The sequence below is a fragment of the Coturnix japonica genome, chromosome 3 (assembly GCF_054131305.1).
Source record: "Coturnix japonica strain WE chromosome 3, WE-NBRP24, whole genome shotgun sequence".
Lineage (NCBI taxonomy): Eukaryota > Metazoa > Chordata > Aves > Galliformes > Phasianidae > Coturnix > Coturnix japonica.
The window spans coordinates 15,223,084-16,101,396 of record NC_140665.1 but is presented as its reverse complement, the minus strand read 5'-3'; the positions used below and the strand labels follow the sequence as shown (position 1 = coordinate 16,101,396).

The 878,313-nt window shown below is 40.7% G+C and overlaps 5 protein-coding genes and 3 long non-coding RNA genes across 19 annotated transcripts; 4 read left to right on the top strand and 4 right to left on the bottom strand.

Moving 5' to 3' along the window:
• The first annotated feature begins 16,160 nt into the window (after window positions 1-16,160).
• Window positions 16,161-21,046, top strand: BMP2 (bone morphogenetic protein 2). Its single transcript, XM_015857128.3, has 3 exons — window positions 16,161-16,298; window positions 16,953-17,293; window positions 19,318-21,046. The coding sequence occupies exons 2-3, from the start codon at window positions 16,960-16,962 to the stop codon at window positions 20,160-20,162; spliced, it is 1,179 nt and encodes a 392-aa protein (XP_015712614.2). The 5' UTR covers window positions 16,161-16,298; window positions 16,953-16,959; the 3' UTR covers window positions 20,163-21,046.
• Window positions 21,047-63,479: 42,433 nt separating this feature from the next.
• LOC107310980 (uncharacterized) lies at window positions 63,480-397,484 on the bottom strand. Of its 3 annotated transcripts, XM_085541101.1 has the most exons (17): window positions 388,248-397,484; window positions 374,807-374,882; window positions 219,910-220,084; window positions 138,137-138,220; window positions 113,045-113,118; window positions 108,276-108,320; window positions 103,937-104,021; window positions 96,615-96,787; window positions 90,958-91,143; window positions 89,684-89,756; window positions 80,956-81,119; window positions 72,486-80,046; window positions 71,715-71,926; window positions 69,236-69,322; window positions 68,288-68,418; window positions 66,039-66,068; window positions 63,480-65,233 (listed from the first exon to the last, which is right to left on the bottom strand). In XM_085541101.1, exons 13-17 carry the CDS (start codon window positions 71,723-71,725, stop codon window positions 65,190-65,192), a joined length of 303 nt encoding a protein of 100 aa, XP_085397227.1. In that variant the 5' UTR covers window positions 71,726-71,926; window positions 72,486-80,046; window positions 80,956-81,119; window positions 89,684-89,756; window positions 90,958-91,143; window positions 96,615-96,787; window positions 103,937-104,021; window positions 108,276-108,320; window positions 113,045-113,118; window positions 138,137-138,220; window positions 219,910-220,084; window positions 374,807-374,882; window positions 388,248-397,484; the 3' UTR covers window positions 63,480-65,189. The 3 variants fall into 3 exon arrangements, 1 of the variants encoding a protein (XP_085397227.1); XR_014943801.1 differs by lacking the exons at window positions 219,910-220,084; window positions 374,807-374,882; window positions 388,248-397,484 and adding an exon at window positions 170,766-170,990 and having other exon boundaries at window positions 63,480-67,335; window positions 69,236-71,926; XR_014943802.1 differs by lacking the exons at window positions 113,045-113,118; window positions 138,137-138,220; window positions 219,910-220,084; window positions 374,807-374,882; window positions 388,248-397,484 and adding an exon at window positions 109,461-109,565 and having other exon boundaries at window positions 63,480-67,335; window positions 69,236-71,926.
• Window positions 106,745-113,873, top strand: LOC146761293 (uncharacterized). The gene is made up of 3 exons (XR_014943803.1): window positions 106,745-106,854; window positions 109,409-110,792; window positions 112,673-113,873. It is a non-coding gene; the product is annotated as an uncharacterized LOC146761293 (long non-coding RNA).
• Window positions 397,485-398,205: 721 nt separating the features above from the next.
• Window positions 398,206-423,974, bottom strand: HAO1 (hydroxyacid oxidase 1). 4 transcript variants are annotated; one of them, XM_032443261.2, is made up of 10 exons: window positions 423,757-423,974; window positions 423,497-423,577; window positions 422,767-422,940; window positions 416,039-416,190; window positions 406,952-407,207; window positions 403,982-404,157; window positions 402,885-402,976; window positions 400,344-400,502; window positions 400,023-400,092; window positions 398,206-399,415 (listed from the first exon to the last, which is right to left on the bottom strand). In XM_032443261.2, exons 3-10 carry the CDS (start codon window positions 422,817-422,819, stop codon window positions 399,345-399,347), a joined length of 1,029 nt encoding a protein of 342 aa, XP_032299152.2. In that variant the 5' UTR covers window positions 422,820-422,940; window positions 423,497-423,577; window positions 423,757-423,974; the 3' UTR covers window positions 398,206-399,344. The 4 variants fall into 4 exon arrangements, with proteins under 4 accessions (XP_032299152.2, XP_085397226.1, XP_085397225.1 ...); XM_085541100.1 differs by lacking the exon at window positions 423,497-423,577; XM_085541099.1 differs by lacking the exon at window positions 423,757-423,974 and having other exon boundaries at window positions 422,767-423,677.
• Window positions 423,975-428,163: 4,189 nt separating this feature from the next.
• TMX4 (thioredoxin related transmembrane protein 4) lies at window positions 428,164-453,964 on the bottom strand. The gene is made up of 8 exons (XM_015857093.3): window positions 453,774-453,964; window positions 445,014-445,129; window positions 440,540-440,585; window positions 439,276-439,404; window positions 438,327-438,372; window positions 436,523-436,624; window positions 433,700-433,763; window positions 428,164-432,186 (listed from the first exon to the last, which is right to left on the bottom strand). The coding sequence occupies exons 1-8, from the start codon at window positions 453,944-453,946 to the stop codon at window positions 431,891-431,893; spliced, it is 972 nt and encodes a 323-aa protein (XP_015712579.2). The 5' UTR covers window positions 453,947-453,964; the 3' UTR covers window positions 428,164-431,890.
• A 3-nt stretch (window positions 453,965-453,967) lies between these two features.
• On the top strand, window positions 453,968-497,158 carry LOC146761291 (uncharacterized). The gene is made up of 4 exons (XR_014943804.1): window positions 453,968-454,158; window positions 454,620-454,746; window positions 468,840-468,905; window positions 495,491-497,158. It is a non-coding gene; the product is annotated as an uncharacterized LOC146761291 (long non-coding RNA).
• LOC146761292 (uncharacterized) lies at window positions 480,755-495,543 on the bottom strand. Its single transcript, XR_014943805.1, has 2 exons — window positions 494,049-495,543; window positions 480,755-493,360 (listed from the first exon to the last, which is right to left on the bottom strand). It is a non-coding gene; the product is annotated as an uncharacterized LOC146761292 (long non-coding RNA).
• A 295-nt stretch (window positions 497,159-497,453) lies between the features above and the next one.
• On the top strand, window positions 497,454-844,127 carry PLCB1 (phospholipase C beta 1). Of its 7 annotated transcripts, none has more exons than XM_085541096.1 (34): window positions 497,454-497,837; window positions 507,053-507,130; window positions 589,654-589,722; window positions 692,413-692,553; window positions 698,994-699,073; window positions 703,546-703,599; window positions 704,171-704,246; window positions 709,054-709,154; window positions 710,553-710,719; window positions 729,270-729,416; window positions 736,191-736,348; window positions 740,565-740,647; window positions 747,405-747,489; window positions 747,971-748,148; window positions 753,828-753,898; window positions 754,510-754,606; window positions 758,662-758,746; window positions 759,817-759,941; window positions 760,937-761,091; window positions 762,836-763,000; window positions 764,671-764,770; window positions 767,386-767,490; window positions 767,854-767,963; window positions 772,057-772,189; window positions 772,613-772,666; window positions 773,942-774,161; window positions 777,767-777,947; window positions 779,446-779,522; window positions 779,614-779,703; window positions 782,482-782,539; window positions 783,495-783,581; window positions 817,585-817,603; window positions 820,169-820,233; window positions 840,825-844,127. In XM_085541096.1, exons 1-34 carry the CDS (start codon window positions 497,739-497,741, stop codon window positions 841,047-841,049), a joined length of 3,738 nt encoding a protein of 1,245 aa, XP_085397222.1. In that variant the 5' UTR covers window positions 497,454-497,738; the 3' UTR covers window positions 841,050-844,127. The 7 variants fall into 7 exon arrangements, 6 of the variants coding, with proteins under 6 accessions (XP_085397222.1, XP_085397221.1, XP_085397224.1 ...); XM_085541095.1 differs by having other exon boundaries at window positions 840,819-844,127; XR_014943800.1 differs by lacking the exons at window positions 817,585-817,603; window positions 820,169-820,233 and adding an exon at window positions 784,058-784,172 and having other exon boundaries at window positions 840,819-840,900.
• Window positions 844,128-878,313: the final 34,186 nt, after the last annotated feature.

Here is an 878,313-nt window from a genome sequence, read left to right as displayed (position 1 = left end):
GCTTGCAATATTCAGTAGTAGTGTTTTACTTGAAGGCTGCTGTGCTTTTCAGCTGCTTAACTTAAGCCAAAGGATAAGTGTGATGAATGTTTGGTGCTTTCCAGCTGTCCATTGGCATAATATTTTTTGCAGTCTAGCAGCCCCTAGGGTCCCTTAAGGATTCTAGGGCTTTGTGATACTGAGCACTGTATGAAGAGCAGAGATAATAGAATCATAGAATTGTAGAACTGTTTGGGCCGGAAGGGACCTCGAAGCCCACTCAGTTCCATCCCCCAGCCATGGGCAGGGCTGCCTCCCACCAGCTCAGGCTGCCCAGGGCCCATCCAACCTGGCCTTGAGCCCCTCCAGGGATGATGCACCACAGCTCTCATCGCTACAAGGAAGGAGAAAAAAGGTGTAGAGGCTTCTGAGGTCTCCTCAGTTCAGCCACTAGAACAGCCTCAAGTGGGCTCTTCCAGCTGCTTCTAAAATAAAGCTACCATAAGCTGTCTCTAGCTGACACAGAGAGCCATGCTCCAGCTGTGGCCTGCTGGAGCTGCTGCTGGGCCAAAGCTTGAGAGGAGCAGGGAGCAGTGAGCATTGCCCAATGCCTTCGGTACACTCATGGCATCAGTGTGCTGCAAGCTGCATCTGCCAAGCAGGGAAGTGGAGATATTTGCTGACATTCTATATTATGTTTCAGTGGCACTCCTTTTTTTGTTTGGGATAAAAGCTGCGATTAAAAGTAAGCTAATTAGTAGTTAGTTATTCACATCTAGTTGCTTTTTAATTGCAATGGGCAGATGTGATCAGTTTTCACAGGTGCAAAGAACCAGTGTCCTGCTAAGAGCTGTAACGTGCTTTAAGCTGCAGCTCTGCAGCTTTCTGAATGGAGAGAGAGGCCTGTTGGAGTTTGGGATTTGTTATTAGAGATGGATGATTAAAATAGAAAAGAAATGGAAAGCTGCTTTGGAGCCAGTTAGGAAAAAGACTTGAGGAATAGGCTGTTCTGCTTTCTTCACTGTCCTTCTAGAAATGTTATTGTCTGGGATTGATGGGGTTGCTCCAGAGGCTTCAGGGCACATTAAAGGGTAATAAGGAGGGCATGGGGTGAGAAAAAGGTTCTTGCTGGGTTAAAGAGAGACACATGATAGCTCATCTGGGAGCAGAGAGTCAGGTTTAATAATGTCCTTCCTAAACGCGGTTAATAATTGAGGTCAGGGCCCTGGGTGAGGGTAATAAGGGGATAGGCTCCTGAGTGCGGAGTGATGGGTAAGGACGAGCTGTTCGCAGCTCAAGTGATGCTGATAGGAGCGCTCAGCAGGCTGGGCTGGCTCACTGGGGACTGTGATGGCCGCAGGTAGTTCACTGGGCACTTGGTTTTGGTTCTTTTTCCCTGTTTTGTCATTTAAAATGTTTGGTAATCGCATGACTTGCAGAATGGAGGGGCAGCACAGAAGCAAGCAGGCTGGCTTAGTGCAGTCAGAATGCCAGCTAATCAGCTGGCGGAGATCTGGTTAAGACAACAGGCTTATCTTGCTCCATCTTGCTGATGCAGTAATGTACAGCTGGAAGGAGAAGCTGAAGGGCTCTAGGTTTCCCTCAGAAGGATTGCATTTAGGTAGCTGCATGCTGTACATTGGAGTCCCTCCCAAATCCCACTGTGGTCATCCTCACAGTGCTGTGCTGAAGGCAGCATTGCCTTCTCGTTGTGCACATGAGGAATAAGACTCTCAAACAGCCAAGAGACTTGGTTCAAGTCAGGCTGGGAATCTCTGCTGAAGCAGAGTTACTGAACAGACCTTTAGGTTTTTGCTCTGATGTGATTCTGAGCACTGTCCATACAGCATTCACATTTACATAGCTGGTGTTGCCACAGACCTGAGCGTATTCTCACAAATAAGCCGGGAGAGTGGTTTATACTTGCTACAGGGGCTGACATTCAGGGCAATTGTGTTCAAAGTATCAATTCCTGGGTTGCAAATGAAAGCTGCTCTTATGTGTCCTCACTCGGAGAAGCCCCATGTCAAGGAGAGAGCGAAGAATAACCTTCAACTGAAGAATCCAAAGTGGAGAAATGTAATGCTTGCTTTGTGTGCTGCACTTCCTGGCCCTGCTTTTGCCACTGGGTGCAGGTGAGATGATGCTGCCTGGTGCTGGGGGCCCATGGGTTGCTCCCCATGGCTGTCTCTGCACCAGGTCTGAGCTGCAGCTTGCTGGGAGCAGGCATGCATTCTGTCTGGCATAGCAAGGGGAAGCGAAAGCAGCCCATCAGCTTCTTCCACCTTGTGGCAAAATTGGAGGGAGGATGGGAAAAAAAACACACTCTTTGATTACAACCCATGTATGTGCTTTGGCAGAGAGAACACAGTGTAATTGTGGGCCAGAATTTTGCGATTAAGCAGTAAATCCTTGAAAAGTGTAGTTCTGCAGGATTTAGGTGAGGGAAAAGCATGTGTCTCAGGTTTGCTCTTAGGGCTAGGGGGGAAGGTAACGTGGTGGCTGGTCAGAGGCACTGTGGTGCTGTGTGGGTCTGGGTTCAGCTCCAGACACTTGTGCAGTCCCTGTTGCAGATTCCCCCAGCAGACACTATGTCATCCTAACCTTTGTTGGCCTTCCTGTTTATTAGGATGGGGGGGAAAACCACCCCTGCCCTGGTAAAAGGTTTGGGAAGAGGGCAGCCCTGTGCTGGTCATTGCTTTGCCCAGCCACATTGCCTCATGTAGAGAAGGTGACCCGCAGGGACTCTGTGCCAGCAATTAATAATAAGTCACAAATATCACCCAGGTTCTCTGACAGACCCTTCCTTCCTTCCACAGGCTTGCACTCAAGGTATGGGGTAAGAAAAACAAAAAAGGAAAGAAATAGCTTACTGCGTGGCCAGATTACATTAGTTTGGCAGCGTTTGCCTGAAAAAGGCCTGGTAGCACATGAAAAATTAATCAGTATGGGAAGGACTGGAACGTTAGCACGAGATCTAGCAGGCTGATGAAGGACTGAAAACACGGCATGAATAAGTCATTCATAGCTTATCAACCCAGTAATCATTTCCTCGGTGATAACCACTTTTTAGAAAGTATTAAACTGAACATGGCATGGACTTAAAATGTAAGATAAATCCGGGTTGCGCTTTGCCGGGTGGTGCGGCTGAATGATGGAGGGGGCCGGCAGGAACCCAGCGCTTTCTTTGGGCTCTTTGTGCAGGGCCGTGTGACAGGCACGTCGCTGGGGATGGCAGCACCCAAAGGGACACACCTCTGCAGGGATGCGGCAGCATACAGATCCTCTCACATCACGGTGCTCCTGGGTCAGCAGAATAGCTGGCATAGTTTGTGGCTACCCAGACCTTTCGTGCTGCCCTCTCCGAGCTTGGGTCCTGTACATGAAACCAGCATGCTGTCTGCAGAAAAATATTCTACTGTGAGACATAAGTTAGTCTTAATTGTTGCATTTCCTCACTTTTTGGCCCAGCTTTGTCACTGCTGTGATGTTCTCTTAATGCCGTTGTTCTTACATTAAGTGTTCTACAGATGATGGATGGTCAGGGCTCTCTGATGTTTCCTTGCAACAGCTCAAGTATGCATGCTGCTAAAATATTGGCCAAAGGAGATGATTAAGAGCATGTGATAGAATTGGGGCTTCTGATCCTCTGTCTGGGTGCCATCCTCACAGGTATTTTCAGCCAACATTATGCTGTTGTACCCCTGCTGTGCCTTCATCTGCGTTACTCCACAGGGTAGAGAATCCATCCCTGCTGGTGGTGACGGGTGCTCCCAAAGTCACAGAGTCCCAATTGTCTTCTCTGTGCGATTCATTTGCCACATGTTTAAAAATGAATGTAGCTATGTGAATAAGAGGAAAAGTTCAGGCAGAGGAATAATTTATAATTCCCAATAATATTGCTTCTAGCTACTGTTCTATAGTGCCAATTCCTGCCCGCTGTGGTTTGAGCAGCTAACAGCTATAAAAGTTTGTTGACCCGAGAGGCTTAGTATCAACCATAGGTACAGTCAAAGTCAATATGGAGGCTGAAAATCTAGTGCTAACAGAAAAATAGAAGTCAATATTTAGGATGTGAGTCAGGAACTTAAAATAGGAAAGTGAAACAGATGAGGGCTGTAGCTGCAAGAGTGTTGGAGGTGAAATGTTTAGATCCGAGGACCACTGCTGATTACTATCTTCCCCTCTAACAAGGTTGCTCAGTCTGCTTCAGAAATTCATTTCCAGTGGCCAGGCCACCTCCCTGACCTATATTCCTCAGACTGCCATTACGTCAGAGCCTGCCTATTTGGGGCTATAAGTGAAATCCTCTGTCTTCTAGGTGAAATCCACAGGTAATTATACATGGGGCAAATATGGGCTGGGGCACAGAGAGGCCAGCAGAAGAGTTTGGCTTAGGTCTGTTTATACTGGAAAATCCCCTTCTAAGGCTGTACTGTTAATTCTTCAAGGGGAGGGGAGGGGTCATGGGGAAACTCCCCTCGTTGGAAGCAGTAGCTGACGGGAACAGTGATTTCACAGTGAGGCTTTTCCAACTAAGCATCAGGTGGAAAAGTAACCAGCCTTAAGTGGGGGTTTTCAGACTGGACAGGGGCACGATGAACTGAGAGCTTTTACCCACAAATGAAAATGATGTGGCCTTATTTACACAATGAGGTATGGGGAGCAATGCCCGAGCACGCTGATGATGAATTTATATGCCCTTCAGTGAGATGATATTTTAATTTATGCAACTTTCCTCAGTTTGGCTGCATTGGACCAGACCTCCAGGAGATGTGAATCTGTCCAACCCCATTAAAGTGGAGCCCACTTACTCCAGCTAAGGTTCAAGCCCACATCTACTGGGATTTAAAGAAATTGGCCCTCAACCGTGTTCTCCCATAGCAGTAGCTTGGGAGCTCAGAAGGCTTCTTGGGAGTCACCCTGACATTATTTTGCTTCTGCAAGAGAACTCCCTGGCATCCTCCTCTGACACATGTGATGACATTCCTTTGTTTTGGCTTTGATATCACAACATTGTTTTCACAGACTTGCCCTGATCTTATTGTGACAAGGTCAAGTCCCGTTCAATTCATGAGGAAAGTATTTATACTGAGGTGAAAAACCCCTGGTATTAATTAAGCTCTGAGTAGTAACTTCAGGCATATGCCACAGTCCTTATTTGTTGCATGTAAAATACTTCAGCCAACACAATGGGTCCATGCTAATGGTCCATACAGTGCTAATTTTAACTAAAAAAAAAAAAGGGGGAGGAGAGGAGGGAACTGAATGAAAGAAAACCAAACAGATGCAAAATCTGAACCGAGCTCAAAAGTAAGGCCAGAAGTAGAAGGGAAAGATGTCCTATATATAACTGCTATACAACGCAGTTGAATGGAGGAATCTGTTGCTGAAAGTATATTTTTTGGTGAAAAGTGAGATTTTAACTCATCTATATGTAAATTTGAACTTTTTATTCTGAAACCCAGATTTCAAGTATTTCAGCTGAAACACGGTTTGATTGTAATATGGTTCCTGTTTCTTGGAACCCCATCAGACTATCATGGATCTTGCCAGCTTTTAATGTAACGTAATTGCTGACTTGCACAACTTGCTGGTGTTATTACAGTATCAAACAATTGGTATTTTTTCTGACACAGTACTCAGGCAGCAGGGATAGTGAGAGCATCCTGAAGTATATACATGGGGATGCATGGTGCCTAGTAGCTATCTCCCCTACTATTCGGTATACGAACTGAGGTACAGGGTGAGGAATGACGTGCCTATGGTCCTAAATGAAGCCTGCTGTACAGTTGGTGTGTACCAGGATTCCAGGCTGATGGGGTGTTTCCCTGAGCTGGAGAATCTCGGGTCATCTCATGGTCTCATTTACTGCAGCCTTCTTTTTCCCTGAGGAAGAAGTAAACCAATCTCTGTCTCAGCTGGGGGACTAATATTAAAATGGGTGCCACACCTTTCATCCATAGACTGGAGAGTTCTCAGAGATAAGGTATCCAGAGACATTATCTGTCTGTAAGGGTATATGTAACAGGTTCTCAAGGCTGGCAGAAATCCAGAGTTTCTGGTTGTCAAGAAACCAGAGGAAACTATTTTTTCTTTCCTTTTTTTAGTGTCAGGCAAAGCAGCAGCTCTGGGATCCAGCAACTGCTCTGTATCCCTTCTGCTGCATTTCTGCTAAGGCCCGTTCTTTCATGCCTTGCTGAATCTAGTGGCAAAGTGGACATACCCCTGGTCCTCCAGATCTTTCTGTAGTGAGCGTCTCAGCTGGGAGCACTTATCATCGTACCTCTGAGCTGACCCTGTGACTTCAGAAAGGCAAACTGTGATTTAGTTTGAAGCAAAACTGCTAAAAAAGGACTAAACAACACCGTTATTTAAAGTGCTGGATATGTGTCAAATGCTTTGAAGGCTTTGTTTTAAATATGGTAGGTATCGTAAAATGTTTTTGTTACTTGCTGCTATCAGATGCAGCAGTACAGATTTTAGAGGCACTGAATGTCCTAAATTGACCTAAAATTGTTTTACTCTGCATAAACATGTCATGATTTTTAAAGAACTTGGGCTCTTTCATGGACAGAAACTTGGAATTTCTTCCCTCAAACAGTACAAAGCTTTCTATTGTGGGCTCTGACACGTCAGGAAATATTGGATCTCAGACTTACCATTCTTCAAGAATGAATATTGTGTATTCTCTTGCTAGTTTTACAGAGATGTGTCCACTAAGGAAGAAAGTGTGAATCGCTGTCACTTGGGCACATGTCTAAAATATGTCTTCGTGGAGGTCTAAAGGAGGAATATTGAAATCTGTTTCCTTACTCTGTTTGCCATAAGGAGGATGAAAAATACCTTGACGTGTGGACATGGAGAACTTTGCAATGCAAAACAATGAGCTTCAAGACGAAGCAACAACTCCTTTAGTGAACCACTGCCGTCGCCAAAGAGCAGAAGACAAAATTGAGAGGTACAAAACCCTCAGAGCATTGTATGCTTCTGGGTGAGACTGGGAAATACCTGCAGGCTTCTGGGCTATAGCCTGCTGCAGGTACGCTTGACCCTTTTGCCTAAGATGTATTTCATTAGTATATTTCAAGGAGCATGGGCTGTTAAATAATTCAAGCTGGATAAGATTTGCTGCAATGGAGAACTTGTGTGCCTCTATACCTCTCTAGTTGAAAAACCATTAGCAAAAAGAGAGCAGCACAACATGGTTGCAAACTGGACTGTAAACCTAAGAGGAGAAAATACAGGTGGATCTGAAACTACATTTTAATTTGCCAGGCTTTTAAATAATTCATTGTGCATCTCACAATATATTGAAATTAAAACCTGAAGTATGACATACAGTAAATAATTCAGCAAGGCTCTTTCATCGAGTGTGAGCTAGGTTATCAATACTTCATTTTAGTTAGATAGACAGCAATGTCGGCTCCTGCAGGGATCTCTCAGCTGATGGGTTTTGCTGGAGTTGGTACTGGTGAATTGTTCGTAGGCCTCAGCCCATGTGCATGCTCAGCAGAAGGCTGCAGGGCAAGTTGTGACCTAGACTGTGCTGACATGCAGCACTGTGCCTCTGGCAGAGGGCAGGCACTTGTGTGTGGCACTACACCTCAGCTCATCCCTGCAGCTTTGGGATGTGGCTGCCTGAAGAAGATGGGGCCATGCTTGGAAGTGTCCAGAGCAGTGCTTCAGGTGGCTGTGTGTCCTGCCTTGAAGCAGGGGCTAGTCCCAGAAATGCCAAGGTCTTGTAACAACTGTATTTAGGATGGTCTTCAGCTGCTTTGAGTCAGCGTAGTTCCAGCTGAGCTCTGTAGGTTCTCCAGACTGACTTCCTGTTTCTCTCCAAGACTTAAAACAGAAGCTCTGAAGTGTTGTCAGTGGAAGCGGTACTAAAACAGAAAGCGCTCTGTATTGATGCATGATCAGACCTGAAAGAAGCTCTGTGTTGCCATAGAAAAATCTAGGTCTTTATCTACGATCTGATTGCAATTATTAGCAAACTGCACTCACATTAAACCATCCATACAGGAAAGTTTGCAGACCTTCAGGTGGGCACGGGAAATTGAGCTTCTAATATGGTGACACCTGGGCAACAAAAAGGAGAAATGAAAGTCTTGAAATCTGAAACAGTCCATCTTCCTTCCCTCACTCAGAACTCCTTGGTGACTGTTGGGTTTTAATGGGAGATAGAGTGCTGAAGACAAACGTGTGGTGAGAGCCAGGTAATAAAGGGGATGATGACGCCACATCCAGCGAAGTGCCTGCGTGAGGTCTGTGTGTGGCTGATGCTCACGGAGTGTGGAAGTACTGTCTTACCCCATCCTTTACTTTCTGCATCTGTATGTCCATGAGTTGAAGGTGTTTCTCGCAGCACAGGAAGCAGTGGCTTCAGACCCCCCTCATATGTTGGGAAATTGTTTCAGGGTGTTTCAAGTCATTCTGATTAATGCTTCTCTTGGCAGGGAGGGCTGGAAACTGTTTTAAGACACATCTACTGGTTCTGTCGTCCTGGTGTGAGGGACTGCCTGGGGTAAGGGTTGTTTTGGCATGGGAATGTGAGCATGTTTCTTCTGATCATGCCTGTGCTTCGTCTTAACTAACTATGCATTTTGTTCAGCATGGGAGGGAACTGTGAGTGATCCTGTGCCATGATCCCTAGCACAAGCCGGATTCCTGTAGCTTAAGTGTTGCCCAAATCTCCATTGAATCATAGAATCACCGAGGTTGGAATTGACCTCTCAGATCGTTCAGTCCACCTACCACTCCCAGTAAACCATGTCTCTCAGTACAGCATCTAAACACTTCTTGAACACCTCCACAGATGGTGACTCCACCACCTCCCATTCCAGAGCCTGACTGCTCTCTCAGAGAACCATTTCCTATTGTCCAACCTGAACTACCCCTCGTGCAACTTGAGGCCATGATGTTCAGGGTCTCCTCTGGGGGACTTCACATGGGTGCTATGGTCCATGAAGATGTAGCCTGGCAGCATGCAATGAGAGTGTCATGGCTCTGGGTGTAACAGGTTTTATGAGGTTGGGTAGGGAATCTGGTCTGGAGGAGGCCACTGAACCTGTGTGTCCACAGCAATGCCCATCAGGTCACTAGTGCAGGAGAGATCCTCAGACTTGTGCTTTATAGGCTTTTCTCTGCTTTGCTTACTTGAATGGTGCTGTTGCTGCTGCAGCAGTTGGTGCAGATCTCACAGGCAGCACTTGCAGGGAGACTGAGGCATCCAGTGAGAAACATCAGCTTGGGGAAGCCACTCCTGTCCACCCATCTTTGGTTCTCCTCCCCCATCCTCCCTTGAGCATGTTGCTCTCACTTTAAAATAAAAAAGGGGGGTGGGAGGAGGGGAAAGCTTTGAAGGCTTAAATCTCAGATGTGAGCTTACTTGAGCTTTTATTGCCTTTTTTCATCCCAAAAAGCTCATGTTCACTCAAAATGGCAATTACTTGAATCTAATTGGAACCATTTTCTGTAGCTCCAGACTCATTGCTTGATCTCAATAATAAATGAACTTACAAAATATTTTTGTTACTAAAGGAATTGTAGTTGGGCAGGCCAGATCATCAATCATGATTTCTTTTTGTAGGCTTAATATGAACCTCATTTGATTTTGAACAAAACAGCGTTAGCTAAAATGTTAGTTACTGTACCTTCCACTGTGGCGGGGAAGGGATTGTTGTGGCTCTTCCAGATCTGGGAATTTGTTTACAAGTAAAGGATTTGAACTGAGATTTTAATTACTAAGAGAATTTACATTTAATTCAAATATAAATGCAAAGAATTTGTTTGTAATGTGGCAGTTCCAACCAAAATCAGGCTGCTGTTACCCAAAGTGCTGTCTGTGTGCACACCCTGAGAAGGGATTTCTGCTCAGCCAAACCTGCTGTGGGAACCCGCTCACTGCAGGAGCATTGGTTTTGGCAGAGGAGCTGCAGTGAGGTGCTGGAGCCCAGGAGGAAAAGGAGAGAAAAGTCCTTCATTTCTTGAGCAGATTGGCCACTGGAAATGCAAAGCCTGCATCTAGGCAAGGTGTTATTGAGCTGCAGCAGGGATGGGGGAAGTGCTTCACCTGGGTCATGCAGAAGCCCCAGGAACAGTGATTAAAGCAGTGATTAAGCAAAGATCACTGATAGCTCAGTTTGCCACTGCCGAGCTCCATAGGCTTTGGCAAAGCTATGCAAAATTTGTGGCACCGCTTTAAATATTCTCTTCTCTTGAACAGTCTCCAGGCACAGTTGGTTCGAGCAGTTGTGGGACCTGATTTTATTCCATCATTTAGACTGAAGGAATGGCATTAAAAATGCCTTTGTCAGTAGCAGGGCAGTAATCACACTGCTCTTGAGGGACACTGGAAAACCCAAATTCTCTGAACACAATGGGGATTTTCCTACTGATATTCTATGACTCTGCTTAGAAGTGTTCAATGCAGATGATCACCATGTTGCAGTTGAGGTGTCTTCCTGTTGTGCTCTGGGAAGGCCACAGAGCAAATCAGAGGTCAGAGAGATTGGGTTAGACCTTTAAGCTGTCTGCTGCAATAGCTGACATCTGTTGTATTGGGACCAACAACACAACAGTATCAGCTTGAGTTACTCAGGCACCCTGCATACGTAATTTCCCTTCAGGATGCAGAATTCATACCGTGACAGGTATCTTCATTGTCCCAGCTGAGGTTGTAAAACACACTCTCCCCAGCACAGGTGGTCTCACAGTGTCAGAGTTTTTCTCTGTTGCTGAATGAGGTGATTTTATTCCTGCTAGGATTTATGGTTTTCAGTACAAACTACAAACAGGGCACGACAAGAATTTGTCAGGAAACTGTAGCATAGGTTTGGTATTGGGTTTTTCAGCAATGTCCATATAAAACAACTGCTTACATCCCTCTGAAATTTTAGGAATTTGTGTCTCTCACCTGATTACGCATCCTCCAAAATCTTAGTGTGATCTATACAGCTCTTTGGGCTTCTGTATTCCTCTTAAAAAACAGTCTGTCACTGAAACTGCTTTTCACCCTTCTGTAAAACATGGGGGATGGTTGATCTTCCTCCTTTTGGAGAACAGTGGGAAGAAAAAGTACTGTGACGTCCACGCTGCAGGTGTGCCAGGGATAGACACAGAGCAGTTCTGCATGTGCTGCTAATTATTAGTTTCTGCAGTTTGGAGTGTTCTTTCAGGATGGCTGCAAAGGGAGCAATGCGGCATCAGAGCAGACAAGAACCTGGGGACAATCCAAGGATGTTCTCCAAAGATCTTCCATTGGTAACTCCTGTAACACACAATCCAACTGAATACAAGTTAAGGGGTGATGTCTGAATGGAGACCTGTTGCTGTCAGAGCTTCTCTGGAAACTGGGCAGAGCTGGAAACAAGGGAAGCGATTGAAAGCAACTTGCAAATAGCTTTACTCCCAGCGTGAAGCAGGTGCAGCAGCTGATCGCTTGTGCCGAGCACATGCCACGGGGCAGGCACAAAGCTTTACTATTGCTTTCCGTAGTTCTGTCTAGTTCTAAGAGGATATTGAAAAATTGGAATGATAATGACCTGAGAAAACATGACTTTAGACCAGAAAATAAAATTGCAAGCATTCATTATCAAAAGCATACTGGCAAAGAAGTGTTAGAGAACAAGAATGCCTGATGATGCAATGTTTTTCATCCTGCGACTGAGCACAGAAAACCTTTTCATATGCCCTAAATCTGCAGCTACAATAAAGCCTTCATACAGACAATCTGCTTAAACAGAACGTCACGCTTGCCTTTATTTTATTTTAATTGCAAAACATTATCCAATTTCACTGCTCAAGTATGCACTTCTTAAGGCAATATGCGTAGCTTTATATTATCCTTCATTTTACTTGACGTCAATATCTGTTCGGTGATGAAATCATAAGCTCCTGCAGTGTCCCATTTGTGACGCAGCCATTTCTCTTTTATGTGGTGGAACGCCCTCACCTCCTTTTCTTCCTAACAGGACTTATGTAATTTAAAAAGCCCTCTTTGCTCTGAGTCTTCTGGCTGGAATAGTCAGCATCGTGGTCTCTTCGAACGTGTGAACCAGTTACCAAGAGAAATTTCACCACTAGGTGAGATGGAGCCATGGGGTTCTCGATGTTTCAGGTTACTTATTGGCATTTACCCACTATTTAGCCCTAAACAATATCAGTGCCCAAGCTTTAGCCCTTTTCCTAGCAGGGATTGTGGTGACCTTTAAGAGGGGGTCTGCAGAATCATCCCCATTTCAAAGGAAGGAAAAGTGAGGCAGGAAGGGGAGGAAAGGGGTACTCGGTGCTGAGACAAGGACTGAGGTGTCCTGAATCCTTGTCAGTTCACTGCCTACTGCCACCTCCTCGGACTGACGGAGCATATACTGCGTGTAATTAAACACATACAAATCATAGAACCATAGAATGGCCTGGGCTGAAAAGGGCCACAATGATCATCCAGTTTCAACCCCCTGCTATGTGCAGGGTTGCCATCCACCACACCAGGCTGCCCAGAGCCACATCCAGCCCGGCCCTGAATGCCTGCAGGGATGGGGCATCCACAGCCTCCTTGGGCAACCTGTTCCAGTGCGTCACCACCCTCTGTGTGAAAATCTTCCTTGTAATCTCTAACCTAAACCTCTCTTGTCTCAGTTTAAGACCATTCCCCCTTGTTCTATCACTATAAATGATGACAGTGCCCAGGAATCTCTCAGGTGACGGCTCAGTTATTCTCCAGGCTGTCCAGAGGTGTTACAGCATCCTTCCACTTCTTCATGATAAAAGCTACAGTTGAAATAGTGGAGCATCTGTAGCATAAAAAGGAAAATGGGGGGGAAAAAAGGTTTTTCTCTTTGCCTCTTCCCCCAGCAATGGTATGAGTTACAAACTGTAGGCATTGATTTTGCAGTACGGAAGTTACACAGTTACGTGGGAGCTCTAACAGTGTTTGGAGCAACTGTTATCATTCATTAACGCTGGAAATGTCTTTGAAGTGTAGAAAACACTGGCTCTGCACTGTAGTTCCTGATAAGTTCCAATTTTCTTGCTACTATGATGGAAAGAGAGCCAAGATTTGATGAATGAAATTGAGACTCGCCGTGAAACAGAGCAACAGCTTTGATGAGCTGCCAGATTCCAATAAAGGTGAATAAGAAAGAAAAAGGCATTTCTGAATAAGATGCCTTTCCCCTCTTCAGAAACAAATCATCATCTTATAAATTACCTTCTCGAGTGAGAATCCATCCACGGAACAGGAGACGGGCTGCAGAGCAGAGACAACCGATGGATGTTAAAGACAAACTACCAAAAGACAAACACATCTTCAGAAAACAGCATGAAGTGTTTTCAAGAATGAGCACACATCATATTCGCACAGATGCCAATGGGGAGCCCAGCTGAGAAACAGAAAAGCTTTCAGCTAATCTCTATCAAAGCCTCAACATCACTAACACACCTTAACTCGTTTTCAGCAGCCACCCCCCTCACGTTTGATGCTGCATCATGTAGATTTTTTATGCTTCAGCATAGGCTTCTCTGAAGAGGTTTAGTTGCTGCAGTGCACCAAATACATGGATCACCCTCGGTACTGTTAGTGTATCATGTCAAAAGCTCACTATGTCTGAGGGAAATTGGCCTAAGAGGGGAATTTTAGAAGTGCTTGGTGTTGGTCTAACAGGTCTGCTGAAGTCAGTGGTAGAAGTGTTGACCAGCAGTGTGCACAGAGCTCTATGTGTGCTGCTGCAGACCTGTCCAACAACTAGACCAGGATCTGGAGTGTTTTGTTAGTGACTGTGAGTCCCAGCTCGAGGTCCCGGCTGCATTTTTCATTGAGGTCTTCCAGCTGAAGGCTTCTGCCTGCTGCAACGTTGGCAGTGCTCACAATTAAACCAGGACAGAAGAAAGACACTACCTGGTGGCACTACAGAAACACAATTGGATGTAGTAGGAAGAACAGAGCTGTGGGGAAGACTTTCTTCTTGCCTTCCTGTGCTTGAAAAACAGTTCTTACTGGGTTGTAAAACCTATCTGTCTGTGGGTGCTTTATTTCACTAAGAAAACCCAACAGTGCATAAAGTTGAGATCTACCAGCTGCAATTGGGCACCTGCAGAGGAGCACCTGGATCTGAAACCCAAGAAGCAGGTGCCCTTAGCTGAATGCTCACTGGCTCAGATAAAGCCCATAGCAAACCACAGCACTGTGAAGCAAGAGAAAAAGAAAAGGAAGAAAAAAAAGAGAGTAGATGTGCAGAAAAGGTAAATAGAAATGGATCAGTCCAGTCAACCATACAGAGTTGAGGAGTATGGAAATGAAGCTTCACAAAGGTGACACATCTGTGCGGTCCAGCTTCCTACAACCCAATGTCCATATCAGATCTCTTCAGCACCAGTGCTGGTTTCTCTGTCAGGAGAGGAGCTGATGCACCAGCTCTGTGTGAAGGGGAGCTCTGTGGGGGAGTGCTGCTGTGGGACACCTGGGGGAGGTGAACCTTCTGCACATGTGCTGCTTTGCCACCTGGCTTCTTCCTGGCATGACCCACCACAGACTGAACTGGGATGGCAATTAGAAGTTCTCATTTAATGCCAGTGATGTGTAAACGACACTGCCATTGTTATTTTAGTGCTGATTTACATAATGGGCACAGCATCACACTGCTTTCACCTTGGTCGTGAAGAGGACTCGCAGGGAGTCATAAAACTAAACTTTATTTGTACTGAAACGCAACAGAAAAGTTAGAGAACTTTTGAGGGCCTTCACACGAGGGTCAGGCGAGGGAGCGTGGGGAGCAGCTGGGTGCACAGTGCTGGTTAGTCCCTGCTGGGCGCTGTCCCAGGGCACAGCTGCAGCTCACAAGGCGGCAGGAGAAGGGACCTGCCCCAGTGCAGATGCTGCGTCGTGCCCTAAGTCAAGATGGAGAGAGAAGGCCACTCCCAAAGGAGGAGCTGGGAACGGAGGTGTCAAGGTTGTTATTGCTTTAGATTCTCATCCGCAGTGTTTTACATTTGGCTGTAGCTTTGCAGATGAAGTCCCCGAGGGGCGTTTGTGACCCCTCCGGAGGGGCCGCGTCCCACGCAGGCGAACGAAAGCCGGGGTAGCGGCCAACCCCGACCCCGAGCGCGGAGCCGCGTCGAGGCGCAGAGCGGCACAGGGGAGCGGGCAGGTGCGGAGCGGGGCCGCGGGCGGGGAGCGCCGCTCCGCCGCCACTGGGGGGCAGCCACGGCTCAGGAACGCGAGCGGCCGCGCGGGTCGGGCCGGGGCCGGGGCACGGGGCAGCGTCCCGGGTGATCCCGGAGCGCCCCGACGGCGGCTGAGCGGGGAGAGCGGCTCCCAACCCGCGGCCGGGCACGGCGGCGGGACGGCGGTACGGTGCGGGACGGGGCGGGAGCCGCTCGGCAAGTCGGGAGCGACGCCGGGGTCTCGGGGTCCGGTCCCATCGCGCGACCCGGCGCTCGGTCACTGTGCGGGGAGCGGCGGGACGGTCCCGTGCGGACGGACGGACGGACACACAGACTGGCCAGAGCCCGGCGCGGTGCGTCCGGGCGAGGCAGGGAACGGGCGAAGGAGGAGGAGGGAGAGAAGCGGCGAGGGAGGGAGAGACGGAGGGAGGCGGCGTCTCCTTTAAAAGCCGTGCGGGGCCGCGGCCCGCTCCCACAGGGCGGCTGTGATTGGCGCGGGCCCGCGAGCCTCCGGGGTCGTGACATCGGAGCGCAACAAAAAGCCGCGGCCGCGTTCGGCCGCCCCCGTGCATGGTGCGGCGCGGGCGGGACGGGTGCGCGCTCGCAGCGCTGTTCCCTGCGCTCACTCACACCCTCCGGAGGGGTTTTGTTGGTGGATATTTTTTGTAATGTAGCTTTTTATTTCGTTCTCCTCCTCGGTTGGGTTTTTCCTTTTTTTTTTTTTTTTTTTTTCTTTTAAAGGCGCGGAGCAAAGCGAAGCCCAGCTCCCATCTCCATGTCGCTGCGGGATTCCCGGTAAATAGCCGCCCGTGCGCTGCGGGTGATGCGCAGGACGCTCGCGGAAGGCGCCGTTCCGCTCCGTAACGCGTAGCACCCACTCGCGGGCGGGCAGCGCGCACCGAGAGGAGAACGGAAAGGAAACACCGACTTTGCGACCGGCGCTTTGCGAAAGGAGAAGCGCGGACTTTCCTCCTGCCTCCCGCCCGCCCGCCCGAGGCATGTTCCCGAGGCGCTCCGCACCGCGGGCAGCTCCCGTTTTCCGCCCGGCAGCCGCAGAGGAGCAGCAGCAGCGCGGTTCGGAGTAACTCCAAGTGATGCGGGGACCACAGCCCGAGAGCAGCACGCGCTCCCGCAGACGCCAGCCCCGCCGCACTCAGGTACGGCCCCGCGGCCGCTGATCGCCGTCTCCGCAGGATGACTCCGTGCAACACCGGGGGGACGGGACGGAGAGCGGGTAGCGAGCCTTAACCCCGCGCCGAGTTTGGCGGGGGAGAAGAGCGTCCCGCGGCTCCTGCTCGAGCGCGAGCGGCTTTTATTTTTTTTTTCCTTTTTTTTACTTTTTTTTTTCATCTTTTTCTTTTTTTTCCCTCCTCATTCCACGCCGGGATAGCGGGGCCCTCCTCCCTGTGACCGGGGAAGCCGCGGCTGGAATAGCCTGCCCCGGGCACGGCCGGGAGGTCCCTCTCCCACCGCCCCGTCCCTCTCCGCCCCCCGTTCCCTCTGCGGGAGGCCGTGGCCGCACGCACCTGCGCCCGCCGAGGGCGGCTCTCCGGCCACCCGCGCCCCTTCCCCTCGCCCCCCACCCCCGCTGCCCGGCCCGCCCGGCTCCCTTTGATCCCCCGCCGCGGGGATTTGGTGCCGCCGCGCACCTGAGCCCCGACGGGGCCCCCCCGTCCGCGCCGTCCCGCTGTCCGCTCGCCATGGGCCGGCAGCCACCTGCGGAGCGGCCCCGGCCGCCCCCCGCTTCGCGGCGCGCTCCCCCGGCGCGGTGCCCGCGCTGACCGCCTCCCATCGCCTCCTCCTCCGCGCAGGTCGACCATGGTTGCCGCCACCCGCTCCCTCCTGGCGCTGCTGCTCTGCCGGGTGCTGCTGGGCGGCGCGGCCGGCCTCATGCCGGAGGTGGGACGGCGGCGCTTCAGCGAACCGGGCCGCTCCGCCTCGGCCGCGCAGCGCCCCGAGGACCTCCTGGGAGAGTTCGAGCTGCGCCTGCTTCACATGTTTGGGCTGAAGCGGCGGCCCAGCCCCGGCAAGGACGTCGTCATCCCCCCCTACATGCTGGACCTCTACCGTCTGCACGCCGGCCAGCAGCTGGGCTACCCGCTGGAGAGGGCCGCCAGCCGCGCCAACACCGTGCGCAGCTTCCACCACGAAGGTAGGGGCCGAGGGACGGGCGGAGGGGAGCGGGAGGAGTGCGAGGGAGGGACGGAGGAGGGGCGGCGGGGCGGGCTCCGAGCTTCGGAGGGGGTCGCGGCTGCGTTTCCAGAGCCCACCGCGGGCTCCGGGGCCGCCGGTGTGAGGCTCTCGCCGCGCTCTGCCGGCCGCGAACGGAGCTTTCTTTGGGCGAGGCGGAACGCGAAGGAAAGCTTCCCCCGAGCCGCGGCGAAGGTTCCTAATCCCTTATCTAAATCCCCGTGGGAGATAGGCGAAGCGGGCCGGAGCGGCCTTCCCCCGGCCGCCGTCGAGCCGGAGGAGTCGCGAAGCTCGGAGCCGTGCCGCCCGGCTGGAGGTAGCGCTCCGGGCTGGAGGTAGCGCTCCGGGCTGGGGCTCCGGCTGCTGGCTGCCCGTCCGGGGGCCGTACCCAGCGAGCGGCTCACACGGCCGAGATCGCAGCCGCGTGGTCCCGCAGAGCCGTCGGTGCTTGCCGCTGCCCCGCTCTGCAGGAAGCTTTATCCCGGGATGGAACCTGCCCTGGCCGTAGTCTCTGGCGCTGGCACACGGCGGCTCTGCTTTAAAGGGAATAGAAAAGCGGTCGCCCCGCGCTCTTCAGGTGGAACAGCTGAGAAAAGAAACGCGCTTAGATTTAATGGTTCTGCTGGACGGAGGTGGCCCCGGTGCCGTTTAGTGGGAAGTGAGATCAGTGGTGAAATGTCACTCTCTCTGTAGCGGGGAAGTAAACAGCAGCAGCGCGTGGCTCGTTCCTTTTAAGCCCGTACGTGGCAGGCGAGGTGCTGAGCAGGACAGGAGCCGAGGGGCACGGAGTGTAACTTGTAGGCAGACAGAGCAGCGTTGGAAGCGGTGGTGTTGCAACAAAGTCTTTGACATGGAAGGCTGTCCTCCGGTTTTCACAAACTTGAGACGAAAATCAACGTGACTCCGTTTTTCCATTGAGTTCTCACTGTTGGTTCGTGACTTCATGAGAGCAGGAGGCTGTGCCGGGAGCGCTCGCACATCTGCATATTTACAAACGCCGGGCTGGTCCCGAAGCGCTGCAGAGCTGAGCCCTGCCTGATGCGGGAAGTCGGGCTGGAGCCAGCAGGGAATGGCACGGGGCTGAGAACTGCTCACGTCAGTGCCAGCTTCCCTTCAGAAAGTGCACGGATCCCCGGGATGCTGAGTAGCAAAAAGAAAACCCAGGATTTCAGAGGGATTATTGTGGGCAAACGCTATTTCTTCCGTGTCTGCAGCAGAAACTTACAGTGTAGCAGCCCTAGATACATAGTACTCCCCCTGAAGTTCCATTCCAGTGTCTGTTGGCTGAAAGGGAAAGGTGGCACGGGGCTCAGGGGCTGGTTTGGTTGCTAAAAACATTTCCTTATCCCTTTAGCATCCACCCATTCTAGCAGCTAGACCCGTTCTCACAGTCCTTTGGACTTCATACTGGGGTGTGCTTGTAAAGTGGCCTTACAGATGTTGAGGTCACTGCCTCTAGTTAACATATGCAAATCTATACATTAAGATTGAGTAAGTTACTGAAGATGTGGAGCACTGTATTTCAGAATGGAACTTAAGAGAGAGGTGCTCCAGCCATATTCTTGAAAAATGCAGAAATGCATCAATTGCCCTTAAATCCTCAGTTGGTTTCAATGATTCTCATCAGACCTCTGCTAACTGTAGTGCTCGAGTTTTCTCACTGATGTCTTTGAATTCCAACGTGATGCTTCATGTTTCTCGGCACTGGTAATGACTACCTGGAATGCAAAGAGCACCGGTATTCCATCAAAGTGCATGACAATGAATGAGGCGTTCTTAACTTTGTGCTATACATGCTTGTGTAAATAAACAGAAGGATGAGGGAGGCTGTGCTTTCTGCCTGGAAGTCTTTCAGGTCTTGTTTGTCGCATGCCAGCAGCACGTATCTGAGGGGTTTGGTTGCTCGTCTCAGTTCCTAACTGTTTTTTCTTTCTCTCCCTCTGCTCCCTGCCCCCCTCCCCTTCCCTTCTCGTTTAATCAAATTAGAAGTTTTGGAAGAACTGCCAGAAACAAGTGGGAAAACAGCACGACGTTTCTTCTTTAATTTAACTTCCATCCCTAATGAGGAGTCTATCACCTCAGCTGAACTCCAGATCTTTCGGGAGCAGGTGCACGAAGCCTTTGAGAGCAACAGCAGCTACCATCACCGTATTAATATTTATGAAATTATAAAACCAGCCACAGCCACCTCTAAGGACCCCGTCACGAGACTTTTGGACACCAGGTTGGTGCATCATAATGCAAGTAAATGGGAAAGTTTTGATGTAACGCCGGCCGTTTTGAGGTGGATTGCACACGGACAACCTAATCATGGGTTTGTAGTGGAGGTGGTTCACTTGGACAAAGAGAACAGTGCCTCCAAGAGGCACGTTAGGATTAGCAGGTCTTTACACCAGGATGAAGATAGCTGGTCTCAGCTCAGGCCGTTGTTAGTGACGTTTGGGCACGATGGCAAGGGACACCCGCTTCACAAAAGAGAAAAGCGTCAAGTGAAACACAAACAGCGCAAACGCCACAAATACAGTTGCAAAAGGCATCCGTTGTATGTGGACTTCAATGATGTGGGGTGGAATGACTGGATTGTTGCCCCGCCGGGGTATAGTGCCTTTTACTGCCACGGGGAATGTCCTTTCCCGCTGGCAGATCACCTCAACTCAACGAACCATGCCATTGTTCAGACTTTGGTCAATTCAGTGAATTCCAAAATCCCCAAAGCTTGCTGCGTGCCGACAGAACTGAGCGCTATTTCAATGCTCTACCTGGACGAGAATGAGAAAGTTGTGCTAAAGAACTATCAAGATATGGTTGTGGAGGGTTGTGGGTGCCGCTGACACGGCGAATATATCGGACAAATGCAAAAGAAAAAATAGAGAAAAGCTGACACTTTAATATTTCCCAATGAAGACTTTATTTATGTAATGAAAATGGAAAGAAAAAGAAAAAAAAAACACAATTATTTTGAAAAATATATTTATGTCTACGGAAAGGTTGGGAAAACAAATATTTTAATCAGAGAAATATTCCTTTAAAGATTTTTAAATGTATTTTAGTTGTACATTTTATATGGGTTTAACCCCCCCAGCACATGAAGTATAATGGTCAGATTCTTATTTTGTATTTATTTCCTATTATAACCACTTTTTAGAAGAATAGCTAATTTGTATTTATGTGTAATCAAAAAAAGAGAAAATGACAAAAAAAAAAAAAAGAAAAAAAAAAAGAAAATATAGGGTTTTGTACATAATTTTCCCAAATTGTAGCTGTTTCAATCGCGTGTATTTAAGTTGAAGAGAAGACGCGGAAGGTTACTATGGCAAAGTGCATGGCGCATTTGCTTTCTGCAGTGCTACTGTTAAGGTCACAAGTTCAAGTCCAGAAAGAAAGTGGATAATCCACTCTGCTGACTTTCAAGATTATTATATTGTACAATGCTCAGGAATGCCGCAGGGTGGGCTGTCCAATCCATGAGAACTGGCATCCTCCTTAGGTGGAACGTTTGGATAAGAAGCAGACGTTGCTGATCTAGTAGCAATACTATTCCTGACCGAGTGAATATAAGGAGGGCCAATAGGAATCCCTGGGGAGGTGGGGGTGGGGGAAAAAGACCAAAAAATCCTTTCTAGACCTACAGAAAAGCGAATGTTTGATGTTTCTTTTAAAAGTCCTTCCTTTAAAAGTCCTGGCCAAATATAAAATAATAAAAACTCAAATGTCATCCTTTTTTTTTTTTTTTTTTTTTTTTTTTGTGATTAAGCATGGTGAAGAGGAATAATATCTTATCCATACTGGCCCCTAACCTCAGTTGGGAGCTCACTTCTGTGCAGTGTAACAGTGAAACTGTCAATGTTTCACGCTTCCTACAGCAAGTTGTTACCGTGAGCAGCCTCCCATCTAACCCTGGATGGTGGTTTTGCAGTTTTACACATTAGCTTCTCTTCCTTCATGAGGTTTTGTGTTTGAAAGCTTTTTCTTTCCTTTCCCAAGATGTTTGGATCTCCTTTGGGTAACAAATGACAGAACTCTGCTGTTTCTCTCTGAAAAATCCAGCCTGTAAGAAAACACTGTTCACTTGGTCCAGCCATCACAGGAGCAACCTGTGCTTACATCATAAAGCTTTCTAAATGTATTGCGTAAAGGACAAGAGCGTGACTTGCAGTTGGTAATCTCAGCGTTACAGCTAATGCTTCTCGTGCTGTTGTACATTAAAAGACTGGTGTGGCAGTCAGCATGTGGGTTGTGGAACATGAGGTGAGTGTGCGGAGGCTGGACTCCTTGTTACATGAAAGCTATGCTGAAAGAGTATGGCAGGAAAGTAGCTTCAGATGGCTTCTTGGTGATCTGCTGCAAAGCTAGGAGTGAAGGTATGTTAGACTGCCTGTGGTCTTAGGAGCTCTCTGCTGTGTTTGGTGAGCATGGAGTGGCTCTGTGCTGATGCTTTGGAGGTGCCTGAGCCCCCTTGCGTTCCTTTGTGCCCTGTTGAATGGAACAATTTGGAGAAGTGAGGCAGTGTGTCTTCAAGTTGTGCGTACAGTTACCTTGTTAAAGACCTCCCCAGGTCAGCTCAGTTGCTAGTATAACGCATAACTAGCAACAGTCTTCTGTTTTGCTTGGCCTTCCCCAAACTCCTGCTTGTTGCCAGTATTTTCTAGGTTACAGCTGCTCAGGGAAACTGACCTAATGATATCTTACAGGTAGTCTTACAGAGAAGTACGTCTCTGTGCTTATTGTAAAGAGCAATGGGGGGAGAGGATGGGAGAGAAAACTAATGTAACTTCTTGTTGGCTGTTTCCATTTTCATCTTGGGAGCTTAGAAATGCATCAGGCAAGCTGTAAGCTTCTGTGGTGAGATTAAAACCTTGGTATGTTCTTTGTACCATTGATATTCTTAATAACCAGTAGAGAATGATCTATTGCTCTGCAGTTCGTTTCTGTTACTTTTGCATTACTGGTCCTGCTGATATTACATAGCAGCCTACAGATTTGCTGGGCGGACAATGCCTCATTTCTCTTCTCAAGAGACGGGTGCTGTTTTGTTGGCCTTTTTCTCGTCTTTTGAGGCCGGGAGTCTTTGCAGAATCGTGGTTGGCCTTTCCCCTGTTCGGAAAGGCATTACTGTTTTACTGAGAGGTGACGGTGGTTGTTTTGGAAAGGTTATCAGTCAGCATGTGCCACAGTGCTGCAAGAACTCAGCAATCATTTGGGATGGATGGCGGTGCCAGTTAGGTCACGGTAGCACTAATGTGCTCTGTAACTTAGGTTTGCAAAAGCTGGACACAAAGTGCTGAAAAATGGATTGCACCATTTCTATGAGCAGGAAAGATGATCCCAAACCTGCTGCAATCAGAGAAGACCCTATGGCACATCTAACCAGATCCTAAGCTCCAGCATTGCCAGGCTTAAGTTTCACAGCTCCTAGCCCATCGTGTGTAACTAGATTTAGGGAGGCTTTTTCCAGACTGGTGACTGTTATAGAATCTCCTCTAAGGCACAAGAACACGTAGATGCTGATTCTGTGTGTTTTTTTCCCTTAATAAAATAAAAAATTGGCCATGGTTCTTGTCTGTGCATGAGCAGTTAGTGGCAAGGCGCTGCATTCCTTGTGAAGGCAAACTTCTAGTTGCCCGACAAAGAATTGCATAGTTAGTCAACTTCACAGTCAGGCCAGGGTGTAGTTGTAAGAGTTTCTTTGCCTGCTTGGTGTTAGTTGCAGAACTTCCTTACTGCTTCTGAGGAGAAAATCTGCATGCATCAAGTCAATGCATTTCTCCAGAGCTGCTTTCATAGTGTGTCTTTTTAAGTTCTTGACCTTAAACTCTCTGGGTTGGATACGTGTGAGTGCTGTCCTCAGTGATTTGTTTAGGATTTTTATAAAGAAGGAAACAAAACAGAGACTGTCCTACGTGAGTAGTAGAAAAATCTCTTACAGAACAGTTGTGTTCCTAAACTCTTAAGTGTTGGTGATCAGACTGCCCTTCTGAAGTATGGGGGTTTTCTGATGGCTTCTCAGTCTGGTAATGACTGCTAAATAATCCTAAATAGTGAAAGTATGCTGTTACTGCCATATTTTAGTACTTATTGTAGTTGATCAGTACAAATTAGTACTAGAGTGCTCTACAAGAAGAAACTAGCTTCCACCCACCCCCCCACTTAAGAGGAGAAAAAGCAGAAGATCTAGAAGGAAGATTTCCCTCTGTCACCCTGTAGCCTGTTTCCCCTCAACATAATGCTTCTAGGTGTTTGTTTATGATCTATATAGGTGGAGATTGTGATAGATAACGTCACCCTTAGTGCATTTCAGATAAGCATCTCTCTAAGCACAAATGTAGTCAGCATCTCTTTGTGCTTTTGGTTGGACTTCATGGTCAACAACATGTAAAAACGTTGTGGGAAGGCCTTCTGTTGAGGTAAGCTCTCCTGAGAGCATCGGCTGTTTTCACCCAGCGGGATCTGTTCTGCTGTGCCCACCGCCTGGGTTCATTGTGATCAGACACTGAGACTTGTCTTTTCCTACCTGTGAGGTTTGGGTGTCCACAGGCTGTCACCTTGCTGGGCAGTGAGGGGTCTTCTGTTGGTGCAGTTGGTGATGAGGCATAGAGATGAACGCTGCTCGCTGTACTTGTAGCTTTGAAGATGGTGTTCATCTGGACGGTGTTTATAGTATACCCACTTTGCTGCCCTATTCGAAGAGGGTAATTATTGAACTATTTTATTATATAGCTATTCCCCAATTGTTGGTTTCATTTTTTTTTTTTTATTGATTTCAGGAGGTAGCTAATTGCCATATGGCAGCTTGATGTTAATGTTTTATGAAGATCAGGAAACAAAAGTTTATGAAAAGCTTTTGTATGGTAACTGCAGAGTTTCAAGAACTGTTTTATACTTCCTGACAGTGCAGGTCTGGCTTAATGGTTTGTTTTTATTGCTTAAGAGTGTAAACTTTTCTTTAGCCAATGTGTGGAAATTATATCCTCATCCCGCATTACACATTTCTCATTACTCATTCCCTGCTTTCATTTCTGCCATCTGTAATCAGAGCTTTACTGTTTCAACTGCATGCAAAATGCTCCTATCCTGTGCACAGTAAGTGACTTTCCTTAACTCGCACCCACCCCTCCAAAAGAAGGGAAAAAAAAAAAGTGGAGGAAAGGCCTACTTGGTCTATATTGTTTTTCTCTGTTTTGGGTGGAGTCTGTCTTAGATTCTGGTTGCTAGATGGTTTCTGTAGTAACCAGCAGAGTGAAAAAAAAAAAAAACAAGACTGAAAAAGCACTTTTAAAAATGCCATATCTTGCCTGGAATATTATTTATCTCAATATAGGCATGGAATAGTTTTCTTCTCCTTTATGTTAAGGCTTCCTTGCCCTCCTTGGTAGGTTGCACTGCTGCCATAGAGAACTTAATTTCTTGTGTACTTACCATACGAGAATGTGAGGACCACAAGTCCTATTCCCAGTTGATTTAAGCTCCTCAAAATAAGGATGAGAATCCAAAGGCATTAGAAAAGTATTTTAAATGCTATAAATAATTGTTAATGGCACAAGCCACTTTATTCTTTAGTTTCATGGGGGGCGGGGGAGGTGTGGAAAAGAGAGCAGCCAGGTTCGGAAGGACCCTTTATGTGATTGCTGAGGAGGGTGTTTGGTAGGAATGGTGTTTTTGTTTTGCCAACCTATTGTGTAGAAAGAAAAAAACACAGCTCCTTCAGAATATATTCTTACTCTGCTCTACTTCAAAGGTGGCTTTTTTTTCCTGTTGTTTAGATTTTACAGGTGTATGAGAAAGTAACTGTTTGCATCCACTACGTTGGACTTGCTTGGGCACAAAAAGGATGCAAAACATTACTGTGAGATTGGATCTTTCCTGTCTCAGCAGCACTAGTCCTTCATCAGCCCTTCTGCTGACAGCTTTGTCACAGCAACCGGTCATGGTTACCTGAGGTGGACTTTCTCTTCTCTTTGGGATCCGGTCTCCTGTCAGTGCCCTTTGGAGTCTAGCAACATCCAGGCCACGAGCCTTGTGCCAGGGCTGCCCAGCAAAGTGGGTACGCTGGTTTTTGTCCCGTTTCCATGTTCTTTGCAGCAGCAGATTTGTCCCTGCCTTCAGCAAGAATCCTAGTTCAGGAAATCTTCAGGTTCACACCTGTTATGTGCAGCAGGAGACACCTTGGAGCGTTGGGGATCATGCTTGTGACTTGCCAGAAGTCTGAGGGCCAAAGGCCATTTGCATCTGTATTTACATAGTGCTCTGAAGGCACGCAGCTCTGATGCCTGCCCAGGCTTGCATTTCCCTCAGTAGGTGAATGGAGGAGGCTGAGAGCTGTTGGACTTCTGTTCTCCAGAGGGATGGGGCTTGCAGTGGGTCAACTGGGTTCTCAGCTCATCACGCAGGGTACTGACAAGCAAGCTGTAGTTCTGCTCTTCATATTTCATATTCTGCATATTTGGCTGCTGGTGCAGAAACCAGACTAGGTTAGGGCAGCAGTTGGCTTAACTCCAGGAAAGAGCAGATTTCTGGCTTTTTAGTTTGCAAAAAGGCAAAGATTTTTCTGGAAAGTAGCGATAAGCAGCAGGAGTGGGAAAGGACCTACAGATTTTTGTGAAGCTGAAAGTGTTTTTAAGCTTCTGAAACCACTTCAGGTAGAGAGATTGGTGCAGTGAAATGATAACATTCTGAAAGTTCAGGTTCCCACAACAACTGGACTGTGGCAGACTTACAGTTTAATGAGGCTGATAATCCCATCAGAGATTAAATTAAGAAGGTCTTTTTGGGAGATCACCAAGGAAATGATGAATACTGCACTGTAGCTTGGGTTGCGGTGCCAAGTGATGGAGAGCTGACATGTACTTCTTGCACTGCAAGGTACTGTTTTGTCCGGCGTGTCTCATTAAAACAAAGCGTTCAATTCCAGCACTACAAACAGAGGCAAATGTATTATTACTGTTACTAGCATCATCCTGGAAATAACATGCAGATTAAAAGATGGAAATATCAACCAGATCTGCACATCAGCAAAGCTCTGCTGAGTTCATTCTCAGACAATCCAGCCCTTTTTATTAAAGCAGAGTCTCAGAAGACAGGGACAGCACGTATGAAAAAGAATGTATTTCAGGTAACTATTGTCATTAGCTTGGAACTTCCACAAAAGCAATTTTTTCTAGCATCCTGCACACTCCAGTGATGGGAAAGTGTTGTATGGAATAATGACTCTGTAACCACAGACTTCAAAAGTATAGAATGTCTGCGGCGTGATGGAAATAGCTGTTTCCACATCAATAATATACACATGGAGTACTGAAGCTTAATTGCGAGGCCGGTGGTGATGGGAGGGGGAAGGAGAGAGGATATCTGACTGTGACCGCACCAAACATGTGGGTTGTGCAGAATGCCTCTGCTTCGCAGCCAGAAACAATGATTCATTTCATTATAATCTTGACTTTTGCATTTTTCTCATGACTTATTGATAACTTGGTATGGGACTTAATGGAGTTATTGAGTCCTTAGGAATTAGGAAGAGACACGGGGTGTATGTCGTTTCTTACAAACATCACTCACGGGTGGTGGTTTTACATTTGTATTTTCTCTCTTTTGTTGAATGAAAAGATCTTGTGCTTAAAAGCAAGCTGGCATTTTTGATAGCCCATCTTCATCATTTTCACAAACAGTCCTGATCCTCTAGTTGAGATCGTAGTATTGACATGAAGGTAGTTCTGATGTCATGAACTGCTGCCTAATGCACACGAAGGCCATTTGCCCAGCCCTGGCACTGTAAATTAAAGGTACACCCAAAAGCTTTAAGTTTAAGATGTGCAGCTTTTGCTCTGCAAAGCATTATTGGCATTACTGATACTCTTGTATACCTACTGTTAAAGACCCAGATACTGCAATGACAGACGTCATTTTTTCTTAGGTACCTCTTTCACTGTCCAGGCTACTGGTATCTTGCAGGCTTACTTTAAAACTTCCAGTGCTTGAGTCTCAGGTACACCATGAAACTTGGGATCCTCCAAAAGAAAATTTCCTCACAGCCTGGGGGGAAAAAGCTTCAAAATGTCACCTTGAGACTTAACAATCAGAAGGAAATGGAATTGGTGCCTTCCCTCTCTTTGAACCACTGGTATTTTTAAGATACATCAACATTTTTTATTACTTAAGATAAGCAATGACGTGTGTTCTAGATGGTGTCCTCTAACTCATTCATTCTTCTGCTTCTAACTGATTCATTTTTCCTATTCTGATGACTTCTTTTTATTCTTTAAGGAAATAGTTACTTACTAACTACTTTTTGACAGGTTGAGTAAAGAATCGTCCTAGGTTTGCAGGTGAGAAGGTTTTCATCTTTGCAAATATAACCTAAATGTACCCTAGAGGGCAGAGTCATTTAGAAAGAGATCCCACATACCTGCTGGACTATTGATTTGTGCCATGCCCACTGCAGAGCTCCTTGGTGTAAAGGACCAACACCTGGGAAAGCAAAGTTGGGAGCATGGGTGGAGCCTTCTGGCCTTTGTCAGCAGTAAAAGGTTGGGAATGTGGTCTGTGACTCTCCTGTGTGCAGGTTCTGACAAAAAAACAACAGCGAAATCCTTATTGAAAGCAATCATGAGCCCAGTAGACTGTATAACCCAGCAGGTCATTCTGCTGGCAGGGAGCTCTTGCAGTTCTCACCTGCTGGAGATTCTTAGCCTGTTCTGAGGGGTAGTTTTGTTTTTTCAAATAGAAGCAAGACAAACTTACGTTTTTTAGCAGTGAAATTAAACCAGGTGCAGCCCTTTCCAAGAACCTCCTCCTCTTCAGGCCTGAGCCATGCAGTGGGTTACTGCCAGTGTTTCTGTCTAACTGGTGAGGAAAGTCAAAGCTCTGTAAGCCTGAGTGTCCGGGAAGGATCTGGAATGTCTTTTCAGCTCCTTTTGTATGTGAGTACATCCTTCAAGGTTTTAGGCTCCAGTCATCCCCGTCTCATCTCCCTCCCCCTTCTTTTCTTCTTATACCCCATTCATCTAAGAGGGAGGGGGGAAAAAAGGGTCGGATGCTGGGACACTTTGAAGAATGTGCCTTTACCAAGCTTTGGTTTTTCTCTCTTCCTGGAACTCTCATTATATGATCCTGGTTTTCTGAGCCAATTGTTAGCCCAAGGCCAAATCCTTAACCTTGGGCTAGATAACAAAAGCACAGCTGAGGTGATCTTGACTACTTTAAAAAGGCTGTCTACTCTTTGATGCACTCAGAATGAGACGCATAATTCATTTTAGTTCCAAAGGTTGTTCTTAGCATGGGAAATTAGCAACCTCCACGATAAAGAGTCAGCATGTTAAGTGTGTGTGTTTTATGTTGGTCTCTGTATTGCATTGCATTCTACGTTCTGCAGGGTGTTGGTGTGTCTGAGGAGAACTCAGGGCTGAGTCCTACCTGGGAAGCTTTGCCTTACGTGATTGCGTTGACTCGTACTAAAGCCCGAACACTTCATGCCAATGATAGAAATTGGTATTTGGTAAGCGTGGCTTTGTGGTTTGCAGCTCTGAGCGAGAGGAATGCATAAGCAGAGTGTACACCCAGGAGAAATTAAGCTGAGATCAAGTTTATTAGTGGATATCAAAACTAGCTTACTAAGTACAACCTCCTTCTGTGTGAAGGCTGCAGTGATGGGGGGAAGGCTGGTAAGAGTTATATGGTCTTAACATCTGATAGTGCTGCATGCTGATGTTCTGTCTGTGCAGTGTGAAGGCTCTGATGGGTCCTTTCTGAGCTTCTCCTGTGGGAGAAGTGTCTTCCAGTGTATTATTTGCTGCCAAAGTCTTGGTTCTGAGCTGAACATCTCAGAGGGTTTATTTTGTGCTGTAGTCTAGCACACCTGATGGTAAGTAGCATGACATCACTGTTGGCTGTTGTGTCAAGTGGGTGTAATAAAAGCTAGTGGAATAAAAGCTGAGCTGATACCAACAGGACTGGCTTTGGCAGCCAAACCTTTTGAAAGGAAATGCTCCTAGTGAGATAAAAAGGGGCAGTGTTAGCAGCAGGGCCGTCAGGCTGAGTACTGGAGAGAAGACCTCAAACCTTACTCTGCTGTGGAATAGGACTGGAAGAGTTCCTTGCTGTCTTTCTCTGCTAATCTTCAACTATCTTTTTCTCACCTCGTGTTTTCTAATGCTGTGTACCTTAAAGAATTTAGAGATGCCCAAATGTACTGCTGTTTATCCTGTAGGCTAGAGGTAGATAGCTACATTAAATGGCATAATGACAGGTTTTGTTCACTGGTGACCAGTTTGCATGTGGACCAAGTCTGGCCAGTATTAAATTGGAAAGCAAAGATGGCTTTGTCATTAATGTGCTGGAGAGGGACGCTGGATACCTGGGTTCAAGTTGTGGGTCAGCCATAAACTCCCTGTGTGACCTTGAGCAATATAATTATTCTGAGACTTCAAAGGTATTTAAACAATTTGGACACCCATTTTTGAGTCATTTTAATTAACCAGGATGCTTTGAAATGCTTAGCTTTAATCTCTCTGTGCCTAGAATTCTCATTTGTGAAACCAGGATAAAGTATTTCCTTGCTCATGAAGAGGATATGCATGATAATGATTGGGAAGCGTGCAGCTGGTCCAAGTGCAGCAGATATGGAGCTTGCAGAGAGCTCAGCAAAGAGCAAACGTGTTACGTTTTGCAGGCGTGGGGCTGAAAAATGTACGGATGCTTGGTACAGGGCAAGCAGCCTATTTCAGTGAGAGTTGTTTACACATAGGCATAAACTGGGGGATAGTTGCTTCCCATGATATATTACCATCATATTGGGTTCACAGGGAGATAAATACAGCTGCAAATAAACTCCAACCAAAATATTTACTGGGGGGAACAGCTCATTTATTCAATATTTCATTTAGCTCCATAACATCTTGCCATTTCTTTTAGTATCTCGCCATTCTATAATTGTGAGTACTAAACATGTACAAGATAGAATGACTAGTTATTAACACTTTCCTTTCTGTAGCTTTTAGTTCAGAACAAGCCATACTTACATTACCACTGGTTCTGTCCCTTTGCCTGGTGTTATGTGACTTAATAATGAAAACCCTGTAATGCACAGGCAGAGGGAAGGGTTAAAAGAGCCAAGGGAGTATGTAATTCCTTTTGTGGGTTTAATACACAATCTTAACATTCCATTAATAACTGTTTTCTGGTTTTTTTTTGTTTTTGTTTTTTTTCTTTTGCACTTAAAAGCTTAAAGGTTCCTTCAGATTTTTTTCTTCTTTCCCCCTTTTTTCCTCTTTTTGTTTCTTTTTCTTCCCTACTCTCTTTGGTCGTGGTAGTTCTGTGTGCTGGACAGGCAGGAAGTGAAAAGTTCAGTAACCACCACTGATGCTACTTGCAGGGCTAAGCAGTGGATATCCTGGAGACATCTGCCCACAGGGTTTGCTTTTCCCAGAGAGATACCAGGGTAGAGAAATGTTTGGAAGAGCCAACAGTCTGGGTTCTTCATGGGCCCCGGAGATGACTGTTGCCTCTCCCCTTATTAGTAAAGTGCTTTGCAAGCTACATGCAAAATGCTGTGCGGTATGTGCTGTCAGAAGATCTGATCCTACTTGTTACAATATTTATTGATAGGTAAGTGGTAAGTATCAATACAAATGAGGTTTTACTACTTAAATATGAAGATATTGATACCCCGGAAGCTGTTTTCATTGTTCAGTTCCCTGATGCTATGTTCCAGCACTTAACAGCTTGCTGCATGGTGTTGTGTTATGGGATACTGATAAAACTGGGACAGTTGGTGACTTCGGTATGAAATTAGAATCCTTTTCATTGCTTCGTGTATTGGCATATTATGATAACTGCTCTTTAGACAAGACAATCTGACTCTCTCCCTTCTTGTTATTTGAGTAACAATATGCTAGGATGGAAGTAGAATGGTGAGGCCCTGGCACTGCTGCCCAGAGAAGATGTGGTGCCCCATCCCTGGAGGTGCTCCAGGCCAGGCTGGATGGGGCCGGGGGCAGCCCTGCCCGCAGCTGGGGGTTGGGGCTGGGTGGGTTTTAAGGTCCCTTCCAACCCAAACAGTTCCATGATTCTCTAATTGTATGTTTATCAGAATTACAGGATGAATTTGGGGCGGCAGCTGTTGTTATCTAAGACTTTTCTGTCTAGGTGATACCATAAGTTAAAGTGACCCTGGATGAATGAGGCTGCCTGTGTGCTTTTCAGGAAAAACAAAACAAAACCATGCAATGAATTAACTGAAAAAGATAAAGCTAGTAATGAAATACAACAATAATGTGGGGTTATTTAGTTTATTTGTTCAATGGTTTTTTTCTTATTAGCTATTTTGTAGGCTAAGCCCATGAAAAAACTTTTGGACAGAACTTAATTTAGTCTGTTGTTACAAACTCTGATATCTGCCCAACTTTATCCAAGTTCATGAACCTTTTGAACAACAGCCCCCTCGTGCCCCTGGGGTTCTGGAGAGGGATTTATGGTTTCATGTGCAAAACAGTGTGAAACTTGGCACTTCTGCTTTGCTTGAAACCTTACAAATCCAGAGCGCTGAGCAAATCCAGGGTTGAGCTCACCCAGCTCCAAGGCAAAGTAAAGGTTTATTGAATCTCTCATGAACTTGAGCTAAATTCTATTCATAAAAAATATCTGTACCTTTAGTGTCCTGTGGTTACTTTATCATGGGGGAAGTCTGTCCTGCAGAGCTGTTGTGGAGATAAATGTAGCAAAAATTGGGATGCTCAAATAAGGATGGTGGCAGCAGTGGTGTTGGGTGTGTGTAGATTCAGGGACTGCTGATACGTAGGAAGGAGGCTTATGACCATGACATGTGAATGTCTTAATAGCCAGTGTATGGATAATACAAGTTCCTCTGAATTCATACCTGCCAAGGAGTCAGGACAGATCACACATTAGAGTTGTCTGACAGGGTAAATGAGTCACAGTCAAATCAGACGCTTGTTTACATCACTGGGCTTTTTCAGAGTTTGCACAAACTGCAAATTCCAGATCAAACCAAAGGCCAAGTTTGCCTTTCACTTACTCTGTGTTCAGTAGCATTGAAAGGTTTAGAGTCAAAGTTTGGCTGAAAGTCCAGGGAGCAACCTACTGCCCGATTAGTAACTAGCAGAGATGCTACCTGCAGCCAGGAGCTGAGTCCAGAGGGTCTGACTCCTAGTGTTTCTCAACTGAAATTCTGCAGATCCTGCATTTTTGGGAAGAAATGAAGTCTCTGAAAGTCATTGACAAGGAGGATTGGTTTAGGCTCACAGCGTATGGAAATATTTCTTCATTTTTCTGGCCTTGCCCTCTGAACAGCTGCAATGGGTAGACTGTCTGGCTTGGAATCTTCCATTGTGCTTCTTCTTACCAGGTTCTGAAACAAACTGGTGTTGTTCACCCACAGGCCCAAGTTGGCTACAGATGAATGGTAAAGGAATTAGCTGTTTCATTGCTTCTACTTCTGTGCTGTATAAAGAACTTCAGGGATCCTCTGCAAGTGAGAGTGTGTATAGATTTGTCTGAGTGGACCTCTTTCAAAGATGCTTGTAACTATGGCATTCAGTTTATACAGATATTAGTTGGGATCCTACAAGGTAGGATATCCTACAGGGTATAATATCTTGACTTAGAAAGTCACAATAGAACTATTCTGCTTTTAAGACAAGCAAAATTCTGTTATCAGGAAGTGGATTCGTTTCTCTGACGCTAAGCAAAGCTGCTCTGATCTGTTACCTTCCCACCACCTGCTGGAGATGTTATGGGGCACAAGCAATTCAGGAGACTTATGGAGTGAGTACATCAGGGGCAGCTTTTTGATTCTGATGTTGGATGAGCTGACTGATGGAGGGACTGTGCTAGATCTGCTGCCCATGAATAAGGAAGAACTGTTTGAGGATGAGGTTTGAAGATGACTTGGCTGCAGAATCATAGGATGGTGGCTTAAGAATCTGAGGGAAGTGGGAAAGGCAAGTACTATAGTAATCACTCAAAACTTCAAAAGTGTGGACTTTGGCTTTTTCAAGGAACTGGTAAGCAGAATCTCCTGGGATTCTGCCTGGAGGGTGTAGAGAGACCGTGGAAGTTGCATAATCTTTAAGGGCAGCCTCCTCAAAGCACGATAACAGTCCATCCTGATGTGCAGGAAGCTGAGCAGGTATTGCAGGAGGCCATGTTGGCTGAATGGAGAACTCCTGACTGATTTCAAATGCAAAAAGATAGAGTATGGAGGTGTATACAGGGACAAGCTACCAAAAAGGAACATACAAGCATTGCCTGTGCATGTAGGATCAAAATTAGAAATGTAATAGCTTAGCTGGAGTTGGAACTGATAGAGCTTGTGTAGGGTAAGCAGATCATTTCTACAGTGTGCTCCTAACAAGAGGGAGACCATGGAAGTTGTGGGCTTTCTGCTGAATGTAGCAGGTGCTAAAAGGAGTGGGAAAGGGGTGGAAGTATTCAATGTATTGTCAAAGTCTTTACTGTCAAGATTTGCTTTCAGGCTTCTGTGCTCAGAGGCAGAATTGGAGGGAGAGATGGTACCTGTCTTAGAGAAGAATTAAAGATCACTATGATAGTGCTTACAAGCCCCCAGGACTGGACAGGGTATGTCTGAGGGTGCTGAGGGACTGCTGCCAGTGTTTAACATGACTTGAAGCTGGCCCTGCTGTGTATGAGCAAAACATTGGTCAGAGCGGTCTCCAGAGCTGCTATCAAGCCTATTTTTCTTGTAGTAGAGAAAAAACAGTGAGAAGAGCAATGGATAGATCAATATGGACCTAGCGAGTATATTTGGTGTTATTTCTGATGTATACATATGTGACATATAGCTTTTGTTTCATTTAAGCAGCAGAGAGAAAATATCCTTTGTTTTTTTTTCTGCCTGAATAATCAAAAAGGTGTATGTAGGAGATCTGCTGCAGTACACAGGGGCATCCTCAACTGATTAGAATAAAATATAGAAGAAAAAGATAGCAAGCTGTTGGCAGCTACTGGCACCTGTTAGAATGTAATTCTGTGCTGGTATATTGAGGTTGTGCTGAAATATGTACCTGGTGTAGTTTTTGTTATAAAGATGACTTCCTTTCCTGGTATTTGCAGGTGCATTGTACTGAAGTGAACACAATCATTTTGTTAATTGCAGTTCAAGCTCATTAGGGAACTATAAAGGCAGAAGAATGAATGTAACCGTGCATTAAATGGTAAATGATTTTGGGGTGGGAAGCAGTCAGGTGTGTTGCCCTAGGCTATGATTTTCCCCAAATTAACATACATAGCAAAGTAAGAAAGAATGAGGCGGGTGGGAAGAAGGAAAGGCCACAGGTCACCAAAGCAAACCTCCCAGCTTTCAGTGACGCTGAAGGGAAACCATCGCTGCTGAAGTGTTGAGAATCTAGCTGGAGCTGGCTCGTGCTGGGTAACTTTTGAATTGGTTTAGGTTCATTCAGGCCAAATATAGTGAAATCCAAACCAACTCGACATTGTTCATTTAGTCAATGTGTAACTAAGCAGATTTTGGGGAGGTTGCGCTGCAACCTGCAAGACCTCTCAAATGTGCAATGTTAATGGCGTTTGTTATAAAAGCATCTTGAAGCATTGTATGCTTGAGCAGACAGCCAAATGCTTCCCTTCAGAGTTTTGATGGAAGGTCTGTAATCTTGAAAACTTGTTCTCGCAAAGGTTGGTTGCTTTCACTTCCCTCCGGGACTCTCAAGCCAGCTAGAAACTGTGTTTCCAGACCTGGCTGTACCAGCATGTTTTGCTGCCTCAGAGTAGTAATCATCCAGTGAAATAAAAATCTTGACCAGCGCTTCAGATCTGAATGGCAATACCAAATGTCTTAATTTTGGGGTGTCTAGGTGGAGGTGGTTCAAAGGGTAACGATGTCTTGGGACTGCTGACTGACTGCTGTGATTTGGACGTTCTGGAAAATCAGGCTCCTTTTTGTTGTCTGTTTTCCACTTTACCTTTGGTTGAAGCAGAAATACTTGTTTAGAGGAAGAAGGAAGACGATAGGAGAACTGAATGGAAAATCTCCGCTGGAATTTTTGTATTGGGTTCTTTGTTCTTTAGCTGCATCCCAAAGAGCAGAGTAGACATCTGTATACAGTGTTCTCTCAGAGCTGAAACATAATTATGAAAAGCAATTAGTCTGAATTAACAAAAATATGAGTATTAGTTGTGAATTTCATTGGGGAAAAGAATTACACTCATACGGATATCACAGCCCTAAATGTGTAATAAAAAGGAAACTTCTTTTCTCCTCCCACGTATCTGGTGCCACAGGGGGGTCAGGGAAGATGTTTTGGGTGGACTTTGTTGAATCTTCTGCAGATCCTCAGTTCTTTGAAGGATCTTCAAAGAAAGATCTTCAGCTTTGGCAGCTGCTGCCAAGTTGACTGTCCAACGAGAGACCAGTAGAACCAGATCTTGCTGGTAGGCCCAGTCTCCAAGAGGGCTTCCTTTTGTTGTACCAAATATGGGCAGTTAATTGGCTTTTGGATGTATATTATACTTAACCAAATTGGTATTTGTTCCTAGCAGTTTAAGTGTAAAGGTGCACACCCCTGTCTATGGTGCTTTTCTTATTGCCCCTTCATCTGCTTGCAGGTTATTCTGCCAGGTGGTTTGTCTGCCTCTGATACTTAGGAGGGAAGTGTAAGGGGGGGGGAAGCTCTCGCCTGATTGTTTAAAAAAAAACAAGAACTGTGGCCAGGCTGGTACAGAAGCCTTCCTTATTGGAGGCACGTGGGCAAACTCAGTGGAAATTCATTTTAAAATCGTACAGGAAGGAGTTTCAGTCATTGTGGGGTGTTCTGTAATTGTGGTGGATGGATCAGAATTACAGAAGTTCCCAGAAGTTTGCAGATAATCAGAACAAACCCACCTCTTCCCTTAACAACATAGAAATGCCAGTGACAGCACTGCTCTGTGTGTGTGTTTATGCACATAAGCATCCACAACATGTGGATTGATGTAGGAATGATGTTGACAGCTTTTTTTTTTTTTTTTTTTTTTTTTTCTTGGGGGGGAGAGAGAGGAGGGGAGGAAAAAGCACTTTGGTTTGCCTTGAAATGTTAAGATATCCATCCTATTTGAGCAGCTCTAGCACCACCGTGCTGTTGAGATTTGGCAGGAGAGTGACTTTCACTTAATTTTCCTGCCAAACTCAGCTGCTTGGTGAACATTTCAAACCTCTTAGCTTGCATAAGTCCTGCTGATGTTCAAGTGGAACGTACCAATCATGCAGAGCCTGTGTGGGCTTCCCTCTACAGTGTGGGATCTGCTCTCCTGCAGCCTCAACCTGTGGCGGGTGCATCCTTGGTGGAGGTAGAGGGGAGCGGGAGAGAAGACAATTGCTCATTAATCGAAGTTCTGTTCCTAAGATAAGAGTAATGTTGGTGGGAACTTTTCTAGTGGAGCATCTCCCACTGCATACTCACAGGAAAGAGTTTGGTGTTTGCAGTGAGCTCCTATGTCCCCACTGGTGAATAGGTGCATAAGGAATAGAGTAGAAAAGAGTGCAGAATTCTCTTCCCAGGCCCGCTCCCATCTTCTGCGTTGTGATACAGTCTTTAATTAGCCCACTACAATTACAGACCTGCTCAGGGAATGAATCAGGCTTGTGCAGTAATAGATGCTGTTGTCCAAGAATTGCTGCCCCGTTTAGGTAGGAGTGGGAAGATGAGCAGTGGAGGTTTGTGGAAAGATGAACAAATGTTTGAGGCTGCTCAGCTGTACAGTAGAAGCAAGAGGTTTCAGTGCTCCTGCCAGGGTGATTCCAAGCAACTTACTTAACACTAAACCCACTGTGGGTGGTCGCCAATGAAGTGTTCCTCATGTTCTGGCTATCTAACTTGAGACACAGGGGTCTGACCTGCAGTGGTGAGCAGTCAGAGTTGCAGTAGAGACTCAGCAGAGCTGGAGCATGGCAAATACCTCAGCTCTCTGGAAGATGAGATTTTTTTGACAGTCACCAGTTGCACCATCACCCACAGTCATGGCTCCTTTGGTTCTGTTTTCCCCTCTTGCTTTCCAACCTGCAGAACTGGGGTAAAATTGATCCCCCAGTACATTTAAATTTGTAATAGCATCAAAAGCACTGTAGGAAAACGTGAGCATGTTACTAATTCTGCTGCTGTAGCTGGGTTTGTGTCATGTGCAGCAAAGCTGGCCTGGAAGTACACAGCATGCACTGAGGTTCACATGGGTTATTGGACAGCTGTGCAGGGTCAGGCAGCACCTTCCTCACCTTGGCCAATGCCAGGACGTGTGGCCTGTGGTGAAAATAGGAGTGTGCTTATCTCTGTACAGAATGCGTGGTCGTACGTATGCACAGAGGGGATATAAAGCTGCTCCATTACCATAGTGCTGGCTTTTCCTCACTTCTGAGTGCTCAAATGCAAGAACGTGGTCTGTATTTATCTGGTCAGTGAGGAACAAACATCCTTATCAGTCCCCCAGCAAAGCAATGTTTTCCTAATGGAACTTAAAGACAGAACACGCTATGTCAGTGGCTTGTTATTAGGAAGAAAACTTGGAGACGCAAATGTTGATCTTCTACTCCACAGCAGTTTATGGCTGGATAAAAGGTTTCTGAAAATAGGTTTGATTTAAATAAAACAACCATCTCCACTTTAATTTTTCATGTGTGAACGCTTCAGACAGTGCCTGTGTAAACTTCATTACAACGCATGCCATTGCGTGCCAAATTATAACGTTCAGGATCTTTGAAATTAGGCATCTGTTATCTCTCGCCTGGGGTTTACTTAAGGAAAACAGGAATTCAAAACATGAATGCACACAATCTTTACAGAAATACTGATGTTTACAGTCTGACCTTTACTTTCTAGTGTTTACCTAAAGACTAAGTATTTGGAATTATGCTTTGACTTATAAATGTTTACCATCTACAAGGAATGATATCAGAGTTCTTATAAAAATAAAGGTTCCCCAGAATAACTTGACCAAAAAATAACCACAGTGAAGGGAAGGAAGGCAGAAACAACAGCAAAAAGCACGATAGAAGGGATTAGGACTTCCTGGCATTGCAGTGGCTTTGGTTGAGATCAGTTGCCCCAGGGCAAGTGTCCCTGCTGGACCAGCCCACTCTTTTGGAGTGGTGAGGGGACTGGTAGTGCCAAGGGCCTGCAGGGGCACCCTTGATGCTGGCAGCTGTGCTCCAGCTTGGGAGGACAGGGAAAGTGTAAAGTTGAGCTGAGGACTGGCAAAGCTGCAGGCAGCTGTGGCCTTGAGGAGTTGCTGTAGATGGAGCATGGGGAGCTGTGTGAGGTGCAAGGCTTGGCCCAAAGAGGTGCAAAAGCACTAAGGGTGAAGGTGTAAGCTTGTCCTATGCCACAAGCCTTTTGTTAGTTGTTTGGTAATAGTGGGGCTGTCCTGCAGCTACTGCGTGTTTTAGGAAAGCATCCACTGCTTTCTTTTGCTGCTGACTTTTGTTCTTTCTTTTTTTCTACACAATTATGTGGAAGACTGTGGACTATCTCTCATCCTAGGACTGAAACAGGTAGAATTTCTGACTGGTGCTTTTGAGGAGGATGGACAATGAGGTGATAGTGTGCAGGGGAGTGAGGATGGAGCCAGGTGTGATGTAGGAAGGAAGCATATGGGAACATGCTATTTCCTGGGCACCTCAAGTTGCTTCAGGTGGTGGCCTGAGACTTAACTGCACAGCTCCAGTCAGGGAGAAAAGTAGTTTAAGGAGATGCCACTCCAGGGGGGAGGAGAATGGCAAAGCTGAGCTACAGAGAGCTCTGAGTCAGTGGGAGCACCCACAGTGAAAGTACATGGATGCCAGATGATGGAGATGTTGGGGATGAAAAGTTGAGGTAAGAGCAGAGATGAGGCTCTGCCTTCCCTTCTGTACCACTTGGGGATGTTTCTCCTTCAACCTACCTCATCCCTCCCTCCAGTTTCTCTGTGTGGTTTACTTGCCCAGTTGGAGTAACTGGGTGGCTGTCAGACCTCTGCTTCACAGGGATCAAAACCTGATCACTGCCCATGGGAACAACACTTGCCAAAGGAGCAGCCCAGGGTCTCCATGCTTTCTGGTGACACCAGGGCATCTCTTGGTGATGGTCTCAGGGGTGAACCTGCAAGAGCAAACTTTGAGGTGAGGTCACTGGGGATTTGTGGAAAAAACTCTTGTTAAGCTTCTGCAGACCTGGCTGAGTACAGATTTCTTAAACCTTGGACCTTTGCATGTACTGTTTTTTTTTTTTTTTTTTTTTTTTTTTTCCCTCTCCTGAATTTATGGCAAGAGAACAGAATGAGAAGCAGGTCGGCAGGTTTTCTGCCAAGGCCTCTGGCATTAGCTATGATTCATTAGCCCAGCCCTGAAGAGATGTTCAGAGGTCCAATAAAACCTATTCAATATCTTGTTTTGAAAGCTGTGCAGGACTAGGGAGCAAGAGGTTCTTTACAATGTAACGCCTTCCCTTTCTCTTCAGGAACAGGGTTGATTAATTCTGTTTCCTGCCTGCCTTTGAAGCTAGGTTTTAATGTATATTAAATCGTGCTTAGCCACGTATTTTGACGTGGATGGGCTTGCAGGACTGGCGCCTCCGTCCTGTCCTCCTCCCACAGTAAAGAGAAAAGTGAAGTATGTGCAAAATACAACTTTTCAGATTGCAATTTTTACATTGTTCCCAGAGCATGTATGATAAAGAGCCACTGCAATTGAGGTAGAGGGAAAAAAAAGTACTAGGAATAGTGTTTTAAAGTATGTCTCAGTGTAATGTTACAGCCTCTGCTGGGAAACAAAACCGTGTTTAGGCATAAAGTCAGACTTGTCATTTTGATCCAACAGATGCAGAATAGGTAGAAATACAGGCCTATTTCTTTAGGCTACAGGCTGCTCAGTTTTACAAGAGCAAAGCCACTTGTTAGCTCACACTAAGTGTTGAGTCACAGAAAAAAATCTTAAGCGGTATCAAGTTAGATTCTAATCTCACTTACAAGAGATGCAACTCCACTGGCTTCAGTATAGCTGTTCCTCATGGATACCGATCAATTAGGACAGAATGAGGCCTATCCTGTTTTACAAGTATTCAGTCCTGGGTCATATGTATTAGCAGATGGTGGCAATGCTAATTTGGTCTGAGTGCTTGAGGCAGCGTGTGGATGCTCCTGGAGTCATTTGTCCACAGGAGAACCTTCAGTTTTGGGACAGACCTGCATGCAGGCGGTTACATGGGACTTGTGTGTTTATCCTAGAAGTTATTGTCTGTACATTGCATGAGAACTCTTAGCTCTGTTTGGAGCAATTTCTCACCCAGATTGGTGGCCAGAATTTGGGTTCAGGGATTGCTAGAAGAAATGCTTGATGGTATCTGTCTCACTTTGTCCCTTGCCTTCGGGAATATTTCAGCTATTTCTCCTCTGCTTTCAACGCTGTGGTTTCTAAATGCCTCCTCCCTTCAGTGGCTGGTGGCAGATGATTTCCTTTCTCTCTTTGGAACCAATCGACTGAGCAAAGTCAAGGTGAAGTCACTGCTGTACTACTGCAGTCAAAGCGACGTATCATCTGTTGGGAAAGCTATCCAAGTCAAAGTGGCATTTATGTGCAGTAGTTGAATTTAGTAGCTTAGCATCTGAAAAGTGGCTTTTTCTTTTGTGTGTGTGTGTGTGTGTGTGTGTGTGTGCAAGCATTCTAGTACTTCTTCCCAGTTTACTCTCTTGTCCAAACAGGCCATTGTCTGGTGTTATCTCTGAAAACCACTGCTAGATAAGACTAGACAGTGTGCTAGTACAGTACAGACATTGGCCAGTTAATTATCAACTCCTCTATCAGCACAATTTTAACAAGGGAACTTGTCATAATGGGCTGCCTGGTTAGGAAGTTGGTTTGTTTCCTCATTCTATAAATGTTGTTACCTGTGTTGGATCACAGACTGCGTGTTTTGGTCCAGAGTCTGAGCCCAGCATAATTCTGCACTGACTTCACTGCAGTTCTCTTGTGCTGTGCTTCAGTTTTCTTGTGCTATGCTTTATGAAACTCCAAAACACACGTGCTCAAACAAAACTTCCTTACGAACCTATTCCCTTGAAGTACTGCATTTGTATGTTGTTCCAGTGTCCAATACAGGGCCAACCTTTCCTTTCCAGCTCTGTGCTGGGAAAAGCAAACGCCTGAAGGGCAGCATTCGGGCTCTGCCATTCATGGTCAAGGCTCTATGGCTTGTGCCAAGGTACACGGTAAAGTTCTGACCACCAAACTCTCAGTGCCTGTTTGACACATGCTTTCAGTGAAACTCGTGTTCTCTGTAATCTCTTACAACACTCTGCTAGGTTTGCTACTGGCAGAAGTCCAGAAGTACCAAACCTGCCTCTTGGTAATTCAACTCTCCTGGTGTGAGAGGAATCATCAGTCTGGGCACCCTTTGAGGCTGAGGGGATTTCAAAGGCTTCTTGTCTGTAGGGGACTGACTGGAGACAAAAATCAGTGATATATCAGCTCAGAAACTGCTGTCCTTTTCAGGGAACCTTCGCAATCCTGTGTCATAGAATCATTTGAATTGGAAGAGACCTTTAAAGGTCCCCTGGTCCAACCCTCCTGCAGCAAACAGGGTCCCGATCTTTTAAGGATACCTCCAGAGTGTGACAGTTGGAGCTCCACTTACTTAGAATGCCTCTGACTTTCTTGTGCTGGGCCGCCAAGCCGGACTGCCCCTGCTCCATCACTGCTAGCCAAGAGATGGATGCTGCTTTGCCTGGTGGAGAGACCGTGCTGTCTGTCAGCACATTTCCTGCTGCTGAGGATTAAAAAGGCTGCTTGCTCTGGGAGCAGATGGCCACCTCTCCACCCATCCTCTCAGGTATGGGGAGGCAGCCAAAAACTAGCTTAAAAGAGCAAAGCATAACCTGTTCAAAGAAGAACTGAAAGGAACATTTTTCAAACAGCTTAATGAAGCACTTGTTAAGGACTGCCAGGGACAGATTTCCATTCTACACAGGATATTCATTAGAAAAGTAAACACCCTCCAGCACCATTTGTAGGAACAAAGCAGCTTGCATTTTGTAACGAGGTGTTAATTTAATGAAGGAAAGGACTGGCAGAGGAGCAGGAGGCCAATAACCAAATGACAGACACCTCCTCCTGGGAGAACAGGACAGCAGTGCCCTCCTGCTCTCTGTGTGGCACAGGGCTGGGGTCTCTGCAGAGCACAGTGGTGTCCTGGGACAGGGATCTTGAGATGTGGTGTTGTGGACTGATGTGCGAAGTTAGTGAGGCCCTCCTGTGCTGAGATGAAGGTCCAGACCCCTCAAAGTTATGTATAGTTTCAGGATAACCTGCTCCAGCTGGGCCCCTCCCAGGACCCCTCTGGGGTCATTCACAAGGAGAGAGGTGGAGGATGTTGCCTGCTTTGGGGTGAGGTGAGAGACAGTAGAGATGCTTTGTGTGCCAGTGTTGGTGGATGGAGGTGATCTGTGTGCTTCCAGGATTAGCTGGGTGTCACTAAGTATGAGCTGGGAGGTGAGGGTGAGTTTTTCTGCATCTCCTGCCAGGACTTCAGCTTCCAGCCTACCCCTTATTTCCTTATGTGTGTTTCCCACCAGGGAGTTTCTTACACGGTTGCTCCCTGCGGGGACAGGGCCATAGCTCCCCTACCCTCCCAGCTCCAGGGAATGGGAGCGGTGCTTGGCAAGGGAGGAGGCTCATGGGTCGGAGGGAAAGCACAGGACACGAAGCCAAGACTTATTTAACGATGCTATCCTGTTTTTCCTCAGAGCATACATCACGCTGGAGAGAAGAGCAAAAATAAGGCCCTGGAAGAAATTCTGGCCATGAACCTATATAATCAGCATGAACACTGGCACAAATGAGGTCATTTCTTATGTTTATATTTTTACGTGCATTGTATGCTCCCTGTTCTGCTCCTTGTGTCACTGTGATGTGAAGGGAATTTCCTGTGCACACATGGTATTGTTGCAGGGCTTTGTGAACGTGAGCCACCTCGGGTGGCAAGGAGAAATAATGCTCGGTGCTGGCAGTACATACAAGCACTTAGGAAAACTCCCACTCCCTCAGATCATTTTCTTCTTGGTTGCGTGCTGAATATTTTGTTAAAAGATTAGGAGAAGTGGCTGCATTTAGCAGTTGCTGACACATTTCAGCACTCTCACTATGCAGAGGTCAGTTCTCAAGTGCTGTAAATCAGCCTGGCTGCAGCCCAGTTATGCCATGGCAACTGGAAAGGGGCTCATGGAGACTATTGGAGCCCTCCTCTTGGAGTATGTTGTTAATCAGACATCAGGTCTACAGTAAATACCTGATTTAAGTGGTGAGTTTTGTCCTTGCGATCTCTCATCTTTGAGTATGTGCTGATCAGGATGGTGGGACAAGTTGAAAACAGATGTCCCTTTTCGCTTCTGGTTCCCATGAAATGGAAATACAAATCCTGGTTAGAGCTGTGCATTGAGGGTGGCAGGGTCTGCAGCTGGCACACAGGTACACTCGCCATTGTCAGTGGGCCATATTCAGAGTGATGCAAAGTGGCTGCAGTACTGCAACAGAGTCAGAATTAAAAGGGGAACCCCTTTCATTCCTGCCCCTCAAGGTTGCCTTAGCTGCAGAGCTGTTGCTTCAGCTACAGAGCCTTCCTGCTGGTGGCATGCCAAAAAAGCCATCCTGAGGGCACAGTGTGCCTTTAACACCAGGGCTGTGGAGGCACAGTTTAGGCTGGAGGAGAAAGAGCAGCCCCCAGGCTGCTGCAGTGGGCAAATCGTGATTGGGGGCAGCAGGCACACAAGTGCCCTGGTCTGGCTGGGGGAGCTGAGTGAAGTGTTGGTATCCCAGACACAACTGCCATATGCCTTGTCTGAAATTACACTTGGAATAGTCTTCAGATTGCAAAAAAAAACCCCAAAAACAACCACACAAAGCCTACCCTCATGTAAATCTCAGGGCTGGAGGAATAAAAGCTCCAGAAAACATTTATATTGCTCTCCCCTGATACCAACACCGATGAAACGGGTCCCTGTGCTTCCTTGCAAACTGCAGGCTGTAAAGTGGATTCCAAATCCCATCCCCACTTTAATTTAAGGGCCTCCCAATTAGACTGTTGGATGCCTTTCAAAGCTTTGTATAAATTGGAGATTATGCCTCTCGCAGCAGAGGCTTGTCTCCTTGCTGCAGCAGTCAGCGGCCATCGCTTGCAGTCTCCAGCAGGGAAGTTTGGGGGCTGAGTGCAGCTCTGGCCCCTTTGCCCCCTGGCTGGCTCCCCTCAGCAGTGTGTGCTGGGGGACATCTCTGATGCCAGGAGCTGGGGGAGCACGATTCCTCTGATGCTTTGAGCAGAGTGGAAAGATCTCAGTGGGAGTGAAGTCCTTTCAGGTTGATTCAAAGTGGTTTTGCTCATCTTCCTCCTCTGTCCTTCCCCAAGCAGGCCATCAAATAAAGCCCCAAAAAGCTAAGCTCATCATGGAATGTGGCATAAATTCAGATAGTATTGGTCGGGCTGCATTTTTCACAGTTAATTTTAAAGATCTCCCTTGCTGTTGTTTTCCAGATCAGGGATTCTCCTCTGTTTTCCTAAGAAGTCTCCTGGTATTAAGTGGTGGAAGCTTCTCTTGGGAGGAGGGAGCAGGGAAGTTTCATTCCTGTGTGAAACTCAGGTGTTTGCTCTATCCCCCCTCGCTTCCCTCCAGGGCTGCACCCACACCTCGGGGGCTGATGGGCCATTAGCGCTGGTTGCCCCAGGACTGACCATCGGATGCAGGGTGAGGAAACACAGGCCTCAGGGTACTGGAGGGAAGATAGGATGGACTTATGTAGCAAAAAGACTCTGGAGGTGACTGCAAAAGGCTGCTTTAAAGACCCCGGGGTGTTGGGTTCTTCCTGGTGCTTGTTGGCCCTGTCATTTCCCACCCATGCTCACAGTCCACTGGGTCCTGAGCAGAGGGTGGACCCATCCTGCTCTGCTCCACACGAGGAGCTGCCACCCAGCATTGCTCTGGGGTTAAAGAAGTTAACCCAAAAAGCTGGAGGTGGTTAGTTTTGTTAAGCCGTGCGCTGATGGAAATGAGGCAGTTGTTCTTAACTTAAACCTTGCCTGTCATGCTTCTGAGCCCAAACTCAGGGTGAACTGGCATTAACTGTCTGCAATGAGCCAAATAATATACTAATTAATAATTAAGTGAACACGATGACAAGGGGGTGGAAATCACTTACTCAGGCATATGAGTCTGAAGTTCCCAAAGAGCTGTGGGGAGTCTGGGCTCTGGCTCTGCCATCAAGGACCAGTTCCTCACTGTTTGGATCGATCGATAGATCCCATACACAGGCTTTGATTGCAGCTTTGGTGTGGGTTGTTTTTATTTTTTTCTCCCCCAGCTCTTCAGTAATTTCTCATGGCCGAATGCCCTATTTGGCATGGTTCAAATTAGGACAACCTCTTTTGCTTCTGGCACGGGAGCAAAGCACTTAAAGGATGGCTAATTTGATGCTACCACTAATGCCAACTGCGTTAAACTACTGGGTCTCGAGGGAGGGAGGGAGGACAGGGCTGAGCTGTAATGCCTTTTTGCTCTTATGCACACAACCATCCCATTTTTGCCAGTCTTCCCTTGAAACATAAGACTTTTTAAAAGAGAACAACAGCCAGGAAAAAGAAAATCATAAAACCCAAAGGATATATTTGTGTCTCGTTTAATGCGAGAACCACAACGTCACCATTAAACTGTCAAATTATCCTACATTTAATTTCAATGTGAATTATAAAGCTTTCTGCAGACAGCCGATAAACCTCAAGGTGATGGGACTTGTTTCTGCTCCCATTGAAGTTGGTGGCAAGCCTCCCATTCACTGTAGTGTGTAGGATCAAACCCCGGCACATAAATAATCAGCACTGAAGGTGCTCTCTGATTCTTCTGTCCATACCTCTCCCTTCCTGTCAGAAAGCTTATGAGGTCGGGCCCAACACTGATCTCACAAGCAGGCTGGGAGCATCTTTCTTTCTCTCTTTCTTCCCCCCCCCTCCCAACTTTTCTTTGTGGGTTTTGATCTCTCCCTTTGAAATGGAAGCAAATTCCCTGCAGGGTGCTCTGTGATCACTTGCTGGGTGTAGTCGCATGCTTTCACTTCTTGCTGTAGGTGAAATGGCTCATGTGCAAGATATTAACTCTCTACTCGGCAGCCCTATGCAGCAGGAACAGCACGTCGCATTCCTTTTCTGCTCCGAGGTGCTTAGCGGAGTAAGCAGCTTTCCCCCCATAAAACCTCAGTAAGCAACACTGCACATAGTGGAGTAGAGCAGCACTTACAGCACATGACATACACAAGAGGCAATGTTTCAGGGAGAGAGAGGTATCAGACAGACCTGGCTATATAGTTAGCCTGGTTTAGTTGGTCTGAATGAAAGATATGACCTCTTCCTGCAGAGCAGTGTGTGAGCCGACAGTTTGTAGTCAGTTAGGATCTACTTGCCATAGAAGAAAATGTCATTTCCCTTTGGTTTCACTGGAATGAAGCAGTTGGAGAGAGTTATTGAAGAAGGAAATTACAGTGATGGGATAAGTGTTGGGGGGAAAAAAAAGAAGGCTGTTTTAACAGGAGAGCTATGGTTAGGCCCAGCCCAGAGAAGTATGTAAGAATGTGCTTGTGATTTGCTTCCAACAAAATTTTTAAGCCTATACTTAACTATAAGCATGAGTATCTCATTGCTTAAGGTTAAGCACGTGCTGAAATACTCATCTGGAGGTAAGCCCCAGCTGGCAAGGCTGAATGAAACAGAGATCACATAATCAACTTCCAAAGCAAGAGCCTAATCCTACCCAGGCAGCTATTCTGGGGGAGTTTCCAGGAAGGCAAAGAAGTTGCAAAAGGTGGATCTGAGTCTCTGATCTTACAAATTTCCTGGCAGGTGCAGAAGCGACGGCTCTGAACAATACCAGAGGTGTTTGCAGGATTGGCCCGAAGGCTTTGTCTGCAGCAGAAAAGGAGGTTAGCAGGCTATTGAAAACAAACAAACAGCCCCACCTCCCTCCAAAAAATTCACAAAGATGGCTTCTGTGGAGGTGGTGTAGCTTTAAAAAGATTTAAGCCGTGCTGCTCTGAAACCATTGGTGTAGCTCTAGACAACCTGAGCCTTTAGAAAAATGCTCCACTGAATTGGTTGTGCAAATCCACACCCTAACATCACATTGGTATCAGGGAGTCAGTCTGTGCATTGCATCTCCATGCACTGGACTTTCTTGTTTGAAGAAAAATGCCAAGCGACATTAAGCTCTTCTTCTTTAAACAATGTTTGCTCATTTAGTTGGAATTTTAACTGGAAATTTTCCAAATAATTAAGCTTAAAGAATTTGTATGTGTACACACGCGCATGCCTGAAATGGGGTAAGCTATGCTCTTTATTCATAAAGACACACAAGAATGGTGAAGAAAGAGAAAGGAAAAACAATTGCTTGTGGATATGAAATACAACTGTGAAAACTAGTTACATTTGAAGCCTTTGGAGAACATTACAATGTGAGTCAAAGCCATTTCTCACTACCTGTAGAATATAGATTTGCAGCACGCAGAAAGAAGCAAATGCAAAAGGAGACAAAATGAGAGCAGCATGGGTCTGCTGCATGCTGCCATCGTGGCGAAGGTCCACCTGGGGCAGCTAATGAGACTGGAAAAAGAGCTTTGGATGTTCCACACTTCATCTCCGTCAAAACTAGGTTCAAGGTCCTGTTTTCATTTTGAAGGCTTCTGGCAGAGGTGGAGCTGATGAAGCCACTGGATTTTTTTCTATCTAGCGGAGATGTGAGGGAAGTGACTGAAGTGCTTCCAGGTGTTTTGACTTCAGGAGAGTCTTCAGCTCACTGGTGGTTTGTGCTCCAGGTTCAGGGTTTGCCCACAGTCGCTGCCCTCCCGGGCTGCTCGGTGGCTGCTGAGTCTGTTGGCAGCCTGCAGACACCCCGTGAGAGCCAATAGAGCCTGGCCGTCCCACAGAGACGGTTGGATCAGTGTAACCACTCCAGGCTTTGGTGCCAAAGTGCATGACAGCTCCAAGAATGACCTCTGAAGAGGTAGTTTCAACCTTTGGTTTATCTGTAATAGCACTGGAAACTAAGCCAGATATGCTGACCTCTCATTTTCACATCCCCAGCTGTGAATTTGTGAGGCAGGCTGTGTATGTCTCAATATTAAATAATGAGATGGAGTAACACAAGCGATCATCATACGGTGTTAATGTGTCTGTAATGCACAAAGTCAGAGACGGGTCCAACAGAGTGCTTCAGAAAAGGCCTCGCCTTTGGATTTTTGTGGAGATGTTGATCTACAGAAAAGGTAATGTGCTCCAAACAATGGGAGTTATCTGCAGTGTGTGCAGGAAGGCCTGGGGCTTTCAGATGCAAATACAGAAATATATTTAACATCTTGACTTCTATTCTTTTGTCATAATACAAAGTGAAAAGACAATGTTTAGTAAATGTTTACATCTTACAAAGGGGAGTTTTGCAAATTGCATTGTAGCTCTTTGGGAGGAACCAGGAAAGAGGGCAGGATGTTAACAACATAAAAAAGAATGGCAATAAAACCCACCCCTAATATTAATTGTCTAAGAGGAAATGCATATATCTCTCATCAGGACATCTCAGACTCTGCTTTGCATTGCTGGAAGCCTGAGAACGCTAATCGTTTTTTGGCATAGAGAACCAACCTCTTGCATACTTGAAACATAACTCATTTACAGTTGTTTTGATGGATGCTTATAAGCAATATGGAGAAACTGCCAAGTCCTTTCAGCTTGCTGAGCATCAGAGCTCAGAACGGGCCTGAGCCACAGAGGTCAGACGTAGAGCTGGCTGAGATCCTGACATGGGAACTGGTGGAGACTGCTCTGATTTAACATCTCTGTTCATTTCTGGCCCCGAGGTTGGCTGTTACACAATGAAAACCTATCAGCAGGATTCCTCATAAATTACCAGTGCACCTGAAAAGATTCTCAGAGAATCATTTCCACCAGCCTGTGGCACGCAGCCATCAAAATAGTTCCTCAGTGAGGTGGCAACAACAGCTCACACCCCCAGGGATCCAGGCACCGGGTGCTGCAAGGGTTGACCTAGAGCTGGGCAGCCAAATGAAGAGAGGTGCATCACCACCACAGGGCTGTCTTGGGAAGCAGGCACAGCTCCAAGGGCTTCAGCCTGATGCTCTTCCTCCTTGAAACAGCAGCTGAGAGCTGCCATGTGCTGGGATCAGCTTAAAAGCTGGGCAGGTGATGTAATGGGACATGGGTGACCGGGGAAAGCATGAGCTGATTGTAGAACACAGCCACTGAACTCTGTGCATATTTGTTTGTGTGTGTGTGTGTATGGAGGGAAGTGGAACAACAGGTTTGTGACTGTGGTGAGATCCTTCATCACTGGCCAATGCCAGGCATCATGTAAAAGCCTCAGCCTTAGACATAAGGCTTTGCCCCTGTTTCAGTTTCTCCCACAGACTGCTATTCAAAGGTCAGTTTAAAGAAACAGAATAGAAATATGTTGTTTGCTCTGGTGGAGAATAGTTTATTTCCCAGTTCCAGTACATTTCTCGTGGTGCCCACAGAACAAAACCCATAGCAAGGTGCTCTTTGTGGGCAGTGTGTCTTGGTGACAGAAACTCATTTCTGCCACATGGTTTTCATGTTGTGCTCTGTATCCATGGGGATACAGAGGAGCTGATGTCAAATGTTTCCGAGCCAATTTTTGTTTGGTTTAGATTTTTAGTTATTATTACTTTTATATCCTCCGTAGGCTATGTTCATATGCACATTTCTCCTTCCAGGTGAACCACAGACCCAGCCTTCTTTTCCTTTGTAGTGTTGCTCTCATGATGTTTCTGTACTTATTCCCATTCATCACATACCAGCCCTAATAAAACCCTGTGGAAGCCTGTTCCAGTAGCTAGCCAATACCTTACATTTGAAACCTTTATATTCCTCTTGGTGTCTCTTTCTTACTCTTGCTTCCATTCCTTCCCTTTCTTTCTCATTCCTTTCAGCTGCCTTCCTCCCAGCATTGCAGCTGCCCGGCTGTCATTCATTGTGCTGCACATCTCTGACAGCAGCTGGCAGGAGGGCCGCAGGAGTCTCTTCCCGCTCCACCCTCACAGGAGGTTTTGGAGCCCTGCAGGGAGCTGCAGACTTGTTGCTTGCTGACTTGCACAGGCAGGTGGAGTGCTCTAAGCTTCACCTAGCAGCAGGGAGGATTGAGGAGTTGCTCTGCCAAGAGGTGTCACAGAAGATAGGTCTGGAGGGAAGGAAACCTTAGAGCAGCTGGGGCTGTAGGGAAGGCTCTGGCTGTAATCCCTGGGCACTGCCAGGTTGGTTGTACATTTGTTTGAAGTTATTGGTGTTCTTGCACTCTAATCAGACCAAATGTCTGCAGCATAAAAAGGAAACAACTACCCCAAATTGAAAGGACCATATAAAGGTTGCCACCTGCCTTTGTCTCATTCTCATATTCACTGTGTGTTAATCTTAGCAGAAGCTTTCAGCTCATGTCAACCCATGAGGAGCAGCTATGGGAACTGGGATTGTTCAGTCTGGAGAAGATAAGACACAGGGAAGACCTTACTGCTCTCTACAGCTGCCTGAATGGAGGTTGTGGCCAGGTGGAGGTCAGCCTCTTCTTCCAGGTAACAGTGATTAGGGCGAGGGGAAATGGCCTCAAGTTGTGCCAGGGGAGGTTTGTGATGGATATTAGGAAAGATTTCTTCTCAGAAAGAACAGTGAGGCACTGGCACTGCTGCCCAGGGAGGTGGTTAAATCACTGTTCCTGGAGGCATTCAAGAGCTGTGGAGATGTGGCACTGAGGGATGTGGTCAGTGGGCATGGTGGGGATGGCTGGACATGATGATCTTAGAGGTCTTTTCCAACCTTAATGATTCTGTGATTCTTTGCATGGGTGAACATCAGCTAAGATGCTCATAATTCTATAAGACCTCCGCTGGGATCTGTCATGAACACAGGTGGGCAAGAGGAAATTCTCCAGATGCACACTTGTTTTCAGGCCCCTGTTGTTACTGTTTGTCAGGCAGGGGTACCTCAGGAAATCTGAGCACCAGAAGAAGCTTCAAACACAGCCTGAGCTTCAGCTCTCAGCAGACATTACTAACAACTGCCCAGCCTTCACCAGGGCAGATGTCCTGTGTGACAATTGAACAGGAGTGTTACAAAGCCGCCTCCAAGAGGCAAGGGAGCCCACGCCAACATTCAGTGTAAAGTTCTGCTCAGTGCTGATGGTTTATGGCTGATAATGAATTTAGCAAGCTCCCCATTAGGCTTTGATGCTAATTATTTTAAGTATCATAGGGTCTGATTCACAAGGCAGTAATCACAGGTCATTATTTCTGACATTATTAGGTTAAGTTAAAAATTAGCTTTTAGGCTTCAAGTGCCGTGCACTAATGTGCTCTGAAATGGAACACCTGTGTGATGCTGTAACAGACAATTGAAGGAAATTAGCCCCTTTAATTAAATGAACTGCAACCGCACATCGTTTGTTGTTATACTGACAAAAAGTGGTATTTGTGCCTTTAGATAGAAATTTTCTATAGCTTAAATGGGTCACTGGTTGGGAAAAATGAGCCCTGGCTTCTCAATCAGCAGTGACTTCCCTTTGATATATTGCGGTCACTGCCCCGTTCCAGAAGTAAGTTGAACCCAAAGCAGTTTTGTGGGCTGGATTCTTAAATGGTCTGAAATGGAATCAACAGAGCTGCATCCACGTTTTTGTTTGCTAGATCTGCACGTGCACAAACCCACTTTTCTGACATGGCTTCAGCGATGGCAGACAAAAAGCAGAATTTTTCCTCACTGAGACCTTCACGGGGTTTCTCCAGCCCCAGCCTCCATGTCCAGCCACAGCAGCAGGGAAGCAGCTTTAACAGGATTAGCTTCTACTGCTGAGAGGGTCGCCATGGCTGTGCTTGCATCCTTTGCCCTGGGAATGGCCACCTCAGGCATCTCAGGGACAGGTTGCAGCCCTGCTGCTCCTTGGCACTCAGAGGCACTTCCCTCTGGCTTGGTGTCACACAGGTGCCTTGCAATCAGCAGTTCCTTTCCAGGTGGAATTAAAGGTATTAGTTCTAATGGACAAAGTTTTGAATAGGATTGTTATTTCCATAGAGACTGTTCTACTTCCTTCAGCTTAAGTTATCCAGTGTATATGAACAAGTACCTTGCTTAATTGGGAAGAGCCTGATATTTGCATTTCAATGGGACCTTCCAGCTATAGAATCCAGTGAAAAGCCTCTTCAAGCCTGTTGTGTGGGATTTTGATCCCTTTGCATCTCACAAAGAATTGACAGGTACTTCATTCCAAGGAGGAAGGAAGTATGCTGATTTCCTCATCTCCAAATGTAAAGTTTCTATACAGGGAAGTATATAGAATTTAAGTAATCTGCCCAACAGCATCGCCCGAAGTAGGACACAGATACCAACCTCTAATCCTTACCTGTGGCCATAAGATCATCTTTCTTCTCTTGATGATAAGGAAAACACAGAAGCTGCTCACGCTGCTGTGCAGGAAGCCAGGATGGGGTGCTCCTCCATGGGCACAGATTAGGGTTATGAGGGGCAGCACCTGGCATGCGGGGGCCAGGGAAAAGCAAATGATGCTGTCACCAAACCGGTCTGCCTGCTGCAGCCCAAAGGAAACACGATCCTCCCTGCCAGCATCTGGCATGGGGAGCAGAGGGGGCTCTCACTGGTGGGGCACTGGGAGCACTTCACAGTCACCTCTTCCTTTCAGACCTTGGCTCTTGGGGTCGCCCATGGTGCCTTCTTGCAGATTGCTGTTGAGATCGCTGTGACGCTGGGGTGTGGAGCTGCTTAGGAAGTGTCTGTGGTGTTCTCCCCATGCCTGATGCACCCAGCAGCTCACGGTCATCCTGGCTTTATTCTTAGTGGCTTTGGTGCTTCTTCCCTTCTGCTTTTGTTTGTCTATTGCTGTCTGCAGTGCCTCCCACCAAACAAAATGAGCACTAGTTCTACAGCGCACGTTTTGGTACACAACAGCTTTTGGAAACATCTCATTTTTCTCCTCCATCCCTTTAAAAGAGGGTAGCAGATGGCTTTCATTTTGTATTGAGCCTCAAAAGGACAAATGAATGCAGATCCCTCCCCCCCACCAACCCCAAACCAGCTGAAAAGTTATCTTCCAAATCTTCCATCACTAATATTCATTTACAGAACCAGTCTGGATTGTTCTGATGTATCTCTTGAAGATAACCAGGACAAAACAAGGGGGCTATTCAAATAAAATGGTAACAAGGAAACACACGAGGACACATAGAATATGAAACACCAGAACTGCAAAACTGAGCTCAAGGGTTGGTGTTTGGGTTTTGTGTCTGGCAATATCGGCAGATCCTGGTTTATTAAGTTCTGAAAAGAAAAATAATAAGTGGATTCAGGCTTTCAGTTATTGGTCTCAGAGCACTCCATGAACGTGCTAAGTAGGCAGTCACTTTTTTGGTGTTGTTTTTTGTTTTAGTTCTTTTTTCTTTCATTTGAAAGGCGATGTTGGGAAACTACAGTCTTTAGAAAATGGTGGAATTTTCATCATTCAAGCGGAAATTTTACCTAGAAGTAGTTTGGTTTTGGCAGGTAGTTTGGAGGGACAGTCTTAAATCAAATATAGAATGATAGAGGAGAAGAAAAGAAGGGATAAATAGACTGACAGACCCAAGCAGATGCACGCACCTTTTCTCATCCCCATTCTACTGTGGAGGAATAGGCACAAGCCTGGTGTCTGACACCAGCTGAGGTGGGAGTTCAGGGTCTGAGTGATGACCATGCTTGGCTGAAATCAGTGACCTGGCCTTGGGTTTTCACTTCTCCAGGTCAGTGTCCTCCCTGTGGGAGAAGGGGATCCTTGATCTCCCAAAATCCATAGCAAAACTCATGCTGCACTCTTAGAAGTCCTCCCAGCTGGCTTTCTGCTTTTCCAGCTGATGCTATTTATATCAACCTTTCCCTTCAGTTTTAACCAGGATAAGGTCCTGGAGCAGAGATCTGTCATTACACAGGCTATACATTCTGTATTTCTACCTCAGATTTTGATTCAGTTTGGGAATTGTGTGGAATTCATCTAAAGCCAAGTGGTTTAGGATGTCAAGACCATAAAACAATTTTCCTGTTTCGTGTGATGCGAGTGTATAATAACACATTTGGCCTTGCCCCTTGGCTACCTAACCACAGGCTGTGATTCACCTCAGAGGTGCAGCTGCCCTTTTACTGGACACTGTGCTCAGTTTCAACTTTTGTAATGAATGTAAAGCACCATCAGTTCTTCTTTCTTTCAGGTTCCACCATGAGCACTTCCAGCATCTCTGCTAGTTAATATTAAATTGTACTTCCTGCCAATACAGCAGTAATGATCTGTACTTCAAGGGAAGCTTTGATGTGATGATCTCAAAGCAAATCAATTAAGGGTTATCCTACACCCTTGCTATGGATGGAAACATTGAATATATGGAGAACTGAATCCCCACATCACTGACAAATGGGATTCCTGTTCTGAAGAAAGTCAGTGTTTGTTTTCTTCCCCACAAGCCCAGAATTTTGCTGCAGTGGATGTGGTTCTGGAACTGAATATGTAGAAGAAACAACTACTCCCACAATGCCTAGTTGTGGTGATGGAGGGACAGAGAATCCACATGGTACGTGGTGTCACAGCACCTTTGGCAAATGCTCCTCAATGCTACAGTGAGTCAGATATTACAGCTGCTGCACACCTGTGCCTCCCAGGGGGCTGGAGCTGCTCACAGCAGCAGGCAGCAGTGGGAGCCTTTTGCTGGTAGCAGGTGGCCCACAGCTCATTAGGAGAAGGCACAACATGGTCAGGTTTGGACCCTCCACATTGCAGTTGTTTCTGGCTGGGGTGGCACATGTAAAAACTATTTCTGATTACACTGCATGTTCTTGTCCTCTTCTGCATGCCACAGGGACAAACAAGAAGGGTGAGGGCTGTTGTTAGAACGAGGTATGCTGCCTTGGACAAGGTCAGCACTAGATTTTTGGTGTGGCATCCTGGATGATTAAACAAAGAAAAGATTTTCCTCCCATGTTATGCTTTGTCCTGAGAGCCCATGGTAGTGGGACCGAGAGCCCCAAACATATTTGGAAGCATTTAAATGTGCAGCTGCGACAGCAGAATGGGGAAATGGCCTCTCTTCAAATGCTCGAGGCAAGGATTACTTTTCCACAACCCGCCATAGGATGGATGTTTCTTTAAAGCTCAAGTCTCCTTAAAAACATAAGGGACAAATTTCCCTCTACATTAATAGTTGTCCTTTCTTGCAGTGCAGGTCGTGGACTGGAAAGTGTAGGCAGTTTAATGGAAACACTCCCTAAAGCTGGACAGGTTCTCCAATTAGTCCTGTTGGGCAAACATCTGTATGTGAACGGAGGCTTGTGCTTTAATCTTCACCCTCTGTGTCTTGCATTTCCAGGTTATCCTTTTATGTGAATCATAGTTTTTATCTATACAAAGAGAAGCTTAAGCTGCCTCAAGTGAGGCGTATTTCCAGAACTTCAGCACTAATTAATCATTAAAGCACCAGCTTCAAAGAGCGGGGGACTTCAGTGCCGGTGTTCCTGTGATGACGCTGTGGCCAATTGCTCTCAGAAATGCAGGTATTTTATGAGTTTCAAATCAAATGAACAATGATTTGGCAACAGGGTGGTGGGCTCCTTGTGTCCCTCAGAAGTAAAGGAAGCTCCACAAGGAGAAGGCCAGCTGTTACTGCCAACATATGAGCAACCAGCAGTGCCAGGGATTTAGGCATGGAAGCTACAACCCAACCTCACAGAGAGGCCGCAGTCCCTGCCTTGGAGCTCTGGTGGCTCAACCAGACAAGAAGTGAAATGGCTGGAGCCATTTCAAGGGTAACTTCAAGCAGTTAAGGGTGTAAATCTCACTGTAAGCCACTAAGACTTTCCATTTAAATGCTTAAGTTACTTCTGAAAGTGAAGCTTTAAAAATTATGCCGCCACATTTGAGAAGCGTAGCCTGAGGACATGACTGCAGTGAAGCATTAACCCCAGTCTGAAATGGCTGGGGCTGTTGTCTGCTCACCTGAAAGGCCAGCACTTGTGTTTAATGGCACTTTCAACTGCAGGTGTGGCATAGGCACGGGCAGGGCTCTGGGCTTCACAGATACTGATAACTGCACCCTGTACTCCTGCTGGGCTACTAGCAGCTGTCCTGCAGCCCTAAACCTCACTTTCCCTTTCCGGTGTGTTTCACAGGTAGAAAGTCTGCAGCATCCAGATATCTGGCATCTGACAAAAGAGCTGTCATGCCTGTAGCTTATTAAAAAGGGCAGAGAGAAGAGCATATGGAGCGCAAATGGTCTCATTGACCACCCATGGATGGGAAAATGTGAGCCTAACTGCTGCAGAGGAGCTTGGGGCTTTGTTCTGGTAGGGAGTGGGCAGACCATAGTGCTGGGTCTCCTGTCTGTCTGCTGGCAGTTGGAGGCAGTGGGACCTGCAGGAGAGGCAGCCCAAAGTGAAGCTGGGGCTCATGGAGAGGCAGGGCAAGGAGAGCACCAGCTGGCAACACTAGTAATGAAGCATCCATCAAATCAACAGCTAACAGTGGGTGTACTAGAAACAGGTGGGCAGGAGGAATAGAGCATCTGAAATGCCCTTTTATTTTTAGAAGGTGGTCTGTTTGATTACTAATCCTCCTAAAAATAAATAAATACATTTTCTTTTCTTTTTTCTTTCTTTTATTTTTTGCATTCTTTTTCTTGTGAGAAGCCTGGGACTTGATCGTGTGGACTCCTGGCCAGCATTTCTTCTGACCTAGATTTTGATCTCTGTTTTTTTTCCCCTACTGTCTGTTTAGCTGGCTACTACTCTCTTAAAGACGTGCATAGAATCTATACAACATTTGTGTTTCCCATTAGTTTTACTTTCTATTTTCAGGAGATTCCTAAGACTATAACAAAGAGATTTGAATTACCCTGACCATAAACACTTTGGGCTGCTAGGGTGATCAGAATAACTGTAATCAGCGATGGAACTTGCTAAGCCATTTAGTAAAGAGATCAGAATGGTGATATTAAAATACAAGAAAACAATAACAAATGCTGTAGACTAATGAAAATTAATTGTCTCTCAGTGGATGGCAGCAATTTGCAATTGCTCATCTGGCAGCTCTGTAGTACTGCTGCACCTGAAGGAAACCTCTGGCACCAAGTAATTACTATTTCAGTGAGGACTCAAGACTTGAGCATGGTTTGGGATCTTTTGCACTAAGCAATGTGCACTTGTATATAAAGACAATAGCGCTCCTGAAGAGTTTAAAGCATAAAAAAAAAACATGGAGAAGAAAGGAGATGATCCCTGTTTTCCAGCTGATGACTGGAAACAACAGGAGTCTCTGGTTTACATCACTTGTGAATCTGGCCCCATTCCTCAGCCTCCTCTTTCCTCCTGGCTCTCTATCCCTGATGACACCTTGTTTCTGCTGGCTTAATTTCCACGGGCCTATCAGAAATACTGATCTAAAAGAAATCTCCTCTGCCATTTCCAACAGGAGCTCCCAACTATAACCTATGTGGTGTTATAAAATGCATTTTGCATGGAAAATATTTATTCTTTTGCTCAGGTGTTTGGGAACCGTTAGGTCACAGCCTGAACCAGTGATTGAGCACCTGGTGAAGGGGCAGGGCCAGCCCTGGGAGCACAGGTGTGAGCAATTCACTTGTGTGACTGAAAGGGGTGAACCCTGAATCTACCCCTCCTGAGCCTCATTTAAGGGCTGGCAGCTGCAAGGGAAGCAGTTCTATTTGGAGATTGCCTCCTTTGGAGTGTTTGGTGAGTCCCTGGTCCTTGGAAAGGGGTGTAATTCCTGTTTTTTATTACCAAATTGTGACTGTTATCTTTCTTGGGTGCTCTGAAACTGGTTTAAAATAGTTGTATCTGCTGCTGTCTATCTTTACAACAGGTTTGTGCAAAGCTTTGTTTTTGCAACTCGTTAAGTGGCAGTAGGATAAGAAGTGAAAACAAAAAGAAGAAAAAGCTGCTACCTTGAGAACACTGGTAATGGTAAGTGAGGCAGCCTTGCCTGCCTGGGTCATTAGAAGAGCAGAAATTGATAAAATGCTGTGCAAGATGAAGTGTGCAAGTTCTTGATGATCTGTGTGCTTTATTGATGGGTTAAAGAAAATAGGTAGGAGGAGCACCTATCTGGTAAGGAGCTGGGAATGCCAGTTCTCATAGGAGGAAGAGCTACTTGTTCCTTGTTGAAGGCTTGTAACTGGTGGGTTGTTATGTCAGTAGTACTGAGGAGGTAAAGGCCTCCAGTTTTAAGCTTCCTGGAGCATGTGGTTCTGGCACGTCTTCAGCTAAGTAAGGCTCTTTGGGTGCATGTTGTTGGGGATTTCTAGGTGTGTGTACCCTGCTTGTAGCAAGGCTGGACTAGTACTGGCTAAGCTTTTGCCAGAGGTGAGACTCCAAATATGCACCAAGGTGTAACACTGTAGTTCAGCCCTTGGCATCTGGCGCTTTGGTTATTTTCTTCTGTTCTTTCCTCTCCAAATATCAAATTGGTAACCAACAAGTCACATACACACTTGCAGATGCACAGCTTGCTGCAATTCCTCGTTAGTGCTGGAGCAGAGGGTGTGTGTGCAGTTCTAGCAGCTGTCTCCTTCAGGTGTGCTGCACCGTGGAGTGTAATTCATACACTAATCCTGTTTGATGATCCAGAAAGAATGTTTCAAGTATGTTTCCCTCAGTAATTTTCTTAACCTCCCCTGGCAGAGAGGGAAAAAAAAAGGGGGGGGAGGGTGGGGGGAGGTAATGAAGTGGCATTTTCAAAGAGCATAAAACCTAGGCAGAGTTTTTTTCCTTCCTTTGGGAAGACTTGGTAGGCACATGAAGGACTTCTCTGCATGGCTCTGCACTTCATCTGTGATTTGGAGGGAGGAAAAAACCAAACACAACAAAAAAACAAAACCACCCTAGTGGGATACTAATTCAGTCCTTGGTTTCTTTCTTGTATCAAGTACTGCCAACTGTGCCTTAAATTTGGACCAGATGCATGATGGTTTTATGAAGTGATACTGTTAGGAAGTCTGGGTTGAATATAACTGAGGCACTGCTAATGGGGCTGCTCCTTGAGGGCAGAGGTACAGTACTGGCTTGGGATGCTTGAGTTATTTACTCTGCCTCTGTGGAAGTATATCTTCATCAGGAATTAATGCCTGGATTTACCAGGGTGGATGACGGGGCTGATTGGATCTGCTAGTGTGGTGCACAGCATATTGTGATGCGTTGGGTTTAGAATCATAAAATGGCTTGTGTTGCAAGTGAACCCAAGATTCATCAAGTTCCAAATTCCCTACCACAGGCAGGGCCACCAGCCTCTAGATCTGGTACTAGACTGGGTTGCCCAGTGCCCCAATCCAACCTGATCCTGAGCAACTCCAGGGATGGAGCATCCAGAGCCTCTCTGGGCAGCCTGTTCCAACACTTTACCACTCTCTCAGTAAAGAACTTCCCCCTGACATCTGACCTAAAACTTGCCTCCTTGAGCTTAAAACCCTTGTCTTATCTCTATCTGAGTAAAAAGTTGATCCCCTTCTTATTATAATCTCCTTTTAGATACTGGAAGGCTCCGATGAGGTCTCCCCAGAACTTTCTCTTCTCCAGGCTGAACAAACCCAGCTTCTTCAGCCTGTCTTCACAGCGGAGGTGCTTCAACCCTCTGAGCACCTTTTGAGGTCCTTCTCTGGACCCTCTCTAATAACTCCGCATCTTTCCCATATTGGGTGCCCCAGACCTGGACACAGTACTCCAGCTGGGGCCTTGTGAGGGTGGAGTCCTTCTACTCCACTGACAACTCTCAACTTCTTCTCCCAGTCTGTATACGTATCTGGGATTACTCTGACCCAGGAGCAACACCTTACACTTTGATGTATTGAAGGTCACTCTGGAGGGTGTCCCTTCCTTCTACTGTGTCAGCCACACCACTCAACTTGGTGTCATCAGCAAACATGCTGAGGGTACACTCTAGCCTGTCATTGATGAAGATGTTGAAGAGCACCAGTCCCAAGACTGACCCACTGGGGACACCACTCATTACTGGTCTCCGCCTGGACTTGTAGTGCCATTCACCACAACCCTCTGTCTATGGCCTTCCAACTAATTCCTTATCCACTGAGTAGACCACCCCTCAAATCTGTATCTTGCCAACTTAGAGAAAAGGATGTAGTGGAGGACCATGTCAAAGGCCTTGCAACAAGTTCAGGTAGTTGACTTTGTCACCTTCGCTTTGTCCACCAATGCTGTTATTCCATCACAGAAGGCCACCAGACTGGCCAGGAATGACCTTCTCCTGGTAAAGCCTTGCTGGCTGTCTTGGATCTCCTGCTCATCCTTCATGTGCCTTAACATGTCTTCTAGAAGGATCTGTTTCATGATTTTCCCAGACAAAAAGGTGAGGTTCTCCAGGCCCTGATCATATGAGATCACATCATGTCCCTAGGACTTTGTGGAGAATCAATCAAATCTCCTGTTTTCTGTTTACTAAGCGCAGTCAAGTGATATAGAAACCTGAGGTGTTTTTTTCCTGCCAACATGGATTCACAATGATTAAATAACTCCATTGTAGGGGATTAATTTTCATTGACAGATATTAATAATCGCTTAATATGCTCAGCAATCTTAGCAAAATATCTGGTAGTATTTACAGCTACATTAATAGCATAAATTGGAATAATTCCTTTGGATTTCAGCTCTGTAACTCAATATCATTTCATCAATTTGTCTTCTCCTAGTAATCCAGTATCTGTCTTCCTGTTGCAGTGAGAGGCCGAAGTGCTTTGTTGTTTTCTGTTTTTAAAGCTGCTTATTGATTATTATTATTTTGTTGATTGGAACATTGCCTAGGTACGAAGGCAGGGCCCTTGGTCTAGAAGACAAAGGCGCATGTGTATATATCTGTACTTTTTCCAAAACAAGTATTCTTTCAGTGCATTAAGCATATCATACAGTGGGTTTCCTCTCACTATGAAACTTTGCATGGAGATGAAGCACTCACTTTTACTGTGAGGGAGCCTGTGGACAGTGGGGACAGAGTGGGGAGTCTGACACCAAATTCCTTCATTTTACCTGTGTGGAGCCCAGCACGGAAATGAGAGGTGTTTTCCTTCCATGACAATGGTGCAAATGTTTATCTGCCTTGGTGGCATTTGGTGGCTTCATCTCTTAGCTGCTCCTTAGTAGATGGATGCTGCATGTGAGTGTGACAAGAGTCAAGGGATAGGAATGCATTCCATTTTATAAAGAAGGTACTAAGGTCTTGAATGCACAGATTCGTTTCTGAAGAAACAGTCCAGAAAATGAACTTGCACCCGCTGCAGAGATCCGAATGTTTCTCTGGCCTCCCTGTGTCCCAGAAGGGATATGGGTTCACTTTTTTCTGTCCCTGCACCTCCCTGTCACTGGAGGTACAAGTTGGGGTTACAGCTGCAATGAGCCTGATCCCTCACTTGTGGAGCTTTGGTCCTCTTGCTCTGTCAGTCTGAACACCAAGGATATACTCCACTATAAAGAAAACCTGGTCTGAGGTAAGTTGTATTGTATTATGTGTACAAGTCTATGGGGCTGGATGACATTCATCCCAGCATCCTGAAGGGACTGGTGCAGTTGGCATGGTAGAAGAAAGGGATGCTATACAGAGGGACCCCGATTAACTTAAAATGTGGGCCCATGTGAACCTAATGAGGTTCAATGAAGCAAAATGAGAAGTTTTACTTGGATTGGGGTAATCCTAAGAAAGCATTGAGAGCATTCCTACAGGGAAGGGTTTAGGGGAACTGGTAGATGAAAAACTTATTGTGAGCCAGCAGTGTTTGCTTGCAGCCTAGAAGGTCGACAGTATCCTGGGCTGCATCAAAAGAGGGGTGGGGGGGGAGGATGGCTCTAAGCTAAAATGGGAAATTAAGGTTAGATATTACAGGGGAAATTCTTCATTCAGAGGGTGGTGAGGCCCTGGCACAGCTGCCCAGAGAAGCTGTGGTGCCCCATCCCTGGAGGCACTCAAGGCCAGGTTGGACAGAACCCTGGGCTGCCTGAGCTGGTGGGGGCAGCCCTGCCCATGGCTGGGGGTTGGGGCTGAATGGTCTTTAGGGTTCCTTCCAATCCAACCCATTTTGTAATTTCATGATTCTATACCAGGAGAAGTGTTTTCCCTTGGTAAGTGTGACTAAGCTGGAAGAATGGTACTGGAAGCTATGACAGCTAAAGTTCTTAATGTTTTCATTACCTTCATTTTTAAACTTCCTAAGTCCAGTAACATGCTCCCAGCTGGGCAGTGCTGTGCAGAGCTGGTGTGGTACAGGCTGAATGCTGGCCATGGCAGCCAGTGGTGCTGCAGGGATCACGCTGGAGAGCTGTGAATAGACTGGGTCAGAGTGTCAGGTTGACTTGAGGCCAAGATAAGAGTGGGAGTTGTGGGCTGGGGCCATAGAGCGCAATACAGCCGTACCAGCAGGGGCTTGTGTGAGGCTCTGCCCTGCAAATGTTTATCCTGTAGCAGATATATGAGGTACTGTGTGGATGCTTTCCAAAGCGTGGGATAGGAAGACATGGAAAAGCTGTATTATCGTTTTCCTGACTGTTGCAGGTGCAAAGAATTTGGTAACAATATTTGCTCTGGAGCCAAATTGCTCTCAGACTCCCTCCTATGTTTGTTCAGTTGAAGAGAATTAACCAGCATCTCTGCTTCTCAACAACTGCAGGGTAAGAATTCCCAGACAGAGTATTTTCTTTTATTTCCTTCTGAAATATGTGACAAGTGACAGGCAAAAATCAATTTCTTTGGTTGCATATTTGAAAGGTACCTGACTATTTCCTCTCTGCATCCATTGCCCTGAGCGTATTCAGCCTGCCTTGGTTCCTGGTAATTGGGCTGAGGGCCTCTGGAGAGCTTCTTGTAAACTTTTCCTCTGCTCCAGGTTTGGAAAAGTTCAGGGATCTCCCAACCACAGGGCTTTTCTAGGTGCTTTGCATTTTGGGTTTCAGGTTCCATCTCAAACCAAGAAGTACAAGGAAGTATCATATTCACTGTGTTGTTGTTGTTTGTTTGTTTGTTGTTTAAATAATTACAATAATAGTAACATAAAAAGACACCTCCAAACCTTAACATAACAGAAAAATGTCCTTTATTTAAGCTAAAAATGTACAGAAGTGACTTGATTTAAATACAGTTCAAGAAAGGGGAAAAAGTGTTTCTTGAGTTTCTTGAGCTCTGAGGGAGCCACAGTTTAATGGCAGTAGCACACTTGTGTGATGGCTGTGGTGTGTAGCACTGCTGATACAGCCCTGGGATGGGGGTCTCAAAGGGTGCTGTGCCATTATGGACCACGGTCCTGGCTGATGGGGCTGTTTGCCAATCTGAATGAATGCAACCAGTCTAATCCATTTGATTGCAACTAACTCCTTGCTGCTAAGGGCTGATTGAGGGGAAGGACGACATTCAGCTCCATGGTAGCAGTGGAATATTATAATTTCCATTCAAATTTTAAAATGACAAATATTTATTTGGTTTGATAAATCCCCCAAGTCCTCTCCATCTCTGTTTCTATTTTAATGCAAAAATAGAAGCACTCTTGTTCCTATCTTGTTTTCATGTTGGCAGAAGCAGCTGTCTTGGTTGGTAGTGTTATCATACATTTGACTGTGATGTAGCTCTGTTTGTCTTTAGTTTACTACTTGTTTCTTTCTCCCCAAGTGCACTGAATACTGAGAACTGGTTCTGCAGCTGGTATCAGCTGGCAAAGTCTGGCTCTTCTGGAGAAGGGGGCCCAGTCCCATAGCTCATGCAGGTCACCGCAGAGCTGGGTATTGTTACTAAGAAAACAGTTGGTAATGAGCCATGCACTTAAAGCTGCTTGGGGAGGAAGAAGACTTTGGTGTACTGTAATCACAGGGTGACTTTGAGCCACAACTATGCTGTAGCCATGAAAAGGGAAATGCAGTCTTAAGGGACAAATGAGACAGGGACACTGCAGCAGGCACAGATGAGAGTTCAGCTGCAAAGTTGTGCACTTCTTTGCTCACTGAGAAACAAAGTAATGCAGGTAAACACAAAGAAATGAAATGGCTTTGGGTAAATCAGAGGGGACAAGTTGCTATGTATGTTTGCCTACATTCCATTCTAATTTCCAGGTTAGCACCGGATGGCTCAGAAAGGGTATTCCTTAGAGAGGTGAAGGTGTGAAGGGCAACTAAGTGCCTGGTGCTGTAAAGTCCTTTCTTGTGTGTAAATGTAAGCTGTGCACCCCCCAAAATGTGTTCCTGCCAGGCCTGATTTCACAACGGCTGCGTTTAATGGGACAAGTGAGTAGAGACTGAAAATAGCTCAGAAGAGGGAAGAAAAGACAGAAACGTGCCCTGTATAACTATGGGGAGGTACCTGTGCAACTGCTCGGCCTCAGAACCACCCCTCTGGATGAGCAGATGGGTCACACATGCATTGCTGTAGCAAGGAGCAGGTGCATGTCCCATGCAAGGATAAGCAGCTGGCTGGCAGCACTGACCACTGAGTAGCCATCTTTTGCTCCACACAAAGCTGGTCAGCATGGAGAAACTGGGTGATGTCAGGAATGAAAGGCTTCAGGTCAATAATCCTTAGCAAGGAGTGAGCATTTAAACAAAGGAGCCATTGTGGAACCTACAGACAAATGCCAGTTGTAAAATGGATGGCATCCTACTCAAGAATGCAATGGCCACTTCCAGACTTGTGAATTTCCACCAAGTTTTAGAGGCTAAGTGCTAAAGAAGATAAATGTCAATCAGTGGTAGGATTTTTGTCTGTCCCAGGAGTTTCCATTGGATGGAGGCCTTAGCCCATGTTCAGTACACCTTGCTTGGCTTTCTTCCCTTCTCAGATGACTGTCCTGTAACGGATGAAGGGAACACATAGCATCAGGATGGAAAACCAAGCTGGCCTGTCTGAGAGTCCTTTGCACATCCACTATTTCTCGCCCCATTAGCGCATATGATTGCCCTTTCTTTGCAACTGTACACAAAAATAATGGCTCTGTGCACAGCACATACACAAAATGAAGGGATCCAGCAGTTTCTACTGCAGTACAGGAATGCTGCTAGAGTTGATGGGAAGTCACCTCTTTCCTCCACACTCCCCCAAAAATCAGTTATGTCTTAGATCTTTGGCAGAAGAGCAATAATTTCAATGTGCTTTGCAGTGTTACAAGCAATGGTACTGCTCAGAATGAAATGCTGCAGCTGTGAATTTTGCTTCATGTTAAACAGGACTCACTTCTGTTTGCTACACAGGATAATGGGATTTCAGATTGCTCAGGTAACATAATCACCATCCGTGTTATTTGTGCAGACATAAAATAGCAGAGCAAAAAAACCAACTAAACATACAAGAAATCTGTGGTATAACTTTAAATATGGGTGCAAGGATTTCCATGCTTCCCACTATCCTGTGTAGGCGTTTTGTGATTCCTACTAATTATCTAACCATATGTTTCTCTCTCTCTTTTGTTTTTAATTAAATACTTCAACACTTTTCTTTGTGACATTTTATTTGATGCCATCATTCCCCCTGATTCAGGATTAGGCTCCCAGCAAATCAGCCCATGCTACGTGTAGAAATAGCCACCCCTGTAAATACGGTCCATCCATGCTGTGGACATACTGAACTTAATTAGTAAAGAAATATTTTTCCATTACCTGAATATATACAGGAATGTAGGAAAAGCTCTGAAATATGGAAGAGGGAATAAAAACAAATTCAGACTTTGCAGTTTAATTAAGGTAAGTATAGCACAATCAGCACAGTTTCAAAATATATTATTGTTGCAGTTCTTCTTTAGAAACAGTTTTGGACCAAACATGCTGATTACCATTAGCTCTGCTTCCCATTGTGTTCTCTCTAAGTACCAGACTCCCACAGCTGTGATACAGTTTCCTACAATGGGTTTCCAGGAGCAAAATGGTTTGCAGAACAGCCCTAGAGGGGTGACAGCCAGCAGCGTGGTACCTTCATGTGACAGGTCTGTCTGCACAGCTGCACCGGGGAAGGGCCCTTAGTTGCCCTGTGTCACAGAGCAGATGCACAGCTCTCAAGGATGAGGCACAAGTTTGGCCCTTCCTGCTATGCCACTCAGCTGACTGACAGAGGAGTGAGAATGATCCAGGACAACAGAGAAGCAGCAGCATTTTGTGAAATGAGGAAGTGGCTTGCTAACGTTAACTGGTTTCACGCTGCTGTGAGAGTTCATTCTCCAGGAGAAATGCATCTATACTGGGGTAAGGTGAAGAGGAAAAAAGTCTCTCTTCAACTGAGCTGTGCAAGCAGAGCAGGGTGAGTGGCTTCTCAGAGATGCAAAACCACCAACTATTTTAGGTACATATGACTGTCCTTGCAGATATAAAGAAAAGCAAGTTCAGAGATAAAAGGGACTTAATTCCCTACAATTCAGTAGTGCAAGTCTTTTATTCCTACATCCAAAGCCTTGCACTGAGCACCACATTCAGCTTGTACTCACTCGTACTGGACAATACACAATCTGCATTAGCTTTACTTCTGTTAGAAAATCTGCAGAATGATTTTGAATTTACTTTGTTGGCAAAGTGTGTGGTGGTATTTTTGTTTAGGAAACAATGGTGATAGATAAGGCTTTATTTCTACTGGATTAAAAAAAAAAACAAAAAAAAAAAACCACACAACAACTTCCTATAATATATGTGCATTACACACAGAGAAATTCTCCAGAATGTGAAACTTCGCCTTAAGCTGCTCAACTCATTGGCAGTAACGTCCAGGGAGAGGCCACTTAGGCCAGTGATGAAAACTACGTGCATCAAGACACCACGATAAGAGACAAGAAAAGAAAAACAATTTAACTTGTTATTACGCTGGGAAAGCTGTCCTTCCAGACATTGGGTATAAAGGTCTGTTCACAATGGTGGGAAGCTGCTGCTGGGTCCTCTCACTGCTTTGTGCTAAGACATCTGCCACATCTGCCTCCAAGAGGAGAGTTTTTGTGCTTACTTAGAACTGAGCCTGTCAAAATACTAATTAGACAGCATTCAGACATATTCACAAATTGTATACATGGTATAAAGGATGAGTAGTGAGATGAGAAATTTTGCAGATGATGCAAATTATTTAGCATTGTAAAACTAAATCTGGGCACAAAGCACTGCTGCAAGAGTTCATGATACTGAGTGGGCAATAAAATGAATGATGTAGTGCACTGTCAACAAAAGCAGAGCACGTGCAGAAGCTCACTCTATCTATACTTCAGCATCAATGAGTCCTTCTCTAGTGGAGAGAGTATGGAGTCCTCTGTGAATACTAGTTAAAGCCCATCAAAGAGGCAACTAAAATCTTCAGAATTACCTGGAAAAGCAGCAGGAGCAAAATACAAATCCACTGCTCTAACAATCATCAATGAAACTGCGTCATGATAATAGTTGGTTTACCAGCCTCAGGAAGGGCTGAGCTGAAAAGCACCCAGGATGAGGAGAGGTGGGATACAGCTTCCATTAAGGTGAGAAATGAAGGAGATTAGTTTCCAGGGTAGAAAGGGACGACAAAAGTAGGAGATACACTCAACATCAGTTTGATCATGAATGTCATGTAGAAAAAAAGGAAATAGGAAATAGTTGTTGGTGGCTTCTCATAAGAATAAAAGGGGACCCAACAAAACATTCACGCAAGAGGATTTAAACCAAGGCAAGGAAGTACTTTTTCCATGCAAAGCATAATTAAATTGTGGCACTCGTTGCCACAGGATGTTGCGGAGGCCAGAAGTTATAAATGGCTTGAGAAAAGGATCAAAAAAATTCAAGGAGGATAGATCCATGGGTGGCTATTAAAACACAGTGGTCTGGGGGCAGCCTCTGCTTTGGGAAGTCCATAAACCATGGATTGCCTGGAGCAAGTGGGGTACTGAGCAAGGATCATGGCATACCTCCTCTTTGAATTTCCTCCTTCCACATCTCCTTCTGGCTATGCCAGGGGATAGGGCACTGCTTCACACAGCTGTTAGATGTGACACCAGGTCCACTGGTTCTGTCTGGGGCTTGTCTCCACTTAACTCCCCTTGAATTCAAAGAAAAAAAATAAAGCAGAAGAGGGGGGAAGAAACAATCCCAGCCTTCCACACACTGCTAGTAGGCAGCCTGGTAGTTGTTTTATTTTCTTTAGAATGGACCTTGTGTTGCAAGTGGCAGGAAGCCATGAACCACAAAAATAAAATAATTCTAACCCTAGTGCTAAGTAAGGAAAACAAAGATGGCTCAGCAATTAGCAGCATTATATATGTTACTACTAAGTAACAACAGATGTCAGGACTTGAGCCCTTTTGCATTCCTTGCAATCCTTTGGAAACCAAAGCCTTTTGACGTTGCTATACATTATTACAGTTATTTTGGGTCTCGGAGAACAGCAAAAGTTCTTTGAATGCTGAAATATGTATGCTACTAGGACTGGCTGGGTCTTACCTGTGTCTATCTCACCATCCTGCATACTTCTGCTGACTTAACAGGCGAGTGTGTGCTGTAAAAGCCTGCTCTGTAAAGACATGCGCTGGCCATGAGTCATTAGCAAGCATGCGAAGCTAATTGGCAAAATACTCATAAAAGATTTTGAAGGTGGGTTAATTACAATTCATTACACTGTAAACTGTCCCCAGGCTATTGTTAAAAAATGCAGGAGTTTCAAGGTCCAGTATTTTATGATTCATTTTGCCATGCAGCAAAAAACAGACTCTATATCAAACTACATTCATTATAGTTAAGACCACAAAATCTTTATTGGTTTTCCCAACATTCCCTCCTTGTTATATGAATTCATATGGACTGCACATTTCTAACAATTGGCAAGAAAGCTTGAAATAAAATTTATGATATTTTCTTACCTTATACTCAGTGCAGCCTTAAAAACTGCCCGCTCCAATTGCTTCACCTCCTCCCACCTTGATTCACTTGAGCTGATAGGATAAGAGCTGGAAAATAAACAGAGAGGTGAATGAGAACAACTTCCCCACGCTGAAGCTTTGGTCGTGTGGTGAACCAGGCTGCTGCATGTCTGCACAGGAAATTCAGCTCCACAAGAATACTGATAACAAAATTGTAATAAATAAGAATTTCCCCTTGCAGTACTGTATGTAACAGCTTCCAATTCAGTTGACACATATTTACCAGATACTTCTATATCCATATGGAGGCTCTCATTGCTGAGCACAGGACGTACCACCAGAGACCTGGGTTTCATTTTTGCCTCTGCTTAGACAAAACTTGCAGACTTGTTCATCAATTGCATGAACAATACAACCCCAAATGCTTTGCAGGATGAGGACCTTGGCATACTTAAAGCCAAATTCTCAAGCTTTATAATAGAACTGTGCCTTTGACTGTTCTTGCTTATGCCTGGGATATCAAATACTGATATCTTCTAATGAAAGGTCTGTGGGAGGGAGGCATCACTATTGAGTAGCTTGGCATAATTCTCAATAACACTGTGTTGAGGAAAAGTTAACACAGAGACTCAGCTGCGACCTTTGTGGGAGCCAAGCCAAGTGCTGTGCATCAGTGCCACCTTTGTACCCTTTTCCATGGGTGCTCCTTAGCTCTTGGTGCTGGCTGGCACTTGGGCTCTCTGAGTAGTAAATGGTACCATTCAGCTGGACTTTGCTTCACCCCAGTATGCTTAGCTACATTCAGTTTTGCACAGACAGCAGGCTTTCTCCTGTGCTGGCCCTGCCTGCATCTGACTGCACTGCATCTTTATCAGCTCATTCTCTTTCTAATGCTATAATGTGAAGTACAGCAATAACAGCAAAGTGGCACAATCCTAGGCTGCAGCAAATGAGAACAAGCTCAAATGTAGCTGCCATGGTCACAGAACAGGAAGAAAAACTGCTTACCTTTGGAAGGCCTCCAGTAGACAGGTTTCGCTAGCAAGACTTCCTTACCTCCACCGCCAACCCTTAAAGGAGGCCTGGGAAGGAATGGATCGTGGCTCCTCCCCTTCCAGTCACTCAAGAGCATTGTATGCATGGAAGTAACTAGGGTCTGCTTCTCACCCCTATGAAAACTGTTGATGACATGGATGTATTTTGTTGCTTCAGTTCATATGCTACTTCTGTAGTGTTTTGAGGTGATGGGTAAGTAGAATACTGAAGAAAATACTTACTCAAAATAATTCTGCTGCTGCTCTTTTTTCCTTCTGAAAACTCTAAACATTTCAATGAAACTGATCATTTCTGAATGCAAAATATTTTAATCCATTGAAGAATGCCTTCTCTTCCACCAAAATGTATCAGTGGAAAAAATCCTCACAAAGACTACCAGATATTAGGCAGGCAGGAATATCAGTTAATTCCAGTAAAACTCAGCAATAGATTTACTATAAAGAACACTGTTTTTGTTTGCATTAATTTAGTAAAAACTGATAAATATCTTGGGTTGGCTCTTTTGTCTCAAGTTTCCTCTGAGAAACTGGATTTTCTTCATGTGATAGCACCAAAGCTTTTATATGTGTTGGGACCAAGACACTGTTTAGCTCAGTTTCTAACAGAGGTACTCAAGAAAGAGTACAGTTTAACCTGACCCTTTATTATACCTGTACTGGCTGCCACACCAGCCTCCACAGCTGCTCTGTAACCTTTAACATGGATCCTCCTCTACTGCAGTGACCAGAGGCTGACAACAGAAATGAATAATGATACACAATGGGAGCTTTTTCCCCACCAGGTGATCCACTGTGTAGGATGTGCCTCTTGCTTCCCCTCCTGAAATGCACACCCTATTGCACTGGCAGGGACCCCCAGCCGTTGTGCCAGGCATGGAGCAAAACCCAAAAGGAGTTTACAGCCCAGTGGCCAAAGCACAGCAGGGTTTTCACAGCCGGTGGGCATTTGGAGTGAAGGGTTTGGATATCAGATTTCAATGACAGTGATATTTATGGATGCTCTGACTAATCTCTGCGCCTGGGACATAACAACTATATCCAAAAACATTGGCAAATACTTCTTTTGTTTTGTTAAATATTACAACTAACTACTCCCATCTCACCTGGAACTAGTACATGAGCAAAGTTCATTGTGACATTTCAGCAGCATCAACGCTGTTATTGGACAGCCCCACCAGTGAGCAAAATGGAAGCAAAAGAGGAAAAAATGAGTGATCAAAATTTTCCAAACTCTCACAAATGCTTGTTTCAAGCAGTGGAGAGATTTTGCAAGTTGCAAGTGTCAGTATTAAGTACTGAATTCTCCTTTTTCCCTTTGGTGTCATTATAAATAGGGATATTTGTTTTTAAAATAGACATTTTTCATCACTTCTTTTTAGGGTCGTGCCTCTGTAAGGCTCACAGATGCTGAATTTGGACAGTACCTTTTAACCATAATATATGAAGCTTCAAAATTTCAGAGGCTCCATTAAGAAGATCATGCAGAAAGTGGGATTTCTGCCATTGGTTTGATTGGCTCCAAGATTACATCCTCGCTGTTCCTTGGAAGTCATCTTCGATTTGGAAATCATCTTGAAAAATGTTGTGATACATTGCTCTCTGAGGAGATTCCTGCTACTTCATGGTTTTGACGAGGCTGTAAATAACAAAAAGCCATACTCATCAAGAGCTCCTCCAGTCCCTGCTGAAATCAGAATAGTCAGAAATGGGCAACAGCAAAACGTTAATCAAATTCCTTCGAATCTCAAAAGAAATGTTGAGTAGAGCTTCTCTGAGACTGCAGAAAACTGCCTGTGGAAAACTGTCAACATTTCTCTTTAAGGTATTGTGTCAACATTTGGTATCTATGAATCAGTTGTTGAAGTGGTTGGAAAAAACAGAAAAACACATTTTTATAGAAGTTGGGAATAGATATCTATGATGAGAGTATAAAATATATGCATCTTGCTATTTAAATATATATACAATACCTATATACAAAGCTCTGTATATAGAATTATTTATGTATATTTATGTACAAGAACACAAAAACTTTCAGTCAGTGCCAGTTTTGCACCAGTCACTTTGAAGGCAGGTTTGTTTGTTTGTTTAGGAAAACCTGCTCTGATGAGTGACCTCACCCAGCTATGGATTGGATGCCCTGTAAAAAATCCTGGGTGGGCAGTGTGATGAAATATCATTGTGTAGGGACTTACAGATTTGTTACCATCCACTGGGGTACAGTCTTCCACTCCAGCAGATGCCAAGTCCCATTGACCATGTGCTAGAAAACAAGGGAAAGATGTGCAAGCATTTGGAGGGGAGGTTGGCCCCATGGCTGTCTAGAAAAAATCCCATTGACTCCAACAAACCAGGAATTCACCCACAGTCCTTGGAAGATTTTTACAGAAGCGCAAATAACGTGCTGTGCGTAAGGTAGAATGATACAAAGATTGTAACAAAGATGGTAACAGATATTCAAAAGGTTATTTATGAGAAAAAAACTCACCAATATGGATGCCTTTGCTGGGAAATACTGAGGCAATCTCCATCAGGGAGCAATCTCCAAGAGATCCTGCCTTAGTGGTGGTCAGCCCTTAAATGAGGTCTAAAGGAGGTGGAGTCAAGCTCCACCCCTTCTGTGAGCACAGCTGAATTACTCTCACCTGTGCTCCCACAGCTGACCCGACACTTGCTTCAGCTGATTAATCAGAGGTTCAGGCTGTGATTACCAATTTCCCATACACCATGTAAATCCTATAATCAAAGCCTTCCCTATTGGTTTTATTTACTTTTGCATTGTGTATGATATGAAAATTGAGCTCTTTAAATTCCTGTGCTTATCTCAAGCCCCATGGAAGTACTACTTATTTCATCTGTTTTTATTAAAGCTCATGGGTGCTCCTACGTCAAGGTTGGTGGAAGTACCTTACTGAAAGCTTCTCATGCAGATTTTTTCCTACAGTAATTCAAAGGGATAAGACATCTTACAACTGGCTTTTATAACCCTGCAAGAAAAAAAAAAATAGTCTGGCTCAAAAGCTGCTTTTTCTCTAGCAGAGAGCTGAGCTGCTAAGAGATCTGTAGTATTCCCCCTCAGTGAGCCAAATCCTGCAGCTCAAAGCAGGGAAAAGAGTCGTAAATCTTTGCCAACGAGAGGCACCACTAGCTGAGAGCTCAGCCATCGCTTCTGGAGTCGAACAACTCAACAGCAAAGGTGGCATAATCGCCAGCTGTCATGAAGGCAACATGGAACCCTACAATGAATTCAGGTCCCCTGTATGACCTTGGACAAGGTGTGTACAGCCCTTTCCTTTGCTTCCCCATCGAGAAGATGGAGCTAGTAACACTTGATTTGCTCATCATGTTTATTTAAGTTATAAACACCTCCAGGCAGAGGCAATCCCTTACAACGTGTCTATACAATGTCTAATAGAAGGCCCTTGTCTCAGCTTAAAATCTAGATACTACATGGAGGCAAAGAATAGTACCTGGCAGAGTGCAGATTTCAAACTAGAAATCTAATATCACATAGTTCTCATTCTTTCCTGCTTTTGGCACATGGCCCTTTTCAGGATGACAGATCCCGAGGGCCCTCTGTTGCCGTCTCCCATTAAAGTTTACATTACACTCACTGTCAGTTTGTCTTAGAAGTGTCCCAGTATTTCCCCTTTAGATTTTTAAGAGGCCATACAGTAAAAAGATTGAGTGGACTACAGCTGGTCCTGGAGTTGCAGCTGTAACCAGAAGCTTTATGATGAAATTCAGGTAGAAGAACAAATAGGAGGAGGGGGAAAAAAAAAAAGAAAAAAAAGAAAGGAAACAAGGGAATGCCATCAAAGTCTTTGCAAGACAAATTCATTTTACCTTTGTCAATGACTGTGGTTTTCAAGGATAAAGATCAAAGCAATGACCGTGGGCAGAGCTATGACAAATGCCGAGATCAGTCTGTTAAACCCTAGCATTAGCGTTACAGTTAGACTGGTGTCTAGACTAGCAGTGGGTACTCATGCCAGGTTTGGCAAGCACAGCAGCTCAGCGCTTGCATCAGAGCTGTAACAAGAAAAATGAGGCATCCAAATTGCAGAGGGGAGGGAGCGATCGGACTCCAGCAGAGTGGAACTTGAGGAAAGGAAGTCTGGTAAAAAGAACAACAAAAACAACAACAGCAAAGCAAAACAAAATAAATCAATCCACAGCCATGTTATTGCCTGTGCCCAGGGAAAGTCAGCTGTATCCCCCCTGATGGTTTGTACTTTGTGATTAATGTACACAGAAAGCTTAGATAACTGGGGGAAAGTAATGCCAAATTCTTATCAATACAGATGAGCTGGCTTCATATTCCTCCATCCCTTTCATGTGGAAATGAGACTTCATTTGATGAGGCCAAGCCCACATTTGAAATAGCTCAGCTGGGATGTCTGTGTGGTGAGGGTTCAGGTGCCTGCATGAAAAACTGATATGGCTGAATGGACTCCGCTCCTCTGGTCTTCCTCTTCTTTGTGGAGTGAGCAGAGAGCTCTTGTTTGTGGGGTGGAGATGTGCTGAGGTCTGAGTGATGGACTGGACAAGGAAGCACAATATTGCTGGCTGATGAGGGGCCATGGCCCCTCATAAAGTGTTTCTGCTTTCCTCCAGGCAATTATTGCATGGACCTTTCATGAGCCCTTAAATATAACTCACTGCCACGACCCATGTTAGCATGCTGGGGCCAGGCTTGCTCTCACACTGCTGCCCAGAGGCACACGGTCAGTGTGGGGCTGCAGGCTCTCTCAGCCAGAGGAGAGGAGCAATGGCATCGCTCTGCCTGCAGCCCATGCCTGGCAGCGTCTGGGGCTTTCCTGGCCCGAGAGTGCCACACAGGGTTGGTAGAGGGATAAACACCAGAAAAATCTGCTTGCTGCTGGCTTGGAGCTCCCACCTGCGTGGCAAAGCCTGCATGCAGTAGAAGATCTGAAAACTGCAGATACTTCCAAACAACTACTTATCATCATAGTTACAATGGCTTCCACCAGTCATTAAGAGTTCAAAAGAAGCTGCATACTAACATGGACAAATGCAATCTTCAGTGGGTGGAGACAGACAGGAGGGAGTATTTTCCAAAACCCATCTGGTTTCAGCTGTGCTCATACAGGGTCTTACACAGTCCGTTGTCTGTAGCACAGTGTAGTACTTGCTAGAAACAATTAGCTAAGACTTAGACTGGTCTTAGCTAACTGTGCTATTCTCAGCTCTGCTACTGATTCACCTGCACTGCCTCAGGCGAGTTGCTTGCATATTTGTGCCTTAGTTTACCCACTGGTAAGACCAGAGATAGTAACAGTCTCACCGAGCGGTGCAAGGATTAATTAACTAATATTGGGAAAGCAGTTTGTGTCTTGACGCCTTTGTGCCTTTGTTTACCCATCAGTAATGTCAGAGATAAAACTGTCTCATGGAGAGGTACAAGGATTAATTAATTATTTGAAAACTAGTTTGAGATCCCTGGATGAAAGATTCTGAGTAAAACATATCATTAAAAACATCTCCCGGTCCTCTGTGAAGTTCAAATAAAGCTGGAACTTCTTAGTCATTCAAATAATTAAACCATAAATACTGTTTATTTTAATCTCGCCTTTAACAAAATAATCTAATCTAGGCAGTGATACCAGCCAAAGAATGGAAAATGTTTCAAATTCAGGAGACCTATCAATTTGAAGAGCTTGATTCTTAATTGCTTTTTGATTTCTATCAATGGAAAGTGAGAGCAATTGTATTTACAAATGCCTGCGAAAGCACAGGGCAGCTGGGAGGACGCCTGCAGTTCCTCTCTAGGGTTCCAGCCTTACATATGCACATGGGTACAGCAGCTATCTACAGTGCTTACACAGTTTTTCACACTATCCAAGCCGAGGACAAATGTGAGGTCCTCTCAATCACTTCCATTGGGAACTGTTGTATCTAGGGGGATAAAATGTATGCAATTGGCTCTCTTTTAGTCACTTTCTCCCTCTCTTGTTTTTCCACATCTTTTTCCTTTTACAAACTACATATGCAAAGAAGTTGTTTGCAGAATCGAGGATGTGATTTTTAATTGAACAGGCCCTCTTTTAAGGTGTAGCTACTGCTGGGAACCAGCTTGCACAGCAACCTGCTGTACTGAGCACCCGAACCTCTACACTGCATGAGTTTCTCTTTGGCTCAGAGAGACTCATCTCAGCCTTTTTATGGCTTTCCACTTCTCTCTGCTTGCAGAAAATTTTGCAGCAATCTCTGCTGTGTGGGAATATAGGGAGGAAGAAAGGATGCTGTTGGTTTCTTGAGCTACAGCACTTTCATTAGTTAAATACCTTGCCATCTTTTTCACGCTAGCCCACCTTCGACTGAATTTTCAGCAGACTGAAAGAAGCCTTTAGGGCCATTTGAAAGTAACCACCAGATAAAAGCGATTGTCATCCTCCCTATGTGGCAGGCAAGGAAGCAGACACAGGTAGACTGGTCACACAGGAAGGTGAGGAGGGACCTGATGACTCAGAGCTTTTGACTCGCAGCTGTCAGCTTTAGACGCCACTCCAGCCAGCTATAAAAGCACATGGTTATCTCTGACCTCATGAATAATCCCACTGATTTAAGCCATAAACTTAAGCATCAGGGCCTTAACCACCTCACTGTGCTTGCCAAGAGTTGATAAACAAGAGTGCAGGTCTGGATAGGCCCAAGTAATTGACGTAGAGGAATAGTAACAAATGGTAGTTTCTCTGGTGCAGGTTTCCTAGTAGCTTTTCTGTCAAGGAAGGGCACCTATATGGATAAACAAGTGGTTTGGTCACTGAGATGAGGGCCCTTTGAGAACTGAAGTAGCTCCTGCAGAAATTGCCCTGCCAGACCCAGGGGCCTCCACACTCCTCATACACCTTGTCCTCCAGACCCTTTTCCATCTTTGCATACCTCCCTCTCTAATAGTGTTTTACATCCGTTTTGTGCTGTGGCACTCAGACTGTACCCAATGCAGGTGAGGCCGCACAGCACAGAGCAGAGGGGACAGCCCCTCCCCCTGCCTGATGGCAGAGCTGGGCCTGGTGCCCCCCCACGGTGTGGTTGGCCCTCCTGGTGCCAGGGCACACTGCTGGCTCCCATACAACTTGCTATCAGCCAGAGCCCTCATCCCTTTCAGAAGAGCTGCTGTCCAGCATCTCACTCCCAGCCTGTACGTACAGCCAGGGCTGCTCCTCCCCTGGTGCAGAATCTGGCACTGCTCTTGTGATGATGTAATAATCCCTGTCCTCAGGTTTTTCTGCAGGAGAACGAGGGTCTCCTAGGAAGGGAAGGTGTAATCTATAGATCCAGAGATAAGAATAGTCCTTTCCTGGCAGGGATTTACTGTGTGCTTGATCCCTTTTCACTTTGTTTCTAGTTGGTGACATGGGATTTCAGCGAGATGCCTGTTGTTCCAACCTTCTCCAGAGGTGAAAGGTGTCAGCTCTGTTTACAGGATGGAGCAGAAAGATTTGTGAACTCACCCAGAATTGGTGCAGTAATTTATAACTGCAGCGTTTGGATTTTGCAGACTGAGACAGGAAGTGGTGATTTAAAAATGCAAGTTTAATAAACCCAGACAAAGCCCATTTTGCCACTTCAGCTTCTCACCTATGAGAAGCTCTCAGAATGGTCCTTAGTAGCTGCAGACACTGACACGTTATCTCACAGAGTAATGGTGGGAGTGCATGAGCTAGAGGAACTAAACATCACTGCCTAATATGTCCAAATATTCTTCCTGCTCTGCATCCATCTGCTTTCTTATGACATAATGGCATGCTGACACGAAAACTGAAGAGGTGAACAGAAAGCTACTCCATGGGGTTTAACTATGACAGTTCAGATACTGTTGTGATGCCTCCAGAAGCCTGAAGCTCAGTGTGTGCTGAAGCAGCACTGGGCCAGACTTCTGGGGCTGAGGCATCGCAGGGATCCTCTCTGCACTCAGCCCTGGTGAGGCTGCACCTTGAGTAATTTCTTCAGTTTTGAACCTTTCACAACAAGAAGGATGCTGAAGCCCTGGAGTGTGTTCAGAGAAGGGCAATGAAGCTGTGAGGGGTCTGAAGCACAATTCTTATGAGGAGTGGCTGAGGGAGCTGGGATTGTTCAGTCTGAAGATGAGGAGGCGCAGGAGTGACCTTATTGCTCTCTACAGCTGCCTGAAAGGAGGTTATGGCCCAGTGGGAGTTGGCTTCTCCTTTGTAACAGTGATAGGATGAGAGGAATGGCCTCAAGTTGAGCTGGGGAGCTTCAGATTGGATGTTAGGGACTAATTCTTCTCCAAGAGAGTGGTCAGGTGCTGCAATGGGCGACCCAGGTTGGTGGTGGAATCACCATCTCTGGAGGTGTTCAAGAAACGTTTAGAAGTCATCCTGAGGGACATGGTTTAGTGGGAAACATTGATGATAAGTGGACGGTTGAACTGGATGACCTTAGAGGTCTTTTCCAACCTTGGCGACCCTGTGATCCTCTTGCCCTACACTAGCTCTCCGGAAGCCCTCCCAGACTTGAGCTTGTTTGCAGCACAGACATACACATTTTAAGGATGGGAATGAAAGTATTTTCTCTGCTACACAACTGCATTGCATTTCACACAATACTCCCAGTCCATGAACAGAGTTCCTCAGCATAACATTAATGCCTCCCAAGAGCATGTGCAGGAGAGAAAAATTCTCATGTAAGCCTTGCTAGATTGATGTGATTCTCAGTGATTGTGCAAACATGCCAATGGGTGGGATGCATAGGCTTCATTTTACTGATAATGGCATGGATCTGCACATCAAAACTAGCCACTCCTGGCTTTGGTTTGTGCATTACATGATCCTCCAAAGGCTTCTAAAAGCATATCACTTGGATCTCATTCCCATGTATCATTTCTGTCTACCCTGATCTTGGGTGCAGTTTTCACTGAAGTAGTGCAAGATATAAAATTATCAGCTTCCTTTATGAGCCTCCATTTTTGATAACTGAAATCCAGTTCATGAAGTCCCAGGAACAGTGGTGACCTTTGTTCTCACTTAGAGCTGTGGGTTATCAGATCTTAGGCTGATTTCTGAAGCAGTTTACTCTGTAGTAAGAGGTACTTAAGAATCAGTAGCTGATACATCTAGACCAGTCACCTTTCACTTGGCTACAGAATCCCCTCACACAGATGCTGGAGCCCACAGTCTCAATTTAATTCTCCCCTCTTTCATTCTTCTCTAGAAATGCAAGGGGAAACAAAACTAAGAAAGGATGGAAGGGATGAAGGATTTGACAATCTGACTCTTACTCTGAGCCCTGCCTTCAGACTACTGCCTGACCTTAGGCGAACTGCATCATAGGTTCCCTCAAGTATAGTAAAATACAGCATTCTTTCCATACAAATGTACAGGTGGAAAAAGTTACCTAGGATCATTTATCGTATTGCTTTTTAAGATATATATTCCAAAAAACCAAAGTATAAGAAAATAAAGGGTTACATAACAAAGAATAAAAAAACACCAACAAATATTGTCTCAAACCTTCCCTTTCAAGCAACACACAAAAAGCAACTGAGACTAAAATGGACAAATCCTCCTCTGACAGCAGGCCGATCTGACATAGAGCCATCCTGTGAATCCCAGCCTATTTCATGCCATGCAAAATCACTGCAGGAAAAGACTGACAATGTTCAGACAGCTCATAGCACTGTACCTTTGCTCATGGCAGCAATGCCAGCCAATTGCTAGCGTCTTGGTGTCTGGCCAAAGCAGATGGCAGACAACTGTCTGAAGCTGGGACCTGGGAAAATGGGGATAACATCAGGAAAAAAACAAAAACATCTTACATACCTACTACTCCCACCTCATCCTGCTCTGGGGACATGCCTGCTCACTGTGGACTGAGTCAGTGGCTGGTGTTGTGGCCCTTTGGTATTCTGCATAGTTGCTGCATACTTGCAGACATGGAGCAGTTAGCACGTCATCTCCTATCTTTCATGCACAAGGACTTTCCAGCTAATACCATAGACCAGTGCCTCCTTGGTGGGTCAGATACGAGATGAAGATACAGTACCCACTTGGGAAAGTTTGCTGGCTCTGAAAACCTTCCTGAACTTTTGTTGGATCTTAGGTTACCATGATATATCTGCCTGGATCTGGGTTTTGATTCTCCATAGCTTTATCCCAGGCTGGCTGGGGTAGCACTCCCTCAGAAAAGACCTCAATTAAATGCTCCATTCCCAGGGAGAGGAATGGGGCAGTGGTTGTATTTCGAAGGTGAGGAGATGGAAAGGATGTTTGAGGTCACTTTTTGCACAGGGGAGCGACAGGGCTGGTGATGATGATCAGGAATCATATTGTTTCTTCTCTCCCAGTTTCTATCTCCATGCAGATATTTGCAGCTCTCCCCACCCAGCTGTGCCACCTCTCTACTTCGACCTTCCCAGCACTCCCCAGGCAGGTCCTAGCCCTTCACTGTGGTGTGGCAGAATTCAGTCTTGCCTACGCAGATGAGAAACTTTGGCTCTTTGTAATAATACCAGCTTGCCTGCAGGGAGTAAGGTGGAAGTCGGACCACGTCAAGGCCTTTTATATCCTGCAAAGGTATGTTTGCAAGACACTTGTGGAGAGCACTATGCAGATGACTGACAGTAGGAGAGGTAGGACCAGCTCCCCAGCACAGGGAAAATGGGATAAATCAAATAGTTACCCAGATTTCCATCAGCTGTAGGGTTGGTGTGGTGACAGGCAGGATTGCCATGTTGCACACAGGTACGCTCTGCCAGCCGTAATAAACATGTCCACTTGATGTCAAAAGAACTGGGCTAAATGTCCACTTCCTCTCCCGCTTCAATGGTGCGAGCATCCCCATCTCTGCAAAGTAAGCACATGAAGAGAGGATGAAATTGCTGAGTGGGAATACCATTTGAATTTGTGCTGAGAGCTTTCCAAGGGAGAAAACATCAATCTCAAAAGGTTTTTCAGGATTCAGACTTTTGTCTTCATCTTTTGCTATGTTCAAACACAAACTCTAGTCTTTAAAAGTCAGTGTTATCATGGGTATAAAGTTCATTGGAGCATGTGGGACAAAAAGGTTAGTTTGAAACCATGACTTAAAGAGAAATCTACAGCCCAAAAGTGAGTATTGTGGGGTTCCTTTCTCTCTTACTGTGCTAACAAATTCTGGCCAGAAAATTAGAAAGTGAAATGCTCTTAAAAGTAGTAATTATCCACCCCCAAATTAAAGCTAAACTGAGGAACTTCTAAGTTCCTCAGCTGTGCAAGTTTTGTTATGGTGTAGAGATATTACTACTCTGAGCTTTGAATGTTTTCATTACTAGCAGGCCACAAATGAATTAGGCGGATGATGAAAAAATGACTGTCAATAAAATTTTTACACTGATGCTTCATTCTGTGTGAAACATCTTTTATATGTATGCATATATGTATATACTATAAATAATAGAAAAAATTTTATACTAGGGATGTAAACACTGGTCCCAAAAGCAGTGGCAAATGAACCACTCATATTTTCTGATTGCATAATTTGCCTAAAGGATGGATACGTAATTACACTATAATTAAGTATAATAAACAGAGAAAACGATTTGAGAAGGAAAAATTATCACAGCCTCAACCACATCAGCCAGAAGCTCTCTTCTAATTAAGTTATTTTATTAAACAAAATGTTTTTAAGGTGGGTCCCCTTTGAAAATGTACATTATAGCCCGTGTAATGTAATTTACTTTATAAGTAAAACATGGCTTGTGTATGGACAGATGGTATCTGACAGGACTCATGAAATATGCAGCCACAAGGTCCAGTCCAGCCAGGTGCTGTGTACCCCCACACCCCTGTCCTCAATCCAAGGAACAGACCCTAAACACAGCTCTGGGAAATCTCAGCAGCTCATAGAGCAGCCTTTCATCTGCACTCACTGATGGACTCTTTTTATGTTTGTATTTTTTTTTTTTCTAATTTAAAGGAAGAAATGCTTGTAGGTAACTCTGATGTTGTCATCACGTAATGAGCTGGTAGAGGAAAGGAGGCCAAAAGAAAAAAGAAAAGCTGCCTTAAGTAACTCAAGCTATTTGGTTTTGGATTCAAGAGTCTCTACATGCTGTTCCTTCTCAAAAGACTTCTACCAGTATTAATTCTGCTCAAAGCTCAGCAAGATGCAACGATGGAGTCTTTTATATTACTGTGGCTGAAGAAATCCAAAACACAAACTGATTCACTAACTCAGGAAGACCACATAATCTGTTACTTCATGCGGAAAAGGCTATTGACCGCCCTCCAGTTGCTTCCTCTTTGAACTACAACTTATATTTTTCAATATCTGCCCCCATCTGTTTGGGGACTACAGGACCTATTAAAGAAGCCTTGGAGCATCACTCTGAAGTTAGTTAATACTCCTTCTTGCCAGCCCTCCACCCCACAAAAAAGTAACAAATGTTCAGCTTAAGTTTTAGCTATAAAATTTCTGCATATATCTGCTTCATTCCCACAATTCTCTTCCTCTTACGAGCACTTAGAAATTGTGATCAAGCCATCCCTTAGCCCCTTCTCTGTAAGCTCACTAGATCAAGGCACGTAATATAAATTTCTGCCAGCTCTTTAAGGCTCATACAACCTTGCAGTGTTTTTTGGGAGGATCTCTGTGCATCTGTAACCTGTCACTCTCTTTTTCAGTTCCCAACTCATCCGTAAGGCTTATTTGCAGTGATTTAGGTGTTCTTCCAGGTCATTGCATAAAATAGCAAAACCTCAGTAACACATACATTTGGGATCTGCTAGTGATGAGATCTAAGAATGGACTTATACTCAGTATGTAAGAAAACATTCCTGGTCAAGGAAGTCCCAAGGAAAGGAGAAAATGTGTCCTAAAAATCACTTTTTCACAACATAATGTTGTACATTATAATGTGAGAACATCTCTAAATCCCTAAACTAGCTTTTGACTGTGTCCACTGCATACACGGCTTATTATACAAGGGAGAAAGCAATATGGCATTCAGGAGTAATCTTCTCATGTTTAGAGTTTTCCACTCGTAAATGTTTGCAGACCTTTGAACCACAAAATGTTGTAGGTTATTGATGAGATTACTGATGTGTGGTTAGGTCTTGCAGAGTGCCTTGGGCGGGACACTTAGGTCATCATGGATCTGTACAGTCCTGATGACTACCACAGTTTCTCTCTTAATCCCATGCACTTTTTGTTGTGTAGTGACCTGATTTAAACTAGGAGCTTCCATGAGAAATCATACGGCATTCACAGGTGTAAAGTCAAGCCAAAGAGTCATTTTCAATTGCTTAGCAATTGCTAGACCACAGAAACTCAATGTGTTGTAAGATTCCACTTGGACCCATCATCATGGGTGGGAAAAAGGAGGCGGATTATCCATAGACCTCAAAGTGTTTTACGAAGAGAGGCAAATGCTGCTATTCCCATTTACTGGATAGGGCAACAGCAAGTTGAGACTTGCACAAAGTCACACAATTAATCAGACAGAAAACTGCCACTGAAAACCATACTCTGGTCTAAACAAGTTCTCAGACTGCCCTCATCATGGTAATATCTGAGTACCCTCCAGTAGGATGTTAGAAGAATTTGGGTGTGTCTACACTTGCCGATGCAAACAGCTGCATGTCAATCCAGTCCCCTTCTCCGCCAACTGGACAAAAGCCATCTCCAGGCTGAGGCTGTACAGCCATGTTAACACCACTTGGAGCCCGAGCCCAGGCATACGAATGCCTGCAAGTTCTTTAGGGAAGGCTCATATCCAGCATCACCCTAAAGCATCACTGTGGCTTCTGGGCTGCAGCTTGCTTGTGGCTGGGTGGGCATGGACAAAGCAGATGTGAGACTGTCTCTGAGAGCAGACTGACTTTCCTTCGTTCTGAATCCAGTTTCATCATTTGCAGTTCTTCTTAGAAGATCTACTTATGCTTTAGTTCTCAGAGCCACAAAGTCAGGGCACAGATGTCTTAGTTGTCTGGTTATAGCCTTTTGGCTCCGAGGACAGATCTGGAAGAAGACAGTTTGAACAGGGAAATTTGGATACACTGCCATAAAGGATGAAAACCTGCAAAATGTATTTAGTCATGAAAAACGAAAGAGGAGAAAAACATCTCTTTAAACTCAGAATCTACTTGTCATGAGCAAGAGTACAAAAAAAATATTGTAACTTAATGACCTGAAGGAAAAAGTAGCTGTTATTACAGGGCATTGTGCTGGCAAAGTTCCTATACATCACAGCAATAATTCTCTCCAGACTTCCCTTCCAAGGCATGAGGAAACACCAGTGTGTTTAGCCTCAACTCCCTGGCAGGCAGCATCACTTCCTTGTGAGAGGCAGGGAGCTGACACAGCGATGGGAAGGCTCTCCTTTGTACCAGCAACAAAAGCCCTGTGTGACCCAGAGGGTCTGATGCAGAACTGCTGAGTCCCGCTCCAAGGAAGCTAAAAGTTCCCAAGGTGCCCTGAGAGCTTATCCTGGACAACTCATGCTCCCAGGTTTAGAAATCCTTTGAGGGTTGCTAACTTCATACAAACCACTCATTGCTCTGGAAGTCCCCACACCTTGGTGTGGCTAGAGGCTGGAAAGGTGCAGTATGGATGTATCCAGCTCTGCTCACCCTGCTTTTGCTTTCCTCCCTGGGCACGCACTTCCATCAGCTACCAAGGATGGGCCATCAGATGAGGTGGGCTTTGATCTGGAGCAGCACAGTTCCTCTGAAGCTCTTGCCTGCTTCTGGATCTGAGTCCCTGAATGCCCTGAATGGTGAATGTGTGCTTCATGCATATGCAGAAAAGGCATGGAAGCTGCTTGAAAAAAAAATGGACCTGGTTAATTTGGCTATGATCATCCAGGAAGTTTGTTGCAGAGCTTCAAATAAAATACAGACATTTTGTCTTTTGGGCCTGTGTCTTCACAACAACAATATTCTTCCTCTGAGCATCTGTGCTTGTTGTCTTATCAGGATATGTTGCTTAGTGTGTTTCCTTAAAGGGAAAGAGAACTGAGAAAGTCACGCTTTAATTCTTTAGAGAAAATCACAACAGCTCCATAGAAAAACCCAATAGCTTTCTGCAATTATTGCAATGCTTGTATATCTTTCCTTCCCTTTGTGATCTTTACCACTTCCTTACCATATGTAGAAGGTCTGATCCTGATGAAAATAGTCATGGTTCCATAAATGCCACTCACACAATGTTGATTTATCTCTGAAAAGGATGTGGCCCAGTGCTCTTGGCTGGATTTTTCTTAAAGCAGCCAGGCACTTCTCTCTCTCTACTATACAGAAAGTTGTGAGAAGTCCAGTGACAATAACCTTGCTGGAATTCACCTGGTCCGCCCAGGGAATAGCTATTTCTAGACATGGAAAACACAGCATGGAAAACAAGACATGGAAAACCCAAGCCTTGTCCCTTTAATCTAACATCTCTTGCATGTTGCTGAGCCTAATGTTTAATTTGAAAAAAAAAACAACCTGAAAATAGCATTAAAGGAAGCAGAGGATTTAAACATCACTATATTATTTAGACAGCCTTTCTGGAAAACACTATATTTTAAAAATGACCCTTTTACCATGAGGTTTCTAAAACTATAGAGCTGTCCCCAGCTTCCTGTGAGATAAGGCTTGTAATTTGGAACGGAGTAATGGAGTACAAACAACACAATTTGTATTGTGCTTTGTATTAAGAGGCAATGTGGAACCAACTGGTAGTGTCATATTTCTCCTACTCCAGAGCAGTTTGGGGCTGTTTGTGCTGGAGAGTTAAGTGTAAGAGCAACAAGATGTTGAAAGTAGCTCATCTTCCATGCTTGACAGAAATATGGTGTCAGGGTGCAAATCTCCCATCCTTTTGGTGAAAAGAACTACTGAGCATTTGTGGTCCCCCTCTCTCACACTTGCAGTTGATTTAAGCTGTAAGCCTGTGACTTGAAATGTTTGGAAGGGCTGCTGGTGAGTTGTGGCAGGCAGAGATGGATGCTGCAACCACCTCTTAACTTAAGTGATACAAACCCAAGATGATTTTAACCAGAAGACCTCATTCCTTCATATTCACTTCACATATTTGTATTACAGGGATGGCAAGAGCAGAGAGAAAGAGGAGTTCTGGTGGTGGTTTTACACCAAGCATCAATACCTGTGTGGGAGCTTTTCAGAGCTGATTGCACTCCCAGAGCAAGGTCTAGATCTGGCCTGGGGTTTTTAATTTTCTTCCAATTTGTTGGCGTGAAATCTGACAGCCAGGCAGATGTGTCTGCCTTGAACTTCAGTGTGGATCTCCTTTTGCACTCTACTCTGTTTTTCCAATCCTCAATAGGGGAATGCAAAATTACTGTCCAGAAACATTAATCACAGCATCACAGATCTGTACATTTTCATGAGTTTTCTCCTGGAGGACTGGAAGGCTTTGACCCATTTTCAAAAGTGGGTGTAAAACATATATACATAAGGAAAGCATACAGACTTGGAGCATCTGCAAAAACATATGGTAGTTTCACAACCCACTAACCAGTTTCCTGGACTGAATATGAGTAAGGGCAGGCCTTTCAGAACTAGCTGTTTTTGAATGCTGAGTTTCTGTCTCTCATCCCTTAGTTGCAGTTCTTCGACTTTGTGAAAGATACCGTTTCGCTCTTAGTTTGACAAGTCATTGCACAAAGCCTTTCTGGATACTTGTTCTGCTTTTTATTTTTACAGCTGAAGCCACTCCCAGGCTTCCCTGACAATCTCATTACCTGTCTTTCCATTTCATACAGAGGCAATGTGTTACCTCTTCTTAATCCCAAGTGGCAAAAACCAATCATCTCCTGTATTGGCAATTGCAATTCAGATGTCTGAGGATTTTTCTGTGCTGCTAATCTGTAGAGTTCATTACAAATTTTTCCATCTAAATATTTTGTTTAATGAAAGAATATAGTTTGCTAAAGGATCTACTTTCCTGAAATGTATATATTTTTAAGCAGAACATCAAAAACCTTTGGCTGTTATTTCTGACAACAATATCATTTTCTTTGCCTTATCAACCTTTTCTGTGCAAACATACCCACCTACCAGAACGTTTCCTATTTTAGCAACCAAACTTCAGACCAACATAACACTGGTGTCAAACCAACATACTCTGAAGAATGAGCTTATCCAAACTCATGTTGATATGGAGAAATCCTTCTGCACCTCTCTGCCTATTGTAATTTTAACTCATGAAAGTTCCCAGTGATGGAGATCCCAACAGCTCCCTGGCCCATCAGCTCTATTGTTTCCCTTTCCTTGGATAGAGCTTTCTTAAACTCTTACCTCTTCCATTTTGCTGCAAATAAAGCTGATTAGATCTTCTCCTTCACCATGCAAATATATCCAGTGACCACCATATCCCTTTATACTCCTTTCAGCTACTGTCCACACACATGAAGTCTCTCATAACTATCCTTAGCCTTTTCTAGACTAAACAAACCTAACAGAAAAACAATTCCTCATACATCATGATGTTTTGAATCAGTTCTGCTATTCTCCAGACTTCCTCCCATGTTTACGTCTTTACTTGAAATACAGAGTACAAATCTGTGCGCTGGGCTTCTGCAGAGATAGAATGATCTCCACACGAAAAGTGCTATCACTATCATCTCTCCTAATAGCAAATGTATTTCTGGCCACAGCATCACATCGTAGACTTGGAACTTGTCCAGTTCTCTTAGCCTACTGTCAGTACCATGACCAGGTTCCTATGTACATTTTGGTTAAGCACTTTCTTTTTCATGGAGGAAAAGTTTATTTAAAGCACTTAAAATGCCTTCCCTACTCATAGTTGGGACCTTCCTGTCTATGTTGTTGTTTTAACCCACTGTAAGAGCCCTGTCTGCTCCACCACCCAAACTGTTAACAGACATATTTAAATGAACTGTGACCAACAGACTTCTGTTGATGCATCCTCAGCTTGACTGTGAATCACTTGTATCTAATCTTCCATCATGTTATTTCAACCAACAGCTGAAAAATAGCAATTATTTATGTCACACACACACACACACACATATATATATATATGTATATATATATCATTTCAACAGTTGTCCAAAGGGGACCTGAAGCCAAGACTGATACCAGAGAATAGTGGGCAAATACCTACTTAACACCTGTACTGAGAAACAGGATAGAGTACCAAGCTCCAAAACTACATTCAGTCCCTTATTTTCTTATAAAAAGATGGCACTGAAGCCGGATTATTCCTAGCTCTGAAAGCAGGATGGGCACCAAAGTATACCTCTAAAGCCAAGATGATGAGCTAATCAACTTTGTATTGTTAGAAGAGTCCCCACCTACGCTTTCACACAAAGGACTGATTAGCTCACAGGTATGCAAAACTCTGGGAGGATGCCATCTTTCATCACTACTAGAAGATGTTTAATATATCTTAGGTTGCCAACAATTAAGTGTTTGTATGTGTGTACACAATACACACAGCCACTTGCTCAGCCCCAAAGCTGCACACCACATATGCAACTAATCCACCATGCCTGGGCAGAGCCCTGTGTTGGGCACAGCTCTGCTGCTGCTCAGCTATGTCAATAGGGATCTGCACTGCTGTGTGACAGGACTGCATCAGCCACAGCCTTGCAGCCCGGAGGAAGTGAATGTTAACTGTTTGCCCTGCTTCTGATGGTAGAAGCTGTGACAGAAGCAGTCACAGGTTCAATGTGTCTGCACAGGGAGTGAGGCCATAAGCCTATAGTGCATGACGCACTTCTGCTGTTCTTGCCATATGCTGATGTAAGAAAGCTAAAAGCACTCTGTCCTCCAAGCCGCCGATGGAAATACTGAGCAGTGTCTGAATGCTCTAAAACGCCTTCTTCCCATGTGCAAATGTCCTCCATATAGAAAGGTTCAATAAGGAGCACAGCTGTGAGTGCACTTAATATGACAGCTGAGGCTGGTCAGTGTGATTCCCATTCCAAACCAGGAGCAGTGATATGAAATACTGGCTTGATGTCTGGAGGTGCTCAGCACCTCCTCCTCATCCCTACCTGATGGTCTACACATGGGCTCAGCACTTCTCCCAATAAATGCTGTTTCACATTGTCTCCAATGTTACCTCTATGAAAAAAGCTGTGTGTCTCTAAAGGAAAACAAGCAGGGTGGAGGAATTGGGAAGAACAGTTCTCTGAAGCAATGCATTTCTTCAGTGGTGAAGCTCTATTGTTTGGAGGAATATGTACTTCAAAGCTGCACCCAGTTCATCATTTTGAACAACTGGTATGTATTTGTCCCCCTTTCACTTTCCCTCAGCAGTTCTCAAAAGGCAACACGTTAGAATGATATCTTTACATGTCAGATTAATGTCAGAGGGAAAAGGATAATTTGGGAAAGAAACTCTCTACTCTGGGGAAGAAGAAAGAAACAATATTTGATATCTGTTCTAATGGTCTCACCTTGTATCTCTAGGAAGCAACGTCTTCAGGGCAGCTTTTCTTGCGTGATTCCTCCTTGATTCTTGCTGAAGATCTGCAGGACATCAGGAATGCCAACAAACCACGTTCCCAATTATAAAAAGAATGTGACCAAAAAAGACTCACATTGAAATGTGCATGTGACAAATATGTAATGATACAGATGTTTCCCAAATTCTTTTTTCACTAGCGTGTGAACAGGAGGAGACATGGAAGGGCATCACAAAATTGTATACTTGCAAATAGAATAGCTTTCTTTTCCCGCTCTGATAAGGGAAATATCATCCACCTGCCTTCTAAAGAGCAGAGATGATGAGTCTGTGCTATCTGCATCTCCTCTTCCCATGCATATGTGTGAGGAAAGCTAGTTTGAGTTTGGTAATACAAACTCATAAGGAAATGAAGATGGAGTTAAGCTTGTGGGGAGAAACTATCCTGGAATAACTTTGTCTCCTGCAGACAAAAAATTAATGTCTAAATCCTAAATGATTACATCTCTGTACCTATGGCTTCAGAGGAGTGGTCTCGGTTACACCAGCTGGGCTCCAGTACAGCCCCTTTGCCTGCTGGGAGCTCTCAACCCCAGCCCAACCACTACTGCTTCTTCAAACCACAACCTCTACATTGCCAGATGCTGCTGACAGCACAGCACATTAAGCAAGGCGAAGAAGGAGTTTGTGGAGGCAAACAGCTCCCCTTACTTCCCTCTTGCCTGTGCTTGTACTTAAAGCAGAGAGTTTTTACTTTATAGAAGCCTACATGAAATGACTGTCCTAATCACTGCACTACCTCGATTATCGCCTGCACAAACATTCCCTTCAGATCTACATACTGGCTGGGACAGAAATCACACAATTGATGTTTTGGTTTCCACTACCTTATCTAAATCCAGTTAGTGCTCAAAATGAGACTAAGTCAACAGTCTTAATTGAATGAAAGGGCTGTGAGACAACCTGGAGATTTGCGGCTGTGTATGTCCGTGCATGAGCTAATCACTATGCAAACACTTCACAACAAACAGTACTGGGCTGAGCAGGCTTGGTTTTTCTGTGGTCTGGAAGCTCCTGACATGCTGGGTTTGTGTGAAGCATTGTTGGGGCTGGCAGGAGGATTTAAACAACTTCACAAACAATGTACTGTTAGGGAAAAAAACTGGGGATGGACAATGGAGCAGGCCATGAACAAACACTTCTCCTGGCTGCCTAGATGAGGAGATAGAAGAGACCCTCTAGTAGCGGCAAAAAGTAATTGCTCACTTGTGCCGTTGCTTTCTAGGTATGTGAAATAGCTCTGGTGGCACCCAGCAGCTGGGAGCAGGGAGTTGCTTGATGTCCTCAGCTCATTCCTGGGGAGGCTGCTGCCAAACTGCCGATGCCTCCAGCTTCTAGCCCTTGCAGACATTATAGGTTTTCCAGGCTGCAGTCATGTCATTCCTCCCGGCTCTGCAGCGAAAGAGAGAAAAGTGTATGTTAAATATTTGGGAAGCACCACATTGTGTTCACCTCACCTCTCTTCTTGTCTTTAGTGGAGGCCACGATGAAACTCCTAGGAAAGATCAGTAAAAGCAGTATTACTGCACTGCCTAGGGCCAGGATCAAGTTCCTATTGTGACAGTACTGCACAGTTTCTCCAGAACTGAAGGTCTAAAAAGAGAAAGCCTTACTCTGCAGCTTCAACTTGCCCTGGCAGAACTGCGTCTCTCCTTTTTCTGCCGCCTGCTTAGAGTCTCAGCCTTGGTACCTGATGCAGCTGCTGTTTGGGGAGGCCAGAGGGAAAATGCTCAGGATTGTGCCAGTGGTTTGTCTTAGCCATTACAAGAAGAGAAGCTGAAGCTACAAACTTCCTAAAATAGTCTTTAAATATCTTCTGAAGTGAGATGACTCATTTACTTTCCTGGCTGATAGAACTCTGTAAGGTTATGGAGAACCTGAATCAGGTCACTTGCCAGTGACAGTCCTATGAATATCTAAAGGTGACTTTGCCATGAGTAGTACAAAGACAGCCTCACCATTTTAACTCAGGACTGAACATGATTTTCACTGGAAAGTCTCAGCCCATACTACAGACTGACACCACACCCTGCAAAGGCCACCCACTTGTCACCGTGCTCTTGCTTGGGGCCAGGACATCTGGTTGTAAAAATGCAACTGGTGGTGCCGTCCCCTAAACAAAGGAAGATACTGGACACAGCTAGATCCTTCCTCCCTAAGGGAGGCCATGGGCTGCTGGCTGTTACATTTGTGACCCATTTGACAGTTCTCACCCTTTGGCATGCAGTGCAAGCCAACAGGGCAACTTACCTAACACAGCTAGGAAAGACAGCAAGGATGATTAGCTTTGTGATCAGGTGCTGTGTGGCCAGAGCCAAAAGAAAACTGCTGCTGAGTGCCCAGGTTTCAGGATACAGTAATAACACACAGTGCTATATTTCATTTCTTTAACAAGTGCTGAATATGCAAAGGCTCTTTTCCCAGCTTCTGTCTCCGTCTTGGAAGTGAGGGAAGAGCTGCGTGTATAATTATTTTCAGATGCCATCCACTTTATTGATTATTTGTGTGGGATGCACAAATAATGGCAGCTAATGCCAGGAGCAGAGATAGAATAAAACTCGTTCCCTTTTGGGAAAAGCTGAAATAAAACCATCATATGAATGGGTCATTGAGAACAGGCTGGAATATATTCCCTATAGCCCTTCCGAAAGTTCAAGGGCAGGGGAAAAGAAAAAAAAAAAAAACAACAGAAGAAACTGTCTCTGTGTTCACTAAACTTCTAATATCTGAAAGTGCTTAAAAAAACACGCACGCACTTTCTTTTTTTCATACGATCATGGAAAAACACACTAAGCTTTTGACTCAGTGGTTTTGTTTTTCCAGCGAGTCCTTTCCAGGTTCCACGCGCCATCTCACAGTCACGTCTGCTGGGTGAGCTTGGAGCTAACAAACTTCAGAAGAGCTCTTTGCGATTTTGCCGCATTGAGTTTCAAGTATCGGCTTGCTGGAAGCGCAGCGGAGAGGGAAAAGGGAGGGAAGCGGTGTGAGCTTTGCCAACACACCTGCACAAGCTTTGGGCTCTCCTGGACACTCTGTGCACTAATGATGTATAACCTGTAGAGCCTGGCAACACGCTTTTTGAAGACTAAAACAGACAGACTGTGCGTGCCTCTGATTCCTAATTTCTTAAAACAAGTAATAGCCCCTCCTTCTCCAACCCTGTGCTGTAGGTAAATGCTTGGGATGGAAACTGAGATGTACTCAGCTGGTGAGAACTTCTACCAAGGTAAGGAACGAATGACATTTTAATTATGGTATTCTTAGTCTATGTATTTCCTCTTCTGAAGCAAAAAGGGGGTGGGTGGAGGGGAGAAAATAAAAGAAAGAGTTCATTTCAGCTCCAATGTTCTGCTAATTTGTCTTTTGACTATTAGAGATGCAGCTGGATTCCATTTCTAATCCGCTTTCAAATTTGCTTGAATTAAAATCCCAGATCACTGCTGTGTTTTCAAGTTGAAGTGTGCATAGTAGCCAAAGTTTATATTGCAATTTCTGGAGTTATGGAATGATGAGCTCCAGTAGAGGAAAGTGTGTTGTGTGCCTGAGTCCCGGGGGATAAAAAAAAAGTTGGCATCAGTGTTATTTGGAATTAGAGCTCACTTGTAGAATAAATAGCCTTGAAGTTAATACGCTGGCTACATTTTATATTCAGTTCCACCCACTGGAACCAGCGGGTACAGAAGAGCAAAGGTTGTTGTAGTGGAAAGGTAGGAACTGGAAGTGCTATATGATTATAAAGCCTGGATGTTTCTGAACTTTAATCTGAAATTTTGCAGTTTCTCCTTCAGAGTGGGGCTTAATTTAATAAGAAATTAACTTCCTGACTGAAACAGGACAGCAGTACTGCCCTTGTGTCAAAATACCTGTGCTTTCGCTACATCTATCTGAATCCCAGTCTAAAAGCTGACATTTCTCCTCTGGCATCCTGTTTATATCTAAATTTAATACCATAGTCTTGTTAGACTTTGTCACCTGGGAAACACCATAACTCACATGAAGTTATGAATCCTCATATTCTCTGGGTTTTTATATCTGCCATGACAATTCCCAGCCACTGCCAGGTGAAGCCAGCCAGTATTTATGGAAAATGAACGGACTAATCATTTCCTATAGCAGGACTTGATTATGATATAATTGCAGCTCTTTATGTTGACATCCAAGTGGACAAATACAAGCCAAAAACTGCAGTAAGGGATCCACCCATCTACCACCCAAACGTAAACAAGCCAGTATGGTTAAAAAGAGGACTGGAAGGCAGGAAAATTCATCCAGCTGTACTGTGACCCTTACCTCACACAGAAAGTTCAGCGGTGTTTTTCAATGCCAGCTCTTTTTAAAACAGGGCAAGATGTGTGTTGTTATCAGGAAGAATGGGAGATTATGTTTTGGGTGCTGGTTGTTGTAGGGTCACAACTCGGACTTTCTATGTACTTAAAACCCAGTTCAGCGTGAGCCAAGATTGGCACCACTGTAGTGTGTGCACACCATGATCAGTGTGAATTCCTTTGCTCACACTAGCAGTCATGTGCATGCAAAGGGGAAGGAAGTCTATATGAATACAGCTGGAGATCAGCTGCATAAGAACTGATACAATGGAGAGTCTTCAATTAGAATAAATCAGTATAGAAGTCCCAGCGCTGAGCATACTTTGCTAGTTTACACAGCCTTTGTGAACTACATAGCCCATTCAGAGCAGAGTTTCTTCTGGGTTACAAAGGTTTTTCCTTCAGTAATACTAGTCAATCTCACTCCACAATGAGGATTTCCCTTGCTGACAAAGAGAGAAGGAGAAAAGCTATCTGTGTTTGTTGGGTCTGTCCTGTGACATCACTTGACATCACTGTGATAATTTTCTTTTTCATCTCTGTCCAAGATGGCATAAATTAAACTAAACCATTCCCAAAACTGCATTACCAATAAATGAACAAGCCTGAATGAGACAGCTTCTAGTTTTTGCTGATGCACCTCTGTACGCAGCAATCAATCTGTTCCTCCTTGAGCTGCCACCAAGAGAAAATGGCTGCTGCTGCTCAGCTACAAGTTCTCACTCCTGTTTGGAGGTTTATGAGACCGGCTTGGCCTGAATATAGCCTGTAAGTGCACCTCTGGATATCACAAACCTCCTCAAATGCGTTGGCCAGATGGAGGAAGCTCTCCTGGAGGCTGGAGCAGTTTATACTAGTAGAGGATCTGGCCTGCAAACACCTGCATCTGTGGTATGAGGACAAATAAAGGCCCATACTCCAAACATGGTGCGCTCCTAGGCTCCTAAGCTGTACAAAATCCCATTTCCTTTCTACTTGTGCTAAATGTAAAAACAGAAACAAAGGCACACACCTAAATAAACAGAAAAGCACAGACAACAGAAGAGGAGAGAGGCCCTAGTGCAAGCCCAAAGCCAGCTAGTACAAAGAGATGCTTTCTATTTGCAGTCCTTTGTGTGAGACCTTGCCATATCACGTGGATGAGAATGTGAGTGGGAGACTTGCTGGACAACACTGGTTTTATAAATGTGTCACAACTGCAGAAACACCTGCTTTACATTATTTTTCTTATTGGTCCACAACAAAAACCCTCTCTGGTGAACAGTCCTCAGCAGGCCTTGTTCCTTCCTTCTCTATGGACAGCTCAAGTCAATGGTCTGGAACATCTCAGGATCACACCGGAACCTCACTGAGGAGGAGGTGGAAGTCAGAAGGGAGAAGGGCACTTCTGCATGAAATCATACCAAAATGTTGGCTAGAGGACCAAAACCGCAAGAGACTGCTTCCCATTAGGTGGGGGAGGAGGGGCAGGAAGGTTTCCCAGGGCCAAATGGACAGGTCTTGAAGATCCGTTTTCACCATGAAAACCTTACAGCCCACACCTATGCAACACAAACCACTCCAGTCACCACAAGTTATTACCCTTGGTCTCCACCACTTCCTGAGAAGCTGTAATGGTCTGATACAGTGTCCAATGAAACCAAAGGGATCCTTTCCATTAACTCAATGGACTCTGGATCAGGCCCAACATCTGCTTGGCCCTCTCTGTGCACAGTGCAGCCAATTTATTCTTTATCCATTCCTGGGCCTCTCTCCTTCTTATGGCTGTCATTAGCCACATTAAGCACCACCCCCAGGAAGAATCCATGATTCACGTTGCAGAGACTATGATGGTACCAGGCATGGCTCTTGCCTAGGTCACAAACTAACAGCAATGGGCCAGAAGACACCAGCCATTCACACAGCAATGCACAATGTTCATTTCTTCAGGAATTCATTTCTTCAGGACTTTGCTGAGCCCTTCAATTGCAGCATCCTTTTGTCACCTGTCACACGTGGATTCTCACGCTGTGAAATGCAAGTCATTGCTAAGCAGAGTAATTAGCCTCATAAAGCCAAGCAGCTTCACACAGCAAAAAAGTAGTTATCCGATGTCAAATCTATAGGTGCTTCTGGACAGAGATGCAGATTTGTTTTCGGCTCTACCATTGTGTAATTGAGAACCCCATGCAAAAATCTGCCTCCACAATGTACCCCAAAATCACATGGGTGTGAAAACGTGAGCGTGATGCCTAAGGCCAGATGTGTGGACTGGCAGACTGTTGGCACTGCGCATAGGTACATCTGCATGTCAGGTACTTACTCATCCCTGCATACTTCCCTGATAAAATCTGGATTGCCTAAAGCCTGTATTTTCACTCCAGTTTCCTTATCAAGGTATTTACCATCTCCTGTCTGTGCCTTGCAGACTGAGGGTGTTAAATGCTGCCTTACTGTCAGTGAGCTCAGGCATGCAGGAGCTGCCATACAGGATGGGATTTCTAAGCCCACCAGAGCACGCAGTGGGTGGCTGCTGGCTTAAGCTCAGTAGTATCTCACCTTGTTTGTACCTGGGACATTTCTCTTTTGATCCTGTTGCTGGCTTTCTGCAGTTGGCGGGCTCCTTCTTGTGTTTTGTGTTGTTTATTGTGGTGTTCTCTGGTAGACCCCGACTGCTTTTACAAGCTGCTGTCTCCCATGGAGCATCCTATCACAATGCAGTCATTGTGTGGCTGTACAAAGAGGAGAGTTTTGGATGAAGTCATCTCAGGAGTAACAGAAGTTTATATGGGAAAACCTCTATCTATACACAAATTATTATTATTATTATTATTATTATTATTATTATTATTATTATTATTATTATTATTATTATTACGAAGAAAGTATTTCTTTGTTGCTTTAGATAATAATTCTAAATCCACTACCACAAACGCAAGTATTTTTGGGGCCTCATCAGCTAGGGCATTGGAGGAGGACATGGTTTATTTTGGGACACTGATTCTACAAACAATTCCATGAATAACAACCATGAGCAGAACATTCTAGGAATATTGCTTGGTTTCAATCAGACTTAAAAGGAAACTTCTGGGGCTAAATTAAAACAGAACAAAATGAAACATAATTTGATTTATAAAATGCCACCAAGCTCTATTAGCTCAAAAATGACAGTATAGTTTATAGGACCACATATAAAGAGATTTCTTCTGAAATTTCTGTTCTAGTTGGATGTGTAGAAAAAAGAAGTCAGAACTAACACATGGGGAAAATCACTCAATGACTTGAAATTTCTGTCTTGACACAGGCTGGCTGAATGAAAGGAGTGAACTTCACAACTGCATTTCCTATGGTGAAAAGCAGCTTCCCAGCTGTTACCGTGCTGAGCAAACTTGCTTAGGCCCCACTGCTACACCCCTGCCTATGCTCATTGGATGTGGGATGACACATAATGGGACCCAGGAAAATGACATTCATATTAGATTATTTTGCCTCTTGTGGTTTTTCTGGTGAAAGAGGTTAGACTTGGACCTAAGGCTGTTAGGACGTGCCCTAAAGAGAGTGCTCTGAACCCCACCAGCCAGGGAAAAGGAGCCTTGTCTAACAGCAGCATTTGCAGTGCTGAAGGAAAACTGGGCAGAGTTCAAGGTGCTGTTTTTCCCATTGCTTTGGTTTTAGGAAAAGCCAGCATGGAAATCAGAGAGGGGAGTTCATATCTGAGGTGGTGTTAATTAGGTGTCATGTATAAAGAAGATATGATAGCATGAGTTTCAATGGGAACTGGCTGCCTGGTATCATATCATGCATTCAGCCTTATCCTGTTCTCCATCCTCCCCCCTGATGGTCTGAAGACTGGATAGGCTAAAATCACTTTGGGATACACCTGCTCTTGCTGTGATTTCTACTTGGACCATGCTGTGATTTTTTGGACATGTGCACCTGCCACAAGGCCTGCCTGCATGCCTGGGTGCTGAGTGCCCAGAGCCTGGGGACAAGCAGCTCTGAGAGGCCTCAAGCAAGAAACACAGGAAGGCAGATGCTTTGCAGAGTGCTGAGAATAAAACCTGGGGAACCATGTAGTGTGAGAGAGAAACTAAAAAATTACTCCTGTAGTGAAGAAACCACATAATATATTCAAGATGTCAGAGGTTAGCCGTGGTACATGTGAATCATGCTGCAAATAGCTCACCTTTAACTTTACCGTCGTAATTAGATTACAAAGTTTTTATTATGGCTTTAAATTCTGCTTTTATAGGTTGCTGCCCAGCTGCGCACTTAAATCTGGTTTTATCACACTTTCTGAGCTCATCACATTTAATTCTGCCTCTACAATGCTGGATTAACTTTAAGGGTCGCTGAAGTCAGAAGTCACTCACCCTTGCCCTGCTAATGGATTCACACCACCCCTACGTGGTCCCAAAGAGTGATGTGTACAGTAAACTATATTTATTGGTGCGTTAGAGGGGAAGGGGTGTTGGGTTTGTTTGCTTATTTACTCCACCACTGCACTTAGCTATCAGGATATTTGCACAGATTACTGCATCCACAGGATGATGTTTACCTCCATGTAATAGGCTGATGCAATGAAATCTTCTCAGCAAAGCCAATCTGAGAGCTAAAGAGGAAAATACTGAGGTCTGCCTGTGAGGAGCAGATGGCTGGATAATGAAGTACATAGATTTGTATCATCTGAGGAACTGATCAATTGTCTCCATTCACAAATCCAGAAATCACACCTTGCCGTCACACTCACTCCTGCCAGAAAGCCCAGACCTGGTATTTTATGGATCCTGACTCTGATATTTCAGGAAGCCCCAAGAGGAATAAAAACCCATTCTTTTTCTAAGGATGACTTCTTTGTTTCTAACACCAAGAATGCGTGGCAAGGCACAGATGAAACTCTTCATCTCCACAACATTCATCCTCGGATTTTACCTTGTTCTGTTTTTCTTCTTTGACCAGCATAGATCAGATGGTTTGGTGTTAGATACTACCCAAACAAGATGATTCACTGTCCTGAAAAATTCATCATGTAAATGAGCAAATAAAGGGGAAATCATATTCTTTCCATTAAAAAACAGAGAAATCAGGTGCTGAACATCCAGGTGATTTACATGAAGTCACAACAGGGAGTTTGAAAGGGATCTGGGAAATAAAACTAGCTTCAGTGGAAAGGTCATTTCTCTCTTTCTTGCAGGGGAATACTTTGAATAGAATTAGAATGGACCTGAGCCAGAATTGGACAGCAGGGACTTTAAGGAAAATCAGAGGGCAAAATTCATCACTGAGTAATGCCATGACAATTTGTAACCTTTGCCATTCAGTGACTAGACACAACATCTTGGAAGTGAGGTTAATAATTTTCGGCAATATACAGCCTTCTCCCAAGGAATGTGTGGTGATTACAGCAAAGAATTTCACATGGTCACAAAATATCTATCTTAGAGTCCTGGGCTTATAAAATACTCTATTTCCTCCATTAATTGTGTCCACGTGGAGCTGTAACTAAGTAGCTGAAACAAATAAAACCAAAGTAATATTGTTTCCTTTTAAAATATTTCACTTAATTTGTGGAAGAGGTTTGGGCTCATTAAAAATAGACCATCTCCCACGAGGGCTTTTTTCTTTTCTTCTCCAAGACTCTCCACCAGTCCTTAGTAATGTGTATAGCAGCACATTTCTCTTCAGCACAGCCTGACTGGAGCTGCTCTTCTGTTAGACTCAGCAGCTCCCGTTGTGATCTGCACCGTGGTCAGGCAGCAGTCATTTGACTAAGCAAAAGGAGGCCTTAACATCCTCTGATGCATCACTGCTTTTAGATGACCACTCAGTGTCTCTGACTAAAATTTCCTCCATCTCCAGCTCATTAGGAAATACCATGCCTTTTTCCCTTGTATAGATTTAGCTATCATGAGCTATGCTTTTCGCATGGAAATGACAGTATGTTCCCTGCAACTGATGGTGCAAATAATGCCTAGGCTTCAGCTAGCATCTATGGAGTGGAAGTTATTGAGGCACTTGGCTTCTTCTGGTGAATCTTAGTCTGTTCCCTAATCATTGCAAGCAAGTTATGGGTCAATTACTGGTGAAGTCACACACCTCTGTGTCATCTGTGATAGTTCCATTCCCCAGGCTGATGTCAATCACAAACCACAAAACAAAGCATGTAAAACAGGTAAAGAGCAGCATGGACCAAGGGTGTAAGGCTGCAAGAACAATGTGCAGAGGAGATCAAATGACTCCAGAGTTTCCTTTTGTGCTAAATATCATTTTCCCACCGTCTTCAAGATATCTTTTCCTATTAAGTCCACTCCTAAAGAAAGGTTACTCTAACCAGGGCTCTCTTTAAACAAAAAAGGGTGAAGATCTGGTGATTCCACAAAGTCCCATGTGAACTGTCCCATTGCTGCTGAGCTCTGACCAGGAAAGTGCTCACACTGCAGTGTAATAGGGGCAATGCTGAGACCCAACACAGATGGCTGATGGATCTGATCAAGTTGGGCTAAGTATTCACTGAAGTTACAGTAAAGGGCAGAAGTTTAGACTGTGACCTTCTCTACATTGGCATGTTTCATCAGGTAGCAATGCTTTGCTGGAACCCCAAATCCTCACCATCACCCACAATACTAATGGAACCTTGAATGCTCATTGGATACTTGGATCATATTTCATGGTATGTGCACTTCAGCCTGGTTACATAGAGATATTTCTATAAAATCAGTCCTATTATCCCTCTCTGATTTTATCCCTCTCCATTGTGGTCCCAGTCACATTGCAGAATCATTTATCCTGATGCTACCAGGCAACAGCCAGAACTATTTCTGGTGGCATCTCAGACAAAAGATGTAGAGCTGTTCAGAGGCTGGGTCACTCCAGTTCTTCTCACTGGTTTTGTTCTCCTTCTAGGGGGGGAAAGCCACATCTGGAAAATTACTGGTGTCCTGCTGTTCCCCATGGTCACCACTGGGAACTGGCATATGGTCTTGTAAAACTGTGATTAGATCTACAAAGTAAACTTTCATTATGACCTCTCTCAAGGTCTTTAAAAACACATTTTCCTAACTGCTATGATTATATTCAAATTCTTTCATTTTAGTAATAACATTATTGCCCACATTTTCCTCTATTCCTCATTTTCTGATGATAATCATCTGGGGCACAATAGATTAATCAGATCACAATTCTTTCCTCCCTGTGGTCTCCAGCTCTTGGCATTAACACCCTCCTCCCATCAGGAAGACAATACAAATACAAACAGTTATGGATGAGCTGAAACTGCAGTGAGGAGCTTTTCTGGAGCATATTAAATGGTAACTATCACTAGTCAGTCATTGATATTATCCTAATTATTATTATTGCTTGCTTTAGAATCCCCCATCAAGATGATAGCTGAGATCAAGGACTGATGATAGTGCAGATGCTCTGCTGGCAAAGTGTGAATGCGGTCCTGACCCTATCAGCCTGGAATAGAACTAGACCAATGCTGCACGAAACAAAGTGGACGGCATCGTGTGAAACACTTTGTCAGTGTGAGAACCAGAGCCCAGTTGAATTAATTCTGTGTCACCACCACTCCTCTGGATGTCTCTCAGCATAATTTGAATTCTTTCTTATGCATCCTTTAGTGATCATGAACACAGCTGTAGCAAGTGCTTCTTTTTAATACAAGGCACAAACCCCCAAATTGCCATTACTCAGCTCCAGGAAACAAGCTCCCAGCAACTGGGTTTTGCCCAATATCTTGCCCCCACTGTAAGAACCGTGGGAGAACTCGAGTAGGATGAAGATTTCTGCCCCAAGTATATTCATTTCAGAATATATTATCATGCTCCAGGCAGGCACGCAAATGTCCTGGGAAACTTCAAAAGATTTAATTCAGGATCATCTCTCAACCTCTAAGAGCCAAGAGGGACAGCTGGACCTGCTGACTCTGCAGGGACCAGTTTAGGGACTTCAGCACCTGGGAAAAGGCATTTGACCACAGTGAGGTATTAGTGGCTCATCCAGGTTGTTCTGGTGTTCTCTGAGGGACAACGTGCAAAACCTACATACTGAACAAAGAGTTGTGTATTGCTTATACCAAATCTGTAATAACTATGCAATATTACTAAATATTTTACATTTTCTGGCTGTAACAGAAAAGCCTGCTCAGGTGTACCATGGGAACTAAAGAGGTGTACATGTCCAGCAGCAGTTTGCTTCACAGTGGAGACTGCATGCAGGTCACATTTCCCTCTGTGGTCGTCTTCTGTATTGCATTTATGTGTGTCAAAAATGAAGACACAGACATAAGAACATAAGAGCACTTAACATTGTCTTTTTTTTTTTCCATCTAGATAAAAAGGGAATTGATTGACATCTCATATTTCTGGGGTTTAGTGAGATCATAACGACACTTTAATTGGTTTAATTACCAGAATATAGTATTACAGGTACGTAATGTAGACCTGTAATATAGCTATACAGTGTATGATACGTGTTGTATATAATAAAATACAACAGGTCATATAACACAGTTTTCGTAACAATTATTAGTAGGATTATCAGTAATGAATGTTCAATGACATGAATAGAAATTTCCCATGAGTAATGTGTTCCGGATTCAGCTCTTCTTACCTAAGCTTCTAAGAAGAACATATATAAAAGAAAACATAAAGGTTATGAAATATGTAAATATTTGGAGGCTGAGGTTGAATTTGGCTTCAGTAAGCTAGAGGTCTAAGTTCCTCCAAAATGCTTATGCACCCAACTGCCACTTCACATTTCCACATTTGCTTCAGAAATACATTTTTTTTCTTTATTGTTTTCCCTGCCTGGCTCAATACTCACAGCGGTTTTCATAATACATCTGTTGTCTGCGTTTTGGAAATTGCTATTAACAGTCACGCAGTGTTTTCCAAACATAATTGTTTAGATCTCTCTGGTGACACAGTTAGCATTTGGGAGAAACACAGTAGTGTGCAATTGTGTCTGTAATTATCTTTCCATTGTGAGAAGGGCTGGTACGTGCCAAGGCATTTATTATACCTGACAAGGACAATGTATTTACAATGGGTGTTTATACACCAGTTCTTTATAAAAATACCTTGACAGAAAGTGCTCCACCTGCCCTCATGTTCTCTATCGCAATTGCTAATTAATATTATTGTGCTGAAAATGATCCTATCTATTAAAGCTTCTGTCATAACTGCTGCTCCCTGCCTATCCATGCCTAATTAACCTGCCACTGACTCACATGCTGGGAAGGATGTTTGTTAGGCAGATGTAGCCTCGCTGATCTGATTTCCACTGCTCCATTTGATTTCACATAGAGCCCTCCATTCAGCTAAGTATGTGCCTCACCTGAAGTATGTCCAGTTGGTTTGCATCTCCTCTCAGCACTTCTTGTACTGAGCTACTGCTGCTGGTTAAGGTTTAGTGCTATATTCTAGTACTTGGCAATGCTCCCATTGATATTGCTGGTAACAGGGCTGACCATAAGCATATATTTAAAGCCAAGTACCATCTGATTCACTCTGCCACTTACACTGGTTAAGACAAAGTGAGTGCACAAAATTATTCTGAAAAATACTGCACAAAAAGATTGCAGCTGTTCTGAACTTCCTGTGTATATGTCAAGCTAAAAAGATGTTTATATTACTTGCAGAAGTACTGGTTGATTCTTCAAAGTGAAATAGAATGCAATTTTTGTAGATCTAGTCTCTGGGAATTATGACAAGGACTGGAAGGAGAGTAGTGAGAGCCTTGCCATCGCTCCCTGAGGAGCCAGGTTCAAAGAATGACTGCTGTCTATAAGATGCTTTGGGCTTTATTTTGGGCTCGTATCTAGGTACATAAGGATACAAACAGAAGTCTAATGGGATTGTCAAAAGAACATTACTCACCCCTCGGGAGGCCTCTTCTTCTGCCAAAGAGCTCCTGCCTGGCTCAGCTCAAATTGCAAAATCTCCGTGCTCTTCTGTTTCCCATCTGTTACAAGAGAGATAATTACAGAGGTGCTAAGAGGATAAACACGGTAATGTCTGGGAGGTGCTCAAAAAAGGAGTATGTAGGATAGATAAAGCACATGTAGTTACTCTTGTCTCAAGGCATGCCTGAGCTCTGCAGTGACAGAGATGGGGTTTCTAGCTGACCACAAACTCTACTGTGATGTGGTCCAACAGGGCTTGGTAAGAACTCTAAGGTTATGCAGTTGTCCTCTCCAGGTTTGCTTCAGATTAGCTGCCAAGAAGCATTAGACACTGAAGATATCTTAGGCTTTTTCAATGACTGAGAAATCAAGATGATATTCCCGGAGGAGAAACTTACATCAGATTTCTGGTATCCTTCTGTGCCATGGGAGATACTGCCAGTTACGATGAATCACATGCAGGGAACAAAACCCGATCTCTTCTTCTTCCCTTCTCCAAGAAAGTCTAACTTAAAATATGGAGGAGCACTCCTGCTGGAAACCACTTCTCCTTCATCCATCCCAGACTGCTGGGGTGGTCTTGGCAATAAAGCTGTTTGCCACATGTTTCTCAGTGGCACTACAGCAGTTAAGACAAACCAGTGTGGCAAAGGGGGGAACCCACCTTGCCAATCTGGCAGGTAGGGGCCATGCAGAAGAAAATGGTATCTTAAGAGAAAGGATGTCATGTAGTGATCACAGAATCACAGAATGACCCAGGTTGGAAGGGACCTCAAGGATCATGTAGTTGAGGATCATGTAGTGATGTAGTGAGCCACTGTCTCTTTTCCTTGGGACCAGCAGTGTGTTGCAGATAAAGTTTCAGGCAAATGCAATGAAATCTTCTGGAGGGATGGCAAAGTGATGAAAGCCATGCACATGTGCAGTCTATTAGATAAGGCATTCAAACTTTTTTCTTGAACTAATCAGTAGCAGCTAAAATAAACAAAAAAGGGAAACAAAGCTTAAAAAGTGAGTCTATCTTGCAGCATAAAAAATTAGTCAGTGAATCAGAAGAAAGAAAAAGAGATGTGGAAAAATGAAGTTTTCCCCCTCTCTCGTGAAACCATGGAGTTCTTGTAAATAGAGAAAGGGAAAGGAAATATTTATTCACAGAGAAATGCAGCAGTGCCACTGTGCAATGAAACAGGTGGTAGGCACATTCATGTCTGCACATCTTCAGCACTAACTACGATTAAGGCATGGCAGAAGATGTTCTACCTAAGCCTGCTTCCAAAGAACCCCAGGGTCCCCTACCCATGAGGAACACTTTGCTCCCAAACATCTCCTTCTCTGACAATCCTGACCTTTCTCCTGCTCTTGGAGAAGACCTGGAAGGTGGGTAGAACTGACCATACTGCTAGTACATTGTGGAAGAATAACCTTTATGAGAATATTGTTCATCAGTGACTCCTGCAGGAGCTGAAGGTATGAGGCTCCTCACCAGATCATCATGTGCTATTATTAATAATAATGATAATAATAATAGAGGGCAGGGGAAGAAACAATATTGCAACTTCCTTTCAACCTGGAGATCTGTGTGTGCTGGGAGAGAGTGGATTCCACAGGGCACTTGACTCTGCCTTCTTTGAAGCAGCAGTGAATAGAAATGTTTGGAAAAACTTAGTAAGAGCCATATAAAAGCACCATATCCATATGTGGTTATGTAGGGTACATATAAGGAATATACAAGTATTTCTGTGAAACAGGGAGTCCCACCAGCAGATCCCTTTATGACTACACTTAGCTTTGAAAGGAAAACATCCAAAGGAAAATGAAAAATGTCAAGAGCACTGCAATTGTTCCACTTCAGAATTTAGAGCATGAAGCATTTGGCTTTTTTACCCTAAAGTTTTCACGTAGAACATTATGCAAGACTGTGAAAAGCAGGAGTAGAGGCATCAGATTTAGGCTCAATTTTTAGGAGGGAAGGAAGAAGATAATTCTTTTTTCCTGGGGCAATTCCTAATCTCTGAAGTGAAATGTCAAAATTCTTTCTTGCTGTGGGATTCAAGCTCACACATCATTTCGAGTACTGCTTATATTCCTGCCTATATCACCATCATCACCATAGCAGCTGAACACTGTGTCTCCTGGTTTAACAATCCTCCAGAACCAATGGACCACAGCTTTGGAAATTGAGGCAGGGAACAAGTATGTGAATTCTTTGCTTCATCTAGAGCTTTGCTGACAGCACTAGGTGACAGTCTGGTTCTTGTGAGACTGTGATCCACAGCTCTGTCAAAAAAATCTTCTCTGCTCTGTTTTGAATAAGTCTGGGTACTGACAAGGAGGCTTTTGTTGTTGAAGAGTTGGCTGTTGGTCTGAGCTCTAGCACTCTTGTTAGGGAGGCCACGAGGGGAGAGCAGAGTGCCGATCCCAGCAGGAACACATGTCCTAGGTTGGTCTGTCTGCAAAATAATTCTTCTGCATGTCATCTAGGCTGAGAGCCGAGCCTGGGATCCGCTATATGGCTAAGTTCCCTCCCCACGGCAGCCAGAGCAAGCGTGGTGACAGTTCTGGGGAAGGAAATTGAAATGTTTTGGGAAGTTATGGCATGGGGAGTGACATCTGTGGCAATGGGCTCATTAAGTGAAGGATTTGGTGTAATACATATTGTAACGAGGACATATTCACAGAAAACTAGAACTTGCCAACAAAACAAACTAAATCAGTCAGGCTAATGATTCGGTTTGCTTCCAAACTCATCTTTAATCTAAATTCTTTTCAAGGTCATCACAAATGGGCTTGCATGAATCTTGGGGCCTAATCCTCATCTGGTACAAACTGGAGTGAGTCCATTAAACTCAAGGGAATCTAGCCAGTTTACATCAAATCGTGGTTATTTTTAAGGTAGGTCATTTAGAAACACGTAAGTACTTAAACCCGGTTATATTTTTTTAATAAAGCAATAAATAAGAAACCCACCAAGATACAGACCATCCAATAGTTTTTTTTTTTTTTTTTTTCCTAAGTCATAGGACAAGTGTCCTGTATATTACAGAGCCACAGAACTGCAGGATTTAGAGGGGACCTCAAGATCCCTGAGTTCAACCCCCTGCTAAATCAGTTACCCTACAATATGTCACATAGGTAGATGTCCAGCTGGGTCTTGAATATCTCTATAGGAGACTCCACAACCTCTCTGGGCAACCTGTTTCAGTGCTCCAACAGTCTTACCATAAAGAAGTCCACATGTTTGTATAGAACTTCCTGTGTTCAAGTTTTATGACATTGATCCTTCTCCTGTCACTACACACCACTGGGAAGAGTCCACCCTCATCCATTTGCCTTTCTCTTCCCTTGAAGTATTTACAAACATAAATCAGATACCCTCTCAGTCTTTTCCCTGTGCTGAACAGATCCAGGTTACTCAGCCTTTCCTCATAAGGGAGATGCTTCAGACACATTGAGTCACTTGTACTGTCATGTGGGAAACCTGAAAGTAGAAAGGGCACTGAGGCCTCTAAGGAGTATTTCCCAGCCCATCTTCTGCCAAGAAGGGACACCCAGAAATGTGTGGGGCTGATCACAGTGCTCAACAGTGGTGGCAGCCAAATGTGCCACCAGGAGAGAAACTGGAGAAGAAACCAGGGGAGAAGAGAGTAGACACCTCTCACTTGCAGTGCCCAAGACTCCTGTGCCCCAGCCCTGCTGCATCTCCTTCAGCATCTGTGTGCATCTCACCAGCTTCTCACAGGCTCACCTCACTAAACTAAAGAGGTGCACCTCCCTTCAAAGAAATGCATCCCTCTCAGATTACATTAGATGTGCATTTGTTTAGCTGTGAGATCAAACAAACCCAGGTCAGATGGCCCTGAGAAAGCACTTAGATGAAAGATGCGTCTAGAAGTAAAAAAGATCTGTGCAAACCCTGGCCTTATTTCAGCTTTCAAAACAGATCAGCATCCAGAACCCTAAATACTGCATTCCAAATTGAATTTTGAATCTTTAAGAAGGAAGACAAACCATAACAGGACTCTATCAAGGTATGACAGGCTGGCATGGGTTGGCTCTGAATAGCCCCCTCATGGGGATGAGGGGCAGATGAACTTTGTGAATTACTTTTGGTTTTCTGTATTAGAGAACAGTAATTCCTCTTGCTGCAACCCAGTTTCTAACCACAGTGAATTGCTCTGACCTCAGTCCCAGAGATTCCTATTCACAGGAACAATCCCCATCTTCAGAAGGAGTAAGATGGGAATGAATGAATAAATTCCCTCAGGAAGGAGAGCCTAATGGGAAGCTTAAGAATGAATAAAAAGGATGGTTACCTGGATTGGAAGTGGTTCAGAAGATCAGAAGCAGCAGCAGCAGCACTGGAAAAAGGAAACAAACCCAGTCACATCTCTTTTAAAGAGAGAAAAGGTTAAAAGGATGATCCAGGGAACAGCAGCATTTTTGCTTTGGACCATCACCTCTAAAGAACCGAGTACAGTGGTCTGAAAAAGATGGAGGTATTTAGGTATCGAGTACAGAGAGTATGCGTAATGTCACCTAATAAAGGACTGAGTTGGAGAAACACCTATTTTGATCTGATTGTGGTTGTTTGTTTGTTTGTTTTTAACTTGTGCACTTCAGTAATTGTCTCCCTTAAAAAAAAAAAAAAAAGGTGTACATAATATATGGCAGGGGCAAAAGAATAAAGCAGTAATTACTTCTACTTAACAATTAGTAGTACTATTTGAGGATGTTTTGAATGAGGTTCACTGCATGGTTGCTCTTTTTAAATTTACAATTATCAGCTTAGCTCTGATTATTTTTCCACCAGAAATTAACCATAATTTAGAGCACTTTTTGGGGGAGGGCTGTGGGTCTGAAGAGTGGGATACAAAAACAGGAAAAACCATGTAGGAAGGATAAATTTTTCTGTGTGTGTAAGCAATGTTTAAATGGAATAATTAAATTTGCCATAATCAATAAAACGTGTGAGTCAAGTTTATTGAAGTGGCTATTTCCCATTGCATAATTTCCCCGGGGAACTTTCATTTTTAATTCAAAAATAATAATAAAAAATAATAATAATAAAAAAAAAACACCCAAGCCCCTGAGCACTTACTGTAAATATGCCAGCATATGTGTGAGGTTAAGAAAAGCACGAGCCTACACCCAGGAATCAAAGAGGGGCTTACCACTGCTTTGACACTAATTGTAAAAGCTGAACATTCTCTAGGACCATAATCAAATATTAACTGCCATGGGGGACTCATTCGGCAGTTCACAATAATTCTAATAAGATACAGAGCCTTTCACCTTTAGGTCACCAGTTCAAACCCACTTTGGGCTGGTTAGTAAACAGAAGGTAAATCCCAAATCCAGTGGAGGGTCAGAGCAGGGTATACGCCAGTGCATCTGTCAGGAAGAAGTAATAAAGTGTGTTCCTTTTGTTCTCTTCTTTGCATCCCAGGTCATCCATGATTCCCCTCTATCTGATGAGACCATCTTCTCTGTGGACTCACCACATATTCCTTGGCCTCAGATCCTCCCTTCTGGAAACGGGATGGGAAAATCCTCTTCTTGCTGCCCTTTCTCAGTGGCAACTGTTACTGGTGGGAAACAGCCTGCTGTGAGACGAGATCAGTTTATAAATACATCCAATTCAAGTGATCACGATGCCACGGTCGCATCCAAGCAGTGCTGCTGATCCATTACACAGTGCGCTATAAACAGCATCTGTTGCTGTCTTGCAGGATCTATCATCAAGGTGGGATCCAAGATCAACCCACAGTCAGGTTCAACATCCCAAGAAGCACATTTCTTTATTTATCAGTGAAACCTGAGTCTTGGGTGCTCCTCTGGGAGCAGGATGCAGGCTAGATGAGTTCTAGCTTGCTTCTGCTTGCTGTCTTTCCTGGGCACTCCACAGTTTCTTGCTTCTCCCTAGCCAGGCTCCATACACACAGTGAATATGATAGTTTAAGGCATCAAAATAACCAGTTTACTGTGTACATACAGAAGTAATGTCCTGCACATGCCCTGATGGTCTGTTCATGTGATGGGGAAGGGCTAGAATGGAACAACCCCTTCCTATGGCTAGACGGAAGCTAGACAAGGAAAACTTTGACTAATTAGGAAACCCAGAGCTCAGAGGGGATGGCTTGGGGGCTGTTCTATGGCATTTAGTTATAGCATGCAATCCCATCTTTCTGGCTATCATGATATATATACTTCCACGTATGTGTGTGAACAGACATAATAGTCTGAAGCCTTAACTGTGTCTCACATTAATGCAGATGATAAGTTGAGGAGCTGCAAGGAACAATTCTTTCATTGTCCTCTACACATCTGGGTTAATGTTTCGTCCTTGAATTAGTCCTCACCAGAGTGTTCCCTCTCTGCTCACCACAGGCTAGCAGTGCCAATTTCCCTCCATGGCAGCTCCAGTGACAGCTGTTTACTTGGAAGCTCATGGATTTGATATATGGGTGCTAGCCACAAATTAATGGAATACTTTCCAGATGCAAAGTCTTTAAACATTCAAACAATAAGCCAAAAACACTAAGCTGTTTTGGCCATTTTTTCTCTTCACTCTGGATGTCACTTGGAGATGATGTAAACACAATTACTTGGGACAACGAACAGAACACTTAATTGGTTTTGGATTAACAGCATGGGTTGCTGGATGGCAGTCAGTTGATGGTGCCATTTGTCACCTTAAGCCAAGACCTGAAATCGCCAAGAAGGACAACAGAGTAAAGAAGAAAAAAGAAGTACTGAAGCTAACTGCTAGCAGGTGGCCTTCCCAGCCTAGTCAGAGAGCTGTGCGTGCTGGCCCAGCCTCCCAGGTTCAGGTAAGACTCTAAAGAACAGTTCTCTGTCTCTGGAGGCTCTCTGGAGCATTTCAGAGCAACAACAAAAGTGTGCAGAGGATGATTACAGTGAACAGGGATCACTAAAACTCCTCAAACCTTTCCTCGCCAGGTGCTGTCCAGAAATCAGTCTGGAGCAGAGGAGTCAGCACCTAGCTCAGAAATGGAGACCCACATCAGTCCCAGTCATGCCTCTCTTCCACACTAGACCTTCAGCAGATTTCAGTTTGCATTACATGCACCCTAATTCTGAGGACTGGGACAAGTCCTCCTGACAGCATTCGAGAGCAAAAATCAGTGTACGAAAGTGGGCTAAATTTCTTTGGGGCTGTGTGTAAGTTTAACCATTAGTACCTTTGCTCAAAGATAACAACAGGTCAAATTGAAAACTTGTGTGAAGTAGAATGGCTGCACTGAAGCCGGACGGTAATGATTTATACCACCTCAGAACCTGGGCCAAGAAGTGTAACTGATTTCTTGGCCAACTTACATCACTTTTTTTCTTATCCCTTTGCATTTTCTTTGGCATTTTCTTCTTTGCATTTTCTCATTTTCTTCCCCCTAAATTTAATGTGATCTGGACAGTTGAGCTACCAGGACATCAATTTTCTATCCAGTCATTAGGGGGAGGAACCTTCTTACACACTTTTATCTACATACAAATGCCAGCAAACATGAGCTGTGTGCCCTTGTATTAGATGAGGGTAAGACAGAGCTCCAAGCAGCCCTGTCTGAACTTGAAATGAGTTCAAGCCTGAAATACTGCCCGCTTGAAGGTTTCTTCTTTATTCTTTCCAATGTTGTGATTAATTAGAGAATTAATACATATTAAAGTTATCATCATCTTTACTGGATGGAAAAATTTGAATTCATTATCTAATGGGAGGAAAATAAGCATCATTTTACAAGGGCTTTAGAGCAACAGTGGTAATAACAAACCACCACTCTAGTCCACAGGCAGCACAGACATCTGCTAGAAAAATATGATGATTCCCCCACCCACCACCCTCAAATTTAGGGATTTGTGGAATACAGGCCTTGCCTGAAGTTGTTTGGCAGGAATCCTCATGCGAAGTTCTTATTTAATGAAATCATGTGGTAGTAAATCAAACACAGAACCAGGAATAAGTAAATCCACCACATCCTTTGAAAAAGTATGGTTTGATTCCGTCAACTCAAGTTGCCTGGGCAATGAATTATCTATTTTTGTCAACTAAAAAGCCATCACCCAACAATCACCCATCTTTATGGTACAATTTTATAATCCTCAGTCTCAAAGCTGAGCTGAGAGCCAGCACAGTATGGACAGGTTAGTCACACAAAGAGCTCCTAAGACTAGTGCTAAGCTGTTGTATCTTTGCAAAGTCTGTGCAAATGGCTCAAAAGGCAAAACTTGTGGCCTCTTACAAAGTGTCAAAAGAAAGGTGGCAAATTAGTGTCATGAACAACATGAGAGAAAGCAGGTAGAAAAGTGAACAGAGCAACATTAACATTATGATACAAAAAATCAGAGGTTGGCATTATGGACTTGGTAGTGTCATGCTGGTGGTTCGTGTTGGTTATCTGAAGGGTCCTTCCCAACCACAATGATTCTATCTAATACCTACTGATGTCAGAAGGAGCCTTAACACCGATCCACTTTACATGGCTTTTTCTATGCCCACGGAGGTTCAGAGCCATGGAAAGGTGCTGAGTCTGATAAATTCATTACAATTAGGTCACAATTATTACAGTTAGGATCTCTCACATAACTTCTTTCTTCTGACACTTCCCACAGAAATGATGCCTATTGAATCAGCAATACCTGCTTACAATGTTTGATGTTTTTTAAAGTGATTCAATTTTATTTTTTTTTTTTTTAGGGAAACCTGAATTTTCTGCAGAAAACCACAACAGAAACAACCACTTCTTGTCAACATTTCCCTTAGGAGTAATTAAATGTGATTTTCATACACTAGTACGCCTAAGAAAGCAAGCAGAAGAGAGAACATCCGTGTTTTTATAAACAAGATTTACAAAGAGAGAGATTTTGTGAGGAAGCAGTTGGAAGAGGCATTGTATCAGGTGTGTCCATATTAACCATGAGCCACCTGCTGAGATTGCTGTGCTACTTGTAGTTGCTGCTTGAAATTAATTCAATAACTCAATTACACAAAAACTCCCTTAGCTCTTCTCTCTTTAATTGAATGAGAAAAACTACAAACTTTTTATAATTTTTATAACTGAGTACTTACAAGTATTGAGACGGTGGTTTTACTCTTGCTGGTCTGTCTTGTATTTGTTGTTGTTTCAGCTTTGTGATTCATCACTGTGAAATCAAAATGAAATAGCTCTTCAGAAATCTTGGGATTTCCTAGAATCCCCATCTGAATGACATTTAAGAAGATTTGGCTTTGTAATTAACCATTTCTCAGGGAGTTAAAAAATATAAACAACTCAAATGTGGCATTTTTACAACCTTAATAAAACCAAATGCAACATTTACTAGGTACACACTTTAACGAAAAGGGTTGCCATAGAAAAACAGCAATCCTAGTAATTTTAAGTGAAACTGATGGTAATTGTAGAACAGCAAGGTGCATGATATTGGCCTAAGAAAAATTTTGTCTTTGTACCTGAATAGCAAAACTTGATAAAAACAAGAAGGAAATCACCATGTAGAAACAGTTTGAAGTACTCAGCAAAAACCCAAAGTAACTTCCCCACTGCATAGCAAAACTCATACCAAAAATGCCCCCCACTAGACATGATCTTAGTTCTCCTGAATGCCCGTGACTTTCCTAGAATTGCTACGGACTCAAAGACATCATAGAACTAATTCATGGATACACCCAACATGTGTTTCCTCAAGCAAAACGCACTGCTGTAGGGCTGCATCCCAACCAGGCTAAACATTGCTATGGGAGGGAAGCGGTGGTGGCTGCTATGCCATACCCAGAAATGACCTGTGTGCTCTCAGAGATTCATTACAATCCAGTTTACAGAGGTAAAGTATTGGAAGGTACTGCAACTGGGTGGTGTTATTTGAACTTCTTTAGTTTTGTTAAAAAAATGAAATAAAACAATTCTGGATGAGCGAAAATTTTCTTCTGCCAATTTTGTAGCCCAGTTACAAAAAAAGTAGCATGAATTCTAAAATTAGGAAATGTTTTCATTCTTATACTTCCTTCTCTTTCACTAAAAGAAAGCCACATTCCAGAGTGCTCCATCTGGGGCTGGATTCATGTTTTTTATTGTATTCCCCCCCCCACCCCCCCCCCCTTTCTTTCATTAACAGGGAAAATAAAACAGCAGAAAATTACTGACTCCAACACTAACCTCCTACAGAAGGTGCCTTGCTGTTACAAGTAGATACTGCCTGTGTAGATATACCCGCGTGTTACCATGGCTGGTTAGATAAAGTGCTCTGAGATTAGGATCCAGGCATCACATGCTCCGTTTATTCCTTTCACAGTAAGGTAGAGATGAATTTGGAATAAGCCTTCCAAGATGACTTCAGTCTTCTTCCTTTCCTAGCAGAAATTGGTGCAGCCATCAGAGGCTGCAAGTGAATGCCATGTAACATTACCCATGTCAAGCTTTAGATTGCTGCACAAAAAGAGCATTACGTTTTATGGCTCCTGCAGAATACTAGGGGATACTAATTTTACAGGTGCATTCTAGCAAACTGCAGTCCTTAATATCAGAACGTCATTAAAAATAATGCACTCCTTATGCCCGGGCAGTTAATTTAATATTAAATCAATAAAACATTTACTAGGACTGGTGAGAGGCCTGGTTGCTGACAGGAGACTCAACTCACAGCAACAAATGTCTCCTCACCCTTTGCATACAGCTGCTGCTTTATTGTAGAAGACGTTTTTCGTCCTGACAAATCACCTCCCTAAGCCCTAATGAGTGCAGAAATTCAGAACATTTGTGGGACTTTTATTACCAAGAAAATACACCGGCCTTTTGGGAGATTTGGATCGACAGCAACAATCAGCTATGAGCCAAGTTCAGTCAAGCAGGGAACACAAAATGATTCTCTTGGCCACACTGAAAGAGAATGCAGCTCTTCCCAACTGGTTTCACCTCTGGGTATGGAGGATGGGGTGGGAGCTCTTCCCTCCACTGACTTTCCACTGGTGGAGCCGTTTCAGCCTCTTTCAGGTTCCAGACAAAATCCTGAATTGACAGCTTTCTGGGATAGTACCCATCACAAACCTTCTGCTGATGAGCACAGCAAATCCCCTGGCACAGCCACCTCTTCTGCCCCAAGGTTACCTCCTGTTTTACAAGAGTCATCCTGAAAGCAATGCCTCCTATTTATTTCCATGGAAACTACAACAGATAAAAGAGCACAGTAGCAGTATTTAACAGGGAAACTTCTCAGCTACAAATCACTATTTCTGAATGCGGTCATCACCATTAGCTATGCATTTTCACCAATGATGAGCAAGAGTTTGCATGTTGAACTCATATCAATCTGCACCAGCAGAGGTGACCCACTGCCACTGCTGAAACGCACCACCCACTGCCTCACTGCACTCACTGCACTCACATCCACTATTTGGTCTCCATAGGCACTCAGCAATGTGGACACATTTTTTTTCCACAAGGAGGAATTCAGTTTTCCCCCTTTAATCCACGTGCACTTTCATGTCAAATGCGACTGTGCCAGCCTGCCCCTCTGCTGCCATCTGTCATACAAAAACAAAATGTGATGGATATTGGTGGGAAGGTTCAGCCTCTACTGCTACACCACCAATACCTGCCTCTGACACTGTGGGACAACATCATAAAATGGGATACATTTCTTTCGGAGTGACCCTCATACTTGAGCACAAAATACCAGTCAGCCTGATGGGTGATGTTCTACAGTGACATTAAGGGGATGACTGAGGAACACTGACTTCCATGAACAGAAGCATTCTGAGGATGGTTCACTCAGAAATGCTCCCAGCAGAGTCTTCTCCTCCCAGCTGCTTCCAGGAGCAAAGACGTGGGTACCTATAAGGCTGGTAGCAGAGTCTGGTCCTTGCCTGATGTATCTGCCTGGATGACAAGGTGCTTCCCCCTGTATCTTTCCTAAGCCCTGAGTACTTGGGACAAGTCAGGGCCTGAGCAGCAATGACTTCTCCTGACACTGCTGGTGTTATTTGTGTGATGAGCCTCTGCAATGCACTTACAGGAACACTTTAGCTGTGACCCACAAAGCCAAGCCCAGACACATTTAATATTGAACTCGTTCCCTGGTAGCTTCCCTTAGACATCAGCATTCCAGCACATGTAATATGATGAAAACAAATTCCGTGCCATGAAAGCAAAAATATGGGTAAGGTCTGGGAGCATATTTAGGATGTGGTTTTCATAAGCACTGAGCGCTGGTTTAACTCTGCTCCTATTACAGTCAAGGGTAAGTAAACTCCATTGACTTCACTAGGAGCGGAATTAGGCCAGCACGGGGTGGTTTTGAAAATCCCATCCTTAGCTTTTATATAACGTAGAAAATAAGAATCACATGCAAACCTTCAGAGGGTAATTGGCCCATTAAAGTGCATGTTGTTATTTATCTTAGCCACCATCTTCAAGCTGAAGATCTGCAGCTCTGATAGATGTGGGCTGGTGACTGCTGGGGAACGCCCTCAGACCTGGGGGAAGTCACAGGGCCAGCTGAAAGCAATACCTTGACACTGCTAGCAGTAAATAACAACAAGGATTTTCTAAAATAAAACCACACATGCCTGTAGAGCTGTCTGCATTGAAGGGATAGAAGAGCTTTCGATTGGAAGAACTAAAATCTTTATGTTCCACGTCTATGTTCCTTTGATCATCCTGATTTACGACAAAAATATCTCTGTGATGGGAAAACATACCAACCCCTTCATTTACCACCTGTCTTTTCAGTGAGCTCGATAACAGCCATACAGAAAAACGTGGATGAAAGCTTTTTTCACCAGCAGCTTTTGATGAGGAGGTGCTGATGTCCTGGCCAGCTGCCGCAGTTCTGCCAGGATGAGAGGCACAAGAGGATGGACTCACACACCAACCTGGAACACGTTCACCTGCCCCATGATTTAGGAGAAGATGAAGAGGAGGAAAAAAACACTCTTTACGGGGCTGTTCCCTGAATCACAGCTTTGGAGTGTGTCACTGTTTGCCACAGGAAGTCTCCATAGTAGGCAGAGAGTGAGGTGGCCCTGGAGGGGTTGTGCAGAGGCAACCACCTCTGCTTGTTCCCCAGGTGTGCGGGACCCTGCACAGCAGTGAGTCAGGAGTGACTCACAAAGATGACAGACTTGTTCTCAGGCACCCAGGAAGCTCAAACACAGGGGCACCAGAACAGGAAGGCATCTTTGTTGTGCAAGAGGTTGTGCTAGGTTTGTTCATGAGAACTAGCAGAAAAAAAGATGAAGGGAATTTAGTATTTCATCAGAGCTTTGACATCACCAGCGGTGACAGAAGGATATGGCCACCATGTTGCTTTCTGACCCCAAGTGCCCCAGCTCCAGCTGAACCTGGTAACTCCCCACATGGCTTGAATGGAAAGTGCTGTCAGGTTAATCCTGATGCTGTCAGCAGAGCATTTATCAAGCCAACATATCAGGTAGGGATAAAAACAACACGTGTCCTTCAGAGCAATGTAGTCAGTGCTCCCATTGCACCCAAATCACTATTCACCCCTCTCTGCCCTGCTCTGGGCCTAGGCATGTTGATTACAAGCACTTTGCTGCTACTTTGGCATCTGTTGGCTGACTGCTGTTCGCTCCTGTTGTCGGGGCACAAGCACCCCACCAGTAAGACCTGACACATTCCGATCATGTCAAGTCCTTGCTGCTGCAGGGCTCCGTGGCTCAGGCTCAGCTGCTCAAGCTCTGACCACAGCACTGGGAGTGCTCTGCAGAGACCCTGAGGCTCCCTGAGATGGGAACAGGGGCAGCCTTTGCTCCAGGAACAGTGCAGGCAAGAAAAAAGCCACTGTGCACAAGCAGTAAGCAGTGCTGTGAGCAGGGACTGGAGTCCTGGGGTTGGTGTTACCACTCTATCTGGGTTTGGGCTCCTAGCTTACCCCAGAAAAATGCCATGGAGGTTTCTCAGCTATTCCTGAAACTGTACTCTCTCTGGGGAGAGCAGGGTACCCAGCTACGGCCCCCAGCAGCCGTAACCCTCGCAGGTTCTTCATCTAGCACATGAGAAGTGACCCCTGGAGACTTTGGGCTATTGAGGGAAAAGATGCTTTTATCATACATTTTTGCCATAGCAGACACGTGGGGCTCTTTGCCAAGTTCCTTCGTTCTTTCCCCTGCTTTATTTGCACAGATGTTTTTGCCAAGGCTTGTCATCAACTTGGGGAGGGGGCAGTTGAAAAAAAAAATATAAAAATAATAAAAAAAAAATAATAAAAATGACCGAACAAGTTGAAGAAATTGCAAACAGTAAATCTGGCACTCGCTAGGCCAAGCCCAATAAGTTGCTGAGGTTGTACTTTTCAGATTTGGCTTTAGTCTCTTGTAAATTTTCAGTTATTTTTAACCCACCTCTCCGAGAGAGCCTAGGAATGAGAAAGTAATCGTTTCATCAACTCAGGCTATATAAATCTCCTTGGGGTTTATTATTTGCTGTTTCATTTTACTGGCACAAGTGCTCCTATGAAAGTACAATAACCTCCTCGTTGATTTACAGCTTGGAAGAAGGCACACGCTGAAAAACCCAGCGTGCAGCACCTGAGGAAAAGTGCACCAAGTTAATTGAAAAGCTTCAGGAAACTGGAATTCCTCGCAGTGATACTGTCACATGCGTCAGTTGCCAGATGTAACTCCAATTTTCTGCTTTCGTAATAAGAATTCAATTGATATCCCCAGAAATAAAAATCTGCAGCCAGAATAACAGCACATTTATCATCGGCAGGTTTAAGCCTTAGAACAGAGCTGCGTGCAGCTCTTAGCTGAAGGGCTAGTAAGTACTGTGGGTACTTTATTTTCTTTTTTTATGCGTGTGTGGTTTTGTGCATATACCTATGCATGTATATTCCCACAGACATATGCATACATATATCTCCTGAGGAAGCCCGAGATTAGAAAGAGGATGTTGTCTCAGGAGAGCTACTCCCATAGTCTGAGTTCACATCAGTGCCCTCACGCCTTTTTTCACTCGTTTTTTTCTTCCTCTGAGCCCATGTCTCTGCCTTTGCCTCTCTCACACAGATTTTCCTTCAGGCTTCCCACACACCTGAGCCATGCGATCAGTTGCCAGATACAGGGGATATTCTCCAACAAGCCCTTGATTAGAAACACAGATGCTGTCAACTGCCTCCTCCTTTATGACCATACCTACATACATCCCAGTGATGACATTTTTGCTGTCTTTTGGATATCTACAGGTTGCAATCCTGCTCTGAAGATGTGGCACCAAGGAGCGGCAGGGAAAACTAGGCAATAGGCAGCATTAACACATCTCTCTGCTTTCTGGAGGTTGTTGCAAGAGACGTACTCTATATGTGACCACAGACAGACAGACACTGTTGAATGGCATTATTTTTATCCAAATTCAGAGGTTTCCTGGTTGGCAGGTGTCCCATGCTACTGAGTGAGGCTTTTATTTTATTGGGGTTGGATTCACTGTGCATTGCTAAATACAGTACAAAACCCCTACCTTCATGTTCCACGCTCACAGTTTGCCTTGGAATGCAACATATAGCATCCCTAAACACAAGGCCACTTTGATTTCTGTATATAAGAAACAGGCTCTGCGTCACACTTCAGTGGGACCTTATCTCTGTCTACAGGCTCACTGGTATATGAAGTCCCCAGTGGGGATTTAGGTCTCCCTGTAAAGATAGCAGACATTTGTCTAATGTGAACATTCCCATGCAGATTTCTACCAGATTCCTGGGCTTGCAGACCCTCAAAGTCCTCAACTGAGCACTGGTTGCAGGAACAGCAGTAGGCTCACACCATGGCTATGTGGGAGACGTTTGTGACTCCAGCACCTTCCAAAACAAACCACGTTGTTCTGCTGTTAATGTAAACCTCTCAGCATTTGCTCTCAGTCTGCACAAAGCTAAGTTTAATATCAACAACAAAAAAGGTGAAAATTTATAGCAACTTAATGTTGTCAGCTAAATATTGCCTTATCACCATGCTAGACAGTTTAATCTCAGTTACTAGCACACATATTGTGCTTAGAAGTAAAACAACTCAAGTATGAAAGGACAAATTACTTCTCAGATTTATTAGACCTCTGATATGCACTGACTTCCCCAGGTAAACAAAACCCTTATGGGTAGCACAACCAGCACAAAAAGCCCGTCTGGAAACTGGTCCCCTCTCAGTACAGTCAGAAGATACCACAAGGCTGCAAACCTCCCTCTGTCCGCAAGTTCTTGTTGAGAAATATCACTCCCCTGCTGATTATCAGGAGGCTTCTCCCAGCCTACAGATGCAGAAGAATGGCATCTAAGCTTGCTTTGCCATACAGATAAGTAGCATTTAAGTATTTTCTACACAGTACACCTCTCACACCTGAAATCCTCTTTCTTCTTTAATCATTTGCCCAGATCACACTGGTGCCTGATTTTCATGAGGTCAGGCAGGTGAAATGCTGAAGGACATATCTCACAGGAACGACAGGCCTCCAGGAACAGACTGATGACATAATCCTGTGGAGAGTGCCTGTAGTGCTCTGCACTCTGTGAGAAAAGCTAAGTCAACGAGTCAGTCCAAACTACTCTTCATATTAACCTGCCTCTAAAGTTTAGGTAAACTTCCTGATCACTTAGACGTTCAATTTATTTTTAGGGAACTATTTCTAGTAAGTGGTTCAAGATGGATTATAGTTTAACTGGAAGCTTGGAAATAAAAAGATGGTCACAGGAAAGCTGGCTTCAATTCTTGCCTCTGCCACAGACCTCCTGTATAAATCTGGATGCATTGCACCAGGGGGGTATTACACCCATATAACTCAAAACATCTAATTTCAATGCCAATACTAAGAGCTCAGGCTTCCATTACAGTCAGTTGAAAGAGCTAGGCTGGGCTGATTCAAAGGACTCTCAGGAGCGCTGCACTTAGCAGCTGCATAGGAGTGGAGGCTTCTAATTTGAGAGCATAAGGCAAACTCCGAAATCCCCTCTGCCCTTCTGGCATCCTTGGAGCTCAGCCCCTCACCTTGAAATCTGTTTTGGATTACTGACATGAAGAAAGTGATTCCCAAAGTGTGCCTAAGCATCAGTCCCCCGGTGCAGCAGACAGGAGAGATGCACCAGAAGAGTGAATTTCTAATCTCATTTTTTTTCCCTCCAATTTATCTGCTTTCTGTGTTTTGTTTAATAGATAAAAAAGCACATTTCAAATGCATTTATGTTAATCTGATTTTTTTTCTCCCCCCCCTCCCCCCTTTTCTTCTTCTTTTCTTTTGGTCTTCCCTGATTGCTCCCTTTAGGTTCTTGAGGATGCAGCAAGACTGCAGAAGTTCTGGCAACATTCGTGATAATACTTTCATCATTGCTGAGCTTTGAATGCTGAGCCCACAGAATGAAACATCCTTTCCATTGGTGCCCTTAGAAATGAAACAAGTAGCTTATGTATCCTACTGAGGCAAATGCTTTGAGTATTCTTCCCCAGACACAGTCTGTGGGGTTTTTCCGCCTTTAACTCTGAACGGCTGAGAGTATTGTTCTCACATTGCTAGACTGAAATTCTCTGAGAACATAGTTTGAAATGCCTAAGAGAGTAAAAACATGGACAGCCATTCAATATTTTGCAAGGAATTTTGAAACATGAGTCTGGACATTGTTGGGGCTTTTTCTTTTTGTTCCCTTTTTTGGAGGACTATAAACTTCCCCTTCACAAAACATCCCATTTTGGTTTGATGCTATATGAGAATCTGAAGATTGTGCTACTCAGAATCATGGGGTGATAAATTAAAACAGGAAATGGACCATTTCTACTATCAGGGTCACTGTTGTCAACTCCTAACAGGGCAATTGACTTGTCAAGCTGTCTCTGAAAGCCAGAGCTCAGATTTCATTGCCTTTCACATTTCTTTTTTTTTCCAGAAGAATCTCATACAAGGGTCTCTGAGTCCGTCTTTCAGCTAGTTGGGAAATTCCAGAGATGAATCCTGCACAGATACTGAAGAGCAAATGATGAGACTCTCATTGAAGCTACTGTGCGGAAATGTTAAGTACAAGTGCTAGAGATGGGCATGCAAACAGATGAGGATCTGCTTGTGTGTCATTATCAGACACGGATAAATCTTAAATAGTGAGAGATCATCTGGAAAAAGCTCAGGATACCTCTAGCATCAAGAAAGAAGAAAACTCTGATGCTCCAAGGACAACAATCAAATCCACCAAGAACCAATAAAAGAACTGTAAGCAGACCAAAACTCCTCCTAACTGTGTTTTTGTATTTGTATGTAATATGCATACACATACATATATACTTGTACACATATGCACACATGCAAAGCAGCTACAGACCAAAGGGAGATCGGTATTGCTTAAGAACATTTTCTCAGCAGAAGAGAGATCCCCTGCTTTAATCAGCTTCCAGGCCAGAAGATACCAGGCAAGGCAGAAAAGCAACTTGTTTGGATATCACGTCACAGGGTAATGCCAGAGAGGAGAAGCCATTTCAAGAGCATCACGGTATACTTGGGTCATGCTGCTACCCAAATTAGAGTTGCACTTTTCCCAAATGCTTTGGAGCAGTGCAGAAACTCAAGTGATCATAAAGGGAAATGCCACAATTACAAAAATGCGCTTGTTCCAAAACCAGAATTGCTCAGTGGTCAGCGAATAGATTTTTACTGTTAAATATTTCTTCTGCTGGTGCTGCTGCAGCAATTAAATTGAAAGTTTTATGACATTGATGTTCTTGGTTTTGTTACCGATTAAACTATTTTTTCCTCTCCAGACAAAGCTGCATTCACTTTCCATAGAACACCTGAGTTTCAGTGCAAATAATTTCTGGATGAAAAAGATTCTGTTGGAAAACACTGACCAACTCTCATAATCATGGTTCAAAACCCAAACACACCCAGATGTGCTGTATGCTCATGTTATCTTTGGAGTAGTTTAAGCCTTTGTGGTGTTCTCATGTGATGACTCTTCAAATGGAGAAAGGTGAAATAAGAATGTGTAGAGCTTCTCTGCCCGGCCCTGCAGGAATGCCTCCTCTTCCCTCCACCCCTAAAACGGCAACTTTTCCTCCTACTTCCATGCTCCCTACCATCTCACCCTCAGTTTACCCTCTTGTCATTTCCTCTTGCCCTCTTCCCGCCATATCATGTTTCCAGTTCAGAATCTGTAGATCCACAATTGTTTAAAAAGCAGCTCAAACTTCCAACTTATAAACATTGCTTCCTCTGTCTCCTGAATTTATTTTAATAGCTGATATTTGAGCCCATGGGATTGTTTTAACTAACACTGTATAGTCAGAAGGAATCACTTTCCTCCAGGCTAGCCCTAGGTCAATAGCATAAGGCAAGACCCCCTCACATTTCATTACCCAGGGATCAGATCCCCTTTCCCAATCCATCACTCTGAAGCTCGTTCCTCCTGTTCCTCTCAGATTTGCCTGCATGATTCATGCGGTGCCAAATCAACAGTATATTTGCTTTTTTCTCAGTTCATTGTTTTTATTTGCTTACATGTTCCCTGTCATAGTTCAACTCATAAATCAACGCTGGTTTATTTTCTACAAACCCGTTGAAAGTTTGAGCCAGTTTCCACTGTTATGAAAGACTCCCAATACTACACGTCCTTTAACAGGTGGAAAATGTCTTAAGAGGCTGTTTGGATGAGAATGATTTTCTAAGACAAAGCAGTATTTATTTATGACTTAATCAAATTCCAAAACAAAGTAACAGTTCCCTGCACTGAATTATCTCCTTATGATACTATCCCACTAACATATGGGTTTATTACTTAGATCGAAAATGTAATATTGAAACCATTTCTAGCTATTAAACTTGAGTAACTGATTACAGTAAAACAACATTCCTGAGATACTTTAACAGAAAATTTTCCCCTAAGAAGACCGCTGAATACCTATCCAAGCTAACTTCTGAATTAGAAAAGCAAGTAAAGAAACAAAAATCAAGTCCCCAAAACTCTTTACTAAACCCTTATTTTGTTGGTTCAGAAGAGCTGTTGATTACCGGATTACCAGTGGAACAAAACCATCCCTTCTCTGGCAGTCTAGATTTGGAGAAGGCATTGCAAAGAGAAATCCCCAAACCTAAGTTTTGTGTGCATTACCCAGGTAAAAGCCTGGCTCAGCAGGCCAAGCCCAAACAGTTCCTACCAGCAACCAGGCTCACTTATGCTACCTGGCAAGGTATAAAGCACAACAGAGAGGAGGCCTGACTTTGCAGCTGTATCTCACTTCTGTCTGTATGGAACAGTGTCTCATTGAGATCATATTGTTATTCTGAAGGTGGGTCTCCCCATGTCCTGATGAGTGGACAGGATGGTTCTCCTCCTCTCCACATTCCACACTGCAGTAGGGATGCAGTTCCTAAGGCCATTTGGTGCCACTTTCTCTCACTGGCTGCAAGTCAGAAACTTTGGGAAAATTACTCCCATTTTTAAGAAAGGGGGAAAGGAAGACCCAGGGAACTACAGGCTGGTGCCCCTCACTTCTGTGCCTGGGAAGATCATGGAGCAGTTCCTTCTAGAATTATGCTAAGATAAAGAGGTGATTTGAGACAGCCAGAATGGTTTCACCAAGGGCAGATCTTGCCTGACCAATCTGGTGGCCTTCTATGATGGAGTGATGTCTTCAGTGGATGGGGAAAGGGCAATGGATGTCATACAACAGGACCTCTGCAAAGCTTTTGACATGGTCCCTCACCACATCATTCTCTCTAAATTGGAGAGGTGTGGATTTGAAGGGTGGATTGTTCAATGGATTAGGAATTAATTGGTTGGCTGGACACAGACAAAGGGCTGTGATTAATGGTTCTGTGTAGGGTGGAGGCCGGTCAAAAGCCATGTCCCTCAGGGGTTGGTCTCGGGACCAATGCTCTTCAACACCTTCATCACTAACACAGACGATGGCATTAAGTGCACCCTCATCAAGTTTGCAGATGACAGCAATGTCCCAAATCTTCCTTTGACAGTTCTGAGGGTTTTTACCTTGTTTTCTATTCAGACAAAAAATTTATTGAAAGTGACCCTTTCTTTAAGGCATTTCAGATTTGACATATCAACATTTTCCAACCAGAGTACATTTGCTTAGAAAAAAATCTCAACCACTTTGGACAGTTGTAATGAACTTGAGCTCTTTGCCTGTTCACTAATAGCTCTGAGATCACTAGACACAAATCCAGAGTTGGATTTCCACGCATCAAGAACCCCCTTGTCCTTCACACAAGCAGCCATCTCACAGCAAATCCTCTATAGTTTTTTGCTTGGTGGAGTTATTAACACAGATCTGTCATCCAAATTCCTTAACAAAAACACCTGAACTGATCTGCTTTAAAGTCTATAGAATTGGTTTCTTCTTTCTAATTACTAGAATTAGTGACTAGAATGTTTTCTATCCAAGTTAGCTCTGCATTCAAATCAGGTATCTGCAAAGTCACAAGTTCACCCACACTATTCAATAAACAGGACAGTAGATACAACTGAAAATTAAGAAAGCACAAGAAAGTAACATGCTCATGGGCTCCGTTCTCATTTACTTATATACTAACCTTTGTCATTGAGATGAATGGGAAGCAGTGTGTAAAAGCAAGATCAGATTCTTTCAGATGAAGGCAAAGGTATCTAGCAATGTGAGCAGAGAGCCAACAGCCCTGGCTTCACTATCTTTACCTGATGGATTCCCGAGACCTGATGCAAGATCAAGGTTAGTACATCCAATTAATATGCCATAGCCAAATGCACTGCTACAACACCTAATGAAACTCTGTAGGCCAAAACTGATAGACTGTTCAGATAGATATTTCCCAATGTCTTAAAGCATATTATTTACTTCTGCTTTCTGTTTGCCAGAGAATGAAACTAACTCTCCCTACCAATTCTAATTAAACTAGTTAGAACAGCTGGAAAAAATAATCACATTTTCAGGCACACAGGCCTTCTCTGTGTAGGTCTGTATGCCCAAAAGCTGTTCCAGCTGTAGGAGCTGACCTAACAAATAAGATTACCTTTACCTGCGAGCCTTGTCTGCCTTATGTCTGTAGACAGTCCAAACTACCGCAGCAGCACTGCCTTAACTGTGTATTTAGACATTCCTGGCACAGCGAGACTTTAAGCTTAATTCTTACCTCTGGAAGTAACAACATACTGGAGGGCAATTAAGAACACACCAAAAAGGATTCTTTCCTTCTATTTGTCCCTTTCAGAACCTCCCCCACTGGAACCAAAATTTCATAAATCCAATTAGGAGGGGAGCTAGAAAGGTTTGGATTTCATACACTCACCTTAAAAGACTGGATTATTTGCTGCAGCCCAAGTGACACACCACGGGATGCCACTGGTGGACATGGACCTGGGTCTGAGAATTCCTGTTCGCTGCCATGAAAACGAGAGGCTTGTTGCAATGTGCACAGACCCATTATTATTAATTTCCTCCAGCTTCTGAGCAATTTTTGAATTGTTCGTCATTCTTTTTCACAGTGATTTATGGGTTATAGGGAGAGAAAGAAGCAGGGGTTTTGTAAATACTCCCTCCCTTTCATTCCATTTCAGCACATTAATTGCTCATTGTCTGTAATTGGAAACATAAAGTGCATTCCTACTCGAATCACATGCAGACAGCTGCCCTGATGTGACTCTTAATATACAATAAACTTCCAGTGTGGTACCATGGACTTGCTTGTTTTAATAGAGCTAAATGTACATGGACTTTGCAATACACAGGAGTATGTCCAACATGTGCTTTCAGATGAAGAAAGATTATTTAAGTTTTCACTTCAAGAACATTCTTCCTCTCTGGACACGAATGTTTTAAGGAAATGGCCTGAGTTTAGATAAGTAACCCCATGATCTCTGCCTTCCAGTTTAAAGTCAAACTTTAGGGTAGTTTTTTTGGCTTTCCTTCATCAAGCCAGGTCCTGGAACTCCCTCAGAAAAGGGAGAAGGAAAGAAAAATAAAGAAACATAAATGGCTGTTACTCAAATGCAGAGAGTTTTCCACTTAACCAGGCTTATCTTTGTTTCTAAGCCCATTTAAGTGTAAAGAGGTCTAATGCAACCACATGATTTTATTGGCTTGACAGCCAATTTCCCAGACTATAACTTGCCTTTAGGAAACATGGCTAAGATAGCCAGGAATAGGCCAATAACTTCCACACTGCTGTGAGCAAACAGCAAATGGACGGTTCCCGCACACAGAAGGTAAGAGGAACAATTCTGTACTCCATACCTGAGTTTAGTATTAAAGAGACTCCTATTCAGTTAAGAATCTTGCTCTTGACTTTACAGTGGGAACTATTTATAAAGACCACAGCTAAATGAAACTCTTCCATTAGTTTCAGAGGAAGTCAAATGAAAACAAGTTATTTTCAGTCGACCTTTATTGAGAGCACTAAGTAAAGAGAAGTCTTCAAGAGGAATATTAAAGACTGGAAATTGAATCCCTAGAAGAACTGAGGGCATGCATTGGAAGACTCTTTGTGCCAGAAGATGCATCTGAGGGCTCACAAATCACTTTGTCTGCCATGCAAGGTAAGCTTGGAGATTTTACCTGAAGCAGCATAGGAAAAACACAGCTAATTTCTTCTACTAGCAGATTCACAGGATTGGAAACCTCCAGCTATGAGTGGGAACAAGCAATTGGAGTGAGAAGCCTTTGTCCCAAGCAGCACAGCTATTTGCAAAATGAATGCCTGCCTGCAGTGCAGATTCCTCCTTTAGAATACACAGATCTCCCCGTTGCTCCCTAGAAAGATCAGCACACCAAAACCAGCTTAAATTTTACCAATGAGTCAATGAGTTCAGAAGAAGGAAGAAGTGCTCAAAAGGGTGTTGTCACCTGAGTGCAGCAGAAGATAGAGAAGATGCTGAAATCCTGGCTCTGGACCACCCATTGCCAGATAAAGCATGCCAATGATCTGAGGGAATCTGAAAGAGTTAAAACATCCAGGGGGAGTTGTATTTATTTCAAAGCTCACAGAAGCCCTTCAAATGAAGAAATAAAGTTCTTCATCTCTGACTGCATGTAGATCTGAAAGAAAATGTTTTCAGGAACCTGTTATTAAAATAGAGGCCACACAGTAAAGGCTGAAACAAGGAGGATCTTTTCCTTGCCAATGCTAAATTCATGATCAATACTTCTGTTATTTGCAATATACTGCTCCTGTGATGCGCTGTACAGATAGGCAGCAGAATGCAGCCCCTCTGGTCTGCTCAGTCTCTGCAGCTAATACAGAAATGCACACACTAAATGTCCACTTAGACCTCCGTCCTACCATTATTATTATTTTTTTAGACAAAAAATATTAGCTTATGCAAGTGCCCTGTCCTGGTTATTTTAGACTTAGACTTTTATTCGTTTTCATTTGTTGAATAGTAAACAAAAACTGGCATGCTGTGAGAAAAATGATTGCCTCAATAGAAAAATGCCCATTTATGTCATCCCACAATTATTTCAAGCACTGTAGTTGAGGTTAGTCCCTCCAAGGCATGTACAAATTGCAAATACACACAAATAATAATGCTCCTACTTTTGGAAAATGTGAAGCCCTTTGTTTTGGAAAGGTTGTTCCTATTATTTGTGGCTTGCAACTGTCATCATTATTCAAGCTTTGTCTTCTTTCATGATTGTTCTGCAGCTACTGGGTGCTTGAGAACTTCCCAAAAATTAATATACTTCAAAGAACCAGACATTTTGTATATAGCTTAATTACAGCCTATATAATTAAGTTTTAAAATGATAAAAACTCTTCTGTGCCATAAGTGTACTCAGGCTTCAGCTCACAGGCAAGCTACTACATATCATCCGATGGAGCGAAGGGCCAAGAAATTCCATTTCATTAATTGTTTCCTCCAAATCTCAAATGTAATTACATATTTTCCAGGGACCTTTGACATTTTCACACTGTGGCTTGGAATCTGATCATACCCTGAAGTAAATTGTCTGGTTGGTCAGACTTACAAATAAGGTCTCTAGCGAGGTAGACTTGGCCTTTTTCAGACTCCAGAAAAAAAACAAGAAGAGAGGTCTGGGACAGATTTTGATATCAGAGCCTTGAAAGGAACCAGAAAGGGATGAAGAGCTGAACTCTTATCTCATGTAATTGCTCTTACAGGAATCAGAAAAGGCACCAGAATAAAGAAAAGTCTTTTTTCACATCACTCAAGGCTGCTTTGTGTAGGAACTAAAGGGATTTTTGAACCTTGTTCCTAACTAATCTCCCCGGATTTTGTGCTCAGGTTTCTGGATTCTGTTTTTTGAGCACAAGGACAAGCCAGGGTGAGCACACAAATGTGACCCACAGAGACATAACATTCATGCCCCAGACTCTTCCAAGAAACATCCAAAAGGATGGTACTGCCAGGAGTGGGCACCAGGGGCTTGATGCCATCATACTCATTCAGAAAAGGCACATCCATGCTCTACCAGAAGCAACAGTGATTTTATTAATGAGCTACTCTTCCTAATAAGTAAACCACGAATGAACTCACTGCTTGAGAATCCACTGATTCACATTAGTGGGTCTGGCCCACCATTTAGGTTATTCTGGAGAGTCTGATGTGCACACATGCAAAAATACGATATGCATGTCCATCATGTACACGTTAGCAAACAGCTTATTTACTGTCTTGCAAACCGTATACTAGGAAACAATGCAATCAATCTGGTACTTCTGCAAATGCAAAACTCACATGAAAATACAGTTTTTAGTGTAGTACCACATGCCTTTTTTTTTTCCCCCACCTCAAAACACTTTTCCTGCATTGCTTTGGATGACAAACCTCCTAGACAAAACATCTTTCTTCGAAATTTTGCTCTAGCTTCCTTTACCTCTGTGAACAGGATAGCAGCACCTTATTAGAGACAAAATTGATGAGCCTCCATGAATCATTACTTGGAGCATGGAGAGGAAAAAAGAAATTTGGCAAGCCTTTAGTTGGTAATATGCGCTTCTAAAACCTACACTTTGAAAGGGCCAAGTTACTGCACTGTGAAAAGTAGTTACTCAGCACGTGCTGTAACTTTTCATAGGGATTTTTAGGCCAAATTTAAAGAGTGCTAATGATTTTGAATGGCAAACTTGAGACCCTACAACAGGATGAGGTTTTTAACAAAATTTGAACAACTGCCCTCCCTGCCCCCAGGCTATGCCTCCTTCGGAGATTTGGATTTTTGGTGCCTTAAAATTAAAGCACTTCACATCTGCACTCATGGAAAATCTTGGCCTTCACATTCTCTTCAGCGCGTTGAGAGTAAAATCCCACTGAAGGGAGTGGGAAAGCTGCTGTCATTCACCACAATATGTTGGCCTACCAGGAACATCATTCATGACTAAAAACAGGGAAAAACCACAAGTGCAAGTGCCTTGTTCTGCAGTCTGAGAGCATGCTGTGATGGGGCACAGCATTTCACTGCAGACTGCCTCGTTCACATACTGGCAGTGATCTGGCCATGGCAGCTCAGAGCTAATTTATTCTGCTTCCGTTTTACCTCATCTAAGTCAGCTATCAGCAAAGGGAAGCCTGCTGAGAGGTTCTCTGACAACAGTTTATAGCAAATGCTTTAGAAGATGTCATAACCTGAGGGTGATGTGTGGCAAAGGCCAGCACCCTACTCTCTTATTCCTCTTATTCATTTGTGATTTTAATAAATAACTAAAAGTACTTCAAGGCAGACTAGAGATAACATTAATTAAGTAGTAGAACTTAATTCCCACAGCTTGCCAAGTATCATAAACAGGTGCTGTTACAGGGAGAGCATGGAAGTTGAACCTGATTCCTCCACTTCCAGTACTCCAGCTTGCTACAAGCCTGTAAAGCTGAGCCCAACAGCAAAGCAGGCGAGCCAGAAATCCTGACTTCAGGAACGTAAGGCCATCAGTTCCAAGGCCTTGCATTGCCTCCTTGTCCCCCATTGGCCATCTGGCTCCCCAGCAATGCAGCTTCACTGCAATTTGAGCCCATCTTTAACATTTCCTAAAGAAATGAGAGATGAAAACAAAAGGATCGTTTACTTCCTCTAATTGAGAAACAAGATAGGAAGACAGATAAGCCAAGGAAAATTGGCACAACTCCACAGACTTCAACTGATCTTAGAGACGGGGTGATGAGTGTGGCATAAAGAATATGAGCATGCTACTATTACTGCTTTGTGACAGCAATACCAGCCTGTTATTTGATGCTCTCTATCTCTGGATACAGAAACACTTTACAAGAGAGGACAATATCACAGAAATGAAATTGCATCAGCCTACCCAGAAGGAGGGTCCCCAGCCTTTTTTTTCCTTGTCATTCACAATACGATTTTTTTTCCCTTGCTAAGACAAAAATAATATAGTGGTAGTTGTTGCCAAATAGCCACTTTTGAAACTTTGGCCCAGTCATTTTTAGCTAAGCAAACTTGGCACAAGATGAGTGTTGCCTATGGACGGAGTTTACAAAGCGGGAGGTTTGCCAGGATTCTACTGCAGCTCACTTTGAGGTCTGGTGCCTCACCTTCTCACCCTGCAATGAAGATTAAATGGTCTTCTAGCACAGGAAAAAAAAAATAGCCAAAAAAGCCCCTATGCTATTTTTTCCTTTTCCCTCCTTTGGATTCTAGGAATTACAGTCCACAGGAGATGAACTTTGATAGTACCATGAACAAAAATGTAGCTTTATCTGAAGCCAGAAGTATTTCCCTAGGCTACGATTATCTACGTACAGACACTTAAATGCACACGCACACACACATCCATCCTTTACAGGAGCCTGGGAGGAGAGTTCTCCTCTCACTGTTTTTTTAAGGGCACAAAGAAAAAAGCTGCTGTTAAACACAAGACAAAACAGCAAAAGACAAATCAATACTGTGAAATAATACACAGCCATGGGGACTGTGCTTTTTAAATGTCTGCCGAAGCCCTGGGTTTAACAATGGCTGCTGCATAATGACTCCAAGGAGGGACCCTAGTATACACTAGAACATGTATGCTACCCAAGTGGGGCCCAGTGGGGTCTCTCCCCTCTAAAGCTATTCCCCAGAGAACAGACATGCTGTGCATAGCAGAATCCAAGGAGCCAGAGAGGCTGAAGTCACTCCTCTGTGCACTTCATGCTCCACTTTGGATCTTCTTACTGATAAGAGAGAGAAGTGGAAGCCATGGCACTGCCTTCCCCAGTCCCTTCTTGCCTGCAGTCTGTGCATTCACTGCTTTCCTCTCAAGGCACAAAAAACCACATCATGCCCCCAGAGAGGAGCTACCTCTCTGCTTGAGCCCATGTGCAGCTCCCATCTCAGCAACCCTCATTAGGTACCTAGCATTTCCTAGGTGTGTTGCAGGAACAGAGCAGGATGGGGACCAATTCTACTCCTTTGCCTCTCTAAAAGAATCGCTGAAATGAAAGGGGAGGGTGTGGGTGGGAGGAACCATGGAAAGATTGATGTAAATTCATTTTTAAAAGCCAAACAGATGAAAATAATTTTCACAGCCCCACAGCTGTTCTATGTATTTTTATTTTATTTTATTATTTTAATTTATTTTATTTTATTTTATTTTATTTTATTTTATTTTATTTTATTTTATGTTATTTTATTTTATTTTATGTATTTATTTATTTATTTTGGACCAAATCTGAGTGAAACATGGTGCAGATAATAACCCTAACTTTGGGGAGATAAGCCCCACACAACCAAATTGTCAGCATATTCCCAGCTTCTTTCCTTCCTGGCAGTCTGTGAGATTAGTGAAAGATGAACATCATATCCACCCCTTCTCAGGGCCCTTGTCTCCCTCCAGTATGGTTTGTCAGGGACAAGATACTATCTTCAGCACGTTGCCATTTGCCCACTACTCTCCAGGTCCCAGCTGAGGTCCAGGTGAGCTGGAGAGGATGGGCAGCACTGCTCTGGTCTTTTCCTTACTCTCTCCCTGCATCTTTTAACATGAAACAGAGGCGACAAAACACTGGTAGTGAACAGACAGAAGTCTCAAAGCCATGGTCTCTGAGGTGACCCTGTCAAGCTCCAGACCACAGAAAGAGATGGACAGTTGCACTTATCCTTGGTTATTTTCCTATGAACCAGCACTGCCAGCAGCCAGTCAGTGCTTTCTGAAGCTCCCATGGCACTTTGTGGAGCAAGACCTTAGGCTGGCTTTGAAAAGCTACAAAATTCTCTGTTTTGGAGCCAGACAACACATGTCCAGGAACTCACTGTAGTGCTCTGGTGTGCACTGCAGTGCTTGGTAGGAGGCTGAGCTGTCTTTTGCACAGGATGGCCCTGGCACCCAACGGGCATCCTCAGCGGATGGTGGAAACAGGAGCTGCTATCAGGTAACAGTGTTGCTTTGGGTTGATCCTGAGTGATTCTGTCCCTGAAGTGAGCCCTATCCCTTGTTCTTACCAGGCTCTGAAACAGGCCTCCAAAAGAAATTACAGGGAACATAAAAGCTACAATACTTTCAAGAGTCCAAGCTGGCATTTTCTCCGGCCAGAGGTTCCTAAATGGCTTTGAAAGCCTTGCTCTAAATGTTTTCTCTAGGACCATTTCATTAAATTGAAGGGTTTAAAATGGATTTTATAAAAATTGCTGACGGATGCATTTACAAAAAATGCTGCAAGTGAAGCATTCGAAAAACAACCACAAAAGGTGACACCAAATGGAGTCAGTTGTGTACTTCAGAGAAGGTTTAGGGCACCTGGGCTCAGCAACTTCCACTCCTCATTATATTCAGCCTCAAGCCCCTCCTGAGGCCCCATGACTGAGGAAGAAGAGGTCTGGGGGTGCTCCCTCCCACATAGCCCCCTCAGTACTGGGTTATCACACTGTATCCCTTTTTTTAACTATGCAGCAGCACAATATAAAATCCATTTAGAAACTGGGCTTGCTTGCTGCTATTAAAGAATCCATCGGTGAATTTCATTTTTTATTGGTTCAGTTACAAAACTCACAGCAGTGGTGTTGTGTTTGTTTTTCCAGAGCACCAATAAAAATCTTTTTGATTAAAAAAATTGAGAGAGAAAAAGAGAAAGAATGAAAAAAAGAAAGAAATTAAAAGCTGACCTGGTATAACCCATGTGAGCGCTGAACCTCAGCGGTGTTATATAAAAAGAACAGAGAGGCAGCAAAGCCAATAGCTGAGCAAATGCTTGACTGCGGCTGCAACCAGCAATGATCAAAACTTGTTTATGACTGCATAAAAATAAACCCGATCAAGCTCTGCTGTATTAAACTAGTTTTGGTTATGGATTGATCACTGGAAAAGGTATGGCAGATGTAGAGCCCCAGGAAGTAAACAAAAGCTCTTTCTCTGCTTTTCCGTGGTTCCACTCTTGCCACACACAACTAAAGCAGTTGGATCCAGGTATTCTGGATGATACAATGCCATATTACTTCACAGCTGTCAAACAACCTACAAGTGCTGTCTCTTTACAGACTTCCCCTACAAACAAACACCTCAAAATGTATTACCTTTGTGACTCTGAGCTCCATCTGACCTGCACCCAGTCTTGAAACCAAGAAGAAAATTGTGACCATTGACACTATGAAGACAAATATCCCAAAGACGATAGCCACCTCACTTCACGTGCTACACAGAAAAATTATGGATACATCCTAAGCCAGGGACATTGCTTTCTGCAGGAATATACAGAGCAAAGTGTAGGAATATACACAGCCCAGTTGCACTGTGGTTGGGACCACATTTCCAAAACGATCCCTATGAAGAGCACATCTAAGAAGCCTGGTTTTCATTTGGGCTGATTGCAGTTCTGTGCAAATCAGAATACATTGCAATTGCATTATTATGATAGAGCTGCAACAGGCAATCAGTTTTTTTTCCCTTCAGAGAGAAAACAAACATTAACACATAGGGTTGATACTACAAAGTCTAGGGAATTAGAGTTAGGAGATCAGCTTTTTTAACAAACGATTTTTTCCTGCTCTTTTTGTAAATTATAACTCAAAATATAATTTAGAGGTATAGAAGTATATAATTTAGAAGTATAGTAAAATATATTTAATATATTATTAAATATAATTTAGAGGTATATATGCTCAGCTTTGGTGATCATTAAGAGCTGCTGAATCTTGTCTGGCCCATGACAGCACAGGCGCTGGTGTGAAGGCATGGCTTTTGGTATGAATTTTACAGACATTCATATAAACCAGGAACATCCTCACGGGCAAGAAATGGGAACAAAGTTAGGTTGACTAAAACAGCTGTTCAAAACTGGAATTAATATTTGCAATCACTCTGTCAACTTTGCTATCTTAAGAAGTGATCTTCAGGAGACCACGAATCCTGCAAAGAATCTGATGGCATATGTGTTGCTAAGCCTCTCTGACACTTTCAAACATCTTTGCTCTAGAGCTTGTCTAACTCTGAGAAGAAATTAAGGCCAGCTGCCTTTCAATATATACTTATCAATGTCTGCATGGGTGGATACTGATAGTGCCTTTACCAAGTCCAGCTTAATCCACTTGGGAAATAAGCCATTAAATAATCCCTAGGAGAGAGCTGAGCAGGAGCCTCCACTCTGAGCATTACTGTGCTTTGCAGTCGTGTTCCAGCTTAGTCTGTATATGCAAGTGCTTGGACTTCAGATAAGGAGGTGTTAACTGAGTGGGAAGTTTGTCGCAGTCAAAAATCTCCCAATGCCTGGGAAAAGACACCATGCAAAAGAGCAAAAACCCACGTTCTTTTTCTGTCTTCTTGTGGGTGGGAAACAAATAGCCTGAGCAAATGGCACGCAGCAGGAAATCTTTGGGGATTAAAACATGATATGCTGTATTTCAAGCAGGGATTTAGATAGGCTTCATGGAAGAAGGAATGTCTCCCTCACAGCCTCTATATTATCCTGGTGCTTTTCTTGCTTTCTTCTTTCACCAGGACTTCTCTCCAAATGAAAGTTCTCTTGCCACTGGGATGCACATACAGAAAACAGCAAAATCAAACTGCTATTTTTTAAGGGGCCTTTTTCCACCCTGTCGGCAGAACAGATCTCATATGGACACAAGAAAACTATTATGCTAAGACTGTTCCCAGAACAGGAAAAGTCCTCTCCCATCCTCATTAACATTGTAAAAAGCATTTCAGGCTTGCAAGTGCTATAGGAAAGGTTTGACAGACATGACTGTTGACTCAAAATATTAGCAGGGATTGGAAAACAACTGGCTGAAGCTTTCTGAACATCAGCGTGACTGCCAAAGAAAGCATCAGCACCCGTTACTTCATGAACCAACATGTGATTTGCAGAAACACTTATATAGCTTAAAAAGTCTAAATCCCACTTTCAGAGGGGGCTTAGTCATCACAAAGTGATTCGAGCATCTCAGTACATTTGAGATTCTGACTACTGAAAGTGCAACTTTCAGTGGAAATGAACAGTTGACCATAAATTTCCAAGTAGGAGATTCCTACTACACAGGCTGTTGGGGGAGATCAAAGCCCTTGTGAAATACATTTCCTCCAGCACTACCTCTACACCTGCACCAAGGCCAGAAAAAGCTACAACAGCAGTATCTTATGTCTGCTAAGACAGGCTGAGGTGGTGCACACGGAGATATCCATCTGGCAGCAACATCAGAGGCAGTGTTGCTGGGACAGAGCTATGCTTCTAGGAAGTGGGCAACTTCCCACATGAAGTTGCTAAAACACAAACTTCTCACCCGTAAAAACACAACAGACCTTCTGAGTTTGCACACAAAATTCTTAAAAAAAAAACCAAACAACAACACAAAAACAGCACAGCAAAGAAGGACATTTACATAATACAGAAACATTTTTGATTCAGCAAGCAAATAGAGAATGAGAAGCTTTGGTTCACATTGGCTGGATAGGACTGCAGTTCTCTTTCATTTTGTTATAGCCGTCCAACAAGGACATACTGTATCAGGCCTAGTCTAGGAGACTGATTCTTTAACATGGAATCTGCACTTGCTTGAAACAATCATCTTCTAACTTTTTGCCATCATAATCTCAAACCACCGAAACCATCTGCTGTGAATGTGCGAAGCTGCTATGTCAACATTTTAACAAAGGCACAACAGGACTTGTACTCTGGCAGAGATTATAATAAAAATCACTGCAAAAAATAATAATTGGTAGCGAAATTTGTGTCCTTACAGCATAGGAACTGGTGTTAAGAACTAGTTTGGCACATGCACAGGTAGAAAAACTGACCTGGAAATTTGACCTAGGGACTCTGGAGGGCAGAATAGAGGGGGACAATCACATCCCTCTCCTTTCTGGCCACTGTTCTTTTGATGCAGTTGGTCCAGGATACTTGTGGGTTTCTGGGCCACAAGTGCATAGAGCTAGCTCATGTCCAGCTTTTCATCCACCTACAAGTCCTCCTTTGCACAGCTGTTCTCAATGAGTTCTTCTCCCAGTCTGTAGGCATATCTAGGATTGCCCCAATCATACACAACACCCTGCACTTGGCCTTGTTGAAACTCATTAGGTTCCCATGAGCTCACATCCATGTCCATCTGAATGGCATCCCTTCCTTCTATTGTGTCAACTGCACCACACAGTTTGGAGTCATCAGCAAACCTGCAGAGGATGCACTCAATCCCACTGCCTATGTCATAAATAAAGATGATGAAAAGCACATGTTCCAAGACAGACCCCTGAAGGACACTACTCATCACCAGCCTCCAACTGGACAAAGATTAGTTGACCACAATCTTTTAGCTGCAGCCATCCAGCCAGTTCCTTAAGCACTGAACAGGCAACCCTTCAAGACCATATCTTTCCAATTTTTGTGATAAATTAAGTCATAATATTCACATATCAAGCTTCAGGCTAAACATTTTGCTATTTAGAAGCCTTAGATCGGCAGATGAAGTGGTATTATTTGTGTTTAATGGGCACACAGTAAAGTGCTGTTTAATTAACCAGCACCAAACCTAACAGGAGTGCTTCAAAATACACTCAAAGTTCAAGAATTCTCTCTATGATCATTTCCATTTTATTAACTAAAAAAAATAAAAGAACAACACTGAAAATTCCCCACAGAAAAAAAAAACCTTAAACAAAACATTTAATTTTTAATCAGCTCTGTGTGAATGGAACACCTCCCAAAAAGGAAAGTTTATTTATGATGATATATTTACCCGATATAAACTGAAATTCCAAATACTAAAACCTCATTATTTTAAGGAGTTAGGCCCTTTGCTTGGACTACACAAGATGAAGTACAGAAATCCTCCTACCTCAGTCCATTTGGAAGATGTCTGGAGGCACACGACTCTTTCCTTATCACGGCCTCGTGTTATCACTCACATGTGCATAAGCCTCTGCAGAAACAAGAAGAAACAAAACTGAAGGGACTGTAAAGAAACCTTGACAGAGTAATAGACTGTGTGACAACTAGAATAGCTGGAGACTATATATATATATATATATATATATATATTTTAAAATAATAAAATAAAATAAATATATATATATATTTTAAATCTCTCTTGCAATATAGATGAGGCATCTGACAACTAGCTGAGATCACACTGATGGTCTTCTTAAGGAGAGCTATGGCACAATTAGGGAAACTATGCAAATGATTTGCTAAGCATCACCATCACGACTTCCAAACTCATGGAAAAGTACTGTTCCAAAACGTCAAAGCATTGTTTTCATCTATAATGCCAGCTGAGCAGGCCAGTGAATTCATTCCTGCTTACCAATAAACTTTTATTTAGTTTTCCACTGTGAGATTAGATCATGCAGGAAAAGTTCAAAATAATACCGTAAAAAGAGATGAACTCACACAAGATTTTCATTGGTCATTGGAAAAAAAATAAAAAAATCTGTCAAACTACTGAAAATGAATTAACTTTGGATACTTGAATACATAAACATTTCTGCAAAAATGCTTCAGGACGAAAAAATTTATTTACCGTGCCCTCCAGGGAAATGTACCTCATCAATCCCTTGTCACTAAATCACTTGCTAACAGTTATGGTGTGAGGTAAAGTGCTGTTTAGCCCTGATGAGTTTAAAGACCTTAATGCCTAATGAATTCTCCTATTCATACTGGAGGTTACATCTGTACTAGGCTCTTTTAACAACCTGGTGCTGAAAAGATCTGATGTAATTTTATTATTTACTAAACAGGTGTCAGTAATCATATCCAATGATGTCAGGCAGCTTGATGGGAATTTGCTTTTAAGATGACTATCAGAGACGGTGTTCCATAACCATATAAAGGCTCTCCTCTAGGTAGCAAGAGCCTCACAGCACATTCACCTGGCTGACTGAGTGAGGGCTAGTTAGTGTGGTCATGAGCAAGAGCAATTACTGAGGGTCGTTCATAGTGACAGAGTTCTGAAAACCTCATTAACAAAGTTGAGATCTGCTGAGCTCTTAGGGTTTGCTTCACAGAGAACTCTTTGCTCACTCAACTGAGCACCTCAGCAGGCACATAACCCTGGGTCCTTCCCTCTGCCAAAACACACCTGTGGCTATCCTCCCTTGTGCTCAGCAGAGCTGCACCATTTCAATAGAGCAAATGGGCACATCTCATTCACCCTGGTTACAGAGGGTGAGAACAAAGTTTTTTTTTGTTTTTTTTTTTTTTTTCTACATTAGGAGATAACAAAAGGGCTGTCAGTGCTTCACTGCTATAAGCTATCCTGTAGGCTCCTACACTGTTTCTGAGCTACTTCTTGAGTAACCCCATGGCCGCCCATTCTGGGTAGAACAAATCAAAGCACAGGGCTGGAATCAAAATTGCTTTATGTTCAGTAACTTGCGCAGCACTGATGTGGAGTGCGTTTGCAAAAGATTTTGGCTTTGCATCATTATTCCCTTGGCAAGAGAGAAATCTGTGGCAAAAGGCAGAAACGCCGTCTTCTGGATGACTTATACCTGGGCCAGTTGCAAGATGAGGCTCCTCAACTTGTAGAACTTATTTTCCACCTAACATAAACTTTATCTAGGCTATTAAATATTTCTACCGGATTTGCTCTTCAGGCAGAAAACATCTGTGGAAGCTAATTGAGACTTTTCACAGAAAGCAAACAAACAAAAAAATTCTACAACAGAAGGAAGATTTTGGCTGAAAAACTTCCTTGTTTCAGCCTCACACTGAAAACTTTCCAGGTTAGACTAAAAATGTTTAGTCTTTAGTGACAATGTTAAATTTTCCATGGAAAAAAGAAATGTTTCCCAGAGATGTTAATAAGCTACAAGCTGTATTCCTCATTGCTGGAAATGTGTTTGTTTGACTATATAGTTTCAGGCACTAATTTGGCATTCATATGCCTAAAGGTTTCACAGGAGATGGATAATTTTCATTAGAGCAGTAAAACAGCATCAAAACTCTGCACAGGCTTTCCTTGCAGATATATAGTCGTCCGAATTTGTTCATCTTGACACATAAATTAAAGGCAATGTAAAGTGGCATTTGAATTCACAGCAAACTTGCTAGTTATTCGATCTGCACATGGTCAGTCTACTTTGGCTCTACTAGATGTTGTTAGTTTGCTCTAACACACTTTCCAAAACGTGTTATATTAAATCACACACTTCTTCAGATCTGAAGAGTAGATCATAAGCCTGGAAGTTTGTCTACTTTTTCCAGCTCCATCAGTTGCATCTAATAAAACATGTTACCGAGTTCTTGTCTTGTTTACATCCCACAAAGGCAGTCTTAGTGTAGAAAATGAACATTGACTCAACGGAATTGAATGGGCTTTGTCAAACTAGGATCCTGACAGGTTGTTTTTTTTTGCATCCAGCAATACATGACACCAGTAAATTTCAGTATTTTTGTTAGCTTAAATAGAAAAGTCTCTACTCCATAAGAAATAATTTTCCAGCTCCGAGACTATGTGTTTTTTTAGATTTTTTTTTTTTCCCCCATTCAATTCTGTTACTAGTTAGTTAGTTCTTCCTTCCTTAATGGCTATTTAATAAGACCCAGCTGATGCTCAATGAAGTGACCAAGCAGCACCTGAAAGAGATGGGATGTAACATTCATATAAAGCGCCTGAGTACAATCGCTGTTATTAAAAGGATAACCAAATGAATTCGTAATGATGGGACACTCATTTCAAAGTGTTTCCATAGCTGTTACACATCAGGAAAAATAGGGAAGTTACCTCATTTTCTCCAATCCTAAATAACCTTATAAACTCACCAAAGAAATTAATTAGCCAATATTTCTTGAAAATTCATAACAAAGTTTCCATTTTTCCGTCAGATAATTCCTTAGTGCATTCTGGTTTTTAACTTCCTTCATGTCTGGATCATTTTGATGTGTGAACAGACATTTTGTGTTTCCATGGGTTATTTCCACAGGTTCAAATATCTTATGTAATTGACATTTTCCTGCTTACAAAAGCTGTCAAACTTAAAAGTAGCAGTTGATTGATAAAACATGGTTTTTTTCTGTAACTTAACTTCATTGTTGGGGCTCTATTCCTCAAGCTCTGAATAACTCCTCTCTTCAAAGTGACATGCATTCAATTTTTTAAAATTTTTTTAAAAATTTTTTAAGTATCTATGCTTTAAAGCTTAAAAGCAGCAATTGCTTTTCCTTTTTTTTTTTTCTTACAGGTAGATCTCTACAGTTTGCTTCCCTTTACAATTGCTACTTTTTAGATAAGGACTGCAGCTTGACCTTAAGGACTTCCAAACTCAGTATAACACTCATTCAGAAACATTTAATCTTTCCAATCCTGACAATTATAAATAAGAAAACAAAAAGAGCGCTTACATCTATGGCATCTACAGAGGACTACAGCTATATGGGTCATAAAGCAAATGACACAGACCATTTTTAATAACAGAACAAAAATCAACAGTTATGAAAAGAACACCTCTTGTAGCTATGATGACACATGCAGCGCAGTGTGATCCAGAGCCTTGCTGCCATTTTTTTTGTTGGCTTGCTGGGCTTTGAGTCTTGCTTTTGGATGAGGATGTGAGCAAGCCGGTACAACTGAAACAGACATAGTGATAGTGCAGAAGAATGTGTGGAGATGACTATTGCCTTTGTCTTTGTGCAACCCATCATCATTGTGGTGTTTCATGACAAGCAACCATCTGTGTTTTCCACCTGAACATCACTGATTCACATTGCAAACACTCAGAAGTGTCTTAACAGCACCTTGCTGTTACTGCCCTTTATGCTCAGGTAGCCAAGATAGGGGCCACACAACCCCTTCACTGCCCATGAACTTCTCAGTAGTACTGCATCCTGATTTCCTTCATACAGGGCAGAAAACTGGGAGGCAGAAGGCAGGTAACATCTGATTCAATAAAAATGCTGACTGCAGCAGCTGCAAAGGCTCTGCTTTGCCCCCCCACAAGGCTCTCCCATGGTGATGGCCTCCTCCTCCTCCTTTCCTCCTCGAGCCTGCTCCGCACAGAGAAAGCTTTAATTCCGCACCATTGTAGGCAGCACAGTCTCAGAATTGAATTCAATTGTCCTGAGCAGGGCTGGATTGAAGCAAGCACCAATTTTTATTTTTATAATTATTATTATTTTGAATCAAGGCTCAGATACAGTAGTTTCAGATGCCTTTGGCAGAAAAATGTTATTGCTTTCTGAAGCAGTTGTTTTTTCAATGACATGACTTCCTGCAGGGGCGTTTTAATTATTGTTGGTGTATCACCTAACTTAGCTATGTATCACTTTGAAGTTTTTCTTTGCATCTGATAGTAAGAGGATAGCAAATAAACATGACTGTGTTTACTCGCTTCCCCTTGCCCTGCATAGGCTTGGTGCAGCTTCTTTGGATTACACAAGCACAGGGCAGATGGAAAAGGAGGTCCAAAGGCAAAATGCATGTACTGACACCTTTACACTAGCAAGTGCTTTCTCTTAAGCTGTCCATATTAACAGTCAAAGGGAAGTCACACGCACAAACTTCAAAATGCCAGGTCAAACCCTGAAGACAGAAAATTGCTCAAGACTGAGAGGGTTCACAAATGTGTTAAAGGACCATTCCCAGGTGAGGAAAAAAATAAAATCACAGATTTTGAATCAAATATATTGCAGCAAGAGCCACTGCACTGTGTCACAGAAGCAAGATTTACAAGTATGTGTTTGTATATAACTGCATGAAGTGATAGCCCAGCTACCCACAGAACAGACGCAAGGAAATCTTCCTTGTTGTACTGCCAAGGTACGATGGAAGGGCTTGATGCTAGCCAGATGGCAGCAGAGTATGCACAACCTACAGTGAGCTGCTGAAATACATCCCAGCTCAAGTCTCTTATTACTTCAATGCCTCTAACATATTTATGTACCAAGGGCTGGGTGATGACACCTCAGTGCACTCAACTTGGAGTCTTCACTTTGAATGATTTACCTCTTCCCATTCCAGGTAACACTTAAGTATTTTGAAGTTCATTTACTTGTTCCTAAGTTAAACACCAAAAAGTTGTTTTCTATTTAATAACAGCAACAAAGCAATTCAGAAAAAAGCTGGTTCCTGAAAGGCAGCTTGCCAGCAGGCAGATAAAAAACCTTTTAAAGCACTGAATGCAGAGTACATGCATGCACTATGAAACTGTGAGCTGGGCCACTCATTCTGGGGAAACCCTCTCTTGTCTTGTAAGAATCTGAAAAATGTTTATAGTCAGATGGGAGAGATTTTCTGTGATCACTGAACTTTCTCCCTTCCTACCAAAGGCAGCAAGAGAAGGTACCATGAGAACAGCTTTTAGCAGAAGAAGTTATTATTAATGGTTTCTTCATTAACAGAGCAATTTCAGACCCTTTCTGCCTCTCCCATTGAGTATGGAAGTTCTCATCTTTCAAAAGCAATCTGAGCAAGCCATATGAGGATTTCACCATTTGTGGCTTGGGAAAGTAGAGATGAAAGACTTCTAAGACCTTTTGCTTGGATTTGTTTTCTGCTCTGTGATGATTATGACATTACTCACCACATGTGCCATCCTCTCATCCCAGGAGACAGTTCTGGGGAGACCCAGTGGACAATATAACTCATTTCTTACTTGTGGGCTTGCAGTTTCCGTCTGGTTTTTGCCACCACGGCTGAGGTCCCAACTAGAGGGTTGAGAAGCTGAATAACTACAGTGCTATTTACATTGGGAACATCTCAAAGGAAGGTCACAATCCTGCTTCAGGGCTACACGGAGCCATAAAGCCTCATGTTTCTATAACAAACTGTTTTTAAAGGCTTTATTTTTTTGCATTGAATGTCGTGCCATACCAAGGAAATGCCTTAAAGATGCATCCACACAGCCTCTTGTGAGAGCTCTGCAACTGCGCTCACTACTCATGGGAAGCAAAAGTCCAAATAAACAGAAAGAAATCCTCCAGCTGGCTCTCCATTCCCACTTCCAACCCTGTACACCTGGTGTTTAACTTTTACAAAGAGTATATAACGTGAAAAATGTGGAGTATAGAAGCAAAGCTGAGCAGAATATGAACCTGGAGACCCTCTGTGCTTTCAGGTCTTTCCTCCCTCTTTGGTGAGGCTTGTTTTCAAATCCAAAGCCTTTCTGCCAGCCCCTAATGAATAAACCTCATTTAATAAAAGGACAAGAGTCAACATTCGGCTCATATGCCACAGTCACACAGCCTGCCCACACTTGTGGCCACAGCATCAAATAACGTTCTGAAACTCTATTGCTTCAGACCCACAACAATCTTTGAACCTACACAGATGTCCAAAGATGAAAGAGGAAGCGAAGCTGCTGAGTTCCTTTCCTGCCATGACAGAAGAGTACACGCCAGTCAACTACTTCCTATAGTCAGCCCCACCCTCTGAAATTCTGAGAAAAAAGGGGAAAAAAAGCTCAGCTAATGAGAATTGCAGCACTGTTCACAGTAGTTAAGGTTGTATTCATTATAAATCCCCTTTTCAAGGTTTCTGTCATTCAGCCATAAAAATCATTCTAGGTTGAAATCTAGCATCCAAGCTTTCTGCCCAAGGACAATATTTTTGACAGAATTTGGAAACAATTGGTTTGGCAAAGTGCATCTCAAGTTTTAAGTAGCGCAAAAAAGAATGGTGGCTAGTGGTGTCAAATGCTATTACTTTATGCTCTTATAACTTAAAAACAACTAATTTAGTTTCTGTGGTTGTTATTACTCCATAATTTCCGCTGAAATATTTGGCCCATTGCTAATAACAAACTCCTATAAATTGCTAGCACCGCTCTAAATAGAAATATAATAGCATTCCTGGGCCAAATCTTCAGCTGCTATAAAATAGCTTAGTGTCATTGCTGCCCACATTCAGCAGCTGAGGTGTTGGCTCCAGGTGTTCAGCAAAACTCATTTTGGTGTGAGCATGTTTCTGGCTGGCTCCATTAGTCCTCTGCTGGGCAGTTCCCAGGAATTTAGAAAGCAGATGGTTAGGTAATGCCTTGAGGATCTGACAGAAGCGGTCCTGCTCTCATCAAAGCCTGTTGCTAAACATCACTTGACTTCATGCGCTGAAGTCAACACCTCCACCTACAACATGCAAAGTTTTCCTGGGAAGCACTGTCGCACCAGGAAGTTAGGCTGGCTGCATCCAAACCCAAAAGTCAGGCTCCCTCAATGCAATGAATCACACACACACACTTAGCTTCTCTTGTTTTATCCTTGGAGCAGCTGCTACCTGAGAAGCAGCTGTTTAATTCAACCTGGTTGTATTTCATGCAAGGCCACATATTTCAGGTACACTGCATCCCAAGGCACAGTAATTGAACTATGTTAATGGTAACAAGTTGGTTCTTTTGTGCCACAGAGAAGTCCAGTGCTTGCTTCTGTTTGAACTCATGCAGCAGGTTTTTTTGAGTGGAATCTTGAACAATATGGGTGAGGATTTGGGTGTTTTCAGAAAAGCTGATCACAACAGCTCCTTTCTCCCCTTCTTACATTCACATAATGTAAGAAAATATAAGATATTTTTCTTACGAAAAACTGGAGTTTGGATAAATGAGTACTTGGGAAATTTCTAGCTAAGTTCTGAATAACTTCATAGTTTTTCTCCCATGTGAGCAGATCTTCAGAGTAAAACCCAAACTCATTGTACGTATCAATATAACGTTTCAAATCAGTACTTCTGCCTACTAAAAGCCTTCTGCAGATCTAACCAGAAGTCACTGTGAAACAACAATGCAGCCAGAGATGGGTGGATTCTCTCTCCATGTAAGTGAGAGCTATTATGTGATCCCACATCTATTAATTTTTCAGCAGCCATAACAGCATCCTAGGTCTAAAACGTTGTGAGTTTGTGAATCAGCTTTCCCTCAAGGATTGCTAATCCAAATAGATAGAAAAAAGAGAGACAAACAAGGAGGCTCCAAACAATGACTTCTTTCCAGAAGTAACAGCAACTGGCCCCAAAAATACTGGGGTGTGGGGCAGCTCAAACTATTACTTTCAGAATAATATTTGTTGATTCCTTACTTCCCTCTGCAGTACCATCACATTTAATCATGAAAGCCAGGGTAAGATTTTACTTGGCATCTATATCTATTGTAGTGTAGAGAATAGAAATTTGGGGCCTCTAACAGCTGCAGAGAAGGGCCTTGAATATTACATCATTTATCAGCAGCGCTTCCAGAAAAAAAAGGAATCATTCCATGAAAAGATAATTTACTTGTCTTAATAATGTAAGCAGAAATTAAAGCGGAGAAATCCCTTCTGGCAATATTTTTGACAGTTACCTTCATTTTCATCATTGCTGACCACACATATCTACTTTGAAAATGAATACGGTTTCCACTTCAAAAGGGAAAAGGTACACAGGAAAGGAGTGTGAGAAGGACCTTATAAGGTAGAAATTCATTGACTACAATATTTTTGGGGAAGTTTACCTGCTCTGAAGTTCAGATTTTCTATCTTTGAGATTATTAGGGAAATGTTTACATCACATTCACCAGAAGAACATGCCAGGGTTTTGGCTTAACCCCATCAAAACTTTTAACTAAATGTGCATTTAGGCAAAAATAAATAAATAAATAAATAAAATCTATGTTTGAAGATGTACAGGATATATATTCATGACTTCTTCCTAGTCAGAATAATAGGAATAATTCAGGAAAAGAACCACCGAGAAGGCAACTCCCAGCTTCCAAGTTGCATTTACTCTGCCATTAATGTCAGGTTCTAGGTTCTTCTGTTACAATTAGAAGTCCTCTGTGCTTGGCCCTTTATAAAATCAGAAAGCTAGTGTCATAGCCTCAAACACTCTACTGTGGGTACAGATGAATAACACCAGGTCTAGGAGGTCCTGTCTTATACTGGGATAAACAAAAGCCAGGGAGGCCAACAGCTCAGGCCTGAGCAAATTGCCTTTTAGGGAACTCAGCCTTTGATAATAGATGAAAAACAGCACAGGAAGCCAATGACAGAAGAAGGAATAGAGACCAGACTTCATTTTCCTAACTATGGCAAACTGTCCCACAGGTGGGACATACACATGATGTCAAACCACACCATGATCTTCAGTGAGATATTTCCAATGAATTTATGCTCTCCCTAGAGTTGCATTAACCCAGCCCTATTACAGCCCAGCCAACCCAATAGAAGATGTCTCCAGGTTCACTGTAGGGACCTTGGACTCTTTGTATGCAAACTAACTGTGTGTGGAAGTCATCTGACTGCTGGGTGGACAGCCTTGGTACCACCACCAGTAGTGTCAAGTAGCAGTAAGATCCTATGAGTGCACACTGTGGCTAAGGGCTGCCTGATTAAACTTCTGTGCAGAAATCAGCGCTGAGCCAAACTTGATTCTCTTGTCTAACAAAGACTTAATTACTGCAGAGAAAATACCCTAAAGGGGTTGGGATGAAACAGATTCTCGGTCAAGTATAACTTCACTCAGTATGAGTTACTCCTTAATTCTTGCAGAAATGACAACAAAGCAGATCCCAGTTGACACTAGCACTAATTACCGTTACTTAGGCTCCTTCTTCAATTTGAGCCTGTAGCAGTTGCAGAAGAGGATGATCTTAGTAACGGATCTTACAGCAGGTTTCAAAGAAACCAGCCAGTCTCAACAATTTCCATGAAAATCATGGTACCTACATGGTTCCAAATTAATAAATACATGGCCATTTCCAACATCATTTAGAATTCAAGGGTTACATGCACAACTTCTACCATGTAAACTAACTCCTACATGAGTGCAATTCAAGAGGACAGAAAAATATCTATTTATCAGGATACTTTGATTATTTCAGATGCTGAGCTTGGCTTCCTCTGGCACTGCCAAGCTCTGAAACAATTTTCTGACAGCTGCTTGGAGGAGCTGGAAGGGGAGCATGATTCTGGCCCCAGCCCAGCAAGACCGTACTATCTCTAACACACACAAACACAAATAGAAAGTGAGATGCCCAGAGGAGAGTGAAGGCAGAGAGCAGTGTGACAAGGACATGGGGAACCTCACCCTGCATACAGCTATCAGGCAAGCAGGAAGCTATGCTTTCCTTATTTTTATTCCTCCCTCAAAGTGAGTTACAGAATATTGGAAGACCAATGGAACAACTACATTCCCTAGATTCACCTCCAGCACCAGATATTAAGCCCAGAAAGCACCAGATGCACTGCAGCCCAATGAGCTGCTGGCAGACGGTGGCTACTTCCAGAAGTGCAAAGCTGAGACCAGCTCCCTGCACAGCCACAGAGCTGCAGCAATACAAACACCTGCCCCAGTCCAACTGGCTCTCCCCACTTGAGCAGCCTCACCAGCAGCCCAGTAAGCCCCCGCACAGTCAGAAGCCCCAGCACCACTTTGTTCCTCCTGCAGAGAGGCCAGAGTGAAACCCCACAGCCTCCTCCCACAAGCTTCAGCTCAGGAAGGGGCATCCAGCCCCAAGTATTTAAACGTGTGTGTAATACCCCACACAGAGGCCCTTTATATGAAATCACTGAACCACTGGATGTTTTAAATCTCAAAATACAGGAGAGTTTTGATTGCGGTTTGAAAAGAAAACTGAAAGGAAACCTTTGGAAGGAGAGCAGATCTCACCTAGCGAGATCCCTGTGAGTGTTGGGGATTAACACACACTCGCAATTCCTCCTGAATACAAACAGCTTTGTTACACTGCCTGCAACAGGCCTAAGAAGCTTTGATGTTTCAGTGCACGGCTTCAAACTCCAGTAACTTCTCAAGCTCCCGAAAATATAAAAGGCCAGTGTGAAACAACCCATCTGACCTGGCTTCAAGAATTGTCTGACGCTGTGCCAGAAGGAGCAATGTGAGGAAATAGCTAGTTCTCCATTGGTCCTACTCTTTGGTGCTCAGCATTCTCTCTAGATAGCAATGTGGCTTTACACTACCTGAAGAACCTCTCTCAGATTGCTCCCGTCCCCCTCTACCTCCTCCCAGTCCTTGATTTGTAGCAAATCACAGCTCTCAGCCCCCTTCCTTTCCCAAGAGGCCAGGATCCAGCTAGAAGCTGGTCCAAGCTGGACCACTGGGAAAGAAAGCAAGACAAGAGTAAACTGGAAGAGTAATCCCTTGGCAGTCTGTGCTTCTCACTAATTCACAGCACCACTCAGCTTCCAACATGATTGCTGCCCTGGAGCCTGCCAGTGCACCTTGCAAGGGCACATCCATGCCCAGCCAGGGAATGCTGCAGCAGTAAAGAAGATTCTGATGGACCTCGGTTAACAAAGTGATGGCTTGTTTGTATGCACTGCTGTGCAAAGCCTCTTCTGACAGCTTTGCTATCTACAACACAAAATACCACAAACAAAAAAGGACTAACTGTTCCCGGAAGAGCTGAGATTTCACTCTAGGTATTTACACTGTTCTTAGCCATAGATGAAGAATTATGATAAGAATTCAAGTGATTGTGTTAAAAAAAACCAGGAGGTTTACAAACTTAAGAGGTTCCTCAGGAAGGAGTTTGGGGGGGAAATAAAAGGCAGCTTTGATGTTTTACAAGAAGGGACAGGGACTTCAGATCCAGGTTGTTGCTCCCCTGGTTGCTGGCATGACTGGATGGCTGCAGCTCTCACTTCTGTGAGAAAGAAATGAGAAAATAAAGAATGGTGGTATAAGAAATACTTTCATCAGCACAAAAGCCTCAAAGAATTAAGACAAGGACATTTTGCAGGATGAATTTCAGGCTGATATTTGGTACAGGTTCTGGGAAAATACCATCACAGACAACCCACAAGAATCACAGTGGTGTTTTTTTTCTACCATTGGACTTGGGGGAATGGCCATGTTTTTAGGTTGCCTATGTGGGAAAAATGTGAGGACACCAAGTGCCCTCAGTCCCACACTTTCAGGGATGCCTCACCACACGCACCCTGCCCTGGAGGGCATCAGCTTCCTTGCTGTGATGTTCTCAGGGATCCCTGAAAGACCTGAGATCTGACAGCTACCGTAGATGGATTTAGGAGACCCTGAGGGTCTGCTCCTTCTAAAACAAAACAACAACAAAACAAAAAGCATCCAAAATCTAAGGGTTCGGTCTGCTAGCAGAAAATTTCATACCAGAGTACATTTTGAAAGTCCTCCTCTTTTTACCTTGGATAGTAATGCAAAGCTACATAAACAACTAAATGAAAACTGGGCAGCATTTCAAGTAGGTCGGAGATGCCAAACTCCATCAGCTGCAGCCAGGCCAGGGAGGAGCCCTGGAGCTTTCCCACACCTCCTGGCTGATGTCCATGAGGACTGCGGGGAGCCATCTGCTCCACAGAAAGGTGTGGGGCACATAATGCTCTCCTCTGCTCTGGGGAGGGAGCGGAGAAGTAATTTTGCTCCCAAGGGCTTGTCTGATCTTTAGGAGCTGCTAATTTTAATATCACATTCCTCCCTTCATACCTTCCTTCTCTTTCCAGGCCTTCCCCGTTCTTTTCACAGCGGAGATAGATAGCATCAGCTCCACTGATCCCTTGTGGCAAGTACAGAGATAGCATGTGCTCCCTGTCCTTTCTGCCTTTTGTGATGAGACAGCTGGGTGATGTCTGGAACAATGGTATCTAGCTTTTGGTTTGAGCATCTGTGAGCAGCTCTTACAAGAATTACAATGCCTCTCAAGAAATTAGAAAGAGTTTGATCTAGCATAGCTGCCCATCAGCACTGACAAACTGCTTCAGTTGCATTCTGATTTGAAGACACTCAGCACTGCACAGGTACAAAACACCCAGCTCGAAATCAAACAGCTCAGTTTGGACTTGAAGGAGGGCTGAGACTTCAAGCCTAACCTTCCTGATCCAAGTGCTCTGCAGTGAACAGTAAAGAGCAAAGTCTCTTGCTTTTACTGCTTGTGCAGAGAAAGCTCTACTTTTCAGGATTTTGTTCAAGCCCGAGTGGAACAGATTTCTCTTTTTTTTTCCTTCTCTCCTTTTCACTGGCAATGGCATTCTTTTGGAAGACATCTAATTGCATAATTCAATGACCTTCCCCACCAAGAGCCCCATTTGCAAGTGTCAGCCCCAACTTGGAGTTCAACCCTCAGTCAGAAGAGCAGTAAAGCTGGCAGGCTTAAGTACTACAGGAATGCTAACATTACAGATCTGAGAGAGTTAATTTGGTCAGAATGCACTCTAGTAATGTTTATGTTTTAGATAAAGTGCCTACAATGTTGCAGCTTGCCCTTCTGACCCCATTTCCTCGTTAGTGTGCAGCTCAGAGAAAGTGATACTTAATTCCAAATCTTTGCTTTTATTAGCTCCCAGAGAGGGATAGGATTTCATCCCAGCCTTATCTCTGTTATAAACATCCTGTTACCATTCATATCACAGGGATATCTTTGGGAAAATGATTAAATACGTTCCACCAGACACAAACGGAGTCCCCTGATCGGTTTTGCACCATATGCAGTGACTTTGTGCTTGTGCGTGTTGTCAAACAGCATGAGCCTAATCACTGCTAAAGGGATGGAAATTTTACATACAAGTGCGAAAACATGTGGGGGCTCTTCTACTATGAACAGCTATCATCTGTGCATTTAAGAGATCGTGCCCAAGTGCTGTATGCAGTCCTAGCATCACATATGTAGCTGGTATCTGTGAATTAACCAGCATATACTATTAAAGAGAGGAAAAAAGTACCTGGTGTTGCATTAAAATTGGCGCATGGCAAAATTGGAGACAGATGCACAGAAGTGCCGGAATGGGATTCTCTGCTGGTAAAGAATTTGCATTTCCCAGATTCATTGGGAACCAGTGCTTCCTGTAGATGCACAGGGGAACGAAAAGCTTTGCGCAGGACAAGCACGCATACTGAGGCTCACTTTGCTGTGGCTGAACCAAATGCTGATGCACCAACTAATTCAACATCTTGAGAAATTCTTTTCTAGTTCTACCTTCTGCACTAAGGAAGGGCATTCTTTGGTTTCTTTATTATGGCTGACCTTGGCCAAGGTCACAACAAACTTCATGTCCAAACTTATAAACCTTTGAATTCAGTCATTTTCTAACATAATTCCAGTGTCTCAAAGGGCAGGCAGGCAACCAGTTCTCCACGACTTTCCATCTCAACTGGGTGCCAAACTATGAATGCTTTTGATCTATGAAACAAGTATCTTAAGAGAACCCCTGGATTTCCAAGCTTGCTCAGTAGGCAGCAGGACTCCCCAGTTTGGAGCTACAGCTCCAACCCAGGTCCCTATCAAAATGCATCCAAAAACTCAAAGTTTAATCCCAAATCTAAATGTCTTTCATAGCTTGAACATGTCAGATGGATTCCTGTATTAACAGACACATGGAATCCAGGGCAAAAAAGCAAAAACTTTCCAGTCCAATAGCTAGGACATCACTATCTTCAGATCACGGCTGTTTCACGTGGAAGTTAAAAAGCATGTAAATACATATCCACCCTCTCAACCTCTTTTGGGAGTACTTTTCCAGTGAGTTATTGACAATAGCAAAAACAAACAAACAAAAAGCCAAAAATGCCACACAGAAAGCCATTTTCTGCCATGTTCTGTAACCAGCTTCCAATTCCTGTTTGGAGCATTGACTTAAAGCAATAGTCTTGAGAGGTTAACAAAAGCAAAACTCTCAAAGTGAAAATTTTAAACGTGAACTGAATTTCACGCATAAAGTTAATATCAGCTTTTCTTTTGTTCCTGTCCCACCAAGGACTGAAAGATTAAAAACATTTGAGATTTCCCCTCATATTTGCTGGAGGCCATTATACATCAAGTAGCTTTCCAATTTAATCTTTTGATTTCAACAGCCTTTGTATCTAAATTAAATGATACACCCTCCAGGGGACAAGAAGAAAGAATGGCCCCTCTGTTCTCCAACCATTTCAACTTTTCCTTCTCTTTGCTAAAGCAGGAATAGGATGCTGCATGCATTACAGAATGATAGTGACCAGGGAAAGGTTTGACTTCATGCAGACCTGGAAACATTTTCCCAGCAGTTGTTGGCTCTGGCACAGGGGTGCTGAAGCACTGTGGGGCTGTGATAGCACCAGTTGACACAGGAGCTCTGTCTTATGGCACAACATGGCCTGCTGTTTTCTGGAACACCTGGAAAGAGTCACACTCAAGCAGTCAAATAAACCATTGGACTATTTGACCTTGAGCAACTCTTTCTAAGGCACATCTTTGTTAGAGAAAGTGGCCTCAAATAGCAATGCAAAACCATGCCCTTTGGGATTGTCTTCTTCAGCTCTGGCCCTTGGGAGGAGAGGAGGTGGCAATGTGGATTCAGAAAGGAATTGCATGCTCAGGAGGGGTGCAGGGAGTACATGCTTATCTCCCCAACAGCCACTCCTCCCATCCACAAATGGGGTTAAGCTCCTCCAGCAAACTCTTGTTCATCTCCCTGCTTGGCATGCAGCCAGAAGCTTTTGCCTTCCAGTCATGTGAACTTTTCAATTTGTGATTCCTACAAGCTGAGCTTACATGAAACTGTTTCCTGAAATGAACTGTTTTCATTCCCCCTCCATCCCTCTCTCTACCTCACCATTTCTGCTAGAGCAAAACCAAGCCTGTTTATCAATCAACCAATAAACAAATACCTTGGAAGCCCAAGGAATCCTTTAAAAACCTACAGTGACATAGTCTCCTATCAGATTTGCTTAGTTTAACTACACTTCCCTCAAACATTACATCCCTTAATGTGTATTTAAACAAGTCTTGGCCTCTTGGGTACATTTTCTAATGACCTTTGTTTTAACCCTGTGTAAATGAAATGCTCTGAGTCATGAGTTTTGCTGAAGCGGGTACTGGATCACCAATTCCAATTAAAAAAACAACACCACATCAGATCTGAACAGAATCTGAAAAGGAATGTTTGCTGTTTTTACCATAGCTGAACATAAGGAGCTAAGGAACATTATGCCCTGGGATATAGCTTGCAGCATGCATCATTGACAAGAGCAGAAAAAACTACAGCACGCAATTGTTTCATTCACTCAGAACCAAGACACACTGTTAAGTAGCAGGACTTTTTAAAGGAAGATGAATGGGTACAGGATAGGAGATCTGCTGCCAGTTCAAGGCAGATATAGCACACTAGGTGGACTGAAGTGACTCACACATAGGGGAGTCAAAATCAGCAGGAGCAAGGAATCCCTGCCTACAGCAAAAGCAGCATGCTTGCTCAGCAGCAAGAAGGGATGGAAAAAAAAAAATGCAATGAGAAAGTGAGGTCCAGACAGTAAAGTAACAGATTTTATTATTTCACAGGCAGATGCTAGAATCTCATCTGGAATAACATGTCAGCGTCTGCTTGTTTTTCCTGAAGGTGAAGTAGATTTAGAAAGAATAAAAGATGTTGAGAGCCACAAAATGAAGAAGCAAAAACTCAAAGAATACATTCAAGAGCAGTAGATAATCATATTGGCATTAAAAAAAAAATTCACATAAAAAACAACACTAAAAGAAAGAAAAAAGCCAAACCCAACCAAACCCCCACAAAAACCCACCACCACAGAACACCCCAGAACCACCCCACCCCCCCAAAAAAAACACCAATACACAACACACACTTTCCCAAGAGATGCTTCTTCCTTACTATCATTTTTATATCACTTTCATTTAGAAACTGCTGTCTTACTGAGCTCTTCAGTGCGACCTTAACCCTGACATTCTGAATCCATGCTGGGTCTTGAAAGCATATACTTAAGTTTCCATTGATGCAACTAGGATTTTAACATGCATTGAAGACTGAAGTTTTCCAGGATTTGGGCAACTAAATCTCTTTGGCCTTACAAGAGAGCCGAGCAAATCATTATGTACCAGCCACTTGCTTCAAGAAATGCACAGCCAGATGACAGGAAGCACCAATGGCTGGAATTCTGAGAGACGTACAGCACTGTTGGCTGGGTGCGGAAAACCCCAAGAGACAGAGGAAAATAGACAGCACTTCTCAATAAATCCATTGAGAAAAGATAAAACTCTAGAGCACTCCAAAGAATATGTAGGACCTCACAGTACAGGAGCACGCCATGGTACCTAGCACAAGAATGCAGCAGAAAATACTTGAGGATCTTCTGCTATCTGCCGAGCCCTAGGGTCTCATCTGGCCAGCTGATGTACAGTTGGACTTATTCAAATTACAGAAGGATTAATGGAGGTCGCTCCACCTTAGCACAAAAGCCTGAGCCCAGCTTTCTTCACAGCAAACTTCCTTCCTTCAGAGACGTGCTGATTACAATCAAGAATGCACAAGGATTTCTACAGATAGAAAAAGAAAAGCTTATGCTCTTTTTTGTGAAAGCTTTTCTTGTGCGCGAATGTTTTTCCAATTTAATATTTGTTTTCTGATCTACCTCTTCCCTGTATTTTTTCAATAAGCAGTTCTGGTATTCAACCCAAGGAACTGTCAGGCTGGGTTGGAAATGCTGAGACTTGACATTTCTAGATTAAATGTCAACCAGATGTTTGTGCACTTCCCTTACAAGCCTTTCAAGAAGCTTCTCAATTTAGTATTGTGTTTCACTATTAGGGGAAACCCAAGTTTGTACGTTACTAGTTTGGGCTGAAAGAGATTGAAAGCCTCAGGGAGGAAAAGGAATCATAGGTACCTGAGCAATAGGAAATACGATTCCAAATTGCGATCTGCAATAGTTTTTTTTTTTCTTCGCAACACATTTGAAGTCCAACTGAAATAAATTAGCTTCAAATCCAGAAACTATTTTTATATAACACTAACATTTTCCCTCAACCACTGAGGCAAGGGAAACACAGAATGGGATGAGGCCCTTCCCTTAATCCTCTCAGCCACAGTGCCAGAGGTGGCACCGCTTCTGACAATGGAGTGTAGGATACAAGGGAAAAACTGAAAGAGAGATTTATTAATGAAAGGAGACAAGAGGAGGGAGAGTAAGAAGTACTGCAGCTGTAACAGTCTCTAAAGGACCCTACCTGGTAGGAATCAGAGCACCCTGGGTTTTCTACTGCCCTCTCATCTCTGTGTACAACCTTGGAAACAGAAAGCCTCAGTTCCTGTTCTGTAAAGTTAGGATTTATAGGGGGATTTCTTTTGTGCATGTGCTGCATTTTGTATGGTCCTCTGCCCTGAAGACTTACTATGTTTCTCCCATGTACTGCAACAGGGCCTCAGGCAGAGATGGGGAACTCTAGGTGCCAATGTATTCAATAAATAAGGACATAAATAATGCAGTTACAACATGTGGCTGAGAACTGGCTCTCATCCCAGAAATTCAGAGTGAACTTTCCTGTTTTTGTTGGTTTGGTTTGATTCTAGTTTCTTGGTCAAAGTAACAACATTTTAAACTGAATTTTCAATAAGAAATCCACAAGTAGACCTGGATGACAACAGTACAAATGAGCCACCAATGAACATCAGAGCAGTGAGAAAAGAATCAGCTAATTACAGTTCATGGGGTAAGAAGGATCAACACTCCTAATCCAAGCCATACCTTTAGCTTTACAGCTGCATCCAAATCCCAGTATCCAAGATCTTTTGGATCAAGCCTCTTCATAGGAATAATAGTAATTAAAAATAATAATTAAAGGAAGTTATACAGGCAACACTCTCTGCTAAAGTTAAGGTCAATTCTTATTCTCTGCATGTAACAGGTTACAAAAGAAGTTGTTAGAAATAAAAACACCAGTCCTACTTGGATAAGTGTTCTGCAAGAAACAAACACCTCACCAGTCTGAGTCCGCACTCCCTGTGTGCACTGGGAGCCATGCTCATCAGCCAAGAGCTTCCTTTCATGGTTCCTACCCATGAAAATGCAGGCAAGGTTTCCCACTGAATTTCATTACTGAGAAAAAGGAGCGATTCCACTGGACTGAGTAAATGGCTTCCAGACTGTGGCGTGGCGCAACCAGCTGAGAGACTGACCTCGCACACTTGTGCAGCAGGAGGCTGGGAAATATACTGGGTGGAATCCTGGCTCTGTTGAAGTCCGTGGCAAAACTCCCACAGACTTCAGGCAGGTCTGGGATTTCACCCGTTACATTTTTGTATGTGAGGGCAGCAACCCAATACCGGATCCTATTCCGCCCTCCCAGGTCTGTTCAGAGCCACTTGTCAGAGATCAATGATCTCTATGGAGCTGCAACGCTTTCCCTCACAACCAGCTGGTGAGCCCAGGGGAGACAAACAGGTTGAAGGGCTCTATAAACGCATCACTCAAAACTAAGTAGAAAGAAAGGAGTCTGAACAACTCCCATGTCACTAGGACCTGGATTATGCTGCTTGCTTGGGGGGTTGGGGGGGAAACAGAGATTTACAGAAGACTTTCTGAAAACAAATATGGTTAATCACTACAAGAGCTGGGTGACTCACTGTCCTGTGGAAAGTCTCTTTTGACAACACATGGCATCTGAAAAGGATAGAAGAGATGCTCAGAACAAAGAGATATCAAAGAGAATAGCAAAAGGAAGTGAAACCAGGGCAATTAATCTACCCACAGTGTTACAGAACAGTTCCGTATTGCTGTCTTTGCATGAATTCGAGAAAGTGCTAAAATGAGTTCATAAACTCATTTAAATTACACAAACAAAAAAACACCAAAAAAGCCCAACACCTCCCCCATGGTCTCTATCCATCACCTGCTGAAGTGAATGAGAACTAGCTCAGCAAGGCAACCGGAGCATGTAATTTTGACATATTGTTCTGCTATTTGTTTAAAATAGAAAAAAACAAAAAAAACCAAAACAGAACTACTTTCTCTCAAGTAAGTGGTTAAGTCATAACCATATCCACTGCTGAGGATACGTAGGGAAGCATTCATTCAGGAACAGCCTCAGGTGAGAGCTGTTCTCTGGGAAGAGCTGCTATCTGCTCCTCCACTGTGGAGCAGCACAGATAGAGTTCAATGTAGTTTACAGAGGCAGAAGAAGTGGCAGCCTAGCATGTAGTTTCTTTGGGGTTTGCTGAACGTGGTATTCTTCAGGGCAACCCAGGTCCAAATATGGCAGCACGGCACAGAAAACACCCAAGTCATTGTGATTGTGTTTGAGTATTTGAAATGAAAAGGCAAACAATCAGTTTTGGTTGAATGTGAGTAGCATCGACAGAAAACATATGTAATCCAGCGTATAAATCACAAGAGTAAGTCAGTGTTTTCATCACAGGAATGGAGAACATCCAATTTAGACAAGATAGCAGCAAATCTCAAATAAGACAACAGCTGGTCTCTTGCTGAAGAATCTGGATGTTGTTTGATTCAAGAAAACATGATTTCCAGTTATCAAAGTCAAAGCTAAATATCACCAACTGCGCAGCCACGGACAAATCTCTTTTACTTGGTGCATACTTGAACAGAGGTGTTGCCTGGTTTTGTTTACAAATAATTAGAAGCCCCACCTGTAAAATCTGCCCTGGTAAGCTTACATTGCTCAAATGATATTCTCCAAACCTGACTTCTTTTTGTAGTGTTGAGGCCTTAAGTCAAAAAAAAGCTCGGTGTGTTTATAATCAACAACTCCTAAGACCAGCTTTATGTATAATCACCTTAGCCAAACACACACAGGTAAGAACATGCAGAATCAGAGTTCATCTCGCAAGACAGGAGGTGCTGGAATGCTCATACATAGAACCAGAAAACACGTTCCTGTGCACTGAAATAGTTTCACTGTTCAGGGACATTCTCATGCTCTTCAGAACTAAGCTTAATTAAAATCTGATAAGAGAAAGGTTGCTGAATTGCACTGGTAACAGTTTATCAGTCTCCAACCTAGTAAACTGCTGACAAGAAATACACCACAGTTCCTTTTACACCTGGACTGAACCAAATGGCAGCGATGCTCCTAAACATTGCACACTATCGAAGCCTCATGTCCAAGCTTTTTCTTCACATCTTGTGTTAAGAAAAAAACAAAAAACCAGAAAAGCGAGTCTCAAATTACGTGCATCAATACTGTCCAAACACAAAGATAAAGGCTCCCAGCTAAGTGCTGTTAACACAGGAAACACAAATGGCATGCCTGAACACCCAGTTTCACCTGTAGGTTGTGGCCTAAAGAGATCACAGTAAAAGCTCTGTGCAATTGCAAGTCATGCTTGGCATGGAGGTTGTTCTCAGGGAAGCCAAAAGCCAAATGCATTCAGTAACAAAACATACATGCTTTGGAGTGACAACTGCAAAACTTTTCACTTGTGTAACATATTTCTGTTCAGATTCCAGTTATCCACTCCTGTTGAGCCATTTTCCAAGTCTGTTTTTTCTAAATGGATAAAAGAAACAACAACATGTCAACGTTCCTACAAGTTACGTGTTTTTCCAGCCTTTCCAAAGGAACTTAAGACAGCAGTGATTCCCAGTGAACGATGCATAGACTTGCTGTTTGCAGCTAGTACAGTTACTTAACCCCCTCCCCCGCCCCCCCCTTGTCTGAGTGCCTGGCATGGTACCATAGAGCAAACACTGAGTAACAAATGACCTTAAGATCTCGCCACCTAAGCAGACAAGAGGAAAAAAAAAAAACACTCAGAAACGCATCATAGATGTCATCTTAGTAACAGAGTAAAACTTGCTTGATGGCAAAGAGGGAACAGCAGGTGCAAAGCATAGCAAGCCTGAGCCCTTTTAAGTCCCATTACATCACATTCACTGCAGAAGACAAGGTGTTACAGGATAGAGAAACAACTCAGAGCTCAGACTTGTGTCCTTAGAAAACCCACTTCTTATATTACTTGCATAAGCACAGTGGGGTACATCCCTTAGACAGGCAAACCAGGTCTGTATTGGTGTATTACATGCACATGCAGCACATAACTCTATTACACCCCAGGAATGCCATGAACCCTGTGTTTAGCTGCACAAGCCTCCCCATTGCTCAACACTGCAAGAAAGTTTATAGCTAAGCACTGCAGGCCACACTTTTAGAGCCTACGCCACCTGCACTGGATTTCCCTATACTCCTTATGGAAGCTGAAATAAAGCTCATGGTGAGCACAGCCAAAAATCCCTTTCTATTACTGTTTTGTCACCAAGTTACCACCTGTTCTAAAACTTAGATGTTACAAAGATGTGTGCCAAGATTGTACCATATTGCATGGTACAATCCTACCCTACACCAAGCCTCAGCTAGAGCATCCATACAGCACCTCACACAACGCCCCCAAGTATCCCTGCACCTGGGCAATAACTCAAACATCACCATCAGCTCCACACAGGAGGCTTAACAGCAAAATGGAGCTTCGCTCCACCTTTAAAATACAAAGGGCTTCTCTCACAGGTGGTCTAATCAGTGGCACAAACTCCCAGTATTTCTACTGACCATCAGCCTTGAGCTGTGCCACCTGTAGATGCAGTTTACCCTGCACATGGTGATTTCTCAACTACTCTGAGATCAGCTGCTGGATAAACTACAAATCTAGTTAGCCACATTTGTTCTATTGGGATAAGCCCCAGACATTGGTCCAAAAGGCACAGCACTATAGCCTGTTGCTATGGCTTTTGCCTAAGTGCTGTTTAGTGTGGAGGTGAGTACCCTGCACCTGTGGTGTGTGTGTGGGGGTGCATAGGTGGCTCTTTACACAGCAAGTGCAGCTGTTCCTAATGAGAGCTGAGAGTGAGCCAGGGCACTGTAGGAGACCTCCTGCCTGCCCCGTCTGCTTTCCTAGGTATGAAACAGGATTTAGTGCTCATTTTAAAAAGAAAGATACACCATTGTTTTATATATTTGACCCAAGTTGTTATTTTCAACCAATTAAAAAGTGACAGCTCTAGAACTATCTCCTTTAAAAACGTTGATGATTTTTTCCTTAATTTTTGCAGAAATAAAACTCCTTTTCCTTCCAAATTAGTTAGAGATGAACCTAGGTGACATAGTAAAATACATGTATATGAAAGCACGCAACAAAATTCAGCAGTCCCTTCTTAGCTCCAGTGATCCTGTAAGGTGCTATTGTCCACCCACTGACCTTTCAGAATGGAAAGTGCCCTCATACCCTCTAATGCTATCTGCACAGGAGATGGCTGCATATTAGCATTTCTAGATACACTATGTCAATCCACCCTCTGCTTGTTTGGAGTAGAGAACAAGCAAAGTTAGATGGCTTAGGCAGACACTAACATGTCCTGAACTAGGCTTAAAATCTTTGGACAGTAAAACATGCTTTATTTATAGTGTAGTGCTTCTTTCACAGTTCAGGCATAGTTCAGTCCCAGTCATATAAATAATACTGCAACTATTTTAATAGAAAAAAAAAAAAAAGAGTATAGTCCTACTTATTACACCAAGGATGATAAGCCCTTTAAGGCCAAAGTAATTTATTGACCTAACTGGAACATTTATGGGGTAATTTGCCAGTGCTACATTGATAATGGATTTTATGGACACTGAAGAAAGTATGTAGATGAGCTGCCTGGCAAAACATTTAATGGCCCCCAGCTTTGAAGGCCATTCATCTAGTACTGGAACAATGCAGCTGCAAAGCTGGGGCATTGCTCTCCATGGCTGGGGTTTTGCAGGCAGGCAAGCAGCACAAAGCAATGTCTGGCCCTGTGCTTAGATGGACATAAGGCAGATCCTGCTGCTGGTCTCAGCCAGGAACAGCAACTTTCCTTGCAGGCAGGAAAGTAAGCAAAGGTAGCAGGAAACCTGCGTGGCTTGCACAGAACTTCTGTCAAATCTAAGACTTGTAAGGAAATGTACAGAAGGTGCAAGGAAAACTAGATGACCTACAAAGGAATACAGAGAGTCACCACACACTGGAGCAGGTTGCCTACAGAGGTTGTGGAGTCTCCAGCCATGCAAGAGCCAAAAACCCAACTGGACATGGCCATGCTCTGAGCAGGGCAGGTGGATACAATGATCTCCAGGGATCCTTCTAGCACTGGTGAGTCTGTGGTTTTAGTCAACAGAAACTACTGAGGGCAGAGATGCATGTAAACAGACACACTGCTGGCATGCTGAAGGTATCTGAGTCAGAGCAGCTGGGGAAACAGCTGAAGCTGTTTCCATCCACTTCAGACCCTCTCAGAAGGTCAGTGTTTACAGCTCATTTTCTCCCTAACATAAACAGGCACTGATGGTGTCTTTTGTACAACAGTCAGAGGTCTCAGCTGCAAGGAGGGAGCTCTCCCAGGACTGCTTTCATATTTCATGATAAATAGTCTTGGAATAAAACAAAGCACAAAAAAAAATAAATAATGTGAGTAGTTTAGATCAGAACCCAGGAAGCCTACCTGCTTGCTGGGTGCTCTCTCTTCCTACCTTGGTACTGCAAAAATGCATTCAGTGCTACACTGCTGCTCTGTCTCCATCAGAGGGGTAAGAGTGCAAGAGCAGTGAGAAATGCTCACCTTCCCTTCCTATCCTCCTCCCCAGGGTATTTTCCTTCTGAGACAAAATGGAGATCTTTCTCTTCCTAGGCCCAGGCTATGACCTCAAGGCCATGAAACAGCAGGTGACAGACATGACTAGGCTACTTCTGAAAGAGAACAGCTAAAACAGCCAGGACTATGCTTAACTCAGCAGTATAAGAGCCCTTCAAATGTCTCAGCTGAGCCAAATCCTTCAAAAAAATCCCAAAAAAATGTTCCAACACTATACTCAGCTCTCAGCCATAAACAGGACTACTAAAGGACTCAGCAATATATACATCAAATCTCCTGTTGTTTTCTTCCTCTATTTGCTTGCAATGTCATATATCACATTTCAGAGAGAAAGCAAACAGCAGGGAGATCTCTCTTGCTGCTGCTCCTGTGCTGTTATCGTGGGGTGGAAGGTCTGGCTTTGCAGCTGTACATCACATGTCACACCTCAGCCTATTGATTTAGCAAGAGCCTCCACTGAATTATGGGCATAACTGAGATTAGAAGTGGTTCCTGATCAAAAACTATAGGATGAAATGTAGCACAGTCAGTAGAAATTAACTTAAAGTCCCTAAATGCCACCAGGAATAGTCTTGTGCTTCTGAGTATTGCTTTCATCTGTAAGGTGGAATAATACAAAAGACAGTAATAATACAAGAAGGATGGTGATAGATACCCAAAAGGTTATATAGAGGAAAAACTCACCAATATGGATGCCTTCAGTCTGGCTGGAAAATGCTGAGGCTGGCTCTCCAATCTCCACAGAGGAGCAATCTCAAAGAGATGCTGCTTTTGGGGTGGTCAGCCCTTAAATGAAGTCTAGGAGAGATGGAGTCAAGCTCCACCCCTTCTGGGAGCACAGCTGAATTACCCTCACCTGTGCTTCCACAGCTGACACTTGCCTCAGCTGATTAATCAGAGGTTCAGGCTGTGATTACCAGTTTCCTATACATCATCTCATTGTGTTTTCCAGTAAAAAATAAATTAAAAAAGAAGATGGAAAACAGGAGAACTATAAATGAAATAACTGGAACCTGGAAATGCAGCTAAACCATGGCAGTGCCATGAATGAATAAGGAAGATGAAATGCACTGGTTTGTAGAAACCAAAATATATAAATCTTTCATTGTAATGTTTCATTTTTAAAAGAAAAAAAACAAAAAACTTCTACTATTTCCTCTTCAGTCTGACTGCAGATGAAAACTCCTGCTGTACTAATCCCTTCCTAGACTAGGCATGCCTTCTGCAAAGGAGAAGTGTATGGAAATGTGCTATAAATGGCCTAACATTAATTGTAATTTCCCCATAGCTAAAAAACGGGTGTTGCAGAACCTTTTATTCCCCTAAATTCTCTTCATCCTTTTCTTTAAATAGCTGAAGTGTGAATGTCACTTGACATTTCTTATTCTTTGGGGTGCATTTATACCACCCATGACCCTTGGCTGCGTCTCCCAGAAGCGGCAGTCATTTTCAGTTAAGGGTAATTGGCAGCAGAATACACTTTGTTCTGTATAGTGTTAAAAATGGGCTACTTTGTTTTGCCAACCTTCCTGAACTTCCTTTCAGTTCAATGAAGGAGTGCAACATTTGTGTAAGAAAGAAATATTGTCTTCAATGGGAAATGTATTCCATGTGTGTTATAATTTATATTATGACATGTCTTTCTTAGCTTACAATATTGTTATTCACCGTCTGGAAAGAAACTTTATCAACTCCTTTCTTTCTTCTCTTTTTTCTTTTTCTTTTTTTTAAAAATGTGTTCTTTGAGGCAACCATAATTTTTATTTGCGGAAATATGTGATAAATTTGAATAATAAATTTATATTAAAACTCCCATTTGTATTCAATATCCTTCATAAATCTGGGTAAGATGTCAGCTGAGCAGTTCATATATAAAATATTAGAACAAACATTGCCTGTCTAATTGAAAAATCTGTCTTCATCAAGGACCTGGAGCTGAGCTTAAGAATGAAAGATGGAGGCTTTATTTAATGCAGTTCTTCCCTGACTGTCATGAATGCTGTCTTGTTCTTCCCCTTCACCACCTCAACATAAATAGCAAAGCTCTATTCCCCAACTGATCTTAAAGGGAGAAATACAATGATATGCAGAGAAAGGAATGGTCACTGCTGTCTGTAGAGTGGTTTAACGTACTTATGTTGCCGAGCGTTAATCCTCCTGCACTTAAAGGATGGGAGTTGCAATCCCTACTGTATTGGCTGGCCTGGGTTCAAAATTTGCAGCTAATGTAATAATCTTCCAAGGTCACCCCAGGGGGTCACTTCTGCTATCATCAGAAGACGTAACTACAACAGCCATGAGATAAAGGTGAAAGCAGAAAGGGAAATGGAAAAAAGGAGACTGGGAGGCTTTTGCAGACCAAGGGAGAAAAGAAAAAAAAGAAAAGAAAGGACAGGAAAAGAAAAAAGTGCATGTGTGTTTTCAGAAACACGAGGATTTTCCTTGCTGATTTAAAGCTCTGAAAGTGAATGTGAAAACCTGCCAAATCCACTAGTGTCCCCTGATCCAGCCAGGCTTTCACAAGTGCAAGTACAAAGCCGGTCATGGTTTGAGGCAGAGATAGGAGAATAAAGTGGTCCCTGGAGCAGATGAGTGCTGTAGTGGGAGCACACAGAGCAGCACCCAGCTGGGGCACAGGGAAGGACAAGGAACCTGATGGGAGGGTGCCTTCTATGCTTGCAGGGTGCAGAGCTTCACCCTGCTGAGTCCCATGGTGGGACCTTACTTTGTTGTATCAGTAAGAAGGTGCCCAAGTGACTGGCCTGACACTCAATAATTTGAGGAGGTCCCTGAAGCTATTTCAAAGTTCACATGATAAATATGTATTTGAGGCTTTTCTTTGCTGAACTCAGGAAGCTCAGAGGTGAATGAATGAAAAAGCACTGTTTTTTACAGAGCAGTCAACACCCTCCTGTTCTACAGCATGATTCTCCCCAGGACCTAACAACCACATGAGTTCAAGGAGGGTGGGGACCACAATGGTACAAACAGAAAGGAGCAGAATTCAGATGTGGAGTAAGCTGGCAGCTGACAGATCTGTGCCACAACTGGAGCTGGGTCAGATCAAAGATGCGGCCCTGGCATGTCTTGCAGGTGTGAGTTACTTCTTCCTGTGGTGATCCTGATGCTACAAACACAAAGTCGAGGAACTTTGCATTGACCTTGGTGCTGCTTTGTGCCCATTCCTAAGCAAAGGAGTTGGCAAGAGGCATCTGGAGGAAGAGGTTTTTGGTTGTTTTGTTTTGTTTTGGAAATTGGATTCACCTTCAGTAATACAAAGGAATCCAAGCAAGAGGAAGAACAACCAACACAGAGATCTATGAAGATGCAGCATCCACAAAAAGCAAAAACTCCATGTAAGTGGTGAGCATGAGACTATTCTGATGAACACTAAAAACAGACATAATATCGTTACATTAATTGTTGTCACAGATGACGGTGACACTTAGAAAAAAATCTGGATTTGAGGCTCTTTCAAGAATCTCACCAACACCTTTGCGAAGAGAGGAGGCATGCTCCATGGAATTCCCAGTAAAGCATTAGAAACACAGGAACAGAGCAGTACCTTGTTTCAACACCAATTACACAACCAGGGTAAAAGAAAACCACAAACTTAACCAATCTGTCAGAATACTATCAGTCCATCAAAAGCGAATGTACTTTATTCTCACAGCTCTCCCAGAAGTGAAGCCAATTTCAGACTAAGCTCTTGAAGTACTGAAGAATATGTCTCTCCTCGTGGTAGCTGGTAATTCATCCAAGGCATAAAGCAGACTTATTTGTCTCCCATCATAGGTTCGTGGCCCTAATGATTTTTCATGTGGGCAGCACTGCTGCGGTGGAATTATAGCCCAGCAATGCCTTTCACCTTTCAGGGAAAAACTGAAAGGGAGGGAAAGGGTGACTTTCTGTGGAAATACTTTTTCTTCAGCCAAAAAGATAAGTTAAAAAAAAAAACAAAATACACCACACAAACAAAACATTAATCGTAGCACAGATTTTCAGCATTAACCTTGGAAAACTGGAATGAACGTTATTCAACTCCTTAACAACATTGCAAATTACATTGTCTCATTTTCTTGTTTTGATGAAAAACAGAAGCACTCTGAGGAAAGTAGAAAAATTCTGTGATGTGCTTGCTTTGGCAGAATTAAAATAGCTTTTGATAATAATTTTTATGAACACTATTTTTGCCGGCCTTTGCTCTCACTATCTCTTTATTAAAAACTAGGGAAGCCTCTTATTAAAACATGTGTAAAGAAACAATCTAAAAGCAATCATCCATCCTTATTTGCACAAGACATTAAAGGATAATGGGGAAGTTAAATTGGTGGGTTCCAACCAGAGATGTAAGAAAACTCCCTGTGTCACCTGAGGCAAAATTCTGTGAGCAGTAAAGGTTTCAGCAGCAGCTGATTTGGAGCCTTGTGGGAGAGACTGGGATTACTTCCTTGGTATGGAAGTCCAGCTGGGGACAGAGCCCACAATGTGAGCTTCTCATGTCCCTGTTGTGTAGTTCATTCTCAACGGGGAGAAATTCCTGCTAAGGTATATTCTGGGGGCATAAGCCATGAATTGTGTTTCAAGCACACCATTGTAGGGTGAGAGCTGAAATGGCTATCAACTGTTCTGCTTCACCCATTAGCATCCAATGTGTGAATGGTTCAATGTGCAATTCCAGAGCTCATCAACAGGTTGTTTCCTTCCCAGGTCTTCTAGCTAAAGTGCATAAACTTTATTTGGGTGAAAGGGATGGAAGAGGTTAACGCTGGCTCTGGAGGTTACTGACTGTGGAAGATACAGTTGCTGATGAGAACAGTGCTAGCAGTTCACCATTTCAATACGATACTGTAATTTATGTAGTGACCTGCCTATTAACCTTGCCCCACTCGCACTGCATCGGCAGCAATTCAGGTTGGGCTGAATAGCCTCCATCATTGTCCCAGCCTACCATGAGGTTTCTCAGCTCAATGCCACACTTGAATGACACTCTGTCATTATGCTATATTTAGGTAATGAAAGGTGTAATTAGCTTTGTTCTGCTGCAAGCTGATCCGACCCTGTATGCATTATAAAAGGTAATAAAATAGGTGCACAGATATAAAAACCTGAATAAGCATATTATTCAGTGTAATTTCATGAGCCAAAAACTGATGAAAGAATTGGGGTAGGTGAGCCTCAGCTTCTTCAGTGCCCAACCTGACTTGTCATGAGAAGCCATGCAAAAAGTGCTGCCAAGGTATGTTGAAGCATCAATCGGGGCATATTGAATCAGTTCCCCAGTGGTGCAGCTTTTATATAATTGATGGCATTTTGTGATGATTGCTTTTCTATTACAGTACTGTATCTTATCTCTCCATTGTGAGGGGAGCAGTTTTATGCAATTGTCAGCAGCCCTGCATAGCCAGCATTATCCGAGGCCCATGCCCTTTGTGAGGCTGTTGGCTTGTCATTAATTGTTCTGCCTGGCCTTTGTCTGGGACTTCAGCCATCTGCTTTATCACACTCCATCAGCCTTCTGTAGGAATGAATGGAACTGATAATATAAAAGTTCTGGCAGAAGAGATACTGGGCTAGGAGCTCGGGATGCCAAATTAGTCAGTCCTTGGGACATCACACATTTTCTTAGCATGAGTAATACTAGCTGGGGAAAGAAGTTTTGCAGTATTTGCAAAAAAGTGCTGATGTGTTTGATATGGATGTTATTTTTTCCAGCACATCTTCCGTGATTTACACCAGGTGAATAGCACACCCAGTTCTGGTTAGTGCCTTAGTTCTTCATGGAAGATCTTCAAGGCTTTGTTGGTCTCTAAGACAGTGAAAAATCATGCACTGGTTCAGGCACTCTCCTGCACCCAAGCCTTTCTGTTGAAGATGAGTTACTTTTCTGTCCATTTTTCCAGCTGGACCAAGGCTATGCATCAGATACACTAGCAAAAAAATCCCCTGCTCTACTAGAGGCTGGCCTGGTACTTGTGGGTGGTGGGAGCATAAGAGAGGCTTGAGTAAAGGATATGAAGCCAAGAAAATACATGCACTCATGCCACTGACTCCTGGCAGGGTGGGCAGCACCCCCAGCTTGCATACACCTGCACAGACCCACAGGCTCCTGGGCAATCCTGGCTTGAATGTGGCGCCTCCAAGGAGAATGAGGGGTGACAGTGCAGCCACACCACTGTCACAGCCCTACCAAAAAGAGCATAGCTTCAAATCCAGCAAGACAAGGAGCTCCAGGATTTTGAAACATCTCTCACGCACTTGGGACTACGCCATGGCTTTGGCAAACATAGAATACATAGGTTCAACCACTTGTGGCCATCTCAGATGTTGCTTAATGGATGTGGTTGCTCATGGATGTCTCATGGCATGTTCACCTCATATGATGGAGGAGCTGGGAGTGGCTGGCCAGTGTACATAGAAAACAGACCTTGGAGGAGCTAACTCAATGGTTCTACACTGTTTTCACATAGTGCCAACGATCAAAAGGCTGCTGGAGACATGGGAAAGAAAGGTACATCTCTCCCATGGACTTCAGTGGGCTTTAAAGCAGGGCTTGTGATCAGCAGCATATGAAGTCTCCTTACAGAAGTCTCCCACAATAAAGATGTTCCACCAGATGCAGATGCTTGTAAAACATTTCTCAAGCAATTATAAACAGGTAATGCTTAAATTGCGTGGGAATATATGTACATAAAGTGAAACAGTTCTGCTTTTTTTCACTGATGAACAGGAATACGGGTGTTTGCTTGCGGTGGGAAGAAGGAATTTCTCAGACATATTTCCTAGGTGAGGCAGGAGCTGCTGGTGAATTTAACTAAAGTACAAAAGGCAAATATTCCAGTCATTGCTGTCTGGAATGGCTGTGACCACCAAACAATTCTTTCAAACCCATCCTTTCCACCCTGCTACACCACCACCTGGGGTGTCTTTAACCTCTCTTTTGTTTGCTGTGTACAAAGGAATAAATATATATTTTTAAATAGCACGAAACTAGTTCTCTCATGAAAAACTGACTCTCAAAGAAGCACATAGACAGTACTAAAGACTTGTAAGCATATTGCCCTATGGCATGGGTGTCCAAACTTCTGGCTTGCCTGGTCTGCACTGAGTGAAGAGAAACTCTCCTAGGCCACATATAAAATATACAATACAGTTAATATATATAAGTAACAAAACTTCTTTACTATTGGCTTATTAAGTTGCTTACAAAATAACACAAGTTCAGGTTGAGTAATTAAATCAGAAAACATACAGAAAACATATCTGTCTGATTAATAAGAAAAAACGCGTGTTTTCGCAGGCACACACACACACACGCACACACACAGAGGCTGATCTATTAGTACGGGCAATCTCTGCACTTTGCTCACCATGCAGCACAAGCACCCCTAACATGTTATATGCACACAGTTCAATTTGACAGTGTGCATGAGGCAGAGTTACCACCTCCCTGCTCCCTCCTTCTACAGCATCTGTTGTCACCCATGCAGTCCACACTTGTGCTAAACACAACTGACTCATAAAAATATCACCAAAAACCACATTATAATGTTATAAGTTTATGATCAAGTTTTTCTACACACGTGCCCAGTTCCTACATTCCAGGACATAGGAAGTTCAGGAAGGAGCAGGGGGACAAAAACCAAAGGCACCACTGCCATCAAACACAGCCCAGGAACTACAGGGAATAAAGCCCCGTGTTTCTTGGGAGGCCAGAATAGATTTCCTAATGATTCTCTCAAATCTTTTGAATTAGCCCATCTGGGCTTTAAGCTGCTACCCAACAACATCAGCAGACTGGTTGCAAGAAGTTGTAGCACTGATTTTTATTTGTTTTTTCCCTTCCTTTTTTGCCCTGAAGAACCAGACAAAGCCACAGCAATATCCTTCACATCTACAAGCCCAAACCTGCTGCGGGCCCAGCTGGACACAGCCTGGGAGCAGCCCACAGCAAACAGCTCCCCGGAGCTGCGGTGTGACATTGCTGCCGCCCACACTTTCACTCAGGAATGCCTCTGGTCTCGGGAGATGACGGATATTTTCTCCTGATGCTACCCCGTGGAAAAACAAACACATAAACCTTCTGACAGCCCCATAACCTGCCTGCTACCAGGAGGTGGGAAGACACACCCTGCAAGCCAAAAATTACCCCTGGGTTAGGGCAGGCGCGGGGTGCACCAGGTACCTGCTCTCATGCATCGCTCCGCCACAAACTTCCTCCTCAAGCTTGGGAAAGTCACTTACTGCCATCATGTAGGTAGTAAACAATTTTCCATTTGCTGTTGGTAACATAGGGTGGTGCCAGGGTCCTGCCCTCCAGGGGGGCATGAGGAAAATGCACTGAAGGTGGTGACGCGGTCGGAGTGCCGGGTTGGGGGCCACACACATTCCTGAAATAGATTTCCTTGGGGTCAAGTTTCTCCCGAGGTGGTGTTTCGAAAGCTAAATATAAAGTGGTGGTGCGTTACCTCTTGGGATAAATCTGGTTCTTAGCTATTCATAGCTTAGATATGTCTGGTAATGTTTTTATCAGGGCCAGCTCCTGTGCTTATTAAAAATGCTAGTAATGTCCTGTTTGACTGGGTTTCTTTGGCCTTAAGTGATATTGCTTGTGGAATACAATGAAAATGTGACATTTCAAAATAAATGTGTTCTTTCCAAGGAAATCTGGCTCGGCTGCCTGATAAATTCTGCCATTCAGTCAGTTTCTGGAATTTAAAGAATCCCTCCCCATCCTTCAGCTGGTATTTTCTTAAAAGTAACTATCAGGAATTATCAAATGTGGGGAATTCCCAAAGGCACTAACATCCCAGCTGGATCAAAGCGTGGCAGTGATAAGATCAGTGACTGCATACATCCCTATTCTGTGGAAGGTAGGTGGGCGGAAGAATAAATACAGTAGAGGCCATGCCAGAAGCTAATGCAACACAAACACTCAGCTACCCCAGATGCATTTTCATCAGGCTTTGTCTGTGACAGACCGTCTTCCCACCTGTGGAGAGAGAAGCAGTTCAGTTGGAGTTAATCTGGCACCGTGTCACACTCAGCATCTCCACTCCTCTGCCAACTCTTTGGCTGAGCTAAGGGCTGCTTCCCAAGCTCCTTCTCCCTTCCCCTTTCTGAGCCAGACAAGTGGGGCAAGAACCATCAGAAATACTGTGCATACTGATGGGCACAAGCTTGATGCTGAAAAAGATGGCATGGGACTGAAGAAGATGCACTGAATGTGGTTTTCCACAGTTCCTGCAGAGTTTACATTCCTTTGCAGATCCCACAAAGCTGAAGTTCCTTTATAGTCCTTTAAAAGATATCGTGTCTCTGATGACTTCCTGCCAAAAGGTAGCCTAGACTTCACATTTCATCCTACATCAAAATAGTTTCGGTGATTTCACACTTCTGCAGCAGATGTTGGTATCTGTCATAGAAATGTGCTTTAGGAGAACAAGAATCATCTTTACAATCAAAGGGGTTTGGGTAACCTTTGCAAACATCAAAATATGCATATTCAGATTCATGCATTTATTTAGAATAGTAGAATCTTTAGAGTTAGAAGGGTCCTTCAAAGGTCATATAGAACAACTCCTCCTCTGTGCCCCATCCCTTCTTTTGCAAAAGCTAGTTTTGCTGCAAAATGGTTTGCAATAACAATGCACATACCACATACTTGAGCACTAGCAGATGTACTACAAGCATTCTATGTTCAGCAGCCCAGAACATGCAGGCTTTACAGACATTCTGAGGGCCATGCAATTAGTCTTGGCTGCAGCAATTTGACTCCCTGGGGTACACTGAAAAGAGAGTTGCCAGCAGGTCAAGGGAGGTTATCCTCCCCCTTAATTCTGCCCTGGTGGGGCCACATCCAGTTCCGGGCTCTCTGGTTCAGGAAAGACAGGGAACTTCTGGAGGGAGTTGAGCAGAGGTCTACAGAGATATATAGAGGCATTTCCTTTCTGAGGAAGACTGAAAGACCTTGAGCTCCAGGTCTTAGGCACCTCCAGGGATGGGGCACCCACAGCTGTCTGGGCAGATTGTGTCAGGACCTCACTACCCCATGTAAAGGTTTTCTGTGTAATATCTTACCTAAATCTCCTCTCTTCGTTTAAAGCTATTCCCCCTTGCCTTATCACTACCTGCCTGTGTAAAAAGTATCCCTCCTGTTCATTAGCTCCCTTTAGAGATTCCCTGAAGCCTTCTCTTCTTCAGACTGAACAAGCTCAGCTCTCTCAGAATGTCTGCACGGGAGAGGTGCTCCAGCCCTCTGAGCATCCTCATGGCCTCTTCCAGACCCACTGCAAAAGTTGCATATCCTTTAGATACACAGGTTGCGATCTAAAATGATGAAAGATTGCGATCAGGTCATCTCACAGCCTTCTCTTCTCCAGGCTGAGCAAGCCCAGCTCTCTCAGCCCATCCTTGTAGTAGAGGTGATCCATCCCTTGGATCATTTTTGTGGCCCTCCTCTGGATGTGCTCCAACTGGTCCACATCTCTTCTGTACCAAGGACCCCACATCTGGATGCAGTGCTCCAAGTGAGGTCTCACAGCTCAGAGCAGAGGGGCAGGATCACCTCCCTCTCCCTGCCTGGCCACACGGCAGGCATGTCAACCACACCGCGCAGCTAAACTTGCTGAGGGTACACTCAATCCCATTGATGGTGTCACTGATGAAGATTTTCATACTCTTTGGGGTCACTCACAATGTTGGCTCTGTTAGTGTTGCTTATCCATTTAGCTGTTAGGATGCTAATGTGATGAATTAGTATTATTTAAAATGTGCTCCGTGCTTCACAGGCAAGATACACGTCATCTCATAAATGTGACAAACATCAAAGGAAAATGACAGCATGTAATGATATTATCACACGGAAAGTTTGGGTGAAAAGGCGTTAAAAATTCCCCCTGATCAGAAAAGTGTTCTGTTATTTTTTGACATTCCATGTTGTGCAGAAAACAAGAAAGCACTAGTGTTCAAAGACAAATTTCATTTTTCCAACATCTTGTGTCAGGCTGCAGTTCTCTGCAAAATGCTGTTCAGAGGAGGAATGTGCGTGGAAACAGCAGTGATAGACAGGTAACTATTAAAGATGACAGAAACAGGATGTGGTGCCAGGAAGTATTTCAAAGACACAAACAGCAAAATAAGAGTCTGGCAGCTTTAAGGCAAATTTGCATGCATGCTCTAAAGGTAAGCATATGTCTAAATAGTGGGCTGAATAAGAACAGACTTATGCACATATTCAAGTTCTTTGATGAACAGTTTCTTATTAGTGTGTTTAATTTTACACAGCTGAAAGTGCCGGAGCAAGTTACTAGGGTGTTAATAGAGAGCGTAGTTGCTGACCACGTTCAGCCAGTGGCTGGAAAGCCTTGTGGAATGGTGCTAAAGAGCATACCAGGGCAAAATTAGCTCTGCTGTGTATTATATATATTTCAAAACTCAGCCAAACTGTTAATAATATGATGAGACATCAAGGAACACATCAAGGATAACAAGTTAATCATTAAGTTATTCCTGTCTGTTTGTATTGTTAGACAAAGTAGCAGTCAAAACACTCAGAATGTTGCCTCAGTGCTATAAAATCCACAGGGAAAATACCTTTTTGGCACTTAAAATAACAATTTTCATGCTACTGAGTCACCAAAATTAGTTCTGTGTTGTTAAACTTTAAAGGAATTCTACTGATAAATGAGCCAATGTAGTGACTATGAGAAGTACAGAATATTCAATGCCAGTTGTGCTATGAAAACAATTTATGATGGAAAATAAAACCCCCTTGCTATTGCTTTTAGTACTTTCTTGACTTCCCTAACATCAAACGCTACTGCTTGTGTGCTTGACTAAAGGATATTTAACAGACGAACAAAATGAGAAGGATCTACTTAATACCTGCACTGTTTCAGAAAACAGATTAGACCTGCCTCCCTGTCTCAGCCCTTGGCATGGACATTTTTCCCCTTGTTAGGATCAATGGTATCTCAATCAATGCCGTGGGATTGCCAGAAAAGGTCAGAAATTATGGGGAGAGTATCATTAACTTTTATGGGGAGAGTATCACTAACTTTCTCAAGATTAACCTTCTCATTTCTAGTAATGTGGCTGACAGGTCAGAAAACAACCTATCCTGGTGAGCCTATAGTTAGCACTGAAAGCTGTAGAGGTAGAAAGAGAACAAAGGGAAACTATGGATGTCTGCCCTCTGGTGACTGAGCAAAACCACTGGAAAAGAAGTGCCCATGGAAAGCGGATTCCCAGTTTGGTCATAGCTGCCTTGCTGACTGAGAAGAGCTATGGGAATTAGGAAAGTCCTTATGAAAAGGAAGATATGAGTCTAGAGCAATTTTCTGTGTTTCCTGATGGGAACACTGCAAATAACACCTACTGTGTTACTCCCACTTCACATGAGCATAATGTCCCTGACGAAAAGATCTAACGTGTTTGGGCAAAACACTGCAAATTATTTTTATCAGTCAATGTCCTCATTTCCTCCATAAAACACTCTCCTAATGAGTTCCTTAAGATACTCCCCTGTTATTTGCTCCATGAATACTGGATGATCCAATTTCGCTTTTTATCTTATACCTGGTAAAGCAGCACAGCTGGCTGTGAGACACAGATGTCTAACCTTCTACGATGTCATGGCATTTCAGAAGCCCAAGTGGCATGCTGCACTATCACAGATGACAAACACAGATCTGAATGCAATCACCTTTCCTGGGAAGCTCTATCGTGTGTCAGATATCCCCGGCCAAATTGCTGTAGACGTGATCATTTGTAACTACAGCTTTTAAGCCTACCAGCAAAAAGTACCTCGGAACCTAATGTGGTAGAAACAGCTTAGACTCTGACCTCAAAGATGCAGAGAAGTGCACGTAGCACTTTGTCAGCCCCTTGGGTCAACATGTGAATTTTCATGAGAGGGTCATTGGCAGTGTGAGCAACATGAGCACGCCTCAGCCTATGCACTCCCGCAGCTCCTGCACAAAGGCATTTCTTCATCTTGCAGACTCCGCATTACCTCCCTGCAGGGCCATGTTTCTGCATGCAGGGTGGTGGTTCCCCTTCACCCTCGTGCAGGGCTGCAGAATGCGGATGAGATAACTGGTCCCAGGCAGCCTCAGGCATCCACACAGGTATTAAGCCCTCAGCCTGCAGTTTTTCAAGCACCGAGAGCAGGTTTGTGATTATCAGCAATTACCTCACTGGGTTGGGTATTTCCACTCCTACCCCTCTCTTGTTTGGTCACAAGATGTTTAATTAGAGAGATGAAGAGAGTTTCATTATATCCTCATTGCTGCCTTTCAAGGGAGAAGAATTGCAGAAATGCAACAAGCCCAATTTCCTTGCAGTCAAGATTAATTTGAAAGCTGTCCAGTGAAAGTAGACTTCTTCTAAACTGAAACATACTTGCAGCTACTGGGATAGTGGAGGCTGTAAAAGTTCTGGGAGGTAAAAGACAGAACAGACAAAGTTTATTTCTCTCAAGTAGGAGCGCTTTCAAGGAAGCTTTCAAAACAGTTAGCTGCAGGATACAGTCATTGTCAGTACTACATACTTCAGTAGATTCCTTGATGATTACGCTTATTTCTCAGTAAAGAAAAAACATATATTATTTGGTGTGTTCGTCCATTGGGCATTTCGGAGTAATCGCTGTGACAAAACAACCAGTTTGTTGTTTTACTGGATAAAATAAGACGTTTGCAGTGAAGGGAAGAGCAATGAAGTTCTTTGGTTTTTTCAGAGCCATGTGGATCCGTACATTACAGGAGGAAAGAAATCTGGACATTACTACAGAAAACAAACACAATTTGAAGAAGAATGAATTTGGAACAAATTTTCCAGTAGAATTATAAAAGAAGGTTTGGCAAAGCCAGTGTTGGAAATAATCAGTTTATTTTGAGTTATTTTCTAGAAAGGTTATTTTGAGCACCTCTAAAACTGTCACAGAACAGGAGTTTAAACAAGATTGAGAAGATAATTCCTGACCTTTGAATATCATGTGCATTTACTTCAGTCAAGAATGATTCACAGCAACTACAGGAACCTGCAAACAGGATCCATGTGTAATCACATGCACAGCGAATACCTCAGCAAACCCACTGGTGCACAGCTTCCTATGATAATATACCGCATTTCACTACATTCCACATAACAGTATGCACAGCATGGCCCAGTGAATAGTGCCCGTTTTGAAGCAACTTTAATCACCAGACTCTAAATCTGTGAGTTCACTGCCATGGCAAAACAATCCAGTGGTCTAGAAAGGGATCCACACAACATGAACATGAACAAACAACTGCAGAGCTTCAGAGCCCAAAGTCAATGAGATACAATAGACATCTGATATTGTCATTGCCATTGAAATCAGTAGTAGTGGAGTGTGCAAGTACCCATGTGTCCACAAGCAGCCAGGAGTAACCAGAGGAAAGGACCAGAGCCAGATGTCATGTCAAGCACATAAACTTTATGGCTATATTCTTTTTCAGGTGATATTTTTTCCCTTCCCAGTGCTGCATCACTATCCCTCCTCCCATGAAACTGTAGCTGAAAGTACATCATTTAATCAGAAATAATTTGAGGGGCAATAGTGCTGTCAAAGCGTAATGCAGGTGTCCTAAGGCGAGCTCAGGGAGGCCAGAAACCTCCCGTGGAGCAGAAGAGCAAAAGCTCGCTTGATCTTGATTTTCAGTACGAATACAGACCGTGAAAGCGGGGCCTCATGACCCTTCCGACTTAGTGCTGTATTGCCATTTCCTACGGAAAATACTCAAATTCACTTGTACTGATCCTAACTGCAGCTAATGCAGCAGTTAATACTCATGTCATTAACGCAAAACATAGCATCAAGTACTTTTGTGCGTAACCCCAAACTTCACAATTGTTTCAGTAGTAGTTGGAGAGCTTAAATATTTGTTATCATTGTTTTTTTGCAGTCTCACAGGAACCAGGGCCCAAAAGAGCTGGGTGGTGGATGGGGCTCATTGAGAAGACAACAGTACTAAGACCAGATAACCATTTCTGAAACAGAAGGAAGAAGTGCTATTAGGTGCCTTGAGGAATCAGACCTCATTTTATCTCCATCTTCTGAGCTGTTATGGATAAGTGATCACAACTTTTATAGTTCACTTTATGAGGGCTGCTCTGAAAGTAGTGCCTCCTGTTTTATGATGTTGGCCGACAATGTCAGAGGCTGATGTTGGTGGTATGGCAGTAGAGGTTGAACCTTCCCACAAATATCCCATTACATTTTGTTGCTGTGTGACAGCTGGCAGCAGAAGGGTAGTCTGACAAAATGGTGTCTGACATGGAAGCATGTATGAAGCAAAGGTGTGGAACTGAATTCCTCTAGATGGAAAAAATTGCATACAGACATTCATTGACACTTGCTGAATATTTATGGATGGATGCTGGCACAATGAGGCAGTGGGTGCTGCATTTCAGTAGTGGTGGCAGTGACATGAAAAACAAGCTATGCTCTGGTCAGCCACACACAGCTGTCCCACCACAAAATGAAGAGTGTCTCAATCAGCTCATCTCCTCCAGTCAGCAGATTATGACCAGGGAACTGTGTGTGGAGCTGAATATCAACTTCCATGCTTTGGAAACAATGGTAAGAACACTGGAATATTGCTATGTTTGTGCCAGCTAGGCCCTACAAGTGCTCATACAGGAACAGAAAGAACACTGTCAGGATCTATTGAACAAATATGAGGCTGAAGGTGACAGTTTGCTTGATCTCATTATTACTGGTGACTAGACATAGTGTCACCATTATGAGCTGGAGTCAGAAAGAAGGTCTATGGAGCAGCGAATGATGTGAATTCCTCATTGAAGAATAAGTTCAAGACAAAGCCCTCAGTGAATAAAGTGGTGCACTGTCACTAGGGGTAGGAAAGAGGTGGTCCTTCTGGATTTCCTGGAATCCAGACAAACTATCAGCTCTGATCACTACACAATGATTCTGATTAAGCTGAAAGTTTGAGCTTCCAGAGTAAGGCCAGAAAAGAAGACAATCTTTCTCTTGCAAGACTATAATACTAGGTCCTGTATTATTTCAAAGACTATGGAACACATTGCCAATCTTGGCTGGACTGTCCTATAACAGCACCACCATATAGCATGTATTTGGTGCCTCCTTAATTCCATCTGCTTGTGTCAATGAAAAATGTTTTTCATGAGCAACGTTCTCCTAGCAATGACATTATCATAGCAGATGTGAACGAGTGGGTCACCTCTGCTGGTACTCATTTTTACAAGCATAGCATGCTCTTGCTCATCACTGGTGAAAATGCATAGTGATGACTGTGTTGAAGAACAGTGTTCTGTAGCCAAGAATTTGTTCTATCAAATAGTGTTATTGTGCTCTGTATCTGCTGTAGTTTCCATAGACTAGATAGGAAGCAGTACTTCTAGAGGATATGTGCTCCTACACATAGGAGAAACTGTAAGATATTGCATTCCTAGGCTGGCACAAACAAGCAGACAGATGTTCCATTCAAAGACCTACTGATAAACCAAATGCTCTTACAGCCCTAGAGGATTACCCAGAGGACATTTCCCCGCTCTCCTTAGTGTAGTTAGTGTTTATCAGCACTGACTTCTCTCAGTACGCAAGTACTTGTGGGTGATAGAATCCTAGTCTTTCGCAGCAGAAGAAGACATTGCCTTTTCCACTCAATCCATGGGATTTCATGTTCCAAGGGCTGCAGGAACCAATGGCATCCTGAGTGGGAGCAAAATCCCTGGTTTTGCCATTCTTCACTTTTGATGAGATGAGACCTGACAAAGCTGATTCCTGATTTCCGGCTTTGCTGAAAAGCCTTCCCAGCCCACCACAGGGATGAAGACAGTGCCCTGCTCACCTTCTTCCCCACATCACTCTACACAAACTCAGACACATGGGAATTATACATTATAAGTGGAAACACCTTGCAAGCTGGTTTCCCGCAGAGGTTATTTACTCACTTGAAATGTCAGCTGGGCTATTTCGCTCCCCCTCCCTTACTCTCCTCCTCCCTGATCCTCATCTAACAAAGCAGATGAAATGCCAGGAAGAAATGTCACTCCAGCAAGCAAGTTCGCTTTGGGGCATAAGTTGCACTTTGATAATGGTATTTGTTCTGTGGGTGGTCAAATTCCCCTCCAACTCCCCTGTTTGGTCCCAACCATTATCTCATGCAAAGATAAGGTTCATTAGTAGCTCGTCTAAGCTGTGGACATTGCAGAGCTCATGACGAAGCACGTTCATTGGCGATAGTGCTAATTAATGATTGCTGCTTTTGTGCACCTTTTAGATTTATTTTGCTGTGTTCTCTGCATGGAAAGTCTTAAAAACTTTCAGAAATGGGTACATCTCTCAAGAATGTGTATGTGTGCAACACACGCACACACATATGCATACATATGTTTATTATTATAGTAAAAGCTAACGAAGCACTGTGTATCCAAGTACAAACATAGGTTTACTAAAAACATCTATTTCTAAAACCTAACCTTAACTCAAATACATTTATACTGTTTATATTTTCCCAAGTTTGGCTTTAAATTCATAAATCTCACTTCATTGCAGCCTAATCAATAGCACTGTACTGTAGATCTGGTAGCAGAAATAGATACTCCTGTTTTCATTGGTTAGAAGGTGGCTTCTCAGTTCTGAAGCTAATGGAAATAACACCAAGAAAATCTGAAGTGATTTGCTATAATTTCTCTTAGAACTGATTCACGCTTTAGACCTTCACTCCTAAAAATGTTTACTGGCTTTATACTGGCATAACTTATCCCATATGGAGGAAAAAAAGAGATCCTGGAATGCATCCTGCCTCTACTCTAGGAGTAAAGAGTAACTTTTAAAATATCAGCCCTGTCCAATGCCTGAAACTTTCTAGGTAGGGCCCATACGAAAAAAAAAATAAAGAAGATGAAAAGTAGGATTTAATATATGCAGATAAAATAAGGAGCAGTGCAGGGAAAGTAGGCTGGGACACCTATTTATTCTTTTTTTTTTTTTTTTTTCTTTTTTTTTTCCTAGAGCACGAACAACAAATTTTCGACATGAAAGGAATACTTTTCCACATAAAACAAATCTAGATAGCGCTACTCTTCACCACAAGATTACACTGCCATCATTAATGCAGAGAAAATAAATTTTAAAAATAGTGTCTATAGGAAAATAAACAATACAATAGGTACAAAGGGGAATATTACAGAAATATAATAGCTACAAATGTTAAGTATTTAACAAGTAAACAAGAGCTTTTGAAAGCATGAAACCTTAATATCTTCCATTTTGAAATGGGATCAAATTTTGTTCTCAAGTTGATTTCATTTACTTTGCTAGAGGTAGTTGCAAGGACAGACATGGACAGCATTTGTTCTTTGTGAGAAGCTTAACTTACTAGCCAGACTCTGGAAATTTCTGTTATCTCAACATTAATTTTGACTCTGATCAAGGAGAAAATACACATTTAGTGTCTTTTCTGATGCTTAAATTATGAGGCCATATAGCAGTGGGATCCAAGCACCATCTCCTCTTATCCTCTTATCTGTTTACACAGTGAGTAAAGTCTCTTGGATGAAGAGCAGGTTCCAATTTGCCTGGAAGTTGAATCTTTCAAAAGCAATCAATCTGGTGGTAAAACTTCAATATGTAGCAAAGCCTCTGAGGATCAATATATGAATTATGCACATATGAATACTCAAATGCAAACATATGCATGTTTATCATGGGCTTGGCTATCCAGGCTTTATACAGTGATGTTGGAAATAGGGGAATCGAGTGAAAAGGGACAGCTGGCAAAATTTGTAACTTACTCTTTGCCTACACATATGTGTAAAGCTTTTTTGCTTTAAATGTCCTCCCCTCTCCTCTTTTTTTACAACCAGCAGCAATGTTGCCCTATCTTATGGAAACAATCCATCCTCTAAAAAGTGAATCTGAGATAATCAGCAATAAAGCTGACTTATCTCCAGGAGGTGACAAACACCAGCTTCTCCATATGTTCATGTGGAGCATTGGCTTTCTGGAGTATGGTCACAGAAGACAAAAGGTGGAGGTCCTTCCAAGCCAACCAGGCACCTCCTTCCTGTAAATCAGAGTGGGATGGGTGTCTAAATACCCTGATGACCTACATCGTTGAGTCATCACAGAGATCCAGTTTTTTGGGTGCTAGGAATACAGAGATCTGGCTGAGAAAGGGTCATGACTGATTCATGTCACACGTATATACATACACACACACACATATATATCCCTTTTCCATACAGGATTGAAGAAAAGTAGAGGAGAGCACAATACATGCAGAGCTGTCACTGATACCCAGATTGCAGATGCTGACACATACTTCTGTGTTGTAAAAGTGCTCTAACGCAAATGCAATGGATTTGGCTGTGGAAAGGCTCTGTGAGGCAAGTTCTCATGGAAAGAAAAACAACAACAAAAGATTAAATAAGAGCAAGATAACTATACAAAACATGAGTGCATGCAGTTTTAAATCCATAGTGTCTATGTTTTCAGTGTGCAGGCAGATATGGTTAATTCCTTTGCTTCTCACAGAGACAGAATCAGTGTCACGGCAATTCTTGGAAAAAGTAATCACAAGTTGAGGTTTATTCACAAGATTTGTTTGCTACAGTGATCACTCAACTGCCTGGGGTGTGAACAGCCTGGCTCAGCAGCCTCCAACACAGCAACATTGCAAGCCCAGCAGCACCTTGCTCTGTGCAGAGAGGTAGCAACCAGCCAAGCTGTGCTGCCCCAGCCCCAGTGCAGACAGCAGTGATGACCTGACAGCCAAGCTGCAACTCGTTGGCCCTGAGGGTGGTGGCAGGGTGGTTTCATTGTGTGGGGCTACAGAGTACAGCTTTCTTTGTATAGCTGTGCTCAGGCAAGGAGTGTTTTACTATTATAGCATGTATATATATACACACACACACATATAGCTTCTATTCTAGATGTGACCTTGGTCATTGGTATTATTTTTACCATGTGCATCTGCATGGGTTGGCAAAAGAGGGAGGGAGAAGATAATGGGAAACCCAGCTGAGCAAAACATTGGAGTTTCTTTAGTCCTTCCCACACCACACCTCATAGACCCCCATCAGAACATCCCATCTAAACGTGAAAGCAATAGATACACAAATGGTCATTTTAATGGAGATTCAAAATGATTGTTTATATGGTTCAGGAGTAATCACTTAACACGTTTTATTCTTTGCAAGTATTGCACGCACTAAGAGTTTGAAAAGAAGTTTGCAGTCATATCACCATCTGCAGGGACAGAAAATATTTCACCAAGTCTCATGAATTTTCACCGTTGTCTGCTCCACAAGGAACATAAGACTGAAAGCTTTACAGAAGCATTCCTTTTCCTGCATCCCTTTGGAGAAATTTCTATGAGATAGTTCAGTCCTTCAGATAGGGACACCAAATACGAATAGACACATGCAGGTCCCTCAAGTGTTGCACACACGTCTGAGCCAACAGCCTTTCAACTTGGAGCCAAAAAGTATCACTTGGGAGACTTAACTTGCCACGTGTTTTAAGCAATCAAGTAAAAGGGTGGCAGTGTCCTTGGATGCAATAAAGATTAAAAAAGTGAAAAATTCTGTTTGGCTGACCATAAAATGTTGCACTGCTAGAAGCTCATGGACAATGCTTTTGAACATTTTTACAGGCTTTGGGGTTAGTTATGAGCTCACCAGTTCATGAACTCTTTGTTGGCCAGGTCCCAGAGCTGACACCAGCTGGGCACTTTTCAGTCTTTATAAAGTAAATTATACTTCAGAAGGCTGTCACTTTTTGCACAAATAAGGAAAACCTGAGATCAAGCCATACCACAAAATAACGTGCCAAAGCAGAGTCATTGAGGCAAACCCTGCAGTACTCATCTCCCAGCCTTGGAAGACAGATGCCTGGGTGCTGCTCATGGACACAGGCAACACACACAGTGATGAAACAGACTGAAAGCACAGGGCTTGCTGGTGAAACTGGTGTTGCTGTATCTGTTAGCAAGCAGTGCTTAGTCTGCAGGCTTCAATTTGAGGACAACCTCTGGTCTGCACTGTAAAGCAATCTGAATCGAAGCTGCTGGCTATAAAGTGGGTACAAGATGAGTATAACTCTTATTTCCAAGGAGCTGCAGGTGACAAATTCATCTGGACATTTGAAATCAGCTTTCAGCAGCTTTTGTCACAAAAGGATGAGTACACTCTTATGGTGGGTGCAGAGGTCAGTACTTGAGAGATCTGGTCTCTGTCCCATTACAAGAAGGCACGTGACCTGTAGCGCTAGTCTTGACATACCAGGGCTTAGTTCCCCCAGCTCTCAATGGAAAATAAAATACACCTAAACCCTTTCATTTTATTACCCTGATAAGTCACTCTTGCACTCTATTACTCTATTGTGTAGATTATATCGAGTATTCTATCCTCCTTCCCTGAGGAAGGTGAAAATTGTGTTCTCAATTGCTATTTTATGAAAAGGGATATTCATTATCTCCTGATTTGCCAATGAAAAAGAGAAAGTGAGTTCAGTGCAATAAATACAGCAAAGAACTGAATTTGAGAAGCAATCTCTCAGTACTTTGTGGGCTGTCTGACCTTCAGCTGAAACCACTACATTTCTCATAGTCCAACCAACACTTTTGTAAGAAAAAAAAGCAATGTAAGGTACCACAATTGGATTTGCCATGCAAAAATGATGTAACTGAGGACATCAGGAGGTTTGTTGCCACTTCTGTTAGTTATAACAATGACTTGCATTTAGCAAGCATTGTAGTATTCAAAAGTCAGGAGCAGACACTACAACTTATCCTCAGTGCTGCAGTGCTACTGTACAGCTCCATATAGGTCACTTTTGTTCTATTTAGGGTTATTATAGCCCATTATGCAGCACAGCCCTAGTACTATAAAGGATTCTTGCTCAGAACAGACTTCCCCATTAAGTTTGTATATTTTCACACAGAAATGGGTCAACACCAGAATGGCAGAATTTGCAGATGGAGCTAATGACTTTATATCATTAACACCAATGAAGGCTTCAGGGAAACTGAGAATAATCTGGGACAAGCAGATGAATGGGAAAACAAAAATCACTAATGACAAGTGTAGGCAATGCCTACTACAAAGTACAATGGAAGATTACTCATACTTGCATTTGGTGTATACATTACCTGTCATTGCCCGTGGCCAGGGAGAACTTTAGCTTAAATAGGTGCAAGAATCTCCATAGCTGGTACAGGGAGCCAAATAAGTAAATAGAGTATTAACAAGTATGAAGAATGTGACAGAAAACCAGACTGAACATATTCCACTAATAGAGTTTTTTTAATGTGAAAGGAACCAACAACTGCTTTCAACTGTGTCTACAGCAAATATCAGCTCTGCAAAAGCTCATGGGTGTTATATATCACCTTTTTGTGTGTGAAAGGAGAAAGTCATTTATGCAGTAAGGTAGCTGGAAACAATGGGAGCCACTGTCCGTGCCAAGGTCCAATCCAGAGGCAAATGTTTGGGCAGAGGTGACTGCAACTGAATGGGTGTGAACACTGCTTGGCAATGTGTGTGTGTGTGTTGCGGCAGAGCAAGGAGAAAACCCAAGAGATGACAGGCTGAAGAGCCACAGAGCTCCCTGCGGCTTAGAAATGATTGGCAGAACAGACACAGAGGTTGCAAACAACAGGACTTTCCACTGTGTGCTCCTGTTGTGTTCATGGCTTGAAGAGTCATGAGCATTCTTTGCAAATAAACAGGTTATGTCAATGCACGTATCTGGCTTATGTCATCCATTTCTCCTCCTAAAAGAAAAAATCCCACAAGGCCTTAAATAATGATTTACCTCGCAGACCAAAGGGGAAAATGTTTACTATACTTGCTAACACACTATTAAATGTGATTGAAGAAGAAGAGTTAAGTAATAGATACAGAAGAGGGTATGTGGTTCAGGAAGGAGAAATGGAATGATAAGCAGCTGATAAGTTTTTGTAGAGAGTCTGGAAAGTGTAGGGGTGTTTTTCCTGTGCAAGTATGGCAAATAAGCAGAGATGGGACAGGAACAATCCCTCTAGACAGTGGAAGGGGATGGGGAACATCTCATATATACTTCGTACTCCTTAACACAAAGGCAGAAGAACATTGAGCAAAATAAAACAAAAGAAAACAAAAAAGAAAAAATGAAAACTAATGACATGCGCCTACATATATAACTAATCTGGAAGAAAAGCATGGTGACTAAATGCTGAGAGACCACTGAAATGGGATTAAACTGCCATAAGAATAAGGACACAGAGATGATTTTCTAGGAGGATAGAAGGTCCTATATTTCCGTACATAAACAAAACATAGGCTGGTAGAAAACTATCCACAATTATGTACAAGTTGGATATTTTTGGTACTATGCTGAAAACATCCAGAACTGCTCAGTAGCTCAACAGATTAAAGAAGATACTTGTCAGAAGTACTACATGAGAATACATTTTGAGGCACACAAACTAGCCTATGATTTTCATTAAAATAGTAGAAAATCTATAAACATGGGCAACTTAAGGTGCAGGGATAGAACTAAGGCACAGGGAGAGCAAGCGCCTCTAGTTATACTGCACAACCTCCTATGCCGTTTTGTAACATGGTTACAGTTAGGAACCACTCCTGGAGGCTTCCTGACTTTCTGTGGTGCATTCACCAGGTCCCAGTTCAAGAGATGTCTCTTGGAGAACAATACTTAGCATGAGCAAAAGTGGCAGAAGCAGATTCAAAGAACAAGGAGAAAAAATGCAGCAAGGGGTTTCCACTTTATGTACATTCAACTGTGTGGTATGTCTCTCAAAGATCTGCTTGACTTTGGTTTATTGTTCCAGACCCATACACCAGGGCTCTGGAAACATGCAAGCTGCAAACAACAGCTGAGAAATAGAAGCTGATGTAAAAGTAGCAGCTAAACTTAACATGCCTTGCTTCTGTCTGCAAGGAAAACCTGCACAGGAAATCTACTGGGCTATGGAATGAAGTCCCACTGGCTATGAAGATCTACATTGTACTGGCTATTCTGGCTAGGAAGTCCTTTGGGTACTCTCCTCTGTTCAGACAGCATGAGAGCACAGAGATCTTGACAGCAACATGTACATCAAGCTGCAGAAGAACATTCCAATGAATCACAGAATCATTCAGTCAACCATCCACCCATCACCAATAGTTCTCACTAAACCACGTCCTTCAACGCAACATCCAAATGTTCCTTGAACATCTCCAAGGTAGGTGACTCCACCACCTCCCTGGGCAGCCCATTCCACTGCCTGACCACTCTTTCAGAGAAGTAGTATTTCCTAACATCCAGCCTGAACCTCCCCTGGTGCAGCTTGAAACCATTCCCTCTGGTCCTATCACCAGTTACACAAGAGAAGAGGCCGACCCTCAGCTCACTAAAACCTCCCTTCAGGAAATAATAGAGAGCAATAAGGTCTCCCCTGAGCCTCTGCTTCAATCCCAGCTCCCGCAGCTGCTCCCCACCAGACTTGTGTTCCAGACCCATCTCAGCTTCATCGCCCTTCTCTCAACATCCTCCAGGGTCTCAGTATCTTTCTTGCAGTGAAGGGTCCAAAACTGAACACAGTACTCGAGGTGCGGCCTCACCAGAGCTGAGTACAGAGGTACAATTACACTATTTCTGATACAGGTCAGGATGCCACTGGTCTTCTTGGTCATCACAAGAAAGCATCTTTCCTCATCCAGAGTGGAGCCCACCACAAGGAGTTCTTTATGGGAAGGGTGAATTGCCTTCAGGTGATGCACTACCTTGGGCAAAATGCTCTCACCCCTCACTGCAACACCCCCATCCAGCAGTTTCAGACAGTGCCAATCATTCCCCACAGCCCCAAAAATACACACGAGGAAGAAGCCCTTGTGCTGGGCTTGGAGATCAGCATAGCTCCTGGTGTGACGTACCAATGGGTTTGTACCTGTCAGGAGTGGCTCCCCAGTAAGACTTGCTCTGAAAGTAGGGCTGACCTGCAGAGCAAACTGCCAGCTAAGTCTCATCCAGCAGAGAACTAATTTAGTCTCTTGTACAGTTGATGAATGAAGAATTTCCTCTTGGGACTAAATTACAGGCCTCGTCAGGGTTGCTCTTTCATGATCTGTTATTTAGATATAATTTTCCAACGGGGCTGGAACACATAGCCATGAGCGAGAATAGTATTTGCTGTGAACAGCTGCCACACACCGTCCTTCAAATCCCACACCCTTTCCACCCTCCTTGGCATCCCCCCTTCTTCCCTCCCTCCCTCTCCTCCATATACACATGTAAGAACCACTAGGCACAACTCACACTGCGTTTGTTAGATCCTCACTGAGGTCCTTAATTAGACCACAAGAATGGCATTTGCCCACCTTCCCTGCGCCCCTGTTGTACAAAGAGTAGTGTCTTGTTTGAACATGCTTAAAAACAGATGAGAAGGCTTTTTTCAGACACCAGTGATTACAGCCCTGTGTCAATCTTTTTCCCCTTTGGCTTGAAGATAGACTTGTGATCCTGCTTTGGCTTTTTGAACTGTTGGAAGCTGTGTAAACACACAGCACGTTAGTAAAGCTCTGTTGACCTAATGGCTGCAGAGCGCAAAGCGATTATGTTAAAACTCCCATATCTCACAAAGCTGCAGTCTCACCTGTTTTGAGGTCATTAACAATGAGGTCTGAAACTGAAGGGAGGAACATTCTAGCTAGTCATTACCTAACGAAGAAATGGCTGGGTAGGACTATTTAAAGGAGTTTTATAACAGTCCAATAATTGTTTCAGGCTTTAATCCCAGGATGCTATCTCCAATTAAGAGGGTGACTATTTTAATGCAGAGCAGTAAATCTGAATGCTGAGGGAACACATTACATTGCAGTCCATAGACGCATTTGGCAGTCACTCTGATAGACATGCATCATAAATCCACAGGGCATGGAAGTAATCCAAAATGCAGGGCTCTATTCTATCAACTTGCACACAGTTATGCCTTTCCTCTACACAAACTGGGACATGTGCTTAGAAGAAGCAAGCTGTATAGCCTGCCTAATTGAAAGTCCTGTGGGTGAAGAGCTGGGATCTACATTGTATAAGTGACAATGACCATATAGTCATAAGTATGCAATGCTAGTGTGGAACCTACACAAATCAAGGAGCTGCTGACAGAACATCATATAGTTTTAGAATAGCATAAAGTAGCTCACAGAAGAAAATGCTGAAGGATGATTTCTGAGCCCATTTGCACACATGAGTAGAGAAAGGGCCTTATTTTACAGGTTCGCTGATGACATTTGGTGCTGTGACACTGTCTAAATGTAAGACCTGTGTGATGGCTTTGACACCAGCAAGGTGGATGTGCGCAGGGCCATGAGCCTGGCTCAGTACACATCTTTGTCATGGCATGGCAAGGACAGGGCCCTAAGTGTAAGTGCAAGGCAGATGCTGACCCCCTGGGACCTGCAGGCTTCCTGGTATCCAGTGGTCTTTCCTCTGCATAGCAGTCCTGCACAGTGTGGCTGGATGAGCACAGAGAAGGGTTGGCATATTTCTCCTGCCAGCATGAAGCCTTCATTCCCCTACTTTAGCCACAAGGCCATGCTGTGCACCAGATGGAAACCATGGAGCTCTCAGTTGACATCAACAAAAGCAAGATCAGTCTGCAGAAGAAGGGTGAGGATGACAGACCAGGCATATGGATGCTCTCTAGAGGCACATAACTACATGGCCCATGGGCACTGCACTCTGGGAAAGGGGATTTCTATTTGTACTTAGCCTCTAGGCTTCCTGACTCCAGCTGCCCTCACCACAGGTACTTGAAATGCTGCTTCCTGGAGAAGTACCATTTCCTCCCTCCTAATACTCAGCTTTATAGGCAGCTCTAGAAAAGCAATGTGTTGTTCTTTTTGGACTGGCAATAGAAATAGTGCCATCTACTGACAAGTAGGAATATGTAGCTGTAGAGTGTCAATGAGGTTATTGTGACTGTGACATGTTAAAATGCCATCACAACCCACCTTTTCATATTCTGGGATGTGAGGGTGGGAGCATAAATGTTACGGTGCATTTACACCCACTCTTGACTCTGAACAGCATGTGTTGGTGTGGCAAAATCCCTGAAAGAGAGCACCAGGATCTTACCTGCAAACCTATTCCTGTTCTTTTTCCATGCATCAAACTTCCACCAGCAGACTGTCATTTTCTTAGATGTGTTTGTGATTTGAAAATACCTTCACAGTCTTGATGCATTGGCTCACTGAAACATATACCAACCCCCAACACAAACTGATGTTCTGCTTTCCTAAACAGCTGTATGAGCAACACAATAAAAAAGACAGATCCAGATCCTGAAGTCCACCTGTATGAGCAGACCTTTTAACAATGTGCAGGTGTAATAGCTCAGTGTTACAAAATTCATTTGAATGTTTTTCTTCCAGGTTCCACAACTCCCTGTGAGACAGCTCTACCTTTTCTATATACTAAAAAACATCCTTGGCCCACAAAGAACCAAGCAGGAGACCTTTCATACCTCTTGAGCTCTCATGGCTTTTTGTGTTGCCTGACACACTCTGACCTGCTTAGTAGGATATCGACAGCAGCTCCTGCACACACCCAGAAGAGGATCAAAACACAGGCTGGATGCATTGCTCAGAGTGCTGGCATTCACAAAGCCCAGGTCATGCAGCCACCTACAGTGCCTCAGTTAGGAACAAGACTTGTCTTAGCACTGCCTCCTACAGAACTTCCTTTTTCTCAGCCCCTGGGAGTGTACCTGCTTACCAGCAGGAATGGCTGTTGGCTCTCCTTGAAAATAAATGCTCCATGTGATGAAGGGTCTTCATCTACCACCAATTTCCAAGTGTTGGCTACAGTTGGGCTTTTTGTACACAGGTACCAAAATAGTTGGTGAGCTGGCTGCTCACACCCAGTTAAGAGAAGGGATGTCTACAAATGCTGATGGTTATACCCTGAATGCAAATGAAAAGAGGACCAAACTCACTTTTCATGTAGTTTCATTACTAGCAATTATCCCCAAACTACATTCCCGCAAACTTGGGGGAAATGAGGCTCCCCCAGGTCACAATATGAAAGGATGGTAGAGAGGTGAGGAAAAAGCATTTTGCAAGTGCTGCTTGGTCCTCATTTCTTCTCTGCTTCATACACATGGTGCAGGCACACAGCTGCTTGCACCTTGGACAAAGCTGCCTTAGAACTCCTCGGCAATGTTTCCAACAGCAGCTTCTGGTGGGCCAGCCACAAGGATTCTTATACCCCAAAGCCGACAGAAGGCACAATACCTGTCATGATGCCAAAAGCAATGTCAGGATTTAACCATCCTGCAAAGCAATCAGCGAACATATCACGAGAGACCACTGCATCAGTAAAAAGGAAAAAAAAATGACTTGGATTGTTTTCTATCCTCTTGCCACACAGCCCAATCTCTTTCCTAAATAAGAGAGCTTTTGACCAAGGTGAGAACGTTCTCTGCATCTCTTCCCTGCCTGCAGCCTGCCTGTGTTGCGCTGCTCTGTACTGCCTCCTCTGACACCATGAAGAGGAACAGCACACATCCCTGCCATGCAGAGGCACCATGTGATTGATGCCCAGCCTGTGAGTAGCACCAAGGAACTGCAAAAGCCTTTGTTTCTTGGAGTGGAAAGAAAGGTAGGCCGTATTTTTCCTCAGCAGTGTCCCCAGATCTCATACTACATTATGCGAGGAATTTCATAAAGGGGGTGGTGTTTTCCTGCAAAACCAAAGGATTATGCCCTTCAGAATACTGCTTTTTCTCATGCTCACTTTTTCACCCCCTGAAGTCTTCAGGTGATTTGAAGGTTGTTCAACATAAACTCAGTGAGAAACACCCTCAGATATATGATTTTTTGTTTAATCCCACCACTTTTAAGGCAGTCTCAGTCTCTTTACATGCCTGTTAAAGAATTGGCAATCCCACTTGGAGCATCCTAGAGCAGCTTTGATTCTTCCCATTAATGGCCTCTTAAGAACTACACCCTGCAGCTGCCACATTTTTTTCAGGCATAAACCCTGACATTTAGCATTTAGCACTGCCTTGTTGAAGAGGGGCTTGTTCTTGCTTTTCCCCATCACACTCAGTTAATAACTCTGTGGTGATTTTATCTCCTTTTATTTTAATCTGTTGCAAACCTCTGGGTGCTTTGCTTGCTGCATTTCCCCAGCTAGCAGCAATGCTATCAACGCCAAATCTTTCAAGCTGTCAGGATATCACTGAACCAAAATTCCTTGAAGCCTCAGTAGTCTAAAGGTGAAGGGTTTACCTGCACTGCATCGGGGTTAACAACCCTGATGGCCACTGCGTGAGCCTGTTGGTAATGGCCAGATGGCCGTGTGAGGACAGTGTTTGCATGGTCCCTCCTTGAGCAGCTCCACCTTCCAGCTCCTGACAGGGAACAGGAGCCAACGGAACTTGCTGCCTTGCTCTGGATTTCTCTGGATTTTCCTGAAAGTGTGATCTGTGTTGCGTTTTTTCATGCCTCTCACTCAGTCCCTAGTAGGAGAAGGGGTGGGGTCAGGTCTGTTTTTAGCATATTTTTCCTTTGGTTTTAAAGTTTATTTAAACTGACTCACATTTAATTGTCTTAAGGTAAACAGATGAATCACCCAGGGGGGAATACACCTCCAAAGGTCAGGGTTCAGAGTAAGTTTTTTTTTCTTTCTTTCTTTTCCTTGGGTTTAAATAAGGAAAACTGGGTTGGTTGGAAAATAAAACTATTTTATTTGGGACTTTAGCAGACAGTGACTCAGATTTTTGAGTTTCCTGAACTTTTTACTTTTATATAAGTAAGTCTCTTGATAAACAGGTATTGGGCCCACACCTGCCATGGAAAGAGCAGCAGGAGTTCAGTGCAGCGCGTTAACAGAAGCTCTCTTGTTCTGCCACTGAAATTAGCTGCTTGGCTACAGGGAGGTTCTTGATAACTCCTAATTCAAGCCCTTCCAACCAAGCACGCTGCTGGGCCCCTTTTTTCCTATTTTGGAAAGATCATAATCAATCAATGAGAAAACACTATTAAAAAAATAAAGCAAGTAAAAAGCCACAAGTTAATTTTGCTACTGGAAAGTTAGCTGTGATCCCCTGAAATCCCTTGATAATCTGCTACTCTAATTTTTCTCTGCCATTAAAATCCTTTCACAGTAACGGGTTGCTATTTCCAATCTTGCTTGTCTGTGCAGGACGTGTCTCCACATCCCACATGTGTTGATAGTGTCGGAGAGAGAGGTGCTAGCTGGTGTGGTGTGAGGTTGCCAGAAAACAGGCTGTATATTTGTATTTCCTAGCATTTAAACTTTGATCTGGTTTGGGGGCTCAGAGCTTGCTGGAGTCTATCTCAGGTCATGCTAACAGCACCTGCATTCCTGCAAGAAACACCTTGCTCATTTGCTCAATGGTGGCAGCCAGATTTAAGACCTTCTGGCTCATCAGATCTTTTCCCCACTGAGCTCGTTAGGGTTAGGACCATCCTATAATCTATCAGCTTTGTAAGTGAAAGGATAAGCTGAGGTTTCTGGAGCCCTTGTCCCATCTAGCTCTAGGACAACTGACAAGACTCTTTGGATGTGCTGTTTAGACTACGATCTGAAAATCTGGGAGACATCTTCCTCCCTCTTGTGCTTCACCAACAGGGAGGTCCTCAGAGTGTCTCTCCTGTCAGCAAATGAGACGTATCATTCTGTCAGCGTGACAGTCCATTGGATATGGCAGGCTTCCCCCACAAGTTCCTGATTTGCACGGTTGTGAGTGCACACCTCTCTCTGTAAAATCAGGAGGGGCAAAAACACTTCCACTGTCATCCCTCTGAGACATTCAACTACCATGGCTGTGGTTTGATGAGATACATTTCTCTGTACAAAAATAAGGTTATAGTCTTTTTTCCCACTGCATTTCTCTTGAACCCTCTTTTTGAGGGTTCAGGACAGTGGATATAAAAGAGTCCATCTTTCTAAATCATTCAGGGTGTTAGCAGAAATGGAAATACTCTCACCAAATGTTTGCATAACCAAAAATGCATTTTGTAAATTTATTTTGCTTTTTTAATTGCCACATTCATTTTATCCAGACTGCTAGGAATATTTAAGCGTGCACAAGTAGCTGAGTTACTTGGTGAGAAATAAAGCATTTATGACAGAAGTGACGCTAGGGGCAAATGCTGCTACATTTTGCTAACACTCAGGGAAAGAAAGATTAAGCATTTCACCACACAGTTACTTTGGGAGGACTCACTTCTGCTTCTAGTTATCATTTTCATTGTTGTGCAGTACTTCAGCGATGTGTTTACAGGATCTGATTGGACTTCTTGCTTGATCTTGGATAAGTATTTTATAGCCGGACTCATCCATCCCATACGTTCTTAGGGATTCACCTCAGAGACATCCATGTTGCTCTTGGCACTCTTTGAAGGTTCCCAAGTCCCTGGAGCATGCAGGATTGCATAGTCCATCTGTGACTAAAATCACTCCAGGGGTGAAAATCCAAGAAAAAGATGAAGAACATTATTTCAGTGTGCAGTTTTAGATGGGACGTATGGGGCTGGTTTCATTACTTGTACCTGATCCATCAGTGTACACTGAGGAAAACTCCTCATTTCTTTCCCTTGCTTCATTTCTCTCTTAGACTACCAACTCTGCATGCAAAGCACAACAGATCTCAGGCTAAGTCTTTTGAACTCAGCTGGCCAAAAGCAGACATCACCAGCAACTAGCTTTACAAAAGTAAATCCATAGGGAAGATGTATGGAGATTCTTAAGGAGTTTCCAGCTGCTCAAAACACATCAGGATTTGGACAATTCTTCATCTAGAATCAGTTGAAAGGCTTTAAGAGTACCTAAACAATATATGCTTGCCAAATCTCTGAACATCCACAAACAGCCCCTGATGGAAACAGAAGACTGATCCTTTGCTATAACCCAATATGACCATTCCTACACTCTTGTCCCTCTTTGCTCACACTAAATGCCTGAGCGACAAAGCACTTTTGACAATCAACCTAGAATGGAAGATTGTAAAATTAATTTTGTAAATGTAGAGGTTAGGAATCCAGTTTAAAGGTAGAAAACTTGGAAACACAGTCCCCAAATCTTCGAGAATTTGTCTGCCTACTGCCTTTGGGTTTGAGCAGCCCCAGGTAGACACCTGGGGCTACAGGTACTGAAAGAAATGGAAGTCACAGCCACAGTTGGTTTAGTATGTTCTGCAATAGTAAGCATTATTTATTACTGAGTTCAAAAACCTCCTTCTGACTATACATGAAGCCCAGGTACTCTTTCCATGTGAAAAAAAAAACACCTAACAACTTACTTATTTCATCCCCTAGCCCTGTTAAGCTGCTCAAAGCAATCTCTGAAACCACTGTATCTTACACCTGAAAAGAACCATTTGATTCCAGACCTACTGAACTTCATTCACATGATGTGTTTATATTTGTTTTTAACTTGTTTGCTGTTTCAAATGATTTTAACTAAAACCTAGGGAGGACCCCATTGTTTTCCCTTCCTTATGCAGAAAGCTTTGGTATTTGCAGAAACACCTTAGTCCTTTTGCAGTGCCTTTTCTCCTGGAGAAAGCAAAAGCCAAAAGCCAAGATGTTTCAACATTTTGGAAATCTAAGGGAACACATAGCAACATGGGGTCTGTTTGTATTTATGCTGTAGTTACCAGAGCTTCCTTCAGGCCTTTTCCCCATGCACTCTCCTTCTTGTTCTCGCTCTTTTCTTTCAAACGGTGAATGTGTATTTGGTAAGGCTGGAACTGTTCTGTATGTTTCTTTAGTTCTGCCTCTATTAGTAACTTCCGTCCGCTCTTCCAGCCCCAAGACCTGGCAGTGAAGAGATCAAACAAACACAGCTGCTCCTGTGTCCCTCCCGCTGCCAGCAGGCTCGCCGCTTGCCCAGTCCTTGAGCCCACGGCAGCCAGGGTGCAGGTGGAAGCGGATGACTTTGAGGTTGAGGTGTAAATACCCATAATTAGACATGAATTACGTTTAATGCCCATGACAGGGTCTGGTGGGAAACAGGTGGGGCAGAAAGCTGAAAGATGCACACTGGAAAAAATTCTCCTTACTCAACTTGATTTCAAGCCTGCGGAAGCACATGGAAAGAATCCCCCAGAGTTATGATGGGCTACGGACCAGGGTTTTGTGCAAAAGCAAAGGGGAATGCAGTAGGAAAAGCTGTATATACAATATGGATTGGCAATTTTAGCAGCCTTCTCCTTGGCAGGGAGAGTTAAAGGAAAAGGGGTTGAGGGGAAGATATTAAAAACAAAAAGAACAAAGAAAAGAAAAAAAGACTGGAGGGCAGGGGGGATAGCAGAGGGATGGCAATGTACATCTTCACTTCAAGGCCACTCACAAGCTTTATGTTGACACACCTTGCAGAAAGTAACAAAACAACCTGGGTTGCCATAAATAAATAAATGTTACAGCTCTCATGTTCCGAGTTCATCTCTTCTCATTTTTCCACAGAGCTATTTCAGATATTTCTTACAATTTGACCCTTGAGCTGCTTGGAAGATTTACTGAGTGCCTCAAATGCAGTCATTTCTGCAAAACTGATGTGTTAGCTATAGGAGAGTATTCCAGTGACGTGCAAATAGGCTAAGGAAAAAAAAAAAAAAAAAGAACCAGTAAGGTAACCAAGCAGGAATGCAAACTGAATGGAGTCTTTTATGCAAAGGTGAAAGGTTCAATTTTTTCCAGAATTATAAAATATTGAAAAGCTTGTGTCAGAGCTCCCCTGTGCAAAACCTTTTGATAAGTAGAGATGTTTTTAAAGCTACCCAGGCTTTAGCGAGTTTGTCCTTACAGCTCTGAAAATGTTGCTCTTGGAAACTCATCTGTAAGTACAAATGCTTGGTTGGAAAATGTAACTTTATTGTAGCACAAAATCTACAGTAAATCTTGAGTAATTTATGTGTGACATTGTTTCAGGATTGACAATGTTATCTGTTACCACTTCTACCTGATTCCTCCTTTTCTCTCCTTCTTTATGACCAGAGCGCCATTTTTTTAATTTTTTTATTTTTATTTTTTTTTTCACTTGGTCAGTCAGGCAAATCCTTCCTGAAAGTTTGTGTTCATATTTTAAATCCCTTTGATTTCTTCTATGCTGACACTTGAAGTTTTAGCAGTTCAGTCAAGAAACAGAGGTGGCACTCAATGATCCAAACAACTGAAAACACACCACCAGCACCAGAGTCAAAAGAAGCAAAAAGGGACGGATAGATGGAGTAAGTTGCTACTTTTCTCATTTTAAAGGATTTGATAATTTTTAGCTAATGCCAAATATTGAAAAGTGAAAATCAATTCAGAAATATTTTTGAAATATTGACTGGCTTGATAAAAGTATATGTGTTTTGTTTCTCCTTATGGAAAAACACCAAAGTGAAAACAAGGTAAAGACACATCATGCCCAACTACAAGTCCCTCTTCTGTTCAATGGATACCTGTCTCCAGTCACAAGGAAAAACCCTCTTGTACTCCACTAGGTACCATGCACTGAAAACATGCAATTCCTATTAAGAAAAAGGCAGATTTTGCCATAGATAATTTAACAAGACTAACTGTGCTTATGATAAATTCATTTTTTTTCCTACTGAACATTGACTTTTTTTTTTTTTTTTTTTTTTTTTTTAAAGGGCTCTGCCAAAGTCTTTACAGGTTCTTTAAAATATTTCCACCCATTTATGGTGGACCCTGTGGTGCCTACATCTAATATGTAGTTTGCAAGGAGCCAACATCTGCTTAAGTAAAAACATGGCTAACCTGAACCTACCCTGTGAGACTGCAGCATGTAGGCATCGCTAGAGGCTGACGGGCACTCTCTGTCTAGAGATGGTCTCTCTTGAGACAGCTGTAGGCTGATGCCCGCTGGAGAAGTAGCACTGGGTTTCTGCACCACTGAGATGCTTGTCTTAAAGGAAACTTGCCTGGTGACTGACATAAGCAAAAATAAAAAGACACTGAAATACTCCAGCATTTCATTAACACCAAAGAGTCAAAAATTTTCATGACTAGCCTTCTCATGGCTTTTAGTCATACTTTAAACCAGAGAATAGAAATGCATGTGATAATTAAAGAAAAAAGATTTTTTTTGAACATTAAAAGATTCGAGTTTGACTGAATTTGAATTTTAGACAAAAGTTCACATGGGTTTTTATTTCACCCAAGCCAGTTTATCCGCCCTTCCTTTTCAGACAGGCTTAGATTTTAATTCTCAATACCCATGAAGTTATTTATGCTAGTCCATTTGTTTGTTTGTTTCCAACTAACTTTTAATTCATTTTGGGGTCTGAGAAGGATATTTATTTTTTTAAGTGTTGGGTGTAGTCATTTATATAAACAAATCTGCCTAATTTATTCTTTTCCATTGCCTTTTGATGTTGAATCTGTTGATTTCCATTACGTTTAGCACCATGTGTGATGAAGGACTCTTCTACATGATTTCCCCCTGATATCCCCACTCTTAAATACCCATCAATCAGCTGATCTATTCAACAAACTATTAATTGATCAGAGCACATGGAAACAGAAGTGATGAATGACAGCCAGGACATTTAGCGTTAGAGGCAGCTAGTAGTTAAGTCATGTTTAGATTAAAGAAGTCTTTTTAAGTAGTTGAATACTTCTGCAGAACATGTCTGGTTTCATCAATCTGTCTGTTTAATTTAAATCTGAAAACAAAACTCACAATTTCAGCTCAAGTAGACAATTCAGTCCAGCTTTCTAGAAGAGAGTAAGAGAGTATATTTTTCACTATATTTTTGACTCACAACCAGCCTTTACTGTAGCAAATTTAGGAACAGACTGTGGCCACTTCCAGAAGACCCCCCAAAAAAGCTGTGTGTAACACCCCTGTCTACAAGGATAAAATGAGCAGGAAAATGTACCCAGTCCTACTGTAACCTCAAATGTCTCCATTTGCCACCTCCATCCCTCTAGGAAGCTGTGCCTAAATGATACAATTGAGATCAATTTATTTAGAGGATAAAATTGTATACAAGGGGTACAAATCAATTTGAGATTCAAGCACACATGGAAGCCAGCAGAGATGAATTATTCCTTGGGTCTCCAATGCACTTTACAAATGCAATGCACCACATACACTAATTGTCATTATTTCTCTCTACTTGCCTACTAGCAGGCTTTTACATACCAGCTGATAGCCAAACTATTGTAAAGAAACTAATAAAGTTTATATACTAGAAATACAGACATGTTTTCAGCTATCCAGGGACCTCTTTTCTATCACAGTCTGTCTCAGGCTGGAGCAGAGCTGAATTGTTAATTCAGGTTCAGCCTTTTCTTCAGCTGAACGATGACTCACTCCATCTGCCAGCAAATATATGGAGTCTAAAGGCAAAAGGTAGCCATCATCAGCCACTACAGCTGATTTGTCCAGTGCTGCTGTGATACCGATGAAGTAGCTCAGACACCAGGAAATGAAGCTTTAAGGTAGACTAGGCAGAAGTGACACTGAGTCACTGAAAACTTTCTGCTTCTGAATGCTAGAGTGACATGAGTATCATTCTTCAAAGGATGCTGACACAGAGAAGGAAGAAGGCTCCATATAGATGTCACAGTAAAATAGCTCACTTTAGGTTTTTTGGTTAAGACACTCAAAACCAGGCTTAGTCCTCCTATGAAAAAAAATAGCAGTAAGGCTAAGCAGAGCATGTACAAAACTCCCAGTTCTCCTTGAGAACTGTTGAGATCTTCCATATTCATGAACAAAATAACAACATTTTGTGATACTTCATGGTTCCTTGCAGAAACAGGTCTCAGCTTTGTCCTTGCTGTTTTAGTCTGAAGGGACAGCACTGTGCCATAGGCATGAAGGGATTGGTTTATTTGCTAGGACAGGATGTGTATTAATACCTATTGCCTTGATTACACACACTAATGCCTTTTCCTTTTCTTCTGGCAGTCAAGAGGGGACAGCAAATTGATACCAGCACAATTTACAACTACTCCACAGCCCTGGGAAAGGGAATGAGATCCACAGATTTCAACGTCCTCAAATCCTTAAGCTTTAAAAGGAAAACAGTTCCAGCTTGTGGTGTTTAAGGTTTTCAGGAGTTGTGGTGAAGAAGGTAGGTATGTAATAGGTCTGTTTGTTTGTTCTTTGGCCACTTGAATGGTTCTGCTATTTTCCCAAGAGTTGAAAGGCCGATACTATCATAAAGATGACTATGAAGGCATACGAATCTCATATGTGCTGGTGAATGAAAAATTCCCTTCGAAACATTGGGTGTGTTCCTAAACTCTCCACACCTCCCAGATGCGGTCAGGAAACCTCATAAGAGCTGACTACACTGTAAATGGTCTGAATCCAGTTGGGCCACAAACATCATGAGAAGAAAGTTTCTCATGCCATGACAAACAATTTTTCCCATGTAGACTAGGCCTTAATTAATCTTTAAAGTGTTCCAGTTTTAATTTTAGGTCACAGTTGGGGCTGGTTCTTACCATGGCTCTCATCCAGCAAAACTCTTAAGCACATGCCTAATTCTAGGCATTTAAAGTAGTCTTGTTGACTCTTTACAGGATTGCTCACATGCTCAAAACTATGCAGATGTTTAAACTTCTGCTGGGTAAGGGCCTGCCTCTGAACTTGACTGTCCTCTTCCAGTCACAACAACAAGGCAATGGAAGAGAAACTGCTCCTAAACCAACCTTCAAAGTTTTGTCTGAAGGCATACTGGAAGGGCCAGACAGCTGGGAGGCTTTGCATTAGTTTTTTTTCACCACAGTATAAATTACCTCCGATTTGCTTAATGACTGTTTGGAATCAGGATGTCTCAGCCCCAATAATACAATGCCCCATAGGCAAAAATCCTCTTTTTAGAAGAGTCATAGTCAAAGTACATTTTCAGCAGAATAAATCACTTCACACAACTCTGGGTGAACTATGTGCTGTGTAAGTACCCTGGCCCCGGTGAAGAGTGCAACAGCATATTGGTATGTGCTCGCTTTATGTGCTTGTTTTTCAAGAGCGTGGTTTATTTCTTGCTAAAAATAGCATTTCTTAATGAGGATATATTGGCCAAAACATTGATTAAATGTGGATTTTAACAGCTTACTCAAGAAGGTATGAATTTAATAAGCCCTCATCAAAGTGGGAAGAATTAGTGTGAAGCTGTTTTATAACTCAGTTCTCCTGGCTGGGGGACAAAATGAAAGAAATCATTTTTTAAAGAGAATGATTGGAAAGGTGATTAAGTGATTCTGTCATGTTTGCTTATGTTCCAAATATACATTTCATTTTATAAAAACAGAAATACAGAAAAAGCAGTTGTTGAAATGCTGAAGGCCTCAATTTGTCATGTTGGGGATGCTGTAAGCCCCGATTCTCCCACTTGCACTACATTAAAAAGCATCACAAAGCAACACAACCAGTTAATGTGAATGCAAAGTTCAAACAGAAGGTATCCTATTTATTTGTTTAGAGGTCTGCCAAATGATGTTCAAAAGATGCAAACTAGCTGACTTCAAAAAAACGCTTTTTCTCACCTAGACAAATCTTTCTTTCATATTGCTATTGCACATGCAACAAAATAACACACATTCCACCCTGTGAAACATTAACACCAGTAAAAATGAAATCAAAACCTGAAATCTAAATGAGACTTATTTTTTTTCATTAGTATTGCTCCTTGAAAAACTCTTGGAATTTTTAATCATTTTGGCATCATATTTTTAAAGATGTATTGAAGGAGCTGATTGTCCTTATGGAAGCTGACAGAAGTTACCGTCGCCCTTGTCTTATTGAGCAGTTCCTGCTAGTTGCTTTCATTGCCAGCTCTGATACTGAGGTAGGAGCTGACCCACCTCCTATGTAAGCCTCTCTGAATGCCACTTCAGAAGCATCTTCTACCAAAGGTGAAGCCAGGTGATGCTCCCTGTGTGCTACCAGGGCTGCATGGTACCAGCAGACCTTTCTCTGATGACTCACAACTTGCCCAAACACCGTACATAAAGAGATCCAACTGCACATACGTCGGGACTTCAAAATCTAACCTGTGATGTTTTTGCTGGTTGGGAACAACTTGGTTCTTCTTCATGTTGGCCTCTTTAGCCTTGGATCAATGTCACTAATTTAAAAAATAAGTAAATCACAATGACAGAAAAGTTGCTGAAGAGGGGATATAAACAAAAAGAACCTACTAAAACAAAGTGGGCTGCAAAAAGCCTTTAGCAACAAGCGGGAGGGAAAAAACAAGAGGTGTAGAAACACACTAAAATACTGCAGTTAAAAAGGGTGAGGATCTGGAGTCTAAGGTTGCACAGAGAAGGGACAATAACCTGAAGTATTTCTGGCTTCTAGAACCAAAGTGCTTCCACTTTCAGGGCCCCCCAGGGCTGGTGGAACATGCTCACACTGAACTGAGCAAAACCTGGAGACTTTTAGGACAACCGTGGCTTTTTTTGGTTGATGTATAAGATAGGCTGAACTCTGCAGAAGTAATTGAAAGCAGTAACATACCAAGGGGGCAGATTCCGTTTTGAAATGATTTACTGTTATTATTCAAGATATACACCTAATTGAGAAAGCTACATGATCTTAGATGAAGGACTGCTTCTAGCCCTGGAGATCTTACCATGGCAAAAAATCCACCTCTGTGATTTATTTAATCCTCCTTATCCACAATGAAATATAAATACGGTGACTTCCAAGAACACAGGCAATCCAGCTTGGAAGAACAATAAATGTAAACAGTCTGATGGTTTATCAGGATTCACCAGGTGGTTCTGATGTATAATTGGCCCCTTCCAAGTTCTCCAGCCCCAGGAACAGGACAGGGAAGCTGTAACTGAAAACTACACACTCTCCTCCCAGAAACACAAAGAAATGAAAAAGACCTCGGTGAGCAAACACCCTGCTGCTCATGTAGAGTCCACATTGTGAAATGGGAGGCTGAGGAGCATCAGTGTGAAAAAAGAGGCAATGAAATTACACAGGATAGGTCTGACACAAAAATCTGTACCATTGCACCAGTGCTAATTATTCCTAATTAGGGTAGGCATTGAGTCAAAGTGTAGCACTTTTGGAAGGAAGGTAATAGTCCCGTGCAGGTCCACATGCTGTCAGGTAAATCTTACTTCCGCAGCCACTTATGTAAAAAAACTCAACAGATACAAACTCTATAAGAAGAGTCAACCAACATCCTCTTGCTGGTTTCAGGTGCAAGTAAGCTAGGGGAACTCTTTTACAGGTGGCTACGTCTTTGATTAGTTGTATAAAGGCACACTGTCTTTACTAAATGATCAACATGGAAAAAAGGAGGATGCATATCAAAAACTCAAATCAACATCTGCAAACTAAAAACCACAATTCTGCCACTAGTCTGAGGACTCTTACAGTCTATAAAGTCACCAGACACCGTAGGAATTACAGCCCCATAATTCAACACTTACCTAGTTTTACTCTGCGAATGTAATCAATATTTTTGTATTAAATACAGATCAACATTTTGGAGCTATGCCTTGCACTCCCTGCAGCTGCTTCAAGCTATGACTACATCAGCTATTGCCTTCATGAGGGCTGCTACCTCACCCTATTCTTCTGGGAGCAATGGAAATGTGTCCCCTGCGTAACACCTACTCCCTGCTCCAGCCTCTTTCCAACCTGCTCATGTGCTGTTTCTCAACCTTGTTCCCCTGCTGGGTACGGTACTCCTGTTTACCTCAGACCAAGAGATGTCAGAGCAGTGAACTGCTGTCCTGGATACATCTGCACAGTTTATCTCTTTTCAAATGCAAATATTCATGAGGTAATTCCTCATGGAAGCTGCTGATAAATATCCCTTTCCCTCGATGCAAGAACTGAACAGATGGTGTTCTCCCTGCAGCCTTTCAGCCCAAGTATTCGAAGGCTAATCTGTCCCCATAGGGTCATGAACACAAGGCAACACCCACAGCCGAATAAGAACATTCCGTAAGATCTGCAGCATTGGTTGTTATTGGAACGGATAGCTGAAGAAATTATTTATAACACACAACAGCACACTTACCAGCTGCTTTTATGTATATGTATAGTTACATATATATGTTTGCAGATATACATATTTACATACATATATATACATAGCAAACAAAATCATATTAGTCAGCTGAATCTACTTGTCTGTTCATTGCAATATTAAAGTGTCAGCCATAATGTATTAAAACTTGTAGCCAGTTGAGTTACTCCCATCACTATTTTTTACAGGATAGAAATTTGTAGTGTCTACCTCCAGTTTTCTCCCTCCATAATAACCATCCATTGCCTCAGAGGCTCCGATCTCTGTGTGTTTTCATCTGTGTTTTTGATGGCTGAAAACTGGTCCACTGTAGCTGAATTTTAAATTTTAATCTAGATTCCCAGTAGTAAAAAGACATGTTTGGATTTTGTACCAGAAAAACTTCTAGAATCGTAAGTCTGAAAAGCTTTTGTTTTCTTTATAAATAAGCCATATTCTTCTACTGAAAATAGAAATTTCACATGAATAAATAATGTGGCTGATGTCTTTTAACTAATGTATTGTAACAGTAGGGTTAATTTCTAGGGGAAAATGCTCCACACTCCAAACAAATAAGACATGGTTCGAACACTGGCCTTTCAAACAAAAAAGGAGTTTCAAAAGTACAAGTCTTGTTAACCATGTCAGCACAGCTCTTTCATAAATATGCTCTGTACTGTGTGTGTCTTTTCTGACCATGCATGTCCAGCAACCCACGTTCCTCAGATCTGCTGCTCACTCAAGGACAAATACCACATTATCCAAGCTATCACCTATTGGGAGTGTGGTCTCAGGACATGGGAATACTGGTGAACAGTGTGACAAGCTTGCTTTCCCAAATCTACCCTGCATCTTGACTTTCTGACAATGAGGAATTGCATTTTTCAGTGACCAAATAGAGAACAATCTGGAGGTCATTGTTGCTGGGAAGGGTCCAAAGGCAAAAATAAAGAGTCATACAGTGACATAAGAAGGAAGAGAGAAGGATTTACAGGAATGAGATTCAGAGAGGCAAGAGGGAATTTTTAGTCTAATAAGCATGTAGTTTTGTACTGATGAACAGAAAGCAAGCAATACAATTTACAAAGCAGCAACCAGCAAACTGATTAAATGAATGAGAAATCTGTGTTTAAGCTCACTGCTTGTCTTTGAAAAGCAGCCCTCAATAATTATGTTATTATATGCACTTACAAATGAATGTTCTGGGAAGCAGATCAACACGAAAAATAAACACTATGCTATCTGCTGTTACTATCTAGCTCAGTACCTACCTCAAATTGTTCTAATATCTGGCCTATATTAATGTAATATCCACACACCATTGCTTGTTTATGCGTACACGTTCCTCAGTTCACACAAACCTCTGCTAAAGACTCTCATATTAATCCCTTCTATTATACTGAGTAAGGATCTATAAAAATGAATTAAAAGACTCATTTTTCTCCCCTTAAGAAGAAGAATTCTTCCTATCATTTTGCCATCAAGGTTATAATTAAAGACACTGGATGCTGTGGCCTGTATACATAATTGCAATATATGATCAAGCATCATGAGCACTAGGATAAATGCATTATCACATTAATTATCGCGTTATCTGACCAGTGGGAAGCTGTTTTATCTCTACCTAGAGATGAAGGACATATCTGACAGACACCAGGACTTTGCTTTGATGTCAGATTTGTGTACAAGAGAATCAAAGACTCAAACCCTTTCCAAAATGGTTTCCAATGTGGTTTAATCCTGCCAGACGATTCCCTGCCTCCCTGCCAGACCCTGCTTTGAAGTGGTGTTGCACAGCGCATGCTGCTGGTGCATATTCCCAAAAGCTGAAGCGCTGGGTGTAGCCCCACATGCCGAGCAGAAGGCCATGCCCTCCATCTCACACTGCTGCTCCCTCATTTACATGATCACAGGGCAGAGAGGGCATGCTATGCAGATGGCAGGCAGGGACAGCTAAGGGGCACTGGTTAAAGTGCCATCCCTAGGATGCTCCTGCGGCATGTGGCCAGTGGCTTCCTGCTTCTGGCCTAGCTTTCTACAGGAGCACAACCATCCTGGGCTCATCATGCCACCATTGCTATCACACCAGTGAGAGCATGTCTGATATCACCTCCACCACAGGGACCACCATATTCCTAACGATAGGTCACACTGTCTGTTCTGCCAGTCCTCAGCAGAGTGCTTTGCTACTTGCTCCTGCTCATCTCCCCAGTGACCTGCTGCCACTGCACTTCAGATTGTCACGTAGCTCAAGCCCAGGCAATGGCACAAAGGTCATCCTTTGCACATGCACTACGATATAATCCCTAACTACACGATCCCTTTAAGTGGGTTTACCCTGGGTTTTCTCAATGCATTTTCAGCCCACAGCACTAAAAACAAATGTGCATCCCCACACATCAGCAAAGCCTCCAAGATTCCCATGTCAACAAATCATTTCAGAAATAGTTTTCATCATTTGACCAACTGCACGATTATGATGAGATAATGAAGTAGATTTGTACAATTTCCATCTTTTTCATGCAAAAAAGAAACCATGCCAGGAAGCTGGAAATAGTTTGTTTCTACAGTATAGGAATGAACAAACAGTTTTGTTGTCAGGGGTTTTGTTTCTTAATTCTGTGAGTTTCATCCTCCTTAGCACATTCTTTACACACCCTTTGGCCGCATATCAGTCAGAAGAGGTGGATGAATCCTGTGGAGTCCAGAAACATCTCAAGTCTGGAGCACCTAACTTGGCAATGAAATATTTTTCCAGCATGAGCTTTTTTCACGTTTAAACTTTCAGGGTTTTAAGTGCAAAATGAACTAACTTTTCTTGACCCATCCCAAAAATCTCACAATTTCTCTGTTTATGTTCAATTTTCTACCTTCCTTGGTAAAATCAGATAGGCCACTGCAGTAAAAGAGAATAAGAAATCCTTTTACAAATACATCAGTGGTAAGAGAAGAACCAAAGAAAATGTCCATCCTTAACTTGATGAAGCAGGGAATGTTACCACTGGGGATAAGTAGAAGGCTGAGTTCCTCAATGCCTTCTTTTCATTTGCCTTTAATAGAGAGATCAGTTATCCTCAGGGCACTTTATGCCCTGATCTGGAAGTCTGGGCTGCTACACAGAATACACCCCTGGTGATTCAGGTGGAGGCAGTTAAAGAGCTCCTCCTTCATCTGGACTACCACAAGTCCATGGGACCAGACAGGCTCCACCCTCAGGTGCAGGGGGAGCTGATGTGGGTGATTTACTGGAAGTAAAAGGGGCAGCAATCAATAAATTTTATGTATTTATATATGTAAATATAAATGTATACAAACCCACTAGCATACATGAAAAGGTTAATCATGCCATAAATCTGCATTGTCTTTACTGTTATTTGATCTGCCAATGTGTTTGCTTTATGCTATCATTCATCACCACCTACTTATTTTTGAAGGTTTTGTTTGCAAAGCGATAGGAATCTTCTTAGTATCTTGTCCATTCATATACTTTCACATGCATTAGAAGTATTTTAATCCATTAAGAAATTCTCTGATTTCAGCTCAAATATTTGCAGAATGAAATATTACTTGCTAAGTATAAGGGTGTCAAAACCTTAGACTCCACAGTTATTGCAAGAAGTGCACAACATTTTCTTATTGAAATTCTTCTTTAATAAAGAAATATAAAGAAATGGCTTTTCTATGTGAGTACTTGAATACATAGGTCTGTTTGAATGAGTATTTTGATTTCTGAAAAAAGCAAGCAAAAATGTTCAGTTTTTAAGAAAAAAAGAAAAAAGAAAAAAGAAAAGCCATCAAAATCCAAGACATTATTTACTTCTTGGAGAGAAAACACTTCTACTCAGTTTGGAATCAGCCACTTACTCTCTTCAACTGAGAGGCAGAAAATGTATTAGGTCAAATGTTTGTACCTATTGCTAAGCAAGTACAAACAAGACAGTGTTATCTGAATAAATCAACTATCACTTCACGTTAAGCATTCCCAATGTATTCAATCAGCATCAAATACTACAGAAATCTTTATATATCATTATCTGTGTGAGCTACAAAGGTTATGTACTGCTGAAGAAATGCATTCTCCACCTTTACATTTTACCTGACTAGCAGTGCAGAAAAGGAGTTAAAAATATTTAGGTAATGAAGTAGGGTGACCACAGGATTTCTTTGTCAGAGGAATCCTAACTCTTTATTTAAATGCTTTAAATAAGAGAAGGGTTCATGAGTGACATCTAGAGGTAATTCCTTAAGATTACTGGGGCAACTGCCTCCTGAGATTCAGGATTATACCCTAAGAGCTGATGTCTTGCCAGCAGAGGTAGTGCTGATACATACTAGGAGAGCTCAACTGAACACAGCAACAGACTTTTACAGAGAAGATCAGGCCAGAAAATTTTCTGATAAATTATTGTCTGTAGAACCTCCCACCCAGTGTTGCAAAAGAAAAATGAAATAGCTTAAATGAAATCTTTCCACTTGAGTCAAGAATGAGATCACTCTTCCCTGCAGAGCAATTGAAGTTCAGGTGTCTCGTTCCTCACACCCTTCTGCAGGTCTGATATGTCTGGCCAGACCTCATCTCCTGAACTACCACATCTGCCTCTCTTTCTCACAGAATATAGAAGAAAAGCCAGATAAATAAGGAATAAGAAGGAAGATTGAAACACCTGGGCTAACACTCACAAAGGTCATGAGAAGTCTTAGAGGAATACAGTATAATATAAAAAGACCTAAATCTAAACACAAATGCCATCTTTCACTTTTCTGTTAGTGAAAAATGATGCTAAAAAATGCTAACCCACACTGAGTTTGAAATTGTCAGGATCTTCTCTTGTGGCTTTTAAGTTCCCAGCAGTGCAGGCAGGGTTTCAAGGCAGCTCCCCTGCCCATGCTGCCCACCCATGGGGGAAAAATGAACCTTCTCCTTATGAAAGTAAGAGCTTCTCCAGGTGCCACTGCTGGATCATCCCACAGTGACACTCAGACCACGCCATTCAAAAATGAAGCAGCTGCCTCTCCTGGCTTATCTATCCTGCTTCAAGATTCCCCCCTGCTGAGTTCACCATCCCTCAGCTGCCTTCATCTCCATACATCACAGCATTTTGGAGGTCTTATGCATGCACAGATTTTGGTATCAACTGGAAGGCCAGCATCTCCTGACTTCTTGTCATCATTTCGGATGAGAAAAAACATTGATATAACTGAACTTCATGCAGGACAGATATTTTCAGTGATCTATAGTGAAAGGCAAGCTACAATTATACATTCAGCCAGGGATAACTAGACAAACTGATACCAGAATAAATAACAGGACAAATAATTGTGCTTGAGCTCTAGCTATTTTGAATATTTCCAACAAGAAAGGTTGAAAAAGTTTGATACAAAAGAAATGAATGAGAAATCAAGGGATATCAATGAAAAACAAACACCTTGTGCAATGTCATATATGTAAGCTGCTCTGCACAGGAAAGAAGAGCCAAACAGATAATGGAGTCCCTGCCTGAAGTCTTGTGGATATGCTGCTGAGCATTACAGTATCAGCCTGGGTGTGCCTGATAGTTGAAATGCTCTGGAGAGCAGGTGGCTCTTCAGCAGTTAATCTTTCTTTTTCATCATCTGCATTTGCTTGGCATGTTTGGACACATGCATCTCATTTCTGTGCCATCAGGGAGCTCAACTGTAGTTCACCTATATCACATACCAGGAAAATGGTGGGTCTCTTTTCATTTGCTCAGTTTGGAAATATTTGAGGTACCTACAGAAAGCCTTTAATCTGTCAGTTAAAATCTCATTGTGATTTAATTCTTAAGGAATAATGTTATTTTCATAGTGTGCCAAGAGCACTATTGGCAGCAGTGAGGCAATTATTTATGTGGGTTATCAGTTCACAGAAGTGATTAAGTAACCCGAAATGTGATGATAATGGCTTCCAGTAATGGCTCCATATCAAAAGGATAATAAATATTATTTGCTGCTCTTTCTTATGAGAAATAAGATATATTTCAGCCCTGTTGAAATAAAAGCAAAACTCCTATTGTTCTTTGGAAAAGTCTCCCAATAGCTCTAATTTTACATGATGTCTACTTCAATATGCTTATTTTTCTGTGTAAAATTATGAATGATATATTGAATATTACAGATACATCTGGGTAACTGATGTTAAATCCCAGCCCGCTTTCAGAGAACCAGAGCGACCTTTCCATGGTAGTGACTCAGTTTTTATTCCACTGTAAGGTACAGAGAACCAGCTGTATCCCTTTTGCTGAGCCTTATCCACATAGCATCACACCCCGACTCTTAGATACATTTTAGAAATACTCAAAAAATTATTTCCTGCTGTGTTTTACCAAAGGAAACTAGATCTACATTTTCTTACCATGGGGTTTGGTAAACTGGAGTTATTTAAATAAAGCAGCCTTGCCACAACATTTCTTATGATGATTTGTGGTTTTCTCCATTGTGAAGTTGCTCTGACCTATCTTAAACCCACAGACTGTCCACTTATGAAAGCCTTGCGAGGGACATTCATCAACAGTGGTTTTTCTCACTCATTTAATTATGGCATGAATAATGCATAGCCTATTCACAATTGCCTCTGATGTGCAGGTTTGGATCACTTGCCAATGGCTTGATTGTTTCAGTATTAGATCATAACAAGGAAGAAATACAAATCTGGATTAATGTGGAGCTACAGGTATAAAGCAATCTATTTATTTTAGGACTTATTTTAGAATGGTTTACAAAGACAGATTGGAAAACTTTTTCAAAAATATCCAATCAGGGAAAATGAACATATAGGAAAGTACTCTAGAGGGAGAGATGTTGCAATCGCTGCAGAGCTCTTCTGCTCCTAGGGTTACTAAATGGGCGTTAGGTGGTTTGAATGAGAGCCTGCAGGCTTTTATTAACATTTCAGCTTATATATATACATACATATATAACGTACTTATGTAATCCCCACAGATTAAAATACAGTTTAAAAAAAAAATAGGCTACTTTGACTGCTGTAGAAAGTGTTTGATTTTCAGTAATTTAAAAGAGCAGGATTTCAATGAAGTCACAGTATTAGAAACCAGGTTATTTGGTTACAATAAAAATATCCTTTGCAGAGACAAAAGAGTACTATATTGCCCAGAACTGTAGGCAACAGTATTTGTTTACTTAGCTTAAAGACCTGTTGTGAAAATTTTAATTAAAAAGAATACTGTTCCTAACATTTTTAATGGTAAAACCCTTGCTACTAGTTTTTCACACATCTCCCGGCAGCTTGGATGCCAGTCCTTGTTTCTTAGTGCTTAACTGGGGAGAGCTGGGGAGAACTGGGGCCCAGTATCTGATGTTTAATGGAGAATACTGAATGGGATATCATCTGGATACAAAGAACACAAAGATAGTGATGGTTGAAAACACTGGACAAACTTTTAACTCATATTAATGAGCAAAAACAGAATAGGGAAAATGAAACTACATCTACCAATGTTTTATCTGCAAGGTGTGCTACTTCCAAGGTCAAGTGCAAGGTTGTAAAAGTACTTCAATGCAAAGTACTTCAGTATTTTCTCTGTAATGCCTTTTTTTGACTGAAACCGAAAATTCATTTTTATAGAAAGCTTGTGATTTTTATTGAGCTTTTGAAAAGTCTTAAGTGCTTAATGTTAAGGTTGTATGGATGTATTTTGGAACCCAATTCAACACTCAAATCAGTGGGAAGTTGATTCAGAATTTGAGCCTAAATATGGTGTTGAATATGGACAGTGTTAGCCATTTAATTACTTAAAATTTTAATTATTCTTGTTATATATGGATTTTCCACTTCAGTATGTAGAAATGTGAAACTACTCTAAGAAATCGTATCAGACATGACGGAAAAGTTTACAAGTGCTACCAAAAGCAAGAAGCAATCACTATGCAGTTCTCCTCCAAAAGATATACAGTAGGCGTAAGAAAGCACATCACAATGTTTCTAAGTTATCTACACTTTAAATATTACACATCTATTCATTACTAATACTGACCTGTGTGAAAGAATACTCTGCTTTGATTTAACCATATCTCACCAATCACATAAAGAGGGTGAAGCATTCAAAGAGCCCATAAAACTACATGCCAGATTGTAGGAAGGATGCCTCTGCCCTTCCTGAGTACATCAAATGAGACTGCATGTCTGTGTAAAAAATTCATAGCTCTTGGCTCTGGATTTGTACTCCATCATTGTAAACGCAAGGTATTACCTACTCGTGGTGGGACGGCTTATCAGCACAGGGTTGGACAAAATGAAGTTGTCAGCCATTTTTCTGAGACAGCCTGTACCGAGATAATCACTCTATATTTTATACTTCTGTTCAGTGCCTGTGTTGCTGTCAGTAGCTGCATTGAAAGCAAAACAATTCCCACACACCCCCATGGACAGGTAATACAGACACTTGAACTAAAGCTTGAACTAAGCAAGGGCGAGCAAAGATGAGCTTGGAGGCATAATTGCAAACACACGACTAGATCCATGCTCAGTTCTAGACTTCTTCTAATCCATTGTCTGTGGTGGTATTAGCTGTTTTATCACATAAGGGATTGTTGTCAGAGTGTCTGTGTGGCTGGATTAATGAAGTGTGTCACAACCAGCTATGTGACAATACAGTACAACTGCAAAATAGGTTTAAAACATCCAATCCTGTGAATCCGACACTGGGAAGCTACAATACAGACTGCATTTCATTGGAAATCTCTGCATGATCTGCCAGGAAAGCCAAGACTACATGGAGTTTGTGGAGGTAAAATACAGGGTATGCTTTCTATGCTATTTAGCTGTGCTTAAAAATAAGCTCTGATAAACCTTTGTGAATACTACCAACATTTATGGTTACATAGTTGAGTTTCATTCAGGTAGTTTAAACTATGAACATCAGAAGCCACAGGTGACTGCCAAAGAAGGCTGCACTTTAGAGACCAGGGAAATAGGAGTGGAACAGATGGGTGGCCTTTTCCAACCTTCAAGCACTTCTTATCAATGAAACTCTGCTGATAACCATCTGCTAAGCTACTCTCAATTGATGCTTGCCCAAACAATTTCTTAATTGGGGTCCTGATCTTTATCCTCCAGATACCGACATTTGCATTTAGCTTAAAACAAAAACACCAAGGCATGTTCTCTGGGTTCACTGATCACCATCCACCTCAACTTCTCCCATCTCTTGTCTTCATTAGCATGTATCCACACTGCTCCCAACTCACTTCCAGGCCTGTAATTCAGTGATTCATCTGTCGCCTCTGGGAAGGGCACCTGACTTCATTGCTTAACTGCTGTTACAAGTTGCTGCACAAATCACCTGGCAATGCAGGATCAGGCTGCCAACAACTTTCTAATACAGCTACAGAGAGCAGGTTTGCAATGCCAACATTCTTAAGACAATCTTCTTTCATTTGATTAAGGGGTTATTCTGATAGTATTGCAGTGTTGTCCAAAATGCCACCTTTGGTACTGCTGCACCACCAGCAAATTTCCATTTCTGATTATACACAGATGAATCTGGGTAGCTAGCAGAAAGCACAGGAAACTTCTTTATTTGGTCTTCTGACAGAAAAAAAAAGGCTTTCTATCCATGTTATTTTTCAGCTTAATTTCTGGTTATTTAAAACTATGTTTTAATTAGAAATCTCTTTATAATATTGAGTCAAGTTAATGCCAGCACAGCAATCCCTTAGAATAAGTCCACATAGCACACAGTATTAGGCACAAGCTGGCAGATGGCAAATCAAGCCAGTTTTGTGAAGAGCTTCCCCTCTAAGATTTGTGTCACACAGTCCCTTGTTTCTTTGCTAAGACTGTTAGCTGATGTGGTGATTTTTGAGCCCAAAACATTCATATAATCTCCCACATCAGCTTTTACTCACTGCCATCACTGTACGACTTCTGCTGCCTTCTTCCCTCCCATGTCACTCAATATTTTACCTTCAGAGAAGGGACAGAGAAGTCAAGTGGCCAATTCATATATCATATGGAATTTCCTTTCCTACTCTCCTTATTCTGACATGGCTGCAAAGAAGCAAAATCTGCACTGTACTGCATGCTGCCAGAGAATGATTGCCCAGGAGAAGGTGGAAAAAGAAGGTCCAGCTCTCTCATAGCCCATTCTACCTCAAATTAAACATGCTGGACCTTACATAGGCATCCCAAATCCTGTTTCAGGCACAGACAATACAGAAGTTACAGGGTCACAGAAGAAAGAAAAAACATCTTTGAAAAATTAGTTAATCTATGACAAATACCAATGCAGAATGAATAATACCAAAGTGTAAGCCGTCACTTCAGCTCAGACCCAAAGGTGGAATGAACAGCTCTGGCAGCTGAGAAACGATTGATTGCTAGAAAAATAGTAGGCAGACTCAGATGTCCTTTTTCACAATGAACAGATCCATGCTGGACTGTGGCACCCTATGTTTTATAAGAGCAAAAGCCTTGTCCTGATATAAATCACGCTGTTGCAAATCTAGCCCTACTGCAACTGTCCAGAAATAGCTGTATACTGAAGGACGTTTGTTTCAGAGACAATCCTTATCTCATTTACTACAGGATCCCACTTTGTTTTAATCATTCTGACAGGGTTGGCTTGTAAAGCCATTCTCTTGTTTATCTGTATGTAAGTAAAATACATGTGAACATCCACCCCCAAGGACCCAAAGCTGCAAATGCACATAAATAACTTCAGCTGAATGATTGGTCTCATTGAGTAAACACCGGGGAGGAAGATGAGGTACTTAAAATATTGACACAAGAACAAACTGGTAGAAACCATCCATGACTAACCTGAGGCTGAAAATGAAGCAAGAGTTTTTAACTAGCAACTGAACAAGGTGATGGAAAAAATTGCCAGCATAAGGGATGGCAGGCAAAAACTCAGGAAGCTTTAGAATAAAGCTTGGCCAGTTTATGAGAAGCACTATATGACTTGCAGTCATACCACAGGACTGGAATTAGTGACCCGTAAGACCTTTTTCGTCCCAACATTTGTACGTGACTGAAGTTACTCAGAAGCATAAATGTTTATAGGATGAGCCTGGAGCTTGCGTCAGCGCAGCTGGCAGGCTTTCCTGGGTGTTTCATTCAACCCACTGAAATCACAGAAACACTGAAGGACATATTCCTAGTAAAAACGCACACACACTCACACACGCACACACTACATACATATATGTATACACACAGTTTTGCATGACAGCTTAAAAATGCAAGGAAATTACTAGCTACACGTCTTTTAATGCATACTGTAAACATTAATCTATATTTCTGGTGCAAATTATATACACATTTATTCACACATGCTAACAAGCAAGCAAAATAACTTTCGCTGAACTCTAACGTGGATTATATTAACATTCTTGTTAAAAGAAATTGAAGAAATGCACAGAACAGATTATTTCTTCAGATGCCCAAAGGGTATTTGGGAACATTTAAAGGTATTATCTGAGCATAATCTGGGCACTGTGCCCCACAATTTGCAACAGGGATTAAGCACCAGAGCATTAAGGATACAGGTTGTTACAGTTTAAGTCACAGAGAAGAGCGATAGGATTTAGCCCTAAGGTAGCTTCTACTCCATTGGTCCCCACATGACTCAGGGCCCTTGACAGTGTTACTGGTAGCACATGCTGAATCAATAGTTTAAAAGAACACCTGAAAGCATAAAGCTGAATAACCAGAAATGAGAAGGTTGCAAAATTAAGTCTGAGCTGGTAATCTGACCATTATACTCATACACGGAACTTCATCCTGAAATTTCAACAGTCTTCAGAACGCTGTACTAACTTCTAAGTCTGCAATTTAGCACTTGAGAGAAGATCTTCCCTTTCTTCAAGGAATGTTTCAAACAAAACATTCTCTTAGTTGTATAAGAAAACATGTTTGCAGGGGATAATAATGAAAAAGATACTGTACGTCTAAGACAAACCTTGAAGACAACACGGTTGATTTCCAACAGGACAGAAGCTTTCCTGGAAACCATGTAAGATGAAATACTTAAGAAAATACAACTAATTTTACCATATATAAGAACTGCACTTAGAGTAAAAGAAGTCGAGTCGAATGGAAAAATTATATGCTAACAGTTTTCAGGAGAATGAGATAGGGTTGATAATTTTGAATGGAGGGGGATTTCCCCAACCATCATCATTTCTAAACACAAAGATTTATTCACTTGTTTACTTTTATTCACCTTTGTGTCTGTTTTTTGATCAGTGGAAATGCTAGGGATGTAGCCGGGAGAGTCTGCAAGTAAGAAAACTATTTACCAGGTCTCTTTCTTATGTTAGAGATTCCCTGAATGAAAAGTGAGTTGCTCCCAGAGAACTAGTGTGGATGGAGGCCTTTTGGCTTGGGTGGTTTCTGTAGATGAGGATTTCTGACTTCTGTTGTAGGTGAAACTCCTACTCGTCCTGCCCCAAGGGTATAAGAAACTGCCAGGGAACTTACAGAAATAAAACTCCAAGTCCCTCTCAAGTTCCAACCATGACAATGAGTTATTATTTCCCTAGGACTCCAGAGACCTCAAGGCAGTTAAAATGTACTGCTTTTTCTACAGCTGACCCAATCCATAACAGCAAGGATCAAGCAGAAGAGCATCCTTTACCAAAGCCAGGGTTGGAAACTGTGGGAGCCTGGTGAGGCCACAGCATAGGCAGCTCAGAAGGCTCCTCTGCCCCATCTGGAGGCCGGTGGTCCCCAGTGCAGTGCTTGCCCATCAAGGCATAGACTTTACCATTAGGTCAGATGCAGGCAAATTAGAAAAACTAAACAAAACAAAAAAACAACAACGAAGCATGGAAACATACTCTCTGAGACGTTGAGACACATCTGCACCACATTTTTCCTTGTGCTCTGATGACAGCAATGCCTTAAATATAATAAAGGTCATTTTTCCTTTACCTTTTTTGTTTTTTTCCGGCATTTATAAAGTTTTCATTTAGGTGCTTCATGCAAAAACCCACATTTGAAGACAAAAACTATGTTAATTTGAAGCTGATCCTTTGCCTCACCAGATGTCTGCATAGCAGCAGTAAGGTCATGCTCATGTATTTGTAAAGTAACAGCAACACTAGACTGAGCAGTCAAACAGACAAATCTTTCTGCAAGAGCTTACACAGATAGACACACACAATGACCTCAGAAAAGCTCTGCCTCCCCACTGCCATTCAGTCTCAGTGAGAGCAGGATTTTTTCCACTCTCCTGAGAATTCATCGACTCTACCAACCTGCCTTCAAATAAACAGAAACACTTACAACTACTGAAGGAAAGCCTGAGCAAACCTCTCTGTAACCACTTAAGATTCAAATATGCCAGAGGTTCCTAAGTCATCTGATACTAATTTCTGAAGCATTCAAACAGAACTTGCAGTATTTTATATGCCAGAAACCATAAATACAATGGTTTCTCTTATCAATATCTTCTCTTGCTTAAGGTAGCTTGATAACATTAGTTCAACACTTGCAGTATTCCTCCTTCCTTCCTACAACAGTGTTCAACAGTGATGGGACTTTTCTGCTGTTTAAAGCTCAAGGCGAAACTGCCGTACTAGAAATTGCTCCAGTTGGGAACTATAAGCCAGGTCACACAGGTTTTAAGGGAAGAAATCACGGAAGGCAAACACACGAGAAAACCTGGAACAGGGATAAATTAGTAAATGGCAGAGTTCACCAGAAGGTAAGACTCGTGTGCTGGTCTTTGTGTTTACACTCTTGCTTGTATGGATGCACATCTACTCTGATGTGCTTCTGGGGAGAGAGTAGCTGGGATTCTCAGTTCACACAGTCAGAACTAGTCTGAATATGGGTATTTCAAGTAATGAAGGAAATAGAGAGAATTTAGAGTCACAAAACTGTTCAAATATGCTGATGGATGAAATAGGTGACGCCTAAAGCTGAATTTTAGCTTTGGAAAAGAATGCAAGGTTCAGTACTGTAAGTTTGAGAAATGCATTAAAGATTCTCATTTTAAGCTAAAACCTAGAAGTCCACTGAATTATTAAATTATACAGCTAGATCCAACAGGTATTTAAACACTTCTCTTTGTATCAGACTGGAATCTACAGAGCACTTTGCCTCCCATGAGGCTACACAGGGACGTTTAGTCTGCAGTGAGGTGTCAGGAGAATCAGCTGAGTGTACATGCACAGGGGAAAGACCAGCCAGTGAACCAGGCTCATAGGAAAGACTGAGTCAGTCAGACTCACCAACTGCCTTAAAACATTTCAAGCCCCTAAATTCATATGGCTAATTACAGCTGAGCGATCACAGGATTGAAAACGAATCCCTTTGCAGTCTTATCAAAAAACAAATCCGGGATATTTGATTTAAAGAATGTATTTGCCATCTATTCCAAGAACAGACTTTCAGCTAAAGAAATTCACAGAATTCCAGTTTTGCTGAATGCTGAACTACTCAATTTTAATTTGAGATAGGGATATAAAATAGAAGTTGTTCATTTTTCTCAGCTAGAAAAGGGTTTCTTTATAGAATCTGAAGAATTCAACACAAACTAGTGGTTGTGTTGTCCACTACAGTAAATTAAAATAACATGTATTGAAGCTTTCTTCTATAAGAAACTGGAGCAAATACTTGCATAAATGGGAAAATACTGCTGTGCTGTCCCTGGGTGAAGCAGATTTCAGGGATTCTGTTGTTAAACCAAAAAGCCAAACTTTCCTTTCAGAAAGTTCTAAAATAAATTCACATTCATTCTCGGCCTCAATTGCCCTGTCTAGTTTCCTTTCATCTTAACTTTTCTGAAAATCCCTTTCAAATTTAGGTTGCTTTTCAGATAATAATTTCATAACAAATGATTATGTATTATCTTCATCAGAAATGATGGCATCTGGAGAGCTCAGATGAAGAAATCCAGGTGCATTTCACTCTGTCTGGCAAAAAGGGGCAGCAGCAGGTTCATCAAAACACAACGCAAACCCAGAAATGTCTGGGTCACTGCAATGCAGGCAAGCACAGTTTAGGACAGAACAGAAAAGAAGTATAGTGGCAAGAAGAGCTTCCACCTCCAACTGTGTCCCAAGAAGTCCAACATGGTAGCAAGCAGCCCTGTTGCAGTATTCTGCATCCCCATCTGGTGTCATTTAATGGTTTTAATGAAAGCTCTTGCACATGGTTTTTAAAACAACCCATCTGTTTGCTGGGGTGAATTAAAAGATGTAAATGCAGTGTAATATGCCAAAGAATATAACAGTCTCAACACAAGATCTTACTGTGTCAACCAGCAACAGGTTCCAGCTGGGGCAGCCTCATGGAACAAAGACAGCCCTGGGCTTAATACAAGTATATGCTTCTGAAGTCCCAAACCAAGCAAAAGAGAAATAAAGCTCAAGACCTTGACCAGATGTGCAATACCCAGCCAATGGTGCAGTAAGCATGCTTCCACAGCAACCTAACTAACAACATCGACAGTCCCGATACAAGCAGACATCTGTTTCAGATGGCTAGTATAGGGAATGTAGTCTACAATCACAGATAATGCTTCAGCAGAGCTGATGCTTTGAACCGCCTTTTCCCTCTCTGCTGGTGCTGGCCACAACTTGAATTAGCTCATGTTCTATTTTAGATGAACACGGGCAGAGGCACAGCAACTCAGCTCTGAATTCTGCAACTTAGGAAGGGCCGTATTTCTTGACATGCTCCAGTATAACACCAATATGGACAAGGCTGCAAAGCTCATAGAACACCTGCCGTATTTATCTTTCTGACAATTTCCCACAAAATTAAACAAACAGATGAAAAATAACTAAATCTACAGATTAATAGTTATCGTACTAGGGCCTGCAATGAGAATATGTCAGATTAAAGTATTTAGTACACATTGTCAAGTGCAGAATTAAGACAGACAATAATCATCACCTCTTGACCTAATGACCACTATATATTACTCAAGACACCTAAATACACAACTATACATACATTCTCCATGTCTCCTAATTCACAGAAAAAGCCTAGAATTATCTCGTTTTTCAAAGCTTCCATTTGCCTTCAAAGATGAGGGCAACTGCACATCTCATGAACTTATGTAATCATAGAACAAATAACCACATGCACAAAACGATCTAGATAAGACACCACCCTTTTGGAATGTTTGTTTGTTTTTGGTTGATTATTATTGTTGTTTTTGTGTTTTTTTTTTATAAAAGGGCTTGCTTTTTGTTTTCATTTCTTATTTATCACAGCAAATTCCTGACTTGTGGCTAGAGCTTGCAAGGTGTTACCATCACACAAATTATAGAACGCTCTCTAAATATGGACTAAATCAGACATACCAGAGGCTCTCTTGCGATGATTTTCCCTCGAAGGTCGATTGAGGTGACAGAAATCTTGGAGGCGATTACTCCCATCTTCCTATTACAGACTCAGTGCTCTGATAAAGATTATAAAACTGCAACCATTAAATCTCTGGTCCCCGAATTCCCCTTGAGTATTTTCCTTTGAGATCACCTAAAAGAGATAAACAGAGATATGAAGAGCATGAGATGGAACTGTTCCAACATCAATATTGATAATTATACTTGGCTTTGCATTTATGCTAATATCATTTAAACTTCATTAATAATTGATATAATTACTTGCAAAGTAATCCATAATATAAGCTTTCACTTTACACTTTAGAAAAAAACAGAGTTTTTGCAGCATATGTTCTGTATTACCATGCTGGGAGATGCAGCCTTTGAGAGACTTTTGTCAGACAAATTAAAGTAGAAATGGAAGAAAATGCTCTATATTCACTCATACATTTATATTTCTGTACACTGGTCAGAAACTTCATGGAGCTTAAGTTGTACGTCTTGAGCAGTGACCAACTCTAAATCTGCACGGGGTAGTTACGGAAGTGTTTCTACCCCTTAACTTCAACTAAACAGCACTCATGCTAAATTCAACAGCTACTGCTAGCTTTTGTCTTTTGTTTATCTGTAGAAAGTTTGCCATTTTACTGTAATTCCTTCAAGTGTTTTTCAGTCTGAAACTGCTGGGCCAGCATCCTTACAATAATATTCTCAAAATAAAGTTGCTTCCTTTCTGCAGCTAAAAACAACCCTTTCTAGCAAATAGCATCTACTTCTCCCTCTACTACATGCATGCTTTTTACCTTCCATTGGACATCACAGTTTACCTTCCCTTCTACTAAATTTGTCAAGGAACTACTTTGATCTAATGTGATCCACATGACAAACAGAATAGATCAATAGAAACAGCTGAGAGCCAGTGATAAGTTAACCCTGCCAGGAGTTTTCTTTTGTAGAGTAGTTGCCATTTACTAAATACTGAAATTGAGTACTCATATAACTCATGGTTACATTCACCTCAACAGTATATGATACAGATAACAATATGGTACAGTCTATTTTAAACTTCTTTAGCTCCCATAAGCTTTGTGTGAGTACCTCAGAGGTTGGCCCACAGAGGTGCTAAAATCCTCACATAATATGAAACACGGAGAAGATGAATGACTTCTCCATGATATGCCAGAAAATCTGTAGCAGAGTAGGGACCTGAAAGACATTTTAGAATCATCTGTCCAGTCTGACCTTGAAGGGCTTCCACATCTCTGCACAACCTATGCCAGCCAGTTCCTCACACCCTTACTGTAAAACACTTATTCCTTACATCCAGCCTAAATCTCCCCTCTTTTAGTGTGAAACCATTTACCCTTGTCCTATCACCCTAATCACCTGAATATGAAAAAATCCAAAGTATTCCAAGATTTTAGATTACAGCCCTGCTGGATATTCATATTCTTTTGCTTGTCCCAAAAGCACACTAAGACACACCAGCCTGGTATAACTAAAATGTAGATACTTGGAGTTTTTACTGCTCTGCTTCTTAGAGGGCATAAATTTGTCTCAGCTGTAACATTTTCGCACACTACTTTTCAGGCATAGCTTTATTTTATCACGCATTTTCTGTATTTTGAGCAGAGAGTACACAGAAAACACTGAGACCTGTTATCCTCCCAAGTGCTCCTGGTTCACCTGAAATCAGCCTTCCCAGCTCACCTTAATTGTGTCCTCGTGACTTTGCATTAACTTCAAAGAACACTGTGAAGACCACACAGCTCTTGCTGCAAACAAGCTAGCAGGACAAGTACAACCCCTCCAAATATTGTCAAAGATGCTAGACCACACAGAAGATTCCTGCAGTGCCCTTTGGGCTTAAACATGTAGGGGGTCTGAACAACCTGTTGCTTAGACCAATTCACAGCTGCTCCAAGAATCCCCTGTGTAAGGCATGCGGGGAGTTTCATGCCTGTATGATGAGTGTAGAGCTATAGATCTTACCTGTTGATCAGATAGCCTCATTAATTTTGCCCCAGCTTGCAATGTACCCTCCTCAAAGTTTAACGTAGCAGAGAGAGAGGTTCACACCTGAGTACCTGACAGTTTTCCAGCTAAGGAACTCTCTCAGCTACTATGGAAGTCTCAGGTCCCGGGAGCAGGACCTGCAAGATTGGAAGTTTCAGCCCTATTCATTCCCCATGGCAAGAAACTGCAGCACCATTTGCTTGCTTGAACATAGCAAGACACACAAAGCATAATGACATCCATCTTCGGAAGATTCTGAAGAGAGGGAGGGAGGAAGGCAAGGATGTGAAAATGTCTGGTTTAGAAGCTCCAAAGTTTTCAGCACAGTCAGTGTAGTACAGTACAGTCAAGATTTAGGGAACTGGGTAATGATAAACTATGGAATTCGTGGAGTAACGGAAAAAACACTGATGCAAATGACAAGCATCCAAAGAGGTCTGACAGTGGTATATAAGTGTCAATTTTTTTGCTCTTGGCTCTTCAGGTCAGCAAGTTGCTGCTTCTGTAAAGGCTCCAGATTTGGTTTGCAAAGACATGACTGATGTGCTGTTTGGTTTGGGCTGAAGTAATGAAGAGTGCCATTCATCATTATTCTCTTTATAAATTGTCAACAGGGGTCTCACAGTTGTCTTCAAATGAGTAATCACTAATTAAGTTGTTGTGATTGGTAATAACTATAAGTAGTAATTGTCTGAGCATTCACCACAGCCAGTACATCTGCAGGAATGTTCCAGCTGCCTGAACTCAGCTCTCTGAGATGGCAGTACATTGAAAACTAAATCAGGGGGGAGGGGGAAATAGAACAAGAAGAAAGAAAGAAACTTCTGCTCAAACAGAAGTTTGTATTCCAACTCCTTTGCTACAGAATTTTCTCCTTGGCACAGAAGCCAAACAGAGCAGACCCTGAACCAGATCCCTGCCAAAACTCTGATTAAAGACTCTCTCTGCACCTGCCTGTTATTTCACAGCTACACACCTGCAGACAGGTTTCAAGAGCCTCATTATTGCTCACTTGTCCCCAGCCTCATTCTGACAAACTTCACAGACAAAATACCACACATCCCTTCTCATGACCATCCCAATCTAAACAGACTCTAATAATTTCTCCTTTTTTCCCTGCTCTCTGCTCACCAAATATGTAATATGTAATAATGAACAAAGTTATGGTAAACTGTAATTAGAGTTAATGCAGTTCCTAGAAATAAAATAAAATAAAATAAAATAAAATAAAATAAAATAAAAATCCATGACAGTAGGTAAAAAAACAACAGAAAAAAAAAAAAACCAAACAACAAGGGTATAAATGAACATAGTTGACCTTTTCACAATCCCAGAGCTTCTGTCTAGAAATTCCTGAATGTTTCTGCACCTGGAGAGGCCTCCTCTGCAACCTTCAGCTTTACACAGCCCTTACATTGTGTTTCAGCCCCAAATTTCTGTTCAGAGTTAGAGAGAAATATGAAGGGATCTAGCACTGACTGTATTCACTGCTGCTGCTCCTGCCACTGGCCAGACTGGAACCCTTGCCAGAGCCAGGCAGGGAATAAACTGCTGAAAATCACTGATTTCTTTCAGCTCTGGCCCTCCCTGTAAGCTCTCCTTGCCCTTAGGGGGAAAATAATAAATAAATAAAATCTATTTCTCTTTTACTTGGACCTGTGGTATCTGGGGCAGAAGACAGCACCTGTTTGCATGCACAAGTGGCCAGCGCTCTCCAGAGGGCTTTGATTCGTACTCCAGTTTGTTCTTCACTCAAGGAAATGTAAATATGAATAGTTCTTGAAGGTTGTGTCAAGAACTGAATGGCATAATTGACAGACAACAAGTGGCCACAGCAAAAATCCCTGCCTCAATCTAATGTGCCCAAAGAAGCACTTCCGCACCAAGAACTTGAATATTTTATTTCCTATGGTGTCACTTATGCTTGTAAAAATGCTCATTCCAGTATCAGCTTCACAGTGCTGCTAAAGCATGGGTGGGCATGAATGAGAAAGCAGCGGGTGTTTTAAACAGAAATCACTATGAAACTGTAACAAGGAAATGAAATACTGATGCCTTTGTTTTGTTCTGTTTTGTTAGAAAGTTGTTCTTTAATCCTCCAGACAGAGGGCACTCGAAGATATTGTTCAACGTGCACTACCAAAGGGAATCACAGAGGAAATACTACCAAGTTCTCAGTGGTTACTTAGCCTAAGGGTAGCAAATCTCCAGAAGAAAGGTCTGTGTGCAGCTGTGGCACACACAAGTGACAATTCAGTTAGAGGTGCTGAACCAGACTGAAGAGAAGGGTTCTGATTTGTCTATCAAAAGCTCTAGAGTCATTAGTACAAGATTCTGTGCTATAAGCCAGGACCAAAATGGGAGAGGAAAAAAGCAGACCTTGGATCTGTACCATCAAAGAGAGAATCAAGTTTGCCCTGTGAGTCACAAGTCACAAACCAGTGTGTATTAATCTTTGCCCTGATACATTTCTTCCACCAATCAGACCTAGCACTGTGCTGGTCTAACAGCAAGGATACATCATGTCATTCATGACACATGATGATTCCCAGATGTTCGGAGAGCTGTATTGCCCAGTGGAACAAATGGGTGTTTACAGTAAAGTAAGTACCAAATTTAGCCAAATTGAGGACCGAGTTACAAGTTAGTTATCACTAGAGAACAAAAAAAGAATGGTATATATGGGAGTTCGTATTTCTTGAGTAGGTCCAGAAAGGGGCTCCAGTACTTGTAAATACAGTCACACAGAACAGCTACCAAGACTAATTTGGTGATGCTTCAGTGATACTGGAGTGAGAGCTGCAGTAGGCAAGAAAAACTAACTGAAACTCACATCAGAGAGACAAAGTCCACACTAATGTAATGTAAGGAGCAGAGAATGATAAACTCTCAAACCAGACGCTGCTAAACCCCGGTGAGAAAGTGAGTAACTCCCTGTTGAAGGCTGTCCACCTAGAATTTTTAATGTTCTCAAGGGTCGTTATGACTCTCCGGATCTTCTCTTAATGCATCCTTATTCACAGACATTTAAGCTGGTACTGAATGGAACCATGCAAACCTTAAGCCCATAAGCCCACCCCATTCTTGAGAACTCCATGTCAAAACCAGGAGGCTTGAGCAGCCTATGGAGCAGACAGCACAGCCCCGCAGTGGGGATCTTGATGACCCAGAAAGACTTGCAGCAGCCAGAGTTCACACAACTGCAAAGGGCTGGACATCAGCACTGGCCCTGGATACTTCCATTATGCTGTGCTAGAGCAACAAATTCCTTTTCCATGAAGCACAAACTAGGCCAATTTTTAATCTGGATTGCAGTGCTGAAAACAACCTGCAAAAAACAGGTGGCAGTCTCCTTCACACAAGCCAAAAAAGAGATAAAAATAGAGTTGAATTGCCATTGAAAATATGGTAAAATAATCCTTTTCCATCTGCTAAAGCAAACCTCGTGAATAAGTGAATTAACAGATCTGCACTATCAAACCAAGTGAGCTGGGCAATGTTGGTCATTAATTAATATTAACATGACAGCACTGGATTGCTTGCATCTCTTTCACACATTAATCAAGCCAGAAGCTGAGTTGCACCTTGTGTATCACTCACAAACCCTGCTGGCACACTGCCCATTTCCTTCCTAAAGGTTTACAGCAGAGTCTGCTTGATGAAGATCCTCTGCATTGTGAACACACTGTATTAAAGTCCTTTCCTCTCTGGCTGTTTCAACAGCCACACGTGTTCCCTGTTCAGGCTGTGCCCAGCACATGATATTACTAAATGCATAATGCCATCTCCTCTTTGAAATCAGCCACAAATGACAAATTCAAGATACAAAACTCACGTCATTTACAGAATGAGTTTTTAGAAAGAAAAAAAAAAAAAAAAAGAAAGAAAAAAAAGAAAAAGAAAAAAAAAGATGTTCTTCCAGAAAGATTAGATGTATAGGCCATAATTAATAGCGTGTCCCTGCTGCTGCTATGACAGCATAGCAATGATCACTTGTGCTGGCTTTCAGCTAGCTAGCATGAGCCTGAAGGAAGGATCCTCAGCACCATCTAATTACCCCAGCCTTCAGCCTATTGCTCAAGAGAGCTGCTTATGTGGGTAGACTGTTATAAATACCCCAAGTACTCAGTCATGGAAATGCAGACTGTCCCTCAATCCAAATACAACCAGTTTAATCAAGTCTGAATGTGACCTGTCCCATCCGAAGGAAGAGAGAGTAGCTCTGTTTAAAAAGGGGGAAAAAACAGATATAGGCCAAATCCTTGTCTCTTTTATGCTAATGTAAATATGGAATAACTGAATGAGCATAACTGGAGTGAAAGCTTTTATAAGCAGATATAAATTAGATCAGAAACATCTCAAATTTATGCAGAAGACTATTTGGCATGTTTTAATCAACAGTTACTGGTTAGATGTTTTGTCAGCCCAAACCCAGTGTTTAAGATATCAATTATTTATGTGACTATTCACCAAACAGAGCAGTCACCAAGCTGGACACATCTAACTCACATTCACACAATACTAAGTAGATGGGTGGGCTGAAATGCTGGCAGAAATTTGAATGTGTCTATCTTTGGGACAGTGGTGCAATAAAACACCTGTGATGTTGAATAGAGCTGATCACCATTTCCTCCTCAGGAAATTATGATTGCTATGTCAAATCAATATTAAATGCCCAAAGGGTTTTCCCCACAGAATTAGGTTCAGAACATTTCTGTAGTCTGAAATGTTGAAAGATTTTGACTGAAAACAAACATTTTGACATTTCCAAGTCAGAATGTATACATACGGTTTGTCAACAAAATGACGTTAGAAATCACAAAGGAAGAGGTTTTCATGTGAGATTTATCTTGTACTTCCTGCCTTTTGAAGAAATGTCACAATCGTGTCCAGGCCAAAAAGTTAAGAGGTGCTCAGAAAGCACTAATAATGAATTGCCTCTCCTTTAATCTCACATCAGTTTTGATCTCCATTTGGATTATCCATGATTTTATTCATGCTAATTCCTCTCCTTTTCCAGCCACATGTCCAGATACAGAGATCTGGGCCAGTGAAGACTTTTATTCATGATCCAGTATTAGAAATGTAGGAAAACACAGAATACTACATCACCTTTGAGAATGCTTACTTGGACAAGAGGTTGTATTTTGCACCTCCTAAGGGTGAACACTGGATCCCATTTCAGATTTCTAGCCTGTATTTAGCCCAGTTGGATGGAGCTGATGGATTTCAACATCAAAAATGTTTTAGAGCTATGTGAATTCCTTCCAGCTATTACTTTTCTTGCATGTAAAATGATTCCGCACTCACAGAGCACCTGAATGACAATCCTACTACCAGAGCAGCTAGGATAGCAAAGGACCTGAATGAGTAACCACTGCCAGATCAATTCTTTTAAGACTTTTCTTTTTTTTCCAGCTGCAATGCAGAGAACAGCTGCTTTCTGCAGACTGGGCCATAAGCATTCAGGCAACAGCATATACTAAATCTGTGTGTTAATCTTGAAACTGAACTGCATGGTCAGAAGACTTAAATTTGTCATGCTTTTATTCCAAATTCCTGTATCTATTCACCATGTTGACTCTGGCAAGAAGCTGAATTGCCCAAAGTAATTCTCTTTTCTCAGTATTTCTGGCTTGCTTTCAAGCAAAGAAACTGGAAAGACCAGAATCAAAGAAGTCATTTCCATCTATTCTTCTGTCTTATCAGCAAAAGCATATAGAGTTATCTAGATTGCTGGTGTTTGTGCAACAAATGTTGATTTAAAAAACATAGTATTTATTTTGTGGCTTTGGAAAAATTGACTCAGAGAACATTCTGATGTACATTTGAATACAAAAGTGCATGTATGTATATGCATGTATACTATATAATATACGAAGACTTATGTTTTCTCTGTTACACATCTATCTCTAGCAATGTAATATCTCTTTGGCAATGTATTCTTTTTTTTTTTTTTTTTTTTTAATAATTCAATGGTCCCTTGGAAACAATACATTATCTCAGATACTGACACATTGAAAACAAAAATAAATAAATAAATAAGGATAAAAGTATCTGCCATATGTAGATTGCTAGAGAAATGACCTGAAAAATATGTTGGAATAAATCCTGAAGTTATAATATGCATAATTAAAAAGATACATTTGATTAAATACATATTTAGTTTGGGTGGTGTTTCCAAACTTCAGTTTCAGATCTGAAAGTCAACTCTGTTTATTTCATACTGATTTCTTTTAAACTCATTGCTCAGTCTAGAAATTATTCCGACAGCTGAACATGTCTATGCCTGTGTTTTTTAAAAGCAAACAAGCAAAATGACCGGAACTCCATTACTGGAGTTCAATGTTGCTAACATTTTCAGTGACTGAGAAATAATTTCTAAAGCTGTATTAAGAATATAATACTTCCTGCAAGAGTTGCCTTTCTGATGACCTCCCATGCCTTCTAGCCCACATGACACCATATTTATCCATTGATGTTTCTCATTAATTCATCAGAGGAGCTGACTTTACCAAACACAAGGTAAATCAGACTCCTCATGCTCAGACTCCTTCTCAGCACATCAGGTTAAGGTAGTTTGATTTGGAGAATCTTAAATTTTTGCCTCCGTGTCAGTCCTGAAAAGTACAGGTAGTCTGAAGAAAGGATAACATAACAAACATTCTACAAAATATGCATTATTATATATATATGACATTCCTGATTAAAAAACCTAAGTGTATTTTAAAAAAGGTAAATGAAATGGACATAAATAGGAATGTTTTCACTGGAAAAAAGAAGTTACCATACATTTGTAAGTATTAAAACATACAGATATGTAACTTTATTTCATGAGACTAGAAATGGTACTACTGACATGAGGGTTAACTTTCAGATAACCGTAGATGTGCTTGTTGATTTCAGCCCACAACAAAAGAGTATCTCCCTTAGAGAGAAATCTATTTCCTCCATTAGTAAGCACAGTGCTCTAATTTTAAGAGGTAAAGAGCATTCCTAGTGTTAATTGTTGTGCTGCTCTGTGTATCCTAAGATGTTCTGAATCTTAGGCACCAGCTCCTACAGAGTGGCACCTACTACACAGCATTTTATGATTTTGTGGGAATAAGATGAACAGGTCTTGCTAGTGGTCTGTTTTCTGTAGATCTAAGATACATTCTGCTAGGGAGCCACCGAGCAGGAGACACCTTCATCTTCAAGAGCTTGTGGCTTGTGCAGGAGTGGGACTGTCAATGTACCTCCTGCAACATCACACATCAGAAGCAGGAATGCAAAGCGGACTGGAACTGTGGGTCCTTGTATTAGGTTCAGATTATCCTACCATGTGAAACCTGCATCATTACTACAAGATGCATCCCATCTTGTCTCTGCCTCCTCAAGTCAACTGCACACTAATGAGGAAGGAAAGGAAGCCCTCTCCTTCAATGAGAGAGCTGGTGTAGAGCAAGAGCAAGAAGATTCAGGAGTTGGATCTTCTCGTTTCCCAGCTGTGCAGTCTTCAGAAGCTCACAGTGGCAGGCAGGGCCATGAATCTGAAAACTGGATCATTGGAATCATTCTGAGTTCAACCTACCATCCCATATCATCATCCCTATTGGAAGTACCCTGACTACATTTTCCCACAGACAGGAGAAACAAAGTTTTACATCATATAAAGCTAGGAGCCTTTCACTAAGTAGACTGAGAGCCAACTTCCTGGCCTCTTAGGTAAGCAATATAGGAAATTTCACTGTACTTCAGAAAAGTTTGAAATACAATGGCTTTTGGCAATGCTTAGGCTTGGTCTAGTATCAGAGCAGTTTGTGAACTTTAGAGTATCAAACTGTGGCCAATTAGTAGAAAAAAATAGATGAGACTTAGTCAGCTGCTCTGGGATTTTCTTCTAATGTTTTCTCTTTGAACTTTCCCTAGCCTATATCATCTTGTAATGCTACTGCCTGTTATTTGCAATTGTTGTTAGAGCAGAGCTGGCCCCACTGCTATTGTTAAAGCTCAGTCAGTATTTCCACTATAAATGTTTTTTTACTGCAGATTCCATGCAAGTGTGTGATTTTAACTTACTCTAGACAGAAAGACAGTTTTTCTTAACCTGGAAATGGATGTGTTTTTTAAACCTGTATGGTCATTTTGTTATTAATGCAAGGCACCGTAAAACAGGAGATATCTAACCCACACTATTACATAAAGATTTTGAGGGTAGATAACCCCAATTGAATAACAGATTCCTTCATAGCAACAGGCAGTGATTTCCAGACTTAGTCCCAAAGCAGTATTGGCAGCTCCCTGCATGCTATCCAAGAAACTGTTGCTATCAAGCCTTATTATTCAATAGTGGGTGGATCACTTCTGAAAAATGAAAATCTGAAGGGAAGGTATAATTAACTGCAACAATTTCAGTTTGAAAAAAAAAACAACCAACCCTCATATTTCAAAATGTGCTGTGCACACAACCAGTGTGCAAGAGACAGTGCAGTCCCCAGGGCAGATTATGAAAACGATTTCTGACATTGGGCAGGAAACAAAACACAATGAAATCAAAATCCTGCACATCTGAACTTCTCTACAAATTAAGTACTCTGTGGGATATCTCTAAGGCAACTGAATGCCCCTTACAATGAATAATCACCAAGGAATTATTTGTAAAGTCCCCTCATTATACACCCACACACATCTTCTTTCCCAATGAAGGAATAACTCTCTGCTGTCTATCTTTTGCCTCCCTCTATTGGAAAGAAGCCTCCTCCGCAGGTAGGAGAAGCAAAGTGCCATGCTGGTGCCTAAGTTCTAACTATTCTGCAGGTGGGACACACTCAGCCTTGTAAGATCTCCTCTTGCAAGAACTAGGGTCAGGGAGACCCCTTTCCCCCCATAGAAAACAGCTGCAATCAAAGAGGAGGAGACCAAGCAGAAAATACAGACCACATATATTTCACAGAATGAATGCTTGTGAGCTACCATGCTTATGAATTTGAAAATGTCTTTGCATTACATACAATAATAATAAAAAAACAACAACCAGCAATAATTTTTAAGAGGAAAAATCAAAATATCTCCTGATTGCTTATGGTTTAACTGTCAGATAATAACTGGGTGGATATGAACCAATTTGTGAAGTTTCACTCCAAATAATTCAAAAGCAAAATTCTTTTTCAACAGCTATTTGCCCATCCCTATTTCCAGCTTTAAGACTCAACACACGCACAACACATGCACATACATTTGCTCATACACACACCCGCACACCTGGTACTCCATTAGGACTGACTTGGCAAGGCCCCAGGAACAGTGGATTTTAGAGCCAACACCCATTTCTCATACACAGGACAATCCCACACCTATGGCTATGCTTTCAACCTACCTAAACACATGAGGTATCTGCAGAGTGATTTCCTTGAATTGTAGGTAGTATGACCATGGTGATAATGTACACAAGTAAGACCGGGACAAGTTCAGATGATTGCCATCTGCCAGAATCAAGCAAAATAGCCGTGTCTTCCCATCATCATTAATTGGTGTTTTACAGGTCTGATACCAAAGAGACTTCCCATGCTTTCCATTTTGAAAAATACTCTCATATTATTTAATTTACCAAAAAAAACATTACTCCTGGAGGTAAACCCTCCTTAAGGTGGGAACATTTCATCCTGGCTTCTCCAGTTCGTACTTTTACCTCTCTCAATAGGATGAATAGCCCTCTCTCTCTGAAGCTGTTATATACATGGTAGGAAAATCCTCTAAACCATCCTAACAGAACAAGCTTAAACAGAGCCAACAGGATTTTAGTATTGGCTTTATCAGCAGGTTAATTCTATTGCGTAATTCAAATGACTGACAATCAGCTATAGAAGAACAAAAGATGTGTATAACAAAAGAGAGGAACTTTTCAAGTCCTATGACATGATTCTCTGTTGTTTTTGGCTCAAACTTTTAGTGCCATAACAACACAGAAAAAAAGACAGGGAATGTCCATGAGCTAAGGTAGCGTAACTGCCTTGATGGAGCAGAAACCTTTCTGTCCAACAGCTGTATGACTGATGTCACCTACCCTTTTGCTTTCTTGTCCACATGCTAACAGTCTGACACTATTCTAATGCTTCTCATTTCGTATTTCCTCTCAAAATGCAATAGATCATGCTTTCATTCACTCAATTTTATTTTATTTTGCAGATGGAATCTATCTGGAAATAAATCATTAAAAAGAGAAAACACCAAGTTGTGGAATGACTGCAAGTGCTTGGAAGGAATAGACTCAAAGAGCATATGCTATTTATCTCGTATTACTCCACTTTTTTCCAAATGTGTTTTTATATAACATGACAGGTTATCACTTCTTGCCTTTGGCTACAGATGGGTAGGACTGCAAACAATCAAATGCAAATCAAGAATAGTCTACAGCAGACGCACTATTGTATTGTCATGGCATCACTCCTACTCACGCCGATTAATCAAAGCACTCCCTTTGGTTTGGTTATTTGGATGGAACAGCTGGGTGGAGGAGCGTGTGGGTGGATGGCTGGTTTCCAGCAAAGCAAATGCTCTCCTTGGGAGACGTCCCTTACGACAAGGAATTCCTCATGACATCATGGTCTGCTTGACACTGGAGTGATGTGCTTGAGCTGGAACTGTTCTTGCTGTGTTTTATAACAGCCAAAATAGGATGAACAAATCCTACAAGAATAATCAATACAGAGGCGTGTCTGTACTTATTCCTTCCTTTCTCAATAGTAAGCTGTGCTTCAGTAAAAGCAGCCTCCAACCCCACAGAAAGTGTAAAAACCAGATACACATATTGACCATGATTAACAGAGCTTCTAAGAACAAAATACTAAGTCCAAAATTTTTTTTTTCTTTAGCCACATCAATTAAAAGAAATCACCTTCATACAACCTCATGACATAGCTACTTGTCTTTAAGAAATAATTAAGTAGTTTTAAAATCAAGTCAAACACGATGTGGATTTGAAGATACCATCAGTGACCTTGACGAGGGGGTAGTGGCCACCGTCAGAAAGTTTGCTGATGATATAAAGTTGGGAGGACTGACTGACATGCCTGAAGGCTGTGCTGCCATTCAGTGAGACCTGGACAGGCTGGAGAGTTGGGCGGTAAGAAACCGGATGAGGTTTAGCAAAAGCAAGTGTAGAGTCTTGCACCTAGGGAGGAAGAATTGCATGCACCAGTACAGGCTGGGGGAAGACCTGCTGGAGAGGAGCTCTGCTGAGAGGAACCTGGGTGTCCTGGTGGACAACAGATTGGCCATGAGCCAGCAGTGTGCCCTAGTGGCCAAAAAGGCCAATGGCATACTGGGGTGCATTAAAAAGAGCGTGGCCAGCAGATAGAGGGAGGTGATCCTCCCTCTCTACTTTGCCCTGGTAAGGCCTTACCTGGAGTACTGTGTCCAGTTCTGGGCTCCCCAGTACAAAAAAGACAGGGATCTCTTGGAAAGAGTCCAGCGGAGGGCCACAAATATGGTGAAGAGCCTGGGACATCTCCCCTGACAAGTCACACTAAGTTGTGAACACATGACCTCTAACTCCTGGGTAGAGCTATAGGCAGGAGCTTTCATTCCAACTTTCCGTGGTTCATGTGGTTTAGGATAACTGTCATGAGTGACTCCCACATACTCTGGTCATTTCAGTTAAAGCATTTGTGAAAGAACAGGTGGATACAGCTACACACACCATACCTGGAGCTATGAAAAAATATTATGGGATGATATTATGAGAAGAGCTGAAATGACATGATGGAGAAAAAAAAAAAAAAAGCAACCTTGAGTCAGAATGTTAAAGCTTCTGTTCTCTGGAAAGGACAAAATTAAGGCAGAGCACACAAAACTTTGCTGACACGCCATAACCTGTGATTAACAAAATCAAATTTCCACGCAAAATGTTATGTACTAATAAAAATTGTGTATAAAAGTTTTCTGTAAATGAGAGCATTATGGGAGCCTGTGCTGTGACCAAGCCTCTTTCTAGGATCTGTGCAAAATGAGTTTGGAGAAACAGATGAAATTTGGCTACTGGTAAGAAGACTTCCTTATTCTGCACTTCAGAACAGGCTGTAAGCCCAAACACCAAGTCACAATACAACAGTATCACATGATAAGCAAAATTACAACACATAATGACTTCTATCACTCAATGGCTGTGTAAAATGAGCTGAAGTATTTTCTTTTTCTGAAAGTTTCTGTTAGGATAATAATTTCAAAATGAAACACTCTGCCCCAAACCTAAAGCAACTAGAAACAGTTCCTTTTAATCAAGCTATTTATTTCACATCATACACGATAGATTTGATCAAAATTTGCAGGAAGAAGCAAAATACATCTAAACTTTTATCTGTGTAATTCACCTTTCTCCTTGCCCAGGCTGTATTGTACAACTCTTCAGCACTGTGCTACACAAGCACACCTCCAAAGTCCAACACACCTTTCAGATTATGGTTTGAAATGAAAAACACACTCACAGTCTTACAAACATAGACAAGAGCCTAAAAAGTCCCAGAGGAGATATGGATCCTGTGTCATGTGGGAGGAACACAGACAGTCAGCTCAAAAAGGAACTTGGTCTGAGCAAGACTTGTTGGATGAGCGGCAAGCCAGAGGAATCTCTTTGCATCTTAGAAGTACATACTCGAGAGGTGCACCCACTGCTAATGCCTTCCCTAGCGGTTCCCAGGTGTGCCCAGTTTAGCTATTTAGCAGCTCCAGAAGATGAAAACAAACTCTGGCATGGGAAAGAGGTAACACCACAACACTAAATTCCTTTCTTAATCCCTGATATTTAAGGGATCGTTTTAATCCCTGAAGCATAAGATTCTTGATTCATGACAGCACACTCTCTATATTTGGGCTATTTGTATTATTCTATCCATGCACAGAGTTATATTCTCCCCAGTAGGAGCTCTATGAGCAACAAAAGCAGCGCGGGTGATGGGCAATTTGAAGCAATGCTTCCTCCTACCATTCCCATCTCTCCTTCTAATTTAATCAGCTTATTTCCCCGCCATTTTCTCAGCCTGCTATATCATGCTCTACTCTCCAAGACACGCTATGGCTAAGACTCACCTACATGCTCTCACGGGCACCTTAAATCACGCTCTGGCTCCGGGGCGTGATAGGAGTACCGGCATGTACCAACTGCCCCCATCAAACCCGGCAGCACTGTGCACAGAGGTTGTGCAACCCCATTGTTTCTGCTCCGTGATCTCAGGCATCCCTATAATCTTATTATATGACTCCTGGGTGGTTTGCGTGCGTATTTTCACTTGAGTTTTCTGCGCTGTAGGTTGAAAGAAGTGTGTAAAAAAACTATTACTTGGTACTGGGAGGGGATTAAAAATAAATACAAAGAGATGCGATGAGCGCCAGAGTGCAGGACCCACACTGGAGCATACGTTTCTTAAGGGAAGTTATTTGCAACCAGTTCCTAGGAAAATCATTGTGGTTTTGCTTGTTTTTGAAAGGAGCGCTGCCTATGAAAAGCTTCAGGTGAAGTACGGGTTCTTATATTTCAAGTTTGATACAAACTGAAGCAAAACTTTGCACAGAGAATTACTGGGACCACTCAGAGGAGAAGGAGTTCACTGGGTGGCTGCACTCAGCTGACATCAGCTGCTCTGTGTCCAGGCTAAGACTGGTGACCAAGTGGTGTCCCTCAGGGGGTCTGTCCTGGGACCTGTGATTCTTCAACACCTTCATCAGTGACATGGACAGTGGGATTGAGTGCACCTTCAGTAGGTTTGCTGATGACACCAAGCTGAGTGGTGCAGTTGATAAATTAGATGGAAGAGAAGCCCAGAATGTGGACAAGAACTTAATGAGGTTTAACAAGGCTAAGTACAGGGAGCTGCATTTGGGTCAGGGCAATCCCAAATATGAGAACTGAGTGGGAACTCACTGAGACCAGCCCTGTGGAGAAGGACTTGGGGGCTCTTGTGGGCAGAAAGCCATACATGAGCCAGCAGTGAGTGCTTGCTGCTTGGAACACCAACCATACCACAGGCTGCATCAGCTGGCCTGTAGGGAGAAGAAGGGGATCACCCCCTCTAGTCTGCCCCTCATTGGGCCTCATCTTGTACTGGGACTCTCAGCACAAGAAATATGTGGAGCTGTAGAAGATGCTCAGTGGGCTGGAGCACCTCTCTTACAAAGATGGGCTGAAGGAGCTGGGCTTGTAGATTCTAGAGAAGGTTCTAGGGGACCTCACTGCAATCTTCCAGTACTTAAAGGAGGCCTGCAAGAAAACTGGAGAGGGCTCTTTACTATGGCATATAACAATAGAACAAGGGGCAATAGTTTTAAACTAAAAGAGGGGAGATTTAAGTTAGATATGAGGAGGAAATTCTTTACACAGAGGTGGTAAGGTTTTGGCACTGCTGCCCAGAGAGCTGTGGGTGCCCCATCCCTGAAGTGCTCAAGGCCAGGTTGGATGGAGTCCTGGGCAACCTGATTTGGTGAGTGGCAGCCCTGCCCATGACAAGAGATTGGGAAGAGGGGGGCTTCAAGTTTCCTTCTGACCTGAACCATTCTACACTTCTACAAGTAATTGCACATGAAGAGACTTGGCAGAAAGAGAGAAAGGGAAAACAATAAAGAAGTCGATTGTGTCAGTTTCCGCATATCAACAATACAGGGACTACTCCATGTTTTGATAATTTGCATAACGTGTCTGGAATAATGCATACCAGCAAGCTTTGTAAGATTACAAGGAACCCTGCCTGCTAGTGACTCCCATAAAAATGCTTTTGTCAACTGAATATAGTTGCGAGCAAGATAAAGGATTTAAAGGCATCCTGACCTGAGGAGAAAGAGCGCACTCAATTTCCAGACCTTAAAATTGTGCTGAGTTAAGCTATTGGCAACAGAAGTGTTAACAACTGGTTAAGACATTAGCAGCAACAACAAGGTACAGGATTTAGATTCTCAGCATTATTAGTCACCATCCTTCTTTAGAGAATGTGGCTATGGCATCTTTGAGGTTTCATAGCATGGCTAAATTTACTTATGCCTTCCTCTAGTTTTCCCTGCTTAACCTGAAATAAAATGTATATGCCTCAGCACTGGTGTAGGAGTAGGAGACCCAGAGCTCTTCCCCTTTATTCTTCTTATAACTCACCTATATTATTTATATGTGCTTTCATTTATACAAATGTATTTACATTTCTTTTTCTACATGCCTTTTTAATATAACACACAGAGATCTAATGGGACATGTGGGAGAAGAGCCCAGAAATCCCAGGCTATTTCTGTACTCCAGGACCTTATTCACCCCAGCTCTTGGCTTCTCTGTGAGGACCTCCAACAGAGGCAACAGCTGAAGACAAGTGCAGTAATTTTCTTTGGAATACAAAAAGGCCTGTGAGGAATTCAGCAGACACCAATGCTAGAGGGATTCTGGACAGCAGATTATACATCTGCCTGGAAAATCTAGCAATTTAGGAAGGCGACTTCTGCTGTGTTTTTTTCCTTCATTCCTCCACTTATTCTAAAAAGAAAAGCAGTTCATCAGATAAGGTCATCAGAGCAAAGGAATAGTTAAGTCAGGCAAGAGTTACTGTGCATCAGTAGCATAGTGGACTGTAGTAGTGAAACACCTACCAGCAGACTTAGTGTCAGCTCTGGGAAGCAGGACAACCCCCTCCATGCTCCCATCCCTCTCAAGCACAGACTACACGGCTTCTTTCCTGACCCCCTTTCGCTTCCCTTTTCTGAAAACACTGGAGAAGTAAAGAGCAGCAGCAGCCATAAAATTGATCCTTTTTGTGGTTTTATGTCAAAGTGTGTGATCTCAAGCAAATTAAAAATACACCATTTTTGGTCACAAGTTGGCAGGTACAGCTTAAATGAGGCTGTTGCAGTGGAAGTGAAATAGACAGTCTAAAAGGGATGGCTGGCACAAATGACTTAAACAGAAAGCCTTGTGTTTACTTGTCCAGGATCAAGCAAACCTTGTCGGCATAGACACTCTCCTATATATATTAACCTACTTCATTACACAGAGTCCTTGACCGTAGTAAGTGAAACATTACCAATGGGAAATCCATACAAGTTGGAAGTCATGAAGTGGAATGCCTTGATTTATTTTTGCCTCTCTCCTCCCTGGAGCCAATTAAAGAGTAAACAGTATTTTACCTTTACTGAAATTAATTATTTGTAAGATTTCCGCCTTCAGGCTTCCCACTCAGTGCAGAATAACATACCTACCCTCACGAAAAAAGAATCCTTAAATTCCAGAGAAAACACTTTAGCACCTTTTGCCTGGCCCAAAGAAAATAGTTCATAACCCAGAAAATCATTATTAAGAATAATGGGAAAGGAAATGGTTAGAAAAGTAGTTTCTGAAAATCCAACAGCAGAACCAAACAGGAAAATGTCTGGGTTTTGCATCTGTATCCTACAAACGGTCACTTTCTAGTCAGCTGTCTGCTTTCTTGACATGTGAATTTCAGGCTTTATTTCTTCACACGGATTAAGCCTTTTGGGTTTTGGGGGCTGTTTTCAGAAAGAAAAACATGGAGATTGTTTACAGATAGAGAACTACGACAAGAGTTCCCTAAGTTAGTATAGAGGTTCGAAATAAAATCACTACTGAGGGAAACAACAACTTGTTCATTAGTTCCAGAGACTTTGGAATTCTTGACTTTTTTTTCTACATCATTAAAACTTAAGCACATTATATATTTTCACCAGCATTTATGCATTATTATGTTTAGTTAAAAAAAAAAATCATACTTTTTTTTTTTTTTAAAAAAAAAAAAGCCAAGTCTAATAAGAAGTCAAAGAGCAACAGTGATTTTTGTTTTGTTTTCTTTCCTGAACCATTAATGTTCATTAAGAAAAGATTATTTCCTAAGAAACCTGTCAATCGTTTCCTTTTGTATTCCATAAAATCTAGATCAGAGAAGATAAATGCTGTTAGAGGGATGTGTAATCTAGCAGGCAGGACAAGCAGAGCTCCAGATTAGAAGCTGAAGCTCATCTCATTCAAGTAGGAAATACTTTTTGTTTTGTTTGTTTAAACAAATGAGAATAACTTCTCCTGGGTCTTGTAATTCTATCATCACTTGGAATCTGAAATCAAGATTGGATGCCTTTCTAAAATATGCACTCATTGCTCAATTGCAGATTAATGTCACTGATATTTCGTGTACTTGGTAGGAAAAAATATATATTAAAATAGCAAGGTCAAATTCTTTGGCTTCTTTTACACCACAGGTCAAAGCAGACAACCATATTAGTCCCTGAGGAATTTTGAATTCATTGCCATCATCAACAACAGTAACAATTAATTAACACGCATCTGTATTCTTGGATTTAAATCCTGTTTGCAATCAGTGAAGGGGATATGAATCGCATGAAAACCATCAAGACAACAAATTGTTTGAATCTTTGCACAAACCATATTTTAACAATTCTCCCAGCGCTGATTCCTTACCCTGGTACAAAGTAATTGCCATCATTACCATCAATTATTTTCTCTTTAGATAGATAACATATATCTACCACATGTTTTGCACACAGTAGAAGAGAGGTTCTTTCAGCGGTATCTGCCAGATTAGGTTCATATATTCAGAAGTCGTTGGAATGAAGACCATCCATCAAACAACTCATAAGGGTAGGGACACTGGAGACGGCACAAAAATTAAACTTCCACAGGTAAAGTTTTCCAACAACATATAATCTGGGCCAGGTTGCCACTGTTCAGTAAAGCCCCATCTAAGGTGTACAAGCAGTAAGCTTAAGGAATGTAATTAAATCATGGTGATCCCAAGAGTGGGCTTGTTAATCGTGTTGATAGAGCTATAAACTTGTGCTGCAGAAACAGAGCTCATGATGTTGTTCCAGGTAGATGAATCATCTCCACAGATGTTGGCTTGGGAATAACAACACTTACAGGCTTGCTTTAACCTCTGAGTGAGCTTGTTTAGTACTAGGTTGAGTCAGGTATTTTGAGTAAGGTATTGGTTGTGATTTATTGATAACGTCCTCCAGAGAGAATGAAGATTAACAGAATCACAGACATTAAAGTTGGAAAAGACCACTAAGATCATTGTGTCCAACCATCAACCCAACCCCACCATGCCCACTAACCATGTCCCTCAGTGCCATATCTCAATATTTCTTGAACACCTCCAGGAACAGTGACTCCACCACCTCCCTGGGCAGCCTGCACCAATACCAATACCTCACCACTGTCTGAGAAGAAATTCTTCCTAATATCCAACCTGAACCTCTCCCAGCACAACTTCAGACCATCACCTCCCATCCTAGCACTGGTAAGTGGCAGAAGAGGCCAACACCCACCTTGCTGCAACCTCCTTTCAGGCAGCTGTAGAGAGTGATGAGATCTCCCATGAGTCTCTTCCAGACCAAACAATCCCAGCTCCCTCAGCCACCCCTCTTAAAGAGTGGGCAGACAAGTGGGGTGAGAGGTGCTGAACCTTGTATCTTTTCTTAGATTTCATTTTTCCCCTACTTGAATGGACAAACGGAGTCAAACACAAAGATACCATGGAGCCAGTGTTTTAGTCCAGCATCAGGTAAGTTAGCACATCACTCACCTCTGCTGTAGCAGTGGCATTGTCAGGCAGGATGAATAGCTGGAATAACACTAAAACTGCATTCTAAATCATGCCTATCATGCAGATTTCTTCAAAAGCAGATTGAGGAGACAGCTAAGAGCTTTGCAATATCAGATCCTCTTATCACACAACATCGCTAGCACTAGCGGAATTGCCCAGAATTCCCTGATGTTAATTTTCTAACCAGATCAACTGTCTCCTATATCCATACCAGTTTTTGAGCCTCTTAACTTCAGGACTAAATTTGCAAGGAGTTCCATAGTAGTAAATCCTTTTGGTTCTGAAGCAACCACTGCACTGCATACATTTTTGGCAACATAAAAATTGCTGTAATGGCCAGCTGCACCTCTGAGTCTGCCATTTGAGAGGAGGATAAAGACTTGGGTGTTGTTTAGTCTGGAGGAGAGGAAACTGAGGAATGAATGTGACAAGAGTCTTCCAATATGCAGGGACTTCTAAGAAGAGCAGAATGATTGATTGATCTTCATAGTCAGCGGAAGAGGAAAGAGGAGGGATCAGCATAATCTCTAGCAAAGACAACTTAGATCAGATATTAGAAAAACATTTCTGCTTCAGTGGTGAAATACTGGAACAAGCAACCTAGGAGTGTGGAATCTCCTTCACTGAAATTATGCAGACAAAGTTTAGATAAATACCACTTGAACAGGCAACCTAGAAATGTGGAATTTCCTTTGCCAGAGTTTTAAAGAAAATGTTAAGACAAATGTTTGGTGGGTACGGTTTAACTACATCTGATCCTTTTTCATCCAGCTCAAAGACCTCCAAGAATCCTCCCAGCTCTCAATTTCTATGACTCTGATTTATAGGACAGCGGTTAACACTTGTGCAATGCCTGCGCCCACACCCCACTGCATGAAGCACTGAATGCACTCATCACGAGGGTGCCCCAAGCTAAATGAACATGGTTATTAAGAAAACAAATGGAAAACAAAAATGAAGGCTTGACCAAGTCTTTGCCTATACGCCTAACTAGCAGCAGAAAGACAAGTATCTCTTGGATCATGGAACTCACAGACCAGTCACCTCAACAGTGGGTCATTTCCCATCAGCCAGCAGCACCTGTAGTAGGCTCACACCACAAACTTTATTAGAGCTTTGTTACATTCTTCCTCCCATTTTCCCTTTATGTAACAGAAGAAAGAACAGGTAGGAGACAGCTGGGGAGCAATCAATTGCATCTTTCCCAGCATGGCCAAAGTTACATATTTGCATTTCAGTTTTTTGCTTTTTTCCTATTACAGACCTCCCTGCACTACCATAAAAAACACAGGTTCTAATCCCCTATTAACTGTATTTAGCAAACCTCAAGTGTTTCCTCCATTCACAATCTGGCTGTGCTTCAGCCCTGAAGCAAATTTCAGGTGGCTGTGGTCTAAACATTAACTCTGGTCTGGAGCGATTTGAATTACAAACCAAACAGGCTGTAAATGGAATCCTAAAGTGCAGTCAGAACTCAAGTCTGGGAACCTGGCTTTGTTCTCCTGAGCCTGCAAACCTACTCTTGCACTGCTCCTCAGGCAGTCAAAAAATGGGTCGTTATTCACAGAGAGGAAGCACAGGTGTTACATTAAAGGACTGCAAAGGGAGCCATTTGGTACCAACAATATAGATTTATTACTCATAAATTTTTAAAATTTCCTTGTGTTTTGTGATTAAAAACACATCATACTTTGATTTCCTAACCACCTCCTGTGTTTTGCTTCCAAATTTTTGACAGCCAGTTAATTATGAAGTTTTGAACTTGTTTGCCAGCGTCTGCTGCACACGCATTTTCTGTGTTGCAGCTCAGAAAAAGTATTCAGCCACAAGTACAACCCTTTTATAAAGCTGCAAAGTCTAAGACTTGATGTGTGCTTTAATTACTCATGCTCTTGAACAATGCAGAAGCATCATCTGTTACACAGGAGACATTAGTATGCCCTCATCCTCGTGAAAAAGCAAGGACCAAAATTTAGCTCCTCTTAGTACTTTGCTTACACTGAGAAGTTAGAAGAAACATAAAGGGAGTGGAAAAAGAATGTGACTCTATGCAAACATTCGGCACTGCATTTGCTTTTAATAGGATACAAGAGGAGATCGGATTAGGCACTTAAGTTACTAGACATAAGAAAAGTTTTAAATAAGAAAAGAGCTACAATTTTAGGCAACAAACCAGCTATTATTTCTCAAGAAGGAAGCTGCTTATATGATAAAATACAGTTGGACACAAATTATCAGTCACTGAAGGTACTGAACTCCGGAACGTTTCGTAATCATGATGACAGTAACTACCTTTATATTGCAGGTTGAAGTCAATGACACTTCTCAGGTACTGGAAATCAGGCATGTGCTTCAACAGCCTCCCAGATGTCAGAAAAGGATAAAGCACGTGCTGATGTAAACTGCTGAACAATGTCCTCCACTACTGCTGTGGCCATGGGGTAGCATGAATTTACTAGCAGACCTAAGTTGTCCCTGAAGCACTCATTCTATTCTGGGTTTATGTTACATACTAGTCATTCTGTCTTTTTATAGCACAGGAAATATTTTCTGCAGAAAATAGGGAAGAACACAATGATCCCCTTTGAAGGATCCTCCTCTCTTTCCATCTCAGCTCTAATATTATACCATACGCTGACTGCTGTTGGACAATCAGTTGTTTTCTTCAAAGTCATCCTCCCACATTTAAGTAACTCTGTGTCTGAAGTTTGCTAACCTTGAAGGATTTTCCACAGTTGCACAAGCCATGACTGAATGAGGTTGCTCTCCAGATACTGCTTGTGGCCAAAGTCAACACAGAATAGTTTGATTTCTTTCAAGATACAACAGAGGTAAAATGAAGCCTGCATTCTCAAGCAATCCACACTGTAGGCACATCTAATAAATAAATAAATCTTCTGTGAACTACTTTGTTTGATTAGCTTCCTCATACAAAGAACATGTAGCAACTGACTTGTAGCCATGGGTTTGAGACAAGAGTTTTGATTCAAAGCTTGGCTCCAGTGCAGGGAAAGGACAATGTAAACAGGACCAGACATAGTACTGGAGGAATGTAACCATTCATGAACATTTGTGTTCTAAGCACTTGTTTCTCTCAATGGGCCTAAAGGCCTTTTTTGCTTGCTGTGTGCTAGGATTAGTCCTTAGGATGTTTTATATGTGGGGACACATACAAAACACCTGATTTCACATCCATATCATAGAACATCCCAAGTTGCGAGGGACCCATAAGGATCATCAAGTCCAATTCCTATGCAGCTACAGAAAAGATATGCTTACATAAAACAATTATCTTATTTACTGTTCCCTGATCCTTCTGCATCAGGTGCTTAAATTAGATGTTGCATAGATGGAAATACTACCCCACTATAAAATTGGAAAACATATTATGTACTGTGTATTACACAGTGAATCACAGGAGATGCCTTGTCTCTCCAAACAGGTGAGCTACAGGGTGGAAAAGAGCCCCCTGCCTCCCAGCCCAGCATGCTCAGCAACAGACACACTTCACACCTCTCCAGCCTGGGCTGTCACTTAACTACATTAAAATCCACATGTGGCTTCTTATTTGCTTGAGAGAACAATCTGAAACGAAGCAGTTTGTTCACTACATCCATTCAACTGCATTAACTACCTCTGGTAAGAACTGTCAAAAGGCTGTAGTCCGAGAGGGGTTTACATTTTCATGGACAAAAGCAGAGAAAATGAAGTAAAATAAAATGATGCAAACAAACTAAACTAAACCAAAACATTCTTTACCCTTGTTGGTGAAGGTTTGCTTAGACAGACAAGCTGAAAGCCCTCGCGCTCTACATTGTAAAGCAGCTGAGCCTGGGTGTGAATGGGCCATGCAAAGAACATCAGACCTCCCTGCAAAATCCCACTGGTCTCCTATAGAGCTGTTCAATGCAGCACCATGGAAAACATGAGGTGGGAGGGTATTTCTGCAGCTGTGCCCTACAACAAAAAGGCTGGGCATAGCAGCTTGGTACCTACACAGAGACCTTGGCATCTCTGACCTCCTCTAAGAGGCTGGAGCTTTTCTGGCCTGTGGTCTGTGAACAAAAAATGTCTTGGAGGAAGACAACGTAACTAAAAGTGATGCTGTAAAGATGGTAATCATAGAATGGCTGGATTGGAAAGGAAAAAAAGCCCACTCAGCTCCAACCCCCAGCAGTGGGCAGGGCTGCCCCCACCCAGCTCAGGCTGTCCAGGGCCCCGAATCAACCTGGCCTGGGGCATCTCCAGGGATGGAGCATCACAGCTCTGAGCAGCAGTGCCAGGGCCTCACTGCCCTCTGATGGTGACTCTCAGTGATGGTGACCTTTTTCCTCCTAACAATTACCCTAATTACCCCTTCTTTTAGTTTAAAACTGTTCCTTCTAGTCATATCACTATCAGTCTCTACTAAAAGTTAGTCTCTCTCCTGTTAATAAGCCCCACCCAGTTGAGTAAAGCCCAGGTGCCATCTACATTAGTGAACAGCAAACTAATAGTGGGAAACCTGATTAATATCTCCTTATGCTGATTACATCTCTTTCCACAACCCTGCTCCATAGCTCTGTGGTTACTGCTAACAGCACAGTCACCTCTTTTATTCTGAATCTCTGCATGGTGCCCAGCGGTTCTGTTTCAGAATAACCTTCCTGTTGTATAATCAATGGGTACAGTGATATTCAGAGCATAACACTGCTTTTTCCCCTCTCCCCATGGCTTCTGTGTTACAATTAATCTAATTTACAGTGACCGGGCAAGAGAACACTTTCCACATAAATTGGCAATGAATTGTTGATGCAAAGCATTAGTTTCTACATGCTAAGAACTGGATTTTCTCAGCTTGGTCCAGGTGCTAACAACAGGATGCAATATGACCACCAACACCAAAGACTTAGCGTATTTATAAAGCATGAGAATAACAAGTTAAAGTAGAATTTTCATTCTAGATTATTCCAGTTGTTTGAGGTCTTGGCACGGCAGCTAATCTCCAGACCCATGCTGATTTTGCTGTAGCTCAGAATGTTTTATAATTATTTCATAATTCATTATCCAGGTTCAATTATTTTTAGCTTTGCTTTGGATGGAGATGAGGACACCTTTCAGTGAGAGACCCCAACTGCACCTGGAGATTCAGGGTACCAAGGGCTGGGTGACACCAGTTCAGGACTTGGGGAAACAGCCTCTCCACCCTCAACATTGTATTTCTAAAACATTGTAACCTTATTGTTGGCATTCAAATTGAAATGTAACCACAGCCCAGACCTTAATTTACTTTCACTTGCTTGATGAATTAAGGAATAAATAATATTTGCTGGGAACTCATTCCCTAAATGCCTAATCCTTCATTCTCAGGACATACACTTGAAAGCTTATGCTTTATGCTCATGTCTGAACATAATAGACTCCAAAATGGATTTCTTTCTGCAGCTGTGCAAAGCTTAGGGATTTCAGGTCACAGCGGGATGTAAAAATATTTTCTTCAGTTTCAGTCCACAGTGCTTTTGAATCCACAAACTCTCTTCACATTCCAAACAAATACTGAAGCTAATAAAAAGCTCTCAGTCGTACAGAAGTGAAACTAGCCAAGCTCAAGTGCATAATTTACCTTCACCATCACTAAAAGAAAGCTCCAGGCTACATAAGCATCTCCAGGAACCTTAACTAAGCAGGCAGCATATTTGAACTCTTTAATGTTCGGGACAAACATGAGTATTTAGGCAGGTTTTACATAGCTTAGATTCCACTATAATCATTTTCACAAAATTCTTACTTTATTTTCTCATTAAACTTGAAGAACTTCTGTATGTCTGAGATATTTTTTCTGAGAAACCTATAGACTTTTTTTTTCTCATCTAGAAACATCAGTGTTCACGTACTCTGAACCAGGGGAGATAAGGAGACTCCTACATATGGCCCACTGGGGAGAAGCAAGAAAAGGGAAGGCAGATGGAGAGGCAATTTCAGGGCAGCTTTCCTCATACACACTTGTCTCTTCTGCTCCCCCATAAGCCACAACAGCAGAGCTGACACAAACTGTCAGTTGATGGCAATGGTGTTAAGACCTGCTTTTGACGTGCTTCACAGCTAAATCAGACTGTGCAGGGCCCCATCCAACCTGGCCTTAAACACCTTCAGGGATGGGGCACCCACAACCTCTCTGGGCAACCTGTGCCAGCACCTCTCCATTCTCTCTGTAAAAAATTTCGCCTTGAGATCTAATCTAACAGAAGGCAAATACAAAGTCAAAACGATGCTATAGCTGGTTTATTTCAGGTTGTAACCTCTTACATTTAATCAGCATCCCTATACTAATATAGTTGTGTCTGCATATGGACACAACTTTATTAGCAAAGTTCCCCTTTCCCTCACATGAAACACACACTTATTTCCCTCACAGGTATTTCTGCAAAAGCGCTTTCAAATTGAATAAATGGTCATTTTAACCTTTTCTTTCTCTCTCTCTCTCTCTCTCTCTTTTTTTTTTTTAGGATTGCTGACAATACCAGTCATTCAGCTACAGACTATAAATTGTTTTGCAGAAGTGAAGTCGGCAGGTTCTACAGGATGTTGCCATCTGGGCAACAGACCCAGGGCTTCGTATGTTTACCACGCTACAAAGAATTAAGATCTGCCTTGGTGTTGAAGCCATCCTGATGCAGAATCTGAAAACATGAGCTGTGTGGTGGGAAGGGTGTGTGAGAGAAAAGTGGGGCTTCAGATTTAAAAGGTTCTGGCACCACTTTCAAGGTCTGTGACAAATTCATAAGGAATTGTTTTATTAACCACATTAGCAGTGCTGCTGAGTGAAGTACTGATTTATTTATGTCCTCTCCAACAAATTTTCAAAGGTAAGTTCAGTTATGAAATACAATAAAACCTCAACAAGTAAATTACTTGTGTCAGAAACAGGAGGAGGGAGAAGGGAAGCTGTCATGGAACAGGTGCTGATGTTAAAAAAATATGATTAATTCCGATACAACATTACCAAATAGAAACTTTATCAGGAAGGTGGGCACACAAAACCTTGTGGAAACAACACCTTGATCTAATAACTGAAATGGTTATAATAATACTTATGATTCCAGGTGAACAACTATAGACTACGATGCAATAACTACAGCTTAGGGACTCTTAAAGCTCTTTGCGCAGTACCAAATGGGTGGTAAACACTTTGCATATCTGGCTCAAGAAAAGGGCTTCACAATTAAACTACACTCATCGAAAAATGAATATCCTTTGCATCACTTTTTCTACAGCACATACATTCTAGGAGCAATGAGACTTGTGCTCAACAAACAAACAAGACAAACTCCAGTAGTTTGGAAAACTCACACTTCCAACTATTTTCATATTGCACCCATGTTTTCTTATGCATAAGAATATCAACCAAACTTGACCATGGAAGCCGATGGCTCCTTCCCCACTGAGACTGTTGCTCTCCCACTCGCCACATGTACACAGTCCTTCCCCATGTGGTTTCACCAATACTAAGCCACTCCATCATAAGTGGCTGCCAACACATCCATGTGTTGGTCTGCTCTATGATGAGCCCTGGCTGATGGCACTTTGCAGTCTTCTGATTAATTCAGCTCTCCCAGAGCTCTGCATAAAAGTCAGAACCAATTTATGCACTCACAATGTTGTGTCTCTCTACCCTGCTTTCAGCATGGGAAGACTTCAAACTGAAGTTCTATGTGGCTGACTGCTGGAATTCCCCTCCCCACACCCCTTCCCCACTGATGCTTTCTGGGTTGACAGCAGAAGAGCCAATATCAAGTGGCTGCACACATCAAGCCTGTGGTGTGGTCTGTTTGCACTTTTCAGACTTCTTAGATGAAAATCTTGCCCTACTTCAATCCACAGAAGCTTTGCCTTCACCTACACTGGCCCCAGGGTTTTACTTCTCCCATTTTTCCCCCTAGATTACATATTTTAATTCTTCCAGGAATCAAAGGAAAAAGCAAATCCACAACAACAGTAGAACAGCATTAGCCACAAAAAACTTAGACATTACACAACCTGTGCAGAGGTGTCTGGCAGTAATAACTGGTGTTAACAGCAGGGTTGCAGAGGGGCTACTTAACAGGAACTACTTAGCCTGGCACTTCATCCACTCAGTTATTTCTGCCACAGACATTGGAAAAACATTTTTGCCAATTAAAATAATCCAAGCAGGTCTTCAATACCTGAATAGAGAAGCAAAACTAAGGAAAAGAGCATCTGACATTTTACACATAAGAAGCACAGAACCAAAAAAGTTTTCCTGATATCTGGGGTAAAATTCTCACCTTGCTGAAATCAACACCAAAGTGCCCATTGAGTTGAAGAGGGCCAAGATTTCACTTTCTGATTCCCCAGCTAGTCTTAGACTCCTTTGGCTCTGGATGAAGGACTGGGACTGCCAAGTAGGCAGCACAATCCATTCCTGAATAAGAATAGGCCAAATACAACAATACTGTGAGCCCTACAAGACTTGCTTACATCAGGCCTGGACAAAACCCAACATCTTGCCTTGCTCCATAGCACTGAGCAACATCTGCTCTTAGATTTGTGATCGTCATTCATAGTGGTGCTGTGGCTGAACCTGACAGGAAGCACAAACTTCCTAGATGGCAGTTATTCTGGGGGCACAGTCCACCATGGGGATGCCAAATCATGTGGACATTTTAGAGCTGAAGACAAAAGAACAGATCAGAAATCCTGCACTATAGGAAACTCTTAATCGAGATATTATTTTCCCATAAATGACTGCCAGGAGTTTTTCAGTGGAAGCCGTGTTTCCTCAGGGGAACAGAAAATATTGCCTCTGCTGTCATCATTCTCTAGTGATTTACTTAATGAGGTGCTTTTGTAGATGACATCTCAAAGCACACTGTTCCCATGGTGCCGAACCACCGTCTGGTTCATTGATTCCCAGGATGCTGACTCACTTCCTTTGCCACTGTCATCCTGCATGCTATCGCACTGGGTCATGTGAATACCAAAATACTTTAACATCAGTCTCTGCTGGTATATGTCTGATACCACTCAGTAGCCCAAGCAGCCAAGAATGCTCACCATAGACCCAGTCATTTCTTCTTCCCGGTGTATCAAACCCCACTGCAGGAATCAAATACCAGTAGAGGGTCAAAACAAAGTATCATTTGAGGTAGATTTCATGCAATTCTGCCAACACAGTGAGATCCACAGACTACAGAGGCCTCTCCAGGAACTCCACAACAGTATTACAACTGCAGTCATAGTCTCCTGGTCAGAATCTGCTCAACTCAGCGTGCTGCTGGCCTATTTCCTCATAGTCTAAGGGGCTGTGTGGCTATGGTTGGGATTAGATTCCTGCTCCACCTCCATAACTCAGCTATAACTGGAATGGAAATGGTCTTGGCCATAGCAGAGATCAAACACTAGCCAGATGCCATAAAACCAATAATTCAGAATGACGGTTACAGCTAAATTTACTACAGATTAAGAAAAGATTGGTGAAAAAAATGTTAGACAAAGTAGTGTATGAAATGACCAGGAAAACTTTCTAAATTCTCATTCTTGGAAAAGAACTAATATTCAAATTTTTGAATTAAAGTTATTCTGTAGAGTAGTATGCAGAAATAATGGGATCGGTAAAAAGAAGCAGAAACTTCTTGGTTATGTTTAAACAGCATAATATTCCTGAAATATTTCTCTCATATTAGTAGAAAACTTTCTAGCTGTAGTGGCACTATTTTAACCCACACCACACAAACAAATTGTATTCAAGATTTATTCTACTGTGAGATAAAAACAAAAAGGAGAAGAATACCTGAGTTCTGGCTTTTTCTGTCTTTTCACTAGGGAACCACCAAAGTTATTTGTGGACAAAGAGATGGCATCACTGCCGCTTAATACATTGATCATTTCTATAATAGTTGAAACGTCAACAGAAAGGTCAGTCTTGTGAAATGTGAGCAATCCCCAGTTCTATGGACACATCTCTGCGCTAGACATGGACTGTATTCAGCTCTGCTCCCATCCCCTCTATACAATCTATTTTGATCGCATGCTTGTGAAGCGGGTCTGGACATCACTGAAAGTATACAATGGAATCCACATTTTCAGACACAACCTCTGACTTCTGCTGGAAAGTGAGTCATAATGATCACAAACAGTAAGCATCAAAGGAAAACATGAGAGCCATCTCAAATTCCCAAGCATTTGGCAACAAGAGTTCAGCTTCATTTATAAAACCCAAGTCTGCAATATTTGTTCTTTGCTACTTGAAATGTTTGCTGCTTGAGAGCAGCAACACAGGTGTTATAGTCAGGTTTACATCACTGAAAAGAGCTCTTAGGATTAAGCATCTCTCCAAAATTATCTCTAATGCATAGTTCTGGGCTGTTCCTTAGCTTGGCCAAAGCAGGGGGTACAAGCAGACTGAAGTGAGCTACTGGTGTTGTGGCAGTGTAACATTATGATGCCTTAGCCCTACACAGTTCACATTCTGGCCACTGCTAGGGATGGAGAGGAAGGGCAAGGAAACCCCTTCCCTCCCTTAAATTACCACCCTTAGCTGCAGTCCTTTTTCTATGACATACAATTAAGGAGACCCATTCCTGTCCCTTCAGCCCTGTTACCTGGTCTAGCTCAACAATGCAGCTAGTAGATTTGATTTTGTGGTCTTTGACAGCAAGCCACACCACAAAGACCCACATCAAAGATGCCTTGCTCCAACCATGCTCCACAAAGCCTTCCCAAAAGGCATCCTGCCACAGCCAGGAGGTCTGCAGAGCCCTACCCAAGGGTACAAGCCAAATGACAAGCAGAAGGCTCTGCCTGGGAGCCTCCCAACTGGCTCTGGGGGTTTTGCTATGCTTCAGATAAGCATTCAGTCATTATGATACTTTGAATCATTAGAACTGAATCTCCTAAACCTTTATGAGGTTCAGCCACCTCTATGCATAGCCATGTAATAAACAGTGCCTAGAAACCTGCCAATGATAGCAGTGATTGTGCAGGACTTAACTTGCTGCAAATGCTGGTTAATGCTTCCTTTCCAAGCTGCCGAAGAAACCCGCAGAGACGGGTATTCAGGAAAAGACCTCCTCTTTGCAATTAATTTACACAGTTTGGTAAATTGTTGTTTAGGTTCCAATAACACCTTCTGCATTTTATCTTAATCAACAATTAAAATATAAAAACCAGCTACTGTAACTACAAATAGAGGAGTACTAAAAGTCAATATTTTCACTTTCTTTGCCAATCAGGAGAATTGTCTTCGCTGCTATTGCTGATTTTAGCAAGAAATCCAAGTGGTAGCTTTAAAAACACATTATGTTTAATTTCAATTATGTTTAATTTCAAACTGCACTGTTTGTTAAACATGTACAATTTTGTTTCTGCCAACTGTACTATTATAAGGATAATCTACACATGCATTTCTGGTTATCCTGGAAAAAACACACAGAACAGTCCTGGATCTGTAGGTAGTTTCTCACCAGTGCAGGAGAGATGTCAGTGCTCACAGGCACAGGAACGGCTGCCCACTTGCAAGTGTGCTGGGTTCTGTTTTTCCAGCCTTGGCCTTTGGGTCTGAGCGTTAGCAAGGATTTTCCATCCTTACTTTCCATTCCAATAAAGTCCAGATGGTACCACTCAGAGTCATTGCTATCTGAAGACTTCTCAGTGACCGGTAGAGCTAACTGGACAATATGATATCCTGTAAGATAGAAGCTCACCACACTGCCCCCATGTCAAACTGATACCAAATAGCTGGGCCAGAGAACACATTTAAAAATACATCCTATCTTGACTTTACTAAAGATCATTAGTACAGCTGAAATGAACTGGTTCAGATGAAAGGATTCAGTAAATTAATCTTGCCTTGACTCACACCAATACTAAAAGACTGGCTCTCCCACTCAGCCTTGCAGGGGACAGTCACAGCCTCTCTTGTCATGTCCCTGAGGTTCAAATGGAGTGGAAAGGCTGGGAAAAGCTCTCCCTCATACCATGAGGCACTCAAAATAAACTGATGAATAATACGGTGAAGCTGTTTCCACCCCTTAAGGTTGAAGCCACAAATAATCTCAGCTTCTCCAAGCAGGTGTGTTTGAATTCTGTGATTTTGATTTTCCTCACTTCTGTTACATTGTTGTTGTGTTGCTAAGCTTTTCAGTTTCTGTCCTCCTAGGATTTTTCCTTTAACAATTCAAAACATTTATTCTGGTTTTAAAGCACTTTAAATTGCTTCTATTATTTTTTTCCTTTCTTTCTTCCTTTCTTCTTTTCTTACTTCTAACAACATAAAGGAAGCAGCAGTCATCCTACAATAAGAAAAGATAAAGTGAGGGTGACTGGACCTTCAGCCTGACTCTACCAGAAGCATCTGCACAGAAGAGCATTAGCAGAGCCATGAGAACAAGATACTGTTGGTGCTGTCCTGACAGCAGGTTCTATAGGCAACTCAGGATCGAGACACAGAGCTTTACTTTAGAGGAAAGCACTGGAGATTACATGTAGCTCAACAGAGTTGTCATGTCATGATGGACCTGCACACAAGATTACCTAACAGTGCATTTTACTTTTTAATTACAAATGCAAGTTGTACAATAACATACTGATACACAGCTTGTTCCACTGAGAGCAAGCTCCAAACACCTTCATCTTCTATACAGATGTGAGGAGTAATCAGTTTCCTAAATAAAGATCATTATCTAGACACTTCTTTCCCAGGCCCCAGTCAAGCTTATATCACTCTGTGCCCCAACTGCATTTCCAATAATAATCCAAGTGCATTGAAAGCAGGGACACCAAAGAGGCTGATTACTGGTAGCCAGGGCATCTCTCCAGAGATATCAGCTCTCTGCCTGGCCATGGGACCACACTTTGTATGATGAGAAACCACAGATTCTTCAGTATGAGCAACTCAGTAGCTCACATGTCTTCTCACTACAGGTTCCATCAAATGCCTTTTATATACACTTAAGCCCCTTGTGAAACCCTTTACTCCACTGCTGTTGTGCTCTTATAACCAACACTGAGCTGCAGGCAGAGACATGGCCAGACTTAGCAGTGTGTAGCGTAGAAAGACATGAGGCTGGAAGGCAGCAAAATGCAGGAGTGTACATCCTGGTAAGACCAGGCTTATCTGATTTGATCTTTCCTTGGGTCATATATTGACTTTTGTTGCATCTGCCATTTGTTGAACTCATGAGTAACCCTTAGGATTTAACTGGACTCACTGAAGTTAAGACAACACTTAAGCACAACGTAATTGATTCTGAAGGAATCACCATCCACAGTGGAAATGCCACAGGCAGAAAGCCAATCCTTGTGGCTACAGCTCTGAGAACCAGCTGAGTCAGCAGTTCTCTGTCACTACTAAAGACTTCCCCTACCTTCAGGCACTAATTTGTCTGAAGACTTCTTTAAGGCTCTTGCTAAAGAGAACCAGAAAGACTATGAAAACGTGCTTTACTAGTAACGCTTTCCATCTGTTCTCTCTGAGACAACAGGCAGGGAATGGTGTATTTGGAAATACCTCAAATCAAGAGCTGGGGCTATCAGGTCTGCCCAGGTCTTCACAGCTGCCAGTGACTTCACTGGGTGCTGAACTCAACCCTTTCTGCCTCTCAGAAAATGTACTTTTTTTTTTTTTTGCTCTTTACTCTGCATCCAGATTTCAGGGGTTCCAGCAGGAGTCGCCACGGAAGATTCCTGTGCTGTGTGCGTGAGCAGCACTGGAGGTACCATTTCCCCACTTGCTGCATGGAGGAGTATCACACAGACTGCTAGAGAGTAAAACTACATTGCTTTCTGTTGCAACAATACGTTTGCATCTCCCCTCATTTGGAACCTACTCACATCAGCATGTTTAAACACATTTTCTACAATCTACAATGGCCAGCAAAAAAAGTCAAAGCTATACCACATCTCGCAGTAGCTGTATCTGAAGTTAATGCCATTAGTGCACCATACTATGCTTGAGATGTGACAGTTTCAAAGATAATTTCTTTCTCTCTACTGTTTTGGTCAATTTGCATTAGTCAGAAATCATGGGAGGAATTGGCTTTAGCCAAGCTATGTTTTTAGCAGCCAAATCTCCAGCTGTTACACCAGCTGAAGACAGTCACTGTGCTTCACAACATTAGGCTAGTTCTGTTTGATGTTTGGTATAGATATGACCTCACCAACTAAGATAAACTGGTAAAGCAGCAGTCACTGGTTCTTTTTCTCACCTGTAACTGAAGCACTGAGGAAGTCTTTAATATCACAAAAAACAAGAAATCACAAAGAAAAGGGGTAGTTGATCTTGGAAGAGAAAGATTTGAAGAAAGTCGATGTGGTCTGTGATAATGCTCAGCACAAATTTAAGTTTCTAAAACACTTGTTCAAAAATATATTAGAATGGGCTTTTTAACTGGACTTATAGAATTATTAGGCGAAAGGAGCAAAAGACTGGAGAGGGAGACCTGCTGCTGATGTACCACCCTGCAATCAAACAGGGACTTCAGAGGAATTCCCAAAATATTTGTCTCCCATGCCAGAAGCCATAGGAACCCCCTGGTATTCTGGAGAGAAATCTGAGGAAAAGGACAGCACCTATGACTACATACATGTATGAATGCATATGACAAGTGATGCATGTTGCTTGTCAGGCACTGACTGATGCCCAGTTAGGCCCCCAGGAGGAGGAAGAACGATACATAGAAACAGACCCTGGATAAACACAGAGATAGACAGACACAAGACTACCTTCCTTGCAGTACTTCATGACAGCTTAGTCTTATTATTACCTGTGGATTATTCCCACTGCCAGAATTGCCTGGTTGTCATACTTGGCTTTCAACAAGCAATGCTCCTCTGGTAGAGGAGAACCAGGTGCGTCCAAATCAGTTACTTCTCACATTGACACTGAATGACTGGTCACTGCTTTTATTTCAAGTCTCCTCTCTTTTTTCCTCTCTCCTTGGCATGACCAGGCTGCTCTGACCTCTGCAACTAGACTGAACACTTTAGGTAATCCACAGCTATGACATGCAGTCATTTTTCTCTTATTTCTGTTATCCTCTTACACTTTTATTTATCCCCCCCATTTATCCTCCTCCCTTTTCCCCCTCGCCCAGTTTGTTTATTTTTGGAGCAATGGAAAAACAGAAAGAGATGGAAAAACAGAAGGGTAGGGTCAGCAAATTCAGGTTCAGCTGTGGCGCTCTGCCTACTAACTAGATGCTTTTCCCTCCACTGCTGAGCTGGTGGCTCAGGTTCCAAAGGCTGCACTGTGCCACTGTCACACCACCAATGCTTTCTTCACCAGGCCAGTCCTCATTAATGAAGCCCATCTGGGCTTCAATGACCCTGTACCAGGTACCCCAGGGCTGGCAGCAGCTCCTTGTTAGGCACTGCCTTTGTGCAATCCACTGAAGGGTGAACACAGCAACAGAGAGCCAAGTCCAGCATGCACAGGCTGCTGAGGCAGCAAAGAAAAGGCAGAGATGCACAACGGATGCCGGTGGCACAATTTCCTGCATGTCACTCTTGTTCTGCATGGTTTCCTCAAGCATTTGCACAGAAATAGAGTTACAGGCACCTGCAGCTGATGATTCAGCCTCAATAGCGGAAGCTGATACAGTTTTGAAGTAGTGAAGGAAACTAATCACGCTGGCTCTAGGAATACAAATAAGCACTGAATAGGTGCCAAACATGACTTGGCGCTGCCAGTCACCTTGCAGTTCATTTCCAGTGCAAGTTGGGAGGCAAATGAAAAACTTCTTTTCCCTGTTTTGCTCATGTCACCTTGCAGAGAGGTCTTGAAAACTGTCCAACAACAACAACAAAAAGGAAAACAGCAGATGAAGCAGCACAGAGCAAGGAGACAAACACATCGTCCCTAGCAATCCTCCAAAGAAGGTAGACCCAGAGCCACTTCTCTGGGCACCAAAACCAGCGCTGCCCCAGCAGATGCCAACTATTCCCAGCCCCAGGTGTAGCGGCCACGCAGAGGGGGGTGAGCAGGGAGCAGGTGTACACCCAAACTTGTGCTGCCTGCAGGAAGCCCTTGCTGCCAAAGCTGCCTTCAAGTGTTAACGCTTTAGTTAATAATGCTCTGGAGGTTCACTCAGGGAAAGTAATACAAACGGTGAAAAGCTCGTTGTTTAACAGTAGAACAATACCAGAAAGGGGCTGCCGGGTTAAATTCAGTTGACTTTGAATTAAAGTAAATAAACAGGAACATACGAGCTGCACTAATGATGGCAGATCTGCAATACAAATTACGATGGGTACAACGTTGATCTTATGTTCTTTTTTTTTTTTTTTTTTTTTTTTTTTTTTTTTTTTTTAAATCTGCTGTGGAGGACATACATACCACCTACTGCCTCTCCACCAGACCAAGGACCGAAGCTATTTTTTGGCATTCGTTATGGTCCAGGTGGCCCATCTGGCCTGATTCACTTGGCCAGTTTTCCTTTCCATCTGGGAATTTTGACCCTCCTGCTTTCCAACTAATTGTATCACATTATCTCCTTTTTGTTCCCCACTTCCCTCGCTGCAAAAGGTTGCAAAAATCTCATGCGCTGCGTTAGAAAGTCTCAATTAACCTCTAACCCCGCTTCAGTGCATGCGGCTTGGGTTACTTCTCACACCCAACCGCGGGCCCATTAACACGTTGTCGTAAAACAAAAACTGTTTTGACGGGCTGTAATTGCTGCTAAGTGCTGCCGAACAAAGGCTCGCTTGTCCCAGGGCGGCCGGGCCGAGCCCCGCTCTGCGGAGGGGAGCCCCGCATCCCAAAGCGGGCAGTGCCGAGCATCCACCCCCGGATGGCCGCAGGAAGCCGGGATCCCCCCCACCCCCCTCCCGCAACAAATATAATTAGTTTATGTTAACTGGAAAGGGTCGCGGCTGACCAAAGGGCAGGGCCCTTTTTGTTTTTAGGCAAGATAGTGGAATAATTGCTTGACGCTCGGATCTGCAGGTGCTTTATGAAGCTCATTTAGTGCTGGCAGCCTGCAGCGAGAGCTGATTTCCCTGGAAAAGCCCGGATTCCATATGACAGGTCTGATTTGCTGCGACAGGAGTGATCACCATTCATGCCATTCACAATTTCGCTACCTGTTCACCAGTACTCACCTCTAGCCCTCACCTTCCTGCTCCCCACAGGTGGATCTGCTGCTGAGGTGGGACCGAGCTGCGCTCCTGTTGGAACAGCGGAGCCTCTTGTGTAGGTGGGGCTTTTGCCTGATAACTTCCCTGCCCAGGGTGCTGAGGAAACCTTCTCAAGCATCTCCTTCAGACCAAAGGAGGATTTTGACAGAAATTTCAGTTTCATGCCCATTCACATTCATGTTTCAGAGCAAATACATCCATAAGATAGACCCACCTGTTTGAAACGGTGTATGCTACTTAACCAAAAGACAAAGAGCAAAGAGCCTCCAGTTCTTGCTGACTGGCCTGCCCCATACTCCATAATCACCCCCTTGTACAAGCAAAAATCAACAGCAAGCACCCAACAGCAATACAAATTTCTGGGACTTGTGGTGCCTTCCAGTGGTACCTTGCATAAACCTTCAGTTAGCAAAGGGTCAGGCTGGATAAGACTCTGCCCCAGAGGGTGGTGGGCACAGAACAGGCTGCCCAGTGCAGTGGGCATGGCCCCAGTGCCAGAACTCAGGGAGCGTTCGGTCTCCACTCTCAGACATCAGGTTTGGGTGGTGCCATGCAAAGCCAGGAGATGGACTTGATCCTTATGAGTCCTTTATCCAACTTGGATATTCTGATTCTACTCCTAGACCCTTAAATGCAGCAGCTGCCCAGGACACCACAATGGCCACACAGGTTCTCTGCAATTCACTTGCCCTCAGAAGCATGTCTCCTCATCCCCATGGACACCAAGGGCAGGGCAGCCTCTCCTGCAGGCATCTGCTGGGGTTGTCCAGAAGGACTGGGATAGATGTAACTGGTGTCTCGGTTTCAGCTGGGACAGTGCACTGCTCTCAACACCAGGAAGTTCCTCCTGCTGTTCAGCCCAACCCCTTCAATGCAATTTAATTTTCATCCCCATAGGGATTACAGCTTTTCCCTTTCTGCAGCAGTCCGTATGTGTTAGTAGACCCTCATTGCTCAGTATCAACAACTGGTATCAATAGAGATCACAACCAGAAATTCTTTGCCATGTCATCTTGTCCCTTCACATGAGGCAGTGATGCTCAGTCACCCTTGGTAAATAAGTAAAACCCATATGATTTATTATTATTATTATTCCAAGTATCACTCCCATTCCTTCAAGTTTCTAGTTATCTTTGTTCCTGTAAGCAAGAGCTAAACACCTCAAGCATTGCATTTCAAAGTGGTCTGCACTTGGAAACACAACAAAATGGCTATTCTAGACTATTTGAAATGGCTGTTTTCATTAACTTCCAGACACAGACAAACCTGAAGATCTGACCTCCTGATGCTGACCCCAGATCCCATCACTAACCTTCTGTGCCTGGAGGTACCACCTGGCCTTTAGGAAATGAAACTCTACCACAGCCAACAATTACATCTCAGATGTTTCCACATCAATATGTGTTTCTGGCCTATTGCTCTAATCACTGGTTTATATCTTCATTAGCAATTTATCTTCTAGCTGAAGAACATTATCCAAGCCCTGATTAATAATGCACAGATATTTCCTAACCAGTGTAGACTGGCACTTCTCCATCGATTTGCACAGAGCTACTTTAATTTATATCAGGTGAGGATCTAGCATGCTTAAAAGTGTATTAAAAGAAGACAAAGCCTGAATACATTTTATCTTCAGTGATAAACGTTGCATTATACAGAACATGTAGAAAATACCTTCTCGGAAATATGATCCTGGCTGTAGCATGTACTGGGCACAAGAGCTGGAAAAGTATGGATGTTTTCAAGGAGGGGTGGTTAGAGGTTGCCAAGAGCTATCACTGCAGGCCTGAATTTAGGCAGCTTGATACTGCCTTGAAGAACAAGTGCCCAGATCTGGCTGAATGGTTAAAGGAGTCAAAGTCAGATTTCTGGATCAATTTTGCTGTCAGGGGAAGAAGCCTTTGAGGGAGACTTACCACGGTGAAGGCTGGGCACCTTGGAGCACTGTGGAGCTACAAACACTACTGCTAGCCAAGGAAAGACCCGTGCACAAAAATCAGAAAGCACCACTTCTGTGCCTGTTCTGGTACTGTATTACATACTCAGAGAAGAATAAGACCTGAAAAGCAGGCACAAAAGAAATCACAGTGCCAGGCAGATGCGCAGCCCCAGAAACATCTGTGTTCTGAACCAGTCAGTAAAGTTCAGCACCCAAAGTCACAAATATCTCACTATTCGGGTGTTACAGTGCCTGCCATCATCATTTCACTCCTGAGCCCTAAATCCTGCCAGAGGAAAGTGGGCAATTGCACCACTCCTCCTCCTACAGATCAGGATTTATATCACTATAATTCCATGTTATTTCATTTGCTGGCCCTGTTGGGCAGTCTTGAGTAGATCTTTTTCGTTTCTGTTCCTTTTATTTTCTCAGAGTTTACTGTTTTCCGAGTGGAAAAGTTCTGCTCTAATACAGATGGTTGATGGTAACTGAAACTATATGAAAAGTAGCAGTCACTTCTTCAAGACCTAGTGCTGTGCATTGAATACAGCTATCAACAGTACCATGCATGCCATCAGTATTGTTATGAAGGCTGTTCTGTGACTAAGGCTAAAGAAATAACTTACAGCATTCAAACAGACAAATCAGAATAGCAGTTTAGCAATGTGGCAATAAAATCCCAAAGCAAACATAAGAATAAATCATTTGTATCTTGAACTTGTTTTATATGTTGAAAAGTTCACCACAGAGACATAGGATATACAATTCATTTTTTAACAAGGTCCATGTTACAGATATTTCTGCAATTAGGCTGTGCTGTTTGTATACACAGTGAAGGGAAGCTATGCGTTAAATGCATTTTTAATCCCTGAGGAAGGTCACACTAAATTCTTCACAGGGAATCACAGATTAGTGATAGTATGATCATGGAGAAAAGTTAAGAGAGGTATTTGACTGTCATACCCCAACCTTTTCCTACATGTCTGCAGAATTCTCCTCTGCCCCTTTCACCCACGATGTTCCACTGAACTGCTAAAGTAAAGCTTATAATTACATTATTATGTTTAAAAGAAGAGTCTAATTGTAGGACAACTAAAGCCAAGTACACAGATTACTTGAGTATTGTGAGCATATGATGATACCTTCCAACACGCACTTCTTTGCACTCGTGGCAAACTCAAACTGCAGTTTCAGGTAGGTCTGAACCATTGACAGCTTCATGAAATGACATCTGGAAGTAGATTATGTCACTTACTGGAAAGGAACAATAAATTAGCCACAAGAACAACGTGATTTTCCCATGAGTGAAGGGGGAAAAAAAAAAATCACAACAAAAGAAGGATCCAGCTGTATACAAAGATTTCCAGTCCAGAGGTAAAACATGAGAACCAATAGCAGAGGGAGAAGAACAACTGTGATACCAACGATGTGAGGAGTTTACTTAAACTAACAGCTGCAGGAAGACGAAACAACTGTCAGGCGGATAGTTTTGTTGTGGCCCTCCTATTCCCCAGAGCAATGATCACCGGTTAGTTGACACAGATTTCAATTAATTTGCCTCAAATGTATCAGAGAAGCTTCCTATGGATTGTGCAAGATCTGAGTTAACAAAAATAATGCCCAGGCTCTTACAAAGAAAGGCTCGAGACCCTGAAGCCCAATTCTTCAGAATATCAACTGATGATCCAGGGCATTCATGCAACACGATCACCAACATGATCATTGATATTCCTCTCTTTAATCCACACACCTCATAATTCATACATGGAAAGCAGTGGTCTTGTCCTCCTTTTCTATTAAGATTTAAGACTGCTTTGAGGAGGTTTCACGTTACTAAAAGTTTAAAAGTACTACAAAACACTCTCATGAACATTTACTCCTGCACATGAAGGATGAAGAGAAATCATCACAAAGTCTACTCACACAATAATGGACAGAGCCCATGGGTTTCACTCATTTCTTCAGCTGTTAATATGAATGATCAAAATGCTGTTTAATTTTGTTTTTCCTATCCCATCTAAGCAAGCTTAGTTAATAATAGGCATCATCTCATCGTGAAAGGGAGATCCAACTAATTGCTAACGTCTCCTCCAAAATCTGAAAGGCCTCAAGAAAATTCCTTCTAGATTTTCTTCACTGCAAAATTAGCTCATGCTGTAACTCAAGTCCCACCTCAAACAAAAGTGGAATTTGTAATTCAAATGGGTGGGCTCCTTAGCTTACATTGGCTGGCCCTGAAACAGCCACTTGAATTGTGACCAGATGAATACTGTTAATTCTCCAGTGTTTTCCCATAACTCCTTCTGGGAAGCCGGAAGGACAACAAAGTTTTCCCGGATCCAATAAAAAAACCCACCAACAACAACCAAAAAAACCCAGCTTTTAGAGCAGCCCAGTATATCTGTCTTGAAAACTGGGAGCCTATGAATTAATTCTTTCACTGGGATTTTCAGGAGAACAGTTGCATCATTTCTGGGCCTAAGAGAAGTTCTGTCTTAGCCCTCATGGGTTGTCTACCCAAGCCAAACAAGTTCATATCCCTTTCCTCCTCAAAGGGAGAAGCTCTTGCACAATCTTTTCCCTATTACTCATTTTTTCACGTCCCCAGCACAGCAAACCACAGAGCTGGGGACCACATCCAGAGTCTGCAGCAGTCCTGGGGTAGATCCTTCTTAAGTCAAACAGAGGAAAACCTGCCAGAACCTTTATACTATATCTGTCACTATATTAAGTAGAAACTCTCACCAGCTTCATGCATGAGTTCCTCCCACCACCCCCACTCTCCCCCTCCTCTTCTGTCCCCCCCCCCCCCCCAAAAAAAAAACAAACCAAAAAAACAACAAACCACAATCCAAAGAATTCAGAACTCATTTGGGTACAAGAGAGATTCTGCCTATTTCTGCCAGCACTTCCACCGAGTTACCAAAACCTAATGAAATTAAACTTTCCTGCCATGTTCAGCAATAACATCTGCTCTACTGGCTGCCCTCACTTAGCTCCACTAAGCTTTAGCTTACGACTTCTTGCTTAAAAAACAATCAAGAAAAACTTCAGGGCCCTCTTTAATGATGAAAATAAAAAACTGGAAGTAAACTGTAAACACTTTTCTAACATCACGCTAGTATTATGCATTGCAGAACATTATAAGGCTGAAATTTGGCCCTGAGGCCAAGTGCCTCAGCTGCTTAGTGGAGTCGAACCAGTTAAGGCTACTTCGTTCTTAGTTTCTTCTCTCGTTACTGTTGACAGAAGCCATTTAGAGTCAAATAGCAACTTCACCATCATTTTATGTATGTGACTTCCCAAAACACTGATGATATCGAAATTTCGAGACTAAGGATCCCAAAATGTTCTTGCTGTCAGCATCTGCTTGCTTAGAAAGATCCTTCTCCTAAGGCTCTACCCGTTGCCACAAGCATCGGCCTGATTTTCCTTTCTAAGCTTATCCATCACGGATGTCATAAAAGCAGTTTGATAACTTAAGCAAGTTTTGTTCCAGTCCCCTGCATAACCTTTTAATGGAGTCAAGCAAAGGGATTACTCCCCTCTAGAGCATGTTTATTGCTCTGACTCTTGTAGATGAAAATATTTAAAATGAAAGCTAAACAGATAAAGGAAAGGCAACACAAAAGCTCAGAACTTGCTTTTGTTTCCTTGTTCTCAAGTGTTGAAGGCTTTCATTTTAGGGGGTGTATGGGGGGAAAAGGGGAGCAATGAGCATTTTTTATTAGCAATCTAAAAGATGATTCATAGAAACATCTCATTTGTCAGAGAGCTGTTTAACTTAAAAGAACTTCCTGAGTTAAATAAATAAATAAATAATAATAATGTGTATTGTGTTATCTCCTTATGCAGCTCTTATCATCAAAATTCATCATTTGTTGAGGCCAGAGTGGATTTTATCCTGAATCATGGCAAAGGTCATCTTGTTGCTGCTGTCACCCCTCAACCCTCATTGAGTTGCCCATGGAGAAACTTGTCTGATCAGGGTAAGGCAGTTCCTCCTTATTACCCTCTCCTGAAAAGCAGGCAAGATTTTGACACAGCTGAAGAACCATTCAGAAGACAAACCCTGTGATGAGCTTTGCTGTTGGGCAGAGGACTGACTTCTAGCTTGCTTCTTTTGCCTTCTGTTCAGATCTGACTGTGCTCAGAGATGTACTGAGTGCAAATTCCTGAGAGCTGAGACTGTCCAAATAGCAGTGGCATCAAAGGGGCCAGCACCTTCATCACAACATCTTCATGCCACACTGCATAGGAAAGAGTTGCATGAGCACTCATCAAGACTGACTACAAGCAGTTTGCAAGGTGCAAAGCAGGGATGGTTTTTTAACTTTGAGGCATCTGCCACATATTCATCAATAATTGGTTCAGGAGTCATCTGTAGATTAATCACTCTATTAATCATTCCTCCATTGTCAGCCTAACTAACCTCCCTAATCCTACTCCCTTGAAGTAAAGCTTGGAGATACTTGAGTTGTGAATACTGCCCCAGACTGTGAGCAAGGGACCGAGTTCACCAAGCTGGCAGAAATAGAGCCACACTCAGGGCTGAGCTGGGTGATGTTTGGAGAACTCACATTCATGCTGATGGTGTGGGAGGGAGGATATTCCATCGGCCTTCCTGACATTTACTAAAATAATAAAACAAACCACCCCTTGTATTAACAGACACCTCCCTTAGAGGTTATCGCAATTGTAGAACTCTACAGCTCATCTCCTTGCAATCTGGCTCAGAAAATGAATTCTGTCTGGGCTTCATCTGCTTATCTAAAGGTAACTTGCACTTCTTTGCAGCCCAGCTCTGCCTCTGGCCACTGCAAAGGAGCAGCTACAAGTCTCTGATTCACAAGGATCAACCTTACACAAATGTCTTTTGTTCAGAAAGTGCTTTTGATAGCAGAGCAACAGATCCAGTGTGTTTAGGCAAGCCATGCTTTCTTTAAGACTACCACCAAGAAAAAGGAAAAACCCACAGTCACTAAAGATATCCATGTCTACCTCTCCTCTTGTTGAGTTGGTGTTCTGGGGAAGAAGGCCTACATTTTATTTTCTCAGCTTATATGAAAACTATTACTCCTGAGAGCATTGCGTATACACACAGATAAACAAATAAATCACTAAGCTCTGAATTTCACAAATTAATGTGGGCTTAATCTTGTCTATCATAAGCTGAGAGCAAGTTTTCAGGTTAAGCCATCACATTTTTAGTCCAACAAAAAGCAGAAACTTTAATGCTTACACTGTAATTCTGTATAACAGAGATTAAAGCCCAAAACATTCTCAGTGTTAAATAGTGTTTATATATATATATATATATATATATATAAGTTCTCTATTTTCCTTGGGAAATTAAGTTTGCACACCTACCGAGAACATCACTTGCTTCCCTTTTTCAGTACCTCTAAATAGATTTAGATGCCTTTCTTTACTGTGCTTCTAAATTTATCCTCATGTAAACATTTGCTTGTTTAAAATGACTTAATGTAGTGGCTCAAAACCACCAGGGCAACTTTTTCAACTTTACTTTCCCAAGAATGTATGTCCTTAAACTGGAGTTATCAGCAAGATCATGTTTATATTAAGTTTAAATTGTCACAGATCTAATAATGGGCTGCACAAAAAATACCTGCCTTTAGCTACATCCTTTACTTTCCTCCTAGTTAATAAAACAGCGATGTCTGCAGTGGATGTTGTAAGAATTGAGTTAATTATCTGGGATAATCTGTACGCATTAGCCAATAGTGTCCCACTAGGTCAATACAGAAATTAATTGTGGGATTCTTGTCAAATCCACATTGTTTCCTGGCACAGTTGCAGGCCACTCAATTAGACACCTTTCAAGGCTTTTTGCTGGTCTAAATGTAGCTAATTGCTCTGGATATGAATGATTCATCTCCCAGATGTCTCAGACCTTTCCACAGCTCTGCTCAGCTAATATCAATACATACATCCAGTGGACAGGACATTCTTGTGAACAGGATATTTTTACTCATGTGTCCCTTTTATATAATTCATCCCAAACAAGGAAGGCTTCCTGAATCAAGCTCTTGACACAGCAGCTCCTTTACATCTGCAGGCTTCCCACACACAAGGGAGCGGGCATGAATGCAGCCTTTTTGTCAGCACTCCCCAGGTGCAGCACTATTCACACTTGGGCTTGACAGCGTAACATAACAGTTTTTATTTGCCACTCTCTCCTCTGTCAAGTATTCTTTTCTCTTCTGCTGCTTCCTCATTTGTCCGTATATCTGTGGCAGGGCTGGCTAAATTGAAAATGAATGGAACACAAAGACAGACTGTAGTTTTCACAGTGACAGTCTATGGGAAAGCAGTGTGTGGTTTGTTTTTTGTTATGGAGTCCTCAAAGGTCATCAGTAGCACTTGTAACTGCAAGTCCCCAGAGGAAAAGATGAAAGCATCTTGTCCACTGCTTAGCAGCTTTCTAGAAGAAATCCTCAAGAATCTGTTGCTTAAGAGCTATGGATGAAAAAGCAGGGAATGTAAAAGAATACCACAGGCTTTAAACCCTTTCCCAGCCTTCTTTGTACAAGAGTAGATTCATGAGTACAGGAATGAGGGAGAGAGAAGCAGCTGGTAACTCAGCCCCTGCAGTGCTGGATGCAGCACTGTACATGGGTGGCACATGTCTCCAGCCCTGCTGGCTGGCTGCAACATGAAACTTTAACAAGATCTAGCACAGCAGCTTTGGCTATATAAAGCCTCAGCAAGGCTTCCCTTGAGAGGAACACACACTCACCTGCCATTAACACAACCAGCCACCGGATGTCTTCATTGCTCCATGCCAATAGCCATGGAAAAGCATTTCCCCAAGAGCAAAAGATCGGGTCTCTTCAGGTTGGCCATATACATAATGCAAACTGGAATGTAACAGCCCAGCTCACTCAAGAATCTCATCTGCACTTCTGTAGGAAGCAACGTGCAGTTGTAAGGATGCTAGCACAAGGAACAGGTTTTGTTCAACACAGCACTGACTTTCCCTATGACCTTCACGTGTTCAATACATTAACACAATTTCTCCATCAGCAGACTGGAAAACCAAACATCCCTTGCTTGTGCATCAACAGAAGCACACAACATTCCAAGAACATTTTGCAGTTCCTACTCAAGAACAACAAAGCAGTAATGATCATCATGCTTGCACCTTTCTCCCCTTTTCCCATTTGAACACACAGCCCTGCTGTCCCTACAGAGAAGCAGCACCTTGAGAGCTGATGGTCATCCACATGACAATTTCAGTAAAAACATTTTTGAGATCTCACAGGGCCTCAAGCCGAATATTATGAGACATCTTTTCTTACAAAAAAATAAAAATAAAAAAAAATTACATGCATTTAACAACATGCATGTTTAAGTACTTGCATATATCTGAGTCCATGACTGATACAGCAGCAATTCAAGGTCCTGCTGAGTAAACCAAACGCTTCTCAATGACTCCATTTCTCTTGGACCAATCTGATTTGTCCTGCAACATTCAGAACAGAATCTACTTTACCGCTGTCATTGCCCCCCTTGGTATCGGTATGAATGGAGTTAGGATAACACCAACAGAAAGTTGATACCAGTATTTCTTATAATTCCCACACTACTTTATGTAAGTCACCATGATTTTCTTTTCTTTGTGCAGAATCATCATGCAACTCTGGCACCTTCCTGCAGTGAGTGCCGTAATCACTTCTTGCACTTGCAGTGAAGCAGCAAGCCTGGCACTAGCTAGCAGGTGCCCTGTTTCTATTCCTAAAAAGGCTCAGGCCCGGGAGACAGCAGACACCATTCTCAGTACATCTTCTGACAGAAATACAAAGAACCTCCTAAAACTTCTCTTCCAAAAGTGAGAAAAAGCCCGATGTTAATCCCACAAACATGTTATTTAGCACATTATAAGTTGCTAAATAGTTATCAAACAGTGAGCAAAAGAAACTTCAGTGTGATACTCCTTAACATCATCTGAACCACTCTTACTAGTAAAATGGATAATATTGCTTAGCTCCATCTTTGTCTCAGTATCTTTTTCCTTATTTATTTCACTAGTTCTAAGTTACGCTTCTCTCTTTGCTTCCAGTATCTCACTGTCAGGCTGGTTTCTATTTCAGATTGAATGTCTTATGCTTTTCCTTTTTTAAACCACCCCAGAAAATGAAGTAATAGTCATGTCCTTTGTTCTGCTTTGCAAGGAGTGAAGCTAATGAAAACTAGGTCAAGCTGAACCCTGTGTTTCCAAGCATTATTCTTGAAATCTGTTAGCACCTTGTATCTCTATTCTTCTCTTAGCATCACAGTGTTTACAAGCTCTCTAAGCATGTATCCACATACCAATTATTCCAAATCGACCACTTCAGATATGAGCAATGAATCAGAGTATAAGCAAGTAGCTCTTTTGGGAAGCTGGTTTTAAAAAAAAAAAAAAAAAAAAAAAAAAAAAAAAAAAAAAAAAGAGTCACCCAGATTAATTTATTTTTGTCTTATTTCCAGGCTGTGTCTTAAACAATGAATAGGGACTAACGCAAAAAACATACGCAGGACTCTATTATTCTACTGCAGCTCAGAGAATTTAGTGCCAGAGAGAGCAACGCAATTTGTGTAAGAGGACAATAGCCCCTTACAACATTTTGAAATTTAAGATGAAAAAAGGTGTTTTGCAGTGTTCACAACTGTAATCCTTATTCCAGCAGGCATTGCTACAAATCCTTTCCCATTACCAGCACAAGAGCCATGCCCAGGTGCACTGCTGCATGATTCTGCACCTGCATGCAGCTTGTCCATAAGCAGGGAGCTGGTCAATATGATCACTGGTCTCAGCTGCACCCTTGCTAAGTGCAGAACCCTCATACAACCAGTAAGAGCCCCACCCTTCTACTACAGCATCCCTACAATCTCATATGAAGCACAGCTTGTTCAAAAGCACTTGAAATAAGTAGATACTGCAAGAGACCTTACTGTAAGTATTTAATAGATGGGAAACTGAGGCACAGAGCAAGTAAATAAGAGGACATAGAGATCTGTGGTACTGTGTTAGCAGAGACTTTTTACTTTTATTTCTTTCAATACTGCTTTTCTTAAACTGGTATTGCTTGCCCTACATGAGGAAACTTTCCATTTAGTAATTTTGGTTTTAGGATGCAAGATTTAGCAGATAGATCCATATTTTTCAGTCAGAATCTTCCAGCAAGAGATGACATAAGGGACTTCATAGAGTTAGCACTGCTCAGGAAAGGCATAGCTGCTGCTTGTTTCTCAAAACTGCTTGTGAATTTTGCCTAAAGAGTAAAGCAAGAAAGCAAGACTGCAAAAGTGAGATAGGGTGGATTTCAACAAGAGGCTGCGCAGTCATTCCTTACAAAACAAAGTCTGTTTAGCTACGCAGCTGGCTACAGCCTGCATTACTTTTCCACTGTAGGTCACTGATCTGAATCCAACTCAGGTAATGGGGACAGAACTGTGGCCATGTGGCAGCCAATGAGTACTCATGTGAAGTGAGCTACAACTAGCAGCCCAGAGTATAGAAGACAGGTACAAACACCCAGAAATCCCAGTTACCAACAGCAATTCCACCTCTGCTGTGCATAATGCTGGACTGAGAGCAGGGTGCTTTTCCCAAGTCCAGATGAAGGTACACTGGGACAGAGGTGCACAGAGGAAGTTCCAAATTGTGGACCACATAAAAATTAAAATCTTTGATCACCACCGTAGAAAAAGATCAAACTTATGGATTTTAATAGAAGTCAATGAGGCCCTCAAGTAGCAAAACTACAGTAAGAGCTATCATGTAATTGATATTAGTATGGTTATTACTCAGCCTCTTAGAATATTTTCTTTATTCATGCTCACAGATTTTTTTTTATTGCATTCTGTTATAATTACATTTCATAGAAGAAAAGAGAATTACATTTCCACAAACGTCATGTCTACAGAGGAAGCATGCCAGAAAGCTATTAGAATAGCACTTGTCTTGCTGCTGTGCCAGATGCTAGATGCACTGATTTTCTAAAGACCATGAGGTGTCTCATTTTGCTCAGCTCTCTCCATCCCCCAGAAAGCACACATGTAGACATCAACACAGTCAGTTTATAGAGGTGTCAGTTCATAAGATCACCATGTTTAGTTTGCTTCCACCTATGTTATTAGGCACTGCTAGAGCATAGTATTAAAATAACAAGAACTACCATTTCTATAGCAGCTGACTCAGACCTGTTGTAATCATCTGAAAGTCAGGGCTGCACGAGTATTAGAATACACAGTACATTTTCTCATTCCTGGATTCTTGTGGAACAGATCTGGAATTCTGCCTTTCCTTTTTCATTTTAATGTTTTCACTATCTTCTACCACCTGCCACATTAGTAAGCTACCAAAAAAGAAAGTCAAGTCATTTTAGGGGAAACTTTGGTACTCTTCATTAATGCTCTATAAATCAGCCTTGTTATAAATCAGGGAATGCTCATTAATCAATTCACAAAAAAAATATTTTATTTGGCTAAGAGTGTCAAATTGTGAAAGTAACAAAGAAAAAATTAAAACCATGTGCTAGGAATGGGTTCATGACTGCATGATTGCATCAACAAAGACTCATAACTGCACAAACAATTGCCATATATCATATTAAGTCTCATTAAATAAAACCATGCTGAAAACCAGTAGTACAATCCTGATAGGACACACATGTTATCGAATACAATTATGACTGCAGGACTGCATGCTACACTCAGTCAGCTACAAACTTGGGTTGCATACCTGTAACTGGGGACAGAATTTTTCCTCTCATCCTTCTATACGCAGCCCCATTAAAAGATGCTGTCTGAAATCCCCACCTCTGCTAGTTAACCTGCAGACAAAGCATTACTACCCTTCTCTTAAGACAAGCTATCTTCCAGAGTAAGAAAAACAGAAGGCTAAAGATCAGGGATACCCAGACTTGTTCCTTATCTTGTTACTGCCTGGTCATTTAATCTTTAATAAGCCATTTAGGAAAAAATATTTAAACCTCACCAAGACTAGATCACACAGGTAGCATGAATAGATGTGTTCACTGACTGAGAACGTAGTCTCTTAACTCTATACTACCTGGAATTAGCTGGGGTCTTGTTTTCTTAATAGAAAGTTAAGCACTACTGTCTACATTTAAGAGAAGTCAGTAACAAAAAGCTGCGCCAATAATAAGCTGCAAGCGAATCCTCCTAGAGAAAAAACAACATTAACTGATGGAACAGCATATAATTTCCCTACACAAAATATTAGGGCCAGTGAGATCATGATTTAGTTGGTGCCACTGCCCATGTAAGACTTTCCTAGACCACTCAAAACTGAAGAAGAAACACAGCTGTCACATGCAATAGTCTTAAGCAGATCTGACTCAGGAGTTGGGACAACAGAAGAACACAGTCACTTCCCTAGATGACAGCAAACCACATAAGCTTAAAACTCCAGTCTGGGACCATTTGTAGGTCAATTCTCCATCTTTTCCTTTTTTTCTTTTTCTTTTAAATGATACCTTTATTACAGTAGCTGTTAGAGTTACTGAGTGACAGCATGCTACTAATGAATGAGACATCATAACAAATAAATCCAGCAAAATAAAATTCACTGAGAGAAAAGACAGCTGACAATGAAAGCAGGCAAGACAGAGGGAGAGATCCATATAATGTTCATGTACTCATAAAGAGACCAATTTAACTAGCCCTCTCTCATCACACGCTTAAACCAGTGAAAATACATACCTGGAAAGAAAGTACAGATACAGAGCTATGTAACTAACATTACAACACGAAGAAAAAGATAGCAATAGTAGCAAAGTAGCACAATCCTTGGCTACAGTAAGTGAGAACAAGCCCAAATGCAGCAGCTGCAAACACAGAAGCAAAGGAAGAAAAACTACTCATCTTTAGAAGGCCTCCAGTAGACAGGGTTCTCCAGCAAAATTACCACCACTGCCAACCATTGAATGAGGTCTGGGAAGGAGTGGATCCTGGTTCCAGCCCTTCTGGTCACTCAGGAAGATTGCATGCACTTGAGCTCCCTTGTGTTGGCCCTGCCTTCCCACCAGGTGCTCAATCACTTGTTCAAGCTGTGATGCAGCATTTCTGCTACATTAATAATAAAAACATAGTTGGAATCTAGGTAACAAAGGCCAGACAAGAGATTTACTTGTGGATCATCCATTGGATGATTGCAAACTGGGCTGTTATCACTGGTCCCTGAGGTGTGTGCAGCCTGTCCATGTGGTAGTGCAAATCTTTGCACTGTTGTTCTTGTAAGACAGTCTTTTCAGGACTCATCCCTCTCAACACTGCTAGGTGCTGATCCACTGTACTGGAATGTCTGAGGCCTAACTCTGTAAGAAAAAGCAAAACTCTTTGCCAAAATGCAAGGCACGGATTTACATGGATCACCTGAGCCTACGCACTGGTTTTGCAAGCTCTGCTTCCCTAAGGTTCCACATGGTAACGGTTAACAAATGGGTAGCTGCTTATTTTGTAAAGGAAAGTCTACACTGTGGAGCTGGTAGTTACATTACTTTAGACAAACATCATCTACAAACTCTAAAATGCTGCATTCCCCAAGGCTTTTATGAAAAACTCATTTACATTCAGATCTCTAGGAAAAATAAACAGAATGGAGGATAATTTAAGCATTGTGATAGCGTTTTATCTCTGAACTTCAGAGCCTGAAGCTTATTAATCAGTTGTGGCCTGTCAACATCAGAGTCAAAAACTCTTCTACCAGAACTTTCACTGGAGATAAGCACTAATTGCGTCTATAGAATAATTCTGATTTGCTGCCCAAAATTCAGGGTGTGCAGAAGCCTCTCTTGATCTGCAGAAAGATGGCCTATTCAGCACTGGTGTGAGTTTGAAAGCCCCTGGTGTGCAGGGAAAACAAATGCCTGTCTCTTACGGGCCTATTGCACATAGCACCTATTTGCTGATGAGTTGCATTGATTCTGTGAAGTGTCCCATGAAATATGCCTTCAGAGCAGCAAAAAACAAACAACAACAACAAGAAAAAAAACAGCCTGAAAGGGAACAACTACTGCAAAAGCTACAGAACTTCCTTTGTGTGAGAAGAGCGCAACCTTCTCTTGCTTCTTCCCTTTGAAGTGAGATCTAAGCTGGAGGAAAACCATGGCTTTTACTAGATCTCATGATCAGTTTCCTTCTTAACCTGTCTATTTATCTGTATTCTGAAATTTCAAAGCCAACGTTGCACCTTTAAATCACCTGAAACTTTACAGCTCATCAGACAGACTATTACAGCAGCATACTGGATTAACAGAGCTATAGGTGGGCAATGTATGTAACTGCATGGCAGAGGCGTCTTACTGAAAGTTTCAAGATAAAATATGGAGTTGTTTCAAAATGTCTGTGGTTCAAAAATAATTAAGCTTTCTTTGGACTTCACCTCCCTGTTTGTTTGGTTTTTTTTCCCCACGTTTTTTCTAAGTTATCTAAATAGAGGTAAAAAAGGAAAGGGGGGAAATTCCACAGTAAAAGGAAGAAAAAGCTAAAAAATAATATCTCCAAGGGATGTTAAAAAGCAGCCCATGCATATGCAGCATACAAGCATTTTGACCTTTCTAGCTGTCTCCACTTTCTCATTCGCAGTACTGCCATCTGTGCAATTTTCTCCATGCACTTCAAGCACATACTGGCTCTATAGATGTTGAACTTGACTTTTCTTTTCCCCCCAGTGGAAAATTGGATTTTTAATTAGAAGAAAATGTCTATTTTCCTTGAAAATAGTAATTACACTTTTTCCCCTTGTCACAAAGCTCATTTGGGAAAGCTTTACCTGAATGCCTTTTTTTTTCTTTTTTTTTTTCCCCCAATGTGTGTGAGGACAAGTGAGAATAATTCTACATGCATGTTTTGAGTGAAGAGCTGGATTTCCTGAAAAGGTTGAGATAAAGACAGCAGTAAAATCTGAAAAATTAAATTGAATATTCAAGTATGTTTGTATTTGGTGAACGTTTTCCTCCCTGTGGAAGGGACAAGCCAGTCCTCCTGTGCTGTTCACCTCTGGCTGTTCCACCTGCTCCACACTCAGAGTCTGATGCTACCTCAGATCACTTTTTGTTTCACTTTTAATATGATCAGCAATAAAAACCACTCCACCAACTTCCAGCAGTGAAAAGAAATCCTGAAGAAATTCCTATTCTTTCCCAATTGAAAAACTCCTTTACTGTAAGATGCCCTGTGTGTGCTGTTGGGCTCGTTTTGCTTCTCCTGGAACTCAAAGACAATTATCCAGGTGACTCAAACAAGACAATTTCTGCACTGAGTGTCTAGACAGTATCTAATAGAGACCTTCATCCATTTTGCATTTATCCACATGATCCTTCCTAAAGATAGCCTGAATCATGGGCCAAACCTCCACTCCAAAACCAAGATCAATATGTGTGCAAGTATCCCAGTTAAGTTCCACTATAGGAAATAGAAACCATCTCACATAATTCAATAACAGCAAAACCAATCCTTCGAGTGCCTTCCTCCTACCAGGAGTGCATATTGATTGTTGTATATATGACAGACAGAAGTAAGTGCTCCAGACTAAACCGTTTAAATCTCAGAATTAGTCCGAATCTCCTGCTTAAGTGTGGCTTCCTACAACTACAGTAACAACAAAAGGGTCTTCTTTCTGAAAGCACAAGGTGAGCTAAACACAGGGAAAGCTTCACCATAAAGCAGGACTGGTGAAGATTTGCAAGCCACAAAGGCAATTTTCAGCTATCACTGTATTCTTGAGGGGAGCCTGTCCATTGGCAATCATTTGATGTTCTGAGGTTCCGATCTTGAGTCTGGGACTTAGCTCTGTTCACAAATTAATTATATTTATGTTCAATATATAGTTCTACTAGTAGGTTTTTTTAATTAATGTTTTTCTTACATAGCTCCGGAAACTTTGTGAATGTGTTCAACTACAGTTAATGAATGAGTTATTGGAAAGAGATACTGCAGATACAATCAGGACATAATGAGCTGTAAGAGGTGAAAAGAGAGCTTGTGATTAAGAGAAAGGAAGAGGGGGAATTCAAACAATTCAGGACCTCAGCCAAAGACTCATTGAATCCATCAGGCTGTAGATAAAACTTGTGCTAGGTTAGAAACACGTCTTCGTACATTGCAAAAGGAAATGGGCAGAACTGATCTTCATACGGAGAGGAGAGAGGACACAGGAAAAACAGGACAAACTGTGAGAAAATGTAAATGGAAAAGCCCTTGAGTGGCATTTGAGGGATGGAGTCATGATGGGACAAAGAAAAATAGCACAGTCCTGCAAGAATATAAATAGTGCAAGCAGCTTGGCTGGAATGGCTAAGGAGCGGGGACTCAGCACCCAGAGCCAGCCATCGATATGGGGGAAAAGATGTTTCCTTCAATACCTAGGCCCTTTTCTGGAGCAGTCTGACAAGCAGCACTGCTGGTGGAGATGGAGCTGCCCTGAAAAGTGCTCTCTAAGTCATTCTACCCACTGTGTGCTCTGCATGGCTGGGAGCACAGGGCTGAGTTGACTTGCCAGCATCCCGACTCAAACTCCAGGGAGAAAGGAAACAGATTGGTCTCTTTTTAGCTATATGTCTGCCAGTAGATACAGGAAATAACCTCAAGTTGTACCAGAAAAGATTTAGACTAGACATAAGAAGGAACTTTTTCTCTCAGAGAGTGGTCAGGCACTGGAATGGCTGCCCAGGGAGGTGGTGGAGTCACTATCCCTGGCAGTGTTTAAGAGGTGTCTGGATAGGGAGCTAGGAGATATGGGTTAGTGGTTTGCTGTAGGTATGGTAAAGGGAGGACGGTTGGACTAGATGATTTTGTAGGTCCCTTCCAACCTTGTGATTCTATGATCCTATGATTTAAATATTTTGTTGTTAGCTTCAGTATCAGTTCAATAAAACCTGCCCTGACCTTACAGCAATTTTTGTTCATCTCTCACTATTAAAAAGAGAGAAGAATTCAACTGGAAAGAAAGCTTAAAGAAGACTTAAAAACATTCAGCCTAGGACTGCTTAGGAAACATTCCTCTCCCTGCCCACAGGAAACACTTTTATAGGAATAGCCATTGTCAGCATTTCACGTTTCAACAAAAACAAAAAAAGTTCATATTAACATAGAGGGGTGTGAAAGTTTTTCAATAAACTGCACCTAATTTTAAAGTGAAAAAAGTAGCCACACTATAGAGGAAAAATGCCCTCCACATTAAAAAACAATACGTAGTCCAGGCAGAAAAAGCTCTCATAAATGCAGTGGGTTACATCCAACCTATTTCACCACTCATACTACTAAATCTTGCCTACCCTATTTCCACCTGCACATAGGGTTTGCTTCCACTTTCACACTTGCCTCTCAGATGTGGAAATAATAAAGGAGAAATAAAACTCAGCAATTGTTTTCTAAACCGCACCGGCTTCTTCTGAATTTATTGTCAAGATCTATTTTTTGGCAGGACTAGCAAGAAAGGTCAAACTGGAACAGAGCTGCAGGTGTGCAACTTCAATCCGCTCAACTCTGTGTGGAGATAAATGAAAGCATGAGTTTTTTCAAACTCTGCCTAACAATCCAGAGACTCTTTCATCTCTCCTTGAGGGACACTGAAGGGGAACCACTCAGCAGCTGAGCTTTCAGATACATTTTGTCGTGCTGACTTTAGGGCTGTGAAGCTTTATATTACATTTGATCTTTAAAGCCGGTCTTTTCTCCTTTAGCTTTCATACATCTCTGCATATTTTTGGAAAAGCAAATAAGAAAGAATTAATTTGAAATGAAAACCAAGTCAGTACTGAAAAGGGAGTAGAATAAGGTTTTGATAATTTCATTATTAGAAGAATACAGAGAAGTTCAGCAACAAAAACAGTGCAAATGCTGTGGGGTATGCGGAAATACTGATGCTTTCAGTAACAAATGACAATGATTTAGTTAGAAAAATCAGTTGTTCTTGTGTCTGCCTCAAATAAAATGCAGCCAATGGCACATCCTTACTGTTGGTGCAGACATCACTGAGATGGTTCTGCCAATGTCCAAACGAGAAATTCTAGCAAGATCAGAGCAGTCATTTTGCAGAAGGGGCAGCAGCCGCATGGTGGAACTTGGACAAGCAATATGACTTTTCCACTAACCTAGAGCTGATAAATGCTTATAGTTTGTCACCTAATTAATTGACCATTGAGGCAACATCAAAGTGCTTTCTTTAATCACTTAAGTGATTGGGTCCAGCTTAAGAAGCTTATAACCCCTAACTAGCTTGGTGGCTCAACACTTCTTGGGGATTGAGGACCCCAAGTAACTTCACACATCTTACCCAGAAACTAGACTTCAAGCCCCACTCTGGAAAATACTATCATTTAATCAAAACCACAGCCTACAGTTATTTCAGATAGATTTACTTCAAAGTTCTTTACAGAAAAGTCAACCTGTAAGCACAAATAGGCCAGCTTTACCTCAACTACCATTGCCTCTATTGTCTCCACTATTACAGTTACTTCAGCACAATCACAAGTAGTACTATCCAAAAATAGATACTATATATATATAAATGCACGTTCCTTTGGTAGAAGTCCTAAGAACACAACAACACTGTGAGTGTAAGCAACATGCTGCTAAGACATGCCTCTAATTTCCAGTACTCATGACTATGGTCTAAGCACAAATTTAATCTCTTAGTTACTTAAATAACTACTTGTTCCTGAAGTACGAATGTCCACACAAGCTAACACACTTTTTTTTGGGGGGGGAGGGAAACTAAAGCTCAGACTTGTGAATCGTCCAAGGCTATTAAAAAAAACACAAATAGAGGAAATTTATGTCATGGTCAACATCTGGTGTAAATTATTTACAAATAAGTTGACTATAAAAAAAAATAATAGTTTTTAAGTTTGTTTACAAAGTTGATGCACATTGTTTCCACTATTTTATTAAGAGCACATGGAGCTATGCTTCCAAACAGCAGCATTAAAAATAGACTAGGATTCATGGTGGACAAAATTCAAGCTTTAGTTTTGATAAGTATCCAGAAGTCAGGCTTAGCCAAACTTCTTTGGTCAGCCAAGAATTTATAGTAAGACATTTATAATGGAAAGCTAAAGTACGAGAAACCTGAACAGAAGTGAACCGTGGTCTTTCAGCCAAATCTGTCTACCATGCAAAGGACTGCCAAGGCTCAACATTCAGGACACCTTACAGGGGTGACAGCAGCACTGGAGCTGGAATGAAGCATAGCATCTGGGTCGTCATAAAGGGAAACAGATGGTTTCCTTTGGGAAACTGTCCTTGGTGGCACTCCATGGATTACCATCAGGCCTTGGTCAGTCAGGGTCAAACTGTAGTGACTTCACACTGGGTAAAGTCTTGGCTGTGCTGAAATTGGCACAGACACTGCTTACAGCTTCACATCATCCATAACATCATCTTTTCTGACACAGTACAGTGTGTTACTGATATTTTGCCACTAAGAAGCAGAAAGAATGAAAATGCCTAAGAAGTTTTATCTGAAGACTTCAAAAAAGGTCAAATGCGCCTTATTACAGACCAGTTGTTTGTAGCAAAACCAGCTTTCCTGACCCAGGACCTACAGCTGGTAATGACACCTCCTGACGATGGGTGGAACAGAGTGTTTTCTAGCAGCCCCTAGAACGGACTGAATGAGAATATCCTAGAACTGGCAAAAATGCACTGTCCTAAATTGAAACAAAACCATGAGCTTAAGTAAAGGGATGTGGTTAGCGGCTGGCTGCTTACCCTCCCTTTGCTGGCTCATCTTAGCTTATAGGATATTATAAAGAAAAGTCCCTCTTTTCTCCTGTACCCATGAGCATGGTGGCAGACGCTGGAAGACTTCGAGAAGTAGCTGCTGGCTTTTCCCAACAGTGGCAGACTCTATATATCTCAGTCATGGTGCCTGAATGCACAAGGACACCAGCTAGGGCAGAGGAGGGTTACGATACACTGCTCAGATAAGAGTTTGTCTTTTATGCTAATACAATTTTTCCCCGTGATACCTCATAGCATGTGGACATAACAGAAGAGAGCACATTCAGTACTTAAGAATTCAGCAGAAACAGATTAGAAGAATGAGAGTGCACCAAAAAATACAGCTCCAGCCATATGATATCTGCCAACATCTGGAGTCATTCTGTATGGAAGGAGATCACAGCTGGAGAGTTTTTCTGAGTATGAGTGGGAGACCTTTGCCCACTTGTATGGACAGGCTGATTGTACTTCCATTTTCCATTTGATTTACAAACAGAGAGCAAGTGTCAGATGAGTGAATACTGACTTAGAAGGCAGGTAAAACATGGCTTACCCGAAACCTTGCTGCATACGCTTTCTACAGAAGACTGTAACCACCCCTCTGCACATCTGTAAGAAACGTTATCACTTGCCTTGGATACACAACTCTCTGTTCATAAGCTTGGTACTAAGGCAGATTGAAGTCGCTTGCTGTTTTTTCAGGACTCTGTTTAATGTTTAATCCTGCCAGGCTCCTGCGGACCTGGAAATGGCCAGACCTGTTTCTGTTACATGCAGGAAGGATTATTGCAATTCTTCCTCCCAGATCTTACTGTTCTTACAGAAATTTCATTTTGCCCTGAACAGAGATGAAGGCTTTACTGTGAGCTCAATGTTTGGCACTGTAAAGAACAAGAGGCAGTTTCGCCTGCTCTATCAAAACTCTAGACTCCATATTCCAGCCGGATGCTGCTCTGAAGTGGCTTACGAACAGGGAAGGAAACTCTGTCTTCTTCCCTGGTTACTCTGTATCCTCAGATGAATTCAGGAAGGCAGTATTTGAATCAATACCCATGTTAAAAACTACTGAGATTTTCTGCACCTGGCCCCAGCCACTCCTGCACCTTTTCTCCCCTCATTGATCTATTCTCCCCCATTGCCACCAATCACATAGTGAAAATCTTGCACCTTCCACCTACTGTACAGGTTCTTAGCAGCCTCACATCCTGCTCTCCTATGCCATGGCCAAACCTATACCAGCTTGTGTGTCATGCAACAAAAGTGGTGTAAACCAGCACTGTCTGGAAGAGCTGGGGGTGATTACATTTACTGAAGCTGAGGCAATTTGCAAAAGGGGCTTACTGGCAAAACAGGGCCAGGCGTTGAGTTGCATGTTACAGAAAGCATTAACTTCTTAAACAATAGTGTAATTTAATTCCCTCCCTTAGATGATCTGTGATCACATGAGCAGGCATATCTGTTCAGTACAGCAGGGATAAGGGCAAATGATTTTTCCTTCACCTGCTCTTATGCCTCACCACAAATGTACAGATGTCTCCGTCATTCTCAATGCTACAGAATGAAATCAAAGAAGAAGGAAAGTTAAAGCTCTGTTTATGAGGAGTTTAAATTTGTTATAAAAGCAGGATCTGTCCACCTGGCATCATTTAGGCAAACAGGTGAATGTCACTCATTGAAAAATAATGGCCTTGAATCTCCACTCAACTATGATGGATTTACACTGTCATAACTCTGAGCAGCCCTGCAGGATGTTTATGCTTTACAAATAAACAGAAGCTTTTCTTTCAGCAAAATACAATCTGTTTTACCCTTATGATCGATGTTCTCACTACTGAAAGGAATCCTAGTCCTACTTGGCTAACCCCAGTATTAGTCAATAATGACTAACATTCAGCCAATATTTTGGGAAAAACAATGTTACATATGTTTTCTGCCAGTACAAAAATATCAGACCAGCTGACACAAGTTAGCATAGATCCATTGATATCAGTTGCATAAACTACAAGTTTTGCAACAGAACAAAAACCTTAAACTATAGCACCACTTGTGAGAGAGAATACTTAAAATTCATTTAGTGTGTTATCGTAAGGCTTTAGTAACAACAGTTGGAATGCTTCTACTTTTTTCCATCACATTTAAGAATGCATAAACTCCCATGGCTACCCTGTTCTAATCTCTGAAATAGTAGCCCCCGTCCTTTGCATGTAATACACATACGGGGGAAAAAATAAAGTGAAAGGCTACTTGTACGGTTTTTAATCAGAGTGGAATTTTGGAGAGGTACATGAGATTCTCAGCTTTTGATACATTTCCTGAATATCACAACAGTGATGTTACTGAAGGCAGACAAGGCTCTCCGGGACACAGCTTATTCAATTCTAAGATAACTATAGCATTACATTTTTCTTTTAAGGCAGGTGTAGAAGAGAGGTCTGTTTACAGAATACGGTGCCACCTAATACAATAGCACAGAGAACTTCTTTAACTCACAAGGCTTCCATTCAGAGGAGCGTTTAAGCACAAATGCAGAGTTTTATGGTACCTGTGGCATTCCACAGATTATTTTGTAAATATTTAAGTGTTTTAATTGAATTCAAACCTTAACATGTGGTTATCTCAATTGTTCTTAATGTTTGTTCCATACTTCAGCACCTCCTGAGGAAAACTTAAGACTTACTATGAATTCTACATCTCTTCAACAAAATCTAACATCAGCATGTTACAATAGACGAGAATGTTGAAGATCATGAGATGGCTTTGGTTGAAAGAGACATTAAAGCTCACCTAGTTCCAACCCACTTCTGTAGGCAAGGCTGTCCCCACCAGCTCAGGCTGCCCAGAGCCCCATCCAACCTGGCCAGTAGCTCCTCTAGGGATGGGACACCACATCTTTTCTGGGCAACATCTAACCTAAGTCTCCCCTCTTTTAGTTTAAAGCTATTCCCCCTTGTCCTGTCACTATCAGGTCACATAAAAAGTCAGTCTTCCTCCTCTTTATAAGCTCCTGTCAAGTACTAGAAGGCAACAGTGAAGTCTTCCCAGAGCCTTCTCTTCTCCAGGCTAAACAATCTCAACTCCCTCAATCTTTCTTCATAGAAGAGGTGCTTCAGCCTTCTGATCAACTTTGCGACTCTCCTTTAGACTCTATCCAAAAGCTCAACTTCATTCCTAAGATGGAGCCCCCAGACTTGTGTGCAGCACTCCATGAAGGGGCCTCATCTCCTCCCTCTCCTTGCCCCACCTCTGTTGATGCAGCCCAGAAAACAGTCTTCCAGGCTACAAGCACACACTGCTGGCTCATGTCCAGCTTTTAGTTCATCAGGACCCCCAAGTACTTCTCTGCAGGGCTGCTCTCAACAGACTCCCAGTCTGTTCTTGTATCTGAGATTACCCCAGCCTAAGTACAACAGCCTATACTTGGCCTTGTTGAACCCCATTTTGTTCAAGTGGACCCAATTTTCAAGACTGTCCAGGCCTCTTTGGATAGTATCCCTCCTTTTTTTCATACCAACTGTACCACTCAGCTTGGTGCAATCAGTAAACTTGCTGTGGGTGCACTCAATACCCCTGTCTATGTCATTGATTAAAACATTCAGAAGCCCTGTGTGAACAAATATGGCTTGTTGCTGCACCGCTTGCAGGAGTGAACCTCAGAGTTCATAATCTGGCACTAGGAGATAACAGTGCTGAGTAAACTCAGTTCATCTCCAAAAGCACTCAGCTGAGATGTCCAGTACCAGTCTAGAAATTTATTGTATATGACTCCCATTGAATTCATTTGTTTTCCTTTTTCTCTTCTACTTTTTCCTACTGTTTCTTTTTCAATTTTGATGGTTAAAAAAACAGGAAGAAATGCCCATGGGCAGAAAAAAATACAGCTGAAGGAAGAAAAAAATACAAAAAAAAAAAAAAAAAAAAAAAAAAGGAAGAAAAATTCACTTTTCATACATCAATTCAAAAAGAAATCCTCTTTCTCAAAAAAAAATCTCCAATCTAGAAAAAAAAAAAACACCATTTTTTTTTCCCCCCCAAAGCACAGCCTGCATAAAGCCAGCCGCTTTTCTTCATTTCTAAAAATGAGGTCGTGACTCAGTGTGGTCTCATTTCAATCTTTCAATTACAGAAACTCTCATTTGGGGTGACTGCAGGACTGACAGCCATCTACCCAGCTGAGATCAAATCAAATTCTTCTGCTGAAAGAAGTTTGGCAGATATAAGGATAAAGCTTTTGGGGGCAAATATCCACCTGGAGCAAATGGATTTATCTGCACTGCAGAACCGAACTGATCTCAACCAGCTGATGATCTGACCCTTTGTGATTCCAGCTATTGTTATAACTCAGCCCAGTCAGTTCATGCCCCAGCTTGCTCTGACACCCCATAAACTTGAGCATTTCAAAGGAGCAATGCACAATGACCCTACCAGCTTGTCTACTGTCTCTGATTACACAGTGCTAATCCACAGCTGTTCCTCATCAAAAAAGTAAAATAAACCCAACTAACCACAACCTGAAATTCTAACAGGAATGTTTTACTGTCTACTTTGCATATTTGAATGCTGATTTGCTCATCACCCAAGCAGCGCTAATTATAACGTTCCTAGCCTCTCAATGAACTTCACTCATATCATGGCGTGACTCCTTTACCTGCTGACATGCAAAGGCATGAGGAATACTGAATATAGCATGTTGTACATTCAGCATATGAAACATTATGACTGGGATGTATTCTCCTTCACTTCTCCACAATTTCTCATCAGCTGAAGAAGTCATACTTACAGTCAGAAAACTACTAGACTTGAGTTTTAATGCAACAGTTTCATAACAACTATATTTACATGCCTGCTCACCTTGTTTATTGAAACAAAGCTTAGGTGAAAAATGAATAGATGATGTTCTGCCAATACTGAAAACTTGCACACCAATTATTTTCCCTATTTAAGAGCACATCAGAGCAGTTGGTGATCCTTTTCTGACTTCCGACACGAAAACACCTAATTTGCTGTAAATACACACAAAAAAGTAAGCACTGCAGATACAATTAATTTGGCAAAAGAACTTCTTCACTGCAGGATTGATCAGCTGGCAGATGGGATGCCTCTTGGAGAGCACTCAGTTCTGCACAAACGCCATCACTGCTGCTGGCAACAAGCACCTGTTTTGTTTTGGGAAGGGAAGGAAAACAAAACAGCCTTCCTGAAGGACAAGTCTGATACAAATTTTATTGTATTTAGCAGAAATGCTTCCTGTTAAATTCAGTGAGCTTAGGATCAATTTCTGTGTTTGGCAGCTGAACTGCTGCTTGCGCTCTGGAGGTATGAGAAGCTGCAAATACATCCTGCACCTAAAAAGGATGTCCTCCACTTGCACAGAGACTAGTGTCACAAGTATTGTTGAGAAAGTTTTTGTTTTGTGTCTCTGCTATTTCTCCTTATTCATAGTAATACTTTTAGTAATGCACTCTTTGAGTGTACTTAAAAAAAATCATAGCTGATCTCAGTTTGCCCACCAAAAGCCACAAAGAGAGAGAACAAGTCCAGGCAAGCAAATTACTAGGAACTGCTGGTCACTGTAGTACTTGTGGAGTATTTCCTACTGTCAAAGTCTTTGATTCTGTACAAACATATGGCGCCTGTTGGCTGAATGTCTGGCATTTATGGGCATCTAGGTACAGAGTAATGCCTTATTATCTCTCTACGCCTCCAACTATCACTAGTACAAATGGTAACAGCTAAGGAAGACCTACACTTCAAACTTGGATTTGCTCATGATGGTAAAATAATTTGTACTCAGACACCACTGACTAGGATGTTGCTAGAGCTACTGATTTGTATGTAAAGTAATCAAATACTGCCATGAAATAAAGCAATATAAAAGCAAAAAGTATTGCATCTTCTCTGAATTCTTGTATAATTCAACTAGGTAGTAGATTTATATGTAAGAATATATTACTTACATAAGTATAAAACATGCATCTCACTTATGTAAAAATATACCTTTCACACTAGTTCAATTCTATTTTCAAAGTGGGAGGAAATACAGTGTCTCTACTTTGATTGCACAGATGCAGGCATCTTTCTTGCAGCAGAAGAAAAGTGGAAGATAAGTTCAAACTTAACAGCTAAAATACTATATACATACATACATATACATTAAAGGCATAATTGGTTCAAGAGAAAGTAAAATAGATATAGAAAACAGATATAGTCATGAGTATCCTTCTCACTATAAAGTACAAGTAGGCAGAAGTGCAAAAGTAGGAGTCTACAGAATACAGATATCAGTATATAGGCACAGGGACATACAATTAAATGATCATTGCAGGTGTATGAATCCAAAGAAGAGGGCAACAACTGGATCCAGCTCCTAGAGCAAATCCTTCACACACACACACACTTTTCTGATGCTAAAGGACTGGTCTACTCCCGTTTTCAGAGTCATTTCAAGGAAGGTTATTTCTCCCACAGCAAACAAAAATCGTTTTCAACTTGTTTAAAGAAATGCACTGTTAAAAACGAAATGCAACTTGCTAGAAATATGTCAGCGTATTAGAAATACAGCAAGCAGTCATCAGGCATTACTGGCAAAGGTATTAGCTGACATCACTGACAACCAACCCAAGTGCTTTGCTGGTCTCCCACATTCCTAAGCTATTCCATAATCAGCCAGAGTACGCTACACCTATGCTCCTCCTCCCTCCCTGGCCTCTTCCACAAGGCCATAGAGAAAGCTTGTGGCACACATCATGAGTGCAGGAAGAGCAACAGGATGGCTGTCCACCTGGACATAAACACATTCTTTCTGAAAACTCTGGTTAAAATAAACTGATTGATGATCTCGCTGGTAGAAGTGACGCAACTTCAAGTTCAGACACTTGTTTCAGCTGATTGAATAATGTATGTGCCTGTGTGCTTTTGTTGCATGTGGGGGGAAACCTTAATAATGTAATAAAGGTCTGTAATGAGACTTTGCTGGAAGGTAAAAAAATGCAAAATTTCCTGTTTATTTTTGTAAACGAATGAACAGAAAAAATTACACTGGTTGGCCCGTCACATGCTGAACTTTTGCAAACCTTTGAAGAGAACACTGACAATTTGTATTTCAAATTTTTTCAACGGGGGAAGGAGCAGAGTTAATGATTTCTCCAAATCTTCTGCAAAATGGTTTCTTTGTGTGCTTTTTCTCTTAGTTCTGAAATGTTTCTTTTCAATCCTATGCTTTCGTTTCTTAAGGGGTGTTCCAAAAATTTTCCTTTTAAAAAGCTGATTTATCAAGAGCTACTGATGGGCTGCAGAGTCTGGCAGATTAGTAAGGCTGCTCAGCAGTGAATTCAGATCTTTGTCCAGTATGTGAGCATATGTGTGTGTATAAAGTTTTCATACACTGGTATTTTAGTTAAAAGTCACACGTTTTTAGTGACTTACATGTAGAGTCTACAATCTTAGGCTGATGATGCAACTATGCTTCCTATAACAATGTGGATATACAAAGAAGAATGTAGGAATCAGAAGACCTATGAAAACCTTCCACCAAGGAGTAAATAGAAAATTCTTTTAGCACCACTACGAAGACTCCTACCAATCTTGGAGTGACCAGTAGGAGACAGGACATATCATACATTACACATCATGCCTTGATGCACTGCCTGTCTCACAAATGCAGAATGCAACAAAGGAAGATGCAGATGTCCCATTTCCGAAGACACACAAAGCCAGTTTGGATGGGACTTTGCTTTTCTTTACCCAAAGGAAGTAGTCTTTTTTGGTGGTTTTTTTTGTTTTGTTTTGTTTTGTTTTTTTTCCAGACAAGTTCCTTTTCATGTTTAAAATTTGATTTTACAAAAATTAATCACTGAGATTTCTATTCAGGTAAAACTAGCTTAGATGGTTCACATTTCTAAAAATACAGAGTGCTGAGGCACTGACACAGTTCCAAAATCTCTTCCATCCACACAGTACTTGTAAGCCAAAAATTATTTACCAGTTTGTCTCAGCATCATAGAGAATACATCTATTTCATGAAATCTGCCATGAAGTAGTTGCTTTGTTCAACACATTTCAACTGACAAACTTGACAAGATCCAGAACCATTGGGCAGCCATTTCCAGCTCAAGAGGATTGGGTGCTCAGCCTACCTTAGGGCTCCAGTGCCTCCTCAGCCCAGCTGCCAGATAGGGTAATCAGCAGGCAGGGCCTGAAGGAATGTACAACGGAAGGTAGAAAATTAAAAGAAAAGTCTTATTTTAGAATCAGACTTGTGTTGGGCAAATACAGATGGGGAAACCTCAAATACCACAAAACAGTCAGGAAGTGATGGCAGTGGTCATCACAGCTCAGCTTTTATCTTGTTTGGACTAGAACTTCACTTTTTGCACCACAGCTTTATGGGCAAAAATAGATGGTAGTACAACAAAGCACAAACATTTAGGATCCTCAAACACAGACATCTACAAGCTATTTATCTCAACTGCTCCTACAAACACAGCAAAGAAAAATATACACTCTGAAGTCACATTTCACATCGAAAGCAGACAATTAAAACAGGTCAGATTAATTGTGCTCAGGAAGTCTCTGTAATCCCCTAGTAATGATAAACAGAAGTCAGAGGACCGTATCAGCTGTAGATACTGTCATTGACAATGGTTGAAGGTAGGCAAACTGAATTCAATGATAAAAACAAAACAAAACATAAAACTCCAAACCCTAGCAGTGCTTGCACATACTACAATTTATCCCACATTGTTGGCAAAGCCTTCTCCCTTCAGGAAAATGACAAGAGAATTCACTATGGTGCTCCACTGAGCATTCACAGACACTCTTCAAATTGGTCCATTCGTGGTTCCTCAGATCCCAATTATATAATGACAGGCCATTGTACAAAACCTGTAGAAACTGTGTAGTAGGTGCCATAAAGCACCTAAAGCAAACAGGGAAGAATATCTTCACATATAAACTCAGAGTGTATCCTACAAAACAAGGTTTTCTTGACCCAGGATTTGGTTGATCTGGCCTCCAAAGCAGTAATGTATCAAAAGCAGAGGAACTTAAAAAGGCAGTTGGACACAGTTAGAACAGATTTCTCTTTTTCCACTTAGCTGTAAATTCCAAAGCAGAGCGTACAATTTAAACAGCGCCTTCCAATTCCTGGAGAGTTTAAGCTGGGTATTTGCTGTGTCCATGGTAACGCCAGGAAAAGGGATCTCAAGTGAGATTTCCACATTCTACCACTCATTTTATTGAAGGTTTTCTCAACACATGGGTTGCTATTGAGTTTGCCTGTGAACAAAGACACTGTCTCAATCCCACCTGCAAGCCAAGTCCTGCAAACAGCCTCTCTTCATTATCATGCTCCAACCACACCTTGGAGTCTCACGTGGGGATAATAAATATTCCTGGATTAACAACCAAGAGAGAGGTGGGTTGAAGGAAGTGTGAACACCTTACCTGAGACTGAGCTGACACAATCCATGCCTGAGATGGCTTTGTTATAGCAGTCAACAGGGCAGTTGGAAGACATAATAGAAGAAACAGCTTATTTAATACAGTCCACGGGCAGCATGTGGTGCAACTTTCCCTCTGTTTCCCCCTCCCCAACAAGAATTCCTTGTATCAAACTGGTGTGGTGTTAAGTGCACATATCTAGGAGGCATTTCTCTCCAAAATTTGGATCCAAATACATATCAAAAATAACAGTTCATCCGTCACGGTTGGGAAGCATGTATGACAAGAAAATATTTGCTTTGCTCTGGTTTTGTGTTTGGTTTGCTGACCGCTTATATCAAAAAGCTAGAACAGCTTTTTCATCTTGGTGTAGTTTAGAAACATTTATAGGACAGATGGTCTAAATTTGTGGGTTTTATAAAGTTAATGAGAATGTTGGAAAAAAAAAAAAGCGCATATGGGTGCAATATTTTCTTGGGGCTTCTTTGAGCTGGCCAAGAAGTAGCCCACTGCAGAGTGGAGTAACAATTCACATTGGGAACTCATTCAAAGGTTTACAAATGACTGAGCAGAAGGACTGCCACAGGCTTTCTTCACCTCAGCAGCAGTTTCACTTGCGCTGTGTGGTATAGAAAAAACATACATTTATTCTTCCCAGCAAGAAACTGTTTCTCTAAGCTTTGCTTTTACATAATTGTCGAATAGCTGGCTGCAACAACACACCAAAAGGCATAAATACTGTTCCACTTTCTATCCTGCAGACTTGCTCTTAGGGCTTCCTGCAGGGCCCCATAGAGAAATCAATGGCTAAATGTCTTTAAGATGATTATTATTATAGTCCTTCATGCAGCTCTCTTTTCGTGCATACAACCCCATTTAAACAGTGCAATGACAATGCAATCTGAACTTGAGGTCAGGCTACAGCACATGGACTTGGGAGGTCTGTATGGAGGCCCTGGCCATGCTCCAGACTTCTGGTGGTCATATAGGAGTGAGACTGAACGTGGCATTTGTCCTGAAGTGGGGCTCGAAATAGACCATTGTGATCATAGCAAGTAAGAAGGAAAGTCTCCTCTTTGGGGGTGAACCATGTAAGACCAGCAGCCTGTCTTAGGGTAGCCAAATGAAAAAGATTTCCAGTGAAAATGTGAGTGACATGCTGTCTTCTGTTATAATGCTTCCATGGAATGTTCTCCTAAACACACACACACACAAACACACACAAATAACTGTTCAGAGGTGTCACCCATTGCATTCACCAGACCTTGGTGCAATTTTCTTCTTTAACTTGTCCAGTGTCTTTCTGAATCCATATGAATTTACGTCAACAATGTGTCACAGGTCAATGTATACTGTTGTGTCACAGTTCAGTGTATTTTGTTGTGCAAAGAGCCATTTCCTTCAACTTGAGTTGAACCCACTGTCCTTGTGTTTCATCTGCCATTTTGCATGGGCAATGCCAAGGAACAATCATTCTTTCTCTATTTTCTCCAGGCTCTTTCTCCATGGTCCGGTGTATGAAAGGCTGTCTCAAAGCAAATACATCAGCACACATGAGAGTAAAAATCAGTCTGTAAGGTAACCTGAGAGTCTCGCCTCCTCACTACAAAACAATGACCAACACCATTTTCTCAGGGTTTTTATACTTCTCAGTCTCTCAGCTGAAAAGGAGAATCTCAGCTGAAACAATTGCAAGCTGAAATAAAGTAGTCTGAAGCTGTTTTGATGATATATCATCTATCGTGTAATATAGATAGTAAGAATCTAATCCTAGGCAAAAGTCCTCCCTCATCCATTTCCCTAGTCTGAAAAAAATTAAGTCAAAAATCAGTTTCCAGTCCTCCTTCATGTTAACTATTAAAATACAAACAAAACACAACTAATCAGAACAGGCTCCATTAACATACAATCTCAATTTTCACCTTGAAGAGTCCTTTTCCAACAAAACACACTAGGATGTTTGAATCTCAAATTATTTTTAGCAGAACGTTTAAGAGCACTGGATTCCACCTTTAGGTTTCTGAGTAAACATAGCATAAAGAATAGACAGCAATTCACTCAGAATTATTGTTTAAGGCCCTTTGAAATATCAGGCACATACCCTTTCATTTTACACCAGCTCCTGCTTCCAAGATTTGCTTTGGGATTCTGATTTTTTTTATTTATTTTAATATGACAGGCAGCTCAGACTATAGTCAGGTGTGAAATTCCTGCCATAGGAGCTGTGCAGGACTTTGATTATGAGGAAATATCGAACAAATCCTTTCACCCCCTGCTTTCATCGGGAATTTAAATGAGTACAGAATGCAGACATGCATGTTTGGGCCTTCTTTTACCTCGCTAGATTTCAGCCTCTCCATAGTCCAGCAGCAAAGTTAGAATGTGTTGGAATTTTACTTAAAGTAGAGCAAGAGAAGCAAAGAGCAATATTATTCCCCAGTTCCTTTTGCAACTTCTTTGTGTTTCATCAGTTAGAAGCAGAATTTCTGTATATACTAAGGTGGTTATTCCCTATGACATGTGTCTAAACATGATTCGTAAGAAGTTAGCTATTCTGGGGTAGAGAGAAAGGTGTAATTATACAAATCACCTTTTCATGCAAGGAAGAAGCAAGTCTGACTATCTGCCCCCAGCCTCCTACACATGTACCTCTACTAATAACCAAAGCACTCACCAAATGTTCAGCAAACATTTGGACAAACAGCCAAGGACCTCTTGAACATCAAATGATTATTAAATCTTAAACGGTACTTTCCAAAAATAATTTTCTGCTGCTGTTGTTTGTTTGTTTGAAAGCAGGGTAGTAAAATCCACAGATGTGTACAGCCATAAACCTTTAGATGAGACTCAATTTCCTTGATGTCCAACGATAAAATCCACTAATAAATGTGTACAGATGCAAAAAGCCTATTTGTTGTCCTGTCAAGCCAGGCCATGTGGAACAAAAAACCTAAAAGCAACCAGGAGAAAAACTAATGATGTAGGCTGGTCTCTGCCAAGATGCACTTACTGCAGTTCCTGTAATGTTTAAAGAACATAATGATGCGACATTCCTTTTTAACTTTTTTGTTGTGTGAAAAGTGAGTTTTTGCAGCTGAATATCACGTTCCCAAGATAGTCAATTAGGTTATGCAGATTTACACACACTCTGTGATCTCCTTTGTGCAACATGACTAGTTTCTTTGCTAACAATTGCTCACAATTGATGACAAAATTGGGGCTGGTGTCAATATCTCCCATATAGAGTGTGATGTTTTTTAAAAGTGCTTTCCATGAAAAGCTCTTCAGATCTCATGGTGCATCAAGACAGCAGGTTTTGTTGTTTTTTTTTTTCCAAATCTTCAGATAATTATTTCTGAATGTGCAAATATAGTTTTCAAGGGGAAAAAACCCACTCTTTGGAGTAACCAAACACCAGATTTCCGCAGTATGAAAGCCATTTTAAGGCACTGTGGTGTGCTTCGTGGTTAGCCCTGCTTCTACTTAATTAAGGACCTGAGTTATAAGTCCACAGCTGCAGGAGAGCAGTAAATAGCTATTGCTGACTTCCTTATTGCCAATATGTACATCATGATTGTAGGGTGAAGAGCAGGATCTTTTCATAAACATTGCTTTGTGTGGCAACAGGACTTTGATGTCATAAAAATGCTGTTACATATTTTAAAGTCTTAATTGTGGTCCACTGCGGTGCTGTCAGCTTCCTGGTGAAACACTAAACCTTTCTGTGATTTCTCGGGTACACAGAGCTCTTCTTTTATTTGTAGATTGCATAATTAGGTCTATATGTGCTATATCCTCAGCTTTTGTAACACAGCCTATCTTCACTGCTTTCAATTCACCAAGCTATGTCCACAGGCCCTCATACAGAAGATGATATGATATACATGCGGCGGCGGAGGGGGGGGGGAGGGAAGAGAGAGGAAAAGAAAGGAGAAAGAAAACCCACCAGTATGAAGGATACTTCCCTCCTCCATATTGTTCTGATTAGCAGCATCCGCGTGCTTACTGTTATGAACCCTACCTCACTAAACACCCTGGCTAGAAATCCCTTAATTCAGTACCTCTGACACAGTGTTCCCACACCAGTGTTTCTAGATAACCCCATGTCTTGAGCTGGTCCTTGCTTCAGTCTCTGGATAAACCCAGCACATTTTGGCTTTATGGATGAACTCCACAGCCACTCTTCCAGCTGCATTCTCATGACTTCAGGTTATGCCAGATTGAATGCCATTAGATTTCTTACAAAATATTATTCTGTTACTTTGTCTTGCTTACATGGCCGGTGTCGCCATCTCAATGATACTTTTTCCAAGCAGTTCTTAGTCTCTTTTTGAGCCTCCCCATGGCAGGTAAATACTTACTGCTACCTTATGAATAGCAAAATCTGGCTGATAATGACACTAATTCAAACAAATGAGACTTACAGGTCCAAAGACTCATGTCAGGTTCGTCTATACAGAATTATTCTGGCCCACAGCTCAGCGCACAGCTCTTCCTCTAGCCAACAGGCAGATTCCTCAGGATGATGGCAAAGAAATTGCACCCACCGGTCTTCCTGACATACAGGGGCACTTTGCATCAGTCCTGGGTCTAGTGACACAGCCACCTGATACTGAGCACTGCTTTCCTTGTCCATTGGAGTCACAGGACCCAATCCTATGCTCTGTCCTTTGCTGGTTGTCTACATGACCAGAGAAGGTCCTTCAAAGCATGTATTTTTCTGCAGATATCAGTATACCAACACTGGAGAATCCAGTCTTAAAAGAAAGCTTTAGTAAGTCAAGAATCCACTGAAAGAAGAATTCCAATTCCGGTTTCTGAATCTCTGCTATTACCTTGGCAAACACAAGGATGACTTTTTGCTCTTTTCCACACCTCTGTCTTGCCATTTCCACAAAGGTTCCAAGATCCATCAAAATGGGTTCCTCTCAGTATGAGTATTTGGCAGGTGTGGTGGGTAACACATAGAGAGTGGTGCATGCAAACTCACATTCTACTTAAGCTGACTAAATAAAAGCAATCCATTCTCACTTAGACTGAAGAGCCTGTCAGGAAAAAGGTTTCAGATTCTGAACAGCTCACTCAGGGATCAAAACTAAACACCTCCTGCAAACAGGCTGTTGACCTCAGATGGTCTTTCTAGACATCCTTATAACAGAAATAAAGAGCAATAATAGAAACCACAGTGGGAGTATTTGCATTTAAACAGACAGGGTTTGTGCAGTATCCCTGCCGAACACCAGCATTTTAGAACTTGTCTTGATGAATGGGTCTGTCTGAAGGCGACACAATGGGGACTGATGATGAAACAATGACAAATGGATTTCCTCCCTGGCAGGAGATGGCTATTGTTTGCCATCTGCACAGTATGTCTCACGGAGGCATATTTTGCAACACGGTCACTGAGTTCATGCAAAAATCTCAGCCTGACAAAGGCAGCTTCCAGAGCAAGAAACAACTGGAATAAAGATTCAGAAGAGGACAAGAGATGTTTCTGAGAGTCCTCAGCACCAAAGAATATCTTGGGGATGAAGAGGACATCTTCTAGTTTATACAGCATTTGGAGTCAGCCTCAACATCTCAGTCTTTGGATAAAGGAGGAAGTCACCAAAACACAAGAACACTAGAAGGGTAGCTATCCAGAATAACGGAACTGAGTTAACACAAACTTAATTGATTTGGCTGTAAGAAGCAACAGGGGGAAAGAGATTTGAGTAAGCCATTATAAATTTGCAAGGAGGGTAGGGGAAAATAGCCAAATTAGTCACAGAAGAGAGGAAGGAATTCTTGGCATTGGTACCTACAGGAGCTTCAGCGGCAGAGTCTGTGGCTATCCAGAGGGCTGAAAGCTCAATATCTCTGCAAGAATCAACACTTTTCCCACTCCAAATATAGAGTCCAAACTTCTGATCACAAAGAGTATGCAAAGAAGGAGTGAATAAAATAGAGCAACCATACAAGTACATCTTCCTTCGATCTTTACTGTCTCAAAGAGATCAAAAAAGGCAAGAACACACTGGGTTAAGTTAGAGACTGGAGAGACAAATCTTAAAAAAACAGTTAGTCATTCAGTAAACAAAGCAGAATCCAGAGCTTTATATCACTCTCCTGAAGAGATCTCAAAGGATAACATTGATAATAGAAAGGTGCTCAAATGCTTAGCAATGAGCACAGTGCAATGCAACAAGCCAGTAAATGAAGCAAAGGTCTAAGGACCAGGTATTCTGTAGGCTGCTTAGGTATTTTAAAAAGAAAGTTTCTACTTGGCTAACTTGTTTTTTTGTTTGCATATCCAACATGACTGGATATATGTACTACAAGGCTCTTCCTGGCACTGATTGCTCTTGTTGGCCTATTAGAAATTCACCATAATGTATCAAAATTTAGTCTCAGTACAAGAAGCATGAAACCAGTGACGGTATTCAAGTAAACTGTTGAGTTTCACCTCACTTCTAATATTAGCTCCTACTTCTACCACATTTGTTTCTGTGTCACTTGCTGTCTAGTTGCTTAATTCCTATTCTAAGACTTCTATGTATTAATAAAATTGAGCTAATAGTATTTTCCAACATATTGTCTGCCTGCCATGTCTGCTGACTGTATAAAGCTCTTTAGTCCAGAAATCACTATCTGTTTTGGCAACAAGCTTCCCAATTTAGCCAGGAGAGCTTTAAACTAGTCACTGGGGGAGGGGAATCCTCAACCTATCCCACTTCAAGGTTGATGAAGGCAATGGATGTCCTGCACCTGGAGCTGAATCACAGTCCAGGAAGATGGTGCATAAAGTGCAGGATAAGGCAATACCAATTGATAAATCAGTCTCAATGGGAGCCCAACTCAAATGCCTGTAAACTAACACATGGAGCATTGGCAACAAATAAGAAGAGTTACAGATGTGCACGTGCTTACAGGGCTATTATATTATTGGCATTTTTTCAAGAAGGGAAAAAAAGACCCAGGGAATTTCAGGCCAGTCAGTCTCACCTCTATGTCTGGCAAGATCATGGAGCCAATCCCCCTGAAGACCCTACAAGGGCACATGGAAAATAAAGATGAGTAACTGGTGATAACCAAGATGATTTCACCAATGGCAAATCACATCTGACAAACTCGGTGGCCTTTTATGATGGAGTTACGGTGTCAGTGAATAAAGGAAGAGCAACTGATGTCATCTACCTGGACTTCTGCAAAGTGTTTGACACTGTCCTGCATGACATCCTGGACATCAAAGTGGAAAAAAAAATGGATGTGATAGATGGATCACTTGCTGGATAAGGAATTGGCTGGATGATTGCCAAGTTGTGGTCAATGGTTGTGGTCAGAGAGTTGTGGTCAGTGGCTTAATGTCCAAGAGGAGAAGTGTTCCTCAGGGATCAGTGCTGCAACGTGTGCTATTTAACACCTTTGTAGGCATCCTGGACAGTGGGATTGAGTGCACCCTCAGCAAGTCTGCAAATGACACTAAGCTGAGTGGTGCAGTTGACATGCTAAAGGGAAGGGATGCCATTGAGAGGGGCCTGGACAGGTTTGAGAGACGGGCTCAGGCCAAGCTCAGGTAGTAAAACAAGGCCAAGTGAAAGGTCCTGCACCTGGGTAGATTTAAAACAGATATCAGGAAGAAATTCTTTACTGTGAGGGTGGTGAGACACCGGCACAGGTTGCCCAGTGGCTGTGGATGCCCCTCCCTGAAGGCGTTTAAGGCCAGGCTGGATGAGGCTGTGAGCAACCTGGTCTAGAGGGAGGTGTCCTGCCTATAGCGGGGGGAACTAGATGATCTTAGAAGTCCCTTCCAACTCAAACCATTCTATGATTCATCAGCATTAAATACCATACCAGCTGGAGTATGCAGTAATAAATAACACTTAAAAACAAACAAACCCAAACTCCCTCATCTATGGTATGTGTTTTAAAACACAAGCAGCAATAAAACAGATGTGGCAACCAGCAGCAGGAGTGGCAGCATATCTTCCTCATTTACAAAGCCACACTGAAAGACACATCCCTTCTGCTGTAATTTCTTCTGAGAAGTAACAAAGCTTCAAAAATATACAACAGCCAGCAATGTAATTTGGTGCTACAATCTGCATGACATTTTGATGAATTATGTTGGTGAAGGAATGTGAAATAATTGTAAAACCATTATTATAACTCTGATTATGAAACTGCAAGTTAGTGAAATTCTCTCCATTCGTGGAAAAGAACAACTGGGGGACTGTTTTTAGCATAACTAAAGGCCTGCTGAAGCAACATCAACTCCTGAGCTCCTAAAGGATTACTGCACAGCAGTTCATGCAAAGGTTAATCGGCCAGTGGTATTTACACTAGGTGTGAGTGGGTACTTATATACCCACCTACAGGCACAGGCTTGTGGATACCCCCAAATTACTAACTGACTGACTGACTCAGGAGGTAACATTTCTGGAAATAATGATTCAGTGCAGTGGGGTGACTGGACAAATTTGTTCCCTCCGACCAAACCCAACACAGAGACACCCATAACCTCAGGTCTGTGGTATTTCTCTCTTTGGAAGTGTTCAAAAAAGTTGGGAGTGTTCAAATATCTTTAAACTCTGTAGCAGATCTTATCTGTTGTGCTGCATGCAGCACTAAATGCTGGCAGGTTACCTGAAAATACCATTCCCTTGGATTCAAAATCCACTCCCCAGAAAAATTAGTAGCATATTGTGTTATTGTTTTTTTCCCTCCCAAAATTCACTCGAGGTCTACAGGTTTTCATTAGTTTAAATGCAAAAACATTAAAGTAGCTTGAGTGCTGCTTAAACAGACCATGTGAATTTAGTCTCTCGAAGGACATGGATTTCTAAAACATATTTATGATCCAAGTGAATTTTTCCTGCATTGATGTGTTTTCTTTCACCTTGCATAGTACAGAAGACATAACAGGTTGAATTCCCATTTATGATCTAGGTTTCTGGCATGTCCACAGTACAATGTCTACTTTTCAAAGAACATGACATTTAGATTTATGTTTTTATGTACTTACTATGCCATTTAAACCTCAGCAAGTGCAACTAGAAGTCACTAGAATTATTGGAACATAAGGAAAAAAAAAAAACAAAGAAAAAAGCTCAACTCCTTGAAGCAAACACACCTCAAAACCTATTATTTTAGGAAGAATACAGTAAAACCTGTCCAATGCTAGTAAGATTTAGGATAAGTATTTGTAGTTTAGAAAACAAAGAAAGAGTTGCAGTTACACCTGGGATGAATTTGGTTCAGCAGCCTACTTATCTGTGTGTATAAGTTAAATGACTCCCCTTAAACAGCAGGTTATCGAGCAGAAATCAGCAACATCTGTTGTATTTGTAAAATAACAATAACAAGCTGAGATGCTGTTCATTTACAGTAAGAAGAATGCCAACTTTGCCAAGATTTGTTTTGGCTGCTGGAAAATGTATGTCTAACAGGCAAGTGATGCATTTCATGGAAAACAAGCTGCACCTGGATTTGAGTCATACCTTGTCCCCTTGAAAACCTGTCATATCCTCCCACTTGAATGTCTCTGATACAATAAACACATGAGCATAAACAAGGCCCCAACTCCTTTGCCCTGTCTCTCTCTTCATTCCAGACAGGAAACATAAAACAGCTAACAGCCCAAGATGCATGAAATCTTTTCTAAAGCTACTTTGGGCCATTTGTTTAATGTCATCCAGGATCCCTTTCGTGGACCGGACAATTTTCCTACCATGTGTTCACTTATTATATTACCTGCTGGTGCATTTCCACACAGAAATAATCATAGCCATAGCCAGTGTTTCTCTTTGCTGAAGGTGCCCGATTCTGTACCACTGTGGTAAAGAGGAGCTTTAAAAACAATAGATAGTGCAGGTGGACTCATAAAATGTAGGTAGGTTAATATTGTTGCAGTGAAACAGAACTATGTGAAAAATGTGAAAACATTTGCACATGGACAAGGATGTACATTATTTGGGAAATGCTACTCTCTGTTATTACTAGCCATGACTTGCAAACTGTGAACTGTAATACTAAATAATACTCATGACTGGTCCTTTACACAAAGTTATGAGAAACACAGGCAAAAACACATGCAAAGAATATATGCCAAAGAATCTTACATCTTTACTTCAGCAGCATTCAGAGGGCCCAGCACGCATGTCACAAACACAGAAGCAAGCGGGTGGCATTAGCAGCTTCAGAGAGGTCTTAATTAGGCAGCATGCAGTGAATTGTGAGTGATCAATGGGCCTAGAGCAAGCCAGCCCCATGACCATCCTGGACAGACAGGGCATAGGAGAGCAACAAATAGTGACAGGGAGGTGGCTCAGCTGGTCACAGTGTCAGAAACTTCTGACACCTACAGACACCTGCTTCCATGATCTTGGACAAACTGCTTTTCCAGATTTTTTTGCACATCATTTGGCAACAGAAAAAATGAAGCACTAGTGCTTCCAAACCAAAATACCTGAAGAAGAATGTAAGTAGTACTGTCAAGAGCTTCTCTACTAGAGTAATAGAGGTCATGCACGTATTAAAAATGCAGAAAACCCTCTTCAAAAAGCCTCTCCTATTAGCTCTCATAACCCCTGGCAGTTAGCAAACTCCTGTGGTACAGGGATTGTTGATACATAAAAATTCTCACCGCTATTTTAGGTCTCAACTGTTTTATTGGCATCACTCTGCCAATTTTCCTCTTTGCCTGTCACACGTCACACTACAAAGCAGGTGCAAGACTTCCAGAATTTCAGACTTCCACATTTACCATATTTTTCCCTTCATTTATACACCAACTTTTCCATATAGGATCTACACATGCTGACACACCTGAAAATGAGTAACTAGACCCCTTTTCCACATTTAACGAGTGCTTCCCTCATTATTCCCCTTCCTGTAAGGCCACACAGGTAGACATAAAAGGGAAAATTAAAATGAGTCAAAGTCACTTTAGTAATCCCCAGACCACCCATGTCATTAGCACTAGTCTTCTAGCAAATGCCCCGTTTGAAAGGGTTCTATGTCATTCGCAATAATTTAGGTGCAAGACAGACTATAAAGTCTCCTAGACCTACTAGCAGACATACTTTGTGGTGGTAATGGTTCACAGCAACACTAACAAATAATCACAAACACCAGTTAACACTGAACTATAGTTTTCCTAAAGCTGCATGCAGACTGTTTTGAGTTCTAACATTCCCCACCAAACATCCCCATTATTTTCCTTCAGCTTGCAAGCTCATTTATTCCTCAGTTCAGTTTTCCTTCTCAGACTCTTCAGTCTCTCCCAGCGATGCATATAAATAGAAACAACTATCAGACAAAAAAGGTTATAGCATAGTTCAGAGAAGAGGTTGCATGGATAGGGATATGTGTGTATAACTGACTGCTGAAGTAGTTAGTGTAACCAGGGAGAACAGGGTGACCTGGAAAAAGGCCTGGAAAGGGAATGTGGATAGTGATAACAAGATTGTAGAAGAGACAGGGAAAAAGGAGGGCTGATTTGCTGATGGCTGCATATTCGCACAGGCAGTTTGGAGAACTCAAAGAACTGGAAGTATTAGTAACCACAATCATAGGTTAATTGGCATAACAGATATAAGGAAATAAGTCACATGGCAGGAATATCAATAAAGAAGATGCATTATTCAGGAAAGACAAGTGGAGGAAAAGAGTCTATCCAGAATCATAAGAAAGCTAAATTGCTGAAAGAGTTGATAGAACAGTAAGAAAAATGGTAAGAATCTTAGATGCAGTTTGAGAATTACTAGAGGTTGAAGACTATGTTAAAGAGGTGGGTTTTTTTTTTTTTTCTCCTGAAAAATATACTAGTTGCAGAAGATTAACCAAAGGGAAACTTAAGGTATACTGATTTCTCTTGTAACATCTGTTGCACTGCTACCTTTTCAAAAGCATAGTGTACAGGGAAGGCAACAAGGGCAAGCAGAGGGAGCTTAATTTTGAGTACTGAGAAGAAACCCAGAAAAAAATAAAAGAAAAGGCAGTTTTAGTGATTATAAGGTGTTAGGAAAAATTCTACTGCAATAAGCTTGCTCTATCATCTTTACTCTGAAAAGAGACAGAGGAGAGTCTTCAGCTTTCTTTTCTTAAATAAAGGGAGAATCCACAGGGGCACACCCCTGTGGGGCATCTCAAACTATTTGAGGATACAGTCCCTCTTTTATCCTTGTACCCCAACACTAGCAAGCCTTTCCCCCTTTATTGGCTGAGGTATTCGGGGTTCACATATTTCTCTGTTCGCCCATCACAGCACATCCCCCAAGTACGTACCCTCCCTTCATTTCCTTTGTTTATAAATACTTTTGTAAACTGGACTCAGAGTGTGTTGCTTTGCCCAGCTACAACTATCTTTGTATCCTGTAAAGTCTATCACTCTTTGTTCTGCTCAGCAAACAAGATTTACACATGAGTGCTAAGTTTGTTTAACCAGATCCTTGTGACTAACTCTTCTTCTCAGATTTTTATTTATCTTGTTTTGCAGGGACCCTCATCCTTCCTTTGTTCTTCCCAAATTTTATTTTGCAAGGACACTTTATCCTTGTTTTTCCTTTACAAGGCGTGACAAAGAAATCGGAGCAAAAAGAGAGAGACCACAGACTGTTAAAATCACCAAACTTATGCTCAGGCTGCTACGATTCACACTGGAATGGCCATGTGTGTGTGAAGGTACACACACAGCAATGCTCCAGCTGATTTCAGAAGCACAGGGCAGAGTCCCAGAGGGGCTATGATCCAGGTGAAGCTGTTGTGTTCAGCTATTACCTACTCTACATTTTTCTGATGTCATAATGGGAAAATGAAAAGTCACATCATTAAATTTTGTTCCTCGAATTAATTCTAAGAGGGTAGATTGTGACTTCTATCTAAATAATATCTAAAAGGCATCCAAAACTGTCTGCATTTGATAGACCTTTTCCAACAATGACCCCTCTCTGTCGCATTTGGTTGCTTATAGCTGAGATTCACTTACATTACCATGGTCATGCCTTGAAGACAAGACGCTGATGTAGACACTCCTTTTGAAACTATGTCTGCTTGCTGTCATTGTAAACAATACCAATTTTAAATTCCCAGAGGATGTCTCAGAGGGTTGCTCAAATGATCTCTAGGACCTTTCTCCTCTGCAAGAATCCTACTAGAAACTGCAATTATTTGTGTCCACTAAGTCCCTTTTCTAAGACAAGATGCAGAAAATAATCAAGAAACCTAGTATTTCTCTGCAGATTATACTTCAGCAAGACCAGGAAGGGGATTAATTTAGTGTTACAGCATGTTCATAGGTTGTATTTGTAACATTACTGAATTCCTAGAGCAGATCCCGTAACACAAGTGTTAGGATATATCTGCCACTTAATCCATTTATAGCAGACACAAAAGAGATGGTGCAAGGTGTTTGACAGAGCAGAAAGCAAGCCAAGATCCTTAAGAAGGTAAATCACTAAGTGATTTGATCTGAGCTACCTCACCTCTTCTTCCTTCTACAATAAGACTGCTGAATTCCTGGACACTAGTTGAAGATTTTCAGAACACACATGCAGTAGATGCATCTATACACATCTTGGAACTGCTCTCACACTATCTACATCAAGTCACAAATGCAGAGAACTATGCTTGGACTTGTGTCCATCTAACCATTCTGACACTATTTGGCCCTTTCCTCCATTTATTTATCAGCATTTCCATATTACTGTTTACTCACTACAAAACTCCTAGTACAGACCTCCATTATTTTTACAAATCTCAAATTGCCTGTACACAGTTTTCATCAGATGCTTTACTGGGCATGCTGGTTTCTGTTACTATCACCGTTCAAAAGCTACACAACCCCGGATACTTTACCTGTCTCAAAATATGTACCTTTCCTTTCTCGATCACTGGTGTAATAAAAAAATACCATCAGCTAAGAACATTTTGTCTCAGTCTTATAACTGTGGCAATAGAATATTTCCACCTCAAGTCACTGTACACCTGCAGCAAATATCTCTTTGCTGAGGATAACAAGGAAGAGTTGGTGATTTATCATGACTGTAGAGCATTTTCTCATGTTACCAGGGTCACAGGCTTCCTCAGCACTTTTATCTTATATATAAAACTTTTACCAGTTTCACAATGGTTCTATACTACAAAAAGGAAACTTGAAAGTAAAAGCAAGAGTCTTTGCAGTCTGATCTTCTACCATGCCAGAAGTGATTGCCCCTTTCTCATGGGATGATGTCACAGTGCAGGCAGAGGTGCACAGAAATCACTTGGACAGTCTCAGACAGCACTTCTGCCTTTGTATTGTTGTGAGCAAGTGTGGAAGGGTAACGCTTCATTAACTGGTGCAGCAGATCAGTCAGAGGATGAAATGCTGTTGCTTTGTTAGGTAAAACTCAATAATAACTGACCATCTTCCAAAAGGAGAATCTTCATGACACACTTTTTTTGTTAGGGTGCATTGAGAATAGCTTTAACCCTTTAACCTTGTCTTGGGATTTACATAGACCACAATTATCAATGGGCATTTATATAGCCCAAAATTATCAATGGCATGAACACAACTTATCACCAAAGTTTTGAAAAATTAGTGTTCTTCCCTTGTATGTTGGGACAGATGCAACTACTTACATCTCTTGACAACAGAAACTCACACTTAGAGGAGTGCAGGCTATTTGACAGTGAAATGCACACAAAACAGTATACCAGAGCAGTGCATATATACACAGTTTCTGCCCTTTTGGCTCACTCTTAAATGTAGAGCAGTAAGTAAACTAGGCAAGTCAATACCATGTTTTCTGTAGGCTCTATCAGGGCTTGTATGAGTGAGCCCTCTCTACAAAACCTGCCAGCTCCTCTGCAAGTATCTGTTTCCCTCTTTGAGATAGGTGATACCCATCAGCAGACCTTAGGCCAGGTGCTGAGCATACTGCTGCATGATCAAAGAATCCAAAATTCTTGTGTTTGCACCAGCCTCTCAGCCATTTTTTTTATAAGGTGGGTTTTCCTGGTTGTCTCTGTGTCCTTCCCTATCACTGCAGGAATAAAGGCAAATACTACTTGTATGCCTGCTCAATTAACTAACCTTCCCATTCCCCTAAAATCATGATGCACACCCTTTTAAAGATTTTCCTTGCCTGTAGCATACATCTCGATCCTCTAACAGCTGATTAAATGGTCAAAAAAAGGAGAGACTGATTTTTGTGATCTTCAGCAGAGCTGGTTGGAAAGTGTTTTATTTTTCCTGGGCAAAACTTCAATGAAAATAATAAATAGTTTTCAACTTGATTTTTTCAAAGGAAAAATTTCAATGTTTTGGCTGAAACTCAAATACCAAAATATTTCAACCAAAACCCAAAATATTTCCATTAGGAAATGCTGCTGCATGGTGCCCTGGGATACGGAATTCCAAATCTTATACTCTCATTTCCCTTTATGCCCCATGATACAGCTGATTTCCCCTTTTCCAGACAAGAGCTGCTGCATCATCAAAGTTGTATTTCCTAATTCCTGATGGGGGACACACACTAGATAAATGAATGGGAATCTGTCTCAGCAAGACACCAACAAATCACCACATGAGATGGAAACATTTTGGATTTCAAGAAACAGGTTACAAGAAAAAAGGGTTCCTTGAAAAGCAAGTGTTTTTTCAAGGTAAACTTAATTGAGAACCCATTATTTTTGTAATCAGGCAGTTTCAAGACAGCTATTTTCTTTCAATTGCTTGAAAAGATCCTTCTGCTGAGCATTATTCCAGTTTTCCATAAAGTCTGAGTGCAGTCAGATACATCAATAAGACTTCCAAAGCATTCTAGAAGATGTGGTTTCTCCATCTACACAAGTTTTGAAAGGACCATCCAGGTCCTGATAGTCACTGACTATCTCAATCTATACATACTTTTGCAACTGCTGTGATTTTCTTCAGGCTTTGTCAGCAGCTGAGTCGGAGTCATGCCAAAGGAAGGCCATAAAATTTAGCCTGGTCATTGGCATCTCATAAGGCATCAAGTGCAGTGCCTCTGAGTATTAGTGAAAATAATGCTTTCCAATTTATATAGGTCCTAGTCTTGCTTTATGCGGCACGCATTGTTCCTACTAGAACCCAGAGCTCCTCCTGGTCCTTAAGGGAGCTTTCAGATGTAGAGGAAGATGAACACCTAACTCCACAGCAAGCTTAAACAGGTTTGCTTCCCAGAGGAAGGAGAGAAACAGAGCACTTACAGAGCAGAAGGAAAGCAAGCCAGTATAACCCTGGAGATCCAAAAGTCCCAAGGGCTCTCAGAGAGCAAAGCATGCCTACACTGTGAACTGTTAAGTGCTAGTGCTGGAAACTTCACATGGGGACTTACAAGCTAAGTCCAGCCTGGACCTCTTCCTAGGGACAGAGGTGAGAGGCCTCAGTGACATCTTAGTGAACTCATGGTTGAGTTGAATTTGAGCATCTACCCCTGAAGCCCTGACTACAACCGAGACTTTTGTCAATAGGCTTAGGTAACTCCTCTATAGACGCATACCATAGGGTCTTCGGTGCTTTACCCTTCTAATCAAAATGCCATATGATGGCTCTGCATCATTTCTTTTGCATCAGTTGGTATTTCCCCCCCCCCCAAATCTGGTAATCAAATCAGTTTGACCAGCCAGTCATCTGCAAAAAGAGGATTTTATGTACCACGTCCAAGCACTGGCCTACCGCCACTGTCATGTCTCCAGCTGCAAAAAATCTGGTGCCTCAGAGGAAAGCAAACAATAAATCTTTCCCAAGTCCTGTAGGCTGAAGCCCTGAAACATGAGCTTTGGTTACAGTTTTGCATTTTGACAGGGTTAGGAACACACTGAAACCAGTATAGATCTCCCTGTTCTCCCTAAGAAGGAAATGAGTACTAACTCATACCAGATAATTTTTCTCTGTAGTTGGATTAAATCGCTGGTATCCTTTAAATATGTATGTAGGGTTTGCTCCCATTACCTGCATGGCGATACTTAGATCAGCTTTGGATGCTGGGGAGTTTATCATCTGCTTGTTCCTCCAGAAAGGCCTACATTCTAATGAGCCCTTGCTGAGTCCACAAGCTTCTGCTCAGACTAAGAGCTTACATGTAAAGTGTCTTTGGAGACATCTTGTCTGTAGAAAACTCAATCAAGTCTCTAATTTTCACTCTGAGGATCTTAAGTACTGATGAAACAATATTTCCCACACCCCCTCCTCCCCCCAACTCTTAATTTGTTCCAGGGCTTGGTTACATCACTGTTAGGAAATTTCACCTTCACTCCAGGCTGAAAAAATCTAACTTTGACCAGCCATTAGCTCTGATGCCACATGTCAGCAAACTGGAACCATCCCACTGTCTTCTCAGATGTAAGCATCTACACTCCACTCAAAGCATCTTCCTTCAGCTCCAAAAGCTAAATAAATTGAAGTCTCAAAGCCGTATAGTTAATTTTAGATTCATTTTTGAGGCTGTCTTTGAAAAACTTTACTGCACAGTCTAATACACTTTCAAACCCCTCACTTGTGCCACAGGACTGAATTGAGACTGGAGGTTGAAAGATTCATCAAGTTTGTATCCTCCTTTAGGGAAACTACAACTAAGTGAAGAGTGACACACATGATACCTACAACAACAACAACAAAGAATTTCAGCAGATCACACTTTCCCCACCTCCAACAGGTGATATCCTTTTTTGATAAAGAATCCATTGGAGATTGAAGTTTTTCTTTTTAGACTAATTTGGAGTTGACTGGGTGGCACAAAGTGAGTAAAGACAAAGAAAGGAACAAGTTCCTGGGGCCACACAAATTTCAACAATGCCTGCAGCTAGAATATGAAGTATATACTGATAGTATCAATGGCTCTTCCAATTACCGTGTACTTCTGAATGTCTGTTTCTACCTATTGCCTTTATGTACTTCAACTACATCAGATTTCTTCCTTTAAAAGAGCAATTTTTATCCTTGGTTGGCATTATTCACTGACAAAGCAGTTCCTTATGCATCAGTTTTTGATACTGCGGCAAGCAATCAGGAAGAGCATTTATATATCCAAATGATCTTAGTACACAACACAGAAATCAAATTCATCTGCTAATGCAACTTGTGATGTGGTTCTGCAATTTATTGATATCTTTAGCTTTGGATATCTTACAAATCTGCAGTTTATCATGCACCAGGGACTGCCTTGTCTGATTGTGATCACTTGACTGCCTCTCCTGGGATCAATTTCTTGAAGTACAGTCTAGTTCAATACACTATTAAGAACAGGATAATATCTTATTACCTACTTCATCTATGCTTCTGGAGAGTCAGTCAGGATAGCCTTAAGCCAGGAAAACAAGCTTTTTTGCATGGATTTCCCTTCTATAGAGCAGGTTTCTCAAGCTCAACAGACCTTGGGGCCAAACTTCTCTTCCTACCGAGGAATAAATCCTCACTCAGCTTGGACAGGTGGAGGCTCTTGAGGGCCTCAGTTCAAGGTGATATGCAAGTCTTTGCATAATAATAAACACGTGTATATATCAACAGTACCATACACATGTTGAAACACTACGTGCATATTCAAATACCTTGCTGAACTGGGGCCACAGTAAATGCATTCTTTTCATAGAAACACTTTTCCATGGACCCAATCCAAAGACCACTGAGGTCAACAAGAGTCTTTCACTTCAATAGGCTTTGGATCAGACCCCATGAGCATTTCCAACTAAAACCAGCACTGGAATTTTTGCATGCCCATGCATTGAAACAATTTAAGTCTAGTTCACTATAAACCCTAAACTCAAATACTTCTCAGCTCTGGGAAAGCCAGGAACACAAGCTGGGTCTTTACTTTGCCCAGGTCCCTCTTTCAAAGACCAATTACAAAAAAAAAAAAGAGAAAGATTTAACTCCAACGAGAAAAGTCGTTCATACTTAAATCAGGGTCTGAACTTAAAAACAGCTGGAATGTCTCTCTGAGGAAAAGAGTTTCATTAGATCATTCATATAACACTTCAGGTTAAGAAATGTAAAACAGTAATTAAAGAACAGTTGAAAAGACATCATCTGCTGAAGTATACATTTTAAGTATTTCTATAAAGATAAGAGTGCTATTTCCTAACAGTTGTATAAATCCATAAAGACTTATCTATAATTTCACTGATAGATCACCAATGGAAAAAGAGAGACAGAGAGAGAGAGAGAGAGAGAAAGAGGGAAAGAAGAGAAAAACCATAAAAGCATTCCACCTGTATTGCTGGCAGATGGCTTATAAATGTCACACAGACTTAGACCTACTACTGGCCCATACAAGAGGTATTAAATAAACTGCTGAACATCTGCTGGTAAATACACAGCAAACAAGAATGCAACTCAGAGCCAAACATCTGGCAAGTGCGGGCCACATCTCTGCTCATAAACTAAGCAATGTTTTCTGCTAATCATTAACAGAGTTATTGATTTTAGAAGTGTATCACACAGCTATAATTTTGTCAGAGAGTAGACCACATAAGTTGTTCTTTTTCTGGTTGTTTCATTTTGTCTTATTCCAAAAGTCTGTAAATTGACGAGCGGGACAAAAATTATAATTGACATCATCTGTGGGAAATATTTCATAAAACAACAGGCCCAGATGTAGGATTAAAGCCATGTGGTAGTAAAATACCACACTGAAAAAAGTTCAGGTTCCATGATTTCTTACGAAAACAGATGTGCTATTACTCCACTCTACTTGTTTTTCAATGCTTTTTACTCCAAATAATTCTTTCTTCCCCCCCCCCCCCCTTTTTTTTTTCTTTCCACAATTGCACTAGGGAGAGATCATAAATTGATTGCAGATGGCAGCTTGTACTTCAAAATCCTAACTGTCACAATCTTTGAAATAAAAATAAATGAAACATTTTGTGAAATTATATTGAGCTGTGTTAAAAGTAATGAAGATTATACAAACACAGGTCTATTTGTCATTTATACAGCACCTTCAGGCATGACAACCAAATCTATCAGACAATACTACTCTCCCTGGAAACCAGTTATTTTGTAAGTTCAGGATGTACTGTAACGTAGAAGGTAATGGATAGTCTGAGTGAGGCTGTATCCAAGCCTCAAGATGGTTTGAACCTCCTGCAACACAGAACCAGGCATGCATGTACTTGATTCTCCTGCATACAAAGAGGCAACATGGAAACAAGATAGAACAGTCTGTGCATCCTGCCTTGCACATCTTTTTATATTGGTACATTCTTGACAAACATATTGTATGAGAGATGTATGAAAGACAGAGGCTTGTATGGTTTGAATTTTAATTTGTCATAGTACAGTGCAGAATGGCAAACAACTGCATTTCTAACTAAATGACTTACTAACATATGGAGATCATTACAATGCCACTAATTACAACTCATTAAGTTCTAAATTTATGCAGTTTCACAATGGACTTGCAGAGATTCCCCATTTCAGTTATCGGAGGTTTTGTAAGACCTTATAAAATAAAGGACAAAACAGGCTTCCATCCTGTGTCACTTTAACTCCTTCAGACAATATCTGCCTCCAGTGGAGCTGATGGGCTTTGACACTAACAGAAAAGGTTCTGACCAGGTGTCTCTTTCAGGTCTTTCCTGAAGACAGAAAGATTGAAAAACCCATAGGTACTCATTTGAGAAAAGGAGATATTTGGCACTATACTTTAGGGGAGGTTGTGAAGCAAGTAGGAGTATGAAACTATTCAAGTCTAGCCACTCTTTTGTAAATTTAAAGGAAGAATTATCCAAGAGTAGTGAGCGATTGAAGGTACAAGAATGGAGAATTTTCAGGACCACAGAAATCATTAGAAAACTAGAGGAGTCAGTGCCCACAATAAGATGCAGGAGCAAACTGAGAAATAGCATTGCTTCTTCTATTACATCTTAAAATCTTTATATTGAAGAAAGTTACTAGAGAACCTCCTCTATATTCTCTCTTTTAGGCAAACATTTCAGAGACAAGCAGTCCTTGCCATCTGGCTCAGAAGACTTCATAGCCTTGCTGTGAAATCCTTGCTAATGATGAAGCTGCACTTACAGTATCCCTTCTTCAGTAGCAGAAAACTACTCTTCACACACCAGTCAAGAATCCCTCCTGCTAGAAATGCCACGAGTAACCAGACTCAGTTCAAGACATTAGATAAAATACAGTACATTAGTCACAATAGACAGGAAAGTTGTCAGAAACTGAAGTGGTGTTTGAGGGAGAAGGGGTGGAACTGAACTGTTGCTCAGTTGGCTAGAAAAAAGGTTTTCGAGCAATAAGGGGAAGACTTGGAGGAAGTTCAAACTGGGGTCATTTGCCTTTTGTAACAGATGAATCTGAAATCCCATGAAGACTGGTACTCTGAAGCACAGAAATTCACAGCTCTACTAAAGCCTCTGCAGGAGGACAACAGTTTAACACCACATCTTTCTCCCTGAAAGAGATCTGGTTCAAATTCTCATTTGAGAAACTGCTTTGCATTATACCGCCTAGTATTTTGGTCTGTAGGTTTAAGCATTTTACATGGGAGCTAAAGGCAAAACAGCAAAAATAGAAGCTCGTGGAGAAAGACAGCAAGGGTTTTGAAGGCCGGGTGAAGGAAAGGACTGCAGTGATAGCTACATAGGCATACATACATACTTACACATATTTCCGTGCCATCTGTGGCTCCATCCATATTCTTCCTCATCTCCCAGTTTATTGGGAAATGACATTCCAGATTACAAAGAGGGTAACACAGCCTTCAAATAAGGAAAGAGGGATTGTTCTGAATGTCTCTGAAAACCTTGCTTTAATCCACTGTTGCACTGGTAAACTTTTTTTCTGTATATTATTTCTCCACCCATTTCTCTCCAAGGAGGCTTTACATAATTCAACTGACGGTAAAAATTACTTTGACCAAAACATTTTCTGATTATATTAAGCTGTAGAACAACCAAGGAATACTGAAAATTGCTATTTTTCATGTAAATACTTTCCAATTAAAAACAGACAGCTCATTCTTACTTAATTTGCAATTGTTTCAAACAAAGGTTGCTGTCTGCCATCAAATTCAGAAGTCACTTCCTCATTTAAAATCTACTTTCCAAGAGGAAAAAGAAAAGCATTGAAGAAAGTACACACTTATGCACTGTTTCACCCAGAATGAACAACAGGAAGGAGATATTTTTGTAAGTAGATTTAAAGATCAAACTCCCATTAAGGCTGACACTTGACAAGCTTACAGAAATAGTCAAAGAGAATTTATCTTGCCTAATTTTCAGAAAGTTTCCCCCTTCAACAGTATTTGCATGAAATCTGAACCTGGGGCATCATACTGTTAAAATCAGGAAATGAAGAGTAGCTCTTTTTTGTTATTGTTTTATATTTGTTTCAATTCCAGAAGTAGTAACTTGTGCCCTTCCTCAGTTCCTGGCATGTTTTGGCAGTCATACTCTCAGTTTTTTTTCTTGTTCTTCCTGTGATAACACTTTAGTGTCACCTGAAAGCCTGCACATTATGTTGGGTCAGCAGAGTCCAGCACAGCAGCTAAAGAAAGAAAACCAGAAAGTAGATCAGAAGCTCTATAAGAAGACAACAAATTCAGGAGACATGGGTAACAGCAGGCAGAAAATGATCCACACGAACATGCCAGAGCAGAGGAAAAGACTAAAATAAGGTATTTGTCAGCTGACTCCTAGCCCATTTTTTTTCTACAAGACCACTCCAAGAACTATCTCATGTTTTCCCATGACAGTTCAGAGGCTGAAAACATTGCCCAGATGAAGGCCATGTAGTAAGTGCTGTGCGCAGAGCCAGACCCAGTACAGAGGAATGTCACATTTACTGATTTAGCTGAGTACTTAGTTGAGTACTCAGTGACTAACTGACTGTTCTGGCCTTCTTTGTCACAGGACTTCTGGTCTTTCAAAATCCTCCGTTGTTTCTAAAATGGCCGGCAACTTTCCCCAGCATTCCAATTATTGCTTTTACACATTGGAAAAAGAGAGAACATGTTTGAGAGAGACTGAATAGATCAGAGAAACATAAGAACAGTTAAAAGAAAAAAGAAAAAAAAGTAAAAAGTTCCTAAATCAAGATGTGACCTTTAATTGAAAAAGGCTGCACTGGAAAGTTTCCATTCATTTTCAGGTTTTCTTTGTATCACATGAAAAGCCTAAAAATGCACTTAATTTTCAAGCAAAAGTTTGGGAGCTATTTCTGAGCTCACATTAGACGAATCAATGAGATCAATGGGCTACTCCTACAACTAGAATTTAAGATCTTTCTTCATAGCTGCTATCTCATTCCACCTCTAGCAGTGAAGAAGGAGCAGAAATGGGGGAATCCATCGGGTACTGTAAGCTTTTGTTTCATCATTAATATCCCCGCTGGTACTCCCGACACAAGACAAAACTGCCCCACTATGCTGACTGAAAAAGGGGTGGTTGGTGCTAGAAGATGGTTTCAAACATTTGTGATGGATGAAAGGAAGCCCACAGCCATTAGCACTGTTGGAGACACAATTGTTATTATTAACACCATCTGCAACATGGACATTTTGGTCTTTGAAGAAGGAAATATGGAACTGCAGACCACCAGCAGCAGCCTGGAGTGGGTGGAGCAGGGAGGAAACATACCACAGTAGTAGCAGCCACAGGATTTGTGATCAATAGGTAGGAGGATGGATCTGAACAGGATGTTGTTCTGTTAGCAGCCATACGTGCTCTTGGGCATTTGAAGCACTACACACTTTACTATGAACAAGGGGAAACAACAACTCTTTGAGACATATTTCTGCTCTGAATCACTTCCAGCCATTGTAACAAATCATACAGAGATTTGTGTCTATCAGCAGCTGGTCAGAAGTCTCAACAGCAATCAGCAAGAGAAAGTGACATTAGCAAAATCTGCAGCAAGACTAGGCTCTGTCGCTGAAAAAATGGCAACATTTGATTCCATTTATGTGCCCCGAACACTCAGATACCACTAGTGAAGGAAGAAGACTAAAACAAGACAGAACAACACACATGCAATTCACACCAAGGATAGAGGTATAAAGGAGCATACAAATAACATAGTTCATGTTTCAGGCATTGAGAACTCTCCCTTGCAACACAGAAGCTTCTGAACAGCTAAGGGAAGAACATGTCTGGCTCAATTACATGATCTAATATAGGCAAGACAGGCAGCACAATCATCAACATCAGTAGTGCTGCAAAACAGTCCTCCCATTTTCTACTCCTTCCAGTAGCAGCATTAAAAACATTACCTCCTGGAAAGGTGTAATCATGGTTGGCCCCATCTTTTCCATGCTCATGTTGGCTTTAGTAACAGCCACAAGAAGACAGCACTGCCAGTGACAAAGACATCAACCACAACCTCCCAAAAGCTGCATTTCAAACCACAGCAAATATTAGCCCATAGTGCTTGTGGTAAAGTATATGACCTGAGTGATGAGGCAGCTGATAACATTGCATCAGCATGCTGGTGTATGTTTTCTGGCTGCGTTTGGGCCCAGAAAGGCCACCTTCTTACTTTCCACCAAAAGAGAAAGACCTTTGTAATTTTACTGCAAGACCAAAGGGAATTAGGAGTAAGAGTCTGCATCAGTTGCTGTTCCTTTGTCCACCAATGCTGTTACCCCATCACAGAACGTCGCCAGATCAGTCAGGCATGATCTGCCTTTGAGGAAGTCAAGCTGGCTGTCTCTCATCCCCTCCACAACTTATATGTGCCTTAACATCTCCTTCATTGGCCTATAGTTCCACAGGTCTTCCTTTCTCCCTTTCTTTAATATGGGAATGTTGTTTCCCTTCTTTTCCAGTCACCGGGGACTTTGGCTGACAGCCAAGACTTTACAAATATAGAGAGCAGCTTGGCAACCACATCAGGCAGTTCCTTCAGAACCCTGGGACGCATGTCATCTGGCCCCATAGACTTGTACATATTAAGCCTTATGAAGTACTCTCAGACATGCTCCACTCCTAAGCTGGGAGGGATTTTACTTTCCCAGCCCCCTCTTGGAAGCCTGACTGGCTGCGAAGACTGAGACAAAGAAATCATTGAGTACCCCAGCCTTCTCCAAGTCTGGGGAGGCCAGCTGTCCCTTTTCATTTATCAGAGGGGATACACCCCTCCTTTGCCTGCCTCTTCCACCTGAATTGGTGAGCACCAGGTCCAGCAGCACTTCACCTCTGATGGTTCTTCCAATACCCAAATCAGAAAGTTGTCAATAGATTCAAGGAATCTCCTGGACTGCTTGCTATGTATTTTTCCCCAGCAGGAACACGAGCCTGAGAGCATGCCTCTTGAGGCTGAAGTAGGAAGGTCTTATCAACAGTCAACAACTTGATCAGGTGGCCTGTAATAGATCCTGACCACCAGATGCCCTGCATTGGTCCAGTCCCTAATTTTAGCCCACAAGTTCTCAACCTGCTAGTGACTGTTTGCAGGACTAGCTCTTTCTTAACCCATTTCTTAACATAGAGAACAACTCCCCCACTTCTCTTACCTTGCCAGTCCCTTCTAAAAATGTCATAGCCATCAATCATGGAATTCCAGTTATGTGAGTCACCCTACCATGTTTCCATCATAGAAGTAAGATAGTAGTTTTCCAGTTGCACCATGGATTCCATTTCCTACTGCTTATTTCCCATGCTGTGTACATTGGTGTAGAAGCACTTCATCTGGGCTTTTGGCACTCCCAAAAACCTCTAGGACAAATCTTAAGTTTTCCCCTGCTGCTTCCTGAAGTAACAGTGTTCTCTGACTCTTCTCTGTTCCTCAGCAGTACGTTCCCTTCCCCTGTCAAAGCTAATTTAAAGTGCAATCAATGAGCCCAGGCTGTACTGGGCCAGAATTCTTTTTCCCTTATGACATAGACCCTATCAAGTAGCCATCAGGCCAGGCACTGAGTAAATTGCTCAATAGTTGGACAAGCCAAAATTCCTGTGGTGACACCAGCCTCTCAGCCACGTATTTATCAGATGTGTTTTCCTGTTTCTCTGAGCATTCCCCTCTGCTACTGAAGACGTAGAGGAAAACACCACCTGTACTCCCTGTACCATCCACTAAATGCCCTGGTTCCCTTAAATTCCTTCTGATAGTCCACAGGCTTCTCTCAGCAATCTTTTTTTATTCATCACTAGTTCCTCAGGGAAGGAAAAAAACTTGTTTGGAATAGACTGCAGGACAGGAATATATAACCCAAGATTCACCCATCAATTGACTGGTAAGTTTTCTAGGTTTTGCTATTCTTTACAAAAGAAACAGTGGACAGGTGTGTTTTTCTCTTTTTCAGTGTGGCTTCCAGGTTATGGAAGTCAGTAGCACAGGAGTCAGAAGTCTGCCTCTGATTGGTCTCTGTTCATACCCAATGGTCCTAACCTACATAAATACGCCAATTTGGTTGTGGTCTTTTGCTGATGATGTTTTTCTTCAGTACTTCTGGACAGAAACATTTTCTAGCAATGAATTTAGTCATTTGGACACATACCATTCCAGGAGAATTCATCCTGAATTCAATAATCATTGTTCTAACTGGTTTACAGGACCTCACTGTTGATGTCTAATATTGCTGCACCCTGTGAAATTAAGATTATTCTTCCAATGTGTATCACTCAATTATTCTGGCATTTAGTCAGCCACTGTCATGAGACCTTCCAACAGCTAATTTCTCTGACAGCTTTAGTTGTCTGCATAACTTACATCAGAGACTTCTCTCACTTTGATATTTTCTCTTACATCTGTTACCTTCTTCCTTTCCTTCTTCCTGCCCCACAACGCAACAAAGACAGCAGCAGCATATCAACAGTTCTAACAGAAATTAAGTACCAATACAGCTATTTAGTGCGACACTCTCATCAGTCCCCAAAGGTAGCTGCAGTACAGACTTCAGAGTCCACAGACTAATAATGTCCCTCCATCATAATTTTTCACAAAGAGGCAAAGGTAAACAAAAATAAGGTCTTATTTTAGCTACCCAGTTTTCCATGGCCTTCCATATCAAAGCTCAGAGCTAGAAATGGCCACATAGCACAGAAAATCAGGAAAAAAGTTACATATATCTGAGAAAATTTACAAGTGTCTCAGTTTTGACATAGGAAAAGGATCCACATCACTTGCCAAAAAGCAATTTGTCTTCTTTTGTAATAACAACTGCTAATGGGAAACACACTCATTAGTCCATCACTGCTGGCCACCAGAAGTGGACTGACATACAACCACCAACATCCCCAGTTCCATTTAGAGCCAAATCACCTAGGTTGAGCCCTCACTGTTTCATTACTCAACTGAAAATCCTTTCTTATTTCTGAACAGAGGACTAACATTTACAATTTTGGTTTCTGACAAATCAAATTCAACTAAGTGACAGAGGCCTTGGGGCTGTTCCTAGGCTCATTTGTTTCATTAGCTTTTGAAAATACAAAAGCCCATGGAGTTGTGCACTGGATGTCCTGCCAAGAGTCCCTTGGTTTTGAAGACCTCAGGGCACTTAGAGGAAAACTCCCATCAGTCTCATTGCCCAAGTTGCCAGTTGAATCTATCACGACACTTTATAATTTAGATACCACCAACAAAGTTTAATCAAAGTTAATTCACATTTTCTTGGTACAGAAAGAACCACGGGGAGCCAAGCAAAGTGTGTAGTTTCTTGGAATTAACTTGAAGAAATCATTTTTCACACACTGGGGTCCAAGGCACAGCCAACCATTAGCAAGGGTCCAGTAATTCAGCTGTCTAAATGCTTAGGAAAGGAGCCAGAGATTTTCTGAAGTTTACATTTCCCCATTATCTACTACTAAGCAGCACCTAGTATATCTGTAGCAGCTACGTGGAATCTGCCAACCTACCGTAAATTTCCTTTTAAGCAGCAGCATATATTTCATCACTAATAGGATGTAAGGCAATAGGAAATGTTCATTTGTTAATGGTATACCCTGTCCTTTCCAAGTTTTATCAATTCTATTAGTTTTCATTTCCTTCCAGAATATGGTTCAGTGTAAAAATTCACATGGTCAAGCCTAGTCAGCCTAACTCATCTCAAGAATGCCTTGTTAAACATACTAAAACTACATATTCTTCCATATAGAGATTCAAGCATTTACACTGTCTGCATCCAGTCAGTATTGAAGATCAGAAAGGAGAAACAGAAGGAAATTCTCTTACAAACAAATAATACCTTCCAGCTGATGAAGAGCTGTAGAGAAAAGCAGTAGAACAGTGACTCTTCACTAATTCCTTGCTTATGAGCAAAGATACTAGCCATGCCAGAGCAACTCATCTTTCAGATACAATAAGAGAAGTGAATTATAGAACCCACACACCAGAAATAAGACTCTGTGGCTGTGATCTCCAGGTAAGTTCTGCCCTCATAATCTTGCAAACCATGTTGGTTTGTTTTTTTTCTCTATAATCCACTCATGTCCAACTTGCAGCCTGTGGGCTGCACACAGCCTAGAGCAGCTCACTATGGGGCCCATTCCCTCCTCATGATTTAAATGAGGTGGCTCTTCCCCTGGCACAGGCCTGAGCACACACCCATTACTCTGCAACAACCAAACTGTCAGTGCACTGTTAAGTGTTGACTGAAAGCAGGGCATGGGGAGGGCAGTGTTGTGCAGCACTGACTCAAGTGAAGGCAAATAATTCTATGTGTTTTGATACACTGGCTAAGCACAAGACTCTGAACAGCAGAGAATATACAGCTGCACTTTCCATTTTGATAAAACAATTTGAAAATAGAATAATAGAAACCTTAGAATTGAAAAGGAACCTTTACAGTCCAAGTCCCTTGCAATGAAAAGGGACATCTGTAGCTTGGTCAGGTTGCTCAGAGCCCCCTCCAGCCTGGCCTCAAATGTCTCCAGAGACAAGTCATCCACCGCATCTTTGTACAGCTTGTTCCAGTGCCTCACCATCTTTACTGTAAAAGACTTTTGGAGCAACCTAACCATATGTGGCCCAAGAAAATTTCTGTTCATTAAATGTGCCCCAGGCAAGCCAAAAGTTTGGACACCCATGGCATAAATCATGCTACTATGGAGTTTGCTCTTGCAAAGTATACAGCCCTTCCACTCTGTATGAAGCCACAAGTCTGGCAAAAGCTCAGTGAATCAGAAGTGCTATCTACAGAGACCAGAACTAGCTTTCCAGCCTCCCTGAATTTGCAAAGTTATTTACTCCACTCAAGAAACAGCCAAGGCTAGGAAAGAGCAAAAATAGTTGAAGACTTGTCCAGTGTTGGCCCAATGCAACTTCATATTTGCATGTAGGATTCTGCCTGTATTACATTTCTCTTCTCTGCTAAGTAAACTGCAAAAAAGTATCAGTTCTAAACATTACTTAGAGCTTCTATGCGCCACCGAAGATATGAACACGGCACTGCATAAGGCTCGGGATTTGTTTCCCCTCTAAAATTATAGTCTTTTTTTTATAGTAGTCAACCTGACTGGCACATATATTTATTATCCATCTGATAGATTATAGTTTTTTAATCCAACAATGCTTATTAACTGCAAAAAATCAGAAGGAATAGTGATACATTTGCATTATATCATATAGTTAAATTCACATTTCTAAGTCTGTCTATTTACAATTTACTATTTACGATTAAAGTATTAACAAAAATAACTCTGCAGCATTATGCATAAAGCTGTATAGGAGTTTCAGTGAATAATCAGTGATAATAACAATTAATTTTACAAACAATGTACTTAACTGGAGCAAGCTTCAGTCTTCCATTACTTGCCAACTCCTGAGGTCACTGGAAAGTGATCTCTCTTACTTTGACCTGTAAACATCTGCATATTCAAGAGCACTTTGTAAGCATTCAGCAGGGCACTAAGATCTCATCAGGATAAGAGAATGCTAATTTCTTTCAAGAAAGAGTTTGTTGCTGGTTACTTCTGTGAAGGCTCAATCAAGTCAGCTACTACAACATCTCAGACCACGTGTGTTGTGATGTAGATCACATCCACTGACATTCCAGCAACATGCTTGGTTGAAACATCTCAGTAACGCTATAATGCAGCACATATCTCGAGTTGTCAAGCACAAATTCATGTTAAAAAAAGACATCTCTTAATCTCTCTTCATCACAACTAATACCTGGGCTGAATCCATTCTCTCCTGAGGTTCTTGCTTGATACAAGTGTCAGAGTAGCCAAGCTGCATAAGACCCTGCTGTGGGAACTAGCAGAGGCATGTTCACCTTGCCACTCTCCCAACTCAATCAAATGAGGAAACAGACTAAGAATAGCATCCAGGGCAACATGGGTGAGTTGTATGCACTATATTCCTCTATGTTTTGCCAAGACAGCAGCACTCAGAATTAAAGATTCTGCTAATCTGGAAGGAAGTTTCCTGAAAGCGTGCATCCAGACAGAAGACTAAGCTTTTACACATACCGAGTTCCAAGCTGCAGAACTTCCTCCCTCATCGTAGCTGTTTAATAATGTTTTTTTGTCCTGCTTGGGACAGAAAGGTTTTGTGGTTTTCTTGGGTTTTCTTTATTTAAAAAGCAAAACTACTCACTGTTGATTTTTTACTTATATTACCTATTGCTCTCATATGCCAGGGCCCCCATTAGCTGAGTGAATTTTCTAGAGTTTTATAGTGGCAGCTGTCCCATCGTTCTGCAAAATCTTTGACAATGGGAATATGTCAGAAACATATCAAGTCATTTTTAAGTATCAGTTCCTACTTTGAATTTCTTTTAAAGCTTTTGAAGGAGAGTAATGTTGAAGCACAGATGGCATCATTAAAAGTAAACATTGGCCAGGATACAGTATAAATACCTTACTGTGGCATCCGTTCTAAATATATGGCTAAATATAGGATATACCACAGTCAAGCCAATTGCATGCTATGATATTGGTTTACCTTTTAATGAGATTCACAGTCTTAGTTTTAAGAAAAAAGGGAGAGAACTACAGCATACGATATTCTAAATTTGCCAAAGGCACTGATGTTTGAATGCTACTTGTTTGGATTAGGCTTAAAATTGCCATTGAGGGAGAGCCTGAATGTGTGATTCTCTAAGCCACAGCCCTTCCAAGCCTCAAGGGAGACAGTATTATTCAATTTATTAAGCTGGTGAAAGCTCCTCAAGAAGCTGATCTGAACTAGCACACGGCACAGCACGCAGCTCCCCATGAGAGGAGTCCCAAGCCAGTGTCGATGTCTACTTCCTCTTCTGTCCCAAGGTAACTGTGGCAGCAGTATAAAGCACAGTAGTATTACTTCCACTCACAGGCTGATGATGAGAATTTTAAGTGATCTAGAAATGTTAGTGCTGAGGAGGAGGGAGCTGGAACACACTAAATCTTACAATTTTAATGTATTCCTAAAATGTAATCCCATTCTACCATCCTGCCAATCTTTTCAGTGTAAACATTTCATAATTGACTTGTGAGGAGATAGAAAGCAGGTATTTTTTCTTCTTGTTTAAAACTCTCAGTTTGACTTCTGGCTGTGTGTGAAATTTTGCTGCTCTACAGACAGATATCAGTGCAAAACAGAAAGACTACAGAGAAATTGCTATTCATGGCAGAACAGAAGTTGCCACCTAAGACTTTCAGTTTAACTAAACAGCCGGTCCATTATTTTCTTCTTCATAACTATTCCTTATGCATTTCAACTGCTATGCTATATGACTCTTTGGGGATCCAGGAGTAATGTTTCATTTTTCACTGATCCTTAACAAAATACTGCAGAGGTTTCTAAAGTATAACAGAAGGGATGCTGTAATTGTTCCAAGCATATTATATTTTAGACTAGCTGAATAACCTTCAGGGAATCAGAATGCTGAATCATAGATAAAACATTACATACTCTTAGCCATTAAGCCATGTTTATGCAGAAATTCATTCCCTGTTTTGGAATGTGGTTTTTTTTTGTTTTTTTGTTTTTTTTTTAATCTGTAGAGGAAGGGATTTTATTCTCAGCTGAGGGATAAGGTCAGCTAAAAATCTCATAATATTTTCTTCATGTAAAACAATTATTTTCATTCTTCCCTTCCCATTGGCGTTACAGACTCATTTGGTCTCATCATAAAAGTTCGGTGATGAAACACTACTGCAGCAGCAGAGAGAAGAAGGGAAAAATACTAAAAACTAGCCCATACTTCAGATCACCATCTCCCCTCCTTGATCTGGTTGACAATGGGACAATGGAGGTCACGTAACCTTTATTTTCCCACTGGCCACAGCCAGGCTGCTGTAGCTTATGTCACTTGCCTAGATTGCTCTGCTTCAACAGTGAAACAACAAGCAGTTGTCTCAGGTTCAAGGTCTCCTTGCAGCAGGTCCTGCAATGAACTGAGCAGTGAGGAAGTAAGGAAGGGCAAGAGACTTCATTAGCAACTCCATGCTTCTTAGTACCGCTAAAACTACAGCAGTGTCAGATCAGAGAGGACAGCAAGATCCCCCATACCTAAATGTTTCTGAATGGCACAAGCATATTCATCCTCTTAACCATAACAGCCTGAATGTTGTTCTTGGAAGCAGGGAAATGAAATGTTACTTAAGACAGAATCCAGATCTTATCCTGACAATACATACAACTCTGTAAACATCATTTGTTTTTGTGATAGGGTGAAGTATTTGAGAAATATCTTCAGGTACATCTCAATTACCTTCCAAGAAGATGTCAGGAAATCACACAAACACAGGGTTTGGACGGAACTTCCGTAGATAAAATAGTCCAACAAACCTGCTAAAAAAAGTTCCCTGAACTAAATTACACAGGAAAGTGCCCATATGTGTCTTGAATTTCTTCAGAGAAGGAGACTCCACAATATCTATGGTTGTTCCAGTATTCTGTCACCCTCAAATTAAAAGTTTTTTCCTCATGTTCATATGGAACTTCCTACTTTTCAGTGTGTGCCCATTGCCCCTTGTTCTGTTGCTGGGCACTGCTAAAGCCTGGCTCCATCTACGTGACTCCTGCCCATTAGATATTTATAAGCATTGATAAGATCACCCAACAACCTTCTTCTCTCCAGGCTGAACAGTCCCAGGTCTCACATTTTATTTACCAAAAACTATTAAAACAATTTTAGTTGCTGCATCATATGTCTTCTATTAGCTAGCAGGTTTTTGCAAATATTTAAATAGGAACACCCATTCAATCATTAGGTTGTTGATCTTTTGAAGATCTAGTATGAACTCCAGCAAGTCACTTAGTATCTAATTATCAGTGGTGTTTTAAACATCATTGTTAAGGGAACCAAAGATGTTTTCTGCAAAAATTTGGGTTCTGCCTACAGATTTGTTTCATCACAAGCAAGCAGAGCATGTAAAGATCTCCACAAAGAAAAAAACAGATGGTGAAAAATCAGGAAGTCACATAACAAGCTGCAGAACATTAGAAAACACTTAAAGATATTGAGTTAAAGGCTCGAGTAATTATCTAGCAAAAACTTTTACATCATTTGTGTCATCTAAAGTAAACAATTACAAGAAAAATCTGAAGGGCCAGTAACACGTGAAACATAGAAGTGTTCGCTAGAATACTGGAGCCCTGATAAACAGAGAAGAGCATAAGTATCCCAGGCAAGGCAAATTATAGCAGCAGAGGAAGTTGGAGTAATGTATTCAGACCTTACTGCATATATAAAATGAGCAGAGCTGTACAGACTCCCTCTCCTGTGCCACCAGTGATCACCCCATTCATTTCAAACTGAATGTGAATTCTCCAAAGGAACAAAAAAGGGAAACTTTAACATTTGCCTTGTACTGTGATACAGATATTTGTATTTCACAAATGCAAGACTAATTCCCACTCCTTTAATGCATTTCATAATCCTGACTCCTGAAGATGTCAATAATGCTGCAGTGAAAGTTAAGATGGGAGTTCTACCATTGGTTTCAGCAGCAAGGATCAAGTCCTTTGAATTACTGCAGGGTTTGAAGCTGTCCATGTCCTTAACTGCTTGGGTAAATGACAGCCACCTCTAATTACACCGAACAGTTTCATTCAATAGAAACCACCCACCCATGAGCAGCAAGGCCAACATATCCCCTCTGTCTCAATCCACACCTTTTATGTGGCACAGACTAAGTATCCACACTCTGCTCAGGGGAAGATTCCATCCTCTCAATTGGTTTGGAGCTGGCTGGTGGTGAAAGCTCCAATCCCTGAGATGTATACATGGCAGAGAATCACTACATCATTCCGCTGTCTGTGTCAGGCTCGGCTGTCTCATCATGAAATCCCCATGTGTGGGATCTTTCCGCTCCTTTCAATAGTAACATGAAGGATAAAAGAAACAAAGGCCAACATATGTTTCAGAACAGTCTCCTCAAACCATGCATAGGTGGGTTTAATTCTGGAGAAATGACTTAGAAATTCCACAGCTATTGTTGTGTAAATGTTAAGTATCACCTCAAAAATGCTCTCATGTTTAAAAAAAACGAGAATGCAGCAATTTGACCCCAGCTGTGGTTACTCAGTTGCTTTTTACTCCACAGCCAGATTCAGCACTGATAAGCAGGAACGACTGCCTCTGGTTGTTTCAGTTATGAAAGCTGCGGTAGAAATGCCCATTCTCTATTTTCAAGAAAAAGTGTTCATCTGTCTCACAACTGAGGAAAAAACTGTATCTGCTCAAATCTATTCAAACGTCAAAACTTCAATAGATGTTTTCCAGGGTTTGACAAAGCCTAAATCATCAGGGAAACAACTCTTGCTAGATGTGAGAAACAACTGAGTAAGAGCCCTTCTACTGGAAGACAGATAGTGAACTTGAATCTATCAGGGCTGCTGAGTAGTGCTTAGCTGCAGATTTCTTCCCTAAAGGTAAAAATTACTTCCTTTATGCAGCTCTAATTAGCAGGAAGATGCCCAGTTCTCTGCTCAGTGAGAGCAGTCTCTCCCCACATCTGCCTCTTAACCCCCCACCCCACTACCACACACAGAAAAAGAGGGGAAAAAAGGAAAAATAGGACCAGTTTATTAAATAAAACAAAACCAAAGCTGTACAACTGCTGTTTTTAGCCCCATTGGAGAAGTCTTTGTCTAGTTTTACAGGGCCTAACATGTGTCTGATCAAGTTCAATTTCTGAGGAGATCTAGATGGAAAACAATCAGGTGTTATCAACAGTATCACTGGAGCAACATCAAAGCCCTGCCTTAGTGCATGAGCCTTGATGCTCCCCAGCTGCTGCACACAGAATCCAAGGAGAAACTCCAGGATCTGACAGAGGTTGCAAGACACCTTGTAAAGATGGAGAAAATTAACCAAGCAGGTGTCTAGCATGGCTTGTTTCTAGAAAATCCTGCCTCAGTTTTATACTGGGGGGAGGGGGAAGAAAAGCATGTGCTCAGTAACAAATGATTTTTAAAAACCAAAATAGCCACAAACAAGTGTTTGGGAGAGGGCTTGTCCCACAGCTGTTCATCAGAAACTGTAATACACAAATCCTGGTACTAGCCACAGCTGGACACAAGATTATGCCCATGGCTCCATTATAGGAGGAATGTGAACTTCCTTTGATGACTCAGAAGAAACTAGTACATACTGTAACTGCTTATGAATTAGGACTTCGTGCAGAGGTCATATGCCCTGCTAATTAGATACAGCCACAATTAACTTGCCTCTGGCAGCTGTCAAATCTCAGAACAGTTTGATAGTAGGGCTCTCTATTACAATCCTGTCTCTGACTCACTGTTGCCTGGCCAATTCATAACAATTTTACCTTGAGTTTCAGGCAAATAGGCAGGAATGGTGAGCTGAACATAGGAGCAGGCAGGTCTATTTGCTGGCCAGCTGCTGAAAGGTGGGCAACCTTCACTTCCTATGCTTTTCCTTGGGCAGTGAAGGTTAAGTGTGATTTGACATATAGCCAGTAGCCCAGAGTATCCATCCCTTATTATAGTAGGAGACTTCACCAGTGCAAAAGGCCCATTTCACTACCAAGAGCAGATCCTTGTGTACTAAGCAACACATCTTCCTCTCTTCCATATGTCTCCCATCTGAACAGCATACACAGCAGACATAATCAGCTCCAGCTGGGACACTTCCTGTTTCCGCCCACAAGCTTCATTAACTCTTTCTTTCTTTCTCCTACTAAGAGGAACTTAGAGCACAGACACTTCTCCCAACCATCACAGCACATCCAATAAACATCATTGCCTCTCTTTCCTACAATTTCAACACTCTATAATCACAGGGAGCAGCACAAACATATCCTTATATAGTACCTTATATAAGTAGGTATTGCAGAAATATTTGATCCATGACTAAGTATGCTAAAAATGTGCCTCTCCTACAAATCACTTCACTGTTACATATCTTTTAGAGATGGCCTCCTTCTTCTGGATTGATATCCAAGTAGGTTAAACCAGGTGATGTTCTCTGAAGTAATGTGTGTTTGCTTTTCTCAAAAATGAATAGCTAATAAGAGCTATCTAGCCAAAGAGGCCATCCTTAATCAAAAGCTCTATCTTTCACAGACATCTGCTAGATGTTTCTAGGGCTCAGTACTCCAACAAATTTATAAGACAGCCCACCTGTGATGTAGGCATACACTTCCTGTGATAAGCAGACAAAAAACAGAGTGGCAAAATTATCCAACCATGTACAGGACTTGCATTAAAGCAAGAAAGCCGGGACCTTTATGAAATAGGTCTAGCCTAATCTCAAAGTGAATTCATAGGATAGGCATCCAAACAGAGTTGTGCATCACCTTCCCAAATTCAATATATCTTGTGAGTCCATCTGGCTTTAGGTCTAACAGTAACAAGCTGTGCCACTCACTCTGACCTCTCTATGACCACTAATTCCTTCCTATTCTCACTATCTTCTCTTCCCAACATGCATTTGCCAGATTTTCCCTAAGCCGACAGGATATACTGAAGTGGTAATCAACTCCAGCTGAGGTGCCTCCTGCTTCCTAATGCCTGCCTTGGCTACTCTGGTATTTGTCACAGGGTTTATACACATACCAATGTAGCACAAACTCCCCTGACGCATACCAACATCTCCAGCAACTCAGCAGCCAAGCCGACTATCTGAGAACCTAGGAAGTACCACATTTTAAAATAAACACAAGTTTGCTTACACTGTATCTTGATCTTTCACCAAGGCCTTGGGCTCTGCCCAGGAAGCAGACAGAAAGACCAAGCTGAGCAGAAGGATGGGCTTGTGGTTAAGGCACTGGTCTGGGAGTTGACACAGCTGGGATTGGACCCTGCTCACTTACCATATTTCTCCAAGACCTTGAACAAGTTGCTAACTCCTCAGGACCTTAGTTCTCTAATCTTCAAAATGGGATGCAGCTTTCTTACTGCATCTTCACTATAGAGATTGGCCAAGAGTTTAGGTAAAAATGGGATTTTTAAATTGCATTTCAACCACTTTCCTAACATTTGGGAAGGTATTATGGCAAATAGAAATGGTAACATCACTTAATGCACACAATGAACTGAGAGCTTCACCTTGAAACCCAAATGTTTCAACATGGAATAGTTCAGAAAAATCTTGTATCTTTGATGTATAATGTTTCAGAGTAATATTGGTTGCTGTGGTGTCCAGGCTGTTCTCCACTATCCCATCTCCACCATGCCCACGCCCAGAACCACCTGCCCCAAGGAGATCCAGTGTACAGACTCACAGTCAATGTGCTTGATGGCCACTTTGAGCAGGTTCTAAGTTACACATAAACTTACACGAATGATCTTGAAGCAAAGGAGGACCTGCCTTGGAGGACAAGACTGGAATTCCAAATAACATTAATAAATTACATGTTGAAAACTATGCCAGTAAGTGTAATATCGCTACAGTAAAGTAGAAATACTTAACCATGGATAGAAGATGTGATGACTGTACAGAACTGCTTTACAGTTGCCTTCCAACTCTAAGGATTCTGTAATTCTACGTTTCTATGAACTCAGCTGAATAATTATGCCCTGATTTGTATCATTTCATAAAATTCCAGCAAAGAGTCACAGGAATGATCTGAAGTTCAGAAATCATGAACTGCCAAACAAAGACTACGAAACTGGGATTTCTTAAGGAGAAGAGAAACAAACTGCTGAAAAGGAAAGAATTAATCAATGGTGGTTAAAACAAGTAGAAATATGATTAAGCTATACATATTAAGGAAAACACTGGGAGTAAAGGAATAGCGAAGCATTGGAATATTTTTCTTGGACAAAACATTCACCATTAGGAGAATTAAGGACAAGTAGAAAGAAAATCTCTAAGGGGTGACTGACTGATTCAATCCTGCCATGAGCCAGATGATGTCCTAGAAGACCTGCATTCCCTTCAGATAGATTTTTTTGACTGGGTAAGTAAAGAGCCCATATCATGGAAATATTCATGAAGTGAATCCACCTGAAAATTCTCAGGGATCATGTTTTCTCTAGATTTACTTCCAGACTCCTACTTTTGAGGAAAAGTCACAATAAGAATGTGTCAAGGTGAATGTTTCATTGCTAGATTGTTTGCTCATAAGCATTTAGAAGCATTTGGAAGGTGAACTGCTTAACTTTTATGCAAGATAAAAATGCAACCTCTCAATTTTCCCCAGTCACTAGAGGTGAATATCCAGCAAAATGCCACATCCCTGTGAGGAGGTATTAGGTCTTCAAGTCATATACCAAGAGGAAACAATTGCAGCCCTCTTCCTCAGCCTCTCAGCTGAGCTCCACAGGCTTAAGTTTCATTCAGAACTGGCTGATGAACTTATAGGATGATAAGAATGCAAATAATTTACAGGTTAATTTAGAGTGCTAAGTCTGAAAAAAAATAAAAATAAAAAGAAGCGCTTGAAAGTTTACAAAGGTACACATTTCTATATGATCATATAAAAACTTGTAAGTTTTAGAACCTAGTGCATCACCTATGTGTAAATTTTGAAAGATGAATTTTCAACCATCAAGCTCAACAACTGCTCACATTCAGTGAATGACCCAAAATGTCACAATTTAATTATACACTGCTGAACGATAAGTCTAGAGTTATAAAATAGAATTAACCTTTCAGGAGAGGTATGCGAAGGAGTTAGAGAGTTGTCTCTGTATATGCTTGATGCAGGTATTTTTATAAAGATAAAAAACACTAGTGCCACATACCTATGTGTCTGTTAACATAACCACAGATAACCATTCTACGATCTGTGCTGAACTGGAATTAGTGGGCTGCAAATCTGGATATTGCTTATATGGAATTGGAGTTATCTTACATACCACCTACTAAAGATCCGGCTATGTCTCTCATATTTAGACATGCCACATATTTAGGAAGTTCCTGGGGATATGGTTAGATTATGCTAGAACATAAGTAAACACTGAGTGAGTCCTGCGAAGGCAATGGCCTTTCAAGCAAAAGAAAAGGTGGTGTGATGAACAAGCAAGAAATAAGAATGTCTGTGGAACACTTCCACCTAAAATACAAATCTTGTACACAGATTCACAGGAGTGAACTGCTATTTCAGTGTTAATGCTCACATTTGTATTGTTAAGCACAATCTTGCTGTTCTTTCATCATCACACTTCCATATTCTTCCCATTCTTGTTCTTATACTCTAGGCTTGCCCTCAGTTCTTACACTCCTCACATAAGAAGACAGACCTTCTGCAAGGCCTATCAGCAGCAATGAAAGCAGTTATCTGTTCCTGCCTATTGAACATGCACTGCAGCCCCACTCACCTTATTGCATCAGCTCTCCCTCGGCATATCAAGAGTTCAGCTCACAGAAACAGAACACATTTACAGTTTGATTTCCACTCAGTTTTCTCATCAGTTTGATGACACTGAAGTGTGCACTGGGCTTCTATTAATACTAGAGAACTAAGAAGGCATTTTGACTACTATTTTTAAGTTGAAGGAGGGAAGATTTAGGTTGGATGTTAGGGGAAAGTTCTTTACTAGAAGAGTGGTGAGGTCCTGGAACAGGCTGCCCAGTGAGGTTGTGGATGCCCCGTCCTTGGAGGTGTTCAAGGCCAGGTTGGACGGGGCCCTGGGCAACCTGATCTAGTAAAGGTGTATGTTTGGTGGCCCTGCTAGGCAGGGGGGTTGGAACTACATGATCCTTGAGGTCCCTTCCAACCCGGGTAATTCTGTGATTCTGTGACTACATTATTTATGCCACTGGGAAGATGTCATAGAGAAGAATTCAGAACTGAACCACAGTCACAGCTAAACACTGATGCAGCCATACAACTGTAGTTAAATTATGTAATAATTATGTAATTTCTGTAGAGTCTCAGCAAGATAATTTCTAGACACAGAAAAGAGAAGACCTTTCAGATTTCAGTAGAATATAATATGCATATCTGGGAAACAAACAAAGCCAGAAATATATTGAAAGAGCCAGAAGTCCCAGAGTAAATTAAAGAATAAGGAGCAACCCTATTCTTTCTCAATGGATCATAAATAACCATTCCTCTGTCCTGCCACCATATCTTCCTGACAGGAAAAAAAATAATAATAAAATAAAGCCATGCCAAATTTATGGCACAGACTGACCTTACAGTTAGAGACAGGTCCATAATGCAGAGTTGCATGAGGACTTCTCCATTTAAAATTCAAGCTCAGACAAATCCAAACATTTGGGAATCGTCCCTATTATTGTGTTTTTGCATAGCTCATGTCTCAGATCTCTGGAAGGTGAAGAGCATGGCAGTTGGTTCTGGTTCTGACCAACAAAACTATATGACTCAGTTGTCAGAAAAACAGAAGAAAACTTCCCAGAAAGGCCAGTGTAGGGTTATGTCTGCTCAGCTGTAGCTCTAAAATGGCTCCAGCTATTCACATGGGTTATACACAAATATTTACTGGGCTTCCAATCAAAAACAAATATTTACTACTCTAATTGCAGCAGCACTTGGCAAATGCACTGGTCTGCAAATAGAGAGCATCTTCCTAAGGAAAAATGTACACCAATGTAATGAACACAAAAGAAAACTGCTCTTTCCATTAGTAGAAAGACATTTCTTTTAGCTTGCTTAACGTTCTGCTAGTTACATAAAGCCATCACTGTTTTTAGATCCCATCATATCACTGAGTCATTTACCAGCTTGCTATACCTTACTGAAGTCTTGTGATCCTTTTTCAAGACAATCTGGGTGGCCTCAAATCTATATTTGTTCCTGCACCAACCCACTCCAACTGATTAGTGCTTCATCTGTAAAAGGTAACAAGTCTTTCCTGCTGCAAAAAGAAATTTTCTTTTGTATGCCCAAAGGAAACATATGATACCTGAAAGGCTGTCAGATTCTGAAAAACTGTAAGAAAGGTCACCATCAGTCACACCTCACTGTCTCAAGTTGGAGAAGACAGATCGGAGTCTGACTCAGAGCACTGGACGCTACTTGTAAAGGGTCCACAGATAACATTCAGTATTCATTATAGAGTGAGACTTGCAACAGCTAAGCAGGAAGGACTGCCCCATAAATACAGTCAGCTTCACACTAAAGCCAGACTGAAATGTGAGTAACGTGCTTATTCCATGAGGAAGCTTAACAGTGCCAGAGAAGTCGCAGCTTTAAAATCAGGTCATCACTATAGGTCATCACAGCTTTCATAGAATCACAGAATGGCCTGGGTTGAAAAGATAGCCTAGTTTAAATCCTCCTGATACAGCCTGTATCTTGCCCTCCTAGTACCTTCAAAACATCTGTATTACTTCCCCTGAGTCTTTGAGGTTCCAGGACCACCAGAAGGAATAAATATCCTCAAAGTGCTCCAGTGTTGCTGCCACATCATGTGCAACACCCAGTGATGACCTACATGGAACTGATAAAACATAAATAAACTTGCACCTCATGATCACATGCCTCCAGTAACACCATCAAGCGCTGGCCTATAGAAGAACACAAACCTTCAACAATCACTGCTCATCTTAAATTGTGTCAACATACATCATGATGGGAAACTGTATAAGCATCGTGATGTGTCAGATCTCTGTAATAAGAAAAGCTTACCATTTAGTTAACCTAATCATTGGTCCATGCCATGAAGGGGTGGAGTGTGTAGGAACTGTTGATCATGGCCTAAACCTCTGATTGACCATCTGAGGCAAGCAAGGACTCAGCTGCAGGAACACAGGTGAAGGTAATTCAGCTGTGGTACCAGAAGGGGTGGAGCCTGGCTGCACCTCTCCTAGACACCATTTAAGGGATGACTGCCACTAAGGAAGCCTTCAACACTGGTGAGCATTCTCATTTATTATTGTTTTTCCATCATCTGTATAAGTCCAGCCTCTGTAGACTTACTGATTGTACAAGCTAATATTTTTATATTTTAAAAACTTAAGTCTTTAATTATAACGTCTAACAATGACTTTCATTTATTAACAATGAAACTACTCTGGAATACTTTATAAAAGCATCTTCAAATAGTCAATAAACAACAAAAATTAGTATGAACAGTTCCACATTAGTTACAGAGCACAAAATGGAAGATTCTAAGAGTTTAACTTTGAAAACTGTTTCAGTCATGCAATTGATGATAAAGTAGTTAGAAATTATACATAAATAACAGTTACATTTTTGGATGGCCATCCAATTGCTCCAGTCATCATACTTTGGAACACTACGATATTTTCATGCTTTGAAATCCTCCATCAAGGGACTGACGTGTCTCAAGTGTGCCTGAGATAAACCTGAGTGAAGGTGTTCATCAACCTAACCCATATATTTTTGTGGTTAACATGCCCACAGCACACTATCCATCACCAGTGATGGAACTCTACTTTAGAGGTTTTAGGTTAGACCATCATTAATTCCTTTGTTCTTTCTATCTCACAATAGAAGTTAAATTAAATTTTAAAGAAACCAAACCAGGGAGAGAATTGCTCACTTTGAGTCATTTGTTACCATAAACTTGATTACTTACAGATTCCAGTTTTGGATGAGCATGTCATGAGACCTGCTGAAAAAGAGGTCTGTTTCAAATAATAGATATGGTGTCACACCCATCTGAATGGTCCTTCTGGTTTTGTCTTCACTTTGGGTTTGGTTTGGCTCTCCTGGAATGTGCTATTTCACATTTAAAAAAAAAAACAATCTGCCAAATGTGGACAGTGGGTGTGTATTGTTGATGTCTTCCAGTCCACATGAAATGGCCATTTTGCTGATTGCCAGAGCAATATAATTAAGATCCTAAAATCTAGGGAGATTTTAACCAGTTACATTAGTTAAACAGCAGTAGTTATTTGTTGAAGAGCCAGAATTTTAAGCTTCTTTTCGACATTCAAGTATGACCACCTCAACAACTCATCATCAGCACAACCTCTTAATCCCCAACTGTATGATTTGTCTTGGTTCTTTTTCACCAATGATCATTAGGCACAACTACAACCTGCTATTACTTCACAGAGAAATAACAGCAGTCAAAATGAGCCAAATCTGGGGTTCTTCTAGTCCACTATGCTGTTTCCAGCCATGTCCAGGAAACAGCTGTTTAGGAACAAAAACAACAAAAGAGAATTAGACTTTCTGTGGTATACTCTTCCAGCAATCAGCAGCTTAGAGAAATACTTCCTGATTTCTAGAACCAAACTGTTCCCACAAGATTACATGCGTCCAATGCTTGGTGGTACATAAAAGCCAAATCTCAGAGGTTTAAACTCCAATTGGTCAACCCTACAACACTGCAGATTATGGCAAATTCTCTGCCATTAAAGACCTGTGACATTTCAGCAGATCAAAAGCAGTTAATGTTATAAGTACTTTGGACTTCAGTATTAAAATGAAGCATGCTAGGGTCCAGCTCTCATTTACGTGGAGGTTATTATAAATCATAGCAGCAGTAAGGAAGAAATTAGGAGCAATCGTGAATTCTATTTGCCATGTGAAAAATATAAAAATTAAATAAGTCTGTTTTAACTAACCACTTGCATAGCTAAAATGATTTACAGCAGCCAAGAATTCAGTCAAACATTGATATGACAAGCAGCACATAGACAGTAAGATTATATTTTGTAACGTAACACAAGTAGAACCTTTTCAAAGAACACTCTGGTGTGAATAATTTCAACAAATCAGAAAATCCCTACCAATATTATATAACATATCACACATGACACAATAAGTACTAAAGTATAGGATAATCTTATTAAAGTTACAGAATAATTTAAGCAGGAAGGGAACTCTGGAAGTCATCTACTCCAATCCTCAATTCAGAGCCGGTGTCATTAAATCAAGTTGCTCATGGGCTTGTCTGATTGAGTCTTGGAAACCTCTAAGGGCAGAAACTCAAGAAATTTAGGCCATAAGGTTAGAAAAATCATTGTTTTTATGCTACAAATGTCAGATGTTATTCCTCCTCTACAGACTGCAGTTATTACTCATCACGTCTGATTCTTATGGCCCTCCTGCTGAGACTCAGAAAAAATATTTGATCAAGAAGTCCTTTGCAGAGGTCTCCCCTATTCCTTCAGATTCTGGAGCTGATGACATGGAAAAAAGGACAGGTTTCTATCACATCATTCATTGTTTCAGTCAATACATTGTCTAAAAAAATGTAACGCATACAGTTGAAATAATGCAAGAATAGTTATAAATAGATAGCCAGAGGTTACCTATAGGAAAAACTCACCAACTCTGAGGCCTTCAGTCAAGATGGAAAACGTTGAGGTTTGTCACCAGAACTCCACAAAGGAGCAATCTCCAAAAAGAGATCCTACCTTAATGGTGGTCAGCCCTTGAGTGAAATCTAGGAGAGGTGGAGTCAAGCTCCACCCCTTCTGGGGGCACAGCAGAATTACCTTCACCTGTGCTCCCACAGCTGACCTGACGCTTGCCTCAGATGGTTAATCAGAGGTTCAGACTGTAATTAACAGTTTGCCATACATAACGCAAGACAGCATATGTGCATATATTTTCAAGGAACGAGTCAGACATTCATAATGAGTGACTGGTCTTGGGATACAGCATCTCCAATCCATAGGGACACAGCAAGAATCAGGCAATAGCCTTACCAAGGTAACCTGACAAAGACATTTGGAAAGCTGCATAAGAGTTTCATGCAAACTTTGCATATTTCTGTGGAACGGCAACTCACTTGCCAGCATCCTGAACGTGATGATGACAAGCCATGGTTTATGCTCCATGAGTTAAATGTGTTTTATCTAGTTGTAACAAAAACTAAATGAAATTTTACATCATAGGATAAAAGATTTCAAGCCGTCCCTGCCAGCCAATAGTAGGCATATATATTAGTAAGTCTTTATTCTTCAAAGTGCAAAAGAAATGGAAGCCAGACATCAACAACTTATAAGCTCATCTGGGCAAATAAATGTCTGCAGATTACTGTGAACCTTCTTGCAAAGCATGTCTATAAGTGATCTCATCCTTTTTCTGAACCGGTAATACTACTAACACTGTAATACTGCTAGACTATTTTGCTTATAATTACACTTTCTATTTGACCTCCTGGTGAGAGCCAGAAAGCACCATTCAACTAATTGTGAGCGCATGCATTTCTGCAGATAAAAGGATAAATACATAAATCAGTGGGTTAAGAAACTATATTGATATACAGTGTGAAGATCAGTTTAGTCCAGACAAGTCTACATTCATTCCTACTGCAGAGATAGAAGAACACATCAGAAAAGCTACTTGTGGTAGCAGAAGTGTCTTCATTTTTGGAGGCAAATTGTCATTTCAGAACTGTATTGTCTGTATTTTCAGCAAACTCTGTTCTCTGCTGAAATCTACAGTTTTTCTGCTTTGATCAAGGCCAGGGCAAGTGTTCATATATGTATATATATAAAGCACCGTGAATAAATGGATACTGCCTACAACACTGACAGTGTACACAGTATGCTGCATATGGCACATTTTTCTATGCTTTCTCTGTTTAATTTTCAAACTGGTCTTACGTGAGACTTGCTTTACCCAGTCTCTTCCTTAAAGCTGATAGATTCACAATCCCCAGTTAACAGTTTCTGTACTGTGGGTGGCCTCAGACTAATTAAGAAATCTCACATGCTGCCATGCTGCCAACATTTTCCAGTTGTCAGCCAGGAAGAAGAATCCCTCTTGCCTCCCATACGTTGTCTTGCTGCAGAGAATAAAGAATTAACATTTCAGAGGGGACCTGTCTATTACAACATGACCCACTATTGATTATAACAATGGAACCCCAACCACAGCAGGAGCTTTTAATAAAAATAAATTAGTGCTGCTGTCATAAAAACAAATACATAATAACAACTCCAGGAAAATTCAATCAACACAGATAATGGGCAGGGCTGTCATAGTACTTTGTATGCTAGGGGTCAAGATTTTTTCTTTTACCCCTTACTTTCTAGAAAATCATGTTACATAAACCTCCATGAAGGACACTTTCTGTGGAAAAAGCTGAGAATCCTCCAGAGAACTGAAAGTGAGATATAAGCACTGTCAGTGGTGAAGGAGTCAATTCAAACCCATGATTCAAACAACAGTACTTTAAGAGCTTATAATGTTTATATTGGCTTTCAGTCTGCAACGCTATTTTGAGAATGGTCAGCCTAAGGCATTTTTCCCATTTCCAAACTGAAAGGTATTTTAGTGGAGCAATGCATGCAACAGTTTAGTTCCTGCATTGGGCTCCTCGCTGAGGTTTCCACCTGTCTGTCTCAAGGCAGAACTTTCCAACTGCTCTGCATGTATCATTATCCAGACTTTAAAGAGTTCTGCAGCAGTGGCGAACTGCATGGTATTGAATACCACACCCACCTTCTGTCCCAAGGCTGAGAAAAATCAGAGCTAGACAGAGCTGGGGAGGAATAAGAAAAAGCAGTGTTTAGACAGTAAACTTTCCAAGCATTCAGGATAGAATGGCTTGCAGATGTTTAAGTGACATTTACATTCCTATTGTTTCCTTTAACTTAGTACTCATCTTATTCTGGACTTCTGGTGAAAATAACAATACAGCTGAGAGCTATGTTCTTTTAGGTGAGAAAGAACACCCTTCCCTCTCAGTGAGACCGATTTATTTATTTATTTACTTACTTTAAGTACCATTTTGGAATTACGCGTGTATGGGGAAGGTCTCCATTAGCTGCATGAGCTTAGTCTCTTGGAACCTTTTTAGATCCAAGAGTAAGCAAAGGACTTCATACACACAGCACAAGGGCCCAGATCAGATGCAGTGGAACATATATCATATGTTATATATATATCATGTTATATCAGATACTCCAAGGGTCCAAATAGAAGGAGAAAAAAGGAAAAGGACAGCTTGATGTAATTTTCAGATCCATTCTTCCCCTTGGCAAAGACGGATAACTGAACCAAACCTTTAGATATTTATTTTATAAAATGTGAGTCAGGCAGACAAATATCTTTCTTGGCTCAGTAATCATGAGATACTTCGCTCAGTTCGCAGATGTGTCTGATCCTTCTCAGGTAACACCACTTCTCTGCATGTGAAGTCCTCTTAAACCATCAAAATCACGCTTCAATATTCAAGTTATCTCACGTACCTCCACACTGAAAATGAGTGTGAATGGAGCAGGAGGTTTGGAGTACATACTCTTGTGATCTTCATAGATATTACTAGCTACTCACTTCACGAAGGTGATTCTCATTCAGTCTGCTTCTCATGGTGACAAGTTCAAATAATAGCACTTACATTATACAAATTCAGAAGTACTGGTTGTTACACATCAGTGTAAGGTTATGCATTCATGTCACAGGTAAAACAAAATATGATAATAACCTGTATAGTCAGTCATGACTAAGATGCTTGATCTACCTTTTTATTACACTAATTCAAAGTCAGTGTCACAGCATGTAGACTTTACTTATGCAGTGTCAGTGAGGGAAGAATAGTTCCCTCTGAACCCAGCAAACTAACTGTGTCTCTTCAGGACTGCATTCTTTATGTGGTTTTGTTCAGAAACCATTGCATATACTTCCTGAAGAAAAGAATGTATGCGAAAATATTCAGAGAAAGAAATAATTTGCTAGGAACCAAGTGTGTTAAACCATTCTTATAAAGAATTTAGATAGTTATGAAAATAACAAGCATCTGAAGCTAAGGATTAAACTGAATTCAGTGTAGACCGTTTCTGAACAGGAGTGAACTGCTAAAAAGCAACAGAATCCAGATGATTTTATTTAATCATATTATTTTTACAAATAACAAATGCTTTTCTTCACCAAATCTTTTCTTTTTCTTCTTCTTCTTTTTTTTTTTTTTTTTTTTTTTTTTAAACCGTCATTCAGTACTGGTCTGAATGGAAAAGATCAAACTGAAGTCACAAAAAGAATTCTGCACATACTAGATTGGATTCTACTGGAATAGTTTGAAGCAAATATTTATATACACTTCCACTATGTTTGTTTTCTGAGAGTGAATGAAAATAATAATGTCTCAGAGCAAGGCACGCAGAAAATCAGCCTTCCACAGAAACCACAACTGTGAAGAATTTGATAAAAATACCAAATAAAGATTATTATGGTAGTAGAAAGTTTGATGGAAGACATGTCTTTCTTCAGAAATTGCCTGCACCTTAAGTATTTAAACCTGGTTACCTTCATTCAAGTGTTTTGAAATTCTGATTTCAACAGAGGATACACAGAAATCAGCTCTAAGCAAACTTAGGAAGAAGTCTAAGTAATCGATTTCCAATGCCTCAAAATAAAACAGATCGGCCAGTTTTTTTCCACTTTCCCTTCATGCATGTATGAAATTAGAAGAATCACCCAATCAGTTTTCTAATGTACATAACCACTATCTAAATATGTTAAATATGAAGCAGCCAAGACTACAGAAATACCAAAATACAGAAAGCTGAAGACAAGAATGCCGATTATCTCCAGCAACTTGCCCAGAACTACTTATTTCATCATCTTCATACAAAGAACAGGAAGGTATGAAGTGATGTTAAATAATGAGGAGTAAAGGGCAGTTTAAAGGTTTAAAAAATGCAGCTTAACACATAGAAGTTTCAGTGTTCTTTCCTAAACAAATCACCCTTCTGCACCCTTTCTCAGTTCTTAACATCAGTCCACATACACATGGACACACATAATTCAGATTAGAAACCGGTTGATAATTTTAAAAAATACTGCTATTTTCTTCTATTGAAGAATTTCTAGCATTTTGGTGCTCCTTCACTGTGACAGGAGTAAAGAGACTACTCTATTTATCCACCAACTTGAGATATCTGAAGTGAGATGTCAGCAGGGCAAAGAGTAGTTGGGATGATATGGATTGGTCAAAGACCAAGGATCAGCTTCAGAGGGAGGATTTGAGAAATGAAAATGTCATTGAAATCCGTTTATTTTCTTTTCAAGAAATTGAATTTATTTGAGATAAGACTGTTGGACAATTAGGCAAATTCCTTTTCTTCTCCAAAAAAACTCTGAATCCTGCTCTTTCAAATTCTCTTCAAGAAGAAAATGCAAAAGGCCTATGTGTCCAGTCATTCCTGAACTTCACTTTTTCATTCAGTTCTTACTGAGAGGATGCACAGTGTCTAGAGAAATGAACTCTAGATATAGATAGCACCTGCAAGTGTGACTGCAACCCAAATAATAATAAATTAGAAGAAAATGAGTTATTTGTGCCATTGAAAAATAAGCAGTAAGCTGTCTTATTATAGTACAGGAAAGGGTTGATTTCCACAGAATTGTCAGAAAAAAATAAATAAAAATCACCCCCAAACATTCATTTTGAAGACAGCATCCATTTTGGTGAATGAATGAACACTCAGCATGGCTGAAGGTGAGTTGTTCTGGGTATCTTGTGGAATCTGCATCTCTAAAAGGACTGGTTTTGCCCACTTCATCATTCATAAAGCAACACAATGTTAGAGCAAATTCTGTAGTGTAACTCTGATGTTATTCAAGTCCTGGGGAAGATAATTAAACAAGAGAGTCTTGGAACTATGTGTCCCATGAGACACAACCACAAACCAGATACAGAGATTTATTTCTCTCTTAACTAAATCCCATTTCTGATAGGGACATATTCAGTCTAAACTGGACTTGGTGACCTCATTTACTGTTCAAGTACAAAGCTACAGACGGAATAGCATTCATCTGTTTTACAACATCAGAAGGCAAAGCCAAAGCACTCTCAGTGTGGTTTTACTCCCTGCGTTCAAGAATACTTGAACGTGTGGAGAAAACTCCGCTATACTGAAAGAAAGATCAACTTGACAGGATAAATGTCCTGAGGTAAGTTGCTCAGCATTTTTGGCCAGTTGCCATGAAAGATAAGTCACTGTGTGCCAAGGCTGTTTGAAACATGAAAATAACCAAAGGTGCCTTGGCTGAGATCAGCTTGCTCATTGTTCAGTTGTATTCCTAGCCTTCAGTGTATTCACTTGCCCTAACTCTGTATTAACTTTGTATGTGGTAGACCAGCCAGACCCTCATCTCTAGGAAACAAAAAGTGATTTGGTAAGATATGAGTTCCCTTGTTGTCTCTCTCACCACTTCTATCTCTAGTGCAGATACATTTTCAGCATCATTTCAGTCAAGGCTCTCAGTCCTTCTGTGCTGTGAGTCTGGAAAATGTCCACAATTCCTACAACTTTCTAAACTTATATAATGCTCTGCAAATGACTATAATGTCAAGTTTTCTTACAGATATTCTCCAGTACCATCTTCTTGGTGTTACTGAAATGTGTAAGTGTAGCAATATGAGTACTAATGCTCGATCAGCAGAACATCTATAGCTTTCCATTCCCCATAAGATGCAAAGGGTTTAGTACTTGCAATTCCTTACTCTCTCTCAGATTATACTTCACTCTAAAAGCATGAATTTTCTTCTACATCCAGTTTTTGCAAGACCATGTTCTCTAGTGCAGTGCAAGTCTATGCAGTGTTCATAAGTGAGCACAGACCTGTTGTTGCCATCTATAAGCATTATGTAATCAATAAAATCCATCCAGTTCACTGACTGTTTAATTCTGTCACAGATCAGGTCTGTTTGCAAGGACCCATTTTTCTGGTCTGCAAAAACCTTTCCATTTTCTTTCCTGTTTTCAGGATTTTGTTATCTCACTCTCATGAGCCAAAATATTCAGTGATACTTTCATAATTTTGCATTGCTTACATAAAGAAAGAATACTTTTCAGAACGGTCATGCCTTTCCATCTAGCCCTACACAATGACTACTGACATGTGTGCTCAACTAAGGGGCAGTGATAAAAAAACTGCACAAAACTAGGATTCCTGTTGCTGGTGCTCACATTGCAGTTGGAAATACTGATGTATTGGGCAGCATCCAGTTCTACCAACAATTGTCTCTGAATTTTCACGTTATTAATGCCACAAAGTGAACTGTCCCACTGCCTACCCCTCCAGGACATTTCTAAAAGAAAAATACTCTGATCATCTTTTCTAGCTCCACCACAGTCATAGGCACAGAGACAAAACTTCAAAGCAGAACTCACTGCAGAGGCAACTTGCAATAGATGCCCTCTCTACACCAACATATAAAATCATCCCAGACATCCTGGCATATTTATATTCTTCACAATCATCACATTCCTAGATCCAGATTTAGGCTGCATCTACTCCTTGCTAGTCCCTACTGGCCTTCCCTTTTCCACTCCAATGAGGGGCTGGCAGGGGGCAGCTGATCAGGTAGGCTCAAGGCTACTGCTTCCTGCACTAGCACAGAAGGCATAAGCCCACCAGTCCCCAAAGAGCCTGACACAATCAAACACAGTGACACTGTCTGCAAATGAAAAATCTTCACATTCCCTCCCCAACTTCCTCTGGCTTCTCTCAGGGCAATCCAGATGCTGTCACAGCCATTGTACAGCTCCCCATGAGCCAGTTATCATCTCAACATGGTGCTTTCACACTAAATCCCCAACCTATGCCAAGACTGCATGAGTAGATTGTTCCACAAGCATGAGCTCTGAAACCCACACTCCACTATGACATTTCAGCTTCAACCACAGCCAGAGGTCACAAGCCATTATACACAACCAGCTTCCCCAGGGATCCATCTTTTTCCAGGAATCATTGTCAGGGCATCTCCTCGGTTAGGTCAAGCCAGTTCAGTATGGCCAGCTTGAACAGGAGAGCATAATGTCTTGCAGATTAGAGCAAAGAAAAAGAGATGCATCAGGAGCTAGTTGGTCCTTCTCGTGACTGTTTGGCATTCGGCCAGGCTGCAAAATCATGTCACAGCTACATGACCAGGGTTTTGTCAGCTCCCGGCTGGGCCCCACACAAGTAACAGAAAGTCACCAGCTCATCAGAAGACCATTTAAGTGCTGTCACCATTTGCTCAGAGAGTACAAAGGATAGTCCTAATAAACTATATCTTTAAAAGAATGCTAACCCACTTGCTAACGCTTCTGCTAGGCTGTCGAACGTCCTCGCCACCTATTACATACATCAGGGCAACTATCTACAAAATAATCAGTCTGTGCCCTAAGAGCTGTGACCAACCAAATAAATTCCTCTCTAAACAGGTTGGCAGAACTGTTTCTAATGTTGTCAGAATGCAACACAGATAACATAAACCTATCTGAAGTACCTGGAGTACTGTGTCCAAGCATGGAGTCCTTGGTATAGGAGAGGTATGGGTCTGTTGGTATGCATCCGGTGGAGGGACACAAATATTAACCATGGGATGGAACACTTGCCCTACAAGGACAGGCTGAGGAATCTGGGGCTGTTCACCCTGGAGAAAAGAAGGCTTTAGGGAGACCTGGTAGAGTCTTTTCAGTATCTAAAAGGGGCCTATAAGAAAGAAGGTCTCTTTAGCAAGGTCTGTTGTGATAGGACAAGAGGAAATGGTTTCAAAATAAAAGAGGGAGATTTAAACTGGATATAAGGAAGAAGTGTTTTACAGAGAGGGTAGTGAAGCAATGGAACAGATTGCCCAGAGGTAGTGGATGCCTTATCCCTGGAAATAAAACAAGGTCAGGCTGGATGGAGCTCTAAGTGACCTGATCAAGCTATAGGTTTTCCTGTTCATTGCAGGAGAGCTGGACAAGATGACCTTTAAAGGTCTCTTTCAAATTGAGCAATTCTGTGATTCCATCAACATACCTCTTGATTTCTACCTCCTTTGGATGCTATGAATAAAAATAAGAATTTCTTCCCCTTTGCCTAAATCATCCCGTCTGTAAAAATGGAATAACAATGACAGTAAGATACAACTTCTTGATATTGGTACATGACTTCAATTTCTCTATTTACTTTTGCATAGATTTGAATGAATAAATGATTTCTTTTGGATACATAATATTTAAGGCTGACTTTTGCACCTTTTGTTTTAACTGGATTTTGCATCTCTAATAGTCATTTAGCATTGGAAAAAGAAATATTTTTTCATTTAAACAATGCCCATAGTGTAACTTTGTAACTTATTGTTGTTTTTTATCAAAACTGAGTGTGGAAATCAGAAACTGATTAAAAATTGACTTTTATCTTGGAATTGGCTCTGGCTTGGAAAAAAAAAAATCACCATTTCCAAAGGATAATATTTTCCACAAAAAAAAACATCCTGCCTGGTTCTTTTATGAACTGAATAATCTTTTTTTTTTTTTTTCCCACAGAATCTCAAAATGATTAAGATTAGAAGGGATCTCTGGAGGCCATCTGGTTTAATCCCTCCATACAAACAGTGATAGCCGGAGCATGTTGCCCAGGACCATGTTCAAAATGATGAAAAATCTTTCTGATTTTTTATCATCACAGGGATTATAAGTATTAAGAAAACAGTCTTCAGTACTCTCTCCTTTATGCCAGCCTACAGTATGCTGATCATAATGCCAATAGAAGGCTACCTGCCTGAAAGGTAATCAGCATCACCTGACACAATACATTTTATGTGCCAACAATACGCTGTGATAGTAAAGGAGTCTGAACATTAAGAGTTTTTCAAAGACATTTGAACCTTATGTGATGTACTGGTTAGATGTGAAGGAACTCCATTTAAAACGGTAGATGTACACCATGCTCTATGATAACGTAGCTGAAAAGAGAAGCTTTTATTGTTACTGTGCCAATTACAATAAACTTTTTTCTTTTCCTAATTACGTTGCTGCCAGTTGATGCCATTTCAGCAGAACATAAATATCAAAGTAAGTCATTGTCCTGACAGTGGGGTAAGAAGCCATATTCAAAACAATCAGTGTTTGATCCTCTGTGTTCTCATTTCAGCAAAAATCTGAGTGACTTTAATGATATTTTCACTTGAATAAGCTAAAGCCTAGCATTATTTTTGTGTGGAATTTTCCCCATATTTTTTTGTTTGCTTTAAAACAGTTGTTACACATGTAAAGCATCTGTTTGATTAAAATTTACTTCCCAAAAGCAAATATTTTTTAAAATCTTGTTCTCATAACCCTGTTTACTAGCTGAAAAATAAGATGGAAAAAAAATAAATCTTGTGAAGGCCAAGGCACAAATGGAATGGGATATAAAAGTCCATTAACACGTTAAAGATGTACCAAAGAATGTGATAGAATGTATCTGTGGTCACTGAAGATGCTTTGAGGGGAGACAATTTCCATGAATTATTATGTGATAACTTTCCTGATCACAGTACACAAAACTCAAAGTTAGGATTCAGAATATTTTTTTACTGCACAGGCAGAACATTTACCTGGCAATTAAATTACATTTGACCTTGTCAAAGAGTATCAAGAGCATAATAACAGTGGCACAATCTAAGACACGCCAGGCAGAATCACTTTAACTATGATCCTAGTGTGATAAATCTCAGGCACTATTCCCTCCTTCTGGCCCCTGTCTGCTCTACCCAGTGGCTGCAGAGACCTGACTTGTACAGTGCTTCAAAGAAATGAAAGAAGTAAGGAAAATCATTCTGTTGTTAACAATATCAGGTGAGTATTCTTGGGAGGAGGTAACTCCAGATAATCATTTATACTTTAGTGAAGCCCAGTAATCTTTCCTGGGTGGGATGGGCTCCTTAAGCATCTTGTTAACTGCCACAGCTGACACTATGCTGGGAAGTGTAGGAGCAGGGAATGTTTCCTTATTTAGGATAAAATACTTAAACATACACCTCCAATCTTAAATATTCACACATCACAATTTAAAATTCATGTCTTTCAAAATCCGTTGTCAGATGTCAGATAATTCTGTAGGTTTATAAAATTTTGTTAGCAGCTTCTCTACACACCTAAATGTTTGTCACAATGGCGAATAGTCAATCATCTTGTTCTCAACTGCCACTGGGACATGTAGTGAGCTGTGTTATTTCTTCTTGCAAAATGCAAACAGAGGCCTCTAATAGCTACATCTGAAACATGAATCTTAAAAATAAATAAATAAATAAATAAATAAAAGGGATCTAAACTGGAAGAAGACTGGAAAGACTAAATATATTCTCCTAATTTAATGGATTCTCCTAATTTAATATATTAACTCATTATTCATATCATCAGAGCTTCCTCCCGCAGTAAGACTATGAAATATTGTCCAACATCAAGCATTTACTGGTTTAAAGATTCTGTGATTTTCCTGTCTTCTAATTTCCCCTTCTCAACATGAGGATCTTCCTTCATGTCAACAGATGTACATGAAAAGAGCTGGAAGGAAAGGAAACTTAAGATGGTTCCCTTCAGTTGACCAGTTTGTGCAGCAAATCTGCACCTGCAAATTACTGTCTCACAGCAGCTATAGGTCTCGTTCACGCTGCTTCTCCCACTCCTATTACTGACTGAATCGGAAATGACATAGCAGGTATCACAGGCAGGTATACATCAGAAACGTTCAAGAAAGGGCTTCTGCTCTAGAACAGTTTCTGTCATTTTGTGGCCATATCATCATAAAGAAAAGTCACAAGGTCAGATGCTTGCTCACTTGAAATCAATGGATTAGCATGGTTGTTGCAGGGGGGAAATATGACTCAGGATCTCCCCAAGAAATAGCTACATCTCAATAAGAATGAACATCTGCTAGTTTGCCCTTTGGTCTCAATTTTATTGCCAAGCATATAAAAATAAATGTTCCAATATTTTATTCATTCTTTCCCACAGCAGCTGACTCAAGTAACTTCCTTCCACCATCATCTATTTTTTGTTAGATACCCTATAAAGCTCTACATGGTTAATAGTCCCATCTACAAAGTGGCAGAATTGCCCATTAGTTTTGCAGATATCTGAAGAACAGGCTATCTAATACAGTAATCCCAGATTTAGTGTATTACATTTTCATAGGAAGAGCTAGGAACAAAGTAGACAATGCGAGACAACAGCTGCACTAATGAAATCTTTAGCTACAACAGATGTAGCCTGTGAAATGTAAAGGAGAGACACACTTGCATCTTCTGTTCTTTTCTTTGTTATCTGTACTCTGTTTTTTATTGTTTAAATGAAACTTCTGAATCATCGGGAGATTTCTGTGGTCATATAATGGCTGCAGCCCATTCCTACCACCCTTGAATTACACTGCAGGCATCTGGCATGAGCAGCAGAAATCTTCTTGGTTTAAGACCACCAAAGAGAAACAATTATAGTTTGAAGAGAGTGAAAAGGAAAAAAAAATACAAAAAACTTGGTGGATATTTGTCAACTCTTTTTTTTCTTTTTTTTTTTTTCTTCTCTATATGTAAACCAATTTCAAAGTAATTTAAGTAAAGGAGGTTGCAAAATTCAGTTTCATTAAAAACATCTTTTCCCTGTTTCTGTTTATGAGAGACAGAAACACTGAGAAAAGTCCCATGTACAGCCTGGGCAGTGTGTTGTTTAAGTGATAACAGTCTTTTCACAGTCAGCAAGGATAACTCCCATTAACTCTTTGCAAAAAATGCCCTGAGATGAGCATAAACAGCCAGTAAGGAAGAAGAAGCAATGGAGTTTTGTTTTCTTTTTCTGCAAGTCCTCATAAACCTTGTCATAATTTTAACTCTCCAGACCACAGCTTTACTGCTAAGGCTGTGAGACCTGGGCACAGCCTCACTGACATCTCTGTAGCTCATCTGCATTGATGCTGATGAAATTCAGAGCACAGACTGGACCACGGGGATTCTTTCACCAAAGTCTTTCACCACGTGCAGTAATTTATACTTTTGTGGTTTTTAGCTGGTTTCTGAAGGAAATGAGACGTATGCGAGCAAGTTGTGTTTGTGGGTGTTTCATCCTGACTAGGAACTTCTGAACCCACTATGGCCAATTTTAATTGAATTGGACTCATGGTAATCATCTGATAGGAGGTAAGTTGCCACAGATTTAGATAGACAGGTTTCATTATACAGACTTCCTTGCTGACAATGAAGAAAGGCTTAAGTGGAAAGAGAAAACAGGAGGAGTATATCAACACAGGAATGGTTACAATAGGAGTATTTTAGAGAACAAATCAGCCAGAAGAAAGTGCAAATCAGAATAAGATGGTTCAAAAATGTTTGTGAAACATTTATAGGTGATCAGAATATTTTTGAGAATATTTCTGCATAAAAGTAAACAGTTCCATTAAAACATTCCATGGAAAGGGACTTTTACAATAATGTTTCTAACATGCAAGAAGACTTTCTAGTCATTTTTTAGGGAAAAAAAAAAAATAGTTCTCAGAACTATCAGAACCCTTAGTTTTTTTCTATTTGAAGCAGTAGTTGTTGTGAAAGTATGTAAAAGAGCCATTGTTTTGGGTAGAATTAATTCCAGTCCAGAATAAAGAGAAATTTCAGATGCCTGGAAGTTTTCATGAGATGAAAATGACACTGCTGAGACAAAACTTTTGAGAGCACATTTACTACAGTACCCAGCTATACCCCCACACAGAGGAGTCATATGGAAGCAAACTACTTCTCATCCTGCTTTACAGTGCAGTGGTCACTGGGAAAGCAGTGCTTCTCACTTTGTGTAGTCATTTGTAAATGTAGAAGCTGAATTCCGCATGCCCTGATAAAATACAAAAACTCCTGAAGCCTTCACTCATTTCTGTTTCTGCTGATGTAGCCTGAAGGCCAAAGAACAGTACCTCAAACATACATACATAATAAGCTGCAACAAAACTGAAAGACAATAAGTAATAATACTCGGTAGAAAGTTTTCTCCCAACAAAAAAACAAAACAAAACAAAAAAAACACCTCATTTTCAGAAAAAAGAAGATGAAAAGTAAGCATATACAGGCATAGGAGTGGCGATGCTGCTAAGAATGGTAATATTGCTCATGTTGTTTCAGTGTAGCTGGACATTTGGGCCCAGAAAAGGTTATAGGTGAAATGCTCAAAGGCCAGTAAAACCCAACAGGACAATATGGGGATTTTCATGGGCTTCTCTGATGCTTCCAAGTTTACATCTATACTAAAAAATAGTGCACCAAATCCATCTCATATGCTTAATAGCACATTAAAATAGATAGAGAAGTGTAATGGGTGAATTATTCCTCTGCAGGAAACCTGAGTGAAAATTAAAAAAATTAAGTGCAAAATCTTTAAAAAAAAAAAAGGAAAGTAATCTCAAATAGATTTTTTTAGAAGTATTCAAATGAAAACCATCTTGATAAGTAGCATGCTGGTACAAACACTCTGTCTAACTTCTTCTGTGCCATTAAAGACTGCTGAAAAGCAAACTTCTGCCTTGCAAAAGACAGATAATTTAGACCATGCTTCAGCATCCAGATTTTGGAATGTTTGGCTTCTCCAGCATGAATGTGAATAAGAAACAGCAGCTGCAGAGGCAATGAGGAAGGTAGTTGTACTGGTGGATTACTGGCCATGAGGAGGCACACTGAGTTCTCCACCTCTCTTACTTATAGCCCTTTGACCCAAAGGAAGAATGCAAAAATTCCTCTGAGGCCTGACTATGAATACGATCTGACTATTTTCAAATACTGTTTTCAAACACTTGTTTCAAACCATTTAGTTTCTAAATTTACATGGGACAGTGCTGGACCTCAGATCCAGTCCTCTCATTGTCAGCACTTTGATTAGAAGAATGTCCTGCACCAAAATGCAGAGTTCAGAGAGTACTAGCCATTTAAACTTTACACACCTTTGTAGTTTACTTAAGGGTAATGTAAGCACCACCCCTCCTAAACATTTAAATATTTTGTTTCTGATAATAAAGTGTGTCTTCACACAATTTCCTTTATTGGGAGCTATACATTGTTAGACAGAGAAGAATCCTACAAAAACAATAGACCTGTCAAGGCCTAAAATCATATACACATATGAGGAAATGGGAAGCTGGAAAAATAACATAAAAAAACAAAGTTTATTGAATACATGCAAAGAAAAGATCATCCTATGTGTGTGGCATATATTTGTGCTAAGTCTCACATATTTTTCTGTGATATATATTTTTTACAAGGTTCTAAGCTTTTTTTATGAGGTGAATAAAACACACAAGAGCAAAGTCTCCAGCAGCTAAAGGGCAGTAGTAGATGTCTCTGCTGTGCATTTGCTTCTAATAGAATTCCCATTCACTTTCCTTGAACAAATCAAGACTGTTGTTGGAAAAGGTTCTTTAGAGACCAATGACCCAAATTAGCCTTTCCCAAAGGAAGGAAAGAAGCATTAAATGTTTGGAAACTTGCCCCCAAATATAAATGCACAAAATGCACTGTTGAGCAAATGTAGTGCACAGTAGTTCCTGATGAAATCCTGCATGACTTTGGGCTCTAGCTGAGAGACTTCAAAGGACCTCCTGCAAAAACATGTTCAAAATTCCACAATGTCCTGCACTTTCCCATACAAATGTGATCAATTTATCTTGGAGGTGCAATGCTCTCTCACTGGAATTCAGCTAAATGGTTTAATGTCTTGTTGTCCATTTTGGAATCAAATGTTACTCCACATTAGTGAAAGGTCTAACGCTCACTTAGCTCTCTTTTCATATCATTCATCATCTCTAATTTGAATCATGTTCAATTATATTCTCCAATCCAAGTCTTCTTTTTCTGTTCATTTTTTGGGTGTTCTTGTTGTCTACCATTTATCAAGAGCAACTTTTAGTAATGCACAGTGATTACATTCTTCTAAGGATGTGGAAAGTGCAACAGGCTTTGCTTACTTCTTGAAGGACCTGGAAACCTGTCAGTGGTGAGGGAAGGATGCTGGTTTCCAGTGTGTGGGAGAAAGGACTAAAATGAAGCACATGACAAAAATTAGCAAAAGAAAAAAGGAAGCTTGAACACATGGAAAGAATTTTGGTGGAACAAATAAGATTTGCTGGACCCTTCTCATATGATTCAACGATTCTGTTGTTGCACTGCAAGCTGCAGTAATGGAAAACAGAACAACATTTAGAGGGTGGGAGGTAAACTGAAAACAAAACAATATGTTACCTTACAGAGCAGAAGAGGTGAGGGTTACATGTTTATGGAGCATTAAAATGCATCACTCAGTTGTCGAGTGAAAATCCCTGCTAAAATGCCTTCATTCATTTTGTTTCTTTACATTTTATGTATTAGCAAAAGTTCTGTGTTCCACAAAATAATCCAAGATCGTCTCAAAAGAAAGGACTACTGCCCCTCTTTGTGCAATAATCAGATTTACAGTCTGAGCAGCAGTTTATCTCTGAAAATATCTATGCCAGGTTCGGAAGCATGTTGCTTTACAACTCTGCTAACTCATAGAGAGCATGTCACCACATTTCCTCACATGAGAGTCTTGGTTATGAATGCCACTTCTAATTTTCTATAGTAGTGTTCATTAGCTTTCACCACCCATTTTTACACTTGCACCGCTTTTCATTAAACGTATCTGTAATGTTAACATTCCTCACTAGTGTGTGAGGAGCATTTACGACTATCACTGAAAAGATTTGCCTCAGCCCATCAGAGATACTAAACTGCAATCAATTTTTACTTTAAAAACATAGATTTCTAGTCATGATAGATATCAGGAAGGATTCAAAGACTCGTTGGTGACCAAAGAAAAAGGCATTCAGGCAGTGGGGAAAGCTAGCTGTTACTTCTAATAGGAGTCTAAGAGAATTCAGTTCCAAAAGGGTTAGAACATCATTTAGTCACTTTCAAGTGCAAGAGATCAGAAGGCAAGTAAGAAGAATTCAATGTTACTATAGTGGGGTTTCATGCATATATGCATATATATGTTATTTCTTAGTATTTAAGCCATTATTACTGGAGTTGTATGCTTTTGTTTCAGGAGGTATTCAATAATTAAGCATAGAAGAGCTGGGCATTACTACGTATAGGTTTGCATTTACGGTGCTGTGTTTACACCTACATTTCATGTACAAGAAGAGAAAAAAGAGATCTTAGCCTCAGATTTCTGGCAATCACTGTGCAAAACAGTTAATTGGAGAGGCATGTCTGAAACCACAATCCTTGCCTGAGGTTGTGTACTTAATGTATAGGTAGAGTGATGCTCCTCTATAGGACTGGAGGGTTAGAATGAAGTTCTAATACTCATAAGACTGCAAGGACTGTAATTGTTTAACCACAATCAATTATTCTATAATAAATAAATAAATAAATACAAATAAATAAAAACTAAGACAAAACAGAGATGAGAATTCTCATTCTTAGCAAAGGACATCAAACACCCTCCTACCTGATTTCAAATTCTATTAGTTTTACAGTGTTTAGCTTCAGAACAAAGAAAATGGTTGTAGAAAACAAACAAACAAACAAAAAAACACCAAAAACTAAAGATGAAGCAGTAGAACCACCATAACTTCCTGCATTTAGTGTAGAAGCATGGCCTCAGCCCACTAAAGTTGTACAAGAAGCACAGAGATCCAAGGAAGCTTCGCCTCCTCTTCAGTATCTCAAGTCTTTAAGAACTTCAGAGTGCTCTGAGTGTTTCAAATGCCCATGCACCTCGATGAAGCCTCTACAGCACTTTCTGGAATGGAAGCTCTTCTGTCCATTTAAGACTAGAAAAACATACAATGTCTGCTTAAGTCTGCTCTGATGCCCATTGAAGCCTACAAAAAGATTTCCCACTGGCTTTACAAGAAGCTGTATGGGTCTATACAAAAAGTCTCAATGTAGGAAATAAAATGTTTTGCTATTATTATACTTTGTTTATTGGATAGATAAATACCAGACGTGGTGGGTGAGTCTGAATTTCCACCACAGCCACCCAAAATGAACTGTAGGAGATTTTCTTTTATTCTCCCTCTCCTTGACCAGTACCACAGCCACCTGTAGGAGGACAAACCCTAAAATCACACAGAGTTATATAAACCAACATTCCAGTTAACAGTTGCTTTGGAAACACCCAACCTATGAGCTGTCCTGCAATCCAGAAATTGCGGATTCCAGACGTGAGCTAAATCTCAAACCGCTGCCCAAGGCGTCCTTGCAAACATTTCTTGCGTCATCATTTCAGAAACAAAGCTTGTAGTATTTTAACCTCATGACCACAAGAGCTTCTCTATTGTAACATGCAAAGTTGATACAGTGAGTAAGGAAAGAACTTCAGCTTCCGCCCCGCTTTGGCTCACTGACTAATCTATAGTCCATCAGGAATACTGGGAAAAGAGGGCCACAGTGGAACAGCTATTAGCTTATCTACAGCAGTTATGATAAATATCGAGGTGATAGTAGAGACACCCTGGCAATATTATCTGCCCATCCTAGTCAGGGAGACTCAGGGAAGAGGATATGCCCAGACAGGAGGAGGCTTAAGTTCTTTGTTCTGCTCAGTCTCGTTTTTGATCATGTACTCCTACTTTGTAGCCAGGACTAACTCCTTTCCTTTTTGTAGCCACTTTCCTGTGAAATGAAGGGTATTAAACTCTCTGGGCTTTCAGACAGCTGAGCATAAGAATCTGCACAGACTGGAAAGGAGGACACTGAGTCCTGGTCTGCATTTTCTGAGCTTTTTAAACTAACCTTAAAACTCAAGGGGTCACAACTGTCCAAGCTTAGTAGAGAAACACACATTCCAGTGAGATATCACAGACAGCTAAGGAAAAGGCTGTTACAAAGAGCATCATTTAGCTTTTCACCACTGTCCTCAAATCCACCCTTCATGCTCCTGTAATTCACTTATATCTTTGCAGGTTACTTCTTTCGCCTGTTTTTATTTGTTTGGGTGTTTATTTTTCTGACATGCTTCACAGCTAACTCCCTAAACTGTGAGTTCTGAGAAGTAAGGAAAGAATGGCATTCTGCACAGTCATCTGAAATCTAACAGCGTGGCACGCACAGGTGAAATTATCACTTTAATATTTCTGGGAATCCCTACTTTGATTCAGGAAAATCCAGAACCTTCAGGAGTAAAGGCATCAAGGAAAAAAAAAGGGGAGCAGCAGAATGGAAGAAATGCACCTCAGAACAATTACTTTGTTCTAGAGTGACTTACAGTGAACTATTCTGAAGCAATAGGATACAAATAAAATTTTCTCACATTCATCTCCATGGCAGAATGCAGATATCTGAAAAAAGTAAAAATTCTCAAGTAGTTCAGCCTGCAGAGATTCCAGGAAAGTGAAGAGATTGACTGATTCAGGATAACACAAACTAACAACTTCCCAAAGTTTTAGGATTCAGAGTGAATTCCAAATGTTGCTTGATCAGCTAAAACAATTTAGGCATTAAGTTTCTCCAGCTTTGTTGCCAGAACTCCAGTAAAGAACTTCATGTCAATTTTAAGTAAAGGTATAGCTCTAGCTGGAAGTTAGTTTTGTCAGTTTCCTGTTTACAGGTTACAGGGAAGCTTGCTTACAATGTTTTTTTTCTACAGAATAATACTCTCGACATATGCTTTACATGCTTACACGTTGTGTTTCAAAGGATTCTTCTGATATTTTGGCATGTCTTATTGTAGTACTTGTGCCTATGAATGAAAATCCCACGTATTTAGAAGAGATGGACACTCTTGTTTCACCCTGTTAACCAGATCAGTTTAGTCATCATGAGTTAATCAAAAGGCTGAACACCAACCACACAGTGCAACCGAAGCTATGTAGGTTTACATTTCTAACAATTTTGTGTGGTGCAGAGGGAAGAGCCCTATGCAAGTAATGTCCTTGTTAAAATGCATCATAAATTAAGAAAATAGATTTTAGTGACAAAAATCTTTCTGAGAAAGTTTTTGCTAACTATGCACATAGTCACTTTGGGATGGATGTGGCTGACCAGCAAGCTCAGTCCAGTCTCTGACAATTGACCGTGGTAGGAACCCGCAGCTATTCAATTCTTCTTCTAAAAAATGACAAAAATGCTTTAAGGCTGGAGACTGGAAAAATAAAACCATGGAGGCTTCTACAGAGAAAATGTGTTTGGAGGGAATACTTTGATATGCTTTGTTTATTGTTGTAAGTATCTGTAAATCTCAGCCTATTTTTGCTGTTGCTCTGATCTGAGTTCCACATCTGGCTGTTGGTGTTACTGTCAGCTTGGTGGGAGATTTCTCCAGAGATCTTTGCATGATAAATACCTGTTTTCTGCAGCATGGTGCACAGATATGGAATTTCTTTCTAACTTCATACTGAAGACTCATAAGTAAAGCACAGTGACTCATTAACAGTATTCAAGGTTTCCAGTCAGGCCCAAAGTACCCTAGTACGCAAAACCTTCAGAAAAATGAACGTTTTGGTCTTCGTTGACCACTCTGATGAAAGCCTTATTTGTTTACACATGTCCAATAAAATAACACATTTTAGTGGTCAGCCTTACTGCTGTCTCCCCCACAGGTCCTGTGGAAATGTCTGAAGCATGAAGGCAGTTGGACTGTCTGAAGATTAGCAAGTCTTATGCCTTATCTTGACAGTAACCATGGAAGTAGCAGAGAGTAGAGCTACTGAGAAGTGACCTGCTCTGCAGCACCAAGAAACCACTTTACATCTCTGCTGTGCTGCTAGAGACAAAATAAGGGAAAACCAAAAGTTTTCCTGAGAGAGCTCTTACGAAAGTCTAAGAATATTTTACTCCCACAGCTTCTTCACTGGGCTTAGGCATCTCCTCTAACTACTTGTTCATATAATTACAACACTTCAGGCCTCAGCAGATTGTCCTGCCCTGAAAAGCAAAACTCACTCAAAACAGCACAAAGAACCTACATCCTTGAAACATCATTAAGGAATAAAATCTGAGTCCACAGTTGAGAAACTCAAAACCTTAAGAAACTTTTAGTGAAGCTTGCAAACATGGATATTACCTTTAAATTTCAGATTGCTCAAGATTTGCTGAGCTCTCTGCAGAGGTCCATGAAGGCTGGTTTCCTACTACCCACATCCAGGTCTGCATGCTGCAAGTACAGTACCACTCATGGAAACTCCCAACATGCTGAAAACAAAGATGCTGAGTTCTAAGGAGATCGTTGTTGGTTTTGAAATCTGGGCTATTACATTCCTGTTTAACATGTGGATTTGGAAAACAGAATTAGACCAAAAATGTATTTTTAATGAGCTTCACTTAGTTTTGCAACTCCCTGCAAACCACACAATCTGTAATCTTATTTTCTGAGGAATCCTTTACACAAAATTTAGCCAGATGATCACTGAGACATAATACTTCGTGCACTGTGTATGTACAAATGAGCCATAAGTAGCCCCTTCCTTTCTTGGGAAGGAGAGTTGTACCAGTGTTTGATATATAATGGAATTTTCTTCTGCGAGTATTTTTAACTCGTAGACTTTTGAAACTAATTTAGGACAATATTCTGAAAGTAAAAATAACATGAAATTACTTATGATATGTGCAATAAACAAACAAATAAATAAATAAATAAATAAAAACAATCAAATGTGACTGCAATGTGAAAAAATCTAAACAACTTATCTTGAAATAAAACCATAAAGGTGACAGAGGACAATGCCGACACCAATGCCAGTATGCAGTATGTCCTAGAAAGTCTTAAATTCCATCTCATCAAGACCAAAGTTGAAAGCAGTATTTAGAACCATCAGTATTTATAATTATAATTCTTAGTCCATTTGATTAGGCAGGATCTTAATTTTAGAATTCTGAAACATTTATGAAACAATGCTCATGCAACATATCCCCAGTAAACTGTTTGACATTTGCGTACTTTGGGAGATTTGGAAAAACAAGCTTTAGAGAAGCTGCTATATGGAAGGACAGAATTCAGCAATCCTCCTGTGTCTGGATCATTAAAGAGCACAGTTCATCAGAACCAACTGACTTTTCCAAGCCTGTACAAAGTAGTATGTTTATCCACCTCTGACACTTGAACCCTAGAAAAATCATGTATTTCTATATTCTACTCCTGGCGGACTCCGTTTCTAAACTCTTAAAGTTAGGAGGAATACAAAGAGCACTTCTATAGTCACATGGAGAGTTCAGACTTTAAAAGTCCTTGCTTTTCCATGCTAAAGACATTTTTTTTTCTAAGCAAAAGACATTTTTTTCCTTATTGCTTGTAAAGGGAATACATTTCTTCCTTTCTACTGTTCCTTGAAATATCAGCACTCCATTGCTTTAAGGAGCATCTCTTCCCAGTGCCTGTTCCTTGGCCATACATATTATATAAATATTACTTTCCTTCCAGACTGTCTCTCTTGGAGTCACCTGATGAATTCCTTCTAAAACAAATCCAGGTATGTCTCTGGCTACAGTTCACTTCACAGAATGCTGTCAAGAAACACAGTCAATGAGATTCAACCACCCTTGTTCCTGTCTTCCCTATGTAGGACTCCACTAATACAGAAAGTTGTCTATGTTTGGACACACATGTACCAGTTCTTGTCACAACTTCATGTTTCAAAAATTTCACTCTTAGGCTGCAGCACAGCCTCTACATATATTTTTAAGACATTTTGAGCTGTAAAAATTCTAGCAAGTTTTAGGCCAAGAGATACAATATGGAGCTCAGGATCACATGTTATGTGATGTAAATATGCACTTAGCCCAGAGCAATATGCTCCAGAGATTGAACCTAAGGAAGTTACCCCCTGAGATACATTTATACAGATGGTATGGTATATATTTGACATATCAAGTATATCACATATTTAATAACGTGTTCAACAGGGTACATATAATCTCTGTTATCCTTTGGAAATTCTTGTAGATGTGGTTGGAATTTGTTAAAGCAGCTTAATTTTCAGATTAGACATTGCTGTGCTGAAGGACACATCAGTGTCTAGCAGTCTTGAAAACACTCATTAATTAAAGACAAGATGAAGTAAAGTGCAAGTAATGGTATTATCCACAACTGATGATACACTTACTTGTAAAAGTGAAAGTGAGGAAATAGAGACATTCTATTTAATCAACTGATAACTAGATTAAATCAAGAGTTTTTTCTACCCTGACCTGCTAATGCAGGTGACAAGAGAAGAAAGTTGAACAGATGCACACCATGTAAGCTGCTTAATTCCTTTATTATATCAGATGAGTTTCCCAAAAATCAGAGAATAACAGAATTGTAAGGGCTAAAAAGGGCTTCTGGAGTGTTACATTCAAAGTGTTATTTAAAGACTGATGTTACCTTCTAGTCCAACATCTGCGTTTAGTTTTTACCACAGTCTGACAGCTTGTATTAGACACAAGTGATTTTTTTATGCAGAATATCAGGCTAAATACAATTCTTATTGTGAAAGAAAAATGCAATAGATAAAACTGAAAGAAAAATGCAATAGGTAAAGGGAATTCCACACAGTCCCATTGCATGGCTCCCTCAATAGACAGATTTTTTTTCCTTTATAATTAAGGAACTTTGAATGAGTAACATTTTATGTTCTCAAAAAGTAATCAAAAGTTAGTTCATGATAGATGAAAAAATAATTGAGAAATAATTTTCAATCTCAATTATTCGCCCATTAAAAAAGCAGAACATATTTCTACCAAATGACAACTTCAGTTAAAGACTGGTAAGCCTCTTTCTCCCCCCTCACAGATAGTTGTTGAAATCAAATGACTTCTGCCTACTCTAACAAAACTGTAAAAAAATAAAACAATAAAAATCCCTTACGCTTGTCAACATCTTGTCTACAAACAAGTTAGATACCTTCAGCAGCTCTGACAAAGACCTTCCATCTATGTTCTATTCTCTTTGTCAGTGATACTGAAAAGATTTTTTAAAAAGCATAACATCAAAGACTCAAAGCTATTGGAAGTGCACTTCTTCTGCATAAGGAACATTCATACATGGAACTTGAAATAGTTGGAAAGGAGTACAACTTCTTTAGAATTTTCAGATGAAAAACAAACAAAAAGCAAACAAACAAACAAACAAAAAAGATAAATCAAGCTTAGAAATTGTATTTAGAAAAAAATAAATGGAAAGCTGAAAAATATATGCAAGTGACAAGGAACACTTAACAGTGGCAAGAGGATATCTGTCAAGACAAGATGAGCATACAATAGTGGTAAAGCATCTTCATTTAACATTATTTAAATGCAAAGTGACTCATTGTAGCCCCTTGACCTTCATGGTTCTGTAACATCCTGTCCAAAATCAGACTGATTGCTGCAGAGAAGTAATACTAAGTAGAAATCACTGTATTCACTTTGGCACCAAAGCCAAAGAGTTCATTTTGCCCAGGTAATATGCTGCTTTGCAAAAAACTTTGCATAAACAAGCATGAAATGACAAAAGGAAAATGAAGGGAGATACAAATAATGAACATTTTGTGGAATACTGCAAATTTCAATTTTACTTATAACATCACAGCTACTTCAGCAAAATTTTAGCCAAGAAAACAGAAATTATTTTCCCCTTCCAGCTTTGTTTTACCACCATAAAATGATATTTTTGCAACGGAAGGATGAAATAGAATGCAAGCAAAAGTGTAACAGTGACACTGTCAAGATTAGTAAATTTCAATGAATCCTGTAGATTTGTCTGATCCAGTTCAAGCTTATACATGGTCAAGGCTTCACAAATTTTGTGGGCTGTCTGCAGGCCTAGGACAATGTATGTCTTCAGTATTGTATCAGATCTTTAAGACCTATTTTCATGAAAATAAAAAATGTAGAACATTTCTGCTTAGCATAACTTTTTTTCTTATATCACATTCTATCAATATGCAAAAAAAATCTTTTGCTATCATCTTCTCACACTTCCTTTCATAGTTCTGCAATGCATTTTTAATGTTTTCTGCCTTTTCCTGATCTCCTTTCAGCAGAGGAGCTGTGAATAAAGTCCTTTCAGGGTGCAGTAAGAAGTGACCTCAACCTTTATCCAAACCACAAGCCAAAATGCTTGTGGTTTGACAAAGTTTGGTTAACATTTTTTTCCAGGTTTTGGCTCACATTGGAACTAAAAGTGACAAAAACTCTACTGAGAGAGGTCCATTATTGTTAGATTTCCTTTCTGATTTAGCACAGGTGTGAGTTTCAGATAGTCTGGCTATCCAGTGCACACCAGTGACTGGGTAAAAGGGAAAAGGTAACAGGATGTCTTGTTTCTATTGCATTCTTAAGTAGTCCCAAAGGGGTGGAAAAAAATTATATATATATATATATATATATATATATATAAAAATTATAAAGTATGCACTTTTTCACTTTGTATGCATTACTCAGTACATGCTCATACTCAAATTCTTAAAAATTCCTCCTCAACAGAGCAGCAGTGATATCTGTCATGTACTAAACTCCAGTCAGAATGGAGTCTATGTTTTCATTTTCTAGGCATATCAGCTATTTTCCTACTAAGTTCTCTGCTTTGATGTTTTGCTTTTGCTTGTAAGCTCAATAATTTTGATTAAAGGAACAGTGCTAGAAAAGTCCAAGGAAGCACAGATAGGCTAAACAAGTCAGTATTTATTGGCATAAGGGTGCCACCTATTGTCATGACAATTGATGTGAGAAAATCTTCAACAGATTTCTTCCAAAAAGACAGCCCTATTCATTCCTTTTTTAGATCATTTTGATGAGATCACGTTTTTGTGTAACATAAACAGAATGCACACATATCTGTTACTTCTTCCACTATGTCCCAATGCTGCAGAGCACGATAATAATAGCATTTGTCATTACAGATATCTTTTCAGACATGACTCTCAAAGTTGGTCTGCTATTCTTATTACTAGGATAACAAATAAAGTCCCAGGTATACCTGTATGCATCAATATAAGTCCAAACACACTATCTGTATTTATCCAAGCAAATAAATATAGAATTAGCCATTTTTCATTAGTATAAGCCCACATTTTCAACTGAAATATATCTAATACTCCCCAGTTTTATGATTACTGAAATTTTAAAATCTATAAACTGCTTGAGTAATTACTATTAGGTACCTAATTTGCTGGAGATTGAAAGCAGAGAGGGAATAGCAAGAGGGAATAGCAAGCTAGCAAGTTCCTGTGAAAAAAAAACCACCGCTACTTCACTTCTCTATTTAAAAGTACTTTCCAATATTATTGTCCTGCTTCTCTGACTGGCTACCCAAGCAAACTTTGTAGGCACACATAACAGTTTTCAGCTAGGAAAGTACTGGCTGTCATCCTTTAGTGCTGACCTAATAACAACAATATATCAGCTCTTTTTTGCTCTTTGCTTCAAACTTGAAGACCAGGTTTCAGTGACATTACAACATCTCAAAATATTAAATTCTTAACAATTTTCTGTTTTCACAGTGTATAACATAGACCAGATTTGCTTGAAACTCTCTCCTAGGATATAAAATGAAGTACGTTATTTCAACTCTTGAAAAAACTATAGCAAACCATTTAGGTAGTTGTTTCCATAATACAAGAAGAACAAAAGTGGAAAACAGAATACAGATATGTGTTCTTGAAGGAATTAGGGATACAGAACTAATTCACTGTGTCTTATTATATATGGAGACTACTAATAACTATGCAGAGAGGATAAAAAATACACAAATGAGTATATTTTTATTTAAGGAAGTGCAACCTCCAATATTCCACTTCTGCGGACGCTCACCTTTATAGAGTAGTCTTCAATAATGGATAACAAATGTTGAGCAGTCAGACCACCCAGCTGCTGCTAAGACCAAAGAAACATCTATTTCCAGGCCTACTGTTTTGGGAGACTTTTATGTTGACAAAACACTGACAGAATAAACACACTGTGCTGTGACAGATTAGTATCTGTGGTATTTTTAAAACATCAGCCTTACTTTAAGCAAATCTATGGGAAGTGAACAGGCACGAAGACACCATGGAGCTGGCCAATCTTATTAAAACCTAGCAAGATACAACAGACTCACTGGCTTGCTATATGTAAGATACTCAGCACTTCTGTACCACTTTTCAGAGATATCAGGATACATATGAATACTTCTCTCAGAGTTGGTTTGGTATAGACTTATGCGAGACCTGAACTTGCACCTTTTAAGTTGGTTTTGTTTTTGCTATCTCTAAGAAAACTCACTAAATATGCTGTGATGCAGAGCTCTCTTTTCCTGAGCATATAGCTACAACAGATAGAGAAAAATACAGTCTACTTGGAAGATAAAAATGGCATCAATGTTAACCCTCTTGTTGAAGATCATTTGAGCAAACGTGACCCTCAAAGCACGTGGCTGTGAGTCTGAAAAGCTGAAGCTGTTACTGCGGTAATCACGTTTACCTCCAAACCTGAATCTCAGATGCCAGTATGAATTTGGTAAGTAAAATCAGTATAAGTACATTTGTTGTGATGAAACTGAACCCACTCTGCTGAACTAGGAATTACAGCACTGAAACTAGAATGGTATATGCAGAAAACACTGTAAAGTTGGCTTCAGTGGTAAAGCTATACATAATGTCCCAGCAACATGAGGCACTTGCTCAGATAGACCAGGAATGCTTTAAAATCTTTGCTTTAGGACACTTCACCTCTGTAGAATGCCCAGTTTCTTTATACCCACCATCCAGAAAACCACGCATCTTTTCAACAAATCAAATATTCCTGATGTCACAGCTTATAATTAACAAAAACACTGAGGGAAGAAGAAAGAAACAACACACAAAAATAAATAAATCTAACCAGTGGTGCTTGGTTAGACCTTGATATTTACTTAGCATTCCCTTTGTTGGCAGTTAAATATATGTTTATACAAGACTGTCAATGTTTTTTCCTTTATCAATTCAGCCAGCTTTTTCTTTCCCCATTTTCACCCACTCCAAATTCAATTTTCCTCTTGGAAATAGGAAAAAAACCAACACAAAAACAAACAGCTACATGTCAAGAAAGCAAACTTGGACTCTGACTCTCATACGACTTTTCCATTCCTTGAAATTCATTGTGCATTTGTATATGACTGGGTTTCCTTTTGCACTTCTTGGCAAAAGAGAGTTTAGAACTGGCTAGTGAAAAATCTACCCTTTGCTGTACTTTGCCCACAACACTGCCTTCAAAAGCCAAAAATCACAATCTGATATACAAAGGGAACACTCAGTGGCTTAGAAACTTGCCTCCTCCACTTACTTACGCAGTATATATTCCCTTGAGTCTAAGCATGTACATCAATTCCCCTCCTTGTCTAGTCTTTCTGCTCTACTGACACTGCAGCATGATTGACACTGTCCATTGTCCACATCAGAATGAACAAACATGAAACAACACCAGAAAGATGCCTCTGTCCAATATTTCTAACTAGAGAGAGGAGAAGAATGGTCTTATTCTTGCCCTAATTCCTGACAGAAAATATGACCACAACAAGTCTGAAAATACACCACAGCTTGTCTCTAATAACAGTGTCACTTGAGAGCTGAAAGCCACCTGGCAAAGACCTTTTACAACTAAACAGCTAGAAATCAATGTAAAAACTAAAGACTATGATAATAATCAATGGAACTGTTTGGTGTATGAGTGGGTAAAAATTTTAATTAAAAAGAAACAAACCATCTATATCCAGCTTCTCCATTTTTGTATGCAATAGCCACGTTCTGTGCTACTTCTATGTTTGCAGTCAGAAATCTGAGGCAAGAAAAAATGGGCTCAGTTTCACTTTTGTTGGACTTGCTCCATGTCTTGAAAAGAAGAACATGGCCTATACGTCATGTTTTTAGAGCAGGGACAAGGGAGCATGAGTAGGAAAGGAGCCAGTGGATGCCTTGATATGGATGACCAGAGGACAAAACATACACATCCAATGAGACTTCTGAAACAAGTTGATCCTCCTACTGACCATCAGCACAGAGCATCTGTATATTATTATAAAACTGTTCAATCTTACAGGGTAAGTTGTGCCCTTCACAGACTGACACCAGGTTCTATGAGAAAGGATTGGAGGAAGAGCTGCATGACAGCATCTACCCTCATTTCAGTAAAGTCTTTGTTGATACTCCACAACGAACTTAGGGATATCCTTCAAAGCTACTGGAGACAATAGCAGCCTTTCTTGAGATGCCCAGGTATTCACTTGGGCTCTAAACTCACAAAATATCAAATAAAAATACACACACTAGGTGTGATTTCTGCTGCTCCAAAATCCAATCATTAAAATGGACTAAACTGGAGGTACAGGAATCCCACCTGGTAAAATCCCCTTTGTGTCCCATCATGTATATTGTAAACTTACAAGATATTATAAATTTGCTTCACATAAGCAGTGAATAATCTGCTTAGCAGTAGAGGCAGAAATGCAAATACATCTTTAGCCAAGGGCAGACTAATACTACATTGGCAAACTCACACTCCCCACCTTAGTTTGGGAATGGTTAAAGCAGTATAAAAGTGTAACACCAGTGGATAAAGCCTGTAGCATGCTGTACAGCCAAAAAGCAATATTTGAATTCATGTGGGGAAACATTTTGTGTGCAGCAGAAACCAAAACTCAGCTTTGAAGCCCCCTGGGAGAGCTGATCTGGAAATGCTGTATAATTCTGTCTTAGTTGCCTCATGAAGCTGGAGTACAAACAGGTGACGTATTGTGTATTCTGGACTTCTCTTTGGAAAACTGGGCTCTAAACCACAAATATTTGTACACAGTCTCACCCTCACACCAGGGCCATCATCTGTTAAAAAAAAAAAAAAAAAGAAGAAGAAGAAGTGCAGGAAATTCAGTGCAACAAGAGGACTGTCAGTCACAATTTTGCTTCTTATTCTGATACTGAGAGGGCTTTTTGTGAGAAGAGAAAAGAAGAAAAATAAAAAGAAGAGAAAGCTCCATCTCTTGAAATCTTGAGAATTTCAGCATTCTTTTCTATTTGGTTTTACTTCACTGAATTACAGAGAAAAAAAATAATGAAAACATGAGCCCTATAATATTTTTAAGCAAAAAAATAAATTATTTTAAAACTGTCTTTACTTTTAAGTCTTGGTCATAATATTGCAGGTATTGCCTTGTGATTGAAAAAACCATTAGAAATAACAAGATTGTAGATCAGCCCTCCTGCATATTCCATAGGTTGCAATACAAACCACTAGAATTATCTAATTCACACGTTATTTATTATTCAGTATTTTTCCTGCCTGGAAAGAGTTTCCATTTTTTTATCTGTGAAACTTCTTGCTTGCTTTAAATAAGACTGCTTTTCAAGACAAACTTAATTCTCTTGGGGAATTCCCTGTTTGCTATTGTACTTCATACACTCACACCAGCCAATTCAAACTGGCTTTAATATAGATAGCTGCAGTAGCAAGTACTGTGGGTATAATTCAAGCTGATGGACAGGCTGCTCAGTTTTCACCTAGTTTGTTTTTTTTTCATGACCATCTGCCTTATGTGAATTGCAAGCCATACTCAGTAGGAAGAGTAGTTTAAAGTAGAAAAATTATTCAGATTTTTAAGATCCCTTTTGGCACAGCAAACAAAATGACTCTGTGCTGATATTCTGGTATCCTCTTATATTTTGCGGCTTGTATGATGTGTGCTGCATCATTCTCCAGAAATCACCAAACTAATGACCTTTTCTATTCATTCCTGCCAAGTAGCAGCTGGCAACTGTGGAGCACACTTCAGAGAGCAATGCCTTTTACTAATGACATCTTTAGCGTTCATCTACATTCTTGTTACTGTAATTGACCAAAACAAAACAATATTGGAACAAGAACTTGCAAGTTTCACCATATTGTTACAGTAAATGGGAAGCTGAACATGCAGATCCAAGTGCTATTAGAAATAAAAGCTGGATCTGGAGAATCTCACCTCATCTGTAAAGATCTACTTCACTTAGCTTTAACCTCGCAGAGCAACTTAACAACAGAATACAAGTTTGAAATACCAAGAACTGCAAGTGTCTCCCCAGGTTACGGGTCACTGGTAAAGCTTTATTGAGCAAACAGCTTCAGGTGCTATGAGATTTCACTGTTCATAAGTCTTCCTTCATGTCCCTTCACCAGGGATTACTGACTTCTCCAAGAGCTGTGAGCAAGAATATTGCTATTTATCTCTTTCACATTGTCTGGGCTAAAATCCATCTTCTGTGTAGGTCAGAGTCTGATTTAAACTTGGTCACGCCAGTTTTAACAAACTCTACCACTTACTGACAGTCTCATGGCAATTGATTCACTTTTTTCTCTACAAATCTCCCAGCAATTGAGAAAAATGGGTATTTGATCACTATTTCATTTTTAATCTCCACCTTGAAATTCACAGTGTAGTTGGATGAGGGAAAAATTTCATGCTAATTTAAAACTGACCTGTTTCCTATATGTGCTTGTCCTCAGTAGTGTACCATTGCCTGGAATGAGAGAACTGCCTGAAATGAGCAGGCTAGAGTCAAGGGGAGCAAGTTGAGGCCTGCTTCAAACTGTTTGCAGGATCAGGGCTTTCAATGCCTGGAATGCATCACTGTAGTAGAGCACAGTTTTCAAATACGGCATCTGTATTCAAACACTGAAACTCATTGGAGGCTCTTAAACACTCCTTTTGTGTAACTGAAGGTCAGACGGAACCTCCAAATGCAAAATTTCTGACATCCAATTGAGTAGCCCACATTAAAAACTGGACCAGTATTTAATAACGTCTGGAGAATACATGAGTTCAGCTGAGACAATTCACATTCACCTCATGTGTTTTTCAGCATTCTTGATGGTGAAACCAAATAAATATTCTTTTGCTCCACAGATGCAGTGGATCAAGGTTTAGCTTGTTACACATAAAAAATAAATCAGTTCATATTTCCTTGACTTCATTTTTCCAGCTTTGTCATTCTGTCTAAAAGCATACTGCACGGTCAAGCCAGGCATGGCTGTGCATGTTAATAACCTTTGGAAAACTCTGGATACTTCCATGCAAAATCCTTTTTTATTTTTTCCAAAAAATCGTCAAAGCACACCTGGTGAAATACACTTTTCTCCCTTTTTCTTTTTCTTTTTTTTTCTTTTTTTAATTAAAAACTATGTTTCAAAAAGGAGTTAAAATTGAAAAAAGAAAAAACACGACCTTAAGTAGAACCACAACTGTAGTGCTGGTTTTCAAATCAAAAAGACAGCACAGTCTTCACAGGATATGGCTTCCAGCCAGTTGTTTAATGCTTGTAGGTCAATATACAACCAACCCAGCTTCTGCTGCCTAATTGACAAACCACATACCGGGCACAGGAAGGTTAACAACTGTTCTTTCTTTCACCTAAAAGTCTGCGTTGAGTCCTTGGGCCCTCAGCCCCTTTTTATTTTATCATTCACAAATATCTACTGTGAGCTCCCTCCAGGCACAACAGACTAACTGCATGCCTGAAAGAAATGAGACCCCTGGTAAGCATTGGGTGTCTGGTCAGTCAGGAGCCAAGCTAGCTGTTCATCATGCTCCTTGATTTCAGTCTGCCAAAGAGGTTTAGACCCACTGCTCCAAGCGTAAATTATTTGTGGATGAATGAACCACGAAGAATTTCCTCCAAAAATATTTTTGATTAATGGAGTCATGACACCAAACGTCACCAAGCAGGTAAATATCTTTTTTCAAAAATGAATGTTAAATACACAAAACTGTTCCACAAAACACCAACAGAGAAGCAGCCTTTCTTTTATTATGTTTCTTTTTTTTTTTTTTTTTTTTTTGGTTTTTGTTTCTCTTTAGTTTGGTTTTCTGGTATTCCTAGCTGTTTAAAGGCAGAAAGCTCAATGCATAACTAGATTCCTGGAGGAGAGCACGTGAGCAAAGACTGGCAAGGGAAAAAAAATATTTACAAGACCCAGATATATCTGTTTTAAGTGATTATAAAATCACTTTCCATGCGTACTAAACGCATTACCCCTCTTCTCTCTACAGCACAGCAATCAAATATGAAGGAAAGATATGGACATTAACAGACCTCTACGGCATGCTGAATTAGTATAAATGGGGTATGATTCACTCTAGATATTCCACTATATTAAGGGACAAGAGAAGCTACTAATATTATTCCAGACAATATAATCATACACATTCCTGGAGATACCGCCCCTTTTGTACAATGCCATGCATTTCACTCTGATGAAGTGGCAACAAACTCCAGCAACGCAAGCATGGAGGTTTCAACTCTGTGACCACAAGACACTGCATAGTGTGTGTGTGCTCCTTCCATTAATACAGAATGGGCAGATTTCATCGGAAGAGAAATAACCTAAACTCTTACATTTATCAGGTATCCTATTTGAAGGAGACAATGAGTACTTTCATTAGCACAGATGAGACAAGAGAAACAGGGTTTTCAGCATTTTCTGACCTTTGCTGTTTGAAGGTTCAGAACTTGAAGTGTGAGGACTGTGAGCCTCAAACTGACAGAACTACCTTTCCAATCTAGCACAAAAAGGAGATAGGGAAAGTTTGGTAAAAATGCTGTGTTTGGAATTTAATTATCCTCAGTGAAATAACCTTACACATATTGACTATGGACAGTAGATCCCTCTAAGGGGCCCTTTCTTGCTCCTAGTGTTTGCACTACTGGAAGAAGAGAGATGAAAATCTCTGTATCATCCTTCTTACCATCAATGTTTGAGGCATCAATTTCATATCTTCAAAGTTTTTTCAAGTACAACATTTAGAAGATATTGGCATTCAGCACGGACCTCCTCACATATTTAGCAATAATAAATATGAGCATTTAAGCATTCTGCACTAGCTAGCAGCTTGCAGAACACAAAAGACAACAGAAGCCAGTTTTTGTGTTTAAGATGCTCAATTAACCTTGACAAACTCTACCCTGCTTGATATCTCTCTCCTTCCCCCTCCAATTCTGGTTCCTCCTATACACATATAAAGGTATTGTTAAAAAGGTCAGTACTGTGCAAGGGACACAAATCCAGATGGTTCTAACTTAATTCACACTGATTTCTGTCAGGAAAATTATTTCAGCTTAAGCTTATATCTTCAAAGCTTTGAGGGGCAGTTACTGTTTCTGCATGTTTGTTTCTTTTCCTTACATGACACTGAGAAATGCAATTCCTCCTGTAAAGGAGAGAAAATTCCAGTATCCATCATATTGAAGGATTACAGACATCGCCATTAACCTGCAAATGCAGCTCAAGTCTAAATTACATTTTCTCTTAGGGTATTCTGAATGTGAAACTGAGCATAAGACTTGAAATTAAACCAGATAGGGAACAAAAAGCCTGTGAACATCTTCCCTTTCCAGAAAGTAGTTGAAGTAATTTTACATTGCATACAGCATTGAATAATACATTTTCATCAGCTCAGAAGGTAAAGCTCAATTTGTCTGAGTAACTTGGAGAAACGAAATTTTTATGGTATAAAATGTTCAGTAAAAAATTAATATTACTTTATTGCTCACACAACAGTTTTCACTTCTACTAGTTTAATTTTTCAGGCTTTCTGATCAATTTAATTCACACAAACCTAAGTCTGTTTGCTTTGGAATTAAGTAGAATATGAATGGCAGACTGTTATTCCCATCTTTGACATTATTCACTTAACTGAGATTAAAAATCCAAAGTTTGATTTTTAAAATAAAATGCAAATAATCTGGCTGTCAAAAGTGCCTTTGCATTTCTGCTCCCACTGAAATCTACACTAAGAAATTCCATCTTCCTTTCTTGTGTTAACAAGAAAAATAACACACTAAAGCATAGTCTGCTGTGTTGTTATCTTCTCTATTCTGTAGATAGCTTCAAACAATATCTGAGGGATGTGAACTCCTGCCTTTTTCATTCTAGTAGAGAAGATCTAAATCCGAAAGATGACTGTTTCTGAATGTTTACTCTTCCACTGCTGAAGATGACAGCAGAAATAATCACCTGAACTTCTGCAATCTACCCTTTTTTCACCACCATAAGAAAAATCTGAAACTCTGCCATGAGTCCAGCATCCGCCCGTACAACTTGTCTGAAACAGTACAGTAGTTCAAAAACCTATTAGCAGAATTAGAACCAACACCATGAGGGGCAGAGAGCAACAGACCTCATCTCTTGAACACCTCTACAACAGCATCTCCTTCCAGCTTCTATTTCCAAACAGAAGTTCTCCTTGCTGACACCGTAACCCAACCTGACACGTGGGCAATGCAAAACCCACTTTCTCCTACAGGAGAATGAGCACTTTGTGGGACCACAGAAAATTAATTCCCTACCAAAATCAAAGTCTCTAACCAGGCAGCAAGTAAAAATAACTGAACAATCACTTATTCAAAGCTGAGCAAGATTTCTCAGGCTTCTGGATCTTCTTCGAAAATAATGTAGCTGCCTGAGGGACTATGTAAGGTGATGGCACTATCCTCATATGTACTCTCCCTTGGATTTCAGAAGTTCACGGGCTATAAACATAATTACATCAGTGTACTTCTTCCTCTATTCAGAAATAAAATTTTGTATTGCTCAACTGCCTTGTTCTCAGGTTTCTCAGTTGACTCTTATGCCACTCTCACAGCCTCTTATTCAGCTGACATGGTGCCACAGTGGTAGCATTAGGAATATTTCTGCTGTCTTCCTAAAAATCATTTCACAGCTCCAGTCCAGGCAGATTTACTAGCAGTTAACAGTCAGATAATTTCAGCGGATCACATGTTCAGTAGAATCCTGGAAACAATTTATTTGTTTTCATTTTTTCCTCATTTGTTCCTCATTTTCTTCTATCATTTATTCTCATCAAAAATTCTGCTGAAATGTAAAGCCAGTCTGTGTTATGTAACGTTATAGCTTTTTCAAACCAGAGCAAATATTTACAGATATTCTGTGTTTTAATTAACTGGCTACAGTCCCCTCAAAGTGTGTACATAGCGTTGGTCTATTTGCAGAAGAACTCCACTAAGGAATGTGTCTGTTTGTTTATTCTCCTTTGTGTATGTAATATTTGCCATTACCTGGTATATCAGATTAGGAGTGTTATACGAATACACTGATTCTGGCAGTGAAGTTTGGAAGTAACTGTGTAGATCCTGTTCGTCATGTTTCTATGGTTATTCATAAATATTATGGCCAACCTCAGTCAATACATGTCATTTGCAAATGAAATACATGTATTATTTTTTTCAAATTACTAAAAGCTCTTTTCTTTCAAAACTCATGTCTGAAAACTCCAGTCAACTTTTTGTTAATATAATTTAAAGGATGCCCAATGCAAACACAGTTACTCGGTGCCAATGCCTTCATGTTTGGACCAGTACACTGCTTTTATGATTGTTTACCTCAGTGCTTGAGTTGGTGGGAAGGAGAAATGGGAGAAGGGGGAAAGCTACACATTTTAAATTTTTTTTTAAAGAAGTTCTTGGGCAATTTCTTTATTCCCTGACAAACCAACGCACTGCCTGGAAAATTAAAATAAATCTGATCTGTAGCTCCAGTGGAAACCACTTGTCATCTATTGTCCAGATATAAGAAATGTTACTTTTCCCCTTCCATACACCCCGAAAGAAGAAATACAGCTGAATGCTTTGCAGGGACTAGCAGGCCTCTAGAGACCAAATGTAATCATCCACTGGCTTTCTGGATGACACAAGCCATGGAATTTCACCCAGTAATTCCTGCATCAAGCCTATAACTCCTGCTACAGCAACAAGCACAGTCATCAGAAAGACATCCATTCTTGATTTAAAGACTTTCAGTCCATGTTCCCGGACAAATTTTTCCTAAGTTGTTAAATGCCCTCATTGTTACAAATGCAGCCTTATCCCTGATCTCAATGGATCCTCCTTTTTCTAGTGGCTGGCTCTTGTTACACCTTCATCTGCCAAGCAGACAAAACTGCACAGTGAGCCCTTTTGACAGCATAGAAAACTGTATGCCTTGACCAAGCCCTTCTCAATTAAGTGAAGAGCCTGAACAGCAACTATCTTTTGATCTAAAGGAGAAGTATTTATTTACTCTACCTTATCTTGCCTTTTAAATAGTCAGCAAATTAAAATAGTCTGTGTACAAAGAATATGTCATGACTTACTGCAAAAATTGTTGATACCTGGTTTAATCTCTCCAGTATTTAGAATTATCATCACTGTTAACATTTTTTTAAGAGTTAAGAACCCCTCCATATACTTTCACCTCCATTCCTAGCACTTGCCAGGGTAACTGGAGCAGATAAAATACCAAAATGAGCAGTCAACATATAAGTCTCATTGTTACCAAAAAACCTCCATGGACTTGTAAACATTTGATCCTACCTCACAGAGACATTGCCCTGAGACAGAGTATCCACAAGCAACTCATTGCTATGTATGTCCCTGTTTATAAATTAAAACTGGAAAAGCAAGAAGTGACTGTTAACTTTCCCAACTTTTTGGACAGGAATAGAGCTGAACAACAAAGTAATTTGCTCAGAAAATCTCTATTTCTTTTCTTTTGTTTGTGAGTAGCTTGAGATTCCCAGATTCTTTTGAGAGGACTAGTGAGCTTTGATACTAATGAGAAGTTTTTGTTAAAATTTTACTACTTAATTTAGTACACTACATTGTTTTTGTTGTCATCAAAAACCAGTCACTACTATTTCTATCCAGGGATTAGATACCTAGACCAAAGCTACAAAGGTTGAATTAAGAACATTACACAAAAACAGTAAGTGTTTCAGTCTGTGCTTGAGCACTCACGCATAAAATATTCTTTTTATGAATGTTACAGGAAGTACCAAAAAGAAGATATCAGAATGCAGGAGGCAAGTTTTGATGTGAGACTTACCCCAGGATGAGAAGAGACATGCAATAGAGATGTATACGTGGCTGATACACAAATGAAATCCTGTTTCTACCAGCAATTCTTGGTTGCTGCATGGTACGTTATTAATTGTACTATAATTATTCACGCTGCTTGATGCACGTTCAAGAAATATGGCTACATAGGTATTATGAACAGGTCTGAATTGAAAGTCAGCTTTCTACCACCTGCTTAGGAGTAGAGAACAGGGTCAGGATGTGGACAGCCAGCTGGCTCATACTAGAGTAGCATTTAGACTGACTTCAGATTTATTTGGAAACACTTTGATAACTGGCATCTCTGAAACCACGGGAGCAGAGCCATGAATTACAGACACATGCTTCTCATTCTGATGAATTTGTAAATGGAGGATATCACTCTGTATTTCCTATATAAAAGTACCCTTTTAAAAAGTAGCTTTCTTTCTACATTTAGAGCTTACCCTGGAACTCTCTGAGCTAGTGTCTGAATACAGTTCAAATACAGTCCAATTGCTGACATTTGCGCATCCTTCTCTTCAGTGTTTTCTCAGGCAAAACTCCATTGGCTTTGAGAAAGATTTTGCTTGAGCAAGAACATCAGATTTGACCTTTCAATTGCACAGTGACAACTAATAGCAGTTCAAAACAGATTTCTTTTTTTTTTTTTAAATACAATTCAAAAGAGCTCCAGCCTATTACAGTATGTTTGCTGCCACTGAAGCTCTCTTCTCCCAAAAATAACAGAAATAAGCTGTTTTTTCCAAAGCTACTTCAACATCCCTTGAAGAGCCTCAACAGAGTTCAAAAGTTATTAAATCAGCACCTTTGAGAGCCCATGCTTGCATCAAATTCAGCAGCACAGTCTAAAGTACCTTTTTGCCATAAAAGTAAAGGCAAATAGCTACATAGGCAATTATTTCTGTGGAAGAGGAAGACTGTCAACTCAGCTCCTGTCCAGTCCTGTATCTGTTAGTAAATGTTTTTTTTCCCCCTCCAACCTCAAGACAAATAAGGGAGACTGTGTGGTTTAGTGTCCAATCTAATCTCTTTCCTGTGTAAATCTTGTGAATTACTATCTAAACAACTGTTCTATAGAGCAAGATCTTTGACTGGCTGCACATGTCATAGGGCCAGGTCAGAAAGGTATCTTTTCACTTATCCCATGAATGTGAGAGGGAGGCTAGTAAAAATTTCACGTTAAATTTATGCTTCCTTAATTAAACTATTAACAACATGTAACAACAAAACCTGCCAGTGAAAGGGGAAGGGTGACATTACACTAAAGGAGACCACATGAATAATTGCAAGTTTATGAACTAGTTCATTATTTCATTCATCCATTCACACTTTATTTTAGGACATTTAAGTCATAATTCCACTTTCCAAAACAGTCTGAAGCTCTTTCATCTTTCCAGTGGCTGATGAAGAAACTCTAAAGTATGCCTGGCTTACCATGCCCTCAAAGCTGAACAGGAGGCACTCTACTTTCCCTTTCAGTCTTAACTGTTGTTGAAGACTGAGTAAAATCTTGCCCTTTTGCAAGACAATAGCAACATTCCCACTCATTTCATTAGAACCAAAGTTTCCCTCCTCATATGTCCTAGTTAAGTCTAGGTAACTTAGAAAAACAGCAATTCTGAGTTGTTTTTTTTCTTTCTAAAGTCCAGTAAGATAGTGTAACTATCATCACATAGAGGAATTATAAGTCATAATTTTGGAGCCTGCTCTTTTACCAAAAATATTGCCTGGAAGGCTGGAAGCTGTATCCTAACAAGGAACAGTAAGTCATGAATTTAAATCAACTACACCAGTCATCACTTGTGGCTTAGGGTGAAAAGAGTTGTCCAAATGCTGCTTAAGTCAGTACTAGAGCTGTGTTGCATTGTGAATTAATAAGGGAGAACAATGCTGCATGGAAGGGCAGATCTTTTCCAGTTTGCTTGTATTGAGTGCTCTTTTCACCTTGTATTTCACCAGAAATTCTCATGTTTTAACATTTCTATTAGCTCTAGCACAGCGCTTGCACAAGCATAACATATCTGTGCTGGCTTGCTTTGCCCACTCTCAATCTGCCTTGTTAGTATTTTCTTTCAAGTATAAAGAACTCTATCCATGTCTGTATCCATTTCTTTCAGATTGTTATTACGTAACTCAGGAAAGAAAACTGGACTTGCAGACAATGAGCGGCCCCCACACCTCAAGAACTACTGATGAAAACTGATTCTTTGGTACTTCATCTTATTTACTTGATCTTTCTATTTTATGGCACCATACTTCAGTAGCACATGAGGACATTGATGCATGGAAATTACAGAAAATTGAGAACACTCACAGTGCCCATAGAAAATTCTGTTTCTACCCACCTCGTCTTTGGAAATAAGAATTCTGCTTTGGTGTTGTTTCTTATCAAGTGCACTGATTCACAGTTTTCAGGTCAACTTATTTCACAGCTTTTTATTCTTATTTGGTATGATGCAAACTGGGTTTCATGGGATTGGAGAGTCTCAAGATAGAAGGACACCATCAGTACTGAAATGATCAATAAAGAGGAAGATTTCATAGTGTTTACCAGCAATGGTCAGACTCTTTGTTATCTCTGGAAGACCTTATACTGTCAAATCCTTTCCACAGAATCACAGAATTATAGGGATTGAAAGCAGCCCCTGGGATTCACCAACTCCAACTCCCCCATCAAAGGAAGTTCCCTGTAGCAGTTTGCAGAGGAAAGCATACAGATGAGTCTAGAATTTCCTCAGAGATGGAGACCCCAAACCTCTCAGGGCAGCACATTCCAGAGCTCTGTCAACCTCACAGTAAGTTCTCCCTCATATTTGTATGGAAATTCCTGTGCTGCAATTTTTTGCCTGTTATCCATTTTTGAAAAGAATAGTTTATTTTCAAGTTTCTCCCCCCACATAGTTTCTCAGGAACACAGATGTCATTTTCCTTGCCATCTTCAAACTGACCTCTGTGTGTTCATGAGTAAAGCCAGAGATAGTTGTTTCCTTTTTTGATTAGTGTCACTTACAGTAGCCACCAAAAAATACAGACCATTTCTTTGTGCTCTGCAAGTTTGTACAACACCTGGTACAGAGGAGCTTCATACATCACACATTCTAGTTACTTCTGTAAGAATTACTTCTGTGAGATTTTTCAAATCTGACAAATTTAATTTGGCAATCTCTCTCTTCTCCAGTAATTGTTTTAAAACATGCTGCATTACAGCAGCTAGTTGACAGTAGGAGGTTTTAACTCTAACTAGGCTTACTAGACAGACAGCTATAGAAAACACAGAGTAACTAAAATACTGCCAAATCAACAACCAATCAGAAATTTGTTTCTGTAGTCTTCTAATTCCCTTTCTAGATTATGTTCATCTTCATGTTTGCAGTTATACTACCCTTTAGTCTTTTAGCTGCTCACTATAAATCTTAAAATCATCATAATGGAACTGAACCATACTAAGGCATACATTTGACAGGACTGAAAGCTGTAAAACAGGAAGTCTTTAAGATAAGTCCATAGCTCAGAAAGCATCACACAGAGGCTCTAACAACTACTGAGCTGTAGATTTGCCAGCTTTGCCAAAGCCAACAGATTTCTTTTTGAACTCGATGCAATTGCTTCCACACAAATCACATATGACAACAAGTCATAGGGATTACGTTATCTATGCCTCCTCTGTTTTCTCCTTGTGTAGATTCCCATATTTTGACACTAATTCTCCTCCCCTATAAATGACCTTGTATATTAAATTTATAGCTATACAGTAAGGGTTAGATAAGCAGTATTTGTTCTAGTTTGGAATATGAAATAGGAAGCAGTGTTCTTTAATGGTTTAGGACAGACATTACTGTTTAGGAATGGAAACAGCCTCCACCAATCAGTATAACAACAAATTGGGAATTGGGAATCCCATATTTTGTCTTGGCTGTCTGAGTGAAGTAATCAAGAAATCTTTCAGTGGCTCCAGTTCAACCATCAGTAAAGAGGAAATCTGATCATTCCTGTCTCATTCAGAGGAAACCAATCTGCATTAAGCACTTACATATTAACATAGAAATTACTATAAATGCACAAATCTCTGTCTCAGTAGTAACTTGTAGAAGTTAAATCAGCTCACTGTTCAGGAGAATGTTGTTACCCAAGCAGTAGTTGCCAGAAGTACCTTTGTAAGTGGCGGGCACTTAGCTTTATTGCCATAGGCATAGTACGCTCTACCCATTATCTACAGTGAACACAAAGAATACTGTGGATGCCACAGCACTGTCCACTGTCAGAAGCAGAAAAAGAGTTCTAATAAAAGGTTATTGCAACCACTGTGTATGTATCAGTGTGTAAAGGCTCCAGGAGAATGGACAGAACATTTCTACAACCCCTCTTGAAAAGTCAATCTACTTCGCTTTAAATTTCCATCACTTTACCACTTAACAAAGCACAAGATTCTGAATTTGTCTAGTTCAACAGATTCTTATTGGAAAATATATACAACTCATCACTGGAAAGTTACAAAACAATCAAAAGAAGCATCATGATTATGCAGAGAGAAATGATGAAATAGAGGGAGAATTTGCAGTTAGGACTCACTAATAAATTTGAGTGAACAGTAAAATTCAATAAACAAACACTGCACAGGCCATTTTTTCTCTTCATAGAGATAAATCATGATTATGGCAGATACGTATGCCCCTGCCTCTTTCCCATCCATTACCCACACAGATGACTGCAGCATTTCAGCATCTATTTTCTTGCTAAAGAAGGCAAAGTTAAGTAAGCAGGACACAGGACCAAGAGTCAATGCACCTGGGCTTTTCTTCTCTTGGCTATGCTATTGATCTACTGCTTAACCTTTTCCGTCACCCTGTGGAAACAAATAACACCTTTAGGTATCTTTATATCTGTTCCTACACTTCACACGTTGTATGAGCAGAACTATCCCTACATGCGCAGATTGTAACACATAACAAATCCCCTGTTGTGGTCAGGGTATTGACACCCTCAAATTCTGAAATAAAACAAATAATGATTAAAAAATGTCCAAACAGTGCTCCCTCAGAGAGGAAAATTTGTTGGCAGAGAAACCTGTAAAGAAACATCACTTTTTCCATTTTCACTTCCTCTTGCTAGTTCAACATTCAACTTTATATATTAATCCTATGAATAAAAAACTAAGAGCCACTTAGTGTTCCTTTTTCAGACCTGATACTGGTTCAATTCTCACCTGGGCAGTGTACCTACTTCTTAAATTAAAGCTGATTTTCTGAAGGCTCAATCATGGTCAATGATAATGCAGTTAATAGATCATGCAGTTTGAACGAAAAAGCAGTAAAGGACAAAAAGCAAACAGAAAACAGCCTGTTACCTTAGAGTTGTTTACTTAATCCTCTCCTGCAATTCTCTATTATGCTTCTTTGAATTTTGCCTTCAATTTCTGGTAACTAAAATATAAAATAAAATAAAATTAGAACAAATAATTAAAAAAAAAAGAAAGAAAGAAAGAAACAATTAGAATATCACATGATTCATTGGAAAAGTAAGTGGCACAAGGGCTATACTGCAAAGCTAAAATCTCTCTCTAGTACATACTCTGCAATACGATGGGACTTCCAGACTGTCTCTACAGCATTAAGGTGTTCATCCTGCACTCTGAGCCAATGACAGTTTGGGGAAAAACAGGTGGATAAATGAAGTTTCTGTTGCCCTTATGGTTTGGTTTTTTTTCCCATTAAATTGAGATTTAGACAAGTCACAAATTACCAGGAGGAAAGCAATAGCAAAATGCACTTAAAACATTAAATACTTGTATGAGATGCTGATTATCCATACCTCTCTGCAGCTTCCTCACAGCCAATATAAATCATACATTTGTGAATGCTTATGTTTTTGAGAGAGGAAGATACTTTCTACAATAAAAGGGACTGTGATCTAGATAGGAAAAGTATTTGCATATTTGCGTGTATATATATATATATACACACATATATACATACATAGGTATAGGCTGCTCCAAAACCATCTTCTATTTATTTCTGCATAAACTACAACAGATTCAAAGAGCACAGTAATGCAATTTGATAGAGCAAACTCTCAGCTACAAAACACTATTTTCCCACATAGCCACTACCATTAAGCTATACATTTTCACAGGAGTCTGTGTACTGGCGCTCGTAAAAATCTGCAGTAGTGAAGGTGAACTGCTGTCACTGTTGCCAGTACTAAAATGCACCACCCACCATCTCACTGTGCTCACATCCACTGTTTGGTCTCTATGAACATTCAAAAACTGTCAGTCACAGAGTGTGATATTTTCCACATGGAGGAATTCAATTACACACCTCCACGTCAGACGCCATTTTGTCACATTACCCTTCTGCCGCCATCTGCTGCAAAGCAGCAGAATGTGAGAAAACATTGGATACTGATGGGAAGATTCACCCTCAACTGCCATTCCATCAACATCCACCTCTGATGCTGTGACCCAACATAATAAAATAAGAGGCATTACTTTTGGAGCAGCTTCTGTATATACACAGCATCGTACATACATATATATACATATAGGATTATATATATGCAAATATTATTTATGTTTGAAAATGTCGAATAAAAACAGTATTTTTTCCAAAATTACCATTTAAAGACACTGTTTTTTCCTTCCATATAAAATGATGATACAACCCAACCTTTAACTCCAAATGAGCAGGTGTGAGTTCTTTAGCATCAAGTACGGTGTAGCACACTAAACTCCTGATTCTCAGACTATGCTTTAGAGTTCACTCTTGTCTAAAACCTCATCAGAAACAAAAAGGGTGAATCTAACTGAAAACACACTGTTCCTATGCAGCAAGATAATATCTTAAATTCAGTCATCTAGACAGTAAATTGTATAACAGGAAAATCCAAGTTGAAATATTCAATCTGCCAAAGATTATAAATTCATTGTTTTGCTTTGGAAACAAATGCACAGCAGAGACCAGAGTCATAAAGCTAGAAAAAACATAACAAAGGCTTTGTTTGTAAGGGGATGGAACCACTGCTCTCTGGTCAGAGATGAGGTTGGCTGATGTGTTTTCCATAATAGTCAATTGAACAATTTCAGCACTCAATCCTGGCCAAATACTAATCTACTGAATTTATTACATTTGGTTTTCTAAATTAAAAGTACCATCTGTAACTTATGTGTGATAAACAGCACTGAACGCATGAGAAGAAAAGTAGCTTGTGAAAAGCTGGGCAAATTACGATGTTTGAGGAACTCAGAGAACTGCAAAACTGCACACTGAATAGTTTCTTCCTGAGAAAAAAAGCGTAACAGTTTAATGAGGTTATTTGTTAAAAACCCCTCCGTTCACCTCAGTAATGGTCTGTGCAGCCCAGGTCTGGAAATGTCGTTGGCTTGACCAAAGCGATACTATCATCTAACTAAGCCAAATTTAATAGGAACAATTCCATGGTAGCCAGAAATAATACACATACATGCATACAAAAGAAAATCCCAGCTTAGAATTTCTGCTGTTTTGTTTATTTGTTTTTAAGATTTTCACTCTCACAATCATAAATATTCTCAAAACAAAAGCTGATACAGCACTGTAGCTACATGGGCTGAGATTGGTGAAATCCCAGACCACTGAACACAAGGCATTTGCAGTTCTGCAGCCACAACGCGTCATTCAGCATCTCTGGTCAATAAAGTTTCTGGTAGTCACTGTATGACCTAATTCCTGTTTTTTCACTGAAACGTTTTCCTCTTTCACCATGTGCTCTCTTCAGAAAAGCAGTCCTGAAAACAGCAAGTCTGTTCATGCCTACTTGAATAAAAGCAAATGCCAATTGGTTGCCCATTTCACGCTTTCACTTCAATTTGTGCCAAACCATTTTTTGACAGGATTTCTACGCAGAAATGGAAACAGGTCTGGGCTTAGTTGAAACACGTCACACTGTACATACACCCTAAAAGTGTTGCAAATTACCCATTTCCAGTGATGGGTTGGTTTTTTTGGGGTTAAATAAAGACTACATGTACTCTCAGTGGTGACAGGTGCATTCAAATGACAACTCATCCCATTCATGGGATGGGATAAGATGTCTCTTTAGATATCCATCTCTGTTTGTTCTCTGGAAAGTAACTTAAAAAAAAAAAAAAAAAACAACAAAAAACCAGTTCACTGTTTTACTGGTGACTACTATTGGATAAGAAAAAAAACAAGTCCAAGGGTAATAACAACAAAAACCAAAACTTCTTATCCTCTACTTGCCAGTAAAGACAAATGAGGCTAAAAATAGAATCACTTGCTCAGGGTCACATAAAAGGTTTATCAGAAGGCTGGGAGTTAAAACCCAGGGGGTTTTTTTGGGTCAGCTCTTCCCTACTCATGGTGAAACAGTGAAAAAGTTCTCAGTGCTTTCCAGCAAAAAGGGGAAGAAATACACAATAGATTTCACACTTTGTGCTTCCTATCCACTTTCCTGTGAAATGAACAGTACCCTGCTGTTTTCTTTCTTTCTGACTTAAGACAGAAATGTACTCCACATTTTCTTTTTCCTTGGCATTTATTCTTAGATACGTTGTTTATGTTGTTAATCTCACTAAGGCCTTGAACTGACATCAGTGCAAGACTTGCAACCAACTTAATGAATTATGTGTAAGGTCTTAGAGCTATTTTAATGTAGAAAGCAGAAATCAGATCTGAATTTTCAAGGAGCAGGTTGCTAAAGTTCCATTCAAACACGATGTGAACATCAACTTTCACACGACTTTTTTCCAGTGAAACCAGATTCACAAATCCCACATCTGATAGAGCTCTGCTCTTTCCAGATCTGAGATAAATAGAATTAGGAATCTGCCTGTATTTTCTTCTATATGACTTTTATCATTCTATCTGTTCGGCTGAGATATCAGCACAGAGAAAGCAGTAGAAGTGCCTGTGCAGAAAATTCTCTGAGCAAGCATTTGGCTCACTATCACCAGAAAAGTTATTTAATGTTGAATTATTACAAATAAAATGGTAGGAAAAAAACCACCACACAATGAAAATCAATTCTTCAAAGACTTAAAATGATATATAAAGCAAGACTGAAACTCATTATCCAATAGCTTGTTTGTATCAGGACATCATTACTGATGACATTTAAAAACAGAAAGTTCTTCTCAGTTCCCCAGAGGAAAAGACTCATATGCAGGCTCCCCAGAAAGAACCATCTGGACAAAATGCAGTTTGATCCTGGTCTACACCTGTCCTTTTCTCACTCTACCCCTGGGGCTGTTTGACCACCTGTACTTCAGCCACTTCTCTTTTACCTCTGATGACCTACTCTCCCTCGGTTATCACACTGCTTCTAACATCACCCTTAAAACAATCACTCCCAGTTTTCAAGAAACTCTCAATGGAAGTCAGAGAAATTATTTTCATAGCCTCTACAAATGTTTCATTTTGAAGATGAGTGGTGCACGGCGTTCAGCGAGGAAGAACATGGCAGTGAGGCTATTACTTGGATTTCGCTCCTAGAAGGTTATGCGGAGCAGAGAGAGTTAAAAAAATTAAATAAAAATGACATTTGTGTTTTTAAGTTGACATTAACATAATGGAAACAGTGTGCAACTCCCATCTCCCCAGCCATCAAGGGTCTATCAGCCTTAGTCAGTGTCCCAACGCCCTCTCACTCATCCTCCTTAAAGTAAATGAGTCGTTATGAGCCTGACATTTCTTCCAGAGGCAAGCACAGCAGGGTCCTCCTTTCCTCTAACTTGTCATCATCCAGAGTTTTATGTTTTAGTAACTTGAAACACCCTGTAAAATCTATCAGGATTAGTTTCCAGTATAGAAGCACTTGTACTCCATCCAAGCTAATCAAATGTTCTTTAGATACTAAGCCCAAGGGTTTAGGTGAGCACACCCAACCTATTAGGCAAAAACGACCTTAGTGTGGCTATTATATCCTCCTCTTTGACCCCTTTTGACACAAATTTGGCTGAGATAAGACAAAGTTAAAGCCATTGTGAATAGGCCAAAAATAATACAGTAAGTGTGTCTCTGATGTCACTGGAATGTTATAAGATGAAAAAAGCTCGTTTTTTCTTAGATGAAATTAGACATTTTTTAAATACTAGTCAAATGAGCTTTCCAATAATTTAACATTTTGTTTTTAAACTTATATTTCAGTCTTTCCCAAAGGAATTAGTATCTAAATTAAGGGTTTTAGAAGCTCATCTTATGATCAAACTCAGGTCTGAACTTACAAGTCACATGTGACCTGGCAGTCAAGAGGTTATGGTGAGTAACAAGGTAGACCACAGAAAACCAAAGAACAGGAAACTTTTGGTCTAGTGTTGATGGAAACGTTTTGGATTAGACGGATGCAGTACTGAATAACTTATTTCATGCAAACAGCTCTCACAAAACTTTCTGACCCTTTTATAGAGGAAACACTGAAGATGTATGATGTAAGACTTCAGAGGTGCACAAGGTAAGCAGCAAAGTCCTCTTTTGAGTTATATACAGCGGGATCTGTGTTTACACAGCTATACGGAGCAAATTCCCCTTCTTCCATTCACAGACTCCACTGACTGACTGACTTCCTTGATTTCAAATAACAATATTTATTATTCCATGGATGTTGCTATAATACTGAGCATGTCTAAATGCCTAGACAATTCTACAGAATTTCTGGAAGGCCCTGAAGGTAGAATGTTAGACAGTCCTGCTCAGAGTTCTATTAAAATCAGTCTGCACAGCCATAGAAACAGCCCTTTTCCACTACTATTCTAGCAACATCCAGGAGCTGGCAATCTAAAAAGGCAAAGAATTTCAGTCACATTAAAATTAATCCAATGCAATCCAACACTTTCCATATTCTTGATGGGGGAAGGAAAAAAGGGAGAAGACTTGTTAAAATTGGAACTTCACATATAAGAGCAAGATTCTATCTCTGATAGATACTAAGAGACGAGAAATAAAATGGCTTAGAAATGCGCTTTCCCAAAGCCAGTTCTAAGACTGTATGAGGTTGTGTTGCCTTAACTCAGTATAAGCCTGGATTCTGATGAACAGGAGGTTAATTTTTTCTGCCAACTAAAAAGCGACACAATTTGTCAATGAGGCTAGGCTCATTGACTGCTAGGCTATTAAGACAAGCTGAATTCCTTGAGTGAACTTAGGCTTGATTAAATTTCTGAAAATATATTCTAACATTAATAGCAAATTTAAACTCTGACCAAGGTTAGCTCTTTCGTTTCCACTGGAATAAAAGCAAACGTGTCTCCAGAGTGCAATGAACAAAATAAAAAGTATTTTTAAATTGGTCAAACAGTCCAATTCTCACTAGGGAGGCTGTACATACAGTTCCATTCATATTAATTGTAGGCATCAGTCTAAGAAAACATGTGTGATCGGTTGCTACAACTCAGCTGATGACTGGTAACTTGATGATGTGCTTGAAGCCAAAATCTATCTAAGGGCAGGCTCCTGTGCTGGCTCAGAGAGTTGGCTGATGTTTAAAAGGATATTAATTTAAATTAATACTGAAGGTGTTTGGATTAAAGAAAAACAGTGAAAAAATGAAAGCTGATAAACTCAAAATATATAAATTCCAGGGAGGATTGTCCTCCTCACTCTTTCTATTTTAGGTAAATCTTTCTGGTATTTTAGGTAAATTCTTTCTGGTACCTTTTCTGGTACATTTTCTTCACGTAACAATTCCAGGTGTTAACAAACAAACATTCCAGGTATTAACAAATCTGGAGACATGGAGTTTAGGGAAATGCTTACACAAAGGTTTGACTGTGTCAATACCATTACTTTACTTCCACACTCTTAATAAAACTCATCCAAAAAGACCAAACCACCACTAAATGGACAGATTCTCTCCTGGTGTGAATCAGTATAGCTTAAACATATGTATCAGCAGTACACTTGCTAAAATAACAATAACTCTGGTACAAGGCATATAAGAACCAACTCCTTTCCTCCCCCCCCCCTCCAATCAAATAAAGCAGGAAATGATTTTCCAGGCAAGCATTAGATCCATATTGCTAATGCTTAAAACAATATTTTGTAATATAAAAAATTATCACAAGATTTTGGCATGGAGAGGAAAGGAAAAAAAAGAGAAAATAACTTCTTGTAGAACCCCCATGCTATTTTTCTCATTATAACTTCATGGTTTTATGACATGAGACTTATTCCTAGAAGTCAGATGTTAAGAAATAACAGATCACATTACAAAGTGAATTATCTTTATCTTCCTTCCAGATCTAGATCATCAGATCTTAGCCACAATTGCTCATGCTAATATAGCGTTCTATCATAAAGGTCAGTAATTGCTGAATCTGTTAAGTTCTGCCATACTCAGACTACATTACTTGCCTTTAAATTCCAAGAAAATGCACACTCTGTTTGGAAACATCCAGAAATGGCGTGCTTGGTATAATTTATCTGAAGGTAATTTAGAGATTAATTTTGATATTATGGCATTTTTCATTTTAAAAATCCTTCTTTGTAAGATCTGAGCAGCAGCGTAGGTAGGCATGGGAAGGGAAGTCTGTGGGATCGACACCATGGACCATTCATTTTTCTGCTACTGAGCTACAGGGAAAAACACATGGCTGCTGTTTGGAGGAGGGAAAGTTTAGTGCTGGAAAAGGACTAGAGGGTGTTTTGGAATAGAGATCAGTGTCAATGGGGAATCCTGCTGTGAGGGATTTAATGATCCCTCTGTTTTTTTACTATTTATAATTATTATAAATAAATGAGAATAATTTTTAAAGCTTTCCTTTCATAACAAAATCCCAAGGTCATGAGAATTAACACCACACGATGAAGAGAAAGATCCAAAAGCCTTCAACTACTGGGGGTCCTGTCAGCTCTGGATCCCTCCCATTCCTTCTCGCCCGCTCCTTAACATACAAATATACTGACAGAGAAACCAGCATATCAGAACACAAGTCTTGTGCTTCCCTGTGAGATCCTTTCAGGTTACTCCAGACATTCATTTGACCTCTGCTTGCTCCATTGATGCTAATATAGCTGTGATTGCCATGGGGCACCTTGTGATCAGTAGCAGCTGGGATTAGAGCCCAGTTCAGAGAGTGCATTCTGAGCAGGAGCTGTGCCAGGAAGAGCACTTCCATGGTGACCCTAGTTTTCAAGAGAAAAGACCCTCATTTTCTTGAGAAGAAACAGTACGCTGGGGGACAAAGCCACACCTACTTTGAGAGGCAGCAAGGAGTCAGATAGGCATGATTATGACAGTCTGAGTTCCCTGACAGGACGGCTTTTTCCTTACCTCTCACCTTTCAGCCTCTTTTTTTCCAGTAGAACTCAATCTTTACATCTTTCAGCATTTGTACTCCAACACTTCCCAATTCAGCCAGATCAACCTATGAGACATTTTTTCCTGCTCTGTACTGCATGCCAGTATCTTATATTACTTTCACATCCACTGGAGCTCACCTTTCTCTTTCTATGCTGAAAGAAGATTCAAAAGCTGCTCAAACTACCCAGATCCTGTAAAGTTTGAAGAGCTGTGTCTTTATCAGTACTTCAGTGTAAAGAAATGATTCCGCTGGAAGTTTGGGAATCATCTGAGAGTGAGTGAAAGCCTGCATACTTCCTTCAAAACAGGACAAGTAGAGAATGCAGGTCATCATAACTCTTCTCACTCCCTGGGTGTCTCACTGCAGTACTAATCCCTGGCTGGGATAACACATCACTTGCCATGAGTAAGCACTACAGCTCACTGAAAAGTTTCCTTATGTTCCTTTGTCAATGACTAACCAGGATATAAGTCCAGGTATTTTTTCAACCTTTCTGGAAAGCAGGCAGTACACATGATTATAATACAGTGGAAAAATTACTCCAGCAGCTACCATTACCATTAACTGCATGTATTGCTCCTTTCTACCTATTTCTTCTGAGCAAACATGTACTAGCAGGTGCCATGGATCACCTTGTACTTGCAGCTGAGTTGGACCTACCCCTGAATCAATGACAGACAAAATTATGTTCTCAACCTTTGTTCCCTACTGCTGTATTAGGAAAAATGGTTATTCTTACTGGTCTGCCTTTCAAATGTTTCTGTGTGCACGAATCAGGACATTGGCTTGCATGTCCCAAAAAAATCATCACCTTTCAACTCCCACCATCCTGGATAACAATGAAATACACAAACAACAAAAAAAACAGCAAAACCAACAAATTAGTAATCCTCTCTCATTCATAAAGAGAACCACATGATATCTTCAATGTATTCCCAGACTATTGCTTTTGATCTGGCTGCCTGAAAGTAGCAAGAAGATTTTTCTTGAATGTGTAAATAATTCCATGTTTCACAACTGCTGCATTTGATTTCACCTATAAAACACACAGGGGAAAGCACAAGGTTTATATCCAGTGAGCAGCAAATATTCAATGAGGAATATGACAGAAGTCAAGAAGGTGGCTATGTCTATAAGAAAGAGCAGAACAGTATTATCCCAGATATTTCTTTTTGTTATCACTTAATAGCACAAATGATGTATTGAGGAACTGCAGGTCAGCTCCTCCAGTTTAAGCAGACTGCTGCTAAACAGGGTTTTCAGGGGTCTCTAGGAAGGCTAAGGACCTAACTGCCATTGATGGTAAGGCAGACGCTTAGCAGCAGTAAGGCTACGAAAGCATTTGGAAATACATATATCTTTTCCTGAAACTGTTAAATTTATCACTTCATAATCCCATATCATAATTCGATGTAGCAAAATAAACAATGTAGACACAATTTGTACAGGAACCACAAACCTTCTGTAGTCTTGACAGGCAATGAAGCTCAAGCTTTTGCATTATAAAAGTATCCTGCCGTCTCTCAAACAAGAGGAATACCCTGAACTAACTGCAACCTGGGAAATGCAAAAGGTGCTGCTTGTTCCTTCATTATAACAGGGAATCTGAGTTTGTTTTTATGGAAACAAGGATTTTTTGTTCCTCTGGTTACAATAAAGTATTTTAAATGTGAACTGAGCTCAGAAGAGGTTTTCCTTTTGTCAGGACTCCAAATTTTGCTGTTTAATTTCATGTTCTAGGTCCTGATGTAGCTAAAGAGTGGTGCATTTTACTATCTGTGGGAACAGAAGGCACAGTGGGATCCTGGTTTCAGCTGGAATTTCTATTGCAATACAACCCTTTACAGTTTTCTTTTGTAAAAGGAGTTGGTTTTTCAGCTGAAGCAATCCAGAGGCTAATTCCCTTTCACTACGGAGAACAGAAGACCTTCCTGTCCAGTTCCCAAAATCTTAGTAGTGACCTTGTTTTCTTTTCATGTCAGCCAAGAAGCAACCCGTCCCTGTTACCACACAAGGGCACTTGTTTAATGTTGACGGAGAAGGAAATGTACCACCTACTGAGTCACCAATGCCACATCCTAAACACCTGGCTTTTGCCTGGCTGGGCTTCCATTTAAGTACAAATCTAGAACAAGTAGAGCTGTAGAAAATGTCTATAATAAAACCTCAAACCACACAACACCTTCCTGGATGGGAGGTATATTGTGATCTAAGTTTGTGGATTTCCAGAAGGAAACTGAAATCCCTTCCAACGCAGACCTCCAGACGTGAGTTATCCTTTCTGGTTTTGTCCAGTTTCAGGGATAATGACTGCAAGGCACAGCCCAACACAAAAAATTAAGTTAGTTTCCTTGAAGTCAAAAATAAAATTAGAGCTAAAAAACATGTTTACAGCAACTGCACAAAATTATGGCCAAGTCTACCATGGCTTTAGATGCCTCCCTCTCGTCCTAACTACCTTTGTGAGCATTGGCCTAACTTCCTTCTATTCTCAAAAGACTTCTGAAAAATGAAACCAAACAACAACAAACAGATTTCTTAAAGCCAAATTAAAAACATGTCTTACATGTGAAATTTCTGTCTCTTAAACAACAAATAATTTGCCGTTCACAGCACATCCCACGGTTGATAAACAAAGCAGCATTTTACCACTCTATTGCAAAATACAGTACAACATGTTTTGGGAAATGATTCTTCATTAAAAAACATCATCTAGAGCAATACAATGCAACAGGAATCACATGAACGTGCTACATCCTGTGACTGGCTCTGAGGGAAATGTGGATACAGTCACAAAACACCGTGGGGCAGGAGGAAGCTCAACTTTTTTGTTGGACACCAGCTCACAGCCAGGTCTGCTCACCTCTGGCTTGCCCTGACTCACTCACCACTCCCTTTATCCCCCACGCTGGGAAGCTCAACCTATTGGCAGAAATCCCACAAGCAGGAGCACCTAACCAACACTTTGAAGACACTTTCTGCAGTGTGCTGCCACAAGGCAGCCTATGGTTTCCACTAAAAAAAGAATGTTTATCTACCTATAAAGCTTCACTTCCTTCCAGATGTGCTACCTTAAGATAGCTCTGTGCTCAAGCTCACAGTCCAAAAGCATGAAGATGGGGTTTGAAGAAAGAACGAGGAAAGGGTAGGGAAGGGTTTAATGACACAGAGCGACACTTCCGTAACTCACATTCTTAATGCTTATAAATTTCCTTGCCTCTTTTAAACTAATGCTTGCAACCTATAATTTTCAAAAACCATGTATGTTGCGGAAGGTGTTTGCTACAGCTGCTCTGTTTATATAAATATACGGCACCACAATACGTCATTCCAGACAAGCATGTGATTGCCTGCAACAGTGAGAAACCAAGTCCCCATGGACCATCCCAGGACCAAGATCACCTCAGCACACACCAACAATAACTTCCCAGTACAGACTGGGACAGCAAACCTACTTTTGAACAAGAACACAGACTTGAGACGTTGATGATAGCAACAGTGAGTTTTCTTTTCTTGGTGCACATCCTCTTACCATGAACAACTGACAGCATTGTATTCATGCTATAACAGGCCCCTGCTCAGTGAGCAGCAGGACTGGAACAGAGAAAGGAAAATGCATTTATAAAAGATGTTACATAAATTCTTTAAAATTTCAACTCGAAGGCAAAAAGTCCAATCCTTTTTTCTTTCCTCCTCACATTTTCTCAAAACAATCTTCAGCTTTCTGGGAGACTTACAGAATTTCTCATAACTATCCACTTTTTATGGAATCATTATTTTTATTGTCCCTCATCAGCAGCCTGAAGTCATGTTCTGAAATCTGGAAGTGACAGCTGAAATAAATTATCTGTTCTCTGCTCAGAGCTCATCTCTCCATCCCTTGCTCAAGCGGAGCCCCTGCAAAGATCCATCTTTTCCTTGTCTGAGTCAAAGCCTCTCAGACTCCTTAGAGAAGAGGCACGGACAGCCATGATGGAGAAAGGCAGTTTACAATCCTTACCCTGAAGAAGGAGCACCAGCACCAACTTTCCACACCAAGATAAAACCCCAAACTGCAGTATAAAACAAATTCAAGAGGGACAAAGGAAAGCTTGGCAAGGAGAAAAGATGAGGATACTTCCCTAAGCCACGGAAGCCTGCAGTACAGCTGCAAGCCCTGACACAAGGCTGCTTCACCTCTACAGCATCCTCTTGCAATCCTGTGGGAAACATACTTTCTACCTGCTAAATCAAAGCACAAAGACTACAACAAAGACTTCTAGATCACATTTCTAATAGGTTCCATCTTATCTGAATTACAGATTAACTTCCAACTCCAGATTCTTTGGATGCAAAGTCAAAGGAACCTGGCTTCAGAAGCATTAGTTCACATCTCAACCTGACACTTCACACTTAAGTGAAGATGCAGTGGAGAGTTTATCATGCCAGTGTTCTTGCTTAATGCTTTGAGTCACATGTTGCCTTAGCCAGAAGAACACAAAGTAATTGCCTTTCAATCACTTTTCTCTCACTAAAATAAACAAATTCTCCGAGGGGGCAGGGTTTATTTTATTTTATTTTATTTTATTTTTTATTGAGAAAAATAACAACCTCTAGGGGCCTTCTCGTGTGCAACCTCCATGCTGAAATAAGTCAAGTTAGGGAGCAGCCTGGCTTCGCCTCTGTCCTCAGCTCACACTGGTGCAGTTCTGTGCCAGAGGGATCAGAAAAGAGGCTGTGCGCTCCAGAAGTGTTGATGCTCTTCTCTTCCACCACTGTGATATTAAGCCATCCAAAAAAACAGGGTAGGAAGAGGGGGGGGGGAAGAAGTTCAATTTACACAGAATGCCCCAAGCGCCTATAAGTGGGACATGCCAGTACTCCCAGCACATCCCTTGCTTTTCAAATCATTTTTCAACTTTACAGCTCAGCGGTATAACAAAAACAGCTGCACAGCGCTGCCGGGTCCCTCCCTAAGCACATCTCGCTGCCGCCCGCCCGCCTGCAGCTCCTTGGTGGTACGATCAGCCTGAGAGAAGCCAGGCCCTGGGCTGGTAGGCAGGGACAGCCTCACACATATAAAAAAAAAGCAAACATTTTGAGGATTTTCCACCAGGAAGGAAAAAAAACCACATCAGATCCATGCTGCTACCAGCTAACATCACCATGTTTTACAGTGTTCCCCCACACACCCTGCTCACAGCACGTGAGGGTGTTTCTGTATCTCACTGTGGGCTCTTCTTCCTCAGCTGCTCCTTTTTTGGGTGTTCTTACAGTTTTTGGTGCAGACAGGAGGTGGAAACCACAGCAGGGCAGCCCCAGCTGCAAGACAGAGTGGAATCTCCACAAAGCACCAGAAGGTTCCAGAAGGTTCTAGAGGGGCAGTGGGCTGGGCTGGCAGCAAGGCTGCAGAGATGGGCACCAAACCATCATTTATCGCATAGTCTTTAATTATATTATCGAGGAAAAACTGCCCTCACTCAGTACACTCAACACTACAGTCAGGACTCACCTCCACTCCAAGCCTTGTGCACAAACCCGCCGGGAGCAACAGCACCGGGATGGAGGCGAGCTGGGCTTTAGGCTGCCCTTCCCGAGGGGCACATCCACATTTAAAGTGCCACAGCTGCGGCCCGGGGAGCGCGAGCAGCACCGCGTGCATCACCTCGTGCCTCCGGGACGTGCTGCGATACTCGGCGTCCTGCAGCACCACCTGCCGGTGCATCTCCCAGCAATGCAGTTGGTTCAACTTTGAGAAGCACCCGGGGACTCCGAAGCGACTGGTCCATCCCGGGAGATAATCTTAGTATAAACATGAAGAAATACATTGCTTTCAAATAACGTTCTATCTGACACGGAAGGGCATTAATGATCTTTTCTTCCTTAAAATGCAGGTGCCATGCTTACTAACCCATTAATTCCTGCATGTAATACTATTCTTCAGTACTATTTCTCACTGTGCTGAGAAAAACAGTATGACTTTCGTTTTAACCCAACATTTATTGCCTGCAGCCGTTAAACGCAACACAATATATGTGCTGTTCCTAATTTTAGCACAGTGTAAAGGAACACATAACTGTTTTTTGGTATCTCCCAGCTCCGTGCTCAGATCATTCGTCTTCTGTTTCTTCTTTTCAAATGCTGCTCAGCAACTTGCAGGATGGAGTTCCTGCTTCATGTAGATTCCTGGTGAGGGAGATGAGCCTGCAGACACCAACAAACAGCTGAACACAGACAAAAGATACAGGTCTGTTCAATGACATCTCTAAATTAACTCTTTTTGTACCTACTATCTTAGCTGGATTTGGAGCAGTACCCCCTCAATACCCCCATACCACCCTGCATCACTTTGTATTCTGTCTGACCCCCTCTTATCCTGCTTACGCTTAGTCCCACCACCAATGTAGGAATGACTAAACAAAGGAAATCTCTCTAACTCTATAGCGTGTTTGATTTGTGGAAGAAAAGCTTCCATTTATAGGGCCCAACAAACCTCTAAGGTTCAAACAAAGTACAAGGTGCTAACGAACAGAGTCTTGACAAACATTGTTTTCCTGTGCAGGGGCTCCGTACATAATGATTTCATTCAGCATCTACTGTTCAAGCATGGAAAGTGTTGGTAAAGAAATCCCACAGAGTTCAAACGACCATTTTCCTAACTTAAGCTTCTCTCTCTGTTCCTCCCCCCATTGGACTCTAGGGCCTCTGCCAGGCATAACATAAATATTCATCAGCTGATATTTGCAGTAGCTGCAAAGTTATGAATGAGGCCAAACGCCTTTCCCTCCTGCCCCATCTGCAAAATGGCAGCTTCTGGTCTTAGCTCATGGCCAAACAACACTTTCCAAAATCCCCAAAGTGCACTAGCAGGCTTTTCAAATTCAGTCGGGTTTTTAATGCACAAAGCAGAAATACTGTCTACCTAATATTTACCCAGGGATTACAGAGGAATATATATATATTACTTCACTATACTTTTAACTTTGCGATGCCTTGACGTAATAGACAGAAGTGTTGGCAGCTCAAAATGTTGGTTGGTTTATTTCAGGGGACATGACTGCTGCAGGTTTCCTTTCTGAATCAAATACCAGACATTTGAACCATTTGTTGTGTAGAAAAGAGAAACAGCTTTTATTCTTAATGCTGGTTTCTGAACCACCTGGGTGCTGTCAGAAGGAGCCATATGCACTGGAAAACACTTTTAATAAGACTCCTATAAGCCTGTCTTGAACTCTGGATCCTGAAAAATGGAATCCCCACTGCCTGTCACATGCTTTCCCTTTGCAGATTAGCAAGGGGCTGCTGCTTTACAAATGTTCCCTTGTCACAAAGCCTGGAATTATGCTCTCAGACCTACTGAGGGTCAGTATGACAGTGGGTATCTGACACGCTCACACTAGCAAAGTCAAAAGCAGAAATGTCAGAGAAGCAAAGAAACAGTGCAGATATTTTTTGAGTCTAATTGAGCAAGGTACAAATCCAGCCACAATAAGTTATACCAATAGACCCAGAAGATCTTATCCAAAGCAGCACTAGATCTTAGCAGCTTTAAAATCCTAAATCTCTACTGTAATAGCATAATTCTGATAATGAGGCTTTGTAGCTTAGGTCAAACCAATGATGCACATTTATCTCTCTTGCCTGTTACATACTGATTTTTCCAAAAATAAGACACACAAACAAACACAAAGAAGCAATAATAAAATAAGAAGGAAAGTGAAAGTCTTGGCAGGTTTTAGAGGTTTGTGATTGTCTAATTTGATTTCTACCATGAAAAACCCAGAACATTTCATCCAACAAGTCTCCAACAGTTTGTGGCCAAGCCAGAGCATATCTTCTAGAAACACATTTATTTATTTTTCATTTAAATACTACAAGAGATGGACAATTTACCACAACCCTTGGGAACGTTCCAACACTAATAACCCTCACTGCTAAAAAAATAATAATCCCACACATTGTTTTTAATCCTTCCAGCTTTGAGTATGTATGTCTTTGCTTTGAGATGAAACATGCTCAACATTATTTCTTTGCTGCCTCCTAAGCAATATGCAGCCCTCTCTCAGTCTCCTTAATGATCAGCCACATACACATCTATTTGCATGCAAATGTATCAGAAATTTTTTACTTTTGACATTAAGTGCTCCATTAAAGCTCTTTTCTTGCAGCAAATTACTGTATCTGAAAATCCAGAGTCCTTACTAGGTTGACGACTTCATTGCTATGAGCTATTGCTGTAGCTGATAGCCATTGCTACCATACTGCTTAGGAGCATATTGCTGGGATAACTACGGTGTCTGCGATTGCATAACTGAACAGTAATTATTTGACTACATATCAAAATAGAGATGAGCTGCTTCTGGCATTTACTATGGTGCTGCACCAGAAGACATCCTACCTATTGCCAGCACTGAAAACAAAAACTAAGAAAATAACAATAAATAAAATTAATCAGAGCAACATCTCTCTACAAATGACAAGGAAGTGGTGAAGAGAGTATTCACCAACTCGAAGAGGAAGAGGAAGAGGAAAAGGAAAAGGAAGAGGAAAAGGAAGAGGAAGAGGAAAAGGAAAAGGAAAAGGAAAAGGAAAAGGAAAAGGAAAAGGAAAAGGAAAAGGAAAAGGAAAAGGAAAAGGAAAAGGAAAAGGAAAAGGAAAAGAAACTTCTCCTGTAGTCATTTTCTCAAGGCAGTAGGAAGGTGAGACTGGAAAAAAGCCAGCTGTGGAGAAAAGAATACAACTTACAAGAGCTGTCATCTGAATTAAAACAAACAAACAGCAACAAAACCCAAAACAAATTTACCTCGATGCTATGTGAGGACCCACAAGAGAGCATGTTTCCAGATACATATGACTCTTCTTGTACTCATAGCTAAGAGGCTTCTGACAGGAGCAATAAAAATTCTCCAAGGTAGATTGTTCAATACATTACAGGGAAGATTCCAACAGAATGAAGGCTTTTTTCACGAGTCTGCATGGAGAGCGAATGCACTCTTGGCTTAGAGAATTTATAGTTTATAATTTGGCCTTAGCAGCCAAAATTATTATAGGACCAAAGATTTTCAATTGCACCAGTAAGAAGTAACACAAGCTAATACAGAATTGTGGGCTGGATGTACTCTACAGTTCCTTGTTCTTTGTAGATACTCTGTATCTGTTGTAATAACTGATGAGTTCCATACATACTGGAGTAAGAATGGAAAAAGGACTGAAAATCAAAAAGAATAGTTTTTATCTTTATGGTAAAGGAGTTTTTCTGTGATAGGCCAAAAGCATGCATTTATGTAGAGAGAATGACAATGGCCAAGAACAACAAGCTTCAAACTAATAAAAAGTAGAATATGCAGATGGTGAAATTTTCTGGATTTACTGTCCATTAGCATGCAAGCAAATTGTTTAGGTTATGTGTGATTTTGTAGTCCACTATGCAGCAGTTACAAATCTATGCATAACTATGTAGGTTGATCTGAAGGTAACGCCTTCAATTTATTTCTGTAGAAACAGCTTTTCAACACTGTCACTACCATTAGCTATGAATTTTTACTAGCAATGAACAAGAGTCTGCATACTGCACTCATAACAATCTGCACAAGCAGAAGTGACCTACTGTTTCACATCTGCTATGATGGTATCATTGCTAGGAAAATGTTGCCTATGCAGTCCATCTTTCATCAGCCTGAACAGATGAGAGACAGGAGTTGCTAAATCCAGACTATGTTATGGGTGTGGTAGAACAGTCCAGCCAAGTCTGGCAATATGCTCCTCAATATTCAAACTGCTATAGAATCTCACGTTATCATGTTACAAGAGAAAGGTCATTGTCTTCTCTGGCCTGACTCTGGTCATTTGAGCCTTCAGCTTCATCATCATCATGATGCAGTGGTCAGACCTGATGGTCTGTCTGGGTTCCAGGAAATCCAGAAGGATCATTCCCTTCCTATCCCCAAATATATTACCTGCTGAGGGCTGTGTCTTGACCTTTTTTTTTTTTTTCCTGGGGAATGTACAGGTTGCCATTCCATGGACTGCCATTTTGACTCTAGTTCATAGTGGCGACACTATCTTGTCACCAGTAATGATGCAGTACAGGAGATTGTCACCTTCAGCCTCATATTGGTTCAATAGGTCCTGACAAAACTGCATACAAACTCTGTTCCTGCGTGAACATTCACGGGATCCACCTGGCACAACACAGTGATATTCCACTCTTGACACCACATTTCCAGAGCACTGAAGCCAATATTCAGAACTGTACGCAGTTTCCAAGTAATTCTCCACAGATGAGCTGATCAATATGCTCTTCATTTTGTGGTGTGACAACTACACATTGCCATCTGAACATCTTGTCTTTCACCACCCACCACCTCACTCTGCTCTCGTCCTCTGTTTCGCCTCCATAAACATTCAGGAAGTGTTGACAAATGTCAATGGGTGTCATTTTTTCCACATGGCAGAATTCAATGACACACCTTTGCTTCATATACACTTCCATGTTAACTAACATTTTGTCAGACTGTCCCTCCAAGTCCATCTGTCTCACAGCAACAAAACAGAGTATTGGCAGGAAGGTTCAACTTCAGCTGCCTTACCACCATCTTGGCCTCAGAACCGAACTTGCTGCTTTCCTCCAGCCGTCTCAGAATTCCTGATAAAAGGTGACAATTAGGCACCTTGTATGATAACTTCAAGTATCTGATATTATGGACCTAAAGCTATATGTAACAAACTTTCAATTAAACCAATGAAAACTCATGCTTCTTTGGAGGACAGGGAAGAGAAGCCTGTAGGTTCAGATTCTCAGCTGTCAGAGACCAGAAGAACTCTGCAGATCATGGCAGAACTACACTAGTTCAAGATTCAGCCCTAAACTTTTAGACATTTAAATAGATTAAGTGGAATAAATGTTGTAATGGTGGTGGGCTTCTTTATTTACCCAAATACATGACCCTTGCAGCGAAACTTCCAAACAGCAGTCCTCATCTTCCCTGGCCACAGGATAATATTACTTATAACATGATGTAGGCAACAATACTTCAAGGTCTTTGCTGGCCTCGTGCTTAACATCTTCAGGTTGTATGTAGCCTGGGAACCAGTGACTGGGATCCTTTGTCAAGATGTGCTTTGTCTACTTATGCAAAGTGTTGCTGAAGCACCACATGCAACCTATAGCTCATGCCAAATTCCTATCTATGTAGATTCCTTTGTCCTGTCTGACAACTCACTTCAACTTTAATCCTAGGCAAGGGACTCTTGAAAACTGAAAAGATCTCTTAGCTTCTGGCCAAATGCCATTCACCACCACCCACACATATTCACGCCTCATTTGGAAGTATATGTAAATGGCAAAGACTCTACCCAAAAGTCCTAAGCATCTTTTTTATTACTGCTTCCTTGCAAGATGAAAACCAAGGACTCTGCAGCAAAGTGCAGACATGGCAGCATTGGGCAGGACACAAAAAGATGTTAAAGTCACAATGCAGAGCTGAAACCCTTGAACTTTGAAAAGTTACAGCCATCAAGCAGGAAGGAAAAGAGGTGAGTTACTACCATTCGTCATTTGCAGATATCCTTATTACCAGATATATTGTGTCACTGTGTCATTTTAAAACTGTGTCCAAGCTCTCTTTTCACAATATAAACTTCTTCCTTTGTAACTCTATGACATTATCAGTGGAGTTTCTTGTACGAACTGCACTTAAAAATTTTTTTTGCAGGTTTCTGGTTGAAAATGTATGTTTGTCGAAAGGCTTTGACCATACCAAATTCAGTATTTTTGCTATTTTAATCATCTGATGGCTGTAGATGTATAGCTCTGGAGTCAGCAATAACTTAGACTCCACTTACACCACAGATTCTGAGGAGAGCTTGGGTATGTGAAATGATGCTGCTGGTCACATACCCATTCCAAAGATACTGTTCAGATCTTACCTGTTATGAAGATTATCTTATATCCATGCCAGAATTCTGAGTCCAGTAAATACATGCTGAATTCATTTGCTAGTGCTACCAAATAGAAAAGTACACATACTCTGAATTGGTACAAAAGTTTACTTTCTACCACATTGGCTTGTTGTAGGATTCTTGCACCTCTCCTTCTAGACTTCGTGGCTTCCTCAAAAACAGGACAAATCTCATGTAAAATTAGCTTAGCCACAAATAGCTCGTCTGTGGAACCCTCGTAATGAGCAAAACATGTTTTACATCCATTGTGATTCTTCCTAACAGGAAACTTCAACGTGCAGTACACAGAACTAAAGGTGTAGGCATACTCAGGGGCCAGGGGAGAATCTGTGAAAATCACAGTGTTCAATTGATTTATAGATAACAAGGAAGAAATATTAAGTCTACTGCAAAGCCACCACTTCCAGAGTTTGTCTGGCTAACCGGCAGAATATTAGATACTGTCCCACTTGCATCAGGAGTCTTTCTCTCACAATGAAAAGCGCAGAGGTTAAGAGCTCTTCCATGACCCACGTCTATTCACTGCTCCAGAGTACATCTTTGTGGACCTTTGACATGGTTGCTGGGTATTTGCAATATGTCATGTTCACCTCAGAGTCATCTGCCTTAGGGAGAAAGGCATGGTTTATAATTAAGGCAGTGAAAATGGCATTAAAGGAACTTGGTTCTATCCTGTGACCCAGTGTTGGTGAAATTGGTTAGTCACTTTATAAAATAGAAATAAAAGCATTATTTTTCTATGTCTGTTAATTCACACTTCAGACTCTGTTGTGCAGAGACTGCTGATGGCATAAAATCATTTTGCAGTGCACAGTAAGACCTTGACCTTGACTAGAACTTACAGCTGCTGTTATAATGAAATAATAACAAATATTAATCATTGTCAAGATTATATATTTTCCCCTTTCCTGAACAAACTATCTTTATGTATCTACCAGCCTTGCATACCATAAAGGTGCAAGTACAATGGATTACTTAATAAAATTAACCCTGTGAACACCCAACAGAATTGTTACAGAGATTTATTGACGGTCTCACTCTGCTCATCCGCAATAATGACTTTGGAACTGAAAACCGCTAAGAGGAAATCAGATCTTTGAGGTTTGGCTGGGACAGCCTCTCGGTGCCCCTTCAAGAACTCCAGAGCCTTAGAGAAACATGAGGCTGACTTCTCAGGGCAGTCTTATACTGACACATAAACAACATACCTATCCAAATGAAGAAGCTGATTGACTACACAAAAGCATTTTGCATCTGGAGGACATGTTCTCAAAACAGCAAAACATCTTTCTTACGAATGTAACATATGTGGTACTCTCCCTCTGTTTGGCAAGAGATAAGAAAAACAGAAGCAAGGCTAAATTAAAACAAAATGGAGCATATAGGCATCGTGAAACAATTACAGTACTGTGTCTCATTAGTATCTAAATTTGGGATTGGCAGTGTTGTTTTAAAAACAGTTTTCTTCAACACTCAGTGATAGGATTTAAAAGCTGACATATCTTGCTATATTGTAGGCCACAGTCACAGCTGGTGTAAATCAGTGTGAGCTAATGAAGTCAATGGAGCTTCTCTGATTTACACTAGCTGAGGTTATGGCTCAATAACATTAGACTTGCTTTCTAGGAGTGTTCAAGGAAGCCAACTTCTGTGTGTCCTGTGATGAAGTGGTTATTTATAATGGTCTTCAGTGTGGTTTGAAGCCAAATTTCCACATCAAAAGTAGCTTTATAAGAGATATCCTTACAGTGAGGTTCAGTGCAAAATCATGACTTAAGAAGGCAGCTTTCCTCATGCTCTCAGTATTTGATTTCAGCCTGAAAACCACTCGAGAAGCCAAGAAAAGCACAGCCATTCCTGCCTACTTCCCCAGCTCTGCTTCATCTTTGAGTCGCCTGCACATCCAACAGGCCCTGACCTACACTGCTCGTTTATCAAACCAAGTTACTCTAAGTATCTGTCTGTTTATGCTCAAAAATTCTCAGTAAGACAGACAAGTTTCATCCTTCACCTGAAAAACTGGGGATGGAGGTGTTCTTACCAGACCCAGAGCTATTTGTTTGACTTGGCCATAAGTAAAAAGCAAAATACAATAATGTGTCCCAGAGTTACAGCAAGAGGCGGAGGTCACAAGAAAACAGATCATGTCTGTCACAGCTCTTCAGCTCAAGTGAACTGAATTATGACTCCTATTATTTACTTAGTGGATTCCCCACCCTGCGCGCAGGCTCCGAATGTTCAAAAAGCAGCAGGTCTCTACTTCAAAGAACTGACAGGCTAAGTGAGGGTGTAAGACCCATTCCAAAGCTACACTAATCTCCTTCCCTTTAGATCTGAAAGGTGAAATGGTCTCACAGTCCTCAGCTGCCTTCTGCCATCTTCTCTGCCACATTTTGTGCCTCAGTCCTGAACTTCTATGCTTCAGCACTCTCCTCTGCTATACATAACTGCCCATCTCTCACGGCAAATAAGTTCCCAATACAGCCAAATCTTTCCTCCAAATATGCACCTACCTGTTTATTGCAACCCGTGATCTTCTGCAGAAGCATGCTGGGTTTTTTTCCCCTCTTACGAAGGCCCTGCACCTTGCATGTCTTGTTTTGATATGCTCTACCAGGTGTTCAGACTGCGTCACAGGCTCTTTCACTGACCTTGCCACTTCAACACAGGCTGTCTTTGATAGTACATGCTGCTAGGAATGGGTCTCTGGAGTCCAGACCAGAGCTGAAGTCTCTCTGCATCTTCACACATATTCTCAACCTCCAGAAAGTTCTGCCACCACTATATAATGCACGGTGTGCTTTCTTCTCAGCTCTAGGTGAAGGTACTGTGAGCTCGAGTTTTACTTAGGTTGAGCACTGTTCAGAACGGCTGAGTCTCAGTTATCTTCCCCAAATTCTATCACAACATAAATAACTAAAACAAACAAAAAAACTAACATTTCAAGAAGTGACTGTATTTGGTTGTCTCCAAATCTAGTAAAATACTCTTGACTGTGAAATATATACACTTTTAAACAGGAACTAATTTCATTTCTGTCAACTTTGTCCCACAGCCTTTCAGTATTTGACTCTGTTTTTGTTTTTCAATGCACGTATATTCTTACTAGGGTTGAAATGGAAGACAGGCAGTTCTCAGATGATGAGGAAAGAACAAATATAAACCCATTTGCCCAAAGCAACTAGAAATAGTTAATTATGCACAAATAACAAAATCAGTTTCTTCACCAGCAGAATTTATCCTGGACCACAGAGTTACAGAACTTTCCTTCAATTTTGTTGGGGCTAAGACAGGAAACTGCATCTTCTAAACTTTAGAAATGGATCTTAAACATGTAAACATAAGATATTATCCCCTATCTTTTAAGTAACATTTATATTATCTAAAATAAACAGTCTTCCTGAAGTTAGTCTGTAATTGACATCTGACACAGTTCACATTGCAACAGATATGATAAGTGCAGTAAACAGCAGAAATTATGCTTCTCTATGCTCTGAGAAACATTCATATTTCCTTACACAGATAAACTTTATTTTGTTGCTATGCAACCCTCACACAACACACTACAATCCACAGTAAATAAGAGTACAGATTTTACAACTGAAGGGCAAGCATGTGGCCTTTTGGGTTTTCTCCCCGTTTTGAGTTCCAGCCCCTGCTTTAGTTCATATTGTACTATTCCATCATTTATGACAAAACTGCCTCTAAAACTCAATACGGCGTATTTCAAGTAGAGCAAAAAGGGAGAATTAGAATGCACAAGTTCTCCTGACACTTGATGGGAAACAAATGGTACAGTGATATCAGTGACAGTGGAACAGTGTAATGGTGGCTTTAAAAAAAATTCCAGAACAAGATTTTCAAAACCTTTCTGCAATACTGATGCAGGATGCTGCAGATTTATCCAGTAATCTAAAAAAACTGTAAACAACTGAGTCCAGTTTAAAAACATGACTTAGGGATCCAGCTGGGTATAGTCAGTGCGGTTTGGTGAAGGCAATAGAACTACCCTGATTTGCACAAGCCGAAGATCTGATGTGTGCCTGATCACAAGCACAATTGTGACTGCGAAGGGCTTTGAGTCACTTCTCCAACTTCACTTTGTAGTTCAGTTCTTTAGAAATCTGAGCCTCTACAAACTACATGATATAAGTCCACATACTTAGAAAGGAATAGCACATCATTATTAGGGAGAAGAAATTATATTCATAAGAAAGCAAGATTTAATTTCTGATCTACAGTGTAGTTTCTCTAACCAGTGAGAAAAGTGCTTTTACATTTTAAATTTCTACGTTTTGATGGCTGTTTGCCATCAGAACATTTTCTTTTATGGTTTCATTTTAGAACTATATTTACTTACAGATTAGCAAGCTAATATCAGCATTTATTGCAAAACACCTTCAAGTTTCTGTGTTGGTCTTGTATAAAGACTCATCTGTAATCACAACTAACAGCATAGCAGCTTTCCATAAGTGCTTAGCAGAATAGGCTATAAAACTTGAAGCAATTAACTTCTTCAACAAGCGGTTGCTCACAGAACACTCCTCAGTCAGGATTGCAGCATGAGGCCCAAAGAGCAAATAGCGATGCTTTGTATCTAGCATACTTTCTGTTCAACAGGCAACAGGAGAGGGGATCATCTTCAGACCTAAATCTTGGAAAGCTGTACTCCATGTCTTCGTATCAGTGTTTTGCCAATCTCTTTTACAGTCCGGCATCCTACAGAACAAGTTACAAAGAATCATAGAATTATAGAATCTTCAGAGTTGGAAGGGACCTTTAAAAGTCATCTAGTCCAACTGGCTTGCAACAAACAGGGACATGCACAGCTCCATTGGTTGCTAAGAGCACCATCCAGCCTGGCCTTGAATGCTACCAGGGATGGAGCTTCCACCACATCTCTGAACAACCTGTTCCAGTGCCACACCACCTTCAGTGTAAAAGTCTTTTCCCTTATATCAGTCAAAATTTCCAGCTGCCTACCCCATACTAAGCTGCTTTATTTTCTTTTCCATAGAAAGCTATACTCAGTCAGATGTAATCCATCCATTAGTGACTGAGGATTTGCCTTCACTCTTCTATAGATTTATAGCTCTTCTTGCCTAATATCTTTTTTCATCTTTTACTTACTCTTTCTGTCTACATATATAGATATCCTATATAAGAGTTGGGGTTAACATCAGTTTCTATTTTCATCTCTCTGCAGCTTAACCTGTTTATAATGCAAATATTTGTCTTCTTTCTATAGATTACTACAGTAAATGAGAGCTATGACAAAATGTGAGGCAGAGATGGCTGTTACTAAGAGGCAACACTGATGTCTCACCTGTCAGTGCCATTGCCAGTTGAAATTCTTCCTTTAGCATCCGGAGAACTTCTTTTGCTCCTTCTTCACCCTAAGCAATTAGAATGCAATGTGCATTGTTATGTATACTTGTATCTATAGGCAAGCTACAAATCCATAACAAGAAAGTTTCATGGACAACTCTGACTCCTAAGTATTTGATAGCAAATTTTAGATTATTATATGATCTGGATACACACGTAAGAGATTCACTCTCTCACGCTGACATGTGAATGTACAAAGCATAAAAAGTTAATATAGGCATAAAAGAACATATTTTTCAGAATTTTTTCTTTTACTTACGTCATAAGCCAAGCCCCAGATGAGAGGCCTGCCGATGAATACAGCTTTGGCACCCAGAGCTAATGCTTTGAGTATGTCTGTGCCTTTTCTAATGCCACCATCTAGGAATACCTCCACCTTCCCCTCCACAGCTTCAACAATTTCAGGCAACATATCAATCTAGAAGAGTGAAATCAGAAATACAGTTTCTGTAACCTTGTTTATTTTTCTGAATGAATGTACAGGATTCAAGCTAAAAAAAAAAAAAAAAAAAGCTATGCAAGCAATTACTTGCCTAATTGTGTGCATAAATACAGCTTTGTGTTCAAAAACTGAAGTGACTTGGCATGTTAGCAGATATATATACACAGGTCAAATTTATTTGGACAGCCACTTAAATAAAATGAGAATCAGCAGGGTCACATAAAATGTCCATCTAATCTCATGATGTGCATCCAACACGAGCCTGTACAAGCTATTAGGAAGAATATAAGAAATAGCAGGCACAGAGGAGACCCTATTCCTTGATATTATTCCCCTAACAGTCAGTGTTCAGTAGTTTGGGAATGAAACTCAATCACTGACTTCTTGAACAGCCATCTTCACTTTCTTGCTTAAATTCACCATTCATTAATAAAAAGGACTGGCTAGCATTAAAGAGCACAAAGGTAGGCATTGTATCTGAAGATACTGAGTAAGAGATCTGTCATGAGGAACTTGCTCTCAGAGTTGACAGAAAAATAAAAGAACATTTTTTTTCATTCGAAAACACATCTTAAGCTCAGGAACAGTTGCACAGGGAACTTATTTATCTAAGAAAAATTCAGCATTCTCTGAGTTTTCAACAAGGAGAAAAACATTTTCTTCTTCTGAACGCATATGCTGCTCTCACTGACTTCCACTTACTCCCTGCACAAGTGGTAAGAGCAAAGACAAATGGACATTTGATGTTCCCAAGGTACAGGAGAGTAACTAGGGAATTAGCTGAAATGTCAACACCATGCAAGAAGTCTCAAGAAGAGATGAGCCTCCTGAATTCAAAGCTCAGGCATTAATTGCATAGCAACTGTTCCTACAACATGCATACAGTTCCTATTCATGAATATCAGGAAAGACACAAGACTAGAAGCCAAGTACTAAGGAGTGTGTGGTAGTGAAACAAAAGGCACACCAATTCAAGTCTTTCAAACACGGATGCAATTCATTTCCTCTCTAATGGATAAAAAGTGACTGGGAGATTGGGGAAAAAACTTGAAAGCACACTTTGTTTTTAGATTTGGATTAAAATTTTCTTCAAGTTTGGCACTGGCTGTGATTTTTTCCCTTCCCTTTGGTTTTGCTCTCTTGCCAAACATATTTTGGATCTATTTCCATATACAGAGACTACTTTCTACATCCTGACAAACTGTATCAACATTAAAGTGCCATAATAACTAAGGTATGATGCAAGACATAATTAAAACATAGATTTCCTTAATGTGTAACTAGACACTAGAAATATTAACCAGCTTGAGTTCAGCTCATGTTCTGAAAAGCCATGAAATTATGCTTCAAAACCAGAAATGCTTTACATGATTCAATACAGATATTCTCATGGAAACTGCATTCTGAAATACAGTTTTGTCTGTAAGATGAAATTCAGTGAACACGCTGGCTTTGACAGTGTTGTCCTCTCTATACAGTGGCGCCACAAAGAAAAATAACTCAAAAAAGTAGTTCACAGGTTTAATTTCAGTTCTAATTCAGTAGAAAATAATAATTGCTAGTTTTGGGGTTCTCATTTTTCAAATTAGCAAGTGAGTGGAATTGACTGGGGAAACCCTCAGTTGTCCCTGAGGAAAGAATTAGAGAGCAGAAGAGCTCTACAGGAAGGGCTGACACAGCAGTGGGCCTGCTGAGCTGACTGCAGACTGAGATGAGTTGCTAAATCTTTGCATATGCAAAACATCCTGCAGTGGAAAAGGGCTTACCTGCCTCCTTCCCAGTCCAGACAATTCTCATGGAAAACCAGAGGTTTTTCAACAACAGTGAATTAAGGATATTGAAACAGTCACAACTGGGCTTTGATTCTCCTCCCATTCATTCCTTTTCCTTGTACACTTCTATTATTCCAAATGAAGGATGAGTGATGACTTGAGTCTGGGGGGCTTTACTTCAGTCTGAACACGTACTTTTTCATTTGCCTTTCCTTCTTTTCTTTTTTTCCCCACCAGTTGAGAACTTCTCAAATCCCTTTCCACCTTTGGAAAGGCACAGGGCAGCATGACAAGGAAAAGGAAAAAATTCTAATTTAATCACTCTGAACCTTTTCCAAAACTGAAAAGGTTTAAAAGGAGAAAAAGGGAGAATTTCCTTCTGCCTTTAGTTACTATGTAACTCCAATTTTTCAGAAGTCTCTGGAGAATATTAAAAGTGAAAACAACTGCAGTAAAAGAGATTGCTTCTCATGGATTAGGCACACAACATGTATTTACAGGTTTTCCCTCTAGCTACCATGTATGCAGTGGAAGGAAGCAGGAAGCCAAAGGCAGAAGCTTGGTATTTATTGGCACCACTACTTACAGTTGCAGGAACTCCATCAAGCTGACGTGCTCCATGATTTGACACCAGTATACCATCCAACCCAAGCTTTACAGCTTCTTTAGCATCATCAGCTGAAAATACATTAAAAAGAATTTCTTTCCAGAAGTAGGATCTGAAGATCATGATGAGGGAAATTATGACATCGGTTAAGAAAAAATAAAATAATAGAAAACAATCACTGCAAGCTACTGGGAAGCCACTTATGGCTTCATCCTTCCAAAGACTCATCTCAACCCAGATCAACAGTTCTATCTTGAAGCAATAAGACTAGGAACGTCACTTGAAGTGTTGGAACAGAACATTTTTTCACCTTGGACTAACAGCAACTTGCATGGCTAACCTTCCCCCCGCCACCATCCTGCAACACCATGCTAAATTCTTTTGCTGATTTTTTCCTCCTCAATGCCAGTTAACAATAAGGTTGTAGTAATAAACCAAAGTTAATGAAAACACTTTGCTATGCAAAGCATACAGACTACAGGACACGAACCCCTGCCTACTGAACTGAAAGTACATCCAGGCCTGATAAACCACAAACCTTGACCTGCACCTTTGACTGTCAAAATACAACTCCCCCCCCCCCCCCCTTTTTTTTTTCCCATATATATATATATATATATATATACACACACACACACATATAATATATATAATATATATTATATTGTTCATTTTCTGCTGGAAGAATAGCTTGTCTGATTCAGACTGCCTTCCATAAGGAAAAGCTCAGATACAGAGGCAACACAATAATCACCCTCACCAGTTCACATTGCACTGAACCTAACCAAAACAAATGTACATTTGGTGATGTCTGAGATCTTCCACATGCTAATCATGCACAAGGAAGATGACTTTTTCCTTTATTTTGAAATCTAAAAATCTTCCCTGCTTAACACAGCATACGAATATGAATGTACAACCCATCATATTTCATGTAAGCAAAACAGATGCTTGCCATTGAAATGTAGTGAAATTCTACAGAAAACTCAGCAGCACAAGCACTTCCGCCCCCCTCCCATTCCCTCTGAAGAAAGAGATGCCTTGCCCTCTCTATGGAAAGCAGTATAGCCACACACCTCTTAGGATTCCTTTTGCAACAATGGGCAGCGATGTCAGCCCCCGAAGCCACCTGATGTCCTCCCAGTTGATACTTGCATCAATTTCCTTGGCTACATAGACAGCCAGTCCGCTGTTTTCCCCAAAGTCTTTCCCTGATGAGAAGGCCAAGTTGTTGCTTGAAAAATTTTTTAATCTAAAAAGACAAAAAGCATATAACATAGCCTGTGAAATATTTATTGGAGCCATTAAGTATCAGCTCCTATTATCAGCATTCAACACATCCGCGCTGAACATGCGTTGTATATACAGGGCAGAAGCAAAAAAGCCTACCCAGTATTTTATTTCTGAACCCTTTTAAATCAAAATCTCCTCCTTGAGAAATATTTGATAACTCTGTTGCAACTTCCTCGGGCCCAAGGCAACCCTCCTAATGCTTTCAAAGGAAATAAAGTCAAAAATCTAAAGGTTCAGCATCAAATCTACAGCCAAAAGGAAAAAGCCAAAGGAGAAACTTAGGGTTTGGGTTCAATTATTCACCCTGCCACAGACATCCTCTGTGACTTTGGGCAGAACATCTGGTCACTCCTTTTGCCTGTTTACCATCATAAAATAGGAACAACCACATTTTCAGGAGCACTGTGAGGATAAACACAGCAGATGCTGTGGGCCATTCATACCCTTGAGGAGCAGAGGATGTGTGTGCTGAAGAAATATCAGTCTTTCATAACATAATTCACATCCCACTGAAGTCAAAAGGTGCACCTCTACTATCCACTATCTATAGCAAAAACACCCTTGGCTTTCTTGCAGCACATATTTCCCTTGCTTTTGTTTTTCATGTAGGGAGTTAATTTATTGTAGTAAATAGGGGACTATCTAGATGGGAGAGGAAGAGAGGGAAATCTTTTTAAAGCTCTATTAATGAGATGGGTCTGCATGAACTCTTGCAAAGAAACCAGAATTTTCATCTTACTGACAAGACCAACATCCAGGCAATAGTTCTTATGTACAGCTCATCTTTTTGGTACATTTGCCTACGAAACATACAGGAAAATGTTTGTATGAAAACAGTCACTATTATTTGTTTATTATAACCAAATCAATCTCACAAGTTCTCGGAACTGAGTGGCAAACACCAGCCCCTGAATTAGAGTTCAGTATACAAAGGGAGAAATGAGGGCATACAGAAAAACTGAGGCTGCATTTATATTAGAAACAGAAGCAACCCAAGTGCTCTCAAGCCCCAGATTGGCATGGGTGACACCAGCACGATCCAGGACACCAATGTCCTACACTGTGTTGATCACTCTGTACTTCGGAAATTGTGTATCCATTCATGTTGTGCTATTTTATGCTCATACTCCACATTTTGGGAACACACAGTATTTTTGCACAGAGACTGGCTAGTTTCGCTGCTGATTTCATGCCTGTAACAAGCAACATTTCACTTGGTTTTTCTGTTCAGCTCCAAGCAAAGAAGAAAATGAGAAAGGAGCAGGCTCTCAGCAAGATCCAGCTTTTCAGCTGTTGGTTTGTGGAGGGTGGGGTACCCAGAGAAAAACAGAACCATGGATAAGATTATATAAATAACCGTTGTTTTTCTTGGACTGCGAAATGCAGGTCAACACTTGAATGAATGTTGCCTTACATACGTTTTGGAGCACAATGGCACCTTGTTGTTGCTTTGAAACTTTGTTGAAAATCTGAAGCCAAGAAAAAGTTATCAAGTAACTGAGCGGAGAGCCCCACACTACCCAGCTTCACCACTGACTCTGCAACAAAACAGAGTGTCATTCTGAAATCTGAAGGAATTTGAACCTTAAAAGATCACTCCAACTTTATATTATTCCATATGGTTCACTCAAACAAAACCTTGTTACTGTTAGGTCAAGTGGGGTCAAAGTGTTTCAGAAATGCACTACTGCTTCTCTCAAATATTTTTGTGTTATTTGACTCTCATCCAGAAACTGTATAACCCCGGGTCTTAAAATGACACTGTTCCTAAAATAAAAATAAAAATAAATAAATCTAAAAAATAAAAATAAAAAAGCAATTTAAAGCAATTCTCCTGGGGAGAAATGACAATGTGAATCAAAAATGCTTTGTTAGTAACACATCTATAGCAGGACTAATATATGGGACGTATGCAAACCAGTGTACTACTTTTTAATACCAGGTTTGTCAAGGATTCTTTGTATTCTGGTGCTTTCCTCACAAGATGGTCCTTTTATGCAGAAACCATTGACAGAACACCCTCAACTCCGCATATCTTCACCATTTCGTTCATTTGCTACAAGTACTGGCATATGGAGCAGGACACCTGACACCCCGAGGTGGTTCAGTTCCATGGTTCACCTTTTTAATGAAAATTATGAAAATGAAGAAACTTAAGGTTTGGCTTCCTATTTCTCGCTACATTTTAGAAATATATTTTGTATTTCTTGCTATATTTCATGTAGGTATGGTATGTATCCAGCATATTGAAGTTGTGAGAGACACTCGAAGGACACGAGCCTGGGGGAAAGGTAATGGGATTAGGGGTGAGATGAGAGGCTCAGCTGAAGTGCATCTACACCAATGCACACAGCATGGGCAACAAACAAGAAGAGCTGGAAGCCATTGTGCATCAGGCAAACTATGACCTAACTGCCATGATGGGACCGTTCCCATGGCAGGAGTGCTGTGCAATGGATGGCTATAAACTCTTCAGGAAGGATAGGCAAGGAAGGAGGGGTGGCGGTGTGGCTCTCTACGTTAGAGAGTGCTTTGATGTTACTGAGCTTGTGGCTGGGGATGTTAAGGTTAAATCCCTGTGGGTAAAGATCAGGGGAAGGGCAAAACATCTAAGACAGCTTACTTCTGCCCCCAAGCCACAGCAAAGTACTCAAGTTCAGTACCCAGTAATAACACCCAGTGTGGTGTCTGTCATCAGGAAGACAGGTTGCACTGCAGCATGCTCACCCTACATCCCCCCCAGAGGCACCTACCTGAGGTGGGGGGGAAGCTGGAACTTGTTGCGCACATCATCAATACGCCTACCGAGGAATGGTGTGTCCACAGTCACAAAGATTCCTTTGTAACCTGCCCTCTCTGCACGCTTCACCAGGGACTTGGTGACTTCTCGATCCTTGTACACATAAAGCTGCAGCCAGCGAAGGCCACCAGGAGCTGCTTCAGCAACTTCTTCAATGGAAGATGTGGCCCAGGAGCTCAGCATCATTCCTGTCCCCATTGCCTGGCATGCTGGAGGAACACAAGGTCACACTCAAGACCATCCAAAACACAAGTGTAGGTGCATGTAATTTCACACTGCCTTTCTTCAATTTTCATGTGTTTTCAGCCCTCCAGTAAATATTACGTTCATAGCTCCTGACAGTGGGCTGCCTGGGAGCTCTCTGGTTTATTTTCTGTTTATAGGCCAATTAATGTACCTCAGTCCTCCTCATTGTTGCCACATACACTCCCTCAAGCACTTGCTGCTTTGGTAAGTATAACTTTTTCCACTTCCAGAACATTCACTTGCACTAAGCACGTTTTTACTGAAGGTCTCTCCCACCACTTCTCTGAGCAAGTGCCTGCTTTTATCCCTACAGATCATTTCAGAGCATAAAAGAGAGAAAAGGAACACAATCCAACAGGCAACCTTATCACATAGCTATGATTCCCATTACACCTAGGATCTCTCATCTAACTAATGTTGCTCTTTTTACAGCTCTTAGTGATTATAAAAAGGTAGTTACTGGCTTCAAGGTCAAGGGCTTCTCATTCTCCACAAAGGAACTTCCCACACATGTAAGCCAAAAGAACAGGTTTAAGTTATTGCCCCTCTGACTTAATACTGAGCTGAAAGGATGGTCATGCTTACAAAGGAACAATTTCATTTCTCCTATATACACCAGAAAGAATTTTATTCCCCTCCCCCCCCCCCCCCCCCGCCCTTGTATTTTTAGATTGTCTTCCAAAATTGAATTATGTTAAAACATCATTCTGTTGTTCATTTACCATTTTATAACATGAGAAAAAGAACAACTCCTGAATTACTTGCTTGTAAAAGTAATAGTACAAGTTAAACATGTCTGTGTAGTTACACAGTGCAAATGGTAGTAATCTTAAATAAGAGTGTGGTAGTACAGCTTAGCGGAGAAAACATTAAGTAGCTAATGGCATTTTCTCCAACTGAAAAACTGAAAGATGAGTTGGTTCCCCCTAAACATTAACAACATTCCCATTCAGATCCAAATCTTCCCAAGAGTGGAGATAAACTTAGGAATACAAAGCTGATGTTATGAAAACTGCCATCCACAGGCTGGCATTTAATATCAATGTATATACAGGCTCAATGGGGACTGTCTGTATGAGGAGCTACAAGATATTGTTTAGTGGCTTGTGGTAGCAATAGTAATGGGAGAACAGTTAGACCAGATGATCTTGTAGGTCCTTTCCAACCTCGTGATTCTATGATTCTGATGAAAGACTTGATTGGGAGCCTCCATCATTCTTTCTTTTGATAACTCTGCCTCATCACCTGAAAGAGGGGAACCCCACATCCATCATGTGACCCCACACATAAAGCTTCACTCTCTTTACAGTCTCCACCCAGCAGTTCCTAAAAGAGAATACTCCAGCTAAGTAGTCTCCAAAAAGCTTCATTAAGGCCAAAAGGATGAGAGTTCACATTGAATGTTGGGCTCTCCTCCTCCTCTTCCTTCAAAAGCATTGTGGTGAAATCCATCATAAGGAGTGGGCAGCCAAAGGTTAAACATCACCAAACAATCCCAGATGGGATCAAGCAGCCCAAGATTCTGTCCTGGCTACCTCAATGAGGCTGATTTCCAACCTGGGCTGAATGACAAACCAGCTAACCTCATACAACTATATTTTTGAGAATATATTATTGCTTCTTCAAGGAGTAATGTATTACTTGATGTAAAGGAAAACACTGTAAAACTCAAATATTACATAAAGCCTTATTATTCTTGGTCTGCTACAGTACACATATTTTTAATGTAAATAGACTTCTGTTTCAAAACCTCATCTCCAGCCTGTGGGAGGCATTCAGAAGCTGTCTTTATGACAGCATTTTATTAGATAAGAATTACAAATATCAGAATGGAAATTCACAAAGAACTTGCCCAGTCAAATTGGATACATCCTCCTACAGCCACAAGGCTGCCCAATCAATGCAAACAGCCATGCTTCTTGTCTTGCAGATTTTGCTACCCCATGAAAAACTTCAGAACCAACAGACCTTAAAGAGTAGCCTAAAGAGACATCTTAAAGGCTTCAGGAAGTGTTGCCCACTTACATTTACCTTCTGCTTCCAAAAAACAGCATACATCACAAAAGACAAAATACAATACAATAAAGGCAGGCTCAGGTAAACAGATGTGTGTAAAAGATTAAAGGTAGGTGAACTGAATTACGCTGCAGCCATCCACTTCAATCACTGCAATTTTAAATTCAGTTTCAGTTATTCCTGCTGCTGTTGTTCTTGCTTGACTACAATACATAGGAACAAGAATCTGGGCTGAAATAAGATATAAATATTAATTGACTCAAAATATTATTCAGCGGAGGAAAAGAAATGACTCCATTCATCTTATTAAAATCCCAGGCTGGCCTCATACTAGTAGCTAATCAAAAGAGCCCCTCTGAGGTACACAGAAGGATGTGCTGGAGAAAACAAGATTTGAGTGGTGGAACAAGCATGGACCTAGCAAAGAACCAAGACCCTCTACATCATAATTCTTTGATCAGTCCCTTTAAAATTACTAGAAACAGTTCATTCTCAGAGAGGTACCCAGAAATAAATTTCTTCTAAAAACCAAAAAACGTATATTGAATGGGATGTCACAACTCCAATTCAAAATGATTTGCTCAATCAAGTCCATTATGTGATGCTAAGAAACGAAGGATCAACATTCTTGTTGCTCCATCAAATGTGAGTTCACGAATGAGAGAGAGGGTTATTAATCCAACCATTGCAAAACCCTCAGATCAGATAAGGGAAAAAAAATGTAAATGTTATGGTTCAATCTGTTTTTAAGTATCCATTTATCTATAATCTTTTATTCTCCGTGCAACATATACGGCCTTAAGGACATGAGAATTGTTGCTAAAGCAGAAAACAATCACAAAATTCTTCCCTTGTCTGACCTATGAAGTTAACCACCCTCTGCTAAAGCAGCAGCTCAACACGCGTATTTTGGATTTTCATGGTAAAATTCTAAGTCTCTGCACAAAAAAAAGCCTTGAAGTTTTAAAGATCCCAGGTTGACCTGTGCATCACATCGATCCCTTGAAGCTCATTTTGACTGTTCTGTAGACTTTCAAAAAGATGATGCACAGCCTCCAAGTATTGACAGGTTTTTTCCTACCTCAAATCAGGATTAGTTAAAAGTATACTCCTCTTTCTCACATGTTTAACAGCAATTGAAGAAAATAGAAACAATTCATTCCTTTAACAACTATATTCTACATTTCAGATCTGGGGGACCGCAAATATTCCTATTTATTCTTACAAGTCAGTACAGGATCCACATTCTCATGGCAAACTCTTTCAGCAACATCCAACATTTGCCAGAGCTTAAATACCATATATTTTTAATTATTATTATTATTTATTTTTTTAAAACCAGCCTTTTTTCATGTCAAGCCAGATAGTCACTTCTCTTTAAAAAAGGAACATGGTAAATTTTGCTCATTTTCTCTTGAGCAAATTCCCCTTGTGTTCCTTTCAGGGGCATCTCACGGCAGTCAAAATGCCCCACTGTTGTCACTTCTCCCTTTACCCACCGTCCCCTGAATTAGAGGGCAAAGGACACATTTGGGATCAAGATGGTGTCCTTTTGTCTCAGTGGTATTTCTCAGAAGTAGCTATGTTCTTTGAGCCGCATCTCCTAAGAAACAGAGTTGTTTAAATTACTTAACATTACTCTCTTAATGAAACACACTTGGCTGAGAGATCTCCTGCCCAGCTTTACCTCACTTACCCCTTTCAAAACTTTCTGTGCAAGCTGGGCCTGCAGTTTGTTGACACAACATTTTGTCAGCTGTGCAGGAAAGCTGGAGGCAGCAGGGCCAAAATGGATCTAGCCAGTCTGGAAGGTCTATCACACCAGACAGCCTGTGTATAGTTATACCAGAAAGCCCCCCAGCCATACCAAGCTATAGTATATACCAAAGTCCTACTGTAGTCACTGTGGCTGAGCACAAAGAGCGACAGACAGCAAAATCCCTCACTCACTGTCACGTATGGGCACAAGGAACATGAATTCAGATGACCAGCAGAATTAAAGCAAATGAAAAACATTTCATAAGTCTGTTAAAGCCAAAGGAATAAGGTATTGCTCCCAGCCTAGGTGAAAATGATAGAGCTGACAGTAACTAAATAGAGTTGGAAAAAGCATTTCAGTCAATATTCCTATTCTCCATTTGGCAAAGTAGGCTGTGCAGATGCATCTCAGGTGGTGGTGAAATACTCCTTGAGTCAGAAGTAACTCAGAAAGCTGTTTGAGAGCAATTGCAGAGAGTAAATAAAATCATCAGATCTGAAAAACATTCTAAGTTTTCAAAAGATCTGGCCAAGAAAAGTCAAGCTGGTCAGTCTGATTTTAAGCAAGTTTAAGAGAAGTCAGACACTGCAGTACTGCTTCTGAGTAGAAACAACAGGATACTAGGAAACTGGTCAGTAAGAATTAAGCCAGGATTATGTAAGTAGCATCAGTATACAACAGAGTAGAAGTCTTGATATAATAATTGACTTACCTGTTCACAATGAATTGAGTTGTCAAGAAACTGCTATTTCTTGTCAAGAAATAAAATCTTAAGCAGCACCCAGCTTAGGCATACAGGAAGGTGGGTCCCATTTACAGGACCATGAGTGCTACTCTACTTCAGGGGAGTACTAACTGGAGACTACATGGAAATCACATCGGTTTGTGAACGCAGTATGAAGCTGGGGGGTAAATTAACGTCTTTGCACGAAGGAATAGTGAACATATTTTGGACAGGCAGAAAATCACTGTGTGAAATTAGAAAATTTCTGCTGAAAGGTGCTTAGAGAAAAGCCTTTTGCTCTTTAACGGTGGCTAAAATTATTCATCAAATTTGGCAAATATTTTTAGTTAACTGAGTTGAAATGTGAGTGAGAAGGACAAGAAAAAAAAATCACCTTAAGTCAAAATGTCACTCGTTGATATTTTCAAAATGGAAATGCTTTTTTTTTTTCTTTCTTTTTTTCCCCAAGCTAACACTCCTGTTTCAAAAGTAAGCTACGGTTAAAAGCATTGGCTAGTAGGAAAATCCAATGAAACATTGTCTTTTAGATCAAATTAAACATTTCAATTAATCCAAAACCATTTTCCACCCAATTTTTCAGTTTCTCCTGAAAAGAAAATCCATTATTTGCAATATTTCCATATACACCGATTAACTGTAACTAAAATCCAGGAGATATAATCAAAGAAAGCCCTGAAAAAAAAATAGATTAATGTCTGCCAAGACCCATGGAATTCTTTAAAGGACAAGAATGCATTCTCTATAAGGAAGACCTCCAAGTCCATTTAGACATATCAAGGAAAGCTAAGGAGGAAACACACTGCTGCCTATGTATTTATACCTACATAGTCTTGTTATATTTCAGTTAACTATCTACTCTCTAAAATTTGAAATCATACAAGTTCTGGCCATACTTACAGAATACAGTTAAATTTCAGAGTGATTTACAAACGTGTTCAGTCTTATCATCAGGAACTTTTAATATTATGATTCAACTTTTTTTTTTTCCCCTAAAGAAATAACCTTTACTAAGGAAACAGGATTGTTGGTGAAGGTGTGTTTAAGGGAATCAGCCTGACTTAGACCTATTTCAGATCAGATACGTGCTCTTTCCCACCAGCCTGGTTACTTGTGTGGGAGCGTCACTTGAGCAGCAGCACTTCTCAAAAACCCAACAAGCCCTGAAGCAAAGGGTCTGCAAGGAAAGGGAGTTTTATCTAATGAAAGAACATGACATAGATGCCCTTCTCTGTGGATGAAGGCAGTGAAAGAGTACAGCATTTCAAAGCAAAATGTTGTTGCTTAATAGAAATAGCTGAGAGGACTAAACGTTGCTATTGAAGCATGGAAAAAGTTTGTTATTTCTACCTGCACCACCCTGTTCTGCAGGTGAAAATAATGTGAATCTGAGACCATCTCGTGAGGTTTAATCTCAACCAGGCAGCTCTGTTGTTTGTGGCACCTGCTGTACACTGCCTGAACACATGCACATGTGCACTGTAGATGCTACACAGGGCAGCTGCCACACTCCTGAGTGTGAGTCAAGGTTCACTGTGCCTGCTCCTGCAGCCACTCAGACCAAGAGGGGACAAGACTCAGACCACACCATGCTTTTCAAGGGCCATCACAACAGCAGAGGCACCACTGCATGAGTTGCTTCCTACATACCTGAGACAAAATTTAAGCACACAAGTACATGGGGCTTTCCAAAAGCCACAAGGCTATGATCAAACATCCGTGGCTTGCATGAACTGTGGTGCAGCTAAAGCAAAACCAATTTAAAGCAACCAACAATCTGGCCACTTCATTTCTGAAGTACTGCTAAGTTAAAGAGAATTTGGATGTAGCAAAATCCTTGATCCCAAATGTCCCAATTCTAAGGAAAGCTTTAAGCCAAACATGTACTTTACAGCTAACTCCTGTCATCTTATAAGGTCAAGCCAAAAACTTGGCACCGAGTGCCCTGCTCCACCTTTAAAAGAGCCAAAAACCAAGGAGTTTTTTCTACAAGAAATGCTAATGCAATACAGAGGGTGTGATTTTAATTGCATTCTCCTTTGAAAGTGATGAAAATTTTACCAACTCCAAGGATATGTTTATTTGGCCACATATTCAAACCACTGCCAGTGCACCAAGCTCTATGGGCTTGAAGATCCAAGAATGTTAAATGCAATAATCATATGTTAAAGTTTGAAACTAAATGCAAAAGAGTCAGGAAATTCCAAAATTAAGTTATCTACCACAACCATAACTCAACCCTGGTAGTTTGCCTTATTTTATCACTTGATTGTATATGCAGTAACAGATTTATGACTTAAGATGTGGCCAGGCAACAAAGCCAGTGGGAGGTTTTGCTAAGGAACATCCTGGGTTTTGTGCATTTCTAATCTCGCTCTTAACACAGCATTAATGTGTTTGCACTTAACAGCACCGTGCTTCAGGGTTTTCTTTCAGCATAACCTGGGCCAGAAATAATCTACGAGTGTTGCCAAAGGACAGGACAGCACTAACACAGCTGACAGAACACGGCTTCTCAAACCAGTTCAAGGTACTCGAGCTCCATCGTGTGGAGTGTACCTGTACATACAACCTGACTTTCTAATACATCTCTTAAAAAATAAATAAATAGAGAAGCACGCTCAAATACGCTACAAATCAAAGAAACCTTTGACAGAAAGTAAGGCTCACACTGCTCCTTGCTGATGAGCGAAGTGTAAACCTCGTGACAGGGCTGTGTTTGCTGGAGCCCTGGGACAGCAACACAGAAGGGCTGCAGGTCATCTCAGGGCACATCCCAGCCATGCTGGTTGTTAACAAGGATCAAGACCAGCTCACTGCAAGGTTTACAATTAGACTCGCTTCAGGCTGGCATTTGCTGTGTTGATAGTGGAAATGCTGTTAAATTAATAGCTCACAGGACTATACGTTTTGTAACCTTTTTCATTCTGCTAGCACTGGAGCATAGAAATGCACACCCTGCCACTCCGTGCCTGCTGCATACAAACAGCGTGACCTCTTTTGAAAGTCATTTTGCAGCTTGAGTTAAATGAGTGAGAAAGTTTCACATCTTATTATACCCCATTTCTCACATCCTTTTAGGCTGTAGGCTCCACTTTGAAAGCATCTTTGTGTCAAATTTAGCCCAGAGGACCCTTACCTGGCTGGTTCCCTGGGATGTGCACAAAGTGATAAACACAAAGTAAAAAACAAAACAAAACAAAACAAAAAACATTAAGAAAAGTCATTCTGAGATGGGCAAAAGCTTCTGCATTTCTGGAAGCAAAGACAGGGATGGTCACTGGGGTTCATAAAAGGCTTTGTGACAGGAAGCATTTCTTGTCATGGCAACACACATACACTTATATTTATAGAATGGATATAAAACACCTAGCTGTTGTTTTCATTTTTTAAATTACAAATGGATTCCTACAGGCCAGTGCAATGCACTTTGTTACAGAAGAGCAGCATAGCTGTCATGGTGCAAAGAGGGCAAAGAAGACACCAAGGAGAGATTTCTGACACCAGGCAACACTTCAGCCAAGCAAGAAGCGTCCAAAGCTGCCAAGACGGAGACTTCAGCCAGAAATCAGACAATTTTTATGTTTTAATTGCTACTTCTGGTGACTTTTCTCTACCACTCAATTCCCAGAACAAAACCAAGGGACTACCCACAAAGGCCAAAGCAGTGCAAAAATAACCCATCAACAGCTGTTATTACGCAGTTGTATTAGGTGAGTACTGTAGCCTCTTCTGGTCCTACAAACAATTAGGGAATCTGTTTAACTGTATTACAGAAGATTTCAGAAATCTCTTGGCCAGTTCTCCAAAATGACACCACTCTTTAATCTGAAGGCCTTTACTAGAGACAATGTTTGAAAGGAGGACTCCTATGGTTACGACAGCCCCAGAGCACCAATACAGGGATGTTGCACTCACTGCGCTCTGTCTCCCCCAAGCCCAGATCCCCACGTAGCAGCATTTATTTGTTGGGTGACTGGGCTTAAACTGGACAGCACTTTTTTCCCCCTCCCTTTTCACTTCTGAAAATCAAGAGCTACTATGCCGACATGTTAGCAGACTGCAAACACAACTGAGGATGTATGGGAAAAAACCACATGCCTTAGATCTGGGACGCAGATAGATCACCTCTTTTTCTGATGTCCTGAGTATCTTTCTTCTCCATTGAAGACACTGAGAAAAAAAAGAAAGCACTCGCCTATCCCCCTTCCCACCAAGGCTTAACTTTGTATTCAGAGATAGGAACAAGAGGACTGCAGGGACTCTGCACAGTTTACCTTTAGCGGTTGCTGTCTCTCCATCAGGGTGAGCCAAGCGCTGCATAGCAGTCGCTGCAACGCAGACCGGCATGCTGATTTTCTGCCCTAAGACTGAGGTTGACAGGTCCATTACAGACACGTCCCTGAGCACCCGGGGGTACAGCTTCCATCTGACACAGAGAAACAGAATAAAATATCTGCATCATTGAGGTTATAGTTCCGAATGTCCAAGAGCAGATTTTCCTGTTAGTGGGAGAAAAAATGGTGAGAGCTGGAGGGGACGAAGCAGCAGAAAGTACCAGGCGGCAGGGTGTTGGACCTAGAGCAGAGCTTCACTGCATGACCCAGACATGTAAAGGAAGCTGTAAAATGCACAAAGCCAAGAAGAAACAGGCTAGAAGGGATCAAAAAGAGACCCAAAACAATGGAAGGTGAAAGGAAACAGAGATCCTTTGAAAAGCACTGGCTGGTATCACTTGAAATAAAAGACAGCAGCAAAACAATGTTTACAGTGAATCGTAGCTTCTCTGAAAGCCCTGTGGCAGAACCAGATTACAGAGGATGTGCAGGACCCAGGTTAGATACAAGGAAAAACTTATTCTCAGAAAGAGTGATAATGCAATGAAACAGGCTCCCAGGGAGGTGGAGACGTCACTGTCCCTGAAGGTGTTCAAGAACCATGGAGATGTGGCACTGAAAGAGAAGGGTTAGTAGGCATGGTGGTGATGGTTGGACATGGTGATCTTAAGAGGTCCTTTCCAGCCTTAATGACTATGTGATTCTGTAACAGAAGTCACCAGTTCCCCCCATTACCTATGCCATTCCCTTAATGGACCAGGGAGACAAAGGATACAGAATTTTTGGATAAAACCAGCCTGACCAGTGCACTTACACCTCCTTGTCCCTATACTATGGGTGTCTGCATTGAAAGCACACAGAAACGATTTACTACGCCTCTTCCTGCAGAAAACAGACGGGCAGGAGCATGCTTTAGCTCTTTTCTGATGAGATAGTTGAGGAAATCGGCTGCGCTGCATCTCTGTTGGCACCTTTTGCAACCCAGTAGCCCCCAGGAGGCCCCATCCCTTAGCAGTCACAAGCTGCTGTGTGACACATGCTTCATTGAAAAGTAACTGCAGGTCCAAGGACAGCCCACAAGGAACTGAGACTTCCAGGAAAAGACCAAATGCAGCCACTATAATTTGTTACAGAAAAAGACTGCGTAGCACAATTGCTTTCCCAAGAGAGCAAATTATAATCTACTCCTTGAATGACTTGGCTCAGAACCCACCCAACTGTTCCAGACCTCGCTTTGCTTTCAGTGTACCCACCATAAAAAACACCAGCCTGGAGCCATGACCATAATCTCCACTGGGGTCTTCAGCTGAGCTACAGGCAGAAGCTGACTCCAAATAAGACCTAAAAAACACCCTCCTGAAATTGCAATTAGGCAGAACCATCACATGCTTAGACACAAAAATTTACATGTGCCTTCTGCCACCAACTGGAGCACAACAGGTCAACAGTCCCTCTCAGAGCATCAGCGAGACAGCACTTCAGTATCCAAAACCATCTCAGTAAGGATGCATTCATGTGGGGTAGCCATGAAATCAGACCTTCTCTTGGCCATGAGGTAACACTGCAACAAAGGCATTTTAGTATAGTCCACAAGAAGCTGTGCATCAGCAGGCACTGGCTCTCAGAGGAGTGCTCTGTGCAAGGTGCAAGCAGCAATAAGCTCACCCCTCTCCATGTCTCAATGATGCAGAGAGAACTCTGAAAGGACTGCGAATGTAGATCACGGCTATCGAGCTTCGAGCTTTAATTAAAGAAAATAATTAAAAGCTTAGTCACTAGTACTACTGAACCTGACTACCTGATCGGCACTAAAATGCCTGAGGGAAGCCGACTACTGTCATTAGCAAGAAGATGGCAACCAGAGCCTTCATTATCCTTAGACTATGCTCTGTGAGTAGCAGTCAGCTTGAGCTTGCATACTAAACAGACCGGTTGGGGTTGGGGGAGAGAGGAAAATAGAAAATATTTCCATTTTATTGGAAGAAGAAGAGAGATTTCCATAAGGAACCTGGGACGGAGTTAGGATGAGACCCAAATTTCTTAAGCCGTGGAGCACCAGGCCATGCCAGTTCTCCAGAAAGCACTCCCCAGGGAGAAGAAAGATGGTTATGATGCTTGGAAGGGATGTAGTTGTGGGATTCAGCTGTAATATTTGATGCCAAGACACACACTGTAAGTATGTCTCCTTGGACTCGTTTTCATACTATTGTGTCAGACTGTTATTTTTCAAGGGAAGATGAGCTGAGGGTGGGACAAAGAAAACATGACTTTTATCCCCCTTCTTTCTAATCCTCATTCCAAAGGCTTTCTCCCAGCTCTGAGACATCTTTCCTGAGCAAATACAATGAAAATACAAATCCTTTCACAATCTTGCTCATATTTACAGGCAAGCTTAGAAGCATAAGGATGCAGAATGCCTTCTTCTGCAGTCACCTAGTTCTCAGCTGTTCCTGACACACAGAATTTTCACCTGGTGCAAATGACTGCCACTTCCAAGCACACATTTGAGTATCAGTCCTGAAGCAGCAAAATTCCTTCAGTGCTTCTAGCTCAGAGAAGCAGAAAGAGCCAAATTCTTCCATCTCCCCCCAGCAGAATAGACAAGAATAACAATGCTGTAAGAAGCAGCAAACACCCTCCTTTCCCACTCACTCTTATGTGCCATCAAATAAGTGTCCACAAGCTTTTTGGCATCAGATTTCTTAGCCTCAGTATTTAAACGAATTTCTCTTCTGATCCCTTAAAAAAAACAAACAACACAAAAACAACACAGCTTTTCTCCTTGCATCTCACTAGGTTGTATTGCATTATAACTTTGCGTTATAGTCTTTGACAGAGGCAGCACTGGATTTTACTTAATGTGGATTTTTTTCAGCTGCAAGTTTAGCAGGCACCCAGAATGACCTATTTTCTAGACAAGCCATAGGGATGTTCCCTTAACTAAGTGAGTAAAACCCAAGCACAGTATTTCCCAGAAATCAGTGCAGGGATTCATTAGACTGCACACAAAAGCTGCTTCCTCCTATTCTTTCAGCAAAAGTGTTTCCAGCACTTTTGTTAAGGCCTCGTGTACTTTTCATTCATCATCTTCTTGTCACCCACAACTTCTCCAAGCCAAACTGACACTCCTGTGCTATAATCAGCAACTGCAAGTTACTGTATCTTTCTTCCCAGCCAGTAGCTGGGGAGCGCTCCTGATCCACACAGCTTCATCTAAAAGCTGTTTTGAAAGAAGGATGAAGGTGAAGGAGTATTTGTGGGCTTTCCCCATTTTCTCCCCTGTTCAGAAATACCAGGATGTAAATTACCTTGCAGTCGGACAAGACAGAGGAGCACTCGCTTCTCACACTCATTCCTTACTGGGAACAACCACTGAAATTTTCAATACACATTTTCAAGCAGCATCTCTCACTTCTCCAAATTCATACTAAATCCCTTCACCAGCAGCATGCTTAGGGAAGGACACGCTGCTCAGGCTAAGGCCCCATCACAGCCCCTGCCTGCTTTGATAACCTTTAACCTCTCCTCCAGCTCCTACTTCCCAACTTCCCATCATAGCAGGCACATGCTATTGCTGCACAGGGCCAAGTCATAAACTGTTGCTTTCGCTCAAGGAAAAGATTTTATCTCCTCAAGTCTCATCATCCATATGGCAACTCTTTTCAGGACACTCTGAGGTGGAAGACATAGCAGAAACATAACCAACTTGCTTTTAAAAGCATTCATTTGTTCTCTTCTCCCAGTGACCTGACATGCCTGCTTGATCCTAGTCAGATTTGCAGCCTTTTTACTTTTTTAAAGGCCCGTGCCCAGTCATTTTAATGCCCTTAACACCCAACCACACAATGACACATTTGCTAACAATATGCATCAATGTTATCACTGATAAACAAGAAGCAATGTTCCGTGTACATGACAACAAAATGCATCTTCTTCAAATGCCACTGGGAAGTCAGTGGCAGAACCTGTCACAGCAGATTATTGGAAATGTATTCCTAAACACGCACACTTATTTTCATTAAAATGCTGAGAGATTTCAGATTGATTTCTTGAATACCATCAAGCCAAAGGCAACTCACCCTTGTCTCAAAACGTACTCTTTATTCGGGCCCATTGGTTTCTTGACAACTTGAGAGTGAATTTAATCATCAGACAGAGCAGTGTTGGAAGGACGTGTGGTGTTTTGGAACACACAACAAACGCAAGGTGAATAAAGTCAGATGCCATAGGGAAAAATGTATGCTCTCACCCACATCCTAAATAATTGTTACTGGCCTTAATGCCTCATTTATGCAACTGCCGTCTTCACTTCATTTGAAAACTGAAAGAAAAACTGATCTGGCTTTAGCAGAAAAATGCTGATGTTGAGATGCAAGCACTGGTTCTTCACATCAACATCAATCTCAGATAAACTGGAAGCCAGAGGAGAGTAGCTGTAATTATCATCAGTCTCATCTTAAGCCTTGGTCTTTTGGGGGCACTTTATACCACAGTATCTGATTAAGGGTTCAAAGCACTTTAAGCTCCCGTGCTGTCAAGAGGACGGGACATTTGATTTTATCAGCAAATGGATATGACCTGCACTGTTCCAAAAATCACATGAGCCATTCCAAAGGCATTGTATTATCTATCCACGCAACCGTTCATCTGCTACATCGCTCCAGAATGATAATCTATTTCCATTGTAAGTGCAACCATTACGTTGCCAAAAAATTAAGAGCTCAAATTTAACAGATAATTTTTCTAGATATGCCAGCCAACTCAATAACCTTGCAGTGCACACCACAAATGCCTGGGCTACAGAATTCACACTCTAGGTTCTATTTCATTCCTTTTTCTTTTCTATTTAAATACAAACACTTATAAATATTTAAGGACATTGCAAACATCTTTAATCAGGGTGAACCCTAAGTCCTGAAACAGCACACGATTAAGCTTTTGACTGGAGAAATCAATGAGAGCTCTCTGATAGTTGCTAGCAAAGCTCCATGTACACACTTCTTTCACAAAGTTGTCTGACTTTGTGATCGTTGTGGGTGTAAAGTCCATCTTACTTAATACTTACCCATCAGCTGCATTTGGAAATGGGGAGATAATGAGTAATGTATAAAAAACACAAAGACTGAGATTCAAGGGCTAGCCCCATAACAGTAGTCCTGCATTCTTGCCCCTCTCAACAGCATCATAATAAAAATAAAGGTGTTTTGAAGTTGCTTGTGCCAAAGTTTAGTCCCATAACAAGAAAACTCACAAATCCATATATGAGGTTTGCATTTCTAGATGTGCTGCCAGGAAGCCATCTGACACACAGATGTTGCACTCAATAGTTTTAGACCCAAGGGCTAACAAATGAAAATCCCACCACCACAGGAGGTGCCTCAGCAGCTACAAGTGGGGACCACTTAAGAATCAAGATCCAGGCCCTGGAAACATGTGCTCAAATGATTCTGAAGTTCAACATCCCATTGGAATAGGTGGGAGGGTTCGCCTTTGCAAAGGGGAAGGACGATCTAGCACACAACCTCCGTTACAAGGCTGTTTCTAGCTCTAGCTCTGTGCTAGCGCTGTAAGTGTCAGAAAGCAGGGGACAGCATATCTTATGCCAGGGATTGGGTTTTGGACTCTGATCCCAGCTCTCCCACTGCTTTATTGGGTGACCTTCAACAGCTCTGGCTGCCCTCATTCCATCCAGCCATGCTTGAACTGATGCTCTGGTAGCAGAGAAGCAGATTCAGGGAATGGGGAACCAGCGTAACACAAAGTAATTTGGTATCAGTTTTGATACACTTCCACCAAAAGTTGCTTTACTTCATGTTGAACCCAACATTTACAGAAGAAAGGAACTGAGGGAGTTTGGGTTTTGACAACAAGAGAGGGAACAAAGTTACAGCCTGCAAGCCAAAACCAGTTTTATATTTCCCATCATTTACAATATGTCATGGTTAAGTGCTGACCATGTCTGCAATATGAACACAGCTCAGGCACACAGTACTGAGCACTGGCCTTCACATCTTGCTCCTGAGCGCACTGCTAGGACACATAGCTCCAACTCAGTACTGCACAGACACTTAGTAGGGGAGGCCACAAAAGTAATGGAACAGTTCAGTCAAAAGCGACTTAGGACCTAAAAGGTACAATAAAAGAAGAAATCTTTGTCTGGACGAGAACTTAAAATACAGAAACAACAGCAATTTCATCAAATTATTACATAGTTGTTCCACCCCAAAATTTTGCTTCCCCAGAGAAAACAAACAAAATGCAGGTAAAGCTAAAAGCATGTTAATGAGTCTTAGGGACTGCTCTGATAGAGAATTTTAGCTGGGGCAAAGAAAGGTAGGAACTGATGTTCTGAGAAGGATTTTCTTGAGGTTTTTTCCTAGAATTTATTGAAGTTTCAGAAAACTTAAGTTTTATCAGCACAAAATCTAACATTGTACCACATCTACTAACAAAGCAAATAGATACACACAAACACCTTAAACCATCCTCCTACCTTGAAAATGCTGCTACATTATCTGCTAATGTTTCTTCGTCATCTGCTCCAGATCGGTAATAATCATACACTGATTTGGGGAGAAATGTTTTAGCATAATGTTCAAAATCAGCAACACAAATCGGCTTTCCAGACATGTCTGCAGGTCTTACAGGATACGTTTATTCCAACTTACCTCTCTTTTAAACTCTGCATTTCTGTCTGTAAATCATTAATGTGGGATCTCATCAGGATTTGACTTTCTTATCTATGCACAAAAAATATACGCCAACTTCTTGTGCCACACTGGACTTCAACACCATGTTTCATTTCACGTGGCCAAAGCAAATGCAGAATACATTGGAGTAGGCTATGATGAAAAAAATATAAATGAATTAAATGAATAATCAACGAAATATATGGGTGTGATACGTATGACTCAGACCTCAAGTAGGGAATGTACCATCCCAATTTTCCATCAAAAATACCCTGGTGATGGAGAAAAAAAGGTATCATATACATCCAAAAGCAAAATTCTACTTTAGTTGGCTTATGAAAGCAGGTCCAGGCCTGGGCTGGCATTTATAACCGTTAAGACTGTCTCCAGGCTTTTTTACATTAAAAGCTGTGGATTGGGAATCAAGTTGCAGGGACACAGCTGCCAACCAGCTAGGATGGCTACTGCATCCTCATGCAAATGACTGCTGCTTTTTAATGTAATTCCACCTCCAAAGCCCAGATAGCTGTAGTTATTCTTAGAACATTATGAAGTCAGACACACTTACCAGCTCAAGATAAAGTTATCTTACCACATGAGCTTATGCTCATCCAAAATGTAACAGATTAAGATTTCTTGATTTAACAAATAAGCAGACATACTTCATTTGCAACAAGTATACAGCATTTGTTTGACAGGGAAATCTTACAGTTGGTCATGTGTACATACAATGCACCTTTGCACTCTTCAGTCATTAATATCTCTTTTTTCTTTAGGTGGAGAACAGGTTCTGGAAAGAACAGACAAACCAATCTCTTAAAATGCAAACACTCTTCAGTGCACAGCATAAGATGCGACATCACTTTGCAGTGTGCACTGCAGTCAGCACAGCCCAGCACACACCTCTTGTCACCACACACAGTGCAAACAAAGCATGGGGCTGCCATTTGTTTCTTATTAGTTACTTACAGTGCAACACAACAAAGAAATGCAGTGCCACAGAAGTACATCTGCAGCTTACTTCCTCCAACAACACGTGGCTTTAAGTGACTTGATGTTAGCAGAATTCTTTAGTCTTGCTGATGGCATCTAGTTAAACATAGATAAACCTCCGCTAAACCGCAACCATCACCTCTGCTGCTGGTTCATAAATAGCAGCTAGGAACACAATATTCTGCAAAGAGAGAGAAAAGTGCTTAAGATTCAAATGAGACTGCCAAGCATCTTTGGGGGAATATTTCAGGGACTGAAGCTGGAACTATGGTGCCAGCTGGAAGGTCAGGCTCAAGAGCTGTCTAAAGAAAATGAGGTTATCACCTAAGAAATTTGCAGCTACTTCAAAGTGCTTTTGTAGATCTCAGGGCATCTTGGCTTAAAACATTCAGGGCATGTAAGGGGTTCTTCTTCTTAGCTTGTTACAATATTCATGGAAGGAATTACTGGGAACGATTATCAATATGCATAGTTACATCATCAGGCATTCATCACACACCCACAATGAATAGAATTTAAACACAAGCTGGCTTACATTGGCATTTCTCTGCACTCCCAGCACAAAACCAGGGGATATATCTGCCTTTCTAACAGTTTGCATTATCTGTGCTGAAAACCATTTGTTCTGGAGCATAGAACAGCACCACACAACAGTTAAATGTATTAATATATTGCTGAATACAGTTGCACAAAAATTACTGACAAAGACCATTTTGCTGTTGATCTTCCCCTTACACTTTTAAATCTATATCCACTTCAAAACAAGTGAAGCTCTTCATAACACTTTCCACGTCAATCTTTCTCTCAATTTACATCGATATGCCACATTCACATGACAAAAGCCTGCCATGCCTTTACTGGTCATTACTTATAAATCATGCTAAAAGTTCCTCTTCCCTCCCTTATCACTAAGTTGTTCACATATCAAGCCTTATGGATCCCCCAAGAAAATGCCAAGCATGCTAAAGCACAATGACTTCTTGCTACAGCCCACACAGCACACCCTGGGAAGCTGCAGCCTTCGGCACACCAGGAACCTGGTATGCTTCTGCTCCAATAGACAGCTCTTCCTATTACTGGCCAGTTTATGAGTCGAAGTGTGGAGGAAATTGCTAATATCACTACAAAAGAAAAACTACGCTCAAAACTTAATCTGCTGCTAAATCGCAACCACAGCCTCTTTCCGGCAGCATGAGCATAATCTGTTAAGACAGCACTGCAAATGTCTCCCCAGCACATCTGATGGCAACGTACAGACCAGCTTTGACACAGCTTCCTTTCAAGCAATTGATTCCTTATTTAATGCATCTATCCGGCTTACTGCCTCTTAAAATGAGGAATGTCCTCTGCCTGTTTAATGAGACATCAGCTGTCTTCATTTGAACCTTGGAGCAAAAGAGCATCTTTCGTAACTGCAAGGAGTTTGCCCAGGTAATCAAGGCAAACATCCCTGGCAAAAACCAACATGCAAGTGAAATGTTCAGATGTGATTTTATTTCCCCTCTGACCTGGTCACCACCAGCATGGCTGTAACAGCCTCTCCTATGTCTACAGTTTTCTCATTTGATATATCCATCTATCACAAACCCAGGAAGGAAAGCCCACAGAGGGTTGCAAAAGACAGGGATAGGACTTAGAAGCCAAAAGTGCTTTACTAAATACCACTACACATTAGTGTTTATGTATGTTATTTGACAAACAAACAGAGAGAAGAACAGAATAGCATGACATCTTAGACAGAATTGCTGTGTTGCTATTGTAGGACTGGAGAAACAATGTTGGTTATCTCTTGTGAAGCAGCAAAAACTCCACCAAGAAAGAATGAATCAACTGGGATTTTCTCTCTTCACAAAAGTTTAACTGGAAAAGTCAACTGCAGTATATAATTAAGCTATTTCAAGGTACCAGTGACTACTGAAGCGTTTCTCAAGAGCTCTGTGGAAAGCTGTTCTACCAAGTAACTTACATAAGTAAAAGGCTGTTTTGACTTTCAAATTCCCCGTGAACATTCCTGAATTTGCTCCAAACAAAAGCAGAAAGCATGTCTTGATGGACTTTGATCATGCAACATGAACCGTGTTTGGTATCTCCTCAATCAGAGCTAAAGGAACTGATCTTGGCCCCCTCCAAATCACTCACAAGATTCAACAGAAAATATTTTTCTCCAGCAATTGGTGACTTCAGCAGGAGACTGAATCAAAGGCAGTGGATTTATTGCATGAATGAGGACAGTTTCTTGCCACTTGGCATAGCAGCAGGTAAGTGGGCCTAGAGAGCACCAAGGAACACATGTTTTGCAAAGTCACTCAGGAAGTCTAGGATTGCTGGGGTGGAAGGAGCTTGAACCATTAATTACACAAACAGTTCTCCTTGGAGGAACCATAAAACCGGGTAATAAAGAAACAATCCAGGGGAGATCTACAAAAAGGTGTGCAGCTCCATTTTTGGCCTTACGGCTGCACAGCAAAACCCACGGTCCTAAGAAACCCTTACAGGGCTAGAAGGGGTGGTTTTCAACAACGATCTTATATAAAACTCACAGGCTTGACCAAAGAATCACAAAACTGTAGGGGCTGGAAGGGACCTCAAGAGATCATGTAAATCCAACCCCCATGCCAAAACAGGCTCCCCTGTTCAACGGCTGAACATCCCCAGAGAAGGAGAATCCACAACCTCCCTGGACAATCTGTTCCTGTGCTCCATCACCCCCACAGGGAAGAAGTTCTTACGCATATTGGTGCCGAACTTCATATGCTTCAGTTTGCAGCCACTTCTCCTGGCACAGAGCTCATGTTCTATGCAATATAGGGAGGGACAAATCTAAACCTTGAATTAGGCACCAGTATTATTAGACATCAGTAAAACAGAGACTTGACCTCCCATCACTTTGATTTCCATTGTGCACCTTGTACAGCAAAGCTTGGTACAGGCTTTAAAGACCTCCTTTCAGCTGGAAACTCAGTACACCAACACAACAGTTATTTACTACCCAGGAAAAGAATCAGGGACCAAACTTCATTTTCATCTTACATTTCCAAATCAAATAAAAGGCAGCTTATTCCTGAGAAGAGTTTCAAGAGCATCACAAAGGACACACCACTTCTTCTTGGGCAGCTCTTTACAGCCAAATGTGCTGGCGTTCTATGCATGCGTATGCTTTGTGTGTGGGGGTATTTAATGCTTGAGAAAGGGAGGAAACCCATTTCCTTCCCACTAGCATTCTGCAGCCAAGAGACCACCTGCAAAGATGTTGGCTGCAGCCATTCAGCCTTTCATTCTGAATGCGCACTCAGACCCTCAGAAGAAAAATGTACTACCCAGCATCACTACTTCCAGACCTGGGAGCCACCCAATTCAGTGTTGTTCACTGGCTGCAAAGAGCTGGGGGCTGACAAATCAAGTACAAAAATCAAGACAGTCACAGTTGCACTGTAAGGAAGTTAGTGTCATGTTTCCTCTATAAAAAAAAAAAAGCTTAAAAGTAATTTTCAGAACTTGATTGGATTTTCTCCTGTAGTATTCCACCTGTTCATTTTCATAGGAATAATTTCAAACTCTCACATAATGAGACAGGAGCAGCTACTATGTTCTAAGTAGTAGAACATAAAACAAACTAAGGCTTTGTTTGATACCACTCTCCCTTGGAATTACATCAAGAAATTGATGCAGTGGCAAATAAAAACCAACCTGCAGATCACCCAATCTGAGCTGCAGTTCTACTCCATGCCAAAAAGCAGTTCAGGAAACTCACGTTTTGAGAATGAGTGTGTACTGGATCCTGTAGTTGTTCACATTGTCCACATACACTGACGCAATGGTTCCTGGTAGTCACAAAACGCCACTTCAGCCTCCAGCACACCTGGCCTTGAGGCCTATTTCTTCAGCAATGACTGCTCCCTGTGTGCTCTGAGAAACCATTTAGACTTGTTAGCTTCTTCACCACGTTAGCAGGGACACATCAACAAGTTCCAGAGAGAGCCAGTACACTGTTTGACTGTTAGAAGACTGGATTACTCAACAGGGGCAAAACCTGATGCAGAGGCAACAGTCACCAATGGTTCAAAGCTACACTGTTTTGCTCAGCAGCCTACATTGACCCAGCTGCATTTTGTACTTACACAGGTTCACTGCTCAGCTCACAGTTACTACCACGAAAAGATCAATCCAGGTGCTTCTCCAAACAGAGAATGTAAAGGTCCATTTTCTCAAGAGTTTGAGAAGTCTTCACAAGCAAGCTGCAAGCTTTTACTAATACTGATCTCCCGACTAAAAATGAGTTGTTAATCAAACAAATAAGCCATCTACACACTGAAAAAACTGAGAACTGCAGTAGGATCAGAAATATAAATTCATATGAAATTTCAGTAAAAAATATCCATAGAATAAATCTGCAAAACTTTAATATAAAAGATTCTGTATGACATTTCAGTGAAGACAGCCCACAGAGCAAGTGTTGCCCAGAACAGGCGCAGCATATACAGCATTCCAAGACTTGTACACACATTTCACACAAATCTCGAGGACAGCAGTTGTGAAAGGCTGCATTTCTAGCCTCTTTAAAAAGGAACCCACTGGATTTTTTTGAGTGACTTGACTTCATGAATTCATATTCAGACCCATCAAGGACTGGTTTTTAAAGTGGCACATCCAAAATTTACATTGGCTCTCAAAAATCTTCAGTCATGTTTTACATATAGCTCTAGCTTTCAAGCCTCACGTTTAACAGTTTTATCCTTAACCAAAATGTTCTGAACAGCGCTCAGAGCAGCTTCTCCATGGACATTTTATCTATACTGAGATTGCAGGAACTTCCATTAAAAAAAACACACATCAATCTTAACATAGGACAGATGACAGAACACTCATCTTGCACAAGATGTTCATACCGACTTTAAAGGCAACATAATGATCAAATACTACAGTAATATCTACTACGTACCGTATCTGTATGATTCAGCTGAAATGCATCTTAGTGGAGAGCAACTGACTCTAGAACATACACTGACACTGCACGCTTACTGTACAGAGTGGCTATACTTTGGCTTAACAGAAAGACCTTTACAGAGCATGCTACTTCTTAGTAGTCTGCCAGACACAATATTACAATTCAGCAATGGTCTATAATACCACGCTACAACATTTTCTCGCAAACGTTAAGTCAAGCTGAAGATTAGAGTTTAGAATAGCAACCATTTAAGCATAACTTGCTGAACTCTGGAATAAGATAGTGCTATACATGTCAAATACAGTCAAACCAAGTTAGCATACTTCCTACTTTATTCATAAAAAACATAGGACCAATGACATGCAGGTTATATTGTTTGAGAAGCCTTAGAAGCTTCCAATTAGTGACACCCAGATTCACAAGGAAGACCTACAAAGAGATGTACTGCTGTCACTTGCTGCTTGCTTACTTAATCTCTTCACATCGGAGTGATCTGGTAGTCTGGCTCATTATGATGGAAAATACAAACTTCATTTCAAATAATCCATACATAACAGAGATACGCAAAAACAAGAACTGTAAATAAAGACTCCAGACATTCGAACAACAGCTTCTGATCTTTTTGACATCATCTCAGAAACCATGCACCTGCTCGGACAAGGTGTCACTTCTGTGGGGTTTTTGTTCTTAAAAAGAAAAAAAAAATACCAAAGACAGCACAATGGAATACAACACTTGTGAGAACACCTCATTCATATCAACATTCAAAAAGCCCAAATACCTGATCCTGAGCATACACAGGACGTAACACTTAATACTTCTTTAATATATCATATTCTCAGCAGTGTAAGACAAAGCCACTGGGAGGAATAAGGATGTTCCGTATTTTTCAAAGTTTGGAGCATCTCTAAACAGACAGAGAGAAATTCAGATGACTGGCTCTACATTATTAAAGAAGTAGAAAGAAACTGAATGAAGTTTAATACTTACATATTCTTTCTGACACATTACAAATGTCACAATGCCCTACACAGTTTAAAAAGTTCTCTTCTGTACACAAAGGCATTGCTGTCATCAGCCTATGTTGGATGCGGTTCGTCCATATTCCTCAGCATGCAGAAGCTTTGGACCCATGATTGAAAGGATACATCAGTTCTTATCTTAGACAAGCCCAAGTAACACCAGTCCCCAGTCATCTAACAAAATACGCTCAAGTCTCATTTGCATTTTAGATAATGAAAAAAGCAAATATGTCCTAGAAATGACAAAACTGTGCTCTGTGCTCTTACACGCAAAGTTTTTCCCTCTACAGCAGCTACAAATATTTAAGTTTTGCAAATACGTGCTTAGTTTGACCTTTAAAAAAAAAATAATTAAATCTATCTGAACTGACATGGAGTCCTGCAGCCTGTGAGATTCTACAGCTTCTTAGTTACATGGAAGAATACACAGATAACACAAAACAACTGCTCACTTTATAGTGCAACTGTATTGCCTCCACATATGCGAAAGCATATTTACATATCTCCACTACTGGAGAATGAGATTCAAGTCCAACTCAGCACACTCCATAAAAAATTGTATTTAATATATGCAGAGTAATATTATCTGTTACAGTTGTATAAAGAAAATTTTAAACTTTCTACTATATGGTTCCAAGACACAATATGCAACAGTTAAGCTCAGCTTTCTTTGTAAAGTTGAGTAAATATGCTCTCTTATGAGCATTAAAAGTCAAATTTCAAGACAAATTGGCCCTAATAATATCAGTCTCAAAGGAAACTAGATTTTTGCACTTGCAACTTCTCTTCTAGTAAGAGAAATGATTTCATCTGATTACTCTTTATTCTAGATGAAATTCATGCACATTAGCAAGTTTTATGCAATATAAAAAAAAGTTAATCTTAAGATACATCTTATGCACATGAGATTATACATCAAATTAGGAACATTCACGATCTCACTGTAAATGTTCTTTACCTAAAAAGCCATTAACCAAGTCAACCAAAGGAGGAAAATACAGATACCATTAATTACTTAGTTTGCTAATCATATCTAATGTTGTCTACCCGGCAAGCCATTTTCACTTTATATAGTTTGATATACATTTACCTTGATGAAAGTAGCAAAACCAAAAGCTTCTCCTTGCTTTTCATCCCTGACCCCCCCTTTTCCTAATGTGCTGAATCTAGTAACAAAGTAGAAAAGTGACAAAGGTGAACCCTTAAGAGCCCCCTCAATTAATACCACCACCACAGCACTTTGAGCTCTGCCAAAGCCACTCTGAGGTGGAAACAGCAGAAATGCACTGCATGTGCCAAGCCTGTGTTGGGGAGGAAATACACAATTCTATGGCTGCAAAAAGAGCACTTCTTGCTACAGTCTCCAAAGAAGAGTCATGCTTTGGCAGAAGTTTTCCCTGACCAAACTAATTTCTTTTAAATCTCTTTTACAAATATATTTAAGCATCTAGCTGTCATTCTTCATGGGCCTGAAGCTTTTGATTATTCAAACTCCTTGGGTCAGAAAAAAACAACCCAACAAAAAACAACAGCTGACAAGCCTAAGCTGTGCAGCAAGCCTCTGAATTACCACAGTCTGAAAAAAAATCTGGGGCTACACAAACCAGGGCACAAAGCAAAGGACACTGCATGATATACTTTCAAAATAAATGCTAAAGAAAGATAGAAAGGTGCTTCAGTTGAAAGCAATAAAAATAAATCAATTTTATACAATGTCTTTAAACAGAAGACTAGTAAAAGAATCTCCTTCCACTGCTCTATTGCTGATCCAGTGCTTGTGTGGCTTTAGGAAAAAATTAACATTCAGACAGATAAGTCACAGGCCTTCCAAGCTACTTAAGAATTCAAAGTCCTTGCCTTGTTTAGGTTAGTGCTGAGACTCCATCACCCCCTTTTCCCTTACAAGTCTACAAAAACATAATAACGCTCACTTTGATTGTCATGGCTGAAGTTATACAATACACAGCATATACACCTATAAAAAAACCTCAGTGAATAATTACTAGTTTAAAAGAAAAAGAAAAGCCTGCTAAAAGAGCAGAGGTTTTCCGTAAACACAAGTGATAAATCAAGTGTAAGCTTCAGCTTCAGACCCAGGGTCTGATACTTCTTTGGTCCAAGTGTATAAAATACGCCCCAGAAACTACAGTCCATGATCAGCCACCTGATTTCGACGCTGTCTTACTGAGCTTTCAGTCTCTGAATCAGCCAAAGGCTGCTCGTTCAAGTCTTCCATTTCTTCTTCTTCACCTGATTCTTTTCCAAGTGCCAAGTCCTCTTCAGAGTCATCAACACTTGAATTTGGTGCATCTTCTCCTTCTGAGAGATCTTTTACCTCTGCAGCCTCTTCTGCATCATCTGCAGAAAGCTCTGTGGCCTCCTCTGGTTCTTCCAACACTGCATTCTCTGCATTCTCCATATTCTCCTTTGTAATTACCTCTAAACAAAAGAGTTTCAAATGAAGTTAGACTGATATTCAGAACACTGTATTTTAAAGGTACAATATTACACATGCGAAATACATCAGGTACATCACAATGTATTACAACTCGAAAATATTCACAAACTTCACTGAAAACTTTTGTATAGAACTGTTTTTTTCCCCTTATTTTCCAGTTCTTTCAAATAAACCTTCCGTAGTCTTTCTCTTCCATTATCATTTGTTTTACTTGCTTATCAGGCCGAAAGCTTTCAAACGGTTCCACAGGGTTACAAACTAAAGACAGGACAGGTTGCTTGGCTCCATGAGAGCCATCAGACATCATTACTAAACAGATCAGTGACAAAATGACAGCAGTCAGCTCTGTCAGGTAACACCAGCTGCTGGGTCAGTAAACCAACTGAATAGCAGACTGTAGCAGTACACTTAATATGCAGTAATTTTGCATATTAAAGAATCCTAAATCTGTCTAAAGTCTTACTGGCAAGTGTCACAGATGCATCCTCTTACACAGCAAACACAGATGTACATAACTACAAAATAAACTTTTAATTACAGTTCCATTTTGACACCATCTGATAGCGCAACTGTGCCACAAGGAGTTCTAGAACTTCACAGACATCTTGACAGCAGGCTCAGTTCTGTGTGCAAGCTTTTGCCTCCCACTCCCTGGGGAGCAGAATGCTGCTCTGAAGCCCCTCTCAGTGGGCATCAGCAAGATGCACCTCTTCTTTTTATTTGAAGGAGATGCAGCACCCCACACCACATATTATTTCCTTTAAGATTAGTGAGTAACATTCAAATTTCAGTGGGAAATTTAGTTTCATATGTGGTGAGGGAGGGGTTAAAAAAAAAGACAACACCTAATCACCAGAAGCCTAACTTTCCTACCTTCCCCCATGCACTAAGAAACAGCCTTGTGTACAAATCTTTACCCATATGAAGCTCATACAGGGAGTCTCAAAGACTCAATACTGCAACAAAGTCTGATCTGCGGCTAATGATAAATTGCAGTCTGAGTTCCTCGATTGTTAGTTTATTATTCTTGCAGTATCAAGTTTGATTTGATTCTCTTTCCTTCTTTACCCTTCTTTCCACAATACAGATAGAGAATTGTATAGATCCAGAATATTCCCAAGGCAACAGAGAGTATATAACAGGACACAGAAGTATCCTACCAAAGCAAATCACTTTTACATTTAAGCAACAGATCTAACAAAGATGTAGCTACACAAAATAAACAAAACCCGGTATATTTATTTAAGAACCTGACATTTTGAAAGCCTTTAGCCACTTGACAGCTGTGTAAGAAAGAAACAATGCTGTTTTTTGGTGGTGTTGGGTTTCTTTGTTGTTATTCCCTAGACTTTCCTCCAAGCAGATGTTCTTATTGATATTTCAGACATATGAATTCTTATCACTGAGTGATTAAAGTGCATACTTGGATTTACTGACTGAGACTTAAGGGCCTGACAACATATCGCCCTCCCTCCTACAAGTACACATTCTTACCAGATGTTTCGTTTCTGTAATTCGACTTCGATGGACAAAGGCAGTCTGAAATCAAAACCAGCATCTGGGTAAAGGGTGGAGAAAAAAAGCCTCAGTTAACAAACACACACTTCATTCCAGCAGCCCCTACACTGTTTTGTTTGTACCTGATGTAAAAATATAATCGGCAAGCTGGTGATAAGAAGAAATAGCGTGACTTGGGATACATCGTTACTCATCTTCCATCACCTTATTACTGCACTGGTTCTGGGTTCATTTATTTTCTCTACTTCAGAGACTTTCAATATACTTTCACTTCAGACTATCTTCACTGGCAGAAGCTCTTAAAAAGGGAACTTGACAGAAAAGATTAGTGTGCTATAATTTGAATAGCAAAGTATTCTTAACAGCATGTAATTTTAGATACTCAGATGAACAAAGATGAGTTCTTTTCCATAACTTGAAACGTGCTAAAACCTGCTGAACAGCAAGATGTTGCTGAGAGAACAAGTGATAAATGATGGGCCTTTCCACCATCACAGATACGATAATTCACTCACCAAGTCTGGATTTTTTTCTTTATGCTAAAAAAAGTCAATTGAATTTGACAGGATCTCAAGAACAACTTCAGAAGAAAAATGCAACATACATCCATCCCTTGCTCGGTCTACATTGAGAGCTTTAACACTTTATACAATAAATATTAACTGCTTTGTAGCTTTGGCTTTTAAAATTGAAAGTAACATTACTGTCTCATTCAACTTCAAGTTCCAACTGCAAGAACACCAATAGATCTTTCTGAAAGTGTCATGGGAAACAAAGAAATTCAGTGGTAAGAAAGCCCTTGACAAATACTATGTCTAAATATTTTTCTAGTCGTCTTCATAGCTTTAACGAAGAAATTCCTATTTTATTACTCATCCTTTTAGATAAAGTCTAGAAAGTTGTATTATCTGGCTCAAGGCAAGAGCCGTCTGGAGGAGCTTAATTAATAATCTGAGGGAAAAAGTGCAAGCTCTGTATCTGAACGAATATTGTTTCCCACTCCATAGTTCCTGCCTCCTATCTCCTTGAATTTATTCAGAAATGAAATGCTTAGCATCTTCAGAAGAGATTCTCAGAACCAGTTGAGGATATTCATTGTATTTCATACTCCAGAAATCTTCATGGCCAAGATTTTCTACACCTTGGCATGTTATGCAGATCTGACTCACTGTCTCCCCAACATACATAAAGTACTTTAATCTTCTACATTCGATTCTGTCTTATGGTTTTGGCTCTTTGCTAGAGCAGCCTACATACAATCAAAACATAAAGAAAGACCTTTCTCTCATTGCTATACTCTAAGAATAGTACAAATGAAATAGAAGAAACAAATGATACAGTGTTAGAACTATATTTACATCACAAAAAGTGTTAGAAGAGGTTGCAATATTGACTTTTTTTTTCCCCAACTTTTTTCCAGTCTGGGAGAGTTAGGTCATTGTTTGCTTGGTTTATTTTACAGTATGGGTTTTTTTTTTTTGTGGAGTGGGAGCCTTTCTTGTGTTTTTGTTTGGGTTTTAGGTAAGCGGGAAAACAATTAAAAGAACTCAACACAGCCATTTGCTTCTAGTTACCTTGATTTGTGTTCATTTGTTGATGAATTAAAATCTAGAAAGATGCAGCTGTTTTAATTGTACAATAAAACATACATCAGTACTGCATATATTACATATAATAAAGTGTCTTTGCCTAAAGACACAAACACTGTATTGAAATAACAGTTTATAAACGTTCGTTACACAACTTCTGTTTATTTCATCAGTATTTGGGCTGAAGGGCAACAATCCAAGTGCCCAAAACAACTGCATGGAATAGCAATTTAGCAGCTAGTTAAGAACAGTTAGGCTCATGGCTGGTTTAACAAGTTTGGCAGTTGCAGTATATGCACCAGACAACTAATTTGTACAAAATTCATGTTCTTATATCTCCTTTTCCAGCTCGCTTTCTCTTTTAATGTTTAGATTAGAGAGTCCCTGCGTTCAAGTATTCCAAAAGAAAGTCATTTCAACTACACAGGTAAAGCAACTTTGAGTTTCTTCCCCACTAACATAACCCCCAGGGTTCAGGATACAGCTCTGAACTTTAACATAGAGCTTTCGTTGAAAAACCTTTCCGATGCTTTGAAGATTCATATTAATGCATTAGTTCTGGCTAATAAGATGTTAGATTTTTCCAATTCCTGACAAAGACTTAAAGAAAAAGATCACAGAAGGAAGCCTGTTTACTGAAGAGTGATCTGTAACCACAACATTAGCGTCCTGAAAATAGAGTAAGTCAATTAAAACCCCCTAAATCCTCAAAGCCTTTCAGATTTTTGTCCTTTCATTTTGAGTAGCAGTACAGCACCATACTTGCATTGCTAACTCCCACTAATAGACTCCCATTTCAGCTAATAAAAAAATCCCTCCATAAAAGCCTGTTTTAAGGAGCTGGAGTCTCTACATCTTTCTGACCACACACATGCAACCCTGAAGTCTTTAACAAGAAAGAACAATGTAAGTACACTGGTTTGTTGTATGGACTAAGCGAACATAAACTGAAGAATAAGTTTAACAAATAGGCCAAATTACCTGAGTGAACAGCCCTAACCTCTACCAGAAGTAGGCAATAACACTAGCCAGTCAATCTGCAGTACTGAATACTTCAGGATTTCAATTGTATACAAATTAAAAAGCAATTTAGAACCAGGTACTGCATTATAACTTATTAGCAAAGTTTTTGGTACCGTTGCCCTTCTCCACACCCCCCTCCAGGTTACTAATATTTCTAGGTAACTAAGAAATTAATACACTTCCTTACCAAACCCAGGAACAGGCCAATCAGTAAGGTAGCCAAGATGAAGACTGCGTAAGACATCCAAACATGAAATCCAAGAGTGTCAGTGAGGTAGTTATGAATTTGCTGAAAATGAGAAGGTATTTATTAACTTCATACCAAGCAACACATGTGATTTTTATTCTGCTGAGACCATTACATAAATCAGCACCTAATTAAGACCCTACACAACAGTATTCATATATACACACACCAAAATCTTTTCACACAAGCCCTAGCCATCCTTTAAAAATAAAGTTCAGTGTGACAACTAAGTATACAATTAAATCTTCCTTTTGCTTGACTGAATTTTTCATGTTAATTGTGCTGCAGGTAAGCACATGGAATCTTGCTACATGTAGATGCAGGAGAAATACTCAGAGCATAGAATGTATTACAGCATTCTAGAGCTCTGTATTTTTCTGGAAGTACTTAAGTGAGATTAACAGGTCAGATGTACCCATGGCATAAACCTGTACACCTGACTGTCACAGAACACCAATGAAGGCATTTTAAACAAAGATGCTTTCGAAGTTCCCAACATTCCCAAACCAAAAAAGCAACAATTCAAAGCAGTTGTTATTTTATATCCACTGCACAAGCCCATCACCAAGCAAAAGACTCCATACAGAGCTTTGTCCTCATAATTACACCTGGGAAACAGAGTGGCAGACACCACTGTACAAAGATCAAAACACACTTAAACTTGGGAATTCATTCATTAAGTAAAACAGAGCAATTTCTTTCTTATTCAAACTCTTAAGAGCTGAAGAGTCACCTATACTATACAGATACTAAGGAAGTTGTTTCTTTTATTCCAGAGAAAAATCAGACTGCAACATCAAGATTTCTTCGAAAGTTTGAATAGGAGGGTTCAATTTCATATTCATCTGCTTGAACTAAGCATCATATCAAATAGAACAGTCCAATAGGAAGTCAATTATAACATCACATCTCTTTCAAGAGTACATCCATTAGAAAAGAAACCACAAACATTTACAGAAGCTTTAATATTCCCAAGTCCAAGATTCATCTCTCTCTCCTCTCCTTAATATCAGAAGCACATCCAACATTTACTGAAGCATATGCAAGGATAGCACAGCAAAAAGAGTAAGGAAATGGACGGTTGAAATATCCATCTGAGTATAAAGCAAATTAGAGAAAGTTCCTTCTCAGAGTATTTAATCTTTCAGGAAGGAAACTAGACAAGGACAACATTACACATAAGAGAAATAACAGATGGCTATAAAGTAGCAAGTATTACAATAGCAAGACTTTAGCTACAGATAGTCTTTCAATCTAAGCTACAGTTGATGATTGTGAGAAAGAGCATGTTTCCTGGCCAGAATCAGAAAGGACTGAAACTCTTCAGTATTTGTGTACTGCAGGGAAAAATATCATCCAAATGAAGCATCTCAAAATAAGTTTTATAAATTCAAAACACACTCCAGTGTATGTTAAGTGTTTCTCTCTCGATCATTTTCTACTGTCCAATCTTTCTCTAACATAATTTTGTTGGTAGTTTGAAATACAGATGCAGAATAAACACTTTCAGTATCGATGATAATCTTTATTATCAAACCACCACCTTTTGGTTCAGAGCCTGTTGGTACTGCAGAACTTCTAACACAAAAATACTACACATCAACTGTATTTTAAATATAAGGAAAATTTAAGTCTCATAAAAAGATACAAAAAACATTCAACTACATTTTGACTTCTAAACATAGTATTATTTTAAGCGTGAAGGTGTGGGTGGTACGGAATATATTACCATGTAGTTACTTACCCTGATACACCCAGAGAGATGAAATAGTCCTGCCATACCATGCATCCTAAAACACGATGAAAAGGGAAAAAAAAGGTTCTAGGATAAATAAGATTTAAGATATACAAAAAACTGCACAGAAACCAAGAAAAAATATTCTTCCTATAGACTTCTGATAACTTCTGAAGGAAGCTAACACAAATTATGTTTTCCCTACATTACATTCATTTAAGCTGGCTCAGTACAAAGCACTGGAACAATGATTTGAGAAAGCATTCAAATTTAATCACAGAAGTTCCCACAGTTCAGGTTTGAGCATCTTTCCCACACCTCACAGCAGTATGCAGCTCTGTAGCTCCTTACCCTATTACTAAATATTGTATAACCACTGGATTTTTCATTTGAGTTTAGACAATAGGTTCAGTCAAAATGAAATGCAGGGCACGCATACCTTTGTTTCATCTTTTACAACATGCAAGCAGTCTACACAATTTCAAAGGAAATCAAATACCCCAGAAATAATGGATACTATGTAAGTATTATGCTATCTCCTATTCCAAAGAAAGACACAAAATTTCTTTCAAACAAATAAATAAGAAAGTGTTGCAGCTAAATGCTTCTGCCACGAGCAGACAGAAATCAAATAATCATTTGTATAAATGTGCATTTGCTTTCAGTACTTAGGAGATAGAACTGGCACTTACGTAATGCTCAGTGGCTGTACTTTCTTCCCCCTTTTATACATTTTCAGAGACAGTGTATACAAACCTCAGCAGGCATGAACAAAATCAAATGCACAAAAGAAACCTTCTTCTGAAGGTGAGAAAATGCAAAAGGAGGCTGTTGATACAGACTGCTTCTGCAAAGCCTATTTGCCTAGGGTATAAAGGCTTTTTGTCTTTCAACAGTCAACATAGCACCCTTAATGAATACTAAGTTTTAACACTTGTTAATAAAAACAAATAATTACATTATAGAAGATGGAGACTTCCATCCTGCTACGGGCTCCACAGCTTCCCATTTTTTCTCCAAAATGTAACTTTGAAGATCTTCCAATGTCCGTGAGCCTCGGTATCTGCGAAATACTCCATCATTCGCACTAAAAATCATAAATACAAATTAACATAAACAGCGCTTTAGCTCTATGGTAAAAATACAATCTATTTCTAAGTTCCCCTTCCCCACCCCCTACCCCCTCTTCCCAAAAAAACAACAACAAAACAAAACCAAAATTGACATACAGCAATTTGACATGGCCAGAAAGCTGAACACCTACATAATTTCAGTGTTTCAAAACTTACCTGATAGCTAGTTGCAGTTTTCCCACCAGAATTAGTTTCTGCTGTTTATTAAAATTGCTTTCATATTCACTCCACAGTGAATACAAAACATATGAAGTAATAAACCCATTTTTACATACCTTTTTGTATTAGAAAAATCTATCTATACACTCACACAAATACATACGTACATGTAAGGCTAGTATCGTGTCTTAAAGGGTTCTCTATTTATAAGATGTAACCCTTTACTGAAGAGACACAGACACAGCTTTTGGGATTTGTTTCCAGCAGTATTGGTAACAATGGAACATAGTAAAGCCACGTATGTTAAAGAAGTCCTCTGATGAGAACTTCGTTATTGTAATTAAAGCTGTAAGCAACAACGGGAACTGACACTGAAAGACAATATTCCTTCATTGTCATCTATTTTCCAGCATTACAGTGTAAAACAAGTGGGCAGAAGGATACAACTGCAACATACTGGGACCAAGTCATCAGATTAAGAATTCAGTAGTAACAGAAGCAGTACTACACAATTAGTAAAAAGCTTCTGTACTATTTTAAATGAGGCCTGGACAGTCAATTATTAAAATGAGAAACTGCAGTGATTCACTTCCATAAGGTCAAGTATTTCTGCTTACAGATAACCAGGTTTCTAGATGTCAATAAATGCCAACTAGCATCAGCTCTTATAAGTTATTAAACAACATTTTCTGACTGAAAAGTCATTGCTTATTTAGGTAAAAAATCGTTTGCAGGAAAAACCTTCCACCATAAGTTAAAAATACATATTTTATGTCCAGTAAACGCACTGAGAGCATGAGAAATGTTTTTTAATAAAACCTCAAAATTCTCTAATTTAGTCAGTCATTACACCTTCCATACCACTGTACAAATGGGACAGAAAAGAGACTGTGCATAGAAACAGACAGTTTTTTCCTGTATGATACTTACTGGTAGATTGTAGGAAGTGTTGTGACAAAGAAACGACCACTCAATCCTACAAATGAAGAAGAAACACAGTTATGTGAAACTGAAAATTTCCCAGCATTCTGACTTACCTATAAATACCTACAGATCTGTATTTGCACACTAGAAAGCAGACAGCACAGCTTTTACCACTGCTTTGTATAAACAAGTTTACAGTTGAATCTTCAGAACTGCTACAAACTAACACATACAAAAAACTGTTGCCAAATCAAGTAAAAATATTTACCTCGAAGAAAAACATTTGCTAGATTTTCCTACACAGAATCCACTCATGAATATTTGCACACTGCTGAATGTTTTGACCAGGCAGACCAGTAACGCAGGCTTCCAATCAAAAGGAAAAAGAGCCACTAAAAATATGCACCTCTATTTCAGGATCCCAAGTGCTTATGTGTGTGTCCAGTCTGATCCAGATGACCACTAGAAAGTTGAACTGCTAATGACTGTAACAATGAGAACAGTGCCCTAATAACTCTGGCCCCAATTTCATTTCATTTCATCCTCTAGTTATTTTAAATGATTTAGAGCTGCACATTTAAGACTGCCTGTGCTTAAGTCATTAAATAAAGTAATCTCATTTGCTTGTTTGTTTCTTCCAAATAATCCTCATACACTGCACAACCGATTTGTTCTGGTATCCGTAGGAAGACGATTTATCTCACAAACACGACTGTAGCAAGACAGTATTTTTGATGTTTCTAGGTTCTTATCCATCCTTCCCATACGTTATTCCTACCTACATAAATAGAAGTGCTATGCTAACATACTGATAATAAAGCTTGGGATGTCTCATCATTCTATTCCGTAAAATATTAGATGTTTCTTCCATGAGAGTAATTTTTCATATCATCCAGAAGGGTGGCTCACATCAGCATTTTGGGTAAACATAAGAGATGGCAGAACAGGCAAAAAAAAAAAAGGGTTGAAGCAGGGATTCATAAGGGCAGGGATTCATAAGGCTGGCTAGAAGCAATACCTACACTGAGATCAGGTGTTGCACTAATTTACGAGTACCACACTTAACAGTCACAACATAACAAAACTTAGAGGTCAAATTCTCCAAATGATCAAGATAAATCTCCAAATCACCAAAAATCAGCTGTGAGGAGAAAAATGTTCAGAGTTTTTTGACTTTGTGCTCAGTAATGCTACAGAGTAACAGGTGCAAGTACACCCAGAATCACTGCAGTGTTTGGTACGCCAATGGAGATCTCCCAGTCCATAGACTCACCTCAAGAGTCAGCTGTGAGATAGAAAGCTCCCAAACATCTGATAAGCAGGTTGTCTGTAACACTCAACTAAGGACAGTTGTCAAGTGAAGATATCACTCTCTCCCTGCTTCCATGATGGACAAGTGTCAGGGCTACTTGACACTACCACTCCCTGACAATTAGGAAAGCCCGCAAGATGGAAGAAGTTGCCTCAAAAACTGCAATATTCAACACAACCAACTTAAAGACTGCAGAGCAAGAAATGGAATATATGATGCAATCTATTTTGGAAAAAATAGACTTCAGAGGTTATCAATCCCTAGGTATACAGTTTAACTCTTTTAGTAAGAGCTGAATGCCTCCATATAAAGTTCCAACATAAGGAAGACAGGACAAATCACTTATTTAACTTCCCCTTTTGTAAAGCTCTGGACTATTTTCCAAGGAACTGAGTCACTAGTTAGTTTTCTGCACCAGGAAGTTGGTAGCAGCAAGGTATTTCAGTGAGAATATCTGTCTATAGAAACAAAGGGAACCAGACTGAACTAAGTCAGGTATTATTAAAATTTCAGTACTAATTATTCCTCTACTGTAAACCCCCCTATAGAACAACAACAACAAAAAAAATCCCCTAATTTTTAAAAATCAAACCAAGCACAAACTTCTTTAACATTCCAAGAAGGCATCTTCATCTCAATTTTTCTGCATTCATCTTTTATTGCTGTGGGGGGCAGGATGGTGGGAAATCTTATAAAACAGTTTCAAGCTGTGGCAGCAAAAAGAAAGATAAAGTAAACAAAAAATGCAAGCATAACAGTAGAATTAATCAAGCAGAAAGCAGAGCAGCACAAGAAAAAACTAAGTGGAAAGCCATGAAGACCATAACAAGCTTAAGAGCAGAGAAAGTTAAGGGAATACTGAAAAACTCCAATATTCTAATGAGGGATAGTCAGGCAAATGAAATAGCCAGCTTAAATCCCTCTTATCTGTAACCTATCCCTGAGCAAGCATCAGTGGTCTTACAAAGAACAATTAAGTATATAAGCCAAAGTCTGTTGGCAAGATGTACTGAAGCATCCTAAAACTACACTTGGAAGGTTTTTTTGCATATTTAATACACTGCCTTAAATTAGCAATATCAGATGCGAGTCGCTTCAGTGAGCTACAAATGACACTGCAAATTGCTTTGGCACATGCCTAATACAAACTTTAACTGGCTAATAGTTTTAACCGGAAGTTAGACATGTATTTACAAATCTAAATCCAGCATATGCCATTATATTGTCAGCAGAAAAGTAAGAACAGGAAAAAAAAAAAAACCTAACAGCTTTGGTACTCGTCACCCCCCAAAAATACACAGAGTATGCAGAAGCTATCTGAAAATACCACTGCTTTCAATGAACAAGTATTCCAAGAAGATTAGGTATTGGAGATCCAAGAAATCTTGTTTTAGAAAGTGGTGGTAAACACTGAGACTGAGAATTTAAAGGCACTGCAGATACAGAGAACTCTGAAATCCAGGAGCATCTCCATTACTTGCTCTTAAAATAATGAATGTTTCAATAGAAGTGACAAGGAAAGTACTTAAGTACTTTGAGATCGGTGTGTCAAGTGACTGAAACATGTTGTAAATCCATCAAGCATTGCTTCATTGTGTAGCAAATGTAATTAAGCACCATGAATGGTTACTTTGCCCTACAGAGTTCTGAAGTGTTACTTAAAGCAAACCCACATACAGGTAGTGTTTTTTCCCTTATTTTATGTATCTCCAACTACTTTCTTCCGGCAAGTGAAAAACAGGAGATAGGGCACTTAAAGCACAAGAACTGAAAGAAAGACCGAAGCACAAGGCTATAGTAAAAAAACCTCAGTTACTTCAGAGAAATACCAAAGGAACCTGCATACCTCCAAAACTACATCAACACAAAAAGGTCAAATCTGTAATAAGTCTTTGTTTTTCAATTTAAGAATCTACAGCCTTCCTACTCTGTGCCGAACAGGACATAGCAGGTATATTATGCACACACTGGCATGAATGCATCATTTTGGCCAGTTCTTTAACTCACAGAAATCAAACACCTTCAGAGGACAAGACTCTGAGCACTATTTAAAATTCAAATATTTGAGGAACTTTTAATTAGAAGTCACACCTAAAACCTTCAGTACTCCACATCACTCAAAAGTCAGATAAATTCAGACCCAAAGCAAACTTCAAATACACAGGCCCTCCAGTTCAAAACATAATCATTCCAGTTCTTTACTGGGAAGAATAATGTCTTCAAATCACAAATATTTTATTGTCAAAGCCTCATTTTGGGACTGCATTTCTAAGCTGATCACAGTGAAACTCCATAACCAAGACTGAAATCCCAAACTTGAGTAACACCTAAGCAAAGAACCTCTAATTGGGAGATAATTTGAAGATGAGATTTGGGATTATAATGGATCCTCACTCACAGTCTTAACTCCAGAGTAAGCACTGCTTTGTTAATGTGAAGAAGCAGAAATAGGCTATAAATTTTATTTATGTAAAAACTGTTCATATCCAAACTCACCTTTATTGACCCATTATTAATTTTATACACACTACAGGCAAGCCCAACAGCAAGAGGTCAGTGTGTCAGTACACAGTTTACACAAACACATTCAAAACTTTGAAAGGAATCACTATGGCAGGAACAAGATTGTATTTATGCTTCAGTGAACTGGTAGGAAATTGCCATTATAAACATTTGCATGCATGCATCAAAACAGGAAAAAACACTGCACTTTAAAATCACTAATACAATTGAACAAAACAAACAAACAGCATCATAATGCTAATCATTACAAGCTTATTCAAGCCAGCTCGCACTGTGGTAGTGGTACTGTGCTCTGGAACACAGAAACTGGAAGCTACAGAATTGGATTCCTCTGAAGAGAGTTTGGAGAGGAATGAGATGGGCAACAGCTTCCAATGAAGAAGATTAAAATAGGGAGTAAGCCTCTTTTAGTACAATATGAAGCCTGACCACTGCCCCAGTTTTAATTTCTTCAAATCAACCATATAAACACTTAGCCTCACATACATGAGCTATGGGGAGATGCAAAATGGGGATAATGTTATTTTGGTTTAGAAGCCTCTATTCCTTACTCATCTGCTAACCCAGGTACTCTATTAAAATAAAATGTGCATTCAGATACTGATACTTAATCCTCTTATTAAAAAAAAAGTCTAGATACCATACCTGGCTCTTGAGTAACATCCACCTTTCCCACGGTGATATCCAACTTCTCACTTTCTTTGGCAAAGCTCTCCCATATCAATTCAATCTGTTGACAAGCTGGACACCAAGGAGCATAGCTGGAGAGGGAAGGGAAAAAGGTTACAATATTAGAATACTTTCATATGTATACATTCAAATTGATTTACCATACAAAGAAAATACAAACAGATCAATCACAGGAAAAAAATATAGATTTTCATAATGAAGTCTATTGAATAAGGTAATCAAGTAGTTTTGCATCAAACAATGCACTTCTTAATATCACTAGAGCAAACAATTTTTCTCATACTCAGGGAAATTTATATCAGACATTACTTATTCTATTTGCATAGAAAAATAAATCTATTTTCATGGCAGCACTCTGAATTATTAAAACCAGGCTGCCCTCTGAAATGGTATCATTCAATTTAGCATTCCGTATTGATTTCCCACACCTCTGTACCTCTAGAAATTGCATTTGCCTCAGCCTGCTACTCCATACATCAGAGCATGCCCTTTTTGATAGTGCTCTTTAGAGATTTAAAGAAAGTTCACATTAAATGCCTACCGTTCGCACTGTTTTGCCTTTCCTCAGGATTAATTTAAAGTAAGATAAGAACACGTTTGAGCAGTTGAGTTTTCTACACTATTACAGCATTAAAACCATTAAAATCAAGTTTGACACTGACTGATACTATCAATACAGAGATAGAACAGCTGATTTTAAAGTCTAAGTCAGAAAACATTTACATTTTGATAGAAACCCATTTGCCATCTTCATGTACTTTGCCTTAACAAGACTGATAAATCACATGTCAAGCTTCTGCAGTTTGCAATGTTTAGTTATATAGGCATATTAAGCATATATATATGTGCTATGCCTAGTTTTTCTGTGAGCCACAGCTAACTTTAATTGACTAGGGGCCAGAATGTATATGTTTCTAATATTTTAAAAGGTAAGGAAGCAAAATCAGTTCACCTAGAGATACTATTTGTTACAGTACTCAATACATATTGTTGCAAGTTAACAACACGACACAGGGTTCTCACGTCAGGAAGATTTCGTTATCGCTGTGATGACCATAATGTTGTGTATCTCTACTTATTCTTCTAAGAAAGCATTTTTATATTCTAACATACAAGTTCAGTACATTTCCACCAACAATGCATTGGCTAGAACGCAAGCAAATTCCCTAACAGAGAGCTTATCTTATGACTAGGTACAAAACACCCCTTTTCATTCAGATCTTTGTCTCCTTTCCAGAGCCTCATTATCATCAGCAAGTCAACATTCCACGAGGCTGAGCTGACCTCTCCATCTCCTACAACACAACCACATTTCTCATTCACTCTATAAAGAGGAAATTTCTTCATGGGCTGAGTTCAATACCTGTAATAGCCCACATACCCAAATGTACTCTCTACCAGGGACTGCCTCACCCCTTTGGTCTGACTGCCAGAGCTGCTGTCCAGCTCAAATAGATGCACCTCTTCTTGCCTCGTGGTCTTCTAACCACACAGAATCACAGAATGACCTGGGTTGGAAGGGACCTCAAGGATCATGTAGTTCCAACCCCCCTGCCTGGCAGGGCCACCAAACTTCCACATTTACTAGATCAGGTTGCCCAGGGCCCCGTCCAACCTGGCCTTGAACACCTCCAAGGACGGGGCATCCACAACCTCCCTGGGCAGCCTGTTCCAGGGCCTGACCACTCTCCTAGTAAAGAACTTCCCCCTAACATCCAACCTAAATCTTCCCTCTTTTAACTTAAAACCACTTCCCCATGTTCTTCCAGGACACCAGGAACACTTACTCTCTGAAGCCAAAAATGTTTCACATGAATAAAAAACCCTGAAATGATTTCTCATGGCTGAGACAGAATCAAGCTTCCTCAGCAATTATTAGTATTAAATCTAGTATTGTAGTGTTTGTGAAACAGCATTTTTTAGGAGTACATCTAAAAAAGTACACATATCTAATTGTGCCAAGAAACAGCTTGTCACTATTGTTGAAAGGGATGCTGGAAGAAATCTCAACACATGGAGCTGCTGCCCTGTGGAGAGCTTTTACCAATAGTTTGACAGATACCATACTTTAAAAACAGGCTACATTTTATTACAATAGTTTGAGTGACAGGTAAGAAACCACATGTCAGATAATGCTACCGATGTTGCTCTTAAATTAAAGACAGAAGTTGGAATGTTTTCTGAATACAGATTCTCTGGATGAATCAAATTCATGCCAAGAGATTTTCAAGATATATTGATCTTCAGCCTGCTTAAGGTATACTCCAAATACATACTTTTGTATATATATACACACACACAGTCTCTCTATATGTATGTATGTATATGTATAGCAGTAGGAAAGCAGATCCATGCATGTGCTAAGTAGTCATTATTATGGTCTATCCATTCATATGACCCAAGAACATGTCATTTACAAAAGCAGATTCAACCTGAATTTCTCCAGTTATACTCCACAAACAAACAAGGACCATTAGCACTTCTGTACAACCAATGTTTGGGCTGTTGCTCCTCTAGCTCTCCCTTCTGCACTAGTGGGTACGTTTAACTCTTAATATGTTGTTTGCACTGTGTCCTGTGGCCATGGTGGTGTTCCAAGAAAACAGCACTCAGGTCTTCTCAGCTTAAATCAAAGTCTACTGGAATTAAAGCCAAGACCTGGACTCTTGGTTGACAAAGGAAGTTGCCTGTAGTTTGCTGCATATTACAAAGCAATTTAAAATAAATCTGACTGAAAACACTCCACATCTATCAATTACAAATTGCCAAGTTTGTTATCATAAGCAAATGCATATCCATGATACCTCACCTGTGGCCTTACTAGGCCTCTTATGCAGCATAGAGCTTTACAGTTTAAACATCCTCACCCATCACCTCACTGCTGTAAATAAGGCAAATGCCTATCTAATGCTCTGGGCCATTGCAACAGCAATAGATGTAAGTTGATTAAAATCACTGTTTCAAAGAAGCCAGGTGTCTTCCCAACCCAATCCCTTACAGCACTAGAATTTTTCTACAGAGAGCATAAGAAAATCTGGAAGCAAAATATTAAGCTCTTGAAGTCAAGAAAAGCAAAGCCTATTTCCATCTGATCTACAGCTGCATTAGCTCACGCAGCAATTCACGCATTACACAGGCAGATATGAACAAGTCTTGGCTTTCAAATATCAGCAACTGCACTGATGGCTGCAACAACAACAACAACAAACTTGAGGTAAAAACTGTTTGAATAAGCACGCCATTCAGTCGTATCGCTAGAGGTAATTAGTAAACACAGAACAATCTGACCTAGATTTTCTGACACACAATGTGACAGACCACACCAATAGTCTTTTCCACTCTTAAGTGCTTGGCTAGGGAATTGACCAACTCACCCACCTTCAGACGTAAGAAAACGATTCGCTACCTGCCTGTTTAGTATCATTATTAGTGACTATGGACACTGAACAGATGCAACCCTGAATGCTGTTCTTTGCTTCGCTGTGATGCTTTCAGGAAGTTGCAAGAATCTACAAAGAAAGATAAAACAGCTTACAGCAATGGGCAGAGAGAAAAACAGCAAAGATGGAGATCTCCTGTTCAGTCAAGCCTATCTCCTCTCAAAACACAACTTATCTGTTCCTTCCATGAAAGGCATCGCTTAAAACAAACTAAGCAATCAGCCTGATTTCAGATCAGAAGTACTATAAGAACTAGAGGCGCAATTGTCGAGACAGCTCCTCATAGAACAGTACTAATGACAACACAAAAGATATTGTTTTTATTTTGTCAAGTAGTTTTCTCACTTGCCTAACAAAAATTCTGAGCACTAAAACAAACCAATATTTAGAAAAAGTAGAGACTGTGTAACATTGAAACACAAGAATTTAATAAGTGCTCAGACATCCACATCAGTCATAAAACCATGCAGCTGACTGACAATTCAGACATCCAATAAGAAAATACTATAAAGCAATAAAACAGTTGAAAGTGGAAGTCCAAGCTTCTCTCAGACCTTAAACAGGTGAGTAAAGCAGACAGCTAATTAGTCCAATGGCAAGACTTCATTTAAACTAACTTAAGTGTAAGCACCCTGGAAGCATGTAAAACAGTAGCTCTTAGACCTTTTCCATTGAAGTACTTGCCCAAAAAAGGCTGAAAATTTACATCTGTTTTTAAGATAAGGAGTACTATGAAGTGAAACTGCAGTACTTAAGGATTGCTTTCTCCTTTGAACTGGGTTTCTACAGCCTTCACACTTGAAAATCCTATCATGAAATGCTGCAGCCTAAGACATCTTTCTTACTAGGGTCTAACATTAAAAGAAAAGAAAAACAAAGAAGGAAGTGAGGAAGGAAGGTACTCAACTATGCTGTAAGTCAATCAATCAATATTTCCTCAAGAAACTAAAGGGAGTACACTACCTGCAAGTGAGTAAGAGGAAAGAACTCCTGTAGATATTGCAGACTGCCAATATAGGGGAAAGCAGCAGAACTACTGTTCTTCTCAATGACATGCATTTTTTTTCCCTTCAAATTAAACACAGAAACGTGCCAAAGGTTTAATGAGTATAGAAACAACACATTTAGGCCAGCTATTCCTCCTTCACATCTTGAATTCCTCACCTTTATATTCTGTGCACTCTCCTCATTTCCATTATTTTCATCTAACTGTGTTAATATGTGGTATTCCACTTTTATTATTGACAACTCTAATTGAAATCATAGCAATGCTCCTCTTCTCATCTGCAGGAAGGGCTACTAAGTGCTATGCAGTGCAGTGAATTTCCTGTCCTCAGAGTCCCAAAACAAATGCTTCACAATAGTTAAGTTAGTCTGTGCAAACTGCTAAAGCCCCAGCAAACATGCTTGCAGCATTCATTACAACATTTGAGAGGAACCCAATATCTCACATTCTTTCTATAACCCAATTTCTGAGGACCAACAGCATTTCTTAGGGTATGGCTGTGCTATGTTTGAACTTGAATAAGAGCTCACAAAAGCTTAAGAGATTATTTCAGAGCCACAAGCAGCGTATCTGGACTATTTCATGCAGCCCAAGCCAAGGGCTAAGCTGAAGCCAGACACTACTGCTGACTGACCAGAATGGCAATGCACTAAGATGTTGTTCTGGGAACTTTGTTTCAGAGCTAGAGCTCAACCTTACAAGCTCCTGTTGTAATCAAGGGAGCTCCCCTCCTAATCAAGGGGAAAAGCAACTGCTGGCCATTAAGCCAATGAAATTGGGTTCTCTAGGATAACATTTGAAGTGCCACCCACCGCTCATTCTACAGACTAACGAAGCATACTTTAACCTTTCAAGAACAAGATGGGAGCAAGGCCATATATATTGTAATTATTTAGCTTTCTAGCTTCAAGAATAAGTGAAATGTAAGAGTGCCATCTGCAAACCAAAAGAATACACAAATGTTCCATTCAGAAGGTTTTATTTTATTTTTCAAAGGGACAGAGCATTCATTTTGAAAACAGAATGTCAAACAATCCCCGAAAAAAATGATGCAAAATCTTCAAGTATTTCAGCAAACTAAGTTCCATCATTCAGTATGGTTTTGTCCTTCTGACAATAGTAAAGCATCTGCTACCAAGGATATTTCAGATTCACATTTTATCAGTTTCTATTCAGCCACTGTCTGGCAAAGGGTGAGCCAATGTTCAGTTATTAAACAAGAATTCACTCGTCGTTTGGTTGCTTCCTCTCAACTCAGTCAGGTGGTCTGCAGAAGAAGCTTCATCACCAAACAGAAGCTCTAGTATTTGGCGTGGGCTGTTTTGGTTTTTCTTTCTAATTATTAATTATCTAATTATTGTGTTCAATAAATGTTTGGATGTAGTGTTGATGGATATGATTTAACTGGGAAGTATTGGTGATGGTTGGACTGGATGATCTTCTAGGTCTTTTCCAACCTTGGTAATTCTGCGATTCTGTGATTCTATTAGGACAAAGAGAAGTCTAGAAAGACAAAATACAGGACTACACTCTTACAAGTGACAGAAAGTTCCCCAATCTTACTGAGCTCTGAATCTAAGTTAATTGTTCAATAATTTATTGAATTCTAAAGTTCTTACAGTCTTTTTGCCATGCAAATGGCAACATATTCATCTAGACTTACGGCATACTCACTTAGAAGCGTAGTTTCCATAGGAGTCCATTGTTATAACTTCACCTACTAAGCAGTGGGACAATACTTTATCTACAAACTATAAGGAAATAAGTAACAGGCCTACGCTGTATGCTACACAATAAGCTAGATTTGAAAACATGATTATTGCTTATTTGTTACTACTATGGTTATCTTTACTTTTTTCCCCCTCTGAAAGCCTAAGAATTAAAACTGAAAACTGTAACCCCCATTTTCAGGCTCATGTAGCACCAGTACTTCACTGAAGGTTCCACTGAAGGGAATCAAAGTGTTTTACGTCCTGCGTGGGAACTGAAGGAGAGATATTCCCAGTGGCAAAAACCTGGAGTGCTGTAGGATCAACAGGAGTTAATTTGTAGTCAGAGGCATAAAGACTACTAACATTTATCTACTTCAGGAAGAAGAGGAAGTTAAACTGAGATCAATCAAGTGTAGAATGAGCTAAGTTTACAAATGCAAAATGCACGAGGCTGAAACACACTCAAGGACAGAGACCAGGAATTAGTATTCTATATATCCCCAGCAGACACAATATTAAAGACAAAAAGCTCCTCATGGTTGTGAGACATTATCATGCAGCTGCAAACTAGAAATAACGAAGCTTTTTGCAACGGTTTATTCCAGCATCAGACTTTCAGCACTTCAACAAAGGTCTGCATGCTGTGATAGTAACAGCAAGCAAGAAGTGCTGTGATGTCTATTACAGACACAAAGTTATCCAGAACATTATCATCAAAATGCAGCAGTGCTGCAGTTTTGTCAGCTACAAATAACTGATTATTTTTAAGTAGTCAGTCAAGTACGTACACTTCAGCTAGGAGGGATGAAGGAAGAAAAATCCTATTACTCCTACGAATCCTGCATACAAGTTATTTCTGGCTTAAGACACTCCATTTGTGCACCCAGGAACAAATAACAAAGATAGTGGCAACACATGGTCGTTAGCCTACGCTACATCCACAGATGAAAAAAACCCAACTTTTCTTTCCTGACAGCTTTTGCATTAAAGAAGTCTTATGAAGAAAGAGCAGGTTCTCTGATCGAATGAAGTTTGATGAACAGCGCTGCAGCCTTGCCAACCCCACACAGTACAGAAGTGAATCAGTGAAGCACAGGACTCCTGTCTACACCACCAGATCCAAGCCACATAAAAATCAGCAGAAGGCAAATCTGCTGATATGAGAACACCTGTAAGAATCATAAGAAACTAATTCTGAATCTCAAACTACTGTTCAGACACAACCAAGAATCTCAAACTTCATTCAGAAACAGCAGCATTAAGTTGGCAACCTCGTGAGATGCAAGGATTCCTTCTCAGAAGTAGGAAGTATTAGAAGCATGTCGCAGAAAGCAGCACGGAGGACCAAGTTTCTTTCCCACATGAAGCACAGTACACAAAAGACACAACCAACCTAAAGGTAATTTAGCCAATGGAGCAGCATTTCAAGCGGAGTAAAGACATACAAAGCAATTTGAACGGCTCATCATCCCAACCGCTTCTGATTTCAGTCAGTTCCTGTTTTCTTCCTTCCCCAGGGGCACGCACCAGTAGTTACTTTCTCAGAAATACAAGAAAGCTTGAGTCACCTTAAGTAGTCTATTTCCTCCCTAAGATTCACTGAGCTATATATGAACAGGCAAGTTCATAGAACTTCCACCTAGGGCCAGAACATTAGACCAGAGAGATAAATAAATACTGGATCAAAAAATAAAAATAAGACGACTCAAAATTAAACCAGCAAACCCCTGTCCCCTGCTGTCACAGTGAGTATCCCTGGGCCTCTGATCAGCCATTTCAGGATCACCTCCATCCATTCATTGATAACATGAGGTCTCCAGTGAGATCCAGAGAACCAAAGCCCATGGGGAAGTGACATTCCCACCCTCTAAACTTAAACAGTTTAAACTATTCCTCCCTTTTTTTTCCCTTCTAAATACAAAAAGGCGTGCTTCCCTCCAAGCACAAAACATCACATGCTCTTCAGCAACTTTTACACCACTAGCAAAGTCAGGACATCACTGAAGTTATCCAGTAGCACTTAAAGCTCCGGCCACATCCAGCAAACCTCTCCAGCTGTCAACAGAATAAAGCATCAGCAGCGTTGAAAAATTAATGAAGCATAATGCACAACCCTTAAAGAGCAAGAACACCAGAGCCACAACACACCGCATTATTTACATAACACCACTCCTGCTAAGCACTGCCTGCCCAATTCAGCCTTCCAAGCTCACACAAATCTCAGCGAAAGCCCGCCCCAAACAAGCAGCACAACGTGTACTGCCTAATATTGCAAACCTAGAGGAAAAACACCCTCACCAGCACCCAGCACCTGGGCACAACGCGTAAATCAGTTCGAGGCCACCAAGTGGACTTAGCAGAGGGCACAGCAGGTGAGGGGCAAGGGGGACCCCCGGGCCCAGCCTTAGGCCGCGGTTGCCTGCAGAAGGGCAGAGGCCTCCCCGGGCAGCACAGCACAGGGCCGAGGTGAGGCTGGATCCTGCGGCCGTCCCTCAAGGATCGAACCTCCTCACCCCACCCCACCCCACCCCCAGACGGGAGAGCGGCCGTTACTCACAACTCCACCATCCACTGGCCCTGCAGCACCAGGCTCCAGTTGGAGCCGCTCAGCACCTGCACGCGGCTCCGCGGCTCGCCGGGGCTGCCCACGGGCGACGAGGAGAAAAACGAAGCGGCGAGAGGACCGAAAGCGACCACCAAAAGCAGAACCACACCGCCACTAGCCGCCATGTTGCCCCCGCCCGGACCAGGAAGTGAGGGCGGCCCCCGCCCAACAGCCGCCGCGGGGCGGGGCTGTGGAGGGAGCGCGAAGGGCCGCGGTTGTCGGCCGGATCGAGGGCGCTTCAATGCTTGGTCTCCCTCCTGCCTGATACGGATTGCGGAGCTTCCTAAAATGTTGGCTGAAGTCTGACTGTCTTGGCTTGTGAGGAACTCCCTAAGAGGTTCTCTAGAAGTTAACTAGCTGCGTTGAGAAAACGTTTACATATGTCAGTCAGTGTGTTTAGTTTTTTCCGTGCTTCAGGAAACGCTAGGACTTAATACCTCTAGCTGTTCCTCTAATGAGGCTCTTAAACATTATTCCTCTCCCTAGGAATCAAACCTTCTTGATCAAACCACTCCTTAGAGCCCCACTGTAGGTCTGGCTAGTATTTGTTGAAGCTTGAGTGAACTCAGCATTAGCATTCAAACACAGAAACATAGGACAGCCCATAATCAGAAGGAGAAGCAGCTTTGGGTTTTCACAGTCCCCACAAAACTATCTGTGTAGGGAGATGGGCCCACCTGTAGTACTACACACACTATGCAGGAGTAAAACAACAGCAGTTTTCCTCATCTGTTTCTGCACAAGGATAGGCCACATCTCCCATTGACTCACTGGTGACTTACATTCTCTATTCGATAGGTTTTCAGAAAGCACCTGCTATTACCAAGGAAGATTTTCTGTCGATCGCTTCCCAGCGTTGTTGAGATCCCTGGCTATCTGAGCTTTGAGCTTCCTGCCACTGGGACTAACGCCAGCTGAGAATGAAGTAAGTCTCATGCGGCACATACTTTCTGCTCTTTCCTATGCAATACACAGAGACCGAACTTGGGCTCTATCTTCTTCTTCTTTTTTTTCTTTTTTCTTTTTTTCTTTGTTTTCCCCTAATCATTTGGCTATTTTGTGTGGTTTGTAAAAGAAAACATTCATCATAATTCATCAGTCCCCTTTCTACTCGAATAAGTAAACTGAATATTGAATGTGGCATTTTAGCAATATTTAGACCTCAAAATATTTAGGCCTGAATTATGCAGTGAAGAGAAAAAAAATACAGCAGTAGAAACTGATTAAGACATATACTTAGCTACAGCTCTTTTGTGAGGAGGTAGTAAGAAGGGACTTTACATTGCTACTCAGTAAGAACTAGGGAAGCCTGAGGGAAATACACTAGTTTTTTAGAGATTCTCTGAGAGAAAGGAAAGGACAAGAAAAGGAAAAAAGAAAAAGGAAAGTGAAGGTAAGAAAGAAAGAAGAAATGATTGGCCAAAACCAAAAGAAGTTTTATAAATGGTGGAAGAGTTCACCTGCTGGAACCAAATTAGGTAAACTTATGTGACAAATAACTGATGTGTGGAAGGAAGGGCTAAGGAATGTTTTATTATATTGTATCGGCTCTTCAATGTTGGTTCTCAAAGAGAATGAAAAAGATGGCAAAACAAGTCTCCATGAAGCAGCTCCAAATATATGAGGAGGTATATGTGAAGGTATTTTCATGACCAGTCAGTCCATAATCTAATCAGGAGGAACACCAACAGTTTCCCAGTCCTCCCCAACAGTAATTTCTGAGTTTCTTTTGATGGTCACTAGAAAGTTTGTGCTTTGTGCTTCTCAAATATTTTGCTTCTGTATAATTTTTACTTATGTTCACTGAACTGTGATTTAGAACCTTCTGGTTTTAGAGGGGCTTTCCTCTAAAAGAAGAAGGGAATTTAAAACTCTTTGGTCTTAGGTGTGCAGTATAACAGACTCTCCTTGTAGAAGACTTTTCCTTGTAAATTTGTTTCTGTTAGCTTTATGTTCTACTTTATTGAATGCCGTCCAATTATTAACTCAGGTGGGTGTCTTTTCGAAGGAATGTATTCTAGAATTGTTGATGTGCTTTCATCTAATGTGTGCCACAATAGGCTCATGACACTGCCTAAAGCACAATAAATTATTATTACATTCATCTTTCCCAAAATATGTCCCATTTTAATATCCACATAATTTTTTTCTGTTCCATATTAAAGTTCTATGACTATGTTTCTGAACTCTTAGGATTTGCTTTTGAAAGATGTTTGTTAAGCAGTGAAATATGAAGTTATTATCATACAAGCAACAGCAATTGGTACTTCCAGTTTTATCATAATCAGTCCCCGTGCATAATGAAATAATAGCTGCAGTAAATTTTTCACTATCTGAATAGTAAAAGAGTTTGAAACTTTTTTCCCAATTTAAGGCAACTAATTTAACAGAGATTAAAAAGTACACAGCCAGAAATATGCATGTTTTAAGAGGAATTCCTTAACCCTAAGGCATATCGTGTTGATGGAGAAAGTTTTAGTTTGAAATAGGTAGATCAGCAAATATAGCACGTCACCACAATTAACTAACTCTTGGAAACTCACGGGGGCTCCGCTTCTGTTATCCATTTAAAATGATTCAAAGCTTTTATATCAGTTTGACTTTTTGACCAGAAATGTCCACATCTATCCTTCATAAACCACACTACAAAATTCCCTGAAATATTAAAACATATATAAAGAATTTTCTTCATTTTGCGAGTCAAGTCTGACAGAACCTTATCTAATGCCTCCCACCAGAAGGTAAGTACACAATGAGAGCATGAAATCATGTTTTGCACCTCCTTAGAGAAAGCCAGGGAAGATAGTGAAACCATAATGCTTCCAGTTAAATGTAGCTTCCAAGAACATTTTGGACTGACTTTGAGGCTTGCTGTCCTGCATAAGTGTGAAGAACTGAACTTTAAAGCACTCTGGTTCAAAGACAGGTTATTGAAGGTATTCAGCAATGAAAATGTTCTCTTATTACAAATAAATAAATAAATATATATATATATATACAAACAAACAAAGAAACCTGACCACTCATTTGTTGTTCATGTTTATTTGTTGTTTCAGTCTTTGACTGAAACTGCACCAGAGTACTATAGCGTTTGGTATACCTCCCCTAGCTAGATACATCCATAGCCCCCATCAAGAAGAGATGCCAGAGAGAAAGTGGTTTAGCAAGCATATGATGCCTACGTGGGAACTAGAGAAACTGCTGTCTTGCTGACTTAGGAAAGACAACTGCCCAGAGGGGGGGAACTGGACCAACAGAATGAGATCTAGAACTGAAGGGCAGCCTGTTTCTTGTGAAATGTCTCTTTTTGTACCTTCATCTATACAACAAGGTACAAAATGGATAGACAGGAAGTCCTTTACAAGCCTTATGTAATATCCAGTTCTACAAAGAGTTGCATACTGGGGTATTGCTCTACCCACATAGCACTCCACTATGCATTTATGCCTCCACATCCTTATCTTTGCATAACTCAAGCTCAGACCTCCTACAAGATCATCTCCCACCTCTAATATGCATCTGTTCTTTATCTGCTTGTCAAGGACTTTCAGAATTTAAAAGAAGTTGCAAGAGACAGGAGAGAAAGCTTTCAAGTTTGTGTGCATCAGATCAAGGCAGATCTGATAAGAAGTGTGATTTTTTATTGCCTGGCTTCTTTTTCTTTCTTTTTTATTCTTCTAAAACTGAATTCTGCTGAATAAGGAACTGTTTCTTGCAATATGTTGTTCTTCAGCAATCAAAAATCTCCAAGGCAGAAGAACAGTTCTCCTTTTAGATCTGACAGCTCCAAAGGCTGATATATGTGGCTGAGTGAGCAAGATGAAAAGGAATTATTATGCTTTTATTAGGTTGTGATGCAAGCTCAAGCTAGCAAGGCTCATCGGACAGTACAGCTAGTGCAAACATCTATGTCCATTCTCATACATGTTGCTGTTTGACCACAGTCAGTATTCCCTTCTAGCAGTTGTCAGAATGTCACAGGTCTACATAGAACAAGATCTGAAACATGCTTAAATTGTACATCTTTTTCTCCAAAAGTAATGCCTCCTATTTATTTATATGGAAACTACAATCAATACAAAGAGCACAGTAATGCTATTTCATAGAGCAAATTCTCAGCTACATAGCTATTTTTCAATACAGTCACCACCATTAGTTATGCATTTTCATCAGCACTGTACAAGAGCCTGCATACTGTGCTCATAAAAAACTGCATGGCTATTGGGAGCATGTTTTGTCTTTCATGTCACTGTCACCACTGCTGAAACGCACCAAATACCACCTCACTGTGCTAACATCCACTGCTTGGCTTCCACAAATGCTCAGCAAGTGTCAGTGAGAGCAAATTTTTCTTCATAGAGGAATTCAATGACACACCTTTACTCTATAAGCATTTCCATGTCAGACACTCTTGTGTCAGACTGCCCCTTTGCTGCCATCTGTCACTCAGCAACACAGTTTAATTGAATACTGTCAGAAAGGTTCGACCTCTGCTGCCATACCACCAACATCCACCTCTGACATCATGGCCCAGTGCAATAAAATAGGAGCCAGTGCTTTCAGAGCAGCCCCCATAAACAGTTACTGATGTGGAATTATTGTGATTGTACTACTGAATTAAATCAGAAATAATTATAGGAAAGGCAAAAAAGCTGTTCTTCTTTACACAATCCAGGAATCCAAAATTCAGGCCTTCATCTGGCAATATTTGTTGGATATAGCTTTTTACCATCAGTGACTTCTTATTTCAAATATAGCCCTTCTTCTGTTCCTTTATGGTGGCTAAGTGTTGTGTTAAAAGAATGAATCAAACTGTGTTAAAGTCAGATAGATATGGACATCATCCATTGACTTAAGCAGGGACCACACAAGAATTGAGTATTCTAAAGCTACACTGGGTACTCCAAGCACTGGAAGTACTTATTCTATTCCAGTGATGGTCTCGCTAATAGTAGGCAGCCCTCTTTGCAGTACATCATACTCATTTTAAACCTGCCCTGAATGCTGCAGAAATGAAGTATTGAAGCAGGCTGCCCAAAGGCACAGACCTAAGCTTAGGCTAAGCTTACAGATATTCCACAGTGGCATATCTTCCATGTGCCATAAACATTTATGATGCTTTTTTAAAGGTCACAATACCTTCAAATCTCTGAGCAAAAAGAATAAAACTCACCTGACAAGGTGGTGTGTTTGGGAAATGAAAAGCTGAGTTCTTGCTTGCAGTCAGTTTTTGGATGAGGATGAGAGTTGCAGCAGAGCAAAAATGCAGATATTATTGCACACAGTTCTAAAGGCAAATGGCCACCAATTTCGACTTTTGTGACAATCTGTAAATATTAATGTGAATTCAGAGCTAGAGATAAGTAATTTCTAATGGAAACAGGAAAAAACAGGGTAAATAGGAGAAAACTGATAAATATTTTCTAAAGTGCTGCTATATCCACACTACCTTTTAAGACGTAATCAGTCTCTCACAGTAAGAAAATATGTCTTCATTGAAATGCAATGAAAAATGATCTACCCCCCAGCTGCATGGTTATTTGGTAGGTAGGCTTATATGTGTGCCAATATTTTATTCCAGAAGTTCTCTAATCATTTCCAAATTTTAGGAAAGTAATATTAATCTCTTCTTCAATATGATAAAATAAGTATCAAACACTTATACTGGACCTTTTATTTGGCTGGCAAATGCTTGCATCTCTGGGCGTATTTCCCTCCTCTCCCTCCCACTGACTTGTGCGCTATATAGATGAAGGAAAACGGACAAGTAATGCTGTCACCCCCCCACTGCACTCCCCAGTAAACCTTCAGAGAATGTAAATGACAGCAAAGACAATGTGAGGCACTAGAAAAACTGCCCATGCAGAGAAACTTACTGAAGTGAAGAAAGAATGTGAGAAATGTATCTGCGTAACCCTCAATATTCATAGCCATAGCTTTGCCGGTGTTATTCTCCTGGTAATTCTACCTTCTTTCTAAGTTAAAATAAGTCACTTGAAAGAAGAATTACATTGCAATATTATCTGAGTTTATCTCACCATTCATCTTGTATCACTAGTGTCCAATAGGCATTTTGAGTCATTTATCTTTTAGAAAATGACCTCAAATTGTTTCTGGAGTATTGGGAACAAGATCAGATGCTTTCAGTCACAGTCATAAAATCACTCCATTGATTCTGGAGAGGTTTCTTGTGTGAAATCTGGATTTGATGAAAAAAAGTTTTCTGTATTGAAATGTAAAGCAGGCTGAGTTCAAAATCACTGGTTCCGACAATGTCTTTCTAATAAACAAAGCACAGATGAATGAAGAGCCTACCAAAGCAAGGGGATTTTATTGTGATAGATGGGCTGGATCACCTCTTCAGAACTGCTGCAAAGTGGAATGACAAGGTTGCTTATGTTTCATTATAATTTATGTGGCCATAAAAATATTTCTCTCTGCTGCTCAGAGGCAGATTATAGATCAGTGGGCCTCTGCAAGGATGTATTTATGAATGTGACTCTACTGGTGGTGACTAAATGCTTTTCTGGGTGCCAGAGAATGTGGTCCACCCAGATAACTGCTTTCAGGGTAAGTTTCCATTCAGCACAGAGCAACTCTGGAGCTCACACTGCAGCTGCTTGAATGTGACGCTTGCCGGAGAGCTATATGCTGCCGCTGGTGAAAGTCTCTGCTAGTCAATTTGTCATCTGAATGTTACAACTACCTCTCGTTTACCTGAGACAGTGAGCTGTCCGCTGTAGAAGTCCCTATTTAGAATAAAGACTGTTAGTAGAAGTTCTGCTTGAAGAGTTACTGCTGGATTAGACTAAGAATTATTAGATTGAGAAATTGTATTTTGTTACTGGGATTTATGAAAGCAAATGTCTATTTATATGCAAATGTTTGGAGAGAGAAAGACTATAATCAAGCTTCCAGGAAGCTGAAGTCCTACTCTTTTATTTGCCAAGGACACAAAAATCTTCAAATATACGATCAGTGACTAATTATCATACCATGATTAAAAGCAACATCCAATGTGCCCATAAATATTTGAGCCTATTGCAACTTTCAGACATGTCATTTGACAGTGAAGGTGACCAATATAAAGGAAATTGATTTTTCTGTGAGGGTATCCCGTGCAGAACATCTGTGAGATCTAGTCCTAGAATACAAGGGTATCAAGCAGACAAAGCCAGGTTAATATTTTGCTTTTGACAGAAAGAAGAATAAGTAAAGGAGGTATGCACTTGTCTGAAGTGTGGGCTAATGACAGGGCTTATTTTAATCTTTCTTCCAGAGCCACTCTTGCCAAAGGCTGCATTAGCAGATATCTGGAAATAGCATGCTTTGTAAGGAATATGGATGTTAAAGTTGGTAAGTGCTCAGAGCCTCATTTGCCAATTAAGAGCTGCTCAGCTCCACAAGTAGAAAAGAAGCGCGTTACAAAAGTAGAATCCAAAGGACGTTTAAAGGTATAGGTACATTGTCTTAAATGACTCATTCCACCTTCACTGTTGATTTCGAAAATATTCCTACTTTCCAGCTTTCTGTGAGGCAATGTCTTCCTGGAAAGCATTTTATTCTTTCATCTTCATCCATATGATTTTAAACCAGACTTCCTGAATGCTTTCTGTGCACTTGCAAAGGTTTACATATCTCCAAATATCTTCTCGTTTTCCATCCATACCAGCTGATTAAGAAATAAAAACTATCTTGCCCTGTGAGTGGCACACAGTATATTATATCAATGTTACTGAAGACTGATTTTCAGGGATCCTGACCTGACCCTACAATGAACTGCTTTTGGCATACTCTTAAGAACAGATAAATAAGGCAGTAAGCAAAGTAAAGAACTGCAAAGCAGCGGCTGCCAAAGCAAGCCCTCTTTGGCTTCAGACCCTCTCTCACCAACAGGACTTTATATCAAAGTACTTCATTCCAGTCCTGTAACGCTGGTCACTCCTGAAACAAATATACCATTTGGCAGGCTTGACCCTAAACAGTTTATGTCACAACTCTCTTATCCAGTGGGAATGCAACTGTCTCACTGCTCAAAACACAGTGAAAGGGTAGAATTTGTATTTCTGTGCCTCACCCAGCAGAACAGTTCCTGATTCAAGTGCTTCTGTAGCACAAATGATGGAAATTTTGTAAGCTGGTGTTTTACATTTTGTTCTATTATTTTCTGTGAACTTCTCCACAAAAAATGAAAAGCTGAAGAGGGAAAGTGTAAGATAATGATGGTCTCCTAATACAACTTCTTGATTTATAGCTAAAACCTGACAGACAGGCATTTTGCTACTATCTCAGTCAGAGATATATAGATGTAAGCACAAGGAAGGTGTGGAGCCATGAGAGCAGGTTCAGTGAAGGGCTACAAAGAGATCAGAGGGCTGGAGCATGTATTCTACATAGAAAGGCTAAAGGAGATGGAGCTGGGGTTGCTCAGCCTGGAGAAGTCTCTGAGGAGACCTCATTGCGACCTTCCAGTATTTGAAAGGAGCTAATAATCAGGAGGGAGACCATCTCTTTACATGGGCAGATAGTTATAGGACAAGAGAGAATGATTTTAAATGAGGTTAGATGTTATTTGGAAATTTTTTACTCAGAGGGTGGTGAGGCACTGGAACAGGTTGTCCAGAACAGTTGTGGATGCCCCATCCTGGAGGCATTCAAAGACAGGTTGGATGGAATTCTGGGCAGCCTGATTCACTGGGTGGCAACGCTGCCTATGGCAGGGAGGTTGAACTGGCTGTTGTTCATGGTCCCTTCCAGTCTGAGCCAATCTATGCTATAATATCATGATATTTCTCCCCACTGGCAAATGGATCCCATGTATGTAATGAGCTCTGGTTTGATCTTTATTGCAGGATTGTTGGTTTTCAGCTATGTCTTACAGGCATGCTTGATGCATATATAACAGCACTATTTTCTGTCTGGATGGCTATGGTACCTGGTTCAATACCTTGCTGTGCCTGGGGCTGTTGATGGATCTTGTTATCTGCGCCTTGTACTGCCTTCCCTGTTCAGATTCTGTAGAAAAATGTCCGGGTTAGTGGGACATGTGTGCCCCGGTGGCGCAAGTGGTAGCAATGCCGCGTTGCAACACCGGAGGCCCTGGGTTCGAATCCCCCCTGTGGCGCAAGTGGTAGAAGTGCCGCTCGGCTACACAGGAAGGCCCGAATCCCGGGGGGTCAGACTCGATGATCTCTAAGGTCCCTTCCAACCTGCACGAGACTATGATACTATGACACTATGACTGGTCCACAGTGGAATCACCCTGCAATCCTGGCTTGGCTTTTTACTTATGGGCCAGCCCTGCTTTTGCTTCTCCCTGATACATGAAGTGGGAAAACATGTAGACTAGGGCTGGAAAGAAAGTGCTGAGGGCAAACATCAGTACTATTCTTAAAAGTTAAGGTTATATTCTTCTGGGATTTTACTAACAATGAGAAATGTGTAGTCTTTCTCTGAAAAATTCTAGAAATGGGCAATTCTGTATTTTCCTCATTAAAAAAATTAATCTTTAATTGGCCTAAGCAAGGAAAGAAAATAGTACTTCTCAGATGGTACATGCTGTACGATGTTTTGTTATAACAGGATATATGCTTGTCACAAACTCCTGTCTGCCAATGGAACCAATAGGATTACAGAAGTAGGATTTGCTTCTGTACTTCAGAACAGGCTGTTTAGAGAAACAGATTACTCGCTGCTAAGCTAATCTTCTGGAAGAACCTACTTAATTTCAACCTGAAGATGAATGGAAACTGCTGTCTGTTGAGAGACCAATCTATAGCCAGAGCTTTTTGTATGTACGCTTGACCAGAGTGTATAATGTTTTGATTTAATACTTGTTTACAAAGTATTGAGTTTTCATGAATGGCAAGCAGAACCTTGGAGAAATCAGATAATAAATGTATACGTACTGCTATACCTTGGCCAGATTAAGTTAAAGCTTTTGAAAGTTTCAGTTTCAGCACTCACTGAATTGGATTAACCCGGCTTCTTATGGCTGGATTCTAATTAGAATCACTGTATTTTTCTGCAGGGTAGCATAGCAAATCTGGCATGCTTGATAATGTTTCCATGCTGATTTCACAGCTTTAACTGTCAACTTACTTTCATTCTGAAGAAATGCAATGGCTTTTTGTTAAAATAAAATCTGTTAGAAGTTAGAAATGTTGGACTTCTGAGCTTTCCTGGGGCCTGAGGAAACAGTCACATACAAATTCTTAGGGAAGGAGTACAGCTCAGACTGCGTATGCAATCTTCTCAATCTTGGAAATACCTGGTACTTAATACTTCAAAACATTTCTGGAAGAGAAGCTTTTTGTCTTGTTTTTTGTTTAATTTAATCATCAGTAATGGACTTCTGTGTATTTGTTTATCTCCTCTTTGAACCTGTTCATAGCTCTTAGGTCCTGTAGCAGAGAAGTCTGGTCATGTTTCATTTTGCAAAAATTGTTTATTTATTTAAGACCTGTGGCTTCACAACCAATGGGTTGCCTCTTAGTACTGTAAGAAGCAGAGAGCAATAATTTGCTGCCCTATCCTTTTTATAATTCCTTACACTGTTAGTCCACTGGCAGCAGCAGAATGTGGGCTGTTGATTTATGAAGGGAAAGCAAATGCCTACTGTTGATGCAAATTCTGCTCACATCTACCTCTCTCCCAGCTACTTGGCATTGTAGCATGCTAATGACAGCTTGGGGCAGGTGTGATTTCCATTTCTGTGATAAACCAGTTGTGTACTTATCCTGTGAAAATGTGATGACAGATCAGGAATGATTCCAGCTAGACAACCCATGTCTTCTTCAGCACTTGCTGTGTTGGTGGTTGCTGTGCTCAGTCAATTAACGGTTTGTCAGCAGTGGATTATACGACATAAAAATTAAGATAGCACCTCCTGCTAAGTAGATTTTTGCTTCTCTTAGAATATTGGCACCTTGGTAATAACGTTAAGTTTCCAGGCTGAGCTTAGTTTCCTTTCCAGTTCTGCTGCCCTCTGTTGCTGCACTGAGCTGCAATGTTTAGAGCAGTTTTGTTGTACTTTCTGAGGTTTTATCAGTTTTTTTTTTCATGATATCAGGGAAGTAACTGCCCCTGACATTTCTTAGCAGCAAGTCAACCCTTCTGTTGCTGTAAGACAGGGTGGAAAAATGTTCTGTTTCACAAAAGGTGAAATGGCTATTTTCATCTTGACTAAAGTTTCTTGAGTGGTATGGGTTTATACATGAGTGGCGTACCTGCTTTCCCTTTAGCACAACTGTAGTTTTGAGTACTTCTACTTCCTCTGGATGTCATCTCCACCATAACTCTGCTATCTTCAAGATGCACTTGAGACATGTCTATATCAGCGAGAGGAATGACTGGCTTTTTCTCGCTCAGTCATGAATCTGTTTCAAAATATCCAATATATAAATATCCTTTAATTTTCCATTATCTTCTGTTTTGCACACAATGTATGTTTAGTAAAGTCTGCTGCCTCTACAGAAGAAATGAAGTTGTTTCACCTTGCGACTTTGTACACATTATAAATGATTCTCCCAATTATAAATAAAGCTAATAACACACTAAACAAATTATCTGTTTGCATCTTTAGCAACATTTTCTCTTATTTTTTTAAAACAAGGAAGATAAATTGAATATGGCACAATGGGATATGTCTAGATTTCACGACTCTCAGCTTCTGCCACCCTATTTTCTCTGCCCTGGAGAAAATACAGCTGCACATAAAGATAAGAAATAAAATTACTTCTTGCAGGCCTTGGTATTAAAAGTCCATGTTGGTTGAGATCTAGCAGAACACTCACGTGCTTTCTCAACTTTTTAATGGGAAACAACGCATGCCTTTATGCCACATGAAAAATGAGTTTTCTTTCTGGAATCATCTCAGTTAATTACCAGGCAAAAGCTCATGTTTCCTAGTAAAATGAATTTAGATTTTGCTGATAAGTTTATAAAGAACAGTTTTATAGTGTTATCTTTGATTTTCTTGTCAAAACATCACTTCTTAGTGCATTACTTTATTACAATAAATTGAGGGGAAAAAAAAAAAACACAAATAAAAGCAATTTTGAAATTATGCAAGCCATTGGGAATGATTGAGACTTGGATTATTGTGCATTCTTATAAGGACTGAAAATGCACCTTCACTCTCCACCACCGGCTTCTTGCACAATATGCACGGAAGTATTGTATGAAGTAAATCTATTTCTTTTCCCTTGACAGAAGCAGAAAGGTAGCAGTAATAGGCAGACCTTCAACTTCCACTCCCATTCTCTGTCCTAAGAGTGGGTGAACAACCAGGAAGCTCTTATGGGTGAGCAGTTTTTGAAAAGCTCACTGAATACTGAGCACTTTGCATCCTGCATCTTATTAAAAGGCAATGGAAATTAGGCTCTTTGCCAGGTCTAAAGAGGCTGAGCATTAGAAATGTTTTCATGCGAGAACTTGGATTCTTCTTTTTTTTGCCATGTCTTTGGAAATCACATTTGACTCTTTAATGCTACTCAAGGACAAAAGGGGCAAGAAGAGCTAAAAAACTACTGAGGAATGCAGTAGGGCAGGCATGCTCAACCCATAGCCCAAGGGCCATATGCAGCCTGGCACAGCTTGCACTGTGGCAACCCCCTGCCCACTACCACCATCATACAGTGGCTCTGACTGGTAACCAAGCAGCAGTGTGCCATTAACCCTATCTGAGCTGAAACCAGGGCACTGGGACGGCACTTTGAAGTACTAACTCAGGTCATGGCAAATAATTTTAGGTGTTTTATTATACTGCCTGAACACAATCCGGTGAACAGCAAAAAATATGCAGCTGTGCTTTCCATTTTGATAAGAAATTTGAGAACTGATTTCAAGATCACAAGAAAAAAAAACAAAATATCAGCTTTTCAATTTATTTGTAACTCCATTTACAGTCAACATAAATACATTGCTTGTGAAATTTTAGATTGAATGTATAGTGTTGCAGTCAAAAATTTGACCACGTCTTTTCACCAGATCTTTATAAGCCCTGTCTATCCAGAGAGAAATATCTCTCACTCTGCAGTTGCACTATATTCACATCATTGCTTCCTGGCAGAGCATACATTTATGAACAACTGTTTACAAGGGGGAAGCATAGGAATAGCAAAATCTCATCAAAAGTCTCTGCAGAACACCTGAGACCTCATCAAGAATTGCAACCACTGACACTGAACCTGAATGATGCATTAGTGTTGCAAAAATAGTTAAATATCCCATTGGTTTTATGTTTTTGTTGCTCTTTTTAGATTTGTTTCAGTAAACAATATTAAAAAATAAGTTTTATTATTCAAATATATTAACTATATTGTATACTTTATCAAAGCTGCTCCAAAGGTAATCCCTCCTATTTTATTTTATTGTCCCACAACATTAGAGGCAGATGTCTGAGGGGTGGCAGTAGAGCATGAACCTTCCCACCAATACTCCGTTCCATTTTGTTCCTGTCTGACACAATGGCATCTGTCATGGAAGAGCATATGGAGCAAAGGGTTGGAATTAAATTCCTCTATGTGGAAAAAATGACACTCACAGGCATTCACCAAAGCTTGCTGAGTGTTTGAGAACACCAAACAGTGGATGTGAGCACAGTGATGCAGTGGGTTGTGTATTTCAACAGTGGTAACAGTGACGGCAATTATCTCTGCTAGTGCAGTTTGTTAGGAGCACAGCATGCAGGCTCTTGTTCATTACTGGTGAAAATACATACCTAATGGTGGTAACTGTTGAAAAAAAGTGTTTTGTAGCTGGGAATTTGCTCTATTAAATGTGTTATTGTGTTCTTTGTATTGATTGTAGCATTACTCTCAGAGCAACCTTTGTAGCTGCAGCCCTAGGCAGCTCCTCCTTGCCCAGCATGGCCCAGGCAAGCCAAAATGTTGGATGCTCATGCAGTAGAATCTGAACTGAAAAACATCTGCAGACTACTTGTGAGGCGTGTTCCAGGTGTAAAATAGATGTTACTAAGAATATGTGAACATCACTATATAGTTTAGTCAGATTTGAGTGGCAGATCACACAATAGAACCTATTTTAAAACAATAGTATATAAGCTAAAAAAAGAGAACTGATAAATTTACCCCATTTCCACTGTGAGATGTGTTGAACAGATTCTCACTTTGAGCCTGCATTGCCTGAAGTGTGGAGCAGGGGATCAAGCCCCTGTTGGTATGAGAAGAATGGGTTCAGGACCCTTCTCTGCCACTCAGTGCAATTGGCCCCAACTCTAGGTGTATTTGTTTCCCTGGCTGCAAATGGTCTGAGGATCACAGATTAAAAGCTCTTTGTAAAAATGCATAGAAAAATGATGCACTCCAGAGGGTTTCACTGCCATTGTATTTAAATAAAATATTCATTTAAGAGTTAGTTTAGTTAACTAGCAATGATGAAGTCACTAAGAATTTTCAAAGTAGGTGGACAATATATTCTTTAAGCAAGTAGTGTGATCATCTGTGGGCAGCATCCCAGTTTAACTTTGATTAATCTCAAAATACCCTCACAAGAAACTCGCTGAAAAAGCCTCAGTACAGAGTAACTACATTTACATCCCAAGAAACCTATATATTCTGTTTGTTATTAACATACAAACACTTGATGTATCCTTCAGAAATTCATCATTTCTTAAACCATTTCCTGTACAAACTGCATGCTTTTTGGATCAGTGTAAAAATACATTTGCTCAATAACAACGTGCTCAGCCCTTCGTTTTCTGAAAAATGTCAAAGAACGCTTTGTAAGAAGTAGGGAGTTTCAGCTGCTTCTATCCTGGAAAGGAAAAGCTCAATTCATCCCCTTTCACCCCATGCTATCTGATTTCCATTGTTATTAAGTGAAGACAAATAATAACAAGTTTCTTAGTTCACATTCTCACATGAGCAATGTGGGGCTGATAGTCAAAACAAACTGACTGCAACTATTTGCTCTACTAAAACACTGTATGCAGATGTTGAAATGAGAGGCATGCTGAAAATGCTAATCTTTTCCTTTTGATCTGTTTCCTTGCAGATTTACTGTTATCAGTTCTACTCATTTTGCTGATGTACACAAGTTCCTGTATGACACATTTGAGAGGTACTTAGAAATGAATAAGGGGCGGAAAGGGGAGGGGTATTGCCTTTGAACATCTGAAGAGAAATGAAAGTCAGCAATGAAAATCTGTCCTGTCATAGGCCTTCCTGCAGAAACAATAGTTGCTTAATAGATGACATGTTCTTTGGAGTTTCTCTTCTAACTTTTATTAATTTATGTGCTCAAAGCATTATTTTCCCATAAAAATGGGAATATCAAGGTATTAACCATTGTCAAACTGAAGTGAATGGATACTCTGGCAAGGCTCAACAGCATGGGCTGGCTGCTCTGCAAGAAAAGAAGCCAAGAGTGGAGCATGAGAGTAAAGCAGGCAAGAGCGGTGACCATGAGTTAGGGCCAGAGACCAGTGATCATCGGCAGGGATGAGACAAATCTGAGTCTGAGCCCAGAAGCCCAGGCAGTGCCCAGTTCACAGAGATGTGAGCCTGGGTGCAGATGTGCAACTGTATGAGCACAGAAGCGGGAGCTGGCAGCAAAGCCTCAGCTTAAAATCAATTACCAAGGAAAGGAGGCGCTTTCTTTAAAGGAGGTCTTATCAGTTAAAGAACTGACCTTGGATTCAACCAGCTGAACTACCCAGTCCCCCGGAGATAACAGCCTTAGATGGGGAATGCAACCCTAGGCTCTAACAATTGGATTTTTTAAGTCTAAAACAAGTTTATGAACCATGAAACTGTTCCATGTGCTTTGCCACAAGCCCCAAATATAGATAATCAAAGTAGAAATAGATTAACACACTTAGCATTTTGCTTACTGCCTTCTGCCTATATTTTCAGTTTACTTTGCTTTGAAGTGTACTCAAGATCCAGTTCAGAGATGATTGAAACCAGTGGAAACAACAAATTTCCATCAGACTCCTCAACTTTGGATGAATACTGTAGGCAAGATGACATTCAAAGTTCAGAACATTATTTTTTATGAACAAAAGATATTCTGTCTTTTATTCCTGCTTCTGTTTCTATGACCAAAGAAAGAAAGAAAGAAATTAAAAAGAAAAGGATTCTGGTTAATATGTAACTGTGCTAAGCTTGTCTGAGCGAGTTTCTTAATGTTTTTTGTTGGTGGAGAGATGATTAATTCTTTTTTTTTAAGTTTAAAAAATAACTCCATAGAAAATGTGAAAGGCAATATAGTGATTTAAATCAGTGCTTGGATGGTAAGAAAATTAGGACTATCTTCACAAGTGAGGTTGAGGTTTGATAGAAGCTTTTAATCCCTAAACAATATACTTCAACTGCAAATTGTCATCAAAGTGCTTCTAAATCATTTCTCTCTGATCTTTCATATATTTGAATCTGAGTGGTATTATTTCCTCTTGTGTATCCATTTTGGTCCACTATTTACCATGTTTCAGGCATCCGGTGTTTATTCAGAAACTGACGTTTCTGTCAAAAAAAAGTCTATGAAAGATTTTAAAGGTCTGGCTTTCCCTTCAAAAATTAACCTTCTGATAAATTTTCTGCCAGCTCGTGAGTCATAGCAGATCTATTCCTTCTGAACAGCAAGACTATTTAATGCTGTATGTTTTTATGATATAATGTGGATTTTTTAACTCCTTAAGCCACTACAGCTGCAGTCCTAGTGCAGGAATGTCTTACCAGGAATAGGAGAGGTTTGATTCAATGTATGTGATTAACAGCCAGGAAGTACTTCTTCCAGTGTTTCCTATGCTTCACGTAGGTTACTTTTTCAGATACACAAGGAAAAATACACTACAGAATTAAATCTAAATGCATAAAAAGCTCATATTGAAGATAGTGGTGACAAGATTGTTTTGTGCACGTTAAAAGCAGAAGAAGGGCCTCTGCACAATGTCTTCTAGTGGGGGAAACTCCACAGGTAAAAGCTATTGGAATTGTTCTGTATGTAGCACCTCCAAAGGACAATGACTGGTTCAGTCAGGCCAAGGAAAAGACAAAGTGGAAGCAAACTGGCAGAGTAGTGGAATAGTCAGTACATGAAAACTTTATTTGGCATTCATGCAGTCTCCAGTTCCACAGAAGAACTGCACTGTTCCCCTGGGAGATTATTTTAAGATCCCAAGGAATGTATGCGATGCTTTGTAGCACTGTACAATTTCATCATGTACCCATCCAGCCTGTTTTGTTGTTTTTTAAATTCAGTACTAACAAGTGCAGGGTCACTAATGTACAGTTACTGCTCTTCTCCAGGGAAAGAGGGAAATAGAAATGGTATTCTGATTTCCTGTTCCTCAGTAGCTACTGGTCCCTCCAGATCCCTTTTCCAGTGCACTACAGCCCTTGCTTCTCTCACTTACGTTAGTCAGGAATTATCTGCCACTACAAAGGCAATCAAAATGAATTTTTCTGTAATATCATTTATGTCAAATTATTTTAGCTGCTAAATACAAACAATTTTATAATTAATTCAAACTAATGTTCAATTTCAGTATATTTGACTGAAAATTGACTTCTCCATGTAAGACAGTGGATGCATTTTCAACGTTATTGATGTTGTAAGTGAATAGCTTTTCTTCTCCTTTCATCTACATTCATCATATATATATATGCATAAGAGCCTAGTCCTGAAAGAAACAAGTGCCTGGATCATAGGCTGTGGCTTTCTGCAGTGGGCTGGAATAATTAAAGTCGTGCTCAGAAGAGGCTTCAAAAATTGTTTTTCAAGTTTTGTAGATCATAAAATAGGTGATAATGAAGCTGGATAACAGACAGGGTTATCCATAGTCTTTTGAAGAAATGAGGTCCATGCAAGCTACCTGTGATATTGTGGGGTGAAACCATAGAGCAAGCACAATCAAGGTATAACACTTAAAAATATGCAGCATCAAGTAAATAGTTGTCTTGCTAATGAACATTGACTGAGCTTATTGTCTGAGTAGAGTAACTGAATTATAAGCAAGAGACAGTAACTGACAAAAGATTCTGAGAAGAGAAAGTATTAAAGAAAGTCACTGACTGTGTACATAGGGGAGAAATCTTGGTTTGGGGTTATTTCTGGATCTGCCTTTCTCCAGCTCCAGACACAGTAGTACATTCTTAGTCTGCTGCAGTCCAGGAAAGGGATCGTTCCCTTATTCATTCATCACTATGATGGACAAAGCCATTCTGTACTGCAGAAGATGATTCTGGAAGAGCTCAGCATTCCTTTATTTCCCTTACCTTCTAATCTTTTATTGGAGTTTTGGAAAAACAAGGTGCATGGCAGTAATGGGCAAGAGTGTACAGTGAATTTCTCTGCATGATGTAAGGGGAGGATGCTCTAACTAGGTGAGCCTGGCAGTTGAGAACATGCTGGAGAGAGCAGTGTAAAGGGATTGAATGGTTTCTTCCAGAAACTATGCAAGACTACCGGAACTGATTAAAACTGGAGTGAGCAAACTTCTTTCCTAGATCAACTTCAGGGCCATGACTGACACCAAACGTCAAAGCCTATGCCAGCTTTGGAAGCAAAGTACTTGGTCTGTACAGCACTGTACCTGTATTAACACTGAACCCCAGCAGGCCCTACACAGAGCCAAATCCTATGTCTGCAGCAGAGCAGACGTGCAATAGGTGGCACTGTTAGTTTACAACTCAAGTGGGAGTTGATGGTAGTTGCAGTCCAAAAATAAATGTGTGTGCTGGGCTGAATAGCAAGTGAAAACTGCCACTGCTGTTCAGAGGACTGATTGACAAGTATGTTGGTATGTTTAGCTTCTTGTGAAAGTTAAATGACACATGCAGAAGCAAGCATCGAGTGATTATCTGAACCATGGATTCTGTGAACTCAGTTCTATCTTCAAATATACCTATGATTCCCAAAGCTCACTGTGTGATGTAGTACAGAATTTCAGGTTTGTCTTTTTGCCTTTTAAGTTCAGCCCTACCAAATGTTCACAGTTCGCTCTTTCTCCTTAGTGTTTTCTCCTGCGACTTTAATACCTTCTTCTACCCCCTGTCCTTCCCTCCAGAAAGATACATTTTTGAATTATACTGTGATCCTATTTCTAAGTGACCATATTCTAAATTTTCCACTGCTGTGATTGACATAGACAACTTAGGCGAAGGAACTGCGTTGCTCCAAGTATCCACTATACTTACCAAATACTGTGTTTAATTGAAACAAGCAGATAGTATGATTTCAGGAGAGCTTTGCTAAGTCCTGTGAGCTGAATAAACGTCACACTTCACGTTTCAGTAGGTGAAATCTCTCTATGCAGGACAGATACCCAGTGGAGACACTGTTCTAATTTTTAAAATCATGAAAGGCTTTTGACACTTGCTCTATTAATTTTCCACTAAGGACAGCGAATCCTTATAATAACTGTTTAGCTAACCTCTGTGTGAACGGGCTCTGCTTGTTACTACTAAAATTGGAAGTACTCATTGTGCTAATGGATTTTGGCTCTTCTCTACTGCTTTACCTTTATCTTTTGAGCATAGACATAATTTGAGCACTGGTTTTCTAAGTAAAAAGATAAAAATGCACGTTTCAAATTAATCCTCCTTATCCTCTTTGCTACCCTTTCCCCTTGGAATTTCCTCTTAGAAGCTCAGAGCAGCTAAGCAGCAGTATGGTGGCTAGTGTGCAGGCCTGTCAGCTAAACCAACACTACTATGAGACTCTGCCTAGCTTTTCTAGCATACCTGTTTGCAGGTACCAGCACGTTCAGCTTGATTTCTTTAAGTCTTCACCCTCAGGACTTGACTTCACTAACCCAGCTAATAAATCTGGAGACCTCTGTCATGAATGATGAGATGTCTTGACTCAATTTTGTTCTATCAGTATGTCACCATTAATTTCTGCACATTAAGTACTTCATCCTATTTTGATTCTCCATTCCACAAATTTTAAAGCTCAGTGTGGAGACTTAGGGCTGCTTTGATAGACACAGTTAATCACTTCAGTGACTTGAGCCCCCTGCGTAACATCATATCAAGCCTCAAACACACTTGCTAACTTCAGATCCTAAAATGCAAACTGAGGTAGTAGTAGCAGCAGGCTTTGGACTAATTTCCTGACTACCTGGAAGGGGGCAAATATCAACTGCAGCTCTGGATGTAAAGAGGTGAGCTGAACCTTGGAGCTGCATCATACATTTGCATGCAATTAGTTCTCATGCAATTTAAGATCTGAAAATCTTCAAAAACTTGCTCCTCAGGGACTTTCTATATTATTGCTTACCCCCTCTGACTTTCCTGGGAGAGTGGGGAAAAAATAAACCTACTTTAGAACAACTTCAAATATGTTCTGTGAAAAATGTGCACAGCTATCCAAACAGAAGACTACACATTGATTGTATTTAAGAAAATGGGATAAAAATTCAGAATACTTGAATTCGTGGTTTTCTGTATCTTATTTGATCAGCATCCATTTGGAATCAAAAGGATTTCCAAGATTTAACACACTTGGCAGCTAATTAAAACTGAAACTAACATATTTCAATAGCCTGTGGTGCATACTTCGAAGACTTAATTATTTTCATGATCTTTCTTTCTCAAAAATATTCAATCTGAGTGTGCTCCCAGAATGCCAACTTTTCCCTCCCACTTTAATCAGCCTTTAGTGCAAATGATGTCTTAAAACAAAATGCTGCCTTTGCTTCTATTGAGTCTGTTATTTTCACTTCTGTCATTCCACTGCTGAAATGCAGTGATGTTTTATACACACAGTCAGAAGCTGTTCAGTGCTTACACCACCCATGATTGCTGCCTGATGTATTTCAAAGTGTTGTCGTTAATCTCCTTGGTCTTGCAGCACTGTTAGGCCATTACCCTGTGTTTAGGTACTGCACCTTTGGCATCCCCAGGCTGGTGTAAACTGTGTGGTGAGAGCCTCATAACAGAGGAATTTGTCCTGTTATCCACAATTTTCACTGCACAGCTGTCACACTTAGAAGTTTGTTCAGATCTGTCTCCAGCAGAAAAAGTACAGAGGTGACAGAGGAGTGGGTTTATGTACTTGTTGAAACTCACGAAGACCTTACCAAGAACTTCATCAGACATCACATTGTAACCAAATTTCAGGCTACCTATTCAGATGCCTGTATACGACTTAGTGACAAATCCCTTGTGATTTATAGGAGATTTGTGCTATACAACTGGGCTTGTTAAATTAAATTTGACAGGGTCACCATCAATAAAGATGCCCAAAGTACTCTTCAGCAATTGCTGCAATTTCCATTTTTATCAGCACTTCCCTGCATACATAAACACTGCTTTCCCATCAGTGTCCCTCGCAAGCTGCAACTATTAAATGATGATTTCTAATGTTGTAGACCCTCTTCAATCTAAATAGAGAAGCAAAAAAGCAGTTGTGGATGTTGCATTTTGACACATGCAAATGCCAGTAATCAGTCTGTGCTTCTGGGCAGGTACTAACCAAAGCTGTGGGGCAAGTCTGAAACAGGCAAAGGCCAATGACTGATGATTTCTTGTGTGCAGTCACTACTCACCTTGACTCAAGAAATGCCTGCATAGAGGCAGAAGAGAACAGTTTTAGTATAGTCTGACCAAAGTCTATGAGACAGCAGCTTCTGTCATCCTTTGTATAGATGTGAACAGAAAGCTAAGAGATTGAAAAAGCAGGGTTCTTTTGAGCAAACTGCCATGCTGACTGCTGCAAGGCAGTTGTCATCTAGCCTTGCACTGTGTGTGAAACAGAACAAATGAATAGCAATTTACTTGGCATTCTCTGAAGGTCTATGAGGATATTGGCTATTTTAGATATGGAATCAACACTTGGATTTCCAAGGTAAATTAAACTATGTTCCAGCATTGATAGATAGTTCTTCAGTCAGACACTATTTACAAAGCCTGTGGCTTCTGTGATGTGTTCTGTCATTGATCCTTTTCATCCTTTTCCAGCTAGTCTGTGATAGGAGAGATCTGTTGTCTGCTCTTCTTTCTGGGTATAAAAATCATTTGAGAAGGTTGCAGGCTAACTGCCTGAACCTGCAAGCAGGGGAAAAAATACTACTGGCATTAGATTTAGAACTGCTTGTTTTTTATCACCTCGAGTAACTACTTTTCTATTAGGAAGGAAAGCAGAAATAGACCAATAAATATCTTGTCCAATCTGAAAACTCTGCTGTGGTCTCTTGCACCAAAAAAAGAAAGCTATTTTAGAGTAGTTTTGCCGCTCACAGCCACAGATCTCTACAATAGATTTGCTTCTTCTAGCTGGGATGAATGACAGAAAAGATGCTTTGTTTATACCTGCAAATCACAATAGATTTGGACTAGAAACAATAAACCAGTATCTTAGAGCTATTCAGGTAGCTCCTCTTCCACTAGGGAAGGTGCAGAGATGTGTTCTACATCCTACCATCAAAAGGATATTTAGATAGGCAAAAAATAGAAGAAAACACTCAGAATTCACTGTGATTTTAACTTACCATATACTGCTCTGCACAGCGTGCAAGGAGCAAGCAGTCGATGCATTATTATATGCACTTGGTCTGTAGAACTTTGCATGGCTGGTACTGCACACAAATCACTGCTTTACTTACAGTAATGAAAGTTCAGGATGGTCAAGTAGAGCTTTTGAATAGAATTTTGCATTACAGTACTAAATAAGTTGTTTGTTAGAGGAAGAAGACACCTTAATAAAGGGAAGCAGAGCTTTTGTACTGTTTCTGTGGTGTAAGACTGTTCTTTTTAAATTCACTTAGTGGTTGTTTGCATTCCTTTCAGACCATGCACTTAATACTTAAAAATAGATCTATTCTGTAGCTGACCAATTTGAACTGAAATATTGTTACTAGGGCCTTCATCGCTACTGATCTCAACAGGTCTCAGACAGAGCTGGCAACTCACACAGCCTGGGAAGCAGGTTGGCTTCCAAGATAACAATCCCATTTCCTTAAGGGATTGTCATAATTAAGGAAGTCAGAGTGGAGTTAAGAATGGCAGAGACTCATAACAGATACAAGTAGATTAAGGTGGCTTTTGCTGTGATATGGGAATCAGCACAACTAAGCAGCAGCTGCTGAAATGCTGTCTGTGCAAAACAACTCATTTCATTGAGACTGCAGTGAAGTAAGATATAGTAGTCTGTATATGTTTTACTCGTGCTTATGGCGCTGAGATCAGCTTGATCTCTAAAATATTCTGATCTACTGCAGACCTGGCAAAACTCAGTTGAAACCAGTTATCCCAGCCAATTTGATATCACAGCAAGATAAATGCTTTTTTTCTACTATAAAAGCTTGGCCTGACATCCTCTGCAGTTAGACAACCTAGACAAATCCTTTTTATAATCAGTCTTATCTTACTAAACGTTCAGATAGCAGCCCAGTTGTTTCAGATGTTATTTATTAAATATTGTTTAATTAAAACGGATTAACTCATTTGGGACCTGAATCAATCCTCCTTAACATCACTGAATTTTTTTTTATCAACTTTATTAGCAACTAGATCTACTTCTGAAGCCTTTAGGAAACCACCAGGAAGAGCAACTGAGCTGTCATTTGTTCAGCTACCTGCAGGCTGCAAACGTTCCAAGGTGTCCTGGTTTCAGTCGAAACAGTGTTAATAGAGCACAGATGGTTGGCTTGATTGTGGCTGTAAGCAAATGAAAGTACTTGATACTCTTTCCTGAAAACAGTGGGCATTAAATCCACTTTCTTTGCTGGCAAGCAGCATATCTCGGAAGAGACATGCAGCTGGCATAACCCAGTGCAATGAGGAATCCTCAGAGAGGCCAAGGACCAAATATTCATGAAGGATTAATTGCCTTCCTGGCAAGCAGCAGCATCCTCATCAGGGTGTTACTGATTACCAGAAGGTGGGAAAGGTTGTGTTCCTGTCTGCAGAAGTTGTTCTGTGCAATTGGCAGTTTGTGTGACACTAACAGGATGAATGTTCTTCGTGTTTTCTGAACACAGGGTTCAGACTGAAATGACACCCTGCCAAATCCTTTGACAGCTCAGGCAAAGATTTAAGGACTGCAGACAGAGGGTACCTTGCAAGTTAATACAGCCCAGCTGTAATTTAGAAAGAGGATGCAATAGATATACCTAAATTGATTACTTTCTGCTCTTAAAGTATAACCACCTCTGGTCTCAGGCAGTAGCAGCTGTTGCATATAGTATCAACCTCAAATGTGACTAGTGGGCAGAGGAGCACAAAGACATTCAGTTATATTTCCAACCCATTCTTGTTAACAGGACCATAAACGGGCAAGCAGCTTCCTGCTGTTTTCATATTTCTTCCTTAGGAAGTGTGCACGGTGTATGGGAATACAAGGTGAAGAGCAGAATTTCTAAGGACTCGGTCTGAATCAGAACAGGGAAGAATTTGTGTAGTTCTTGCACTCAGGTCTATTTGTTGTTGCATGCTCTCCCACTCCTTGGCTATACAGCGGAAACAAAAATAACTTCAGGTTTGCACCATTCTCCTCTTCAATTCCACAACTTGCTTTTCTTATAGAATATTGACAAAAGTTACTTTTAGCAGAATGGTCATAAATTCTACCTGGAAATATGGCCATCGAGATATTTGTGCACCTTTAAGACTGGCTTGGGAATGTCCTGGCTAACACAACAGCCAGGGAACATTCATTAGGTAATTATGTCCTGTGATAAAAGTAAAACAACAGGATGATGGTGAGGGGGAAGTAGGGTGTTTTAAAGTAATTGAAGGTTTTTGAGGGAAGCTATGCTTACTATATCATTTAAAACATCTCCCTGACATTTGTGAGGCGCTGAGTTGCAGTGGCAAAGCAGACAAGAACCTTCTATCACACTATGTGCTCTTCCTTACAACTAGGGCACAAGTTCTGAAGAGTTCATTGTTAATTGAAGCAGGCCTAGAGATAGGAGCTGAGTTAGGAGATCTTCCTCAGAGTTTACCAATAGAACTAGTTGCCTAAGGGAAACTCAGGCTGCTGAGGAAGCATGTCCCACAAGCAGCTCCAAAAGACTTCTAGGCTTTATTCTAAAAGCTGAGACTCCCCCAAATATGGGAGCCCTTATCAGCTGAATTCTAAAACAAAGATACTACATATGATTAGCACACCAAATTTTCTCATATTACACTGTAACAATCAGAAAGATCAAAACAATGGAATGGTGTTACAGGAAATGCAACCACAAAGGTACTAGCACAGTAGAAAGGTGTTACAAAGGTGTTACTCACCCATCTCTGAAAAGATGGAAGGAAGGAATCGACAACCAGAGATCCTCCCTTCATGGCAGTCAGTTCTTAAATGAGGTCTAAGAGAGGTACAGACAGTCTCCAACCATTCCAGATACACAGCTGAATTGCCTTCACCTGTGCTCCCAGGGCTGACCAGGTCCTTTCCCCAGGTGCTCAGTCAGTGGTTCAGGCCATGACTCATTAGTTCCGATGTGTATGCAAATAAGTGAAATAAAATTTGGGTTTCTGGAATAATGCTTCCTTTCTTCCAGGATGGCTTTTTCTATTTTGGTTTTGACAGTCCGTGGAGCTGACTCCCACATTTCTGCTCTAAGTAAAACCTGTAGCATTTGTCCCCTTTACTTCTTTTCCATTGCACTGTCTGCTTTATTTAATCCTAATCATACTTTCTTTCTGAGTTGTATATTCGTGTGGCTATTAGAGATCTTTATTCTTCAGAAACAAGAACAACAGATACAGCAGAAAGGAAGTCCTTCAGTAAAACAGTAGAGGTGAGACTTAACCTAACACTTTAGGATACTAACCTAACTTTCTACCTCAGTCACAATTTGGTCCTTATTTTCTCTTGGGCAATTCATTTAATTCACTTGATCCTTTTCATGAACATATGCATGGTACTCTTCTATAAGCAAGCTGTAATTTAAAGTCCTGTAAGGCTCTTAAATCTAAGCTACATTGCTATCTGATATCTAAGTACAGCTGAAATAAATAATATCATTCTGATTATACATTAACTATAATTTTTTACATTTTGTCCAAACCAAATAAGTGTCAGTTGAACTTGTATTGCACATTACCTTTTTGTAATTCATATTACATTAAAGAAATAACTTGTATTACAGAACTAACTGCAAGCAAAGGATAGTGGAGAAGCAAGATACATATTTTACAGTCTATTAATTCTGCACCACTTTAGAGAGAGCAGGATACTTAGTGGATTACTTAGGCTAATAACATTTCTCTAGGCTACTCAAGGTCATATATAATGGATGATGTACCTTTTTGTGTACGTATGCATTATGAATGGTTTTTGGACAGTTGTAATCAGGTCTAGGCACAATGCCAGTCCACTATTGGGGAAAAAAAAAGATGGTATTGAGCATTTGCATGGCATTTTATACTTTTTAAGGGGAATTTTAACTAATTAAGCCTTATGCATCTACAGAATACAAGTGTTATCACAGATGTGAAATACAGTTACAAGAAGTGATTTTTCAAAGTTAAAACGAAAGCGAAAATTAAACCTCAAACTGCTCAAACTTGTGATCAGTTTGATAGGACACATTATTCCATTATCACTGACAGATTGCTCATAAAGTAAGGACCAACTTAGTAGAATCCAAGAGTGTTCTGATTTATTTATGGACTTGACTGTCCAGATACTATGGCTTGATAGCATGAGCAAGTAAACATAAGTTGGAAGTATTCTGTCATCAAGTCTTTCTGGGGACATCCAGCTGTTGTTTGCAAGGGTCCACAGCTGCTGGGGACAGGGTGTTATTTGCTTCTGTTGTTTATAGCTTTACCCCACTTAATTGTCTTTTATACTCCCTAAACACAGATACAACAAGGAATTGCAGGTGATTAAGCAGGAAGTTGGAGGCCACACAGAATGTTACTGAAAGGAGGCACTGAAGATTATAGAGAAAAAAACATTTTTTGGCTAAAAATAATAATTGTCAATTGTCACTGGCTGGGCTAAGGAATATCTTCGGAAAGTTTTGTTTGCTAGTTACCTTTGAGTGTAGGAATGCTCTTCTTTATGAAGTCAGTTATAGAAAAAAAGTTAGACGTTCTAGTTTCAATGGACTGACTTGTACAGCTGTATTACAAAAGTGGGAGAGAACAGAGTCAGACAAATATCCTGGATGGCTGTTTTCAACCTGTCATCTTGTCTTCAGGAAGCAGTTTATTTTTGATCAAGCGATTACTTCAGTTCAATTTTTAGTTCAGAAAATACCTCATGGCTAAGAATTCTTGTTTTTTGTGGATTCTTCTCATCTTCATTGCTTTGTTAAAGATTATGCACACTCTCACTTGCTGCTTGTCTCACAGTTTCTACTTTTAAGTATTGCTAAGTGTCAGGTGTGTTTTCTCTTTTGAAGTCTCCTCCTTTAAGTCTATTCCAAAGAGTACTGACTTGCAACAGAATAAATTGGATGTTCCTACCTATACCAAGCTGGCACAGACTTCAGAGAAAGATGGGGAAAAATTAATCCCAATCAACCAGAACAATAGATCTTATCCCCAGCTTCAGGTAGCTATTAAGAAAGAGGCAGAAGTAGTGGTCCAGTAGTAGTAGACTGATTGTTTCAGGTTGGCAAATTGTTTTCTTAGGCCTCGTATATTCACAGGTAAAGTGAATCAGTTGTCCCTGCTTAGCTGTTGACTTGCATCTACAGAACTCACACAGGGTTTTAGAAGAACTTCAAAATCCTGGTTAGAATCCAGCATGACCTTGCAGGAGTACAGTTTAGATCTGTTGCCATTATCTTTACCTATGTGCTGTTTTGTGCATCAAGGGAATCCTACAGAGGGGTAGTTTTTCCTCTTAAAGCATGGACAGCATTAGCCAACTATATGGGAATCTCTCTCTTCTTCACCCTGGAAGGACGCTGGTTGTCCTCAAGGATGGCTGTCTTTTCTTCATAAAAGTATGTGATCATAACTGTATTCTGATCAACAGTAGTGTGTATTCATATTCACATTAAAGTCCAATTCTTGTTTCCCTACAGATAAGATCTTAGAATAACTTATCTTTGCAGAATAAACCATGTTATAATGAAAGCAAAAAAAAGACCTCAAAATGACATAGGAGATAGGATTAGGGTAACCTCAAATGCACAAGTATTATTTTAAAGTTGTAAAAATGAGAGAATGACAGTATAATGTTACTATGAAAGCACAGTTCATCTTGTGTCTTTCAGTTTCCCACACTATTAGGCCTATTAAGCTTCTGAAACACTGTGAATAGGCTTTGAAAAAAATTGTTGGTGAGAGAAGTTCCCATCAAAGTCCATTAACATAAATGAGTGGTCACAGTAGCTGCGGCTGACATAGTCCATATTTTTCCTATAAGAGTAAATCTGAACTTCTGAAGAGCTTTCAGGCTCAATCCTTTTCAAAAATGATCTCAGAATGCCATTTAGCATTCCCATTGCTTTTCAGGGGCTCATGAGAGGAGCTAGCTTGCTGAGCATAACGTGTACATTCATCTTAGTGGATAGAATTTAAGAAAATGATGGGAAGAAAGGAAGGAACCGAAGTATGGCTGCAGAGAAGACTGTTTCCTGCATCCTCAGCTTCTCACAGCTATAGAACAAAAGGCTTCTAAAACCTCAGAATGCTAATCAAGTCTTCTGTGGCTATCTGTTGTCATGCCCGTGTTCCTCTGTGAGTCTGTTGTACTCTGTTGGTAAACAGCACTTATCAGAAACTGAATTTTAGAGGTGACTAATGACTTGATATTTCACACAAGTCTGGATCTTGCAATTTTATCTAATATCTCTTTGATAATGCAGTATCAGTTACCAAATTTTGATCCAAGGAAGACTCCTTTCTCTGTTCACATACACAAATTTATAGCTTTAGGATATCCTACAAATTATCTCATCAATCACTAGATATGCATTAGAGTGCGTTGTTATTCAAAATGTAATAAACTATGAAAAGATGGATTAGAGCTTGTGATAAGATTGAGGTTCTTCTGCCCTTCCTGACCATTGTTATTGACGTGATTCCAATGTTGATCACAATTATGTTTGATCTCTTTTTCCATAGAAAAATTAAGGCTCAGATTCTACTCTTACTTAAATTCTGTCACATTTTGTCTCAGAAGCTGTTTCTGTGTAGTCATTGGGAATAGTCTGACTACAAGAACATTAGTTTTTGCTGACTAAGAAGAGCTTAGAGGTTATGAATCAGCGTTGTCCTGTTGTTTTGTACCAGTTCACAGCACCTGAGAGACCTGGTTTACTTTCCAAGAGCAGTGGAAAAAGAGGCCTGAAATAGTATTTCAGAAACTTCTGATAAATGCTGATACTCTCACCTCCTGCTTTCCTCTGTATGAAATTCTGTAGTCCATATGTGCTCTACTTTAGTAAAGCCATTTTCTACTATATGTGCAATTTTTTTTTGTCTGCTCTGTCAGTATCTCTTGCATTTTGCTCTTGCTATCAATTTGCTCATAATTTTACAAGCTGATATGGAAACTACTGTTCTAAAGCAGCTCCTTTCCCACAAGTGAACTCTAAAAAACTTGCTTTTGCAGTTTTCTTGTTTCTCAGAGTAATGCATTTGTCAGATGATGCCACAAAACTTGGATTAAAGCCTAATGAAACACCTGAGAAACTTCTTCTGTTGTTCCAGAAACAACCTCTGGTTATCCACCTTTTCTTTCACATTTAACATTTCTCCTCTGTAAAAGAGCAAATATCTGTTGACTGGCAAGTTATCCTCATTAAATATGTAGTCATCTCTGATTTTATTGTGATTAAATAAACTTTCAGCTGACTGATTCATGAAAATCATCAAGATTAAGCCTTGAATAAGGCAAGCAAGTATTTTACATATGTGCAACCTAAAAACATATGCCTAAATTACGGTACAGACAATGATGATTTGGAAAAAAAAAAAAAGGTTTTAGATCCAAGCACCAGTGCTAGGAACACTATTTTTAAACATATGATATATAAGGAATTGTTGCTGTACTTTAAAAGAATACCATAACATGTGAGAATCTTTCTTTTAGACTGATACTGCTGTCTGTGCTTATAATACAGTGCTTGGATATTCACATGTAACTCTTCATAAAGTTCACCTAAAACTCCATACATAAGGGCTATCATTGAGATCTGGCAATTACAGACTGGAAGACTGTCATTCTCTGCTTAAAGCAAGCAAATCAATGCCAACATATTGCTGTTAGCAAGAAAGTGTATTAAACAGTGAGCATAAATCACAAAGCTATTACGGTACCTTTATATAGGATAGTTCAAGAACAGGTCGCAACCATGGCAGCTACTTATAAGTATGATTCTGACTTCAGACATTTTGAGGTGTTTTACTGCATGAGGATTTTATTTGTAGATCACAGTTTGTTCTGGGCTGTTTAACTCTTTGCTGCTGTTAAGCCTTTGAACTGTCTTTATTGGGTGGCTACTTCTATGCTTCAGTGTTTGACCACATTGCTAAGTCAGGCCAAACTTTTGGACCTAACTCTGGCTTTTGATGTCACACAGTTGTCAGGATGTATGTAAGCATGAACAACAGCTGTGTCAGCAGTCAGCCAGGATGGCTTAGGTGGCCTTCAGGGAAGTTTAAGCTTAGCTAGTGGAAGGGTAAAAGCTTTAAAATGCATCCTATCATTTATCTGTGAATATCTATGATCTCAACCTGTTTCAGTGTACTCCGTATTATACTGGTTGCTAGAGGAGAATGTGAAGTTCTTTCTTGCTTACTGATGTGGAGGCGAAAGATGGAGACATAAGGATACAATGCAACTTTCTTCAGAGATTCTGTGAGTGCTCCATATGCACTTTGATTGGTAGCCTCTTTTTAGGCTGTAATGGTGCCCAAATGGTTGGCTTTTAAATAACAAATGCATAGAGAGATGTGACTACATTTTGCAGGCACTTCCCTATTACTTATCTATTCCAAAAGTTACTTATCTGAAATATGAAACCTGAAAGATGTTGGGCTCAAGTGTGTGACACAGGTAAAGCAAACTGAGCTAATCAAGAATGAATTTGAATGCTTTGGGAAATGCTCATGAATGCAATGTGACAATTTCTGAGTGTATCTGGGGAAACTGATTTGTATGCCATGGCACGGACGAAGCACCTCTGCTTGCCCCTGTCTCAAATGTGGTAAGCCCTAGAGAGACTTTGCAGATTAAATAACACAGTGTAACAAATGCGCTAAAGAGCAGAACAGTCTTCAGGCATGCAGCACACCCATTTCTGAAAGTCTAACTTCAGGACAGGCAGAGAAATGTGAATGTTTACTGCAGACAACTAACACTCGAGATCAGGAGCTCAGAATGAAAATACCTTCAAAGGCGTAAACACTGCAGCTTTATTAGAGTTACACAGTATCTTCAGTAGATACAGAATAGTTTGATAATGCCACCATTTTTCATGTCCACAGTATTATATATTGTGCATAAAACAATCTTTCTTTTCCTATCTACAAAAATGTTGTATGTATTTCCTTCTCTCAAATTTATAGCACAGAAGACACGTTTCTTTCTGAGTAGCTGTATATATAAAGTACCTAGCAGCAAAATGGCTTTCAAGTTATTTTTACAGCACTGTGAGGCAGTATCTTTTTAACAGCCTTTTCTCAGACCATAGAAATGCTGCCATTAGAGGCGGGTTGTGGTTGCCTGTATCTGCTAGAAAGAAGGAAGTCTTCCACAGAGGTTAAGACTCTTCATTAGAGAACACAGCTTTATACATTCAACTGAAAATGTTGTTTTTGAAGCTTTCAGAGACATTTAAAAAGAGTAAAGCAGGAAAACCTTTTTATTCAATTGTTGTAAGCAGCACAGGCCAAATACACACAGCTATCATATTCACTGTACACCTACCTCTTTCCCCAGACTGTTACAGACCTCCAAATGTGTTTCCCAGTTATCTCAACAGGTGTTCTCTGTCACTCAAACTTTGATTTGTGGAACAAAACAAACTTATATTAAGGACTAAAGCATCAACTTTGGAAACATAGCTCCTGTGCATCGGTATGATTGAGTAAAACACTACCTCCTGGTGACTGTGAGAGTAGCCTTGTCTTCCATCTGTCACCCTGAAGTACCAGAAGGCAATACCTGCTCAAGTTCCTGTCAGCACACCTTGCCTGCACTTTGGGGTCAGACTCATATCTGAGCTGCAGCAGAAGCATCCAGAATCCTGAGATGAGGCATCTCCTGCCCCTTGCAGATTTGCCCTGGGGTTCAGGCAGCCTTCTGATCATCTCAGGATGACATTTGACATATGTGAATAGTCTTAGCCGGCTGCACACATGGTTTTAGACTGATGGCTTTTCTAGCCATAGGTGCAGGTGAACTGGAGCAGAACTGAGCTTTGTGTAGCAGACTTTCACTGAGAGAATACAGCTAATATTACCACTGCATCAACATGCCTACAGCACGGCTACTTGCCAGTTTCCATTTTCCTACTTGGTCCTGAGAGGTGATAAGTGCAGGCTGCAGGCAAGAGGCATCTAGGAGGCAGCAACTAACCCCTGCCACAAAAGCAGGAGCGATGAGAAGAACTGATGGATGTTGTTTTGTTTGGGAAGTGGTGGCTAGTGGTTTCATAAACTAACAGCTTCATAAACTGCTCTCAGCTGTCATTTATCTAATGGTCCATGCTGCAGGCTGATTTCTTAATGGCAGCAATGAGTTGCAGGAGGCAGGCAAAGGAAGCTGAAATTGGGCTGGAGATTTAAGTGTTTAAGGGAAAATCAGTGCTCCTTCTGTTGAAAATTGATATTTCAAATAATTTGATTTAGAAAGTGAAGAAAATGTTTGCAGAAAAAGACGTAGTTCTCCATGAAAGCACCTGGTGTATTACATTCCAGCACCTTTTAGGGGTAAAAGTAGGAATGTGTGCAAGCACGGATAACATAGTTGTATGGCTTTGAAGCAATCCTTGAAGCACTCTTTCTGTATGGAGGAATAAACTTTATTTCCTGGATAATTACACTTTTATTAGCTTTGTTGGAAACCACTCTGAAACAGACGAAGATATTTTAGACTATGCAATACACTGCCTTGTCAAATGAGCTCCCAGACCACACTGTACATTGCACCTGCAAATCAGTGTTTTCTAAAACATGTCAAATGCAGCGCCTCCTCAGGGAGACAAAATCTTATCTTGCAGGAAAAGAGGGCAACAGAGAAGTTGCTTAGGCTGCTACAGCTCTGAGGAATAACGACTTGCTTTCAAATAAGGATTGAAATGAATAATTTGAAGCCTGTCAGTTCTGCCAACCTTAAGCCTGGAAATCTGCCATCTTCCAAAGCAATTGAGGAGGGAAAATGAGAAAAGTATGGCACCTCTGTGGCATACCAGAAGCCAGTTGTTCTTTACCAATGAGTGATGGTATGTCAGGATACTTCCGGAGAATCCTGCCAGGGCCTTTATAGAAATAAGTTGTTCTTCTATCTTTGCAGCTTGAACTTATTATCCTCAGTGATCGTAAGTGTTCCAGGGAGCTCTGTGAAACTGCTTCTCAGATCTTCTTTCTTGTTCCACATTGTTTTGTTTTCCAGGTTTTGAGCACGTGCCACAAATCATATTTTATTGCCTCCAGTTAATGAAACTACTCCCCTTCTGCGTGTGTGTTGCTATGGCATTAAAACTGATTGCATTTTGTATTGCCCATTAGCATAACTTTTCTATGCAGCATCTGAGATGCACATCGAGATGCACTACAAAGAAGAAATACTGACTCTAGCCATGAACTTTCCTCCATTGTCACTGCAGTAACGGTTTGAGATTCAGTCTGTTGACTTTGTAGATTGCATGGCATTTCCTGTTGACTATGAAGCTTCTTTTCATCTTCATACACGTAATATCTGGAATCCCTCACCTACATAAACAGTCTGGTATTAAAACATCTCTAGAACAAAATGAAATTTTCTAAATATGGGACAGAGCATGAGCAGATCTGTTGCATGTTATGAAGCACCTAACTGAGGCTTATTCTGTTGCATGTTTTCCACCACTCCTTCTTCCCACAGTGGAATAAGGTTCTGCTCAGCTGCTGATGCAGCAGCACTCTTTCAACTCTTACCATGCCAATCATTGTGTGTGTAATGACTTCTCAAGGGAGAGGCTGGTGAGGGAGGGAATGAGAAGTTGTGTGGAAAAATACAGACCATGGCCTGAACTTGTGACTAAGGCATGATAAGAGGGAGTGTGAGAGCTTGGGAACATGGGCAGGCTGCCCTGGCCTGTGCTCCCACATGCAGCTGTAACTTGCTCATGGGAAGCTGCTCTGTAGCTGTACTTACTTACGTGAATTATATACAACTGGCTCCTGTGCTAAGGGGCGGTGCAGATGCTCTGCCAACTGGCTGCCAGTGGTGATGAGGGCTTGGTGGACACTTTAGCAGTTGGCTGCCACTGGTGTTGAGGAATTGGTGGACACTCTACTGGCTGCCTGCCCCCTGTATCTGCTGGGGGAAATCCCAGGGAGGACACTTCACCTGCCAGCCACCACCAGTGATGTGAGTACCTCTCCTTTAAATTGATGCATAGTCACTCACCTCTGAGTACCTTGCTGGCATTGGTGAACCTTATGCAGAAACACTGGTGCTTTTGTACAGTAGAAGTTGTGGGGGCAGGCAGAACCACGTGCTCTCCCCTTGTGTAGGAAGGTGCTGAAAAACTTGAGAGGTCTTAAGTGTAGATAATTTTTCCTCAAAGAAGAGACAGAAATGCAGATACAGAAGGCATAAAATGTAGTGACTGCGTTCCTCACTTTCCTACTCTACTTCGCTATGTAAGCAAAAGACCTGAATACTTCCATAAAAATATAGTTTCCCTTACCAAAATATTGTTTCCCTTACCAGGGAAACAAACTGGCTCCAAACCAATGCCTCTGTTTCCGTTGCTAAACTTTACCATGTTTTCTATTTTCATAGAAGTAAGCAATTTTTTTTCCCTAACATTCTGTAGTATGAATTACTATAAGGTATAAATTACAGATCACAATATTTGTCAGATAATATCCATGTCCCATTTTTAGATTGGTAATTTGAGGCAAGAGGAAGTTTCCAGAGATGAATACCGAGGAAGTAGAAAGAGAGGAGAAAGGAGACCTGAGTCTGAAATGCCTGTTTTACAGAATACAGATCATAGTTTTGTGCAAATAGCCATATGTTATTATTTTGCATCTCCTATCAAAAATAGAGGCACTCTATTTGCGTGTGGGATTATAGATTTCTACATGAATACAGCCTTCATTTTAAGGGCTCCTTCAGTTCCCATATCCCACTTCTGTCTGTGAAAGCCACCTCTTATGAACTAATCCCAGGAAAAAATCAGCATCTACAACCCAATGGATATCAGTAAAATAACACGGTAGATCAGTACTGTGTATGAACAGCCACTTGGATCTGAAATTCTTCTGAAGCAGGACTGAAACTGCTCTGGCTTTGTAGTTGATGAGCTCACACTACTGAATTTTCAGCAGCTTCATTTAAAATGCCAAGCTGAAGTCGAATTGCTGTGTTTTTCATCTGCTTTCTATTATGCACCTGTCCTGAACTGTTCTGCAAGGCAGCTATGCAATAATTAAAACACTTCTTCAGAATTAAGTCCCGTTATTTTATTTTGACTTAACATTTGAGATAGAATCAACGGTTAGAATTTTATGGAACAGCTTGGTACCAAATCATATTAAACGCTAATCATCAATAAATGTTTACATAATGTTAATTACAAGATCCTTTCCCCCACCCTATGCTGCTCCGTTCATTTTTGTTATTGTATCATATCTGAAACATCTGTGTCTTTTTTTGTCAGTGCCATGACATACGTAGGAGAGCAGAGCAACAATACTTGGAAATCTGGACTCAGTTCTCAGTCTGTCTCAGACTTTTTGTGAAACTGTAGTCTCTTAAGGGAGTGCTAATACTCACTCTGAGCGTGCTTTCTTTCATGTTGCTGATTTAGATAGTAGAAAACAGCCCTTTGTCCAAACAGCTAACGATATGTATCTGGAAAGTGTGACTGTAGTCATAGTTGAATTCTTGGTGTATTACAAGATTATAAATAATATTTTCATGGCGCTGTAAAGCAAAGAATGTCTATTGTTCTTGCGTTTGTTTCCTACTAAATAAATAAGAAAAACGTAGTTTGCTTAGTTGGCATTTAGATTAATTTTGTACGCAGTCTGCTTGTGGATGATCTTCAAAATACTGGGAACACTAACAGTGGGATTATTAATTCACATCAGTGCATGTGCCAGATATTCCTTATGACTACTGCAAATCTCTCTCTGTTTAGAAAAGTCAAGAGGCATTCTTTATTAAAGTCTGTGATGTCCTTTCTCAGCTTGGTTTTGCTCATAGTTCTGTATCTGCTGGCCGCTTTGAAACCTGAGATTCTGCTGTAATTGCTCTTTCTTATTTGAAATCATATGTAATGACCTTTATATATTTACAAGACTTCTGGGATAATGAATGCTGAATTCTAAATTAATAATCAGCTGTTTAATCAAAACTGTTGCATAATGTCATAGAAAGATAATAGTGTCATGTTTAAACTGGTGGAATGGCTCTGACCAAAATTTGATCGGGCCCTTTTGGTTTCACCTATTAGTCCTCTTCACTTCTGTCTTCCTGGAATGAGAGAGCTTTTGCTATCGCTGAGCTTATTGTCTAATATCAGACTTGAGGAGAAAATGGGAGTAAAAAGATCGGCACTGTTTGTTGGTCATTTCAAACTGCTGTAGAAAATACGCACATTGGTTGTTGCTCTCTTTCCTTCTCCAGTTGGCTTCGTTTTCATCAGGAATATCATGATGTAGCCTGTGGTCTTCTTCAAAAAGGCACTCCGCTTAACCTCCTACCTTTCTCTGACAACGGCTTTGTGTTTCTAACAATGTCTTCTGGTTGGGAGGTTGGTAAATGTTGTTTGATTGCTCAGCAGGCATTCTGTTAGAGCAGATTGCCTCCCAGGCTGCTTTACCTGTTAGTATTTTTCCTTGCCACAGACACACTGTGATAAAACAACCGAGCCATTCACCGAACCTGCATTTCTAGTGTCAGAGCTTTTACTGAAATTCTAGGCTTACAACATCAGCTGTGGTTAACACCTCATGAACAGATCTATTTGTTCAAGAGAATATACTAAACTTTACTTAAATACTTAGTGATTAAGCAGCATAAGAGTTTGGATAGGCTGTAATAGCTTTTGGCTTATTAGGCTTAGCTCCAGTTTTTTGGTCATGAAAGAAAACACTGTCCTCAGACTTTGGCAGTTACGCTTATTCTGCCAGTAGACTGCAGATTAACTAGTCCTTTCTTTCATTAGATACCTCATTAGTGACAACAGTGTTTTTTAGACAACTAATGTTAAGTACTGAACTAAATTTAAATCAGCTCATTAGCTTCTCTGACTTTTCTTTTTTGTTTTGGCCATGAAGAGTTACAATTAATTTCAAGAGATATTGTGGTTCAGTGTTTACATCACAACAGAATCGCTCCAAGCCTTAGAAATATAGTTTAGGGCAACTGCTTTCAACTATGTAAGTGGTGTACTGCTGCTTTGTGACTAATGTTCTGTCAGTCATGGAACTGCACCCTTTACAAGTGCAAGTAATGCAAAGTAGCCAGAATGGGAATGAGAAGTTTGTGATGATTCAGAACAGCGTATTAAAAGAATGGTTCTAAAGTGGGAAGCAAGAAGAAATGAAATGTTCGTCGATTACAGCAAGATGTACAATTTTAAATGAGCTGCTTAACTTAACTTCAAGATAAGGCATGTCATCAAAACCTTCTGTGAGAAGTATCAAAAGATAGAACAGCATTTGGAAATGCAAGAAATTGCCAATCCAATAAACTCAAAAACAACAAAAAAATCTCCCTAAATTTGTATTGCCTGAAATAATTATAAAATCCTTCTATTGTGCTTCCTTTTTAAGCTACTTAACCTATGCTATGGTGTCATGGTTTTATATGGGTACTATCTAGAAATGCAGAGCACGTTTAAGTTAGGTTTCTTCCCTTTAGGAACTTAAGAGCCTAAATGGACAACACAATCGTGTTTATTATTATTATTATTAAGAAGGCTAGGACATATCTGAGAATATAATTCTGTTTCTCAGGCTCATAATCTTGCACCCCATCTAAAGACAGACCACCCTGTCCCCAGCTTGTGGGAATTAGAGAAGAGAGTCCAGGCAAAGTGCACACTGACTCGTTATGCTTCCAAACGACACCACCAGAGGATTCCTGTAATTCTAAGGCACTCCAAAAAGAGAATAAATCAGGGAGTTTCCTCTTCTAATTGCATGAAGAACAGAGAATTGTCCCATTCCTTTGGCAACTACAAAGTGTGAAGCACGGAAGTTTTGTTTTCCAGCAGGGCTGTGGGTTGAAGATTGTTTTCATTGCAACGCCTGCTTTGCAACCCATCTTATTTTTGTCTTTTAGTTCAACTCACAGCTAAATTGGATGTAAATAAGAGCAGGTGAGATGGGCTGCTTTCCAGTTGATTCTAATCTACCCACATAAATACTAAGAATCAGGTTAAAAAAAAAACAAAACAAAAACGTGCAGATATGACAGTGGTGTAAGAAAATGCCCAGCTTTGAAGTCAGTGAACCTCTAATAGTTTAGACCAGCTGTGATTTAACAAATCTAGTAAACACTGAAGTCCTTCACAAATAACTTTATTCAGCACTCTTTAAATATTTTGCATGTTTTACAGGCAAGTTTTAACAATCTGCAGAAGGAAAATAAAAGCTATTAAAAATGCTATAAACTAGAGAAGCAAGAGCAAGTTATGTTATGTAGCAAAGGGTGAATTAACACCTTTCCTGGGAACCAGGCTACTGGCTTTTTGACTTGTAACTCTAACTGGGTAAATACTTTAGTAATTTAGTGCTTTTCTGGTAATAGTTTTGCCTAAAGTAGAGCTTAGGCAAGGAATGTCATGGCAACACAAGGGCCAAGGGATCCTTGGGGACAACAATGCTGGGCACCATGGAAAGTTCCCCCATCAGTGACTGATGGTCCCAGGCTGAGAAGAAATGGGGCCCTGTGCCACGGGCAGGGCTGGAAGAAGACCCCAGGATCATGGCCTTTATAGCCTTAGTGCCCTCAAGGCCCTGACAGGGTTAGCAGGAAAGTAAGGGAAGATTCTTAGTAAAAGTAAATATTTGCATCCAGATCAGTTTCAGCTTCTGACAATGTACATGAATGCATGTGTGAAAAGCACACGTGTAGAGCTCTGCTAATTGCTACAGTAACAAATTAATCTTACTGTGACATAAAATGTCATGCTGGGTATCTGAGGTTCCAGTGGGTCACAAAGTCATTCATCCTCAGTGGGTCGTTCATCCTCAGGATCCTCAGGCAGGGCATTGCATGGAGGAACCACGTATGGTTTCCTGCAGCATGGAGATCTACAGGTGCCAGCTGTGTACCGGACCATTCATCCACTGTACATTATGGTCCCAGGAAGTGTAACAGTGTAACAGTCATTTCATATACACAAAGCAACCGCCTGTGTCATAAATAATTCCAAACACTGTGCATTCATCTTTATTCTCTCATTATTTTAAAGACATTTTATGATGCTGATGGGAAGGAAAAAAAAAAATTAAACTGCTTTTGACAAGAAATAGACTTTTGTACAAGATCATTCCCTCCCCTTCCAATTTTCTTTTGATGCAGCAGCTGCTGTTGCCAGGCTGTCTTTGTTGCTATGGTGGTGTTTTGTGTGCCAGAATTTGATATTCATTCTTGAAGAGTCACCTGATTGAGTGGCTGTGCCACATAAGTTATCAGCTTTACTCATAAAGATCAAAGGTATATCAGTCTGCTGATGTTATTTACCCATGACATCAATAAATTGATCACATTAAATACAAACGTATCTATGGCCACCGGTCATAAGTTTATGGAAGTACTAATATAACAGGTGAATTCTTACAGTAAATGAGTGACTTAAAAAAATCTCACTTGGGGCTATTACCTTTAGTAGGTTTCATTTTTTGACATGACAGTCATCTACAAGGCAGCCTCACTATACCTTGCCTTATATTTGTCTCTCAGTGTATTTGTGTCTCAGTGGAAAGATTTGAGTTTTATTGTCTAAACAAATTGAAAGGCTCCTTTCTCAGAATGACTGTGCTTTTACCAGATATACGGGGTCGCATTTTCTTCCTTTTCTGGAAAGTTGCTGTGTAGAAGTTAACGATCCTGTTCCCACTGATCATTAAAGCATAATTTGGTCCAATTTAAATTGCAATTAGGATAACGTACCTCTGTTGAAGATGAGTTTATCTTTAATCCCAAATCCTGAGAGCACTGTCACTTATGCTTAATTGTCTGTACACCAGGTGCACCACTGTACTTCAGCATTTTCAAGTCAGGGGCCACTGCTTCTCTTCAAAATGCAGATTTACACCAAGAAATTCAGGATATCAAGTGGCACTGAGATATTTCACAAAATATTTCACAAAAATAAAAGCTAGATTTTAATGCATATCCCCTCACGATACAGTCTTTCAGTACAGCTTTCATTTGACCCAACTGTGATCAATGCTGTAGTGCCTTTCTCGTAGCTGCCAACATCCATTTGCACATCTGAACCTAAACGTATTGTATATTCAGCTTATTTTCCAGGAAATTAAATAGTGACACATAAGCATATGTTATACAAACGGTGATTTACGGGCATATTGCGTTCTAGTAACTTATTTATACAAGACAATCATTTTACAGTCCAGGCTGCAAACCCAAAAACATGCAGAATTTATTTCCTGCAGCAATGCAAGACCAGGTGGATCCCACCTGAGAAGTATATTTTTGAATAACTACCAGAATAATTTCACAGCCAAGTTTATTATCATTAGCAATACAGCTCCATTTCCATCTCATGAAACTAAAAGAGGCTGAGTAGAGAAGAATCATAGAATCACAAGGTTGGAAAGTACCCACAAGATCATCTAGTCCAACCATTGCTACTGCAAACCACTAAACCATATCTCATAGCTCTTCATCCTTGAACACTGCCAGGGATGGTGACTCTACCACCTCCCTGGGCAGGAATTTAACTAAGAAACAGAATACAGGCATAACAATCTTGGTATTTCATAAGCCCTATTATTTCATCTGGATATGATGTGCCTGCTTCTTCCTTTGCCTGACATAGAGCAATCGCTTAATGATAATTGTACTCTTTATGGGTATAAGGATCCCGCTGAGCTTAGCCTATTTCCAGGTCACTGATGCCATGAGAAAAGAAAGTTTCAATTTAGACACACATAGAATTTAAGTGTTTGAAACATGTACTATGTAGCAAAAAATGTATCCTTAGCTGGAGCAGAGGCTGATTGAGCAGCACTGATAACACATAAGCTAGCTAGCTGGGTTGGAACTCAATTCCCACTGATTTCATCAGACACTGAATATTAAGCACTTTCCAGATCTGTTGCTTAGTAGGCAGTCACAGTGCCATTTCCTTTTGTGCTTTTTCCTCCTCCGAATGCAAAATCCATGATATATCTGCCATATAAAAGGCATGTTTCCCTCTGGCCAAATGCCACGTTCTGCTACACTTCATCAGATTAAGACTGAAAAGCCACAACGTTGCTCCAAACAGTTTTGGTTTTCTTTTCTTTGTATTTGAAATATCATGTCCAAGTAAAGCACCATCAGAAATTGAGTGGTATCATTGAATTGTATCTGTTTTCCCCTAACAGTTCGAGGAAGGCCAGGTCACAGAACTGTGTATTACAGCCTTGCTGAGATAACTGCCAGAGATGCCTCCACCTGCAGTAGTTTCACATCATTCAAACAGCTGGTTTCGGCAGACTGCTGTGAATACAAGTATTGAGGTGAGCATGGTCTTAGGTGATCATGATACTGCAGTATCTGTGCTCTCTGCTCTTATTTTCTAAGGATTTAAGTATTTCATTTCTGTTCATTGATGTAATATATTTCGGAATGAAAAGGTAGTTGTGAAAATGGGACTGAAAAGCTCTGTCCCTCACCCCCATCAAAACAGACCAATCCCATACCTACGTCAGTGCAGTCAAACCCTGAATTTGTCATCATTTAATTCATAGCAAATCAATGGGAAATATCAGAGCAACGAATGAGCAGAGTTTCACCCTGACCGTCTTCGCGTGGCAGGCTGGTAACAGAACAACTGAGCAAATGGAGTGATTGGCCACGGAACACGTCTGTTGTCTGCTGAGACTATTGGAGAGGTGTGGATGCAGATCCCACTAAAGGCAAGGAAAAGGGAAACTGAAGGGAAGAAAGTTGGAAGAGGCCCAGCAAGCTCAGGAACTAAGAACAAATCTGAGTCCGACGTGCCACCTTTGTAGCTTTCCAATTAAAAACAAAGCCCCAAACAAACAGAAAACAACAAACAAAACCAGAAAGCTTCCTCCCCATCTATCTAATACATATATTTCTACCTAGTAATTTCTTAAAACACCATTCCTCTGAAACAAAGCCATTTTTTTTCTTTGTAGACATTCTTTCCTACACTGTTTGCTTTGTCTACGGTGAAAGTTTGACCTTCCTCCCCAAAATCGTATGGGTCAACTGAAAACCTCTACAGAGAAATCTGAGATCTCTCGTGCTGTGTCACCGGATGCTTTCTATCTACCATGGCTGCACAGGGGAGTGAAAAGAGACAAAGGCATTTCTGGAGCTCATATAACTTTGTTCTTCAAAAACCCTTCCTTAGAAACCTTGGGTTTAGGGTTTTGGTGGGTGAAAGGCGATTTTGCCTTGTTCTTTCTTTCTTTCTTTCTTTTTTTTTGTGGAACACAACTGAACTGAATGAAGAAATGATGGGAAGCTGCTTCATTTTTGTGAGAGCACAAAGCTTTGGGAAAGCGATTCCACAAAAGTCATGATGGGAATTGCATGCACCGATTTCTTTAAGACTCTTTCCTCTTTTGCTGCCCTATTCATCACTTTGGGGTCGCAGTACTGCCCTGCCATTACGCTTTTTATCCTGGAAAACTGTGCCATGCCTGTTCCTTAAAACAGTGCCCGGCTTCCCTTGTGCTCACACCTCGTGGAGCCCGGTGTGGGCAGGAGGTACAACTCGTTGTCCACCTCTCCCGTCGTAGGACAAGCGATTGAGACACTCACCTTTGGTCCCTCTCAGGTACGCTGGGACGTTGGCAGGGACACTCGGCTGCCTCTTTCCGGTTGGTTTTCTCCCCTGCGCTGCCACCGGTCTCCCCGTAGCCCTTTCCGTGTGGCCGGTGCCTTTCAGCTCCGCCGGTTTCGGGGCCAAGGGTTGACCCTGTGCCTTCGAGGAAGGCAACTACCAGCCGCTGGAGGACAGAGACCGTCCCTCCCCCCGGCCCCACGCTCCCCCGAGGGCCGCCCCGGGATCGGAGCCAGCCTAGGCCTCGGCCCGGGCACTGCCAGCCGGAGGGCGGCGGCTGCCCGCCGTATCCCTCATGCCGGCCAGTCTGCGCTCTGCGGGGCGGCTCGGCCGGGCGGCCCCACAGACAGCGGCCCGAGTCCGACACGGACACCCCCCCCGCCGCGCCCCCCGGCCCGGCCCCGCTGCGGTGCTGCTCCGTGCTGCCCGCGGCCGCCAGGTGTCGCCGCAGCGCTGCCGGCTCGTCGCGCTGACCTCGCGCGGGGGAACCTCGGGGGCCGAGCCAGGCGGAGGAGGGGCGGGCGGGGAGCGGGCAGCGCCGCTCGAGCCGTGCCCTGCCTGCGCGTGTGAGAGCGAGCGGCGGTATATAGGGGATGTGCCGCCGCATGGCTCGCCCTGGCCGCCGCGCCGGGCTCCTCCTCGGGCGCCAGTGAAGCCTCTCGCTCTCCGTTTCGGCGGCCGCTCCTCCGCCCGCGCCCAGCGCGGTTCCCGGCCTCTCTCCCGGGGCTGTTCCCGGAGCCCCGCCGTCCTTCCCGAGGCGGCCGCCGTCTCCAGCGGCTTTTCCGCTCCGGAGCGAGCGCGTAAATGCGGTGCAGATGGCCGGGGCACAGCCAGGGGTGCACGCTTTGCAGCTCAAGCCCGTTTGCGTCTCCGACACGCTGAAGAAAGGCATCAAATTCGTCAAATGGGACGATGTGAGTAGCTCCGGCTCTCGGGCCGAGCGGCCCGGGCACGGCGCGGGGCAGCAGCGGGCGCTGGGCGGTCGGGAGGCTCCGGCTCCTACGGGCGGAACGTCCGGCCGGGCCGCCCCGCGGGCACCGTGCCCGCCCAGCGGGGCAGGTGGAGGTGGAGGCAGCCGCGCTGCACGGACGGGGCCCTTGTCCCGGCACAGGCCGGCGGCTCGCAGGGTCCGTCCGCACCGGGGGGCGCTGCCGAAGCATCAGCCTCGTGCGCCCAAACTTTCTCCAACACTGAAGTCTCCTCCGCGCTCCTCCCGCTGCCTTCCCAGGCCTGGTGTTGTTGCCCAGCTCCGGGCACGTTATCCCTCGGGTCAAGTATTCCCGCCCCTCTCCTTCCTCCGGTTACTTGGGACGCTTAAAATCGCACCTGCTTCCCACTTGCTGCTTCCCGACACTTTTCATTTGCGTTGCTTCACGTAGAGCAGCGTGGTTGTTGCTTTACCGTCAGCAGGGCAGCTGTTCTGGCTGCCTTTGCAGGCTGTGCCTGGGATGCTGTCAGAGAAAGGTAGCCCTTCTCTGGTCGGCTTTCTTATTGCCAGGTCATGAAAGTGAGAATCATCTGTAGTGGAAAGGGAAAGCGGAGAGGATGGGTTCTCTCCTAGCTTTGCTCTTGCAGTATTATGCATCCCGTATGAGGTTGGGTGTTTGTCCCCCAGTTGTGTGCCCAAAAGTCTGCCTGCGATGGGTATATAGGGACAGAAGAGCAGATGGGAAGGCAGGCTGGAACACCGGACAGGCTGAGTGTTGTGGGAGCTGCTGAGATTAACTTGAGGAATGCGTCACAGCTCTCACACTTCTTCTGTACGTTTGGCTGCACTGAAGACTTGCACAACAGCAACTGGAGGGACAGCAGAGAAGGGGCAGTGCATGTGTCTGACAATTGTTCTGCTGTGTATTGTGGTTTTGCCATTGCTCTCAGCCTGTCCGGGAGCCAAATGTGTAATCCTGACCTCTATAAACCTGTAACAAGCGCTTTCAAGGAAGGAAAGAACGTCAAAGAAGTGAACAAATTGTAGAGTGGCATTTTATTTACGAGGGAAGGCTGATACCTTTCTAATAAACTCTGCAATCTGACCTTGTCCGCAGTAATAAACAGTGCTTTGAGACAGGTTATGATTGTTGAGAAGATAGATGGAACTGAGCTCGAATGACTCGTCTGACAGTCAGAGACACAGAAGGATTGCCTTTGGTCTGTTTCTTTTTAATTAGCATATAAGCAAAATAACCTCAGCCTTTGCCAGTGTGGTTGTATTTTTTTGTAAGCTACCAAGATGTTTACACAGATAAACGCAAGGGTCAAGTGAATGGTGATTTATGTCTCCAGAATGGGACTCTAAGCAATTAGGCAACAATTGAAATGATTTGCATGCAATTTCCAGAGCATTGTATTGCCTACTTTAGGATGTCCACTGTGCAAGAAGAGCACCTGCTTCAAATTCTGTTTGCCACAGGCTGAATGGAAGATCTTCAATTTTAAATGTCAGCATTGCAGTAATAAAAGAAGGGCTAAGATGCCTATAAATGTACTGTTTGGGCTAAAGGTGATAGTGAGTGACATGTGGGTATTGCCTGGAATGTGTTACTGAGGGAGTTCTGTTGTGTTGAGGGAGTGCTTTTACCCACTAATTCAGGGAGACTGTGGAAATTGATGTGTATTGAGCTACACCTGTGTGATGCTGAATACTTGTGTTAACTCATTGCTGACAACTCATGTTGCCCTCCCAGTCCTGAGTTTTGCTCATGGTGTTTTTTTCTCAGCAGCAAAAGCATCATGAAATCAGACATCAGGGGAAATTAATCTCTTTTAGCATCCTGGCTATAAGGACGTCTGTAGACTAATGCACATTTAGTAACTTTGAAAAGTGCTGGTCCCTGAGTAGCCAGTAACTTCTTCAGAGTATTTGTTTTCTATCAAATGAATCTGGTTGTGGAGTTGTAAAGAATGACGATCACTAATCTGAACCTCTGCGGTCTGTTGTGCAGTACACATGCACCAGCTCTGAGTGAAACAGTAGGCTGTAATGAGGAATGGTAAACTACAAAATGTAGCAATGAAATGGGATTGACCACGGTGAGTGCTTTGGATCTGCTGTGCTCACAGGGCTGGTCAGAAAAGCTGGGCTCATGTACTGGTGTTTATGGCTCACAAAGAATGAATGGGAGTCTGATCCTGAGTTCCCGTTGTAGGCAATAGCCTTTCAGTATACTTTCTTGCTGTCTTGTTTTGCACATGGCTCTACAGACTTTTTCCTTCACTTCTCACAAAGAGAGGAGGTTTTTTTTTGTCCATTCCTATGACTTGAACCAAGTTTCAGCCCAGAGCAAAATTTTTTCAGCTGATAGAAATTAAGATACTGAAAAAAAAACCCAGTGCTTTTAGAAAATGAGAATGCAGAAAGAATTTTAACCAGGGCACGAGAGGCGTGTGAGGAATTTCTTGGTGTATGGAGTAACAGTTGTTAAAGAATGTGTTTGGTGGCTTTCAGAAGGATGCTGCAGGGTGATATGCAGAACACGTGTGAAAAGCAGCAGTGGTGCACACTTGGAAGCAGAGCCACCCATGCACACCCCATCCTCAACTCTGTGCCTGATTGGTAACTCTGAGGCTGCTGGTACATAGCTGGGGGTCTGATGTTGTTACATGAGCATCCCCTCCGAGGAAGAGCAGGGAAGCATGCTATGTACTCTGTGGGAGCCTTATCCAGTGCCTGCATCTCCTCCTGCCCTGCCCGCCCCCCCCCCCCCCCCCCCCCCCCCAAGCATGAAGGCGGTCCACTTGGAAAGAGAAAAGCCTTACCTGAGCCTTGCTAAGAGCCTGGCAGAGGAGAGGCAGAGTTTCTGTCATCTTGGGGTTAAATACACGCCGTTGGAAGGCAGGCAGTTCAGGAACCTTCATGTTCCATTTCCTCCTCAGACCGTTTTCAGTTTCTGAACTGTAAAAGCATCAGAGACAATTAAAGAGTTTTGGCTTTGCAGGTCAAGTCACATGTTTGCGCATTGGCACTGGCTGTAATGTCACTTACATTCAGCCATGTAATGCCTGCTAGATTCTTCACAAACTAAATCAAGTCAGAGCATCAAGCTCTAAAGTCCGACTGACTGCTGTCCTGTCATTTTGCTTTCCCTTGCTATTTCTCTTTTAATCTACAATAGTTCTATAGTCAAGAAGACACATCTTAGAGTTATTGTTCTTGATATTTGCATTGGGTTCACAAAGTACTGTAAGGAAATGGCTGAAGTTTAAATGAGTGGAAGACAAAAGTGACTGGCTTCGTAGGGTTTCTGGGGATGCTTTGTAGGGTTTTTGGGGATGCATGGGAGTGCATGTCTGGCTTATGGTACCTGCTTCCTGAGCTGCCTCATGCTGCCTTTGGGATTTCTATAACCAATTCCCCTTTACTGCCATAAAGAGACAGTGAATTTCCTAAGTACTGGTGTGTGGTCTTTAAACAGATGAGCTCTGATGCTCTTAGAGAGAAGCAAGGACTGTGAAAGGAGAGGGAAGGCTTGAAGAGGAGCTGCCTTGATTCATTCAGCTGTGGTGAAACTAAGGGTTGTAATAGCTGTTCCTGATGAGTTTTAAAACAGTCTAAAGTGAATAAATAAAAAAGCTGCCATTAAGTCTATGGGTGAAGCTCTTCTGTAGGTGCTTGCATTTAGTGCAAGTATGTTGCTAGCTGAGGAGATCAATGAAACTTGAGTATAAAGGACTTCCTCAGCACTGATCTGAATGAAGCCTGAAGGGGCTCAATCCTGCCTTGGCTGTGTCATCTTTTTGCGGTGGGAACAAGATGGGTATGACTGAGTTAACAAAGAGCTCAGCAGCACAGTTGAAGTGTGGTTTTCCAAATGCAGTCATTGGCATACTGAAGCAAGTTAATTCAGAAATAGGTTTGTTTTTAGCTCTTGCTTAAAGGCTTTCTTATCTTCACTGGTGATAATATGTACTTCACATGAAGAATTTGACTGGTTTCTCTGCGGCTTATGCTATTTACTTTTAATAGCAAGTTAACCATTACAGTGAGGTAATGCATCATTACCTAAGTTGAGGGGTGTGATTGCCTTTCTTATTAGAAGAAATCTTTAGTTACTGAAACAAAACTCCTGGTAGATAGTATTGGTTAGTGGCTGCAACATCAGCTATTTCAGCAAGAAGCAAAAATGAGCCAGCTATTCTAAGTTCTATTTTAATACCACGTTTCTCCTGGAGCTAATCTTTGCCTTTATGAGTGTTTTTGAGCTCAGACGAGTGCTATGTGGAGTTTTCAGGCTTTATTTGTTTGGAATCTTTTCAAGAAGATTATCTGGTGTATAGGGATACATTTACTTGAAAGCCTAAAGGAGATGGAGCATCCAAGTGTCGTTGTTAATGATAAGCTGAGAACAAACAGCAGAAAGAAGACCAGAAATCTTCAGAAGGACTTGAAGATGTTGGGGAAATAGAAAAGCTCCTATAGCTTCCCCTCCACCCCCAACCTGTATATTTTGAAACTCAAGTCTTTCACTGCAGTGTATTACAGAGACTGTGGAAAAACAAGCAACTATTGTTCTCTGTATTTAAAACTAAAACAATAAGCAGAAAATAGTTTATTTTTTTTCTGAATGTTTTCAGCCTGGAGGGGAGAAGTTAGTCAGACTCTTTGGATTTTTTTCTTGTTGGTTTTCTGTTCTTTGTTGCTCATCATGTAATAGATGAGTACTAGCTTTGTGCTATCTAAAATATTTAACGTAAATGAATAGAAGTTGTGGTTCATGTAGTTTGCAATGTGGGTGATTATCAGATTGCTTAACATTTCCTCTTGAAACGCTGAATATTAAGAAAGCATCTGTCCTGCAGGGTGAATAGATGTGTTCCATAGAAGATCTGGAGAAGCCTTTGTGTGGTTTAAGCTGCAGGTTATATCTGCTGTTGAAGAGTCAGAGCATTTGGAGTGTTGCTAAATATTAAGGAAGGTGAAAAATGGAACACAGCTCTTGTCAGCAAATGAGAATCCTATGTGAAAGGGAAGTTAAGAGTGAATTGAAGTGGTCTCCTGCGTGCACTGTCCGTGTTCTTAACTTCAGTGTTTGAGTGCTTCAGACTTTTTTCTTTACTAAAAAAGACCATGGTGAAATAAATCATTATGGGATCTTTTATGTGTTATAAAGTAAATGCTTCATAATCATCTTTTAATCAATTTTCATGAGAACCATTAGATGACAAAATGTGTTCCCAATTGGTCTGTTTTAGATTAAAAAAAAAAATAGACCAACATTAAAAACTCCTAATTTTTAATTTGTGATTAGGTACCTTGGTCCTAATTTTCAGACAGCATCGCATCATTCAGTCAGATGTTTGGAATGATTCCCCAGTGAGTTCAGATGAATTTGGGCTCAGCATCTCTAAAACTTAGATAACGAACCATGGAAACACAGTTCTGGTTTTCCCTCAAATTGGAATACTGCATTTATGCCTATGGACAGTTTGGTTTAATTTCTTTGCTCATCACATAAGAGCTGTCTGGCAGCGATTAAGATTGTCCCAGTTGACATTTGGCTACATACCTTTCTTTATTCCTTTCTTCTTGCCTGCCTAATTTGTAACTCCTACAACAAATAAGGACAAATGGAAACTGCATGAAATAAGGCTGTAATTAGCCCAAGATCATGGACACCTCGAGAAAGGAGGCAGGGGTTGTCTGCTCCTGAGGAACAAATCCTGCTTGAGGTAGCTCTTAAAATTGCAGGAAGTTAGTCTTAATTACCAGAGTGCTGGCTCCTGTCATGTGGTGCCATCAGCACAGTTGCTCCAGGGTTTAACCACTCTAATGGTGAAGAATATTTCCCTGTGTGTCCCTGTTGAACAAGTGGGATTTCAGTTTGTGAGTCCTGACTTTCATTTTTAGTCCTGTGTCCAGTCCTATTTCATAACCGCATTCCATTTTTGATTTCCTGTCCTGCTTCCAACCTCCAGCTCTTATTTCACCTTCTCCAGCCTTCTGTTTTAGCAGGTTGTTCCTTTACAAGGTTACCAGGGAGTTGGGCAGTTTATTCCTCCCTTCTCGGTAGTTCAGCTGTCAGACTGAAGAGGGAAGCTGTTGGGGTTAATAGGGCAGTGCTGTAAGCCCCATCTGTAGCAAGAGATGATCGTAAAACTTGTCTGCTTTTCTTTTAAAGATCTGTTGATATGGATTTTCACTGGAGTGTTTATAGGGAATGTTATCAGTATCTGCACAGTTTATTGAATCTCATCTGACTTACGATCTTGCAGTTGAGGAGGTACATGCAACATGTCATTTCCTTGTAGGATCCATTAGAAACTTATTTATGATGGGATTGATTGATTGTTTGCATCACAGGTACGCTATTGACGTTCTCTGATCATTTGAATGCTGGTTTGTGCTTGGAATAAAACATAGTGGTGATATCTTCCTTAGCACATAATGAATGCCTTAGCATGGTGGTGGCATCTGCCTTAGCATGTAATGAATGAAGTACAGAGAGTTGGTGGTCAGTACTATTGAAGTGGAGGTGGCACTCTTTTGCTCACTGATGTTGGATGTGGCTTAGGAGGCCCACACCTGAAATTAAACCTCATTTTCAGTGTACCTTTTTGATCATTGCCTAACTTTGCCATCCCTGATTGCAAAGCAACATAAAAGCCACAGACCTCTTCCATGTGACTGAGCCTGCTGTGTTCATGTGGAGCGGGCAGCGCAACATGCAGGCCTGACTCAAGGGGCTTATTCCCATCCTGCTCCCAGATCTGAGTGGTGTGGCTCCTAGTGACAGGGGCTTCAGAAGGCTTAGCAGTTATCTTTTAGAACATATAAAGCATTCTGCACACGGCTTTTATTGCTGCTGTTAACTGTGTGGAAGGCTTCCTAAGACTTATGTACACAGAGCCACGTATACAAAGTTATTCTCTGATCCCGTGTTTGTGTAGTGTGACAGAGTGAGGCTCTTGTGTTCATCAGTGTATTAATTATGTTCTGCTTAGTGTCAGAGTAGTGTAGCTAGTTTAGCAAACGGGCATAATGCATGGCTGCTTTTTTATAGCTACTTTTAATATAAAATCTTTCTGGAGCACAGTTTATCTGAAATTAACTCAGCATTATCCTTATCATGATGGGGCTTCCTTTATGTCACCTCAGAGATACTAAGGCTCTCCCCCCAGCCCCCACTTTTTTGAGTCTGATTATAGTTGAAACCTTACAGCCCACATCTAGGGAAGTATTGCTTTGACAGCTACATGTCATCAGCACAGGCAAATCCAAACAGCTTTGGGGCTGAAGCAGCTGATTTGAAACGATAAACCACCGCAACTGATTAATGTTAGACATAATCTCTTCATGCCTGTCTGTTTCCCATTGCTTCAGTCTACTTTTGTCCGTCCCCCCTGGGTGTATATGTCTTATGACACTGCAGAAAGAGTCTTATTCGTTCCTTATTTTACACGGTTATTGAGTAGACTGCATGGAACACGAAACAGGAAAAATGAAATAGGATGAATAAGGAGAGTTATCTCAGAACAGCGTCAGCAGTGCTGTGTGAGCAGCCTTGATCCCAGCTGGGACGCGGCCCACAGCACTGACTGGGACAGCTGCACTTGTTCCCAACCTCTGAAAGCTCTTGTGGAGCCATGTGGGGTATGGATGTACTGGGGCACAGTTAATCCCCAGATCTTCCAGCGACAACAAGGATTTGTGCACTCACTTAAAAGTTTGAGTTTATATTTCTTCTTGGTATAGAATTTCCTTTGGTTTTGTTTTCTTTCCAGCATAAGAGAAATACACACTCAACTCCTTTGTTTCATGAATGCCCACTATTGGGAGTTTGTTACTCCATCACCAAGTTCTGCAGTGATAGCAAAATACAGGAAAGTGTTATCTTTCTGCCTCAGAAATGACGCTTTATAAGTTCTTGTTTATGGGCCTGCCACCTCCAACAACTTTATTTGCATTTGAAGTGCCCCTTTCCCCCCTTCCCAAATAATCAACACCAACAAATGCCACTGCACAAACAGAAAACCTCCACAATTAAATGCAGTTGATTTTTGTGATCTGAGTGCATGAGAGCCTGATTTGTTGTTCTCAAAGGAATTTAGGCTGGCCTCACATAATGCTGCTTTGGAAGTAGGTGGATGCTAAAGCTGTAAAATACCTATAATGCTTCAACTGAAACATGCATTCTGTTTGAGGAGGTACTTAGTCAGGTTTCCTGTAGAGATAAGGCATAAGCTATTTTTCACTGCATGTCTTTCTCCTCTTTTCTGTGCTATCTCCATAGCTTTCTAGTTGAATGCAGCGAAAAGGTAGGGGTCTGAAGGCAGCAGCAGTGTAAAAAAATATTATAATTGTAATATTGTAATAAAAAGTGATAGAGCAAGGATAGGAGGAATCCTGTTAGGAACAGGCTACACAGATTTCAGTTATTGTTAGTTATCAGGGAATCCCAGTGGGTGAGAGACGTAATGAACACCCACTTGTGGGAAAGGCTTCAGTTTGAGCCTGTATCTCCTGGGACAGGTGCCAGTCTGAAGATATGTTAGTAGGAAATCAGCCCTCCTTAATGTTAGTATTTGCAAAGATGCTTGTTTTCAGGTTACCCAGACCATGTATCTTACCATAGCAAACAGGTTTTTAGTTGATCTGGGAGAAGAATATACGTACTTCCATTACTGAAACCATCAGATTAGGATTGTTGTGGTGGTTGTTTTTGTTTTAAGTACAGTAATTGACAGAGCCTTACTGTAGCATAAGAGGTGCTATTTGAATTTTCTAGTCAAATTCAGACTTTAGATGTTAAATAAAGCTTGTAGGCATTTAGCTTGATCTATATATAAACGTTAATCTGGATTCAGATAGGACTTCTGATAACTGTAGTGCTTCATTATATGGACTCTAGTTTAACAGTGTTATGCCTGTCTAACTCCATTTCTAGCTTTTCTGGAAATACTCCATGTGTTGATAGGTCAGGAGTTAGTTAACACTGTCTCCTAAGTAATGGAAAAGCATTATGTCAGGAACATGGAAATTAGGCAGGTGATTCTAAATTCTCTCGTGGTATCCTGCAAGGGTGTACCTTCAGGGTACTATTGTAATTCATTAACATGAATGGCAAAGTAGCTAGTGTGTAATTACATGATATGTGTGCTGACGTGTTATTTGTTGGTTTTTTTTCCCATCTAGGACTCAACTGTTGTGACTCCAATTATACTCAGAACAGATCCACAGGGATTTTTCTTCTACTGGACAGATCAAAACAAGGTAAGAGTGAATGATTCCTATTCTAGAATGGTTGTTTCTGTTTCTGGTGGTGTGATGGGCAGGAATTAGGAGGTTTTGCATGCCAGTTCTGACATAATAGACAAGCATTGCGTCTGTTTATGTTCCTTTGCTCTTCTGGGGCAGAAATATAAACAGGCCTGTGGCTCATCTCTAGTGCATAAAACATGGAGAGAAGGGAGAAATTGTGGAGTTCTGCTGTACACTGATCATATGCAGCCATGTTAATGGTCTGATGGCCAATGAGATGTGAAACGTTTTCAGTTTACTGGCAGGGATCAATTTAGCATGCTGTTTTGTTTCCAAGTTGTGGTTTCTCTGTTTTGCCTTCCATACACTGAGGATGTTGGCTGTGGTGAATGATAGGTCTCAGAATACCCAAAGGCCAGAGCTCCCTTTGAATCCATCCTCGTGCTGCACTACTCCCTGGCTGTGCCTGTTAAGACACGTCACTAAATTCTTACTAATCCTCAGTGGACACTTACTTTCTTTTAAAAACATTCCTGCTTGCTTGGATCACTATTATGGCTGGGGAGCTGTTGGGAAGATCATGGCTTGATTCATCTCCGCTTTACACCACTTTCACATCTGTGTCACCCCTTGAAATCAGCCCTGTTGTGCTTCCAGCTGTTGGAGGCTATGGAGCAGCAGCAGGGTTAAAGCATGGGTACCCCCAGTAACTGTGTGGAATTTGTTTCATAAAGATTGTGAAAAATACAATGTCAGATTACTGTTGCAGTTGTTAGGGCAAAATGCTGTATAACAACTTGAAACTTACTCTGAAAGTAAGAAAGTAAGAAAAAGAAAGTAAGTTTTCTACAGATGAGTTTTCAAGTACTCATTGAGTGCTTGTACCTGTTGCCTGTTGGAAACCTGATGGTGTTGGAGCTTTGGCCTTGTTTTGAAGTGTATGCCAAGATGACTAAACATGTAGCTGTGCTATTCTTCCTCTGGATATGCATGTTTTTCATTGTGTAGCTGCTTTTTACAAGTTCATGCTGATTTTATGTTTAGATACCAATGCAGAAGTTATTTGAGGAGGTAGCAGCCATTGCATGAGCAGAATGTACAGTCAATTTACTGTTGCATTAGGTCATATTTATCTTCCTATGTTTGCTTTTTAGAGGAGGTGGAGCACAGTTTTGAGTCAGTGTATTTGGAAGTCATGTTGTGGAGCTGCAGTAAAAACCTTGCCTCACTTTGTGCTTCTGCAAGGTGGTGCTGGTTAATAGCATGTTCATGCATTGACAGTCCAGTGTAGTGAAATCACTGTCCAAAGATACAAAGTGGATTCCCAATGAAGTTGAAGGATATGTCTGATTTATACCAACCCTGAAGCTATACCAAAACACAGCCCAGTCTACTGATTTGTCCCTTCCATTGCATAAACTAATTTTTTAAGTTGAAAAATAATGGCAAACTTTGTAATAATAAATGGAAAGCGAGAGTTGATTGGAAAGTTTATTTAACTTTTAATGTATTTGGCACTGAGGCCTACTTCAGTTTCCTACTGTTGTCTGTAAAAACAATGTCTTGAAGCAATTCTGTGAAGAACAGCTATTTATAGATTTGTTGTTCTCATATTCATGAAAAAATGTATTTCTAATGCCCCGAGTGTTTTTTAAGAGGTTGGGTATTTGTACAAGAGACGTTAAGTGTCAGTTTGATTTTAAAACTTGCAAATCAAGCCTCTGTGAAGGGCGGCAAAAGGGATTTTTCTGGTTAATAATTCATGACAAGCAGGTAAAGCTCATTTCTACACCCCATTATAACAACGTCTAGTTAAAGAGTAAATATGTCTAGTGGGGTGCTAATGCTGCAAGGACTGGGAAGGGAATGCTGCTTTCTGCTGTTGCAGAGAGCTGGTTGGGTTTACTTTGGAATTACAAATGTATTAAAAAAGGAGATTATAGAAAATTTTCTTCATTTCCTTATTTGTACAAGTGGTGATGACAGTGGAACCAATGAAGAAATAGTATCAGAAGAATAGAGCCTCTATGTGATTGCTTTCTCTTCTTTTTAACGTGGTTATTATATTTGAAGTATCTGCCTTTTGTCATAAGCAGGCCTGTTACTTTCTGAATATGGATGGATTGATCTTGCATCAACAGAGTGATAAACTGTGAGAAGAGTGCTTGTGAGCATAGATCGTCTGACATGTTTTCCTGGGCAATCTCTGAATACAGACAGGGAGATGAGGCATGAAACATGGTAGCTGTCTTTCCAGCCACTTTGTTGTCCTGTTTACCAGACACTCAACAAAGTGGTAAATTACTGACTGAACAATGATGTGGCTTTTAAGTTGGACATCTAGCTCTGTTGGTTCCTGTCGCTTTGTCAGTGAAGGTATCTTAAAACAAACAAGCAAAAAAAGCCCACAAACATTAAAATAGATATAAAATACATAAGTTATTCCACTTGTTAACTTTTTATTTAACTAAGGGCACAGATGGTTGTACCTGGGCAACTTTCTCTAACTTGCTGAGCTGTGTCTTGCATGGTTTAATTGTTTTCTCTCTGCAAAGAAAGAAGAGTAATGCATGGTGTCTGATGTCTGGCAGTGTATCTGGAGTCCTTTAGTTTGAGCTCTGACTACATGAAGAGCCAAGCTCCTGGTGAGGGTATGCATTACTTTTCATGTATAGGATGGATATTAGCATTTCTCTTCCTGCATCTGACAGTTTCAGGCAAGGTAAACGGTAAACTGCTCAGGATTCTTTCAATGGAAGATACACATCCATCTGCCTTGCTTCTTTCCATCACGTCTGTGTTTATTTTGACCATTTGAATATGTTTGGACACAGATGCATCCTGCCAGATAGCCAGGCCCAGCACTACTACTTTTGGACATTAACAGGTTTTGTATTAGAAAGTGCCTGGTGCTATTTCTGTTTAAATGACTTTATCAGCAGAGTAAACAGTAGCCTACAATGCAAATGTGTTCTTCTGATCATGTGCCACTCCTCTTTGATTTTTATGTGCTAGGCTCACCTTCACTGCCTATCCTAGTATTGGTCTCAGCTGCAGTGAAGGTCTGCTAAGCAAGTCTGTTGAAACTCTGATCTTGCAATTTGACAGGAGCAATGTGGTATCCTGCAGTTTGATATGCTTACTGTGTGTTTGCACATCTAAGCAGATTTTGCTGTTTCCAGTAAAGATAATACTTCAAAATAGTGTCATACGTAGCATTTTGCTGTATTTTTCCTGATAACAAGGAAATTAAAACCCTTTCATTTTAAACTGATGGTAGGACAACTTTCAGATTTCAACTGTAGCTTTAAGTGTTAAGGTCTTTTCTTTAATGAAGATTCTGCAATATTTGCTTCACCTGTATGCAGAGTGCTGGTTGATTTTCATTCTTTAAAATTGAAAAACTAAAGTGACAAGCTTGTATCTCTTACATCCCTTAGTGTTTCAGTAAAGTTTCTTCTAACTGTAGGAAAACCAGACAGCATTCATTGTGTTGTGTTTTTTATGACCTGAGTAAAACATATCTTGATTCCTTGCTGCTACTTAAAAAACAGAAAGTCGCTTCTTTCATTTGTTCTTATTCATGAGTGTTGCAGAAAGATAAATTGAAACTCAAGCAGGTGAAGAGAAAGTCTACTAGAGTAAAAAGGAGTAATAACAGAAAACATTTCTCAGGAAATGAGAAGCTGCTGGAAGTGTTAGGTGTGATTAGGCTGCCAGCACAGCTAGAGAAGGACAGCGATGCCTGTCTGAGTGCATCAGTGGATGAATGGGACCAGAAATATGTATTGTTGGCATTTTGTGCACTTATTTTTTTTTTGTATCCCATAGCTGGAAGTTGCATAACACGGATGTTAGGAGTTACCTACAGACTCAGCAGCTCTGGCATTGTCTTAAAAAGAAAAAATTGAGCAAACTGAGCATAGATACTTTACTTTTTCCTCTGGCAGGGATAGAGCTGTTCATATATGTAAACATCACTGACAAAACTGGTACCAATATGCTTTAGCTCAGCCACAGAGTATGAGCTTGCTGCAAAAGCCTGTAGCAAGGCTACTGTGATCTGAGTCAGATCTTCCTCATTTCATGAGACTGCACAGTGTGATTCTGTGTATAATGTGAGAATTTTTTTGGCGTCAAAGGTCTTTTTTTTCCTCATGCATCCTGAGGTGACTGTGTATTTAGGCCTGAAAACCCAATGGGGGATGGCTGAGTGTACATGTGAAGTAGAGCTGTGCCCATATAAGTAGGATTTGGTATGCAAATACCTGGACCTTTGCCTGGGTTTTGTGGTCATCTTGGTTGATAAACTGAGGTGTAATGTTAGGAGCTGCTGTAATGGTGTGGGGAACCAGAGACCAGGGGCATCATTGCTTAAACACGCAACGGATTTTTTAGACAAGAAAATGACAGGCAAATATTAGCATTTGAAGTTGTGTAGCTGTCAGGTTTTTCATGTGAAATGGAAGATAAGCCCTTCAAGGACACCACTGCATGCTAAGGAACTGCTGAAGCCACTCAGTTCGGCAGTGCTGGCACTGAAAGGTGAAATCTTGTAAGTAAGCTTTTCCTCCAAAGATGATGCAGATGTAAAAGAAACAGAACAAAGATCAAACTGACAATAGATAATCTAACTTATCTGTGAGTGTTCATTCTATGGGCCCTAGCACTGTCTTGAAGCAGCTGTGAGGGCAAAACTGCTAGAAAAGTTCACTATGTGAGTGGAATAGAAGAAGGTGAGGAAGTTGTTGGAGGGTTCCCATAGGTAAGTGAAATGGAAGGAAATGGTCCATGGAGGTCAGCTTCCCATCAGTCTGATTTTATTTTTAAAAGGAAATATCTTCGATTTCAAAACATGGAAATTGTTCAAGGTTCACTGGGGAAATGGTACTACATCAAAACCAGAAGATCTCTAATGAGCATTTCCAACTACTAATATCTCCCTTAATTACTATGAAGAAGGCAGGAATAGAAAATAAGGCTTGGATCTAATGCACAGTATAGATCCAATTTGCAGTTTTTGAAATGAGGGGTCTGAAGAATGTGAATAAGGGATGGTGATTCCAGGCAGCCTACAACCTTTTGAAATCCAAATGCAGGCACTTCTGAGTTCTTGGTACTGAGATCAATCCTAAGACATTTTGTGGTATGCAACAATATTAGCTTTGCTAATATGAATAAGTGAATGATGAATTATGACTTTCCTTTAACAAGGAGATTCCACATTGTCTTCTGTTCAAATAGGTTGAGGGGGAGGAAATTTTGGTAAATGTTTAACATTTAAAACTACGTGTACTGGAAAGGTGAATAGCGTGCAAGCAGCAGTTGTGGTCTGGCTGTTGAAAACTGATTGCCACTTTCAGTTTAAGTACTTTGAAGAAAACTGGTGGCTAATTCCACTGTTGAGTGTGCCCTGAAGTGGCATTTATGGGTATCCATGTCCAGCTTTCAAATGCTTTGTGCCTGAGGTAGAAATTTTGGTATGATTCACACCTCTTGCAGTCGTAACACTATCTAATGTGTCAGTAGATACTTGGCCTTAAGAAACAGCAGTGCATGTTACTAGGTTTTGGCTGGGAGTCAGAAGGCATGGTTACCTGTCATGGTTGGCCATAACTTGGCATTAGGGCTGCTTTGCCTCCTGTTCTGCAATGTGCTGACTTTGTTTGTTAGAGGAAACCTTTGTTGGTAGGTGAGAGCATCCTGTTAGTGCTCAGTTAGCCCATGGTACAGAGTGGATCCAACCTACAGCACTGTGCACCTTGCTGTTAGCTATGTTAATGTATGCAGGGCTTGTGGTAAGTGGAAAAACAGTGGTTTGTAGAATGTTAGTCTTCAGTCTCAGTTCTTATTCTTAATTGGGAAGTCCCTTGTGTTCACATCTACAGCTCGCATGTACATTTGTCTGGGTTTCTGCAGCATTTGCTTTGCTGACTGACCTATTATTAGCACAGTTTAAAAACCTGGCTTTTAGGACATGAGCTTGCCTGACTGCTGGGAGTTTAAGTGATCTCTCAGTGTCTGTCAGATTGCTTCTTTGCTGTAGTGGTGCAAGCTGAGATTCTTGTGCTTCCTATCCCAGTTGTTTCCCACCCCAACTATGCTTTCATATTTTTTTTTTTTATTCTTAAACACTTTAGAAGATACTGTACTGAAAATAATGATCTTTAAAGTATGTTCTGTCTCTATAAGTGCGATCTTCATCTGTGATTGTGTATATTCTACTAGTAGTCAGTTTTGTGTGATAAATGCTTGAAAGGGTCTTTTTTTGTTTCTTTTTTATTTTTTAGAAGATTGATAAAAGCTCTTGAACTACAAGTAATAAATGCCCACATAGCTTTCAGTTTTCTACTAATACATGCCTTACTTACATTAAGTTTTTTTGCCATTAAAAATGTATACTTGACCTTGCTTTCCTCTCCTGCAGTCTTGGTGTATTGTACAGCAGCTCTGCACACTTGCAGTTTGCATCACAGAGCAGAAATGACAAAGCCCTTAGCCTTGTACTCTGCTGCACAGTGTGATTTCCTCTTTGTTTTGGAGTTAGTGTATGTGGACAGAAGACCCTCTGTGGAGTCCTTCCTAGAGAATCATCTTTCAGTCCTATTTTCTTTGCTTTAATGACGTCTTCTATATAAATATCCCAGTGCCAGGATGTCACCCAAACAACCTCATGCTATAAATCATAAGAGGTTTAGATTCACTGTGTATGCCTGGCTGTAATTTCTGAGCACTGGTAACTACACGGGTGCTGTTTACATATCACCATTCTCCTCCAAATATTCTGCTGGGTTAGAAGGTCTATAAAATCAGTAGGCAGCCTCTGCCAGTGGCATGCATATTATATTGTCTCCTGTTTGTGGCCTGGCTTGAGGTTTTTCTGATGCTTTGTGAGGCTGTGTCTCCTTGACAGACAGAGGTTTTGCCACTAAAATCCAGAGTTAGTTCTGGAGGGTGTCAAATCCCACCAAAACAGAGGAGACTGTTAAAACACTGTCCCTTCCTGGCTCTGTTTTCTGTACGTGTTCACACGTATGGGCTATCAGCAGACAAGCTTCCTTCATTTTCTCTGAGTTAGGGCTCTTCACCAGAGAGGAAATGAGTGTTCATTACTTCTTCTAATGAATCTATCCATGTAGGTAAGATTTCCAGTGTAGTCTCATTTCTTGACGTCATTGTCCATCCTTCACTTATTAAGAAAAACCAGTATTAGATGTACATTCTCATCTCAAGTACGTAATATGACATTGTAGGTCTGCTGATGTCAAATCATACCCCTTGCACTAGAAATAGGAGAAAGCAGTAGAGATGACACATAGGATTTAGGTTTTTGTCTGCATTAATTTCCAAGGAAAGGTGATTTCCAGTGCCTTAATTCATACTGTGGAGATTGATCTGACTTAAGACTGGCACTCATCTTTATCCAACGTGTGCTTTGTATGTGCTGCTTTTATAAAAAAAACCTCTTTTTGGTTGAAGAATGCATTGAAATCCTGAATCTCTGGACCTTGTTAAACACGCTGCTGCCCAGTTAGCTCAATAACAACTTTGTCTTTGAGGTCACATACAACAGCACTATTTCAGGGCTGCCATTATCTATCAAAAGTGGAATTTTCCCACTGTGCCATATCCTCAGAGAGATCTCGTACTGAATGGGAGCTAGGGATGACCAGAGCTTTCTCACAGTGTGACTGCTGAGCCTTCTGTGGCTGCTGCACCACGCAACTGGCTGTGCATCCCTGGCAGCTCAGCACTGCAAAGTCTGCCTTTAAATTGGAGGAGCCTGTGAGTCGTTAGCTGATACAGCACAGCTGTGCTGCCAGCTCTTTCAAGCACCCTTTATTGAAAGCCAGCTTGCAGCTGACCTAGGCGAATGCTGTCTTGCTGATAACAGTATGTAGAATAAACTGTGCAAATGCTAACGTATTTACCTGTACAAAATGTCTCACTCAGGTGGACTATGAATAATTTGGACAGGTGATTTACTGCACACAGAGGTGGTTATATCTGATTGACAAACAGCAGTAAGTGCAGTTTAACAACAGTAATAACAAAAACATCGGTTAGTGGAGTAGCTGCCTGGTACTAAGTGATGCTCATTGAAGCCACTATTAAAACAGTAGCAAAATTCTGCAGGAAGCTTATCTATTATCCTAGCTCCTCTGTGCTTACTCAGGGTTGCTGGATGTAAGGCTGAAAAGCAATGGGAAACATTATAATAATAAAATGGCCCATAATTCAGTGAGGTGGCTAATAAGCAACTGGTACTTGACAGCAAAGTAACATGCTTTAGCAATTGTCACTTAAACAATGTGCCCATATCAGTGCACTTGAAAATTGTACTCTCAGGAACTTGGTTTTCTTTCTGTAGGTAAAAAAAGCACATCCTCTCTGCAGTATGTGGGTTTGAGTTAGTTATAAACTACTTGTTATGCAAAATAAGTTTATTCAAGTGGTACAAGTAGTCTTAAGGTTATCTCAGATCACTTTGCGTTGTACCCTTCCGCAGACATGGGAAGATGGAAACCTACAGCCAAAACTGCCAGTAAAAGTTGCTGGGAAAAGCAACTGTTGGAGATCCTGCTGGAATATCCTTATAGCATAGTGATGTCATATATTGGATGAGGTGAAGAACAAGACTCATTAGACATACATGCAGTGTATTTTAGAATGGGGGAAAATTGTTTGATAAACGGTACTGCTTTGCAGCTGCCAGGGGTAGGCTGTCAGCAAACTGACTGCAGACATCAGTGACGAGAGAGCTACAAATCACACCAGTATCATCTTCTGCATATCAGTGTGTTGCATACTCAGATTTAAGTTTCTGACTTGCAGACGTGCATGTTGAACTTGGAATTGATATCCTTTGAAGTCAAGGAATACAGAAAGATAAAGAAGGAGTGGGAGGAGTGTGGGTTATGATGAAGAAAGCTGGAGATTGAGCTGGTTGTTCAGTCTCATGATTGAAATGTGTCTGTATTTACACTCATCTCCATAGTATCCCTACACTTTACTGACAGAAATCCTTCTGGATTCATAGCCAGAAGGAGAGGAGAGAATTTATCTACCCTTTTGTAGTTAAAAGGAGGGAAGAGTTTATTTTAGCCTCATCAGAGATCCTTTTCCAGAGCAGTTAGTGGAAAAAAGACCTCTTAATTCCCTGAGAAGGCTTTTGCTCTTGGCTGGAAAGTAACATGAGGCATTTCTCGTAAGTTGGAGTGAAGCCTTCATTTATTTATTTTTTTTAATCTTTCTGCTTTTAAATGCCTGACGTTTCATATAGAACTTACTGAGACTGAGGCTAAAATTGTGTTTCCTCCTCGCTGTGTCTCCAGGCTCAAATTCTGCTTTGCAGAAATGATAGGATCTGCGTACACAGCTCTGTCTTGATTTGTATCTGAGTTTCCTGGACATGTCTCATTTTCTCATGCAAAAATTCTGCCTATACAGAAGGATGGCTTTTGCCATTTCTTTGTTTTCTAGATAAGCTCCGTAGTGCATGTGCTGTGCAACTCTGGTACATCCTGGTTTTGTTAAAATGGCCCTTCACAGACTGCCTTCAGAGCAAGTTAAGAAAGTGAAGTGGATTTGCTCATGGTTGGAATGGCAGTTACAGACAATTGTGGATGACATTGCCAGCTTGTGTCGCCATCTTCAGAGTGCTTAAATTGATATATAATAAGAGTAGGTGAGGTAGGGGAGGTGGAGGATTTTCCCTCTGAGTTAAGAAGTGTCTAGGATCTGCTGGTCAGGCTGGGGGTGGGTGGGTGGGAGATATAAGCAATGAGAGTGGAGAAGCAATATCCCTTCTGCTATAAGCAAAGATCAGAATCATGACTACCTGAGGTACCTTAACATCCACAAGTCTATGGGTTCTGGTATGATGCATCCTAGAGTTCTGAGGGAACTGGCCAATGTAGTTGCCAGGCCACTGTCAATAATTAAAAGTCATGGCAGTCAGGTGAAATACCTGGGGACTGGAAAAAAGGCAACATAACACTCATAAGGAGGGTAGAAAGGGTGATCCTAGGAACTGCTGGCCTGTCAGTGTCACGTCTGTGCCGGGAAAGATCATGGAGCAGATCCTTCTGGAAGCTATACTAAGGCACAGGGAAGACAGGAACATGATATGGGAGAACCAGCATGGCTTTGTCAAGGGCATGTTCTTCTTGACCAAACTAGTGGCCTTTTATGATGGTGTAACTGCATCAATGGACAAGAGAAGAGCCACTGTCAGCTACGTGGACTTCAGTAAGGCCTTTGACGTGGTTCCCTACAACATTCTTCTCTCCAAATTGCTAAGATGGATTTGATGGGTGGACTGTTTGATGGATGAAGAACTGGATGCAGGAATAAACCCAGAGAGTGGTGGTGGTCAGTGGCTCAGTGTCTGTATGGATTAGTGATGAGTGGTGTCATATGGGGTCAATGCTGGGACTGATGTTCTTTCATATCTTTGAATTCCCCCCCTACTCTGTCCTGGTGTGGCCTCACCTGGAGTACTGTGTCCAGTTCTGGGCTCCCTTGTACAAAAAAGACAGGGATCTCTTGGAAAGAGTCCAGCAGAGAGCCACAAAGATGGTGAAGAGCCTGGACTATCTACCCTATGAAGAAAGGCTGAGTGAACTGGGTCTGTTTAGCCTTGAGAAAAGAAGAATCAGAGCGGATCTGATCAATGTCTGTAAATATCTGTGTGGGAGGCAGAGGGGATAAGGCTAGTCTCTTTTCAGTGGTGCATGGCGAAAGGGCAAGGGGAAGTGCCTGCAAACTGAAGCATAGGAAGTTCTGCAGAAATATGCATAAGAACTTCTTCATGGTGAGGATGACAGAGCACAGGAACAGGCTGTCCAGGACTATTGTGGAGTCTCCTTCTCTGGAGATATTCAAGACCTGCCTGGATGCCTACCAGAGTTGGCAACTCTGCCTGCAGCAGGGAGCTGGAACTAGATGATCTTTAAAGTTCTCTCTAACATAAGCCATTCTATGATGTTGTAGCTAAAAACGTGAACCTGGAAGTAACATAAGGTTTCTGATATGGTCAAAAGTGGGTGTTTAGTCACAGCCGTCCATCCAAATCCTGTAGATTTATGCTGATGCTCAGTCATGACCACTCAGCAACTTCCCTGGATTTATGCCAGGGAGATGGCTAATGGAACAGTCTTTTTGTGATCTGTTTAGCTAAATGACTGTAATAATGTGGGATATTAGAGTAACAGATGCTGTTGACCATCCTGCTGTAGATCAAAGTTTATATATGCAGGAACTATGCACTTCCTTTCCGAGTCACGCTTATAATTTGGACCTTCTCATTTGTTGCTATGGTGTTATATTATCAGAACAATGAGAGACAGAAATGGTAATTCTAATGAATTAAGTCAGAAGTCATAGTCTGTGATGATCTCAGAAGGAAAGGATTAGTTCTTTGGTATCTGTGGTTAGTCAGCGGGGTGTTCTGTGGGTCTCTTCCTGGTATTGCTGGCATTTGAGGATTTCCAAGACTTTAGAACTATTGATCCAAACCTGTGAGCCAGATTTCTCCAAGTCTTATGACACAGGACTGTACTAACATCTAGAACTGAATTCACTCCTTGACCTCTTAGATTGGAGTCTGGTGTGTTGCACCTCCTGCTGCTGAGTGCAGAGGTGATGAAAGAAAGTGAGAGGTGGAGGTGAGGCACCCAGCTGGCAGCTCTGGTGCTACTTCTTGGGATTTTCTCCTATGAACCTTTCTTAGACGAGGGAGCAAAGCTTGTTTCATTTTTCCTGTTGTGTAAAATGAAAGTGACTGGCCAACAATAGGTCAGAGTCTAGGAAGATCTAGATAGGAGATTCTCCAGTCATGCTCTATTTGTTCTAAAAGGACATGAAGCATGAAGCTGTATCTTCTGTGTGTCAGAGACTGGCAAAGCTGTGTTGAGTTTTTCAGCTTTGTATTAATTTTGTACATTTGAGTTTAATCAACATGATGATGACACCAACATCAGGATAATCTCTGAATCATGAGAGCATTGCAGGTTGACAGTAAATTCCCCAGAGACTAAAAAGATCTCAATTATGTGGGTACAACTGAGAGAGAAGTGTTTGCTGGGGGAATTAAAAGCATTTCACACATAATCTTAATGGACTGTTTCAGAAACTGTAAAATCTGCTCCACTGGTATTATATCCTGACATCATTAGATATGTTGTTTAATTGGTTTGGCTCTGTTTGGAATATAGATTGTTGCATGGTGTGAATGCTCACATAGATATTGTTAATTATGTTGTTAATGATTTACAGAATTAGTGTGAGAACATGAGAATAAGCATGGCATGAGCTTTAGAGTTGTATTCCAGACAGAACAGTATTGCTTCAATTGAATGAAAAAGGCTATGTCTATCCTCAGAGCAGATCTACTTACGTAGGTTGCTCCAGAAGTAGTGCCTCCTCTTTATTTCTTTAGAAACTACAACAGATGCAAAGAGCACACTAACACCTTTTGACAGAGCAGATTCCTCCATTGAGAAGTGTAGAGTGTTACCAGTCGGTTGTTATTATCCAGTTCAGCATTTTGTTTTTTTCCCCATTCTGCTGGCATGCAGGAATTCCAGCAGTGATAATTTTGTGTGTCAGTATAGCTCTTGTGGGTAGTGACAGTTCATCACTTGCTATTGCCTGTCATTGACCCCTGCCATCAGATTTATTCAGCTGGGGAGAACTCTTGGAGGGCATCTTGCAAGCTGGCCTGTAGATGCATCCTGCTAACACTGAGAGCTCACTGCTGCCTAAAGGTGTGCCTTGCCATGGTTGTGGCTCGGTTTTTGTTACAGAAGGAATTTCTCTGACCTGTCAGCTGTAAAGGTGGCTGTAAGGAGCAGAATGCACTCAGCTGAGGAATGGCTCTGGGCTTTTGGAACAGGGCTGGAAGTTGCTTTGATGGTTGTGGCAGGGAGGCTGTAGTTACCTCTCCTATCGCCAGGCTTTGCTGTGATGTGTACCCCAACATCTTGTTTGAGTGCCAGAAGAGGCAGGACCGCTGCTTGGATCTTGGGCTCCCGTCTGCAGTGTGGGGGATGTGGGGAAGTTCTGCCTTTTTCAGGGTGGATCTTCTATCAGTGTTATTTGCAGAACAGGCGTTACTTCCTTGATGTGATCAGACTCTGTTTGGGTCTTTGATGCTTGGTACTGTAGCTGTAGGTAAAATAAGAGAATAACTACTATAGGAGGCTTTCTACTATAGGATACTTTCAGTATAGGGAGGCTTTCTTTGATTGAATGGAGTACTTTCAGAAACTTTCATATTTGATATGATTTACAGTCATGGGGAATATGAGGAGAGGTTAATATGAGTTTAAGATAATGTACAATGGAATGAACATTTCTGGTTTAAATCCAAACAACCTGTGCTGGTTTGAAGATTCAGGCCATGTTTGGACATGTTCTGTTTATCTACTTTGTTTGTTTTAGAGATAAATCATATACTTGTTGTTCTGTTTCCCCAGAGACTATCTTCAGACAGTCCGGGATATTCAGGCGTTTGAAATGTGCCACAAACATAGATTATACGTGTGCATTTTCTTTTTTGTTGCTCTCCTCAACTCTCAAGAAATCAATAAGTCTTTGAAAGGAATGATTGCACAGAAGATGCTTGAATATTTTTGGCTAATAATGATACAAATGGCACTGTTTGTTCCAGAGACTCAATTCCAAGCAGACAACTACCAATTAATATCATTATTAGTACTAATACTATTGCATAGATCATCTTCCAATATATTTATCCTTTTGATTTATAAGTTTGCTATTAAATCTGCATTCCATCAAACTGATGTCTGCTGACCTTGAAGTAGACTGTTATTTAATTCTCCTGCAGAATGAGGAAAAGCCTTTTTGTATTACATTAAAGGTTCTTTTGACCTGTTATCTCCTTGAATATCTTCTGCATCCTCTAATCTTTTTTTTTCTGTTTTATGTAAAGAACAAGTGGCTTAGTAATAGTGTATGTGAGAAGCTTTGGTAAACTGGAAACATATCAGAGTTGTCTAGTAACACGTAGTGCTGTGCTGGATCCTAGTCAGAGAGCTGGTGTGTGGGCCTGAGGGCAGGGGTGAGGAGGGGAATCAGGAACGGAGTCCTGTCTGATACCTGGTAATCTTAGAGCTATAAGCCGATTTGTTTTATATCCACTTCCAAATGTTGTGATGCTGATAAACAGCTTTTGGCAATGGAAACCTTAGTTCAGAAGGCAAATAAAGAACATACAGTTAAAGTAATACAGAAAAGAAAGAAAAATCATAATAGTTAAAAACAACAACAACAAAAACCAAAAACAAACCAGTAAACAAAAACACACCAAATCTCCCATTGCAATGTATGAGAAAGCTTTGAGCTATTTTCCTTAAAGCCTAGGATTTATTTCTTTTAGATCATTTTTTAAGTATCATAGGCTTGGGTTGGAGGGGTTCTTAAAGACCATGTACATCTAAGCCACCTACCATGAGCAGGGTGCCACTCACCAGATCACGCTGCCCAAGGCTCTATCCAACGTGACTTTGACTGCCTGTGGTGAAGGGGTACCCACAGCTTCTCTGGACAGCTTGTGCTCTGGCTAACCCTAACCCTCAGCAGCCTCTGGTTAAAGAATTTCCTCCTAATATGTAACCTAATGTTCTCCTTTTAGTTTAAAGCTATTCCTCCGTATCACTCTCCATCTTGTTTATAAGCTCCTTTTAAGTACTGGAGGACAACAAAGAGGTTTCTTAAGAGCCTTCTCATTTCCAGGCTGATCAAGCTCTGCTCCCTCAGCCTTTCTTCATAGAGGAGGTGCTCCAGCCCTCTGATCATCTTTGTGGCTGTCCACTGCACCTACTCCAACATTTCAATGTCTTTCTCATGCTGGGGTCCTTGGGCCTGGATGCAGTGCTCCAGACGGGTCCTCATGAGGGCAGATCAGGGAGATTCAGTCCGCTCCCTCTCCCTGCTGGCCGCCCCTTGTTAATTCAGCACAGGATACTGCTGGTCTTGCAGCCTGGAAGGCTGGCCCATGTCCAGCTTTTCATCCACCAGAACCCACAAGTCCTTCTCTGCTGGGTTGCTTGCAAGGAGTTCTCCCAGTCTGTACTCATGCCTGGACGTGCCCCATTTCCTTCTGTTCTGGGCATAGGTGAGGGTCCAGTCTCCCATGACAGACTGCAGTAGCACACAGGACATCTCAGGGTTGCAAGCTAGTTTACCTTCTGCATGTAGGGTTTTAAGATGGGGTTGTTGAGTTGCCTATGTCAGTACACACAATACCATCAGTTCCTTGTGTTCTTGGGTTCTGCATGGCTTGGTGATTTCATCATGCAGCCTGGCTTCTTGCTCAAGAAATTCATTAAGCTGGGCACACTCGAAGACATAGCATTCTGCCAATAGTTTTTATCTTAACTAAATGCTTTTCTTGAGTTACATAAGGATTTTCTTATCAGACAGATGCTGATCGGTATGAAGTGGTGTGACTGTGCTGTGCCATTCAGCACAGACACACGCAGAGCTGCACTTCCTGCAGCCTATGAGTACTTCTGTTCCAAATGCTAGTACTGCAACATGGTGTGAACCAGAGGTGGCAAGCCCTGTTGAGTATGTTTGCCCCTGATGATAGGGGAAAGTATTTCATTGAGTGTGCAGCTACAGTACGAAAGCAGAATTCACTGCATGTTATGAATTTGGGGAGGGGAGAGAGAGGAGAAGGGTTTAATTTTCTTGGTGTGGTCTCTGCCCCCTGCTTACCATTTGTGTGAGCAGGGCTTCTTCTTGAATGATGCTGTACCTGTTGTCCTTTCCTATCTGGCTGCTATTAGACAGCTGCTTCTCTGCTTTTTAACCTTCTGGCAGTAACTCTTAATTCCTTGACAATTTAAAAATCAATTAAAACAGCTTATTGCTGCTGATGTCTGCGTCACCTGTAGCTGTCTAACCATGGTGCAGAAGATCAAGTGGACTGAGTAATTTATATGCTCCTTCAACACTCTTAAAGCAGAGTACTGACCTTCTTTAGTTCCCTGTAACGCTGCAAAGACTGAAGAAAGGGAAGGTCTTGTGAAGCAGTGCTGTGGGGAGCATATTAAATAGTGACAGACTCTTTCAGCTGCAGTTGTACTTCTGCTAGGATTTTCTGAGCTTCCTGTAATCAGATAAAATGTAGCTTCACTTGTCTGTTGCTCATGTGTAGAAGGGATTGCTGAGCCACCAGGCAGCCTGCAACAGAAGCATGAAGTTCTCCTGCAGAAGCTAAATGGTGTTCATTGCCTGGTGCCATCTTCTGGGAGACAGCGTTGTTTCCTCCCACCAAGGACTAATTTTTGCAGAACAGAGGCTTTGTTTTATTGTCTCCTGGCTGTGCAGAGAGCCTGATATGCTCCTGGGACTGTGAGGTCAGATTTTCCTATCTGAGCTTCTGATGCAAAGTAACTCTTCAGTGATAGTGAAGATACAGCAGCCCCGCTGCTGTGGAAGCAGCTGGTGTTAAACAATCTCCTCTAAGTGTGGTTACTGCATGCCCTTGAAGAGCGGGTATAAAAGCACTTCAGAAAGTGGGAAAAAGTGCCTACTTGGGTAATGCTAGTCTGAAAGCATTTGAACCTTTGCATCTTTGTGAAGGCTGGTTGTGTTTTCTGGCTGTATCGCTGTTTTTATGGATAAACATTAGCTTTGTGTCTGAATCTTCTCTGGAGGGCATTTGGCTTCCGCTTTCTGCAGGTGAATAGTAACAAGGCATAATTTAGCAAAGGAAAGGCTTTCTGCCAGCTATGTATAACCCACACCTGTTACTATTAGTGTAATCATTAACTTGGCCTTTTAAGTACCTGGAAATCATTATCAGCACAGATGATATTAGGTACTAACAAAAACTTCCAGACCTGTCAGCTTCTCTTAGAGTGCTTTTGTTGTTGATTGTGTTTAACACCTGTGACCTGTTAAAGAAGTTTTGTACTTTCAGGGCACTGAACTTCTGAAGAGATGTGAAAACAAAACAAGGAAAACAGTAAACAAAAGAGTGACTTAGCTTGGTGCTTTCTTTGGGGTTATTGCTTTTAACATTTCTTTAGCAGAAGGGAAGATTCCATAGTGCGGTTCTTTGCACTTCCTAGCAGCAGCAAGCACTAAGAATCCTTTGGTGGCTCAGTCAAATAGATTGATCTGCAGGGTCTAAAACGAGTTGGGCTCATACTGTACTTTTTCACTCAGTGATTTAGACAAGCAAAATGATGTATTTTCACAAAGCATTTAGGAGAGGACCTGTTTTCTGGCTTCCATACAGCGTTGATAAACTTGGTTGGAATTGGTCATGTGCTGGTTAAGTGTGAAAGCAGAGAAACAGAGCTGGGGAAAATGCAAAACAGATAATCTCATAAGCCTCATTTGCAGCAAGTACAATTACAAAGCTTTACACAGGGTAGGTAGAGTCCCTTCGACATATACACAGAGTTGCATTTAGATGGCCTAGGATTAAGCCTTTTGAGTTGTCAGAGTTGTGCATGTATTTTGTCCAGGTAGTTAATGATATTTTAAAAAAACACACACATACAAAATCAAACCAACAAAAAAGTGCGACATCAGAAATACGGATTTTTTTTATTAAATGTGTAGGTTGACACTTGGAATAATTTTGGCTTCCTTGAAAATGGGGGGAGCAACTTGGAGTTGTTTAAATTACTTCTGTGATTCATCCTCTGTTAGTGTGAAAGGAAAATGCTTTCGTCTTATGATTACACAGGTGATCTTGTTTGCAGCAACACTTCTTGAGATGAGCCTTCAGAAGCCTGTGGCCAAAAGGTGAGGTGGGAATCTAATGGCTGTTCCCAGCTACCTCGTGGTTGGTGGCAGGGAATGTGGGATCAGAGCCTTTGAGGAGCAACAGCAACAGGACAGGAGGCAACGAGCATGTGTGGTAGCCAAGGAGATTCTAACTGGGTGCCAGAAAATTCCTCACAGAGAAGTGTATGTGTGAGAGAGAGAAATAAATAGCTCAGAAGTTGTGGGATCCCTGCAGTGATATGCAGATCCTGAGTGGATGGGATGTTAAGCAACCTGATGTGGTGCTCGTGCTGGCTGCTTTTGAGCAGAGCCTGAACTAGGGATGGTTTCTACTAACCTTACACTGTAAAAAAAAAGTTAATTATATTAAGTCTAAAGATCCACTTGAAAAAAAAAATTCTTAGCAAAAAATTGTTAGTAAAAAAAACAAAAGTCATGACTGCAGCTGAGCACATGAAACTTAAATTTTCCAGGGCATTTGCTGGATACAGTGATTGTGGCAGACACCGCTGTCTCCTTCTGAAAGATTAAAGCGCATCTAGATTGATCCATAAGGACTAGAGCAACAGAGTTCAGATCCTCAGTTTCTAAAGGTTTTTTTGAGACTTATTTTGATGTCAGCAGATGCTTCAGTAAGTAGAAAAGTTTTCTAAGATGCGAGCTTTAAATTCAGTGCAAGCCAAGTGAGATGCTCTGTTTTCTTATGATTGCTGATAGCTGAGATTTAGGATTTACTGAGCTGTTCTATTTGTTTAGCTCCTGAAAAGATGCAGTTGAAGTGAGATCGTGAAAACTTGTCTAATAGTGCAATACTAAAGAATTTAATGTAGGCACTTTTAATAGAAAATTGAGTAACTTGGTTTTATAAGGGTCACTTTGTATTTGTTCTCAAAGCTGATGCTTTGGCATGGTATCAAGTACTGTGAAATTCCAGGATTTTTAATGCAGTCCTTGGAAATTCATAGCAAATCTCTACTCAACAGAAATATGGTTGAGCCGATCCCTAATAGGGATTCTGTCCTTCACATGAAATATGAAACCAAGGTCCCTTCTGCTGTGAAGAAATAGCTCCTTCAGAAAGGGTGGGTTGTGGCCTTGGCAAATGGGTCAAGATTACCCCTCTGTCAGGGTGTGATGTTCCAGGCTGCACACCATGTACACATGCACAGCACTGTGCTCCTGCTCTCCTGCAGTCTCACATCGAAACTGCTTGTATACTTGGCTGAATGGGATCCTGATCTGTGGCTCAGCATCCTATGGCAGTGCAAGACAAATGAGCTTTTGATTTAGCCTCAACATGAATATAGAAAAAGGGGTTTAATGGTTGCCAGTGAAATATTTTTTTCTTGTTGTCCATTAGCTTTTTAATAGACATGTAGAATCCAGTGGATATTTAAGATGAAATTGTTTATTTGTAAATGCCACATTAAAATATTAGTTCTGGGAGTAATTACTTGGAAGGTGTGGTTGTGTGTGATGCTGGATGACTTTCAAAGTTTCTCCTCAACATTTCTCTATAATTATTACCCACATTATGTAACTTGGGGAATGAAGACTTTCAGTTCATGCAATGTTTTTGCTTTATTCCTATTCTTAATGTCAACTTTTACATCAGATTCAATATATTTTTCTGGTTATAAAGCCTGCAGTTGTGTTTTGCATAGGGAATAATAGTAAACAAATTACTGTTGACTTCTGTTATGCATTAGTGTAGAGATCTCAGACATTCGAGCTATCAGCTTGTTTTACTATGTGTATTTGCTTGTGTTGAACGTGTTCCAGCTTTTCATTTCCCAAGGCATATAATATTGGTGAAATTCCATGGGAAAGGGCTGTTTTGGGTATGTAAACATACAATGTTTTTGGAGCTCAGGAAGAGCAGCACTTAAAAGTTGTGGAGGTCAAACACATCCGGACAGCACGCTCTAGGGCCTTCCTCCAGTCAGCTCATCGTGTTAGGTTATCACATGAGCCTTCAGAGATGGTCTTCCCCAATAGTTTTATTAATGTTGATGAAGTCAGGAGAAAACAATCCTGCTGTTATTTTCTGGATGATGCGTATTTACCTCCTAGAAAAGTTGTGCAATAAATAAAGCTAGACTTGGCCTGGCTGGGGTTGCTGGAAAGTTCCAAAGTAAAAATGTCTGCGGACAGTCAGTGTTTTCCTTGAAGTTTTTGTTACACTTGCTAAAAAGAGAAGCAGACATGTAAACAAACAAGACAAGAGTAAGTCAAGTTAAATATGGAGATTTATTTTCCAAATAAATAGTTATTTATTATGAAATGTGCAATTTGCAAGTACTTGAAGGATAAACAATAGCTGCCAGGAAAAGCAACAAATCGAAGTGTATTCACTACTATCCTAAACATTTCATTTTCCAATGGGTGTTTTGTTCTTAAGCCTGTAACTAAACCTTAATATGACTTGCTAATTTAATGAACATGCTTTATTGTCTCTCCATTTAGCAGTTTCTCAGTTTGGCTGAGCCAGTGTGAGTTTCTTTCTGGGTACCTTCTGCACGTGGTCATCTAGTGAACCTGTCTCTAGTCAGCCTTGTTGAGCTTACTTGGGCTGGTTGCATATAGTGGGCATGCTGTGCTGGCAGTGTCAACTGGAAGGAGGGAGAAGTGACCTCAGCTTCATTCTCTGTTAAGGCCATAAACCCAGCCATGAGATAAGTGCTTGGAATACTGAGCAACCTTCTAGGCATGCTTACAAAGATTGCCTTCAATGTGGATGAGTCTGTCTCTTGGACAAGATGCTCTTATGGACTCTGCAAGCAGACGTTCATCAAAATCTGCATACACAAATGCTAGGAAATTGAAATTAAAAAGACTTATATTCCCTATATATTCATCTATAGTCAGGGATGACTTTTAGAAGGAGAAAACAAACTAGGTTATTGAGTGTTGAGAGGGCTCTACCACCCACTGCCTCACTGTCCCAACATCCACTGTTGTATCTCCACAAACATTCAGTAATAGTTAATGAATGTCAGTGGGTGCAGTTTTTTCCACATGGGGGAATTAAGTTCTGCACCTTTGCTCCATACGTGCCTCCATGTCAGATGCCATTGTGTCCAGACTGCCCCTCTGCTGCCATTTGTCACACAGCAACAAAATGGAAGGGAATATTGGTGTAAAGGTTCAGCCTCTAATGCCATACCACCAACACACCTCTGACACTGTGGACTAATGAAATAAAGCGGTTATGTTTGGAGCAGCCCTCGTGTCAGTGGAAGTGGTGCACGCTGCTGTCGGGACAGTTTACTTGTAGTCTTCACAACACTGGGCAAGAAGACATGTTCTCTTTTACGTGTCTTTTGATGGAATTTGGAAAAGTTCTGTTCTCACTGACGTCTTTGTTACTCTGGAGAAGAGTTTTAGAGTTGTACCTTGAAAATGCAGTGACTGTCTGAGATGTGCGTCTGCTTTCAGAGGGTGCTGTCTCAAATCTTAACATTTTAAAATGCTATTATAAACAAACCGTCCTTGGCAGTATTTGCTGGAGATGTCACTGCCAAATTAAGGTAAAAATCATGTCACAAACTTCCTGTTATGTATGGGAGAGAGAAAGTCAACTTCTCCCTTTCTGTGGCTTTTTGGAGACCTGGAAGGTTGCATCAGTTTTCAGGCGGTGAAAGGATTTGGCTCCATGCGGCCAAACACGCACCAAGTGGCAAACTTACAGCATGCTATAAGAATGTCATGCTCTGAGACGCTTCTTTCTATTTGCAGTTCATGGGATAAGCACTTCAGCAAGAGCTCCTCGGGTACTGTGAATGGAGAACTACCTCTGAAACACTGTAGAGCATTCAATAGACTGCATAGGGATTTTCTGGAGGCAATTTTTTCATTAAAAAAAAAACAAAAACAAAAACAGGTGGGAAAGCATAAAAGGCTCTGGCAGATAATCACTGTAAAAGGCAGCCACTTCTGGAGTCATTCTCCCTGCTGAAGAACATGGCTATTGTTGGGACAGTGTCTTGATATTCACAGTAATTTTTGTCTTTTTGACCAGCAAAAAAAAAGACTGCCTCTCTAGAACAGTTAGGGGATTTCTGAAATGTAAATAACTTCAGCAGGTCTTATTAAAATAGCCAGGGTAACTGGCAGAGGGAAAACCTGAAAGTAAAAATGGTAGAAACAACTGTTTACGTTCACATAAAACAGTTTTTATTCTGCTGGCAACTTGCCCATGGACATTTTCAGTCATTTGATAGTTCAGGCTAGAAACAGAAAAGGCTGCAAAACTCTTACTTCTTTGAGCACTGTGCCTTAATATATAATCACAGAATGGTTTGTGTTGGAAGTGACCTTTAAGACCACTTTGTTCCAACCCCTGCTATAGGCAGGACACCTCCCTCTAGACCAGGCTGCTCACAGCCCCATCCAGTCTGGCCTTGAATGCCTCCAGGGAGGGGTATCCACAGCCTCTGGGCAACCTGTGCTGGTGTCTCACCACCCTCACAGTACAGAATTTCTTCCTAATATCCTTAATACCTAGTCTAATTCTACCCTCTTCCTGTTTGTATCATTAGTATCTGTAATACTGAACAGTGCCAGAATCAAGTTTATAATATGCATCCTCAAGTAGTTTGAACAGTGTTTGAGTTCTTGTTTACTGGAAGATAAGTGCTTCTTGAGTATCTGCAAACTTGGAATGGATGTGAAGCACCAGATTTAATGTGCCCTTGTACTGACACTAATAATCTTGTTCAACTGTTGGGCGTCAGCGTAGCTCAAATGCTTGCTGCTTTTTTGTGTTCTCCCTACAGCATAGTAAATGTCAGTAATTATTCCCACATTATTTTAAATGCCATTGTAAGGCCAACTGTTTTAAAATGTCAGTTCTACTTAACATAGCTGCAGTATCTTTAAGTTTAACTCTGGAAGGAATTCTAAGGAAATAAATAACTTGTGGTTCCATAAGAGTTTAAATGAACTATTTCCTTTATCAGCAGCCCAAATATTGCTCGTCCTTGTGTGCTTTCAAAGTAATACTGATACTTGCAGTATATATATATATATTCTACCTTCAAGATGTTTTGTTTTTTTTTTAGTTATTTCAATAAAAATAATTTATAATGGGGAGATCAAATCCTCAAGGTTTTGTAAGTTATTTTGAAGACTTCCATTCTAACATTCTAGTGATAAAACTCTTTGAGGAAAATAAAGAGATAACAATCCTGGGCTGCCTTATTTGGGCAGGCTCAGTCATCTGCCTTTTTTCACGTGTTGTATCAACAGTTTTGCTTGTGTATCTTCAAATTCTGGAACTCCTCAGAGGACTAGAGGGTCTTATTCTACACAAAGAATGCATGGTGTTACCCAGCTCTCTGAGTTGTTTCCCACCAACCTTTGGTATAGCCAAACAGATATGACTTTCTTCTACTACCCTCTTGCTCTGTTGGATGGTTGCATGATGTATTGTATTTAGAAGAAAGTGCTTTTAGTCGGGGGGGGGGGGGGGGGAACCCAACAGATAAGAAAGGGAGATTGTCTGTTAGGAGCAGCAACATCAAAAGGCTAATGGAGAGTGGTAGGTTTCTTTTGTCATTACAAGCTGGGTTTCTTCACTCTCAATTAGTAGATGTGTGCTTTTGGCAGAATAAGATAACTCTAGTCCTGAATATTAACGACTAAAAATATCATGAGTCGTTGGGGATTTTTTCTTATAGATGGTGTAGGTGACAAGATGGAAGAAGGAACAGGAATACTCAGGAACATAAATGGAGTATTTCAGAGACCATCTGAAGATGACAAACTGCACCTTAGCTACAGATTTGCATCCTGACTCTGTGGTTCTCTATGGGCCAGTGTATGTTTGAGTTTTAGCTGGTGTTTTTAACAGCTATCCCTTTCCTCAGGGCGCAGATTGATCTTAATATGCCTTTAAGTATAGTGATTTTATTTTCAGAAAGATGATCTTTCATTTCCAGTGTCCCCCTCTGCCTCCCCTTCTATTTGTTCCCTAGGCTACCTGATACTTTGAAGCCATGATTTAGTTTTTTTTTCTGTTGTAACCAAAGCCACTCAAAAGAATGTTGTTCGTTGTTTTGTTAATATATTATCCTGATACACAGCTATGGGATTGATAATGGTGAGTCTCCGAATACTTATCCAATATGAGTACATCACCCTAGAAGTATAATAAATGTCATAGGAACAGATAGCCTATATCTGATATGACTTACTCTTTGACCTTCCTTATGCTTTGAGACAAGAGTCAGTGTCTCATTGCCAGAGCTCAGCAGTTTCCACTGTCATTTCAGTAAGGCTTTGATCTTCTAAAACTGATTTCCCCACTGATATCCATCTGTAGAGACTTGAAATTCAGAGAAGGGAGAGCCTTTAAGTCCCTTCCTTGCAACACTTTATTCACCAAGACTCCATTCTTCTAGGCATTGTACGTTCAGTACAGTTGTTTCAGTTGTAGTCTATGTCATTACCAAATTATGTTGCTTGCTAACTTCTAAATACTCATTTCAGGGAGAAGGTATCCATTAATATCCTTTCTGGTAGTGTCTGTTCATATTCATTCTGTGCTTGCATTGCTCTGAGAAGTGGTAGTCTTCTAAGCCACACTGAGCTCCATCCTTGAACTAGAACAAGGTTTTGTTTCCTGGGTGTCTACTGTAATTGCTAGGTACTACATCGCTGAAAAAAGTTTGCATCTACAAGCTTTGCTTAAAATTAAGACTGGATTTCACATGGATTATGTGACATGAGTGGCACAGTATATGAATGCTTTTATACATTGAAAGCTGTTATTCCTCTTCTACTTCTTGATGCTGACAGCTTAAAAGATCACACCATGGTGTTATGTGAGTCACTTATCTGTATTCATTATCTATAGAAGGCATGTTCGAGTGGCATATGTATGAAGGTTTTAAGAACTTTTTAGGAGTTGAAGAATCAATTTATGTTGACAGTGTAGACTACAACTTTCCCTTATATCTGTTTGATACTGGATAAAGTAGCTGAACCAGCCATTTCAGCCAATTAATCAGTTAAACAATTAAGAGAAGTTGAACTGTTAGAAGTTTCAACGTATTTTAGTCTTGAAACCCCTTGTCTATAAGGTTGGCTATGCTACAGAATATAGAAGATACTATCAGGAAGTGATAAAGGAAATCGTCAGTTGAATTTGAAGAATGCTTCCGAAATGTGGCTGCATCAGCTGCTGCCAAAGGTGCTTTTATTAGTTTGTGGGGTTCCTGATTAGAAATATTGAACTTGTTTATTTGCTCTGTACATTTTTTTCCTCTAATATCTATGTTCCAGTGAATGTTATTCTCTCTGTAATGTGGGAAAGTATTGTGATAGAGAAACTAGATTTCGGTCTTCCCACTTTCTACTGTCTAATGTGTGTTACTCAGTTACATAATAAAATTCTCATTCCATGTATCTCAAGAGGTAAGTAGTATATTAACCTTTAATCTAGAAACACAGTTGAGACATTAATCTCCAACTATGATGACAGTATTAGATAACTCTTTTAGGTGCATTCAATTCATGCAGTATTATTCTGATGGGGCAGGAAAGACATTTTTCCTTTCTATTTTACACAAACATAGCTGCAAGCACAACATAATTTCACCCTTTTGCAAGCTACTTTATAGCCTTTGAATTCTGCATCGTATAGGTGTAAGGCTTTATTGTGTACTTGTTATGTAGCATGTGTCATACCACATTAATTTGTCAATGATATTCTTATTGGATGTCCTATTAAAAAAAACACACCTAAGATCAGCAGTAGGGACCTTGTAAATCTTAGGTATGTGGCTGCTTCAGAGGCAAAAAATTTAAGACCAGAGTGGGTCTGTGAGGACTTAGCTTTGAATAATTGTTTATTATTGTTAAAACTGCCTTTTGTACTGAAGTACACAATTAAGGCTGTGTTTAATGGAATGGACAGCCTAGCTTCCATACAGGTAGAAGCCAGATAATGAAGATGTATTTGATACTGTATTTAAGCCCTTGAGAATGAATGATCCAGGCGGGGTTAAATCCAATTGTCTGGGTGCTGTATTAGGAAGACTCGGGTTTGTTTTCATTCCTCCAACTACCTGGAAAAACTGCTCTACATTTTGAAATGAGAGACTGTGATATCATTTGAGGATCATGACAGTAGCAATAAAGATGAACGCATGTTATCTCTGACTTACTTTGGCCCACTTAGGGCAGCATTTGATGCCTCTAACCTATTGTTTACACTGTGAGATTAAGTATTTCTGTGGTTACATTTGAGTGAAAATAAACAGAGCCTAAAACAAGGAAAAAAGATGTGAAAAGTAAACACTTGAGACAAAATATTACTGTGTACTTACATAACTTTAATAGGTAAGAACTCATTCTTGTGATATATATTTTCAGTTGTTTAGCTCTATGAAGAGCAGGTTAATATAGTGCTGATTCTAAGAAACTCTAATACAATAGATGTTCTTGTACTTGACTACAAAGTATGGGCATTTTGGGATGGAGCTTCTTGGTGGCAGTCCTGCAGTGACCATGCTTGCAGACTCACATTCTGCCCAGTGCTGCCTCATGACTTAATGAAATACAGGATTTTCCATGCTCTCAACTGGATTTAGCCTGTAGCTGCGAATGTCCTGTAGTGTATGAGTAATGGCTTTTAGAAATGCAGCTGCCAGTCAGATCTCATCTCTGCTGTGACTTGTGGAGACATCATTAGGAGGCTTTGTGGGTTTGGTACCGCAGCCTTGGCTTTGGTTTGGTAGGTGAGTGAAGGTAGGATGTCAGTGATGCCTTTTTAACCCAGTGGTTTCAACTGTCTGCTGCTTTTTGCATGTGTGTTGAGTTCTAAGTTCAGGGCAAAATTTGCTCAACATGCCTATTTTTGAAGAAAATTCTCTGGTGAGGCTTAAACTAATGGCACTCAGTAGAAATAAGACGAGGATCTGGTTTAAAAAGTGCCCTCAGAGCAAAAGAGAATAACATCTTGATGATGATCTCCTCACCTGCAGAAGTATAGCATTTCTGCCCTGCTCAGAGTTGCAGCTCTTGATGTGGACTAAGATGACAGCTGTCTTTTGTGTGCTCTAACTAACTGACTAGATTTAACCTATAGCGAGTTAGCTTTTTTTTCCTGGTTATATGAAAACTATTGGAAGACATTACCTTTTTTGTACAACTGAATGCAGCCACTCTCATTGGGATAGCTGGAAACTGACAAAAACCGTGATAGTGTTCCTGCTCCTGTTGCCCAGTCAGGAAAAAATCGTTCTGAAACTTGGCAGCTTGAGCCATTCAGCTGCCAAGTGCATTTTACATGCAGCTCTGGGTATTAGCCTCAGTGTGGAGGAGGATAAAGGAAAGAAGGTGTGAAGGGATCAAATGCATTTATAGTTCATTCTTGTCTTCTACCAGGGGTGATGTTAAGTAACTTACGCTCAGTCAGTGTCAGTGGTGTTTGCTATGGCATTACTAACAAGAATAAAAATAAATCCTTTAGAAACCAGCCTGCTCTCTTGCATCTCAGGATCTGCAGTGAGAGATGGAGATATGGGGTGAGAGCAAAATAAATTGCAAAAAAACTCACAACCCTAACAAACTACCCATCCTAGTGTTAACGCAATATACTAGCGAAAACATAAGCACTCGGAAACATACAGTATTCTTATAATGGGGTTTCTCCTTTAATACTGAAAATAGTGTATTAATCCTTTGTGTTACTGCTTTTCACATATGCTGAGAACACAGAACAGCATGTGTTGAGGCAACAAAAGGAAGCGTGGATCCTGAGATTATACGGGTAAAGGACCGCAGTTTAACATTTTATCTTCAGAGAAATTTCACCTGCTCAGAAGCAAATGTTCAGAGCGCAGAACTTATTTAGCGTTGTAAATCTGCTCATTTCATAGTTTATAGTCCAACTTCAGCTCCACTGTCAAGTCTTCATGCATGGCCTTTGTACAACTAGCAGGGTTTCAGACCTCACAGGCAATACTGGCGCCATTGGGTGGTCAAGGACTTGGCATGGACCTGCTTGCTGTAGGTACAGTGTGAAATGACCTTGGGTTTCATTCTGTGTTTGTTGCCTTACAAGTTGGCTTTGTTGTGCTTGTTTTCTGCTCCTAGTTTCTGGTGAGCACGTGGGGAAGCCCTTTGTACAGAGCTTCTGGGAGACAACGTGGCTTTTCATGGTGAACTTAGTAAACATGCATAGGAAGTATCTTCTTTTTCCAGTGAGATACCGTGTTTACCTAGATAACAAACTGTCCCTTTTCCTGAACAAACATCAGTGATTATCCTCAGATACAAAGTAGCCCTTAAGCCTGGAAATAAGCGGCTGTTTGCACCTGTAGGCTGTGTGACCCACTGCTTGGTATCTATTAATGACCCTGTGCATCTGCATGCTTCCTGTGTGCTCATGAGAAAGTGGCTTCAGGTTATCTCTTTTTAGTGGATTTGGGCTGCTTTCCTTTTTAAGAACCGAACATCTGCTATTACTAAGAAATCAAATGAGTGCATTTTCAAATTATTGAATAGATAATTTCTTCAAATTAGTGTTAATGAACAAAGCGTACTTAACATCTGAACTTCAGGCTGCGTTGGCTGTATGTTATGATGTAGCTATTCTTTTTGTTGGTGATTGTAGCTTTCAGTACAGTGGAGGCATTTCAGTTCAGAGATTAGCAGTGGGTCATTTGTATCTCATTTCTAAGAATGTTCTGCAAAAACACTTGAAATCAAAATTTCTATTTACTTTCTAATGACATCAGTTGTTCTCCTGAAGTGCTCGTGGAAAAGGCAATGAAGGAGAAAGCTCAACCTGTTCCTCTCTGCTTGAGAGAAGACCAAAGTGCTGTATTCCTGTCACCTGTGCAGATGAGCATCTGTATCGAGTTAGAATTAAACTACACCTCCCAGAGTTTCAGACTATTTCTTAGAAATTGCTCTTGTTATAAGAACTAAAATCCAGTGTCTGGGCCCTCTGCTGTCTGTAGATGCCCTCCGTCAGTCTGGGGTTGATCTGAGAAGACTTAAGATCATGGTTGGCTGGTGCTGAGTCTGAGCTATCCAGTGTGTCTGAGAGACTGAAGTTGCTTTCCTGGTCTGGGTCCTGGTGCTGACGTAAGGCATAGATGCCCCCTTGAAAGTTGAGGTGACCTCTTGAGACTGTAGATATCCCTTTAGTGCTGACCTTTCAGGTAGGAAGAAAGGACATAAGGGAATTTAAAGCCTCTTTCTGCTTCCTATGCCTAGAGTTTTCAGGGCTGAAAAAAGCTGCCGGTGGTTGTATGGGAGCTGCTGGTTGCAGTCATGCTGCCTTGCCCTCTTGGGAGGGAGAAAGGAGTCTGAGAGCCTCTGTCCTGATACTTGCCCCAGCAGATGTCATGCAACAGAACAGCCCGTATGAGTAAGAGAGTCCGTGGGAAAGCTGCTTGCTCTTCATGGCCTAGAAATTGGAGAAAAACATACAGCCTTTTAAAAGATTTTCAGGCACTAACTTTAGCAGATCTGTTTATTGGAAATCACTGTTATATTCTGGAAGACATTCCACGCCCCACCTAAGAAATTTAGGATAATGGCATTACATAAGGATGGTAGGAAACCAGATAGGCTTTGCATATAACTTCAGCCGATCATGGCTCAAGTTTATGTGAATTTACAAGTTATTTATTTCCTTTTTGTTTATTCTTTTATGATTTTATGGTTATGCTAGTTTCCTTCGTATACTTGGTGACTGATCCCTATGATGCTGGAACATTAAAACAGTGTAGTTTCTGTGGTTTTAAAGAGGACAGTTTGTCACGTGTCTTATGTATTTGCATGGTGATTGGAATTATTTGCATAGTTTTCTTTTCATCTGAAGCTCCCAAGAAATCCTAGTTAATCTCCAACAAAAACATTTGTCTGTACTCATGCTATAAGAGGCTTTACTGTCGTGACTTTAAAATGTGCTTACAGTATGTCTGGCTGATTTATGCTTATTTTCAAGGATTCTGCATTTATTTTGCATCCTATTTCCATCTTAACTTCAAACATTTTGCAAGATTACAAAGCAGGTTATAAACATGTATGTTGACCATGTGTATTTTATTGTGTGTGAGGCTGTCATATAATTGCTGCTCACTGTAATGGTAGTATTGTTTCTGTAGAGCTTTGTAGTTTTGCAGATGAAAGCAGCTTCCTCAAGTAGATATCTCTCTTATGGTCGGGATATAGTAGGATCAATTCAAATGTACCTGAGATAATTCTATCTCTAGAAAGCTCTCACTGGATGAAGAAGTTTCCAGTGTCCAGATGCTGACTGTTTGCTAAGCCTTTTCCCATCTGTTCTTTGCTGTTTAAATAATAATAATTAAAATGTCTGAACATGTGTATAGTATTCTCCATGGGGGAAAAAATATAGTAGCTTGACACAAGATCTAGGCAGTTTTAATCCTATGGAGAGATGTACAAGTTGACACTGGCCATGAGGCAATTCTTGAATATAAGACATTCAGGGTGAGAAACAGCATGACGTGAGTAAATGACAAGTGCTGGTGTACCTAATGGCTCTTGGCAGGCTGCATCATTTTCCTCTGGTCTCTTGATGCCTAGAAAGGGAAAGAAAATGAAGACAGTGTCAGAAATGGGCTGCAGTGTATGAAGAGCGGTGGAGTGATTGGGTGGCATCTGCAGTAGTGATACATATCTAGGATGTGTATTTATAGCTTATATGTCTCATATATTTGAAAATAGAAGAACTATTTGGTCACAGTTCTTCAGTAGCACATTCTTGCTAAGGCTGAATAACTCAGTCTTTTGATTTTTTTATTTTGGTTTCTGTTACTAATAGTAATTTATAACAGTTTATTAATTTGTTTCTTTTAAGGTGTGTTTATCTTGAGAGTGACAGACACGTATTGTTTTTTAATCATATCATGACCAAACAGAGCTGTCATCTTAGTTTTCTGGCCCAAACTTGTCATGTGCTTTCATGTTGGCAAAGGGAAAAAATTTGGACTGTGTACAAGGTCTCAAGATTTTCCCTTATCTGGACGTCCACTTGCCTGTGTTTGTTCCCCTTTGGCTTTCATTTTTCAGCAGAGCTGTAGAGAAAGAGCATACTGGCAGCTGAAGGAAGCAGCAACTTCAGAGCGAGGGATACAGAGTATTCTCAGTAAGCACGCTCTGATAGAATGAGCACAGCCATTCACATCTCAAGTTTAACTCCCAGAATTTCTGTGTCTTTCAGTGAATAAGGACTGATCAGACCTAACTAGGGCTGCACAAATTCAGAGATGCAGACAGCCATCAGTTGCCAGCTGAGTTAAAACAGATTGTTAGCCAGCTCTTTGTTGGTTTCATTACTGACCCGAATCACTTGTTTTTAAGCATTTTGCTGCCAATGTGTGCTAGACAACAAAACCAGGAAACTTTGTGTATCTTGATCCTCTTTGCTACCAGCCGTAATGGGATGGAGGCTTTGCTGTGCATGGGCTGTACAGTGTGGAGAAGAAAAGGATATTTAAGGACCGACTGCGCCTCTGCTCCACCCAGGCCACGGGCCTCGCTAAGATGTGGGAGTTGGCAGTGATCTGTGAGGAACCACCTGCTTCCTTGAGATTACTGAGATGTCTTAGCTTTGCTCTCTGTCCTAACATCTGTTTCCTGCTCTTGGATTTGGAACTGTGAAGAGAATGTGGCTGTTGGAAAAGGAATTTCAGAGTTAGCCCGGAAACGTTGTGGTGCTGTGTACCAAATCTGCAGGGCAGCAGGGCTTCCTCCTCCTCCTGCTGTGCCAGCGGGGAGGTGGAAGAGGTGTAGGGACACAACAGAGAAGGTCTTCCAGTTGTGGTATATGTACTGGAAACAAGTGGTGGAGTGCAGGAGAAAACCAAACTTGTAGAGTGGGAGAACTCTATGCAACTCTGTGATTGAATGATGAAGTTTGCACCGGCTCTTGTGCAGGTGGGCCTCTTCTGAAGCCTCCCAGTTTTCTCACGGAAGCTAAAGGAGTTTGAGTGCCCCATTTAGAAATTGTTAGCAGTGTGTGTTTAGTGTCTGCCAAAAACTTCACCTGCTTTAAGGGCAAAGACTGAAGTTAATGATGTCCATAGATGCATTTTTCTCAAATACCGTTTCCAAGGGTGGCAGCACAGAAATGAGCCTGAGATAACCATTATGATCCCATGGCTGAACACTGTATTAATGTCTAGTAGTATTTATTTCCAGTGTAAGTTGATGATGCCAGGGCAAGGGATGATGCTGGGAAGAGACAAATATACGGGTTCTTCTTTATCTCCTTTAAGATCTTTCATTTTCATCTATGCTGAGTATTATGACCAGTTTTTATAAAGTTCTTTGTATTGAAGAACTGCACTAACTACAGCAGTAACAATTCTTTCTCTAAGGCAAAATCTAAAGGTGATGAAGTCTAAAATGCTCCATGTCTCTATTAAACACACTAAATGAATAGAAGAAAAAATTATGAAACATTTCAAGGTGAAGCGAGTGCATACTCATAAGCTGGGACTAGCTCATTAATTAAATAACTTGTTTATCTGTAAGTAGAAAGACTTATTCGTTATTTTCTCCCCTTTTTAGGTTTTAATTTAATATTTTTTTCTTTTAAGTTTGAAGAGCCATATTGGTACGCATTTTTGCCTTGCGTGTTGTTTGTATAAACTTGCAGTGTAGTCTTCCTGTGTGATGTACTTTTGGGAACCTGCTTTAGCAGGGGGTTGGACTGATATCTCCCTTCCAACTCCCAGGGTTCTGTGGTTGTTAGTCTACTCATCTCTGATTCACATGGCTTAAACCGATGAACCTGTTGTGGTGCTCTTGTAGGAACCAAGAACAACCAGGCAATAAAGCAAATTGTTGAGCAGGATCAGGTTGAGAAGATTTCCCCTGCCACGTGTCCCAACACATGTACTTGTAATTCTCCTGGTGGATGTTTTACAGCTGTGTAAATACTCAATTATGTGCAGCTTCTTATCTAGCATGCTTTCTTTGTTTCAACAACTATAATGCTGATCTTAATTCTGTGTATAATGTTTCCCCTACCAACTCCCAACAAGTCTTTCCCTTGAGTTTGAGTTCTTAATTGCAGCTTTAGAACAACTTTCCAATTTAATGTAACGTTTCTATCCTTTTGATCTTGAGACCTGCTTCAAACATGTGGTAATTGAGCATGCATCTGCCACATCCTAAACATTTTGTTTTAAAAACTGCTTTTAACCTGAAATTTCCCCCCTGTGCTTAATTTGTTGACGCAGGAAGGTCTTAGTAATAATAAAAAAGTGTAAAAAAGAAAAAAGCTTGCCAGGTGTTTTTTGTTTTTTTTTTTTTAATGGTTAGTTTGAGTATTAGAATCTTTTGAAGTCAACTAGTTTTACTTCACGTGTTCTAAGAGCTGCTAATATCTGTCAGACTCCAGAGGGCACTTGTCAGAGGACTTAAAATAGCCCAGTGATCTATCCAATAGCTTATTTTTGATTGTAGCTGTTATGGGAATATTTAGAGAAAGTGCAGGCTTCTGTGTTGTGCCTAATGATGTGCTGTTGTGTCCCATTTCTTAGCGATGCATGAGCCTGCAGCTACAAGATTGTGTTTGTCATAGTATGGGTGGTCTAGGTCTCCCTCCTATGCAGGGACATCTTATGTGCAAACAGGATGGAAGGGAAAGTATTAGAGTGACACGTAAAATAGCTGTCAAATTGTAAAATGGGGAAAATGCAGGTGGTACTTTTGAAGTCTTAAAGTCTTTTTTGGGGTTTGTCTTCCCCCATGCTCTTAGTCAGCAGGAATTACAAAATAAAGTGTTGACTGGCTCAGTGCTCTTAAGATAGCGTGTGTCAAATTGTCCTTTCAGCCTTACTTAACTGCCTTGTCTTTTCCTCTGAGCTGTTAGCTAATGATTTAAGCACTATTAATTGACTTTTCAGAGTTAGTTTGTTTAGAAGGCTGTGGAAGATGCTGGAGGTCTTCCTGTAGCTGGAAATGTGCCTACTGTTAGTAGATACCAAACATGCTGTCTGCTGATTAAGAAGTCATTTTGCCTTAAAGCAAAGCCATAAAGGACCTCAAACCTGCCCTTTGAGCTACTGCATGTCACTAATCCCTTGCTGAAGAAAGGGGGGAGGGTTTTACAGTCCTTTCATAAAACTTGCTGTGAAGTATTGCAGCAAAAATATTGTGCTTCTTCTGAAGCTGGATGAGTGCCATTTGATAAGGCAGACCTTAATTTAATCACATTAATTGTGGGTTTTTTTGTTTTTTTTTTTTAACTATAGCCTTCTTAAAGGGTTTTTTGAATGAATGGACACATGGGAAAACCATGAGTTGATTTTTAAAGCAGTTTGTTGTACTGCATCAAAACCGTGTGGATGCTTTTCTTCAGCATTACAGTGGCCTAATTTGATTTAGTTTATTTCACTTCCAAACTTAAGTAACAAAATCGTATTAGAGTCATTTTAATTTTGAAGGAAAACATCCAAATAGAGTTTAATCTTTTTTTAGGTCATATGTTAAACTAATGCCAGTTGACTTTTCTGAGCCTCTGTGTTAAGTTATGCCTGGGAGCTGTAGGCCCTAAGAGCTTCCATTGTCTTCAGTGAGCCTTATTCTGAACAAAGGTGGCAATCTGTGGCCCAAATGTGTAATACTGTGTCACTAAAATGCAAATCTATTGTTCATTTCTATACTGTGGGTATGCTTACTATGCCTTAATTTGCTTTGTTTTTGTTTTGTTTAATTCTGAGCTAATGAAGCTCTCAGAAAACGTTTTCAAGTAGTTTGTTATAATAGTTTGTTTAGTCATTATGCATGTTGACTAATAAAAATATACCCAAAGTATTTGAAGTACATTTACGCTTGTGTTGCAGGTAGGTGAGCCAGAGTACCTGGTGGCATGTATTGCTGGTTTGAGAGTAAGCATTAGGTGATGGATTACATGTGGGTTACAGCTGCTTTACTGCAGGTTTTAAACAACTACATGCCAGACTCTAAGAAGGTGCTTATAATTCCTTTGACTGTCACTGTCTGAAGGAGACAAATGTGTGTGTGTGTTCATTGGACCTACCTTATTCTTGCAGACACCCACCCACTCTGGTATTGCTCAGTCCTGGTGTGTGTTTGGGGGACTGTGACCATCCTCATGCTATTTTCTGTGCTTTGCCAGGAGGGTGAAAAGCATGCAGAGGTGAAACATACCACAAGGTATGGCAGGCTCATTGTAGGGCCTGTCACCTTGTTAGTGCAGACATGCTGAACCTGCTAAAGGGCTTAAAATTCTGATCAGTTCAGACATCTGTTACTTGATGTCAGTTTGCCCATGGCTGGAGAAGCATGCCTTGTGGAATGGGGATGCAGCTGTAGAGGGTGTGTGGGAAGGATCCTTTTATCTCTTGGCTGTGCTGTATATTTGTTAAAGCATCAGGTGGTGTCTTGGCATGTAGAAAGGAGGGAATTGAAAGCATGAGATGCATACATGTAAATGCATTCATAGATGTCTTCTATATTTGTAGGTAATTCTGTGATTCAGTGTGTCATGGTGGAGTCTCAGGAAGGTGTTGCAGAAGACAGGCATGAGTTTGTTTGAGAGGCTGTGTGCAGATGCTAAATTTTCTGTCTTTTCCTGTTTTTACCAGAGGCTGAAGCAGTGCTGAACAAAGTTAGAAGATGTGTGCTGACCTCAATGGTATTTTTGAAGTAGACCTCAAACCTCAAGTAAAATCCTTATATTTTGATGTTCTTGTCAGGACACTCCAGAAAAAAAACAAAACAGTTTGAGAATACCCTGACAAATAAAAACATTACAAGTACATGAAAGAAGCCTCCAAGGCATCCTGCTCTAACAGAGCTGGCATTCTGCTGGCAAGCAGGAATGAAAGGAGATGCATGCCATACAAAGTGCATACTGATCCCTACCTGTTCTGACATCTGCTTTAGTCTGTCTGGTATGGGTTTTCATTTCTGGTTGGTTGGTTTTGGATCCTTGTATTCTGCAGTGCAGCACTTCAAGGCAAGTAGTGTTGTGAACACTTGTTAGGAGAAGGGAAGGAAGCTGAATTTCCTGATTCAAAATTTTTTCATGAATGCTGGCTTTGATTTTAACATCCTACAACTGTAGAAGTCAGCATTTCCAAGGCATCAATGGTACTGGGCATAAGCTATCTGTTTCAAAAGCTCAGCGTACTTCTGTTAACTCTGTGAGCTTATGAGGGAAACACTAATAAAAGAATCAGTGAACTCAGGCCCTACTTTAGAATCCAGCAGTGTGAAGATCTCTATTGGAAAGGAGGGCTCGTGCTATACTTTTTTTGGCTAATGTGTTATGGGTGCATTTGTATCATACAGATGTATATATTTATAAATATACTTTATGTAAAGACTGTGTACAGAGTTTATACAGTATAAAGTAGTATATATGTGTGTATATATATATAGTAGATAAATCTATGGATACATGTTGTACTATATATATTATATATATATATATTATGTAAGGTTGTCCTATGGTTTATAAATTCTATGTATCATATCTTAGTATCACGTCATCTGACTTGCATTGATTTTATTTATCTGTAGCACATTTATCTGGTTTTATCAAGCATGGCTTTTAACTTTAAAGTTGTGTGATCTTGCTGCTGAACAGAACCTGAGGGCATGCTTGTCTCTGCCAAGGCAGCACTTACTTAGGTCTCTTCATCTTTCAGGTCTTTACAAGCCATGTTTTCTTCTCTTGGCAGCTCTTTGTCAGTGTTCATGTCTTCTCCTACAGAAGGACTTAGGCTGAGCTGATTCAGAGGAGATTGAACCATCTGAATGGATGTGAGGAGTTATTTGCAATTCTGAGGTATCATCCCAGAGGTCAACCTGTGGCTACTGTATGCCATAACATTTTCGCAGTGCAGAGGCAATTACAGCAACTGGCCTCTCTCATGAGGAGAATTTACAGCCTATTAGTATTTTCTAATTGCATCTGCCAGCAATCTCAGCTTCATCCATAGGTAATGTGGTGGCTTTAAAATCCTGAAATGGATCAAAAGCTGTGTCATGTACAGTTGCCACTGAAATTGCAGAGTTGTCAGGGAGATTTACCAGGCAAGTGGGACAGGGTGCACAGTGTTAGCATCTCCGCCTGACTTATGTCACGCTTGCAGTTGGTTATGGGTCATAAATGACTTCTGTTTCTTAACAGCATGGGTCATCTATTGATCCAGCTATTGGATGTTGTTTCGTGGTGCAGATGATCTGACCACAGGGTTTCTCCTAGACTGATTCAAGCTCCCTGATCTCTCTTCATTCTTCTGTCTGTGTGCTTGTACTTGTTTGAAATCCACATGGTATTTTTGCCCCAGGTTGTTGACAGTGCTGTCGGCAAGATTAGATTCCAATGCACAACGATTGCTATTAGAGTAAATATGCACAATACTATTATTCTGACTTCTAGGAAGGTGCATCTGCCAATAAAATTGTAAAGGGGAAGAATGTTGTATAAATGATTCATTGTTTGCTGAGATGATTATATATCTTCTCCTCTTCGAAGTCCTCCTCAAGTCTGTGAGTGGATGTCAGGCATTCCTCTTGATTAAAGAGGAATTCTGTTGAAATAAGAGGCACAGAGCTAAGAATGTATGCCCTTAAAGTTGTACTTCAGTGATACAGAGAAGTTCTCATGGATTAATCTCTGTGCAAGCTGAACAGACACCGTTTTGTTTTCATTTCAGCTAGAGATTTTGTGTCACTTCAACCAATTCACTTCATCTGTAGCCTTTTTTTCTCCCAAGAGTGGAGGAAAAATAATGTTTTCTGTTTCCTTTTGTAATTTTGATGTAATTCATAAGTTCCCTGGGCTGGGATTTCCCCTTACCATGACCAGGTCTGCACTTATTTCTTGTGTTACATGGCAAGAAGAGGTAGGAGATAAACACTGGGTGCCCTGTACTAATGAAAGCCTTGATAAAAGCATTGCTATACCAGCGTAAACATGTTTTGTTTGTTTTTTCTTATTATAGCTCTTTGTGTTCTGTTGAGTTTGTTGAAGCCAAGCCATAAGTAGTTATGATGTCTGTCTACAATGAGTGATTTCCTGACTGAAGTGTAATGGCAAAGTTCATTAAATATAGCTCCCATCCCAGTGTGTACACAAAGCCGAATGAATGCAATTAAGCTGTGTCATGGGTGAAGCTTAATTATAACAACAGGTGAAATCCTGCAGCCTGATCTGCCTTTAAAATGGCACGGCCATGCTGAGCGACAAATAATCCAGCACTTTGTTCCAGCTGAGGTATTTACCCAGCCGCCTTCTTTTCTCCACAAGAAACTTTTTAAGGTAGATGCCCTGTGCGGCGTATGACCAGAAGCAGGAGGCATCCAGTGACATGAAGTGCAGAGCTACAGGTTCCCCCTTGGGCGTCCTGCTGGCAGCATGCTCTCCCCTCCCTGCCACAGCACAGCCCAACTTGCTGACCTTTGGTTTTGCACAGACAGGAGTTTAATTGCTTATGGATGAGTCCCAGCTGGTTGCATCTTTAAATAGTTGTGAGTGCTTGACTGGAAATAGTGTGGTTCAAAAAGGAAAAGTTCCTTGGCCATCCAGCATGCTCGGCTGGCTGCGATGGTAGCAGGGCTGTGTGCCAGGGCTGCCAGGAATGAGTCCCTTGGGTCTCAGCCAAGCTGCAGCACTGAGTGCATTTCCCAGGCAGTGTCCCAGTGGCAGCTTTAATGCTGCTGTGTGCGCCTGAAATGCAGGCTCTGCGTGGAAACCTTGCTCACCTTGGGAGTGAGACACAGCAGTCTCCATGGGAGTATGCAGATGGTGTTATGTTGTACCACTAGCAAGCAAAAATGTGGCCAGTTATTGGGCACCATTTTACACAGGACACTTGTCAATAGGCAAACAATAGGCTGTTTCATTTTGAGCCTGCAGATGTTTTATTTATCAGAGGCAAAGTGCTGTAGCCCATTCATCACTACTGTGGAGCAAAGGTGGAAATGGTTCTGTGGGCTGCCTCAGAGTTGGTCCTTCTTTGTGCAAGGATACAGAGAGAAAAGCTGGTTTCGAGGAGTCTGAAATGCTTTGTTATATATTTATTTTTCAGTGTGCCCAAAGCAGGCAGAGTAGTGTTGGTTAACACAGTGGGAAGCAGTTAGTTCTGCTGGATGCAGGCGAGCAGTTTTTCATAGGGGTTTAGTGCTTTCTGGACTGTAACTTTTTGGCACCAAACCACTTGCAGCATATTGAATTCTCCATCAGAAGCGTGAGATGATGCACAGACGTAGGGTTTCTGGCATTTTTATTAGATACCGTTATCGTTCTTTTCCTTACCTTACCAAAGCCTTTGGTTTTTGCAGTGGATTTTATGCTGTACTTATCTGCTGCTTTCAGCTCACCAGAGCGATCCTGTGCTTTCGTTTCTAAAATTGGACTTCACTGACACACCACAGAGTTCCTCTGTGTGCTGCAGTTAGTTGAACAAATACACAAAGCCAGGCTCTTACTGAGAGTATCTTCTTTGAAAGACGTGACGAGATCTAGAAATTGTTTTCATCAAGCCACAAAATGCTGCTTATTCATTACAAAATGAACAGATAGCAGATGAAGCCTTGGCTGTGTGACAGAAGAGCCCTTAGAAGGAAGGTAGTGCCTGTAGCATCGTCCAATTCATTGCTCAGGGCTGGAGTACTGAGTGCCCTGGAGTTGTTTGGCTATCTCTGTTGTCTGTGGTGCAGTGATCTAACCGAGGGTCTGCCCATGGTGGTGCTGCCAGCTTTCACCTAGTTGATTGAACAAATGTGCCTAAGCTGTTATTTTCATTTAAAACACTTAAAATGTAGAGTTTCAAGCAGCAGAAACCTTCCTCAAACACAGACTGTCTGTTGTGGTAACTGCTGGTTGGAAATCCTGACAGCGACAGTTAGAGGAATGAGCATACAAGCAGTACATAACGTAGGCAGCCTTAATGCCAGTGTTGCACTGGGAAGATGAAAATAAGGCATTTATTCTTTGGATATCAGTATTTGAATTGAATTCTTCTGTATGAACAAACTTCCCTTGGGACTTCTCCTGGAATGGGAATCTTAAAATGACAATTGTAATATTGAACAATCTTTAAAAATTGCACTTAAAATCTAAGAGTGAAACTAATGCCTCCATCAGCTCAGTACGTCTGCGTGTTGGTTCTGATGTATCACAAGTTTGATTAATACCAATTTGTGGATGTAAAAGGATTTCGTTTAGTGACATAACTCTAATAACTGAGAAGAATAAATGTCCTCATTTAATATTTCCGTAGGTGTCCTAGTAATACACATCCTATGTCCTAATTATATGAGAAATCACACAGCCTGTACTGACAGGCTCATATACACTTGCAGGATAAGAAGCAGAGGTAATCAGAGCTAATTCTTGATGAACGGCTCCAATTTTACCTGCTTACATTAATACCTCATGAAATGACCCTTTAATTTACAGCTGGTTTGTAGTAATATGTTATCTCATGTTTTTGAATAAGGTTCTACTGCCTTTCTGCTCAGGGTTTCTCAGGTTGCTTACTGATGTCACTTCCTTTTTCTTTTTGCTTCCCTAAAGGTATTAAGAGAGGTAATCAAAGGAAATATTTATCTTAATGAGTTTGTAGGTTAGTAGGTCTTAACTGCCAAAGTACTGGAGTTACAAAATTATTTTATGTTAATTTTTCTTAAGCTTACTACCTGCTGTTTTGAAATGCAGAAAATAAATCTGTCTGGTATTTGGTCAATAAACCAGGATCTAATTAGCTGGTATCTGATGTAGAGTTTTAAGTAATCCACCCGGCCTGTTCATTTATTGGAGGTGTTTGCTTGTGAGAGGAGAATGTTATCGACTTCAGTATATATTAGCAAACTGGAAGGAGTGAGCATCCTTAGGTTTAGAGAGCAGAGCTAGCTGTAAGTGCCTGGGAATTGCCCCAGTACAGAAACCTTTCCTACTCCTTCTATTACTCAGTATCAAAATAAATCAGGGAGTCCAGAGACTAATTTGAAGGATAGAAAACAATTGCACTTTTCAAAGGCTTTAAGGCACAAATTCACATGCAAAAGACAAGAGGATGAAACAATTAAAAGAGGCAGGATCTTGCGTGCTATTTATTTTGTTGTTATATTGTTTTGTGGTTGGGAGTTGATACCACTTTGACTAAAGTAAAACCTTTTGAGTATTCGGTTCTTTCAACCTTTTGTCTGCTTTAAGCAGTGCACTCTGCTTTGCAAGTTAAAATGATTCCAATAGCGTGGTGGAACAGCTAGGTAGTTGTTGCTTTTAATGAAGATGAATTACAATCGGAACAGGATTTTCCCTTCAATAAGGGTTGGTGCTCTGATTCAGTTTGGCTGTCATGATTTTAGTGACTGTCATGACCTCATTCAGGAAAGCTTCCAAATCTCAGCCGTTAGTGTCAGAATAGAAGTTAGGTTATGCTGTGCCTGTTTCTGGGGAGGGAGGGAGGGCTTCCTACATGCTTCTCTGAGTAGTTCTGGGAAGGAGTAGAAACCAGTTTGATTAGGCAGGTCTGGATAGCAAGATGATTGCAGGTTGTAACTGAGGTTGTAACTAAAGATCTGAATATAACTGCTCTTGTGCTTGGCCGGATTAGTGCTTAGAAGGGACCAGATAATTTCACATGGAGTTCTGTAGTGTTCTACCAGCAGTGTTCTGGTTGCTTTGCAAACCATTTCAATCGGTTTGTTGCGAAACAGCTTTCAGCGTAGTAAGAGGTGATAAAACGTTTCTGCATTGGTCTACTGCAGGCCAGGCTGAGTCCTTGTTGGTGCTGGGAAGGCCCTGAATGTGTTGTGAATGCACTCTGTTTCTGTAAATGCATTTTAGTGCATCTCGATAGTGAAATTAACACCAGGTTGGAGGAGAATCTGAATAACAGTAAAATGAAACTGGATAAGCAGGATACAAAAGGAAAAGTGCAGGTTGTATTGTTCAGTCCCAAAATGCCCATGAGCTCTGACAGGGCAGGCCTTTGTTCACAGTACTTCAGGTGTACCTCGATACACCTGAAAGCAAAACTTTGGGCTAGGACCAGAGTATTCATATCTGACCTAATTTGTGACTAAACTGAACTTTCCAGTTTTAATGAATATTGCATCTAAAGGGCTCTATTATTTTGTGATGGAAGGAAGTCTCACGTGGCTGCTCTTAATGTGGGTCCCGTTTCACCCTCCTGCATTGCTCTGGCATGTAGTCCCTAGCAGGCAGTAACCCATGCTGTCTGATGAGAGGAAATCAATGCTGTGTATCAGCTGAGCAATATTGTTGCTCAGATGGCATTTAGAAAGTTTCTGGGTGAACTTAATATTGTCGCAGTACTAGACTCAATGCAGAGAATACTTCTGTCAGGATCTTAAAATGCTTCAAAATAATTTTTGTTACACAAATGGGTTGTTAAATGCTGCCTTTAATAACCAAAAATTGCTGATATGAAATGTCAGTCTACTGTACGCTTCACTTATTTTTGAGATTATTCCTATGGCACATTACAGACTTGATTGGCTGCACAACTGTAATGAGAGCCGGAGATCTTTATTATTATTTTTTTTAAGTCTTGTGTAATTTCTGCTGTGCATCTTAAAAAAGAGAAAAGAAGAAAAGCATTAAAACAAATGTGAGAGGGACAAAAACAACCTGCATCTGGGGTTGGTCAATGTAGCCTTGCTCATCAATGCAGCTCTGTGGAGTTCGTGAGGCTGTGCTTCAGGTGCAGAGGAACTGGAAAAGAATGTTTAAATTATTTTGCTCCAAATAACTTGCTTTAAACAGCTTTGCCTCGATATGCTGTGAAATGTTGGTGTGTGTTTATATGCATCCACGTACATTTATTAATGCGCACACACTCAAACACAAATATATGCACACGTTACGTAATAGTGTAAATACTCCTGTGTTGGCATACACCCTGTCACAAGACTGTAGCAGCAACTGTGTGTCTTAGTTGCAGTTTCTGACTAATCTTTGTGAAATGCAGTGTTCCTGAATGGGACTGTCTGTGCAGTTAGAGATTTGCTGTAAGGTTTCTTCTCTTAAGTAGAGCTGGTTAGAGCATCTTCTTTCCAAATGTTGGGGATGTTAGTTTGGGTTTTGTCTCTTAACAGAGATTTCTTAGATCATCAGAAAGACTGCTTTTATAAAGCATTTATGATTCCAGATAAAATATAGTGAGGTTACACTGGGAATTATGGAACTGTTCCTTTTTTGAGCCACCAAACTGAAAATGTTTCCTTTTGCAGCAAGAAAATATTTTCTTATGTAAGTCTGACAACGTGTTGTTTTTCATCAGAACTACTTGCAAGAAAAGTTCTTCCTGGCTTATGGGCTCATCCTGTCACTCAGGAATAAGAGCTTCTGGGCTTGCAGCTTCAGCTCAGTTACATGCAAGTTGTCAGTGCTTTGTGGTCGACTGAACAGACGGCTGTGTCCTTTGGTATAAGGCTGTGCTTTGGGATTGCAGCAGCTGGAGAAGGCTGGGCCTTTGGGTATGCGGACCCCTTGTCAGGCCTGGCTTGGCTGTACTCGCTGGCTTGGTTGAGACATGAGGGACCTAGATATTCTCCTGCATCCTTCTATCACTCTGGTACTGTCATCGCTCATACAGTAGTCAAGATGTGCATTATTTCGCCATAATAAGGAGTCAAGGGCAGTGCTTTATTACCTACTGTCAGTTGACCTTGTCTGTCTTAATGCAGCAACATGTCTCTGTGAGGTTTTTACAGGGTACCAACTGTGTGCTACCTACCAGTGGCAAAAAGGTACCTTCCTTGGCAGGGAAGACAAAGCGTGTAGGTGTAAAGCTGCCAGCACTCAGGCACTAAATGACTTGGGAAGTGACATGCTGATTATGTGGGTGGTGGAGATACGTCTGCAGTGTGATTTGGCTATGTAAAGAATGAGTGCATTTAAAAGCTACAGGAAAAGTTGTGGGTTGGTTTGGTGTTCTTATTTCTTCAATTTTTTTAATCTTTAAGCTCTTTCTGATCTGAAATGTACTTTCCCCCTCCCCTTTAAAAAGAACAAGGGAAGAGACAGTAATTCACCACAAAACAACTGTTTTCATCCAGAAAAATCTGTTTTGGCCTTGTGCTGACTTTCTATTTACTTATTTAAAAAGAACAAATATGGGAAATTACTTTGGAAAGTGCAAAATGTTGTTGATGTTTTTCAGATGAGTTATTGTGGGTGGTGTTAAAAATAAATATTTAAAACTTAAGAAGAACTTGCTAGCAATGCACCAAAAGTTTCATGCTCATGTTTCATAGCAAGAACCAAACACTGGTGTCCTATCAATGCTGTCTGTGCTGAAACCAGGTCAAGGGAGGGTGCAGTGCAGTTACGGCAAATTAGATATAGATTCCAAAATACAAGATCAAGCATCCTGCTAGTTTTGTTTTTGCTTTTTAAAGCTTTAGGAAAAATATTATATATTTTAAGTTTTGTTACTTATATACCTTAAAAAAACCCCATATTTTTACAAGGGCTGCTCCAAAAGTAATGCCTCTTATTTTGTTGGCCCACGTCAGAGGCAGATGTTGATGGTGTGGCATTAGCAGTTGAACCTTCCCACCAATATTCCATTCTGTTTTGTTGCCATGTGATGGGCGGCAGCAGAGGGGCAGTCTGACACAGCGGAGTCTGACACGGAAGTGTGAATGAAGCAAAGGAGTGTCACTGAATTCTTCCACGTGGGGAAAAAAATGACACCCATGGGTCCAGATGGCTATAATGTAGTATACAGTGATAAATTTGCCAGTTTCTCTTGTTCTCCATTCCTCTGTGCATTTTACACCAATTTATGTTCAAAAGTAGAGACTGAGACTGAGATCACTGGGCAATCATGATTTTGCTTGCAGCCACTGCCCGTCAGTCAATCCATTTTAAGGTGACTGTTTAAAACAACAGAGGTTCAGAGGTGACATCAGTTCTATATATTCCCTCTTTTTTTCAGTGTACAGTAGAACTTGTAGGTGTTTACTGACTTTCTAGTTTACTTTTTCCTCTTATGAATGCAGTTAGCATTTTTTCTTTAAAAAAAAAAAAGAAAAAAAGTGCAAGGGTGTATATGCAGTAAAATTGTCTTAAGTGATTGGAGCTGTTATTAACATACCCATCCCATGGATGAGAACATGTCTTTAAGATCTTGAGTTCAAGTTTTGTCTGGGCATGAGACCAAGAACTTCAAATTTACATCCAAATCTTATATCTGATTCTATGTTAAACACATCCAGATGGTAGGTGATTTTTTAATGTTAACAATCTGCTTTTCCTCCCTCTGCTGCCTTCTAAGAAGTTGCTGACAAGTCTTTCTGACAGTCTTTTTTAAGTAAATGAGATCGAGTGTATTGAAGGTCTTTTATAGCAGCATCCCCTGTGAAAGGTTAGACTTTGCAGTATTCCTGCAGAACACTTTTTCCTACGTGGCCGTGTTTTTGGTTCGTCCTGGATATACACTTACTCATCTGAATGATGCAGATTAATTGATGTTATTCTAGCTCATTGCAAGGATGCGGAAATTAAACATTATTCCTTTATGATCTGAATATAAAAGAAATGGATCCTGTCTTTTGACAAAGATAATTCTGTTTGTTTTCATCTAACGATTGCCCCAATCTTAATGCATTTCAGCTCTTTAACTCCTTATGTCTCCAGAGCTGATAATGCATTGTACTAGCATTTATGCTTACACAGGGTCTGTTTTTTATGTACACATTAAGAGATGTGTTTAAATTACTTTGCACTGTTGGCACCCAGCAACAGATGCTATCCTTGGTAACAGGCTTCTTTGCTTGGGCCTATCCTGTGGTGAGTCAGGTCAGCCTCCCACCTCAGGCTGCTTTGTGCCGTGTAGTCACACAGCATCATCTGTCCTTGAGCTCCAGCTGTAGCCTTTCTGTTGTGCTGGCCTAAGCAGTGCTCGACCAACAGGAGAGCTATGCAAGTGCCAGGCGGAGGTGAGTCTGGATCTGAGCAGTTACCTTTCATCAGTTGCATAGCCTTGGTATGACTCTTTTTTCTTTTTCAAAGAAACATATGGTAAAATTAATTTGCTGTTAGTCAAGAGATCCTCCAAAGGAAAGCATAAAGTGTGTTTCCTGATGTGTAGCATTTATTTTATTGCGTTGGAATGGAATTCTTAAGGAGCATAACCTGATTAATAGAAATGCGTCCAGTGTTTCAAAGTTATTCCTTTTTAAAAATGGCATTTGCTTACTCTGATCTCTTCCTTGAACTTTGCAAGTAGTGATTCCCAAAAGTCTGCAGGTACTGTTCACCACTTATTCTTTACTTGATTGTGTGTTCTCACACAATACACACATATATGTAAATACACATGGCCCTGTAGGAACATATTCTCAGTATGCGTGGTACTGTGTCTCCAATCAGCAGTAATTAGAGATATGCATGGTACCAGCTCCAGGTTTCAACACTGCCATTTGTCACCTTGGCAGCCCAAGGGTGGTCTGTACTAAGGCCAACTTGTGGTGGGCTGTGAGGGTTAGCAGGAGACCATGATGTCAGGTCCACAAAGAGTTAAAATTCTGTGTTTTCTGGAGATGGACTGTGTGCAACTCTGTCTGTCAAACTGGAGCTATAGCGCACTGACACCGATGTGTCATCTCTCTGACAGTGGGATCTGTACCAAAGGAATATGGGCTTATTCATTCCTGTCCTCTCGGGCCAACCCAGCTCAGCCTGTCAATTAGTAGTGACTTTTCAGTTTAGAACTAATACATACTGATTTAATTCAAACCTAGGCCTACAGTTAACTCATGAAGCTCAAAGCCCTGCTAGAGCTCTGGGATGTTAAGTCTTTATGATGGGAATTAGAGACATTGTATTTATAATAAAGGAAAACTTACAGTAATTCAGAAGGAAACTCACCGCTTGCAGTCTGCAGAGTGAACTGCCATAGCTTTTCAACTGCTGAAAAGGTAGCTGCACCCTGTCAGCTTTTCAGACTAATCCACATTACTGCTATAATCTGTTTAGTTTTCTCCTTTAACTTTAGGCAATTCATTTAGCAGTTTTTGCATCACCTCAGTTTGTCTCTCTGAACAAAGATAAAGCGAAGTTCAGTGAGGTTGTAGCAGTACAGGAAGTGAAGCAAGCTGGATGCAGTCTGTGGATAGATAGCTGTGATTTATTTGCCTGTATGGTGGCAGGAGAGGATGGGTTGAAGATGGCCAGAAAAGCACTTAAAAGGGAGATCTAAAATAGCATTTTCTGCTCTTTTTTTTTCTGCTTACATTTTTTCTCTGTCTCCTGCTGTGAAAGATTTACTGATTTGCCTGTGTGCAAATGTCAAAGTAGAATTCCTGTAAACCTTTATTAGCTGGAAGGAAGTCTGTTTTGTTGCCAAAAGGTTGGACTGGAAATTAGGAGACGGGAACTTGTTTTCCAGACTAGATACAGACTTCCTGGGTAATCGAGAAAGGTCCACTTAACCTTTCTTTGCTTCAGCCTTGATTCCTGATGTGGGATTGATTTAATTTCCTCATTGTCTTGTTTCAGCTGATACCTTTTTGAGGCAGCACTGTAACTGATGTAACCTGAGTCTTGTGGAGACCCTGTAGACGTAACTTCTATCAGAAAATGGGAGTTGTATCCAAAAAGCAGAGAAGCGGATGCCTTTCTTGGAGAGCAGGCTCCATTAAAAAGTTTATAGTTATTTGACTGCCAGCGAAAAAATAACTTTTCAGCTTTCAGTGAGGTGTGGGAGTACCATATGCCAAACTAAAGCTCATCATTTGAAAATGTCAGAAAGTTTCTTCTGGGTTGTTTCTAGTTTGTGGTTTTATTTGTGTTCTTGTGTTTTCCGCAGAATCAACCGGTGGCTACTTGGCATGGGTGCCTGTCTGCAGGCACATTTCTCTGAGTATTTCCTTTGTTTGCCTAACGCTCTTGTACAGTTGATTAGAAAAGGTGGCAATTTGAGCAAGATTTGATTTTTCTGGCAAAAAAAATCTGAGTTTTCTGGCAGTGCCTTCGCTGTTTTTGCTACTTGTGATGTAGTTAAAAATGCACTATTTATTTCTGTATTCTGTTGTCATAGGGAGTCATTGTTCTTAAATTGTTGCTGAGAAGTTGCAAGTCAGTGCAGGAGCAGCAGCCAAACATCCTGCCAGGCCTCTTGGGCTCTGAGCGGAGCAGAGCAGGAGCATGTGGGCTGGAGTGGGGTGGCAATGTCCGGCATGCACTTCACTATGCAGCTTTCATCATCCTTTCTTGTTTTAATGCAACAGCAGTGTTGTAGTCTGACACCCAGAGCAGCCAGCAAACTGTGCAGCGCTTTGCACATAGCCTCCAGGTGATACTACCTGAATTGCTATCTTAATGATCAAACCTTAAGGAAGAACGTTCTTTACCTCTGGATAAATAAAGGCAAGCGAACTTTGTGTATCGTAGTGTGACCAGTAAAATGTGATTTGAAGCAGGTATTTTTGATCTGCAGAAACCTTAGAAAGAAAGGTTTTGAGGTTGTTGTATCACTAATGCAAGGCTGATATATTTTGCCGTCCTGTGGGGAGAGGCAGTGTGGTGCCAAGTGTATGCTTTGGGCCTGCTCAGCATGCAATATTCAGAGGAGTGTGAAATTTTCTCAGCAAGGTGCATGCCTGGGGTCTACACGGTGCTATAAATCACTTAGTCAGACTTTATTAAATTAACTCACTGCTATTTAAGAGGGAGGTTCTAGCCTGCCTGTGTGTGACGGTGCTACGCTTTCAGAGATTCATCACATTGCACTTCTGTCCATACAGAGCTTTCCTGCCTTTGGAGGAAGATGCACAGAGCTCACATTAGACAAACCTTTGCCAGAGACTGCTGTCCCTCTGTGGTAGGTTAAAAGAACAGTCCTGACTGATTTAGAACAATGCAAAGGGAAGAAATCCCTCTTGCAGGCTTGGGACCTCCAGAGGAGGATGAGTAACCACCTCGTACAAACCACCAGCAAATAACAATGGGATTTGCTGACAGCTATCCGTGCTGGATTAGCACTGATTGCTTGCAAGCAAAGACCTCTGATGCACTGTTCATCTTCTGGGCCTTCTGATTTCCTCAGAATGTTCCTTGTAGTTGGGCTTAAATTAACTATTCAGTTCCATCTCAGGATCTTTTCTCTGTCTCAGAGCTTTCCTAAGTCTGCAAAAACCAGCAGCCCTGAGACTCCAGAATGTTTTTCATTTTACTTAGGAGGTAGGGGAAGGAGAATTAAAAGTGGCGTTCTTTCATTGATACTATTTAAAGCATCATCTTTTCAATGTGCATTTTCTTTGATTTTTTCTGAAACTTGGGGCATTCTTCCCAGAATTACTTTCCATTCTATTTTTGGCTCTGGGATGAAATACAAATCATTTTGGCTCAGAAGAGTGGTAAAGGTGACAGGAAAAATGATTAACCAGAGGCAACCGATCTTCCTGATTGTCTGACTTACAAACCATTCCATCTTATATCCTCTGCAAATTATTCTTACTTCCTTTTCATCTGGGTTGGCATTTCATGATCACTATTATTGGATGCCTTGAATAGTGCTGTGAGTCCACCTCATGAGAGGGGATTATAGGCAGCTAATAAGCATCATAATGCAAGTGAAAGCCCAAGATAGAGCTGGTTGATTCAAGGACAAAGAACCAGAGATACTCGAGTTTCTCACAGTATGCAAACAGCCCCAATTAACCAGGTCATTCATCATCCGAAGTGATCACCTGATCCTGACTTTGCACACTTACCTCCTTCTTTGGAGTCCAACAAAGTGCTTCAAAAATACTTTACACTGTGATCAGCAAGATTGAGAAAGAGATGTCTGCCCCTAGCATTTCTTGTCCTCTTGTGTCCTTTTTCACCTGTCACAAGCAATCAGACTGTTACAGCAATGAAGTCAGGAGCAAAGATGCTTCAAGGCTCACTGTGCTGATTGTCCAGGAATAGACTTCATAACGTGCATCTGCCAGCTCACTGTTCCTGTCAGCTGCTGAATGAACTTGAGTCTTTGTCCAGACCTCTTGCACTGCGTGAGAAGTATCTCAATGGATTAGGAACTGAAATATAACATCTTTATATTTTTTTTCCCTTTTCCTTTAAAAACCTCCTTCTAATTCTTCCTTCAAATGGTATTTGAATTTCTGCCAAAGCATTTCTTATTAATTCCGTAGAGTGTACAGAGTTTTGAGAGATGGTACTTCATTACATATTTCCAAGACGAGACTTTTTTCATTGGACAAACTTAATGGCCTTGCGGCTTACTTCAAATTAGGGTCAGTCACTGAATTTTGATGCTCTTCTTATTTTCTCCTGTCTGTTCATTGTTTCTTGTAGATACAGCCACATTCCTTCTGTTCAGAAAAGCAACATGTTGTTCTTCAGCTTGCGAAGATTGCATGATGTATGTATTGATGATTAAACAGGAAATAGCTGCGAGGGAAATATGTCTTGGAGAGAGTTCATGGTACCAATTAAGCCTTTTATATTTCCGTAAAGCAGAGCAGGTTGGTTATAAGAAAAAAGTCTTTTATGGTAAGGGTGTTGAGGCACGAGAACAGGTTTTCAAGCAGGGGCTCTGAGCAACCTTATCTAGTTGTGATGTCCCTGTCCACTGAAGAGAAGCTGGACTAGGTGACATTTAAAGGTTCTTTCCAACTCTTAAGGATTCTGTGATTAGAAAGGAAATTTGTGCTGGTTTATGCAGATGCAAGAGGGAGCCTTCCTCTCCCAGGAGATGTCTGTTGGTTTTTCTCTGCTCCTTGGCTTCCATGTGGCCATAAACACCATCCTTCATTTTGCAAAGTGCTTGAAAGCTTCTTGTCAAACTTGACTTTTTCTTTTACAGCTGCATGGGACAGCACAGAGTAATGTCGTGGTTTTCTTTTCCCGCAGCAGTCAAATACTCTGCTTTATCAGTACAGCCTACTGCTTTTGAAGAGAAAGGGGGGTCAGGAGGCTGGACACCTCTGCCTTCCTGAGCTGCTTTTTGTAGTCGCTGTGGAATACTGAGACAAAACTGCCAACTCCCAGCGTTGTGGATAAATGAGTCAGAAGGCTTTGTGATCTAGTGATTTATGGGTGAAGCGATCTTGTAACAGTAATTGTTTGGCTGTCGATGCAGTCACATCTGGTTTTGACTCGTGTTCATCTGTCAGTAACCCTAACTCAGACAAGTAGCTTCTCCAGTAGTTGCGCAGAGGTGAGATGAAAGGCTCTGGCTTGGCTGTTGTGCATGGTGAGTCCCTGTGTAGTTAATGGAAGCTGACAGTCTAACATCCTACTCCATCTGCTCCCAATTTATACCTTGAGATTTATTGTCTCTTGAAAAGATGAAATAAAGACTTGTGAAACAGAATTACTGATTTTGAAAGCTGCAGGGGAAGTGTAGTGTACCTGCTCTTCCATACTTCAGAAGCTTGAAAGCTGAAGAAAGGTATTTTTCAATGAAAGCAATAACTTTCTCCTGTCCTGCACATGAGGATTTGACAGTCTTTTTGGCCAGTGCTGCCAGCAGGAACAGGGACTAACAGATCTCTGTGTTTCTAAGGCCTGAACTTGAGAGTTTTACTCATTCATAGCAGTAAGAGATATACAGATGTATCCTGGCCAGCCCCAGAAGCCCAGATATTCAGGGGAAGACTACAGAGCCTTAAGTTTTGGCATGTCTTCCTTAAGGGCCGAACCCTTCAGGTGCAGAGCAACATTACATTCTCATCGTTCCTTACAGCAATGAGAGCCTCATCTTGTGTTCCAGGCAGACAGGAAACCTTGCTGAGGCTTCTCTGAATCCAGCTCCTGCAAGGCAGTGGGTCCTAACTCCAGCTGGGGACCTGGCCGCAGGAAAATATGAAGGATCTGAGCAATGTGCTGGGTTCTACAGCAAGCAAAGCAACTGTGGCTGATATAGATTAAAGCAGGAAAGGGAACAGGGATGATGCATGGTGAAATCACTTTTGTTGGCTTTGTACATGATTTCAATCCATCCTACAGTGAGAGTGAAACAGGAAGTCATTGATTCAAATGGCCGTATCCATTGAGTAATCATTGACATTTTGCCATTGGTCATTTAACTGGAATTCTATATAGTGAATAAATAAAAATAGTGAAACATATCCTGTTGCAGGGTTTCAATAAGTGTGTTATTAGAGAATTTTGGGAAAAAGCTGCTGAACTGGCAGTGTAACTCATTTTTATGTATTTGTACTTTTTGTGGAATACTCTTCATTTTTTCTTCCTCTTGAAGAGGAAGGATTCTGGTTTAAAGTGAAAGGAGAAGACCTCATTCATACAAGTTTTCAAACAAACAAATGCTTATTGGGCAGTAGATTATGAAATTGCCTGAACACTATGGCTCTCGGTTCTTAAGTCTTCTAACTCTTAAGTGTACTTCAGGATTTTCTCTCAGAGTCTCTTCTGTAAGTCATTCAGAACACTTGTTCTGGGTAAGCTCTGCCATGGGTCATTTAGCTGCAGGGATGGTGTTGCACAAACCTACTTAGAGCGCTGTGGTTCAGGTTGGCATTGGTGTCCCTGCAGGCTGCACAAGTCTGTTTTCTTTTGAAAACTGTGGCCTCATGAGTTCAAGCAATTTTCCTTATCACCAGTCAACTCAGTGGCTCTGGTTCTCAAAGTGTTCAAGATGAGATGCCCTGGGAAGACCTATCTGTGTGTTTGGATACTATTTAAGAAAAACAACAACAACAAAATCCTTCATTTTATTTATCTCTCATTTTAGCAATCCAAAATATTATATATGCCCTTTGGAACTTGCAGATGGTAAGTATCTTCAATGGGACTTTAAGTACTTGTGCAACATCTAATTTTGAAGGTAGTTTTGGAAACATAGAAAGCTAAATCCTATGGGAATTCATACCACCTTGCAATAGGACTGGTGAAACCATAGGAAAATTGTTATGAGATATGTTTTATGGTGGACTTTGGCATGTGTGTTTCTTAGCAGTTGTCCAGTTGCAAGATTATCACATGTTGCCAAAGAAATAAAGAGGAAGAGACAAGCTTGACAGATGCAGTGTCTATCAAAGCCCCTTGATCTCAGGGGGAGTCTATTCTGGTTTCTTCTATAGTACAAACCATTCTGCTTAATGAGGCTCCTACAGGTTATTCAGGAAGCTTTGTGGTGGTGGTTTATAGTTGGACAACACATATAAGCTGCTTGGTTTTCTTTCTATGGGAAGCAAAAGTGTGTTTCTGTTCTAGCAGTGAGGATTGGACTAGGTGATCTTTCGAGGCCCCTTCCAATCCCTGACGTGATTCTGTGAGAACAGCCATTAAGGTTACATGATATGGAGAAGTATAAATCGACAAAGAAAAGTAGAAAAGGGCATTAAGACTGAGAACAAGAAGTAAAGCTGAATATTTTGTATTTGCGAGTCACAAAGTCACGAAGTCCCTAGTTTTTTTTAAATTACTATAGTGCAGCATTAGTGCAAGCTGCCCTGTGAAATGCAGGCTGTCTTAACCATCCTGCTGACAGCTGTTTTCTTCAGCCCTTGATTCATGGCTCATCCAGTGGCTGCCGATTGCCCTCATGGCTGCCCTGGCATTTCTGTTTCCATGGCACTGGTTTGCATATGGAAGTCACGCAGTAATGTGTGTGCCCAGCATGCTTATACTGGACTCCTGGTTCACCCCTGAGAAAGAGGTGTCAGGGCAATTGGTTAAATGTAGCTTGCTTGTGATACTGATTCAGAGTCCCAGGTTTCTGTTTCAGCAGTCTGGCTTAGGGCACCATCCTATGAATGCCCATTCTGTTGCTTGTTGAGAACAGATGCTATGCTAGTGGGCACATGCAGCAGACAGGAGGGGATTTGTCTTCCCAAATGGAGAGAGGTGTTTGTCAGGGATGCTTTGCATCTTCTAACTGTGTCCTAGACCTTTCCTTTGAGGAAGGATGACTGCCTCACTAATCTGTATGCATAACCTTCACTTATATTCTAAATTTAAAGACTAACAAACAAACAACGCAAAAACAAAAAGCAAGAATCTGAATGATGTAAGATTGTTTAGTCAATAATTTAAAAGCTTGAAAATGCCAGAAATGGTTACCTTGAAGAACATGCTCATTGACTTCTTATGCACGTATGTTATGTCTCAGTCTATAGTTTTGTGATTTTTGTATCAGATTTTGTCTGGCTTCTGCCTCATTCACTGCGACAAATAGATGATGTTCATTGAGGGGACAGAGTTTATCAGACTTTGTTTTCATCTCCTTGCTTGGTGTCCAACTCATATCTGTATCTATCCATTGTGAGTGATGCTGCATTCAAGTTGTGCAGGGAAGGTGGTGATGGTAATTACCTCACTGTGGGGTTGAAGAGAGCCACCAGAAAGGAGTACTGTGTGCTGTCCTACTGTCAGGTGGGAGATGTTGTTAGCTTGATTGCATGTTAAGAAAGTAGGGCACAGAGAAAGGAGGCAGAACATATCCCCTGAGTTGGAGACATGTAGGTAGGTGTGTGGCTGTTTTGTTTTTTCTCCTTGAAATTAGGCAGCATTTTTATGTTACAAGCACAGTTTCCTTGATCTTGGTTCTTTCTAGAAGTATTGCCTTAGTAGCAAATCCAACTCTATTTCGCATCCCCCTGGGAATGTAGAATACATCATTGATAGCCATTTTTGCAAGCTTGAAAACATACCTTACTGCAGGCATGTCCAACCTGCGGGCTGACATGGCTGGCAATGCAGGCAGCAGCTCTTCCCAGCCCCAGGCATGCACTCATTGCTCAGCAACAACCAAAACCGTCTGTGTGCTGCTAACACTGTGTTGACTGAACCCAGAACACAGGGAGGGCAGTGCTGACTTCAGTGATGGCAAGTAATTCAATGCATTTTGATACACTGGCTTAGCACAGTGCTCTGAACTGTGAAGCCATGCTTTCTGTTTTGATAAGGGTTTGAGAATAGGTTTGAAGAATGGGAAAAAACAACAACACAATCATCAATTTATCTTTCCCACACCATTTTCAGTTAATGTAAATATATTAGCTGCAAATCCCTAAATGCAATGTGTAGAGTTGCAATCAGATATTCAACCCAAAAATCTGCTTGTCTCTTTAGTGGACTTTCATAATATCTCGCCTACTAGAGTGAAAGATCCCTTGCTTTATAACCATGCCGTATTCATGTCATCACTTTTTGGCAGCACATTTGTGATCAAATGTTTTCAAGGATGAAGCACAGGAAGAGTAAAATTTCATCAAAGAGTTACTGTGCTCTTTGTACCTGCTGTAGTTTCCATGGAAATAAACAGGAGGTGTTACTTTTGGAGTATCTTACGTGTATGCGGTCCAAGACAATTCCTCTTCACTCAGTGTGGCTCAGTTAAACCAAAAGGTTGGACACCCATACGTTACTGCAAGTTTTGAGGCATTTAGCATCCAGACTGTGTGACTCAGATGTGCTGAAAACCTGTGTTTTAATGCCTGTGTCCCCTGAGGTTCTCCATGTAGGAAGCTGAGCTGCCATATGGTTCTTTCTCTGGAGCAATGGCATAAATGCCCTGATTTCCTAAATGCCAGGGAGACTGGGTTGGCACTGGAGGTCAGCAGCACTCAGGAGGACTGATGTTCGTCTCTACGGCAGGGAGAGCTGGCTGGATCTGGATGGTCAACTCTCCAGTGCAATCTGTGCCTCTCGGGGCAGAGCCATGGAGAACTGCTGCCAGAGAACACTCTGTGGACTGGTGAGGGAGTCTCCAGTGTTGAAGTATTAGTTTGCAGTTGCCAAAAAAAAAGGATTATTAGAAAAATCTGTCAATAGTATTCTCTAATTTTGAATGAAGAAAACATTAAAAGCCATTTGAAATGCTTTGTTTTCATTGTGAGATCACCCTTATAGGTATATTCCTCTTAATTGAAATGTGCTTAATTGAGACAGACACTTTTACTGGGGCATCTCCCAGGGAACCATCTTTGCCTAATGATTATCAATGCCAGTGTTTGTTGCCTAATCAGGTCAGTGTCATAAATTCCACTTAACAAGAATGCATTCAGTGAATATCAAGTGATTCAACAGTGTTTAAAACACGTATTCAAGAAGTGTGGGATGCCCTGCTTTAACACAGGGAAAACCAAAATAAAATGGAAATCAGTGGGCTGGGATCTCCAAAACAGTAAGTGCTATCTTTGTCCCTTCTTTTCACATAGACAGGGGTTTCCTCTGCTAAGTCTTAAAGATCATCTGAAATGTTTCATCTTTCATCATGGGGGGAGTGCTCCCATGAATGGAAGCTGGGCTGGTGCTTAGGAAGTCTTTACTGGTTCCCGATAGCCCTGATTAGGTTTGCTACTCATGCAGGACTTTCCAGAGACCTTTAAATACTCTGTGTGTGTATGTATTAAGGGATATATATATATTTTGTTGCTGTTGTTGTTTAGTGATGGTTATATATGATAGCTGTACAACAGAGCAGTACACCCTGCTGCCTCTGTTGGGAACAGCTGGATCCTTCTGCTACTGTTGATTTAGGAGTCTTAATTTAATGGATCATTAAGAGTTTTAAATAGAAGTAGTTCCGTATTTTGTTACACAGCAAGCCTGGTGTCCAAAGGTATTTTGGAAGTCACAGGAAACAAGGCTGGTGTTATGGTAGCTACTTTATTTTTGCTACGCTTCTTTAGCACGGCCACCAGATGCAAAGGGACAGGTTGTGATAAATCTTTAATGCGAGCATTACTTAATATTGCAGCACTAAAAAAGAATGCATAGGAATGGAAGGGGTGCTATTGGCACATACGGCATTCTGAACTGAGTGAATTCCCATTCCGGCACAGAAGTGAAATCTCTGCTGCTTAAAGCTTTGCCCTTGCAAAGTACTGAGTTATTCAGCTTTGGTATATTTTTAAAGTTTATCATTTACTACTGTTATTTACTATAACATTTATTACATTTATTTCATTTGTAGATTAAAAAAACCCAAAATAATCCTAAATAATAGAATAATAATAGAGGGTAGTTGTTATTCTGGAAAAACTAAATGACAAAGCAAAGCCTGCTACTGAAAAAAATATTTTCATCGTGTAAAGTGGAAATTGAAGTACTGTACAGGTTAATGAACTGAAGTACTGTACAGGTTAACGATGTTTTGGAGGTCCCCCAAGATGGATCTAGCGAAGGCAGCCAACAAATGCTGATCTCCTGAATCTTAGTCTAGTGTTGTGAGTATAAACCTGGCTTTCCTTTTTCATATGAGCTCATCAGGAGTTAAAGGTGTGAGTGCTGCAGAAGGCTTTGTCTCCAGAGAGGTGGACACTACAGTGGCCATTTCCTGTTCAGCAATTATTGCTGTAGAAGGAGACCATCAAAATTGATCCTTGTGGTGGGTTTCATGCAGTTGTCCCACCCATGTGGGCTAGCTGCCATGGCTTGCCAGCCCAGCCACCTCCTTGCCAGGCTTTGCAGTGGCACTCAGTGTTTCCAGCTTTCAGTTGTTGCTGTTGGAGAAAGGCAAAGGATGCAAATCTCTATATGTACCTGAGCCAGCCTGTCTTAAGCTCCCCAAGAGGATAGGAAAGTCACTTGCAGAACCTGGCACAATGTATGGGCATTCTCACTTTTTTTTTTTCCTTTTTTTTTTTTTTTTTTTTTTTGCATTCTCTTTATTTTATTCCCTAGTGCAGTTGTTTCTCCATTCCTTCTTTATGCTACATCTTTTCTAGTGGAAAGTGATTCACAAACTGCTCCAATGTAATGTGTCAAAATACTTATTTCCATATTTATTCCTGCAGCCCTTAAGCCTTTATTAAGTAGGACTAGGCTGGGGGTGACCTGTTGTCTCTGTTGATTATGATTATGACCAATGAGGAACTGTTCTGGGAGGGGTGAAGATGTGGGAAAGACAACACAATTCTCCACAAACTCTGCTGTGTTATTTGCACAACCCACAAGGTAACCTCTTAAAATATGTGGAAAGGTCAGTGAGATATGGAAGGATTTAGCTACCTGAGCACCAGCGGCTGTGTTCCATTAACAGGGAAATAGAATGGGAAGTAAGCTAGCTGTGGATTGCTTCCTAATTCAAAACACGTGTGAACTGGCAAAGGAGAGAGCATTGCTAGTAATTCAGAGGATAATGAGTAAGGATGTGAGACTAGAAGCTTCTTCACAGCTGTGAAGAAACTAAAAGAAAATAAAAGTTTAACCAAGTGATTGTTAAACATACCTGAAAGGTGAAACATAGAGGAATGAAGAAGAGGTGGGGATTAACACCAGATTCTTCTTATATAGATGTTAGAGTAGTTCAGTACCAGATGTTGAGTTCCTTCAGCAACTGGCTATTTCGTTTTTTTGCCTTAATGGGAACTAAATGATTCCGTTTGAAATTTTGGTCCCAAAGCTGAGTGTTGAATGCTTTGGAACATGTTGGCCATGGGTGGGATAAATTTATTTATCTAATTTATTTCAGGTTTGACTTGTTTCTGTTCCAGCGCCATCCTAGGGCACAACTAGCTTGCTTTTTAATCCCTTCCATCGTGCTGATACAGCTGCCTTTTTGTGTTAATGGCTGTCTCACTTTGTAACTTATTTGAAGAGGTTTGTTGTGCTGTTGTTTGGTTCCCATCCTAGAGGACTGATGAAGTTTTATTAATCCAAAGATCAAAAAATTTTTCTTGACTTTTCCCCATTATTATTATTATTGTTATTTTGTCTGATCCAGCAAGAAACATACTCTCATTGACAGAGAACTGATCACACAGGTCCCCCACAGCAATGTTGTTTTCTGGAACAGGAGAGAGCTGATAAAAGGCAAAAACTGAATAAGCTGAAGTAATGCAGAACAAATTCACTGCCCCTAACTTTCCTTCTTTTTGGAGCTGAATGTTCTGGGATAGTATTGGGAAGTGCATTGTGATTAAAGGAAGGAAATCAGCTGTTCAGGTGGCCACAATAATGCCAAAGAAAACAGACAAAAAGGTCATCAGAAGAAAGAAAGGATAGGTGCAATTAACCTGTAGAAATAACAGATCATGGGAATGGGATGTTACAGATTGCTGGCTGGAAGCAAGCAGAGTATGAGGAAAAAGATAATTTCTCTTTCCCTTCAGCTTGATGTGCCTTCTAAAAATCTGGAAGAATTTTGGCATCCCAAAACAGGTCTGGATTTTCAGCATTGCTCACCCTTGTATCACAGGTTTCACCCATTAATAGGTAATACCAACAACAAAATCAGTGTCACCATGTTCAGAAAACCTCAGTTAGTGCAGTGAGGAAGATCTCTTGAAAATCGTCAAGTGAATCCTGAGGTGTTTTGAAAATGTAGCCAGTCAGATTTGCTTGCTGGAATGCTGGTATCTGAGCAGGCTTATGGGCATCTGTCACAGTGAAGATATGCTGTGATGTTCTTGGAAATCATCAGTATATTCTTAATATAGATGTTGTTCTGAGACATATTTTTCATTATTGAGATTTTGACTGGAATATCTAAGAATAGAAATCATTTGAAGGGCTTATGTGCCGCTGATAATGCAGAGACCCAAGTTCATTGTGTTCTCTGGTGCTTGGTGGTTAACAAGAAACAAAAAGGTGGCTGTACTTACAGCTGGTGGTGTAACTTCCATGTGGTAAGCAGCCATCAAGCTGGGTTGTTACTCTTGCTTGAAAGATGTGCTGAATCAAATTCCGGCTTTAGTCTTTTGGATTTGATTCCTTTTGTTCTTTCTCAGGAGATAAAATTATTGACTTGTGTTAGTGAATGTAGTTGTCTCTGATAGAATAGTTGAAGCTCTGTTTTCATGCCAAGATGCCTTTTTTGCCGTGCTTTATAAACTGAAAGCTAGGTAAATCAGCTGGAGATACACTGAATAGTAGGCAGTAGTAAAAGGACTCGCTGCTGGGACCAGCGGTCAGAATGCATCGTTGTAAGAGGTGGACTCATCTTCAGTACATTTGAATGCCAAGTGAGGAGCATTTGAACACCTTATTAGGTACAGCTCTGAAGGTACCTGGAAGCAAGTCTCTTTAATGGAGGTAAACTGTAATTAGAAGATAGTTGTCTCTTCCGTAGACAATCAGTATTCTGCCTCCCTGATAGCCATTTCATATTTCTGATAATGTGCAAAGCTTATTTTTAGCCATGGAAACCCAGGGACTTGGCAGTCTGTTGCTATCTCTGCAGTTTGATTTTCTGTGTGAGGTTTCCTTCTTTTTTAGATCTAATTCCATCCTGTCTCTCTCCAGATACTCCTTATTAAAATAATTCCTTGTGAAGTGACAGGCACGCGAAGACCTGAAAAGAGAAACGAAGTAGAAGGTGACTGAGGGTGCTGATAAAAGGCAATCAGCTGGAGAGAGCAAAGCGTGAGGCATTGGATGTGATCTGTCTGGCATGTGCCTAATTAGCACATGCCTTCAGGCTTGCAGCCGGGCAAGAGATGGGAAGTTCACCGAGCGAGTTCACTTGCCTTTTCTGCACTGATTTTCGCGTACAGGAAGGAAGAAAAAAAAAGGGGGTGGGGGGTGGGTGGGGGGTGGAGGGTTAGAAATAGTCCCGATGATGCGCAATAGGACCCTGAAAGAAAGTGTAGGAAACAAAAAGGTTTTTTACTGGAGCACTGAAGCAGCTAATAAGGTAATTAGAGCTGTGAAAAGTTGACAAAGCACTTGACCAAGACAAATTGTATCCCTAAATGCGACAGGAAATGGGCAAGGAGCTAGAATAGCTTCTTTGAATGAACTTTTGACATGAAACCTTCATTAACTGCAACACAAGATGTAGGTATGCCCAAAAAGTTTTTCTCCTTTTGAGGTGCAGAGCTTCTATAGGACTGGGAAGGCGACTGACATAATGCACTCAGAGGAAGGAATCAAATAATACAGAAGAAATAAAAGTAATACAGATGTATTTACTAAGAGTGAGGAAAAACCGGAGAAGGAGGAAGTTGCTAAAAGTTGGTGAAGAGATTTCTTTATCAGCAGTGGTCGACCTGCCACTGGAATAGCAAAAAGTCAGAAGTAAATGTGTTTTCATTTATATACAATTGGCTGCAATTAAATTGGCATCTACGTAATCAGTGTTCTTAAGTATAGGGGCTGTCCTGCAGCATGTTTGTATTGGACATAGCCAAAAACAGCACTGAGTGCCGCATGGATTTCCAGGCACTGCTATGGTGCAAATAGGAATCCTATCCAGCTTGAGGCTCCTTTCTTCTCCTGCCCATTATTGGGCAGTTAATTTGTACATAAAAGTACTTGCAGTTATTTAGTGTGAGAAGAAAAAAAGCTATAAAAGGAATTCAGAAATGTTTGTCTGTAGAGGTGGTACCGCGTGCTGCCCTGGAAAGGGGCATCAAAATCCCCACGCTCCGTTGTTGTATTCCATGAATACAGCCCGTGTATGTGTTAAGGTGCATTGTTTCAAGCACTTGTCTGTGTGTTTTTCTCTCTCCAAATTAATACTTGAAACCAAATCAGGTTGTTTCTGTTCCAAAAAAAGAGGGGCTTTGCTTTTTTAAGAAAATAATGTAAATACTGTATTTTATTTACGTCCCCAGTGTGAACATTGCTTTATAAAAGTGCAAGAATGTGCTACAGTTAAATTCCTTGCATGTTTCCTTCATAAGTGCTTTACTTTGTCAGTGCATTCTGAGGTTTTTTAGATCATGTCTCAAAATACTTCATACAGTTAATAAAAGGATAATGCTAAAAAAAAAAAGTAGAATAAGGATAATAACTACATATCTCCTACTGACATAAGGCAATCCCATACTAAATTGCCCTCATGGATACATATTCTTCTCTCTTGACCTGATTTTGCTCTTTTTTAATACGGCAAAATAGTTCTTAGATTCTTCAGAAAATGATGGATATCTTCTGCGAGGCAGAGTGAATGAAGGCTTTTGCATTCTATCGTTATAAAAGGAGATTCAGCCTCATTAAGATGAATGGAAAGACTCCCATTGATTTCAGTGGAGTTGATTCAGGCTCATATCCTCAATTTAATGAAAAACATTATCCACATGACTCTCATTAACTCTGTTTGCAAAACAGACAGCAAGATATGACTCCAGATTTCTTCCGAGACATTCTATGATGATGATGATTATCTTGTAGAGCAGACAAATGCACCTCGTGTTCAGAAGAGGATCATTTACTGCCTGAATTTTGCTATGTACATTTTTTTTCACATTACACCTGTTTTCCTCTTAGAAAATAATTTCCTCACTGAATTTATGGGGGGGGGGGGGGGGGGGTAAGTAATTTCATTCTTTTTTGTTGTTTGTTTCTTGAGTTTAAGCTATTGGTTTGGTCACAGCTTCAGGTGGGGATATACCAATAAACCAGCATGACTGCAGGTATATTGTGCTGCCCTGTGCTGGGCTAAAAGGCAAACAAATCACCTCTTGAATTTTATTCTTAACATTTTCTTATCAGAAGGGTGACCAGTGTGTGCTTTTGGGAAAGCTGCAGTAGTACTTCATTGTGATTTTTGTTTAGTGGTAGGAAATGTCATTTCCTTGCACTTCTTTAACCTTGCGAACTCATTTAAAAAATTGTGAATCATATCAGAAGGGCAAGATGCCAAAGCACAATCAGCTCACAGAAAGGAAACTACATTTGGATGGGTGATATGAAAAGCCTGGTCCCATTGGAATCAGTAGTGAAATTCCCATTGATGCCAGAGTTGTTGTGATTTTACTTCAGACGGTCATTAAGTTCAGTGAAGTTGTCGTTACTGCCCTAAGCCTCTTTGTGATTAGTTTTTCATTTTGAGGTCCAGTTTTTGCAGCAGTCAGATGTGTGTTTGTGTTCATCAAAATGGCAATTTTCTTGCCATTGTTGTTGAGAAGGGAGCTTCTAAGTAGTTATAAAACAGGGGAAATAACAGAGAACATGTTATGTTTTAAAGTCGTATAATACATAAGCTCGTTTGAAGATTTTCTTGATATCAGCAGACACAAATATAAAATACTAAGTGTCACGTAGGAGGAGCCCTGGATGTGTATTTGTTGGTGGTAGGAGAAAATAACCTAAAATGCTATTCTAACTTATTAAAATGACAATGTCAACTAAATAATAATCTAAAAAGGGAAATACCAATTTTCCATTACCGAGGCCTAATTAAAAATAGATTAAAAACAGATAAAATGTCTATGAAGACAGCAGATTCCACCAACACTGTAGACCAGCTGACTTCAAGCTTTGCAGACTTGGGCAGGTCCCGTTGTTGTGTTGTTGTTTTTTTGCTAATGGATCTTTCGATTTTCACAGGATCCATCTATGTATTTCTGCAAAGGGAGGAGATCTGATATAGGTTGCATGTCCCAGTTTCTTAGTTTGAAGCGATTGCCAAACATTCTCTTCAAAGGTGATACATTTTAAGGAATTTCATGTTAGTTTATTTTTAAGTTGATTTCCTCTGAGTTTTTTGTTTGTTTGTTTTGGGTCTTGTGGGTACATGAGGAGGATCAAGTTTGAAGGGCTAGGAGGGGGCGGCTTCTATTTATTTTTTACCACAAAAAGAAATATTTTCTTCTTCTCCCATGTGGCTAAAGGACAAGCTGTCAAATGCTGGGGTAAGTTGAAGCTGACAGTCCATGACATGCACCATTAACTCGAACAAACCAAAATAATTTTTTCATGTATGTTTTTATACTCATGTGAAATCATTTTGGCTTGGCTGGTCAGTAGAAGACAAATGTGAATCCATCTGCCCCTCAGAATCCAAATACAGCCACATGTGGTCATTTGCTTTATGTACTACAAACAAAGAGAGATGCTGACAGCAGGAGGTTTGTGAGGAAATAAGCATAAATTTTGCAAAAATACTAACAGGGAGGAAATTATTTTATTTTGAGAAGTAAAAAGGAGAATATAGGGTTAATATCCTCTCATAGAAAATATTTGATGAACATGAAAGGAGGGTGTCTCTCTAAGACCTTAATTTAAAATAGAAATCTACTCTCTATCTTCTGTCTCATTTCCAAATCAGTGTTCTGAAATAAAGCTCTTGGGTTCTGGAACAAGAAGGAAGAGCCCCCAAAACTGTGTAAAAGCAATGCTTTCCTTTCCAGGGGGGAGTCTGCGCTTGGCCTGACACCAGTCAGTGTGGTAGAGACTTGGTGCATCCTCTCTCCTGAACTCTCTCCTGGAACTGAAACCCTCAAAGCCAACCCAGTCCCAGCTCCCTGCCATGGGCAGAGCTGCCACACACCAGATCAGGCTACTCAGGGCCTCTTCCAATCTAGGTTTGAATGCCTCCATGGATGGGGTATCCACAGCTCCTCTGAGCAGCCCGATGAACCTGAGCACTTCATTTTGATCACAGTGAGCATCTTGAGCCTGCAGTAGCAGTACAGTGCATTTGTGTGAGGAAAGGAGACTTTATTTACGTAAAGGGTCATTTGTGAAACCCTAGCCTTGCACACACAAACCCAGCACCAGGTCTGTGCACTTAAAATTGCTGTCAGAGAGCATTATTGTGGTGTATCCAATGACACGAGCTCTTGCCAGCAAATCTGTTTGGCCACTCTAACTGCTTTAAAATGAAATCAAATATCAGAGCATCACCATACAAATGGAAACTCTACTGTTGCTTAAGGGTCTCCTTTAAAGATAACAAAACCACCACCCAACAACAGTGCTAGTGCTTAGTCAACAGAGACAGAGCAGATGTTGCAAGATCTGTTTGTTGAGGTCTGGCACTTGAATTCAGGCACCTGTCACTGGGAACACTGCCACTGCGGGCCTGGCTACTTGTCCTGTATATCCCAGGAATGGGAACATGGAGGGAGATGAAACTACAGGAAGGGAATGGCAGATGAATGAAAGCAGGAGTTCCAGATTGCAAGATGTGATGCTGTGAGCGCCCACATGTAGTCAGCACAGCTATTGTGCTTCAAGGAGTGCCAGTCTGTAACTTTGAACAAACGTCTGGTTCTTAATTTCCTGTATAACCCTTTGAGGATTTCTGAATCTTGCCCATGTACAGAAGGGAAGAGTAGATAGTATTAAAGACTGGAAATACATGAAATGCGCACTTAGCATTAAACTTCTGTTTAACGTTACCTTACTGCAGCTTTCGTTGCTTGAAAGAGGGCGGATCCCTTAATCCTGTTGCTGATTTTTGCTTGTGCTTCCCATGCCATCAACTTGAGTGTGCATGGAGGAGAAATGCATGAGTTTCCTCTGGCTATTTGGTGTGTGGAGAAAGAGACTTTTACTTCACCACAGCAGCCATTTTGTAAACACGTGCTAAGCTTTGAACAGAGAAGTAGTGGCTTTGCTAGGAACTAACAAGCCCGGAAAATGCTAATGAAATCAGTTGGAGGGACTGGAGGGAGGTGAATCAGGTGGGTGCTGTGCTGGTGGGTGGACAGTTGCTGCCTTCAGTGAGCACTGGGTGGGAATGGAGCCTCCTTGGCATTTACTGCTTCCTCAGCATTTCCTATCTGCAACAAACTATAAGTACTTTACTACTACTTTCTTCTTTCTTTCTTAAGCCATATCCAGAGACGTTTTAATTACAGAGAGCAAAAATTAAACCAAGAGATAAGCAACCCATGTGGGACAAGGACCCTGCCCACGGCAAGTGGAAACAAGACAGAATGGATGTGGTGACAGGATTCCTTAGAAACAGTATCTATTTTTATCTTCGGCAAACCCTCTGCTTTATGAGCAGAAACCCTGCAGTTTTACAAGAAGGAACTGCGGTGTTCAGTGGGTGTGAGGCAGGGAACCTGGGTTGGAGGGACACGTGGGAAAGCTGCCATAGGTTTCAGCCCACTTAAACTCATCACCAGCAGCACTGAATCACAGATGGGACCTGTTTGCTCAAGCAGCCCAACGAGGCCCAGCTCAAATGTTCGTCTCCAGATTGTGTGAATTTTTATTCCCTGTTGGAGTGGGCTTGAGACCAGCAGGCAACCTCGCCTGCAGAAGTAGGACAGTGACTACTGGGTGCTGTCAGCCTGGCTTTGTGGTATAAGTGGCAACCTGGGGCATGGGGTAGCTTTTTCTCAAGGCGGATGTGAGCTATTCTGGCTGCCTGGAGCAGAGTAATGCAGCCCGACTGAGTGGCACACTGGCCTGCTTCTGCCATGGCTGAATTGTCAGTGGCATGCTGAGATGAGGTCATATACATTTCTTTGTGTCACCTGTTGAAGTTAAGCAGCGAACACACTGGATTTATCTGGCAGTCTCTGCATAGCACTGTGCTAGTTAGTCTGTTCAGGTTTGCTACAGTTTTTCCTGGTTTTGATTCTTGTAGTTGCTGCACAAATACTGCTTGTGGCACTGAACTCTGCTGCTGCTCTTGGTTGTGTAGCAGCCTTAAAATTATTTGTGTGATGGTGTGCATCCCTGCAATGTTTCATTCAAGGAATGTGAAAACTGGGCAGTGTCTGACCCTTCAGAAAGGATGCACACACACTCATAAAAAAAAAAGGTATTAAAACAGTGTAGACGTTATCCTTTGCTTTTGGTTAGAGGTGCAGTTCAGAACAGAATGCCCATGTTTGTACTGCAGTTGGTGAACAATGAAATGACGTTTCTGAAGCTTTCTTTGGTCTGCTGCCGTTCATTTACAGTACTTTCATTTCTGCGCTGGCTTGGAGATGGATGTTCAAAGTGCAGCTTTGCCAAAGTTCCTCTGTCCTTCAAGAGTCATAGCAGGATAGTTAAGTCATACAAGCTCATTTCGCAGAGGAATTATTTTTGGCTGTCTTCCTCCATTAGCACTACCAGTGCTTATACAATTTATTCCAGTGGGAGCTGTGCAACTCCCACACTTAGTGCATTTGCAAATTCCAGCCTGCAGTTTGCAGTTATCACTAGCTAGAAGATGCCTGCAAAAAAGCATGGTGTGAGTGAAAGCAAGGGAGATGTGTTGAGACGTGGCTACTTGCAGAGGACCCTGAAAGCATGAGCAGTTGGGCTTAGTGTTATGTCTTGGACATAACTGAAACTGCTTTGGCTTGTACTCCGTTCCTTCTCTTTACCTTTCTATACAAAATACTTTGACTGTCCCAGGAGCAGGAGTTGGAAGCAGAGGTGTAGCTGGGCAATAAACTTATCCAACATGCCCTCAGCTAACCTGAGGGGAAATTCAGGGCCTGGGGTGATGGTATGGCTTTCTCATATGCTCAATTATGGCAGCAGGTTGCGATGGTGAGAAGGATGGGCTCCCCCAAGGCTCCCTCCCCCATGTACCTGCATAGAGAAAAGAGGAGGGTTTCCCTGCTCCTGAGGTCTCAGAGGTTGTTTGCAATGTCTCTACTTAGATTGAAGGCATGCAGGTCTCTGATTGCTTTTTTTCTGAGAGGGAAGTGTGATGTCAGTTCTGTGCTGCATGGTGATACAGGAGGGATTTCTTAAGTATGGGTCCAGGTGACTGTCTGTCGCTGCTGATTAGCTTCATTGTAAAAGTAGAAAATACAGGATGTTGGGTTATTGAAGGAAACGTGCAGAAAGAATTTTGAGCTACATAGGAGTTTTTCAGTGCTAGCCTGCTGTGCAAGTTCTGTTTATAGAGCTGTGCTGTAGCAGCACTGCTAGAAATGGAGATTCATAATGGCTAGTATTATTTTTCTCCTGTATCTTGCATCTACATCACATAGTAAATGAGCTTTAAGGAATTATGGGGGAAGTCCTATCTGGGCTTGAAAATTAGACTGAGACATTGAAGTAGAAGCAAACAAATAAACAAACAAAAAGCTTAATCCTAAGTAACAGACATTGACTGGATCTGCCAAAATCTGCAGTAAAGAAATCTCTCCTCAAGTCTTACTCCTGGCATATGGATTAAAAATAAATAAATAAATAGATAAATAAAAATCTAGCAGCGTTCAGTATAATTTGAGCTGCCATACATCATTGTTTGTCAGCTAGACATTTTCCCCCATATTACTCTTGCTGGAGCTCATCTTGATCCCAAAGGTAGAGGCAAGTTTCTGAAAGCATGTAACCATGTCAGGTCTCAGGCAGCACTTCTGCATGCAGTGCAAGTCCTGGTTGCCTAAGGTGTAAATGTTAAGAATGCAGTGTAAATATCCAAGCTGTTCATCCTTTGGCTGAAAACCACTGCTTTAGTTTTACTGACTGTTGTTGAACTGGGCTTGTAGGTTGCCCAGAAGATTGCCTCCAGTGCTTGTAAGCAGTGAGGACAGGACCTCTGCAGGGCTCCTGAGCTCTCCTCTGGCAAATTCTGCCCTACCTCATATGGGGGATGCTTCCCACTTTGTGTAGCCCAGCAGCCAGCCCTCTTTGCTAACAAATGCAGCCCAAAGCTCTGAGTGAGGCTGAGCTGAGAGGGCAGATCTTGCAGCTCTCTGTTGGGAAACAATCCTGTTATTCCTCAGAGAGGAAGGAGCCTGTATTCAGCCTCTGCTCAGACTCTTGCAGCTGAGGGAGCACAAAGCATGGAGGAGTCTCACTGGCAGTGCGGGTGATGCTGTGAACTGAGGTGATAATCTACAGAGGAGTAGTTGCAATTGTTTGTGCCACTCCTTGGAGAATAAGTATGAAATTATAAATGAAGATTGCAGTCTGATATAAATATATATATAATTTCTATAATGTATTTCTATGGTGCTGCAGAGCTAATTATAGATGAGACTAAATATGCTTTTGCAAGCTTTTAAAGCATTTATTTTAGTGCTCTTGAGGAAGCCAGTACCAAGTTTAGTAGGCTCTGCTGAATTATTGACCTAACAAATTATAACTGTGGCCTGCTGTATGGTATTGACATTGCAGATTGTAATGTCATCTTTAGAAGTCATTACAGATTTTAATTTGGGGCATGTTGAACTTTGAGATTTACATTGGGTGGGATACTGGTTCCGTAATGCACAGGACACATGTTAACCTGTGTGTATGGCAGCCAACTGTTGAAATGCTTTTTGTCAAAGCCATAGTAACTGCCTGGTACAGTCAGGTCAGCCTTTTTTACTGTCTCCTGCAGTAAAGGCAGATGTATGAAGACTTGCAGGGAGTGGCACTTAATACCCTGTGCAGTGCAGTGTCTGCTGTGAAGTGGGCTTCCCTCATCAGCACTGCTGCTGGTGTGCAGTGTGTGTGCTGCTACATTAGGGCTCATTGAGGGGGAACTGCTTCCTCAGCTGCTGAAGTCAGAGCATCATATTGGACGACTGCTCAGTGCAACAACATGCCGAGACTGTCATGAGGAGGAGCTCTGTATTCTAGGAGAGTTTATGTAGCCAGAGTAAACAGTAATTCTCTGGCTCTTATTCCGGAGTTTCTCTTTTAAATCCATTCGGGAAGTGTGAGTCTTTCCTGTTCCTTCATACTTTGTGGCATTTTGTTAGCTTCGGAGTCTGATGGAACAGGAAAGCCCTTCCGGAGAAAAACTGGTCTGGAAGTAGAGGAAGTTAAGAAATGCACTCTGCATTGCTTTGTCCTTGATTGAGAGTTATTGTTAGGGAAAAGACGTGCAGATTCCTGTCCCTGTAGTGCGAATAGAGACCAAACCAAAACAAAGAAATGCCTCCCGTATTTCTGAGATGAACAGAGTTGATATAGACAGCCTACAGTTTTATTTAACTCTGGCTTTTGGGATTGGGAAAACCAAATACCGTCAGCAGAGCTAGGAAAGTGCTGCATTATTTAGGCTTTTGCTGGATAGTAGATCATTCAAAATCTTCTCCGGATGAGAGGAATGGAATTATTTACGGAATGATCAAGTATAGATACTATATCCAAGGTGGTAAAAATCTGGATTGTATGATAAATTTGGTGATGGTTGGACATGCCACTCAAATACTTATGGGATTTTTCCTAAGCACAAACAAATTAGTTTGTTAAGCCAACACAAATATTTCAAATAATGAAAAATAAAAAATACCTTTCCTACTGGTTTTAAAAGGGTTGTGTGTGGTTTTGGACATTGAATGTCCCAAACACTTTTGGGCCTGTGTTCCTTCTTTGGTGCCATATTGCACAGGGACGTGCTCCCCTGTGTGAAATCAGCTGCTGAGAGATTCTGCCATCTTGGGAATGTACTTGTTCAAGAAATTAATCTCCTGTTTAATCTCGTTTGATACTGTAACTTAATTTGTTTTGCTGTTGCAATAATTGGCTAAGGATTGATTATTCATGAGGATAGCTGCAATTGTAGCTCCAAGGCTAATTTCAAGTTTCATAGAAAACCCCAGCTCCTTCAGCTTTTTAATTGACCACGTTATTCTGTTCATATTTAATCGAGGTGGTAAATAATCCCCTTAAAGAAACTGAGACCACTGAGAGAGATTAAGCCGCTACCAACATGAATAAAAACTTAAAAGGAAAGATAAACACCATTAAAAATTAAAGAAGCCTTTCAGTATTGAAATAGGTAAATCCTGATCTGTGCTGGCATGCAAAGCCAGATCTTCAAATAAATCCATTTGTTTCTGCACTTTTTTTGTGAATGGAAAATCATAATTTGCTTTAGGAAAAGAAGCAGACGTGCCATTTCATCTTTGTTCATCCACAGCACAAGAGCTGCTGGTATGCAGGTTGGTGCTTTGAGTCAGTTACAAAACAGGAAGGTTTCATAGCAGGAATACAGACTGTCCTGGAGCCTATTTTACGTAATTTGCTCTATTAGTCTTCTCTGAAGAAACAAGCAAACAATCCTAGGATTGTGCTTGAAGCACTGAATGCCATATCATGTTTTTATTGCTTTTTATTCGGCACGTTGGAGTAGCTCCATCCCAGAAGCAAACGGCTTCTTATGTTACTCCAGAATAAATGACGACATTGTGACAGGATTGTGCCCAAGCTGTGTTCCACACTCAATGCTGTGCAAATGAAAGCAGCCCGCTTTTACATTCCAAGGTTGCAGTTTAGGGTGTGTCATCTGGTGCCATCGTGGCCAAAATGGCTCCTTTAGGTTTGGCTTTATGTTATGAATTGCTCTGCGAGAGCTCTATGATGAAAACAAGATGCACAAAAAACTTCTGTAATGCCGGGTGTTGGCTTGAGTGAATTATTGGTGTGATGTCATCTGTAATGGAAAAACTTCCTGTGGCTGCATGGATTTGGATTTCCTTAGTCCCACTGTCAAATACCATAAAGCGTGGTTCAGCGAGTCCAAAACCAGTGGTACCAGCAAGCAGCTGAGTCACGTACCCAATGATTGTGTCATGGTGTCTGCCCATTTTGAAATAAAATACATTCGCTTCAGTCACCAGTGACAAGGCTCTGAGAAGCCTTGTTGGTTTGTCACAAGCGATTCATTCAAAAGACCCTGCAAAAAAATAAGGGAACATGGCAAATACAGTTTGCTTGCTGGTATCCTGGGAGGGATCATGGGGACCGTGGGAGTCTGGTTTAATTGGATAAAGTATTTTTTGCCAAATACATGTAAAGATCGGGGAAGAAGTATCTAAAATCTCTCATCCATCCACATTCAGATGGTCCATGCTTAAATCCTGCAATTCCTGTACATAAATCAGGTCTTCTGAATAACGTGTTGTGAATAAATAATAATCCCCAAACAGAACTCTAAACATCCCAGTTGTCATCATAAAGCTGTAGGGGTTGGCTACGGAATGTATCAGTCTGACCTTCCAACAGGTTCCTGTTTATTTGCTTTCTCCCTGGCCATGAGTCTTCTAGCTGGCGTAGCTGTCAGATGACTTCTCATTCTGAATATCTTCTGTCATTGTCCCTCCTGTTCCGATTTACAGCCAGCCTCTCTGGCTTTTCTGGGAGGGATTTTCAAGGGTGATCAAGCTCCGGTGCAAATCTCATCACTAAAATGCCTGATCTAAGGGGTGCGTGGATCAGAATCACAGTAGGTGACCAGTAATGTAAGCCTCTACCCACACACTGATCTCATTGTTTTTCAAAATGGATTTGTCTGCTCTCACTGTTTTTTGAAATACCTTATTATTATTATTATTATTATTATTTGGAAAAGAATATACTTTCTGATTTTCCTTCTGTTTACTTTCCATAACTTTAAAAGTTTCTTTGAAGATGTCAACAGAAATAGCTGTTTCCCAATCCGTGTAATTACTGAAAGAAGCGTCAATTGTCTAAGTCTGCCAGGCTTTTTTTCCCCCTCCAACTAACATGCTTTTACCCATTAATAGTGCATTTTAGAGTTATTCCAGAGTCAGCCCTGCCTGCTTTGAAAGACACACTGCTTCCTACGCTCAATTTTTAAAACTAATTTTATTACACATAAAATTTCATTTAAAAAGAAGTGAGACATGGGCTAAAAAGACATCAGACGTATTGAGAGATTACTTAGGCTGCAGAGTCAACCACTTAAAGGTTAGGAAATGATAGAAAAAACTTGTTTTCCTTATGCATTTTGAGAATAAGAATATGAACAAGTATTCTCCGTGATTTTTTTTTCCCACTACTTATGTGCAGATTGTGAACTTCTGGTGGGTGATTTTGTTCAGACAAGGCTGTATTTGCACAGCCCTGGTAGAAACAGACACAATTTGTTTGGCTGTGTTGAAATCCACAGGTATTGCTGCAAGCAGGAAGGCGTTAGATCATCCCACGTGTAAGAAGTAGCTGATATTTCTGAGTGAGTGTAGGACATATTTTGGAAATAGCTTTGGCTCACATTCATCTTCTTTGCAGAAATGTCTTATTTCAGAAATTGCAACTTTATTAGAGAGATTTGGTGAAATTACCCTTTCTGCTGCTTGCAGAATCGAAGCAAGCAATGATCCCCAGCCCAGGAAGACATCCAGTATGGTTAATTTCATTCTGAATGGTTAAAGTCGAACAAAGGAGGAGCTGACATCCAGGTCTCTTTCAATGGAGAGGGCTGGCCAACGGCACGCAGCGCTGCCTCATGTCTGTGAGAGGGGAGCAGTTTTAAGCCAGTCTGCCTGATGCAGAACATGTTGGTTGTGCCCATAGGAGCTGCCCTCGTGATGTTTCTAAATGCAGTGATAGGGAACGTACTGCATGTTTTAGTAGCTTGGTCGTCTCAGTGGCATTGTTGCTTAGTTCCACAAATGGTTGGGGTCCTAATTTGCTGAAATCGCCTGTCAGCCCTTTGGTTCTTTTTCCAAGATGCATTTTGGTCACCTTCAAGAAGACAAACTGCCTCTTGAAAAGCCATCAAATATTAGCATGCTGCTGCCGGAGGAGAAGTACTTACGGTAATTATGCTCTGGAGAATGAAACTTGGAACGCTTGTGGAGGAGAGAACAGAAGATTGCACTAAAACTACCTGCTAAATAAGGAAACAGCGTTAGACAGCAGGGCGAGCTTGCTGCTTTGCAGTTAACTCTACATACTGAAAGAAAGTATAAACAGGAAAGAGCAGGCAGTGCCCCGGGAAGAGATAAAAATGGCTTTTTTGTGTGTGTTCTGTCAACAAGTGAAGATGACTCCCTGATCCCAAAACCCTGCAACAGCCGCTGGGTCGCTAAGTTGAGGCGCTGAGATGTGTGCAGAATTAGAGGCGCTCTGCAGTGCAGTAGTAGAACGCTGAGCACAACCAACTGCAGTGAGTCCCTTCTGAGAAAAGTGTGTTCATAAGTGCAATTCAAGATGAGACCTAATCACACACATGTCTATGTGTTGCCAGGTCTACTGCTGAACTCTGCCTATTCTATGTGCCTTTTTATGTGCCTTTTCATGCCCCGAGCAGCTGGCTCCTGCAGGAGAGAACAGTTGATAATTAAGTCTTGAGTGCGGTGTAGGGCAGAATATTTTGGGAAACGTGGCTTGGCAAGAGCTCAAGGTCTTCAGACAAGTTGCCGTTCACTTCATCTTTGTTTTGTTTGCGGAACGAACCGCATTTCCTCATTCAGTGTAAATTCTGGTTTTAAGTTCAGCTGCCAAGACTGGAAGAATTTTAGACATACGCATGCAAATACGTTAATAAAAACAATTTCCCAGATGTATCTAGAGGTTTATAAAGTAATAATGAAGATTATGCATTCAGATAAGTAGAAGATGAATGTAAATTAAATCTTTAGAGATTTACCCATCGAATTCGATGAGTTTTTTTAATTAATTAATTAATTAATTACTTTATCCATAAATGCTGGGGGCATGCAAAAAATAATAACAATTACCATTTGTATGAAATAAATTAGCAAGAAGTTTTTTATTCCAATCTAGTGAACTGGCTCACTAAGAAATACTGAACAAATAACTGTGTCCTAAACTACTGATATCCACAAGGTCAGGAGCAAGTGGAGGTAGTGAGGTCAGTTAAAATGAGACAACAGCAGGTGAAGTGCTGTAGGCTACAGGAGAATGGAATGAGTGTTCTCCAGCAAGAACTGTTTGTGTGCTCTTGCAGCATGGGAGGACATTCTCCGCTGCTACTGTTTATTTACTTCATCCTCCCTTAGAAGAACAAAGCATCCTAGAAGTGTTCTTTGTGCATTCAGCTTACCTTGTTTATGTGCGATGCTGACAGAGCCCGAAACTATCAGTCTCCTTTGGGATGAACCTCCTCTGCAACTGCTGGAGTGTCAAGACCTACTGAATCGCCCTCTTTTGAACTAGTATATAACAAATTATTCTCTTATCTGTCCCTTGGGACTTTATAAACAAAACTGTGCATTGGTTGGAATGGTGAGAAGTCAAGGATTGAGCTAAAAATAAATAAGATTGTTTTGGATGTACGGTTTAGAAAAGATTTTCTGGATCCCCTGCTTAGTGTGTGTATTATTTTCACACTCAGAAAAACCTTAAGCTCCATTTTTAAAAGTGATTTTTGCTTTCAGTATCTACAGTAAAATAGTCATAAATATTGCCTGTAATTATTAATGGGGAAATTATGTAGCTCTGTTCTTTTTTCCTTTTGTACCGAGGAACTCATTTTGTCTCTACTGATGCTAGAATACTTCTATTTACAGGTGAAAATGGTACTGCTTTTAGCTTTCCTTTTGTTGCTTTGTGGAAGCCAAGCTCTTTTAGTTTCCTTGAGTCAGAGCGTGCTCCCAGCTCTCTGCTCCCATGTGAAGCCCTTCGCGTACCTCCTTCACATTACATTCAGCTCTGAGAACTGGTGAGGGTTGGAGGATGCTGTGTCAATTCTGGCTTATGTAATTCATCAAAATTCAGGCAAGCTTCAAAGCTTCACATGCCAAGAAAAAATGTATCGGCTTAGTTAGATATGATCTAACTGGCAAGCTCATACTGCCTCTTTCTTTTTTGTGTTTTACCTCCTTGTTATTATGCTACTTTCATCATACAATCTAAAGCTTTGCCTATAAGGCTAGTGCACCTACAGCTGCATAGGCTATAGCTCCTGCTTTCTATTTTCTGATATGTAGATGTTTTAGTTTTTCTCCAGTCTTCAAGTTTGATATGGAGTGTATGGAAGACCAGGGTGATTTATTTAAAAAACCATTGAGATTTTCATCCTGTTATAGCAGATATGTTAACAAAACCAGTGATCCTGAGATATTTTGTATCTCAAGGAAAAATCTTGGCCATGTCTTCTGGTGCTCTTTCAGTTTTAAATCTCCAAAATCAAACCTTGGTCCATGAATACATTAAGTGCCTTTATTTACAAAGGTCAATTCACGACTTTTCAGCTGTCATCGTTAGTGTCTGAAGGCATCATGTTCTATCTGGCGTCTCCTGTTGGAAGTTAGCCTTAATTACAGGTTTTCCAGTTTAGTAATGCATTGCCAGGGCCCGAGCTCAAAGAACTGGCAAGAAATGCATGCTGTGCTGCTGTATAGATCTCTGTTGCTGATCCTTTTGCCTTTTCAGTTGGTGATCCTTCTGTCTCATTCCTCCATAGAAGTTGCAGATGTGTGAGTAGGGCATGTATTGATACCTTGAAACTCTGTGTACTATGCAGGGAGCAGAGCAATTCCAAGTTCCTAATTTCGCTTTTGTTAAATTTAAATATATTAAAAAATATTTATTGCTTTAATATAAGGAAGCCAAAAGCTTTGGGCTATTAACACTAATTAAAAGTGCAGTCTGCAAACTCCTCCACAAAAAAAAAGCTAGCCAGAAAGAAAGCCATTCCAGAACAGTGCAGTCCTGCCAAAACCGCCCTCATCTGATGAAGTCTCTTCTAAAAACGTATATCCAAACCCATAAATGTGTTGGCATTATTTTAGATGCGTCAATCTAATGTGGCATAAATAGAACGTTACTTTTACAGCAGAAGTTAAGGGGATTTGCTCTTGCTTTGTCTTGGAGAAATCTCTCACTCAGTGAGTGGTTTCCCTGAGCAGCAGCTGGGGCTCGGGGCTCTGCCCATAGGTGTGAGCAGGGAGGGAACCCCCTGCTGCAGCTCCGTGCTCTGTGGGGTGCTCTGCTGAAAATAACATGCTTTGCTTGCTTCAAAAGCAGAGCCGTAGTGCTGGTCCTTAGTCTCCTTTATCCCTTGTCAGCGTGAAGGAAGGATGCAGGAACATCACCCCCAAAACGTGGTATGGTCTGTGCTAGGAAGGCGTTTAATCATTATAATCACACATGATTGTGACTTTTCATTTGAAACGAGAAGTTTCTTAATAGAAATGCCGCTTTTTTATCTGCTGCTTAAAACTTCAATTCAGTGTACTTTTCATTGTGGCTCTAAAGCTAAAAATTGCCAGGTTATTCTCAGTTATGTGAATAAAAATCAGTCAAGTACCATTATGAAGGCTGCCTACAATATGCTTTTGTATTTTCTTTGCAAGCAGATCCTCCCCCAGCTATTTCCTTTCTTGAATACTGGCCGCACCTCATCAGTTTCCCCTCTCCTCCTGTGGTTATTCATCTGTGTGCATGCAGAGAGCAGCTCTGTAAGAACATGTTCAGCAGAAGCAAACTGTTTCCAGCCCTCGGAGGTGTTGGTGACCATGCAGCACTGCTGTCAGCTGGCCGAAAGGAAGGCTTGGTGTGAGAAACACCCAGCTGCAAGCGCCAAGGGCACTTATGTTGCTCTGAGTGCGGGAGAACAGCTCTTGTGGGGGCTGGGCAGTTTGCTGTGATGAAGGCAGGTGGGGAGTCTTTACTGCTGTGCTCTTTTCTGCTTCCTGACAATTTCTTTGGCCCTAAGAGTTGTGAAAGCTCTGCACTGGTTTCTAGTCCAGTTAGGCCCCATCTGCACATCCGAGTAGAAGAAATTTTCCTTAATGAAGCAGTGAAGAGCTATACAAATAGGTATAGAAGACTTGTTTTGCTTTCATTATTAAAAGGGTACTTAGCATGAAAATTCCTTCTCATTTTTTTCCCAGTGCTTCAAATAAATGTCAGACCATTTTCCCTGTGCTGGAAAACATTGCTGTTTGTAAGTCTGCAGGGATACGTTGAGACACTGAGCATTATTAAGATGGCAAAAACTTTTTAGTTGGTCTTACTCCTCTGCAGGAGCACCACAAAGGCCTTGCAGTTGGGATGTTGTGTAACTTGGCATGCAAAGAAGGACCTGCAAGCACCGAAAGCTTGCGAGGCATTTGGAGCTCATTCGTGGAGCAGCCTCGCTGATCCAAAATACTAGTTCTGGCCTTGCAGAGGCTGAGGTCATCCAACTATTTTTGAGTTAGGGTCATATAATGATCACCAAGATAAAGCCTACATCAAGTTGAAGCTTGCAGATAGAATAACTACTTTATACCCAAAATAAACCATTTTGAGCATTTTTCCAAAATAAATAAATAAATAAATAAAAATCTGGTCCCTATAAAGCTAACTCCTTGAAAATGTATCCTTGAGGGAGATCATCCACCCTCTGGTTGCAGCTGATTGTAGTTGTACATCACTTTCCTCTTCATCTGAGGAACAGAATAGATGACAGTAGCTGCTTCATATCTCCATGTGTAGAGCATCACGTATGAGGAGCTGTAAGAGGTCTGGTGGCTTCAGGCCAGGTTGGTGAGTTAGAGTATTAATATAATGCTTTCCAATGGCTCATTAAAAAGGGTAAGTAGGAGGGGAATTAAGTACTTTGGACTTGTGAAGGGCGACTTTATGTGGACAAGGAGAGATTGTCAGGGAGTGATTTACTGTTGACTTCTGATGCCTGATAGCTGAGTTGTGTATTGGCAGGAAGAAGCATGCAGGCAGATTCCTCAGGGCCTGCGTCTCACGAGGAAGAAACAGCTTACAAACTGTGCAACAGCACTTCCAGGAAAATGCAGCTCTACATTAGCTCAGATCCAATTAATATCACTGACAGACAGTGTTTGATCTTGTAGCTATCAATGCAGGTTTCTTTTCAATCTTTCCTCTTTTAAAGCTCCCTTTGGTATAAGGAAGCAAATGGCTGTGTTTCACTTAATTCTTAATGATAACGGGGGAAAAATATATTTTTAACAGGAGGATTATTTACACCTGTGAAAGCAGCCTTTCTAATTAGTGCAAAATATTCTCTCTGATTGTGGACAATTTCAGTCCTGAGGTAATTTGAGTATGGCTCATTTAAAAGCATGCTGTCAAGTGTCTAAAACTGAATGAGGTTTATGCTATAAATGGTTGTAAATTACTGAGTTTCTCTACATATTTAGTCTGAATGTGGAGGGCCAGATATTTATTTTGCGTATCTTGTAACTGTCCCAAATATTATTCAGAGTTTGACCTCAGTATTTCCTTTCTATCACGTAAGAAAATTGCAGTCACTTGTGTTTTTATTTTAAATAACACTTTAAAAATGTAGAATAATAATAAAGGTAATGTAGAGTAGAATAATTTTTTTCTCGTTAAAGAAATCTTCACTGTTTCCATATGCAGAAAACGTTTAATATGGAGAAATGGAATCCCTCTGTATTAAAGAAACGTTTCATTGTGATTAACTGTTCCCAACAGAAGACACTGTTTAAGTTTCTTTGGGAAGTTTGTTGCAACAAAATGCTGATTTCCTTTGAAAACTGTTGCCAGATGTTGCCATATGGAAGCATTAAGTGGTGCTTGTTTACAAAGTGGTTTTAGTTTTTCAAAGTTTAGTTTGCCGGGACAGTGTAATTCGAACTTTGAATACAGTGCATTGTATCATTTATTAGTTAGACTGGTAATATTGAGAAGAATTACTTAAGCTTTCAGACTCACGGCTTCTTTGGATTGACCTGGAAGCAGCAGATTTCAAAACTACGTGGAAATTGAATGTTCAGAGGTCGATTAATTGATCATCAGTTAGACTGTACTCCTGCCCTGCAGTGGCTTCGGCAGCACAGCAGCATAAAGTGAACCAGGGGTTCCGCAGCACAAAGAACATCAAAATGGAGATGGGACAAGTGGAGTCTGAAGCACTGCATGGCAGTTCAACCAAAAGGAGCACTCTGAGCAAAGTGGAATTATTTTTGTTCAGGATATAAGTGAAGTAATTAGATATCTACTCTAACACTTGCAGCTGTTGCAATGCACACCCACTTTTGCTATGTCTCCTTGACATAGTTTTTGTGAAATTCTGTAGGACACTTGATCCCACTCTCAGGCTTCCGTGCCATTGAGGGCCATTTAGCAGAGCTCTCCAGCAAGGTTGGTGTGGAATCCTGCTCTGTAGCTGGCTCTACGTCACCAGCAAGTTCCCAAGATACAGTGATTCACTTGACATCATTCTGGGCTGTTTAAAATAGGAGTGAGCCAGATCTTCCACTGGTACAAATTGGTGTTACTATATTAAATTCAGACAGGCCTAATTATAAGTGCTTAAGCAGTCACTGAAGGTTGCACAATCTATTGCTTTTGTTGAGTGTGTGCTCACCCATAAAAGTGAGGTTGTGCAACTGAGCCCTATATGAATACGTCTCTGTCTCAGCTGCTAATTGAAAACAAACAGAGTAGGATTAATAATTCACTTCTCAGGAATTTCTGTATCATAAATTATGAGGGGAATCTACCAGTTGCATTAAGAAAGATTATTCTGTTACAAGATTAATAAGTCCCAGTGGCATCGACTGGAGGTCGCTAAGCAGGGAGAAATCGGACTCATGCTGGGTTTTGTTTTTCTCAGTTGCTATGGCTTTCAGGCCTCCTCCAGCACAGAAAGCACTTCCCAAGCCAACACAGAGGAACTTGGTAGCAAAACTACTGTTGACATGAACAAGGGAGGACACAGACTGTTTTGATGCGCAGGAAATGTGGCACTTCTCTGTCTGGTACCTGTGTGTGTTTTCACTTTAAAGACTGCCCATGTTTTGTAGTAGGGGATCAGGAAATGATCTTTTCTTGTCTTTGGGGAGGAAGTTGCATTCTGTCTTCTTAATGAGTTGGTTGGAAGATGAAAGCAAGTGCCCCAGGGGCAGGGGATTCCAGGAGGTTTGGAATTTTTGAACCAAGGAACTTCTAAGAAATTTCGCATTATGAATTCTGATTCATCTGGGGTTGCTGAATGCTGCCATCAAAGTCGATTTATGTGGTAAATGCACAGCGAGGCAAGAAGATAGATATTTGGTCTGGCCTTCCTGGAAGCTATGCCAGTTTGTGCTGTTTAAGTAGCCCCAGAAAGCTCCACTCTACTGCTCTTCTTTTATAGCTCTCCCTTGTAGGTCTCGGGGTCCAAGAACTGTTGCAGTTTCCATAAGCAAGTAAGTGAAGTGCAGCTGACTTGCAGGTAGGAGTCAGGACCTTCAGCTGGAGCATTGAGTTGGGACCTCTTGGATGAGCAGAGCCCAAATGCTGCAGCCCAGAGTGGGTGGTCAGCTTTCTATTTATCTGGTATTAGAAACTGTTTTTAGTATTTTTAAGTCCTTTCAATATACAACATTTTAGTTTTATGGCATGCAATGCGTATACCTGTATCTTCTGTGGAATACTTCAGTGTGATCCAGAGACTACTTCAGGGCATGAGTGTTGTTTATGGTGATACATATAACCCCTGGCCTTTCATCTAGAAAGGCCATGCTCCCATCTGGTGACAGCAAAATGATGTGTGTTTGCTCTTTAGTGCATGGTCTGTAACACTTGTCTCCACAATCCATTCAGTGCAGCATGTTTTACTCAGTGCAGTTCCTGTTGCTGGATTTGCATTGTGTCACTGGCTTGCCTCAGGATAAACCTCAATGATGCTCTGCCATAAATCATGATTTTCAGTTCTACTGATTTCTGTATGTCCTTCTATATCTGTGTACCTGTAGTTTATAGACATTCCTCATGCAATTGTCTCCCTGACAATGGGAGGTTATTTGGACTTCTGTACATGGAGGGCCTTTCTGCACTCAGAGCATTGAGCTCTACCCTAAGTCCCTTGTGGCTGTTGTGTGAAAGATAATGTAGAAGAGGAATGAAGGTGTGGCGTAAGACTAGGTTCAAACTGGATATGAAAGTTGGGTTCATGAAATGTGAAATGCTCCAGCGGCATCAGGAGTGCTGCAGTGGTCAGAAGAGTGTTTGTAAGCATGTGCCTTATGTATTGGTGTATTTTGTGTGATTTCTTAAGGGGGCCAATAAAATACTGACTTCTGTAACCCTGCCTGGTTATATCTGGTCATGGAACTTCACCTGGTACTGTAGAGGAGAGAACTGGGATGGAGGGAGGAACATTATGGATGTATAGTCACATGCTAGAGCTCATGTCTCATCAGACATCATCCTATAAAATGAAAAAGAAATAAGGATAGAAAGTAGTCCATGGCAAAATAATATGTCAGTGAGAAAATATTTTTTCTTCCCTTTGGAATTAAAAAATGAAATGGTTCTGTTTTGCACAGATATCACATTCTCTGCACAGCATTTGCAATTACTGCTGGAAGACTGAAGCGCACTGAGCTGGTGTAGCTCTAATTGTAGCATGGTCCCATTCCCACTGAAGTACATTTAAACTATATTTAGTATGTAATTGAGCTGTTCTAACATGGGCTATTAGTCCAAATACTAGTGTAAATGAGGCAGACAGTATTAAGATGCGCTTAAAGATTGTCAAGCAATGCCAAATAGATCAGATGGTCTTGCTGTGTCTTCTGAAATGGTTTATATTGCTGGGAGAAAACCAAACCTATTGCACGGATGTGCATGCTGGTGCAGGAACCACATTCCCCTGTCTCCTTCATGCTTCCTCCTCCTGAATGCTCTGTGCCCACAAAGATGAGGGCAATGAAGCAAGAACTAGCATGGAACCATAAGAAAAGGTTCTGCCACAGAATGAGGCTGGAGGGGAAGGGATGTTGATGGAAGGGTCAATGCTTTGTGCCCATCCTGGGGTGAGCACCCTGCTATCCTGGCCTTGTTGTGGAGCAGAGCAGGCCTGGGACTTAGTTCTGTCCTTCTCATGCTGCCAGGGCGATGCAGAGCTGATAAGCCCCTGGTGACAGGAGATGGCTCGTGGTATTCATAGGTAGGGAAGGACAGGAAAGTGCCAAACAGAAGGTGTCATCACATGCCAGTTTCGTTCCAAGTGAAGCATGTTTTGTATAACCCAGAAGTGGAGAGTAGCAGACAGATGATAAAATGCTTGTCAGAAGTACGTGTTTTTTGTTAAGCACTGTAAAGTTCCTGGAACATGGTAGCACTGTGTCTGTAGCTCTCACAGAGCTTTATATGGACTTTTCAAAATGTTCTGACCATAATACAGTAAGTTTTATATTTCAGAGACAGGATTTTCTGTTTTATAGCATTTTTCACACTTTCACAAGCACCAAAAAAACTAAAATTGTATTAAAATGAATAATTAAAAAGTACAGTAACTGATATTTAGTGATCCAAGAAGTAAGCTTGGCTAATGTGGCTTCTACATATTCTATATATCATGAGACACGATCATATTTGAGGAGACTCAGTTATGTATCTGAGGCATTGTGGTGCTTATAGAATAGACCAAGTGCAATACAGTGTGCCTTGAAATTGTCCTCAATTTGGACAGGAGTCACGTCAGACAGGTGAGCCCCTGATATGGAAAGTAGGGCAGTGGTTCTTTACTAATGTAATAAACATGTGTTGCAATTTTTCATTCTAGGAGACAGAGCTGCTCGATATCAGTCTTGTCAAAGATGCCAGATGTGGAAAACATGCCAGAGCTCCCAAGGTAAGCATTTCTGTTTATGATTACCTGTTGTATTGATTACCTTGTGTAAAACAGATTGTGCATTACATGCAAGAGTTTTTTTTTTTTTGGTAAAACACTCCCTTAAATAATAAGAAGTGTTCTGTCTTTGCTTCATTTATCGTAGTTGCTGATGAGAAGTGTTGTGATGGTTGTGCTATTGTCACTGATGCCGTAGAAGGCTAATGGAAGCTTTGCTGGCTGTGAACAAAGCTGCCGGTTTGTCTGGTGCTGTGGTTAAACTTGCTTAAGTTCCCAACTTCCCTGATTGCCAGGAGCTGGTTGTTGTGGAGCTCCATGTTGTAATTCGTACTGCTTATTTTCTTATTTGAGTGCCTCTTGAGGACAGAAAGAGGGATTTTTTAATTATCAAACTGTTGTCAGAGAGGTCAGGATATCAGTTCCCTTAGGTCTTCTTTGATACATTGCAAGATCGTGTGCTGTCTTTAAAGACAGTAGGTTGTGGATATGTGTTCTCCGTGGTGTCTTTGTTTGGACAGAAGTGAGACATGAAAGAGAAAAAAAGAACAACAGCAATGGAGTGTATGAATGTGTCTTGGAGCATCACAGGATTGATAAGGAGAAACGGAGATCTCTATAGGGTCCTGACAGCATGACCTTCCTGCTCCTTAGCTGCTTCTAAGCCTGTTAGCTTGCAACAGCCCAAAGCAATCCTTCTCCTGCCTGTATCCCTGGAAGGAACATGGCTAGCTGTGGGTTGCAATTACACCTGAGCCTGCCACCATGCTCCTTGCCCCCATCCCCAGGCCAGGGGACAGCCCCATGGGCTCCTCAGTATGTGAGGTGCACTATGGCGGTGGGGAAGGTTGCTTCTTTGTGCCAGAATGTAACTGTAGTTATCTCTGAACAGTCTATTCACATGTGGTTTGCAGAGTTTCCATGTAATGTTGGCAGCGTTCTAAAGGCTGAGTTATAATTGAAATGCAGCAGAAGTACTTTATGACATCCACATTAATACCAAGTGAGTTCACCATGATTAATGGTTCTATGATGAATAGCAATAAAGTATTAACAATGGCTAGAACATTATTTTAAAATGCTACCCGCTTTACAGAGGACATTCATGTTCTTCTAACAAAATGTTTCTAGCTAAAATTTATGCATAGCTATTGCCTTGGTGACTTTTATTTATTAGGTTATATAAAGGCTGTTTTTGTTGCCACACGTTGTGGATTGACAGCAGTGGCATTAAATGAAGTGTATGAGAAAATCCTGACTTTTAGGGTGGTGAAATGCACCACCTGTGTGAATGAGTTTAGTTTTTGTCATGGAATTGTGTGTGGGCAGAATGGAAACAGCACCTGGGTTGGCCGCTGCTAGAGTTTTGCAAGTGATGTGAATTTAAAAGCTCATTTTGGGTCCAGTTGTGCTTGTTTTGCTTTGAGCTGTGCTGTGGGGCTCAGCAGAGGAGTGGGCATTACAGAAGCCCTGCCTCACACACACAAGATTCAACTAATGCAGCAGCAGGAGGGCTTGGCCTTAAGTCAAGCCCTGGCAGCTTGCAACTGGCGGCACTCAGGTGAGCATAAATACTGAATGATGTTTCTGGATGAATTCTGTACGGGGAAAGCAAAGCTGTCTCCATGTAACAACAAAGAGGTCATTCACAATCTGCTCATTGTACAGTAAAAGTACAGTGTATATGACCATTGTGTTGCGATGAGGAATCTGAGCTGTATCCAGCATGGTGAGTCTGTTGGGGTCTCCTGGTACCTGCTAAGCATCTTGCTCTATGTAAAGTATGGCATCCAGCATAACTTGCAGACAAGGCACAGAGTCTTAGTTGCCAGTGCTTCCAGAAACAAATACTTCTTGCTGCTGTGGTACCACTTCACACATTTCGTAGCCATCCCAGAAGTTATCTCTCATTGTCTGGTGGGATCATCATTGACAGCAGAACTTGCTTCCTTTACTTGCCTTTCCAGATGGAATGGACAGTGTGCTGTTTTGCATTGACACAGCTTTCACTGTACAAGAGATTTTCATCTATTTTCAGAGTTCTGAGAGGGAGTGGATTCCATATGTGGGATGTCATTAAAAACTTGAGAAGTTCGTGGGCATCTTTCAACTCGATTTAGTGTGTTTCTGATCCAGTGTTAACTTTTGATAGAAGCGTCATTTTTAATAAGCTTTGACTTTTCTATTAAACATAAAACAAGCAAATCTTTTTTATTTTTCTGGCAAACTAAATTTGAGTGTGATAAACAACACTACCTAAGCTGTAGAGGTATGCTGCATCAGAAGGCCATCAAGCAGTGATTTGAAAGGACCATAAGTGGCCCTTGTTACCTTCTTCCTCTTCACCCTTGGGAATACACACTTCTTTGTAAGTCGCTGTATCCACTATCAGGAACATTTTTTTGGTTAGCTTCAGGAACGTGGCACTTTTCTTGTTCTTTTTGATGGCTAGAAACAGTCTGTCCTCATGCTGCATTCAGGGCACCCACTCTACAGCTCTTGGCATTGCTAATTGCTGAAAAGCAGAGAAATACAAAGGGTTTTTCAGGTAGCTTCTCTTTTAGCCTTGTTGGTTGGCATTTGATTTTCCACAATATTTTTTCCATAAATCAAGGCACAAATTTTGTGATTGTTGTGTCTTCTAGTCACTCTGTAAGCAAAACTAAATCCTTTTGCATTTTGAAGAAATCTTCCTCTATTAAACAGCCAAATGCTTTATTCTTGTTTGGGAGTCATTGTATTCTCTGTTTGATCCTATTTCACGTTGTTCCTAAATAGTTATAGTTACTCAGGCAGTGAGACTGAAACCTGTTAGAATAGCCCAGCTAGGGATATCTTTAGTAGGTACCTAAGCATGTAACAGATGGGGGATGAGAAGGTTGTCCTCCAACCCCTAGATTAATAAATGGTGTACTCAGATGAGAAACTTCAACACTCCCTTCTTTTTCCACATTCTGCCAGGGACAAGTTCTTCTGTCTTCAACTGCTGTTTTCAGGAAGAATAACAGTTCTCCATCCCTCTGCAGTATACATGCAAAGGTATATTCTTTGGAAGAGGAGCAAATCTTAGACAGTACTGAACACTGCTGCAGATCTCTAAATGTGATGATAAATGAAGTTTATGTTCTAAAGAGAGCAAGAGAAGATTTACCAATTGTGTATGATAGAAAAAAAAAAAGCCTGAATTTGAAATGCAGTGACATCTATAAAGTAGTGAGGGAATTATAAGATGGTTATCAGAACTTAGGCTTTTTAGTGAGAATTAGAATCATTTACGAAGAGAAGAAGAGGAATTTTGAGAATAGGAGATTAATATGCAGTTCATTTCTTCTTTCGGAAGATGTGACCGCACATAAATTCAGCAGAGCCTTTTGGAACTATGGCATGCTTTTTGTCACAGGTTTTGGGCAGGCAGGATGGCATCAGCAAGGGTAGAGCATCAGGATTCTGAAAGCTCCCGTTGTTTGTACTTACAAATGCAGAAGGCCACGTGGAAGCCATTAGTTGTGATGAAACAGTTATTTATATTCCTTTTATTTGCACATTACCTGGTAGCGTTCTCTCCAGCTTTCTTTCCTTTGGTGTGCAGACTAGTGAAGACAGCAATTCCTGTTGTAAAGTTTAGTGAAGTGGTCTGCAAGAGAAAATGACACAAACAATGCAGAGAAACATATGTTGTTTTTTTTTACAGTGAGACACACAAGTAGATCTGATCACGCACACAGCTCTGTGAGGCATGGAAGGGCCACTCAGAAGAATGTCTGTAATCTTAAAATCGAGAAGTAGCGTTAACCCTTGGTGAAAGGTTAGATGGGGAAAACGGGGCTGCAGCAGCACGCTCACAGGACTGTGAAATTCACGCTTCTTATTATCTTGTATTTACTTTAGCCTGTAACAGTTTCTATGGAAACTAAAATTGTAATGCAACTGTGCAAGTGTTTTTGGTAGCAAGAAGAAATATCAGGAGGAGTTGGCAGGAGTGAGGAAATAACCCCATGGCAAATGTTCACATTTACAACTTTTGATGTGTTTGATCAGTATGTTCTCCCTCAAAAATATCCTAAGTCATTCATCAGCAGATCAATCTATTTAAATGACATATGCTCTGGAACCTGCAGGAGAGGAAATTAGGAATGATGGGATCGCGCTCATGCCAAAATGTTTACAGTGCGCCATCCCCAGTTTGAAAAACACTCTCTGCTCCCCTGCCCCAAGAGTTCTCACTTCATAGAGGATACTCTACAGAGGAAAATAATGAAGCTTTCCTAATATCAGAAATTTACCAAGGCCTCTACTACTACATTATTGTCAGCTGCCTCTGCACTTGATGGGTTTGCCTGAAATCCTGAGCTGTATTGCAATGATTTCAGGATTACCTCACCTTCAATTTAAAAAATACATGCATCTTCTTCAGTGCAAAGAGCTGGCTGACTGGGGACACGCTTGCAGATTAAAACTCAAGTCCCTGAACTAGTCTCAAAAACTTACAACATCATCTAAATTATGCAGCAGAAAATCTGTAGATTTTATGGGAAATTAGGTCTTTATTTGGATGTTTAGAGTTATCCAGACTGCTGCCTTGCTGTGCCTACTTCTGTGATCATTGTGCTGACTTTGAATCAGGAGGGTTTTGCTGGGTTCTGGGTAGAACTGGTGCAGGTAAGCAGGAAGTAAGGCTGCTGCCTGGTGTGTTGCTTATCACCATCTATTTATTTCTCATCTTTCAAACCTACTGCGTGAATTTACAAATGTGAGGGGAGAACTGTTGAATCCACTCAAAGCACATATACACAAATAAATAACTTAGAGAAGCAAATAAAGTATATTACAGATTGATTTACTTTGGAATAAGGCTCTAACTTGTTACTTATGAGTACAATGACAAGAAACCTAATGCAGTTAATTGATTCATTTATGGTGTCTAACTTAAATTTTAGCTAGCAGACATTTTATGGTCAGGTTTTTTTTTTTTGGTTTTTTTTTTTTGTGTGTCTTTCTTTTGCTATCAGAACAAAAGAGGCTACCATCTTGAGCACATTTGAAAGCTGTATGGATATTCATTACTTCGTGATAAGGTCTGAGCTGAGACAAGTATGCTGTGCTTAATAACCTTCATGACTTAGAGTGCCTGTGGGGAATGGCAGATAGTTGTAGACTTTCCTTTTCTTTTTTGTTATGGTCCACTCAGTAAATTCCCCAGAAAATCCCCTTGTTGCCTGTGTGGGTTGTGGGACCTCTCAGAGAGGTGCAGCCCTTGCTTTTGTGGCACACGCTGTCTGTCGCTCTGCCTGTCTCAAACGCTGCTGTTGCTGTTATTTTTATCTACTGATAAATGCATGTCACTTTTCCTTCAATAACCTTGGTGTTAAATTAGGAACTCTAATGTAAATTATGCCTAAGCAGTGTTCTATTTCTGCTAAAATCAAATACAAATGGAACACAAAACCTAACAAAAATGGGGTATGCATGCAGCTCACCTGCTTCCCAGTCGCTTCAGGTGTAGCAATGACATCTTCAAGCATCCCTTCCCAGTTTGTTCTCCATCATGCTTTTTATATAACGGAAAGTAAATTATATCAACGTTTTCTCAAATTGAGCTTAATTAATGAATGTTAAAATGGGTTTATGTGGATGATATTAGCACAGCATTCATGTGGGCACAGCTGTAAGGGAGGGAAGCGGAAGCAGCAGAAATGCTGCAGACACCGCAGGCCACGTGAGTCCTCCTGGCCTGGATCCCTACACTTGGCATCACTGCTCAACCACAGCCAGTAGGCTCCCATGGCAGCTGGCATCTCTCCTGCCACATCTCCCCCGTCAGGGCTGACTGCCTCTGCAGAAAGCATCTCGCTGCTGCCCATATCTAGGATGCTTTAGAATTTTTTTGGAAGGTAACCTCTTTGGGGAAGAGTCGCAACTCTGGAAATGAAGTTGTCAGTGCTGCTGTCCTGGGAGCTTGGACGGGAGATTCTCACTTCTTGAACACCTAGAAAAACAGCATCATTAGAAACAATATTCGTGGAATTGTGAAAGCAAGGTGAAGCTTCCTGGAAGCTCAGATGAGTGTGATCCAAGCAGTCAGTAGCAGCACAGTAGCAGTTCTCTTTATGCTTCATCAGGTTTCAGTGCATGTCTTGAGCACAGAGGCTGCTTAGTGGAGTGGATGAACACCAGCGAGTTGCACCTGCGCTCTGAAGCCCACAGAGATTCACAGTCTGCCTCCAGGCGCAGCTCACTTGGCTGCTCTTGCCTGAGGCTGAGACCACCTCTGAGATGATCCATGTCCCCTTGCACCAGCGGCATGGCTCAGCACTGTCAGGGTGCTTTATTTACAGCCCTTTGCTCTCTGGGGAACCGGGACCTTTCCAGAAGCCTGGCATGAACTGTAAATCTTAGTCATTGGTTTCACTATTTCCTGGCATCCAGGTGTAGCAAAAAGCACAGATTTTTGTCCAGGACTTTCACTATGAATCATTGCCAGGAAGCTTTTTTTTCCCTGCTCACTGACTGTTTCAGTTAACTTTCTGTGCTGCTTGGTTTTATATTTTCATTTGTTATGTTTATATCAGATCTATCTCATTTATTGTCTGTATTCTTCCATGCTAATGTATGTAGCAGAAACCAGATTCCAAGAAATTCTGTAGTTCAGGAAGCACAGAAGTATTTTAAATGTGATATTTAAACTTGATTTGTAAATTTTAAAAGCCAGAATAGGACATTGCTCAGTAGATAGATGAAATTGGAGTTGCTGAGAATACCACTAAGTGTCAGTAAACCTGAGCTTTAAATGCTGCTGCTGCTGAAGCTGCTGTTGAATAATCCTGCTCTTAGTCCTAGGTTCATATCCACACAAAACTTTTTGACTTGCACTGAGATCATAAAGGCTTGGGAAACAGAACTAAGTTCTATTAGGGTTCCTGAGCACAATTTTATTACAACAAATAAATAAATAAATGGTTTAATAAAGACAAGAAGTGTTTCAATTAGCCACTGCTGTGAAAATTAATACTGGAAAGAATTATAGAAATTTTCATTGTAAAATATGAAGGTACTCAATAACTGAGCTGTTTTGGTCTTTTCTTCTGACCTGTATCTACATCTATAAATATTTCATATATATTAAGGTATACATTCTGGCAGATGTTAGATCCAGGGAGAGATCTGGTGGTAGTACAACACCCTCAAGCTTCAGAGGTGGAATAAACAAGCTCTGATTGAAAATGCCAAAGCAGAAACATTTTTCTGCAGTTGCTTAGTACAAATGATGAAAATTCCCCCATTGTATTGGAATACCCATTTGGTGGATTTCTGTGATACCTGTATCTTCTAAGTTACTGGTTCATGAAAACTGCTGGGCTCTAATTGGTGGAAAAGGTTTGTTCATCATTTTGATCATCAGTGTATAAATAGCTCTCTTGGTACTTTCTTGTGGAACCAGGCCAAGTGATTGTGTTTTAAAAAATGAACCCAAATTTGAGCCACGTGTCACTGATTTTAAGCAAGTGTGAAGGGTCTTTGGCTACAGCTTGGAACTCTGAAGAAGTTATTGAGGAAATTTAGAACCACAGTTTTCTTTGCTACTGAAGCTATGTGTGTTACATCCTCCAAAGGATGAGGAAGGAACAAAACTTTTCTTCTGCTCTAGTGTGCAGCGGATATACCAGAACAGAATGTGGAAATAAGCATGTCCAAGTATCTGATCATTGGTTTTAATAATGTAGTATTCCTAAAAAAGAAAAAAATTAGGCACACCTTTCTTTCTGTAATGCAAATAGAATTATGCTACCTACCAAAACATAGGAATAATCCAATCTTAAATAAATCCTAATTGTATTTTTGAAGTATTAACTAAATACTTTATTGTTTTATTGAACGCAAATTCCCTCTCTGTGGTTTTTCAGCTTCATTGCCTCTCAGCCTAATCCTGGGTTAACAAATGGAATTATCGGCTGCTACCTCTGGGGAGCTCAGGCTCTGGGTTCCGCTCCTGGGGTGTTAATGAGCCAGCCACAGGGTTCTTCCCACAGAATGGATGGGCCGGTGGCACTTGCTGTTACACAAGCAGGAGCATGCAGGAGCAAAGTGGTTATCTATGTGTCAAGGCTAAGGGAATGCTTGCTGAAGGCAAAAGTTTGCTTACTGCCTTTCTCAGCCATGCTGATAAAGTGCAGTGATTGTGGTAAGAAACTGCTGTGTATTTAGATGTGCACCTCGTACCTCATTGTATGGTTGTGTATGGGAATTGTCGAGTCGTGTCCTGAACCACTGATTGAGCACCTGGGGAAAGGACCCGGTCAGCCCTGGGAGCACAGGTGAAGGCAACTCAGCTGTGTGACCAGAAGGGGTGGAGTCTGGCTGCACCTCTCTTAGATCCCATTGAAGGGCTGACTGCCACTTGGGAAGGATCTCTTGCTGGAGATTCCTCCTTAGTAGAGCTTTCCTCTGTGAATCTGGAATCTTCTGATCTGGGTGAGTGATTTTTTCCCTTATAGTACCTTTCTATTGTGTTGGAATGTGTCCAGAGGAGGGCCACAGAAGTGATCCAAAGGGTGGGAAGCTTCTGCTATGAGAACAGTCTTAGAGAGCTGGGACTGTTTGGCCTAGGCAAGAGAAGGCTCTGGGGAGACATGATGGTGGCCTTTCAGTATCTAAAGGCAGACTGTAAGGAGGAAGGGAACCGCCTGTTTAGCGGGGTCTGTTAAAACTGGACAAGAGGGAAGGCTCAGATATAAAGATAGACAGTATCTGGAATTGGTTGCCCGGAGAGGTACTGGATGCCCTATCTTTGGAGACATTCAAGGTTAGGCTGGATGAGGCTCTGAGCAGCTAGATTGGCCTGTCGGTGTCCCTGTTTGTTGCAGGGGTGTGGGACTTTAGAGGTCCCTTTCAACTCAAATGATTGTATGATTCTGTGAATTTTCTTTCCTACCCCTGAACTTATAGATTCATTTATTGTTTAGACTTGAATTTCAGGGGTCTTGCTGAAACAGTGAGAATGTGCTAGAGAGCTTGAGGATCACAGTCTGTCCTAGAGGAGGTAGAGAAATAGCAGATTTAGTGCTGATCTTAACTAAAGCTCAGTTTAGCTCTATTTTTAGGTAGTAGAAGGGTCTTGATTGAATTGCAAAACTAAGCAGAGTAAAGCCTTTGTGAAGTGTGAAATGACAGCAGTCTATTGAAGTGAAATTTCATTCTTTTAACGAGTGATTCCACTTGGTTTACATTTGTGAGCTTCCGAGTTGTACCGTTTAACTTGGCAAATTTGGGTTTAAGGAAAAAAAAAATAAAATCAGTGACCTCAGTTTGGAGAAGAGAGACCCTTGGCTGGGAGTTCGCAGGGGTTTTTGGCTGTGGTACTTTGCAGCATCCAGTTCTGTGTTAGCCACCCGCCTTTGATTTGGACTTGGCAATGTTTGTGTTATCCTACTATGCAGTAGTGTAAGTTAAAGTAAGTTCTTTCCTTCTCCTGGGTTCCAGTGTTCTCAGTGGGCCCTTGCAGATGGTGCCGATTTGTTTTGTTAACACTGTGGGATGTCCTGGGTTACAAGTCACTGTATTGGACAGATTGAACTTCTCTTTGTGTTTCCCATTGCAGTCAAAGTAGAAATGCTTCTGTGTATTTCAAAGGCGCTATTTATTGTTCTAATTGTAGTAGGAAATGCGGAATGTGTTCTAGCTCTGATTTAAGACACCGATGTGTTTGTGGCAATATTTCAATTGGGGAAACTAATTTTTTTACACTGGATTTTCTACATCCTGCTAGAGTTGGGAGTGCTGCAAACAGTGGGAGGACAAGTAGGACTATTTAACTGTTACTTATGTAATAAGAAAAGAGAACTTGAAGGCTGTGCTCAGCTCTGGAAAAAGCTCATATTTTGATGATGCTTGCCTTTTTCTTTTGGTTTATATATAAATTGTTCTCTGGAATCATAATCACTTGATATTGCTAATTTAATGTCTTGTATCTGACACTTGCAGATTATGTAATTAAAAGAAGGCTTTTTCTTTTTTTATCTATCAGTTAGCTCGATTAAGAGCATTTAAATGTCCATGCATCAGAATGGAAAAGTACTCTGTTCTCTATTTTAATTGAAAACTTCTTTGTGCAAATTACAAATGCCAAGGTAAAGCTCATCAGGCTGTAAACAAATGTTACACAATCTCTATTAGCTTTCTGGCACGTGGCAAGACCCAATTACTGTCATGCAGTTTTATGCTCTTTACAACGATGCTATTCTTGGAAATATAGAAAATGAGTGTTTAATGACAGCCCTACAGCAAGTGGTGCTGCTGAGGAATGAAAAGGAGTGCTGGAGGCGATGATCCCCATGCTGCAGGCCATCCTACTGTTGTAGGTGCCAGGGGTCTTTTTAGTCAGTGCCTTTGCATTCACTGAGAAGAGACCTGCTGGGGCTGGTGGTTCCATTGTATTTGCTTGGGTGCTGAGGAAGAAAACTGAAATTGTGTAACTTCACCAAATCAGGGGATGTGAACGTGAGCATCTTTCTGATGCTCCCATGCAGGTTTTCTCACCCTTATTAAGATTCCCCTATGTGCATTACCCACTGAGAGCTCATTTTGTGATGAGAGCTGGTAAGCAAAGATTCAAAACTGTCTGATGTGGGATTAGCTGTCTGAGCCACGCTCATGCCATTTTAAGGCAATGCCTTGCTGTCCAGTTGGCTCCCACAGCCTGACTCATCAGAGTGCTCAGCATGCACTTGGGAAGCATTGTTGGAAAAAAACCTGCAATGACCAAGAATTTGTTTGGCACATACAAGGAAGGTGTGACACCAGAACTGGAGGGCTGAGAGGCAGCGTTGTTTAGGGAGATTTATACATGAAGTAATCCAGAATTAAGATGAGCGATGAGAATGTAAAAGCATTGTCAGAAGCTTTTCCCTGAGTTGTAGCTGTGCCTGTTAGTCATGCAGTTTATCCTGATGACAAATCCCAAACTATTTGGAGGATTATTTAGAATGTAACAAAAATTGAATTTTCCTTCGCTCTTGGAGCTAATGTCAGACGTGTTATAAAACTGCTTGATATTAAGTTATTTCAGTTGCAGTTAGATATCTAACCTTACGTAGCAAGGGAAACGATGATGAGAGAATAGTCAGAATAGTGGGGCCTGGTGTAGATGCAGATGGATATTTTTCTTTCTCCCCAGGGGTGCGTGTAGTGGGTTGCTTCTGGGCATACAGAAGTGAATGGCACTAAGAAGTGCATGCTGGTGAGGTGAACATCATACAGTTGTTCTTGCTTCTGAAAACCAGGGGGTTGACAAGAGGATAGATGAGAAATGCATGTTTTTCTGATCCTTTGCATATGGGGTTGTGCTGGGGAATTGCAACACTGTGGGACAGGAACCACTGTCTACGTGTGAATATGGACTTGTGGCTTCTACATTATGCAGAAGAAATGCAAAACATGCACAGCCAAAGCACTCATTTTAAACCAGTGCGCTCTCAGTTTTGGACAGAGGGAGCAGAGGAGTGCAATTCAGGCTCACTTGTGCCAGGAAGATGACTGTTTATGCAACCCAGTAGGTTTATAGAAGTTTGCTTGTCATGTGCTTTAAAGCTGGAGCTCATTTGTATCAGCTGCTATAAACTACAACTTTGGTGTGAAGCCAACCTTTATTTATAGGACTGCTATCAGTACTGGCCACACTTCCCAGTTTCCTTGATGGCAGAGCAAGCCCACCCCAGAAGTAAATAAACTCATAAATAAACTGCTTCTCTTGCTGGAGCTGTGAGCATAGGCAGAAGTCTTAAACCTTCCTTTTCATTCCTTGCTCTCTCATCAGTATATGATTGCAGTTTGATAGGGGGATTTGTTTGTTATTGCTTAGTTTTAGGAAGTATAGGGCTTAGAAATGTCTCCGTGAAAAGAACAGGGAATCAACAAACACATCATCAAAGGGAAGAACTCTCAATATCACTTAGTTATCACTTAGTCTAGAGGTACGTGAAAGTGTTCTTTAAAATTCCTGTTGCCAGAGTGAGTCGATTGGCTTGCTTTTAATTTTACATAGGACAATAAGTTTTAAGCTCAAAAAGCCAAAAGGAGTTGTCTCTGCATGGCCACATTTGCTCTTTCATACCAAGATGCCCTTGCCACTATGGCACAACCCAAGGAAATGTCACATTGCAAAAATTGGGCTGACCTGTCACTTTGTACATATCTGAGATAGAATAATGTTCAAACTACAGATAAAAGCAGTAACATTTGAAACCGTGACTGGGGAAAAGAACACTTGTATACTGCATTTGAAAAGCTTTCCATTCCTGAAAGGAGATGAATGATGTGGGCAGCGACTGGTGCTGAAATGTTTTTGGAAACACTGGGTTGGGAAGGCTGGGTGCCGACTGGGTACACACAGCCCAGCATTCAATATTTTTGTTTGTTTTCAGTGTAATCTGCTGTAGCATTTCTGATTTCTTTGTATACACGCCTTATGAGCTTAATTAAAAGCTCTGGAGACTTTGTTTGTTAACAAATGTAGGGTAAATGTTATTTCTTGAGCATAAGACTGAAGTGAATGAAATTAACAACAGAATTCTAATGAGCATTTTTAGCAAATAATATCACAAGGGGATTTGGAGGAAAGAAATCTACATCTTAGAACAGAGCTATTTAAACTCATTAGTTTAAATGTATTGCAAGTATTTCTGCTTATTGCTTGTCTGAAGTAGTCGATACTGGTGAAATTCTTTTGCTAGGCTAGAGATAGTGCTAGATTAAAATAATTAGATTGGTTCTGTTTTTTTTCAGCTTTTTCTATCAGTGGTTTTATGCATATCATATCCAGGAGTCCTGTTGCAACACTTCAGTTGTGCTGCCTAGAACATAGTTAGAAATGTGGGAAATGCTGCTTACGTGCTGCATCACAACTGTTTGTCTCCCAAGGGTTACCTTGCCCCAGGGAACTCTCAAGGCTGCAAACCATGTATGGTCATTTTAGAGTCACCTTCAGGTTAGTTTGGTTCCCCAGCTCCTTCTGCATTGGCAGGCTGGATGGAAGCCACAGAGCCAGCTTCCCCAGACGGTATCTGGAGGAATTGTGGGGGCTGCAGCATCAGCAGCATTGCTTGGTTTCTGGGGGGAAACAGCTGACTAAACTCCACTGACCAGCAGTTCATAAAACCAATACATTTTTGGTACACCTACATATTTATTTACTCTCCCTACAACTGTTTTGCCTGGAATCAGAACAGGTACTGCTCTGAAGTGGTTTCAAGTGCCACTCGAAGAACCTTCAGTTGTGGATTTCAATCCATGTCACCCTATTTGCTTACACCCAGCCCACCAGAGTATTTATGTGCAGAGTAGTTGCATTTTAGGGAATGCTTCTGTATTTTGTTTAAAAAGTTTCTTCACAGTTCGTCTTGCTTCCCACGACATCACTCCAAACAAATAGCTTCATTCAGCACTGTGCAGCCCACGCCACTGGTCAGGGTCCTGCATTAATCCATAGTTCACACGTGGTTTATAATTTGTTTACAGTTCCATTCCTTTATCTGCAATGTGTTTCTTGTGAGAAGAAAATACGTTTGATGGTGCACCTGGTGCTTGAGAGCTAAGGTGCAATTTGTCTGATGGTACAAAGCCGCCTCTGTGCCCATGTCAGCAACGCCTGGGCTGTGCAGTGCCCTGCCCTGTGTGTATCTTCCAGCTCATCTCACACAGCTGAAGCATGAGCTGGGGAGAAGCTGGGTATGGACAAAGCACACCACCTCCTGCTACTCTGATCTTTTTCTGCTCTGTATCCTAATCTAATTACAAATATTTTCATATATTTTCATGTTTTTCTTGGTGCGTTCAAAGCCCAAGCTGTTTTTAGTTCTGTAGCTGCATGATTATTTATTGACATTGTTCCAGTGATGAAAGAGATGGCTTACAGAAAGTGAAAGATCAAGATATGTTATCTGCTGTACTATAAATGTAGGCTTTCAGTTGTGTGTTATGAACTGCAGACTAGCAGGAATGGCACAGAATGTTTGCAAATGTATGTGTTTTTGTAGAAAAGCCAAGGAGCAGAACACATATTATTTTGAGATCTGTGTCCAATGCAATTCTATGGTAGTAACTAAATCATACAGTGCCCTGTACATACAGTTCTGCAGCTACGCAGGAATAGTGGGGATATTGTAAAACTTGGAAAAAGCATTGAGAAGTACAAACAGTGTTTAAAACAGGATGTGTGTTTTGTTTTATTGAGGTGTTTCTTCCCCGTTGCACTCCATTGATTGAAGTCTTTTCCTTGCTTACGATTCAGTTTTATGAACCTGTAGAGCTTTGTTGGTTTTTTTTTTTTCCCTTTTTCAAATGAATTAAAATTCATTCTTTTCTTTCACAATTATAAATTATAGGAAAGACTCCTTGTAGGTATAAGATCCTTCTGATCAGAATTTTAAAGTGTTCTCAATTGATGACCTGCAGCAGAGCTTAACCTCAGTTTGGAGTGAGAAAGTTATGTAATATCTCATCTATTCTCATAGATCTGGGAGGAAGATCCTGACAAGCTCATCACATTTGATACGCACGCTATTTTATTTTAATCTCTAACCTGGAGTAATTCAGTCTAATTGTTCCACTCAGACTCATCAGATATGTATATATATGTATTTTTTTTTTGGATGAGAGAGATCATTGTTAACGATCAGAGCCCAGGAAACACTAGAGTTTCTAAAGCTACAGTAGAAGGCAGAGCTGGAACTCTGAATAATCTTTCTTGCTCTGTGCAGTCTGAAAATGGAATGTAACTGTGCCGTGCCTGTGACTGCATTGCTGCTGGTGGTGAGCATGACTCCCTGACGTTCCCTTCATAATTATTTATCATCAAATAAAGACGTCTCAGAAAAAGAAGCTGTGGAAAGGCAGCTGCCTATGACGAGGCCTAGCCAGAGGAGTGCTGAAGTTAATGCTATTCTAGTGCTGTCATCTGGCTATGATGATTTACAGCAGCTGCAGATAAGTAAATGATGTAGTGGTTCATGTTCATGGCACTAATGAAGCGAACTTTATGCAAAGTTTATGTCACTTTACGTAGAACATAAAATGTTCTGATAGCAATTTTACCCCTAATTACACAGTTTTGTGCTACTTAATTCCTTATTGGGGACTGGTATGAACGTCAGTATGCTGGGTTTTTCTGCTTACAGAGATCTTTTGAAGAGGCAGATCTTAAATGAAGTTTTTGCAGAGGAAGCTGAGAGAGAGAGAAGCAGAGTGGAGATTGGCTGTTAACAGAACAGAGATCAGCCTGTGAAGATGCTACATGCAGCACTGCTGTATTTGTTCTCTTTTCCACTTTCAGGCTCTGTCTTGAGCCTGTCTTCCTTTGCAGAAGATTCTGTGTACATGGATGACAACTGTTTTCTTCAAGCCACTTTACTCTAGTCTTGCTGTGAATTCTGTACTTGTCAGTCAAGAAAACTTCTGTTATAGAAGATTTCAGTGTCTTTTTAATACTTTGCTTGAGTTGAGCATTAAATTTAAAACAAGATGATGAGGCTGTACCTGTAAGCAAATTCAAGAGGTGTTTTAGGAACTCCTGAGTGGAACAATGGCCAAATACACCCTGCCCTTTGTATGATGTTGTGGCAGGTTATTCAGTGGAGCGCATTCTGTAAATACTTATCTATTCTAAAATGTCTAAGGAGGCATTTCTCTTTTCTGTAACTGGGTAGTCTCTGGCTCAGGATGCTGTTAATTAGGCAGGAGATTTCAAGTCCTGAAAGATGTGCAACCAAGTGCTAATTGTGCAGGAAGCAACAGCGATGGAGTGGGCTGTGCAGAGGGCATGGCACGGCCTTGTATTCTTTGGCAAGAATAGAAACTGCCTGGTGCAGAAATGTGAAAAGCTGGTTACGTTGTCAGGAGGTAGGTGTGGTTTGAAGGAGCGCACGCCAAGATTTGATTTACAAAGAACAAAAGGAGGAGGATGAAACAGTAGCTTCTCCTGGAACTTATACCAACCCTGTGCTGTTGAGGTGATGTTAGAGAATATGGAGGATGCAGCTCCCAATTCCCCTCTCACATACATGCTGTTGAAGCACATGCTGTATGGTTTCTCACAGCAGAATTAACATTTGTGTATTTTAAAAACAAAAGGCAAACAAAACATCCTTCTTTTTTTTCTTGTGCCCCACTCTGTTGCCTTTGGAGCAGCATCCTGGATCTTTGGAGGTTAATTACTTCTCACTGTGTCTAGCAATCCAACTCTTAAAATACAAATACACTGAAGAGGGGCTGCGTTTTATTATTTCACTTCAAAATACTTTTGTCCCCACTGATGTTTTATTATAATGGTTGGTGTTTTAATGAGAAGGTCTTTCCTAAGGTTTAAATAAAAGCAGACAAAATTTATAATGGAAGACTGGCTAAGCAGCTGAGCCGCAGACTTTGGGTAATATTACTGCTTACAAATCAGCTTCATTTTGTTTCTGAGCCACTGTGCCAGCTAGAAGAATGCAGCTCATCAAATAAACTTCACAGAAATCAGAGCGTGACTAATACTTTGTGGGAAAGATTTGTGCAAACCGAAATGGCCAGAGGAGCTCAGGTCTGTAACAAAATATTTAAAAGAACAAAATCTGTGGCTATTCATATATCAAATAACCTTTTCCCCCTGAGGAACAGTATTAGGGCTTTGGCGTAGTGAGAGGAGCAAAGCCTTTGTGAAAAACATCAGTGAACAAAATATTCTGCATATTGGAGACATCTACAGGGAATGCACTTTCTGAATCAAATTATCTTACTCATGCAAGCTGCTTTGTTCCAGATAAACAAAAACAGACAGGCTGTAAGCAGATTATTAAAATACAGCACAATTAAAGAAAACTCTTGGAAATACAAACTGTTATTTCCATTTTAAATGTTCTCAGTTTAGCCTTCAGACTGCTGGCACAACTGTATTTAAACCACGCTTTGTAAACCTGCGTTGCACGAAATCTAGTACCTAGCAGTGCTTTATTCAAGATTTAACTTAGCGTTAGGGTTATTTTTCCTTCTAAGCTAAGTGAAGAAGCTTAAGTCATAGGGCACTTTGACAAGAGCACTCAGCATTGTTCAAAATCCATCACTTAGTGGTCAGCAGCAGCAGTGGTTCTGTGGGAAAGTTCTTTTTTATCATGGTGATGGTAACTGTATTTCACATATTTTAAGGAAGCAAGTCATAAAGAGAAGAACTAAGGGTTATGTAAGTTATACAGTGTCACACTTTGCATCCAGCTTTGTGATTTCTTTTGAAGTGGAGACAACAAATAATAACACAGATAATTGCCACAACCACATCGAAAATAATTATTTAACAATTCTAGCAACAGTAACTAAACAGAAGGTACTGTAAACAGCATCCACGACGAAGAACCTTCATAAACCCCTCAGAAGCCTTTTCTCTTGGAAGTTACAAGATTTTCCAATGAAAAATTGTGCTAATTTTAGATCATTGATGGTGAATCATGTGCAGGTGAATCCTCAAAGATAAAGTCAGGCCTCAATGAGATGTCAAAGAAAAGCCTGTATTTTAAGAAATAGGTTTGTGGCATTAGGTGTAACATTTAGTTTCAACTTGAAAATACTTATAACCAACTCCTTAGGTGTATATATATATGAAATAATCTCTAATGCAGACAGAGAAATTAGTCTTACGTGAAGAAACAAACACTTGAGCTTTTCAAATGAGTGCCATGCACGTGGCACTTGTGAAGTGTGTTGTTTGCTTTTATGTTAAGGCTTGGGTCTAAAAGCTTAGAGTTTGTCCTCCAGCAACTGCTGCTGGAGTAGCATGCTGGCAAATTGGGCAGCTGATAATATCAGCACACTGCTGTGATAAAGCTCTGAGGTGGAGAGAACCTGAACTCTACAGAGCAAGTACCGGGCATTTGGTAGAGGACCATGCTGGAGAAGGAAGTTCTGGTTGTGATCCCAGCACCACAGCTTGTTATTTGTGATCTTAATAGTTATTGCATGTTTATTTGTCTTTAAGGATAATAGTATTGTATGTACTTGGGCGTACAGAGCTCCTATGAGCAGCCACCAAACTGCTAATATAGGGTTCTTGCTGAAATGAGAATTTGATCGGTGAAGCTGTGTGGCTGAAGGAGGTGGGGGAGTTCAGGCTAATAACCACAGAACAGTGTTGCAAAGTTGTGCAAATGTAACTGTTTTTATTGTTTAATATATTTGAAAAATGTATGCTTTGCTTTTGTTGTTTTGGCGGAATCTGTGTGTGCATACATTGACACGTCCTCCAAAAGAGTTGGTTTAATTGGTGTTTGTCATACTCTTAGGACTTTATTTTAGCTTCAGTATTGCTTCTTGCTGTGCTGTTACTCGGCCCTGCAGGGAATTTCAGGATGTATGACTCTGTGACGAGCCTCCACAAATAGCTGTGCTTCATATAAACTGGGAAGTGTACGTGTGCCGTTTTCATCCAACTCTCTCTGAAAGGAGTTAATACATCCCTCTGGGCATGGGAAAGGAGCCGAGGAGTTATGTTTGCCAAGAGCTCACAAAAATCCCCCCTTGGGCCTTCAGTTCTCAGTTCAATAACTCGCCTAGAAGTACAGCTTGACAGAGGCCATACAGGAACTCCAAGACTGATGCAATTTTAGAGCTTTTGCTAGAAAAACTTGTATAGCAAACACTCTATTATAGATCCAGCTGCAGAAGTGCAACAGTTCTTTTACTGATTGAAGTTCAGCTCTTTAAAGGAGTGGGTCTACTAACAAAATAAGTTATTGCTCATGGGAAGCAGTCTGTACTGGGCTGGTTTGCTGTTCCGTGCCAGCAAGACTTTAAGATAGGCAGAGGCTTGAGTTTCGTGTGTGACAGAGTCACCTGCAATTGAGAATTAGGGTCTCAGATATACCAAATATGAGCTTGTGATTTATTGTCGCTGTCAGTTAAATGAGGAGAGACTCTGCAATCTACCCTAATGGAGTTGAGATACTGAAATTGAATTTATGAGTGAAAAATGCCCTGGCCTTAGTCAAATTTAGTGGCTCATCCACTCAGTGGTAATTGTACACTTGCAATTCCTTCATCTGGACTGGACTTAAAATATGTACTGTAGTGATCAGATTAAATGAAATTTTAACAATCAGCCAGGGTTAGGCAAAATACTAATTAAACCCAGGGAAGTCTATTAATATAATTAGCCTCAGGGCAAGACCATTCAAGATCTGGAAACAAATTATTTGTAATGTCCTGTCATTTCATAAATAAAATGTTCTAGTCTGCAGAGAAGTGATGAAAAATGGAAGCCTTTGATTAGAAATGAAGAGGGTGAGGTGTCTTTTGTATTTTCTATGTGCAGGATTATCTCTAGTTTGCTTCTGACCACTGACACCAGCGTGAGGTCCTGTTCTCAGCTGCCGGTGACAAGTGAAAGGCCACCAGAGAACTTGGTCCTATCATAAACCATGCATCAAGGAATTGTTTTGACCTTTTTTTGAGGAACTACTCTCTTAACTAGCGTCATTAAGAAATAAGGAAGTCTGGAATTGGAATGGGCCCTGAAAAATATAACAGAAATCATTGAAAGCTGTTATTTTTGTGTTGAACCAGTCTCCTTTCAAGTTGTGTGTTGGGAAGTGGATTGGGATGTTAGTATACGTTCTGGGCCTGTATTTTTTTGTGGAGGTTGGACTGACTTTGTGGGAGTCTTCAAAAACAAAGTTGTAGAAAGTGTTCCCAGCTTTTGCAGGCCGACGCATTTGCAATCTTGCACTGAGTATGGAAAAGGTGGGAAGGACTCGACTGCCATTCTTTTCTGACAGTTTTGGCTAAGATTCATAGTTTGTCAGTAGGCTTTCAGTTAATTCAGGACCGTGGTGAAGAAAACTTGTGAAGATGCTGTTGTTTTCTGACGGCTCCTTGACATGGCCCCTACCCTTGATTTTAAGGAATAGTACATACTATGTTGAGGTGTCTGGATCTTCTTGTGTCAATAGCAAAGAAAGCATGCTCTTCATTTTCTTACCGAGCAGTAGCCACACTGACATATGCCAGAAATCCCAGTTAGATGGTCCTGGTGAACATAAATGTAGTGAATGTAGCAAAAGGTTTGCTGCATTAAAAATAATAATAATAATAGAAATACGCTTTTTTTTTTTTAACATAGTTGGCAGATTTAAGGTCATCTCATGACTTGACAGGAGTTTTTTTCAGTAGATTCATCAATAACACTATAAAAGTGTTCATGTTTCGTTTTTAACCCTTTCCGATCCCTAGATATTCAACAGCAACCCTCTGAAACTACTTGTGTGCCCTTGGGCAGGTTCCTTCTGTATCTCACTCTAATTCTTAATGTAGTTTTTTAGTAAACATCTGCAGTGTGTGGGGATGGAGTGGACAAAATCTGATTCATCCTTTTAGGTCAGATTGTCAGTTGTTTGGTTTTTTTTAACTGTCTCATTGATGTAAAAGGCAAATGTGTGATGCCTCTTAATTTTATCTATAGCAGATCACTATGAAACATTTCATTTTAGGGTTATGGAATGCTATGTTGTTAAATATGTGAGTTATGCCATTGATTAGACAATTATGGTCTCAGTTTTTAAACATAGATGCTTCAGATTAGAAAGTAGCATTTCAGGAACTTAAAGCACAGTTTAAAAAGTATTGTAATTACTTGTCTGGAGTTCATGCTCTTGAAACTGAGTACAGCATAATGTTTAGAAGCTTATAAAATCTGAAATATATCATTTAATGACTAATATTAAGAATTCACAACAAAGAGTGAAGGCTGCATTTTTTATTTTTTATTTATTTTTTTTTTTTCTCCCAGCATTTTTATACTATTTAGCTGAGTGGCCTTGGTTTGGCTATGGATTAATTTAATAAAAATCCCTTCTCTGTAAAACAGCTCAAAATGCATCTTTATAAGAAGGGCATACAGCAGAAAATGTCTACAGCTCTTCCAGTTCAACATAAAAATGACTATGAACAGCCTTTTAAACTGTTGGGACTGTCTCCTGCCTGCTGCTCCTCTGCTGGTTTTGCTTTGAAAAACAGGTTTTACATTGTGTGCTCTGATGATACCCGTGGAAGAGTTGAGGATATTACAAAGCTGCCTCGAGCCCTCTTGCTCTTAAAGTCTTTTCTTTGTCATTATTGATGTAAGAGTAAGCCTCAGCAGAAGAGCTGCTTCGTGGTCCTTCGGGAAGAACGTTGGACAGGCAACACAGATCTTTTCCTTGTGCTTTGTAAACAAAGTCAGTACTCAATTGAGCTGTTTGATCTGTGGCTGGATGTCAATGAATCATTTAAAAGTAAAGTTGAACTCCATTGTTAAGCAATCTGTTAAGAACGATACTTGAACCAGTCGCAGAGCCAAACATTCATCAGCAGTGCGTAAAACTGCTAATAGACTTTGATACAAAATTTTAATGTTCTTCTCCGTACCACCAGGAAATGCTTGATTTTTTTTTTTTTGAGACTTACAATGAGGAAACCATAAAACCAAACAGAAAAATAATGTGAATCAGCTCTCTACATATACTGCAGTTGCTTGATGAGTGATCATAGCCTAATTGTAGGTTCAGTTCTTCATCTAGTAAATTCCTCTTAATTGTTTATTTTGTGATAAACATTTGGGGAGGTGGAAGGGGAGGGAAAAGTCGTGCTCATCCTCTTTGAATATGAACAAAAGCTTTCAAAGAGGATGAGCACGACTTTTTTGTCAGGATTCCTGTCTGTGTGAGATGTTTTGATGATCCACCAGATATATTTTAATGTAGTTTTACTATGTAGGAACAAGAAACTGCTGGCATGAAAGACTGAAGCATTAGTTCCAAAGGGACTGTGCCATGCATTGTGAAGCTTTGGGCTCACTGTATTAAGAATGAAGCTTGAGCAGGCTTTGTTATCGTTCTGCTGGTCTCCCTAAGGTTTGAAGCTGCTACTGTTCTCAAGCCAAGCATAATAAGAAGGGTGAAGTGGGTACCACACTGCAGGATTTTCACTGCTTTATCTTCAAAGCAAGGATTGGCATTTACAAACACTATTACATAAAACTTTCATATGTTTGTTCCGCAGAAGCTGAACATAGAGACAGAAAAAATGCTAGCTTCTCATGTAGATACAGGTTTAGGGGCTACTAATAGTGAGCTGTTGTTAAAATTGGTTGCTTAAAAGGAGAGTCAGAGAGCAGTCGTTCTGAGAAAAATCAAGAGGCTACGTGCAATGTATTGTAATATATGTAAATATGTAAATGATATACACAGTGTATAATTATATGTATGGCGTGTATGTACTCACACTACATACTGCAAATTAAAGGGAATTCAGAGAAGAATACAAATTATTAAGGCATTGCATTCACTGTGTTATGCAGAAAGCAGGAAACGTTTATTTGTTTTTCACTTGGCTGAATAATGACCAGGCAGTGTAACAAAGCTGAAGTCTATAATGCAAGCAAAGGGAAAACAATATCCTACCCCACAAAAAGAATCCAAATGCACCTTATCTTCACCTCCTGTTTGCTGGGGTAGAACAAGTAGCAGCAGCCATCAAAATAAGCCACGCTCATCATGGACAGGATACGGTCGACGAAGTGATAATTAAATCCTTTTCTCTGGCTGCCTAAGCCTGCTTCCAACTCCTTAACACAGATAAAAATGGCTTTCCTTCTCAGGAACTCCCAGCCTAGTCTCTGCTATGCAAAAACAAAACTTGTAAAAGCTTTTCGTGAACGTATTCATGAAATGTTGTGGGCTTCCTTGCCTTCAGAGTTAGAAAGCAAACTCCATTTTTTACAAAGCTGCTTTGCTGACAAGTACTCGTAGACCTCAGGACAAGTCGCAGCAGCTGCTTTTTTCTGTGGGTGAGTGCCTGATGACCCCAAAGTCCTTCCCACAAATTAGACACTTGCCTTGCAGTGCCCTGGCAGCCTTCGTTTGCTGCTCAGCTGTTGGAGCTCTTGCCTGAGCACCAAGACCCTGGTAGAACAGATACAAGTTACTTTGGGGGTTAGGCTGCTCCTCTGCACTGAGTGAAACACAAGCTAATTTATGGTTACGCAGAAATGCAATGAAGAGTGCCACTTTGGTATCTGTCACGATTGTATTTTAATTAACTGGATCTGTTGTAATCATCAATTAATTGCCAGAATTTTGGATTGCACTTCAGCACCTTATGCCAGGACAATGCTGATTTTTGTGCTGCAAATCTCATTCAGATTTGTTGCCTGCTTCATGCAGCTGGACCCAGTGTTTCTGCAGGAGCAGGGAGCTCTCTCTTGCTGCCCCTGCTTGGCTTCAGCCCCTGCTGTGTTCCCCCTTGTCTGCTTGTGGGCATGGGTGAAGCTCGGCGGTCGTGGCTTCAGTTGCTCGGTGACATCAGTGGGGATACTGACGTAAGGAAAATTAAACACATGATTAAGCACTTGGCTGAGCAAAGGCCTGAGCTAATTCCCTTTTGTAAGCAGATTTGGACACAAATTAACACTAGATTTCTGTTTTCTTTTGATTATTATAGGGTTTTGGGTGAAGGTAATTTAATCTCCCATCAAAGACTTCAGCAAACACAGGCCTTAGAACAAAACATTTAAATATAATTATAACAGAGCTTGTCAAAAACTCTTAGCGTCATATGACTGGGACATTACTGGGCCTCACCTCTGCTAGCTTGAGATACCTGAGTACATTGGGCAGAGCTGGAAGGTAGATGATTAATTAAAATAGCAACAGAAGAAATATTTCATTCACTGGGATTAATAAATGTAAGCTGTGATGCGCCTGTGTGAAGAAGCAAACAGAAAACTCCAGTTATGTTTGTCAGAATGAAAAGCTCACTGGTGCTGGGTTGCTTTTATGTAGTTCCTTTTGTTACTGTGGTGTAAAAAATTATTTTCAGTGTTCTTTCAAATCTGCTGTACCCAGGTTCTTACAAAGGCGAAATAGGTATAAGCAGAGCATGGCTTGTAATGGCCACATAACTGTGTGGGTTGGTGGTCCTCCCTGCTGATTTTCTGGCCTCTCTGGGCAGGAAATACTTTGATAATCGTCCCCAAAATATTAAGAAGGGAATTTGGCAAGAACTATAAGCATCCCATGCCATTTTTATCTTTGTATGAGAAAATGAATTGGTGCACAAATATCTGAGCATATTTCCATGCATCTTAACATTGGTATGACTAGCTAAGTTCAAGTCCCCATCTCTCTGCATTGTGGGAAGTATCCCTGTACCTTCATGTTCATGTATCAAGATCAGCATTAAAGTAACAGCACTCTTAAGGGACTCATGTGGTTTAAGCTGTCTGGGGATAAATTGTGTATTCTTCACCTCTGTCTGTTGAACTGTGGTGCTGTATGGAGTTCTTGGGGTCTGAGTGAGATGAGGGTACCAACTTTGGAGCTGTCTGCGTTTTGCTCCATCCATGTCTGAGCAGTGTGGCTGGGCTGCCTGCAGTGAGTGCTGGTCTGGGGGAGAAGAGAGGAGAAATGGGGCTCGTGCTCATTTGATTCCAGGTTCCTCTGAATGAGTGCATTCCTGCCTATGTCTACTCCCTGCAAGTTGTGATTATCTCTGAGATGCTTCTATTTATTACACAGGTGTGGCTTCTTTTTTTTTTTTTTTTTTTTTTAATTAAATCTGACTGACGGGCACAATTTCCAAGATGTATGAGCAGTTATTCTGTACTAAACAAAAGACTGGCCTAACTGATGTGGGTAAATGCCTATTACTAGAAAATACTAAATGAATTGGTTGGCTGTCTTTCAAAACTTAAAAGCAGCATTGCTTTCTGTTGGAGTTGAACACAAGCTAAATTGTGTTCTAGCCATTTTTCCTGTTTCATTGATGGCAAGAGAACCAAGAGCTACATTTATCTTTACATTATTTCATGAAGCAGATGATACTATTTCAATCAGATGTTTTCCGAAAACAAATCAAGGCTTTATTTTATTTCTAAAATAAGGGCATATTTAAATTGTCCTTATTCATTGTATCATTCTTCATCTGTCATACCAAAGTAGGTCTGTGTGTATGGAGTGGTAATTTGCCTCCATCAGCAGCGCAGAGGTGCAGTGCTGCTACTTTACATGCTGTAGGTTTTGTGAGAAGGCATAAAAAAAAATCTGTTTGCCGATAATCTTTTTATATGGACACAGAGAGGAAAAAAAAAGGAAGATACTGACGATTTATATCCCCTAAAATATATTGTTGAGCTTTATATCCCAAAGTTTTATGTCAATGGGTTTCAGTGTCTGCCTTGCTGCCCCAGGATGGCAGAGTGCTGTTGACCAGCTCGGTTTGTATTTGCCAAGCAAGCTCCAGTGTGGTGACATGCCAAGGTGCTCCCTTTCCTTAAGTACATCAGGGTCTGTGTGTACGAAGCAGGAACCAGGTCCTTCTGCTTTACTGCCAGAGAGCAGCAGTAGGAAAATCCATCCTGTGATTCCACTGCCAAACACCATAGAAAGTCATTAAGGTGGGTAAGGTATTTGAAAATTAATGTCAAGCTGCATTTAGTCAATAGCAAATTTATCTGTCAATATTAAACCGAGAATGTTGCTCTGTCTCTCTGCTTGAAGGATGGATTGAATCCCTACATGAGTCACTCTGATGGTCAATTGCCTGCAGAAATGGGACGAGGCCTATTCCAATTCTGGGTCTAGCTTTGCTTTCCAGGCAGTAGCTGTCATGTCAGCCTTCTCTTTTAAGAGCTCTTGCATTTTTTCATAGTTAATTTCCATCTGGATTGCTGGAACCAATAAATCAAGGTTTTGGAAACAGAAACAGTCCTCACGTTTGAGGGAGGATGAAATAAAAGCGAGGTTGTTATCAATGGTGCAGCTTTACAGCCCAGTTGGCTGTATATTGCCCACTCTCTGGCAGATGTAACAGTGAACAGAGAAAAGCACTTTTCCTAATGTAGCTGTATAAGATACCACTATCCTAAATATATAAACTTGGTGGTCAAAGAAGTTATGAAAAAGGGGAGCTGTGAGCTCTCTTTCAGTCTAGCAGTACCTATTAGTTCAAACATAACCAGATCCAGAGCTCAGATCAGTCTATTCTATTGTTTCATGTAGCAAAGACAGTGTACATATTCACTTTTTTTCTTTAGTGGATAATAGATATTCTCTGTATTAGTGCTGTGCAGTCATAGCTGTTTTTGTTTTTGGTTTTTTTTTTTACTTACTGAAAAAACCCAAACAAATAGCCACATTCAGTATGTGAAATCACCGTGTTTCTTACTGCTGCTGCTTCAACAATTTCATCATGTGCCATATTCTAACGTTAGAGGAGTGCAGTTCATACTGACAGCCATCAGGACATGGCCTTAGTGTCACTGTGGTGATTTTGAACGGGAGATTATTTTATTAAACCAAAACACTTGAATTCAAGTCAGCGCCAGATACAGATCTTCCTTGCCACTGTAATACAGAAGCAGCTGCTGTGTTTGCCAAAGGATAAGAAACTGCCTCAGAGATGACACTCGCTGATTGTAGGTGAGAAGGACATGTTTTGTGTTTGCTTGGTTGTTATTATTGGGGAACTTTTTCCTCTTTTTTTTTTTTACTGTTGGAAATGTTTTACATTGTTGTCAGGGAGGATGAAGATAGTTTTTGTGAGGGAGAATATTCAGCAGTAGGTTGACTTCCCCCAGGGCCTGTTAGAATGTTTTGCAGAAGAGAGGTGCCAACCCCATCATGTCAGTCTGATGCCGGGCACACTTCTACTCAGATTGCTCAGCAGTAATGCCCAGAGGTCAGCATCAAATTCTCACTTAGTTCTTGAGGAACAGTATTAAATCTACCTTCAAGTACCTTAGGGTTAGTTCTTTAACTGTTAATGGGCAAATAATCACAAATGAATTTAAAGAGATGGTAGGTTGGAAGTCTGCTCTACTTTGCCTAACCAAAAGGGTGCTTGTAGTATAAGCGCTGACAACTTCAGAGCTAATGTACTGCATTGTTCAGCATTCAACCTAAATAGTCCCAGTCATGCCATCTCAGACAAGACTATTGGAATATTTCTTCTCAGCTCTTTTGGAGTGAGTATCTCCCAATAATTTCCAAAAATCTTGTAGAAGAACTGGAATGTCTTTTAGGTATAAAACCTGATTACAGTTCCCAATCAGCATGTATGCACGTCAGAACTTTACTATCCTGCAAGATACGGTATCCCAATATAGTTTACACAAACAAAAAGCCAACTTGTCCACATCTCCTCTCCTTTTCTTTAATGTGGCTACGAAACCACACTGTTTTGTGGCAAACCATGGAAAGTTTTACTGTGGTACCTAGAGGAAGTAGCAGCTTCTCATTACCATGATGTGCATGTTCCTGGGCCTGTGGTAGAGGCAGTTGTGGATGCATCTCAGTTTGTACACTGCAGTGCCGTGAGTCCATCCAGCCTTGCTGCAGATGTGGACACAGCGTCCTATTTGGGTAGGGTACAACATTGACAAACTCTGTACAAATGGGCCTAATAAATGTGAGTCACTTTATTCTTGGAATTCATTTCTGCACTGCAAATGGACTTAATTATATGGCTAAATTGAAAGGAGCCATAAACAAAATAGCACAGACAACTAAGTTCTGATGGAAGTTATCAACTAGAGCCTCTCTGTCAACAGCCTGTGGGAAAAGTGGGTGATACCAGAAGGAGAGTAATGAAAAAAGGATGACAAAATGTCAGCTTGGGCTGCATATGCAAGAACAGTGAGTAGGAGTCAGGGAAACAGCATCTGCAGTAGTTCTGTGGCTGCAGATCAGGTAGGAGTGTGGTAAACCACCTGCAAGGTCAGCATCGTCCCTACATTTACTTTCTCTTACCTTTCCCTGTCATGTCATGCCCTGAAGCTCTACCATCAGTGGGATTCTGCTTGCAACACTCTGGGGGCTTACTGGCTGCTTTGCTGTAGATGGGTGACTTTCTTAGCAGCTGAAGAAATACAATGCTATTTATTGATTCCCTTGCTTTATTTTAAATGAATAACCTGAGGAGGCTTCTGTTTCTCTTCCTTTTTTGTTTTTCAACTTCATTCACAGTAGCAAGGTGTGTTATTTGTAGAACTGAGGAATTGGGTTTGCATAGCTTTGCTTCATGTTGCCGTTCCTCCATTCCTATACAGTGTGATCTCAGTTTTTTGCCTTTGTAGCAATCTTCAGGGTAGCACGATAGTTGCTGAACATGTCTTGTGGAGACCACTAAGCCCGTGTAGTAAATGCAGGAGGACGGAGAGCTGGCAGGTGGGACAGAAGGAAGAAAAGCAGGGAGAGCTGTCATACAAGTTAAAAGAGACATTGTTTTGTACCCGGGGATCGTGAGGAAGAAGATTTGTTATGTTATACTGTACTCAAGCTCAGGTAGGCCTCTAACCTGAGGAAGCAGAGCTGCTCTAGTAGACTGTCCTGCTCAGCAGCACGTTCTGTGGTTCATGACAATCAGGAGACTTCCTCTCCTGAGTCTCTGGGAGCTAAAAGAAGGAGCTGGAGCATGGCATGGGTCCATGCATTTATATTAGCATGGCTTCTTTCTTCATTCCGTCAAATCAACATATTGGCAGCAGTCGTGAGTCATGTTTCCCTGAACTCTAGCTGGCAGCAGTAGGAGGGCAAAGAAGTGATTGTGTTCCCTCCTTCACACCAGTTACACTGCCAATAAAGCATTCAGAGAAATACAATGGGATATTGTGCTGCAAGGGTTGCATGCTACTGTTTTGATGGGGTGGGGAAGAGGTCATTATTTTTGTACAGTGGGAGCTAGCAATCTGGAACAAACTGCTTTAGAAAGTGCCCAACTTTCATTATTACCAAAGTAAGAAATGTATTATGCGGCAAAAGGACTGCATGCTGCTTATGTTGCGGAGGGTTTCTTTTTTTCCCACCCTTGTCAGATATTTTTATCAAGCAAAAAAGCTCGGGAAACCCTTTAAGGAATGTTAATTTTCAACCTTCCTGGGGGGTATTTATGTGCCACTACTGCGTGGTAATTATATCTATTTTATTTTATTTTTCTTCCAAAAATCTGCAAATCTGACTTCAGCTTCTTTGGGAAGGTAGAAATGCCTTTGTGTGGCTAATGGGCTGGTGTGCTGCAGAGCAACCTGCAGGTGTGTTGTTCAGACCCAGGTGGAAATGAAAGGTGGCAGCTACCTCCCTGAGCCCAGATGGCTTCGGAGGTGAACAAAAGGTGCCCACGTCTGTGAGCAGATTCTTAGAAGTAAGCCTAGAACGAGGGAATGGCTTGTATTGTAAGGGACCTAAAGCCCACCCACTTCCTTCCCCCAGACATGGGCAGGGCTGCCCCCACCAGCTCAGGCTGCATAGGGCCCCATCCATCCCCATCCTGGTGTGCTTCCAGATCATGGTTTGTGTTTGTTCTGTTTTCTATATATTTTGAATATTAATTTGTGATATAAAAGTATCTGAGTGCACAGCCGTTGCTGTCCCTTGGTGGTGGTGTTTTCAGGCGACACATTCACACACTTGTTCATCCCTGTAAAACAGTGTGACTACATCTGGGTGCACACCTAGGTTCACACTACCAGTCACCCTTAAATGTTAACACTTGCAGCAGGTTATTTTTCTTAGCAGACATTTCTTTTGTATCAGGGTGAGGGAACTTCTTGTAACTCCCGGAGTCGAGTGGCATTGATTCTTGGCTATGGCAGCTGCTCGTTGTTGAGTGTTGTTTTGCTGTTTATCAGCAGCTTGGTTTGCTTCTCGTTCTGCAGCTCTGCAGAGTGAGCCCATTGTACGCCTGCCTGCGGGACCGGTGCAGCCAGCAGCCTGTGCCACACAGGTACGCTTCGCTGCCTCCTTTCGTGCCAGCAGAAGGCTTGTGCATGCTAGTGCTTCAGGAGTGCGCTTTGAGGCAAATCTCCCCTGATTTGTTTCATGTTGCAGAGCAGGCTCAGCGTACACAAACTGGATGAAACTAAATCAGAAGTTGTTCTCTAGGTGCATACCTAATGCACTCCCACTTTTAATGAGTGTCTAGCTGCAGTGCTAAAGCAGACAACCATCCTCAGCCCTGAGATGCATAAGGATTGAATGTGAAGGTTTCAGCATGAGCAGCAGCATCTTTGCAGCGCAGATCTGCACCTAGCATCCTCACCACTTGCTAATATACTGATAGCCAGTGACATTAATCCATTCCCTCCTGCTTTAAGTTAGGGCATCCATACTGGACTTCCACAAAAGAAGCATGGTTAGTCTCACTGGCAGCCAGTCTCACATACCATTTCCAGCGGTATGTGATATGCTCACCTTACAGACTTTCCATCTTTGGCTGCTCTGGGGAGTCATCATGCTGTTCTTGTGGCTTGCATAGGAAAGTAGAGCTGGGAGAGGTCCTTCACACCCTGTTTTTATGACCTGTACCCTAAAATTCTGTACAGAGCCTTATTATATTCTTTGTGGGAGTTCAATAGGTTGGGCCAGCTACTTTTGCAACCCAGCCTTGGCTGCACCAAGGTCTCTGAATGCGCCATGTCCAAGCATGTCTGAACTGTGCATACTGTGCAGAGAAACAGCATAGAGCTGTCAAATGGTTCCCATGGAAAAGAAGTGCAACTTGAACTAGTCCTTAATTTTTCTTTGTGGAAGAGACTTGAGTATCTTTTTTTTTTCCCCCTTAAAATGTTTTTCTTCTACTCCATAAGCACTGCCTCTTTGGAGAAGATGTGGTAGTGATATTTCACTAAGCATTAAGTTGCAAATCTATATTGTGCTATCGAACTGGTAAGCTCTCCTGATTGCTAGAGCATAGCCAGCTCCCTTTCTTGATCAGATGTTCTCATTTTTCCTCTGAGGATATGGGTCAGCTTGCATACTGAAGGCACTAAACCTCTTGCATCTTAATCTGCAGTCTTTGCCAAATTAAGAAATTGGTGTCTGAAAATCATGCAAATTCTGCACAAGGTGGCAGGCTGAAGCTAAGCTCGCTCTTAGTTCACTTTTCTCTTTCACTTTGGGCAAGCCACATCTGATTGCCATTTTCATGTTTGATGTATGCCCCGTCTCTTGTGGTGCTTTTAAATAACACTAACACCATATCCCAGTTTAGAGAGAGAAACTGCTGCAAAGCATATGGCTGATAAACAGTCATAAAAGAACAGAAACTACTAACATTCTTCTACAAAGAAACTGTGTTGTTCTCCCTGTAAGGAAGAACGTTGTCACAGTAGCTCAGGCTCCGTGGAAGTGATGCCTTGTTGTTCGCTGCCTGGTGCCATTTTAAGCTTTCTTATCAAAGTGCTTGTACCCATGTAATCTTATGCTGGCTCCTTTCTTTGAAGTATGAAAATAACTTCTTTTGCTGACTCCCAATTCCTTGTCATGGTGTTGAAAAGGGGCAGTTAATAGGGGCATAAGATGTTTTTCGTCTCATCGGAAGGATTATGATCTGGCGCCAGTTGAAGTCATTGAGATTACGTTGTCTTGTCATGGATTTATACTGATGTGGATCCAACCTTTGGGATAATCCTGTAGTTTTTTTCTCTATCAAATAGTCCTTGCCATCAAGATTTTGTTCCCAAAGAAGTCCACCTTTACCCAGCCACTTTAGTCATACAAATATGCAGTTTTTTCATGGCTTTAAGAGCACTTTTCTCCCCCACGTTTTTCAGTATGAAATAATAGGATTGTTTCAGTGAGAAGGGAAATGTGTTTTGACACCATTGTGTCAGAATGCCACTTTGAAGGTGATTTGTTGAACTCGTGCTAAGTTCCTGTTGGCGTTTCTTTGAGGTTATTATCATTTTGTAAACATTAGGTTACAGAGTGCCAGCTGCTTTGGGTTTTTTTTCTTGCTAAATAAAACATACAGTACAGCCCGTTCACATGAACTAATCTCCAGTGCCCACATTGTTTTGCAACTGTGGGACCAGCATCTGCAAAAAGAAAAAAGAAACCCAACAAAACAAAACAAAAAACCCAACCACACAGAATAATATGGAATAAGGAGCTGGAAGGCTGCAACCACCCCCTCTGCAGGGCAGGTAGCAACGCTTCAGGTTTTTCTTCAGAAAATGTATAATTTATACATGTTTATACTCACTGCCTGCATTTAATTTCTTTATTCCAATAACCACACCTTGTTTACATCCGAGGCCTAGTGATCTCTTCCTGCAGCTGTGGCAGGGCTGGGCAGGTGCTCAGATCCTGGCCAGCAGCCCTGAACAGGTGCTGCATAACCAGGACTGTGCTGAGACATCTGGGCAGGTCCGGATGAGTCCTTTTGGTGCATGCTGCCCAGGGAACGTGTGCTGCCAGTACCCCGAACCTGTCAAGTGCCTGTCAGGAGTGCAGAAACAGCAAATGAACCATACTTAAGTTACTGAACATCAAACAATTTATGAGTCGCTGCATTTTCCATTTGGAAGCTGATGTACTGTAAGGGCTGATGGCAAACAGGAGCAAGTTATCTTAAGTTCTGGCTGTTTAACAGTTGTCTTTGTATGGCTGTAGGCTGGTGATGTTCAGCTGTGCTAGCTAGCCAGGTTAGTCATTGGACCCTTGCCAGGAGCAGGCAGCTGCTGTGATGTCTCTTCCTCATAACTGGTCATAGAATTATTGAAGTTAGAAAAGACCTCTAAGATCAACCAACCCACACACACCATGCCCACGAGCCACGTCCCTCAGTGCCACATCTCTGTGGTTCTTGAACACCTCCAGGCACAGTGTTTCTATCACCTCCCTGGGCAGCCTATGCCAATACCTCACCACTATTTCTGAGGAGAAACTTTTCCTAGTATCCAACCTGAAACTCCCCTGGCACAACTTGCTACCATTGCCTCTTGTCACATAGGGATGACAGCTTTGTGCCGGCACGTTGAGTCTGGTGCTTCTGGGAAACTTTGGACTGATAATATTGCAGACTGGATAAATTTGTTCTGCCTCCCCTTGCTTTATGTCACATAATGGTGACAGAAAAAATGGCACAAGGAAAAGGCTTCTATTGTTAAAATAATTAATCTGGCTGATAGCCTCTTCCTAAAGGGCCCTTGGGAAAGAGGACTGCCAAACATAGGCTGCAAGCTGGGTGAATTTGCATAGTGTGAAAGGTGGGACATTGAATAATAAATCTGTATTTGTTATCTTGGCCTGTTAATAATGAAATGAAAGTACTGCCAGCACCCTGAACTCCAGGATACATACCCTATGGTATTCACTGTAGTAAGCTAAAAGGGGAGAGTTATAAACGAAAGATTTGAAAAGGACATGAAAGCAGGGAAAAGAATCGAAGTGCTAAAAATAGCAAGCTAGTCTGGTTTTGATTTCTGCTAGTCCTAAGGATATTAGCATAGATCTGTTTGCATAAAGGATAAAGCCCATGAAGTGGTAGTGGTGCATCTAACATGGAATAAATTCAACAGTCTTCTTCTGCTGGTTTCAGTCGTTTCATCAAGTTCCCTCGACACAATTATCTGCTCTGACTTTAAGTCCAAATCACCCTCCTCCAGGGGTTTTAAGCCTGTCATTGAGTTTTGAGCATTAGTGGCTATTTAGGAATGCACCTGGACCTTTGATAATTTATCCTTGGAGGAAAAGTAAGTACCAATTATGATATGTAATTAGAATTCTTTTCCAGCCATTGGGCCACTCATTGCGCTTAGATCCATTAAAACATGTTTCAAGCAATGAAAGTTCCTGATTGTATAAAGCTGTGTTTGGCTCATGTCTGCCACAATGCCAGACACTTGCTTCCTGCAAATGAAGCAACAGGTCAGGTATTAGCAGTGTGTCTGCCACCAGTGTAGGAAAAGTTGGGCTTTCAAATGCAGAAGGATACTTGCTACATAAGTGATACTAGGGAAATTGCTGCTCCTATCACCAGAAATGAAACACATTGGAAAAGAGAGCATCTCTAGAGCCTATTTTCTCTAATCGTGTTAAGTTAATTCAAACTTTGTGTGAAATGATGGAGAAAGTATTTTGCTTAAACTGTAGCTGGCTGATTTCTCAAGTACTTTCCTACCCATGATGATTTTAAAGCTACTGTTACAGCCAGTTAGCACCAAAGTGAGCTTTATGGATTCATCAGTGCATGACTGTCCTGGGTTACATCAAACAGGTGATAGGGAAGGCAAGCAGACCTAATGAGGGCTCAGGGCTGCCACCCCTGGGAAGCCATTCAGAGGTGCGGGAAGATGTGAATGGGGATGCCACAATACCAGCCCTCAACTGGACTGCACTACAGGTTTTGCCACGCAGGCAGAAGCTGATCAGGCACGTCACACAAAGCAGGAGGCTGTTCTATCCAAATATCAAGGAAGTGGTTTGAAATACGCTGGCTGGGCTTCTTGAGCCAAGACATGCATAAAAATTATCTTAAAACCTCTGTCTGTAAATGCTTAATCCAGCAGTTAAGAATAACCGTTGTCTTGATGTTAGCACAGTCAGTGGTGTGCTCACCAGCTGTCGTTGGTTGCCACGGCAGGAACCAGGGGTGCTGACTCAGCCCAAATGCTAAAGCACAATTAATGCTCAAGTTGTATGACACAGGGGTTAGAAGGTTGTAGCATTGATTTCAGTAGGGCAAATATCACATCCTGACTGGTCTCAGTAGGGCGGTTTTGAAAGCAAAAAAATAATAAAAATAATAAAGCATTATGCAGGCTATTTTCCTCTCTGCCTCTACCTGCTACAGAGGCTGTCTCCAGACAGGTGCTCCTATTGCTCCTTGCTGGGTAGTATCAAGTCCTGAGCTTCCCCAGCTCCTCTGTGCTGCAAGCCAGCTCTGCCCCCTCTTGTCCCATTTAATAGCAAGGTTAACCAGGAAGTGTTGATGCTCTTAAAGTGAATGGTGGTTTTATTGTTGGTTTGATGAGAACCAGGTGTCACCTAACATCTGACTTTTCTGGAGATAAAATACTGCCTGCTCAGCATGCATTGCCATACCCAGCAAGTTAGCAGTACTGCTCTTCTGCTTCCTGGCCTCTTTCTTCACTTGTTGTGTGACATTCTTCATGCTTCGCAAATCCTCTCTCTCTATAATTGTCTAATGTGTTGCAGGTCTCTTGTCATTATTTATAATGAATTCCTTTTCGTATACATGTCTTTGATTCCCCAGCCCACTTCACTGGCAGATGCTTAGGGGCAAATCTTCAGCTGGTAAAAATAGAGCTCCCTGCAAAAGTGATAATTTACGCCAGCTGAGGATCGGCCACTTGTTCTCTATCTTAAAATATCCATCTCTGAGAAGCAATTCGTTTCTTACCACAGAAAATGCTCCTATCTTCCATTTCATATTTCAAAACAGCATGAACATTTTTTCGGATTAAGCTTTGTTTTTAATAGAAGCAGCACTGTGTAATCTGGACTATAGCGCACGTTGATGAAAGGCGTTTAAATAGGTATTGGATTTCTTGTAAAAATATTTTAAGGAAAATGTTCTGCACGTTGTAGGTATTTTGCTGTGAAATAAGCATCGTGCTTCACACTTTCCAGATCTTTCTGTTTTCCACGTTCTGGCTGAATATGTGCAGTTTTCCCAAGTCATTTTTCAAACTGCTCTCTGGAAGCAGCGTATTTCAGCTGATGTCAACTGTATCCTCCACTTTAAAATGTTGATAAGTGTGGTTATTTTCTAGCATGGCTAGAATTTCTCATCATAAAATGTAATGGATATAAAGAAAGAGGATTTGCATCGTTGTCTTTATAAGCCTGCGGTGCCCTGGACCCAGGTTGTACTGCATCACCTCCCATACTTGCATGGCCATGCCTGCGGATGGCTGGGAAGAAGCAATCAAATCTGCCTCATGTAGATTTTTAGTTCTGTGAGGAATCTGAAGTTGGTCATATGAATTGGAAGCCACTTTTCAGTGACTTTTGTTGGGTGTGGTCTGAGATGTTCTCAGTATGGTCTGCCCAAAACACCCTGTTATGCTCATACACTTGTGCAGATTCTCCTGCTTGCTTGTAAGAGGTCTGTGTTCAAACCTACCCCATGCCAAACACACCAAACTGTAGCACTTATTTCTGCAGAGTAAAAAAACCTGTTTTTACCCTCTTCTTTAAAGGATGAAATGTTTGCTTAACTCTGCTGCTTTCCTTTCTAAAACTATGTTCAAGGAAGCCTTAAGAAGTAAGAGATCAGTTTTAATATTCAAAGTAATCCTGAGTCCTGAAGCTGACTTTCATTCAGCCTTTTAGATCTCAGTATCCTTGAAGTGTTTTGCTTTGCAGCAGGGTTCCCAGAAATGCCTAGCTCTGTATCAACATGAAACCTATATAAATATGAAATAATCATGGGTTTCTTTTACTAGATAGCTTGCAAATTCATATCAAATGTCTTAAAAAAAGGAAAAAAGACAGTATGTTTTAAGTGGAAAAGCAAACGAGTGAGATGGCGAGGTGGTGGAGACAGGGAGTTCAGAACAGTTTAGGATGCTGTTACTACATTAGCTGAAGTCTGCCTTCTTGCATAACATGCTATAGTTGGCAGGCTCACTCTTCTTTCTGAAGCACCTAAATCGTGTTTCAGTTACCCCACAGAGATAGGGAAGTTTCTGCAGGTGGGCAAAGCTACATTGGTTTTGCTGTTGTTTAATCTTGGATTTGTCTGGTCAAATTTTCTTTGGATTTTTTAGTTAGGTTTTCTTTTTCCCCCATTGTTTTTTTTTTCTCTTTTCCCCACATCAGTGAATTGCTTCCCTTCACCAAAAGAAATAGGGTGGGGAGTTGTCAATGCAGGAGTTATCAAATGAGTGAGGTAGAGGCAGATGCTTTCTCAGCACTGTTTATCTGTGCACACAGTATCAGTATTCTGCTGGTGACATATGGAAACAGAGGAAGTTATTTCTAATCCTGACAACGATCGGTGATAACTGAGCCTGACTCTTATGTTATTAGCTGATGGTGCTTGTTCCAACTCATTTGGACCTACTTAATAATCATATATTATCCTAAACAATAACCATCCCAGGGTATTAAAGTATGCAGTGGTTGGTGAACTCAATCTAAAGGTTATCTTAAAGTCCTCCTGCTTCCAGTTAATGTTTGGATTTGGGGTGGAGTTGGGAATCTGATCTTTGTTTTAAAAGCTCCCAGGTTTGACTTCTTCATTTATACATGTCTTTCAAGCTGTACTTAATACAGATCACTCATTCAGTGAGCTACAGAGCATATGACTTTTGCTTGCTTGAGCTCCATACTGAATACAGAGAAGGCAGAAATGAGGAGGACCAGAACATAAAGACCGTATATGCTATCACTGTTGTGCAAAGCAAAGTATAGGCAAGTTATAAGCAGATGCAGGGGCACTATCTCCTTCCAGTCTGCAATGGGGAGAGACCCCTTATGTTGGAGGGAAGTCTGTCCCTTCCCTCCTTAGATCCTGCACTAACCAGAGTTCGTTTCTAACTCCTTAATATGCTATGATGTTCATTTTCTTTTCCAGTGTTCATGCAGTTTTGCTTGTTGGTGGAAAATTGCTTAAAAGCATTGCTCTGTTGAAGCTTAGATGTCTTCTGGTCTGATGATCTGTCTGTGGTTGGACTGCAAAGGAAGTGGAGAGAATTCTCCACGAGGTCTGGATCCTGTCCCCAAGTGCAATGCTAGCTTGCATCGATAGCCTGAATATTAGCCTTGTGGTCAGGCATGTGGATTAAAAACGAGAGGCCATTATGGAGCCAGAACAAGTATAAAGCTATATCTGATAATCCCATTTTGCTTGTCTCGTTTACTGGCATTGTTTTGATAGGTGTAATTAACATGCCAGCTGAGAACCTTGAGGCAGATGAGGAACGTTAATGGGTAGCATACAGTTGTCCAGCAATGCAGCAGCAACTTCTAAAAGAAAAATGACAACATATAATCCATTTTGTCTGAAATGCCCAGTGTATGAGAGTGTCTGACCGAGACCCGTCAAGACGTGATGTCATTTTCCCTGGAAAAAATGTTTGTAAAGTGCACTGCACCTCTTGCATTTGGTATCTGTTCTGCTGCTCTGTGAAGCATTCTTATTATGGTGTCCTGTTAAAATCAATTATTTGGCAATTTAATTCTGAGAACAGGATAAATTTTAAGTACTTACATGAAATCTTCGTCTCACAGAGGATACATATGGTTTTCCAAACTGGTGCTGAGCAGATCAAACTTTAGGCACTAAAGCATTAGTATATCAATCAATCTACTAGTGCGTGTTGCAAATGCATTTATGTCAAAGCCTGGGTGTGTTTGCACAGTCACAGATGCTCAAGATGTACATCAGTTGCCCAATAAATATGACACAGTCAATTTTCATTAGTGGTTTTTTTTTTGGTGATTTAATAGTGTAAATGAGCTGATTCTTAGCTTAAAACTTGTCCAGGACAAGTTGTCGAGAGAAGACTGAAAATGGATTTCTCTAAAGATGAGCGGTGGTTGAAATGTTAGAATAAAAGGTTACAGGTTCTAATTCGTTTGTTGGTATCTACATTTCCCAACCTTCTCACATCAGCACTTGTCCACAGGTCAGCAAGTGCTAGAAAAAAACTAGAGAACAGTCGTGGCCATCACTCTAAGATCCAATTCAAATGAAAACATCCAGTGTCAGTACTATGGATACTTCAGGCTTCCTGTGTTAATTCACTTTAAGACTGTGTTAGGTAATGAAAAACTGAATCTAAAATGTTGGTTTTTGCAGATTGTTTAAATTGTTTTTCTCTGCATCTTAGGCTATGGGAATTAATTGTCACCTACTTGGTTTTGAGGTCTTTCTTTGGTACACCTTTACCAAACAGCTGCAACTTCTGCAGTACCCAAAGCCTGACTGCTGTGTGGACTGCTATCATAACGTAATGATTTTAATTACATTTATAAACCATTAGTTTGCCTCTTGTATTCTCGGAGATATGTTAAAGCGTGTGCCTATGTACAGGTCTTTAATTGCTTACCTTCTTCTGTTTATATCTGGTCTCAGGGTTTTCCTTGTAGGGAGGAGTCCTAGTTTTTGTCTGTAATTGTCTCTTAAGTTTGAAATGAATCTTGATCTTGTAGTTGGCAGTGCTTTGGGTTCCCTTTCTTTCAGAAAGAAAAACCATCCATTTGCATTGTGAACATCAAAAATATGACTTAAGAGAAAACAAAAAGGGATAACTAGTCGGAAGAAACATTGCGACTTTCAATATTCCTTCATTTGTGTTGTAGTATTGATATTAAGTGGTATCATAGATTATACTGCAACCTCTTTTTTCTTTTCTTGCCCACACAGAGTATTAAACAAAAGAAAATGCCATAGAATCTGTAAAACTGTCTCTTATGTATTTGTCAGAAAAATGCAGTAGAGTGACATTATGTTCAGGACCCAGTCAGAGTGGTAATTATTCTTTCAGCACTTTGAAGCTGTACCTGTTCCCTGTGTGTTAAGAGGCTGCTGGAGTACAAGGCAGCACAAGTTAATTAAATATTAATTGCAACATGGAAAATTTATCTTGTATTAATTGTTTGGCTGCACTTATCCATACCCTGCATTTAAACAGCATGATGCCACTGGTTAAATCTGATGACTGTATATAAGGCGGCAGTTTATGTAAAGCCCGTCAACAACTGGATGGCAAAATACATTTTTGCCCTAAATGTGTCTTGAGAGATTGTTGCAGGTTGGTTGTGCTTGCAGTGGTAGTGCTGGTATGGGGCAAAAGATTCCATGCTCAAGTGTTCACCCAGCCACTGTGTAACCTTTGTTGGGTAAAGTTATGAGAGCTGCAACAGAAATGTGTTGTATGGTAAAGAACGTGGGTCAGAGCAAGTCTGCTGCTACAGGGTGTGCTCTGATGGCATGGCTACCTCAGCAGATACTGCGCACCCTGAGATGGCTGCTCTGTTGTAGGCAAAGAATATTGACAGGGTCTGTGCTGGTTTTGCAGAGCTCTAAAGTTTTCTATGTCTGCTCCGTAGCATCCAGCACCCTGCCTAAAGCATCCCACCTCGCTCTCGGCTGGCATTTCAGATTAAGTGCATATTTAAGCTATAGTAATTATTTGTAATCAGCTTACTATAGATTTTAATGGAAGGTAATACAGTTTATCCTTCAAGTGCAACAAAAATTACTCCTCATATAATCTTACTACCTATGGTTTGGTTTAATTTGGTATGTTTTTAATCACTTCCCTTTTCAAAGTGCGTAATTTGTTCCTCCCTGAAAACATCCATGGGTTTAATGCTGAAGTGTTTCATTGTGTGTGTGCCCTGTTGTTTCACAGGACAGACTACGTTTTCTGAATGCAGTTTTTACCGTGCTTAGTGCAGATCTGGTTTTGAAGTTGCATGGTGTTGTATAGCTATAGGACGAGTCATGCACATGTGTGAGAGCTGCTCTGGATGTGTAGGTCTTTCAAACACATCAGTCATTTTGATTTCACTCTGAACAATAACACGAGTGAGGGCACAGCATAGCCAGAAGAAGTCAGTGCAGCAGGTCCTTGCCTCTTGGTGCTTTCAGCTCCCGTTCAAGTGGCAGCAATGCAGCACCCAGCCCATTGCTTGCTTGACCGAGCTGCCATCCACGCCACAGCTGTTGCTCCCTCATCTGCATCATCTCACCCAGTCCTCCTGCGCTACTCTGCTTGTTTAGCTTCATCTTTTTTTTCCTCTTCATTAAGCTACTCCTTTTAATTTCAGAGCTGGAGTCTTAAAAACCTGCCCTGTTACCTTGTTTGTCATCAGCATTGCTGGAGTCTCACATCTGTCCTCCCACCTTCTCCCTAGCAATTATTTTGTTCCGAGGCATTGCCTTTGCAGTCAGCTCACTATGCTAAAGCCAGCAGCAAAGTCCTTAAGCATTTTCCTCCCTACCTAAGTCCTTTCTTTAAATCACTTTTCAAGTGTCTAAAGCCAAATATCAAGGTCTTTATGAGGGGTTAGGCATGTCAGCACAGATGTGAGGACACTTTTTGCAGTTCTAAACACTCCCATTTGGTGGTACTATTATGGTGGGGTCTTGGAAAGTCAGGCACTTAAGGGCAGAATTTCTTAGTTCTTGGCTAACATGGAGATGTCTCATGTAGCTTGTATGGTGGTTTCCAGCTACTCAATATGGCAGGGAGGAGCACGGTACTGATGGAGAGCAGCAGAGGTGGCTGTGTTCCTGGTCAATTCACTCTCCCCAAGCAGAAGGTGAGGAGAGCCCCACTGAGATGTTGCTGGTTGAGGGAGGGATGGGGCAGCCTTGAAGGTGACATGAAAATTTTCTGTGTCTTCTGTGCATAGAAGGAGCATGGCTTAAGCAAGGGCTGGCCTTGTGTGCTTTTCTCTTCAGCTATGTAAGAAATGGATACAGCAGATAATATATGCAGATAATACAGCAGATATACAGTGATAATGTATATTTCTAGTATTTATCCTAAGTATCCTGTATTTTCTTGTAGCATCACATTTTCCAATAAAAAGGAAACTATCATTTATCTTCATAAGCAATTTTATCCTTGTTTGTGCCTATTAACTTTTTTTCCTGTATTAATCTTCTGTTCATCATTGAAACTTATTCGTGCAATCCTCTGTAATCACCTATTCATGGCCCATCAATTTAGCAATGATTATTTTTTAATATTATTAATATAAAGATGATGTTATACCGATTCATCACATCTGGTTTAAAGTGATTCACTTCCACTGTTTAAACACAGCATTTCCCAAACTCGCTGTGCTTGAGCACAGTGTTGAATAGCCGTGGGCAAATTCTGTGCATGCATTTCTCTGCTTAAAACTGCTCAGTCCCAGCAGCTTGCTTCTCAGAAGGATTTCTCACAGAATCACAGAATAGCCCGGGTTGGAAGGGACCTCAGGGATCATAAAGCTCCAACCCACATGCCAGGCAGGGCCATCAACATCCCCGTTTACTAGACAAGGTTGCCCAGGGCCCATCCACCCTGGCCTTGAACACCTCCAGGGATGGGGCATCCACAGCCTGTCTGGGCAGCCTGTTCCAACACATCTCATCTCTCATTGCCATTAACTACTCAGCTTGGCCGGTGGGCCCAGACATGGGTGCTCTGCATTAGATATGGCAGAAGAGAACACTGCTGGCAAGAGACACGACTCTTCTCCTGGGAGTAGGGGAAGTACTATTTATACAAAGGGCTGTGGCGGATTCCACACTCAGGGCATGCAGGACTTGCCTTTTTTACAGTTGGGTTTGTATTTTCTGTAAATAAAGCTCAGCTGAGCCGGTTGGCCAGCTCCACTCCTTTCTTTTTGTAGCTGGCCTCCAGTTTCAATATGATGGAGCTGATTTTGGCACGTGTTAGCGGGTGGTTATTTTGTCATCACTCATGGCCAATATTTTTCTGTTGGTCGTTGAAAAACACTAGGATTTCTTCTAAATGACCGTTTTGTAAGGATTCTCAGCTGCCTAGCTGCAATCTGTGAAAGTTAATAATCCATTTAATAACTGAAATCCTATTTTGCTAGGACATGATTTTCACAGGTCGGTGGTGATACTCAAGCTTTGTTGTGTTCTCAGCTGGCATAGATGAAACACAGTTTCTGATAGAACAGGAATAAACAAGCTTGTTGCTCTGCCTTTTTTGAGGTCATCTTTATTTAAATGAAACTGGTCATTGTCATTCCGCATTTTCACCTCAGTGAATAATTGCTTTGTATTGTGTCATATAAAACTGCAAGCTTCCTGTGACAAACATGCTCCATTTTTTTGGTTTTGTTTTTTGATTTCAACCTCCATCTGTCATTCTCTCCACTCTCTCTGAGAGGAGAAGGAAAAAGAAATTTAGAGAGGAAAATTAATCAGGAAATTCCTTGTCTTGCTCCTGTCCTGCCTGCAGCAAAGGTGTCTTCTCACATTTACACCTCTGCTTGTGCACAGGTTTTGTGTACCCAGCCGATGGGTTCTGCATTCTGCTGCTCAAGCCCAGCCCCTCAGGCTGCTCTGGGGGCTGAAGTGGGTGTCTGGGCTACAGGGACAGAACATGCAGGTCTTCTTTTACGTACTTTGCTTTCCTCAGCTCTATCACCACCCTCATTGAATAAGCTACATACAGATGAAAGCTCTGTCTTGCCAAAACAGCATGGAGCTTTTATTGAATATGGACCTGAGAGATTAATTTAGTGTTCCCGGGAGCTAAGAGCACGAGAGTATCAGCAAATAAAATTGTGGTTTGGGATCCAAATTGGATAATGAAGTTGCTCCCATACTGGCTTGTCTTAATTGAACCAAATGGCTTACTTAGTTTGCTTCCCTTATTACAGAACATATAGTATACTTTCTGTTCGGGTCTATTTTCTGAGCTTGGTCATTTTCATTTGTTCTTGAGGTAGTGAGAGCAGAAAGGATCCTCATCAACTGTGAGCCCAGCATCAAGCTGGTTTTATTCCACCCTCTGGGCTCATGGTCAGGAGCCCTTGACAGGCAGTGTGAAGTCCAGCCCAGCTCTGCAACCTCCAGGCTGGGTCTTTTGCTTCATCACAGGAGAAGCCCATTCAGATACCATCACAGCACCTTCTCCTGAGTGAGGTAACCAGCGTACCTTTTTCACTGTGCTGAGCATGGTACTGCAGAAATTTCACAGCAGCGTCACTGCAAAGTTAATCAAATCCTTCAGTTAGTTTTCATCAGTTTCTTTTTTTCTAAGGGTTTTGGTTGGTTTTGTTGTTTGTTTGTTTATTTGTTTGCTTTTTTTTTTTTTTTCCCTAACCTTTTGAATAAAATGCAGGAGTAATTTAGCAGCCTCCTCCCCTCCCTCCTACAGTGCCCACTTTTGCCTCTGTTGACACGTTTTGTAGCACTCTGAAAATGAGTAGTTAAAGTAATTTCTGGAGTCTTTTTTGTGACTCTAAAGCAAGAAGGAAATTCTACCACCCTTTAAATTAAGTGTGTCAAACTTCAGCTAGGTCATCTATAGGCTAGATTAATGCTGAGCAGAAAATGGCCCCATACCTCTTCAGCCCTGTCCACTTAGCCTCAGGATCATCCCTTTTCACTGCTCTTTGTAGAAGCAGCTTCTTGTACTGATCACATACTCGTGACTTAACATGCTGCCCTGCTGGAAGGTAGCAGGAAGACTGGGAGGAGATGAGGAGGAGTAAGGTCATTGTCCGTGTGTGCAGCACAGAAGAATGCTGTGAAATGCTTCCAACACGTTTCCTGACTTTTTTTTTTGGTCATATATGCAGTAGCTGAGAAATGGTAGCCTGTCACTGTCTGTGCTCTATGCAGAGTTGGTGGTGGATAAACGCCATTCTGATGGAGCCCACTCTGTTCAAACCCCCTCTGGGTCAGCCCCATCCCTGCACGGCACCCTGTGGATGCAATAGATTCCTCCCCTGCAGAACCTGGGGCTTTATTTCAGTGCAGGAATAGGCAAGTGGCAACCTACAGGGAAAACAAATTCACATTCAAACTTCCCACATGGCAATACAGGGACTTACCACTGAGTCACTGAAGCTGCTTGCGAATATTGCTATAATATTTACTGAAAAGAACTTTGCTGCCTGCAAAGCTGAAGTGTTCAGGCTATGTAAAATTCCATTTTCCTGTTTAACACGTCTGTTTTCAGCCTTCTTTTTAGAATTTGAGACGTTTCTTTAGTATGAGGTATTCAGCCAGGAGATGTCACACCTTTGTGGGTTCTGTTCTTCAGATACTTGGGTAGACTGAGCTACAGAGGGGACTAAAAGTCTCTCTTGAAACAAGACCCCCAGTGCGTGCAATCTTTTGCAAAATGAAAAATACTTGAGAGGGTGTTTTGTTCACATCACAGTGGTCACAATATATATTCTGCCTCAGCCCAGGGTCACTGAATGCATTTCATTTCAATCCTACAGAAACATTTTCTTACATTTAATTGTCTCAGAGGTTCTTTTCTTAGTTTTTGATTTATTTAGAGTGTTGATTTAGTGTTTTGCTTTGAAAGACAAAGGGAATACAAAACTTGGGAACATCAGGAGTTACAGGTTTTTCAGTAGCTGAATTGTGCTCTGCTATAAAATATAATCTGTCAATGACTGAAAATAGGAGATTTGTACTTCTAAGCGTTACTTGAGGGGTTCTAGAGTGAGCCAGCAGAGTAGGTAGCCCTGGTCCCTGGTATGGGACATCCCAAATCAGAAGTAACACTTGGAGCCTTTGCCCTGTACCTTTATAGGTTTGTTGTTGAAACAAGTGTGGGTCACAAGAATAGCATCAAGCGGAAAAAAAATGGCAAGGAATGTTTTACCTAAACACAGTAAGTATCAGTATTACAAGATTTGTATGCCTTTTTTTCCTCTTTTGCTTTGTTTTTGTTTTTGAAATACAGTTGCTATTAGTGTCAACTTCACTTGCTACAGAAGACCTTCTGTGTTAGTAGGGAGTTTTATCCTGTTAATTGCTGGGTGAAGTTAATTCTAACTTACATGCCTGACCTTTATATCTGAGGACAAAGACATCTAGAATTTGTATGCCACTTAGGCCCAGATTCATCAAATCAAACTTAGACATAATTGCACTCTGTATTACAGAATACAGTGCTGTCCATGAGATGCTTTCATATTGGAGTCTCTTTATAACAGTGTTAATGGCATGGTGCATTGAATTGATCTTGGTAATTGTATTTCTGCAGCTCTACAGTGTCTCACTGAGTTTTCAAGTGATGCAAGAAAAAATGAAATTGAATAAATTTAAACTCTGTGGGAATGGTTGCATTGTTCTTGTGTGTACCTGATATTTGTACTTTCTGTTCTGAAAATCAAAGATGTAAAGTATTTGTTCTGGACTTTTACCCCAGGATTTCATATTCTCATCTGTTGTAACAGTGCTGGCAATGATATAACTCTCACTGGAACAACGATCCCTAACTTTTTTAGTTACTGTCTTCTCTAAATGATTTATGAAAATTGAAAGATAATGTGTTATTAAAGTTGGGCTTCAACTAACTGAGCTTATTTTAAAAAAAAAACAAATCAGGTACATAGATTCCTGGTTGCCAAGATTACAGAAATCACTTTCAGTTTGGTAGAAGGAAGGGCAGGTGTAAGAACAGTTCTGCTTTCTGGAGCTGAGTTTGTATTACTCCCAGTTGCAGGGCTGATTTTCTGCTCTTGTAATACTACGATAGCTGACGTCTGGAGGACACCTGCTGGGATTTTCTATTAGGGAGATGACTGGTTTGCGGAGTGATACCTATGGTTTACAGAAGACCTGGAAAGTTTGTGTGATGAATTACACCAAGATTGTAATGGTAGTTGACTTGCCAAGTCAAAACTGTTAGGGGTTACGTGGGTCACAAAACGAGAATGAAAACTACAAAGCATCAGTTTTATGTTGCTCTTTTAGTCACAACACTATTATTTCCTGAGAAGTAGAATGGAGATTATTTTTAACACTTCACAATTAAATCTCATTAAAATTTTATAGAAAATAATGATAATAATAAAAATTAGCATAAGGACTGTCTCGTCACTTTCTGTGAGAAAATGTTTGCAAGCAGCAGAGAGAAGACTTAGTACCTCAAGTAGATTCTTCTAATGCACAAAATAGGCTCCTGCTCAAACTGGTGGGGATTTGGCATGATACCTCCTGATCTGGTTGCTATTGAAGCAGTTAAACCTGAGGAAAATTGTTCGTATTTTGTGTAATTTAAGTTGTACGTTACGCTGAAAACTTGAATTAAAAAAATAAAGGCTACAGTCCTTGAAGGCAGAATCAGAACTACAAAGCAAGTACCACCACAGGGAAAGTTCATCTTAACAGGAACGTGCCACCTGTAACACAGGCTGCCAGTTATAAAGAAGCTTTGCAGAAAAGAATCAAGAATCCACTAAGGTTTGGGAGATTTGCTGGTTTGCTGCTGTATTGAAACCACAAGGCTCATCGCGCTGACCGCCACTTTGCCTCTTTCCTTTATTTTCTTTTGCTGCAAGTTTTGATACAAAGAAGAATTACGGGTTCAACTAGTGCTTAGACTCTTGTTTTTCCTTTACTCAAAGCAAATAGATTTGTAGAAGAGAATTAGACAAGGTTGTCATCTGTAGAGTTATATAATGGCATGGATTTCTTCTGCCTTTGTTATGCAATTTAAATATTAGCTTTGGAGTTCTGGCTCTACCTGAGCACCAACGTAGTTGCAAACACGTGATGTTTCACAGTTTTGCCAAAAGACAGAGCTAAAGAGGAGCAGCAAATATGTTTAGTAACCCTAATAAGAGTTCATTAGGTGAGAAATTAAAGTGACCGTAGAAAGAATTGTAAATATTTTACAAAATCACAAAAATTACTATCGCATTCCTTTAAGGTACAAAATCACCATATGGGGAGCTATTTGTTTTCAATCCTAAAATTCAGTCTTAAAATTGATGTAAGTACATGGCAGAGCTGGAGAATCACATAGTCATAGAATGGCTTGGGTTGGAAGGGGCCGTAAGGATCCAGTTCCAACCCTCCTGCCAAATTCTGCCAACCTTGTTGCTTATTTTCCTGAAACTTAGAGCTACCAATATCAGAAAATCAATGAAGTATTTATTTCTACCTTATATATGAATTCCTTGTATGTATAATTCCTTACTGAACATTCCATCAGCATCCCAGACACTTTTTGTTACTGGTAATATTGCATGCCTCTAAGCAAGATAGTTTTTCATTCATTGTCAGTATTGACAAGTAACTAAAAATTAATTTTATTGTTTTAATATTCCTTTTGTACTGAAATATTAAGAATCAGAAGTGTGTGGTAAACAAAATGCTCCAGTGTTTATGGGAAAGCAGATGTAGGAGGTCTTCAACATCCTGTTTGTTTGCCAAGACAGATGAGCAGCTGTGTAATCAATAGGGCGATGCTGAGTTATTCTGGATTAAACTCTGGCCCCCATGAACTTGAACTTAATATGAACTGGTTTCAATAGTTTCAATGTCGACCAAAATCTGATGTATGGAGCCCTCAGTAAATACTGTCATTCTAAAAATAACTCTGAAGAATTACTCAGAAGATAATGTTGTAAATATACGCATGCCAACAGTATTTAAATAGTCTTTGTGGAGAAGCTGAACTCCAGATTACACAGCTCAGTTCAGCTTTATCAGAATTTGGGAAAATATTTGTAGTTATTACAAGGCTGCTAAACAACAATTAAAAGCTAATTGATTGAAATGGTTCAAAGGTTCAGTTTTGCATGCATTCATGAAATGAATGACATTCTGGTGGCTGAGTGTATTTGAGGAGCTTGAAACAATCTTGTGCAGCTAGAAAGACTTGCAGCAGATACTTAGGTAATTAAAGAGAGAATCTTTGCACTTTGAGTGCAGAAGGAAATTAAGCCCGTTTTTTACGAAGCTGGAAGGTCATCGGAAAGAATAAATAATGCTTGGGACCTGGGAAGTAGCCCTTAGGGCATTATTAAAGTGAATGTGTCTGGATTGCTCTGTATTTTAGAGCCAAATAAGCAAAGCTGAGCTGGATTTTTATCTTCCTTATTTTTTATTCTTCTGGAGAGAAGGATTCTGCGCGGGGCCATGGCCACAAGTTCCTTAGGAATTATGGCAGTCACTGTGGGGTCAGGCTGCCCTGCCCCGCGTTCATCTGCATCTGTAGGGTCACCAGGCTCCCTGCAGCCATGCTGGGAAGCAGAACCTTATGAGCTGGAGCCTCTCTTGGGTTTGCCCCCAAGCCCTTCTTCAGACTGCCAGCTGAGGGGAGGTGTGACTCAGAATGCTTTAGGCGTTCTTCAGCCTCTGCCACTTAGCAAGGAATTCTTTTTTTTTCTTTTTTTCTTTTTCCTGAAAACTGTTAAGTAGCCCTGAAAATGTGATAGGTAGTGATGGAGCTGTAAGCATCAGCTTTGCACCTGCAAGGGGATGTGAGCAGTGCTGCTGCAGGTATGAAAGTTGGATGAATTGCAGAAATAGGTTTTTATTTCACAAGCCGTATTTATCTTGTCTTCCAAGAAATTGGCAGAATTCCCCTCACAAACACACAACATTACATTTGAAAGTCACCCATCAGAACTGTTTCTTCCGTGCTCGAGGATTTGGGTTTATTTCATTTTGCTGGATTTTATGAGGATTTCAGTAAAATGACAATAAAGGAAGCGGCATGTTTTGAAGTAGTGTTGTGCACACACTGAGGCAGCTCAAAGTGTCTTTTATCTGGATCTTCAACTGAAGCATCTTAAAGCGCCATACTAATAGAAACAGCCTAAAAACGATTTGGGATATTTCATATAGCCTACTTAAAATTCTACCCCTGGTTTCAATCCTACCGTGTTATTTTCTTCCTATCTAAACTGCATCATTGGACGTTATGTGCAGCATTATCAATGTTGCTTTCTGAAGTACTGCGCTTCTTTAAACCCGATGTTCCCTTGCAATTATTCAAGGGAGAAATAGCCTACTTTGGAAGCATCTCAGCCATACATTGCTATTCTATACGTGCTGCTTTTTGGTCCCATGAAGACATTTTGAAATCTGCTTTTAAAAGTTAGCTGAGTCACATATACACGAATAAGAAAACAAATCTTTAAGAGATTAGGTCTTTCAGTTTGCTGTTCGCATTCTGGGAGAAGGGAAATAAATAACTTCTAGAGCTTTTGATGTTTCGAACACAGATTTTCATAACTTAAATAAAATAGGGTTCGGTTTATTTTTTGGTTGTTTCTTTTCTGTAGTGATTTATAAAAAGCTCTTCCCTCTTTGAAGAAGTTACTATAATGACACTAGGAAATATTAATGCTGTTTTTTTGTGGTTTGATAGCCCAGCTGCAGATTGTGTATTATTAATTTTTCATTAAATTTCGTGAAGGCTTTCAAATTTTATGAAATTATATCTGGACAGTTTTTCTCCCCTTACTTCTCTTGTATTTATTGAATTTACTTGATAGGTAGATTGACTAGAATTTGTTTCTGTTTGAGCGTGATCAGCTCATTATAGTCTTATGAGCCTTATGAACTGTGATGTATATGCTCTGATGCTATAAGTTCATTACTTATAGCATCACAGAATGGTTTATGTTCAAAGGGACCTTAACACCCACCCAGTCCCACCCCCCCCAATGAGCAACACTGCCCCCCACCAGCTCAGGGCCCATTCAGCCTGGCCTGGGGCACCTCCAGGGATGGAGCACCACAGCTCTGGGCTGCAGTGCCAGGGCCTCAGCACCCTAATTTGAAGCCCATTATATTCAATTGGTATGAAATGAATACAAGGATTTCAGTGACCTTAATCTTAAAACTCCTGATTTCTCATTAATTTATCTGATTTCTTTCTAATATCTTTTTTTAGAAAGTTTTAGAAGCACTTTTTGGAGAGCAGCAGTGCGGTACTTGGGAATTGAGAATACAGTGTGATTTGTGAGTTAGCTTTTGATATTTACAGATCTCAAAGACAAACCAAACTATTTACTCTGTACAAAATTAAAAGATAAAAATGACAACAAAAACAATAAACAGAGAATGGCAGTTAAACTGTGAGGGCTCTGTTGAGGGAGTCTGATGAGGAGCAGATGAGGGAGTTGGGATTGTTTAGTCTGGAGAAAAGGAGGCTCAGGGGAGACTTTATAACTCTCTACAACTGCCTAAAGGGAGGTTGTGTCGAGGTGGGGGTCAGCCTCTTCTACTACATAACTAGTGATAGAGCCAGAGGGAATGGCCTCAAGTTGTGCCAGGGAAGGTTCGGGTTGGATATTAGGAAAGGTTTCAGTGGTCAGGTGGTGGAATGGGCTGTCCAAGGAGGTGGTTGAGTCACCATCTCTGGAGGAGTTCAAGAAATGTTTAGACATTGTACCTGGGGACGTGGTTTAGTGGGGAAGTATTGGTGGTAGGTGGACAGTTGGAGTAGATGGTCATGGAGGTCTTTTCCAACCTTGGTGATTCCATGAAGACAAAAAAACCTCAAATCTGAAATGCAAAGAGAGATTCATATTGGAGTATACTCATTAGTGAACAGCAAGAAAACTAAAAAAGTGGTTTACATGTTTAGTCTTTAATGAGAATGTATGTACCATACAGGTAGTATTAATGAAATGTAATATTCCAGCTCCATGGCTATGTGTTTGTTTTTTTAAGAAACATAACGGATCATTTTGTTTTGCCTTGTGTTTTTAGCAGTGGAAATAATACACTGCTAATACCCTGACAAGGAGTTTGTCTGGAAGCCCAGAAATGTTTTGGGACTCACTTTAAGTTACAGTAATGTTGCTGAGATCTCTGGGCTTCTCACAGTTCCCTCTATAAAAACACAGTGGACATGCTATGCAAATTGGAATAGACCAGTGAAAGTGGTAGGAAAATAAGTCGATTTTAGTTTTTTAGGTTTTACAACTAATACAAAAACATGTTGTTTTTTTTCCAAAGTGCTTTCAGGTTGTTAGGGATTGAGGCATGTGAAAGCCCCCATTCATTGGAGCAGGATTTGCTTTCAGGTACACTGCAGAATTCACAGTGGAGGGGGAATGTGGCTCTAAGAGACTCACATCTCATTAATTAAAGTGTCAGATCCTGACACCACTGTATGATTATTCTCTTCCCGCTGCCATCCCCCCACCTAATTAGGCAATCAAGGGAGGCTGCGAGTTGTTGCCCACTCTCTGGTTGCTGATGATGTGGAACAATGATCAAGCAGCTCCATGGATGGGGAAGCTGAACATCTCCAGAATATCCTTCAACACTGCTGCTTGTAGACTAAAGACTAAATGCCGAGTTCTTATATTGCTTTGTGAGCAGTCCGATCTGGCTGTTGCCTGTTTTCCACTTGTGAGACAGCTGAATAGAGTAAGCTCTGAGTTTGCCTGTTAGCAAAACTTGTGTTTTCACTTGAATTTTTATTGTTGAGATTGTGAAAACTGACTGTAAGTATCATACTAGGCAAGGGAAAATAAACAGAGTTGCAAGCATGAGATTGGGCCAAGTATAAGAGGGAGGCCGGCATTGCTCTGTATCTGATGCTGGTGAATGGGCTAGACTTCTGACCTGCTGACCACATCTACTGGCCTGACAGTTAAGAAAGAAACAGGGACTCTCAGTGTTGCTCTGATGTTGTTCTCTTGCAGAGTCTCCCCTGAGCTCTTCCAGGACACAAAACTACCTGCCAGTTCCAAATGGCCAAACATTCCTCTCAATTGCCATCCTGCCCATAGCGACATGTAGTAGCTTGAGCAGCAAAAGCAGTACAGTGCCTTGTAGTGATGGCAGCTTTTTCTTTGCCAAGCTTCTGTTTTTTGTTTATCTTCCTCTAAGAACAAGAATTAGACCTATCCAAGGGAGAGAGACATTTTTACCTTTAAAATAATTAGGGCAGGTTACAAAACATCTGTCATAAAGGAAGGTGTGTAAGGATGAAGTACTTTTTTTTGGGGGGAGTGAGGGGAGAGGGTTGAATTTGTAACAGAAGGTGCTTTATGAGCTTGTATTTAAACAGACACTTCAGGTGTTCACATGCTGTACTACATATAGTGATGCATTTTAATAGGCATGATCCATTCGGTGTTGGTAAGTTCCCCACATATTAAAGCAGTTGGGCTCTTGCTGGTGAACTGGTTGTGTGCCTCCAACCAAGGCAGCGTAGGTTGTGCCAGCACAGGAGATGGAACGTGCATTTACTGCCCTTTGGGTGTTCAGTTGCTTGGAGATTTAACAGAACTTCCATACACAGAATTGAAAAAAACACTTCCAAAGAGTTTGTTTTTTTAATGCTGTTCCTGTTTAGTTGTGTTGCTTTTGTGGACTTCTTGCTTTTACAACTTATTTCTTATCCTTCCCTTCCTCTTGCCTTTTTTCCTCCATTTCCTTTCTCATTGAGAAGCCAAAAAAGGAAGGATGCAAAAGAAATAAAAGAATGAACACACCAATTTTCAAGGATCTATTTAGAAAGACAAGCAGAAATTACAAAGCTTCCTGAATTGCTAATCAGAAAAATGATTTCCAATCCTTAGAAATAATGTTCTTCACAGAAGCGGTTAGTTTTTCTCAACATGTGAATCTTCTCTGCTCTTGAAGAAGTAAATAGAAAAAGCAGGAAGTAATAGGTTCCAGAAGAGAGGAAATGGAATGAAATTTAAAAAAAAAAAAAAAAAAAGAGGTTATAGGAATAGACAAGAGTAAAGTTGTGAACTTGGGTGTTAGTTTGGAAATTGTGTGGCAAAACCTTTTATTATTGAGTTGAAATGATATGGGGAGGATTTTCTTGGGAGTGCTTTTAGTGATGGAAGAAAGAAGAAAGTGGGAGGCTTACGGGGGTGCTTGGCATCCAGGCATGTAATTGTTTTTGCTGATTGCTCTGATAGGATTTTGGAAAGAATTTTAGAGAAGAGGCAAAGGCGTTGGTTTAAGATGGAGGACTCAGCTGGGTAGCTGCTGGGGCTCAGTTCTGTCTCAGAGCTGCCCAAAGAGCATTGCTGCAGTGCCCAACAAGAGAAAAACAGCGTGGGGAACAGCAAGCAGAAGTGTTTTGTTTTGTAACAGCAAGGATGGAAAGCTGGGTTCACCTTTCCTATGTCAGAGCTGAAGCTAGCTCTGCAGTATGGGGGCATTATTTTGGAGCTTAAAATGTATGGAAATGATGCCTATGAAAACCTAATTTTTCATGCTAAACTTGATATTCTTATGTCTTCATCCATTATGTGTCTTACTCCAATATAATTAAAATTGTCAAGAATGTTCCCATTACTGCTTTATTTGCACATGAATTTAAAATTGTCTGGATTAATTTAAATCTGAAAAAAGCTGTGCCCATGGTTCTGTGTCATACACTTCTGGAATGAGCACGAAAATCTCTTTTCTAAACCTTCATCAGAATGCAGTGGTAGAGTACAGCCTACAGGGAATTTAATGCCCTCAGTTTGCGTACATGTTAGTGCTGTTTGTGTTATCATCTGCTCGCGTGCTTGATACTGTCTGGTGACCTTCACATTTCTATAGCTCGGCATATACAATCCTATTAAATTCATGAGGAAGTGCATGTGAATCTGTGGCCATGGGAACAGGAGAATGCTGCATGTAGGGTTCTCTCTGCAGACTTTGAGGCCTTTTGCATCCAGGATTTTGCTGTCTTTTGGGATACAGAACACCACTGTGCTCTTCTCCTTGGAGAATTTAGCCATGAGTCACACACTAAATTGTTTTTCCTCAAATGCCCATGAACCCTATGGCATTGTGAAGGAGCCACCATTCTCTCACCATCTCTGCAGCTATTTTGGTACCTCCTTATGAGAAGCAAAAACCCAGGGAACTGGATGCAACCCCTGCAGATGCGAGGGAGCAGAGGAGGGAGAGGGAAGAGGTGCTAATACATATTAATTTATGAAACTAGTCTTTGGGGAAAGTATTGCAACCCTCAAGTGAGCATCCCACAGGTAGAGAAGGAAGAAAACAGAATGCACTGCTGAGATAGAAAGCCCTAAGAGAGAAGCAGCAGGTGTGGCTCAGCAATACCACACTGCTCATGACCTTGTCCCATCTCCACCACTTCCGTGCTGTGCAGTTCAGGACAAGGAGAGGAAGAGCTTGTGCTGTGCTGACAGATGTAAGGAGGCTGCTTCCTTCTGCTTTAAATGCTTCTAATGGCCTTCCAGAATAAGGTCATTAGCTGGAGGGAAGAAAGCTGCGCTGATGACTGAATATTTGGGGATCAGTTCAGTGGCACATATGGCTGTAAGAGTTTTGGAGAAGCACAAGGGTGTCGTTAGCATGAGCTTCACAGCTGCCGTCAGCAGTGCACAGCTCTGCGGGGCATTTTGGTGAGGCTGTTCACAGCAAAGCTCTCCTCTCCTGCCTGTCACCAAACTGACAGTGACAGGAAGGAGGCAAAGCAAGCACAGCCCCAGCAGCAGCATGTCTTGGCAGCAGGCAGACGTGCCATGGGCTCCTGGCTTCTGCAGAAATATTAGGTAGAATGTAGTTGAACAGGGTTTGTTTTGTGTTTTTATTTGGGAGATCGAGAAATTCTGCTTCCTAAAGGTCTCTGCATTATCAGGTTGTTGGTTTTTTTTTGTTTCAGCAGCACCACATCCTGCAGCTACACCATTAGCACTTTGTGGCATTTCCTCCCCGATACGCACCCTTCTAACTGCTGGCAACCAAAAGGCTTTCAATCTGTAATAACTATGCAAGGTAGTTTTCGGAAAGCAAACAAGCAGATGCCAAGGTTGGGGTTGATCTTGGGATGGCAAGTCCCTGGTAATAAGCACTTTGTTCTGAAAGACACACTCAGGCGTTCCGCAGGAGATTCTAGCAGTGAGGTGTCTGTCGTGAGTCACAACTCTATTGTTTTATCTGGGGTAGCCGATCTTAAAGCTGCACTGTTTCCAGGGCAAGGTACCACTGTGTTGGAGTTTATTCGGGGGTTTGAGGCACGGTGCACTGAGAGGAAGTGAGTTGTCACTTCCAACTCCTGTCGTCTGCGCTTTATATTTGCTGCATCTCTTCCTTTTTTGCACTGAGATCAACATTCATGTACACTGCATGATTCTTGTAGGTTTATTTCTTTTAATCTTGTTCAGGTCATTACTTTGCTTCCATTGTCATTACAATCAGAAGTGTTCAGGCTTGCGTTTAGAGAGCACTCTGTATGGATGCACAGGGCTGTGAAAGCTTTGCCTTCTCTGGAATTCAGTGGCAGGAGGGAGGCTCTCAGCTATTCATTTCCAGAGCCTTCTCCACAGGATCACTGAGCTGCCTCTTCTCCACATCTTCCCACTTGCAGCCTACAATGCCCAAAGCTGTGAGACTACAGCACCACTGCCGTCCAACCAAATTCAAATGATGAATATTTACATGCATATTTTGTGGGCAAGTTATGAGTCTTCCTTTGCATACTGTTCCATCTTAGATTGTAAATAAAAAGATACCTTTTGAGTTAGGAAGTCTGAGAGTAGGGTGTCTGGCTGAAAATGTTGAGATGGTTTTTGAAGTGCAGATTTGTTTCACCGTGTGTGTTTATGATGTGAAAAAGCTGGATTTGCCACTTCTTTTTATGTGTTTTTGTACCAATTTTGAAATAAAAATGTTGAAAGACGAAGGTGAGCAACTGGCCTAGAGCACAGCTTTGTAACTCCAATTAACATATGGCTGCTTCCTCATCTATCTAGGATACTGTGAGCAAGAGAGCTGTTAAAATGCTAAGAGGCTGGTGAGAAGTAATTATTTTGGCAGTGCTAGAACTGGGAAGGTTAGTTCTGCACAAAATACTTCAGTATGCAAAACTAGGAGTAACTATCCATTTTCCAGCTGGATTCACAGTGTGCTGCGTTAGCTCCTTGAAAGGGTTGCCTGCAACTGGGAAGGTATCACCATCTGCTTTGCTTCCCGTGAACCCGCGCACACATTGCTTTCATTTCTCTGGTACGATATGCATTATGGAATAGTTAATGACCAGTTTCTCATTACTGCAACTCATTGCTTATTGCAACTGGAGAGCAAAGGCAGGCTTGCACTCAATGGCGTGCTGTGCAGGGAGATGCAGTGCACCGGAACACCTGCTGCCCTCAAACCAAGCAAGGGAAATGCTTCCCTCATTTGGCTCTTGTCCCCCTGCAGACTGTTTTCCCACTTGCAGAGGGACTTGAGTGTTTCACGCATTCCTGTAAGTGGATTGTTTATTTTGCTGATTTGACAGCGTTAGAGCAGGCAGTGGGGGTGCTTCCCATTGTAAATAATTTTAATTATCTTGGCAAAACTTTTCCTTGTTTAGTAACAGATTGCACAACATGATTTGCCAGGTTACGTCATGATGCTTTTACTTCTGGAGTATACTGTGAATTGCCCCACTTCTAAGCAGCTAGTAAATCTATAACATTGTTTTTGGCCTGTGTTGAAATTGGTGTTTGTTTACATCAAAAATCTGCTAAAATGGGGTGACTCATGTCTCTCATGCCATTTATTTTGGTGTTGCCTAACCACGGTTTTGGCTAAACTTATATTCAATGTAATAGATCGTTTCAGTTGTAATGGCAAAGTGTGTCAATCAAGCTAACCTTCATCTGGTAATTTAAGTGCAAAAACCATAAATATTCTTACCAGTTTTGTCGACTAATCTGGTTAAGAAGTGGCATGATTTAGCAAAGCTATCAGTTGCCTGCTTACACATAGAGAAATCTATAAGAACATGAAGCTGTACCCCAAGAGGAGGATACTGCAGGTAATCTTCATCTAGGCTGTCCTGGGAGAAATGTTTCCCTGAATTTTCACCGTCACCTTGTAGCAGAGGGACGTGTGATGCATTGCTGCTATTAGGAAGAGAGACATAAAGAAGATTTTGATTTTAAATCTTATTGCAATGTGCTTGCAGGTTTGAAATAAAGTTATTGATTCATGTATACATTGAGACTGGACACTAAAACGTTGCGAAGCAGAAAAAATAGTGTTTCCACTTCAGATGAGAAAGTTGAGAACATAAAATATGTGTTGTCTAAATCTCTAAACATTGCTTGAATTGTTTTTTAAGTTCCCAACTTCTTGAACAATGCTTGTGTCTTATTAATAGGGTCACAGGTTTTCAGGCAACAGGTTTTGGGGCTCAGTCTCATGGTGATGTGTGGAGAGACTGACATGAAAAGGTTCCATGGAGGCCTCCTAGCTTCCTCTGATTTCCCTGCTTTGCTTCACAGGCAGAACATGTGCCCCAAGGCAGCAGAAACTGCAAGACATGCACACGGGGCTGGGTCTTACGTGGCACGGGCAAAAGACATTTGAGTAGACTTGGAAGGAGCTAAGCCAGGCTTGCTGCATCCTCAGACGTGGGGGAGGCTGTCGGACAGTGTGGGCTGTTGGTGCTGGTTTACAGCAGCGAGGCTGTCTGCAGTGGGGCTGCCACACTGACTCTGTCACTGTGACTCTCACCTTGATTCCCACGGCTCGTTTTTTTTCTAGAAGCAGCAGAAGAGTCATAATCTTCAAGCAACTTCAAAGAGTAGCTGCAAGAGTTTTTAATGCTGTAGAACTTAATGCTCCAGTTACAGAGGAGTTGCTATAATAAGAATTCTTGTGATACGTGATGTTGTTCTGTCAAGTATCATCTCTCTAAATAAGTGGTGTTATTATGGAAGAGTCTTGTTCGTACACACACAGCATTACTGAAAATTGCTTTTAGAATTTAAGTACTGAATGAACCTATTAGTACTGAAGAAATTTATTACCAATTTGCTGGTCATAAACACCATAGAACAGTAGGATTTAAATTTTAATGGCAAAAGTGCATTCATCTTACCTGACCGATTCTATATGAGCTCATGGAGTAACACAAGTAAGTAATCAGACAAGGGGTTGATAACAGCTCTTTAATTCTCTTACAAAATGATCAGCTTGGACCCCCATGCCACGTAGCCTGAAGTAGGTATCAATATTTTTGGTAGATTAAGTAAAGGAAGAAGAAAGCAAGGTCCAGTGTGCAGTTAATTCCCAAGTTTTTGAAATCAAAACTACCATGAGGCAGCCAAATGTGTATGTCTGCTGTTCCATGGCTTTATGACTCCTGCTGCTACTGGTGATGGTGAGGCAAGGCCAGCACTACCTGCACTGCGCTCCTGTGTGCACGCTGCACATCTGCTGCTTTTCACAATCTCAAGCCATTATGGTCTTCCTGGAGCTCAGTATTTTCACAGTTGTTACCTTTGCTTTAGATAGAAGTAAGCTTTCCCCATATCCACTCTGTTCTGCTTTACTCTCCAGACAAATAAGAGCTGCTTGCTGTGGTTCTCCCCTCCTGTCTTGCAGTGTCCAGTGTCACTGGGAGAGCATTTGGAGTTGTTTCACTCATCTGCCTCTTCTTTTTTCCCTGTTTTCTCTTATTTTTTTCTTTGATTGAGTCTCTTTAAGAGATAGTAAATTTTGTTTTATTCAATAAATAGAGAGGTCTGAAACGTGCCCTGACTGCAGAGGATGGTGCTGCTGAGCATGTCATGGCAGACTGCTACTGTGACGGTGATCAGCAGCCTGCAGTAGCTGTTCAGATGATCCCAAAGGTTCTCAAGTCATCCTGAGCTGCAGCTGGCCAGAGCCCCAGGACACTTCAGCTGAGTTTCCCAGGATGTCTTTATCAGATGCCATCCCCATTTCACTTCCAGCTATTTCATTAGACAGTCCAGAATGGTTCCAGTCCAGTGTTTTGTTTTGTCTGCCCTTTGGTTGTTCATGATGCACTGGGCTGTGATTTCCCATGGCTTCTGAGGTTAAGCTTAAGCATGCATTTTAGTTGGAAAAAACTTACCGGGAGAGTATGCTGTGATCTATGCTTAGCTCCATGCTCTGTTGTTTTCATCTATCTGAAAATGATAAGGATGGATGTCATCCATCTTCAAAATTCACATTGATCAGTGTTAGCCTTCATCTGAAATTCTGAATTCATCTGAAAAAAAAAATATGTATTTTGGAATGTTTTGAAGAGAGAACAGTATTGGAGCGGTGAGCTTAACTCAGAAGGCGGTGTCATTTGTACGTGTTACACGGGGCCTGATTCTCAGACTGGAATCAAGATTGTCACATTCAAGTCAAAGAGAATGTGTGTATGTGTATGCAGCACTCAGCCTTGCCCAGGTGAAATGCTGAGTCTTCACGAGGCCTTGCAGCAACCTCACTTAGCAAAGCCAGACAAAGCTAGACAGAAAATGATCTCCACATTGCAGAGAGAATCCAGAGTGTTCCTGTGTAGGAAATATCTTCCCCTAAAGGAAAAATTCTTACAAACTCTACTTTCTCAATAGAATTGTGATCTGCCATTTAGTTTACGGAAGCTATGAAAGTGAAAGGCATGATCATGTTTTTACAATGGTAATTGTAGGTGATGTCACTTAGCAGGGAGGTGAGTATTCTTTGTGTACATCACTGAACATTTGTATTTTTGTGTTTACAGACTTGGCACGGTGGAAAATGCTGGAAAAAATAGCTGTCGTTGATAAGCTGAGTTGCCAAGTTGACAGAGTACATAGCAATCACTGTGTTAACACAGTTGTAGGAGACAAGATAAACTTTTTACTAGCAGAGTGAAGTATTGCTTGATATTTTCTGTCAGCTTTGTTGGTGGGACCTTTTTCACTTCCCAAAATGTATTTAAACTGTTTACTCCAGTGATAAAATGTGTCTTGTAATTTTGATAGCTCTCAAGGTAGAAATAACCTTTTGTATCAGTCCTAATGCTTTATTCATAGCCAAGCAGTCAGAGACTCAATTATAAATGCATTAAACTCATTGGGTGAACACGAAACTGAACAAGTCACTGTATTAACAAGAAACGCTTTGATTATCACCGTACAGCGGAGCTCTTCATCTGTGCTGTGATGAGGCTTTGTGTTCTTGTTTGCATGCTCATTACAAAGTCATTGGTCACTCTTAGCTTTAAATGTTAGAACAAATGCAGCACTGAAATTGATGGATTAAACCAAAGGCCTGGGGAAAGCGAGGAGCTCTGAAGAGCAGCAACCTGTTAGCTAGGGAAAGAGGAGGTGGACTATGTTTTTTTTTCCTGCTCAGGGGCTCTATAAAGGCTTTTCTGGCTGTTGTAAGACATAAGTAAATGGCTCACTACCAGCTCCACCAGATATGCTGTATCTGATGAAGCCTCAGCAGTAGTTTGCTTGCTGTGAGAGGTTTCTGTAACCTCTTTTTATTGCCTCAAGAGTAGAAGGAGCAAAAAGAAAACAATGAGAAGAAAAGGTTTACTGGAAGTCTCTGAAAAGAGAAAACTTTTTTTCTCTTGTTTTCGTTTTATATATGTCAAACTGTGGCATTTTATGTACTCTGATAACTCCACCTTGTACATCAGAGCAACTTCTAAAATAGCTACTGTTGGGATTTCATGGCGTGGTCTTTAGCATTTGGAAAGTTCACACTTTAAGTGGGAAAACTGGATTTAAGTTGATATCTACTACTTAACAAGTACGTAAAAGTCTTTGCCATGGAATGTTTCCATTGCTCATTTCTTTATACTGTTTCATCATTGTATGCATTTCAATGTCTGTGCATCTCTTAATGCAGGTAATAACTCCTAATTCTACCTATTGCACATACATGAAACTGTGTGTTAGTCAGCATGCAGATAGTTTCATTTCTGCTCATTATGCAGCATAACAAAGTGTCCATATTACAGAGATTAAGTGCAGGTTCAGTCATGCATCCTTCTTTAGCACCTGAAGCCAAAATGTAAGGAAAGGGGCCATTTAAGCTTCTGCCACACTTGCCTAAGCCACACGTGCCAGCATGACATTATCCCAGGGATGGGTGTAGCTGCAGAGACGCTCTTGGCTCAGACTTCAAGGGATTTTTTTCCAGGCTGCATTGAAATGCAGTGAGTGTATTGACTGCTGTCTCTGTCTATGAATGGAACGTGGAGAGCTGGAAGTGCAGCCACCTGAGTATCACAAATTTAGGACATGAGTTTCCTGAAATATTTACCTGCTGTTAAGCACGAAACAGGTGAAGAAAAGAAAAACGTATCTCTGTGGCTATGGAGAAAGTGCAGCTGCTCTAAATACACAGCAGGAAGCTATGGTGTTAGAAATTCCCTTTGATGTCACAAGGGCGTCTCTTTGCTGTCTGGAATTTGATGGACCAGGAGCAAGATGATGTTTGAGGCAGGAATTCTCGTTTCGCTGAGCAGCACAACTGCTGGAGTTTCTCTGCTATTGCAGAACACGTCTTGTGTGGCATTTTGTTGCTAGGCACCTGCTCGACCAAGTGCTGGTTTCTAAGCTTGCTTTTATATTTAACTCACCCCTCCACAGCTTGCCAGTGATTTGGCCCCCACAGATTCTTATTTTCCCTTCCTTGTGTAAGGAAATTTCCTTTGTTTGCTCCATAAATTTAATCAAGATGAGGTCCCTCAGCTAAGTGTGGATTTACATTTTCAGTCTCTAGAGAAGCAGTATGCAAAAGTGCAACTGGATTGGTGCAGCTGTCAGAGAGGGTATAAAAAAAAGTTCAAATGAAGTGTTGGCTTATATTTAGCTTCATCGTTTTTATTTCTGCATCACATAAGTAACATGTTTTAAACAATCATGCAATTATCCCTATTTCCTCACGACTGAGGGGAAAAAAATCGCACGGAGATTCAAGGAGAAACTGCAATAACAGAGCACAAAACTTGGTCTTCCAAGAACAAATGGCTTGCCCCTTTCCATTTATGGAAAGGAAGTAGGAGTTAACCTAAAATTGCCTTTACAATGTTTAGATAGCCTTCTGAAGGGGAATCTGGTCCAGGATGTTGTTAATTGGGGGGTTTTTGGTAGACTTATTCTGATGTAGCAGCTATTGTGAGCTGTAAAACCATTGTTCGTACCTGTCAGTTTTGCATACCAAGGTGGATGAAAACACAGAAGAAAAGGAAAAAAACAACACACACAAAAAAAATATTAAGCATTCTACTGTTACTATTGTCAGAGGTTCGCAGCCTGTTCTGGCAGCTCATACATGTGTTGTATAAAAAAAAGCCTTTTGGATAGCTCTGAGCTGAGCTCTTGGGGCTGCCTGATGAGCTGTGTGTCTTACCACACTGACCAGCCAGGATTCCCAGGGCACCATGGATGACCAGAGCACTATGCTAAAAACAAGGGCATGTCACTGTTCTGCACGAGAAAAGCCAGAGTATTTTAGTAAGGGAGAAAAGAAGAGACTGAGCTTGTTTGTTCTTTCCTATTTGGAATTACCACGAGGTGTTGATTTCATTTCTCCCTAGCAGTACTAATAAAATGGGGATGAAAAGTCAATTGCTATTACTGAAGCAGCAGCAGCCTAAGTAAATTGCTTTGATAAAATTCTACTAATTTTTTTTTAAAATAAAACCATATATTTAGTCTCTGGAGTTTATTGTTGCAAGATTCTCATTTAGGTATAAAGGTCCATATTAATTACGCAATAGGGAATACAGCCCCCTGACCAATAATAAAACGTTCCCTGGATATACTCACTGGAGTGCCTTGAGCCATGAATACTGCAGGCAGCTCATTCTTAGGAATTACAATATGGAATGTGATAACAGAAGCTGCCCTTTCCTGAGCCTTGTACAAATCTTGTGGTTGGCAGCCCTGCTCATGTCAAAGAGATGGAACTAGGTGATATCTGTTGTCCCTTCCAGCCCAAGCCACTCTGTGATGGCTCTATGATTCTGTGATCAAACTTTCATACATCCCTGCAGAGCACGCAGCATCACACTGGGCTCTGGTTTGAGAACAGGCAAAGGCTACAATAGAGAGAGAATTTGGAATCTGGAAAGCGTTGGGAAATGTCAAGGCATCCAAATCTGTAGCCCTTACTTGTGGAAAAGTCCTGTTCTTTCTGAGGTTAAAATAACTATTTTGGAAAGAGAAAGATTTTCACAGGCCTGTATGCCAGTTAGAAAACCAGAGCCAAGTCCCTCAGTAATATAAAAATGAAGCTGAAATCAGCTGAGTTGCCTTTGTCCAGGAGAGCTTTTGGCTGCCTTCTCTGTTTCCCAGGGCTGTAGCTGTGGGGATTAACACACATTATGGTTTTGTGCTTTGGCTCTGACTCAGGCACACTTCTGTGCACAGAAGCAGTGATCTGGGGGGTGCAGGCCAAGATAACCTGCACGCAGTAGATTGCCTGAATTGTTGCAATGATTTATAACATGCTCAGAGACATCCCAGTTGATCAGCAGCTCCTACAAGCAGCATGCAGCACACGTGTAGGCACTATTGCTGGATTTACGTTAATTCTAGGAAAGGCCACTTGAGCATATGATGTTAGTAAGGACAAGTGGATGTTTAGAGAGATCACACTGTGGAGGAATTGTGCTTCTTTATCCTCACATGGTCCTGACTGTACCCTCCAAATACGTGCAGCCGGCCTGAGGAAAAGGCTTTCATTTTCTGGAGGAGAGTGTGTATGGATTGTTTTGGCAGAGGTGCCTCTGAAACTTTACCTCTCAATTACAGTTACTGCATTGCTACCTGTGTAATGTGAGAGTCTTTCCAAATTGTATCCGTCTTCCTTAGTGAAGATGGGGAGAGTTTGGGATTGAGAGTAGTTGTGGTAAGAGCCAGTGATAAAAGACCACAGCGAAATGGCTTAGTGCTGTGAAGCAGAGATATTTGTTTAGTTTAAGTAGGCTGGGTAACATTCAGTGCACCTCAGTCTCAAATTCAAAGTACAAGGCTTTCTTCTGTATGAAGTACTCATGAGATGTTTGTATCAATCTGCAAATACAGAAGGGTGAGGAGTACAATGCAGCACTACAAGGTAGGTAGATGTCCTTGCAGTGGTGGCAAAGAAAATGTTCCTGTTGTTTTCATGGAGCCAGTTGTAGGCTGTCAAACAGATTGCAGGGGTTATCAGAGATGATGCTCAGGCCTGAATCTCATGCATAGTTCTTTCTTTTTATTTCTGTTATTTCATTTCTGTTGCCTCACAAATGATTTCCATAATCCTTTTAGTGATAAAACCAAAATAGCGATCTGTTGTTATTATTGTTTACTGTGTTGTATATTTTTTGATGTTTTCTCAAGTGCAGTTTAGGTAGGAGTAAAAGCAACACAAGCAGAATTTTTTAGTGGTACTTTTAATTTGTGAGGTGATACAAGCTTTGAAGAATAACCTCTTTTTAGCATGATTTCATTTGGCTAAGCTCACAAAAAACAATAATGCCGTCTACAGCAGAAACAGCACCAGGCTGAGGTTTCAGCTATCTTTAGAAGACAGATTCTGTTGAATCAATTATACAGCTGCCAGCATGTTTTCAATCCAAGATGCAACAATTTTATTGAAAATAAATAAAGAAATAAATAACGTCTGTGTCCATATCCCAAAGTATTACGCCGTTGCAGGGCTCATCTACATGGTTGCAGAGCTCAGCTTGCAAATCCAGACAGATTTAAATATGTTTAATTCTTTTAAGTTAGATGATAGCAATAGTTGCTACAAAGCAGCTTCATCAAAACCAATAAACCATGCATTGTATTTTTAAACCAAAACACTGCTGTGTTCACAGCATGCTGTCATCTTCTTTCCCTGGAGATGTTAAGCCATTAAGAGTCCAAAGTCTGTTTCCTTGCATTTCTTTGAACTTTAATGCACTTCTGTGTATGCCACCCCATCTCTGGCAGTCAGACCATTTATCATAATTGCAAGATTACACTTTGAAAGTATATTGATATTTATTATTTACTTGGCCAGAATGATGACTGGAACTGTCACTGCGTGCTTTGAAAGTATGCTGGTATGCACTGTAGTTCAAAGAGCAACTGGAGGATTAGGGTTGAGGTGGCTGGTCCTGGAAGGCTGTTGAAAACAAAACCTCATCAAAGCCATGCAGTGTGTGCACACCTTCAGAATAAAACTATTGCCATAATAAAACACTGATCCAGTTTAGCCTCATGTCCTCTTCATGCACTCATACCTGAGTGCATTTGTAAAAGTATATTGCAGTAAGAGGGGCTGGACCTTTGTGCATGCAGTCCTTGCTGGGAGAGCTACCCTTTAAAAATACTAAGTGTATGTAACGTATGACTGATCATCAATCTGAATGTTCTGTCCTCCCTGAAAAGTTCTGCAGGCCTCTGGGCCTTGTAACTGTAAAAATGAATTCATTAAGTCCTACCTACATGAGGTTACTCTTACACAGCATAAACACTTTCCTGTATTTCTACACAGACAACATCTGGGTGAAGACTAGTCTAGACACTCCTTAAAACCTTGTCTCTACTAAATGGTTTTTGGACTTGAGGTGAGATCTCAGTGGACAGCAGGCTGTCTGTAGACTTACTGGCTATAAAAAGAAACAGCAAACCTGTCCTCTGCTATGGAAGAGATTAAACATGATTGAAAGAAACTTTCTCACCTTCATTAGAATCTTATCTTAAATCAATTATCACATATTAGCTAGCAGTGTGAAGTACTTTTAGCACAGATGTTTATTCCATGTTGCTGCTGTTTGTGATTCCTCTGGGAGCTAGTAGGATAAGTTCGTGCTTAAGTATTTAACCTTCCTAAGGTCTGTTAAACACCTGAAACAGTCTTAAAAGAAAACTGTTACGTTCCGAAGTTGATTCCTCAAAAGTTTAGAAAAGCTCCCTGTGGTGTCCCAGCAGCATGTGGACGTATGAGCTGGAGTATCCTCAGCTTCTTCCCCATCCCAATGGGGAAAAGCTACTCAGGGAAACCAGTTGCTAGCATTACTTGCAGTTAGTTAGCAAGTGCAAACTGCCACCTCTGGAAGCTTTGTCTTTGTTGGAAAAAATGCTTATGGAAAAAGCTAGAATGTAAAAAGTAAAAAAAAAAAACAACAAACAACAAACACGCAAAACCAAACAAAACCAATGAACCAATCTAAACTGCCAAGTGCAATTTAGCAAAATTAACTGGAAGTGGGCTCAAAATGATGGCATCGCTCAAGTATTCTCAGGAGGTCCCCAAGTATGGCATAATTGAGTTCAAGTTCCCTAGGGAAGGAGAAAATCTCTGTGCTCAGGAGTGTTCAGGCACTGTTTGACTGCCTGATGCCTTCCTCCTACCTTCATTTCTGTTACACCTCCTCACACTGACAGACAAAACCTTTGTTGAAGTTCAGGCTCACAAAGTCTCCCACTCTTTCTAAAACGAGAACTCTCAATAGAAGACAGACAGGCTTGTTGTTAAAGCACCAGCAGCCCCTTCTGTCAACGTCAAGATAGTTGCGAGGGCCTGGTTTCACACTCAGGTACAATTTCCTCATACATCCTGCTGCTGCATGGAAAGTCATTGCAATGCTCTGAAGGTTTCATCCTTTTTAAAGAAGTGTAAATAAATCAGTGAATTGACAGCACATTCCCCAGTTTGTTTTTCTGCTTTTAGAAAGACAGAGAAGAACTTGCCTAGAAAGGAAAATCTTCATTTCCAAGCATGTTTTCTGGTCCAGCTCCCTTAAAAACATATCTGCAGAGACAGCTGTCTTTTGTTTCCTAAGCCATGTATTTGCTTTATTATATATATGTGTGTATGCATATGTGCACACACATATATGTATACATGTGCATTTTTAATCCATCATAACATTCACTAGATGCTGTAAAGCAATCATATAAGCTTGATACTAAAGCTGTTATTTCTCATTCTCCATTATAGTCTTTCAGAATTCCCTTGTTTTTTCATTATGTGAGTTTTTAATTCCAATTCTGTGCTTGGCTGTGTTGTAGTCTTTCCACTGACACTCACTGCAGGACTGACAGTAGATTTCAGGCTGTCTGGATTTGGGTATACCTCTTTCTGCAGTAAGATGAAACATACTTGTGGTTTCATCTGTAATAGTAGTAATGCAGGTGACTGTATTGTGATGTTGATTGTGGACTTAAAATTGAATGAATGATGTGCAGAACATTTTTATTTGAGTCAGTGAGCAGCCAGCTACATCTTAGTGTAAGATACATTTTAGATCTCTTCTCATTGACAGTACCTGCACTGGGTTATTGCTGGACAGGACATGTGGGATTTATCATTTATTTACTGAAAAAGGAAAAGTGAAGTTTCTTCCAGAAGCAAAGGGGATCACTATGTAATGGGCTTCATGCTTTAGCACTGGTCAAGAAGTCAGTGTACTCAGTTCTTAGAAGGTAAGTGGATGTACACTAGGCATAGTTTTTTCCCTACTGACTGTGTTTATATAGGAACAGTGGAAGGAATGATTGTGGGTAGTACAAGTTGTCAGGGAGCAGCAAAGATGTTCATTTTGTTTCCTTCAGGTACTTTATTTTAATTTTTTGGCTCTGTTATGCCAATGAACATTGCAGATCAAAATGCTGTTTGTTGAGGAAGGAAACGAAAGGTCTCAGATTCAGGGTGTGAATAAATGCAGGGTCACTGTCCTTTTGCTGATCCACTGCTTTCAAATTCCTGTGAATTAATCTGGATTTTTTCCTTCTTCAGTTGGCTTCAAAAATCTTTTTGAACATATCTATTCATCAGCATTGAATCAAAAGCTTGGCAGCTATTTCTTGATTAAATAATTATTCCCAAACTAATAAACATCGCAGCAGGGTTTAATTAATATATGCCAGGCATACAGTTGTGGGTTTTTTTTTCTTCTAAAAATACAGTGCTCTGAAATTAGTACCTGCAGAATAAAGGTGCAGGCTTTTTTTCTGCAGTCAGCCAAGAGAAGGGCAGGTAAAGAGTGAGCTGCTGATTGCATCCACTTACCCCTCTCTTTAGACAGGAATGTCTCATTTCTAAAACTTTCTTGCAAAAAAAAAACCCAAATCAAAAAACAATAGCATCCCTTTACTTTCCTCACCCCATAGGGCTTCTATTACTGTAACAAATAAACTAGGACTTCCAATTGTATCGTTACATTGTTTTTGCAATTATTTGTTAGCAACATTGTTAATATTACCATATATTGGTGCAATCACTATTTCTGCTATTTGGCAAGCCTCTGAAGGTACCACGTGCTTTAGAGATAAGGTTTAGACAGTTAAAAAATATAATAAAATTGCCCTCTCAATTAGTATAGGATATGTGTTATTGTCAATAACATACATGTGCAATCTGTTCTGCACTTTCCCCCTCCCTCAATGTGATATCAACCTGCCATTAGCTTTTGTTCAGGGCTGATTTCCTTGTCTGACTTGGGAGGAGAGATCGTGTCTCTCTATCTGAAGTGTTATATTAACAACTTGAGTTTGGGAACCATCTCTCAGAGACCAAATCCACACTGAGATTCAGTTGATGATAAACACAGGCTTTATAAATGTTAAAAACAAGTATTAACACCATACATTTTGTAGGTGTGCCCTCAAAGAATATAGGCGACTTAGAATGTGTTGCCTAATGATGTCAGGCACTAGCTATATGGTTATTATGAAGGCACACTGATAGTTTGACCCTGGATTAAGGAATAGCTGTTATGAAAAAATACTTGATTATTTTTATATTTCACTTTTCTCTATGGCATCTTTAAAAATCAATCTCCCTATATGGATGAGCTTCAAACTTATTTTATCTGCTTACTGAAAAACATATTTAAGAACAAAATACAAGAACCCACAAACAAATAATGTTTAATGGGCTCACTTGTAGTTTTCTAGCAACTGAGGAATTCTACCACATTCTTCCTGTTCACAGTAAGTATAAACTTAAAGAGCAATACAGAAAAATCTTCAAGTGAGTTTTCCAAGTGTATCCCATTTCATGACCTTGATAAAATGTATATGTTTAATGCACAGGAGGGATGAATAACCATTACCACATTTTGCATGAAGTATGGTCTGCTTTGAAGTTGGTAAAATCTTTTCCTGGAGACTTTGTAGGATTAGGATTTTTACATGAATAAAATTGCTTCCTCTAAGGAATGTATTTCCAGATGGAGTGATATTCAGCTTACACACACTGAGGTGTAGCATGACTTCAAACAACTCTGAGATATAATGGGAATGGTTATTATTCATTAACTGATGAAGAATGACGGTCATGGACATCACTGAATGATTTCATCTTTATTTTGGACAGTATCATCGGTTCTGTCTTCACTGGTGCTGTGTATAACATTGGCTGGCTGAACCAATCAGTTCATTTTCAATTTGCATAAACATCTCAATTCCTGGACATATTTAGTGCTTAACTTTGCACTTAATTAATCCCTTTGAAGGGAATGGGAGAAATTATTATTTTATTTTGACCAGAAAACAAAATATTCATAAATGATTTGAATTTTATTCTGCAACTTCCTTGGATACCAAGGTCTCCCTGCACTGTAATTTTTCTTCCAGCATGTATTTCTTGTCTGATGCTTCCAGGAAGGGAAGATTGTTTGGCATTCTGTGTAACTTCAGTTTATATAAACTATCGGTTTTGCTATTGACTGCTTTTATGCTTAGTTGGTTACTTAATCCACAGAAGATGTTGAGTAATTTTTAAACATCTTTCTGTAAAGGAAAAAACGACATCATGTGGTTGAGGCCCTTCAAATACCTTACCTTCTCAACACTAACAGCTTTAAAAAGTCATTGTCTTTATGGCACAGATCCTTACCGGAGACTCATGACTTCACAACTATTTATGAATTCAGATTTGCCTTGTAAGAACAGGAGCTTCCTATCTCCTGTTGAATATGTATTTCCAAGCACGCTGAATGGTTGTCTGAACGATCTGTTTCTGAATGAACACACATGCTTTATGACAGTCAGACAGAATGTTCCCAGCATTTGTCAAACAAAAGAGGGCAGCGACAAAACCCTGGTGCTCACACCACGAGCTCGTTGCCAGCTTCTGCAAGGGCCTGCTGAGCCTGAGGGCTGAGCAGAGCCTCAGCAGGACCACCAAGAGGCAGGAGGTATTTTGAAATGTGTATATACACATATACACATGTGCTTTCTGCTTAAAATTAACCCATGTGCCTTGGTTGGAAGTCTGTGACACTGAGCTGTCCTGTGTGGGACCTTTGTGCCCTCCTGCTGTGGGGGATTTCTGTGTTGGGCCACTATGGTCTCAGTGGCAGGGGAGGTATAAGCCAGCCCATGGGCCACCTCAAGTGCTATGTCCTTGTGAGGGTTTCTGAGCCCTACATTATTCCTTACATGTAGCTGTGAGTTTCAGACAGTTTCTTTCTTCCCCCTGTTCGTTCCATTTCTCCACCCAATGCCCTTTTCCTGTGTTTTGAATGGTGCTAGCAAAGTGGTTCATTTTATTGGATACAGGGAAACTTTTATGCCTCCTTATCATGCCAGAACAGATGCCTACCAGCACCATTTGCTGGCCTTGCCAGGGTTGAGAAAATAGCATTAGCAGCTGCTGCTGCTGCTGCAGAACAAGTGGCTTTAGCATGCTCTGTACTGTGGCAATCGAGAAGATGTCTTCTAAATGGAAAGGTTCAGAACTTGTTTGCTTTGTAACAACAATACATGCAATGTCTTCTCCACATCCAGACTACAGTAAGGCTTTCCTGAGCACGCATGGGTATCCCATGTTGGACTGTGCTGAATGTCCCACTGTGGAGACTCACAGGAGATGAGTGCTACTGGGATCTTGCTTAGCCCTCAACCCTTGCCTCATGAGAGAGTTTGATCTACACCTTATTGAATGCAGCAATGTTTTCCTCATGGTCAAGTTTACAGCAAACCCCATTGGAAAGCTGACACCAAGCTAAGGGTTCAGGAGATCTGGCTTTTCTGAGCTGAATTCCTTGATAAAATATTTCTTGAATTTTCCCTGTATGATTCTCTGTGCCATTTTACTGCCAGATAAATTAATTGGCCTGATTTTCCCAGCCCTCAAGGCTTTTTGCAATCTGGCTCTAGGCAATGGTTCATGCAAGCAGATGGAAGTGTTCCTACGGACAGCAGGGATGCAGGATCTCAAGGCACATTGTATCTCCCAAGAGTGTGGAGCTTCTGACTTTATGAGCACACTCAGTATTCTGCAAAAGAGTTGTACCTGGCTATAAGACTTGTCTGGTGCTTTTTTTTTTTCCTCCTACATTTTCAGTAAAATAATGTGGGTGACTGCAGCTGGTGATGTGCTGACTGCATGAGCCATTGTTGCTTGATCCCATGGAAGCACATGGTTCTGGTTGCAATCACTATACTGCTTAATATTAGACACAGTCCTCCAGGTTGTTATATGATAAAGCAGTGTAAAATGCTCTGAATCCCTTTCCTCACAAAGTATGAAAGCAGATAGTTAGGCAAACAGGGCACATTTTCATAGCAAAATATGAGGGACCAGTGCTGCAAAATGTTTTCTTTAGCACTTAGTGATCAGCATTCTTGTGCTAATCTCTCCTCTCTAGGAGTATTTCCAGTTGCTCCTGAATGGTGCACATTCATTTTATTTTGTTTCCTCTGCTGTCAGGCTGTGGCTTAATATCTGCTGGCAGGTGAAAGCGTTCTGGGCTCCGAGGTAGCAGAAATGGATATTCCCCTGGGAAGAGAGGCAGATGTGTGATCACCATGTCAGCCTAAGGAGAGCTGGGGAAGAAGGTGTCATTTATCAAATCCCATTAACTTTAAAAGTATACTCTGCTCTACAGATGAAAGTGGATGTTTTCATTATGTACAAGACAATGGATGGGGTAGGCTGCATAGCACAAAACATTTCAGAACACTTTAAAACATTACCTGACAAAAGTCTTTCCAAAAAAACAGATCCAAAGAGCATTTCTCTAAGCCGTTTGTCATTAAAACAAATAATATTCGTGTCCACTGAGAGCCAGAGGAGAGAGCATTTTATTTTCTCTTTGCTGGTGGGGATTGTTGACTTTTCCCTACTTGCAGCTGTTCTGAAAAATTAAGTAATTTCTTTCAAAATCAGCAACGTTTCAATAGGTTATATTGAAAAGAAATTGGCAAGCTTTCTTTGCTCAAAGCCAAGCTGTGAATAAAACAGAAAAGTGCTGCTTTTTAAGTGCAATTTCCAGTTACTGTTTTATCAAGCATTTGAATTCTATTTTGAAGCTTTTTTTTTATTATATTTTCTTATGAAAAAGCCCACAGATTGACCTCTGTGAATAAGAGAATGGAAATAAAACCCTAAGAAGGGTTGAAGTTTGAGAAGTACTGCGGGGATATAGGATGAGTCTTAGCAGTGGCCTACATTGCACACTGTGGAGTTCATGCATTACAATATTAATGCCTTTCTGCAATTTTTATTTAAAACAAAATGATTTCTGTTTTCATAGGAAAAAAATCAGGTTCTTGTTCCTAAACTGTAGTTACAAGAGAAGTGGGAGCTAAAGCCATTAACTGGCTCCCACTTTGTCACTGCAAAAGATTGGTAGGTTTTTTGCTTCTAGAAACTGACATCCAAAGTACCAGCTGATGCTGGTGCAAAGAAAAGGTCATTAGCAGGGTGGATGCAGATCATGTTCATGCTCACTTCATGTAGGTACCCAGATCAAGTCTGTGAGTGTGTCTGCTATCATCAATATCTGGATGAAGGAAAATGGTCAAAGCAAGTATGGGAGCACAGGTTTGCTATGTGATGTTTACACATGTGCCTGAGGGAGGTAACTGGATAGAGTGAAATGTCCCTGCTTTGTTCCAAGGGTAGAATATGTTGGGAACATGAACACCGAGAAGTTACTTGATGCTCATTTATGAAGTGTGTCTTATCTTTGTTTTTATGTTTGATGTTACAGACTGAAATAGATGTATTATATAATGTGAAAATCAGAAAGAAAGCTGAGCTAGAACTGAGAATCCAGCCACCCCCACACTGTGGGTGTCTACAAGTCTGGGGTTGCATCTGAATCACATGATCAGAGCTTTGAGGTTCTCCAAAATGCCAGAAGACCCAGCAGCAAAATGAAACACAGCCACAAAAGGGCACCCAGCCAAACGGATGGATGAGAAACTGCTTTGCAGCTTCTGCCTGACCCCGAGGGGGAGCTTGGTCTATGTGTGTCCAAAACCACTTTGGGCGAGGGCAGGCTGCTTCCAGCTGTGATCTGTGCACATCAGGGATTTTGAGATTGAGCTTTAAGTTTGCAAAGGTATTTTGATGGCAAAAGGAGCAGACACTTGCAGGAATTGCAGTGGACGCCTGTCTGCCTCGGTGGGCACATACAGAATTTTGGAGAGTGGCTGGAAGTTACCTTAGAAGATGTTTGTTATTTATTTTTCAAGTTAGGGAGAGGCAAGGTGCGTATGAGGTCTGCTGCTAAACTGTGGTCTGAATGTTACTGTGTGAAAACTCCTGAATTAATAAATAAACAAACAAACTAATAAGTAAAAATATTTAATGCAAATGTAGTTAAAAAAAAAAACACTAGGATTTGTTCTTCTGTTTGTTTTTTGTTGTATTTTCCCAGTGTTGCTCTTTCTCTGTCTGTTCATTGGTATTCCATCCTGCTCTGTGACATGAAATCCATCATTTCATTGCCTGATGAAGATTGGAATGCAGGTTAAGCAGGATGAAGGTGTTTTACAAAGATTAATTAATTATTGAGGCAGCCAATTAGTGAAACTGACTGGTGTTCTTAAAGGAAGTCAGATGCTCAGTGCAGAAAATACTTGATGTGCAGGATTACATAGAGTGCCATATCTCAAGTGAAATACACGTGTAAGGCATGTACCAAGCAGAGGCCAATTTAATGCTGCTGGGGGGAGGTGCATGACAGCAAGCTCATTAAGACAGATCCATCTTAAAAAAAAGCCATAGCTCTTGTGTTGCATTTACTGATGTGCCTGTTTCATTAATTGAAATAGATAAGAGAGAAGGTGCAGTTGAAAACATAGTGAATAAAATTTATTTTCTCCACGTATAGGTGGATGTGTACACGTGCTTGGTGTACAGACTGGCCTTCTCCAGCAGTACACAGGGGTTCTGTTTCCATTGCACTCCATGATGAGCTCAAACCCTGTGCAACAGTGCTTTCTTCCATTGGTGGCAAAGGACTTTGTCCTCCAGCAGTGCCATTCTCTTTGCTTAGGTGCTTGGGATGTGATTTAGGACAGTCCAAAACCAGTTAATAGAGAAAAAGCTGAATCTCCAGAGAGCTGAAATTTTCTTCAGAAAAAATATCTATTCTGTCAGATGTTTTTGCAGTTGTACAACTGATGAAATAGTGAAGTATTTTTCCTGCCTTTGAGCAATTTCAGCTTTTTTCATCTGGAGACGGTAACTACCTCCTCCTTTCCCCTTAAGGTCTAATCCTGAATCCCAATTTAGGCAAAACATTCAGGTCCCTCTGTGGTTGCTGATGCTGAAGCACCAGCTGAGAGCACATTGCCTCTCTGGGCCTCAGCCTAGCGATGCTGGATACAAACCCGGGTCAGGATCTGTTGTAAATCAGGGTCGTGTTTTAGTGCTGCTACCAGAAGAGGAGGGAGGAGGCCTTGAGTCTCTCCTCAGTCTGCTTAAAAGTCAACAGTTTCTCTGTGCATCCTGCAGTGCCAAAGTTGCACACCCTGTGGCTGAACTTATCTTCCTCTGTGATCTGTAAGACATCACTATCAGCCTAAAAGTGGTTCCTCAGGAGTCTGATACGCAGTCAGTAATGGGATTCTGTTTGACTGTAAACTTTAGGACTGATTACTGTTTTTGCCCTTACTGAGTCTAAGTATTGCACTGGTAGGCTGTGTATGGTTACAAGTTTATATGCATTGGAATGAGACTTTATGAATATAGCCCCCGTTATGTACCACAGCAACTGTGGGTAGAATAAATTATTTGAATAATTTGAAAATGATGAAAGTAAGTTCATTAAGAGCAAGAGTCCATTTTAAAGGTTGCAAAAAAAATCTGTGTTGTTATCGTATTGTTTCTGCATACAAGTGAACATACAACAAGCTTTTATATTGGCCGAACGTGGAGCTCAAGTTTAGAAGACTTCACTGGTTTACAATGAGAAAAGCAGATACCGTGTATTTTGGATAAATAGTTCTAATTGAGTTGCAGGATAACTCACTTGTCTAATTTGGTATGACTTTTCACTGTGGATGCTCTGGGTGGCAGTTTAGCTGCAGCCTCCTGGGAAAAGCAAGAAGGGTGCTGCTGCCAGGCATATGCGTGCCCATCCCCATCCTGTGCTTGTAGATACTGTGCTGTAGTTTATGTGAGGAGCTCTGGGTGTGTGTTCAGCTCTTGAGGTTGTGTTTCAGAGGATGAAAGAAAAGCATTTTCTCTAGAATGCCAACAGGTAGATTTATAGCACCCTACGGAGAGTACCTGCCAGCTTTGGAGTGATGGCGGGTTTTAAGGCAGGATGCCTTATTATGCTTTTTAAATAGTTGTGTGTAGTTAAGCTACAAATAATGCTTACTTCTGAGAAAGATGAAATGGAAAGGGTCTCACTTGATTGACTATTTGCTCTTTCAGCCTTAGTCCTGGCCTCAAAGAACCAAAAACCTTGGAACCCATCAGCAGCCACTGATGGGTGGAGTGATGGGCTGGAGCTGTGGCCTTAAGGCGTAGTCCTGAGTTTAGAGAAATAAGGTGGTTTGTTTTTGTGCCTGTTAGTTGAGAAATGCATCTCTCTGGTTTATCAGTTCCCTCAGGGAGACCTGTCACTTACTATTCCTGCTCCCATTTCTCCTCCAATATTAATTAATCTTTGTCAAGTGAAGCCACAAATTACTTGTCAATGACTGGGTTGCACCTGCTTTCTCCTCGGCTTTTGGTAAGAAAAAGGTATAGCTTACCCCAGGTGAATTACCACAGGGGATCAGACTGTTGTGGGTGTGCGCTCTTGCTTTTTCTGCCACTGCAAATAAGAAAAATCAGAACAAACAGCTGCAGGTCAGCACATGTCTTGTATTAAGCTGTAGGTAATGAAATGGGCTGTCAAAAGAGATGATTGAGATTGGGATCCGAACAGGAATCTAAGTATCTGAGGCTTGAAGTCATGCACTCTGTAGGAAAGTAGGATTACGAAAACAGTAAAGGTATTGAATGGGCTGTAAATACTGTGCTCTGTGGTACGTGGAGATTAGTTGAGACCTACTGCTGGAAGTGGCTTACAGCTTCATCTTAGACACTGATTTGGGACATCTTAGATGGGGATACTGCAACAGAAGAATTGCTGTTGTATACAAGGTGGTTAATTTATGTCCTTTTTACTTGGTTTCTTTTATCTTGCACAGTTTTATCCGTTCCCTTATTATATTGCAGTCCATTTTAAATACAGTCGGGTGAAATTTGAGCAGAGGAATTACAAATGCAATGTACTGATGAGTTCTCTGGTGCCGAGTGATCAGCAGTGGCATGATGGCTGTCAGTGCCCAGCAGCACCACTGCTGAGTGCATACAGATGTGATGCTGATACAGTTCTGCTGGGCTGGGGCAGGGACATGAGGATCAGCACGTTTGCTTTTTCAAGGGAGGGAGAAAATGAATAAGATTAGGGTCATAATTTAAACATCACTGAATAAACATCATTTTACTGCTGTGTACATTTTAGGCATTTATAATCAACAGCATATATTAAGGCCTTGTCAAGCTTGGGAAGTAGGTACTCAGGATATTGAATTTATTAAAATGGAGTTTATTGAATTTCCTTTGAATTCTTTCAGTGATGTAATGTCACCAGCATGCTTATCGTGCAGCTGGCTGCTGCACAGGAGGATTCATTCTGTGTAGCAGGGAATAGATCCATGCACTGTGGGTGTGACGTCGATAGCAGCAGATGATCTGAGCAAGTTAATAAGGACAAGATTGTGATCTCAAACTTACTTCTTGAGTTCCCCAAGTTAGACCTGAAAGTGTGGATTAATTTAGACCTGAAAACATAGCTATTTTTAATTTCTTTTCTTTGCCATTGCCAGTGTCTGCAAATTGTCTGTTCCAAGCCTGTCATTTAATCACAGAATCATAGAATGGTTTGGGTCAGAAGGGACCTTTAAGACCATCTAGTTCCAATCCCTGGCTATAGGTAGGGATGCCTCCCTCTAGACCAGGTTACTCAAAGTCCCATCCAGCCTGGCCTTGAAAGCCTCCAGGGAGGGGCAGCTTCTGCCAGCCTGTTCCAGTGTCTCAACACTGTGTAAAACTTGTTCTCTGCTTCTCACCCCACAGGTGGTCACACTTTTTAGATAACAGCATTTTCTTTGCAATGGGCCTCAGATACAGCCCTTTGCTGACCAGCATTATACAACCATTAATTCTCATCCTGCAGTCTAATTTCTGATCTGCTGTGACCGATGCTTTTGCCTGACCTTTTGGATTTTGCAGCTCGTGCAACTTGTATCACTGTGGCTTTTCCTACTGTGCAGAGCAGTAGGTGTGAGAGGGCCCCAGGACCAGAACTCATACATCGCACGAGGTTGCAGAGGATAATAGTATAAAGTCTTGGTTACTGAGATTCATTGCCACTCTGATGACATTTGTAAGCCAAAATAATTATCTTTGAGCCACTCTTGCTAGTCTAAAGATGTTCAGACAGGAGATAATTCAGCGTGGCTGCAGCTCTGTATTGATCTGTTATGAAACTCTGTCAATGAAAAATTCAGTCCCGAGCAAGCTGCTTGGCAGATAGTACATTTCCCTTTGTGTTGCTGATTCCATCTAGTTATCCATTATACCTCATTGAAAGAATGAAATTACTCAGCACTAAAAAAAAAATATCAGATTGGAGCCTAGCCCAAAACTTGGGTCTCTTGTCCAGCCTGGAATGCGACTGCTGCATAAATGTTCATCTTCAGGAGGAACTGAAGCAAAATAAACTAGGGTGTTTGAGAAAAAAGAAAGAAATGGAGATTTGCAGAGGACATCCAAGGACTCAGCTGAAGAAGCTTTGGGTTTGTTAGTATTATTTGTAACAATCCATCCCCGCGTTGCCCCATAGGACAATAACTTGGTTTGCTTTTATTACTTTGAGGGCTTTGCCTGAAAGAATCAACAGGATTTTGGAAAGCTGTCAAATCTTTGTTGCTGTTGTTGACTTTAATCATTGCAGTATAAATTTGTAGTCCCCAGGGGAGAATTTCTGTGCAATACCTTTCTGTATTTATTACTTTAAAAAAAATAATAAAAAAATTAAGCTACAGGTTATTATTTCTGCATTAGTCACAAACTGAGGATGAAACTGGAGGTAAATTTAGCAAACTCTTGTCTTTGAAGTGTAATAAATGTATTTCTGCTGGATTTTATTAACCTTTCTCTCTAATTAAAAAGATAACAGCAGTGAGATCTGAAAGTGAGGTTGGTTTGTGTAATTCAGCTTTCTGACGTACAGTTTTAGGTATCTGATTCTGGTTGGTTTCAGATTTCTCTGCAGGTATTTGTGGGGTTCATCCTGTACCCTTCTGGATTTAAGGAGTTGTTTGGTTTTAAAGGCTCAAGAACAACCTCATCATGGATATTGGCTTAGTTTTCTTTGTATTCCTCTGCTGTGCCATGGATTTCTAAGAGTCTCTCTTTGTGAAAACGAATACATTGTACTTCTCCATGCTGCCCATTCCCCTGGATTTCTTGAAGTTCTTGATGCTTGCTCTTATGCTTTTGTGTGGCATTACCAATTGCTGCAAACTTCCCCAGGAGCAGTTCTGTTTAGCCCCACAAAGACGTAGCACATGAGTGGTAGGAGATGCCCTGGAGTCCCATACATGTTCAGCCCACTAATTTTATGGTTTTGTTGCCCCCCCTTTTTATAAAGTTTTAATAAAAATACAAAAAAAGGAGTTTTGTTACTTACATATGTGTACATTAACTATTTTATTTATTTAATGTGCTGCCCAAGTCAATTCCTCTTCACTCAGACAAAAGATTGGATACCTATGACTGCCTTTTTTGATATCAAATAGTATCACAGAATTGTTTGAGTTGGAAGGGACCCTTGATGCTCATCTCGTCCAGCTCCCCCAGTGAACAGGGACACCCTCAGCACAACCAAGTTGCTCAGACCTCAGAGCAGCCTGATCTTGAATGACTCCAGGGATGGGGCACCCAACACCAATCTGGGCAACCTGTTCTGGTGCAATACCACCCTTGATTGTAAAATACTTCTTCCTTATATCCAGTCTAAATCTCCTGTATTTTAGCTTGAAACCATTTCCCCTGTCCTATTGAAAAATACTGATTTCAGTGCTTATTATTGCAACCATTTTATCTGACAGTATCCCCTTAAGGTGTCTTTGAGTACTCCACCAACCTAAAGAAGTTTCTGTTCTTTAAAGGGTTTCAGCGATCAGTTTGATATTCAAGTCTGTTTTTCCTGTATAAAAATGCAGTGCACATTTTAGAAGGAATTCAGGGCCACAAAGATCTGCAGATGTTCAAAGTCATTACATTTTTATATTCTAGGAGTGCTGCTCAGTGAGAAGCTTCCGAAGCACCAGCTCTAACTAGCAGCTCATTCCTGAGCAAAGCAACCCTTCTGTTCTGCACGTGGAGCACTTCCACAGTTGGCCTTTAGTTTGTTTGTGCTCTGTCAATAAGGGTGTGCCACAACACTGCAAAAAATGCTATTATATTTCAATACCCATAGAATATTTGAGAAAAGCTTCTTTTTCTTGCAGAAAGCAGTAATATTATATCTATCCTAGATATTTTCTTTAATCAAAACTTCTTTTTCTTTACTTTCCCTGGTCATTCATTGAGGAGCTTTCTGGCTGTTTTGTAACCATGGGTGCAACGGTGCCTGAATGGCAATTTATTCACTGGGAAAGAAGGGAAGCAGAGCAGAGCATTAACCTCTGTGAAGACAAATAAACCTTATTCTCTGTGTGGGAAATAAGTCTCTCTGAAAAATGTCCTTATTGAGCACGGCTTCCAGATGGCTGTGCTCATGGCTTCATTGGCCCTGCCTAATGCGGAGTTGCACAGCGGTTGCTTTGAGAGCCTGGTGAATTGTTGGGGTGTCAACATCCCAGAGAGGGTTTGGGCAGCAGGATCAGGCCCACTGCATGCAAAAGTCTACTCTCTGCTGAAATTTCACTTTACAAATGGAAGCTTTTATTTGTAGGAACAAATGGTGTCTTGCTTTGGACTTTCCTCTAACCACTATGATTAAAGCTGCTGAGAAACTGCCTTCTTTCTTCTCAGATGCAGAGCTATAATCTCTGCAGCCCAGTTTGTATGCCGGGAAACTTTTGGTTTTGTTTTACATTGGCTCTACAGGCTGTTATACCACATGAAGCAGCCAGTGATCCCTGTGCTGAACCCTGCTATCCCTGGGAGCTCTGCAGGGTGCAGGCAGGTGAGCACTGGGCACCTACACTGCAGCTGCCAGGCACATTGTGCCTCACTGGTCCTACCTACCTGCTTCATCCCATTCATCTCCAGAATGAAACAGAAATAAATAAACAAGCAGCTACTTGAACTATGTGCTAAGGCAAAGCTACCGTACTGGTTTGGCTGGGAAGTTTTTAGAAATAACATTCAAACACTTTTATTGCTGTCTGTATTGCTTTAAACTTCCTGATTTGTGACCAGTGGACAGTTTTATTGCCTTCTGTGAGCTTTGTTTCTGAGGCAGAATGGTTTTTCTTTTTTAATGGATACTGTTGACTTGGGGGAAGAACGTCCCTTGGATATCATCATAGTAAAAGAAAAGAATCCTTTAAAAACCCACAAAACTCTTATCTCTTGACCTTTAAGTTTTTATGGCTGTGGACATGCCTACCCTGCACCGTGGGGCACAGGGGTGCCCAGGGACTTGAGCTGCCGGTCACTGCTGTACCAGGAAATTTTCAGCTCAGAGTGGAAAGCATTAAAGGTTTTCAGGCACTCTGAATTTTTTTCCTCTGTATTTTCTCTCTTGCTCTATTGCTTTTGAAGAGTCCCTTCTCACTCTAGACCTTCCCTCTGGCAACCTATGCAGGAGGCCCAGATATTTACAGCAGAAATAAAAGTCCCCTTTTCTATGTGGCAACTATGAAAAGTTGGCTTATGATTAATGCTGGGAAAGCTAAATCTGCAAAGTTTCTTAAAATCCATTTAAGCCTCTATCATTTGCAAGCATGTCTTGATAGCAGAAGTAACTTTTCATCCACTTGTTGTAGTGGTGCAAGAGTTCTGAGAGCAAGATGTTGATGTTACTGTATGTTTATCGACTGTCTTATCTGGCATATGCAAGTATGTTCGCATGTAATCCATGTGTCATTTTCTCTGGGCAATTACTTACTGTGGAGTGCTGGAAGGAGATTGCTATAGAAGCATAAGAACAAAACGTTGATGGCACAGTTGATGCCCATCCTTCTCCACTTGCTATTATTTTTTTTCTGAAATACCATGATTATCAAGGTCTTTTTTGTCTGCTGGGAAGTGCCTTAAGTAAGGGTCATTCTCTATGAATCTTTTCTATTTACAATACATCTCATTAGACCATGTTTAGAATTTAAATGAATTACTGTGGAGCTATCAGCTACTGTAATTGCACAGGGAGCAGCCCCAACACTGCTGTTCCTCATACCTGAGGATCAAGACACTGAGAAATTATCTTGCCACATCTTTTCTCTGGTAGCTTTAATTAGCTTAGGTTTTGTATCATGGGCTGTGCTTGCTGGGTTCACAATCAGTTAAGTGCTCAGAATAAAATAAACCAGCATGGACATCTGTTGAGGTAGTAAGTGTGGAGCCCTGAGCTTCATGTATCACGGGTACATCACGCTGTTGCTAAATCCAGAGACAAAGCCTTGGATATAAAAATCCCCATGAGGCAATTTCTACAGTCATTTAAGATGCCAGTATGATTTATTGCATTTTACAGCATGTGCTGTTTAAGTGAAATGAGCAAGAGATTAGCGAAATATGACTTGAGTGATAGAGCTGAAATAGGAGTGGATTTGAGATCTTGGAAAAAATAGAAGTGAAATAAACTGCAGTTAGAAGCAGAAGTGACTTTAGGATTAGGATGGTTTCACACTTTGAATGCCACTTGGGTTTTAAAAACAGGATGATTAGGAAGATACTTGGCGGAGCAGAAGTCTGGTCTTTACATTTACAGTGGAGGTGAGAATTGGTCATCTAGGACAAAGCCAGAGTACTGGGAGCTGCAGGTTACCAATGGGATCCCTAAATGGATTGAAATCGTCATTGATTCCCCTCCAGTTATCATGGTCAGTATTTTAAAGTAGGAGTACTGCAATCTTCAGAACTAAAGAACTATCTATCTCATTATTTCAGTGGCTAAAGCAAAACACAGCGGAAGAACTCTCAGGAGATGCTGAGAAAAGATGATTTCTTTGGTAGTAGATGTCCTTCTCATTTAAAACGTGATTAATATAATCACAGATTAGGATGCAGTCATGGAGTATTGTGCTACTTTTTAAAATGAACAGAAATATTAAAGACAAACTGAATTAATGAAGAATTCCAAACCAGATATTCCAAATTTGCATTCATTTTCACACAGATGAAAACTTTTGGGGTGGTATTCTCCCTTTTATTTTTCCTGTCTCCAGAAAACTGCTAACACACCCTGAATCCTGTGATACCTCACAGCAGAGGCACAACCCTGTGAGGATGGGCTGTGGTGTTCTATCCAAAAAGGGCTTGTGAACTGCAGGCTGCAGTGCTATGTTACCGATAGAAAGTTGTATAATAAACAGCACGCTCTTGCAAGTACAATTTAATAAGCAGACATTGGTCTTCCATGCTAGTAATCTCATTATTGCTTCTGATGGGTTATGTTTTTCATTATGTATCATTTGCACTACCCATCATTTACAAACATACATCACGTCTCTACAGGCAGAAATATCACTGTCCTTGGGCTCTGTGTGTTCGTGAGAGACTGCAAGATGCTGAAAAGTCATTTCCCTACTCATCAAATCCTGAGATGGTGTTTATTTAAATAAAAAAAAAAAGAAAAAGAAAAAAGAAAAAGATGATGTTTCTCAAGAAGTATTTTGGAGCTGGAATCTTCGCTTTGCTGTTTGTTTTCCTTTGCTTCAGGGTGGTTAACAAAGAATTTCTTTGGTATGGGGCAGCCTTTTCTTTTTGTCATCTGTTTTGCCAGTCTGTCTGCCCTCCCTTGTTCAAGTGTTGGAGTAGTAATCACAAGATGAAGGAGAACAAAGTCATAGCCTCAGCTCCTGGCGTTTTGTGAGCATCAATCATACAGGCATCAATCTGTTAAAATGAGCTTTTGTTTAGTGGGATTTCTTTCGTTTGTTTGATCTTCATCTTCCTTTTCTGGCAGGAAGATAGTTGCTACTGATACCAGGAGTACTGTAAGCTGCAAACTGAGGAACAGTTTTAGTTGGGGCATTTGTGACTCCTCTGGCGAGGAGTGGTTCATTTCAGTGGAAATTCTGCAGGGGTTGTGGGCCAGACACTGCTCAGCAGACAGCTTTGTCTCAGTGTAAAGCCAGGAGAGGCCCTGCAGGAAGAGAGGTACCTGTTAAATCCTTGCAGCCCTTCTGAGTCAGTGAGCAGGAAGGTGAGGTGCTGGCAAGAGGCTTTGTTCACACCATGCCAGCAGCACGACTGCCAACCGGTGGAATTATCTCCTGGCTAACATTTGCTCTGAAATGTGAAAACCAGCTATATCAATGCAGCAACAACCATGCTAGTCATAGATACCCTTGGGCTCTTTCGGGAAAAATAACACTAGCCTACTTGCCAAGTTTTATTTTTCTTTGATCCCGCTTTTAACACTTTTCCTTGTGGCTGATTAGATTTAATACCAGAAGATCCAAGATTTTGAGTTTGGCAAAGCAATGACACAGGTGTCAGTGTAGGCATGAACTCAGATGAGAATAGCTTTATATTGAGGTGACTGTAGATACCACCCTGTTTAGTTTAGCTGCCTGATTTATCTCATCTGCTGTCAGTGAAAACTGTTGAATTATGGACGCCAATACAGAAGGCCTGACCTTCTCAAGCCTGAGGAGCTGCAAGAAAGTTAAATCATAAGAGCAATAAAGAAGCTGCATCAAAAGTGTGATGGCTTGAGTTAGATGTTACTATGGATGATGAAGTTGAACTATTCTTCACACAGTGGTGAACTATTTTAATTACCGACTTTGGGCCTCAATTAACCAGGAAGCCTTACTTAAGACCTTGTGCTCTTTGTTCTACTCCTCAACTGCAGAAGCCTATGAAAACCCTCCAGTTACATCTCTGCCCCGGGATGCTATGAGACAGGGGGAGGTTTAGGTTAGATATTAGAAAGAAGTTTTTCACACAGTGTGATGGCACACTGAAACAGGTTGCCCAACGAAGCTGTGGTTGCTCCATCCTGGAGGCATTCAAGGCCAGGCTTGGATGTGGTTCTGGGAAGCCTGGTGTAGTAGTTGGTGACCCTGCACATAGCAGAGGGATTGAAACTAATAGCTTTGAGGTTCTTTTCAACCCAGGCCATTCTATAATTTTCTGGTATATGAGAACTCCAGACAACATAGGCTGTAGGCTAGTGAAAAAAATACATACTAGAATATGCCCCCCAACACAGCATCCAAACATTCTGTGAACGCCTCCAGGGTTGGTGACTCCACCACCTCCTTGGGCAGCCCATTCCAGCACCTGACCACTCTTTCAGAGAAAAGGCTTTCCAAGCATTACAGTTTAACAGTTGCCTGACCAGGGTGAGATTTCAATGCCTGGTTTCCTTCCTGGGATGTTGAGTTGTTCCGTTACTCTAATCAAAGTAGACTCTTCACATGGAGAAAGTGTCCAGAAATAGCTGTGGACACACATGGGGAACTTTGCTTCAGCAATGAGCTGCGTATGGTTAGGAATAGTAAGATGGACTTTTTACTATTTAAAAACCAGTACTTAAATGCAGAGGCATTGTGCTAAAGAGAAGAGAGACAGCATGCTGGCCCTACAGATAACCCTGTCAGTATTCAGTAGTTGGAATCCATTCATACTGTTTGATCTCAAGATAGAGCATGTCAGCATGAGAGCAATTTTGTGTCTGGGATAAATATTCCTGTACAGCTCTACTGGAGCATTTTTGCTGGCAGAAAAACTCAAAAGTCAGCTTTTGACTACTTGTGAAAGAATAGCATGTTCTGTGCCAAAATCTGGCAAGTAAGTAACAGCCTTCTTTACGGATGCATTCGTTGCTAAGAATATGAAATTACAGTACAATTCAGGTATAATTGCAATAATGTGAAAAAAAAAGCATGAGAGTTCCACCTTTGATAACTTGGTGGTAGACCCTTTACTGCTAATGATGTACAATTTAATGAAGAAAATTTTTTCTAGAGTTAACCTTATGTTTGACTTGTGTCACGAAGCATTCATTATTTGGTGCTCATATTCAGTCTTCCTGTTCAGTACTTCCAGTTCACAGGGGCAGAACTGTACTGGGATGTGCCTATTTCCTGTGTGGCCGTCCCGTCTGTGGACAGACTCTGAATTTTGCTCCATTTCCCCTGGGTGTGACAAACAGATTGAAATTATGAGTTACAGAAGGTACAGGAATTAGTTTAGGAAAGCAGAGATCTTACAAAATTTTGTTATTAATGATAACGAGGATAACAATTATAATAATGTGCAGCCTGTATTTTTAGTTTCTTTCTTTGAAAGGTAGGTGACTCATGGCTTTTGAATACTTGGGGTTGACAGTGTTGTGAATATGAATCTAAATAGTATTAAACAAAGACTGAGGTACAAAAATGTGGATAAATAATAGTGAATTGCATTCAGTGACTCGGTATAATTTGCTGAAGTACTTTAAAATTCATATTTTCTTTTTAGAAATTAAATAAATATATTAATTTAATTTGATATCTTCTAGAAGTACTAAAGCTACTAAACCCATCTTGATTCCACTTAATAGCTGTCCGCATAGCTAACTTGCCTTGCATTTTTATGTATCTCTATTTTGAGAGCTGAACAAACACTACATTATTTTATCAAAACTAATACTGAGCCTATTAACAGCAAATAAAGGCCAAGCTATTGCACCCTAACAGCAGAAAAGAAAACTGTAACACAGGCTGATTATATGGTACGCATTTAATTTTCCTTTCAACTAAACAAAGTCAAGGATGGCAGCTGATGGAATTCACAGTAGAGACAGCCACATGGGTTGAAACTGTGACCCAGGGAAATGACCAATTTCATGTCCTGTAAGAGAAGTTTGAACAAAGAACTGAAACTGTTGGAGGAAGAAGAATAACAATATCAACCTGAAAGCTCTTCTTTCTGTGCCTTATTTCCATGGTATCATAGAACAGTCTGAAACTTCAGAAGTTTCACTGTGCCCTGGGAGACTAATTGGTCTAGCACATTGGTGGACCTCTTTTTCTTTTTCTTTTTCTTTTTCTTTTTCTTTTTCTTTTTCTTTTTCTTTTTCTTTTTCTTTTTCTTTTTCTTTTTCTTTTTCTTTTTCTTTTTCTTTTTCTTTTTCTTTTTCTTTTTCTTTTTCTTTTTCTTTTTCTTTTTCTTTTTCTTTTTCTTTTTCTTTTTCTTTTTCTTTCTCTTTCTCTTTCTCTTTCTCTTTCCCTTTCCCTTTCCCTTTCCCTTTCCCTTTCCCCTTTCCCTTTCCCTTTCCCTTTCTTTTTCTTTTTCTTTTTCTTTTTCTTTTTCTTTTTCTTTTTCTTTTTCTTTTTCTTTTTCTTTTTCTTTTTCTTTTTCTTTTTCTTTTTCTTTTTCTTTTTCTTTTTCTTTGAGTGTGCACAGGTATAGGTATTACCATAGTTGTCCAAACAAAACTTAATTCTTCTCTTAATAATTCATCTTCCTCCATTTCTCTCATTTCAGAAAATGGATTGTACTAATTTCAATTCCAGGTTCTTGGAGGTGGTAGTTCTGGGTCTCTGGTTTATAAGAATCTGTTCAAAAGTAGATTTAAAATTACACTTGAAAAACATCCTATCTATGTATCTAGAACAACTGTTTTAGGCATGTGAGCCCTCCTTTCTATCTGCTTTTGCACTGTTTTATTCCCAAAGCATACAAGTTAACAGAAGGCCTTTCTGTTTCTCCTCAGAAATACTTCCTTCTTTGTATCTCATACCATGAAGAATCTTCTTGCTAACTTCAAGTATAAATATTTTAAATAAGTCTTAGAAAGGAAAAAGCAAATGTCATTGTTGCAGGTGGCACTGTTCTACAAATATCAAAGCCACTTACTCATTTCTTCTACTGCCCAAAAAACAATCTGTTTTCTCAGCATTTTCTTTCTGAGCAGTATAACTCTTCAAAGATTTTAAGGGCTTATTTTTAACTCGTTTTAAATAAGAACTTTTACGAAAGTGTGTACATTTCCCTAAAAAGCATTTCTTATTTCATAAGCTCTTGTAATACTGTCACACCTTTGGAAACAAACATGTCAGAAAGTGGTACATCAATACAACAAATAAACTGTTGTTCTTTGTGGGAAAACCCATTCCAGCCATACTGGAAATGTCAGGGCTTTTTACAGCACATATAAAAAGAATGTAATACTGTATAAAATAAAAAAATAAAAAATAAAGATTAAGAAAAGGGTAAAATTTCAGCACCACTTATGTGTGAATCTGCAGTATGTTGATTTTAATAGGACCATTCAGGTGCTTCAATTAAGCATCCTCTGGCCAGCCCAGTGACACCTTGGCTGTGTACATATTGCCCCATCAGCGTGAGTTACACCAGAAACATAGGGACTGAGCACAACTGAGATATCAGCTCTAGTTTTGTTCTGTGCTTAGTGTCCTCTTAAGCACAACTCTCATCAAAAGTCACGAGAGAAATCAGCATCACTAAGAGGAGGAAGGGACACACTTCATTGCTTGACTCAGTATTGTCTAATTACTCTGCCATTGGTCGGAAGCTATCGCCCCATTACTGTTATAACCCATCTGGGAGCATTACATGAAAGCAGCCCACACCTACCAAACTCTTCCTGTATTCTGTGGGTATCTTCTTTGTTATCAGCTGAATGTGGGACTTACTCATCCTGGCTTTCATGTTAAAATCAATGGGATTATTCACAAAGGCAAGTCTTAATACACTTTATTACACATGGTACAGCTTCACTTCTGGGAGTTAGCAGCACAGTCCATCACAAATCTTTTTATTCTCAGAGTGCAACAATTGGTGCAATGAAGTCCTGATCACAGCCCTTCCTGGCCACTGGATAGGATGGTGACACATATGCAGTTACCACACCTGGATGTCACAGGAATCGGTGTCCTAAAGTTGTGTTTATTTTGTAGGACATCTGGGTCCCCCATAGCTGCAGTATGAGATCAGCATCCTTCCTTTGAAAGCAAACTGAACCTGTAGGCAAGGGGGAAGCTATGGTTGGCTTCAGCAGCTCCTCTGACCTAATCAACTAGGGGGTCTGTCTTTTAGTGCACAATGAATGTGTCTTGATATTTGAGCCATGCAATCTACAGATAGTTGAGCTGCCTTTTGAGCAAAGCTTTGCATTCATTTTTTTTTTCCTGTAATATTGATGCATTACCTTGTAAGTGTTGTGTACTTGCTTCAGCACTTCTGCCAAGACATAGCAAAGTGATCCAGAAGGTACAATAGTATAGCTTGCACTGAAGTTAGTCCATACAGTCTGCCTGTATGTTATATTCAGCATCTCTGAAGTCTACGTACATCATTCTTCTACTAATGCCACTCATATAGAATTTGGAAGCACTTTTAAACAGCTTTCAGAGAAATCCTCTGAGGAAAATCCTTCTTTTGCTTTTCTTTTTTTTCCCTCTTTTTGTTTGTGGCTGTGCATTTTCTCAGTCAAAAGAGAATTTATGTGACAGTTGATCTAATAGAATATGCTGTGGTCAGGTATTTCCTCAGCTGCTGCTGACACTTGATCTGTGGGGAAAAAACATGTTGAGTTTCTGCGAGCTTTTAAAAAATACGGTCTTGATTTTTCAATGGGTGTTTGCTTTGTAACAGTAAGCATTACTTCACTGTCTGGAAAGGATCTTAGAGAAGGTCTCTAGAGGCTGGCTTACTTTTTGATGTATGTAAGAGTGTCTTTTCTCCTTCTGCACAGGTGCAAGTTTTCGGTTTTCTCCTTATCACCAAATTGATTGAGATCACTAAGTCACCGTTCAGTAATTCCTCTTCTTAGTTCATGAAGTCAGTGGGCATCCTTCCAGAGCAGCTTTGTTATTCTAATGCACTTTGGTTAAGTGTTGTATTGGGTTTGGTAGAAAGCAAATAAGCTTGCTATGCTCTGTGCTTTCATTCTCAATCCATTTCAGTCCTTTCACTGGAGCACGAATTTGCCATTATATTTATAGGCTGCTAAAAGAGCATGGAAAACCTCCATGAACAGCACCGCAATGGCCTGAGCCTATCATCCTGACTCCAGTGGGATGTGCAGAGAATTGAGGGCTGTCATCCTATAACACTAAATAACTGGCTAAGGCTCCTGCTTTGGGACAGTCACCCCTCTAATAGCCTCTCCAGCATTACGTGCCTAGAGTTGGTTGTATGAATATTCTCCTCCCAGTCTTAGACAAAGTGTGGCCAACAGTGAATAACTGCACTGTGATTTTCCTTGACTTCTAAGAAGAATTTTATAAATTTATTTCTTATCAGAAACTATATACATCCTGAGTAACCAGAATAAAACATAGGCAAAAACAAACAAACAACAAACAAAAAACACAAAAACAACCACGAGTTTGTGGAGAAACGCTATCAGGAAGATGAAGGAAGAAGATGTTGAATCTGTCAAGAAGCGTTGAGCTTTTTGTTGGAACATGCATATAAATGACAGGCATGGGTAGCACTTCCCAGCTTTACCAATCATGAGGTGCCTGACAAAAGATGTGAGTATAATTAGACCCGAATTACAAATGGGACAAGAAGGCAAAAAATCAAGTGATGTGCAAAATGACAGCAGAGAAGAGTCAGACACTGAGGCAAGAAGTGTCTCAATATTCTTCTCAGAAATTTCATCTTGGATTGCTGTCAGCCTGGCTTTTGCAATTGCTTTTACTTCTAGGAAATGCAAATGTTAAAACAATTTTGGTCAGTTTTTCTTATTTATTTTAATATGTTATTAATTTCAATCCATTGTATTTGTCTATCACATTTAATTCTTTGAAACCATCTAGCAAGTTAGTAAAGTGGCTTTGTTAATTTTTCAGATAGATTAGGTTATCCTGCAGCTACTATTAGGAGGGGCATCAATATTACATCCATTTGTGCTTGAAACATCTGAATCAGACTCTATGTACTTGTATGGGAAATTGGTAATCGCAGCCTGAACCTCTGATTAATCAGCTGAGGCAAGTATTAGGTCAGCTGAGGGAGCACAGGTGAGAGTAATCTAGCTGTGCTCCTGGAAGGGGTGGAGCTTGACTCCACCTCCTCTAGACCTCATTTAAGGGCTGACCACCACTAAGGCAGCATCTCTTGGAGGTCACTCCCTTGTGGAGATTGCTTCAGTATTTCCCAGTGAAGGCATCCATATTGGTGAGTTTTTCCCTATAATTAACCTTTTGAATATCTGTTACTGTCTTTGTATCATTCCACCTTATAGTACTACAGTTGTTAAAAGAGAGAAAAGCTTGACGTGGCATCAAAATAACAAAGATCAGGTATCCAAAGTCTGATGTTTGGTAAAGATAAATGAAGAACATGGAAATTCCCTTTTATTTAGGGCTGCATGATAAAAACTTTGTCAGATTGAACTTTAACCTCCCTAGAAGGGTGCTGACTGATGAGCAATGTCTTAAGTGAGGCAAGAGCAGTTAGTAGGAATATAAGAAAAATTCAGTACACTTTACTGAGGTAAGAGGAAAATGTGGAAACAAAAACACTGAAATTCAGTGTATCATGGCCTCTCTTATCTGAAAAGATGTCCATTCTTTGTGTTTGTTTCTTTATTTTCTGGCAAAGGAGAAAAGGAGAAAGAAGGAACTCTAGAATTGCAGCATATTTGTGCATTACGCTGTGAAACATCAGATCTACCTTGGAAAGTGAAGTAATGTTTCCTGTTGGAGGTTAGGATCACTCTGTCTTTGCAGCCCGTTGAACAGAGGAAGTGGTGTGCATTTCTGGATAACCAATTGTGGGTAGCAGCATCAGGAGTTAAACTGTGCATCTGATTCACTGATGGTCTGATCCAAACTTGTTAAATCCTTTCAGCTTTAAACCAAGGCCTGGCTTTCGTAAATCCTCTTACAATTGCTGCTTTTTCATACTGTCTTCCTGTCTGCTGCTCCTTTCTGGCAGCTGCTTGTTGTTGAAATTGGCTTTGCACTGCAAATACAGCTGTTCCTTACCTTAGCTGGAAAGTCAAAACAGTCCTTCAGAAGCACACAGATCTTGGAGAGCAAAGGCTTATCTTAAATTATTTAGTGTAACTAAATACCGTGATAAACTGTTTACAAAACAGCCTTCACCATGGTCTAATGTTAACGCTCACTGGTTCGTTGTGTCAGAAGGTTTGTGTGTCTCTCACTGATGCTTTCTGTGGGAAGTGCTTTGCACTCTTTGATTTATCTGATTAGTCTAAATGAAGAAATTACAAACTACTGGTTAAGGGCCAGGGCACTTTAAAAAAAAAAAAAAGCTTAAATTGATGAAAACCATCACAACTGAAATGTTTTTTAGAAGCTTGTATAGGAAATGGGTAATCACAGCCTGAACCTCTGATTAACCAGCTGAGGTGAGTGTTGAGTCAGCTGTAGGAGCACAGGTGAAGGTAATTCAGTGTGTTCCCAGAAGGGGTGGAGCCTGACTCTACCTCTCCTAGACTTCATTTAAGGGCTGACCACCACTAATGCAGAATCTCTGTTGGAGATCACTCCTTTGTGGAGATTGGATGACCAGCCTCAGCAATTTCCAGCTAGATTGAAAGCATCAGCATTGGTGAGTTTTTCCTATAGATAACCTTTGGCTATCTATTAATCTATTACCGCCGTTCTTGTATTATTTCCTACCTTACAAAGCTTTAAAATTCTGTATTGAAGTTGGTGCGCACTAAGAAGTTCTGTCTTTATAGGAGCTATATATGAAAACACATAGTGTCAGGTAATGTTTTGGGTAAGAGACAGAGGATGTTATTGTATTTGCAGAGGATTCTTCCAGTTTGGTACAATGTAACTATGTGTTGGAAAGGATCCAGGTGGATGAAGCATACCCCAAGTGCGGTAATTTTATGTGCACGGAATAGTTTGAATTCACTTTTCAGAAAGTATTAGTCCTTATGACCTCTCAGAAGTACTTTTGTCAAACCCTGCAGTGAATGATTTTGCTCAGTCAAATGCTCAGCTGGGGGTCCTCAGGAAATGTTACCAAACAGGGACTACAAAACTGCCCAGGACTTTCCTCAGCCCTTTGTGTACTCTTTGGCTGCAGCCTGGCTGTCAGGTCCATTTGCTTCACTTTCTGCAGCTAAAAGCTGATTTATTGAATTAACTAACTGCTTGGGTAGTTTATACACACAGGAATATATTTTATTTTCCACTGTTTTGAATGCTGTTTTATCCTTTTGGTTGGAAAACCTCTTATCTAAATGAAACAGCCTTAAGTTGTTGGATGTAGTTCATTAAATTCTTGGATAACTAAGAGTTTTTCTATCATTTAGCAAATGATATTAGGAAGAAAAGTGTTGATTCCCATTCTAGGTGTAAGAAATTGATTTCTTTGCAGACTGGCAAGATTTGAACAAGAAAAAAAAGAGTTAAATTTCCTTTGCCTTTTTGCACTCTTTCTCAACTGCTGTAAGTCCAGGTCAACATCCTTGATGTTAGGAAAGTTGTTAAGGATGTAAGTTAATATAGAATTCTGGTTTTCTCTTTATTTCACTGCGTCATCTGGCATTTGCATTCAGAGATCATCAAAGTTTTTCTGGTTGTTTCTGAGGTTTTAAGCATCCTTTGGTTCTTTACATGTTCATAAAATGTTTAATCATTCTCTTCCTGGGAAAGAGTAAGCAAATGAACATCAAGGATGGAGGTATATTTTTAATTAGAGTTCTTCAATGAGTTTTGTCTGATTTTGGTAAGAATGTCAACTACTGACTTTATTGGTTTTTTTCTGAATCATGAGAAAAACTAACAGGAAAGGAGAAACTTGAAGGACCAAGATAGACCTGATTGCTGACACTATTTCAAGTAGTTGTTTTTCATAGTGCTCCATATGTGTGTACGGGCAAATTTCGGTTTAGTTCTATAACATATATGCAAAAGTTGGTTTCTGTCCCACAGGGTTTGCGGCTGGATTTTTCTTCTTGTCATGATGCAGTCGGTTTTCTTTGGAGATCATTTTCCAATACACTCATCTCAATATTCTGATATTGTTTGGCTGCTCATGGGTATGTAGTATTCAGGATTTCCACTAGGTCTGTTCTTCAAGTCGATGCATTACACGCTTCTTAGTCTGACATCAGATCGGTCATCCACAATGTTTAATATTCTTTTTGTTGATTACTTCTCAATAACATAGAATGCAAAACAAACTGCTTAAATTAATGCTCGTGATTTCCCTGCAGGATTTCTTCTCTCTGCAGCAGCTCATCAAAGACTGCTCTTTTGGAATGTTCTCAGCAGTGACTGAACACATTTCTTATACTTTTCACAGGTGGTGAGATTAATTTATCACACAGCCACCCAAATCTAAGTTCTGCTTTTTTTTCTTGGTTTCCTTTGTCTCTGCTTGAGAGACACAGCCAGAAGGTACATCTATAGTTCTTTACTCACACTCCTGGTAGATTGCTTACTTTTTCTTCTTAGAACTCGTGTTCTAAAATAACCTGTTTCTTCCCTTTTTTTTGTTACACATTTATAAAAGAAGTTAAGATCTACTTAGGAAAATCACCTTATCAGGAGTAAAATTATGCTGACCAACTTTTAAAAAACAATCTTAAATCAATTCTGTTTTGATTATAGATTACTACATATACTTCATCATCTTAAGCACTGACCTCACCTGGATGAATTACTTAGCCATGTGGCTTTTCAGCTGATATTGTGACAGGAATCAGAATTTCAGAGTCCAGTCATCTCTGAAGTAATGAATGCTCCTTTGCCTTTGTGGCGCCTGGCTTGGATGCCTGCAGAGCTGGATGGTGACATTGAGCTGGGGCAATCCTACTTAGGTGACCTGCAGGGAATAGGCTCATTTGTGCTGCCTAATTGTGCACCAGATTTCAAGAGACTGTAAATGTATCTTTGCTTCTGAGTTATTATACTGGTATGTAGTAAAGTGAAGTTAAGGTTTTGTGACAACTGATGGTGCATTAGTACCTGCCTTTTGAAACAGAAATGAAATGGGTGTGCCAGCATGAGAAGGATCACTGTCTGATTTGCAAGGGCTGAGCAGCTGGTACTGTCCAGGAGGGCAAAAAGTGTGCTTGGAGCTCAAGCAGGAGCAGCTTGTACTTTTTATTTCTGCAAGTCTCGATGCCATTCCCCATGTTGTCACTAGGGTAGAATCTGTTGCTGCATCATTGAATTTGTTTGCTATACTGCTAATGAGTTTCTTGGAATTAAATATTTGAACGTAATGGGAATAGTGGTTGTTCACAGCAATTAAAATCAGGTAAATTGAAACCTTTACTGATATGCATCCCATATGACTTAGTAATTGAAAAAAACAAAGTTATAGCAACTATTAAAACCTAGAGTTCTCCCAGTGACAACAGAAAAATGTGTCCTACAAGCAGGTAAGAAATAATGCTAGCGTGACCAAGCAGGATGTCTCATTCTTTTATATCTGTGTAACTGAAATGGTGTGATAATAAGCTGCTCGTTAGTCAGATATTTTCAATTATAGCTTTCTGTGTTTCCTCTGTTATTTTTATACCTGCTAGGTAGTTGATGCTCTCAGCACTACAGACAATCTGGATATGCATACTTCCACCAGCTGAAAAAATACATTAAAATGAAAGCTTTAGCCAGTATAGAACACTCAAAAGCATGGTAGGCATTCATGCAGTTCCTCTCATTCAACTGGTTCCAAGCATTTCGATTTTTACAAATGCAATATAAATAAATAGCTGAATGTACCTCTCTCTCTGAGGTAACCCTATTAAAATAACTCTACACAATGTTTCATAATTGGAAGAACAGTACCTTGGGAGATTTACAGATATGTGGAAATTCAGCTGATCTTCCAGCAATTCCTGCTTGTATGTGGTATGTAAGCCACTGTCCAAATAATTTGATCCTAAGACTTTATAGTTCCAATAGTCTAATATAGACTTAAGAAAATGAATTAAGAGAAGGAACATGAAAATGAGAGATATTTCTTTTCTGAGCTTTCTCTTCATCTATTTCTTTAAAGTCACGTTGGAGAAAATCTCACAGTACTCTGAGAAGGGAAAAAGAGAAAGGCAGGGTGTGTGTTAAAGTTTGTAAAATAACAAACCCTTTGCAGCTAATAGGAAGGGGTAAAACTTCAGTGAGCTAGAAAACATCCACTGTTTATGGTAGTAGATTTCTTCTAGATATTTTACCTTTTCTAAGTTGTCATTTAAATTAACGTAAACTGAGACAAAGTATTTTAATGTTAACCACAATTACAACCAAAAAAAAAAAAAAAAAAAAACCAACCTTGAGAAATACCACATGTGGTAGGTTAGGAAGTTTGCATTCACCCTTGGGGTTGGTTGGAATGCAGCGTCTTTAAACTATGCCCAGTTTAAAGCTGGCAAAACTAAAACTCTAAGGAAAAAAAATGGACATTAGAAAGCAGAACCAAGCCCATCTGCTCCATCAGAGGAGCTGGGCAATACTCTAGAAATGCTCCATGTAATTAGCTGGGCAGATGGTCAACTTGAGTCCAGTTAGATTTGCTTAGAGTCATCTTTTAAGAAACATCCTTTGGTTTTGTACACACTGAGATCATTTACACAGGAATTATAGTCCCAAATGAAGGATTCAATTTTTAAACAAGACATTGGTGTTATTTCTGTGCATTTCTGGCCATGGAGATAGTGTGCCAAACTAGGACACATTTTTATCCCTAGAAATGAGAAGCAGCTTCAAAGAAGGCTTGCTGGTATTTTGGTCATTTATTGATCCGATACACTTTTGCAAGATGTGCAAAGACAGATTTCTTAACAGAAAGAACACACTGCGCATTTTATTTTTACTGGACTAAACATTCCAGGATTAATGATTGTGAATTTGGTAAAAGTGAGTTTGTCACATAAATGAACATATATCAAACTTCCTGTGAATTCTGTGTTAATAGTACAGAAGACAGTTTGGAGAACACTGTTTTGAGTATCTTTGATGTACTAATTGGAGTATTTTCATTTCACATGATTGTCATTAAGAAAGACAGGCAGAATCCTTTCATCGAGTTCTGTAGTTATGATTCCCACATATGGACATTCTGTCTAGTCAGTGAAAGGCGTTGCTGAAAGATAAACTATTGATACGTTTTACTTTGGTCTCAACAAAGGAAGGAGGGAGAAGAAATGTGTTACTTTGATAGTCGAGTCTGTCAATCCACTTATTTGGAAGTTTTCAGGCCTGTAGTGTTGCTAAGGGATGTGTGACAGGAACAGCATCTGAACCAGCTCTGAAATCTGAATGGGGGTTGGTAGTGGTAAATTTAATTCAGTTAGCAAGAGCATTTGGTTTCTGAGGGTCACACTGCTGCAGCTCTCTACTTCCTAAGAATCAGCACAGGGGTTTGGTCTCATTGCATCGACAGGGTTGGTGTGTGGGGCCCCAAACCTGTCTCCTGTAACCCACTCCCGTCTGCATCTCATGCTCTGTAGGGAGAGAGGAGGCTGTCAGGTGAGTATTTCATTCCTGGCTGAGATAGCTGGGAAACTCCTGCCTAGGAAGGTGCTTTGTGGGCCAGCAAGTCAGTGCTTTGCAAATCTGCTAAGTCCTGAATTATCCACAGTCTGGTTTTAGAAGTAGCTCAGTATTTCTAAGTCACGGTGCCTCTGCTATAGCTACTTGTGCTTCAAGTGTTAAGATACAGCATTTGGGAATCTGGGTCAAATATTCAAAAAGTACAAGCTATATATGTATATATACAGTTTTGTTGATGAATACTCTCTGATAAGGCATTCTTGAAGATAAGATTTTGTTCTATTTCAAGAAAATCTGTGGGAGTTTTTTCTTGGCCAGAGTTACAATGTAAAGTCTTGTTTTAACAAGGTTCTTTGTTTAATTTAAGCATAATGATTGAATTCTTCAAGGGAAACTCTTTGCATATGAAGCTGTCAAATTAAGCTTCTTTCTTCTTCCCTCTCCCTCTTTCCTGGGATACCTAAAGCATTAGAAAAATTTAAAAACAACAAATAAACAAAACAGTTATGAATGCTTCAAAATTTTCTTCCACACACTGGAACTGAAGTTTACTTTAAGTTTTGTTTCAATCTTTTTCAATGTTGAGGTCATAAGGACACAAGTAAAACAGTATGGGATTGTTAAAAACTTGAGTCTAAGGAATATAGAAATAAAAAACATGTAGAACCTTGAAAATGTACGACTAAATGTGCAATTCTAGCTATTCCTGTGTAACACATTTTTTCTTCATTAAATATAGTGTTTTGAACTAAGAATGTTCCTAGACTTGTAGTGCCAGAAACAGAGGTTGTTTGGAAATCACAAGTCAGATTGACAGGAATGATGGAAGCAGCTGATTTACACTGAGTTTGTACATAGGATTTGGTGGGTGTTTTTGGTTTGTTTTTTTTTTTTTTTTTAGCCATCTGTTTTTTGGAGGCTTTGGGATCCCTCATACCTATTGCTTCAGTAGGACTTCTGTATTTAACTGATATCTGAAAGGTGATGTTTTACTGCATGAGATGGAGAAGAAAATTGTTTTGATTGGCAGCTGTTTGGGAGTAGGGAAGGTATGACATGTTATGCGCACTGGACTGTTGTACACAGTGCATGCTTGTGTAATTTCATCTACATGCAGTATAGACAAAGGAGTCCTGATCTATGCCTGCCACACAAATTGTGGTAACAGGACAGCACTTGTAAATGAGAAGTAGGACAATATACACTACTGTTACTGCTGTTCAACTCAGGCTGTGGTATTTTCTATAATTACTCACTTAGATCATTTGTATTTTTAAGTGTACTCAAAAACTAAAAGATTATCTTGCAGCACTTGAGTTGCATCATTTTCAGGAACCTACAAGTTCTGTCTGACTCTTTTGGTATTCTTCCAGTTGGCCATTATGTCGTCCATAACTGTTAGGCCCTGAGGGAAGTCTTTAGAGTCTGACAGGCTCTGCTCATGCTTAACGTCCTCCTGAGGACAGGCAGCTGCTCCCAGAAACACTGCCATTGCTCAGTGAAGCATTAGGAACATGAGAGGTTGCACAGCATCCAAGGTGACACCTTGGATGTGTTCAAGTCAATGCTTGAGAGCTGCACGAAGTAAATCCTAAATGCTTTTGGCTTGGAGAGGGTAAAGGAGAGATGGATAGCAAAATCAGGTTGTTGGGAGGAAGAGACTGTGCCTCTTTATCTGATATCCAAGTACTTCATGCATCATAAGGTGAACCACAGCAGCAGTAGAGCTCCCAGGCTGGTGCTTGTGTCGTGGTTCCCTGCATCAAATCAAAGGTGAAATGTGTTGCTAATTGGTTATGAGGGCTGATCTGTAACATCTCACGGCAGCATTTTGGGTATGGCAGTGTGCTTTAAAAGCAGCGGCACATCCTCTCAGGCAGATGGCGTGTAGCAAGTTTTCAGAAAGAAGTCAAAAGAGATGGCGATCATATTAAAAGATGTGCAGCGCTCACTGTATGCACAGAGGAGAGCGGGCAGGGATTTGAATTTCAGCACCGAGCTATATCCTCATCACTCCAGCCACAGCTGAATGCAGTCTTTGCAGAGATTGCAGTTAAAGTGTCATTGTCGTTAAACACCTTAGGTTTACATTATTTTTACGGTTTCCAGTGGAAGAAGATACAGCAGGAGAAAGTTTGGAAGCCTGATTGAAATCTGTTTTGATCTGTCTGTACACAGGATCCTGGTTTTTAACAAATCATCTTTATTCAGTGGTTGTTCATGAATGTGGTAGAAATTCCATAATCCCTTTTTTCATGTTTCTGGCTGCTTTTTCTTCTACTTTCTATTTTTGTTTTGCATTGATTTACGGTATATTTTCCATGGATAGTTTTCTAAAGGGAAGACTGCAGAAACAAATAGGGAGGATTTTGTTTTATTTCCCAAAGGGGCTGAGGCTTCTGTCCACCTCTTGCCTCATTTTGAGGTAGGTCATTTCATCTGTAGGGGGTTCTAATGCTGTTTGTGCCATCATTGTTATCTCCTCTGTACTCTCCTGCTTACATTTCACATTTTCCCTTGGGAATCTGTCAGTCCTTTAGCTGCAGAAAGGTCCCAGCATAAATGCTGGCTTATCTGGCCTGGCTTAAGGGCTGGTCTTCGGGCAGCTTTGCTCCTTGAACTGCAGCTCCTGCAGGACCTCAGTGGGAGAGAAGATGCAAACTAACACCCAAACCTTTTCTATAAAAGTGGTGTAAGATGTTTCTTCGTCTGAAATCATCAAATCAGTGTGTTGCAAAAGGAAGTGATGTGACTTAAATGGGGTTCATCAATAGCCTGCTGCTTATTGAGCATCCCATGGATGTGTTCCCTAAAATGACTGAGCTTCAGTAACCTAGATGTTTAAAAAATGACTATGATCAGTATTTAATAGACATCACTCTTCTGAATGTCTCCCTAAGAGATTGATATGCTCATAATGAGGCCCCAGTCTTGCAAAGAGCTTACTCTCAAAGCCAGTCTGCGTGCTCATGAGCCAGTATATTAAATACAACTGCAAACAGCATCAGACTTTCAGTCTCATTCCTCAAAATGGAATTATCAAAATAATCCAATTTACGTAAAAGGAGCTAAATTTGGTCATACTGTCTAGGTGGTTGTTTTTTTCTTTCATTTCTTTTTTTGTGTGTGTGTTTTTCCCCCATATGCTTTCCTATCAGCACAGGATCTTCATCTCCATGGGAAAACCTGCTGACATTTTCAACAATGTTTGGTTTGTAGAGCTTTGATAGTCTTCAAGATGTTGGTAAAGAATATTTTGCTGATCTGCTGAGCAGCATTTGTAGTTATGTGGGTATGTGCAGTGGTAATAAAGGAACAGAGCTCCTTGGCTGTGGCAAATACACCCATGGCAGTGGTGAGAAAGGCCCTGAATTCTGTTAGTATCAAGATTATTTCCTTTCACTGAATTCATAGCTATAGATAGGTAATATTCTATTTTAAGTCTGTGCAATGGAGCACATGGAAGATTGTACTGAAGTGCCTTAGGATACACAGTGGATGCCCTTTATTAATAGGTGTTACATTGCAGTCAGATAATGTGTTGCTAGAAGGGATTGTGTGTTTCAGATTTTGTTGAGAAGTCATAAGAGAATAGAAAAATACCCATCCTAACAAGGCAGCCCAAGGTGAATGATCTGTCTTATTTCTTGCCTTTAAAACCTGGAGAACAGTTTTGTGATTTGGAAGACCGTATCATACTGATACTGCCTGGTTGGCCACTTACTGTGCATTTCTAAAGCCAGCTCCAAATTATCTCTTATTTTCTGGGAGGAGGAGAGGGGATGACTTTGCTTTGAAAAATAAATCATCCCATTTCAAATATGGTTTCAGTTTGTTCTGTGATGACTAATGTGTGTTTTAGACAAACTAGAGGATGATCCATCAGAGATGCATCTTATATTTGACTATAAATACGAGGGGGAAAGGTTACCCTCTTTCTTCTTTTGTTGATGTGATTGCAGTTCATCACTACAGTGATACTGTGAGCAATAGCTTCAGTCGGGGAAAGGAAGAAAGGAATGACAAGTATGTGAAAGAGAGTAAAAACCGACAGTCCTATCTGAGATCATAAAGAATGATATTCTTCCCAGCCAACCACTTTAGTAGAAGCATATATCAGTTTGATTTTGAGTTAGAAAAAGTAGGAATTTAAAAGAAAATGAACTCTGATCTCCCAAAGAAATTAGACGATGCTTTATAACATCCAACCTGTAAATAAAATAGAAAGTAACTCATCTAATTGTACTCCCCCACTAACTTAGTATCTTCAGGGCATTTCTCTGGCTTTTCTCCTAAATCCTAATTAACACAATTTCTTTGTCTTTCTTCAAATCCACGTCACTGGAACTCAACTACTTTTATATCCCTCTTCTGCCTTTCTGTTATGTAAAAACACATCATTAATTTGTTTATTCCTGAAATCTTCTTTGTCTCAGAGCACAAACATATCCCTCCTTTAAACTCCCAGATAGGATTATTCTGTTTTCCTGCAACACTTGCCATTGCACCTGGTATTTAATGAGGCTCAGAGTTCTATGATAGACAGCCTTGTAACTTCTTTCCTATTAAAGTATACCGTACTTCAAAATGTTCTCCCAAACCTTGGGAAATACTTAGTGAGTATATACGTAACTCTGTTGTCTTTTCAGCTGAGGTCTCAATGGATGTACAGTTTCATCCATGAGAAATGGCCCTTCATACCATTTTTTTAAATATAAAATGTAATTTGTATTAGTTGAAATTTCGATTGTATTTCAGAAGTTAAGAAGCACTGTAAATAACAAATGTGTCTGCAGACAGAGGTGGGAAAAGGTTCACGAGAGAATGAAATGCAGCCCGCATCATGGATTTGTGAAGTTTTGAAATCCAGAAACAGATTCTGTGTAGAGATTAGTGAAGAAACTGAGTGTAATTCTGTAATGATCTACTTTGCTGTCCTTTTTAAATATTTATACCAGACTGAAAAACCTTGCTTGAGAGGAATCCTGAACTTTCAAATTATACTGACCCTATTAAAGGGTTGAATTCAGTCATGCAAGACTGCTTTTCATCTACCTTTGCCTTTATAAACTTCATCCTGAGGTTGTTGAGTACCAAGCAGTTTTCACGCTTTGTGAGTGCATTTCTTGGAAATGCTACAGTCTGATCTGATAGAAACTTGTAAGCTACAGTATAACCTGAAGTTGTTTCTCACATTCTTAAGCTTCTTAAGCTACCAGTGAAGTTGAAGTTCAGACTATTCTCAGCTAGTAAAACAGTGTGTGTATGTATGTGTATATATATATATATATATGTGTGTGTGTGTATATATATATATATATTCATGTAGATGTTATGTAGTGAGATAGATGTCGTAATATAAATAATGTATAGCCTTTTGGACTTGAAGAAGGAGAGCATCACCAAGCTTACATACATATAGTTAGGGCAGTCAATTCTAGACAGTTTTTTTTCATTTGCTATGAGAAGCTAAGTTCTCCTTTCTTGAGCTTTATCTATAATCTAGGAAAATCAGAGTGAATCCTTCTGTTGAGGCCAGTATCCTTTGAACAGATGGTGTATATTCAGCAAGTGAAATAGTTCACATCTGCTAAAGAGCCAAAATAGCTGACAATAGGAGATTGCAGCCATTAACTGGACAGTTTCTCATCCATACTGTGCTAATACAGACCTCAGAGGCTTTGAAAGGTTTACTGTAGAGATTTTTTAATATTATCTGTGATGAACGTTACAGTTTTTAATGAAGAATTAATAGACCATAATCTAGTACAATCTCATTTAAAATGCTTGAAATAAGACAAAATTTCAGAACTGAAGTATTTTGTGATATGGTTACTTGCAGGATCCAAAGCTGCGTGAGCTGTTGGATGCTGGGAATGCTGGAAGTCGACTGGAAAATCGAATGATAACTGTTGTCTATGGACCAGACCTGGTCAATATATCATACTTGAACTTGGTGGCATTTCAAGAGGACATAGCAAAGGTAATGTGCTTTTATCTGTGACATATGAAATTAAAGTATTGTTTTGAGATATGGATAAATGAGATAAAAGTGGAGATTGCTATGAAATGAGCCTCAATTCTGCTATAGAACTATGCTGTTCCATATGAAAGAAGAAATGTGCGATCATAATTTTCTGGGAATATGTTCAGCAAATCTGATGTCACAGATGTATGTGCCCATCTTCTGAGCACTTCTTGTTACTCTATCTAAAGCCCAAGTAAGAACTGTGAAAATAATCATATATGCAAATTATTACTCTGATATAACAAGTATAGGACACATTGATGCCTTTCAGTAGTTATCACTCTTTTATGCTAGTTCTATGTGTGAAAATTAGGGACAATCTGTCAACTTTTTATGGTTGACCTGCATCAGAGCAGTGTGAGTCTACAGGTCTGCCTTGCATCCTCAAGTGTGTCTGCAGGCAGATACTTAATATAACTTGCTCTCATGACATTTTCTGTGGGTGCTGCGAATTCAGCTTTACTCAAGTGTTTTGCCTGCCAATATCTCTTGAAAAGGGTTGTACCTCAGCTAAGTAATTTTTCCATGCAGGTAGGCAGTACTTTCATTTCTGTTCAACAAGCCACAGCAAACACAGTTGTGTTTGACAAACAAGTTACAGTTGTTACTTGTGTATGTTTACTTTTTTCCTTCCTTCACCTTCTGTGTGATTTAAAAGTACTTAATGAAGTGGAAGCTCTTGGATTTATCTATCCCAAAATGGCATCCAAAGCAGCTTTTCTTTTCACTTTCTTTCATGTAGATAAATTCAGATGATAACCTCCAGATAACCATGCACTGAACATGCTTTCATACAGCTTTCATCCTTGAGTCCATTAGATTGCTCTGAATAGATGATTTTTGTATAACCAGCTGCTATTTAACAACGGTGAGCAGTTACTCTGTTACACAAGTGCCAGAAGATGTCAGACCAGTTAAAAAATGATCAGGATGAAAGTTTTAAACCTAAATGGATTAATTTTTGCTTGCCAACTTTCTGCTTTCTTCATTAGCCAATTGGTAAATCTGGTGGGAGCAGTTCCCTCTGTTTCTTTTATATGAAAGCATAGAAGCAAAGTTCATGGTGATCCCAGTGACTGCTGTGTGGGAAGTGGTGTTCTCAGACTTGAGAACATGTAGCTATAATCTACAGGCATGGTTAAGAAAGTCAGCACTGCTAAAGTAATGGCAATTGATACAACTCAAGGGGAAAACTAAGCATATGACAGAAAATGAAAAGGTATGTTAAAGCTTTAATAGCAAAAATTGTTACCTCTTACCAAGGGAGAGGGAAAATCACCTCAATCAGAAGCATATGTCCTTTCTTGTCTAGCCAGCAATCACTGAACCTGTTTGCTCAGACAGTTCTGAAATTGGTATTTTAGACCCATTTTCTGTTTGTTAATGGAAAATTGAAAAGCTGTTGACAAAACCATGTTTTGGAGAAGCTTTGCTGTTCTAAGTCCTGAGTACTTTCTGTGATCTGAGTGAGAAAGAATCTGAATTTTTCTTTTTATTAGTACATGTTAGGCCAAGTAAATGCATACTGTACCTTCAGGCAACAATGCCTGACTGATATGTTTCTCAAAGCACTGCAGACTAGCTTCACTTACTTTGAAATCTCACTAAATATGCTGATTATTTCAATTAAAACAGTTTGATTGCTATTGAACACATCTAAGAATTCTTGCTTGTTTAACATATTTTCTTACTTTTTATGAACTAGACCACAGAATTTGGTCTTTAACCTCTCCTGGACCCATGGAGTGACTCAGATGTCTTTATAAGTAAATACATTAAGCAGAAAGAATTTCTTTGGGGAGCTCAGAAGAAGGTGTTTAAATGCAAGAAGTTTTAAATGTCACACATGCAAATTTTGACCCTACTTCTTGCTGACATTCAGGGAAAGGAAGTGCCAGTGAATAACTCCCCCACCGTTCTCTTTTCAGTACATGAATACTTTTCTCTTTAACCCTGTATTTTTGATACCCACCTTTTCAATCTGCCATCCCTTACAGGAGAGAGTCAAAGTAGACTTTACGGATCTTAACAAGGAAGTTAAAATCATTCCTCTATGAGATTTCCTTCCTTTGCAGAAAGCTTACTGTCCATCACCTCCGCTGTTTAAGTTATGGGAAAATTATGAAGACCTGAGCTGTGGCCTTTTGAAGTTGCTTTCAGTGAGCTAAAAATTATAATGTTTTTGTTTCATTTGCATTCCTCCAGGAGAAGGCAACTAATATTTAAAGTGTGGTGAGCTGAAGTGTGCTGACCAGCTGGTTTGCTCAGAGAAAGCAGCTTGAAATCCTTTAGGTAGTGTTCTGAAAAGCACACTGCTGGACACATCTGGATAATGAACAGAAGTAGCTCAGCTGCAACTCTTGCTTATTTTCAACATGATATGTCTATGCTTGTCTTAGGACAAGGTTTGTGAGCGTCTACAAGTGTGTAGTACTACAGAAGCAAGGCTAAATAAATAATTTTACTCTTGGACTTTTTCTGAGCAGATGCTCTTTTTCCATGTTTCTGTTCCAACATGAAGTCCAACCTGTGAACCTCTGCATCTCCTCTATGATATTTCATTCTCCTGCCAAATTCTGTAACTTCAAATCTGAACTTCCCATCTTTCCTGTCTCCTTCCTGTTGCTCTCTTCTCTGACTCTCACATCAACTCAAGCACATCCTGCCCATAGAGATCCATACTCAGAGCCTAAGGAATTTCATTGCTCTTCAATTTGATGAGCATTGGATCAGTTCCATTGATAAGAATGTGAATTCCTCTGTAAGTAATATGATATCAAAGATGGTTCACAGGTTGTTTGTTAATGTGCTTCCCAAAATATACATCTTTTTTGTTTTTTTCTTTAATATTTAAGAGGTTTTTCAGTGCAGTAAAATGTTAAAATAAGAAATACATATCTATTTTTAAGATATAAAATTCATAATGATATTGGAAGTGTAGGATTTCAGTAACTTTCTTGGTTAATTTTCCACCAAAAACAAGCATGCAAGGACATTGTCTCTCACGTAGTCAGTTCTGACTTGAAGGAAATGTTTTGAAGAATCTGTCCTGTCATTTCTTAGGACGAAAATCTCAACTCTCCCATTGAGATAAATGTCTCAGGGTATGTATCATGATGCATGTAATGGATGAGAGAAATGAGTTCACTGAGCAACAGATCTCAAAATGAACTGCTGCTCTCACGCTACCTACCGAAGCACAGAGCAGTTACATGATTTGTTAGTTAAGTTTGCAGGAACTGTATAAGTATGAATTAGTGTAACAGAATGTAGCCAAAAGGAGAGCAGGTTCATGAAGCTCTTACTGTGACGGATGTGACTCGCTTGGAATTGAATGTGTTGGAAGGCAAGAAGCTTCTTCCTCTACCAAAAGGGATCAGTCTGCAAACAGTTTGTTGGCACTGCTGTAGACCTATTTCAAAATACCCAGATTTATATTTTCCTTTTGTGTTGCAACTGTACAGGAGTCTGCTGCTACTGCGGTGATTCAGAGCTGTTATAACCTTTCAGCAGTAGGCTGTTTTCTTTCTACACATAACAGCCTTCTACCCTGCCGAGTGCTCTCACCAAGCACTGCCTTCTGGAATCGCTGCTGCTGGTAAAGGAAGCTGCACGGAGCACTGTGCATGAATTTGGGGAGCAGGCTTTACTCCACACAGTGTAGCAAAACCAAGGAAATGGAACCATTCGGTTGTGAAAGCAGTGAGACGCATCTTGGCTCACAGCTTGGTGCAGCCCATCAAAGTCAGTCAAAAGCATCTCCTTTATTTCTTCGGGTCTTTGCTCAGGGCTGTTGTTTCCCCTCCTGCTGAGGGTTCAGACCAATGCCTGGGAAGATGACGTGATCCTTGGCATGTTTTGTGATCTTGGTTTTTCAGTTGCAGCTTTTTGGTGCCTGGAATGAACACTATAAATGTGAGAAGCAATTAGCAATTATTACTTGTGATGTGGTACCTGTGTCACTAGAAATGGCTCAGCCTGCAGGTAGCCCTTAGAATGTTTTGCAAGGGCGATGCAATCATTGGAAGAACCAGGAAAAGCAAGCAAAGAAACATGGCAAGGCTGTGTTTATAAATAACATTTGTGACCAGCATGTAATAACTGAGTTCTCCTTAAATTCCTGTGAAAAAGCTGTCGGACAAAGAGAATGAAGAGCTGGGTTATGGGCTACTCCTGAAAAGCCATCAATATATTTTTTAGAAATTCTTTTTAAGCCCAGCAGAGCCAGTGAGATCAAAACAAAGCCAATCAAGGTCTACTAAAAGATCTGTTTCTGATTTCTCAACAATGTTTTGTGTCGCCATTAATCTTTGTAACTGTTAGTGTCACAAGGAGGAGTTTTAACTGCTATTATTAGTGCCCAAACAAAGCAGTGTTTACAAGATGAGCCTATTTTGAGCCTGGAAAAATGAGTTGCCAAGAGGAAAAAAAGGATTTTGCACTTAACACACGTTTTGTTCCAGGAGTCATAGAAGAGCAGTCACGCTGCTTACACTGACTTTTTCTCTTATTTCTCACACCACTGTGTTGTTTTTTTAAATTAGACCTAAGAAGGAAAAACAAGTGAAATAAAAATGGAAGTAGACATGAGAGGTGGAGGGGAAGGATATCTCAGCAGCAATTGTTTAACTCCTGAACAATGTGGCTGTTTGGAAGGGAGGCAGGAATATCCGTATTTCTCTGCCAGGAATTCATCCCTCCTTAGAAGAGGCTGAAGTGTGAATTTGTAAACTGCAGATTTATGGCTCTGGTAGTTGAAGGATATCCAAAGCCTATATGGAGGTACAATTATGGGTATATCTTATCTTCATTGGAAATGACTGCATGAGACTGATTACAGACATCTGATCTGTTAACTTCAGAGAATAAATGTGAACACCTTAAAAATGTGTGTATATAAAATATTAATGTCATAAACTCTCTGAAATTGATTACCTCATCAAGTGAGGTCTTTTAGGTAAAACAAGCTGGTAAGCTCCAAAGTAACAGCAACATTTGTTTCATTGGAAGCCAGTTGTACTCTTCATCATCAGTAATTTCTGTCAGAATGAAGTTCCCCTCTTGCAGGTTTTTCCTCAAAAACAGACAAACAGAAACAAAGGAGAAAGTTGAAAACTCCTGAAGAGTGGACATCTTTGTGGTCAAAGGAGTTTTGCATCTGCACCAATGTGAAAGAAAACACAATTTTAGTTTCAAAGTAAACTCAGAAAATTTCATCAAGTTGGGTGGAAAAAAAGTCCTATTGTTTGAAAGGATGTATATTTTTGTTCCTTTCTTTAAAGGAGTGAAACATGGGCACTCCAGAACTGCATCTGTGATTAAAAAGAACTGCTATTAACATTTGCAAATAAGTACTAAGCAAGGGGAAAAAATGTGCTGCTGTTAAGGGAAACAAGCAACAGGACAAGCTGAGAGAGTCTGAACTTAAGGTTATATGTGTGGCTCAGTCTTGCTAGAAGCCTGGGAAGAGACTGGGGAAAGACTTCAGAAATACGCTTAGGAATGAGGCAAAAAATGAAAGGAAAAGTGAGGGAGATCTTGAAGTTCTGTACTTGCAGGCAAAGGGTAACTTTCCATGAGCACGGGGCACAATTGTTGCCTATGGCAGTAGCCAGAGACAAAATTGCCTTAGTGAGGAACAAGATCTCCGTTTAAGGGAAAAGTGGAATTTTTCTAATTGGAGTTGCCCCTTCTCCTGATACATCAGAACTGATTTTGTTTCATATATGCATCTTCTGGTTTGTTTTTTAAGTGTTTTTGTAATGTTGGGTGATCAGATCTCAGATGGAGTCTGTAATTACAGTTCTTAATCCAGTATCTGCCATAAGAGATGAAGTATGATATTTGTTGTCTGAACGGTTTCAAGTCTGGGATTGTTTTGAGAGGGAGCGATGCAGAGGCCCTTATAACAAATTTACAAGGAGAGGCATTGCAGCAAGAGATATGTTATGGTCTGTACCATGCACTGTCAGATTTGCCTAGTTTCGGGGGGTGTAAACCCTTTCAGCCTCACTTTAAAGGATGGTTGTATAGAGTTTTTTTTAATGCTCAGTATGTCAACTGGAGTAGCGCCAAACACACAAGAAAATGTATTTCTCTGGGGTGTGTTACATCTCCCAGGATCTTAAACATGCTTTACAGAGGACGAACATTTTTCCATATGACTTTTTTCTGATACTTTGAAATGAGATATCTTTAAACATATATCTATTTGTAATAGTCTTCATTGTTTGCAGGATGAGAAATTCTAATCCCGCAGACAAGGAGGGAAACCGTGGCTGGAAAAATCAAGTTCAGACTTTCCTTAGGCAGTTCTCGCTATCACTTTTAAAAACATACAAAAGCAAAGTAAACATCTAAACTAAGCCTCATTTAATCAACTTTTATTTCTGTAGGAATGGTCAGATGAAGTGTTCAGTTTGGCAACAAATTTGTTGGCACAGAACATGTCAAGGGACGCATTTCTGGAAAAAGCGTAAGTGGCCATAGTATGTCATGCTGTGGGTGTTGCTCTTTTATCTGCGTCATTTTCCTTTTCTCTTGTTAGTCACATTGTCATCTATTGTTTCTGCTTTGATGAGTTGTCAGTTTTGTAAACATAGGCTGTCCGTTCTCATTGTTTTTAAAAGCTCGTTATCTGAACTTCATTTAAAGAAAGTCTTGGTATGGTTCTTCTCACCGAGTCATAGCAAAAAAGAAGCAGTGAATACCATCTTCCTGTTGTATGCAAAAGTAGCAACTTTAGCTGTAGTCTGAAGATCTCCACTTAATATTGAATAATATTCTGCTTCTGGGTTATTTATCTTTCTAATCTCTCTGATTTTAGCATGCTTCGGAAAGAAGCTGTAAATCTGCGCATTGAGGCTTGTTGGCACAGTGCATAGATTCAGACTTGTTTTCAACAAAGGACAAAAGCACATTTAGGGTGTAAAAACACATCTCAGAAAGGAAGAGAACTAAATCTGAGGGTAGCAAGACTCAAATGGGTGATAAATGCACATGCTGAGATGACTTTGCATAAGTCATAGCATTGAGAGCAGCATGAAACAGCCTACCAGATAATGATGACAATTAACTCAGATATTTGCTGGCCTTTTTTGTTGTTCTTAAAGAACTACAAGTTGACTGGTTAAATGCAGCTGATTGTTTTCCAGTTCTTGCTCATAGACAGAACCTCATTCCAGCAAAATAACAAGTAGAGGTTTAATTTATTAAGTCATGTCTCTGTCCTAGAAGTAAGTTAACCCACCTGTTTTGTGGACCACATAACATTGCGCATGTCTAGTTTTGCTATGTGCACCTTTTTTAGTCAGAAGTTTCTTGACTGCTTAAGTTTAATTCCAGGAACATACTTTGAAGTTACTGTTTTATGAGGAGTGTACATGTTTCCTTCTCACAGTTTGGGTGGTACAGATGGAAGTCAGCAATAGTTCTCAAAGAAACACACTTTGAAAGTTGGATGTTAAAGTAATTCTAGTTTTGTATCTGATATTGCTCTGTTAGGACAGCAATGAAATACTAGGCAAACCAAATCCCAAATGAAAGGAATAATTTAACATTTCCTGATTGGCACACTGACACAGTGTGCTAACCTATGTAGATTGAGGTAACTTAGAAGACCTTCCAGAAGATAAGTTCCTTTATGGATCAGTGGAGAAATGAATTTGTCTAGAGTAGGGAAAATGTTTTGTGTTTTTTTTCCCTTCAGGTCTTTTTGGATGTCCACAGGCCTTAGAAGGGCTGGGCCCCTCTTCCCCTCTCTCCATCAGGGCAGTGCATATTAACAGTCAGCATCACAGGGCTTGTACGAGACTCATATATTTGTTCCTAAGCTGCTTAGGCTGAATTAGATTTCACTTTATCAATGTCTCTCTGTGTGAGAGAAAAAACAAAGATTGCTTCCTTCAGCTCCATAGATTGTAGATGATTTACAGGGCTGATTTGATATTAGATTTCCATGTCCATATCATTCAAAGGTCCAGACGGCCAACAGATTTGGCTGACAGGCGTGTGATGGGGAGGACTGGGGCTGTACTTAATGTGTGCTTCACTGTGACATTCAAAGGAGTATGTTGTCACACCGTGCAGGAGAGCCAGTCTTATTTGGAGCCATTTTTCTATGATTATTCAGGCAATATTAATTAAAGATAAAGTCACTGAACACATTTTGTCAATTCAATAGCAAGCAAGCATGTTATTCCTGTGTCTTTTTTCCACTAATTAATAAATCACTTGGGAACTGTTGGGTATCCTGGGTTCTTTGCGCAGTTGCCAAATCAGAGTCAGTTAAAGAATCTTTGACTTTGAAGATTAAAACTATTTTCCCATTCTAATTACTGTTTTGATCAAAGGATTGGTTGCAGTCCTGTCAGTACCCTTTTGATGAAATAGAAAAGCAAATTGCATTAGAGGAGAATTAGAATGGAATGTTTTCTTTGTAGCATTCAGTCACTTTTAGTGTTTGCAGTGCGTTACTAAACAGATTGAGCAGCTTCCCTGCTTCGGTCAGATGAGAAAAACAGGGTTAATTTGGGAGGATATAGCTAATAAAACATGCCATTTTGGTTATAAAGTACACATTCCTGTCTCGTAATGCTGCAGTATATTCTTGTGTTGGGACACAAAAATTACCATTTCAGTATAGTAGTACTGAAGTACTGCCCAGTGCTGTAGTAAGCATCAGATGGCTTTGCTGTGGAAACTTTGGGTCAATCTTGCGCCCAAAGTTTGTCTCTCTTGGAGTCACATTAGCTGCAATGTTAATGTGTTCAAAAGCTTCAAAAAATAGAAGACAACAAAACTCCTTTAAGGAACCACTATGACATTTTTAAAATGTAGCTCAGTGCTGGGAGGCTGGGATGGGTGGTGTTCTTTGGTGACTCAGTAGCACAGTGTATTTTAGTTTTCAGGAGATGCACAGGAAGACAACATAAGGCTTTGTGGAAATGTTCCTACGTTATTTGGGGATATTAGCACGTATTGTGTCTTTGAAGTGGTTACTAATGGCATTTCCAGTTGGGAAGAACAAGAAAAGTTATTAGAACCATGCAGTTTCTTTTTCTTCTGGTAGGCCAGTGAGTAAAGTGAAAAACATACTTTAAAAAAGGAAAAAAAAAAAAAAAAGAAAAAGAAAAAATGAATGAAATACTTCAACATTGCCATTTCTCAACAGATCATGTTACAGAGGAACTCATTTATAGTTTTAATTAGATTCAAATGGAAGAGATGAAGCACTCAAAAAAAAGTATGCTTTGCAGGATGCTGCTGGTGAGCATTATGCTGGATTCCACTGGTCCTTGTGTGCTAGGAAGAACATCAGATGATTGCTGTAGGCCCAACTGCTTCCCATTAGCTACTCACAGCTACTAGCTGACTACTGTTTCAATAGGCATTGAATCAGTTACTTAAAAGATGCAGACAAAGGAAGATACCTCCTTATCCTGCTGCCTCAATCAACATGTGAGAGAAATCACAGATCCTGTGATGCTTTTAAATACTCAATTCGAAAGCTGTATAATTGCCAGCCTGTAGATGATTTCAGCATGTAATTTTTATATTGCTGCAGACTGGAAATATTACAGGCTTGTCCAGGACTGCTAAATATACACTACACTCTTGCTGGTGCAGTCATTTCATTTACCAGCAATTTGGCTTCTTCCCAGCTGAGGAGTGGCAGTGTTAAGGGTCAAAGAGAGAGACCTTCAGAGCTGTATAACAGAAGGGCTTTGGGAGGTAGGCATACTTGTGTGCAACATCCAGAGGCAATTTCAGCCTCTGGGAGGGAAGTAATACAGCCACCATTCCAGTCAAGTTTTGCAGCCTGCCTGCCTTGCTAGAGAGATCATGGGGCAGGCAGACAGGTGGATAGACATTTACCTCTATGCTTCAGCTCTATGTCCAGGTGGAAGCCACTGGCAAGTGGTGTCCCCCAGGAGCTGATCTTGGGACTGCTGCTTTTCAGCATCTTGATCAATGAGATACACTCAATTGCACTGCGTATCCTCAACAAGTTTGCTGATGACACCAGTCTGAGAAGTGCAGGCACTACAATGGTTGGGATGCCATCCAGTGGGACCTGGGCAAGCTTGAAAAATGGGCACACTTGAATTGAATGAGATTCTACAAGGCCAAGTGCAGTGTGCTGCGGTTTGTTTGGGGCAATTAAAATACATGAAATAAGTGTACAGGCTGAGAGAAGAAATCATTGAGGGCACCCCTTTGGAGAAGGACTTGGATGGTTCTGATGGAGGAAAACCTGGATATGAACCAGCTGTGTGTACTTGTAGTCCAGAAGACCAACAGCATCCTATGCTGCATCAACAGAGGGGTGGCAGCAGGGCAAGGGAGGGGGTTTCAAACTGAGCATTACTTCAAATTGAGCTTCTTCATATGGTTTACCTGGTGCATACTGCATGCATATATTCAGCCACCAGGGAAGAATGTTTTTATTGAAGATAATCAAAGGTAGAATTAGTATTTTGGAACAGGAGCAAGACAAAATGCAAAATTGAAATTGCCACTCAGCCCTGTGAGAATTTCTTAGTAGTGTAATCTGTCAGGTTGTGGATTTGAAGATGCTGAAGTTGAAACAGTATTTCTGCCTGCGCTGGGCATAGCTGAAAGAAGCCTCCTTCAGCAAAAGGATAGTGAGTGACTGGCAGCTTGGGTGAGGAGGAGTTTTAGGGGATGATAACTATGTGCATTAATGGTATTTGCAATGCCCTGTTGCAAGCCTGACGTTACTTGGCACTATAGGTGCATTATTGTTTGTGGAAAAGGTATTCACTTATCGTCAGTATCCCAGAAGATTTTCATGTTGGCAAAAAATTGATTAGAACTTAACACTTAATCACAGCAAAACTGTTGAGCTGTAACATTGGTGCAGTGGTATATTAAAAAGTAAGAATAAAATTGTAATAATAAAACAGCATGCTTTTATCCCCGCAGCTACACAAAACTTAAACTACAGGTGACTCCAGAAGGACGCATTCCTCTGAAGAAGTAAGTGTTGCTGTCCTTTCTTATCATGTCATATTTAATCTTTGATTATGAATAAACATCGGGCATGAATGTGTGATCTGTCTGTTTAGAATAATCTGTCTACAGCATGTGTTTTGACATACCCCAAGGAAAGAGTGGGCAGTGCTTCTCAGGATGTCCTTCTATCTTTTGGACATAGATTGCCCTTGTGATTTTGAGTGAGATGTGTAGCTTCTCTGCTCTTGTTCCATTTGTGACTAACTTTTTAAAAAGCCTAACATCATTTCTTCAGCTCATAGACATGTTGTAAGGATAAATGTATTCAAAGTGTATATCACTGAGCAATGTTTTGAAGAGAGTTGTGCTGACTTTCTCAAGTAATTATCCTCTGTAACAGGGGCATGTGTGGGGTAGAATTAAACTCATGGTGGGCACTATTAATCTAACTTGTGTTACTGAGCAGCCTGCTAATAGAAGTAAATGGCTAAAGACATGATAAACTAGGAAGCAGCATCCAGCCTTTATGCCACATGGGCCATCAAGGCATGTCTTAAAGCCAATTAATTCCTTCTTATTTGTTTTCATTTTGCAGCATATACCGCTTGTTTTCTGCTGACAGAAAACGTGTAGAGACGGCATTAGAAGCTTGTAATCTTCCATCTTCCAGGGTAAGCATCTGAATTTACTCCTAACCTGTCAAAGTTTTGTATTTGTATTCAGTGGTGTTTATTCTCTGTTGAGTATGATTTGGCTGAGGCTCATATGCTGCACTGGATTAGCTCCTGTATGGATCCTCAACAGTGGAACTGTTTTTCCCACATAGTTTACTGTTAGCCATTTGAATGTTGAAGTATCTCTGACTTGAAATAGTCTGTGAACCAGGAGTGCCTGGAAGAAGTGCAAATGGATTAAAGGAAAAGCCAGAAGGTTGTGTGAGCTGCCCTGGAGAAATCTTATAAGAATGTTTTAAGCATCAGTAACGAGTATGCAGTTTTCCTGGTCAATCTGAGAGGATTTTCTTATCTTGCCATGAAGATAATGGTGTAATCTGTTTCCTTGTCACAAAAAAAGACGATTCAAACTCATCTATTTAAACTTAAATAAAAGATGTATGGAATATGAAATTGAACTGATGTAGTGTCAAAGCTGTTAATGCTGTGGGGATGTCTCATTGTATGCTGCTCAGCTGGGAGCATTTGCAGGTTGGTACTTTACCCTTAAGAAGGCTTCTACAAGCAAGGTGAAATTGAGTGATTCTAGTTAATGCTAGATTCTAGTTAATGACATCCTTAGCCTTTCCTACCAGGTGAGAATTCTCCTTGCACAAGCTTCTTGCAGAATTATTCCTGCTTACTAAGTATAAGACATGGGACAGAACCACTGCGTAGCAGAGGAGTGCCTGCATCTCCTAATTTCTCCCTCTTGTAGAAAGCACTGTGCCATGATGTTCATTCAACCTTTGTTTCCCCAGTGGTGCTACAGAAATACAGTAGTTCAAAATCTTCACAGGCCAAACCTCAGATACCACTTGCCACTGAGACCTTCCTTCATAGATTTCAGAGTATTCATATGAAAGATTACAGCAACCTTAGCTGAAGGAAAGTGCTTTAAATATTACAGTATAAAATAGGTGTTAAACTAGTTGAAAATGTTATGAGGTTAAAAACATGAAAAGATGTATTTTCAAGATAGATTTTCATCTAATTGTTCGCAAACAATTTTTTTTTAGTAAGATATGCAAGAAATCAGTGAAGCGCTGCTTTCAAAATCAGTTGATTTATTGCTTATGTGTGCTCAGTGCCAGGAAAGATGAAAAATAATTTCTTATTTCTGACTGCAAAAAAAATCTAAACATCTCTGGAGCCCTTGAAAAAATGGCAGTCTTTTTCTGCTGCTTATTTAAGCAGTCAGTTTTATATAGACATTGCTGGATACTTGTTGCTGGGATACCATCATGAAAATATATTCATAGTGTAAGGTAGATCCTTTCTTTGTTTGGGACAAAAGAGATACACGCTTCATGAAACAAAAAAAACCAACTGTGTTGATTGCCTTGGAAAAAAATGTTTTAGAAGCTAAGCTACCAAAAAGAAGGAATCTCTGCAGAGAGTCTTGCACCTTCCTGATTCATAGCTTTAGGGCTGGTACGGTCCTTCATGTATCTCATGTGATGACCATAAAGCAGCCTATGCTACGCTGCTGGTGAAGTCAAACAAACGTCAACACATGCTGGCCCCTCTCTAGCAAATTCTCTGACTACAGGCTTGCCAAGTGACTTTGTGGGACAGCATAGGCAATATATTTTGTGGGAGAGGAGGAAGAATTCTCATTGCTTGGAAGATCACCTTGTAGGTGAAAAGCACCAGATGAACTCCCCTGAAGAGCCTAAAATGAACTCTGTATTTTATATATAGGTACCTTACAGCAGGTCTGGTTCTCCACAGCACTGAGAACTCTGTCCCTGGTTCACATTTATAGCTTTTGAAGAATTGTATTTTAGTTGCCTCTTTGGTTGTGAAGGCTGGTTTCTGCACTGCAGTTAATGTAGAGGTTCACAGTGAAGCACCAGCAAACTTGACTGTTTACACAAAATAAGACAAGCAACAGTCGAATCCTATCTGTGCAAATAATCTGAATTAGATGTTGTGCTGCCAAATATAAAATAGAAAGGATATAGATGTTATAAAAACAGAAGTGCTACCAGGCAAATCATAAATCAACAGTGCTTGAAATTAGTAGAGATTCTTAATCACAAAATAAAATTATATACCAGTATTTTGCAAAGCCAGAATTGAGAGATGCTCTAATGTGTAACAGAAAGACTGTGATTTGGTCTCAAAAAAAAGAGATTAGCACATAAGGTGTGTGGGTGGTTCCAGTGAGATGTGAATGGTTCAGACCAGAATGACGAATGGGGCAATGTATGTTAATTGCTTTTGGCAGGCAGAATTTTGGAACCCAAGCAGAGTTGTCAAAAGTTGTGCCTGGGGTGGTGAATGCTTACAACAAGGCTTTTCCCTTCCCTCTGAATCTTTGTAGCCCACTAATAGTGTTACTGGTAGGAAATAATCATTAGAAGAGTCTATATTTATGGCTGAAGGCTTGGACTTGTGTTGGCTTTCCTCTTTGTAGACAGGCATTTGTAGATACATGTTTGGAAACTGAGGTGTATTTTCTTATCTAGAGCTAAAAAAGAAGTAAAAGCCTAAAAACCTCAGGTTATAAGAAAAGAACCACCTCTGGGTGAAGGAACCTTCCGAAACCCCCCTTGAACCATGTGGTTGGTCGCTGCTGATCGGTCCAGGACAGCTCTGAGGCAGCTGACTTTGATGTATCATGATCATCGTTGTATCTTGATCAAGTTATTTCCTGAAATGTTCCAGCTGAGTGAAGGGAAACAGGGATTTTCACTGATCCTGAATGAGTGCTGCTGTGAGCTAAGAACTTAGCAATGGAGAAAACCACCATTCTTATGACATAATTCTGCGAAAAATCTTTGGTTTTACAAAGTAATCTGGAAATTACTGCTTTTCTCTTTGTGAAGACCCAGTGGCCAACATGTGGGTAAGCTCTTAAAGCTGACCATGGTATATAGCTTTATAGGTATATGCTGTATAGGTGCTGAGGACATTGCTGCTAGCTCCTGTTTTCCCTGCTCCTCATTTAGAATCCTGCACTGGTGAAACTACTGCTTACAGGTTGTGCTTGCACAAACAAGTCAGTACCAAAACTGGGGTTTGTCCAGGATTGTTTGCACTTCCCATAATGGTGCTGCCTCTGCTGACATGTACGTCACACTGAACTCCAGGACATTGGCTGTGCAGGTGTTCACTCTGAGCCCTTCTGAGTCAGGGAGAAGATCCTACAGACTTTGCTTGTTTAAGCAGATGTAGCAGCCACCTGTGTAGTCTGCCCAACTAAAGAAGGAGTAGCAATGTGAGTTCTGCTGCCCTTCTTTTGCCATGAGCTGAATATGAAGTCTGGGGATGGCTGACAAGGGGGAGCAGGAAGCTGCCCAGTGTGTATGTATGAACACAGTCATGGTACCAGACCCACCTGGGCCTCTACAAATTTTGTCGATGAAAGGAGAGATAAAGTGATGCCCACAGCTGTTTTTGTTTTTTTTTTTCTTTCCTTTTAACTTAAAGCAGGAAAAGTATTGCAGAATTTCCTTCCTTCTCCCAAAGGCTTGAATTGACACTTCCGGTTCCCTTGGCAACTGCATTAAACAGGCGGAATAAATAAAAGCAGTGATTGCTTCCATCAGCAGCTCCCAACACAAGTCGGCTCAATGGCATTTATAAGCAAACAGCTTTATGTTAAAATTAAAATTTTCTTCCTCTGGTCCATTGGATTCAGGCATTATTTTGGAGCCATGGAGAGGTTCACTTGCATCCAGAGGCAACATTTCACAGCTTCTGATAAAGTTTGCTTGGATGGAAGGAATTCAGAATACGATTTTCTGTACGTGCATTCCACGATTTTTGTGGTTCTGTTTCTCTTATTTCCTTACAAGATTTTCTCTCCATGAAGTGCAGACTGCTGTGCCATTTTCCTCTCAGTGCTCTGATGCAACGGCAAAAGTCAGTGGGCATATTGTTATTGTTCTGCACTAACAAAACAGCTCAGACCTTCCTTGGGGTCTTCTTTTATTTCCCAGCCTCTCCAAAAGAGCAGTCCATGCTGTCTTCTGCACTAAGTCTGGGACTTTAAGACAGCGCATGCAAGGAGGAAGAGAGCTTTCGAGTTTGCATGGGACTGTTCCATTTCAAAACTCCTATCCTTTAAGAACAGTTGTTCTATTTCTTTCAGAGAAAAGCCTTCAGGTATAATGGGGATGATGATGATGTTTGTGTGTAGCTTAAAGCATTTCTATCAGTTTCTGTAATAACAATGTTGTTGCCTGATCAGCTGCCCTCAGTGGTTGGGGCAAAGAGGTAGGGAAAGACTACAGGGCATGAGGATATTTCAATAGTATCTTGAATGTGTACCTTCAGGAAGGAGAAAAAAATATTTTTGCTGCTATCAGAGATCAAGATTGTCAATTATGACTCAGTGGCCCAGTTTGTTACCTGGTTCTGTGAAAGCTTTGGGAAAACAAGTGCAGTGTACTGTCATTTTCCTCACCTAAGAACATTGGCCAGCTCACTGGCTTTACTGGGATTTCGTTATCTATAGATAGATAACACATTTGCACTGGGAGATGTCCTTCCTTTCCTCTTCATAGGTGCTCCAAGAAAGAAAGAAGTTAGCATCATGGAAAGAAGATGGATAATTTACTTTGATTTTTTTTAATTAATATAATTCTTAAGCTGCTCTGTTTTTTACAGGGATTTCCTATTATGCAAAACTTACGCTCTTCTAAGTTTCAGGAACGATACCAAAATAAGGGCAGTAGCAAAGGATCTATTTACAGAAAGAAATGTATATAAATGTCATTTCATTCTTTGACTGTTTTTTTTCTCCGTTTCACAGAATGAATCAATCCCTCAAGATGACTTCACGCCCGACGTGTACAGAGTGTTCTTAAACAACCTTTGCCCTCGACCTGAAATCGACCACATCTTTTCCGAGTTGTAAGAAAAGACACTCATTTCTTTATTTTTTCCCCTTTGCTGATTTTCTGGGATAGAGGTGGTAGTGAAGTTGGTTATTTAGTCTGTAGCACCATGCATTGACTACCAAGAACAGATTTCAATGTCAAGCAAGGATAGTGTTTAACCTAGGAACAAAGTTTCCTCTTGTCCCAAGCTTTTGCCTCCATTTATAATTGCCAGAATTGACTCCTTAGATCCTATGCAAGCTTAACTGCCAGGTCTCATTTTGCAGTTTGGATGGAGATAATTTAGGCTTCTGTGAAAATAAAGGAAGAGTAATAAGCAGTGAGAAGATGTAATGGGCACGAGAATACGTTTAACCACTCCCGAAAGCTTAATTAGGAGTAGGAGTAAAAGCAGTAACTTTTAGTATTTGTGCAACTAGAATTGCTGCCATGAAATTAAATTATCAGCCATCTACAACTGAGTCCATGCATTCAGTTACAAGCTATAAAGCACGTGTTAAATTATTCCAAGATGTTTCTGGCCCTTAGAGCAAGTCATTGTGCTTCCCAGTTTTAGCAGAGCCTGATGAATGGAATCAGAACATGAAGCAATATGAAAGCAATTTCTGAAACACATCGCAAGACCACCAAAACAATTACTGACAATATCTTTGCAACATGTGTTCCCTTACACCTCTCTGTGCTTATTTCCTTTAAGGCTGAGGTATTAGAAGAACTCAGCCATGACCTAATTTGCCTCCATTGACTTCCCTTTGCTTTCTTGCAGAGCAGAACTAGGCCAGTCCGGAGTGCTGTGGAAAATCCTAAGCACCTGGCAGTAGGCCTTCATAGATTTCCATCTGGGTACTAATTGTACCAAAATTCTATTCTTTCTACTAACTCTAAGTAGACATCTTCTCCTTACTTTGCAGATTGCTTAGGTTTTTTGTTTGTTTTTTAATTTTTTTGTTTTTGCAGGTTTATAAAACAAGCAAATACCGGAATAATTAAGATAATTAAGTCAGGGCCGCTGTTTTTCAGCAGTAAAACCAAATAGTTAGGCCAGGAGTTTGCAGTGGAGTGTTTGCGGCAAGCTCACGACTGAATTCCAGATCATCCCTTTTACTTTCTCAAATTACTTTGTTCCAGGAATTCAGAGGAATGAAAAGCTTTTAGCACTGCTCTAATTCATGCCACTGATGTCAATAATACCGAACGCTTTTAAAAATCTTGCTCCTAGATGTTTAATGAAGAATGTTTGTCATTAACTACTGGCAAGGTAAACTAGTCTGGAGACTCAGTGGAACATTGATTTTTTTATTGCATGATTGTTTGAATTTTGTTTCAGTTTCCCTGGGAAATTATAAGACATTGAACAAGATTTCAAGGAATCATGTTTTAATTGCTTTGCTTTTGCTTTAATTTTCTCTAGTGGTGCCAAGAGTAAACCGTACCTTACTGTCGATCAGATGATGGAATTTATAAATCTTAAGCAACGTGATCCACGATTAAATGAAATCCTTTATCCACCATTAAAACAGGAACAAGTTCAACAACTGATTGAGAAATATGAACCCAACAGTAACCTAGCAAAGAAAGGTCAGTGGCTTTTCTTTTCTCACTGTGCTCAGTTTCTGATTTGAAACAGTGAATCAGTTATAATGCAGTACATGCTAGAGCAAAATTTGGTTCAGAATCCAATTGTGTTTCCAACTATCTGCTGTTGAATCATACAAGCCTGTGAGACATTGTGTGGTTAATTTTTAAATGTATTTGGTTGGAATCAATTTAGAGAGGATGGTCTGGTTTTGGTATTTATTTTTCTGTATGTGTAATTGATAGTTCGGAACAGTTGGTTTGGTATGCAGACTTCAGCAGAAACCTGAATACTGTCACAGTGACCCAAACAAGAACTTTATAGTAGCAACTGATAGCATCAAAATTAAAATGATTATGTCTATTCCTGTGTTTTCCTATAAAGTGTGCCATAGTCACAGTAGATGCCCTTTTGAAAATCTCAGGTGCTGTCTGGGGTGTAACTGGGACTATTGCCAAATACAGTGAAAGAACTGCATACATCTTTGCAGATTTTTGTTATAAGTGTAAAAATAGCATTGAATTTGTGGCTGCATCCCGTTTTATTCCAATCTACGTGTCCCGATGATTTCCCTAGCTTCTAATGTATTAATAATTTTGAAGCTCTAGGGGTGTGGGAGTATCCTGAAAAGCAGATCTGTATAAAAATATTGTTTTGGTTCAAAGATTTCAGACCTGTCCTTACTAGCTGCTAAGCATTCTCCTTTGAAGAATCAGGGTCAAAACAGCATCAAAGAGATGAAGTCTTTGAATCCTCAGTTAAATAAAACTGTCAAGGCAAGATCCTGTCAGTAGCTTTTTATAAATAGAATTTTTTCTTTTACTGTTAGAAGGAATTTTGACAGAATATTGGCTGCAGCTTCTGGCCCAAAGTAATTATGTGAAGGCTGTTAGGTCTATAGTAGAGTCCATAGTTAGAATTACAGTGTTAGTCAAAATATACAGCATCTTTGTAGTCCAAGCTTCAAGTGCTACAATTGATCCTACCTGTTTTATTCTTCTATTCTCAGGCTGGGATCCCTGTACTGCCCAGTCTATGCTTCTCTGCAGTACAGATTCAGACAGCTGAGAGAGGCTATTGCTTATCTTGTACCTTGAGTGCTTTTGCAGCCCTCTCAATCCCCCATGCAGATTGCAGGCTGGCTGTTAGGCTAGCATGGAAATAAACAGGTGCACACAGAAACAGAATATGGTGTTCAATATAGAGAGCAGGAGGTAATTCAGCTGATGTCTGTAAATTTGTGTGAGTCTTTCGTACACTGAAGGTTATTACACCTCCCCAAACCTGATCTGGATGAGGGCGACTCAGGCAGCAGAGCAGATTTCAGCTGTCCCTAATGCAAGTTCTAGATGGCCGCCTGTGGTCATCCTGAGGGTCTTGAAACAGTCATCAACATTGTCTGAAAGCAAAACACTTGTAATTTTTCTCATAAGGCTTCTTATTTCTTTAGTCCACACAATTTTGGTGTTTTGATGGAGAGCTAACTCCTGTTTCTTTGTCATGCTTACACAACCCTGTCTTTTGATGTCAGTGAGAATACTGGCACAGGATGAAAACACCATGACTTCCTTTGTCATCCATGCAAATATTAGAATATTGCTCTGTGCTGATCTTGTTTCACATCAGCTGCAAGGAAAATCTGTATGTAAAAAAAAAATCATTCTTATTACCTAAATATTGGCACTTCATATAAGCCAAATTAAAGATTTATTAGAAGAAAGTGTGCTAACGGAATGCCTAAGTCACAGTGAAACCTCCTTCTGACTAGCAATAAGGAGGGAGCATGAAACAAACCTCATAAAGAAGTGTGTTAGAATGGTATTTGCCAGCACCCTCCAAGTAGGATTTGTGAGACTCTTACAGTTTACCTTAATTCACATTCGTGGACACACTTGGTGTAGGCACCTACTCTTCTGCAGGTGCCTCTCTCCTTGTGTATGATTTATATACTTATATATTTATATGTACTTTCAGAATCATTTCTCTCAGAAAAGCCTGAATTAATAAAGGGAAAGTCAAGTCAGAGAGTTCATTTATTTTATATTTGTTTTGTCTTCAAACTCATGCAAGCAAACTCTCACAAGACTGGCACAACATGTCATCCACCTCAGTGTTTCAGATACCCCGTCTTTCTATGCATCCTGCTGTCAGCTGAGTTGTGGCAACTGGCACGTTCAGTTAATCATGCCTCACTGCAGATCTTAAGCATATTGTCTTAGATTTAAAGGAAATGGCTAATTGGCAGCAGTGTGGGGACACAATATTTTCAATACTTTGGCACCTAGTTGGGAATGTAGTTCACTGTATATTAACTGAATTGTAGTTATATACTCAATCCTACATTTTGTGTGTGGAATAATTGCCAACAAATGCTGCATGCCTGTAAAATGTCACCAACAGATAACAGTGCATATTGAAAATCATGTTAAAACATTTTAATACAATGGTTTTTATTAATTAGTGAAAGAATTGTTACTTAAGCTTTCTGCTGTCATGAAGGCCTGTCCAAAGGCTGAATTGCAGATATTGAAGTCTGAAGCAACACACTTCAGAGATGCATTCCCTATACGCTCTTGGACCATTGAGATGTTATTTTCTGTTGACTAGAAGATGCTGAAACTACAGTTATGTGTGGCCCAGTACTGTACACCCATGGCCTTGATGGCCTCAACTTCCCACCTCTGCTGCTCATATATTGTACTGTTTTTTGTACTATGTTACTTATGTGCCCTTATTTGCTGGGGTCAAAGTCAGTGGAGAGGTAGGGGCAGAATCAAGATGTTTGGAATGGCCCCATTACTGTCAGTTAAAATAACTAGAGTGGGTAGAAATCTTACTGGAATAAGCAGCCAAAATTTGTAAGAAGATAGTAGAAACCTTCATCCAGCATAGTTCTCTCTTAAAGCAAAACCCAGCAGCTCTACGAACAGAAAGGAACTTAGGGTAATTTCCACATAATCGACTGCTTTACCATTTGTTTCTGATAAATCCAGTGGCCTTCTATGATAGAATGATGGCACTGGTGGACAAAGGAAGGGCAACTGATGTCATCTGTCTGGACTTCTACAGTATGTTTGCTTTGCAGCACATTCTTATCTTGCGGTTGGAAAGATACAGATTTTAAGAGGGGAGATCTATGTTAGATGTTAGGAGGAAATACTCAGAGGCTGGTGAGGCAATGACACTGGCCCTTAGAAATTCTGGTGCCAGTGCCCACTTCATGGAGGTTGGAACTGGATGTGTTTTTAGTTTCCTTCCTACCCATGCCGTTCCATTATTTTAAGAGGTCCCAACTAAGTAGCCCCTCCAGACAAATGTGCTATACCAAGAAGCAAAGAACAGCATGGGAAAGATGCAGCAGGGCACACACACAGCAGAGGTAATGGTGTGACAGAATTACATGATAAGCAGCAGCATGGGGAACCAAGTTATGGGTGGCCTGAGGATGACTTCATTATGTTGTACCAGACCAATACAATTAAATAATAGGACTTTTGGAGCAGGGAATTGGGTTCAACCAGAGCTTGGGTTCAAGAAGCAGGCCAGAATATCTGACATTGCAGTATATGTGCTTGTTCTTTCCTGGCAATGAAAAACAACTCCATAAAAATAAATCACAGAGAAGGTCCAGAACAGAGGAAAATAGCTGTAATTTAAACCATTTCTTGTGAGTAATGAATGATTTAAAGTGCTTTGTGGTGATAGAGACTGTAAAGGCTTGTTTGCAAACATTGGGTGATATAAATTGCCAGCCTTCGCTCCAGTTAAGTCCTTTTTTCTTCAATTTGTTTTGGAGTTTGCACCTTCACAGTTGCTCAGCGTGTGTGTTTGTGTGTCTGTACCTCCAGACTGGTATATTGTTTTGCTTGTGTAAGCTACCTTTCTGACCAGCTCTGTTCCTTATTTCAGATTAACCCTCTATTAAAACATCAGGCACTTAGGCAGTCACATACACATAAGTGGTGAAGATCTGACCACTTTCACATTAATTTCTGTAGTATATCTACATTTATTTATTTGAACCTCCCACTGAAATAAAAGAGTTAATATTCAGCATCTTCATGCAATAAGCCCAGTTCATTTGTTGGGCTCTCACTTTGTATAGTTTTAGTGTCACCACCAGAGAAAAATACTTTCTACAAAAGGCTTAAACAAGTGTAATCACAAATATCCTTGCTTTTCAGGTATTTAGGGCCACAAGACCTAGATTTCTAATCACCTTTTACGAAGACATACAAAGTATATATCGCTATGTATTGTCTCTCTTATTTTCCCCCTGTTTACACCATCACACGCATCAAGTTGCAGACCTGAAATGAACAGTTTCAGTTCTCAGGGGTTTAAAGTATTTGCTGAAAGCATTTTTGCTGTGGGAGTAAGATTTCATGTTTGCAACACACAGAACATCCTGGCCTCAGTGAAATAAATCCCTTAAGCATATGCTTAAGTTTATGGGTAGTGTGGGAAGAAGGGATAGTTCTACAAAATCTGTTATATGCCGTTTCCTTGAACATCTTATTAATTCTTTATTGAATCTTAATTCCTGTAACTACCCATGTGCCAGTTTTATTGGAGTGAAATTTCTGGGCAGATCCATCAATCAAGTAGCAGGGCAACTTCTTAGAGTGTGATGCACAGGCCTTAGTGAAGACTTTGTTAGATGATCCCATCATTGTAATCTCACATTGGAAGCAATCCTTCAGAGAGGTGCAGAAGTCCTGCTGCCCCTTCTTACAACAGTCCACTTCATGGTTTCTCCTGCTTTGTTTGGATAGTAGTACTAGGCCTACTCTCAACTGATAATTAGATCTTCTCCTAATTTCCCATCTAACTGTTTCCATCACCTAAGCACACCAACTGTACACCTCTATCCTCCTTTGACTTAATGCTTCTTCTCCCATAGCAAGTTAAATGAATTTCTAATGGGTGGTCATACTGATTCTCAACTTTCACATGAAATGAGCGTGGAACACTTGACATCTAATATTTCTCCATTTTCTAATCAATGTTATAACTCTTTTTCTGTACATGTTGCAGCTAAATTTTGAACTATTTTGAACATGGTAAGCAAGAGCACATTTTATATTTTAAACTCCTGCAACATGGCTGCATGCCGCTAATATATTTGTGTTATTGTATATGGAATGTGATTGAGCTTTTGAAACATCAGCAGATACATGGGCTTGACATCTACATAAGTTAAGCATAAGAAGTGGTATTTTACCGAGGTTGCAGCAAGCTGTTGTGATTAATATTTTGTTCCGTATAATGAAGGAGATTATTGTACTATGTATAGCATGTTTCCTTATCAGGTAGAGGCAGAAGGAAGTTCCTGGTACTGCTGAGCAGTTTCTTGCTGTCAGCAAAAACACACTGTATGGCTGTTAGGCTTGGTTAAGTAGCATTTTGTAGTTTGGCATTTTCAGGTTACGAAGCATTTTCATTGGGTAGATGGCATAACTACTAAAATAATTTCCTTTTCAAGTTACTATGCTGATAAAGGGATGAGTATTAGTAAATCAGCCACCAAATTGTTGGTTGGGAATTCCCTTATTTGCTTTTACTTTCAAGAAGGCATGTATAGAAGTAAATTTTTTCAGGATCTTTCTACGCTATGGGTAGGAGAAAGCACATGGATGCTGAATTTCAGGTATCTCTGCTTGTGGTGTCCAAGCTCTCAGGAGTGATGGCCCTTGATTCTAAACTCTAAGCATAGAAGACTAAGTGTTATATCCACAGTGATGAGTACAAGAGATATAAACAGCTGAAATCATTCCATAGCAATAAGATTTGCTACCAACCATCCTATTTGGTTGGAGCAAAAAAAAAAACATAGGTTATTAATAGCTATTATTTTAGAGTGTTTTATTGGGAGAGATTGTCTGGACTGTAGTATAAGCTTTAAAAATGGTCTGGAGGGGCTTTAGAGATTTTCCTGACCAATGGATCTCTACACTGGCTTGTACTGATTAGGGGCATTTTTGAGATAAGTCGATGGTTTGTCGTAAATATGCGTTTGTTTAAATTCTATCTTTGCCTGTTGTATTTTAAAGTGCCAGACATTTAGTCCTGCAGTGGGAAAGACCTTTAGAAGTGGATTTCCAGATTTTCCATACTGCACCTATTCATAAATCTTGCCTGTCCATATTGTTTAGGCACGTATTTAGAAAGATTCTAAGGCAGCTGGTTTTGTGACTCCCTTTGAATTTCAGTATTAATTCTATTTCTCTAGTGCACATTTATTGACAGTTGTGCTGTTGTTTCTTTGTTTTCTTTGACAGTGGAGTAAATTAAGCAATTAACATTAGATTAAGATGCATTTAATTTTATGCAGCATTTACTACATGTGTTTTCCTGCCTCCAAAACAGGCAGTATTTGCTTCAGGACAAATGCGTTTTTCCTTCCTTAAACGTCAATACATTTTAAGCATTTTGGTCCCACTACATTAAATTCACCTTTTAGTAACTGCTTTAACTGCTTAAGAATAATTACACATTGGAGTTCTTTCAGAGGGAGAAGGGGGTCATTCCCTAGGCAACAGATTGTAATGTCAAAAACAAGTACTGTGCAATTGTGGCTGCACTTCTAAGACATCCTTCATAATATTTAAAACATAAATTCTGATGTATAAACTATTCTGTCAAATGGTGGAGCTTTCTGGCACTGAAACATTTGTAGAAAGTGTTCCAAACCCTTCAGCCTTCTCACTGCAACACTGGATATTAAGAATATTTATCAAAAAGCCCATTAACTTTGGGATTTATAGCGCTTTCCAGCATTCCAATTTTCAAGAGGATTGCACTCAGCATTGTTTCTCATTTTTAAATGGCAACAAAACAGTAAATCCCAATCACAAATTATTACTGTTTCAAAAGTGTGAGCCACTCAGAGTCATAGCCTGTACCATACAAAAGTCGTAGCCCATCCCGTGTTATCCACTACAAGTGTAATCAGATAGATTGCTAGAAAGCCTTTTAACATTGTTTTTAAATATCTGTCTATGTATATATATGCAGTAAATGTTGGTGTGAATGATGTATCACAAAAATAAGTTCATGGAAATTATACTTATAAAAATTAGCCTGTAAAATGTGCTCCTTTCCTGTATTATGCTTCCTTTTTAGGTTTTGGGGTGTTTTTTTTTTGTTTGCTTTTTGGTGTGTTTTTTTGTTTGTTTGTTTGTTTGTTTTTTATAGTTGTTGTTGCTGTTGTTGTTCTTGAGTTATTAATGAAGTTGTGCAAGTCATATCTTGCAATCTCAAATTGGAATATCTTCTAGAATGCTAAATCCTCAGTCATGATATCCTGTAACCCCCTTTTTGCATAAAGTATTTTCCTAACTTGACGGTAGCAACTTTATAACATGAAATTAAACAGTGATGCAAACTGGTAATAATGGATTTTGCAACAATGAACAATAACACAGCAGTATTTGGCTTAGTAAAAATTGCTGAAGTTTTAACCTTTTCTTCTTTTATTGCATTTTAAAAGTGTAAGACCTGCTGTGGATCTGAGGTGTAGCTGCTTATGCATGGAGTTATTTTTTGCTATTGCCCTAGAATTAATGATAGCATTCATGAAAAAAAATATGTTTAGGATTCTAGGGAGTGAACGTCTCCTAATCTTCTGTATGTGCCGTGGATACTTTGAAAGAAAAATAAGCTTTGCAGAAATGCATTTTGGGACTGATATCTGGTACCAGGAATAGCTGCACTGATGTCAGTGAAACTGTGACAAATGTCAAATGGACAGACATATTGTGGAATTCATATCTTCGGAGCTGCAGAGCATAAATTAGTCATGATAATGTGTGTTCAGCATTTAGAGCACACCTGTGTCAGTCTGTGAGCTGCCCGTAGTAAATTCTGTCCAGATCCCCTACATCCTAAGACTGAAAGTGGCTGAAAGAGCCTGGAGTGGCAAGACCATGAAGCCAATACAGGAGTAGGTCTTGGGGTATACGTGGGGCTGCATCATTCCCTTCATCCTTTGCTCAGGAGTAGGAAAAGAGAATCTTACATCAGTATTGCTTTTCAGGGGGTCTGGAGAAATGTTTTGCTGCTGCTGCTGCATGTCTGCATTGTGTTTGACTCAGCCTCAGACTATCAGAGCCCATAAATAGAAATCTTACTCTGAAAGTTTAAACAGCCTTTTTGTTTTTTTCTCCTTTCCCTTGTTGCTGTGCCATTGCCTCTTTTATGGAACACAGGGAGGTATTCATTCTTAGCATTAGGGATTTATTATTTGAAGATGAATATCAGATAAAGTTTATTTCTGAAAAAAATAAAACAGCATAGACTTGAGTGCTGAAGGAAACAAGCATAGATAAACTTTGAATAAATATTTTGGGTCTTGCCTCTTCACTGTGATGGCTACTGAGGCGGTGCTTTGCAGCTGCAGAGGGCCCACAAGGACAAGTGGAATATTAACTGCTGTGATCCAGTTGGTGAAATGTAGAACTGGTGACAGAAAAGCACAGTTTTTTTGGCTCTGCCACAAATGAGCTCAAGGACATTTGCCCATTCTCTTTCATGTGCTGTTTTTGTTTTTTTGTTTTTTTGCCTCATCCTTTTGTTGGCTTGGATAAATTGTCAGTTTTTTCCTTGAGAAGCAAACAACAGTCCCTGAGTTTTTCTGTATGGTTGGTAGCTGTCATAGCAGGACTGTTGACATAGTTGGAGTGTGTGCTACTGTAATTCAACGACCATGTGAGGAAGTTCCCTTGTAACCTCAGATGTAATCATCTCCTATAACAGCATTCTTTAGCTGGAATATGACTGTTGCCCATAAATACATCAGGGTAACACTGGGGAGGCAGAAAGAAGTGGTAAACTAAGACAATGTTGGCATAAGAACATAGAGGTATCAAGTGGCCTTGAATAAATTTAAGCTGGAAATTAGGTGAAGTTTCCTAACATTATGGTTCTGGCACAGGCTAGTAGTGAGAACAGAAAAACAACAATAACAACAGCTACCACCACAAGAGCTCGATTTGTTCATGAAAGGGATTGTATAAAGCAGTTAATGCAATGCGTGCAACTGAAGGACTGAGTTTAAGGAACAGACAAGAAAGTCCTTTATAAGGAGCTGAAGTCCTTTTTCCTTTTTTTTTTTTTCAGTTTACGTGGACTGACTTTGTACAACCATGCCTTTATTCTTCCCTATTTCCTCTTAATATTAAATCTCTTCTACAACTGGAGTGGAGTTTCTGGAACTAAAAATAGTCCCTGTTATGAAGGCTTTTCCAAGCATATTTTCACACCTATAGAATGCTCACACTCTTCTCTCTTCCCATTATGCTGCAGAACAGCCTTTTTGGCAAGTGCAGCAATAGTTTATGTACAGAAGTATCGCTTCAGAGAAAAAAGATCCATAGATTTAGATGTCTTTTAATTGGAAGTAAAGCCACCATTTAAAGTTATTACATCTCATAGGGTCACTAGAAGGCATTCTGAAGATCATATTTTCCAGAGGACTGGGAAGGCAGTGATATGTTCCAGTAGTTGCGTTCATTCAGATTGTGAGGACTAACTGTAGTGTTTCTAGATTGATGGTATTTTTATCTGACTTTTTTTTTTTTTATTATTCATCTTGTTCCCTGACTGTCTGAGAAATCTGCCATGGTGTAATGTGCTTATAGCACTGCTAGAACTAGTATGTAAGTGTTTCTGTAGTGTTTTTAGAGGTTTAATTGGATCTGAACTACCTATTTTCTCATAACATGTAAAACATATACCGACAGAAATTATTTCTCACTACCCCTGGGCTGAAATGTCAGAAGCAAAAAGACAACAGACTTTTATCCATAAAACCCTGTAACCCCATAGACTTTCTGTCCATAGTCATTATTTTAGATGATTGCAGTTTGAGGACGAAACCACTCAGAAATAGCCAAGCTTAAGATTTCTGCTGAAATTCTGAGATGTATCTCACCGTGTTCTGCCTTGACTTAATATCCATATATCAATATCTATTAAAATAAATGTTTCCAACATTTAAATTATGAGCAAGAAAAAGATGTTAAGATCTTGAAGGGGTGGTCAAAATCTCCCCTGCTTATATGTGTGCTACTGCTTTCTAGCACTACTAGTGACAAATACATACATTTCGTAGACTTTAGTCCCTATGCCTTAGAACTCCTCTGTGGGTATTTGAAGTGAGCTAAAAACAACCTGTGATTTTCTAATAAAATCAAATAGAAATAGAAGTAGTACGCTTAATATTGCAAGATCACTTTAAGATTTAGTAAAATGGATGGTTCATACCAGCAGGCACAAGTGAGATTTAGAAAATTCTCTTTCTTTTCCACATGAAACTCCTTCTTCCTTTCCCCGTGGAGATATCTGCATCCTTGGAATGCTTCCAGAGTTTTGATTCTGGTTGAAAAGAATTCTATATGATAAAAATTTGAGGTTTGCTATTTGAGTTGGCTTGCCTGAAAGCCTGTAGGAAGTATTTAGCTTTTAGAAAATACTTCAGCTTGAAGAGGAGAAGGCTCCAGAGAGACCTCATTGTGGCCTTCCAATACTTGAAAGGAGCTTATAAACAGGAGGGGGAACAGCTGTTTACAACAGTGAATAGTGATAGGGTAAGGGGAAATGTACAGATGATTAAATAGATGTGATAACTTCGTTTGAATGGTGCACAATCAATAAGTAAACAGAGGTTAAACAGATGTTTGTTTAAGTAAGATTATCACAATGGAATGATAATAATAAATGAAAATTCTCACTGATGTTGAAGGCTTGCAGTAAAACACCACAAAGAAGCAATCTCCAGAAAAAGAGATCCTGCCTTAGTGGTAGTCAGTCCTCAAGTGGCATCTAGGAGAGGTTCAGCCAGGCTCTACCCCTTGTGGTAGCACAGCTGAATTACCCTCACCTGCTCTGCAGCTGACTCATTGCTTGCCTCAGGTGGTCAATCAGAGGTTCAAGCCATGATCAACAGTTTCCCATACAAATGACAAACATTTCTGATTCAAACATTTAATTCTGTTTTACTCACTTTACTTTTACTCTGCAAAATATTCTAGATCTCGGTGTGCTTGGACATGCAATATTTCTGCATGGATTCACTGATACTGAGCAAATTTTATGTACACTACTTAAGCACAACATGTTTACCAGACAGCATTTTCTCTCTCTGATTTTCATTCAGTAAACATTTATTTTGGGTATTATTGTATGTGAGATGCTATTTTCTATTTATATTCCACTTTCCCTGTGTCCTACCACAGTATCTGCTGCAAATAAATATATTTCCGTACTCTCTATCCTCTCTGTATTTTGGGATGATGGATTTATTGGCATATTCAGCTCTGTATCTTGAATTGTTATTTTTTAGAATTATTAACTACCATTTTGCATGTTCCGGTTTGATTTCTTTCCTATTTACCTGGTTTATTACAGCTTTTTCATCTTGTTTGGATATCAGCTCCCAGAGAACTGTCTGTTCTTCAAACATTTTGTTATTAATTCTACTTTTTCAGGTAATAAAAGACTGTATGAAGCTAGACCTATTGCCAGTCAGCATGGCAGACTCTGAACTTCTTTCAAGCAGTTCAGCTTTCAGATTCAAAGAAACTCTGATCTTCTAATCTGGCCCCAGTTTACTTTGCGGATTGTTGTTTTGTTTTTTTTTTTCCAATTAGGAATAATTTGAATTTAGAAACTCTATTAAATGCTTCACTAACATTCACATACAGCAATTAAAATGTATTGCTCTTCCTCCCCTTATTATTTGATTAAACTGTTTGACTGGTACTGTGAATATTTTGCCTTGTTGATGGCTGAGAAAATTGCTAACATGAATGAGATACTGTCTTCCTCTGCCTGTTGTGTATAAATGATGGTTGGTATGTAGACAATAAGGAGTATCTGCAAATCGCAGTTAGAGAACTGAAAGTCTTTTCTGTTTCAAGTGAAGTAGAGCAGCATTGACTTTCCTGGGTGCAGTAATAAAATTGTTGGGCTCAGGCATTTTCTGTCTGGGCTGACCTTGTACCATATTCTCTTGTTGTAATGACTTTGCAGTTAAGAGGGTGTTCCTTAGTGCACTCCTGTCCAGCTCCAGTTTACAAAGCTCTGTGCAGACTGAAATTCCAGTTACACCATAGCAATGTTACAATAACGTGTGCGTTTTTAAAGCTGAGCGGGTTTCAGCATCACTTCCAAAAGCTTAAATACTGCAAGTGTTATCAGAATGACTGACACGTTGTGTCTCACACTGTGAATTTTATGCGAGTTCATTGTTGTGAACTTCTCTGCTTGCACACAAGCCTGGGATTCGCATAGTAACTGAAGTGTGGCCAGTGGCAAGAGGTGTATCAAGGGCATAGGCATCCTTCTTTATACCGTGCATGAGAATTTTAATATCTAATGAGCTGTAAAATGTGGTATAATTCCCAATTGAACATATTGTGTAGATCTCTCACAAAATTATCAAGTACCTTTTGTACCTGGTGGATTTTGATCTTTGAGTTGGTAGGACTTGCTCAGTGGTGTTTACTGTGAATGTAATTAATTTTACAGATTGCATTGTAACAGACTTGATTTTTCTGTTAGACAAAATGCCACAGTAATTCTGCTGCTGAGTAGGAGATACGAGGTGTCAGTTAATTGTTTTTTTTCCCCCCTTTTTTATTTGTTTTCTATTTTACTTTAAGAAAATCTTTTGGCAGAATCAAACCTCCCAATTTTGTTATAAATTAGTGAAGAACAGCATAGGCATAAACAAATGGAAGGCTCTATAACATTTACTGGTATATGAATTAATATATTAAAGATGCATGCAGCCAAGCCTGCTGACTTCTTACAAGGAAAGGGGCATTTTAATTGTCATACAAAATCATCCACAGTTGTGAAGGGACAAAAAAAAGGCTGATGTTGTGTGACTGATGTGCAAACAAGAATAAGAAAATATGTTGTATTTTCTCCTCTCTGTTATTGTCTCTCTTGCTGTCCTGCTCTGGCACAAAACTTTACCCAAAGGACTGAAATGCTTCTGGGGACAGACCTGAGCATAGTGCAGGTCAGGGGAAAATCAAGTAGCAATCAAGTAGCTGTGTAAACAGCTTACCTGCTGAAATATGGGGGATAAGACAAAGTTGAAGTTAAGGGTTGAGAAGTTTGCTGGATTAGCTTCACTTTTACATTTCCTCCAGACAGACTGCTTCGCTACTAGGTTTTATCCTGTGCTTCTGCAGAAGGCACTGACCCAGTGAAAAAGCTTCTTCTGGAATCTTAACCGTGCTTTGAACCTCACATCCCTTTATCTTATGCTTGGGAGGGTGCTGCAGGTGTTGAGTGAGCAGGGCTTTGTTTACATTTTCTAGTTGCTGAGCTGGCAAGCTCCCAAGGATCCACAGGCATTTACACATCCAGAATAGTATGCTGGTCATGCTGGCACACTGGAGAGGCTGGGAAAGCAGGAAATTTTCGGATTACCTGCCTCTTTAAAACAAAGATTGTTGTGTTAAAAGCAGCTGGTATTTTTGGCAGTCCTGGAGACCGCATGAGAACAGCTTTACATGCAAATGTTATCAATGTCTAGGATGGCATGGGAAACTGCAAAATGTCCTACCCCTGCAAAAGAACCACCGCAGGCCCCTGATGTGAGGTTCTCTAATCCTAGTCAAAGAGGATCACAAAGAACCGTACAACACCACAGTAAGTCTTCAGATAGAGAAGTCTTTGAGAAGCACGTTCACAAAGTATGGCATATCCTATCTACCAGTTTAATTGGCAAGCTAGAACTCCCATTGCCTGACAAATTTACAAGCACCATCTCCCAGGAATGGGAAGATTCCAGGAATCATAGGCTGGAGAAGCAAGCAGTTAGATTGTTAATAAAGTCTTGTGGAATACTCAGAGCTTTCCACTGTGTTTATAGTCTTTTCTCCCTTGTCACCGTTTTGAAGCAATCAGATGGAGCCAGAGATGCAGAAAAAGATCCAGCTGCTGCACAAACACTTCACATGTTTCACTTAATGAAGCTGATCACAGCCTGGGAAATTCAGTAGTGTCTGTCAGCAGTCCTGTTAAATATGTTATCCTTCACTAGGAAATCACTTCTCTTTTCTATCAAATTTCATTGAAAAAAAATATCAGGTTTAGTTGACTTTCCCTGACTTTGAATCTGGTGACTTTTCTCTGCACTGATTTCACAGCCAAGCATGTTGTCTGGAGCTGTTCAAGATGTGTTGTGGAATGTCTTGCTCAGGCTGCTTCACGCTCTGTTGCAGGTGAAACAGTGAGCAGGGGGACATCCCTAAAGTCTCCTGTATGGGCTTCCTCTCCTTTTCTGTAATTGAAGACAGCTGGCAGGTCAATCACTGACAAAGTTCACAACAGGTGAATGGCAGATGAAGTTCAGCTTGTAAGCATTAATAGTGAAGGGGAGAAGGTAACTGTAAGTAAAGGATGTGGCATGTGCAACTGATGTGCAAGCAGCATTGAAATTCACAATGCAGAAAAGCAGTGCAAGAATAACCCAGGACCCACACAGAGTAGGAGTCAAGGTCATGTTCTTTCAGCAGCTTCCTTCTCATTTGGGGAAGAGGTTTTGGAAGGCATTAAAACTCACAAATGTGAAGAGAGGAATGGAAAAACATTTTCAGAGCTTCCAGAATCTCTAGCTCTTTTAAGTTATTGTTCAGATTCATTTCTATAGTTCTGTAAGTGTTGACATAATTTAAAGATGAATGTTGAGATAGTTATGTATGGTAATGACTGAGTCACAGCCTGAACCATTGATTGAGCACCTGGGGAAAGGACCCAGTCAGCCCTGGGAGCACAGGTGAAGGAAGTTCAGCTGTGTGACCAGAAGTGGTGGACCCTGGCCGTGGGTTTCCCTGTAAAGGGAGCTGGGGTTGCTCCCTGCTGGCTTCTGCTGATTCCGGTTGCTTCCAGAAGATTCCAATGACCACAAGCAGGGCCTAGCCCCTCAGCAATGCCTCCAGTGCCTCTGTGAAAGGAGGTTTTTTCTTTGCTTCTAACTATCCTACTCTAGTTTTCATTACTGAAAATACTGTTAGTCTCCCACAAGGTGAATCAGTTTTATCCGTGGCAGTAATTGGTGAGTTATCCCCTATCTTTGTTTTCACTCACAAGCTGTTTTTTAATCTTATTTTCACTCCTCTTCGACATCCTTTTGAGAAGGGGAATGAAGGACAGGCCTGGTGGGCAGCTGGCAGCCATCCAAGACCAATGATTCTGAATTAAAACATTTAGTTATTAAGGGAAGCATCATGAGGTGTGCAGCACCGGGGTTGTGTACATGACTAGTAGATGGGAGTTGGTGTGATTTTTTTTCCTTAGAACAGAAATATATTTAGCAGAAGGGGATCCAGTGGCGCTAAGAGAAAAAGTGCTGAATGTATAAATCAGGCGCCACAGGAAAAAGGAGTAATTTCTAAGATTGTTTTTTTTTCTGAATATTTTAATGAAGCCTTACTGAGTGACCCTATAGCAAAACTCTAATTAATCAGATAAATTGCAGAATTAACCTCGCTGAACCTCATTAAGAACTCATAGGCCTACTTCTTCAACTTGTGCATGTCCCTTGGGATGGCATCCTTTCCTTCTGTCATAGTGACTGCACCTTTCAGCTTGGTGCCCTCAGTGAGCTTGAGGGTGCACTCGGTTGCACTGTCTGCTGAGGCTGACAGTAGTATATCAACACTAGTGATCTGCCCCTGTTCTGGTAAGTGACATCAGGACAAATTTTTAAAGACATAATTGAATGAAAAATGACAAGCCATTTAACTCCACAATTTTAAATATATAAAGCACATCAAATATTTAAGAGTTGCTCTGAAGGCCTGGAGTTTAGATGACTGTAAGACAATTTATATGTGTGTTGAAAATAAGAAGAGCAGAGAAATGAGTCTGTCTTTTCCATGCATCTTATCCTATTGCGTGTCTTTACTTACTTTTTATATCTAATCATACCATGAAGTCTTTGTAATGTGTATCTGAAGATAAAGGGTGACAGGTGTCATTGGATGAAACGATTACAAATTATTTTTTCTTGGTAATGTCTGAAGTAAATTTGTAACATGCTTACAAAAAACAAAGAACAAATCATACCAATAAAGTGAGGCTATTTTGTTTCTGATGACTTTCCACTAAGGATCGTCCTCGCTGTAGTTGGCCTCAGAATATCATTGACATTGGTCACAAACAATCTACTCTTTAATATCCGGGATACAAAGTCTCTTTGACATCTGCCTTCTCTGTTCCGCAGTCAAACTCTCACTGGTGCAATATTGATTGAACTTGCAAATTGGATCATTTTATGAAATGCATACTGCTTAATTATGATGCGGGAAATAACATTCTGCCACCAGAAGCTCAGATAACTATGCAGCTCAAAAAGTATGTAATTATACTTGTGAATAGTATTTGCTGTGCTTTATGTTAATACCAATGGAAATGCAGGCCCTCAGCCTTGCTTCCTTTTATTCCACAGGCACACAGACTTAAAGAGGTTTTTGCAGTCCTCGCTTAATCTGCAAGTTTACCTTGGTATATTGTCCGCTAATTTACCTTTAGCTTCCATTCTCTATTTGTAAAACAGGGACTGCAAGAACACAAGTTTGTCAGGTATACTCTTGAATATCAGAAGCAGAGATCACTTTGAGATGTTTGAATACCATCTCTGGGAGCTAACATGTGGTTCTGTACAGTGAAAAGAAGCTTTTATTTCTTGGTGGTGTGTGATTATGATGCCACTGGGTTGGGTTTTTTGGAGGAATAATATGTATAGAAACCACTGTGTTTCATTTTAGCCTGAAAAAGGAATGACAGAGCAAAACAATATGGATATACTAAAATTGACTCTCTTTGAGCTGTTTAAAACATCAGAAGTTGCAAGTTGTTGTAATGTAGCAGCTATCCCATTCCGATCTTACCCATTTCTTCCTGTAGGATATTTATTGCTTCATGTGAAAATATGCTACACAATATTCAAGTCCCTGTGAACTTGGTGCAGTGTTTCTGTTAAATGGATTTTAATTCAAGCTAACTCCATCATGGCAGTTGATACTGTTTACAGTCATTATGTCTCTCTGGTAGACTCTGGCAGCACATTGCGTGTTCATAAATTTTTGTTCCATTGAAAACCTTGTGTGTGTGTAAATTAAAGTATATAGTATATACTTGTAAAATTAAAGTATATAGACTTCTATCTGTGGATAATTAATTACACTATAACAATGCAACTGTAGAGTCTGGCAAGACTGCGCTCAGACTAGTCTTAAAATAGTGGGTGGACTTGATGTTTTTCTTTCCAACCATCTTACAGTTGTCATAAAAATGAATGGTAATTGTATTGTTCTGTTTATCGATATCAAATCATTATCTCTGCATTTATTGTCATATGAATAGGTTCATTTAATGCTACTATCTTGGGTTGTGATGAAAATGAACTTAATTTGAGCTCAAGTCTTTTCCTCTCTGATCAAGAGCCAAATCCCAAAGTACAAGTAGAGACTCTAAGTAGAAGCTTTATGTTTGCTTATATGTATGCTATATTTATATTTGCATCATGTGATTACAAGCTTTACAGAAATGACCCATTGCTTTTCATACATGAAAGAAAATGTTTGTAAATTAATCGGTTCTACAGAAAAAAGAGAGTTGACACTGAAGGAGAAAGTAACATAACTTTCCTAGGAGCAGAACTGAGCTGTTCCGTTTTCAGTGCCACAGACAGTTGACTAAAGATTTTTTGCATAGAGATACTATGCTGGACTGTTTTGGGGTAGAAGCAAGGGGTAAGAAATTGTTGCTGTTAGAAGTTGTCAGTCATGTATCTTTGCAGTCTTGAGGCAGCTACAGAAGTTCTCTTCTACTGTAGGAAGTAACTGAATTAACAGAAGCTAAAGTTAATCTTCATGTGAAACCCAAACAAAATTACAGAAATACCAGGTAAAGAAAAATATCTGATTGCTTCAGTGTAATGTTGACAATTACAGATTACTGTTTGTTTGGTTTTTTTTTTATTCTAAGTGTACAAATCAGCTCTAACCCTACAATAGTAGGAGATTTAAGGAACAAATATTAGTTTCCACTTGAGAAGTAGTTCATTTGGATAGTTTACTTTGTTGTGCAGTTTAGTAGCCATCATACAACACACTGAGACATGTTCAAAAGTGATTGAAGTTAACGTGTTTCAGTGAGGGGTTCTGTTCACTTATTTATTGGTTTATTTCATCAGGGATGCTTTCTTTGCTTCCCAGAATACCTTCTTCCCTCATGAACAGTGGTTTATTTTCTCAATCCATGCAGCAGTTTGTAACTCTAATTTTCCTGTGCATTTGATTGTAACAGATTATGAAAGGATTTTTCTTTTGTACAGGTAAAGAGATATGCATAGCATGTAATTGATACGGCTGAAACTTAGATGTTTCTAATAAAAAAATATAAATTAATAACTACATAAAGACCAGTTTGTTACATCATCATGTAAGTGTATTTTGGCCAGTGATCTCTGTTGTAAAATCTGTACTTGAAAGTAATGGGTGCTTTCCCTTTATCTGTTTCTCTCAGGACAGATATCAGTGGATGGATTTATGCGATATCTGAGTGGAGAAGAAAATGGCGTCGTTCCACCTGAGAAACTGGATTTAAATGAAGATATGTCTCAACCACTGTCACACTATTTCATCAATTCATCACACAACACCTACCTCACAGGTACATTGTTTGAGAGATCTGATTTCGTCTCTTACAAGAATTCATAGTATATTTGTCTTGATACCATAAAGAATAGTAAAAGCAACACTGGTAGGTGGTGCAATGCTTAGTCTTCAAGGAAGCAAGGGTAACACTTAGAATTTGTTTTTCTAGCTGCTTCAACTCATACATCAAATATATCTTCATTAACAGGTGAGCAGCAATTCTGTTCTTTAGATAATGTCTGATGGCTAATAAGGTTCCTGGAAAGTTTCCTTCTACTCAGATAGGATTCCAAGAACAGGTTCTTATTTAAGAAGGAGAGGCAGTGTGCTTTCTGTGTCTACCAAGAATAGCCAAACAGGTATGAAAAATCGTTGTGAAACATCTCTGTAGCTAATAAATTGGCTACTACTAATAATAAATTGTTTACAAATAAATACTTCCATTTGGAAGTGTGTTCCTCGGACTTCAATTAGCATAAAATTCCTGATTTAGTAAACTGGGGGAAGTAAATCAGAATAAACCCAGGAGATGGAGCAAACTAAGTTTGAATCTCCTTTGAATTCCAGTTAAGAGTTTGTATTTTCACATTTAGAAGCACAAAACACATGCCCTTGCCTTTTAGTGAGCTCATTATGTTCAATAAGTGTGTGGCAGCTGGCTTACAGTGAGATTTATGATGCGATTTTTATCCATGTATTACAAAAACTGACAGTCTTAGATTTTGCATCAAGGCTATACTGCATACTGTGATACACATTACACTTTCAGTCTTGCAAAAAGGACTTAATTCAGCTGAAATCTGTGAAATTAATGATCACAAACTATTCTTTATCCCAAGATTTCAAAGGGCCAGCTGAAGTGCTTATGGCATTGGAAGCGAAGCTCCAGTAAAACCTCTGCCCTCACTGGAGCTGTGAAATAGCAACTAGTCATGTAATAATTACTAGAAAAATAAGAAAACCATTCCATCCAGCTTTACTTCATTATTACTGAGCTTAATGCTCCACCAATTATTTTCCCTTTGTTGGCTTTTTAAACCCAGCAAAAGAATACACAAAGAAACAATATTATAACATAAAAAGAAACATGTGCACACTCTGAATTTATTTTTAATTACCGAGATCATTTTCCTAGCCTTTAGTAGAAACCCTTGGCAGTACATCAAGTCCTGATTATTTATTTAGAAGTGTTACTGCTTTCTTTTACTTAGGGAAATGTAATTTTTAAGGTAAAAACTCATCGATAAAGAAGTGATTTACAGTGAGCTGAGGCTAGATTAAAGGAATCTGTTTTGTAAACTTCTTTTTCTCTGTCTCACTGGAGTCACACATACTTATTTTTTTACTTACTCCTTTGAACTCTTAAAGTGCAACTGCTTTTTTTCCCCAGTTTTCTCACCAGCTTTGTCTCAGGTTGTCACAATGGGGAGTGGTGTTGCAACATTTCTCTCAGCGGCACCCAAAGTCTAAGAGGAATCATGATTATATATCATTGCTAACATTGCACACCTTGGCTGTGCAACTTGTTGTTGTATATGTGACATGCTAAATATGAAAACCACGAGCCTATGACATATGCTTTGTCTTTGAAGAAAAAGAATAGTAGCAGTAGGTTGTGGAGCTATCACTTCAGAGCACATAGCCAGCATGGGACTATCCCACTCACCTTCAGCACAGAATCATAGAATGGCCTGGGTTGAAAAGGGCCGTAATGATCATCTTGTTTCAGTGCCCATTTATGTGCAGGGTTGCCAACCACTGGACATCTGCTTCCCTGCTTACAGTCCGATACTTTCAGATGTTTCTATAAAAGGCCTTCTAAGAAAACATGTTCTCTTCTCCTTTATTAATTATATGGTTGCTCCTGTAGCATCTTCCAGCTTTTCTTTTCTTTTAGCGATTCCTCAGTTAAAACTGCTTTCTATTATCGGCAGTCAACCCTTCCCTGAAGCCTTCTTTGTTTTCCAAAACAGTATCTCTACAGTTTCCAAGATGACAACAGCATATGGAAAGGAGGGAATGATGGGCAGTGCTCAATCTGAGCATGAGTTTTTCTAAGAGCAAGAACAGGTTTTGACTGGCTGCTTCATGCCTCTCAAGCTGTGCTGAGCTCAGCTGATCATCTGAGAAGACCAAGGGCTCTGGTGTCTGCCAGCACCACCAAGTCCTTCCTGGTGAAGTAGAGGGTAGGAGACCTCGAGGGTTTGTTTCATTATTCCCCTAAGAACATCATGAAAGCTTGTGCAACACTGAGGAAAAGGGCTGAGATTTAGAGTTGAAGTTGGTTTGAACGTGATGACTTCACCTCAAAGGAAGCTGCAGACCTCTGTCTGCTTACTGTGGCCTATTCTGTGGTAGCAGCTTCCACAGTTACAGTATTTATTTCGGCCATTAAATTAACTTAGTTAACTTTAGCTACTAGAAATCAGTGGAGAGTAAGCTGTTGTTGCCTCACAGTGGAAAGACTATTCTTGTACGACGTCTTAGGAGTTTGCTGAGGCCGCAGTGTGATGCCCTGATCTGAAAATAAATACCTGCACACCTGTGGAAAGGACTTTCTCTCTCCTGAGAGGCAGGATGGGCTGCAAAGGAGTTCAGGTCAGGAGGGGAGGGGTAGATCCTGGTGGTCTATAGCTAGTTCAAAGATGGGGCAGGACAAACTACTTACGTTTTGAATCATTAGACATTATCGTAAGGAAGATTGTTTTTATACCTCAAATGTTCAAACTGATGGTTTTGCATAAAATGTGTCACCATCTGGAGTCAGATTAGCAAAGATTAGGATTAAGTGAACTGTGAACATACAGATATACACAACATCCAGCAAACGCTGCAGATCTTTGGCGGCATCTGTAAGTTGGTGATTCTTATCTGTGTGAGACTCTCTTGCATCTTCCTCTGAGGCATCTGGCTTTTGTGAGAAAGTGATTACTCAGGCAGACCTCTGATTGAAAGTTTCTTGGACATCCTGCTGTGTAAAAAAATGTTTGTGTGTTTGTTCCTGTTTAGACAGCTGAATTCTCGTACTTGTACTGTTAAATCTCAGTTTACCTTTTTATTGTCCTACGGGGTACATGTTCCCTTTAACCAGCTTCACCCATGTCAGTTTGAACCCTCATTCTGAAGCCATATCCCCAAGCAAGAGAGTTTCTAGTTTTTAAAGTGAGTGGAAGCCATGTAAAAAGGAGAGGGAAAAAAATCCAATTTTTTGAATCACCTTAAGGCAAAATTAGTCATTACTGTCCATGTGATGACTGACACCAAAATTCATACAGGAAGCTTGTTTGATGAGATTGGATGTTGGATTCTTGAGAAGGAAACTCAAGATACTTAAGTGTTTTGTTACCTGTCAATAGTATATTGTTCACTACTGCTTTATGAGTTTTTCAAGATCTTCTGTGTCTTCAATGGCCCCTTTTTGTCTTTGTTTGTTTGTTTGTTTGCGTGTTTTGAAGGCCAACCAGTGACAGTATAGTGAAATAAGAGAACTGTTGTTTTCCCTCTCTTTAAGAAAGATAAAACTGTGTTGAGAAGGGCAGAGGAAAATCTCCTTTAGTAGGTCCCTGTGGGTCTTGCACCCTCAGTGCAGTTGGAGAGACTCAGCTGGGTGTGCAGGAGGGTTGCAAGGATTCAGGGTCTAGTAGGTCCCACTGCTGGGTGTCCATACACCAAGTGCCAGTTCTGTTACATAGCCTGGCTGCAGCAGTGCATCTGCCCAAGTGCTACTGGCAGCTAAGCACAAATGTGGACTCAGCCCCAGCCCTCCTGGTTTATGCAAGAGTTAAATCTTCTGCTCAGCTGGACCTGAATTTGTTCTGACAGCAAGTGTATTACTGTGCTGGCTGGACCAAGCTAGCCACATAGCTTACCTTGGTCCAGTGTAATGCATTTAAATTAGCAGGTATAAGGCGAGAGAATTGTTTAGACTAACAGTAGCAGAATTGCCATGCATGAGATCTAATTCAACAGTCCTGTTTGTGGTGAAATAACTTGAGAAGAGACTAAATTCAGATAAATGTGTCTGGAAAACCTGAAAAACACACCCTCTGTTACTGCTAAACTCAAAAGTCAGGCTCCCAGTAGTATGGGGGTCTGAGTTTGCATGTTGAAAGCTATAACGTAGATCAAGAGCAGGAATAGCTTTTCCGGGACATCCCTGAAAAGGTGAGGTCTAGCATCACATTTCAGTAGGGTGGCTTCTTTTTCATGCTGGGAGAAAATGGTGTGGTAGGTGGGTAAGGTGGCAGGAGCAGCTTCTGTTTCAAGAGTAATGAAAGGACAACAAGCACCTGGGACCAAATTTGGGGAAGGTAAATATCTTAAGATCATAATTAAATTTTAAGCTCATGCATTGCTAGTGTCTTGCACGTAGAAAAACAGCAGTGAATAAACCTAACAAAGATGCATTTGCTGAGAAACAAATCACTTCAAGCTATGGAAGTGTGAAACTGGTGTGTATGGGAAAACATGAGTCATGTTCTCAGCTTGCATGTGTAAGTACAGGCTTGTTAGCCTTAGCGTCCTTTTTTTGTGTGTCAGTTATGATTTGGCCCCATGTTAGTAGAAAAGCTGATTTTTGTCAAAATCTTTTTCTACTTGAGAAATGACGTGGCAAAAGTATTGTGACGCTATTGTGGATTCTGTATGTGTTATAGAAGGGGATAAATAATGTTTTCAATTTCCAGTATTACAAATTTAATCTGTGCTATCTGTGCTCAGGATATTAAAACTATCATTCTGCAGCTATTCTCCTTAGTTTCTGTGTTAGCACAAGTTGGAATAGATGCAGGTGACACGACAGTTTATAAATAATATTGGTTAAAAAAAACTGAGCAAGCATCCCTATTAATCTAAATTTAGAAAAATAAGCTATAGAGAGCATTGAAACCCTTGCTATCATTTTGTGATCGGACTAGGAGTCTTTCTTAAGATTGAATGTTTTGGAAGTTAAGCATCATCCTCTTACCCTTAGCAGGAATCCTTCCAAAAGAGCTGAGCCTTATTAACAAGGTAGTGTGGAAGAGTGTTAGATGGCAAATGATGCATGTCATGATTTACTTAAGCACTTTTGAAGGTTATGGATCTAGTAGTCCAAAATGCTTGGCAATAATGACCGGTCATTTCTCAGCAGATACAGTCGTTTGTTAATCATAAAATAATTTGTTAATCAAAATGCAAATCAAAGTGTTTTGAAACCAAGGGAAGAGAACCGTGAAAACAAGTTTTCTAAGTGAATGCGCTTTTTCAGGCAGCTGAGCTCAGAGGATCCATTTGATGTCAGTTGCTTAGGTATAAATACACAGAAATGTGTGCTGTTGTACCCTGATCTGTGCTATGCTCGCTTGTACCCTGTAAAGACAAAGAGCCACTAATTACCACAGATACTTGAGATAGCACCAAGATGGTTACTGTGGGGGTAAAGACAACCTGGCGTTATCAAGAGGGGGAGTAGCACACAAAAAAGTGAAGGAAAAAAGAGACACGTCATCACTTTGCTGCCTCCATTTAGATTTTCAGAACCTTCCAACACAAGCCAAATTGTGTTATAAACATGTATTTCTCATTGGTTCCAGAAGATGCTGAGAAATCTTATGGATTTCAATGGGAGTGTAATATTAATACGTTTTGAGTGTTTATGATTGTTTCAGTTCATGCATCAGACACACACACAGTAAGCAGGAATTTTCCAATAAGAAGAGATTTTCTGTTCCTTTTTATAGTGAAACATAAAAACGCAGAGAAAACAGGCAGTGCTGTTTGGTGAAGCAAACAGAAACATATAGTTCTCAGCATAAAACCTAAACATAGAGCCAAAGAGGCAATAAAACAAGGATTAATCTGTACTGTATTGTATGCCTGTCTGGATAAAACATTTTGTCTAACTCCCATCGGTGAAGAATCTTTAGCATAAATGAACTCACTGCCTCCTTAGAATGCAAGTGAATTCCCTCCAAAGGATCCATGAAAACCTTCTTTATACATCTGCTAGAAAGCAGGAAGCTGCATCCATTTTCTTAACATAGAAAGCAAGAGTTAGGCCGGTCTTCTGTTATCTTTCCCTCTGTGCTTGAAGAAATTTGTATCCATCCAACTGGAACCCAGCCTGTTGGAACTGGGGAGAGTGCTGTGGCTGTAGGTCCTTTCCTGAGCAGAACTGGATTTGTTTGTTTAGTATTTAATACTTCCTGAGTTTGGGAAGAAAGAAGTTTTCCTTGTTTATTTTTTGTTTTATATTATGTCATTGCTGGATATTGGCAGTCTAATTAAATTTCTTCTTACATAATATAATATTACATAGGAAATTTTACTGAGCAACTCAACACAGTGATTAGAGTGTTAAAATATAGATTTGAGACCTGGGCATGGTACCATTAGTGATCGTGCAGGAGGTTGATTTTATCTTGCACTGAACATTGCATAATGTTTGAGAACTGACTGTCCTGAGCTGTCTCTGAATTTCACTCTGTTTGTTACAGGGTAACAAAGTCCTTAGAACTGATACAACTTATTTCATGTCAACTCTGTCTAACAGAAGTTTATGAATTGGTTTTGATGAATTTATTTCTCCTCACTCACAATGGTTTAACTTATGGCAGAATGCAAACCATGACATTGACTCTGCCTAAGTCATTTCCATTAAATCATTACATATTTTATATGCCCTTGAGTGTTATTCCTGTCAGCCGAGGGTAAAATATGCTGTTAACTCTAATTATCATTAGATTATTTGTATTTATTCCCGAGGCCTAAAATGACTCTCTTTTATCATGTCCTTGTTATGTTGCCTCAGCTGGTCAGCTGGCCGGGAACTCTTCAGTGGAGATGTATCGGCAAGTGCTACTGTCAGGCTGCCGCTGTGTGGAGCTGGACTGCTGGAAAGGGAGAACAGCTGAAGAGGAGCCGGTCATTACGCACGGGTTCACTATGACAACTGAAATATCTTTCAAGGTACGGCAGCACAGTATGCTGGGGTGGCTGGCTTCAGCCAGGTCAGTTTCTTTCATGTAAAACACATGACAAGTTCCTTGCTAGAACAGTGCTGCAAAGGTAGAAGGGAGGAAAAATTTACAAGTAAAAAGGTGTTTTAAAAGGAGATTTCAGAGTACTTGTGGAATCATTGGAAGAGGTGAATGTTGCAGAGGAAGGGATTCTTGATGGCTACCCATCAAGAATGGGGATAAGATCTGAAGCACAAGAGGGAGAAAACTTAGGAGCTTTGGAGACTGTGAGGGGATATTAATGCTGTTCAATCCTTAGTTTATCATCTGTATTTCTGAATTTCATCTTCCATTTCCCTTTTATGCAATGAAAGGTAGTAGTACCCTACCCATAGCATTAAATTGTTACCTTGTTGCTATTGTCGGAGATGTTTCTGATCTGAAGCATTAGAGGAACCAGATGGAGGGATTTTTCTATGGTGTTAATATTGGTAGTCAGCGCAGGTTGTAATGATACCTTGAGATACCATTTTTGAAGATTAAAGAAATAATTCTTATTCATCTGAGACACTAATTTGCTATGGAAATACATTTCTAGACTCAACAGTGTGCAAGAAGACTTAGAAAAATATCCATTTCTGAGTTTGGTTGTGTTGCAGGTGAGGGATGTGGTTTTTCTACAAATCACAAATTTGAAGCACATCTCCCACATCTGAAGCATGAGTTACTGTTGATTTTCTTTTGTCTTATATTGCCTTCCTTGAGGGGGAAAAGAAAAAAATAACAGTGCTACTACACAGACAAAACACCAAATTTCACTCAACACCAGAATGTTACTTTTTTTGTCAGTTTGTTTTTTTTTTTTTAACTCTCCACTGATTTAATTAATCACAGGAAAATGTAAAACACAACCTTCTTTCAGTTTTGGTATTAACTTTCTCATGAAACTGATGAAAACCATTTCTGTTTATGTGCACAGAGTTTGATTGCTGAAAGTCCTTTAGTTAGAGTAGACAGCTCTCAACTTCTCCTCGGTGAGGAGGAATTTAAAACAAAATTAACCTGATTCTTAAAAGAAGTGTTGGTAGGAATGAGAATCATCCTGGTAGCTTAGAAGTTCAACAACTTCATTGTTTTGGCAGGAGAGGTGTGAAATGGGTTTTAGAGCAAATCAAGTGGGTTTTGTATGTCAGTTCAGGGCAAATATTTTTCTCCCCACAGAAATTGTATAAATGTATTGACTACTGTTCTTTTCAACATTCAACATACGCTGCTTGGATTAGGAGGAGCAAAATGATAGTGAAATGATGTGTCAGAAGTACATGAATCAATTCAGAGTGATTACTGGGTCTTGATTACTGAATCATTTGTCAGTTCATGCTTTTAGCGTGACTGCAGCACACAATGCCTCAGACATCCACTGCCTCTCCTTTTGCTGCCTCAGATAGACTTTCAGAAATGCAGAGGAAGAACCAATGTATAGTGGCCATTTCTGTGTTGCTGGAGTTTTTGTTTTGGGGTTTTAGTGCTTTTTTTTTTTTCCTGTTTGTATTCTTTTTGCGCTGCTTCATGATATTTAGAAGATTCTTCTCAGCAGCAGACTGCAAGCTGCTGCAAGGATGTGATCTTATAGGGAACCAGTATTTTTCATGCCATAACCAGGAATCTGTGTACTTGTAAATACCTTGGGGATCTGTTTCAGGTGAGTCATTCTGAAGCAGAAGTAAAATGTGGCACTTATCATGTTGTTCTTTTCTGACCATAGAGAATTTGCATTTACATTTGAAGGCACTGTGAGGCTGAATCACCATTGTGCCACAGAACCAATATCTGAAGCTTTTATCCTCAAATTTCATCAACGTCATCCTGGTTTTTACTCTTCCAGACTATTCTTCTCCATACATGCTGAATTTTATCCCTTTTTGCAACTGAGAATGCAGTTGAAAATGTCTTCAAGGATTTATTCACAGCTAAAGCAGTGCATAAGAGCATGAAAGGCCTCAGGACTGCTCTTAGCAGTGCTTTCGTATCCAGTCTATAGTCTTCTTAAGCCCTCAGTCATGCTCTTTAAGCAAAGGGAGTAGAATGCAAGTGGGTAGAGACAAAGCAAACAGGAGTGATGTGGGTAGGAAGCACTTAGGTAACCTAACTTAAATTTGTAATCCTATTCTCAGCCTTGCTGTTCCCTTGCAATGGCAAAACTACCAGAGATACTTTTAAGAATCTCGCAATGCAACCATTGTAAGGTGGCATCAGCTTTCAGTAATTTACTGTTGCTGGAAAGAGTGTGCAGCAAGAGTCACTCCATTGTATGTTTGCCTATGGGAGAACAACTAGTGTGAAACTGCAGCTTCCTTAAATGCTTTCCATTTACTGTCCTCCCAATAGAATCATGGAATCGTAGAATCACTTAGGTTGGAAAAGACCTTAAAGATTATCGAGTCCAACCTGAACCTAACAATGCTACCCTAACTAACAACCCTCTGCTAAATCGTGTCTCTGAGCACCACATCCAAACAGCTTGTAAATACATCCAGGGATGGTGATTCAACCACCTCCCTGGTGAGCCTATTCCAGTGCTTAACAACCCTTTCTGTAAAGAAGCTTCTCCTGACATTCAGCCTTAAAATTACCCTGGCACAACTTAAGGCTGTTTGCTATTGTCCTGTCACCAGTGAGAAGAGACCAACCGTGCTCTCACTGTAAGCTCCTTTCAGATATTAGAAGAGAGCAATAAGGTGTCCACTTAGCCTCCTCTTCCCCAGACTAAACAGCCCCAGTTCCTTCAGTCTCTCCTCATAGGGCATATTCTCCAAGCCCTTTACAACCCTTGTTGTCCTTCTTTGAACCTGCTCCAGCACCTCAACATCCTTTCTGTACTGAGTTGCCCAAAACTGAACTGAATTCAATAAATACTTTGCCCTTCTGCTTTCTTCAAAGACTTAGTTGAAGCATGTGAATGGTTAGTGATATGTGAGGCATTCATATATTGGATGGTTGCAGTTCATTAAATGGAGTCATCCATCACCTGTTGGAGTGTGCTGAAAAAGATACTTTCTCATCTTGTAAGACATGCTATGACAGTGCATGCCTTTCATAAAGGCTGTAAATTGTGGATGTACCATAGCTTACATCAGCTGATCTTGAGATGGTGTATGTATTATTGCTTTCAGCCCCAAATCAGAAGGAATGGACTGGAAAGTCTGCTTTCATGTTAGGAAGTGCATTCCTTACTTTTACACTTTTGACTCTAACGTTCTCAAGTACAGAAAGTGAATAAAAGGAATCCCCATGTAGTGCTGGTTTGAAATAAATAATAAATAAACAGATCTTATAATTTTAAGTCATTGTTATGATTTGGGATGGAACAGGTTTATGAGACCTTTCAGACTTCAGAAGCTGATATCAAGAACAGTAAAATCTTCAGTACTCAGTAAGTTCTCATGAAAAAAAAGATCAATATTCCAATAGGAAATTGTGAATCACTTCTAATGCTGAGTGCATTGCTGTATCATGTACCTCACTAAAATTAGTGTCACCAAATGATTAAGCTACTATATTTACAGTTGTTATTTTCTATCAAAGGCAAAAGGACGCTTCTACGTAAGTTTAAATTTCTGGGCCCTTTTTGATTAATACTATGCTGTTATAATTGAGTTACTTTCTCCTTTCCTTCCCTTTGGTTCTTTGCTCTGGAGGGGTTTCTCTCATTTAAAAAAAAAAAAACAAAAAAACCAAATAAAACACAAAACAAAGAACAGAGAATTAGAACTTGTCAGTCACTAAGGATTTTAAAGGTATCTACTTGTGTCAATTGTGAGTGTGATACGAGATATCTGTGTAGAAAATATGAGTTTGTCAGAGTGTGTTCATTATTATGCAGAATAATTAATGAAAAGTATAGCTTCAGGCATGGAACACCACTGTGCTGAGATCAAGTTTTACATTTGGACTTCTGATTTAAGCAGGCGTAGGTCATTTCTGGGGAAGCATCATGCAGGAGACACATCAAACATTTTGGAGATGTGGTTACAGCTCAGGCTGAAAAAAATTGGTTGCTGCAAAAAGGTCATGCATAACTTTAAAGGATGTTTAGGATAGAAGATCTGAGTATGATTTCAGGTAGTTTGGATACAATTTCAGTGGAGTCTTATGTATTTTCAAACACCAAAATATTGTTTCTATAGAGACATGATTTTGTAACTGTATGTATTTTGATTCTTTAGGAAGTAATAGAAGCTATTGCTGAGTGTGCATTTAAGACATCGCCCTTTCCAATCCTCCTTTCCTTTGAAAATCACGTGGATTCGTAAGTAATTACCCGGTTTCCCCATATGGTGTTATAATTTTATAACTAAACACAGGATTATGAATGAAGTTGAGGCAGGTTTAGTATCTGATGTGATCAACAGCTCTTATCCAAGCTAAAAGCATATATCAGCTTAAGTAGCTCAAATCATCAGAATGAATTTGGAATGTTCTTAACAACCTTCCTGTATTAGAATATTTAGATTCATTAAATATACAGAGAAAGCTTAAATAATTATGAGACAAATCTTGTTAATTTTATTGTCTCGGTATGTTCTACTGAAGTGGTGCTTATCAAAGGAAATTAATCAATATTTCACCTGCTTGCACCTGTTTTGCACTGCAGTCATATTCTGTATTTGGTCTGTTTCTCATGTTAGAAGTAAATGCAAGAACCACTTCTCTACCAAGACTAGGCATAGATTAGTAAGGATTACAAAATAGGTGGAATGGGAAGCTAGGAACTCTTCACTTCTGAGGAAAAAAAAAAGAAAAAATCCATCTGCCTGAGCTGTTTTCTCTTGGGTGAGGAGGTTGTTTGTTTTAATTGCTTATGATGCACATTTTACTGCATAAGAAAAGGAGGAAAAAAAAATTAAAAAATGAGGACACTTAAATGTGTCCTTATTACCTGTGTTGTAATTACTAACCTAGATCTGATATTCATTTCTGTGTTTTATGTAATCTTTCGTTTGTTTATTTGTGTAGGCACCACATAGTTCCAAATGAGATGATGTTGGCACACAGCATGTGCCTTAGCTTCAGTTGCTTTGTTCCCTTTTGTTTTCTTCTGTAGAAACATTTTCAGTGCTTCTGGGGGCCAATTTGGGTTGAGAAACGTTTCTTTCATTTAAAATAAAAAATAATACTTGGGGATGCTTTGGGGATTTAATATGAATTAGAAAAGATGTTGGCACTTTTCAAAAATGAAAAAGGTGAGGGCTAGCTGCTTTCCCACTGTTTTAGGGGGAAGTTTCTTTTTAGTAGAAACTGGTGGAGGAAGGTATTTATGGATGTGTTTAAGAATAGAGTGACACTACTGATCAAAAATGGATTAGGTAGAAAAATTTTAAATCCAAGAGCTGACATACAATGCCTTTACCTTTACAATACCTTTGCCGTGTAATTGCCACATGATCACTTTTCTACGTGGGTAGATAGCGGTAGGACAAGGGGGAATGGTTTAAAACTAAAGGAGGAAAGATTCAGATTATGTCTGTGGAAAATTCTTCTCTGAGAGGGTGCTGAGGAGCTGTGGTAGGGGGTTGGAACTTAATGATTCTTGAGGCCCCTTCCTACCCAAGCCATTCTATGATCCTATAACCTTTCCGAATAAACTTACACTATGTTTTGTTGACAAATACATGCTTGCACTGTGCACTTTATAAGATAGCATGGTTATGATTAGAAAAACTACCTAACTGTTAAATCCTGCTTAGTTGTCTCTGTCTTCCTCAAAAAGACCACACAGGTGCTGCATTTAATTTCTTTCTCTAATCACTCCACACACTCTCTTCTTTTTGGGTTAGTCATAACACTTCCAACTCTTTTATACTTGACTACTGCAGTAGGTTTTAATTCACAGTGCTTTTCACAGCATTTCCAAATGCAACTTCTTGTCTTTAGAAAAGTTCTCAGTCACCATTCTTAAATCCACTTCATTTTGACTTCATTCTTCTCTTTCTGTTAAAATGTATTTTTGGAGAAGGTACTTCTAATTTATCTTAAACAGAGCAGTTACGTTTTTCTTACTCTAAAGTCATTAAGACTTAAATCTTCCAGAGTGGTTTGTTGTATGTTAAGAAAATATCGTAAATAATTGTGTAAGACAAACTTCAGTCAGATGTAAGTTACGTGCAGAAAACTGTAAGGTGAAACTTCCATCAGAGTCAAAGGTGTGGTGACGCTGCATGAATGTGTCAAAGAGAGACCAGAATTACTGTTGCATTACTCCTATCTTTCAAATTTTCCCCCACAGAAACCACTGTATCTTCATAAGAACTCCAGTCATGAAAGAATGAATTATCTCACTTTTTTCTTTTTCTCATATATTTCTATTATGTAAATTTTTAGCAAAGCAAATCTAGGAAATCAATATCAAATATTTTCTCTTCTTGAGCTTCTATTGCTGTTCATGATTTCTTACTGCAATAAATCATCAGACTTGGTGCGTGTGAGTTCTAATTTTGCTTTGGCTGAAAATAATTTCTAGTTATTTTACTGACTGCTACAATTATCCCTTCATTTCTTCACTAGTTTCTACAGAAATCTGCAATTAGTCATGACACTCAGAGAAACCTTCGCCTAATTCCATGGAATGCTCCCTTTGTCTTTTCCTTTACTTGGAATGTTGTTTTTCTCCTAGATCTTAAAATTGAGTTTGTGAGTATTAACAAACAGTGCTAAGTGTTTTCGTAGAACTGTCAAAACAAATCTTAATGGCATCAATTCCTACTTCAGAGTGACCAAATTTTCTCTTCTGATTGTCAGGTTACAAGAGTCAGTATTCATGGGTGAAATGCAGGTCCCCTACAAGTGGATGGAAATGTTGGCATTAGTTTAAACAGAAGTGTGGTTTACCTTTGTTTTTTATGCATGGCTGTTAGGCATTGCAGTTATCAGAGTTAAATAAGTTATACATCAGCAATGTACATATGACAGAATTTGTTACCACTGAACTTAAAATGCATTTTTTCTTCCCCTGGTTTCAGCTCACAAGGGTATTTTTAACACATTTTGTTCACTTGAGAAATAAATGAATTGTTTGTTAGCACATAGTGTTAGTCATCTCCTTTTACTTTCTTTCAGGTTTTGTTGTAGGATTCCTCTCAAATGCATAGCATGTAAATAACTTCTGTTTCTTTTAACTTTGCTTTGTATTCATCCTTGTCTATTTTTATGCAATGAAAAGTTTAGAAAAGGAAGTAAGCTGTAGAATTTAGATTACATACAAATATATATATAGAATATTATGCATACCACCATTTTTATTAAAATATAAATGTGGATACTGAAAAAGATCATAATAAGAAAAGACAGAAAAGACATGCTTCTCTCAACAAAAAGAAAACTGACCTTAAAACTCTTAAAAGACCTCAAGAAGACCTTGATGTTTAAAATTGAGCTTACAAGAAGATAAGGTATCTGCAAATCTGTGAGCAGACAGGCTATAATTAGAAATGCACTGATGACATAGCAAAAAGGTTAAGTGATCCTTGAGCAGTATCCATAGATGTCTTCCAAGATTAAATTTAATTACAGTTATTCATACCACTGATTTCTTGCTGGAATTGTTTCTTCAAATATTAATGGAATTATTCTCACTTTTTCTTCCAGCGCTTTAAATTATTTTAAACCCTTTTGGGAAGGTTCTTTCTCTTTATTTGCCTTATGCAGAGTAAGGACCTCTGCAGAAGTGATAATACAGTGTTAAGAGTAGTTGTGAGGTAGTACCAGAGAGCCTCTATGAGTGACCTTCATAGTAAGTGTAGCACCAACACAGTGAAGTAAAATACAAGCAATGCAGTTATGTTAATGAAAACATTTCTTCAGATTCTCTGTACTTCCATATCTCCAGGTATCATGTTACTGCCTTATCTTCCCTTGCCCTGACACATTCTAGGGGTATATGCATTCATTCCACATATGGTAACCATCCATATGCACCAAGTGAAAATCATCCAGCAGACAGAGTTAGCTCTTTTGAGACAATCCATTTTCATTACATTAAAAGAAGGCTAGAATTTCCAATAACAATAGATGTGGTTGTTTTTCTTCAGGAATTAGCTGACTCACTGCTTCTTAACACCACAGATGAGAAAACACGTTGATTGTTCTGGTTCATAATTTTGAAAAGAGGGTAAAATAAAAGGAAACAAATACTCCAGCTTGTAAAGTACTTTAATAGTAATACTATTGCTAATGATCTCTCTCTTAAAACAAAGCGTGTATTTGTGGGGATCACAAGGGGAACCGCTTGTTTAAATACTGAACTCCTACATAATTCTTATATCCTAAACTTCTGAAGTTCTTTCTTGGGGGCTTTTTAAAATAACAGTTCATACAGTCAAGTTGACAAAGAAAAGTAGTTTTGTTATGTCAAGAGTTATGTTCTTTGACATTGTCTGGTATTGAAAGACTTTTTTTTTATACTATTAAGAACTGTTACTTCTTAATTTTCCTTTTCCTCCTTTTTCCCCTCTGCAAAATGATTACATTGGAATTTATGTGCTAAACCAAAATATGCTGCATTGAACTTTTCTCTTTTGCAAAAAGGAAAGTCCTCGCAGTGTGCTCTATGAGGTAACCATGTAATTAAACATGGGACATCAGAAGAATTTGTTCTCTCTGTTTTGTATGAAATTTATTAGATTAAAGTTCTGCATCCTTTTTCTATTATCAAATGTTCTTTTTTGGGGTCGATGTGCCCATTCAGAAATGCCGGTGTCACAACTCACGGCTAATTATTGTGCTCTTGTAAGTCAAGGAAGTGTCCCTTGTACTTTCTGGGTCCTAAGAGCATGGGTGTATTCACAAGATAAACTAGTGGTGATGATAGAAATAATTCCTATAGACACCTTGTAGGTGATAGCTGTGGTCTGCTTTGTTACTGGAGCAGAATGGTGTGCCTTTATTTTCCATGGTAGCTGGCAGTTAGAAATAGCTAAAGCACTGTCATTGCCTGATCTATTCCTCCTGTCACCATCTCCCTTGTGGGTTCTTAGTTTCACTGCCTTGCCTGTCTTCATCTTAATTTTCCATCCTCAGCTAAAAGTGGCTCTTAGCGTTTTTGCAGAATTGGCTGCATGTAAAAGAAATTAATGAAATACTGTAGTGATTTAAATTGCGTGCAGCACTTCCATGGCTTGGTGGAATAATTTAAAACCTACTCTCAGTATGTTTTGTAAATGACTGAGCTAATGGCCAGTTCACCCTGTATCTGCTTCAAGGGACAGTCAGCCTGCTGATCTTGGGGAAATTACGTATTCTGATTCAAATGCCACCCAGCCTTTATCTTAGCTCTGGTTTGGCCCTGCTGAACTCAGGAAGAGCTCCATTGCCAAGTGCTCAGTTGGTGGCTAATGGCAAAATAGACATTGAAGTCGCTGTACTCCTGGTTCACAAGAGAAAAATGAACGCTGCTTTTTTCATATATGTCCAGTTCTACTTTGTCATGAAAAGTAGCTCCATGGTAACATAACCACTTATGTCAACTGCATATCTTCCATAGTATGTGGTTCATAGTTAACAATAATTGAAGAGGTTGTATTAAACAAACTTTAATCAAAACTTCAGAGAGTATCAAAAACGAGAATTTTGGAAAGAAACCTAAGCTCAGATGTTACGGGCTTTATTAGGCATATATAACAAGCATGCACAATTGTATAAAATTAGAGGGTGAGTTTTAGCACTGCACTGCATGTTAAATGATTTGAGTAATATTTATAAGCAATGTAACCTATCCACAGTCCCGAAACTTTTATCACTGTGATACGCAGCAATTTCATTATTGGGTTACACTTTGGGAAAACTGATTATGAATAAAACTTGCTGAGATTGAGTTTATTTCTAAAGGATGTCAGGACCACTGAAGTAATTTATTAAGGTAAAATTCAACACCAGATCTGATTTGAAAATAAAGAAATAAAGGATCTTACTGTTGACCCAAACAACAAGCTAAAGGAATCGTTGAGCAGTTCCACCTGATGTATTTATATTGGTCCCAGCTATGTATATTTTACAGGCATGCAGTATTTAATTTAAAATGCAGTTACACCAGCACTTATAACAGCAATTCTCTAAATTGACATAATGCCTCTTAACATTAGTACTAATTACATCTATGCTATGACTTCTGCTAGTGAAGATGCAGCAGGAGGCGAGAGCAGCACAAGCTGCTGGTGCCAACCTCACCTGCAAGGGTCTGCGAATTGGGCCAGCACCATGTGAGGGGGATCATTGTAAATCTGCATCTGGGAGCAGTGCTCAAGCTGGAGGAACTGTCATGCTACAGGCACAGCACCCAAAGCACTTATCTCACATAGGCTGAAACAAATACATTGGGAAAGTGGGCTGCTGAGATGAAATCTGAGGTGAAGCTAGCTGCTTCTCTATTGGTACTTTTAATTGATGAGTTTTTGCTGCTTTTGAAACCCAAGTTATGTCTTCTCCTTGTTCTTCTTGTTATAGTGCCCTAGAGACACAAGGGCACAACCATGTGAGGTTACAATGTTTGGGACCGTATCAGTGTAGGCTGCTATGTGTATAACTGTTAGGGTTTTGATGCCTTAGGTCAGGTATGATGAGTAAGAAAATAATGCAGATGAAAGGAGAGGGGGCGTAAGAAGAATGCTTGGCGTGTGTGTAAAGTAACACAAGGAGGAAAATATTTAAACTTTGAATAAAATGTTGTCTGAAAGAGGCAAATCCATGCAGCAGTTATTTCCCCAAAGGTAATAACTGATATCCTCATTTATTTATTTTATTTTTTTTTCTGCTAAGTACATGGGGAAAATACAGCTCCAAAGTTCAGTTTCGCTGTTATTCAACTGCTTAGTGACTTCATGTGTCATCCTCTTGATAAGCTCTATCAAAGGAATCAGAATAATTGCATGATATATCTATGTCTCAGTGAACAATTCACAGTGATTGAATCAGGAAATTATATCTTGTTTAGGGATATTAGGTATTCTGTTACTGCTGCTTTCAGTCTGTAGCATTAGTAGGACTCATCTCTTTCTTTCTTTTCTCCCCATTAGCCCTAAACAACAGGCAAAAATGGCAGAGTACTGCAGATTAATATTTGGAGATGCATTGCTTATGGATCCATTGGAGAAATACCCGGTAATATGGTTTGGTATTTGTAAGATCACAAATATCTTATGAATTTTTACTTTATTCAGTCCTGTGTCAGTCTTTATATGCAGCCGTCCAAGACGGAGTCTAAAGGAGGGTTTTAAACAATTTGTACTGTTGGTGACTTAGTCATATCATTTCTGATGCAAAGGTTGTTTTGACACACTGAATTGTAATCCTCTAATTGCGATTGATTCTCGTAGCCGCTGATTTATAATGTTTGCTTTCATATTTGAGCTGGTTCTTATTGAAGATATTGCTGTAGCCATTTCATGAGGTATTTTTCTTCTCTTGTACGCCCTCCATAGCCCTGTTTCACTTATTGAAGGTTACCTGTTGTTCATGAGGTGCATTTTAACAGGACTTATTGAGGGGTTACAAAATTATCGTGCTCTATGTAGACCTTAAGAAATTGCTGTAAGCTTGTTTCTTCTTCTGTTGTAACAGATTTCTCTTTCTTTTCTGAAAGCTTGAACCTGGGGTTCCTCTTCCAAGTCCTATGGATTTAATGTACAAAATTCTAGTGAAAAATAAAAAGAAGTCACATAAGTCTGCAGATGGAAGTGCGAAGAAGAAGCTCTCAGAGCAAGCTTCCAACACGTGCAGTGATACATCTAGTATGTTTGAGCCTTCCTCCCCGGGAGCAGGTATGAATGGAATATACAAATATGCTTCTCACTAAAACACAAATATTTAATTACAACTGTGTTTTTCAATCCATTAACATTGCTGTAGTAAGATAAAGGTACACCAGTACAGGTCTTGCTCAGCAGGAAACAACACCAGGTGTCATTGCTCTAAGAGCTTTTAGAGGTCTAAAGGCTGAGGGACCACTTATAGAGTGACCTAAAAATCAATGAAGTATGCTAACATTTACCTGGACAATTTAGAAAAAAGAACAAGCTACTTACTCCATATACCAACTTTAATTTAATGCATACATACTAATAATGCTTAGAGTATCTGCAGAGGACCACTGTGAGTATTAGTATACAAAAAAAATATGGTAAGATTTGCTCTGAAGAGCTTTAAGTCTAACTGGAACAGAAAAATTAAAGTGTGGGGACAAAAGATTTGCACTACATGTTGTTAGTGGATCATCAGCAGGACAAGCAACAGTATATATATATATATATATATATATATCCTGATCTCCAACCTAGAGTCTGTTCCCAGGACCACAATTTCTCCTTCCTCATAGGACTGAAATTGTGAATTGCTAAAGGCAAAGATGTTTATGCCCTAATAATGGAATACTTTAAGAGTATTCCATTATCTTCTAGAATATAGGCTTCTTGTCATCTGCCATTAAATTTTTCACCCTCTTGTTTATAAGTTTTTCCGAATTCTGATTAATTGAGCTGAAAGTCTTCATGCTGGCAGTTTGCCTCAAGCTCAATTAAAATCAAAACAACAACAACAACAATCCCGCTGTATTTGTGGATAATGTTGTTTATCCAAGGCAGAATGAGTTTTCAGCCATTGTGTTAAGAAACTTTATAAAGGTCAAGCTTTGGAGTAGAGCTTCAATTTCAGAAGAAGATTCATCCTGGTGTCAGGAATAATTTACTTATGTTTTCATGATTTGCTTTAGACAAATCACAAGCAGCAGAAAAATTAGTAAGCATGTGCCAACCTTTTTCTTTCCAAAACCTGAAGGGATCTGGATTGCTCTATGTTTTTTTCTTCTGTCTGATCTGCATAGAAGGTAACAGTTTAGTACTTCAGGAGCCTCCCAGTGAGCTTTGATAGGAAGAGACTTGGGCTGTGAATCTTGGGTATTGATGTTTAGGGAAAGACAGGCGAGTAAGTCTCGTAGCAGCATTTGTAATTTTAAAATCAGTTTTGAATGTTATTTCTGTGTAACAAATCATGTTCGGTAGATTTCAAAGGTGAACACCTAGAAAATGCTAGAACTGAGATGGCAAAATTAATGTGATCACTGGGTTCATCTGTGAATGTGAAAATGTATGCTTGTAATCCTTGACAGCCATTGTTTCTCCTTTAGGACCTGAGCCTCTTTTGGTAAATAACCATAAGTCAGTATTTTTTTCACTCTGTCATTCATACACCATTCCAGATCTAGTATCTTCACCTTGCAGTGAATTTCTGTGGGGATATTCATGCTGCATATGAGCACTTGACAAACAACAGTGTATTTATATTAACAATACCTGTGGGGAGTGAAATAGTACTAATCTAATTTTATCAAAGAACAGCAGAGTCTGAGAGGGCTTAAGAACAGTTCAGAGGCAGCTGACAAGGAACATCCAGGATTTGCTTTTTAAGACTGTGCTGAATTTGGAAGTATTCGGAGTGCAGAGATTTCTGGAGATCTCAGCTACAACTATGAGCACTGAGCATTTCTGGAGGTTATAGATCCATAAAATCTTCTGAGTTGGATGGAACCTCTAGGGGTCATCTTGTCCAACTCCTTTGCAGTGAATGGGGACATCTACAGCTAGATCAGGTTGCTCACAACCCCATCCAGGCTAACTTTAATATCTCTCCTGACTATTCAGTTTTACAGTGTTGATATCCTCTACTCATCAGCTGGGATTCAGCCTCCTTTGGCTGATTGTTGTATTGTCCACTGAGCACTCTTATGCCTTCACTACTCTGCCCCACTTGCTAGGGAATCTGTCATAATTACTGATGATCTGCAGGGGAAAGTTGTGCTGATCTGGCCTTCACAAGATTTTTCATGAATTTTTTTTTCACAGCAGTGCAGAAAATGCAAAGATTCATATGTCAGTTAATAGCAAGCTTCTCTGTGCCTTATGTTGTTTGAGCTCAGGTTTAAATTAAACCCAATAAATCAGTTTTGTGATAAGTTTATAAAACATATTGTATGAAGGTTCAGTGATGCTGATATGGTAGCAATGATTAAAAAATGATTCTAAAACAAGAGTTTTGCAGAATGGCTCACAAATTGTTCAAGACAGTTGTAAGAACTTACTTCAGTAGGGTGTAACATCAACAAGTGGGGAAAGCTTGCATCCCTAGAGCTGTCTGCATAGATACAGCAATGCTGGCAAAACAGAAAAGGAATTTCTGAGATAACACTTGTATAAGACTCATTTTGATAAACAAGAATCTCAGACCTGATGGTATGAAGAGGCAAACAGGTGAAATTTTCAAGTAAGCGTAAGTAGTTAGATCATACTGCTAAAAGAAAGTGACAGTTCTGCTGGATGTGACTGTATGTTGTAGGCCTTTGCTTCAGAAAGCCAGAACTTCTTAATTGGACAGTATTTCAATTTTGGAGCAAATTGGTGATCTCTCAGTAACAGGATGAATTTTTTCTCCAAGTACCAGCTGCTGTAAAGAAGTCACAGGAAGATGGAGAGAGGACAGAATCATCTCCTTGGTTTCTGTGTGACTAACTGGAAGGCTGAGTTTGAAGTTTAATACTTAGCTTACATAAATACATTGATAGTTTGATAAATGCATTGCTGCCGCAAGCCATTGAGGCAGTGGCCCATTGCTATATAGTAAAATGTTCTGGCATCTGAGTAACGTTTACTTTTCCATTTCAAAAATGGCTAATGCTTATGTACAGCTTTTGCAAATAACGAGATGTGATTTCCTCCACAAGATGTTGGTAGCTGCTTGAACATTGTAAATCCAATTCATGTCTATCATGACTATCATGCAGCATCAGCAAATATCACACTTAGAATCCATTCTGAATGTTCTTTTAAGGAGCAAAGTAACAAAGTACTGACAAAGTAAATTACCAGATTCTCCTGAATTTTCCAAGCAACGTGTAGCATTTTATTGGCTTCTCAATATCTGTCACATTTGGCTGTCAAACTGCTGAGCTGTGGTGGGAATAGATATTATTTAGAGCTTTGATTCCACTACCTGTAGTAATAGGGATTTGACTTGCCATTCCCAGCTCTCTTCTCCTGCTCATCCTCTATTCAGTATTATAGTGTCGACCTTATCTACTCATCAGCAGGGATTCAGCCTCCTTGAGCTGCTTGTTGCGTTGTCTACTGAGCACTCTTACACCTTTACAACTGTGCCCCACTTACTAGTGAGAACATCCTTGAAACTAGTGCTGTTACTCCACTGAGAAATTTGCCACGTGGTTCTTGGAGCTGTTGAAAGTCACTGGGCTTTATGTGTGATAGGAAGTATCAACTTTTGATTTTCTGATATTCTTCTGTATGCCCTCGTCCTCGGGCTGGCCCTTGTTTTATACTTAGACAGCAAGCTTTTGCAGCGGGAGGTCTCTGTTTTGACTGTGTTTGTGTTACACTTAGCATAGAGATGACCTGTCCTGGCCTGTGTTTGAAATCCCATCTAGTTGTCCCCTTTGCACGCATTTACACAAATACTGGATTGCACTGCATATGCCAACCCACATGCTTTTATGACTAGAATTGATGGCATGGATGTAATCCCACCAGCAGTGTGGGAGGGTGAGCATAAAGGCATCCATAGCACAGACATCTTCTCTGTCTGACCAAGGCTTGCTCTGAGTTTGTGTCCTAGCAGTGTAACAGCAAAAAGAAGCTTCAGTCTGAGCACAGAACCATGTGTGTGAGGGAAAGTCAATGTGGGGACATAGCCATAGGTTCAAAAACTCCTAGTAATTTTTATTCTGTGCTTACAATCCTGTATATTATTTGTGCTGGGTTTGCAGTCCGATGAATAACTTGAAATTGAGATCTGATCTCCTTGGGAGTTTTCGTGTTAAATATTTTTTTAATAAATGAATACTGTGTTGCATACGTCCCTCCCTGGACACTTCCAGCAAGAACAACCTGGGATCTCAGTAGTGCAAGTTGGCTGAAATCTGCCCACATCCCCCTTCTTCTAGTCTGTGAGAAGTATTATTTTGCCAGTCCAGATAAATCAGTTGAGAGCTTCTCACTCAAAGATTGTCACTGTAAATCCTCTGAGAACGTGGCTGGTTCTTTGCAATACATTGAGGTTCCCTGAGCCATCCCTAGAGCCTGTTGAGCAATCATGTTATTTTCTTCAATGAAATGTTCAGGAAGAAATGTGTTCATGAATAAAAGCATGACATTTCAACATCTGCATCTGCAGCCTGGGTAGTCATCATCTCATTGTGAAAGGCACGCTCATTATTTAAATCGTATGTGATGTATGTGGCCAGAAAGGGCCCCCTAGGCATGATTCAAGGCCTTTTGGAACGGAGAGGAATTTCTAGATTCAGTGGGCTTTGGATTAGACCCTGTGGTGACTGTAGAAACTGAAATACCATTCTCTGGAGAGTTTGGGAATGCTGCACAGTGGTTAGATTTTTGTGCTGCCAAAATAATTGCCACTGCTGAAGAAAGCTGAAAGGTTTGTGGAATGAAACCTTTAAAGATGTGCTGTCGATCTTAAAGGTGTGGACAGGTGACTGCAGTAGAAGTTAAACCTGCTTTTCCAGAGTCTTCTAAAAGTACATGGTGTATACCTGGTGACTGCCAAATGCACAGGAGGAGTTACCTAAGAGAAAGATGGGTTGATGTCCAATGCAGCCAAATCAAAACTCTGGAGAAGGGAGAATATTCATTAATTAATGATAATGAATTTGTGTCTTACCTGTAGGAATTTCTTAGTACATTGCAATTGGGAACAGGTCTTAAAATGTGTTTTATTTGCTCCTGTTTACTCTGTCAGTGTGCTTTCAGGGGAAGGATGAGCTTTATGCATCTTCATCACATTACTCGATTTGCACTGCCCTCAGCCGGTGCAGCTGAGCCATGAGTCCTAGCAGTAAGACGCACCAACACCGTATCAGCGGAGGGAAGTGTGAGCTGGCTCCTGCCAGCTGTGCTACCTGGGTGCACACGCTGTGATATCTTCAGAGCAGATGCATTTCTCTGAGCAACCCTTATTACTGCAACACATGTGAATGTCAGTTTTTATGCATGATTTTTTCACCCTGTGAATGCTGCTCTGTGTGTGTTGCTTCCCCAGGGGGCCAAAAGCATTATTGAAGGTCACGCCCAGAGCTGTGACCCGAGCATGAGAACATCTCCTCAGAGTAGTTCGTAATATTATACCTGCACACTGTGCACACACCATGATGCTCATTTTTTTGGTGCTGATACCTGTCCTGTGATTTCCAAATAGCAAGTGTCCTGCAACTGAAAAGCAAGCATTTTGGTTTGATCAGACAGTAGGAATTTACCAATTATAAGGATCGATAAATCCCTCTAGACAGTTGATTTGATTTGTGCTGTGACAAAAAGCACACGTTTGTCTTCTATTCTAAGCAGTGTACATCTTTCACAGATTTATCCCTGATATTTATAGCTGTTGCTTCAACCAGTAATTGTCTTCTGCTAAAAACATTTCAGGAGAAGCAGAGATTGAGAGCGATGATGATGATGACTACGATGATGATTGTAAAAAGTCGTCGATGGATGAAGTAAGGACATAGATTTGTTTTGTGGTGATGGATCGATTCCAGCAGTTCTGGGTTGGCTGTGTTACCAGGAGTGGGACTGCCATCTAGTGGGAGAAGGAAGGCAGGGCACCGGGAATCAATAACGTTCTGAAGTTGTTGGTCAATGGATTTGGAAGCATAACTTTAATTTGTTTATTACTTCAATTTAGTGAAAAATAAGACTCAATAACACTACAGATGATCTGAGACAACTGCTTGTGGCGTATTTGGCACCACTGGAAATAAAATTGGATGTTGAAAATGTAGAGCTACGTTTTTTATTTATTCAGTAGTACAGATAAGTGTGGTTAGTGTTATCTTCGTGGATATGTAAAGGTAATGCAGTCTTTTTTCTGGGAGCCGTGTAGAAAGAAATAATACAACAACAATTTAATTAAACGTTTACATTGTATAACATCTTTCATTAGTATGTGAAGCTCTCATGTGAGCAATTGAATTCTCTAAGATAGGATCAGTGAAAGATGATTCTTTCATGGTTGATAGAAAACTGCACTTTGGTGTTTTTGACTCTCAGTGGCCATTGTGGATTTTGACTAGCCAAGATGACAGCATTTTTCCATCTCTGTCCTTAGGGTACTGCTGGAAGTGAGGCTATGGCCACAGAAGAGATGTCTAACCTGGTGAACTACATTCAGCCTGTGAAATTTGAGTCATTTGAAGTATCAAAAAGTAAGTAAGCTAACAATAAGTGATATCTTTTGCTGAAAACTATCTAGCAAATGTTCAGAAGAAAGGTCTGGAGAAATGCTTGCTTGGATTCCTCTCAATTGGATACATGGAGCCCTTGTGTCCAGTCAGGTAATTCCAAGTTTATTTTGAAACATGCATTAGTGTAAGTATTGGGCTTTGTCAACTACGCTGCCACTTCAAAAACAGTTTAACAAATATTTAATCAGGTTGCTTTTGTTATCCATAGCTGAAGAGTAACTTAGGGAGCCTGAGAAAATTGATCATAAATATTCCTTCAGATTGAGCAAATGTTTTCCCTGTGCTGCTTTTATGGAGGATTCAGAGTAAGCAGAGAGTGTGCCCTTCCTCATATACAAATTCACTCTTCTCTGCCTCTGTGTGTTTTATAGAAAAAGCCATTACTTCATCCCCAGCTGGCATTTACAGAAAATGCCTTGCTAGGAATGCAGCCTGTGGCGTCCTCAGTAAACAGTGCAGCATCTTTTCCTTTCTTGGTGCAGAACCCCCTGCTGTTTGCCTGCCCTTTTTCACTTTGTTTTGGCAGATTGCAATAAGCCTTTTGAGCTTTTTAGCTAAAGAAGTGTATAGCATTTAAATTTGTTATGGATTTGTGGAGGCCTTAGCAGAGGACAGGTAATTGATGTCTAAGTCTGTATCTGCAAGCGCGATTTCACATTTACTCATTTTGAATAATAAACATAGAAATAGTTATCTACCTGTTCACATGTATTGATGTATAAACACATATACATAAGCATTCACAAAATCATGTGGAATTGTGCTTGTTCCCTACAGTAGTGTCCCTTGGATGTTTATTATCTCCATTAGCTCTAATGAGAGTTATGAGTACACAGTGGGAAGGAGATTCTCCTACTGGATAGGAAGCCATGTGAATCCTAGCAGGACAAGATCATGCTGCTGTTAGAGAATTCTCTTTAAAGAATGCAGATTTCTTCTGTTCCCATGCCTGTGCCTTTCCAAGTTTTGTCTTTTCTGAAGAACTGCTCATGTCCAGATATTTTACACTGTCTTTATTGTTTTTGTGAACTTGTTAAGTGATTCGTATTTCAGGTGTTTGTGTCAAATAAAAAAAAAAAAAATCCTAGTGTGCAAATACTGCCAGGTGTTTAAAGCAGTGACCACTGGAGCATGACCTATGGTTCTGGTCTCAGTCCTGGCCTGAAACCTCAGCTGAATGTTTGTTAAGTTCAGTGATGATAACCTAAAGAAGAGGTAAAATTGTTTTTTATTTTGCAGTCTATTAAATTTTTCCCAAGTTGTATTTCTATTCACCTGCTTCTCTTCTTTCATTTCTCTCTTTTCAGCAGTAAGATTTTTTTCTAATTTTGAATTATCTAATTCAGTATTTGTTTTGATTTGTGATCCTCACCTCTGTTGTGGTAACAGCATCTCACTGTTTCTATCATTCATACATTGTAGGGAGAGCATTTTTGGTCTTTCTTCCAGCTTGGTAACAAAAATATTGAATACAACTAGATCTGTAACAGTCCCCTGATGGCCTTCACTAGATCTATTCCCTTTCTCCGACAGCTAATAATTGTAACTGTTTTAGTGTATCATTTCAAATTGGTAAGAGTTTTTCAATGAGTTTATCCATTCTGTAGTGAATTCCTCCTGATACATAAGCGTGGTAACTTAGCATAAGGGAGAAATGCTTCCCCTGGACAGTTTTTTCTTCAGAGGACGGGTTTCTCAGTCCTTTACAGGTATTGCAGTGAAATATTTTTTTGTCTTTTATTTAGGAATTTGCTTAAGCTCTGAACATTTGGTGATATTTGCCAGCTACTGGTTCTGGTTTCCTGCAGATTCTACTTTAAGATAAATACTGAGAAATGCTGCATACTACTACTTCTACAGAAAAAATATAGTACTTGTATTCTAAGTAGAATAAAATATATGCTCCTTATCTTTCCTTGAACCTTTTTTTTTTCCTTTGTGTAGCAGGCCTACATTGGTTGAGTAACTGTGGAGATTGAACACATCTAGTCACTGTTTCCTGGTAGGGCTGTATTTAAGTAACAGTGAGATGCAGAAGTAGAATAGCACTGGCAAACAGAAAATCACCAGTGTATTTCAGTGTCCCTGTGCAATTTCATTTGTTGTTTGTTTGTTTGGTCTGGTTGCCATCAGCTGAAATGTTTTTCTCAGGTGATACAAGCAAAGTGTTTATTAGGAGCTGCAGGAAACTTCCTTTCATGGTATGCTCACAGGAATCGGTGATCGTTCCTAAATGATTCATAAGAAACACATAGTTCAATTTTAAGAAAGTGAGCCTCAGAACATTCAGATACGTAAAAACTTAGTCATCAGCGGCACAGTGACCTGTTCTTACACAAGTGATAGTCTGCACTAGCACTGTATGTGTGCATTGCTCACAATATCCAATTAGTGAAGAGGGATGGAAGAAGAGAAGAATCTCAGTGCCATAAGGTGCTTTGATGCGAGTGAGCTGTCTGGAACTCAATTTGGGAGAAAGAGAGGATGCTGCTTGTTGGAAAGGAAGATGAATGGTAAGGAAGTAGTCAGTCTCTGAGGAATGACAGGAATCTTCTACCATTTGGAGATACAGCTATTTAATAATGGAAGTAGCATGATGGTTGCTAATAAGTAGGGGCCACTACAAAGTGTGAGTTCCAGCTCCCCTAGAGACAGAGAATAATTTTTTGAAACAACACAATCACGGTCATTCTTTGGCTCTTCAACATGTAATGAAAATAGCTGCAGCCATCTAGTTTGCAGATCAGTATCCGGCAGTACATTTTCTTCTCACCTTGGCCCGGACATTCTAGTTCCTTATTTCTTTGGAGCCACTGCTTCCTTTTTGGCTTCCTATAAAGGAAAGGTCCACCTGTTTCTCCTCTCCTTCTTTCTGTAAGACAAGTGCTTTTGTTCAGTCATCCCTTGATGACTGTAACACAGTTACTTCAAGAACTGTATGAAGGCAAGCATTTTCTTCAGTTTACTGTTTGCTTTCAATAGGGTGGTTAGGGTAGTGAGTTCATGCTCCACTACATGGACTGTTAATCTCATTTTTAAAGAGAGCAGTGTTGAGATATTTAATGACTGTTATCTCTCAGTGCTGTTACCCACTCTGTCCAATCTGCAGAGTTTTTGATGAAATGGGAAGCTGTTACGTTACAGGAATCCTTACCTTCTGTATACAGTTCAAAAGAACTAGTAATGAATGTTGAAGGGCTTTGGCTTAGGCTCTGGTACTTGTCACATGGTACTTTGGAAGGCTGTGCAAACATTAGGCAGAGTTAGTAATATAACACAAATGAATGTTCAGTCCCACTGAGTTACATGCTTAGCAGGGGCAATACATCACTTCATGTCGAAAGTTTGATCACATTAAAGATGTTATTGATGCTCCAGAGGAGTCCATCATTAGGTCTAAACACCTGCTGAGACACAAGAGCGTGTCTTCAGTCATGATTAGATATCAGTTTTTCCATGATTGTTTGAGACAGATGTGAGTTTCCCCTGGCATCGGGAAGGTAACAAGAAGCCCTTTAGGCAAAAGTAGCCTACTCTTTAGTTTAATCTGATACAGGCATTAGTTATTAGAACTTGAAATTGGCTCAGAGCCATTGTATCTGCCTGCAATAAGGCTAGACATCTGGCAGGGCCTTTTATTCTCCTCAAAATTTGCCACAATATCTCTATGTCTCATGTGTAAGCTCTGGGCAATACCTGTCTAATGCATGAATATGGTATTGTGCAAGCGAATGTGAGAGATCTCTAACATGCACTGACTTTCTTTTACTGGCAATTGGCAGTACAAGTGCCCTTCATTTAGGCAATGCTAGCGTGAGTTTACATGGTACCTTTGAGTATATGCAGAGTGAGTTTACAGCTGTCCACAAATGATTGCATACAGAAATTCTTTGAGATTAAGGTGAAGTGAGTTGGTGAACAGATGGTAAGAGGACTGAAACTAAACTAGTTCTTATGTTGTATCTGATTTCACGCTCTAATATGTCACTGTTTTTCTCTCCCCTTTAAAACTGCAGAGCGCAACAAAAGTTTTGAAATGTCTTCCTTTGTGGAAACCAAAGGGCTTGAGCAGCTTACCAAGTCTCCTGTGGAATTTGTGGAGTATCCTTGACTTTCAGAAAGCTGCTTTCCTAGGTTTTCTACAACTGAGGTCTGTTACAGGGCTTTATTGAAATTTGAAGACATGAGCTGGAAAAATATGGAAACCAAATGAGATTTGTAGACTTAACTGTCTTCATAGATGATTTAATTGGGCTGGACTGATGAACTAATTTAAAAGCTGGCAAGAGTCCTTGTGCTATGGGCTAGGACCAGAGGGAATAGGCTCAAACTATAAATTGAAGACCTACTATTTTGTATTCTTTTTGATAAATTTATCATCTTATGTGAAGTGGTCTGAGTTACAGTAAGCAAATTGGCAAAATGTGGCTGACTTGCTTTTTGCAAAGTCATACAAAAGAGTTTTCTTTCCCATCTAATTCCAAGAGCACTGACTTTATTGCCATCCAGTTTTACTTTTCTTTTTAGTTTACTTTTTCTCTTGTAGCTTTTAAAGAAAAGCTAAGGAGAAATCTGTTTAAACCTTATGATGCTTCTCAATGTCTCATCCTGGCTGCAGTTAAGAAAAAAATGATCAAGTGCCCTCAAGAAGATTAATGGAAAGCAATTTCCACAGATAACCTGCAGCATGTTCTCATCTCAAAGATTTGTAGATTGAACTTAAGAAGTGCAAAGTCATCATCTCTGTCTTCATGTAGAGGCCAATTCTAATGCTCATTCCAAAAGAGCAAACACTTCCACTTTTTAACTGAGAACCTCTTTCCCTGCCAAAGTAAGATTTACTGTTTACAGCTGATTGACCTCTAAAAATGCAGTGCTAGGAAAATTCTGAATTAGGAACTGTATTATAGATGGAGTTTAGTGAAAGGTATACCTGTGCTATTTCTTTTTTTATTCTGAGTATTTTCCATACAGCAACATCACCTTTAATTACCCCGTTAATTTATATCATCTGCAAAATTGTGGATCTCTGGCATTATAGTTGCAGAAATCCAATTAGGAACCCACTGCCGTTCTGTAAAGATCATTTGCATTTAAATATTGCAGTTGTGCGACCTCTCTGCAAAGTCATTTTTGATACATGTACGAAATCTTAACTGCCCACTATTTAGATATAACAAAATGCAGCTAAGCCGAATTTACCCAAAAGGAACACGTGTAGATTCTTCAAACTATATGCCACAAGTCTTCTGGAATGCTGGCTGCCAAATGGTTGCTCTCAACTTCCAAACTGTAGGTAAGCTGTGCTGGTGTCTTGATTTTGTAATCTGTACTTTTCTATTTCTCTGATACAGCTCCTGACTGGTAGGTAAGAAAGGCTTTATGCATCAAAAGAGTCCAGTAGTTGAACTATAGGGCTGTAACTTTATGTTTTCAATGCAATTTATCTTTTAACAAGGAATAGCTGTAATTAATATTCTGTGGCTAGTATAATATGTATACGTACTGGCCTCCATATTGTCATCATTTCTATGTGACTACTATTAAGCAACGTTTGAGATTTAATTGTGATCTTTATCCAGTCTTGCAAAAAAAAAAAATCTCAGTATATCAGGGCAATAAGGGATGTATGCCAAAAAAATGGAAAGAAAATTCCACTTTAGAAGTAAGAGCATAAGAAACAGACATTTAGGCCCCTGTATGCACAAGTAACTTCTGAAATAGGTTGTGGCACCTTCAAAGATTACATATGCCTGAGAAATATGAATATTGCCAGATACTGGATCCCAGGACATACCCTGTCTGTGGAATCATGTTATCATTCCCTTTTTCCTTTCCAGTAAAGCCCATGTACACAGCAGTTCTCCATGGAATTCCACACAGTCCGGAAGTCCACAGAGTAATGAAAACATTTCTGAGCAGATTTCAACTGAGTATCAAGCTTCCACTGTCTGTTGTTAAAAGGGGTTTGACACATTAAATACTCTGCTGGCCTGGGTACAGTCAGTACAACACTAAAGTACTCAATACCCAATCATTAACACTCCTTTTCAATTTGAAAGTTATCTTTTGAGTAGCCTCTGAAAGGTACCTTGTGAGTCCCCTATGGAAAGAATCCAGGAGGGTGAATGCGGTCATGTCTGAAAGTTCTTTTATTAGGCAGCCTAGTGCCATACATAGTTTTTTACATTGTAGTTCATTTGAAACTAGAATAAATAGTGCTATTCTATTGCTTTTTCTGAATCATTATCTATGCAGAAAATAATTCTCATCTATATTTTTAATACCTAGATTTGTCTATGCAAATAAACATGGGAATGTACGAGTACAATGGCAAAAGTGGATACAGGTTAAAGCCAGAATTCATGAGAAGACCAGACAAACACTTTGATCCATTTACTGAAAGTATTGTGGATGGAATCGTAGCGAACACTTTGTCTGTGAAGGTATGTACACACACTGGTGAAAATACTCTCACAACGATGTCAGAGTGTGAATATATTTCTGTTGTGCAGTGACCTAGCAAAGAGCCATGTCAATTCAGGACAGTACAGTTCATTTCATTGCATGGAGTGATGTCTAAGTTTTACATTGCAGATAATGCTCTGCCTCATATTTCACTGTAGGTTAAATAAGTGTGTTTTTATTGTTTCTATTATTTTTTTGTAGAAATATTTGAGTAGTTGATGAATTAAAGGGTAGTTTATGGTTTTATTTATAAAGGACTGAATTTGAAATGTAGTGTTACAAAGTGGTCACTAGCAGTGGAACAGTTAGAGCAGTACACTGGTATAAATAAATTTTTTGGTAACCTTTAAGTTCTCCAGCAATACTCTGGATCCATAAATGTCAGCTGCAAGTCATTGCCAACTTGCTTTCACTGGTTCCTGTTTTGAGGACCTCTAATGAAGTTCAAGGACTGCCAGGAATCTGCAAATTGAAAACTGCTATGAATGTTTGTAGGGATAGATTGCATTGGCTATGACACAAATTTATACTCAGTACAACTCTAGTTATGAAAACATAAACTTTCTGAAATCCTGTTCTGCTTTTAATGGACTTCCCATTAGAATGGTGTCTGTATTATAGAATCCACCTGCAAAATATCCTGTTTTCATTGAGGAAAAACAAGTATTTCCTCTTGAGCTGCAGACATAAGTGTAACAGATCAGTGCTCAGAGGGCTATGAATAGAGTGCTAACCTGCTGACATGCATGGTAAAAAAAGAGAAAAAGGCAGCTCTGTGGAAATGACCTCCCATGGTGACCTGCAGTCATGGAAGCTTTCAGTTCCCCCTGTGGGTTTAGAGGCTCATTTTTCTGCCAGCTTACTAAACAGAGGTGAAAGTAATTTGAGAGTTATTGGGAGATGCAGTGTTTTTAACAGGAATGAGAATCTGTGAATCATAAGAGCTATCAGAAGGCAGCCACTTCTGCCTGCTCAGAGTAGGCTACCAGGTGTGAAGGCAATGTCAACACTGATCCACCTGAGAGCAGAATTAGACTTGCTTTAGGTAAACCCAAATTTCTTATGTTACAGAGGCGCTGCTGTAAATACCTCTTCAATTTTCTGAATTAATCGCAGAGCTTTCTTATACTTCTTAAAGATGAGAATTGTGTTTCCTATTAAATTAAGAACTAGAAAAGCCCACTATTTTGTAATTGTCTTGTGTTCAAAGTCCTCACCCTCTATGAAGAGCCTTTATTGAAATATCAACTTTTTTTTTTTTTCCTCTCAATAAGAGTCGTATCTAGTTATGCTACTGCATATATCTCTTTCCTTCCAGCACTGTTTTAAACCTGTTGTTGAAACTAGTTAAAAATTAAAGGTGTCAAAGATATTGTGTTGTGTGCAGAGACAATAAGTCTGGGGAATGAGATCCAGGTGTCTTGCTAAGGGAAGGGCAGCAGTGTGATCTGAACCACATTATTTCTCACAGGGGGATTCATGGTCGCAGGTCCACAGGAAATCAGACCATACAAGCTGTTTTTCTGTGCCTGCAGTATTAAACAGTGTTTTTATTTATTTGTTATTTTAGATGCACTTTTTTGTTGTTTTGCTTTTTGCTTGTTTTGTTTCTTCTTTGAAAACACATTATCTGATAAGTAATGAGGATTATCCACCTGCATCTCAGCCACTTTCCTAGTCCACCAAAGCTGTCTAGTGACATCCCTTTTGTTTTGATCTTAGATTATTTCAGGTCAGTTTCTTTCCGATAAAAAAGTTGGTACCTATGTAGAAGTTGACATGTTTGGCCTGCCTGTGGATACAAGAAGAAAAGCTTTGAAGACCAAGACCTCACAAGGCAATGCAGTTAATCCTGTCTGGGAAGAGGAAACTATAGTGTTTAAAAAGGTTGGTGTAACACTTGCTTCTCAAACCAGCATTGTGCGTTTCATCACTGCCCAACTGGCTAATTCTGTGTTCTACAGATTTCATTTGTTAAAAAAAATAAAGAGATTTTTGAGCAGTTACTTCTCCAACTGTTTCTTAATATTTCTGGTATAATTTTGCTACTCTAGTCATGTCAGGCCCGTACTGAAATAAATCAGTTTCAAGTCACCTTGATTGTTTCACAAGAATACAGCTAGAAATAGAAAATATGTCAGTGGATTCATCTGCATGGGATGATGCAGTGCTGTGCTATAAATGAGCCAATGCAGATTATAAAAGCAGTTTAGCTGAATTTCCATGGCATTTTGCCTCAGCTGAACAGCCCTGAAAAGCAGATCCTGGTAACCTGCAACTGAGGTGATGTGAGTACAGCTGTAACAGTCTGGCTGTCCAAATTAGCTCATTCAAAGCAATCTTATCTCTGCTTAGTTCTAGTGTATGCCACCTAAATATAACCCAGGTTATAAAGGTGCATAAATCCTAATCTACCTGAAGTATGAGATGTAGGAGCTGAAAATACTGAGACTGTTTCAGAACTGTACAACATGGATGTCTTACTGTGAATATTTGAACCAGAATATTTTGCCTTCTGAGTAACTTTCCTTTGGCAGCCTCCCAGAGCTTAAGTTTGGAAACATCACTAGGATTTTTCTTCTATAATGAACTTCCAATTAGTGTACTTCATTTCTCTATTTAGTTACAGCTATGCCCTGACTGCTGCTCTGCTCTGAGAAGCAAAGGTCACTTCTTTTAGTAGTGTTGAAAGTAAATTGTAGAGATTTTCAGTTTTAAATTGTTGCTTTTGTTTTTATTTCAATGTGTATGTCAATTTTAGCAGGATGTGTGGAAAAAAACAACACTTACCTGCACCCAGCTCCAAAACACATGTTATTTTATGTATACACTGTAAGAAAATGAGATTTTTTAAATTTTACACTATTTTTTAGAAGTGATATCAAAGATTCCAATCTTAGGTAAGTAGCTCAGTAGCTAATTTCAATTTGTTTTCTTTTTTCACTGTTTGGCCTTCTTTTGTATTTGGTGGCAAAATAGCATCCAGTGCTAGTAAGCATCCCTCCTGATTAAACCTGCTTCCCCTGACAAATGAGTGGACTACAGCTCTCAGAAACTCTACTGAAGTTGATACGGTTCATGTAATTCAGACATCAGCACTCTGCAACTTGTGTTGATTTACATGTTGAGTTTTCAATGCTTACATACATTACCAGAGACTTTTATGGAAAGTAAATAATCCAGTTGCTGCAGACACAATGGAAAAAGAGAACATGCAAGACTGACTAAGTGGAAAACATTGGAATGTGAAAAGAGTTGAGCTGAGTCCCTCGTATCATATTGAAAATGCAGGGCCAAATTGTGGTATTCAACATATTGTGCTAACATCCCACCTCAAGTTCCTTGAAAGAAGAGCAGTTCTATGATAGTTATTTTTAAACACAGGTGTGTATATACCCTGATCTCTTGCATGGTATTACCTCCTGTGGATGTGTAGATGTTACTGTCTGCTGGGCTTAACTTTATCTTTTTTTGTCTGATATATTGCTAAGTTTTGTCTGGATGGAGCTCTTTCATTCGGAGCAGAAAGTTAATAATGCAACAATGTTTCTTTTTAGGTTGTTTTACCTACCCTGGCATGTTTGAGGCTAGCAGTATATGAGGAAGGAGGGAAATTTATTGGCCATCGGATATTACCAGTCTCAGCAATTCGACCAGGTAAACCCCTTCCTCCGTTGAAACAGACATTGTATTGTGAAAAGGAAAAGCAAACGCAAATCACCAGCAACCTCATAGATTTATACAATCTCAGAATTTGAATAATATATTTCAGCTTTGAAAAGGAAAATACCATATTTCACCAGAAATGTACATCTTGAATCAACCAGAAAAACCGTCAGAATTAAATGGTTGGTACTTGCTCATCTTCAGTAGATAAAAAAAGTAATAATCTCTTAGAGAATCAGAGATGGCTGGGAATGAAAGCGAAAGATGCTCCTGTAGTGTAATTTTAATATGCATGCATCAACTGACCAGTATGCAAATTGTTGTAGCTCTGCAAAACCATTAAATCAATATAAAATTATTTAAACTTTTATTGCCAAATATTAAAAATGTATATATTGAAAAAAATCATTCCTGGTCTCTTCCAAATCATATTATTATCACTATTGTAATGAATGGGCACAATGAAAAGTGTAATTTTCCAGGTCAAGAGATCTGTTAAATATTTTGCTTCAGAAAGATGCAGTGACATTGGCATTTTGAACAGTGTCCGACTTCAGTACCAGTTTTCCAGTGAAGGGAGGACTCTAAACTAGAGCAAGCAGATGGGCCATAAATACTTCCAGTAGAAAGTATCCAGTGGATATTTTGACAGTGGAAAAGGAAGTATATTCTTCACTATACCTGGTCTAGTTGATTCCAGCAGTAACATATAGTTTATGTGTCCCTGTATCTAGCAGTTGTTGTCCATATTATTTGTCAAGACCTTAGTCTCTAAGTTTCTTCTAGTACTTTCTAGATCTCCTTTGATGGCCAGTGATGTCAGGGCTTTTCTAAGAACTCCAAGCCATCTTGCCTTGGCTGGTGTGGGTCATGTGGCCTCGCAGTTAGCATGGTCAGGTAGATGGATGTGACTGGTGGGCATGCACTGCTCCAGGATTTCCTCAGTCATCATCATTTCTCTTTCCCTTCTCCCCTCCCTCCTCTCTCCTGCTGCTGGCCACACATTCCTGGCTGTTATGCCAGCTCTGCTGATCTCCACACCTCTTTGTGAGCAAGCTTAGATTATCAATACAGCAGACAATTCAATTTTTATTCTAGGCATATTTCCTTCTGGGTTAAGGGATAAACTTGCTTTATGACAGATCTGTTTAGCTCCAGAGGAAGATATGCGATGTGTGAGAAGAAAAGGAGTTGTGAAGGATTTCCATCATCTGGTGGAAGTGAGCTCTTATCGGGGCTGGTCCGTTTTTGCAGCACTTAGCCTTTGTGTGGCACAGAGTCCTTTTAGCACAGCATTAAATCACATTCATGCTTTCAAGTTTGTGCTTTTTAGAACAGAAGCTGCTGTGTTAAATGATACAAGCACTTTTGAGAGCTTTTATCCTCAGGCATTTTCTTCTGTCCTTTTGACTCCAGTATTTGTTTACAGCATGAGATGGAGAACAGCATGTTGGTTTTAGTCTTTTGTACATGCTGAAAATCTGCTGACGGAACTTGAGGGGGCTGAGAAACCTTTGTAAGATAAAATTCAGCTCTTTTCTGAGACATTATTGAAAACTATCATACTGTCACACCGTATTATTATAATAATATGATTATTATTCCCAAAGTAAGGATTTAGCTGTTACTTGGAGAGAGTTGCTCCGATCAGCCCAGTGAGGATCCCTCCAGATAAACTCACCCTGCTTGTGTCTTTTATCTTACAACTACCATATGTTTGGCTCCATAATCATCCCTTTGGACAACAGCTTCAGCCATCATGTGGGAGACAGAGGAAGCAGCTTTGCCACGCTGAAGACAGTTTGCTGGGACTGGAAGTTCATTTCTCCCACTCCTACCAGTAATTCCATTGCTGTATTTAAACTAAGCAGTATGGTGAGGCATTTGAGGGAGCTAAGCTGATGTTTGGTTTTTCAAAAGTGTAGGTTGCTGGGCTGTCTATCCACAAAGTCAGGTAGTGGGTGGCTGGGAGAAGAGGCTTGGGGCTGCCAAATCTGTGATTCTGTGCCATGAACTTGACTAATCTGTGCTGCAGTGCTGTATCTGTACTGTTACAGGACAATCGTCTTTCAAAACTGTCTGAAAATGTTCCTTGTTCTGATATATTCCTACAGTTTGTCATGTGACAGGACTCACCCCTCACACACTTTGTAGATTTAGTGCTCCATTGTCTGTATTTTCAATTAGGTATTGGATCATTGATCTCAATTTTACTTGTCAGTTTGGATTCCTGAGTGCTATAATGGTCACTTTTGAAAACATAGCAAGAGCTACAAAACAAACAACTAAACAAAAACCTAGTAAAAATCAATACAGGAGAAAGCATTCAAAATTAGATTAATGACAATGTTTTGCATTATTCAGAGGTGTGAAAATAAAGTGTAAATACTATTTTAAGCAGCAGTGTCATGTGCCTTTCAAACAGTTCCTTGTCTGCATATTTACTTATCTCTGAAACCCCTTGGGCAAGTCTTAACCAGATTAGAAGTCCCTGAGGTTGCTGGCTCAGCTGGAGACAAACTATAAATAATAAATGTTAACACAATTGCATTGGGCATATCTCTAGAAGAGTTTTTGCTCTGAACTGGTTCGTTCTTATTTTACAGGCTACCACTACATCTGTTTGAGGAATGAGAGGAACCAACCTTTGACACTGCCAGCTCTCTTTGTGTACATAGAGGTCAAAGACTATGTGCCTGACACTTACGCAGGTAATGCTGTGAAAAAAAAAAAGACATTCTGTATAGTACTTCTGTTGTTTTTATTTCTAAAATGACAGGTTTTTTTGTACTGTTCCTTTCTGTGCCTCATGAGAAGTAAAATCCAAGTTGGGTGTAAGCTTTGAAAGGCCATCATAAAATGCTGTGTTCAGAAAAATAAACATCCACATAACCCAAACAGGAAATCTAAAAGAGTACATTAGAGTACTTGCATGTGATGGTATACTGTCACTCACTGCTGTTTCTATGACTTAAGATTATCTCTCAGTGGCAGATCTGTAGGAAAGGTACAGCATCTTAAAGCCTGAGGAGCATATAAGAGGTTTGGAACTGATGTATTTGTATTATTTCTAGATGTGATCGAGGCCTTATCCAATCCAATTAGATATGTAAACTTGATGGAGCAGAGAGCTAAGCAATTGGCGGCGCTGACTCTGGAAGATGAAGAAGAGGTAAAGAAAGAGGTAAGGGGGGTTTTAGAGTCTCTGCAAATTACACTGCTGTGCTTAAAGATATTTACTTCACTTGGGAAGTCCTCAAATTGTGTGTATTGATTGCTTGAATACTTGCTAACATCTCATTCAGAATGAGACTAGAGTATATGACCGCACAGCAGCATTGTGCTGTGTGTGTGCTTCCACCAGAAGAAGCATGTTGTGCAAAACCTGCAGTACTGCTCAGAGGTAAAGAGAGACTAAAAGCTGACTGGGAAACAGAGTTAGGTTGTTCCAATGTTTCATGTAGCACATTAAATCATTAAAGTCAGTGCCTGTTGTTTTTCAGGGTGGTGCTAAAATTGCCTTTATGAATATATTTATTTAAATATATACATAAAAATATACTATATATATATATATATATAGTGTGTGTATATATATATTATATAAGTAACAATGCTGTACGAGCAGCTTTGCCTGAAAGTATTGTACAGTATTTTAGGCTCTGTTTATAGCTCTTTGTTGTACATACAATTGCATAGATGTAATTTTGAGCATGCTTCATCATGCTGACAGTTTAGCTTTCACTTCCAATGAAGTAAGTCTGTATTCCTCCAGATGTTCAATCTCTTCCAGACGTTATCACTGTGACACCTTCAGCATGGTTTGAGAACGTCAACTTTGTATTTTGAATATTGCTTGAATCAAAAGGCACTCTGAAGGGGTCTCTAGCAAAGATGAATACTTTCATAATCCTAAACTGCTCTCAGCTACGCTAACTGCCTTCTTCAATTCTCGGATGTGCAAAGCATCACTGAACTAGATTTTGTAACCAAGAATACATTCCCAAAGCAGACCAGAAAAGTGAAAGTCATTACAATTCAGTGGCCAACAATTTACTCTTTGTGCAGTGTCACAAGTTCGGCTGAACGAGGACACTGTGAAATGCTCAGTAGTATCTTAGACAGTTATCTAGGACACTCTACACATGAGATTCTATTTTAATAGCAAAATCTTTTTTTAACATGATCCTTTAAATACCTTAGAGGTCATTTTTACTTTTGAAAAAAATCCAGATTTCTCTGGTCTGTACAGGCTTGTTTGCTAGAAAAATTCTATCACAGAGTATCTTCTTAAGCAAATGCGAAGATGGAAACCTGAGTTGTAGTGCTTCAGTAGTATTACCATGTGTCAGGGAGCTTTAAAGCTTTTGGGATAAAGGAGTGTGCTTCAGAGTAGCAGAGAAATATTTTTTAAGGGAAAACTGTATTGATTGCAGCGGTGCATTTACTAAAAATGTATAACCATTCAATTAGATGCAGTAGAAATAGACAGGTTAAAAAAAATGCCACTCAAAATGGCAATTTAAGTGTACCATTGTTACTATCTATTTATAAACTGTGATTCTAGGTAAGATAATTGGCATCTGGGCTGTGCTTGGAAATACTGAGTTACCTGATCTTATCTGATGAAACATTTTCTTCAGCAGTCAGCAGGACTGACTGGTTTGTTTACTTACACTTGCCCACAAGAACCACGTTGATTAAAAATGACAAACACATTCACTGGCAACACAGCTAAATAATTCTGAGTATATCTGCCAGATATGTACATGTAAGTACACCTGCATTCAGTTTCCTTATGTGCAGTTTCTATCTACACCCTATTAATGTTTGTGTCTAAAGCTGTGCTGCCTCCAAGCACATATTCCCTTCCCCACACTCCTTCCCCACTTCTCACTCACTCTTATATATCTGAGCTGCATTACTGCACCTATCAAAGGAAAACTGAAGGCTTTTCTTTGCTACTTAGAAGTTTAAGCTGCAGCTTGCTTGGTGGGAAGTTCCCCTGACAAAACAGTAGTCAAAAAAGATATCTAGTAGTGAATTGCTTTGAATGAATAAATTTACCATTCTCTAGGCTTCAAAGTATAGTGCCTGTTAATTGTCATTTACAGCATCTATTCTGTTTGTTTTGTAATATTCCCATTATGAGTTACAGATCTAGGTGGAGTAATGGAAATTAAATTAATCTGACACTTCTTATGGATAAACTTGCTTATACTTTGCCAAGATGGAGCCAAACTGACTTCAGGTCTTTCCTCCTGGTTTGGCAGTGCAGCACAGATGTACTCAGTACCAGAAGAGGATCTCACAATCCCAGTACATCGCAACTCTTTTTCTCTTCAGAAATAAATATGCAGCCCATATAAATAAGTACTTGTATGAGTATGTATCTTTCAACATAGTAAACATACTGTCTTGCAAAAGACATGGCAACGTGTGGAAATATACTGGAAATATAAATTCTTGGGCTGGATTGCATTGTATTTTAAAAAGAGCCTAAAATGTTCTCCACCAGGGGAAAATCATGTTTACTTTACCATTCTGTGTGATGAATTATGAGAAGAGAAAGTGCTTTTTAATGAGATTAGATTTGCTTGATGCAGTGAAAATTACTCTTTATTCACTTCCTGATCCTGTCTCACATTTCTGCCTTTGTTTCTGAAAGCAGCTGTTTTATGTCCCAAACTGACAGGCTATATTAATAGCTCTCAACAAGCTGCAATGCAGCATTTCACATACAGATATAGAAGATGACAATACCCATTTTCCACATAATGACTTTTAGGGTGCCTACTTGCCAGAAGATAGGAATCCCAGCATGATGTGTGTTAAATATTGATCTATATAGATAGATAAATATTGATCTATAGATAAATAGATAGATAAATTTCAATAGATAAATATTGATTTTTATATATATGAATATATATTGTCACACTAATGGATTGCATCCCGTGAGAAATGTATTTTAATGTTTTCTAAGGGGAGTTGAGGGGATTACCATGCCTCTATGTGTTGGTCACAGCTCCAGCTTTTGCCCATGACATTGTTCTACTGTCAGAAATGCTGGCTAGGTCATGTTTGTCCTTATTTTATTGCAGTCACCTCTGCTTTAAAGAAGTAAAGTTTTTGGCATTAGTTTTCAGTGACATCATGTTTCTGACTGCAGAATCTCTCTCCTGTAACTCTGGTAGAAATAAGCTGTTGAGTCCATTCTTTTTGCAACATAGACTGCGTTGTGAGGGCCAAGATGAAGGAAATCTGCAGCAGTAGCAGCACAAAGCAGATCAAAATATGTTTTGTCTCAATTGATGCAGTGCAGGCTTATATTTTGCAAGTGTGGACTAATCAAGAGGAAAAAAAACACCACCAACTGTGGTATCCTGCCTCTGCATGTAATGTGATTACCATCAAAGACTGAAATGGGAGCAACTGAAAGAACAAAGCCAAGACTAGCCTGAGACACCATGGCAACTGGCCCCTTGCAGGGATGGCAAGAAGCAGGGCTTGGTCATTTCAAAAGTAAAATTGCTTTCAGTGACCTTCAGTTTGTTGGGTGCTGGGTGCTCGCCCTATCATTTACAAACCTGATGACCATGAAGGAAATTGTAAGATGTTCAGTGTGTGGAGTAAGCCTGAGCTTTTAGGAAACTAGAAAGAAAGAAAGGTTTGTAGAAAATGCTTAAATATTTGGATACCACAGGTGAATTTATGCAGCAGGATGGAAGTACTGTTTACATATTATCCTTGGAGTGTAATTACAAGAATGTAAGATCTTGGGAATCAGAAGGATGTCTCTGTGCTGTAAAAAGGGTGAATAATGATTGTGCTGTGGATGTATGAAATTTCAAAGTAATTTTATATGCTCATTTTGTTCACAGCAAGAATCTAAGCAGCATTTTTGTGCCACCTTCTCCATTATGTCTAGAAAAGCTTTGTGGCGGAGAACGGTGCTTTTCAGTAAAAAACAGATTTCATATCTGGTGCAGTTAATATATACTGTACTGAAAAATGTCCCTGATGAGTTATACCCACTTAAAGTATTTCTAAAGAATAATACATGCTCTATTTCTTCTTGAAATTTACCCTGCAAAAATGTACTGCCTGGGCTACTGTGGCTCTTAAAGGTACCTTTTTTTTTTTTTTTTCCTGTTAAAAGTAATTTGTAGTTAACATTTATAGACTCTTACAATCGTAAAGTAGGCTAAATTAGATCTAGAAAATTTTAAGGCTGTTAGTTGGAAAGAGTTATGTAAGTCCTCTTGTATTTTCAGGTGGACCATGGAGATGCACCATCTGAAGCTAACAGTGAACCTAGGCCAACACCAGCAGAGAATGGAGTAAATCACACTGCCTCTCTTACACCGAAACCAGCAACTCAGGTTGTCCACAGCCAACCAACACCAGGTAAGAAGAGAAATACAAAAAAACAAACAAGCAAAGTAAACTGAAAATAGTCTTTCCAAAATAAGTCTGGGTATTAATTTTTATGTACTTTACATTTCAAGAGCAACATTTTATTTGGTGTTTTATTATTTTGATTTTGCTTTTGTGGTATATTCTGCATTGATTTATTTTGTATAATAAATGGATGCTAATCCACAGTGCTTATAGTTTAATTACTGAAGACTTCATAGCCTTGTCCAATAGCATCCTCGTAAATAAGACAAGTGTGGTGGTGGTCTTTGTGTTTCTTCTCTCAGATAATTAATAAATACTTGTATCAGTATATGTCCTATATCACATACCATTGTTTAACTTACATTCAAGTTACACAGTAATGGCTGTTGTTTTAAAGGAGTTGATATCACTCATCTCTTTTACTTTTAGGTTTGGTGAAAGCACCTGCTAAGACAGAAGATCTTATTCAGAGTGTCCTCACAGGTATTAAATATACAGATTATACTGTACAAATGATAGACTTCTTGCCAAGAGAAACTTATTTTCTGTGAAATGGACAGTCTGGTTCAGACACTCCTTTGAATGGTTGTGACTGCATTAACTCATAGAAAATGTACATAACATGTCTTCTTTCTCAGCGGTGGTGCTATTAAATGTTTGAGCACAGGCTTCTTGAGATCGCTGTTGGGTGCCTACATGGAATTTCTAAGAATTATTCCATTGTTGCATTCTCACAGCCCCCCCCCCCCAGGAAAAGCAAAACACTATTATCTGAACAGAAACTAACTGTGTGCACTGAATATTGTCAGTAGTATTGAACCCATTTTATCTCCACTATACTTGCAGTGGTCCCATCTCTCCGACAACATTGAAATTACACTGATTACACTGTTAGGTTAAGCAAACTGACCCTGCTTAGCAACTGGGAATCCTTCATCTTGGAAACAGATTTTAGATCGCAGATCTCCTAACTCGTTTGTTTGTTTAATTAATTTTCCTACATTTCCTTACACTTGATCTTTTGTGAGGTCTAAAAAGTAGTCTTCAGTCTGGTTTCTTCCCCTTCTGAGCTTTTTCTTCATTGCTGATTTGGAGTGAGCATGTACAAGCTGTGCTAGCAGACACTGAACTTGAGCTGTGATCTGGGTTCACAAAGCAGGACAGTGACAGCCCTGGACTGCATTTGCCTGCTGAACTTTGCTGGAGTGTCAGACAACTGACCATGAGTCTCCATCATGACAGAAGTGAAATCACTCCCAGAATTCCATAATGATACCAGGACAGCTGCACAAAGACAGTGCCCAGGTCAAGGCAGAAGGGCAGGCAGCTGTTTGTAAAGGCGGTTCATCATGCTGTGTGACCCATCCAGAGAGAAGGCAGACCTGAAGTGTTAGTGCAGTTCCTACCAAAAAAGACGGTGATTGTATCTGTGTGAGATGGTATAGTTACATGTCAGGCTGATGCGAGTCTTTTGCATCTGAAGGGGATGAGGGAAGAAAGTACATGGTTTTTATTTTGCTGGTCATGTTGGTGCTCTTGGCTTCCAACTGACTTCCTACTCTTAATTGAATTTGCCATTATATTTTCAGTCAGGTTAGCTTATTTTCAGAGAATTCTGCTTGGTTAGTTTAAGCTAGCACATTTCACTTGCCAGCTTTTGTTCTTTGTTTCATTTGAGCTGATGGTGATTTCTGTGTTCTCTGATTAAAATCATATGTTCTTAGAAAATTGAAGTTGCTTTTGTTATTGTCATTGTAGAAGTGGAAGCACAGACTATTGAAGAGCTAAAACAACAGAAGTCATTTGTTAAGCTTCAGAAGAAGCACTACAAAGAAATGAAGGACCTTGTAAAGAGGCACCACAAGAAAACCACTGATCTTATCAAAGAGCACACTGCAAAGTATAATGAAATCCAGAATGACTATCTGAGAAGAAGAGCGGTTTTAGAAAAAACAGCAAAAAGAGACAGTAAGAAAAGGTAAATGCAGTTTTCCTTCTTTTATGATAGACAATTAATATGGAGGTGACTCTAAAAGCTCAGAAGAAATCAAACAAGGACGATTTGTAGATAGAATCAAGTCGGAAGATTTGTAGATAAAATGATGTCAGGTTTTTGATATGAAAATCATCAGATAAAAAGCCCTCTCTGATATCCTGCTTCTCTGCCAAAAGTAAGATAAGTTGTTCACAATTTTAAAGCTCTTTTCCCGTAAACAAGATCATACAATATTTATCTTGGGACTTTTCTTAGATCTCTGCTATGAGTAGGTGATTCAGCTGGAAGGGCAACAGCTGCCAGTAGTTAGGTGGTGAATTTAATCACAGATGGTGGCATTGAGCTTCCCCTGCATACTGGTGCAGTTTAGGAACCAAAACATGGTGTGAAAGAACTGAAACCTAACAGGATAATGCATTTTACATTCCTAATCAGATCAGCTCTAGCATGTTTTATCACAGTACCCCATTATCTCCCATCCTGACCTGCTTTAGAAGGAATATCAGTTCGGTACTGCTTGAAATCAGCATCAGTACTGAAACTTCTGCCCCACACTTTATAATGCAGCTTTATGATGTAGGCCTTTTTTGCAGCAAGGAGAGAGTTTTGCAGTCGACACACAATCATCATGCTGAAAATGAGCAACTGATTTTCTCTAGGCAAGCACAGTGTGCTGCCAGGTGGTGGAGCAAGACCCAAATGTTGTTTGTGTTTAGAGCAAGTATTCTGAAGTTTTGGATGGCAAGCATTGTCTCCATGTTAGAACCTTGGAAAAAAAGTTGTGCTACAACAGAAATGATCAGACCAATAGTTAGGTGAAAGAAATACTTGACAATTAGTAGCATTTGTAGTTTAAATGGTGATTGGTCCTGACCACTTGATCTTAATGATTGCTTTGCTTTGCCTGTGCCTGCACTCTCTTTCTGTTCTGCCTCTCTTACTCAGTCTCTCATTGCCTTGTGTCTTTGGGTGTGCCGATATCAATTTATATTATTTGCTTAGGTAATAAAGGGGTGTCATATTTGTGATTATTGGTTTGAAATGTTTGGCTGTAGGGACTCATTAATCTTTCCACAGTTCTTCTCTTATTCACGTGGTAAGGGACTGTGTGTTGCAAAAGATCATTCTTAACTCCTGGCAGAACAAATGCACATGTAGGTAGTGTCTAATACTGTTAAAACTGAATGGCATTCAGATAAGGATACCATCCTAATTTTTTCTTTTTCACAGGCGCATCTTTTTCAGTCTAGCACAATCTATTTTTTTTAAAGTGATCATAAGAAAAAAAGCCCTTTATGTTTTGCATAGAATTGAAATAGCTGCAGTTCTTAAACACAAAGACATTGAATGAGTGTTTAAAAAAATTATTTGGTGCTTTTGGTAGGGACCACTGAAGAAAAATGTGCAAGCATGCTCTGGCTACTGCTGCTGTACTCTAATTGCAAGTGACTGTGATTCAGACCATAACTTGTCCCTAGGAAGGAGCTTACTCATTTAATACCTTAAGGACTGGCTGCCAACTGCATACACAGTGATATTTATTTGCTGTATTTTCCGTCATCAATTTGTGTGACAGGTAGTGGCAGACTAAATAATACCATGTTACTTTTTTTCTCTGGCATATTCTATTCAACTTTTTGCAGAAAGAACAAACTGAATAAATAGAGTGACTCATCTGTCTTTGACTAGAAAGGATTTGGGTTTTTTATTTTGTTATGATCTGACCATAAATCATTCATAATATCAGGCAATAAAGTACTGCAGTCTGCTGCGTGGAGCCATCATAGTGATTTCAGAGATGTGTAGTTTTATGTACAGATACTGAGATATCTGAAGTTTAAAAAATCTGACGTTGAATTTTTAAAGAGCAGGAGCGTGTATTGAAGGCTTTTCAGATTTGCAAGTACATATTCTCTCAAGCAGAAGACTTTTTAATAGAATACTGTCTCCCAGGGAAAAAGGCAGGTTTTACTGTTCTAAATCACAACTTTAGCTGTTTACCTTCAACTGCAAAATACAAAGCACTTCTTCCCATACAAGTATGTTGTCTCTGATCAGTAACAATCAGTGTTTCATGCCTGTGTCCAAAATTGGGCCAAGATTCAGTAAAGCCAATGTCTGTGGGACAGTTGCAGTATCTACTGAACACAAACACAAGTATTATGCTGGTGCAGTTTTGAAGTTTCAGTTTAATAATCATGTCCCTTAAAAGACAGTCTTAGTATTTTAGCCAGCATTTAGAGACTAGCCCCATTTCTTTTTCCCAAAAATACAAGAGAAATATCAGCTTGAAAGCATACAGTGTAATGGCATGATTTGGTAATAAATATTCATCAGTGCTGTTTGGTGGCTCTGTGTGTAAATTATCCCCACCTACCACTCTGATACCACTTAACCTCTTTGCAGAATATTCAAATACAATAACAGTACAAGAAATGCAAATAGGCTGCCTTGCTCTATATCCTCAGACTCGTGGAAGCAGCTTCACATTGTTTCAGTTGAAGTTATACTAATTGACAGCAACTGCTAACTTAACCCTGGAAGAGGAGATAGGCAGCCAGTGCAGCAAGTTCTCTATATTGTAATCTTCGCAAATGTCTGAGCAATAAACTCATTTTTTCTCAGTCAGCCCCCTCTGTTCAAAGTTCAGCTGTTTTGTCCATCTCATGCACGGTTCCTGAGGTTTCCCAGGCAACTGGTTTAACACCTGAGTACAGCAATAAACACAGCAGCCAAACAGAGACACAACATCATCATATTTTTAAGAATGTTTTTCTTGAGTTAATTTACTGCTGGCCTGAAATACTGCTTCTGCTGTTTACTTTTGCCTTGAGCAATTTAGTGTCATCATGTCTCCTTTCACCATTACATCTGTACTTCTTCTGCCTTAAGAAAAAAAAATACCAACAACTTAGTTCTTAGTGCTTGCTTTTTAGCTTTTTCCTTACATTATTTTCTTTGCTCCTGTATGTTGCCTTTCTGAGGCTTATTCCCTGCTGGGATGTTAAGTTTCCTCCTGAAGTCGGGAGTCCACAGAGCACTTTCCTCTGTGTGTGCTATGCATGGTATTTCCTGAAGGGGGGAGAAAATACTAAATAAAGGAATGCTCCTAACCATTTTAAGCTTTTTTTGTAAATGCAGATGTAAAGTTATGCTTTTAAATTTATTGCTAAGCATATGCAAGGAAGACTGTTTTGAAAATACTTAACATTCAACATTTTTGCTGAGGACTGTGAAGCTTTGAAATTCAAGTTAGGTGCCTGGAAGTGGGTAAACAAGTTCTGTGGGCAAATGTTTATATGGGAAATCTTGGCAGTTGTATTTATAGCTCACTTATACTATGCCTGGTTCACCCCACCATGGCGGGTTTGTAATACAAGGTTTAAAAGCAACACAAATCCTATTAGTAACAACACTATTTTCCCCCTAAAAGCTTATATTGGTGGATTTACCACAACTAAAATCATCATCTTGCCATGCATGTGATGCCCAGAAACTTACTGATGAATTATGTGTTAAACATGCTTTAGGTACGGGGCAGAACAGACACAGTGACTTAAAGCCAGTGCGTATGTGTGTCTTTACAGATCTGAAACGGGCAGCCCAGACCATGGTTCATCAACTATTGAACAAGAATTGGCTGCCCTTGACTCTGAAATGACCCAGAAGCTAGTTGAACTGAAAGAAAAGCAACAGCAGCAGCTGCTAAACCTCCGACAGGAGCAGTATTACAGTGAAAAGTACCAGAAGCGAGAGCACATTAAGTTGGTACGTTTGTTGCAGCCTCTGCTTTTCTTTAGCGGTCTCTGGGTTAGTAATGAAACCAGTGTGATATTAGAGTGGAGGGTGGCTTACTCTCTCTTGGAGTCTATTTCAGAACTTGGCTTCCTTGTGATCCACTGCAACTCCAAGGAATTGTGTCACTTTGTCACCGACACCTCTAATGTACTTGGACGGCCTTGGATAAAAAGCAGAAAGGCAGCAGGTTTATTATTACTGCTGTGGAACCGAGTGCTTACCTCTAGTTACATAAGCCTCAGTTTACTGCAGGTTTTGGATGATGTTCCCATTTTGTTCTGCCACTTTTTTTTTTTTTTTTTTTTTTTCCAATGTACAACACTAAAGAAGGCTGAATTAGCTGGAAAATAAATAGAAACACCATAAAATAAATAAATGAAAATAGTTTCAAACATTCTCCAGGGCATAGAATTATGCCTAAGAGTGTTCCTACTGTAGATGAATACTTCAAGGGGATACAGGTCATAATCTGTGTATGGTATCAGTCTGAGCCGGCTTGTGTTTTTACAGCTGGAGTTTGGCTGACAACTATAGCAAGATCATAGCCCTCTCGGCTGCAGTAGAGGAGCCTGGACAGATGGCAGCTAAAGCTGATGAATGTTCTCAGGCAAAAGAGAACATTTTTAAAGAGTGTTGTGAGAGCACAAACTGTTTCTCAGCTCCAGCCAATCCTATCTCACACTTTTTTTAAAATTATACAATGTTTTACCTTGTTGTTGTTGTGTGAAAGGGTTTTTCTGCTCTGTCCTGCCATCCGAAAAGGAGGCGGTAGGAGTGATATGCCTGGCAATTGCTCAGCAAGGCCTTCTCACAAATCCTGTCCTGCGGATCATAGCTTGGAGCTGACGCTCTCAAGTGGTGCTCTGTTTATCATCAGTTGTATGTGACTCTGGTGTTACCCAGCAGGAGCAGCTCCAGTGTTCGTTCATAGATGTGGTTACCTGTGCTGCAGAGAGAGAGTTCCCATTCAAGTAAAAATTGTTGCCTGAATCACAGGGATTTTACTTTTTATTTTTAATAAAAAATAAAATCAACAAAAAAAAAACCAACAACATTCTGAATCCACATCATTGGGCTGATACTGTGAGTTGTTCCTCATTCCAAAATGGGAAATGACAGTTCCCAGAGCCAAGTCCCATTCTATACATAATCCAGCTAGGTAGTATCATGATAAATTCATTTTTAACACAAAATATTCAGATGGTTTTTACCTCAAAAGTCTGCTGGAATTAATATTTGTTCCATATTAAATCTCCCTTGCAGATGAGAGATTCTTTCTGATTTATTTTAGAGCAGAGCCTGTTCTCAGTGTCTTTCTTCTTTTATCGAAGGATTAGATAGACGTGACTATGCATTTTCTGATTCATCTGGTTCATGTGACTTACCACAGATTTTTGAGGAATCTTAGATGCATGTATGCTGTTTACCTGAAAATACGTGTTTCTCTTTCTTGGAATTCTTTTTTTAGCTCATTCAGAAGCTGACAGATGTAGCAGAGGAATGTCAGAACAGCCAGCTAAAGAAACTGAAGGAAACATGTGAAAAGTAAGGTGCTATTCCACTTATAATTGATTACCTCTTTTTATGGTTTTGATTTAGACTCGTTTTGAAACTAATTTTATTTTTTATGCTTTAGAGAAAAGAAAGAATTGAAGAAAAAAATGGACAAGAAGAGGCAGGAGAAGATCACAGAAGCAAAATCTAAGGATAAAAATCAAATGGAAGAGTAAGTGTATTCCTACATTCATATCCTTACATATTTTAGGAGGATGCAGGATTTTTCACAAGTGGAAAAATCAGAGAAAAGTCTCAACACTAAATCGAAGCTGGCTTTTAGTCAGACTGCAATACCTCACCAGAGCAGTGGAGTCTGCCTTACTTCCGCTGATATTAATTCAATTTCCTGGAACTAATCTAATCTGTTGTACCAACACTGAGAGCCTGCATGAGCTACAGAGGTGCTGATGTGTGGTACAGGGACATGCCTTTGAGTGACTTGATGGAGTTATTCACCAAGAAGCTGCTAATCTGAATATTTTTCCACTGCGTATGACTATAAATAGATGTAGCAACTTCAGTTCCTGAAGGCATTGATTTTACCTTAACTAAGTTCTTATCTTAACCATCTTAAAGCTGCTACCTAAGAGAAATAGCAGTAATACAGGGGAGGGTTTGCTCTGCTTTGTGGTCAATTCCCCTCCAGTGCAGTGCTACTGACTCTCCCTCAATGGCAGTTTTTGAAGTGTGCACTTAATTCTGGTGAAATAATTGAGCTCTGAGGGTGTGGTGTCTGTGAACCACCAGACAGTAAAAACTGGAATTACGCAAGTTGGTTATGTTCTTCCCAAGGGCTCAGTATCTAGGTTTGTTTGTCCTAATTCATTTGTTTTGGCAAGCTGCACAAAAAGAAAATGGGACATCTTAATCTTTGCCTGTTTGCTGGGATATTATTTGTTACCAATCTTTATTTCAGTAACTCTGAAGAGGAATTAAAATTTCACAGAATCTTTAAGTTTGGAAAAGACCTCCAGGATCCTCTAGTCCAACCATCCACCTGCCATGAATATTTCCCCATAAAACCATGTCCCTAAATACCCTATCTAAATGTTTCTTGAGCACCTCCAGAGATGGTGACTCAATCACCTACCTGAGCAGCCTGTTCCAGCACCTGACCACTCTTTGCAGAGCAGTAATTTTTCCTAGGCCTTTCCCTGATCCACCAGGTGTGTCACTTGGTTGTAGAAGGAGATTAGTTTGGTCAAGCAGGACCTGCTTTTCATGAACCCATGGTGGCTGCACCTTATCATCTGGTTGTCCCATATGTGCTGTGCACGATCTCACTCAAGATGATCTGTTTCATAACCTTTGCTGGCACTGAGGTCAGGCTGACGGGCCAATCGTTCCCTGGATCCTCCTTCCCACACTTCTTGTAGATAGGAGTCATGCTGGCAAGTTTCCAGTCCTCTGAGACCTTTCTGGTTGATCAAGGACTGTTGATAGATGGTGGAAATTGGCTTGGCAATCACCTCCACCAGCTCCCTCAGTGCTCTCATATGGATCTTATCTGGCCCTAAGAAATTGTGACAGACTGGGTGGAGAAGCAAATCTCTCAATGCTTCCACCTGAATTGTGGATTATTCTGTTCCCCATCCCATACTTCCAGGATAGTGTGTAGAGTCTTAAAAACAGATGTAAAGAAGGCACTGAGAACCACAGCCTTTTCCTTTTCCTCTGCGGTCACGTTCCCTACACTCATACAATGAATAATTTAAGAATCATTATTAAATTTAGAAATATCTTATAAAAATAACAGCAAAATGAGAAAATTTTGGAAAAAAGAATAAAAGGGAGAAATAATATGGTTAGAGCTGATAAAATAGCATGCACTCATAAGAATAATGTGGTCAGTTGTTACAAAAATATCATAGCGGTGAAGTCAATTGCAATAGGAAATTATTTGCTAGCTGAGAGGTTAATGAGACACTAGTGAGAAAGGCTCAGAAACAGACAAGAGAAAATTCGTTTTTGTTTCCCTTTTTGTTTTTTCCTCCTCTTTCCCAAGAACTTTCTTTCTCCAGGCTTTTTAGAGAGCCCTTGGGATGGGTAAGATGGGAGCAATATGGGAAACTTGGCTTTCCTCTGCCAAGTGACGCCATTTGTCCTCACTTTGGCAGTTGGACAGGGAGTAGTGAGACCTTCTGGTGAATCCTGTCTGAGTCACCCGTGCTGGACTATTGCTTCAATAAAGCTTTTCTTAAGAAAATTTGAAGGAAAAAAAAAATACAGAGAGAGGAAATGTTATGTTAATTTTTCATAATAATTTTTTCTAATTCTGCACGTGACCAGTGATTGTGTAACTACCTTGAAGCATCAAATTTTAATGCCATAGATGGCAATTCACTATTAGACAATTAATTTTTAGAGCGCTGTCCTGAATCTCATCAAGTATCCACAAAATGTTGTTATATGTGCGTGTATCCTTTTAAGGGATCTTGTCTTTGACTAAATGTTATCTAATTGCTGTCTAACTTGAGTCACTTCTAAGTAATTCTTTCAAGTTGAGCTGTTTGTAGTTTACAGGGGTAAAGCTGTGGACCGAAGATGAGTCCTTCATCAGCAGTAGCATCTATGCACTGACAGTTTATTTCACTGCTATACAAATACCACAATGTGGCAGTGTGTATCTGTGTGCACTCCCCTAGGCAGACAATTGGGCCTAAACAATGCTGCTATCACCTTGAAGATATGGCACTACCCTATGGGGAAAATAAATTATCGTGAAGGAACAGAGGTGTTGGTGCAGTATCTCATGGGGAAATCAAAGCCCTTCATACAACAGTGCTGTGGCCTGTTACAAAACAAAGCACAGCAAGGAAAAGACAAAATGTTCAGTGGGCAGGACCATACATTCAAAACATTTTGAAGAAAGCTGGGGGCATTAAAATATGTTGATGTGATCTTGTGATCTTGTGATCTATTGTAACTTATTGACTGCTTTTTCCAGAGAGAAGACAGAAATGATTCGATCATATATCCAGGAGGTGGTGCAATACATAAAAAGGGTATGTCAGGCTGTATGTTTATTTTTCATTTTGGGTGCAAAATGTCACCTTTCATGATTTAGGTTCTGTTTTACACTACAAATTCCAAGCTTCTATGTAAGTGCTCCACTAGTACAGATTTTTAACAGATGCAGTGTAGACTTCTATTGAAATTCCACTCAAGGAAAAACTGTAATTTCAGACATAACTTTGTAAGTTTTAGTAGGTAGGGTTAGGAGGTGGTAGTGAGGGCATATTTTAATAAAGTTGTAATTCTTTTTTTGGATCTGGTGTTTATTCATGGAAAATATACTCCGTGGTTTCTTTCAGGTACTGAGAAATGTCTTAACTGTGTGGATTTTTTAATTGGCATTCTTTTTCATGACTGTAAAGAGTGCACACAGAACTTCTAAAGTCAATATACAGTTAATTGTAGAGTATATTTTAAGCTCAAATGCACTTTTGTACGGTTACTGAAATACATAAAGCATTCTGAGAGTACTGTAAATCGAAGTTGCAGAATTTCATTACAGATGTTAGTGTTTCTGTAGCTGTTCATGTTTTACCGTGGGCTGACAGTACAAACAGCAGTGCTTTGAAGTGGGAAGTTGTTATGAAACTTATGCTGCTCTTGAATATTCTCTTAATTTTATCTCAGAGGGAGTTAAACTCAAAAGCTGGCCCATTTTTGCTTACAGAGGCTTTGATTCAGAAAACAACATAAAGAATCGGCAAGTGAAGTATGCTTAATTCCTATTGCGGTTAGGCATACACTTGAGCACTGCATGAGATGAAGCCCAAAATTTGCCAGCATGTTCATTTAGGGCTCTAGGACTTTTCTTCTGGGAGCAGAATTCATCTCAAACATCTCACAGGTTAAAAGCTGAAGCAAAATAATATAAACTATTGCCAGAGAAGGGGTGGGGAGGAGAAGCTATGCAGTGTCTGAGGTGATTATCTGCTGTTTTTTTTACAGCTAGAGGATGCTCAGAGTAAAAGACAGGAGAAACTGATAGAAAAACACAAGGAGATTCGTCAGCAAATACTGGATGAAAAGCCCAAGGTAAAGACTTTTAAACAGTATTTTTTAAACAATCTTCAAGAAATAAAGTATTCTATATAGCATGTAAGTTTATATTTAAACATGTGAAACTCCATACACAGCACTGTGAATATTTTCTTTTAATAATCAGGTTGAAATAAAGGTAACTCAAACAGCAGCCTAGTGAGGAGCACCACCACAAGTCAGATGTCATAACATTGGGTTTATTTTTTAGTACTTGTGATATCAATAAAAAGCTTTTGGTGTAACTGGTGCTTCTGACCAGCAGAGTGTGCCCTTCCCTCTAATGTGCTTTAGCAGTACAAAAACAAAACACAGTTTACATTGACAAGAAAAAGAGATATCTTTTTAGCATACTTGCCTCAGATATTTATGATAATTGGTGCGTTTTTGTGGAAAACACTAAGAGTTTTCATAGTGTTAGTTCCAAATATTCTATATTGCTTGCTGGATTTCCCCTATTTAATTTCGTACAGATGTGGTATCTGCATGCACTCTTCTGAAACACAGTTCCTGATCCAAAATATTGTGGGCTGACTCCTGCTCCTAGTGAAGTTGGTGGTAGTTTTGCCAATGACTTCAGTGGAGAAGGTTTGGAGTCTTCTCTTATACGTGATTTTTCTGCAGGAAGAGTAGGTAACTGTATAACCAGACTGTCACGCAGAGACCTGTTTTCAGCAGAGCTCATATCCCAGTATGGTTCTTCACAGCCCATTGTGTCATCTCTGCTTTCATTATTTCTCCACTTGCTCAAGTACATGTTCTAGGCTTCACTTTAATTTCTTGTCTGTGTCTGCAGTCCTAATGTTTACGTGTTTGTATTACAACTTGGATTTCAGTATCAGGTGTTGTATAAATGGTGTTGTCGTGTCATTTCTGTGAATTACCGAGAGAACAAATTAGACTGAGGTCTGCATAGCTAGAAATTTACAGTAACTTGGAAAAATGACTATGTTTGCATTTCTGATTTCCTACTCTCATTTTAAAAATGATTTTTGTAAGTTGCTTGGAACTTATCGTGTTATGGGTATCTGGGTTTAAAAAACACACAGGATATTGTGGTTTGTATTTGATGTTACAGGATTGTGAGCTTCTCAGGCATGTGAACTAAGGAAAGTGGAATTTAAATGCTGAATGTATATCAAAGAATAATCCCGTAGTACTTCACAAATACTAGTACACAGTTACGTCTCTGTGCATTCTTTTTAATTTGATGCTTTTCAAATTTATTGATTCACTCATAAACAGTAAATCTGTACTGAAGATGCAGGACTTGGGTTGCATTTTGAAAGATTATGGTGGACTGGTAGCATTAAACTCCTCAGCTGTCCATGTGCCAAGCATTAGATCATGGCATAGAGCAGCTCCAGATCCCTTGTCTTCCCCTGCATCTGGCCATCAGTCACAGCACTGCAGCAACCAGCACTCCTCAGTCAGTGCTCTCAGGTTCTCTACTGTAACATGCCTAACAGAGTCTGGCTGCTTTTTTTTCTTTCCTTTCCCATGTACCGAAATGGGCAGACTTTGCTGAATTTATGATGGTATGTGCTATTTGCTGGCACAAGAGGATTTAGGCAAAACATAATTTCTCATTTTTTTATGGTGTTATTTTTTTCTTCATGTTCATATTCCATCTCTGTATTCACCTCATAAGCTTCCCTAGTGACAGAGCATGCAATATAGAATAGATCAAACACATTCTGAGATGAGAACCACCAGTGTATTTTATGCATACAGCAACCTGTCCAGGGACACTTTTAATAGGCTGGGCTTGGGTGCTTCAGTGTCAAAACGCCCATTACAATTTATGCTAGCTGTGTCAAAAGGGTTTTCTGGCAGTATCAACAACCCCTAAACAAAACGTTAAATATGAGGGAAAGAATTTTTAGTATTGTTACAGTAATTCCATTGGAGACAGATTGGCCATCATCAATCACTGTCCTGTGGTTATTTATTACCGACTCAGTTTGTTGTGCTATGACTTTGTGCACAGAGCTCTGTCAAAGCCGGGAAGAACATCGTTTCATTTCAGAAAGTGTTGGCAACAGACTGCCATCCTAGTGAGATAATTTATTTCTTTTTCTTTTTTTAAGCATGAGTTTGCAGCCTCCTTTGTCATGGTGCGTGTAGATCACCAGAGGAAAGCTTGCTTTAGAGTGCCGACTTTTAACACGACAGCTTAAAGAAACTGCCCAAACTTGATGCAAATGAGTTCCCTGCACTGGAGGCAGGCACACTTTATGTTTAATTTTAAAATATCATGCCGTTAGATCAAAGTACCGAACACAGAACTGGTTCTTATTCTGAAACTCTCTTTCCATTATATAAGTAATTTCTATCCAATGTTTAGATCTGAGACTGTTTTTCAACCTTGGTCTTTTGGGCTTTTATGTAAAAGATAGCTTTTTTTTCCCCTTGGAAGAATTGGAGAGTGGAAAATGTTAGGCAAATTGTGGAAATAATTCTTCAAGTTGCGGTCCTGCTGACGTCAGTGTAATATTGACTTTAATGAGCCCTAAATGTCTTACTGTGTCTTTGTAAGTAATTAGAACATCTTTATGAGTATTGTCACCATTTTATTGTTGTCAATATTGAGTAACATTGTCACATCTCTTTTTTCTGTATGTAGAAACAAGGTAACCATTTGCACAACCATGTTTAGAAAAGGAGAAACATCTCTTAAAAAGTCAGGTTAAAAAAAGTCTTGAGTGCCATTGTAGTGAACACAGAGTGGAAGCGAAGTTCAAATGCTCTCATGCTGTCTTTTCCCAATAGCATCATTGCCAAGTAAAGCCATATGTATTTTCTTTTCTCCTTTCTTTTTCTTTTTTTATTTATGTGTACATTATCTACTTGCTACTAAATCATCAGCAACAGCTTGTATTTTTTTCTCCTCTGTTCTAATGTTTTGTCTTTGTTCCTTAGTCATTAATACTACACATTAAGCTTGTCCTGTCTGTATCTTCTTCCCCTTGGGCATCTCTTCTACATGCTATGGAGGTACCATAGAACAGCTTTTTACACCACAGTACTGAATACTGCACATCAGTGTGTGATTTTAGATTCTTCTTTACAGTGTGTCTGCCACCCACTCACCTAATCACAGCAGAATGTGTTGAGGATGGGTGTGCATCTCAGTTTTTGTCCTTGACTACCTGTGCATAACATTAAACACAAATCAGGTGCATTTCCTTCCTCCCACCCTTGCCTCCATTTTTATTGTAATTACAAAAATCAATACACATGAGGCATGACAAGGAATTAATTATTTTTCCCAAGAATTGACTTGAGTTTCAGTAAATAGACCCAAGCCTCCTTTAATTGAAATCAGTGAGACTTTTGTTATTGAGGCTCACGGGCTAGAGTTACACTTGAATACCATCACTAACTTAGACTCTTGTGCTCTTGAAATCAGTCCCAGCTCCCCATTGCATTAACTGGACTCTTTGAGCTCCAGTGAACCATGGCCTTAGAACCAGAGCTGTCAAGGGCAGCGCAGGTCGTGCACTTCCTGGTTTTGTAGCTCAAGTTCGTGTTTCTGCTTGCACTTCTGCACCAGCATAGCCAAGCCTGCCACATGGTGTGGGCTCTTCTAGCAATATGGAAGATGCAGTTCTGGGTAAGGCTTGATCTTTGAAAAAGGGCACAACAGATCTGTAACAGAGCCACAGGCTGTGCAGACTTTATCACATTACATCTCTGTGGTCTTTATACTGAATGAAGATAATGTAGCCTTAAGGTAGAAAATTCCTTTTTCCTCTCAAAAAAACATAGTGAGAACAATTCTTTAAAATTATAAATCAGTTATTGATAAAGGAAAAGGAAGCCCTCTGCTGCATACTAACTCATTTCAAAGAACATGCTTTTATTATTTCACAGCTTGACATGTATAGTTGTGCCCAGAGAGAGCTGACACTTCTATAACCAATCAATAATTAATGTTAGCACTGTTCCTGAAAAATGTATGGCTCCTAAAAATGACACACAGTCATGTTATAGCAAAAATGAAACGATGTTCATTTTTTACAGTAAGCTCCTTCGATTCTAGGGTTTTACTTTCATTCCATCAGGCTGGGAAGGACCTCCAAGGTCTTTAATCTCAGGACTGTCTGCTTTTACAGTCACATATCCTCTAAGCCTGTTTTTTGATTACTTCTGGTCAATGATTCCTTCCTACTGATTATATCTGAAAATCCAGTAAATGATTCCATAGATTTCAAATCAATACTTCTTGATTCCTTAAAATATCTTCACGGAGCTTAAAGCAGGTCGTATGTGTTTTAGGTAAAGCTTTGTGTCCATCTTCATGCGGATAGTGGTGTGAAACAGAGCTGTTGCTGCCAGTCAGGTCAGCAGAATCACCTCTCACTTCTGAAAGTCAAGTACAGCAAATGTATTTCACAGCACTCTTAGATTTGATTTCAGTTAACCTCCGAGCACAGAGCTGCTCTATTAGCTCATCTGGAAGAGAGCCATTCTTAGGAACTTTGATGACTATTCCAGTGTCCTTTTAGCTCACTGCATAATTCACAGTAACGACTCATTGTCCATCAAAATCCCTTTTTTATCCTTCACACCTCTGTAGGAAGCCAAAATGTCTTTTGGTTTAGCTGTGTTTCAATTCAAACCTTTCCAAATGCATTCCAGTTTAACCATAGGCGATCATTCAAGAATTTCAGAGGAGGCATTTGGAGGAAAAGTTTATTTCAGTTTACCAACTTTCATGGGACCTTGCACTGGATTTGCTTTAGGTAAAAGTGATTTCTTCTGTTAATCTTTCAGTTTAAACATCTACAAAGTATAAAAGGAAATTTCTCTTGAATCCTTTTCTGCTAAGCTAAAAAGATTGATGGCAGTAACTGCTGGAAAAAAGTAGAGAAACAGCAACACAGAAGTAGGAGGTTTGAAAATAATTTACTGTTTGTTTAACCGCTCAACTTTGGGTTTTTCTGCTTGTATATTCATCAGAAGGGAGTAATAAAATGCTTTTCTGCCTCATTAAATGGGCAACAACATGGAGAAATGAATGGAATTTACCCTCATTGAACAACAAATATTTAAAAAGACTTTTTAAGTGCAAAGGTTTAGACTGAGATTTCCCAGTCTTCCTATGGCTTGATCTTTAAGGACCTGGCATCTTCCTACTTCCAGAGCAGAGACTGCATTTGCGTTGGAGGATGCATCTTTCATGCAGCATTCACTTGATGATCTTTGCACTTTGCTCAGCACCTCTTATCATCAAGTTCTAAGTGAAAGTCAGTCTAATTATCTGATCAGCTTTGAGCGGTTTACACCTTGATATTTCTTTAGATGTTTTGTTAGTGTGGTTGTGAGGCAGTCCCCAGTTACAGAGTGGGTTGGGTTTTTTGTCAGGAAACAAAGGTTGCATCTTTTTTTTCTCTGTTTCTCCCAGTGGATGAAATGCAGAACTCACTTTCCTTAGGTCTGTAAATTGAGTGGTAAATAATCTTGCTTCACTCGTTAAAATGGAATAGGTTGACCTTTATCTTACACCAATTTGATGCCAATAAAACTTCCTTAAATTCTCAGAAGTGACTAGCTCATAAGTAAGCCTTAGATCAAAACACTTCAGTCCAAATAACAGCATGCTCTAAGGAATATTTTCAAGACCTTACTTCCTTGCTTGTTGATATTTTTTCTTGTTCCACATTTTTAATGATCAGGGTTTTTTTCCAGCAGAATAAATGCTACAGTGTGAGCAATGAATATCAGGTCACAAAAGATGTATCTAACAATTTGAGGTTAGTGAGATTTTCCTGGATAACATGCTGATAGGTGAGCACTGTAATATTTTTTTTATTATTATTATTTCTAAGAAAAATTAATTCGGAGTTCAACTACCATATGTGGGCTGAATATATAGAAAAAATATATGTATTAAATGGCACAAATTTGGGACTTCTTCCTGAATGGAAAAAAACTCACTGATTTTCTTTTGTTTAATTGGCGTAAGTAAATGAGTTCTTTATGCATCTCAGCTGAGCACATGGCTCATCTCTCAGATCACAGTGGTTATCTACTCAATTAGCCTTCCTGGCAGACCTCAGAAAGCCAGAAGCAGATTGCCATTTCCCCCCAGTGTCCAACTTCGCATGGTACAGCCCAACACAGGGAGAGGCCCCACCTCTCAGCATCTCAGAAGCAATGCCCCCTAGATTCCATCCTTTCATCAGCAAAAAGTACAGGAGCAATCAAGTCTGGTTTGGGGAGAGCACAGAGGTGCATATTTGACAGACCTATTTGAGTTTGCAGAGAGGCATCCAGCTTTGCTTTTACTGATGACCGCAGCAGCACAGGCAGCGTATCGCAGCTATGCTTTTTTACTAGGGAAAGATGCAAGACTTTACCATCTTTGTAGCTTGTGTAGCATCATGGAATTGATAGATGGGAAGACAGATCAGCCCAACAGGAGAGGAATAATAAGCAATGAATGTGCTATTATTTACCATTAAGCAGATAAAAAGATGTCCCGTCCTCCCGTCTCCCTCTTCATAACGGACTACTGCAGTGAACATCCATCAAAGTGACAGAACAGACCGTGTTTACTCGCCATTAGGGATGCAGTTTCAGAATACCATCACCATTTGCAAACAAAATCACTTGTTAAAGAAAATGACTTTGTATTTTTACAGTAGCTGATTTTACTATAATGCATTTGATCATCCTAAATGCTTAATTTGTGTTAGAAAGCTACTCAGTTAAGGGGAGGGGGGAGGAATTCACAAATTGCCATGCATAGGGTCAGCTGAGCTATGTAATAAAAATTGAAAAGTAAAAGTTATATTTTCTCCTTTGGCAGGAGTAATTGCTGAAGTAGACCTTACTTCTGATGTTAGGATTAATTAATGGTTAATTCTTCTTAGCACAAGTGCATTTTCTATGCAGCAATGAGCACAGTGTGTTTTACCATAGGCAAAGATGTGATAAGATGTGAAAAATGAATGTATGGCTTCTTCCTGCAAGATCACGTTCAGGATGATAAAATCCTAGACAGAGCACCTTGTCTCTGCATCGTACTGCAGGTAACTTAGGACAAGTAAATACCAACCTGGAATGAGCAGTACAGTATTAAAAGGCCCTATATCTGTTCTCTGTAGTCTTTTAAACCATTTCGGTCTGCAACATCCAGACCCATTCTCTGCTCTACAATAGAATGAATGAGTGCCAGCTGCTACTCGGTAACCTGTGTCCCTGTGACCTGCTCCTTTGCTCATTTCTGTTCAATATTTATTGCTTTCTGGAGCTGAAATTTTCTAGAAAATGGATGGGTGGCTTCAAAGTAGCAATTGCCTGTGAGAAAAACTACCCTGGTGTTAATGTTATCTGTGAAAGAGAAACAGAGGCCAAACATTTTGTGTCAGAATCTGTAGCTTAAGTTGTGCAATACTTAAACCTGCTAAGAGAAGTCACTGCTAGAAAATCAGTTGTGAAAAACAGCAAGTGTTTTCCATGGTAAACCTTAGAGAACAATGTAACCACAGCATGCTGTTGACTCCCCTTCTCCTTTTCTTATGTTATTCCACTGTGCCATGTAATAGGTATTCTAAATATATGCATTGTATGTATGCGTATATATGTTATATTTGAATGTGTGATGGCACACACAATTCAAATGTAGTGCTTCATATGGCATCTTATACACCTCCACATCGCTCTCTGTCAAGGTGAGAGTGAACAACAAATACTATGAAGGCAGAGACCCGTGCTCTTATACAGCTGCATTCATCACTGAGCAACAACGGCAACATATTTGTTAATTATCAGATTTTCTGTGCTTGACAAATGATAAGAGATTGAGTCTGACAGAGCTAATGGAAAAATGTTAGAAGAAATATTAGTGCTTACTGTGTAAACTCATTAGAGGGATGTTTTAAAATGCATGAAGTGAGGGAAAAATATGTTCCTTAATGAACAAAGAGATGAAATCACTGGTCCTGCAAAGATGGTTTTATATGCGTAGCTTTGCATATGAAAATGGCTTTTTAAGGCATTGATTCTATCCCTGTGCAGAATCAGCCTGCATAACAGAGCCAGTAATGTTAGAGCTGCTGTGTATCTGCCCATGAGGTAGCAGTGCGCATTGCAGTACACATTAAAGATACAGGTTGCTGTTATTAGTACAGTCAGGAGAAGATGGGTGCTGAATTTATCTTACAGTGCAATTTCAGGATGATAAATGTTTTAGTAGAAACTGTAACTTAAATTTCAAATGCAAAGCGAGACCTTAAATGAAATGCATTGACTAACAAGTATGTTGAGAATTATAAAGAAAATCACAGGAGTTTTGCTGCTGTTTTTAGAAACTGTAAAAAATAACTGCACCAAGGACAGGTTGTTGCTTTGAGATGCATTTATTTCCCCACCAGTCTTGACAGTACTGAATCTAGTGGGGGAAGAAAACTCCCTGTACATCATCCGTAATGGAGAGAAAGTGCACTCCCAGCATCTCAGCTGTGTCAGTGTGCGCATCGTGGGTATAGCTCTCCGGGGTCTGGCAGCCTTCCTTAGTCAGCAGCAGAATAGTGGCGAAGGGATGCAAGCAAGCTGCTCCTGGCTTGCTTGCTCTTGGAAGATTAGTTTTCATTAAATTTCTCCTATGACTCATTTCTAACAAATCAGCATTTTCTGGCAGAAGTACATTACGTTAGCTGTGGATCCTAGCATATAGGTTTAACTGTGGTGACTCAGTACATTTCCTTTTATTCAGCCATTTGATGGTAGAAAGAACTTCTTGCCAAGCTATAGCAGAGTGTGACTAAGCACATAAACTGCAGCTAAGAATCTCTTTTAGCAAGTCCTAGTGATTTGTAGGCTTTGTGTGGAATAAGTGGTTGTGTCGAGGAAGGCAAACACTAATCCAGAGATGGTGAGATATGGAGCCTGGCTAAAGGATGCTCAGTGCTTTTAAGCCCTTGTAACTCTGACCTTTCTGAGGATCCAGACATTGTTTGTAGGAAAATTATCATGAGAATGGTGAAAGTTGGTAGTTTTTAGTTCTTCCATCACCTGTCCCCACAAAATTGTTTCAGAGTTTAGATGATCATCTAATGGAAAGAATTCCTTTTCAAACCTACCAAATATGGGACAGCAAGTTGCAGTCCTGGTTAATTTCTTTTTCCTCTTTCCTCTTGTACTTTCCACATTCCTCAGTTTTAAAAACTACCCCACTGTCCTGCACTGACCTTCCTTTCACAATATATTGTTTCTTCTTATACTCTCTACTTGAATGTCCTTTACTTATACTTTGTTTCTTAAACTCTTTTCTTCCTCTCCCTCTTTGCCATCACTTGCTGCTATTAAATTTCAAGGAGCATCTACAGGAACTCATAGGAATAGTGTTTCTTTCAGATTACAAGACTAATTAGAAGAAACCTGAAGGGAATAGAGCTGACATGCTCTGCGTGTCTGTGAACTTGACTGTGTACCTGGGATACATTCCAAAGTCATCCATCAGGTGGAAGATGACATGCAGAAGCTTCAAAGGTGTATGAAAAAGTAATTCATAATTACACATAAGCACTCAAAAACTGGGTGATGCAATAGGAAGAGTAATATTTAAAGCGAAGTAAATGGAAAAAAAATGAAACTGAAACCAGAAGACAATAGAAAACAAAGATGAAAATGGGTCTATAGAATTCAGGTTCAAAATTGAGAGTGGTTGAAGACTTAAGAGAGAGAAAATAAGAAATACAAATGGAAAAATCTGTACTGGGGAATGGAGTTTAGGTTCTTGGTTCCTTTCCCATTTTTACAATTTTTGTTTTTTATCCAGTCCAACACAGCAAAAATGCAATGAAATTGCATCTAGCAAAGTGACAGTCTTGACTTCTGTGCTCAGTAGACTGTGAGCAGTAAGCACAGCGAGTTTTATTCTGATGAATCTTGAGTTCAGTTGTATGGGAAATTGGTAATCACAGCCTGAACCTCTGATTAATCAGCTGATGCAAGTGTTGGGTCAGCTGTGGGAGCACAGGTGAGAGTAATTTAGCTGTGCTCCTGGAAGGGGTGGAGCTTGACTCCACCTCCTCTAGACCTCATTTAAGGGCTGACCACCACTAAGGCAGCATCTCTCGGAGATTGCTCCCTGGTGGAGATCGCCTCAGCATTTCCCAGTGAAGGCATCCATATCAATGAGTTTTTCCTCATAAATAACCTTTTGAATATCTGTTACCATCTTTGTTACCATCCTTGTATTATTCCACCTTACATCAGTAATGTCAAGTTTATGCAACAGCATGCAGCCCATATTCTGCTGCAAAGTACAGCTCTTGCTTGTGTTCTGATTGACAGTGCTCCACTGGTACACTTATAATCACATGGGGAGGAAATGGACATTTATAATTTTGCTGTGGAGACTGAGGCCAGGGCAGATGGTGGATTAGGTATGGATTGCTTAGACCTTGCGATTGCTGTCCTTGGTGTGGAGATTAATGGCAGGTTTCTAATAAGGAGAGGGGCCACTAGACCCCGCAGCAAGTGAACTAGGTAGATGGGCAGGGAGCTGGACAGTGCTGCACTCAGTTCTCTAGTGATGTCAAGCTAATTGCCAATAATTTGTTGGTTGCTCTGAATTCTTCATTGTGTTGAGTCTGCTTTGTTACGTTCTGCAGGCATTGTTGGACATTTTAACTGCTGGACCAAATGCAAAGGATGCCATTAGTTAACTACAGATGTGTTCCTAGAGGGAGGGTCTAAAGGGCAGGTACCTTCTGTCTGTCTTGTAGCCCAGCATTGTAATTACTGAGACTTGGAAGTGGACTGTTTGTTAAATAGTGTATTCCTTCCTCCAGAATGTAATCCCAGTGCATTCAGAGTTGGAATTTGCAAAACAGTGTCATGTGGGGTGGAGGGAAGTAATCTGCTTACATCGGAACTTATGTCATTTCCTTCACTGTCTGTCTTTGTCACCATTTGTAAAGGAATGGCATTAGCTCCAGAGATGGAGATGCCTCTTCCCAGTTGCTTTGTAGCACAGCAATTTGGCCTTTTTCCAGGTGCACAGAAGGAAGCTGTGCCTTTTTAAGCAGAGCACGAGCTGAGCATCACAAACATAGGAGTACTGATAAAAAGCTCATAGCATCAATATCTTTCTTGTCCTTGCATTATCTCACATACCATCTCCTTTGCTGTGATTTTGTTTGAAAAACCCGAACAGAAAGTTTTCAAGTTAAAGACTGAATTTCACTGAATTCAACCCTGAAGGTTTTGGGGTTTGTTTGTTTGTTTGTTTAATGTAATATCACCTGCTTAGTGTGCTGGTGGCCTTCTAGAAAGACAGTAAATGAAAGCTACAGAGAAAGAATTTTATTCACCTAGCAGGAGCATTCATTGGCAGCAAATACAGCCAAATGACATGAGGAAAGGGACCTTGGGAATATGTTGGTGGGGGTTAAAAGTATGAAGCCACATTGATGTGGTTTGATATGCCCAGGAGAAGACAAACCACAGCACTAAACATTCATGTATGCTTTGCATAGCTTAGGAAGGAGCTTGTGCTTGAGCATGTCCAGGATAGCGAGTGATTAGCAGATCTGTGGAAAACTCAAGACTAACCTTCTAGCTCTAATGCATAAATTAGAAAACATATATAACCTTTATCTCTGTTTATCCATGTAAAACTTCTCTACTGCTCCTGAATTGTTAGGGATTTGTTAGGTTAAGCACACCTGAGATTAGATAATAAGAAGCACATAAACACAAATTAGATAAGAAATATAGGAAAATGTCATGAAAAGGGTGTTTCATTGTAAACGAGCTTCTAGCTAAATCCTCTTTTCGGCGGTCTGTGTAAATAGCAATGACTGTTCTCTTCAAGGAGAGAGTCATGGCAGTGCTTATACACTTGGAAGTACTTGTTTCTGAATACTCTCACGGGGAAAGAGTTGAAACATTTATTTTCTCGCTCTAAAGGTTGACATATTGCAAACCAGGGAGATGGACTGGCAGGGGAAGTGAGAAGCAAAGCATCAAAATGTCACTGTACATTTGTTATGTATGTGGCTTCCCAATTAATGCATAGGCTAGTCCATTATGGGATAAATCGCTACCTCTAGAGCTACATAAACCACTTAACACCTGTCTCTTAGTCAAATCTTCACTCTTGTTTTTTGTGAATGCCTATTATGATAGATTGAAAACAAACATTCTTTTTCTTTCTATCTCTTTATTTTTCTAATTGAAAATTATCATTTGGTTTTGTGTTTACTTATCTGGCATAGCTGCCTCTTGGGGTGATCGAGGTGTTGTGGCCTCCTGCCTTGCTTGCATAGTTACTGACTGTGCAGTGGCCACATGCGACTGTCCTCTCTGTGGTGATTTACTGACAGTTTTCCTGATGATAAAGGGTATTGTTGCACAGCTTCCACTAGAAGCAGTATTCACCATTAAGTTTTATGGGGGTTTTTCGGGTCAAAATTTCTGTTTCTCCTTCAGATATCTGAGCAAAGTTATTGTTTGATGCATAAACCCATAAGAACATGAAATATTAATAATAGTGTAAAATTATAAGTGTGTTATATAATGTGAGTAGCAACAACGTAGCCTTCTGTTTTATATGAAGAGCTGACTTCAGAGCATTATTTAATCCCACCTCTGTTTTCTTTCTATGTTTATGTTTCCCTGAGGAAGTTTCTTGGTTAGGATCATCTGTGCAGCTCTGTACAATGTACTGTTATCATGCAATATAAACCATAAATTCTGTTCTTTAGTACTCTGATTTCCCCTCTTGTGAGTTTCCGATCAATAGCCATAGGAGTCTCCTACTTCTTCCTCAGTATCTTTCAATTAGCCCTCTCAATCCTATTTGCAGCTATTAATGCTCTTCCTGTTTTAGCTCGTCACTCACACTCCAGTCCTTCATACATAAAGCTTAATGTAATTTTTGTAAGAGCACATGTAGAGACTGCAGTCGTGGTGTTGGTTACCACAATGTGGCTCCTGAGGCTCTGCCTGCCAGGGGAGCCTTCCCACCACAGAGACTACATCACTTCTGTCAGCTCCCTTTACAGCTTAGGAGGAATGGAAGCAATATCCAGCAGCAGTTACATAGTGTATGTTTCTTGCTCATTTCACATAATAGCTTTTAAAAACGTTTCAATTACTTAGCAGCTACCATTTTTGTTACGGGCAATTTTAATACACAGTTAGATACGGGCGTTTGAGGCATTCTTTGTGTCATGAACATGGTAATTTGTAAAGAAACAGAACTTATAACTTATTTTTAACTCTCTTATTCTCATCCATCAGTGAAAAATTAGGTTTCAGCTCCTCAGGGGTTACATTTGGGGTTTATTTCTGTAGAGCTATGAGCAACTGTAGCATTAATCATAGAATCCTCGTAGAATCACAGTTCAGCTTGGATTGGAAGGGATCCACCCAGTCCCATCCCCAGCCATGGGCAGGGCTGCCCCCACCAGCTCAGGCTGCCCAGGGCATGTCCAGCCTGGGCTGGAGCACCTCCAGGGATGGGGCACCCACAGCGCTCTGGGCAGCCTTAATCCACAGAATTGTTGCATATTAATATTGTAAGTCAGGTTTTGGCATGAATGCCAAGTAACCCTTTTGGGAGGCTGTTGAGTGAACACACTGAGCAGGAAAGAGTGATTCCCTTTGTCCTTGTTTTACCTCTCCATAGACATTTATTTTCCTCTACATTTTCTTCAATGATTTCCTTTCCCTGGCTTGCACTTTCTCAGGACACTGTTAGAGGCATTGGATTGTCACAGTGCAACAGATGCTGTTTGTATACCTCTGACATATTCACAGGGCACAAATCAGCTTAAGCTTTCCCTTGGTATCAGGCCATGAGATAAAGTAGATTCTCTGCTGCCAGAAGTCAGGCTTTCCCTGTTTCTACCTTTTACTTGTTCTTCCGCAGTTCATAGTCTCTCATTGCCAAACTCTCCTGCAGCTTAAGGTGATGTATAGTTGAATAGTCTTTCTCTGTTGTTGCAAGAGAAAGGTGATTTGCTTTAACCTCTGCCACCATGTAGCAACATAGGAATTTGTTTTCAGGCTGTTCTGGACTATTGTGGACAGTCCTTCTTGCCATCCAGGAGACAGCTGTACAGTCAATATTAGTTTCTCTGATAACTGTAGTAAGAACCACAGAAAAACATTTTCTCCAGGTTTTGCTATTTTTACATAGAATAATGTTGGGGGGTTCTTTTTGTTTGGTTTTGTTTTGTTTGGAAATGGATGTTACGGATGTTTTACTATAAATTCCTGATTCAAAGCAATAACTTTCAAGCTGCTATCTTATCTTAATTTACAGTATGCGAGATATTACTGAACTTACATGTTTATTGTTTTAGGCTACAGTACTTTAAAAACATTCAACACATCAAGTCAAGGTTGTTGTTATTTCTTTTCTTATAGGATATTTGGGCTTATTTAGAATGATAACTTGATTTCTTAACATGTATATTTGAGAGTACAGTGTATATCTCACCATGTAAATGACTATAGGAGCAGCAGATTAAAATAGCTCTTCATTTTCCTAGCATTGCATGCAGGCTCTTTGGAATTAAAAAATAGATAAAGGTAAAATTATAAACACAAATGATATTTTTAAGTACTTCAGTGAGTAATGCCCTTTTGAAAATGTTACCTGTAATGGCATCCAGATGCCTACTTGCAGTGTTATCACATACATCTTACTGGATGTTTTGAATGTTCACTCTTTTTATTGCTAGAAGATGATCTGGTGCTGTAAGCAGCAGACAACCATGGGTTGCAATCATTGCATTCTGCATTTCCAAGAGATGGATTAATTTTATTTAGTGGCTGAAATTGTTTCATCCTATTTTTACTTCTTCTTTTTTATTATTTTTTTTTGCAATCCCATTTACCATGTAATTAATAGACACTGTTGGTGTTTTTGAGGAAAACTATTGTTGCTTTGCTTGGTATTCTGTACCAGTGATTCTTTTAGCATCCTCTCTTGAAAATAATTGCCATTGTATCATTACGGCTGGATTACATTTCAGCATAAAGGACGTATTTCACTTCCTTGTGTTTTTTTGGATCTTATTCACTATAGATACACAGATGTGGAGTGCATTTATTAAAATGTAATGCTGCTGCTAACTAGCAATACAAAATGGTGCTGTTACCCAGGGAATATTTTGTTCCTTCCACTTCTTTCTGTTTTCATGGATTTGTGCAAATAAGTTGAAACATCTTGAGAATGGACCAAAAGGGATGCTTTATTTTTTTCTGCCCATTTTAGGCTTTCATCTTTGCATATTTCTGTGTTGATTTAAAAGAGTTAAGCTAGATTACAAGTCTCATAAATTCATTTGGGAATTAAAGGGGACGTGATAAAGAGATGCAAAACTGGAGGTGGCAGGCACTTGTCTCTTCTAAATCAGTGTAGGTATCTGCAGGAAAACCATCTACATGTTCAAGTCCTTTACGAAGCAAGCTGTACTAGGAAGCAATTCACCAAACTAAACATTTTATATACTTGCTCTCCATGCAGATTAACACATAACTCCTTGGGATTCCAGTAGAATCTGTGATACATATTTTGACTGAAAATGGTATTAAATGTGTGGCTTTTAAATATTATCAGCAGATCCAGATCAAACCTCTCTAATTAAGGAGGCAGGCATTGCGTTTATGAAGCAAAAGAAAAATTGAGATTATCTTTTCTGACGGATATGAAACTTCCTTTATGTATGAGAAGAACAAATACGGGGTGTCCTCAGTATTTCTGCACCTGATTTTGGTCTGCAAAAAAATCTTTTTAGAACATTTCTGGGGTTTGGAGTATCTGTTAACAAAGATGCTTTTACTACTAGTAGTAGTACTGCTGTACTTTTGAACTTCTCTATAAACCTCACTAAGCCTTGTACAGAGATTCTCTCGTCCCAGCTGTCCTCTTTCTAAATGACTGCCTACTCCCACCCACAGACTGTGAATGAAACACAATGTGTGTCCTCTGGAAATTTCCTTTCTTTCCAAATTGATAGATAGCAAGCAAATGAAACAGCATCTTTGCTCAAGCAGCCTAAGGTTTTAGTCCTATGTAAGAGAGGAGAGAAGGCAAATATTTTAAAAATATTAGGTTTTTTAAAAAGTACTCTTCAGCATTTAGAAAAATGGAGTCGAGAATAAAAGGGACATGAGTGTATCAGAGAACAAGAAAACAGACAGTTTGTGAGTGATGTTGTGGAAGGGAATGCTTAGAGATGCTGGAAGGAGATGTAATTTGGGAGACATAATCAGCTGTTTTGTTGCCTGGCAATACAAAGCAGTGCCAATATGCTCTGAGTGTTTTATGCTGTTCCAGAGGAGCTTCAATTACCCCAAGCATACTGGTGAATGTGAAGTTGGAGTTGAAAGATTTACGATTTACATTGCATGCCTTCAAATCAAAAGGAATAACAATTTACCACTCTATTTGAATTCCTCATTTAATTTTTATATGCAACAATTTCAATGATGAAAAAAACCACAAGGAAAAAAATGATAAAGGATAACATTAAATGTTTTACACTTGCATCTCATTAATTTATGGCTGTGGTTCTGGAAGGAGAATTAAAAAACATAAATTCAGACTTTAATCATGAGCTTAAATTAAAGCCAACCTTGTTAAGGAGTTAATATTGACATCCTAGGAACCACTCATCATAAGACACAAAGTGAATTTTACATGGCTTATCAACAGCTCAGATTATTATTTTTTTTTTGTCAGACTACTATGGGAATAATTATTGCACTTGAAAAAACACCCTTCCATATACTGATATGTACTGTGACAGCCAGCCAGACCCATTACAGAAGCACTTCTTATCTGTTCACATCTGAACTTCTGTTAGCCATTTCTGTTGTGTATCCTCAGCATGGTGCAGCTAAGTGTTTTGACAATTTGAGATATCTCATTACCTTGCAGTGATTACTGGGCTTGAACCTAAGAAATCTGAGGAATGGCTAAATAAGAAAACATATGTTTTAAGGTGAAGGAGATATGTCAGATTTCATCTGTCTTTTTTCTTGTGTGCACAACTCAGAAGTAAAGGGATGCATCTCAGTATTGCTCTCCTGTTTTGCTGCTCAATGCAGTTAGAATAATAGTTGTGTTCCTGTTGCCCAGGATCTGCTTAGCTTACAAATCTCTCTGAAGCAGCTTATACATAGACAAGAAGAAACCCAGAAAAATGTTGGTTGCAGTTGCTGTTTGCCCATTAGGCAGCACTGCTTTAGTGACAATGGAAAGAAAAAGGCAGAGGCTTTAAAGTACAAAATGGCACGTTGTGTGGAAATTGAATCTCAATTTCAGAGGCCTGTGAGAGTTTCAGTTCCCGAAGTGCTTGCTGCGAGGTGCTCGGCACAGAGCCAGGTGGCAGCTGGATAGTGGTGCTCAGGCCCTGCTCACTGGCTCTGCCAGGGCATAAATTAAGGTCATTCCCCATTGCTTACAAAGGCAAGTGTTACTGCTTCTTCAAGCAGAGTTTCACAGCAGTGATGCACCGCTGCGGAACACAGCTGATGGTAAATGATGAGGTATGAGAGGGGAGGGAAGCGTGGGTGATCAAGGTTGAACCTGACTGCAATTGTGCTTCCAGGGAAACAGTCACAGTGCTTTTAAGTCCCCAGGAACAGCTTCACAGACAGTGGAGAAACAAAATGAAAGGAATTTTGAAGCAGTGTTTTTGACTTAAAAATCTTATGTAGCTGAAAATACATGGTAGACTCTGGCTTTCAACTCTGGAATTCATTCTGCAGCTGTTTTAGAGGAGGTAAAAACTGTGCTTTCTAGTCTGCACTGATTTTCCTCATTTGCCTTCATCCATTACCACCCTTTAGTTTTGGTTTTTCTTGTAGACTCACTGACCTATACTTTGCTCCAAGTACATTCTTCCAGAGTCTGGTTTTGATTGTGTCCTTATTCTGCTCTCAGACAGTTCCAAATTGGGAGCTGTTTGAAATTACTGCTTCTTGGCTATAGGATTTCAGGCATCTATTTTCTTCTGGCTTACTCCTCATTATAACCCTAAAAGCTCATCTAGACTTGTGGTCAAGAGTGCAGCTATGAAAAGAGCTGGCATCAAGCTTGACAGCTTTGTAGCAATTGATCATGTGAGTTAAAAATTGGTGAAGAGCTCTGTTTAGCTGCAGTGTGATTAACAGAGCAATGCCATGTAGCATATGTCCAAGCTAAGATTTTGAATATCATAGATCTTTGTGCTCTTATGAATTAATTTAGATATTCTATGTGGTACTTTTCAGTAAAGAATTCTCCAGTGCACCATAATGGCAAGAGTTTCTCTTGGTCTTTGGCCAGTATTATATTAAGTGACCACTTTTAAGGTCATTATTGTAGTCACCACGTACAAAAAGGAGTTCAGCCTCAATTGATTGATTGTGTACTTTCAACAGCACTTCAGATATTCATACTTCTAATTTTGGATTTGTGTTCTGTTCCTTAACTAAAGAGCTGCCCGGAGTTTGATCCATCCTTCTTTTTCAAAACAAAACAAAGAAATAAAACCACACACAGACACACACAAAAAAAAGAAGCCAGCACCTAAACAGTGCACCAACACAAATAGAACTGTCAGTTGTATTGCTATTCCTTGTTTACTTCAATTCCATACTATTTAAGGCATTTTTCCCTTTTGTGATGGCTTAGTGATGGTCTCAAACCACAGCTGACTGATAAAGCTAATGATATTTCCTAACATATTCTGTACCTCTGAGAATGTGATTAAAATATAATGTCTAATGCCCATCTAGTAACCTCAACTTACCACTCATCTTTATTCTGAACTCAAATCTAGCAGAACAGAACAATGAAAGGCAGTTACAACTAAACCTAAAAGCGGGTGGGGTTTTATCAGTAAAAGATTTTGTCTGTACCAGGTTTACAGCAAGCATGATCTTGTTAAAGATCATCAGAAGGCACTCAGGTCTGCTACAATAGTTTTGCTGTTATTTACCATTACAAATTTTGAGGGCAAAATTCAAAATCTCAGGTAATGATTTCACTCCATTAAATTTAATGCAGTTTTTATCCAATCCACTTCAATCCACATTATTAAAATGTTAATATCCCATCATTACAAAATTTGGAAAGAATATAAGAATATAATGCTTATCTGCTGGGGAACTGTGTGCCAGTTTCCTTTTCCTCTGTGATCTCTAAAGCAAGACACCACACCAACAGATGTTTTGTACACTAATGATAATTGGAGTGAGGGAATAGTTAAGCTTTTCTCATACTTCCTTCATACATTGCAGGCTTTCTTTTTTCATGGTGGACACCAGTAACAAATAGTCGTGAGCTCATGAATCCCTTAAAACTGTGTCATGTTTGCTGGTGCTGCTGGCACAAGCTGCCCACGGAGCGGTGGAGTCACTGTCCCTGGAGGTGTTCAAGGAATGTAGAGACGTGGCCCTGAGGGACATGAGTGAGCATGATGGGGGTGGGTTGGTGGCTGGACATAATGATCTTAGAGGTCTTTTCCAACCTCAGTGATTCTGTGATTCTATGTCAGTAACAGACCCCCTCAAAAGGTTCTACTGCACTTGGCAGTTGCAGATGTTACTTTTTAACATGAATCTATGAATATAGACCATATTTAAACATTAAGCTACAGCACACTCAGAGCAGTTGCAAATTGCTGTTTAAAGACTCCGATGAGTAAACAAATATGATTTTTACTAAATTTATCTCTTTTCCTTGGGACAAGACTCTCAAATGAAAACCATTTTCTTCATAGTATTACTAACATAAATGTAACAATTTGGGTTTTCTATAAAAGAATTAATTTTTAAATTGAACTAAGGGAAAAAAAATATCAGTGGACTTCATAGTAAAAGCAAGTCTGGGGATGCAACTTCTAATGAAGCATCTGTTTACTTTGTTCCCATTTAAGAACCTTCTCATCAGTCATGTTTGTTTTTAAGCATCTCACTTAAAACTGCAGGCTTTTCCAAGCACAAACCATCTCCAAGCATAGCATAGTGTCACAGACACCTTTGTCTCTTTCCCACGCAGCAGCAAATTAAACAGGAGCTTTTGACCCTCCACAGGCTTTAAAGCTGAAAAATAATCAGACCCACCAAAGGAGAATGATGCTCTCTACTAAACAGACCCAAGAGAGAGCTATTTGGATTCACTTAATCTGTGCTTTCGGGACTGGGTTGTGTTTGTTATTACACTGCACAGCCCTAATAGACACAAGACACTGGAATTTTTAATCAGATGTAGGCAAGTGTTATCTTTGCTATGTTATCATGTTTGATGTCTAGCAACTAGGAAAATAATAATGTGTGCTCATAAAGAGTGTTCTTACTGCATGACAATCAGGTCATCTCCTGGTTCTTGGGCAGATCTCTGACTCTGCAAAGCTGTGAGAGCTTTACTGTGGGTTATGGGGTATATGCAGCCTTACATTCTAAGTGGGTCACTGGCCACAGCTAAAACAGGCTTTCTGCTGTGCATTTACTGCCTATAATTGAAGGCATGCTTTATAAAAAGATAGACACAAAACAGACTGTGGAAGCAGGTCCATCAGATGGACATAGCGCCAGGATCTAAACTTGTGCCATAAGGGCCAGTTTCTGCTAAAGTCTGAGGTCAATGTGCTCAGGACAAAAAACACTTCATTTTTGTGTGATAATCATAAGCATTTTAAAAATGTCATTCTTCTCTGGACAGTAGAAGCTCCAATTTACACGAAATTTGAAAATTTGGCTTTGAAATTTGGGGTTGGACTTCCTTTGATTTAAAAAGAACATGGGATTTACCTGAGTTTTAATTTTAAAGGATACTGGGGATGCCTTGTATTTTTTCCAGAATGAACTGTTGTGAGTTCCTCAATTGTTACATAAATTCTAATTTTCTTAATACCTACTTTGAATACTGTATGCATGCATTTTCTCTCTCCAACCTTTAACTGTGGCGAAGTAACAGAACTCAGTGAAATACCACTTCCCTGGGTAAACCCCTTTTCTCTCAATGACTGTAATGTCCTTTCAAGGCAACTTTGCCTCTGACTCAGAGGGGCAGGGAACTTCTCGGTAAAACTGTGTCTGGACATGCGGCAAATACCATGGGCAAAGCAGGGTCGAAATGTTTGTGTTTGATTCCTCCTGTGCTTCCACCAGTGAGCAACAGAGCCTTCCAGAGCTCTGGAGATAGGTGCTAGACAAAATCAGGCTTACAAGAGCTGTAAGTTGGAGCAAAGCTTCTCGGGGGATGGCCCTTCCTGTGTTTGGTACACTTCAGCCTCAGTTAATGACTACATTTAGACTGTATTCATCAGGAGAGTCTGAGAACACCAAATAAGATATATCTATGCATCTGGGGCTTACTCTTCATTTTTTATTCAGAAATAAACTGTTCAGTTCACCGACCAAATCTTATTGTAGTCAGTGTCCAACCATTTATTTGTATTTATGCTGTCTTAATAATCACCCCAGTAGCACTGACTGCACTAGGATGATAACATTGCCACTCCCTGTGTTTGACTTTCACTTCTCATTTTCTCCAGGCATGATGATATTGATATTTGATGGGACATATTTCAGTTTTTTTTGTTTCCTCCTCAGTGTATAGAACGTAGGTCTCTCCAAAAGTAATGCTTCCTACTTAAACAGTTGCAAAGACCACACTAACACTATTTCATAGAGCAAATGCTCAGCTATAAAACTATTTTTTGACATAGTCACCACCATTAACTATGCATTTTCACCAGCAGTGAACAAGAGCCTGCATGCCATGCTTATAAAAATGTGCACTAGAAGACCAACATCAGATGCCATTTTGTCAGCCTCTCTGCTGTCATAGCACCAACATCTGTTTCTGACATTGTGGGCCTACATATTAAAACAGTAGGCATTACTTTCAGAGCAGACCTCGTATAACATTAAATTTGGTTTTCTGCAGTGTTTTCAGTTTCTACTTTCCTTTCTTTTCTCATAGTCTGGAGAAAAGGATTCCTATTTTGAAAATAGTTGGGTTTTCTTTGAGAAGAGTTCTTGAGATACATCTGCCTAGCTTCATACACCATGCTAAGCTCTCCTGAGGTTCTGGCTGTGAACTTTCACAGCAGGAGCTGCTGAGTGCTCAGGACTTTTAGCAGTTTGGCTTCTTTTAGAGGTGCCAAGTGCTTGAAAATATGCCAAAGCAAAGTAGATTCAAAACTGTTGTGGAGATCAGTTTGGAAATGAAAAAAGTTCAGGATTGAAATTTGTGATGATGAGTACTTTGCAAGGAACTTGAAACTTAGAAAAACTTCAGCAAGACAGGGGGCAATCTTTAAATATTAGAGATCAGAACCAGGCAGGGCTGTTTGAAGGTGGAAATTATTTTCTCTGTGGCTGCTTTGTACAGGATCTGGTAGTAGCTGAGGGCAAAGGAAGCTGAAGGTCTTAGGCGATGTCCGGTCTGATTCATTGTGGTAGTTACCATGTACCTGAAGCCCTTAGCACTGTGGAGGATCTGGCCTACAATGACCAACATAATTTCTACTATTCTTGCATATCTTGCTTCATTGTAGATGAAACAAAAAATAGTTTGTCCCATTTATACCCATGGATGTATATCAGACTTTGAGCATGGATGGAGAATGTCCCCGTGACTTTCCACATCGCTAAATAGAAACCCTACATGAATTTTGTTCCATGTTTTCATTCTTCTCTATGGCTGATACTTTACAGTTGTCATTATTAGTTTAAGTGGAGACAGCATGAGAATGTTTGGCTGTTCACAAGATGAACCAGTGTTGATACGTAAAGCAACAACTTGTAATTACTTTTGAGAGTGCCTTTAGGAAATAAGGAAATTGCACTTATTCATTCCTATGTGCTGTTTTAGAAAGAAGTCGGAGGCATCATACTACTTCTCTGTTGGAACAGATGTATCTGGTATGCAAAATGTACATGCCACATGTGGGCTAACTATGAAACTAAATTAAAATTTTAATCAAAGTCTCCATGCTTTTATGAAGTATTAAACAGCAGATTGTTAGGAGTGTAAGTAGGTCACACATTGTGTTGAGCGATTGTGCTTTGTCCTTAGCCATCTGGCAACATGAATCAACGTCAGCTGGATGCAAATATAACTCTGCAAAGGTGACCTTGGTAACAGGATTGGTCCATTGAGCAGAGACTATAGGAGGGTTACCTGCAATCACAAGTATACATTAAGGGAAAATCCAAAAGCAGAGTTTCCTGGTTCTAGAAATCTCTTCAAGCGGTGCTGCTGGTTAGGCAGCCTGCTGTTTGTCAGTGGTAGCTACATTTAGTTTCAAATCGGGGAGCACCTTAATCGCTAATATAAACCTAGATTTCAGCGGGTGATAGAGAATCCACTGAAATTGTGGTTGATGTAAATGAGGCGGAAGACACCAAATGCAAACAAAAATGATTCCTTATGGTCAGTTGCTGTTAAAAAGAGAATCCAGGTGCAGGATGTGTTTCTGAGGAAACTTAGTTTTTGAAGTGCTCCGTTTTGAGCATAACCCAGCAAATAGACAATACCTGTAGCTCAATTGAAATGATACTATCAAGACACATCTATTTGTGGGTCTGAAATCTAAAAGGAACAAAACATTCTGAGAGGAAAACATTTAATAATAAATAACAAAACTTCCCTATGTTGCTTCCAACTCAAAACAGTGAAGCATTTTCCATGCATTAAAGGTTTGCTGGATGCACAGTTAACTCTGTATTTCACTGCCTTACTTTAGGTGTCAGTGTTTGAAATCTTTGGCCTAAACATCTTTCATAGTGACATGTCTGCATGGCAAAATTAGAATCCGGTTCTGATGGTTCCCAGTCCTGTTCTGAAGCCACTAATCCCACAAAGGACTTTTGTGGTCTACTCAAGTTTTTCTGTTTGGTTGCATTTACAATGAAGTCAGAATTTCCCTTGTACTAAAAGTAAAAAATAGGAAAGGCGGATTTATGTATTTCTAGATTCCACGCTATCGACAAAATGAATTTAGCATATGTCAAACCTGCAGCCAAGAGGTTTGCACTTACATTGTCCTGAACAAAGGAAACGTTTTCCTTCTCAAACAGAAGAAACACTCTGAAGTGTGGAAGCCATCAGGTTTCCTTAGCCTGCCTTCCCTGCATTATGACTCATGTGGCTCTTGCGGTTAAAAGCACCACTACAAAATGAAAATACAATGCTGCTGTCTGCACACAAAAATGCTAATTTAAAATGTGTGTTCACATATTGTTAACCAATTGTGTTCAAAACTTGGAGTGATTCTCTGGTTACAGCTAGGCTCTATTGGAACTCAGAGCTTAATTATCATTATTTCCGAAAGCATTTTCTGGAACATAGAAATTTTTCTTTTTTCACAGTATGTATCGAGCCACGTTTACTTCTTTTTCTCTCATATTGGAGAAAAAAACACCCAGACCTGCTGCTTAATTCTTGTGTAGAGCTATTGTAAAGCAGTTAGAATGCGAGCAGGTTTTAACTGCATGTTTATACCTTCCCACCATAGAGAATGTCAGACCAACATCCAGTTAAGGCTACAAGAAATGTTACTTTTGGTCAGCTCACCTGAACGCCCTAAGGATTAGAATTTGTTTAGCTATAAGCAGGCTGGTATTATAAAAGAAAAAGCAGCAGATATTGAAATATTACTGATGATCAGAGGGCTGGAGCACTTCCCTTACAGGGACAGGTTGAGAGAGTTGGGGCTCTTCAGGATAAGAGAAGGTTCTGAGGGGACCTTTTAGTGGCCTTCCAGTACCTAAAGGGGGGCCTATAGGAAAGCTGATTTTTATAAGGGCATATTGCGTCAGGACGAGCAGAAATGGTTTTAAACTGGAGGAGGGTAGCTTTAGACCAGATAGCAGGAGTAAATTCTTTACTGTGAGGGTGGTGAGACACTGGCTGTGGATGCCCCTTCCTGGAGGTGTCCAAGGCCAGGCTGGATGGGGCTGTGAGCAACCTGGTCTAGATAGAGGTGCCCCTGCCTGTAGCAGGGAGTTGGAACAAGATGGTCTTACAACCCAAACCATTCTATGATTGACCTTCATGTAGTCCAAGAGTACTCATCTGCTGAAGATCGCTTCTTCAACATACAGAAAAAGTTAGGTTTAGTACTGAAACTGTTAAAAAGTATATTCATCTGAATTGCCAAGAAGGTTCGCAATAACCCATAGCAAATGACAACTATGGATACATGAAAAATGTAACATCTGATTTTGCTCTAAGCTTTTTCTTTAAATGTAAGGATTATAAATTGACCTACAAATACAGGCTGCCTTGGGTATATCTTGATTTGCGATCAGTGTACAGCATGAGTTATTTTTAGATGAGAAATATCTCTGCATCCACAAAGTGTGGTTATTCACTTGGTATGAATGCACTTGAGAAATAAGTAATTTTACTGTTCTAAAGTGTCTTGTAATCATCTTTTTTGCTCTTTATTAGATTTAAATCTTTCTCCAGTAGTTATGATCCATTCAGTTGGATGAGTGTTTCTGATTGATCACCAGGTCAGACACAGCGATGTGTCTTTTTAGGTTCCCACACATAAGGCTGATGTTCCAAAGAAATAACTTGAAAGATGAATAAATGAAATGAAATCTTTGAATCATTGAACCTCCAGGGCTGGAAGGGATTCACAAAGATCATGGAGTCCAATTTTTGACTCCACAGAGGACCAGCCAGAATTCAAACCTACATCTGAAAGCGTTGTCCAAACACTTTGTGAACACCAGCAGGCTTAGGGCTGTGACACTGCAAATTTGTACACTGATTTCTAAAGATAAGTCTAAATGACAGACATTTCATAGGATATTACTGGATTCTGGCACAAATTCATAAAGTTGGAACTCCACTGAGACTCTTGTCATATTCAGAGCAGAACTTAAAGATAAACATAAAACTCATTAAAGCCATTACTTCTAAGCACTTGTGCATAGCACTGCTTAACACAAATTAACGGGAACAATAACTCCTTAATAATGTAAGAGAACTCTAGAGGAAATGAAATTGCTTACAGATCATGTAAAAATGAGCAGGCATTCAGAATGCCAGAAAACATGCTGTAACACTTGGAGATTGAAAATTTGGATCATTTCCGTTAATACTTGCATAGCTGCATTCTCAACGATTTCCCAGAATCCTAAAACTTTGTGGTTTTAAATAAGATTATTTACAAACCAACTGACTCCAACTTTTAATTAATAACGTTAATTGGAAAATGTCCTTACAAATTAGGTTTCTCCCCTGACATGCTTGAAATAAATAAGTTATGATGGAAAACAAGATAGAGATAAATTGAAGCACTGTTTCCAGCTTTCAAAGAGCAGGAACTGGCTGATCTAAATAACAGAAATACGTTTCAACCTCTAAATATCAGCATATGCCTTGATATTTACACTGATTTTATCATTATTTAGTTGCATTCTTTTAATAAGAAATGCAGATAAAATAAGTGCTGTTAGAAATATTTTCTTGCATTTGTATCACTTCCCTTTACTTCTGAATTTCAGCAGTTATCAGTGCTGTTCAGCATCCTCAAAACTGACCCCAGCTGAGGCAGCTCCTCAGAGCTCTGGTAAAGTTGTCAGTTTAAGCAGCTGAAGCACTACAGCCCCTCTCCTGGCAGAGCTCTGATACACCCTGGAGGGAAGTAGCAACTGACTGTTGGTTCACGATTCCCTTCTGAGAGTTTCAGCTGCTGGTTTTGTTGGCTTTCCAATGGTGTTGAAGAGCCTGCATAGATGGGGTTGAAGAGAATAAAAAACGTCACTGTTTGATTAGAGTTCACCTGCAATGTATAAGGTCTCACTTGGTGCTTTGATCACCTTGAGAACCACGTGTAGAGGCAGCTGCATCCAGCACTAGCCTAAGCCTTGTGCCGTACCCTTCTCCACAGTCAGTAGAGGGAGATGTGCGACCCCCAGCTTGCTTCTGTGTTTATAGTCCTGCCTGCTAATGTAAGCTCCAGTAGGCAGCAGATGATATTAATGTGCTTAATTAATTTAAGCCACAGCAGCTAGAGAGCAGATACAGAATTTGCTCAGCCATGCCTGCAAGAATGGAATAATCTTCAGGAGAGAAAAGGAATATTGCTAGGGATACTGTCTGCCTCAGCTGAGCCAATGTTAATTTATCTGTGAATTCGGACTGAAGTCCTCCTTCTGCTAGAGCCTGAGTAAATCTGAAATACGGCAAATGTGCTTTAGCCTCCTTGTACTTTGCTGAAGTAGTAAGGCTCCATCTCTGGTGTGTGTAAATTTGCAGAGCTCAGTGCAGAAACAGAGACCTTAAAATACTTGGTTCTGCAAGGACCCATCACAAAAAGACACTCCTGCCCCAAATGCCTCACAGTTTTCCACCAGATGAATGATGCGAATATCTCTAAAAGGTTAAAGAAAGTCACTTGTGTAATGAAAGGCAACTTGAAGTACTTCTTTCATATTAAACCTGCTGACCATATGTTCGGCATGACTGTTATATTAATTGTGCAGCTTTTATATTCTTTGCAATGTGATAAATTTCTCCAAGTACTGCTGTTGAAAAAAACCAAAATCTAAAAAAAAAAAGATGAACTACCAATAGTTATTTGAATTAAACTTTATCCTGGGAAAAGCAAAATGAATAAGATTTGTCTCAGACCTGGGGAGAGATTAACAATGCTTTGCAGGGAGTAAAGAAAAGGAGGCTTTAATGCAGGGTTTAGGTGAATGTAAGTGACATAGAGAAGACATTAAAGACAGAAGAGAGACAGAGGAGTACCAGGGAGACAGATGCAGTTGTGCACCCCACACCAGCACGGCTCTCTTCAGTAGCTACTGTTGTTGAAATCCAACAACACTGTAACAGCAATATACTCATTGGTCAAACATACAGTGACACATTACAGGAGGAGTATCTGCCTTCTTCCACCTTACAAGAACTATGGAAGCTTTTTCAACAGTTAATGCACCAAACAGATACTGCAACCTTAATGTATGGGATTTCACATGACTCCAGACCTTTAAGGGAAGCCTGACGGGTTGGGTGTCAGAGAAAGTGCTGGTAACAAGGTTGGATACTTTTAAACTCCAGACAGTTCTGAAATTGTGAGTGTTCAGGCCTGGTTTTATAAAGCACTGAGATATTTTTGTTTGCCTTTTTAATCTTGTAAGCTTCAATATAGCGTCTTAAAATGCAGAAGTAGCCTAGCATAGCCTGTTCAACCTGGTGAATAAAGAGATCTCCGGTTACTTTTGGTACAAGAATTTTACCTGCTGGCCTGCTATTGGAATAGTTTTGGTCCAGGTCTTCTTTCAAGTGCATCAGAGTGGTGCTGCTGAGATGAGCACCTCTGTAGCCTTTGAGAATTAGAAATCTTCCAGTCTGGTGTTTGTTAATGTCATTTTTCCTAACATTTACCAGTTCGAGTTTAGACTCTTAAATTATTCACGAGCACAGGGCTCAGACAACTACCTTATTTGTTTTCATAAAAAAAAGCTTTAGAAGCGGCTTTGAACAATATGTATGCTCTGTCTGTTGACTTTTATCTTCTGACAGAGTGCGTAAGAAACAACAGGGCTTTGCAAGATTCAATGCAAGTGGAGAGCACTTGATTGCCAGCACTTCATTTGCCAAAGCTCTGAATATATGTCTGTTCAGAAATCTGCGGGGCTGCTTTCTGAAGGGCTTTTTTACATTTTTACATCCTTCATGCCATAACTCAAACTCCTGTTAAAATGCAGTTCAGAAAGCTGGGATTGATTAGATCTCTTTAATAAGAGATCTTTAATAAGCAGATTTTACCTTTTTGCTGTGGAAATCAGGCAGAGATTTTTGGGGAAGAAAAGAGACATTCACAAATAAGCAAAAGCAGTACACTAACTTCCTGTAATTGTGTCTTCTTTCAGTTTATAGTTGTTAGTGGAAAGAGAAAGGGACTGCGTAGCTCTTAGTCTCTGGGAATGTGGTATGGTGATGGAGCCTCCTTTCTGGCCTGGTGGGTGCTGGTTTCCTGGTAACTCTGACATTTGAATTAAGGTTTAAATCTCAGGAATGTTAATGCTTAGAAGCAACATACCAAAAGCCTTGGGTGGACTCTTCCTTAGTCAGTATTGCTCCTCTGTATCCATTTCTCTGAACGGTTCCCATGCTTATGTACTCTCCTGCAACCATGTTCCAGAAGTGAAATAATTGGCCTATATCTACCCAGCACAATCAGTAGAAAAAATGTTTATATAATCCTGACAACAAAAGTGTGGGTGGATTAGGTCAAACCCAGATGCCACCTGCAGATATCCCCTTGGCGCACAGCTAGAGTATTATTCTCTTCAAGGCCGGAAAGGGCTGGAATTGAGACAGCAAGGCTGGGTGGTCCCCGTATTTATTGTGCCAAAAAAGTGTTCTGGCCTACTGTGCTCTCAGTTCCTCAGGCTGGAGATAAAAATCACAGTTAAGCCACTCTGCAGTTCTGTAACTTTGAGAAATCTCAGGGAGTGTATCCTACTTTTCCCTCATCACCTGCCCTCACTGTGTCATTGCTTAGTGCAGCTGTTCTTATGAAACTCAGAATAAGTCAGTAAGTCTAGAAATAGTCCACCAGCTGAGTCAATAACACACTGGTTTTGTAGCTAATTCTTCAGAGTTATATGCTGTTTGTAACAGGAAATCCATGATTTTAATTAACAATAAGTAGGAAATAGTCTGCTGTGAATTGATCTTGAACAGGTACTGCTGTACTAAATTAGTTCAAAATAAGCAGAATGTTCCATTGAGCAATTTGATATTAAGGCATCTTGAGTTTATCAGCTGCAGTTACATTATCTGCTAATGCTAACTTTGGTTTCATAAAAGAATGAAGCTGAAATGTCTTCTTAGACACAAATTAATGAGCTTAATATACATTACTAGGCATAGGAATAGAAGGGATTTCTCCCGCATACTCATGTGGAGGCTAATTGGCATGTGTATTACATCTTAACAAATAAATAGAACTAACAGCAGTTTGTCAAAAAATAAGATTTGTTTATTTCGCAATCATGTAATGTTTAATGAAATTTGGGTAGATGTTGTTTTCTTTGGTGCTTGTGAAAAAGATCCTTTTATCTCACACTTCATTAGAAAAAGGACTTGGATTCTAAACACTCTTAGGAAATAAATCTCCTTTCACTGCAGAGAAAGCTGTGCAATCTGCTATATTTAACACAGAGAAGGATTTAAAATTGCCTAAGCTATCATGCAAGCTCTTTAAGACAATACTATGCTATTGCTTTGAGATTCTAACAGTATTAAAATTTCAGCTGCAAGTTTTTATTTCACACCATTTTGCAGATGGGAGAGTTGAGACCTTAGCAGTGAAATGACTTACAGGGAGTTGCAAAGGAAAGCTGTTTGGCAGATAAGAATGTTAATCTACGTAATTAATATGAAGCATTGAATCAGTTTGAGGCATCCTTTTGCTTGATGCTAATCTCAATTTCACTGGCATTTTTCATAACCATTTCAGAGACGCTACTAGAATTACTTCGGGTATGTACTAGTGTGATTTAGAATGATCTTTTGGTACAGGAGAAGAATTTTCTTTGGTCGAGAATCTTCCAAATTTCAGAATCCTTTGTGAAACAGGAACGTCTGCTTCACCATCGAGATCAGAGGGCTTGGTCTTTTACAACCCAAGGATAATTTTCATATAAAATCCATGCATCACTATGTTGCAGTTTAGAACAGTCAAATATTGAGTTACATTTACCAAACCGGGCCAATGAGTCTATTTCTCTAAAAGCATTTGGACTTTACTCTCTTTGACCCTTTGACCCATTTGCTATGAGAACAGAAGACAGAGCCATTGCAGAATACTGTGTCAGTCTCTGTGCTTACAGAAACAACTAGGATAGCTGTTACTTAACCAGGCATCAGTCATAGAGTTCTGGGTTTGGGTGCTATGTACTTCAACTCTTCCCAGTAAAAATACAGTGTATTCTTTCTTGATCTTCTTTGTTTAGCCCATGCCTAATAGGAATCTTTTTTTGCTGTTCTCACCCCTTTGATTGACCAGATTGGAATGCATTTTTTTCATAACTGCTGATGTGCACTAAAATAATCCTTTGCCAACCTGCTCTTCTGGATTCGTGGGTGTCGTCTGACTACCTCTCAAACTAAGGCAAACAGCCAATTACCTTTGCGGAGTGAGAAGTGACATTCAGTGTGCTCTGACCGATGTCAGTAGCAAAATTCAGATTGACTTCGTGTCCTAAATGGGTGTGTTTTGAGATCATCCACTGAGACATTCATAGAATCTTGTTGGCCTCATTAGCATGGCACATTAACTGTTCGTGCTTGACCAGAGGAATATGAACTCTGGAGGAAAGAGCCCTCAGTTGGACTTTTTGTATCTTATTGTCATTTATTATATTAATGGAAATACATTTCTGAGAAATAGGTTTTAATCTTCTGATCTTTGTCCAGCCTGCAAGCTAATAAATGTTGTTCTACATCTAGTAAAGGTGATAGATATAATGAATCTTGCAGATATAAGTGGATCTTGTATTGAGGCTAGGGATTTCTTTCTTCAGTTGAAAATATATATTCTGACAATCTTTTGGCATTTATGGAGCTGTTTAATAGAAACAGTTGTGTTTTCTTTTTTTAATAATATAACTGAAGTAATCGATCATAAGCAGGAACAGAAAGGTGCTTTTGCCCAGGAAGAGAAATAATGCATGTGAAGACTGTTCTTGCAGCAGTTGCATTGTTTGTGTAACTTCAGTGTGAAATTGCAGAGTGATTGGTTTCCTCTGTGTTACTGTTAAACAGCCACGCAAAAGAATTAATCTGAAATAACTTTACTCTTTCACCCAGAGCCGTTCTTTCCTCCTGCATTTCTTCTTCTGTTTAATTCACAGTTCAGTCAGTTATAAATTAATAAGAACTCTACCTGTGCATTGTCTTTGTGATAGAAGATGCAGAGAATCTTTTCTGATCCAAGGAAGATGGGGATACGATCAGGCTTCAGAAGTTACTAAATATGACAAAAGTTGCTACCTTGAATGTTTTTTGTACTGTTTCCGTGTTGCCATGAGCTAGATTTTGTCCTAAATGTCTGTTTGTTCAACCCTGCTATAGATTACATCCATGGGAAAGCATGCCCTCTATCCTTTCCTTTCCTTTTTTGTTTTGTTTTGCAATTCAGCCTTCTGTTTGTAGATACCTATATAAAGAACACTTACTTAAAACACATCTGGCATATTATTTTGAAGGTGAACTCTACAGTACACAACACAGCTGCAAACAACTTTTGAAAGGGAGTCATGGCTTAGTAATAACTTAAGCCAGGGCCTCCATGAAGTTCAAGACATTTTGCTTGCTCCATTGATTAAATACTGGGCAGTTTGTACTGTCATCCACATGGCTCCTTTTTTTTTCAGTTAAGAGGCCAGTGAACAGTGCTGGCTTCTTAGCTGCCTGGAGTTTGAGAGGAAGATTTTTCCCCAGTTATCACCAGTGAAGTGGAATCCTTTAGTCAGCTGAGACCTTCGTAGGAGATTTATGGCACTGAAAAAGAAGGAGTTAGGCACAGAGGATCTAAATCTAAAAATCTCAAGTCCCTTGGATTGCACCATGACTTACAACTTTTCCATTTGCCTTCACACTACTCTTCAGAATCTTTTCTTCCTTTAACATGGTGAGTTTTTTTGCTGTGCTCTCTGAAAACAGTGTAAGTGTATGCCAAAGGCTGAGCCAGCAGCAACACATGTAAATTGCAGAACAACTGAGAGGAGTGTGAATTATTGATAGAATTAAATGATGTGCTGTGAAGCAGCCCTTGTGGATAAGCAGTGTTCCCTTTTTACTCTTCCTGTTACAGTATGCATTTCTTGATCATCGTTTTTAGTGTTTGCAAAAGATATTTGTAAAGAATACAGTCACATTGCCAACACTCAATGTGAGGTGTTATGTCAGAACAATGTATGGCAGTGAATAGTCAGATTCTGGTCCACCTTTCTATGCACAAACAAGAATAGAGCTCTGGCATGTATTCTTTAATGTCACAATAAATGAGAGCACACTACAGCTCTTCCTGGAATCTTAGAAAACAGAAGGTATGAAATGCAGCCTTTCTTGTGGCCCAAGTGAGGACACATTCTAAATTATCACATAAACCAGAATATATTCAATGTCAGTATTATAAAATCTTAAACTTGCTCTGAATGGTACCTTGACTTTCTGCTTTAAAAAGTGTCTCCTGAAAACTACTTGGAAACCAGCCTTCGATAGGCACTGAATAGCAGATAATGTTTTAACACTTGCCCATCATTAGTGGTGTTCCCATGTGTGTCTGTTGTCTCACTTCTAATATCCACTGCTGTTTGGCTGCCTAGTTATGATTTGGATAAGTATGTATTTTTTCTATGTCACATTATCCGTACATTAGAGATTTCACAAAAGGCTGCGTAGCACAATGTCTGTGCATCCCAAATGATGTTACTCTAGAATCAAGAAGGTGCTTGGGGATTTTAAAGATACTGTGATTATGACAACTATGGTCATGACCTTCAGATTAAAAAACAGTTTGAAAATCAGTGTTCATTTTAATCCCTGTGTTTCTTTCTGATTTTCTTTTTCTTATGCTGCAAGACAATGCCTGGATCTCCAAATCTAGTGAGCACCCTGTGGTAAATATGTGTGTGTAATATATAATATATGTCTGCTACACTAACGCCATTTGGATTGGGAAAATCCTAATGGTGCAAGTGCACAGACTATATTGCTAGTAACTGCATAAACAGTACTGGATTTTGAGTGGTTTGTACCCTACTTACAACTGAAGAGTTGTATCTTGTAACCTTGTCATTTCCCATCACTGTGGAATTCATGCTATCTAGATATCTCTGTTAAACTTTGGTGGACTGTGTTTTGAGTACTTGCTGAATAATGAAAGGGAAAATCCTCAGTTTCATTTCATAGAATTGTTTTATCTCTTTTGGATGTTGCTTATTTATTTATTTATTTATTTATTTATTTATGTTTACTTATTTTGAGCCCAATGTTCATCCTCCAGGTAGGTAACATCTGTACCATTGCAAACGTGTGCCTTCTTTGCGCACCCAAATCCTAGTGTCAGTACTAACCAGTACAGACCAGTAGTCACCTGCATGCGGAGTGGACACATTTTCACCAACACATACGTTTCCTTTGCAGGCTGGCTACGTAAGAAAAAGCAATAATACTACACAAAGGAGTTTAGCAAGAGGATTCTCGTTAGTGTTTTCCAAGATTGGTTTAAAGGGAATTTGTAGTCAAATCTTAACGAGGCTTCAGCAGTTTTGAGCTTCGCTGAAATAACTGGAATGACATCCACAGTAACAAAATGTTTGTGTGTTGCAAACATGAATGTAATTCTGTAAAAGCAGTTGGAACTAATGCTTTCTCTGATTTGTTCGTCAGTGGGAGCACAAAACCAATGAAGTGTAGAGATCAAAGGAACATAAAAGCAATGTGCATCAGGAGAACTGATTGGGAACTATAGGAAAAAAACGTAGCTTTCTTTTTCCACTTCACATTTCACCTTCTTGCTGTTACATTTTGTTCTGCTACAAACGATCACTTTCTGCTTCCTCTGCTAATACTTCAGATTCATTTTGCATGTCAAAATGGTGCAAGCTACCACAGTCACTGGCACCCATTACCCGAACATCTTATACCCAACATGTATCTTTTAACACCATTTGTGTCAGTGCTAATGCAGTTTTACAGCCCACTGGTGCCAAGGTGAGAAAGAGTTCAAGGAGAAAATAAGTAAAAGTTTATTTCATTTGTTGCAACACAGTATAAAATGGTGGCAGAATTTCCTTTGTGAAGGATTTCAGCCAAATCCAGCCCCACCGTTAACTAACTTCTTTTCTTATGCCTGCCATTGTGAGTCAATTATAAGGCATTTACAGATCTGCATGAATGTAGAAAGAGGACGTGGTGCTCAAATGTATCGTTTTGCTTCTTTACCCGTTACCAAGGAAGTGACTCCATACTTATATTCAGTTTTTAAAAGGTTGCTTTGAGAGGAAATGTTTCGTGGCACATTGAAAACATATTATTTTGTTTGTTAAGCTGTTTTAATGTTCAATATTGAAACAGAGAAATTTATTTTGTGCTATTGTTTGTTTCTGTTTATTTTTAAAGGTTTCAATTTGCAATTTCATTTGTAGCAAACATGACAGACAACAGCTAAGGCAAAACTAAGTTGACCTCAACGAACTTGCATGCTATTGTTCCAGGGCTGATTCTCATCTAGTATCGCATTTGATGCCATTACAGCTCTGGCTCTTGGATATACAATAAATATATGTGGTATTACCTTGAATACATAATAGGGTATAAAGTACACAAGGTGCAGAATGTCAAGATTTTAGTGGCACTAACTGTATCATAAGAGCCATGATTTAACTCCACAATCAGAACCAAGTTAGCAGTAGACTCATTCAATTGCTGCAGCTATGAAGCAGTAAATCACTTATTACTGAAATCACGCTTATTATAGAGTAAAAAGAGACAGCAGCCACAGTATTTAACACAACAGAGAATAAAGCATACTGCAGCCACATGAAAATGGCACAGTAGCTTTGTTTGAAGGCTACACTTAGCAAGAACCAAAAAGTCACTCTTATTTTAAGTTCTGGGCTATAATTTTGTAGCCAACTTCTAGTAACTACAACTACAAGCTAAAAACCACGGGTCTTCTTGTTTGATGTTGGATTACCTTCAGGACTTCCCTAATCTACAGCATAGAGCTCTTCAAGAGACAGAGTTGAAACTCGGGGTGCACAGAGTGGTATGTGATGAGCCACAGCCATTCCAGTGAGTCAGCTCTGAGCAGCATGCAGCTGCCTGCAGCATTTTGGGGTCTTCTAGGTTGATGGGACAGCCTGAAAATCCTGCCTCTCTTAACTATCAAAACAGAGGTTTCAGAGAGAAATGCTGGATCTGAACAAAGGCACAGTAGTGTCGTGTCCAGCAGCAACGTGTCCCACATCTCATCATGCTCAGGCACTGTGGCAGGGCTGAGTCAAAGGGAATCAGCTGACTGGTGTAAGTCTGCACCACTCTTGTAAGCACTTGCATTTGTCCCTGAAGGTTTTCCGTGCAGACTTCATGAAGTCCATGGCATTAGGCATGACTATAGTCTGAAGCCCTCCTACTTCAATGCCTGGAGGTATTTCTTCAAGCACAGCCTTCAAGTAGCACAGGTGATGCTTGGTTTTCTTAAATTCAAGTATTCTTATCCCCTCCCCCCAAAAAAGAAAGAAAAAGAAGTGTCATTGTCATTTCCCATGATGTGCCTGAGCTGCAACTTAGCAGATCTCCCACATAACACTGCTGAAATATTACCTTCTGCCAGTATAGAGTGACAGGTTGTGATAAACAGTGATTTCTCTGACTAACACATTCCTACTACCTAGTCAAATATTAATGAGCCCACACACAGAAGCATGAAGTAATCTTTTGTTTTTCATTAAATACGTAGATTAAAGAGTTGTTATTTTACTGTAATGAACAAAATTATGTAATTTCAGCTTAGAGTAATTGTTAATCACATCAAATTGAAATGATCCTTGGTTTTGTTTTAAAGAGCATAGAAGAACAAGAAGTAGAGGAAAAACAGAAGTAGAAATGGAATATGAGACTATAGTGAAAGTGAGTGAAACATTCCCCTTTTTATCTAGTAATGCTAATGTTGTTTTCATTTTACATGTCAAAACTCTGAGTCAGGAGCGTCCACAATTTACTGCCTGATGGTTCCTCTGAAATCTTTGAGCAATTACAGCCCTGATTATTATCTGCTAGCTGTATAACATATGCTGCCACTGGCCATTACATTCTTTTTATACCGGGAAAGCAATTTGTGGCTTCTTCAAATCATACCCCACCCCATTGTCTGCCTGCCTGCTTTATTTATTGCCGCTTTTGCCCCACCTCAGTGCAGTGGTCAGGGGTTGTGTGTAGCAGCATGATTATACAAGCTCTCTCTCTACAGCCCTCTGGATCATCAGAATATCCTCTGTTCTCTGCTCACAGTAGCTGCAGTACTCGCATATCAGAGAAACAGGCACTATTCAATGTCTCTCTGAGGAGGTAAAGAAGGTTAATGTGAGGGGATATTACAGGAGTAGGCATTGAGAGCATCTGCATGTAAAGGATGAGAAAGGGGAAGGGTGTTGAAGGTAGGAATTCTGGGCACCTCTCACAATTAAGTTTACCAAACAGATAAATTTTGTCATATGGGACACCAGAATATGGGATAGTAAGAGAAAATATTAATTGGGGTGTGAGAGCAGGAAGGAAAATTGGGGGTGGGGGGGAAGTGAAATCAGTAAAGTGGAATTAGTAGAGCCTAAGGGAAAAAATTAGAGGTAGGAGAGTGAGTTTTTAAGGGAGGAGGAAGGGAACAGAAGACAACTGGGGAAAGGCAATCAAAGCTAGGGGGAAAGGTGAAAGACCTTTACAGAAGGACTAACGATTAGAACATGCTTACAGAATGCAGTAGTGTTTCAGGGGTATCTCCTGTCATCTATGTTCGTGGCAGGAGGTCTTGAGTTTTCCCTGACTACGGAATGGCTATAAACCACATGCCTTTGTCACTGAATCAGTGAATCCCACTTGGTTTGTATTTATATTTAATAATTCTCCTACTGAAGCTTTCTGGAATGCTTTGATATGCTTTGCTTCCCTGTGAGGAGAAAGCTACCATGGCTTCTCAGTGAGGACTGTGTTTGGTAACAGAACCTACTGTTCTGCTGCAGTTACCTGGGTGCAAAGGGTTCTGGTTACATGCCAAGCAGGCATTGTTTGCTTTTCAGTGTCCCCTGGCTCAACTCACAGACATGTGCAGGAGTAAAAGGAGCCTTCTCAAGAGCACTGCAAGATCCTCTCTGCCAAGGACCATCCTTGTGTGGCTTTTCACTGTCCCATGCAAAGTGATTCGTAGTCTTTCCTAGTGACAACAAAGGCTCAGGTTTTGCAACTACTCCTCTAGTCAGTGTGGTACCAATACCAGTGTTAGAGATTCACCTGCAGTAGTGGTAAAGGAACACATTTGCTGTGATTGCTTCTCTTCTCCCTGGCTAGCATCAGTGTGGCAATTCCTTGTGCTTTCTTAGAAGTTGTTTTATCAGAATGCATAGGAAGGGTTGTTTGTTTTTTAAATACTTACCAGGTATACTTCCAAGGACACGTATGAAATGGTAAGAAAAAAAGGAACCAGCTGTGTGTGTTTGATTTGGGTCTTGCAAAATAGATAATAGCTTCTAAACTCTGTAGAGATGCAAATGCTAAATAAGTTTGACTAATTAATAGCATGTGGGTATATCTTGACTTCTCAGGCTTCTTTTTTTCTGTGGATTTCTGTGGACTAGATGATCTTATAGGTCCTTTCCAACCTTGTGATTCTATGATTACCTGTTTCTACCCAGGTGGACACTAACATACTCTTCATGTGTCTATATAAGTATCATCATATATTTATTATTTATTTTCATGTTTCTACTACTGAGAAAAAGATACTTTCAAACACTTTAAAAAGAATGCAGTTGATTGTAAATATCGCTTAGTTCTCTCACTGCGGTAAGGTCAAAGATTAGAGCTGCTAGGTGGGGCCCTGACTACATGAGTGTTGTTTTCCTCTTGGATACAGACAAGGTACATAAAAGTACATGTTTCCTGAACAAAGTAGTTGTGACAAAAGAAAGTTGAGGACATAATGAATGTCTCGGCACCTTGCCAATATTCAATAGAATGACTTACTTGAGGCGGCAACATTAAATGGGCAATTGTTCACTAAACAACAGGATTTTTTTTTGTTGTTTGTGTCTAGGTGTCATGAGAATACTGATTTCTCTTCCTCAGGGATGTTCTGACTTCCTTTCCTGAAAAGCAGGAGCATAGGAGTAGATCTGATCTGCCTTGAGACAACTCAGTGGATATTTAAAAGAACAAAAGTGTTAACCTCTATTCTTGTCATACATCTCTTACATTGTAAATAATATGCTGCCAACTTCATACCCCCTGTTTGGTTTAAGTCAGGATATCTTGGGAGTATGGCAGGGAATGGGCAATTTAATTGCATTTAGAAGCAATTCAGACCTAAGATAAGAACCTTTTGTGGCATCACATAATCGCTTAGGACACTTCATCTGATCCATCCATCACTCCACAGTTCTACTCACTCCAAAGGAAATATGAGAATGATGGGAAAATGTTGTGGTTTTATTTTTCTTCCACCCCTTTCTGCCCTACACTCTCACTGGTGCAACCACAGAGTAAGACGTTTTGAATGATATGAAGCAGCTGGATGGGAGGAGGTCAGATGGCATAGAAGGGAAAAGTCAAGCTTTTGTGAAGGCCATCAAGGAGTGTATCTATCTCAGCTCTCTCTCCCATATGAGACACTACTGGCTGAACAGAAGGAATGACCTTAGAGCATATGCAGGAGAGGTATCCAATCCTTTTATGTCATTATCTTAGAATTGTTGAGAAATCTAGAGAGGTTACCTAAATTCAGAGCTTAACTCAGGAGCTGTTAGAATCCACTAGCAAATATTAGTTATCTGTAGCAGTAACTTTCATTTAGTTAGTAGTGATTTATCTGTGTCAACAGTGAGACTTAAAGTAAATTTTTAAGACAGAATAAGAGAATGTGGATTTAAAAGTCTGGTCTGAAGATGCATCTCCTTTTTATTCCATACAAAATAGCTGGTCCAGTAAGACATTTTAACCAGGAAGGAATAGCCAATGAGAGTTATGAAAAGTAAGGCATAACATTTACTGCTACACTTTTCTTATCCTTTGAGCTCTTTTATATAAACTCTTCAGTGCATAGTAGAGCATTTCAGTAGGTTTCAGCCATGTGTAGGTGCTGTCTCAAATCAAGTTGACATCTTTTCTAAACCTGGATTTTTGTAAGTCTTATAATAGCTCTTATGTACAACTAGAATTCTGCACGGAGCAATGTCAGTCTCCATGTTAAATTACTGTATGTCCTGTGGGAATGATATTGCATGTGGTAGCTCACATTCTGACATCTTCACATTCACAAAGGAGGTATTAATGCCTGAATAAAACATAGAGCTTGAAGCACATAAGGCAAATTGTTTCACCAACTGCTGATACCAAAGGTTAGTATTTCTAGAAACTATTAGTATGAATGCATATTGTCTTCTGACTTTCTTCTTGATATTATTGAATATTAGGATATTTAGAAGTACCTGTTTGGCTCAGAGCTTTATTTGTCAGGGTGTTACATAGGTCAGTGGGATCTCCATGTAATATTACTGATCACAAAGTGATCCTTTCTGCTGAAAATTCTGATGGTTCAGTTTTCAGAGCACTTATCTGGTTTCAGAAGTTAGTATTCCTGATAGGAATGATGGCCTTAGCAGCAATTAAATCTTTCCTTGCTCTGTCAGTTGTACACCTTAAACTGGTGCTGTAATGCTGCTGAAGTTGAGGCATGATAGATGTGCAAGTCTGTGTAATGCCAAGTTGCTTGGAAATTACAGAAGCTCCTGGGAATGATAATTCACTGTCACTCTTTCTCTCAAAAAATCATTGTAATTCTGAGCAGGGGCTCACTCTCTGTGTGGCAGAATGGAATAAATTCTGCAGTAACTACTCTCTAATTCCATATCAGTGTTAATGTCTCCTCTTGGCCTGGAATACCCTTCATTCCCATCTGTATTCACATAGACGCTGCTGGGGCTCACACTTGAAAATACCAATTGGTTGAAAATTAATTCAAATTTTTCAATTATTTCTTGGATTTTTTACTTTTTAAGTGATTTTTTTTTTTTTTTTTTTTTTTTTTTTAAGTCTGGGGTTAATTTCTTGTAATACCAGCTGCCTCTTAATGACTGCTACTTCCTCAGAAGTGGATTCAGGTCAGTGATATAAACCATGTTTGAGGATTTGCTACAGGCCAAGATCATCTCTATTGTCAGATGCAGAAATGGCTTTAATATGAAAAAGCAGTAAGCTTGCTCAAGGGTCTTTTATGTGAGCTAGATGTCTGCATTCTCATTAAAAAAAACCACAAGTAGAGAATACAAATGTAAATATGAATGATCCCTGCATTTTGAGCATCCCGTGCCCTGCTGTGGTTCACTTTCAAAAGTTTTCTGGATTAGTAATCTTCACCACCCAGTCTCACTAATCTGATCATCTGTTTCAGGCCCCCACCATGACAGTGTCCATTTTCATGTCCAATTCTGTTAGCACTCAGAGGCTTTCTGCAGTCTCTCTCTTATAATACTCTGGAGATCAGGGAAAAAAAAAAAAAAAAAAAGGTAGTATCTTTGATAAATATCTCACCAAGATCTTTTCTTTACCTGTCCTTCCCAAACAAACTGTGTCTAGTATGAATATCAGTAATGTAAATTATTATAGAGAATCCCTGCTTATGCCAGTGAAGTTGTTATTTTGATTTACTTAAAAATTAGCAGATGCTATCCATTTTTCACTCATGTTTAGTAAAGATATGCAAACAAACATACACACATGCCACAACAGTATTCACTCAGTATTTACCTTTGTTTTCCTCCTGTAGCCATTTAATGAGCATCTAAAAACAGTTTTATAATAAACATGCATGCAGTAGGGAACATCTTTCAGTGTCTTTTTAAAGAGTTACATATTAAGTGCAGGTTACTGGCAGTAGGAGATCTCACAGTGGATAGGCTGATAAGCAAAGAGATTCTTTTTTCGTGCACAAGATCGTAAATCACTACTGTCCAAAGATAAAGAGTTATATTACACTCAGAAAGCTCCATGCTCTGCCTTTTCCTATTAAGTAAAATTAGAATATAGGGGACAGTAAGGTGGAACAGCTCGGTAGCTGCTAGTTTAGCGTGTGGGTAGAGAGCAACTTGTTTCAGTTTGATTTTAAGAAGTGCCAATCTGAGATATACTTTCTGATTTCCTCCATCAGACATACCTTTCAACACAGAATATCTCAGCTGCTTGCTTCTAATTTCTGTGGTGGGAGACATAGTCCCCATTATCTGTTTTAGTCAGCTGAATGTTCTCTTTGACTCCTCACTAATACTGTAGGCATTGAGGATTCGGGGAAGAGCACCTGTCAGTTGGTAGCTGTGTTTTTAGAATAATTCCTCTTCCCATCACTGCTGCTGCTGAGGACAGCGGCTGCAGTCAGCAGCTGTGACTGATGCAGCAGTCCATGCTGTCTGCCTCTGACAGGTGCCAGCATAAACCAGCTCTAATGACACAAGTGTCAAACTGGAGTTTCAACATATCAGTGAAGTAAAATACAACCAGACAAGGGAACTTCTGTTCTCCTGAGATCAATTCTGCAAGGACAGCAAGACCTGAAAGAGTAGTTTGAAGCCTTTCTCAAGAGCCTGGAGCCATAACAGCAGGTAGAAACTAAAAATGGTGGCTCCCCCTGATGTATATACTAGATGCTCCTCTGCAACCAGCTTCCCCCTGTCTTCTAAAAAAATAACTAAACCACTTAAATCTCCCATCCACGTTTACCTTGCACTTGTAAATGATCCCGTGGCAGAATCTTCTCAATCAGCTGTTCCTCAGGTTATATGTGTTGCTGCCCTTCCTTTGCATTAATCACTGAAGTTCTTTTCTCTTTTTTTTGTCTGAAAACAGTCATACCATATGGTCAGAAAATGAATGCACTGAAAATGCAACGCTGCAAATTAAACACGTGGATAAAGGCTTGTGGCTTTGGTACTCTGTCATAACATGTGACGAGCAGAGAATAGTAAACTGAGAAAGAGTTCTCTTGTGAATTCAGTGCCCCCATTATCTCTCCTTCTTTATCCGAAGGGCTGAGGAAAACGTTTTTGTTAGCCAAGACTGCTTGGTGCTTTGGCTTAATTTTCACTGCATAATTTTAAATACAGATTGTGTCTACGGTGCTGCAATTAGTGGATAGCCTAAAGACTTATTATTTCAAACTAATTGATATGTAAGAAAGCTTAAATAACGTAAGTGATAAGAATTTTTTAGGAATAACTTCTGTAACTAACTGAGAATAATAGTATTACTGTTACATATTTGCAGATGAATTAATTTTCCAGTTATCGTTACTAAATCTAATGCTTGTCTGTATTTCTGTAGTTCTAAATACATCTTTATTAAATGGTGAAAAGCTGGTGTTATATAAGTCATTGTACTAAAAGGGGTTTGTGCAACTTAACAATCTCATGCAGTTCTGATACTTGCCTACCACCATTTGGAATACTCCCAAAATTCAAGAGAAGTCTTATCCTCAGTAAAAAACGTGTACTCCACACATATTTTTTTAAGAGAGCTTTAACCCACACAGTCATTGTTTTCAGAGTATACTGTTGCTTCTTCAAACAGCTCGGTCACTTATCATGAGAGGCCTGTGTTTTTCCAGCGTTCATTAAACTTATCTTCAACTAGACTGTGATCAGAATTGGCATCGCAGAACACATTGTAAAGTTATAAGGCCTCTTGAGAACTTTTTAATGTTTTTGGAAGATGTCAAGTGCTGTAGTAGTAATAAAGCACAGACAGAGCATTAAAAAGATAAGCACTTCTAATGGAAAAAGGGATGCTGCTTCTGCCAATTTTTCTTCTTAAATTAGGTTTTGCTCAGTACAAAACTTTTATAAGATAGAAGCTACCAACAGTGACACACGCAAATGAAATTAGATTAAAAACAAATCAGAGCTCTGAGGAGTTCGTGTTATACATTTTGATGGAATCTCAGTGGGATAAAAAAACAAGGGGCTTAGTGAAGTTCCATAGGATTCATGTCAGTTCAGACTTGACCCTCTGGTGAACTACACTTGGATGAGCCATATTAACTTCAGAATGAGAGAAGCAAGGGACTAAATCCACTGATGTCAATAGAAAAGCCCACTCTTCCTTGACAGAGTGTGCAGCCTCCACACACAGATCTGTGGAGTTCTTATCAGTGTGGAGATTACACTGTTTGGTGTTAGTAAGTTGTAGTATTGCTTATTTTTCCTGTCTCTGCTAGCAGTACCTTTTGGGGAATATATCTATTCCTTTTTCTGGCAAAAGGCCTGACAACCAAGCAGATTGTGCTAGTGGCAGTATCACTGACAGGTCTGTTCAAGGAGACTAAAGAATGTCCAATTTCACTTCAAGGTGAATGATGTATCATAGAGCAGACTTAATCATGCAAGTGCTTGCTTTTGTTTATGATTTGCATGTTGTCTATCAGCATAGCTCCATGAACATATTCCATCACACTTGGGAGGAGCTGACCTCAGGAGCTCTGCTGTTTGGTTGAAGCATAATGTTGGGGCTGGCAGTCATTCGTCCATACTAACCTAAGAAGGGCAGAACACTCTTAGAGGTTTGCCTCATGAGGCTCAGGTGCTCATCAGAAATCCACATTAGGTTGTACACAGAGAGAAAAAACTCTCTGGTAGGTCTGGAAGTGACAATAGCACCTGACTTCTCCATGGGAGTTTGTTGTCTCTACTTTGACAGTTAAAGCAGGCTTGGATTTTTAGCAGTGTCCAGGTCCTGTTTCCTGGACCCATTAAAGCTTTGCAGTTTCCTTCAGTTGCTAAGACAAGATAGTTGAAAGTCCCAAACCTCTGAAACACTTCAGTGAGGAAACTGAGCTTAACTCATCTGCAACACTTCTTTATGACTCAGATTCTTTTCAGATCTCAGTTTGTTTCTCATGCCATTTTGTGCGGGTGTTTCTTTTGTTTGACCTGCTTAGATTTTGCCTGTGCTTAAGTGTTTACCAGTACTGTAGATCCAAAAGCCATCAAAGTTAATCACTGTCTCCTCCTAAAGATAAGTGAACTTTGTCTTTGCCCTTTAACAGGCTTTAGGTCAAGCTACTCTGTGCAGCAGGACAGGCTTTTTGTTGTTTTTCTATTGTTATGAGTTATCTTATGTGTCATATTTTGCATTGAAGTATGCAGCTAAACATCACTGAACCAAAATTTTCTGCATGGTTCGTTTGAACTTGATGGGTAATTAGAGAGTTGCCTCACTTTGCAATACTCAGTGTTAATATGACCTTTGAAAAAAATGTTTCAATAAAAAGCAACTGAACTGAAACATTAATCCCTTGAACTTAATCATGAGGATGGCTCCATTAACCTCCCTTTGCACAGCATTCTGTAATCCAGTAATAGCAGTGCAGACAAGAAGAGGTTTTTTTTTTCCTTTTAAGTTCATTGTAGTGTCAGGAAGTAAAAGCCTTCAGGCTATTTTTAATTAGGTTGAACCTTTGGGCAGTGCTGTTCTTAACGTTAAGCTGTAAAGCTTTAAACAGTTGTAGTTAAAATTCCATACCAATTTTGCATTTCAAGTAAAAAAATAAATAAACAGCGCATATGTGTTTAGTAATACAGCACAAAACAAAGAAAGTGGAGGATATCTGGATGAAAATCTGATAGAGAGATGTAAAGGTAACAGTAATACATGGACACAGTGTAGCCATCACTAACATCAGACTTTGTATTAGTTGCAGTGGTACATCCAGGTTTAATGTTCGTTATATAACAAACATGGGTCACGTCCCAGCTTCTTGTCACTGCTCAGCTCAGTCTCAAAACTTTCCTTACACTTCCCTCTTGGAAGTACAAAGGCCACAACACTGTACTGTTATTTCTGGAAGATGAAAAGTGAAAGACAGTAGCTTTTGCTTTGGTGTTAACCTCCTGCTAGGCACATACTTAAGCTAAAGTTTACTAACAAAAAACCTGACAGTAATTCATTCTGAAATGATTAAACACATGGACTGCAGTTCAAAAAAGCTCAGTAAACTATAGATCATCTGGCCCAAACTGATTGTTTTGACAACCTGTGAAGAAAGTGAATAAAAATAAAAAGTCACCTAACCCCTTCTGTGAAGCAGAGCAAAAGTCAACATAGAACTCAGCAGTGGGGTTAAAATATGCTTCTGTACTTTGGTTTTATTGCTTTTCCAAAGTGGTCTTTATCTAAGACATGAACATCTGAGCTCTCTCTCTAGGTCAAGCTGTTTGTGTTTGAGCACTTAAGAAACGTCATGAAGACGTTTTCATCAAATTAGAAATATTGAGACTTCTTATTTGCTTGATCAACACCTGTCTCAGGCTCTGGGTAGCAGGGTGCATTTCTAAACCTCGAATTCTATGCTTGGAGGTTTGTGGTTGTTAGAGCAGAAGAACAGGCTGCTTTGCTGAAACATACATTACTCCCTCAAAAGAAAATCTTAGCTTGTAATGCTACAGTTCTTTCTTGCCTTGATGCAGCCTAATTTGAAGATGAAAGACAGTGATCAGAGGTCGAGCTAATGATCAGAAATGATACCAAGACTTACTTGACAGTTTGACAGTTGTCCTGCTGCCTAATTCCAAAGCAGGTGGGAGGACACTGGTGGAATTGAGACACTGTGATAAGTGGTAGGAATATCTCCCAGCATTTGCCCTAAGTTATCACATGGACATTTGGCTGCGTATATTTGTGTGTGTCTGATACCTCAGTATTAGATTCTAAATAGTTTGGGGTTTTTTCATTAGGGTACGTTAGAAAATAATGAGTCAGTTGCTAAATTGGCTCATTGTTTTGGGAGATGTACATCTCTGATTGTAAAGAGGAAGCCAGGTTCGTGTTGTGAGTGAGTGAGTTAGGAAACATTTTGGAATAGCTTTTGTTGTTACAGAGGATTACGGAGCTGTGACTACTTGAAAAGATTTTCAAAGAAACTTCTGAGGCTTTGATCTTTATTGAGATAGTGCTTGCTTTCTAGTCTAAAAACATTCATTTTAATGAGTTATTAACAGAAGGACTGACTGCTTAGTAATTTTCTAAGCAGACTTTTCAATGATGTTCCATCCTGCAGAGACTTTCTAATGTGATCAGCCATAGTCAGTGCAAGATAAACTTCGAAGTGCAGTATAAGTCTATATCAGTGAGATTATTGATTAAGCTAATGATGGCTTCTAAAAACCCATGCAATTCCCTGTCAGTAATCAATAACTTCATAATTATACCAAGCATGTACCTTAAGAAACACACCTTAGTATGAGTTCAGAACACAAAACAGGCTTGAGAATTTGGACAGAGTAGTAGGGCAGAGCAGGCTATCTCAGTAAAAGGAGGTTCCAGACTTAATCATAGGATAACTCTTCTTTTTCCATTGAGTAGCACAAGGCCATTAGAGAGAGGAAGAGAAATAAGTTATTTGTTTCCTTTTCATTTCATTCTTGTATTTGAGAAGAAATCACTCTGCTCAGAGGGAATTTTCTGCAGTACTGGTGGAACTGCTGTGGATGTTTTGCCAACAGTCAGACACAGACAGTGCTGTAATTATCAATCAGCGAAGTGGATGTGAGAGACTGAAAAATACTTTCTTAAACTGTATCTAAAACTGTATTCAGAGTTCAGTTTAATCTAGAATCCAGAAACTATGGAGTGGATTTCACCAGGGTTTTTTCAGATCCGTACTTATCAGCTCCAGAGCCCTTGCACAGGAGCCCTCAAGCACCTTTCTTTTCTCTCTCCTCTTTCAAAAATAGCCACAACCTCACACTCTGTGGGACAGCACCACTTTTAGGCAAAACACATTATGTAAGAGGCCCTGTGGATTCCAGGGCCCTCTGGAGACACTCAGCTCAGCTGCTCTGGTGCAGCACAGCTCTGAGAGCCTCATGTCCTCTGGTCCACCCGGGATTTGAAGTATTTCTGGACTATATTGTTGCTGTTATAACCTCCAGATGTCATTTAAAAGGAGTATCTGAGGGACTGTTATGGCCTCTTGAGCTAAGAGTTGCAATACTGCAGTACTACCAAGGACATGCTGTTGGGCAGTCTACTGCCTGCTTGTGCCCTGGAGTCATCATGGAAATGAAAATATCAGGATCAGTAGAAGGTAATGGATGCACATATTTGTTTATTTTAAGTCAGTATCCAAAATATGAGTAGCACTTTTTATAAAAGGACCAGTGAAGAAGCTCCATTTGAGCTATGTCACTGGAGTTATTTATCCTGGATCCACCCCAATAAGCGAAGGGCAGTATCTGTTGATAGATGAGACTTCACTGGAATTTCTCTGGATTTATTGCATTGAATCAGAGCAGATCCACTTCTGCTCACAGTGAAGCTAACTTCCTCTTGTGATAATGAAAAAGAGCAGAATCTAGCCCTAATATATTATACATATTTGTGAAGAAGGGATTATTACTGTTAGTACCACCTCAAATTACCTTTATTCAATACAGCGTGATATTCATAGGTCTCATATTTATACAGTCATCAAAAGAACACCTGATAGCTTAAGCAAGCATTTTATCCACAAAAGAAACCAATTACACACACATTACAGTACACACATCTGCACGTGTAGTACACATGTGATCTGGGCACCACTGATAAACATCTCATCACTCTAACATTTCTTCTTTAATTAGCTCTTAGAATAGATGTTGTTTTATTATTCAGAAAGAAGATAAAAGTTTCATTATGAGAGTGTTCAAATCTAGAAGCCCTGGTCCCAAGTTTCTTCCCAGTCCCATTGGTTTAATTGAAGTTGCAGTTAATAAAGGTGGAGACACAGATTGATGAAGGCCCTAAGGTTACAATCTAATTCCTTGAGACAGCAGATGTTAAAGGACTTTTATATGGGGACTTGTACGTTGGGGAAAGCATAGCAAATCACCTGTGCTTTGATAGGAAGAGACACAGGGCTGAAACTTGGAAGACAGCAGTTAGAGGATGTCTAACAGAGAATACATGAATAAGGGAAAATAAAACAGTACACAGTTTCTACAGTGCTTAGGTTGTTAGCTTCTGGTGCTATGCTGATTTTTTTCGTTCCTGTCGTGGGATAATAATTTCTGGAGTATCTGGTTCATGTAACCTTTTGACATGGGAAGCCAGGGGTGGCAGTAATGGATCAGTCAAAAATAAAACTACTGACCCACAAGCTCACGAGTAGCACTGAGATCTTAACAGGGTGGGAGGACCAGCTTGGTGAGTTGGAGCTTGTGTGAGGGACTAGAACTTTATCCGAGAAAGTTTGTGGTGGAGTTAACAGGAAGTCCTGGAGTTGGTGTCACTCATGTCTGTTGTGGTCTGAAAGGTAACCATTATTTGTAAAGGCAGTGATGGGTGTGCACTGAAACAGAGATGTCCTTGCTTGAGGACAGGAATCATTAATAGAAGATTTCCACTCAGTGTAAAGATGACACAGGCTATAATTTACCAGTGCAACATGTTTCCTGTGCCGTCTCTGTCACTGATTGCCCTTAGGTTTTCTTTAATGATACAGTACATCAGCATCAACTGAGATAAGACCTCAGCTACCGGTACAGCTTTGTTTCACATGTTGCTATATTGTCTTTGAATTAAGCCCAAACGTTAATCCAGTGGCGTGTTCCTTTATGCACTTGTTTATAGTGCCTGGTAGAGAAAGAAAATACTTCAAATCTTCAGTGCCCTATAATGAGCTCTGCACGCGTAGTGATGTTAACTCTGCTTCCCCAATCCTGGATTTAGTTGTTTACAGCTTCCCAACAAACTGCATTTCCCAATTACTTTCTTTGGGCCATTCTTTTAGGTGTCAGAGGCAGAGAAATTGCTTTTAGAAATTGTCCCAGGGCTCCTCAAGCCTATCAGCCTCACCTGGAATCACCATCTCCTTCAGGCCCTCCGGCATGCTAAGTGCCATGGAGAGACCAAGTCTGTGGGTGGCTCCAGGACAGCTGAGCAGTGCTTACTCCTTCGCCTTCCCAGCAGAAATCTGCTTAGTGGAAGAAATAACATGGCCCTTAATAAGAAACTCCTCCTGTTTCCAATTAAACAAAAATTGCTGCCTATAAATCACTTGATTCCTGAGCTCTGTTCCTCAGTTTTACTCTCCCTGTTACTGAGCTTCCATCTGCTTTTAACAATTCTTGCTACTCATATGTGTTTTAATGCTGTATCCCTGCAGAATGGCTTTCTAATTAAGTAAGCTCTGAAAATGAAAAGCAGCAGAACAGCAGCTTGCTTGTTCTCTGTACCCTTAATCCGGGAGTCCTGTATGTGCTATTTTGGAAGCTAAATTGAGGTCACTGACATTATGCATATTTGTTGTCTGATGCAGTCTTAAAAGCCCCAAATCCTCTATTCAAAATTATCTTTAGGCATAGGGGTCAAACATTTGCAGGAATCAAAACAGCATTTGGAGCTTTAGCAGAGATTTAGAGAAGCGGGGGAGGAGTGAGAAAGGGGCTGCAATCTCAGGACAGCGTTTCTGTTGCAATATGGTTTCACTGACCAGTGAAGACATTGCTGTCTCTGAAGTTATCAAAATAAACAGTCCCAGTGATATGTGAAGAGGAAAACTGGAGCTTCGCTAAGCAGAAATGTCCTGTAGAGGTTGCAGTCACCCTTTTGTTCTGAATTGTGCAGTGACTGGTTATTACATCTTGTCAGAATGCATTCTGCTGAAATTGAGTGGAAGAAATTAATGCAGTTGAGCTTATATCATCAATAAAACAAAAGAACAAGGAGTATTTATGTGGAATTAAATATAATGCTTTGTGTTGGTAGTGCCGCAGTAATGAATACAAAGTAGTACCAAAGCGCAACTGGCAAACAAATATCATAATCATGTACCAAAATAGTCATTATTTTGACATTTTTCATGTCTTCTACCTTAAGGGATAATAATTCCAAAAGCTTGAGAACGAAGGGGCTTCCTTTGGAGATGTCGGAAACTGTTGGAAATATCAAACTGCTTAGTATTACCTGGAGTGCATTTTGCCTGGAGAATTGAGCCAGGACGTTCTGATTGTTTTTCATTCATAATTCACTGCATTACTCACAGCAAGAAGGAGTACGATCAAGGAAACAAAATGTTTATGAATTATGCAAAATAAGGCAGATTAAAGAGAAGGGGTAAAAGAAACACAGAACTTTAAAAACTGACATACGGAAAAATTGCAAAGACTATGGAAAACCAGAGAGCAAGAGAAGTTTATTTTGGTTCTACTAAGTATTTTTAGTTGGAAGAGCTTCATTAAAACAAATACAGCATTAAAGGATGTTTGGCAGGAGGGGAGGGGGGTTGGACATGCTGTTCCCTCCAGTTTTCCTGGGGCAGCCAAGGTGGAGGGGAGGAGGTCAGATGGCAGCTGTGTTGAGTATCAGCCAGTTGTGTACCTGTCTGTTGTCTTGAGCAATTGACATAGGCTTGGGGGGAAATGTAGCACTTTTACAAGACCTTAACAACTGCACCAGCCCAGAGGTGCATTCCCAAATTTGCTAAGCATGACTTTTGTACAGTTGCTCCAATTACAACTGGATTGGGAACTCATTTGGTGTCTGTGACCACAGGCATACTAAGTGGAGATAGTTAGGGTCACACTCTAATGCACTGGCTATATTTATTGCGCACATTAAGGTCTTTGCTCCTGATACTTGCAATTCTAAATCCAGTTGCCCGAAACTGAAAATAGTTGTGTTTGTGCACGTATCTGCTTCCTGTGAGTTGGGCTACTACAGAGCTTTCCTCCACATCTGAAACTTTTTCATAGCTCACTGCTAGATTCTTATACTGAAACACCCCAGCATGTTTGCTTTCCCACCGATACCTTTAAAACAATTCTGAAATCAAAATAAAGCAAAATGATTTTCAGCAGCAGAGCAGAGGGATAAGATGTATTTCAGTTAGCAAAAAAGGAAGAATTCAGTATTCTAAGCTTAAAGTTAATGGCAAGATAATATGAAATACTCTAAATGTGGAATAACTACAGATTAAGGGGTTTAATGTATTTATTTTAGTTTCTGATTTTCTAAGCTGTTTTCTTTAGGCAAAACACTCAGTGTGAACTTCAGCACTCCTACAAACTTGTGTTGGCAGCGCATTCTATTTTTCATGTCATCACTTCTTTCTTTTTAGTAGTAGAAATTGGTAGAAAATGTTCATTAGATCACATTGTGAGTATTTGAAAGTCTGGAGAAGACTGTTGAGGGTTGTCTGAAACCAGAGTTTCTGCTTCTGTAATCCTTTATTGATCAAAGGTCATTATTTTAATGCTGTTATTTTGGTAGGGTTAGTCATAATAGCTGGGTCGAGGTGATATTAATGATTTTAATAATACTGTTGTTTTCCTTTCCTGAGCGCATTTTCCTTACTTTAAGCTGAACAGCCATATTCACTTTCACCTCCACCTTCCAAGAAAGTGTTTCCGAGGCCTTTCTCTGAATGATGACCCTTTCTGGAAAGCGATTGTAGCCAGGGATGCTGAAGAGCCCTTTGAAATGAAAGGGAATGTGAGCCGATCAGCTGGGCAGCTGGCTGGCCTCCAGGAACTCTGCTCACTGAAGCACAGGCTTAGTCATGTAAAGCCTCACACATTTTCCAACCTCTTGGCAAGCTTCTGCGTTGCTGTAGTAGAGGTTCAAAGGCTACAGATGCTATTAGTCTAGGGCACAAAGGTGCATGAGCCTGTTACTTACCTGTGCTGCCCAATGCCTGGCTAAAGTCAAAGGGGAGCCTCAGGCACAAGTAGCCTGAGGAAGCCCTTGTGTGGTACAGATAAGAGAGGCGGGACAGTCATAAAGCCTTAAATAGCTGCTTTGAGCAATCATTTGTAGAACTGCAAACTGTACAAGTTACATGAAAAACAGCTTGTTGTCCTGGTGGTTCACAGCCTGTTTCAGGCCTGTTGTGTGTAAGTAGAGTTTGATAGATGGCCATATTAACAGTGGAGGAGAGCCCCTTTCTAACCAAATGCAGTTGAGAATGATGTACCTCATGAGCTTTGATCCATTCCTAAGCTTAATCTCTCTGCTTTCATCTGTAATTTGGGGGTAATAAAACCAATACTTGGCCATTGGGTGGAACTAGGGTAAGCATATAACCATAGAATTGGTTGAGTTGGAAGGGACACTTAAAGTTCACCTAGACCAACCCTCTGCAGTGAACAGGGACACCTACTGCTCAGTCAGGTTGCTCAGAGCCCTGTCCAGCCTGACCTTGAGTGTCTCCAGGGATGGGGCATCTCTGAGCAACTTGTTCCAGTGCTCACTTCTCTTATCATAAAAAACTTCTTTCTTGTATCCGATCTAAATCTCCCCTCTTCTAGTTTGAAACCATTTCCCTTTGCCCTATCACAGTAGACTCTTCCAAACAGTCTGTCACCTTCTTTCTTATAGCCCATGTTTTAGAACAGCTGGTCTTTTTTTTCTGCTAGCCCAGTTGAGTAAGAAATAAAGGACAGGTAGATAGAAATGTACACTTGAGAGTTAATGCCTATAGCCACAGCCGTCAAAAATGACTAACGTACTCATCTTGGGTCCTCAAGGACCTCACTGCAAACATGTCATGATGGCTCCAAATTTTGAAGTATTAGGGTAATTGATTGTAAGTGAAATACATGGGAGTGTGATTTATCTGAACGAGAAATAATGCTTCCAATCTCCTGTGGGATACTAAAATTACACGGAGGTGACATTAGTCAGTGTTGGGGTTTAAACAGAGGCCAGAGGATCAGTCAGAGGGCAGGTAGTGGGATAACAAGGAAGAAGGTTATTGTGTTAATGGGAATAGTGGCCCAGATAATGATCTCCCCATCTAATCATCAGTCTCATTTTCCCCTCCTTGTCATGTCCCAGAATTTTAAAAGCAAATGGATATCACCTTATTGAGTAGCTAAAGAGTAGAGAAGTGGTGGACTTGTGATGGGAAGCAACCCAAGTGGACAGTAAGACCACACTGGAGCAGAGTCCGGTGTGCTGCTGGTTGTGCAGAGAGGTATTATACACACACACACACACACACACACACACACACCAGGATGAAATTAGAGGGAATAACAGTGAACAGTGACATTTTAAACATGGCCAGCGGCAAAATTGGTGTATTTCTAGACAGCATCAGTCCACTGCACACATTCATGTTTCCTTGTGATACCTGGCATGGCACTTTGCCTTGGAGTCAGCAAGACAAAGAGAAGATGTACGTGACTACTGCTACTAATGGAATGGCAACCTTCCATTAGTGAATGAACCATTATGTCCCTGTGAGGCGACAAAATATTGTTATTGTTAATTGATAGGAAGACGCTGAGACTTTCAAAAGGAAAACAGCTGGGTTTGTTCAGTTGGCTGATTTTGAGTGAGCAACTTGTCTCTTTCACTTTAACCCACAGCTGTTTGACAGCATAGTGTCAGGTGCAGATGGTTTGAGGCAAAAAACAGCTAAAGCATTGCAAGACTGCTATAGGTTTGCAAGTCCCAGACTGACTGAGAAGAACTTCAGTGAGCTGTTGAGTCTAGCAGTGGGATGGCTGTGTTGTGCCCAGCCTCACCCATTGTGCTCTTCTTTACAGCTGAAGTCCTGGGTGATAGCTTGGGAGTCAGGGAAAGGGCTCTGAGCTGCTTGTCTGGAGCTGAGCAGGGGGAAGGACAGTGCCTTTGAAATAAAAAAGAAAACTAATTATTACATGCTGTTTTAATCAACCCTCCTTGTCTACTGTCTGCACCTTCTCAACTAGCTTCAACCTTTTCATGATTAGATATCTATATAGACTGTCTCTGGAGACACTGAAGAGAGAGAGGTAGCTCCAGATTCATGTCATTTCTATTGAACACTCAACTTAGGGGGGATTATTCACTGGATGCACTTTAGAAAGTGAATATTAGGCAGATCTGCTATCTTAGCATGCTTATGGTTGCACCAAGATCAGAAAAGTTTCAGTTTCTGAGGGATTTCAGGTATTTCTATCGCTCTTGAACCTAATTAAGCAAGTCAAGATTCTGAAAGAAGTTGGGAGCCAAGTCATTTTCTCTGATCTTTCATTTTACATACTTCTTTCTAAACCAGAGGTCACCAACTTCTACAAATTCAGTACTTCGATACACTGGGAGAGGTGGTGGGGAGATGGAGCAGGCCTTCATCCCCATCCCTATCTCTCACTCAGATATTGCTGTAGAAAGAATGTCATGTCCTCATATGAAGCTTTGTCTTACAGTCCTCTAAAGGCTCTCCCACAGCTCCCAGATTAAAAGAATAATAATAATTTTGTTGTTGTCACTGCAGGAACTTAACTGGGTAACATTTTTGTTAGGGATAGTTCTTGGACATTGCTGCAAATTTGCAACCCAAGGCGTGATTCCACCACGATGGCAGGCCTTTGCCCTAGAACATAATCTGTGCTATGTGCATTGCTGGCTGGGTGTGCATTGTGTCCCACATGAGTGCCACGCTGCAGTCACAATGTGTAGAGGTCAGCACAGATGTAACCTCTTGGTGGTTGAGAAGCCCACTGGGCAGCAGGAATATCTTACTGGTGCTCTGCAGCAAGAGCCAGTCAGCAGAAAGGCTTCATGACATCCAAAGGGCCCATACTGAGTGTGGCTGCATTTGTGTTTAGTTTTGGCAGTGTAGCTCCCAGATGTTCCTGTGGATTCCAGCAGTCCTTGGGCTGCAGGGCCCAGGCAGTGAGCTGGGCAGTGAGGGATGAACAGCATCTGTGGTTTTTTTCTGGCCAACAATGCTATACAATCTTTTTTGTCTCTCAGATAATATATTATCACGTTGGAGACAAAAGGAGTATCCCCTCAGAATGTCTAGGCATACAGTCAGAAAACAAGTGAGAATTCAATGGAAGACAAATATCACATGAAAGAAGGGCGCTATGGTACTGACTGTATATCAGTTCATACAAATGTGTGTTTTAGCAACATGGTGTATTTAATGCAATCATTCATGCGTGGAAATGGAGGCAGGAAGATAGCGAGAAACTGGGCAGGGAATGAGCCTTAGAAGAACTGACAGGAAAAGGTTATGTCTTAAATCTTCAGGAAGAAAAGTTGCAAAATGTGTCTAATGTAGAACTAGACCAGGTGAGCTGAGGACGTTGATTTGCACAACAGGAGAAAGAAGAGGCCTTATAGGAAAAAAAAAAGTCAGAAATGCAGGATGAAAACCAGGACAGAAGCACAGGGAGTGGGAATGGAATGGCTCAGAGGGAGGTGTAGTGGCATCACGTGCTGTGGACAGGACAAGGATGATAAGAGTAGAGTAGGTCCCGAAGTTTGAGTGAAAATGTGTCTAAGCTGATGAGAGCTGTCACAGTCGGGTGAAAGAAACTTGAAACTAGATTGCCTAGATTTAAGCATAGAACTGAAGGATCAGAACTCATAGTGTCTTCATATCTTCCTGAAAAAATACAGCTCAGAATACAATTGACTAACAAATCATTGCAAAACTGCTGCAGCTACAGTTAGCAGAATCTGACTCCCTCTTTTTGAGAAGGTAGGTGGGTGGATGGATGGATGGATGGATGGATGGATGGATGGATGGATGGATGGATGGATGACAGACAAATGGGTGGATGGACAGACAGATGGATAGAGTGCTCACAGAATTTGGCTTTGGAACTCACCCCGTTTGCTTCCTGCCCTGCTCAGATTGGTCATGATGAAAAAATTGGCTTTGTCTTCAGTTGAAATGTCCATACATACTAATGTTTTCTAAAGAATGGATTGCACAGATCCTTATATGGGCCCTAAAAACAAAGGCTATTTGAGTAAATACTGGGAAAAGGCCCACAGCTTCCTGAAGACTGATAGCCAGATTTCTTTCTGCATGCCTGTTGCATCCTGTTGATGATATGACACTTTTTCCCCAGTTATGTCCAAAACACATACTGCGTTAATCAGATAATGTAACTTTCCATGATCTAACCCTAAAAAACATAATTTAACGATTCCCACCCCCCCCTCCCGACTCTTTTTGACAGCTGAGCTTTTCCTTGTGTTTTCTCCAGCCATTTTCAAACTCATGCCAAGAAATTTGGCACAAGTTCTTATATTGTTCTCTGAGCAATATCTGTGGCGTGATTTATGTGTGATTTGCTACCTGATGCTTAATTAAGGCCTTAATCTATCAAAGGCATATCCACCATCCTTACTGCTCTTGAGTAAGGAATCCTGTGAAGGCCAGTAGGACTGTGGACACGAATACAGATAAACTATGAGTATCTTAAGGATCTGAGTAGCCCAACATGGTACCCAAAGCCAGCCTTATGCACAAGGGACCGCATTTTCCTTCAGTTTTGCAATGACTGCATGGTAATTAATGGGCATATCGTATGTGGGCTGCTAATATGAAAAAGAAAGAAGTATGTTTGTGAATCAGGCAAAAGCGAGTTATTAACTTCCCTCCTCACCCCTCATGTTGTACTTTCCCCACACTGTGTCTAACGTCAGCCGTGTTAGATATAAATGAAGACAACTTGTTTGTTTTGTTGTAGTTGCAGGTGGAACTTGATCAGGAATATCAAGACAAATTCAAAAGACTGCCTTTGGAAATTCTGGAGTTTGTACAGGAAGCCATGAAAGGGAAAATCAGTGAAGATGGAGACCACAGTTCTGCCCCCTCTTCTCTGGCATCTGACAGTGGGAAATCAAATCATAAACCTCTGCAAAGTGAAGAGGAATTGGAAGAAGATAATTCGGAAAAAGTATTTGATACTACTTTTTAACTGCCCGAGTACCAATTGGTGCACCAGGGCACAGCGCTCCCCAACTACTCGGCTCTGCTTTCCTAATGTGAGCTGCAACTGAAGCACTTCGGAAGGCAGGAGGAATCTGTATTCAAGTGCACATTTCCCAAAATGAACGTTTTATAAAAGAATTGTGCAAAGGTCTTCATTCCCATTCTTCAGCTTATTATTATGCTAAAGCGTAGTGCAGTTGTAATGGGAAAATTAATATGTTCACCATCCTCTCTCTCTCTTTTTTGTTGTGTTTTTTTTTTTTTTTTTTTTGGCCAGTTTTCAATGGGTAATTTTCTGGCCGCGTTCATTGTTAAGAATGTTTAACGAAGACCGGTATATTGAAAAGAGACAAACGTGTGCAGACTTCCTTTTGAAGTGCCAGTGCAAAGTGCTCCAAACTAATAGAGGTCCTAGAGAATATTATAAAACAGTACTTACTTATATTTGTTTCCTACCTTATAACTGCACCTTGACAACTGTACCATCACTTTACATTTGCACTGAAACATTTAATCCTTTTTAGCTTTGCAAGCACTGGTGGCTTGCTGTCTTAATATTATGTTTATCACGGGGACAGAAATATAATTGCTGCTGAAAACTCTTGGAACTGTGGAGAAGAGAGAGAAAGAGAAGAAATTTGCCTGGAGATTGTTGGTGTTTGTGTACGTCCGTGTTTGTAATACTGTGTGAGTGCATATATGTTGGTATATATATATATGTGCACACACGTCTGTCTATATGCACACATGGCATGTTTATATTTGAAGTCGATGTGGTTTCTTAGTGAAATGAAAAGTTTCAGGGATACGTGTATAGAGAATCTTTATGAAAGCTGACATCTGGGTTGTGCTGATATAAAATAGTCATTAAATCATAAAGTTCTTTTTGTGGTGTTAGTGTTGTAAATCAAAGTAGTTTTAGAATATAAATTTGATATATATTTTGCAGACTTAAAAGTATTGATTTTAAGTATCATATTTTAAGCTTATCGAATTTGATAGGATTATAAAATGTTTAGGACTACAGTATTTGAAATTGAATGGAATCTTCCATTATTTTTAAGACCGAGGTTCAGTTGTACTGAGGTCTGGAATTTAAAAGGCAAGATATAAAAACCTGGCCATTGATATTTAAAAGTATATATATTAATCCATTTAAGTTACTAAAATAAGAACAATCAAAGATTATGTACTGTATGATATGCATGAGAGAAGTAACAGCACATTTTCAGAAATTTATATCAAACGACAAAGAGACTTGATGGAAGTCAGGATACACGAGAAGGTAAAGAAACGCTGTCCTCTGGCATCCCATATTAACACATATAGGAATTATACAACATTACAGATGGATTCTTGTTTGTATCTGAGCCATTGCGTGACGCTGAAGGCTCTTCCCTTGGGTGTGATAGCAAAAAACACAGATTTGCATAGAGAGGCTTGATCTTGCCAACTCACAACCACATCTACAACTCACATCCCAGCGTGCCGCTGGGCTCAGTGGAACTTGTTTGGGTTAATAACGTTCATACACATGCTTGCAAGATCGGGGCCTTACTTCGTTCTCAGCAGTGGAGAAGGAAGTCAGTTGCATAGGGAGGCATTTTAATACACCATAACAACAAAGTTGCTTTTCTTCCTTTCCCTCAGGATTTTAGTACTTTAAAGTCACGTATTTCATTTGAATTTAAGCAATAAAATCCAAATCGAGGTTAAGATTTCAGTTAAGGAATTGTGTGTATATTTAAGTTTGAATCACAGAAGACAAACAGTATTTTGATGTTTCTTTTTTAAACTTAGAGAGGAAAAAATTGCACAGCGTGGAGGTTGTATTTTGGAGTAAGACTGCCTTGATTTACAGTGATGAAAGCAGTGAGCATGAAACTCAAAAAATCTGGCTTCCATCTTAATACTAGGAAAGCGGAATCCTCTGTAAATCTTTATTTTGCACTTTGAAATCAATGTTAATCATCTACGGAAAATGAAGAGTCAAGATGTAATGCTGCGTTTTGTAAAGTGAAAATGACATATTGTTTAAATTATTAGAAGTATAAACTGATAGCGGTTTTGGCAATAGAACCGAAGACTGTCGCGTTACATAACTTGCTGTACAGTGCAGGCGTTTAGGTAAAGTCTTCGCTCCTTTGAATTTCAGTGGTACACCCCCATGGACTTCAACGGAGCCAGGACCTCACCACAGTCTTTGAAGAAACTTGGGCAGATACCAATTAATCTGTTATTTATATTTCAAAACATGACAAAACTAATTCCGGTTGGGTTAAGTACACTATCAGCTGTATTCATTTTACAGTACGTTTGTATTGGACCATTTACTGTACTCACATTTTTTTATATCTGTACAGTGCCACTTTCTGCAGGTGTAAGGTAGTGCGTAACACTGTACATCTCGCGTTGTTCAAACAATTTCAGTGAAACAGGCATCATTTAATATTGGTATTACTTGAACTAGAGTAAGATAATGAAAAAGGGTCTTTATGATGTGCAAGTCTTGTGCCTTTTATGTATTTGCCTTGTTCCGTGTTGAATGTGTGGAAATGCTGTATTGTGGATTTTCTGCTGTATAGATTAGAGCTGTCTGTATTAAACTAGGTCGTGCACTTCAGATAACTTTACACTACTGAAAATAGCTTGGTTTTGGCAGTATAAACAGAATTTTGAGAATTCTAATGACAACCAGACGTTTTAGACTTAACATGTTCATAATTACGTTAATTAATGCTCATGTATTAGCTAAACAGTCACTGAAAGATAACTAAAGGGACATCGTTGCTTGCCTTTCTTTGAAATCAGTGTTGCTCTTGTACATTGTATTAGTAGTGTCTGTAATTGATTAGTCCTTGATGATTTGCTTTCAAAGTAGGATGAAATATTTCAGTTAACATGTACATACTTTTTTGGTTCTTCAATCTATGATTGTTTCAGAGGCATAATTCACATTTTTGTAAAAATTCTATGCAATTTTGTGGCATGATGTTTCTTCCACTTGTAATTTTATGTGCTTACAGTACAGATCCAAAGGACAAATAAAAATTTCTTAACACGAGGTGGTTGTTTTCTCTGTTCATTGACTCTCAAGTGGCAGCTGGTTCCGGAAACCTTCCTGACCTCGAAGACCTCACACCGAGCCCTTTGCTCCCAAGAAGGGCAGTGGCACAAGGCGCCAATGAATTCCCCCCACGGGCTCTTCTTTTCACAAAAATAAGAACAAGAATCTGCATGTGAGGGTCTCCTCTGCCCCTCCCAGGGAAAACGTGCCTTTGCTGCTGTTCTGAAAAATCAAAACAAGAAGAGCGCATGGCAGCTCATGAACCCATAAGAATATCTAATGGTTTACACGACAAGCTGTTATGGAAGAACAGTTGCATGGTTTTCAATCATACCTGTAAAATACCTCGACATATTAGAGCTGCCTTACTTCTTTTCACTTCCCCAGCTATTCTGCTAATCATCTATGCAATTATATATGTGCTGTGAATTGTACCTGTGCGGAGGTCTTCCACTGAGAGCACCGGAGAATGAAACTGTTCCTTTGGCTTTTGACTTTCCCCATTTAATTTACAATGTAAAAGATTATCTCTGGGAGAAGAGATAAGCAGGTATATTAATCCAGTGTACTAAGGGATATACCTATTAAAATAAATAGTCCCCAAGGCAGTGAGAGTCAAATTGCTTACTAGAAAAGGTCTGGGGAAATGGGGTTTGAAGAGAGGAATGGACATGGCACTGTGTGAAAGCAGAAAGGAAGAGAGGAATAGAGATAAATGTTGAGACCAGGAATTTGACAGAGAGAGTAAATAGGAAAGAAACAGAGGGAAAGACAGCAAAAGAAAAGGAAAATGTATTTATTTCCTTCTCAGAGAAGGAACAGTGGAGTGTGAAACCATTAAGAGCAGGGTTTGCCAAGGCTCCATCATGATAGGAGGCAAGAGGGAGACAAATGGGAACTCAGCGCAGATGAACAGGGCTGAGAAGCAGCAAGGCAGAAAGACTGACAGGAGCACTTGGGATGAGACCCCGAGAGGAGGGCAAACAGCAGCAGTGAGCACAGTGAGAGAATCTGAAGGCTGTGGGAAGGATTGTGAAATAATTCCCGGCTCCTGGGAGGGCTCAGGCAAGGCAGGATTCTCACAGCCAGCCAAGCAGACATCCCTGTCATTTGGGGTACTTTGGCAACAGGAGACTTATTTGGCTGCTGAGGAAGAAGGGCAACAAGCTTGGATGTGTGGAAGAGTTATCTGGAAGCCACCCAAGGGACAGTGGTGTCACAGAGGCCAGGCAGCAGGGGCAGAGCTGTGTACTCTTGTGCAGCTATAGACTCCAGGCAAAACAAGACTAGTGGGTCACTGGAGCTTCAAGTGGGTTCTACAAATGCTCCTGGCAGTGCCAGAAGAAAACCAGTCCCAACACAGCAGCAGAAAATGTGTAACTACCAGCTAGGGAAGGTGACTCAAGATTTGGCTTTGTCTTCAAAGTGAATGTTTTAATGACTAACTCCAGTGCCTGGTTCCAGGCTGAGTATTTGATCCTCAGCTCCAAGAGCCTTAAATTGCTTCTTTCACAGTTACGTTGCTTCCGGGCAAGGGCTGGAAGATGCCCAAAAGTAACTGAAATTGGGGTGAGGGTACATTAGAGATCGTTGCTGAGCAGAATGGGGAGTTTAGAGCAGGGCAAAGGACTGTGCAACCACGCCTCCTAAATGATGGGCATGCTCTCACACCCCTGGGAAGTCATTTCAGGGTAAGCAACTGTACCTTTGAAATGGGAATTTAAAGACACAAAGGCTATCATAGCCTCAGACTTCAGGAGAGATCCAAGCATGAGAGCTACACAAATTAAAGCCTTGTCAAAATCATTGATGCTGCTGAAGCCACCAAGATTCAGCTGCAAACATCAGGTCAGCATTTCTTAATGAATGATTAGCTTCAGTGACGGCAAGTAGATTGTTCAGATTTCCATTCAAACACTTCTCCAGGAAGTACATCGTTCAAGATCTTAACTCTAAATCTGATCTTCACATCTGACAGCAGACATGAAAGAACCAGATAGTGTTAATTTGAAAACAGACCAACCCCCTCCCAGATTTAACACTAATCATTCATAGACAACACCTGAATGCCAGGCCACCTCTTTTCTGTGATCCTGCTATTTCTCAGTTTCTACCACCCTGTCCAGGTCTTCCCAGAAGCAAAATATCCCTAAATATGCACAACAGGACCTACTTGGACATCTGTACAATCAGTAGGTGTACAGATGTTAGACTTAAACAGAAGTTTGGTTATGTGAGATTATCACAATGGAAAGATAATAATACATGAAAATGAATGCTGATGTTGGAGGTTCACAGTAAAACTCCATTAAAAAGTCACTTCTAGAGAAAGATACTGCCTTAGTGGGGGTCTAGGAGAGGTGCAGCCAGGCTCCATCCCTTCTGGTAGCACAGCTGAATTACCTTCACCTGTGCTCCCGCAGCTGACTCATTGCTTGCCTCAGGTGGTCAATCAGAGGTTCAGGCCATGATTAACGGTTCCCATACAGACATAATTAGAGTTAGTTTTGCCTCAGACAGGGTCCTGCCTTATTTTTCTCTTCTTCAAGGGCTCAGTAAGAGAACGATACCGCCCTATGCAAAACAAACAAACAAAACCAATAATAATATTAACTACCCTGCAAAAGGGTCAGACTTGGACATTAAAGCTGAGTGCAAGAAGCAGCTGGTGACGATTGCTGTATGGTGACTGCTGAGTCACAGCCTGAACCACTGATTGAGCACCTGGGGAAAGGACCCAGACAGACACAGGTGAAGGCAATTCAGCTGTGTGACCAGAAGGGCTGGAGCCTGCCTGCACTTCTCTTAGACCCCATTTAAGGGCTGACTGCCACTGGGGAAGGATCTTTTGCTGGAGATCTTTTCTTGGTGGAGCTTTTTTCCTTTGTGTCTGGGATCTTCTGATACGGGTAAGTGTTCTTCTTTTGTTTCTTTATAGTGGTCTTCAATTGCACTGGTCTTTCTGTTATTGCATCTCTGTTGTAATGCTATTCTTATTGTGTTGATCTGTTCCATTGCTATCATCAGTTAAAAAGTTAAGGAAAAGTGCCTGAAAGGGGAGTCTTTTTGTTGATATATATACTAATAATACAGTCAGAAGGAGGAAAAACGTGATCCATGTTGCTTTTTACAATGCAGCTGTGTAGTGGAGATGTTAAATCAGGGCATGAACTGGTGATTGAGCCCCTGGTAAGAAGACTGAGCTAACCTAGGGGAGCTCAGAGGCAAGCCATGTTCCTGAGTGATGAGAAAGGAGAGAGCCTGGGTTAGACTTTACTTGAGGGTTAGCAGCAGAAGCAAGGGGCTCTCATTAGAGAGTGTGCCTGAGGTCTTCTAAAGGTAAGTAGCTTCTTTATTTCTGTTTCTGCTGCATTTAAGCAAATTCTCACTTGCTGTAGCCTGAGGCCTTGCTACTCTGTTTTCATTGCTGTACTTTCCATTTCATTATAAGTTGTTCGCCTTTTTTGTTTTCTTGATGTGTACTTTTTGAGGTGTGTTTCTTGAGTTGCTTGGAATTAGTATAATGGGAGTAGCATATACGTGCTATGAAAGGAGAATCTCAGGGAAAAAAGCAAAACCCAAGTGTTCAGCTCACAAACAGCAGTAAAACTAGAGGTTACACACTGCTTATTGTGTAACAGAAACAGTTCTAAATGCTTGAGTTTCTGTGGGATGGTAGGCTTAAAAGTACTGTGGGGAAGCATATTGTGCCTTATGGGAAGGACCACTCAGACTGCCTTTCCTTGGAAGATGTTAACTAGGACAGATAGAAGGGCTTTTATGTAGCACTGGAGGGGCTAAGTTCTAATTAGAAACAAACCAAAACTAACCTGATAACTGTAAAGAGATTTAGATCTTACCATTGTACCACTGATATAAGCCTAGCTTCTGAGCAGAGAGCTTTAATTTCTGAGAACTAGAATGTAATCAGCATTTCCAAACTGCAGTGGGTAACTGGTGTGTCCCAAACACATAGATGTAGCCTCTGTAACAGAGACTGAATCTCTGAAAAAGGAGTGAAAACTTCTGTTCTAGTCTTAGGTGGCACTTCTAATTTAATTAGTGAGGCTACATCTGTCTGCTCTCCTAAAGGTGGCAGAGAACAGCAAGTGGAGCCAGTGATTTGCTTTCAGCTGTGTGAGAGAGGAAAACTGTTAAATACTCTGTCCAAATCTTGTATCAGGATTTTTGGGAAGGTTCTGGTATGTTGTGATCTGGAAGTTGAGCTCTCACAAGAAAATCACTAGAAGCTGATGATCTCTTAAGTCTCTTGGAAAAGCACAGTAAGAGTTGACAGGTGGGAACTGTAAGGAAGCAAGTTAGAAGTGAGGTACAGTACTTTTTTTCCTTCTGTATAAACTCTCCAGAAGTCATTAATCATAAGTACTAAAAGTAGATGTAGGTGATGAGCTGCAGAGGATATGTTGTGTAACTTGCATTGAGCAGTCCATGCAGGTGCAGCAGAGAGGGGGGCAATGGCTGCTGTGTGTGATCTGATCCAACTGTCTCTCTTTGGATCTGAGGTCCATAAATTTTATCACAGTGCTTTTCTTCTCTTGAAGGGCTTCTTTCCCCTACAGCAGGGCACTTTACGTAAAGAGCTGTGACTCCCCTGTGAAGGCTTTGTGATGTTCTCTTAATTGCCAGTGTTTATAGCATAATCGTAGTGGTTGAGCAATATGGAATGTCTCTCAATAACCTGACTCTCTCCAAGGACATAAATCAGTAAAACTGAGGTAGCCCTGTCACTCTCTCTAATAAATGGAGTACATCAACCCAAGTGCCCTCAGAGCTCACCACCAATCAAGTGGAGCTGATGAACTCCAGCTGGAGGTAGAGCCATGAAGTTTGTGTCTGAGTGCAGCCTAGTGACCTTGGGGAAACAGCCAGGGACAGAGCCCATGTGAGGAGGTGGCAGTGCTCAGTGCATGCCACAGTTTCAATGCAAGGGTACAACAGTCTCAGCAGAGAGCTCCTTTCTACCAGCTTTATTTTCTGTGCAGGTGAAAAGTCTCTACTGATGTGTGAGGGTCCTCCTAGAAGAAGGAAAAAGTTTCTTTCCCTTTATGAACTTTCCCTTTAATGAATAAACACTGCTCCATACTTCGACTTTCCTGCCCTGAAGTGCTTCCTCTAATCTTTAAGCACCACCTCTGCTGCCTTCAGTGCCTGTATAGTTGTGAGATGCTGTTAGTTAATGACTGCAGGGGAGAGACAACAGATAGCTCCGCACAGAATCTTGCTTCTGCAGTGCACAGAGCAGTAAATGCCCAGACAGCTACTGTGGAGAAGAAAAAAACCTTCCATAGGCCACAAGAGTGTATTTGTTGCATATGCTCTTTGCTTCTGGCGCTGACAGCAGAGTGGGTTTATGGTCAGCACAGTTCTGCAAGTGGCAGTAGGCCCGAGTCTGGGATTGTTTTGGTGTGTTGTTTCTATACTGGATAAATGCTGCTTCAGGAGCAGGCCCCTGGTTTATTCAGCATGGTGATTTCTGCCATACAGCTGGGGTGTGAAGGGAGCGTATGTGGTGTCTCTGGTGGAATGCAGAAATGCGCTTCTTGGATGTGTTCACATGTTTTTTGGGAGGTGAAAATGGATGTTCCTGATTCTTTCTTACATGAAATCTCTTACTGCACTGTGTAGGTGCAATGAGGTTCTTGCTTAAGGAATGATGACCACATCCTAATGGCACCCTGCTATTGTCATGATATTAACAAAACAATTACTTGGTTTTCCCTGAAGAAATTCAGCTTTAGGCATGCACACGTTCTCCTTTTGTGCTAAAGTTATTTTGTTAAAAGGGATGGTCTTTCGTTTCCATAATTTAAAACCATATCAGGCTTAACAAATCCCCGTTCTGTCATTCTGGTGACAGATCAGGGAGTGATGATAACTTTCTTGTGTCAAAGTAACTAATGAGAATGAAATTATCTGGCTCTCTGTGGAAATGCTGCTATTCTCAGCTCCTGCTGGGATGCTGCTGTTTCCCACTGGCAGCTAAAGTGCAGACCCTGGCAGTCCTGTAGGCCCTGTGATGGAGGAGCCAGACAGTGTCTGTTGGCCCAGTGAGGGGCTGGGGTACAGGAATAGGTGTTGGTAAATGTTGCAGATTCTGGTAGAAATCTCGGGATTTAACTGCACCTGCTTTGCTGGGGTAATCTATAAGTTGAGGTGGTAGCACCTTGCCTTGTGGAGTTAATAGACCCAAGTTTCATTTATTTTTTTTCCTGTGTTCCAATCACTTACAAGCACTGGGGTAATCAGTGATGTACGGTTTGACTATACATAGCACTATCTTAAAAATAGTTGTATTAAAAACAGCATGGGAACAGCAAATCACATGGGAAGGAGCAGGTCTTTCACACAACCTGATCCCTCTAGCAGGTTCCTGCCCTACTCCTCAGCCCTATTTTAGTTTTGAAAATCATTTCAATCCCTTTAGCACTAACTGGTGATCTGCAGCAGCTTCAGCAGAAACTCATGATGGTTGAGGCAAGGAAAATGTATCCCCAGTTTCAACTGCTGTGTTGGTACATGCATTCTGTGTCTGCTTTACATCTCAGTCCTAAACTTGTGAAGTCCATTTGGTGTTTGCTCTAATGTATCTGTAGTGCCAGTAGGGAGCATAGGTCCCACTTACTGCACTTTTTACTCAGTTTCTGAGACATCTCTAGAAGTGGAGAACTGTCTTTATAAGATGATGCTTATAACTACTTGTTCCAGACAAGTATTTATTTGCTGTGTCTTAGAAGTATATAGGGCAACTTCTGGAGGATGATGAAGGCATGTAATCCAACTGCAGATGGAGGGGAATTACCCACTACTGCCTCCACCTCTCCCATACCTCCCCTCTTGCCATGGGGACTCTGTGCCTCTGGCTTCTTTGGGGCTGAGGTAAAGCCTGTCTGTAGAACTGTGGCAGTGATGCCTCTACCACCAATACTCCACCTGCTAGTGCACTGTGCAGACTTCTATACCAGCCAGGTGCTAATAATGAATTTTAGCCTGTTTGTAATTTAGATTGTAGTAGAAATGCTAAGCCACAGTGACTGAGCACCTGGTGGGAAGGCAGGGCCAGCCCAGGGGAGCTCAGGTGTGTACGAGTGACCATGGGGTAGAGCCAAGATCCATCCCTTCCCAGACCTCATTTAGGGGTTGGCAGTGGAGACAAGGGAATCTCTTTGTAGGTCCCTGTGTACCTGAGGCCTTCTGAAGGTAAGCAGCTGCTTTCTCTTTTTTTGTGCCTACAACTGTTGCACTGGAGTGAATCCTCACTCACTGCAACCTGGGATCTTGCTGCTCTGCTGTCGTTGTTGTGCTTCTCATTGCATTACAAAGTGAAAATCCAAAGTTGCTGTGTGTGTGAAAAGCTGTTTTGTACTTTTGTAAGAGACATTAGGAAAGTTCCATCAGTTACAGGGGTCTCTTTAAGGGAACTAATTATTGTGCTAGGTGTGTATCTATTCTGAGAACTTGTTATATCCACATGTTGGTAAGAGTCCTTTGGAGGTATTAGAGCTCAACAGGGACTCCTGCCTTATATACGTGTGTGTTGATGTGGATACTTCTCTAATTCATGCTCTAGGAAGGAGCTGGGCTGCAAACACAACTCAAGTGGTCTTGTTCTCCTCTTTGGAGGAGAGGGAAGATTTTCCTGAACATCTTTCAAATATGCAGATCACCTTAGATTTGCCTTAGGTCAGTTGTTTCACCATGACTGCCTGCTGCAGTGCTCTCAGGGAACTGGAGATAGGCCCTGCTGTTGCTAATGTCCCAGCTGGAGCAATTAGGCTGCATTTGGATTCTTTTGGCAGAGGAAGATTATCTTAGAAATAGGCAGAAGGTGAAAGCCAACAGATGAAATGTTGTGTCATTTACTTATTGAATGAATTTCAACAAGGTCCTAGGGAGCATCGGGTATTTTTATCTTATTTATTATCTCAACAAATGCCCAGGAAGGCTGAGGTCACCATCCCAGTAGAGGAGTATTTTCTGTGGTCATCTTGGTTACAGTGTCAATAGAGCTTTTCCCTTTTTTTCAGGGCTACTAATACCAAGATATGATGGTTACAGCAAGGCTTTAGGGGTGTTTTAGGGCTGAAGAGGGGTTGGAGGATCTGCTTTCCCTTTATTTATACTATGCAGATACTTTTTGCCTTAAAAACTTGGTCTCCAAAGCTGTATGGGAAGTGTAAAGACTCAGGATGCTGCCCCAAAATCATTTGAAACTTGGGTGGAGAGGTTGTGTGTCAGTAATTATTCCCATCCTGAATCCATGTACAAAGAAAGGCCTGGAAGATTACAGTTTATGCTGGAATCCTCCACTGTGCAGAAGGTGGTTTGGAAGATCTTTTTCTGTATCATCAGAAAGAGGAGTGGTGCAAAGCTAGTGACAGAGAAGGCATCCTGTAGCCCTGTGCAAAACTCAGAGGTGATGTTACTGCTTGCAGGAAGACAAAACAGTGCTGTGTAGCAAACATTCCTGTCTCTCCTCTTCTGTGCTTCCAGATGGCTGTTACAAAACACAGACATGGTATATGCCTGGATCTGAAACAGATGATATGACTGCTGAGGGATCATCTAACCCCTTTGTGTCTGGACCTTATGTCCTCTGGGGCATATTACTAATCCTAGTGGCTCTCCAAACTAGATTTTTCTTTAATATCTGATTTTTGATAAAAGATTTTGAATGGCTGAAGAGCATAAATTATTCTTTCTGTAGCCTATTATATAATACAATCACTAAACTGCCACCAGATCTGTCTCTTCCAGGTAGTGGAAGAGTTTTAGAATGGCCCTAAGAACTAGGGCTACAGTTATAGTGCTTTACATCTGATGGTAAAAATCAGTGTAGTGTATCTGCTGTGGGGTGATAGCCCAAAAATGTCCTGAAAAGCAGGAGTTGGGTATGTAAGGCACCCACCTGAGAGTCAAGCTGGGACATCCATGAGACTTCTTTATACAAATAATTTATTTGTAATTATAAGAATTATTGTCAGTCATCTTCCTGACACTTTCAGCAGTTACTGACTGCATTCCTGCACTTCCCTTGATAGTGGCTGAGGTGGGACTGTTCCTCACTGGGGAACTGGATGCTGTTTTCACAAGTCTGCAGGACCTGATGCTTCTAAAAGAAATCAATAAACATAATAACTTGTACAGTAAAATCAAAGTTAGCAACTCTAAATTAGAAAAGGCCATAAACTCACTAACCCTAGGAGCTATAGAAAACAGGTAGTTGATTAAAAGTGTGCACTATTTTTACAAAAGGGAGGGAAAAGAGTGGAATATGTTTCTGTACAATGATTTTAGGTTATGTTTCTGGCTAGTGTTCCCTACCACAGCAGGGATACAAGCCGTAGTCAACAGTGCCTGATCCTGCTTTCCTTGACAAAACGATCCTGCCTTCCTTGACAAAACTGCAGGCTGTCACTGGCTGCAGCAGGAGCAGGACTAGTCTTTCTTACAGTAAATTGCACCAGTTTACCAGGCAACATTCCATTTGAGCCACACTGTGGATCTGATTACAAATGGAGCCTATTCACATACGCTAACAGCCAGGTATTCACAATCGCTGCTGCATTCTGGCTAAATACGTGCTCTGCTGACAAAAGATTTGTAAGGCAGGAAGACAGCAACACCATGTTCAGACAGAGGTCTGTTAAGAAAGCCCTATTGCTGTGAAGACATTTCTGTTGTTTGCTTTAAAAGGGCATTAATTTAACAATAAATGCCTTTTCTTAAATGATAAACACTAAGTCCTAATTTAGGTGATTGGAAGGTTTTACTTCTGTCACTTCCAACTGTGTGGCTACAAAACAGCAGACTGTACATAGAATTTCCTGAATGTATTTCTCAGAAGCAATCAGAAAAGTGACTGTGTGGAGATGGAGATATCAGGGATCTGTCTAGGACAGAAATAATCTGATGTAATATGTGGGTCTAAAATACTTGCGCTACCCCAAGTGCAGGAGCAGCTGTGGTATGTGTCCAGGGCAGGACTTTGCCATTTTCCCTTTCTTTAGTTTTGCTAAATGCAACCTGACCTTTATCCTTCACTGGATCATTGCAGTGCCTTCACAGGTGCAACTGATGGGGACTGAGGAAAGCTCTGCTGAACAGTGGTAAAACACCCAATACAACAGGAACGCATGCATGTGATAAACTTTTTCGAAGTGCATATTAGTTTGAGGTAGGCTTTGAGGTTTAAAAAGATTTTGTATTGTAATTCAATGACTAATTCCTAGCCAGTGTCATAGACTTGAAAGAGAATCCAATTTTGTTTTTCACATGTTTACTTCTAAAGGTGTGAGATATGACCTACAGTTGTTGCTGATGGCCAAGTAGGACTTTTCCAGCTGTAGCTTCTCTTCTTACTGAAATATAAAGCCCCTAGTTCAATGTGAAATTATAATAATAACATGGGTTGCTCTGAAACTGTTCTTTCTAGTCAATGTTAATGAGCCAACAACCATATGCTCACACCCTGAGACAGTGATTGATGTGGAAAAATGCTTTTTCTTTGTTATCTTGGGATCAGATGTGTTGGCATTGCCTGTATTTTCAACCAGTTATGAAAGTTGAACAATACCAACTCTAGAAGCTATTTAGAGCATATTACCATTTCAAAAGAGATCTTATTTTAAGTGTCTTGAATGGCATTAATATGAAGTCCTCTGGAAAATCTCAAGATGTGAATTTGCTGTGAGTCTCCTATGACAGACCATCTCCCATGAGAAAGAATGAAGGGGGGGATGTAGCGCAGCAAATTTGACAGTTTAAACATCCCCAGAGAAAAACATACACACAAATAATTACATTTGGTTATGTGCTGGATTTGGGGGAGGGGAATGAGTTTGTTTTATTAAGCAGATGACCACAGGCACTTCTCCAGAGTAGAAGACAGATTTTTAACAGGTAGTAAAACAGTGCATCTAACTTGGGATCAGTGGCCTAATAGAGACAGTTGGAAAGTGACATTTTAAAAAGTCCTATCTTGGACCAGGCAGTCAACACTGCAGTTCTAGTGTGCATGGATGTAAGTTGTGAGGAAGAAAAGAGCATGGACTTATCTACACAGACTTGGAACACTTGGGGCAAATGTTCCAAATTAAGAATGAAAACATTCCACAATTTACGTCAAAACTATAAAAATAAGCACTTTGCAGAGCTTGTGCCCTGACTGAAGTCAGAATCCTCATCCAAAACATGCATAAATGACTTTTAATTACTCCAGCTCATGACAAATGAAACTCTCATTGGTGTTCCACAGTTAAAATATCTGCCCTATCTTGATGTTTCTTTTCCCCCCTAACCATTCCCAGATGTAAGAGGTACTGTATAAATATCCAGAACAGCAACACAGTGATACCCATAGTTGAGGACATAGGAAAGGGGAAAAGAAGAAATTAAAAGGCCTTATTTGTAGCTTTTACAGTATTGTATGATGAGCCTCCCACAAAGCCCTAATTAAGCCTATGGGCCCATTGCACTGAGCCTTGCCGTAAAAGTATGTGCACAAAAAAAAAAGCAGGCGAGAAAAAGGTTCATTTTCTGTAGAACTGGGAGCCTCTCTGTCCACCCTCAACGAACTGCACCAAGGCAATGAACAGAACAGAGAATAAAAGTGGCCTGGAGTTGTGATTCTCAAAGTGCCTCAGCTCTCAGCAGAGCTGCTGTGCTTAAACAAAAGCATTTTCTTTTCCCATATTCCATACAGACGTGTAAGGATAATTACACCAGTTTAACAGGTACTAGCAGTATACTTCTCTACAAGCAAGAATGCATTGATCCCTTGGTGGACAGAAGGTGTTCAGCCCCAAACCAGCAGTAACTCATTGTTTCCTAATGGATGTAAGAAGGCATCTCCAAAGCCAGTGTCTGGTTACTAATGGAAGGAGTTGACAGAGAAGCCTGTAGAGGCCATTGCTTGTTTATCCATGGCATCCTGAATGCTCCTGGATACCAGCAGCCTGGTGTATGAGGAGGCTATGCATTTTCAGCTGCTTGTGAGAAAGTAAGTGAGAGTATGAATGAATTAATTCATATTTTAGTTTTTAAATGAAATTATTTTCCTCTGAAATATGGATTTGCAATGCTAGGTTGCAATGTTACTTCCTACAGCTCAGTCCTTGCAACCTGATCTCCTGTAGAAGCATTTGATAGCATCACTGGTTTGTGAGTAGAAGAAAGAAAATAACTACATCAATCTGTAGAGTACTTAAAGCTTGTCTAAACTGCCAGCAAGGATGCCTCCTGACAGCAGCATTCAGGTGTTGCTCCTTAGGTTGGAAAACTTCCCTTTTGCTATGAGAGCCCCTTCACAAGAAGTGTCAGGTGCAGAATGAGGGCATTCCCTTGACAGAAGAGAGATGCTGATTGAGCCTACCTTGACTGCCAGAGTGCAGCACCAATTTGTGATACATTGCTTAAGACAAAAGGCACTTCAGCTGGGAGAATAATTTGCAATAATGAGGGATGAAATCTAAACTTTTCAGGTTAGCTCTTGTCAAGCAAAAATGAACCAAAGCCATTATGAATTTCTAGAGAATTTGACAGGCGCTTTCTTTGGGTAGGGCTCCATAACACCTGACTAGCAAGTCATCTGTGTTTCCTTACAAACTATCACTGTTGAACAAATGCTTTCACCAGAAACTGGAAGAGAGTGCAGCTGGAGCTCTTCCCTCAGTAATTCTGTTGCTTTTCTTTCCAAAGCTGGAAGGGAATGTCAAATAAGAGAAAACTGCATGTGTATGTGTATCTGTGGAAATTGCTAAATGAGCAGCACTGGTATAAAAAGTAAAAAAGATGTTGCCACAAAATCCTATGTGTAGATTGAGAGGAGAGCCATGGTTAGAGTTTATAACTTTCAGATATATTCATTTTTGGCCTATTGCTGGATCACTGAGATCTCTAGCACTCCTATGTAAGCAGGGAAAAAAAGTTATTCAGGAGAATAAACAGTGTTTTTCCAGGTGGATCATAACTCACTATGGCCAAAAGCCATACAGTCATAGAGTTGCTCAGGTTGGAAAAGACCTTAAAGATAACTGAGTCCAATGGATGACTTTCCTAGTCCTGCTTACCACACCATTCCTGATACAAGCCAGGATGCCATTGGCCTTCTTGGCCACCTGGGCACACTGCTGGCTCATATTCAGCTGACTGTTCATCAGCACACCAAGGTTCCTTTCCATCAGGCAGCTTTCCAGCCACTCTTCCCCAAGCCTGTAGGGTTGCCTGGGGTTGTTGTAACAAAAATGCAGGACCTGACACTTGGCCCCACTGAACCTCATGCTGTTAACCCTGGCCCATCTATCCAGTCTATCCAAGACCCTCTGTAGTGCCTTTCTCCCCTCAGGCAGATCAACACTCCCCTCCAACTTGAGAAGAAACTCATTACATATCTTCTCACTGGCATGTAGTCCTCTTCCTCAGTGAAAGCTGGCATATTGCAGGACAGATGATTTTCCTGGATTTTTTTGCAGTACTTTACACTTCCCAGGAGTTGCTTCTATATGACTGTAATAGAGCTGTCAAAATAACAGCTTGCAGTAGGAGTTGTGATCACACCTCTCCGCACACACTGCCCCCACCTCCTGCAGCACCTGCTTGCAAAGGAAGACTTAAGGATGAGGCCAAATCAAGGTGACACTGCCTGTAAGCTCAGGGATGCATCTCAGTGTTCCCTTGGCTGACCTTCCCAGCATAGCTTTGCCTCAGATTCCTGAATGCTTCTCTCTGCTGAAGTTTTAAGAACCTGGTCTCAACTGCAGCCTTGCTGTCCAGTGCTGTCAGTCAGTGCCTGTCTCATCCAACCTACTGTGTACCAGGACCTGCACCATCCTACAGTTCTTGTGATTTTTCTCTCTTGCTTCATGACTTCCTGAAGGTGCTTTTTTAACCAAGTTTTGCCCTTTTACATCCTGCCTTCCCAGGCTGGTATTTTTGCACTTGCTGAACTGCCTGTGTCATGTACAAAACACATAGGACACTGCCCCAGCAGCAGCTGGCTGATAACATTGGGTTGTAAAAATCAAGGGCTCTGTAGCTTGTCAGGGCAAGGGGGGCAGAGCTGGGATGAAGCCTGGCTCATGTTGATTCTGAAGTCATTTTTGAGTAGGCTGTTCAGTGTACCTCCGGGAAGTGCTGCCTTAGGCCTACCTGGCAAGGGAGAAGGCAGCACCTCTGTGTGGGTGCAGTGCTGATTCTGCCATGCCTTTACCCCAACGATTATTGGAATTTGTCACACCCAAGTCACCTGCCAACCCTTGTGGGTTTGGAAATAACTGTGTAAAGCTGAATGGGTGGAAACAACAGGGCAAAATATTTATGAAGGTACTATAATCACCATCCATCAATGTCCATCAGTATTTGCTTAGAGACACCAGCCTTTTCCTCTTCATTAGATATCTTAAGTAACCTAAAGGTTCCTGTTTGCAAGGCCAGCATTTTATGCATGAGAGCAGCACCTCTTGAAGACTAAAGCTGTTGGCTGTCCAGGTCCAATACATCGGCTCAATCAAATGCTTAAGTATCTCTGCAGGAATGATTGCTGTCATTTAATTTTCTGATTAGTGTTGTCATATCTATTTGTAGAATACAGTGTAATTTATGGTGAGATCCCTGGAGGATCTACAGCAAATGCTACAAGTAATTGAATCTGCTGATTTCTGAAGGTCAGATGAAAACTGAATGTTATGACACAGATTATGTGGTGATGTCACCAGATAGCTTTACATTTCAAATTCACATCTACTGATTGTTGCTATAGGCTAACCCTGCAAAAGATGAGTGAATAAAAATATAAGGAAGCCTAACTTCTATTTAGCAAAAAAACTGAGGTAAATTTTCAACCTTTTCAGAAAAGAACTATGCACTTCTTGAAGAGATGAAAAGTGAAGGAGACTTGTACCACTGAGCCAAAGGGGAGGAGAAGCCTCAGAGAGGTAATTTAGGGAAACATCAGGAAATGGTTTGGGTTATCTTACTGAAGCAGTGGCTCACTGAGGAACTATGAGGCTGACTGCTGCAACTCCCACTCACAGCTATGATGCCCCAAGCTGGTACTGCTTCTGTTCCAGCAACCAAGTAGATTTCCCATAGCAGTAAGACAAATTTTGCCTGAGTAGGAAGTTGTAAAAATGAAGTCTTCCAATTTGGTTTGAACAGATTTCAGAGTTTTTCTGTGGAAGCTGAGTGGAAACAGAATGAAGTTCACCTGGGAAGGTGCAGGGATGGCTGACTTCTTAGGGCACTGGGTTTACAGGATCTTGCTGAAGAAATGGTTTGCCAAAGGAACAAGGCTAGTGGAGCATAGTAGTGACAAAGCTTGAAGTGTGATGTTGAATTGTCCACACCAAAAACTGCTCATTGATAAGGAGCAGGTATTTCTTCTTCTGAAGGAAAAAAAAAAAAAAAGCTATTCTCCTAGAAACTATTTCAGCTTTCTGGCTCAACATAGTTTCATCTGCTTCCCCAAAGGAACTTCTTGTAACAAAGTCAAATAGAGATTTATTTTGAAAACAAACAAACAAAAAACTTGGTGTGCTATGAATAGGCAAGATGCAAGGAGTGGGCTGAAGTAGCTTGGAGAAAATATCACTAGAATGCTGCTGCTAGCCACTGTACCCTGTATGGTGCATAACAGCAGTGCATAGGACATGTGTCACTGACTTCTTGAAGCTACTCCCATCCACTGATGCTTTGCAGAGTGAAAGTTGGGCTGGGTTGATAAATTCTCCAACCAAAGAACCTATTAAAAAGGATAAATGCTAATTCACTCGTGAAAGCCCCTCCCCAGAATGAATCAACTTGGTGATTCTGTGCTTTTGCACTGCAGGAGTACTTGTGTGCTGCAGCTTTTCAGCTGCTCTGTAAATCATCAACCTGGAGCACTACAAGCTACACAATGACTCCATGACCTGCTAGAACAATAAACTCGGCTTTTAAGGCCATCCAGCCCACAAAGACTTGAGCATACATTTTTCTTTGTGTAGCCTAGTGACAGAAGCATGGATGTGCCCAGCTCTGAGTGCGTGCTGGTCTGCTGTGATGGAGCACGGCCTAAATACACACAGACACTTCAAACAGAGACAGCTGTTGGTGAGGCTTCCTCTCCTTGGGAGGACACTTTACTTGCAGGTACTGTGCAGGGGCTACTGCTTATAAATCCCATGTACTTTGCTGTTTTACCAGGAAGGGAGCAGTAAAATCCTGCCGGGTTGGTAAGAAATCAGCTTAGTGACAAGGCTGGGGAGAAGCCACCTGAAAATAAACAGGCAAATAATAAAATGCATGAGTGGCCTCCCAGGGTGAAGCTGGAGAAAGCCTGTGTCTGCGGTTGCATGCAATGGCCCTTTCCTGTACTGGGCACGGGTGTTTGTGGAGGGGGAAAAAGAACAACAAAAAACAGGGCATTAGCAGTGTGGTAAATAACATTGCTATGTGCTGTTCCTGTGTCTGCATTTGGCATGCAACTGGCAGCCCATCTCTGACTCCAGGATATGAGGTGCAGCCCTCCATGCTGCTACTGCTCCTGGAGAGAAGAACATTTCCATGTACTATATTTATTTTGTAAGTGTCACAAGCTCTGAGCTATTCTATGGCTCAGGGCAGGGGATGCACGAACACCCTGGGAGCCTGTTGTGTCTCACAGCATTTCTGTGACTAGCAGAACAGGGAACCCATGGTACAAACAGCACAAATGGGTTTTGTTTCCCAAATATCTCTTTAGGCTGATGGTGGGGCTCAATCTGACAAGAGGAAGCTGTCTGCCACAACAGTTCTCGTGTACCAAGTGTGGATCTGTTACATTATTTTAGTGCTCTCTGGGGAGAAAGTGAGGGCATGTGAAAACTGATAAATAACTGCTCCCAGTTCTGGGTCTCTTATATAAGATGCTGATTATAGAAACTGAGGTGCACAGGAGTGGGGCAGAATGCAAAGATCAGACTTTTTAAAGGAAAGTAGGTCTGGGTTTTTTAGGGGGGAAATGGAAATTACCAGCCTTTGTCGAGGCTCAATGAATTCAAACAAAAGAGTGTTCTGTTGCACCAGCAAGTCCACCTTGGCCACAGAATAAAGTCCAAGAGTCCTTTGCTGAGAAAGTACCATTTGAGGAAGAATTTTATGTAGAATTTCTCCTTAGTGATGAGATGATTTACAGCAAAGTCAGCAGGGAAAAGAACTGAGAATAAATGACTTTATAGTACCAATGATTTCTGAAGAGAGCTAAACAGATATTGTTCCAACTATTTGTATTCCTTCCCAAGCTTGAATCAGCACAGCTGCATAGAAAGCAATTTTGTTGTCAGCCCAGCATTATTGGTTGGTGAAAATTTTTTTGCTGTTTTCCTTTCCTTCCTTTTAACTCCAAAATTAATACTCAGGACAATTTATAAGCTTAAGTAGAAAAAGAAAACATCTTGTACACCAGGCTTAAGCAACTTCAGAAAAGAGCAGAGGCTGGGCAGTGTTAAGGTAGGCTACTATTCTTTAATTCTAAGCACAATTGCTCACAGAAAAATAGGGAAGGATTTTGTAATGCAATGCAATCTCGGTGCAGAGAACAAAACATTACAGTAATTTGCCACCTCCTTCTCTTACGAACACAGACTATAAGTTGCCAGTTCCCTACAACTGTTTTGTTGATCCCAGGTTATGAAAGCTGTGGGAATTGAAGTGGACTGTTCTATTTCATGATGCTAGTGTCCAGCCCCCCATACCCTCAGTATAATTGTATCAGTAATGTGTGTGTTTATGGATTGTGGTGAATGTCTGGAGGATGCTCTTCACTATGTCCTATTAATGAACTTATCAGCCTCATGCAATAAAAAGCAGACATGTAACAGTAACCTAATAGAGCTGCATTTCCTCAGCTGGTTAACCTTATTGGATTTCTGACCACTATACTGGAAGCAGCGCTGTAACTTTCTTTGTAAGTATGTTTTTGATGCATAAGTGATAGAAAGCGTCCTTCAGAAAAAATATTGTCTTTATGTAAGATCTTAGGTTTGAAGGAGAGGAGTAGATAAGGGAAAACAGTAAGTAGGTGGCCAGGTACTAGCTGATAGGTATGTTTGCACACCAATGGTATTTGTTTCTGGATATTTTTCTACCACTCATTTCTACTACATATCTAATTTTGAAGTGTACTTCCCATGTAAATTCAAACAAGAACACAATTCCTTAGCTGAGAATCCACTTGTGTGATTTTGGTGCATCCCTCCTTTGAGACAAGTTCTCCCTCATCGTAATTAGCAACAGTTTAACTTGCAGTTCTTGTGCATACGGCTTGCTCAATGAGCAGTTTCTACCCCAGTGGGACTCTTTACATGCCTATTTTAATGCTAGCATTTGTCAGCGGGTCAGCACCCACTGGGATGCTGAAAAAGATCTTTTCAGTCTAGACACACACTATTTTAGATCACCCTAAGGACTGCTGTGAAGTGCATTGCCAACTAGTAAGCTCTGACCCATGTACTACTGGAGAAGGTGTGCTGGATTGCCTCATCTGTGTGATGTACCCCAAACCACAGGCATTTCATGGGTGTTAATGGAAGTTTGTGTTCCTTGTGGGACTGCATAGAGAATGAGAAAGATGAATATGTGTCTGTATTGCTGCGTTTTCATGAGGCAGGATAGATAAATGAGAAGCAAAAGCACATTAGGGGAAGGAGTGAAGCTCCATTGATGTAGCTTTTGTAGACTACAGGTTGTGAGTACTCCATTATGTGATTTTTCCATGTGATCTTCCAAATGCTGCATTTTCAGGACAACCTCATCAGTGATAGCTGGGAGATCTAATCTCACAGCTGAGTGTGGCTGTGCAGGAATAGGACAGTTCTTACATGTCCACATGGGGAAATAAAGCAGAATCTGGTGCCAAATAACTGTGGCCTCCTGCAAATGGGGCAGTCATGTCTTGCAGTAGTGATGAACTGACATCTGGCCAAGTGACCTACAATTTTTCCTTTCTCTCCTGCAAGACTGCAAAAGGAGGAACAAAGGAAGCAAATACTGCTTCCTTCATGTGACACTCCTGTGGAGGCGAGAGGAAATGGGATAGAAGTGGTGTGTCTATAGGAGTTTGTATAGGTTTGTGTGTTGAGCAATGTCTTGTTCTTGTTTGCTTTTTTGGTGGGTTGTTTTGTGTTTTTTTTTACAAGTCATGAAAGGAGAGCATTGTCCTGTAGGTAATGAAATATAGTAGCAGCCAAAGAGTCCTAGGGTATAAAGAAACCTTTGTGTACTGGTAGTTCAGCCATGAAGATGGCAGAAATAGGTGCCCTATCTAGATTTTTGAAAAAGGATTATCTTTATTGGATAAGGTGAGGTTTTGTTAGCTAGGCCACCTTATTCCTGGAGGAAATCCTAAGGAAGGATTTATGTTAAATGTAATTTGATTATAATGATATTTTTTTAATAGAGCACAGGATAATGTGCTATCTAAATCTGAGTCCATTTCTTCAGCTCAGAAATGCTAATAGAAGCAAAAGCTATTTTCTACTCTATTTATTTCAGCTTTTATTTCTTTCTGTATTTTAGTATTGATTTACAGTCTTTACTCACACAGCTATCCAGTTCCTCTCACCTCTCTAGGCATACAACTAACTAAAACAAGCTTGCTGTGTCCATCAGCTCCATACGATGCAACCAGAACAATGAGAACTGAGATGTCATAAAGACTTATTACTTGATTTTCAGAGTAGGTGAGGGCGGGTAGCGCAAGGTATTGATTCTGCAAGAAGATCTGGATTCTCAGTGCACATTTTTAAAAGTGCCATAGATTCTCCAAAGTAACATTTTTCTCAATATCTTCTTCTGAAAGATCAGCTCAGTGTTCTTTGAGAAACTGAACAAAAAACAGATGAAGCTTTCCAAACAGAGATTTTTCCTTTGTCAAAACAAAAATATTTCTAGCAAATCTAGGACATCAGCAGGATCTAACACTTGTGCAAAGTCTTAGCCCAATGGTTTAATGCGCCCTTCAGAAAGTGTGTCATAAAATCTGTACGACAGAGATACCGCTTCACTGAAAGTGTCACAAGAGGCGTTGCTAAATTTAAATAATTTGGTGTTGTTTTGTTTTGTTTTTGCTTTGTTTTGTTCCTTTTTTAAAGAAATCACCTCAGTGTGTAACATCTACAGAAACTCAGGAAAGCAAATAAAAATGCGATGATACACTTTAAATCAAATTTGCACATGGTTTGGGCTGTATCTCTTTCAAATGTGTGATTAAACAAAGCCCTGCTATATTAACTACTTCAAATAGAAATGCAAACATTTAGTGATAGCTTTTTTTGGTCTGGCTTACAATATTTTTTGAGATGAGCTTTTGGTTTCAAAGGGTGGTGAGCTGCTCTGGTCCCATCACTGGGATACAAAGTCTAACGACTAATTATGCCATTTTCATATTTCCTTGTTGTTCAGTGCTTTGCTTCTGATAAATTTAGCAAAATTTCCAGCTGTACTGAGACTACGGAGGCTTGGGGTTAGAGCTTGAATAGTGTAGCTTCTTATTTTCTACTGTCTGGCTCTGAACCTGCACATTTTTTACTATGAGTTTTTATGGAAATTTTCACTTAAAGTAGATTAATTTTCAACAAATAATTTCAAATAGATAACTTTAATCAATATAATTATTTCATTTTTTAGTAAAACCATTTTATTTGTTATTTCAAATTAGGCTTTGCTTTTGCACTGGTCAAACTAAGCATGTTTCCTGGGAGATACCTGCATTTGCTACAATCGGAAAGGCAAAAATAGAGCTAAATGCAAAGGAATCTTGCCTATCGAATGTGGGGTCAATTGCAGGAATGACTTCCAGTCAAGCTTCAAATACAATTTCTTGTTAGCCATTCTTCAAGTTATTTGAAGAAAGATTGTGTTCTGAAATCCCATTTTGAAACCAGCTGTATGGAAAGCCAGCCACAGTTGTGTACTGTCTCTGCACCTTCAAAAGTTGAAATCCCAGTTTCTATTAATTTATTATTTTTTTTATAAAATAGCAATAGCATGCTTTCCTTGTCAGAGAAAAAGAACTTCTTCCTAAACCCATTCTTCTGGTGCAGAGCATGGTAACTGCTACTGGACTGGTAGGACAGCACAAGAAATTGCGCTGAAGAAAGTGCTGTTCCTCTTTGATGAGAGTTCAGCACTGGCATGGGCAAATATGCATTAAACTGAATTTTAATCTGCTGGTAATGAAAATCCTGTTATATAATTCTGCCTAAACAAGTTCTCAAACAACTGCATGTTAAGTATACTCAGATGAGATCTGATCTTTTAGACGAGGACTTATGAGAAAGCAGATAATTCGAATAGCATGCTTTCTGCTGATTGCCAGGAACATTTACACAACACATCTATATGGACTGATGTTCTTTATCTCCTCTATTTGCAAACATACACACTAACTTCTTACTGGGATCAGCACTACCTGGAGAATATTTCTGTTTCTTCTCTGACATGGAAAACAGTCTCTGAAGTTCCACTCCTGCATCTAGATCCTAGGAAAAAAGTGAGGGGAGAAAGAAAGAAAAGAAATATAATCCCTAAAATGTGCTTTATAAAAGTATGCGTAGGTCAAACATGCTTAATGTTTGTACCACAGACTGATAGCCTTTCTGACAGCTCTCACTGGCCATCACAAGGTGATCAATTTGAAATTATTCTATAAGGGGTAGAGACATTTTGTTTTCATTGTTTTTATCCTAATTATTCTCTTCTTCTTGCCCAAACAGTTGTCATTAGAGCTGTTAGAGCAATGCCAATTTGTATGAGCAGGGTATTTGGGCTTTCTGTCCTTTCTTTGGATAAAGGCATGTTAGCATGAGATATACTGGGTTTATCAGATAATGATACTTTGCAGTATTCCTCTCTTGTCCCTTCTCCAAAGCTCCTCAAGTCTATTAGCAATCTAGTCAGTAACTCCGTGTCTCCCCTTGTTCTGCAATTTCACACACTCCTGCTACCGTCTGCAACGTTTCTGTTTCATGAAGCTTTTCTCTTCGTCTTTATATCTTTTGTAGAGTACCTCCTGTCATGATGCTGGTAAGAATATCTTTTTATCTATTTAATTTTATGATATCCACTGCAAGTGTGAAGCAGTTTATATTTACAGGGAAAGGGATAATGAATGAAATGACTGGAAAAAAAATGTGTTCCCAACAAAGCTGCTTAACAAGCAATCACTAAAGACATTGCACAGGTGAATATCTGCATACTTTTGTGTATTTCAAATTTTTTTCAGCAATATTTATGTTGTCTATATTACTGCTTCACTAGAGATGTGTACCAATATTTCAGCATCACAATAGAAATGTTTGTTTCGAAGGGGTCATTCTAAAATGAAGTAAAAAGTAACTAAGTATTACATCAGTCAGGCAAAGGCATAATGTGAAGCCATTTGTCTTCATGAATTCTGTTCACTTAGTAAATCTACTTTCTGCTCACAGCAATTTTAATGTATTGATTTCTAGCTTTGTATTCGCCTGGCAAACAAGATCTTGTCATAATTCCTGTCTTGTGTCAGTAAGTCTTTTCCTCTCAAGCAAATAAAATATTTAATCTCCATCCCTTAGCATCTTTCATACAGAGCTGTATGCCACTCACTACATTTGCTCAGAGTTGTAGATCTGGGTGTATTAAAAGGAGAAGCATTGATATGATCCCAACCCCGTTAACTCTTGTTAGCTGATGTCTTCTTGTCCCAGGCCATACCAGTTTGCAAACACATAGCTTCTCAGTTTCCAAGGGGTCTATGTCAGCCTTGAGATATGCCTGCATTGCAGTCACAGGAGAGCTTGAACTGCAATACAGAGAGGAATTAATAAGTTTGGTGACTAGGAGGTGTTCAGCCACAGCAGGGTGCTCAGTGCAGACTGATGTGATTTTTGGTATCCAGGCTACCTGAAGCATCTCTAGCTCGCTCTGCACTCATTCATAGACTCTTGTGCTGATATAGTTTTAGCCCTTTGCCTCTTCACAACACCCTCTCTGACAAAGAACATATTCCCAGGTGTAGCAATTAAGTTAGTGAGAAATTAAAAATTTGTATGTGAGTCTAAAGGGCCAATAAAATTGTGATCTATATTCACAATATTCTGTATTTCTGCGGAAAACTGACTGTCATCACTCAGCTAATTCTGCGTTTTGATCACAAACCTTATGGGTTACTTGCATAGAAATTTAAGTTAGTAAACATCCTCCATGTAACTTCAAATATAGGAATAAGTTGAGATTTTCCCAGGTTTAGCCCATTAATCCGTTGTTCTTGTATTCCTACAACCAGGTATCCTGATTACTACAATAAGCAAGCTAAAGAAATGTAGATATTTTAGCTATAAGTAATACCTAGTAAGAGAGCAGTGTATGTATTTAAAGTGAGTAAAAGGCCAGCAGATTCTGTGCCAAGATTAGGATATAACATTTCTGGGTCTATCTGAGATCTTCTCCTTGAAGGATTTGTTCTTGAGAGTTGTGTAACATCTTTCCTTCTGCACTGACCTCTACGATAACATGCATCAGGAATGTAATAATATCAAGAGAACCAGACAGCAACCTGGGAGTTAGTACAAGGGCACATGAATAATGGCATTATTTCCAATCAGAAAATTTCTAAATTTAAATCTATTACTGAAACCAACAGCGTACTGAACATCTCTGCACCTCACGTACCTGCGCAAAACTGTGCGGATAACAGGAAACAATAAGGCTTGAAGAAAAGATCAGGAAAAAAATCTCCATGAGCATATAGAAGGGAAAATTAAATGTTTAGTGATATTTTGTTTCCGTTTTCAAGGTGCTTTTAAATATAAATATCCTTCCCTGAATAAAGTGAAAAGGTAGGTCACAAAACACATACAGAAAAATACATGAATAGGAAAAATTCTTACTCCCTTGGAGCTGTTCTTTGTCTTCAGTGGAGGTATTTCATAGGTCAAGGACAGTTGCTTGCACCTGCTATCTGCGTACACCATAACAAAGTGAAGAGCTAGACTTAAGTAAAAATTATCCTCAGCAAAGTTATTGGTGTGAATCCCAGAATGCAGGGCAGTTGTGTGCAGCGACACATGTGAGCATTTAAAACAAACCTTATTTACACATATATGTAAACTGAAACAGTTGAACACTGAAAATGTTCAACAAAAGGAAATGCTTTGAATGGGTATGGATTCCTGCTTTGGGGATTTTTGTGAGTAAACACGGCATAACTGGAAAGCAGATCTGTTATTATTAAGGATGTCATCTGCACCTAAGAACACAAAAGTAATAACCTGCAAAATTAAGATAGCGCAAATGTGATTCTACCATTTCCCAGGAGCGTCTGGCTTTGCAACTTTAGCAGCATCTGCACAATGCAGGGCTTTTTGTCTTTTGTGATAATAAATTAATTCAGCATTTACAGTTAGGGAGTTATAAAAGTAACAATGCTAATTCACTGCCAGAAAAAAAATGAGGCTTTCCCCTTCGAATAGCATAGGAAGATGATCCAAAACTAATAATGTTAGTGGTGATTCCTGTTCTGTTTTTATATGGTTAAAAACAGGAAGCTGTCTGACAGTGATAAAAACCTCTCCTGAAAAGCTGTCATCTATATTCTAAATTATTCAGTTGAATGCGTTGTCATTACATGCATACTAAATAGGAATCAGGTTCTTAAAAAATGAGCTAACAAAACGGTGGGTTTGCAGAGCTTTTTTCTTGATTTTGTTTCTTATTTCTTTTTCTTTTTTTTTTTTTTTTTGTTTTTGGTGGAGAAAAATCTTATGTACACTTTTTCACAGTGCATTAACTAATTATAGATGTGAAAGATGAAAAACACCTATTACTTCATTTAAATCTTCCCTTAACTATTGTCATAGCTGGCAAACCCACTTCTTTATATACATAGTTTGCGAGATCCTCTGTTATTGGAGAGAGAGGATATTTTACAATTAAGAAAAGACAAATTAAACAGACAAAATTAAAAATCATCACTGTAATTCCCTTTCCTGTCCAGGAGATGTGTATTTCCAAATTCCAAGGTCACTGCTAGGACATCTGCAAATGATGCTTTCATTTACTGTAAATGTAGTTTTCTCTCCTGCTCTTGTCCACAAATCCATTTCCATAGGGCTTCTCTTGTAGTTTCTGCAAAACAAAGCTGATAGTGAGCACATGCTGTGTTAGAAAGGTAGAATCACTTGTATTTTATTAAAAGAGAAGGCAAAGTAGACTCGCAGTGAAATACAGCACCACGAGTGAGCTTTTTCTTTTTGCTTCAGTACTTTATAAACTGCAACACTCAACACTATTGGCAATGGGGAAATGATAATGTATTTCTCACAGTTGCGATGGGGGATTTAGTTCTAAAGGGAGATCATGCAATAAGTAGGCTAGCAGAAATTGCTCTTTGCATGTGTATGGAATAAACTACTCAAACTTCATCATCAAGAGTAATATTTTTTATGTATTGAAAACAAAACGGGTTTTGACATCAGTCCTAGGTTGATGATTGGATATCAGTGCAAACTTCACTGATGAACCAAAATTAGCAATATGTACCTAGTTACATACAGTTGCCTGTCTTTGGACACTGGCATTCTGTTGCAATAGGTGCTTATATTTTCAGCTTCCTTTAGATCAGGGGAAACTTGTTGTAAGCACTAAGATGTCATGAACAGTGAAGAAAGTATCTCAGATAACAGGTCCTTGGAGAATCGAGGATTTGAACCCATTGTCAAAGTAGAATGACACTGAGTCTTCCCCAGTTAAGCCTTTCTTATCCAGTCATGCAAGATGAGTTTCTTTGTAAGGGGCAGCAACACCTTAAGATCAGTTCAGACAAAAAAGGCTGTTCCCTTAGGAACAAATTCTGCATTTTTTGTGAGGCGACGATGTCCACTTGTATCCATTGTCTCTAATAAGAATGGACTGAGGTTCACTGGGTCACTGAGGTACCCAAGTGCCAGCAGTCTTCAGGACAGCAAAGCAGGGAGGGTGTGCAGAAAGTTTAAGTAAGCTGAAACAGGCTGGTCCATTGTAATGTAGGAAACAAATCTCCAAGGTACTACTGTTGTATCTGAGGTTTTAGAAAATGTTTCTTCAAAATTACTGACTTGGGAAAGCATGTGATTGCTTAAGTGTATATGGCTCATCAAGCTTCGTTTTGACAGTTCTTCACTCTTAAAATATTAAGAACCAGTGATGAGTTTCTACTACAGTAGAATAACACAATGTCTGGAATTCCTTCTCTGTTTCATTATGTTAGCATAACACTAAAAGGAATTACTGTTTGGTTTTCACTTTGGATGTATTCCCCTGTTCTCATGCAAATGTCAGGCAGAATTGCACCGTTTAATGGTTAAGAAAAGAAAGACAACACCAGGAAAGCTAATTCCTCACCCGTGTCTTACTGCCTGGAGTTCTAAGCTAATTATCCATCTTAAGGGAAAATGGATGTTCAATAGGGAATAGGGGACAGCTGTTGAAGGAGGGTATAAATAGGAGAGAATTTGAGAACAAAAGAAAAATGTGCGCACTGAGCTAGAAATATGTGTAAGGCAGAAAAGTGTTCTTGGTTTTAGACTTCTAGGATGAATTTGAATACACTCAGCATATCAAGACCTAGGTTTTCCTAGTTTGTTTTGGTTTGTTTTAAGTGATTCTTTGGTAATAAAGCCTGGGGGAAGACAAAGGTGTGCTCTCACCAGGAAGGTCCCTACATATGAAGGTGTGTGACCTATAATATTGGGGCATCCCTTGTGAACACCCTGCTCTTCAGTCTGTTTGGGTGTGACACAGAGCATGTGATTTCTGAATACAAGTGTGAGGATTGCGTTCTGTACTAAACTTACCTTTAGCTGCAATAAATATTCATTTGACCACTGCTGCAATGCCAGTGCCTGCCTGCATACACAGTGAATGTACAGTAGGTCTGCAATTGCATACAGACTTGTTTTCTAGTATCTTGAAATGCCAACCATAAAGACAAGAATAAAAGATTTGCAGCAGTGATTAGATTATTGCTCTACCACACATAGTCAAACAGTGTTCCAGATGATACATTTAGAGGTAGGAAGTTACGTGGAATTTTCTTTTGGGGCATCCTATACTTGCATCAGTATGAGGATTAAGTCCTGAAACATGTTATATGTGCTTATCATACCCCATCTAGACATATCTATGTGTTTAGACAGACTGTGACTATTATTTCAACAGTCTTGGATAGTCTTTCTGGTACTGTATTGCTCCTGTTTAAGCTTAATCAGCACCAACATTTTAAAAGCCTGTATCAGTTTAACTGAACAGAATCAAAGAATCCACGGACAAACCCTGAGGATTTAGAATAGTTTAAGCTATGTTGATGTCTCCTCAGGCCTGATGGAAAATCACATAGAATATTACTGCCAATTTATTCATTCTATGAGAATAATTTATGCTTCTCCTTCCATGTCTTGATAATCATGACATCTAAGTTGCTGTACAGAAACAGAATCAAAATGTAGGCCAAATGATTAGAGAGAGAGATGAGAAATACTAATTTCTTCAAATTATGGTTACCTATGATAAAAGTAGAGAGCAGGCTCACAAAGAGAACTTGATTATTACTATTACATCTCTTTAAGCAAGTAAAGTTGGGAAAATGAAAGTTTCTTTCAAGTCTTAAGACTAAGAACATTGTACCACAGAGTTTCATAATAACTTCTAGAAAAAAGAGGAGTAGTCAAACTTTCAAAAGTGGAAAAATACAATTCTTCCAGACAATTGTGAGTTCTGATTGAAAGTTTTCCCCCCAACTGTTACTTCTGTCACATCCTTTTTCTGCCAGTATTTAATTGGGGATTCCATGCACAAAAAAGTCTTATCTGTTCTTTCCTTTCTTCAGACTCTAATGATTGGAGTTCCCTATTTTATGACTTTCCAGATAAGTGCAATTTTAGATTAGAGTGTTTGGAATGTGCCAGCTTTAATTAAGAGTTGCTAAACAAGATTTAATACCAGCCCTGCAAGCGCTCATTGACTGTCATGAATCTGAAAAATTTTTGTTTTAGTTCGACTCTTCTTCATGGTTTCTTTATCTGTATTGACATATGGAACTAATGCTGCAGTAACGGCTGTTGTGCAATATTGGAAAGAAAAATTAGTTAGCTCTGGGTGCTCCACTACCACAAACATCACACAGCCAACTAGGTGTATTCTACAATGCCCGGAGATATATGTCTGAGAAAATGGTTTAGAGAAGTCAGTACATTGAGCCATCTAAGTTGAATGATTTGAAGGTTTCTCGCATTTCACATCAGGAGTATTTTAGAGTGTTGAATCCGGTGCAATTCAAAGACATGAGCCTTCTCTTGGGGACAGATACTTCCTGGGGAGAAGCAGGCTCAATACAATCCTGGAGCTGCTCCATTTTCTTCAGACTTTCATTGATGAGCTCTGATTGAATTAGGTTTCTGGCTCTGGAGATGTAAAGATTTACATTGCTTGCACTTGTGTCTATAGCCTTTACAGTCAATTGTCTCCTGAGTATAATATTCAGATGACTTCAGTTATCTATCCCAATATATAAATTTCAGCCTGATTAGTATAAATTATCAGTACCTTTTGACTCTGGCAGTCTTTGCTGAAGGCATAGTGTGGTGCCAGCAGGTCTGTCCAGGTTGATCATTAAAGGCGCATGAGCAGGCTCATGAGAAAAGAAACAAGAGTATTTCTTTTTTAGGTAAGGTCCTGCTCTCCCCAGCTTTGTGCACGAAGCCAGATCTTTGAGTGAAATGCTGCTGGAAATACAGGAAGACATGTCAGTGTACACATGTTGGGGTTTTTTGTTTTTTTTTAAAGTTCCTGGAGATTGAATATGTGGGGGAGGATAGTGTATAAGAAGTAAAGGAGAGTGCAAGGGAAAGTGTGTTAAGCCTACAGAAGCTGAAGGAGGCTCATGTCTGATACAGCTAGATCACAGGGCACTGAGCTAGGGAGTGCTGAAGTTGAGCAGTAATAATATGCCCACCCACTTTTAGATAACAAATATAAACAACTGGTGTGCGTTAATATGTGCAGGTGTTTTTTTGTTTGTGTCCCATGTTAGAGGGAGTTCGTGTAACTCTTTAATTTAAACTGGCAAAATTGGAGCAACACAAAATAAATTTATCTGGGTCCTGTTCTGTAAGCATCAATTATAATGTCTAATCTACATGAGGTGCTGCTAAGATTAGCAACTAGCTCTTTATTATGCTGCACCTGAAAGCATTCATATGTGTTCAGATTAAGATGTATGATCATACAGATATTAATTCTAGAGTCGCCCAAATGTTACAGTTGTTTTTTTTTCCTCCTAAGGGTATAAGCAGCTTTTTGATCAGGTATTCATGTTCCACTAAATATATCTTTTTAAGAGAAATTTCTCAATAAGAGCTTAGCTTGATACTGGGTAAGAAAACAACATAGTATCAGAAGGTACAGAAGAAATAAAGGACTAGCCTCTATTTACAGCAGTGATGCTGGTAATCAAGGCTTTGATATTTGCTGAAAACATTTAACTGATAGTAGAGGAAGGAGGGATGCACTGCTGTGAACATGTAAATCATTTATGCTCTCAATTAAAAATTTACTCAACACCTACAGTTTTTGCCTGAGATATGGCTGGAGGGGCGGGGAAGGGAGGATGGGATAACTCTGCTGCCATCTCCTCCAAGGACATGTCTTGCCTTTTAAAGAACATTCAGTTTTGTTCTATATTTGCCATTTTATTGAGCTATTAATTATCTTTGAAATAAATTTGTGTATTTTTGTCTTCCTTTCTGTTTTGTTCCTTCTCTGTTTTCCTTTCTTTATAGAAGATTGGTGCTTTTGCTTTAATGTAGCATATTTTAACTCTTATTTTCTACCATGTCCTCTTTCTTGTCATCGTTTGTTCCTGTGTTTTCTCTCCTTTATCTGCTTGTGCTGCTTTCCTTTTCCACAGAAGTTATCTTTGCTCTATTAGTCTTTCTCCCTCCACTCCTATATTTGTGCTCAGTTTTCATGATTCTGTTTTCTCATTTAGGTAGTCAACTCAAAATAACAAAACAAAAAGAACACAGCCACAAAACTTAAGGGAATATAACCAAACCCCCCTTCCCCACTATCACCATGTCTGGGTTGGCCACAAATCATGGCCCATGCCAGTTGTTAGGATAAGACATCATCACCATTATGGAGAGCACTCATGGGAAATACTAAGCCTGTTGTTCAAACATTATCAGGGCTAGGAAAAAGAAAAACAGATGTTTATGGTTGTGTTGGTATTCAGGAACTGGAGCTTGACTTCAGGTGAATTTGTAGATTCTCAATCTGCTGAAAGGAAGAGGTTCTAATTATTTTTCTCCATTCTCCTCTTTTTTTCTGGGAAACTTTCTTGGGGCAGAAAGATGAAGGGTGTCTGTCTTAACTCTGTGCAACAAGCCTCCATACAAAGAGCTTTCCCCTGCCCCTGGTAGCAGCAATTTTTTGGTGATGATACAGTTGTACTGAATCTGGAGCTGATCTTCAGATCACTCTACTCTTTTCTCTTTCTTTAAATGATGGGAACAATAATATTTGAAGCATCAGTTACAAAAAATAATATCAGCTCGTCCTTCCTGTTAACCATCCTTGATGTTGGCAAGGCTGACATTAAAGACTCTGAAAAACATAGGTGTTTTGTGTTGTTTTGTTTTGCTTTTTTATGTCAAAGCACATGCTTCAAATCCATTTCTCATTCTGGTTTTTCTTTAAACAGAATTATGCAACACTTGTAAGCATGTGTTAAGAAATGAATAACATGATACATAAACTAATGTCAGCAAGGATAAACTAAAAAAAGAAAAAAAAAAGGTGTGAGTGTGGAAGGAATAACCCAATCACTTCTTATTTAAAGCTGTTTTGATTTTGTACACAGGCAGTGCTGGCACATACTGTAGTATTAAACTTATTGTGCACCCAGGCAGGGATCATTATATATTCTAAAGGATATTTTTTGAAAGGCATTTTGTATCTATAATTTCAAACAATGTAGATTTCCTTACTTAGAGCCTAGATTAATACAGTGCATTCACTGACCTTAGGAGAAGAATATTAAAAAGAGGAATTTTATGGCCATTAATGGAAACAACCTAGAAATTATTATTATTATTACTATTATTTTACATCTGTATCATTCGTATGTAGAATAACTTCAGCTAACTGACCCTAGGGAATCTTCTTCAGCTCTGGAGTTTAACTAGATGATCTGCAGAGGTCACCTTCAACCCCCTGATTCTGCAATTACTTGTTATTGCTGTTATATTACAGAATGTTACTGTACTGTCCTGTACTGGATCTAAGAGGGAGGGGAGTCAGTGTTCTTAGTCTATAGATAAGCTCTGTAGCTGCATGGAGCAGAAAACACTAATTGATCTTTAGGAATTCAAGAATTACTTGGTATTTAAATTTTTTTCTTTGCATGTACTAACAGTTCCTTGAAATCCCATTAGTTAAAATGTTGCCTTCATGACTGTAACCTTCTTTGTTTTGTGGGGTGACTGGTGTGCAGGACAGGTAGCTGACCATGCAAACCTGTGATGGAGCTTCATCTCCCAGGTTTTTTTCAGCTCCCATCTGTACCTCATCTCCTGTAACTCAAGAAGTGCTTATTGCTGTAAGCAACAAAACAACATCAGCCAAGTGTCTATAGCATCATAGTATTTTGATGGGATCTACATCCTCTAATACATAACAATGCCTCCCAGTATTCCCACAATCTTACCCTCATTCTAGGGCAACTGATACCTTCTTGGTATCATAAGTTGACATGTTGACTCCTGGTCTTTATTTTCAAACTTTAAAAATACATATATAGATATTGTGACCAATAATATTTTTTGTAGAGCTGACTGGTGAGGGTGCTTCTGTCTCTTCCTTTCTACCCTAGGATCCTACCTCTCACTTGCAACTTGGGAGGGAGGAGAAAAATGGCCTTTTGCAAATATTATCAAGAAGAATTAACAGTTCGTAATGGGATAGGTAGTACTTTGGCATAACTACAAACCTCATTCATCATTCAGAAATCATTCACCTGTCAAAGCAGTGAATTATTCCTGCATGAGCTGTGTTTTCATTTGGTAGTCAAAACCCATGTTGTAACCTTAAAATAAATAAATAAAATTAAAGAATTACAGTACTGTAGTGGCTGAGTAGCAAACAAACAAATGAGCAAAACAAGACTCCAAATCTTTCCAGATGGCTGGTTCTCACTGATGTACATTTTTTTTTTCTTCCAGAGCTTCAAAACATGTTTAAATTATGAAATTTGGTGTGCTTACAAGAACTTGGCAAGCATTCATTAAGGTTTTAGTCTGAGAAGTGATACTACTGAGTAAGAGAACTGAAGATGAGCAATTAAGAGCTAATGTCCTAGTGCATGTGCAGAACTGTAAATGTGAGTTGTAGCATGTGATGCTGATTCCCTGGCTCTGACTTTGTGAAAGGTCATGCTCTGGTTGTTTTCTTGGGTCAAATCCATCCTTTGTGGAATTGGTGAAACTGGTGAAATTGCACTGGTGATTTATCTGCCCAAGTTCACTTCCTTAACATCTCCTGCACACTGTCTCCAAATTCTGCTAAGGCCAAGGTGACTTGATGCATGCTTCACCTGCTTCTGGCAGTACTTGGAGGAGGGAAGCATCTGGCACGCATCTGGCTGTATGCCTTCAAATCCCTCTGTGCTTCTGGAGTGGGCTCATTGCTTTACAAGAAGAGCTTCTTCCTTTTCAGGGTCAACAGGAAAGGCTGTGGTGGGTTGTCTGGAGTTGGAGATTGTAGTAGCATATAGTTGAAAATGAGGATGGGTGGAGGATGACAAAGGTGGAAACAATATTTTTGACTGTCTGTTTTGAATATATTGTGAGTTAGTCATGTTGAGTTTTCAACCTGGGATCAACTTGGCTAGCAGGAAATAGCTTGTACTCTAAGGGGAAGAACAGCCCTGTGAGGCAATGGTGGGGACAAAGACTGGAAATGTGCCTCTGACAGCATGTCTGTACTTGACAGAAGTGGACACCTTCATTTGTGTCCCAGCTTCTGCTGTGTGCAAACACATGAGTCTTTCTCATACTCCTGCAAGCCCATCCAGTGTAAGATCTTAAGGGCCAGGAGATAAAATCCTGTTATGCAGCTTGAGGAGAAAGCAACTAACTAATTGAGGCTGCTAGTAAGGGCATCACATTTTGTTTCTCATACACATTGTTGTCCATGTGATGTTGTCCATGTCTGGCCTGATGGTGGAGATGGCTGCCCACTCCTCAGCAAGGACATGTTGGTTACTGTACTTCAAGATATGGGTTTAAGGACCATTAATGTAGAGAAGAGATACAACAATTTATTTTTATTGTTTTTTAAAGCCACTGGTGGCCTTCTAGTTACCGTAGTACACCTGGGATTAGTAAGAGTATTAACCATTGTGAGATACTGCACAGAGTTGATCTCTGTTCAACACTAAATAATAGACACATCACTCAGAGTTATTCATCTGTAGCTTAACTACTCAAGAAGATGATGTGGAAACTATTTGTATCAAAAGGAAGGAGAAGACAGGAAAGGACAGTCCCACTGTGTGAGCTCTATGCATGCAGGGGACCCACTAGCTATCCATTCTGCAGTGATGCCAGAAGCACCTTAAAAAGGACCTCCTGTAACCCTGTCCCACTGTTCCCCAATGGGGAATGCCACTGCCATTGCTGTTGCATTTATGCCTCATTCTTGCTGCCCCTACCAGAGTAACATCCTGAAGTAAGCAGATGTATAAGTATTCAAGTGATCAACCTGCTCTGTACCTACCGAAGTGTAGTTTGTTGTCTACTTCTTGTTAAAAGTGGTTCCTTTGGGGCTTAACCAGCTGCTGTCTTCTGCATTTGTGGACTCTTGCCATGTGTCACTGCCAGTAAATAAATTAAAAACAACTGCTGATAATCAGGTGAAGAGATAACTAACAGCACAGCTGGAGCTGTGCTTAAGCCCATGCAGTGGATATGGTGGGATTTCTTTTTAATAAGTCACTGTCCATCAAGTTGCTATCATGTAACAACCTACAGATGGCTCAGCAGTGGGTGGCATTAACATATTCAGGCCTCTCTGGCATACAGGTGCCCTGCACTGTCCTTTCCACTGTCCCTCTTTGCCAGCAGACAGCCTTGTG

Excerpts from the sequence above, each read along its gene's own strand:
- PLCB1 (XM_085541095.1), top strand. The coding sequence starts at position 497,739 with ATGGCCGGGGCACAGCCAGGGGTGCACGCTTTGCAGCTCAAGCCCGTT. Across the intron at positions 779,704-782,481 it reads GATAAAAATCAAATGGAAGA|AGAGAAGACAGAAATGATTC; the intron begins GTAAGTGTATTC and ends TGCTTTTTCCAG. Across the intron at positions 820,234-840,818 it reads AATATGAGACTATAGTGAAA|TTGCAGGTGGAACTTGATCA; the intron begins GTGAGTGAAACA and ends GTTTTGTTGTAG.
- HAO1 (XM_015857090.3), bottom strand. The coding sequence starts at position 422,728 with ATGTCTGGAAAGCCGATTTGTGTTGCTGATTTTGAACATTATGCTAAA. Across the intron at positions 404,158-406,951 it reads CAGCTTCCCCCCCACCTCAG|ATTAAAAAATTTTTCAAGCA; the intron begins GTAGGTGCCTCT and ends TTGTCTTTTTAG. Across the intron at positions 402,977-403,981 it reads TGCAAAAGGAATCCTAAGAG|CTGATGATGCTAAAGAAGCT; the intron begins GTGTGTGGCTAT and ends ATGTATTTTCAG.
- BMP2 (XM_015857128.3), top strand. The coding sequence starts at position 16,960 with ATGGTTGCCGCCACCCGCTCCCTCCTGGCGCTGCTGCTCTGCCGGGTG. Across the intron at positions 17,294-19,317 it reads GCGCAGCTTCCACCACGAAG|AAGTTTTGGAAGAACTGCCA; the intron begins GTAGGGGCCGAG and ends TAATCAAATTAG.
- TMX4 (XM_015857093.3), bottom strand. The coding sequence starts at position 453,946 with ATGGCGGCTAGTGGCGGTGTGGTTCTGCTTTTGGTGGTCGCTTTCGGT. Across the intron at positions 436,625-438,326 it reads ATCTCTCTGGGTGTATCAGG|CAAATTCATAACTACCTCAC; the intron begins GTAAGTAACTAC and ends TCTCATTTTCAG. Across the intron at positions 433,764-436,522 it reads TTGGCCTGTTCCTGGGTTTG|ATGCTGGTTTTGATTTCAGA; the intron begins GTAAGGAAGTGT and ends CCCTTTACCCAG.
- LOC107310980 (XM_085541101.1), bottom strand. Across the intron at positions 66,069-68,287 it reads GGAGGAAATTCAAAGAGGAG|AGCTTTTCCTACATTCCTGT; the intron begins GTATGCCATGAT and ends TCCATATTTCAG. Across the intron at positions 65,234-66,038 it reads ACATTCCTGTATATATTCAG|GACAGTCATCTGAGAAGGGA; the intron begins GTAATGGAAAAA and ends CATCCGTTACAG.